This window comes from Thalassophryne amazonica, chromosome 4 (assembly GCF_902500255.1).
Source record: "Thalassophryne amazonica chromosome 4, fThaAma1.1, whole genome shotgun sequence".
NCBI lineage: Eukaryota > Metazoa > Chordata > Actinopteri > Batrachoidiformes > Batrachoididae > Thalassophryne > Thalassophryne amazonica.
Window position 1 is genome coordinate 128,419,847 of NC_047106.1, and position 807,500 is coordinate 129,227,346.

Genomic DNA, 807,500 nt, shown 5'->3' on the forward strand with positions numbered 1-807,500 from the left:
CTCTCTCTCTCTCTCTCTCTCTCTCTCTCTGTCTCCTGCTGTCTCTCTCTCTCTCTGTCTCCTGCTGTCTCTGTCTCTGTCTCTGTCTCTCTCTCTCTCTCTCTCTCTCTCTCTCTCTGTCTCCTGCTGTCTCTCTCTCTCTCTCTCTCTCTCTCTCTCTCTCTCTCTCTGTCTCCTGCTGTCTCTGTCTCTCTCTCTCTCTCTCTCTCTCTCTCTCTCTCTCTCTCTCTCTCTCTCTCTCTCTCTCTCTCTCTCTGTCTCCTGCTGTCTCTCTCTCTCTCTCTTGCTGTGTCTGTGCTAACAGCAAACATGGAACTTTTTGGAAACACAAAGTCTTTCAACTGTAAAATAAATTTCTAAATGTATCGTCAGTGAAGCTCATGCGAGGGACTGTGGATTAATACTGAAGGATTCCGATGGAGTTCTTTCACATTCAGCTTACAGGAACAAACTCTGCTCGGGAAGCGGCTAATTTTTTTCAGCACACATTTCTAGTAACTTTTTAGCCAGGAGCAGTTGAGAGGTTTCACAGGTGTGGTTTTCTCTCCGATACTTGAATTTCCTTGGTATCGGAACCCGATACCTATAATGATCGGATCGGCTGCATCCCTAATATATATATATATATATATATATATATATATATATATATATATATATATATATATATATATATATATATATATCATCACTTAAATATCGAGAAAGATGCCATGTTGCATATCTTAAACTTGAAGTTATCTTACTGTAAACAATATTTTGTGTAATTTATTGCATCGGTTCTGAATAATTGATATGGTAATCAAGAAAACTGTTGCTAAAATCATGCTGAAAAATAGGCTTATATAAAAAAGTTTTTCAAATGCTTGAAATTTATATTTTAAAAAAAGAACAACAGTTAGAATAGAATAGAATAGAATAGAATAGAATAGAATAGAATAGAATAGAGCTTTTATTGTCATATACATCCTAATTACAGTTAGACACAATCCAACCACTAGGAGCAGTGAGCAGCCTCAATCCGACACCCGGTGACCAGCTCCAGATGTAGAGATGCTGCCTTGGACCGGGGCAGAGAAAAGAGCAGACCCTAAATAAGCATCTTTTTGATTGTAGGAGGAAACCGGAGAGCCTGGAGGAAACCCATGCAGACACGGGGAGAACAGGTAAACGCCACACAGAAAGGGCGTGAAGTGATCTCACGACCTTCTTGCTGAGTCACCAGTGCTTACATATTCATTAAAATAATGCAAGCACACCATTGGACTCATGCTGTGGTTTTAGGCTATAACACTCAGACAGTTCTTGTACAGTCTTTTAAAAGTGCTAAATTACTGTGCAAAAATGGAAAAACTTGTGCTGTTTCCTAAGTGTTAAGATATTTATTGTACATTTTGATGATTTTACTTTTCAGTTGGCTTCATGTTCTTTGTTGTATTGACAGAATAATTAATGCCCCATTCCACACACTCCGATACAGTAGGTGGCAGTATGCATGTCTGAACCTGGTTTGCAGTCTCCCCATAAACACATAGAAGTATGTAAGTATACTAAGTATATATTCTAAGTATACGTCTAATAGTTTTAATTTGTATTATTTATGAACTGTGGATCTGTAAACAACTGCTTCTGCAGCGTGACTCCACTTTGAAGTGTGAACCATTGAAGCAGTGCTTCGATCCACTGGCTCGTTGGTTCTTTGATTTACTTCTCTTCAGAAGCAGCATGTCCTCTTCTTCAACTCCTCTCAAAGCCATTAAAATATGTCAATCGTGAGTCACTTTTGTGTGGATTAACGTCACTAAGTGGGACTCTTGTCTTGTTGCAGTCAAGAAACGAGAACCGCTGTCCATTCAGTTGGCACAGCTTCAAACGCTGCGCGACTCTCTGCCAACATAGAGTCTGGTCGGAATTAATAACTTCAAAAAGAATTGCTGCTTTAAATCAAATGACACCTCTTTTCAAACGCTGTAATACAGACAATAAACTACAGTTGACTAAAATGTTTTTTTCCCCAAAAATGAGATGTCCTGCATTCTTTATGAATTACATCCTGACGTGCAGCGCAGCCAGCTGCAAGAGCTCAGCTCAGATGTATGAAAAGACATTCATGCCAATAATGTCTAAAAGGAAATGCTTTTGACAAAAACTACAGATTTTGTTAATTTCTATTTATGTCCAGAGATCAAGGATCTACCATAGAATAGAATTTATTATGTCCAGAGTTTAAGGAGCCAGTGACCAATTTCATATTTAATTACTTTAAGACTCAATAAAAAGTTGTTGACATAGAAAACCTGTAAAGCCTACTTTTAGCACACAGAAAATTCACAAGAGGTATCGATAAGGGAATCGATAATGGTATTGATATCAATAAAATCTTATCAATAACCAATCCTAAACACAGATCCGTCAGTATGCTGAGAGTTAAGAGCTTGATGGGAATGTTCAAATTTTGATTTTGATGCATAGGAAAAATGAGCATCACCTGCTTTTTAATGTCAGGAGTAATTCATTTTCATAGCCTTGCTAATGTGTGAGCACTTTGTGTTTCCAGCATGAATCAGATTCAGTCAGCTTTTAATTTCATCCAACTATCTTGCAGTGCAGTGCACCCCACAGTCTGACAACCAGTGTGTGTTTGAGTCCATATTCTTACTAGTGGTGCAGAAATCAACATGCACTAGGAGATCCATTGTTTCTGTGGATGTCAGCGGTGACTGACAACCTCTCAGCTGTGCCGTGTTGAGCGTCGTGCTGCACTGGGACTCTCTGCTTTTCTCTTGCGTTCAGTATTCAATCAAGTTGGCACCATGTGTTGGGGTGGTCGAGGAAAATTGGGTTTCCCCTTTTGGTCATGCAGTTCTTTAGGAAATAGGAAAAGGGAAGGTTGGGAATTCTCAGGGTGAATCCTCTGTCTGTCTTTCTTCCACTGACTGTGTCCATGGAGTGCAGACTGGCTCATTTGGTGTCTCACAGATTAAGCAGAAGTCTTATGTACAGTAAATGAATTTTAATATGAGCCATTTCAGGTCTAAATGTTGCTAATAGGATCATTTCTGGATCCATCCTCACTGACAGATGGCCACTGTCATTGCTCATGGGCAAAATGCTAATTTTGGTTTATGAACTTTTAATTTATTATATTTAATTTAATTGCAAATTACTGTGGACTCATTCTCAATTATGTTTGTATTTCAGTAGTAGCATTCTGAGCACTTTTTTTGTTGTATGTTTCTATTTCTTTTTTTTTTTGTATTAGAATTTTTTTTTCTTTGTACATACAAAAAAAACAGTTGAATTAAGTATTTCTATCTTGTGTTAGATTATATTGTGCACCCACACTTGGTAGAAGGATTTTGAGTTGATTGCCTTCTTAGTCTTTTTTATGCTTTTGTGTTGTATTTTGACCCTAATTATATTCATCATCGTAGTTTCCTGTTCAAGTTTCGCAATGAGTCAGTGTGTGTGTGTGTGTGTGTGTGTGTGTGTGTGTGTGTGTGTGTGTGTGTGTGTGTGTGTGTGTGTGTGTGTGTGTGTGAAGATCCTGTAATGTAACAATTTCATTATGTCTTATGTAGTGTCATGAACAGGTCAGGGTCAGTAAGACGAAGGAGATGGTGATTGACTTCAGGAAGAAACCACCACCTTACCCACAGGTAAACATCCAGGGGGAGAACATAAAGACTGTGGACAGTTTCAAATACCTGGGTGTTCACCTCAACAGCAAACTGGACTGGACTCACAACACCGACCCCCTGTGCAAAAAAGGTCAGAGTTGCCTCCACCTCCTGAGGAGACTGAGATCCTTTGGAGTGAGCAGGCCTCTGCTTAAGACCTTCTACAACTCTGTTGTAGCGTCAGCTCTCCTCTATGCTGTTGTCTGTTGGGCCCCGGGCAGCACAGAGCAGGAGAGAAAGAGACTGAACAAGCTGGTCAGGAAGTCCAGCTCTGTCCTGGGCTGTCCTCTGGACTCTCTGGAGGAAGTGGCTGAGAGGAGGGTGTTAACCAAGTTCAAATCCATCATGAACAACTCCTCTCACCCTCTGCACCGGACTGTAGTGGAGCTGAACAGCTCGTTCAGTGACAGACTGAGGCACCCTCAGTGCAAGAAGGAACGATACCGCAGGTCGTTCCTCCCTGCTGCTGTCAGGCTGTACAATAACACTGAAATAACCACATGCAATAATATGTCCACAAATCATGTGAAATAACAACTCGTTTACAAATCCCTGCAGTAATGTCACCTTACCACACCTAAACTGTTGTGTGGGCCGCTGAAGAGGAGGTACTGCTGGTCCACCACCACCAGAGGGCGCCCTGCCTGGAGTGCGGGCTCCAGGCACCAGAGGGCGCTGCCGCCTTATGGGAGTAGCCTGGGTGACAGCTGTCACCCATCACCAGACACAGCTGTTCCACTCAGCACAGAGGTATATCTGGAGGACGGCGTCTCCACCACTCCATCGCCTAAGACTGAGGTAATATTCTCTGCATTTATATTCTGAACAACCAGCTAAACTTGTTAAACCTTTTCAGGACTGTTGACTACTGATAGCTTCATTGCTTGGATAAGTACTCACCTTCCTGCTGTACTTTGACAAGAGGTGGAGGCGGCTTCTCCCCTCTCCGTTACTGGGTGCGGTCGCATCCACACCTGTGTGTTGTTGCTCTCTCCCGCCAGCAGTACCGGATCCGACGAGCGGAGGCAGTGGCCACCTGGGAATTCGGGACTTGGCGGTTCCAGTATTTCCAGGGTTTGGTGGCAGAGGAGATCTGGGTGGTTCCGGTTCGACTGAGACGGACGTCTCCTACCTTCGAGCCTGCCCACACGACACCAGCGGATTCGACCCCAAATTGTGATTGTTGTATTTATTGTGCTCGTTTCACAATAGTAAACCTTGTTATTTACCTTCTCCATTGTCCGTTCATTGCGCCCCCTGTTGTGGGTCCGTGTTCCTACACTTTCACAACATAAACTCCATTTCACATATTGTAAAGAAGATGCTCCTATCTCCTTTTCAATCCCAATCATGTTTTCTATATATATATATACAAGGTCTGTCCATAAAGTATAGGTCCTTTTTATTTTTTTCAAAAACTATATGGATTTCATTCATATGTTTTTACGTCAGACATGCTTGAACCCTCGTGCGCATGCGTGAGTTTTTCCACGCCTGTCGGTGACGTCATTCGCCTGTGAGCACTCCTTGTGGGAGGAGTCGTCCAGCCCCTCGTCGGAATTCCTTTGTCTGAGAAGTTGCTGAGAGACTGGCGCTTTGTTTGATCAAAATTTTTTCTAAACCTGTGAGACACATCGAAGTGGACACGGTTCGAAAAATTAAGCTGGTTTTCAGTGAAAATTTTAACGGCTGATGAGAGATTTTGAGGTGATACTGTCGCTTTAAGGACTTTTCACGGTGCGAGACGTCGCGCAGCGCTCTCAGGCAGCGTCATCAGCCTGTTTCAAGCTGAAAACCTCCACATTTCAGGCTCTATTGATCCAGGACGTCGTGGGAGAACAGAGAAGTTTCAGAAGAAGTCGGTTTCAGCATTTTATCTGGATATTCCACTGTTAAAGGAGATTTTTTTAATGAAAGACATGCGGACGGGTCCGCGCGTCGGCTCGCAGCCGCCGCGACGCTCCGCCACAGGAAAAACACCTCTGTTGGAAGCCTTAAGGACAAGTTGGAACATGTCCAGCTGTTAAACAATTTCTCATATACTCACTCCACTGAAAGCCATCAAAAGCCGCCTGGATTTTACAAGTGGTTATCAACACGGAGGTGTTTTTCCTGTGCCGCCGCACCGCGCCGGCTGCGTCCCGACGCGCGGACCCGTCTGCACGTCTTTCATTAAAAAAATCTCCTTTAACAGAGGAATATCCGGATAAAATGCTGAAACCGACTTCTTCTGAAACTTCTCTGTTCTGTTAAAATTTTCACTGAAAACCAGCTTAATTTTTCGAACCATGTCCACTTCAATGTGTCTCACAGGTTTAGAAAAAAATTTGATCAAACAAAGCGCCAGTCTCTCAGCAACTTCTCAGACAAAGGAATTCCGACGAGGGGCTGGACGACTCCTCCCACAAGGAGTGCTCACAGGCGAATGACGTCACCGACAGGCATGGAAAAACTCACGCATGCGCACGAGGGTTCAAGCATGACTGACGTAAAAACATATGAATGAAATCCATATAGTTTTTGAAAAAAATAAAAAGGACCTATACTTTATGGACAGCCCTCGTATATATATATATATATATATATATATATACAGTGTATATATATATATATATATACAGTGTATATATATGTAAGTATATAAGTATATATAAGTATGTACGTGGGTGTGTTTGTGTATATGTGTGTATGTATATATATACATACATATTCTATTTCTACCTCATTTCTTATGTCTTGTACTGTTACAAGTATTATTATTATTGCTTATCCTCGCACACGCTGTTTGATGAACATTTTCCTCTACTTGCACCCACCTTGTGTGTTTTTAAGAGCTGATGTAACATGTGAATTTCTCCTCTGTGAGATCAGTAAAGTTTATCTTATCTTATAAGTGAATGTCTCCACACTATTTCCAAAGCCAATGGTCTAGACACAATGGAAATGAGCCAGAATAAAACACAAGCAACTTACCGCTTACAGATACACTTCTGATGGCCTTGTTTAGGAAGCCATTAATTGTCTGGATTATGGCGTTGAGGCTGTGACCAGGACCATCCCAAACCCAGATGGTCTGATTCCTCACTCAAGTTCTGGGTATCCATTGATTTCAGAACGATAACAGGATTATCCACAAAGTCAAGGTCAGTAAACCTTTGCTTGCCCCAAAAAAACACTGCTTTCCATAACCATATCCAATACCCAGTCTATGCAAGCATTGAACAGTGTAGGAGCCAGAACACATCCCTGAGGAACACAGCTATTCACACTGAGGTCATTTGGGTCGCCACTCCACACAGCACAAACAGTACCTGTGTGTAAGATGGCTATGATGTCCAGCAACGTGTTGTGGATTCCTCAAAGTCTCAGGATTTCCCAGAGAGTAGCATGGGCAACCAAATCAAATACTTAAAAAAAATTAACAGAAGCTACAAAGAAGCACTGTCAATATTCACCATATTCAGTGACTACTTTCACAGCCGGGATGCGGTTGATGGTTAACTTTATGGATGTATAACCAGACTGGTCCTATCCCAAGTGACAAGTACAGTAACTGGCAAGTACATGCACCTCTCCCGGAACTGATAGCATGGCAGTATCCCTGAACTGTAGTTGCTGCAATCCAGGCTTTCACCCTTTCCTTTCTACATGACAAGTCCTTTCTTACAGTCTGGTACTTTGTATTGGCTTATACTATTTCAGAACACATGCATTAATCAAAGGATCAAACCCTAGACTTTTAGCACTACTTATTGCCGATGCACGTATATACAGTTGTGCTCAAAGGTTTACATACCCTGGCAGAATTTTTGCTTTTTTGGCCATTTTTCAGAGAATATGACAACACAAAAACTTTCACTATTGGTTAGTGGTTGGGTGAAGCCATTTATTGTCAAACAACTGTGTTTCCTCTTTTTAAATCAAAATGACAAGAGAACTACCCAAATGAACCTGATCCAAAGTTTACATACCCTTGTTCTTAATACTGTGTGTTGCCATTTAGCATCAGTGACTACGTTTACATGCCGTTAATATTCTGGTTAAGGTCAATATTCCGGTTTCTGAATCATTAGGAATAACCTGTTTACATGGTTAAGCAGACAGAGTTACTCCTGTATACATGGTCATTGGTATCATTTGGAATATCCCCATCAAAACAGTGACCCACGCCTTCCACCGGTGCTTAATTTGGTCTGGCGTTCGTGCAAATCCTGCTTCGTGTAAAACCCCTCACTACACACTTTATACACTTTTCTCAAACAGGCATTAACATGTTCTCACTTTTCTCTCCTGTGTAAACACTCTCTTTTTTCTTCTGGGTGAGAAGATTATAAATAGAAACACGCAGAACACAATGCACGTGCTGTCCCTTCTCTCACTGCCTCCGGGGGTATGGATGCGGGACCCGCAAAGAATCCAAATCATGGCCACAGAGCTCTGCGGCTGCGGTATACCGAGACCCTGTGGCGCTGTGGATTTTTCCCGCAAGAAATCTATCCTTGCGGGCTGCCGCCGCATCAAAACAGCGAGCGTAGCCTCTGGACCTGTTTCCACAGTTGCCGCAGCTCTGCACAGCAGAGAGGGGGGTGGTGTGAGGGGAGCAATGTGAGGGGGGGTGGTGTGAGTGGCCCGCTGTGGCGTTTACCGAGCCCGCAGACTCAGTAAGCGCATCGGAGGCAGAGCAATCGCGGTAACCGGTGCCACGACCGGCCCACCTGATAAGGACGCAGAACACAATGCTCTGTTTATCTCTGCTTCTGTGGTGTCCGGTGGGCTGCGCTCGCTGCATACAAGTAGTTGCCGTACTCAAAAGACCAAGATTCCTTGCGGATAGGACATGTGCAGAACACAAAATAATGTTCCTTTCTATGGGGATATCCCAGTGCGCGTTTATATGACCTGATATTTGGGTTAGGAAAGGAGTAACCAAGGGGTCTTATTCGGGTTTTTAAAAAACGGAATATGAGCATATTCAGGTTTTTGCGGGTGTTTACATGGCCATGCACAACCGGGTTATTGCTAATATTCCAGTTATGAAAGGGTTATTGGCTGCATGTAAACGTAGTCACTGACACCTTGGAGTCTTTTGTGGTAGTTGTGGACAAGGCTCTCTGATGGTGAAGCTGCCACTGAATATATCTTGGACTTTATTTACATTAATTACAAAGAAATACAAACAGTATGGCAATTTATGGTAAATCTGCACAGAGTGGACAGAGTGACTGTGCAAGAAGGAGAAGAGTGAGGAAAGCACCAAGACACCCAGACAACCCAGAAGACGTTATAGGCTTACGTGGCTGTGATTGGAGAAATTATGCACAGTGCAAGCTTTGCATTTTGTATCACCAGTTATCCATCTTCATAATGAATTTTCATGATGAATGAGGATTTTCTTAAAAAGAAGAAGGAAAGGTAATACAGTGGTAAACATACCACTGTCCCAGCTTTCTCGAAATGTGTTGCAGGCATCAATTTCAAAATGAGCAAATATTTGCACAAAAACAATAAAGTTCATCAGTTTGAACATTAAATATCATCTTTGTGGTGTATTCGATTGAACATAGGTTGAAGAGGATTTGCATATCATTGTATTCTGTTTTTATTTACATTTCACACAATGTCCCAGCCTCAATGGAACTGGGGTTGTACAGGCATACTCTCAATTGGGATTTAGCCATCTCCATCTCATTCCTTTGGACTATTTTGTTTTCTGTATTCATGATGTTTGTGAGATTGATGCATTACAGACTCAATCAGATGACTATAACTGTGTTTTTGTGATTTTTTTTTTTTTTTTTTTTTTTGGTGTGTTTTACTAGTGTTTTCTACTTTAACCATTTGAAATAGCAGAAGTGGGACAAAGTCACCATCAAGTCACTCTCAAGTCATGAATCAGCAAGACCCAAGTCAAGTCTCAAGTCATAATGGCCACCAATTGTTTGCAAGCTGACTTGAGACTTGACTTGGGACTTGCTGATTCATGACTTGAGAGTGACTTGATGGTGACTGCATCCCACTTCAGTGAGATAATTACTTTTTGCAAGTGGGAAAGAATCACCATGACAAACACCGACTCCAGTGACTGCACAAAGACTAGGGGATGCCCTCTTAACAGGCAGCAGTGGCAGATCGATATTTACGTTTGGAAAATAGATATCGAGTGTACGTGATTTCCTGTTCTGACTCGGGTTGGTTCTGTTTGGTGGTGAATGCAACACTGTGTAGTACCAGTGCACGCTTTTTGACCTGCCCATCATGACCTCCAATTGGATATTTTCAAAAACCTGCCTTATGATGTCACACAGAGCTACATATAATGCTGACAATTAAATTTTGTCAGAGGTATGTGCTCTCAATCTGCCCTCTTCTTACTTCTTTTCAAAAGCCCAGAATAACTCCACATGGTCATGAGAGAAATGCTGACGTGGAACAGTTCTGCTGATTCATTTGAACAAACATCACACTTTAAAGTGGCCTGACTATGAAAAGTCTAAATGTGCAAGTGGAACAGCTGCTTTGTTGCTGAAGTTGTCCCATTCTGTCCTTTGATTTCATTATTTTTCACTAATTTAGTTTTCTCTGAATGTACCCTGTTGTTACTCCCAGCTAATGAACTAAGCCCCATGTGCTTTTTTGAAGGGGATGGGTGGGTGGGTTGGTTGGTTGGTTGGTTGGTTGGTGGGTGGGTGTGGTTTGTGTGACATTGCATACTTGTGTGTTGTCTTTGTCCCTCGGGTCACCTGTGTTGTTGCAGACTCATAATGAGAGGGCAGGGACTTGTTGCCAAATAAAAACAGGATATCACTCTGCCTCCACATATGTTTCTGATTTGTATCAAAAGCCACTCTATATTTGTTTGTGTGTGTGTGTTAATGTATCTTCTGTTTGTCTCTGTCTCAATACTATTTTCCATCTTTATTTGCTTTCTATTTGACTCTGTTATCACATACAGGACTTGCACTCAGCTGTCAAGCAGATCCCAGCTGTGCAAGGCAGCACTGTTTTCCCAGATATGAGGGCTGTCCATAAAGTATAGGTCCTTTTTATTTTTTTCAAAAACTATATGGATTTCATTCATATGTTTTTACGTCAGACATGCTTGAACCCTCGTGCGCATGCGTGAGTTTTTCCACGTCTGTCGGTGACGTCATTCGCCTGTGAGCACTCCTTGTGGGAGGAGTCGTCCAGCCCCTCGTCGGAATTCGTTTGTCTGAGAAGTTGCTGAGAGACTGGCGCTTTGTTTGATCAAAATTTTTTCTAAACCTGTGAGACACATCGAAGTGGACACGGTTCGAAAAATTAAGCTGGTTTTCGGTGAAAATTTTAACGGCTGATGAGAGATTTTGAGGTGATACTGTCGCTTTAAGGACTTCCCACGGAGCGAGACGTCGTGCAGCGCTCCCAGGCGCCGTCGTCAGCCTGTTTCAAGCTGAAAGCCTCCACATTTCAGGCTCTATTGATCCAGGACGTCGTGAGAGAACAGAGAAGTTTCAGAAGAAGTCGGTTTCAGCATTTTATCTGGATATTCCACTGTTGAAGGAGATTTTTTTAATGAAAGACGTGCGGCCGGATTGCAGTGTCGGCTCGCAGCCGCCGCGACGCTCCGCCACAGGAAAAACACCTCTGTTGGAAGCCTTAAGGACAAGTTGGAATGTGTCCAGCTGTTAAGCAATTTCTCATATACTCACTCCACTGAAAGCCATCAAAAGCCGCCTGGATTTTACAAATGGTTATCAACATGGAGGTGTTTTTCCTGTGCCGCCGCACCGCGCCGGCTGCGTCCCGACGGGTGGAAAAACTCACGCATGCGCACGAGGGTTCAAGCATGTCTGACGTAAAAACATATGTATGAAATCCATATAGTTTTTGAAAAAAATAAAAAGGACCTATACTTTATGGACAGCCCTCGTATATAATTAGATCCAGCCTTTATTGCTTTGTGTACTTTGTGAAGATTGTATCTGTAATTTTATATTGCATATGGTTATGACTTTGGCCACTCTGTGAGAGTCTATGCTTATGGAAACCAGGTGGAAAAATTTATCACTGGGTCTCAAAAAGCAGTTATTTGAATTGAATGAATCAGCAGCAGGAACTGGGAGACTAGTCATGTTTCTGATCTGGTTTCTTCTTAGCTTTAGTCAAGACTATACCCAGTTTGTCTGAGTCAAGAAGTAACCTTGCTTTCAATACCCTGAAGTGGGGCTACAATCTTAAGGCCCCTTCACACATAACACGAATGAGGCCGAATGACACATGAAGGAGGTTTCGATTGTCACTCATGAAAACTCCGATCCGTACTTAAACGCCTCATACAGTCGTCGGCACAATCATTGGGCCACAGCACATGCACTCCACAATCGTGTCGCGCTCAAGCTGGAAAGTCAATTGAACAGTGGTGGAGATAAGGTCATACTGTTATGTGACCATGGTTGCAGCATTCATATGGCATGTCGTACGCAGGTCAAACCATTCGGTCTGCGGTCAAGGGGCTACATGAAGTGATCTGCCATGTTGAACCCTGGCCGAACATCGTGAACGAGCTAGCCTTCACACCAGCGGCCGAATGAGGATGAATGGTGCCGGAATGGCCATTTGACCTATACTCGTCCAGACTTGAGGTGCCACCCACAAATTTCCAACAGCAGTCATGGGGCACTTATAAAATCTGGGCCCAGTCATGCGGCCAGCACGAGTGTAGTGTAGGACACTGTTGTACGGTTGAGGTGGCGAAAGCTCAAAGGGTGGTCAGTGTGTTGTGTCCATCCCCTGAGTAACACGAATAGCGTGCGAGTGTGTCATGCCCCCCCTGAGCAACACAAATGGCGTGTGAGTATGTCGTGTCCCCTCTGAGCAACACAAATGGCGTGCAAGTGTGTCGTGTCCCCCCTGAGCAACACAAATGGCGTGTGAGTATGTCGTGTCCCCTCTGAGCAACACAAATGGCGTGCAAGTGTGTCGTGTCCCCCCTGAGCAACACAAATGGTGTGCGAGTGAGTCGTGTCCCTGTCATCACAGCTGTAATACGAGATGTACAGGTGCAGGCAGCATTCTGCGTTTCCACGGCGCGCTTCCATCAAACACAACTGACCGGGATGTCATAGCTGTGGAACACCCATCATGACATATTCAGCATGTCCCTCTGGAGGTGGAATTACCGAGCAGCAGTGAGCCCATGCCACTGCAACAGATATAAAAATAAAAACTCAGCTTTGGACTGGCTCCAGCATGCATGTCACCAGCAATGTTCCACAACATCGCAACATCCACACGGTCCGTCTGTCATACGGTGCATTTACTGACAGCCACGGGGCACACACGTGTACCAGTGTGGTCAGCTCATGGGCCCCACATCCTGGAGAGGTGAAAGCTGTGAGCCCATTCATGTGAGCGCTCTGCTGCTGCGGACAGGGGTGTGTGTTGCTGACTGCGGACCCTCTGTGTGGCCGGCAACTTTCACCTCCATATGGCTGGCAGATGTGTTCATGATGCGAGCACATTGGACACTTGACATTCATGCGGATAAGAGCTGCTCCGTGCAGGTGGCCCTCAGCAGCCATGAACTTTGCTGGACTGAGCATCAGTCACTGCTTGCATGAAGGAGGGGGAGAGGGAGGGGGGGGGGATGTTTATATTTCATTTTATTTCATACATGTAGTTGTCCTTGCTTATGTTTATGGGCATGAACGAAAAGGAACAAACGGACGATACTTCCTGTATTCTCTGCTATTTTTGTATCAAGAATGAAATATTCCATGCTTCTCCGCATGCACATGACTGTGCACGAATGAATTCATTGACGTGGGATCCGTCCACATTCCCGGTAGTTGCACGGCATCCGTTCACACCTGTCCGACTGGGTGTTCCTCCCGACTGCGGCTGGAATTTTTCGTGTTTTGCCCATTTGGCCGGTTTCGGCCTGTTTCACCCACATTTGTGTTATACATGAAGGGGCCTTTATAGAGGATCAGGAGAGTATTTATGAAAGAATTTTACTTTTTCTCCCCAGTACATGAATCATATTCAAGAATATATTTTTGTTGTTAGAGTACATTCTGCTTTCTACTGTTTCTGGGGCCAAATGTAACAATATTGTAATATCTGAATCTCCTGTTTCAATTGACCTTCAACGCAACACAACCAAAGAAGATTATAACTGGGGTTCGACATTGCTCTTATGCAGGATTCAGTTTTTTGTGAATATGTACAACCCCTGGCAAAAATTATGGAATCACCGGCCTCGGAGGATGTTCATTCAGTTGTTTAATTTTGTAGAAAAAAAGCAGATCACAGACATGACACAAAACTAAAGTCATTTCAAATGGCAACTTTCTGGCTTTAAGAAACACTATAAGAAATCAAGAAAAAAGATTGTGGCAGTCAGTAATGGTTACTTTTTTAAACCAAGCAGAGGAAAAAAATATGGAATCACTCAATTCTGAGGAAAGAATTATGGAATCACCCTGTAAATTTTCATCCCCAAAACTAACACCTGCATCATATCAGATCTGCTCGTTAGTCTGCATCTAAAAAGGAGTGATCACACCTTGGAGAGCTGTTGTACCAAGTGGACTGACATGAATCATGGCTCCAACACGAGATGTCAATTGAAACAAAGGAGAGGATTATCAAACTCTTAAAAGAGGGTAAATCATCATACAGTGCTGCAAAAGATGTTGGTTGTTCACAGTCAGCTGTGTCTAAACTCTGGACCAAATACAAACAACATGAGAAGGTTGTTAAAGGCAAACATACTGGTAGACCAAGGAAGACATCAAAGCGTCAAGACAGAAAACTTAAAGCAATATGTCTCAAAAATCAAAAAATGCACAACAAAACAAATGAGGAATGAATGGGAGGAAACTGGAGTCAACGTCTGTGACCGAACTGTAAGAAACCGCCTAATGGAAATGGGATTTACATACAGAAAAGCTAAACGAAAGCCATCATTAACACCTAAACAGAAAAAAAAACAAGGTTACAATGGGCTAAGGAAAAGCAATCGTGGACTGTGGATGACTGGATGAAAGTCATATGCAGTGATGAATCTCGAATCTGCATTGGGCAAGGTGATGATGCTGGAACGTTTGTTTGGTGCCGTTCCAATGAGATTTATAAAGATGACTGCCTGAAGAGAACATGTAAATTTCCACAGTCATTGATGATATGGGGCTGCATGTCAGGTAAAGGCACTGGGGAGATGGCTGTCATTACATCATCAATAAATGCACAAGTTTACGTTGATATTTTGGACAATTGAAAGAATGTTTGGGGATGATGAAATCATTTTTCAAGATGATAATGCATCTTGCCATAGAGCAAAAACTGCAAAAACATTCCTTGCAAAAAGACACATAGGGTCAATGTCATGGCATAGGGTCAATGTCAACGAGCAGATCTGATTTGATGCAGGTGTTAGTTTTGAGGATGAAAATTTACAGGGTGATTACATAATTTTTTCCTCAGAATTGAGTGATTCCATATTTTTTCCTCTGCTTGGTCTAAAAAAGTAACTGTTACTGACTGCCACAATCTTTTTTTCTTGATTTCTTATAGTGTTTCTTAAAGCCAGAAAGTTGCCATTTGAAATGACTTTAGTTTTGTGTCATGGCTGTGATCTGCTTTTTTTTCTACAAAATTAAACAACTGAATGAACATCCTCTGAGGCTGGTGATTCCATAATTTTTGCCAGGGGTTGTAGGTGAAAAAATGTCATGGTTTATTGGTATCAATGATGGCGCAGTGTTCAAGACTCCACACTGTGGGAAGCCATGAAGGCAGTTAATAGATACATAGATAAATAGATAGATACAGTAGGTAAGTACATAGATAGATAGAAATTACGAGGCCACGTTGATTGAGAAGTCAGAAATAAGGTCTTTGCTGGCTTACACATTCATAAACTTAGTTGGATGGCTTTAATATTGACTTCTTTAAAAAAAATTCAGTGAGAAATTGTCACCTCTACTGTTACACATGTTTAATATTGCTTACCCTTATGCCATTACCCTTATTCAAAAGCCTGGCACGATCCGCTACTTGTATCATCCAATCGCCCTGTCTCATTGCCACCCAGTGAAACAAAAATAACAGAAAAGGTGCTGGCACTTAAGTTAAAGCAATACAGGTGTTATATTGTGCTCCCAGACCAGATTGGTTTTATTGACAGAATATTTTAATTTATGCCATCTCTTCAATATCCTGTACCATAAACACTCATCGGAGGCTGTCATTATCTGCCTTGATGCACATCATGCGGTGATCAGGTTGAGTGGTTTTACATGCAAGTAACGTTGGAACAATTGGGATTTGAGTCCTCATTTTCTTGAGATTAGGGGTCCAATTTTATTTATCCAGTGAATGCAATACACTTCCGTACATAACGAAAAATAGGAAATGATGTTTTGATACAGGGTTACATCTTCTTCAGAGTCCTTGGAAAGAATGGGTAGCAGAGCCCTTAATACAGATCAGAAACAGGTGTGATTGTGCGTAAAGGGGGTGTTGACTACATGTGACAAATTTGCGAAAATCTCAAAAACAATTTTTGCATTGTCATTATAGGGTATTGTGTGTAGAATTTTGAGGGGAAAATGGATTTTTTCCATTTTGGAATAAGCCTGTAACATAAAACAAAAATGAAGCGCTGTGAATACTTTACGGAAGTGCTGTATGAGAGAGAAATGGTGACTGTAGTACACCTAGAAAAGATAAGATGCCATAGTAAAGATTAGATGAAATGCTTCAATAAGATCTGGAACTTTCTACTAAAGTAAATACATTGGAAGGTCTGACCGAGTGCCTGTTGCTGTGGAATCTCACAAAGCCTTCAGTCATTTAAAGAAAAATTTGTATTTCCTGTTTAAAATTGCCATTTTTTTAATGGCCGGGATAATTGTTTGTTGTTATGTACTTTGTTCAGCTTATATTAAAAGTAAATTTTTGTTGAAAAAATGAGAGAGAGAGAGAGCGAGAGAGAGATGAGTCTAATCAGGTTCTCAGATCCCTTATTAGAGAATCTTTAGATTAGATAAGTGATCATTTGGCTGTTTTGGCACCTGATCTATTTGTGTGGTGATGTGTTACCATCATTCTGAGCAAAGCTGTGGAGTTTGTGATTTAAATCTTCTTGTGTTAATGTTAATGTCTCTCTGAAGGGATGATTTGTCTTGGCCCGGGTGTGTGAAAGTGTGTTGTGATCACAGAGTGATCTATGACATGAGCTGACGGTGAATGTTAATTGGTCATGATGTGACTGGAGCACCGACTTTTGTGTGTTTAGTTGGAAAGAGAACCTCCTCATTTTCTTTCACCATTAGGATTTCTTTTTTCATCCTTCCTTTCTTCCCTCTCACTTTCACAGTGTTCCCCCCCCCACACACACACACACGCACACAGACACACACACTTTCTCCTGCTGAAACAACCTAATAACGTGACAGAAGAGCAAGGATGGAAAAATACCTCTTTCTTTTCAGTCTCTCTTTCCTTCCAACTTTTCTTCTGAAAGTTGCTGATTTTTTTCAACAACTTAAAATCAGTTCTACCATTAAGACTTAAGCCTGTGTTGCACCATGACGGATCAAAGAAAGTTATGAGGAGTCGATACAAATTTTGGGTTTCCATTCGTGTTTGTTTTTTTTTTTCTTCAAAAGTCCTTTTCCCATTTGCAGAATGAGTTCCTTGTCAGCTGATGTCCACTGAGTCCATCAAAAAGTTTTGTGTGTCTGAGTACTCAAAATTTTGAGCAGGCTTTAGGCAAAGAGCTCTCCCGCTGCCTGCACATTTGTTTACTGTTTTGTCCTGTACTTGTTTTTTACATTTACGATACTCATGCGTTTAGTCTTACTGACATTCGGGGTTTTCTGTTGTAAATTTATTTTACTGTTGTTTTTCTTAACCCTCTGGGGCCGACAAGTTTTACTAAATTATAAAAATTTTAATGATATGAGATAGAAATTTACTTTTTTTGCCGAAAAGTTAACTCCGCAGACTTTCGGCCCGCCATCCACCATCTTTGTACTCCTAATAGAAGCTATGTGAGGATGTGCGCAATGTGAATGTCCAATCGGAATTGGTTCACCGTCACATGGTTTTCCAATATCCAATCATAGGGCAGAGCAGTCTCACATGGTAGGGCCAAAGATTGTTAGGAGCAGTGATCTGTTACTCTGTGAGTTCTTCTTTCTGTAAAAATAGAACAGCTGTCTGACACTATATTCACGGGAAATATATTGAGTTTGTACAAAATACCTGCAATGTACTTGTAAACATTGATTTTATTGAGAGCAAGCAATTTTACTGAGGAGCAAGAGGATTTAACTGTGGAGGACTTCCATCATAAAAGAGCCCATGGAGATCCCTGGTGTTAGTTATTAATATGTGGACAAAACCCCAGTTATGTGATACTGCTATGTGGTTGTTTGTGTTGATTTTATGAATTTTCTCACTTGGTTATACAAGTGGACCCTCAAAGGGGTTGACATGTATGCCTGCACCCTCTTTGCCCTTTGTGGAGTCAGGTTGACACCTATGAGAAAGAGAAGCAAAAAGTGAATCTGAATGAAAGCTTGAAAATTGAATCTTGCTGGTAGAACTTATGCAACACTACATGTCCAATTTTGTATCCACAGAAATAAAAAATCTATTGCCCAAAACTGTGACTGGGGGAAGACAGTTTATTGGGTTAAACAGCACCTAGTATAAATACTTGCTATTGTCCATTGACCAAATACTACTGTAGGTCTGCTGGTACTTCCTGGGCACAATTGTCAACATCAACAAGGCTCTTTTTTATCAATATTTTTTAACTTGGTTGGTCAGACTGTTCAGTGGGAAATCTTAAGAATGTGTGGGATCCCAATAAGATGATTTGCCTGTGCACAGGTGCTGAGTACTGTACAACCGGGAGGATCACTCTGTGAAATCTTCGTAACAAACTCTAGGTTTACCTCAGGAATGTGTTCCAGCCACTACTGGACATGCCCCAGTTTTCACCAAAACCCTAAATGCCCAAACCCACTCACACAGTGGTTCCCCCTATCCTGTAGGAATGTTCCGAATCTCAAACAGCTCCCACATAGATCCGCTCAGACACCCCATGTCTTAAGCCCAGGTTACACATAGACGGTTTTGTCAGCGGGCAGTACGTAGGCCGAAGTTCGCGGTAGTTCCAGCTGTTTTCGTGGTGGAAAGGGGCGGAGCATTTCGCCGGCGTTTTGAGCGCCACACTAGCCGCAAATGCGCGGATAAAACACCGCTAAATCCGCAGAATAAAGCGGCGTTTTGACGCCGTAGCATCCGGCACACGTCAGGCAACGGGGGTTAATACCCAGTTCTATCCTTTACAATCGCAGGTTAAGATGCGCGTGAGAACGGCGGTGTTCTGCTGCCGCTGATAATGCCCTGTGTAATGCTGGATTTATCCAGGCAAATCCTGCATTACTCCAGGAACTTTTGCATATAGGCACCGCCCCAGAGTATAATAGGCTGAAGCAGCTGTCACTTCAGGGGGAGGGAGCTCATCTCTCAGCCTTTTATTGTCCTTTCCTTTCCCCCTCCTCAACGTGTTGCTCGTCTCCACTACAGTGCTCTCCTCTGCTTCTGAACCAGACCTCTTGGTAAGTCCTTGCCGCTGCCAATTTTCTTTTAGGAGGCATACTGGAGCTTCTCTGCAAAAATATCTGGAGCTGGCAGTGAGTGAGAGGCCTGCATGCAGCGCGCTAGTGTTTTTATATTGACTGCCGCCTATTGGCCGTTTGGAACGCCGTTAACCGGGAGGTGGCGTTTAGAATGACGTACTGTCCGCTAGCGCCACCGTTTTGTCTGCCTCTGTCGCCGGTTAAAACGCCTTTGAGGACGCCGATGTGGGCTCTATCGCTGTTTTACATGCCGTTGGTTAGAGATATAACGCCGGCCGCCAATTACGGTGGTGTAAACTGCAGCACTACAGGAAGGAGCAGGATGACACGGCGATTAAAAAGTATCAAACGCCGTTGTTCGCGTTGTCTCCGCCGTCACGCGAATTCTCCAGGAGCGCTCCCGGAATTATTCGACATGTTGAATAATTTTTTCGATGATTCCCGGTAAAGCCAGAACTAAGCCACGCCCCCTAGTGCCGGGACGCTTCCGGGAGCTCTTACCGTCTATGTGTAAATGGGGCTTTAGATGTTCAAATGCATACAACCAGCTAGTCAGGCAAGACCTTCCACTCATGCTATCTCATTGCTGAGCCTGCAGCACTCTGTGCACCAGCACTGGGATGGACAAATATGAACAGGACCTAACCATAGATCACATGGAGGGTCGAGATCAAAGCACGTCTCACTTCAATATTTGTTGCACACAACCAAGCTGTGAAGGTGTGGACAAGATTTTCATGAACAAGTAAACCACCAACACCAGTTAGTCAGGGGAATTGAGTTTGTGCTGAAAATTTGTCAGGCAAACAGGCCTTATATGTGTAATAAAGATACACAATAATTAGAAGGATGACTGTATTTTTAATGACTAAAACATAGCCACCAGACTGTGATCCATGCTGTTCAGTCTGCACTTAAACAGTGCCTTTATTTGTAGGCTACAGTGCAAGAAAGTAGGAAATGCAACAATAAATACAATTAAAATGGGGGGAGACATACCCATTGTCTAAACTCAAGGAAAAAATCTGACTATACCATGAACTGGATCATTTTTCAGATCAGAAAAAAAAAAAGAAATGCTACTTTGTTTATTTTTAAAAATAACGGGTAATGAAATAAGGACATTTTGCCTCTGGTCTCAAGCCCAACACCTTAACCACTAGGCCATCACCTCATCCAGGGTGTATTCTGCCTCACACGCTATGGCTGCTGGAATAGGCTCCAGCCTGCATGACCCTTAAGTGGAGTAAGCTGGTATAGAAAATGGATGGATGGATAAATTACAATATGAACACTATCAGTAAATAAAAAATAGCCTTTGTCAAAATCATGAACCCCCCCCCCCCCCCCCCCCCCCCCAAAAAAAGAGATAAGGAGCAAAGTTTTATAACTTCAACTTCTTTTCTATAACTTCTTCTTCATTCTTTGTCTGACAAGAATGTCATAATAATTTTATTTATTATATGGCTGCAATGCTACACGCACTCTGATTGGCTGATTACAGGTTGAATATTTTTCCATATTGGACTGTTTACCATGACAATCGGTCAGTGGTGGGCACTGTTCAGTTAATCTGATAACCTATAAATATCAAAGCTAATGTTTTTGTTAGATAAGTTTTAAAACCATCATCGGGCCAGTTATCTTCCAATAAATTTAGTTCTGATAACTTTTAGACCGCTAACGATTTTCATTACATAGCTAGCAACGTCGGAAAAAGATTTATAATCCCTTTCATTCCTGTCTGCTATGTGTTTTGCAACAGTGAGGTAGCTAAAAGGAACTGGACTTAACTCTACCCCCAGCAAAAAGGGCCTGGCTTTCAGACTACCAAAAACAAAAAAAAAAAGAAGAAGTCATTGTTCCTTAACACCATGCAGTGGTCCAGCCATGAGGTAGAGGTCTTGAAATGGGAAGCAGATTTGACTTATGGTTTTCATTTATAAATCAGATTATTCCAGGTAGAATAAGTAATTAATGTAAATTCTTAAAATGTACAAAGTGGATATATAACACATATCTGTTAATTTTAAAATAATGCACTAATTCTGAAGATTTGAACATTAACACCCAGATGCCCACAGGGATTACAGGCAAATTTAGCCTCCTCATACTGGTTGGTTGACTAATTCATTCTATGTAAAAACCAACACAAGTGAATCATTGTAGTGTGTGTGTTGCTGGTTAGAAATAAAAGTGTTTTTGTAAATTTGTAATTTTTTCATTAGTAAAAAAAAGGCATTTGTAAAGCCGAAAAGTCTGTTAAATTGTAGTGGAGGATTTTTCAAGATCCCAGTGCCGACGCATGCGTGATGATGTCACAACTCTATCCGGTTAGGGAGACGTGGTTTCTTTTAATAACAAGAACTGTCAAAAAAAACTTTCTCGTGTGTGGTTGGTGTGGCGATATGAATAGCCTTTTGAATGCTTGAATAATGATGTCAGTCGCACAAAGAAATCAAATAATAGTGAAAGCATGTTCATTACGGCCAGGATGTTGGTATAGCGGAGCATGAGGCCAAAGACTGTGTGAGCGCCGCGACAGCAAGACCTCCACGAGGCTGCTGCTTTTTTAAATTCATTTATTCTTTAACAGGCTGTGTGAGCCCGGAGCAGCTGCATTTCTTCCACTCAGACTGTAATTTTACCATAACTACATGCGGGATTGTGGGGTGGGGGGTACAGATCACGGATCACTATTAACTAGGTTTCAGTCAATTTAGGCTTAAAAACAGCAACCCGGCTGTATGATACGCTGTTGATACACACCCAGTGGGGTATAAGCACACACAACAGATATAATGAACCAAAAACCTCACGCTTATGTGACATATCTAATCTGCACCCAGTGTGTTTGAGATCTTAAACGGATGACTTAGATTATTTGCTCCGGGTTCTTCGTGGATGGAGAATCCCTTGGTTCTCCTGGATGGACTTTTTATCCAATCAGTGGTGACATACGGAGACCGACATGAGATTTCCTTCTTGCCCTGTGAGGGTGTCTCAGCCGGGGCACTATATGCATGAGGCAGCTGTTATTGTGTGGTTGCTCTTGAATGCAGGTGCCTCATTATTAAGAACCCCAGATAAAGAGCTACAGCAGGTATGTACTGCAGGTGCGCCTTTGTGGCTGCCAGTTAGACCGCAGGGTCCCTGTGTAAGGTGGTGGATGTGGCAGCATGCCACATCTGCATATTGTTGTAGACCTCAGACCTACTGTAGTTATATTTTCCTCTGCACTGTTGGCACTTTTCGCCCTCTGTGCTATCCATCACCCCTTCTTTGAAGTGCTTCCCATTTGCTCTTATCTCTAGTTTTTCTTTCATTTTCTTTCTAAGCTCTCAAAGCTCAGTTCTTTGACTCTTCCATTTCCATTTAGTGTTTTGTCATTCTTGTTCGTTTTTCACTTGTCTTTTTTTATTTAGTTTTGCAGCCACCCTCTCACGTCTCACGTTTTTTAACATCCCACTAAGTAAGACAACATCAAAGTACTCGTGATTGTAAGTGTCTCTGCACACGTGCTAATAATTAGTGATCTCTGATGTATTTTATTCCTCTCACTCTGAGCGTTAATAGGTGCATTTCCAGGAAAACGTCTCACTCAGCAATTGTCTGCATTTTTCAGTGTGACGTCCTTATTAGCAAAACAGAAACATTCCAGTAACTGACAGACAGAGGGAAACGAGGCTGCTCCATCCAAAAACGAAGCTTCTGAGCTGCCATTTGAAAGTGATGGCTCGGATTTACAGAGGATTTACAGAGAGGAGACGACACACTTCACCCTGAAACTCTTAACTTTTTCAGAGTGTCAGATTTTGGAGCCTAAAGTGTGGTGATGCACTGTTTGTGTGGATGCTGGTTACTGAAGCTGATGTGGATGCGGACGTCAGGATGTCTGACACTGTTTTTAACAGACTGCCTAGACACAGAGGTGGATTTATTACATTGGAAAAAGTCAGAATACATTATTTCCAGGAGTTAATGGACGTTATTTTACATGTCACAATCAAGGCAAAGCTGCAGCCGTGGCTATCTTACACGCACGCAGGCCTTTGATTGGGTGGAGTTTACATTTGGAATTTAATGCATAACATGATGGTGAGTTTGGCATGTTCAGGATTTTGCCCCTTTTGTGTTTTGTGGTTAGATTTCTTTTTTTCTTTTTTACTTTGAGAGAGTGAATTTGGAGATGTGTGCTGCAAAGCTCCCTGTGCGTGCTGTGCAGCTGACAAGGAGCTCGTTTTTCCCCCGGCAGCAGATGTATTTTTTTTTTTAGATTTTATTGATAACAACACTCATAATTAATCGTGTACAAAACTGATCCTGCAGCAGAGATGGTTATTGACAGGCTGTGTTTATGACTCGTGGCTGTGCAGGTGCACATCAACCTTCTTGGAGCCGCAGCTTTTACCATGACTACATCAAAATTAACAGTTATCACTTAAAAACGAGTCATCATAACAAGACATCACACTTATGTCAACTTTGGAATTAATCTGTGCCTCCATTCTTAACGTTAGCAGCTACATTCCATTGAAGCGCACGGCGGGACGCTTCTAGTAGTGACATCACTTGTCAGAAATACCTGAGTACTTTGGTTTTGGACATCTCCGTAGCTGGTTGTTGCGAATGCTGTATACTTTGGAACCGGTCACGGAAGTGCACAAAGTAATCCCAGTGGACCATCGGATGGTCACTAATAGCCTGAATCTAAATTGTTATGATTTTGGTGCGACATGTCCTTTAATCCCTGCTGGGTGAAGGCTTAAAGGTAGATTATGTTGTGGCGATGTCCATTCCTCTGTCTGTCTGTCTGTCTGTCCCAAAAAGGGTATCAGCATTCTGAAATGTGAAATCAACCCTTCTCACACTTTTAGGAGGACTTTAGTGAAATTTGGTACAAGTAGTTGGCTGTTATGGCCCTTGATTAACAAATCTAGACTCCGTCAGTTTCATGAGTAGGTACCTGCATTCTGAAATCAACTCCTCTCACTTTGTTAGTATGATTTTTTGGGAAGTTGGTATAATTCCTTGTTATAGGTTGGTAATACACATATTGTAATATTTCACAAGATTGTCACACTTTAGCAGAGTTATAGGCCTTGATTAACAAACCTTGACACTGCCATTTTCATGAGTTGGTCTCTGCTTTCTGAAATCAACTATCACATACTTTGAAATTTTATCAGAATGCAGCAAGCACTTGTACCAAAGCAGCATTTGCCAGCAGGGAATATTGTGCTCTCAGAGCACTTTTGTTTCATTTAATTATTTCTCTTTACATCCTCCAGGCTGTTTCGGAGGATGAATAAGCTGATGCTTCACCCTACCCCTTTTCGGACATGTTGGGTACACAGTAGGAACTTTTTTGTTGTTGTCTGTACTGATCTATCTTGTAATTGTTGTTGTATCAAATGTTCGAAATAAACAGTTTTCATTTTCATTTTTCATTTTCATTTTTATTTTCATTTTCATGTCTCAGTATTATTACTTTCACAGCTTTTCCATTTTTATGCTCTGTCCAGATGATTCTCAACCCGGGGTCTGATCACTCCTCGGGGGGGTTGGGGGGTGCCGGGGTGCCAAGGATCACAGGGAGTGCCTGAGGTTTTATCTGTTTTTAATTTGACAAACTTTGAATTACCATTACTATTAGAATCACCAGTTATCATTTATATCTTCATGTTGGAGAGGAGTAGAGAAGGATTGTTAAATAGGAAAACATATCAACTCTAGGCCCAGGTTTCCCATGTGCCTACCGACAATCTGCAGCTGAAATTTGACATGTTCTTTTCAATAAAATCCTCCTCTATCTCTCTGTCATGATGCTGTATAACTGGTGATGCAACATGTAAAATTTGGATGATGCACAGTTTCCATAACCACAACCAAAGAAACCTGTAACCCTTTCACAGCTGTCACAATGTTTCGGTGCCTTCTCTCACTTCCCTTCCAGCATAGTAACTCAGTTTTTGAGTAATGCCTAGGTGACACAGATTTACCATACAGTTTGTATTTTTGTGACATTCTAACACTGATCTACGAGGTCTATCAGAAAAGTATCCTACCTTTTATTTTTTTTAAAAACTATATGGATTTGAATGACGTGCGATTACACCAATCATGCTTGAACCCTCGTGCGCATGCGTGAGTTTTTTCACGCGTGTCAGTGACGTCATTTCCCTGTGGGCAGGCCTTGAGTGAGATGTGGTCCCGCCCTCTCGGCTGAATTCCTTTGTTTCACACGCTGTTCGAGACGGCGCGCGTTGCTTTATCAAAATCTTTTCTGGACCTGTGAGGAATATCCGAGTGGACACTATTCGAGAAATTAAGCTGGTTTTCGGTGAAAAGTTTAACGGCTGATGAGAGATTATGGGGTGTTTCTGTCGGTGTAAGGACTTCCCACGGAGCGGGACGTCGCGCAGCGCTTCCAGGCGCTGTCGTCGGCCTGTTTTGAGCTGAAAACATCCTAATTTAAAGCTTAATTCATCCAGGATGTCGTGAGAGAACAGAGAAGATTCAGAAGAGGCCAGCATGAGGACTTTATGCGTACATTCCACTGTTTAAGGACATTTTGTAATGAAAGACGTGCGCGCAAATTCGCCGAGTCGTTTCTGTGACTGTGTGCGCCGCGACAGGAAAAACACCTCCGTGTTGAAAACCATTTGTAAAATTCAGGCGGCTTTTGATAGCTTTCAACAAGTGAGTAACTAAGAAATTGTTTAACAGCTTGGGCATGTTCCAACTTGCCCGTTAAGGTTTCCAACGGAGGTGTTTTTCCTGTCGCGACCACCCGCGGTCGGGTCCGGCCCGACATGCGACTCTGCCCGCACGTTCTTTCATTACAAAATGTCCGTTAACAATGGAATGTCCGAATAAACTCCTCATGCCGACTTCTTCTGAAAGTTCTCTGTTCTCTGACGACTTCCTGGGTCAACAGAGCCTGAAATGTGGAAGTTTTCAACTTGAAACGGCGAGACGCTGCCGCCTCGAAGCGCAGATCGCCATCAGGCACCGTGGGCCGTCCTTACGGCGACACTACCAGACCAAAATCTCTCATCAGCCGTTAAAATTTTTACCGAAAACCAGCTGAATTTATCGAATGATGTCCACTCAGTTGTGCCTTACAGTTTTGAAAAAAACTTGATCAAACAAAGCAGCAGTCTCTGAGCCATTCCTAAACAATGAAAAAATCGAGGAGAGGGTGGGCCACTCCTCACTCAAAGAATGCCCACAGGCGAATGACATAACCGACAGGCGTGAAAAAGTCTTGCATGCCCACGAGGGTTCAAGCATGTCTGATGTAATCACACGTGATTCAAATCCATATGGTTTTTGAAAAAATAATAACGTCGGATACTTTTCTAATAGACCTCGTATTCATAGAAATATGAAGACAAGGCAACCATCACCCCGTCATGTGGGCTATAATGCTGCGTTCACACCAGGTGCGACGCGAGCGACTGCAGCCACAGGTTGCCATGTAATCCCTATGTAAGGACGCGGTTTGGCGCCAAACCGTGCAGTGCGACGTGATGGACGTGAGTGAAGAGATGCGAGTGAAGTGATTTTGAGCGTTTTGCGCGTTTGTGGCGCAATATTGCGTCGCGTCATGTCGCGTTGCCCTCCTCCCCAAGTTCAAAAATCTGAACTTTTACGTCTCATCGCACCGCGATGACCAATCAGGGACTGAAGATGTAGTGATGTGGAGATGTCTGAAGTTTGACTGAAGATGTGAACATGTCCTGTATCTGGTAGCAGCCTGTGAGCAGGACTTATATGTCTCTTTTGTCTTTTATTTCACAATCATGACAGAGTTTTTGGAGCGAGCAGCAGCACCACGGCAGCGTGGAGCGGAGTTTTTTTTTTTATTTTTATTTTACATGTGCGCGCAAATCGCCCTGGAGATTATTTTACTTATTAACTACACAGCTGTATAATAAAACAAATGGTGACTGGCTTCTAAACACAATTATGACAGAGTTTTTTGGGGAAAGAGCGAGGAGCAGCCAGCAGCAAACAGCGGAGTTTCTTTTTTTTCCTTTTTTTTTCCGTGCGCGCAAGAGTGAATCGTCTGTAGAGAATATTTTATTAATTAACTACACAGATGCATAATAAAACAAATGGTGACTGGTTTCTAAACACAATAAGTTTTTTGGGGGAAGAGCGAGCAGCAGAGTTTTTTTTTTTTAATTGTTTACATGTGCGCGCGTGAACGGGACAGTTGATCCTCAAACTGGGTCCCGCAGAGTAGGAAGGACCAGTGAAAGTGGCCGTCACCCAGACACAGCTCTTGCAACAAATAATGATACTCTCTGTAATGGGAGCTTTCCACAGCAACTCGCTCCATGTGATCAAGGTCCGTCATGTTAGCTTGACTTACAGCTGGAGCCGGCGAGCGGAATGGAAGCTCCTCCTACTTGATGACGCACCGGGGCGAATTTTCGCAGCAAAAGTCCACCCAAGCAGAGCGACACACCGGGCGAAGGAGACGCGTCCGTCGCCTGGTGTAGCGTCTGATCGCGCCCGGTGTGAACGTGGCATCAGGGTTAATAACCACACTAACTCTATCACATTACACTACAGGGTGTAGTATAAGTTACTGAAACTATAGTGTATAATGGAAGTGATTTGAAAAGACCAAAAACACAAAAATGCCAAACTCATCCTGCTTCCTGCTGCGATCGGGCCAAAAGTGCTTCATCTATAGATGATGTTTTCTCTGTTGTTGGGGAATGTCTTTTTGTCTTGCATATCCACCCCTTAACTGTATCTCTGCAGGCCTCCTCCACTGCCTGCAGAAGAGACATCCATGTGGATGGTTGCCCGTAATAAATCTTCCGCCTCCAAGCTGACAAAAACACAGAGATATATGTAGATTCAGCTTTGTCTCTGGACAATGTTTTCCTCTGTATGTGGACAAACGACTGGCCCAAACCTGTGCCCTGCTGATAGCGCTCATGTCCTGATGTCTGCGAGCACAAATGAGCAGCGTTTCCCCACCAGCAGACTTTGTGTAAGCAGTAGGTGAATGAGTGTTGCATTTTGAATGGAAATATTTTTCTAACAACAGACAACAGATTTCATTTTTGAAAAGGGTGTGTAATAAAGAGAACTGTCTGTGCTTCTTTGCAGAATGTCTATTAAACAATTGCAAACTGAGCATAAAACAGAGATAGTTTGGCTAATTTGGTTAACATCATCGGTACACGTCATGAAACCAACTAATCTGTGGAATGTTCAGAACATCTTGAATGAAAACTGCTCTGGCGGTGCAGCAGTTATGAAAAATTTAAACAATGCTCAAAATTTCACTGTAGAGTCCGATTATAATAAATTGGGCTCCAAATGAACTCCATAAGATAAATTATTGTGGACCCCACAGTATGTAATCAAATATAATCAAAAGAAGTGAAATTAAAGACGCCTATGTAGGTGGTAATTACATAAAACGTTAGCTGTACAGTGGTCCCTCTTTTATCGCAGGAGTTATGTTCTAAAAATAGCCCGCAATAGCCGAAATCCGCGAAGTAGTCAGCGTTATTTTTTACAATTATTATAGACGTTTTAAGGCTGTAAAAACCCCTCACTACACACTTTATACACTTTTCTCAAACAGGCATGAACATTTTCTCACTTTTCTCTTGTGTGTAAACACTCTCAAAGTTCAAACCTTCGTAGAAAAATAAGACCAACCTGTTTTCAGGCCGAAACATTTGTTTTAGAAATAAAATAGAACGTTTTCCTATAAATAATTATGATGGCTTTTAGAACTAACAAATTTAATTTTAACGATCAACCTACGAGGTTGGACACATAAGAAATTATTAATAGTGACTGACCAGTATTTCACAGTTCTTCTGACCGCACCTCTGCGTCCTGGCGCTGCTCCGCTGTCACGTCTTTTTCCACTGAGTCACACCTCGGTGCAGGTGTCTTTTTCTGAGTGAAGAACACAGTTATGGGTAGTTGTTGGCGCTCTTTTTTCTTCTGGGCAAGAAGATTCTTATAAACAGACACGCAGAACACAATGCGCGTACTCTCCCTTCGCTGTGCCGCGACCGGCCTGCTTGATGAGGATGCAGAACACAATGCGCTGTAAAAAAAACAAAAAAAAAACATGTAAAGTTGAACTAAAAAAATCCGCAAAACTGCGAGGCCACGAAAGGTGAACCGCGTTATAGCGAGGGACCACTGTATATGTATAATGGTTCAGAAAATACAGCGAGTAAAAGAAGTATTGAACACAGCAACATTTTTCTCAGTCAATATATTTCTGAAGGTGCTATTGACATGAACTTTTCACCAAATGTCAGTAACAACCCAAATAATCCATACGTAATGAAACCAATACAAATAAGTACGGAAATTAAGTTGTGTAATAAAATGGAATGACACGCTTACTGAAATTTATTTAATACTTCATACAAAAGCCTTGGTTTGTAATGACAGCCTCAAGATGCCTCCTGTATGGAGAAACTAGTCACATGCTTTGCTCAGGTTTGATTTTGGCCCATTCTTCCACACAGACAGTCTTCTAATTTTGAAGGTTCGGTGGACCTCTTCTATGATCTCTAATCTTTAGGTCTTTCCATTGAAAGTCCGGTGATTGGCTGGACCATTCTGCAGCTTCATTTTCATTCTCTGAATGGTCTAGGACCTAGCTTAGACATGTATGCACATCATTTAGGAGAGGATAACTCAACTGGTCTAGAGTAATATGGCCCCAATGAACAACTTGGGATATGTCCTAGAATCTCTATCTGGGACAAACAGCCCGACAATGACCACTTCCTTTTTTTTTATCCCAAGTGTTATGTTATGGTTTAAACCACTGAAGAGACAACGACTGGACCCCAATGCAGTGCTTTATTTTCCAGTTGAAGAAAAATTGTCCGCTTGCATGGACAGATAATTTCACAAGCATGAAGTCAATTTCTCCTTAAATTCAGTCTTTAGTTGTATTTTAGCTAAGCTTTTTTGGCAGACGAGTGTCATAATCATGTGATCAGCGATAACTTGATGTTAAATGGTAAATGGACTGCATTTATATAGCGCTTTTCCATCTGCATCAGACGCTCAAAGCGCTTTACACACTAAAGTCCTGGTCCCACCAAATAATGAAGGATGAATAATGAGCCACGCAGCATGTTTTTTTTTGTTTTTTTTTTTTTTTTGCTATGAGAGGATTTATTCAACTATCGTGAGAGAATATTGGCTCTGAGTGGCTCTTAGAGGCATTGTCTTTGGTTAATGAGGCTCATCTCTGAGCGTGGTGCTAATTTCAAGATGTTCAAAATTTAGCAACAACAGCGTGGGGCAGTTTGTGTGCAAGATTTTAGAGGCATGTGCGTGGTGCTAAAAGCCCATTATCCATGCGCCTGGCAGCTACGCAGGACCTGAGAGGCTATTTTTGGATCAGTGGCCCTCTTGTGCACACAATTCCACCTGCTCTGTGCTCCGGATGCTGTATATAAAATCATTACTTTGTAGTGGATTCATTATTTTCTGCCAAACCTTGGATGCTGAAAACACCTCTAATCACTTCTGGAATCACAGAGGACTGTTTCATCTGGACGCTTTTTTTCCCCTCTCTTTCCTGCTCCATGAGGAATGTATTTTGGAACAGAATACATTATTTCCAGGAGTTAATGGACGTTATTTTACATGTCACAATCAAGGCAAAGCTGCAGCCGTGGCTATCTTACACGCACGCAGGCCTTTGATTGGGTGGAGTTTACATTTGGAATTTAATGCATAACATGATGGTGAGTTTGGCATGTTCAGGATTTTGCCCCTTTTGTGTTTTGTGGTTAGATTTCTTTTTTTCTTTTTTACTTTGAGAGAGTGAATTTGGAGATGTGTGCTGCAAAGCTCCCTGTGCGTGCTGTGCAGCTGACAAGGAGCTCGTTTTTCCCCCGGCAGCAGATGTATTTTTTTTTTTAGATTTTATTGATAACAACACTCATAATTAATCGTGTACAAAACTGATCCTGCAGCAGAGATGGTTATTGACAGGCTGTGTTATGACTCGTGGCTGTGCAGGTGCACATCAACCTTCTTGGAGCCGCAGCTTTTACCATGACTACATCAAAATTAACAGTTATCACTTAAAAACGAGTCATCATAACAAGACATCACACTTATGTCAACTTTGGAATTAATCTGTGCCTCCATTCTTAACGTTAGCAGCTACATTCCATTGAAGCGCACGGCGGGACGCTTCTAGTAGTGACATCACTTGTCAGAAATACCTGAGTACTTTGGTTTTGGACATCTCCGTAGCTGGTTGTTGCGAATGCTGTATACTTTGGAACCGGTCACGGAAGTGCACAAAGTAATCCCAGTGGACCATCGGATGGTCACTAATAGCCTGAATCTAAATTGTTATGATTTTGGTGCGACATGTCCTTTAATCCCTGCTGGGTGAAGGCTTAAAGGTAGATTATGTTGTGGCGATGTCCATTCCTCTGTCTGTCTGTCTGTCTGTCCCAAAAAGGGTATCAGCATTCTGAAATGTGAAATCAACCCTTCTCACACTTTTAGGAGGACTTTAGTGAAATTTGGTACAAGTAGTTGGCTGTTATGGCCCTTGATTAACAAATCTAGACTCCGTCAGTTTCATGAGTAGGTACCTGCATTCTGAAATCAACTCCTCTCACTTTGTTAGTATGATTTTTTGGGAAGTTGGTATAATTCCTTGTTATAGGTTGGTAATACACATATTGTAATATTTCACAAGATTGTCACACTTTAGCAGAGTTATAGGCCTTGATTAACAAACCTTGACACTGCCATTTTCATGAGTTGGTCTCTGCTTTCTGAAATCAACTATCACATACTTTGAAATTTTATCAGAATGCAGCAAGCACTTGTACCAAAGCAGCATTTGCCAGCAGGGAATATTGTGCTCTCAGAGCACTTTTGTTTCATTTAATTATTTCTCTTTACATCCTCCAGGCTGTTTCGGAGGATGAATAAGCTGATGCTTCACCCTACCCCTTTTCGGACATGTTGGGTACACAGTAGGAACTTTTTTGTTGTTGTCTGTACTGATCTATCTTGTAATTGTTGTTGTATCAAATGTTCGAAATAAACAGTTTTCATTTTCATTTTTCATTTTCATTTTTATTTTCATTTTCATGTCTCAGTATTATTACTTTCACAGCTTTTCCATTTTTATGCTCTGTCCAGATGATTCTCAACCCGGGGTCTGATCACTCCTCGGGGGGGTTGGGGGGTGCCGGGGTGCCAAGGATCACAGGGAGTGCCTGAGGTTTTATCTGTTTTTAATTTGACAAACTTTGAATTACCATTACTATTAGAATCACCAGTTATCATTTATATCTTCATGTTGGAGAGGAGTAGAGAAGGATTGTTAAATAGGAAAACATATCAACTCTAGGCCCAGGTTTCCCATGTGCCTACCGACAATCTGCAGCTGAAATTTGACATGTTCTTTTCAATAAAATCCTCCTCTATCTCTCTGTCATGATGCTGTATAACTGGTGATGCAACATGTAAAATTTGGATGATGCACAGTTTCCATAACCACAACCAAAGAAACCTGTAACCCTTTCACAGCTGTCACAATGTTTCGGTGCCTTCTCTCACTTCCCTTCCAGCATAGTAACTCAGTTTTTGAGTAATGCCTAGGTGACACAGATTTACCATACAGTTTGTATTTTTGTGACATTCTAACACTGATCTACGAGGTCTATCAGAAAAGTATCCTACCTTTTTATTTTTTTTAAAAACTATATGGATTTGAATGACGTGCGATTACACCAATCATGCTTGAACCCTCGTGCGCATGCGTGAGTTTTTTCACGCGTGTCAGTGACGTCATTTCCCTGTGGGCAGGCCTTGAGTGAGATGTGGTCCCGCCCTCTCGGCTGAATTCCTTTGTTTCACACGCTGTTCGAGACGGCGCGCGTTGCTTTATCAAAATCTTTTCTGGACCTGTGAGGAATATCCGAGTGGACACTATTCGAGAAATTAAGATGGTTTTCGGTGAAAAGTTTAACGGCTGATGAGAGATTATGGGGTGTTTCTGTCGGTGTAAGGACTTCCCACGGAGCGGGACGTCGCGCAGCGCTTCCAGGCGCTGTCGTCGGCCTGTTTTGAGCTGAAAACATCCTAATTTAAAGCTTAATTCATCCAGGATGTCGTGAGAGAACAGAGAAGATTCAGAAGAGGCCAGCATGAGGACTTTATGCGTACATTCCACTGTTTAAGGACATTTTGTAATGAAAGACGTGCGCGCAAATTCGCCGAGTCGTTTCTGTGACTGTGTGCGCCGCGACAGGAAAAACACCTCCGTGTTGAAAACCATTTGTAAAATTCAGGCGGCTTTTGATAGCTTTCAACAAGTGAGTAACTAAGAAATTGTTTAACAGCTTGGGCATGTTCCAACTTGCCCGTTAAGGTTTCCAACGGAGGTGTTTTTCCTGTCGCGACCACCCGCGGTCGGGTCCGGCCCGACATGCGACTCTGCCCGCACGTTCTTTCATTACAAAATGTCCGTTAACAATGGAATGTCCGAATAAACTCCTCATGCCGACTTCTTCTGAAAGTTCTCTGTTCTCTGACGACTTCCTGGGTCAACAGAGCCTGAAATGTGGAAGTTTTCAACTTGAAACGGCGAGACGCTGCCGCCTCGAAGCGCAGATCGCCATCAGGCACCGTGGGCCGTCCTTACGGCGACACTACCAGACCAAAATCTCTCATCAGCCGTTAAAATTTTTACCGAAAACCAGCTGAATTTATCGAATGATGTCCACTCAGTTGTGCCTTACAGTTTTGAAAAAAACTTGATCAAACAAAGCAGCAGTCTCTGAGCCATTCCTAAACAATGAAAAAATCGAGGAGAGGGTGGGCCACTCCTCACTCAAAGAATGCCCACAGGCGAATGACATAACCGACAGGCGTGAAAAAAGTCTTGCATGCCCACGAGGGTTCAAGCATGTCTGATGTAATCACACGTGATTCAAATCCATATGGTTTTTGAAAAAATAATAACGTCGGATACTTTTCTAATAGACCTCGTATTCATAGAAATATGAAGACAAGGCAACCATCACCCCGTCATGTGGGCTATAATGCTGCGTTCACACCAGGTGCGACGCGAGCGACTGCAGCCACAGGTTGCCATGTAATCCCTATGTAAGGACGCGGTTTGGCGCCAAACCGTGCAGTGCGACGTGATGGACGTGAGTGAAGAGATGCGAGTGAAGTGATTTTGAGCGTTTTGCGCGTTTGTGGCGCAATATTGCGTCGCGTCATGTCGCGTTGCCCTCCTCCCCAAGTTCAAAAATCTGAACTTTTACGTCTCATCGCACCGCGATGACCAATCAGGGACTGAAGATGTAGTGATGTGGAGATGTCTGAAGTTTGACTGAAGATGTGAACATGTCCTGTATCTGGTAGCAGCCTGTGAGCAGGACTTATATGTCTCTTTTGTCTTTTATTTCACAATCATGACAGAGTTTTTGGAGCGAGCAGCAGCACCACGGCAGCGTGGAGCGGAGTTTTTTTTTTATTTTTATTTTACATGTGCGCGCAAATCGCCCTGGAGATTATTTTACTTATTAACTACACAGCTGTATAATAAAACAAATGGTGACTGGCTTCTAAACACAATTATGACAGAGTTTTTTGGGGAAAGAGCGAGGAGCAGCCAGCAGCAAACAGCGGAGTTTCTTTTTTTCCTTTTTTTTCCGTGCGCGCAAGAGTGAATCGTCTGTAGAGAATATTTTATTAATTAACTACACAGATGCATAATAAAACAAATGGTGACTGGTTTCTAAACACAATAAGTTTTTTGGGGGAAGAGCGAGCAGCAGAGTTTTTTTTTTTTAATTGTTTACATGTGCGCGCGTGAACGGGACAGTTGATCCTCAAACTGGGTCCCGCAGAGTAGGAAGGACCAGTGAAAGTGGCCGTCACCCAGACACAGCTCTTGCAACAAATAATGATACTCTCTGTAATGGGAGCTTTCCACAGCAACTCGCTCCATGTGATCAAGGTCCGTCATGTTAGCTTGACTTACAGCTGGAGCCGGCGAGCGGAATGGAAGCTCCTCCTACTTGATGACGCACCGGGGCGAATTTTCGCAGCAAAAGTCCACCCAAGCAGAGCGACACACCGGGCGAAGGAGACGCGTCCGTCGCCTGGTGTAGCGTCTGATCGCGCCCGGTGTGAACGTGGCATCAGGGTTAATAACCACACTAACTCTATCACATTACACTACAGGGTGTAGTATAAGTTACTGAAACTATAGTGTATAATGGAAGTGATTTGAAAAGACCAAAAACACAAAAATGCCAAACTCATCCTGCTTCCTGCTGCGATCGGGCCAAAAGTGCTTCATCTATAGATGATGTTTTCTCTGTTGTTGGGGAATGTCTTTTTGTCTTGCATATCCACCCCTTAACTGTATCTCTGCAGGCCTCCTCCACTGCCTGCAGAAGAGACATCCATGTGGATGGTTGCCCGTAATAAATCTTCCGCCTCCAAGCTGACAAAAACACAGAGATATATGTAGATTCAGCTTTGTCTCTGGACAATGTTTTCCTCTGTATGTGGACAAATGACTGGCCCAAACCTGTGCCCTGCTGATAGCGCTCATGTCCTGATGTCTGCGAGCACAAATGAGCAGCGTTTCCCCACCAGCAGACTTTGTGTAAGCAGTAGGTGAATGAGTGTTGCATTTTGAATGGAAATATTTTTCTAACAACAGACAACAGATTTCATTTTTGAAAAGGGTGTGTAATAAAGAGAACTGTCTGTGCTTCTTTGCAGAATGTCTATTAAACAATTGCAAACTGAGCATAAAACAGAGATAGTTTGGCTAATTTGGTTAACATCATCGGTACACGTCATGAAACCAACTAATCTGTGGAATGTTCAGAACATCTTGAATGAAAACTGCTCTGGCGGTGCAGCAGTTATGAAAAATTTAAACAATGCTCAAAATTTCACTGTAGAGTCCGATTATAATAAATTGGGCTCCAAATGAACTCCATAAGATAAATTATTGTGGACCCCACAGTATGTAATCAAATATAATCAAAAGAAGTGAAATTAAAGACGCCTATGTAGGTGGTAATTACATAAAACGTTAGCTGTACAGTGGTCCCTCTTTTATCGCAGGAGTTATGTTCTAAAAATAGCCCGCAATAGCCGAAATCCGCGAAGTAGTCAGCGTTATTTTTTACAATTATTATAGACGTTTTAAGGCTGTAAAAACCCCTCACTACACACTTTATACACTTTTCTCAAACAGGCATGAACATTTTCTCACTTTTCTCTTGTGTGTAAACACTCTCAAAGTTCAAACCTTCGTAGAAAAATAAGACCAACCTGTTTTCAGGCCGAAACATTTGTTTTAGAAATAAAAATAGAACGTTTTCCTATAAATAATTATGATGGCTTTTAGAACTAACAAATTTAATTTTAACGATCAACCTACGAGGTTGGACACATAAGAAATTATTAATAGTGACTGACCAGTATTTCACAGTTCTTCTGACCGCACCTCTGCGTCCTGGCGCTGCTCCGCTGTCACGTCTTTTTCCACTGAGTCACACCTCGGTGCAGGTGTCTTTTTCTGAGTGAAGAACACAGTTATGGGTAGTTGTTGGCGCTCTTTTTTCTTCTGGGCAAGAAGATTCTTATAAACAGACACGCAGAACACAATGCGCGTACTCTCCCTTCGCTGTGCCGCGACCGGCCTGCTTGATGAGGATGCAGAACACAATGCGCTGTAAAAAAAACAAAAAAAAAACATGTAAAGTTGAACTAAAAAAATCCGCAAAACTGCGAGGCCACGAAAGGTGAACCGCGTTATAGCGAGGGACCACTGTATATGTATAATGGTTCAGAAAATACAGCGAGTAAAAGAAGTATTGAACACAGCAACATTTTTCTCAGTCAATATATTTCTGAAGGTGCTATTGACATGAACTTTTCACCAAATGTCAGTAACAACCCAAATAATCCATACGTAATGAAACCAATACAAATAAGTACGGAAATTAAGTTGTGTAATAAAATGGAATGACACGCTTACTGAAATTTATTTAATACTTCATACAAAAGCCTTGGTTTGTAATGACAGCCTCAAGATGCCTCCTGTATGGAGAAACTAGTCACATGCTTTGCTCAGGTTTGATTTTGGCCCATTCTTCCACACAGACAGTCTTCTAATTTTGAAGGTTCGGTGGACCTCTTCTATGATCTCTAATCTTTAGGTCTTTCCATTGAAAGTCCGGTGATTGGCTGGACCATTCTGCAGCTTCATTTTCATTCTCTGAATGGTCTAGGACCTAGCTTAGACATGTATGCACATCATTTAGGAGAGGATAACTCAACTGGTCTAGAGTAATATGGCCCCAATGAACAACTTGGGATATGTCCTAGAATCTCTATCTGGGACAAACAGCCCGACAATGACCACTTCCTTTTTTTTTATCCCAAGTGTTATGTTATGGTTTAAACCACTGAAGAGACAACGACTGGACCCCAATGCAGTGCTTTATTTTCCAGTTGAAGAAAAATTGTCCGCTTGCATGGACAGATAATTTCACAAGCATGAAGTCAATTTCTCCTTAAATTCAGTCTTTAGTTGTATTTTAGCTAAGCTTTTTTGGCAGACGAGTGTCATAATCATGTGATCAGCGATAACTTGATGTTAAATGGTAAATGGACTGCATTTATATAGCGCTTTTCCATCTGCATCAGACGCTCAAAGCGCTTTACACACTAAAGTCCTGGTCCCACCAAATAATGAAGGATGAATAATGAGCCACGCAGCATGTTTTTTTTTGTTTTTTTTTTTTTTTTGCTATGAGAGGATTTATTCAACTATCGTGAGAGAATATTGGCTCTGAGTGGCTCTTAGAGGCATTGTCTTTGGTTAATGAGGCTCATCTCTGAGCGTGGTGCTAATTTCAAGATGTTCAAAATTTAGCAACAACAGCGTGGGGCAGTTTGTGTGCAAGATTTTAGAGGCATGTGCGTGGTGCTAAAAGCCCATTATCCATGCGCCTGGCAGCTACGCAGGACCTGAGAGGCTATTTTTGGATCAGTGGCCCTCTTGTGCACACAATTCCACCTGCTCTGTGCTCCGGATGCTGTATATAAAATCATTACTTTGTAGTGGATTCATTATTTTCTGCCAAACCTTGGATGCTGAAAACACCTCTAATCACTTCTGGAATCACAGAGGACTGTTTCATCTGGACGCTTTTTTTCCCCTCTCTTTCCTGCTCCATGAGGAATGTATTTTGGAACAGCTTAAGGTAACTATTTTTAACTCACTCGATGCCATTGACTCTAAAAACTCGTCTTTTCCTATAGTAATGCCCCGCACCAAAGACGCGTCATCGAGCCAATTTCTTTTCTTCTCTTTTCTTTTCTTGTGGTATGTTTGTTGTTGACATGGACATAGAACTCAATTTTCTATGGGTCTTGAAAAAACACTCAAATGCTGAACAAAATCCTGGCACTGGGATGTTCTGAACTTTGAAAATGGCTGGCACTCAATGAGTTAATGTTTTATCAAGCTATAGCTTGATAAAACAGTTGTATGTTCATTCCTAGCTGTAAAAGTATGTCTATGGTTGATTTAATATCTTGTTAATGGATCACATGAGCTCCGCTGTGTGTGTGCACTGAGGCAGTGACTCATCACGTTCCAAATGAGCATTTAGGCAGAACGTCAGCTCACGAAAGAGTGATTTTTCAGTCAATAATGGACGAACATGAAGTTAAAATTTGGATGACTGTGTAAAAGTGGCTGTGTGTTTAAAGCCGCAGAAGAAATAACTCCAGTGGAGCTGCGAGAAGGAACGCAGAGCTGTCCAGCAACACAGAAACACATAAGTTAAAAGCTGTATCACAGCTACAGAAGAAATGAAGAAATATTTTTTTTTTAAAGTGATCCACAGGTGTATGTAATTAAAGCAGCCACCTCATTGTGTATGCAGAACAGCAGTATGCACGCAAAACAGCAATTTTTGTCCCACAAATTTTGTTCTATTGAATGCCTCCATTAGCTTTTTGTAAAAATGCTTCCATAATGTGAGGAAGCTAAATCTAATAGCCACTGTGTTTACCAGTACATCTGTAGTGGCCATAGAAGCACTTTCTTGCTGGATTAAGGAAAGCAGAGTTGCGCTGTGCCCCTCAGCAGCTCTGGCTTCGCTCAGCGGTGTGGCCTGTCTTATGGACAGAGTGACCTGCTGGCCTGGGAACAGAGCTTGTTCTACCCCCCGCTGTTGGTGTTCTGTTTCTACAAGAAACAACTTTCCGATTTTTATTGAAATTTCAAATGACAGAGATCTATTGAGGTGTCATATAAAACAAATAATGAATGTTTTACATATATGCAGCGGAAAGAGTATTTGTATTCATTGTAATAATGAATGTTTCTTTTAACTCGACTCCACCTCATTTCAAACTGTACAAATATTCTTACCTCTCATAAACATTTGTTATTTGTATAGTAGGCAACGACAGAACATGCAGATTGTTCACTCCTATAAAAAGTGTTAGTCTAGCACTTTATGCAGCCCTTTGCACATGCTCGTTGGTTTCGTTTACTCTTGCAGCTGGTCTTTATTTATACACACACACAGGTGCAGTTGGCTCCAAAGGGGCATCTTCATGTCTGAGCCTCCATATGTGATACTTTTGCACAGCACCTATCTCATGTGAAGCCTGTGCTACTATTACACAATGTTTAAAACAGCTGTCCACCAACCATAAGGATACAGATTAAGCCCTACTTACTTCTCTCCGTTTGTGAAAGCACTCTTAAGAAAAATCCAAAACCTCAAATTACTCCAACCTCAATGTGATGTTAAAATGTGTCTCTGTGTCCACAGCTTTAGACATCCCTTCATGGGTTTGTGGGAGCGGGATTAGCACTTCATTACTGACATTTATCCAGTGTAAATGCAGCAGAAAAGACATTTTCCAAAAGAAAACTACAACCCCAATTCCAATGAAGTTGGGATGTTGTGTAAAATGTAAATTAAAAACAGAATACAATGATTTGCAAATCCCTTCAACCTATATTCAATTGAATACACCACAAAGACAAGATATTTAATGTTCAAACTGATAAACTTTATTATTTTTGTGTAAATATTTGCTCATTTTGAAATGGATGCCTGCAACACGTTTCAAAAAAGCTGGGACAGTGGTATGTTTACCACTGTGTTACATCACCTTTCCTTCTAACAACACTCAATAAGCGTTTGTGAACTGAGGACACTAATTGTGAGTGTCATTATTGGGTATAAAAGGAGCAACCCCAAAAGGCTCAGCCATTCACAAGCAAAGATGGGGCGAGAATCACCACTTTGTGAACAACTGCATGAAAAAATAGTCCAACAGTTTAAGAACAATGTTTCTCAATGTTCAGTTGAAAGAAATTTAGGGATTCCATCATGTACAGTCTATAATATAATCAGAAGATTCAGAGAATCTGGAGAACTTTCAACACATAAGGCTAGGCTAGGCAAGACCGAAAACCAACACTGACTGCCCATGACCTTCAATCTCTCAGGTGGCACTGCATTAAAAACCGACATCATTGTGTAAAGGATCTTACCACGTGGGCTTATGAACACTTCAGAAAACCATTGTCAGTTAACACAGTTCGTCGCTACATCTACAAGTGCAAGTTAAAACTCTACCATGCAAAGCGAAAGCCATACATCAACAACATCCAGAAACGCCGTCGCCTTCTCTGGGCCCGAGCTCATTTGTAATGGACAGATGCAACGTGGAAAAGTCTGCTGTGGTCTGATGATTGCACATTTCAAATTGTTTTTGGAAATCATGGATGTCATGTCCTCCGAACAAAAGAGGAAAAAGACTATCCAGATTGTTACCAGCGCAAGGTCTTCAAAAGCCAGCATCTATGATGGTATGGGGGTGTGTTGGTGTCCATGACATGGGCAACTTACACATCTGTGATGGCACCATCAGTGCTGAAAGGTGCATCCAGGTTTTGGAGCAACACATGCTGCCATCCAAGCAACGTCTTTTTCAGGGACGTCCCTGCTTATTTCAGCAAGACAATGCCAAGCCACATTCTGCATGTGTTACAACAGCGTGGCTTCGTAGTAAAAGAGTGCAGGTACTAGACTGACCTGCCTGCAGTCCAGACCTGTCGTCCATTGAAAATGTGTGCCGCATTATGAAGTGCAAAATACGGCAATGGAGACCCCGGATTGTTGAACAACCGAAGTTGTACATCAAGCAAGAATGGGAAAAAATTCCACTTACAAAGAGCTTCAACAGTTAGTGTCCTCAGTTCCCAAACGCTTATTGAGTGTTGTTAGAAGGAAAGGTGATGTAACACAGTGGTAAACATACCACTGTCCCAGCTTTTTTGAAACGTGTTGCAGGCATCCATTTCAAAATGAGCAAATATTAGCACAAAAACAAAAACGTTTATCAGTTTCAACATTAAATATCTTGTCTTTGTGGTGTATTCAGTTGAATATAGGTTGAAGAGGATTTTCAAATCATTGTAATCTGTTTTCATTTATATTTTACACAACGTCCCAACTTCATTGGAATTGTGGTTGTAATGCACATCCACTGACTCCTCATCCTGACCCAAGACACGAGCATGATGTGTCCAACCAGCACATTCTGTGATTCTGCTGTTTATTTTACTTGATTCCTGTTTAGTACTGTTGAGCCAAGCCGAAAGCATGTTTTCATGTATTTTTTCCAATATCTGTGCGCTACAATCTAAACCTTTTTGTTGGCTTAAGGCTCTTTGCTTTAGAAAACAAAAACATAAAGGTGATAATGAACACATAAATGAATGAAGCGTTGGAAGTATGTGCTTCTTTTAAGATAGCAGTGACACCGTAAGTGTCACCAAGTGGCCTGATGCAGTGTGTGTGTGTGTTTGAGAAATGCACGTAAACAATAATGGGGACAGCTGTTAGGGCCCCTTCACACATAGTGCGAATACATACAACACTAGGGCTACTCACAGCGAAACAGCTCGTATGATGGAACCACAAAACATCGTTCCGATGGGCAGGCATGCACGCTGCCGGTGCGACAGTTCATGCACTGCCAGCAGCTGCATGATGTGTAACCCCATTGTGCAGCTGCTGTGAAGAAAAAAATAAATAAAAGATTAAACAATACATGCTGCGACAGTTTTGTGCATGCGGGAACACAGCAGCTTTTCACAGCAGCTGGGTGATGTGTATCCACATTGTGCAGCTGCTGAAAATAAAAACAATAAAAATTACATGCCAACCACGGGACTTGCCAAATGCTCTGATTGTCAGTCAGAAACTTTACCATTGAGCTATGATCGCAGTCCTGTGAATGCTGCAGGAATATGCCTGATAAGAGGAAGGAGATGGACGTATTTAAAATGAAATAAACCCACACACCATATAAAAACACTGCATTTATCAAGCGGGCAGTACAAATATGATCCCTCTGTTCCTCTGTAGATAACCCATGGTCACAGACTTACAGTCATGAAGGGGCCGTTAAATAACCCTGGTTAAATAACAAGAAAAATCACCATGGGATTCAAACCCACACGGTCTGATTACCAGACGGAAACTTTACCATTGCGCTACAATCACTGTCTTGTAACAGGAGCGTGAAATGGGTAAAATCAACAAGCAGATAAACATATTTTCTAAAAAAAAAAAAAAGCGCTGTGATAACTAACCAAACATTGTTTGGTACGGCATACTTCTGCTGATGCGTGACTGAAAGTGGTGTATTTGTTGCACTGTTGGCTTTCCTGGTTATGCGGCGTGCCGCTCACAGCCCTCACGGCCGGCATGCATGCTCTGTCAGACGTGGCATTCAGATTGCCTGCTGTGTGTCCGAATGGACTGACGGCCGTTTCTTCTCCCATCGCAAAAGCGATATACCGTATTTTCCGCACCATATGGCGCACCTAAAAGCCTTAAATTTTCACAAAAATTGGCCATGCGCCCTATAATCTAGTGCGCCTTGTGTGCGCACTGAATTCCAAAATCTGTTAAAACGACCAACGTTGTCTTTGACCGTCGGAATATCGGACCATTTCCCGCTGACACAGGGACGTAATACGTAAAGTACGTATGCTGGCAGCCTAGAGTACGTACCCTGGCAGCGATAAACCAATCAGAGAACATTACGTAATACGTAAAGTACGTACGCTGGTAGCGTAGAGTACGTATGCTGGTAGCGTAGAGTACGTATGCTGCCAGCGATAAACCAATCAGAGAAGAGTCCTGTGTCCGTGGTATGTACACTTACCTCCGCCACTCCTCCGGTAGTTACCGTATACTACAGGTATCCTGCAAAACAACATTTGTTTGTCTAAGGACCCCCGAAAATGGCGCCTGCGAAGAGACATGCTTACGAGGCACAATTCAAACAACACGGTTGTTCATGGGAATAGAGCAGCTGTGAGAGGAAACAAGAAAATGAACTGCGCCAAGTTAAAAAGACCAAACGGAGTTTCCGCGGAAACAAAGCGAGGTGGCCACAGCTAGAAGACCAACTCGAGCAATGGGTCATTGAACAAAGAACAGTCGGGAGAAGCGTCTCTACAGTCACCATTTGGCTGAAGGCAAAAACGATAGCGATGATGAGAGGGAAGATGAGCGGGAACCTGGCGTGTTTTATGGCGAAATTGCCCAGCTGTTCAATTCAGACACAGAAGATGAAGACTTCGATGGATTTGTGACAGAGCCATAATAAAAAATAATGTGAGTACCATATTGTTAAATACCGGTAGTTCAAAGTTGTTAAAAAGTTCAAATAAACTCACCGTTTTGCTTCCGTGACCTTTTTTTTTTTTTGTAGACTATATGTTTTAGCGTGTGCCTTTTGTAAGGGTAAAGTACCCGCTAATTGAGGCCACGCCTTATAATCCGGTGCGCCTTTTGTAAGGGTTTAGTACCCACTAATTGAGGGTGCGCCTTATAATCCGGTGCGCCTTGTGGTGCAGAAAATACGGTATGTTTTTATGTATTTCCGCAGAAGCACACACGCGCGCGTGTCCATCAAAACACAAGACGTGTTTTGCAACTGTGATGTCCAGAACCCCAGATGTCCCAACAGCTGTGGGCAGCCAGCCACACCCCCTGTCCTGTCAGCGCACAGACCAAGATGTCACTCTGTGATCAGATGAGAGATGCATCACTCGCTGGGGGGCTAGCCACCTGCACAAATGTGTTGTTGGAGGGAGCAGAGGGGAGCGCGTGAAACACATGCACACTTGTTGTGGGGGGAGCCGACACTCTGGCACGCCACATGTACACTCAGCAATTTCACAGTCGTGGCAACACAAATTTCACATCCACCTCAAGAGTGATTGTCTGCAGACTGTTTTCATGTTAAGAATGGCCACACATCTTCTAAGTGCCATGCGAGCGGTGTTAGATGTTTGTGCATGTCAGCTGGAATTTGGCCGACACCTGCTGCAAGAGGGTTCATTGGGCTCGCAGAGTGCACACACTGTCTTTCAGCCACTGGTGTGCACAAATACAGTAGTGTTCAGAATAATAGTAGTGCTGTGTGACTAGAAAGATTAATCTAGGTTTTGAGTATATTTCTTATTGTTACATCGGAAACAAGGTACCAGTAGATTCAGTAGATTCTCACAGATCCAACAAGACAAAGCATTCATGATATGCACACTCTTAAGGCTATGAAATTGGGCTATTAGTAAAAAAAAGTAGAAAAGGGGGTGTTCACAATAATAGTAGTGTGGCATTCAGTCACTGAGTTTGTCAGTTTTGTGGAACAAACAGGTGTGAATCAGGTGTCCTCTATTTAAGGATGAAGCCAGCACCTGTTGAACATGCTTTTCTCTTTGAAAGCCTGAGGAAAATGGGACGTTCAAGACATTGTTCAGAAGAACAGTGTAGTTTGGAGAGGGGAACACTTATACGCAGGTGCAAAAATTATAGGCCGTTCATCTACAATGATCTCCAATGCTTTAAAATGGATAAAAATAAAAAAATCAGAAACGTGTGGAAGAAAACAAAAAACAACCATCGAAATGGATAGAAGAATAACCAGAATGGCAAAGGCTCACCCATTGATCAGCTCCAGGATGATCAAAGACAGTCTGGAGTTACCTGTAAGTGCTGTGACAGTTACAAGACACCTGTGCGAAGCTAATTTATTTGCAAGAATCCCCTGCAAAGTCCCTCCCCTCTGTTAAATAAAAGACGTGCAGAAGAGGTTACAATTTGCCAAAGAATACATCAACTGGCCTAAAGAGAAATGGAGGAATATTTTGTGGACTGATGAGAGTAAAATTGTTGTTTTTGGGTCCAAGGGCCGCAGACAGTTTGTGAGACGACCCCCAAACTCTGAATTCAAGCCACAGTTCACAGTGAAGACAGTGAAGCATGATGGTGCAAGCATCATGATATGGGCATGTTTCTCCTACTATGGTGTTGGGCCTATATATCACATACCAGGTATCATGGATCAGTTTGGATGTGTCAAAATACTTGAAGAGGTCATGTTGCCTTATGCTAAAGAGGACATGCCCTTGAAATGGGTGTTTCAACAAGACAGTGACCCAAAGCACACCAGTAAACGAGCAAAATATTGGTTCCAAACCAACAAAATTAATGTTTTTGTTGTGTGGGCCGCTGAAGAGGAGGTACTGCTGGCCCACCACCACCAGATGGCGCCCTGCTTGAAGTGCGGGCTTCAAGCATGAGAGGGCGTCATAGCAACCGGGAGTGACAGCTGTCACTCGTTATCAGCACCAGCTGTCACTCATTCACATCACCACCATCATAAAGGCCGGCCTGCAACTCCACCTCCCCGCCGAGAAATCAGCTACCATTCAGGTAACTTCTCTGCTGACTTAAAACTGAATAATAGTCTGAACTCTTTTGCAGCTGTTTTCCTGTGGTGTTTGCCTTATCTGTGGGATTGGCGTTTGGTGTGATCAGCGACGGCTTCACTTCACACCCCAGCCAGATAAGTGGTTAGACAGGAGCTGCACGAGTGTGTGATTGGAGGTGGAGGTGCTCCCTCCTAACTAAACACAGACTGTGGGATTACTGAGTGTGCGAACTCGCACTCATCAATACTGTTTCTCTTCTCTGCCAGCAGTACCGGGTCTGACTGCTGAAGACAGTGGCCACCTGGGGCGCAGGGCTTGGTGGCTCCGGTGTTCTTCAGATCCGTTGGTGGTGGAAGCTGTGTGGGATCCGGCTCTTCTCTCGCCAGACGTCTTCTATCTTCGAGCCTGCCCACACGTCACCTTGTGTATAATTGACATTCCACCATATTGTTATTGTCTGTACTTCGTTGTGTGATTCACAACATTAAATTGTTACTTTTTGGCTTATTCATTGTCCGTTCATTACCGCCCCCTGTTGTGGGTCCGTGTCACGACACTTTCACAACAGTTTTGGAGTGGCCTGCCCAATCCCTGGACCTAAATCCAATTGAGAACTTGTGGGGTGACATCAAAAAAGCTGTTTCTGAAGCAAAACCAAGAAGTGTGAATGAACTGTGGAATGTTGTTAAAGAATCTTGGAGTGGAATAACAGCTGAAAGGTGCCACAAGTTGGTTGACTCCATGACTCACAGATGTGAAGAAATCATGAAAAACTGTGCTTATACAACTAAATACTAATTTAGTGATTCACAGGATTGCTAAAAAAGCAGTTTGAACATAACAGTTTTGAGTTTGTAGCGTCAACAGCACATGCTACTATTATTGTGAACACCCCCTTTTCTACTCTTTTTTTTTTTTTTTTTTTTTTTTTACTAATCGCCCAATTTCATAGCCTTAAGAGTGTGCATATCATGAATGCTTGGTCTTGGATTTGTGAGAATCTACTGAATCTACTGGTATCTTGTTTCGCATGTAACAATAAGAAATATACTCAAAACCTGGATTAATCTTTTTAGTCACATAGCACTACTACGTATTATTCTGAACACTACTGTAGTTACAGCAACAGGTGTTGCTTTCGAACAGGCAGGCAGCTACGAAATTACACATTTTACACACAATTCCTGCTTCATACGCACTTTCTGCGCAATTCGATCAAATTCGCACTGTGTGTGAAGGGGCCCTTAGCTGAAACAAAGGAAAACACATTGGATCCTAATTGACAACCACCCTGATGGACTGCAGATCTATACCCTCCTCCCAAAAGCAGCCATCTATCCTACCAAAGCCAAGTTATAAATTTGGTCCCCTTGGACTCGTCCAGTTGCTGATGTCCTCTGCGTTGACGTACTTGTGTGTATTCCCTGTGCTCACACATCATATAGCCAGAGTGCTGTTGCTGACAGTCCTTCACACTGACAGTAGTTTATCTAATTATCCACTCAGTTGACACAAAATCATTACATTGTGACCCAAAGATTCTCCAGACAGACCTATTATCCAAAGATGTATGGTTGTCATCTTAGATCTTAGGGAACGGCTTAGCATTCACGTCTCACAACTGTATGCATACTGTAAACTCAAATAATTTTTCATACATCGACTAAAAATAGGTAAATCACTTAAATTTTTGTAAATGAATGTACTCAAAAGTTATTAGAATATAAATATTTGAAATTAGTCTTATGTTTATCTTTTGATTTCAGCTAAATTAAAAATAATAATTACATGACCTAATGTCTTTTTTGCTTCAACATAAGGTGTTCAACCATTTTAATTTTAATTTCAATAAACACAATATTCAAACATAATTACAAACTGACCACCGACTACATGTACAGCACTTAATTGTAGGACCTCCATGCTGCAGACTTCACCGCTCGGGTATGTGCTACTCCTTCAGGGACCAGGTCAAGTATTGGCCATGCTGAAGAGGTTGTGTACTTGGCAGGCATGGCCGGAGGGGGTCTGTTGACTGCTAAAGGCAGACAAAGTTCCCCAGACTCTCCCCTGGCTCTGACACCTTTGGATTCATCACTCCCAGTGAACCATCTGCAATGTCTTGTATACTTAAATGACTACATGTGAGGTGATGGGGTTCCTAAGGAAGGTTAACTCCTTCAGCTATGTAGCAGTCAGGGTGAGAATTTAATCATGAGAATTTGAGAAAATGGCCTCCTGAAAAATATTGTAGATGCACTGTAAAACTCAATGAGTTAGTTGAACTCAAACCATTGAGGAAACCCATTGCCGTCTTAAACCATTTGAGTTTGCCAACTTACATAAAATAATTTTCAAAATTTTAATTGTTAAAAGTTTTAGTAACTTAACAATTTATAGTTAATTAAACTTATGTAAATCTAGTTTATGTTTTTCAATAAAAAAGTGACAGAAATGTCTGCCTAAAAAATTTGTAATACATTTTGGATTAGATTTTTTTAATGCATTCGTTGGTTTACTTGTTGACTCTGCATTATGTTGTGATGAATCTGCCCATTCGCTTCCCTCAGGATGCGAACTCATGATCTCTGGCATGGAAGTCTGACACTCTAACCAGAAGGCTCAAACCAAGGGCTGTTGCCTTGTGACCAGAGAACTAACTACATCTGGACAGTGACACCTGCTGGCCTCCGTTACATAAACTCAATTAAAATGAATAGAATAGAATGCACTGGAAATACATCACCAACACTTAAATGCCCCAAAACGTTAAATGCACTTAAAGGAACTGAGTTGTTATGACAACAATTCATTTTTGAGTTAGTTTAATTAATGAAAATTAGTGACTATAACTTTTTTCAAAGTTTGAGTTACATCAACTTAATTATTGTATTAAATGGACTGTTCAGTTTAACAGTGTGGCTGTAAATAATTGTGATTTAATATGTAATTTGTGAATTCTTCTTGTTGTTTTATAGTGGTGACAATGTGGATTTAGGTTTTATATGTATTAGAAACCACTTACCAAGCATTGTTTACATCTGAACTGCACACTTTTCCATATAATTGAATGGGAAAGTGTGTACAAACTTGTGACTGGTCTTATACGTGGGCTGTCAATAAAGTAACGGTCCTTTTTATTTTTTCAAGAACTATATGGATTTCATTCATATGTTTTTACGTCAGACATGCTTGAACCCTCGTGCGCATGCGTGAGTTTTTCCACGCCTGTCGGTGACGTCATTCGCCTGTGAGCACTCCTTGTGGGAGGAGTCGTCCAGCCCCTCGTCGGAATTCCTTTGTCTGAGAAGTTGCTGAGAGACTGGCGCTTTGTTTGATCAAAATTTTTTCTAAACCTGTGAGACACATCGAAGTGGACACGGTTCGAAAAATTAAGCTGGTTTTCAGTGAAAATTTTAACGGCTGATGAGAGATTTTGAGGTGATTCTGTCGCTTTAAGGACTTCCCACGGTGCGAGACGTCGCTCAGCGCTCTCAGCCGCCGTCGTCAGCCTGTTCAAGCTGAAAACCTCCACATTTCAGGTTCTATTGATCCAGGACGTCGTGAGAGAACAGAGAAGTTTCAGAAGAAGTCGGTTTCAGCATTTTATCCGGATATTCCACTGTTAAAGGAGATTTTTTTAATGAAAGACGTGCGGACGGGTCCGTGCGGACGGGTCCGTGCGGACGGGTCCGCGCGGACGGGTCCGCGCGTCGGGACGCAGCCGCCGCGACGCTCCGCCACAGGAAAAACACCTCTGTTGAAAGCCTTAAGGACAAGTTGGAACATGTCCTGCCTGTTAAACAATTTCTCATATACTCACTCCACTGAAAGCCATCAAAAGCCGCCTGGATTTTACAAACGGTTATCAACACGGAGGTGTTTTTCCTGTGCCGCCGCACCGCGTCGGCTGCGTCCCGACGCGCGGATCCGTCCGCACGTCTTTCATTAAAAAAATCTCCTTTAACAGTGGAATATCCGGATAAAATGCTGAAACCGACTTCTTCTGAAACTTCTCTGTTCTCTCACGACGTCCTGGATCAATAGAGCCTGAAATGTGGAGGTTTTCAGCTTGAACAGGCTGACAACGGCGGCTGAGAGCGCTGAGCGACGTCTCGCACCGTGGGAAGTCCTTAAAGCGACAGAATCACCTCAAAATCTCTCATCAGCCGTTAAAATTTTCACTGAAACCCAGCTTAATTTTTCGAACCGTGTCCACTTCGATGTGTCTCACAGGTTTAGAAAAAATTTTGATCAAACAAAGCGCCAGTCTCTCAGCAACTTCTCAGACAAAGGAATTCCGACGAGGGGCTGGACGACTCCTCCCACAAGGAGTGCTCACAGGCGAATGACGTCACCGACAGGCGTGGAAAAACTCACGCATGCGCACGAGGGTTCAAGCATGTCTGACGTAAAAACATATGAATGAAATCCATATAGTTTTTGAAAAAAATAAAAAGGACCGTTACTTTATTGACAGCCCTCGTATATAGATGTTGTCCACCGATACACTGACTGCTTCTGGTAAAATGATGAAGAAATTGTGTGATTGTGCATTTGCCTTAAAAGAAGCTAATTCTTTGATTAAATTATGCATGACAACAACCATTTTCATTCTCAAGGATTAGGTCTGGAAGATGTAGCACATTTGTCTGTGGTTATTTACTTTCTTGAGAAAAAATGCCCAACGTTATTGGAAAAATATTCCCCTGAAACTTGATTCAAAATGTGGCTTACTTTTGCAACAAAACAAACAGTCATATTTAATGTGGTTGCTGAGATAATAGCGCAGGACAATACAGAAAAAAAATCAATAAAAAAAGAAAAAAAACAAGAAATACAAGCTTAATCTGAGAGCAACCACAATATGATATTATTGCAGAAAGAGCTGAGGGTGGATAAAGCTACAGGGATCTGTGGTAACTAGATAGAACGGTTTCTCCTCAAACTAGCTCTCCTCTGTTTGCAGAGGATAGAACTGTACATCTACTACAAAACATTTAACAGGTAGGTACTCAAATCTTTGATATCAGACTTCATAAATGTTTATAACTGTTAAGATTTGTTCACCACGCCTGCAAAAATATGGTAGCGGTCTAAAAATTATCGGACCAAAATTTATTGGAAGATAATTAGTCCGTTGATGGTTTTCAGAATTATCTGAAAAGCTAATCCGATAACGAAAATATTTGCTTCGATAATTAGCGGATTAGCAGAACTGTGCCACCACCACTGGTCAATGTCCAATCTGTGCTAATTCCTTATTCTATTATTTCATGTTGGTTATCAGGTATTTCCTATGCTTAAATGCTTGTGTTTTTGGTGAGTTTTGGTCGTCTGCTTGAATATGTATGTCAACTGGTCTGAACTGGTTTTATTTGATTAGAAACAAAGGAATATTCGTTTCACCATGTATCAAATAACTTGGTTGAAAATAAGGGGTGGAGCTCCCCCTGTCTGTGAGAGTCAGTAACATTAGAATTGTGAGACTAAACCACGCCCACTGTAACACCCACATTGTATAAAGGTGTTGTGCAAGCTATGTTCAGGGACTTCCACAAGAGGGGGTCCGTCTGTGGAGTCCCAGGCCTGGTTTCAATGTGACTTTCCATAAATTCAAAATGAGGAATATAAAGTTTTGGTTCTAGGTAAGGGGCAGTATACTACATAAAGAACTGGGAGAAATTATATATATATATATATATATATATATATATATACGAGGTCTCTTAGAAAAGTATCTGACCTATTTATTTTTTACAAAAACCTGATGGATTTGAATCACGTGTGCTTGCATGAGCCAACCTTGAACCTTTGTGCGCATGCATGAATTTTTTCATGATTTCAGTTTCAATTTATTTCCTTTATATAGCGCCAAATCACAACAGAGTTGCCTCAAGGCGCTTCACACAGGTAAAGTCTAACCTTACCAACCCCCAGAGCAACAGTGGTAAGTAAAAACTCCCTCAGAGGAAGAAATCTCAAGCAGACCAGACTCAAAGGGGTGACCCTCTGCTTGGGCCATGCTACAGACATAAATTACAGAAATAATTCACAGAACAATTCACGGACGAACATACAAGAATTGCTGTTGGTGAACAGGACAGGAGGGTCGCCAACACAAACACAACTCCCATCTCTGGATGGAGCTGCACCTTAAACAGAGAAAAAACAGAATCAGGCATCAGAAAGACAAAAAATACTGTATAATTTGCCAGCATTAATCAACAAGAAGAACAGAAGAAATACTAAGGTGATCGCCAGCCGCTAGCCCTAAGCTTCACTAAAAGACCCAGAATTTAGGTGAAGTTGAGGCCGCGGCCCACTTCAATTACTAATAACATGAATTAAAAGAGTAAAAAGCATAAAACAAAACTGCACCAGTATGCTAGCCATATGAAAGGGAAAATAAGTGTGTCTTAAGTCTGCACTTGAAAGTCTCCACAGAATCTGATTGTTTTATTGACACTGTTGTGAAAGTGTAGGAACACGGACCCACAACAGGGGGCGCAAATGAACGGGCAATGGAGGAGTCAAATAACACTGTTTTTACTGTTGTGAAAACAGGCACAACAACACAGTCGATTACAATATTGAGACTGAGTCCAATAACAACGGTGTCGTGTGGGCAGGCTCGACGATAGGAGACGTCTGTCCAAGTCGAACCGGAACCAACCCGATTTCCTCTGCCACCGAACCCCGGGAATACTGGAGCCGCCAAGTCCCGAATTCCCAGGTGGCCACTGCCTCCGCTCGTCGGATCCGGTACTGCTGGCAAGGAACAAAAACAGGTGTGGATGCGGCTGCACCCAGCAACACGGAGGGTGGAGAGTCCACCTCCACCTCTCGTTAACAACAATACAGGAGTGTAGGAAGATGAGTACTTATCCAACTGTTGTCCAGTAGTCAGCTGTCCTACGAATACTCAACAAGAAATACAACAATGGTTATTTATATGTTTGGGCTGAGAGTGTTACCTCTTTGGTAAGGCGATATCTCGGCAAATGAGGTGGAGATGCCGTCCTGCTGATATACCTCCCGGTTGATTGGAATCAGCTGTCTCCAGTGATGGGTGACAGCTGTCATCCTGGCTGCTCCTGTAGGGCGGCAGCGCCCTCCGGTGCCTGGAGCCCGCACTCCAGGCAGGGCGCCCTCTAGTGGTGGTGGGCCAGCAGTACCTCCTCTTCAGCGGCCCACACAACAGACACAGGGAGATCATTCCACAGAACAGGGGCACGATAAGAGAAAGCTCTGTGACCCGCAGACGTCTTATTCACCCTAGGGACACAAAGTCGTCCTGCACCCTGAGAACGTAAAGCCCGGGCTGGTACGTAAGGTTTAATTAGGTCAGCTAGGTAGGGAGGTGCCAGTCCATGAATAATTTTATAGGTTAGTAGCAGAACCTTAAAATCCGATGTCACTGGGACAGGAAGCCAGTGAAGAGACGCCAAAATGGGTGTAATGTGGTCAAACTTTCTGCTTTGTGTCAAAAGTCTGGCTGCAGCATTCTGAACCAATTGGAGACCCTTAATGCTAGACTGCGGTAAACCAGAAAATAGAACATTGCAGTAGTCCAATCTAGAAGAGATGAACGCATGGATCAGGGTCTCAGCATCAGCCATAGACAGGATGGGACAAATCTTCGCTATATTTCGCAGGTGGAAGAAAGCAGTCCTAGTAATATTTCTAATATGGAGACCAAAGGACAACGAAAGATCAAAAATTACCCCAAGGTTCCTCACTTTGTCAGTGTGATGTATGACACACGAGCCTAGGCTGAGTGTTAACTGGTCAAATTGATGCTGATGTCTCACTGGACCAAGAACCATCATTTCAGTCTTTTCAGAGTTTAAAAGTAGGAAGTTTCTAGACATTCAACTTCTCACTGATGCAAGGCAATCTTCTAAGGATTTTTTGTGAACGAGATTACCAGCAGTTATCGGCATATATAACTGAGTATCATCTGCTTAGCAGTGAAAAGTAATCCCAAAACGCCGCAATATGTGCCCAAGGGGTGCTATATAAAGGGAGAAAATCAGGGGGCCTAAGACAGACCCCTGAGGAACCCCAACTTTCATGTCACTAAGGTTAGAGGTAGTGTTACTGTACAAAACACAGTGAGAACGACTGGTCAAGTATGACGTCAGCCATGCAAGGGCACTCCCATTAATCCCAAAATGATTTTCCAGCCTATCAAGTAGAATATGATGATCCACTATATCAAATGCAGCACTGAGATCTAACAGCAACACAACCGTAGAGTGGGCCATAGGTCCTTAAACAGTTTTGTTGGTACAGGATCAAATAAACAGGTTGTGCTTTTTGTTGATGTTACGAGTTTCATCAGCATGTCTAGACAGATACCATCAAATTCTGTAAATCTAGGTAATACCTCAGTAGTGGCGCCCACCTCAATAGCAGGGTGTAGTGGCTGGGTTAAGGCATGCTGGGATATGTTCAACCTAATGTCATCTATTTTCTTCTCAAAGTAATCCAGGAAATCTTGTGCTATAAAAGGAGAACGAACTACAGGTGGTTGTCCATGAATAAGTGTTGCCACCGTGTTGAACAAGAACTTTGAGTTATGCTTGTTTTTGTTGATCAAATCAGAGTAATAGGTCCGCTTTGTAGCCAATAATGCATGCTTATAGTCTAAGATAGCATCATGCCATGCAAGGTGGAATTCTTTTAATTTTGAATGACGCCATTTCCGTTCTAGACCTCTTGCTTTATGCTTGAGGTCACGCAGGTAATCATTGAACCAAGGTGACTGCAATTTGGGGGAGTGCGGTTTCAACACAGGTGGTGCAATCATGTCAAGTGTCGTTTTGAGCAATGAGTTTAAACTATCCACAAGTCTGTCTACTGACTGGGTATTTGTCAAAAGTGAGGCTAAGACATCAGGCAATCTAGCTTCTAGTTCAGTCTTAGTTGAGGAGTTGATGCATCGCCATAATGATAAATAAGGTTGTTGTTGTTGATGCAGTAGCGCTGCTCCAGTCATTCCGCCATTTTCCTTGCAATGAAAATCCATTGAGAGCACTACACACATCCTCACACAAAGGCTGCTTGCCAGCAACTGACACAATAGACAGGCGTGAAAAAATTCTAGCATGCGCACGAAGGTTCAAGGTTGGCTCATGCAAGCACATGTGATTCAAATCTATCAGGTTTTTGCAAAAAATAAAAAGGTCAGATACTTTCGCACTTGCACTTGTGTCCTCCTGGAAACGATGCCAGACTTTTGAAAAGAAGATGCCATCTTAGTAGTGGGCTCATAAAAAAAAATATTTCAGGAAGCCACGTTCTACCATCACTTTCTGTTTCCAGGTGACTGGTTTGTGGGTTTTTGTGTTTTTCCCTGTGATTAGCAGGGTAAGTACAGGCATAGCAGAATCACACAGTGAGTTAGAGAGTGATTGAGTGGCTGATTCCATAAATTTTTGCCAGGAACTCCATAAGCAGGGTTGCATAATCAGGATTCAAGTCATTTCTGATAGATACAAGTAAGGATCAATAAGACTCCTGTTTTTGGCCATGGTGGCATCTTTGACATAATTTGCAGTTATTTATACTTTAGTTTAATTAAGAATAATGGCACAGTGTGACATCAAGGTCAAGGTCAAAGTCGGCTTTATTGTCAATTCTTCACATGTACTAGACATACAAGGAATCGAAATTTTGTTTCTCACCTTCCCTCAGTGATGACAGGACAAGACATTTCGACAATAAGGACAGTAAAGTGCACAAGTATTGACAGTGTAGTGTCTGAGGTAGTAGTAAAAGTGGAACGTGCAGCAGTGCAAACCATTCAGTGTTGGTAGCAGCAGCAGATTTTGTTAAGACAGTGTGCAAGTGGTGTGGTAGTGATAAAGTGAAACAGTGCAGGACATTGGTCATGGGCAACAGATTTTATATATACATACACATATTTTTAGCTTCTTGAAAGCCTGGATGGAGCTGGGGGGGTGAGGGGGAGTTCAGTAATCTCACAGCCTGGTGGATGAAGCTCTTTGTAAGTCTGGTGGTGCAGGACCGGAGGCTCCTGTACCTCTTCCCGGAGGGCCGAGTGCTGAACAGGTTGTGTGCGGGGTGGCTTGCATCGCCCACAATTGTGGACGCTTTGCGGGTGAGGCGGGTGGTGTAAATGTCTTGCAGAGAGGGGAGTGGGGCATCAATGATCCTTCCAGCTGCATTCACTATGCTCTGCAGAGCTTTCCTGTTGTTGTCAGTGCAGCTTCTGCCTCACACAGTGATGCACCTGGAGAGGATGCTCTCAATGGTGCCACGGTAGAAAGTGCTCATGATGGCTGGTGGAGTACTTGCCCGCTTGAGTTTATGCAGGAAGTAGAGACGCCGCTGAGCCTTCTTTGCCAGTGATGCAGTGTTGGTGGTCCAGGACAGGTCCTCACTGATGTGCACCCCCAGGAATTTGGTGCTGCTCACTCTCTCCACAGCAGCACCCACGATGGTCAGTGGCGGGTGTTGGGTGTGATCTTTCCGGAAGTCAACAACAATCTGCTTGGTCTTGCTGACATTCAGAAGGAGGTTGTTGTTTCTGCACCACGTGGTCAGAAGGTTGACTTCTTCCCTGTAGTGAGTCTCATCACCCTTGGTCATGAGCCCCACCAGACTTGTGTCATCTGCAAACTTCACTATGTGGTTTGTGCTGTGGGTTGTTGAGCAGTCATGTGTCAGTAATGTGAAGAGCAGGGGACTGAGCACGCAGCCTTGGGGAGCCCCTGTGTTCAATATGATGCTGCTCGAGGTGTTGTTGCCAACATAGACTGCTTGTGGCCTCTGGGTGAGGAAGTCCAACAGCCAGTTGCAAAGGGAAGTGCTGAGCCCCAGTTTGTCCAGTTTGCAGATGAGCTGTTGGTGTTGAACGCTGAACTGAAGTCTGTGAACAGCATTCTCACATATGAGTCCTTCTTGTCCAGATGGGGGAGGGCTGGGTGTAGGGCTGAGCAGGTTGCATCCTCTGTAGATCGCTTGGCTCTGTATGCAAACTGGGAGGGGTCTAGGGTAGGGGGGAAGGATGGATTTGATGACTAGCCGTTCGAAGCACTTCATGATGATGGGTGTGAGTGCCACTGGACGGTAGTCATTGAAGCAGGATGGAGCTGTTTTTTTTTTTTGGCACAGGTATGATGGTAGCAGCTTTAAAGCATGATGGAACAATGGCTTGCTTCAGGGAAGTGTTAAAGGGGAGGGGGTGGGGTCTTCTGTGGCTTTGTGGTGTTCAGTGCTTCAAGGCGTGCAAAGAAGCGGTTCAGGTTGTTGAGCAGAGAGGTGTTGCTGTCACAGCTCTGTGGTGCTGGCTTGTAGTCAGTGACTGCCTCGCCATAGGCTCTGTGCGTCCTTGTTGTCTTTGAAATGGGATGTTATCTTTTGTGTGTAGTCCTTTTTTGCCTTTCTGATGTCACGGGACAGGTTGGCTCTCGCTGTTCTCAAGCCAGATTCATCCCCGGCTCTGAAGGCTTTGTCTCTGGCTCTCAGCATCTTGTGGACATCACCTGTCAGCCATGGTTTCCGGTTTGCCCGGGCCCGCCCCTGACATCACCATCACCACCCCACCTTGAACCTGCAGGACACCTCTGTGTGTAACCACGACTGTCCGTCAGCAGCGATCACTGCATGTCTGTTGTGTTCGTTCTCTGAGACATTCTGTACAGATGTGCCATTTTATTGTAATCTCAGTTGTTGCTACACCTGCTACTAAACAGCAACAGTTGGGCTATTAGCAAAATTATTCCATTATGCAGTTATATTCAATGTTATACAAACAAAGAAGCACATTAGTTTGAGCAGTCTTTATTAGTGTCTGGATAACACACATACAAATACACTAAACTAACTCTTTGTTCATTACAGTCACTTTCACAATCTCCGCATGTCTCCCTGAAGGTAATATTTGCATAAATAAGCAAACCTAATGTTCGTGTTTAGCACAATGGGAGATGTGATAGTTTACAAAACTGAGAGGGTGGATTTCAGGAAGTGCCTTTTTTTTTATTATTGTACATAAATTAATACATACAACAAAATCTGTCCTCTGTATTTAATTACAGTTAGACACATTAGAAGCTTTGTGACGTTTAGTCGAGGCAACTGGACTTCTTGTTTAGCCGGGAAACATTTTGCCAGTCAGTGCTTCCTTCAGGTGTTGTTTTCTTTTGCTTTGGCTTGTGCGCTGCTGGGAATGTGTTCTGCTCTGTGGTGTTGTGTCTTGATCACTCCACGTCTGGTACTGATCCGTGTGCGTGGGTTTCCTGGCGATCTCAATTTCAAGGTTTCCACTGTTCTTGAGATGTACTGCACAGTCCAGAAAGGCCAGCATGTTGTCCTTGGTATCCTCTTTGGTGAACTTGATGTTGTTGTCCACCTGTTGATATTAGATTAGATTAAACTTTATTGTCCACCTCAGTGGAAACTTGTCTTTGGTTCAGCACAAAAAAGTTTAGACAATCACAAAACATAATAGTTAATATACAATAGATAAAATTACAATAAATAATGGTTTCATAAAAATTCATCCAATTTCATGTGCTGCATAACTTCTGCATAACTTTACTAGCACCTGTTCAGTAGACTGACTGCATTAGGCACAAATGACCCCCTATACACCTTCTTTGTTGCAAAAGGCATTCTGTAACGGCGCCCCGAGGGCATCGGTTCAAACTCCTCAAACAAAGGATGGTCCTTGTGACTGATGATAGATTTCGTCATTCTTGTTATGTGCTGACGCGGGTCAGAGAACCGAACCAGCATCTGACAATGGCCCAGTGCTAAATAACCAGAAAGCGGTTCCAAGAAACAAATTTATTCCCCCTCATGTGCAGTAATCCGTGTACAACATAAATAGTCAGCTGTCTTGGCAAGGTGAAGGACGGCGCACTCTCCAGCGCCCAAGTGGATCAAAGCCCGGCACTTCTGGACTCAGATTCACCGCCGAACACCCCCCAGGTGAATACGACAAACTGATTCTGTGAAGGACGGAAAAGGTGAGGTAAGTCAACAGAGCTACAACAAATATCCTTCAGAGGCACACACTATCAGCAACACATTCAGGTCTGAATTTAAGCCTTATGTAAATGAGCAGCTTCTCACAACAGGTGGAGGATCATCAATCCGTACGCCACGGCAGTGAGAAGCAAACTGCACAATTCTCATCAATGTTCAAATATACTGCGTAACAAAACGCCAAATTACTATTAATGATTATTCAGACGATAATCACCTCTGATGTGTGCTGACAGCATGTGTCCCTCACCCGTCCTCCTTCACAGGCACGATGTGTCAAACCCTGGCACGGTCCTCAGCGTCTCACAACCGAACGTCACAAGGTCGAGTTCCCGGCAATTCTGCTCAAATCACTCATGGCTTAAATGCAGAACACCATCTCATTATCTGCTTCAGCTGAAAGTCTTTAAGTCTGCACGTGAGCATCATCCACAGGTGCTGCAAGTTGTTAGGCCTGCACGTGAACATCCTCCACAGGTGCAGCCAATAGTTCTGATGAGGGTGAAGGACTCTTCCGCCAGCACCTTCTCCACAGAAAAAAACAGTTTGCATACCACCTGGAGAGCAAAGAAAAGAAAACAGCACCCAAATGTCCAGCCAAACCCCCCAACACACAACAATTCTCTGCAAAGCTACCTGGTAAAGAACATCCAGTGACTTTTGCTCCTGACCAATCACCTTCGCTGTATTTTGAACAATTTTGTTCAGTTTCTTCTTGTTTACAACTGTGAGATACCCAAACCATACAGTTATATTGAACACAAGAACACTTTCAATGAGACTAACATAGACTTTCTGAAGAGTCTGTGAGCTCACACCAAAGCCCCTGAGTTTCCTAATCAGGAATAGTCTCTGGTTGGCTTTCTTATAAATCTTGTCCACATTTTGTGAAAAACTGAGCTTGTTATCTATGAGGGTACCTAAGTACTTAAAGCTGCTCACAACCTCAACTGGCTGGTCAGAGATAGACAAGGACTGAGTAGGACCAGAGTCACTCAGGATTAGCTCCTTAGTTTGCACCTCATGCATCTTTAGTTTCACCCGGGTGTCATCAACATAACGGAAATAATGGGCGGGTGTTGTTCCATTGGGTGAGAGTTGTTGGGTTGATTGTCACACAGTAATCCAGATATCACAAGAAGACCGTCCTGACACCATCTCTGACTATGTCCATGATTGGACAGCTGAACACTGGTTTGTTAAATGTAAACATTGTGGATATCTTCTACTTCCAAGCCTCCACACTTACAGTTTTCTCTGCCTCTCTCACTTGCATAAACACAATTCCTCGAACAACTTAACATTCTGTTATATCTTCAGGCACAATTTTTATCGAAGTTCTGGTCCCAAGTCCGACCTATTCCTCAGACAACACACAAGCCTTCAAAAGCACATGCAGCATCGCTGTTTGTTGGGCAGTAGAGGGATTTATTCAAAATGCTGCAACAGAAATGTTTAAAATAGGTTTTCATAGAAACAGCCTTGTAAACTCAACTGTGCTGATAACCCAGTCAGTAAGACCCCAGTGACAGAACTCAAATCAGCACTTTAATACCATAAATACCTCTTATGCTCGTGTATAAGGGCCGAATGTGCTGTCTTTGTTAAGGCTGGGTACCAAACTTTGTTTTTTTTGTGGCACCAACCGAAATACTTCAGTAGTAAGGGGTATCGAAACATGCCTCATCTTTTGGTGCCAAGCTTCGGTAACAGAGGTTAATCGCGTGCAAGAGATCGGGTTCAGTCCAAACCCATCCTCCTCTCAGCATTCAAGTCCGCCTGTGGCCATTACAGAGCACGAGCAGCCTGATTCAAAATCTTCACCACCAGATTCTGCTTCATCTGAGTACCAACGATGTGCAGCTTTTTGAAGCTTGATGCAATGAAGCACTGTTCCATCCCGCTGCTTCAGTTCTTTGCTTTACTTCTTTCAGAAGCGGCAAATCCGCTTCTTAACCCCTCTCAGAGCCATTAAAATATGTTAATCATGAGTCACTTTTGTGCGGATTCAAGTCACTAACTGGGAATCGTCCTCCGTTACATTGAAACAGCTGCAGAGTCAAGTTAGAAAGATAGAGTCCCAGTCGGAATTAATGACTTCAAAGCGAATCAGCGTTTAAATCAAATGACACCTCTTTACAAACAATAAACTGCAATCGATCAAAATGTTTTTTTTCCTCCCAAAATGAGACGTTCTGCACTGACTGTGCAGCAGCTGGCTGAGTTCAGCTCAGAGGTATGGAGAGACTTTCATGCCAAAATATCTGAAAGGGAATGCTTTTGCTCAAAAACTACAGTGTTTTCAAGTGTTCTTTTGCACTGGAAATTATTTGTTGTTTATTTTTCTGTAAGAAAATTACTTGGAGTGAAAAATTCCCAAAGCTGAAAAATAAAACTCAAGATTTGTACGATGTGTAATGTAATTTTCTTTTTGTTAGAACTGATCTTATAAAATTGGCCTCGAAAAAAGTATCGTTCAGGAACCATATCGAAGTGAAGGTATCGATATTGGTACCGGTATTAAAAATTTTCAATTGATACTTAGTCCTAGTCTTTGTCAAGACCTGATATTTGAAATGCCATACTGACACTACGTGTAAGGAAGAGAGCATGCATAATCAAATATTCAGTTTCCAAATTATTTATTTCCAGTTAAAGCAAATGTATAGTTTCCTCAGCATCATTATTCTCATCCTTTCCTCTCAGGTCTGTCTCAAGCAACAACATCTGATCAACATTATGTGTTCTCTTGCCTGGCAGTGTGGAAAAAATGCTAATTTGAGTCTTTTCCAACCCTGGATAGACCCCACAGATCCCTCACCAAGGCGCCGTCCATTGCCTTGAGGATGTTGTGTTGTGCATAGGAATTTTGGTAATTCAATTTCAATTTTCAATTTATTTTCATTTATATAGTGCCAAATCACAACAAAGTTGCTTCAAGGCACTTCACACAAGTAAGGTCTAACCTTATCAACCCCCAGAGCAAGCACACAGGTGAAAGTGGTAAGGAAAACTCCCTCTGAGGAAGAAACCTCAAGCAGACCAGACTCAAAGGGGTGACCCCCCTCCACAATCCACTCCACAATGCCATGCTGGAAAATAACACATGAATCAGATTAGGGTTGGGTATGGAGAACCTGTGATTTTCGGGTATCGTTAAGAAATGATTTGTTCCACCGATATCAATAGTCGTTTTGCTTAACGATTTCCTTATCGGTTCTTCAGAGCGGCCGTTGTTTTTGAGATGTCCTGCATTCTTTATGAATTAAAGAGCAGCAGTAGGACTGCTTTTTTCCTTTTGCGCAATATCTCTAAAGTTAGAAAGGTCTTGTCTCAGAGTGATGCTGAAAAGCTAATTCATACATTTATTTCTTCTAGGCTGGACTGTTGTAATTCATTACTATCAAGTTGTCCTAAACGTTCCCTGAAAAGCCTTCAGTTCATTCAAAATGCTGCAGCTAGAGTACTGACAGGGACGAGAAGGAGAGAGCATATTTCACCCATATTGGCTTCTCTTCATTGGCTCCCTGTTAATTCCAGAATAGAATTTAAAATTCTTCTTCTTACTTATAAGGTTTTGAATAATCAGGTCCCATCTTATCTTAGGGACCTCATAGTACCATATCACCCCAATAGAGCGCTTCGCTCTCAGACTGCAGGCTTACTTGTAGTTCCTAGGGTTTGTAAGAGTAGAATGGGAGGCAGAGCCTTCAGCTTTCAGGCTCCTCTCCTGTGGAACCAGCTCCCAATTCAGATTAGGGAGACAGACACCCTCTCTACTTTTAAGATTAGGCTTAAAACTTTCCTTTTTGAAAAAGCTTATAGTTAGGGTTGGATCAGGTGGCCCTGAACCATCCCTTAGTTATGCTGCTATAGACTTAGACTGCTGGGGGGTTTCCCATGATGCACCCAGTGTTTCTTTTTATTCACCTCTTTTTGCTCTGTATGCACCACTCTGCTTTTAATCATTGGTGATTGATCTCTGCTCTCTTCCACAGCATGTCTTTTTCCTGATTCTCTCCCCTCAGCCCCAACCAGTCCCAGCAGAAGACTGCCCCTCCCTGAGCCTGGTTCTGCTGGAGGTTTCTTCCTGTTAAAAGGGAGTTTTCCTTCCCACTGTCGCCAAGTGCTTGCTCATAGGGGGTTGTTTTGACCGTTGGGGTTTTTCTGTAATTATTGTATGGCTTTTGCCTTACAATATAAAGCGCTTTGGGGCGACTGTTTGTTGTGATTTGGCGCTATATAAATAAAATTGATTTGATTTGAATTACATCCTGTCATGCAGCACAGCCAGCTGCAAGAGCTCAGCTCAGATATGTGGAAAGACATTCATGCCGATCTTCTTCTTTGTCTTTTGGCTGTTCCCGTTAGGGGTCGCCACAGCAGATTAATCATTTCCATCTCACCCTGTCCTCTGTATCTTCCTCTGTCATACCAATCACCTGCATGTCTTCCCTCACTACATCCATAATCCTCCTCTTTGGCCTCCCTCTTCTCCTCCTGCCTGGTGGCACCATCCTCAGCATCCTTCTCCCTATATACCCTGGGTCCCTCCTCTGCACATGTCCAAACCATCTCAATCTCACATCTCTGACTTTGTCTCCAAACGGTCCCACCTGAGCTGTCCCTCTGATATGTTCATTCCTAATCTTGTCCATTGTTGTCACTCCCAAAGAGAATCTCAACATCTCCAGCTCTGCCTTCTGTCTTTTTGTTAGTGCCACCGTCTCTAAACCGTACAACATAGCTGGTCTCACTACTGTCTTGCAAACTTTCCCCTTCACTCTTTGCTGATATTCTTCGGTCACTCCTGCCACCTTTCTCCACCCACTCCACCCTGCCTGCACTCTCTTCACCTCTTTACCACACTCTGCATTACTTTGAACAGTTGACCCCAAATATTTAAACTCATCTACTTTCACCACTTCTACTCCTTGTAACTGCACTATTCCACTGGGCTCCCTCCCATTCACACACATGTACTCAGTCTTGCTTCTACTGACTTTCATTCCTCTTCTCTGCAAAGCATATCTCCACCTCTCCAGACTAGACTCAACTTGCTCTCTACTCTCACTACAGATCACAATGTCATCTGCAAACATCATAGTCCATGGGGACTCCTGTCTGATCTCATCCGTCAGCCTGTCCATCACCACTGCAAGCAAGAAAGGACTCAGAGCTGATCCTTGGTGTAATCCCACCTCCACCTTGTATGAGTCTGTCATTCCGACTGCGCATCTCACCGCTGTCACACTATTCTTGTACATGTCCTGCACTACCCTAACATACTTCTCTGCCACTCCAGACTTCCTCAATACCACAGCTCTTCTCTTGGCACCCTATCATAAGCTTTTTCTAAGTCCACAAACACACAATGTAACTCTTTCTGGCCTTCTCTGTACTTCTCCAACAGAATTCTCAGAGCAAACATTGCATCTGTAGTGCTCATTCTTGGCATAAAACCATATTGCTGCTCACAGATCTTCACCTGTTTTCTAAGCCTAGCTTCTACTACTCTTTCCCATAACTTCATGCTGTGGCTGAACAATTTTATGCCTCTGTAGTTACTGCAACTCTACACATCACCCTTGTTCTTGAAAATAGGAACCAGCACACTTCGTCTCCACTCCTCAGGCATCCTCTCACTTTCCAAGATTTTATTAAACAATCTGGTTAGAAACTCTACTGCCATCTCTCCTAGACATTTCCATGCCTCCACTGGAATGTCACCTGGCCCAACTGCCTTTCCACTCTTCATCCTCTTCACCCTCACTTCTTCCTTACTAATCTCTTGTACTCTCACCACATCATCCAGCCTTTTCTCTCGCTCATTTTCTTTATTCATCAGCTCTTTAAAATATTCCCTCCACCTTCTCAGCACACACTCCTCACTTGTCAGCACATTACCATGTGCATCTTTTACCACCCTAACCTGCTTCACATCCTTTCCAGCTCTGTCCCTTTGTCTGGCCAATCGGTACAAGTCCTTTTCTCCTTCCTTACTATTCAACTTCTTGTACAGCTTGCAATATGCCTTTTCCTTCGCTTTTGCCACTTCTGTTTTCGCCTTACGCCGCATCACCTTGTACTCCTGTCTGGTTTCTTCATCTCTCCGACTATCCCATAACTTTTTCGCTAACCTCTTTCTCCTTATGCTTTCCTGGACCTCTTCATTCCACCACTAAGTCACCTTGTCTTCCTTCCACTGTCCAGATGTCATACCCAGTACTGTCCTAGCTGTCTCCCTCACCACATCTGCAATACTTTTCCAGTTGTCCAAAATTGCCTCCAACCAGTGCTTCTCTTACCTGCTCGCTAAATTTCACACAAGTCTTCCTCCTTCAGCTTCCACCATCTGATCCTTTGTTGAGCTCTCACTCTCTTCTTCTTCTTACCTCTAAAGTCATCCTACAAACAACCATCCTATGCTGTCTAAGAACACTCTCTCCTGGCACCACCTTACAGTTTCTGATTTCTTTTAGCTTGCATCTCCTATAAAGAATGTAGTCCACCTGTGTGCACCTTCCTCCACTCTTATATGTTACCCTGTGCTCCTCCCTTTTCTTAAAGTAGGTATTCACCACAGCCATTTCCATCCTTTTTGCAAAATCAACTACCATCTGTCCTTCCCCATTCCTATCTTTGATACCATATCTACCCATTACTTCCTCATCACCTCTGTTCCCTTCACCAACATGCCCATTGAAGTCTGCTCCTATCACCACTCTTTCATGCTTGGGAACACTCTCCACCACCTCATCTAACACACTCCAGAAATCTTCTTTCTCCTTCATCTCACAACCTACCTGTGGGACCTATGCACTGATGATATTCATCATCACCCCTTCAATTTCCAACTTCCAACACACTTTTAACATACTCTTCCTTTAAAATGACCCCAACACCATTTCTTTTCCTGTCCTCACCATGGTACAACAACTTGTACCCACCGCCGATGCTCTTGCTCTTACTTCCCTTCCACTTGGTCTCTTGCACACACAATATGTCTACCTTTCTCCTCTCCATCATATCAGCCAGCTCTCTCCCTTTACCAGTCATACTACCAACATTCAAAGTCCCCACTCTCATTTCCACCCTTCTAGTTTTCTTCTTCTCCCGCTGTTTGTGGAAACATTCTCCTCCTCTTCTTCGTCGTCTTCGCCCAGCAGTAGCCCAATTTCCATCAGCACCCTGTTGGGCAACAGCACCGGTGGCGGACATTGTTAACCCGGGCTGCGACCAATTCAGTATGGAAATTCGATTCTTAGTCTGCATAGTTGGGTTGGCTTGTTTTACGCCGGATGCCCTTCCTGATGCAACCCTCCTCATTTATCTGGGCTTGGGACTGGCACTCAGAATGTACTGGCTGCACACCCCATGTGGCTGGGTTACATTCATGCCAATAATGTCTGAAAGGAAATGCTTTTGACAAAAACTACAGATTTTGTTTATTTGTATTTATGTCCAGAGATCAAGGATCCACCATGTAGAGTTTGTTATGTCCAGAGTTTAAGGATCCAGTGACCAATTTCATATTTATTTACTTTAAGTCTCAATAAAATGTTGTTGACATAGAAAACCTGTCAAGCCTACTTTTAGTACACAAATAGTGCTTCTTGTGTTTTGCCATCTTCTGTGCGTGCATTCGATGATCAGCATCAAGTTCCATTTGGCATTACATGGCTGCTCAAAATATCCCGCAACAGGGACTTGCTCCCACCTCCAAAAAAAAAAAAAAAAAAATCACTTTTCAGAGGCAGCCCCTGCAGTGGACGCACCTGTAAAGGTGTCAGACCCCCTAAAATGGCCCACAAGTCCCTGCGGCGGAAATGTGACTTTCCTCACTTTACACTTGCAACTTGCTGAGACTCATAAATATGCATTTTGATCGCTAATAATCTTTCAGACTTTAGCAATGCCCTATGTTTTTCCCCCTGGAGTGGAATTATAGTTTGTACAGTAAATCATAGTGTGTAATTACTGAGTGGAAGAGCGGCCTTTCTGTCTGGGGATTGCACATAAGGTTAATGGCTGGTTATGTGTCTTACCTCTCACACACTGTACACTTGGAACAGGCTCCAGCATCCCCCTGAAGTACATACTGCAGGTGAGAAGAAGGAGATGGATGGATATAGATGTCTCAGCAAGCTGGCACACTCTGTTTATTTAGGATATCTCATTTCCTTTCCATACAGATGATACTAAAGTACACTCCTGCAGTACATACCTCCATACTCTGTCTCTGTGCGTGCATCGGCCAGCCAGCAGCAGCGTCCCCAAAGCCCCCACCTCATGAGATCACCACTGTCTGCACACCCAGTCTATTAATCACACAGGGGATAAAAGCCTGCAAGGCCATACACCAGTGGTCATCCTTCATTACTTGGAGCCAGCAGAGGGGAGCGTTGTCTGAACAGAGGGGAAATGGACAGTAAGAGCCCAGCATCAACTGCTCATTATATCGTAAGAAGCTGTTTCTCCACAGTGTTCTTTTGTTCATGAGGAAAAAGCTTTTGTTCGATGTGAACCATACGGCGGCTCACACCATCTACTTCTAGGAACAACCCCAACACTTGCTGTCTAAAGCAACTGTCTGCAACAATAAGGATAGACCAGCAAGCTTAAATCCCTACAGCTGAGACCCTGCCCAGTGGACTTGTTCTGGAGCACCGTTATTGGCCAAATCATTCAACGGACTGGTCAGTTCTGTGAACCCTGGGATGAATCACCAGTAGCAATGAGTAACCTGTGGAAACAATCTCACATGTTTTATCGGTCGTCTTCCCTATCGGTGGGCACACCTGCTCCTGGCCCACGCGGTACCCCGGATGTGGTGTCTCCTGCCTGCACATGTGTTACGTGACTGTGCCGTTTGTCTGTGTGAAACCCCACCCTGCAGCCACCCTCTGCTACAGGTGGGGATCTCTGGACACCTCACGATTCCATGGCTATTCAGAGGGCTGTGATTTGATTATCAATGAATCTTGATGGATCTTCTCTCTCTCTCTCTCTCTCTCTCTCTCTCTCTCTCTCTCTCTCTCTCTCTCTCTCTCTCTCTCTACAGGATTTCTTTTTTCTCACTGTGTAGCTACTTGAGACTTTGCAATTTGTAATGATCCATAATGAATTTACTTTTAATAAATTCTTTAACAGCTCAGCCATATTTACACCCTAGTAGATCTCATCAAACCTATGTGACTCATGAGATGTTTGGATTGTCACCACTCCAACAAAGGTAAAACATTTATGTGCACCTCATCGTGACACATGGGCACGTGCACACTAGGTGTGCTGCACTCATGGACTTTGTTGTAGAGCAAGAATAATTAAAAACTGGAACGAGACTTGTGATTAGGGTTGGGTATCGAGAACCGGTTCTTTTCGAGAATCGTTAAGAAATGATTCGATCCACCGACACCAATAGCCTTTTTGCTTAACAATTCAAGCTGTCTGGTTTGCAATGAATGTAATTCATGTTTCAGACAGATTGTCATGGTAACCAGTCTGACATGGGAAAATATCAGGCTGGAAATCAGCCAATCAGAGCGTGCGTAGTGTCACAGCCATGTAATACAACTAAATATTAAATATGTTTAATGAATGATGAATGAATGAATGATCATAGTTGTCTGAAGAAGTCCTCAGGGTCGAAACGTTGCTTTGGTCAATTAAAGATTTTGGGAGCGTTACCTGTGTGCGGATTTTCTTTTCTTTTTTTTTTGTCTGCTGTTCTTGATTGTCCTGCACCCGGCCTAATTAGGGTTGGATGTGCGCACATCTACTATTTTTATTAATGAATGAAATGGACATTTAGAACAAATTATCAACAGAAAACATTGTACGCTAATCTGCTCTATTTTACTGTTGCTGTGCGACAATGTGAGACAAGGCACCAACCAAATTTAATACATTATTGTAGATATCATTACTATGTTTATATTGTAGAACAATCAAACACAATAGATATTATGCTCGTTCACATGTACATTCTTGCCTTTTTTATCTCAATGACAGGAAAATAATGTTTGTAGTTCCAGTTTAAAACTCTACTCTGCTACGTGTGTGTGTGTGTGTGTGTGTGTGTGTGTGTGTGTGTGTGTGTGTGTGTGTGTGTGTGTGTGTGTGTGTGTGTGTGTGTGTGTGTGTGTGTGTGTGTGTGTGTGTGTGTGTGTGTAAGTGAGCTTCCGCCCACCTCTGCCTCTGGTTGGCTTACCATGAAATTTTACTCTTTCATAGCCAATCACCATCACCTATGTGGTTGCCCCCCCGAAACAAAAGAATAAAAAACGTTCCAGCTCAGCTGTGGCTGAGAAATGAAAATGTCTTCAGTGAGCTTAATTAAAGTAATGCGGCACATTTTATTGTCAGTTACGATAACAGCATTGCAATGATGTAAACAGTAATTAGATTACCCGTTACTGAAAAAAGATATTGTGAGTAATGACATTTATTTTAACACTGTTATTTCCATCAGTGCAAATTAGCAACCAAACATGCAAATTCAACAAACTGGCAGTTGGTATCTGACTGAAGAGGTAAAAATGACACGTCACTGCATGTTGTCCTAATGTCAGCCGTGTTTCGCACAGACCCGCAGTGAAGATGTCCACATAACTTGTGAGTGCAGCATGAATGTTGTGTAGCATTCTCATAAATGTGGAGAGCAGCCTTCACAGATGCAGGAATCTGGTGAATTGCGTGCGAATGCCATGTGGAACTCTCATGGATGTCTAATGCCACTTGATGACATGTTTGCACACAAAGTTTTCAGATGGTATTATCCTGCTATTATGCGAATGTCAGGATTTGTGGCGGACACAAATGTAGACTCACAGGCTGAGGAATGGGAACAATCAGAAAAGGCTTTATCTTGAAAACATGAAGCAGTTCAGTACATGGTAAGACAGTCAGTGATAGAGAAGTGACAGGCAGGTGTAAAGCAGATGCTGAGACTAGGCTGAGACTAGAAGGGACAAACATGGAGAGGTACAAGAGCAGTGACAAAACAAGGTCTCGGAAATGGGCTGGAATGAGGGCATAAGGCGTAAAACACAACAAACTGGCAAAAACATTAGAACAGGTGATGATTGGGAAATGAGGCACAGGTGTGTGAGAACAATCAGGAAGGAGGCATGGCAAACAGAAGGGACCCAGACCAAACCCCAAACACCAGGCAAGAGCGTGCAGTAAGATAAGCATGAAACAGGCAGAACCTGAATTAAAGATAAACCCAAAACCAGCAGTGAACAAAATAAAATACCTAAAACAAGAATGAGCAAAACTTAAAAGCCTAATAAATAAAATAAAATATAGAAAACCAAACATAAAAGGAACAAAGAAGTAATCTAGTAAAACAAAGGTAAGAACTGAATAGATATCCTCAGGAAAAAACTAAGACAGAACGCAACTTGTGACTGAAGCATAACAAACAGATAATGAAAGGCCAGGGACAGATAGGAGAAGTGGACATAGACAGGGGACAAAACCATGACACAGGCCCAGACAGGGGCAGACCATGACAGTGAAAAGATACTGTGGAAATTCCCCTGACTGTACCTAGTAAGCTACAGCCCTTTAAATAATAATAATATAAAATAATTAATAACCATAAATAAATAATGAATAATAGTAAAGCCTACCATGGCTCCACTGAGGCGAAAAAAATACAACAGAAAGAAATCTGTGAACAGGACACTCACCCACTTGTAGAATGACTTCCCACTGACTGAAATATGTCATGTCCAGTGGGTCACGCCATCAAAGATGTCCTGGCTGCCACCATCATACATGGATCACATGCAATTGCCAGCTACAGGATAAAATATGTATTGTCCAGTAGTTCACACCATCGAAGAGGTCTTGGCTGGCACAGATACACACAGATTAGGGCCCCTTCACAATAACTACAAATCAGGGCGATTCACGGTGGAACAGTTCGTATGAGCGAACCACAAAAACATCAAGCCGATGGGGAGGCATGAACGATGCCGCAGTGTGAAAATAAAAAATAAAAAATGTATGCTGTGACTGTTTCGTGCATGCGGGAACACAGTGCGAGCAGCTGCGTGATGTGTAACCACATTGTACAGCTGTTATGAAAATAAAAAAAATAAAAAATACATGCCACCCATGGGATTTGAACCTGCAATTTCCCAAAGCTCTGATTGCCAGCCAGAAACTTTACGACTGAGCTACCATCGCTGTCCAGTAAAAGGTGCGGGAAAATGCCTGATATCAAGAAGAACAACCTACCATCCCTGGTTCTCAAGACCAGGCACCTAAGTGGCTCTACTTTACTCTTTTCTACTGTCCTATTGTACTCTTCCTTTTTAGATATTTTTGTATACTGGCATAGTTCCACCTTAGAATTGGAATATAATATATAAGATATACCTTACTGAATTTTCATGGATGTATTAAAAAAACTGCACACCATATAAAAACACTGCATTTTATTGAATCCCTCTTATCAAGTGGGCAGTACAAGTTTGATCCATCTGTTCCACTGTAGATGACCCATGGTCACAGATGTACAGTCATGAAATGACATGAATGATGAAGCAGGGCGCTCTTATCATGTCCACATCTGCTGCGGCGTGTCCAGCCAGCCCTGCGCGCATATCCTGCCCGACACACGTGTCTTCTGGATGACGCGCTGCAGGACAGACACTGCGTCATGTGGAGCTCAGCCGGATGACATGACATTCAGATCGCCCTCTGCGTGTTATGATCTGATGGTCCATTTCACCTGGGGTAGCCTGTCAATTTGTGTGCTCGCTCGCTGATGTGCACACGCACATCACAGTGGGCAGTTGTTTGTTCATGTCCATCCAAACAGGGTATGTGTTCTCCAGCTGGGATGTCCAGAACCAGAGATCTCCACAGCCACTCCTGTGGGCAGACACCCCCCCCCCCCCCCCCCCCGTCCGCCCAGCGCACACACCGACATGTTACTTTGTCTGTGTTATGAGAGACGCTGACAGCAGCTGACAGGCACCTCGCTGTGCTGTGTGCGCTCTGACCTACCTGTCCAGCCCCCATGTGATCATGTCTGTGCAGCATATATATCAGCATTTTATGCAAGTGTGTCCCCCACCCCAGCGCATCACATGTGTTGGGGGAGCAGGGGGGTGCAAACCACGCGTATGCCACATGTGTTTTGGGCGGGAGCGGGGGGCGGGGGAGTGCAGGGGGTAGCGCGACACACTCGCACACGTGCGATACACATGTAGACCACGTGTGTTGCTGTTTGCAAAGCCACACTCGTGGGGACACAAATTTCACATAACCCACCTGAAAATCATCTGAACTGGTTCAATCCTTGTGTGATGGAGAGCACTTTTTTCCAGAATAAAGGTGGGGCTCCGGCATAGTTAAAACACATATTATGGGGGGAAAGATCTACACCTAGCTGGCCCAGGAGGTCACTGGTCCAAGGCATGGCCAAAACAAGTTTCTTTATCTATTTAACTGGTTGTCAGTGAGGCGGGTTTTGCTTCATGTCCTTGGTTGCTTGTAAATGCACTGCAGTATGGACAGCATCATTTTTCTGAAAAGCTCAGAGATTTTCAGCTTAAGGGGTTCATGGTGGCTGCAAAAAAAGGCAGAGTGTGTTAAATGTGATTATTTTGCACAAAGCAGCCTCAAGACTCTGTGTTCTGATTTGGAGCAGTTGAAAAACCACACTACTGAATATGGACATGGGCTTTGATATACGTTAGACCTGCTGAATACTGCCACGTGCTTAGCATGCCTGGGCTCAGTGCACGGCATGCTCATAAATCTGTCAACTGCTGAACATGTCTGGGCTTTCTGTTGGGAATATTTCTCCATACATGAGGGAAATTAGGAGCAGGTGTCCTTAGAGTTACATGTAGCTTGACATGAGCTTCATTCTCATTAATTTCCAAAGCTTAGTTCTTTTGGCCACCAAAGCAATTGCTGCTTATCTCTTATGCTCAGGGGGCAGATATGGCATGTAATAGATAACCACAGTGGGTGCTGTCTCTGTGTGGTGACACAGAGACATCATATGTCTTCTCTCTGTGCTGTGGAGAGACAGATTGGACAAATGGTTGAAGGAGAATCGTGCTGTTTTAATACCTCAGAACCCCACTCATTTTTCTCAGAAAGAGCATCCACATATAGATGCTCTTTCTCATCATACAACTATTATCAGTAACTTATGCAAGGATAGTGATACGTTTTCTGACCATGCTGTGATAGAGGATTTAGTGGATTGGAATGATTCTAACCATCTGTTCTTGAATGTGCAAATAACTGAAGAAATGGTTGTGGCCCATAAAGCAGTGGTAACCACCACCCAGTGACAAGTAATATTCTGCTCCATGACTTGGAAATACTTGCTGAAAGCACTCACATCTGGCAAGTAATGTTGAAATATTAAGTTCTTGACTTCAACAAAGTTGGAGAAAATCTTAAGTCAGGCAGAAGCAAATGGCCATTTTGTATCTGGCAGTGTTAGAGAACTTGGTTACGTACTGTACAGAATAAAAGCGTGTTATGGCACCTTTCAGTTCAGCTTAAATACAAGCTGGCTAAAGTGGTAAATATCACCATGGAGGTTGTAAGAAGGATGGAACAGTTGCTCCTTCAGTGTATTTATCTGTGATCGGAGCTACGAGATGCCCATTAAGCATATTTTATTCAGATTACCAACTTCCTAGTAATTACTCTGTAAATGCGTAATACAAGTTGTGCCAAGGAAACAAAAGTTTCTTTGGGCTGCAGCAGATAGATGATTAGTTTCAAGAGGTGGGGGTTGACCGGTTGTCTTGCTGCATGGTTGTCATCTGGGAATTGAGACCGTTCCATGGTGTGGTGATTGCAGTGATGCATGACACTGACACATGGTCATAGACTTGACTTAACTTGGCAAACTGTATGGTTCTTCCTATATTTGCTTGGATACAAGCTTGATAGAATTGGTGCAATATCATGTTGGTCATTTGGTCATATGGTTGTCGCTGCAAAATTATTTATTGGTGGATCTTTAGCACCAAAAGATGGTTAGTGAAATTCTGTTTGATGGTAGTATTATAGTTCACTCAGACAATTTGTCTCCATAGTACACAAAGTAGGGAAATGTCAGTGCATAGTGAGGTGATAACAGAAATATCCTACCTTGTTGCAGTATGTTGTCATGGCCCAGGCAGTACCCCGGATGTGGCGTCTCCTCCCTGCACATGTCTGCACTTTGTGTTACCTGACTGCGCCATTTGTCTGCGGGAAAACCCCACACTGCAGAAACTACCCCACTGGGGAAAAAAAAAATTCCCAGAGCCAGATACATGGTTAAGTCTGCAACACAAGTGTACACCTCTTATTCATTCCTGAGGAAAACCCATTTTCAGGTATTAGCCACCCAGAATCTCAACTGATTAATTCGTTCTTTTAAGGAGAGACTCACCACAAGCTTTACTCCATGCTCTAATATTGAGAGACATCAGATTTGAATGGAGATCACAATGCAAGAACTTAACTTCCAACCATCATACTTCTACCAATTCCCAAGACAACCAGTCTCTTCTGTTTATGCCCCGGGTAGATGCAGTGCCATAATTTCTGCCCAGATAGTTGGATTTCTCTTTGGGTAGGTCTGATACCCTTGCCAGGGTTGGAGGTCTGCAAAAGAGAACATGGACAACAGTTAGGGTGGGTATGAGAATGAGGTGTGCAGGTGATGTGGACTGGCACTGCTCTTACCTTCTCAAGGATGAGGCACTGGGCAACTCCACAGACCTGGAGGAGGGCTTCCTCATTCTCAGGATGTGAGCTGCCACTGTGAGGTGATTATCTGCTTGGGAGACCACTTTGTCCATGCGCCATGGCCAGTGGTCCTACATCCATTTTGATGGTAGATAAAACCAGTAGGAAATGTTTAAGCACCATCTCAATAAGTTGTGTGTTATACCGACCAACCAACCACTCATGTCAGGAAAATAATTTACCCACAATGCACTGCGGCATGTGTGTCTAAATGCTAAAACCTTCAAAGTTGGTGTATTACTTTAAAAATAAAATATATAGCTGATATTTTGACTTTATAAAATGACAGACATGACATAAGTTTAAATAACTTGTCCAGAATTAGCTTGTTTAACATTTTAACCATAAGTCAAAACTATCTGCCTGTGCATGACTTGGGTGATATGCCAGTGAGTCTGTATGGTGTGAAGAGAAATTATCTTTTTTTCCCGCTTCCTTTCTCTCTGGTAGTCAGCTCTTCTCTGCCTGCAGATGACAGAGCTGTACCTCTCATAGCTGTCTGTCTGCTACAAAACATGTAACAGGCACGCACTAAAGTCTTTGATTTCAGACTTCACAAATGTTTTTAACCATTCAGTTTTATTCACTATGCCTGCAAAAATATGTTAGCGATCTAAAAATTATCCAACCTAAATTTATCGGAAGGTAATTGGTCTGCTGATGGCTTTCAAAGTTATCTGAAAAGCTAATCCGCTAATGAAAACATTAGCTTCGATAATTAGCGGTTGGCAGATTAGCGGAACTGTGCCCACCACTGCAAGCACTGAAGGGCTGTGATGATTAAACATTGTGTAGTCAGTGAACCAGGAAATTAACATGTTGGTGAAACCGGAAACCTGAGTGCACAGTAAGTCAGTGAGTTTAATAATAAGTAAAGTCAACAAAGTACACATCGTATAATCTATCAGTATAAAAGCACAAGAAGAATAATATCACTGAGAAAATATCAGTATGAGTTACAAGAAACAAGTAATACACACAGAAATAAGACACAAAGGACATAATGTTGGCAAAAATGGAAACACAGAGATCAGAAAAGTAACACCGGAATCATGAACAATGACATACGAGGTCTGTGAGAAAAGTATCTGACCTTTTTATTTTTTTCAAAAACCATATGGATTTGAATCACGTGTGATTGCATCAGACAAGCTTGAACCTTCGTGCGCATGCGTGAGTTTTTTCACGCCTGTCGGTTGCGTCATTTGCCTGTGAGCAGGCTTTGTGTGAGCAGTGGTCCACCCCTCTCATTGGATTTTTATTGCAAATAAATGTCTGAACGATTTGGAGCTTTGCTGCATCAATTTGTTTCCAGAAACTGTGAGAAACCTCCAGGTGGACACTGTTCGGAAAATTAATATGGCTTTCAGGGACAATTTTATGGGGATTATACAGATTAAGGAGTGTTACTGCCACTTTAAGGAGCGCTCCCAGCGCCGATTGACATGCTCAAACAACCAGATCATTTCCAACGTGAAGGCTTTGTTGATCCGGGACCTCGTCTGACCTCCGTGTTGGTCTCACAGGACGGCTTTCAGGTGGATTTCAGATGGATTCCGGTAGCTTTTCAGTCGTGTGACTATCCGATTGTGATTGTGCATGAGCTGGACATGCCCCAGCATGTCCTGGAAGGCTTCATCACGGCGTTGCTTTACACCATGCGGCTCCACCGCGACGCACGGAACTCCTCTGCACGTCTGTCTTAATGTACTGAAAAAGTGCTCATGTCCACGTCTTTTCACAATTCCTGTGCTAGTCAGACGACATACCGGATCAAGACAGCGTCCAGTTTAGAAATGAACGGCACATTCAAAAGGATTCAAAGGATTCTAAAGAATTTTATTGTCATATGCACAAAGGAACATGTTCCCTGCACAATGAAATGTGATTACTGCATTTAACCCATCCTAATTGCCAGTTAGGAGCAGAAGTCGCCTTTAGGCGCCCGGGGACCAGCTCCAGATGTATATCCCTGCCTTAGGTCAACAGCAGGGCTGAGCAAACCTTGACCGGCCTCATGACGACAGACAACACACACATAAGCCGGCCCGGTACATGAACACATATAAAAAGCACACACAAGGTAAAACTTGGGAAAGAAAAACCTTCATTGTTGCTGCATTGAATCACGCAGCAGCAAAGCAGGAAAAAAAAACCCATCAGCACAATGAACAATGATCACACACAACAACAGGACGAGAGACGACGACCGAGATTTGTAAGAATCCAGTTATCTGACAGAACACCCGGAGGCCGCCTTTAGGTGCCATCAACGGCCTTGTTCGACCAAACTGGAGGGAGGAGGGGCCCAGCCCTGAACAGTCCACTGTCCACAGTCTACGTCAGAGCTGGAGAAGCTGAGGGCGGGGGGAGACGAGGGGGGGTGAGGCATGAGAGTTGTTCTTCTCCAGGAGGTTTTTATCACAGCGGCCTTGAAGTGCAGCTGTGTTTTGGGAAGCCGAATGAAAATCCAGATTAGCAGATGCCTGAAAGATTCCACAGTCTGAGAGAGTGGCTTCCAATACATCTGAATTAAGAGAGGAGATGTGGTTATTACTGACGATCAATGTGGTGGAGCCGGTCCTCTTTCCATGACAAAATCTCCTGTAACAGTGGAATGTGCCATTCATTTCTAAACTGGACGCTGTCTTGATCCGGTATGTCATCTGACTAGCACAGGAATTGTGAAAAGACGTGGACATCAGCACTTTTTCAGCACATTAAGACAGACGTGCGGAGGAGTTCCGCGCGTCACGGTGGAGCCGCATGGCACAAAGCAACGCCGTGATGAAGCCTTCCAGGACATGTTGGGGCATGTCCAGCTCATGCACAATCACAATCGGATAATCACATGACTGAAAAGCAACCGGAATCCATCTGAAATCCACCTGAAAGCCGTCCTGTGAGACCAACACAGAGGTGGTTTTGTGCAGCGTAATGAACGGCTCTGTGGCGTGTCCGTCCATTTTTCTTTCCATGAAAAAAACTCCTGAATGTGCCGAGAAAGTGCTGATGTCCATGTCTTCTGCCTTTTTGTGAAAGTCAGATGAGGTCCCGGATCAACAAAGCCTTCATGTTGGAAATGATCTGGTTGTTTGAGCATGTCGATCGGCGCTGGGAGCGCGCCGCGCTCTCAGCAGTTGTGGGCCGTCCTTAAAGCGGCAGTAACACTCCATCTGTATAATCCCCATAAAATCGTCCCTGAAAGCCATATTAATTTTCCGAACGGTGTCCACCTGGAGGTCTCTTACAGTTTCTGGAAAAAAATTGATGCAGCAAAGCTCCAAATCGTTCAGACATTTATTCGCAATAAAAATCCGATGAGAGGGGTGGACCACTGCTCACACAAAGCCTGCGAATGACGCAACCGACAGGCATGAAAAAACTCCCGCATGTGCACGAAGGTTCAAGCTTGGCTGATGCAATCACACATGATTCAAATCCATATGGTTTTTGAAAAAATAAAAAGGTCCGATACTTTTCTCACAGACCTCGTATATATGATATATTGCAATAACGTATAAAAAACCTCTCAGGGAAAGTACTTTGTTTTTAAATAAAGAAATAGAGAACAGCAGAGTATGTCGCTATAACACCAACATCAAATCCATCATAGGAAAAAAATATTTTATCTTCCAAATGGATGTTTTAAACATATTTGTCAGAAATACTGTGCTTTGCTGCCAAACCCTGTCCTATCCACAAACACAAGCACTGCAGCATTTGCATCCTAGAAAACTGAGATCATCTCATTCTCCACAGATAGAACAACACTGGCTTTCTTTGTATGGGAGGACACTGTGTGTGTGCCTGTATTGCCTCTTTTTTCTGGGTTAAAGTAACAGACACATCACATATACTGTGATAGCAAATAATGAATGAATTACCATATTTGCCAGAGTATAAGTCAGATTTTAATTTTTTTGTTTGCTTGTTTGGCAGGATAACTTAATTATTAGGAATTATTAGAATATTTATATAGATCTTTCCCAGCAATCAAAGCAGTAAACAAAATAAACTCAATAATCAAAGAATAAATGCCAACAATAAAAATTACAAAAATGCAAAAATTCCAAGTTAAAGAACTGATAGTAAAGGTAAAATGTGCAATTTATCTCAGCACATCACCACCTTGGCAGCCGAAATGCGCAACTGCATCATCATGAACACAGTCACTGTCGTTGCATTTTCATGAACCGCTGAAACAGATGATGGATGCTGCTGCAGACTGCAGCTAAATAACTTTGTGTTGCATTTGTGACAGCTTATTGCTGGTTCATGTCCACTTTTATCCCCCATATTATTATTATTATTATTATTATTATTATTATTATTATTATTATTATTATTATTATCAATAATAACACTAAACGTATATGGGACATTCCAAAGGAATAAATGCATTAAACAAAGGAAACTCCAATAATAAAAGTAGACTACAACAATGCACAAAAATTCCAAATTAAAGAGCTGATTTAAAAAAAATCAAACAGACTTACATTTTAATTGTTGTGTGTCCAAGACTGTGGGTCAGTAATCCATGTCCATCCATTGTCTGTATGTTATCCATCACATATTTGTCTGTCTCATGTGTCACGGTTTGCGTTTTGCTAGGCGTTCTGTGTTATTTTGTTCTTTTGTGCTATTAGTTATTTTTGTGTTTCATTGGGTTTGGTTGGCTTCTTCTCTTGCTGGGTTTTCTTCTGCTTGGGTCTACCTGTCTTTGTTTCTCTTGTCTCTCTCCCTTTGATCTTGGTGATGGGTGTTTCTCTCTCTCTCTCTCTCTCTCTCTCTCTCTCTCTCTCTCTCTCTCTCTCTCTCTCTCTCTGGCCATGCCTTGTTCTGGAGTTTCTGTGTAGGCTCTCAGTTTCTTCTCAAACCATGGTTTGAGAAGAAATGGTTTGAGAGAGGGGTGAAAGAGGCATTGTATGTGAAACAGTTGAAACCCAGCCTTAACCGGGGAGGGGATCTGAGACACGCTTTGTCCCCTGTTTACAATGGGGTACTCAGATCAAAGTCCTTTGTTCATGGTAATGAGTCATTCACGCCATCAGGAGAGGCGTCAGTCCCATCGTTAGGAGGGACAGCTACCCTGTCATTAGGAGGTTGCTAACTAGAGCATAATAGGTGCTAATTAAAGCAATTGTTTAGTCACTAGCCAATAGCAGTCTGCCTCTCAGTAGGCGGCGTCTGGTTAGGTTTAAAACTCCAGCTTTTGTGGCTTCTGTTTGTTCTTCTCGACAAGGGTTAGACAGAAGTCACACTACCAGAGAAAGAATTTTAGCTGAGGAAGCTTCTGCGATTTGAAGCAATACGCCCTCGCATCAAGCAACCCAGTCCAGTCGAAGATTCAAGGTTCTCTACTTGTTCTGGTGCTTTCCATGCACACTTGTTCCTGATTTGCTGATTACCACCTGCGGTTATTTAAGCTCACTGGGTGTGTTTGTCTCTCGCCAGTTTGTCATGCCTTGTGCCCTCATTCCAGCTCTGTTCCTGCGTTCCATAGTTTTGCCTGCCTCATTGTGTGTACCTGACCTCCAGCCTGTTGCTTTGACCACACCTGATTGCCTGATGTTTTTTGTACTGCTGCTTTTCCAGGACTACCTACTCGTGTACCGACCTCAGCTATCTACTGCAGTAAAACCATCCAAAAACCAGAGCTGCTTGTTTGAGTCATGCATTTGTGTCCTGCAGTTCCACACCATCCAGCCTGATATCATGCTTATTTTTGGAATTCAGAAGTTAAGTAACAGCACATGCTGTGGTATGCACATGTGTGACTGAGTTCCTCTCTGTTGTTAAACTCACCAGCAGAGGAATGCTGTTTTACAAAGTGTGTTCCACATACAGAAAAAAAAAAAAACATGCAACATATATTCCGGTGTGAGTTATATATATTTTATTTTCTCTTCAAGAGCCATTTTTTGACGGGTAAGTCTCCAGTGTGACTTGCACTCTGGAACATACGGTACTCATGATTTAGGAAGATGCAGTGATGAAACTGCAAAAATGCACCAATACACGGTCAAGATGTGTCAAGACAGCACAGACAGTTCTGAAACATTTTTAAAAATGCTGTGGTATGGTAAGCAGGTACAGGAAATGAATGAATGAATGAATGTTGTGGTGTGTCAAATGTCTTGTGTTAAACATGGTGAAGGTGGATTTCCTCTTCACCTCATTCTAACTTCAGTTCTGCTGAAGCATTACGTCTGTTTCTACACCCCCTTTTCTTTGCATAATGTGACTGAATTTGGTCACCTTTTTCGAGAACAGTAGAGTATTTGCTTTGATGACACTGGTCATCTCTGCATTTTGTGCTTTTGAAGATGCACAAACGTTTTTGCAGCACCAGAGCTGAAATGCAGTCAGCTTTCACTTCAGTTTAAAGTGTTCGACTCTCCGCTCCATATAACACCGCCGGGAAGGCTCAGCTGCAGAACAAAAATCATTTTCATGACACTTCATTTTGCTTGACTGTAGTTAATGTGCTTGGCGCTATAGTTCATCTTTTTTCTCTCAATGCATAATGCAAAGCGCTACAGTAGATGTTAATGTGATTGTGATATTACCCATGAGCTGTTGTTGTTAAGAGCGCGTCTCTATGAGTTTGTTAGAATGCATTGCTGTGGTGTTGCAGTTCCAACAGCAGGTCGACCTGCGGCAGGATGCAGTCACCACTGACAGATGTGATGAGCGTGGAGGACGGTGCTCTATTTCCCTACTCAGCACTCCTCCAGAAAGCCTCTTCAGCCCACGCTACACACACACCACAGCAAAGAGCGCTGAAATGTCCTTAATGACAGTCAACCCGCTCAGTGCCTGGGACATGGAGAATGAACATGAAAAATAGTGTGCACTGTGTAACCTCTATGTGCAAGTGTTCATAGCTTGTCAGGGCTATTTTTCTTGATTTAAAGCAAACCCCTATGGGTGTGAGTGGTAATGTAAAATGCATCATGTGCAGTGCAGGGTGTTCCCAGAAGGAGCTCCCTGATGCTGTAAACTGTGTTTCTACACCAACATGCAGTCAGGGAAGTCGGTCTGGCATTGAATGCAACACTGTGGCAAAATAAAGAAAAATGAAGCTTTGTCCAGGAGGGTGTGTGTGTGTGTGTGGCTCGTGTGGATGTGGGAGCACTTGCTGCGTTTTGGCAGGCGGAAGCTGTGTGCTGTTTGTCACGCTGATGTGGTTTGAGTCCCGAGCAGGAGTGGGCGGCTTTTTGCACAGAATAGCTTCTTAGGTGTTGAGGAGCTGTTTGAATGTGAGACGATGGTGGAGCTCTGCTCAAAACAGCACATACGCTCATACATGCAAATGACTTTACAGTGTGCACATCGACATAGGTGCAAGGTGATTACTGTAGGGAATAGTGAGTGTAAATTATTCAGAAGGAGGATTTATATGTGTGAGGGAGATGGAATCGCCTGTTTCTGTTTCCTTCAGAGTGATGAGAAATATAAATCCAAGTGTGTGAGTCACATTACATGGGCGAGCAGTTACTCAGTTGCTTTTCTCTCTCCATTCATCCATTCATCAAGGCAGCCAGCCATGCATCATCTCAAATTTTTCATCCTTTCTCATGATTTCTTGTCTTTGTTATGATTTAAAAGCTTGAATGTCAAAAGTCTTTAAAAGCCCTCACACAGTTTTCAAAAAATATTTTTTATGTTACATTTTATGCTCATCCTTCCTCATATATACATATTAAAAGTGAAGTAGCTTCTGTGTATATGTATGCATGCGTTCATGTACCTTTGATCACAGAGAAACTGGGGAGAGCTGGCATATTTTCGGTCAAGGATGAATGGTGCGACAATGGAAAGTTGATAAAACAAATATTTTTGGAGAAATTAGGGATATTAGTTTAAAAAAAACTGTGAATAATGGATGTTGATATCAGCATTAATCAGTCCCTGGTAACGAGACAAGCTAACTAATTACAATCAACTAACTGTACCAAATAATAAGTATACAACCCCAATTCCAATGAAGTTGGGACGTTGTGTGAATTGTAAATAAAAACAGATTATAATGATTTGCAAATCCTCTTCAACCTATATTCAATAGACTACACCACAAAGACAAGATATTTAATGTTCAAACTGATAAACTTTATTGTTTTTGTGCAAATATTTGCTCATTTTGAAATGGATGCCTGCAACACATTTCAAAAAAGTTGGGACGGGGCAACAAAAGACTGGGAAAGTTGATGAATGCTCAAAGAACACCTGTTTGGAACATTCCACAGGTGAACAGGTTAACTGCAAACACGAGAGTGTCATGGTTGGGTATAAAAGGATGGGGCGAGGATCACCACTTTGTGAGCAAGTGCTTAAAAAATAGCCCAACAGTTTAAGAACATTTCTCAACGTTCAATTGCAAGGAATTTAGGGATTCCATCATCTACAATCCATAATATAATCAGAAGATTCAGAGAATCTGGAGAGTGACAAGGCTGAAAACCAACATTGAATGCCTGTGACCTTCTATCCCTCAGGTGTTACTGCATTAAAAACTGACATCATTGTGTAAAGAATCTTAGGTTGAAGAGGATTTGCAAATCATTGTATTCTGTTTTTATTTATTTTTTACACAACGTCCCAACTTCATTGGAATTGGGGTTGGGTCACAAAACTTTCTCATTTTAATTTCCTGCACTTTTAGTTAAATCATTGTAGAAACTTATGACCACCCTTGAAAAATGTCAGCTACCTATTTTATAAACACTGCCCAATCTTGAGCCTGTGGATCCCCACGGGCAACACACTAGTCTGTCTTAATGCCCCATTATGGTGTAGCTGTGTGATCTCTCTTTTTGTGAGATTCACATGGAGTCCGTGTTCTATCTTCCTCCTGGTACAAATCAGCGCACATCATAATGCAAGTGTCATTTGTACGTGTCACCAAAAGCAGTTCTGCTTTTCACACCCATTCTGCAGTTTTGGTAAATACCAAGGCAAAGTTTTCCATCCATGAGTTAGTCTTAAAATGAGGCGTGGTCGAGTGCAGTGCATTGGTATGTGGAATCAGAACACGTTTGCACCGTAAACCAGCGAAAACTTGCTCTAATGTCAAGCATGGTGTATTTGTGGTATGTAATGGACGTAAGATTGAGATGCACCTTTTATAAGCAGGTTGAAGTTACACATGCACACACACAACTAAACAGAAATGATACACTCTCGTGGAAAAATACAAAACTTTATAACTCTGGTTGTACCATATTTTATGCCACTTTTCTTCCTCCACATGGGGGATTCCACATACAGGGGGATTCAGTCTTCAGAAAAAAGATGGCTCACTCGATTGTTTGTGTCAGAAAGCTTAGCTAATGCACACAACTGTGTGCATGAATGAGGGCACCACAGCAACTTACCTTAGAAGGGCTGCAGGCAAGGGGACACAGTATTTCCATTCATTCAGGAATTTGCATGTCAGGTCTCTGAGCAGGGATGCAACTCCAACTTAATCCAACTTTTTTATCTCTTATCTTCCAGTATTGTGCGGCCAAGCTGCTCTGTGCACACCTGCTCTCATCAGATTTCAGAGGTTAAGCAGAGTAGGTCCTGATAAGTACTTGGCTGGAATAACAAACAGGAACACCAGAAACCACACACGTTTGTCCTTGTAGAACTGGACTCGGGTCAGGAAAGCATCTGGCACAAAGCGCATACCAAATCCAAGTGTCAAGAAACACGTTTAACTTGTGAAATGTAAATGATATTTTTCAGTTGATTATACATTTTTAAAACATTGTAATTATTTAATTTAACCTTTAATCCCATTGAGATCAAGCTCTCTTTTACAAGGGAGACCTAGACAATTATAAAGTTTCCAGTTCACCTAACCTGCATGTCTTTGGATGTGTGAGGAAACCAACACAAACACGGGGAGAACATGCAATCCACAGACAAAAGCCACAGGTGGGAATCGATCCCATGACCTTCTTGCTCTGATGCTACAGTGCTAACCACTAATCCACCATGCTGCCCAGTGTTAGCCTTACCTTAGCCGAGCAGTCCTTGTTGCAGTTCTGGTTGTCTCACAAAGTAAGCAAAGCAGTCAAGTGCTGAGTAGTATGAAGGTTATGCCTGATCCTTATTGAAGAGCATATGAAGGTTATTCCCTGTCAAGAGTGTGGCCTTTCAGTTTGAGAGCATGAATTATTAATTTCACTCATTCTGTATGATGCATTCAGATCTTTTCTTCTTGTTTTACAGTGGTTAGCATCCAGCTTGATGTCACATTACTGCCAGCTTCTGCTCCTGAGTGTGGTTCAGACACTAACTCATTCAGATCAGCATACAGGAACAGCTTGTCACACATGTAGTCTGTGCCTGTAGATGATACTGCAGTATGTAATGGCATACAGGTCACTTCAAAACATAGGTCACAAGACCAGACAAACAACTAAATAAGCATGACTTATAGTCTGACAAATGCAGTAATCAAGTAAATCCCTATTTGTATGGGACTAGTTTTTATATGGGGAGGTGGGGCAGTGTAATATTACGAGGGTTACTCAGTGATCTTTGATCAGTCCACATGTGCCATTTCAGTCCTTTGCATCTTCCAGTGTCAGTGAAGATTCCAGTGCCTTTTACCTTCTGTAAAGCAATTGATATGTCAGTAATATCGTGTGGAAAAGCAATTTTCTGAAAAACACCTGGCAACAGTAGAGATCTGACAGTTTCACCAGAGGTTGATTGCAAATAATTGATTTATCAATCTGTTCACACATTACACATCTGAAATGGTGTGATTATGTTCATGTCAGTGCGTCAACTCTTTGCATATCCTCACTGTATGTACATCTTTGTACCACCAGAGTGCACTGAGAACAGTGCACCTCAGCATGCCAATTAAGCAATAAAGCAAAACACATTTTTGTGCTTGAATGAGATTTGATCAGATCACCTGCTCTGCACTGACACACGGAGTGGGCACTGCTGCATGCAATACCCCATGCACAGCAAGAAAACAGCCCAAAAAAAGTGACATTGTCAGATAACTTAAAGGTAGACAGTGCAACGTGAATGTAGAAACTTGTCTATTCAGTCACAGGGCCAAAAACATGGAACTGCAATAAGAAAAAGGCACAGAAGCCTGGTAACATTTCTTTTTTGTGTGTGAGCGGTGACCGCTATGTATCAAAACTGTTGTTATGTGTCGGACGCAGCTCGGAGAACCGACCAGCGTTTGAAGGACCCAGTATGAAATAAGCAGAGCACGGTACAAAGGCTAACTGAATTTAATACATAACAGTGATAATACAAAAAGGTGCGGCCTGGCGTGGTGCGCTCCCAGCAGCGCTAACGGTCCGGAGCCAGAAGCTGTTTCGGACCCAAGGACCCCGCCGACACCCCCCAGGTGGCCGCAACAACCGAGTCTGTGAAAGAAGGAACCATTATGTGAGTCCACACTCTACACACAGAACACTTAAAGGTGTACAAACAGCAAACACTTCCTGGCTTGATTGCTGATCAGCTTCCAACCTGCAGGCATGGAACATCCAGTTCACAAAACTCCACCGCAGTGGAAGCTGATACATGACTAACAAACAGCTCAATACAATAAGGTGTGAGGGACACCACATTTACTGACTGTATAACTGTTAGTCACAAAATCTAACGTACCTCAGGAAGTGTGCTGACGAGCGTGAGACCTCACCCCCTCCTCTTTCACAGACCGTGCATCAAACCTGGACGTTTCTCAGCATCCGCTGCTGATGAGATGGCTCCCGAGACGACGATCTCACCCGTCTGGTCACAAGGTCGAGTCTCTGGCAAATACACACTGTGCACTCCAGTCTTAAATGCCAACATGCTCCAATCCATCCAGATGCACCTCAGCTGTGAGTCCTGACGAGTCGCAGGTGATCAGGGTGAGGTCCTGACAGCCTCAGCAACACAGCCACTCAGTCCCAAATGCACGCCACCTGGGAGGAAAACAAACAGACAAACAAACCGGCAGCCAGGCCCCCCCCAGCCATATAACAGTACCCCACCCTCACGGGAAGCCTCCCGGCGACCACACACACCTGGCCCAGGAGAAACACCCCCCTCCAGGGACCATGGCTGGAAACCGCGTCTGCGTTCGTCCTCCAACAGACTGGTTGAACTGGCTGCATCTTTGCCCTTGTTTGACAGTCTCAGCACAGGTGTGGCCAGGAGTTCCTACACCTGTGCGGTCAGCCTTTAACCAAACATGTGTGATTAGTCATAACACAAAACAACCAAAACACCCCCCCCCCCCCCCCCGCCCCAGGGGACCGTCCCATCAAACCCCAGGGAAGGGGAGAAAAGAAAAACAACCCACATGTAAACTCACAAACAAAAATGCCAAGATACCCCCCCTCCTCCCCCCCAAACGACACGCAGGGACCAACACCCCCCAGAGGGCCACCCGCCAGCTCCAGGAGTAATAACCACGGCCGAGGTCCCTCTGGGATCCACCGTCACCCACGGGGACTACCAGCGCCCCCCAGAGGACCACTCGTCAACCCCAGGAGACGCCTCCCCTCACGACCAATGGACCCAGCCCCGGCCGTCCACGGCTAGATGGACCCAACGCCTTCTCCCCCCCCAGAGGACACCACAGTCAAACCCTGAGGGCGGAAACTGGGGGAGGGAAAACAAAAAAAACCCCAACCCCCCCCCCCCCCCCCCCCCCCCCCTCCCGGGTGCAGAGGCCACCTGGGAAACGCCCAGCACAACCTAACTGCACCCCTCCAGCAATGCCGACACTACGGCACACCCGGCTGGAGTCAGAGGAGAAGAGAGGGCACAACAAAAAACAAAGAGAAAAAACAACCCAAATACCACCCCATCACCCCCCAGGGGACCGCTCCATCTAACCCTGGGGATGAGAAACAAAAAGAAACAAAAGAAAAAAAAAACAGACCAACACACAGTTGTTTGGGTCCCCGTTTGTCTTTTTTTTTTTTTGTTGTTGTTGTTCTTGGGTAGCAAAGGCTACAGGGTCACACCCCCAGACAAATAGTGGACAACAAAAAAGAAAAGCCCACACAAAAACCAACTCAAAAAACACCCACACAAAATGAACTAACACAAAACAAATCAGTGAGTTATACCGTCAAGCTCAACCAAATGGAACACACCTGTTCTTACTCCAGAGCTTGACGGTACCGTGATTCAGTCACCACAAGGGGGAACCAGAGTGCTAAAAATGAAAAAACCCCTTGGGCGACAGAAAAAAACAAACGAGCTGCTTTTGTGTGCGCAGCTGAGTGCAACACACAACCAAAATGTGCTCAACTAAATAACGCCGGAGCTGATACAACAGACGCAGTAGTTACCTTTATCCGGGGAAACGGGGCTATGACTGTAACACAGGAAGCCCAGCGACCCGTGCTAACAGAGCTCCGCCGTGCGCGTGAACCCATTACAAACGCACTCTTGCAGCTCCCGTTTACACCTCTTATCCGGTCGGAGTGTGACGCGAAGCCGTCGCCAGTCACACTCCACCACGATCCACGGATAAGGCACAAACACAGGAACACGGCTGCAAGAGAGCACAAATCAGTATCCAGTAATGGGTCTCAAACACGCACCTTCCGGGCGGAGAGCCCCGCAACTGATCCGGATAACCACTGAACGTCTGCTGCCGCCTTCCCGGCGCGTTACCGTCTCTGCTAACGCTGGGTCCGTGATGTTTGGCCAGAGACTACTGTTATGTGTCGGACGCAGCTCGGAGAACCGACCAGCGTTTGAAGGACCCAGTATGAAATAAGCAGAGCACGGTACAAAGGCTAACTGAATTTAATACATAACAGTGATAATACAAAAAGGTGCGGCCTGGCGTGGTGCGCTCCCAGCAGCGCTAACGGTCCGGAGCCAGAAGCTGTTTCGGACCCAAGGACCCCGCCGACACCCCCCAGGTGGCCGCAACAACCGAGTCTGTGAAAGAAGGAACCATTATGTGAGTCCACACTCTACACACAGAACACTTAAAGGTGTACAAACAGCAAACACTTCCTGGCTTGATTGCTGATCAGCTTCCAACCTGCAGGCATGGAACATCCAGTTCACAAAACTCCACCGCAGTGGAAGCTGATACATGACTAACAAACAGCTCAATACAATAAGGTGTGAGGGACACCACATTTACTGACTGTATAACTGTTAGTCACAAAATCTAACGTACCTCAGGAAGTGTGCTGACGAGCGTGAGACCTCACCCCCTCCTCTTTCACAGACCGTGCATCAAACCTGGACGTTTCTCAGCATCCGCTGCTGATGAGATGGCTCCCGAGACGACGATCTCACCCGTCTGGTCACAAGGTCGAGTCTCTGGCAAATACACACTGTGCACTCCAGTCTTAAATGCCAACATGCTCCAATCCATCCAGATGCACCTCAGCTGTGAGTCCTGACGAGTCGCAGGTGATCAGGGTGAGGTCCTGACAGCCTCAGCAACACAACCACTCAGTCCCAAATGCACGCCACCTGGGAGGAAAACAAACAGACAAACAAACCGGCAGCCAGGCCCCCCCCCAGCCATATAACAACTGTTTTGAGTAAGCACTCCCATCTCTGTCATTTCGAACAACCGTCCTTATCCCGCGAGAATTTGCCATTCCCCATATAAAACTAATCTAGACCAAGTGCGACTTTAATGTGTGTTTTCAGTCCTTTATCGAGTCTTCAAAACTGGCCACTTGGTTCTCTTTCCCGACAGCACACTCATTCACTGTGTCCTTGAATGAACAGAGACACAGGGTTTTAATAAACTGTCAACTTTAACATCTAACACATTTAATAAATATTGCAAGCTTTACTCCTGTTAATTTAGGGCATCAGAATGGCCACGCCCATGGCTTCCAAAAGGAAGACAATGGGGACAGAAGAGTACAGTAAAACTTGCCTAAACCGTCATCATATAAACCAGATACTCGCACTCACCGGACAAAAGCAAAAGTCCCAATGCTTTTGTATGGTTTTTCATGTAATAAACACTGTATATACCAGATTTTATATAATGGATTTTCGCTCACATCAGACAAATCGTCCCGCCCCATAGTAATGTATTCCATTAACAACCCCTCGCATGTACCGGACACAAGAGTCTGGACGTGCTCATAGGTACTGTGAGATAATATCTGTGCTTAGTCCTTATTTTATGTTAGTTAGCTATTTGCTTTTGCTATTTGATTGTAAGTCTGTGGGATCTGGTTTAACATTTAAATATAAGAGTTAAGTTTTACTTCCATCATTTATGTCTAAGTTTTAGATACAGGGAGGGCTCCCCCTATCTGTGAGAGCCAGTAACATTAGAAATGTGAGACTAAACTACACCCATTGGAAACACCCACATTGTATAAAAAGTGTTGTATGACCCATTTTCTGGGCCTTTCACAAGATGGACACTGTCTGTGAGGGTCCCGGTCCGGTTTTCATTGTGACCTTTAATAAATCCAAAATGAGGAAGACAATGGTTTGGTTCTTGGAAAGGGGCAGTAAATTACATAAAGAGCCTAGAGAAATTACAGTACGAAATGAAGTTCAGCACTGACACTCATGAATTTGAGAAGAGTGGGTACTGAATTTCCTTGATTAAAAGACCACCCATTTATTTTTTTTCAAACCATGCTCAAACACGGGATCTAAACAAGGCAGGGCGTAATTTAAGACCGGTCATTATTTACAAAATGCTGCTTGTTACCTGAACTGAACCCTCTACATGGCTCTCTGGAGCCTGACACGCACCTGCTGAATGACACAGACCATAAAAAACTTTGATTTGTCACTTTTACGTTTTCACTCCTTCCTCTCCTGTCATATTTTAATAGTTTTTGCAGTGTGCACACCAATTACATTTCGATCATGGACAAATACGTGTGGCAGAAAATTCCGCAAATATTATCATCTTTACATCATGTAAAGATGATCATATGATGCAAAGAGGCAAATGAGGAAATTGTACTATACTGTTGCTTTGGAGGTTGATGATTGCATAAAGATATGTAACTTGTTGACAGACAATTTAATGCAGAAAAAGCCACTGTTCCTGCTGTAAATTGCATAAAGACACAATGGAGAATTTTTAAAGGGTTGCACATGTCGATGACATTGCATGGCCATGGAGTTGCGGAGTTGCAGAATCATAAATCTGGCTTCAGTATTTTCAGGTACCACTGTACAGCTGACAGAAAAAAGATTGACTCAACCAAATGTAATCTTTTTAATGCACATAATGTCCGACACTTATTTAATGCAGGCGTTTATTTTTTCAGAGGAAGTTTTGACCCGGTTATTAAATGAGGCAGGTCCGATTCAAGATCAGGCTTTTAATCAAGGAAATACATAAGCCTAATTGGTGCTGGGGATTCCCCGTAAATCGTTCAGTGCCTCCTGGCTGTAACTAACCCATTGCATTCATATAACAGATTTTGTCTATTTTATACGTGTAACGGATTTTATACGTGTAACGGATTTTATCAGTTTTATACATATCACAGATTTTAATTATAACAGACAAAATTCGCTGGTGCACTTGAATCCATTATATGCAAATTTTACTGTAATTGCAGAGATCTGAAACGCAGAATTGTTACAGATTATGGCCTGATTTAACCAGATATACGAGTACAGTAATGACTGAGAGACTTTGCATTCCTTTCAACATGGTCCTGTCCTTATAGGAAATCACTGGGTAATTCTCCAGAACTAGATGGTCTACAAAAGTGCCCAGTTTGTAAATTCCAACCACAGACTTCTCGCAAGCTCAGCACCCAAGATTAAATCTGGCCATAATTCAAGATCAGACTGTTTCTCAGGAATTTGCATGCATGTGAACACAACTGGTGATTCATGTGGATTGTGCATATAATTGCATATAATTAGCAAATGTAGTGCACCGCACATTTATGTTTATGTACATTGCTTATTTATCTTTCATGTACATATTTTATCATGAGATTTATACTTAGATTTATTTTATTAATATTGCTTTTCTTTGTTTTTGGCATTCAGTGTAGGGTGGCAAAGTAAGAATTTCATTGTGCAGGGAAACGTGTTTCTCTAATATGCATATGACAATAAAGCTTGAGTTGATTTGAGTTGTGGGAGTTTTTTCACAGTCAGACCTTGAAGTTGCTGAAGATTATGTCAAAGTCACCAGTGTCAATACTGTAGTGTTGTTTCATATCTGAGGGAAGCATTCTACATTTCAGTCAGAGGAGTCATATTGATTAATGGAAATTCTAGGCTGTACAGGGAGTGAAGAAAGCACTGAGAATAGACAAGGATGCATTTGTTCAAGGAATCTGTGATCAAGTGACACCATCTGTGGTCTAGCGACCCTTGACCATCTTATAGAGGAATCGAAATTGTTTGTTCCTCCAAGTCTTAACCTCTTCTCACTGCATATATATATATATATATATATATATATATATATATATATATATATATATATATATATATATATATATATATAGTGCATCAAGAAAGTATTCACAGCACTTCACTTTTTCCACATTGTATGTTATAGCCTTATTCCAAAATTAAGTAAATTAATTTTTCCCCTCAATATTCTACTCACAATACCCCATAATGACAATATGAAAAAAGGTTTTTGTTTTGTTTTTTTTGCAAATTTATTAAAATAAAAAAACTAAGCAATTACACATATACGAGGTCTATTAGAAAAGTATCCGACCTTATTGTTTTTTTCAAAAACCATATGGATTTGAATCACGTGTGATTACATCAGACATGCTTGAACCCTCGTGGGCATGCAAGAGTTTTTTCACGCCTGTCGGTTACGTCATTCGCCTGTGGGCAGTCTTTGAGTGAGGAGTCGCCTACCCTCTCGTCGATTTTTTTCATTGTTTAGGAATGGCTCAGAGACTGCTGCTTTGTTTGATCAAAATTTTTTCAAAACTGTAAGGCACAACTGAGTGGACACCATTCGATAAATTCAGCTGGTTTTCAGTAAAAATTTTAACGGCTGATGAGAGATTTTGGTCTGGTAGTGTCGCCGTAAGGACGGCCCACGGTGCCTGATGGCGATCTGCACTCAGAGGCGGCAGTGTCTCGCCGTTTCAAGTTGAAAACTTCCACATTTCAGGCTCTGTTGACCCAGGAAGTCGTCAGAGAACAGAGAACTTTCAGAAGAAGTCGGCATGAGGAGTTTATTCGGACATTCCATTGTTAACGGACATTTTGTAATGAAAGAACGTGCGGGCAGAGTCGCATGTCGGGCCGGACCCGACCGCGGGGGTTCTCAACAGGAAAAACACCTCCGTTGGAAACCTTAACGGGCAAGTTGGAACATGCCCAAGCTGTTAAACAATTTCTCAGTTACTCACTTGTTGAAAGCCATCAAAAGCCGCCTGAATTTTACAAATGGTTTTCACGGAAACGACTTTGCACGCACGTCTTTCATTACAAAATGTCCTTAAACAGTGGAATGTCTGCATAAAGTCCTCATGCCGGCCTCTTCTGAATCTTCTCTGTTCTCTCACGACGTCCTGGGTGAATTAAGCCTTAAATTAGGATGTTTTCAGGTCGAAACAGGCCGACGACGGCGCCTGGAAACGCTGCGCGATGTCCCGCTCTGTGGGAAGTCCTTACAGCGACAGAAACACCCCATAATCTCTCATCAGCCGTTAAACTTTTCACCGAAAACCAGCTTAATTTCTCAAATAGTGTCCACTCGGATATTCCTCACAGGTCCAGAAAAAATTTTGATAAAGCAACGCGCGCCGTCTCGAGCAGCGTGTGAAACAAAGGAATTCAGCCGAGAGGGCGGGACCACATCTCACTCAAGGCCTGCCCACAGGGAAATAACGTCACCGACACGCGTGAAAAAACTCACGCATGCGCACGAGGGTTCAAGCATGATTGGTGTAATCGCACGTCATTCAATCCATATAGTTTTTTAAAAAAATAAAAAGGTAGGATACTTTTCTGATAGACCTCGTACACGTACTCACCCTTTGCTCAGTAGTTTGTTGATGCACCTTTGGCAGCAATTACAGCCTCAAGTCTTCTTGAATATAATGCCATAAGCTTGGCACATCTACCTTTGGGTGAGTTTGCCCATTCATATTTGCAGCACTTCTCAAACTCCATCATGTTGGATGGGGAGCGTTCTGCACGGCCATTTTCAGATCTCTCCAGAGATGTTCAATCAGATTCAGGTCTGGGCTCTGGCTAGGACACTCAAGGACATTCACAGAGTTGCCCTGAAGCCACTCCTTTGATATCTTGGCCGTGTGCTTAGGGCCATTGTCCTGCTGAAAGATGAACCTTTGCCCCAGTCTGAGGTCAATAGGGCTCTGGAGCAGGTTGCCAGGCAGCCGCCATCTTACTTAGCCTTATTACACATCATCAGGCATTAGGTTAAATAGAGATCAATGATTCGCTGACTTAAACTTGGGTTAAAGTGATCTGAAATTGCCATTTTGTGCAGCGTTTGAGCGTGACAACAAGCTAACAAAGGATTGTGGAGTGAGTATGTAATATTAATGATTTTGGTAAATGACTACAATTGCTGAAAAATCTAAATCTAAAAAATCTAAATCTGAAAAAATGTATATTCTGTAAAGTAGTGATTTCAATTTTACTGCCTGAATGCTTTGTTGTAAGAAATATCGCACCATTTATTTATTGATTCAATTAGAAGTCTCGCTGTCATAAGTCTCAATTTATCCTTTTAAAATTAGCGTCAGGTTTTTTCTTCACATCAGGTTTTCCATCCTGCGATTTTCTGTAAGCTCAAATTCATAGAATGGAAATGTTTTTTCTCTCAAGGTGGTGGGTAACATGACAGTCGCTAACCACCTTTGACATTGTATATTTTGTTACTAATATAAGAATATACACGAGTGAGATTAATTTCTCTATGATATACTCCAAAGAAGTTTGAAAATTATTTCCCATCTTTAACTTCATAATGAAATTAATTCAGGATCAGATTAGTATCTCGTTTTGTGGCAGCCGTAGTGTGTTTATATATGTTTCTGTTTGCCAACCTCACGGTATTATTTTCTTTTTTGAGAAAGATAATGAGTTCAGTGGTAGGGATAGTATAAACAAAATTCAGAACTCCAGGTGAACTCTTTACAACATCTGGACTGGGACAAACTAATTCATTCAAGTCCATTATATAAGAATAAGACAAAGAACTTTATTAATCCCAAAGGAAAATGTTTTTCCAGAGTGCTGAAACAGTAACAGTAAACATTGCTTTTTTTATTCTTTTTAATTTTTTTTTTACAGTGAGAACAATGAGTACACTATGGGTATGCAAAATGACGGAGACACTTGCACAAGATGTTGACAGTATTGCACATAGCTCTGAATAACTGAAAAACTCTCATTGTTATGTATTCATTCTGCAGAAAGAGAAGGAGTCATACAGTCTGACTGCCACAGGTAGGAAGGACCTCCTTCTGACTTTTCTTATACGCAGCATCTGTGTTTATAATCAGTTTGTTGTCTGTGTGGACACCCAGGTACTTATAGTAGTCCACAATGTCCACTTCTGTTCCATTAATGGTAACTGGGTTCAGACGGGTCTTTTGTCTTCTGAAGGCCACCACCAGCTCCTTCATCTTAGATACATTGAGCTGGTTGGTTGAGGTGGTTGAGTCCACACCACTCCACAAACCTGCATATATATATATATATATATATATATATATATATATATATATATATATATCCTTCTGGCGGAGCTCTGACAGAGTGACCAGTGGGTTCTTGGTCACCTCCCTAACTAAGGCTCTTCTCCCCTGATCGCTCAGTTTAGACAGGCAGCCAGCTCTAGGAACAGTCCTGGTGGATCTGAACTTCTTCCGTTTACGAATGATGGAGGCCACTGTGCTCATTGGGACCTTCAAAGCAGCAGAAATGCTTCTATAACCTTCCCCAGATTTGTTCCTTGAGACAATCCTGTCTCAGAGGGTTACAGACTATTCCTTTGACTTCATTTTTGGTTTGTGCTCTGACATTCACTGTCAACTGTGGGACCTCATATGTAGCGTGTGTCTTTCCAAATCATGTCCAATCAACTGAAGTTACTCCAGGTGGAATTCAGTTAAGCTGGAGAAACATCTCTTGGATGATCAGTGGAAACAGGATGCACCTGAGCTCAATTTTGGGCTTCATGGCAAAGTCTGTGGATACTTATGGACATGTTATTTATTAGGGGTTTTTTTTATTATTATTTTTAATAAATTTGCAAAAATCTAAAAAAAAAAACAACTTTTTTCACATTGTCATTATGGGGTATTGTGTGCAGATGTTTGAGGGAAAAAAATGTATTTTATCCATTTCGGAAGTCTGAAGATGTCTCAGTGTGTACAGATGCCTCTGCTGTACTGTCATGTTGGGCTGGTACTTTGAGCAGTTGTATAAGGCTGCTCCTCCTCCTGGGATGTTATGCATTTCTAGCACCAGGGTTCTTGTAGTTGATTTTCCAGTCAGCTGTGAACCATCAAGTGTTGGTGAGATTGCAGTGGCTGTGGAAGACCTGAGGGCATGGAACACTCCAGGGATATACAGCATCAGAACTGAGCTCCTCCAGGTGATTGGAGATGCTGTTTTCCTGGCAGTGCAAACAATCTTTATTTCAGTCTCTGTGTCAGGGATCATCCATCCAGACTGGAAGAAAGAACTTGTCTCAATCTGGAAAAGAAAAGGTGATCGCAAGGATTGCAACAACTATATGGATATCACACTGTTCTCTCTCCCCTTTTTTTCATTGTCATTGTATTTTGCAAATCTAGACTTGTCCAGGGCTGGTTCAGGAGCAGCCAGCTGCGAAAATGCCATATGGACTGTGGTTTAGTTTCACAGTCAAAGCAGGTATTCTCACTTGAAAAAAAAAAACATTTCCAATCATGTCTTTAGCCAGAAATCAGAGAGAATTCCTCACTCCCACAGAGTTCCATAATACCAGTGGGTAGAACGTTGTTTTAGCTTTTGTGCCATTGTCAGACTCTTTCATTCTTTCTATGAGAAAGGAGTTAGACCTCAGGGCAGTCTCCCATTGACGATATTTGGCCCCAGTTTCCCTGTTGATTTCAAAATTGTGGAATTTTGGCCCAATTTTTTTCAGTAGCAGGTGAAATTTGTACCTACTGTTTTATATCCTGTTACATAAGAGTGTGACCAATTATTGCTTAATATGCCCTTGTAATTATGAGGCCATTACACCATTGTTTTTGCACATGCATGAAAGACTACTTCTGCATTTTCTCACACTTTTTCAAAAAAGTAGAATGTCACAGTTAACGTCTCCAAACTGGCTTCTATTAAAGAGCACAATGTGTTTCATAGGTTTCGTGTTGCTATGGAAGATCAGAAGGAGGCTTCTGCTCAGAGAACAGTCGGTCCCAGTCACTGCCTACTGTACCCGACTGTCCATATTCACCTACTTTTACACGAGTACCCTCGAACTGCACCAATTAAATACAGTTATTCACATTTCAGGGAACTCGATTTGTCCCAATGTCAGAAATTTTTTTAAATGTGTAAAACTTTCCAGATTGGTCAGTGTGTTCTACAACACTACTTTTACCACCCATTACAGTCGATTTCAGACCACAATTGGGTGTCAGATTTTTTTTTTTCTTTTTGCCAAAACCAGACAATGGGGTATCAAAAATCGCAATGGGAGACCCTTTGGTTGGACAGAATGTATTTGACTCATGTACTTTCATACTAGCTGCACTGTACGGTATATCTAGCGAAACTACGGTCATGTTATGCAGATGATAACGTTGTCAGCCTGTGATGATGTGGATGATACTGACAGCGCAGCACACAGTGGCTTAGTGGTTAGCACTGTTGCTTCACATGAAGAGGCAAGAAGGTCGTGGGCTCACTTCTCACACTTAAAAAAAAATGAACTGATGTCTCAATATCAAACTGATGTAACAATTTACATAGATTTTCAAAGTTATTTCAACTTAGTTATTTCAAATTTCAACTGAGTTAATGCCACAAGACTTCTCTAGTTAAATTGAAATAACTTTAGTTAAGTTGAAATAACTTAAATATATGCAAGTTGTTACATCACTTTTTCTCATTGAGACAGCAGTTCATTTTTTTAGAGTGCACCTGTTCCTTTCTATGTCTGTGTTTTTGCATGTTCTCCCCGTATTTGCATGGGTTCCCTCCTGGTGCTCCGGCTTCCTCCCACTTCCAAGGACGTTCAGCTTAGGTGAACTGGAAACTTTAAGTTAACCAAAGGTGTGTGCTTGTCTGTCTGTGTGTGGCCCTGGGATAGACTAGTGTCTTGTCCAGGGTGCACCCTGCCTCTTCTTCTATGACTGCTGGGATAAGCTCCATAACCCTTAACTGGAGTAAGGGGGCATAGAAAATAAATGATTGAAAGCATACTGAAGTCCTTTAGACTGCAGTGTGTAACTCTACAGTACATGTTTGTTTAACACTGTGCTTTAGATAATTTTTTTTATATAGGTACTGCCATCTACTGGGCTCAGAAAAAAAGCCAAAAGCTTGATGAGGTGTCATTTGACCATCACTAGTTTCAGGATTTACCATCAGGGTTACCGCTTCATAGTGATGACATTACAGTCAGCATTTCCTGCACTTTAGTCGTGCTTTTGAAGGTGTTATCCTCAACCACTCGGTCAGGATGAGTTGGCAGACACCCGTCATATTGGTGTTGTATAGAGGTTTAAACGGAGTCCCAGGTCTTTCAGACTGGGCATCAACTTTCAGCTCGCCATCTCTGGCTTTCTCTTCTTTTTCTATCTGTCCATTCTTCACTCTTTTCTGTATCATTCTCTTTTTTGCTTCTTTCTTCTTGTGATATGATTTAATTTGTTTTCTCACTCCCTCTGGCAGAGAATGGGGATGCGAGATCTGCCAAACAGAGGAGGTCAGCTCGTAGTCAAGCACTTGGTTTTCTATCATGTCAGCTTCTTCTGGCAGCTCATTCTTCTTCTTTTTTCATACTCCTGTCTGCCTACTGCGTCTGGAACTCTGTTTAATGATTCTTTAATCCTGAAAATGGAGCAATACAGAAACATGCAGGTAACGAGACATGGATTCATCGACTGAATGCAGTGCCCGTAGGTCTTTTTTGGATAGCACAACCAGCGTATTGATGTTTGACATTAACTGACATAAAAAAAAAATGAAATGCTTTAATTAGGGCATATTTAATCAACTGTTGATCTACATGATGGAACAATTACAACTCTTTCTGAGATCACTGTTACAGGCATCAATGGTACAAACCAGCTTGACTAAAGCCAAGAAATGAAACAGGCACATAATAAATAGAAAAATTACATTTTGATGATTACAGTTGCACATTATGTTCCACATATTGGGCTGTTGATTCTTTTCTCCCTGTGGGGCAACCCCGTCTACCTCAAATCTGATGGCATCATTAAAACATAATGCTGCATGCGTCTATAGTGCATAGTCTGTAACACACCATGCTTTAGGCGCTTGTCAAAGTCCTTTCAATGTTTTAAGCAGCCTGAAATTTGAGTGCAGCCATGGAGCTCAGCACAAAGGGGCTGGATTAAGTCACCTAATTAGTCATGAGTGTGCTGTGGCCAAATATAAAACCAACCAATTAGATCGGTTCCTGTGGTGCACAAGTGCTTCTGGAATTGCTACTGAGAGGGCCCGCTCAGGAATGATAGGTGTTCTGGAAAGGAAATGGATCAGCATGCACAGGTTGTGCACGCACACAGAATCAGCAGGTGAAGCAAACATAACTCTGCAAGTATAGTGAATGCTATGACAGTTCCTGTTCCATCAGTGCTGTGCATAAACATTTATTAGTGCAGCAGATAACTGAAACAATCGTGCAAATGGTGATACAAGCACCAAAGTTTGCACAAATACTCCTTAGACATTACTCTTTTGAAAAAAACGACTGGCCACTTGAATTTTCAATAGGCGGCCAGGTAGGGGTCAATTGAAGAATTACACAGAGGTCAAAATTAAAAATGCTCAAATCATTTTGAAAACAACTCCGCATTATTTGTCTTGATCGTAAAGATTCCAAAAAGGTATAGTTTGGACTATCTAAGACTGAATGATCAGGAGTTAGGGGGTAAAAACAGTAAAAATGGTGACAAAGATCAGTTTCAGTTTGTACAGGGGTCAAAAGTTAAAGTTGCTCCAATTTTGGTAAAAAATGATGCACAGTCCGGCTCTGAGAGTCTCAGAGGCACACTCATCCATTACCCAGGCCGAAGTCACCGAGGTGGTTAGAAAGCTCCTCGGTGGCAAGGCTCCTGGGGTGGATGAAATCCATCCTGAGTACCTTAAGTCTCTGGATGTTGTGGGACTGTCTTGGCTGACATGCCTCTGCAACATCGCATGGCGATCGGGGACAGTGCCTCTGGATTGGCAGACCGGGGTGGTGGTCCCTCTGTTTAAGAAGGGGGACCGGAGGGTGTGTTCCAACTATAGGGGGATCACACTTTTCAGCCTCCCCGGTAAGGTCTGTTCCAGAGTGCTGGAGAGGAGAATTCGACTGATGGTTGAACCTCGGATTCAGGAGGAGCAGTGTGATTTCCGTCCTGGTTGCGGCACACTGGACCAGCTCTACACCCTCCATCGGGTGCTCGAAGGTTCATGGGAGTTCGCCCAACCAGTCCACATGTGTTTTGTGGATCTGGAGAAGGCGTTCAACCGTGTCCCTCGGGGCACCCTGTGAGGGGTGCTCTGGGAGTATGGGGTCCGGGGTCCTTTGCTAAAGGCTATCCGGTCCCTGTACGGCCGCAGCAGGAGCTTGGTTCGCATTGCCGGTAGTAAGTCAAACCTGTTTCCAGTGCACGTTGGCCTCCGCCAGGGCTGCCCTTTGTCACCGGTTCTGTTCATTATTTTTATGGACAGAATTTCTAGGTGCAGCCAGGGTGTAGAGGGGGTCTGGTTGGGGAACCATAGAATCTCATTTGTGGACGATGTGGTTCTGTTGGCTTCATCAAATCAGGACCTTCAGCGTGCACTGGGGCAGTTTGCAGCCGAGTGTGAAGCATCCGGGATGAAAATCAGCACCTCCAAATCCAAGGCCATGGTTCTCAACCGGAAAAAGGTGCTTTGCTCTCTTCAGGTCGATGGAGTGTCCTTGCCTCAAGTGGAGGAGTTTAAGTATCTCGGGGTCTTGTTCACGAGTGAGGGACGGATGGAGCGTGCAGCATCTGCAGTGATGCGGTCGCTGTATCGGACCGTCGTGGTGAAGAGAGACCTGAGTAGGGGAACAAAGCTCTTGATTTACCGATCGATCTAAGTTCCGATCCTCACTATGGTCATGAGATTTGGCTCATGACCGAAAGAACGAGATCGTGAGTACAAACGGCCGAGATGAGTTTCCTCCGCAGGGTGGCTGAGCGCTCCCTTAGAGATAGGGTGAGGAGCTCGGTCACTCGGGAGGAGCTCGGAGTCGAGCCGCTGCTCCTCCACATCGATAGGAGTCAGTTGAGGTGGCTCGGGCATCTTTTCTGGATGCCCCCTGGACTCCTCGCTGGAGAGGTGTTCCGGGCACGTCCCATTGGGAGGAGGCCCAGGACACGCTGGAGGGACTACATCTCTCGGCTGGCTTGGGAACGCCTTGGGGTTCCCCCGGTGGAGCTGGGGGAGGTGTGTGTGGATGGGGAGGTCTGGGTGGCTTTGCTTGAGCTGCTGCCCCCGCGACCCGACTCCGGATAAAGTGGAAGAAAATGGATGGATGGATAATGCACATTATTATTTGAGTTAACAGGGTTTTAAAAAGGAATAGTTTGGACCATGTTTCATGCTTAGTTATTCTATTTATTAATCCTATTAGCTCAACCAATAATTTGCATCACTTTTTACCAAAATTGAAGGAATTTTTGACCCCTGTACAAACTGAAACTGACCTTTGTCACCATTTTTGCTGTTTTTATCTGTTTTGACCCCTGTGTATTTCTTCAATTGACCCCTACCTGGCCGCCTATTGAAAATTCAAGTTGGCCAGTTGGTTTTTTCAAAAGAGTAATGTATAAGGAGTATGTGTGCCAACGTTGGTGCTTGTATCACCATTTGCACGATTTTGCTCTAAATATTCTCTTAGCTGCTGCACTGTATCACTGACTGAAATGGATGCACCACACAGACAAGGTGCAGCTGTCTCAGCCGACCGTGTTGGAATGCATTGGGAAAGCAGTCAGCGCCCTTTGTTGCACATGGAGGGAGTCATGCAGTGAGTTTTTCATTGTTTGGTGAGCCTCATTAGCTGGCAGTATTTATTGGTTCAGAGAAAACTAAAATGCAATTTGTTTTGAACTCTTTTTTTTTTTTAATCAACACTGCCTTCTAGTCAGCGCTTAAAAAACCCCAGTTGCTTCATCAGGCCTCACATGGCCATCACTAACCAAGACAGTGATAAATAATGACAAAAACAGTGTCTGTCATGATGAGAGCAGTAATCCCAGAAATATCCAGTCTTACATAATTTAAAGAGCATATTGAGTTAGTATGAATTACCTGGATATGTGTATGCACAAGGTTGGGTAGGATTACTTTGAAATATAATCCAAAAGTAATCAGATTACAACTAATCCAAATGTATGTACATACATACATGTAATCCACATGTATTCTTTCAAAGTAATCCTACCCAACCTTGTGTATGCGTACGTGTGCGGGTGAACTATAAATCTATGTAACATGAATGATTGTGATCAACCTAGCTCACTAACTGCAGGTGTAGTTAGACTGTTTCAATATTAAAACCACTCACACACTGAGTAAATATAAAGTCTAAGCGGTAAGAGATGGCTACAGGGATGACAGACCAGCCACCTCAGGAGAGAGTGCACCCAACCAGCCTGCAAGCAGGATAAGTTGCACAGCAAACATGATATAGGACACAGGCCCCCATTCCAAATGCCAGACAGGACTTGACACCCTACAGAGAGAGAGGGCCAATGGCCCCCACAGAGCTACACACCAGGGTGGAGGCTGGAGGCATGCCAGGCCACTGCCATTCCCCCAGTGGCAACACTGAGCAACCCCCTGCAGGTGCTGGCACCAGGCACTTTACTGACTCCTGCCACACAGGAAGGGACTCATATTGCCAGAGGTGGACTCTGATAACCCTGCAGCAGAGCATCAACAACACCACCACAATTAACAGTCCCCAACCCACTCCTCAGGAACTGAGCGTGGCTATTGGCACACCAAACAACACCTGTCACACAGCGTGAGCCACTACCCAGTGTGCCAGAAAGCAACAGAGGGGCATAAGGGGCATATGCCTTCAGCATAAGGCAACATGACCTCTTGAAGTATTTTGACATATCCAAACTGATCCATGATACCTGGTATGCGATATATAGGCCCAACACCATAGTAGGAGAAACATGCCCATATCATGATGCTTGCACCACCATACTTCACTGTCTTCACTGTGAACTGTGGCTTGAATTCAGAGTTTGGGGGTCGTCTCACAAACTGTCTGCAGCCCTTGGACCCAAAAAGAACAATTTTACTCTCATCAGTCCACAAACTATTCCTCCATTTCTCTTTAGGCCAGTTGATGTGTTCTTCGGCAAATTGTACCCTCTTCTGCACGTCTTTTATTTAACAAAGGGACTTTGCGGGGGATCCTTGCAAATAAATTAGCCTCACACAGGTGTCTTCTAACTGTCACAGCACTTACAGGTAACTCCAGACTGTCTTTGATCATCCTGGAGCTGATCAGTGGGTGAGCCTTTGCCATTCTGGTTATTCTTCTATCCATTTTGATGGTTGTTTTCCGTTTTCTTCTACGCGTCTCTGTTTTTTTTGTCCATTTTAAAGCATTGGAGATCATTGTAGATGAACTGCCTATAATTTTTTGCACCTGCGTATAAGTTTTCCCCTCTCCAATCAACTTTTTAATCAAGCTACGCTGTTCTTCTGAACAATGTCTTGAACGTCCCATTTTCCTCAGGCTTTCAAAGAGAAAAGCATGTTCAACAGGTGCTGGCTTCATCCTTAAATAGGGGACACCTGATTCACACTTGTTTGTTCCACAAAAATGACAAACTCACTGACTGAATGCGACACTACTATTATTGTGAACACCCCCTTTTCTACTTTTTTTTTTACTAACAGCCCAGTTTCATAGCCTTAAGAGTGTGCATATCATGAATGCTTGGTCTTGTTGGATTTGTGAGAATCTACTGAATCTACTGGTACCTTGTTTCCCATGTAACAATAAGAAATATACTCAAAACCTGGATTAATCTTTTTAGTCACATAGCACTACTATTATTCTGAACACTACTGTATATTGTGGTGTGTAGAGCAGACTCAGTATTCATCACCCCTCTGATGCGTTTTATTTGTAGTTGTCATTTGCTTAGTCTTTGAGTTGTTGTTGCTGTTGTTGTTGTGAACAAGACCCCAAGATTCTTGAACCAATTGGGGTATTAACTTTCTTCTGACCCAGAGGTTGCAAGAGGACCTTGGCCTCAGATATGGAGGTCCTGATCCTCATGCCTTATTTCCATGTAGTGTATGTAATGAGCCTGTAATATAAGCAATGTGCAATCTAGTGTTCAACGCAGACAAGCACATTTCATTACAGAGCATCACATCAGCCAGGGGCTTTCCATCCTCCAGTTGCACACTACAGAGACAAATGTGACAGAGAGAAAAACAAGAGGTGACAAATTAATCTCTTACAGATGAAAAAAATACTAATGTTCAAAATGTATTACATTCACAAAACTATTTTCTTTTTAGTTCTCCAACTACACTTTAATGTATGTAAATTAAGGAGCTGACTTGTTAGCTTTCCAAAGCTTTGCTAGCTTTCCAAAGCTAGCTTCCTGGCAGACAGTGTATATTGTCTCTCCAAAATCCATGACAAATGTTCAGTTGTTTGAACGCACATCTGGAAAGAGCCAGAAAGAGGAGCTTTGCACACAGACAAAATGGCGGCTTCTATAGAAATGAATGGGTAAGTCATTGTTATGGCTACATACACATATGGCACTAGTTTGCAAACAAGTGCACAGGTGGCACTAGTACGGGGTCACCACACTAAATCTGAAGTCGATCTGTATATTGATTTGGCACAAGTTTTACACCGGATGCCCTTTCTGACTGGACTCCACATTACATGGAGAAATGTGGCAGGGGTGGGGTTTGAACCGGGAACCTTCCGCACTACAACCAACTGCACTAACCACTTGTCCACCACGGCTACATACACATATGCTATGTAGAAATGAGACATTGTCCCAGTCGCTTCACACTCAGCTTCAGACCTGCCCACTGCACATCAGAGGTCACTGTCTGAAGCCAACAGAGCCACGTCATCAGCAAAAAGGTGCTCATCTTATTATTGTTGTTATTGGTTTTTTTTGTTTGTTTTGCTGTAAAGTCAGTGTCTGAGTAGCCACTTTCAGACAAACATGCATAATCGTATATCTTCGTTCAATATGTAAGTGAAAATTAATACCCCACGCCTGCCTGAACAAAGTATTTGTAGGCAAAATATTAACCTTTCTGTCAAAACATTTATCACTGTACCTTCAAAGGCCATACAGGCACAGCAGAATAACCAAATATTTCACATGGGCAGTCTCAGCGAAGAGAATGATCACCACAGCATGATGAAACTTGTCTGCATCTGCATGAAAATTTTCACAGGGCCTGTGAGAACAAAGATTGGTGATTTGTATGTCACTTGACATGGATTATTCGTCCCATTTGTGTTGTGTCACATTTAGTGTGCATATTGAGTCCATTTAACATGCAAATTTGGTTCCATACGTTTTGTACCATTGCACGCTGTGACCACGGGCGATTTGAAGGAACTAATTGACGGTGCTAATTCTTCTAACACACACAAAAAAAAACAAATCCACTACGCTGTCAGCCATTTGGAGGCATGAAGAGCTGTTAGGATAAAGAGCTTCACCTCATTGAATGGTATGTTCCATCTTTCACTCATGAAATATTCGTACCATTGAACTCATAAACATTTATTATTTGTATATTATATAACAGCTGAGTGGATCCTTGTCATTTGATTGGTGCTTTGTATGTCACGACATGGATTATTCGTCCAATTTGTGTTGCATTGCATTTAGAGTCCAATTTGGTTCCATTTAGAGTGCAAATTTGGTTCCATACATTTGGTACCATCGCACTCTGCACACACACACACAGACACACACACACACACACACACACAGACACACACACACACGCCTCCAGACAGCGCAGTGGATTTGTGTGTGTACGTTCCAGCTTTCACCTCATCAAATATTCGTACCATTGAACTCATAAACATTCATTGTTTGTATATTATATAAGCAGGGCAGGCACAATTTTGAAACAACATACTGCTGACTACATAGTACCTGCTAGGTACCACATGTCCTTCCTATTTTGACCATGAGGTCATCCAGTGTAGGATTTTTCCCCAGAAATGAGTGGGGGATTCGCCCGATCACGACTTCTTGTTAACTGTGTTGTTACTAATGAGGAGTGTTGAAGAGAACACAGCACTGCCGAGGGAAATGCTCTAATTTGGAGCAGGGAAGGGGAGGAGGGGCTGGTTACAGCAAGAAATATGAAAAGAGAAATTGCTCTCCAAAGCACTGGGCAGTCTTTTTGTAAATACAACTGTGCTTTCTCATATGTATAGACCTAAAACCTGTTTTAAAGACAAATATTGTTTGGCATTTGTGAGCCCACATCAGAAGTGTTTAAGGCACACACACATGGTCAGTGTTTAGCTTCTCCCAAGACTGTTGTGAAACGAAAAATGTTAAAGGGAACTTGTTAACAAAATCCCAATTATCTAACTTCATGTCCGCATTCATGTAGAATTTTGATTTCACTTTAGTCACTTCATTTTCATGACACAATACACTGACACTGTATGGGTCGCTACTGAACGTAGTCCAAGGTCGTCTATTCTTTTGAAATTTTCCCCTTCAGGGAACTTCTTTTTTCTCGACAATTCAAATTTTGATAATATTGGCAATGTCATATTATGAATCACCTATTTAAAGACTAATAAATAAAATTATAGTTGTGCCAAAGAAAATTCTTTTAATGACTTAAATCTTACAGTTTTTTTTAAATTGCTAAAACACAAAACCCAATTTTCTAAACCAAATGACCAGTTCTCTAAACACATTTAATAAAACTAGCCCCCATTTGAACACATTTCACATGAAGACACATTTCACAAACTGCAGTCCTCCTTTTCTCATAAATCTAAACACTTTTTGCCTTGCTAAACCACAAGTTGCATAAAACTCTGCTCATATTCTCAATTTAAAGCTCAAGTGATGCAAAATGCTTGCCATAGTCAGCAAAACCTGAACACAATGTACACACCTGGCTTCATTCATTAAACACAACAACCCAGAATTGTAGACACTTGCTGCAAATGATGTGACCACGCCTATAGAAGCCAGTTCAGAGTGCACAGTTTGCTGAAGGTTCCAAAAGTATGCAGTACCACAATGGACAGAGGCAGAATCAGAGGAAGAGGAGTTAGAGTCAGAGGAGGGAGAGGAGCAGGCCAAGGAGGGAGAGGAGCAGGCCAAGGAGGGAGAGCAAGGCAAAGTCAAACCATCATGCTTGCGATGTACATGAGGTCCTGTGGCCTGATCCAGCTCGACTATGTGATGCCGCAAAATGATGTGTGTGTGTGGTATAGTTCAATAAATGAAAAAAACCATCACACGCTGAACATTGTGTCTTCAATGAGTATTGTGTGTAATGGATCCTCTGTAGTGTTTGCATTGAGTTGTGATACAGTACAGTAGTTTACATACTGTATTCTCTGTAGATTTACATACTGTTCATATGAAACACACAAATCTATGAATGCTACGTACTCTACAGTAATATATTTTGAGAACAGATACTGTTCAGATACAGATACTGTGCTTTGGCAGTTGCGAACAAACTTAAAAAGGACATTCTCACACACTGAACATTGTGTTTTCAGTTGTTTTGTTGTAGAGTGTAATGATGCATATAGTGTTCACATTCTTGCAGGCTTTGAGCAGCTGTTTTGGTGTGACAGTTTGTGTTTTGAAAAGAGAAGGTGTGGTTTTGTGTATGTAGCTTTAGAAAAGTGTGTTGTGTTTAGCGTTTTGAGAAAATGGGGGAGAGTTTTGTGAAATGTGTTTTAGCAATTAAAAAAAAAACTGTAAATATTTGAATAGCTGTATACATTTAATTTTTGCACTCTGGGACTGCCACTCCTTCATCCTCTGAAGTCCAGGGATATGTTCTCCATACTTTCAGCAGCTCCCCTTTTAACATGCTTTTTTAGTCTGTTTTGGTACCAGTATTGGACTGCTTGTGTTTTTCCTTATGTGTGGAATTAAATAAAAATTAGTGTTTCCCAGCAGTTGAAAACGCTCTTCTTCCTATGTTTTTTGTTTGTTTGTGATTATAAGCATTTTTCCTGTGTTATTTCAGTAAATGAGCAACTTTCTGCAGCAGCATCTCACACACACTGAGCACTGTCAGCCTGCTGAAAGCAGAGGAGGAGGAGACAGACCCATGTGATATTCTCCAGCCTCTAGATTTGGCTGTGAGGCACATATCAATGAGTGGGAGGGTCCACCTTAAAGCTGACCATTTCTAGTTTCTGTAAGTGGTAAAATGATGTCTATGTGGCATTCCTTTGCTGATCTATCAATATAAACATGATATAAAATGAGTCGGATGTGCCAGCATGTCCATCAGCATGGAGGGTTATGTAAATAATCATCAGTGCTCAATTTAATCTACGGTGGCCTTGTCCCTGGTGGGGATTTTGTTTTCTTGTTTGTTTGAAATGGAGGTGGTGTGGAGGGATTGTCTTGGATGAGACGTCTCTTCAACATTGCGTTGAGGTCTGGGACAGTGCCTAAGTAGTGGCAAACTGAGGTGGTGGTTCCCATATTTAAAAAGGGGACCAGAGAATGTGTGTCAACTACAGGGGCATCACACTACTCAGCCTCCCTGGTAAAGTCTACTCCAGGGTGGTGGAAAGAAGGGTTCTGCCAATAGTCGAACCTGGGATTGAAAAGGAACAACGCAGGTTCCATCCTGGTCATGGGAAAACTGACCAGCTCTTCACTCTCACAAGGATCCTGAAGGGTGCCTGGGAGTATGCCCATCCAGTCTACATGTGTTTTGTGGACTTGGAAAAGGTGTATGATCTGGTTGCCCTGGAGATACTTTGGGAGGTGCTGTGGGAGTATGGAGTGAGGGGGTCCCTTCTCAGGGCCATCAAATCTCTGTACTCACAAAGCAAGAGCTGTGTTTGGGTGCTTGGCAGTAAGTCTGACTTGTTTCCGGTGGGAGTTGGCCTCCGCCAGGGCTGCGCTTTGTCACTCATCCTGTTTGTGATATTCATGGACAGGATATCGAGGCGTAGTGAGGGGAAGGAGGGTTTCCAGTTTGGGGCTCAGGGTCTTATTACTGCTTTTTTGCAGATGATGTGGTCCTGTTGGCTTCATCAGCCTGTGACCTCCATCACTCACTGGATTGGTTCACAGCCAAGTGTGAAGCGGCTGAAATGAGGATCAGCACCTCTAAATCTGAGGCCATGGTTCTCAGTAGGAAACCGATGAATTTCCTACTCCAGGTAGGGAATGAGGTCTTGCCCAAAGTGAAGGAGTTCAAGTATCTCGGGGTCTTGTTCACGAGTGAGGGGACAATGGCACGTGAGATTGGCCAGAGAATCGACGCAGCAGGGACGGTATTGCATTCACTCTACCATACTGTTGTGACGAAAAGGGAGCTGAGCCAAAAAGTGAAGCTCTCGATCTCTTGGTCAATCTTCAGTCCTCCTCTCACCTATGGTCATGAGGGTCAGGTCATGGGCTTCCTCAGGAGGGTGGCTGATGTCTCCCTTAGAGATAAGATGAGAAGCTTGGTCATCCATGAGGATACCACTGCTCCTTCACATTAAAAGGAGTCAGCTGAGGTGGTTCAGGCATCTGGTAAGGATGCCTCCTGGGCGCCTCCCTGCAGAGGTGCTCCAGGCACATCCATCTGCACTCTAAAAAATGAACTGCTGTCTCAATGAGAAAAAGTAATGTAACAATTTGCATAGATTTTTTCTAAGTTATTTCAACTTAACTAAAGTTATTTCAACTTAACTGGAGAAGTCTTGTGGCATTAACCCAGTTGAAAGTTGAAATAACAGAGTTGAAAAAAATCTCTGCAAATTGTTACCTCAATTTTTCTTGTTGAAACAGCAGTTCCTTTTTTAGAGTGCGGGAGGAGACTCTGGGGAAGACCCAAGACTAAGTGGAGAGATTATATATCTACACTGGCCTGGGGATGCCTCGGTATTCCCTCATCAGAGGTTGTTAATGTGGCTCAAGAAAGGGAGGTTTGCCCCCGTGCCCTGATCCCGGATAAGCGGTTGAAGATAAGTATGAGATGAAATGGAGGTGACATCATGTAATGCTCAGATTAGGTCTAAAATACATTGCAACCTCTGCTAAATGAAGCACTATTCTACACTACACTATTCCCACCTCATTTACACCAGCAGATGAATTTGAATTGCATTAATTTTGGACTTTGTCATTGTTGTCTGACACTCAGACAGACTTGTTTAAAGTAGCATATGTAAAAAGTGAGATTGCTGCAGAGTGTGGACATAGATCACAGTGAGGAGTGAAAATGAAACCTCTCTGTGCAGGAAAAAATATATTTCACAGTGAGAAAAGGTTTACTCATCTTGACAATGTAGATGATGTAGTGATTTTTGTGGAATCAGTGGAAACACTGATTTAATACTTAAGAAATTGAGGGAGGAGTCAGAGTGTTTGGGTTTTCAGTTGTCCCATGTCAGGACAAAGATTCGTGCATTCTTTTTTTAGCTAGACAGTTTGGTCCAGGTGAGCGTATGTCATGGGTCGTCTGTCGGCGTTGCCAGCGCACGTAGCATGTGTCAACATCTTCTTCTCCCAAACCGTTGAACCAGTGAAGCTGAAATTTTGTGTGCATCTTCCTACCCATGAGGACACCAAAGCTTGTTTGAGGTGTTCCAGTCCCATTTCAAGTATGGCCGCCATAGTGGCCATCTTGAAAATCTCATATATAGCCATTTATGCAGCGATTGAGCTGAAATTTAGGTTTACAATAGGTTTGATCTCAGGTTTTGGTCTGATTTCAAATATGGCTGACATAGCAGCCATAGTTGAAAATGCCACCTAGAGCCACTGGTCAGCAGTTTTTAAAGGCTGGACTATTGTAATTCATTATTATCAGGTTGTCCTAAAAGTTCCCTGAAAAGCCTTCAGTTAATTCAAAATGCTGCAGCTAGAGTACTGACAGGGACTAGAAGGAGAGAACATATCTCACCCATATTGGCCTCTCTTCATTGGCTTCCTGTTAATTCTAGAATAGAATTTAAAATTCTTCTTCTTACTTATAAGGTTTTGAATAATCAGGTCCCATCTTATCTTAGGGACCTCGTAGTACCATATCACCCCAATAGAGTGCTTCGCTCTCAGACTGCAGGCTTACTTGTAGTTCCTAGGGTTTGTAAGAGTAGAATGGGAGGCAGAGCCTTCAGCTTTCAGGCTCCTCTCCTGTGGAACCAGCTCCCAATTCAGATCAGGGAGACAGACACCCTCTCTACTTTTAAGATTAGGCTTAAAACTTTCCTTTTTGCTAAAGCTTATAGTTAGGGCTGGATCAGGTGACCCTGAACCATCCCTTAGTTATGCTGCTATAGACGTAGACTGCTGGGGGGTTCCCATGATGCACTGTTTCTTTCTCTTTTTGCTCTGTATGCACCACTCTGCATTTAATCATTAGTGATCGATCTCTGCTCCCCTCCACAGCATGTCTTTTTCCTGGTTCTCTCCCTCAGCCCCAACCAGTCCCAGCAGAAGACTGCCCCTCCCTGAGCCTGGTTCTGCTGGAGGTTTCTTCCTGTTAAAAGGGAGTTTTTCCTTCCCACTGTTGCCAAGTGCTTGCTCACAGGGGGTCGTTTTGACCGTTGGGGTTTTTCCATAATTATTGTATGGCCTTGCCTTACAATATAAAGCGCTTTGGGGCGACTGTTTGTTGTGATTTGGTGCTATATAAATAAAATTGATTTGATTTGATTTGATTATTAATTGCACCTGTTTGAACTCATTACCTGTATAAAAGACACCTGTTCACACACTCAATCAATCACACTCCAACCGATCAATCACAAAACCAAAGAGCTGACAAAGGACAACAGGGACAAAATTGTGGACCTGCACAAGGCAGGGATGGGCTACAGTACAATAGGCAAGCAGCTTGGTGAGAAGGCAACAACTGTTGGCGTAATTATTAGAAAATGGAAGAAACACAAGATGGCTCTCAATCTTCCCCGGTTTGGGGCTTCATGCAAGAGCAGGGATCTGGGGATCCCTGTTCATCAAATGCTAATGTTGTCTGACAAAAAACTGAACCCATGTATAGATATTTATATATTTACTCACACGGTACAACTCTGCACAGTATGATTAATGCACACATTTTTGTTTCCATAAGTCAGTGACATTTCAGCGAGCTAGTCCAAAGCTTGCTGAAATGTCACTGACTGTATCCATAGACTGTGCTGTCTGTGCATGAGTTGAACAGAGGAAACAGTGAAGCAGCCGGTTGACGCAAGCAACCGCATTATTCCAGCCAGAAACTTTGGAAGCACAAATGGAACTGGTTAATTCACCTTTTTCTTCCTAAATATGAACCTAAAAGTGGAAGCTGCCAATCTGCATTTGTATTGAATCACTGTCCTTGTATGAAACCATACCACATGCGAGTTTAGCCAGACAATACCACCAACTTGAGACAAAAGTTGATGTTTTATATGAATTAGTGTGAAATGATTTCAAATCTGTACAGACTGAGCTTCTAAGAGATGCCGGCATTTGCGCAAAAATCAAGCAAACTTAAAATGGACAAAATATTAAAGGTCTGGCTCGACACATCATGTGACATAAAAAAACAAAAACAGCGTGCTGCACAGTAAATTCATCCAGCGCAAATGACAATCCAATTCATAAACATTTAATAGAAAAAAGAGAGTTTATATTTGCACTGTCTCACAGTGCAAAAGTACAGATCACAGCTACTGTATGCAAGTTTTGAACATGGATGCAAACGCTATGTTCATCCAACATTAATTTGTTTTTAACCTTTTAAACATTATTTTTGAATATAATATTTATAATAATATAATAATATTTAATATTTATATATTTTTTTGAATATTGAATATTAATGAATTTTGCATGACAGCATTTGATTTATTGATATCATAAACTCATGATATTATAACATGTATGTGACTGTGCATACAGGAAGTTAGTGAGGAAAACCATCAAGACTCTCATGACAACAAAGGAGCATTTCCAAGCTGTGATTGGAGAAACTGTATTCAACAACCTTTCACCCATCACAGCTTTGCGTTGTAGCAGCACATAGTAATATATTGTTAAAGAGAAAACATGATGTTTTGGCTTCAGTTTTCCACATGATATCAGCTCTGACTTCTTTCAAGTCATTTGCATGTGCAGGTGATGGATGATTCTGTTCTCCAGAAAGGTATGACTTCTTACACAATCTGTTATTTTGAGTAAACCTTTCTATTTAATTTAGATAATGATTTTTCATTTTTGCTTGTTAAATTTTTATTTAATGTCAGATATCAGTAGCACTTAATTCCAATTTGTGAGCATTCAGACAGTTACTTGCAGCCTGTAGTGAATCCATATTACAGACCGATTCTCCTGTGCAGTATGTGCACGACAAAATAATGTATGTGCACGGTGTCCATGAGGCACCTAACAGATGAGCTGACCTTTCAGAACAATGCCTCTGTTCATCTATGCACCTTCTGTCTTGCCCAGCAGGAAAATAACTGTTGACAGAGTTAAGAAGAGACTCCATCAGTCTCTCAATAGAGGTCAAGACCTTGTGAAGATGGAGCAGTCACACCGTGGAGACATTTAAGTCTCCAGCTGGACAGCAGTTTAGGGCTCAGGTCTCTTGAAACTTGTCAGTGTATAGTGTTGGTATTTACACTTTCCAGATGCATGAGGCTAACTTCCTGCTGATAAACTCTGCATAATTTGAATTAACAAGTGATGAAGAACTGCACCAAAACACAGTGGATCCTGTCCTATGTATATCACAGCACAATGCCAGTCTCATTACTATTTTTCCAACCGATGCAGTTGTTATTTTCACACTGAGCACCCACGTTGTTTAAATGGCAAATATACTTGTGCTTGTGTGTGCATCCATACTTATTTAATGTTGCGGTAACACTTTATATTAACTGCAGGCAATAAAGCATTAGTAAAGCATTTACAAAGTGTAAGTAAATGCTTAAATAACTACTTGTAAAACATCTACAATGCATTCATTTTTATTAGCTACTCATTGGTAAGAACATAAATAGATGGCTTAATAATTATTAATAACAAAATATGTAATGTCTTTACAAAACATTTCTAAATGATTTTGTAATTCGCTATAAACCATTTAAGAATCCCACAATAACGACTGCTCTCTGCTCTTAAGGGCCCTGTCCCACTGGGGAGAGGATTAATTGCGCATGAATTGAGTATACAAATTGCGGCATTTGTTGTCATCCGCAACAAAAATGGCCAAAAATGACAAATGTCCCAGTATGAATTACGGATATACAGTGGTCCCTCGCTATATCGCGGTTCACCTTTCGCGGTCTCGCTGTTTCGCGGATTTTTTAAAGTACAATTTTGCATGCTGCTTCTTTTTTTTAACTGTCTGCTGTGCTTAGTTGCAGCCAAAATCTGGCATCAAGTCCAGAGACTACACTCGCTGTTTTGATGCAGAGCGCTCCAGCAGCGAAGAAAAAGCATGCGCATTGTGTTCTGCGTGTGTCTGTTTATAAGAATCTGATCGCTCAGAAGAAAAAAAGAGCGCCAACAACTACCCATATCACTCGGAAAAAGACACCTGCCCCGAGGTGGAAAAACACGCTGCGGCGCGGCGCCACGATGAAGGCGCAATCAGAGGAATACTGGTCAGTTACTATTAATAATTTCTTATGTGTCCAACCTTGTAGGTTGATCGTTAAAATTAAATTTGTTAGTTCTAAAAGCCATCATAATTATTTATAGGAAAACGTTCTATTTTTATTTCTCAAACAAATGTTTGGGCCTGAAAACAGGTTTTGATCTTTGGTTTTCATTCTATATAATACTGGACTTATTTTTCTACTAAGGTTTGAACTTTGAGAGTGTTTACACAGGAGAGAAAAGTGAGAAAATGTGTGTAGTGAGGGGTTTTACAGCCTTAAAACATCTATAATAATTGTAAAAAAATAACGCTGCTACTTCGCGGAATTCACCTATCGCGGGCTATTTTTAGAACGTAACTCCCACGATAAACAAGGGACCACTGTATTAATAATATATAGCGAATATATGATGAACAATCACGGTTATATAACGCATGTAGTGAGGAAACTGATCGGACACATTGAGATTATCACGGCAGTATTACGGGTGTATTATGAATGCATCGCGCACGTGTTGCGCGTGCACGGCATCTGTATTGCAGTCATAAAAGAAGCACTCTGGAGCATTTGCTGGACTTAGACAAGTTGATTACAGTGTTTGTTCATTTTGTCATGCGAGGGTTAACTGTTCATGAGTTTGGGGAGCGGGAGGGGGGAAGCCGCTCCTGGTGTGAGACTTTTTTTTTTGAGTGAGTTGTGGGTAAACAGCAACTCTTCCTTTTGTTGGTGTTAAATAAAAATGTTTATTTTCTTATCAATGAGTAGCTAATAAAAAAGAATGCTTTGTAAATGTTTTACAAGTAGTTATTTAAGCATTTACTCACACTTTATAAATGCTTTACTAATGCTTTATAGCGTGCAGTTAATATAAAGTGTTACCAATGTGGCTTTTAAAATGATGTTTGGTCATGCGCATTGTTGATGTAGGTGGGACGATTGAACCATTCTCAGTCACTGACTCGAGAGCACTAATGATTAATCGAGCAGGCACCATCCACAGGCACTGCAGACAGCACCGCTGATTATTTTCAAAAAGAAAACAATCTGCACTGTATTTTTATTTTATCTTAAACTTTAGCTGCATCAAAATATCTGAGCAACTGAAATACGAGGTCTATTAGAAAAGTATCCGACCCTGTTATTTTTTAAAAAAACCATATGGATTTGAATCACGTGTGATTGCGTCAGACAAGCTTGAACCCTCGTGCGCATGCGTGAGTTTTTTCATGCCTGTCGGTTGAGGTGTGGTCCACCCTCTCGGCAGATTTTTATTGCGAATAAATATCTGAACGATTTGGAGCTTTGCTGCATCAATTTTTTTCCAGAAACTGTGAGAGACCTCCAGGTGGACAACGTTCGAAAAATTAATATGGCTTTCAGGGACGATTTTATGGGGATTAAACAGATTGCGGAGTGTTACTGCCGCTTTAAGGACTGCCCACAACTCCTGAGAGCGCGGCACGCTCCCAGCCCCCATCGACAGGCTGACACCTGTCATGTATCATGTTAATGTTGGGGTTTTTGTTTGTTCCCTTTTGTGGCTGGGTGGTTTGTGTTTGGGTTTTTTGGCTCTGTATGTCTCTTGGCTGCCTTCACTGTGCTTGGTGGGGGCGGTGCTTGGTGAGTGGGTCACGCCCTGTTCTGGGCCTTTCTACACTTGTTCCGGGAGTATTTAGACGCCACTAGTTGCACCAGGTGTTGCCTGATCGTTGTGCCCTGTGCCAGTGCTTCAAGCTCAGTACTACGTTTTGTTAAGCTGTCTCTTGGTGTTTTGACTGCCTGCCTGTGTTTTTGTCTACGCCTCTGCCTGATGTTTCGGTTTTGGTTGCTCTTCTTGGACTGTCTGCTTGTGTACCGAACCTTGCTAAGCACCTCAGTAAAAGCCTCTCTGAACCAGAACTGTTCCAGTGAGTCCTGCATTTGTCTCCTGCCTTCCTCGTCTGACAATCGTGATAGAACGATCAGGCCAACAATGGAGACAGCGGACTCGGATCCATTCCAGCAGGCCGTTCGCTTCCATAGCTGCCAGCTGGCCCAACAAGAAGACCGCATCACTGCTTTAAGCACCAATATTGCTGACCTGGCCACAAGACAGGATGCCTTCATGTCCTCTGTCAGCTCTCAGATCAACCAGCTCGTAACCTCACTGACGCCACAGACACCGTCTGCCTCGGCAACCACCAACCAGCCACCGATGGGACCGAGTGCGGCCCCGCCGGTACCCACTGCTGCTCCTGATGTCTGCAATCAGCTATCTCGACCTGAACATTTCTCTGGTGATTCCGGAGACATCAAACCGTTCCTAACACAATGTGACCTGCACTTTGAGTTGATGTCAGCCATGTTTCCGTCCGACCGGGCGAAGATCGCCTTCATTATTACTCACCTCACCGGCCGGGCCGCGGCGTGGGCCTCGGCAGAGTGGAGCAGACAGTCCACGGCGTGTAGTACTCTCCAGGTGTTCCAGACCGCTCTCCGCCAAGTGTTCCAGCATACGTCACCGGGCCGTGAGGCAGCCCGTTCCCTGATGCGCCTCCGGCAGGGTAACAGAAGAGTTGCCGACTACGCCATTGACTTCCGCATCCTCGCGGCAAAGAGCGAATGGAACCCGGCCGCACTCCATGACGTGTTCTTTCAAGGCCTGTCTCCGCAGATCCAGGACCAGCTGATCGCCATTGACCTCCCGGAGCAACTCGACGAGCTAATCGCATTAGCCATCCGCACCGATCGCCGGCTGGCGGATCGGCCCCGGTGGGACGTGCAAGCCTCGTCCCAGCACGCTGAGTCCGCTCTCCACGTCGGGTCCTCGGCGTCCTCCTCCAGCTCGCTCCCGGCTGCCGCTGATGAACCGATGCAGCTGGGACGAACCCGATTGACCATCGAGGAGCGGCAGCGTCGGAAAGACCAGGGCCTGTGCTTCTATTGTGGTCAGGTGGGGCATGTGGTCACAGAGTGCCATGCCAGGGGTGCCCCCGTGCGGTCACAACGGGTACGCCGGGTGAGTCAACATTCCATTCTTTCCGTCTCTCCCCGAAACATGGTCACTGCCAAGTTAATATCCAAGCATACGTCATGTTCTGTTCCGATTTTTGTCGACTCTGGTTCAGTTGCTAATTTGATGCACTCCTCCCTCGCTAGGTCTTTGCACCTCAAACTTCACCGTCTTTCATGACCGTTGGGTATACATGCCGTGGACGGTCACGTACTGGGTCACATCACCCACCGCGCGGAGACCGTTCAATTAATCATAGCCGGTACTCATTCCGAAACAATCAGTTTTCATGTCTTCGATTAAATGACTCACTCCGCCATATTGGGGCATCCCTGGTTACGTAAACATTGTCCATACGTAAACTGGTCCGACGGGCAGATCACTTCCTGGGGTTCCGCTTGTACCGGGCGCTGTTTCGCTATGACCATCAGGGACGGCAAGGTCCCTAATCCTGAGTTGGCGGGTGTGCCCGCGGAGTACCACGATATTGCCGACGTATTCAGCAAGGTCAAGGCAGAGTCGCTGCCTCCGCATCGTGCATGCGACTGTGCCATCGAGTTATTGCCGGGCACGAGTCCCCCGCGGGGAAAACTGTTTTCTCTGACTGGTCCTGAACGTGTCGCTATGAACGACTACATCCGGGACTCTTTGGATGCCGGGTTGATCCGTCCATCGTCGTCTCCTGCGGGGGCGGGGTTCTTTTTCGTTGAAAAGAAGGATAAATCAGTCCGTCCCTGCATCGACTATCGCGGGCTTAATGACGTCACAGTAAAGAACCGTTATCCTCTGCCCCTAATTGCCTCCGCGTTCGACCTGCTAGAGGGCGCCAAACTCTTCACCAAACTCGATCTCCGTAATGCCTATAATTTAGTGCGAATCAGACAGGGTGATGAATGGAAGACCGCTTTTAACACCCCCACTGGCCATTATGAATATCTAGTCATGCCTTTTGGTTTAACCAATGCACCCGCAGTGTTTCAAAACCTGATTAATGATGTACTACAGGAATGTCTGGGAAAATTTGTGTTTGTGTACCTTGACGATATCCTGATCTTCTCCCCGGATGCGGAAACACATGCCCGTCATGTCCGTACAGTGCTTGAGACCCTATTATGCAATCAGTTGTACGTAAAGGCAGAAAAGTGTGAATTCCATAGGTCCTCAGTGACCTTTCTGGGATTCATCATATCGCCTGGGTCTATCCGGATGGACCCAGCCAAGATAGCCGCAGTGCGTGATTGGCCTGTACCTAAGAACCGCAAGGAAGTCCAGCGGTTTCTTGGTTTTGCCAACTTTTATCGGAAGTTCATCCGTAATTTCAGCTCGGTGGCCGCGCCTCTGCATAACAGCACGTCCGTACACCGGCCCTTTTCCTGGACGCTGGACTGCGAGGAAGCTTTTCGAAGCCTGAAAAGACGGTTTACCATGGCCCCAGTGTTGCTCCTCCCCAACCCCGCTTTACAGTTTGTAGTCGAAGTTGACGCCTCCGACGTAGGGATCGGGGCCGTCTTATCCCAGATCCAACCCTCAGACCAGAAATTACATCCCTGTGCGTTTTTGTCCTGAAAACTGACGCCGGCAGAGCGCAATTACCACATCGGAGACTGCGAACTGCTGGGGGTTAAGGTGGCCCTGGAAGAGTGGCAACACTGGTTGGAAGGGGCACAATTACCGTTTTTGGTATGGACCGACCATAAGAATCTAGAGTATCTCCGTTCTGCGAAACGACTCAATGCCAGACAGGCTAGATGGTCCATCTTTTTTAGCCGTTTCAACTTTGTGTTATCCTATCGACCGGGAACAAAGAACGGTAAACCCGACGCGCTCTCCCGTCGGGGCGAACCTGTGGCTGTGCCGGCGGACCCAGGTCCGGTCTTGCCCGCGTCCTGCTTCCTGTCAGTCCTCACCTGGGACATAGAAACCAAGGTCCGGTCCGCAACGCGCGGTGACCCTGTGCCGCGGGACTGCCCTCCGGGGAGACTGTACGTCCCAGAGGCTCTTAGGGGGGAGGTGATAAGGTGGGCTCATAACAGCCGTTTTTCGTGTCATCCCGGAATTGGGAAGACAGCCACGATCATCCAGGGAAGATTTTGGTGGCCTCGGTTACTTCCCGACGTCACAGCTTATGTGGGGGCGTGCATTGTCTGCGCTATGCACAAGTCAACCAACCGCTCACCGTCCGGCAAGCTCCACCCATTACCCGTCCCCACCCGACCATGGTCACATATCTCGGTGGATTTCGTTACCGGGTTGCCGCCATCCAAGGGGCATACTGTTATTCTGTCAGTGGTGGACCGTCTGTCTAAGATGGCCCATTTCATTCCGCTACCGAAACTCCCATCAGCCAAGGAAACCGCAGAGGCCCTGTTGCACCATGTGTTTAGATTACACGGTTTCCCGCAGGACATCGTGTCCGATCGTGGGCCACAGTTCGTTTCACACTTCTGGGGAGAGTTTTGTCGACTCCTGGGAGTCACCTCGAGTCTCACCTCCGGGTATCACCCTCAGGCGAATGGGCAGGCTGAGAGGGTCAATCAGGAATTGGAAAAGGGGTTACGTATCCTCGCCTCCCAGCACCCCGCTTCCTGGTCGTCACAATTAGTATGGGTAGAGCTCGCTCACAATAGTTTACCGTCTGCCTCCTCTGGTTACTCCCCAATGCACGTGTCACATGGGTATCAACCTTCTTTGTTCTCTCCTACAGTCTTAACCACCCGGGTGCCTTCGGCCCTTTCCTTAATCCGTCATTGTCGTCTAATCTGGGAGCGGGCCCGACGAACATTACTGCGCTCTTCAGCGATCTACAAGGCTGCTGCCGACAGGAAAAGGACCCTAGAACCACATTACTCCCCGGGACAGCGGGTTTGGCTCTCCACCCGACACCTTTCCCTCCGTGGTGTGCCACGGAAACTTGCTCCTCGGTTCGTGGGGCCGTTCCCCATCACGAGGGTGATCACTCCGGTCTCTGTACGCTTTCGTCTGCCCCGGACTATGAAGATACATCCCACCTTCCACGTCAGCCAGGTCAAGCCTGCTCGGTCCTGTGTCTTCTGCCCTCCGGCCGTTCCCCCGCCTCCCGCCCGGTTTGTGGCCGGGGGCCCGGTTTTTACTGTGCGCCGCCTTGTGGGGTCCCGGCGGCGTGGGCGGGGGGTGCAGTACTTGGTGGACTGGGAGGGTTACGGGCCTGAAGAACGCTCATGGATTCCTTCTCATTTCGTTTTGGATCCTGGACTGATTGCGGACTTCCATGCTCGGCATCCTGGGTTCCCCGGGCCGTCAGGTGCCGGCCGTTGAGCGGGGGGTCCTGTCATGTATCATGTTAATGTTGGGGTTTTTGTTTGTTCCCTTTTGTGGCTGGGTGGTTTGTGTTTGGGTTTTTTGGGTCTGTATGTCTCTTGGCTGCCTTCACTGTGCTTGGTGGGGGCGGTGCTCGGTGAGTGGGTCACGCCCTGTTCTGGGCCTTTCTACACTTGTTCCGGGAGTATTTAGACGCCACTAGTTGCACCAGGTGTTGCCTGATCGTTGTGCCCTGTGCCAGTGCTTCAAGCTCAGTACTACGTTTTGTTAAGCTGTCTCTTGGTGTTTTGACTGCCTGCCTGTGTTTTTGTCTACGCCTCTGCCTGATGTTTCGGTTTTGGTTGCTCTTCTTGGACTGTCTGCTTGTGTACCGAACCTTGCTAAGCACCTCAGTAAAAGCCTCTCTGAACCAGAACTGTTCCAGTGAGTCCTGCATTTGTCTCCTGCCTTCCTCGTCTGACAATCGTGATAACACCCCGCTGAAATGTAGGTGGGACGATTGAACCATTCTCAGTCAGTATAGTAAAAGTCACATGGCAACCCACCTGGACTTTGCCAAAAGCCACCTGAAGGACTCTCATACCATGAGAAACAAACTTTTCTGGTCTAATGAAAGAAAGATTGAATTCTTTGGCGTGAATGCCAGTCATCATGTTTGGAGGAAACCAGGCATCCCTGCAGTGTAGCATGGTCGTGTCAGCATCATGTTGTGGGGATGTTTTTCAGCGGCATGAACTGGGAGACTAGTCAGGATTGAGGTGAAGTGAATGCAGCAATGCTCAGAGTCATCCTGGATGAAAACCTGCTCCAGAGCGGTCTTGACCTCAGACTATGGTGACGGTTCATCTTTCAGCAGGACAATGACCCTAAGCACACAGCCAAGCTATCAAAGGAACAGCTTCAGGACAACTCTGTGAATGTCCTTGAGTGGCCCAGCCAGAGTCCAGACCTGGATCTGATTGAACATCTCTGTGGAAAACGTGGAAAAAGTGAAGTGAATACTTTCTGGATGCACTGCAAGCCCAGTGCAAGTTTCATTGCTAAGTGCAAGTTTCATTGCTAATATCAACACAGTTTGCACATCCAGCACGTGCATCCAATAAATAACAATACCACTTGCACTCCTGTGGGTGTGTTGGTCTGTAAGTGAGCTGTAGTCAGGCGCAGAACTGGCACATTCATACAAACCCAATTCCAGTGAAGTTGGGACATTGTGTAAAATGTAAATAAAACAGAATACAATGATTTGCTAATCCTCTTCAAACTATAGTCAATAGAATGCAGCACAAAAACAAGATATTTAGTGTTCAAACTGATGAACTTTCTTGTTTTTGTGCAAATATTTGCTCATTTTGAAATGGATGCCTGCAACACGTTTCAAAAAAGCTGGGACAGTGGTATGTTTACCACTATGTTACATCACCTTTCCTTCTAACACTACTCAATAAGCGTTTGGAAACTGAGGACACTAATTGTTGAAGATTTGTAGATTTGTATTTGTTCTTTCCCATTCTTGCTTGAGGTACGACTTCAGTTGTTCAACAGCCCCATTGTCGTATTTTGCTCTTCATAATGCGCCACACATTTTCAATGGGCGACAGGTCTGGATTTCAGGCAGGCCAGTCTAGTTCCCACCCTCTTTTACTACAAAGCCATGCTGTTGTAACACGTGCAGAATGTGGCTTGGCATTGTCTTGCTGAAATAAGCAGGGATGTCCCTGAAAAAGATGTTGCTTGGATGGCAGCATGTGTTGCTCCAAAACCTGGATGTACCTTTCTCAATTGATGGTGCCATCACAGATGTGTAAGTGACCATGTTTGGTAACAATCTGGATGATGTCTTTCCTTTTTTGTCCGGAGGACACGACGTCCATGATTTCCAAAAACAATTTGAAATGTGGACTCATCAGACCACAGCACACTTTTCCACTGCGCCTGTCCATTTCAAATGAGCTTGGGCCAAGAGAAAGTGGCGGCGTTTCTGGATGTTGTTGATGTATGGCTTTCACTTTGCATGATAGAGTTTGAACTTGCACTTACAGATGTAGTAACTGACAACGGTTTTCTGAAGTGTTCCTGAGCCCTTAATCCAATGAAAGGCTCATTAAAAGCCTGCTAACGAGTCTTTCATTGGATTCAGGTGTGTTGGACCAAGGAGACAACTAAGAGTGTCAGGAAGGTAGATCTCGAGGACTGAACTTGGGCACCCCTGCTTTACACAATGCTGTTGGTTTTTAATGCAGTGCTGCCTGAGGGATCGAAGGTCACGGGCATTCAATGTTGGTTTTTGGCCTTGTCGCTTACATGTAGAATGTTCTCCTGATTCTCTGAATTTGATTATATTATGGCCTGTAGATGATGGAATCCTTAAATTCCTTGCAATTGAATGTTGAGAAACATTGTTCTTAAACTGTTGGACTATTTTTTCATGCAGTTGTTCACAAAATCGTGATCCTCGCCCCATCTTTGCTTGTGAACGGCTGAGACTTTTGGGGATGCTCCTTTTATACACAATCATGAGTGTCGTTATTTCCTAAACACTTATTGAGTATTGTTAGAAGGAAAGGTGATGTAACACAGTGGGAAACATACCACTGTCCCAGCTTTTTTGAAACGTGTTGCAGGCATCCATTTAAAAAATGATCAAATATTTACACAAAAACAATAAAGTTTATCAGTTTGAACATTAAATATCTTGTCTTTGTGGTGTATTCAGTTGAATATAGGTTGAAGAGGATTTGCAAATCATTGTATTCTGTTTTTATTTACATTTTACACAATGTCCCAACTGCACTGGAATTGGGGTTGTACATATGTTCCATCACCAAAAACCATTCATGCTTTGACAAGCAAATACCAGATCTAAAGTCAAGTTGTGCTGTGCAAAGATTGCAACAGTCAGACATAGTACCTGATATCAGTGGTTTCACAACATGCGTACACTCAGCCTGCACATATACTGTATACATGACACAGGTAATCTTAATATATTAGTGTGTTATGGCTGAGCCAAACTGGGGGGAGGGAGAAAAAAATCATTAACAAGGTTCTGTCTATCTATGGACACTGTTCTTTTCTGGTATTAAATGTTAATTACAGAGTGATATTTACCAGGCTCAATGTTTGATGGACAATTTAAATAATTTTACTTGTATCAAACCAGTAAAATTATTTATTATTTATTATTATTTATTATTTATTATTTTCTCCCTCCATTTCTCCATGTAATGTGGAGTTGCGTCAGGAAGGGCATCCGGCATAAAACCTGTGCCAAATCAACATGCAGATCCACCTTGGATTTGCTGTGGCGACCCCGAGTGCAAACAAGGGAGCAGCCGAAGGGACTTACTTTACTTGTATCAAACCAGCCTCAGCAATGACTGACTGAAATGTTGATAAATTCTGTATAAAGTGACACTCATCTACTTTGCATGAGTTTAAATAAGGATTTGACTAATTACAACTTAGGCGCTATTTTTAGATGGTATGTTCACCATTTTATGTGGGCCAAAAATAATTTAATCAGTGCATTATTTATTTATAATGCAAACACTGTGCCAGCAGGCAGAAGCTAACTGACTAATTAATGTTATCATATGTTGCAAAAAGAAGTCAGAGTAAGTCTCACCACTAAACAGGTGAAAACGTAATTCAAAGTGCACGGTTCCGTGGACATGTTCAATATAGAGCTAAGTATGTACGCTTTTACATCACTAAATGTAAATATACATTTTAAAATGAGATGGGTCATGGCATATTTACACAGAAAAAAAAAAGATACTTTGGATCAACTTAAAAAAATTGATGTTATTTGTTACAGCTAATTTTTTTTTTTAGTTTTTCACAGTGTATATTTATGATTTGGTAATGTGATTCCAGCAGATTTAAACTGGAAACCACAATTTTCCATTAGACCAATGTAAATAAGTAAATAAATAATATATAATAATAATAATAAATAATAATACTTTGAATGAAGTGCACTGATGTTTCACTTTTTTCAGTGTACAAAAGCACAAGAAGATTGTAAATCCGACACTTTTGCACGCAGTGCCAGCTTTGTGTTGGTACTTCCTGCTGCTTAAGTAACAGAGTGTGCTGGGACACATCCCAAATGGACCAGCACCCTCTGTGCAAACCCATTTAGCCTCCACCATTACAAAAGGGGTTTTCATCCGCATTGTCTCAGTCCACCCAGCTGTAAATGGGTACCGGCCTTGGCAGGAACTGACCTCCCATGGACGGGAAGTTGTAGACTTTCATTTCTTTCATGTTCCACTGCCCGCGGATGCACACTGACCCAATGGGTCACTGGAGCCAGTGCCAAAATTAACACCAAGTTAAAAAAAAATACTCTGAATTCAAATCCCGATCCAGATGATCTCGGAGGGGCACAGATTTTGTTAATCTTATAGTGGTGGCCAAGTGGTTAATGCGCTTGGTTTCAGTTCAGAAGGTTCTGGGTTCAAATCCCACCCCTGCCACATTTCTCCATGTAATATGGAGTTGCGTCAGGAAGGGCATGCGGCGTAAAACTTGTGCCAATTCAACATGCAGATCCACCTTGGATTTGCTGTGGCGACCCCAAGTGCAAACAAGGGAACAGCCGAAGGGACTTACTATAGTGAGTCAGAGAAACAGGTGTCCAGATGTCAGTATTTTGAAATTTGTTTCAGACTGACTCCTCTTGTTTTTGACACATTTCCATTTTTGTGCTACTGTCAGGCAGGGAAATCCAGATCCAGAGGTTTGATTACCAGTTGAACTGTTCTTGACAGTTCTCTGAAAACACTGATTTTATTTTTAAGAAATGCTCACAGCGACTCAGCCTTCTTAGAAGATGAAGCTGTTTTGGTGTTAATCCGCAGATTTTAGAGCTTGTGTATTCTGCACATATTGAGAGTATCTTAACATTTCATCTTTGTGTTTGGTTTGGTCACTTGAGGTCCAAGTGTAAGGACAAATTAAATAGAATTGTAAAAATGGCACGGAAAATTGTGGGAAAACCCCAGAAGCCTCTGCTCCACATTTACACTGAGAGGACGAGGAGGAAAGCTCAGAGAGTCCTGGCAGACAGCTCTCATCCTCTGTCCTGTCAGTTCCTCTGTTTTCACAGAGGAACTTCTATCATCTTTCACAGTTGATGATTCTGATGACCAAACGTGATCATTAACACAAGGTCAACTTCAGCCCAGTGTACCTGCAAGCTGATCTGTTTTTATATCTTACGGTAATTCTCCCACTGCTCTGCTGCCATCTGCTAGTTTGTGGATCCCATTAGCCGTGAACGTTCTTTCCAGATGATTGCTCTCCTAATTAACAGGCACATACGCAAATGAGACTTGATTACTGAGTCGTGCTCCTGTTCTTCTTCTTCTTGCACTCTCTCTCAGTCTCTCTCACACACTTGCACAGTGTTAAAATCTTAAAATATCTCTATTTTCACAACTTCTTCCTTCCTGCCATCTGTCCGTCTTTTGCTAACAGAAGACGTGATTTGATTTTGGTTTTGGTTACGACCTGACCAATAAGGATTTTTGAGGAGGCCAATATAATCCAGATATTAGTGTGCAAAAGGTTTATGGGACTGATAGAGCTGGTAATATATACATATACATGGCAGTGTTTCTGCACATTTCATTGTCAAACCCTTATGACAAAGAAACATAATTGAGGGTTGAGGTTTTATAGATTAAACATGAACTTTATGAGAAATAATTATAATTCTAATCCAATTACATTTTTCCATGAATCTGATTGGTTAATCGTGTGACATAATCAGGCGTATAATATCTATGAAACGGAACAAAATATTAGACCGGTGGCCAAAGTTGTATTACTCCACGCCCTGACCGGTGTTCTGATGAGATGTGATTACTGTTACTGTCATCCGCACGCAACAGCGCATGCGCAGTATTGTCAGGGGGCAGAACTTTCGAGACACACAATTCGTCAGAACACCGCCCTGCGCGCTCTGCTAGCTGTTAGCTCAGAGTGAGAGAAAGTCGTGTGCCACCGCCGAAATGAGTAAATTTAAGCTACCATACGAGTATTGATGTGGATTCTGATACAGAATTACTGTTTCACATTTGATAGATTTGATGGATTTTCACATTTGATGGATTACTCCAAACCCTGACTGCTGTTGGAAAGACAACTCGCTGTATCAGTCAGCCTCGCCGACCGAATTACCTACAGAAAAATAAACCATGCAAACGATGGAATTGGATTATAATGGGAATAACCCCCTTGTTTCTGATGATGCGTCAGATGTTCACGCTGTTATATACGGTCAAAAATATCTGTTTAATCGGCGCAGCATTAGCTGCTTTTTACCGGCTCCGCTACGTGTCGCCGGTAAAGCCTATTTTCAACCGTACATCCAAGCATAAACTCCCGACACATCATCAGACACAACAGGGTTATTCCCTAAATGTACCCAACAACAAACCAATGTGCATCATGCTGCCTTCATACAGACTGGCAGTCACAGTGTCACGTTACTCAATATTTGCATAATTCCATCTGTAATGGTCCTGCTTGTCTGGTGTCATAGCAACCACTTGTCTGTTTTTGCTGTCAAACATCCAACCTGATTGATAATGAATGGCAGTTAGTCGCTTTCCCTCTGTGTCTTGTAGCTAATGTGACCAAGGGGTGATGGAGGTCCCAGTCATACCTGGCACGATTGTAATCAATGGGTCACCACCCTCTGCTGGAAAAACTACATAATTACATGTTTTCCAACACACAAACAATTTTTCTGCATTGTTTATGTGGTAAAATAATATCAGCAAAAATAAGGCTGATACTAGTATGTTTGTGGGCAGCTCATATTGGCTGATATTATTGGCTGATCTGTATATTGGTTGGGCTTTACATATGATCAGTCAACAATCAAGGTCACACATCACTGTAAAATTTCCTGCCCCGTGTCAGTGTATAGGAATATCGTTAAATTTCTGAAAATGAGTTCAGATATTTCATTGTTAGGTTACATGAATGTTTAAAACCGTATGTGATACTTTGTAATGTGGGTGTTGTTGCTGTGCTGTCTGAGCATTTCTGATCTAGTTTCTCACTGGGTGTCCCTGTTAGAGCCTGCTGAGATTTGAAGATGTTTTGAAGTTTGGTTGTCTTATGTGCAGTGTTGCCACAGTTACTTTGAAAAAGTAACTTAGTTACTTTACTGATTACTCAATTGTAAAAGTAACTTAGTTACTTTACTGATTACTCAATTGTAAAAGTAACTAAGTTAGATTACTAGTTACTTTTTTAGTTACTTTTCCCAGCTGCCGACAACAACCCTCTGCCACCTCAACATGACAATGATACCTGTTTTGCCAAAACTCACTTTATAGTCACCCTTTCTTGACTTCAATGAAAATAAATACTTGTTTTATAAAAAGTAAAATAAAGACGTCTTTCTTGACCTCATATTTAACTGTTGACAGCACTGTAACAGTAAAACTTGCAATTTCGAGCCTACATTGTTTATAAAGGTAACTATTAAATTCTAACATTTTTCTAACATTTAAATTCTCTCTAAACATTTTACTTGTCGAAATTATTATTATTTTAAGCAATATTAGTTGTAGTAAAAAACGGCTTCAAAATTGCACCTTTAATCTAGGGGTGTTGTGGGGGAGGGGGCACATCCTTGCCCCACGCCCCCATTCCATCTGGATTCGCCCCTGCTTTGGCGTTTGAGCACAAAGAATGGATAACATTTATTTATGCAGAAAACATGACCAGATTTACAGGTAAGAAAGTTTTATTGCGTTTTCACATCATGTGGTCCTCAGAAAGAGAGTTTAGGTGCATTTGAGTGGAAAATAGTGTTAGTTGTTGACGCGTCGCGGAGGATCAGCTGTTTTTAACGAGACGATACGGAGCGGCTCAGCTCAGAATTCTAAATAAAGGAGGATAAACAGTATAAAAATGTCTTTGTAAAGCTCAGTGCAGGTGTGCTGATCACCGCGCTTTAAGAGGTGAGGACGAGTCGAGCAGCTGCAAAAAACCGCGGATTAAAAGATCACAGCTCGCTTAAAGTGGGCAGTTCAGTCGAACCCCGACCTCCTGCCCACAGACCAAGTTTAATGCTGTTATCGACCCACAATGAAAAATAATAGTAACGCACAGTGACATGGAGAAGTAACTTTAATCTGATTACTGATTTGGAAAGATTAACGCGTTAGATTACTCGTTACTAAAAAAAGTGGTCAGATTAGCGGCATCACTGCTTATGTGTAAAATGTTAAAAACAGAATCAGGTTGAAAGCTTGTCATCGTTTTTCATCCTCTGCAGTCTCCCTGTGACTACAAACTCTATGTGGTTGAAGAGTTGAAGAAGGAACTTCTGAGACGAGTGGTGAGTCTGCTGTCTTTACCTCATTTTTGCTGGGTGAAACTGGTTTCTCTCTCTCACACACCCACACACGCCCACACACACACACACGCACACTCACACACTCAGACAACTGAATGTCTGAAAAGAGCAGGCTGCTAATTCAGACCCTCCCGTGGATGATGCCCTGGTGGTTTTCAGTTTGGGCCACAGAAGGTGGCAAGAAGAGCTGCGTCTGTGAGGTGTGGAGTCGTCACTATATACTACACTGTGTATTCGGAATATAAGTCTGGATGGGGCCAGAGTACAAGTTCAGTTCTTTATCAGTTAACATTTCCAACTGATGTTCATCCAGAAAGTATTCACAGAACCTTTTCCTACCATTTGTGTTACAGCCTTATTCCAAAATGGATGAAATTCATTTTTTTCCTCAAAATTCTACTCACAACACCCCTTAATGACAGTATGAAAAAGTTTGTTTAGAAATTTTTGCAAATTTCTAAAAAATTAAAAACTAAGACCTCATGTACATAAGAATTCATACCTGTTGCTCAGAACTTTGTTGATGCATCTTTGGCAGTAGTTGCAGTGCCAAGCCACAAGCATGGTGCACCTGTCTTTGAGCACTTTTGTCCATTCCTCTTTGCAGCACCTCTCAAGCTCCATCAGGTTGGATGGGAAGTGTCGGTGCACAGCCATTTTCAGATCTCTCCAGACATGTTCAATCAGATTCAGGTCTGGGCTCTGGCTGGGCCACTCGAGGACATTCACAGAGTTGCCCTGAAGCCACTCTTTTGATATCTTGGCTGTGTGCTTAGGGTCATTGTCCTGCTGAAAGATGAACTGTCGCCCCAGTCTGAGGTCAAGAGCGCTCTGGAGCAGGTTTTCATCCAGGATGTCTCTGTACATTGCTCCATTCATCTTTCCCTCAATCCTGACTAGGCTCTCAGTTCTTGCCACTGGAAAAACATCCCATGCTGCCACCACCATGCTTCACTGTAGGAATGGTATTGTCTCGGAGATGAGCGGAGTCTGACTTCCTTCAAACATGATGCCTGGCATGCACGCCAAAGAGTTCAATCTTTGTCTCATCAGACCAGAGAATTTTGTTTCTCATGATCTGAGAATCCTTCGGGTGTCTTAACAAACTCCAGGCGGGCTGCCATGTGCCTTTTACTGTGGTGTGGCGTCCGTCTGGCCACTCTACCATACAAGACTGATTGGTAGATTGCTGCAGAGATGGTTGTCCTTCTGTAAGTTTCTCCTCTCTTCACAGAGGAAAGTTGGAGTTATGACAGAGTGACCATTCGGTTCTTGGTCTCCTCCCTGACTAAGGCGCTTCTCCCCGATCACTCAGTTTAGATGGGCAGCCAGCTCTAGGACGAGTCCTGGTGTATCCGAACTTCTTCCATTTATGGATGATGGAGGCCACTGTGCTCATTGGGACCTTCAAAGCAGCAGAAATGTTTCTGCATCCTTCCCCATATTCATTCCTCGAGACAATCCTGTCTCGGAGGTCTACAGTCAATTCCTTTGACTTCATGCTTGGTTTGTGCTTTGACATTCACTGTCAAATGTGGGACCATATATGTAGACAGGCGTTTGCCTTTCCAAATCGTGTCTAGTCAACTGAATTTTCCCCAGGTGGACTCCAATTAAGCTGCAGAAACATCTCAAGGATGATCAGTGGAAACAGGATGCACCTGAGTTCAGTTTTGAGCTTTATACCAAAGGCTGTGAATACTTATGTACATGTGATTGCTTCGATTTTAGATTTTTAATAAATTTGCAAAAATCTCATAAAAAGCTGTTTCATGTTGTCATTGTGGGGTATTGTGTATAGAATTTTGAGGGGGAAATGAATTTAATCCATTTTGGAATAAGGCTGTAACATAAAAAAATATAGAGCAAGTGCAGTGCTGTGAGTACTTTCTGGATGCACTGTATATACTCTACGGAATTAAACAAGGCCATTTTAGGACCTAGGTGAAAGATCTTTGTAGGGAAAATTGCTTTTAATGCTGACACAATGAACATTTGTGCTGTTATTTTGTGATATTACAATACATTTTGCAATGACATGAATGCTGTTAGATGTTTAAAGCAGTAGCTGTGTTTTTCAGTGATGGCCAAACAAGGCTTCACTCACTGCCAGTCTATTGTGGGTCTGACATATGTAGACAGAGAAACACATTCACACGGTCTCTGTCACTGACAAATATAGTCATGGTAGAATCACCGCCTCACCTATCCTGAATGTCTTTGGAAGTGGAAGGAAGCCTGAGCACCCAGAATAAGTTAGCTCACTTTTTAAAAATTGATTTTATCCAACAAAAATGGCTGTCTGATCCACACGCACTACTGATGTAGCTGCAAGCTAGCTAGCAGGCCAAGAACTGTCAAAGAACACGTCCAACACATCAAGCTCAAAGTGTGATTGTTTAAAGAACAAGACAATGCACATCATCATCCCTCATTACACTTCTTCTGTTTGTTTGTTTGTTTGTTTGTTTGTTTTTTTACAAGCAGAGGGAATTACTTGAAATTCTGAAGGCCTCAGAGGAGATTTTTCACCCAGAAACAGTAGGGGGGAATCTGATTGGATAAAACAACATGCTCATCAATATGAGCTGTTCTGGAAGCAGCACAGCTCAGGGAGAGTTGAAATGATCCCAGTGCTGTGAATAAATATCAATAAACAATAAATAAATACATGACTGGAATAATTTTTGTAAAACATATGTAACATTAATAAAAATCAATTCTGAATATAAATATTTCCATTCTAACAATATCGAGGCCAACACTGAAGGCCTATCTGGCTGTGACGGCCCACCTCTGGTGTTTGTGTATTTGGATTTGTTTGTGTGTGTGTGTATACACATGCTGATGCATGCCAGCTGAGTGGTTCTCATCAGCTGGAAGTGACACTGATAGATTATTTTATGGATGCCATTAGGCAGAGCGTGGCACCACTGTACTCGCAGTGTGTGTGTGTGTGTGTGTTTTAAGGGGGGGGTCGTGATTGAAGGGCGTTAATGAGTCTCAGAGGCCTTTCCAGTAATAGAGAGCACATGAAAAGGACAAATTACCATATTTTATTTGGTGAAATACAGATGGAAAGCTTCTGAGCTTGAGGCTGCAGTCTCTGCTGAGATTCTTAAGGCTATTTAGTTGCAGTATTTGTTAGATACAGTCATAAAATTTTTAAGCTGTGGGTACTTCAGTATACACATTTGGCCCAAAAAGATTTGCAAAGGTTTCCATACACCAGCAATTCCATTATATTGATCGAAAATGGATGGATTCCAAAATGGATGAAGTTCATTTTATTCCTCAAAATTCTATACACAATACCCCATAATGACAATGTGAAAAGAGTTTGTTGTTGTTTTTTTTTTGGGGGGGGGGGGGATTTTGCAAATTTATTAAAAATAAAAAACTAAGCAGCCTTTGCCATGAAGCTCAGCATTGCCTCGAGGCACAAATCTAAAGAAGGGTACAGAAACATTTCTGCTGCTCTCCACAGACGAACGCTGGAGCTCTGACAGAGCCCTGGTCCACAGCAGTTCTAAGTCAGCTGCTAGGTGCCAGGCTTTGCTAGTCGCAAGCCCCTGCTAGGCTTTGCGACTCCATCAAACCACAGTGAGAACCACAAACGGAGAAAACAGAACAGTGGTAAACCTTCCCAAGAATGGCTGGACTACCAAATTTACTCCAAGAGCACATCGACAACACATCCAGGAGGTCACAAAAGAACCCAGAACAACATCTCACCAGCTTCATTTAATATCAGTATTCATAATTCAGCAATAAGAATGAGACTGGGCAAAAAAATGACATCCATGCGAGAGTTCAACGGCAAAAACCGCTGCTAACCAAAAAGACAAAAGGCCCCTCTCACATTTACCGAAAAACATCTTAATGATCCCCAACTTTTTTGAAGGTGTTCATCCCATTACAGCCGGTGTTAAATGAACACAGCATTTCAGAAAAAGAACATCATACCGACAGTCACACATGGTGGTGGTAGTGTGATGGTTTGGTGCTGTGCTGCTGCTTCAGGACCTGGACGACTTGATGTAATTGACGGAACAATGAATTCTGCACTCTCTGGTCATCAGTTCGTAACCTTAAACTCAAGTGAAATTGGGTTGTGCAGCAGGACAATGATCTAAAGCACACCAACAAATCCACCAATGAATGGCTCAAATAAAAAAAAAAGAAGGTTTTGGAATGGCCTAGTCAAAGTTTGTGCGTAAGTCCGATTGAGATGCTGTGATATGAGCTCACACAGGCTGTTAATGCTGGAAAACCTTCCAATGTGGCTGAAATAAAACAATTCTGCAAAGAAGACTGGGCCAAAATTCCTCCACAGCACTGTGAAGACTCATTGTCAGTTATCACAAATGCGTGATTGTAGTTTTTGCCACCAAGGGTGGCACAACCAGTTATTACGTTTAGGGGGAAATTACTTGTCCACATAGGGCCAGGATGTTTTGGATAGTTTTTCCCTTAATGAATGAAATCATCAATTAAAAACTACATTTTGTATTTACTCAGGTTATCTTTGATGATCTGAAACATGTAAAAGAAGCAAAAAAGCAAAATCAGAAGAAATCTGTAAGGGGCCACATACTTTTTCACAGCACTGTCGTTGCCCTGGAGTATAAGTACCACCCTTTTTTTTCTGTATTTTCAGCTCTTTAATTTGATATCTATCTGCTTTGTTGTAGTGCACTTATTATGAGTGTCATTTATTCTTTTATTGTTACAGTTTCTTTTGCTCAGAGATTTGATTCCTTGGAAAGTTCAACACAAATAACCATACTCACGGTTATTATTATTATTATTATTAGTAGTAGTAGTAGTAGTATTAGTATTAGTATTATTATTATTGATAACCAGTGATGCCAGTAATGCATTACTTAGTAACTTAGTAAAGCATGTCCCTTTCAGTGTATTTTGCACACTGGCCTGCTTTTTATTCTGTTCCTCAAAGGTTATAATTTAAGTAGGCACTTGTGATCCTAAAAAGTGTTAAGTGACAAGAAAGCAAATAGTGAAAAAAGATGTGAGTAGGGAGGAATGTGTGAAGCATGTGTGGGTGAGTGGATGAAAGGCAGCCAAGGCTGATTTATCACTGTTCAGTTTGTTTTGGCTTGTTTACTCACCATTTGAAATTGTATTTGAAATGTTGCTGACAGAAATGGGTCTCCGTTTAGCTATGCACAGTGTGTTTTTGACTGTCTTATGAGATTATTATGTGTCAGACTGTGAGCTGAAAGAAATATAATATCATGGGCCCCATTTTAAACCTGGCAGAAAGCAATGCGTAGGGCAGCGCAGGTGTCATTACTAGTTTCCACCTGACACAGTTGTGATTTTTATTCCCAGTGCCCGCATCCTCTAATATACAAATAATGAATGTTTAGGAGTTCAATGGTACGACTATTTCATGAAGTGAAAGCTGGAACATACTATTCATTATTTGTTTCATATAATGGCTAAAATAGATCCTTGTCATTTGACATTATACGAGGTCTGTGATAAAAGTAACGGACCTTATTATTTTTTTCAAAAACCATATGGATTTGAATCACGTGTGATTACATCAGACATGCTTGAACCCTCGTGGGCATGCGAGAGTTTTTTCACGCCTGTCGGTTACGTCATTCGCCTGTGGGCAGTCTTTGAGTGAGGAGTGGCCCACCCTCTCGTCAATTTTTTCATTGTTTAGGAATGGCTCAGAGACTGCTGCTTTGTTTGATCAAATTTTTTTCAAAACTGTAAGGCACAACTGAGTGGACACCATTCAATAAATTCAGCTGGTTTTCGGTAAAAATTTTAACGGCTGATGAGAGATTTTGGTCTGGTAGTGTCGCCGTAAGGACGGCCCACGGTGCCTGACGGTGATCTGCGCTTCCAGGCGGCAGTGTCTTGCCGTTTCAAGTTGAAAACCTCCACATTTCAGGCTCTGTTGACCCAGTAAGTCATCAGAGAACTTTCAGAAGAAGTCAGCATGAGGAGTTTATTCGGACATTCCATTGTTAACGGACATTTTGTAATGAAAGAACGTGCAGGCAGAGTCGAATGTCGGGCCGACACGCGTGAAAAAACTCACGCATGCGCACGAGGGTTCAAGCTTGTCTGACGTAAAAACATATGAATCAAATCCATTTAATTTTTGAAAAAAATAAAAAGGACCGCTTTTTTCATCACAGACCTCGTATTAATTTCTAAACAACAGAAAAGGGACTTACATTTTGGTGTTCAACTGCTGAAAAATCCAAATTGTGACATGTAGTCCGATGATGCTGTGCACTGACTTCGTACTTCCAATAAATAAATAAATAAATAAAAATACTTTGTGTAGTTCCTCAGTCCAGCGAAAAATCACGTCAGCTTTTCATCCTCACAACTCCTCATGGTGTAGTTCCTTAGTTCAGCAAAAAATCACGTCAGCTTTTCAACTTTTCATCCAAACAGCTCTTCATGCCTCCAGACAGCTTAGAAGTGTTCAGATGAAAAGTTGAAAAGCTGACGTGAGACTCCGCCCTGTTTGTTTTAAAGCTAAGCTCCGTCCCGCTAGTGAGAGCGTGCACGCTCTCACTGGTGGGACGATGCTGGTGGTGGTGGAAGTGTGCTCTTCTTTTCTTCTTTTTCTTTCGGGTGCTCCCGTTCGGGATTGCCACAGCAGAAGCATGCAATGGCACCAAACATATGGAACCAAATTGCACTCTAAATGGAACTAAATTGCACTCTAAATGCAACAATGGGAAGAATAATCCATATCACGTGACATACAAACTACCAATCAAACCAAGCATCCACTCAGCCGTTATACAAATATATATATATTGTACAAATAATGATTGTTTATGAGTTCAGTGGTACAAATATTTTATGAGGTGAAAGCTGGAAAGTACCATTCAACGAGGTGAAGCCGAGTTAAATGGTACGTTCCAGCTTTCACTGAATTAAATATTTGTTCCATTGAAAGAATGTAAAAACATTCATTATTTGTTTTATATAACAGCTAAAATAGAGCCTTGGCATTTGTGTACTTCCTCATTTCAGAAATTTTCCAGCTTTGGTGCATCACTGCTGGTCTGACATCAATCACTCCATAAATAATTCTGACGACATCGACCACAATGCCGTGCTCCAACTTCGTGTACTAAAAAAAAAAAAAATAATACTCTGTACTTCCTCAGTGCCCCAAAAAAAACAAAATCACATCAGAAATTAGTCCACCTTTTCATTCTAACTTCCTCCTAACAACTCTTCATGCCTACAGATGGCTTACATTGCAGTGCATTTGTTTTGTGTGTGTATGTGTGTGTGCATGCGGGTGGTGTGTGTGTAGCATGTCAATAAGCTCCTCCAAATCATCGGGCATCAGCAAAACAAACTCCGCATGTTTAGCTAAACCCTGCCTGCACTAGTGGGCGGGGTTGCAGCATGCAATGGTACCAACTGTATGGAACCAAATTTGCACACTAAATGGAACCAAACTGCACACTCTAAATGCAACGCAGCGCAAATCGGATGAATAATCCATGTCACGTGACATACAAAGCACCAATCAAATGACAAGGATCAAATCACCCATTATATAAAATACAAATAATGAATGTTTATTTGTGCAATGGTAAGAAATTTTTCACAAGCCGAAAGATGGAATCTTACATTTAACAAATTAAAACATTCTTTCCATTACACAAATGGAGAAGGTGAATGAATTAATGAAGTCTCTGTGCCCCAAAAACAGAAAATAGCCTGCATTATATTTTAATTTCAGCCTGTAATTTTGACTTGGCATCAAACTGACTGAACAGCCAAATCCACATTCAAGCAGAAATGGTTTATTTCAAGTTGCGCTGACAAAATAAAAATGAAAGCCACCTGTAAAATAAAACGAGCAGATGCATATCACCCCCCTCCCTGCACAAACTACAGTCTCATTACAGTATTCACTTTTGTGGATGATGATGTGTTTTGAACATTTTCAAAACCTTTATGATGTGATTCAACTGTCTATTGGGTACTTGTGTGTCAGATTATTTATTTATTTAGTTAGTTAGTTAATATAGAACCCAATGAGGCGCCAGATATCAGAAATGGGACATCTGTAAAAGACAAAAAAAAAAAAGTTCTTTATTTAAAAAAAAACACAGGGGGCATCCCTATGGAATCTTCAAGACTGACAGTAGCGCTTGGGCTGTCATTTAACTTTAGTCCTATTCGGACAGGATTAATTTTACAAGCAGACATGGAGTGTTGTAAATGTACCACCGGCTGGCTTTAGTATGTATCACTGATTCACATGGAATATGAAATCTCAGTATAAATGTATAAATGACAGAGATGGGAGTGGCCATTCAATTTCACCACTTTGACCTCTCAAAAAAAGTGTACAAAATGTTGCTTCCACCGCTCATTGCCATAAACCAGTGCCAACCAAAGGCAAGAAGACATGCAACTGGTTGAGTGCAGAAAAAAATTTAATTACAGTTTGCAGGAACATCATTTGGTATCAGAGCTTTGAAGTTTTTGCCCATGCTTGTATAATTTTCCCAGGAATCATGTGACTGATAGGCACGTCACACATCGATTCATGAGATGAGTGTTCTTACTGCCCATGAGGAAGTGAAGCCATACGATGCTTCATTACTCTACAGTTGTGTTCAGAGGTTTACATATAATCAGCATGGGCATGAATGTCATGGCAATTTTGAGGAGCTTTTGATGTCTTTGAAGAGTTCTTTTGCAAAGGTGGAATGATTGTACGGCATACATCATTAATGACTCTCAAAAAACAGGAATTGGATGCACAAGTTTGAATTTATTTTGGATGTTTTCTAATCCACACAAGGTCAAAATTATACATACAGGCTCAAATGGTACACCTCCACTAATTTTTTGGTAGTGTCCCTGAAACTTGACCAGACGTTCTTAGTAGCCATCAACAAGCATCTGAAATACAACAGGCTGGATATTTGACCACTCGCCTTGGCAGAATTGGTAGAATTCATTTAAATTGGTTAGGTTCCTGGCACGGACATGCCAGGAAAGTTTAGTTCACAACTTTTCAATAGGGTTGAGGTCTCGGCTTTGGGGAGGTCATTCCAGAAGTGTATTGTTAGTCTGCTTTATCCAACCCACAACCAGTTTTGTTGTGTCTTTAGGATTATTGTCCTATTGGAACACCAAATTATGGTCAAGCAGCCCACTCACATTTTTTTCCATGCCCCGTCACGAAAAGCGTCCCATTTTCATGGCATGGGGCATTTGGCTTGTCCATGTGGGCAGGTGCAAATTTCAGTCTAGCTTGAAGGTAGCAATTTCGAGTAGGGGCTTCTTTTTAGGTCAGCACTGTCTCAGTCCATGGTGATAGAAGCAGTTTCCAGTTCATGGCATGCCTGAGCTTTGGTGGTTCCTGGGTTGTTCCTGAGCATCTTAACCAGCTTCCTCTCATGTGAAGGTGTCAGTTTCAATCTTCTTTCAGACCTTGGCAAAGTGGTGACACATCTATGCATAATTGTTTGAACTAATGATTTTGGAAGTTGCAGTTGTTTAGAAATGGCTCCAAGAGACATTCCCAACATCTAAAGGTACAATTCACTGAGTTGCTTGGACTTTCCCATTGTGTATTGGTCAAAGACATCCTTTTTATGCTGCCAAAGATCCACCCAATTTCTGTACCCACTTACTCCAATTAAGGGTCACATGGTGGGGGTGGGGTGGTGGCTGGAGCACTTCCGAGCAGTCATAAGGCATGAGACAGGGTGTTTACAACCCCTGGCAAAAATTATGGAATCACCGGCCTCGGAGGATGTTCATTCAGTTGTTTAATTTTGTAGAAAAAAAGCAGATCACAGACATAACACAAAACTAAAGTCATTTCAAATGGCAACTTTCTGGCTTTAAGAAACACTATAAGAAATCAAGAAAAAAAGATTGTGGCAGTCAGTAACAGTTACTTTTTTAGACCAAGCAGAGGAAAAAAATATGGACTCACTCAATTCTGAGGAATAAATTATGGAATCACCCTGTAAATTTTCATCCCCAAAACTAACACCTGCATCAAATTACATCTGCTTGTTAGTCTGCATCTAAAAAGGAGTGATCACACCTTGGAGAGCTGTTGCACCAAGTGGACTGACATGAATCATGGCTCCAACACGAGAGATGTCAGTTGAAACAAAGGAGAGGATTATCAAACTCTTAAAAGAGGGTAAATCATCACGCAATGTTGCAAAAGATGTTGGTTGTTCACAGTCAGCTGTGTCTAAACTCTGGACCAAATACAAACAACATGGGAAGGTTGTTAAAGGTAAACATACTGGTAGACCAAGGAAGACATCAAAGCATCAAGACAGAAAACTTAAAGCAGTATGTCTCAAAAATGGAAAATGCACAACAAAACAAATGAGGAACGGATGGGAGGAAATTGGAGTCAACGTCTGTGACAGAACTGTAAGAAACCGCCTAAAGGAAATGGGATTTACATACAGAAAAGCTAAACGAAAGCCATCATTAACACCTAAACAGAAAAAAACAAGGTTACAATGGGCTAAAGAATAACAATCGTGGACTGTGGATGACTGGATGAAAGTCATATTCAGTGATGAATCTCGAATCTGCATTGGGCAAGGTGATGATGCTGGAACTTTTGTTTGGTGCCGTTCCAATGAGATGACTGCCTGAAGACAACATGTAAATTTCCACAGTCATTGATGATATGGGGCTGCATGTCATGTAAAGGCACTGGGGAGATGGCTGTCATTACATCATCAATAAATGCACAAGTTTACGTTGATATTTTGGACACTTTTCTGATGTTTAAAGATGATGAAATCATTTTTCAAGAAGATAATGCATCTTGCCATAGAGCAAAAACTGTGAAAACATTCCTTGCAAAAAGACACATAGGGTCAATTTCATGACATAGGGTTAATGTCAACGAGCAGATGTGATTTGATGCAGGTGTTAGTTTTGGGGATGGAAATTTACAGGGTGATTCCATAATTTATTCCTCAGAATTGAGTGAGTCCATATTTTTTTCCTCTGCTTGGTCTAAAAAAGTAACCGTTACTGACTGCCACAATCTTTTTTTCTTGATTTCTTATAGTGTTTCTTAAAGCCAGAAAGTTGCCATTTGAAATGACTTTAGTTTTGTGTCATGTCTGTGATCTGCTTTTTTTCTACAAAATTAAACAACAGAATGAACATCCTCCGAGGCCGATGATTCCATAATTTTTGCCAGGGGTTGTACGTCCTGGACAAGACACCAGTCTGTCACAGGGCCACGATATACAGACAAACACATTCATAACCACACGCACATCTACAGTCAATTTAAAGTTTCCAATTCCACTTCCAAGAATACTTCAAAGACATCATTAACAGCCCAAAATCACCACGACATTCATCCCCATGACACGTGTGTGTAAACGTCTGACCACAAATGTATTATAAAAACACAGAATTTAATCAACACTTCAAGTCCACACAGTTATAAATTTTGTGCCCATGAACTCCATCCAGGGCCGAATTAATACCTGCTATCATTTTTGTCAAGCACTAAATGTCACTGTTTTATGCTTTGACACACTGACGCTTCACTCTGTACATGGAGTGAAATGTCTCATATGCTTCACAGCTGCCCCTTAATAAAATGTGACGTTAAATTCTCTTCAGTCACTATTTCTGCTCATTTGAACATCTGACACTTTAACCACAGCATGACAGGACTGCAGAGACCTTTATGTTTCTGTGTGACTGCTGCACCGCCGGTCCCAGCGGCACAGAGAAAGATTTTTAGACAAGAAACAAGATCAAATCTTGAATCAAATCTCCGGTTTGTCTTCTGGCAGAGTGTGGCTGAAATTTCACCTCTTCCTTTTAACCAGACCAAAATTCTTTATCTAGGCTTCTCCGCCAAAAGGCTGTGCAGCTGGTGATGATACATACTGAAGTTGCAAAATGATGCAGAGTTTGTCCAGTCACAGCTACAGAAGCTTTTAACACCTGCAGAGATGTCATGGGTGTCTTGAGACCTCTCTCACAAGTCTCCTTCTTGTATGTTGCTCAATTTTTTCTCTACTTTTTCATTCTCTCGATTTACCATTCTCAGTATTTATCAGCATCTTTTTTGTTTTTTCGATGCTTTACATCCATCATATAAAAAAACATTTATCTGATCAGCATACAGGGTGGCAAAATATCTCTGTCAGATTTTGCTGCCAGCTGATGCAGGTAGTGGGAATTATTAACCATCTGGGGCCAACGCTGTCGTATACCACGGCTAAGACCAAATGGCAACTTTCTGGCAAGCACAGGTTGTCCTGAAAAAAGAGACATAAAACCTGATTGTGGGATGCAGGGAGAGCTGTTAACAGCAATAATAAAACATTTATGCCAGGCGAGTGAACTGTCCAAAAATGCCCGCGGACACCAGAGGATTAACACAGAAACACATTTGTCAGTTTTTCTCTGTCAAATGGTACATGTTCTTGTGTATCTCACAGAGCGTCACTGTCCCTCTATAAATAAATGAAAGCAGTGACTATAAAAAGGACACAGATTTTACATACCCCTAGTGTCCTCGGAGGTAGAATCTCTCACGACATACTGTATGTGAGGGTTATCAACAAACTCACTGCACATCTCCTGACATGAAGGTCCACTTTTAACTTCTTCAAACAATGTTTGAAGAGTGCATTTGGTGAATCCAGTGTTGTCATGAAACAGTGCGTCGTAAACCAGTGCTTCATATAACCTTGCCAGCACACATAAGGGAATGAAAGTAACATCTGGCTACAATACAGTGTTTTCATTGGTAATGTAAAAAATGAAAGTTGATCAAAGACAGAGTGGTGTTAGATTAAAGTGGATTTCTTTTAAATATCAAAGCAAAGTCATTCTGTGAACGTGCTGCAGTGCTCAGCTACAGGATGAACCCAAACATGCAAGTAGTAAACACACAGGATGTAAATGGAATGCAAGGTGTTACGATTCGAAGCCTGGAACAAAGTCAAATTAAACCCTAGAAGCAGGCACCCAGGACTCAGATGTATATGTAAAAAAGGCAAGGTGCTTTACAAATCCAAAGTGACACAAAATACAACATTACGGTAGGATGTGAACATACACTGAGGGAACCAGGAAAACAGACTAATAAAAATTAGGAACACCGCAGCACAAGAACACATCAAAAATACAACACTGAGTGCTAAGATGAGACGACAAACACTCTTAAGGGCCTCTTCACACATAATACAATTGAGGCCGACTGGTGCACGAAGGAGGAGTCAAATGCGACTCGTGAAAAATCAGAGCCGCATCAAATGCCTCGTACAGCTGTTGCCACACACCAGTGGCCGAAAGACACCGATTGCCCTGCGAATGCCCATTTGAACCCCCTCTGGTGTCGGCCAAATTCCAGGTGCCACACATGAACATCCCTTGCTGGGCACTTACAAAAGGCGGGGCTATTCACACTTCCGACACTTTCGAGCTGTCTGTTAAAATTGTGTAAGTGTAACACAAGTGTGCCTTACCAAGCAACACACATGGGTGTGACTGTTCCGAACTGTGCGGTCAATGTGACTCACTGATTTGAAAATGCAGCTCTTTCAACCAGACATGTGGTGCCGTGACATGTCAATCATCTGTGTCCAATCAGATTTCAGGGGAGTCCAGTGAAACCCTGGCCTCCGCTGTAGCTCCACCCATGCCAGGAAGTGTTCAACATTTGACGTTTCCTGTTTCACTGTGACAGAAAATTCAGCACTTCCTGTTTGAGTGTGAGCTTGCCACTGATTTCCCGCAAGATTCCATGGGATCTCGTCTGTCGATCCAGGAAGTGTTTGACATTTAAACATTTCCTGTTTTACTGTGGATTCAAAATTTGTCACTTCCTGATTAGGACTCCCTGTACCATGAGCGGGCTTCGTGACACTGCATGACGGTTCACTTGTATAATATAATGCATAATGCAAAATAAAATACCTAAACCAAAATTATGTCAGTCAAAATAGCTATAGAGACAGAATTTTCAACCTGGTCTCATGACAAGTCGTGATTCAGCAGCACGAAATATACATTAATCTACTGGTTCGTGATATTGTGACGAAAAGCACTTCGTTTTCGTCATGGCAGCAGGAATTCATTCTCATTCATGCCGTGATGGCTGCACGAAATTAGAAGTGAAGTGGGGGGGTCAGGGGTGGTTATGGTTAGGGTGGGGGGAAAGAGTAAGATTAGGTTAGCCTAATTTCATCACGGGAGCACGAAAAACAAAACAAAACAAACAAAAAACATGAGACTTGGCTGGAATAATAAAGCTGACACAAAGGGTAAGTAGCAAAATAATTAACAGTAACCAACCACAACTGCACACAAAGAAAAATACACACACGTAAATAAAAGACAACCTCGGAGGTGACTGAATACGAAAGCTAAGAATGAAAAATCAAAAATATCATACACACAAAGACAATTAAAAAAAACATGATCAAAATCAAAAATCAGAATACACCAAACCAAAAACAAGAAACTAAGAATAAACTGCTGTACACATGAAACAGGTGGACGACACCAGGGCACAGACCGGGGACAGACACATTCACAAACACAGATGATCAACACACTAGACATCTGACATACACAAGACACGAAATCAGAGAACACACCAACCACACAACACACACCGGAGGCAGAGAAAAGTGGAGCACATGACCGAACACACACGGATGACTCAAACATGAATCGGGGGCATACACACACACACACACAGGCACACATCTGACAAATGAGGGAGACGCACAGTTGTGCTCTAAAGTTTACATACCCTGGCAGAAGTTTTGGTTTTTTGGCCATTTTTTAGAGAATATGAATAACACAACTTTTTTTTCACTCATGGTTAGTGGTTTGGTGAAGCCATTTATTGTCAAACAACTGTGTTTCCTCTTTTTAAATCATAATGACAACAAAAACAACCCAAATGACCGTGATCCAAAGTTTACATACCCCTGTTCTTAGTACCGTGTGTTGCTCCCTTTAACATCACTGACAGCATGGAGTCTTTTGTGGTCGTTTGTGGACGAGGCTCTCTGATGGTGAAGCTGCCACTGAATATGTCTTGGACTTTATTTCCATCAGTTACGCTTGGCTTTGCATTTTGTATCCCCAGTTATACTGCTTCATGATGAAGTGGTACAGAGGAGGATTTTCTTAAATAGAAGACCTGAAAGTACAGAAGGTACATTTGAGATGTAAGTCTAAATTTGATCTGTTTTGATGAAAGAAAATCCTTCTCCGCTCTATTCCACTAGGAAGCTGAGAGTGCTTACTGTGCTTCGTTTCACTGTGGAAGGTTCCTGGTTCAGAGTGGGGTTTGAACCAGATGTAATGGGGTTTGAACCTGATGTAATGTGGAGTTATGTCAGGAACAGCATCTGCCATAAAAACTGTGCCAAATCAACATGCAGATTCACCCTGCTGTGGCAACCCCGAGTGCAAACAAGGGAGCAGACGAAGGGATTTACTATAATATTATGATTAAAAAGTAATTTCATTTGGCTCCTGCAGCAAGTAATATTCTATTCATTATTGAATATATCCATACATATGTACATGCAGTTGAATCACTCAAATCATTAATATCATTATAGGAATCATTTTTCAGCCATTTGCAATACACTACACACTACACATTCTGTGCAATAACACTACACATTCTGTACAATAACACTACACATTCTGTACAATAACACTACACATTCTGTACAATAACACTACACATTCTGTGCAATAACACTACACATTCTGTACAATAACACTACACATTCTGTACAATAATACTACACATTCTGTGCAATAACACTACACATTCTGTACAATAATACTACACATTCTGTACAATAACACTACACATTCTGTACAATAATACTACACATTCTGTGCAATAACACTACACATTCTGTGCAATAATACTACACATTCTGTGCAATAACACTACACATTCTGTACAATAACACTACACATTCTGTACAATAACACTACACATTCTGTACAATAACACTACACATTCTGTGCAATAACACTACACATTCTGTACAATAATACTACACATTCTGTGCAATAATACTTATAATACTTGCACACTCATGTACAACATTACTTGAACACTTGTGCAGTATTACAAATCAATCTTTCTGCTTGTATATAGTCTAATCTATTCTACTGTATATATTGTTATATACTTGACTTCTGTATTTTGGTAATTATTTTTATTTTACCTTGTTTTTGCATACTTGCACTGTTGTTCTGTGACTATCCCTGTGCTGCTGTAACATCATAAATTGTTGTGGGACTATTACAGTTTTTTTTCCAATTGCTGAAACACAATTTTACTAACTAGTGTGGTTTTATCAAAATATTTAACACGATTCACAAAACCACACACCCAAACTGAAAAATACCTCAGATAGCCTGCAAATTGAAGCACTGCAACCAAAACTGCATATAGCATTGTCAAAATCAAACTTTTGCACCAAGTGGCACACACATCATGCGTATTACCAGATTTTTGTCTAACCAACTACACACTTTTGGGCATAATGTAAAGCAGTCTCATCTTTAGTATGCTTGCCACAATACTAAAATAGTTCAACTTTTAGAAAATTCTTCAGATTGTTCACATGCACAGAAATATTTGTAGATACACATATGCTGTTGAAACATGTTATTTTTCCTCCACCAGCACTCTTCCTCCTTATTCTCACTGTCCGTCTTCCTCTTCCTGCAACATCTTCCATTGTTGTTGTAAAAGAAAGAGGTGCTCACCTGTGGTCTTTTTATAGTGCTTATTTCCTGACTAAAGTGTTAACAATTAAGCATTCAGGTGTTTGTCCAGGTGGAACATATATTGGCCAACTAGCTCGTGTCGTGTCATTTTGAATGGCAGTGTTTTGAAAGGCCAAACATGTGACTTTATGTCAGATTGTTGTTTCTTATGCAGAGACCTGTGTTCAGTTCATTTAAAAAGTGCCATTTTGAATTCCAAAATGTGTGTACAGCAGAAACTGTGTGTAGACTTTTGGAGACTTGAGAGGAGGTTTTGCACTCTGTGTGTCAGTTAAAATAATTGTGCTATGGATGTCATTTTAGTGTGTTAACAAATGGGAAAAAAAAACGGCAAACGATTTACTTGTCTTATCTTAAGTGGTTAATGCGCTTGGTTTCAGTTCAGAAGGTTCCGGGTTCAAATCCCACCCCTGCCACATTTCTCCATGTAATGTGGAGTTGCGTCAGGAAGGGCATCCGGCGTAAAACTTGTGCCAATTCAACATGCAGATCCACCTTGGATTTGCTGTGGTGACCCCAACTGCAAACAAGGGAGCAGCCGAAGGATATATATATATATATATATATATATATATATATATATATATATATATATATATATATATATATATATACGTAAGTAGGTATGATAGATAGATAGATAGATAGATAGATAGTTTCTCTATGGAACACATGAAATTTAGCACCTTAAATTTAGAAAGAAAATGCTTTTTGATCATTTCTTAATTATTTTCTTCTTCCTAATCTGCAAAATTAAGAATATAAATATATATGTGATGAATTGGCTTCCCTGTATTTTCGATTTAAGCAGTTGGTGTTTTGTTGAAGTTTTCCGTTGTATAGCAGCTCTGCGTTTGGGTAGTTAGTATTTCAGTCACATCCCTTCACACTGCCGGGTGTTTGGAAGTGGTTATCTTTGAGACAACAGAAAGATTTGCTGGTTGCAATTTTGCCCTGGATGTTTTGCTTATATATTGTTTGTTCCTGTGACATTGAGGTTTGACATTGAGGACATTGAGACATTTTTTTATTACTTTCATTTTTTTAAAGGACAGTCACCAGATCCTGAAGAGAACTGTGGTCCACAGGCCTCAGGAGAATGATTGTTGGGAGTCACTTTCTTTAAGGATTTGGCCTAATTTGAACCTAATTAGACCGAGCGTTTCAGTGTGTGTGTGTGTGTGTGTGTGTGTGTGTGTGTGTTTACGTGACGGAGAAAGAAATCCATGAACGTAATGTTTGTGCCTCATTATGTGAAGTTTTATGATTGCAGAGAAGCAGACAAAGAATCAGCTGTAATGAAGAGATGAAAATTATCTTCATCAATAACACGGAACACCCAGAATACTCCCTGTATTACACAGTTCCTACTAGGAATGAATCGTATAACGCTATTATACCATATTTGAATCAAAACGTGAATTTACTCGGCATCACTGTGACCGTCGCTCTTCGTGAAATCCGCTGTGCGCCCTGTTGGCAAATAAAAACTCTGTTCTAATCCGATAAGAATCAACCCAAGAAATTAAAATAATAATAAAATAATAAAAAAAAATCAGTTATTCACTTAAACATGATTCACTAAAACAGTGTATATGTATCACCTCCTCTCTAAATCTCACACGACAGTCTTCCTCCTTCGACTAACGCCGTCTGGTCTTTGGTTCAACTCTCACTGTCTTCTTCAACACCAAAGTCCTCCTCCTGCTGTATTTCACAATGCGTTCTCACTGAGTATTAATTAAGTCAAGTACTTCATAAGAGTCATGCTTACTGGACTGTTATGAACTCCTTCATCAGTACTCTGCTTCTTGATGCTAAATGATCATCATCATCATTTGTATAAAGTAATGTTCTTTTCATTTTCACTCAGAGCTGTGATCGCATGTCATCTGTGGAAAACAGAGCTGTCACCAATTAATGCACTGACACACTGTATGCAATCAAAGCTCCATTGAGAAGAATTTGACACTGGAAAGTGTTTCTAGGAAAGATGATGAGTAATTTCACTGGTGGTTATTATTTCTACACTCGTGGCTGTCACTGGGTGAAGAGACTGCATTAGGCTTGAACACATTAAGCTCACTTCATACTGATTCAAATTCCCTGATAATTAGTGTATCTGTGAGGTCCGTAAATACAGAGTGCGCCCACGGGCGGTGCCAGGAGGCGCCAGGGGGCACTGGAGCTCCCCCTGGATTTGTCATAGCACCCCCAAGAAAATAATTCCTCATTTATTATTTTAATTTAATTTCATCCCATGTTTTTAAGCCCTTGTTTACACTGAAACTGAACTTCTGCTATACAATCTTTTCTTTGTCATTCTCAAAAAGTGTTCCATTCAAGAAATATCTCTGTTCTCTCAGATCCAGCGATACTGCTCGAAAATGCTGTAGTACACATGCCAGCCATCTATGTAGCGCTGTAACGCTTCTACAAAAAATGGAGAAGAAGACATGGAGCTAATCAATTTAGCAATGAAAGCTAAAACTTTACAAGCCGGCTCACGGATTAAATAAAGTCTTTTAATCTGACCTGTTGCCTAGATTCATCATCACAGATGAAAAATGTTCCCCACATAACACCCTTATTTTGGAAGATGACGTCTGGAAATGCGTTAATTCGTTATGATGGAAGTTACTTGTTAAGGTGGGTGGGAGTGTTGTTGTTTTTAAAGAGTTTTAAAGAAGCCCCTCAGTGTCTTTCTGCTCTGGGTGAGTTTCTCAGACTGAGCTGGAGGACACCAGCACTTTGTTCCACCACCAACAAGAAGAAAAAAATAATAATATGCTAAATTACACTGTTAACAACATGTTACAGAGGAAGGGCAATGGCATCATCCTTTGAGTTTTTCACAGTGAGACGCTTCTGGTATTTTCAGATTTATGTGATTAGATAAATATTTCACTCATAAAAGAAAATAAACATTCATCAATAGAACTGATTGATTTCCACAAAATGAAAATCTTAAGCGCCTTGAGACAACTCTCTTGTGATTTGGCACTATATAAATGAAAATAAATTGAAATTGAAATGAAGATAAAACCAAAATAAAATAATAAAATAGAATAAAAAGACTAAGATGCAACAGATTCAAATTATTGAGGCCTGTCTAAACAGGTATGTCTCGAGGCTTTTTAAAAAGCTTCCACAGTTTGTGGAGCCCTCTGATGGTCAGGGAGGCAGTTCCAAATATGAGGGGCAGCTGAACAGAAGGCCCTGTCTCCCATGGTGTGAAGTTTGGTGTGAGGGAGATGGTGAAGATTAGTGTTGTATGAATGGAGGAAACAGGAGGGTGTGTGGGGAGTGAGGAGGTCTTTAAGGTATGTGGGGCATTGCCATGGATGCATTGGTGGGCGATGAGAGCAATCTTAAAATGGATTCTGTAGGTGATGGGGAGCCAGTGAAGGTTATGGAGTATAGGTGTAATGTGTTCCTGTTTATGAACTCTTACCAGACTTCTAGCTGCACTGTTTTGAATGTATTGGAGACTTTGAAGGGTTTTTTTCCAGAGATCCCAAAGAGCAGGGAGTTACAGTAGTCAAGCCTTGACGAGACAAAGGCATGGACGAGTGTTTCAGCATCAGTGATGATGTCGTACTCCAGTGAGTGTAGTTTCAACTTGCTGAAATGGTTCAGTTTTTGCTGCTCAAATATCCATGAGTGGAATTGGAAAGAAGTGAAGTCTGTGTCGCCTAAAGAACTACCTGAGGAACAGCAGAAGGCATGGCCAAACCAGTGACCTGGTGTCACTCCTGGTAATTACCCTTCAGAGAACACGGCCTCTGGACAGCAACCAAAATATTGATGCTTTTGCTCTTAATCACAACAACAGGTGCATTGTGCTGTTATGAAGACATCAATGGTAGGTGAAAGATTTTTTTCCTCTGCCTGCTGTTGGCATTTTTCTCCTAAGGCTATAGACTACATGTGTAGGAATCTGTACAACCCCTGGCAAAAATTATGGAATCACCGGCCTCGGATGATGTTCATTCAGTTGTTTAATTTTGTAGAAAAAAAAGCAGATCACAGACATGACACAAAACTAAAGTCATTTCAAATGGCAACTTTCTGGCTTTAAGAAACACTATAAGAAATCAAGAAAAAAAGATTGTGGCAGTCAGTAATGGTTACCTTTTTAGAACAAGCAGAGGAAAAAAAAATATGGAATCACTCAATTCTGAGGAATAAATTATGGAATCACCCTGTAAATTTTCATCCCCCAAACTAACACCTGCATCAAATCAGATCTGCTCATTGACACTGACCCTATGCCATGACATTGTCCCTATGTGTCTTTTTGCAAGGAATGTTTTCACAGTTTTTGCTCTATGGCAAGATGCATTATCATCTTGAAAAATGATTTAATCATCCCCAAACATCCTTTCAATTGTCCAAAATATCAATGTAAACTTGTGCATTTATTGATGATGTAATGACAGCCATCTCCCCAGTGCCTTTACCTGACATGCAGCCCCATATCATCAATGACTGTGGAAATTTACATGTTGTCTTCAGGCAGTCATCTTTATAAATCTCATTGGAACGGCACCAAACAAACGTTCCAGCATCATCACCTTGCCCAATGCAGATTCGAGATTCATCACTGAATATGACTTTCATCCAGTCATCCACAGTCCACGATTGCTTTTCCTTAGCCCATTGTAACATTGTTTTTTTCTGTTTAGGTGTTAATGATGGCTTTCGTTTAGCTTTTCTGTATGTAAATCCCTTTTCCTTTAGGCAGTTTCTTACAGTTCGGTCACAGACGTTGACTCCAGTTTCCTCCCATTCGTTCCTCATTTGTTTTATTGTGCATTTTTCGATTTTTGAGACATATTGCTTTAAGTTTTCTGTCTTGACACTTTGATGTCTTCCTTGGTTTACCAGTATGTTTGCCTTTAACAACCTTCCCATGTTCTTTGTATTTGGTCCAGAGTTTAGACACAGCTGACTGTGAACAACCAACATCTTTTGTAACATTGCGTGATGATTTACCCTCTTTTAAGAGTTTGATAATCCTCTCCTTTGTTTCAATTGACATCTCTCGTGTTGGAGCCATGATTCATGTCAGTCCACTTGGTGCAACAGCTCTCCAAGGTGTGATCACTCCTTTTTAGATGCAGACTAACGAGCAGATCTGATATGATGCAGGTGTTAGTTTTGGGGATGAAAATTTACAGGGTGATTCCATAATTTTTTCCTCAGAATTGAATGATTCCATATTTTTTTCCTCTGCTTGGTCTAAAAAAGTAACCGTTACTGACTGCCACAATCTTTTTTTCTTGATTTCTTATAGTGTTTCTTAAAGCCAGAAAGTTGACATTTGAAATGACTTTAGTTTTGTGTCATGTGTGTGATCTGCTTTTTTTCTACAAAATTAAACAACTGAATGAACATCCTCCGAGGCCGGTGATTCCATAATTTTTGCCAGGGGTTGTAATAGTGAAACTGTGACTAGAGTCTTCAGTTTATTTCAGTGATATTAGTTACTTTTACATCAGGCACACATTATTATGCCAGTTATCTAAACTCTACCATGATTTCTTAAAAAGTGATTGCCTGTGTCACGTTTTGACCCTGAGCGGGGCTTTGATTCTACTTTTCCATCACCATCTGCTCCTGGTTTGTTTTATTAGTTGGTTATTTTCATCATGTGTTTATTCTGTGTTCCATTTTTGCTTTGCCACTTTGTTTCTTTGTTTCTTTTACCATAAGTTCACTGCTATTCTAGTGTTCTTCAGTGGGTTTGTGTTTGCATTATTGATTGTTCCTTTATCACTTGTTTATTTTAATTTTCTCATTTGAATTATCAGTTATGCTGTTATGTCGGGTGTTGCTTTCTGTTAATTAATTAGTCTTTGCTCATTTTGTCATCTGGTTATCTTTTATTTTATACGTCAGTCATGAGTCAGTTCCTGTCTAGTTTTGTCGTTGTGTTTATTTTTCTTATTATTATTCTCTGATTTATTCTCATGTTTATACGCTGTCCTGATTCTCTTCATAATTATATCATATTCGGTCCTAGTTGTCTGTTTGATCTCGGTTCTCGTTTTTTCCTTTAGCCCATCTGATTATGTTCTCACTTCACATCACTGCACCTGCCTTGTGTCTTTGTCTCTCACACTTTGATTCTGTCTGCTTTGTATTTTCATTCACTCCCGCTTTTGCACCTGCTCACATATCTTTGTCTCTTTCATTACTCCACTCTGTGCTTTCCTTCCATCACTATGGCCCTGTCCCAATACCCACACTACACCCTACGCCCCTGTGTGAAGTGTACACTCAGAAGAATTGTGCATTAGGGTTAGAGTGTGCAGGTCACAAGTGTCCAAAAATTGCAGGATTGGGACAGCGTGGGTTACGTCATATACCTCATAGCCTTGAGTTGAAGCATTCCTGTCCCCAGTGAAAAGATGGTCATTTTCAGACCGGAATGTAATAAAATTATATGTCATTTCATCTGTCCCTGTGGAATAAAAAAAAAACAAGTTTAGGCAATGACATCTTGACACACGTCTTCAGAAATGTAAATTAGTGATTGGTCATTTATTTAAGGTAGTTGTTTAATTTTTTTAATTTAAAGGAGTGGGTAAATAACCGGTAAATGTTTTAAATAAATATTAATATTTTTATTTGGCTGTTAAATTGGTTGTTTTATGACATGACTACAAAAAGTAACGAAATTGTTCGCACGAATGTCCGTAAATACACACCAAAACGTCATGGCAGAGCAAACGTCCATTGTAATTACACATGTTAAGAATAAAATATTTACACGTGAAAAGACATTTTTTCGGCACGGGCACAGGAGCTCGATCGCCATCCATCTTTTTCCAAGATTTTTCCGCCGTTTTGCTCAAATACGTCACATGTAGCAATGAATTGTGGGTAATCGGCTTCGGAGAAGTTCGCATCGATGCGGGCTTGGCCGAAGTGCAGACCAAGTGCGGAAATGGGGCGGGGCGAACTCCTCCGGAGAATTGGGACACTTCAACCCCTCGGCGGGAACGCGCCTTTGAGGGGCACAAGGGTGGAAGTGTGGGTATTGGGACAGGGCCTGTCTTGCACTGTGCACAGTCTTTGTCTACATGGTCACGCCCCCTTCCAGAGACTTCCACACACCAGCTTCACATCACCCTGATTTGTTTGCTCCTTATTTAAACCCTCACAGTCTCACCGCTCACTGCCAGTTTGTTGTCGTCAGTACACATTCCAGCCTTTAGTTCACAGTCCTGTTTTTGCCTAGCCGTGTACCATTTATTGCTCTGTATTACTCAACCATGCCTCTAGCCTCATCCCAGATGTCTGTGTTTGCTTGTGCCTCTGACCCCTGCTCGTCCATGACTGCGTCTCTGCCTAATCCTAATTGTACTTCTGCTCTGCTGGTTGATTACATGTGTACCGAACCAGAGCATGGAATGAAGATGATGTCTTCTTTTACACCTAAACGTAGTCGGGGAGTCTGCATTGCAGATCCAGCCACCACAGGTGTCTGGCAGTTGCCCGGCCTAACAGCCTTTTTGGTGGGTAAATTTGTGTATAAAAGAAAAGTGTGCATTTTTCAACTTGTGTTATTAAATTATAAAAGGCAGGATCATATTTTGCATTTGAAAAAAAAAAACTTTGGCATCTTTCAGTACTATTTTGTCCATTTATTTAATGCTGGTGAATCACCACCAGATTGCCGCAAGGCACTAACTCTTATGGTTAGAGGTTCGGGTGGGAAAGAACTGTTGCAGGCAATGGACCCAAATGCAGGGAACTGGACACGGAGAAGAGTACAAAGGAAAATATATTTATTTATAATAAATAAAGTAAAGGTGCTGCACTGGGGTGCCTGCAGTATGGAGATATAGCCCGCCTCCTGGCGGTGAAATGAGGGAGCTGCAGGATCCTGAGCCAGTCTTGAAGGATAATATACTCAACAAAAATATAAACGCAACACTTTTGGTTTTGCTCCCATTTTGTATGAGATGAACTCAAAGATCTAAAACTTTTTCCACATACACAATATCACCATTTCCCTCAAATATTGTTCACAAACCAGTCTAAATCTGTGATAGTGAGCACTTCTCCTTTGCTGAGATAATCCATCCCACCTCACAGGTGTGCCATATCAAGATACTGATTAGACACCATGATTAGTGCACAGGTGTGCCTTAGACTGTCCACAATAAAAGGCCACTCTGAAAGGTGCAGTTTTATCACACAGCACAATGCCACAGATGTCGCAAGATTTGAGGGAGCGTACAGTCGGCATGCTGACAGCAGGAATGTCAACCAGAGCTGTTGCTCGTGTATTGAATGCTCATTTCTCTACCATAAGCCGTCTCCAAAGGCGTTTCAGAGAATTTGGCAGTACATCCAACCAGCCTCACAACCGCAGATCACGTGTAACCACAACAGCCCAGGACCTCCACATCCAGCATGTTCACCTCCAAGATCGTCTGAGACCAGCCACTCGGACAGCTGCTGAAACAATCGGTTTGCATAACCAAAGAATTTCTGCACAAACTGTCAGAAACCGTCTCAGGGAAGCTCATCTGCATGCTCGTCGTCCTCATTGGGGTCTCAACCTGACTCCAGTTCGTCGTCGTAACCGACTTGAGTGGGCAAATGCTCACATTCGCTGGCATTTGGCACGTTGGAGAGGTGTTCTCTTCACGGATGAATCCCGGTTCACACTGTCCAGGGTAGATGGCAGACAGCGTGTGTGGCGTCGTGTGGATGAGCGGATTTCTGATGTCAATGTTGTGGATCGAGTGGCCCATGGTGGCGGTGGGGTTATGGTATGGGCAGGCGTCTGTTATGGATGAAGAACACAGGTGCATTTTATTGATGGCATTTTGAATGCACAGAGATACCGTGACGAGATCCTGAGGCCCATTGTTGTGCCATACATCCAAGAACATCACCTCATGTTGCAGCAGGATAATGCACGGCCCCATGTTGCAAGGATCTGTACACAATTCTTGGAAGCTGAAAATGTCCCAGTTCTTGCATGGCCGGCATACTCTCCGGACATGTCACCCATTGAGCATGTTTGGGATGCTCTGGACCGGCGTATACGACAGCGTGTACCAGTTCCTGCCAATATCCAGCAACTTCGTACAGCCATTGAAGAGGAGTGGACCAACATTCCACAGGCCACAATTGACAACCTGATCAACTCTATGCGAAGGAGATGTGTTGCACTGCATGAGGCAAATGGTGGTCACACCAGATACTGACTGGTATCCCTCCTCAATAAAACAAATCTGCACCTTTCAGAGTGGCCTTTTATTGTGGACAGTCTAAGGCACACCTGTGCACTAATCATGGTGTCTAATCAGCATCTTGGTATGGCACACCTGTGAGGTGGGATGGATTATCTCAGCAAAGGAGAAGTGCTCACTATCACAGATTTAGACTGGTTTGTGAACAATATTTGAGGGAAATGGTGATATTGTGTATGTGGAAAAAGTTTTAGATCTTTGAGTTCATCTCATACAAAATGGGAGCAAAACCAAAAGTGTTGCGTTTATATTTTTGTTGAGTGTATTAGCTAAGGTTTCAGGGTTCAGGACCAGGTGGAACGCTTGCCTCAGAGACCAGGAACTATGAGAAATAAAGACACACAGGGTGAGTGAATGCACTCGTAACACTGGAGCCGCAAAACAGTCAAAGTTAATAAAAGGTTTAACACAGGTTGTTTCAGAGGTCAGGAAAGAAAGTTACTGTGTGTGAAGGGGCCCTCAAGAAGGCTGTCCTCTCTTCACAGAGGAATGCTGGAGTTCTGACAGAGTGACCATCGGGTTCTTGGTCACCTCCCTGACTAAGGCACTTCTCCCCCAATCACTCCTGGTGGATCTGAACTTCTTCCACTTACAGATGATGGAGGCCACTGTGCTCATTGGGACCTTCAAAGCAGCACAAATGTTTCTCTACCCTTTCCCAGAATGATGCCTCAAGGCAATCTTCGCAAAGCACCTTAGGCCTTAAGAGAGCTGCTAAGGAGCAAAACTGTTAAGAGGAGAGAGGAGGACTTTTAAGAAATCTAAGAATATCAAACAGACAAGATGGCAGAAAGACAGAGGAAGGAGAGATATTCTCCATATGTTGAATGGCAGTGATTCAGTAACGCACTACCAGCTTGAGAATGTTTGTGGTTGCTGCACGTACCAGCACTTCTCACACTCATTGCTTCTGCACAATTACCAGCACAGACTGAGACTAAACATAACAGTAAGCTAATCAATATCATAATCGGCATGTGAATGAGGTACGTTCAATGATTTTCAAGGTGTGTAACAATTCATTTAATTTTGTTGAGTTTTATCATCACACAATTAAATTATTTTCACAATGACACATTTCTAAATACAGTTCAGTTTATGTGATCGGTTCATTTCACTGTCCGTTCATACGTAGGACTGCAGAGCGCATTTGTTATTTTTCTCTTTCCCTTTTGTAACATTCAGTCACAGCTCTCAGAGGATGTGTCATACCTAGCAATGGTGTCAAACCCACCCCCTCACAAAGATAAAAGTTTCTGTCCACTCCTTGCTCAGAGTTGCTCTCAGACACTTCCTGGATCACTCTTAGGCTTAGATTCCATGCCAGGAATTTTTAGGCTAAGTTAGGAGCTCTCTGAGAGGACTCTGAGATGCTTCATGAATACAGGTCCTGGGTTCTAATCCAGCCTAATGTGGAGCTTGCATTTTCTTTCCATGTTTGCACAGGTTCCCACTGAGTACTCCGGCTTTTCCTTTTTTACAAAGACATGCAGACAAGGGTTTTCTTTCACCAAAACATCAAATTGAGGCTTGCACCTCAGATATACCATCTGGTAAATTGTAGCTGAACTTTCAGGTCTTCTTTTTAAGAAAATCCTCTTCTATACCACTTCATCTTGATGCTGTATCACTGTGGATACAAAATGCAAAACATGCACGGTATACAAATTCTCCAGTCACAGCCACAGAAGCCTATAACTTCTTCTGGGTTGTGTGGGTGTCTTGGTGTCTTTCCTCACTCTTCTCCTTTTTGCACAGTCACTCAGTTTTTGAGAACTGTCTACTCCACAGAGATTTACCATAGAGTGCCATACTGTTTGTATTTCTTCATAATTGATGTAAATAAAGTCCAAGACATATTTAGTGACTTGTAAATGTTCATGTATCCATCCCGACTTGTCTGAAGAAAACTGGCAATAAAACTGATTATTAACAGGTATGATACCAAAGCCTCCCAGTGTCATGATGGGCGGTGACCTGGCCCCAGGAGTGGAAGGACCCACAATCCAAACTCCCAGACTCGGCTTTGGTGTAAGAGAAAACATGGTCTTTAATTCAGGCTCAGGTATGGTACACATGCGGTCAGTCAGCGGAGCAATGGTACTTGCAGGGTTAGGCTGAGACACAGTCATGGATGAGCAAGGTTCAATGGCATGAGCAAACATAGACATCTGGGAAGAGGCAAGAGGCATGGTCGAGGCAACACAGAGCAGTAGTTTGATACATGGCTTGACAAAAACAGGACTGATAAACGGCGCTGGAAAGTGTACAGAGACAACAATCTGGCAGGGAAGTGAAGGACTGTGAGGCTTAAATATAGGTGGACTAATCACGATGTGAGACGAGGAACAGGTGGCATTAATGAGGTGCACGTGAGGAAAGATCTAGAAAGGGGCGTGGCTAGTGAACAAAGATTGTGTACTGTGCAAGATGGTGAGGGTGGACTGATGAAAGAGACAAAGAAGCGTGATCAGTTGCGAGAGCGTGAGAGAAAGAAAACAAAGCAGAAAGCATGACAGAAGGACATGATTGTAGGGGCAGTGGAGTGAGCACAAACACATGGGAATGAGGAGAAACTGAGAATGGAGCTAAGTACTAAACTAAACAGAAACTGACTAAGAAAACAAGGTGCTAAAACAAGCCATAAGAAAAGCAGTGACTAAAGGATAACTGAAAACAAAACCTGACATTAAAGCACAACAGATATTACAAATGAGAGGAACTAGATAAACAATTGATAAATTAATGAACAATAAATGAAAACACAACTGACTAAAGAAAACTAGAACAGAACTGAACGAAAGGCCACAGTAAAAAGTAACAAAGAAAACAAAGTGACAAAGCAAAATTGAACATAAAATAAACATCTAGTGTAAACAAGCAACTAATATAAATCAAAGTGGGAACAGAAGATGAGGCAAAGAAAAAGGGGCAAAATAGGGCTCAAAGCCTAAATCAGGGCCGGGCATGACACCCAGTACTTGTGCAAAGTATCATCATGGCTTCTATATTTTTAATTAATTTATATCAAGTTGTAAAGATTTGCGTTCAGTTTGAGTTTAAGGAAGATCATTTTAGAAATGTTTATTTTTTTGTATGTTTTGTATTTGAAATGGCATAAACAAATTGCAATTTATGAAATACCAAGTGTTCTAATACTTTTGGAGGTCACTATCTATCTCTAGCTATGTCTCCATTTTTGCAGATTTACAATGTTGAAGAGATCAGTGGCTGTTTAAGTAGCCACCAATAATGGCTATGGAATGTTTTAGCGCAGAGTAACTTTTACACACACACACACACACACACACACACACACACACACACACACACACACACACACACACACACACACACACACACACACACACACACACACTTATTTCTAGCAGATGTCAAAGCAAAGCACTTAAAAAGTAATTAACAAGGGCCCGACTTACCCACAGACAATATGAGAATGAACGACGAAGCTCTTTAATGCAATGCATTCAGCTTTATATGGCATTACTTTGTAATGTATTACACCCAACACTGGTGACTGCTGTCAGCCCCCATGCACAACTAATGTTTGTTTTTTTTTATGTTAGAGAAGATTATAGAGTGAAAATAAAGAAATACATACCACACAGCTTACAGGGAATGACTTAATCACATGTATTTTGCCTGCATTGATCATGGCTCAATTAGCACCAGCATTTGAAAGGTGGAAAATTACAGATGCAGTGTCAGCCCTGAAATTTCATTCAGCCTTGATAAATCTTGCTGTGTGTACAAGCATCACCTATTTGTCTGTTCACATCATCAATAATTTTATGCACTTTTAATGATGAAGCTAAACGTGTATTGGACATGCTGTTTTTCACATTTGAAAGACATAATCCTCAGAGTGCATCATTTGTAAATCAGCATTTTATTCTGAGCACTACGGTGTTGGTGCACATTTTTCCATATGCAAACCTTTACTAAATCAAGCTGAACATCTGCTCAGATTCCTGTATGCAAGTTTTTAGAGCATTGAACCCAACTGTAGAGAAGCTATGCAGAAGCTTAGCAGGTAATGATGATTGGATAACCATGGAGATAAAGGCAGTTCAGAGGGAATTTACAATGGATGGTGCAGATGATGGATAAAAAGAGACATGGGGCCCGGGCAGGCTGATGAATTGAAGCAGCCCACAGAGGTGAAGAAGGTAGCCAGATGAGGTCGGACAAACAGCGGTGGAATACTGAACAGCAGTGGTTACAGAGGGAACACCAGAAAAAAAAAACAGACTCTTAACAGCTGAACAGAGTGAGATGGAATTAATTAATAATGTGAACATGCACAGAACAGAACAAACACAACAAAATGAGAAAAGCCCTATTTAAATGGGATTGGTTTCACATTAGAGGGTTGGTAAAGTAATTATTACCAGAGTTTCTCTCAGATCCCAACTGAAGGCACCAATTCCCATATCAGTTGACCTTTTCTGTCTGTTATATTATCCATAAAAATGATCATAGGCTGTACTAATCCCGTGTGAATACACGTCCTTAAATATTAGGACTGGGATGATGCCCTTAACTCCCGATATGATAGATATCACAATACATGGGTGATGATACAATGCATATTGCAATACTTGAGAAATGGTGAAAAGGTAAAAATATACATTCAAAATATACACACTATAACACACAACATTCATTCATTCATTCATTCATCTTCTACCGCTTAGTCCAATTAAAGGTCGCAGGGAGCTGGAGCCTGTCCCAGCAGTCATAGGGTGTGAGGCAGGGTACACCCAGGACAGGACGCCAGTCTGTCGCAGGGCTAACACACAACAACATTACTGTATATAGTTGTTGGATGGAATGTTCCATGATACTTGTCCTCAGACCACTTAATGTTACAGACTGGATTTGACCTGACCTTTATAGTGTACAGCTCTGACACATGCCCACAAATGTCATCATTTGCATACAGTCTAAACTGATAAAACCAAGGACTTTGTATCTCTGTCTGGGACAGCACCATGAAATGTTCTGTTTTTTGCTTATCACGCTGACACAAACACATTCATCTTAAAGTTTTAATATAACACATACCACTCAAACAATGTGATCACGGTCACCTGCATACAGTGTCACACGCAACACTTTTTACCCATTCACATAGCTCCACTGATACACGTGGCAGGGCAAGGCTAGGTATCTTTTCAATACATCTGGTTTTTGAAGTCCATGTCCTGTCAGTGTCTGAGTCTTTGAGTTCCCTCATCACATGAAATTACTGGGAGGGGATCAACAGGTAGAAAATCCCCTACAAATATGGCATTGTGACCCGGATGTGGTTCTGAGTGAAATTCGTCAAAATCCACGGCATTTTTACCAAATCTGACGGTTGATTCTCTGACGCGGGACTCCATGGTCACAACCAAGGTAAGCAGAAAACCTTTTATTAAATTTCTGCTGGGCTTTGGCTCGTAAAACTGAAGTCCAGTATTAGATGAATGCACAGTTACGATTCTGTACTCACCCTATTGAGATAGCCCATAATCCCCTGCACGCCAGAGAGTCGCTGCATTCTAAAACAACATTGAGAGAACACATGGCAACAATTGTAAATGAACATTATACCATGCCTTTCATCACGTTAATAAGAGAATGCTGCATGAGACCCTCAAAACTTGCTAACCTGCTTACGACGAGTGTGATCAATGTGATAATGAGCTCACATGACTCCAGTTTTGGCCTCTCTTCAATGGCTGCCAGTCAATTTTAGAATTCATTTGAAATTTTTACTTTTAACTTTTAGGGCCCTCCATGGACAAACTCCCCAGTACATTACCGATCTGCTGAAAATGTATTCTTCTTCACAGCCCCTGAGGTCATCAGGTCAGTTGGTTGCTGATGGTCCCAAACGGTCATTTTAAAACTATAATACTCGTGGGGATCAACCATTTCAGGCAGTCACACCAAGAACAATACTCTTCCACTGTCTTTACGCTGCACAAAATTTATTGACACTTTTAAAAAGCAGCTGAAGGCACCTTTACACAGACAAGCGTTCAGCTAGACTTGGTGGGTTTTTTATGTTTTCTATTTTTTGTATCTTGTTTTATATAGTTTGATATGTTATGATTTTATTTTTACTGTTTCTTGTGAAACACTTTGTGATTTTTATTTGTGATAAGTGCTATATCAATAAATTGTGCTTTCTTACTTCATTGTATATACAGACACAGACACACACCCACATACGTATATAGTATCTGTTGTTTTTATGTTTATCTATTATCGCCTTTTTGAATTATTTGTATTCTGCTTGTTTACCTGATTTCTGTTTTTGCTCTGCTGCTGTAAGAAGTGTATTTTTTAAAGATGAGAGTTTATTGATCCCCAGCATGGGATCAATAAAATCTTATTTCAAATAATACACTTTCAAAGACTATATGTCATACCTCTATTTTTTTTCCTTAGATAGCCTTTTTGTTATCTGTCTGCATCTTTAACTGCAGAACTGGCTACATGAAAAGGAGCTAAAACCATTTTTTATTAGGGCTGAGAAATGTCCAGTGAATTGGTGTGCCATGAGGTGTGTCACATTGCGTTATGTTGGATGAATATTTCCCTGCTCAGAGTGGAAATCAGATGCCGTTTTGTGCCTCCGCACACCAGCTCACAAAGCCATGGCTTCTCCTTAACAACGCTGCTGATTACGAGGCCCAGAGACACGGCTTCACGGCTGATCTGACTCCTGGCCTCTGACCACCATGCATTCAGCTCACAAATGGTTCTCACAGCTCAGTCATTTTAGCACACAAGACAGTCCCATCCTTAATTTCCACACTCTCTAGGTGATACTTCTCTAAGTTGATCATTACCAGTGCTCAATTTAATGCCCAAAGAAATCTTACGCGATTTCAATTTCAATTTATTTTCATTTATATAGCGCCAAATCACAACAGAGCTGCCTCAAGGTGCTTCACACAAGTAAGGTCTAACCTTACTAACCCCCAGAGCAGCAGTGGTAAGGAAAAACTCCCTCTGAGGAAGAAACCTCAAGCAGACCAGACTCAAAGGGGTGACCCTATGCTTGGGCCATGCTACAGACATAAATTACAGAACAATTCACAAAACAAATATACAGGAAATGCTGTTGGTGCACAGGACAGGAGGGTCTCCAGCACAAATACCACACCCATCTCTGGATGCAGCTGCACCTTAAACAGAGAGAAAAACAGAATCAGGCATCAGAAAGACAAGAAATACAGTATAATTTGTCAGCATTAATCAACAAGAAAAATAGGAAATACTAAGGTGATCGCCGGCCACTAGCCTCAAGCTTCACTAAAAGACCCAGAATTTAGGTAAAGTTGAGGCTGCGGCACACTCCATTTCCTAATAAAATGAATTAAAAGAGTGAAAAGCGTATAGCTATACTATGCCAGTATGCTAGCCATATGAAAAGGAAAATAAGTGCCTCTTAAGTCTGGACTTGAAAGTCTCCACACAATCTGACTGTTTTTTTGACACAAGAAGATCATTCCACAGAGCAGGGGCATAATAAGAGAAAGCTCTGTGACCCACAGACTTCTTACTCACCCTAGGAACACAAAGTAGTCCTGCACCCTGAGAATGCAAAGCCCGGGCCGGTACGTAAGGTTTAATTAGGTCAGCTAGGTAGGGAGGTGCCAGTCCATGAACAACTTTATAAACTAGTAGCAGAACCTTAAAATCTGATCTCACTGGGACAGGAAGCCAGTGAAGAGATGCCAAAATGGGTGCATTGTGGTCAAACTTTCTGTTTTGTGTCAAAACTCTGGCTGCAGCATTTTGAACCAATTGGAGACCCCTAATGCTGGACTGCAGTAAACCAGAAAATAAAACATTGCAGTAGTCCAGTCTAGAAGAGATAAACACATGGATCAGGGTCTCACTATCAGCCATAGACTGGATGGGACGAATCTACTGTTAATGTTTCTTAAGTCTGTTTGAAATGGAGGTGACATCCAGTAACACTCAGATTGGGTCTACACTTTACAATACTGATGACCACATAAGGCTTCAATATGCTTTTGGTGTTTTTCTGAGCCCACTAGATGGCAGTATTGAGGAGAAAAAAGCCTCAAAGCACAATGCACTTCATGAGGCCTTGTTTGGCCATCACGACTTTACAATACGTTGCACCATCTGCTGGATAAAAGTGGTACTACATATCCACTTTGTTTCAAGCAGCATTTGATTTTATAAATTTTTGGACTGTTTAAATTGATTTCATATTGTAAAATTAAATATCATGATATGAATATTGACATGCCCCCCCCCCACCACCACCACCACCACCACACACACACACACATCTAGTAAGTGTCCAGGAGAAACAGAACGTTTTGCATGTTTTCTCAAGTATGGAAGCATCATCATCATCATCATCATCTATTTTATTTGAGCAGAGGATAAGAAATACAGAAAACAGAAAAAAAAAAAAACAGAAAACAATTTAATAACATAAAAAACAAAAAAACTGAATTTACTATTAACTCAGGACATTGAATCTGCTCAAAAAGGAGTGGGAGGAAGAAAACTTATTTAATCCTACCCCTTTATTCAAATTTAACATAAAGTGCATAGCTGCTTCCCGTCAATTAGATAGAAAATTAAGAAAATAATACATTTAAATGCTTGTAAATTCCCACAATAGATACCAACAGCAGCAAGAAAACAATACCAGTATAATAAACAAGCGACAAGCACATACCAACAACGGTAAGAAATCAACGATACCAGTTACGGCAAAGAAAACAAACATATGATGCTCATACCAACAATGGTAAGAAAACAACAATACCAATTACGGTAAGAAAGCAAACATATAAAAAACATACCAACAATGATAAGAGACAATACCAATTATGATGAAGAACCAAACATATGAAAGAAAGAAACATATAATGCACAAACCAACAATTGTGATACAGAGTCATGAGCCATGAATGTAAAATGGCTTTTATTGTTAAGTCTCAATCATTCTATACCGATCCCAGACCCTCTGTTTATAATGTGACTTGAATTCATGAATGCTTTGGCATTGCTTGAGTCTGACGTCCAAACCATTCCATAACTTTGCTCCACATACAGACACACAAAAAATTTTCCGAGTGGTTCTAACTTTTAATAATGTGAATTTGGCAAAACCTCTAAGATTATGAACACACTCTTTAACTGAGAAGAACTTTAGAATGTTACTTGGCAGTGATTTGTTAAATACCTTAAATAAAATCTGTAATGTAGAATATTTTACAAGATCATGAAATTTAAGCAATTTTGATTGCATAAAAAGATTATTGCTATGTTCTAAAAATCCAACTTTATGTATGATCCTTATTGCTCGTTTTTGTAGTATAAATAGTGGTTGTGTTGAACATTGATAGTTGTTACCCCACACTTCAACACAATATGTTAAGTATGGGAGAACTAAAGAACAGTATAATGTACGGAGTGCATTATGATCAAGAAATTGCTTTACCTTATTCATAATAGAGAGGCTTTTTGAATTTTCATTTTTATGTGTCTGATGTGGGCTTTCCATGTTAATTTACTGTCTATTATTACTCCTAAAAATTTGTTTTCAGCTGAGTTTTCAATTTGGACACTGTCTATACATATTTGTAATTTAGATTTAACCTTATAATTACCAAATATCATTGCTTTTGTTTTATTTAAATTTAATGATAATTTGTTACTGTCCATCCATTTTTTTTATTTTACTTAGTTCGTCATTTACAGTATTTATAAGTTCATTGTAATTATCACTACTGTAGAATATATTTGTATCATCAGCGAATAATATTAGTTTCAGTGATCTAGATGCATTAAAAATGTCATTAATATACATATTAAACAGTTTGGGACCCAACACTGCCCCCTGGGGGACACCACAAGCAATGCCAAGACATTCAGATTTGTAATTTCCCATTTCCACGTATTGGACCCTATCTGTAAGATAACTTTTTATCCAATTTCCTGCAACTCCTCTGATACCATAATTCTCTAATTTGTTGATTAAAATTGAATGGTTAATTGTATCAAATGCTTTTTTAAGATCAATGAATATTCCAACAGCATATCTTTTTCTGTCCAATGCATTAGTAATTTCTTCTATTGCCTCAATAACAGCCATTGAAGTGGTTCTTTTCTTTCTAAAGCCATATTGACCTATGAAGCATCTGAAGAGGTATCATCTGCTCTTGTGCTTTCCAGCTCCATCACATTTGTGTGAACTGCTTTGTGGTTTCCAACACAAAAAAATGCTCTGCAGTGTTGTCATGTGGTTTTTGAAGGTTCGTGAAGCATATGAAATATTCCCCTGTTTGTTTTGAGTAAAGTGACAATGTCTTAGAGCACAAAACTGTCACCTTGGGAGCATAATAAAAATTAAAGCTCCAGCATGGACAGAGTGCACAGGCATACAACATGCAATTGTATGGACAGTATGTGCTCATCAAATTATGTGTTATGATCAAGCAGAAAGCTCAGATGGTGTGAGATGAGGACCACTTAGAGGAAGGAAAATTTTACTGACTGGCCGCTTGAAGCAGGCTCCAAAAGCGAGCAGGTTCCCTTTCAAGTCCATGTTAAAATAGTCCATTTTAGAGCAGAAATAAACATTTACAGCCTGGTAAAAACAACCGGTTTTGGTCTGTGAATGTTTTTCTAACTTCTTAATTTAAGATGTTTTAAGTCATAAAGTTATGTATAATTAGGGGTGTGGTCAATTTGAGTGACAGATGCTGAGCCGAGCACCTCGGACTCTCATAGACTCCGACCTGATGCAGCCACTAGCTGTTGTGGAGGGCTGTGTTTGGCATTTAGTCAGCTTACCAAAACAATTTTGTGTTCCAGTAATTAGTGCTACATGTATTCAAATCAATAAAATGACAAGGGTGCCCAAATTCATGCACCTGCCTAATTTTGTTTAAATAATTATTGCACACTTTCTGTAAACACTAGAAACTTTATTTCACTTCTCAAATATCAGTGTGTTCATCTGCTATATGATATATTTAACTTAAATTTCTGATCCAGACAACCAATGATTTATAAAGGAAAATCATGAAAATTATCAGGGAAATTATCAAACTTTTACCTACAACTGTATTGCGACCAGTCGGTCCTGATGTAGTGTCTAACCAGTTGCAGGGAATCATCCTTTGCAGTTTCTGCTTTAATCCTTTGGAGTACTGTTTAATGCCACTCACTTGTTTAAGGGAGGTGATGACAGACACCCTCTGTGGACATGAAGCTATGCCATCCTTGTTGGCCCAGTTATTGGAGAGAGTTCTGCCTAAATTTGCATTTTTGCACGTTGAGCTTCTGGCTAGATTCCTTGGTCACCATTACCTTTTCCAGATGACAGTTATACTCTTCCTTCATACCTCCAAACACTAAGATATCATCCATGTAAACAACCATACCTTCGTGGTCCTGCAGCAGTTCCTGCTGTGGTCTCTCTCCAGTCTGTGTCTTACTTTATGTACTTATGTTAGTTGTTATTGTGGTCTGTCCCTTGTTTGTGTCTTATGTCATTGTGTTAGTTGTTGTTGTGGTCTGCCCCTGTCTCTGTCTTATGTCCTTATGTTAGTATGTTAGTTGTTGTTGTGGTCTGCCCCTGTCTGTGTTTTATATCCTTATGTTAGTTGTTGTTGTGGTCTGCCCCTGTCTGTGTCTTATGTCCTTATGTTAGTTGTTGGTGTGGTCTGCCTCTGTCTGTGTCTTATGTCCTTATGTTAGTTGTTGGTGTGGTCTGCCCCTGTACGTGTCTTATGTCCTTATATTAGTTGTTGGTGTGGTCTGTCCCTGTCTGTGTCTTATGTCCTTATGTTAGTTGTTGTTGTGGTCTGCCCCTGTCTGTGTCTTATGTCCTTATGTTAGTTGTTGGTGTGGTCTATCCCTGTCCGTGTCTTATGTCCTTATGTTAGTTGTTGTTGTGGTCTGCCCCTTGTCTGTGTCTTATGTCCTTATGTTAGTTGTTGTTGTGGTCTGCCCCTGTCTGTGTCTTATGTCCTTATGTTAGTTGTTATTGTGGTCTGCCCCTTTCTGTGTCTTATGTCTTTATGTTAGTTGTTATTGTGGTCTGTCCCCTGTCTCTGTCTTATGTCCTTATGTTAGTATGTTAGTTGTTGTGGTCTTTCCCTGTGTCTTATATGCTTATGTTAGTTGTTGTTGTGGTCTGCCCCTGTCTGTGTCTTATGTCCTTATGTTAGTTGTTGGTGTGGTCTTTCCCTGTCTGTGTCTTATGTCCGTATGTTAGTTGTTGGTGTGATCTGCCCCTGTCCGTGTCTTATGTCCTTATATTAGTTGTTGGTGTGGTCTGTCCCTGTCCGTGTCTTATGTCCTTATATTAGTTGTTGGTGTGGTCTGTCCCTGTCCATGTCTTATGTCCTTATGTTAGTTGTTATTGTGGTCTGCCCCTTTCTGTGTCTTATGTGTTTATGTTAGTTGTTATTGTGGTCTGTCCCCTGTCTCTGTCTTATGTCCTTATGTTAGTATGTTAGTTGTTGTGGTCTTTCCCTGTGTCTTATATGCTTATGTTAGTTGTTGTTGTGGTCTGCCCCTGTCTGTGTCTTATGTCCTTATGTTAGTTGTTGTTGTGGTCTGTCCCTGTCTTATGTCCTTATGTTAGTTGTTGTTGTGGTCTGCCCCTGTCTGTGTCTTATATCCTTATGTTAGTTGTTGTTGTGGTCTGCCCCTGTCTGTGTCTTATGTCCTTATGTTAGTTGTTGGTGTGGTCTGCCCCTGTCTGTGTCTTATGTCCTTATGTTAGTTGTTGGTGTGGTCTGCCCCTGTCCGTGTCTTATGTCCTTATATTAGTTGTTGGTGTGATCTGTCCCTGTCCATGTCTTATGTCCTTATGTTAGTTGTTGTTGTGGTCTGCCCCTGTCTGTGTCTTATGTCCTTATGTTAGTTGTTGTTGTGGTCTGCCCCTGTCTGTGTCTTATGTCCTTATGTTAGTTGTTATTGTGGTCTGCCCCTTGTCTGTGTCTTATGTCCTTATGTTAGTTGTTGTTGTGGTCTGCCCCTTGTCTGTGTCTTATGTCCTTATGTTAGTTGTTGTTGTGGTCTGCCCCTGTCTGTGTCTTATGTCCTTATGTTAGTTGTTATTGTGGTCTGCCCCTTTCTGTGTCTTATGTCTTTATGTTAGTTGTTATTGTGGTCTGTCCCCTGTCTCTGTCTTATGTCCTTATTTTAGTATGTTAGTTGTTGTGGTCTTTCCCTGTGTCTTATATGCTTATGTTAGTTGTTGTTGTGGTCTGCCCCTGTCTGTGTCTTATGTTAGTTGTTGGTGTGGTCTTTCCCTGTCTGTGTCTTATGTCCTTATGTTAGTTGTTGGTGTGGTCTGCCCCTGTCCGTGTCTTATGTCCTTATATTAGTTGTTGGTGTGGTCTGTCCCTGTCTTATGTCCTTATATTAGTTGTTGGTGTGGTCTGTCCCTGTCCATGTCTTATGTCCTTATATTAGTTGTTGGTGTGGTCTGTCCCTGTCCATGTCTTATGTCCTTATGTTAGTTGTTATTGTGGTCTGCCCCTTTCTGTGTCTTATGTCTTTATGTTAGTTGTTATTGTGGTCTGTCCCCTGTCTCTGTCTTATGTCCTTATGTTAGTATGTTAGTTGTTGTTGTGGTCTTTCCCTGTCTGTGTTTTATATCCTTATGTTAGTTGTTGTTGTGGTCTGCCCCTGTCTGTGTCTTATGTCCTTATGTTAGTTGTTGTTGTGGTCTGCCCGTGTCTGTGTCTTATGTCCTTATGTTAGTAGTCGTTATGGTCTGCCCACTGTCCATGTCTTTTCTATTAGTCATGTTGTTTTCCTGTTTTATACACTTTAGCCATTCTTGAGTTCCATTTTAGTTTTCTGCCTTTCTTTCTTGGTTTTGTACTTAGTTACTTTGTGATTCCCCTTTAGTTTGATGATTTTTTTTATGGTGCGTTTTAGATTCAACTCACCCCCAGTGCTCTTTGTGGTTTGTTTCAGTCGGTCTCTGTCAGATGCTGTGTGTGTTTGTAGGTGTGTCTCTGTCACCAGTTCATCCTCACAGCTGTTTCACATTCCCAGTCACACCACCTGTCGCTTGTCTACTCATCTTTGTCACAACCGTAGTGGGGCTGATCCAGAACGAGGACGACACGCACTACAGGGAAGAAATGAGGCTCCACTGATTGGTGTTTCAGGAGAAGATGCCCCCCAGGCAACCATTTACATCAAGGACTATGTTGTGGAGATTTTGCAGCAATCAGAATTCCTGGGGATACATGCCTCTGACACCTGACCTGAGCATGTAGTCACAAAGCATCTCAGAGTCCTCTCAGACAACTCCAAACTTAGCCTCAAGTTTCCTAACAAGGAATCTTAGCCTAAGAGTGATCCAGGATGTGTCAGAGCAACTCTGAGCATGGAGTGGACAGAAACTTTTATCTTTGTGAGGAGGCGGGGTTGACCCCATTGCTAGGTATGACTAATGGGCCTTTCACACTGAATCCGTCAGATGCGTCAAAAATCGGTCTAAAAAGCATTATTTTCAATGACACGCGTTGCGTTTTAGATGCGTCAGATGCGTCACGTCAAAAGCCGAGCTAAACTGACGCATCTAATGGGAGCGCGCATTGCTGCTTGTCAGCAGGCTGACGGAGTCAAAGTTCAAGCCAATCCAACTTCCGACCTGCTGAGCTGTGACGTACCTTTGCGTTGTCCAATAGGAACGACGCGTCGGGCAAAACACGGAAGAAGGGTGGCAGAAACCGCATTGGCCGCCATCTTGGAAGGGGCGTCCTACCTATGGCAGAAACCACTGATCTCTACAAAATGGATCGATGGAAACCACTGATCCGTGCAGAACAGAAACGTGTCACAGGACTGCTCATTTATGGAGCTGTTTTCTGAAGAAAAATCCTTCAAAATGTTTTTTGTTGTTACCTCATTATTTCTGATTACTGTTAAAAAACAGTTTAGAACACTTGTAATTAAAATAGCTAAATAAATCAATAAATGGTTCTTTAGAAACCTTTCGTCTGTAAATTAAAACCACCTTTTATTTCAGATTATTTCATTTCTTGTTTAACATAAGAAACCTCAGACATTTATTTTTAGACAAAATAACATGGAAATTTGTACTTTTTTTTTTTTTTAAATTCTGGTAGATTATTTATATCTCATTTTAAACAGAAAAACAGACACTGTAAATAAATACTAATGTTTAAATAAATACTAATGTTTATTATAAATGCAACAGGAAATAATATAACAATGACTGCAGTGTGATTGTAAAGTAGGATTTCTGTGACAAACCTCATGATGATTTTATATATATATATATATATATATATATATATATATATATATATATATATATATATATATTATATATATATATATATATATATATATATTAGTCATTTCAACTTGTAATTTCACCAAAATATGTAATTGCCTTTAATGTTGCTATCAGGACAGAGTCATTTCTAAAATATGAATTTGGGCACAATAAGTGGAGAGCTTCTACTTGTGCAAATGTCTTTTGACTTTGATTTTGTGGACATTTTTAATGATCCGTTCATTTATTGTTAAAATATAAAATGAAACAGCTTTTTAAAAATAATAAAATAGTTGCTGTTCAAAGAGCCTTTATTTAGAAGCAGGTGATGTTCTGCTGGATTCTCTGGACCAGATGAAGGTCTCTTCTGCAGGTTTGAACTCTGAAAACTTTGAAAAGCAGAGATGTTTTCTTTCGACTGGACTTTGTGGTGTTCAGCTCATCAATGGACGTTTGGTTGTCTGCACAGCAAATGTTCTTGATTGGGACAAATAAAAATATTTCTTTAAATATAAAGAAACACTAAATAGTTTATATATAAAAAAGGGGGAAAACGGGGAAAAAAAAAACGCCCAAAAAAATAAGTTATTTAAAGTTGAGCTTTTGTGGTGTCTGAAAAAAGCTGTAGCTTTATTTGGTAAAAATAAAAAGACTGAACCATTTACAAATTAAAGTGTTCACTCAGATCAACTGTGCTAAAAGGCTATGCTAACGTTAGCCGATCATTAAACCTTCAAAGCAGTTCAGTAAACGTCACGTTTTATTTTTACATTATTCTCACCTCGATAAAGCTGCAGAACTAAACTCCGTTGGGCAAACTGGGACTTCGCATATATCCAAAAAGTGGAAGATTTCGGACTGAGTGGGTTTGCTCCATCACCCCGGCTGCCTGCCTCGCTCTGCCCAGTGATGATGCCTGAAGGCCGGCTTCTCCGTGCGGTTTGGTCCGCTGTCGCGGTTCGATCGTCGGTCCTCCTCGTCCATCCTCCTCCTCGGTCGGCGTCACTCCGTGTAGTAGCTGGAAAAAAAGCTTCTCCCAGCAGGGTGATGGGAGAATCGTTCTACTGCTATTTTTTAAAGCTTTTTGTGGTTCAGGCGACCCAAATTCAAGATGGCGATCGCTGAACTTTTTCAGATTGTGGAAACAGCCAGAGTGTGACGTGGCAATCTCCGCCCCCCACTTTTTTTTTTTTTTTTTGCCGCTTCCAAAGCGACGCGTCTGACGTCATTCGACGGATCCCGATCCGTTGACGCATTGGCCTCACGGATTCAGTGTGAAAGGCCCTTTAGTCTTCTAAGAGCTGTGATTGGTTGTCATGGAAAGGGAAAGAGAAAAAAAAAAAAAAACGAATCCGCCAATCAACCAGTCATATAACCTGAACTGCATTTAGAAATGTGTAATCATGAAAATAATTTAATGACATTGAAGAAGACACTCAGCAAAATTAAATGAATTGTTCCACAGCTTGAAAATGCTTGAACGTACCTCATTCACATGTCGATTGTGCATAGAGCGAGCGTTTCAGTGTGTGTGTGTGTGTGTGTGTGTGTGTGTGTGTGTGTGATTTTCTTTAGAGCCCTGTCCAGAGGCGTCGCTAGGATGCCAAGCTTGAATGGACATTTGTCCTCTTTGGGGGAGCAAAAAAAGAACCTCTAAATTGCTGTAAAATACAACATGCCCAACATCTTGAAACGTTTTTTTTTTTCCCTCTAACTAAATGTAGAATGCAAGAAAGACTGCAGGTGATAGCTAACAAACTAAGGTAAACATCAATAACATATAGAACATATGATAACAATAGGAGATGTGCAGTCATTAGGGAAGAGACAGGATATTTAGCCCAGACACTTTTTACAGGGCTAGCCTTGGCAGTTTCTGACACAAATTGATTCATGTCAATATTTTTTGTTATGTCTTTTTCATGGGCCAAAATTACTAAAGCTCTCTTCTTTGAACGGAGCAATGATCTGTGGAAATTGCAATTGAAATTGACATAAAAAGACCACAGGCTACAATATAATGCTTATATAAAATATCCATGAATTGCTAATTCGAATAAACCTGCACTTACATACTTAATTTGTGTCATTAGACACTTTATTAATCTGTCTTTCAGGGAGGAACAACTTGCTCTTTTATTAAGGTACATATTTGTCTCAACATTTAGTTAAATATTTAGCTTGGCTGCAAGGAAAACCTGTACTGTCTCAGCTCTCATTGTTCACCCTTGTGCTAGAACTATTTGATGGAAAAGCACCTTTAAGATTCTTAAAAGTCCTCCTCTCTCCTCTTAACAGTTTGGCACCTTAGGAGCTCTCTGAAGGCCTAACATGCTTTGTGAATAACTTTTATCCTACCGGAAGAAAATTCTAAGAAATGTTTAAGAATTTGGGAAATTTAAGATTTTTCTTAGAATGACATCACTAAGAGCTACTTTTAGCCTTAGAATGCTTGGTGAATATGGGCCCTGAACTCTGTACATATCCTCTTTGGTTTAAAAAAACAGCCAGCATCTGCACTTTCTCCGCAGGTTAAAGAGTGTCTTTCTGAGCCAGGCTGTCCTGACCTCCTTCTATAGAGAAACAATACAGAGTATACTAACCAGTAGTATCTCTCTGTGGCATGGAAGTTGCAGCCTTGCAGACAGGAAGGCACCGAGTTGGATTGTGAGGGCAGCAGAGAAGATTGTTAGGGCCAGGCTGCCAACCATTGGTGAACTGGCAGAACTGCTTGTCCAGTGCAAAAAGAATAATCAGGGACACTTCACATCCCTTTATCAAACTGTTTTTCCTCCTGCTCTCAGGTAGACGGTACCGTAGCCTGAGCTGCAAATCATGTAGATTCAGGGACAGCTTTTACCCAAGCACCACAAGACAGTTAAATACAAATCAATAGAGAGAACTGTGCAATATAGAATGTAGAATATAGAATACACTGTAGCATCTCATAGCAACTTTATCCTTGCAGCATCTTTATATGTGCAGTATCCTGTGTCCTTTATTCATTTATTGCAGGGGTCACCAACCCTGTTCCTGGAGGGCACCTGCCCTCTGCATGTTTTCTAACTCTCCTTAATCCACTCCCAGGCAATTAACTCTATCAGGTGTGCTCAGCCACTCAAGAGCACACTTTTAAAAATCAGGTGTGACTTGAAAACATGCAGGGCAGGTGCCCTCCAGGAACAAGGTTGGTGACCCCTGATCTATTGTATGTTGTGTATATACAGAGACAGTTATCAAAGTTTTTTTTTAACCCTGTCTATCACCATCACACACCTTGGACTTTTATCCTGGGCTTTTATTCTGTGTTTTTATTTATTCCTGCAGTGCTTCAATATTTTATTGTGACAGATAAACTTTATTGTTTTGTGCAAATATTTGCTCATTTTGAAATGGATGCAACACGTTTCAAAAAAGCTGGGACAGTGGTATGTTTACCACTGTGTTACATGTGTTACTGTGTTTTTCCAGATTTAGTCACTTTTATTTGGCCTTTGTTGACCACGTTCCCTCCTGGGCTGTTGAGTTTGGTCAGTACTGGCCTGAGTTTTTAGTTTGGATGGAGGAGGTTGTAGCTTTATTTATTATTGTTATGTCTGCACCAGAATCGATCATGAATTGCGGTTTTGCGTATCACAAGTGTTGTGCACCATGCTGGCTCTGTACCAGTGACAACTTCATCCACTAACATCACATTCATTCTCTCTGCAGTTTTCTTTTACTGAACCAAGGAACAAATTGTTCACTTCATGTGTTATTTCATGAAATTGTCTAGTTTTACTCATTTTAGCAAAATGAGCAGTTTTGTGCCATTTATTGCACTCTTTATCCATTGCTGGACTTTCATCTTTCTTTTGTATTTGTCCACATCTGGCATTACCTTTGGACTCATCAGTATGTTTATCTTTAATTCCTATGATGAGACTATCACATGTCTCCTTTTGCAGAAAAGTCACAGTGGGCTGCTCGTTCATACAGCTGCTGTATGTACTGTTCCACTGACTCACCCGTTTCTTGTGTGGAAACAAGTCCTCTTGAAAATGATTTTGTGCTTAAACTCCACAGACTGAACATCGTAGAGACATGGAAATTCAGGCCACATTTCCACAAATTCCTCCTTCAGCTGCAGTTCTGTAACCATTTCATGTGCAACACCATGTTGAAACCACGTGTCTCGGGGAACTGCCACAATTGGTCAGCTAGAGGATCAGAGGATGCGCAACCCCACACAAACTGTTGCACTAATCTTGCATGGCAGAAAATATCAAACATGCTAGATCTCATCTGCGCACACTCAGTGCAATGATGTCACCCCCGCACACAGAGATGAACTGGCTGTGTCCTTACCCACACATGGCCGGGGATCAAAATCAAATCAAATCAATTTTATTTATATAGCGCCAAATCACAACAAACGGTCGCCCCAAGGCGCTTTATATTGTAAGGCAAAAGCCATACAATAATTACAGAAAAACCCCAACAGTCAAAACGACCCCCTATGAGCAAGTACTTGGCGACAGTGGGAAGGAAAACTCCCTTTTAACAGGAAGAAACCTCCAGCAGAACCAGGCTCAGGGAGGGGCAGTCTTCTGCTGGGACTGGTTGGGGCTGAGGGAAGAGAATCAGGAAAAAGACATGCTGTGGAAGAGAGCAGAGATCAATCACCAATGATTAAATGCAGAGTGGTGCATACAGAGCAAAAAAGAGGTGGCTACAACCCCTGGCAAAAATTATGGAATCACCGGCCTCGGAGGATGTTCATTCAGTTGTTTAATTTTGTAGAAAAAAAGCAGATCACAGACATGACACAAAATTAAAGTAATTTCAAATGGCAACTTTCTGGCTTTAAGAAACACTATAAGAAATCAAGAAAAAAAATTGTGGCAGTCAGTAATGGTTACTTTTTTAGACCAAGCAGAGGGAAAAAATATGGACTCACTCAATTCTGAGGAATAAATTATGGAATCACCCTGTAAATTTTCATCCCCAAAACTAACACCTGCATCAAATCAGATCTGCTCGTTAGTCTGCATCTAAAAAGGAGTGATCACACCTTGGAGAGCTGTTGCACCAAGTGGACTGACATGAATCATGGCTCTAACACGAGAGATTTCAATTGAAACAAAGGAGAGGATTATCAAACTCTTAAAAGAGGGTAAATCATCACACAATGTTGCAAAAGATGTTGGTTGTTCACAGTCAGCTGTGTCTAAACTTTGGAGCAAATACAAACAACATGAGAAGGTTGTTAAAGGCAAACATACTAGTAGACCAAGGAAGGCATCAAAGCGTCAAGACAGAAAACTTAAAGCAATATGTCTCAAAAATCGAAATTGCACAACAAAACAAATGAGGAACGAATGGGAGGAAACTGGAGTCAACGTCTGTGACCGAACTGTAAGAAACCGCCTAAAGGAAATGGGATTTACATACAGAAAAGCTAAACGAAAGCCATCATTAACACCTAAACAGAAAAAAACAAGGTTACAATGGGCTAAGGAAAAGCAATCGTGGACTGTGGATGACTGGATGAAAGTCATATTCAGTGATGAATCTCGAATCTGCATTGGGCAAGGTGATGATGCTGGAACTTTTGTTTGGTTCCGTTCCAATGAGATTTATAAAGATGACTGCCTGAAGAGAACATGTACATTTCCACAGTCATTGATGATATGGGGCTGCATGTCAGGTAAAGGCACTGGGGAGATGGCTGTCATTACATCATCAATAAATGCACAAGTTTACGTTGATATTTTGGACACTTTTCTTATCCCATCAATTGAAAGGATGTTTGGGGATGATGAAATCATTTTTCAAGATGATAATGCATCTTGCCATAGAGCAAAAACTGTGAAAACATTCCTTGCAAAAAGACACATAGGGTCAATGTCATGGCCTGCAAATAGTCCGGATCTTAATCCAGTTGAAAATCTTTGGTGGAAGTTGAAGAAAATGGTCCATGACAAGGCTCCAACCTGCAAAGCTGATCTGGCAACAGCAATCAGAGAAAGTTGGAGCCAGATTGATGAAGAGTACTGTTTGTCACTCATTAAGTCCATGCCTCAGAGACTATAAGCTGTTATAAAAGCCAGAGATGGTGCAACAAAATACTAGTGATGTGTTGGAGCGTTCTTTTGTTTTTCATGATTCCATAATTTTTTCCTCAGAATTGAGTGATTCCATATTTTTTCCCCTCTGCTTGGTCTAAAAAAGTAACCGTTACTGACTGCCACAATTGTTTTTCCTGATTTCTTATAGTGTTTCTTAAAGCCAGAAAGTTGCCATTTGAAATGACTTTAGTTTTGTGTCATGTCTGTGATCTGCTTTTTTTCTACAAAATTAAACAACTGAATGAACATCCTCCGAGGCCGGTGATTCCATAATTTTTGTCAGGGGTTGTAAAAAGAAACACTGGGTGCATCATGGGAAACCTTCCAGCAGTCTAAGTCTATAGCAGCATAACTAAGGGATGGTTCAGGGTCACCTGATCCAACCCTAACTATAAGCTTTTTCAAAAAGGAAAGTTTTAAGCTTAATCTTAAAAGTAGAGAGGGTGTCTGTCTCCCTGATCCAAATTGGGAGCTGGTTCCACAGGAAAGGAGCCTGGAAGCTGAAGGCTCTGCCTCCCATTCTACTCTTACAAACCCTAGGAACTACAAGTAAGCCTGCAGTCTGAGAGCGAAGCGCTCTATTTGGGTGATATGGTACTTTGAGGTCCCTAAGATAAGATGGGACCTGATTATTCAAAACCTTATAAGTAAGAAGAAGAATTTTAAATTCTATTCTATAATTAACAGGAAGCCAATGAAGAGAGGCCAATATGGGTGAAATATGCTCTCTTCTTCTAGTCCCCGTCAGTACTCTAGCTGCAGCATTTTGAATTAACTGAAGGCTTTTCAGGGAACTTTTAGGACAACCTGATAATAATGAATTACAGTAGACCAGCCTAGAAGAAATAAATGCATGAATTATCTTTTCAGCATCACTCTGAGACAAGACCTTTCTAATTTTAGAGATAATGCGCAAATGCAAAAAAACAGTCCTACATATTTGCTTAATATGTGCGTTGAAGGACATATCCTGATCAAAAATTACTCAAAGATTTCCCCCAATTAGTTAAACTGCAGGAATGTCTTTCAGATATAAAGACATGGATGACCTCTAATTTCCTGCTTTTAAATTCAGTTAAAACTGAAGTTATTGTACTTGGCCCCACAAATCTTAGAAACATGGTGTCTAACCAGATCCTTACTCTGGATGGCATTACCCTGACCTCCAGTAATACTGTGAGAAATCTTGAGTCATTTTTGATCAGGATATGTCCTTCAATGCGCATATTAAGCAAATATGTAGGACTGCTTTTTTGCATTTGCGCAATATCTCTAAAATTAGAAAGGTCTTGTCGCAGAGCTGGGGATGCAGCCAGTTCATCTCTGTACACAGCAGGCTTTATGCTACAGTCCAAACTACTGTTAGTCTATGCACAAACCATGTTGACACTATTTCCGACACCATGTAATGTGGAATTTTCATGTAAAAAGGGAGTTTGAAGACACATTCAGAAGACGATGTGTTAGCTGTAGATTTGCGTCTTTATTTACAGCTGCCATCACAACTTCTAGCCTGCTGTAATGTGCACTCACTGATCTAAAGACCAAAACAGCTGTCATCACAAATAACAATGGAAGCAATGCTTTAGGGCCCCTTACACACATCGTACGACTGTGGTCGAATTGCGTATGAATTGCGCATGAAGCAGGAATTGTATGCAACACATGTAAAGTTGGAGCTGCCTCCAACGCCTCGTACACCTGTTGCTACAACTATTTGCGCACACCAGCGGCTGAAAGACAGAGTGTACCCTGTGGGAGCCCATTCGATCCCTCTTGCGGCAGGTGTCAGCCAAATTCCAGGTCACACACATGAACATCTAATACCATTCACTTGGCAGTTACAAAATGTGTGGCCATTTGCACTATTAGCACAAAAACAGTCAGTAGATGATCACTTTCGAGCTGGATGTGAAATTTGTCTAAATCCTTGGTCTGGGCGCTGAACGGACGGGGGTGGGGGGGTGTTTCTGCTCACAGTGGATGCTGTTGTGATCTTTGCTCCTGGACGTCCCAGCTGGAGAACACGTACCATGTTTTGAAGGACATGAACTTACAACATTCCTCTGTGAGGCGTGTGTCTCTGCCTGCTGTTCTCATGTGGAAATACATAAAAACATAAATCGCTTTTGCAACGGGCTGGAGAGCACACACATTGACAGGCTGTCCCAGCTGGAATGGACCGTCAGTTCCTGTGGACACGCAGCAGGCGATCTGAATGTCTTGTCTGTCTGACAGGACATGCATGTCCTGCGAGCGGCGTGCCACAAGACTATATGACAAGCCAACTTTCAAATATGCAAATATGCAACTTTCAGTCATGTATCAGCAGAAATACACCGTAACAAATGCCGTTTGGTCAGTTATCACAGTGCTTTTTTCTCTTTAAAAAAAAAAAAAAAACATTTATCTGCTTGTTGATTTTAGCCATTTCATGCTTCTGTTATAAGACAGTGATTGTAGTGCAGTGGTAAAGTTTCCATCTGGTAATCAGAGCTTGCAGGTTTGAATCCCGTGAGTGGCATTCATTCTTTATTTAACCAGGGTTAACCGCGGGGTTCTGTGTTGCATCCCCTTTTATTTATTATTTATATCAACCCAGTGATACTCACTAATTATACAGCTGGTTTTTATTTTATTTTACCATCGCAGTGGGAATCGTGTATGCCTGCCTGTCGACTTGATATGTTCTTGTTTCGGTATATGAACTGTTCCGCCGTGATTTGCCCTGATTTGTACTTATTCGTACTATGTGTGAAGGGGCCCTTAGTATTGACGGAGGTAAATTCAATGACCGACTCCCATTCTCTGTCATTTATACCGAGTTTCTTATTCCATGCAAATCAGCCATAAATATTACTAACCTTCTGTGGTAAATTTACTCCACCCAATTTAAAACTAATGTCATCTGCATAAGGCTATAGACAAACAGAAAACAATGATAAACGTACATGTGCTGATGATGCATTGAAAACAAGATGAGGTGACAACAGAACGACAGCCCAGAAGAAAATTTGGCTTCTCAACTTTGCTTTTCAACAGCATGAGATACAAAAGTGAAATTCACACTTTGGCCTCATTTTAGTTTCTATTTTGTTCCTGAGAATTGCTGTCAACAAGACCATCCCCTCATAAGCCCAGTGCCTCATTTTATGCACTTACGCGGCACAATTATGCACGTCATAGTGTCACCAGAGAGATCCCCTAACCTTCGCTCGTGATACCCATGCCAACTGGGCAACTCAAGCCAGACTGGACAACTTATATAACTTACCTTCCATACTTGAATAAATAATGAATAAAGTTGAGTTGACTTATGTTTTTAAGGCAGCAGTTGAACTTAAGTTTTTAAGTTGAATCACCCTGAGAATTCTTACAGTGTTGTTTTATGAGAATTAAATGAAATGTTTCGTTGTTTTTTGTATTTAGATCAAATTTCTAATTTTCTTTTCCTTTGGGAGAGTACATGCCCTCAAACTCCCAGAGAAAAATCTGAAACAGCTGTGACAGAGGAAACAGCAGTGTGAATTTTGAGGAGAATTATAAATTTAATCTTAGTCACATCTTGAAAATTGTAGCATGTTTCAAGTCATATTTTAGTCCTTTTGCTTTAATCAAGATTTTGTCAGTGAAGCTTAATTTTAGTCAGTGTTTTTGTCATAAGTACCATGATGCTATATGGTACAGAATTTCTTGAAGGACATTCTAAGAGTAAAAACCTGTCTTACCAGTAAGCATACCTAAAACTATGTCTTACTGACTTCATGTCCTATATCCTAACTATGTCCTACTACTTCATTCATACAAATGAATGCCTGAAGTTTGGAAAAATTGCAGTACATCATATTTCCTTCACAGTTTGTATTTATTTTTCCTCTGCTATAAAAATGTTTAGTGGGCTACCATCATCAGCCACCGCAAACACTCTGACTTCTCACTCAGTTTCTCAAGTTTTGCAGTCAAGGAGTCCTAAAGTTTTGCAAAAATCACAGCATCATCCACAAAGTCAAGGTCAGTAAAACTTTCTTTGCTCTGTGTGTGTGTGTGTGTGTGTGTGTGTGTGTGTGTGTGTGTGTGTGTGCCCGCGCACGTGTGTAAGACAACTTAGTGTTGCCACGCAGCAGCTCCGTGCTGCCAGAGAGTTGTCTGTGTTGCACTCTTGGCAAATTCCCATGGGACTGAGAGAAAAGGGGAGACGATTAAAACGAAAACATAAAGGGAGTGAGGAAAATCTATGGCTCAAAAATGTGTGAAGTTGGCAAAGAGCAGACTTTAGGTGTCAAGGGAACACTAATTTTAAGCCAAATGCACAAAAATGGTTCTCAAATGCAACAGCACATCTGGCAAGATGAGAGCAATAAAAATGTGTAAGAACGGTGACTCACCCTTAGACAGTTTAGAATTACATAGAAATATCACAAACATTCAAGCTGAATCGTATCATCATGTCCATTTATATGAGCCTTTCTCTTCTCAAGACCAAGCACAACTAGTGATGGCAATTTCGAAGCCTCATGAAACAATGAACCACTGCAACACAACTGGCTGAAAATCGACACTGCTTCGACGTGTTTGATACAGTTTGAAGGGTGACATCTGCTGGATTGTTTTGAGAATTATCTTGAGTGAGTGCCCTGACAAATGTTGCATTAATTCGTGACTGATGTGGTTTTGTTCTTGTAAAATAATAATAATAAAAAGTCATATGTATTATTGTGTCTTTTTTAATGTAATAAATAGTCCCTACAGATGCACATATAATAGTTATGAAAGCCTTTATTGTAGACTATATGTAGATTTGTGTTAGCACATTAGTTTAGTGCTAAACTAATGCTTTCCTTGGCTCCGATTCACGTGGTAATTGGCAATAACAGTGTCGCTAGTAATCTCCTCCTCTCAAAAACCCACAGTTTGAGCTGTGATTCAGATCTCATTTAAATACTTGGCGGGTCGTATTGAAACGCCCAGATTATTAGAATTTTCCGGGAAGCTCGACACGTGGTGTGACGTAACGAGGCCTCGCTCACAGTGGTCACGTGATGGGGGCGTGCTCGAAACGCTGGTCACTGACACTTCTGGTTCAAAAAGCTCGATGCTGTGTCAAGCAGACTGACTCGAGCTTAACATCACTAAGCACAACCAGGGCTCGAGAGAATGCGGTTTTAAAGTGGTAGATAGTGTTTTGCTAAGAACACTGAGGAGAAATTAATTTCTATCAAAGCAAAATATTGTATTCCTTTGTGGTCATCAGCAACAAAAAGAGAAAAAAAATTGCCCGGTTTCATGCTTTCTGAATAGCAATGTGGATTTGGATGTGCCCCGAATACATTTGTGTTATAGACTTTAGAGCAGGTACCTCAGTGGGATAAAGAGTTGGGTTACAAACAGTGATGCCGGTAATGCGTTACTCTAATCTGACCACTTTTTTCAGTAACGAGTAATCAACGTGTTAATCTTTTCAAATCAGTAATCAGATTAAAGTTACTTCTCCAAGTCACTGTGCATTACTGTTATCTTGCATTGCGAGTTGATCGCCGCTCCATGTCTGCTTGCTAAAAACAGCTGATCCACCACGATTGTTGGGAAGGTGTCGTATCACGGACCCACAACAGGGGGCGCTAAAGAACGGACAATGAATAAGCCAAAAAGTAACAATTTAATGTTGTGACAATACACAACTAAACACACAAAATTTGTAAAGTCAATTAACACCAGGTGACGTGTGGGCAGGCTTGAAGATAGAAGACCCCCGAGGAGAGAGAAGCCGCGTCCCACACGGCTTCCACCACCAACGGTCTGAAGAACACCGGAGCCGCCAAGTCCCGCGTCCCCAGGTGGCCTCTGTCTTCGGCTGTCGACCCTGGTACTGCTGGCAGAAAGCAGAGACAAGATGAATGAGTGTGAGTCCGCACACTCAGTAGTCCACAGTCTGTACACAGTTAGGAGGGAGCACCTCCACCTCCAATCACACACTCGTGCAGCTCCTGGTTAACCACTTATCTGGGTTGGGGTGTGAGGCGAAGCCGTCCCTGTCACACCAAACGCCAATCCCACAGACAAGGCAACACTCCAGGAAAACGGCTGCAACAGAAGTTCAGATTATTACACAAAGTGTCAGTCAGCAGAGAAATTACCTCTTGGTAGTCGATTTCTCGGCGGGGAGGTGGAGTTGCAGTCCGGCTTATGTATTGGTGTAGATGAGTGACAGCTGGTGCGATGAGTGACAGCTGTCACTTCCTCTGCGTCTGGCGCCCTCTCGTGCTTGGAGCCCGCACTCCAAGCAGGGTGCCCTCTGGTGGTGGTGGGCCAGCAGTACCTCCTCTTCAGCGGCCCACATAACAACGATGCATCAACAACCAACACTTTTTTCCACTCAAATGCACCTAAACTCTTTCTGAGGACGACATGGCGTAAAAAAATTTCTTACCTGTCAATCTGGTCATGTTTTCTGCATAAATAAACATTATCCATTCTTTGTGCTCAAATGCCAAAGCAGGGGTGAATCCAGACGGAAAAGGGGGTGTGGGACGGGGCAGGGATGTGGCCCCCCCACAACACCCCTAGATTAAAGGTCCAGTTTTGAAGCCTTTTTTTTAACTACTACAACTAATACAACCCCTGGCAAAAATTATGGAATCACCGGCCTCGGAGGATGTTCATTCAGTTGTTTAATTTTGTAGAAAAAAAGCAGATCACAGACATGACACAAAACTAAAGTCATTTCAAATGGCAACTTTCTGGCTTTAAGAAACACTATAAGAAATCAAGAAAAAAAGATTGTGACAGTCAGTAACGGTTACTTTTTTAGACCAAGCAGAGGAAAAAAATATGGAATCATTCAATTCTGAGGAATAAATTATGGAATCACCCTGTAAATTTCCATCCCCCAAACTAAAACCTGCATCAAATCAGATCTGCTCGTTGACATTGACCCTATGCCATGACATTGATCCTATGTGTCTTTTTGCAAGGAACGTTTTCACAGTTTTTGCTCTATGGCAAGATGCATTATCATCTTGAAAAATGATTTCATCATCCCCAAACATCCTTTCAGTTGTCCAAAATATCAACATAAACTTGTGCATTTATTGATGATGTAATGACAGCCATCTCCCCAGTGCCTTTACCTGACATGCAGCTCCATATCATCAATGACTGTGGAAATTTAGATGTTCTCTTCAGGCAATCATCTTTATAAATCTCATTGGAACGGCACCAAACAAAAGTTCCAGCATCATCACCTTGCCCAATGCAGATTTCAGATTCATCACTGAATATCACTTTCATCCAGTCATCCACTGTCCACGACTGCTTTTCCTTAGCCCATTGTAACCTTGTTTATTCTGTTTAGGTGTTAATGATGGCTTTCGTTTAGCTTTTCTGTTTGTAAATCCCATTTCCTTTAGGCGGTTTCTTACAGTTCAGTCATAGATGTTGACGCCAGTTTCCTCCCATTCATTCCTCATTTGTTTTGTTGTGCATTTTTGGTTTTTTGAGACATATTGCTTTAAGTTTTCTGTCTTGACGCTTTGATGTCTTCCTTGGTCTACCAGTATGTTTGCCTTTAACAACCTTCCCATGTTTTTTGTATTTGGTCCTGAGTTTAGACACAGCTGACTGTGAACAACCAACATCTTTTGCAACATTGCATGATGATTTACTCTCTTTTAAGAGTTTGATAATCCTCTCCTTTGTTTCAACTGACATCTCTCGTGTTGGAGCCATGATTTATGTCAGTCCACTTGGTGCAACAGCTCTCCAAGGTGTGATCACTCCTTTTTAGATGCAGACTAATGAGCAGATCTGATATGATGCAGGTGTTAGTTTTGGGAATGAAAATTTACAGGGTGATTCCATAATTTTTTCCTCAGAATTGAGTGATTCCATATTTTTTTCCTCTGCTTGGTCTAAAAAAGTAACCGTTACTGACTGCCACAATCTTTTTTTCTTGATTTCTTATAGTGTTTCTTAAAGCCAGAAAGTTGCCATTTGAAATGACTTTAGTTTTGTGTCATGTGTGTGATCTGCTTTTTTTCTACAAAATTAAACAACTGAATGAACATCCTCCGAGGCCGGTGATTCCATACTTTTTGCCAGGGGTTGTTCTACTCATAACAATTTCAACAACTAAAATGTTTAGAGAGAATTTAAATGTTACAAAAATGTTAGAAAGAGTTTAATAGTTACATTTATAAACAATGTAGGCTAGAAATTGCAGGTTTTACAAATATGAGGTCAAGAAAGATGTCTTTATTTTACTTTTTATAAAACAAGTATTTATTTTCATTGAAGTCAAGAAAAGCTGACTATAAAGTGAGTATTGGCAAAACAGGTTATCATTTTGATGTTGAGGTGACAGGGTTGTTGTCGGCAGCTGGTAAAAGTGACTAGTAATCTAACTTCGTTACTTTTACAATTGAGTAATCAGTAAAGTAACTAAGTTACTTTTTCAAGGAGGAATCAGTAATTGGATTACTTTTTCAAAGTAACTGTGGCAACACTGGTTACAAATAAGTCAACCTGGATTTGATTCCTGGTTCTACTTTCTGTCTGTGTCCTTGGATAACAGAGAGCTATACCACAGAGTGCCGTTTCTTCCTGTTTAATCCCGAGTAGCAAATTGGGGCACATTTTGAACAGTAACTTCTTTATCCATCTTTGTTCATCTTGAACAAACTTGGCATCTGTAGTTGTTAGGACCATCATCAGTACCAGCATTGAAACCGGGATCCAATTTTTGAACTAGAGAAGTAATATGTGATGGACTGGTGTGCCATCCACAGATTCTCATCTGCTTCGCGCCACCGTGTCCAAGAATAAGCACCAGTACCAGCCTCAGGACCTGTATAAGACTTACTTATGGCCCAGTCATACGGCACATGACGATTCCTGAACGAAGGGAAAAAGTAAAAAAGTCACTATTCGTTGAGAAAAGTTGGACAAAAGAGCTTTATCACCGAACAGCCTGCAAAGCAAGAGCACAAAAGGGACAAAAGAGGAAATTAACAAAACCGAAGCTAACGATCTCGATGCTTTAAACGAAACGCACCTGGAGCCACAGCTGGAGCTGTGTGTGTCTGCATCTCTGCGTTCCAGGACTCGGCGCTGGAATGGCGCTCATAGCACATGAGTCTTGGAGAAATTGCAAACAGAAGCTGTGGAGATCTGAGTGCACATCTGTGGACCACCTGCTTTGTTTCCTCATCCAGAACAAAAGAGGGATCATCTCCATCATCATCAGAATCCTCACTGTCTGAGGACATGCCGCCTGCTCCGTCTGGCTCCAATTTAAAAAAAAAAATGGTGTGCTGTGGTTGCTGATCTATCACTGTATTATATTCTAAGCCATATATTTTGATTTATAACGGAAAACTGTCAAAACGGGGAATAAGTATAAGTGTAAAGATGACTGACTATATCAGAGCAGTAAATTGATCAGTCTGAGTGAACGCTGCGCATTGACTCCCCATGTGCGGTTATTTCTACCAGCTGCAGCTGATCCACAATGTGAATTCTGCCTTCCAGAACAGCTCTTTATACAACCCCTGGCAATAATTATGGAATCACTGACCTCGAATGATCTTCATTCGGTTGTTTAATTTTGTAGAAAAAAAGCAGATCACTAACATGACACAAAACTAAAGTCATTTCAAATGGCAACTTTCTGGCTTTAAGAAACACTATAAGAAATCAAGAAAAAAAATGTGTGGTAGTCAGTAATGGTTACTTTGTTAGACCAAGCAGAGGGAAAAAAAAATATGGACTCACTCAATTCTGAGGAAAAAATTATGGAATCACCCTGTAAATTTTCATCCCCAAAACTAACACCTGCATCAAATCAGATCTGCTCGTTAGTCTGCATCTAAAAAAGGAGTGATCACACCTGGGAGAGCTGTTGCATCAAGTGGACTGACATGAATCATGGCTCCAACATGAAAGATGTCAATTGAAACAAAGGAGAGGATTATCAAACTCTTAAAAGAGGGTAAATCATCACGCAATGTTGCAAAAGATGTTGGTTGTTCACAGTCAGCTGTGTCTAAACTCTGGACCAAATACAAACAACATGGGAAGGTTGTTAAAGGCAAACATACTGGTAGACCAAGGAAGACATCAAAGCGTCAAGACAGAAAACTTAGAGCAGTATGTCTCAAAAATGGAAAATGCACAACAAAACAAATGAGGAACGGATGGGAGGAAATTGGAGTCAACGTCTGTGACCGAACTGTAAGAAACCGCCTAAAGGAAATGGGATTTACATACAGAAAAGCTAAACGAAAGCCATCATTAACACCTAAACCGAAAAAACAAGTTTACAATGGGCTAAGGAAAAGCAATCGTGGACTGTGGATGACTGGATGAAAGTCATATTCAGTGATGAATCTCAAATCTGCATTGGGCAAGGTGATGATGCTGGAACTTTTGTTTGGTGCCGTTCCAATGAGATTTATAAAGATGACTGCCTGAAGAGAACATGTAAATTGCCACAGTCATTGATGATATGGGGCTGCATGTCAGGTAAAGGCACTGGGGAGATGGCTGTCATTACATCATCAATAAATGCACAAGTTCACGTTGATATTTTGGACACTTTTCTTATCCCATCAATTGAAAGGATGTTTGGGGATGATGAAATCATTTTTCAAGATGATAATGCATCTTGCCATAGAGCAAAAACTGTGAAAACATTCCTTGCAAAAAGACACATAGGGTCAATGTCATGGCCTGCAAATAGTCCGGATCTTAATCCAATTGAAAATCTTTGGTGGAAGTTGAAGAAAATGGTCCATGACAAGGCTCCAACCTGCAAAGCTGATCTGGCAGCAGCAATCAGAGAAAGATGGAGCCAGATTGATGAAGAGTACTGTTTGTCACTCATTAAGTCCATGCCTCAGAGACTGCAAGCTGTTATAAAAGCCAGAGGTGGTGCAACAAAATACTAGTGATGTGTTGGAGCGTTCTTTTGTTTTTCATGATTCCATAAGTTTTTCCTCAGAATTGAGTGATTCCATATTTTTTTTCCCTCTGCTTGGGTTGTATAATCTTTTAAATTATCTACCCGTTGCCACATGTACACAAGGGCTGGATTGTCATTCCTACACTCATATTGTTATATTTAATAAAAAATAATAAGCACCTGCTGCTAATGCTGCATTCAAGTACCGTCGGATATTACACAACTTTTTTTTTGTGTCAAATTCAGCAGTTGCTTGTGGCAAAATAATTAATTGTATCCACACAAAAGATTAATTCTTCCCTATATAACATGCCTGAGCGCATTGAACCTGACTCTCCACCCAGATAAAAAAAATCCAAGCAAAGAGGCTGAGTTTGCCCTGTAATTTCTGACAGTACATGAACGCAACAGCAGCCTCAGTGCTCACAAACCGGCTTCTGCACGGTGTGAAAACACTCAGCTCGAAAGAAGTCAAATTAAACAATAACATTACAAAAACTAAACAAACGATTAAAAAAAGTCATGAACGGCAGCAAAACGAAACATGGACGAAATGAGGTTTTCGTTGCCCTTCGTTCAAATTTTTCAACAGTTTTAAAATTCTGACGAAGCGCCAGCTGCAGAAACGAAGCTGCGTGAAGGTTAAACGATGCCAATGAAAGTCAACGAAAGTCCAGATTTCTTGTTTCGTCATGGCTTCGTTGCCCTTCGTTAAGTGCCGTGTGACTGGGCCATTACTTTATTTGGACTTATTTTTCCGAACATTCTTGCTAGAATTATGTAGTCTATTCATCACAAATACAGACCAGTGAAGTTGCAAACATTCACTGATAACACCGAGCAGCATACAGATGAACAGGGGATTGACAGTTTCATGAAAGAGCACGTAGACACAATGAGAGCAATCCTTGACAGAAGGTAGGAAAAATGTTGCAATGTTAACATTCCAGCTAATGTACGTGTATCAGTGTTTTCTGACAAAAATAACAGCTGCGTTTTTCATTCATTCTTAAACGTGCTTAAAAGTTACATGCTGTATAGCAGGTTGGGGGGGGTGGGGAGGTGATGGTCTAGTGGTTAAATCATTGGGTTTGAGACTCGAGTATCCTCGGTTCAAATCCCAGCCTGACCAGAAAATCAGTAAGGGCCTTTGGGCAAGAGACACACACACACACACACACACACACATCATTCAGGCTTTTGAGTCGGTCCTAGTGTCCAGTAGGATCCCAGAGTAAGAGCCTTTCCAAATCCCTTTGATGCTTTTCTTGTGTCAAGTCAACAGCAGATGGTGTTATTATCCCGCAACACACACACACACACACACACACACACACACACACACACACACACACACACACACACACACACACACAGGATTGTTGCCTTTTGATCCTTCCAACACAGAGTGAGTCATCCTTCTTCATCCCTGACAGCTGTTGATGTCCCCTTTAGAAACACTTTACAATCACACTGTCTGAAAAATTAGTATTATCAAAGTTTACAGCAGCAAAAGCTTTTCACTGACATGCAGGCTGGCGTCGGGTGATATTACACTGATGGAGGGCACTTACTCATTACATTTCTTTGGACTTATTAAATGCCATGAGTGATTGATGGCAAAGTGAAGATGTGGAGTCTGTGAAAGAAAAAAAACCTCATGCACCTCACTGAGGTCTATAATGACAGCCAGCGCGTAACGCATGGAGCAGGCGATGTGCCCAAGTGTCCTTCACTGTCTTCAGGGTGCATAAATGGAATGTAAAGATGGGTGCTGGACAAACCTTGTTGCCTTTACTGTCTTCATGAGCGAAGGGTGTGTTGTATGCGTAACATAATTTCAACCAGTCATTCTGGAGTCAACTGCAAATCACCAAATGTCAGTGTGACGGCAAAGGCCATTGAACAGCTGACTGCAGGAAAAGCTTCATGGGCCACTCGCACTGGAGCTGATCTCCTCCAGGGCCCGGTTTCGTAAAGCAGTCTAATCTTGTTTAGTCAAATAAACTCAGTTAGTTGACTCTTTTTTTTTGTTAGTCATTGCACAAAGCACTTATTTGGCTAAAGTTTCACGTTACCCGACTAAAGTTTTTAGCCTGGTACAATGGAGGCTAATGTTATTTTAGTTGACAAAACTTCAGTGTCTTACCTCCAAAAAAATGGCAGCTAACACTTGATGTAACACTCAAGAGCAGCCCTACATCACTTGGATTCCTTCAAAAGGAGACCTTCCTCCACTTTTGGCCATGGTTACAGCAGACGTCATGTTGTGTTTGTGACGGTTCTTACATTCACCACCGGGTGTCGCTGTTACGCCGAGCAGTGTTGTGTGCACAAAAAGGCTTGACGGAAGTGTAGAAGAAGAAACTGAAGAGTGAAACTGCTAGGCTGAGAGCTAAGCAGTTTGTATACGTCTGTAAATGTTAATAAATCCAGTTAATGAAACAAAGGCTAGATAGTTGATGCCAACAACCAACCTAGAAGTAAACAAAACTGTCGTGCATTGGAGCCATCTCTTGGCAACGGAAGGCGCGAGTGCATTATGCTCGTGAAAACCGTCAACTCAAGTAAAATGGCCAATCTACAAGTTTAGCCGTCGATGTGAAACGGTGATTTGCCCGAGGTATTTGGATAAGTACCGTATTTTCCGGACTATAAGTCGCACCGGAGTATAAGTCGCACCAGCCACTTTATCCATTATAAAGAAAAATAAACCATAAATAAGTCGCATTGGACTATAAGTCACATGGACATACAGGTATGTTAACTTAACATGAAAAGTTCAGATGATAATGTTGTTACGGCTACCGTTTTCGGATGCATATTTCACCAGTCGCAAATCTGCAGAGTATGATTTTCTTTTGGGTGGCATTTTTTTGGGCCTTCTCTGTTGTCTTGTTATCAGTAATGTTGAAATTTTAATTTTTCTATGGTAGTCAGAAATCGCAGGAACAGTCACACAAGCCTTGAGCGCCCTCTCGTGAGCTGCATTTTACCTACGGATATGTTTGTATTTTGCAGACCACATTGCGAGTTGATCCATAACCCGCACCATCGCTGAACGGTTCTTTTCTAACATATTACCCGCTGTTGACCATAGTACACACCAGGTGTCAGCTGCCGATGTTCGTGCAGCACCTACCTGCGCAGCTCATGACCTCCCCGTGGTGTCAACGCCAGCTCCTTCCAAGTGCAGACGCTAATCCTCCACCGTTGCTCACCCAGTGCTCCCACGCAGCTCTCAGCGTCAACTTAAACACTCTGCTCACACTGATATCCAAGGGTTGAAGCTGTTTTGTTAGCCCTCCCGGAATAACAGCAAGCACCGTGTTCGTCTGCTTCACACGCTGTTTCACAATCATTGTCTGGGTGAAGTGAGGAATATGCGTCCAATGTTCTGTTCTCTGATTGGGTTTCGCGACCAGCGTGACCTATAGGGCGGCCGCCATACTACAGTGCCCATGATGCATTGCATTTCCATTTCCGGTGGCTATTTTAAAACATAGAGTGATGCTGTCACGTAAAATTGTTTTATTACGGTAAATTAATTGAGAATCTACCGGTATATTTTTCATTTATAAGTCGCTCTGGAGTATAGGTCGCACCCCAGGCCAAAACATGTAAAAAAGTGCAACTTATAGTCCGAAAAATACAGTAAATCTCTACTCAAGCACAGTAAGATAGGAGGATGATATCATACTAAGACGTTAACTCGTGGGGAACCACAGATTCGAGATGTGGTACTATATACAGAGGATATATGACTTTTGGGGAAAATCTGTTTACAGTTATGCTTCATTTTTTAAGTATTGACATAGAAAATGTATTGGATTTTATGAAAGTCTTTATTGAAGGTTTAATCTGTTTTCAGATGGTTTCAATTTTCTAAAATAAATTTTTTTCATCAGATTTTCTGAAACTGCTTAATAAGAATAAGAAACGTATTAATCCCAAAGGAAATTGTTTTGCCAGAATGCTGAAACAGTAAACATTGCTTTTTTTCTTTCTTTTTTCTACAGTGAGAACAATGAGTACTGTTGAGACACATACACTCAACAAAAATATAAACGCAACACTTTTGGTTTTGCTCCCATTTTGTATGAGATGAACTCAAAGATCTAAAACTTTTTCCACATACACAATATCACCATTTCTCTCAAATATTGTTCACAAACCAGTCTAAATCTGTGATAGTGAGCACTTCTCCTTTGCTGAGATAATCCATCCCACCTCACAGGTGTGCCATATCAAGATGCTGATTAGACACCATGATTAGTGCACAGGTGTGCCTTAGACTGCCCACAATAAAAGGCCACTCTGAAAGGTGCAGTTTTATCACACAGCACAATGCCACAGATGTCGCAAGATTTGAGGGAGCGTGCAATTGGCGTGCTGACAGCAGGAATGTCAACCAGAGCTGTTACTCGTGTATTGAATGTTCATTTCTCTACCATAAGCCGTCTCCAAAGGCGTTTCAGAGAATTTGGCAGTACATCCAACCAGCCTCACAACCGCCGACCACGTGTAACCACACCAGCCCAGGACCTACACATCCAGCATGTTCACCTCCAAGATCGTCTGAGACCAGCCACTCGGACAGCTGCTGAAACAATCGGTTTGCATAACCAAAGAATTTCTGCACAAACTGTCAGAAACCGTCTCAGGGAAGCTCATCTGCATGCTCGTCGTCCTCATCCGGGTCTCGACCTGACTCCAGTTCGTCGTCGTAACCGACTTGAGTGGCCAAATGCTCACATTCACTGGCGTTTGGCACGTTGGAGAGGTGTTCTCTTCACGGATGATGCGAAGGAGATGTGTTGCACTGCATGAGGCAAATAGTGGTCACACCAGATACTGACTGGTATCCCCCCCAGTAAAACAAAACTGCACCTTTCAGAGTGGCCTTTTATTGTGGGCAGTCTAAGGCACACCTGTGCACTAATCATGGTGTCTAATCAGCATCTTGGTATGGCACACCTGTGAGGTGGGATGGATTATCTCAGCAAAGGAGAAGTGCTCACTATCACAGATTTCGACTGGTTTGTGAACAATATTTGAGGGAAATGGTGATATTGTGTATGTGGAAAAAGTTTTAGATCTTTGAGTTCATCTCATACAAAATGGGAGCAAAACCAAAAGTGTTGCATTTATATTTTTGTTGAGTATATTTATGCAAAATAACTGCATAAAATGTTGACAGTATTGCACATAGCTCTGAGAAGAAGAGGGAGGAGTTATACAGTCTGATTGCCACAGGTAGGAAGGACCTCCTGTAGTGTTCTGTGGTGCACCTCGGTGGCCTCAGTCTTTTGCTGAAGGACCTCTGACAGGACTTCAGTGTGGCATACAGGGGGCGTGAGGTGTTGTCACGGATGGTGAGCAGTTTTCTCAAAATTTTCCTCTATGACACCTCTATCACAGACTACTGTTCCACCCCAGTGGAACTGACATTTTATATTTGCACTGTAACAGTGTTCACATTAAATCAAATTTCTTTCTTTTTCGGAATAAGAATCAAAATTGAATTTATTGCCAAGTTCGCACATACAAGGAATTTGATCTGGTGTTATTGATGCATAAGCAATATGAAAAGAAAAGAAAAACACATCTGTCAAATAGGCCAAACTATATTCACTGTTAAATAAATATAACATAATGAAATGGGAGTGTACAAAACATGTGATTGAAGTACAGTACCTTTCACTGCAGGGATGAACAATCTGTACTTTATTGTAGTGGGGGTTTAGGCAGGGTAAATGGTTATGCAGATGGAAAGAAGCTGCTTTTGTATCTTGAGGTTTTGGTCGTGATGGACCTCGGCCTCCTGCCAGAGGGAAGGGTGACAAAAAGTTTGTGACCTGAGTGGGAGGGGTTGGTCACAATTTCTTCTTGCTTGCCTCAGGGCCCTGGAGGTGTAGAGGTCCTGTAGGGATGTCAGATTGCAGTCAATCACCTTCTCTTGCTTCTCTGCACGTCATCAAACACACTACATCTCACACTTATGGTACCCCGCATGACACAACCAAACTATTTGAATACATTTTGCATATTCAGATGGAGGCATGGCCAAGAAGGAGTTTTGTGCATGTGCACTCAATTCCACGTTCAGTGGGATGTACAAATGGAACATGCTTGGATCCATGCGTAAGCACACTTTGATACAGCTGAATTTTTTGGTGCTTATTCCAGTTTCTGGGTTTTAGCGTATGCCATGTTTCAGTAGGAAATCCACAAAAGTCTTTGTACATGAGGCCCCTGATGAGGAATTAACAATTGTATGGCAAACACAACAGACTGAGCACATCCTACAAAGGATTTTTAAAGAGTGTGGGGGGGGGGCAGGGGAGGTACAGGTTTGTTGGTGGGCCTTTTTTGGTGGGTCATTTTTGCTGTTGGATTATTCAGCTTTGTATCAACTGTGTCTAAAAATAGGAAACTTACTCATTATGCAAAGAAGTTATTGTTTTTGACCTATTTAATATAATAATATTGCAAAATTGGTCCACATAGTGCCTATTTATATTTTTATTGCTAAACGTGACTTGCAACTTGTCAGAATAGTCACATATTTATGTTTTGTTCATGTTTATGCAAATATATGCAATCAAATGTACAAATACAAGAATGTCTGTATCATCCTAATTAGGAGTTATTTTCCTTTTGACTTCACCAGTTTTAAATTATTTTTATTCAAAATCGCTGAATTTTCACATTTGCCGTTCAAACACTAAGCAGAGACGTGCGCTGAGGCAGCAGCTGCTGTGCCTCACCTTGGATTGCGCAATCACTGGGCTAACGGGTGTCATGCTGTGCAGTGACACTCTGTCTCACTGTCTCTCTGTATGTCGCCATTAAAATGGTCAAACACTTTGGTTATATGAACTTAAATTCCATAGTATAGCTGATGGACATAATGTGCTGTGTTTTTTGTCAACAGCTGTATGTGTGTGTAACGTGTTTCGTGTGCTGGGCGAAACACTGCAAAAAGGCACTCGGTGAGGCATGCAGTTCTCCTGCCTCATGGTAGGGGGCACTAGTGATCCCAGAGATTCTTGTTGCAGCAACTCCTCAGCTGCAGAATAAGTGACAGCAAGCTACAGGAGCTCATTTATTTTTTTCCCTCTCACCTGGACTTTACTTTCAGAATGGAGGATTACATATCCAAACTGAAACAATTTTCTAAACTGGACTTTCAATCGAAGCAGGAGGTAATAATTAAAGGATGACCAACGGCAGAGCTAAAAGGTTTGCCTCAGACAACAGAAGAGCTGCTCTTTTCAAACGAAGTGGGACACACGTAAAGTCTGGCTGTGTGGACGTCCAGCAAGAAACTGCCTTTTTCTGCCTCCTTTTCTCAACTTGTGACAGTGTCTGGACTCAGATGGGATATTGTGACCTGAAGAATTTACAAAGAAATCTCATCAAACACGAGTGCTCGACGACTCACATTCAAAGCCAGAAAAGGCTCCAAACATAGAGTCGGAACAGGACTGATGGACGACTTTCTTCCCTGGCAGTGATCTCCACTGAGACAGAGAGACTTTAAAACTGAAAATAAGGTAAATGTCCACAAGCAAGTCATCAATGCTTTCGTTCAGAAGGAGCGGCACATGGACTTCATTTATAAGTAAAGGTAAGACCATAATAATGGTTTTTTTTTAATTAAATGTGCTTTTTTTTGCTATAGTTTGTATGTGTAAAGAATGCTGATATCAGATTTTAAACATAACCCATTAACTGCTGCCAATCAAACGGCGAATAAGCTACTCTGTGGGGTTCATATGTTTGTAAATCTGATTGTGATGAAATCAGTGACTCACCAGCCATCAACCTCATCGTACGTCACTGCTAATTAGGCACCTGATGCTGTCTGTGTCACATAGCAGCATATATAGTCAATGAATATATTTGAACAGGAAGAACTAATTGCCTTATTTACATAAATCAAAAACTACATGCAAACCATTCAGAATATGGAAATTAATGTTTATATATTTAGACATGATAATGAAATGCACTGAGATCACAGGTGACTAGTTATTGACCAAAATAACACCATAATATGCACACTATGAGCTCCATATTTGATTTATCAACAAATACTGATTTAATGGCTTTATTGTGCTAATTACTTCATTAAAGATGCAGAATTCACCCCGAGCCTTATTTGACTCTGCAGTAAAAAATACATCACGATCCACCAAGAAACCTTTGATGCCCCCTTTTGATAAATTCTTTTTAGTATCTCCTCTGTCTGTGTCCTCCTTCACTCCATCTGTAATCCTCCTCTTTGGCCTCCTCCTTCTCCTCCTGTCTAGTGGTTCCATCCTCAACGTCCTTCTTCCAATATGGCCTTCAAACCTCTTCTGCATATGTCCAAACCAAGTCTATGCCTCCTGTCTTTTTGTTAGCACCACCACCTCTAAAGGCCTTCTGACACTTGCACGACTTTGATGCACGCACTGTGTCGTGCAGGAGATTAAACTTGTCGTTAACGGGTGTAGACAGGACGCAAGAGGGACGCCGGCGTGTGCAATTGCTCAAAGAGAATTTTGAAATGTTCAAAAAATCTTTCACACACAAATGTCGTACAACAAACGTGAAGTGGTAGTGAACGTTGCGCAATCTATCAGCCAACACTACGCCTAGATGCGTGATGGTGCGTGAAATGGCACGTGCAGCTCGTCAAGTCGCGCACTGATACGATGTGATTACGCGGTCTGATGACATGTTGTGAAACGTTCACGTGCAACTGGATGTTATGTAGTGTGGGGGAGGTGGAGTGGGACGAAGAGTTCCCGTCAAGTTTGCGGTCACCATGAATACTGGGCGCAGGTTACGGTCTGATCACACTTCTACATGTCTGGTTCATGTCTAGGTTTACGTGCCATGCAACATAGTTAGCTTCACTGGTGGTTTGTAAATTTGCATTTCACTCTTGATGATCCAATTCAATCACAAATCAGTCCTGCCACCTGTAATCAAAGCACAATCAGAGGCATCATAGTCCTTGTGTCATTTCCCCATCAGACAGTAAAGGTGCAGTTGGGTGCTTTGCATGGCATGTGAGTTCACAGGTGAATGGGAGAATGTGAGAAGTTCAAAGCACTTTGAGTGTCTACGACAGATTGCAAAGCACTATATAGAAATCTGATGATCTGCTATCTTGTCTGTCATGTCATCACCACCTCCCAGTTGAAAATGGTATGTATGAATATTGGGTATGTATGAATGTTGGTCAGAAATATCTACAAATATGTATTGATTTTTGTGTATTGCTCTTTCATACATTTCCCAACAGATTATTTTTTCATGAGAATGGGTTAGGATTCTACTCTGACCATGTGATTAATCAGAGGCATTTTTTTTCTCTTTTTTGCATCTAAATATGATTTTTGGATTCATTTTTGGGTTCGTTTCTGGAAAGTCATTGTACATCTTATAAACATCTGTAAGGGCACCTTCACACATTTGCAAATTTAGTCGATTTTGCGGGGAAAGTGTGCATGGTTTTGTGCATGCAGGAACACAGTTCAAGCGGCAGTGCGATGTGTAACCATCTAAAAAACACGTCACCCACGGGATTCGAACCCGCGCTTTCCAAAAGCCCTGATTGCCAGTCAAACACTTTACCCATGAACTACCATCGCTGGCCTGTGAAATGTGCAAGAAACTGCTTGATATCAGGAAGGACATGGACATATTTAAAAAGAATAAAATCACACACCATATAAAAACATCGCATTATATTGAATCCGTCTTATCAAGTGGGCAATACAAGAATGATCTGTCTGTTCCTCTGTAGATGACACATGGTCACAGACGTACAGTCATGAAATGACATGAATGAGAAGCAGTTCGCTCATCTCATCATGTCCACATCTGCTGGTGCGTGTCCTGCTTACGCGCTGCAGGACTGACACTGCATCATGTGGAACAGAGCTCACGTGGGTGACGTGACAGTCAGATCACCTACTGCGTGTTATGAAATGACGGTCCGTTTCAACCCGGAAGCAGCCTTTCAATGGGCTGCAGCTTGCGCACGCGTGATTGCGGCAGTCCATCACCACAGCAATATATGTTTTTATTTATGTCCATGTGATGACAGGAAGCAGACACATGTGCATCACAGTGGGCAGTTGTTAGTCCATGTCTGTCCAAACACAGTATTTTTTGTCCAGCTGGGATGTCCAGAATGACAGATCCATAGCCGTTTCTGTCAGCGGGCCACACCTCCTGTCAGTTCAGCACACAGACCAAAGCCACACTCTTGGGGCACTTGCACAAATTTCACTGCCAGCACGACAGTGATTGTCTGCTGAGTGTTGTCGTGTTAATAGTGCGAATGGCCACACTTTTCTAAGTGCCATGCCAGCGGTGTTAGATGTTCGTGCATGTCACCTGGAATTTGGCCACACCTGCCGCGAGAGGGTTCGATGACCTTGCACAGGGCACACTCTGCCTTTCAGCCGCTGGTGTGTGCACATAGTTGTAGCAACAGGTGTACGAGGCAGCTGTGAATTTTACACGTTTTGCACATGATTCTTGCTTAATTGGCCAAATTCGCACTGTGTGAAGGGGCCCTTTTCAATTTTATCTTTGGCTGAATTTCATTTTGTGTTTACAGTTATTAACACACACACATACACACACAAAATCCTCATTAACATATTGCTGTCTGCATCACGTTACCACCTGATATCAACTGTACAGTTGGTCTTCGTAACTCCGACCAGCTTTCACCAACCAAAGCACAAAACTTTGGAAAGCCCACGCAATTTAGAACTTGTTATATGGGATCTTAATAAATGAAGTTCTAAATCTTAACACACAGTAGAACATATTTGTTGACTTCTATGTTAATGTGTAAAATCTTAGTTAAAAAGTTGATGTTTCTGTAGTACATCGAAAAACTCGTAAGGAAAAATGAAAACGACAAAGTAGGAATATGTTTGCGAAGATGTGACAGATGGAAAGACCACCCGACTGGACACCCGGGTAAACAAAGCCTCATGTCACAATGAATGATGTTTGCTTTTGAAACAATCGGGGGGAAAAACCTTTTACTCTGCCTCAGAATGGCAGTGTCCTTGCATCACTGCTCTGTCAGCCTGTCAGCTGTCTCACAACTTCCAGCTTTTAACTCTGCAGAACTGCAGAGGTTCACATCTTTGACTGGGTTGTCAAGCGTTCTTGCAGTTGAACTTAAAAAGGGATCAGTGATGTTGTTGAACCTGTGGCATATTTTTAGATGTCTTTGGGTTAAGCTTGTTGTGGGACAAAAGTTATTTTAATTGGTCTGTAATGTAGACTGAACAGTGAAACTCCTTCGGGCTGAGCAAAGCATTTGTCCCCACAAAGTCCATATGAACCAAACGGCGATGAGTGGCTCATTGTTTACCAATGAAGTAGTGAAGTCTGTTTGCAAAGTGGTGGTCTGAATATTTAGTTTTAAAAGTACAGATGAGCCATCTGAATTTGATATTTGTTTGAACAGGATGAGAACATTGTTGTCTTCCCACAACAATGAGATTTCAGTCCATGACTACTGTAATTACAGGTGTACTCCAGAGCTCTTTGAAAAAATGTGTTGCACCTCCATTCATAGTAAATTTTCACCAGGTGGTGATATTGCTCCATTTCAGGAACACTGATTCCAGGCTGTCGTGGGGCACCGCCAACATCAAACAATCTGTTGCTTATATGAGCGAAGTGTCACGCAGCAGTGCAATGCTTGCTCATGGTACAGGGAGTCCCAGACAGGAAGTGCCAAATTTTGAGTCCACAGTGAAACAGGAAATGTCAGTTCCTGGATCGACACTTCCTGGATTGACAGACGAGATCTCATGGAACCTCGCGGGAATTCAGTGGTAAGTTCACACTGAAACAGGAAGTGCCAAATTTTGAGTCCACTCCACAGTGAAACAGGAAATGTCAAATGTTGAACACTTCCTGGCATGGGTGGAGCTAGAGCAAAGGCCAGGGTTGCACTGGACTCTCCTGAAATCTGACTGGACACAGATGATTGACATGGCAGGGCTCTGCAAGAGCTGCATTTTGAAATCAGCGAGTCACATTGACTGCTAGGTTCTTCCTGTCCAGTAGGTGGTGCTGTAGACCACAAAAAGTTCTAATCCACCTCAGTAGAAGAAGAAAAATGTTTGCCTCAACTGAACACATTGTTGGAACCATGGACTAATAATGACACCAAAGTTATATTGGTGAGTAAACAACCGTATTTTATGCCAGAAATCAGGTCCAGGTTGTTAAAAGCAGCATTTCTTCTTTAATTCGGATTGCCTTATATATGTGTTTGTCTCCAGTGATTTTTAAAAGAGCAGGCAGCTGTTGATTGAATAACCTCTTAATTTTTCTGTCCGAGTGACACACCAGTGACACAACTTTAGATAAATAAATCTAAAGTTATCTTCCTTAAACTCAAACTGAAAGCAAATTTCGACAACTTAATATAAATTAATTAAAAATATAAAATCCAGCTTCCTGATGAAGTGGTGTAGAGGAGGATTTTCTTAAAAAGAAGACCTGAAAGTTCAGCTACAATTTGCCACAAAGTACATTTCATATGAAAGCCTAGAGCTGATGTTTTGGTGAAAGAAACTTTTGTATTTCTTCATAATTGATGTAAATGAAGTCCAAGACATATTCAGTGACTTGGAAATGTTCATGTTTCCATCCCCTGACTTGTCTGAAGAAAATTGGCAATAAAACTGATTATTATTTACAGGTTTTATCACGTTTTAGAGATTTGTTTTCAGTTTGAGTTTGTGGAAGATAATTTTAAAAACTTTTATTCTTTATTTATTGTTTTTCTTGTATTAAAATGGCATAAACAAATTAAAATGTATGAAATTCCAAGTGTTCCAATACTTTTGGAGGGCACAGTGTCCTACCTTATGATGAGTGCAAAATGAGTGTGATATTATTACTGTTTTGTTTAAGAATGTTTCATTTTCACTGTTTCTGCACTTTGTGTCAAATCATAGTCATATTGTATATCATATTGATATGACAAATATTGAGATATGATAATTTGGCCATATTGTACAGCCCTACTGTCAACTAGCTGATAACTTTGAATATTAATTTACATCTAAATTAAAAAAAAAAAATGCTTAAAGTGACAGGGGGTTAAGAGGGCTGTAATTAGGGGGTCTGGGGGGGGGAGCTGAAAGGCAAAAAAAGAAAAATGCTTAAAAAGGTGAGGGTCTTGGGGGTGCGAAGCTGAAACGTTTTTTGCCATGCTAACACTCCCCTGAAGCATTTGCTCACAAAACAGTCTGAAAGACCTCAATGACATGGTGAGATGCTGAGGAGCTTCGTTCGTTCATGTCTGCGACATATACATATTAGATAATACGCAAATTTCCCATGTTATAAAACCTGAATTTTAAGGTGCACATTATGCATAAAGCCCCTTTCACATCGGGCCTGCTTCGAGTTGCGTCATCTGGCGTCATGACGACATCACGTTGATCCAACCTAGTGCTGAGATGATGCAGCTCAACGCCACAACACAGTGAGGGATGCAAATGGTGAAGCGAAATGGACGCCAAAAATTAAACGTTTAGTTTTTTCTGCATCGAGCACAGGACGCAGAAAGGAAGTAGTTTTCTCACAAGTTGAGGCACCTTAGCAGTACTCAACGTGACTGGATGCCACACCCACACAATATAACGTTACCCGATAGCAATTTATCATTCCTGCTATGCTTCATGCTTCATTGTTGCCAAGCTATAAATCATGCAGGATTGTTGACACAAACTTTTTATACCGTGTACACAATGGAGTAAAACTACACTGCTGAAAGAGCACATGTGAACACTCACTCACTCACTCACTCATCTTCAACCGCTTTTCTGGGTTTGGGTCACAGAGGCAACGTGAACAATGAGAAGAAAAAAAAAACTGCTCATTGCAGCCTGCTGCTGCAGCTCCTCGCTCTCACCTCCTGACGTTTTCTCACAATTGTGTTAAATAAAGTCCATAAGTTCTGCTCACAGACTGATTGCCAGAGACGGGACATGTCCACATCCAGTATAACTCCGGACATCTCCACGTCCACTCACGGACAGTTCGCACTCGTGCACCCGAACACCAGCTGCAGCTTGTGGCCACAGGAAGAAAGATAAACTATAAGAGAAATCAGAGCACAAACCTGCAGCACAGCACAAGAAGACATATAAACTAGAAGAGAAATCAGAGCACACAGTCTGGCTGCAGCTGAGTCTGTCTGCAGCACCTCCTCTGTGCTCTCGCCTCCTCTCTGCCCCCCCTGCTGTGCGCAACTGACGTAGGAATGATGCGACATGAAGCAACTCAAAGCAGGCCCGGTGTGAAAGGGGCTTAAAAACTAAGCACTACCTCAATATAAAGAAAAGAGGCTAGTGTAAACAAGACATATAGGATATTTTCCCATTATTTCATTGTGTACAATTAAGGTTTCACATTACATTACAGTGTTCTCACCAGCTTTTAAATGATGTAGGGTGGAAGCATGAATTGAGGGCGCTTCTGTATGTACAACCCCTGGCAATAATTATGGAATCACCAGCCTCGGAGGATGTTCATTCAGTTGTTTAATTTTGTAGAAAAAAGCAGATCACAGACATGACACAAAACTAAAGTCATTTCAAATGGCAACTTTCTGGCTTTAAGAAACACTATAAGAAATCAGGAAAAATAATTGTGGCAGTCAGTAATGGTTACTTTTTTAGACCAAGCAGAGGGAAAAAAATATGGACTCACTCAATTCTGAGGAATAAATTATGGAATCACCCTGTAAATTTTCATCCCCAAAACTAACACCTGCATCAAATCAGATCTGCTCGTTAGTCTGCATCTAAAAAGGAATGATCACACCTTGGAGAGCTGTTGTACCAAGTGGACTGACATGAATCATGGCTCCAACATGAAAGATGTCAATTGAAACAAAGTCAAATCAAACTCTTAAAAGAGGGTAAATCATCACGCAATGTTGCAAAAGATGTTGGTTGTTCACAGTCAGCTGTGTCTAAACTCTGGACCAAATACAAACAACATGGGAAGGTTGTTAAAGGCAAACATACTGGTAGACCAAGGAAGACATCAAAGCGTCAAGACAGAAAACTTAGAGCAATATGTCTCAAAAATCGAAAATGCACAACAAAACAAATGAGGAACGAATGGGAGGAAACTGGCGTCAACGTCTGTGACCGAACTGTAAGAAATCGCCTAACGGAAATGGGATTTACATACAGAAAAGCTAAACAAAAGCCATCATTAACACCTAAACAGAAAAAAACAAGGTTACAATGGGCTAAGGAAAAGCAATCATGGACTGTGGATGACTGGATAAAAGTCATATTCAGTGATGAATCTTGAATCTGCATTGGGCAAGGTGATGATGCTGAAACTTTTGTTTGGTGCCGTTCCAATGAGATTTATAAAGATGACTGCCTGAAGAGAACATGTAAATTGCCACAGTCATTGATGATATGGGGCTGCATGTCAGGTAAAGGCACTGGGGAGATGGCTGTCATTACATCATCAATAAATGCACAAGTTTACGTTGATATTTTGGACAGTTTTCTTATCCCATCAATTGAAAGGATGTTTGGGGATGATGAAATCATTTTTCAAGATGCTAATGCATCTTACCATAGAGCAAAAACTGTGAAAACATTCCTTGTAAAAAGACACACAGGGTCAATGTCATGGCCTGCAAATAGTCCGGATCTTAATCCAATTGAAAATCTTTGGTGGAAGTTGAAGAAAAGGCTCCAACCTGCAAAGCTGATCTGGCAACAGCAATCGGAGAAAGTTGGAGCCAGATTGATGAAGAGTACTGTTTGTCACTCATTAAGTCCATGCCTCAGAGACTGCAAGCTGTTATAAAAGCCAGAGGTGGTGCAACAAAATACTAGTGATGTGTTGCAGCATTCTTTTGTTTTTCATGATTCCATAATTTTTTCCTCAGAATTGAGTGATTCCATATTTTTTTTCCCTCTGCTTGGTCTAAAAAAGTAACCGTTACTGACTACCACAATTTTTTTTCCTGATTTCTTATAGTGTTTCTTAAAGCCAGAAAGTTGCCATTTAAAAAGACTTTAGTTTTGTGTCATGTCTGTGATCTGCTTTTTTTCTACAAAATTAAACAACTGAATGAACATCCTCCGAGGCCTTCTAACCTCCAAATCGTACCAAAATCAGTTTCATTACAGTATTTAAATGTGGGAGGAAATCGGAGCACCCGGAGGAAACCCACACAAACATGGGGAGAACATGCAAACTCCACACAGAAAGGCCACAGGTGGGAATTGAAGCAATGACCTTCTTGCTCTGAGGCAACGTGCGCTAAGCACAAAGCTACTGTGCTTATTAATCTATAAGATACAGACAGATATCAGGGGTGGTGGCCAAGTGTTTAGTGCACTTGGTTTCAGTAACAAAGGTTCCTGGTTCGAACCCCACCCCTGCCACATTTCACTGTGTAATGTGATGGTGCAGCAGGAAGGGCATCTGGTGTACAGCTTGTGCCAAATCAGTATGCAGATCCTCCTTGCATCTGCTGTGGTGACCCTGAGTGAAATCATGGGAGCAGCCAAAGGGACTTAATATATTTGTAAATTTTACAAAAAAAAAAAAAAAAGTTTAATATCAGCATGGCTGATATTAAACCTTTTTTTTTGCCAATTCAACATGAAAAAGACCATCAAAATTACAAATTAATATTTTTTAATTACAGGTTTAAACTGTAAAATTTACATAAATATGCATGTGTAAACAATTTACATATTTACTGTCATTTTGACAAAATTCCCCTGGAAACCACAGCTGCCAGAATTTTTCTGTAAAAACAACTGGAATTTTTTTTTTTTTTTGCTGCAGTGTAAAAGTTTCATTTTATTTCTTGTAAACCAAAACAACCCATCACCCACATCACATTTGTCTGTTTATCTTTTATTTAAAACAGAAAAAGTCACAGACAAGTACAAGCGTGTACGGGTTATAACTGTTCATATTTTAATCTTGAGTGAACGAACTGAACCGAAGAAAGAGTGAAAATCATTTGATTATCTTGACAGTGGTGCGATCATAAACGTCTTAAAGCGCGTTTTTTTTTATTTTTTATGTTGGACACCGTTCCGGTGTCTTTGCGTGTAATCGACGTGAAGACACGCATGCATTAAACATCGTCAAAAGATTATGAAAGTTATTTTTTTAATGTCATGTATTGAACAACCAACATGCTGTTATTTTTGTCTGGGAGCAGCTGCAGAACATCTGTAAGCGCTGCAGTGAGTGAGTGCGCGCTCCTGCACCAGGGGATACAGATTCTGGCGGGGATAATTACTTTGGCACAACACCGGCAGACCAGTCTAGAAGTTACGGTAATGCGCGAGACTCGGAAAACAAGCATCCGGTTTCACAGTCCTTTGTTTAGAACAATGTGTTTGTTCTTTTTGTGACGATCATTTGACTATGTTTAAGAAAAACAGTAAAACAAATTTATACAGAAAACCCTGAATATCTGTAAGACTTTATTTGTACGTCGGTATGACTCTGAAACTCTGAAAAATCCGTATCATTTACGGACAATCTGTATAGGTTGACATGTATGGTAATGAGTATTTGAACGTTTGGGTGCACAAACAGAACTGGAGAGAACAAATTTCACAATGCATACGCGTACTTTATTAAAGTCTGTATACCTTCATGACATTAGGACACAAAATCACATGTTCTTCTTCATTTTACTTTGCCCAACACCACCAACACCATTTGCTCTACAAATATGTGTGTGTTCTCCAGTTGTCATTAAAATATCCTGTTATTTGACGAGGTAATATTTGTGTTAGATGCACTTCATGTCACAATGCCTTTTATTCACAATTACCAGGTTCAAAACTAATGGACTCTGCCCAGCTGGCAGTGGTGAATGTCGAAATGCATCCTGTAACTAGGACAGACATGGGTCTGGTTTGAAGGTTGTAAGCGAGGGCTTTTCCATTGTGCAGCATTTCCATTTGAATGTCTCCGACATGTACAACTCCATTCAGTGCACACAAGTCAAGCCCACTTCTTCTTGAAGAAAGGGGGATTCAAGACTGGATGACTGGTGAAACATTGTATTGACATAAGTATTGACTTAAAAATGTCCACGGACTCCGTCTGCCTCACGGTCCCAGGAAGACCGGGTGGATGCACGATGAGAAAAAGCTCTTTGACCCACTGACTTCTTCACCCTGGGAACACAGAGAAGTCTCGCATCCTGCGACAGCAAAGCCCCGGCCGGCATGTAAGGTTCCACCAGATCAGCCTGATAAGATGGCGCCAGTCCATGAACAACTTTATAAGTCAATAACAAAACCTTAAAATCTGCTCTCACAGAGACAGGGAGCCAGTGTAAAGATGCGAAAATGGGAGTGATATGTTCAGACCTTCTGCTACATGTCAAAAGTCTGGCGGCGGAGTACTAATCTGCTCTCCTGCGCCGGAGTTTCACATTCCTGTATCACAAACATATTTTTGCACAATGAACTGTTCTCTTAGCATATCTACTTAGCAAGAGCATAGCAACCGCATGGCAACAGCAATAAAAGTCACATCAGGTCACAGCACTTAAACAATGGTTATATAGAAAATGAGAAAACATAACAAAACTAGTTCAAACAGCATATCATGAAAATAAACCACACGCCTTAGCACAAGCAAGTATGATCATAACCATAATATATCTTCAATTCATAAATAAATAATATGAATTATCATGGGTGAAATATTCATTGTTCATTTCTATACCTGCTTACTCCAATCAAGAGTTATGGAGGTGCTGGAGCCTTCTCCAGTAGTCATTGGGTGAGAGGCGGCGTACACCCTGGACAGGCCACCAGCCTATCGCAGGGTCACATATGGACAGACAAAACACACTCAATTTAGAGTCACCAATTCACCTCAGCCACCATGCTCCACAATATTATTGTTCTTATTATTTTTATATTACAATCACAAAACAACCGTTTTTTGTCTTTTGAGAAAAATCCATTTTTAGCATCTTCATATTCGACAGTGTGCTTTCATTTTTTGCTCCACCAATGCAGAGCTTTGAGAACCGTGAAAATCAAACTAGGAAAAGTAATTTAATAACCAGGACAGGTCATAGTGGTACACTGGTGTCAGTCGGCTTGAGATGGTGTAATGTGAACCTCCTGATGAGGTTACATTTATACCACTGCAGCAGTGGTTGGGATTTTTGTCACGTTTCATTGATCCATGAGCAGGTAATTGTTATTTGGTGTGTATGAGCTGTCCCAGGAAGATCCAAGGTCAGACACACAGCAGTCGTCCTGGCCTCATCTACTCTTCAATTACATCTTTCATTCAAGCCTCTCTTGTGCTTGTGAAACCTGAGTACTTCTTTAAATTTATGAATAGATACAAAAAGGTTTTCATTTAGGATTGGTGAATTACCTCTGCTTCACCGGGACAGCTCTTGAAAACCCACCACATGGTGATGCAGCCTAAATAAATCTCAGTAAATCTTCAGAGCATTTATTGACAGGCAAAGATACAGGCAGCCTGCAGCTTCTGCCACAGTTTACAGTAAGACGTCATGTCGCAACCACTCAGACTAACAGATTCAGTCACAAAAATCACCCTCACCACCATTCACCCGGTCACCATAGCGACACCTTGCACCCACAGTGACAGCTGTCAGTCCATGTTCAACATCACTTTTGCATTCTTCTTTTTCATTCCCAGTTCTTGCCCTCCTTTTCATTTTTTGTCATTCCTTAACACATGCACCACTCTTTATTTATCCTTTTTCCACCCCTCCATCACTCTCACAGTCTGTTTTGTTTTGTTTTTTTTGTTCTCTCTGGTGGTAAGGTGTTCTTTCCTTCTTGACTTTAATTTCTATTCTCTGCTCTCCTCCTGTCTGTTTTCACAGTGAACTGATAGTCTTAATTCCTAAAATCCTTCATTTTATCTGGTGATGCAAAATTGATCCCATCACAGTCGTAATCACATCAGCCTGAGATATAAAAAAAATCATCTTCAGTTAACTTCTGGTCTGTGTGCATTCCAATATGCTGCTGGCTTTATTCATCTTTAGTAAAGAATGATAAATGTCACATTATGGTGCAGTTTTTATCCCCCCCTTCTGCTGTACTGTGCACGTGCGTCCAACACCTGCCGATCGCGTTTTACATGGATGAACAACATCAACAAAGTCATTTTCAGGTGAAGACAAAAGTGTCAAGGAAATGTGGTTTAATGTGATTCTATTGTCTATTGGTTAAACCACAGAGCACAATGTTTGATAAACATGCAAAACTGTTTACAAAAAACTGTTTTAAAAATATATATGCCCTATTGACGCCTTTACAGTGTCAAATCTCATGTATAATCACGTTCTCGCTGGGGAGGCCAAGATTTCTTTGTCAGTGTAAATAAGCGTTTGCAGCAACTTGTATGCAACATTGCGTCGTTATGGAGGTGAGTTCAACCAAAACATGTATTTAGGTGTTTAACTAAGATAATCGTGTGTCTTTAATGTGAGTTTTATTTTTTAAAAACGCGTGTTGCTGTTAGGGTTGTGTGTAGGGAACTGGTTCTTTTTGGGTATCCTTAAGAAATTATTCGATCCATCGACATCAATAGCCTTTTTGCTTAACGATTCCCTTATCAGTCCTTCAGAGCAGCTGTTGTTTTGGGGGTGATTGTCAGGAAAATGATCATTTCTCTACATTGATTACACACCCTGCAGCAGGTCTGTATAATCATCCATTTCTGCAGCGCGGCTTTGCTTTGAACCTTGAACCAATGAAGCAGTGCTTCGATCTTCGATCGTCTGCTTCCTTAATTCTTTGTTTTATTTCGCTTTATCTTAATTTTTCCCCGCTAAAACCCAGAAGAACATATGTCTGTGAGTAATATTTACCTTTTTTATGTTAAACCGACCTGTTATGGTCTTCTGAAACAGTTGATAGATGTATTTTATAACTTAAAAATGGGACCGATGCTGACGCGTTAGCATGTCTATGGCATATTCAAAGGTAAATTTAGCATTAAGCTGAGCCATTATCAAGCCTCCCTCCCCAGCACGCAAAGGACTCTGGGATATTCTAAATCCGTGAATGGAGTTTCCATTCAGGCTAGAAATTTCCAGGAGCACATGTGACAATAAAACACATTTTATATTTTGTGAAATAGGCTTTATCTACTTTTTAGGGAATAACCCTGTTGTGTCTGATGATTTGCGGACATTAATGCTGGATTTTACAGTTGCAAATTGATTTTTACAGTAAAATGGATATTTGCTACCGTAAAATCCAGCATTAAAGTCCGCAAATCATCAGACACAAGGGGGTTATTCCCATTCTAATCCAATTCCATCATTTGCATGGTTTATTTTTCTGTAAGTAATTCGACCTGGATCCATGTTATCAGCGAAAGACCGCTTCACCATTGAAGGCTACATCTAAACCCACTTAATAATATAGTTCGATAAAACTGTTACGCAGACTATAGTTTTAAGGAAATGTTGCTAGATTCGTGGTCCCAAGTTGTCAAATAACACTATGTAACACAATTTTTGTTCCTGGCTTCTAAGTGTTATATTTCAACTGCTTATGTCTAAAGTCTATGGAAAATGACTGCATTCAGCACAAACTTTGATTTTATTTTATTTTTTTTCCGTTCTAGAAAGTTCTAAAAGTTTCTTGAAATTTCTAGATAATTCTGGAAACTTCTAGAAAATTCTGGACAGTTCTAGCAGTTAAAGAATATTCTAGAAGACTACTCAGTAGTAGTGAAGGCAAATCGAGAATATTCTTCAAAACAGACAAATTTCAAAATATCATTGTCCTGATCACAGAAGCAAAGTTTCTGTGGAATAACAGCTATTTTCTATTTATTTAAGGCATAACAGATTAGGAAAACACACTGTGTACCCAGGAACAAAACAAAAATAAAAATCTGTTACATAGTGTAATCACTGTTAGCGTTGTATTTATCGGTTGTCACAGCAGTAATTGCAATATTTACATTGATCGGCAAAGCTTACCGTAGAAACAGTGTCTTCATGCCAAACTTGAAATTCTGTGAGCAGACCCACAGATTTCTCCATCTGGTCAACTGCATTGAGTAATTCTGTATCAGAATCCACATCACTACTTTCATATGATAGATTAAATTCACCCGTTTCGGCATTGTCGTTGCTCCACCAGTTTCTTCCGCTCTCAGCTGACAGCGCCATTATTGACTTCTACCTAGCAATGTGGTCATGGCGTGGAGTAATACATCAAATGTGAAATGGTCAAATATTTTGCTACCATCAACGCAATATTTTATGATTGGAAATCTCACACGATTAACCAAACAGATTTGCAGAACAAATGTAATTGGATTAGAATTACATTTTAATGTGTTAAAAGTTTCATGTTACACATCTCCAAAGTCACTGTCAGGCCGGGCAGGTGCCCGGCACCCGGAGCGGCTGGACCCGCAATGCAGACTGCCGGACTTGGCTTTAGTGTAAGAGATAACATGGTCTTTATTTCAGGCACAGGTACAATACACATGTGGTCAGTCAGAGAAGCAGAGGTACAATCGGGATCAGGCAAAAACGCAGTCATTGACGAGCAGGGTTCAGTGGCACAAGCAAACACAGACATCAGGGATAAAGCAAAAGGTGCAGTCAAAAACACAGAGCAAAAAATAGGGTACACGGCTAGACGAAACAGGGCTGTGAACAAAGGCTGGAAAATGTACAAAAGACAACAATCTGGCAGTGAGCTGTGAGGGCTTAAGTAACAGGTGGTGTTAACGAGGTGCACATGCAGGCTGATTAGGTAACAAGGTGCACATGTGGAGGGAAGATTCTAGAAAGGGGGGCGTGGCTGCTGGACAAAGATGATACACTGTGCAAGATAGTGAGGAAGGACTATAAGGCAGAGTGATGTGAGATACAAAGATGTGTGAACAGGTGCCAAGAGTGTGAGTGAAAGAAAGCTCAAAGCAGACAGCATCAGAGTGTGAGTCCAAGATACGAGGCAGGTGCAGTGATGTGAAGTGAACCAAATGAGATGGGAGTGATGGAAACAGGGCACTATGAACTAGGGATGTCCCGATCCGATCACGTGATCGGAAATCGGGCCCGATCACGTGGTTTCAGACTTGATCGAAATCGGACGTTGCATCCCGATCAGGAATCCGATATAGATTTTATCCTCATTATTTTGATCAGCGCTATTTCAGGCTCATTATTGCAGATTAATGGGCCTTTCACGCGTTGGAAGCGTCAGAGGCGTGAGACGTGTTGCTTTTTAGAGGCGTCAGAAGCGTCGCTTTAGCTCGGCTTTTGACGGGACGCTTCTGACGGGAGCGCGCATTGCCGCTTGTCGGCAGGCTGACGCGGTCAAAGTTCAATGCAAAGTTTCTTTCGCAGAACTGCTGTTTGTGTGTTCACGCGCTCAGCCTGACGCCTCGATGGAATGACAAGAGGATGATGGACACTTTCCCACCGAAACTCTTGCTCAGACATACTTCCGTGCGCAGCAGGACCCGGTGCTGACCAAGTCCTCAGGACGATGTTCTGTCATCTGATTAACAAAAAGAAAAAAACAAATTGTCCTATGATCGCTTGTCTGCAAAACGGAGCGAGAGATGGTGTGTGCACGAGTGACGTGCGCACTCATCACATTTAGGAGCACGTCTTAAAGAGCTTCCATCTTCATTCACGTTCACTGCGCTGCTCTGAACTTGTTGAACACTGATAAAGCATCAGAGGGGTACACTGATGACTAGATATAAGATATCATGAGTACAAAGGAAGAAACTACATGAGAACTGATCAGGGAATAAATGGAAAATAAACACTAGGGCAAAACTAAAGTGGAACTGACTATGACTGAAGAATACAATAACAGATAACCAGATGACAGGACAAACCAAGACTAAATAATTAACAGAAAACAAAGCCTGATACAACTGCCTAACTGAGATCACAACTGAGAAGAACAAAATAAACACATGATAAGCTAATGCTCAACAATGAACACAAAAACTGACAGAACAAAACTAGAACAAAGAATAAGCACATAACAAAAATAAAACGACTAATAAATCATAGGTGGGGCAGAAAGAGAACAAAAGAAAGGGGGGGAAATGGGCTCAAAGCCCTGATCAGGCTCAAATCACGAGTCACAAAATTCAGTCACTGTGCTCACTGACATTCGCCTTTAATAAACATTTCACACTGACATAGCTCATCCGAGAGTTCTGTGACATATAAAACAGAAGTAATAAATAAATAAAATCATCCCTACTCAACAACCCAGGATTACCACTCTATTCCACAATACTGGAAAAACCTTAACCTGCTACATCATGCAGCAATGCCACCAATTTGTTTAATACCTTGAGTCACTAAAAATCCATGTTAAAATCCACTTTGAAGTACTTTTGCTCATTAAGCTTTGATAATTATGGAAATCCAATTAGGTCCATTAGTACTTGGACAGTGACACCATTTTTATAATTTTGTTATGTACACCATACATTTCATTCATTCTCTGTACGCACTGTAATTAATGGTCGGGAGGCTGGGGGGTGGGATCTGAAGCCTATTCCAGCAGTTGTAGTGCAAGAACTGTGGTACACCATGGAAAGGCCACCAGTCTATCACAGGGCCACAAACACTCATTCACACTTGCACCGACGATCAACTTCAATAGCGGGAGGAAGTCAGAGCACCCGGAGGGAACCCACACAAACACGGGGAGAACATGTAAAGTCCACACAGAAAGGAACAGGTGAGACGTGATCTCAGGAGGTAACAGTGCTGTTAACAGTGCTAACCACTAATCCACCATGCCACCCCACCATAATGGAATTAAAATGAAACTGTTGTTAAAAATATGCTTATGTTGGGGACGTTCAGCATTAATAAAGGTGTTTGGGTTTTTTTTTTTGCAAGACTCAAAGCTCTATTGCAGTTTCACCAATTACAGCCTCAGTAGCCTGTAAGTCCTTCTGGATGTCTTGGTGGCTTCCCTCGATTGTCTCCTTCTTGCACACACTCAGTTCTTACTGCCTCATTATAAGTGGTGCCACTCTGTTTAAGATTAGGGGTTCACCCTGTTGCCTCACAGTGAGAAGGTCCCAGGTTCCTGTCTGACCTCACCATGTTTGAATGGGTTCCTCCTGATGCTCTGACTTCCTCCCACTTTCTAAAGACATGCAGTTTAGGTGGGTTGGTGACTCTAAACTGCTTGTAGGTGTGAGTGACTGTGTTGGTGTATATGTGCCTGTCCAGCGTGTTCCCTGCTTCTCACTCAGGGAGGGCTGGGATAAGCTCCGGCCCCCACATGACTCTACACTGGAACAAGCAGATTTGGAAAACAGATGGACATCATTAATGTGATTTTTTTTTTTTTTTTTTTTAATCCTCTTCAATTAAAGCTGAAAGTCTACAGAACAAGCACATCTTGATTGTTTCATTTCAAATCCACTGAGGTGTTGGACAAAGCCAAAATAACAGAAATCTTGTCGCTCTACAACTGCTTATGGACCTGACTGTAACATAAGTACAAATCCATAAATTTTAAATATTGCAATTAGAATATTTCCTGTAGTTATAGCGAAGATCGTCCCATCCTGTCTATGGCTGATGCTGAGACTCTGATCCATGCGTTTATCTCTTCTAGACTGGACTACTGTAATGTTCTATTTTCTGGTTTACTCCAGTCCAGCATTAGGGGTCTCCAGTTGGTTCAAAAATGCCACAGCCAGACATTTGACACGAAGCAGAAAGTTTGACCACATTACACCAATTTTGGCATCCCTTCACTGGCTTCCTGTCCCAGTGAGATCAGATTTTAAGGTTCTGCTACTACTCTATAAAATTGTTCACGGACTGGCACCTCCCTACCTAGCTGACCTAATTAAACCTTACGTACCGGCCTGGGCCCGGGCTTTGTGTTCTCAGGGTGCAGGACTACTATGTGTCCCTAGAGTGTATAAAAAGTTTGCGGGTCATAGACCTTTCTCTTATCCTTCCCCTGTTTTGTGGAATGATCTCCCTGCATCAATAAAATAGTCAGATTCTGTGGAGACTTTCAAGTTCAGACTTAAGACACACTTATTTTCCTTTTCATATGGTATTTCATAGGTATTAAAGGCATTGCGCTGCGGTGGTTTGAATCATATTTGTCTAATAGATTACAGTTTGTTCATGTAAATGGGGAATCTTCTTCACAGACTAAAGTTAATTATGGAGTTCCACAAGGTTCTGTGCTAGGACCAATTTTATTCACTTTATACATGCTTCCCTTGGGCAGTATTATTAGACGGTATTGCTTAAATTTTCATTGTTACGCAGATGATACCCAGCTTTATCTATCCATGAAGCCAGAGGATACGCACCAATTAGCTAAACTGCAGGATTGTCTTACAGACATAAAGACATGGATGACCTCTAATTTCCTGCTTTTAAACTCAGATAAAACTGAAGTTATTGTACTTGGCCCCACAAATCTTAGAAGCATGGTGTCTAACCAGATCGTTACTCTGGATGGCATTTCCCTGATCTCTGGTAATACTGTGAGAAATCTTGGAGTTATTTTTGATCAGGATATGTCATTCAAAGCGCATATTAAACAAATATGTAGGACTGCCTTTTTGCATTTACGCAATATCTCTAAAATCAGAAAGGTCTTGTCTCAGAGTGATGCTGAAAAACTAATTCATGCATTTGTTTCCTCTAGGCTGGACTATTGTAATTCATTATTATCAGGTTGTCCTAAAAGTTCCCTAAAAAGCCTTCAGTTGGTTCAGAATGCTGCAGCTAGAGTACTGACGGGGACTAGCAGGAGAGAGCATATCTCACCCGTGTTGGCCTCCCTTCATTGGCTTCCTGTTAATGCTAGAATAGAATTTAAAATTCTTCTTCTTACTTATAAGGTTTTGAATAATCAGGTCCCATCTTATCTTAGGGACCTCATAGTACCATATTACCCCATTAGAGCGCTTCGCTCTCAGACTGCGGGCTTACTTGTAGTTCCTAGGGTTTGTAAGAGTAGAATGGGAGGCAGAGCCTTCAGCTTTCAGGCTCCTCTCCTGTGGAACCAGCTCCCAATTCAGATCAGGGAGACAGATACCCTCTCTACTTTTAAGATTAGGCTTAAAACTTTCCTTTTCGCTAAGGCTTATAGTTAGGGCTGGATCGGGTGACCCTGGACCATCCCTTGGTTATGTTGCTTTAGACGTAGACTGTGTTTCATGATTATTGTATGGCCTTGCCTTGCAATGTGGAGCGCCTTGGGGCAACTGTTTGTTGTGATTTGGCGCTATACAAGAAAAAAGTTGATTGATTGATTGATTGATATGGCTAGCATACTGGCATAATATAGTCCTACAGTTTTCACTCTTTTAATTCATTTTATTAGGAAACGGAGCGTGCCGCGGCCTCAACTTTACCTAAATTCTGGGTCTTTTAGTGAAGCTTAGGGCTAGTGGCCGGCGATCACCTTAGTATTTCTTCTGTTTTTCTTGTTGATTAATGCTGGCAAATTATACAGTATTTCTCATCTTTCTGATGCCTGATTATGTTTTTTTTTCTTTGTTTAAGGTGCAGCTCCATCCAGAGATGGGAGTTGTATTTGTGCTGGCGACCCTCCTGTCCTGTGCACCAACAGCATTTCCTGATTATTCATTTTGTGAATTGTTCTGTAATTTATGTCTGTAGCATGGTCCAAGCAGAGGGTCACCCCTTTGAGTCTGGTCTGCTTGAGGTTTCTTCCTCAGAGGGAGTTTTTTCTCACCACTGTTGCTCTGGGGGTTAGTAAGGTTAGACCTTACTTGTGTGAAGCGCCTTGTTGTGATTTGGCGCTATATAAATGAAAATAAATTGAAATTGAAATAGTTAGTCACAGTTTGACTTATTCATTCAATCTTGGAGCTCTGCTTTGAGCTTTAGTTTCTTTTTGCTCATGTCTGTCCTTCCAACTCTGTTTCTTCTCGTGAACATCCGTCCTTCCTTCCATTACTCCCTCTTCAGCATCAGTGTTGTCGTCTCAGCAGGGATAGTTTTCCATTGATGCCTGTTGCTTCTGTTAATTGATAACCTCTTGGAACATGTTTGGAGTAGAAACAACAAAGCTATTAAAGATATAAGACACAGTCAGGAGCTTAATCTCACGCCTTCAACAGCTACTGATTCCTAAATTAAATCCTTCATCACCTCCTTTTGATTATCCAAATCTCATTTGGTGCTTCTTTTCTTTTTCTTTTTTTTCTTGGCACACCTTAAAACGGTTGTGGTGTATTAACCACCTTATGCCTCTGCTGGAGCAGCTTTTGTATTCATCACCTCTTTCCAACTGTTTCAATCTGAGTAAGTATGTTAGCAGCCAAGGTGTGTTAATCAAATAAAAGTAAGGATAATCCAATTTACCTGGAGAACGTGCACATAACAGCGTATTTGTCGTCACTGTCGTTTCAGCTCATTCTCCATTTCAATTTGGAGCCTTACAGCTCAACCGAGTGCCTTTTTTTCAACCAAACGTGAGCAGAGACAGAATGTGAGGGAGGAAGAAAAACATGGAATGAATGTAGACTTCCGTGCAAAAAGCACACCCTGCCATCACTCTGCTATTGGTTCTCTGAACAGCAAAAGTCACTGTATTAAAATCTCAATTCTTATGTATATCATGTTTGTCGTTGGTTGAGAGAAAAACAGTCACTGGAGAGCAAATTAAAAGTGAAAAATATCCTCCCCAAGCTTTCAAAGCTCACACCTTTTAAAGAATGCCCCCACAGCATAATTATGTGTGTCAGAAAGCTGTAGTCTTTCTTACGGCACATGCAATTACCAGCTCCTGTAATGCAAAATAAATCTGAAACTTGGATTATAGCCAGTTATTATTCATGTGGAAGGTCATTTTCAATGTTAATGAAATCCAATTCAATGGAATCAGTTTTTTGAGTGAATCACACAAACAAATTACTCATTGGATGAACTCAATTCATTTATGAGCAAGCTTTCCATCTAATAAATATATGTAGTCCCAACTAAATTAAATTCAGTTATCTTGCATGGATGTGCTTTGTTTGAGTTGGTGCTAGATAAATTTATTAGATGGAAAGCCTATCATAACTGAATTGAGTTCATCCAGTGCATACGTTTTTTGAGTGTAGTGACAAATCTAGCTACTTTTCTTGGCATCATTGGAGACTTTTCTGTTGTTTGGAGACTCAAAAGTGAAAGTGCGTATTGAGATACAGTCTCTGTTCTGGCTGAGCATCAGCGGGTGCTGCCATGAGATCTGCACCGCCCCAAAGATGTCAAAAGCGGTCAGTACACAATGTTGCTCTGTGGCAGCTGGAAAGTACTGAGAGTAGAACGGACAGAGATCTACGCTCCTCTGCATTCAACGTGCAGATGAATCGCGCACGCGCGATGCTGCCACAGCTGATCCTGCCCTGTTTTAGAGCGATGTTGTTTTGGCTTACTCTTTTAAATAACTCATGAAGAACGACATACACGAGCATCCAGCTCTAACTTCTTTATCTAGCCGGCGGCAACAACAATACACGTACACCGACACACACTGGCGCACACACACCCGACTGGCCAGCAACTGCACGACGTCAGAACTAGACTGCGTAACATCTTCCTTTCCAAATTAAAACATATTTCCATATCTTAACAATAAACCAGGTCGAACTAAAGAAGTCAAAGTTGGCTTTATTGTCAGTTCTTCACATGTACCAGACATACAAGGAATCAAAATTGCGTTTCTCACCTTCCCTCAGTGATGACAGGACAAGACATTTCGACAATAAGAACAGTAAAGTGCACAATTATTTGCAGTGTAGTGTCTGAGGTAATAGTAAAGTGGGATAGTGCAGTAGTGCAAAGCATTCAGTATTTGTAGCAGCAGCAGATTTTTGTGAAGACTGTGCAAGTTGTGTGGTAGTGATAAAGTGAAACAGTGCAGGACATTGGTCATGGGCAACAGATTTATATATATGTGTGTGTGTGTTTATTTATTTATTTTTAGCCTCTTAAAAGCCTGGGTGGAGCTGGGGGGAGAGAGTTCAGTAATCTCACAGCCTGGTGGATGAAGCTCTTTGTGAGTCTGGTGGCACAGGACCGGAGGTTCCTGAACCTCTTCCCAAAGGTCCAAGTGCTGAGCAGGTTGTGTGTGGGGTGGCTTGCATCACCCACAATTGTGGTCACTTTGCAGGTGAGGCGGGTGGTGTAAATGTCTTGCGCATAGTGAATCCTTCCAGCTGTATTCACTATGCGCTGCAGGGCTTTCCTGTTGTAATCAGTGTAGCTTCTGCCCCACACAGTGATGCAGCTGGAAAGGATGCTCTCAATGGTGCCACGGTAGAAAGTGCTCATGGTGATTGATGGAGCACTTGCCCGCTTGAGTTTGCGCAGGAAGTAGAGACGCCGCTGAGCCTTCTTCTTCGCCAGTGATGCAGTGTTGGTGGTCCAGGACAGTAAGCATGGAGCTTTTCAGTCATGGTCCAAAGCACTATCTGCTCATTGTCGATCACTATTCTGATTTCTGGGAGACTGAGCTCCTTCCTGAACTTTCAGCTGAGACTGTAATCAGATGCTGTAAAGCACAGTGAAGAGAAGCACAGAAACTCTCCACTGTAGTGTAAGGTAATCTGCACGACAACATATGAAATAGGTAACAACAACCCTGAACTGCCAACCTGGACATGTATTTAAACCTTCCCTACTACCAGTCCAATCTCTTAGGTGGGTTTGACACTCGTCCCGCTCTGGTATGCATGACACCCCCTCAGTCCCCACAGGAGTAGAGGGGCCACCAGACACAAGGCTAACCGGGGAGGCCCCCGTTTCAGGTATAACTGGGCTCGGCCTGGTCCCTGTTGGAATAGTTACCCCCCTCCTCTCTCACAAATGTTAGTAGGCCCTGACTCAATGTCTCTACCACCATGAGTAGCACCTGGTTCAGCTACCCTCAGGTCAACTCTACTGCGTCGATAGATGGAGCCATCAATGTCCCCCATAAAGGATCTGGGTGCACCTTTGCCGAGACAGGTCCCAGCCCTCCAAAGGTGAGCCGAATCACCAGGCAATTGTTTCATCCTGACCATCACGCCCTCCTCCAGCTCTGGCAAGATCTGCATTGACCAGTCGTAGCCTTTTGTGCTGCAACTTCTCACTGACCCCTTTCACCACTGCTGGCTCGAGGAGTTTACTTGATACCGGACTAAAGGTTTTCAGCCGACGAGACATGAGGTGCTGAGCTGGAGTGCTATCCATGTTCTCTGTAGGAGTATTTCTCCAATGCAGAACCACCTTCCATGGGTCATTGTCCTCACGCGAGACTTTGCGCAGCAATGTTTTTGCAATCTTGATGGCTAACTCAGATTTGGCATTTGCTTTGGGATGTCTTGGTGAAGAGGTTACATGCTCGAACTCCCATTCTGAGGCAAAACGAGTGAATGCAAATGTAATTTGAGAGCCATTATCAGTGTTGACCTTGTTTGGCAGGCCATATCTTGTGAACTGTGCTTTACAGCGTCTGATTACAGGCTCAGTTGAAAGTTCAGGAAGGAGCTCAATTTTTTTTTTTTTTGTCATTTTTTGTTACAAGCAGGCATCTATGGTAGATCAAGTCCTTATATAGTAAGGTTTCACATCAGGGGCGATGCCAAAAATAAAAATCATTTTTTTTGGCCATTTTTGGGCCAAAATTCTAAATTGGTCCAATCCTTTTGATATGCATATCAGATTACTCATCTTGATGAGTAGAGTTCAAAAATATATAGTTTGACCTATTTTTGACCTTGCGTTACATCACAATGACCGAAAATGTGGAAAGGTCAGCGCACTTTTCGTGAAAGGTCAAATTCATAAAATCTGTTATGATGGTCCGATTTTGACAATTTTGGTGTCTAATTATATGTTTTCTTGCATGAGAAAACCAATAAGACAACTTTCATAGACCATTATGCCAGTCTTAGCTATGAAAATACAATCATGTCAGAAAATCCAAGTTCTGAAATGGGTATGTCCATAGACCCTAGAACTTTCTAGGGTCTGTGATCATACATATTAACTGGCCTATTTTACCTCGAGCACCTTTATTGTAGATCAAAAATACTTAATATTTATGTATATTTTGGTGAATATGAAGAAAACAAAATAAAGAAAATAAAGACATTTTAGAGTATATGACAATAGTCAATTTATCAGAATCATATTCGGGCTAGGTTGCCTTCGTAATGGCAACTAAAATTACAAAATTCACAGGTTATTTAACATTGATTTCAAATACGAGAGAAAAAGTGCATGAAAAAGCAATTTAAAATGTAAAACATGTTCCATGTGGCTTTCCATACAAGAAGCAGCATGATGCATCGGTGACAGGAGGGGTACAGGCTGGATGTAAACATTTGCATATGAAAAGAACTTTCTCCCATTGCTCAGAAGTTTGAGGAAACAAAAAGTCAACCTTTTGTAGCTGTTGTTAGGTAAGTTTCACATATTTTGCTAATTTCCATTAATATGTTATTGCATATAGAAAAGTAAAGTGGAACTCAATAGTAAAATGTAGGTTATGTGGTGTTTCAAGTCAAGGTTGCTCCAAGCACATGGTCATCTGGATAGCTTCAAGGTATATAATTGACAAGTATCACATTCCATAAGCTTACTGACTTACTTTTGTGCAGTCTATTTAATTTAACTACGGTAATAATTGCAAACATTATATACTACAGAAATCGTATTTTAATACTATATTACCTACATCAATCCACGACTAAAAATTAAAATGGGGTATGTTGAATGCAAGAAGGAAGCCTGTAAGTGCTTTAAGAGTGGTCAGCGTTGCATGGTTGCCTCTGGGTGCCGTGCAGAAGGCTGTTTAAACCCAGGTTGATTGCTTTAAGTAGCTAACACAACAAAACACTTAAAATGCAGTATTTTCAGTTTGGAATTTATATAGAGTGTCCTTTGAATGCGTTTATTTGTAATCTAATTTCCGAATTATGCAGTTTTGGATCTACATTTATTACAAGAGAAAAAACGTACCTCTTGGAACTTACACAATTTGGAACAACACAATTTATAGCTCATGGCTCTGATGCTTGAACTTGCAAATTATGATGTGTAAAGTTAACAATGAATCAGAAAATGTGATTCTAAAAAAAAAAAAGATTTTTTGCCCTAAGATGTCTTGTTTTGGTTGTTGTTTGTACCCTTTTTCCCTCTGTTTACACCCAGATGTACTTCAAATGATGTCAAATGTCAGTGGGTGTATTGAACGTATTTTGAATGGTTCTGATACTTGAGGTATCAAGTGTATGTTGTGTAATGGAAACAATGAATCATAAAAAATGATTTTAATAAATTAGCCATAGTGTACTCTAAAATGTCTCTGTCTTCTTTGCTTTTGTATTCTGATTTTCTTTATATTCACAAAAAACATACTTATGCACTTTTTAGATTTAATTAATGTGCTTGATGTAAAAGAGGCCAATTATGATCAATTTTGATGTCATAACCATTTTGAAGTTGGATAAAGTTAATCAATAGACCCATCTTATCTGACATAATTGTATTTTCATAGCTAAGACTGGCATAATGGTCTATGTAAGTTGTCTTAGGTCAAACTATATATTTTTGACCTCTACTCGTCAAGACAAGTAATTTAATATGCATATCAAAAGGATTGGACCATTTTTGAATTTTGACCCAAAAATGGCCAAAAAATGATTTTTATTTTTGGCATCGCCCCTGATGTGAAACCTTACTATATAAGGACTTGATCTAGCATAGATGCCTGCTTGTAACAAAAAATGCTGAAAAAAAATTTTTTGAAGCACTTTTCTGCCTTCTGCTGGATGTCTAAAAGGTTTAAATACATTTTTACCCATGTAAACGTTTTTAAGTATATTTTTTATATTTATGTCTTTAGCCAAGGTAACATCACGTATTTTAGCCAAGAGATTTCAAAACCATTCATTATTCGACTAAATTAATAAATCTATTATATTTGTTTTAGCCAAACAGCATATTTTTTTGCTTTGTTTTTAGCCAAGTAAATAGATTTATACTTTTAGTGAGAGATTTTAAACTGTACATTTTTAGCTAAATTAAAACTTGCTTGGTATACGTAAATAGTTTTACATTTCTACAAACTACATTTTATTGGACTTTTACCATTTTATTCTAATTTTAGGAAACCAAACTCTGTAGCTTTTATGTAATGTAGCTTTTAACCACGCCTTGTTTTAACTGTAGCTTTTTACTATGCCTTGTTTTAACCCCAACTTGCACAAAGCATAGCAAACCACATTAACAAACAATTCAGTCAAACCACAGTCTTTTAGAGTCTGTGTTTCCAGAACATCACTGAACGCACCACACTGCTCAGGTAAGTTTCACAGTCACAGGGTAATATGGTGCTTACTGGCTGTCTTTCAAACGTTTGTAGAAAGGAATCATCTCTGCACAGTCACGCTGGTTTTACAGATGAATTTTCTTGCGGTACGATCGCTTCAAGCGAGCCCCAATACCCAACAGGTCCGTCATTTTAAACGTACCGGGCACGCACAGATTGCTCAGCAGATTCGTTCCACCTGGCATCCCCGCGCTGATGGAAAGGGAGGAGCGACTATCAAGCAGTTCGCCAGCACAACCAGTATGTCATCAGCAATGGGTTTGATGCCTTTCAGACCAGCCAGGAGCTCATGCTGCTTTCTCTGATATACTTCAGATGCCACTGACACACCAAAGGTATCAGAATTGTCAGACAGAGAAGACTGGAGGCAAATGTGGGACTCGACACAGAAGCTCTGGTTCAATGAGGCATTTACTGAAAGGGTCAGTGAGGTCCCGTACACAGAGAGGCAGTCCAAGAGAAACAAAAAGATCAAAATCATCAGGCAAAGGCGTGGTTGGTACAAACAGGAAGGTGGTCAAAATACAACGTGGTAGCAGGACTTAGAGTACACAATGAACAGAGCTAGAAACGATGGCACAGGGCACAACGATCAGGCGAAAAACCAGTGCAGCCAGTAGTGTTCAAGTACACCCAGTGATGAGCTGCAGATTGAAAACACGTGTGGAAAGATCCAGAACAGGGCATGGCCCAAACAGAGTGTAACGCCCCCCCACCAAGCTCCAAGAAAGACAGACAAGAGAAACGGGGAGAAGGAAACCCAAGCAGGAAGCACCCAGCCAGAGAAATAACACAATCCAAAAACAAAACCCAAATGGCACAAAATCAGAACAATATGAAATGATGGACTAAACTAAACATGGCAAAATAATACGACAAAACACAATACATGACAAAAGGGTAGTTTAAGCCAGTGTTTTCTGCCCCATGGGGTCCAGAATGTGGTCATAAAACTGATCTCAATGTCAAGGTTATATTGTAGAAAGGCATCTCTCCACTAGTGTGTAGAGTCTTGCTTTTGGCAGCTTGTAAAGAACATCCTCCAGAGTTGGCATAATGTAGTTAGAGTGCTGCAGAGCTTTGATCAGGAACTTAGGATCAAGCATATTCTCAGTTTCTCTGGCCTGCTCACCATATTGCTGATCCAGTTGGTTGGTTCAGTAACAGGGGCAATGGGACCTTCAGCTTCATATATGTCTAGCTAGGCTTTAACGGCAGCTTTCATAGTGATCAGGACATTGTGGGGTGCACACTAAACCGGGGAACGTCTGGATCCAGATCAAAATGCACTTTACCTGGCACTGATTCTAAAGGAGCAATGAATACATCACTGTAATTGCTGATCACCTTTCCTTAGTTAAGGGCCCCGAGGGCTGCACCTGGTCAACTTTGAACTTATCATCCGGGAATGTAACGTGCATGAATCCGAGGCGTTCACTAGTGTCCCGTGACAAAAGAGGATACTGTCCTTTTTTTACAACTTGAACTTATTTATTTGGCACACAACTTGTCAATAACAAAAACTGATATACAAGACAATTCCACAGTGACATGTGTGACCAAAAAGGGGGTGAGCAGAAGCAAAGCTTGTAAACGCCCACCCCATATATACATACATACATATATACACACATACATATATACACATTACCAACCCCTAGAGCAAGCACACAGGCGACAGTGGTAAGGAAAAACTCCCTCTGATGTATTGAGGGAGAAACCTCAAGCAGACCAGACTCTAAGGGGTGACCCTCTGCTTGGGCCATGCTACAAACACATTTAACAACATAAACTCAAACCCCATTATCATAAACATATCAAGTGAACACCTTGTCTTCGTCTACATACATATTTACATACATATACAGTATACACACACCAACATACACCTACACATACATACATAATTACGCACACACACACACACACACACACCCATACATATTTACACATATATACACACATACATATATATATACATATACATAGATATACATTTAAATTTAAACATTTAAATTTATTTATTTTTTATTCAGCGACAGAAATAGCAGCAGCAGCAGCAGCATCAGCAGCAACTGCAGCAACTACAACAGCAACAGAGTCTGTAATTTATAAGACACATCAAAAAACACAAAAAATTTAAACATATAAAACAAACTCAAACAAATAACAAACAAATAACCCAACAATGCAACTGAAAGGGTGTGGGCAGAAGCAGAAGCTTATAAACGCCCACCCTGTACATCATACAATATTTAAATGCAAACACAATCACACACAATACAAATGTAGCACTATTAACAAACCAAAATACAAAGGCAAAAAAGAAACAAATATATTATTCACCATTATTATAACCAGAAATTATTAATTTTTTTTTATAACACTTCTTAAAACAGGCCAATGAACCACATAATTTAATTTCCACAGGACATTCATTCCAAATCTTCACCCCTCTAACTGAAGCACAAAACCCCTTAACATTAGTACGTACAGGAGGCTTCTTAAATACCATACAACCACGTATCTATATCCCAATTCCCTACTCTTAAACAAGTTCTGGACATAAAGGGCAAAGCCTGGTTATTAGCTTTGTACAAAGTTTGTATCAGAATATAATCCACTAAATCCTAATTTCAATAAATTTAAATTCCTAAACATGGAATGTGTTGACTCAAAATGATGTATATTACCATAATTCTGATGGCACATTTTGTAGAAGAAATACAGGATTAGTGTTAGATTTTATAGGTATTACCCCAAAGTTCAATACAATATATCATATATGGTACAATTAAAGCATGATATAATGTAAGTAACCCAACCTGGACAATATGTCCCGAACCCTATACATAATAGCAATAGATTTGGACATTTTTAACTTTATATAATTTATATGGGGTTTCCAACAAAGTCTATTATCAATTATAACACCTAAGAATTTATACTCAGATACTGTCTGTATTTCGATATATTGATAGTAACATTTTTACATTTGGACATAAATTTATTTCCAAAAATCATGCATTTAGTTTTTCCAAGATGAAGTGACAATTTATTAGCATTAACCCAAGCCATAAATTTCCCCAGTTCATCTTCCATAATGTCCAAAAGCTGTTCAAGATTATCCCCACTACAAAACACAGTCGTATCATCAGCAAAAAGAATGCACCTCAATACCCGTAAAACCAAACAAATATCATTTATATATAAATAAACAACAAAGGACCTAACACCAAACCTTGAGGCACCCCACACGTGATTTCCCTGAATTCAGAATCAATGCTATTATATTGAACTACTGATACCGACCATGTAATAACTATCAATCCAATCATATGCTAAACCTCTGATTCCATATTTCACCAATTTATTTTTCAGAATTTCATAATTAACAGTATCAAACGCTTTCTGCAAATAAAAAAAAACACCTACAGTATATTGCTTATTATCAACTGCAGTCGCAATATTTTCCACAAAATCCATCAGTGCATGTGAAGTAGTCCTAGATTTTCTAAACCCATATTGCTCTTCACCACATATCTCATACTTAAGTAATAATTATTAACCTTTAAAACAAAACTTTTCTCCAATATTTTGAAAATTGAGGTAAAAGTGAAATAGGTCTATAATTAGAAAAAATATGTTTGTCACCAGACTTAAATAAAGGATTACTTTGGCTATTGTCATTCGTGAAGGGAATTTACCTAAACCTAAGGATTTATTACAAATGTAAGTAAAAGGTTTTACAATACAATCAACAATTTTTTTCAAAAGAGCCATATCCAAATTATTAAAATCCGTAGATTTCTTACTTTTTGAGTTCTGCACCAAATCAAGATTTCTTTTCATTCGTTGCACCAACAAACATTGACACATTTTTATTAAATATTATCTTATTTGCAATTAATTTATCACTCATTGGATCATCTTAGTATCAATATTCTACCTACATTAACAAATATTCATTAAAATGATCAGCAATCATCACATTATCATCTATCACAGTATTATTAAAAAGAAAATAAGAAGGATAATCTCTACCTTTTTTATTCTTTTTAATTATATCATTTAATATATTCCATGTATTTTTTATATTATTCTTGCTTTTAAACAGTAACTCACCATAATATTCTTTCTTACTAGATCTCATAATATGAATTAATTTGTTCTTATACATTTTATATTTACTTTCAGCTTCATTTGTTCTCAATTTAATGAATTGCTTATACACAATCGATTCTTCTTTTTACATGCCCTCTGAAGACCCTTAGACATCCATGGTTATTACTAATCTATTATTATCTAACTTATTTACAAGAGGACAATGTTTATCATATAACTTAGAAATAATAGAAATAAACCCATCATAAGATTCATCAACATCCTCAACATAAACATTATTCAAATTCTGACATAATAAATCCTCCCTAAAATTATCAACAGTCCTTGGTGCTACATTCCTACTCCTTCTATTGCAATCCTTTTGAAGCACTCGATCTTGAGATGCAAGGACAGTAAATACAGGCAGATGATCACTAATATCATTTAACAATATTCCCGCATTAAGATTACAAGTTATAACATTAGTTAAAATATTATCAATAAGGGTTGCAGTATTCAAAGTTATTCTACTTGGATGAATGATGGTCAGAAATAATCCCATGCAATATAACGAATTAATAAATGAAATAGTTTGTGAATGATTATGAGGATTTAAAAAATCAATATTAAAGTCACCGCAGATAAATAAATGAGAATTCTTATTTATTTTATTATACATATTCATAATTACCTCTTCAAAATTATCAATATTTGCTCCAGGAGCTCTGTATATACAACTAACAATCCTATTATTTGAATTTATAGATGTGATCTTAACTGTAACACATTCCATGATATTATCAATTGTAAAATGACAGATTATAAACCAATTCACAGTCATAATCAGACCTAACATATAATGCCACAACCCACCGCCTCTTCTCTTCGATCGATTACAGAAACAATTGATAGCCATTCAACTGCACAAAATCATAATTATCCTTAGTTAACCAGGTTTCAGATATAGCGATCACTGAAAAACTTTTGCTAATTGTGTCTAAACAATCATTTATTCTTGAAAAATTCCGAGAAAGACTTCTACTATTAAAATGTATTATTGAAAAATCTCCATCATTAATTTTATAGTCCTTAAATTGTTCTTCTGTAAAATAATTACATTGTCGATCGATATTATCATTAAAGGAAAAATCTGGATCTGATTCAAATTCACAATGGCGAGAGGCAAAATGACTATGATCAAATGTTTCCAACAAAGCTCCTTTACAGAGTAACCTGATTATTAACCGTGATCATTAAATTATATTAAGATTATTTCGTCATCACAATCAACCAATACATATCATTATTAAGCATTTCATCACACTTACATCAATTAAACACATCAGATCATTCTCATCTTTAATCCACAAGATTTTAGCTTGTTCAGGAGTTCCATTTAATTTAATATAAACTTTACAATTAAGTGTCCATGTAGCCTGTAATCTTATTTTGTTTTCCTTAACAATCGTGCCTTTCTTGCTATGTCAGAATTTCTCTTGGTCAAATATTCATTATATATACAGTCGTTCCTTTTAAGTTCTTAGCTTGTTTAAGATTTCAATCTTCTGTTTCCTGTTTTTAGCCTCAATAGTGTAACTTTAGGTCGATTTTGACCTCTCCTCGGAAAAGGTAACTACTGTCAATATCATCAGAATTTATTACAATACCTTTGTCCTTCAAAAAAGAGATCACCTGTTCCTCTACAGATAGGTTGTCCATTTCAGAGGGCTCCTCTCCTGGAGCCACCGCTCTTGCATAACTTCGAGGCTTAATATCCAATCCTGTGATAAGAAGGTCATTTGACCTAGACTGCTGTTCTAGATCAGCAATTCGATTTTCCATAGATTTCAATACTCTATCCTTCTCCTCATTAGCCCGTTGTAATTCCACCACTTGTTTGGTTAATTCCAAAAATCTTCTGTTGTTGTTGCGAAATAATCTTTAATTGGTCAGTTACTTCTTTAATGGGCTTCATTTGCGCTGACATTTCATTAACATTTTCCTAATGTCCTCAAGCTCTTCTTCCAAGAACACAGTACCTTTTTTTGGAGCCATAGCTAATGATCCTGAAGATGACCTCCACACCGACAGCAAGAAATCAACAACCGCAATCGAGGATTTGGTAGGCCGCTAAACCCGCCTACACGATATGACACCACAGCAATGACCCTGCAAATCCTCCCGGCCAAAGCAACAGCGGGCCCCCTGGATCTGATGGCAGCTGATAAACGCCAACGATGGATATCCAGCGACAGCAAAAACGACGGATCCAACAGCTCCTGAGATGTTGAACGCTTGCTAACAGCATCATTGCTAGTAGCAGCGCCCAATCAAGCAACGACCGCAGTACACCAGCCACACTACAGCCGCAGATTTTAACAGCCACACAACAGCGACTGGACCTCGACAACAATGTTCCAATTAACATTTTAACCTGCCAGACTTGCTTCGGTCATTTCAATGACTTTCCGATGGTGGTCACAACAACCTTCCACAACAGTGCTAGCTAACACACAGAATGTGCCTCGTAATATATGTATATATATACTACACATATATACATATATGTGTATGTATATACATACACATATATACGAGGTCTGTTAGAAAAGTATCAGACCTTAATTATTTTTTTAAAAACCATATGGATTTGAATCACGTGTGATTGCTCAGACAAGCTTGAACCCTCGTGCGCATGCGTGAGTTTTTCATGCCTGTCGGTTGCGTCATTCGCCTGTGAGCAGCTTGAGTGAGGTGTGGTCCACCCCTCTCGTCTATTTTTTATTGCGAATAAATGTCTTGAATGATTTGGAGCTTTGCTGCATCAATTTTTTTCCAGAAACTGTGAGAGACCTCCAGGTGGACACTGTTCGAAAAATTAATATGGCTTTCAGGGCCGATTTTTATGGGAGTAAACAGATTACGGAGTGTTACTTGCCGCTGTTAAGGACGGCCCACAACTGCTGAGAGCGCGGCGCGCTCCCAGCCCCCATCGACAGGCTGACACCCCGCTGGAACAACCAGATCATTTCCAACGTGAAAGCTTTGTTGATCCGGGACCTCGTCTGACTTTCACAAAAAGGCAGAAGATGTGGAACATCAGCACTTTTTGGCACATCCCACCATTACAGGAGTTTTTTTCATGGAAAGAAAAGCGGAGGGACGCGCCACGGCTCTGTTCATTACGCGGGACAAAACCACCTCGGTGTTGGTCTCTCAGGACGGCTTTCAGGTGGATTTCAGACGGATTGCGGTTGCTTTCCAGTCGTGTGAATATCCGATTGTGATTGTGCATCTGGACATGCCAGAACATGTCCCGTGAGGCTTCATCACAGCGTTGCTTTGCGCCGAGTGGCTGCACCGCGACGCGCAGTGGAGCAGCTTCTCTTTCCATGACAAAAACTCCTGTAACAGTGAAATGTGCCGTTCATTTTTAAACTGGACGCTGTCTTGATCCGGTATGTCATCTGACTAGCACAGGAATTGTGAAAAGATGTGGACATCAGCACTTTTCCGGCACATTCCACCGTTACAGGAGTTTTTTTTCATGGAAACAAAAGCGGAGGGACGCGCCACGGAGCCGTTCATTACGCGGGACAAAACCACCTCGGTGTTGGTCTCACAGGACGGCTTTCAGGTGGATTTCAGACGGATTCCGGTTGCTTTCCAGTCGTGTGAATATCCGATTGTGATTGTGCATGAGCTGGACATGCCAGAACATGTCCCGTGAGGCTTCATCACGGCATTGCTTGCGCCGAGCGGCTGCACCGCGACGCGCGGAACTCCTATGCACGTCTGTCTTATGAATGTTACTGAACAAGTTCACAATTACAACTGACAACACAAATCTCGTTGTACTTCATTAGATACATATCTTGAAAAACATCATTTTTATATTGATTTTTAAACTGATTGATATTTGGACATCGTTTGAGTTCATCTATCAGGTTATTCCATAATCTAGGGCCACACATGGAGACACAGAAACCTTTCCTGGTTGTCCGAGCACCAGCAATTTCAAAATGATACAAGCCCTGTAAATTATATTTTCCTTCTCTCTCAGTAAATATTCTTGAATTCTAAATGGCACTTGTTTATTTTTACTTTGTGCATTAACTGAACAGTCTTGAATGAAATCATATCATTAAATTTTAATATTTGAATTTAATGAACAGTGGGTTGGTGTGGTCTCGATAACCTGCATTATGAATTGTCCTTAATGCTCTTTTTTGAAGAATGAATAATGGTTGCAATGTAGTTTTGTAATTGTTGCCCCAAACGTCAGCGCAATAAGTCAAGTAGGGTGCAACCAATGAACAATAAAGAGTATGTAGTGCTCTGCAATCAAGAACATGCTTTACTTTATTTAATGCTGCAATACTTTTTGATACCTTCATTTGAATATGCTGAAGATGAGCTTTCCAATTAATTTTTTCATCAATAATGACACCTAAAAACTTATTCTCTTTGACATGCTCTATGTTTACCCCATGTATATTTAACTGAATTTGTATGTCTTTTTTATAATTTCCAAATAACATCAATTTAGTTTTAGACAAATTTAATGATAATTTGTTAATATCAAACCATCTCTTTAACTTTATCATTTCTGTTCCTAAATCCGATAATTGTTGCAGATTTGCCCCTGAGCAAAACAGGTTTGTGTCATCTGCAAAGAGCACAGTTTTAACCATATCTGAGATTTTACATAACTCATTAATGTATAAAGTAATAATTTAGGCCCAACACAGCACCCTGTGGTAGCCCACAAATGATGTCCAGATATGAAGAACAGTATTCCCCGGGGTTTAACAAACTGCTTTCGGTTTTGTAAGTAGCTTTTAATCCAACTCAGAGCAACTCCTCTGATCCCATACAGTTCCAACTTTTGAAATAATATATTGTGATCAATTGTGTCAAAAGCCTTTCTTAAGTCAATAAATAGACCTGCAGCTATTACCCTTTGGTCCACATTTATTGATCTCTTCTATCTCTTCTTTTATGCCCCATCCATCAACTTCAAAGGAGAGCTTGTGTTTATAGCCTTTTATTGTACATTCCGTGTCAAATATGCCCAAAGATTTGATCATCTTTCCTGAGTACAACCTTAGGCTAGCATTGCTTGGATGGAGCTTTGCCTTGGGTGCAAGCTTTTCTTTGTCTTTGAGCGTCATTATGTCACAGGTGGCAACCTGAGTCCAGTTGACATTTCTGTGGTTTATTGTTGAATCGCAATGTCACAAACCCCTTTCCTTTTGTCTGTGCAGCTGCAACAGACAATACAGGTTTGCCTCATCCTCACTGCTCTGCCCCAAAATCTCCACCTCCTCATCCATGCAGTGCATTTTGCCTGTTGTACTTCCCTGTTTGCTTTTCAGACTTTTTACAAAGTGATCATTTGTTCCACATAATTTGCATTTTTTTTTTTCCGAAAGCTGGACAGTGCTCTCTCCCTTTGGAATGTGAGTTGCCACGGTATTTGCACACATAACCTGGATCGATCAGCTTGCTTGTAAAAGGCATTGCCAGCTGCTTGGCCACTTAGTGAACAGCTTCAGTATGTGGAGCGTGCGCTGTCTCCATTACTCGCATCCTAATGTCAGTCTGCTCTGCAGCGCGGCACATCACAATGGCCGTGACCAACGTGAGTTCTTTTTCTCTTAGCAGCCTGCATCTTGTACTCTCATTTGCATGCCCAGCACGATTTTGTCACAAATCATTTCATCCTTTAATTGTCTGTACTCACAGGCAGACCCGGCGGCCACGAGCGGCGTTGGGGGCGACGCCCCCTCACGTCATCAACCCCGCCACCTCGGATGTGAGAGTTATCAAAAAATAAAAAGAAAAAAGAAAGAAAAAAAATACTGGAAAATATAGCAAAATATTAGTTATTCAATAATATCACGATTTAACAAATAAACAAATTAATTAACTAAAGTAATTATTTTAAAACAAATGGATATGGCGTGTGTCTGTGTTCAAGCGATTTGATAGATTGAAGGAGGTTGCGCTTGTCAGTGCGGCAGAGGGCAAGGATCCTGAGTCCAGCGATTATGGCAAGGGTGGACGAACTAAAGCATGCTCGATTTATTCAAGCAGTGTCAGAGCTGGAGTTTCTGGGATTCTTCAAGTCCACCAAGCAAAAGGCAGATCATGCAGCATGACTCACTTGGGGAGGGTGTTAATGCTGCGTTTACACATAACGAATGACAAGTCACGAATGCCACGAAGTACACATTCTTGGCCGCTGATCACGAATGTGATGATTTGGGGCAGAGGCATCAGGTGTCCTCAGGAACTGCTGCAACCTGTTACCACACGTTACGATTAATGGCACGTGTTTGCTGGAGAATTATCAGGAACCATTACGCACAGTCAAGAATAGTGTTCCGTGTTGTTGCGCGCTATTGCGCGTAACAGCGCATCGTTAAAGTTCTGTCACGTTGTGACGAGGTGAATTGTCTCCACACACTCCCATATTCATCCACTGAATTCAGATCGCTCCAGTTTTTCAGAAGAACTTTGTGACTGCAAGCGTAGTTGGGCTCTGTGCCATGGAGTGGCGCACATGCCCAATTGCGCTGTGTTTGCGCTTGTGATGGAGGGCTGTATGTGGGGTTAATCTACTGTCTCGTGTCGTTTCTCAGATCAGTTGTTGGTTTGGTTTTGTGGTATGCAGGAGATCACTTGACTGAGGGTCTATACATTCAAATAATAATAATAATAAAAAAAATACTGTCATCACTCCTTTACTCTTACTCAGTCTCTTACAACAGTGTAGCCTAAATACATGAGCTTTCCAGGAGTGCACCCCATTCATTACGCACGCTCAGAGGCACGTCCTCTCCGGTGCGCACCTTTTTTTTGGGGGGGGGGGGGGGCGACCTCGCCCCCTGTGATAACTCATCGCCCCCTTAATATTTTTTTTCTGGTGCCGGGCTTGCTCACAGGTAGCTGCTTTCTCTCCCTCAGCCTGGTCACAAAAGCATCAATGAATTCGCTTTCCTCCTGTTACAGCATCCAAACAGGTACCTCTCATATATGGTTGTTTGTGGCTTGTTTGAAATACTTCTCAAATCGGGCATTATCACCGCAGGATCCTCCCGCTCGTCTGCTGGGAGTGTCAGGTTGTGACGATAAATGCGTCCTGCATTCACTCCCCATAATGCTCCACAGAGTGGCTGCTTGAATCTTGTTGTCTTTGGCAGCAATCCTAGTAACGAGAATGTAATCATCATACTCTGCCCAAAAAAAAACGTCCCAGTTTGAGCTCCAGTCACCTGCAAAGCTCATGGGCAAAGGCGGGGGAATGTAGCCGCCATGCTAACTTCGGCGCTAACTCTCGATGACTTGTGTCAAGAATGTCAGCAGCAAACTTTACCAAGCATCCACATGATCGACTACTACTATTGAACGCGAGTCACCACTTCTGACAGCATGTTTTGGCTTACTCTTTTAAATAACTCATGAAGAATGACATACATGAGCATCCAGCTCTAGCTTCTTTATCTAGCCCGTGGCATCAACAATACACCTACACCGACACACACTGGCACGCACACACCTCACCTGATTGCCCAGCAGCAGCACAATGTCAGATTAACTAGACTCCGTAACAGAAATCTAAAACAAAAAAAAATTCCTCACCTAAATCACTGTTGCTGCAGTGATCTGATCTTTGAATTGCAAATCTCACTCTGACTCAGTCAGCCCACTTACCTTGTTTGCTAAGTAGCCTGGACTTGAGAAGTTATTTTATTTTGAGAAGTGATGGCCAATTTTATTGACAAACTAAATAAACAAACCAAGAATCAAGTTTATTTGTAGTTCTAAATATTATGGTGTTTTTACTCACTTATTCTTTTTTCCTACAGCATCTGTTATATTATGCAAATAATATGCAAATTAGACAATGACATCATTTAGCAACTTCTGTGCATGCAACCCATGGTCCTTTGTTGTCCTTCCTTAGTGCCTTATGACCGGGCTTAAGAAGGTGGAGGGAATATTTTGAGGAGTTGATGAATGAAGAATATGGGGGGGGGGGGGGGGGGGGTGGTGGTGGTGGATGATGTGAAGAGAATAAATCAGAAATTGCAAAAGATTAGTAAAGATGAAGTGAGAGCATTTGTGAAGAGGAGGAAGCGTGGAAAGGCAGTTGGTCCAGATGACATTCCAGTGGAGGCAAGGAAATGTCTAGGAGAAATGGCAGTAGAGTTTCTAACCAGATTGTTTAATCAAATGTTGGAAGGTGAGAGGATGCCGAGGAGTGAAGACGAAATGTGCTGGTTCCTATTTTTAAGAACAAGGGTGATGTGCAGAGCTGCAGTAACTACAGAGGCATGACGTTAATCAGTCACAGCATGAAGTTATGGGAAAAAGTAGTATAAGATAGGCTTAGAAAACAAGTGAAAATCTGTGAGCAGCAATATGGTTTCATGCCGAGAAAAGAGCACTACAGATGCAGCGTTTGCTCTGAGAATAATGATAAAGTATATAGGTCAGAAGAAATTGCATTGTGTGTTTGTGGATTTGTGGAGAAATCTTATGACAGGGGTGCCAAAAGAAGAGTTGTGGTATTGTTTGAGGAAGTCTGGAGAGGCAGAGAAGTATGTGAGGGTAGTGCAGGACATGTACAAGGATCGCGTGACAGTGGTGAGAACCATAGCAGGAATGACAGACTCAAGGTGGAGGTGGGATTAAACCAAGGATCAGCTCTGAGTCCTTTCTTGTTCGCACTGGTGATGGACAGGTTGACAGATGAGATCAGACAGTAGTTTCCATGGACTATGATGTTTGAAGATGGCATTGTGATCTGTAGTGAGAGTGGAGAGCAGGTCGATTCTAGCTTGGGGGAGGGGGAGATATGCTCTGGAAAGAAGGGAAAGATAGTCAGTAGGAAGAAGACTGAGTACGTGTGTGAATGGGAGGGAGTCAAGTGGAATAGTGCAGTTACGAGGAGTAGAAGTGGTGAAAGTAGATGATGTAAATATTTGGGGTCAGCTGTTCAACAGTAATGGAGAGTGTGGTAGAGAGGTGAAGAAGAGAGTGCAGGCAGGGTGGAGTGGGTGGAGAAAGTTGTTAGGAGTCATTTGAGAATGTCAGCAAGAGTGAAGGGTAACATTTACAAGACAGTAGTGAGGTAGGGATGGGTATTGATAAGATTTTATCGATATCGATGCCATTATCGATTTTGCTTATCGATCCAATTCCTTATCGATTCCCTTATCAATACCTCTTGTGAATTTTTTTGTGTACTAAAAGTAGGCTTTACAAGTTTTCTATGTCAGCAACATTTTATTGAGTCTTAAGTAAATAAATATGAAATTGTCACTGGATCCTTCATCTCTGGACATAAATAAAAAGAAATAAAATCTGTAGTTTTTGTCAAAAGCTTTTCCTTTCAGACATTTTGGCATGAATGTCTCTCCATACTTCTGAGCTGAATTCAGCCGGCTGCTGCACGTCAGCGCAGGACGTCTCATTTTGGGAGGAAAAAAAAACGTTTTGATCGATTGCAGTTTGTTTGTATTACAACATTTGGAAGAGGTGTCATTTGATTTTAAACGACGTTTCACTTTGAATTTATTAATTCCGACTGGATTCTATCATTGTAACTTGACTTGGCAGAGAGCCGCGCAGCATTTGGAGGTGCGTGAACAGAACGGAGGACGATTCTCGTTTCTTTCTCGTAACAAGACAGGAGTCCCAATTAGTGACTTTATATGCGCACAAAAGTGACTCACGATTGACATATTCAGAGTGAAAAGTGGTGAAAAACAAAAAAAAGCTTAAACCCAGACTTACCCCCCAACACCACCTGCACGAAAATGTTTGAAATCTAGAAGCTCTGAAATGCAATCGGGGGCTATTCCAGACGATAAAGTGGAGGTGAGTGCAGCATCCATTTTGGTGAGAAAAAGACCAAACTGTCCTTATTCAGATTCATTCCAGTAGTACTCTGTTATTACTAGGAATGCAGCAGTTTTCTAGTTTGGCAGATAGTTCTGGAGGAAATCACTGAAGAAATTAACAAATTGAAAATATGGTTTGACCAAAACAACTGTCATTAAACTTAAATAAGACAGGGATGAAATTGAGGTGTAAGAGTCACTCGGTGTTCACAGGAAACGGTTATTTATTTCTATATGTATTTATTTATGTTCATTGTTAGTTGGTTTTATCTGTTCTATTGTATTTTTAAACAGATTATTTTTGGTCTCTTTTTCTAAAATTGTATTGTAGCATTATTACCTCCGGCAAGGAGGTTATGTTTAAGGTCGCTTCCGTTTGTTGTTGGTTGGTTGGTTTGTTAGCAGGATTACTCAAAAAATCCTCAACGAATTTCAATGAAATTTTTACCAGGGGTATATCTTGGCCTAACTTAGAAGTCATTACATTTGGTAATGATCCACAACACGATCTGGATCCAAAAACTTTTTAAGGATTCTTTATCATTGCAGGATAGGGCCAATTTCAACATTTTTGCATCTAACTTCATGAAGACGGGTCACAAAGGCTGAACAAAAATTAAGTACGACACAACAATAATTTAGTATTTGTTTCTCCTCATTGAATAAACTTCTAGAAAATTAAAAACTTGTGTATGTCATACAGTTCTCTTATAAATACATTTGCTGAAGATCTAAGGGTTTAACCCTCTGGGGCCGACGCCGTCGTATACAATGGCTGAGACCAAGCTTTACTAAATTATAAATAACTTTTTATGATATGAGATAGAAACTCTTTTTTTTTTGCTAAAAAGTTAACTCCGCGGACTTTGGAGCCACCGTCCACCATCTTTGCACTCCTCATAGAAGCTGTGTGATGATGTGAGCAATGTGAGTGTCCAATCTGGAATTGGTTCACCGTCACATGGTTTTCCAAAATCCATTGTAGGGGCAGATTCACCTCACGTGACACACCAAAGATTGTTTTTAGGAGTGATGTGTTACTAGTTTATTATAGTTTGCTGTGTGTTTTGAACAAATGTGTGTGGAAAAATATTTCCACTTTACTTTTTCCTTTCTTATTTCTGATTGTAAACCTGTATTACACTTATAAAACACAACTATAGCATATATATTTTGAAAGTACAGGTTGTCCTGAAAAAAAAGAGACATAAAACTTGATTGTGGAATGCAAGGAAAGCTCTTAACAGCAATAATAAAACATTTATGGCAGGCGAGTGAACTGTCCAAAAAATACCCTCGGACCCAAAGGGTTAACCACTGATCTGAAACGTGATGGTAGATGCGTGAAACGCCGTGGAATAAGTCTCTTTGCCAAAGGGTATTCCATGTGACGTCAATGAACCTATGGCCTTGGTGGAGGTTTGCGCTCTCCGAGTGCTTCTAGGTAGTTATTATTACTATTGTTGTTGTTGCTATTATTATTATTGTTATTATTATTATATAAACAAAATTAATGTAAAAAATATTAAAATTTGTAATATATTTGACTCTTTCACGACAACAATACTGAGCCATTAATTATTATACAGAAAACAAATGCACACAAACAGGCTGAAATGTGAACAGCTTAATGCGAACTTTAACATTGAAAATACCGTAGACATGCATGTTAGCATCAGTCCTGTTTTTAGTTATAAAATACATCTATCAACTGCTTTAGAAGACCATAACAGGTCGGTTTAACATAAAAAAGGTAATATTACTCACATGACATATGCTCTTTGGGGTTTAGCAGGGAAAATTAAGATAAAGTGAATAAAACAAAGAACCATGAAGCAGCTGGTCGGATCAATGCTTCATTGCTTCAAGCTTCAAAGAAGAGCTGCGCTGCACAAACGGTTATTTACAGACCCTGCAGGGGTTCTGTAATCAACATAGAGACATGACATTTTCTGGCCAACAACGGTCAAAAAGGCTATTGATGTTGGTGGAATCGAATCATTTCTTAATGATACCCAACCCTAGTAGTGATGATACCCAACCCTAGTAGTGAGACCAGCTTGTTGTATGGCTTAGAGAGGTGCATTAACAAAAAGGTGTAGCAGAGCTGAAGATGTTGCCATTCTCTTTGGGTGTGTACGAGAATGAACAGGATTAAGAATGAACATATCAGAGGGACAACACAGGTGGGACAGTTTGGAGACAAAGTCAGAGAGGTGAGACTCAGATGGTTTGGACATGTGCAGAGGAGGGACCCAGGTTAAATAGTGAGAAGGGATGCTGAGGATGGAGCCACCAGGCAGGAGGAGAAGAGTGAGGCCAAAGAGGAGGTTTATGGATGTGCCTGAGGGAGGACATGCAGGTGGTTGGCATGACAGAGGAAGATACAGAGGACAGGGTGAGATGGAAACGATTGATCTGCTGTGGTAACCCATAAGGGGAGCAGTCCAAAGTGGAAGAAGATGAAGAAGAAGAAGTGGAATGTAGAGCGATTGTTGGGAGAAGGTGTCGTAGCACGGACCCACAACAGGGGGCGCAAATGAACGGACAAGAGTAAGCCAAAAGGTAACAATTAATGTTGTGATATTACACAACGAACATGTCCTTAATTTCACAGTCAATAAACACCAGGTGAAGTGTGGGCAGGCTCGAAGATAGAAGACGCCCGACGAGAGAGAAGCCGCGTCCCACACGGCTTCCACACCAACGTCCTGAAGAACACCGGAGCCGCCAAGTCCCGAGTCCCCAGGTGGCCTCTGTCTTCGACTGTCGACCCTGGTACTGCTGGCAGAAAGCAGAAATATGATGTGTGAGTGTGAGTCCGCACACTCATAATCTATAGTCCAGATACCGTTAGGAGGGAGCACCTCCACCTCCAATCACACACACTCGTGCAGCTCCTGTTTGTCCCTCTTCTGGGTCTTCATCAGGAATGTGACTGCACACAGAATAAAGTTAGACAGCGTATTAGTCAGCAGAGAAATTACCTTGGTTCTGGTAGTTCGATTTCTCGGCGGGGAGGTGGAGTTGCAGTCCGGCTTTTATGGTAGTGATGATAACGAGTGACAGCTGGTGCAGAGGATGAGTGACAGCTGTCACTTCTTCTGGGTCTAGCGCCCTCTCGTGCTTGGAGCCCGCACTCCAAGCAGGGCGCCCTCTGGTGGTGGTGGGCCAGCAGTACCTCCTCTTCAGCGGCCCACACAACAGCGATAATGAAATAGGAGCTGGTGTGGTTGTTAGAGTAAATGACTGCTTTTGCAAAGAAAACGGTACTTAGTCAGATATACAAACTGTTACTTTCTGATTGTTTCATGGCAGTTATACTGTAAAACTCAGATAACTTGGTCATTCATCCACACAACCCAGCAGAAAAGAATTTGTATGAATTAAACCAATGTGGAGAAGATGGTTGAGTGAGGTGCACATATTGTCTGGGTCTGTGATAGAGCAAAATTTTTCCAGATCAGAAAAATCTGTCATTTTCCATTTGTTTAACAGAGGCTATGTTCTAAAACTCAAATAACAGCCATACTTGACCACAAGCAATGAAAACTGTAAAAGCCAAAGGATATATTATCACCAGTATACTTAAAAACAGATAGAAATCTTTCAAAATTAAAAAATGCTGTTGGTCTTGTTTTATGCTTGGTCAGATCATTCAGGAATCCATACTCAGGCTTGATGTGAATAGGCCATTTCAGACAGCCAACCCTCTGTGTGTTTTCAGCTGAACATATTAGCTGATAATTGGAGTTTGATATGAGATGGTCCAATAGGGCAGCAGGGGCCTGGAGCCATTGTTAAACTGAGAACCAACAACAACACATTTAACCCTTTCTGATTCTGATTTCATTGTGATGGCAGTTATTTGTAGAGTGAGGTTTTTTTTTTTTTTTTTTTTGCCACAGTAATTTTCCAAAAAGTAAAATTGGTGAGGAAAGATGTTCGTTGCATATTATCACAACTGAATCAGAGATCGGTAAGGGAGAAGAAGCCAATCAGACAAGCAGACATTTAAGTTTATAGTGGGACAACTGCCAAATATCATGGCAACAGTTTTTTACAAGACTAATTTTAACACAAAATGTTGCATTTGGTCTTCATTTACATATGATGTTTAATTACCGATGACTCAACTTTTGTTGAGTGCATTGGGGGAGGTGATGGTCTGGTGGTTAAAGCATTGGGCTTGAGACCAAGGATCCTCGGTTCAAATCCCAGCCTGACCGGAAAATCACTAAGGGCTCATGCGCAGGTCCTTAATCCCTTAGTTACTCCTGGTGTTGTAAGTGAGTACATTGTGTGGCAGCACCTTCACATCGGGGTGAATGTGAGGCATTATTGTAAAGCACTTTGAGCATCTGATGCAGATGGAAAAGCGCTATATAAATTAGCATTTATCATAAAATTTTTCTAGGTTTGCTGAAAATAACTCAATTATTACTGGTGTTATGGCAAAAATATAAGTACATTTTTTTGCTCAAATTGATTGCTATTTATAACAACATATAATTGATAATGCTGCTGTCACGGACCAGGCAAGCAGGACCCCACGCCATGAGCAGTCAGGTTCAGAATTCATTTGTTCAATAAGTTACTCAGATTACACAGTGTCTATTGTAAGAGCTGTCAGATGGTATTCAAAGCGATCCTCTTCTCAACCCAGTTGCAGGGTTCCACAGTGTTAGAGAAGGACAAAACAAAGGTTAGTAACAGGTAAGATTATCTCAAAGGCCTCTAATGATCATCTTAGTCTCAGTCTCAAAGGTCACTAAATCAGAATGCTGATGATGACACAAATATAAAACTTATACTGGTCTAAAAATGACCAGATAAGAATGTCAAACAAAGTGATCAGTTTAAAACTCATTCAGATGAAAACAGCATGAAGAGTCCCACAGAAACTGGTGAAGCTATAGGGAAAAGAAGCCATTCAGACTGTTACAGAATACTCATGAAACCCGTTCAAAATGAGGGATCACAGACGACATGCCAGCGATGAGTGAGGAGATACAGCATCCTTTCACAGCGCACATGTCAATCAATCTAGGAAAACCCAGAAGCAGAAAGTTGCTAGGCAACTTGACCAAAAACAACAACACGGAAAGCTAGAGCACTACCACGGACACTGTGCAAACGGTGCGAGAAACGTGCGCGGACGGGAAGACGAAGCTATGCTGGGAGTGCACAGTGACACCCATAACAGATGCCATACGAAGATGTGCCAGAGAATGAAGAAAAACTAAGGAAGACCACCTGCTGTTGCAGCACTGAATGGCAGGAGGTACGGTAGGCGTGCAGCAAGAGGAGCAGGGAACAAACAAAGTAGTTAACGTGAAAACTGACAGCGACTCACAGGTGGACAGCAAAGAGAGACCACTTGGCTGTCTGCACACCAGAAAAGGTGAGAACTTACTGCATTGATCAATCTGTAAACTGTGAGGATGAAGAGGCAGAGGAGAGACAAGGTGAAAACCAACTAAAAGGAACACCAGCGGGTTGCCCTGCGACAGATCAGGAGAAACTGTAGCACTGTGGTCAAAGAGCGCAAACCTCTGCCAACACTATTTTTTAATCCCCCAAATTTTACTTGGAAAAAAAATTTAAAGGAGAAAGTCCTGTTAGAAGTGGCTTTTTTCATAAGATAAAATATAATACAAAATCTAGATCTAAAGGCTTTTTAACATTAAAATCAAATATCCACTAAATCTGCATACAGAGCACATGTGGATCAAACTTAGTCTATTTATTGAGAGTGCCAGGTTGCACCTCAATGTCACAATGAGTGATTGAGGGCACTTTTGATTGAGATATCATGCAAAAATGTACAGCAAATGGGTTTTTCAATGTTAAATTTGAATGTCCACAAAATCCCCATTCTGGATCAGATCCAGATCAAACTTTGTCAGGTGATAGTGAGTGCCAGTCTGCGCCTCACTTTTAAATATGAGACTGATTGGGACATTGTTGTTTAAGATTATAATGTAAAATATACATTAAATGGTGTTTGTTACATTTAAATGGCCACAAAATCTGTAATCCAGATCAGATCCAGATCAACTTTGTCAGTCGATTAAGGATACTGTCCTACATAAGGTTCTCAGATTTGAAAGAAATTTGATCTTTTTGTGGCAGAGTTATGAATTTTAAATATTTGTTCACAGACAAGCAAACAGGTGAAACATTTATATTATATTTTATTTTATTTTCATTTATATAGCATCAAATCATCAACAAAGTTGCCTCAAGGTGCTTCACACAAGTAAGGTCTAACCTTACCAACCCCTAGAGCAAGCACACAGCGTGACCGTGGTACACAAAACCCTCTGATGATTTGAGGAAGAAAAACTCAAGCAGACCAGACTTCAAAGGGGTGACCCCTGCTTTGGCCATGCTAATGACACAAGTGACAATATAAATATACAGGATATTTTGGGAGTCTATGCTGTGCACAGGCGGTAGGCTGGTGAAGACGACACCACACCCATCTCTGAAGAGAGAGAGACAACAAATACCGTAATTTGTCAGCATTAAGCAACAAGAAAACTAGAAGAAATACTAAGGGTGATTGCCAGCCAACTACCCTAGCTTCACTAAAAGACCCAGAACTTTAGATAAATGTTGAAGCTGCGGCCCGCTCTGTTTACTACAACCCCTGGCAAAAATTATGGAATCACCGCCTCGGAGGATGTTCATTCAGTTGTTTAATTTTGTAGAAAAAAAAGCAGATCAGACATGACACAAAACTAAAGTCATTTCAAAATGGCAAATTTTCTGGTTTTAAGAAAGGATCCAACACATCACTAGTATTTTGTTGCACCACCTCTGGCTTTTATAACAGCTTGCAGTCTGAGGCATGGACTTCATGAGTGACAAACAGTACTCTTCAATCAATCTGGCTCTAACTTTCTCTGATTGCTGTTGCCAGGTCAGCTTGCAGGTTGGAGCCTTTCTTCAACTTCCACCAAAGATTTTCAATTGGATTAAGATCCGGACTATTTGCAGGCCATGACATTGACCCTGTGTGTCTTTTTTGCAAGGAATGTTTTCACAGTTTTTGCTCTATGGTAAGATGCATTATCATCTTGAAAAATGATTCTTCATCATCCCCAACATCCTTTCAATTGATTGGATAAGAAAAGTGTCCAAAATATCAACGTAAACTTGTGCATTTATTGATGATGTAATGACAGCCATCTCCCCAGTGCCTTTACCTGACATGCAGGCCCCATATCATCAATGACTGTGGAAATTTACATGTTCTCTTCAGGCAGTCTCTTTATAAATCTCATTGGAACGACACCAAACAAAAGTTCCAGCATCATCACCTTGCCCAATGCAGATTCAAGATTCATCACTGAATATGGACTTTCATCCAGTCATCCACAGTCCACGATTGCTTTTCCTTAGCCCATTGTAACCTTGATTTTTTTTTCTGTTTAGGTGTTAATGATGGCTTTCGTTTAGCTTTTCTGTATTGTAAATCCCATTTCCTTTAGGCGGTTTCTTACAGTTCGGTCACAGGACGTCGACTCCAGTTTCCTCCCATTCGTTCCTCATTTGTTTGTTGTGCATTTTTAATTTTTGAGACATATTGCTTTAAGTTTTCTGTCTTGAGCGCTTGATGTCTTCCTTGGTCTACCAGTATGTTTGCCTTTAACACCTTCCCATGTTGTTTGTATTGGTCCAGAGTTTAGACACAGCTGACTGTGAACAACCAACATCTTTTGGCAACATTGCGTGATGATTTACCCCTCTTTTAAGAGTTTGATAACCCTCTCCTTTGTTTCAATTGACATCATCTCGTGTTGGGAGCCATGATTCATGTCAGTCCAACTTGGTGCAACAGCTCTCCAAGGTGTGATCACTCCTTTCTGGATGCAGACTAACGAGCAGATCTGTTTGATGTAGGTGTTAGTTTTGGGGATGAAATTTACAGGGTGATTCCATAATTTTTTCCTCAGAATTGAGTGATTCCATATTTCTTCCCTCTCTTGGTCTAAAAAAGTAAACGTTACTGATGCCACAGTTTTTTTTCCTGATTTCTTATAGTGTTTCTTAAAGCCAGAAAGTTGCCATTTGAAATGACTTTAGTTTTGTGTCATGTCTGTGATCTGCTTTTTTTCTACAAAATTAAACAACTGAATATCCTCCGAGGCCGGTGAATTCCATAATTTTTTGCCAGGGGTTGTAATGAAAATGAATTAAAAGGGTAGAAAGCTAGGTAACACACTATGCCAGTATACTAGCCATACAAAAGGGAAAATAAGTGTGTCTTAAGTCTGGACTTGAAAGTCTCTACAGAATCTGGCTGTTTTATTGACACAGGGAAGATTATTCCACAAGTAGGTGCACAATAAGAAAGGTTCTGTGACTCGCAGACTTTTTATTCACCCTAGGGACACAAAGTAGGCCTGCACCCTGAGAACGCAGAGCCCGGCTGGTACCTAGGGTTTAAGTAGGTCAGCTAAGTAGGGAGGTGCTCATCCATGAATAATTTTATAGATTAGTAACAGAACCTTAAATCGATTTTACAGTTTACAGACACCAAAATGCGGTGTAATGTGGTCAACTTTGTGCTTCCTGTCAAAAGTCTGCCAGCAGCAATTTTGAATCAGCTGGAGTCCCCAGTGCTGGACTGCAGTAAATCAGAAAATAGAACACTGCAGTCACCCAATCTAGAAGAAAAAATGAGCATTGAATAGGGTCTCAGCATCAGCCATAGACAGGATGAGACGAATCCTTGCTATATTTCGCAGTGGAAGAAAGCAGTCCTCGTATATCGCTCATGTGGAGGTCAAAGAACAAACGTTAGGATCAAAAATTACCCCAAGGTTCCGTCACTTTGTCAGTGTGATGTATGACACACAAGCCTCGGCTAAATGTTAGCTGGTCAAATTGATGCTGATGTCTCACTGGACCAAGAACCATCATTTCAGTCTTGTCAGAGTTTAAAGTAGGACATTGCTGACATCCAGCTTTTCACTGATGTAGGCAATCTTCTAAGGATTTTATGTGGATGAGATTACCAGCAGTTATCATCAGCATAGCAATTGATAAGGTAATCCCAAAATGCCGCAGTATGTGGCCCAAGGGGTGCTATATAAAGGGAGAAAAGCAGGGTTCTAAGATGGATCCCTGTGGAACCCCGAACTTCATGTCACTAAGGTTAAAGATTATTGTACAAAACACAGTGAGAATGACTGGTCAGGTATGATGTCAACCATGCTAGGGCATTTCCAGTAATCCTAAAATGATTCTCCAGCCTATCGAGCAATATGATGATCCACGGTATCAAATGCAGCACTAAGATCTAACAGCACCAGAATCATAGTGGTGTCCGAATCCACTGCAAGCAGAAAATCATTCACCACTTTAATGAGAGCCGTTTCTGTGGTATGATATCTTCAAAAAGCAGACTGCAGTGGCTCAAAAAGACTATTCTCAATAAAGTGGTCCACGAGTGCTGTGAAACCACCTTGTCCAGAATTTTAGAGCAAAATATAGTTTTTCAATATACTAGGGTCAAAACATTACCTCTGCCCAACTTTGTTGGTGGAGGTAAAAATGTCCAGGACAGCCTGGGGTGATATAAAACTAAGGAGCACAGATGAGAATAACAAAGGGAAGGAAAACACGGGAGAACTAGAGCACTGCGCTTGTAGAGCGCAAACCTCCACCAACACTAGTTTCAAATTCCACAAATTTTTACCTTGGAAATAATTTTCAAGGTCAAAGTGCTGTTAGAAGTGGCTTTTCATAACCTAAATCAGATGTGATCAAATATCAGAAGTATGTATTTAGTTCATGCACTGGAATCAAGTTTTTTGTGGTGTTGTCAAGGTTTTTGTTTGTTTGTTTGTTTACTTTTTCAGTGTCTGAATTTTTCAGATAATTTTCACAGAACATTGGTTGTCTTTGCTATGCACAATTTGCCATTGCTTTTTCACACTTGGTTTACTACTGATAACTGGAAGATAGATAAACAGGCATAAAACTGGAACCTCCATCCAATTTTGGTGGCGTAGGTAAATCCATAACAGAAATATGAGAGTGATTGAGATACTTTTGATTGAGATATAATGCAAAATGTACATCAAATGGGCTTTTCAGTATTAAATTCAGATGTCCACAAACTCCACAATCCGGATCAGATCTGGATCAAACTCTGTCAAGCAGTCGTGTTAGTCTGCACATCAGTGTCAAACATGAGCGTGATTGGGGCACGTTTGATCAAGATATCATAAAAATACATTAAATGGGGTTTTTAATTTTAAATTTAAATGGCCATAAATCTGTAATCTGGATCAGATCTGGATCAAACTTTGTCAGTTGATAATGGATACCATCCCTGCATGATGTTCTCAAATGTGAAAGAAATTCAATCCTTTTTGACAGTTATGAATTTTTGAAAATTGGTTCAATGTTAAAGGATAGGGATTTTTCCACGATTTTTCCTGACTTGACCTTTGACCTTGAAAATTGAATCAGTTCTTGCCTATCAGGATATGAGTCCTCTGTAAACAAACAAACAAACAGGGACAAAACATTACCTCTGCCCAACTTTGTTGGCAGAGGTAATGTTTTCTAAGGTGGTGAGTGAAGGAATGAATGTGAGGAGAGAGGCTAATCATGATGACAATGTGAGGGGCAAGGCAGTGAGAGGCAGGAGAATGATAGAGAGAAAACCACCTAAAAAATGAGCTCAAAAACGCTGTGCCATACCAGCACACCCACAGCATCATGACAGATGCCAGTTTGATGACTGAAGCCTGACGAAACCACGTCAGAGTGAAATAATTTATGTTGCAGTAAATACACCCTCAAACCATTTTGTAATTTTAAAAGTTTATGTTACCGTGTCAAAGATGAAACTATGCTTTTGTCCCAAAACATCAGGAGTTACCCTGATGTTTACGTGACAGAGATAGATGTATATGCAGTACACTGAACAGCCCAGCACGTTCCCAAGTTGAAAAACAGTGCAGCTGAAACATACATAAAAATCCTACAGCAATAAAAATGCAGCAACTAATCACATCTACTGCTCACAGCTTAGCGACTACAAACCCCTCTGATGATGTCATTATGTACTGCTGGGTTTTGTTTCAAACTAGTGTTAAAATGTATTTTTTAAATCCAACCAAACAGATCCAAAACAAGCCCAAAACTATTTTTACCCACAAGATAAAACTTCAAAATACACTCGATCTGGCAACACTGTGTAAATAAAATTCAAAACTGCCCAGTCTGTGCACAGTACAGGTTTTGCATTTTGTATCCCCAGTTATACAGCTTCGTGATGAATTGGTTTAGAGAAGCGTTTTGTTAAAAGAAGGCCTGAAAGTTCAGCTGCAATTTGCCAGAACATGCAAGCCTAGATTTAATTTTGGTGAAAGTAAGCCCTCCTCTGTGCCACTTCATCATGAAGCTGTATAACTGGTGATACAAAATGCAAAACCTGTACTGTGCACAATTTCTCCAATCACATCCAGAGAAGCCCATAACTTCTTCTGGGTTGTCTGGGTGCCTTGGTGGCTTTCCTCACTCTTCTCCTTCTTGCACAGTCACTCAGTTTTTAAGAACTATCCACTCCGCACAGATTTACCACAGAATGACATACTGTTTGTATTTCTTCATAACTGATGTAAATAAAGTCCAAGACATTCAGTGACTTGGAAATGTTCATGTATCCACCCTCTGACTTGTCTAAAGAAAACTGGCAATTAAACTGATTATTTACAGGTATTACACTGGTCCCTCGCTATATCGCGGTTCACCTTTCGCTGTTTCGCGGATTTTTTTTAGTGCAATTTTGCATGCTTCTTCTTTTTTTTAACTGTCTGCTGTGCTTAGTTGCAGCCAAAATCTGGCAACAGGTCCAGAGACTACACTCGCTGTTTTGATGCAGAGCGCTCCAGCAGAGAAGAAAAAGCACGCGCATTGTGTTCTGCATGTCTGTTTATAAGAATCTTCTCGCTCAGAAGAAAAAAAGAGCGCCAACAACTACCGATATCACTCGGAAAAAGACACCTGCCCCGAGGTGGAAAAACACACTGCTGATCGGCGCCACAATGAAGGCGCGATCAGAGGAATACTGGTCAGTTACTATTAATAATTTCTTATGTGTCCAACCTCGTAGGTTGATCGTTAAAATTAAATTTGTTAGTTCTAAAAGCCATCATAATTATTTATAGGAAAACGTTCTATTTTTATTTCTCAAACAAATGTTTGGGCCTGAAAACAGGTTTTGATCTTTGGTTTCATTCTATATAATACTGGACTTATTTTTCTACTAAGGTTTGAACTTTGAGAGTGTTTACACAGGAGAGAAAAGTGATAAAATGTGTGTAGTGAGGGGTTTTACAGCCTTAAACATCTATAATAATTGTAAAAAAATAACGCTGCTACTTCGCGGAATTCACCTATCGCGGGCTATTTTTAGAACGTAACTCCCGCGATAAACGAGGACCACTGTATACCAAAGGGGCTGATTACTTATAACCATCATCTTGGCATTTAGATTTTTAATTAATTTAGATCAAGTTGTAGAGATTTACTTTCAGTTTGAGTCTAAGGAAGATGAGAAATGTTATATTGAGAAGCCTGATTTACTTTTTGTATTTGAAATGCCATAAACAAATTAAAATGCTTGAAATACCAAGAGGCTGAATGCATTTGCAAGCCACTGTAATAACTGTGCATCTTACATAGAGGAAACACTGGTGAGACAGCACCTGTGTCACATACACTCAACATAATATAAACGCAACACTTTTTGTTTTGCTCCCATTTTGTATGAGATGAACTCAAAGATCTAAAACTTTTTCCACATACACAATATCACAATTTCCCTCAAATATTGTTCACAAACCAGTCTAAATCTGTGATAGTGAGCACTTCTCCTTTGCAGAGATAATCCATCCCACCTCACAGGTGTGCCATATCAAGATGCTGATTAGACACCATGATTAGTGCACAGGTGTGCCTTAGACTGCCCACAATAAAAGGCCACTCTGAAAGGTGCAGTTTTATCACACAGCACAATACCACAGATGTCGCAAGATTTGAGGGAGCGTGCAATTGGCATGCTGACCAGCAGGAATGTCAACCAGAGCTGTTGCTCGTGTATTGAATGTTCATTTCTCTACCATAAGCCGTCTCCAAAGGCGTTTCAGAGAATTTGGCAGTACATCCAACCAGCCTCACAACCGCAGACCACGTGTAACCACACCAGACCAGGACCTCCACATCCAGCATGTTCACCTCCAAGATCATCTGAGACCAGCCACTCGGACAGCTGCTGAAACAATCGGTTTGCATAACCAAAGAATTTCTGCACAAACTGTCAAAACCGTCTCAGGGAACCTCATCTGCATGCTCGTCGTCCTCATCGGGGTCTCGACCTGACTCCAGTTCGTCGCCGTAACCGACTTGAGTGGGCAAATGCTCACATTCGCTGGCGTTTGGCACGTTGGAGAGGTGTTCTCTTCATGGATGAATCCCGGTTCACACTGTCCAGGGCAGATGGCAGACAGCGTGTGTGGCGTCGTGTGGGTGAGCGGTTTTCTGATGTCAATGTTGTGGATCGAGTGGCCCATGGTGGCGGTGGGGTTATGGTATGGGCAGGCGTCTGTTATGGACGAAGAACACAGGTGCATTTTATTGATGGCATTTTGAATGCACAGAGATACCGTGACGAGATCCTGAGGCCCATTGTTGTGCCATACATCCAAGAACATCACCTCATGTTGCAGCAGGATAATGCACGGCCCCATGTTGCAAGGATCTGTACACAATTCTTGGAAGCTGACAATGTCCCAGTTCTTGCATGGCCGGCATACTCACCGGACATGTTACCTATTGAGCATGTTTGGGATGCTCTGGACCGGCGTATACGACAGCGTGTACCAGTTCCTGCCAATATCCAGCAACTTCGCACAGCCATTGAAGAGGAGTGGACCAACATTCCACAGGCCACAATTGACAACCTGATCAACTCTATGCGAAGGAGATGTGTTGCACTGCATGAGGCAAATGGTGGTCACACCAGATACTGACTGGTATCCCCCCCAATAAAACAAAACTGCACCTTTCAGAGTGGCCTTTTATTGTGGGCAGTCTAAGGCACTAATCATGGTGTCTAATCAGCATCTTGGTATGGCACACCTGTGAGGTGGGATGGATTATCTCAGCAAAGGAGAAGTGCTCACTATCACAGATTTAGACTGGTTTGTGAACAATATTTGAGGGAAATGGTGATATTGTCTATGTGGAAAAAGTTTTAGATCTTTGAGTTCATCTCATACAAAATGGGACCAAAACCAAAAGTGTTGCGTTTATATTTTTGTTGAGTGTAAGATGTGAAACCGATAAGACATTTTTCAATTTAATGTGACATTGGAGCAAGTTGGAAGGACTTCAGATCCAGGCTGAGTGTGAAGTAATTTTAGCATGTCATTGGTACAGAAATTGTTGACTTATTGAATTGATATTTGTTTTGTCAAATTAGTCTGCTGTCTCTGCTACAGAGCCTTCAGCTGCTAAAGGAATGCTGAGCATCAGCATTTGAAAATGTTAAAGAGAATTAGGAATAGTGTCATCTGTTCAATGCAGCTGTTGTCTTTTAAAATCTTTTTTTCAATTTTTAATTTAAATTTATTTAATTTCATGTAGCACTAAATCACAACAAAGCTGCCTCAAGGCACTTCACATGAGTAAAGTCTAACCTTACCAACACCTAGAGCAAACACAGAAGTGACAGTGGTAAGGAAAAACTTCCTTTGATGATTTGAGGAAGAAACCTCGAGCAGACCAGACTCAGAGGGGTGACCCACTGCTTCGGCCATTCTAACAGTTACAAGGGTTTTACAAAGTTTTACAAAGCTGAGGAAACAGGAAATCAAAGCAAAAAAAAAAGGGCAATTGTTGAGATGACCACACAAGCATTTAAGCTGCAGGCAGGGGGGCATTGAGCACCCTGAGGTGCAGGGCTGGCATTCATCCATCATGCCATCAGTGGGCCTGTCACTGTGGCAGTTTATTCAAAATGCAGAGTGCCATGTGCTGTTTCAACCTCAGGCATGGCATCTCGTGGTCAGTCCATTGCCGTGTGGGTTGCAGCTGTCTGTCTTATGAGATGTCGATGATACCTCAGACAGAGAGAAAAGAATCAGTCGGCCGGAAAAACTGCACCTAAAGTATAGTTCACCAGGAGTAAATCGAAAGGAAAGCAGAGGGAATACTAAGTTGATTACCAGCTGCTTGCCCTAAGCTGCAACAGCAAACCCCGAATTTAGGACCCTGTCACACCATGATGATTTAGCCCACGTATGCCGATGAATGAAAAATACACCGAATACGTTGGATGCGTTATCTGTCACACCATGGCAATTTAGCCAGCATACGAGGTCTGTCAGAAAAGTATCGGACCTTTTTATTTTTTTCAAAAACCATATGGATTTGAATCATGTGTGATTGCATCAGCCAAGCTTGAACTTTCGTGCACATGCGTGAGTTTTTTCACGCCTGTCGGTTGTGTCATTCGCCTGTGAGCAGGCTTTGTGTGAGCAGTGGTCCACCCCTCTCGTCAGATTTTTATTGCGAATAAATGTCTGAATGATTTGGAGCTTTGCTGCATCAATTTTTTCCAGAAACTGAGAGATCTCCAGGTGGACACCATTCGGAAAATTCATATGGCTTCCAAGGACGATTTTATGGGGATTAAACAGATTAAGGAGTGATCCAGCCGGTTTACAGACCGCCCACAGCTGCTGAGAGCGCCGATCGACAGGCTCAAATCCCGCTGAAACAACCAGATCATTTCCAACGTGAAGGCTTTGTTGATCCGGGACGTCGTCTGACTTACACAAAAATGGCAGGATACGTGGACATCAGTACTTTTTCGGCACATTCCACTGTTACAGGAGTTTTTTTCATGGAAAGAAAAGCGGACGGATGCGCCACCGTGCCGTTCATGGCGCGACACAAAACCACCTCTGTGTTGGTCTCACTGGACAGCTTTGAGATGGCTTTCAGATGGCTGTCAGTGGGTTTTCAGTCGTGTGACTAACCGAGAAATTGTGGATGAGCTGGACATGCCAGAACATGTCCTGTGAGGCTTCATCATGGCGTTGCTTTACACCATGGGGCACTGCCGCGACGCGCGGAATTCCTCCGCACGTCTGTCTCAATGTGCTGATGTCCACGTCTTCCGCAATTCCTGTGCTAGTCAGAGGACGTCCCGGATAAAACACAGCGTCCAGTTTGGAAATGAATGGCACATTCCACTGTTACAGGAGTTTTTGTCATGGAAAGAGGAGCGGAGGAATTCTGCGCGTCGCGGCGGTGCCACATGGCGCAAAGCAACGCCGTGATGAAGCCTCACAGGACATGTTCTGGCATGTCCAGCTCATCCACAATTTCTCGGTTAGTCACACGACTGAAAACCCACCGACACCCGTCTGAAAGCCGTCCTGTGAGACCAACACGGAGGTTTTGATTGGCAGGTGGAACACATAAATATTGATGAGCACATCATCGAGCATGCGTATGCTGTCGCGCGGCCTCTCTTCTCCACATGGAGGCCCAACAGAGTAATTTAACATTTTTAAATTTTATTTTTGTCATGATTTACCTTGGATCTGGGCTCATGTCCTGTTTTTGTGAGACTTTTGTCCTTGCTTTTCTGTTTATCATGATTTCAGTCTCTGGTTTTAGGTATCTGGTCATTGCATTGTAGTCACTTGTTAAGTCTTGTTTTGTTCTGATTATCTCTTTTCTGTGCACATTACTTTTGTCATTGGTTTTATGCTCTCTTTATCATTTTCTGGTTGGTCATTAGTTGTATTTTTGTTATACTGTTGCCACTTGTTTAGTCCTGTTCTAGTTTGGTCTCTGCCTTTATTTTCTTGTTAATCACTGTCTTATGTTGGTAGTGTTTTCTTGTCTTCTCTGTGTTAGGCATTTCAATCAGGTCCCATCTTATCTTAGGGACCTCATAGTACCATATCACCCCAATAGAGCGCTTCGCTCTCAGACTGCAGGCTTACTTGTAGTTCCTAGGGTTTGTAAGAGTAGAATGGGAGGCAGAGCCTTCAGCTTTCAGGCTCCTCTCCTGTGGAACCAGCTCCCAGTTCGGATCAGGGAGACAGACACCCTCTCTACTTTTAAGATTAAGCTTAAAACTTTCCTTTTTGAAAAAGCTTATAGTTAGGGCTGGATCAGGTGACCCTGATCCATCCCTTAGTTATGCTGCTATAGACTTAGACTGTTGGGGGGTTTCCCATGATGCACCCAGTGTTTCTTTTTATTCACCTCTTTTTGCTCTGTATGCACCACTCTGCTTTTAATCATTGGTGATTGATCTCTGCTCCCCTCCACAGCATGTCTTTTTCCTGGTTCTCTCCCTCAGCCCCAACCAGTCCCAGCAGAAGACTGCCCCTCCCTGAGCCTGGTTCTGCTGGAGGTTTCTTCCTGTTAAAAGGGAGTTTTCCTTCCCACTGTCGCCAAGTGCTTGCTCATAGGGGGTCGTTTTGACCGTTGGGGTTTTTATGTAATTATTGTATGGCTTTTGCCTTACAATATAAAGCGCCTTGGGGCAACTGTTTGTTGTGATTTGGTGCTATATAAATAAAATTGATTTGATTTGATTTCAGTTTTTAATCACAGTTGGTTGGGGTTTGATTTTCAGTCACTCAGTCTGCTGTTAGTCACGCCCACCTGTCACTCTACTCCTGCCTCACCTCTGTCTTGTCTGACCACACCTCTTCCAGCACATTGCATGACACCTGTATCTTGTTTTCCTAATTACTGCATCTGTTATTTAAGCCCTTCACTTCTTCCACTCCCTGCCATTTCCTTGTGCTTTCTAGCTCATGTTCCAGACCTTTGTCTTGCTCTACTGTGTTTTGACCGTGTTCTGCCTTTAACCTTGCTCTCGCCTTAGCCCTTGACCATTGCTGCCTTGTGTGCCTTGTGCCCTGATGCCTGCCTGTATCGCCACCTCTCTGACTGTCTACTTGTGTACCGAATCCCTGCCTGCCTTTTTTAGATAAAGCCTTTTTTTACTCTCACGCCAGTCTCAGTGAGTTTTTGCATTTGCGTTTATCCACCTTCAGTGCCACGCCTACTCTGATCCTGACAATTTTATTTTATTTTTGTCATGGGATTTATTTTCATCATGTGCAGAATGCTGAAGAGTCGATTGACATCTCTGGTAAACACTGACATGAATGAATGAACCGCTGTGACTCAACTTTTAAAATAAGTTAATTTTCTTGTTGTGGCACAAAGTGCTGGTGTTCTCTAGTTCAGGCTGAGAGACAAAACACAGAGGAAGTTCTTTTAAAATGCTACGGTTCTTCAGCCATGACAAGGAACTAAATATTTTCAGACGTTTTTAAAATCAGGATGCTTTATGTGAATACATTTTTGTCAGGCTGTGATGATGAATCCAGCTGAAACAAACACATAAGATTAAGACTTTATATTTACTCAGTATGTGAATGGTTTTAATATTTGAAGCAGTCTAAACTACTCGCATGACTGCAGCTTTCAGCCAGTCAATGGACGGCATCGATGGATGTATTTCAACTTATGAGTAACTTATAAGAAACATGTGTCAATAAATGCAATACTTACCTACAACTTATGCTCCATGTATGTGGGACATATGAGACATACACTGACATGCGTATGTCAACGTACTTGCCATATTACGACGTATATCACCATAACGTATTAGACATATGCTAGCATATGCCAGCATTTTTAATACGCCCGGCATACACTGGCTAAACCATCAAGGTGTGACAGAGTTCCATTGCTTTTAAACCAAATTTAAAGGGATAAGAAGCATAGTACCATACTATGCCAGTATGCTAGCCATATGACAGGGAGAATAAATGTGTCTTAAGTCTGGAATTGAAAATCTTTACAGAATATGACCATTTTATCTCTAAGGGGAGATCATTCCACAAAACAAGGGCATGATAAGAGAAAGCTCTGTGACCCGCACACTTTTATTCACCCTGGGGACACAAAGTAGTCCTGCGGCCTGAGAATGTAGAGCTTGGGCTGGTACGTAGGATTGAATTAGGTCGGCTAAGTAGGGAGGTGCTAGTCCGTGAATAAAATTTCTAGGTTAATAACAGAACATTAAAATATGACCTCACAGTGACAGGAAGTCAGTGAAGAGACACCAAAATGGGTGTAATGTAGTCAAACTTTCTGCTTCCTGTCAAGAGTGGGCAGCAGCATTTTGAACCAGTCGGAGACCCTAACGCTGGGCTGCTGTGCACCACAGCCCTAGATTATAGGTCGCCTTTTGAAGACATTTTTTTACTTTTACTACTACTAATATTACTTATAATAATAATTTCAACAACTGAATTGTTTAGAATTTAAATGTTCTAACCCACACTTATAAAATGTAGGTTAGAAACTATACGTTTTACCATTATAGTGCTGTCAGCCGTTAAATATGAGGTCAAGAAAGATGTCTTTATTTTATTTTTTTAGAAAACAAGTATTTATGTTCATTGAAGTCAAGAAAGGGTGACTATAAAGTGAGTATTAAGTAAGTAAGTAAGTTACTTTTTCAAGGAGTAATCAGTAACTGGATTACTTTTTCAAAGTAACTGTGGTAACACTGTGTGTGTATATATATAAACAGCTGGGCCGTGATAAAAATTTTAATCGTGATTAATTGCATGTTCCATGATTAATTGCATTGTTATGCGCAAAATCCAAAAATTTATTCAAAAGTATTTTATTTTAAATGTTCTGCCATATGAATGAAAGTGCCGTAACATTAGTTCTGCAAACACTTAACAACAGCATTTTGTTTATGCAGTTGCAGTTAACAGGGTTCTCAGCAGCATTTTTTTTCTCAGCGTAATGGCATGGAAAAATCACCTTAAAAAGCTGAAGGTTCTGGGATGCTTAGATGTGTCCCCCCACCCCCGAAATTTGAAGTCCAGGTGGAAGAAGAGAACATCTCTGCATTTCAAAATGTGAGGAAAGTGTTTCCAAAAACCACCAATTTATGGTTGAAGCTGCAGAGGAGACCTTCATCTGGTTAAATGTGCTGAGAGTTCAGCTCACCTGTCATCTGTGCAAACTCACACCTGCTGCTACACTTGTAAATAAAACAAAGGCTCCTTAGACAGTAACTATTTTATTATTTTTAAAAAATAAATGTCCAAGGGTCATTATCATGTTAATCAAGAAAACATCTCACCTGAAACAACAACAACAGATGAGTTATGGTTTTTGTCATGATTTGTGATGGCTTGGCCCTGAAGGTTGTAGGAGGCATATGCAGACTCACAGACACAGGTGTAGGATTAAGAAAAAGGGCTTTATCTGGTAAAAGTCAACGTATTGGAGGTACAGGCATGTAGCAAGCTGAGGCAAAGTCCAGAAAACAAGCAAAGTTCAAAATACACGGCGTCAAGGAGTTCACATAGCTGAGGCAGAGGCAAAATCAAAAAATGAGCAGAGTTCAGGAATAAGACGAGGCGGCAATTGATAACACAAGCAAGGTCAGAAATACAACAAGACAAAACAGGACTATGGCGTGAGGCTGGAAAGTGCAAAAATACAACAATCTGGCGAGGGACTGTGAGACTGTGAGGGCTTAAATACCAGTTGAATAATCAGTGTGTGCAATGAAGAACAGATGTACAGAAGGTGCTGGAACGGGGCGTGACCAGGGAAGACAAGGTAAGTGCAAGAGAGTGCAGTAAGACAAAAGCAAAGTGAACTGGGGCAAGATAACTGACAGAAAAAGCAATGGTGCAAAATGTGACGTGCTTGACAAACCTTAACAAATGCAAACAAAACAAAACGCAGCAAAACTAAGAACTAACGTGGCAAGTCAGAGTGGAAAACCAGAAAACTAATGATTATAACTAAAACTAAAAAGGACTGATACATCTTTTTTTTCTTGGCACACCTTAAAACGGTTGTGGTGTATTAACCACCTTATGCCTCTGCTGGAGCAGCTTTTGTATTCATCACCTCTTTCCAACTGTTTCAATCTGAGTAAGTATGTTAGCAGCCAAGGTGTGTTAATCAAATAAAAGTAAGGATAATCCATTTACCTGGAGAACGTGCACATAACAGCGTATTGTCGTCACTGTCGTTTCAGCTCATTCTCCATTTCAATTTGGAGCCTTACAGCTCAACCGAGTGCCTTTTTTTCAACCAAACGTGAGCAGAGACAGAATGTGAGGGAGGAAGAAAACATGGAATGAATGTAGACTTCCGTGCAAAAAGCACACCCTGCCATCACTCTGCTATTGGTTCTCTGAACAGCAAAAGTCACTGTATTAAAATCTCAATTCTTATGTATATCATGTTTGTCGTTGGTTGAGAGAAAAACAGTCACTGGAGAGCAAATTAAAAGTGAAAAATATCCTCCCCAAGCTTTCAAAGCTCACACCTTTTAAAGAATGCCCCCACAGCATAATTATGTGTGTCAGAAAGCTGTAGTCTTTCTTACGGCACATGCAATTACCAGCTCCTGTAATGCAAAATAAATCTGAAACTTGGATTATAGCCAGTTATTATTCATGTGGAAGGTCATTTTCAATGTTAATGAAATCCAATTCAATGGAATCAGTTTTTTGAGTGAATCACACAAACAAATTACTCATTGGATGAACTCAATTCATTTATGAGCAAGCTTTCCATCTAATAAATATATGTAGTCCCAACTAAATTAAATTCAGTTATCTTGCATGGATGTGCTTTGTTGAGTTGGTGCTAGATAAATTTATTAGATGGAAAGCCTATCATAACTGAATTGAGTTCATCCAGTGCATACGTTTTTTGAGTGTAGTGACAAATCTAGCTATTTTCTTGGCATCATTGGAGACTTTTCTGTTGGGAGACTCAAAAGTGAAAGTGCGTATTGAGATACAGTCTCTGTTCTGGCTGAGCATCAGCGGGTGCTGCCATGAGATCTGCACCGCCCCAAAGATGTCAAAAGCGGTCAGTACACAATGTTGCTCTGTGGCAGCTGGAAAGTACTGAGAGTAGAACGGACAGAGATCTACGCTCCTCTGCATTCAACGTGCAGATGAATCGCGCACGCGCGATGCTGCCACAGCTGATCCTGCCCTGTTTTAGAGCGATGTTGTTTTGGCTTACTCTTTTAAATAACTCATGAAGAACGACATACACGAGCATCCAGCTCTAACTTCTTATCTAGCCGGCGGCAACAACAATACACGTACACCGACACACACTGGCGCACACACACCGACTGGCCAGCAACTGCACGACGTCAGAACTAGACTGCGTAACATCTTCCTTTCCAAATTAAAACAATTTCCATATCTTAACAATAAACCAGGTCGAACTAAAGAAGTCAAAGTTGGCTTTATTGTCAGTTCTTCACATGTACCAGACATACAAGGAATCAAAATTGCGTTTCTCACCTTCCCTCAGTGATGACAGGACAAGACATTTCGACAATAAGAACAGTAAAGTGCACAATTATTTGCAGTGTAGTGTCTGAGGTAATAGTAAAGTGGGATAGTGCAGTAGTGCAAAGCATTCAGTATTTGTAGCAGCAGCAGATTTTTGTGAAGACTGTGCAAGTTGTGTGGTAGTGATAAAGTGAAACAGTGCAGGACATTGGTCATGGGCAACAGATTATATATAGTGTGTGTGTGTGTGTGTGTGTGTTTATTTATTTTTTTAGCCTCTTAAAAGCCTGGGTGGAGCTGGGGGGAGAGAGTTCAGTAATCTCACAGCCTGGTGGATGAAGCTCTTTGTGAGTCTGGTGGCACAGGACCGGAGGTTCCTGAACCTCTTCCCAAAGGTCCAAGTGCTGAGCAGGTTGTGTGGGGTGGCTTGCATCACCCACAATTGTGGTCACTTTGCAGGTGAGGCGGGTGGTGTAAATGTCTTGCGCATAGTGAATCCTTCCAGCTGTATTCACTATGCGCTGCAGGGCTTTCCTGTTGTAATCAGTGTAGCTTCTCCCACACAGTGATGCAGCTGGAAAGGATGCTCTCAATGGTGCCACGGTAGAAAGTGCTCATGGTGATTGATGGAGCACTTGCCCGCTTGAGTTTGCGCAGGAAGTAGAGACGCCGCTGAGCCTTCTTCTTCGCCAGTGATGCAGTGTTGGTGGTCCAGGACAGTAAGCATGGAGCTTTTCAGTCATGGTCCAAAGCACTATCTGCTCATTGTCGATCACTATTCTGATTTCTGGGAGACTGAGCTCCTTCCTGAACTTTCAGCTGAGACTGTAATCAGATGCTGTAAAGCACAGTGAAGAGAAGCACAGAAACTCTCCACTGTAGTGTAAGGTAATCTGCACGAACATATGAAATAGGTAACAACAACCCTGAACTGCCAACCTGGACATGTATTTAAACCTTCCCTACTACCAGTCCAATCTCTTAGGTGGGTTTGACACTCGTCCCGCTCTGGTATGCATGACACCCCTCAGTCCCCACAGGAGTAGAGGGGCCACCAGACACAAGGCTAACGGGGAGGCCCCCGTTTCAGGTATAACTGGGCTCGGCCTGGTCCCTGTTGGATAGTTACCCCCCTCCTCTCTCACCAATGTTAGTAGGCCTTGACTCAATGTCTCTACCACCATGAGTAGCACCTGGTTCAGCTACCCTCAGGTCAACTCTACTGCGTCGATAGATGGAGCCATCAATGTCCCCACATAAAGGATCTGGGTGCACCTTTGCCGAGACAGGTCCCAGCCCTCCAAAGGTGAGCCGAATCACCAGGCAATTGTTTCATCCTGACCATCACGCCCTCCTCCAGCTCTGGCAAGATCTGCATTGACCAGTCGTAGCCTTTTGTGCTGCAACTTCTCACTGACCCCTTTCACCACTGCTGGCTCGAGGAGTTTACTTGATACCGGACTAAAGGTTTTCAGCCGCGAGACATGAGGTGCTGAGCTGGAGTGCTATCCATTTCTCTGTAGGAGTATTTCTCCAATGCAGAACCACCTTCCATGGGTCATTGTCCTCACGCGAGACTTTGCGCAGCAGTGTTTTTGCAATCTTGATGGCTAACTCAGATTGGCATTTGCTTTGGGATGTCTTGGTGAAGAGGTTACATGCTCGAACTCCCATTCTGAGGCAAAACGATGTGAATGCAAATGTAATTTGAGAGCCATTATCAGTGTGACCTTGTTTGGCAGGCCATATCTTGTGAACTGTGCTTTACAGCGTCTGATTACAGGCTCAGTTGAAAGTTCAGGAAGGAGCTCAATTTTTTTTTTTTTTTGTCATTTTTTGTTACAAGCAGGCATCTATGGTAGATCAAGTCCTTATATAGTAAGGTTCACATCAGGGGCGATGCCAAAAATAAAATCATTTTTTTTGGCCATTTTTGGGCCAAAATTCTAAATTGGTCCAATCCTTTGATATGCATATCAGATTACTCATCTTGATGAGTAGAGTTCAAAAAATATATAGTTTGACCTATTTTTGACCTTGCGTTACATCACAATGACCGAAAATGTGGAAAGGTCAGCGCACTTTTCGTGAAAGGTCAAATTCATAAAATCTGTTATGATGGTCCGATTTTGACAATTTTGGTGTCTAATTATATGTTTTCTTGCATGAGAAAACCATAAGACAACTTTCATAGACCATTATGCCAGTCTTAGCTATGAAAATACAATCATGTCAGAAAATCCAAGTTCTGAAATGGGTATGTCCATAGACCCTAGAACTTTCTAGGGTCTGTGATCATACATATTAACTGGCCTATTTTACCTCGAGCACCTTTATTGTAGATCAAAAATACTTAATATTTATGTATATTTTGGTGAATATGAAGAAAACAAAATAAAGAAAATAAAGACATTTTAGAGTATATGACAATAGTCAATTTATCAGAATCATATTCGGGCTAGGTTGCCTTCGTAATGGCAACTAAAATTACAAAATTCACAGGTTATTTAACATTGATTTCAAATACGAGAGAAAAAGTGCATGAAAAAGCAATTTAAAATGTAAAACATGTTCCATGTGGCTTTCCATACAAGAAGCAGCATGATGCATCGGTGACAGGAGGGGTACAGGCTGGATGTAAACATTTGCATATGAAAAGAACTTTCTCCCATTGCTCAGAAGTTTGAGGAAACAAAAAGTCAACCTTTTGTAGCTGTTGTTAGGTAAGTTTCACATATTTTGCTAATTTTCCATTAATATGTTATTGCATATAGAAAAGTAAAGTGGAACTCAATAGTAAAATGTAGGTTATGTGGTGTTTCAAGTCAAGGTTGCTCCAAGCACATGGTCATCTGGATAGCTTCAAGGTATATAATTGACAAGTATCACATTCCATAAGCTTACTGACTTACTTTTGTGCAGTCTATTTAATTTAACTACGGTAATAATTGCAAACATTATATACTACAGAAATCGTATTTTATACTATATTACCTACATCAATCCACGACTAAAAATTAAAATGGGGTATGTTGAATGCAAGAAGGAAGCCTGTAAGTGCTTTAAGAGTGGTCAGCGTTGCATGGTTGCCTCTGGGTGCCGTGCAGAAGGCTGTTTAAACCCAGGTTGATTGCTTTAAGTAGCTAACACAACAAAACACTAAAATGCAGTATTTTCAGTTTGGAATTATATAGAGTGTCCTTTGAATGCGTTTATTTGTAATCTAATTTCCGAATTATGCAGTTTTGGATCTACATTTATTACAAGAGAAAAAACGTACCTCTTGGAACTTACACAATTTGGAAACAACACAATTTATAGCTCATGGCTCTGATGCTTGAACTTGCAAATTATGATGTGTAAAGTTAACAATGAATCAGAAATGTGATTCTAAAAAAAAAGATTTTTTGCCCTAAGATGTCTTGTTTTGGTTGTTGTTTGTACCCTTTTTCCCTCTGTTTACACCCAGATGTACTTCAAATGATGTCAAATGTCAGTGGGTGTATTGAACGTATTTTGAATGGTTCTGATACTTGAGGTATCAAGTGTAGTGTTGTAATGGAAACAATGAATCATAAAAAATGATTTTAATAAATTAGCCATAGTGTACTCTAAATGTCTCTGTCTTCTTTGCTTTTGTATTCTGATTTTCTTTATATTCACAAAAAACATACTATGCACTTTTTAGATTTAATTAATGTGCTTGATGTAAAAGAGGCCAATTATGATCAATTTTGATGTCATAAACCATTTTGAAGTTGGATAAAGTTAATCAATAGACCCATCTTATCTGACATAATTGTATTTTCATAGCTAAGGACTGGCATAATGGTCTATGTAAGTTGTCTTAGGTCAAACTATATATTTTTGACCTCTACTCGTCAAGACAAGTAATTTAATATGCATATCAAAGGATTGGACCATTTTTGAATTTTGACCCAAAAATGGCCAAAAATGATTTTATTTTTGGCATCGCCCCTGATGTGAAACCTTACTATATAAGGACTTGATCTAGCATAGATGCCTGCTTGTAACAAAAAATGCTGAAAAAAAAATTTTTTGAAGCACTTTTCCTGCCTTCTGCTGGATGTCTAAAAGGTTTAAATACATTTTTACCCATGTAAACGTTTTTAAGTATATTTTTTATATTTATGTCTTTAGCCAAGGTAACATCACGTATTTTAGCCAAGAGAGTTCAAAACCATTCATTATTCGACTAAATTAATAAATCTATTATATTGTTTATGCCAAACAGCATATTTTTTGCTTTGTTTTTAGCCAAGTAAATAGATTTAACTTTTAGTGAGAGATTTAAACTGTACATTTTTAGCTAAATTAAAACTTGCTTGGTATACGTAAATAGTTTACATTTCTACAAACTACATTTTATTGGACTTTTACCATTTTATTCTAATTTTAGGAAACCAAACTCTGTAGCTTTTATGTAATGTAGCTTTTAACCACGCCTTGTTTTAACTGTAGCTTTTTACTATGCCTTGTTTTAACCCCAACTTGCACAAAGCATAGCAAACCACATTAACAAACAATTCAGTCAAACCACAGTCTTTTAGAGTCTGTGTTTCCAGAACATCACTGAACGCACCACACTGCTCAGGTAAGTTTCACAGTCACAGGGTAATATGGTGCTTACTGGCTGTCTTTCAAACGTTTGTAGAAAGGAATCATCTCTGCACAGTCACGCTGGTTTTACAGATGAATTTTCTTGCGGTACGATCGCTTCAAGCGGAGCCCCAATACCCAACAGGTCCGTCATTTTAAACGTACCGGGCACGCACAGATTGCTCAGCAGATTCGTTCCACCTGGCATCCCCGCGCTGATGGAAAGGGAGGAGCGACTATCAAGCAGTTCGCCAGCACAACCAGTATGTCATCAGCAATGGGTTTGATGCCTTTCAGACCAGCCAGGAGCTCATGCTGCTTTCTCTGATATACTTCAGATGCCACTGACACACCAAAGGTATCAGAAGTTGTCAGACAGAGAAGACTGAGGCAAATGTGGGACTCGACACAGAAGCTCTGGTTCAATGAGGCATTTACTGAAAGGGTCAGTGAGGTTCCCGTACCAGAGAGGCAGTCCAAGAGAAACAAAAAGATCAAATCATCAGGCAAAGGCGTGGTTGGTAACAAACAGGAAGGTGTCAAAAATACAACGTGGTAGCAGGACTTAGAGTACAACAATGAACAGAGCCTAGAAACGATGGCACAGGGCACAACGATTCAGGCGAAAAACCAGTGCAGCCAGTAGTGTTCAAGTATACACCCAGTGATGAGCTGCAGATTGAAACCACGTGTGGAAAATCCAGAACAGGGCATGGCCCAAACAGAGTGTAACGCCCCCCCACCAAGCTCCAAGAAGACACGACAGAGAACGGGGAGAAGGAACCCAAGCAGGAAGCACCCAGCCAGAGAAATAACACAATCCAAAAACAAAACCAAATGGCACAAAATCAGAACAATATGAAATGATGGACTAACTAAACATGGCAAAATAATACGACAAAACACAATACATGACAAAAGGTAGTTTAAGCCAGTGTTTTCTGCCCCATGGGGTCCAGAATGTGGTCATAAAACTGATCTCAATGTCAAGGTTATATTGTAGAAAGGCATCTCTCCACTAGTGTGTAGAGTCTTGCTTTTGGCAGCTTGTAAAGAACATCCTCCAGAGTTGGCATAATGTAGTTAGAGTGCTGCAGAGCTTTGATCAGGAACTTAGGATCAAGCAATTCTCAGTTTCTCTGGCCTGCTCACCATATGCTGATCCAGTTGGTTGGTTCAGTAACAGGGGCAATGGGACCTTCAGCTCATATAGTCTAGCTAGGCTTTAACGGCAGCTTTCATAGTGATCAGGACATTGTGGGGGTGCACACTAAACCGGGGAACGTCTGGATCCAGATCAAAATGCACTTTACCTGGCACTGATTCTAAAGGAGCAATGAATACATCACTGTAATTGCTGATCACCTTCCTTAGTTAAGGGCCCCGAGGGCTGCACCTGGTCAACTTTGAACTTATCATCCGGGAATGTAACGTGCAGGAATCCGAGGCGTTCACTAGTGTCCCCGTGACAAAAGAGGATACTGTCCTTTTTTACAACTTGAACTTATTATTTGGCACACAACTTGTCAATAACAAAAACTGATATACAAGACAATTCCACAGTGACATGTGTGACCAAAAAGGGGGTGAGCAGAAGCAAAGCTTGTAAACGCCCACCCCATATATACATACATACATATATACACACATACATATATACACATTACCAACCCCTAGAGCAAGCACACAGGCGACAGTGGTAAGGAAAAACTCCCTCTGAGTATTGAGGGAGAAACCTCAAGCAGACCAGACTCTAAGGGGTGACCCTCTGCTTGGGCCATGCTACAAACACATTTAACAACATAAACTCAACCCCATTATCATAAACATATCAAGTGAACACCTTGTCTTCGTCTACATACATATTTACATACATATACAGTATACACACACCAACATACACCTACACATACATACATAATTACGCACACACACACACACACACACACCCATACATATTTACACATATATACACACATACATATATATATACATATACATAGATATACATTTAAATTTAAACATTTAAATTTATTTATTTTTATTCAGCGACAGAAATAGCAGCAGCAGCAGCAGCATCAGCAGCAACGGCAGCAACTACAACAGCAACAGAGTCTGTAATTTATAAGACACATCAAAAAACACAAAAAATTTAAACATATAAAACAAACTCAAACAAATAACAAACAAATAACCCAACAATGCAACTGAAAGGGTGTGGGCAGAAGCAGAAGCTTATAAACGCCCACCCTGTACATCATACAATATTTAAATGCAAACACAATCACACACAATACAAATGTAGCACTATTAACAAACCAAAATACAAAGGCAAAAAAGAAACAAATATTATTCACCATATTATAACCAGAAATTATTAATTTTTTTTATTAACACTTCTTAAAACAGGCCAATGAACCACATAATTAATTTCCACAGGACATTCATTTCCAAATCTTCACCCCTCTAACTGAAGCACAAAACCCCTTAACATTAGTACGTACAGGAGGCTTCTTAAATACCATACAACCACGTATCTATATCCCAATTCCCTACTCTTAAACAGTTCTGGACATAAAAGGGCAAAGCCTCGGTTATTAGCTTTGTACAAAGTTGTATCCGAATATAATCCACTAAATCCCTAAATTTCAATAAATTTAAAATTCCTAAACATGGAATGTGTGTGACTCAAAATGATGTATATTACCAATAATTCTGATGGCACATTTTTGTAGAAGAAATACAGGATTAGTGTTAGATTTATAGGTATTACCCCAAAGTTCAATACAATATATCATATATGGTACAATTAAAGCATGATATAATGTAAGTAACCCAACCTGGGACAATATGTCCCGAACCCTATACATAATAGCAATAGATTTGGACATTTTTTAAACTTTATATAATTTATATGGGGTTCCAACAAAGTCTATACAATTATAACACCTAAGAATTTATACTCAGATACTGTCTGTATTCGATATTATTGATAGTAACATTTTTACATTTGGACATAAATTATTTCCAAAAATCAGCATTTAGTTTTTCCAAGATGAAGTGACAATTTATTAGCATTACCCAATCCATAAATTTTCCCCAGTTCATCTTCCATAATGTCCAAAAGCTGTTCAAGATTATCCCCACTACAAAACACAGTCGTATCATCAGCAAAAAGAATGCACCTCAATACCCGTAAAACCAAACAAATATCATTTATATATAAAATAAACAACAAAGGACCTAACACCAAACCTTGAGGCACCCCACACGTGATTTCCCTGAATTCAGAATCAATGCTATTATATTGAACATACTGATACCGACCATGTAAATAACTATCAATCCAATCATATGCTAAAACCTCTGATTCCATATTCACCAATTTATTTTTCAGAATTTCATAATTAACAGTATCAAACGCTTTCTGCAAATAAAAAAAAACACCTACAGTATATTGCTTATTATCAACTGCAGTCGCAATATTTTCCACAAAATCCATCAGTGCATGTGAAGTAGTCCTAGATTTTCTAAACCCATATTGCTCTTCACACAATATCTCATACTTAAGTAAATAATTATTTAACCTTTTAACAAAACTTTTCTCCAATATTTTTGAAAATTGAGGTAAAAGTGAAATAGGTCTATAATTAGAAAAAATATGTTTGTCACCAGACTTAAATAAAGGAATTACTTTGGCTATTTTCATTCGTGAAGGGAATTTACCTAAACCTAAGGATTTATTACAAATGTAAGTAAAAGGTTTTACAATACAATCAACAAGTTTTTTTCAAAAGAGCCATATCCAAATTATTAAATCCGTAGATTTCTTACTTTTGAGTTCTGCACCAAATCAATAATTTCTTTTTCATTCGTTGCACCAACAAACATTGACACATTTTTATTAAATATTATCTTATTTGCAATGAATTTATCACTCATTGGATCAATCTTAGTATCAAGATTTCTACCTACATTAACAAAATATTCATTAAAATGATCAGCAATCATCACATTATCATCTATCACAGTATTATTAAAAAGAAAATAAGAAGGATAATCTCTACCTTTTTTATTCTTTTTAATTATATCATTTAATATATTCCATGTATTTTTTATATTATTCTTGCTTTTAACAAGTAACTCACCATAATATTCTTTCTTACTAGATCTCATAATATGAATTAATTTGTTCTTATACATTTTATATTTACTTTCAGCTTCATTTGTTCTCAATTTAATGAATTGCTTATACAATCGATTCTTCTTTTTACATGCCCTCTGAAGACCCTTAGACATCCATGGGTTATTACTAAATCTATTATTATCTAACTTATTTACAAGAGGACAATGTTTATCATATAACTTAGAAATAATAGAAATAAACCCATCATAAGATTCATCAACATCCTCAACATAAACATTATTCAAATTCTGACATAATAAATCCTCCCTAAAATTATCAACAGTCCTTGGTGCTACATCCTACTCTTCTATTGCAATCCTTTTGAAGCACTCGATCTTGAGATGCAAGGACAGTAAATACAGGCAGATGATCACTAATATCATTTAACAATATTCCCGCATTAAGATTACAAGTTATAACATTAGTTAAAATATTATCAATAAGGGTTGCAGTATTCAAAAGTTATTCTACTTGGATGAATGATGGTCAGAAATAATCCCATGCAATATAACGAATTAATAAATGAAATAGTTTGTGAATGATTATGAGGATTTAAAAAATCAATATTAAAGTCACCGCAGATAAATAAATGAGAATTCTTATTTATTTTATTATACATATTCATAATTACCTCTTCAAAATTATCAATATTTGCTCCAGGAGCTCTGTATATACAACTAACAATCCTATTATTTGAATTTATAGATGTGATCTTAACTGTAACACATTCCATGATATTATCAATTGTAAATGACATATTATAAACCAATTCACAGTCATAATCAGACCTAACATATAATGCCACACCACCGCCTCTTCTCTTCGATCGATTTACAGAAAACAATTGATAGCCATTCAACTGCACAAAATCATAATTATCCTTAGTTAACCAGGTTTCAGATATAGCGATCACTGAAAAACTTTTGCTAATTGTGTCTAAACAATCATTTATTCTTGAAAAATTCCGAGAAAGACTTCTACTATTAAAATGTATTATTGAAAAATCTCCATCATTAATTTTATAGTCCTTAAATTGTTCTTCTGTAAAATAATTACATTGTCGATCGATATTATCATTAAAGGAAAAATCTGGATCTGATTCAAATTCACAATGGCGAGAGGCAAAATGACTATGATCAAATGTTTCCAAACAAAGCTCCTTTACAGAGGTAACCTGATTATTAACCGTGATCATTAAATTATATTAAGATTATTTCGTCATCACAATCAACCAATACATATCATTATTAAGCATTTCATCACACTTACATCAATTAAACACATCAAGATCATTCTCATCTTTAATCCACAAGATTTTAGCTTGTTCAGGAGTTCCATTTAATTTAATATAAACTTTACAATTAAGTGTCCATGTAGCCTGTATCTTATTTTGTTTTCTTAACAATCGTGCCTTTCTTGCTATGTCAGAATTTCTCTTGGTCAAATATTCATTTATATATACAGTCGTTCCTTTTAAGTTCTTAGCTTGTTTTAAGATTTCAATCTTCTGTTTCCTGTTTTTAAGCCTCAATAGTGTAACTTTAGGTCGATTTTGACCTCTCCTCGGGAAAAGGTAACTACTGTCAATATCATCAGAATTTATTACAATACCTTTGTCCTTCAAAAAAGAGATCACCTGTTCCTCTACAGATAGGTTGTCCATTTCAGAGGGCTCCTCTCCTGGAGCCACCGCTCTTGCATAACTTCGAGGCTTAATATCCAATCCTGTGATAAGAAGGTCATTTGACCTAGACTGCTGTTCTAGATCAGCAATTCGATTTTCCATAGATTTCAATACTCTATCCTTCTCCTCATTAGCCCTTTGTAATTCCACCACTTGTTTGGTTAATTCCAAAATCTTCTGTTGTTGTTGCGAAATAATCTTTAATTGGTCAGTTACTTCTTTAATGGGCTTCATTTGCGCTGACATTTCATTTAACATTTTCCTAATGTCCTCAAGCTCTTCTTCCAAGAACAAAGTACCTTTTTTTGGAGCCATAGCTGATGATCCTGAAGATGAACCTCCAACACCGACAGCAAGAAAATCAACAAGCCGCAATCGAGGATTTGGTAGGCCGCTAAACCCGGCCTACACGATATGAACACCAACAGCAAATGACCACTGCAAATCTCCCGGCCAAAGCAACAGCGGCCCCCTGGATCTGATGGCAGCTGATAAACGCCAACGATGATATCCAGCGACAGCAAAAACGACGGATCCAACAGCTCCTGAGATGTTTGACGCTTGCTAACAGCATCATTGCTAGTAGCAGCGCCCCAATCAAGCAACGACCGCAGTACACCAGCCACACTACAGCCGCAGATTTTAACAGCCACACAACAAGCGACTGGACCTCGACAACAATGTTCCAATTAACATTTTAACCGCCAGACTTGCTTCGGTCATTTCAATGACTTTCCGATGGTGGTCACAACAACCTTCCACAACAGTGCTAGCTAACACACAGAATGTGACCTCGTATATATATGTATATATATACATACACATATATACATATATGTGTATGTATATACATACACATATATACGAGGTCTGTTAGAAAAGTATCAGACCTTATTATTTTTTTAAAAAACCATATGGATTTGAATCACGTGTGATTGCGTCAGACAAGCTTGAACCCTCGTGCGCATGCGTGAGTTTTTTCATGCCTGTCGGTTGCGTCATTCGCCTGTGAGCAGGCTTTGAGTGAGGTGTGGTCCACCCCTCTCGTCTATTTTTTATTGCGAATAAATGTCTGAATGATTTGGAGCTTTGCTGCATCAATTTTTTTCCAGAAACTGTGAGAGACCTCCAGGTGGACACTGTTCGAAAAATTAATATGGCTTTCAGGGCCGATTTTATGGGGATTAAACAGATTACGGAGTGTTACTGCCGCTTTAAGGACGGCCCACAACTGCTGAGAGCGCGGCGCACTCCCAGCCCCCATCGACAGGCTGACACCCCGCTGGAACAACCAGATCATTTCCAACGTGAAAGCTTTGTTGATCCGGGACCTCGTCTGACTTTCACAAAAAGGCAGAAGATGTGGACATCAGCACTTTTTTGGCACATCCCACCATTACAGGAGTTTTTTCATGGAAAGAAAAGCGGAGGGACGCGCCACGGCTCTGTTCATTACGCGGGACAAAACCACCTCGGTGTTGGTCTCTCAGGACGGCTTTCAGGTGGATTTCAGACGGATTGCGGTTGCTTTCCAGTTGTGTGAATATCCGATTGTGATTGTGCATCTGGACATGCCAGAACATGTCCCGTGAGGCTTCATCACAGCGTTGCTTTGCGCCGAGTGGCTGCACCGCGACGCGCAGTGGAGCAGCTTCTCTTTCCATGACAAAAACTCCTGTAACAGTGAAATGTGCCGTTCATTTTTAAACTGGACGCTGTCTTGATCCGGTATGTCATCTGACTAGCACAGGAATTGTGAAAAGATGTGGACATCAGCACTTTTCCGGCACATTCCACCGTTACAGGAGTTTTTTTCATGGAAACAAAAGCGGAGGGACGCGCCACGGAGCCGTTCATTACGCGGGACAAAACCACCTCGGTGTTGGTCTCACAGGACGGCTTTCAGGTGGATTTCAGACGGATTCCGGTTGCTTTCCAGTCGTGTGAATATCCGATTGTGATTGTGCATGAGCTGGACATGCCAGAACATGTCCCGTGAGGCTTCATCACGGCATTGCTTTGCGCCGAGCGGCTGCACCGCGACGCGCGGAACTCCTATGCACGTCTGTCTTATGAATGTTACTGAACAAGTTCACAATTACAACTGACAACACAAATCTCGTTGTACTTCATTAGATACATATCTTGAAAACATCATTTTTATATTGATTTTTAAACTGATTGATATTTGGACATCGTTTGAGTTCATCTATCAGGTTATTCCATAATCTAGGGCCACACATGGAGACACAGAAACCTTTCCTGGTTGTCCGAGCACCAGCAATTTCAAAATGATACAAGCCCTGTAAATTATATTTTCCTTCTCTCTCAGTAAAATATTCTTGAATTCTAAATGGCACTTGTTTATTTTTTACTTTGTGCATTAACTGAACAGTCTTGAATGAAATCATATCATTAAATTTTAATATTTGAGATTTAATGAACAGTGGGTTGGTGTGGTCTCGATAACCTGCATTATGAATTGTCCTTAATGCTCTTTTTTGAAGAATGAATAATGGTTGCAATGTAGTTTTGTAATTGTTGCCCCAAACGTCAGCGCAATAAGTCAAGTAGGGTGCAACCAATGAACAATAAAGAGTATGTAGTGCTCTGCAATCAAGAACATGCTTTACTTTATTTAATGCTGCAATACTTTTTGATACCTTCATTTGAATATGCTGAAGATGAGCTTTCCAATTAATTTTTTCATCAATAATGACACCTAAAAACTTATTCTCTTTGACATGCTCTATGTTTACCCCATGTATATTTAACTGAATTTGTATGTCTTTTTTATAATTTCCAAATAACATCAATTTAGTTTTAGACAAATTTAATGATAATTTGTTAATATCAAACCATCTCTTTAACTTTATCATTTCTGTTCCTAAATCCGATAATTGTTGCAGATTTGCCCCTGAGCAAAACAGGTTTGTGTCATCTGCAAAGAGCACAGTTTTAACCATATCTGAGATTTTACATAACTCATTAATGTATAAAGTAAATAATTTTAGGCCCAACACAGCACCCTGTGGTAGCCCACAAATGATGTCCAGATATGAAGAACAGTATTCCCCGGGTTTAACAAACTGCTTTCGGTTTTGTAAGTAGCTTTTAATCCAACTCAGAGCAACTCCTCTGATCCCATACAGTTCCAACTTTTGAAATAATATATTGTGATCAATTGTGTCAAAAGCCTTTCTTAAGTCAATAAATAGACCTGCAGCTATTACCCTTTGGTCCACATTTATTGATCTCTTCTATCTCTTCTTTTATGCCCCATCCATCAACTTCAAAGGAGAGCTTGTGTTATAGCCTTTATTGTACATTCCGTGTCAAATATGCCCAAAGATTTGATCATCTTTCCTGAGTACAACCTTAGGCTAGCATTGCTTGGATGGAGCTTTGCCTTGGGTGCAAGCTTTTCTTTGTCTTTGAGCGTCATTATGTCACAGGTGGCACCTGAGTCCAGTTGACATTTCTGTGGTTTATTGTTGAATCGCAATGTCACAAACCACCTTTTCCTTTTTGTCTGTGCAGCTGCAACAGACAATACAGGTTTGCCTCATCCTCACTGCTCTGCCCCAAAATCTCCACCTCCTCATCCATGCAGTGCATTTTGCCTGTTGTACTTCCCTGTTTGCTTTTCAGACTTTTACAAAGTGATCATTTGTTCCACATAATTTGCATTTTTTTTTTCCGAAAGCTGGACAGTGCTCTCTCCCTTTGGAATGTGAGTTGCCACGGTATTTGCACACATAACCTGGATCGATCAGCTTGCTTGTAAAAGGCATTGCCAGCTGCTTGGCCACTTAGTGAACAGCTTCAGTATGTGGAGCGTGCGCTGTCTCCATTACTCGCATCCTAATGTCAGTCTGCTCTGCAGCGCGGCACATCACAATGGCCGTGACCAACGTGAGTTCTTTTTCTCTTAGCAGCCTGCATCTTGTACTCTCATTTGCAATGCCCAGCACGATTTTGTCACAAATCATTTCATCCTTTAATTGTCTGTACTCACAGGCAGACCCGGCGCCACGAGGCGGCGTTTGGGGGCGACGCCCCCTCACGTCATCAACCCCGCCACCTCGGATGTGAGAGTTATCAAAAAATAAAAAGAAAAAAGAAAGAAAAAAATACTGGAAAATATAGCAAAATATTAGTTATTCAATAATATCACGTATTTAACAAATAAACCAAATTAATTAACTAAAGTAATTAATTTTAAAACAAATGGATATGGCGTGTGTCTGTGTTCAAGCGATTTGATAGATTGAAGGTTGCGCTTGTCAGTGCGGCAGAGGGCAAGGATCCTGAGTCCAGCGATTATGGCAAGGTGGACGAACTAAAGCATGCTCGATTTATTCAAGCAGTGTCAGAGCTGGAGTTTCTGGGATTCTTCAAGTCCACCAAGCAAAAGGCAGATCATGCAGCATGACTCACTTGGGGAGGGTGTTAATGCTGCGTTTACACATAACGATGACAAGTCACGAATGCCACGAAGTACACATTCTTGGCCGCTGATCACGAATGTGATGATTTGGGGCAGAGGCATCAGGTGTCCTCAGGAACTGCTGCAACCTGTTACCACACGTTACGATTAATGGCACGTGTTGCTGGAGAATTATCAGGAACCATTACGCACAGTCAAGAATAGTGTTCCGTGTTGTTGCGCGCTATTGCGCGTAACAGCGCATCGTTAAGTTCTGTCACGTTGTGAACGAGGTGAATTGTCTCCACACACTCCCATATTCATCCAACTGAATTCAGATCGCTCCAGTTTTTCAGAAGAACTTTGTGACTGCAAGCGTAGTTGGGCTCTGTGCCATGGAGTGGCGCACATGCCCAATTGCGCTGTGTTTGCGCTTGTGATGGAGGGCTGTATGTGGGGTTAATCTACTGTCTCGTGTCGTTTCTCAGATCAGTTGTTGGTTTGGTTTTGTGGTATGCAGGAGATCACTTGACTGAGGGTCTATACATTCAAATAATAATAATAATAAAAAAAATACTGTCATCACTCTTTACTCTTACTCAGTCTCTTACAACAGTGTAGCCTAAATACATGAGCTTTCCAGGAGTGCACCCAATTCATTACGCACGCTCAGAGGCACGTCCTCTCCGGTGCGCACTTTTTTTTTGGGGGGGGGGGGGCGACCTCGCCCCCTGTGATAAACTCATCGCCCCCTTAATATTTTTTTTCTGGTGCCGGGCTTGCTCACAGGTAGCTGCTTTCTCCCTCAGCCTGGTCACAAAAGCATCAATGAATTCGCTTTCCTCCTGTTTACAGCATCCAAACAGGTACCTCTCATATATGGTGTTTTTGGCTTGTTTGAAATACTTCTCCAAATCGGGCATTATCACCGCAGGATCCTCCCGCTCGTCTGCTGTGAGTGTCAGGTTGTGACGATAAATGCGTCTGCATTCACTCCCCATAATGCTCCACAGAGTGGCTGCTTGAATCTTGTTGTCTTTGGCAGCAATCCTAGTAACGAGAATGTAATCATCATACTCTGCCCAAAAAAAACGTCCCAGTTTGAGCTCCAGTCACCTGCAAAGCTCATGGGCAAAGGCGGGGGAATGTTAGCCGCCATGCTAACTTCGGCGCTAACTCTCGATGACTTGTGTCAAGAATGTCAGCAGCAAACTTTACCAAGCATCCACATGATCGACTACTACTATTGAACGCGAGTCACCACTTCTGACAGCATGTTTTGGCTTACTCTTTTAAATAACTCATGAAGAATGACATACATGAGCATCCAGCTCTAGCTTCTTTATCTAGCCCGTGGCATCAACAATACACCTACACCGACACACACTGGCACGCACACACCTCACCTGATTGCCCAGCAGCAGCACAATGTCAGATTAACTAGACTCCGTAACAGAAATCTAAAACAAAAAAAAATTCCTCACCTAAATCACTGTTGCTGCAGTGATCTGATCTTTGAATTGCAAATCTCACTCTGACTCAGTCAGCCCACTTACCTTGTTTGCTAAGTAGCCTGGACTTGAGAAGTTATTTTATTTTGAGAAGTGATGGCCAATTTTATTGACAAACTAAATAAACAAACCAAGAATCAAGTTTATTTGTAGTTCTAAATATTATGGTGTTTTTACTCACTTATTCTTTTTTTCCTACAGCATCTGTTATATTATGCAAATAATATGCAAATTAGACAATGACATCATTTAGCAACTTCTGTGCATGCAACCCATGGTCCTTGTTGTCCTTCCTTAGTGCCTTATGACCGGGCTTAAGAAGGTGGAGGGAATATTTTGAGGAGTTGATGAATGAAGAATATGGGGGGGGGGGGGGGGTGGTGGTGGTGGATGATGTGAAGAGAATAAATCAGAAATTGCAAAAGATTAGTAAAGATGAAGTGAGAGCATTTGTGAAGAGGAGGAAGCGTGGAAAGGCAGTTGGTCCAGATGACATTCCAGTGGAGGCAAGGAAATGTCTAGGAGAAATGGCAGTAGAGTTTCTAACCAGATTGTTTAATCAAATGTTGGAAGGTGAGAGGATGCCGAGGAGTGAAGACGAAATGTGCTGGTTCCTATTTTTAAGAACAAGGGTGATGTGCAGAGCTGCAGTAACTACAGAGGCATGACGTTAATCAGTCACAGCATGAAGTTATGGGAAAAAGTAGTATAAGATAGGCTTAGAAAACAAGTGAAAATCTGTGAGCAGCAATATGGTTTCATGCCGAGAAAGAGCACTACAGATGCAGCGTTTGCTCTGAGAATAATGATAAAGTATATAGGTCAGAAGAAATTGCATTGTGTGTTTGTGGATTTGTGGAGAAATCTTATGACAGGGTGCCAAAAGAAGAGTTGTGGTATTGTTTGAGGAAGTCTGGAGAGGCAGAGAAGTATGTGAGGGTAGTGCAGGACATGTACAAGGATCGCGTGACAGTGGTGAGAACCATAGCAGGAATGACAGACTCAAGGTGGAGGTGGGATTAAACCAAGGATCAGCTCTGAGTCCTTTCTTGTTCGCACTGGTGATGGACAGGTTGACAGATGAGATCAGACAGTAGTTTCCATGGACTATGATGTTTGAAGATGGCATTGTGATCTGTAGTGAGAGTGGAGAGCAGGTCGATTCTAGCTTGGGGGAGGGGGAGATATGCTCTGGAAAGAAGGGGAAAGATAGTCAGTAGGAAGAAGACTGAGTACGTGTGTGAATGGGAGGGAGTCAAGTGGAATAGTGCAGTTACGAGGAGTAGAAGTGGTGAAAGTAGATGACTGTAAATATTTGGGGTCAGCTGTTCAAAGTAATGGAGAGTGTGGTAGAGAGGTGAAGAAGAGAGTGCAGGCAGGGTGGAGTGGGTGGAGAAAGTTGTTAGGAGTCATTTGAGAATGTCAGCAAGAGTGAAGGGTAACATTTACAAGACAGTAGTGAGTAGGGATGGGTATTGATAAGATTTTATCGATATCGATGCCATTATCGATTTTGCTTATCGATCCAATTCCTTATCGATTCCCTTATCAATACCTCTTGTGAATTTTTTTGTGTACTAAAAGTAGGCTTTACAAGTTTTCTATGTCAGCAACATTTTATTGAGTCTTTAAGTAAATAAATATGAAATTGGTCACTGGATCCTTCATCTCTGGACATAAATAAAAAGAAATAAAATCTGTAGTTTTTGTCAAAAGCTTTTCCTTTCAGACATTTTGGCATGAATGTCTCTCCATACTTCTGAGCTGAATTCAGCCGGCTGCTGCACGTCAGCGCAGGACGTCTCATTTTGGGAGGAAAAAAAAACGTTTTGATCGATTGCAGTTTGTTTGTATTACAACATTTGGAAAGAGGTGTCATTTGATTTTAAACGACGTTTCACTTTGAATTTATTAATTCCGACTGGATTCTATCATTGTAACTTGACTTGGCAGAGAGCCGCGCAGCATTTGGAGGTGCGTGAACAGAACGGAGGACGATTCTCGTTTCTTTCTCGTAACAAGACAGGAGTCCCAATTAGTGACTTTAATGCGCACAAAAGTGACTCACGATTGACATATTCAGAGATGAAAGTGGTGAAAAACAAAAAAAAGCTTAAACCCAGACTTACCCCCCAACACCACCTGCACGAAAATGTTTGAAATCTAGAAGCTCTGAAATGCAATCTGGGGCTATTCCAGACGATAAAGTGGAGTGAGTGCAGCATCCATTTTGGTGAGAAAAAGACCAACTGTCCTTATTCAGATTCATTCCAGTAGTACTCTGTTATTACTAGGATGCAGCAGTTTTCTAGTTTGGCAGATAGTTCTGGAGGAAATCACTGAAGAAATTAACAAATTGAAAATATGGTTTGACCAAAACAAACTGTCATTAAACTTAAATAAGACAGGGATGAAATTGAGGTGTAAGAGTCACTCGGTGTTCACAGGAAACGGTTATTTATTTCTATATGTATTTATTTATGTTCATTGTTAGTTGGTTTTATCTGTTCTATTGTATTTTTAAACAGATTATTTTTGTCTCTTTTTCTAAAATTGTATTGTAGCATTATTACCTCCGGCAAGGAGGTTATGTTTAAGGTCGCTTCCGTTTGTTTGTTGGTTGGTTGGTTTGTTAGCAGGATTACTCAAAAAATCCTCAACGAATTTCAATGAAATTTTTACCAGGGGTATATCTTGGCCTAACTTAGAAGTCATTACATTTTGGTAATGATCCACAACACGATCTGGATCCAAAAACTTTTTTAAGGATTCTTTATCATTGCAGGATAGGGCCAATTTCAACATTTTTGCATCTAACTTCATGAAGACGGGTCACAAAGGCTGAACAAAAATTAAGTTACGACACAACAATAATTTAGTATTTGTTTCTCCTCATTGAATAAACTTACTAGAAAATTAAAAAACTTGTGTAGTTCATACAGTTTCTCTTTATAAATACATTTGCTGAAGATCTAAGGGTTTAACCCTCTGGGGCCGACGCCGTCGTATACAATGGCTGAGACCAAGCTTTACTAAATTATAAATAACTTTTTAATGATATGAGATAGAAACTCTTTTTTTTTTGCTAAAAAGTTAACTCCGCGGACTTTGGAGCCACCGTCCACCATCTTTGCACTCCTCATAGAAGCTGTGTGATGATGTGAGCAATGTGAGTGTCCAATCGGAATTGGTTCACCGTCACATGGTTTTCCAAAATCCAATTGTAGGGCAGATTCACCTCACGTGACACACCAAAGATTGTTTTTAGGAGTGATGTGTTACTAGTTTATTATAGTTTGCTGTGTGTTTTGAACAAATGTGTGTGGAAAAATATTTCCACTTTACTTTTTCCTTTCTTATTTCTGATTGTAAACCTGTATTACACTTATAAAACACAACTATAGCATATATATTTTGAAAGTACAGGTTGTCCTGAAAAAAAAGAGACATAAAACTTGATTGTGGAATGCAAGGAAAGCTCTTAACAGCAATAATAAAACATTTATGGCAGGCGAGTGAACTGTCCAAAAAATACCCTCGGACCCCAAAGGGTTAACCACTGAATCTGAAACGTGATGGTAGATGCGTGAAACGCCGTGGAATAAGTCTCTTTGCCAAAGGGTATTCCATGTGACGTCAATGAACCTATGGCCTTGGTGGAGGTTTGCGCTCTCCGAGTGCTTCTAGTTAGTTATTATTACTATTGTTGTTGTTGCTATTATTATTATTGTTATTATTATTATATAAACAAAATTAATGTAAAAAATATTAAAATTTGTAATATATTTGACTCTTTCACGACAACAAATACTGAGCCATTAATTATTATACAGAAAACAAATGCACACAAACATGCTGAAATGTGAACAGCTTAATGCGAACTTTAACATTGAAAATACCGTAGACATGCATGTTAGCATCAGTCCTGTTTTTAAGTTATAAAATACATCTATCAACTGCTTTAGAAGACCATAACAGGTCGGTTTAACATAAAAAAGGTAAATATTACTCACAGACATATGCTCTTTGGGGTTTTAGCAGGGGAAAATTAAGATAAAGTGAAATAAAACAAAGAACCATGAAGCAGCTGGTCGGATCAATGCTTCATTGCTTCAAGCTTCAAAGAAGAGCTGCGCTGCACAAACGGTTATTTACAGACCCTGCAGGGGTTCTGTAATCAACATAGAGACATGATCATTTTCTGGCCAACAACGGTCAAAAAGGCTATTGATGTTGGTGGATCGAATCATTTCTTAATGATACCCAACCCTAGTAGTGATGATACCCAACCCTAGTAGTGAGACCAGCTTTGTTGTATGGCTTAGAGAGGTGGCATTAACAAAAAGGTGTAGCAGAGCTGAAGATGTTGCCATTCTCTTTGGGTGTGACGAGAATGAACAGGATTAAGAATGAACATATCAGAGGGACAACACAGGTGGGACAGTTTGGAGACAAAGTCAGAGAGGTGAGACTCAGATGGTTTGGACATGTGCAGAGGAGGGACCCAGGTTAAATAGTGAGAAGGATGCTGAGGATGGAGCCACCAGGCAGGAGGAGAAGAGTGAGGCCAAAGAGGAGGTTTATGGATGTGCTGAGGGAGGACATGCAGGTGGTTGGCATGACAGAGGAAGATACAGAGGACAGGGTGAGATGGAAACGATTGATCTGCTGTGGTAACCCATAAAGGGGAGCAGTCAAAAGTGGAAGAAGATGAAGAAGAAGAAGTGGAATGTAGAGCGATTGTTGGGAGAAGGTGTCGTAGCACGGACCCACAACAGGGGGCGCAAATGAACGGACAATGAGTAAGCCAAAAGGTAACAATTTAATGTTGTGATATTACACAACGAAACATGTCTTAATTTCACAGTCAATAAACACCAGGTGAAGTGTGGGCAGGCTCGAAGATAGAAGACGCCCGACGAGAGAGAAGCCGCGTCCCACACGGCTTCCACCACCAACGGCCTGAAGAACACCGGAGCCGCCAAGTCCCGAGTCCCCAGGTGGCCTCTGTCTTCGACTGTCGACCCTGGTACTGCTGGCAGAAAGCAGAAATATGATGTGTGAGTGTGAGTCCGCACACTCAGTAATCTATAGTCCAGATACCGTTAGGAGGGAGCACCTCCACCTCCAAATCACACACACTCGTGCAGCTCCTGTTTGTCCCTCTTCTGGGTCTTCACAGGAATGTGACTGCACACAGAATAAAGTTAGACAGCGTATTAGTCAGCAGAGAAATTACCTTGGTTCTGGTAGTCGATTTCTCGGCGGGGAGGTGGAGTTGCAGTCCGGCTTTTATGGTAGTGATGATAACGAGTGACAGCTGGTGCAGAGGATGAGTGACAGCTGTCACTTCTTCTGGGTCTAGCGCCCTCTCGTGCTTGGAGCCCGCACTCCAAGCAGGGCGCCCTCTGGTGGTGGTGGGCCAGCAGTACCTCCTCTTCAGCGGCCCACACAACAGCGATAATGAAATAGGAGCTGGTGTGGTTGTTAGAGTAAATGACTGCTTTTGCAAAGAAAACGGTACTTAGTCAGATATACAAACTGTTACTTTCTGATTGTTTCATGGCAGTTATACTGTAAAACTCAGATAACTTGGTCATTCATCCACACAACCCAGCAGAAAAGAATTTGTATGAAATTAAACCAAATGTGGAGAAGATGGTTGAGTGAGGTGCACATATTGTCTGGGGTCTGTGAGAGAGCAAAATTTTTCCAGATCAGAAAAATCTGTCATTTTCCATTTGTTTAACAGAGGCTATGTTCTAAAACTCAAATAACAGCCATACTTGACCACAAGCAATGAAAACATGTAAAAGCCCAAAGGATATATTATCACCAGTATACTTAAAAACAGATAGAAATCTTTCAAAATTAAAAAATGCTGTTGGTCTTGTTTTATGCTTGTCAGATCATTCAGGAATCCATAACTCAAGGCTTGATGTGAAATAGGCCATTTCAGACAGCAACCCTCTGTGTGTTTTCAGCTGAACATATTAGCTGATAATTGGAGTTTGATATGAGATGGTCCAATAGGGCAGCAGGGGCCTGGAGCCATTGTTAAACTGAGAACCAACAACAACACATTTAACCCTTTCTGATTCTGATTTCATTGTGATGGCAGTTATTTGTAGAGTGGGTTTTTTTTTTTTTTTTTTTTTTGCCACAGTAATTTTCCAAAAGTAAAATTGGTGAGGAAAGATGTTCGGTTGCATATTATCACAACTGAATCAGAGATCGGTAAGGGAGAAGAAGCCAATCAGACAAGCAGACATTTAATTTATAGTGGGACAACTGCCAAATATCATGGCAACAGTTTTTTTACAAGACTAATTTTAACACAAAATGTTGCATTTGGTCTTCATTTACATATTATGTTTAATTACCGATGACTCAACTTTTGTTGAGTGCATTGGGGGAGGTGATGGTCTGGTGGTTAAAGCATTGGGCTTGAGACCAAAGGATCCTCGGTTCAAATCCCAGCCTGACCGGAAAATCACTAAGGGCTCATGCGCAAGGTCCTTAATCCCTTAGTTACTCCTGGTGTGTAGTGAGTACATTGTGTGGCAGCACCTTCACATCGGGGTGAATGTGAGGCATTATTGTAAAGCACTTTGAGCATCTGATGCAGATGGAAAAGCGCTATATAAATTTAGCATTTATCATAAAATTTTTCTAGGTTTGCTGAAAATAACTCAATTATTACTGGTGTTATGGCAAAAATATAAGTACATTTTTTGCTCAAATTGATTGCTATTTATAACAACATATAATTTGATAATGCTGCTGTCACGGACCAGGCAAGCATGACCCCTACGCCATGAGCAGTCAGGTTCAGAATTCATTTGTTCAATAAGTTACTCAGATTACACAGTGTCTTATTGTAAGAGCTGTCAGATGGTATTCAAAGCGGATCCTCTTCTTCAACCCAGTTGCAGGGTTCCACAGTGTTAGAGAAGGACAAAACAAAAGGTTAGTAACAGGTAAGATTATCTCAAAGGCCTCTAATGATCATCTTAGTCTCAGTCTCAAAGGTCACTAAATCAGAATGCTGATGATGAACACAAATATAAACTTATACTGGGTCTAAAAATGACCAGATAAGAATGTCAAACAAAGTGATCAGTTTAAACTCATTCAGATGAAAACAGCATGAAGAGTCCCACAGAAACTGGTGAAGCTAATGAGGAAAAAGAAGCCATTCAGACTGTTACAGAATACTCATGAAACCCGTTCAAAATGAGGGATCACAGACGACATGCCAGCGATGAGTGAGGAGATACAGCATCCTTTCACAGCGCACATGTCAATCAATCTAGGAAACCCAGAAGCAGAAAGTTGCTAGGCAACTTGACCAAAAACAACAACACGGAAAGCTAGAGCACTACCACGGACACTGTGCAAACGGTGCGAGAAACGTGCGCGGACGGGAAGACGAAGCTATGCTGGGAGTGCACAGTGACACCCATAACAGATGCCAATACGAAGATGTGCCAGAGAAGAAAGAAAACAAGGAAGACCACCTGGCTGTTTGCAGCACTGAATGGCAGGAGGTACGGTGAGGCGTGCAGCAAGAGGAGCAGGGAACAAACAAAGTAGTTAACGTGAAAACTGACAGCGACTCACAGGTGACAGCAAAGAGAGACCACTTGGCTGTCTGCACACCAGAAAAGGTGAGAACTTACTGCATTGATCAATCTGTAAACTGTGAGGATGAAGAGGCAGAGGAGAGACAAGGTGAAAACCAACTAAAAGGAACACCAGCGGGTTGCCCTGCGCATATACAGGAGAAACTGTAGCACTGTGGTCAAAGAGCGCAAACCTCTGCCAACACTAGTTTTTAATCCCACAAATTTTTACCTTGGAAAAAAAATTTAAAGGAGAAAGTCCTGTTAGAAGTGGCTTTTTTTCATAAGATAAAATATAATACAAAATCTAGATCTAAAGGGCTTTTTAACATTAAAATCAAATATCCACTAAATCTGCAATACAGAGCACATGTGGATCAAACTTAGTCTATTTATTGAGAGTGCCAGGTTGCACCTCAATGTCACAAATGAGTGATTGAGGCACTTTTGATTGAGATATCATGCAAAAATGTACATCAAATGGGTTTTTCAATGTTAAATTTGAATGTCCACAAAATCCCCATTCTGGATCAGATCCAGATCAAACTTTGTCAGGTGATAGTGAGTGCCAGTCTGCGCCTCACTTTTAAATATGAGACTGATTGGGACATTGTTGGTTAAGATATAATGTAAAATATACATTAAATGGTGTTTGTTACATTTAAATGGCCACAAAATCTGTAATCCAGATCAGATCCAGATCAAACTTTGTCAGTCGATTAAGGATACTGTCCTACATAAGGTTCTCAGATTTGAAAGAAATTTGATCTTTTTTGGCAGAGTTATGAATTTTTAAATATTTGTTCACAGACAAGCAAACAGGTGAAAACATTTATATTTATATTTTATGTTTATTTTCATTTATATAGCATCAAATCACAACAAAGTTGCCTCAAGGTGCTTCACACAAGTAAGGTCTAACCTTACCAACCCCTAGAGCAAGCACACAGGTGACAGTGGTACACAAAACCCTCTGATGATTTGAGGAAGAAAACTCAAGCAGACCAGACTCAAAGGGGTGACCCTCTGCTTTGGCCATGCTAATGACACAAGTGACAATATAAATATACAGGATATTTTGGGAGTCTATGCTGGTGCACAGGACGGTAGGCCTGGTGAAGACGACACCACACCCATCTCTGAAAGAGAGAGAGACAACAAATACAGTATAATTTGTCAGCATTAAGCAACAAGAAAACTAGAAGAAATACTAAGGTGATTGCCAGCCACTAGCCCTAAGCTTCACTAAAAGACCCAGACTTTAGATAAAGTTGAAGCTGCGGCCCGCTCTGTTTACTACAACCCCTGGCAAAAATTATGGAATCACCGGCCTCGGAGGATGTTCATTCAGTTGTTTAATTTTGTAGAAAAAAAAAGCAGATCAGACATGACACAAAACTAAAGTCATTTCAAATGGCAACTTTCTGGTTTTAAGAAATGATCCAACACATCACTAGTATTTTGTTGCACCACCTCTGGCTTTTATAACAGCTTGCAGTCTGAGGCATGGACTTCATGAGTGACAAACAGTACTCTTCATCAATCTGGCTCTAACTTTCTCTGATTGCTGTTGCCAGGTCAGCTTTGCAGGTTGGAGCCTTTTCTTCAACTTCCACCAAAGATTTTCAATTGGATTAAGATCCGGACTATTTGCAGGCCATGACATTGACCCTGTGTGTCTTTTTGCAAGGAATGTTTTCACAGTTTTTGCTCTATGGTAAGATGCATTATCATCTTGAAAAATGATTTCATCATCCCCAAACATCCTTTCAATTGATGGGATAAGAAAAGTGTCCAAAATATCAACGTAAACTTGTGCATTTATTGATGATGTAATGACAGCCATCTCCCCAGTGCCTTTACCTGACATGCAGCCCCATATCATCAATGACTGTGGAAATTTACATGTTCTCTTCAGGCAGTCATCTTTATAAATCTCATTGGAACGACACCAAACAAAAGTTCCAGCATCATCACCTTGCCCAATGCAGATTCAAGATTCATCACTGAATATGACTTTCATCCAGTCATCCACAGTCCACGATTGCTTTTCCTTAGCCCATTGTAACCTTGTTTTTTTTTTCTGTTTAGGTGTTAATGATGGCTTTCGTTTAGCTTTTCTGTATGTAAATCCCATTTCCTTTAGGCGGTTTCTTACAGTTCGGTCACAGACGTCGACTCCAGTTTCCTCCCATTCGTTCCTCATTTGTTTTGTTGTGCATTTTTAATTTTTGAGACATATTGCTTTAAGTTTTCTGTCTTGACGCTTTGATGTCTTCCTTGGTCTACCAGTATGTTTGCCTTTAACAACCTTCCCATGTTGTTTGTATTTGGTCCAGAGTTTAGACACAGCTGACTGTGAACAACCAACATCTTTTGCAACATTGCGTGATGATTTACCCTCTTTTAAGAGTTTGATAACCCTCTCCTTTGTTTCAATTGACATCTCTCGTGTTGGAGCCATGATTCATGTCAGTCCACTTGGTGCAACAGCTCTCCAAGGTGTGATCACTCCTTTCTGGATGCAGACTAACGAGCAGATCTGATTTGATGTAGGTGTTAGTTTTGGGGATGAAAATTTACAGGGTGATTCCATAATTTTTTCCTCAGAATTGAGTGATTCCATATTTTCTTCCCTCTGCTTGGTCTAAAAAAGTAACCGTTACTGACTGCCACAGTTTTTTTTCCTGATTTCTTATAGTGTTTCTTAAAGCCAGAAAGTTGCCATTTGAAATGACTTTAGTTTTGTGTCATGTCTGTGATCTGCTTTTTTTCTACAAAATTAAACAACTGAATATCCTCCGAGGCCGGTGATTCCATAATTTTTGCCAGGGGTTGTAATAAAATGAATTTAAAAGGGTAGAAAGCATAGTAACACACTATGCCAGTATACTAGCCATACAAAAGGGAAAATAAGTGTGTCTTAAGTCTGGACTTGAAAGTCTCTACAGAATCTGGCTGTTTTATTGACACAGGGAGATTATTCCACAAAGTAGGTGCACAATAAGAAAAGGTTCTGTGACTCGCAGACTTTTTATTCACCCTAGGGACACAAAGTAGGCCTGCACCCTGAGAACGCAGAGCCCGGGCTGGTACCTAGGGTTTAAGTAGGTCAGCTAAGTAGGGAGGTGCTCATCCATGAATAATTTTATAGATTAGTAACAGAACCTTAAAATCTGATTTTACAGTTTACAGACACCAAAATCGGTGTAATGTGGTCAAACTTTGTGCTTCCTGTCAAAAGTCTGCCAGCAGCATTTTGAATCAGCTGGAGTCCCCAGTGCTGGACTGCAGTAAATCAGAAAATAGAACACTGCAGTCACCCAATCTAGAAGAAAAAATGCATGAATAGGGTCTCAGCATCAGCCATAGACAGGATGAGACGAATCCTTGCTATATTTCGCAGGTGGAAGAAAGCAGTCCTCGTAATATCGCTCATGTGGAGGTCAAAGAACAACGTAGGATCAAAAATTACCCCAAGGTTCCTCACTTTGTCAGTGTGATGTATGACACACAAGCCTCGGCTAAATGTTAGCTGGTCAAATTGATGCTGATGTCTCACTGGACCAAGAACCATCATTTCAGTCTTGTCAGAGTTTAAAGTAGGACATTGCTGGACATCCAGCTTTTCACTGATGTAAGGCAATCTTCTAAGGATTTTATGTGGATGAGATTACCAGCAGTTATCATCAGCATAGCAATGAAAGGTAATCCCAAAATGCCGCAGTATGTGCCCAAGGGGTGCTATATAAAGGGAGAAAAGCAGGGTTCCTAAGATGGATCCCTGTGGAACCCCGAACTTCATGTCACTAAGGTTAAAGATTATTGTACAAAACACAGTGAGAATGACTGGTCAGGTATGATGTCAACCATGCTAGGGCATTTCCAGTAATCCTAAAATGATTCTCCAGCCTATCGAGTACAATATGATGATCCACGGTATCAAATGCAGCACTAAGATCTAACAGCACCAGAATCATAGTGGTGTCCGAATCCACTGCAAGCAGAAAATCATTCACCACTTTAATGAGAGCCGTTTCTGTGGTATGATATCTTCAAAAAGCAGACTGCAGTGGCTCAAAAAGACTATTCTCAATAAAGTGGTCCACGAGTGCTGTGAAACCACCTTGTCCAGAATTTTAGAGCAAAATATAGTTTTTCAATATACTAGGGTCAAAACATTACCTCTGCCCAACTTTGTTGGTGGAGGTAAAAATGTCCAGGACAGCCTGGGGTGATATAAAACTAAGGAGCACAGATGAGAATAACAAAGGGAAGGAAAACACGGGAGAACTAGAGCACTGCGCTTGTAGAGCGCAAACCTCCACCAACACTAGTTTCAAATTCCACAAATTTTTACCTTGGAAATAATTTTCAAGGTCAAAGTGCTGTTAGAAGTGGCTTTTCATAACCTAAATCAGATGTGATCAAATATCAGAAGTATGTATTTAGTTCATGCACTGGAATCAAAGTTTTTTGTGGTGTTGTCAAGGTTTTTGTTTGTTTGTTTGTTTACTTTTTCAGTGTCTGAATTCTTTTTCAGATAATTTTCACAGAACATTGGTTGTCTTTGCTATGCACAATTTGCCATTGCTTTTTCACACTTGGTTTACTACTGATAACTGGAAGATAGATAAACAGGCATAAAACTGGAACCTCCATCCAATTTTGGTGGCGTAGGTAAATCCATAACAGAAATATGAGAGTGATTGAGATACTTTTGATTGAGATATAATGCAAAATGTACATCAAATGGGCTTTTCAGTATTAAATTCAGATGTCCACAAACTCCACAATCCGGATCAGATCTGGATCAAACTCTGTCAAGCAGTCGTGTTAGTCTGCACATCAGTGTCAAACATGAGCGTGATTGGGGCACGTTTGATCAAGATATCATGTAAAAATACATTAAATGGGGTTTTTAATTTTAAATTTAAATGGCCATAAATCTGTAATCTGGATCAGATCTGGATCAAACTTTGTCAGTTGATAATGGATACCATCCCTGCATGATGTTCTCAAATGTGAAAGAAATTCAATCCTTTTTGACAGTTATGAATTTTTGAAAATTGGTTCAATGTTAAAGGATAGGGATTTTTCCACGATTTTTCCTGACTTTGACCTTTGACCTTGAAAATTGAATCAGTTCTTGCCTATCAGGATATGAGTCCTCTGTAAACAAACAAACAAACAGGGACAAAACATTACCTCTGCCCAACTTTGTTGGCAGAGGTAATGTTTTCTAAGGTGGTGAGTGAAGGAATGAATGTGAGGAGAGAGGCTAATCATGATGACAATGTGAGGGGCAAGGCAGTGAGAGGCAGGAGAATGATAGAGAGAAAACCACCTAAAAAATGAGCTCAGAAAAACGCTGTGCCATACCAGCACACCCACAGCATCATGACAGATGCCAGTTTGATGACTGAAGCCTGACGAAACCACGTCAGAGTGAAATAATTTATGTTGCAGTAAATACACCCTCAAACCATTTTGTAATTTTAAAAAGTTTATGTTACCGTGTCAAAGATGAAACTATGCTTTTGTCCCAAAACATCAGGAGTTACCCTGATGTTTACGTGACAGAGATAGATGTATATGCAGTACACTGAACAGCCCAGCACGTTCCCAAGTTGAAAAACAGTGCAGCTGAAACATACATAAAAATCCTACAGCAATAAAAATGCAGCAACTAATCACATCTACTGCTCACAGCTTAGCGACTACAAACCCCTCTGATGATGTCATTATGTACTGCTGGGTTTTGTTTCAAACTAGTGTTAAAATGTATTTTTTAAATCCAACCAAACAGATCCAAAACAAGCCCAAAACTATTTTTACCCACAAGATAAAACTTCAAAATACACTCGATCTGGCAACACTGTGTAAATAAAATTCAAAACTGCCCAGTCTGTGCACAGTACAGGTTTTGCATTTTGTATCCCCAGTTATACAGCTTCGTGATGAATTGGTTTAGAGAAGCGTTTTGTTAAAAAGAAGGCCTGAAAGTTCAGCTGCAATTTGCCAGAACATGCAAGCCTAGATTTAATGTTTTGGTGAAAGTAAGCCCTCCTCTGTGCCACTTCATCATGAAGCTGTATAACTGGTGATACAAAATGCAAAACATGCACTATGCACAATTTCTCCAATCACATCCAGAGAAGCCCATAACTTCTTCTGGGTTGTCTGGGTGCCTTGGTGGCTTTCCTCACTCTTCTCCTTCTTGCACAGTCACTCAGTTTTTAAGAACTATCCACTCCGCACAGATTTACCACAGAATGACATACGGTTTGTATTTCTTCATAACTGATGTAAATAAAGTCCAAGACATATTCAGTGACTTGGAAATGTTCATGTATCCACCCTCTGACTTGTCTAAAGAAAACTGGCAATTAAACTGATTATTTACAGGTATTACACTGGTCCCTCGCTATATCGCGGTTCACCTTTCGCTGTTTCGCGGATTTTTTTTAGTGCAATTTTGCATGCTTCTTCTTTTTTTTAACTGTCTGCTGTGCTTAGTTGCAGCCAAAATCTGGCAACAGGTCCAGAGACTACACTCGCTGTTTTGATGCAGAGTGCTCCAGCAGAGAAGAAAAAGCACGCGCATTGTGTTCTGCATGTCTGTTTATAAGAATCTTCTCGCTCAGAAGAAAAAAAGAGCGCCAACAACTACCGATATCACTCGGAAAAAGACACCTGCCCCGAGGTGGAAAAACACACTGCTGATCGGCGCCACGATGAAGGCGCGATCAGAGGAATACTGGTCAGTTACTATTAGTAATTTCTTATGTGTCCAACCTCGTAGGTTGATCGTTAAAATTAAATTTGTTAGTTCTAAAAGCCATCATAATTATTTATAGGAAAACGTTCTATTTTTATTTCTCAAACAAATGTTTGGGCCTGAAAACAGGTTTTGATCTTTGGTTTCATTCTATATAATACTGGACTTATTTTTCTACTAAGGTTTGAACTTTGAGAGTGTTTACACAGGAGAGAAAAGTGATAAAATGTGTGTAGTGAGGGGTTTTACAGCCTTAAAACATCTATAATAATTGTAAAAAAATAACGCTGCTACTTCGCGGAATTCACCTATCGCGGGCTATTTTTAGAACGTAACTCCCGCGATAAACGAGGGACCACTGTATACCAAAGGGGCTGATTACTTATACAACCATCATCTTGGCATTTAGATTTTTAATTAATTTAGATCAAGTTGTAGAGATTTACTTTCAGTTTGAGTCTAAGGAAGATGATTTAGAAATGTTATATTGAGAAGCCTGATTTACTTTTTGTATTTGAAATGCCATAAACAAATTAAAATGCTTGAAATACCAAGAGGCTGAATGCATTTGCAAGCCACTGTAATAACTGTGCATCTTACATAGAGGAAACACTGGTGAGACAGCACCTGTGTCACATACACTCAACAAAAATATAAACGCAACACTTTTTGTTTTGCTCCCATTTTGTATGAGATGAACTCAAAGATCTAAAACTTTTTCCACATACACAATATCACAATTTCCCTCAAATATTGTTCACAAACCAGTCTAAATCTGTGATAGTGAGCACTTCTCCTTTGCAGAGATAATCCATCCCACCTCACAGGTGTGCCATATCAAGATGCTGATTAGACACCATGATTAGTGCACAGGTGTGCCTTAGACTGCCCACAATAAAAGGCCACTCTGAAAGGTGCAGTTTTATCACACAGCACAATACCACAGATGTCGCAAGATTTGAGGGAGCGTGCAATTGGCATGCTGACCAGCAGGAATGTCAACCAGAGCTGTTGCTCGTGTATTGAATGTTCATTTCTCTACCATAAGCCGTCTCCAAAGGCGTTTCAGAGAATTTGGCAGTACATCCAACCAGCCTCACAACCGCAGACCACGTGTAACCACACCAGACCAGGACCTCCACATCCAGCATGTTCACCTCCAAGATCATCTGAGACCAGCCACTCGGACAGCTGCTGAAACAATCGGTTTGCATAACCAAAGAATTTCTGCACAAACTGTCAGAAACCGTCTCAGGGAACCTCATCTGCATGCTCGTCGTCCTCATCGGGGTCTCGACCTGACTCCAGTTCGTCGCCGTAACCGACTTGAGTGGGCAAATGCTCACATTCGCTGGCGTTTGGCACGTTGGAGAGGTGTTCTCTTCATGGATGAATCCCGGTTCACACTGTCCAGGGCAGATGGCAGACAGCGTGTGTGGCGTCGTGTGGGTGAGCGGTTTTCTGATGTCAATGTTGTGGATCGAGTGGCCCATGGTGGCGGTGGGGTTATGGTATGGGCAGGCGTCTGTTATGGACGAAGAACACAGGTGCATTTTATTGATGGCATTTTGAATGCACAGAGATACCGTGACGAGATCCTGAGGCCCATTGTTGTGCCATACATCCAAGAACATCACCTCATGTTGCAGCAGGATAATGCACGGCCCCATGTTGCAAGGATCTGTACACAATTCTTGGAAGCTGACAATGTCCCAGTTCTTGCATGGCCGGCATACTCACCGGACATGTTACCTATTGAGCATGTTTGGGATGCTCTGGACCGGCGTATACGACAGCGTGTACCAGTTCCTGCCAATATCCAGCAACTTCGCACAGCCATTGAAGAGGAGTGGACCAACATTCCACAGGCCACAATTGTCAACCTGATCAACTCTATGCGAAGGAGATGTGTTGCACTGCATGAGGCAAATGGTGGTCACACCAGATACTGACTGGTATCCCCCCCCAATAAAACAAAACTGCACCTTTCAGAGTGGCCTTTTATTGTGGGCAGTCTAAGGCACTAATCATGGTGTCTAATCAGCATCTTGATATGGCACACCTGTGAGGTGGGATGGATTATCTCAGCAAAGGAGAAGTGCTCACTATCACAGATTTAGACTGGTTTGTGAACAATATTTGAGGGAAATGGTGATATTGTCTATGTGGAAAAAGTTTTAGATCTTTGAGTTCATCTCATACAAAATGGGACCAAAACCAAAAGTGTTGCGTTTATATTTTTGTTGAGTGTAAGATGTGAAACCGATAAGACATTTTTCAATTTAATGTGACATTGGAGCAAGTTGGAAGGACTTCAGATCCAGGCTGAGTGTGAAGTAATTTTAGCATGTCATTGGTACAGAAATTGTTGACTTATTGGAATTGATATTTGTTTTGTCAAATTAGTCTGCTGTCTCTGCTACAGAGCCTTCAGCTGCTAAAGGAATGCTGAGCATCAGCATTTGAAAATGTTAAAGAGAATTAGGAATAGTGTCATCTGTTCAATGCAGCTGTTGTCTTTTAAAATCTTTTTTTCAATTTTTAATTTAAATTTATTTAATTTCATGTAGCACTAAATCACAACAAAGCTGCCTCAAGGCACTTCACATGAGTAAAGTCTAACCTTACCAACACCTAGAGCAAACACAGAAGTGACAGTGGTAAGGAAAAACTTCCTTTGATGATTTGAGGAAGAAACCTCGAGCAGACCAGACTCAGAGGGGTGACCCACTGCTTCGGCCATTCTAACAGTTACAAGGGTTTTACAAAGTTTTACAAAGCTGAGGAAACAGGAAATCAAAGCAAAAAAAAAAGGGCAATTGTTGAGATGACCACACAAGCATTTAAGCTGCAGGCAGGGGGGCATTGAGCACCCTGAGGTGCAGGGCTGGCATTCATCCATCATGCCATCAGTGGGCCTGTCACTGTGGCAGTTTATTCAAAATGCAGAGTGCCATGTGCTGTTTCAACCTCAGGCATGGCATCTCGTGGTCAGTCCATTGCCGTGTGGGTTGCAGCTGTCTGTCTTATGAGATGTCGATGATACCTCAGACAGAGAGAAAAAGAATCAGTCGGCCGGAAAAACTGCACCTAAAGTATAGTTCACCAGGAGTAAATCGAAAGGAAAGCAGAGGGAATACTAAGTTGATTACCAGCTGCTTGCCCTAAGCTGCAACAGCAAACCCCGAATTTAGGACCCTGTCACACCATGATGATTTAGCCCACGTATGCCGATGAATGAAAAATACACCGAATACGTTGGATGCGTTATCTGTCACACCATGGCAATTTAGCCAGCATACGAGGTCTGTCAGAAAAGTATCGGACCTTTTTATTTTTTTCAAAAACCATATGGATTTGAATCATGTGTGATTGCATCAGCCAAGCTTGAACTTTCGTGCACATGCGTGAGTTTTTTCACGCCTGTCGGTTGTGTCATTCGCCTGTGAGCAGGCTTTGTGTGAGCAGTGGTCCACCCCTCTCGTCAGATTTTTATTGCGAATAAATGTCTGAATGATTTGGAGCTTTGCTGCATCAATTTTTTCCAGAAACTGAGAGATCTCCAGGTGGACACCATTCGGAAAATTCATATGGCTTCCAAGGACGATTTTATGGGGATTAAACAGATTAAGGAGTGATCCAGCCGGTTTACAGACCGCCCACAGCTGCTGAGAGCGCCGATCGACAGGCTCAAATCCCGCTGAAACAACCAGATCATTTCCAACGTGAAGGCTTTGTTGATCCGGGACGTCGTCTGACTTACACAAAAATGGCAGGATACGTGGACATCAGTACTTTTTCGGCACATTCCACTGTTACAGGAGTTTTTTTCATGGAAAGAAAAGCGGACGGATGCGCCACCGTGCCGTTCATGGCGCGACACAAAACCACCTCTGTGTTGGTCTCACTGGACAGCTTTGAGATGGCTTTCAGATGGCTGTCAGTGGGTTTTCAGTCGTGTGACTAACCGAGAAATTGTGGATGAGCTGGACATGCCAGAACATGTCCTGTGAGGCTTCATCATGGCGTTGCTTTACACCATGGGGCACTGCCGCGACGCGCGGAATTCCTCCGCACGTCTGTCTCAATGTGCTGATGTCCACGTCTTCCGCAATTCCTGTGCTAGTCAGAGGACGTCCCGGATAAAACACAGCGTCCAGTTTGGAAATGAATGGCACATTCCACTGTTACAGGAGTTTTTGTCATGGAAAGAGGAGCGGAGGAATTCTGCGCGTCGCGGCGGTGCCACATGGCGCAAAGCAACGCCGTGATGAAGCCTCACAGGACATGTTCTGGCATGTCCAGCTCATCCACAATTTCTCGGTTAGTCACACGACTGAAAACCCACCGACACCCGTCTGAAAGCCGTCCTGTGAGACCAACACGGAGGTTTTGATTGGCAGGTGGAACACATAAATATTGATGAGCACATCATCGAGCATGCGTATGCTGTCGCGCGGCCTCTCTTCTCCACATGGAGGCCCAACAGAGTAATTTAACATTTTTAAATTTTATTTTTGTCATGATTTACCTTGGATCTGGGCTCATGTCCTGTTTTTGTGAGACTTTTGTCCTTGCTTTTCTGTTTATCATGATTTCAGTCTCTGGTTTTAGGTATCTGGTCATTGCATTGTAGTCACTTGTTAAGTCTTGTTTTGTTCTGATTATCTCTTTTCTGTGCACATTACTTTTGTCATTGGTTTTATGCTCTCTTTATCATTTTCTGGTTGGTCATTAGTTGTATTTTTGTTATACTGTTGCCACTTGTTTAGTCCTGTTCTAGTTTGGTCTCTGCCTTTATTTTCTTGTTAATCACTGTCTTATGTTGGTAGTGTTTTCTTGTCTTCTCTGTGTTAGGCATTTCAATCAGGTCCCATCTTATCTTAGGGACCTCATAGTACCATATCACCCCAATAGAGCGCTTCGCTCTCAGACTGCAGGCTTACTTGTAGTTCCTAGGGTTTGTAAGAGTAGAATGGGAGGCAGAGCCTTCAGCTTTCAGGCTCCTCTCCTGTGGAACCAGCTCCCAGTTCGGATCAGGGAGACAGACACCCTCTCTACTTTTAAGATTAAGCTTAAAACTTTCCTTTTTGAAAAAGCTTATAGTTAGGGCTGGATCAGGTGACCCTGATCCATCCCTTAGTTATGCTGCTATAGACTTAGACTGTTGGGGGGTTTCCCATGATGCACCCAGTGTTTCTTTTTATTCACCTCTTTTTGCTCTGTATGCACCACTCTGCTTTTAATCATTGGTGATTGATCTCTGCTCCCCTCCACAGCATGTCTTTTTCCTGGTTCTCTCCCTCAGCCCCAACCAGTCCCAGCAGAAGACTGCCCCTCCCTGAGCCTGGTTCTGCTGGAGGTTTCTTCCTGTTAAAAGGGAGTTTTTCCTTCCCACTGTCGCCAAGTGCTTGCTCATAGGGGGTCGTTTTGACCGTTGGGGTTTTTATGTAATTATTGTATGGCTTTTGCCTTACAATATAAAGCGCCTTGGGGCAACTGTTTGTTGTGATTTGGTGCTATATAAATAAAATTGATTTGATTTGATTTCAGTTTTTAATCACAGTTGGTTGGGGTTTGATTTTCAGTCACTCAGTCTGCTGTTAGTCACGCCCACCTGTCACTCTACTCCTGCCTCACCTCTGTCTTGTCTGACCACACCTCTTCCAGCACATTGCATGACACCTGTATCTTGTTTTCCTAATTACTGCATCTGTTATTTAAGCCCTTCACTTCTTCCACTCCCTGCCATTTCCTTGTGCTTTCTAGCTCATGTTCCAGACCTTTGTCTTGCTCTACTGTGTTTTTGACCGTGTTCTGCCTTTAACCTTGCTCTCGCCTTAGCCCTTGACCATTGCTGCCTTGTGTGCCTTGTGCCCTGATGCCTGCCTGTATCGCCACCTCTCTGACTGTCTACTTGTGTACCGAATCCCTGCCTGCCTTTTTTAGATAAAGCCTTTTTTTACTCTCACGCCAGTCTCAGTGAGTTTTTGCATTTGCGTTTATCCACCTTCAGTGCCACGCCTACTCTGATCCTGACAATTTTATTTTATTTTTGTCATGGGATTTATTTTCATCATGTGCAGAATGCTGAAGAGTCGATTGACATCTCTGGTAAACACTGACATGAATGAATGAACCGCTGTGACTCAACTTTTAAAATAAGTTAATTTTCTTGTTGTGGCACAAAGTGCTGGTGTTCTCTAGTTCAGGCTGAGAGACAAAACACAGAGGAAGTTCTTTTAAAATGCTACGGTTCTTCAGCCATGACAAGGAACTAAAATATTTTCAGACGTTTTTAAAATCAGGATGCTTTATGTGAATACATTTTTGTCAGGCTGTGATGATGAATCCAGCTGAAACAAACACATAAGATTAAGACTTTATATTTACTCAGTATGTGAATGGTTTTAATATTTGAAGCAGTCTAAACTACTCGCATGACTGCAGCTTTCAGCCAGTCAATGGACGGCATCGATGGATGTATTTCAACTTATGAGTAACTTATAAGAAACATGTGTCAATAAATGCAATACTTACCTACAACTTATGCTCCATGTATGTGGGACATATGAGACATACACTGACATGCGTATGTCAACGTACTTGCCATATTACGACGTATATCACCATAACGTATTAGACATATGCTAGCATATGCCAGCATTTTTAATACGCCCGGCATACACTGGCTAAACCATCAAGGTGTGACAGAGTTCCATTGCTTTTAAACCAAATTTAAAGGGATAAGAAGCATAGTACCATACTATGCCAGTATGCTAGCCATATGACAGGGAGAATAAATGTGTCTTAAGTCTGGAATTGAAAATCTTTACAGAATATGACCATTTTATCTCTAAGGGGAGATCATTCCACAAAACAAGGGCATGATAAGAGAAAGCTCTGTGACCCGCACACTTTTTATTCACCCTGGGGACACAAAGTAGTCCTGCGGCCTGAGAATGTAGAGCTTGGGCTGGTACGTAGGATTGAATTAGGTCGGCTAAGTAGGGAGGTGCTAGTCCGTGAATAAAATTTCTAGGTTAATAACAGAACATTAAAATATGACCTCACAGTGACAGGAAGTCAGTGAAGAGACACCAAAATGGGTGTAATGTAGTCAAACTTTCTGCTTCCTGTCAAGAGTGTGGCAGCAGCATTTTGAACCAGTCGGAGACCCCTAACGCTGGGCTGCTGTGCACCACAGCCCTAGATTATAGGTCGCCTTTTGAAGACATTTTTTTCATACTTTTACTACTACTAATATTACTTATAATAATAATTTCAACAACTGAATTGTTTAGAATTTAAATGTTCTAACCCACACTTATAAAAATGTAGGTTAGAAACTATACGTTTTACCATTATAGTGCTGTCAGCCGTTAAATATGAGGTCAAGAAAGATGTCTTTATTTTATTTTTTTAGAAAACAAGTATTTATGTTCATTGAAGTCAAGAAAGGGTGACTATAAAGTGAGTATTAAGTAAGTAAGTAAGTTACTTTTTCAAGGAGTAATCAGTAACTGGATTACTTTTTCAAAGTAACTGTGGTAACACTGTGTGTGTATATATATAAACAGCTGGGCCGTGATAAAAATTTTAATCGTGATTAATTGCATGATTTCCATGATTAATTGCATTGTTATGCGCAAAATCCAAAAATTTATTCAAAAGTATTTTATTTTAAATGTTCTGCCATATGAATGAAAGTGCCGTAACATTAGTTCTGCAAACACTTAACAACAGCATTTTGTTTATGCAGTTGCAGTTAACAGGGTTCTCAGCAGCATTTTTTTTCTCAGCGTAATGGCATGGAAAAATCACCTTAAAAAGCTGAAGGTTCTGGGATGCTTAGATGTGTCCCCCCACCCCCGAAATTTGAAGTCCAGGTGGAAGAAGAGAACATCTCTGCATTTCAAAATGTGAGGAAAGTGTTTCCAAAAACCACCAATTTATGGTTGAAGCTGCAGAGGAGACCTTCATCTGGTTAAATGTGCTGAGAGTTCAGCTCACCTGTCATCTGTGCAAACTCACACCTGCTGCTACACTTGTAAATAAAACAAAGGCTCCTTAGACAGTAACTATTTTATTATTTTTAAAAAATAAATGTCCAAGGGTCATTATCATGTTAATCAAGAAAACATCTCACCTGAAACAACAACAACAGATGAGTTATGGTTTTTGTCATGATTTGTGATGGCTTGGCCCTGAAGGTTGTAGGAGGCATATGCAGACTCACAGACACAGGTGTAGGATTAAGAAAAAGGGCTTTATCTGGTAAAAGTCAACGTATTGGAGGTACAGGCATGTAGCAAGCTGAGGCAAAGTCCAGAAAACAAGCAAAGTTCAAAATACACGGCGTCAAGGAGTTCACATAGCTGAGGCAGAGGCAAAATCAAAAAATGAGCAGAGTTCAGGAATAAGACGAGGCGGCAATTGATAACACAAGCAAGGTCAGAAATACAACAAGACAAAACAGGACTATGGCGTGAGGCTGGAAAGTGCAAAAATACAACAATCTGGCGAGGGACTGTGAGACTGTGAGGGCTTAAATACCAGTTGAATAATCAGTGTGTGCAATGAAGAACAGATGTACAGAAGGTGCTGGAACGGGGCGTGACCAGGGAAGACAAAGGTAAGTGCAAGAGAGTGCAGTAAGACAAAAGCAAAGTGAACTGGGGCAAGATAACTGACAGAAAAAGCAATGGTGCAAAATGTGACGTGCTTGACAAACCTTAACAAATGCAAACAAAACAAAACGCAGCAAAACTAAGAACTAACGTGGCAAGTCAGAGTGGAAAACCAGAAAACTAATGATTATAACTAAAACTAGAAAGGACCTGATACAGGAATGTGAATACAATTAACATGGCAAAACAAAATATTGACTGAATAGAAAATAAATGATGAACAAAAAACAAAACCAGAGACTACAGAATACAGGTAATGCAGTGAATGACTAAACCACAAATAAATGATAAACGGAGAATTAAACCGGTAACAAAAGCATTACACAAAGAAAAGAAATGAACAGAACCAAACCAAGCAGTTCTGGTGTTCCTGACACACATCTACACTATTCTGTGTTTTGGCCTGATGCCTTGTTTCAGGGGTGGACAACTGGTTCCATAAAGGGCCAAGAGGGTGCAGGTTTTCTCTGCAGCCACTGACTCCACCAGGTCATTTCACTGATTAACTGATTCCATCTGCTCAAAGTGATATTAATCAGTGAAATCACCGGGTGGCATCTGTGGCTGCAAAGAAAACCTGCACCCTCTTGGCCCTTTCTGGAACAAGTTGCCCACCCCTGCCTTGTTTCTTTTGGCTTTAAAGTAAGGCTGTAACAAAGATTAATAAAAAAAAAAAAAAAACTATGGCTTTCTTTCACACAATTTGGTGCTCAAAATGCAGGCAATAGTGTTTCAGAGGGTTATAAATATAAAGCTGGCCCCGGTCTCCCAGTCCTCCAGCGCTCCATGCGATTTGCTGCAAGGAGAACTTTAGCGACTGTCTGAGAACTTTTCCTCTGGCTATCGGTGCAGGCCACACTTAGGAGAGCTTTAGCAGCTGTAGGAGAACTTTTCCCCCAGCGCTCGATGCATGGTTCGCTGCAAGGAGAACTTTAGCAGCTGTAGGAGAACTTTCCCCTGCGCTCGGTGCGGAGCACATGCAGGAGAACTTTAGTGGCTGTAGGAGAACTTTCCCCCGGCGCTTGATGCGCGGTTTGCTGCAAGGAGAACTTTAGCAGCTGTAGGAGAACTTTCCCCCCAGCGCTCGGTGCAGGCCACACTCAGGAGAACTTTAGCGGGTGTAGGAGAACTTTCCCCCCAGCGCTCAATGTGCTGTTTGCTGCAAAGGAGAACTTTAGCGGCTGTAGGAGAACTTTCCCCCAGCGCTCGGTGCAGGCCACACTCAGGAGAACTTTAGCGGCTGTAGGAGAACTTTCCCCCCAGTGCTCAATGTGCGGTTTGCTACAAAGGAGAACTTTAGCAGCTGTAGGAGAAATTTTCCCCCGGCACTCAGTGCGGGGCACACTCAGGGGAACTTTAGTGGCTATAGAAGAACTTTTCCCCCGGCACTCTGTGCAGGCCACACTCGAGAACTTTAGAGGCTGTAGGAGAACTTTCCCCCCAGTGCTTGATGCACGGTTTGTTGCAAGGAGAATTTTAGCGGCTGTCAGAGAACTTTTCCCCCGGCACTCGGTGCAGGCCACACTCAGGAGCGCTTTAGCGGCTGTAGGAGAACTTTTCCCCCGGCGCTTGGTGCGGGGCACACGCAGGAGAACTTTAGCGGCTGTAGGAGAACTTTCCCCCCAGTGCTCAATATGCGGTTTGCTACAAAGGAGAACTTTAGCAGCTGTAGGAGAAATTTTCCCCTGGCACTCAGTGCGGGGCACACTCAGGAGAACTTTAGCGGCTGTAGGAGAACTTTCCCCCAGCGCTCGGTGCAGGCCACACTCAGGAGAACTTTAGCGGCTGTAGGAGAACTTTCCCCCCAGTGCTCAATGTGCGGTTTGCTACAAAGGAGAACTTTAGCAGCTGTAGGAGAAATTTTCCCCCGGCACTCAGTGCGGGGCACACTCAGGGAAACTTTAGTGGCTATAGAAGAACTTTTCCCCCGGCGCTCTGTGCAGGCCACACTCAAGAGAACTTTAGAGGCTGTAGGAGAACTTTCCCCCCAGTGCTTGATGCACGGTTTGTTGCAAGGAGAATTTTAGCGGCTGTCAGAGAACTTTTCCCCCGGCGCTCGGTGCAGGCCACACTCAGGAGCGCTTTAGCGGCTGTAGGAGAACTTTTCCCCCGGCACTCGGTGCGGGGCACACGCAGGAGAACTTTAGTGGCTGTAGGAGAACTTTTCCCCCAGCACCCTGTGCAGGCCACACTCAGGAGAACATTAGTGGCTGTAGGAGAACTTTTATATATATATATATATATATATATATATATATGTATATATATATGTGTATGTGTGTGTGTATGTATGTATGTATGTATCTTTATTTACTTACCAAATCAGTAATGTTAGAACAAAAATATCACAGTGAGATTAATCTAGATTTTTAAAAATGAACATGATATATGTGCTGTCATTAATTCATCAAAATTAACATGTTATTTTGTCAGCTTGTGTGTGTGTGTGTGTGTGTGTGTGTGTGTGTGTGTGTGTGTGTGTGTGTGTGTGTGTGTGTGTGTGTGTGTGTGTGTGTGTGTGTGTGCGTGCGTGTGCACAAAAATACTGGTTATAATAAGTACAATTTCCTGGCCAGCTTTTTTTATTTCAGTACATTTGCCATAAGGCTTCTTTATGTGGTGTTCCCATGTCTGTTGCAGTAGCCTGCAGCTAACAACACAGTCAAAAATTTACTTATCGGGGTGAGGTGATGGTCTAGTGGTCTGTTGATCATTTTAATAAAAAATACAACAGTTTTAGTGTTTTCACAGATTTATTATTAAAACAGGACACTCTGGCTGTGATGGCAGCTTGAAAAATTGGCTTTTTGTGGGGTTGTAGATGAATTCCTCTCTGTAATCGCGATGAGGTGCACGTAAGGCCAAAAGAAGCTGCAGATGTGAATCAGACATTTTTTTCCTGGAGTGGAAAAATTAAATAAATGCATCAGTTTGAAGCCACACTGGTTGCCCAAAGATTTTAGAATTTGGAATCTGTGAATGAAAGCTACACATGTGCAAATATGGCTGAGTTGTTAATGAATGTATTGGAGAAAAAAATCATTATCGATCATTACAAATAGTTTGATTTGAAGAAGTCCATGAAGTTACAAAGTGAGAAGAAAAGAATTCCTGAATAAAAAAATATGCATCAAACTTCAGCGATAATTGTTTTATAATTGAATCACAGCCCTCTGAATCATAATCGAATCACTTCATGAGGTGCTTAAAAATTCCCATCCCAACCACATATACTTGTACTATATCATCACGATTTTAATGTTCAAGAAGATTTGAAGCTGTAAATGCTGCTAAAAGTACAGGTACATAACCAAAGTATTGAGCAAAGGTTGTGAATACATATGTACGCGTGATTTCTTACTTTTTATTTTTAATAAATTTGCAAAAAATGTTACAAAACATTGTTCAAGTTGTCATTATGGGGTGTTGTGAGTAGAATTTTGAGGGAAAAAAATGAATTTACTCCATTTTAGAATAAGGCTCTAATGTAACAAAATGTGGTAAAAGTGAAGCACTGTGAATACTTTCCAGATGCACCGTATCATCATCATCTTGGAGGTGCAGATGACAAACAGAATCAGACTTGTTTGGATTCTTCTTTTTTTAAGGTGAGGCACAAGTCAATGGCCACCACTTTCGGATGCCTAAAAGTACTGAGAATTACATTCACTTCTCCATAAAAAGCTAAATAATATATTTCCCACATGAATAAATAAAGGAGTTATCAGTCAGTCTTGCTGCACTCATGAGGTCTTCAAGGAGGCACCAGGAAATATTTTGCATATTTGCACAATGACTACGACTCACATTCATTAATAAGGTGAGACATCAGACCCATGTTTGAAGTTGCTGTATTAAAGAGTGTATTATCCATGTAGTATTAGTATTCATAAAGAGAAATAATAACATGATTGCTGTTTAGTGTTGCCTCAAAGTTGCCAATTTGTAACACTTTGTGTGACATAATGAAAATGGATGAACAATTTTTTTTTTTTTTCCAAAAAACAATCTTGACTAAGGTGTATCATATATTTAAACAGAAGGTGTTGGCAGGTGCTTTCCTCTTCACCAAAGGCCAGATGGAGTTCAGTGAAGCACAAAAGAAGTGTGTGCGTGTGTGTTTTGTGTATAAAGTGAGTGATGCACAGAGGAAAGAGAGCTCAGTCCATCTGTCCATGTCTTGGTGTCACACTGAGGTTTTAATCTCACCAGTTGGCAGAAGCATCCTTGCATATGAATATCACACACACACGCACAGCACCCTGTTCTGAGTGATCAGCACAGCCAGTGCTACAAGTTGGTATTTTTTGTGAAACTGAAATGAGCTTTGATCATGTTCGTATTTTGATATCACTCATTGGCACAAATACGTTATTTTGGTAGTTTGTTGTGAAGTGAGTCTGAGGCATTGCTCGGAAAACAACTCTCTGAGATCAGTTGTGCATTGCTGCAATCCCTACTGGGATGACAACTTAGCACCACAGCACTCTCTGCTGTTATGTGGTTTCAAACTGGGTAAATGTCTTTACAGTGCCTTGAGTGCCAGTCCTTCCACCAATCCCGCTGGGAAATTGAACCAAACGCACATATTTTGAAAGCAGACTGCCCAGAGGAAGCCCACACAGACACGGGGGGAACATACAGTACGTACATGACCCGCCACTTTATTATGTACCCCGAATCACTCACACGTTAAAACAAATATATAATCAATCGATCACGTGGCAGAAGGTCAATGCCTTTCTGAATGTAGACATAGTCAGCAGGTTCCACTGAAGTTCAAACCCGAGCATCAAAAACGTGACAAATGGTGATTGAAACGGCTTTAAAGTAGTATGGTTGTAGTGCCAGACAGTCCCAAACTTCTCCTCACATGGGATGGATCAGATGACAGCACATCTGCCCTCATGCACTTCGGGGAGGTGAGGGGTTGTTGGATCTCCCCTGGCCCAGCCGCACCTCCTTTCCACCCTCTTGTTGTGGCAGGGACTTTTAACCGAGGAGTGAGTTTTGTGATTCTTGCATTTCCCGTTTGTGGGACTAACACAGGGATATCATAATTTAATGGTATTTGGTGATGTGGATTATTTTCTAATTCTATAATCATGCTCCTGTTCTGCTACCCAGTCTGCCTCCTGAGATTCCATTGATTCATTAAAATCCAGATTAAAGACTCATCTGTTCTCTCTTTTGTATGACTTGTGTAGGTTTGTGGTGAATTATTGTTTCCCGTTCATCTTAAATTGATGTTGCTAATAGCGGAACTGGACTCACCATCTATAAATTCTGAGATTGTTTGTGAAATGTCGGGTTATGGATGTTGTACATTTATCTTGTATCTTTTCCTTAATTTGCTGTTTTGAAATATTGTTCCTGTGGGTTGTTCATTCCGGTTGCTTGGTTTCTGCTCTGTTTTCTTGTCTGAGGTACCAGGGAAGAAAAATTTGCAAAAGGGTTGTCACTGGCCCGTGAGACATATCATGGAAGAGGAGCAACACATGCTTTATGGTTCTTGGTTCAGGGAGATGGTTAAGTGTAGGGCTGCAACAAATTATTATTTGGATCATCGATGGGGTTTCGACACGATTAATTGATTAATCAGATTAGTGGGGAATTTTTTTTAAATGTGCCAGCGAAACAATTTTTCTCTCCTTCCATCACTTTATTTAACAACAGAACATTATTTGAAAACTTAAAATACTTGAAAATCAACAAATCGTCAAATGTCCCTTGGCTGTTGAAATATAAAATAATAAAGAATAAAAGTTTATAATAAAGAACAAAAATAATTATTTCAAATTACATTGTTTTATCAAAGTGCTGAGTTGCCATAAAACAACAATGAAACATATAAATGTTATAAAATATATGGTGAAAAAGAGGTATTTTTGTTGCTGCAAATGAGCAATTAGCATAACCAGTTAACCATAAAACCTAAATCAAAAACTGTAGCCTGACTCATTATATGTGCAACATTATCTGTATAACTTATAAACTATGTGGTCATTTCACAATGACACTCATGTCTCTTTCTGTAAAATTGTATTGTAGCATTATTAGTTATTATTACTACTATTATTATTGTTGATATTATTATTAATATATAAATAAAAATAAATTAAAAAATATTATAATTTCTAATACATTTGACTCTTTTACGACAACAAATGCTGAGTCATTAATTATTATACAGAAAACAAATGCACAAACATGCTGAAATGCCAGCAGCTTAATGCTAACTTTAACACTGAAAATGCCATAGACATGCTAACGCATTAGCATCGGCATTAGCATAAAATACATCTATCAACTGTTTCAGAAGACCATAACAGGTCAGTTTAACATAAAAAGGTAAATATTCCTCACAGACATATGCTCTTTAGGGTTTTAGTGGAGAAAAATTAAGATAAAGCGAAATAAAACAAATGAAACCAATGAAGCAGCAGCTCAAGCACTTCTTCATTGGTTCAAGATTCAAAGCAAAGCTCGGTTGATTATATGGAAGAAACAAAACATTTGCAGTAAAACAGTTATTTAGCAACTAATCGATGACTAAATTACAGTAGATGACAACTATTTTAATAATCAATTTTAATCGATTAACTCGATTAGTTGTTTCAGCTCTAGTTAAGTGCATGACCTGCTGAGCATTGATGTGAAGACTGGTGGATTGAGTTCACTGCTAGAGTTGCTGGGGTTTGGGTACGGGGGTTTGAACTGTTTGCTGACTATGATGACCACACTTCATGGGTCCGTGGTCTTTACCTGTTTGACCAGTGGTCATGTTACCACTGGTCTCGATAGTTACCTGGATGCCTTCCATCATATCTGTCTGTGCATGTTTCACAATTCTTCATTGTACTTTGTTTATTACTTTACCCCCCCGAAATGAAGTAATGAACAGTATAATATTTTTTGTGACTTTGTGTGTCTGTTTGTGTGTGTTTTTTTGTTTTTTGTTTTTTTCCGGATTTGGTAATAGATGCAATGAAGTCAACCGTCCAAGCAATGTCACTTGTCAACCGTAATACGGATGTGTATTACCGGACCGGTAGCTGAATCGGAAAATTGAAAAGTGACCCAAATGAATGAATACATTTTTTTTTGAGGGGGGGGTGGGGGTCCATGATATTAAGATACATTTGTAAATATATGCAGTAGAATATATCAAGTATGGTTTCCACATCTTGTTCAATCACTACATGAATCGTGGATTGGTTTCTTACAACATTATGCATATACGAGGTCTATTAGAAAAGTATCCGACCTTATTATTTTTTTCAAAAACCATATGGATTTGAATCACGTGTGATTGCGTCAGACAAGCTTGAACCCTCGTGCGCATGCGTGAGTTTTTCCACGCCTGTCGGTTGCATCATTCGCCTGCAATGAATGAATTTACATGGTGTAAAATGTAAATAAAAACAGTATACAATGATTTGCAAATCCTCTTCAACCTATATTCAATAGAATACACCACAAAGACAAGATATTTAATGTTCAAACTGATAGACGTTTTTGTTTTTGTGCAAATATTTGCTCATTTTGAAATGGATGCCTGCAACACGTTTCAAAAAAGCTGGGACAGTGGTATGTTTATCACTGTGTTACACATCACCTTTTCTTCTAACAACACTCAATAAGCTTTTTGGAACTGAGGACACTAATTGTTGAAGCTTTGTAGATGGAATTCTTTCCCATTCTTGCTTGATGTACGACTTCAGTTGTTCAACAGTCCGGGGTCTCCATTGTCCTATTTTGCGCTTCATAATGTGCCACACATTTTCAATGGGCGACAGGTCTGGACTGCAGGCAGGCCAGTCTAGTACCTGCACTTTTACTACGAAGCCACTCTGTTGTAACACGTGCAGAATGTGGCTTGGCATTGTCTTGCTGAAATAACAGGGACGTCCCTGAAAAAGACATTGCTTGGATGGCAGCATGTGTTGCTCCAATACCTGGATGTACCTTTCAGCATTGATGGTGCCATCACAGATGTGTAAGTTGTCCATGTCATGGGCACTAACACACCACCATACCATCACAGATGCTGGCTTTTGAACTTTGGGAACACTGGGAACAATCTGGATGGTCTTTTTCCTCTTTTGTCCAGAGGACACGACGACCATAATTTCCAAAAACAATTTGAAATGTGGACTCATCAGATCACAGCACACTTTTCCACTTTGTGTCTGTCCATTTCAAATGAGCTCAGGCCCAGAGAAGGTAGCGGCGTTTCTGAATGTTGTTGATGTATGGCTTTCGCTTTGCATGGTAGAGTTTTACTTGTACTGATGAACTCTGTTAACTGACAATGGTTTTCTGAAGTGTTCCTGAGTCCACGCAGTAAGATCCTTTATACAATGATGTCGGTTTTTAATGTAGTGCTGCCTGAGGGATCGAAGGTCACAGGCATTCAGTGTTTGTTTTCGGCCTTGTCACTTACGTGTAGACGTTTCTGCAGATTCTCTGAATCTTCTGATTATATTATGGACTGTAGATGATGGAATCCCTAAATTCCTTGCAATTGAACATTTTTTCATGCACTTGTTCACAAAGTGGTGATCCTCACCTCATCTTTACCTGTGAACGGCTGAGCCTTTTGGCGATGCTCCTTTTATACCCAATCATGACACTCACAATTAGTGTCCTCAGTTCCTAAATGCTTATTGAGTGGTGTTAGAAGGAAATGTGATGTAACACAGTGGTAAACATACTACTGTCCCAGCTTTTTTGAAATGTGTTAGTTATCCATTTCAAAATGAGCAAATATTTGCACAAAAACAATAAAGTTTATCATTTTGAACATTAAATATCTTGTCTTTGTGGTGTATTCACTTGAATATAGGTTGAAGAGGATTTGCAAATCATTGTATTCTGTTTTTATTTACATTTCACACAACATCCAAACTTCATTTGAATTGGGGTTGTAGTTGATTCATTATGAAAATTTCCTAACCGCTAATTTTTAGTACTGACTTGGTACACTATCAGCTACTGATAAGCCAGTTTTGTTTCAGGACCCCCAAGGCTTCTGAATAAAATCAAAAGTGATCACAACCCCAAAACAAAGAATGAGCAAGAGCTTCTGTCTTTATGCACACTGCCTACTGCCCACTGCTCCCCCCTTCAAAAAAAAAGTGTCATTTACTTTCCACATATAACAACACATACAAGAGGGCAGGAGACATAAAACGCAAACCACTTTTCACTCATGGTTTTACACTTATAAACAAGTAATTCAGGACAGTTTATCAACATTAACAGTAACGCTATCATTTTTACAAAGTGAAAATATTGCACATATCTTTTAAAGTAATGCGCTAATTCTGAAGTTTTGAGCTTCAACAGACACACATGCCAAAAGGCATGGGAAAAATTAGTCTCCTTCACTGGTTGGTTGGTTTATTTATTTGTAAAAACCAACACACAAGTTACTGTAATGTGTATTTGTAAATATGGCATTTTTTCATTTGTAAAAAAAAGGCATTTGCAAAACTGAAAATTCTGTTTGTGAAGTGTATTCACAAGTAGCGACCAGCGTTCACACTCCCATCCAGTATATATCAGTGTGTATTTTCACCGGGGGGGCGAATGAAAGAGACATTTGAATTTCCCATAATGGCTTTCAGCACGTGTGTTTGTTAAGGCTCAAACTTTAAGAATTACGTCATCACTTAAAAATGTGCTTTGTGTGTCATGTCTCCTGCCTACTGTCTGCCTTGCTGTATGAGGAAAGTAAATGACTTTTTTCTCTTTTTTTTGGCACCAACAGCCAGCCAGCTTCACTCTCTTCTGCTGGGGAAGAACTGAACTCATTTTGACCGTTAAGTTTATTCACTATGCCAGCAAAAAAATGTCAATGGTTTTCAGAATTAGCTGAAAAGCTACTCTGCTAACAAAAAAGTTAAATTTGCTAATTTGCAGATAGCGGCTTATCAGAACTGTTATGAACACATCTGTTAGTACAAGGGCTTGCATGAGGTCCACTGTGATAGTTGTGTGCTGACACCTAGGGTTGAGAATTCTGTTTAGTAACCGTAAGCACCTTCTTCTCATGGACTTAACACTGAAAACAGTTTTACGAGGCTCAGTTGGATATACGAGGTCTATTAAAAAAGTATCCGACCTTATTATTTTAAAACCATATGGATTTGAATCACGTGTGATTGCATCAGACAAGCTTGAACCCTCATGCGCATGCGTGAGTTTTTCCACGCCTGTCGGTTGTTTCATTCACCTGTGAGCAGGCTTTGAGTGAGGAGTGGTCCAGCCCCCTCGTCGTTGTTTCATTGCCAGGAAATGGCGGAATGATTTGGGGTTTTTTTCCATCAGAATTTTTTCAGAAACTGTTAGAGACTGGCAGCTGGAAACCATTAGAAAAATTTATCTGGCTTTTGGTGAAAATGTTACGGGCTTGGTAGAGAATAAGGAGTGTTACTGTCGCTTTAAGGACGGCCCCCAGCGGCTGATGGCGCGCCGTGCTCTGAAGCCGCCATCAACAGGCTGAACGACCATTTCATTTGTAAATGGATGGCTGTCTGGATCCGTGACCATCGTGTGCCATTTCTCTGGTTATCACAAGAGCTGGACATCAACCATTTTCCGGAAGATTTCACTTTTAACAAGAGATTTTGTCATGGAAAGCCGAGCGGAGGCTTTGCGCGTCACGATGGATTCGCTACTGGAGCGAGACAAAACCACCTCTGTTTTGGTCTCACAGGACGGCTTTGAGATGGCGTTCAGACAGCTGTCGGTGGTTTTTCCATCGAGTGATTATCCGAGAAATTGTGGATGTGCCTGGACATGCCAGAACATGTCCTGTGAGGCTTCATCACGGCGTTGTTGTGCGCCATGCGGCACCGCCGCGACGCGCGGAATTCCTCCGCACGTCTGTCTCAATGTGCCGAAAAAGTGCTGATGTCCACCTCTTTTCACAATTCCTGTGCTAGTCAGACGACGTCCCGGATAAAACACAGCGTCCAGTTTGGAAATGAACGGCACATTCCACTGTTACAGGAGTTTTTGTCATGGAAAGAGGAGCGGAGGCTTCACACGTCACGGCGGTGCCGCATGGCGCACAGCAACGCCGTGTTCTAACAGTTTCTGAAAAAATTCTGATGGAAAAAAAGCCCAAATCATTCCGCCATTTCCTGGCAATGAAACAGCGACGAGGGGGCTGGACCACTCCTCACTCAAAGCCTACTCACAGGCGAATGACGCAACCGACAGGCGTGGAAAAACTCAGGCATGCGCACGAGGGTTCAAGCTTGTCTGACGCAATCAAACGTGATTCAAATCCATATGGTTTTTGAAAAAAATAATATCGGATACTTTTCTAATAGACCTCGTATGTGTATGTTTCTTGTTGCATCTGAGTAGACATTTTTAGTTTTCAGTGTTCCGTACTCTTTTATTTTCCTTCATGGTGAGTGACAGTTTGGTCCTGACAGATGCTACTCTACTCTAGTGGTGTAACGGATCATGGAGTTGATCCGTGATCCATACGGGCTCACGGTTTACCACGCATGTGATTCACTGATTAATTGCAAAGTTACATAATAGTGTGCAGTCCAGATTAACGGTCATGATGAGTTGTTCTTAAAGTAGTAACTGTGTAAATCACAATGCAGATGTCAATGAAAACAGTGTGGAGAAAAAAGCTGCACATATATGAATGTGCAGCTTTGTGGAGAGTGATGAAAGCAGACAGTTCTGCTGCGTCGTGTCGCTCGTGTGCTTCGTTGGAGACAGCCTGTGAACCCAGATGCATGTCATGGTCAAGCACGGCAATAATTAGGAAGTATTCAGGAAGATTAGGGCAAAATGCACGCACTGCTCTCGCTAATACTGATCATTGAGTGTTTGCAGCGACATCCTCAGCTGAGGGCTGAAGAACCCAGTGAGCTCCGTTAGTGTACATGAAACACAGACATATGGATGTGAAATGTATGGATTGATTGATACTATTGTATTTTCATATATTTTGTCTTTTAGCGAAGACACTGTAGGTAGTTGAACCTCATTCCACTAATGTGAAAGTACCACTATATACCGGTGCCTTTTGCTTTTTTGGCCATTGGGGAAAAGTGAAAACAGTAATGCAACATCAAGATTTTTGAAACTGTTTTGAAGCCTCAATCTGATTAGATTTCTTTTTTGAGGTGAAGTAAAGGGTCCGTATGGCGGAATATTGTAGTAAGTATGAATTTGTTTAGTGATCTGCAGACAGTCCGGCAACAGCATGTGGATGTGCATGTGTTGGCATGTTGTTGCAAAATCGTTGAACTTTAAGAGTGGTGTCACTTGTAATGGCCACCATCTGTGCTGACTAAAGCTTACTTCTCACATTTGTATACAGACTTATTTCTGCAGTACGTCACTTCCATTTGGCATGCCTGGCAAATCGGGTTGCTTTTGTCAAGCTCATCTTTGTTATTGTCGCTTATGAATCTGAAATGGTGGTAGATAGTAGCTTTAAGCATGTTGGGCGTTTTCCTGGTAGTGTTGAAATAGAATTACTGTTGCATTATCATATCAGGTTTTGTTGTCCATTCAGTATGTGAGAGGGGAAGTAGATGCAGAGCGACAGAAGTCTTCTGGACTTAAAACTTAAGATTCAAGAGGCTAAATGAAAATTCGTAATGAACTTTGCCAATGTTCAAAAGTGCTTCTCTGCTATAGCTTACAGTCACGTAGCTGGCGGAAGAATCGGACAGAGAGGACAAGTATTCAGTATATTGTCATTGCCACCCTTGTTGGTGATTCCCAGACACCAGTTGATTATGGTGATCAAATCAAATCAAATCAATTTTATTTATATAGCACCAAATCACAACAAACAGTTGCCCCAAGGCGCTTTATATTGTAAGGCAAGGCCATACAATAATTACAGAAAAACCCCAACGGTCAAAACGACCCCCTATGAGCAAGCACTTGGCGACAGTGGGAAGGAAAAACTCCCTTTTAACAGGAAGAAACCTCCAGCAAAACCAGGCTCAGGGAGGGGCAGTCTTCTGCTGGGACTGGTTGGGGCTGAGGGGAGAGAATCAGGAAAAAGACATGCTGTGGAAGAGAGCAGAGATCAATCACTAATGATTAAATGCAGAGTGGTGCATACAGAGCAAAAAGAGAAAGAAACACTCAGTGCATCATGGGAACCCCCCAGCAGTCTAAGTCTATAGCAGCATAACTAAGGGATGGTTCAGGGTAACCTGATCCAGCCCTAACTATAAGCTTTTTCAAAAAGGAAAGTTTTAAGCCTAATCTTAAAAGTAGAGAGGGTGTCTGTCTCCCTGATCTGAATTGGGAGCTGGTTCCAGAGGAGAGGAGCCTGAAAGCTGAAGGCTCTGCCTCCCATTCTACTCTTACAAACCCTAGGAACTACAAGTAAGCCTGCAGTCTGAGAGCGAAGCGCTCTATTGGGGTGATATGGTACTATGAGGTCCCTAAGATAAGATGGGACCTGATTATTCAAAATCTTATAAGTAAGAAGAATAATTTTAAATTCTATTCTAGAATTAACAGGAAGCCAATGAAGAGAAGCCATTATGGGTGAAATATGCTCTCTCTTTCTAGTCCCTGTCAGTTTTGAATTAACTGAAGGCTTTTCAGGGAACTTTTAGGACAACCTGATAATAATGAATTACAATAGTCTTGGGTAATACTTGGGTGATTCCCAGACACCAGTTTATTATGGTGATCTTGTGATCAATTTCAAGGTCACACTGATATATTTAATATATTGTCATTGCCATCCTTGTTAGCACGGTAACTCAAGAACCAGTTGACCAATTTCTTTTATATTTAACATAAGCATGTACCTGAGTGATCCCCAACACTTTGAGTGACTAATTTTTTGGACATTCTTGTTTAGAATGTGTTGCAAGCCTGAAATGTTGGAATGGATCTATATTAACAGATGAAATTATGTTTAGCAGACAAAACATGATATATCTTGGATTCATACATTCTACAATTAAGTACTGTAAAAGTAATGTAAGAATCAGTGTTGTGTTTTGTGATTTATTTACATTTTCTGTACTGTCCCAACTTTTTCTCATGTGTGGGAGTGACACTGTGATGCTGATGGGGGACAGGCATCAAAATGAAGGCTGGCAGTAGATCAGGCAACTCATAAGTACCCTGGGCTCCAGTATGCCAGACAGGGACAAGAGTGGAGGCACAGCCAGACATGGCAGCCAGGAGACCAGCCAATAACACACTTTGCCACCCATCAACACAGAGCACCACCAGACATCCAGAGAAATGGCACAGATCCAACACTGACATCCAACAATGACATCCAGGGTTTGCTCCAACAGCCCCCGTACCAACACCGTACCCTGCAAGGGCCCTGCGGGCACAAAACATTAACCAGTCCTTGCCCCTAACTCAGGTTGTCCAGAGGGACAGCAGCATACAGTACCTCATCCAGTGCAGCCCAAACATTTTAGACCTCAAAAGCCTCTATATGTTTACATGTGTCAGCAACCAACATCCAAGGGTGGGATGAAGCAACCCACTTGGGTGCAGTTTATGCAATTTTCTTATTGTTGTGATAAATTCTTAATTCTGGTGTCTTATCTTAATCTGCTGATGAATTTAGTTAATGAGTGAACAGATGCATCAGGCCTACTGATGCCACTGGACACTTGGCCAGTCAATACATGAGACTGAATGTGTGACCTATCAAAGTGTCAGAAAGTTACCCATTTTTATTTTCATTGTTGGGACAAGCCTTTTGGACTCTTTGGATGAAGTATACTGTTGCCCACATTTTTGGTTAGTGAGATAATACATCTCTCTCTCTCTCTCTCTCTCTCTCTCTCTCTCTCTCTCTCTCTCTCTCTCTCTCTCTCTCTCTCTCTCTCTCTCTCTCTCTCTCTCTCTCTCCTGTAGGTGAGCTGCTCGCACCACCCTCAGCTTGACCCCCTCCCACCCGGCTCTTCCTCACCGCTGTCATCTTCTGCCTCACCATTTCCCTCCCTCACTGTTGTGAGAACCAATTAAATCATGTCTCTTTTCACCTCTTCCACTGCCTTGCTCTTGTCCCTGCTTCTGCTGCTCCTCCCACTGCCTCCCTGTCAGCCAGAGTCCCAGTGGAGTGAGCCCAGTCAAGACCCTGACCTAGAAAGGGTCTCACCTTCAGTCTTCCCCTCCTTATGGTCATCATTCGTGCCCTACAGTAATGTCACTGGGCCTGGCAACACAGACAAGTGTGATGAGGTGACAGTGTGCAAGCCTGGTATTCTACTGCCCGTCTGGAAGCCCAACCAGCCCGGGATTGGAGACCAAGTGGCCAGAGCTGTGGTCTACTTTGTATCACTCATGTACATGTTTCTGGGAGTGTCCATCATCGCTGACCGCTTCATGGCATCCATAGAAGTCATCACATCACAGGTGAGAACAGCTGAATGGATGGAACTGCATGGTATCATCTCTACTGTGTTTGACAGATCTTGAAAACTGTTAAGATGACACCTGAAAAGCTACATAATGCAATGCTTCATGTACAAGAACTCTTCAAGCCAAGCTGATTGCTATTTATGTTCGATTTCCCCTGTAAACTCTGTGTGGCAGAACTCAAGGACAAGAGAAAAGACATGATTGAACATATACAGTTGGCCAGGTAGTGAAAATTGTGTCAGTTTATGCCAAGCCCCCCAAAAAGTTTTGGGTTTCTAGAGCAAGCTTCCACATTCATGACAACTGTACGGGAAGTTTATATATATATAAAAAAACTACACAGTTTAAGATATTTTAGCCCATAATGTTGAGGGCACAGTTGCTTTGAGTGACAGCGGTATGCCAGAGTCGGCTCCGCAAGCAGAAGCTAATCACTGCTGTGGACCCAACATGGCTCAGTAAACTGTTTGTCCTTTCTGAGCATTTTATTACAAATACCTGAGATAATATGCCTTGCTGTACACTTTATTGTGCTATAGTATTTCTGCTGACTGACATTTTAATATTATTTAATTTATTTGTTGGCACAGATGATGCTACAGTTACCAAGGCAATATGCCAATCACTTATTTTAAAGTGTAGGTGACACCAAAAACATGTGCACAAATAATCACTCAAAATGATGAAATGTTGATATTTTAAAAAATCCTGAGCAAAAAAAGTCGATGATAAGTGCACGGGTGAAGGATAAACAACAGCTGTCTGAAGCCTGCGCTCTATTTCAGCCCTCAGCCACAGCCATATTGTTGCTACATCAAAACGAGAACAGGACCTGCTGATTCAAGCCCAAATCAATTGTAAACACAGCACAGGTCGAGCTGTTTTGGGACCTTTTTTTAAGTGCTGAGCTTTTTTTAAGTCCAGTCTGAAGGTGTTTCTGAAGAAGCTTTGGGGGATGCAGCCTTATGGTTTTGAGCCTTATTTAGATGACAATGACGGAGACTAAACCTTGGAGGAAGATCTTCAGTCTGACAACAGTGATGATATTGGCAGAGTTCAGAACACAGAATGGTGTTTGTAGAAACATAAATAAATAAATAATGCAGGTGATTTCAGCATGCAGGTGGAGATGATAAGTTGCTGGGGTTTTTTGCCAGCTCTTTGGTCGTAATCAACTGATTAAAAAAAAAGTTTGTTTACTATCTGTGACATCAGAAAAAAGTGATGAGGAAGTGTGGATTTTTTTAGTGATTTTTTTTTTCTTAGAAACAGGCAGTGGTGGGCACAGTTCTGATAATCCGATAACCGATAATTATCGAAGATAATGTTTCATTATCGGATTATCTTTTCAGACAACTTTGAAAACCATTATCGGACTAATTATCATCTGATAAATTTTTGTCAGATAATTTTTAGATCATTAATGTGGTAAACAAAGCTGAACAGCTACGAACTCTTATAAAATTTAAAATCAGTTGAGCACCTACCTGTTAAATGTTTTATAGCAGATGTGTAGTTCTGCCCTCTGCAAAAAGAGGAGAGCTGCTTCTAGAAGAAACTGCTCTATCCTCTGCAGGCAAAGGAAAACTGGTCACCAAACCACACGTCAGACTCGTGATTCCAGAAGCAAAACGTAAACAGAAGCTTTTTTTCAAACTTAATTTACAAAAACTCTCAATGGGAGACATCAAAGTTAAAAAAAAAAACTAAACAAAAAAATCATTACAAGACAGGTCTGCTGTGTTTGCACAGGCACAGTGTGAGAGGTGGTCATGAGATGTTAAACGCAGCTCGTTACTCATTACGATGCAGGACGCGCGATTAACCTGAAACTCGGTGCGATCCAAAAAATTCTCACACCAATGAAAAATCAACTGAAAAAGGGCCAGAACTCGCATTAGCACCAGTAGATCATGGCAGTGTTCTATTTATTTTGACACCAGTTATATCATATGGTTATCTAATTACAACTTGGCTTTTTTTAAATTTTGAAAATGCCTTTTTTTTTGGCATATTTTACAAAGCACATTTATCTGTAAACACCAACACACGATGCACCTCACATTAACGTGTTGGTTTACATAACCAATCAGTGTTAGCTGGAGGTCCTCCTCCAGCATCAGGGTAGTTCTTCTGAGCCTCCCAGATGACCCTCTCAATGTCCTAAAGAAAGAGCCCCAGTGACCATGAAGTATGGTATCCAGATCCGGTGTATGAGTCTGAGGAGAAAACTGATGTGAGAGAGGATGGGGTTTGGTGTTCTTAGACCTAGGTCTGTAGTTGATTAACAAATTGAACCATCCAAAAAAAACAGCGACCACCTAGCTTGTCTGGAATTGAGTCGTTTAGTGGATTGTATTCATGCTAGGTTGTTATGATCAGTACAAACAATAAAGGGAACAGACATACCTTCAAGCCAGTGTCTCCATTCCTCCAGCGCCTCCTTCACAGCTAGGAGTTCCTGGTTCCCCACATCATAATTCTGCTCAGCGGGAGTCAGATGTCAGGAGAACAAAAGCACAGGGGTGCAGATGTTGAACACCCTCAGCCCTCTGGGAAATGATGGCCCCGATCCCGATGTTAGAGGCATCAACCTCTACGATGAACTGATGATGCGGCTCAGGTGATGAGGATGGGTGCAGTGGTGAACCAGTGTTTAAGAAACTGAAAAGCCTGTTCGGCTGTGGAAGACCAGTAAAATGGTGTCTTGGAGGAGGTGAGTTTATGGAGTAGAGCTGCGACCTGACTGAAATTGTGACCTTGCTGAAACTGTGAATCTCCAATAACAATAGGCAAACCCTCAGAACTACTGGAGCTGTTTCAAGTTGGATGAAGTGGGCCAGTCAGATACTGCACTGATCTTGGAGGGATCTGGTCATATTTGGTTATGTTGGAAAACGTAACACAGAAACGAAATGGACTCTTGATGGAAGGCGCATTTTTCAGCATTCACAAAAAGATGATTCTCCATCGACTGATTTAAAAACAGATGGACATGTTGGATATGTTCTGGGAGATCTTGAAGAAAATCAAGATATCATCCAAATATAAAAAAACAAAGTAGTTAAGAAAATCCTGTAAAACATTAAGTGGAAGATGGCGGGAGCGTTAGTGGGACAGAAGGGCATCATGACCAGATATTCAAAGTGCCCTAAGGGTGTGTTAGATGCCATCTTCCACTCATCTCCCTCCTTGGCACGAACCAAATCATAAGCATTGCGCAGATTGAGTTTGGAAAATATGGACGCCCCATGTAACGAATTGAATGCAAAATCCAGGCGTGAGAGAGCATATTTATTGCGAACAGTAACGGCATTCAACCTGCGAAAGTCAGTACAGGGGCATATGGTCCCGTTCTTCTTCCCAACAAAAAGGAAGTCTGCCTCCAAGGGAGAGGATGAGGGATGGATGAGACCTGTGGTCAGGGAGTCTTGTATGTACTGCTCCATCGATTCCCTTTCCGGACATGGCAGATTGAAGAGATGGCTGGAGTGGAGGGATACGCCCTGAAGCAAATTGATGGAGCAGTCGTAGGGTTGGTGTGGCAGCAGAGAGAGCACCCAACTCTTACTAAACACTTCGCTGAGATTGTGATATTGTTCAGGAGTAGTGTAAAGATCGAGGGGGGTTGTGTTGGACTCCCTGACTCTCTGGGTACGCGACATGGAGGATCTAAGGCACCTAACGTGGCAGGTTACGCTCCAGTGGGAGATAGCCCCAGTCAGCCAATCCATAACCAGATTGTGAAGGGTTAACCTGGGGTGACCCAACACCAGTGACGGAGAGGAGGAGTAAACAAAAACTGAATGGCCTCATGGTGGTTGCTGGATACGACCAAGGTGACAGGGACAGTCTGGTGTGTAATAGTGGGAAGCTGTGTGTCACTGAATAGGTCCACCTGGAAACACAGAGAAGGGAGGGGGAGCAAAGCAGACAACAAGGCAGCACAACACATAGTTGACAAAGATGAAGGATGTGAATTGTAACATTGTAAGATGGGATCAAAAACACAATTCAGGTCCCCTCCTAAAATTCATAAATGGACTATTTAAATTGGGTATGTTTCTAAGCATTCTATTTGCAAATACAAGATCATCAAAATTTAGTGCATAAGCTTTTACTAACAGCACCTTGTTTTGCATCAAAGTGCCTGCAACCATAATGTATCTGCCATTCTTATTTGGTTAGGTCAGTGGTTATTAATCACATTTTTATTGTTTAAAATGGCAACAACTCTGGATTTGGACTTGAAATTAAAGTGGTACACCTCCTCAACACAAGAAGATTGGAGTCTGTGATGGTCTTTCAATCTAAGATGGATCACTTGAAAAAAAAGTGTTGAAGTTAAGTCATTTAAGGTGACTGAACACCCTTTTTTGGTGGGATTGCCTGTGCCTCTTGTGTTCTATGTGACAAAATGTGCCAAGACTGAGAGCAGCAGAACTCAGAGTAGAAGACGGCATTTATGCATCAGCAAAGAAAGAAAAATATAATGCAATGCTAAAATACCCTCAGCTGAATAGCATTAAAAATAGGAAACAGAATGTGATCTTTTGACCTTTTAAAATAGATCAAGGTTAGCCATTTTTGAACTTGTCCAAGGTCTATGTCCCAGGAATGTTCCCTGTGAATTTGAAGACCCTGGCAGTACTACGAATGCACTTATCCTGAGCACAGACAGACGGACGGACACAAAGTCTTTGCAATACCCAATGGCCATATTTTGGCCTCAGGTAATAAGTCAAAATAAAGCCAGGATAATCCCCCACCCACCCACAAAAACATGGCCAATGAAAACAAAAACGTGTAGTCTCCAAAAGGGAGACAGCATCGTAAAAATTGAAAAAAATTGCCATATAACAATGGTACCGACTCAGGGAATATTCTTGAGAGAAGAAAGAAAAAGAAACTGGTGAGACAAGAGTAATCCCACAGATTCAAAAATAGTACCATTCAGCATGGCAAACAGTCTAGTACCCCATGTTGACTGGAATATAGGTTTTATATTGAACTAAAAATATTTGTTAAACGAGGAGAAAATAATACAGATCATAACAATCTCTCCCATCGTCAACTGCTTATCTGGGATCAGGGCTGCGGGAGCAACAGCTCTAGCAGGGGACCCAAACTTCCCTTTTTAGGGCCACATTAAGGTGCACCTTTGACTGGGGGATCCTGAGGCGTTCCCAGGCCACTGTAGAGATATGATCTCTCCACCTAGTCGTGGGTCTTCCCCAACCGGACGTGCCTGAAATGCCTCCCTAGGGACGTGCCCAAATGCCCCAAACCACCTCAGCTGGATCCTTTCAATGTGAAGGAGTAGCGGTTCAACTCCGAGCTCCTCACGAATGACTGAGCTTCTCACCCTATCTCTAAGGGAGACACCAGCCACCCTCCTGAGGAAACCCATTTTAGCCGCTTGTACCCTCGATCTAGTTCTTTCGATCATGACTCAACCTTAATGGCCATAGGTGAGAGTAGGAACAAAGATTGACCAGTACATCGAGAGCTTCACCTTTTGGCTCAGCTCCCTTTTCGTCACAACAGTACAGTAGAGTGAATACAACACCATCCCTGCTGCACCGATTCTCTGGTCAATCTCATGCTCCATTGTCCCCTCACTCATGAACAAGACTTCACTTGGGGCAAGACCACATTCCCTACCCGGAGTAGGCAATCCTTTGGTTTCCTGCTGAGAACCATGGGCCCAGATTTAGAGGTGCTGATCCTCATCCCAGCCGCTTCACACTCATCTGTGAACCGACCCAGTGAGTGCTGGAGGTCAGTGAAGCCAACAGGACCACATCATCTGCAAAAAGCAGTGATGAGACCCTGAGCCCCAAACTGAAAACCCTCCTCCCTCTCTCGATGTCCTGTCTGTGAATATCACAAACAGGATTGGTGACAAAGCGCATTCCTGGCGGAGGCCAACCCCCACCGGAAGCAAGTCCGACTTACTGCCAAGAACCTGAACACAGCTCTCGCTTTGTGAGAACATACACTGGATAGCCCTGTGATTTTTAATAATAATAATAATAGCAAACCAAAAGGGTGCAGATCACAGGAAATATATAAATAGCACTTTGTAGGTTTGTACAAAACACAAATATGTGTGTAAATAATTATAAAAAAAAATACAAAATGTAACCTAGTTTCAGTAAACACTCAAACATGAATTAACTTTTCAACTTCAACAATGACGTACAGTAGTGTTCAGAATAATAGTAGTGCTATGTGAATAAAAAGATTAATCCAGGTTTTGAGTATATTTCTTATTGTTACATGGGAAACAAGGTACCAGTAGATTCAGTAGATTCTCACAAATCCAACAAGACCAAGCATTCATGATATGCACACTCTTAAGGCTATGAAATTGGGCTATTAGTAAAAAAAAGTAGAAAAGGGTGTGTTCACAATAATAGTAGTGTGGCATTCAGTCAGTGAGTTTGTCAGTTTTGTGGAACAAACAGGTGTGAATCAGGTGTCCCCTATTTAAGGATGAAGCCAGCACCTGTTGAACATGCTTTTCTCTTTGAAAGCCTGAGGAAAATGGGACGTTCAAGACATTGTTCAGAAGAACAGCGTAGTTTGATTAAAAAGTTGATTGGAGAGGGGAAAAATTATATGCAGGTGCAAAAAATTACAGGCTGTTTATCTACAATGATCTCCAGTGCTTTAAAATGGACAAAAAAAAACAGAGACACGTGGAAGAAAACGGAAAACAACCATCAAAATGGATAGAAGAATAACCAGAATGGCAAAGGCTCACCCATTGATCAGCTCCAGGATGATCAAAGACAGTCTGGAGTTACCTGTAAGTGCTGTGACAGTTAGAAGACCCCTGTGTGAAGCTAATTTATGTGCAAGAATCCCCCGCAAAGTCTCTCTGTTAAATAAAAGACATGTGCAGAAGAGGTTACAATTTGCCAAAGAACACATCAGCTGGCCTAAAGAGAAATGGAGGAATATTTTGTGGACTGATGAGAGTAAAATTGTTCTTTTTGTGTCCAAGGGCCGCAGACAGTTTGTGAGACAACCCCTTAAACTCTGAATTCAAGCCACAGTTCACAGTGAAGACAGTGAAGCATGGTGGTGCAAGCATCACGATATGGGCATGTTTCTGCTACTATGGTGTTGGGCCTATATATTGCATACCAGGTATCATGGATCAGTTTGGATATGTCACAATACTTGAAGAGGTCATGTTTCCTTATGCTGAAGAGGACATGCTGTTGAAATGGGTGTTTCAACGAGACAATGACCCCAAGCACACTAGTAACCAAGCAAAATCTTGGTTCCAAACCAACAAAATTAATGCCTCGCAGATCAATCAATCAATCAATCAATTTTTTTATATAGCGCCAAATCACAACAAACAGTTGCCCCAAGGCGCTTTATATTGTAAGGCAAGGCCATACAATAATTATGTAAAACCCCAACGGTCAAAACGACCCCCTGTGAGCAAGCACTTGGCTACAGTGGGAGGAAAAACTCCCTTTTAACAGGAAGAAACCTCCAGCAGAACCAGGCTCAGGGAGGGGCAGTCTTCTGCTGGGACTGGTTGGGGCTGAGGGAGAGAACCAGGAAAAAGACATGCTGTGGAGGGGAGCAGAGATCGATCACTAATGATTAAATGCAGAGTGGTGCATACAGAGCAAAAAGAGAAAGAAACAGTGCATCATGGGAACCCCCAGGCAGTCTACATCTATAGCAGCATAACGAAGGGATGGTTCAGGGTCACCTGATCCAGCCCTAACTATAAGCTTTAGCAAAAAGGAAAGTTTTAAGCCTAATCTTAAAAGTAGAGAGGGTGTCTGTCTCCCTGATCTGAATTGGGAGCTGGTTCCACAGGAGAGGAGCCTGAAAGCTGAAGGCTCTGCCTCCCATTCTACTCTTACAAACCCTAGGAACTACAAGTAAGCCTGCAGTCTGAGAGCGAAGCGCTCTATTGGGGTGATATGGTACTACGAGGTCCCTAAGATAAGATGGGACCTGATTATTCAAAATCTTATAAGTAAGAAGAAGAATTTTAAATTCTATTCTAGAATTAACATGAAGCCAATGAAGAGAGGCCAATATGGGTGAGATATGCTTTCTCCTTCTAGTCCCCGTCAGTACTCTAGCTGCAGCATTTTGAGTTAACTGAAGGCTTTTTAGGGAACTTTTAGGACAACCTGATAATAATGAATTACAATAGTCCAGCCTAGAGGAAATAAATGCATGAATTAGTTTTTCAGCATCACTCTGAGATAAGACCTTTCTGATTTTAGAGATATTGCGTAAATGCAAAAAAGCAGTCCTACATATTTGTTTAATATGCGCTTTGAATGACATATCCTGATCAAAAATGACTCCAAGATTTCTCACAGTATTACTAGAGGTCAGGGTAATGCCATCCAGAGTAAGGATCTGGTTAGACACCATGTTTCTAAGATTTGTGGGGCCAAGTACAATAACTTCAGTTTTATCTGAGTTTAAAAGCAGGAAATTAGAGGTCATCCATGTCTTTATGTCTGTAAGACAATCCTGCAGTTTAGCTAATTGGTGTGTGTCCTCTGGCTTCATGGATAGATAAAGCTGGGTATCATCTGCGTAACAATGAAAATTTAAGCAATACCATCTAATAATACTGCCTAAGGGAAGCATGTATAAAGTGAATAAAATTGGTCCTAGCACAGAACCTTGTGGAACTCCATAATTAACTTTAGTCTGTGAAGAAGATTCCCCATTTACATGAACAAATTGTAATCTATTAGACAAATATGAGTTAAACCACCGCAGCGCAGTGCCTTTAATACCTATGGCATGCTCTAATCTCTGTAATAAAATTTTATGGTCAACAGTATCAAAAGCAGCACTGAGGTCTAACAGAACAAGCACAAGATGAGTCCACTGTCCGAGGCCATAAGAAGATCATTTGTAACCTTCACTAATGCTGTTTCTGTACTATGATGAATTCTAAAACCTGACTGAAACTCTTCAAATAGACCATTCCTCTGCAGATGATCAGTTAGCTGTTTACAACTACCCTTTCAAGAATTTTTGAGAGAAAGGAAGGTTGGAGATTGGCCTATAATTAGCTAAGATAGCTGGGTCAAGTGATGGCTTTTTAAGTAATGGTTTAATTACTGCCACCTTAAAAGCCTGTGGTACATAGCCAACTAACAAAGATAGATTGATCATATTTAAGATTGAAGCATTAAATAATGGTAGGGCTTCCTTGAGCAGCCTGGTAGGAATGGGGTCTAATAAACATGTTGATGGTTTGGATGAAGTAACTAATGAAGATAACTCAGACAGAACAATCGGAGAGAAAGAGTCTAACCAAATACCGGCATCACTGAAAGCAGCCAAAGATAACGATACGTCTTTGGGATGGTTATGAGTAATTTTTTCTCTAATAGTTAAAATTTTGTTAGCAAAGAAAGTCATGAAGTCATTACTAGTTAAAGTTAATGGAATACTCAGCTCAATAGAGCTCTGACTCTTTGTCAGCCTGGCTACAGTGCTGAAAAGAAACCTGGGGTTGTTCTTATTTTCTTCACTTAGTGATGAGTAGAAAGATGTCCTAGCTTTACGGAGGGCTTTTTTATAGAGCAACAGACTCTTTTTCCAGGCTAAGTGAAGATCTTCTAAATTAGTGAGACGCCATTTCCTCTCCAACTTACGGGTTATCTGCTTTAAGCTACGAGTTTGTGAGTTATACCACGGAGTCAGGCACTTCTGATTTAAAGCTCTCTTTTTTAGAGGAGCTACAGCATCCAAAGTTGTCTTCAATGAGGATGTAAAACTATTGATGAGATACTCTATCTCACTTACAGAGTTTAGGTAGCTACTCTGCACTGTGTTGGTATATGGCATTAGAGAACATAAAGAAGGAATCATATCCTTAAACCTAGTTACAGCGCTTTCTGAAAGACTTCTAGTGTAATGAAACTTATTCCCCACTGCTGGGTAGTCCATCAGAGTAAATGTAAATGTTATTAAGAAATGATCAGACAGAAGGGAGTTTTCAGGGAATACTGTTAAGTCTTCTATTTCCATACCATAAGTCAGAACAGATCTAAGATATGATTAAAGTGGTGGGTGGACTCATTTACTTTTTGAGCAAAGCCAATAGAGTCTAATAATAGATTAAATGCAGTGTTGAGGCTGTCATTCTCAGCATCTGTGTTGATGTTAAAATCGCCCACTATAATTATCTTATCTGAGCTAAGCACCAAGTCAGACAAAAGGTCTGAAAATTCACAGAGAAACTCACAGTAACGACCAGGTGGACGATAGATAATAACAAATAAAACTGGTTTTTGGGACTTCCAATTTGGATGGACAAGACTAAGAGTCAAGCTTTCAAATGAATTAAAGCTCTGTCTGGGTTTTTGATTAATTAATAAGCTGGAATGGAAGATTGCTGCTAATCCTCCGCCTCGGCCCGTGCTACAAGCATTCTGACAGTTAGTGTGACTCGGGGGTGTTGACTCATTTAAACTAACATATTCATCCTGCTGTAACCAGGTTTCTGTAAGGCAGAATAAATCAATATGTTGATCAATTATTATATCATTTACCAACAGGGACTTAGAAGAGAGAGACCTAATGTTTAATAGACCACATTTAACTGTTTTAGTCTGTGGTGCAGTTGAAGGTGCTATATTATTTTTTCTTTTTGAATTTTATGCTTAAATAGATTTTTGCTGGTTATTGGTAGTCTGGGAGCAGGCACCGTCTCTATGGGGATGGGGGTAATGAGGGGATGGCAGGGGGAGAGAAGCTGCAGAGAGGTGTGTAAGACTACAACTCTGCTTCCTGGTCCCAACCCTGGATAGTCACGGTTTGGAGGATTAATAAATTGGCCAGATTTCTAGAAATGAGAGCTGCTCCATCCAAAGTGGGATGGATGCCGTCTCTCCTAACAAGACCAGGTTTTCCCCAGAAGCTTTGCCAATTATCTATGAAGCCCACCTCATTTTTTGGACACCACTCAGACAGCCAGCAATTCAAGGAGAACATGCGGCTAAACATGTCACTCCCGGTCTGATTGGGGAGGGGCCCAGAGAAAACTACAGAGTCCGACATTGTTTTTGCAAAGTTACACACCGATTTAATGTTAATTTTAGTGACCTCCGATTGGCGTAACCGGGTGTCATTACTGCCGACGTGAATTACAATCTTACCAAATTTACGCTTAGCCTTAGCCAGCAGTTTCAAATTTCCTTCAATGTCGCCTGCTCTGGCCCCCGGAAGACAATTGACTATGGTTGCTGGTGTCGCTAACTTCACATTTCTCAAAACAGAGTCGCCAATAACCAGAGTTTCATCCTCAGCGGGTGTGTCGTCGAGTGGGGAAAAACGGTTAGAGATGTGAACAGGTTGGCGGTGTACACGGGGCTTCTGTTTAGGGCTACGCTTCCTCCTCACAGTCACCCAGTCGGCCTGCTTTCCCGGCTGCTCGGGATCTGCCAGAGGGAAACTAACAGCGGCTAAGCTACCTTGGTCCGCACCGACTACAGGGGCCTGGCTAGCTGTAGAATTTTCCACGGTGCAGAGCCGAGTCTCCAATTCGCCCAGCCTGGCCTCCAAAGCTACGAATAAGCTACACTTATTACAAGTACCGGTACTGCTAAAGGAGGCCGAGGAATAACTAAACATTTCACACCCAGAGCAGAAAAGTGCGGGAGAGACAGGAGAAGCCTCCATGCTAAATCGGCTAAGAGCTAGTAGCTACGCTAAGCTAGCGGATTCCTAAAAACACGCAAAGTGAATAATGTGTAAATAATTTAGAGGTGATTCAGCAGAAGGAGTGCTTTAGTTAAGGCACGTAAAGATTATACTGGGAAACAAATCGTAATCTAGATAACTAGATCAATCTAACTGCGCAGATTAAACAGCTAACAGATACAGAAAAACACAGCTGTGCTCCGGAACAGGAAGTGATACAATACCGCAGTGAGAGCCAACCACCAGATGTGAAGAAATCATGAAAAACTGTGGTTATACAACTAAATACTAGTTTAGTGATTCACAGGATTGCTAAAAAAAGCAGTTTGAACATAATAGTTTTGAGTTTGTAGTGTCAACAGCAGATGCTACTATTATTGTGAACACCCCCTTTTCTACTTTTTTTTACTAATAGCCCAATTTCATAGCCTTAAGAGTGTGCATATCATGAATGCTTGGTCTTGTTGGATTTGTGAGAATCTACTGAATCTACTGGTACCTTGTTTCCCATGTAACAATAAGAAATATACTCAAAACCTGGATTAATCTTTATAGTCACATAGCACTACTATTATTCTGAACACTACTGTATAAGATCATTTTCATCACAAAATACTTTTGTGAAACATTTACCATGTGTTTACTGAGTGTTTATCCTTTTATCGTACACCATGGAATCCTCTGGTGAACTGAAGACTTTTTTCGCAACTTGGTGAGTGATCCTAAGCTGAACCAGATAGAGAAGACCATGAACCCCTTAAAGTGAAGTGGCCCGAGAGCAGGGCCACTTGAGCAACGTAATGTGCTAATCTGGTCACACTATGCTTTTAGGAAATTCCGTTTAACTTTAATATATTTGTCTGTAAACCTCATACTTCACCAAGAAATGTGTTCTTTAGAACACTGAAACAGCACACAGGGACACTGAAGCACACTTGTGCAGCCTGTCTCTCTGAACTTTGTGATCTGATTAAGAATGATACGAGACCTGATGACACAACAGTGTGTCCCACTGTACGTCTGGAAATCTGAGTGACATTAATGGTGTACATGTATCGAAGGAATCGGAGTAATTGTCATCATTCAACTGCTTCTCTGGAACTGGGTTGCGGGAGCAACAGCTCCAGTAGGGACCACAAACTTCCCTTATTTCTCCTGGGGAGAAATCCAGCTGTGTTAATCTGATTTCTTATAAACAGATAACAGTTGTTATCGGATAAAGAATATCGGATTTTTGCATAACCACTTAATAATCAGATAGCAACTGGGTTTTTATGTATGTGCATGTAAACGAGACAAATGGCACACTGTAAAACATCCACACAATTATGTTGGTAATGAAACCTGGCGATGATGGGTCGAGGACATTCACCTGTTCTTGGGATCAGCTGTGTAAGTAACGGTTCCTTTTCCAGTTTGACTGTATCTTTCAGCTCATTGGCAATGGTAGTATTGTTAACCACAGTATCTTCTGAAATTCCCACAATTTGGATATTGTTGTGGTGTGACCTGGATTCAAGATTCTCACATTTATTTTCCGGTGTAGCAAACTCAAAGCAAACAAAGCTGCGAAATGCTCAGATGTATTCTTCAGGTCGATAATGTCATCCTTGTAAGAAGACGACTCTTCTACCACCCCAACAGTACATTTAGCCACCTCTGCCTCGTAAACATCATCATTAGAAAGCTACTGTTGTGTGGCCGCCAGAAGAGGAGGTACTGCTGGCCCACCACCAGAGGGCGTCCTGCCTGAATGGCGGGCTTCAGGCACGAGAGGGCGCCACTGCCTCACGGGAGCAGCTGGAGATGACAGCTGTCCCTCATCACCATCTGACAGCTGTCCCTCATCATCATCACCATCACTATAAAAGCCGGGCAGCAACTCCACCTCGCTGTCGAGAAATCAGCCTACCTAGCAGGTAAACCTCTCAGCAGTTTTGGTGCCAATCGCACAGTGATCTTTGATTGTCTTGCAGGCGTTCCTGAACCTTTCCACAGCTGGAGGCTGGGATTGTACATCCAACAGGAGACAACGTATCTCTCTCCTCACGGATAAGTAGTGTCAGGACCTGCACGTAGTTGTTTGGAGGTGGAGGTGTTTGCCCTCCGGACGGAACTGTTTGCTGACTGTTTACTGGGTGTGTGCACACACACCTACCATTAACTGTTTCTGCTTCCTGCCAGCAGTACCAGATCTGACAGCTGGAGATGGTGGCCACCTGGGGACTCAGGACTTGGCGGCTCCGGTGTGTTCCAGATCCGTTGGCAGTGGAAATCGTGTGGGACCTGGCTCTTCTCTGGACAGACGTCTTCTGTCCTCGAGCCTGCCCACACGTCACCGTTGTACATTGTTTGACTCCAAAAACTGTAATTGTTTGTATCTTGTTGTGCACTTCACAACAGTAAATTGTTACTTTTGGCTTATCCATTGTCCATTCATTTACGCCCCCTGTTGTGGGTCCGTCTCACGACACTTTCCCAACAGGATTTCTCGGCCAGCGTCATGGATCCTGAGGGGCGTCAACCATCGGATGAACCACCAATGGGAAAGCAGGGTGCACAGGCGTCGGCAGGAGGCATGTTAGGTGAGCTACAGCGAATCTTAACCGCCTTCACTGCTCGGTTGGACTTGGTGACTGAGCAGAATGTGATTCTCAATCGGAGGATGGAGGCTCTCACCGCCCAGGTGGAAGCACGCCCGCAGGGTGCTGCTGCAGCTCCTCCTCCTGCTGACCGAGCACTGGATACAGACATTCCAGTGGTAGTTCAACGAACCCCCGTCCACAGAAGTATACATAAGCCCCCCGGAACTGTACGGAGGCTGTGTTGAGACGTGCGCGGACTTCTTAATGCAATGTTCGCTCGTCTTTGCACAGCGTCCCGTGATGTACGCGTCCGATGCTAGCCGGGTAGCTTATGTCATTAATCTGCTTCGTGCTGCTGTCAATGATTCAGGGGCGTCGGAGTGCAGCCGCTTATGCAGTCGACTTCCGCATCGCGGCTGCGAGGTCCGGCTGGATTAACGTTTCACTCCGCGCCACCATTGTAAACGGACTGTCTCCTGAAGGAGCACTTGGCTGGCTAAGGATGAGCCGCGGGATTTTGATGGGCTTGTCGTTCTGGTCATACGGTTAGACAGCCAGTTGGAAGAACATCGTCGGGAGCGAGGCGAAGGACATGGCCGGGCGCGAGCCATCCCTCTCCCTTCCGGGTCCGAAAGGGTGCCGCCGTCCCCACGCTCCACAGCCGGAGAGCTCCGTGTGGCAACAGCTCCCACTGCTGACGAAGCTATGGACACGAGCAGGGCCAAAGTTGAATCCAATGACAGACAACGGAGGCTGGCCCGCGGGGAATGTTTTTACTGTGGCTCATGTGAGCATATACAGAAAAACTGCCCCAAACGGTTAAACTACAACGCCCGCCCTTAGAGACTGGGCTAAGGGTGGGCCATAACATTCACGATGAAAAATACCGTAAATCTGCACGCATCCCAGTAACGATCCTGAGTGGGGATCTAACCCTTCACGCCCCAGCACTGGTGGACACGGGGTCGGAGGGGAATCTGCTGGATAGCAGATGGGCAAGGGAGGTTGGGCTCCCTCTAGTGGCTCTCCCTTTTCCATTGAAGGTAAGGGCACTAGATAGCACCCTTCTCCCATTAATCACACACCAGTCACAGCCCGTGACATTGGTTGTGTCTGGGAATCATAGGGAGGAGATCGTGTTTTTCGTAACACCTTCTACCTCCCGAGTGATTTCGGGGTTTCCATGGATGGTGAAGCACAATCCCCGGATAGATTGGCCATCTGGGGTTGTGATGCAGTGGAGCGAAACCTGCCAGCGGGAATGTTTAGGATCCTCGGTTCCACCTGGTGTGACAGCTAATGAGGAGGTCAGAGTTCCCCCCAATCTGATGTCGGTGCCTGAGGAGTACCACGATCTTGCTGACGTCTTCAGCAAAGATCTGGCACTCACTCTTCCCCCGCACCGGCCATACGATTGCGCCATTGATTTGATCCCGGGCGTTGAGTACCCATCCAGCAGGCTGTACAATCTCTCACGTCCTGAGCGTGAATTAATGGAGACCTGCATCCGGGACTCTTTAGCTGCCGGATTGATCCGGAACTCCACCTCCCCGATGGGTGCAGGTTTCTTTTTTGTGGGCAAGAAAGACGGCGGACTCCGTCCATGCATCGATTACAGAGGGCTGAACGAAATTACGGTTCGCAACCGATACCCGTTACCTCTGTTGGATTCAGTGTTCACGCCCCTGCATGGAGCCCAAATATTCACGAAACTAGATCTTAGGAACGCATACCACCTGGTTTGGATCCGGAAGGGAGACGAATGGAAGATGGCATTCAACACCCCGTTAGGTCATTTTGAGTACCTGGTCATGCCGTTTGGCCTCACCAATGAGCCCGCGACGTTCCAAGCATTGGTTAATGACGTGTTGCGGGACTTCCTGCACCGGTTCGTGTTTGTATACCTGGACGACATCCTCATCTTCTCCCCGAATCCTGAGACTTATGTGCAACATGTACGTCAGGTCCTACAGCGGTTGTTGGAGAACCAGCTGTTTGTGAAGTGCGAGAAGTGCGAGTTCCACCGCACTTCTTTGTCCTTCCTGGGGTTCATAATCTCCTCCAACTCCGTTGCCCCTGTTCCGGGCAAGGTTGTGGCGGTGAGAGATTGGCCCCAGCCAACAAGCCGTAGGAAACTACAACAGTTCCTTGGCTTCGCAAATTTCTACCGGAGGTTCATCAAGGGCTACAGTCAGGTAGTCAGCCCCCTGACGGCCCTTACCTCCAATAAAGTCCCCTTCACCTGGTCGGATCGGTGCAACGCCGCGTTTAGGGAGTTGAAACGCTGGTTCTCGACTGCACCAGTTCTGGTGCAGCCCGATCCAAATCGCCAGTTTCTCATTGAAGTGGATGCCTCTGACTTCAGGCCTGCACCACCTGCGCCAGGGGAAAAGCCGATCACCAACGGGCACAGGGACTCCTTCAACCGCTACCTGTGCCCCATCGCCCCTGGTCCCACATCGGCCTGGACTTCGTCATGGGCCTCCCGCCGTCCCAGGGCATGACCACCATCCTCACGATAGTGGACCGGTTCTCCAAGGCGGCCCACTTCGTGGCCCTCCCGAAGCTCCCGACGGCCCAGGAGACTGCAGACCTCCTGCTCCACCATGTCGTACGTCTGCATTGGATTCCATCTGACATCGTTTCCGACCGTGGTCCCCAGTTCTCCTCGCAAGTTTGGGGAAGTTTCGGTAGGGAACTTGGGGCCACCGTGAGCCTCTTGTCCGGGTACCATCCCCAGACGAACGAACAGGTAGAGCGGGCGAACCAGGACTTGGAGCAGGCCCTCCGCTGCGTGACCTCTGCTCACCCGACAGCCTGGAGTGACCATCTGGCCTCGATCGAGTACGCTCACAACAGCCAAATTTCATCTGCCACCGGCCTCTCCCCGTTTGAGGTGTGTTTGGGGTACCAGCCCCCATTGTTTCCAGTGGTGGAGGGAGAGGTCGTTGTGCCCTCGGTCCAGGCCAACCTAAGGAGGTGCCGTCGGGTGTGGCGCACTGCCCGCTCTGCCCTGCTTAAAGCGCGGATGAGGGCTAAGGCCCATGCAGACCGCCGGCGTTCCCCGGCCCCTGCATACCAGCCCAGGCAGGAGGTTTGGTTATCCACCAAGGACATTCCCCTGCAAGTGGAATCCAAAAAGTTAAAGGACAGATTCATCGGACCTTTCCCCATACTCAAAGTCCTCAGTCCGGCCGCAGTGAAGCTGGTAGCTTCAGCTTCACTGCGGATTCACCCCGTCTTCCATGTGTCCCGTATCAAGCCCTACCACTCCTCTCCACTCTGCACCCCCGGACCGGCGCTGCCTCCTGCCCGGATTATCGACGGGGAGCCTGCCTGGGCCGTGCGCAGGCTCCTGGACGTCCGTCGAAAGGGCCAGGGATTTCAGTATCTGGTGGACTGGGAGGGATATGGACCTGACCCTATCTTGTTGTGCACTTCACAACAGTCAATCAATTTATATAGCGCCAAATCACAACAAACAGTTGCCCCAAGGCGCTTTATATTGTAAGGCAAGGCCATTATGCACTGAGTGTCCCCCCCCCCCCGCTCTGCATGCACCACTCCGCACCCAATCACCAGCGATCGATCTCCGCTCCCCCCCAAAGCATGCTCCCCCCCCCAAGCCCCAACCAGCCACAGCAGAAGACCGCCCCTCCCCGAGTCCGGCCCCGCCGGAGGCCCCCCCCTGCCAAAAGGGAGTTCCTCCCTCCCACCACCGCCAAGTGCCTGCCCACAGGGGGCCGCCCGACCGCCGGGGCCCCTCCGCAACTACTGTATGGCTCTGCTTCACAACACAAAGCGCCCTGGGGCAACCGCCTGCCGCGATTTGGCGCTACACAAACAAAACCGATTGATTGATTGATTGACAGGGAGGGTAACATTAATTAATTTACAGGAGGCCACTGAGCAGGTGATTACAGACCCTGCAAGGCTTATGACAACTCAATCAATCAATTTTTATTTATATAGCGCCAAATCACAACAAACAGTTGCCCCAAGGCGCCCCACACTGCAAGGCAAGGCCACACAACAACCATGGAAAAACCCCAACGGTCAAAATGACCCCCGGTGAGCAAGCACCCGGCAACAGTGGGAAGGAAACCCCCCCCCCCCAACAGGAAGAAACCTCCAGCAGAACCAGGCCTAGGGAGGGGCAGCCCCCCGCCGGGACCGGCCGGGGCCGAGGGAGAGAACCAGTAAAAAGACACGCCGCGGAGGGGAGCAGAGACCAACCACCAACGACCAAATGCAGAGCGGTGCACACAGAGCAAAAAGAGAAAGAAACACCCAGCGCACCACGGGAACCCCCCAGAAGTCTAAGTCTATAGCAGCATAACTAAGGGATGGTTCAGGGTCACCTGATCCAGCCCTAACTATAAGCTTTAGCAAAAAGGAAAGCTTTAAGCCTAATCTTAAAAGTAGAGAGGGTGTCTGTCTCCCTGATCTGAATTGGGAGCTGGTTCCACAGGAGAGGAGCCTGAAAGCTGAAGGCTCTGCCTCCCATTCTACTCTTACAAACCCTAGGAACTACAAGTAAGCCTGCAGTCTGAGAGCGAAGCGCTCTATTGGGGTGATATGGTACTAACAGGTCCCTAAGATAAGATGGGACCTGATTATTCAAAACCTTATAAGTAAGAAGAAGAATTTTAAATTCTATTCTAGAATTAACAGGAAGCCAATGAAGAGAGGCCAATGTGGGTGAGATATGCTTTCTCCTTCTAGTCCCTGCCAGCACTCTAGCTGCAGCATTTTGAATTAACTGAAGGCTTTTCAGGGAACTTTTAGTACAACCTGATAATAATGAATTACAATAGTCCAGCCTAGAGGAAATAAATGCATGAATTAGTTTTTCAGCATCACTCTGAGGCAAGACCTTTCTAATTTTAGAGATATTGCGCAAATGCAAAAAAGCAGTCCTACATATTTGTTTAATATGCGCATTGAATGACATATCCTGATCAAAAATGACTCCAAGATTTCTCACAGTATTACTAGAGGTCAGGGTAATGCCATCCAGAGTAAGGATCTGGTTAGACACCATGTTTCTAAGATTTGTGGGGCCAAGTACAATAACTTCAGTTTTATCTGAGTTTAAAGCAGGAAATTAGAGGTCATCCATGTCTTTATGTCTGTAAGACAATCCTGCAGTTTAGCTAATTGGTGTGTGTCCTCTGTCTTCATGGATAGATAAAGCTGGGTATCATCTGCGTAACAATGAAAATTTAAGCAATGCCGTCTAATAATACTGCCTAAGGGAAACATGTATAAAGTGAATAAAATTGGTCCTAGCACAGAACCTTGTGGAACTCCATAATTAACCTTAGTCTGTGAAGAAGATTCCCCTTTTACATGAACAAATTGTAATCTATTAGATAAATATGATTCAAACCACCGCAGCGCAGTGCCTTTAATACCTATGGCATGCTCTAATCTCTGTAATAAAATTTTATGGTCAACAGTATCAAAAGCAGCACTGAGGTCTAACAGAACAAGCACAGAGATGAGTCCACTGTCTGAGGCCATAAGAAGATCATTTGTAACCTTCACTAATGCTGTTTCTGTACTATGATGAATTCTAAAACCTGACTGAAACTCTATAAATAGACCATTCCTCTGCAGATGATCAGTTAGCTGTTTTACAACTACCCTTTCAAGAATTTTTGAGAGAAAAGGAAGGTTGGAGATTGGCCTATAATTAGCTAAGATAGCTGGGTCAAGTGATGGCTTTTTAAGTAATGGTTTAATTACTGCCACCTTAAAAGCCTGTGGTACATAGCCAACTAATAAAGATAGGTTGATCATATTTAAGATCGAAGCATTAAATAATGGTAGGGCTTCCTTGAGCAGCCTGGTAGGAATGGGGTCTAATAGACATGTTGATGGTTTGGAGGAAGTAACTAATGAAAATAACTCAGACAGAACAATCGGAGAGAAAGAGTCTAACCAAATACCGGCATCACTGAAAGCAGCCAAAGATAACGATACGTCTTTGGGATGGTTATGAGTAATTTTTTCTCTAATAGTTAAAATTTTATTAGCCAAGAAAAGTTAAAGGAATACTCGGCTCAATAGAGCATCCAAAGTTTTCTTCAATGAGGATGTAAAACTATTGATGAGATACTCTATCTCACTTACAGAGTTTAGGTAGCTACTCTGCACTCTGTTGGTATATGGCATTAGAGAACATAAAGAAGGAATCATATCCTTAAACCTAGTTACAGCGCTTTCTGAAAGACTTCTAGTGTAATGAAACTTATTCCCCACTGCTGGGTAGTCCATCAGAGTAAATGTAAATGTTATTAAGAAATGATCAGACAGAAGGGAGTTTTCAGGGAATACTGTTAAGTCTTCAATTTCCATACCATAAGTCAGAACAAGATCTAAGATATGATTAAAGTGGTGGGTGGACTCATTTACATTTTGAGCAAAGCCAATTGAGTCTAATAATAGATTAAATGCAGTGTTGAGGCTGTCATTCTCAGCATCTGTGTGGATGTTAAAATCGCCCACTATAATTATCTGAGCTAAGCACTAAGTCAGACAAAAGGTCTGAAAATTCACAGAGAAACTCACAGTAACGACCAGGTGGACGATAGATAATAACAAATAAAACTGGTTTTTGGGACTTCCAATTTGGATGGACAAGACTAAGAGTCAAGCTTTCAAATGAATTAAAGCTCTGTCTGGGTTTTTGATTAATTAATAAGCTGGAATGGAAGATTGCTGCTAATCCTCCGCCTCGGCCCGTGCTACGAGCATTCTGGCAGTTAGTGTGACTCGGGGGTGTTGAATCATTTAAACTAACATATTCATCCTGCTGTAACCAGGTTTCTGTAAGGCAGAATAAATCAATATGTTGATCAATTATTATATCATTTACTAACAGGGACTTAGAAGAGAGAGACCTAATGTTTAATAGACCACATTTAACTGTTTTAGTCTGTGGTGCAGTTGAAGGTGCTATATTATTTTTTCTTTTTGAATTTTTATGCTTAAATAGATTTTTACTGGTTATTGGTGGTCTGGGAGCAGGCACCGTCTCTACGGGGATGGGGTAATGAGGGGATGGCAAGGGGAGAGAAGCTGCAGAGAGGTGTGTAAGACTACAACTCTGCTTCCTGGTCCCAACCCTGGATAGTCACGGTTTGGAGGATTTAATAAAATTGGCCAGATTTCTAGAAATGAGAGCTGCTCCATCCAAAGTGGGATGGATGCCGTCTCTCCTGACAAGACCAGGTTTTCCCCAGAAGCTTTGCCAAATATCTATGAAGCCCACCTCATTTTTTGGACACCACTCAGACAGCCAACAATTCAAGGAGAACATGCGGCTAAACATGTCACTCCCGGTCCGATTGGGGAGGGGCCCAGAGAAAACTACAGAGTCCGACATTGTTTTTGCAAAGTTACACACCGATTCAATGTTAATTTTAGTGACCTCCGATTGGCGTAACTGGGTGTCATTACTGCCGACGTGGATTACAATCTTACCAAATTTACGCTTAGTCTTAGCCAGCAGTTTCAAATTTCCTTCGATGTCGCCTGCTCTGGCCCCCAGAAGACAATTGACTATGGTTGCTGGTGTCGCTAACTTCACATTTCTCAAAACAGAGTCGCCAATAACCAGAGTTTGATCCTCGGCGGGTGTGTCGTCGAGTGGGGAAAAACGGTTAGAAATGTGAACGGGTTGGTGGTGTACACGGGGCTTCTGTTTAGAACTACGCTTCCTCCTCACAGTCACCCAGTCGGCCTGCTTTTCCGGCTGTTCGGGATCTGCCAGAGGGAAACTAACAGCGGCTAAGCTACCTTGGTCCGCACCGACTACAGGGGCCTGGCTAGCTGTAGAATTTTCCACGGTGCGGAGCCGTGTCTCCAATTCGCCCAGCCTGGCCTCCAAAGCTACGAATAAGTTACACTTATTACAAGTACCATTACTGCTAAAGGAGGCCGAGGAATAACTAAACATTTCACACCCAGAGCAGAAAAGTGCAGGAGAGACAGGAGAAGCCGCCATGCTAAACCGGCTAAGAGCTAGTAGCTGCGCTAAGCTAGCGGATTCCTAAAAGCACCAACAGTCTCCCATTCATTCTGTCATTAGGCGGGTATCCATTACCCTGGAAAACTGCACAATTTAACCTCTCAAATATTGCCAAATATTTTTACACTTGCATGCGATTGATTACTAGGTGATTCAAAGAACCATGTTTCCCAAACTGCAATGGAAACAAATATTCTGCAATGGGGGATTTTCAAGTTACACTGCCATCTGGAAACCGAGACTTCCGGTTAGTGACTCTCTCGCTGGCGCATTTGGTTTCATTAGAAACTACAGCTTGTTATGATGCCTCACAAAATGGCTAACCGATCGGATGTTATGATGCCTCACGGAGCGGTTAAGTGATCGATTGTTATGATGTCTCATGTAGCGACTAACCGATCAGTTGTTATGACACCTCAAGTAGCAGCTAACCAATTGGATGTCATGACACCTCTCTGAGCGGCTGACTGATCGGTCGTTATGACGCCTCATGGAGCGACTAACCGATCAGTTGTTATGACACCTCAAGGACCAGCTAACCGATTGGATGTCATGATGCCTCACAGAGCGACTAACCGATCGGATGTCATGACGCCTCACGGAGCCGCTAACCAATCAGTTGTCGTGATGCCTCATGGAGCGGCTAACCGATCGAATGTTTTGACACATCATGGAGCAACTAACTGATCGGATGTCATGACCCCTCACGGAGCGGCTAACCAATCGGTTGTCGTGATGCCTCATGGAGCGGCTAACCGATCGGATGTTTTGATGCATCATGGAGCAACTGACTGATCGGATGTCATGACGCCTCACAGAGCGGCTAACCGATCGGATGTTTTGACGCCTCACGGAACGGCTGACCGATCAAAGCTGGATGCTGGTTAAACAATGTCTCGAACGTCAACGTTAAGTCCAGATTTCTTGTTTCATTTTGGCTTCGGTGTCCTTCGTTAGTGCCGTGTGACTAGGGCTTTACATTCGTTGCTAGGAAAGTTCAACAACCAAAATACCAACATTCTGGGCGCAGTGAATATGTTTTCACTATTAATTTGATTTCTTTATGTGACTGACATCATTATTCAAGCATTCAAAAGGCTATTCCTACCTCCACACAACTCCAAACAGCAATGAGAAAGTTTCTTGACAGTTCTTGTTGTTGAACGAAACCACATCTCTCTAACCAGACAGAGTTGTGATGTCATCATGCATGCGCATAAGTGCTGCTCTATTAGTAAGTCCCTTCGGCTGCTCCCTTGTTTGCACTCAGGGTCGCCACAGCAAATCCAAGGTGGATCTGCATGTTGAATTGGCACAGGTTTTACGCCGGATGCCCTTCCTGACGCAACTCCACATTACATGGAGAAATGTGGCAGGGGTGGGATTTGAACCCGGAATCTTCTCCAACCGAAACCAAGCTCATTAACCACTTGGCCACCACCCCTGCTCTGTTGCAACTTGAAAATCATCCATTAGAGATTCTGTCATCGTGACAATCCATCGGTGGTGAGGAAGATTGTGTTTTGGTCGACATGGAGATGAGGTAGATCTAGAGATGCCGGGCGTGGGTTTGTTTAATGTGAGAATGTCCTTTCACGCTGACAGACACACGGCTCTTTACAGATCCCTAGCCTGGTCCGATGGCTGGAAAATCCCAGACGATCGGGGTATGAAGACCTGCTACAGCCTTCGTCCTCCTTCACAGCCATTGGGTGACAAGCTATCACCTCCTCTGCCTGCTCTGCTGTTGAGGACTTCTTCTTTCCAGAGCTTTGTTAGCTGTCTCGTGTTCAGGGTTCCTGTTGGGCCTTTATGGTTATCATAGCCACCACGGGGCTCACAAGGTCCCCACCATATTTCACCCCAACAAGCAATCCCCTATTTGAGCCGTTACCTAGGTGTCAGTCATGACACGGACCATGAGCTGGATTTTGTCACCCTGTAGATTATGTGACATGCAGAAAGCTTCACATGACATTTGAAAATACATGGACCAGTATGTGTGGATGGAATAAGAAATGTGGAGCTTGTTAAACCTTATAAGAGACGACATTATGCCAATACTGGATTTGTAAAAGCAACGAAATGCCAATATTTAGCGTGATTTACCAATCCGTTGCCATAGCTCCTGGAATTACAGTTCTCATGAGAGCCTAGTTGGAATGATAGTTACAGAGAGGGGACAAGACCCAACAGTCGCTTTCCGTCACTCAGTGGAAACGCTGTCATCTCGCAGTTGTGTGTTAGCCACATTCTGCAATTATTTTTTGCGTAAATCTGTTTTGGAATCCCAGTTACTTTCTCAGCACAGCTTAGCTTCCTCAGATAGTAGACAATGAGAGTTGAAATGTTATAGTCTTCATTTAATTTTTTGGAAGGTGGTAACACTATGTTAAAGTTCTACTACAACTGATATGTTTTGATGCAGTGTGCTCCACATACAAAGTAATGCCAGAGAGGAGTGCAAAGTGTACTTTACCGTGATACAAAGCTTAATGTGCCAGTGATCGGTGGTGGGCAGAGTGGTTTTATACAGTGTTCTTGATGTGATTCATGAATGCTATGATAGCCAATCATGAAAGATGCAGCTTGCACTAAAGGGAGAGAGAATGCAAGGCTGGAGTGACAAACAGAAACCTTTGTGCAGCAGACACTAAGAGAATGACTCAGAGCAGAGCAGACAGATGAATCTGTGACATCCCTGCTCTTAATGAAATAAGTATTGAATAATCATGGTCACAAATAAATGAATAGAAAGAAGCATCGGTGCTGGAACTCTATTGTAGTACATCTTAATACAGGATGCTAAGGGAAGAGCTGAGGTATTGAATGAGGAAGTCAGAAGTAGTAGAGAAGTTATGTGAGGGTGGTGGTGCAGGATATGTTTGAGGGCCGTGTGACAGCAGCGAGGTGGGCAGTAGGAATGATGGATGTTTTCATGGTGGAGATTAGATTACATGGAGGATAATTTCTCAGCCCTTTGTTGTCTGCAGTGGTGATAAACAGATGGATAATATCAAACAGGCATCTGCATGGACTATGATGTTTGCAGATGTAGTGATTTGAATAATTATTAATAATTATTCATCTTTAAGATTAAATGTGCCTCACATGGAAACACCAATAAAATATCTATAATTAGTATTATCAATAATATTATTAATTTTGGAAAGCACCTACATGCTCACAGTAAAATTTCATAATAAAATTTATGTAGTAAAATGTAAGTTAATATTTAATTAAATATGAAATGTAATTGGGTGATTCTTTAACTACGGGCACTATTGGCCTTGTAAATGTAATTTCCACCACACCATTGCCTTACAATATAAAGCGCCTTGGGGCAACTGTTTGTTGTGATTTGGCACTATATACATGTGCTCTGATGTCACTGTTATCTCCAAAGAAACTACCCAAACAATCTTTCATACAAACTGTTTAAAGGGACATTACAGTGTTGTGGTGGAAATTACGGCAATAGAGTGGGACAACTACATTTTGTTTAAAAAAATCACAACAGTTGTATGACACCGAATACCCCAATTATGTTTTGATTATTTTACTGATATTTTATTCAGAGATATTTTACAACATTAGAAAAAACGTTTCTTTACCATTCATTTTTATCATTGAAGATCAAAAGTCTGGGTGTGGGACAAGCACAAAACTGCAATATTTGCATATAATGATGCTGAAAAAAGGTGAAAAAGTCATCACAGACTACTAGAACAAATTTCTTAACACAGTTTCATTGTAAAGATAACTATAAAAGTGTGAAATTTCCCTTTTTTTCCGTTTTTCATACAGTATGATCAAAGGACATAATAAGTGCCCGTAGTCTAAGAATCACCCAATTAAACCTTGAAAAGGGCTACCACCTGTTTAGACGTAGAGGAATGTTAATTTAAAGATTAATCCATCTCTGATCTGGAAGGCATAAGTTCCCCATATGACTGATCGAACCTGTGTTTCAACTGAACACAATAAAACCACTGGCGTAATATTTACACATTTATTTACATATATACACAGGGATAAACAGGTAACTGACATTTTGAGAATATAAATCCTGATTCATGGTTTTATTATGGAAACAGTCTATTAATTATGAGACATTACAAGATAAAGCATTGAAAGAACAAAGTTTAAGAATTTAAAGAGAATAAATCTGATTGGAATCTAATGATGAATTTGGGTTCACCAATTATTATTATTAAGAAAAATTACCAAAAGAATATGTATATAGTCACTTTGCATCAGTTGACAACAAAGGCCTCAGGAACACCAGGTTGTTTCACTTAGCTGATCCATGGCTCGCATGGTTCTGACCCAGTTTCTTGATGGGCCTGTGTGGCTTTCACTGTCTGCATTGGGGTTGAGCCCAAGCGAGCCTTGCAGGTGACTACAGACTGCAGGTCTGGCTCGTTTGCCGGCACGGCCGAACGATGGTTCGGCAGTTCCGTTGAAGAGGGTGATCAACCCACGGATGAAGGTTTGAGGTGTTTGTTTTCAAAAGATACACCGGTGGCTTCCAAAAACTTGTACAAGACGGAATTAAAGTCTTTGCATAAATTTAGAGGAATTTAGGAAACCAGCAATTTAGGAATTTGGACACCTCACAAATTCACTCTTCATCAGAAAATCTCTACTTGAAGGTGTCTTTCAAAGGGAGAAAACTTGACTCAAGCCTTAAAAGTTATCAAGACTGGCGCATTACCATTGAAGCTGTGAAGCACTGAACAAAAGAACAAAGAAGCTACATGGTTGAATGGTCCGACAAAAGAGCATGCTGCACGAGGCCTACATAAAAAACATACAATTAAGATACAAAAAAGAACACGCAGAGAATGAAGAAGAGAGCAGAGCCAAAAATGGCAGAGAAGACCAAGAGAGGGAGTTCCTTTGTTTCTGGACTTTTTAAAATTAGTGACTACATCAATAAGATCTGCCCATTTGGAGCATTTAGTTTCTGATTACAGATAATGTCAGAAAAAACACATCAGATATAAGACATTGTGTTTTTTCCTAAAAGATGTATGATTATTAAGTTTCCTAAATACATTCTAAAACAAGAAATTGATTAAGGGAATAAAAACATTTCACCATGACAATCCATTAATGATTCAAGAAATAAAGTTTGACACATCAACAGTTATAAAAGCCTTCACCTGCAAGAAACATGTTAATAAATTAGAATGGATTCTAAAATTTGTCTTTTGATTTATTGTACGAACCAGAAAACATTATAACTTTTATACATGGCCTAAAAATGTTATATGTACACTGCAGTGTGTCTGTGTTCTTCCACCCTGGGCCTCCAGGGGGAGCGCTGGTTCTGCCCCTGTATTGATAACTTTTATGATAATTAAGCCATGGCACCTGAAGGAAGAGACTATTCTGGGTTTATTCACCTGTTATATTGGAGGGAGAGAGCTGGAACATCTCTGGCTTTGACAGGTTTATATGAACTGCACTCAAAAAACTGAGTCATTGGCTCAGATTCATTGGTGTGATTTTAAGCAGGCTGTCCATGTTTGGAAACAAACAAACCTGAGATGTTTTGTAAAGAAGAATGGCCCAAAATACCTTCAACCAGAATCCAGACTCTCATTGGAAGCTATGAGCAAATATTTGCACAAAACCAACAAAATGTATCAATTTGAACATTAAATATCTTCTCTTTGTGGTGTATTCAATTGAATATAGGTTGAAGAGGATTTGCAGATCATTGTATTCTGTTTTATTTACATTTTACACAACGTCCCAACTTAATTGGAATTGGGGTTGTATTTTTTCTGTTGGGGTGCCCAAATTTATACACCTGCCTAATTTTGTTTAAATAATTTTTGCACACTTTCTGTAAATCCTATAAACTTCATTTCATTTCTCAAATATCACTGTGTTTGTCTCCTGTATGATATATTAAACTGAAATTGCTCATCCAAACAACCAATGATTTATTAGATGGAATCCTCCACACAATTGAATTGAGTTCATCCAGAGTCATTTTTTTGAGTGTGTCCCATCATTCATTCTGAACTGAGCTTAAAGAGGAACAGAAACACCCACAGATTTTTTTTATAGCATGAATAAACACAAAAAAATGCATTCTTTTGATAGTTCAAGAAACACTAAAGACCATAAAACATCTACAGAAAACCTTGTTTTAGTCGTGGTCTGAGAGGCTTTGATATCGACCAGCTGCCGCCATTTATGCAGGTCAGGCAGGTGACATCACTGATTCTGAGATTCTTTGCCAGATGCACCAACAAAGACATTATATATGACTGCTTGAGTCCGCACTCCCAATGCTGCCCACTAAACGTGAACGTCCCTTCATGGAAAGCATCATGGTGCCCCCTAACTGGGCAAAATATTACGAAGTTCCTGGATGTTAATGTATTTTCAATGGGGATTCGCGACTGAACACACTCACAAAATACGTGTTAAAATGCTATTCTGACCCAGATATTGAGCCAGTAAAATGAATTAACATTAAATCATGTCAGGAAAGTATTAAACTTACTCTGATACCCATACAGTCTGAAATATTAGTGTTGAAAGTTACACGGATCTGCACTGTTAAGCTGCGCTGCTGCTGTTTTCAGCAGAGCGCGAGTCCTAAAACCATTACAAAACATTTATATATATTATATTTTTACACAATTATCCTTTATTGACTGAGTTTCATTCATGAAGTCAGTGGTGTGTGTGTGTGTGTGTGTGTGTGCACATCTGTGTGTGAGTCGTGTGTGTGCTGTGCTGTGTCGTCCGTGTCCTCGGATGACAGGCACGGGCAGGAAACATACACCTGTTTATCAACCAAATGTCATGGACAAAGTGACAAGAAGAACCCAAACCACTTACTTATGGAAGGAAATATTGTCTCCCTTGTTCCTCCGTTTGGAGCTTTGCCAACATGCGCAGCTTTCTGGCATATTCCACCTGTTTCTTGATGAGACTAATAGAACTTCAATGAGCGAGCTCAGTAAACTGCACTCCTCCCCAGAGGACGACCCCAACCAATGACATCAACCAAAAGTGCCCTCCACTGACTTCAGCCAACGGCCATTTACATGTCAATTTAGTGGCAAATTTGATTCAGATAATATCTACACTGCACTCAAACATTCTGCAAGAAACAAATTCTCAAAAAGCGTTTCTGTTCCCCTTTAAACCCCACAGCCTGGCAGTCTGGCTCCTTATGAAAGGAGAATGTTTCAAAGCCCCTCCAGACTCCAGACTCAGTTGATGTCGTACTCCCACAGCTGATCCTCCATCTTTCTTCTGTAATAAATCTCAGTCTTCCTGATCCTCCTCCTGAGCTCTTTTTGCACTGCCAGAACTATAGCAAATGCTGTTACCAACATGACTACTGTTGCATTCCATGTACAATGAATACAATGATGCAGCAACATATCGTACACACAGCTACACCTTACATATTCCCCAGGAAGAGGTAGAGAAGGTGCCTGAGGGTAGGGAAGTATGGGTTGAGCTGCTTAGTCTGCATTCAGTGTGATGCTGACTTGGATAAGTGGCAGAAAATGAATGAATGAAGGAAGGAATGAATGTATAAGTAATCTTTACAACATATACATTCTATTAAATGTTACACATTTTGAGTGTTGATGTAATTCCATCCATTCATCTTTTGATATAACACAATTAAATGATCACTTTTACAGCCAGTTACCTTTTTATAAACCAGACATGTCAGTGGGTATTGCCTGGAATTGGCTTAAATTAATTATTTAGAAGTGGAAGGAGTATGTCATGTTGTTTCTGTTAATAAGATGAAAGCAAACATTTAGGAAAAGAAATATGAAAATTCAGTAAGGTATATCTTATATATTATATTCCAGTTCTAAGGTGGAACTATGCTACTATACTAAGGTATATCTAAATATCTAAAAAGGACGAGTAAATAGAAGAGTAGAAAAGAGTAGAGTAGAGCCACTTAGGTGCCTGGTCTTGAGAACCAGGGATGGTAGGCTGAAAAGCTTTTTTATCCCATGGGAACTCTCCCGACCCACCCAAGCGGCTCAAGAAAAAAAAGGTATATTTACCTATTTGAGAGATACCTATTGGATACAACTACGTCTGGAGGAGCACAATGTACTGGAAGTCACCAAAGACATACGGTATAACCTTAAGAGTGTTGCCTGAGGCAGCCTGCAAGAGTAAACATAAAAACGTTGAGGTAATGCAGTTCTTAGCTTTATAGATAAACAGAAAGTGGCCCCTGGGAGGTTTGAGAGCAGCGCGGTGTTCTGAGGAGGGAATCTGGTGATGAGTACAGGGAGAGGAGATGAATGAGGTTTTCCTTGCATTAGTAAAAAATAATGCAAAGGAAATAATTCTAAAATACGCTCGGTCATATGAGCATTGTGTTCTTTGTAGTTTGCAGTTGTCTAATTGGTATCCCAGTGCAATATATATATTGCATGTTGCATATTATATAGCACGTTCAACAGGTGCTGGCTTCATCCTTAAATAGGGGACACCTGATTCACACCTGTTTGTTCCACAAAATTGACAAACTCACTGACTGAATGCCACACTACTATTATTGTGAACACCCCCTTTTCTACTTTTTTTTACTAATAGCCCAATTTCATAGCCTTAAGAGTGTGCATATCATGAATGCTTGGTCTTGTTGGATTTGTGAGAATCTACTGAATCTACTGGTACCTTGTTTCCCATGTAACAATAAGAAATATACTCAAAACTTGGATTAATCTTTTTAGTCACATAGCACTACTATTATTCTGAACACTACAGTATTGGTCAGAATAATAGTTATGTGACTATAAAGATTAATCCAGGTTTTGAGTATATTTCTTATTGTTACATGGGAAACAAGGTACCAGTAGATTCAGTAGATTCTCACAAATCCAACAAGACCAAGCATTCATGATATGCACACTCTTAAGGCGATGAAATTGAGCTATTAGTAAAAAAAAAAAAAGTAGAAAGGGGGGTGTTCACAATAATAGTAGCATCTGCTGTTGACATTACAAACTCAAAACTATTATGTTCAAACTGCTTTTTTAGCAATCCTGTGAATCACTAAACTAGTATTTAGTTGTATAACCACAGTTTTTCATGATTTCTTCACATCTGCGAGGCATTAATTTTGCTGGTTTACTAGTGTGCTTGGGGTCATTGTCTTGTTGAAACACCCATTTCAAGGGCATGTCCTCTTCAGCATAAGGCAACATGACCTCTTCAAGTATTTTTACATATCCAAACTGATCCATGATACCTGGTATGCGATATATAGGCCCAAAACCATAGTAGGAGAAACATGCCCATATCATGATGCTTGCACCACCATGCTTCACTGTCTTCACTGTGAACTGTGGCTACTACTACTATTATTCTGAACACTACTTTATATATATATATATATATATATATATATATATATATATATATACACTCAACAAAAATATAAACGCAACACTTTTGGTTTTGCTCCCATTTTGTATGAGATGAACTCAAAGATCTAAAACTTTTTCCACATACATAATATCACCATTTCCCTCAAATATTGTTCACAAACCAGTCTAAATCTGATAGTGAGCACTTCTGCTTTGCTGAGATAATCCATCCCACCTCACAGGTGTGCCATATCAAGATGCTGATTAGACACCATGATTAGTGCACAGGTGTGCCTTAGACTGCCCACAACAAAAGGCTACTCTGAAAGGTGCAGTTTTAACACACAGCACAATGCCACAGATGTCACAAGATTTGAGGGAGCGTACAATTGGCATGCTGACAGCAGGAATGTCAACCAGAGCTGTTGCTCGTGTATTGAATGTTCATTTCTCTACCATCAGCCGTCTCCAAAGGCGTTTCAGAGAATTTGGCAGTACATCCAACCAGCCTCACAACCGCAGACCACGTGTAACCACACCAGTCCAGGACCTCCACATCCAGCATGTTCACCTCCAAGATGATCTGAGACCAGCCACTTGGACAGCTGCTGAAACAATCGGTTTGCATAACCAAAGAATTTCTGCACAAACTGTCAGAAACCGTCTCAGGGAAGCTCATCTGCATGCTCGTCGTCCTCATTGGGGTCTCGACCTGACTCCAGTTCGTCGTCGTAACCGACTTGAGTGGGCAAATGCTCACATTCACTGGCGTTTGGCACGTTGGAGAGGTGTTCTCTTCACGGATGAATCCCGGTTCACACTGTTTAGGGCAGATGGCAGACAGCGTGTGTAGCGTCATGTGGGTGAGCGGTTTTCTGATGTCAATGTTGTGGATCGAGTGGCCCATGGTGGCGGTGGGGTTATGGTATGGGCAGGCATCTGTTATGGACGAAGAACACAGGCGCATTTTATTGATGGCATTTTGAATGCACAGAGATACCGTGACGAGATCCTGAGGCCCATTGTTGTGCCATACATCCAAGAACATCACCTCATGTTGCAGCAGGATAATGCACGGCCCCATGTTGCAAGGATCTGTACACAATTCTTGGAAGCTGAAAATGTCCCAGTTCTTGCATGGCCGGCATACTCACCGGACATGTCACCCATTGAGCATGTTTGGGATGCTCTGGACCGGCGTATATGACAGCGTGTACCAGTTCCTGCCAATATCCAGCAACTTCGCACAGCCATTGAAGAGGAGTGGACCAACATTCCACAGGCCACAATTGACAACCTGATCAACTCTATGCGAAGGAGATGTGTTGCACTGCATGAGGCAAATGGTGGTCACACCAGATACTGACTGGTATCCCCCCCCCCCCCAATAAAACAAAACTGCACCTTTCAGAGTGGCCTTTTATTGTGGACAGTCTAAGGCACACCTGTGCACTAATCATGGTGTCTAATCAGCATCTTGATATGGCACACCTGTGAGGTGGGATGGATTATCTCAGCAAAGGAGAAGTGCTCACTATAGCTACGCTGGTCTGCTCAAAAAGGACTTCACGCTCCTTACTGATGTCCACAGACATTTATTTCTTTATTCAGCTCGTGTAACAGCCATGGAACAACCGTGGGTAACACCCGTGGAACACCGTGAAAACTAAAAAAGACAAAATGCTACATTTAAACTCATATTCATAGACATTAACCCTAAATTACACATTTCGGCTGTAACAAGACAAAACAGCATTATAAAATAACTTTTACCGTGTGCGCCTGTTTGACCAGCAGTAGAATGACACCATAAGCAGATTCTGTGTCTTATCTGAGTTTTACATGCTGCTCTGACTTTCCTTGTCCTTTTTCTCTCCCGCTCTACACATATGCCCTTCCGGGTCGTGCAATTACGTGGCTTATTTCCTCTTCAGCACAGGTAATTTCAAAATAAAATAAACATCTTAAGCTGTAAAGCCGTGTTACACATAGCCTTAAATAATCGTGCAGTTATTTACCAAAATGAACAAAGGAAATTTTGTATCATATTCCTGTTGTCGTGGTAACCTATATACAATTCATTTTGGCGTCAGTTACACTCCCACCAAATTACCTTTGATACACAATGAAGATGCTGCACTTTACACTCTTCATTTAAATAAATCAATGGTAATTTCAAAGAAATCATCTACTTTCTACAAGAACGACAAGCTTTTGGATGGGTCTCTCTATAATGGATGGTTTGCGCAAGCGTTCACCCTTCTTCCCCAGTTGCTTGTCTCCAACGTGTAGTGACACCTTTCTAATCAGTCCATCATCACCCTCGTGTACATCTACCACTCTGCCAAGTGTCCATTCATTACGAGGGATGTTTTCATCCTTGACTATCACAATATCACCAACTCTCATGTTGCGCTTAGGGGCATGCCATCGCTGTCTCAGAGTGAGGTTAGCAAGGTATTCTTTCCTCCATCTGTTCCAAAACTGCTCTGTAGCATACTGGACTCTTCTCCAGCGTTTGGTGGCATACACGTCTTCTTGAACAAACTTGCCAGGTGGGGGCAGTGGTACAGCGCATTTCATGGTGATAAGATGATTTTCTTGTTAAGGGCTCCAAACAAGAAAATATACTGTGAGTGGGTGACTGTTTACAATGTACATGGCTTCATAAAGAAAGGTTCTTAAAGATGCGTCATCCAGCCTTCCAGCAGTTTGGGCAAGAACTTTACTCAGCACACTTTTTACAGTCCTGATTTGGCGCTCCCATGCGCCTCCAGCATGGCTTGAGCTTGGTGCATTCATGAGGAAGTCGCACTGCTTATTTGCCAAGTATGATGTCACTTTGTCTTTGTCGATTTCTCGTAGAGTTTTTGCCATTTCATTCTTTGCTCCCATGAAGTTAGATCCCTGATCCGATCTGATTTGTCTGATAGCTCCACGGATAGCTATAAAACAGCGTAAAGCATTGATGAATGTATCAGTTGTCATGTCTTCCAGCATCTCTAAATGAATTGCTCTCGAGCTGAGACATGTGAAGAGAAGAGCATAGCGTTTGTACACTTTGCGGCCTTGTTTGGTACTGAAGGGGCCAAAGCAATCCATACCTACATAGGTGAATGGTGGGGAAGGGTCAATGCGATCACTAGGCAGATCTGCCATTCTTTGTTCCTCTGGTGGTGCACGGGCTCTCTTACACCACACACATTGTCTGATATACTTAGCTACTGCTTTACCTCCTCCAACAATCCAAAACCCATTAGCTCTGATCTCATTTAAGGTTTGACCTTGACCTTGATGCTGTCTTCTCATGACAGTGTCCAATAATGAGCCTTGTAATAATGCTGTCTTTAGGGAGTATTGCAGGATGCTTCACCTCAAAATGTGTGGTTGCCTTCCTTAGCCTACCTCCAACTCTCATCACACAGTCCTTGAGGAATGGATCAAGCTGATAGAGTCTGTTATTACAGGGCAACTTTCCTGTTTTCTGTTCAAGGTTACTCAGCTCTTCCTGAAAAGCATTTTGTTGTGCAAGTTTAACAAGGGTCAATGTGGCTTGTCTCCTTTGTTCCACATCTGGTGGCTCCGATGTCTTTATTTTCTTTGCCATTCGTTGAATGCGTGCAACAACATTGACTGCAGTAGTCCATTTGGAGAGTCGTGACAAATGTTCTGCAATGCCCCATTGTTGTTCCAACTCAGTATCCAGCACTTGTATGGCCTTTACCTCTGGATCTCCCACCAACAGCTCCGGAATGTTTTGTTCTGTTACTATCTCTCTTTCCCATAAAAATCTGGGACCTGTGAACCAGTTTGAGTCAATAAGGTCAGTGACTTTTAGGCCACGTGAGGCGTGGTCAGCTGGATTTTCTGCAGTGGTTTGTAGTTTCGCGGATTCTCTGTACACGATTGGCTACAAAAACATGGAATCTTTTGGCCTCATTGTTGATATAGCCTAGAACTACCTGTGAGTCTGTCCAATAGTATTCCCTGTCAACTTTGAGCTCTAGTTCTCTTTTTAGCATAGAGCTCACAGCAGCAGAGGTTACGGCCGCTGTTAGTTCTAGTCTTGGGATAGTGACTATTCTGGTTGGCGCAACCCTTGCTTTGCCCATGACTAAAGTGCAGTGCACTTGTTGGTCACTCACCAACCTGAGGTAGGAGCACTGGCCATACCCTTGACTGCTTGCATCAGAGAAGTGATGAAGTTCAACTCTCAGGACTTCACCAAAGTTTATGGGTTTGAAGCATCTGGGGATCTGGATCATTTTGAGATTTTCTAAATCTTTCAGCCAACCCTCCCACCTTAGCTTCAGTTCAGTAGGTAGCGGATCGTCCCACCCAATGCCTTTCTGACACATTTCGTGCAACACTTTCTTTCCTTCTAAAATGAAAGGGGCCAGGAACCCTAAGGGATCATAAAGAGATGCCACAACAGAGAGAATACCACGGCGTGTCAGTGGTTTCTCATCGAATGTCACCTGGAAGAAAAAGTTGTCATTTTCTACATTCCATCTTATGCCTAATACTAGTTGCACTGGAAGGTCACTGTAGTTGAGGTCCACGTCCTTTATCTCAACTGCACGTTCCATTACATCGATTGTGTCTAGCACGTCTCTGCTGTTGGAAAGAAACTTGTGAAGGTGCAGCTTCCCTTTGGCACACAAAGCTTGGGCCTCCTTTAGAAGCTCAATTGCCTCTCCAACAGTTTCCACACTTATGAGGCCATCATCCACATAAAAATGCCTTTTAACAAAGTTGGGTGCTAGCGGGTACTCTCTCTCATTTTCATTGGCCAGATGTTTCATACCGTAATTAGCACAACCTGGGGATGAGGATGCTCCGAAGAGGTGGACTTTCATGCGGTATTCTGTGGGCTCCAAGTCTGTGTTCCCATTTTCCCACCAGAGAAACCTCAAATAGTCTCTATCCTCTGATCTGACGTGGAACCTGTGAAACATCTTTTCTATGTCACACATAAGTGCAATGGGGTGCTTACGGAAACGACATAGTACTCCTGTGAGGCCATTTGTGAGATCAGGCCCTGTCGTTAAGTGGTCATTTAAAGCTGTCCCTTCAAACTTTGCAGAGCAGTCAAATACCACCCTGATCTTGCCTGGTTTTCTCGGGTGATAAACACCTTGGTGTGGTATATACCAGACATTTCCTATCGTCGGCTTTGAGTCTGTCTTTTCAGCATCGCCATCTCTGAAAACTCCTTCCATGAACTTCACATAGTCATTTTTAAACTTAGGATCTCTGTCCAGTTTCCTTTTGAGGTGCTTCAAACGAACCAGAGCCAGACTTTTGTTGTTTGGGAGTTGGGGGCGTGCCTTAAATGGAAGGGGCATTTCAAGATGACCATGCTCATTTTGATGGATCCCTTCTTTTAGGATTTGGAGGAATTGGATATCTTTTTGCGATATATCACTCTCGTTTGGTTTGGTATCTGCAAAATCTGACTCGAGTACTTTAATAATGGCAGTTGGGGTCACTGGGGGTATCTCTTTCACAGCCACACGATGACATAGACCAGTTACATTGCTTGCATTTGCCAACTGTGGTGCCCCTCCTACAATGCTCCAGCCTAGGTCTGTTCTGACAGCATAAGGCTCGTTGTCATCTCCAGTGATGACCTCTCTGGGAGCTAGGGCTCTGGAACAGTCGTAGCCTATCAGCAATCCAACTGCACAGTCCATTAAAGGGGGAATCTCTTGAGCAATGTTTGCGAGATGTTTCCATTTGCTGGCTGTTTGACAAGTAGGAATGTGTGTGCGCTCAAGTGGAATGAAGTCTCTTGTGTAAGCTGGAGGTAGGTCGATGCACGTATTGGAGAAGAATCCTCTGACTTTAAGTCCTTGTGCTCTTTGACTCTTCACAATAGTGTCCCTTTTGACCATAGTTGCGAGCTTTAGTTTTACTGGCTCTAACACTGCCTGCAGCTTTCCACACACTTCCTGATCAACAAACGTGTGGGTGCTTTGCGTATCTAATAGCGCATACACCAAGGTTTCACTGCTAGGAGAATTAGTTGACGAAATCCACACTGGCACAATCATTGAGGTGCTTCCATTCTTACCTCCTTCCACTGAACAAGAGAGTGAGGCCATATTCTCATCTGCTGTAATTTGTACAGGTTTGTCTGCTGGAGAGTGATCTTCATGCAGAGGAGTTGGATGGCTTCTTTTGCATATGCTGCACGTGGCTCTGTTTTTACAGTCTTTAGAGATATGACCTGTCCTCAGGCATGCAAAGCACAGTTTGTTTTCATGAACATAGTTTTTCTTATCATCCACAGACATTTCTGTTAGCCTTGGACATTTATGTATGGTGTGATTTTCTCCACAGCAAATGCACTTGCTTGTGCTGGAGTTTTGTGGTGGTGTGTCTCTTTTCTTTTGCTTATCAGTGTCTCTTATCTTTATTTCCTCTATGTCAGACTTAGCTGTGAAGGTTGCAGTGTCTGAAGCCTTTACGCGGGTAACAAAGGCATTTGCTTTTGTGCGTTTTGTTTCTCTCGCTAGGATTTCTGCAGGTGGCTTTAAAGCGTGTAAGGACGACACTGGGTTACAGGCTATGTGTGCCTCCTTAGAGATAAAGGAGGCAAAGTCTTTAAAGCTTGGATAGTTCTCACTTTTATCCAGCTGTTCTGTTACATAGCGATTCCACCTGGACGTTATCCAATCTGGGAGTTTGACCAACAACTTCTGGTTCTCCTCACAATCATCTAGCACTTGTAGACCTTTTATGTGAGGCATGGCATTGCTACATGTTTGCAGGAAATCACTGAATTCTCTCAGTTTGACATACTCTTTTCCCCCGATTTTTGGCCATTTGTTGAGTTTCTCTCTGAAAGCACGTTGCACTACAAATGAATGTCCATATCTTGCATTGAGCCTGTCCCATGCTTCCTTATAGGCTTCCTCATCTTTACGGTAGAAACTACCTTCAAGAGTAGATTTAGCTTCTCCTGCTATGTATTTTTGCAGATAAAATAGCCTGTCTGCAGGATTTGAGCATCGTCTCTCTATTAGAGCCTTAAAACTTGTGCTCCACTCTATGAACTTTAAAGGTTCACCGTAAAACACAGCAGGCTCTGGGGCAGGTAACCGAGTGAGAGCTATTGACTCTTGAAGCGCCTGTACAATGGCTGACTCATTTTTTGTGACTGGCTGATCATCACGTTCAATGTAAGAGGTGGACAGCGTAGGGCTTACTTTGCCGTGTGCACATCTCTCACTTTTTTCTTTAATCTCCTCTTCTGTGTAGACTTTCAGCTTTGCCTGCATTACTTCAATGTCTCTTTGGTTTTCAAGTTTTTTCAATTGTTGACGATGAGCTTCAATAGCTTCTTCCAATTCCATTTCGGCTTTCTTTGCAGCTAGTTGTGCGGCCGTCTCCGCTCTCTTGTTTGAGATGCTAGGTGACTCAGAGAGAAGGTCATAATGAAGGCTGTGTGTAGTTACTCTGGATGCAGTAGATCCATATATTGATCTGGCATATTCGTTATCAAGGAGCATACGTAATCTTGCCTTTTCTGCTACAGCATCAAAGCCATTTTCTTCTTCTATTAGTCGTAGTCTCATTAACCGCACCAAGTCCAAAGTTACAGCAGAGCATGCATCAACTTTCCTCTGAATTTCTTGACTTGGGACTGCTTGCCTTCTAATGTTGTCATAGGTTTCTTTCAATTCGGAATCAAGCATTTCAACATCATCCATCATGTCACACAAGTCCTTTCCTGAGCATGCTTCCTTTAATCTTGTGCGAGTATCTCTTACTTTAGTTTTCCACTTGTCATAGAGTGATTGGAACTTCTTTTGCTTTTGGTCTAACTCCTCCTGTTCCTTGAGTTCTTGCCTTTTAGGTGTAAAATGTCTTTCACGGGAGGATTTTCTTATTTCTCTTCCAGACTGATCAGTTATAGCATACATTTCCTTTGGTCTTACAGCTGCCTCTGTATGTACTTCCCCTTGTTCTTGGGGCTCATGGTCGATTTGGTTATCATTTTGTAACAAGGAATTGTCATTGGAAGTCATTTTGTATTTTTCTTGCTTTATTTTCTGTCGTTTTGTTATTCATTTGACTCTTTATTTATCCATCAGTAGCTCTGGCCATTCATAACTACACAATTTGCCCTTAAGATGCGCATTTGCTCTTGGTCTTGCAGCTGCAGATGAAACTTTGAACTCTGAAGCCTTGGCTTGCTGCAGGATGCGAAGAACTCTGGCGCCCCCTTGTGGGTGTAGGACGAAACAGCCTCAGCACGATGGATCAGGTCACGTTTTCACTATAGCTACGCTGGTCTGCTCAAAAAGGACTTCACGCTCCTTACTGATGTCCACAGACATTTATTTCTTTATTCAGCTTGTGTAACAGCCATGGAACAACCGTGGGTAACACCCGTGGAACACCGTGAAAACTAAAAAAGACAAAATGCTACATTTAAACTCATATTCATAGACATTAACCCTAAATTACACATTTCGGCTGTAACAAGACAAAACAGCATTATAAAATAACTTTTACCGTGTGCGCCTGTTTGACCAGCAGTAGAATGACACCATAAGCAGATTCTGTGTCTTATCTGAGTTTTACGTGCTGCTCTGACTTTCCTTGTCCTTTTTCTCTCCCGCTCTACACATATATATGCCCTTCCGGGTCGTGCAATTACGTGGCTTATTTCCTCTTCAGCACAGGTAATTTCAAAATAAAATTAACATCTTAAGCTGTAAAGCCGTGTTACACATAGCCTTAAATAATCGTGCAGTTATTTACCAAAATGAACAAAGGAAATTTTGTATCATATTCCTGTTGTCGTGGTAACCTATATACAATTCATTTTGGCGTCAGTTACACTCACTATCACAGATTTAGACTGGTTTGTGAACAATATTTGAGGGAAATGGTGATATTGTGTATGTGGAAAAAGTTTTAGATCTTTGAGTTCATCTCATACAAAATGGGAGCAAAACCAAAAGTGTTGCGTTTATATTTTTGTTGAGTGTCTATAGTTGTTTACATTCATTATTAAGATCCTATTGTCTTATTTACGATTTTTACATGTTTAATCAAGCTATTTTGTCACATGATAATTTCACAAGGACCACGATGGAAATAAGCATTTACAGATTGTTACAGAATAAACTCAATCAATAAATCAAGTCAGTCATAATATTTTATTTATGTTTTAAGTGTGTCTGCAGGACGGCATGTGTGTGGCATTGTGTTTGCCAACTGGCCAAGGAATGTCATAAGCTACAGTAAGTGGTGGTTTTGAGTATATGCTGTAGATTTTGGTCATTTGTGAAAGTGGAAACTCCACTTAAGGGAGACATTGACCTGGATGAGTTTGCCGGCATTTGACATTGCATCACCACACTGATACTATGGTATCCTCAAGGAATGCACCATAAGTGTTTACTGCAGTGCGCAGCTCCTTTCTTTCATTTTCAGGTGGGTTACCAGGTCTTCACTTTATAAATCAGCCAGTTGCCAGGTCTGCACTTTATAAGCAAGCCTGTTAGGAAGCAAGTCGGATTACGCAGTTTCATCCTGTTTTTGCACTTTTTTGGATCATGGCGATCATAGTAGAATGACGCCTTATGGAAAAGCAACATTAGACTGGGAGCACCAGAATTCTAAAGACTTAGACTTTCATCCCCCTGCAAAGACATGATCATACACACACTTCATGATTCCTTAGGCACTTCTCAAATGGGTCTTGACTTTTTGGGTTGAACTCCCAGCACCTTAAATGTCACTAATAAAATTAAAAAACTGTCACCCTGAGGGTGACGGGTATCTTGCCTAAAGGTGAACAAGAGAGACTACCATGAGGAATGATCACCATGAAGAGGGACTGACAAGTTCTTTAGATGATCACACTGTGTGTCAAGAGAAGATATTCAGCAAGTGTCCACGAGTGCATTTCAAAGACAATACCATGAAAAGAACTGCCTGCACCACATCTTTTAATGTTGTAATTTGACCCAGTCTTTTCATCATAATGTCACTCAATTATGTCATGCCTGAGCAATCATGATATTGTTGGGAAGGTGTCGTAGCACGGACCCACAACAGGGGGCGCAAATGAACGGACAATGAATAAGCCAAAAAGGTAACAATTTAATGTTGCGATAATACACAACGAAACGTACTATAATCTGCACAGTCAATTTAACACCAGGTGACATGTGGGCAGGCTCGAAGATAGAAGACCCCCGACGAGAGAGAAGCTGCGTCCCACACGGCTTCCACCATCAACGGTCTGAAGAACACCGGAGCCGCCAAGTCCCGAGTCCCCAGGTGGCCTCTGTCTTCGGCTGTCGACCCTGGTACTGCTGGCAGAAAGCAGAAATATGATGAGTGAGTGTGAGTCCGCACACTCAGTAAATCCACAGTTAACGAGGGAGGAAGCGCCTCCACCTCCAAGCACACACTTGTGCAGCTCCTGTTTGAGCACTTATCTGGGTGGGAGGTGTTGCGAAGCCGTCGCTGAACACCTCAAATGCCACCTCCACAGACGAGTCTCACTGACAGGAAAACGGCTGCAAAGAAGAGTTTAGACAGATATACAGTCTTAAGTTCACAGAGAAATGACCTTGGTTCTGGTAGTCGATTTCTCGGCGGGGAGGTGGAGTTGCAGTCCGGCTTTTATGGTGGTGATGATGAACGAGTGACAGCTGGTGCAGAGGATGAGTGACAGCTGTCACTTCTTCTGGGTCTGGCGCCCTCTCGTGCTTGGAGCCCGCACTCCAAGCAGGGCGCCCTCTGGTGGTGGTGGGCCAGCAGTACCTCCTCTTCAGCGGCCCACACAACAGATATCTTTGGAAAGCGCTCACCAATACCTTTCATTTGATGTACCACACAACATATTTCACTAAGAAATGAAATTTGACCTACGTGTATGGATCCTCTGGTCTTAAGCCTAATGCTTAATCACTAGACCATCACCTCCCACGTTTGAAGCCACGACAAGCCCTGAAGGTCAAGGTTGTTTGCCTTTCTGAGTCAACAACACTTTTGCATGGCCAACCCCTATAATTCCCTGATATTTGGATGCAAAAATTTTAAGGAAATGCCTTCAGGAATGCTCATTTACTGAGCTTGGTCTTTGACCTTTCTTTGACCATATTGTGACCTTGATATTTGACCTTGACTTGATTTTTTGCATGCCAAGAGAAGTTTTCTTCAAGTTTCTACATGTCCATTTTGAAGACAAACCAAGATGATTTGCATGCTTTTTCACACCCTTAAATATCAAAATGTTTAACTTTTTTCTCATTATAATGTCACCAAATCATATCATAACACAAAACGTTCAAGCCCTATAATTTGCTGTATTACACAACACGTTTTACTCAAATCTGAAATTTGACGTACTTGTAGGTCATCTTTGACTTCCAGGTAAACCCTGAAGGTCAAGGTCAATCTCTTATCCCAGGTAATGGCTTATGTGCAAGACCATTCACCATATTCATGCAAAATGTGGAGGCAAAAGAGCACAAATTGCTTTCAGGAAAGGTTTTTTGGGGTAATTTTAGTGTTTGGCCTTCCTGTGACCTTGACCTTTCACCTTTCATTCTTCACACGCTAAAGGATGTCTTCCTCAAGTGTCTGCTTGTCCGCTTTGAAGACAATCCAAAATGATTTGCATGTTTTTTCACACCCTTAAAAATCAAAATGTTGCACCTTTTTTCAATCAATCAATCAATCAATCAATTTTTTATATAGCGCCAAATCACAACAAACAGTTGCCCCAAGGCGCTTTATATTGTAAGGCAAGGCCATACAATAATTATGTAAAACCCCAACGGTCAAAACGACCCCCTGTGAGCAAGCACTTGGCTACAGTGGGAAGGAAAAACTCCCTTTTAACAGGAAGAAACCTCCAGCAGAACCAGGCTCAGGGAGGGGCAGTCTTCTGCTAGGACTGGTTGGGGCTGAGGGAGAGAACCAGGAAAAAGACATGCTGTGGAAGGGAGCAGAGATCAATCACTAATGATTAAATGCAGAGTGGTGCATACAGAGCAAAAAGAGAAAGAAACAGTGCATCATGGGAACCCCCCAGCAGTCTACGTCTATAGCAGCATAACTAAGGGATGGTTCAGGGTCACCTGATCCAGCCCTAACTATAAGCTTTAGCAAAAAGGAAAGTTTTAAGCCTAATCTTAAAAGTAGAGAGGGTGTCTGTCTCCCTGATCTGAATTGGGAGCTGGTTCCACAGGAGAGGAGCCTGAAAGCTGAAGGCTCTGCCTCCCATTCTACTCTTACAAACCCTAGGAACTACAAGTAAGCCTGCAGTCTGAGAGCGAAGTGCTCTATTGGGGTGATATGGTACTACGAGGTCCCTAAGATAAGATGGGACCTGATTATTCAAAACCTTATAAGTAAGAAGAAGAATTTTAAATTCTATTCTAGAATTAACAGGAAGCCAATGAAGAGAGGCCAATATGGGTGAGATATGCTCTCTCCTTCTAGTCCCCGTTAGTACTCTAGCTGCAGCATTTTGAATTAATTGAAGGCTTTTTAGGGAACTTTTAGGACAACCTGATAATAATGAATTACAATAGTCCAGCCTAGAGGAAATAAATGCATGAATTAGATTTTCAGCATCACTCTGAGACAAGACCTTTCTGATTTTAGAGATATTGCGTAAATGCAAAAAAGCAGTCCTACATATTTGTTTAATACGCGCTTTGAATGACATATCCTGATCAAAAATGACTCCAAGATTTCTCACAGTATTACTAGAGGTCAGGGTAATGCCATCCAGAGTAAGGATCTGGTTAGACACCATGTTTCTAAGATTTGTGGGGCCAAGTACAATAACTTCAGTTTTATCTGAGTTTAAAAGCAGGAAATTAGAGGTCATCCATGTCTTTATGTCTGTAAGACAATCCTGCAGTTTAGCTAATTGGTGTGTGTCCTCTGGCTTCATGGATAGATAAAGCTGGGTATCATCTGCGTAACAATGAAAATTTAAGCAATACCGTCTAATAATACTGCCTAAGGGAAGCATGTATAAAGTGAATAAAATTGGTCCTAGCAATAACTTTAGTCTGTGAAGAAGATTCCCCATTTACATGAACAAATTGTAATCTGTTAGACAAATATGATTCAAACCACCACAGCGCAGTGCCTTTAATACCTATGGCATGCTCTAATCTCTGTAATAAAATTTTATGGTCAACAGTATCAAAAGCAGCACTGAGGTCTAACAGAACAAGCACAGAGATGAGTCCACTGTCCGAGGCCATAAGAAGATCATTTGTAACCTTCACTAATGCTGTTTCTGTACTATGATGAATTCTAAAACCTGACTGAAACTCTTCAAATAGACCATTCCTCTGCAAATGATCAGTTAGCTGTTTTACAACTACCCTTTCAAGAATTTTTGAGAGAAAAGGAAGGTTGGAGATTGGCCTATAATTAGCTAAGATAGCTGGGTCAAGTGATGGCTTTTTAAGTAATGGTTTAATTACTGCCACCTTAAAAGCCTGTGGTACATAGCCAACTAACAAAGGTAGATTGATCATATTTAAGATCGAAGCATTAAATAATGGTAGGGCTTCCTTGAGCAGCCTGGTAGGAATGGGGTCTAATAAACATGTTGATGGTTTGGATGAAGTAACTAATGAAAACAACTCAGACAGAACAATCGGAGAGAAAGAGTCCAACCAAACACCGGCATCACTGAAAGCAGCCAAAGACAACGATACGTCTTTGGGATGGTTATGAGTAATTTTTTCTCTAATAGTTAAAATTTTGTTAGCAAAGAAAGTCATGAAGTCATTACTAGTTAAAGTTAATGGAATACTCAGCTCAATAGAGCTCTGACTCTTTGTCAGCCTGGCTACAGTGCTGAAAAGAAACCTGGGGTTGTTCTTATTTTCTTCAATTAGTGATGAGTAGAAAGATGTCCTAGCTTTACGGAGGGCTTTTTTATAGAGCAACAGACTCTTTTTCCAGGCTAAGTGAAGATCTTCTAAATTAGTGAGACGCCATTTCCTCTCCAACGTACGGGTTATCTGCTTTAAGCTACGAGTTTGTGAGTTATACCACGGAGTCAGGCACTTCTGATTTAAAGCTCTCTTTTTCAGAGGAGCTACAGCATCCAAAGTTGTCTTCAATGAGGATGTAAAACTATTGACGAGATACTCTATCTCACTTACAGAGTTTAGGTAGCTACTCTGCACTGTGTTGGTATATGGCATTAGAGAACATAAAGAAGGAATCATATCCTTAAACCTAGTTACAGCGCTTTCTGAAAGACTTCTAGTGTAATGAAACTTATTCCCCACTGCTGGGTAGTCCATCAGAGTAAATGTAAATGTTATTAAGAAATGATCAGACAGAAGGGAGTTTTCAGGGAATACTGTTAAGTCTTCTATTTCCATACTATTTTTCTCACCTTAACGTCACTAAAGAACATTATAAAGCAAAACCGTTGATATATTCTGAACCCTCTTAGCAAGGCCTTTCATTGGGTGTATTACACGATATGTTTTACTCAAATATGAAATTTGACCTACTTGTAGGTCATTTTTTGACCTCAAGGCAAACCCCGACGGTCAAAGTCGAATGCTTATCCCAGGTAATATCTTATGCGCCAGACCACCTACTATCATCCTGTGAAGTTTGGAGGCAAAAGTTCAAAAATTGCCACCAGGAAAGTTTTCTGTTGTTATTTTAGTGGTTGACCATCCTGTGACCTTTGACCTTGACCCTTTTGTGTGCTGGAAAGTATCTTCATAGAACAGCTATATGTGAACCAGCAAGAGTCTGCTATCTAAACTGTGTGCTCCAGAGTGAGCTAAAGTTGAAAAATGTGATGATTTAAAAAAAAAAAGAAAAAGAAAGAAAAACTGTCACCTTGAGGGTGGATGGATATGTTTCCAAAAGGTGAACAAGAGAGACTACCACCACATCTAATGTCGTAATTTGACCCAGTCTTTCCATCATAACGTCACTCAATAACGTCATACCTGAGCAACCACACAACATATTTCACTCAGAAATGAAATTTGACATACATAAATTTGATCTACTTGTAGGTCGTCTTTGACCTCAAGGCAAACCCTTAAGGTCAGCTCAATCACTTATCTCAGGTAATGCTTATGGGCAAGGCCGATCAGTATACTCATGTCAACTTTGGAGACAAAATTTCTAAAGATGGACAAGGAAAGTTGTTTTGGTGATTTTAGTGTTTGGCCTTCCTGTGACCTTTAACCTTGACCTTGACTATTTTGTGTGGTGGAAGGTATTTCCATAGGACTGCTATATGTGAACATACAAGAGTTGGCAACGTAAGCTGTGCTTCAGAGTGAGCTAAAGGTAAAAAATGCAGTGTTTACAAACAAACAAACAAACAAACAAAAAACAAACATACTGACTAACATAATAAATAGCACAACTTTGATAGTTTCACAACATTTTGACACAGTGCTGATAGTTAGTCCAGGAAGGGATAGATATCCTGGATCTTAGGACAGTTACAAACACAGACACTCCAACTTCTCTCAGGACATCCTGTGATTCCACATAAGTCACATCATCATCTGCAAAGTTAAGGAAACTGGACAGTTGGAATATGTGCTGATTATTGTCATTTCAATCATGTCAAACCATTTCATTGTGACACTGTGCTGTTGGGTGTCTGAGGCTTATCTAAAAATCAGCCAAATATACCTGAAAGTAAATATCCACCATAGCAGTAACTGACACACTGCAGGCACCAGTGGTGGGCACAGCTAACCAAAAAGTTAGCTTCAATAACCATTAATCCAATAACTGAAAAGTTATCTTTTATGACGCTAAACCGATAAACTGCTAAAAAATTTATCTTTATTACAGATAACCGATAATCAATAACTTTAAGTATTGATTCGGACGCAGCCACATCAGATTACACTGTTGGCTTCTGATAAACCAGTTTCATTTTAAGTGCTGCAGGGGCTGCTGGGTAAATTCAAGGATCACAAACACAAAAAGAACGCATGAAAAATGAATGAATAACAAAAAAACCCCAACTCTGTCATCATCTTTCAAAAGCAGTAAAACAGTATTAGAAGTCACAGTTTATCTACAAACTAAAAACTGCTGATTTTTTCACACGCTTTGAACCCTGCGGCTTAAACAACTAAAATACGTCCATTAATGCATTGATTGGCAAAGTAAAAGAAAATTCTTACCTGTTAGTTTCAGTGGGATAAAGTGTTCTGATTATCCAAAACATTGTGTAAATGGTGAAGAAAAGTCCCTCACAGCTGAGACGTGAGAGCTCTTTCCTACCGAGTCTTGGCGATTAAATTATACCATCAGCCACAAAGAAATAAAATAAAATAATGTTAAAATTACTCTGTTTTTTTTGTGTTGAGTGGACGGTAACAGTGTAATGTCCAAAGTGAACCTAAACTACACTACCAACAATGCTCCCTGCGTGGACCAGCCAATCACGTCTTGCGCTTAATGATGACATCATCAGCATGCGACAACCAGTCTGCCATAAACCACTGATTTACACATGACAGGGATTAAAATGCTTGATTATAGGGTTTACAAACGTTTTTGACTGTTTAACTTTGCTCAGTTTACCAGAGAAAAAAAAATGTTATCGGACTGAAAGTTATAGGAACTAAATTTATCTGAAGGTAATTGGTCCGATGATGGTTTTAAAACTTATCTGAAAAGCTAATCTGCTAACAAAAACATTAGCTTCAATAATTAGCTGTTTTCAGATTAGCTGAACAGTGCCCACCACTGGCAGGCACATGAGAACAACTCAGTGCAGATCAGCTTGAACATGTTTGACTTTTGAAAAATGATTCAAGATCTATATAAAATGGTAAATGGACTGCATTTATATAGCACTTTTCCATCTGCATCAGACGCTCAAAGCACTTTACAGTGATGCCTCACATTTACCCCAATGTGAGGGTGCTGCCATACAAGGTACTCACTACACACCGGGAGCAACTAGGGGATTAAGGACCTTGCCCAGGGGCCCTTAGTGATGTCCCGGTGAGGCAGGGATTTAAACCAAGGATCCTCTTGTCTCAAGCCCAACATTTTAACCACTAGCCCATCACCTCCCCTATAAGCAGTGATCCAATCCAGTCACATAGAGCAAAAGTATGCTTCCTGTTTGTCCTACTTGAGAGGCAAAATTACTGCTGTGAAAAAATATGAAAAATAAATTATGAATTATTAGAAGCAACCTACAGTCAGGTCTAGGGGTGTAACAACACACCGTGAATCATACTGCAGAGCCTGGAATGAATCATTATTTTTTTAAGTGAGTATCATGATGCTATGACTGGTCAACTACTGAATGAAGAAATAACAACCTAAATCATAAATGATTTATAAAATATAAAAATATGAAATAGCTCATGTTGGGGATTTTCCCGCTGGCTGATCCCCTCCCGTTAGTTTAATGTGGGGAGCAAACTCAGAAGACTCAAAGGCTGACAGGAAACAGGCTTCAAATTCAGAGGTCGTATTAAAGATGATGCCTTCACTGAACAGAGAGTTGCTACAACAGCTTGCAAGCTGCCACAGCGCTCGACCTACATCTTCCCCCTGTTCTCGACCCCGCACCCAGATGGGCGTGTCGTTGCTCTGCGCCTGGATCAGTAGAACTATGTGATTGGTTGAAAAGTGTTGTATTTGACATTTATTTGCGGGTGACCAGCTCGCCTTGTTTATCTGAAATGGTATGTGTAAAAGCAAAACTGTGTTCTGTCTGTGTGGCGTGATAAGCCAAGAACAGTATGCATGGCGTCCGTCACCCCAGAGGAGATATGAAGTCATCAAATAGACCGAGGACAGGGTCATGAGACATACTGTCCAACAATAACATCATGAATTACAATTTATACTTCAGAATTGCTTGTTGCTTTTTAAGTTAAACATTCACCACAAATTATTTTTGATAGTTAGTGTGAACCCTGATTTAAATATGTGTTCTGATACGTATTGAATCATTATGGATGGATCTTGACATGTATCATATTGTGGAGCTGATGCATCATTACACCCTTAGTCAGGTCCAAAAGTATTTCTGTAGTAACAGAGTATTTGTGATTTTGCCTCTGTGTTTAAGAAAAATTTCATATTAACCATTTCAGAATTACTGCCAATTGTATGCATAGTACCTCCCTTATTTGAGGTCATAGGTCACTGGACAAACTAAACACAAAGAATATCTTTAACACAACTATCACTTTTCTAGCCAGTTTTCTTTAGACAAGTCAGAAGATGGGTGCATGAACATTTCAAAGTTAGTGAATATGTCTTGAATTTAAATTGCATCAGTCATTATAACAACTACAAAGAGTGTGGTGCTTTATGGTAAATCTGGACGAAACGCTTCTGAAAACCTGAGTGACTATGCAAAAAGGAGATGAGTGAGGAAACCACCAAGACACAATGCAAAAACATTTGAATCATCCCCAGTCGCACGTTCTACCAATCATTTAATTCCAGTTTGACTTTCTCATTTGATTGTATACTTTGTGCCATTTTTGGTCACATAGTGGGCAACATGTTTCTCTCTGTGGCTGCTAGATTTCGGTTTTAGCTCATATAGAGTTAAATGGCATTTCCAGCAGATGGCAGACAGTCATTCATTCTTTCATTCCTTTATTTTCTGTCAGTTATCTGGGTCTGGATCACGGTGACAGGAGACTAAGCAGCTCATCCTACATTTCCTTAACCTTAGCATTGCTGTCTGACACCAGCTTGGGGGTGTTTAGGCATTAACAAACCAGCTGAGACATATAATCCCTGCAGTGTGTCATGGGTCTTCCCCCAGGGTCTCCTTCCAGTTAGACATGCCTAGAAGACCTTCCTAGGGAGATGACCTACTCAAACTTGTCACCTCGTCCCTGAGTGCAAGCCCTGACATCCTACAAACATCATTTCTACAGCTTGTATCTCAAATCTGGTTCTTTTAGTCATGAAAGGAATGTGCACTGGTAAACTGAGAGCCTCACCTTATGACTCAGGTCTTTCTTCACCACGATGGTCTGGTACAGCTTCCGGAGGACCTCAGATGCAGCACTGATCCGTCTATTAATCTCACACACCATCTTAACCCACTCATGAACAAGATACTTGAATTCATCCACTTGTGGCAGTAACTCTCCCCTGATCCAGAGGGAACAATCCACTATGTTTGGATGAGGACCATGCTCTCTAATTTGGAGGTGTTGATCTTCATCTCAGTCACTTCACACTCTGCCTCAGTCCAACCCAGTGCACATCAGAGGTCTGAAGTGCACTGGGTGGTTGAGATTCTGCTTTTTTCTCTCTGTTATGCCGCGTTCACACCGGGTGCGATCAGACGCTACAAATTTGCGGGGGTCGCGTGGCGACGGACGCGCCACCATCGCCCAGTGTGTCGCTCTGCTTTTGCTGCAAAAATTTGCCCCGGTGCGTCATCAAATAGGAGGAGCTTCCATTCCGCTCGCCGGCTCCGTTTGTCAGTCAAATTAACATGACGGACCTTGATCACACGGAGCGAGTTGTTGTGGAAAGCTGACAAACGTCATGAGACATTCCCAATTCGGGGAGTTTCATTATTTGCTGCAGGAGCTGCATCTGGATGACGGTCGCTTTCAGCGGTCCTTCCTCCTCTGCAGGACCCAGTCTGAGGACCTCCTGTCCCATTCACGCGCGCACATGTAAACAATTTAAAAAAAAAAGAAACTCTGATGCCTGCTGTGGGGCTGCTGCTCGCTCTTCCCCCAAAAACTCTGTCATAATTGTGTTTAGAAACCAGTCACCACTTGCTTTATTATACATCTGTGTAGTTAATAAGTAAAATAATCTCCATGGACGATTCGCTCGTGCGCACACGTAAAATAAAAATAAAAAGAAACTCCGCTCCCGCTGCTGGGGCTGCTGCTCGCTCCAAAAACTCTGTCATAATTGTGAAATAAAGGACAAAAGAGACATAAGTCCTGCTCACAGGCTGCTACCAGATACAGGACATGTTCACATCTTCAATCAAACTCCAGACATCTCCACGTCACTACATATTCAGTCCCTGATTGGTCATCGCGGCACGACGAGACAAAAAAGTTCAGATTTTTCAACTTGGGGAGGAGGGCAACGCAACGTGATGCGACGCAATATCACGCCACAAACGCGCCAATTGCTCAAAATCGCTTCATTCGCGTCCATCGCGTCGCACTGCATGACTTGGTGCCAAAATGCAGTGTTCCATAGGGATTACATAGCAACCTGTCGCTGCTGTCTCTCATGTCACGCCCGGTGTGAACGCAACATTAGACATGCAGCTCTATCTAGAAATGGGTGTGCTGTCTCTTCCAGAAACCGTTCTGTGCACTGGCAACATTTCCTGTATGATCGTTTTGTGAATTGTTCTGTAATCTATGTCTGTAGCATGGCCCAAGCAGATGGTCACCCCTTTGAGTCTGGTCTGCTTGAGGTTTCTTCCTCAGAGGGAGTTTTTTCCTTACCACTGTTGCTCTGGGGGTTGTGATTTGGCGCCATATAAATAAATGAAAATGAAAAATGAAAAAAAAGAGGTCGCTGTCTAATGAAGCCAACAGAACCAAATCATCTGCAAAAAGCAGAGATGCAATTCTGAGGTCAACAAACTGTACACCCTCCTGACTGTCCCTTGAAATGACAATAATGACAAGGGGTCGCTCCGGTGGAGTCCGACACCCCGCGGAAACAGCCCCTGCTTTGGTTGCACAGAGACCAGAGTGGACCCAGTACTCCATACTTCCACAACACCTCTGCCAAGACACCTCGAGGTACCCAGCTGTAGGACTTTTCCACCCTCTCATCTCCATTTTTGCTGTATGATATGCACAGAGAATCATGAAAATGAGAAAGATGAAAAAAATCCTTTCTTAATCTTGAGTTGGACTTAAAAGCCTTATTTCAAGGTAGTTTTATATCATAATATCGCTCTATTTACTTTAGATTGGTGTAGCACTCTATACGATTGTTTCTGGTGCAAATAGCAGCAGGATCTAAGCCTGCAGGTGTTGGGTAGTAGTCTAGTTGACATTCCTGCACTCTAAATGCCGAATGCCCTCATATAAAGAGTGACACCACTGCGTGTGTGTGTGTGTTGTGCCAACAGGAGAAGGAGGTGACCATCACCATGCCCAACGGGGAAACATCCGTCGCAACAGTTCGAATTTGGAATGAAACAGTGTCGAATCTGACGCTCATGGCTCTGGGCTCCAGTGCACCTGAGATACTGCTGTCTGTCATAGAGGTATACACACACACACACACATACATCACTTTTTAACCACAGTGAGCCACTTGCATTCCTGACAAATATCTCATGCGTTTATTCAAACCTACATATCCAGATTACATTTCCGCAGACTATTTTTTTAATGAAGAGGTCAGTCACAGAGTGCACGCCTTCAACAAAGCCAAGCAATCCATTCATGAATGCATTATTTATTTTGTTTTATATTATACAGCAACTACATTAGAATCACCATTTGAATTTATGTTTCACTGCAGATAGGCAAAAAAGTTGCTGAAAGCTGATAGTTTTCATCAGCATACTCATTTTTGATCAAATTGAAAGTAGAGAAGCTTGAATCTTCGACTGGACTGGGTTGCTTGAAGTGAGGGCGTTTCGCTTCAAATCGCAGAAGCTTCTTCAGCTAAAATTCTTGCTCTGGTAGTCTGACTTCTGTCTGACCCTTGTCGAGAAGAACAAACAGAAGCCACAAAAGCTGGAGTTTTAAACCTAACCAGACGCCTCCTACTGAGAGGCAGACTACTATTGGCTTGTGACTAAACAATTGCTTTAATTAGCACCTGTTGTGCTCTAGTTAGCACCCTCCTAATGACAGGGTAGCTGTCCCTCCTAACCATGGGACTGATGCCTCTCCTGATGGCGTGAATGACTTATTACCATGAACAAAAGAGCAAAGCAGTTTCAGTCTTTTGTTCGTGCTGGATGACCTTTGGGCATTATACCTGCTGTCTTCTCTGCAATGGGGTCATCAGTATTAGCATATCAAGACTTGAACTGTTCACAGTGTGTTGTATAAAAACATTTCTCCAGAACAGTCTGCCTTAAAATATGAGGTTTTGTTTTGGTATCTCTGTTCTCACTTTACAAAAGCACCTCTTGGACAGAAAACTGTAAAGCTACAGAATTGCTTTCCACTGTTACGCTATTCACACTCAATCTTATATGACAATTTACATGACAAATCACTCTCAAATTGTGATTTTAGAGGATTGTCTGGCTTCATTGACAAAACTGGATGAACTTTAATTTCTTTCTTTAAAAATCAGAGAAGATTGAATGCTGATTGGTCCTGTGAGACATCAACACCAGTGTGATCAGGTCACATTGGCATTAGATGCCTGCGCCATCATAGCAATTACCCAAAACTGTTATGTGCAGACACAGGTTGAGGAGCGGACCAACGTCTGACCGAACCCAGCGCTAAATAACCAGAAAGCGGTTCCACAAACAAAACAATTTTATTTCCCCTCCAGTGCAGTAATTAGTGTACAACATAAATTTTTGGTTTGTCTGGCGGAGTGAAGGACGGCGCGCTCTCCAGCGCCCAAAAGGATCGAAGCCTCGGCGCTTCTGGACTCAGATTTACCGCCAAACACCCCCCAGGTGGTCACGACAAACTGACTCTGTGAAGGATGGAAAAGGTGAGGTAAATCAACAGAGCTACAGCAAATATCTTTCAGAGGCACACACTATCAGCAACACATTCAGGTCTGAATTAAGCTTTATGTAAATGAGCAGCTTCTCACAACAGGTGGAGGACCATCAGTCCGTACGCCACGGCAGTGAGAAGCAAACTGCACAATTCTCATCAATGTTCAAATATACTGCGTAACAAAATGCCAAATTACTATTAACGATCATTCAGACAATAATCACCTCTGATGTGTGCTGACAGCATGTGTCCCTCACCCGTCCTCCTTCACAGGCACGATGTGTCAAACCCTGGCGCGGTCCTCAGTGTCTCACAAATGAACGTCACAAGGTCGAGTTCCCGGCAATTCTGCTTGAACCACTCATGGCTTAAATGCAGAACGCCATCTCATTATCTGCTTCAGCTGAAAGTCTTTAAGTTTACACGTGAGCATCATCCACAGGTGCAGCTAATAATGCTGATGAGGGTGAAGGACTCTTCTGCCAGCACCGTCTCCACAGACAAAAACCAGTTTGCATACCACCTGGAGAGCAAAGAAAAGAAAACAACACAAAAACATCCAGCCAAACCCCCCCCAACACACAACACAAAACAATCCCAGGGTGATCTTTGATCTGACGCCGTACTTTGATTTACAAGTTGGAGAAATTACAAAGAATGGTTTTATCCATTTGCAGAATATAGTGAAGATGTGTCATGTTATTTCCATAGTGGATGCAGAGACATTGGTTCATGTGTTTGTTTCATCTAGAATTCATTGTTGTAGCGTCCTATTTTCTGGCTTGTCACATACTAATATTAGAAGTTTTTCTTGGCGCTGTCAAAAGTGTAATTGCTAAGAGGCTATACTTGGGGAATTGGGTTTGACACTTTGTAAAAAAGTTGAAGTGAACTGAATTGAGAGTAAAATCCAGTGTTAAATCCATGCTGGTTGTAGTTTTTCAAGGTTAACACAGACATCAAGTATTGAAAAATACTTGCATTTCTTCTTCACCGCACCAGCTGCAGATTAATACTGATAAAACCGTGGAGTTGTGGTGGACCCCAAGTCTGTTGGGGACCATAGTTTGGTAGCCATACATGGATGTAACATTAGTGCAGCAGATAACTGAAACAATCCTTCACTTGGTGATACAAGCGTCAGATTTGGCATGAATGTTCTTCATAAATCAGTGTTTGAGAAAAAAGTGCGGGCCACTTGGAAATCCAATATGGTGGCCAGGTAGGGGTCAATGAAGTATTACACAGGGATCAGATTTTTAAAATGCTCCAATCATATTGAAAGCTATACCACTGCATGTGTCTGATCACAAAGATTCCAAAAAGGTATAGTTTGGACTATCTGTGACTGAATGTTATGGAGTAAAACAGCAAGAATGGTGACAAAGATCAGTTTCAGTTTGTGCAGTAGTCAAAAGTTAAACTTGCTCCAATTTTGGTAAAAGGTGGTGCAAATTATTGGTTGAGCTAATAGGATTAATAAATGGAATAGTTTTGACTGTGTTGAATGCCTAGTTTGCAAAGTGCATGTCAAACAATGTCGACGTACATTGGATTCTATGGCATGTGACATATGTTACCCTGTAATGTGACAACTGAGCATGACACATGGTGCAAAATATTCCTTTTTAAAAACCCTATTAACTCAACCAATAATTTGCATCACATTTTTAAAAGATTGGAGCAACTTTAACTTTTGACCAATGTACAAACTGAAATTGACCTTTGTCACCATTCTTGCTGTTTTTACCCCATAACTCCAAAACAACTTTTTGATCAGACACATAATGTGGTATAGCTTTCAATATGATTGGAGCATTGTTAAATTTTGACCCCTGTGTAATTCTTCATTGACCACCTACCTGGCCACCACATTGGATTTTCAAGTGGCCAGCACTTTTTTCTCAAACACTGATTTATGAATAACATTCATGCCAAATCTGATGGTTGTATCACCAAGTGAACAATTCTGGCCAAAAATCAAACTTATCTGCTCCACTAATTGAGCAGGTGGATTCATATAAATATCTGGAGGTTTATATCGATAGCAACTTAAACAGGCACACGCAAGTGTCAAGTGTTTGTGCCTGAATCCACCAGCGCATGCACTTTCTCCGTCCGTGTTACGGTACGTATTACCAGCTGGTTTGGTAATTTAACGGTTAAATCAAAAACTCAAGTACTAAATCGGGCATAAATAGCTGGCAAAATCATTGGTATGGTGGAACCTGTAACTCCCCAAGAGTTGTTTGAACAAGAAATCCTCAGACTTGCAGACAACATTTTATCGGAGGCGTCGCATTTACTGCACTTTGAATATATTTTACTTAACTCAGGAAGGAGGTACAGAGTTCCTCTTTGTAAATATAACCGATATAAACGTGTTTATTCCATTGTCAGTGAAGCTCATAAATGAGTAGATAGCTCAGGGAAGATAGTATAAGGTCACGCGTTGTGGAATTTGCATGAAGGTGGTTTTTATTGATTATGTGTTTATATTTTAATTTTGATCTACTATGTGGTTGGTTTTGATGCATGGGTGGTATGTGTTGGATGTGTTGTTGTGTAGCAGACCCCTCTTTGTCTAAGGCAAATTTCTCCTTAGGGAAACATATAAAGACACTTTGACTTTGTCTTTTGACTGTTGTACTCCATATTTAAGGAAATTCCTGGATCTACTGTGGAGTGCCACACAGTATGTAGCAGCCTGCTAATACCATTAATGGTACTGGCACTGCCTGCTATTTTCTTGCTATGGACTTGAATCGCCTGAAGCTATATCCATGAAATTTAACAAAAAAAAAAAAAAAACACATCATTTCCAGAGAAAATGCATGAACTAGGTTTATTATGTACAGATGAGATTAAAAAAGTATTAACCCCCCTGAGAAATTTTACATTTTCTGTCTTCAAAATTTTCCCAAGTGAATTTTTTTTTTTGGACAGAAAAAAGGAATTTTCAACACAGCATTTCTAAATGTCCTAGTTTTATTTTGGATGCTTGCATTATTTTATTTTGAACACAGAAACAAAATGATTTCACAAAAACCAAAAACTACCAGTGCCAAAGTGGTTTGCCCCCTGATGTTAGCAGTCAACTGGGCATCATTTTTGCTGTAAAACAGCCTGCAGGTGTCCTGATTTGCCCCTGCTCTGTTCATGATTATGTTTTTCTGCCAGTCTGTCATTGATTTCTTTTTAATCTGCTTTTTTGATCATCTGTTTATTTTGCTTTGCCACAGCTGCTTGTTTTCTGTTCATCACACTTCAGCTGTTGGGAAAGTGTAGGAACACGGACCCACAACAGGGGGCGCAAATGAACGGACAATGGAGAAGGTCAAAATAACAACGCTTTACTGTTGTGAATGTGCACAACGAATACAACCAATCACAGCAATGGACAACAGTCAATTCACAAAAGTGTCGTGTGGGCAGGCTCGAAGATAGGAGACGCCTCTCCAGGGTAAGACCGGAACCACACGGCTTCCTCCGCCACAGGACCCCGGGAATACTGGAGCCGCCAAGTCCCGAACTCCCAGGTGGCCACTGCCTCCGCGTGTCGGACCTGGTACTGCTGGCGAGGAGCAAAGAACAGTTAGATGGGGGCGCGTAAGCACCCAGGACTCCGAACAGCAGGAAAGGTACCTCCACCTCTCGTTGGAACAGTAATCCAAAAAACTAGCTCAATCCAAAAGATGCACTCTATTTGCTTTGATACGTTACCTCTCTGGTAGAAACGATATCTCGGCAAATGAGGTGGAGATGCCGTCCTGCTGATATACCTCCGTAGTGATTGGGATCAGCTGTCTCCGGTGATGGGTGACAGCTGTCATCCTGGCTGCTCCTGTAAGGCGGCAGCGCCCTCCGGTGCCTGGAGCCCGCACTCCAGGCAGGGCGCCCTCTAGTGGTGGTGGGCCAGCAGTACCTCCTCTTCAGCGGCCTACACAACATCAGCCACATGTTGAGTTCCATTCCGGTTTAGTTTAGTCTTTGATCCACTGTCTTTGATTTTTGTTCATCATTGCTTTCGTCACAGCTTGTTGTTTTATGTGCATCACACTTCAGCCACATGTTGAGTTCCGTTCTTGTTTAGTTTACTTTTGATCCACTGTTTTTGATTGTTTCATGATTGCTTATGTCACTAGTTTGATTTCTCAGGTTTACCACATTAGTCTTCAGTTGTGTGCAAGGTTGGGTAGGATTACTTTGAAAGAATACATGTGGATTACATGTATGTATGTACATACATTTGGATTACTTGTAATCTGATTACTTTTGGATTACATTTCAAAGTAATCCTACCCAACCTTGGTTATTCATGTCAGTTCTGTTCAAGGTTCAGCTTTTGATTTTCTTGTTGCCCTTGCTGCAGTCTTTTCTATTTGTTGTCTAATTTGATTCTGCTCATGATTAGTTTCCATGCATCCTTTGGTTCGAGTTGTTTTTCTCTGTCTTGTTAGTTTAGTATTGTTAGATTATGGTTTCTGGTCTTGCCCATGCTGTCACTGCACTCCCTTGTCTGTCTCTTCTCATCTTGGTTCTCATGTGTTCACACCCAGTCTCATTTGTTTCACAGTCTTGCCCTTTGATCACTGCACTCTCTTGCCCTTCACCAGTAAATCCTCATCTCTGTTGGCCACACCCATTTTGTTTGTCATCTCCTCATCCATCTGTCACAGCACTCTCTTGTCTCACATAGTTGCCTCTCATCTTTGATAGTCAACGCCCTCCTCCTGCCTGCTCACATCTGCTTCAAATCACATCCTAATTAAACCACTGTGTATTTAAGCCCTGCTAGTTTTCTTTTCCACATGCCACATGTCTCGGACACTCCAGTGAAGAGAGGGGCAGAGCTGTCGACCGATCACCACCTGGTGGTGAGTTGGATCCGCTGGGAGGGGAGGAAGCCAGTCAGACCTGGCAGGCCCAAACATATCGTGAGGGTCTGCTGGGAATGACTGGCGGAACCCTCTGTCAGCGAGGTCTTCAACTCCCACCTCCGGGAGAGCTTCTCCCAGATCCCGGGGGAGGTTGGAGACATGGAGTCCGAGTGGACCATGTTCTCCACCTCCATTGTTGATGCGGCCGCTCGTAGCTGTGGGCACAAGGTCTCTGGTGCCTGTCGCGGCGGCAATTCCCAAACACGGTGGTGGACGGCGGAAGTAAGGGATGCCGTCAAGCTGAAGAAGGAGTCCTACTTATCTTTGTTGGTAGGTGGGACCCCGGAGGCAGCTGACAGGTACCGGCAGGCCAAACGTGCCGCAGCCCGTGCGGTCGTAGAGGCAAAAACTCGGGTCTGGGAGGAGTTCGGGGAGGCCATGGAGGAGGACTATCGGTCGGCCTCGAAGAGATTCTGGAAAACCGTCCGGCGCCTCAGGACGCAGAAGCAGCTCTCCACCAGCACTGTTTCTGGTGTGGGTGGGGAGCTGTTGACCCTGATTGGGGATGTTGTCGGGCGGTGGAAGGAATACTTCGAGGATCTCCTCAATCCCATCGTCATGTCTTCCTAAGAGGAAGCAGAGACTGGGGACTCAGAGGCGGACTCATCCATTACCCAGGCCAAAGTCACCGATGTGGTTAGAAAGCTCCTCGGTGGCAAGGCTCCTGGGGTGGATGAAATCCATCCTGAGTACCTTAAGTCTCTGGATGTTGTTGCACTGTCTTGGCTGACACGGCTCTGCAACATCGCATGGCGATCGGGGACAGTGCCTCTGGATTGGCAGACCGGGGTGGTGGTCCCTCTATTTAAGAAGGGGGACCGGAGGGTGTGTTCCAACTATAGAGGGATCACACTCCTCAGCCTGCCCGGTAAGGTCTATTCCAGAGTACTGGAGAGGAGAATTCGACCGATGGTCGAACCTCGGATTCAGGAGGAGCAGTGTGGTTTTCGTCCTGGTCGCGGCACACTGGACCAGCTCTACATGCTCCATCGGGTGCTCGAGGGTTCATGGGAGTTCGCCCAACCAGTCCACATGTGTTTTGTGGATCTGGAGAAGGCGTTCGACCGTGTCCCTCGGGGCACCCTGTGGGGGGTGCTCCGGGAGTACGGGGTCCGATCTCCTTTGCTAAAGGCTATCCGGTCCCTGTACGACCGCAGCAGGAGCTTGGTTCGCATTGCCGGTAGTAAGTCAAACCTGTTTCCAGTGCACGTTGGCCTCCGCCAGGGCTGCCCTTTGTCACCGGTTCTGTTCATTATTTTTATGGACAGAATTTCTAGGCGCAGCCAGGGTGTAGAGGGGGTCTGGTTTGGGAACCACAGAATCTCGTTTGTGGTGTTTGCGGACGATGTGGTTCTGTTGGCTTCGTCAAATCAGGACCTTCAGTGTGCACTGGGGCGGTTTGCAGCTGAGTGTGAAGCATCCGGGATGAAAATCAGCACCTCCAAATCTGAGGCCATGGTTCTCGACTGGAAAAAGGTGCTTTGCCCTCTTCAGGTCGGTGGAGTGTCCTTGCCTCAAGTGGAGGAGTTTAAGTATCTCGGGGTCTTGTTCACAAGTGAGGGACGGATGGAGCGTGAGATCGATAGATGGATCAGTGCAGCATCTGCAGTGATGCGGTCGCTGTATCTGACCGTCGTGGTGAAGAGAGAGCTGAGTAGGGGGGCAGAGCTCTCGATTTACCGATCGATCTTCATTCCGATCCTCACCTATGGTCATGAGATTTGGCTCATGACTGAAAGAACAAGATCGCGAGTACAAGCGGCCGAGATGAGTTTCCTCTGCAGGGTGGCTGGGCGTTTCCTTAGAGATAGGGTGAGGAGCTCGGTCACTCGGGAGGAGCTCGGAGTCGTGCCGCTGCTCCTCCACATCAAAAGGAGTCAGCTGAGGTGGCTCAGGCATCTTTTCCGAATGCCCCCTGGACGCCTCGCTGGAGAGATGTTCCGGGCACGTCCCATTGGGAGGAGGCCCCGGGGAAGACCCAGGACATGCTAGAGGGACTACATCTCTCGGCTGGCTTGGGAACACCTTGGGGTTCCCCCGGAGGAGCTGGGGGAGGTGTGTGTGGATCGGGAGGTCTGGGCGGCTTTGCTTTAGCTGCTGCCCCCGCGACCCGACTCCGGATAAAGCGGAAGAAAATGAATGGATGGATGGATGGATGGATGGATGGATAGTTTTCTTTTCACTTGCTTGATCATGATGTTACTATCTCCGTTCCAGCTCTCATATCTGTGTTCCAAGTTCCTAGCCATAGTTCCTTGTTGCCGACCGTGCCTGTTTTTCTTGACCTTGTCTTTTGTCTTAACCCTTGTAACTTTGATTGCCGTACTCTGACCTCAGCCTGTATTTTTGACGACGCCTTTGTATTACACCTGCCTGTACATTCGCTGACTGCCTTTTTGCGTACCAGAACCTCTGCCAGAATTTACGATAAGCCTTTTATATCCTACAACCTGCTTGAGAGTCTGCATTGTCCCTCCTGCCTCTTGCTGTGCCCAGCTCCCCTGAGAATCATGACAGCAGGTGTTTGTTTGTCGTTTGTCTCAGACATGTTTCCTGAGGAATCCCAGCACATTCTACTTTGGCGAATCTCTCAAACTCCTCCAGATTTGATGGTCTTCAGGCATGGATTGTGGTGTTCAGTTCACGCCACAGATTTCTTATGGGACTGAAGTCATGGCTTTGTGCAAGCCAATCAGGTCTTCTGGAGGTAGTTCTTCACCAGGAGCGACAAATGTTTTTGGTCTTTGTTGTCGCACCGGTATTGTGCACGACTGCCTGTTGGCATGATGTTTCATGGTGCGCTTATGTGAACTCTACCGCAGTGAGTCACCCTGAGTTGTACATATTCGCACTATGTGTGAAGGGGTCGAATTAAGGTGAAACAGTTCAAATTAGTGCACCACGAAACACGCTGATGGGCAGGCATGCACGATCCCCGTGCAAAGGTTCATGCACGCGACGGTATCTTTCAAGCAGGAACACAGTGCGAGCTACTGCAGCTGCTCGCACTGTGAAACTGACCAAACAGCCTTTGTTATGGCATATTTCTGCTGATACATGACTGAAAGTGGCGTATTTGTCGTCCTGTTGGCCTGTCATATCGTCCTGTGGCATGCCACTCACTGTCCTGTCAGACAGACATGACGTTCAGATCGCCTGCTGCATGTCCACATGAACTGACGGTCCGGTCCAGCTGGAACAGCCTGTCAATGTGTGTGCCCTCCTGCCCATCTTTGAAGCAATATATGTTTTTATGTATTTCAATGTGAGGACAGCAAGCATACACACGTGCGTGTCCGTCATAACATGGTGTGTGTTCTGCAGCTCTGACCAGGACCAGAGATGTCAACACCTGCCATGCCCCCTCTCCGTTCAGCGGACAGACCAAAGTGTCACTCTATGATCAGATGAGAGTCGCCTTGCCTACGGGGGGCGCTTGAACCACACGCATGCACATGTTGGGGGGGCGGAGGGGAGCGCGCAACACATGCACATGTGTTATGGGGGGAGCCAACACTCTGGCACGTCACGTGTACTCAGCAACTCCACAGTCGTGGGGCACAGACAAATTTCACATCCAGCTTGACAGTGATTGTCTGCTGACTGTTGTCGTGTTATTAGTGCGAATGGCCACACTTTTTCTAAGTGCCAAACGACCGGTGTTAGATGTTCGTGTGTGTCAGCTGGAATTTGGCCAACACCTGCCGCGAGTGTTCGATGTGCTCGCACAGCGCACACTCTGTCTCTGCTAGTGTGCGCAAATAATTGTAGCAACAGGTGTATGAGGTGTTCGAGGCAGCTACAAATTTACACGTTTTGCATACAGTTCCTGCTTTATGCGCACTTTGTGTGCACCTCGACCAAATTTGCACTGTGTGAAGGGGCCCTCAACAATGTCTCTATGGCCAAAGAGCTCTAGTTTTGTCTCATGTGACCAAAGGACACACTTTCAGTAAGCATAATCTTTCTCCAGCTTGTCCTCAGCATACTTCAATCTGGATTGAATGCATCTCTTCTCCAGAAGTGGACTTTTTCTTGGTCTGCAATCTCGCAGTCCAGTCCTGTCCAGGGTTCTAGTTATTGTATTCTTACATTTCTTAGCTTGGCTTAGTCATTCACTCGTGTCTTAGCAGTTCTTCTGGGCTCTGTAGACACGTTTCTCATGAGTTTTCTTTCGAGAGTCTTTGAAATCTTTCGTTTCCTACCTCTGCCAGGCTTGTTCTGGACTGTGCGGGCTCTCTTTGATTTTCTTGATGATACGTCTCACTCCAGTTCTTGATACTTGGAAACACTGTGATAACTTTGTATATTCTTCTCCTGCTCTGTGAGCATCAGCAATTATTATTCTGAAGTCTAAACTGATTTATTTTGATTCTTGAGTGACAGCTCAAACCCTTACTGAAGTTTTATACTGTGTGTACATTGGAAGATAACCTTCAGATTTAACTTCTTTAACAAACTTTGAGCATTACAAAATTAAATCACATCATTGCACAATAGTGGTTATGCTATGGTTCAACAAAAAGATCTGTTCTTAAGGGGGCAAATAATTTTGCTGTGTTGAAAATTCCTTGCTCTGTTACAGAAGCACTTGGGAAAATTTGGAAGGAAATGTAAAAATTTCATAGGGGGATAATAATTTTGTACTTTTATGTATTAAATAAATTGCACTTCTTTACGTGAACATTTTTTGGCCATGTGGTGTGTTTCTCTGTGCATGACCCAGCGTATAGGTACCTGATTGTTATGACTGGAGAAGACCAAAGGGGATACCCATACTCACCTGGCTGAGACACATATATGGTTATTTTAGGCAGGTGTGAACAGGTTGTTGTCTGCCTAGGTGTTTGCCATCCAAGACCCCAGGAGATTCCATAGTGTTGGTGATGCAGTAAAGTATACGGCACAGTGCATGCTCAAAGACTTGACTTTACTTATATACGGTTAAAAATGTAAAGTAACTCCATAAAAGACAACAAATTACATTAAAAAAGCATGGATAGGCTCCAAAAATCTGCTTTATAGTAAGTTCACTATGTATGTCATGTTCTTACATAGATCACTAGCCCATTTAGCATTTAGCCATAAATGTTATAATGTAATTTATCTAACATCAAACCAGTGCTGGTATACCAGTTATGCATTGGTATACTTCTGCCTGTATTTGTATTACCAGCATAGTCTCATGCTTTATTCGTGTACCCGTCACGAAAAGCACCCCATTTTCGTGACAGTTTATTTTTTCCTATTTATAATTCGACCCCCTTCTGCTAACTCAAACCATAACGTGTCTCCCCTCCCTAACCCTAACCATAACCTCCCAGACCACCCACTCACCCCACATTTCGTGCCCCCATCATGAAATGAATTTGTGCCCCTGTTCTGAAAGCACCCTATTTTCATGCCCCTGTCACAAACCCATAGATTAATTTACTTTTTGCAAAGCCATCACAAACTGCCGTGAGACTGGGTTGGTATTACAATATACCAATATGATATCAATACTGGAACAACTCAGACATGTTGACTGGGATGTAGATACTAATAATGGTTCATAATTTTGTAAATGTCAGCAGTTGGACATCCAGTGGATGAAGTGGAACATTCAGTTGTAGTTGTATTTGCACCTGATGCATGTAAGTCCAAAATTCTCGTACTCTTTACAGCTGGAGTGGTCTCCACCAGCCCCTCTTAAAAATATCTGTTGCATCACCTGCTAGATTTGTGAGACATGAGGGGCAAACAAAACTGCTTGCTCACACTTATTTCACTGTCTTCAGGGAAATTAAAAATATACACACATCTTCTGCTGGGCTTTTAGTGTCTGTCCGTGGATTGAAGTTTCATCTTAATGTCTCTGGTTCCACATGAGTCCTATTAGACCAAAGCACAAAAGCCTTTGCCAAGCTCCTGTTGTTACAATGCACAGACATGTTTGAAATGTGCAGCAGTTAAACACACCTGATGTGTGGATAGAGTGACTGGTGTATGTGTCCATCCTTAGTTCAACTCAAAGCAGTGAGACAGGTGTCTGTAAGGGCCCTTCACACATCGTGCAAATATGTACAACTCAGGGTGACTCACGATGAAACAGCTCGCATGAGCGAACCATGAAACATCGCGCCGACGGGCAGGCGTGCACGATCCCGGTCCGACAGTTTGTGCATGCGACGGTGTTTTTCAAGCAGGAACACAGGGCAACCAGCAGCTGCTTGCAATGTGTTCCATGGGACGAGGTGCACCACATCACGCTGCTGATGTGGAGGAAAATAAAATAAAAACTAGCTGTATAATTAGTTAATATGACTGGGTTGATATAAATAATACATAAAATGGGACGCAATACAGAACCCCATGGTTAAATAACCCTAACAAAAAAAATACCATGGGATTAGAACCTGCACACCCTGATTACCAGACAGGAAAAAAAAAGTGCTGTCATAACTGACCAAACCGCGTTTGGTACGGTGTATTTCTGCTGATACGTGGTTGAAAGTGACGTATTTCTCGCACTGTTGGCTTGTCCTGGTCCTGCTGCGCGCCGCTCACAGTGTCCTGTCAAACGTGACATTCAGATCGCCTGCTGCGTGTCCAAATGTACTAATGGTCCATTTCTCTAGCCCGTCGCAAAAACGATATATGCTTTTGTGTATTTCCACACAAGCACACACACACACACGCTTGTCCGTCAAAACACGGGACATGTTCTGCAGTTGTGATGTCCAGAACCGGAAATATCTCAACAACTGTGGGCAGCCAGCCACGCCCCCTGTCTGCTCAGCGCACAGACCAAGATATCATGCTGTGATCACATGAGAGATGCCTCGCCTGCCGGGGAGGCGCACTAATCACACGCACAGATGTGTTGGGGCAGACGGGGGGACGCGCGAAACACACACACGTGTTGTGGGGGGAGCCGACACTCTGGCACACCACGTGTGCACTCGGCAACTTTACAGTCGTGGGGCACTTAGACAAATTTCGCATCCAGCTCGATTCGATTGTCTGCTGACTGTTTTTGTGATGATAGTATGAATGTCCACACATTTTCTAAGTGCCATGTGAGCGGTGTTAGATGTTCGTGCGTGTCAGCTGGAATTAGGCCGACACCTGCTGCAAGAGGGTTCGATGGGCTCGCACAGTGCACACTCTTTCTTTCAACCGCTGATGTGCGCAAATAATTGTAGCAACAGGTGTACGAGGCGTTGGAGGCAGCTACGATTTTACATGTTTTGCATACGATTCCTGCTTCATGCGCACTTAATGTACAGTTCAGCCAACTTCCCACAATGTGTGAAGGGGCCTTAACAGAATTAATCACATCCATGTCCATGTGAAGTAAAACCCAACACTTTTGTAGGTCATATATAATCTTTTATATGTAGGTATTCCTGGGACTTCCTGTTCAACCACCATCAAAGTCATATCATTCTATCTATGTATGACTATGCTATTTTGGTTATACTCCTAGAGCCAAATCTTGGAAGTCAACATCAAGAACTCATCTCAGTGAGCAGGGCTCACTCTGGGATACAACCAGTGAGCTGCTCTCTGTTCCATGTGATGCCCAGACAGTCTGTGGAGATAGAAAGAAACCCCTTCAAGCTAAGGAAGAGAGAGCATGGCACAACTCCTTGCCATTTAAAGCAACTTGCAAAGAAACAAGGGCTGTAATGAATCATCAACATGAATAACACAATGGTTTCTCAAGATCGGTCTAAATGTACTATGAACCGGTTGATGGCCTCTTTATGAAGTTAGGAACTGATTACGTCAAGCTGTTATTTCTGCATCTTCAAGACTGGATACATCATCAAATCATTCATATGCTCCCATACTCCACTCAAGGGTTATGTGGCCTGGAACCTATCCCAGCATTCATAAGGCAAGAGACAGGAAGCACCCTGGACAGGACATCAATCTGTCACAGGAACACATATAGACAAACACACTCATTCACACACCTATGGACAATTCGAAGTTTCCAGTTCACCTAACCTCCATGTCTCTGGGAGTGGGAGGAAGCCAGAACACCGAGAAGGAACCCATGTGAACATGCAGACTCCACACAGAAAGGATCAGGCGGGAAGCGATCCCAGGACCTTGTTGCTGTGAGGAATATGTTTGGGATAGATTTTGATTTATTAATAAAGATAGACATTTGGATAAAAATCTGGACCTTTGTAATATATGTAGACTAGGGATTAAGTACAGTGGTAGCACAACAAATCACCTGGTGAGGTAGCTCAGTGAAAGCTGTGTAGGTGACGGAGTCTGTGGATGATAGTAAAGCTGGCTCTAGTGACGCAGTGACGTGCGATGAGGTTGATGGCTGGTGAGGCACTGATTTCATCACAATCAGATTTACTAACATATGAACCCCACAGAGTAGCTTATTCACCGTTTGATTGGCAGCAGTTAATGGGTTATGTTTAAAATCTCGTATCAGCATTCTTTACACATACAGTAGTGTTCAGAATAATAGTAGTGCTATGTGAATAAAAAGATTAATCCAGGTTTTGAGTATATTTCTTATTGTTACATGGGAAACAAGGTACCAGTAGATTCTCACAAATCCAACAAGACCAAGCAGTCATGAATTGGGCTATTAGTAAAAAAAAAGTAGAAGGGGGTGTTCACAATAATAGCCCAATTTGATTGCCTTAGGAGTGTGCATATCATGAATGCTTGGTCTTGTGAGAATCTACTGAATCTACTGGTTCCTTGTTTCCCATGTAACTATAAGAAATATACTGAAAACCTGGATTAATCTTTTTAGTCACATAGTACTACTATTATTCTGAACACTACAGTATTGGTCAGAATAATAGTTATGTGACTACAAAGATTAATCCAGGTTTTGAGCATATTTCTTATTGTTACATGGGAAACAAGGTACCAGTAGATTCAGTAGATTCTCATAAATCCAACAAGACCAAGCATTCATGATACACTCTTAAGGCTATGAAATTGAGCTATTAGTAAAAAAGGGGGTGTTCACAATAATAGTAGCATCTGCTGTTGACGCTACAAACTCAAAACTATTATGTTCAAACTGTTTTTTTAGCAATCCTGTGAATCACTAAACTAGTATTTAGTTGTATAACCACAGTTTTTCATGATTTCTTCACATCTGCGAGGCATTAATTTTGTTGGTTTGGAACCAAGATTTTGCCCATTTACTAGTGTGCTTGGGGTCATTGTCTTGTTGAAACACCCATTTCAAGGGCATGTCCTCTTCAGCATAAGGCAACATGACCTCTTCAAGTATTTTGACATATCCAAACTGATCCATGATACCTGGTATGCTATATATAGGCCCAACACCATAGTAGGAGAAACATGCCCATATCATGATGCTTGCACCACCATGCTTCACTGTGTTCACTGTGAACTGTGGCTTGAATTCAGAGTTTGGGGGTCGTCTCACAAACTGTCTGCAGCCCTTGGACCCAAAAAGAACAATTTTACTCTCATCAGTCCACAAAATATTCCTCCATTTCTCTTTAGGCCAGTTGATGTGTTCTTTGGCAAATTGTAACCTCTTCTGCACATGTCTTTTATTTAACAGAGAGACTTTGTGGGTGATTCTTGCAAATAAATTAGCTTCACACAGGCATCTTCTAACTGTCACAGCACTTACAGGTAACTCCAGACTGTCTTTGATCATCCTGGAGCTGATCAATGGGTGAGCCTTTGCCATTCTTGTTATTCTTCTATCCATTTTGATGGTTGTTTTCCGTTTTCTTCCACGTGTCTCTGTTTTTTTTTTTGTTTGTTTTGTTTTTTGTCCATCTTAAAGCATTGGAGATCATTGTAGATGAACAGCCTATAAATTTTTGCACCTGCGTGTAAGTTTTCCCCTCTCCAATGAACTTTTTAATCAAACTACGCTGTTCTTCTGAACAATGTCTTGAACGTCCCATTTTCCTCAGGCTTTCAAAGAGAAAAGCATGTTCAACAGGTGCTTGTTGGGCTGGTGAGGTAGGAGACAATTGCAGTACACACTTACACAGCTCTGTTTGGAAATACGCTTTAATGAGGACGGAAGCAATGGTCGGTGCACGGGAAGGCAGTCCAAAAAAATACAGCAGCAGTACCAAAAACATCAGGCAAAAATGAGGTCGGTATAAACAGGCAGGAGGTCGAGTCAACATAGAAGCAGGCTGATCTAGAGGATACAAGAACAAGAGCTGGTATGAAGGCACAGGGCGCAACAAACTGGCAAACAGCTGGTACAAGCTGTGAGCTACTAAAGCCCCAGGTGGTAATCAATGAATCACACACAGGTGTGCACAGCAAGAACCAGAAGAGGGGCGTGGCCCGAGAGAGAGAAAGAACCACAGACAGGCCCCAGCAACAAAACCTCACAAACCCAGAAAACACAGAAAAGAAATACAAAAGCAAGAAGAAAATAAAACAATCCAAAACCCCAGCAATGGAATACATAAACAGTCAGGACCTGACAGTCCTGGCTTCATCCTTAAATAGGGGACACCTGATTCACACCTGTTTGTTCCATAAAATTGACAAACTCACTGACTGAATGCCACACTACTATTATTGTGAACACCCCCTTTTTTACTTTTTTTTTACTAATAGCCCAATTTCATAGCCTTAAGAGTGTGCATATCATGAATGCTTGGTCTTGTTGGATTTGTGAGAATCTACTGAATCTACTGGTACGTTGTTTCCCATCTAACGATAAGAAATATACTCAAAACCTGGATTAATCTTTTTAGTCACATAGCACCACTATTATTCTGAACACTACTTTACAAACTGTAGCACACAAAAAAGCATATTTAATTAAAAAAAGGTGTTATGGTCTTACCTTTACTTATAAATTAAGTCCATGTGCCGCTCCTTCTGAACAAAAGCATCGATGACTTGCTTGTGGAAGTTTCAGTTTTAAAGTTTCTCTGTCTCAGTGGAGATACTGCCAAGGAAGAAAGTCGTCCTTCGTCAGTCCTGTACTGACTGTATGTTTTGAGCCTTTTTGTTGGGGAAGTGTCGTGACACGGACCCACAACAGGGGCCGTTAATGAAGGGACAATGGAATAGCCAAAAAGTAACAATTTAATGTTGTGAAGGTGCACAACGTAATACAGACAGATACAAATATGCGTTATACCAATCCGGCAAAAAAAAAGGTGACGTGTGGCAGGCTCGAAGATAGGAGGCGTCCGGCGAGAGAAAAGCCGGAACCCGCACAAGCCTCACCGCCAACGGACCTGAAGAACACCGGAGCCGCCAAGCCCTGCGCCCCAGGTGGCCACTGTCTTCAGCAGTCAGACCCAGTACTGCTGGCAGAAAACAGAAACAGTTCTGGATGAGTGTGAGTTCGCACACTCAGTAATCCCACAGTCAGTATGTAGTTAGGAGGGAGCACCTCCACCTCCAATCACACACTCGTACAGCTCCTGTTTCACCACTTATCTGGTTTGGGGTGTGAGGTGAAGCCATCGCAGATCACACCAAACGCCAATCCCACAGATAAGGACACACCAGGAAAACGGCTGCAAAGAAGTTCAGATTAATACTCAATGTGTTGAGTCAGCAGAGAAAATTACCTGTAAGGTAGACGATTTCTCGGCGAGGAGGTGGAGTTGCAGTCCAGTCTTTATAGTGGTGGTGATGGGTGACAGCTGGTGTTGATAGATGACAGCTGTCACCTCCAGCGGCTCCGACGCCCTCTCGTGCTTGGAGCCCGCACTCCAAGCAGGGCGCCATCTGGTGGTGGTGGGCCAGCAGTACCTCCTCTTCAGCGGCCCACACAACACTTTTCTGGCTTTGAATGTGAGTGGTCGAGCACTTGTGTTTGATGAGATTTCTTTGTAAATTCTTCAGGTCACAATAGCCCATTGTCACAAGATGAGAAAAGGAGGCAGAAAAAGGCAATTTCTTGCTCCATTTGAAAAGAGCAGGTCTTCTGTTGTCTGGAGCAAACCTTTTAGTTCCGGTGTTGGTCTCTTCCTTTAATTACTACCTCCCACTTTGATTGAAAGTCTAGCTTAGAAAATTGTTTCAGTTTGGATATGTAATCCTCCATTCTAATAATAAAGTCCAGGCGAGAGGAAAAAATAAATGAACAGCTGCTCTTGTAGCTTGCTGTCACTTATTCTGCAGATGAGAAGTTGCTGCAAGAAGAATCCCTGGGATCACTAGTGCCCCCTAACATGATGCAGGAGAACTACGTGCCTCGCTTGGTGCCTTTTTGCAGCCGATGATCGTTCAGCACACGAAACACGTTACGCACACATACAGCTGTTGACAAAAAAATACTGTACATTATGTACATCAGCTAAACTATGGAATTTGAGATATAACCAAAGTGTTTGACCATTTTAATCTTGACATACAGAGAGACACTGAGACAGAGTTTCACTGCACAGCATGACAGCAGTTAGCCCAGTGATTGCGCAATCCACGGTGAGGCACGACTGGCTGCTGCCTCGCTGCACGTCTCTGCTCGGTATTTGAATGGCAAATGTGAAAATTCTGTGATTTTGAATAAAAAAATAAAACTGGTGAAGTTTAAAGGAAAATAACTTTATAGTACAAATCATTGGATAATTATAACCATTTCATTTGTTTTTACATTTTTTCTCTCCATGATGACACAGCCTCACCTGCCTCCCCTGACCGCACGTGACTGTATATATGCAAGATGAAGACCTGAAGAGATCTAAGCTTATCACAGCACCTGTGGCACATTTTATATTACAGTCACGTAGTTATGATATAATGTAGGTAAGTCCCTTCGGCTGCTCCCTTCGCCACAGCAGATCCAATGTGGATTTGCATGTTGATATGGCACAAGTTTTACGCCGGATGCCCTTCCTGACACAACTCCACATTACATTGAGAAATGTGGCAGGGGTGGGATTTGAACCAGGAATCTTCCACACTGAAACCAAGTGTACTAACCACTTGGCCACCACCCCTGTATAGTTATGATATAATATATTTTGTAAAAAATGGAAGTCATAAAGTAACAGAAGTACTTGAGATTCCCTATTTTTTTTTTTATTTCCCCTGTCAAGGAGGAAATAAAAGACCAGAAATAGTGAAAAACAAAAAACAAACAAATAATCTGTATGTTTGTTTGCTTGACTGTTTGTAGGACAGCAGATAGAGAATCCTCCAGGGAAATGGGTGATTCAGTTTTGAAAGCAATCCAGAATATATTCTGGAACTGAGATCCAGAAGAATGCTTGGCACATAGCGACATTTAACTCAAAACATTGTGAAATGATGTTGATGAAATCTGGTAAGCAGATGAATGAAGTCCTAGAAAATTTGATCTGGAACATATTTTGGATCCAGAATCTAGAAGAAGTCTGAATCAGTTTGTGGCCTTGTCAGAGGTATACACTCTCTGTGTGCCTTCTATTGAAAAATATGTTTGGAGGTAAGCAATGCAACTCCTGGCTTACTCAAATTGATCATGGAAAATGAATAAATCAGTCAATTCAACAAAGATTTGTATCAGACTGCTAATTCATATTGTAACCTGTACCTATATCTAGACACATACCAGATGTTATTTTAAGGGAGAGAAGCATAACCGTAAAAGAAACATTGTTTCTCAGACATGTGGATGTAGGGTTTTTTAATGAAGCATATTTGAAAACATGTAAATATGTCCCTGAAAAAAGCACAGTGAAATAAAAATTCTGTTTTTCAGTTTGTAGCAACTTTCCCACTTACAGGGAAAGCTGCCCGCCAAAAAGCTTAGCTGCAATACAAGAAATAAAGGCAGAAATTGGCTGAACACTGCTAAATACTTCAAAGACAACAAACTGGACTGAGCTGTAAACACAGATGCTGTGTGTAAGAAAGGTCAGAGCCGACTGTACTTCCTCAGGAGGCTCAGATATTTCAATGTCTGCAGAAATATGTTGCAGATGTTTTATCACTCTGCGGTCTGTGCTGGGGCAGCAGGCATAAACAGACTCAACAAGCTCAACAGACTCAACACAGGAGAGCTGGTCAGGAGAGAGTCTATGGTGGAGGTGTCAGAGGAGGATGTTGAGGAAACTGCGCAGCATCCGGGACAGCACCTCCCACCCCCTGCATGCCGCACTGACGTCCTGTCAGAGCACCTTCAGCCAAAGACTTAGACCACCGAGGTGCACCACAGAACGCCACAGGAGGTCTTTCCTACCTGTGGCAATCAGACTGTATAGCTCCTCCCCCTCTGTAGGATGAATACATAATGAACAGTGTTATTCATTACTCAGAGTCATGTGTAATATTGTAAATAAATGGACTACATTTATATAGCACTTTTCCATCTGCATCAGACGCTCAAAGCACTTTACAAATAATGCCTCACATTCACCCCAATGTGACCGTGTTGCAATACAAGGTGCTCACTACACACCGGGAGCAACTAGGGTATTAACCCTCTGGGGCTGCCGCCGTCGTATATGATGGCTGGGACCAAGCTTTACTAAATTATAAATATATTTTTAATGATATATATTTAATGATTTAATGATATAATGAGATAGAAACATACTTTTTTTTTTTTTTTTGGCTGAAAAGTTAACTCCGCGGACTTTCGATCCACCGTCGGCCATCTTTGTGCTCCTCATAGAAGCTGTGTGATGACGTGTGGAATGTGAGTGTCCAATTGGAATTGGTTCACGTCACATGGTTTTTCCAAAATCCAGATCCAGATTTACCGCACGTGATAAACCAAAGATCGTTTTCAGGAGTGATATCTTACTAGTTGGCCCGTTTGAATATGCCCCTAACTCCTCCAATGCGCCCTGTGCCATTACACACAGCGAAAGTGAAAGCAGACGGAGAGCCTCACATGACAAGAGTGCGTAACTATCAGGATTGCTCCACTAGTTTGCATTTGAATATTACTGGATTACTCTGTGGCTCTCTCCCGCTGGTGTAAAGCACTGTTTACCATATCAATGGGGTGAGGGAGAGGGGCCGCTCCTCAGACTGTAGGAGCCAAAGTGTGAAATGAAAGCTGCTTGCAGAGTCAGACAGAACACTCCAAAACACAGTAGAAATAGAAATTTGTGATGTAACCTTTGTGTAATAGCAGAAAGGAATTGCTTTGAGATGAAGACAAACAAAAACGCATAGACCATTTTGTATATATTGTTCAAACTGTGCATTTGTGTTTATTTGAACTTTTTTGTTGTACAGTCTTTCACACAAGACCTCAAATTACCTTCATAAAGTGTCAAAACAGTTGTTTATTATCGTTTGCTGTGTGTTTTGAATAAATGTGTGTGGAAAATTATTTCCGCTTTACGTTTTCCTTTGTTATTTCTGATTGTAAACCTTTATTACACTTATAAAACACATCAAAAGCATATATATTATGAAAGAACAGGTTGTCCTGAAAAAAAGAGACATAAAACTTGATTGTGGGATGCAGGGAGAGCTGTTAACAGCAATAATAAAACATTTATGCCAGGCGAGTGAACTGTCCAAAAAATGCCCTCGGGCCCCAGAGGTTCCTTGCCCAAGAGCCCTTCATGATTTTCCAGTCAGGCTGGGATTTGAACCAAGGATCCTCTGGTCTCAAGCCCAGTTATTCTTATTCTTAATTTATCTGTCCATGCAGTAAGATCATTTTACTTGACAAGGAATCTTAAATAAGTTGGTTCCAGTCTACAAATAAATCAGCTCTGATAAATGATCAAGGTTTGTAATGAACAGAAAGTACTGTTTTGTTTTTTGTTGTTTTTTTAAAAGATCAATTTAGATCAGACTTGTTTCAGCAAAGTATGAGATTATGGTTCTTCAGATTTTAGTGCACTGACCAATGGAACAACACAAGTACTATACATTCTACTGCCATTTTTATACTGAAACCTTCCTAATAGCATGTGACTTGAAGACACACAATCCCAACTCCAGATGCCAATGTCTTATCAATTACACCACTACCGAAACAAGCACAGTGATAGGTTGATTCCATATGTAAGCATGTGTGCTTTAAACAAGCCAAATTTGCTGCCAGCGCAGGAAATGAATTTTACTTGATAAGGCAGCTTGAAATCAGCCAAGATATCCAACACAATATAGCAGATAAAATCCTGAAATAATATCCAAAACACTAGTGTCAAGCCATTTAGTTTTGATTACTTCTGTCACCTTTAGGTGGATGTTTTACAGTAATGTTCTTTGTAGCTAATAAAAAAAAGCCTCAAATGGAGACATAAATTTCTTATAAAAGCCTAGGCAAGTGACATTTACTGAAATGAAGTCAAATTATTTCCCTTAGAAACCACTGGGTAATCCATTTGTACCAAAAAGAACACTGACATTTTGAATCTAAATATAAAATGATTTTACTTGCTTGTGACCCGGTCACACAGCATACGATGAATCCTGAACGAAGGGAAAAAGTAAAAAAGTCATAAATCATCGAGAAAAGGTGGACGAATGAGCTTTTTACTTTTCCCATCACTGACTAGTCTGCGAATCAAGAGCATAAAAGGAACAAAACAGGAACAAAACGAAAAAAGCTAACACTGATCTCCACACTTTAAACGAAACACACCTGGACCTACTGCTGGAGCAATGTGTGTCTTTAGCGCCTGGGTCCTGGAGTAGCTGGAAGGAGAAACGCGTGATCTGACCCACTGTGAGATCTGTGTGCACGTTGGTGGATCCACCTGCTCTGGTTGCTCGTCCAGAACATCAGAGGGATCATCTCCTTCATCATCAGAATCCTCACTGCCTGGTTCAGACTGGTGATGCGCTGTGCACTCCGTCTTGCTCCAATAAAAAAAAAAACTGAAGCGCTTGCTCAACATTCATAAGATGCCTAATTTTTACAAAACAAAAACAAAAAAGGCTGCTGTATCACTGTATTACATTATTAAACCGTATATAGATTTATAACAGAAACTTATTAAAAGGGGCAATACAAGTAAATGTAAAGATGATTGAATATATCATCAGGGCAGTAAATTGATCAGTCCAGGTGAACGTGCATTGACTCCCTATGTGCGTTTTTTTCAACCAGCTGCAGCTGATCCACAATGTGAATTCTGTCTTCCAGAACAGCTCTTATATAATCATCTGAATCATCTACCTATTGCCATGTGTACATAAGGGCTGGATTGTCATTCCTACACTCATATTGTTATATTTAATAAAAAATAATAAATGCACGCAGGAGGCGATTGCTGCTGCTAACACTGTGTTCAAGTACTGTTGGAAATTAAAGGACTTTTTTGTTGTTTCAAATTCAGCAGTTGCTTGTGACAGGAGTGTGGTTTGACAGTTTAAAAAGTGCCAGCTGCAGGAACAAAGCTACGCAAACGTTGAACAATGCCAACGAAAGTCAATGAAAGTCCAGATTTCTTGTTTTGTTTGGGCTTCGTTGCCCTTCGTTAAGTGTCGTGTGACCGGGCCTTTAGATCTGCAGTTTTTGCAGTCTGTGTATCTTCTTACAATAGTTGGAAATGCAATTTGATGTTACCTATATAAAAACCAATTAACTAATTAGTTAACCAGTTAACTAATTAATTCATTCTTGACATGCTGTTGTGCATTGGTATCTTTAACAGCTTCAGTGGAAAGAAACTGGAGTACATCTATAGGGTTTGGCATTGTATCCTAGTATTTCCATCAACAGTCAAGTATACTGTGGTCAGCACTTTAAAATATTTTATTTTGAACAACTTTCCAACCTGTAAGGGAGAGGTTTGTACTGTATCAAAATATGGGAAATACTCAAGCTACTCTCTGTTCTTTCTGTCTCAGTTAAACATGGACCTTTCTCAGCTGCTGGCTGTATTGCTACAGTCTTCTGGGATGGAAAAAAGCAGATTTACTGGATTAAACATAATGCAATTAAAGCCTCCTGCTTTACTAATTAGTATCTTGGGCTCTTGACAATTCTGTGTAATCCTGACAGGATTGTCTTTGTTTGCCCAGTCACAGGAGGTGCAGATATGATTTGAAAATGTTGCTACTCTCTTTCCATTCTGTCTTTTAATTGTGCTTATTTGCCTCCTTTGCTGATGCACACAAACCATTCAGCTGGGCTGATCAGACCGCTCAGTGTGATATTCTGAACAATTTTGGGGATTCCAGTGACTTTCTGGAGATCATGCGTAGTCTGTATACTGGCACTGTGAGTGTTGTATGGAGTAAGTTTTTTCATTGAATCATGGTTTCCCTCTGAGATGTTTCTTTTTCCTATTGTCTTGGATGCTTATTGTTGTGCAAAGGCTTGCTGACTTTGACTTTGTACAGAGATGATGTGATCTTTGTGGAGCTAATGTCCTGCCCTGTTGCACCTCTTGCTGAAGTGAGAAAGGTGTGTCTAACTTTCAAGGGCGCAATTTAGAACTAGAAATTGGGGGGGACAAAGTACAAGGCCCGCAGGGCCGAAGCCCATAGGCTGGGGGTCTGGGGGCGCTTTAGGCCCCCAGAAGCCAGATAGATAAGATAGATAAGCTCAGATAAGATAGATAAGCTCAGATGCATTCTGAGCATCCAGAACAGTAAGTTTAATGTTTTGAGAATACCATAAAGTGGACACCATTTGACTTATACAATTTGAAGCTGTGGATATAAGTACTTTATTCTGAGAATAGCCAGCATTGATTTTATTAACATCCTGGTGTAAATAAGGTATCACCACATGTGTAGAACTCAAAAAGAATGATAGGTTGAGTTTTCATTAAAAAAAACAAAACAACTGCAGTGTGGTAAAATGTATTCATAAATATGAAAGAACAGGCTCTTAATAATTATTAACTATCGCATACTGTATTTTTTTTCTCAAGATTTGTTTTTGCATAAGTTTGAAAAAACAACAGATCATAAGTTTAGGATAAATTTTCGAAGTGGCACTAATGACAACACTCATACTGAACCTAATTTTGCTTACATAGACTGATTTTGGAGATCAAGCAATATGATGGGCTTTCTGAGGTCCCAGATAGCTTTTCTGATTTCCTTTTCTAACTCTCAGAATTTAGTAAATTAGCATATGGTCCATTGATACTTATGTGTAGACACTAGTCCCTAGAGGCAACTATTTTTGGTTTCAAATCTGGGCAAATGCAGTCCCAGAAAATTCTGAATGTGACAAACAAGAAACAGGTGTTGTAAACAAGTCAATGCTGCTAAAAATACAAACTTGCAGAAACTGTTGTGAAAGTGTAGTGACATGGACCCACAACAGGGGGCGCAAATGAACGGTCAATAGATGAGCCAAAAAGTAACAATTTAATGTTGTGACGGTGCACAACGAATATACAGACAATCTCAGAATCTGATAACAGTCAATCCACAAAGGTGACGTGTGGGCAGGCTCGAGGATAGAAGACGTCTGTCCTGAGAAGAGCCGGAACCACACGATTTCCGCCGCCACCGAACCCGGTGAATACTGGAGCCGCCAAGTCCCGAATTCCCAGGTGATCACCGTCTCCGACTGTCGGATCTGGTACTGCTGGCGAAGAGCAAAGACAGTCAAGTGTGGGTGTGTGTACACCCCGTAACAACAACGGTGGGAATGCCACCTCCACCTCTAACACACACTCGTGCAGCATCTGTGTAATCACTTATCTGAATCTGCAGGCTGAGAAGGTTACCTCCATAGAAGTACGATATCTCGGCGATGAGGTGGAGATGACGTCTGGGTTTTATGGAGTGAGATGATGAAGCAAGAATGAGTGACAGCTGTCAGGAAATAATGAGTGACAGCTGTCACTCCCGGCTGTGTCCGTGGCGGCAGCACCCTCTCGTGCCTGAAGCCCGCACTTCAGGCAGGGCGCCCTCTGGTGGTGGGCCAGCAGTACCTCCTCTTCTGGCGGCCCACACAACAGAAACAAAGATACTATTCTGACATGGTTTTGCACATAAGACTGACATGGTTTGCACATAAGACTGGATAGCATGTTTCAAGTACACACATATATGTCAGAAGGTGGGGGGGGGACATACCATATTCTGCCCCCCCCCCCCCCCCGGTTGAAAAGGTGGGGGGGGACATACCCCCCCATCCTCCACCAAATTGCGCCCATGCTAACCATGCGTCTACTCTGGACTAACATCCAGGGTCCTCATTTATCCTTTACTAAAAAAAAAATCTGTATTTATCAAACAGGCACATATCCCATTTCTAAACCATCACATCATTTGCATTCAGAAACGCCCTCAATTAACCATACAGTGCATCCAGAATGTATTCACAGGTGTGCATGGAAAGCACCAGAACAAGGGCGTGGCCAGAGAGAGGGAATACCCATCACCAAGAACCAAGAGACAGACGAGAAGTAGAGACAGACAAACCCAAGCAGAAAAATGCAGCAAGAGAATATCCATCCATTTTCTTCTGCTTTATCCGGAGTCGGGTTGCGGGGGCAGCAGCTCAAGCAAAGCCGCCCAGACCTCCTGATCCACACACACCTCCCCCTGCTCCTCCAGGGGAACCCCAAAGAGTTCCCAAGCCAGCTGAGAGACGTAGTCACTCCAGCATGTCCTGGGTCTTCCCTGGGACCTCACGTCCAGCAAGAGAATAAACAAACAAAAACAATGAACTAAGAAAAATAACAAACAGATCAGAGACAAGAAATAAAAACAGGTAACTAAACAAACTCAAACCTTGACACACATAACACCTCACTGCAGCAGATAAATTGTTACTTCAGATAGGCAAGTACATGGACTGTAGGTCTGCTTTGGCGGGTACCAGAGGGGGTTGGGGTCGATCTGTAAGATGATGGATGTTGCAACACAGCACCAACTAGTGGACCAAGTCCAACCTGATTTCATTCTTGTCCACATCCTTTTGAATCAAATCTAATTATTAGCTGTTTTATTTGACATTTTGTCACAGAAATACACATTGGTTATGTACATAATGCAAAAGACAGAAAAAAAATGCAGTGACCATATTTCATGAGTCAGATAATATACTGTTTGAAAAAGATGATGGGGGGATGGTTATTTTCATCATCTTTCAACATACTGTTGCTCAAAAGTCTGCTCAAGCACCTTGAAGAAATGAAAACACCTTAGATCAAAATACATGTTAGATCAAAGCCAGTGGTATTACTTTATTAATGGCACAAATGATGGTCCATAGCACAATAGAGACAGACAAATACAAGAGACAAAAATATAACAAAATATACTGAACAAAAATATAAACGCAACACTTTTGGTTTTGCTCCCATTTTGTATGAGATGAACTCAAAGATCTAAAACTTTTTCCACATATACAATATTACCATTTCTCTCAAATATTGTTCACAAACCAGTCTGAATCTGTGACAGTGAGCACTTCTCCTTTGTTGAGATAATCCATCCCACCTCACAGGTGTGCCATATCAAGATGCTGATTAGACACCATGATTAGTGCACAGGTGTGCCTTAGACTGCCCACAATAAAAGGCCACTCTGAAAGGTGCAGTTTTATCACACAGCACAATGCCACAGATGTCGCAAGATTTGAGGGAGCGTGCAGTTGGCATGCTGACAGCAGGAATGTCAACCAGAACTGTTGCTCGTGTATTGAATGTTCATTTCTCTACCATAAGCCGTCTCCAAAGGCGTTTCAGAGAATTTGGCAGTACATCCAACCAGCCTCACAACCGCAGACCACGTGTAACTACACCAGCCCAGGACCTCCACATGCAGCATGTTCACCTCCAAGATCATCTGAGACCATCCACTCGGACAGCTACTGGAACAATCGGTTTGCATAACCAAAGAATTTCTGCACAAACTGTCAGAAACTGTCTCAGGGAAGCTCATCTGCATGCTCGTCGTCCTCATCGGGGTCTCGACCTGACTCCAGTTCGTCGTTGTAACCGATTTGAGTGGGCAAATGCTCACATTTGCTGCCGTTTGGCACATTGGAGAGGTGTTCTCTTCATGGATGATGCGAAGGAGATGTGTTGCACTGCATGAGGCAGATGGTGGTCACACCAGATACTGACTGGTATCCCCCCCAATAAAACAAAACTGCACCTTTCAGAGTGGCCTTTTATTGTGGGCAGTCTAAGGCACACCTGTGCACTAATCATGGTGTCTAATCAGCATCTTGATATGGCACACCTGTGAGGTGGGATGGATTATCTCAGCAAAGGAGAAGTGCTCAATATCACAGATTTAGACTGGTTTGTGCACAGTATTTGAGGGAAATGGTGATATTGTGTATGTGGAAAAAGTTTTAGATCGTTGAGTTAATCTCATACAAAATGGGAGCAAAACCAAAAGTGTTGCGTTTATATTTTTGTTGAGTATAAATACAATAAAAACAGAAATACACAATAGCAGAATGTTCAAATATTTACATATACAATATAAAAATGATCAGGGTGTTCAACTTAAAAACATAAGTTATAAATTGGCAACTTACTGTACGTATATAAAATGTCCTGAGTTGAATACAAGCTTTTCTTTTTTTTGCATTCAAGTTTTTATTGAACTTTTCTTAGGCTTGGTACATGGCAAACTAGAAGGGCATTCGGTAGAGCGCATTCCTCCGCCACGCCACATATCAGTATCGAAGGATGTGGATTCACAAAAGGGCAAATACATTATGCTATATTCCAGAGTTTAATCCGGATCATCACCAAATTTTAATCAATTGATTCTGAACATATTTCCCATCATTCCACCAAATTTGGTTCAAATGCGTTCAAAACGTTTTGAGTTATCCTGTTAAGAGCCAAACAGACAGACAAATGCCGATGAAAACATAACCTCCTTGGCAGAGGTAATTAAACAAGTTTCTCCATACAGGAACAAGTATGCTTAAAAATTGACTCCAGTAACAGACTCGACACGTTTGTCCCAAAAATAGGCAATAAATACAAAACACAGTGAGTACATGACGATATCCACTCATACCTTCACATATGCATACCTGCACACACACCCCATACCTAAAATGCTTCTATATACATCATCTAGACATGTTACTGAAGTATACAGTATTACAGAATCCCACTTGGGGAAAACACAACAGAACCAAAATCCTAGTGGGGGTCATTATTTACCTTTATGTAATTCAAAAACCTGTCCCAAAGGGTCACCCCCTCCTCCCTGTCATCACTCAGTCTACTAAGCACACATTCATAGTATGCAGCTGCAATCATTGCACACATCCATTCTTTCACCTGTGGAATTTCTGATGCCTTCCAATGTCTTAAGATGACTTGACAAGCTGTTGTTGTATCCACCGAAATCACATAAAAGTTACCTTTGGTTATATTGGGTAACTGGGACCTATCCCCCAGCAAACAGAGCTCTGGACTTGAGGGAATCTCTACTCCAAGCCAGTCATTTAAAATATTTGGAATCTGAGTCCAGAAGGGTCTAATCAAGACACATTCCCACATACATTGGAGGAAGGTACCAGTTTCCTCCTTGCATTTCCAACACAAATCATCACCCAAGAGTTTCATCTTATACAGTCTGGATGGTGTATCTATGTAAAAATTATATTGTGCGAGTTTACCCCTCACCTCTTTCGTTTACCAAATGGAAGTTTCATATAATCAAAAGTCATGAAAGTTAAATCAACTCTAACTTACAAGCTTAAGTTCAAACAACTTAATTCATTCAGGTTTCTACAAATTGTAACACTTTTTTAAGTTGGTTCAAACATTCTCTTTTTTCAGTGTTCTCAAAACAAACATCCGGATTATTCCACAATGATGAATATTTTTGTAGAGTGTGTGTAGGTTTAAACATTTTATGTACCTTGGTCCAGACATACCTTGAATGTAGAAGTATTGGTTTTGTAATGTTAGACGATCTTTGTGATAATACTTCTATAGGTTGGAAAAGTGAACATATCTCTTTTTCTACCTTCATCCACACTGTTTCATCTTCTTATGAAACAGTGGCAAGCAAGACCCTCTCTTGCTTGCCTCTACTGGTGGTTGGCTCTCACTGCGGTATTGTATCACTTCCTGTTCCGGAGCACAGCGGTGTTTTGCTGTATCTGTTAGCTGTTTAATCTGTGCAGTTAGATTGATCTAGTTATCTAGATTACGATTTGTTTCCCAGTGTAATCTTTACGTGCCTTAACTAAAGCACTCCTTCTGCTGAATCACCTCTAAATTATTTACACATTATTCACTTTGCGTGTTTTTAGGAATCCGCTAGCTTAGCGTAGCTACTAGCTCTTAGCCGATTTAGCATGGCGGCTTCTCCTGTCTCTCCCGCACTTTTCTGCTCTGGGTGTGAAATGTTTAGTTATTCCTCGGCCTCCTTTAGCAGTAATGGTACTTGTAATAAGTGTAGCTTATTCGTAGCTTTGGAGGCCAGGCTGGGCGAATTGGAGACTCGGCTCCGCACCGTGGAAAATTCTACAGCTAGCCAGGCCCCTGTAGTCGGTGTGGACCAAGGTAGCTTAGCTGCCGTTAGTTTCCCTCTGGCAGATCCCGAGCAGCCGGGAAAGCAGGCCGACTGGGTGACTGTGAGGAGGAAGCGTAGCCCTAAACAGAAGCCCCGTGTACACCGCCAACCCGTTCACATCTCTAACCGTTTTTCCCCACTCGGCGACACACCCGCCGAGGATCAAACTCTGGTTATTGGCGACTCTGTTTTGAGAAATGTGAAGTTAGCGACACCAGCAACCATAGTCAATTGTCTTCCGGGGGCCAGAGCAGGCGACATTGAAGGAAATATGAAACTGCTGGCTAAGGCTAAGCGTAAATTTGGTAAGATTGTAATTCACGTCGGCAGTAATGACACCCGGTTACGCCAATCGGAGGTCACTAAAATTAACATTAAATCGGTGTGTAACTTTGCAAAAACAATGTCGGACTCTGTAGTTTTCTCTGGGCCCCTCCCCAATCAGACCGGGAGTGACATGTTTAGCCGCATGTTCTCCTTGAATTGCTGTCTGTCTGAGTGGTGTCCAAAAAATGAGGTGGGCTTCATAGATAATTGGCAAAGCTTCTGGGGAAAACCTGGTCTTGTTAGGAGAGACGGCATCCATCCCACTTTGGATGGAGCAGCTCTCATTTCTAGAAATTAAGAAATTAATCCAAAACCCAGACAGAGCTTTAATTCATTTGAAAGCTTGTCTCTTAGTCTTGTCCATCCAAATTGGAAGTCCCAAAAACCAGTTTTATTTGTTATTATCTATCGTCCACCTGGTCGTTACTGTGAGTTTCTCTGTGAATTTTCAGACCTTTTGTCTGACTTAGTGCTTAGCTCAGATAAGATAATTATAGTGGGCGATTTTAACATCCACACAGATGCTGAGAATGACAGCCTCAACACTGCATTTAATCTATTATTAGACTCTATTGGCTTTGCTCAAAAAGTAAATGAGTCCACCCACCACTTTAATCATATCTTAGATCTTGTTCTGACTTATGGTATGGAAATAGAAGACTTAACAGTATTCCCTGAAAACTCCCTTCTGTCTGATCATTTCTTAATAACATTTACATTTACTCTGATGGACTACCCAGCAGTGGGGAATAAGTTTCATTACACTAGAAGTCTTTCAGAAAGCGCTGTAACTAGGTTTAAGGATATGATTCCTTCTTTATGTTCTCTAATGCCATATACCAACACAGTGCAGAGTAGCTACCTAAACTCTGTAAGGGAGATAGAGTATCTCGTCAGTAGTTTTACATCCTCATTGAAGACAACTTTGGATGCTGTAGCTCCTCTGAAAAAGAGAGCTTTAAATCAGAAGTGTCTGACTCCGTGGTATAACTCACAAACTCGTAGCTTAAAGCAGATAACCCGTAAGTTGGAGAGGAAATGGCGTCTCACTAATTTAGAAGATCTTCACTTAGCCTGGAAAAAGAGTCTGTTGCTCTATAAAAAAAGCCCTCCGTAAAGCTAGGACATATTTCTACTCATCACTAATTGAAGAAAATAAGAACAACCCCAGGTTTCTTTTCAGCACTGTAGCCAGGCTGACAAAGAGTCAGAGCTCTATTGAGCTGAGTATTCCATTAACTTTAACTAGTAATGACTTCATGACTTTCTTTGCTAACAAAATTTTAACTATTAGAGAAAAAATTACTCATAACCATCCCAAAGACGTATCGTTATCTTTGGCTGCTTTCAGTGATGCCGGTATTTGGTTAGACTCTTTCTCTCCGATTGTTCTGTCTGAGTTATTTTCATTAGTTACTTCATCCAAACCATCAACATGTTTATTAGACCCCATTCCTACCAGGCTGCTCAAGGAAGCCTTACCATTATTTAATGCTTCGATCTTAAATATGATCAATCTATCTTTGTTAGTTGGCTATGTACCACAGGCTTTTAAGGTGGCAGTAATTAAACCATTACTTAAAAAGCCATCACTTGACCCAGCTATCTTAGCTAATTATAGGCCAATCTCCAACCTTCCTTTTCTCTCAAAAATTCTTGAAAGGGTAGTTGTAAAACAGCTAACTGATCATCTGCAGAGGAATGGTCTATTTGAAGAGTTTCAGTCAGGTTTTAGAATTCATCATAGTACAGAAACAGCATTAGTGAAGGTTGCAAATGATCTTCTTATGGCCTCGGACAGTGGACTCATCTCTGTGCTTGTTCTGTTAGACCTCAGTGCTGCTTTTGATACTGTTGACCATAAAATTTTATTACAGAGATTAGAGCATGCCATAGGTATTAAAGGCACTGCGCTGCGGTGGTTTGAATCATATTTGTCTAATAGATTACAATTTGTTCATGTAAATGGGGAATCTTCTTCACAGACTAAAGTTAATTATGGAGTTCCACAAGGTTCTGTGCTAGGACCAATTTTATTCACTTTATACATGCTTCCCTTAGGCAGTATTATTAGACGGTATTGCTTAAATTTTCATTGTTACGCAGATGATACCCAGCTTTATCTATCCATGAAGCCAGAGGACACACACCAATTAGCTAAACTGCAGGATTGTCTTACAGACATAAAGACATGGATGACCTCTAATTTCCTGCTTTTAAACTCAGATAAAACTGAAGTTATTGTACTTGGCCCCACAAATCTTAGAAACATGGTGTCTAACCAGATCCTTACTCTGGATGGCATTACCCTGACCTCTAGTAATACTGTGAGAAATCTTGGAGTCATTTTTGATCAGGATATGTCATTCAAAGCGCATATTAAACAAATATGTAGGACTGCTTTTTTGCATTTACGCAATATCTCTAAAATCAGAAAGGTCTTGTCTCAGAGTGATGCTGAAAAACTAATTCATGCATTTATTTCCTCTAGGCTGGACTATTGTAATTCATTATTATCAGGTTGTCCTAAAAGTTCCCTAAAAAGCCTTCAGTTAATTCAAAATGCTCCAGCTAGAGTACTGACGGGGACTAGAAGGAGAGAGCATATCTCACCCATATTGGCCTCTCTTCATTGGCTTCCTGTTAATTCTAGAATAGAATTTAAAATTCTTCTTCTTACTTATAAGGTTTTGAATAATCAGGTCCCATCTTATCTTAGGGACCTCGTAGTACCATATCACCCCAATAGAGCGCTTCGCTCTCAGACTGCAGGCTTACTTGTAGTTCCTAGGGTTTGTAAGAGTAGAATGGGAGGCAGAGCCTTCAGCTTTCAGGCTCCTCTCCTGTGGAACCAGCTCCCAATTCAGATCAGGGAGACAGACACCCTCTCTACTTTTAAGATTAGGCTTAAAACTTTCCTTTTTGCTAAAGCTTATAGTTAGGGCTGGATCAGGTGACCCTGAACCATCCCTTAGTTATGCTGCTATAGACGTAGACTGCTGGGGGGTTCCCATGATGCACTGTTTCTTTCTCTTTTTGCTCTGTATGCACCACTCTGCATTTAATCATTAGTGATCGATCTCTGCTCCCCTCCACAGCATGTCTTTTTCCTGGTTCTCTCCCTCAGCCCCAACCAGTCCCAGCAGAAGACTGCCCCTCCCTGAGCCTGGTTCTGCTGGAGGTTTCTTCCTGTTAAAAGGGAGTTTTTCCTTCCCACTGTAGCCAAGTGCTTGCTCACAGGGGGTCGTTTTGACCGTTGGGGTTTTACATAATTATTGTATGGCCTTGCCTTACAATATAAAGCGCCTTGGGGCAACTGTTTGTTGTGATTTGGCGCTATATAAAAAAATTGATTGATTGATTGATTGATTGATCTTCTGCAGTCTGCCAGTATCTTGCTATTTTAGCTATCTCAAAAGCAAAATAATACAATCTAAGATCTAAGATCTGGCAGGCCCAGCCCTCCCTTCTCTTTATGTGCACATAACTTTCTCAGTTTAATTTGTGGTCTTTTCCCAGCCCATAAGAAATGTTTTATTGCAATTAGTGCCACTATTTTGTCTGTATCCTCATAAAGTTTAATGAAAAGATACTTCATTCCCTGTCGCACCCACCTAAAATTAAACTTTTCCACCATAAATGAAATACATGATTTGGAGAGAGGCATTGTCTCAGATTTGCTCCAGTTAATGGAGTAGCCCGAAAATTTTGAAAAAAAAAAAATTGAATGGTGTCCATCAGGTGCGGTAGAGAAGTCAAAGGTTCAGGTACTACTGCTAAAATGTCATCAACGTATAGTAATAATTTATTTTCAGTGTCTCCTCCCCTTACAACGCTTATTCCAGGGTGTGCTCTAATAGACACTGCTAGAATCTCTAAAAAGTTGATGAACAATAATGGGCTCAGTGAGCATCCCTGTCTAGTTCCCCGAGTCAGATTAAAGAAGGGGGAAATTATTCCATTTGTCATTATTGCTGCCTTGGGTTCTTTATACAGCATTTTTACCCATTTAATGAAGTTGGAGTTGAAACCAAAATGAGATGAGAACACAAATTACCACTCCATCCCGTCAAAGACCTTCTCAGTAACTAAGGAGATAGCAGTTATAGGAGTATTTTGAGACTGACTCAACCACATTAAGTGTAACAGGAGTCCAACATTATCAGCTGAAGTTCTATTTTTCATGAAACCAACCTGACTGGTCAGCCCAGTCTCACTTTTTTTTCATGCTCCTGTTACGAAATGAGTCAAATTTTCGTGACGGTTTTTTTTAACTCACTGTTACTAACCCTACTCCTACCCCCAACCATAACCACCCCAATTCCCCCCGCGCGCTTTACTTTTAATTTCATGCAGCCATCACGGAATGAATTAGAATGAATTTGTGCTGCCGTGACAAAAATTAGGCGCTTTTGTCACAATATCACAAACCAATAGATTAATGTATACAACCCCAATTCCAGTGAAGTTGTGTAAAATGTAAATAAAAACAGAATACAATGATTTGCAAATCTTCTTCAACCTATAATCAATTGAATACACCAGAAAGACACGATATTTAATGTTCATACTGATAATTTTTTTGTTTTTGTGCAAATATTTGTTCATTTTGAAATGGATGCCTGCAACACGTTTCAAAAAAGCTGGGACAGTGGTATGTTTACCACTGTGTTACATCATCTTTCCTTCTAACAACACTCAATAAGCATTTGGGGACTGAGGACACTAATTGTTGAAGCTTTGTAAGTGGAATTCTTTCCCATTCTTGCTTGATGTACGACTTCAGTTATTCGTTGTCATATTTTGCGCTTCATAATGTGCCACATTTTCAATGGGTGACAGGTCTGGACTGCAGGCAGGCCAGTCTAGTACCCGCACTCTTTTAATACAAAGACACACTGTTGTAACACATGCAGAATGTGGCTTGGTATTGTCTTGCTGAAATAAGGGATGTCCCTGAAAAAGACGTTGCTTGGATGGCAGCATGTGTTGCTCCAAAACCTGGATGTACCAGGATGGTTAAAAACTCCACCCCCAAGAATTCTGGGTACTGTAGTTTTTCCCTGCGTTTCTTTGCCTAGTTTTATAATGAATCAGTGTCCACTTTCTTAAATTCCCGCTTAAAACCAAGCAAGTCCTGTATTGCAAAACTCTAATACACAGTTTCCTTAGAAATACCACACAACACAATTATATATGAAAAAGCACATTTGATAACTTTCTACAATCTATGATCCAAACAAAAGCACAGGACATATAAATTCCATGTGTGAGGTTTTCCTTCTTTTCCCTTTTTTTCTTGTTACAACAACAAAATACAACTTTTAAATGTGGTTATAACATTATAACACTGCACGAATTGGGCATATGTCCTTCTCCAATTCGCCCAACAGGGGTCACTCTTGCTCCACAAACTGGAAGAGGTTGGTTTTGGGATTTCATCATAAAATGTGAAATCTGTCAATCTAAGGTCGATTTTAACCAGAAAAACTTAATCGTGATCACCAAGTTGAGGGTAATCCTTCTGTTGTATGGTCTTATTGGAATTATGCTGTGAAGGCACAGTTTTTGGACTTTGGGGAAAAGAAAGAAAAATGAAAGTAGTAGATGAAAAACCATCTGGTTTTGGGATCTGATAAGGGTTTCACAGCTCCATGAGGAATGCACTTTAAAGAGTCTTAAATCCTGTTAGTGGTGGGGGTTGATGACAATTGGCTTTCCTGTGCTGGACATTTAGATATATCCCAGACCTTCAGCTGTGATGGGTTTTCTTTGAAGACAATTTTTATGGCCCCTGCTTTATGCAAACTTAGTAGGTTGAATGGTGAATGCAGGCTTCCCACTACAGCTGAGCCTTTTGGGGATGCTCCTTTTATACCCAATCATGATTTTCACCTGTTTCCAATTAACATGTTCACCTGTGGAATGTTCCAAACAGGTGTTCTTTGAGCATTCATCAACTTTCCCAGTCTTTTGTTGCCCCTGTCCCAGCTATTTTCAAATATGTTGCAGGCTTCCATTTTGAAATGAGAAAATATTTGCACAAAAACAAAAAAGTCTGTCTGTTTGAACATTAAATATCTTGTCTTTGTGGTGTATTCAGTTTAATATATACTCACCAAAAATATAAACGCAACACTTTTGGTTTTGCTCCCATTTTGTATGAGATGAACTCAAAGATCTAAAACTTTTTCCACATACACAATATCACCATTTCCCTCAAATATTGTTCACAAACCAGTCTAAATCTGTGATAGTGAGCACTTCTCCTTTGCTGAGATAATCTATCCCACCTCACAGGTGTGCCATATCTAGATGCTGATTAGACACCATGATTAGTGCACAGGTGTGCCTTAGACTGTCCACAATAAAAGGCCACTCTGAAAGGTGTAGTTTTGTTTTATTGGGGGGGACACCAGTCAGTATCTGGTGTGACCACCATTTGCCTCATGCAGTGCAACACATCTCCTTCGCATAGAGTTGATCAGGTTGTCAATTGTGGCCTGTGGAATGTTGGTCCACTCCTCTTCAATGGCTGTGCAAAGTTGCTGGATATTGGCAGGAACTGGTACACGCTGTCGTATACGCCGGTCCAGAGCATCCCAAACATGCTCAGTGGGTGACATGTCCGGTGAGTATGCCGGCCATGCAAGAACTGGGACATTTTCAGCTTCCAAGAATTGTGTACAGATCCTTGCAACATGGGGCCGTGCATTATCCTGCTGCAACATGAGGTGATGTTCTTGGATGTGTGGCACAACAATGGGCCTCAGGATCTCGTCACGGTATCTCTGTGCATTCAAACTGCCATCAATAAAATGCACCTGTGTTCTTCATCCATAACAGATGCCTGCCCATACCATAACCCCACCGCCACCATGGGCCACTCGATCCACAACATTGACATCAGAAAACCGCTCACCCACACGACGCCACACATGCTGTCTGCCATCTGCCCTGGACAGTGTGAACCGGGATTCATCCGTGAAGAGAACACCTCTCCAACGTGCCAAACGCCAACGAATGTGAGCATTTGCCCACTCAAGTCGGTTACGACGACGAACTGGAGTCAGGTCGAGACCCCGATGAGGACGACGAGCATGCAGATGAGCTTCCCTGAGATGGTTTCTGACAGTTTGTGCAGAAATTCTTTGGTTATGCAAACATTGTTTCAGCAGCTGTCCGAGTGGATGGTCTCAGACAATCTTGGAGGTGAACATGCTGCATGTGGAGGTCCTGGGCTGGTGTGGTTACACGTGGTCTGCGGTTGTGAGGCTGGTTGGATGTACTGCCAAATTCTCTGAAACGCCTTTGGAGATGGCTTATGGTAGAGAAATGAACATTCATACACGAGCAACAGCTCTGGTTGACATTCCTGCTGTCAGCATGCCAATTGCACGCTCCCTCAAATCTTGCGACATCTGTGGCATTGTGCTGTGTGATAAAACTGCACCTTTCAGAGTGGCCTTTTATTGTGGGCAGTCTAAGGCACACCTGTGCACTAATCATGGTGTCTAATCAGCATCTTGATATGGCACACCTGTGAGGTGGGATGGATTATCTCAGCAAAGGAGAAGTGCTCACTGTCACAGATTTAGACTGGTTTGTGAACAGTATTTGAGGTAAATGGTGATATTGTGTATGTGGAAAAAGTTTTAGATCTTTGAGTTCATCTCATACAAAATGGGAGCAAAACCAAAAGTGTTGCGTTTATATTTTTGTTGAGTTGAAGAGGATTTGCAAATTATTGTATTCTGTTTTTATTTGAATTTCACACAACGTCCCAACTACATTGGAATTGGGGTTGTAAATCAACACAACAGAACAAACAACAGTGCACAACGCACAATTTTTCACACTATAACAACTAATTATATTGTTTGATAAAGTCTTTTTAAGTCAACTAAGGTACCGAATAATTTACAGAAACACAATAACCTTTTACATTAGTTCGGGTCTTTAATTTATCAAATACTAAATGATAGCTGGACACCCTCATTTTCAACAGATCCTGGACATGTTGAATCAAAAGTTTATTTTTATGAGCGAAGTGTCGCACAGCGGCACAAAGCTCACTCATGGTACAGGGCATCCTAAACAAGAAGTGCCAATTTTCAAATCCACAGTAAAACAGGAAATGTTCAAATGTCAAACACTTCCTGGATTGACAGACAAGATCCCATGGAATCTCGCGGGAACTCAGTGGCAAGCTCACACTCAACGAGGAAGTACCGAATTCTCAGTCACAGTGAAACAGGAAATGTTCAAATGTCAAACACTTCCTGCCATGGGTGGAGCTAGAGCGGAGGCTGGGGTTTCACCTGACTCTCCTGAAATCTGGTTGGACACATATGATTGACATGTCACGGCACCACACGTCTGGTTGAAAGAGCTACAACCTTATGATGAGTGAAAAATGAGTGTGGTATTATTACTGTTTTGTTTAAGAATGTTTAATTTTCACTGTTGCTGCACTTTGTGTCAAATCATAGTCATATTATGTATCATAGTGATATGAAAATTCAGTAAGGTATATCTTCTATTATACATTCCAAATCTAAGGTGGAACTCTACTAGTGTTTACTGAGGTACACCGAAATATCTTAAAAAAAAAAAGAAAAAGAAAAAAGAGATTAGAGCCACTTAGGTGCCTGGTCTTGAGAACCAGGGATGGTAGGTTGAAAAGCTTTTTATCCCATGGGAACTCTCCCTACCCACCCAAGCGGCTCAAGAATATGGACAGCATGTATATAAGTGACATTTACATGACAATTTATATGACAATTCTGAGATATGAAAATTTGGCCATATTGTACAGCCCTACTGTCAACTAGCTGAAAACTTTGCATATTAATTTACATCTACATTAAAAAATGCTTAAAGTGGCAGGGGGTTAAGAGGGCTGTAATGAGGGAGGTCAGCTGAAAAGCAAAAAAAGAAAAAGGCTTAACAAGGTGGCGGTCTGGGGGGGGGAGCTCCCCCAGAAGCTGAAAGGTTTTTGCCATGCTAATGCTCCCCTGAAGCATTTACTCAAAATAACTTCTGAAGAACCTAAATGACATGGTGAGATGCTGACGAGCTTCGCTCGTTTATGTCCGTGACATATGCATATTTGTTATGTGCTGACGTGGGTCAGAGAACCGAACCAGCATCTGACAATGGCCCAGCGCTAAATAACCAGAAAGCGGTTCCAAGAAACAAATTTATTCCCCCTCATGTGCAATAATTCGTGTACAACATAAATAGTCAGCTGTCTTGGCAAGGTGAAGGACGGCGCGCTCTCCAGCGCCCAAATGGATCAAAGCCCGGCACTTCTGGACTCAGATTCACCGCCGAACACCCCCCAGGTGGATACGACAAACTGACTCTGTGAAGGACGGAAAAGGTGAGGTAAGTCAACAGAGCTACAACAAATATCCTTCAGAGGCACACACTATCAGCAACACATTCAGGTCTGAATTTAAGCCTTATGTAAATGAGCAGCTTCTCACAACAGGTGGAGGATCATCAATCCGTACGCCACGGCAGTGAGAAGCAAACTGCACAATTCTCATCAATGTTCAAATATACTGTGTAACAAAACGCCAAATTACTATTAACGATTATTCAGATGATAATCACCTCTGATGTGTGCTGACAGCATGTGTCCCTCACCCGTCCTCCTTCACAGGCACGATGTGTCAAACCCTGGCGCTGTCCTCAGCGTCTCACAACCGAACGTCACAAGGTTGAGTTCCCGGCAATTCTGCTCAAATCACTCATGGCTTAAATGCAGAACGCCATCTCATTATCTGCTTCAGCTGAAAGTCTTTAAGTCTGCACGTGAGCACCATCCACAGGTGCTGCAAGTTGTTAGGCCTGCACGTGAACATCCTCCACAGGTGCAGCCAATAGTTCTGATGAGGGTGAAGGACTCTTCCGCCAGCACCTTCTCCACAGAAAAAAACAGTTTGCATACCACCTGGAGAGCAAAGAAAAGAAAACAGCACCCAAATGTCCAGCCAAACCCCCCAACACACAACACATATTAACTTTGTACATGATTTGTATCATGATATAATCAACCAAGTCCCAGAATTTCAAAATGGGTAAACAGCCAAATAGGGGGTTTTGTTGGCTCACGAGCCCAGTGGAATAGTGCGGTTACAAGGAGGAAAGGTGGTGAAGGTAGAGGGTTTTAAATACTTGGGGTCAGCTGTCAGAAGTAATGGAGAGTGTGGTAGAGGCGTGATTAAGCCAGTGCAGGCAGGATAGAGTGGGTAGCGAAAGATGGCAGGAGTGATTTGTGACTGAAGAATATCTGCAAGGGGAAAGTCTACAAGACAGGAGGCAGAGCTGGAGGTGGTAGTGACGAGGATGGACATTTGCAGAGGAGAGACCCAGGGTATATAGGGAGAAGGATGCTGAGGATGGTACCAAAAGACAGAATAAGAAAAAGGTCAAACGAGGTATATGGATGTGCTGACGTAAGACATGCAGGCGTGTGGGGTGACAGAGGCAGATGCAGAGGGCAGGGTGAGATGGAAATGATTGATCTGCTGTGGCGACCCCTGTGGGGAGCAGATGAAAGAAGACAAATGGCGTTAGCATTTGTAGCATGATTACATTTGTTTAGTCTTTCCGCAGCCCCCATTTTTGTGGTTAGGGTCACCACAGCTGATCCATTACAGATTGGCATTGGGATTCAGTACAAGTTTTACACCGAATGAGCTTCCTGACGCAACTCCAGTTAACCTGGAGAAACACATACAGCTCCTGGTCTTCTGAAGAGGTCTCTCATACAAGTACTGACCAGGACCTCCTCTACTTAGCTACTGAGATTGTTGGGATCAGGCTTACACAGAACAGACTGGTTGCATTAGGTCGAGTTAATCTATGATTACTGAGGAAATAAATGTGTTGTCATTTTTAATGCTTGCACCAACACAAAATCTTTAGGTGAACTACCACCCAGCCCTCACAAAGAAATAGTTAAATAAACATCCAAACTGAGTTTAAACTAAGCTGAGCTCATCAGTAACTGTGAAGTTGGTGGTGTGTTCTGGCTGAATTTGTTCCGATCTCACTCACGCGCCACCTCTTTACCAATATATGGGTTGGACCTGCTGACACACTCACACGCAGCATGGAAGTGTTCTGACTTTGCTGACACTTTGCTGCTGATTTCTAACCTTTTCAGTGTTTTCTTCTGATGAGTGGAGCAACATGTTGTGAATATATGTCTCCTTGTCGCTCACTGATGCTGTGTCTCACCAGGTATGTGGTCATGGCTTCAAGGCTGGTGAGCTCGGTCCAGGAACCATCGTTGGCAGCGCCGCCTTCAACATGTTTGTAATCATTGGAATCTGTGTATGGACGATTCCCAAAGGTGAAACACGGAAGATCAAACATCTCAGAGTGTTCTTCATCACCGCCTTCTGGAGCATCTTTGCCTACATCTGGCTCTACCTCATCCTGTCCGTCATGTCTCCGGGTGTTGTGGAGGTGAGAAAGACTGCTTGGGTGTGAAGATGTGATGATTACACTGGTCAACAACAACAACAAAAAAAAAACATTCTTGCATGGACTTTGAGAACTGGTGTAGGATTATTTTGGGGTGCTGAATCCGATTCTGAGCTCAGATTTCCTCTATCACATCATGTTTTTTGCAATATGCATGTTCCATATTGATGGATTACACAAAAGTTGCTCATTCACTCACAGGTTTGACGCCACTAATCATGCACAAAAGCAGCTTCAAAAGCACAGTTTTAAACCAGGTTTGCAAAATTTCAACAAGAGCCGTAATATCGTTTATGGCGCTGAAGAGGTGTGCGAGACTGCAGCTTTTGCTTCAATGCTTGATACGAGAACTGTGATGTGACTGGCAAAAACTAACACCAGATTCGGATTCACACTCGCTTATCTTCAACTGCTTAATCCAATTAAGGGTCACGGGGGGCTGGAACCTATCCCAGCAGTCACAGGGTGTGAGGCGAGGTACACCCTGGACAGGACGCCAGTCTGTCACAGGGCCACATATACACAAACACATTCACACCCGCACACACACCAATGGACAATTTAAAGTTAGATTCGGATTCAGTGCCCCCAAATTACCCAAAATCCACTGAAAAACTCCATGCAAGAAAAATCGCATTGACCAGTGTAATTATTTATGATGTGCTTCTATCCAAGTGTTTCCAGTGTTTTCTGCGTAGGATTCTTGGGTCTCTTCAAAGTCATTTGCACCAAAATGCGCTGAAAAGATTCTAGAGTGAAATTTACTTGAAACTGTCAGTTGGCAGTGACAGTAATTTAGTCTCATGGATGTTGCCACCAATGTCATATTTTTGGCACTGCTGGAGTGGAAATCAAACAGGCCAGTATATTTTACAATAAATTCACAACTAGAATCCAGGGCCTTCATTTGTCAAATTGTGCATTAAAAAAGTATCAAAATGTTCTTAGGAAAAGTCTGAAATGCTGTGTTTTAGTATGTAAGTATGATAAAATCCATGTTTATCAAACAGGTGGACTTCATTCATATGTACATCAATAAGTATCAGCTGTTGATGAATCCCACGTTCTAAAGCACATCCTCAGGCACGGTCATAGTCATTTGTATTCAGAAACACCCTTACATATCCACATATAGTAACAAAACATTCATCTGTTGTTCTGTTGTGTTCCTCACTGGAATTATGCAATGAGAGATAGAAGAAAATCAACCTTTGTGAAACAGAGATGGAGATGCAGCGAGTGGCAACAACAACCAGTCCTCCAGTCATTTTGAACCCAAACAGTGGTAACAACCGCTCATGGTGTTAATTTAGGCATGACAATCACTTATGGACATAATTTTCACAAACTTTAGGAAGTTTAAACAAGCTCACCACAAAAAAACAAACAAAAAAAATCTTTCACATGAACAGAATAGCCAGACAATTATTTATTGCTGCAGTTGTCTCAGAATCCTTTGCGCTTCTGTAACGTCACTGTGCTGCCGTCTTTATTAAGATACGAGGTCTGTCCAAAAAGTAAGGGACCTTTTTATTTTTTTCAAAAACTATATGGATTTGAATATGGGGGGAGGGGGTGATTGAGGTTTGTTTTTTTTTTAGGAAGGAGCTGTAGGAAGCAGATTGACAGGTTTGGTCCAACACAGGTGAAATCTGCTGCTGCTGTTCTGTTCTATTCTGTTCTGTGGCACTAACTGCCACAAACCAAGCCAGAAATCTTGGTGTCATTATTGATTCTGACCTAACATTTGACAATCACTTAAAAGCTATCACTAAGTCTGCTTATTACCATCTAAAAATATAGCATGAATTAAACATCTACTGTCTCAACAAGATATCAGAAAACTTATTCATGCTTTCATTTTTAGCAGGCTTGATTATTGTAATGGTGTTTTCACAGGCCTTAGTAAAAAATCATTGGGACACCTTCAGCAAATTCAAAACGCTGCAGCAAGAGTTCAATCAAAATTCAATCACATTTCACCAGTCCTCAAAAATTTGCACTGGCTTCCTGTGAGTCATAGGAAAGATTTTAAAATATTATTGTTGGTATATAAAGTGTTAAATGGTCTTGCACCAAAGTATATACTAGATATGTTGATTCCTTGTGCGACGCCCAGAGTCCTTAGGTCATCTGGGACAGGTTTATTGTGTGTCCCTAGAATTCGAACTATATACAGTGAGGCAGCCTTTAGTTTTTATGGTCCTCATTTATGGAACAAACTACCTGAACATCTGAGGTCTGCCCAAACAGTTAGTCTATTTAAATCTGGGCTTAAGACATTGTTATTCAATGCTGCCTTTCTATAACTTATTAAATATTGTATTATTTTCTCTCTATATATACATTTCCATATGTATATATATATATACATACATATACATATATATACACACCTCTCTGCAGCTTCTCTCCCCCTGCCATCCCCTCATTACCCCATCCCCGTAGAGACGGTGCCTGCTCCCAGACTACCAATAACCAGCAAAAATCTATTTAAGCATAAAAATTCAAAAAGAAAAAATAATATAGCACCTTCAACTGCACCACAGACTAAAACAGTTAAATGTGGTCTATTAAACATTAGGTCTCTCTCTTCTAAGTCCCTGTTGGTAAATGATATAATAATTGATCAACATATTGATTTATTCTGCCTAACAGAAACCTGGTTACAGCAGGATGAATATGTTAGTTTAAATGAGTCAACACCCCCGAGTCACACTAACTGTCAGAATGCTCGTAGCACGGGCCGGGGTGGAGGATTAGCAGCAATCTTCCATTCCAGCTTATTAATTAATCCAAAACCCAGACAGAGCTTTAATTCATTTGAAAGCTTGTCTCTTAGTCTTGTCCATCCAAATTGGAAGTCCCAAAAACCAGTTTTATTTGTTATTATCTATCGTCCACCTGGTCGTTACTGTGAGTTTCTCTGTGAATTTTCAGACCTTTTGTCTGACTTAGTGCTTAGCTCAGATAAGATAATTATAGTGGGCGATTTTAACATCCACACAGATGCTGAGAATGACAGCCTCAACACTGCATTTAATCTATTATTAGACTCTATTGGCTTTGCTCAAAAAGTAAATGAGTCCACCCACCACTTTAATCATATCTTAGATCTTGTTCTGACTTATGGTATGGAAATAGAAGACTTAACAGTATTCCCTGATAACTCCCTTCTGTCTGATCATTTCTTAATAACATTTACATTTACTCTGATGGACTACCCAGCAGTGGGGAATAAGTTTCATTACACTAGAAGTCTTTCAGAAAGCGCTGTAACTAGGTTTAAGGATATGATTCCTTCTTTATGTTCTCTAATGCCATATACCAACACAGTGCAGAGTAGCTACCTAAACTCTGTAAGGGAGATAGAGTATCTCGTCAATAGTTTTACATCCTCATTGAAGACAACTTTGGATGCTGTAGCTCCTCTGAAAAAGAGAGCTTTAAATCAGAAGTGTCTGACTCCGTGGTATAACTCACAAACTCGTAGCTTAAAGCAGATAACCCGTAAGTTGGAGAGGAAATGGCGTCTCACTAATTTAGAAGATCTTCACTTAGCCTGGAAAAAGAGTCTGTTGCTCTATAAAAAAGCCCTTCGTAAAGCTAGGACATCTTTCTACTCATCACTAATTGAAGAAAATAAGAACAACCCCAGGTTTCTTTTCAGCACTGTAGCCAGGCTGACAAAGAGTCAGAGCTCTATTGAGCTGAGTATTCCATTAACTTTAACTAGTAATGACTTCATGACTTTCTTTGCTAACAAAATTTTAACTATTAGAGAAAAAATTACTCATAACCATCCCAAAGACGTATCGTTATCTTTGGCTGCTTTCAGTGATGCCGGTATTTGGTTAGACTCTTTCTCTCCGATTGTTCTGTCTGAGTTATTCTCATTAGTTACTTCATCCAAACCATCAACATGTTTATTAGACCCCATTCCTACCAGGCTGCTCAAGGAAGCCCTACCATTATTTAATGCTTCGATCTTAAATATGATCAATCTATCTTTGTTAGTTGGCTATGTACCACAGGCTTTTAAGGTGGCAGTAATTAAACCATTACTTAAAAAGCCATCACTTGACCCAGCTATCTTAGCTAATTATAGGCCAATCTCCAACCTTCCTTTTCTCTCAAAAATTCTTGAAAGGGTAGTTGTAAAACAGCTAACTGATCATCTGCAGAGGAATGGTCTATTTGAAGAGTTTCAGTCAGGTTTTAGAATTCATCATAGTACAGAAACAGCATTAGTGAAGGTTACAAATGATCTTCTTATGGCCTCGGACAGTGGACTCATCTCTGTGCTTGTTCTGTTAGATCTCAGTGCTGCTTTTGATACTGTTGACCATAAAATTTTATTACAGAGATTAGAGCATGCCATAGGTATTAAAGGCACTGCGCTGCGGTGGTTTGAATCATATTTGTCTAATAGATTACAATTTGTTCATGTAAATGGGGAATCTTCTTCACAGACTAAAGTTAATTATGGAGTTCCACAAGGTTCTGTGCTAGGACCAATTTTATTCACTTTATACATGCTTCCCTTAGGCAGTATTATTAGACGGTATTGCTTAAATTTTCATTGTTACGCAGATGATACCCAGCTTTATCTATCCATGAAGCCAGAGGACACACACCAATTAGCTAAACTGCAGGATTGTCTTACAGACATAAAGACATGGATGACCTCTAATTTCCTGCTTTTAAACTCAGATAAAACTGAAGTTATTGTACTTGGCCCCACAAATCTTAGAAACATGGTGTCTAACCAGATCCTTACTCTGGATGGCATTACCCTGACCTCTAGTAATACTGTGAGAAATCTTGGAGTCATTTTTGATCAGGATATGTCATTCAAAGTGCATATTAAACAAATATGTAGGACTGCTTTTTTGCATTTACGCAATATCTCTAAAATCAGAAAGGTCTTGTCTCAGAGTGATGCTGAAAAACTAATTCATGCATTTATTTCCTCTAGGCTGGACTATTGTAATTCATTATTATCAGGTTGTCCTAAAAGTTCCCTAAAAAGCCTTCAGTTAATTCAAAATGCTGCAGCTAGAGTACTGACGGGGACTAGAAGGAGAGAGCATATCTCACCCATATTGGCCTCTCTTCATTGGCTTCCTGTTAATTCTAGAATAGAATTTAAAATTCTTCTTCTTACTTATAAGGTTTTGAATAATCAGGTCCCATCTTATCTTAGGGACCTCGTAGTACCATATTACCCCAATAGAGCGCTTCGCTCTCAGACTGCAGGCTTACTTGTAGTTCCTAGGGTTTGTAAGAGTAGAATGGGAGGCAGAGCCTTCAGCTTTCAGGCTCCTCTCCTGTGGAACCAGCTCCCAATTCAGATCAGGGAGACAGACACCCTCTCTACTTTTAAGATTAGGCTTAAAACTTTCCTTTTTGCTAAAGCTTATAGTTAGGGCTGGATCAGGTGACCCTGAACCATCCCTTAGTTATGCTGCTATAGACGTAGACTGCTGGGGGGTTCCCATGATGCACTGTTTCTTTTTCTTTTTGCTCTGTATGCACCACTCTGCATTTAATCATTAGTGATCGATCTCTGCTCCCCTCCACAGCATGTCTTTTTCCTGGTTCTCTCCCTCAGCCCCAACCAGTCCCAGCAGAAGACTGCCCCTCCCTGAGCCTGGTTCTGCTGGAGGTTTCTTCCTGTTAAAAGGGAGTTTTTCCTTCCCACTGTAGCCAAGTGCTTGCTCACAGGGGGTCGTTTTGACCGTTGGGGTTTTACATAATTATTGTATGGCCTTGCCTTACAATATAAAGCGCCTTGGGGCAACTGTTTGTTGTGATTTGGCGCTATATAAAAAAAAATTGATTGATTGATTGATTTCCTTTTATTGTAATTAAAATGTCTTGTTTTTAATGTTCTTAATCCTGTAATGTTAAGGTGTTTTTGTTTTTAATCTTGTGAAGCACTTTGAGTTGCTTTGTGCATGAAAGGTGCTATATAAATAAATTTGCCTTGCCTTGCCTTGAATCACGTGTGATTGCATCAGCCAAGCTTGAACCTTCGTGCGCATGCGTGAGTTTTTTCACACCTGTTGGTTGCGTCATTCGCCTGTGGGCAGGCTTTGTGTGAGCACTGGTCCACCCCCCTCGTCGGATTTCTTTTGTCTGGGAAATGGCTGAGAGACTGCCGCTTTGCTCCATGACATTTTTTTCAGAAACTGTTAGAGACAGCCAATTTGAAACCATTCGAAAGATTCACATGGATTTCGATGAAGATTCTGTAGGTGTCACACGGATTAAGGAGTGTTAAAACCTTTTTAAAGACGGCCCACAGCGGCGGAGGATGCGCGGCGCACCGAGCGGCCATTGACAGGCTGGAACGACCAGATCATTTCTAAACTAAATGCTGTGTTGATCCGGGACATCGTATGACTACCACGGAAATGGCAAGAGAGCTGGACATAGCACTTTTGCGGCACATTCCACTGTTACAGGAGATGTTGTAATGAAAGACGTGCGGAGGATTTCGCGCGTCGGCACGGAACTGCTCATGGCGCGCAACAAAAAAAAACACCTCCGTGTTGGAAACCATTCAGAAGATTCAGACGGCTTTTGATGGCTTTCAGTCGAGTGAGTATCCGAGAAATTGTGTAACAGCTGGACATGCCACAACATGTCCTGTGAGACTTCCAACACGGAGGTGTTTTTTTGTTGCGCGCAATGAGTGGCTCCGTGCTGACGCGTGAAATCCTCTGCACGTCTTTCATTACAAAATCTCCTGTAAGAGTGGAATGTGCCGCAAAAGTGCTATGTCCAGCTCTCTTGCCATTTCTGTGGTAGTCACATGATGTCCCGGATCAACACAGCGTTCAGTTTAGAAATGATCTGGTCGATCCAGCCTGTCGATGGCCGCTCGGTGCGCCGTGCGCCCTCCGCCGTTGTGGGCCGCCTTTAAAAAGGTTTTAACACTCCTTAATCCGTGTGACGCCGACAGAATCTTCACCGATATCCATCTGAATCTTTCGAATGGTTTCCAACTGGCTGTCTCTAACAGTTTCTGAAAAAAAATTTCATGGAGCAAAGCGGCAGTCTCTCAGCCATTTCCCAGACAAAAGAAATCCGACGAGGGGGGTGGACCAGTGCTCACTCAAAGCCTGCCCACAGGCGAATGACGCAACCGACAGGCGTGAAAAAACTCACGCATGCGCACGAAGGTTCAAGCTTGGCTGATGCAATCACACATGATTCAAATCCATATAGTTTTTGAAAAAAATAAAAAGGTCCGTTACTTTTTGGACAGACCACGTACAATCTCCTAATGACATTTAATAGTAGGTGCAGATGGAGTGTCTTGTTGCTGAGGACAAAAGTTGCTGCTTAGGTCACTCAGGTTTCTTTTGTAAGTTTTGACACCAGTGAAGCTACACGTCTGCAACTCGATGTAATTACTGATTGTGTTCTTATTAATTTTGGAAAATAAAGTATGGGTGAGGTTGGATGCTGTCACAGCAACGATGGCTTCAAGTTTTGGTTTCCCTGTCATACCAGTAGATGTTCTGCGTATGCACGGTAAAAGAGGTGCGCATATTTACACACATTTTTAAGTATAAGACCAAGTTTGTAAATTTCACACTTTGCATAGAAATTTTCATATGCACGTTTTACACACATTTATCAACTGATGCACACACAAATTCGAGGGCCCTGGTGCCTTAGTGCTGAGGATCCCAGCAGCTGGAGAAGGCCAAGGGGATGCACAGGTTTCATCTGGCTGTGAGTGATAGATGGTTACTTTTCAGAGCTTGTCTACCTCACTGGTTGCAATTTAGGACCCAAAGCGGTTTTATGGGATGGTGTAGCACCAGTGTACTCTCCCAGACCTGATTTGAACGACATAGTAATTGTGTCTTCACTGATCTAAAAGTCAAAAGTATTCTTCTTCTTGTAGATGTTCCCATTATGGTTCCCCACAGCAGATCATTTGCTACCATCTCACCCTGTCCTCTGCATCTTCTTCTGTCACACCAACCGCCTGCATGTCCTCCCTCAGCACATTCAGAAACCTCCTCTTCTCTTCCTGCCTGGTGGCTCCATCCTCACCATTCTTCTCCCTATATCCCTGGGTGCTTCCTCTGCACATGTCCAACCATCTCAGTCTCATCTTTCTGAATTTGTCTCCAAAACGTCCAACCTGTGTTGTCCCTCTGATATGCTCATTCCTAATCCTGTCCATTCCCGTCACTCCCAAAGAGAATCACAACATCTTCAGCTCCGCCTCCTGACGTTTTGTTAGCAGCCCCGTCTCTAACCTGTACAACGTAGCTGGTCTCACTACTGTCTTGTTGACCCTTCACTCTTTCAGATATTCTTCTGTCACAAATCACTCCTGCCACCTTTCTCCACCCTCTCTACCCTGCCTGCACTCTTCTTCACCTCTGTACCACACTCTCCATTACTTTGGATAGTTAACCCAAAGTATTTAAACTGATCTACCTTCACCCACCTCCACTCCTTACAACTACAGTGTTCCACTGGGCTCCCCCTGCTTCAAACATATGTACTCAGTCTTGTTCCTACTGACTTTGATTCCCCTTCACTCCAGAGCATATCTCCACCTCTCCAGGCTAGACTCAACCTGCTCTCTACTCTCACTACAGATCACACTGTCTTCTGCAAACATCATAGTCCATGGAGACTCCTCTCTGATCTGGTCCATCAACCTGTCCATCACCATTACAAATAAGAAAGGACTCAGAGCCGATCCTTGATGTAATCACACCTCCACCTAGAATATATTTGTCATTACTAATGTGCATCTCACCACTGTTACACGGTCCTTGTACATGTCCTGTACCATTCTGACATACTTCTTTGCTACTCCAGAGTTTCTCATACAATACCACAGATCTTCTCTTGGCAACTTGTCAACCTTTCTCAAAAACTTGTGACTTCTTGATTATTCTTCTCTACAAGAGTCAAGACAGAAGTCAGACCACCAGAGCAAGAATTTTAGCTGAGGAAGCTTCTGCGATTTGAAGTGAAATGTCCTCGTGTCAAGCAACCCAGTCCAGTCGAAGATTCAAGCTTCTCTACTATGGAAACCACCTGGACAACTGAGAGCCTACACAGAAACTTTCTCAAAAACTACAAACATACAATGTAACTGCTTCTGGCCGTCTCTATACATTTCCATCAGCACTCTCAGAGCAAATATTGTGTCTGTAGTGCTCTTTCTAAGTATGAAACTATATTGCTGCTCACAAAAATTTAACCTGTTTTCTAAGCTTAGCTTCCACTGCTCTTTCGCATAACTTCATGCTGTGGCTGAACACCTTTATGCCTCTGTAGTTTCTACAGTTTTACACATAACCCCTGTCCTTAAAAATGGGAATTAATACACTTCTTCTCCACTCCTCAGGCATCCTCTAACTTTCCAAGAGTTTATTAAACAATCTGGTTAGAAACTCCACTGCCATCTCACTGAGACATTTCCATGCCTCCAGTCGAATGTCATCCAAACCAGCTGCCTTTCCACTCTACATCCTTTTCATAGCTGTCCTCACATCATCCTTACTAATCTGGTGCACTCCCTGGTTTACTCTGTCCACATCATCCAACCTTCTCTCTCTCTCTCTCTCTCTCTCTCTCTCTCTCTCTCTCTCTCTTGCATTTTCTTTATTCAACAATTGGTGTTCAAAGGGAGAAAGTTATTATTTTGATCCTAGTCTTGATTAAAATGCTTGACAGTATACATTGAAATAGCTGATCTGTCTCTATTTGTGTATATTCCAGCTGTGGGAGGCACTGGTGACTCTCCTGTTCTTCCCAGTATGTGTCATCCTGGCTTGGATCGCTGACCGCCGTCTGCTGTTCTACAAGTACATGGGGAAGCGTTACCGTGCCGATAAACGTCATGGTATTGTTGTGGAGACTGAGGGAGATTTGACACCCAACAAGGGTGGTATGGAGATGATGGTAGATGGCAAGTTCCCACCAAGAGTAGGTGCTGTTGTCCCTGCTGAGAATGGAGGAAACAGGACTCAGGATGGTGCAGCAGGTGCTCCAGCCAACATAGTCAATGCGAGAGAAGGGACCAATCCAACAGGAGCCAGGGGCAATCTGCCCAACTCCAACAGCACGACAGTCAACGTGGAAAACAGCAAGGAGCTGGATGAGAGCCGCAAGGAGGTGAGAGAGAATGATAAAAAGACACTAATAAACTACGAGAAATATTTGTGGAAAGACAAAATGCAGTGGGGTAAAAAAGTATTTAGTCAGTCCCTGATTGTGCAAGTTCTCCTACTTAGAAAAAAGAGAGAGGTCCATAATTTTCATCATAGGTACACTTCAACTGTGAGAGACAAAATGAGAAAAAACATTCCAGGAAATCACATTGTAGGATTTTTAAAGAATTTGTTTGTAAATTATGGTGGAAAATAAGTATTTGGTCAATAACAAAAGTTCAACTCAGTACTTTGTAACATAATCTTTGTTGGTAATGACAGAGGTCAAATGTTTCCTGTAAGTCTTCAGCAGGGTTGCACACACTGTAGCTGGTATTTTGGCCCAATCCTCCATGCAGATCTCCTCTAGAGCAGTGATGTTTTGGGGCTGTCACTGGGCAACATGGACTTTCAACTCCCTTAACAAATTTTCTATGGGGTTGAGGTCTGGAGACTGGTTAGGCCACTCCAGGACCTTGAAATGGTTTTTATGGAGCCACTCCTTCGTTGCCTGAGCGGTGTGTTTGGGATCATTGTCATGCTGGAAGACCCAGCCACGTTGCATCTTCAATGCTCTCACTGATGGAAGGAGGTTTTGGCTTAAAATCTCATGATTCATGGCTACGTTTATTCTTCCCTTAACACAGATCAGTTGACCTGTCCCCTTTGCAGAAAAACAGCCCCAAAGCATGATGTTTCCACCCCCATGCTTCACAGTAGATACGGTGTTCTTAGGATGCAACTCAGCATTCTTCTTCCTCCAAACATGACAAGTTGAGTTTTTAACCAAAGTGTTCTAGTTTTGGCTTCATCTGACCACATGATATTCTCCCAGTCCTCTTCTGGATCATCCATATGCTCTCTGGCAAATTTCAGACGGGCCTAGACACGTACTGGCTTAAGCAGGGGGACACGCCTGGCACAGGATTTGAGTCCCTCTCTGCGTAGTGTGTAGCCTTTGTTACTTTGGTCCCAGCTCTCTGCAGGTCATTCATCAGGTTCCTTTGTGTAGTTCATGACCATTTTGACCCCATGGGATGACATCTTGCGTGGAGCCCCAGATCGAGGGAGATTATCAATGGTCTTGTATGTCTTCCATTTTCTTACAATTGCTCCCAGAGTAGATTCACTCTTCCCAGCCTGGTGCACATCTACAATTTTCTTCCTGGTGTCCTTTGACAGCTCTTTGGTCTTGGCCATGGTTGAGTTTGGAGTCTGACTGTTTGAGGCTGTGGACAGGTGTCTTTTATACAGATAACAAGTTCCAACAGGTGCCATTAATACAGGTAACAGGTGGAGGACAGAAGAGCTTCTTAAAGAAGAAGTTACAGCTTTGTGAGAGCCAGAAATCTTGCTTGTTTGTGGGTGACCAAATACTTATTTTACACCACAATTTACAAATAAATTATTTAAAAATCCTACAATGTGATTTCCTGGATTATTTTTTTTCTCATTTTATCTCTCATAGTTGAAGTGTACCTATGATGAAAATTACAGACCTCTGTCATCTTTCTAAGTAGGAAAACGTGCACAATCAAGGACTGACTAAATACTTTTTTACTCTACTGTATATGACTGTAGTTGCAATATGCACATCGCATGTAAGAATAACTCATGATAGAATTCTTACTGCGTCATTGTCCTGCACTTTTTTATTTGAAAAGTTGCAACATCTTGAACACCCAGTGAGTCACACTGAAAAGCAGAGACTGTACTGCACAAAGCCTGCATGACATCACCCATAGGTTTTCTACACAAACCCAGAAGAGCCCATTTAAAGCCAAAATGTTGCTGCTGTGGGTGTTGCCATGTTAGCAAAGCTTACTCTGCCAACGTCACAGCCTGCTCTTAAACTGATAAGGAGGTGGAGTGTGGGCGAGACCCTGCGGGGAAACAAAGCTCAAACGCTTTCCCATCTTAGAGTTACTTACCAAACAATCTAAGATAACAGGATAACTTTGGTTTGAGTGTTTATTAAATCACTTCTGGGAGACTCTGGGTAGTAAGTTCATAATTTGTGGTTTTGGTGTGGGCATTAAAAATTATGACTGCCTTATTTCTTCAGTAATTGTGGATTAAGTGGACCTAATATCATCAAGCTTCTGATAACTGCTATAAAAGTGCTTTTGTCAATACAAAATTAAAATTTCCCTCAGTGGGAATACTAGAACACAGACATCTCAGATGATCTCTTCGGAAAATTAACCACAGAGCAATTCATGTTGCTAGATATTTGTAATAAAATGCTAAGAAAGCACAAGACATGGTCTTCCATAACAACTAGAAGCTTGGCGCATAGCAGCACACAGTGACCACAATTATGCATATTTTTATGGCATAAGTCTTAAACTAGTGAGTAATTTTGAAAAAATTCACACCCATACAGTTGTCTTTGGAGGAACAAACAAACAATATTTTTTTGTACCAAGTTGTAAACATGTTTATTTCTGCTCTCAAGTTGGATATTTGAATATGGGCTTGTGTGCAATGTGCTCCTTTCTGGAGCTAGCCTCAAGCAGCCAGTCAAGGAACTACAACCTTTTCTTTTTCCAGGTTTGCTTCATTTTGGATGGAAGGAACTTGCCGTTTAAAGAAAATATATGTAAAGCTGCTACTTTACATATATTTTCTGCAGTATAAAGTCAAACAGACTTATCTTCGGACCTGGTGCCTGTAAAAAGTACTCTTCGTTATAAGATTAGAAATTAAGGCTGTTTTATCGATACAACAGATATATCTATACAGTGGAGCTCAAAAGTTTACATACCCTGACAGTTGTTTTGTTTTTTGGGGGGGGGATTTGGCCATTTTTCAGAGAATATGAATGATAACATAAAAACTTTTTTCCACTCATGATTAGTGGTTGTATGAAGCCATTTATTGTCAAACAACTGTGTTTACTCTTTTTAAATCATAATGTCAACATAAACCAACCCAATGACCCTGATCAAAAGTTTACATACCCTGGTGATTTTGGCCTGATAATATTCACACAGACTGACACAAAGGGGTTTGAATGGCTACAAAAGGTAACATCTTCACCTGTGATCTGTTTTCTTGTAATCAGTGTGTGTGTGTGTGTGTGTGTGTGTGTAAAAGGTCAGTGAGTTTCTGTTTCTGACAGACCCTTGCATCTTTCATCCAGTGCTGCACTAATGTTTCTGGTTTCTGAGTCATAAAGAAAGCAAAAGACTTGTTAAAGAAAAGGTAACTGAACTGTATAAAACAGGAAAGGGATATAAAAAGATATCCAAGGGACTGAGAATGCCAGTCAGCAGTGTTCAAACTCTAATGAAGAAGTGGAAAATGAGGCATTCTGTCAGAGTCAAACCACAGTCAGCTAGTCCAACAAAAATTTCAGCAACAACTGCTAGGAAAATTATTCGGGATGCAAAGAAAAGCCCACTAATAACTTCAGCTGAAATACAGGACCCTCTGAAAAAAGTAGTGTGGCTGTTTCAAGATGCACAATAAGGAGGCACTTGAAGAAAAATGGGCTGCATGGTCGAGGCGCCAGAAGAACGCTATTACTATGCAAATGCCACAGAGTATCCTGCTTATAATACACCAAACAATACAGGGAACAAAGTCATTTGGAGTGATGAGACCAAAATGTAACTTTTTGGCTACAAACACAAGCATTACATTTGGAGAGGAGTCAACAAGACCTATGATGAAAGCTAATACCATTCCTACTATGAAGCACGGAGGAGGATCACTGATATTTTGGGTATGTGTGAGCTACAAAGGCACAGGAATCTTCCGCCAGAAATACTGGTGGAAAATTTGCACTGATCAACCGGGAAGCTGCTCATGCATCATACTTCATCATGTTGGACGGTCCAACATGACATGACAAAGATCCAAAACACAAGACCAAGTTGACCTGTCATTGGCTACAGCAGAATAAAGTGAAGGTTCTGGAGTGGCCATCTCAGTTTCCTGATGTCACTATCATTGAGCCACTCTGGAGATCTCAAATGTGGAGTTCATGCAAGACAGCCCAGGAATTTACAGGAACTGGAGGTTTTTTGCCAAGAAGAATGGGCAGCATAACATCAGAGAAAATAAAGAGGCTCATCCACAACTACCACAAAAGACTCCAAGCTGTCACTGATGTTAAAGGGGGCAACACACGGTATAACTTTTAATCAGGATCATTTGGGTAGTCCTGTTGTTATTATGACTTAAAAGGAGTAAACACAGTTGTTTGACAATAAATGGCATCACCCAACCATTAACTTTGAGTGAAAAAGTTTTTGTGTTATCATTCATATTCTCTGAACAATGGCCAAAAAAAAAAAAAAAAATCCACCAGGGTATGTAAACGTTTGAGCACAAATATATCTTCCTAAATCTGTTCAATAATAGAACCATTTTAAATGACAGCAATAACAGTAGGTTGCATGACAATTGCTATGTCTGAAGCCGAATATGTGTGTGACAAATACAATAGATTGAAGCAGACAATTAAAAGGAGGCATGAACAGCCGATACTTGACAGAACATTTTTATATTTTATGGAGAAATATCTTACTTTTAGACTTTAGTGAAGTTTCATGTAGATTGATAGTTTTGTGTGTGTATATAGTACTAAGTTGGGGTACTAATACAAGGTCTATTAGAAAAGTATCCGACCTTATTATTTTTTTCAAAAACCATATGGATTTGATTCATATGTTTTTACGTCAGCCAAGCTTGAACCTTCGTGCGCATGTGTGAGTTTTTCCACGCATGTCGGTTGCGTCAGTCGCCTGTGAGCATGCCTTGTGGGAGGAGTGGTCCACCCCTCTCGTCATTGTTTCATTGCGAGGAAATGGCGGAATGATTTGGGCTTTTTTTCCATCAGAATTTTTTCAGAAACTGTTTGAGACAGGCAGCTGGAAGCCATTCGAAAAATGTATCTGGCTTTCGGTGAAAATTTTATGGGCTTCACAGAGAATAAGGAGTGTTACTACAGCTTTAAGGATGGCCCACAATGGCGCACGGCGCGCCGCACTCCGAGCCGCCATCGAGAGGCAGAAAACACCACATCATTTCTAAAGGGATGGCTGTGTGGAGCCGGGACCATCGTGAGCAATTTCTCTGGTTATCACAAGAGCCGGCAGATTTCACTTTTAACAAGAGATTTTGTCATGGAAAGCCATGCGGAGGCTTTGCGCATCAGGACCGATTTGCTGATCGAGCGAGACAAAGGAACACCTCTGTTTTGGAGTGCCAGTGGACAAGTTGGGACATGCCTCGGCTTTCAATGCTTAGCAGCCCAGTGAGTATAAGAGAAATTGTGGAGAGCTGGGCATGTCCCAACTTGTCCTCTAACACTCCGAAACGGAGGTGTTCCTTTGTCTCGCTTGATCAGCGAATCGGTCCTGACGCGCGTAGCCTCGGTGCGGCTTTCCATGACAAAATCTCTTGTTAAAAGTGAAATCTGCCGGAAAATGGCTGATGTCCAGCTCTTGTGATAACCAGAGAAATTGCTCACGACGGTCCCGGCTCCACACAGCCATCCGTGTAGAATTGATGACGTGTTTTCTGCCTCTCGATGCTCCATTGTGGGGCGTCCTTAAAGCTATAGTAACAGTCCTTTGTCTCTGTGAAGCCCATAAAATTTTTCACCGAAAGCCAGATAAATTTTTCGAGTGGTTTCCAGCTGCTTGTCTCTAACAGTTTCTGAAAAAATTCTGATGGGAAAAAAGCCCAAATCAATCAGCCATTTCCTGACAATGAAAATCCGACGAGGGGGCTGGACCACTCCTCCCACAAGGCGTGCTCACAGGCGAATGACGCAACCGACAAGCGTGGAAAAACTCACACATGCGCACGAAGGTTCAAGCTTGGCTGACGTAAAAACATATGAATTAAATCCATATGGTTTATTAAAAAAATAATAAGGTTGGATACTTTTCTAATAGACCTCGTATATAGTCTTGGGTTTGATTCCTTGTAAAGCTTACCTGTCTGTGTTCTTGGACAAGAAACTACATTGTCATCTGCATTGTCCCAGTCCACCCAGCTGTAAATGTGCACTAGTCTTTGGGGGACATAATCTACAGTGGACTGTTGTACCATCCAGGGCGAGTTGTAGACGCTCATTCACTTCACAGAATCTGGATATAACAACTGGAACCCGTGGGCCTCAGGTCCTATATAGGAGTTAGTTCTTCAACTGATTCAAAATGGGATACACAGTTATTTGTATAAAGTGAATATGGCAGCAATGAAAGACACAGCCCTGAGAGAACACGAAAATGTAAAATTTAATTACATTGTGTCTAATTAATGCACCATGATGGCATTAAATGCTGAACTAAAATCAATAAACAAACCCTCGTCTGTCACATGGGCCTGTGGGTGCTGCAAGATGATGCATCATCCTCTGTAGTGAACACAGGAAGTGAAATGTGGCCATGTCAGCACTACAGATTGGTCACTTCAAAGCCTTCACAACAACAGAGGTCAAAACAACAGGCCAATAATCTGACAGCACAGTACATGGTACAGAGATAACAGTACATTTAAAACACTCAGGCACTTTATAGAAGAGATTAATTCATAACATATATGACAACAGAGACCAGGGTGGCACGGTGGCTTAGTGGTTAGCACTGTTGCCTCACAACAAGACTTTGTCCCTTTTGTGTGGAGTTTTTGTGTTCTCCCCGTGTTTGTATGAGTTCCTTTCAGGTGCCTCCACCTATTTCCAAAGACATCCAGGTTAGTAGTTGGTTGGTGACTCTAAATGGACCATGGGTGTGTGTGAGAGTGTGAATGAGTCTGTCTATATGTGACCCTGCAACAGACTGCCGTCTTATCCAGGGTGTACCCTTACTCTCGCCTAATGATCCCTGAAATAGGCTCCACCTTCCCCATGATCCTTAATTGGAATAGCCAGGTATAGAAAATGAATTAAGGGGGAGGTGATGGTCTAGTGGTTAAGCGTCGGGGCTTCAGACCAGAGGATCCTCACTTCAAAACCCAGCAGACCGGAAAATCACTAAGTGCCCTCGGGCAAGGTCCCCTAGTTGCTCTCGCTTTGTAGTGAGCGCCTTGCATGGCAGCACCCTGACATTGGTGTGTGAGTGTGTCTGTGTGAATGGGTGAATGTGAGACATAATTGTAAAGAGCTTTGAGCGTCTGATGCAAATGGAAAAGCACTATATAAATGCAGTCCATTTAATTAATGAACAATACTGAGCCTAACTCATCCACATGGGATCCAAGTCATTGCATTCTGAGTGCTGGTCCCAAACCTGCGTGGAGCCGGTTGATTAGTGCAGTGCCTTAAAATGAATGTGGACACTTGATCTGGCCCTGCTGCCTTCCTGTAGTTATGGTGTATATCAGTGGCAGTTGGTGATATTTTTTTAAAAGGGTGCCCCTTCACCTCTAGGTTACCCTACTCGATGACAGTGTCTCTTCATTTTATTTTTAAATCCTTTTATATAACTTTTTCAATACACAAATAAACATATACTGCTTACTTCAAAATACAGAAACCCTCCTACAATAATAATGAAATAAGCATATTCTGGGGTTCGGGGACAGAAGTTCACAGAATCCAAACATAATGCTTAATGTTTGGATTAGAATATTTTCCTTAAAGTAAGAGAAGAAACATGACAGTGTCTTTTTTTAAACATAAAATAAAATTTGAATTCCTTTGTCAGCTTTATCACACTGTTCAGGCTGTCCCTATCAGGAAATGGGAATAACTGAAGATTGTAAAAATATGACACTGCAGTCTAACATGGACAGTGATTAACAAGTCTACAACATTTCTCTTCTGCAGCAATCCTTTCACGGTCTGCTGGACTGAAAGCGGTGGTTTTTCCATCTCATACCACCAAATTTATCCATAATATTTCAGTGCCAGGACTTTGAAATAACTCCGCTCTGCTGGGGAAGACACTTCGTAATAACTGTAAATTGTTCCCTGATCCTTGTCTTGCAGCTGAATAGATGATTCTGGACAGTCTGGTCCAAGGTTTTTCATCTGCTGACCACCTCATAAATGGATGTTGTTATAAAGACATGAGTCACTGATGCAGCAGCAGGTGTTCACCATTGTCACAAAGCCTGGTTTTTGTTAGTGCAAGTGATTCGAGTGATTTGTCCATTGGCCAATCAAATTAGATCAAAACACTTGAAAAACTGTCATTTGCTCGAGGTACACAGAGGAGTGTCCCCGCGGGAAACTTTAATCTTCCTGACACTTCCTGATTTATTCTCTCTCCACCATTCAGTCTTGTTTCTCACTTATTTCCTTCATTCATCACCTTCACAAAAGTACTCTGTTGTACTGCTCACCACATGCTCCTCAGTGGTCAACACATTCCCATCTGCATTCTTTAGCACTCTAACCTGCTACGCATCCTTTCCAGCTTCATCCCTTTGTCTGGCCAGTTGGAACAATTCCTTTTCTCCTTCATTTAGTGGCTCACTATATCCTTTCTCCTTAGCCACTTCTCTTTTCATCTTACACTGCATCGTCTTGTACTCCTGTCTACTTTCATCAACTCTCTGATTATCCCAATTCTTTCCTCCAACCCTTTCCTTCTGTTATTTTTATGTGCTTCCTCATTCCACTGCCAAGTCTCCTCATCTTTAGACCTGCCATGATAACAATGATATATTGCCTCAGCGAAAATGATGATATTACAATATTATTGTCAACATCATTTTGATATAATGATAATTGTCACGGAGGGAGACAGGTTGAAGAGATAAGACAGATTGGCTTCAGTAACAGGCATTATTGCTCGAACCAGGATCGTTGCAGAGGTCGGTACACACCATGAGAGGATAGGCCAGCAGAAGGTCCAAAAAACAGAGCTAGAGGCCAATAACACAGTGAGCAATTAACGAGCAAAGTGTCCAATAAATGGCAGGCAGTCCTTCAAAATACACTAAGGAGTCAATCACGAGGAAATACTACAAACCTGTGGGCAGGAAAAGGGCAAAAAGCACAACATTTAGGCAATGCCTGAGAGGAACACAGGGGTTTAAATACACTAGGAGGGTATCACACAAGCTGGAGACAGATGAGGGTAATCACAGATAGGAAACAGCTGAGGAATAACACACGAAGGCGACTTACAAAACACACAAGGAAACTGTGACCACAAAAATAAAGCTGGAAGTGCATAAGAAAGACAGAACAGTGACCACACAGAGAACCAAACCCAGGACTGGTCACAAGAGAGAGACAGAGGACAAGCACAGACACAGAGAGGAATCATAACAATAATGTAGCATAAAATGTACAGTGGGGTAAAAAAAAAGTATTTAGTCAGTCCCTGATTGTGTAAGTTCTCCTACTTAGAAAGATGAGAGAGTCTGTAATTTTCATCATAGGTACACTTCAACTGTGAGAGACAAAATGAGGAAAAAAAAAAATCCAGATAGTCACATTGTAGGATTTTTTTAAGAATTTATTTGTAAATCTTGTTGGAAAATAAGTATTTGGTCACCCAAAAACAAGCAGGATTTCTGGCTCTTACAGACCTGTAACTTCTTCTTTAAGAAGCTCTTCTGTCCTCCACCTGTTACCTGTATTAATGGCATCTGTTGTAACTTGTTATCTGTATAAAAGGCACCTACCCACAGCCTCAAACAGTCAGACTCCAAACTCAACCATGGCCAAGACCAAAGAGCTGTCAAAGGACAACAGGAAGAAAACTGTAGATGTGCACCAGGCTGGGAAGAGTGAATCTACAATACTCAAGCAGGTTTGTGTGAATAAATCGACTGTGGGAGCAATTGTAAGAAAATGGAAGACATACAAGACCATTGATAATCTCCCTCGATTTGGGGCTCCACACAAGATCTCATCCCGTACGCAGAGAGGGACTCAAATCCTGCAGTGCCAGGCGTGTTCCCCTGTCATGCCCCACCCAGTTCCAGGCTTCAGTCCTTATTTTCCCTCTTTATTTGGTTCTGCTCCTTTTGCCCCAGCCTTGTTTTATTAATTGCCTTTTTCATCATGTGTTTATTCTATGTTCTATTTTTGCTTTGTCACTTTCTTTCTTTGTTACTTTTATACTTCTGCCATGTTCCAGTTCCGTTCTAGTTTTGTTCTAGTTCATCATTTAGTTATTGTTTGCCTATTGTTTTTGCTGTTCTCATTTCTGTTGTGTAGTACTGATATGCCAGGTTTTGTTTTTCTTATAGTTTTGTCTGTCTGTTCCACTTGGTTTTGTCACAGTGTGTTATTTCCCATGATTCTGTTTATCACGTTCTGGTTTGCTTTTCAGCCCTGTTCAAGTTTAGATTCCTGTTCATGTTTTTCTTTGTATGATCTTTAGTTGTCATGTCTGTAATCTCTTCACCGCTCACTTGCACCTGCCTGTCATTCTCTTTGTCTGCACTTCTCTCAGGTCTCTAAGTTGTCATGTCCAGTTTCATTGTTATCACAGTCTCTTTCTGATCACTGCACTCTCATGTCCCGCACCTGCACTTTGTCATCACTGTTGGCCACGCCCCATTCATCTGTCATTTACTTGCGCCTTTCTGCATCTCTTTTGCCTCTTAGTTGTCACCTGACCACGCCCCCTTCCAGGCCCTTCCTCCTCCACGTGCACCTCATTATCTTATTAACACCTGTTCTTATTTAAACTGTTTCAGTTCACTTCCTCCCTGCTCGTTTGTTGATTCATTCACTCACCAGCACTTTGTTTCAGTCCTGTTTTGCCAAGCCGTGTTTTTTGACTCAGCTCAGTGTACCGGATCCTGCTTTTTGCCTCAGCCCTGACAACTCTGTTCGCTTGTGTACTGACCCTGCTTGTTTTTGACCACGTCCTCTGTCTTGTCCCCTGCTGGTACTTTTGCTCCGCGGACTGCCTTCCTGTTACTGAACCCAGGCCTGAATAAAACCATCTTTTACGCATACGTCCTGTTGTGAGCCTGCATTTGTGTCCAGCCTGTTATGTGTCGGATGCAGGACGGAGAACCGACCAGCGTTTGAAGGACCCAGTATAAAATAAGCAGAGCACGGTACAAAGGATAACAAAATTTAATGACATAACAGTGATGTGAAAAAAAGACAACAAATGAGTGCGCGGTCTGGCGTGGTGGATTTACGGTGCGCTCCCAGCTGCACAAACGGTCCGGAGCGAGAAACAGTTCGGACCCAAGGACCCCGCCGACACCCCCCAGGTGTACATAAACAGCAAACACTTCCTGGCTTAATCACTAATCAGCTTCCCTCTCTGCAGGCATGGAACACCCAGTTCACATTACTCAACTGCAGTGGAAGCTGATTAAACGACTAACATAACAGCTCAATATAATAAGCTGTGAGGGACACCACATTTACTGACTGTACTTATGTTAGTCACAAAACCTAACGTACCTCAGGAAGTGTGCTGACGAGCGTGAGACCTCACCCCCTCCTCTTTCACAGACCATGCATCAAACCTGGACGTTCTCTGCATCCGTGATGATGAGATGGCTCTCAAGACGACAGTCTCACCCGTCTGGTCACAAGGTCGAGTCTCTGGCAAATACACACTGTGTACTCCAGACTTAAATGCCACCATGCTCCAATCCGTGTAGATGCACCACAGCTGTGAGTCCTGACGAGCTGCACATGATCAGCCTCAGGTAATCAGGGTGAGGTCCTGATAATTCAGCCACTCAGTCCTAAACGCGCACCACCTGGAAGGAAAAACAAAAGACAGAAACAAAAGACAGCCAGGCACCCCCAGCCTCACAACAGCACCCCACCCTCACGGGAAGCCTCCCGGCGACCACACAAACCTGGCCCAGGAGAAACACCCCCCTCCAGGGACCATGGCTGGAAACCGTATCTGCATTCATCTTCCAACAGAATCTTCTCCTAACAGAACGGTTGACGTCTTCTCCTCTGACTGCATCTTTGCCCTTGTTTCTGTCAGTCAATTTGCACAGGTGTGGCCAGGAGTTCTTGAACCTGTGCGGTCAGCCTTTGTCCAACCATGTTTACAGTCTGATTAGTCATAAAACAAAAAAGAACAAACACAAACAACCAAACCACCCCCCCCCCCTCCCCAGAGGACCGTTCCATCAAACCCCGGGAAGAGGAGAAAAGAAAAACAACCCAAACTTAAGCTTGCAAATAAAAACACTAACACCCCCCCCTCCCCAGAGGACCTTCCCATCAAACCCCGGGAAGAGGAGAAAAGAAAAACAACCCAAACTTAAGATTGCAAATAAAAACGCCAACACACCCCTCCCCCCCGGACGACATGTAGGGACCAACACCCCCCAGAGGGCATCCCGCCAGCTCCAGGAGTAATAACCACAACCGAGGTCCCTCTGGGATCCAAAGTCACCCACGGGGACTCCCAGCGCCTCCCAGAGGACCGTTCCATCAACCCCAGGAGACGCCCCCCCTCATGACCAATGGACCCAGCCCCGGCCGTCTATGGCTAGATGGACCCACAGCCCTTTCCCCCCCAGAGGACACCACAGTCACACCCTGAGGGCAGAAACGGGGGAAAAACAAAAGGAGAAAAAAAACCAAACAAACAAAACAACCCCAGCCCCACCCCCTCGGCGCAGTGGAAACTGGAAGCACGTCCAGCGTCACCAACCATGACTATACCCCAGAAGTCAACCGGGAGGAGTGGAACAGCGGTTATGGCAGACGGCACAAAACGGCGCCACCCCTCCGACTTCCAAACCAGCCACCAGCTGCGGGTATATTCCACTGCCCCAAACCTCAGCCACGCCGATGGCAGACGGCTCAAAGGCGCGCTGAAGCCGGAGGTGGAACAGGGAATCAACAAAAAAAAAAAAACACGACAACACAACAACACATATAATAAGGTGTGAGGGACACCACATTTACTGACTGTACTTATGTTAGTCACAAAACCTAACGTACCTCAGGAAGTGTGCTGACGTGCGTGAGACCTCACCCCCTCCTCTTTCACAGACCATGCATCAAACCTGGATGTTCTCTGCATCCGTGATGATGAGATGGCTCTCAAGACGACGATCTCACCCGTCTGGTCACAAGGTCGAGTCTCTGGCAAATACACACTGTGTACTCCAGACTTAAATGTCAGCATGCTCCAATCCGTGTAGATGCACCACAGCTGTGAGTCCTGACGAGCTGCACATGATCAGCCTCAGGTAATCAGGGTGAGGTCCTGATAATTCAGCCACACAGCCACTCAGTCCTAAACGCGCACCACCTGGAAGGAAAAACAAAAGACAGAAACAAAAGACAGCCAGGCACCCCCAGCCTCACAACACAGCCTCTGTCTGTGCCTCGCCTCCGCTCAGTCCTGTCACCCCCTTGCTTAAGCCCGTACATTTCCAGGCCCATTGGATGTTTGCCAGAGAGCATACGAGGTCTGTCAATAAAGTAACGGTCCTTTTTATTTTTTCAAAAACTATATGGATTTCATTCATATGTTTTTATGTCAGACATGCTTGAACCCTCGTGTGCATGCGTGAGTTTTTCCACGCCTGTCGGTGACGTCATTCGCCTGTGAGCACGCCTTGGGAAGGAGTGGTCCCACCCCCTCGTCAGATTTTCATTGTCTGGAAATGGCGGAATGAAAAGGACTTTTTTTCCATCAGAATTTTTTCAGAAGCTGTTAGAGACTAGCACCTGGAAACCATTCGAAAAATTTATCTGGCTTTCGGTGAAAATTTTACGGGCTTCACAGAGAATAAGGTCTGTTAGTACAGCTTTAAGGACCCCTTTAAGGACGCTCGGCATGCCAGGCTCGGCGCGCCACGCTCCGTGCTGGAAAGCCGCGCGGAGGCTTCGCGCGTCACGACCGATTCGCTTTGGAAGCGAGACAAAGGAACACCTCCATTTCGGCGTGTTAGAGGACAAGTTTGGACATGTCCAGCTCTCCACAATTTCACTGATACTTACTGGACTGGTAAGCATTGAAACCCGAGATAGACATGTCCAAACTTGTCCTCTGACACGCCGAAATGGAGGTGTTCCTTTGTCTCTCTTCCAAAGCGAATCGGTCTTTATGCGCGAAGCCTCCGCGCGGCTTTCCATGACAAAATCTCTTCTTAAAAGTGAAATCTGCTGGAAAATGGCTGATGTCCAGCTCTTGTGATAACCAGAGAAAGAGCACACGATGGTCTCGTATCCACAGAGCCATCCGTTTAGAAATGATCCAGTGGTTTGTGCCGCGTCATCGCAGCTCGGAGCGCGGCGCACCGACCGTCCTTAAAGGGGTCCTTAAAGCTGTACTAACAGACCTTATTCTCTGTGAAGCCCGTAAAATTTCACCGAAAGCCAGATAAATTTTTCGAATGGTTTCCAGGTGCCAGTCTCTAACAGCTTCTGAAAAAAATTCTGATGGAAAAAAAGTCCTTTTCATTCCGCCATTTCCAGACAATTAAAATCCGACGAGGGGGCGGGACCACTCCTTCCCAAGGCGTGCTCACAGGCGAATGACGTCACCAACAGGCGTGGAAAAACTCACGCATGCGCACGAGGGTTCAAGCATGTCTGATGTAAAAACATATGAATGAAATCCATATAGTTTTTGAAAAAATAAAAAGGACCGTTACTTTATTGACAGACCTCGTATGGATGATCCAGAAGAGGATTGGGAGAATATCATGTGGTCAGATGAAACCAAAATAGAACTTTTTGGTAAAAACTCAACTTGTTGTGTTTGGAGGAAGAAGAATGCTGAGTTGCATTCCAAGAACACCATACCTACTGTGAAGCATGGGGGTGGAAACATCATGTTTTGGGGCCATTTTTCTGCAAAGTGGACAGGACGACTGATCCGTGTTAAGGGAAGAATGAACGGGGCCTTGTATCGTGAGATTTTAAGCCAAAACCTCCTTCCTTCAGTGAGAGCATTGAAGATGCAACGTGGCTGGGTCTTCCAGCATGACAATGATCCCAAACACACCGTTCAGGCAACGAAGGAGTGGCTCCATAATAAGCATTTCAAGGTCCTGGAGGTGCCGAGCCAGTCTTCAGACCTCAACCCCATAGAAAATTTGTTGAGGGAGTTGAAAGTCCATGTTGCCCAGCAACAGCCCCAAAACATCACTGCTCTAGAGGAGATCTGCATGGAGGAATGGGCCAAAATACCAGCTACAGTGTGTGCAACCCTGGTGAAGACTTACAGGAAACGTTTGACCTCTGTCATTGCCAACAAAGATTATGTTACAAAGTATTGAGTTGAACTTTTGTTATTGACCAAATACTTATTTTCCACCATAATTTACAAATAAATTCTTTAAAAAATCCTACAATGTGATTTCCTGGATTTTTTTTTTTTTTTTCGCATTTTGTCTCTCACAGTTGAAGTGTACCTGTGATGAAAATTACAGACCTCTGTCATCTTTCTAAGTAGGAGAACTTGCACAATCAGGGACTGACTAAATACTTTTTTAACCCAATGTAAATGCATCCTTTCAAAGAGCTGTGAAATTTTAATACTCAAGAATATTCAACACTGGAATTGAAAAAAAAAGTATAATGAAATATTCTAAATCAGTGATACATAGGGTGGATATGGACTAATTGGCCCCCTAACCCTACCCTTTCTCCATATGATGTGCCCTTCTCAGACATCAATGGGCCTATGTAAAGTCGAATAAAATAAAATAAATAATTCAGGATGTGTCATGATTTTTTAATCTATTGTAAGAGCCAAAATTCGAGCAAATATAAATTGAAGTTAAATATGATGCAGATTTTAAATTTCATGATTTTAAATTACATTTCATGTCATTTGATGTTAGGTATAGGTAATGAATAATGTTTAATAGGTTGAAAACACATTATTTTGAATGGACATTTGCACCAAATGGACATTTGCACCAAATTTGCAGTAACTTTAATGTAGTGAGGCACAGAGCAGGCAGCAAGCTGCAACTTCAAGCAAGAGCTTTTTGTCTCTACCGTGTAACAGAGTGTAAATGAATACTTTCTTTTTTCAGGAAATGTGTTTGACTTGGATGGCATCTCTTCATTCACGTTAGATAAATTTACTGTGCAGCACTTTAAAATACTTTTTTTTTTATGAGAGTGTTGTGTTGAGCCAGACAGCCTTCAATATTATAAGTAATAGCTTTGAGCTTGTTTAATTTTTGCATAAATGATTGCATTTCATAAAACGTCACTCTGTACAGATTAAAAATCACCTTAAGCAGTGTCACTATTCTGTGACCATCCCATCCATGAAATCTTAGAGACTGATATAAAACATCAAGTTTTGTAATTACTTTGTAAACTCACCTGCAGTGGTCTGATCTCATACAGAGACAAGGATTCAGTACAAACAGAAATGAAAACGTTTTCATGTAAATTGATATTTCAGAAGAAAAAGTTAAGATAATTAATTCTATTTATTCTTCGAAACTTTCTGGATGGAATAACGCAGTCTCGTCACTTCAACTGGCTGTTTTTTTTCTACATTGTCTAATTTCTCTGTTTAAAAAAAAAAAGTGTTTATCTCCTTGTTGATTTTAGGCATTTTACACTCCTGTTATAGGACAGCGGTGGTAGTGCAGTGGTAAAGTTTCCGTCTGTTAATCAGAGCTTTTGTAAATTGCAGGTTTGAATCACACTGGTGGCATGTATTTTTTATTTTTTGTTTCTCCACAGCAGCGCAATGTGGTTCCACACGCTCCAGCTGCTCGCACTGTGTTCGTGCACGTGCACGAGTGTGCACAAAACTGTCACCGGTGTGTCGTGCATGGCTGTGCGACCATGCATCCTTCACAACAGCAGGTGGAATGTTTCGTGGTTCCTCATTTCATGTTTGGTTCGCGGATTTTCTTTTGGTTTCTGTGTCTTTCGTGTTATGTGTGAAGGGGCCCTTAAGAAAGTCTTTACAAATTTTTTTTAACCTCAAGATTAATTTTTGATTACTGCACATTTTGAAGTAAAAAAAAACATTTCTTACATTTGAAAACTTGTAATTAAAATAGATTGTAAAATAAAATATATTAAAAAGTAAAAAATAATAATTTCTTTAGAAATCTTTGATGTTCATCTGTAAATTAAAACTATAACTTCAGATGAGATGATTTCTTGATTAACATGATAATGAACCTTGGACATTTATTTTTAGATAAAATAGCATGAAAAGTAATGTGTACATTTTTTAATCTGGTAGATTCATTCAATCATTCATATCTACATTTCAACCAAAAAAAGGCACGTAAATAAATATGCACGTGTGCATGCATATGTGTGTGCGTGTGTGCATGTAACTTGTGTATAGCATGTAAACTATGGAGAGGTGACATTTTCCATTTGGTATGCTTATGTATTTTGAGTCAAGGATGAAAGCTGGCAAAATGGAATGTTAATTGGACAAATATTTCAAACAGTCACTGAAAAAAGCTCCTCCCAGCAGGGTGATGTCTGTCACTCATTCTTCTGCGTTCTGCTCCTAACCTTATGGTTATGACTTGCAGACTGAGTGCTTTGCTTTTTCCTGTCGTGTATCCATGATGGTGATTGTGTTGTTCACCAGATGCTCAAAAAGCCAGACAGTGACGGAGAAATCTCTGCCCCCGCTGCACATCCAGACACATTATTACCATGTCCACGATTGCAAAAAATATGAGTGGAGGAAACAAAATGACCATGCTGCACGCTTGGTGTGAATGACCTTTCATGTAAAAAAAAAAAAAACACATATGTAAATAGTGATCTATCAAGTTCAGAAAAATGATAGCCTTCATCTTTATATATCAAACAATATGTCAGTATAGTAATTATCGTGACAGCCCTAATTGTCTTCTGTCCTATGTACAGATGTCATGTCCAGTATCTTCTGGCCATCCTTCAACACTTTCCTGCAGTTGTTCAGTCATTCAGCATCAGTTCACCTCCAACCAGTGCCTGTCTCACCTTCCTGAATCTCCCATGACAGTCTGTCCCTCCTTCAGCTTCCACCACCTAAACCTTGGTTCATCTTTCACTCTCTTCTTCTTCTTCATCTCTATAAACCACCATCCCATGCTTTCAAGCTATGCTGTTCCATGTTATCCCCATGCAGTCTCAAATTTCTTTCAGGGTGCATATCCTGCATTGGACATAGTCCAGTTGTGGGAATCTTCCTCCACTGTTGTACATCAACATGTGCGCTGCATTCTTCTTAAAATAGCCAGAGACATTTGCATCCTATGTCCAAAATCCACCACCATCTTCCCTTCCATATTCCTCTGCTTGGTACCATGCCTGTTGATGTTTCATCTCATCACCACTCTTTCTGCCTTGGTTATTTATACTCTATACCACCTCATCTATCTCACTCCAGGAACCTGCTTTCTCCTTCATTTCACAACCCAATTGCTGGTCATATGCACTGATGACATTCATCATCACCCCTTCAGTTTCTGTCTTTACACGAATATTGGCAGTGCTCATTTGCAGCATCTGTTGATTATCAAAAATCATTTGATTTGGGTAACCCAGCTACTGTCTGGGACATGCTTAGAATTCCTGGGATCCTTAATAATCTACTACACATCATAACCAGCATATACACAGGTTGTGTGAGTTCTGTGTAAAGCAGGGGCACAACCTCTGAATTTTTCACAGTGAAAACTGATGTTCATCAGGAATGAGTTGTGGCTCACACACTGTTCAGTGCTTGTGTGGTCTATGGGCTGGGCATCATGGTCTGAAAACTGACATGACCCAACGTAGAGCACAGATGGGGGAAGAGTACAAAGACCTCAGTCAGTCCAAAGTACATCATAGGAGATCTGAAATGGAAGAGCCGGGGTGTCAGGATATATGAGGACATAGGCCAGAGATCAGACTTCATTATAAGAATCACTTGCAAACAGTATTCGAATTGGCAGGCTTGAAGGGGAATACAAGTTTTGAGATCAAGAGACTGGGAACAGGTTGTGGCGTTATGATGTCACTGAGCAGATGTGCTTGGGTGTTTAGCAAGGATGATATTAGGTTAGAATGGAGGTTCAAGTCTTTCGGGTTATAGTGGTTACTCTTATCTATTGTTGTGAGACTTGGGCACTAGCCAGTGAGCTGAAGTGGTGACTAGATGTCTTCAGAAGATCCTTAGGTACAGTGGAAATGCCTTTGTGTCAGTCAGTCATTTACTTCGGGAGATTCTTAGGAGGAGTATGTCTTGAATTGTGAGGGAACATCAGCTCCAACTCTTTGGCCATGGTGTTGAGAATTACACTGAGTGGAGAAAACCAAATGAATGCCCATATTTCACCTGTCTGTAGACAGATTGGGGCGGTGTCTAAAATTTTTTTGACATTGTACCGGACCATCATGGTAAAGAAGGAGCTGAGCCAGAAGGTGAGGCTCTCAGTTTACCAGTCAATTTACATTCCTAACCTCACCTATGGTCATGAGGTTTGGGTAATGACTGAAAGAATAGATCATGGATACTAGCAGCAGAAATGAGATTCCTCCCTCTGGTACCTGGGCTTACACACCTGGACAGGGTAAGAAGCTGGATTATCTGGGAGGGACTCGTAGCACAGTCACTACTTCTTCACATCAAAAGGAGGCAGTTGAGGTGGTTCAGGCATCTGGTGAGGATGCTCTCTGGTTGTCTCTTTAAGGAGGTCTTTCAGGGACGTTCAACCGGGAGGAGGCCCCAGGGAAGGACACAGGACACACTGGAAAGGTTATATTTACCAGTTGGCTTGTGAACGCCTTGGGATCCCCTGGGAAGAGTTACAGGACTTGGCCAAGGATAGGGAAGTGTGGGATGAGCTGTTGGCTGTGCTGTCACCGTGATGCAGACCCCCATAAGCAGCAGAAAATGAATGAATGAATGAATATGACAAATTATTGTATTACTTTGGTCTGTTTAGTTCAGGGGTATTCAGCTCCAGTCCTTCAGGGTCGGTGTCCTGCACCTTTTAGACGTGTCCCTGGTCCAACACACTTGAATCAAATGGCTGGATTACTTCCTCAGTGTACAGTCAAGTTCTCCAGAGTGTCGCTAATGACCTCATTAATTGACTCAGGTGTGTTGAAGCAGAGACACATCTAAATGTTGCAGGAAACTGGCCTTCGAGGACTGGAGTTGAAGACCCCTGGTTTAAGTTAAAAATGAAATGTAACTTCCAAACCTATTCATAAAAAAACAACATATATTTCTGAATCTATTAAGCTGGTATTCTAAATCGAAGCCTGTCACAGCTGGAATAACGCCACTCGACATTTTCTCAGCAGGTTTTGGTGCCTCCTCCAGGGAGTTCATTCGTCAGTGTCTGCTCCAATCACAACACAATCACAACAGTCACAGCTGGTTACTCTGTGTCCATTACACCGACAGAGCAGAGTATCCAGTCCTAATGGTGTCTTTAAGTGTATTTACAATATTCAGATTATGTGTTAAACTTCTTTCTTTTATTTTGTCACCTGCAGTACTGATCATTTTCACCTTTTTCAATAAAGATAAGATCTCACATTCAGCAGCATGCTGTTGGCAGTTACATTTTCCTGAAGCAGGCAACAAACAGGGTGACCCTTCGTATTTACTTATTCAGAGCTGTGTTGAGGATCTGTGACCTGTAGTCTAAAGCGTATAGCACAAGTATAGTTGGGGTTCAAGTACATTTCTAGCTGTACTTATTTTGTGTTATTTACACAGCACATGAGCTCAGCACAGAGGAAGGCACAGTGCACAAACGGGGTTGATTCGTGATCCAAATGTTGTGGGCTGGGGTGTTTGGCTGGCTTGGGTTTTGTTTTCTGTTTCTCCCACCAGGTGGTATGCATTCAGGACTGAGTGGCTGAGCATTAGGACCTCACCCTGAACACCTGAGGCTTGTTTTCACATGCAGGTCATGAGGACTCACAGCTGTGGTGTATTTTGTCTTAATCAGAGATTGTTGCATTTAAACCTTGAATGCACAGTGTGTGATTGCCAGAGACTCGACCTTGTGAGCAGACGTGTGAGATCGACGTCAGGAGAACAATCTCACCATCACGGACGCAGAGACCGCTCCAGGTTTGACGCCACAGTCTGTGAAGGAGGATTGGGTGAGGTCTCACGCTCTTCAGCACACTTCCTGAGGTAATTTGGTTTTGGTGACTTTTATGAAGTAATGACAGTGGATTTGGTGTCCCTCACACCTTGTGTTGGTGAGCTGTCACGTTATGCTAATTGTCTAATCAGCTTCTGCTGCAGTGGAGATTTGAACTGAGTTGTTCCGTGCCTGCAGGGTGAGAAGCTGATGTATAGCTTTAAGCCAGGAAGTGTTTGCTGACTGCGTGCACCTTTGAGTTGTGTCTCTCTGTGTGGAGTTGGACTCACCTCCATGTTTTCTTTCTTCACAGACTTGGTTTGTCGCGGCCACCTGGGGGGTGTCGGCGGGGTCCCTGGGTCCGAACTGCTGTGGCTCCGGACCGTTTGCGCTGTTGAGAGCGCGCCGTGTTTCCACCTCACCAGACCGCGGACTTTTTAGTTGTTTAGCACTTCACCCACTGTTATGTTTATTAAATTCTGTTACCTTTTGAACCATGCTCTGCTTATTTTATGCTGGGTCCTTTCAAACGCTGGGTCGGTGCTCCGACCGCATCCGAAACATAACACCAAATGGGCTGCCTCCCACAGTTCAAAATGCTTGTGAGTCATGGATTAATTGCAAAGTTTACATATCTGTGATTTTGTGTCATGGTGACTTATTTTTAAAATAACTGTTAATTTCAATGGACTGTAAATAAAGGGTTTGCTGCTGCTGTGTGCATGTCAGTCAGTTGCAACTGCAGTCTGCTATAAACAGATATGGCTAGGTGCATGCTCATTAGTGTCTGTCGCCTGCAGTAACGGTGAAAAGTCTGAGTGTATTCAAACGGTCTCATAGGGAGTTCCAACTGCATGTTCATGCAGCCAGTTAAAACTGTGTTAAAACTGCATATGTCTGAAGCCAAAATCTGACAGAGTTGAGGGTGAAATGTCTGTTGTCTCTTCTCTGGACAGTGTGGTGCTCACTGAATCAGTCGCCATACTTGATGCACGCACTGCTGAGCTGGTAGAAATTCCATAGCTTTGGAAAATAAGTTTCTAGGCATCTGCTTGACAGGTCCACTGATCTGAATCATTGCTGTGGTGGTAGGACAAATGTATTTATCCTGAAAGGGTTATTATTGTTCCTCATCAGCATCTTTTTGAAAATGAATGTGAAGTTTTAGATCAGCTTTGCTACATTTCTTCTTCTTACTGTGGCTTTTGTGATCCATGACACCCCTACTCTTCAGTGTATCTCTGAGCTGTAGGAAATTAGTGAAATATCTACATTTATGCTTCCAAACTGATAAATTGTCACAGTGACATTTGTCAAACTGACTTGTTTGAACGGCTAGTAGTGGATAAGAACGTAGAGCACAGTTTATATAGGCAATAGAATGATACAGAAAAAAGAAGAGAACACCCACACCTTAGGGCCCCTTCACACATAACACAAAAGACGTAGACAGGCGTGCACAATACCGCAGTGATGGTTTCATGCACGCTCATGTTTGCGCGCACGAATACAGTGCGAGTACATGGAATGTCGCGCACACAGCAGTGGAGGAAAAAATTTTTCAAAAACACCGCAACTCATTAAACTTAGTTCCTGATATAAAGAGCGGATTTAGCCTCTGCCTAGACGTACACCAGGAAGTAATGAAATGAGTGGATCACGGGTCTCCCTTTTATGTTTTACATGAATTACCTGATACGCTCATCTCATGAAGAGCCAGCTGGCTCCCCTGTCACAAAGAGCCGGGCTCATACATCGTGAACACATCAGCTGGCATGACATGTCAAGTGCGCAGTGATCTGCTGCAAATGTGATATGTGTTTTAATTATTACAACGAGGGGAAATCCCACAGTGACATGCGCCTCGTGGGGACGTCCTGTGGGGTGATTTTCTGCATGGCACGATATTTGTTGTGTGTTGGGGGGGTGTGGCTGGACATTTTGGTGTTCTTTTCTTTTCTTTGCTCTCCAGGTGGTATGAAAACTGATTTGTCTGTGGAGAAGGTGCTGGCAGAAGAGTCCTTCACCCTCATCAACAGTATGTGCAGCACCTGTGGATGGTGCTCACGTGCAGCCTTAAAGACTTTCAGCTGAAGCAGATAATGAGATGGCGTTCTGCATTTAAGCCATGTGTGATTCAAGCAGAATTGCCGGGAACTCGACCTTGTGATGTTCGTTTGTGAGACGCTGAGGACCGCGCCTGGGTTTGACACATCGTGCCTCTGAAGGAAGAAGGGTGAGGGACACATGCTGTCAGCACACATCAGAGGTGATTAATTGTTTGACTAATTGTTGATAGTAACTTGGTATTTTGTTACGCAGTATATTTGAATTGTGATGAGAGTTGTGCAGCTCGCTTCTCACTGCCGTGGCGTGCGGACCGGTGATCCTCCACCTGTTGTGAGAAGCTGCTCATTTGCATAAAGTTTAAAATACAGACCTGAATGTGTTGCTGATGGTGTGTGTCTTTTGAAGGATATTGGTTGTAACTGCTGACTTACCTCACCTCTTCTATCCTTCGCAGAGAGTCGGTTTGTCGTGTCCACCTGGGGGGTGTTTGGCGGTAACAGTGAGTCCAGAAGCGCCGGGCTTCGATCCTTTTGGGCGCTGGTGCCAGCCTTCACTCCACCAGAATGACGCTGTTTTAGTTTTTACACTTTGTTATCTACTAGAGGGTGAAAAAAAAAAATTGTTTTTGTTATTGGAACCGCTTTCTGGCTATTTTAGCGCTGGGTTCCGTCAGACGCAGGTCCGCTCCTCAACCCGCGTCGACACATAACAATATTGGCTGGAACAACCGTGTCAGCGCACACATCGGCAGGCTGTGCCAGGTGAAAAGGACCATCTGATCATGTGTACACTCAGCTGGTGATCTGAATGTCACGTCACTCATGTGAGCTATGGTCCACATGGCACGGTGTCTGTCCTTCGGTGCGCCACTCACTGGACACACCGGACCAGCTAGCCATTTCATGGCTTGACGTCTGTGACCATGGGTCATATACAGAGGAACAGAAGATTCGTACTTGTATTGTCCGCTCGATAAGAGGGATTAAATATTAGAAAGTGCAGTGTTTTTTTATGGCGTGTGGTTTTTATTTTTTCTCCCCACAGCAGCGGCATGATGTGGTTCCACATGTTCCAGCTGCTCGCACTGTGTTCATACACACACACGAGCATGCACAAAACCATTGCCACTGTATCGTGCACACCTGTCCGACTGTGTGTTCCTCCCGACAGCAGGTGGAATGTTGCGCCGTTCCCCATTTCGTTTTTGTTTGCGGATTTTCTTCCGGCTTCTGCTTCTTTCGCCCATCGTCGTGTTATGTGTGAACAGACCATAACAGGTGGACCATAGTTCGACACTTTTCTGCTCTGATCACAAAGTACATTTCAGTGCTACTCCTGATAATTACTGCCATTGATGTACTTTCAAGTTACAGGTTACAATAAATTTCAGGTTACAATAAATTTCATGAAAATTGGTATAAAAATGTGTTTCTCCGATATGAGCTGTGTTTGTTTTGTGATGCACTGAACTAAAAGAAACCCGCACTCCAACTCCAAATAATACATTTTTTACTCACCTCATGACCCGCATTGTGTGTAGTACAAACACACACAGAAACACACGTGCACATCTGTGTGATGAGCCCATGTGGGCCGATCATAGCTGATGTGAAGCAGGATGGCCACAGAGAACAGGTCTGTGTTTATCTACATCATGTTCCCACCTGTTGTCATTTATGCAGCTGTTCTCTGTAAATCACCTGCAAAATGTTCTCCAACCCAGTGCACTAAAGTTTATAAAAGCCCACACAATTTAGCAGTCATTATGTGGCGTCTTAGTGAATCAGACCCTAAAGGTCTACATCACACATATGGCTCTGCTGATAGGACAGCAGTGAGTTCAGGTCACACATTTGGTCAGACCGTGGTGCGCACACATTTCATTCAGCAGCACATCTCCTGTTGCCTGCAGGTGATTCGTATCCTGAAGGAGCTGAAGCAGAAATATCCTGACAAAGAGCTGGACCAGCTGGTGGAGCTTGCCAACTACTACGCACTGCTGCACCAGCAGAAGAGCAGAGCCTTCTACCGCATACAGGTGACACACTCATCATCAGACCATGTGTGGGCGACGGAATCCAGATTTGTTCCCCAGATAAACTGAATCATTTTTGAGAGCAAAAGGAGCAGATTATCTTACTGCTGAACTCAGTTTAGCTCTTGTAACATACAGTGCCTTGAAAAAGTATTCACTCCTTTGGGCTTTTACACATTTTAATATGTTTATGCCATTTCAAACACAAAACGTAATTCAGGGTTGTTTATCTTAAAATTTCTGAAGTTATCTTCCTTAAACTCAAACTCAAAGCAAATCTCTAAATCTCTACAACTTGATATAAATGAAATCAAAACATCAAAGCTAAGATGATGAGTTGCATCAGTAATGGAACCCTGTAGCAGAGGTGGGATGAAGTCACTGTCAAGTCATGAATCAGCAAGTCCAAAGTCAAGTCTCAAGTCAGCTTGTAAACAATTGGTGGCCATTATGACTTGAGACTTGACTTGGGACTTGCTGATTCATGACTTGAAAGTGACTTGATGGTGACTTCGTCTCACCTCTGCCCTTTAGTACAAAGGCACATAAATCATCATGACAGTGACATCCTGGACTTGGCCATCAGAATTGTATGTGGCAAAAATGTTGAACTTGTAGAGTTTCATTTATCTCTGCAGTGATTCGTGTCTCTGGGTCCTTGGCCTTGCAGGTCAAGAGATGCCTGGTTACAGCTTACAGAGTCATGAGGTGGTTTGCGATGCTGATAACTTTCTCCTGTCTTATTGTTTGGATGCGAGACTTTCATGCTAAGCAGTGACTTTGATGCTAAGCAGGTACCAGTGAGCTGAGCTGGAGATGATTATCCACACCTTTGTTTCCTTGCACCTGGACTATTGCAGCTCCCTTTTCTTTATCCTCAGCAAGTCCTCTGTGGGCCGCTTGTCAGCATGCAGGTGCAAGGCTTCTTTCTACATCTTCCAAGAGGTCCCGTGTAACACAGATTCTGTCCTCCCTGCATTGGCCCCCCATTCAATTTAGGCTGAAATTTAAATTATTGATGATAACTTTCAGAGCTCTGCGCGATCAGATGCCACCCGACATCAGTGAACTCTTAAACCCTTATGCTCCAAGCAGGTCTCTGAGGTCTGCAGACCAGAACTTGTTGGTTGTGCCGATGTTAAGGTTGAGAACCAGTGCATTCGGGGTGGTAGCTCCCAAGCTGTGGAATGCACTGTCATTGTATCTGCACTCCGTGGACTCTGTTGGAGCTTTTAAGGAGAAGCTAAAGAGTCATTTGTACAGGATCACATTCAGTTAGTGTTGTGTTGTTGCTGTTTTCAATCTTTGTATTTCTTTTTTTTTTTTTTTTTTTTTTGGATTATTTTACTGTGAAGCACTTTGTGATTGTATCTTGAAAGGTACTAAGTAAATAAATTTTGCTTACTTACATTTTCCCAGAACTGAATGGATGTGACCTTTCCTCACCTGACTTTCTTTTCCTTGAAGTGTCACAGCAGTTGTACTGGTCCTGCTATGGTTCAGCCTCCACAGAGGACAGAAACAGATAATATACAAATAATACAAATAATGAATGTTTATGAGTTCAATGGTATGAATATTTCATGAACATTTCACCAAATCAAATATTTGTTCCATTAAAAGAATGTAAAAGCATTAATTATTTGTTTTATATAACGGCTAAAATAGATCCTTGTCATTTGATATTTTATTAATTTATAAACAACAGAAAAGGGACTTACAATTTGGTGTTCCACTGCTGCTAAAGTCCAAATTGTGACGTGTAGTTCAGTGATGCTTTGCACTGACTTCGGACTTCCATAAAAAAAGACTGTGTAGTTCCTCAGTCCAGCCAAAAGTCACATCAGCTTTTCATTTTTTCATGCATCCAGACGGTTTACAGCGGAGTGGATTGTGTGTGTGTGTGTGTGTGTGTGTGTGTGTTACAAGAACTAGCAGCATCATTTAGCTCAATTAAATCGTCCTGCTTCTGTTGTTGACAAAAGGGACACGCTTGTGTACGCGTGTACTACCAAAAAAAAGTGCAGCAAAAAAAAAAACTGAGAAATTAGTCCAGCTTTTCATTCTAAATTCCTGCTAACAGCCTCCAGATGGCTTGCAGTGCAGTGGATTTGTGTGCGCGAACGCATGCATGTGTATGTGTGTGTGCGTGTTTGTGTGCGTGCATGTGTGTGTGTGCAGAGTGCAATGGATGTATGGAACCAAATTTGCACTCTAAATGGAACCAGATCGCGCTCTAAATGCAGTGCAACACAAATGGGATGAATAGTCCATGTCATGTGACATACAAAGCAACAATCAAATGACAAGGATCTACTCAGCCATTATATCATGAGACATGATTGGAGCAGGGTTCCATAACCAATGTGCTGTTCATTTTGTTGCTTCAATGGTCTTAAAATCTGTTCATTCATTGTGAAGGAAATGACCAGATGATTTCTGATGCCTGCCTTTTCTCATTTAAGGCAACACGTATGATGATTGGAGCAGGTAACATCCTGAAGAAGCACGCCGCTGACCACGCTCGCCGCACAGCCATAGCTGATGAGGAATTACCAGAAGATGATGATCTGCCAATATGCAGCCACATCTCCTTCGAAAGTGCTCACAGTCAGTGTATGGAGAACTGTGGCGTTCTGACACTGACTGTCATCTGCCAAGGTACTGAAATAAATAAGCTACAAGATACAGCTCAAGTAAATATGTCATACAAAGGCACCAAAGTACAGAATGATGTTGATGTTTATTGCACCTACTGCACAACCTTAAAATATGCAAATCAAAGTAACAGGTGTGTTAAAAGAACAAATGTATCAGAAGAACATCACCCTCTTCTGACAAATTACATTTCTAACAAATTAAGGGAAGCTCTCTTTCATAGTCTTATAACAGTGGTCATTTACAATGCAGTGATGAAAATGCAATATGTTGGAGAGCAGAATGGTTGATGATAATTGACCTTCAGGGTCTGATCTTTACAATCAGCAGCACATGGCCTGTCCTGTTCATTCTACCTGTCTGTGTCCTGGGACATGACACTGATTCTGCATTGCCTCAGTCCACCCAGCTAATAAATGGGTACCGGTCTGGGCTGGAGAAGAAACCTTTGTCAGACAGGCATTCAAACGAGAGGAAGTAAAAAAAATCTCATCTACGTTACACTACAGACTCTAAAGAAAAGGGCCAGTGGTGGCTCCTGACAAGTTTTTTTAGGTTTTTGCAAATTTATTTAAAAAAAATACTAGGAAATCACATACATAAATATTCACAGCCTTTGCCTTAAAGCTCATGCTGTTTTCACTGATTATCCGTAAGAAGCTTCTGCAGCTCAATTGGAGTCCACCTGGGGTAAATTCAGTTGATTGGACATGATCTGGAAAGAAACACACCTGTCTATATATAAGGTCCTGAAGTTGACAGAGCATGTCAGAGCACAAACCAAGCATGAAGTCAAAGGAATTGTCTGTAGACCTCTGAGACAAAATTGCCTTGATGGACAAATCTGGGGAAGGGTAAAGACACATTTCTGCTGCTTTGAAGGTCCCAATGAGCACAGTGGCCTCCATCATCTGTAAATGGAAGATGTTCAGATCCACCAGGACTCTTCCTAGAGCTGGCCACCCGTCTAAACTGAGTGATCGGGATGAGAATGGCCTTAGTCATGGAGGTGACCAAGAACCCAAGGGTCACTCTGTCAGAACTCCCGCATTCCTCTGTGGAGAGACGAGAACATTCCAGAAGGACAACCACGTCTGCAGCAGTCCATCAATCAGGCCTGTATGGTAGAGTGGCCAGATGGAAGCCATTCCTTAGTAAAAGGCACATGGCAGCCCGCCTGGAGTTTGCCAAAAGGCACCTGAAGGACTCTCAGACCATGAGAAACAAAATTCTCTCGTCTGATGAGACAAAGATTGAAACGTTTGGCGTGAATCCCAGGCATCATGTTTGGAGGAAACCAGGCACCATCACCATAGTGAAATATGGTGGTGGCAGCATCATGCTGTAGGGATGTTTTTCAGCAGCAGGAACTGGGAGACTAGTCAGGATTGAGGGAAAGATGAATGGAGCAATGTACAGAGACATCCTGGATGATAACCTGCTCCAGAGCGCTCTTGACCTCAGACTGAGGCGACGTTTCATCTTTCAGCAGGACAATGACCCTAAGCACAGAGCCAAGATATCAAAGGAGTGGCTTCAGGACAACTCTATGAATGTCCTTGAGTGGCCCAGCCAGAGCTCAGACCTGAATCTGATTGAACATCTCTGGAGAGATCTGAAAATGGCTGTGCACCGACGCTCCCCATCCAAACTGATGGAGCTTGAGAGGTGCTGCAAAGAGGAATGGACAAAAGATAGGTGCACCAAGCTTGTGGCATCATATTCAAGAAGACTTGAGGTTACTGTATATTTCCTTATTCAATTTGCAAAAAACTTTTATCATGTAATTATGGGGTGTTGTGAGTCGAATTTTGAGAGGGAAAAATTATTGTTCATTTTGGAATAGGTCTGTAACACAAAATGTGGAAAAGTGAAGCGCTGTGAATACTTTCTGGACGTACTGTAGTAAATTGTGGTGGTTTTCGTTTTTGTTTTTTTAAACAAAACTGGAATACATTTTGAATCAGATGATTTTAAATCACCTGAACATTGTTAACTGAGGGGTATGGCACAAAATCAAGATAAGGGTTTAAGCCAGAATTTTCAAGTTATCTTGGTTGAATTTAGCCTTGATTTGGTTGTAAAAAAATAAGTGAAATGAATCCCAGTCGAGTTGTCATGTAAATTAATTCTGTGTGGGTAAACCCTGATTTCTCTGTTATCCTGGCTGAATTTAGCCCTGACTCAGTTGCATGAAAGCAAGTTAAACTAAACCAAACTGAGTCACTATGGAGATTTAAGGCCTCATTTGCTAATCTTCTGGGTAACAAGTGCTAAGTTGCGTGGGCAACCCAAATGTTTGAGTGTTAGAGATGAGACAGTATTGCCTGTGATTAAAGGCTGACAGTGAGGGCCTGATTTATGAAAAGTTTTTATGTGTAAAAACTTGCACAAACACCATTTATAGAAGATTTTTCAAGGTCAAAATGAAAATCTGTCTGTGCTGATACCATGTGTATTTTTCAAATTTGAAACCTTTGAGCTAACGTTTGTGCATTTGGCACATTTAACTTTTTCTTTAAGAACTAGAAGCACTCGGATAGCGCAAACCTCCACCAAGGCCATAGGGTTAATGACGCCAAAGCGATCCCCCCATTGGCAAAGTGACCTATCTGATGTCATTAACTAAATATCATAAAATAATGCACATTTTTATATTCAATTAATGTAATAAATAAACATAAATGATGGAAGACAAAATTTCAGTTTATTCCTGTATATTTACCAGAGAGCATAACAGGTACAATAATCAGTGAATTGAATAATACAGGTTTATACGAAATACAACCAGACATATTCTGTGTCCATACACACATTAAGTGTTATGACAAATGCTGAGTACAGTAAATACATAAAATACATGAAAAATAAAAAAAATCTTCGATCCACGTTCTCTTCCGGATCATCACCAAAATTTAATCACCTCTAAGTTAGACCAAAATACACCTCTGGTAAAAATTTCATTGAAATCCATTGAGAACATTTTGAGTAATCCTGCTAACAAACCAACCAACCAACCAACAGACAAATGGACATGACCGAAAACATAGCCTCCTTGGCGGAGGTAATAAGAAAGGAAAAAGTAAAGCGGAAATAATTTTCCACACACATTTATTCAAAACACACAGCAAACTATAATAACCTAGTAACACATCATTCCTACAAACAATCTTTGATGTGTCACGTGAGGTGAGTCTGCCCTACAATTGGATTTTCGAAAACCATGTGATGGTGAACCAAGTCCGATTGGACACTCACATTGTTCACATCATCACACAGCTTCTATGAGGAGTACAAAGATGGTGGAAGGTGGCTCGAAAGTCCGCGGAGTTAACTTTTCAGCAAAAAAGAAAAAAGAGTAAGTTTCTATCTCATATCATTAAAAAGTTATTTATAATTTACTAAAGCTTGGTCTCAGCCATCATATATATATGACAGCATCGGACCCAGAGGGTTAAACCTTTAGATCTTCAGCAAATGTATTTATAAAGAGAAATTGCATGAACTACACAAGGTTTTTTTTTTTCTAATAAGTTTATTCAGTGAGGAGAAACAAATGTTAAATTATTGCTGTGTCATAATTTTTGTTCAGCCTTTGTGACCCGTCTTCATGAAGTTAGATGCAAAAATGTTGAAATTGGCCCTCTCCTGCAATGATAAAGAATCTTTAAAAAAAATTACTGGATCCGGATCATGTTCCGGATCATTACCAAAATTTAATGACTTCTAAGTTAGGTCAAGATACACCCCTGGTAAAAATTTCATTGAAATCTGTTGAGGATTTTTTTTTTTTTTCTTTTTTTTGAGTAATCCTTCTAACAAACCAACCAACCAACAAACAAATGGACGTGACCGAAAACATAACCTCCTTGGTGGAGGTAATAAATGTAATAAAGGGAACCTACGCGAACACAGGGCGAAAGTAAACTCCACACAGAAAGGACCAGGCCGGAAGCAATCCCACAGGAAGCAATCCCACAGGAAGCAATCCCACAGGAAGTGATCCCACAGGAAGCGATCCCACAGGAAGCAATCCCACAGGAAGTGATCCCACAGGAAGCAATCCCACAGGAAGTGATCCCACGGGAAGTGATGGTATGGTATGGTATGATTTTATTTCTCAGGGACAGTGCACAATAATACATTGACCTAAAAAACAGGAAAGATGCATTGTGCCAGGTTATAGCAAAAATACTAATTTCCACCTGTAGTCCCTGGACAGGTTGATGTCTAACTGCGAGTGACAGAGTTTGTAAGTGAAAAGAAAATCCATTTAGCAAAAGACTATTCATACTGTAAACATATCATACCTTGCCCCTCAAATATACCATTCATAAAAACTTTCAACATTTTATCAATTCACATATACAAAAGATACCACATTGTTCACATATATATATATATATATAGTCACACTTTTCAAACATCTTTACGCTATACTCTCACACATAGGCACATACATACATCATATATACAAATCATACTTTTCAGACACCTGCTCTCTGTGCTCTCACATGCACACACTCTCATACACATACATTCATCAGTGGTGGGTGCAAACTTGCTTTGATAAAAGCCATTTCTTTGTCAGCTGTGCAAACGTTGGAAAAGTTGTACATTTCATTATGTCGTTTGGTAAGATATTCCACTGACTAGAGGCAACAACAGAAAAGGCAGATTTGGCAAAAGAGGTCCTACATTTAGCGATGCTGCACGCTCCTCTAGAGGTCGCCCTTGTAGCTCGAGTTGTTCTTTCTGAGCACAATGTGACAAACCTTCTTAAGGGAGGAGCAGCCATATCATAGATGATTTTAAAGAGTAGACAGATATTTGCATATATTATTAGATTGTCAAAATGTAGAATCATACTTAGAAAGAATAAGACGATGATATTGTCTGGATTTCCTATCGTGAATTTTTATTGCCTTTTTGAACATTGATTCAAGTGGCTTTAGGACTGATTTACTGGTCTGCGACCAACTAGTCATGCAATACAGAAGGCGTGAGAGAATCATAGAATTTAAATACATATGAGATGCCTCAATAGTAAGAGATCCTCGAATGTACCTAAAATTTGCCAGATTAAATTTTAAAGAATTACACAATTTCTTGACATGATTTTTAAAAGTCAAGGTTGGGTCAAGGGTAACGCCCAAGTAGGTGAAGTTGTTTACATTTTTTATTTTTTTCCCCATTTATATGGATGCCTGGTTGATTTAAAGGTTTTTGTCTGTTTGTAAAGTACATTGCAACCGTTTTGTCAACATTCAGTGTGAGACAGCAATTTTGTAGCCAGGCAGGAACCTTTTTCAATTCTCCTGTTAATTTTGTGGCCAATTGTTAAATACTCCATTCATGGTTTTTTATTGAAATGTAATTTTTTTTAAATTTCCTTGATTTTAAAGTCAAGATTTGATTTTACATCAAAGATTTAATTAACAATTTAAACAGTTTTGAACAAAACCCTGCATACTTTTATTTCATCCTGTGGTTCACTTTGAAACTTTTTACATATTTATAGTAAGTTATAACAACTGATTAAATAACAGTTAACCAACAGTAAATTACATTAGAGCAAATATTCAATTGTCAAAAAGTAAAAACTGATTGATAAACATTAAAAGCCATTCAGTGTACTGCAAGGTACACGTGCATGTATGTGCTATAATAGCACAGATATAACTTATCCTTCATTTAATCATCCACAGTTAAATCTTTCTGTGTATCAGTAACAAAGTTGCACCTTTCCAGTTGGCCCTGAAGCCGTCAGTAGTACGTGGGTGAATGTCTCTGACTGACATGAACATTCTGCACGTTGAGATGTGTGACCTGGGTCACATCAATTTAAATGCTGTTCTTCACCTCAACAAGTCCAAATGTGGGTGACTCTGAAGGATCATTCATCCTACCATCTGGACTGGAACCAAAATATGGTGCATCAGGGTAAATAATGAATCTGATAGCAACATGTGTCAGTTTGGCATAGCTTGCCAGGACTTCAGACTCTACGAGCAGACCAGGCTTCATGTCAGCTGTTTGCTTTATGGAGCCTTTGATCATCTGAGCAGCTCGGCCTTTGCTGCAGACTCGTGGTGTGCTCTTCCCTCCCTACAACAGCATGCATCTGAAAACTAACTGGCAGGCAGCCTTGGTTGGCATAACCGTGCACCTGCAAGACATTTGGACTGCTGCCTTGATCCCGTCTGACTTTATTTCATTTATTTTTGCGCCAACTCACAACAACGCTGCCTCAAGGAGCTTCACACAAGGAAGGTCTAACCTTACCAACCCCTAAAGCAACCACACAGGTGACAGTGATAAGGGCCCCTTCACACATCATACGAATGTGGTTGAATTGTGCATTAATTGCGCATGAAGCCTCCAATGCCTTGTACACCTGTTGCTACAACTATTTGTGCACACCAGCAGCTGAAAGACAGAGTGTGCGCCATGAGAGCCCATTCGATCCCTCTCGCGGCAGGTGTCAGCCAAATTCCAGGTCACACACCCGAACATCGAACACCGCTCACAGAGCACTAAGAAACTGTGTGGCCATTCGCAATATTTGCACGAAAACAGTCAGCAGATGATCACTTTCAAGCTGGATGTGAAATTTGGCAGACATACGCCGTAAGAAACGCCATTTCGTCAGTTATCACAGCGCTTTTTTCTCTTTTTAAAAAAAATACATTTATCTGCTTGTTGATTTCAGTGCCACCACAAGTGTGGCATTGCAAAAAGCAACACACATGTGGTACATGTGTCTCACAAGGGTGCGTGTGTGTCCACCAAATGTGGTGTGCTTGGGGGGCAAGCACACTTGCATGAAATGCGTATATGTATGTACAGATGTGAGGGCACACAGTATGGAGAGAGGCCTGTCAGCTGATCGCAGCACTCTGACAGCTGGATATCAGCTCAATGCACACATTACAAACACAAAACCCCTGTCAGGACAGGTATACAAATAATTACGACAATACCTACATACGCAGTTACATAACAAATAATGAAAATGAATGACCATGTGCCGACTGGCACTCACTACCGCCTGACAAAGTCTGATTACTGAATTACTGAATTGAATTACTGTCATTTGTGACAATGAGGTACAAACTGACACTCTCAATGAATAGACTGTTTGATCCACATCTGATCTGTATTGTGGATTTAGCGGATATTTGAAAAGCCCCTTTGATCTATATTTTTAATTATATTTTAGCTTATGAAAAGTAACTTCTAACAGGACTTTGGCCATTCATTTTTTTTTTCATGGTAAAAATTTTGTGGAATTGAAAACTAGTGATGGTGGAGGGTTGTGCTCTGTGGGCGTGTTTAGTGTAGCAGATAAGAGAATATTTAGAAGGGAATCCTGTGAATGGTAATAAAAGCATCAAATTCGGCAGAAATACTCCTCAGACAATCCTCTTTTGAGAAAACAGATTGGCCACTTGAATTTTCAATCGGTGGTCAGGTAAGGGTCAATTGAAGATTTACACAGAGGTCAAAATTAAAAGATGCTCCAATCATATTGAAAAATATTCCACATTATTTGCCTGATCATAAAGATTCCAAAAAGGTATAGTTTGGATTATCTGTGACTAAATTCTATGGAGTTACGGGATAAAAACAGAAAGAATGGTGACAAAGGTCAGTGTCATTTTGTACAGGGGTCAAAAGTTAAAGTTGCTCCAATTTTGGTAAAAAGTTATGCAAATTACTAGTTGAGTTAACACGGTTTTTAAAAGGAATAGTTTGGACCATGTATCATCGTTACTTATCACGTTACAGGGTAACATATGTTACATGTCATAGAATCCAATGGATGTAGACCTTGTTTGACCTTTACTTTGGAGACCAAGCATTCAACACTGTCAAAACTATTGTCTAAGGAGTATTTCTGCAGAATTTGATGCTTTTATCACCATTTGCATGATTGTTGTTATATGGCTGGGGGGGCCTGGCTGCCTTTTTGTTTCTGTCCTTTGTTTCTCCTTCCAGGTGGCTTGCATTTGGGACTGAGTGGCTGTGTTGCTGAGGTTATCAGGACCTCACCCTGATCACCTGCGGCTCATCAGGACTCACAGCTGAGGTGCATCTATATGGATTGGAACATGTTGGCATTTAAGACTGGAGTATACAGTGTGTATTTGCCAGAGACTCGACCTTGTGACCAGACGGGTGAGATCGTCGTCTCGGGAGCCATCTCATCATCAGTGGATGCAGAGAACGTCCAGGGTTTGATGCACGGTCTGTGAAAGAGGAGGGGGTGAGGTCTCACGCTCGTCAGCACACTTCCTGAGGTACGTTAGATTTTGTGACTAACATTTATACAGTCAGTAAATGTGGTGTCCCTCACACCTTTTTATATTGAGCTGTATGTTAGTCATGTATCGGCTTCCACTGCAGTGGAGTTTTGTGAACTGGATGTTCCATGCCTGCAGGTTGGGAAGCTGATTAGTAATCAAGCCAGGAAGTGTTTGCTGTTTGTGTACACCTTTAAGTGTTCTCTCTGTGTGTAGAGTGTGGACTCACATAATGGTTCCTTCTTTCACAGACTCGGTTTGTTGCGGCCACCTGGGGGGTGTCGGCGGGGTCCTTGGGTCCGAACAGCTTCTGGCTCCGGACCGTTAGCGCTGCTGGGAGCGCACCACGCCAGACCGCACCTTCTGTTATTTTTGTATCACTGTTATGTATTAAATTCAGTTAGCCTTTGTACCGTGCTCTGCTTATTTCATACTGGGTCCTTCAAACGCTGGTCGGTTCTCCGAGCTGCGTCCGACACATAACAATTGTTTCACTTATCTGCTGCACTAGTTGCTCTAATTCCATATAAAGCACCAGAGGTCCCAGCTTGATGGTGTCAGAATTGCATGTTTTAGAGATATTTTGTAGCCTGGGGTGACATAAGAAGGAGGCAACTGTTTTTAGCTTTGAAAGAGAGGGTGCATCCATGTTAACACTCTGTGACTGGTTTGTAAACCTTTTTAACAGGATGTAACTCAAAAACTAAAAAGGTCAACTTGATTTCTTCAGAATGTTTATTGTGTCTTGAGCTGACAGGACAGGATACAGTTTTTGGACATTGTTTTACTCAAAGCACTCATAAGGAACAGAAAGCAGACTCATGCCATCACTCAATTTTCTGAAATATTAACCCATTCCTACTTTGTTTTCTGAGTGTGGGCCTTTGAGCAATAATGATAATAATGCATTTTATTTGTAGGTGCCTTTCTAAGGACTCGAGCACACCGCACAATGAATAAAGACAAATAAAGCAAAATTAAAAACAGTTACAAAAATACATGAGAAGTAAAAACAGGTTAAAATTTGGCAGTGCAATTTTTGACCGTATGGGTAGCATTTGATTTGCAGAAGGTTAATATCGTATGAAAAGTCATTATATGTTTTTCAAGATAAACCAAGACCAAAATCAGAGCCCTTTTCAGCAGAAAATCTCAGTTCTCACAGATATTCTCAGTGTACAACATTATATGCTTAAATGTACAGAATATATATTCAGACACGATACCTTAATAAACCATATCTAAGGGCCCCTTCACATATAGTACGAATGTGGTCAAATTGCACAAGAAATGCGCATGAAGCAGGAATCGTATATGCAATACGTGTAAAATCATAGCTGCTTCCAACATGTCGTACACCTGTTGCTACAACTATTTGCACACACCAGCGGCTGAAAGACAGAGTGTGCGCTGTGAGAGCTCATCAAATCCTCTCGCAGCAGGTGTTGGACAAATTCCAGGTGACACACATGAACATCTAACACTGCTCGCTTAACACTTACAAAATGTGTGGCCATTCGTGCTGTCAGCACAACCACAGTCAGTAAATGATCACTTTCGAGCTGGTGGTGAAATAACTGTGGAGTGCCAGAGTGTCGGTTCCCCCCACAACACGTGTGTGTTTCACACGCTCCCTGCTCCCTCTCCCAACACGTGCATGCCTGTGCCCGCCTCGCCCCCCCACAGGCAAGGCACCTCTCATCTGATCACAGAGTGACACCTTGGACTGTGCACTGACCAGACAGGGGGCGTGGCTGGCTATCTCTGGTCTTGGACGTCAAAGCTGCAAAACACGTACCGTGTTTTGACGGACACGCGCATGTGTGCTTGGTGTCCTCACGTGGAAATACATAAAAACTTATATTGCTTTTGCTACGGGCTGGAGAGTGCGCACATTGACAGGCTGCCCCAGCTGACATGGGCCGTAAATTCATGTGGACACACAGTAGGCGATCTGAATGTCACGTCTGTTTGACATCCAGATTGCGTGTCCTGTGAGCAGTGCACCCCAGGACTATATGACAAGCCAACAGTGCAACAAATACACCATTTTCAGTCAGGTATCAGCACACTCTCATAAGTGCCACTAGCTTAGCTTATGGCAAGCTAAAAGTGGATGCTCTCATTTTGGGCGAACTTCTAGCCAGTTTCTGGGTATTCTGTGTTGATACGCACCTGCGGCCAACGTGCTTAATAAATTCCTGCGCAGAAAGTAGTTCCCAGTTAATTGTGATATTTGGCACAGGAACCTGTGCATCTTGTGTGTTTTTACACCTAAATGGTCATAAGTCAATACTCACACTCATCCAGCAGCATCTTCTCATGTCGGCAAATTCAGCATCATTTTGCAAACAACCGGAGACTGGGTTAGACGAAAGTAGTCTGGCGAACTCAATCTGTGGGCCAGCTATCTCACAATGCCAAAATAGCAGAGATGACTCTCCAACGAGAGCGGCCCGCTGAACAGGGTGACATATCAGCAGAAATACGCCGTAATAAATGCCGTTTGGTCAGTTATCCCTGCACTTTTTTCTCTTTTTTCTAAAAATACATTTATGTCCTTGTTGATTTCAGGTATTTTTTTGCACCTTTTACAGGACAGCGATGGTAGCGCAGTGGTACAGTTTCTGACTGGCAGTCAGATCTTTTGTAAATTGTAGGTTCGAATCCCGTGGGTGGCATGTATTTTTTTTTTCACAGCAGCTGTGCGATGTGGTTACACATACTCCAGCTGCTCAATTTCAATTTCAATTTATTTTCATTTATATAGCATCAAATCACAGCAAAGTTGCCTCAAGGCGCTTCACACAAGTAAGGTCTAACCTTACCAACCCCTCACACTGTGTTCCTGCTGCGACGGTTTCATGCATGCTCGTGCACGACATTGTTGCGTGCATGAATCCGTCACAGCGGGTTCGTTCACGCCTGCCCGTTGGCTCGATGTTTTTGTGGTTCACTCATACGAGCTGTTCCGCCGTGATTTGCCCTGATTTGTATTTATTCGTACTATGTGTGAAGGGGCCCTAAATGTTGTCCCTTATTCTTTCTTGGATGCAGTCAGTCTATATTTCATGGCTTGAATATTGTCTCTTAAATGAATCATTTGACGATTGTTACACAAAATGATTAACACTTTATAAACCACTGGCTCGCTGCCTAAAAAAAAAATCTTTGTTTTTCAAATTTAGAAACAGGCTCTGTGAAAGTTTTGAACTTTCTGTAATTCTTTTTTTTTTTTGAACTCTTTATTTAACCATTTAAAACATTAAACATAACATTTCCTGACACAACATTTCCCACAAAGTAAGAAGGTACACTACATACACATATAATGATTTAGGGGTATAGTAGATAATATCTATAAATGGTGACTAAGGTAAATTTTCCAAAGAGTAATAGAGGGACAGTATTTTATCATAATTCTCGTCAAACATCCACGTATCTCGAAATACATGCCCATTTTTGCTCAAAAATGTCCATGGATAGCTGGAGATTTGCAATCAGTCGCTCCATTATATAAACATTTTTCAGTCTCTGTACCCATCGATCTATAGTTGGCGGTTTTACATCTTTCCAATTCACCGTAATCATTTTCTTTGCTATCAGCAAAAGGATCCTCAGTATATATCGCTGATCAGCATTATGTAGGGCTCTAGGAATGGCTCCCAACAGGAACAACATAGGTTCTGGGACCACATTTATTCCTAAAATAGTGTCTATCTCTTTTTTAATGTTGTCCCAATATTCCTTTATTACCGGACACTCCCAAAAAAATGTGTGTGGTGTCTCCAATATTTCCACAGTTCCGCCAACATAATGCTGTAGTAGGATTCTTTGCAAATGAAGAGATGGTAAGAGGAGTATAAAAGTATCTGGTTTTCATATATGACATATGTCATTCCATGTAGAGTCTTCAATTATTATATTCATTTCCAACTCCCATTTTTCCTTGATATAATTTGTGTTTTGCACAGTGTCAGTTATCAACCTTTTGTATATACGTATTAGATATGTGTCTTTTTGTTGGGAAGTGTTTCTCTGTAATACTGATAAAATACTCCTCCATCTCATTTGGGGCTTTACTAATCATTTCCTTTTCTTTATGGCTTGTGATATAGTGGCTGATCTGGAGATATCTATAGAAATCATGCGAAGGGAGATCAAATTGTTCTTGAAGTTGGGAGAAGGATTTGAATTCTGTTTCTATAAAGCGTTGATTAATTGTCTGGAGGCCTTTTTCTGCCCATCTTGTAAACCCACTATCCCACAACGAAGGGAGAAATTCTATATTTCCTACTATAGGCATAGCCCTTGAGATTGACTACGGCCCCCCAAGCACTTTTTTAACTGTTGTCCAAATTTTTAAAGTGTGTTTTATCCATTCATTCTTTAATTTAATCTTTTTAATTGACTTTATGTTGTGTGTGGGCCGCTGAAGAGGAGGTACTGCTGGCCCATCACCACCAGAGGGCGCCCTGCCTGGAGTGCGGGCTCCAGGCACCAGAGGGCGCCGCCGCCTGATGAGAGCAGCCAGGATGACAGCTGTCACCCATTACTGGACACAGCTGACTTCACTCAGTACGGAGGTATATCAGCAGGACAGCGTCTCCACCTCAGTGCCGAGATATCACCTTGAGTTTAAGGTAATCACCTCTGCAACAGATACTGTATCTTTGTGACGATACCTTATAAACTTTTCAGGACAGCGGAAGGCCAAGTGTTCGGATAAGTACTCACCTTTCCTGCTTCAGTGTGACAAGAGGTGGAGGCGGCTTTGCCCCTCTCATCTACTGGGTGCGGTCGCATCCCAACCTGTGTGTTTGTGTTCTTTCCCGCCAGCAGTACCGGATCCGACGAGCGGAGGCAGTGGCCACCTGGGAATTCGGGACTTGGCGGTTCCAGTACTTCTGGGTTTCGGTGGCAGAGGAGATCTGGGTGGTTCCGGTTCAACTAGGACGGACGTCTCCTACCTTTGGGCCTGCCCACAAGACACCAGCAGATTTCGGCTTACAAATTGCTAATTGTTGTATCAGTTGTGCTATTTTCACAACAGTAAAACTTGTTCTTACTTTTCTCCATTGTCCGTTCATTGCGCCCCCTGTTGTGGGTCCGTGTACCTACACTTTCACAACAGGATATCTCGGCCAGCGTCATGGATCCCGAGGGGCGTCAACCGGCTGTTGAACGGCCACTGGAAGACCAAGACGTGGCGGAGGCTTCGGGAGGGGTAATCGGTGAGTTGCAGCGGATCCTCACCGCTTTCACCTCTCGGATCGATTTAATGACCGAGCAACACGTTCTCCTAAACCGCAGGGTGGAGGCTCTCGCCGCACAAGTGGAGGCACGCCCTTCGGGCGCCGCTGCGGCTCTCCCTCCCGAGGACCCTGCGCGCGAAAGTAACGTTCCACTGGTCGTTCAACGGTCCCTCCCTCCGTCCCCTGAAGCATACATAAGCCCTCCAGAACCGTACGGAGGCTGTGTGGAGACGTGCGCGGACTTTCTTATGCAGTGTTCGCTCGTCTTCGCTCAGCGTCCCGTGATGTACGCGACTGATGCTAGCAAAGTAGCTTATGTGATAAACCTGCTTCGCGGGGAGGCACGCGCTTGGGCTACAGCGCTCTGGGAGCAGAACTCTCGGCTCCTTCATACATACGATGGGTTTGTACGGGAGCTCAGAACGGTGTTCGATCATCCCAACAGAGGAGAGTCCGCTTCAACCGCACTACTGTCCATGCGACAGGGACGTCGGAGCGCAGCTGCCTATGCAGTCGCCTTCCGCATCGCGGCGGCGAGATCCGGCTGGAATAGCACTGCCCTCCGCGCTGCCTTTGTAAACGGACTGTCTCTGGTCCTAAAAGAGCACCTGGTGGCTAAGGACGAACCGCGAGATTTAGATGGGCTCATTGATCTAGTCATACGACTCGACAACCGGTTAGAAGAACGCCGTCGGGAACGAGGCGAAGGGCGTGGCCAGGCACGCGTCGTCCCTCTCCCTTCCGGGTCCGATCGAGCTCCGCCCTCCCCACGCTCCTCTGTTCCTGCGCTCCGTGCGCTTACGGCTCCCCCTGCTGACGAAGCTATGGACACGAGCAGGGCAACATTTAGGGCACCTGGAGCACAAAGGAGGCGGGCCCACGGAGCTTGTTATGTTTGTGGCTCGAGTGAGCATATGGCAAACGACTGCCCCGAGCGGTTAAACTCCAACGCCCGCCCTTAGAGACTGGGCCAGGGGTGGGCCAAAACATTCACGTGGGACACACCCACATTGCTACACGACTCCCAGTCACAATCCTGTATGAGGATTCGACCCTGAAGGCCCCAGCACTGGTGGACACGGGCTCTGAGGGGAATCTGCTTGACAGCCAGGGAGATAGGGCTCCCTCTGGTGGCTCTTACCTCGCCTGTGCAGGTTCGAGCACTAGATGGCTCCCTACTCCCACCAATCACGCATAAGACACCTCCAGTAACTCTGGTGGTGTCAGGTAACCACCGGGAGGTGATCGAGTTCTTCGTGACTCAGGCCACCTCCCATGTGGTTTTAGGGTTTCCATGGATGCTTAAGCACAATCCCCGGATTGATTGGCCGTCCGGGGTAGTGGTGCAGTGGAGCGAAACCTGCCATCGGGAGTGCCTCGGTTCCTCGGTTCCTCCCGGCTCCCAAGCTAAGGAGGAGGTCCGAGTCCCGCCCAATCTGAAGGCGGTGCCAGCGGAGTACCATGACCTCGCTGACGTGTTCAGCAAGGATCTGGCTCTCACGCTTCCTCCCCACCGCCCGTACGATTGTGCCATTGATTTGGTTCCAGGCAGTGAGTTCCCGTCCAGTAGGCTGTACAACCTCTCACGGCCGGAACGCGAATCAATGGAGACCTACATCCGGGACTCATTAGCCGCCGGGTTGATCCGGAATTCCACCTCACCGATGGGCGCAGGTTTCTTTTTTGTGGGTAAAAAAGATGGCGGACTTCGTCCATGCATTGATTACAGGGGGTTGAACGAGATCACGGTCCGCAACCGATACCCGTTGCCCTTGTTGGATTCAGTGTTCACCCCCTTGCATGGAGCCAAGATTTTCACCAAGCTGGATCTTAGGAATGCGTATCATTTGGTTCGGATTCGGAAGGGAGACGAATGGAAGACGGCATTTAACACTCCCTTAGGTCATTTTGAGTACCTGGTCATGCCGTTCGGTCTCACTAATGCTCCCGCAACCTTCCAAGCGTTGGTAAACGATGTCTTGCGGGACTTCCTGCACCGGTTCGTCTTCGTATATCTAGACGATATACTCATCTTTTCCCCGGATCCTGAGACTCATGTCCGGCATGTCCGTCAGGTCCTGCAGCGGTTGTTGGAGAACCGTCTGTTTGTGAAGGGCGAGAAGTGTGAGTTCCACCGCACTTCTTTGTCCTTCCTGGGGTTTATCATCTCCTCTAACTCCGTCGCCCCGGATCCGGCCAAGGTTGCGGCGGTGAGAGATTGGCCCCAACCCACAAGCCGTAGGAAGCTGCAACAGTTCCTCGGCTTTGCTAATTTCTATAGGAGGTTCATTAAGGGCTACAGTCAGGTAGTTAGCCCCTGACAGCCCTGACCTCTCCAAAAGTTCCCTTCACCTGGTCGGACCGGTGCGAGGCCGCGTTCAAGGAGTTGAAACGGCGCTTCTCGTCTGCACCAGTTCTGGTGCAGGCCGATCCTAGCCGCCAGTTAGTGGTTGAAGTGGATGCCTCGGACTCAGGGATAGGAGCGGTGCTCTCCCAGAGCGGGAAGACCGATAAGGTCCTTCACCCGTGTGCCTATTTCTCTCGCAGGTTGACCCCCGCTGAACGGAATTATGACGTCGGCAATCGGGAACTCCTTGCTGTGAAAGAGGCCCTCGAAGAGTGGAGACATCTGTTGGAGGGAACAGCCGTGCCATTCACGGTTTTCACTGACCATCGGAACCTGGAGTACATCAGGACCGCTAAGCGTCTGAACCCCAGGCAAGCCCGCTGGTCACTGTTCTTTGGCCGTTTTGACTTCCGGATTACCTACCGCCCCGGGACCAAGAATCAAAGATCGGACGCATTGTCCCGGGTGCACGAGGATGAAGTCAAAACGGAACCGTCGGATCCCCCGGATCCCATCATCCCGGAGTCCGCTATCGTGGCCGCCCTCACCTGGGACGTGGAGAAGACCGTCCGGGAGGCCCTGACCCGTGTCCCGGACCCCGGAAACGGACCAAAGGACAAACTATACATCCCACCAGAGGCTAGGGCTGCAGTCCTGGACTTCTGTCACGGTTCTAAGCTCTCCTGTCACCCAGGGGTGCGAAGGACCGTGACAGTCGTCCGGCAACGCTTCTGGTGGGCATCCCTGGAGGCCGACGTCCGGGACTACATCCAGGCCTGTACCACCTGCGCCAGGGGCAAGGCTGACCACAAGAAGACCTCAGGGCAGCTACAGCCACTGCCCGTGCCTCATCGCCCCTGGTCCCATATCGGCCTGGACTTCGTCACGGGTCTCCCGCCGTCCCAGGGAAACACCGTCGTCTTCACAATAGTGGACCGTTTCTCCAAGGCGGCCCACTTCGTGGCCCTCCCGAAGCTTCCAACGGCCCAGGAGACAGCGGACCTCCTGGTCCACCACGTCGTCCGTCTGCATGGCATCCCATCAGACATCGTCTCCGATCGCGGTCCCCAGTTCACCTCACACGTCTGGAGGAGTTTTTGCCGGGAACTGGGGGCCACGGTCAGCCTCTCGTCTGGGTATCACCCCCAGACCAACGGGCAAGCAGAGCGGGCGAATCAGGAATTGGAGCAGACACTACGCTGTGTGACAGCCGCGCACCCGACGGCCTGGAGTACCCACCTGGCCTGGATCGAGTACGCTCACAACAGCCAAGTGTCATCTGCCACCGGCCTCTCCCCGTTTGAGGTGTGCTTGGGGTATCAGCCCCCCTTGTTTCCGGTGGTCGAGGGAGAGGTCGGTGTGCCCTCGGTCCAGGCCCACCTACGGAGGTGCCGTCGGGTGTGGCATGCCGCCCGCTCTGCCTTGTTGAAGGCCCGGACGAGGGCGAAGACACATGCAGACCGGCGGCGGGCCCCGGCTCCCACGTATCGTCCTGGGCAGGCAGTGTGGTTGTCCACCAAGGACATTCCCCTTCAAGTGGACTCCCCCAAGCTCCAAGAACGATACATCGGTCCCTTCAAAGTCCTCAAAGTCATCAATCCCGCCGCAGTGAGGCTTCAGCTTCCGGCCTCACTGCGGATTCACCCAGTGTTTCACGTCTCCCGGATAAAACCCCATCACACCTCACCCCTCTGCACCCCGGGTCCGGCACCACCTCCTGCCCGGATCATCGACGGGGAACCGGCTTGGACCGTGCGTCGGCTCCTCGATGTCCGTCGAATGGGCCGGGGTCTTCAGTACCTGGTGGACTGGGAGGGGTACGGCCCCGAAGAACGCTCCTGGGTGAAGAGGAGCTTCATCCTGGACCCGGCCCTCCTGGCCGACTTTTACCGTCGCCATCCGGAGAAGCCCGGTCGTGCGCCAGGAGGCGCCCGTTGAGGGGGGGGTCCTGTTGTGTGTGGGCCGCTGAAGAGGAGGTACTGCTGGCCCATCACCACCAGAGGGCGCCCTGCCTGGAGTGCGGGCTCCAGGCACCAGAGGGCGCCGCCGCCTGATGAGAGCAGCCAGGATGACAGCTGTCACCCATTACTGGACACAGCTGACTTCACTCAGTACGGAGGTATATCAGCAGGACAGCGTCTCCACCTCAGTGCCGAGATATCACCTTGAGTTTAAGGTAATCACCTCTGCAACAGATACTGTATCTTTGTGACGATACCTTATAAACTTTTCAGGACAGTGGAAGGCCAAGTGTTCGGATAAGTACTCACCTTTCCTGCTTCAGTGTGACAAGAGGTGGAGGCGGCTTTGCCCCTCTCATCTACTGGGTGCGGTCGCATCCCAACCTGTGTGTTTGTGTTCTTTCCCGCCAGCAGTACCGGATCCGACGAGCGGAGGCAGTGGCCACCTGGGAATTCGGGACTTGGCGGTTCCAGTACTTCTGGGTTTCGGTGGCAGAGGAGATCTGGGTGGTTCCGGTTCAACTAGGACGGACGTCTCCTACCTTCGGGCCTGCCCACAAGACACCAGCAGATTTCGGCTTACAAATTGCTAATTGTTGTATCAGTTGTGCTATTTTCACAACAGTAAAACTTGTTCTTACTTTTCTCCATTGTCCGTTCATTGCGCCCCCTGTTGTGGGTCCGTGTACCTACACTTTCACAACACTTTATGTCAATAAAGGGCAATATTGATAGAGGGACACCCTTAATTGAATTCTGCTCTATCCGAGTCCATATTGTTTCCTGATCATTTCTAAGCCATGCCACGATTGCGTTTATTTGTGCAGCCCAATAGTAATTTTTAAAGTTTGGTAAACTCAGTCCTCCCCTGTCCTTAGGCAGATGGAGGCATTTCAGTTTTATCCTCGGCCTCTTCCTTTGCCAAATAAATGCTGATATTAGTTTATCTAACATTTTTAGAGTGGGAACAGGTACTCTTACTGGGAGGGACTGAAACAAAAAAAGAAGTCTGGGCAATAGGTTCATTTTTACTGTCTCTACCAAATAAAGATAGGGGAAGCACCTCCCAACGTGTCACATCCCTCTTTATTTGTCTAATTAATTTGCTATAATTGGCCTCAAATATCTGAGTGGGGTTAGGTGTGATAATGACTCCTAGATACCTGAATCCCTGTTTAGACCAGTGAAAGGAGATGCTGTTATTCAGTTGTGTAGGCCAGGTACCCGAGATCATCATGGCTTCTGACTTAGTCTCATTAATTTTGTATCCCGATACTGACCCGTATTTATGTAGACATTTTATAAGCGTGGGAATGGAAAGGAATGGATTTTTTATAAAGAGCAAAATGTCATCCGCGAACAGAGCTATTTTATGGATTGCCCCTCCTTCATCTGCTAGCCCTTGAATCTGCGTTTTGGTGTATTGCCTCTGCCAGAGGTTATTGTAATGTTATTTGTTCCTTGACGTCCTGGTATGAACCCCGTTTGTTCTGGGTGTATTAATTTCTTAATATTTTTTTGAATTCTGGTAGCCAATATAGAAGTCAAGATTTTATAATCCACACATAATAGACTTATTGGACGGTAACTAGTACACTGAAGGGGGTCCTTTCCCTCCTTATGTATGACCGTTATTATGGCTTCTGACCACGAATTTGGGGGATTTCCTGATTTCAGTGCATAATTGTATAATTTACATAGTATGGGAGTGAGTTCATTCACAAATATTTTGTAGTATTCTCCAGAGAAACCGTCTGTTCCTGGTGATTTATTATTTTTCAGTTTGATGATAGTTTCTTTAATTTCACTTTCTGTGATGGGCTTTATTAATAGTTCTGCTTCCTCACTTGCTAGTTTATTCAATTTAAGGGGCCCTAAGAACTCTGCACTCTACTTTCTCCTGAATTCTGATTCATCAGTCCTGTATAGTTGTTTGTAGTATGTTGCAAAGGAATCTGATATTTTGGTTGGATCGGTTTCTATCTGATTGGTTTCTGGGTTCCTTATCTTGGGGACTGCACGGCTAGATTGGGTTTTTCTGAGTTGAAAGGCCAATAGCCTACTGGCTTTATTACCCATTTCATAATATTCTCTGTTAGTGTATCTGAGAGCTCCCTCTGCCTTATGTGTCAAAAGTTCATCCAGTTGTTGTCTAACTTTCTTTATTTTATTTAAAATGCCTTTATTTCTGTATTGTTTGTGTTCCCATGTTAATTTTTTTTATTTCTGCTTCCAATCCTTGTTGTTTTGCAAGCCTTTGTTTCTTTATTCTAGATCCAATAGAAATAATCTTCCCTCTTATTGTGGCCTTACTGGCATCCCATACAACTGAGGGGGAGATACTACCATCATCGTTGATAGCAAAGTATTCAGTCAGAGCCCTTTGTATTTCTTGTCTGATGTTTGTATCCATTAATAATGAGACATTAATCCTCCAGTGTTTAAAATAGTTATCTGCTCCCAAGCTAACTTTCATAGTCACAGGGCCATGGTCCGAAATAGTTATTGGTTCAATTGTACACTCTTTTACCCTGTGTAATTCAGTTTTTGATAAGCAGAAAAAATCTATCCTCGAATAACTTCCGTGTACTTGGGACATAAATGTGAAGTCTCATTAGGGTGAAGTTGCCGCCAAATATCTACGAGGCCCAATTCCTTCATCATATCTGACAGCCCCTTAGACATTTTAGATTGAGATATTCTTATTGTAGGTAACCTGTCCAGCTTTGAGTTCAAGGTGCAATTAAAGTCACCCCCTACCAGTATAATCCCCTCACTTTTGTCTGCTAGTAAAGCTGCTACCTTTTTAATAAAGTGTGGACAGTCTTCATTTGGGGCATACACATTAAGTATAGTTACTTTCGTTCCTGCAATCGTGCCTATCACCATAACATACCTGCCTTCATCATCCTGGAAGAATTTCTCATTATTGTAATACACAGATTTATTAAACAATATGGCAACCCCTCTCTTCTTTGCTCTCTCACATGATGAGCTATAAACCTGATCGACCCACTCTCTCTTCAGTTTTAGATGCTCCACCTCTGACAGGTGTGTTTCCTGTATCAGAGCAACAGAACAGTGTAGTTTCTTTAATTGTCCCAGAATTTTCTTCCTCTTGATCGTATTATTGATTCCTCTTATATTATAACTTGTGAAATTCAACTCAGTCATAATCCCTATAGGATTTCACAGTATAACTCTCTACCTGTTCACCCTTAGACATCAGAGTGTATCTAACTCCTAACAAAGTGATATCAGTTATATATGTCAGGAAAAACAAAACACAAAGAACATAGAATTGAACTTCCACTACATCAATCTGACACAGTAGCTGAACTATGACCATGTCAGATCCCCGTTGGTACTGGGGCAGAAAGGTGTGACCTACCCTCTCTGTGGAAAAAAGTACACACAGTGTAAGTGTGACCAATATTACACTAAACTGTAAAAGAGGTCCAGGTGAGTGTGTTCCACTCATAAAGTCAGCATAACCGCCTTGGACTATCTAACATATAACCTTATTTTGTGACAACAAAATATATTTGAATAATAAAACTTAGTGACGCTTATTATGCTCCTTTGAGTCCGTTAGTTATAGCTACCGTGAATCCACTAACCTTATCATTAGGTTAGTTAAAACAGGCTTATTATCCACCTTAATGGTAGAGTCCCTTTAGTCCTCCCCTTGCAGAAAAGTCTTGAGATCAGCTGATGACAAAGGCACTCCCCTCCTTCTCCTCTCTTGGCTCCTCCATCCATCCTTCAGTTCCTCCTCAATGCGCTCCCTGTCCTCGTATCGCACCTCGACCCCCAGCTCTTTCAGCAGCGTTGCGGCGCTCGTTAGCGATCCAAACGTCTTCTCTCCGGTGCTCAGCTTAAATTTCAGTTGCGCCGGGTACACACACTTTGCCTGGATGCCCTTCTTTTTAAGTTGTTTAATAACTTTGTGGACCCTCATTCTTTTCTGTTGCAGATCAGGAGAATAATCCTGATCGAAATAGATCCGTTTGCCTTGATAGACAACCTTCCCCTGGCTCCATGCCTGCCTTATGATTATGTCCTTTACCGCTGTGTCCAGAAATCTCACTATTATCGACCTCGGAGGGACTTTGGATCCTTAGGTTTAGCCGCCAGGGAGCGGTGTGCCCTTTCAATCTTAATGTCCAAGCCTGGTGGTAATTTAAGCTCTTTCAGGAGCAGGTCCTTAACAAAACCAGCTGCATCCCCTCCCTCACTATCTTCTGGGATTTGAAAGATCCTGATATTGTTTCTTCTCAGCCTGTTTTTGAGGTCATCGCACTTTGCTGTAAGCTCAATATCACGGTGCAGCAGATACCTCAGTGCTCTGTGGTGGCGCGTCTCCGTGTCTTCCGCCGTGCTGATTCTCTCCTCCACCCTTTCCATTCGTTGTTCGTGTTCAGCCAGTTGGTTTTTTATGTCGGAAATAGATTGTTCCACACGGTTAAGGGACAGTTTAGTTTGACTGTGTCCGTCTTGATTTTCTTTTCGGAGTTTTCTCAGTTCTTCCAGTACCGTTGTATCTGGTTGACTTGTGCTGCTACTAGCCAAGTTCTTGCTAGTTGGGCTCGGCGGATTCGGCTTGTTATCATCTTTCCTCGTGAGGGGTCAAGTTTCTCCTCTCTTCTTTGTCCCGCGGAGGAGCTCATGTTTTAGTAATCTGTTTTTAACGTTCCGGCGTCGAATTATTATAGTTGTCACCCTTATTTTCTTTTATGTCCAGCAGAGCTCAGTTACTTTGCTGCCTCTACATCCATGATGTCACCGGAAGTCCCTGTAATTCTTGACTACATTGTAGATGGCAACACTGACCAAGTCAAAGTAGGTGGTTTTTCTAGTTAATTTAGCAAAAACTCTGTTACATGCAATATAAACTGCATACAAGAAATATTGTAAATTTAGGATATGGTTTATGATTTCCTTCTTCTGAGTATATCTCCCAGACATTTATTTTAGGATTTTCTGTGTAGGGGTGATTCATGTTAGCTGTGGATTTATATTGCAGATCATAACAAATCAACTTTGTGCAAATCAAAAGATACCGACGGGGTCAAAAACTGGTTTTGAAAAGACCACACCCAGAAAATAAAGCAGTAAATGGTTAATACTGCACAACATTGGGTGATGGTATGAGTCTGCTTGATCATTATCCAGTATTTATCTCACAAAGCAACATCCAAACAGTCAACAAATTCCTCACCTGTATAAGCCTTGTAGAATGTGGACCTCAGACCGCTCTTGATCACCGTTGTAGGCTTGTGCGCCACAAGCTCACTGACAGATTTGGGATGGATTCCCTTAAAAATGTAAAAACAAAATGTAAAAACAAACAAAAAAAAAGATTCTGTAATCACCACCGGAGGAGTTAGCATTAGTATTAGTATAGTAGTATAGTGTGGTAGTTATAGTTTTTCTTAAACATGCGGCTGATAATTTGTAACTAGCACTGTTAGAATTGAAAGGTGATATGTGTTTTATTCCAACCCCACTTGTGTTCTTGGTCTGTGCTTTCTTTGTGAGCTGCTTGTACAGGCCAGAGCTGGTGGAACAGCTGGCATACGGAGCTCTGAATATTTGTACAGGAGTGCAATGATGTGGTTGCACAACCATTTCCCAGCCACACCGCTACCTGAAAAAGCTGTCAAGTTGGCACTTTCTGCTTCCACTGATATCTACACACACAGTAAAAAAAATGCAATAGGTTACATTTAAGTCATATTTATGCTGTTACATTAGTATTCAGCAGTGATGAGTCAGTGAAGAAAGTGCCGGCTGTCATGTCCATGATGGAACAGGTGACAGCTGTGGAACACCCATCATGACATATCCAGCATGTCCCGCTGGAGGTGGAATCACCGGCCAGCAGCGTGCCCACACAGCCACAACAGAGATAAAAATAAAACCCTGCTGCGTGTCACAGCCATGGGCGGCACAGACACCTACTACACAGCAGCCTGTGCTGTAAATCCCACTGACAGCTCTCACCATCAGCTCACAAAATATCATCCCATATGAATCCCATATAGGTCTCATATAAACCCCATATGAAGTGGTGCCCCACGGCCAGCGTGCCTTCCCGCGGCCACCACGCCTTCCAACTGGGCAGCCACATCACATGACAAGCAATCGCTGATGATCACAGCCCGGGCGCGCCCACTGAGGCAATTTTGATGCCAGTGCATGCAGGAGCACTGAAGCCGTCAGATCACGGCCCAGGCACACCAACAAGGCAGTCAGATGTTGCCAGCTCACACGGGTGCACCAAGCCATCAGATCACAGCCCAGCCGCACATAAGGCAGTCAGATGATGCCAGTGCATGGGGGTGCACTGAAGCCATCAGATGATAACATGCGTATTCACCAAGGCAGTCATCATGTTGCACCTGACTGCTGTGTCATTGCAAGATCTTGGGGAGGGGAAAGCCGTGAGCCCATTTATGTGAATACTTTGCTACTCTGGACAGGGGTCGTGTTGCCTGTGAGGCAATCATCATGTCGCTCCTGATGGGTGTGTCATCGCAGCTCACAGCTGGAAAACACATATCGTCCCATGTAGAACATACAGCTCTCTACAAACCACCATGATGCACAGCTGTCGGCAGGCTCTCATGACATGGAGACAAATAAGAATGCCTATCACCTTTGGAATGGGTTCAGCTGCACCTCAGTGTGTACTGCAAACACCATCAGCCAGGCTGCCCCATGTGAAATATCTGTCTGATCATGTGAATGACCAGCTGGCGAGACAGTTGTCATGTGTACCACGTGAGTAATAGTCCACATCACGTGGTGTCCTTCGGCATGCCACACGCCAATTTGCCAGAGAACAGCTGGATGCATGGACCCTCCATGTGGCTGGCTGATGTGTTCATGATGTGAGTGCATCATTTCATTCATGTCAGTTCAATAAGTCCTTGTTTACTTCCACGCCCATGGTCATGAACAAAAAGGAACAGAAGGACAATAATTCTTGTATTCTGTGCTTTTTATAACAGGAATTAAATATTTTAACAGACAAAACTAAATCCATTTGTTTCCTCAATTCCAACACAGACCGTCAAGTTGTCAAGCATCAGTTAAACATCATTATCAGTAACATGATTGTCTTACATTTAAACAGTACATTCATTGTTCTTATAATGTTCTGTGCTCTCTCATTATTTGGTCCTTACACATTTTCTTTTGTTTATGAACATTTGTACAACATTTAATTGCTTCTGCTGCTGTGTGAGTGTGATGTGGTATCACACCTCATACTTGGTTGCACCGTGTTTGTGTGCGTGCACGAAACCATCGCCATTGGAATCGTACAGCATCCGTACACAGCTGTCCGACCGTCTGTCCCTCCCAACTGCGGCTCTAATTTTTCGGGCCTCACCCATTCAGCCTGTTTCGTCCTGATTCATCCAACTTTGTGTTATGTTTGAAGGGGCCCTTAGTGTTGTAGATTATTTAAAGTAATTTTTCTAATTCATTCAATAATTTTTGGAATATCACCCAGATATGTCTTTGGATGTGCAGTACATACTATGGATGGTTGTAATTCCTTTGTATTACTTCACAACCAGTGGTATAAAACACGGTACAAATATAAATTACATGTTACCGAGCTTACACAAATGCGTCACATTATTTTTCAGCCAATTCTGGATTTTACAAATATGGACATAGAGTCTAATATTTGTCTCTTCAGACCTGTGAGCTGTTGGGACAAATAATAAAATTAACAAAGCTGAGAGACAAGGTGATTGTAAGTGAGAGGTGTGCTACAGCACTGAAGCAGTGGTGCATAAACCATTAAATTAAATCAGCAGGAATTAGCTGTGCACCCATGATGGAGCTGTTCTGTCTGACATAGGACTTTTCTTGAGTTTTATTAATTGCGTCACCTCCTCTGCAGACATTTCACCTGCATATCCAGAGTATTTTCCCCCAGTATGAGACCATTTAGATGTTTTAAAAAACAAACCATTAATAAACCAGAGTAAGTCAAAGTTTATATTAGTGTGGCAGAGAAAATGTTTCCTTTAATTTTAAAGAAATTAATGTAAATTTAAATGATGTGATAATACAGAGTAGACTAGTGTATAATAAGAATATTTGTCTTCCTATTAAGGTGGTCTGGGAGAGAATACGTTCTATGTGGACTACAGGACAGAGGACGGGTCAGCCAATGCTGGCTCAGACTACGAGTACAGTGAAGGGACACTGGTCTTCAAACCTGGAGACACTCAGAAAGAGATTAAGGTAAGTGAGGCGGAGATAAAAGACAGAGAGGGACACTGGTTACAACATGCATTTCAACTCAACAACCTTTAACCCACCAAAAACACAACCCATCCAGACCAACTCATGCAGCTTTCGAATAAATGTGTTCTGCTGATATGAACATCAGAATAATGTTGGCAACATGAATGTGTGGAAACAGTCTTCAGGGTTCTGCCCATGGTGGGTGGCACTTGACCAGTGTACCCAGTAAGACTGCCCTGTCTGTTGCAGGACTCCCAACTGCAAGTTAAAATTTCACCTGGTTGCATTTGTATGAATGCATGATCAACATTTACTTGAATGTTGTTCATTGCAAATGTCAGACTACTTTTATTTGGTCATGACAGTAATATTCAAGCAGTTGTGAGTGTTGAAAAGTTTCTACTCCAAACAAAGCAACCTGGGATCAAGTACAAGAAATAATTGCTCTGAAATATCAGGAGTGGAGAACGGAATGTGTGCAGGTTTATTTTACATTCACTGAAAGTGGAATGTAAAAAAGTTTAAGTTGATCTTCCTACAGCACCTCCATAGAAATGCTCCTAAAGAGGAAAATGTGCATACGAATGATTTTAGACCAAAATGCAGCTTTAAAATGATGTAATTTCTATATCAATGATAATAAAATATCCAGAACCAATAATTCATGAATATCCACAGTCATGCTTATCAGATTTCACTCAGTCAATACTGAGGAAATAAAGTGTTATGAGTTATCAGATTTATTTGTGGGGGGGTTTCTTCTCTCTGGATTAAAGTCAATGACTCCCCTGTTTAAGTGCAGGTCATCACTAGAAGGTAGAAAAAGTATGCAAAAGCATGTCAAAAGTAAAATACCAAAAAATTACAGCCCTAGTCTCTTAATAATAACAACAACAATAATAATAATAATAATAATGCAGTATTGCTGAAATTCATAAGTGAAGTACAACCCCAATTCCAATGAAGTTGGGATATTGTGAAATGTAAATAAAAACAGAATACAATGATTTGCAAATCCTCTTCAACCTATATTCAATTGAATACACCACAAAGACAAAATATTTAATGTTCAAACTGATAAACTTTATTGTTTTTGTGCAAATATTTGCTCATTTTGAAATGGATGGCTGCAACACCTTTCAGAAAAGCTGGGACAGTGGTATGTTTACCACCAGTGATGCCGGTAACGCGTTGTAATTTAACCACTTTTTTTAGTAACGAGTAATCTAACGCGTTAATCTTTCCAAATCAGTATTCAAATTAAAATTACTTTTCCAAGTCACTGTGCATTACTATTATTTTTGCATTGTGGGTCAATAGCAGCATTAATCTTGGTCCGTGGGCAGGGGGTCGGGGTTCAACTGAACTGCACACTTTCAGCGAGCTGTGAGCTTTTCATCCACGGTTTTTGCGGCAGCTACGACTCGTCCTCACCTTTTAAAGCGCGGTGACAACAGCACACCTGCACTGAGCTTTACAAAGACATTTTTATGCTTTTTTTTTCTCCTTTATTTAGAATTCTGAACTGAGCCGCTCTGTATCTGCTCGTTAAAATCAGCTGATCCTCCGCGACATGTCAACAACTAACACTATTTTCCACTCAAATGCACCTATACTCTCTTTCTGGGGACCACATGATGTGAAAACGCAATAAAACTTTCTTATCTGTAAATCTGTTCATGTTTTCTGCATAAATAAATTTTATCCATTCTTTGTGCTCAAACACCAAAGCAGGGGTGAATCCAGATGGAATGGGGGTGTGGGGCACGGATGTGCCCCCCCACAACACCCTAGATTAAAGGTCCAGTTTTGAAGCCTTTTTTTACTACCCTTATAATAATAATAATTTCGACAAGTAAAATGTTTAGAGAGAATTTAAATGTTAGAAAAATGTTAGAAAGAATTTAATAGTTACATTTATAAACAATGTAGGTTAGAAATTGCAAGTTTTACTGTTACAGTGTCAACAGTTAAATATGAGGTCAAGAAAGAGGTCTTTAGTTTAATTTTTATAAAACAAGTATTTATTTTCATTGAAGTCAAGAAAGGGTGACTATAAAATGAGTTTTGGCAAAACAAGTATCATTGTCATGTTGAGGTAGCAGAGTGTTGTTGTCGGCAGCTGGGGAAAGTAATTAAAAAAGAAACTAGTAATCTAACTTAGTTACTTTTACAAATGAGTAATCAGTAATGTAACTAAGTTACTTTTTCAAGGAGTAATCAGTAATCAGTAATTGGATTACTTTTTCAAAGTAACTGTGGCCATACTGTTTACCACTGTGTTACATCACCTTTCCTTCTAACAACACTCAATAAGAGTTTAGGAACTGAGGACACTACTGCTCATACAATAGGCTGCTCACAATACACATGGCTGTGACGTTTCACTGGTGAAGTTTCACCCACGGTGAAGTTTCACCAGTGGGGCCAGTCTCCATTAGCTGCCAACGTCCGCCCGACTGGTCATGTCCCGATTGCCCCCTCTACTACTGTCCGAGTACAGGAATGGAGTTCATTGTACCACTTCTCTTGGTCAGTGTTGAGGTTCGTTCTGCAGCCCTAATATCACCAGTAAAACACAAAACAAAACAAGAGCAATCGGAGATTGCTGACGTCCACCAATCCAGATCTGGATCCCCTCCAAAAATTCAGTGGAGTCTTCCATGCCCTAATATCTATCTGTGGTGCAAAAGTAGTTTTGATGTAATCCTTCAAAGACTATATAAAGTGAAATCCTGAGCCAGAATCTGAATCATCGCGGGATGCCAGCCATGAGCTGCATATTTCCACAGTCATTTCACTTATGATACATCTGGATGTTTTTGTGTGTATGTAAGCTTTGTACGAGAGAGTTCTGTGCGATGAAATTTGTGAACAATGGACAATTTCTGCAGCTTATCAGTAAGAGGAGTTTAACCTCTGCGTTGTGTTCCCCACTTATGTTGCGAGAGCATCTTTTGATGTTGTGGAGTGACATTTACTGACTTCAACAGCACAGTCACTCCTCCTGGTCCATCACACTTGATCTGAGTTGATAGATGGGAAAGAGAATGTGGTGCATTTTTATCTTCACATGTGCAGAGAAAACAATGAGTTCAATAGCGTAAGTCTACTTTAACTGGCATTACCCAGCAGCTTTATTACTTTTATAAGCAAATCTGGTGCAGCCAGAGGAGGTCTACTTTATTTTTTGGAGCACACATTTGCTGAGAGCTTCAGAAAAACCTGCAGTTTGCTGTAAAATCTGGGAAGCTGTAAGGATGTAATGAATAAATAATAAGTCCCAGCAGCGCGGGCAAAGAGATTCTGATGACGGACAGATGCACGGGTTCAAACAGTGCAGAAAATACGACATACTGAATTTGTACTGCTGCTGCCATCAGTCTTCTCCTATGAATCTTGAAATATGTCAAACAGGAAGGGGCTGCCATTCATCTGGCGTGAGTGTCATGTGCGCCGGCTGATGTGTCCACGTTATGAGTGTGCGGCTTCATTCCTGTCACTCCATCTGCCTGTTTACGTGCATGACTATGGGTCATGTGGAACAGGAGGATGACCTGTTTTGCCCGCTCTTCATAACAGGAATTAATTATTAGAGACTGTTTGTTTTTTTGTTTTTTTTTTGTTTTTTATGGAGTGACAACAGATTCATGAGCAATAATGTGACTGTGTTACATTTAAACAGTACATTCACTGTTCCTCTAATGTTCTCGTACTATTATGGGCTTCCATATATTTGTTGATTTAAGTCCAGCATATGTCCAGTATCTAATTATCTAAATAAACTGCAATCTATGAACTTTGCAAAAATGGGGCCTCATGAGCATAATGAGCATGATTTATTGAGGCACTACATAATGTATTTTGAAAAAATGTTACCACTTAATTAAGGTGATGGTGTGTGTGATTTTCATTTTGCATATCAGGGCTTTTTGTGTGTGTGTGTGTGTGTGTGTGTGTGTGTGTGTGTGTGTGTGTGTGTGTGTGTGTGTGTGTGTGTGTGTGTGTGTGTGTGTGTGTGTGTGTGTGTGTGTGTGTGTGTGTGTGTGTGTGATTTTGGAAAACAGCTGTAATCCTAGAATATAGAGAAAGTGTGTGTGTGGTGAAGGGGAGGAGCATTTAACCCCTTAACGCCTGAATTTATATAGCTGTATATAAAAAAATGTTTTGTGTGTGTTTTTGCCTTTAAGTAGATGGTAAATAATGTTGAGATTATTAATTTCACTTTTGCACAAAAAATAAATAGTAATTTTGGTATTTTGGTAATGACTTTATGTTATAATGTTATAATAATAATGGTATGTTGCAAATTTGCTACAACAGGCATACTGGTCAATTTGGTATGTTGCATATTTGAGTCAAATATTGTAGCATATATGCGACAATAGGCGTTAAGGGGTTAATAACCTGAGATAAAATTAGAGGATGTGAGGGGTGGGGTTTTTTCTGTTATATATGTCACAGAGGTGTTAAACAAATGGGTCACACATAAAATCTGCTTAAATCAGGAGAATATCTGTCAAATCACCCATAGAATTGTGGGACGATGGACATGTTGAACATTAAATATCAAACCCACGAAAAATGTGTACGACCCCTTTAATCTGCCCATTAAACATTCAAATCTGGATGCAAACCACACAAATCTGGATGAACCCTCACATTTTGAGAAAACATCTACAGTCTGCACTGTTCATTGCATTTATTTTATAAAGGTGAATGCAATGAATAGTGCAGACTTCTATTTATATACACCTACTGGCTCCTTTGTAAATGCATGTACGTATATATTCTTATTTGTCTTTTTATATTTTTTTTTTTTTACGCCCTTGCACTACAGGAGTTCTCTTTTAATTTCATTGTACCTCGTGTATAATGACAATAAAAGCATTCTATTCTATTCTACAATCAACAGTTATTAAAGCAGGTTACTTTGATATAAAAAATATTTAACAGATGTTTCACCTGGTTGTGTCACTGAGCAGCTTTCAATCCTCAAGTTTGAGGACAACAAAGTTAATCCGTCCTCTGTGCTGATGGCATTATTTTTCCTTGATGTTAAAAAAAAAGTCTCGTCTGATACGTTGTTTAAACTGTGCAAAAAATAAATAAATAGTGTCCAAAGGCACAGATATCCAAACCAGTTATTGCTCTTAAAAACACGTTTTATTTATGGCCCCGTCACACGAGAGCAAAAATGCTGTACAAATCACACAAATTGGAAAAACAAACAGAATTCGAGCTGCATTCATACGGGACAGACATTTGTACAGCTGTGTTCCAATACCCAGAATGTGGGACGGAGCCAGCACAAATGATTCACACAATTAGGAGGGCAACAGCACCCGAATCCAGGTGGACTACCCAGAGTGCAACTCGAATGCGGACATAAACCAAGGTCTGGGTGGAAAGCAAGCGGGGGGACGTGGTAGGCCGAGCGCTGTGAATAGACAGTTCCTTGGTTGGATCCCTCCCCCACTTGCACGCACGCCCTCCTCAACTTACACATCTGTGATGGCACCATAAATACTGAAAGGTACATCCAGGTTTTGGAGCAACACATGCTGCCATCCAAGCAACGTCTTTTTCAGGGACGTCCCTGCTTATTTCAGATTTACCTCACGTGAAAAGCCAAAGATCGTTTCAGGAGTGATATGTTACTAGTTGGCCCATTTGAATAGCCCCCTGGTTGCTCCAATGAGTACATACTATTGGGCACCCTGCGCCATTACGCACAGTGATCAGTGAAAGCAGACAGAGCAGACGGAGAGCCTCCGATTACAATCTCACGTGCTCAAACAAAGAGTGTGTAACTATCAGGATTGCTCCACTAGTTTGCATGTGAATGTTACTGGATAACTCTGTTGCTTTCTCTGCGTAAAGCACTGTTTACCATATCAATGGAGCAAGGGGAGGGCCACTCCTCAGACTGTAAGGAGCCAAAGTGGGCCAAAGTGTGAATGAAAGCTGCTTTAGGAGCAGCACAGAACACTCCAAAACACAGTAGAAGCAGAAGTTTGTGATGTGACCTTTGTGTAATAGCAGACAGAAATTGCTTTGAGATGAAGACAAAAAACACATAGACCATTTTGTATATATTCAAAATGTGCATTTGTGTTTATTGTTTGAAGCTTTTTGTTGCACAGTCTTTCACACAAGACCTCAAATTACCTTTATAAAGTGTCAAAACTAGGGATGTCCCAATCAGGTTTTTTTTGGCCCCAATCCGATTCTGAGTCATCTGATTTTGAGTATCTGCCAATACCAAGTCCCGATCCGATACTTTAAAAAACTGAATGAACAATGAACAAATGCTAAATATATAATATTTTCATTTTAATCACCTTATTTTATTATTTATCACTTAAACAGTACACTTCTCCTTGAGGTAGCTTGAACAATCAAGTAATAATCTACTAGACTTAAAAAATGTACAAATTTCCATGTTATTTTATTTGTCTAAAAATAAATGTCCAAGGTTCCTTATGTTAAACAAGAAATTATCTAATCTGAAATAACAGGTGGTTTTAATTTACAGATGAGCAGTCCTGTGACACGTTTCTGTTTTTTTACAGATCAGTGGTTTCTGCACCAATCCGTTTTGTACAGATCAGTGGTTTCTGCCACTAGTCGTCCGTGTTTTGGCCCAACGCATCGTTCCTATTGGACAGTGCAAAGCTACGTCACAACTCAGAGCGTCGAAAGTTGGATTGGGTTGAACTTATGTTTTTTCTTTTGTTCAATAAAAAAAGCAACGAGTCTCATTGAAAATAATGGTGTTAAAGTGGGCCGCTGAAGAGGAGGTACTGCTGGCCCACCACCACCAGAGGGCGTCCTGCTTGGAGTGCGGGCTCCAAGCACGAGAGGGCGCCAGACCCAGAGGAAGTGACAGCTGTCACTCATCGCACCAGCTGTCACTCATCTACACCAGTACATAAGCCGGACGGCAACTCCACCTCCCCGCCGAGAAATCGACTACCATTGGAAAGGTAATTTCTCTGCTGACTAACACTTTGTGTGTGATAACCTGAACTTCTATTGCAGCCGTTTTCCTGGAGTGTTGCCTTATCTGGAGGATTGGCGTTTGGTGTGACAGCGACGGCTTCGCCTCACATCCCAACCCAGATAAGTGGTTGACCAGGAGCTGCACGAGTGTGTGTGATTGGAGGTGGAGGTGCTCCCTCCTAACTGTGTTTGGACTGTGGATTACTGAGTGTGCGGACTCACACTCATACATCTTATCTCTGCTTTCTGCCAGCAGTACCAGGGTCGACAGCCGAAGACAGAGGCCACCTGGGGACTCGGGACTTGGCGGCTCCGGTGTTCTTCAGACCGTTGGTGGTGGAAGCCGTGTGGGACGCGGCTTCTCTCTCGTCGGGGGTCTTCTATCTTCGAGCCTGCCCACACATCACCTGGTGTTAATTGACTGTGCAAATTCTGTGAATTTAGTTGTGTATTATCACAACATTAAATTGTTACTTTTTGGCTTACTCATTGTCTGTTCTTTAGCGCCCCCTGTTGTGGGTCTGTGCTACGACACCTTCACAACAAATGCTTTTTAGACCGATGCTTGACGCCTCTGACGCTTCTGACGCGTGAAAGGCCCATTAATCTGCAATAATGAGCTTGAAATAGCGCTGATCAAAATAATGAAGATAAAATCTATATCAGATTCCTGATCGGGATGCAACATCCAATTTTGTCTGAAACTACGTGATCGGGCCCGATTTCTGATCACGTGATCGGATCGGGACATCCCTAGTCAAAAAACAGTTGTTTATTATAGTTTGCTATGTGTTTTGAATAAATGTGTGTAGAAAATTATTGTCCGCTTTACTTTTTCCTTTCTTATTTCTGATTGTAAACCTGTATTACACTTATAAAACACAACAAAAGCATATATATTATGAAAGCACAAGCTGACCTGAAAAAAAGAGACATAAAACTTGATTGTAGGATGCAGGGAGAGCTGTTAACAGCAATAATAAAACATTTATGCCAGACGAGTGAACTGTCCAAAAAATGCCCTCGGACCCCAGAGGATTAACTGAGAACCCATTTTAACCCTTTAACTAAATGTGGACATCATTAACTACTGTATCAATGAAATAAAGATACAACAGGGACAAGCCACCACTTTCTGACCAAGGACCATGGTCTCAGATTTGCAGGTGCTGTCTGAAAAACACCTTTTTAAAATATATCTCCTCTGCGAAGGAGCCTTGACAGATGAGCTGAAGGATATGTTGCTCAACAAAATATTTATGATTGATTAGTATGAATGGCTCCAGCTAACTTTTTGTTTGCTAAAAATGACCTCCAACTTTGCACGTGCACCTTTGATCATAGAAACTAAAACAATATTAGAATGGACATCAAGCTCCTTTCAAAATATTTTCGTCTGCCATCTTGGGAGAAAGATTGATATGATTTTGTGACCCACCGCTGTATTGACAACAACACCAAGATCCACAACGCAAGCCAATGCCCATCTTATAAATTTAGTGTATAAAACCCATGATCTACTGGCTGTAGCATTTTGGAATGTTACTCAATCTCTGACCCAGGATATCGGCCCACATTATTCATTCCTGACTACTTTAGTGTATGACGATGTCGGCTGTAGTATATATTCATCTGTATGTCTTTGATTCAGATGTGATGACACCAGTCAAATGTTTTTATTGTATAGTCTACTTCAAGTTTTAATAAATTAAATCAGTGAAGCATATGTAAATATGCGTCACATAATGCTTCCAAAACACTTGTGATGCAGAAGGCGCTCGAACCTGAAAATAGTGCCCCTTTTCTTTATATCAAACCAAGACATAATTTTGAATGTAGAATCAATATGAATTAAACTGAAAGTATATATATTTCAAAAGATTATCCACCCACACACTTAGCAGCTTTCAGTGGATACTAGGGTTATGACTACAAAACGTTTTTTCAAAACTTTCATTTTCCTGATGTTGCATTTGATGAACCTTTACCCATAGATCACATTTTTGAAGTTTATTTCATTGGATCTTGAAAAAACCTCCCATACCTAGCACCACATCACTTTTAAAAATACATGAGTTTACACAATACTATTTAAAAATAACGTAACAAGAAAAGAATTAGCAAGTATGAGGAAATAACAAGAAAATATATACAAATGAATATTGCTAAAATATATTAATTAAACAATAATTAAAAGAAATAAAAAATAAAGGTAAAATAGATAAAATTGAACACGACACTCAACAAAGTCTATCTCGGCTTTCAGTGCTTACCAGTCGAGCGAGTATAAAAGAACTTGTGGAGAGCTGGACATGTCCCAACTTGTCCTCTAACACTCCGAAACGGAGGTGTTCCTTTGTCTCGCTTCATCAGCAAATCGGTCGTGACGTGCGAAGCCTCCGCGCGGCTTTCCATGACAAAATCTCTTGTTAAAAGTGAAATCTGCCGGAAAATGGCTGATGTCCAGGTCTTGTGATAACCAGAGAAAGAGCACACGACGGTCTCGTATCCACAGAGCCATCAGCTTAGAAATGATCCAGTGGTTTGTGCCGCATCGTCGCAGCGCGGCGCATCGACCGTCCTTAAAGGGGTCCTTAAACCTGTAGTTAAAGTCCTTATTCTCTGTGAAGCCCGTAAAATTTTCACTGAAAGCCAGATAAATTTTTTGAATGGTTTCTAGGTGCCAGTCTCTAACAGCTTCTGAAACAATTCTGATGGAAAAAAAGTCCTTTTCATTCCGCCATTTCCAGGCAATGAAAATCCGACGAGGGGGCGGGACCACTCCTTCCACAAGGCGTGCTCACAGGCGAATGACGTCACCGACAGGCGTGGAAAAACTCACACATGCGCACGAGGGTTCAAGCATGTCTGACGTAAAAACATATGAATGAAATCCATATAGTTTTTGAAAAAAATAAAAAGGTACGATACTTTATGGACAGACCTCGTATGGAACAGTATTCAGATGATCATCTCTGACACAACAGCAGTCAATAGTGTTCGCAAAAATGGTGTTGTAGCCAGGCTTCAGAAAACATTTCAAAACAAGGGATTCAATGAACCTCAATACATCGGCTGCCAACACCACATTCTTGATCTTGTTCTGCGACATGTGTTGAACTTCTTTTTTCCTATACGGTCAGAGTCAACTAACATTAACTACGAGTTTATTGATGAGATTTTTGGAACAGTATGATGATTTGCAAAATGCATACATGGGCACAGAAGTGATACCAGAGTATGAGAACCTTGGCTGGAGACATGATTTTAAATTCCTTTTTGAGCTTTGTGAAGCATACAAGTTTTACAAAACAGAGGAAAAACAGCCTCACATCAAATGGCACAAGCTCCCATCACTTCACAGTGTCAGGTGGAACTCACAAGGAATTTTTTTACACTTATTGCATTATTCCTTCTTCCAAATTGGCGAGAACAGTTGAGGGTAATTTGCGATTTCATTGCAACTACATGGTCGCGGGCCTGGTTTTCTAACCAACACTATTCAGAGACAGATTATGAAGACCTGCTGTCAGCAATATCCAAACCTAAGTGTCCCAAAGCTGTGAAATGCTTCTCTACTCACTAGAAAAATTAACCATCAGTGCTTGATGTGCCTCGCTCCAGCATAGTAGCTGAGGGAGCTGTAAAGTTGATGGAGGAGGTTTGTTCTACTTGCAGAACAGACAAATATCTTAACAGCAAATTTATTAACACTAATACACAAATCTGAAATACTATTAAAAACACGACAAATGCTATATGTACTCATTTTCATGTATTCCTCATGTGTATTGTATGTAAAACTGACATGTTATAATAAAAAGTGTTTGAGCCGCGAGGTGTTTTAATGTGAACTATGAAACTGTCTTAGGTGCGGGAGGTTTTTTCAAGGTCGGGCAAAACCAAAGTCATTTTTGTGAGTTTCAGGTAAAAGTTCATCATTTATAACCCCAGGCTAATAAATTTGAGATTTGTCATAACCTTAGTGGACACTGCTGCAGTTGGGAATCAGATTTAGACTCTCCATGGAAGTACTTTAAGGAATGTGGATTAAATCATATTTATGGCTGTGGAAGGACCTACAGCATTTATTAATGTGTTATGACATGTATGTGATAGAAAGTTTAAAAAAGCAACAGCAGCTGGATCTATAGTAATCAATCACATGGCTTATAAGCAGGTGTCCTCAAGCTCCAGGCTGTGAATCGGTACCGGGTCACTGGCTGGGTCAAAACCCATAAGAAGCAAAGTTAATGATACCCATGTTGTACTGCTTTATGTTTTGGTATTTATTATGCTGCATTGTGCTTTGCAATTTGGGGAGGTGATAGTCAGGTTGATAAAGCAGTGAGCTTGTGAATAGAGGATCATTGGTTTAAATCCCTATCAGACAAGAAAATCACTGAGGGCCCTTGGGCAAGCTCCCTAATCCAGGTATGCAATAAAGCGCCTAGTATGGCAGTATGCTGATATCTGTATGTGTGTGTGTGCGTGCATGGGGGGGAGGCATCACAGTAAAGTGTTTTGAGCATGAAAGCACTGTATAAACGCAGTCCATTCATCACTTCCCGGAAATATCAAACCACACAAAATATCAACATCAACATTTTTCAACATTTATTTATAAAGCGCTTTACAGCACCGACTGGTGTCCAAAGTGCTTAACATTAAAAACACAAATTTACAAAATAAAACACATATAAAATAAAATTTTAAAACAACACATAAAAAAACATAAAAATAACAGAACATGTCACCTCCCCACTAAGTGTTAAAAGCCAGTTTAAATAAATAAGTCTTTAACTTAGATTTAAAAAGTGCTAGGTCAGGAATAGTACGTAACTCAAGAGGTAGCTCATTCCACAGTCTGGGGCCAGCTACCGCGAAAGCATGATCACCCCAGCGTTTATATCTTGACCTTGGAACATCTAAGTAAAGCTGGCCAGACGCCCTTAACGTCCTACTGTAGGTGCGCAAAGTTAAAATTCAGACAAGTAGGGAGGTGCAAGGCCATAAATAGCTTTAAAAACAAACATTAAAATTTTAAAATCAATTCTAAAACGAACTGGAAGCCAGTGGAGTGAGTATAGGATGGGCGCAATATGCTCACGTCTAGAAGTGTTTGTCAAAAGATGAGCAGCAGCATTCTGCACCAACTGGAGACGCGCAAGAGACGACTGATTAATGCCCGCATAAAGTGCATTACAATAATCAAGTCTGGAGCTGATGAAAGCATGAATGGCCGTCTCAAGATCACGTCTACTGAGAAAGTGCTTTATTTTAGCCAAGAGGCGAAGTTGGAAAAAACTAGCTTTGACAACAGAATTTATCTGTTGATCGAACCTCAAACAGCTGTCAAATATCACTCCCAAATTCTTGACAGCTGGTTTTACATAGTTAGCCAAAGCACCAAAATTTGGTGTTACCACATTTGGTATGCCAGTGCGCTCAAACACCATGATCTCAGTTTTACCATCATTCAGGTAAAGGAAGTTTCGGGACAGCCACTGCTTTACATCACGAATACAATTAAATAATGATGACAAAGCATCACTCCCATTAGTCCTCACAGGCAGATAGATTTGCAGATCATCTGCATAACAATGAAAGGACAAATTGTGCTGGGTTATAATTGACCCCAATGGCAGAATGTACAAAGAAAATAGAATCGGCCCAAGGACAGATCCCTGCGGCACTCCACAGCACAGAGGAGCAGTTAATGAGGAAAGGTGCCCAATCATGACAGAAAAGCTCCTTTCAGCCAAATATGATCTAAGGATACGAGGGTAGGCTGAAAAGTTCTAAGGCTGACTATGATGCAGTTGTCAAATTGAACAAATTCAGGTTTATTTTTCTACATAGTCTCCCTGTAACTCCACACACTTCTTCCAGCGGTGCTTGAGTGCTTCGATTCCCTTGGCATAGAAGCTTTCATCTTGAGAGTCAAAATAGTGACCATGGCCACTGTTGACTTGTGAGCTGGGGCATTGTCTTGTTGGAACAGCACCCCTTTCGTCAGCTTTCCTGTTCGCTTCTTTTTGATAGCCTTGTGTAACTGTCTCAGTAGGTTAGAATAGTACTGTCCATTTATGGTTTGTCCCTTTTCAAGATAGTCCATGAACACAATGCCCTTGGCATCCCAGAAAACTGAAACCATGACCTTCCCCGCAGACAAAACGACCTTGGCCTTCTTTGTTGGTGGTGACTTTGGGTGTTTCCACTGCATTGTGCATTGATTGTTTTTTTTTTTTTGTCTCTGGTTCAAAGTGGTGAACCCAACACTCATCCTGGGTAAGAAAACGTTCCATGTAATTGGCTGGATCCTCTTCAAATTGCACCAGGTTTGCCTTTGACATGACTAGCCTGGTGCGTTTCTGATCAGGCATCAGAAGACGTGGCACCCACCGAGCTGACACCTTTGACATTCCAAGTTCTTCGTGCAGAATTTGTTCAGTTCTCTCACAGGATATTCCTACAGCATCTGCTAGCTGATTAATCGTCGATCGCCTGTCGTCCATCACCATTTCATGAACAAGGTCAATGTTTTTCTGGGTTGTGCCTGTTGCAGGCCGCCCAGACCTTGGGTCATCTTCAAGGCTCTCTCTGCCTCTCTTAAATTCAGCTGCCCACTTCTGCACTGTAGCTATGGAGGGAGCTTCATCCCCTAATGTAGCAACCATATCCGCATGAATGTCCTTGGGCTTTAACCCCTTCTTATGCAGGTACTTAATCACACCGCGATGCCAGATTTTGTCCATTTTTGCCGTTTCCCTCTACCACAAACTTTAAAACTTGGCTATGAACCACAAACTACCTCACAACCTGGAAGAAAATAACACAGTTAGTCATCAGAAGAGTTGAACTTAATGCATGCCAAGTTTTATTGAAATGGCATATTGGCATTTCTCCTTCTTGGTGAGCCTTAGAACCTTTCAGCCTACTCTTGTATTTATATTCATTCAGAAGTAAAATGTTTATTTGGCTTGGCTTCACAACAGTGTATCAACTCACACAGCGACAACAGAGAAACATGAGACAGTGAGTGAACTGCATAAATCACACTATATTTCCACTCGCTGTCATTTCTTTTATTGAAACCTGTGAATTCACAGCATTACATCAGCTGACCCTTGTCAATAGTACTGTTCAAGGACGGGATGTCAAAACACAGTTAGGGACTGGAGGGCGTCCAGTTTGGTGACCGCAGAGTTGCATCTCTGCTTTTTACTGATGATGTGGTTCTGTTGGCTTCATCAGACGCTGACCTCCAATATGCACTGAGCAAGTTTGAGGCCGAGGGTGAAGCAACTGTATTGAGAATCAGTACCTCCAAATCTGATACCATGGTACTCTGTTGGAAAAAGGGTGGTTGCGTCATTCACCTGTGAGCACACTTTGTGTGAGCAGTGGTCCACCCCCCTTTTCTGATTTTTATTGCAAGTAAAATGTCTGGACGATTTGGAGCTTTGCTGCATCAAATTTTTCCAGAAACTCTGAGAGACCTCCAGGTGGACACCATTCGGAAAATTCAGATGGCTTTCAGGGACGATTTTATGGGGCTTACACAGATTAAGGAGTGTTACAGCCGGTTTAAAGACCGCCCACAACTGCTGAGAGTGCTCCGAGCGGCGATCGACAGGCTGAAACGACCAGATCATTTCCAAAGTGAAGGCTGTGTTGATCCAGGACGTCGTCTGACTACCACAGAAATGGCAGAAGACGTGGACATCAGCACTTTTTTGGCACATTCCACTGTTACAGGAGTTTTTGTCATGGAAAGAGGAGCAGAGGAATGCGCCACAGAGCCGTGAATGGCGCGGGACAAAGCACCTCTGTGTTGGTCTCACAGGACGGCTTTCAGATGGCTTTCAGACGGCTTTCAGTGGCTTTTCAGTCGTGTGACTATCTGAGAAATTGTGGATGAGCTGGACATGCCAGAACATGTCCTGTGAGGCTTCATCATGGCGTTGCTTTGCGCCATGCGGCTCTGTCCCGACGCGCGAATTCCTTCGCACGTCTGTCTCAATGTGCCGAAAAAGTGCTGATGTCCACGTCTTCTGCAATTTCTCTGGTAGTCAGATGACGTCCCGGATCAACGTTCGGCATTCAGTTTGGAAATGAATGGCACATTCCACTGTTACAGGAGTTTTTGTCATGGAAAGAGGAGCGGAGGAATTCGCGCGTTGGGACGGAGCCGCATGGCACAAATAAACGCTGTGATGAAGCCTCACAGGACATGTTCTGGCATGTCTAGCTCATCCACAATTTCTCGGATAGTCACACGACTGAAAAGCCACCGAAAGCCTTCTGAAAGCCATCTGAAAGCCGTCCTGTGAGACCAACACGGAGGTGCTTTTGTCCCGCGCCATTCACAGCTCTGTGGCGCATTCCTCCGCTGCTCTTTCCATGAGAAAAACTCTTGTAACAGTGGAATGTGCCGAAAAAGTGCTGATGTCCACGTCTTCTGCCATTTCTCTGAAAGTCAGACGATGTCCCGGATCAACAAAGCCTTCACTTTGGAAATGATCTGGTCGTTTCAGCCTGTTGATCACCGCTCGGAGCGCGGTGCGCTCTCAGCTGCTGTGAGCAGTCTTTAAACTGGCTGTAACACTCCTTAATCTGTGTGATCCCCATAAAATCGTCCCTGAAAGCCATCTGAATTTTCCAAATGGTGTCCACCTGGCTGTCTCTCACAGTTTCTGGAAAAATTTGATGCAGCAAAGCTCCAAATCGTTCAGACATTTTACTCGCAATAAAAATCCGACAAGGGGGGTGGACCACTGCTCACTCAAAGCCTGCTCACAGGCAAATGACGCAACCGACAGGCGTGAAAAAACTCACGCATGCGCACGAAGGTTCAAGCTTGGCTGATGCAATCACGCGTGATTCACATCCATATGGTTTTTGCAAAAAATAAAAAGGTCGGCTAGCTTTCTAACAGACCTCGTATTTGCTCATTTTGAAATGGATGCCTGCAACACATTTCAAAAAAGCTGGGACAGTGGTATGTTTACCACTGTGTTACATCACCTTTCCTTCTAACAACACTCAGTAAGTGTTTGGGAACTGAGGACACTAATTGTTGAAGCTTTGTAGGTGGAATTCTTTCCCATTCTTGCTTGATGTACGACTTTAGTTGTTCAACATTCCGGGGTCTCCGTTGTCGTATTTTGTGCTTCATAATGCGCCAACCATTTTCAATGGGCAACCAAAGAATGTTGTTCAGGCGCCAAGTTTCTGTCTCAACATCTTTGCCATCCCAGACCATCCATGTCGTCCATGCTCCTGGCTGGAATAGATTCTGGATCTACCGGAGGAGACACGTTTATAGCGGCTGCAGTTTATAGCGGCTCCCCACTTTCTTCGATCTGCTTACTCCTGTTTGTGGCGGCTGACGCGGCACCCGCTTCCCCGCTGCCTTCTGCCTGGTTATTTCTCCTCTTCTTCTTTGGTGCAGATGCGGAAACTGCAGGCTGTTGCCGACGGTGTGTAATGCGTGAAAACGATGGACTCATACAACAGTGACAAGTTCCCCTTGACTCTTAATATGTTTCCTCCACAGCTTTCAAAGGTAAAATCTAATAGTACATTTTGTGTGAATCCCATGAAGGCAGTGAGAAATGAGGAGTAATCTCACTTACCTCATCCTCTCCTTTGCTGAGATCTCAGCATGATGTCAAACAGGGTTTGAAATGTAGAAATTAAAATGACCACAATGCTCACATCGGTGATTTAATATCGACTCAGCCGAGGGGGAAACCTCAGACTGTCTTCTGTAAATCATACTTCTGACTTTTTCTCCTCAGCAGGATCAATATTAAAGCGCTCGTGGAAGACACACTGTGGTCACTTTAATTTCTACAGTTCCACAACGCCAGTTTTTCCTCTGATGTGAGACGTATCAAATGTCTCTCCCACGTTCCCACAAGTATTTGTGTGTGTATGTGTGTGCGTGCAAACACATTTTTATGTATTTTTTTTATTTGTTTTTTATATTTCTTTGTCTGGCAAACATCACAAATATTTGAAGACCTAGATAAATGGGAAGTGGGGACTGGGAGGGGGGGAGGTTTGAGAGTTTCATATTATGTTTTCTTCCTTTATTATCTTCATGGGAGCTTTCTTCAGCGGTAGCTTTCATAATTGCTCGTGTGCCTGGTAGTATGTGTGAGGGTATTGTTCTCTGTGTTGTGTGCCCATCTGAGTTTGACGACAACAATTCAAAGTGTTTCTGAATGTAATCTTTGTGAGAGGTGGGAGCTGCTTGTGATTGTATTTTATTATTTTATGTTATATTGTATGTTATTTATGTTCATGTTGTTGTATGAGTTCTCCAAAGCATTTTGGTGGACATTACTGTGGGTGATTTTGGGCCTCTGGTCTTCAGCCTGTGCAAACCTGTGCTTTAATCCACCTTTGGTTTTGGTTATGGGGTCGACTCCCACCTGTGGCCTTTCTGTATGGACTTTGCATGTTCTCCCAGTGTTTGCGTGAGTTCTCTCTGGGTGCTCTGGTTTCCTCCCACTTCCAAAGACACACGAGTTAGGTGGATTGGAAACTTTAAATTGTCTGTAGGTGTGCGTGTGGGTGTGAGTGTGTTTGTTTGTCTGTATGTGGCCCTGCGACAGACTGGCGTCATGTCCTGGGTGTACCCCACCTCGCGCTCTATGACTGCTGGGATAGGCTCCAGCCCCCCACAACCCTTGATTGGACTAAGCAGTTGAAGATGAGTGATGAGTGAGTGGTTTTGGTTACTGAGTGAATCAAATCATTTCGACACACTTACACTAGCGGGTCCAGAATTTTTTTTTCTGCAGGTGCTGTGGGGGGGTGCTTAGCATTTTTATGAGGGTGCTGTTAAATAAGGGCTTGTGTGTCACGACGGCACTCTGTTACACCTCCGCCATGTTCACGGCGTGCGCACACATGGCCACGTTCTCATCTGCAGCAGTCACTGATGACATACAGAATGACCAAAATCACACACAAACCTAGACTACTGTTCAGTACAAATACCCACAGACCTACACATGCAGCCGACAGCTTCAGTGAAAAAAATGCCAACAGCAGGCAGAGAGAAAATCTTTCACCTACCATCTATGTCTTCATAACAGCACAATGCACCTGTTGTTGTGGTCAAGAGCAAAGTCATCAATGATGTGGTTCCTGTCCAGGTCCCGTGTTCTCTGAGGGGTAATTGCCAGGAGTGATACCGGGTCACTGGTTTGGCCGTGCTTTCTGCTGTTCCTCAGGTAGTTCTTTAGGCGACTCAGACTTCACTTTTTTCCACTTCCACTCGGGAACATTTGCGCAGCAAAAACCAAACCATTTCACCAACTTCAAACCAACGACACTCACTACAGAACAACAACGCCATCATGACATCGCCAAACATGATGTCACTGAACATCACGTTCACACGTGTAAAAAATTAGGTCAACATATCAAATGTGATATTAAACAACATATCAAATGTGAATTATGAATGTTTATTTTCTTTTATGAGTGAAATATTTATCCAGTCACATAAATCTGAAAACACCAGATTTGCATCCTACTGTGGAAAAGTATTCTAAAAGGATGATGTCATCGCTCCGCCTCTGTTCCGTCATAATGAAGGACATCATGTTGTTGGTATTGCTACCAGTCCAATTTAACATAAGTTGTTTTGTCATCTTGCTGGTGGTGGGACAAAGAGCCAGGGTGAGAAATGCACCCGGAGCAGACAAACACCGAGGGACTTATTTAAAAACCCATAATTTAATTACTTTGTAAAGTTCTAGCTTCTGTTGCTACATTGATTAGCGCCACGTCTTCTTTTGCATTTTTTGTGGAAGCATTACAGTGCCACATACAGGCCTGGCATATATATCAATGAACAGAACTGATCTAAGACCAGAGTTTCAAAGTGTGGAGGGCAATAAATATATTGTGACCCAGGTTTTTGGTTTTAATGAAAGACCTGGATAAAAGTGCTGCTTTAGCCTGAGGAAAAGCCCGGTGAGGTGAATAGATTTCTAAAAATTGATGCTATAAATTGGACTGTCTGCAGTGAGTGAGTGGAGAGGTGCTGAGGGAGTACATTACAAAGGTCATAGTCATCTGTTTCAGCAGCATAACGGTGCGTTTCATCAATCACTGTGCCAGAACTGAAAAGAAGGAAACAAATAAAACCTCAACATGTCATTTGTCTGCCAGAATTCCATTTTCAACATCTTTTTGGATGTGTAGCCATTGTTACAGCTGCCATACATGCTATTCATTACTTTTAAAAAGAAATATTGCCTCATTGTGAGCTGCCTTTGTTGCATAGAAAAGTCATCATTTCTGTGTCTAAAATGGAATCAGTAATTTGTATTTCATAAAGAATGTAATTTTGGTACATTTGAGTGATGACAAAGTATTGTGAGTGTAATAATAGAGGCAGTGTACTGTTTTTTATATGTTATGGACTGCATTTAAACTTATTAAGGGTCTCATATTTGCCAAACCCAATTATGCTAGAGTGCCTGAACCAGCTGTCATTTCATATTGTTGAAAAAGTTTAATTTTGGTACCATATTGAAGCTTTAGGGTTTCAGTAACAGCCAGAGTCCTGGATAGAAACCATCCAGGCAGACACCCTGTCGATCCCCACCTCTCAAAAGTAACCATCTATCTGTTACAGCCAGGTGAAACGTGGGTCCATCTTTGCCTTTTCTATTTGCTGGACTCCTCAACATTGAGGCACCTAAGTGCTGGATCATGCACAGAGAAACACACCACATGACCAAGATTTCATTGACAATCCCTCACAATGCTCATGGTACACCTCATGTGAATCTGCCTAAGTAACTGTTCACAAAGTCATACCTATGGATCAGAGAAGACACTTAGTACCTAAGACATCCAGTCATCACCTTTGGTTACTGGTCAGCGTCTATTTATTTATTTATTTATTTATTTATTTTTTCATTTGTTCTCCTGCAAAGTTATCAGTGTTATCAAACACCTCTATCCAGGGACATGAATGTCACTGTCAAGATAAGTGACTCTCTCTACAAGTTCAACACTTAAACCAAAACTTTGTGTTAATAGAAAAATACAGGATGAAAATACAAAATATGACAATCATAACAACATAAACACAACCCAAAAGTATACACTTCATAAAGACTAAAAACATAATAAAATAAAATTAATCTAGATATGCTAGCTAGATCAGTGATGTTCAAAGTATTCCAGAAAGAGCCAAGAGGGTGCAGCTTTCCTTTGCAGCTACTGATTCCAGCAGATGATTTCACTGATTAACATCACTTTGAGCAGATGGGACGAGTTCATCAGTGAAATCATGTACTGGAGTCAGAGGCTGCAAAGAAATCCTGCACCCTCTTGGCCCTTTCTGGAATACTTTGGAAACAATTGATCTAGATGATTTCTAACATCATCAGGCGGATGGTTCACCAAGGTAGGAGACAAAGCAAAGCACAGTGTCTATTGCCTGCTGACTTCTTTTTAACCTTAAGAATACAAAGTTAGCTGGTATGCTGAGTTTGCTAAACACAGGGTGGACATAAGTCTTGATAGGTTCACTGGTTCTGACATTCACAGGAAACAATTGAATGGAGGCCAACAGAGCCATATTCTGAATCATCCAAAGACATTCCTCACTGTAGTGCTTGACCAATGTTTCCCAAAGTAATCCCTTGCCCATATGGTTATATCAGCTATTGATGAATGACAGTTTTTGATGCAGTACTGCCTGTTCGGAGATCACGGGCTTAGGGTGTCAGGCTATCAGAGCAGCTGAGCACAGCAGATGATAGGAGGCACAATGCAGACTCTCAAACAGGTAGTAGGATATCAAGGACTTTATGGTAAATGCAGGCAGTGATCTGGTACTCAAAGAAGCAGTCAGCGAGGTGAAGGTACAGGCAGACGAAAAGGCAATGGCATTGTGAAAAATTAACAGGCTAAGGTCGAGAGCACGGCAAACAGTAGTAAGTGGGTAGAGACAAAAATGAGGTCCAGGAAACAAGCACGGTCAGGCACAGTGAGGCAATAAAGTACAAAACAAGGAACACAGATCTAGAGCTGGCACGAAGACATGAGAATCAATGAACTAGCAACTTCAAACAGAACTCCCAGGGCTTAAATGCATGGTGAACAATTAGGCAATGATGGAAAACAGGTGTGGAGAGCTGGCAGGAAGTGGGCATGGACAAACAAAGATAAGAGACAAGGCAAGAGAGTAAAGTGACAAATGGGAAAGCAGAAGACAAACAAATGGGGCGTGGCCAACAGGAATAAGGAGGTGCTGGTGAAGGGCAAGAGAGTATAGTGATCTGAGGGTGTGACAGTAGTACAGATGAAACTGGGTGTGAAGGATGAGGAACAAAGATGAGGCAGAACTGACAGGGGAGTGCAATGACATAACCAGAATCCATAAACTAACAATACTAAAACATCCAGACCGAAACAAACAAGAAACTCTAGACAGAATGGAATCTTAACATGAACACAATAACAGGTGGAATCTTAACATGAACAGAATGACAGGTGACAAATGGCTAAAACTGAAAAGAAGGTAACAGGTAATTCAAAAACTAAAACTATGACAGAGCTGATGAGTGGAAAAAGTACAAAACACAATTAAACCAACACTTCACTGGTAAATGTAAACAGATAAGATAATTATAGTGGGCAATTTTAACATCCACACAGATGCTGAGAATGACAGCCTCAACACTGCATTTAATCTATTATTAGACTCAACTGGCTTTGCTCAAAATGTAAATGAGTCCACCCACCACTTTAATCATATCTTAGATCTTGTTCTGACTTATGGTATGGAAATTGAAGACTTAACAGTATTCCCTGAAAACTCCCTTCTGTCTGATCATTTCTTAATAACATTTACATTTACTCTGATGGACTACCCAGCAGTGGGGAATAAATTTCATTACACTAGAAGTCTTTCAGAAAGCGCTGTAACTAGGTTTAAGGATATGATTCTTTCTTTATGTTCTCTAATGCCATATACCAACACAGTGCAGAGTAGCTACCTAAACTCTGTAAGTGAGATAGAGTATCTCGTCAATAGTTCTACATCCTCATTGAAGACAACTTTGGATGCTGTAGTTCCTCTGAAAAAGAGAGCCTTAAATCAGAAGTGCCTGACTCCGTGGTATAACTCACAAACTCGCAGCTTAAAGCAGATAACCCGTAAGTTGGAGAGGAAATGGTGTCTCACTAATTTAGAAGATCTTCACTTAGCCTGGAAAAAGAGTCTGTTGCTCTATAAAAAAGCCCTCCGTAAAGCTAGGACATCTTACTACTCATCACTAATTGAAGAAAATAAGAACAACCCCAGGTGTCTTTTCAGCACTGTAGCCAGGCTGACAAAGAGTCAGAGCTCTATTGAGCCGAGTATTCCTTTAACTTTAACTAGTAATGACTTCATGACTTTCTTTGCTAATAAAATTTTAACTATTAGAGAAAAAATTACTCATAACCATCCCAAAGACGTATCATTATCTTTGGCTACTTTCAGTGATGCCGGTATTTGGTTAGACTCTTTCTCTCTGATTGTTCTGTCTGAGTTATTTTCATTAGTTACTTCCTCCAAACCATCAACATGTCTATTAGACCCCATTCCTATCAGGCTGCTCAAGGGAGCCCTACCATTAATTAATGCTTCGATCTTAAATATGATCAATCTATCTTTATTAGTTGGCTATGTACCACAGGCTTTTAAGGTGGCAGTAATTAAACCATTACTTAAAAAGCCATCACTTGACCCAGCTATCTTAGCTAATTATAGGCCAATCTCCAACCTTCCTTTTCTCTCAAAAATTCTTGAAAGGGTAGTTGTAAAACAGCTAACTGATCATCTGCAGAGGAATGGTCTATTTGAAGAGTTTCAGTCAGGTTTTAGAATTCATCATAGTACAGAAACAGCATTAGTGAAGGTTACAAATGATCTTCTTATGGCCTCAGACAGTGGACTTATCTCTGTGCTTGTTCTGTTAGACCTCAGTGCTGCTTTTGATACTGTTGACCATAAAATTTTATTACAGAGATTAGAGCATGCCATAGGTATTAAAGGCACTGCGCTGCGGTGGTTTGAATCATATTTATCTAATAGATTACAATTTGTTCATGTAAATGGGGAATCTTCTTCACAGACTAAGGTTAATTATGGAGTTCCACAAGGTTCTGTGCTAGGACCAATTTTATTCACTTTATACATGTTTCCCTTAGGCAGTATTATTAGACGGCATTGCTTAAATTTTCATTGTTACGCAGATGATACCCAGCTTTATCTATCCATGAAGCCAGAGGACACACACCAATTAGTTAAACTGCAGGATTGTCTTACAGACATAAAGACATGGATGACCTCTAATTTCCTGCTTTTAAACTCAGATAAAACTAAAGTTATTGTACTTGGCCCCACAAATCTTAGAAACATGGTGTCTAACCAGATCCTTACTCTGGATGGCATTACCCTGATCTCTAGTAATACTGTGAGAAATCTTGGCGTCATTTTTGATCAGGATATGCCATTCAATGCGCATATTAAACAAATATGTAGCACTGCTTTTTTGCATTTGCGCAATATCTCTAAAATTAGAAAGGTCTTGTCTCAGAGTGATGCTGAAAAACTAATTCATGCATTTATTTCCTCTAGGCTGGACTATTGTAATTCATTATTATCAGGTTGTCCTAAAAGTTCCCTGAAAAGCCTTCAGTTAATTCAAAATGCTGCAGCTAGAGTACTAACGGGGATTAGAAGGAGAGAGCATATTTCACCCATATTGGCCTCTCTTCATTCGCTTCCTGTTAATTCTAGAATAGAATTTAAAATTATTCTTCTTACTTATAAGGTTTTGAATAATCAGGTCCCATCTTATCTTAGGGACCTCATAGTACCATATCACCCCAATAGAGCGCTTCGCTCTCAGACTGCAGGCTTACTTGTAGTTCCTAGGGTTTGTAAGAGTAGAATGGGAGGCAGAGCCTTCAGCTTTCAGGCTCCTCTCCTGTGGAACCAGCTCCCAATTCAGATCAGGGAGACAGACACCCTCTCTACTTTTAAGATTAGGCTTAAAACTTTCCTTTTTGCTAAAGCTTATAGTTAGGGCTGGATCAGGTGACCCTGAACCATCCCTTAGTTATGCTGCTATAGACTTAGACTGCTGGGGGTTCCCATGATGCACTGAGTGTTTCTTTCTCTTTTTGCTCTGTATGCACCACTCTGCATTTAATCATTAGTGATTGATCTCTGCTCCCCTCCACAGCATGTCTTTTTCTTGGTTCTCTCCCTCAGCCCCAACCAGTCCCAGCAGAGGACTGCCCCTCCCTGAGCCTGGTTCTGCTGGAGGTTTCTTCCTGTTAAAAGGGAGTTTTTCCTTCCCACTGTTGCCAAGTGCTTGCTCACAGGGGGTCGTTTTGACCGTTGGAGTTTTTCCGTAATTATTGTATGGCCTTGCCTTACAATATAAAGTGCCTTGGGGCAACTGTTTGTTGTGATTTGGCGCTATATAAATAACATTTATTTGATTTGATTTGATTTGATTTGAAATGTGCCAAATAAAAACTGTGACCAAAGCAATCATGAACAAAATCAAAAACAGTAGATTAAAGACAAACAAAACTAGAATGACACTAAATGTGTGGCTGATGTGTGAAGAACAGAAACAAGCTATGAAAAAAGCAAAATAAACAGATGATCAAAAACCAAGTAAATATATAGAAAGGCTGATGGAAAATAAAAGGCACGAGCAAATCCTGACATAGGATATTCAGCTTAGGCTCATGCTCTTGCTCTTTACGCACTGAAGTTCCTCCAGATTCCTTGAATTCTTTGATATTAGATACTGTATAGGGAGAAATATGCAAATGTTTTCCAGTCTTTCTTGAAGGAATATTCACTCATTCATTTTCTATACCCACTTGTTCCAGTTAAGGGTCACAAGTGGGCTGGAGTCTATCTCAGTGGTCATTCAGTGAGTGCCAAGGTACACACTGGATAGACTGCCAGTCTATCACAGGGCTGACACAAATAGAGAAATACTACAGTACATCAGAAAGTATTCACAGCACTTCACGTTTTCCATATTTTGTTATTTTACAGCCTTATTCCAAAATGGATGAAATTCTTTTTTTTTTTTCCTCATATTTCTGCACACAATACCCTATAATAACAATGTGAAAAAAGTTTTTTTTAGATTTTTGCAAATTTATTTAAAAAACTAAGCAATCACATGCACCTATGTACGTATTCACATCCTTTGCCATGAAGCTCAAAACTGAGCTCAAGTGCATCCTGTTTCAGCTGATCATCCTTGAGATGTTTCTACAGCTTAACTGGAGTCCATCTGGGGTACATTCAGTTGATAGGACCTAATTTGGAAAGGCACACACCTGTCTGTCTATAAGGTCCCATAGTTGACAGTGTATGTCAGAGCACAAACCAAGCATGAAGTCAAAGGAATTGTCTGTAGACATCCGAGACAGGATTGTCTTGAGGCACAAGTCTGGGGAAAGGTACAGAAACATATCTGTTGCTTTGATAGTCCCATTGAGCATAGTGGACTTCATCGTCCATAAATGGAAAATGTTTCAATCCACCAGGACTCTTCTTAGAGCTGGCCAACAATCTAAAGTGAGTCCTCTTGACATCAAACTACGGCAACAGTTCATTTTTCAGCAGGACAATGACCCTAAGCACAAAACCAAGATATCAAAGGAGTGTCTTCAGGACAACTCTGTGAATGTCCTTGAGTGGTCCAGCCAGAGCCCAGACCTGAATACGATGCTCCCCATCCAACCTGATGGAGCTTGAGTGGTTCTACAAAGAGGAATGGGCAAAACTGCCAAAAGATAGGTGCTCCAAGTTTGTGGCATCATATTCAAGAAGACTTGAGGCTGAAATTGCTGCCAAAGGTGCATCAACAAAATATTGAGCAAAGGGTGTGAACATTTATGTACATTAGGGTGGTCCTTATTTTGCAAAGTTTTGAAATTGAATAAGCTCACCCCCTGAATAGGTTTCAATTGATGAGAAAACATGCTGTGTAAAATTTTGTTTGTATTAATTTTGAGAGATAGCTCTAAAGCATTGAAATTTTGCTTTTTTTTTGTGCTATATAACACGATATGAACTAAAGTTTGAAAATCCCCTGTGGAGGTCATCTTGAATTTCTAAGTGATTGCCAGGAGTCAGGACTTTTGATATGTTGTTTAGGAAGAGTTGGGGCACCATTAAGATTTTAGTTTGTACAGCGTTAGATAGCAGATAACAGCAAAATTTCAAGGTGATATGCCCGGGCCCGGCAGCACGGTGGTTTACTGGTTAGCAAAGTTGCCTCACAGCGAGAAGACCCTTAATTGGACTAAGCCGTAGAGGATGAATGAATGAATGAATGCCCGGGCCCATATTCTGAATTCTTAGATGAATTTGGTGAGTTTATCTCTAATTTGGCAACCTGTGCAGATAACATTCTGATTGTTGGTGACTTCAACATTCATATAAATAAGCCTTCTGACCCCCTCTGCAAATCATTTATGGACATTACGGATGTATTAGGATTCCAGCAATGCATTCAGGGTTCGACTCACATTACTGGAAATACCCTGGATTTAGAACCGCGTTTGCTGTATCACTGTCACAAATATTGACATGCCTCTTGCATCAGTGGTATCAGATAACTCACTTATTAACTTTACACGGGAGGTGATGGTCTAGTGGTTAAGGTGTTGGGCTTGAGTCCAGAAGATCATGGGTTCAAATCCCCACCTGACTGGAAAATCACTAAGGGCTCTTGTGCAAGGCCTTTAATCCCCTATTGCTCCCTGTGTGTAGTGAGCACCTTGTATGGCAGCACCCTGACATCGGGGTGAATGTGAGGCATAATTGTAAAGTGCTTTGAGCATCTGATGCAGATGGAAAAGCGCTATATAAATACAGTCCATTTATTTGCCATGTTTACTGGAACAAGAACCTTATTTATCATTGTGGCTACAATTGAACTTGGAGCCAGACATGTTTCAGAAGTAAGTAAGTAAGTAAGTAAACTTTATTTATATAGCACTTTTCACAGACCAGAGTCACAAAGTGCTTCACATGATAAAATCAATAAATACAAAATAACACATACAAACATTTAAAAGAAAATCAAGCTAAAATGCAATTTGAAAAAGGTGAGTCTTAAGTTGCTTTTTAAAAACATTGACAGAGTCTATCGAGCGAAGGGAGCAGGGAAGCTCATTCCAAAGGCGCGGCGCCACGGCTTTAAAAGAACTGTCCCCTCGAGTTTTAAAACAGGTACGGGGAACCATCAGCAGGTTCAGGTTGGAGGACCTCAGGCCCCTGGTGGACACATACGGTTGGATCAGTTCCTTGATGTATTCCGGAGCCTGCCCATGCAGAGCTCTAAATGTAAGCACCAGGATTTTATAATTTGTCCTAAACGAGACAGGGAGCCAATGCAGGGACTTGAGTATTGTAATATGGGCTCTCCTGTGGGTGCAGGTCAGAAGCCATGCAGCGGAGTTTTGCACAACCTGCAAACGAGCCAGTTCTTTCTTATTAAGACACGTGAACAGGCTGTTACAGTAATCCAGTCACGAAGATATAAAATCATGTACAATCATCTCTAACTCTTCAAAAGACACCATTCTTCGAAGTTTAGAGATATTCCGGATCTGGAAAAAACAATTCCTAACTAACTGTTTCGTATGATGTTCCAGAGACATCCCTTTATCCAAGATAATGCCAAGATTGCGCAGGCTGCCCTTAACTGAACTATTCAGTTCACCAAGGTGCAGCCTAATAGCAGGCACGGAACTCTCCGGAGCAACAATCAATGTTTCAGTCTTATCAGAGTTCAGCTGTAAGCTGTTTTCACTGAGCCATTCCTTAACTTTGGTGAGACAATTGGTTAAAGAATTGAGTTTCTGGGTCTCAGTTGTTTTAAAGGAGCAGTACAGCTGCAGGTCATCAGCATAGACATGATAGGATACGTCACAAAACTGCTGGATCAACTTGCCGAGAGGGATGATATACAAAAGAAATAAAATAGGTCCCAGAACCGAGCCCTGCGGCACACCCCACAAAAGGTCAGCAGACTCAGACATCACATTATCAACAGACACACTAAAAGTTCTACCAACCAGGTAGAAGTGATCAGTTCACACTCAAACATGATTCCATCCAGTGGGCAGATTTTTTTGTGCCATTTCCGGGTTGTGGCTTCATCTACCATTGAGCGAGCTCGCGAGATTTTTTTGTGCCATTTCCGGTTTGTGGCTTCGTCTATCATTGAGTGAGCTTGCGAGATTTTTTGTGCCATTCCCGGTTTGTGGCTTTGTCTACCATGGGCAGATTTTTTTGTGCCATTTCTGGTTTGTGGCTCCGTCTACCACTGAGTGAGCACGTGATGACGGCACAGCATTACTGGCTACAAAGCGGACCTATTACTCTGATTTGACCAACAAAAACAAGCATAATTCAAAGTTCCTGTTTGACACGTTGGCAACACTTATTCATGGAAAACCACCTGTAAGTCGCTCTCCTTTTACAACCCAAGATTTTTTAGATTGCTTTAGGTTAAATATATCCCAGCATGCCTTAACCCCACTACACCCCGTTATCAAGGTGGGTGCCATCACTGAGAAATTACCTAGATTTACAGAATTTGAGAGTATCTCTCTAGGCATGCTGACGAAACTTGTAATGTCTACTAAAAGCACAACCTGCTTATTTGATCCTACACCAACAAAACTGTTTAAGGACCTATGGCCCACTCTTGGGCCGACTGTGCTGGAAATTATTAATCTCTCATTAACTTCTGGATCTGTTCCTAAATCTTTCATATCTGCAGTGATTAAACCATTACTTAAGAAATCTAATCTTGACCCTAGTATATCGAAAAACTTTAGGCTGATTTTAAATCTATCATTTTGTTCTAAAATTCTGGAAAAAGTGGTTTCACAGAAAGCCCATGGACTACCTTACTAAGAATATTCTCTTGGAGCCACTGCAGTCTGCATTTAGAACACATCATTCCACAGAGACGGCTCTCACTAAAATAGTTAATGATCTTCTGCTTGCACTGAATTCACACACCACTACGGCTCTGGTACTGTTAGATCTTAGTGCTGCATTTGATACAGTCGATCATCATATTCTATTTGATAGGCTGGAGAATCATTTTGGGATGACTGGGAATGTTCTTGCATGATTGTCATCAATAACACTACCTCCAACCTTAGACATGATATATGGGGTTCCACAGGAGTCTGTCTTAGGCCCCCTGCTTTTGTCCCTTTATATAGCACCTCTTAGGCACATATTGCAGTGTTTTTGGATTGCCTATCATTGCTATGCTGATGACACTCAGTTGTGCCGAAACCTGATGGTAATCTCATGTACATAAAATCCTTAGAGGATTGCCTTGTGTCAGTGAAAAGCTGGATGTCCAGCAATTTCTTACATTTAAACTCGGACAAGACTGAAATGATGGTTCTTGGTCCAGCAAGACATCGGCATCAGTTTGTCCAGCTAACACTTAACCTGGGCTCATGTGCCATGCATTACACAGACAAAGTGAGGAAGCTAGGGGTGATTTTTGATCCTATGTTGTCCTTTGACCTACACATTACAGATATTATGAGGACTGACTGCTTTCTTCTACCTGCAGGGGTGGTGGCCAAATGGTTAATGTGCTTGGTTTCAGTTCAGAAGGCTCCGGGTTCAAATCCCACCCCTGCCACATTTCTCCATGTAACGTGGAGTTGCATCAGGAAGGGCCTCCAGCGTAAAACCTGTGCCAATTCAACATGCAGATCCACCTTGGATTTGCTGTGGCGACCCCAAGTGCAAACAAGGGAGCAGGCGAAGGGACTTTTACTGCTTTCTTCTACCTGCGTAGCATAACAAAGATTTGGCCCATCCAGGGTTCTAGCTGCAGTGGGCAGCGCTGGCCGGCACCACCCAGTAATACAAATTACTGCCCGGCTCTCGGGTTCAAATTGGCTGTCCCGGCCACCACAGATTTTCCAAAAAATTAACTGAAATGTTGCTGAAAATGTACCAATTTGATCGTATTTTGAGCTTATAGAGTCATACTTTTTGTTTTATTTTGCAATTTCAACCAAATAACTAAAGAAATAAGAAATGTATTTCTCATTTTCTTTGTATCTCAGCCGCAAAACGCAGCGATCAGCAATCAGCTGCTTTGAGCGTTCTGTGAAGCCACTGCACTGAATAAAGGCAGCTCAGAAGGGAGACACTGTGCGTTTCTCTCCGCTCTGACTTAAAGGAAAAAACTCCAGAGTTCCTTCGTTGTGTGTAGAAGCTGATACACTCAGAAATTTACCGTTTATTTTACAATTTAAAGGCTCCCTGTTTCCAAAAAGCTCAGAGGAAAACCACATTGACGGTGAGAGCTAGGGGGAGGAGGGAGGGAGAGCGAGGGTGGGGGGGGGAGCGTCAGACAAACAGGACAGTGAAAAAATTACAATCAAATCAGTCCAAGTATAACTCTTATTCAAATAAGACAATTGGAGGTGGTGTTTTAAAAAGAAGTAATGCAATCTCACTCAGAAATGTTGAACACAAAACTGGCATGGCAGAAAAACTGCTTCACTGGATTAAAAGTAAATGATATATGCCTATCAATTATGATGGGTATAGCATTTGTTATTTATTTATTTTATTAATTTAGACTTTGACAGGAACATTTAAAATTAACTTTGGTATTACAAGTATTACAACATAAATGTCTTTTTTGTCTATTATTCTTGCTTTCAGTGCATCTAAAACCACGCAAAATTAGTTAAAATGTGGCTTGCCAATAATGTTTTAGAGGTATAAAATCATATAGCTTCAGGGGGTGTTCCCCCTTGACCCCTGCCGGCACCCCCAGACCCCCGCCCATGAGCTGCGATCACATAATTTCCCCGGGACTAAAATGGTTCTAGCTAGAACCCTGGTCCCATCCTTTCTATGGCTGCTGCAGAGACCTTGATCCATACATTTGTTTCTGCTAGACTGGACTACTGCAATGTTCTACTTTCTGGTTTACCAAAGCCCAGCATTAGGGGTCTACAATTGATTCAAAATGCTGCTGCTAGACTCTTGACAGGAAGCAGAAAGTTTGACCACATTACACCCATTTTGGGATCTCTTCACTGGTTTTCTGTCTCTGTGAGGTCAGATTTTAAGGTTCTGTTACTAACTTATGACATTATTCATGTATTAGCACCTCCCTATTTAGCTGACTAAATTAAACCCTACGTATCGGCCCGGGCTCTGCGTTCTCAGGGTGCAGGACTACTTTGTGTCCCTAGGGTGAATAAAAGGTCTGCAGGCCATAGAGCCTTCTCTTATTCTCTTATTTTGTGGAATCATCTCTCTATAGAGATAAAACAATCAGATTCTGTGGAGACATTCAAGTCCAGACTTAAGACACATTTATTCTCAATTTTTTATGGCTAACATACTGGCATAGTGTGGTACTATGCTTCCTATCCTTTTAAATTCATTTTATTAGTAACAGAACAGGTCTCAGCCACAACTGTATCTAAATTCTTGGTCTGTTAGTGAAGCTTAGGGCTAGTGGTTGGCAATCACCATAGTATTCTCTCTGCTTCCCTGTAGATTTTTAGGTGTGGTTTTTCTGGACGACTGATTCTGCTCTTTTTCTCTCTGCCTGAGGTGCGGAGGGTGTGGCACGGGATTGGTGGCTGTGGATCACGGGATGGTGGACTGACCGCGAGATGCCATGCCTGAAGCTGATGCAGCAGATGTCTTGTTTTCATTTTTTCTGTTTCTTCAGCTTTGTGAAACTTTGTAAAAACCTTTGTTAGAATGGCCTAAGCAGTGGGTTACGCCTCTGAGTCTGGTCTGCTTTAGGTTTCTTCCACAATATCATTTGAGGGAGTTTTTCCTTACCACTGTCACCTGTGTGCTTGCTCTCAGGGTTGGTAAGGTTAGACCTTACTTGTGTGAAGCACCTTGAGGCAACTTTGTTATGATTTGGTGCTATAAAAATATCTGTGTTTTGTGGATGGGGTAGCATTTTTCACACTTTCCCAACTTTGCCTGATTTTGAAGCTGTAAATATGTCTGTGAGTAGCAGAACTAATAACAATCTCAGTCTTCTCTAAATTCCCCCCAAAAAATTGGTGTCTTTGAATCAAAATTCAAAGACACCCAATTTTTCACCACAACTCAACAAGCCTAAATTCTGACAGTGTGACAGACATTACCTATTTAAACATGCACGTAATTCTGTAGGTAATCAACATAACATTGAAATAATCTGTCTGATCTAAAGGAGTTATATAAAGAAAGAATAGCAGTTGACCTCAAACAGAATCTTAAGGTATCCTGTACTTTACTGTGGAAATTGCCAGTTTTGTGTTATTATAAGAAATACATCATGATTGTCCTGGCAAGTAAGATTTCAAACATGAATGAAATACCAGAAAATGAAATCAATGAAATACCAGAAATTTCAAAATTGCTCTTCTCTCCAACAAATTGTTTGGATGAACAGTGTCTCCATTGTGGTTGTTGAGATGCCTGATCATATTACAAGCAAAACAATTTTGGGATGGCTGGTAGAGTACGGGTATTAGATTACAATATCAATGTAATCTGATTTGAGAGAGCCACCTGTCACTCGGTGCATGGTTACGTGAATGATAATTATCTCAGGGAGACATTCATTGTAACTGGAGCCTCTCTGTATGTCTGTGCTGAGGGAGCTGACTGACTGTCTGTTCTTAATATTCAGCTCTGCAGCATTTACAAGCCTCCACACCAGGGTGGGTGTCATTTCAATTCAGAATGTAAAGTGAAACTGCAGCATGTAAAATAAATTACCTCTTTTTGTCGTCTTAAGAAAAAGGGGGTTCTGGCAAAACATTTACTCCTGAATTTGTTTTATCAACTGGATGGATTAGTCATCATAAAGAATGTGAGACTGTACATCTTGTGCACCGAGATAAAGACTACAGAATCCCAGAGTGGATATAGAGAGAAAAAATAAATTAAAGCCATGTTTTTACAACATCATGTACACAATTTTTGCGCATGGTTTGAGGAATTCATTCTCACATTTTAATGCACTCGTGTGAGATACAATTTGTGTGCAGATTTTGATTAATTTAGTCCCATGTTTGAATTAACACATGAGCATGAAAATCCATTTGTGCACACACCTTGATTAATTTGTTACAATATACAATTCATTCTGATTAATTGGTTTGTATGTTTCAAATCATTGTTTCCCACTTTTTGATTCATTCATAGGCAAGAAATAAATGATTAAGTAATTTTGGTTCTGCATCCAGCCAAGTCATTCCTGCATCCAGCCATCTGTACATGCCAGCTGCCACCTGCTTAAAGTACAAGTGCTTAGTAAAAGTTTACACTTAACACATACTTTAAGTTTTACTTCACCTTGAAGCAGGAGCACAAAACGTCAGGTTTTGGAGAAAAAAGTCTTGTGCTGCAGTCAGTTGTGCTGTCAGTGGCAAAGTCTCCATGGCTATTTTAATTTACTTGCACATCTCCTCGTGCACTTAAGCTAATATCTCACCGGCTGTGACAGCTTGCGAACAGCATTCATGAGGGATTTCATGAAATTTCACGTGACTTTCGCGGGGGTTTGCATTCTCCTTGTGTGAGTTGCAGGGTGTCGCTCTCATATTGGCTGAATTTTGAAGAAACCAAAAATTTCACAGCAACAAATCTCTCTAAATAAACACAGTCCTCATGGGCATCTCAAACCCTTCTTGATGTAGTTTCCCTGAGTCAGAAAGTGTGAAACATGTGAGACAACTTATTAGGGGTTGACAACACACTTTTCCTTTTATATGATCGGAAAGGAACTGTTACGGTCAAGCCGACTGAACCAAAATAGGACCCAAAAAGCTGGGAGTTGTGGTGATAAGCAAAGAGACAGTTTATTGAATGACAACAACAAGTGAATTTGGAATATTGGTAGAGACACCAGAGCTTGGAGACACAGATTAGATAGAACTTTATTGATCCCTTGCGAAGACTCCCTCAGGGAAATTGAGGAGTTAAAAATATCCATGGGACAAGTATATAACACACAGTGTCTTTGTGAGAAGCGCAGGAGGGTAAAAAAGGAAAGGAAAGGGGAGCTAAAAAGAGGTAAAACTGAAGAGCTACTGGAGAGACAGCCATCTCCATCAGCACCTAAGCAAAAAACAAAATCAGCGGTAAACAGCTCTGTGACGCAGCGCCTGTAGAAAACAGAGAAGGAGGGGAGCAGAGCAGAGTAAACACCAAGGCAGCACAACACACAGCAGTACCTCCCCTTCAATGGGAACCCCAGGCGACCCATCTGGCCTGCCCAGATGGACACAATAGTAGTCACGCCGAAGGGAGGTGTCCAAGATGAGGCCCCGTGACACCCTGAAGCGCTCCTCAGGTCCATAACCCCACCCAGTCCACCGAATACTGAAATCCCTGCCCCGACGACGCACATCCAAAATCTGCCGCACAGTCCAACCAGGATGACCATCCACGTGCCGGGCAGGAGGAGGGGGATCGCCCAGAGGACACAAACGACTTGTGTGCACAGGTTTAATCTGAGAGACATGGAAAGCTGGATGAATCCACAGGGATCGAGGCAGATGGAGCTGGACCACAGCAGGCTTGAATACAGCAGGTCTACCACAAATGGACCGAGAAAACGGGTTGCCACTTTTGATGCCTTGAGTTCAGTGTGTTTGGCTGACAACAATTGACCAGGGGAGGTGATGGTCTAGTGGTTAATGTGTTGGGCTTGCGATCCTTGATTCAAATTCCAGCCTGACCGGAAAATCACTAAGGGCACTTGGGCAAGGTCCTTAATCCCCTAACTGCTCCCGGTGTGTAGTGAGTACCTTGTATGGCAGCACTCTCACATAGGGGTGAATGTGAGACATTAGTGTGTAAAGTGCTTTGAGCGTCTGATGCAGATATAAAAGCGCTATATAAATGCAGTCCATTTACCATTTACCATTATATACATGCAATGGTGTGTTATGGGTGAATTTGATGGGATGCTATGAGTCATTCGGAGCCTTGACTGAGACACATGAATGAAGCTGTGGCTTCAGAGCTCTGGCTGAACTCAAAGAGCCAGTGAACAACTCTATTCCTGCATTTGAAAACCATTGAAGAGAACAACAACAAGGGGGAGGTGATGGTCTAGTGGTTAATGTGTTGGGCTTGCGATCCTCGATTCAAATTCCAGCCTGACTGGAAAATCACTAAGGACCCTTGGGCAAGGCTTAGTCCCCTAGTTGCTCCCGGTGTGTAGTGACTACCTTGTATGGCAGCACCCTCACATCGGGGAGAATGTGAGGCATTATTTGTAAAGTGCTTTGAGCATCTGATGCAGATGGAAAAGTGCTATATAAATGCAGTCCATTTACCATTTAACCACACCTCCTGGCCTGGTCGATACTGGGGGGCTGGGGTGCGATGACAATCTACTTGATGCTTGGTCTTGTCCCTCGTCTGGAGCAGAGCGGAACGGGCCATCTTCCACAGCCGCCTACAGCATTGCAGGTGGGTACGCACAGATGATACTATCAGTTCCTCTTCCTGAGCTGGGAACAAGGGAGGCTGGTATCCCAGGGAGCACTCAAAGGGGGAGAGTCCGGTGGCTGAGCTCACTTGTGTGTTGTGGGTGTACTCCACCCTTGGCAGCTGAGCACAAAATGTGCTGCCTTGGAGAAGCGGTCCATGATAGTTAAGATGGTGATGTGACTGTTGGATGGAAGAAGTCTGGTGAGGTCAGACAGATGTGAGACCAGGGGCGGCTAAGAGTGGGCAGCGGCCAAAGGAGGCCGGCCGGAGGCTGGTGCAGATGGTGCAGGTGGCTTGCCCCTGGTGCAGATGATGCAGGCTTGAATAAAGTCCCTCACATCTGTCTGGACAGTGGGCCACCAGAAGTGGCGAGTGACAATGTCCAAAGTCCAATGGATTCCAGGATGACATGAGAGATTGTAGCCGTGACAGAATTGTAGTATTTCGGAACAGACTGATGGTGGAACAAAGAGCCGCCCAGGAGGTCCTCCTCCGGAATCTGGGTGCTGGCATTGTGCCTTCTGGACAATGCTCTCAGTGTTCCAATGTCAGGACTCCAACTACTATATTAGTTTGCAGGATCTGGTCTGGTGGAGATGGTTTATTCAGAGGGCTGAATTGTCTGGAGAGAGCATCTGGTTTGACATTTTTGATGCTGCACAAATATACAAATTCAGTTTCACTATAACTAGTGAAATTGAATCTTCCAAAGAATAGTGACCACCTGGCTTATCTGCAGTTGTCTCTTAGCAGACTAGATGTATGCCAGGTTCTTATGATCATTCCATACAATGAATGGAACAGCAGTACCTTCCAGCCAGTGTCTCCATTCCTCCAGTGCCTCTTTGACCGCCAGGAGTTCCCAGTTACACGCGTCATAGTTCTGCTCAGTGGAAGACAGACACCGGGAGAAGAAGGCACACTAATGGAGGTGGTTGTCGCCCTCAGCTTGCTAGGACAATCCTGATGTCAGAGGCCGACGGGTCCGGCTGGATTAATATGGAAGTAGAGGAGAAAGAGTGTTCAAGGGTGTTGAAAGCGTGTTCTGCTTCAGTGGACCAGTGGGTGTTTTGGGTGCGGTGAGTCTTGTGAGAGGGCTTGTGACCTGACTGAAATTGTGTATGAATCAGCAGTCGAAATTAGCAAAACCAAGAAACTGTGTGAGTTGTTTAACTGTAGTGGGTGTCGACCATTGGGTGACTACACTGACTTTAGCTGGATCAGCTTTGATCTGGGTTTTGGAAAATACAAAGCAGAGGAAGGAGATGGTATCCCTTTGAAAATCGCACTTCTCAGCTTTGACATACAAGCAATTCTTCAGCAACCGCTGGAGAACCAAATGGACATGATTGATGTGTTCAGTGGGAGTGTTAGAAAAGAATGTCGTCCAAATATACAAATACAAACCGGTTGATGAAGCTGCAGAGCATGTCATTAACTAGGGCTTGGAATGTGGCAGGAGCATTGGTGACCCCCAAGGGCATGACTAAGTATTCGAAATGACCTTGCAGAGTGTTAAACATGGTCTTCCACTCATCACACTCCTTGACTCGGACCAGATGGTTGGCATTACGTAGGTCCAATTTAGTGAAAATAGCTGCTAAGTGCAGGGAGTTGAATGCTGAATCAATGAGAGGGAGCGGGTACCGATGGCGGATCGTGATGGCATTCAACCCCTGAAAATCGATGCACGGGTGCAGGGTCCTGTCCATCTTGCCTACAAAGAAAAAGCCTGCCCCCAGGGGTGATGACTAGAGACAAATGAGACTCACAGCCAGAGAGTGGTTGATGTGCTGCTCCATCGATTCGCTTTCCAGACGCAATAAATTATATAACCGTCTGGAGGGAAGGGATGCACCCGGAAGTAAATCAATGGAGCAATCATACGGTCTGAGTGGTGGAAGTGATAGTGCTCGAGCTTTACTAAATACTTCTCCTAAATTGTGATAATAATCAGGGATGGTGGTGAGATCAGGTGGTGAAATCACAGACTCTCTGGCACCTTGACTGGGTGGTATGGAGGACTGTAAATACCTGCGGTGGCAGGCTTTGCTCCACTTGGTGATTGTACCAGATGGCCAGTCAGTATCTGGATTGTGGAGGGTGAGCCAGGAGTGTCCCAAAACGACATGAGGAGGGATAAACAAAACACTGAATGGTCTCCTATTGATTACCTGACACCACTAACATGACCGGTTCAGTTTGGTGCATTATTACCAGGAGTCTAGTGCCATCGAGAGCATGAACTGGATGGGAGTGCCTGGCTCCACCACTGAGATGTGAGCTTCCGTGACCACCCTGGTGTTCAGAAAATTACCCTCTGCTCACCAAATTCTCACCCGTAACTTTGATTTGGTTCACCCGGACTGATGGATGAGCGTTGGCTTTTGGCTGAACTGAACAGTCACGTAGAATGTGGTCCCAGGTACTACAATATATGCACTCCCCGGCAGTGATACTACGCTGTCTCTTCTCGGGGGTTAATTTAGTCTTGCCGAGCTGTATGAATTCATTGGCAGGTGGTGTGGTTGTCCCGGGGAGTGCACTACCAGTGGTGCTCGAGGCAGAAAGAGCAGGACTGAGTCGCAGAGGGATATGAGGGAAAGATGTTCTTTTGGCCTTCCGGCCTTTCTCCTGCTGTCTCTCCCTCAATGGTAGTCTATTTTTATGGCGAGGGAAATCAACTAATCTAAAGATTCTGGTTCACCCCAGACAGTCAGCTCATCTTTAAATTGTTCGGCATGCACATTCACAAAACACTCTGCAGTGCTGCGGGATTCCAATCGGCCTCCACCGCTAGAACCCAGCACTTGATGGAATAGTGACACTGCCATTCTCCTGATGGAGAGACAACAGCCATTTGGAGGTTGTCTGCCCGTGCATCTGATGCTCGAAGACCATCCAAAACTGTTAGATGAAGGTGGAATATGTGTTCAAAATAGGTGAGTCTTGGCCCCAGAGAACTATTACCCAAGCTAATACATTCCCCCCAGAGCAAGCTGATAGGTGATTTTACTCTGATCGGTGCTGTAAACTGATGGGTGTTGTGAAAACACGAAGGAGCATTGTAGCAAAAAGGAAGCACAGGTGTCGTCTGTACTGGAAAATGATTCTGGATGACAAATGGTGGATTCATGTGTTGTGGTGGCTTGTGACTGAGCTGGTGGTGTGTGTGTGTGTGTGTGTGTAGGCAGTGAAGGCACAGAGACAGAGGTGATGTGGGATAACTGATTGGTGAGTGTGGAGAGCTGAGAGCACAATTGCGGTACCTGCATGGATAATGACTCTTGTTGATCAGTGAGGGCTTGGATCTGTTGTTGCTGATGGCGGAGGAGAGTCCCTTGTGAGCTGATGGCTTTGTGCAGCTGGTCTGCTCCCACTAGGTCCATGACATGGCCAGAAATTCCTGTTACAATCAACCCGACTGAACTAAAATAGGACCCAGAATGCTGGGAGTTTGTGGTGAAAAGCAAGGTGACAGTTTATTGAATGACAGCAACAAATGAATTTGGAATGTTGGTTGAGACACCGGAGCTTGGAGACAATTTTGAATTTTGAAGAAACCAAAAATTTCACAGCAACAAATCTCTCTAAATAGACACAGAGCCCTCATGGGCATCTCAAACCCTTCTTGATGTAGTTTCCCTAAGTCAAAAAGTATACAACATGTGAGACAACTTATTAGGGGTTGACAACACACTTTTCCTTTTATATGATTGGAAAGGAACTGTTACGGTCGAGTCGACTGAACCAAAATAGGACCCAAAATGCTGGGAGTTGTGGTGAAAAGCAAGGACACAGTTTATTGAATGACAACAAGTGAATTTGAAATATTGGTAGAGACACCAGAGCTTGGAAACACAGACTGGACCAGAATGGGTGGAGTGGTAGGGATCCAGAGCCAGGTGGTAGCACAAATAGCCCACAGAAGCCTGGAATGCTGGGAACAAAGGAACCAAAGGTGGGTCATAAAATGAATAATACTGAGGCAAGAGCAACATGAAAACACTATCACTGTGGATAGAGAGACCAGGTTACAATGGAGCGAAAACTGAGTTTCTGGCAAAGATGGAGTGAATGAACCACGGCTTTTATGCCGGTGAGTTGATTGCTGACAGGTGCGATAATCATTTCTGTGATGCAGTGCCTGGGGAAAACAGAGAGGGAGGGAGAGCAGAGCAAACACCAAGGCAGCACAACAGGAACTGCGCTTGTAGAAGTGGTCGGGCCGAGCAAGTGCGGCGGCCAGTCAGCAGGCTGGACGGGTCCTATCCAGATGTTTTTTTGGCAAGCCAGTCAGCACCAAGTGGTCAGACACAAATGCAGGATTCAGGTCTCCGTTTAACAGAGTTTAATGTCAGGGCTTGTGTGAGTCAGTACACAAAAAGGCAGTCCAAAAGTAGCAACAGTAACCGAAGCTTTAGACACAGACAGGATCCAAAAACAGGCAGACAGGTCGATACATGGTGAAGCAAAACTGGACTGTGAAAACTCTGAAGACAAACACTCAAAAGAGGCACAAGGGACAACAATCGTGCAAGTGAGAGAGGGGGAAGGCGTGACTAATAAAGAGGACATCATGAGGGAAAATGCACTGCAGGTGTATGAGGAAAGATCTGGGAGGAAGACAGGAGGGAAACGCCAAACACCAAACCCCAGTGCAAAAACTAACAGTATACACAAAAATGAGTAAGACAAGACAACAAACAATAAACCCCACAGACCGAATCATGATGTCTTTGTGTTTTTCTTCTTCTTTTTTTTCCACTTTTTTCTATTTTTGTTTATTTATTTATTGGAGGACCACAGTGGAAATACGTTTATTGCTGCTGGGCCACCCCGAGGTCTGGACTTTTCTTCCTTGTTTTTTTTTTTTTTTTTTGGATTTTATTATTATTATTATTATTATTATTATTGTTGTTGTTGTTGTTGTTGTTGTTTACAGGGCTGTGCCTTGTGGCTGCAGTCTAGAGTATTTCCACAGTCTCTTTTCACAAAATAACAGCGTAATACCAGTCCACAGCCACCCTGAGCATTTTGTTCACAAACATATCTTTTCAGCTGCACGAGCGGCGCTCGACATCCGTGAGAGCGCCACACAGCATCCTCACGCCAATCCTTGTGCCTGCAAAAGCCGCACCAGTGGCACCTAACATTCGCGGGAGTGCCGCACAGCTTTAAAGCGCCACTCGCACACTATGTAATTGGACTGCTTGTGATTTTTGGCCCTATTTTTGCCACCAATCCATGCAACATTCGGCCACATTAGGGCGACATACTCTGATGTGTCAAGTACCATTCAGTGAGATTCTAACTGAAAAACTTTCGCTAATTCATGTGTTTTGTCAGGATTTTTGTGTCTCCAACTGCTCCCCAACAGTCACAGCCCTGTCAGATACTGGCCGGGTTTTGATGCTAGAAGCGACCAAGGTGGAATTGTACAGTCTCTGAATGAATACTTTATTTACCTCATAAAATGCTATGATTTTATACATCAAAATGAAAAACTAATTCTAATGGTTCCTTGATGAGAATATAACTATGATTAAAGTGTTTCTTCTGTTGGCGTCCTTCAAACAGGGACTTTCTTGCCGTCAGTGGCTCACTTGACTGCAGTGTTCTCTGGATTATCTTGTGGGAATGATTTACTCAAAGCGTGGAAATGAATTCATCAAAATGTGGCAATAAAAAGTATCTCATGCACATCAGTAAATTAAAACATGACAAGTTAATTAAAATGTGGAAGTGAATTGATCAAAATGTTTCACATCATCATGTGTGTGAGGTACAATTTGTGCAGACAGTGCACCTAACAGGAGATGCATCAGGAATTGTGATAATCATATTGTGAAGCCTGTATCAAATCATATATATTTTTTAAATGAATAGTCATACCATGAAAAGTGAAGTACTGCACAGAAGAAATGACAATATTCTTCTTGCAGAAGAATCATAAAGGATTTATAAAATATATGAATAGGAAGCAGATAACATAAAGATTTACAAGTTATACTTCAGAATAATTAGTTTCTTTGTAGTAAAAACATTCACCAAAGACAACTTGCAACATAATTCGTTGGAACAGTGATTTAATTATGTACCGTGATATGCATCGTATCGCGGAGGTAGTGTATCGAGGAAAAACTTTGATTTATACATTTTGTTTCTCCATCAAATCCATCTTTAATCCAGTAACATCTCTCCCTCATTGTTTACATATTTAAAGATGTTTTGCTTCTTTTACACTCTGATGAAAGTCATCAATCAGAAAGTCATTTTCTTCAACCTCTCTTTGATCAGTGTGTATAAAGAGAATTCCAGTGATACATCCCACATTCTTTGTTCTCAGTGTGGGCTCTTACCACCAGGCAGAGAACACAGAGCTCAGCACTAAGAGATGATTTGGTTTATGAACTCCTTTGTGCCTGCATCAGTTGGACAGTAACCTAAAATTAGCAGAGCTCATAGAGCCTGTACTGTAATACAGAACCATAGACATTAATGCCTCAGGCCAGGTATTGTTGTACTTGTATTTCTGTATGATTTGCATTGTATTCATGTAATTTTGTGGATACAATAATTTTCTTATTTTTCTAATTGAGAAACATAAGTAAATGATGTTATTTGAACACATTCTGATCACGTTCAGCTAATGTACATATTTAAGTCCTGTAAATCCAGTAGGTTTTTTCTTCAGTGTGATCATCACATAGGCAGCAGACGTAACTATGAAGCCTTGGGCCATTGTCAAAGTGGTACCAAAATAACGACACAAAAGATTTAATTACAGTAGGATTACTGCATATGTAGAACCAAAAATCCCTGATGGGTATCCTGCAGACCTGATATTCACAGTTTTTTAAAGTATCCCAGAATCCTTTGTGCACTGGGGAGGGAGGCTTGATAATGGCTCAGCTTAATGCTAACTTTAACATTGAAAATGCCATAGACATGCTAACATGTTAGCACCAGTCTCATTTTTAAGTTATAAAATACATCTATCAACTGTTTCAGAAGACCATAACAGGTCGGTTTAACATAAAAACAGTAAATATTACTCACAGGCATATGCTCTTTAGGGTTTTAGCGGGGAAAAATTAAGATAAAGCAAAATAAAAGAAAGAACTAACAAAGCAGCAGATCGAAGATTGAAGCACTGCTTCATTGGTTCAAGGTTCAAAGCAAAGCTGCGCTGCAGAAACGGTTGATTATACAGACCCACTGCAGGGTGTGTAATCATTGTAGAGAAATGATTATTTTCCTGACAAACACCGATAAAGAAATCTTTAAGCAAAAAGGCTATTGATGTCGAGGGATCGAATCATTTCTTAAGGATTCCCGAAAAGAACCGGTTCCCTAACAGCAACATGCTTTTTTTTTTTTTATAAAACTCACATTAAAGGCTCACGATTATCTTAGTTAAACACTTAAATACATATTTTGGTTGAACTCACCTCCATAACGACGCAATGTTGCAAACAAGTTGCCGCAAATGCTTGTTTACACTGACAACAAAATCTCAGCCTCCCGAGCAACAAAGTGATTACGTGCAAGATTTAACACCGTAAAGGCGTCTATAACTCTTAAAGCCGTTTATTACTTCTGATGCAGAAGCAGTTGTTATGTGGGCCGCTGAAGAGGAGGTACTGCTGGCCCACCACCACCAGAGGGCGCCCTGCTTGGAGTGCGGGCTCCAAGCACGAGAGGGCGCCAGACCCAGAATAAGTGACAGCTGTCATTCATCCTCAGCACCAGCTGTCACTCGTTCATCATCATCATCATCATCACCATAAAGGCCGGACTGCAACTCCACCTCCTCGCCGAGAAATCGACTACCGAAGAGGTAACTTCTCTGATGACTCATATCGTTGAGTGATAATCTGAACTTATTTTGCAGCCGTTATCCTGTGGTGTTCATCCTTATCTGTGGGATTGGCGTTTGGTGTGACAGCGACGGCTTCGCCTCACACCCCAAACCAGATAAGTGGATTAAACAGGAGCTGCACGAGTGTGTGATTGGAGGTGGAGGTGCTCCCTCCTAACTGTGTGCAGACTGTGGATTACTGAGTGTGCGGACTCACACTCATTCATCTTGTCTTTGCTTTCTGCCAGCAGTACCAGGGTCGACAGCCGAAGACAGAGGCCACCTGGGGATTCGGGACTTGGCGGCTCCGGTGTTCTTCAGACCGTTGGTGGTGGAAGCCGTGTGGGACGCGGCTTCTCTCTCGTCAGGGGTCTTCTATCTTCGAGCCTGCCCACACGTCACCTGGTGTTAATTGACTTTACAAATTTTGTGTATTTAGTTGTGTGTTGTCACAACATTAAATTGTTACTTTTTGGCTTATTCATTGTCCGTTCATTTGCGCCCCCTGTTGTGGGTCCGTGCTATGACACCTTCCCAACAGGATTTCTCGGCCATTCGTCATGGATTCCGAGGGGCGTCAACCCGAGCTTGAATGGCCAATGGAAGAGCCAGGAGTGCAGGCGTCAGCGGGAGGCGTGTTGAGTGAGCTGCAGCAGATCTTAACCGCCTTCACGGCTCGGCTAGATTTAGGGACCGAGCAGAATGTTCTCCTTAACCGGAGGGTGGAGGCTCTCACCGCCAGGGTGGAAGCGCGCGATCAGGGCGCTGCTGCAGCCACTCCTCTTGCTGGTCCTGGGCCCGTAACAGACGTTCCACTGCTCGTTCAACGACCCCCCCCCACCGTCCCCTGAAGCATACATAAGCCCTCCGGAACCGTACGGGGGCTGTGTTGAGACGTGCGCAGACTTCCTCATGCAGTGTTCGCTCGTCTTTTCACCGCGTCCTGTCATGTACGAGTCAGACGCCAGCCGGGTGGCTTATGTTATTAATCTGCTTCGAGGAGAGGCACGCGCCTGGTCTACGGTGCTTTGGGAGCAGAATTCACGGCTCCTAACGTCTTATGCTGGGTTTGTACGAGAGTTCAAACAAGTGTTTGACCATCCCAACAGAGGCGAGACCGCTTCGAGCGTGCTGCTGTCAATGAGACAGGGGCGCCGCAGCGCAGCCGAGTATGCAGTCGACTTCCGCATCGCGGCAGCGAGGTCCGGCTGGAATAACGTTGCGCTCCGCGCCGCCTTCGTAAATGGACTGTCTCCGGTCCTGAAGGAGCACCTGCTGGCTAAGGAGGAACCGCGGGATTTTGACGGGCTTGTCGATTTGGTTATACGCTTAGACAACCGTTTAAATGAGCATTGTCGGGAGCAGGCCGGGGGGCGTGACCGGGCACGAGCCGTCCCTCCCCCTTCCGGTTCCGAAAAGGTGACGTCGTCCCCACGCTTCACTGCCAGAGAGCTCCGTGTGGCTACAGCTCCCCCTGCTGAGGAGGCTATGGACATGAGCAGGGCCAAAGTTAAGACAAACATCAGACAAAGGAGGCTGGCCCACGGGGAGTGTTTTGTCTGCGGCTCTTGTGAGCACCTGCAGAAGGACTGCCCCAAACGGTCAAACTACAACACACGTCCTTAGAAACTGGGCTAAGGGTGGGCCATAACACGCACGCGGGGAAACCCCGCAAATCTGCACGAATCCCAGTAACGATCGTTTGTGGGGATTTAACCCTTCATGCCCCAGCACTGGTAGACACGGGGTCGGAAGGGAATCTGCTGGATAGCAGATGGGCAAAGGAAGTAGGGCTCCCCCTGGTGGCTCTGCCGGCACCATTGCAGGTGCGAACACTAGATGGCACCCTGCTTGAATTAATCACACATCAGACACAGCCTGTGACCTTGGTTGTGTCTGGAAATCACAGGGAGGAGATCGTGTTCCATGTAACACCTTCTACCTCCTGAGTGATTTTGGGATTTCCATGGATGGTGAAGCACAATCCCCGGATAGATTGGCCGTCCGGGGTTGTGACGCAGTGGAGCGAAACCTGCCACCGGGAGTGTTTAGGATCCTCGGTTCCTCCCGGCACGACGGCTAATGAGGAGGTTAAAGTCCCCCCCAATCTATCGGCGGTGCCAAAGGAGTACCACGATCTTGCTGACGTTTTCAGCAAAGATCTGGCGCTCACTCTTCCCCTGCACTGACCGTACGATTGTGCCATCGATTTGGTCCCGGACGCTAAGTACCCGTCCAGTAGGTTGTACAACCTCTCACGTCCGGAACGCGAATCAATGGAGACCTACATCCGGGACTCTTTAGCTGCCGGGCTGATCCGGAACTCCACCTCCCCGATGGGTGCTGGTTTCTTTTTTGTGGGCAAAAAGGACAGCGGACTCCGTCCATGCATTGATTACAGAGGGCTGAACGAGATCACGGTTCGCAACCGACACCCGTTACCTCTGTTGGATTCAGTGTTCACGCCCCTGCATGGAGCCCAAATTTTCACAAAATTGGATCTTAGAAACGCGTACCACCTGGTTCGGATCCGGAAGGGAGACGAATGGAAGACGGCATTTAACACCCCGTTAGGTCACTTTGAGTACCTGGTCATGCCGTTCGGCCTCACTAACGCCCCCGCGATGTTCCAAGCTTTGGTAAATGACGTCTTGCGGGACTTCCTGCATCGGTTCGTCTTCGTATATCTGGACGATATACTCATCTTTTCCCCGGACCCTGAGACCCATGTCCAGCATGTACGTCAGGTTCTACAGCGGTTGTTGGAGAACCGGCTGTTTGTGAAGGGCGAGAAGTGTGAGTTCCACCGCACTTCTTTGTCCTTCTTGGGGTTCATCATCTCCTCCAACTCCGTCGCCCCTGATCCGGCCAAGGTTGCGGTGGTGAGAGATTGGCCCCAACCAACAAGCCGCAGGAAATTGCAGCAGTTCCTCGGCTTTGCAAATTTCTACAGGAGGTTCATTAAAGGCTACAGTCAGGTAGTTATCCCCCTGACTGCTCTGACCTCCAGCAAGGTCCCCTTCACCTGGTCGGATCGGTGCGAAGCCGCGTTCCAGGAGTTGAAATGCCGGTTCTCGACTGCACCAGTTCTGGTGCAGCCTGATCCTGATCGCCAGTACATAGTGGAAGTGGATGCCTCTGACTCAGGGATAGGAGCCGTGCTGTCCCAGAGCGTGGAGGCTGATAAGGTTCTCCATCCTTGTGCCTATTTTTCCCGCAGGTTGACCCCAGCTGAACGGAACTATGACATCGGCAATCGGGAGCTCCTCGCGGTGAAGGAGGCTCTTGAAGAGTGGAGACACCTGCTGGAGGGGGCGTTGTTGCCTTTCACGGTTTTCACGGACCATCGGAACCTGGAGTACATCCGGACCGCCAAGCGGCTGAACCCCAGGCAAGCCCGCTGGTCTCTGTTCTTCGGGCGCTTTGACTTCCGGATCACGTACCGCCCCGGGACCAAAAACCAAAAATCGGATGCATTGTCCATGGGTGCACGAAGAAGAAGCCAAGGCGGGGCTGTCGAACCCCACCGAGACCATCATCCCCGAGTCCACTGTCATGGCCTCCCTCACCTGGGACATGGAGAAGACCGTCTGGGAGGCCCTGGCAAGGAGCCCGGACCCGGGGACCGGCCCTAAGAACAGAATGTACGTCCCACCAGAGGCAAGAGCTGCCGTATTGGACTTCTGTCACGGGTCCAAGCTTTCCTGTCATCCCGGAGTGCGTAGGACCGTGGCAGTGGTCCAGCAGTGCTTCTGGTGGGCGTCCCTGGAAACCGACGTTCGGGACTACGTCCAGGCCTGTACCATCTGCGCCAGGGGCAAGGCAGACCATCGGAGAACTTCAGGACTCCTCCAACCCCTGCCGGTGCCTCACCGCCCCTGGTCTCACATCGGCCTGGACTTCATCACGGGCCTCCCGCCGTCCCAGGGCAACACCATTATTCTCACGATAGTGGACCGGTTCTCCAAGGCGGCCCACTTCGTGGCCCTCCCGAAGCTCCCGACGGCCCAAGAGACGGCAGACCTCCTGGTCCACCACGTCATGCGGCTGCATGGGATACCATCGGACATTGTATCAGATCGTGGTCCCAGTTCTCTTCGCAGGTTTGGAAGAGTTTCTGTAAGGAGCTGGGGGCCACCGTGAGTCTTTCGTCCGGGTACCACCCCCAGACAAACGGCCAGGCAGAGCGGGCTAACCAGGAGTTGGAACAGGCCCTTCGCTGCGTCACCTCCGCGCACCCGGCGGCCTGGAGTCACCATCTGGCCTGGATCGAGTATGCCCATAACAGCCAAGTCTCGTCTGCTACCGGCCTCTCCCCTTTTGAGGCATGTTTGGGGTACCAGCCCCCATTGTTCCCGCTGGTGGAGGGAGAGGTTGGTGTGCCCTCGGTCCAGGCCCACCTCAGGAGGTGCCGCCGGGTGTGGCGGACCGCCCGCTCTGCCCTGTTAAAGACCCGGACGAGGGCCAAGACCCATGCGGACCGCCGGCGTTCCCCGGCCCCCACATACCAGCCCGGGCAGGTGGTGTGGCTCTCGACTAAGGACATCCCTCTCCGTGTGGACTCCCCAAAACTGAAGGACAGATTCATTGGACCCTTTCGAATCCTCAATATCATCAACCCAGCCGCAGTGAAGCTCCAACTCCCAGCTTCACTGCGGATTCACCCTGTGTTTCATGTGTCCCGTCTCAAACCTCACCACACCTCGCCCCTCTGTGCTCCGGGACCTACGCCGCCTCCTGCCCGGCTCATTGACAGGGAGCCTGCTTGGACAGTCCGCAGGCTCCTTGACGTCCGTCGTAAGGGCCGGGGGTTCCAATATCTGGTGGACTGGGAGGGGTATGGACCTGAAGAACGCTCCTGGGTGAAGAGGAGCTTCATCCTGGACCCGGCCCTCCTGGCCGATTTTTACAAGAGACATCCGGAAAAGCCTGGTCGGACGCCAGGAGGCGCCCGTTGGGGGGGGGGTCCTGTTATGTGGGCCGCTGAAGAGGAGGTACTGCTGGCCCACCACCACCAGAGGGCGCCCTGCTTGGAGTGCGGGCTCCAAGCACGAGAGGGCGCCAGACCCAGAAGAAGTGACAGCTGTCATTCATCCTCAGCACCAGCTGTCACTCGTTCATCATCATCATCACCATAAAGGCCGGACTGCAACTCCACCTCCTCGCCGAGAAATCGACTACCAAAGAGGTAACTTCTCTGCTGACTCGTATCGTTGAGTGATAATCTGAACTTATTTTGCAGCCGTTATCCTGTGGTGTTCGTCCTTATCTGTGGGATTGGCGTTTGGTGTGACAGCGACGGCTTCGCCTCACACCCCAAACCAGATAAGTGGATTAAACAGGAGCTGCACGAGTGTGTGATTGGAGGTGGAGGTGCTCCCTCCTAACTGTGTGCAGACTGGATTACTGAGTGTGCGGACTCACACTCATTCATCTTGTCTTTGCTTTCTGCCAGCAGTACCAGGGTCGACAGCCGAAGGCAGAGGCCACCTGGGGACTCGGGACTTGGAGGCTCCGGTGTTCTTCAGACCGTTGGTGGTGGAAGCCGTGTGGGACGCGGCTTCTCTCTCGTCGGGGGTCTTCTATCTTCGAGCCTGCCCACACGTCACCTGGTGTTAATTGACTTTACAAATTTTGTGTATTTATACTCAACAAAAATATAAACGCAACACTTTTGGTTTTGCTCTCATTTTGTATGAGATGAACTCAAAGATCTAAAACTTTTTCCACATACACAATATCACCATTTCCCTCAAATATTGTTCACAAACCAGTCTAAATCTGTGATAGTGAGCACTTCTCCTTTGCTGAGATAATCCATCCCACCTCACAGGTGTGCCATATCAAGATGCTGATTAGACACCATGATTAGTGCACAGGTGTGCCTTAGACTGCCCACAATAAAAGGCCACTCTGAAAGGTGCAGTTTTGTTTTATTGGGGGGGATACCAGTCAGTATCTGGTGTGACCACCATTTGCCTCATGCAGTGCAACACATCTCCTTCGCATCATCCGTGAAGAGAACACCTCTCCAACATGCCAAACGCCAGCGAATATGAGCATTTGCCCACTCAAGTCGGTTACGAGGACGAACAGGAGTCAGGTCGAGACCCCAATGAGGACGACGAGCATGCAGATGAGCTTCCCTGAGACGGTTTCTGACAGTTTGTGCAGAAATTCTTTGGTTATGCAAACCGATTGTTTCAGCAGCTGTCCGAGTGGCTGGTCTCAGACGATCTTGGAGGTGAACATGCTGGATGTGGAGGTCCTGGGCTGGTGTGGTTACATGTGGTCTGCGGTTGTGAAGCTGGTTGGATGTACTGCCAAATTCTCTGAAACGCCTTTGGAGACGGCTTATGGTAGAGAAATGAACATTCAATACACGAGCAACAGCTCTGGTTGACATTCCTGCTGTCAGCATGCCAATTGCACGCTCCCTCAAATCTTGCGACATCTGTGGCATTGTGCTGTGTGATAAAACTGCACCTTTCAGAGTGGCCTTTTATTGTGGACAGTCTAAGGCACACCTGTGCACTAATCATGGTGTCTAATCAGCATCTTGATATGGCACACCTGTGAGGTGAGATGGATTATCTCAGCAAAGGAGAAGTGCTCACTATCACAGATTTAGACTGGTTTGTGAACAATATTTGAGGGAAATGGTGATATTGTGTATGTGGAAAAAGTTTTAGATCTTTGAGTTCATCTCATACAAAATGGGAGCAAAACCAAAAGTGTTGCGTTTATATTTTTGTTGAGTGTAGTTGTGTGTTGTCACAACATTAAATTGTTACTTTTTGGCTTATTCATTGTCCATTCATTTGCGCCCCCTGTTGTGGGTCCGTGCTACGACACCTTCCCAACAGCAGTAAAGCAGTGACTGCACGGAAACCTGTGTTAATTCATGAGGACACCTCTGGAAATGTAAGAGACATCAACCAACGTCTTCAGCTGTTGTTGCAGTAGCACTATACAAATAAGAATAGAAAATGCATTCAAATGCTGTAACACCTTGACATGTTTGGTGTGGCAAACTCTGTCCAATCTGTCTGTCTGTTCATCCCAAAAAGGGTATAACCGTTCTCAAATCACACTTTTAGGAGTAATTTCATGAAACTTGGTACAAGTCCTTGTTATAGGTTGGAAATACGCATATTATCATATTATTCAAGTTGGGCTCATTTTTTTCCAGAGTTATGGCCCTTGATTAACAAATCTAGACTCCATCAGTTTCATGAGTGGGTGCCTGAATTCTGAAAACTACTCCTCACATATTTAGGATGAATTCTGTCCATCCAGAGAGCGCACAAACAGGCTGACAGCTGTCAGTGATCACCTGCTGTTGTACAGAAAAATCCCTTTAGGTGTTTGATCAGTATATACTTGGATTGCTAGATTTTATTTGTCCGGCTGGACTCCTAACTGCTGTTGAACTGTGCTGGCAGTGCATCAACTTCCCACATATGTGCAACTTTCAGATGCAGCCAGTGGACTTTCTCTTTTCTCTTTTTTAAACTTTTTTTGTTGTCATTTTACTTGATATGCATCTTAACACAACTGTAGTTGGATTATCACTGTGGGACGGCACTTCACATGGGATTTATTTATACCAGAGATGGATTATGCATTTGTAAGCTGATCGACGTTGCCAGCGCACAGCGTAGCTGGGTGAACGGGACTTGACCTGCTGTCTGCGCTGCACTGTGGAATGCGAGGTACCGGAGGTGATTTACATGTTTATTTATGTCATCAAGTGCTGGGCAAACATTTCCACATCATACCTGCTACAGACTTTAGGAGGTGAATGTGTAATAACACATGCGTTACAGCGGTGAAATCCCGTTCAGCTGTGTTGCCGCGCTGCACCGAGCCCCTGACGCTTGTACAGTGCCACATACGTTATTACATAACAACACTTCCTACACATGGACTGCTGTCAGATAGGTGTCCCATCTCAACATCGCCCGGAGGGTTTTGAACATGTGCATCACATTTGGGGCCGCTGGCCGATTTTGATCAACTGTGTCAACTTCTGCAGTTGGCTGTCAGAACGTTTTGGAACTGAAATCCGACACTTTTCTGATGTGCCCCGATTCATACTTCTGATGCCATTCTGCGTGATTCTGGCTATGTGTGACGGGGGTATTACTCAGATATACCTATCAAACAGAACACTTACTTTTGATTTCCAAGAGAAGAAAGAAAGACATAAACAGAGGGTTGTGGGTTCACCTCTATTTAAGCAAGGAATTTATAGATGCAGTTCAGAGAGTGTTTCAGCTTAACCTTTACAGAGTTTGGTAAATGGACTGCATTTATATAGCACTTTTCAATTTCAGAAGTTCAAATTGATTTACAATGATGACTTGCATGTAACCATTCACAGATGGATTTCAGGGTGCTGCTATGCAAAGCACTCAACTGCACTCCACCAGCAACTGGCAAATTAAGGGCCATTAGTGATTTTTGCGGTCTGGTGGGAGTTTGAACTTAAGATGCTCTGATCTCAACCACTAGGCCATCACCTCCCAGTTTGACCTCCAGTTGAACCTGTATCACCAAGGATCTGTCATATTGTGTTGTTTTCAGCAAGAATCAACTGTCTTGTCATGTATCATATACAACCCCAATTCCCATGAAGTTGGGACATTGTGTGAAATGTAAATAAAAACAGAATACAATGATTTGCAAATCCTCTTCAACCTATATTCAATTGAATACACCACAAAGACAAGATATTTAATGTTCAAATTGATAAACTTTATTGTTTTGTGCAAATATATGCTCATTTTTTAAATGGATGCCTGCAACACATTTCAAAAAAGCTGGGATGGGGCAACAAAAGCCTGGGGAAGTTGATGAATGCTCAAAGAACACCTGTTTGGAAACAGGTGAGTGTTATGATTGGGTATAAAAGGAGCATCCCCAAAAGGCTCAGCCATTCACAAGCAAAGATGGGGCAAGGATCACCACTTGGTGAACAACTGCGTGAAAAAATAGTCCAACAGTTTAAGAACAGTGTTTCTCAGCGTTCAGTTGCAAGGAATTTAGAGATTCCATCATCTACAGTCCATAATATAATCAGAAGATTCAGAGAATCTGGAGAACTTTCTACACGTAAGCAGCAAAGCCGAAAACCAAAATTGAATGCCTGTGACCTTCATTCCCTCAGGCGGCACTGCATTAAAAACCGAAATTGTGTAAAGGATCTTACCACGTGGGCTCAGGAACACTTCAGAAAACCTTTGTCAGTTAACACAGTTCGTTGCTACATCTACAAGTGCAAGTTAAAACTCTACCATGCAAAGCGAAAGCCATGCATCAACAATATCCAGAAACGGCGCTACCTTCTCTGTGCCCGAGCTCATTTGAAATGGACAGACGCAAAGTGGAAAAGTGTACTGTGGTCTAATGAGTCCACATTTCAAATTGTTTTTGGAAATCATGGACGTTGTGTCCTCTGGACAAAAAAGGAAAAAGTCCATCCAGATTGTTACCAGCGCAAAGTTCAAAAGACAGCATCTGTGATAGTATGGGGGGGTGTTAGTGTCCATGACATGGGCAACTTACACATCTGTGATGCCACCATCGATGCTGAAAGGTACATCCAGGTTTTGGAGTAACACATGCTGCCATCCAAGCAACATCTTTTTCAGGGACCTTCCTGCTTATTTCAGCAAGACAATACCAAGCCACATTCTGCACGTGTTACAACAGCGTGACTTCGTAGTAAAAGAGTGCGGGTACTAGACTGGCCTGCCTGCAGTCCAAACCTGTCACCCATTGAAAATGTGTGGCACATTATGAAGCACAAAATACGACAACAGAGACCCCGGACTGTTGAACAACTGAAGTTGTACATCAAGCAAGAATGGGAAAGAATTCCACCTACAAAGCTTCAACAATTAGTGTCCTCAGTTCCTAAACGCTTATTGAGTGTTGTTAGAAGGAAAGGTGATGTAACACAGTGGTAAATATACCACTGTCCCAGCTTTTTTGAAACGTGTTACAGGCATCCATTTCAAAATGAGCAAATATTTGCACAAAAACAAAAAAGTCTATCAGTTTGAATATTAAATATCTTGTCTTTGTGGTGTATTCTATTGAATATAGGTTGAAGAGGATTTGCAAATCATTGTATTCTGTTTTTATTTACATTTTACACAATGTCCCAACTTCATTGGAATTGAGGTTGTATTGTTATACCCAATCTAGGCTTTTAAGTACCACCGTTTTCATACCACTATTATTTTTGTTTGTACTATGATTGTTAATGTACAGTACTTACTAAATATCACTGTAAATATATGTTTACTGTGCTCACATTCCCACGGTGTCACATTTTTCAGCTGTTTCTGACACTGCCGATGGCTCTCCTGTTCTTTCCATGCTTCATTAGGTGGGTATAATTGATGATGACATATTCGAAGAAGATGAGCACTTCTTTGTCCGCCTGTTGAACCTACGTGTTGGCGACGCAGAGGGAATGTTTGAGAGTGATGAGGTTGGCGCAACCCCCAAAGGCCGCTTGGTTGAACCCCTGGTTGCCACGGTGACTATCCTGGATGATGACCATGCTGGAATATTCACATTCGGTGACCGGATGGTGCGTGTAAGCGAGAGTGTGGGCACCATGGAGGTGACTGTGGTGCGCAATTCAGGGGCCCGCGGCACTGTCATCCTACCATATCACACAGAGTCCGGCACTGCAAAGGCAGGAGAGGACTACGAGGATGCCCAGGGTGAGCTGGAATTCACCAACGACCAAACCACGTGAGTCAAACAGAACATTCTGTTTACATGTTCTTCATCCAAAGAAAGAAGTCAGAACCATATTTTATTCCATCTTACAAAATTCCCAAATCCTTCATGTTTCATATAATCTCAATACATTAATCATTCTGTGCCTTTGTGATATCTACAGTATATTAATAATGCCTTCACCTTTCAAAGTCAAGTTACAAAAAAATCCATCTCCATCATCATAAACGTGCTTCTCCTAGCTGTAAATGAAGTCTTATGCAGGTCCTGAGACCTGAAAGTGCCATTGATTATTGTTATGGTTAGAGGTTCAGATGGAACCAAACTGTTGCAGGCAATGGACCCAAATGCTGGGAGCTGAACACGGAGAAGAGTACAAAGGAAAATATATTTATTTATAATAAATAAAGGTGCTGCGCTGGGATGCCTGCAGTGTGGAGAGATGGCTCGCCTCCTGGCAGTCTTGAAGGATAATATCAACTAAGGTTTCAGGGTTGAGGACCAAGTGGAACGCTTGCCTCTGACACCAGGAACTATGGGGAATAAAGACACACAAGGATGAGTGAATGCGCACTCGTAACGCTGGAGCCTCAAAACAGTCAAAATTCATAAAAGTTTAACACAGGTTGTTTCAAAGATCAGGAAAGAAAGTTATCTTCTTAAGAAATAAAGTTCACTGTTCAGGAATTGTTCATAATTCAGCAGTTGTATCCAGAGGTCAGAGGTCTAGTGCTGCGTGTTGTAACGCAGTTCGAAATAAGCACGACTTGATACAGCTGGGTTCTCAACTGTTTGATATCAGAATTCATGTGGTTCTTAGGAAGAGTTTTTGGAACAGTTCTTTATCATAGCCCAGTCACAAACAGGAATTAGTGAGAATGGGGTCTCACTGAGACGAGGAGGAACTTAACTGGCGTGTACTCGAGATGCGCTCTGCGCCAAGAGCCAAGGAGTTCCAGAGTGACGTTGCTGTTCAGGTTGTCACAGCCAGGGTCCAGGTCCCCTTGGGAGCCGTACCAAAATCGTCTGGAACCTCAGGAAAAGACAGTTCGCTCTAATACGGGAATTAGAGGGGAGGCCAGGTTACCTGAGCTTTTGCTGCGGGACGCTTTGGCGTCTTAAGCGCACAGCTGGAAGTCACAGTCAAGGTCACAGGGCAGCATTCAGGTTTGATCCTCTTGGAGACTGCCTGGATCACTGAAGGTGGCTCTGGAAGCTGGCGAGGCAACATGAGGCAAGCAAGGCAACATACAATCACGGCACACATGTGCCTGGCAAAACATTAACAGAAAGTCAGAATTTAAATAGTCCATCAATAATCAGTCACTCATCTGATCAAGGTGTGAAACAAAACTGAGGGCGCTATCTGTTGCAGAAACTAACACACAACACTGGTAAAAACAGAGTTTATCCCATGCTTTGAGGGAAATCCTGACAGATTATCCTCTCATTGAAATTCATGTCGTTGTTGTTGTTCTCTTCAACGGTTTTCAAATGCAGGAATAGAGTTGTTCACTGGCTCTTTGAGTTCAGCCAGAGCTCTGAAGCCACAGCTTCATTCATGTGTCTCAGTCAAGGCTCCACATGACTCATAGCATCCCATCAAATTCACCCATAACACACCATTGCATGTATATAATGGGAAATGGTAAATGGACTGCATTTATATAGCGCTTTTACATCTGTATCAGACGCTCAAAGCACTTTACACACTAATGTCTCACATTTATCCCAATGTGAGGGTGCTGCCATACAAGGTACTCACTACACACTGGGAGCAATTAGGGGATTAAGGACCTTGCCCAATTGCCCTTAGTGATTTTCCAGTCAGGCTGGGATTTGAACCAAGGATCCTCTGGTCTCAAGCCCAATGCTTTAACTACTAGACCATCACCTCTCCTTGTAAAAACCACATAAGGTTAAAAGTAACTGACCAGAGTGGTGAATGCCTCCACCTCCGGCTGGTGGTTCGCTTTAGTTTCAGGTCTTCATACACGCAAACATTCTTTCTCGCTGTCAGTCGAACAGCAAACAAGTGCACGTTTCATAACATGTAATATCACAGCACTGCCTGTGATTGATGATGATTCAGCAAGCAGAGCGCATGTGTTGTGAAGCAGGTTAGGGAAGGTGTGTCTGACTGTTGAACTCCTTTAAGATGAGCTGTACATCAGGTTTTTGGCGGTCTGCTGCATGTTTTGCAGCAGTCACGCAGATGTGAGGAACTGATTTCAAACCTACCCCAGCGGAAGAAAAAAAAGGCTGCTACAAAAAAAGTCATTTACATTCAACATACAGTGTTTCAGATGTGTGGCGGAAGTAATGAAAAGCAACGCAAGTTTGACTTATGGATTTGATTTATAAACCGAATTAATCCAGATAGTTTATCTACACTCAACAAAAATATAAACGCAACACTTTTGGTTTTGCTCCCATTTTGTATGAGATGAACTCAAAGATCTAAAACTTTTTCCACATACACAATATCACCATTTCCCTCAAATATTGTTCACAAACCAGTCTAAATCTGTGATAGTGAGCACTTCTCCTTTGCTGAGATAATCCATCCCACCTCACAGGTGTGCCATATCAAGATGCTGATTAGACACCATGATTAGTGCACAGGTGTGCCTTAGACTGCCCACAATAAAAGGCTACTCTGAAAGGTGCAGTTTTATCACACAGCACAATGCCACAGATGTCGCAAGATTTGAGGGAGCGTACAGTCGGCATGCTGACAGCAGGAATGTCAACCAGAGCTGTTGCTCGTGTATTGAATGTTCATTTCTCTACCATAAGCTGTCTCCAAAGGCGTTTCAGAGAATTTGTCAGTACATCCAACCAGCCTCACAACCGCAGACCACGTGTAACCACACCAGCCCAGGACCTCCACATCCAGCATGTTCACCTCCAAGATCGTCTGAGACCAGCCACTCGGACAGCTGCTGAAACAATCGGTTTGCATAATCAAAGAATTTCTGCACAAACTGTCAGAAACCGTCTCAGGGAAGCTCATCTGCATGCTCGTCGTCCTCATTGGGGTCTCGACCTGACTCCAGTTCGTCGTCGTAACCGACTTGAGTGGGCAAATGCTGACATTCGCTGGAGTTTGGCACGTTGGAGAGGTGTTCTCTTCACGGATGAATCCCGGTTCACACTGTCCAGGGCAGATGGCAGAAAGTGTGTGTGGCATCGTGTGGGTGAGCGGTTTTCTGATGTCAGTGTTGTGGATCGAGTGGCCCATGGTGGCGGTGGGGTTATGGTATGGGCAGGCGTCTGTTATGGATGAAGAACACAGGTGCATTTTATTGATGGCATTTTGAATGCACAGAGATACCGTGACGAGATCCTGAGGCCCATTATTGTGCCATACATCCAAGAACATCACCTCATGTTGCAGCAGGATAATGCACGGCCCCATGTTGCAAGGATCTGTACACAATTCTTGGAAGCTGAAAATGTCCCAGTTCTTGCATGGCTGGCATACTCACCGGACATGTCACCCATTGAGCATGTTTGGGATGCTCTGGACCGGCGTATACGACAGCGTGTACCAGTTCCTGCCAATATCCAGCAACTTCGCACAGCCATTGAAGAGGAGTGGACCAACATTCCACAGGTGTTGTGTGGGCCGCCAGAAGAGGAGGTACTGCTGGCCCACCACCAGAGGGCGCCCTGTCTGGAGTGCGGGCTCCAGGCACCAGAGGGCGCAGCCGCCTCACAGGAGCAGCCAGGGTGACAGCTGTCACGCATCACCTGCAACAGCTGTTACCAATCATCTGATCGGCAGGAGTATATCAGCAGGACGACGTCTCCACCTCTTTGCCGAGATATCGTTTCTACCGAGAAGGTAACGTACTCAGCTAACTGTTTGACAGTGATCTTTGTGACTTTGTGCATTACTCTGAGAGAACTTTCCAACGAGAGGTGGAGGTAGCTTACCTGCCGTTCGGATTCCTGGGTGCGAACGCGCCCTCCTTTAATTGTTCTTTATTCCTCGCCAGCAGTACCAGGTCCGACACGCGGAGGCAGTGGCCACCTGGGAATTCGGGACTTGGCGGCTCCAGTATTCCCGGGGTCTGGTGGCGGAGGAAACCGTGTGGTTCCGGTTCTACTTTGGAGAGGCGTCTCCTATCTTCGAGCCTGCCCACACGACACCTGTGTGAATTTGACTTTGTCCATTATTGTAATCTGTTGTACTTGTTGTGCATATTCACAACAGTAAAGTGTGTTATTTGACCTATTCCATTGTCCGTTCATTTGCGCCCCCTGTTGTGGGTCCGTGTACTTACACTTTCCCAACAACAGGCCACAATTGACAACCTGATCAACTCTATGCGAAGGAGATGTGTTGCACTGCATGAGGCAAATGGTGGTCACACCAGATACTGACTGGTATCCCCCCCAATAAAACAAAACTGCACCTTTCAGAGTGGCCTTTTATTGTGGACCAAAATTTGCAAGGTTTGATGTGCATTCACTGTGTACTTTGGCTCACCTGGGTGCCAGTCTCCGGCCAGTTTGACCTGTTTCCAGTCTCTGCTCCCATCTGTCTGCTCGAAGACACCAGACACAGCCTGAAAACATGTTAATTTTCCTGCTTTCTGCTCGGTTGAGATTGGCTGCACAGGACCTTGGTCTCGTGTACTGCTGGCCACTAAATCCAGCGTAAGCCAGGTGCATCCACCATGTCATGATGCCACACAGGTTCCCCATCCTCTGCCTCAGTTGCATTCCCGGACTCATTCATTTTAAGTTTCATCAACCTTTCATTTAAACCTATTTCCATTTTCTCTGTTGGAGTCCTAAATTGTGAACTAGAAGGCACTCAGAGAGCGTATACCTCTGCCAAGGCCACATGTTCCTGAATGCTTAAACCTGCTTGTGGATCTTGGATCAACATATGTTCCACACTAAATTCAAAGTAAAATCCCCCATTTTCAACATCCTCTCACAAATTTTTGAATTAATTGTTGCTATGTGAAACATGAGTGAAGCGACACTAAACAGGAAACTCATGAGGCCAAGAGAATTCATGTTTGCCAACAAAGGATGAAACTTTGAGGAACTGAGGGTGGAATAAAGTAAGGACTTTGTCTTCCTTCTTCCTTCTCTGCACTCTTCTTTATTCCTTCACATACCTCTCTTCCACTCACCCTGCTGCTTTTTCATTATTTCCTCTCCTCAACTCTTCTTCTGTTCACCTCTTTTATCTCTCTGCCATCCTAACTTGCTTCATCGACCTGCTTTTCTCTCTCAGTCGCTTCCTTCTCATTCATGCCTTCCAGACAAAATCCTATTCATTATTCATCAAAGCTGATCAGAGGCGGAGGAGCCCTATGTTTTTAAGCATTAACAAAATGACGGGTGTAAAGCGATAGGACTAGGATACTGTGTGGGCATTTCCTCTCATATCCTTTATTTTGTTTGATATACTGTTAGTGCAGCTAGACTATTTTAACATCGGTTTTTCTATTTGTCTTTTTTGTGGTGCTGTACTCTTTAAAACGCACATATTGTTCCTCAGGAAAGAGGATGATTGTCTTTCACCATCAGCGAATATCCTGGTTTGTTGGGATATGTTTAGGGGAGGTGATGGTCTAGTGGTTAAAGCTCTGGGCTTGAGACCAGAGGATCCTCGATTCAAATCTCAGCCTCACCCGAAAATCACTAAGTGCAAGGTCCTTAATCCCCTAGTTATTCCCGGTGTGTAGTGAGTACCTTGCATGGCAGCAGCCTGACGTCGGGTGAATGTGAGGCATTATTTGTAAAGCGCTTTGAGCATCTGATGCAAATGGAAAAGCGCTATATAGATGCAATCCATTTACCATTTTACCATATAGCTGATGAGTGTTGGCAGCCACTCTCGAGAACTGTGTCCTGCCGGTAACGCCGGTAACACATCATTTAGTAATGCATCATTTAGTAATGCGTTACTTAGCAATCGCACCGCTTTTTTCAGTAATCACACACATTAGTCTTTCCAAATCAGTAATGAGATTAAAGTTACTTCTCCAAGTCACTGTGCATTACTATTATTTTTGCAGCATTAAACTTGGCCCGTGAGCAGGGGGTCAGGGTTTGACTGAACTGTCTCCTTTCAGTGAGCTGCGAGCTTCCCCCCATCTGCATTTATAGTAATGGTAAATGCCACATTGGCAGAGCCATTTATGTACATTAATACACATATATGCAATTTACCTTTGTAAGACAGAAGGTATGTATTGCATGAGTGAATGTGGAGTGTGTGTGACCCCCATCCGCCCTTCCCAATCAGCCTACAACATCCTACTCAAAGCCAACCGACAACTTCTATCAGGAAGGGCTGACCACCAAAACAACACGAAGACAGACAAGAACAACAGACAAGTAGTGAAGGCAATAACTGTGAAGTGATGAGTAGTGACACACTGAAGAAACAGGGCCCCAAACATACAACTTATCAGGACAAACAACCGCACATGAACAAGCAGTGGTAGCAACAGTCTGTTGTCTAATTGGTGACCATCCATACCCTAATCTAGAACACCAGAGTCTTGATCCCCTTGAGAGCACCCAAAACTGAATTGTGGTGACGGCCACAAACACACAACCATCCACACACAGAGACCCAGATCACAGCTAAATATCTGATCACTACTGTGGCTGGTGTGTTGGGCCAAGACAGAAGTACCGAACCTTACCATATGACATGGACCACTCTGGCACGTCAGAACCATACAGCCGACTGCATGCAACAGACGGAAATTGGTCCAGGACGTAGGGCCCCGGAAGAAACCGGGAGAAAAAGAGCAGCAGAAGGGCACAGGGGCCAGGAAGGGCTGCCACCAGAGCCACTGGGACACCACGGCGAACCACCAGGGGAGCGGCCGGGCGGTGCCGGAACCTAAACTCTCTTTCTGAAGACGACATGGCAAAACCTTCTTACCTGTCAATCTGGTCGTGTTTTCTGCATAAATAAACACTATCCATTCTTTGTGCTCAAACACCAAAGCAGGGGCAAATCCAGCCAGAAAGGGGGTGAGGGGCAGGGCAGGAACATGGCTCCCCACAACACCCCTAGATTAAAGGTCCACTTTTGAAGCCTTTTTTACTACTACTACTACTACTAATAATAATAATAATAATAATAACAATAATAATAATAATTTCAATAACTAAAATGTTTAGAGAGAATTTAAATGTTACAAAAATGGCATGTTTTACTGTTCCAGTTCTGTCAACAGTTAAAGGACATGTCTCACATTTTTTAACACCCCAGTTAGTAAAACAACATAAAAGTGCTCATAATTGTACGACTCAAATTCCAATAAAGTTGGGACGTTGTGTAAAATGTAAATAAAACAGAATACAATGATTTGCAAATCCTCTTCAACCTATATTCAATTGACTACACCACAAAGACAAGACATTTAATGTTCAAACTGATAAACTTTATTGTTTTTGTGCAAATATTTGCTCATTTTGAAATGGATGCCTGCAACATGTTTCAAAAAAAGCTGGGACAACACTCAATAAGCATTTGGGAACTGAGGACACTAATTGTTGAAGCTTTGTAGGTGGAATTCTTTTGAACTTAGCGCTGGTAACAATCTGGATGGTCTTTTTCCGCTTTTGTCTGGAAGACACAACATCCATGATTTTCAAAAACAATTTGAAATATGGACTCATCAGACCACAGCACACTTTTCCACTTTGCGTCTGTCCATTTCAAATGAGCTTGGGCCCAGAGAAGGCAGCAGAGTTTCTGGATGTTGTTGATGTATGGCTTTCGCTTTGCATGGTAGAGTTTTAACTTAAACTTGTGCACTGCAAAAAGTTTTAATCAGACTTTAAATGACAGGAGAGGAAGAGGTGAAACTGGAAAGTGACCAGTCAGAGCCATTGGAGTCTCTGTCATTTGGACGTGTAGTTTCAATTTTTGGAGGTGCACAACAGGCTACGGAGAGGGACTCGGAGAGGGTACGCAGCGACGCAGAGGGCTCTGCATCACTACGGAGCTGCGGAGATGGAGAAGAATAAATCAGGCACAACTTGATAAAAGGTGGGGCCTTTTTGGTGAAGAATCTTGCTTTTGCTCTAGTTGATGGAGAGCCTCATTTTGTTGTATGCAAAGTAAAATGCTTGGAGCATAGCCTGAAGGGAGTTTTTTTGTACATTTTTATTTCTTTTATTGTTTTTGTTGTTGCCGAGGGACATAATCCTGTTAACATTAGTATACTCAAGGTTGATAACAGATGGGAGCAATGTTTGATGATTGGCCTTAATCTCCAAAGACCAGAGCTTTCAAATGAGCAAATATTTGCACAAAAACAATCAAGTTGATCAGTTTGAACATTGAATATCTTGTCTTTGTGGTGTATTCAATTGAATATAGGTTGAAGACGATTTGCACATCATTGTATTCTGTTTTTATTTACATTTTACACAACGTCCCAACTTCACTGGAATTGGGGTTGTACAACGAAAGGTAAGGTGCAAACTTTTCGGTGCATATATTAACCTGAGTAAACCACGCGCAGACTTGAAAGAAAAGAAAAATAAACAAAATTTAATCGAATGAAAGAGGTATGTCCAGAGTGCTCATTTAAAAAAGAAAAAAAAAATTAAGAACATCGTAACAAAAAAAGAGATTGCATATAAAAAAGAGAAAAGTATGTACAAAACTGTGGATATTTCAGTGGCAGTGGATATTGCACAAAAACAAATATTGCACTCAAGTGTGGCATGTGACATGGCTGTTTTATTTTCAGTGGCATTCAAAGCTCTAACAGCAGTTGGGTAGAAACTCTTTTTCAATCTATTGCTTTTACAATCTGCTGTACTTATTTTTCCTGAGGATTTTCAGAAAGTGGAGTTTTTGTTGTGCCTACTTAACCAAGTGTGCAGTGTTTTTCTTATTTTGATTGACCGTTGGGGTTTTTCTGTAATTATTGTATGGCTTTTTCCTTGCAATATAAAGCGCCTTGGGGCAACTGTTGTTGTGATTTGGCGCTATATAAATAAAATTGATTTGATTTGATTTGATTTATTGCCATGTCTCTAACCCAGACAACATTGCTGGTTTCATGACCATCTTGTAAATTTGTCTTCACACATATACTCATCTTGGTCCTACTAAGAATCATTTTTGATAACACTGTTGTGTTTCAGAGGCCCATTCCTGTTTGCCACATACAATATGTTACAAACCAGAACATTCTGGCAGGCTCAGAGACTGATAGATGTAATTAATTTAGAAGGGGTTGTTTGGGGTGGATCTCAGGATGTGTGTGGATGTGAGAGAGGTGATGGAGATCTTTTAAAACACCAATATTTTTCACTGTTTCTGCACCAGAGAATCTCACTGTCAGTACAGCTTTTAAAAGCAAGTTTTACTTGTGTCACAATTGATAAACCAATAAAGCCAGATTGGAGGAACATTTAGGCAGTTCTGTCCCACATCTTTCCTGGTAGCCTCTCTGCACTGACACCCAAATGTCCCAAGTGACATTTCACCGCCGGCTTTCTCACTGAGACTGTCCTCAACAGAAACATTACACCTTATTCTCACAGCGGACCAGGTAGCTCTGTGTTACAGGAGTTGGACTGCCAGCCTGTAGAATGGAGTTTGATTCCAGTTGGGTGCTTCAGGCTACCTGACTGTGTCCTGGGAACAGACACATCATCTTTATGTTTCCAGGAGACCCAGCAGAAAATGGGGTTTTTCATCGTCTCAACAAAGCATCCCATCAATCCGCTTCATGCTGTTGTCTCCAGGGCTAAACACTGGCCCAGTGCTGGAGGTTAAAGTTCTCCATCACTACTTTGGATATCTATCAGTTGGACTCTATAAAGTCACATATGAGATTCTGGATGTCACGAGAACCAATACTTTAGTACCAAACCAAAATTCTGAGAATGTGAGTAGTTTTTCTGCTATCAGTAGTATTGTAGATCATGAGAGCAGTTTTTTTTCATACCTTTCATTGCATTCCCAGCATGAAAAAATAACTTCTGCTTCAGCAGCAATAGCTGCGCTTCAACTCATTAAGATTTTGTTTGAAGTGGACGAACAAGATGTAATAGATTTGCAAAATCCATTTGCAAATGTGCCATCGTACCTTTCACACCGACGGAAACCTCAAATTTACTGAAGCACCAAAACGATGGATCCACATCTGTCTGAAGATGAGTGAGTTTCAGTTCATGATGATGTGTTGTTCCTTACTTTAGCCATGTAATGTAACCATAGTTTGCCGTTTCAAATGTACATGTGATAGTAAATATAAACAAAACATATTCCTGAGATTTTATTTGTAATAACTAAATATTTACAAAACAACCACGGAAAATTGATATTACTATTTGATAATTTAGTATGTAAAGTGTTGTATCAAATAGTCTTTTCAAATATGCAAAATACTGTTTTTTAGGACATTGTTTATAGCTGTAAATTGTGGCCAATACCGCAGAGGAAATCCAAGCGATTGCTTTCTTGGTAGTCCGTCACAGTGGTTTGAATTCTGCGAGCGGTGTCCCGGTACACTTGGCGTTGTGGTGGGGTAGGCTCGCCGGTGTCGCCAACCAAACAGCCCCCCCTAAAAATCGGTCCGCCCTGTCTTCACTGTGTATGAATCATTTTGGATGCATACAGCAGCATCATTTCTAAGCATCAGCTGCGATCCACTGATTATCACCTCATTTCTGCTTCAAACTGCACTCCGGTTATCATCTATCTCAGCAACAGATATCTGAAGCTTTTGTACAACAATCATTTCCACATAAATTCAGCATTATTTCATCATAAAAGACAGGGAAATGATCAGAGCGCAGCAGGGCAGACCGATTTTTAGGGGGGACTGGTCGGTCTGTGTCACCAACTCCCAATTGCTGGACAGCGACTCTGTTCATTGCTTGTTCCTTCTTTAGTATATCCAAGAACACCCAGATGTTGGAGTGGTGACAGCCGACTCTAGCAGCCATGCGGAGGTGCCAGCCTTCTACACTGTTGTTTGTGCGTGGCAGTCCTTGCTGTATTCCGGCTGACACGTTCCAGATAACGAGATTGAAAACTGGACCTCTGTGGTTTCTCCTACCTGGGCGACCGATGGAGGTGTCTTCAAAGTAGTCAACCACAGGCTGGAGCTTCTCAGGCAGTTCCTCCTGAAATAGCTCAAACGAAGCGACCACATCTTCTGGTGGCACACAGGCCAGAGCAGGCAATGTCCTGGTTGGAAGGGAGTGCTCGGTGTGAGCAGCATGTCTCTCCTGGAGCTCTTCCACCTCCCCCCAGCGGTACACACACTGGGCCACGTGGTAAAGGCACCCTCGCAGCTCTGCTTCGCCGGGGAGAAATGTCCAGGGGGTGACCCGGGGAGAAATGTCCAGGGGAGAAAATGACTGGGGGGAATGCCCTGATACCACTTTAAATAAATATATTCGGTCTGCAGTTGTACAGGCAGCACGGTGAAAATAAATCAAACACCGCTATGAATTGTGCACAATGATCCGCCTCATATACCACCAACATTCAAACAAAATTGGTCAATGCAAAAACGTCTCATGAATATTCAAACATACACATGACACCCAAAACAGGAACTCAAGGCAACCAAGAGGAAGAGCAGAAAAAAAAAAACATTTCTGAAATGTAAATTGAGGTGCTTCTATGTGATTGCTGCAGTGGAATGATTAAAAAACTATGAATAAAGCAACACTGTTGGAGAAAATGCTGACAATTATTTTTGAACCCCATTCTTAACCATAAGAGCCCTCAGGGCATTTTCCAGATTTCCCCATACCTGAAAAGACATGCAGATTTGTTAACGCCAACAGTTATAGATGAACTTGGGCTGTTAGTGGCTTCTTTTGCAAGAGAATTAGTTTTGTGTTCAGTTTAAGGTACTTTGGTACAATGGTATTTTTGTATACGAGGTCTGTCAATAAAGTAACGGTCCTTTTTATTTTTTTCAAAAACTATATGGATTTCATTCATATGTTTTTACGTCAGACATGCTTGAACCCTCGTGCGCATGCGTGAGTTTTTCCGCGCCTGTCGGTGACGTCATTCATCTGTGAGCACTCCTTGTGGGAGGTGTGGTCCCGCCCCCTCGTTGGAATTCCTTTGTCTGAGAAGTTGCTGAGAGACTGGCGCTTTGTTTGATCAAAATTTTTTCAAAACCTGTGAGACACATCGAAGTGGACACGGTTTGAAAAATTCAGCTGGTTTTCTCTGAAAATTTTAACGGCTGATGAGAGATTTTGAGGTGATACTGTTGCTTTAAGGACTTCCCACGGAGCGGGACGTAGCGCAGCGCTCCCAGGCACGGTCGTCAGCCTGTTTCAAGCTGAAAACCTCCACATTTCAGGCTCTATTGATCCAGGACGTCGTGAGAAAACAGATAAGTTTCAGAAGAAGTCGGTTTCAGCATTTTATCCGGATATTCCACTGTTAACGGAGATTTTGTAATGAAAGAACGTGCGGGCAGAGTCGCATGTCGGGCCGGACCCGACCGCGGGGGGGGGGGGGGGGGGGGCGCGACAGGAAAAACACCTCCGTTGGAAACCTTAACGGGCAAGTTGGAACATGCCCAAGCTGTTAAACAATTTCTCAGATACTCACTTGTTGAAAGCCATCAAAAGTCGCCTGAATTTTACAAATGGTTTTCAACACGGAGGTGTTTTTCCTGTCGTGGCGCACACTGATTTGCGGAGTCGTCGCGGAAACGACTCGGCGAATTTGCGCGCACGTTGTTTGATTACAAAATGTCCTTAAACAGTGGAATGTCCGCATAAACTCCTCATGCCGGCCTTTTCTGAATCTTCTCTGTTCTCTCACGACGTCCTGGGTGAATTAAGCCTTAAATTAGGATGTTTTCAGCTCGAAATAGGCCGACAACGCCACCTGGAAGCGCTGCGCGACGTCCCGCTCTGTGGGAAGTCCTTAAAGTGACAGAAACACCCCATAATCTCTCATCAGCTGTTAAACTTTTCACTGAAAACCAGCTGAATTTCTCGAATAGTGTCCACTCGGATATTCCTCACAGGCCCTGAAAAAATGTTGATAAAGCAACACGCGGCCCCTCCAGCAGCGTTTCTAACAAAGGAATTCACCCGAGAGGGCTGGACCACTCCTCACTCAAAGCCTACCCACAGGGAAATGACGTCACCGACACGCGTGAAAAAACTCACGCATGCGCACAAGGGTTCAAGCATGACTGGTGTAATCGCACGTCATTCAAAGCCATATAGTTTTTGAAAAAAATAAAAAGGGCCGCTACTTTATTGACAGACCTCGTAATACCATTGTGTTGCTTATCAAAATGACCAGAACAACCTCAGCTTTCTGGATGTGAGACACCTTTTTGTCTAGAACACTGTGTAAAGATATGTCATTAATAGATATATGATGAAAAGTCGACAAGAATGCAGAAGATCATCATTAGGGTTTCAAGGGTTAGTGACCATTCACTTATGGTGATAATGTTTCTCAATTGTTTCTCAAATGTTTCACAATTTCTCGGATAGTCACACGACTGAAAAGTCACTGAAAGCCGTCTGAATCTTCCGAATGGTGGAAGAGGTGGGCATGTCACAGCATGTCCTGTGAGACTTCAACACAGAGGTGCTTTTGCTCCATCAGCAGCTTTGTGCCGAAGCCATCGGCATGAATTTCGCTGCAACTCTTTTCATGGCCAAATCTTCTTTCACAGTGGAATGTGCCGAAAAAGTGCTGATGTCCACCTCTTCCGCAATTTCTCGGATAGTCACACGACGGTCCCACATCACCACAGCGTTCACTTTGGAAATGATCTGGTTGTACCGCTCCTTAATCTGTGTGATGCCCATAGGATCGTCACCGAAAGCTGTCTGAATAATCCGAATGGTTTCCACCTGGCTCTCGCCCAGTTTCTGCCAAAAGTTGATGCAGTTGCGCTGCTCCAGTCGTTCCGCCATTTTCCTTGCAAAGAAAATCCGACGAGAGACTCCAGCCATCCTCACACAAAGGCTGCTTACCAGCAAATGACACAATCGACAAGCATGAAAAAAATTCATGCATGCGCACGAAGGTTCAAGGTTGGCTCATGCAAGCACATGTGATTCAAATCCATCAGGTTTTTGCAAAAAATAAAAAGGTCGGATACTTTTCTAACAAACCTCGTAGATGTAAAATAATATTCAAAGTTTTCAGCTAGTTGACAGTAGGGCTGTACAGTATGGCCAAATTATCATATCTCAATATTGTCATATAAATTGTCATGTAAATGTCACTTATATACATGTTGTCCATATTCTTGAGCTGCTTAGGTGGGTAGGGAGAGTTCCCATGGGGTAAAAAAGCTTTTCAACCAACCATCCCTGGTTCTCAAGACCAGGCACCTCAGTGGCTCTACTCTTTTTTTTTTTTTTTTTAAGATATTTAGGTGTACCTTAGTAAACCCTAGTAGAGTTCCACCTCAGACTTGGAATGTATGTTATGTGTCGGACGCAGCTCGGAGAACCGACCAGCGTTTGAAAGACCCAGTATGAAATAAGCAGAGCACGGTACAAAGGCTAACTGAATTTAATACATAACAGTGATACATAAAAAACAAAGTGCGGTCTGGCGTGGTGCGCTCCCAGCAGCGCTAACGGTCCGGAGCCAGAAGCTGTTCGGACTCAAGGACCCCGCCGACACCCCCCAGGTGGCCGCAACAAACCGAGTCTGTGAAAGAAGTAACCATTATGTGAGTCCACACTCTACACACAGAGAGAACACTTAAAGGTGTACAAACAGCAAACACTTCCTGGCTTGATTACTAATCAACTTCCCAACCTGCAGGCATGGAACATCCAGTTCCCAAAACTCCACTGCAGTGGAAGTCGATACATGACTAACATACAGCTCAATATAATAAAGGTGTGAGGGACACCACATTTACTGACTGTATAAATGTTAGTCACAAAATCTAACGTACCTCAGGAAGTGTGCTGACGAGCGTGAGACCTCACCCCCTCCTCTTTCACAGACCGTGCATCAAACCTGGACGTTCTCTGCATCCATTGATGATGAGATGGCTCCCGAGACGACGATCTCACCCGTCTGGTCACAAGGTCGAGTCTCTGGCAAATACACACTGTGCACTCCAGTCTTAAATGCCACCATGTTCCAATCCATGCAGATGCACCACAGCTGTGAGTCCTGATGAGCTGCAGGTGATCAGCCTCAGGTGATCAGGGTGAGGTCCTGATAAACTCAGCAACACAGCCACTCAGTTCCAAATGCAAACCACCTGGAAGGAGAAGCAAAGGACAGAAACAAAAAGGCAGCCAGGCCCCCCCAGCCATATAACAGTACCCCACCCTCACGGGAAGCCTCCCGGCGACCACACAAACCTGGCCCAGGAGAAACACCCCCCTCCAGGGACCATGGCTGGAGACCGCATCTGCATTCGTCGACCAACAGAATGATGGATGTCCTCTCCTCTGGCTGCATCTTTGCCTTTGTTTCCGTCAGTCACTTAGCACAGGTGTGGCCAGGAGTTGTTAAACCTGTGCGGTCAGTCTTTGTCCAACTGTGTTCACAGTCTGGTTAGTCATAAAACCAAAAAGACAAACACAAACAACCAAAACACCCCCCCCCCTCCCCAGAGGCCCATTCCATCAAACCCCGGGAAGGGGAGAAAAGAAAAACAACCCAAACTTAAACTAACAAATAAAAATGCTAACACCCCCCCCCCTCCCCAGAGGCCCATTCCATCAAACCCCAGGAAGGGGAGAAAAGAAAAACAACCCAAACTTAAACTAACAAATAAAAATGCTAACACACCCCCCCCCTCCCCAGAGGACGTTCCATCAAACCCCGGGAAGGGGAAAAAAGAAAAACCCAAACTGAAGCTTGCAAATAAAAATGCTAACACCCCCAAACGACATGTAGGGACCAACACCCCCCAGAGGACTTCCCGCCAGCTCCAGGGGTAATAACCACAGCCGAGGTCCCTCTGGGATCCACGTCACCCACGGGGACTCCCAGCGCCTCCCAGAGGACCACTCGTCAACCCAGGAGACGCCTCCCCTCAGGACCAACGGACCCAGCCCCGGCCGTCTATGGCTAGATGGACCCACAGCCCTTTCCCCCCCAGAGGACACCACAGTCAAACCCTGAGGGCGGAAACTGGGGGGAAAAAACAAAAGGAGAAACCCCCCCCCCCCCCCCAGGTGCAGAGGTTACCTGGGAAACGCCCAGCATAACCAAACTGCACCACTCCAGCAACGCCGACACTACGGCTCACACGGCTGGAGTCAGAGGAGAAGAGAGGGCACAACAAAAAACAAAACAAAAAAAAACAACCCAATTACCCCCCCATGACCCCCCAGGGGACCGTCCCATCAAACCCTGGGAGGCGAAACTGAAAGAAATAAAAAGAAAGACTACCAGACTAACATACAGTTGCTTGGGTCCCCGTTCTGTTTTTTTTTTTTCGTTATCTTTGAACAGAACTGCAGGGTCACAACCCCAGACACCAATAGTGTAAAAAAAAAAATCCCACACAAAAACCAACTCAAAAAACACCCACACAAAATGAACTAACACAAAACAAGTAAGTGTTTTATACCGTCAAGCTCAAACAAATGGAACACACCTGTTCCAACTTAAGAGCTTGATGGTAATGTGACTCAGTCACCACAAGAGGGAGCCAGAGTGCTAAAAATAAAAACCCTCTTTGGTGACAGAGAAAACAAACGAGCCGCTCACTTGTGCGCAGCTGTGAGCAACACACAACCAAAAATGTGATTCAACTAAATAACACCGGAGCTGACAACAGACGCAGTAGTTATCTTCATCCGGGGAAACGGGGCTACAACTGTCACACGGGAAGCACCGCGACCCGTGTGATAGAGCTCCGCCGCGCGCGTTCACCCATTACAGACACACTCTTGCAGCTCCCGTCTAAACCTCTTATCCGGTCGAAGTGCGACGCGAAGCCGTCGCCAGTCACACTCCACCACGACCCACGGATAAGGCACAACACAGGAACACGGCTGCAAGAGAGCACAAATCAGTATTCAGTAATGGGACTCAAACACGCACCATCCGGGCGGAGAGCACCCGCAACTGATCCGGATAACTACTGAACGTCTGCTGCCGCCTTCCCGGCGCATTACCGTCTCTGCTACCGCTGGGTCCGTGATGTTTGGCCAGAGACTACTGTTATGCGTTGGACGCAGCTCGGAGAACCGACCAGCGTTTGAAAGACCCAGTATGAAATAAGCAGAGCACGGTACAAAGGCTAACTGAATTTAATACATAACAGTGATACATAAAAAACAAAGTGCGGTCTGGCGTGGTGCGCTCCCAGCAGCGCTAACGGTCCGGAGCCAGAAGCTGTTCGGACTCAAGGACCCCGCCGACACCCCCCAGGTGGCCGCAACAAACCGAGTCTGTGAAAGAAGGAACCATTATGTGAGTCCACACTCTACACACAGAGAGAACACTTAAAGGTGTACAAACAGCAAACACTTCCTGCTTGATTACTAATCAACTTCCCAACCTGCAGGCATGGAACATCCAGTTCACAAACTCCACTGCAGTGGAAGTCGATACATGACTAACATACAGCTCAATATAATAAAGGTGTGAGGGACACCACATTTACTGACTGTATAAATGTTAGTCACAAAATCTAACGTACCTCAGGAAGTGTGCTGACGAGCGTGAGACCTCACCCCCTCCTCTTTCACAGACCGTGCATCAAACCTGGACGTTCTCTGCATCCATTGATGATGAGATGGCTCCCGAGACGACGATCTCACCCGTCTGGTCACAAGGTCGAGTCTCTGGCAAATACACACTGTGCACTCCAGTCTTAAATGCCACCATGTTCCAATCCATGCAGATGCACCACAGCTGTGAGTCCTGATGAGCCGCAGGTGATCAGCCTCAGGTGATCAGGGTGAGGTCCTGATAAACTCAGCAACACAGCCACTCAGTCCCAAATGCAAACCACCTGGAAGGAGAAGCAAAGGACAGAAACAAAAAGGCAGCCAGGCCCCCCCAGCCATATAACAATGTATAATAGAAGATATACCTTACTGAATTTTTATATCAGTATGATAAACGATATGACTATGATTTGACACAAAATGCAGCAACAGTGAAAATTAAACATTCTTAAACAAAACAGTAATAATACCACAGTTATTTTGAGCTCATCATAAAATAGTATTAGAACACTTGGAATTTCACACATTTTAATTTGTGTGTCATTTTAAATACAACAAATACAAAAAAATAAAGAATTACAATTTCTAAAATTATCTTCCTCAAACTCAAACTGAAAGCAAATCTCTAAAACTTGATAAAACCTGCAAATAATAGCTTTATTGCCATTTTTTCTTTAGAGAAGTCAGGGGATGGAAACATGAACATTTCCAAGTCACTGAATATGTCTTGGACTTTATTTACATCAATTATGAAGAAATACAAAAGTTTCTTTCACCAAAACATCAAATCTAGGCTTTCATCTCAAATGTACTTTCTGTCAAATTGTAGCTGAACTTTCAGGTCTTCTTTTTAAGAAAATCCTCTCTACACCACTTCATCAGGAAGCTGGATTTTAGATTTTTAATTAATTTATATCAAGTTGGAGAGATGTGCTTTCAGTTTGAGTTAAGGAAGATGATTTTAGAAAAAAAAATGTATTTGAAATGGAATAAACAAATTAAAATGTGTGAAATACCAAGTGTTCCAATATTTTTGAGGACAATTGAGAAACAGTGAGGAGCAGCATCTTACATCTCATACAGTGGGGCAAAAAAGTCTTTCGTCAGTCCCTGATTGTTCAAGTTCTCCTATTTAGAAAGATGAGAGAGGTCTGTAATTTTCATTATAGGTACACTTCAACTATGAGAGACAAAATGAGAAAAAAAAATCCAGGAAATCACATTGTAGGATTTTTAAAGAATTTATTTGTAAATTATGGTGGAAAATAAGTATTTGGTCACCCACAAACAAGCAACATTTCTGGCTCTCACAGACTTGTAACTTCTTCTTTAAAGAGCTCTTCTGTCCTCCACCTGTTACCTCTATTAATGACATCTGTTGGAACTTGTTATCTGTATAAAAGACATCTGTCCACAGCCTCAAACAGTCAGACTCCAATCTCAACCATGGCCAAGACCAAAGAGCTGTCGAAGGACACCAGTAAGAAAATTGTAGATGTGCACCAGGCTGGGAAGAGTGAATCTACAATAGTCAAGCAGGTTGGTGTGAATAAATCAACAGTGGGAGCAATTGTAAGAAAATGGAAGACATACAAGACCATTGATAATCTCCCTCAATCTGGGGCTCCACGCAAGATGTCATCCCGTGGGGTCAAAATGATCATGAAAAAGGTGAACCGAAATCCCAGAACTACACGGAGGGACCTGATGAATGACCTGCAGAGAGCTGGGACCAAAGTAACAAAGGCTACACACTACGCAGAGAGGGACTCAAATCCTGCAGTGCCAGGCGTGTCCCCCTGCCTAAGCCAGCATGTGTACAGACCCGTCTGAAGTTTGCCAGAGAGCATATGGATGATCCAGAAGAGGACTGGGAGAATATCATGTAGTCAGATGAAACCAAAATAGAACATTTTGGTTAAAAACTCAACTCGTCGCGTTTGGAGGAAGACGAACGCCGAGTTGCATTCCAAAAACACCATATCTACTGTGAAGCATGGGGGTGGAAACATCATGCTTTGGGGCTGTTTTTCTGCAAAGGGGACAGGTCGACTGATCCGTGTTAAGGTAAGAATGAACGTAGCCATGTATCGTGAGATTTTAAGCCAAAACCTCCTTCCATCAGTGAGAGCATTGAAGATGCAATGTGGCTGGGTCTTCCAGCATGACAATGATCCCAAACACACCACTCGGGCAATGAAGGAGTGGCTCCGTAAAAACCATTTCAAGGTCCTGGAGTGGCCAAGCCAGTCTCCAGACCTCAACCCCATAGAAAATTTGTTGAGGGAGTTGAAAGTCCATGTTGCCCAGCGACAGCCCCAAAACATCACTGCTCTAGAGGAGATCTGCATGGAGGAATGGGCCAAAATACCAGCTACAGTGTGTGCAAACCTGCTGAAGACTTACAGGAAACATTTGACCTCTGTCATTGCCAACAAAGATTATGTTACAGAGCATTGAGTTGAACTTTTGTCATTGACCAAATACTTATTTTCCACCATAATTTACAAATAAATTCTTTAAAAATCCTACAATGTGATTTCCTGGATTTTTTTTTTTTCTCATTTTGTCTCTCATAGTTGAAGTGTACCTATGTTGAAAATTACAGACCTCTCTCATCTTTCTAAGTAGGAGAACTTGCACAATCAGAGACTGACTAAATACTTTTTTACCCCACTGTATACCTTTTTTAGAATTTTTAGAGTGGAATCATGCAAATGTTGATACAACCATCAAATTTGACACAAATAATCCATTGATAATGCCAATGGATTATTACGGTTTAAAAAAACTGATTGGCCACTTGAATTTTCAATAGGCAGCCAGGTAGGGGTCAGTTGAAGAATTAACAGGGGTCTAAATCAGGGGTGGGCAACTTGTTGCAGAAAGGGCCAAAAGGGTGCAGTTTTTCTTTGCAGCCACTGACTCCACCAGATGATTTTACTGATTAATATCACTTTGTGCAGATGGAATCAGTTAATCAGTGTGTGCAAACCTTTCACTGTGACTGAGAATTCGGCAGTCCTGTTTGAGTGTGAGCTTGCCACTAAGTTCCCGCGAGATTCTATGGGATCTCATTTGTCAGTCCAGGAAGTGTTTGACATTTGAACATTTCCTGTTTTACTGTGGATTTAAAAATTGGCGCTTCCTGTTTAGGACGCCCTGTACCACGAGTGAGTTTTGCGCCGCTGTGCGATTCTTTGCTCAGATTATTTTTGTTGTTGTTGTTATGCTACCGCATATGTATGTGTCACGTGTTGTTAAGTGGAATTACATGTATGAGTTACTGTATAACTCACACGACATCATTATATGTGCAATGCTGCCACTTACATTTGATCATTCTTCAAGTCTTCATATGCAGGGGTCACAGATGTGAACATTTTTGTTTGTTTTTATAAATTACAATGTATGCAGTAATGTTGTTATGTGCACATTTAGTTCCCGTTTTGTGCACGCACAATGGTCATAAATGAGGCCGCCCAGAGCAAGGAACGAAACATTCTGAGTTAAAAGTCAAAGAATAAAAGTGACTTTTTAAATGGGGCACTGAAAGCAGACAGTGAAAGTGGTTTGACCCGCAAGTAAATGTGGGAAAAACAAAAGTATCTTATTTTATTGTTGTTTTCTGCTGAGTAAAGCAAACAACACCAGTAAAAACATATCCTCCTTAACCAAATCAATTCACAAATGTCCTTCCATGTCCTGATATCGACAGTGCAACACGTATTTGATCCACTGATGATTTTGCAAGTTTTCCCACCTACAAAGAATGGAGAGGTCTGTAATTTTTATCGTAGGTACACTTCAACTGTGAGAGACAGAATCACTTGTTGCTACAACTATTTGCACACACCAACAGCTGAAAGTCAGAGTGTGCACTGCGCACCCTCTCACGGCAGGTGTTAGCCAGATCATAACACCTCTCGTTTTGCACTTAGAAAATGTGTGGCCAGTCACACTCTTGGCACAACAACAGTCTGCAGACAACCACTGTCGTGCTGGCAGTGAAATTTGTCTCAGTTCCACATGACTGTGGAGTTGCCAAGATGTGACGTGCCGTCAGCTCCCTCCATAGCACATGTGTGCATGTGTCACACAATCCCCCTCGCTCTCCCCCCAACACGTGCATGGGTGTGGTTCACCCCCCCCCCCCCCCCACACACACACACACACACACACAAGCACACAGGTGAGGCGCCTCTCATCTGATCACAAAGTGACACCTTGATCTGTGCACTGAACAGACGGGGGGAGTGGCAGCTGTTGACATCACTGGTCCTGAACATCAGAGCTGCAGAACACGCACCGTGTTTTGATGGACATGCACGCGTGTGCGCTTGCAGTCCTCACATCAAAAAACATAAATAAATATATTGCTTCTGTGACAGCCTGGAGAGCGCGCACATTGACAGGCTGTTCCAGATGGACTGCACTGTCAGTTCATGTGGACACGCAGCAGGCGATCTGATCATCACATCTGTCTGACAGGACAGTGAGCGGCGTGCCACAGGACCATATGACAGGCCAACAGTACGTCAAATATGCCACTTTTAGTCACATATCAGCAGAAATACACTGTACCAGACACCGTTTGGTCAGTTATCACAGTGTTTTTCATTCATTTTGTTAGAAAATACGTTTGTCTGCTTGTTGATTTTAGCCATTTCACACTTCTGTTACAAGACAGTGATTGTGGCGCAGTGGTAAAGTTTCCGTCTGGTAATCAGAGCGTTTGGGTTTAAATCCTGTGAGTGGTGTTTTTTGTTTTTTTTTTAACCAGGGTTTTTTAAACCGCGGGGTTCTGTATTGTGTCCCCCTTTATGTATTATGTATATCAACCCAGTGATATTCGCTAATTATACAGCTGGTTTTCATTTTATTTTCCTCCACATCAGCGTCATGATGTGGTGCAGCTTGTCCCATGGAACACAGCTGCAGCTGCAGCAGCTCACACTGCTGGAAAGACACCATCGCGTGCACGAACCATCACGCCAGAATCGTGCACGCCTGCCCATCAGCATGATATTTCATGGTGCGCTCATACGCGCCCTACCACTGTGAGTCGCGCTGGAGTTGTACGCAAATTGACCAAATTTGTTGGGAAGGTGTCGTAGCACGGACCCACAACAGGGGGCGCTAAAGAACGGACAATGAATAAGCCAAAAAGTAACAATTTAATGTTGTGACAACACACAACTAAATACACAAAATTTGTAAAGTCAATTAACACCAGGTGACGTGTGGGCAGGCTCGAAGATAGAAGACCCCTGACAAGAGAGAAGCCGCGTCCCACACGGCTTCCACCACCAACGGTCTGAAGAACACCGGAGCCGCCAAGTCCCGAGTCCCCAGGTGGCCTCTGTCTTCGGCTGTCGACCCTGGTACTGCTGGCAGAAAGCAAAGACAAGATAAATGAGTGTGAGTCCGCACACTCAGTAATCCACAGCCTGCACACAGTTAGGAGGGAGCACCTCCACCTCCAATCACACACTCGTGCAGCTCCTGTTTAATCCACTTATCTGGTTTGGGGTGTGAGGCGAAGCCGTCGCTGTCACACCAAATGCCAATCCCACAGATAAGGAAAGCACCAGGAAAAACGGCTGCAACAGAAGTTCAGATTATTACACAACGTATGAGTCAGCAGAGAAGTTACCTCTTCGGTAGTCGATTTCTCGGCGAGGAGGTGGAGTTGCAGTCCGGCCTTTATGGTGATGATGATGATGAACGAGTGACAGCTGGTGCAGAGGATGAATGACAGCTGTCACTTCTTCTGGGTCTGGCGCCCTCTCGTGCTTGGAGCCCGCACTCCAAGCAGGGTGCCCTCTTGGTAGTGGTGGGCCAGTACGTACTCCTCTTCAGCGGCCCACATAACAAAATTTGCACTAATCTCTGTAATAAAGTTTATGGTCAACAGTATCAAAAGCAGCACTGAGGTCTAACAGAACAAGCACAGAGATGAGTCCACTGTCTGAGGCCATAAGAAGATCATTTGTAACCTTCACTAATGCTGTTTCTGTACTATGATGAATTCTAAAACCTGACTGAAACTCTTCAAATAGACCATCCTCTGCAGATGATCAGGTTAGCTGTTTTACAACTACCCTTTCAAGAATTTTGAGGAGAAAAGGAAGGTTGGAGATTGGCCTATAATTAGCTAAGATAGCTGGGTCAGTGATGGCTTTTTAAGTAATGGTTTAATTACTGCCACCTGAAAAGCCTGTGTTACATAGCCAACTAACAAAGATAGATTGATCATATTTAAGATCGAAGCATTAATAATGGTAGGGCTTCCTTGAGCAGCCTGGTAGGAATGGGGTCTAACAGACATGTTGATGGTTTGGATGAAGTAACTAATGAAAATAACTCAGACAGAACAATCTGAGAGAAAGAGTCTAACCAAATACCGGCATCACTGAAAGCAGCCAAAGATAACGATACGTCTTTGGGATGGTTATGAATAATTTTTTCTCTAATAGTTAAAATTTTGTTAGCAAAGAAAGTCATGAAGTCATTACTAGTTAAAGTTAAAGGAATACTTGGCTCAATAGAGCTCTGACTCTTTGTCAGCCTGGCTACAGTGCTGAAAAGAAACCTGGGGTTGTTCTTATTTTCTTCAATTAGTGATGAGTAATAAGATGTCCTAGCTTTACAGAGGGCTTTTTTATAGAGCAACAGACTCTTTTTCCAGGCTAAGTGAAGATCTTCTAAATTAGTGAGACGCCATTTCCTCTCCAACTTACGGGTTATCTGCTTTAAGCTGCGAGTTTGTGAGTTATACCACGGAGTCAGGCACTTCTGATTTAAAGCTCTCTTTTTCAGAGGAGCTACAGCATCTAAAGTTGTCTTCAATGAGGATGTAAAACTATTGACGAGATACTCTATCTCACTTACAGAGTTTAGGTAGCTACTCTGCACTGTGTTGCTATATGGCATTAGAGAACATAAAGAAGGAATCATATCCTTAAACCTAGTTACAGCGCTTTCTGAAAGACTTCTAGTGTAATGAAACTTATTCCCACTGCTGGGTAGTCCATCAGAGTAAATGTAAATGTTATTAAGAAATGATCAGACAGAGGGAGTTTTCAGGGAATACTGTTAAGTCTTCAATTTCCATACCATAAGTCAGAACAAGATCTAAGATATGATTAAAGTGGTGGGGGGACTCATTTACATTTGAGCAAAGGCCAATTGAGTCTAATAATAGATTTAAATGCAGTGTTGAGGCTTGTCATTCTCAGCATCTGTGTGGATGTTTAAAATCGCCCACTATAATTATCTATCTGAGCTAACGCCACTAAGTCAGACAAAAGGTCTGAAAATTCACAGAGAAACTCCAGTAACGACCAGGAGGACGATAGATAACAACAAATAAAACTGGTTTTGGGACTTCCAATTTGGATGGACAAGACTAAGAGTCAAGCTTTCAAATGAATTAAAGCTCTGTCTGGGTTTTTGATTAATTAATAAGCTGGAATGGAAGATTGCTGCTAATCCTCCGCCTCGGCCCGTGCTACGAGCGTTCTGGGTGTTGACTCATTTAAACTAACATATTCATCTGCTGTAACCAGGTTTCTGTAAGGCAGAATAAATCAATATGTTGATCAATTATTATATAATTTACTAACAGGGACTTAGAAGAGAGAGACCTAATGTTTAATAGACCACATTTAACTGTTTTAGTCTGTGGTGCAATTGAAGGTGCTATATTATTTTTTCTTTTTGAATTTTTATGCTTAAATAGAATTTTGCTGGTTATTGGTGGTCTGGGAGCAGGCACCGTCTCTACGGGGATGGGGTAATGAGGGGATGGCAGGGGGAGAGAAGCTGCAGAGAGGTGTGTAAGACTACAAATCTGCTTCCTGGTCCCAACCCTGGATAGTCACGGTTTGGAGGATTTAAGAAAATTGGCCAGATTTCTAGAAATGAGAGCTGCTCCATCCAAAGTGGGATGGATTGCCGTCTCTCCTAACAAGACCATGGTTTTCCCAGAAGCTCTGCCAATTATCTATGAAGCCCACTCATTTTTTGGACACCACTCAGACAGCCAGCAATTCAAGGAGAACATGCGGCTAAACATGTCACTCCCGGTCCGATTGGGGAGGGGCCCAGAGAAAACTACAGAGTCCGACATTGTTTTTGCAAAGTTACACACCGATTCAATGTTAATTTTAGTGACCTCCGATTGGCGTAACCGGGTGTCATTACTGCCGACGTGAATTAAAATCTTACCAAATTTACGCTTAGCCTTAGCCAGCAGTTTCAAATTTCCTTCAATGTCGCCTGCTCTGGCCCCCGGAAGATAATTGACTATGGTTGCTGGTATCGCTAACTTCACATTTCTCCAAACAGAGCTTCTGTTTAGGGCTACGCTTCCTCCTCACAGTCAACCAGTCGGCCTGCTTTCCCGGCTGCTCGGGATCTGCCAGAGGGAAACTAACGGCGGCTAAGCTACCTTGGTCCGCACCGACTACAGGGGCCTGGCTAGCTGTAGAATTTTCCACGGTGCGGAGCCAAGTCTCCAATTCGCCCAGCCTGGCCTCCAAAGCTACGAATAAGCTACACTTATTACAAGTACCATTACTGGTAAAGGAGGCCGAGGAATAACTAAACATTTCACACCCAGAGCAGAAAAGTGTGGGAGAGACAGGAGAAGCCACCATGCTAAACCGGCTAAGAGCTAGTAGCTGCGCTAAGCTAGCGGATTCCTAAAAACACACAAAGTGAATAATGTGTAAATAATTTAGAGGTGATTCAGCAGAGGGAGTGCTTTAGTTAATGCACGTGAAGATTACACTGTGAAACAAATCGTTATCTAGGTAACTAGATCAATCTAACTGTGCAGATTAAACAGCTAACATATACAGCAAAACACTGCTGTGCTCCGGAACAGGAAGTGATACAATACCGCAGTGAGAGCCAACCACCACCGTGCATATGAGTCAATAGTACGACTATTCATGAGGTGAAAGATGGAATGTTCCATTCCAGGTAAAGAGTGCAGAATAGGAGGGCTTCTTAAAGAAAAATGAACAGGTCTGTGAAAGCCAGAATTCTTGCTAGTTGGTAGGTGATCAAGGACTTATTTCATGCAGTAAAATGCAAATTAATTATTTAAAGTCATACAATGTGATTTTATGATTTTTTTTTAGATTCGTCTCTCACGTTGAAGGTACCTATAAAAATTACGACCTCTCATTCTTGGTAGGTGGGAAAACTTGCAAAATCAACAGTGGATCAAATACTATTTGCCTCATTATATTTATTTATTTTGTTCTTGTCCTACATTTTCTGAGTTATTTATTATTGATTCTGTATCCTGTCTGAGTCCTACCTCAGTCTGATTTGATTTCCACAGCTGGTCCTGATCAACCAACAAGAAAAGAAGACAACACTGTGTGCGTGTGTGCGTGCGCGCGTATTGATGTTCATTAACCCAGTTAACATGGTAGAACCCTTTGAGCGCTGCATAACTTGTTTGATAGAGGCTTTCTTTGCTTTGTGTGCAGGTTGTGTATTTCTTCATGTATCTGTTATCTCTCTCTCTCTCTCTCTCTCTCTCTCTCTGTACAGTCAGACTATCCAGGTGAGGATAATTGATGATGAAGAATATGAAAAACATGAAAACTTCTTCATTGTGCTGGAGGAACCGCGCTGGCTGAAGAGAGGAATCTCAGGTCTGTATGCACAGAATAAATCTGATATGTGTGTATAATGTCAACATTCTGAACCAGATTTACAAAGGTGAAAAGGTAAAAACACGGGCAAATGCCATTGCACCATATACCTGCATGCCGAGTTACTAACCATGTGCAGTGAGGATTGCATCTGTCAAATATGCATTTATTATTGTCAATTTAGTGCATTTGTCTCTACGAATAAGTGATTTAGGGTTTGTTCACCTGACACAAAATTGTAGGAGGGAACATGTAAGTAGCTGAGGTTTGTACAAACAACACGATTTATCAACGTCAAAAGGAAAATTAGCAGATGGTGATACCGTGTGTATTTTGCGAGTTTGAAAACTTGGCATTAAAGGAGATATGTAGTCCTTCTTCTTTCTTCTTTGTCTTTTGGCTGTTCCCGTACAGCAGATCAATCGTTTCCATCTCACCCTGTCCTCTGTATCTTCCTCTGTCACACCAACCACCTGCATGTCCTCCCTCAGCACATCCATAAACCTCCTCTTTGGTCTCCCTCTTCTCCTCCTGCCTGGTGGCTCCATCCTCAGCATCCTTCTCCCTTTATACCCGGGGTCCCTCCTCTGCACATATCCAAACCATCTCAATCTCGCCTCTCTGACTTTGTCTCCAGACCGTCCCACCTGAGCTGTCCCTCTGATATGTTCATTCCTAATCTTGTCCATTCTTGTCACTCCCAAAGAGAATCTCAACATCTTCAGCTCTGCCACCTCCAGCTCTGCCTCCTGTCTTTTTGTTAGTGCCACCGTCTCTAAGCCGTACAACATAGCTGGTCTCACTACTGTCTTGTAAACTTTCCCCTTCACTCTTGCTGATATTCTTCGGTCACAAATCACTCCTGCCACCTTTCTCCACCCACTCCACCCTGCCTGCACTCTCTTCTTCACCTCTTTACCACACTCTCCATTACTTTGAACAGTTGACCCCAAATATTTAAACTCATCTACTTTCACTTTCACTACTTGCACTATTCCACTGGGCTCCCTCCCATTCACACACATGTACTCAGTCTTGCTTCTACTGACTTTCATTCCCCTTCTCTCCAAAGCATATCTCCACCTCTCCAGACGAGACTCTTGCTCTCTACTCCCACTACAGATCACAATGTCATCTGCAAACATCATAGTCCATGGGGACTCCTGTCTGATCTCATCCGTCAACCTGTCCATCACCACTGCAAACAATAAAGGACTCAGAGCTGATCCTTGGTGTAATCCCACCTCCACCTTGAATGAGTCTGTCATTCCGACTGCGCATCTCACCGCTGTCACACTATTCTTGTACATGTCCTGCACTACCCTAACATACTTTTCTGCCACTCCAGACTTCCTCATACAATAGCACAGCTCTTCTCTTGGCACCCTATCATAAGCTTTTTCTAAGTCCACAAACACACAATGTAACTCTTTCTGGCCTTCTCTGTACTTCTCCAACAGTATTCTGAGAGCAAACATTGCATCTGTAGTGCTCTTTCTCAGCATGAAACCATATTGCTGCTCCCAGATCTTCACCTGTTTTCTAAGCCTAGCTTCTATTACTCTTTCCCATAGCTTCATGCTGTGGCTGATCACCTTTATGCCTCTGTAGTTACTGCAGCTCTGCACATCATCCTTGTTCTTGAAAATAGGAACCAGCACACTTCGTCTCCACTCCTCAGGCATCCTCTCACTGTCCAAGATTTTATTAAACAATCTGGTTAGAAACTCTACTGCCATTTCTCCACTGGCAGTTGGTCCAGATGACATTCCATGCCTCCACTGGAATGTCATCTGGACCAACTGCCTTTCCACTCTTCATCCTCTTCATAGCAGCCCTCACTTCTTCCTTACTAATCTCTTGTACTTCCTGATTTACTTTGACTACATCATCCAGCCTTTTCTCTCGCTCATTTTCTTTATTCATCAGCTCTTCAAAATATTCCCTCCACCTTCTCAGCACACACTCACTTGTCAGCACATTACTATGTGCATCTTTTACCACCCTAACATGCTGCACATCCTTTCCACCTCTGTCCCTTTGTCTAGCCATTCGGTGCAAGTGCTTTTCTCCTTCCTTACTATTCAACTTCTTGTACAGCTCACATTATGCCTTTTCCTTCGCTTTTGCCACTTCTCTTTTTGGCTTACGCAGCATCTCCTTGTACTCCTGTCTACTTTCTTCATCTCTCCGACTATCCCAAAAGTTTTTCGCTAGCCTCTTTCTCCTTATGCTTTCCTGGACCTCTTCATTCCACCACCAAGTCTCCTTGTCTTCCTTCCACTGTCCAGATGTCATACCCAGTACTGTCCTAGCTGTCTCCCTCACCACATCTGCAGTACTTTTCCAGTTGTCCAAAATTGCTTCCCCTCCAACCAGTGCTTCTCTCACCTGCTCGCGAAATTTCACACAACAGTCTTCCTCCTTCAGCTTCCACTGTCTGATCCTTTGTTGAGCTCTCACTGAACTCACAAACAACCATCCTATGCTGTCTAACGACACTCTCTCCTGGCACCACCTTACAGTCTCTGATTTCTTTTAGCTTGCATCTCCTATAAAGAATGTAGTCCACCTGTGTGCACCTTCCTCCACTCTTATATGTTACCCTGTGCTCCTCCCTTTTCTTAAAGTAGGTATTCACCACAGCCATTTCCATCCTTTTTGCAAAATCAACTACCATCTGTCCTTCCCCATTCCTATCCTTGATACCATATCTACCCATTACTTCCTCATCACCTCTGTTCCCTTCACCAACATGCCCATTGAAGTCCGCTCCTATCACCACTCTTTCATACTTGGGCACACTCTCCACCACCTCATCTAACACACTCCAGAAATCGTCTTTCTCCTTCATCTCACAACCTACCTGTGGGGCATATGCAGTGATGATATTCATCATCACCCCTTCAATATCCAACTTCACATTCATCACCCTGTCAGACACTTGCTTAACCTCCCACACACTTTTAAGATACTCTTCCTTTAAAATGACCCCAACACCATTTCTCTTCCTGTCCTCACCATGGTACAACAACGTACCCACCGCCAATGCTTCTGCTCTTACTTCCCTTCCACTTGGACTTTTGCACACACAATATGTCTACCTTTCTCCTCTCCATCATATCAGCCAGCTCTCTCCCTTTACCAGTCATACTACCAACATTCAAAGTCCCCACTCTCATTTCCACCCTTCTGGTTTTCTTCTTCTCCCGCTGTTTGTGGAAACATTCTCCTCCTCTTCTTCGTTGTCTTCGCCCAGCAGTAGCCCAATTTCCACCGGCACCCTGTTGGGCAACAGCACCGGTGGTGGACGTTGTTAACCCGGGCCACGACTGATCCGGTATGGAAATTCGATTCTTAGTCTGCATAGCTGGGTTGGCTTGTTTTACCCCGGATGCCCTTCCTGATGCAACCCTCCTCATTTATCCAGGCTTGGGACCGGCACTCAGAATGTACTGGCTGCACACCCCATGTTGCTGAGTTAAAGGGGATATCTAGTCCAATCAACATTATTAAAAAAAAACTCTATACCAGATTATAAAGCTTTTCTTTCAACCCTATGCTGTGATTTGGATCCCCTATGCTGTGATTTTTAGCAGCATAGCTTTTCTGTTATTTTTTTTTTCTTTCTTTTTTTAAAGGACATGTCGCACCATATTCAACATCCCAGTTAGCAACACCTCAAAATGCAGGAAATAGTGTTTCAAAGGGTTATAAATGTCAAAATTTTCTTGAGGGGATGCTGCCGGACCCTCCTACAATAAGTGCACCCCGCTAAGTTCCCCACAATGCTGTGAAAAAATCCTGGTGAGAGCCCTGCAACTCTTTAACTTGTGTGCGCCCAGACATAGCTGATAAAAATAAAATAAGCCAGACTGTGTCTGGAAAATACAAGACAGATTCATACCCATTTTGAGCAACATTCGGGAGGTCGCGTCAGGATCCGACTTTGACACTGACACATGTCTAAATGTCAAACCAGGCTAAACATTTCAACCAAAAAGATTTCTTGTCTGTGTATGAAAGAGTACAACTGAAGATTATAAGTGTTGATAATTAATGATGGGGTGCTATAACATTGCTAACCGTAATGCCTCTAACAAAATTAAAAGACTGAATTCACCTCTGTGACTGCATTTCTTCAGCAGAAAATTTCAGTCTTTTTCTTGCTGTTACGTAATCCTTTACATGCCCAATGCCTTTGGCAGATATTCGTTTGATGCCTTTATGTCCACTCACTTAATTGAGAGAGTGGAGACATGATGAGTCAAAAAAAAACGGTCACATGACTTATGTTGCCATCTTGGTTCCAAAATATCTTTCGCTGTTAATGTGTCTGCATGTAAATCCAGCTATTTTATTTATTTATTCGCTGAAAATGCTGGGTTGTTGTGCATTTGGAGGCACAAATAGACACAGCAAGGGCTTCAAGATGTACAGATTCCCTTCAGATCCGAACAGAAGAAAAATTTGAGAAAATAAAGTCAGCCGTGTGGGATGGAAGCGACTTCATCGTCAAAGTTTTGAGAGGTAAATTTATTGTTCAGTCTCATATAGGGATGGGTATCGAGAACCGGTTCCTTTCGGGTATTGTTAAGAAATGGTTCGATCCACTGACATCAATAACCTTTTTATTTAACAATTCCCTTATCGGTCCTTCAGAATGGCCGTTGTTTTTGGGGGTGTTTGTCAGGAAAATTATAATTTCTCTACATTGATTACAGGCCCTGGAGTCTGTAATCAACTTTTCTGCAGCGTGCCTTTGCTTTGAACCTTGAACCAATTGAAGCAGTGATTCGCAGATCGAAGCAGTGCTTCGATCATTGAATCGTTTATTAATTTTTTTTTTCCGCTTTCCCCCGCTAAAACCCTAAAGAGCTTATGGCTGTGAGTATTATTTACCTTTTTTATGTTAAACCGACCTGTTATGGTCTTCTGAAACAGTTGATAGATGTATTTTATAACTTAAAAACGTGACCGATGCTAACATGTTAGCATGTCTATGGCATTTTCAATGTTAAGTTAGCATTAACTGTTAGGTTGTGCTAGGACCAATTTTATTCACTTTATACATGCTTCCCTTAGGCAGTATTATTAGACGGTATTGCTTAAATTTTCATTGTTACGCAGATGATACCCAGCTTTATCTATCCATGAAGCCAGAGGATACACACCAATTAGCTAAACTGCAGGATTGTCTTACAGACATAAAGACATGGATGACCTCTAATTACCTGCTTTTAAACTCAGATAAAACTGAAGTTATTGTACTTGGCCCCACAAATCTTAGAAGCATGGTGTCTAACCAGATCGTTACTGTGGATGGCATTTCCCTGATCTCTAGTAATACTGTGAGAAATCTTGGAGTCATTTTTGATCAGGATATGTCATTCAAAGCGCATATTAAACAAATATGTAGGACTGCCTTTTGCATTTACGCAATATCTCTAAAATCAGAAAGGTCTTGTCTCAGAGTGATGCTGAAAAACTAATTCATGCATTTATTTCCTCTAGGCTGGACTATTGTAATTCATTATTATCAGGTTGTCCTAAAAGTTCCCTAAAAAGCCTTCAGTTGGTTCAGAATGCTGCAGCTAGAGTACTGACGGGGACTAGCAGGAGAGAGCATATCTCACCCGTGTTGGCCTCTCTTCATTGGCTTCCTGTTAATTCTAGAATAGAATTTAAAATTCTTCTTCTTACTTATAAGGTTTTGAATAATCAGGTCCCATCTTATCTTAGGGACCTCGTAGTACCATATTACCCCATTAGAGCGCTTTGCTCTCAGACTGCGGGCTTACTTGTAGTTCCTAGGGTTTGTAAGAGTAGAATGGGAGGCAGAGCCTTCAGCTTTCAGGCTCCTCTCCTGTGGAACCAGCTCCCAATTCAGATCAGGGAGACAGATACCCTCTCTACTTTTAAGATTAGGCTTAAAAACTTTCCTTTTCGCTAAGGCTTATAGTTAGGGCTGGATCGGGTGACCCTGGACCATCCCTTGGTTATGTTGCTTTAGACGTAGACTGTGGGGGGGTTCCCATGATGCACTGTTTCTTTCTCTTTTTGCTCCGTATGCATCACTCTGCATTTAATCATTAGTGATCGATCTCTGCCCCCCTTCTCGGCATGTCTTTTTCCTGGTTCTTTCCCTCAGCCCCAACCAGTCTCAGCAGAAGACTGCCCCTCCCTGAGCCTGGTTCTGCTGGAGGTTTCTTCCTGTTAAAAGGGAGTTTTTCCTTCCCACTGTGGCCAAGTGCTTGCTCATAGGGGGTCGTTTTGACCGTTGGGGTTTTTCATAATTATTGTATGGCCTTGCCTTACAATATGGAGCGCCTTGGGGCAACTGTTTGTTGTGATTTGGCGCTATATAAGAAAAAAGTTGATTGATTGATTAAGCAGTTGCAGCTGTCAAGCGTTTGTTGTTGTAAAAGAGTCAAATATATTACAAATTGTAATATTTTTTAATTTATTTTTGTTTAGATATTAATAATAGCAAGCACAACAATAATAGTAATAATAACTAATCTAATGATTATATACAATTTTAGAGAAAGAGACAAAAACAACCTGAATAAAAACACAACAGAAAATATAAAACCAACTAACAATGAACATACATAAATAAATAAATACATACATACAGAAATAAGTAAGTGTTTCCTGTGAACACCTAGTGACTCTTACACCTCCATTTCATCCCTGTCTTATTTAAGTTTAATGACAGTTTGTTTCGGTCAAACCATATTTTCAATGAGTTAATTTCTTCAGTGATTTCCTATTCCTAACTATCTGCCAGCTAGAAGAATTTGAAGGAAAGTTCTTTTTTTTTTATCACCTAAATGGATGTTGCACTCAGTCCAGTTTATCGTCTGGAATAGTCCCATATTGCATTTCAGAGCTTCTAGAATTCAAACATTTTCGTGCAGGTGGTGTTGGGGGGTAATTTTGGATTTCAGCTTTTTTTTGTTTCTCGCCACTTTCATCCCTGAATATGTGAAATCGTGAGTCACTTTTGTGCGGATTAAAGTCACTAACTGGGACTCCTGTCTTGTTGCGAGAAAGAAACGAGAATCGTCCTCCGTTCTGTTCACACAGCTCCAAACGCTGCGCGGCTGTCTGCCGAGTCAAGTTAGAACGAGAGTCCAGTCGGAATTAATAACTTCGAAGCGAAACACCATTTTGTTTATTTTTATTTATGTCTAGAGATCAAGGATACAGTGACTAATATTTATTTACTTTAAGACTCAATGAAATACATAGAAAACCTGTAAAGCCTAATTTTAGTACAAAATTCACAAGAGGTATCGATAAGGAATCGGATCGATAAGCAGAATCGATAATGGCATCGATATCGATAAAATCTTATCAATACCCATCCCTAGTCCCATGTACAGTAAAACTCACCTAAACCATCACCGTATAAACCAGATATTCGCACTCACCGGACAAAAAAGTCACAAAGTTTTTGTATTGTTTTCCATGTAATAAACACCATATATAACAACGGATTTTGTACAACGGACAATGTATTTCCATTAAAAACCCAAAGCAGTCTGGACGTACACAGTGACAGAGGTACAAATTAAAGTTCAGCATTCTGACACTTGCCGATTTGAGAAAAGTAGGACCTGAGTCATTTCTGTGATTAAAAGTCCGACCGTTTATTTTTTTCACACCGTGCTCAGAATCAGACCTGAAGCCTGATGTGCATCTGTTAAATCAGACACAACAGGCTGTGATTTTACACTTTTTTGCTTTTACTCCTTCATCTGCTATCATATTATAATAGTATTTGCAGTGTGCACGCTGATTACAAATGGATCAGAAAAGTCTGCACATTTACAGCACGAAGTCGGTAAGGAGGAAATTGTACATCTTACCTTTGAATTTGCAGGTGATGACTGTAGAAAGAAAGGTTGGTGGGTCAAATTAGTCCAGCATAAAGCATAATCCAGAACACAGAACTTTAAAACTGTCACGCACGTCATTAGCATGACACGGAGTTACAAAGCCGCAGAAGCATGAATCAGGCTTTAAATTAAGTTAAATAAATCATCATAAATTGTAAATTTATGTAAATTTGATAGCTTAACTATTTTTAGATTTCTTTGATAGCACCTGTACCTAGAGGTGTTGCTATACGTGGTGAAATGATTTTTAAAATGTTGAAAACATTAAAGGTTTATCAATGTTGAGCGCAGTTGGAACCAAAATGGCGCCATGTTCTGAGTTGACGCCACTCTCTCTAGTCAAGGCACTCTAGCTGTAACCAGTGGACTTTTCAGGCTCAGTGCCTGTCCCTCACAGATTGTCCCCTCCACACTTAGAAATGGCACAATCCTGCATAACAACATTTTCAACACCGTAAATCACACACTGTGAAACAAGCTCTTTGCTCTTTTCCAAGCGGGCAAGGAGCTAAACAGGCTAATTCTGCTAGCTGCTCTGTGCTGGCTGTAAACAGTGGATTTTTCAGGCTCAGAGTCCGTCCCTATTAGTGTGAATCACAGAATGCACAACACACCACAACACAACACACATCTTCACACCTGAAACTACACAAAAACACCTAATTCCAAATATAAACAATTTCTTTCTTTCCATGCACTTCAAAACACAAGCTAATGTGGCTCTGAATGGAGGAAGCCTATGTGACAACAGAGAAATCAATATTCAAATTCTGAGCTATGAAATCAGGCTAAATTCCCCATGTTTATGGTTGAATATCTCAGACCATATGGCACCAAAAATAAAACACAAAACACCAATATTTTCAGTATTCTTTATTTATTTTGAATAGTAATAGGACACACAGCGCTTGCACACATGCATATTACAACAAATATACAAACATATAACATTATATATTATATATTTCAGCCATTTTTTTTTGCATCTATGATATTTTAGAAAACTGGTGAAGAATTATGGTGCATGTTGCCAGTGGAAGGCACAGAGAATTGTTTTCACAGTTGTCTGTGATGCTGTACTACAACTGTTGTTGTGTGTTGGGGGGGTGTGGCTGGACATTTTGGTGTTCTTTTCTTTTCTTTGCTCTCCAGGTGGTATGAAAACTGATTTGTCTGTGGAGAAGGTGCTGGCTGAAGAGTCCTTCACCCTCATCAACGTTATGTGCAGCACCTGTGGATGGTGCTCACATGCAACCTTAAAGACTTTCAGCTGAAGCAGATAATGAGATGGCGTTCTGCATTTAAGCCATGTGTGATTCAAGCAGAATTGCCGGGAACTCGACCTTGTGATGTTCGTTTGTGAGACACTGAGGACCGCGCCTGGGTTTGACACATCGTGCCTGTGAAGGAAGAAGGGTGAGGGACACATGCTGTCAGCACACATCCGAGGTGATTAATTGTTTGACTAATTGTTGATAGTAACTTGGTATTTTGTTACGCAGTAGATTTGAATTGTGATGAGAATTGTGCAGCTCGCTTCTCAATGCCGTGGCGTGCGGAGTGGTAATCCTCCACCTGTTGTGAGAAGCTGCTCATTTACATAAAGCTTAAATACAGACCTGAATGTGTTGCTGATAGTGTGTGTCTTTTGAAGGATATTGGTTGTAGCTGCTGACTTACCTCACCTTTTCTATCCTTCGCAGAGAGTCGGTTTGTCATGTCCACCTGGGGGGTGTTTGGCGGTAAAGTGAGTCCAGAAGCGCCGGGCTTCGATCCTTTTAGGCGCTGGAGAGCGTGCCAGCCTTCACTCCACCAGACTGACGCATCTTTTGTTCATACACTTTGTTATACACCAGAGGGTATAAATATAAAAAAATAAATTGTTTTGTTATTGGAACCGCTTTCTGGTTATTTTAGCACTGGGTTCCGTCAGACGCAGGTCCGCTCCTCAACCCGCGTCGACACATAACAGTAGTTCCCGGCCATTCCATAATGGACCCAGGGGCAGAGGCGGTTCCTTTCGCCGAAAGAGTTCAAGAACACTTGGAGAAAATATGGGAGCAATTACAGCATCTCGCAAACCAAATTAAACAAACAGACGCCCGTGTTATGGAGCTTGCAGCGCAAGCCGTTCTGCTTCCTGCTGCTCCAGCTGCAGCACCATCGATACCGGTGCAGATAACTCCGTCACCCAGAGATTCGGCGTCCGAACCGATTATTTGTCATCCGGAGCCTTATGCGGGAGACGTTGAAGCTTGTGCAATGTTCTCTGGTTTTTGCTCAGCGACCGGCTTCCTTCTCTTCTGATGGGAGCCGTGTTTCATATGTGACAAATTTGCTCCGAGGTGATGCCTTAGCTTGGGTCACAGCGCTGTGGAGTAACAACTCGCCATTGTTAGGATCCTTTAAGGATTTCTCCCGGGAGTTCCGACTGGTTTTTGACCATCCGGTGAAAACGAATACCGTTGCCCAACGGTTGCTGAATCTCAGGCAGGGGAGGCGGAGTGCGGTGGAGTATTCCGTGGACGTCCGGATTTTTTCTGCTCAGTCAGGTTGGAACGCCGCAGCTTTACGAGGAGTGTTTGTAGATGGGTTAAATGAGTCATTAAAAGACGAGCTGGCAGTCCGTGACGAGCCAAACGATTTAGATGAGCTAATATCGTTGGTGATTCGTCTAGATGATCGGATGAAGGAGCGTGGACGTGAAAGAGGGCGGCCATCAGAACGGGTTTTTTTGTCTCGGGGCTTTCCCCGACACAGATCTGGGCCGCCTCTTCTTCGCCCCACTGAGGCTCCTCCAACGGGACCTCTGGCTCCTCTTGCAGACGAGCCCATGCAGCTCGGACGAGCTGAGACCGCTGTATTGCCCCGACATATAAGCGTCAAGAAAAATAATGGTGACGTATCTCCAGGTGTTCTGGGACAGGCGAAATAATACACACAAAAAAAAAAAAAAAAAAAAAACTTGTATGGGCTAATGTTTTGTTTCTTTGAATAGGGGTTATAATTTGTTTGGATATGTCGTCAGAGGCGTGTCTGGTGGAGTGAACGATAGGCGGTTAGGCAGTAGGCGGACTCACTTGATCGTTGTTTTTTTATGTGTATTTAGGTATTTTCTGTTTGGGTCTGGGGTCGTTTTGTTTTGTTGTTTTTTATTTCCCTACTTCCCTAACCCCAACCTCACTTGCCCCAAGACCGTTCGTCTTGTGGGTTGTGGGGTGGTGCAGGTTGGTCACGCTGAGCGTTCTCAGAAGACCTCTGCACCTAGGGGGGGGGTTGTTAGGGGCGTTTTTCTTGGTTTGGTTAGGGCCCGGTTCCACTCCAGCCTCGGTGGGCCTTTGTACCGTTCGTCATTGGTGCTGCCGGGGTGTGGTGCAGTGGGAACATACCTCAGTCGGAGGGGTGGGCCGATCTGTTGCCGTTCGCCATTTCGGTAGTTCCACCCCTCCCGAGAGGCTGGGGTATGGTCGAGTTGGGGCACCGGACGTATTTCCGATTTTCCGCTGCGCCTAGGGGTTGGGGCTGGGTTAGTTTTTCCTGTTCCCTTCCCCGGCTTGATGTTTTGTGCCGTTCGCCAAAATTGAGCCGCCGAGGGGCTCTGGGAGGGACCTGGGGTCTTTCGGGGTGCCGGGGAAGGTAACAGGGTTTAACGGTTGTTTTATTTGCCCCCGGGGTTGTTTAGGGTAGTCCTCCGGGGGTTGGACTTTGATTTTGTTTGTTTCCTTCCGGGTTCCACCTCCAGGGTTGATGGGACGGTCCTCTGGGGGGAATTGGTTTGTGGGGCCGACTAGCCAAGTGTGGCCGGGTCTGGGGTTCCGGGGTTGTGGGGAGGGTGCCTCCTGGGGTTTGATGGTACGGTCCTCTGGGGGGCGCCGTTTGCTCCATGTGTACCTGGGGACCTTTTTGGGATTCCGGTTCTGGCTATTCCTCCTGGAACCGGCGGTAAAGGCCTTCTGGGGGGGTGTTGGGCTCTGAAAGTCGTTCTGGGGGGGTTGTTTGTTATTTTTCTTTTATGCATTTATGTTTCTTTGTGTTTGTGGGGCTGTGTTGGGTTTTTGCATTTGGGAGTTTTTCTTTTCTTCCCGGGGTTGGATGGGACGGTCCCCTGGGGAGGTTTTGGGTGGGTTTTATGTTTTTCCTTGTATGTTGGATTGTACTGGGACTGTTTTGGGGTTTTTGTTGATGCCAGCCGGCCTTCCAGCTGTGGTGCCCTGTCCTGCTGTCTGTGGTGGACCTTGGGAGCGTTATGCTGTCTGCTTCCTGACGAGGACCCCGGAGGGAGGTGCTGTTCTCGGACCTGGTCTGTTCGGTCGCCGGGAGGCTTCCTGTTAAAGGGGGGGTACTGTTGTGTGTTGGGGGGGTGTGGCTGGACATTTTGGTGTTCTTTTCTTTTCTTTGCTCTCCAGGTGGTATGAAAACTGATTTGTCTGTGGAGAAGGTGCTGGCAGAAGAGTCCTTCACCCTCATCAACGTTATGTGCAGCACCTGTGGATGGTGCTCACATGCAACCTTAAAGACTTTCAGCTGAAGCAGATAATGAGATGGCGTTCTGCATTTAAGCCATGTGTGATTCAAGCAGAATTGCCGGGAACCCGACCTTGTGATGTTCGTTTGTGAGACGCTGAGGACCACGCCTGGGTTTGACACATCGTGCCTGTGAAGGAAGAAGGGTGAGGGACACATGCTGTCAGCACACATCCGAGGTGATTAATTGTTTGACTAATTGTTGATAGTAACTTGGTATTTTGTTACGCAGTAGATTTGAATTGTGATGATTTGTCTAATAGATTACAATTTGTTCATGTAAATGGGGAATCTTCTTCACAGACTAAAGTTAATTATGGAGTTCCACAAGGTTCTGTGCTAGGACCAATTTTATTCACTTTATACATGCTTCCCTTAGGCAGTATTATTAGACGCTATTGCTTAAACTTTCATTGTTACGCAGATGATACCCAGCTTTATCTATCCATGAAGCCAGAGGACACACACCAATTAGCTAAACTGCAGGATTGTCTTACAGACATAAAGACATGGATGACCTCTAATTTCCTGCTTTTAAACTCAGATAAAACTGATGTTATTGTACTTGGCCCCACAAATCTTTGAAACATGGTGTCTAACCAGATCCTTACTCTGGATGGCATTACCCTGACCTCTAGTAATACTGTGAGAAATCTTGGAGTCATTTTTGATCAGGATATGTCATTCAAAGCGCATATTAAACAAATATGTAGGACTGCTTTTTTGCATTTACGCAATATCTCTAAAATCAGAAAGGTCTTGTCTCAGAGTGATGCTGAAAAACTAATTCATGCATTTATTTCCTCTAGGCTGGACTATTGTAATTCATTATTATCAGGTTGTCCTAAAAGTTCCCTAAAAAGCCTTCAGGTAATTCAAATGCTGCAGCTAGAGTACTAACGGGGACTAGAAGGAGAGAGCATATCTCACCCATATTGGCCTCTCTTCATTGGCTTCCTGTTAATTCTAGAATAGAATTTAAAATTCTTCTTCTTACTTATAAGGTTTTGAATAATCAGGTCCCATCTTATCTTAGGGACCTCGTGAGTACCATATCACCCCAATAGAGCGCTCGCTCTCAGACTGCAGGCTTACTTGTAGTCTAGGGTTTGTAGAGTAGAATGGGAGGCATGAGCCTTCGCTTCAGGCTCCTCTCTGTGGAACAGCTCCCAATTCAGATCAGGGAGACAGACACCCTCTCTACTCTTAAGATTAGGCTTAAACTTTCCTTTTTGCTAAAGCTTTAGTTTAGGGCTGGATCAGGTGACCCTGAACCATACCTTAGTTATGCTGCTATAGACGTAGACTCTGGGGGGTTCCCATGATGCACTGTTCTTTCTCTTTTTGCTCTGTATGCACCACTCTGCATTTAATCATTAGTGATCGATCTCTGCTCCCCTCCACAGCATGTCTTTTTCCTGGTTCTCTCCCTCAGCCCCAACCAGTCCCAGCAGAAGACTGCCCCTCCCTGAGCCTGGTTCTGCTGGAGGTTTCTTCCTGTTAAAAGGGAGTTTTTCCTTCCCACTGTAGCCAAGTGCTTGCTCACAGGGGGTCGTTTTGACCGTTGGGGTTTTACATAATTATTGTATGGCCTTGCCTTACAATATAAAGCGCCTTGGGGCAACTGTTTGTTGTGATTTGGCGCTATATAAAAAATTGATTGATTGATTGATGAGAATTGTGCAGCTCGCTTCTCACTGCCGTGGCGTGCGGAGTGGTAATCCTCCACCTGTTGTGAGAAGCTGCTCATTTACATAAAGCTTAAATACAGACCTGAATGTGTTGCTGATAGTGTGTGCCTTTTGAAGGATATTGGTTGTAGCTGCTGACTTACCTCACCTTTTCTATCCTTCGCAGAGTGTCGGTTTGTCGTGTCCACCTGGGGGGTGTTTGGCGGTAAAGTGAGTCCAGAAGCGCCGGGCTTCGATCCTTTTAGGCTCTGGAGAGCGTGCCAGCCTTCACTCCACCAGACTGACGCATCTTTTGTTCATACACTTTGTTATACACCAGAGGGTGGAAAAATAAATTGTTTTGTTATTGGAACCGCTTTCTGGTTATTTTAGCGCTGGGTTCCGTCAGACGCAGGTCCGCTCCTCAACCCGCGTCGACACATAACAACTGTCCTGAACAGCATCCGTAAAACATCAGATGCAGCCCCAATCCACCGATCGATCTCCCACTCCACTTACTCCCACTTGTGAACAAGACCCCAAGATACTTGAACTTCTCCAACTGAGGCAAAATGTTTCACCTAACCCACAGGTGACAATCTACCCATTTCCTACAGAGGACCATGGTCTCAAATTTGGAGATGCTGATCCTCATCCCAGTCGCTTCAGACTCGGCCTCAAACCTGCCCAGTGCACATCACAGGTTACTGTCTGATGAAGCCAGCAGAGCTACATCATCGACATAAAGCAGAGATGAAATTCTGAGGTCACCAAACTGGACACCTTCCAATCTCTGACTGCACCTTGAAATCGTGTCCATGAACTTCACAAACAGGACTGGTGTCAAAGGGCATATACTACGTAGTGATTTTTAAATCCATTTCAACAGTGTGTCATAGTTTGAAAGCTGCCCTCTCATATATTATGTAATTAATATTCGATAAATCCACTAGTCCAGCCTGCATTTGATACCTGTCAGTTTTCGACTTCATGGTTTATTTGTTTATTCGCCTCAGAAATCAATTCTTTCACTTTATCTTGGATCCCCAGAGATGCACATTGCAGACTGAGAGACTGCTTGTTATCTGCCTTAAAAAAATACACATGCACTGAGGTGGACCATCATCTGTTTGAAATAGAAACCAAGAAGGAGAGAAAAGTAGGGCCCTTTTAATGTTTTCCTTCACATTTCAGAATATGTTCTGAGACATCAGGCGGTCCGATAGGCAGGCTGATGCCGGCTGTCGGTGCTCTGCACACTGGTGGTTTACGGCCCAGCATGCACCTGCAGGCTTTGACTGTCACTCCCCAAAGATCCCTGTGTGCAAATGGAAGTGTGTGGTGTCGGGGATGATGAGGTCAGAGCTTTGACTTCAAACCCTGTCTGCCACTCTTTTATAAATAAAATATATCCCACATGACTTGGCAGAAGGGATGATGATGGGAATGTTGAGGTGGGTAACGACTTATCAAATCCCTTGTAATCCATTGTCATAATCCTTTTGAGACACACAGAAATTAAATATTGATCAACAAGTGCTGGACCAAATGTGCCCTGAGTTGAGAGGGGCAGATTATGAAGTGAATGGGTTATCGAACAATGTTAAGCCTGAAGCCACAGTTTTCAGATACATTTAAGTGCCAGTCCTTTAATCTGATGACATCACTGTGGTATCTTAAGCTCTGGTCACACGGCACTAACGAAGGACACCAAAACGAAACAAGAAATCTGGACTTACGTATGGTGATTTTCAGAGACATCATTTACCATTGTCCAGCTTCATTCGTGTAGCTGGCGCTTTGTCAGAATTTTCAAACTGTTGAAAAATGTGAATGAAACCTGATGACAACTTAAATTCATCCGTATTCCGTTTTGCTTTCTGTCTTGATGGTTCCTCATTGTTTGTCATGATGTAGCTCAGGTGTTTATGCAGGCAGAACTTAACATCAACTGTAGCCAGTGGTTTAAAATGCATAAATCTGTATTCTATTCTAGATTGAATTCTTGCTAATAAAATGACTTTGGCCTGAATTAACATAAGCTTCTATGGCTAACACAGTACCCCGTACCCCGTGGCCACCAATTTGTGCTTAATACTGCTGATATAAATTTTACACAAATCCATATATGAAATGTAGTGGGTGGTGTTGGTGTGTAATGCCTCAGTCACAGCAGATTAACCCAAATTTGCTATCATGTTGCACCCATGAATCCCTGAAATGAACAAGCTGATCTCACGCCAGTTCATGATGACATCACTAAGAGTGATTTAATCTATTAGTTTGTGATGCCATCACAAAATGTGTCACATTTCCATGACAGCATCACAAAATAAATTCATGATGGCATCGTGAAATTTGGGGTGACAAGGCGGGGAGGGGGGGCGTTATGGGGGTTAAGGGTAGAGTTATGGTTGAGGTTAGGGTTAGGGGAAGGGGTAGGCTTAGAAACTGTGAAATTAACTTGACTGCATCACGAAAATGTGGCTCATTTCGTGACGGTATCACTAAAAAATAGTGTGAGACTGGGCTGGAAATGGGTGTGTCAAAGATGTTAACTACTCTACGAGCATCCACAGTCAGCTGCACAGTCAGATGGCATTAAAACAACCATAAGACAGATTCTGATGATGAGTCACTGGCTATGGGTGTATGAGTGAGTGGGGCCAAGTTGGTAATTAAATGCCATCTGTGTGCAGCAATACAGAATGACTTTGACAAATAAGGGAACAGCACAATACTATTGCAAATCTGTTGCCATCTACACAGAACCATTATTCCCACTGATTCTGTATGCAAGTGAAGCCGGGCGCACTCTTGGAAGCAAAGCTCGATTGAGGAGGTGGAGGGAGAAATAATTCCTTGTTTCAGCACTATGGACAGCAACTGTCAAATTTCATTTGTGGACAGCAGTCCACAGAGACGTGCACCAGCAGGCTTCTTGTCAGCGCTGAATTGGCTTGATTTAATTTGGCAATAAAAGTAAACATGTACCCGAAACAACAATTGCTGAGGATAACACAAGAAGGCATAAAATATAATTACTGCTGGAATCCTGAGAGAAAAAATAAACAAATAACAAGCAAAAAGAGCATAAGGTAGCATTAGCTATAAATGAGGGTGACAAGCAGTTGGTGTTTTTCTCTCGATGGACATTACTGGGGCGTGGCCAGGTTGTGGTTACTTGGTGTTACTGTGCATAATGTTTTATGATAGATTATAAAGGACGGTATGAGTTTTTCCTTCAAGCTTGACCGCTTAACTGAACCAAAGTTCCCTTGATTTTTTTTTTCTGTCTGACATCTTTCACAGTAACATGCCTGTATCACCAGTTAGCATCCTACTATGTACATAAGATGTTTTGGTATTATCTGGTTACAAAAAAAAAGTTTTTAGATGTAGAAGTGTTTATTTCTCACTAACTTATACAAAATATATGAGAAAAAAATGCCAAACAGATTTATACAGAAATACAGCTGTTTTGGGGGCAGCACGGTGGCTTAGTGGTTAGCACTGTTGCCTTCGCAGCGAGAAGAGGTCATGGGTTTGATTCCACCTGTGGCCTTTCTGTGTGGAGTTGCGTGTTCTCCCCGTGTTTGCGTGGGTTCTCTCTGGGTGCGCCGGCTTCCTCCCACATCCAAAAACACACAGGTTAGGTGGATTGGAAACTTTAAATTGTCTGTAGGTGTGCGTGCGGGTGTGAATGTGTTTGTTTATCTGTATGTTGGCCCTGCGACAGATTGGCGTCCTGCCAGGGGTACCATGCCTCGCGCTCTCTTGACTGCTGGGATAGGCTCCAGCCCCCTGCAACCCTTAATTGGACTAAGCGGTTGAAGAAAAGTGTGAGTGTGTACAGCTGTTTCGGACCATTTTCCCCCAACTTGGATTGTTTTGTTTATGCTAGCAGCCAGCTGACATGTTGTCTTTTCACTTGGGTTGGCAGTCGTCATGTTGTTGCTCAGCGTTTGCATAAAATAAACTTCTTGTCAGGTTTCGGTCCTGTTTGTGTTCCAGATTTCATTTGTCCCCTTTTTTTTCCCCTCTGTCTGCCCAGTCTTAATTTATGTAGTTTTATTTTGCCACTGTGAATCCCGTTCTTGTTTTATCTTAGCGTTATTGTTCCCTTTTCAGTTTTTATAGTTGTTTCTTTGTACAATTCTTTTAATGTTGGTATTTAGTCCATCTTTGGTTTTTGATTTATCTTTGGTTGTTACATCATGTCACTATCTTGCACCTGCTCTGGCATCTTTGTATCTCTTCACTTGACTCTGGTTCTGTCTGCTTTGTGTTTTCCAACCCTCACACTCTTGCACCTGCTCTGTTCTCATCCTTATCTTTCTGCCACACCCCCTTTCCAGATCCTTCTCTCACACATGCGTCTCATTATCCAATCACCACCTTCCTTTTTTAAGCTGCTTCTGTTCAGTCCTTCGTTGCTTGTTTGTTGAACTCGTTCACTCACCAGCTCTCTGTCTCACTCCTGTTTTTGCCCAGCCGTGTTTTGACCCTGCTCTGCTTTCCAAATCTTGCCTTTTGCCTCAGACCTGATATCCCTGTTTGCTTGTATTCTGAACCCTGCTTGTATTTAACCACGTCTTTTGTCTTGCCCCGCCTGTTACCTTTGCTCCATGGACGGCTTACCTGATTCCCGAACCCTTACCTGCATTAAAGATCCAACCTTTTTTTTTAACTCATACGCCTCGCCTGAGCATCTGGATTTTGTGTGTCTGTGCCTCGCTTCCAGTCAGCATGTCACTTCCTGTCTATTTTGGCCCTGCCTAGCTGTTTGTGATGGCAGGTTGCCTCCACTGCTTGTAGCAAATGTTATTGTTATTGTGGGGTTAATTTAAAAAACCCTGGCTGTAGCTTTGTCACTGTCCACTGTCTTCTATAAACGCCCACTGAGAATTAGAATAATTGCACTGATGATTGTGTGGGTGGCAGAGAGATGATTTATTTATCGTAGGAGGTTCAAATGACATTAAAGCTGATCCGCACATCATTCATGCATGTGCGGTTTATGTCAGGTCAAAGGCTGATGAACCTCAGACAGACCTACTTATACCCTAGCTTAGATACAAAAAAGAAAACAAGAAATTTAGCTTCACATTCTGTTTTCATTGTACTGAAAAGGTAAATAAAATTATTTTTTTAATATGGCTCATCGATTACATTTAGTGTTTAATTGTTGTACAACTAGCACAGAGTAATATTTGTTAAACTTTTTTTGTTAAAATTATTATTTATTATCATCATCATTAGAAAAAAGCAGCCATGCCGCTTTGTGTACACCTGATCCCGTCAGCTCTCAGAAGTGAAGCAGAGTGTAGGTCCTGATTAGTACTTTACTGGGAGACTCCTTGGGAAGATCAGGAGCTGTGTGTGTTTTTCCATGTACACTTTGAAGGATATCCTTGCAAAACTTGTGTGATATTCCATTGCACATCTGTAGTGTATCTACTGTGGCGACCCAGAGAAACTGGGAGCAGCCAAAAAACAAACAACATTATCTGCTAAAAAAAAAGTCTAAAATGTCTTGAAAAGTGGGCCTTTACTCAAAGGCGCATGGGGGTGTGGTTCGCTCCCCTCACCCCACTGGCTATACCCCTGCACAGTCTGTGTGAGCAGGAAGAAAACCTGCAGAGAAGGAAAACATATATATGTTCTGCATATATTTATGCAGAAAGTGCTACCTGATAAACAGTTAAGACTGCTTTACCACATGCCCTATCTTCAGAAACAGACTTTGTGCATACAGCATCTGAAAGAAAACAAACATTAAATATCGTTGTTCTATTCACTGCAGGTGTGCTGCTGTGTCAGCGCTATGAAACACAGTGAGACAATGCATACTGTTTTTTCAAATTAAAGCACTTGTTGCTCCCACACAAAACAGTGAACTAACTAATCACCACATCCAGCGTTGATATATCAAAAACATTGGGATGGCAACACCAGTATGCATACCAGACGGCTTATAGTGGAGTTTTGATTATACCGCAAATTGGTATAAACCCTGGAAAATAATGTGTCCCTGTCAAACATAAAGGCCCCTTTACACATAGTGCAAAGTTTGGATGAATACAGTGAAACAGCGCAAGACAGTTTGAATTAGCGCACCACAAAACGTAGCACAGACGGTGTCTTTCAAACAGGAACACCGTGTGAGGTGCACCACATTGCACCGCTGATGTGGAATAAATAAAAAAATAAAAACCAGCTGGTACCTGTGGAACTGCATTGCACCACTTATGTGGAATAAATTAAAAAAAAACATACCACCCACGGAATTGGTACCTGCACTTTACTGTTTGCCAGCCCGAAACTTTACCACTGAGCTGCCGTCACTGGTCTGTAAACGCTGCAAGGAAAATGCCTGAAATCAACAAAGAGATGGATGTATTTTTAAAAAAATAAGACCATACACCATAAAAAAACACAGCATTTTATACTGAATCCCTCTTATACAAATCCGGTTGTTAAGTGTGATGTAACACATCATGTGATTTTCAACTTCCGGGTCCAAACAAAAAAAGGCATGCTGTCATTAACATAGAGAACTGCACTGAGACGCTCTGATCAGGCTGCATTTAAACCGTTGCACACAGACAACAGCATTAACATCGCAACATAAAACTCTTTGTATATTGTGCCTAAAACTCTCCTGGATATATAAGATGTTGTTACTGCATTTGTTTTATGTAAAAATGCCAGAAACTCAGGTTGTTTCTCCGTTATTTTCAATGGCAGTTGCTGTAAGCTGCGATCGCTTCCTGTTCATATCGTTTGGGGAAAAGTGAAGTTTGCACTTTAACATCCTGTTTATCATAATAAATAATTTTTTTATTAACAAACAGACATGTATATTTTACCTGTGCATAATAAAATATATAAAGTAAAAGAAAAAAGTTTTATTAAGTGTATCTTACCTTAGAAAACAGACCAGTGTGGTTAACGGAGGCGGAGGCGGAAAAGGGGGTTTGCGTACACTGTAAACACAAACTAAACTTAAACTGTAGATCCTTAAAAGGATCATACAGATGTAACTTTAAATGTAAACTTCCAGGTCATTGGACCCGGAAACAGATTTATCATGTGATGCATTACGTCAGAGCTTAACAACTGGATATGAGCCGTCTGTTCTTCTGTAGATGACCCATGCTCACAGACGTACATACAGTCATGAAATGACATATAAATGAGAAGCAGTTCGCTCTTCTCATCTCCACATCTGCTGCCGTGTGTCCAGCTAGAACTGACACTGCGTCATATGGAACAGAGCTAACGTGGGTGATGTGAAAGTCATATTGCCCGCTGCGTGTTCTGATCTGACGGTCTGTTTCAACCTGGGGGCAGCCTGTCAATGGGCTGCAGCAAGGGAGCGTGCGCACGCTGCAGCCCACAGCATATATCGCCACAGCGATATATGCGTGCACGATACCGCTGTGACAAGCCTACCTCTGTCAGCGAACCTCGGCAGCTCACTCTCTTGACCTTCAGTCTGTGATTTTTATTTTATGTATGTATTATTATGTGTTATGTCTGCATCTCTCTGATATCTGTTTGCAATGTAACAACGCCGCGTGCACTGAGCCATCATTTTCAGCTGTCAGTGAGTTGCTGGCCGGCGATCAACTGAGAGGTACTTTGCTGTGCTGTGTGCGCTCAGACGTGGCTGGCCGGTCTCCATGTGATCGTGTCTGTACATACATATCAGCATTTCATGCAAGTGTGCCCCCCCGGCATGCCTCATGCCACATGTGCTGGTGGGGGGTGCAAAACACACACAGCCACATGTGTTGCGGGGGGTGCATAGCAGACACGCACATCACATGTGGTGCGGGGAGGGAGCGGGTGCATGACAAATGCACACATGTGCAACACACATGCAGGCCACATGTGTTGAGGGGAGAACTGACACTCTGGCATGCCACGTGTGTTGCTCGGCTACGCCACAATCGTGGGGCACTTTGACACTTTCCACAGAGAGCTCAAATGTGGTCAACTGCTGTCTACTCTCTACCAGGAGTGCGCAATAGCCCCTATCTTTTCTAAGTGTCCAGCAAGCAGCCTTAGATGTTCGTGTGTGACACCTGGAATTTGGTCAACACCTGCCGAGAGAGGGATCGAATGGGCACTCACGTCTTTGCGGGTCCGGCCGATGTGTGTGAATGGTTGTGGCAACAGGTGTGTGAGGCGTTGAGGCAGCTCCGATGTTTCAGGAATGCCATGCAATTACTCCTTTGTGCGCTAGTCAGCTTCAATGGTGGCATGTGTGAAGGGGCCCTAAGGCTTTACTTTTGCATATATCATTCAGGCAGAAATGACTCAAAAGCTCCTAAAGTTCATCAAGGGTTTATGCAGGTTGATGGCCTGTTTAAGGCTGTAATTTTACTTTAACATGTTTGTGTTTTCAGTATGAAATTGGACATGTGATGTCACTAACTGTTCTTGCTTTTCTCTCCACTTTACAGCTTGCTGCTCAACCAGGTAAGACTTTTTATTCTTTCTCAGATGTACTGGACATCCCAGACTGAATGGAATTGTTTGATTCAGTCTGATTAGAGAAAAACTGTTGACAGTTTTTCATACAACAGTAAATTTCCACTGGGATTAATTAGATCATTTTTTGCAGCTATATAGCTCCTTCTATCTACATTTATTTCTGTGCTCATTCTTTAGTTGGCTGTTAGACAGGGAGCTGATGCCATCATTTAACACACATCCATCCATATTCAGCATGACTGAGGCATTTTGTCTGTTTGCTGCCTACCTGTCATAAAGTGTAACAACAAACTTTACCATGTACTACATTGCCAAATATACTTATACAGCCTCAGAAAATGCACAGCATTTTGTTGAAGTGTGCACAATTTATTGCTGGTACAGCATTATCGGCTTGACGTCCTGTGACATTGTTTTGTGGGCTGTAGCTGGCTGCATGGTAGATGTTGATTCATAGGTTTACAGAAATAGCTGAACATCGTTCACCCAGTATAGTTTGGAAGTAAAGTGATTCTCTCTTGCTCTCTTTGTTGAATGTACAGTAGTGTTCAGAATAATAGTAGTGCTAATGTGATAAAAAGATTAATCCAGGTTTTGAGTATATTCTTATTGATTACCTGGGAAACAAGGTACCAGTAGATTCAGAGATATCTCACAAATCCAACAAGACCAAGCAATTCATATATGCACACTCTTAAGGCTATGAATTGGGCTATTAGTTAAAAAAAAAGTAGAAAAGGGGGTGTTCACAATAATAGTAGTGTGGCATTCAGTCAGTGAGTTTGTCAATTTTGTGGAACAAACAGGTGTGGAATCAGGTGTCCCCTATTTAGGATTGAAGCCAGCACCTGTTGACATAGCTTTTCTCTTTGAAAGCCTGAGGAAAATGGGGACGTTCAAGACATTGTTCAGAAGAACAGCATTAGTTTGATTAAAAAGTTGACTGGAGAGGGGAAACTTATACGCAGGTGCAAAAAATTATAGGCTGTTCATCTACATTGATCTCCAATGCTTTAAAATGGACAAAAAAACAGAGACGTGTGGAAGAAAACGGAAAACAACCATCAAAATGGATAGAAGAATAACCAGAATGGCAAAGGCTCACCCATTGATCAGCTCCAGGATGATCTTAGACAGTCTGGAGTTACCTGTAAGTGCTGTGACAGTTAGGAGACGCCTGTGCGAAGCTAATTTATTTGCAAGAATCCCCCGCAAAGTCCCTCTGTTAAATAAAAGACGTGCAGAAGAGGTTACAATTTGCCAAAGAAACACATCAAACTGGCCTAAAGAGAAATGGAGGAATATTTGTGGACTGATGAGAGTAAAATTATTCTTTTTGTGTCCAAGGGCCGCAGACAGTTTGTGAGACGACCCCTAAACTCTGAATTCAAGCCACAGTTCACAGTGAAGACAGTGAAGCATGGCGGTGCAAGCATCATGATATGGGCATGTTTCTCCTACTATGGTGTTGGGCCTATATATCACATACCAGGTATCATGGATCAGTTTGGATATGTCAAAATACTGAAGAGGTCATGTTGCCTTATGCTGAAGAGTGAAATGCCATTGAAATGGGTGTTTCAACAAGACAATGACCCCAAGCACACTAGTAAACAAGCAAAATCTTGGTTCCAAACCAACAAAATTAATGCCTCGCAGATGTGAAGAAATCATAAAAAAACTGTGGTTATACAAATAAATACTAGTTTAGTGATTCACAGGATTGCTAAAAAAGCAGTTTGAACATAAGTTTGAGTTTGGAGTTGTAGCATCAACAGCAGATGCTACTCTTATTGTGAACACCCCGTTTCTACTTTTTTTTTTTACTAAATAGCCCAATTTCATATGCCTTAGAGTGTGCATATCATGAATGCTTGGTCTTGTTGGATTTGTGAGAATCTACTGAATCTACTGTTACCTTGTTTCCCATGTAACAATAATATACTCAAAACCTGGATTAATCTTTTTAGTCACATAGCACGACTATTATTCTGAACACTACTGTATAGGAGGTGCATCCAAAAAGTATCTGAAGTCATTTTATCCCATGCACACAAATGCAGCATGCAAGGTGTCATTTGGTGGAAAGGTGAAGGGAAATGTCTTGCACATGCGTCAATATTTTCTAGTCCACAGCACCTGCCAGTCATGAGCACCAAGCCAAAGTGTGAAAGACATGTACTGCACCTCCACTGGATTTTCATGACCGAATAACTTGAGGCCATCCACAAACCAAAATGACCAAGTGATTAACAAAATATGGACTTTGGTTATGGATGACCATTGGGTCATCATAAAGGAACTTACGAAGGAAATGAGGATTAGCACAGGTTCCATTTTGACGGAGGCTTTTGGCATGCAGAGAGTATCAGAGAAATTCTGGCCAAAGCGGCTGAGGGTGGAGGAGAAGCAACTGTGTCTGGAAGTCCCACAGCCGTTCATTTCGCTCAGTTGATTCAGGCTTTCCTGATCAAACACAACACACTTTTATTGTTGAACAGCCAAAAATCAGAGAAAGCCATATCAGTAGAGCAGGAAGTCTGAACAAATTATGAGAGTGATGTGTTTGACCAGAAGAGTCTGAATGACATCTCTGCATGCCCAAATCCTCCATCAAAAGTCCTTGCCTGAAGTCATTCTATCATGTTGAATTTGAAGAGAACAAGCAACAGCAACATTAATGCCTATGGGTCTTCATCCTTTGCAATCAAGAGACAGTTAGGAAAAGTCCTGACCTCACTGGACAGAGGTGTTTGGTGATGCTATTACATTTGCAGAACGACAGTCCAAGTCTATAAGGTCCTGGTGCTTCTTGTCTCACTGTACAGTATGTTATGAGCCTTGGACACTAACCACTGACCTAAGGTGATGACTAGGTATTCTTGGTAATAGGTCTCCGTGGATGGATGCTTGGGTACTGTTGGTACGACTTTGTCTGAAATGAGGGGCTACTTAGGGCCACTGCAATGAGCAGTATCACTTGCATGGTCCATGCGGCATGTTTCTCCTTGCATGACCCGGCATGCAGGTACCTCAGTGTTGAGGACCCCAGTGGCTGGAGAAGGCCAAGGGGATTCCCACCTTCCACCTGGCTTCAGCAGATAGATGACTACTTTTTAGAGGTGTGGATAGACTGATTGTCTGCTTGGGTGATTTCCATCAAAGCAGTTCAGTCGTTTGGTGGGTGCAGCAAAGCAATTCACCAGCACATGGCCCCCAAGGCCAACCTGACCTGTTCATAAGTTAACAATGTCATAGGTTAACAACCTTTAGTGGCCTTGGTGGCCACACAAGCTCATATCAAGCTACATTTGTCTTCAGAACCATGCATATGTTGAGACAAGGTGCCAAAAACCTATGAAAGAGCATGAAGTAATCTGGATGAAGGGTCACGGGCCAACAGTAAATCTTGTGTGAATTACATACATACAATCGAGTACAGTGCTAATGGTGTCTTGCGAGAGGCACTTCCAATGATGACATTGACAGTCTGGGTTCTGATGGACTGTTTCACACCAGATGCATTGCCAGCACTGTTGTGGAGCTGCCTCATCCGGTTCTACATCATTTATTTTTGATAATGGTTTTCCCTACTCTGTCTATCTTCTGATGAAGCTGATCAGCTTGTTGGTTTTTTACCGGCACATGCAGCTACGCTTACTGGTCATCAGCTGACAGCCCTCCCATGAAAGTATGCGTTGAATTGAGTATTTTGAAATATGTACAGTTTAAACATAAAGTGTATAAATACTTGATACATGTAAACCTGTCTTTGATCATGTTATGGAATTTCATTTTGTTCTCCCCATCATTGTTTCTGGCATTATTTTCTGTGCATTTTTACTCATGTTATGACAGGGGTGGCAGACAAGCAATTAAGTGTGCTTGTTTTGAGTGTGGAAGGTTTCAAAGCCACACCTGCCAATTCTCTGTGAAATATGAATTTGTATCAGGGAAGGGCATCTGGCATAAAACTTGTGCCAAATAAGCGCCTGTGTTTATTTCCTCTGAATTTGACCATGATATCTCTATCGCTTAGTTAAACTCAAACCATTTTGGTACCATAGATTATTTTGCACAAATTTCACTCAAGTTTTTTACAGACTGGATGTACATGAAGGTGAATGGTGAGGAAAGCTACCAAAACACTCAGGCAACTCTGAAGGAACTTCAGTGGCTGACTGGAGAAACCATGCATAATGCTTTAAATACCTGTAGTTCCTAAATGCTTAATGTGATATATTTATGACACTGGTCAAAAAAAAAAAAAAAAATTTTTCTTGGATGGACTTTGAGAACCAATTTAGGGTAATTTAGGGGTGCTGAATCCCAGGGGTGGGCACAGTTCTGCTAATCCACTAATTATCAAAGCTGATGTTTTCGCTAGCAGATTATCTTTCCAATTAGCTTCCGATAAACTTAGTTCCAATAACTTTTAGACCGCTAACATATTTTTGCACGTATAGTGAATAAAGCTTAATAGTTAAAACATTTGTGAAGTCTGAAATCAGAGATTTTAGTGCTTATCTGTTATATGGTTTGTAGCAGACAGACAGCCATGAATGGTAACCCTATCCTCTGCAGGCAGAGGAGAGCTGACTACCAGAAAGTAAAAGGGAAAGGGGGGAGATCATCTCTCTTCACAACATACAAGCCTGCCAGTCATTTCACTGGAGTCTTGCATAGGCAGACAGTTTTGACTTATGGTTATAACTTTAAACAAACTAATTCTAGACACATTATTGAAATTAACATCATGTCTGTCATTTTACAAAGTGAAAATATCAGCTTTATGTTTTAGTTTTAAAGTAATGCACTAATTTTTAAGATTTTAGTGTTTAGACACACATGCCGCATTGCATTATGGGTACATTAGTTTCCTGATGTCAGTAACTGTATAACACACAGTTACTGAAACGTGTGGTGGGTTTTACAAATAAATCTGTATTTGTAAATATGTCATTTTTTATTTGTAAAAAAAAAGCCAATTTGAAAACTGAAAATTCTGTTTAAGTCCTTCGTCACTTTTAGTGAATGTGTGGCGAATGCTCTTCACACTGACATGAACATTGCCATCTACTGGCAGTAGATGGAATTGTTAAAATTATAGAGAGAAACCGAATGATCCACACAATCACAGTGCTCAGATACAAAAATTTTTATTTAACAAAGGATAAATGTAACATTTTGGGCAACAGCCCTTTGTCAGCCCTTTTTGGTCCTGCACGCCTTTTTATGTGGTTTGGATGTGCGTGTCTTTATTGCATTACAAGTGTTAAAATTATGACCATAAGTAAAAACTGCCTGTGCAAGACTCCAGTGAAATGACCGGCAGCATTATCTTACCCCCCCCCCCCCGCCTTCTTTCTGACCACCAGGTCTCTTTTGCTGAGAGAAGGTTGATCTGAGACAGAGGCGCTGACTTGTTGTTGTGTCAGTAGCTGCCGTGTACTGAACTCAATACTGAAAGTTATCGGTTTAGCTTTTATCTGTAACTTCCGCTAGATTTTAGGGATTTGTTGGTTTAGCTTTATAAAACGTAACTTTTCAGTTAGCGGATCAACGGTTATTGAAGCTAACTTTTTGGTTAGCTGTGCCCACCACTGCTGAATCCAAGTCTGTGCTCAGATTTCCTCTATCACCTCTGATTTTTTTGTAATCTGCATGTTCCATATTGATGGATTATGCAAAACGTGCTCACCCACTCACAGATATGATGCCACTAATCATGCACAAAAGCAGCTTCAAAAGCATAGTTTTAAACCAGGTTCGCGAAATGTGAACAAGAGCCGTAATATCGTTTATGGTGCCGAAGAGGTGTGTGAGACTGCAGCTTTTGCTTCAGTGCTTGACACAAGAAATATGTTTTCATATCTCAAAAATGTAGTGAGAATGGCAAAAACTAACACCAGATCGGATTCAGCATGGAGTGTTGAACAACTTCATGCAAGAAAAATTGTGTTGACCAAATCACTACACACAAAAGCAGATTTTGATTGGTTAATTTCAGCTCAATTTCAATTTAAACAACTTATAAAGTGCCAAATCACAACAAAAGCCATCCCAAGGCGCTTCACACAGAACAGTTCAACATAAAAATGTAAAAAAAAAAGAATTCAAATACATAATTAAAAACAGGGGTAAAATAATAAAACAGATAAAAAATAATAATAAACTATTCATAAGAAATAGAACAAAAATAGGTTTTAAGTCTTGACTTAAAAATGTCCACGGACTCCGACTGCTTCATGGTCACAGGAAGACGGTTCCACAGAGTGGGTGCACGATAAGAGAAAGCTCTTTGACCCGCTGACTTCTTCTTCACCCTGGGAACACAGAGAAGTCCTGCATCCTGTGACCGCAAAGCCCGGGCCGACACATAGGGTTCCACCAGATCGGCCAGATAAGATGGCGCCAGTCCATGAACAACTTTATAAGTCAATAAGAAAACCATCAAATCTGCTCTCAGAGAGACAGGGAGCCAGTGTAAAGATGCCCAAATGGGTGTGATATTTTCAAACCTTCTGCTTCGTGTCAAAAGTCTAGCAGCAGCATTCTGAACCAGCTGAAGACCCCTAATGCTGGACTGTGGTAACCCTGAAAATAGAACATTACAATAATCTAGTCTAGAAGAAACAAAAGCATGAATCAGGGTCTCAGCATCAGCCATAGACAGGATGGGTGGATCCTCACTATATTTCACAGATGGAAAAAAGCAGTAACATCCCTGATGTGGAGGTCAAAGGACAACGTGGGATCAAAAATGACCCCAAGGTTCCTCACTTTGTCCGTATGATGTATGACACATGAACCCAGGAACCCATATGCCAGCCGATGCCGATGTCTTGCTGGACCAAGAACCATCATTTCAGTCTTATCAGAGTTTAAAAGTGGGAAGTTGCTAGATATCCAGCTTCTCACTGATAGAAGACAGTCCTCATGGGATTTTATGGGAATGAGAATTCCTGCAGTTATTGGCATGTACAACTGATTATCATCAGCATAACAATGAAAGGCAATCCCAAAACTCTGCAGTGTACAACCAAGGGGTGCTACATACAGGTAAACCACGTCCACACAACGTGAATACTGATGGACTTAAAGCTGCCATTCTCTGATAAACAACACAATAATCACATCAAGAAACTCAACATTTTGTACTTTTTCTTTTAAATTACACTTAGAGCACAGATGTCTGGTGTGAGGAGGATTTATTGGGAACTTTTAACCATAGACTGTATTATAAATTGTGTAAACAGGGTTTTAACCAAACCAAGACATTGTGTGAACAAAGAGTATTTAATGAACAAACTTATGCAGAGCAAAAATATATTTGGAGGCGTTATAAAGCTGTGGCTGTTGTTGTGGTCGGCAGCAGGGGTTTGAGTGACTGCAGAGAGAAACGGCAACAAACACTTCTCTTTGCATCAAAAAACACTTGCTGCAGCCAAACACACACAAGAATTAAGACTCAAATCACTGACTAGCAATGTACACACCCGCATTAAAATGAAGGCAAAACTGGTCAACCAGTGGGAGGTCACATCAAGTGCTGTAGAATCACACAGCTGGGTGTCGTTAATTGTGCAGCCCAAATACATTCACAGCTTTACTTCTGGCTGTGGAAAACATGATCCTGCTGTGTGATTTGGGATGGTAGGGAGAAACAGGCAGGATGGACCGAATTTGGGCACGGCGTGAGCATGTGAGGGCAGGACACAGATGCAGGAGGGCAGGTCCCAGGAGGAGGAGGTTACAGCACATACACTGCAAAAACAGGCTAGCTGGAACACAGTATTACAGATATTTGCAATATAAAATTCGCAGAAAGAACAGTCACTGTGTGGACCAACAGTGAGTATTGGTTTGAATCTGTGTGCACTGTGCCGCTCACTTGGCTCAGGGTTCTACTGTCACTCAAGGTGTCCATGATGCTACCTGATCTTAAATGTATTCAATGTATTTTTAATCTTATAATTTGTATCTGCTAAATTTGTTTGAATATTTAAATTATTTATGAATTCATGCTTAATATATTTTATGTAATTTAATATAATGAAGCTTGAAAACTTTGAGGGGGTACAAAAACTGATTTGGACAGGCATTTCCTCCCATGGTGCCAGCACCAACCTGACTTCTGCCCGTTTGTGACCAAGCCTGTTGCCAGCTACTAGAACTCTGTGTTATATCTGTGTAGACATAAAGTCTGTTTTTACGGTCCTTCTGTTGTGGTTCTCTGCAACCTCTTCAACCTATATTCAATTGAATACACCACAAAGACAAGATATTTAATGTTCAAACTGATGAACTTTATTGTTTTTGTGCAAATATTTGCTCATTTTGAAATGGATGTCTGCAACATTTTTCAAAAAACCTGGGACAGTGGTATGTTTACCACTGTGTTACATCACTTTTCCTTCTAACAACACTCAATAAGCGTTTGGGAACTGAGGACACTAATTGTTGAAGCTTTGTAGGTGGAATTCTTTCTTTTGCTTGTTTACTTGATCTCCGCCATGCCGTGAACCTGACCCCTGCTTGTGTACTGAAATACGAATCTGCCTCTCGCTTGTCTGTACTGCCGCCCTGCTGACTGCCTTTTGTATACCCGACCATTGCCCCGGGCTCCGACAAGCTCGGTGCCCCAAGAATTTGTAGCTCCAATGTTGGCTGACCCCTTGATGGTGGAAAAGTTTTTATAATCCTCTGCGCCGCTCCCGGCACCATCATCGACCGTCAAGTTATCAGGAAGTTCCATGTCGCTGCGGCAGTATGCAGCACACAAGCTCAATGAATCAACCTCGGCAGCCACTGCGACAGCAGATACGCTCACGCCGCTCATTCAAACCTCATCGTCCTCCTCAGCTCCTCCTGCCAAGGCTTCAGTGGGTACCATGACAACGACCGTGCCCGCTGAGTCAGCCATGGTGCGCACGTCGGCAGAGGCGCCGCGTTCTCCAACCACACTGATGTCATCAGAACAGTTTGCTCAGCCCTTCATGACATAATTCCCAGCCACACCCACAGCGCCTGCTTTGCCTACAATGAAGCTCGAGTCATCTGGATTTCCTGCCCCTCCTACGGTTACGTTGGTGCTGACATCACTGGGATTCCCTGCCACACCCACGTCTTCAGAGTCATCTTCACCCGCACAACCATCAGTAACGTCTTTGAAGATGACCTCAGGAAATGCAATCTACAGAACAGTTAGTCTTCCTTTGTTTTTGTTTTTTTCACACTTATGCTTCTCTCCTTTTTTCACCTAAAAAATCCATTAAGTCATCAGTTTTTTGCCACATTTCCTGGTCTGGTAAAGTTTCCACATACTTTGTGTACTCAGTCCTTGACAATTGTCTCCAGTATTTTGTGTCTAAAGTTTATGTGTTTTTTCTCTACACCCCTTAACTTGTGTGTATGTGCGAAACAGGTCGATTGCCAACAATATGGTTTAGCGGATGGCTCTCCAGGGTTATGTTTTATGTTGCCTGGGTGGAAGAGGCTTCTGTGTTTGCTTGGTTGGGCCCACAGTTCCTTGAGCTCCTATATCCAGCGGTGTTTTCCTTCTCCCCATAGCATTTTTTCTGGTTTATTTGGTCTCTGGATGTCGTTTCGACGTTTTTGCTATTTTTTATGGTTTCCTATCAAAAGGATTCTTGTCTCAGATCAGAATACTGTTTGTCCTTCATACGGTTCTGTTTTTGATTCATTCGTTTCTGGTCTTCCCCCAAGTCGGCCCCGCTGGTTTTCCCACCTCTTGTGTTTGTCCCGAGAATGGTTATGGGCCACATGCAAGGTTCTTGCCTGTTTAATTGATTCTGTTTACCCACACACCGTTACGGTTCCTTGGTTTTTACATTTTTTTTACATTTTTTGTGTTCTTTTGGTAAACACTTCTTTGCCTTAGGTGGCTCTTTTTGGGTTCCATATATTAGTGCATTCCCAGGTGCTGGGAAGAAAGCCGCCCACTTTGTTTGTGGGCGGGTTTCTGTGGGCCTTCGGTGTCGGCCCGTGGGGGGGGAGTGATGTCAGGATTTGGCCCATTCAGGGCCCTGGTCAGGGTTTCATCATTTTGCCTCACTTCTGATTTTGATTCTGTTGCCGAATGCCTTCTCTCAATGGATGAGCACAGCTGCAACAAATCCATCAACGCAATCAATCCAGCTTTCACGAATGATCCAGCATGTTCCAAACACTTCTATGGAATGTTACAAAAGCAAAGGAAAGTTGCTTTTTCACTTCATCTGGTGCATCAAAGTCCATCTGATGTGAAGGTGGATGTCCTGATTACATTTCCTTATAACTTAGTGAGTTACAAGATAATAGCATCTATTGTTTTTGTGGACTCATTCATTCATCTGTTCACTAAACAGTATTCTAGGGGTTACTTGTCTTTTTCAAATTCAATGAATTCTCTCTGTTGCATATAGGTGCTTAGGTACCGCCACAGGGGGAACTCTAAATGTTTTTGCCTGAATTTTCCAAGGTTCCCTGACCAGTATTTCAGATTCCTGTCCCTTTATAACCCATGAAAATTCAGTAAGGTATGCCTTCTATAATACATACCAATTCTAAGGTAGAACTCTACTACTGTATACTAAGGTATATCGAAATATCTAAAAAAAAAAAAAAAAAAAAAGAGGAAGAGTAGAATAGAGCAGAGTAGAGCCACTTAGGTGCCTGATCTTGAGAACCAGGGATGGTAGGCTGAAAAGCTTTTTTATCCCATGGGAACTCTCCCTCCCCACCCAAGTGGCTCAAAAAATTGGACATCATGTATGTAAGTAATAGTTACACAATAAGGGTAATAAACAACATATACAAGAAATATACTTACTACATAATATTATAGGTGTTAGCTTCTAAAGCCTAAATATTCATACAGGAGAAGATTGTATTATACGTATGCCTAGTCTGTAGACTAAAGATAAAGGTAAACTTTATTGATCTCACAGAGGAGAAATTCACATTATGTTAGCTCTTAAAAAACACACAACATGGGTGCAAGTAGAGGAAAATGTTCATCAAACAGCGTGTGCAAGGATAAGCAATAATAATAATACTTGTAACAGTACGAGACATAAGAAATGAGGTAGGATATATATATATATATATATATATATAAACATGATTGGGATTGAAAAGGAGATAGGAGCATCTTCTTTACAATATGTGAAATGGAGTTTAGGTGTGGTAAGGTGACATTAGTGCAGGGATTTGTAAACGAGTTGTTACTGCACATGATTTGTGGACATATTATTGCATGTGGTTATTTTACAGTGTTATTGTACAGCCTGACAGCAGCAGGGACTAGCAGTAAAATTAAATTATAGCTAATAGTCTAAGCTATAAATATGGTTATTTTATTATAGAAACAGAAGCTATGATGTAATATGTTTTCGGTATCTATCTAAAGTTCAACCTTATTGTGTGTGTGTGTGTGTGTGTACATATATATATACATATATATACACACACACACATATATATATATATATATATATATATATATATATATATATATATATATATACGAGGGTAGGCTGAAAAGTTCTAAGGCTCACCAAGAAGGAGAAATGCCATTTCAATAAAACTTGGCATGCATTAAGTTCAACTCTTCTGATGACTAGCTGTGTTATTTTCTTCCAGGTTGTGAGGTAGTTTGTGGTTCATAGCCAAGTTTGAAAGTTCGTGGTACAGGGAAACGGCAAAAATGGACAAAATCTGGCATCGCAGTGTGATTAAGTACCTGCATAAGAAGGGGTTAAAGCCCAAGGAAATTCATGCGGATATGGTTGCTACATTAGGGGATGAAGCTCCCTCCATATCTACAGTGCAGAAGTGGGCAGCTGAATTTAAGAGAGGCAGAGAGATCCTTGAAGACAACCCAAGGTCTGGGCGGCCTGCAACAGCCACAACCCAGAAAAACATTTACCTTGTTCATGAAATGGTGATGGACGACAGACGATTGACGATTAATCAGCTAGCAGATGCTGTGGGAATATCCCGTGAGAGAATTGAACACATTCTGCATGAAGAACTTGGAATGTCAAAGGTGTCAGCTCGGTGGGTGCCACGTCTTCTGACACCTGACAGAAACGAACCAGGCTAGTCATGTCTAGGGATGGGTATTGATAAGATTTTATCGATATCGATGCCATTATCGATTCTTCTTATCCATCCGATTCCTTATCGATTCCCTTATCGATACCTCGTAAATTTTGTACTAAAAGTAGGCTTTACAGGTTTTCTGTGTATTTCCTTGAGTCTTAAAGTAAATAAATATGAAATTAGTCACTGTATCCTTGATCTCTGGACATAAATAAAAATAAACAAAACCGTGTTTCGTTTTGAAGTTATTAATTCAGACTGGATTCTATCGTTCTATCTTGACTTGTCAGAGAGCCATGCAACGTTTGGAGCTGTGTGAATAGAACGGAGGATGATTCTTGTTTCTTTCTCGCAACGAGACAGGAGTCCCAGTTAGTAACTTTAATCCGCACAAAAGTGAATCACAACTCATATTCAGGAATGAAAGTGGTGAAAAACAAAAAAAGCTGAAACCCAAAATTATCCCCCAACACCACCTGCACGAAAATGTTTAAATTCTACATAGAAGCTCTGAAATGCAATCTGGGACTATTCCAGACGATAAACTGCAGTGAGTGCAGCATCCATTTAGGTGAGAAAAAAAAATACAACTTTCCTTATTCAGATTCATTCCAGTAGTATTCTGTTCTTACGATTGAAGCAGCAGGACCTTCGTGGCCGGGACGACTCGCACAAAAGACCGTTCCTCTACCAGGTCAGCCAAAGGGGAACTCCCCATTAGCCAAGCTAGCGGGAACGTCTTTTCAATTGGGACCCGGGACTTTCATCCTGTTTGTATTTCTTCATAACTGATGTAAATAAAGTCCAAAACATATTCAGTGACTTGGAAATGTTCATGTATCCATCTCCTGACTGACTGAAACCGCAATTAAACTGGTTATTTACAGGTATTATATCAAAGGGGTTGATTACTTATGCAACCCATCATCTTGGCTTTTATATTTTTAATTAATTTATATCAAGTTGTAGAGATTTGTTTTCAGTTTGAGTCGAAGGAAGATAATTTTAGAATTTTTTATATTGAGAAGCCTGATTCAGTTTTTGTATTTGAAACACCATAAACAAATTAAAATGTGTGAAATACCAAGGGGCTGAATACTTTTTCAAGCCACTGTATCAGCACAAAGCCTGTCCACAAAAATGTTGGCTTTTCTGTCATCACATGACCGTTTTTTGTTTGGTTGAACATGATATCAACCAATCAGAGAGGCACCTGTTCTTCCCTTCCATCTGAACTGCAGCAAGCACAGAGCACTATCTTACTGTGGTACTGAGAAGCAGAGGCGAGTGAAAGGATTTCTGGTACAATAATGCACTAGTGCCACCTTGTCAGCGCACAGGGACCAGCAGCCACCAAAGCTTGCTGAGTTGTAGCTGTGCAGCAACAAGGTGCAGTGTTCTATTTCAACGTCAGTGTTTACTGTTACTTCATTACTCTTACTTCATAACAGTTCACTTTCAGTGAGTATTGTATGCATATAAGAGAGAGAGAAGGAGGAAGGGACAGCATTTTTCCTTCCTACTCCTTTTTTGTTCAGATGCTCCTATGTAAGACACATCTGAGTGTAGCACTCTTGAACAGTGCTAGACAGATTCAGACTTTAGCCTTTGGTGGTCAATGGTGCAAATGCTGTCTGGTGACAGATGGTATTAACACACCAGTAGGAATGGATATTGATTAGATTTTATCTATCAATGCCATTATCGATTCCGCTTATTGATCTAATTCCTTATTGAGTCCCTTATCAATACCTTGTGAATTTTCTGTGTACAAAAAGTAGGCTTTACAGGTTTTCTATGTCAACAACATTTGAAATTGGTCACTGGATCCTTGATCTCTGGACATAAATAAAAACAAATAAAATGTGTACATGGTGGATCCTTCATCTCTGGACATAAAGCTGTGCAGTTAAGCCACTTTCACACCGGGCCAACGTAGAGTTGTATAATGCTGCGTACCAACTACGCGGAGCTTATGCAGCCATATGCTGAGTTTATGCAGCCCTATGTGGCAATATGATGAGGCACGCAAAGGGACACCAAGGGGAGAACTGACATGAAATGGACGCAAAAAATTAAACGTTTAATTTTTTCGCAAACTGCCAGCATAGAGCAGGGACACAGTGCTCTACAGAAGTCTACAGTACACTACACTCCGCTACTGTATGTAAATCTACGCAGCACTAAACTACTGCATACCAAGCCTACACAATTGTACACAACCCTATGCCAGGGTCAAAAACTCTTTTTGGTTTTTTATCAGTACACCTGCATTGCTAGATTTTATTCATCCCACTGGACTTTGCTGGCAGTTAAGCTTCAAAACCACGGAAGAGACGGGTCGGCCAAGCTTCCACATCTACTAACTCCTCATGGACAGATCTCCAGCAAGAGGACATGTCCACCATCCATTCCTCACAGATGGATCACGCGCGGGACAGCTCTGCTCTGCTTTCACCTCCTCAAGTTCTCTCACGATTGTGGCACGTTAAATAAAGTCCATTAACTTCTCAAAATAATGAATTCTTATTTTTTCCAATGTATCAAATCCATCTGCGTGTCCAGGCAGTCTGTAAACAGCGTCATGGAGCCAAGCTTCTCCCCACTGCGTGCCATGTTTTTTTTTTGTTTTTCCTCTCCCTGTGCGCAACTTACACAGCCATTCCTGCATACTAGATATGCAGCACAATGCAACTCCACACAAGCCCAGTGTGAAAGGGGCATTAGTACCACAAAATAGAAATGGAACAGAGGACGAGTTTCTTGCCCGCAACAAAACAAGAATCCCATTCCCAGGTTAATCACCACAAAGGTGACTCACAATTAGGGGTGTGTATCAAAAACTGGTTCCTATTAAGAATCGTTAAAAAAATTATTCCATCCACCGACATCAATAGCCTTTTTGCTTAACGATTCCCTTATCGGTTCTTCAGTTCCCATTACGCTGGAGTGGACATTGTTTTTGAGGGTGTTTATTGGGAAAATGATCATTTCTCTACATTGATTGCAGACCCACTGCTTCTGCAGCTTCTTCTGCTGCTTCTGGGTCTGCTTAACACACTGAAGTTACGAAGCAACGCTGCGACCCGCTGCTTCACTGGTTCTCTGCTTCGCTGCTTTTCAGAAGAGGAAGATCCGCAATTTCTTCATTAGCCCCACTCAAAGCCATTTAAATATGTTAATCGTGAGTCACCTTTGTGCTGATGAAAGTCACTAACTGGAACTCTTGTCTTGTTGCAGGCAAGAAATGAGAATCGTCCTCCGTTCCATTCCTGTTTTGTGGAACTAACTGTACAGCTCCAAACACTGTGCGGCTCTCTGCTGGGTAAAACTGGAAAGACAGATTCTGGTCGGAATGAATAACTTCAAAGCTAATCACCATTTTAAATCAAATGACACCTCTTTCCAAATGTTCTACAGACAACAAACTACAACAGACCAAAACCATTTTTTTCCCTCCCAAAATGAGACACCCTCTGTTCTTTACACAAATGCCACTTATAATTTTTCATTGACCTTGTCCAGAAGCAGCCTCAACTTCTCTCGGCTCGGAGGCATCTGAGTGGCACCATCACACAGTGAAACCAAGTATGGTGGACTAACAAATCAGTATTCCAGATTATTTTTAGAAGAAATGTAGAAAAATATCCTGAGAATTAGGAACAACACAAGATGCTTTCAAAATGACATCTTTTCCTGGGATGTCCATGCGTTTTTCAGCAAGACAATGAAAAATCACATTCTGCGCATATTCAAAGGAATGGCTGTGGAAGAAGAGGGGACCACAACTGGACTGGCCTGCCTGTGCTCACGGTCTGTCCCCAATAGAGAATGTTTGGAGAAGTTTAAAATGAAAAATGGAACAACAACACCATATTGTTGCACACCTTAAGACATGTTTGCATGAAGAATGGTATTCTCAATGCCTTTTACATGTTGTGAGAAGGAATGGCAACATTACAAAGTATGAAATGTTTTCGTGTCCCAACATTTTTTGATGTGTATTGCAGCCTTTGAAAGCAAGAATGGATGTATATCGCTTTAATGGTCAGCTCAACCGTTTGGTAGAACATGATGTCTACATTCTACTGAAAAATGTGAGGATATGAAAGGGATATTAACAAACAAAATGGACTTCCAGTTTGATGAGAATGGAGTAGACGCATTATTTCCTGGCTCCCTGTAAAATCTTTCACTTTACACTTCAAACCCTGTTTTTCTCTTCACAACCTTCACTATCTGAGTTTTTATCAACAACTGAACCAGTGGTACTCTAGAAAGCATGTCCAAACTGTGAAAACATCCCAGCTAACACATAACGTTTTGGTAACATTATAGATTGGTTATATTTAGGATGTGATTATCAGAAACATTTCTAGAACATTTTCTTAATATTAATATGCCTATGTTGCCACCATGAATGAGCAAAGCTCTTCATCATCTCCCCATGTCATTTAGGTCCTTCAGACTTTTTTCAGTAAATGGTTCTGGGGAGCATTAGCATGGCGAAAACCCTTCAGCTTCTGCGGGCCTTCTCTCCCTACACCCCCTGACCATGGACCTCTTGACCACCCACCATTTTAAGTATTTTTCTTTATGTGTCTCTCACATGCCTTGAAGTTCTTCACCATCTCAGCATGTCATTTCAGTCCTTCAGACTTTTTTTCTGTTAAATGGTTCTGGGGAGCATTACCATGGCTAAAACCCTTCAGCTTACTTATTTTCAAAGATCCAAATAGTTTTACATGTAAAACATGTAAAAAAAAAAAAAAATTACACACTAAATAGTCACTGATTGACTTCATGAGCTGTCAACGTGTGCGCCGCCTCTCACTTTACCATTCCCGGTTTCAGTGTCAATTCAACATTTAGCGTTTTCCTGTTTCATTGTCGACTGTCCACTGAATTTGCGCGAAATCTCCTCTATTGTCTTATTTTTTTTTTTTTTTTTTATTGAGACAAACAAAAACTTACACAAAAACCTTACAGAGGATAAACATACCACAGCAAAAACAACATGCTTAAGAGCAAGTTAATCTCCTCTAATGTCGTTCCAGGAAGTGAACGGCAGATCTGGGATGTCCTTGAGGGCTGTGACTGTGACAATGTTCTGGGTTGTGTACAGCTCGAGATAGTACTTCTCGTCTTCTTTTCTCTTGGCAGCTTTGAGGGCTTCTAATGTTTTGCTACTGGGTGCTGCCTTGTAGGCCAGGAGGGTTCTCCTCTTCACCTCAGTCACAGGCTCCATTTCCTCCCAGTGGACCTCATACCTGTCTGCATTTTTGCTCTCCTTTTACCCATAGGCGTTGATGGGCGAGTTGTACACAACACCTCAGAGGTGGGACCACTTGCCATCAATGACACCCTCTTCGCCTTCTAGTGTATCTCCAGTGAGGACTTCTTGCAACTGACTGATGAACTGCTGTGTTTTCTCTAAGAATCCAGGTGTTGATGCGTAGGAAACCCTTCTTCTTGAAGTGGTGCAGCTTCCTTGCTTCACCTTGCTGGCCACAAGGGAGTGATCTGCATCGTAGTCTGCTCTGTGATAGCTGCAGGTGAGGAGAACACTGGAAAGGTCTGCACGCCTGGTGATGACTAGATTAGGGATGGGACTGATCTGATCCCAGATCGGTATCAGGTTCCGAGGAGAACAGTACTGACAGCGGCATCAAAATGATGAAATGCTCCTCCAAGCTGTCACCAGGTGGTTTGGTAGCATCGAAAGTGAACCCCTCTACGCTGTCGCCACTTTAGTGGACGCTCGATACAAGGACAGGTATTTTTATTAATGCCCTATTTATTTATGTTAGCTAACTTTTAAACTGAAGATTAAATCTTGCTAAATCAAAACTTCATATTGATTGATTTCTAGCTTTAAAGTGGATATTTGTTAATGTAGCTTACAATGAATTGGATAAAGGGGAGGTGTGTGTGTGTGTGTGTGTGTGTGTGTGTGTGTGTGTGTGTGTGTGTGTGTGTGTGTGTGTGTGTGTGTGTGTGTGTGTGTGTGTGTGTGTGTGTGTGTGTGTGTGTGTGTGTGTGTGTGTGTGTTCTGTCTTGCAGCAGCAACAAATAAGTTGTAGTCAACCTGTTTCATTTTTGTGTCAGATTGTGGGAGGCTCAGTGTAGAGTCGCTGCTCCTTCACGTTGAAAGGAGCCAGCTGAGGTGGTTCAGGCATCTGGTTAAGGATGCCTCCTGGGCGCCTCCCAAGGGAGGTGTTTCAGGCACATCCATCTGGGAGGAGACCCTGGGGAAGACCCAGGACAAGGTGGAGAAATGATATCTCCACACTGGCCTGGGAATGCCTCGGGATCCCCCAGTCAGAGGTGGTCAATGTGGCACGGGAAAGGGAAGTCTGGGGTCCCCTGCTGGGGCTGTTGACCCCCGCGACCCGAACCCGGAAAAGAAGTTGAAGATGAGATGAGTCTGATTCTTTACAAATGCAGAAACTGCCAGGAGAGTGAAGGTTCTCCTGGCAGAAGAGCTTGAGAAGATCGAGCCAGCGTTGTTCAGGGCATCAGCTGATGAAGCAGGGGCAACAGAGGCAGAGCCAGCACAAAAGGTCACTAGCATGGAAGCTGGTCTGAGCAGTGGTTGTCCTCCAAACACAAGGAAGAGCAGCTTCAGCAGTCTGTACAACAGAATTCTGAAGGAGCATGATGAACCTGCGGGAGGTGCCCAGGCAGTGGTTATCCAAATGCAAAAGTACGAGGTGCCTTCAATATGTTTTGAGACTTTTTTCATAGGGACACTTTTTTCCTCATACAAGAACTAAACTCTAGTCCCCTTCAAAGTACTCCCCTCCAGAGGCAATGCACTTCTTGTATTGTTCCAACAACTTCTGGAAGGCCCCCTGGAAGTCCTCTGGTGTGAATGTGTCCACGACCCTTGTCACAGCCTCTTTCATCTCCTCAATGGTTTCAAAATGACTGCCTCTAAGGTTTTCCTTGAGCTTGGGGAACAGCCAAAAGTCACAGGGAGCAAGGTCTGGACTGTAGGGAGGGTGAGGAACTGTCTTGATGCCCATCTCAGTCAAATAATTGGAAACACGGATGGAGTTGTGGACTGGTGCATTGTCCTGAACTTTGCACAAATCTTCCGCATGTTCAGTTCATCATGAATAATCGTGTGCACAGTTCCCACACTGACTTCAAACTCTACACTTATTGTCTCTATCGACACTCGACACTCCTCATACATAAAAGTACGAATTTTCCCCACCAGCTCGTGTTCTGACTTCCTCCCCCTCCCACACCTCTCATCATCTCTCACAGACTCTCTGCCACCCTTAAACTTTTTGTGCCAATGAAACACCGATGCTCTGCCCATGCACTTTGAATGAATGAATGAATGAAAACTGTTTATTTCGAACATTTGATACAACAAATACAAGATAGATCAGTGAAGACAACAACAAAAAAAGTTCCTACTGTGTACCCAACATGTCCGAAAAGGGGTAGGGTGAAGCATCAGCTTATTTATCCCTACCACTTCTTCCCCACAACCAGTAATACCCTTTGCCACATATACACATAGATTCCTACACACCTAAACCCATATCTATATATATATATATATATATATATATATATATATATATATATATATATATATATATATACACAAACATAAATATATACACAAACATACCTACTTACATACAAAATACTATATATTTACAAGCCGAAGCAAAAAACAAAACACCCTAACCCTCATTACCCTTCCTCCTCCCTATACCTAGAAAAAAACATATTTTTGTACCGCTGTTTGAACTGGTTCATGCTTGGACATTGCTTGAGCCCCACTCACAATCTGTTCCACATCCTCACCCCGCAGACAGAAATACAGAAACCTTTTAATGTTGTTCGTGCCCACTGATGCTTTAAATAAAATTTCCCCCTCAGATTGCAATCCCCTGATCTGTTAAAAAACATATTTGTAATATTTGCTGGAAGTAAATTGTTTATTGCTTTATACACGATTTGTACTGTTTGAAAATGAACCAAGTCTGTGAATTTTAAGATTTTGGATTGTAAAAATAGTGGATTTGTATGATCTCTATAGCCAGTATTATGAATAATTGTTATAGCTCTTTTCTGCATTACTGATAGTGATTGTGTTGTACCTTTATAAGTATTACCCCATACCTCTGCACAGTACTGTAAATATGGTAAAACCAGTGAGCAGTAAAGAATGCGGAGTGAGTTGTGGTCCAGAATGTTTCGCTTTGTTTAGAACTGAAATGCTTCTTGACAGTTTACTTTGTATATGTTTTATATGAGTCTTCCAGTTTATCTTATCATCTGTTATCACCCCCAGAAACTTATTTTCATGTACCCTTTCAATATCTACCCCCTCGACTTGTAACTGAACCTGTATGTCTGTATTACAATAGCCAAATAACATGTATTTTATTTTACTTAAGTTTAATGATAATTTGTTTCTGTCAAACCATATTTTCAATTTTCCCATTTCTATACTGATCCTCCTCAGTAACTCCTGCAAATCCCCCCCTGAACAAAAAATGCTTGTGTCATCTGCAAATAATACTAATTTTAATATTTTGGAAACATTAAAAGCATGATGGTGTATATTCCCCCAACTTCACAAACTGTTTTCTGTTACTTAAGTAGCTTCTCACCCAGTGCAACACCACCCCCCTAATCCCATACTGTTCAAGTTTATTGATTAATATGTCATGATTGATTGTATCAAAAGCCTTTTTAAGGTCTATAAATATTCCAACTGAACGTAATTTGTGGTCTATGGCGTTTGTAATCTCCTCAACTGATTCTATTAATGCAAGTGATGTTGAACTATGTGCTCTGAATCCATATTGACTATCAGTAAGTAATTTATGTTTATTTATGAATTTGTCTAATCTATTATTGAATAACTTTTCTAATAATTTGGAAAATTGTGGAAGCAAAGAAACAGGTCTATAATTTGTGAAGTGGTGTCTATCCCCAGTCTTATACAGCGGCACAACCTTAGCTATTTTCATTTGATTGGGAAATTTACCGGTTTGAAATGATAAGTTACAGATGTATGTTAATGGTTCTACAATCCATTCAATGACCTGTTTTACCACCACCATATCAATTTCATTTAAATCGGTAGATGTTTTATATTTACAATTATTCACAATGTCTATCATTTCTTTTCCATCCACTGCTGTGAGGAACATTGAACAGGGATTTCTTTCTATGAGATTATTATCCCAATCCTCAGGTTGGGAATCGGGAATTTTTTCTGCCAAGCTTGGTCCAATATTTACAAAATAAATTATTAAAACCGTTGACTACCTCATCCTTATTTTCCTTCTTAACATTATTATCAATGAAATACTGAGGGTAACTCTGTTTTTATTACCATTTTTGATAATGCTATTTAATATATCCCATAATCCTTTAATATTGTTTTTGTTATTATATAATATGTTACTATAATATTCCTTCCTACATACCCGTATAATATTAGTTAATCTATTTTTGTATTTCTTATATCTATTTTCTGCCTCTTTAGTCTTTAGTTTTATGAATTCTCTATACAGTGTATTTTTCTTATTACATGCATTTTGTAACCCTTTCGTCATCCATGGTTAATCTTGGATTTTTTGTTTTCTGTAGTCTTGTTTAATTGGACAATTTTTATCATATAATGATGTAAATATTTGTAAAAAGTTTCATATGCACTATCAATATCAACATCACTTTCACTGTATACCTTTTCCCAGTTTTGCTCCTTCTTTAGTGTGTTCTTTAGCATGTTTTCCTCTGTCCGCACTCGCCTGTATTTTATTTTCTCCTCTGGCTGATTCCACCGATGGTTTCTATTATAAACGATGAAAACTGGTAGATGATCACTAATGTCATTGATTAATAATCCACTCACAGTATTATTCTCAATATCATTGCTGAATATATTATCAATTAAGGTGGCACTATGGGATGTAATTCTGCTTGGCCTGGTGATTTTTGGATATAAACTCATACTGTACATTATATTGATAAATTCATCTGTTATTTTATGCTTATTTGGATTGAGCAGATCAATATTTAAGTCACCACAAATGAACACAGATTTTTTATTAGTTTTTGAGAACGTTTTTTCCATAGTCAGTAAATGTTTCAATACTAGATCCTGGTGCTCTATATATACAACTGACTAATACATTTTTGCTTTTTTTTCACATATTTCAATAGTTATACATTCTAATAAGTTATCAATCACAGTTGTCATATTGTCTACTATTTTATAATCCATGTTCTTATCCACATACACAGCCACTCCTCCTCCACTCTTATTCTTTCTGTTTACACAGTTAAATTCATATCCATCCAGTTCAAAATCCATTCCTTTATCTTCATTGATCCATGTTTCTGATATAGCAATTATGTTAAATATTTTTTTAAATTGACTTAAATATTCTTTAAGGTTGTTAAAGTTTGCATATAGAGTTCTGCTGTTGAAATGGATTATTGATAATTTGTTATCCGTTTTAATGATCCGATTAAACTGTTCATCTGTATAATAGCAACAACTGTCATTGATATTTGAGAAGAAATTATTGTCCGGGTCTATATCGTGCTCCAAGTCCAGTACATTGTGGTCTGTGTATTTAATGTTCTCAGTTCTACTTTTCCATGATCAGCAATCCTTTGAGTTATATCCTTCTTGTCTCCAGATGTAGATGATGTAGTAGGTGAATAGGTTCCTCTGGTCTGTGTCATGGTGTTGTGATGTGTTTGTGTCCTCATACCTTATTGGTCGTATTTGTCCAGTTCCTCGATGTTCCTGATTACCATAACCTTCGCTTGTTCTGGTGTTCCATTCAATTTGATAAATGTTTTGCAGTTGGATGTCCATGTCTGTTGAATTTTTCCCTGCTTTTTTAAGAAACGAGCTTTCCTGGCGATGTCTGCGTTTCTTTTGGTCAGATGTTCATTGATGAATACGTTTGTTCCTTTGAGTTTCCGTCCCTGTTTTAACAATGCCATTTTATGTTTTCTGTTGACAAACCTCATTATAACTGCTCGCTTGTCTCCATCCTCTCTCCTGGGCAGGGGGTGGCATGCTTCAATGTTTCAACTTTAATCCATATGCAGTCTGAAGCAGTTCATAAGTCTGTGTAGCGTTCTTTCTGAGCTTAACACAAAATTTTATAGCCTCTCTCTCTTCCAAAGTGTCCTCCCGTCCCGACTGCATTTTGCAAAAAAGTCAGCTGTGACGAGTGTGATTTAGTAGGGTCCGCTTAACGTCCACATACAGCCGTCTCTTTCAACCTGGAATAACAAAAATTGGTTGATTATCTCCTTAGACATATGGTAATGACATATCAAAATTACAAGAACGTGGGATGATTATAACTGCCCCTACGAAAAAAGTCTCAAAACATATTGAAGGCACCTCGTATTTGAAAGAACCAAAGATAGGTGAGAAAGACAGCCCTTTCTAGTACTGGACAAACAACCGTGTTCGCTTTCCTCTCGTTGCTGCTGTTGGAAATTTAAAGATTGTTTGGCACAGCATCCAATATCGTGGATGAAAAGAGAAATCGTCTGAGAGCAGAAAGCAGAAATGTTCTTAACTCTCAAAAAGAATTTGCCAATGTTTAAGTGAGGTTTGCTGAACATTAGATCACTCCGTCAGTGTTAACTTTTTAAGAAGTCATTTATTTTTTGTTTTCTTTTAAAGAATAGTTGCACAGAAACTGGCGTAAAGCCAGCGGTGGGCACAGCTAGCCAAAAAGTTAGCTTCTATAACCATTCATTTTACAACTGAAAAGTTATCTTTTATGATGCTAAACTGATAAACTGTTAAAAAAAAAAAATCTTATTACAGATAACCGATAACTGATAACTTTTAGTATTGATTCGGACGCGGCCACATCAGATTACACTGCCGGCATCTAATAAACCAGTTTCACTTTCACTTTTCGCTGCTGGTTAAATTCAAGGATCACAAACACATAAGAATGCACAAAAAATGAATGAAGAAAAAATAAAACCCCAAACACTGTCATCATCTTTAAAAGCAGTAAAACACAGTATTAGAAGTCACAGTTTATCTCGGTATTATTACACCGTCATTTAGGAAACTAAAAAGCTGCTGCTTTTTTCACGCTTTGACCACTGCAGTTTAAACAACCGAAATACGTCCATTAATGCATTGACTGGCAGAGTAAAATACAGGTTGTAAATATAAATTCTTACCTGTTAGTTTCAGTGGGATTCATCTGAATAAATAATCCACATAAAGCGTCCTTTTTTTAATCCAAAACAGTGTCTAAACGGTGATGAAAAGTCCCTCCCTCTGTACACAGCTGCACTGTGAGAGCTCCTCTCCCCCACCGAGTCTTGGTGATTAACTTATCCCATCAGCCACAAAGAAATAAAATAAAATAATGTTAAAATTAGTCTGTTTTGTTTTTCTGTCAAGCGGACGACTCACTGTAACATCCAAAGTGCTTCAGCTTGCGACTCCGACGAGGGCGGTCGCATCTCCTCCACTCTCTCTTATCTCTGTTCTCCGCCTTTACCCTACTTCACCAGACTGTGAATTACATTGGATTCTGGATCTATTGGACTACTATTGCAGGGGTGGCCAAGTTCGGTCCTCGAGAGCCACCTTCCTGACACTCTTAGTTGTCTCCCTGCTCCAACACACCTGAATCCAATGAAAGGCTTGTTAAAAGTCTGCTAACGAGTCTTTCAATGGATTCAGGTGTGTTGGAGCAGGGAGACAACTAAGAGTGTCAGGAAGGTGGCTCTCGAGGACCGAACTTGGCCACCCCTGTACTATTGGATTAACCATGGAACTGATCAGCTGGTCTTTGAACGCTATTGACACCATTTTTTTTTACAAGAAGGTCAGGACTGGGGGATCCTACCTGCCCAGATGGAATGTATCCTGCGGGCTATGTCCTCAACTCCTGGAGTTCCTGGCGTGTGGCATGCTTGGCGCCTTTCTCCGTTGAGGACGTCGAGGATTTATTCATTTTTGGTCTCATGGTAGCAGGGCTGGTACTTTTTGGCTTATGTGCTGCCCTGATCTACCAGAAAATTGGCAAGACGGCGGCATCAAGAGCCATGGCACCTCGCTTGTCCGTCATGATTAACGAGGTTGGCAAGGCAGTGCATTCTCAGAGTGCGTTGACTCTTGAACTCAGACACAAATTGGATGACATCTTGGAGCTGATGCGTGCCTTGCAGTTGCAGCTGAAGGTTTCAGAGGCCGGTGAATATTCTTAATTCATAATTGGGAATATTCTTAATTCATAATTGGGATTTGGTTGTTCAAGTGGAACTGTTAAAAGTGTTTTTCACTGCTCAACCACAACACTCCAGGCTTATCTAGCCTCAAGGACAAATTGCCCAATGTTTTCCTCCAGAGGAATGTCTTCAGGCTCTGGTGAGATTATTCGGCTCCTTCTTATCTCAACCCCCAAAGACAATAAACTGACAGACTTACACATGGACAAGACTGAAGCATGCTCCATTTTTTCCCTTTACCTCCCTTCCTGCTCCCCTATCACTTACCCCATCCCGGCCACCGCTCACGCCACCCCTTCCCCCTCCGGGGGCTGCGCGGTTTTAAGCTGCAGCAGGTCCCCATTCCCCCCAAGCTAGCGGCAGCGTGACTCCAGTTGCAGTGGCCTTCACCCACTTTACCTCAATTCGGATGACGGACTGCTTCAAGTTTAGTACACATAAACAATGTCAAATGTATATGTGTTGTCTTTAATTTTGATGTGTGCCATTATTACAGTAAATAAGTAATAATTGTGGATTAATTGCTGTATCTTGTCTGAGGTAATTGGAGTGTAAACGTAATTGCCCTTTTTTGGGATAAATGAAGTTGTCTGAAGTCTGAAGTCTGAAAGTGAACCTGAACTACACTACCCACAATGTTCCCTGCGTCGACCGGCCAGTCATGTTTTGTGCTTAATGATGGCGTCATCAGCAAGTGACAGACAGCCAATCTGCTACAAACACACAACAGATGGACTAAAATGTTTGATTTTAGGGTTTACAAAAGTTTTTGACCATTAAACTCTGCTCACTTTAGCAGCAAAAAAAAAGTTATCGGACTGAAAGTTATAGGAACTAAATTTATCGGAAGATAATTGGACCGATCTTGAAAAGCTAATCCGCTAGCAAAAACATTAGCGTTGATAATTATGTTATTGGATTATCTGAACTGTGCCCACCACTGCGTAAAGCTTAATCCAGGTCTCCTTCAGTGCCAAAGGTCACATTGTTATTGATTTGTGCTGTTCAGATGCACAGTGTTTTATTGATTGTATGTGTAAGATATTCACACAAGTTATTGCACTTTTATTTCCACTATTTTATATTTTTTTGAAAACCTTGATTTGTTGCTGCTACAAGAGCCAGTATGATGTTGAGATGAAGGAGCCCTTTGTATTTTATTTAGTGTTAGAGGGCTAAAGTTACAGTGTTACATGATCTGTTTTGCATTTAAGAAATATTGACAATTTGAAACCCTTACAGTTGCATATTTGTTTTTAGAATGGGATTTCTCTTGTTAACAGGATTTCCTGTTTTTATGACTTTTCTGACCTTATACTTACCTCAAGTTGCCTTTTGGGACATACTGGCATAGATTCGTATATATCATACTTGCCTGTAGACTAGAGGGGAGTTTATTACAGCCTCATAAAGTCAACAATAATGATAATAACATTAAAGCAAAAAGAGCACTGGTATCAGAATAGTATCGTATTGGCAGATATCCAAATTCAGGTATCGGGATCAGATCGGAAGTGAAAAAATGTGGATTGTGCATCCTTAGACTACATCCAACAAGCGTCAATGGCGGGACAGCAGGTGTCTAAGCTTCATGTACCTAGTGGAGCAAACACCTTACTGGCTGGGGGCTGCCCAGCTTGAGGCGGGCGGTAGCTGTCTAATGAGATGCGATGATCCCTCCTACCATCAGAAGTGACCCCTGGTGTTTGTTTTCTTCATCAAATGGATGAGCTTATAACCGGTAAACTACCACTTTTTGTGGTGCCAGCATCTTGTGGTGATGCTGGAATGCCCTCTTCAGTGGAGCTACAAAGCCTGGGCAGGTGAATATGGAAGATCTGCTGTTGCAGCAGGTCCCCCCTCAAAGATCTTGAATTCCCACAAGATCTCCTCTGTTGTCCATCCAGGAAGTGTTACTCCAGGAAGTGTTCAACATTTGACATTTCCAGTTTCAGTGTTGACTTTCCACTGAATTCCTGTGAAATCTTCTCTATTGTCCATCCAGGAAGTGTCACTCCAAGAAGTGTTCAACATTTGACATTTCCTGTTGCACCGTGGACTCAAAATCTGGTAATTCTGGTTTCAGTGTCGACTTTCCACTGAATTCCTATGAGATCTCCTCTATTGTCCATCCAGGAAGTGTTCAACATTTGACATTTCCTGTTTCACTGTGGACTCAAAATTTGGCATTTCAGGTTTGGGCCTCCCTGTATCATGAGCAAGTCATGTTTATAGTTCAGGGAATTTTGAAAATATCTTAATTCTAGTCTCACCGTCTTTCTTACTCCAAATTTCTTTCAATGACAAGATTGTGGCTTTAGGTAACATTACCAGAATGTTGTGGAAACGTTTGGATGAAACATATCTTTGGGTGTCTTTATGTAACGTTACCAAAATGGTCTGGAAACCAAAAAAAAAAACTTCCCTCTGAAACATTTCTAGAACTTACAGCAAAATTACAAATGGACTGCATTTATATAGCGCTTTTCCATCTGCATCAGACGCTCAAAGCACTTTACAATTATGCCTCACATTCACCCCGATGTCAGGGTGCTGCCATACAAGGCGCACACTACACACCGGGAGCAATAGGGGATTAAAGGCCTTGCCGAAGGGCCCTTAGTGATCTTCCAGTCAGGTGGGGATTTGAACCCATGATCTTTTGGACTCAAGCCCAACACCTTAACCACTAGACCATCACCTCCCCTACAATTACAACAATTGACAAACATTCTTATGATGTTTTGGGAACATTATTTTGTTAGCTGAGATACCACAAAGGATGACAGCCCCACAGCTAGCACAATCATTAATGCTTAGATGATATATTTATCATCTTAGTATTAGGGCTTGCAATGATTAAAATTTTTAATCGCGATTAATCGCATTGTTATACGTAACATCCAATAATAAATTAAAAAGTAGTGTATAGTACAATTGTATTTTAAATGTTCTGCCTTATGAATGAACGTGCCATAGCGTTTGTTCTGCAAACACTTAATATCAGCATTTTGTTTATGCAGATGCAGTTAAATAAAATTTTTAGTGTAAATCTCAACTTAAACAATTTAGCTTCAGCTGTAGTTTGCATGACAGTGTTGGTGTTTGTGGTGAGGACATCCCTCAGTGGCTGTTTGTTTCTGCAGATGCTTTTTTATCATGTCCAGAGTTGAATTCCATCTTGTTGGAACGTCTTGCATCAGCGACTCCTTCTTCTGTCCATGTTGAATTTGTTGTTGTTCTAACTCTGCAGCACTTGCTGCACTGTGTTTAAAGTGCCCCACAGCTTTCTTGCACTTCGCCAGGACATTGTCAAGCACACTGTTATGCAGAGATACTGTGACACAACACTGGAGACTGTGTGCAAAGCAGGGAATATGATCAAAAGGCAGATGTCTCGCAGCATTTGTCATATTTCGTGCACTATCTGTGCTAAATGTGGTGACTTTTATTGACACATTCCACAGGGTGCAACTTCAATAAGTGTCCGGCGCATGTTTCAGCACTATGGGCCTCATGTTGAATGTTGAATGTTTACACACGAGAGAAAAGTGAGAAAATGTTCATGCCTGATTGAGTGAAGTGTATAAAGTGGTTTTACAGGGGTTTTACAGCTTTAAAACGTCTATAATAATTGTAAAAAATTACGCTGACTACTTCGCGGACTTCGGGCTATTTTTAGAATGTAACTCTCGCGATAAACGAGGGACCACTGTAACACTTTTTTGATTATACTACAAAACAATTAATACGACGGCCGCTTTTGATGCTCTATTGGCACGCGTCGTGATTGGTGGAGTTCTTTTTCTTTGCCGTCTTCCTGGCTTACATGTCGTAAAATGAGGGTGTGTCTGAAACGGAGTCTGCATTTTTATGGGTGTGTTTATTATAATTACGATTGTTTTCACCCGCCGCATTTATCAAGGTCACGTCAGGCGTACGCCGGAAATGGGCAGGTGCGCACTGCTTGATACATGTCACGGCAACTTTGGTGTACTTCAAATTTACACCGTAAATTTACGCCATAAGTGCGCAACGTTGGTACATGAGGCCCAATGTCTCTCTTCTGTCAACATTACTGTCAGAGCATGTGAATGCAGCGCCCGCTGTTCATCAATATAATGCACTATCACTCCAAGGTAATTATGGTTACCCAGTGATTTCCAGTAGTCCCCAGTGAGAGCAACAGCAGGTGCACGTTGCAAAGTCCTTTCCTTTTCATACAATCCATGTATTCTTCTTGTGATGGTGCGTTGTGAGGGAATCTCATATGTGCCGTCATTTGTTGCGATTCTCAGAATGTCTCTCAGATCGATATCCTCCACAACACTAATCGGCCTACTGTCTGTAGCAATCCATTTCGCTGTAGCATTTGTGAGCTTCTCTTGCCTTTGTTATGTCTGACCTCCATGACAGGAAAAAACGAGGGTGGTGCGTGACATTCGTGGAAGATTTTTTTGACAGCCAAAAACATGCTCCACGAAAATCACGAATATCACGCACCAACACACATTATTAAGAAACCTATTCAGATGCGTTAAGTCATGTTTAGAATGTCAGGAATGTGCCAAGAATGACACACATGTGACATTTGTAACGCATCTTGCCTACGTGTAAATGCACCATAAAAGACCCAGACTTTAGATAAAGTTGAAGCTGCAGCCCACTCTGTTTAGTAATAAATGAATTTAAAACGGTAAAAAGCATAGTAACATACTATGCCAGTATGCTAGATATATGAAAGGGAAAAGAATAAGTCTGGACTTGAAATTCTCTACAGAATCTGACTGTTTTATTGATGCAGGGATTCATGCAACAAATGCATGAATCAAGATCTCAGCATCAGCCATAGACAAGATGGGATGAATCTTCATTATATTTCACAAGTAGAAGAAAGCAGTCCTCGTAATATCACTAATGTGGAGGTCAAAGAACAACATAGGATCAGAAATTACCCCAAGGTTCCTCACTTTGTCAGTGTGATGTACAGTAGTGTTCAGAATAATAGTAGTGCTATGTGACTAAAAAGACTAATCCAGGTTTTGAGTATACTTCTTATCGTTACATGGGAAACAAGGTACCAGTAGATTCAGTAGATTCTCACAAATCCAACAAGACCAAGCATTCATGATATGCACACTCTTAAGGTTATGAAATTGTGCTATTAGTAAAAAAAAAAAAAAAAAGTAGAAAAGGGGGAGTTCACAATAATAGTGGCATCTGCTGTTGACGCTACAAACTCAAAACTATTATGTTCAAACTGGGTTTTTTTTTTTTTAGCAATCCTGTGAATCACTAAACTAGTATTTAGTTGTATAACCACAGTTTTTCATGATTTCTTCACATCTGCGAGGCATTAATTTTGTTGGTTTGGAACCAATATTTGCTCATTTACTAGTGTGCTTGGGGTCATTGTCTTGTTGAAAGACCCATTTCAAGGGCATGTCCTCTTCAGCATAAGGCAACATGACCTCTTCCAGTATTTTGACATATCCAAACTGATCCATGATACCTGGTATGCGATACATAGGCCCAACACCATAGTAGGAGAAACATGCCCATATCATGGTGCTTGCACCACCATGCTTCACTGTCTTCACTGTGAACTGTGGCTTGAATCAGAGTTTGGGGGTCGTCTCACAAACTGTCTGTGGTCCTTGGACCCAAAAAGAACAATTTAACTCTCATCAGTCCCCAAAATATTCCTCCATTTCTCTTTAGGCCAGTTGATGTGTTCTTTGGCAAATTGTAACCTCTTCTGCACATGTCTTTTATTTAACAGAGGGACTTTGCGGAGGATTCTTGCAAATAAATTAGCTTTACACAGGCGTCTTCTAACTGTCACAGCACTTACAGGTAACTCCAGACTGTCTTTGATCATCCTGGAGCTGATCAATGGGTGAGCCGTTGCCATTCTGGTTAGTCTTCTATCCATTTTGATGGTTGTTTTCTGTTTTCTTCCACGCGTCTCTGTTTTTTTTTTTTGTCCATTTTAAAGCATTAGAGATCATTGTAGATGAACAGCCTATAATTTTTTGCACCTCTGCAATCAACTTTTTAATCAAACTACACTGTTCTTCTGAACATTGTCTTGAACGTCCCATTTTCCTCAGACTTTCAAAGAGAAAAGCATGTTCAACAGGTGCTGGCTTCATCCTTAATAGGGGACCTGATTCACACCTGTTTGTTCCACAAAACTGACGAACTCACTGACTGAATACCACACTACTATTATTGTGAACACCCCCTTTTCTACTTTTTTTTTTTACTAATAGCCCAATTTCATAGCCTTAAGAGTGTGCATATCATGAATGCTTGGTCTTGTTGGATTTATGAGAATCTACTGAATCTACTGGTACCTTATTTCCCATGTAACAATAAGAAATATACTCAAAACCTGGATTAATCTTTCTAGTCACATAGCACTACTATTATTCTAAACACTACTGTAATACACACGAGCCTAGGCGAAGCATTAGCTGGTCAAATTGATGCTAATGTCTCACTGGACCAGAACCATAATTTCAGTCTTATCAGAGTTTAAAAGTAGGAATTGCTAGACATCCATCTTTTCGCCGATGCAAGGCAATATTCTAAGGATTTAATGTGGATGAGATTACCAGCAGTTATCAGCATGTATAACTGAGTATCATCAGCATAGCAATGAAAGGTAATACCAAAACGCCACAAAAAAGAGTTAGCTGCTGTCTCTTCCTGAAGCGACCTCCTTCAACCAAAAATTAGAGGAAAGTTCATCTTCTGCATCTGTCATGAGGCCTTATTCGGCCATCACAGTAGTGCTTCCTAATGAAACCTGATTTGGCACAAGTGAACCCTGACCTGTCTCCAAACATGAAGAATCAGTTAGTTGGAAACCATTTTCAAAACAAGATAATAATGACATATCCTTGGTGAGGACGTTGTAAACCTTATAAGCAGCAGGCATCCAGGCACTGCTGGCAGACTTTTGCACCGACACAGTTCAACCAGTTGTATGCAAAGGTTTGGGCACCCCTGATCACTTTCATGATTTTCCTTTATAAATCATTGGTTGTCTGGATCAGAAATTTCAGTTAAATATATCATATAGCAGATGAACACACTGATATTTGAGAAGTGAAATGAAGTTTCTAGTATTTACCGAAAGTGTGGAATAATTATTTAAACAAAATTGGGCAGATGCATAAATGTAGGCACCCTTGTCATTTTATTGATTTGAATACATTTAACACTAATTATTGGAACACAAAATTGGTTTGTAAGTTCATTGACCCTCGACCTCCTTACACAGGTGAATCCATTCATGAGAAAGGGTATTTAAGGTGGCCATTTTCAAATGTATCCCCTCATTGCATCTCTTCTAATGAGTGGCAACATGGGAGACTCTAAACAACTCTCAGATTACCTGAAAACAAAGATTGTGTTTAGGGGAAGGATACAAAAAGCTATTTCAGAGATTTTAGCTTTCAGTTTCCACTGTGAGAAACATAGTGAGGAAATCAAAGACCACAGGCACAGTACTAGCTAAGGCCCGAAGTGGCAGGCCAAGAAAAAATCTCAGATAAGCTGAAGCGAAGGATGGCAGTAACAGTCATAGTCAACCCACAGACCTGCTCCAAAGACCTACAACATGATCTTGCTGCAGATAGTGTCTCTGTGCATTGTTCAACTATACAGCACACTTTGCACAAAGAGATGCTGTATGATGCTGTAATGCAGAGGAAGCCTTTTCTGCGTACATGTCACAAACAGAGTCGCTTGAGGTATGCTAAAGCACATTTGGACAAGCCAGCTTCATTTTGGAATAAGGTGCTGTGGACTGATGAAACCAAAATTGAGTTATGTGGACATAACAAGGGATGGTATGCATGGCTGAAACAGAACACAGCATTCCAAGAAAAACACTTGCTACCTACAGTAAAATTTGGAGGTGGTTCCATCATGCTGTAGGGCTGTGTGGCCAGTGCAGGTACTGGGAATCTTGTTAAAGTTCAGGGTCACATAGATTCCAGTCAATATCAGCAGATTCTTCAGAACGATGTTCATGAATCAGTGACAAAGTTGAAGTTGCACCGGGGCTGGATCTTTTAACAAGACAACGACACTAAACACTGCTCAAAATCTACTAAGGCATTCATGCAGAGGAACAGGTACAATGTTCTGGAATGGCCATCTCAGTCCCCAGACCTGAATATTATTGAAAATCTGTGGTGTGATTTTAAGTGGGCTGTCCATGCTCGGAAACCAAAAAACCTGAGATGTTTTGTTAAGAAGAATGGCCCAAAATACCTTCAACCAGAATCCAGACTCTCATTGGAAGCTATAGGAAGCATTTGGAGGCTGTTATTTCTGCAAAAGGAGGAGCTACTAAATATTGATGTATTTTTTTCTGTTGGGGTGCCCAAATTTATGCAGCTGCCTAATTTTGTTTAAAGAATTATTGAACATTTTCTGTAAATCCTATAAACTTCATTTCACTTCTCAAATATCACTGTGTTCATCTGCTGTATGATATATTTAACTGAAATTGCCGATCCAAACAAACAACGATTTATAAAGGAAAATCATGAAAATCATCAGGGGTGCCCAAACTTTTGCATACAACTTGAACTAGCGCAGACAAACATTTGAGAAGGAGGAATCATAAAAACACTCAAATGTTTTCATATAACCCTTGTCAAACAGAATGCACGAAAAGTTGACCTTTTACAGTTGTGGCCCTTGCTGTATTTCACATGTTGGCATAATCTTCACCCCAAAACTCAGTTTTCCACATTTACACTAAAATGTGAAGCCAGCACTTTTAGATTTCTGTACTTTCTGACATTTTTCAACCTTATTGTGGACACGCTGTGAATACAGTGAAGATAATTGCTCATCCACTTCTTCCATTCTCAGCTTGAGAGACGTGCGCTGTAGTCTGGGTTCCCGGATTGATGCCTGATGGTTACTGGCCCTTCTTTGAGGGGAAAAGCCTGACTCTGGTCCTCATCTTCAGGTGACAGGACATCCTTTCTGCCGTTAACAAGGTCTTTCTCCCCTGGGCAACATGGAGCTCGTCTTCGAGCCTGCTAACTTGTTTTCACACATTTATGGTGTATCTAATCTTCGTGATATGTTTCTCTACAAGTGCAGCACTGCAGGTTTGTCTGTGCTGACTTAGTCGAGCTCTGAGATATATGTGCACAGTGTGTGTGTATGTGTGTGTTGTTACACCTTGTAATGTCCATGTTACTTTTCACTTAATCTTTTCATAATTTTCTCCTTTGAACATAACTAATGTAGTAATCACACAGTATGACCAGACAGAATTAGTGATGAAAATAATATTTTAATGAGATGCAGGAGCTGATGTGAGGCCTCATATTGTATCGTCAAACTTATCCAGTAGTGTTATGATTATATCAGACTTGTAGTACTGCTGTCAGAAAGCAGTCCTGATTTTCAGAACTTGTGACTTGACTTGGACTTGAGCACTGATGACAAGGACATAGACTTGAACTCAAGTTCTAATTGCATCTGGATTTTGAAGTTGGAGATGAGGGCTATAAAATATCATTCTCACTAAGAAGAGGCGAGTGGTGAGTTTGCAGCTCAGACTCCATTTCTGCCTAAAAAAATCTCCCTCCCTTAACATGATTCAGATTAAAATGTAAAATGAAAAATGACTCAATATGCAGTTGATTTTACCAGGTGGACCACACTACTGCACGTTATTGTGTGCGTGATGCTCAAAGCAAATTCATTTTGTATGAGTAAAGCCGCTGCTGATCAGGTCAGATACGTCGGCTCGTATACAACCAATTTTACATGAAGGCAAACGTGTTGTGTTTTTGGCTGCAAACTTCAAGATCCGGTGTCGCAGACCCAGTGGTGGGCACAGCTAACCAAAAAGTTAGCTTTGATAATAGTTAATCTGCTAACTGAAAAGTTAACTTTTATAAAGCTAAACCGATAAACCCCTAAAAAATTTAGCGGAAGTTACAGATAACTTTCTGATAACCGATAACTTTCTGTATTGACTTCAGTACACTAGCAGCTACTAACAACAAAGTGCCAGCACCTCTCTGTCAGATTGTCATGACAGGCGGCTGCCCGACACCAGGAGCGGGTGGACCCATGGTACAAACTCCCAAATCAGGCTTTGAGGTATCAGAAGTCGTCATGTTTATTGCAGGCAGAGGTTCGGTACACAGGTGGTCATATCGCGGAGCAGAGGTACAAGCAGGACCAGGTAAAAACGCAGTCATAGACGAGCAGGGTCCAGTGGCACAGGCAAACTCAGACATCAGAGATAAAGCAAAGATGCAGTCAAAAAATCAGGGCAAAAATGCGGTACACGGCTGGACAAAAACAAGGCTGTGAACAAAGGCTGGAGAGTGTACTAAGACAACAATCTGGCGGTGAGCTGTAAGACTGTGAGGGCTTAAATAACAGGTGCTGTGAACAATGTGCATGTGCAGACTGATGAGGTAATAAGGTGCAGGTGTGCAGTGAAGATTCCAGAAAGGGGGCGTGGCTAGTAGACAAAGATAAAACACTGTGCAAGAGAGTGATGTAAGGAGCAAACATACTTGGGCTGGTGTAGGGAGTGTGAGTGAGATGAACAACACACACAGAAACAAGGTGAGAGACATGGGCCAGGTGCAAAAAGCGTGAGTGAAAGGAAACAAAGCAGACAGAACCAAAGAGAAAGACAGACATGAGGCAGTTGCAGAGAAGTGAACATGATTAACAGGAAGTGAGGAATAGCAGGGAATGATGAACAGGCTAGACATGAGACAGAATAGAATATAACAGAACTGAGCAAGAACAGGAACAAATACTAAAGCAGAGCAACAAGGAAAACAGAGACTACATGATACAGATACAAAACCCAATGTAACTGACAACACAAATGAAAAAATACACAGATGATGAACTAATGATCAGTAATGCAAACATAATCTGACAGAACAAATCTAGAACGGAACTGGATGATGGCAACAGAATAACAAGAAACAAAGTAACAAGAAAAACATAACCGAATAAATCCCAAAGAAAACAAATATTAATAAATCAAAGCCGAAGCAAACCAGAAGCAACAGAAAGGAGGAAAACAAGGGCTCAGCGCCCTGACCCTGCCAAATTCCTGACAAGATCAGCCTTCTCTCAGCAAAAGAGACCTGGTGATCAGAAAGAAAGGAAAAAGATTGAGCAAAAGGAAGAGGGAGGGGGAAAATAAAAACAATTTCTCTTCACATCATACAGACTCGCCGGGATATCACCCGAGTCTTTCACAGGCATATAGTTTTGACTTATGGTTAAACTTTTAAACAAACTAATTCTTGAGAAAGTTATTGAAATTAACCTCATGTCTATCATTTAATAAAGTTAAAATATCAGCTATATGTTTTAGTTTTAAAGTAATGCACTTATTTTAAGTGCTAGCTTAGATGCTATTAACCATGGGGACCAAGCAGCGTGTGAGGCAGAAACGTCTCTGATAGACAAAATGAGAAAACTCCACGACTAAAATACTCAGAGTCATAAACAAACAGCACAGACCCTTGAGCGTTTGGAAAACGTGGTGTCTGATATTAAAGGGCAGCTGGGTGGCCATCAGCAAAGGATTTGTGAGCTGGAGGGGAGAGTGAACGAGGTGGAGGAGGGGGAGGGAAGGCAGCGTCGCGTGCTACGCTACTTGCTACAATGTGAAAAACAACTCACAGCTGTTTGTGACGATCTACAAAACAGGCTGAGATGAAACAACCTTCGAATATTCCAAATACCAGAGGGGAGTCAACAGGGAGATGCGGTTGCTTTTGTGAAAGACTTGCTTCCCAAAGTGCTGAAGCTGCCTCCTAACCTGGATATTAAAGTTGAAAGCGCACCACTCACTCCACTCCAGACCGACAAACCCAGCTGCTCCCCCCAGATCAATCATTGTCAGATTCCTCGACGCAGCAGTAAGAGATACTGTTTTACAGCGAGCATGGAGCCAAGGAAAGGTGATGTTTCAAGACAAGAGGATATTTTTCGATGAAGATTATTCCCCTGAGCTACAGAAGAACAGGGCTAAGGTCCATGGAGTCGTCAAACAGCTTAAGCAAAAGGGCCTACAGGCAAAGTGCCTTTATCCAGCACAACTGAAGCTCAAGATGGGTTCTTGAAGAAAAACCTTTTTCCACACTGATGAACACTGCTGACACTTTGAGGGAGCTGGGTGTCCAGGTAGAGTGTGGAGAGAAGGAGCGTATGGAGGAGAGACTGACTGAAGGATGGAACATCAACGCAAAGAGGAAGATAAACAACTTGCTGGCGACATCTGATCTGAAGGCCATGATCGAGGAAGAAGAGGAGAACGAGTGGCCTGAGACATAAGGGGATATTAAACTACCTCAGTGTGACTCTAGACTAGGACTATTAAAGTCACACATATTGTTGAGTAAGTATGGACAATGAATAAAGTGAAGGCAATTACAGCTTGAAAAAAAAAAAAACTTAAAGTTGTCACAAATGGTAAACAAACAAAACAAAAAATAATACATGCCGATGGGGGACTCTTTATGTTTGCATGAGTAATTCACACTCACTAAGACCTTTTTAACAGGTTTGTATAATACTGGTCATTATTGCGCATTGTGTGCTATTTACCACAGAGGGATTAGGTCAACACTCGCTGTCCCAGTATCACCGGGGGTCAGACATGGTTACAGTTAATTTTCTGTGTCTGGCGGGAAATTTGGAAGTTCTGTTCTATGTTCATATGTTCTTGTTTTGTTCTACCTGAGATGAGTAATTAGTTTGTGTCAGGTTTTGGATTTTTCATGTCTTGTATGTATTATGTGTCCCATTTGGTTATGCTAGTTGTTAGTTTTTCTAGGTTATTTGTTATCTTGCTGGTCTTTTTCTGCTTGGGTTTTTCTGTCCCTTTTTCTCTTGTCTTTTCCTTGGTGCTTGGTGGTGGGCATTTCACTCTGTCTGGCCACACCCCTGTTCTGGTGCTTTCCACGCACAATTTGTAGTTCATCACCTGGGTGTATTTAAGGTTCACTGGTCTCACTTGTAACTTGCCAGATCGATGCACCTTGTGCCTTCTTTCCAGCTCTTCTTCGTTTGTATTCCTAGTCCTGTTTTGCCTCATCATTTTTTGACTGCCTGCCTGTGTACACGACTCCACCTCTGTGATGTTCCTTGCTGATTTTGGACTGCCTTTATGTGTACCGACCTCTGCCTGAATCTAAACTATAAACCTTTTTTAACCACAGAGCTGTGAGTCTGAGTTTTGTATTTGTGTCCAGATGTCTTTTGCCACCAAGCCTGATAGTTTCATTTTGTTTCGGTTTATACATCTGGAGTTAAATTGTTTTTATTTATTTATTTAATTTTTTTACAGTTACTAAGGAGTGGACAGGACTATGTTACATGAAACAATATAAATACAATAATGGCATGACTTAACTTAATTACCTATCATTTAAAAGGAATAAATAACCCAATTTAAAAAAAAAAAAGATATTGGGACAGTTGAAGAAAATGTTGTGCTCCATAGCTTTACTTCAAGAAATGCACCTTACAGAAATAGAACATCAGAAATTAAAGAGAATAGGTGGATCAGGTTTGTAGTAGCTCATACGGGAAATGCAAAAAGAGAGGAGTAGCTATACTTTTTAGTAGATCTGTATATTTTCATTGTGAAAAGATTTACCAGGATGCAGAGAGTCGGTATATTATGGTCATAGGTATGATTGCTGGACTCAAAATAATTATTCGGAATGCTGTCTTATGCTCCGAATGAAGACTTTTTTATGGGTGGGGACTTGAATTGTGTACTGAACAGTAGATTAGATCAATTACCAATGTCCTCTAAACCCCAAACCAGAATGTCCAAGAGTCTGTTGAATATGATGGAGGAGTTAGGACTGACAGATTCATGGTGCCATCTTCATCCAAACGAGAGAGATTTCACCTTTATGTCACAAGTGCACGGGAGGTACTCACAGTGGATCACTTTTTCGTTTCAAAAAAAGATGTATACCGGGTTAAAAAATGTGTGATTGAACCAATGAACATCTTACAATGGTACTTGACTTGGGATTGGGGCCGTGTATGAAGTATTGGAGAATTAATGTCTCATTATTGGCAGATGTTGGTATAAGAGGAGAAATAAGGTCAGGGGGGACCGTTTGTCGGCGGCACCGAGAATGTTTCAAAGACATGTGACAATATTGATTAAGAGACGTATGATATGACTACTTTAACAGGATGAGCAGTGGATGAATGGATGGATGGATGGTCTGGTGTACACCAGTGATATAGGCACGATGACATAAAATAGAGGGATTGATTGTGGTATCTCTGTTTCTCTGTCATTTCCATTGTGACCCCTCCCATGCTGTCATGTTCTCTTCCTCCCCTCCCACAGATGGTGCAGAGGGTCAAATGAGTGCAGAGGAGGAGGAGGCCCGGAGAATAGCTGAGATGGGGAAGCCCATCCTGGGAGAGCACAGCCGCCTGGAAGTGGTCATCGAAGAGTCCTACGAGTTTAAGGTTCCTCAGTTTACTATTTGTTTCAGTTTGTCTTCTACGTCGTATTCACATGTCATGCCACATATACATAGCTGTGTCACGATGTGGCTGTTTTTATTTTGTCATGAAAACATTAAGATGGAAAGAAAATGAATTTATTTCAGATCAAAAGAAGTTGTCATCAAATACTACATACAGTTGTGGACTGAGGTTTACATGCACTCATCATGGGCATGAAGGTCATGGTAATTTTGGGCTTTTAATGATGTCTTTGAACTATTCTTTTGTCAGGGTTGAATGAAAACAAGAATCAGGTGCATATGTTTGAATTTATTTTTCATCTTCTCTTATCCACACAGGGTCAAAATTATATATACAGGCTCAAATAATATTTGATTAAATGTCCTTTAGGAAGCTGTGCCTCGACTGCATGCTTTTAGGAGCCATCATCACGCTTCTGGCATAATTCTGGCTGGATATTTCACCACTCTTCTTGGCAAAATTGGTAGGGTTCATTTAAATGGGTTGGTTTCCTGGCACAGACCCAGCTTTTAAGCATAGGCCACAAATTTTCAATAGTGGAAAGACCATTCCAGAAGCCATTTCAGTACTGGGTAACGTTCATATATCGACTGACGGACTTTAAAAAGGAGCCTGACTGGCTGGCTTCTTTGATCTGCTCTTGTGACTGCCTGCCACATGCACATCAACATCTGCTGCTGGCCTGGTATGAAGACAAGAAGATGCATTACATGTACAGCCAACAGGCCTGTATGTTGCTTGTTCCACTACTGTCTACTTTGAGTTCATGTAAATCTATTTCACTTAAAAGCCCAGTCACACTATAACGGACAGAGCAAAAGGATTAGTTACGTATTTAAATGTTTTGTCCATTAGCAAATACGTCAGTCTCCTGTGGCATTGGGGCGCTAATGGACAGGTGACGCCGCATTTCTGCACTGAGCAGAAATATTTTCCTGGTTTACAGACAAATATGCAGCATTTGAGCAGAGTTGCTCTCTGATGAAGTCATGTTTCCTCACTCAAACAACTGCATCTCCTCTCTAAAAGAGAGAGAGAGAGAGAGAGACAGAAAAAGAGAGTGTGCTGTCTATTTCTTCCAGAATGGAGCTGTACTTACTGTGTCAGTCCTTTCTTCGCTTGCTGGACTTCTAACCAATCAGAACACCAGAATGAACAATCGGACAACAGCAGAGAAAATAAGTGACATGCAGAGGACAAAAAGGCAGAAAATGTGCAAGTAGCAGCAAAGTCCTCCGCCTGATATCAGCTCAAAGTTTTGAACACGCCAAAACTTTCAGACAGACTTGGTGGACATCAGCTGACAAGGTGCACATTTTGGGGATGGGAAAATTACTTTTGTCTGACAAAAACGCACACGAACGTATAGAATCAGCAACTCATATGTTTCCTTAGTGTGACTGGGTCTTACGATAAATCCATTTTACCATTATGTGTCACTTTTATGCCATTTTGCAAACAAAGGGAATTTGAAAAGTGGTGATATTCAACCTATATGATTTTCCCAACACGTCATCTCACACCAACTTTGTGATGGCATCATGAAAAGTGATTTAATCTATTAGTTTGTAAGACCGTCACGAAAAGCGTTACATTTTCATGACGGTTTTCACAAAATAATTCTGTGATAGTATCACAAAATTTGGGGTGATGCGGTTAGGGTTAAAAATAATGACCTAAACTTGACTGCGTCACAAAAATGTTCTGTGCAGAGCTGCCACAGCAGAAGTGTAAAAATAATCGCCTTCAAAATGACGGCACTGCCTGAGTTGACTGTCTGGTTGATGACTTGTCTGGTAGCAAAATACTTTCTTCTGTTAATATTTATGTATTCATTTGCATATTTGTCTACACATGTACAAATCTCAATATATTTGCAAAGCTCATCACTTTTTTCAACAAGTTTGAAAACAACCACACAGACTGAGATAGAGTTACATAACTTTCCACATTTGTAAATAATTTTGCCACACTAACGACAAAGTTGTAATGATTCCAGTACAGGCAGCAATGGAGAAAACTCTGTAGTTTTGCCCTCAGAGCACCAGGTTTAAGCTGCTTTTGCAACCATGTCTACTTGAAAGAATTGAAACTAAAAATACAGAAAGGAACACACGTTCAAACTTGTGAGCCTGCTGTGCAGGCAGAGTTTGGGATACTGCACAAGGTTGTGCTTTGTTGTTCCTGGTTATCAACATCCTCACACTTTCTGTGAGCAAGTGTGATATGTGCATGAATAATTGAACATTTCTGAAGTATTCTGAATGCATTAAGCATTCAGTCCTCGTACGTTAAGGTCCGGCTTACAGCAGGGCTGACGTGGACGTTTTTAGGCTTCACCTGTGTTCCCCTGTGCATGAACAGCACAACTCTATGAAAAATACTGCCAGCAATGCAACTATTAGAAATCTATTTTTGAATCATTCAGGTGTGTTTTCAGCAAATAAAACTGTGACCAAACGCCACTGCAAGATTTACGATTAAATTACAGGCACAACAACAACAGTTAATTCACAAAAGGTCCACTGTGCAGAAACATGTTACATTACGCATCCGTCTCTTCTGTAAGCCCCTGAGAAAAATTCAAGAATGGATCCTTTGCTATGATTTACTGTGCATGTTTCCTCATCTCACCATTGGCTGACTATAATTCACTATTATGATTCAAATGACAGGGGTTAATTTATGTGTGTGTTTTATAGGATGTGCCCTTTGGAGAATAATAATTCACACACAAATATCTCCCATGGTTTTACCACTTTAACATAATATGTATGAGAACGGATTTCACATGCAGAGAACGCGAGAGGAATGAGGATTAAACAAACATCAAAGAGATTATAACCTCCAACCAACCAGTCAGCTCTCCAGCCGCAGTCCTCTAAACTCAATCCCCTCACCATCCAGTTTATTACAAATGGAAGTGCCTGGTTGCAGAAATATAATTTGCCTTGTCTTTCAGTATTTGTGGATAATTTGAGTGAGTTTAGTCACTAACACAATTTGAATTGACTGACACATAGGGCTCAATGATCTACAGCCAGGTCCATAAATAACTGGACACTTACACGTGAAGGAGTTACCCAGAGTGTAACCCAGACATTGAGCTGGTGGCAGTGAATATTTGTCCTTATCTCACACCATTGTCCTCATTGTTTACATCCCACCAGCGCAGTGGTGAACACAGCTAACCAAAAAGTTAGCTTCGATAACTGGTAATCAGCTAACTGAAAAGTTATCTTTTTTAACGCTAAACCTATATACTGTCTAAAAACTTATCGGAAGCTACAGATAACCAATAACTTTCAATTGTGCCTCCCAACGCTCTCAGCTACTAAGAAGCTGATTTTGAGTTTAAACACCACCAAAGCTTGTAATAGAACCATCGGCGATCACAAACCCAAACAGCCAATGAGCCAGCTCTTCTGTCTTTGTGCGCTCTGCCCCCTGCTGTAGGAAAGCGTCATTTACCCTGACAGGATACAGTGGTCCCGCGATGAGGCAGAGGTCTTGAAATGGAAAGCAGATTTGAATTATGGTTTTGCTTTATAAATAAAATCATTCCGGATAGAATAACTCTTAACTTAACTCTTAACTCTTAAAATGATATATAACACATATCTGTTAATTTTAAAATAATGCACTAATTCTGAAGATTTGAACATTACCACACCAAAGGAATTATAGGTAAACTAAGCCTCCGCTCATACTGATTGGTTGATTCATTCATTCTATGTAAAAACCAACACAAGTGAATCAGTGTAACGTTTTGGTGTTTACAAATAAATATGCTTTTGTAAAATATGTCATGTTTCTCATTTGTATAAAAAAAGAAAGAAATTTTCAAGATCCCGCTAGACAGCGCCTAAGCGCACGCATGATGACATCACAACTCTATCCGGTTAGGGAGACAAGGTTTCTTTCAATAACAAGAACTGTCAAAAAACTTTCTTGTGTGTGGTTACTGGAGTTGGGTGGAATAGGAATCACCTTTTGAATGCTTGAATAACAATGTCAGTCACACAAAGAAATCAAATAATAGTGAAAACATGTTTGGTACGGTGTCATAACGCATCAGTCAGTCGCTCCGTGAGGCATCATAACATTCGATCAGTTAGTGGCTCGTTGCGGTGTTATAACAGAGCAATCAGTTCGGTGAGCCATCATAACATCAAGCCTGGCTCACATGGCAAGATAATTAGGCTGATATCGGACCTGAGCTTCTCCTTCCGACAATCTTAACGACGCCCCGACAATCGTGATGACGCTAAATATAATCTTATCAGATATTTCTGTCGTGTGTGGTTTGTAAGAGCGCTCTGATCTGCTCAGAAGGAGGTGAGGAACTAAATGTGACATGCAGTCAATCAGAAAGTGAGGTGTTTGACCTGGGAATGTTCATGTGTGAAATCTGTTTGTGTGTGTTGTTTTTACTGTGTGGCTGACACCACATACTGTACAACTAAACCTGTCAGATCTAGAATTTTATTTTGTTATTTTCACGTGTGTGGTCTCTCAGGTTTCGGAAACCTACAGATAATTTTAAAATCCTGCGGTTGACAACACTGTGATACAACTGGTCGCCTGTAGATGGCAGTGTTCTATGCATTTTGACGAAGGTTATATCACACGGCCTAAATCACTACAGACTTTTCAGCTTTGAGAAGCAACCTGGGCTTCTTCTGACATTTTTACATAAAACAAACACAATAACAATGTCTATAAACCCAAAGAATATATTCACAAGAGTTTTAGGCACAATATACAAAGAGTTTAATGCTGTTGTCCCTGTGGAACCTGATCAGAGCGTCTAAAATTGCATTTCTTCTGTCGTGAATACCCGTAATGCACCTGGACACAGCATGTCCACACTAAAACCTTGAAAATTAGTGCATTACTTTAAAACCAAAACATATATCTGATATTTTCACTTTATAAAACTTCAGACATGATGTTAATTTAAATAACTTGTCCGAAATTCATTTGGTTAAAAGTTTTTTTTTCTATGACCAGTTGTCCTTTGCCTGCAGAGGATAGAACGGTTTCTTTTAGAACCAGCTCTTCTCTGTTTGTAGAGGATAGAACTGCCCATCTACTACAAAAAGGTACGTCTGCAAAAATGTTAGCTGTCTAAAAATTATCGGACCAAAACTTATCGGAAGCTAATTGGTCCGATGATGGTTTTCAAACTTATCTGAAAAGCTAATCCGATAATGAAAACATTATCTTTGATAATTAGCGGTTAGCAGATTAGCGGAACTGTGCCCACCACTGCACCAGCGGCAGACACATCGAGAGTCAGCGACGTCATCACCTCCGCGGCAGTGAGGCTGCAGACCCTACACCCCAGTGCTTTCATGGCCATCTTAGGGGATTTTAACCATGTTACACTTTCAACAGTTTATGGACTGTAAAACAAGAGACATTAAGACTATAGACCTGCTCTGTGTGCTAATGTTAAGGAAGCATACAGTGCCACAGCCCTCCCTCTGCTCAGCAAAGTGGATCATAACCTGGTCTATTTAGAGCAACTTTACATCCCTGCAGTTTGGCAGCACCCTGTGATCACCAGAGTGGTCCGGAGGTGGTCACGGGAGGCTGAAGGCAGTCTTTGTAGATGTTTTGAAGTTACTGACTGGGGTGTGCTTCTGTACAGACAATATCATCCCAATTAAGATTGGTAAGAAGGTAGACCAGATGATGGAAGGAGACCTACATGACGCCGATGAGCTAAACCTGTTCTTCAACAGGTTTGACTTCATGGACTCTTCCCACCCTTCCCCCAGCTCCTCTCATTGCTCCCCCTCCCCTATGCACTCACCTCACACTCCAATTATTACCACCCCCACCAACCTGCCCCCATCTTCTCCCTTCCCTACACCCTCAATCTCTTCAACGCCTCTACTTGCTCCTGCCTTGACACTTCATCTCTCCTGCCCCTCATCTCAACTGGGGCTCTTTCCATCCTCTCCCATCACCATCACTGCTGAGGCTGTGAGAAGGAAATTTAGTTACCTGTGTCCAGGAAAGGCTGTGGGTCCTGACACCCTCAGCCCCAGAGTGCTGAAGGCACTCTGTACTATCCAGCTGTGTGGGATTTTCCAGCACATCTTCGACTTGAGCCTGAGCCAGATGGTTGTTCCTAAGTAGTGGAAAACCTTATGTCTGGTTCCTGTGCCCAAGAAGAAGATCCCAAACACACACCTGCCACTGGACAGCTTTGCTGAAAGTTTGCTGGCAGTGGGCCAAACAGTCTATGCATCAGACGCAGCCTTTCCAGCAAACTTTAATTTCTTTTTTCTTTTTTTGCTCACTTCAGGAGCACAACATAACTCTATTCACTGCAATGGTTGGATTATCACATGGGATTTATTTTTGCGTGGTTGATTCCAGCACACAGCAGCCGGGTGAGAAGATTTTAACCACAGGCTGCGGTCTCTGCACCACGTCTACGTCTGTGCTGTGAAAACACTCCTGGACCGCTGTCGGAGGTGAGATTCATGTTTATTAATGCTGTCATGGCCTGGCACAACAGTTCCATGTCATATTTCCTACAGAATTAGAAGGTGATCATATACAGCGGTGAGATCCATTCAGGTCCGAGCCTGACAGGTGCAATGACGTGTTACTGCGCACCACAGAGAGGCGCAGCTGCCCATGTTATATACAGATATGATGGAGACAATAGTTCACATTATTTACGTTGCCCATGGGAATGAATGGACAAATATCTGTAGTGTAAGGTCTATTGTGGATATAACAGCCTGTTCAGATTTGTGGTGGCATGCGCACAGTAGCGCTCAGAGCTTTTGGTTTGATTGCAGCTGTTCACATTCACTGTACATGCTAATAATTTATAATTATTATTGTGATGAAGCATGCCACATACATATAAACAGTTCCTTTGCACTCTATGGGGGTAGACATTATTATATGTGGTGTGTGCAGGACATACCGGGAGGCTTTGCTGTGCCAGAACCATATTGAAGTTCCTTCATATACACTCAAATTGTTTCGGATCCTGTTTTTTCACCATCAGAATATGTAAATTGTGGTCAGATGGTCCTCAGTTTGCACATGGACCGCCGTCGGATAGGTGTCCCATCTGAAACCCGACACTTTTCATATTGCGCCAATTTGTCATTCTGACACCATTCTGTGTGATTCTGGCTGTGTGAGACAAGGGTACTAAATAAAACTATTTTTTACAGTTATTTAAAAAAAAAATCACATTTTGTAGTAATAATTATCACTAAACAAATTCGCTAAAAATAAATCACTGCTAGAGGCACTACATTCAAAGTGGAAGTGTGACGTGACTGTATGGGGTAATGTCTTTACAATATAGCAGGAAGCCATAAGCTCTGCACCTCTTTCACTTCTTACACGGATGCCAAACAGAGTAATTTAACATTTTCTAAACTTAATTTTATTTTATTTTTGTCTTGATGGATCATGGGATTTATTTTCAATGCGAGAAAAGTCGTCTGATGACTGTGATACACACTGTCGTGACATGAATGAATGACGCACTGTGAGTCTCAACTTTTACAATAACTTAATTTTCTTGTTGTGGAACAAAGCTGCCCATGTTCTCTGGTTCAGGCTGAAAACACAGAGGGATTTATTTTAAAATGCTACATTTCTTCAGTCAACAAGGAACTATTTTCAGATGACATTGTCCAAAATCAGGACTCTTTATGTGGGTACGTTTTTGTCAGGCTCTGATGATGAAACTGACTGAAACAGGTAAGATTAAGACTTTATGTTTGAATTTATATCATTTCCTCAGCTAGACTGATAAATAAATAGTTTACTGTTGAAACTCACCTCCTATAACGATTTTCCTTGGCTCTTGACCAGGATCCTGTTTCCGGTGCTCACGTTGGGTGTGGCTCATCCCACGTTTACACACTTACTGAAGTCAACGTTTGGACTGTGGTGTCTTTCAACAAGTTTTTTGGTTTCGAACCCACTTTCAGTGGGACAAGTGAGGAATTGTGGGTCGGCGTCACATTAGTGGCTGCGTCTAGAAGGGAGTGAGTCAGACTCTATTTTTAGACAAGCATATAAACAGCCAGCTAAGTCACAGACACAGAGGCTGTGACAGTCATGCTGATCGCGCCTGAACTTGGTGAAACTTTTGTCAGTCCGTCTTATCGACTTTCTTGCACATCGACTGGTAAATCCAGAGTCTCGCCTTCTGGATTTTGAATGCAGGTTTTAACATGCATATGATTAATTAACAGTTGAAATTAAAAAAAAAAAAAACACAAAATCATTTTGTGGTCATGAAAATGTATTTAGTTTTATCATACTGATGATGTATCCACTTCCTGAATCATGAGACACCACTTTTCCTTATAGATAGATAGATACTTTATTACAGACTCAAGGTCCAGATAAAAGAAACAAAACACCATACATACAACAACAACAACGAAAAATATAAAAATAAATAAATAAATAAAATAGGGACATTAAACACCCTTGAATAAAAGACACTTATACCAGTGTTTCCAAATCTGTGACGTATACTGTGTGGCACTGTAAGAAATGTTAATCAGTTTAAGAACAATCTTATTATCAGAATTATTTAAACGAAAGATGAACCTAAACATCATCGTTCTTAAGATGGCTTGAAGAGTGTTCACACGTGCCGTCACAAACATTTCCGTGGCACTGGCCCATCGAGGCCTTTTTAGTAAAATTCGCAAAGAGTCATTATAAGCCACTTGTAGTCTCCGAAGGCTCGCTTTCTTATAGTTTATCCACAAATGTGCAGTATACAAAGGTGTACAAAATGCTTTAAACAAAGCCAGCTTCACTTCATTGGAGCAGTAGCCAAATTTTCGAACTAATGTGTTTGCTCTGACATACAGCGTACGACACTGACGAAAAATATCCTCATCATCACTCAGCGTATCAGTGATCACATGACCAAGATATCTCACCTGATTACATACATTCAGTACATGACCTGCCAGAGTAAAATCAGGAAACACCAAATGCTTGTCATCATTTGTTCTATAGTAGAGAAGCTTGAATCTTCGACTGGACTGGGTTGCTTGACGCGAGGACGTTTCGCTTCAAATTGCAGAAGCTTCCTCAGCTAAAATTCTTGCTCTGGTGGTCTGACTTCTGTCTTGACTCTTGTAGAGAAGAATAATCAAGAAGTCACAAAAGCTGGAGTTTTAGCAGTCTGCCTCTCGGTAGGAGGGGTCTGGTTAGGTTTAAAACTCCAGCTTTTGTCACTTCTTGATTATTCTTCTCTACAAGAGTCAAGACAGAAGTCAGACCACCAGAGCAAGAATTTTAGCTGAGGAAGCTTCTGCGATTTGAAGCGAAACGTCCTCGCGTCAAGCAACCCAGTCCAGTCGAAGATTCAAGCTTCTCTATTATGGAAACCACCTGGACAACTGAGAGCCTACACAGAAACATCATTTGTTCTAGAAATCATGATCATACTTTTCATATCATTATATTTTACGTCATGTTTTTCTCCATACATGGCACACACATTCAACAATTGCTGTAGCCCAGCAGAACTGGGACTAAACAAAACACAGTCATCAGCATACATCAAATGGTTCACCACTGTATCCCCAACCATACAACCAGTTCTACACCCATTCAGCTGTTCAGACAAACCATTCATATAAAAATTAAATAAAATTGGAGACAAAATGCTCCCTTGTCTGACTCCATTGCTGACCTGAAAAGGGGAGGATATACAATTACCCCATTTCACCTGCATTTTTTGATGTGCATACCAATACATTAGTAGCCTCACTATGGATTTGGGAACACCAGCATCACTCAATTTTCTAAACAGTTTTCCATGGTTCACACGATCAAATGCCTTAGAAGCATCCATGAAGCACAAGAATATTGATGAGTTTTTCCCTTTATAATCACTCAATAATTCTTTTAAAACATATATACACAAATCAGTACTATGCATGGCTTTAAATCCAAATTGATATTCTGAGGAGATAATCAGAGTATTAACTCTCTCCAGAAGAATTTGCTCAAGTACTTTAGACAGTACATTAGCAAGAGCAATAGGTCTGTAATTGTCAGAGCTGCATAATTTCCCTGCTTTATCCTTGATAACAGGAACCAGCAACACTGTCATCATGAAGATAGCCATGGACCATGAAGGCAGTGAAGCATAGGGCAAGAAGAGGAGCCAACCTTAAACTAGCAAATTTAAGATGCTCAGCAGAGATGGAATCCAAGCTGGAAGACTTATTAACATATAAATTTCTAATAGCTTGAACCACCTCATGTGTCTTTATTATATTCACACCTTCAACAGAGTTTACTTGGTAAGACTCAGACGGGACACAATTAAATAATCTTTCATAGTGTCGTTGCCAAAGTGTAGTAATTTCATTTACACCAGAGACGCCATCTACTGTACATGGCAAAGATGGTTTGCAGTTATTAATAACGTGTACCTCTTTCCAAAAGGTTTTGTTGTTTTTACCTAAAAAATTATTGTCCATGGCATCAGCCCTCAGACATTGTTCATTTTTACTAATGTACCGTATAGCGTATTTATATTTTGTATTTGTAAGCTTCTTGTGTTCAAAAATAGGTCCATGTCTGGTTTTACCAGACACTGCCCATAATGTAGCAGCTGTACATGCTTCTGCATGGAGTTCAGCCACATGTGTGTTCCAGCCAGGTCTACGTCTCCTCTTAATTTTAAGCTTCAGAAGAGGCTCACCAGCATTAAGTAAAGCTATAACAATATCATTATACATTGCAGAGATATCAGCTTTATGATCTGTGTTAGAACAGCTACTGTTTGTGCAGAGTATTGCTTCTCTGGGCAGTTGTATATTACTCAGCAGTAGATCACTAGAATTAAAATAGGTGTCAATATCCTCCTCCACTATAAAGGACCAGTCCACTCGATCTGGGTTAGATTTGTTTTTGTTTACACATTCAAAGGTGTCAGGTATTTTATCAAATCTAATAACCATTTTAATAGGAATATGGTCTGAATTTGATATGTTATATAAAATTTCCATATGCACTAAAGATTATGAAAGTACACAAGCTCTTTTTATAAGTTAAAAAGTATCATACTGGTATCGATGATACTGGCCCTGTATTTACTTGGTATCGGGTGGATACCAAATTTTGCAATATCACACACCAGTAATGTGGAAACGACCACAGTGACATAAAATTAAACATTCAAGATGTGTTTATAGCTTTAATTCAAGGTGTTTAACAAAACCATCAGTTTAACATTAAGGAGTTACATCCATTTTTATACACAGTTCCTCCATTTTCAGAGGCCATAAGTAAAAGTACAAACTAAAATTAAGGGTTATTGTTATCATCACTTTTACACCTAATTGTCTTTAAGCCCCGGTCACACGGCACTAACGAAGGACACCGAAGCCAAAATGAAACAAGAAATCTGGACTTACGTTGACTTTCGGAGACATCGTTTAACCGTCGTTCAGCTTCATTCCTGCAGCTGGCACTTCTTCAGAATTTTCAAACTGTTCAAACCATCTCCCTCTGTCCTGTGCGCACTGGTCATGAAAAGTCCTGGCACTGTCGAGAAGGCTTGCAATAAAATAAATGTGACACTTTTCATGCACTCACAGCAGTAAAACGCCAGGACCTAACCCGGTGTGCATCGATGGGAAGCCTACTTTTTAGACCTCTGTACGCTGGCTGCTCATGTCGGGGGTTAGCGGTCGACCCGCGATGGTCTCCGGTGATGGGGTTATCTGTACCCTTCCGTGGGCTTCCCCCGCCCTGACCTCCTGATTTTATTATATTATTGGCAGACGTAATGAGAGCGCGCGCGTGTGTGTGTGTGTGTGAGCAAGACAGAGAAAAAAACAATTCATAGTGAAACATCACAACAAATCAGGTCCATTATTTGTTGTGGGGAATACAGATAAATAAATAAATGCTAATGATTTTATTACGTCCTTGGTGGACGTAATGAGTGTGTGTGTGTGTGTGTGTGTGTGTGTGTGTGTGTGTGTGTGTGTGTGTGTGTGTGTGTGTGTGTGTGTGTGTGTGTGTGTGTGTGTGTGTGTGTGTGTGTGAGAGAGAGACAGAGAAAAAAATTTCATAGTTAAACATCACGTTTTACTTCTTGCTCTGACGACCAGCAACAATATTGTCGCATGGGACAATGTGTGCCGGCGACATCATGCAGTGGTGCCTTTGAACGTTGGCATATATAGTTGTGGCGGCAATATATGCTCTGCGACAGTATGTGCCGTAACACACCTTACGTTAATGAGACCCAAATTAAGGACCTCACTGGAGTTGACATTTGGACTATTGGGATTTTGGGTTGGTTCCAGACTAATATATATAAGAGATCTAAAATCAGGTTTGGGTTTATGAAGTTCGACGTGGGTTGAAGGTAGCAGACATGGAATATTTGACATTGCAGAAACAGCAAGTGGGGCATCCTCAATTTTATTGTTTTCCAATGTAGTAATGGGAACTAAGTTTGTAAAACATGTCCCTCTACGCTCTTCATGATACGTCTGTGGAAACAGGTCATAGTTTCAGCTTGAAAACTTTCCCTCCTGGCACCATAAAACTACACTGTCACCACAGTGAATTTTCTGCGTTAATTTCCCTGCTAGGCTAATGGAATGCACCACATTAATTATAAGCCCTACAGGTTCTCTAATCACCTTCTACGTGACCTGCTGTGGATTACTAATGTTACCCTCCCTGTATATCTCCATCAGTGTTCGCAGATAAGATGGCAGCACCTTCCCCACTAGGGTGAAGGCCATCTGGCATCAGAAAGCCACGGCGACCCCAGAAAAAGGGCCAGTTATCAATATAACTAAACCCTTGCTGTCTACAAAAAATGCCAGCCACCTATTCAATGATGTCAGCCTGCTAAATGACTCATCATTACCCTGAGAGGAGAGGGGACCAGAGACCATTAATTGATGCCAACACATCTTTCCAGTGATGTCACAAGTCCTCTCTATGTCCATGTTTATGACCTCCAATTGTGTCATCCTAATATCATTGGCACCGGCATGAATACCTATGTGGCTATATCTAGTGTTGTGGTCCCTTAGGTGACTATTCTTGTGCAACATCTTACATAGTCCAAATCTTTTTTGGAATCGTTATGATCAGACAAAAAATATGATATACGAGGTCTGTCCAAAACGTATCGTACCTTTTTATTTTTTTCAAAAACTATATGGATTTGAATCACGTGTGATTACATCAGCCAAGCTTGAACCTTCGTGCGCATGCGTGAGTTTTGCCACGCCTGTCGGTTGCGTCATTCGCCTTTGGGCAGGCTTTGAGTGAGCACTGGTCCACCCCTCCTGTCGGATTTCTTTTGTCTGAGAACTTGCTGAGAGACTGCTGCTTTGCTCCATGAAATTTTTTTCAGAAACTGTTAGAGACAGGCAGTTGGAAACCATTCGATAGATTCAGTTGGATATTGGTGAAGATTCTGTCGGCGTCACACGGATTAAGGAGTGTTAAAACCTTTTTAAAGACGGTGCACAGTGGCGGAGGGCACGCGGCACGCCGAACGGCCATTCGACAGGCTGGATCGACCAGATCATTTCTAAACTGAATGCTGTGTTGAGCCGGGACATCATGTGACTACCACAGAAATGGCAACAGAGTAATGAAAGACGTGCGGAGGATTTCGCGCGTCGGCACGAAGCAGCTCAGGATGTGCAGCAAAAAAACACCTCCGTCTTGGAAGTCTCACAGGACATGTTGGGGCATGTCTAGCTGTTACACAATTTCTCGGATACTCACTCGACTGAAAGCCATCGAAAGCCATCTGAATCTTCTGAATGGTTTCCAACACGGAGGTGTTTTTTTTTGTGGAAAAACTCACGCATGCGCACAAAGGATGAAGCTTGGCTGATGCAATCACACGTGATTCAAATCCATATAGTTTTTGAAAAAAATAAAAAGGAACGATACTTTTTGGACAGACCTCGTACTTTTCAATATGATTGGAACATCTTTAAATTTTGACCCCTGTGTAATTCTTCAATGACCCCTGTAGGTCATTACGGGTGTGCTCGAGGATGCCTCCACATCTGAAAATAAGCATTAGTTAATTTCAAATATGTGTGGAAAATTTCATGCTTTAGTCACAAAATGAACAATTGTTATGGACATTTTAGCTAAACTGCACCACTAGGAGAACAGGTTTCTTGTCATGTTCTCTGATTATACTGTCCTCTCATCTTTACTTCACTTTTCAGTCTGCTCATGGTACTGCAGTATATGAGTTTGTGAAACGGTGTTAGGATAATTATCTTGATCTGAATGTATCAAAAGCAAAGGAAATGATTCTTGATTTCAGACGTAATACTGAACATAGATGTTATGTTTTACACTTGGAAGATGTCCAGATTGTGGAGTCTTGTAAATATCTAGGGACAGTGTCTGACAATCAACTGAAGTTCACATTAAATGTCAGATTTAACAAAACCTGCATTTTCTGGCCTCTTCTTATTTCTTGTCTTCACATGGTCATTCTAAGATTATTAAAATCTCATCTAGTGTTTCAGATCCAGGTCCTGCCCTGTGTGTTGACCCCACCCTGCACACCCACAGGACCTGTGTCTCCCACCAATGATGCCGCCTGTCACCTGTCTGCAAATGTTAATAGAATAGAATGAATAGAATAGAATGTTAATAGAAGGTTAATAGAATGTTGTACTTCTGATTGTCAGAGCACCGTGGACAAGCTCATTAAAAAGACCAACCTGGCGCTGGTTATCGCACTCACTCCTGGAGGGAACAGTTTGTGGAAGCCGTGACTGTCAGCGCAGGTGAGCGCTGCATGTGTGTGTGATTTATATCACTGAAGTGAAGAGTCATCAGATATCATGACTGGAGGAGGTTTCCCTCAACACCCCGGCCTGATACACGCATCTTGTTTCATTTCAGCTACACTGTGGTGGTGTGCTGAGGCAAAATTACAAAACCTGTTTTTTAATTAAAATATTAAATTGAGTTTTCTAGAATTGAAATGTCATTCATTTTGCCCCATCATCATCATCAAAGGTGTGTCTCGTTCATATCACATTTGTTAGGCAAGAACTCCATCTAGAGGAGACAATGTTTACTACAGACAAAAGAATGATTTCAACTTGGTGTCTAATGTTTGTTGATAGTGTTCCTTAACTATTCAGTAAGTCTTTAGTTAACGTTTCTTTGATTTTCAAGCCTCTCCAAAATGTCACCAAATGTCCTGTTTCTGGACTTCCAGGTGATGGCGATGATGAAGAAGAGGGGCGTGATGAGCACCTCCCATCTTGTTATGATTATGTCATGCACTTTCTGACGGTGTTCTGGAAGGTTCTGTTTGCTTGCGTCCCGCCCACTGAGTACTGGAACGGCTGGGCGTGCTTCTTTGTCTCCATCAGTGTCATCGGCTTCCTCACTGCCATCATAGGCGACCTGGCGTCACACTTTGGCTGCACTGTGGGACTCCGGGACACTGTGACTGCTGTGGTATTTGTGGCACTGGGAACGTCTATTCCAGGTGAGTGAAAAACTGCATGTGAGTGGGAATGTATATGAAGAAATGTGTGATATGTAGCTTCAATAACTTTTAATTTAAAAAAATTGTCACAAGATACTCCTGTTAATTTGTGGTTATAGTTTCAAATATTGTACATATATAGTATATAAGTGAAAATTTTCACTTTGAAGTTTTTTTCTTGTGATGCACAATATGGCAAATACAACACAGCTATGCTACACATGACAAACCATGTGCCAAAACTTTGTTCCGTAAATGTGCACAGTTTCACAGAGGGTGCGTTTGTGGTGTTTAGAGACGCATGTAGCCAGTGGTGGGCACAGCTAACCAAAAAATTAGCTTCGATAACCATTAATCCCATAACTGAGAAGTTATCTTTTATGGCGCTAAACCGATAAACTGCTAAAAAATGTATCTTTATTACAGATAACTGATAACTTTTAGTATTGATCCGACCACGAATAATAATCCACATAAAGCATCCTTTTTTTAAATCCAAAACAGTGTCTAAACGTGAAGAAAAATCCCTCCCTCTGTACACACAGCTGTGCCATGAGAGCTCCTTGGCATCCTTGGCAATTAAATTGCCACAAAGAAATAAAATAAAATAATGTTAAAATTACTCTGTTTGTTTTCATGTTGAGCATGTAACGTCTAACTGTAATGTCCAAAGTAAACCTGAACTACACTACCCACAATGCTTCCTGCGTCGACTGGCCAATCACTTTTGTGCTTAATGATGATGTCATCAGCATGCGACAGGCAGCCAGTCTGCTACAAACACAGACGGACTAAAAGTTTGATTTTAGGGTTTACAAACATTTTTGACTGTTAAACATTGCTCACTTTACAGCTAAAAAAAATTGTTATCGGACTGAAAGTTATTAGAACTAAATTTATTGGAAGATAATTGGTCCGATGATGGTTTTAAAACTCATCTGAAAAGCTAATCCAATAACAAAAACATTAGCTTCGATAATTATTGTAGCTGAACTGTACCCACCACTGCATGTAGCACTCCCCACTATCTGCCATAAACATGCCACACAGTGCCACATGGTTGCTGGCATTCACCAGTGTGTGGCAAGTATTTTGGTCATGTCCAAAACACTCGCTACTCAACTTTACTCATCGTGCAGTCGCCCCTTACATGCCAAAACACTGGCTGGGAGTGTTTTGGCATGCACTACATTAAATGATACTGAATTCCACACACACTTAGTGGTTACACAAAGCACACAACCTAGAAGTCACCAGCCAATATTGGCAGCAAGTGCTGAGGCATATACCACCCCGGTGGTTGCCACTAACCCCTTACGCCTTCTCTGTGAGAGGGGCTTAAGTCCTATGTAGACCCTGAGGGCCATTGGTGTTGGTGCTTACCATCAGATTCCATAGCATGAAGCGAATAGGACTCCAGTCCAGTGCAGATTACATGCCCAGTCGAAGCCAGTACCCATTTCCAGCTGAACAGAGATGAAGCAGATGAAGTGTCTTGTCCAAGGACACGACAGATAGCGTTACAGGGAATCGACCCCACTCATTGGTAGCCCAGCTCCTTATCTCACTGAGCTACCTGCTCTTCTTGCGCAATATGTGCCAAAAACTTTGTTCCATAAGCACGTACGGTTAGAAGACGTATAGCTGCTCTCACGCAGAGGGTGCATTTGCAGTGTTTAGAGACACATGTAGCACTCGCCATCTGTCATAAACATGCCACACAGTTGCTTGCACTCGCCAGTGTGTGGCAAGTGTTTTAGTCATGTCCAAAACACTCACTGCTCAACTTTACTCATCGGCCCTACACAGTCACCCAAAACATTCATGGTAACCCTGCTCTTTATCCCACTGAGCTACCTGCTGTTCTTGCTGAACATGTGCCAAACCTTTGTTCAGCAAACATGAACAGTTAGATCCACTAATATTTAGACAGTGGCAACATTTTTAATGTATATTCAGTGTTTCGCAGTTGTGAATCTCACGCCGTCTCTCGGCCCGTGACTCACGCGAGAGGTCAGTTTCAGCAGAGTTCCAGTGTCAGGAACTCAGCACTCACAGTGTAAACACATCTTGTGAAGTCTGGACAATAAGACAACATCGAGGCACAGCAGAAGTCCATCACAGGTGCTGCCCCTCCTCTAGATAACCATCTCAACTTGGGAGAGCTTATAATTATCATAATTGCCCGTGAACTCGCTAAATTAACGCCATCCCACATCCTCGCTTTGCCATTGTTTACATGCGCTGTAAGACAGCGGATCTGCGCAGTTGGCCGCCAGGGACATTATGGGAAATGCTAAAACACCGACTATCAGATTTGACGGCAAAAAATTTACTATGGACACTATCTAAAGAGAGCACAGTGTAAGTATCACTACTAGTACACAACTGACACAGTTATCATTTCATGCGCAGTTGACACAAAGTATAATTGCTCTCATCTGTCCACCCATAAATGTGTTGGTCTAAAAATGAAGTGTGTCAATATGTGATGCTTTAATTTCACATTAAAGTCCAGCTACCTGCTCTTTAGAATATTGGATCTGAAGTATTTTCCATCATGCACATTTTCACATGGTGTGCTCCTATTGTTTAAAGTTTCAGTGAAATCCACCAAACAATTTGGGAAGACTTGCGATTACAAGGTCTGTATGTTACCCTTGAAAATGTTGGAGCAGAATTATTTTTGTCATGCACATCTTCATTTCACGTGCTACAACTTTGTGAGTTTAAGAGAAATTTTGTTATGTTTCGGACGCGGGCGGAGAACCGACCCAGCGTTTGAAAGGAGCCAGCATAAAATAAGCAGAGCACGGTTCAAAGGATAACAGAATTTAATAAACATAACAGTGAGTGATGCTAAACAACTAAACAGTCCGCGGTCTGGTGAGGTGAAAACACGGCGCGCTCTCAGCAGCGCAAACGGTCCGGAGCCACAGCAGTTCGGACCCAGGGACCCCGCCGACACCCCCCAGGTGGCCGCGACAAACCGAGTCTGTGAAGAAAGAAAACATGAGGTGAGTCCAACTCCACACAGAGACACAACTCAAAGGTGCACGCAATCACCAAACACTTCCTGGCTTAAAGCTATACATCAGCTTCTCACCCTGCAGGCACGGAACAACTCAGTTCAAATCTCCACTGCAGCAGAAGCTGATTAGACAATTAGCATAACGTGACAGCTCACCAACACAAGGTGTGAGGGACACCAATCCACTGTCATTACTTCATAAAAGTCACCAAACCAAATTACCTCAGGAAGTGTGCTGAAAAGCGTGAGACCTCACCCAATCCTCCTTCACATACTGTGGCGTCAAACCTGGAGCAGTCTCTGCGTCCGTGATGGTGAGATTGTTCTCCTCACGTCGATCTCACACGTCTGCTCACAAGGTCGAGTCTCTGGCAATCACACACTGTGCATTCAAGGTTTAAATGCAGCAATCTCTGATTATGACAAAAATACACCACAGCTGTGAGTCCTGATGACCTGCACGTGATAACAAGCTTCAGGTGTTCAGGGTGAGGTCCTGATGCTCAGCCACTCAGTCCTGAATGCATACCACCTGGTGGGAGAAACAGAAAACAAAAACCAAACCAGCCAAACTGTTGTGTGGGCCGCCAGAAGATGAGGTACTGCTGGCCCACCACCAGAGGGGCCCTGCCTGAAGTGCGGGCTTCAGGCACGAGAGGGCGCTGCCGCCTCAGGAACAAGCCGTGATGACAGCTGTCACCCATCATCCGTGACAGCTGTCACTAATCAACCAACCCACATCTGGAATAAAAGCAGGAAGACACCTCCACCACACTGCCGAGATATCATCTTCATCTAGAGGTAATATCCTCAGCCTTTGTGGTAATACTGAAAACTTGTTTATTGTGAGTGTTTGCAGGAGTACCGGTCCTTTTGTGGAGGCTGTGCAATACTGCACTCTTTTTCCTCTGAGGACGCGATGCAAGTATTGAGTGAGAGGTGGAGGTGGAATTCCACCCAGGATTGTTGCTGGGTGTTCACACACCCACACTTGACTGTCTTTGCTTTCTGCCAGCAGTACCAGATCCGGACACGCTGAGACGGTGGCCACCTGGGACTTCGGGATCCTTGGCGGCTCCAGTATTCCTCGGGTTCGGTGGTAGTGGAAATCGTTGTGGTTCGGTTCGTTTCCAGACGGGCGTCTCTTATTGTCGAGCCTGCCCACATGACACCTTTATTGATTGACTTTTGCACATTCTGAAATCTGCTGTGTTTGGTTGTGTCATTCACAACAGTAAAGTGTTATAATTTGACTCCTTCCATTGTCCGTTCATTTACGCCCCCTGTTGTGGGTCCGTGGTCACTACACTTTCCCAACAGGATATCTCGGCCAGCGTCATGGGACTCCGAGGGGCGTCACCAGCCTGTTGAACAGCCAATGGAGAGAGCAGGGAGCGCAGGCATCTGCAGGAGGCGTGATTGGTGAGCTACAGCATATTCTCACGCCTTACGGCTCGGATGGATCAAATAGCCGAGCAAACATCCTCCTGAACTGCAGGGTGGAGGCTCTCTCCGCGCAAGTGGCGGCGATGCGCTCAGGGCGCTGCTGCAGCTCCTCCTCCTGCCGATCCTGTGCTAGATATAAATGTTCCAGTGGTGGTTCAACAACCCCTCCCACCATACCCTGAAGCATACATAAGCCCTCCTGAGCCGTACGGAGGTTGTGTGGAGACTGTGCGCGGACTTTCTTATGCAGTGTTCGCTCGTCTTCGCACAACGTCCCGTCATGTACGCGTCCAGACGCAAGCAAAATAGCTTATGTGATCACTCTGCTTCGGGGAGGGGCACGCGCTTGGGCTACAGCGCTTTGGAGCAAAATTCACGGCTCCTTCACACGTACACTGGGTTTGTGAGGAGTTCAGAACAGTGTTTGATCACCCTAACAGGGAGAGAGACTGCTTCAACTGTGCTGCTGTCGATGAGACAGGGACGCCGGAGCGCCGCCGCTTTATGCAGTCGACTTCCGCAATCGCGGCTGCGAGGTCCGGCTGGAATAACGCTGCGCTCCGCGCCGCCTTTGTAAACAGACTGTCGTCAGTCCTAAAGGAGCACCTAGTGGCCAAGGATGAACCGCGGGAATTAGATGGGCTTATGATCTCGTTATACGGTTAGACAATCAGTTGGAGGAACGCCGTCGGGAACGAGACGAAGGACGTGGCCGGGCGCGCGCGCCGTCCCTCTTCCTTCCGGGTCCGAGAAAGGTCCGCCCTTCCCACGCGCCCTGGCCTCTACGTCCCGTGGGGCGACAGCTCCCGCTGCTGACGAAGCTATGGACACGAGCAGGGCCACATTTAGACCACCTAATAGACAGAGGACGTTTCCACACGGGGCGTGTTTTGTTTGTGGCTCAATGGAACATCAATTGAGCAATTGCCCCGACGGTTAAACACCAACGCCCGCCCCTAGAAACTGGGCTTAGGGTGGGCCAAGAAATTCACGTGGGACACACACATATTGCCACACGGCTCCCAGTTACAATCCTTAGCGGGGATTTAAACCCTTCAGGCCTCAGCACTGGTAGACACAGGGTCAGAAGGGAATCTGCTAGACAGCAGATGGGCCAGGGAGGTAGGGCTCCCTCTGGTGGTGCTACCTACACCATTGCAGGTGCGAGCACTAGATGGCACCCTACTCCCTTTACTCACACACAAGACACTACCAGTAACTCTGGTACTGTCAGGGAATCATAGGGAGGAGATTGAGTTTTTTGTGACTCCTTCCTACCTCCCGTGTGATTCTGGGGTTCCCCTGGATGTTGAAACACAATCCCCGGATTGATTGGCCGTCCGGGTGGTGGTACAGTGGAGCGAGACCTGCCATCGGATGTGTTTGGGATCCTCGGTTCCTCCTGGTTCCCATGCTAAGGAGCAGGTCAAAGTTTCCCCCAATCTGTCGGCGGTGCCAGTTGAGTACCATGATCTTGCTGACGTTTTTAGCAAGGATCGGGCACTCACTCTTCCCCCGCATCGTCCGTACGATTGTGCCATCGATTTGTTGCCAGGTGTGGAGTTCCCGTCCAGCAGGCTGTACAACCTCTCCCGACCTGAGCGCGAATCAATGGAGACCTACATCCGGGACTCCGGGTTGATCCGTAACTCACACCTCTCCGATGGGAGCAGGTTTCTTTTTGTGGGCAAAAAAGATGGCGGTCTTTGTCCATGCATTGATTAACCAGGGCTGAACGAGATCACGGTTCGCAACCGATACCCGTTGCCTTTATTAGATTCAGTGTTCACCCCCTGCAGGAGCCAAAATCTTCACAAAGTTGGATCTTAGGAACGCATACCACCTAGTTCGGATCCGGAAGGGAGACGAATGGAAGACGGACATTTAACACCCCCGTTAGGTCATTCTGAGTACCTGGTCATGCCGTTCGGCCTCACTAACGCCCCCAGCGACATTCCAAGCTTTGCTTAATGACGTCTTGCTGGGACTTCCTGCACCGATCGTCTTCGTATACCTGGATGATATACTCATCTTTTCTCCGGACCCTGAGACCCATGTACGGCATGTACGTCAGGTCCTGCAGCGGTTGTTGGAGAACCGGCTGTTTGTGAAGGGCGAGAAGTGTGAGTTCCACCGCACTTCTTTGTCCTTCCTGGTGTTTGTCATCTCCTCCAACTCCGTCGCCCCGGATCCGGCCAAGGTCGCAGTGGTGAGAGACTGGCCCCAACCTACGAGCCGTAGGAAGCTGCAACAGTTCCTCGGCTTCGCAAATTTCTACAGGAGGTTCATTAAGGGGTATAGTCAGGTAGTTAGCCCCCTGACGGCCCTGACCTCACCAAAAGTTCCCTTCACTTGGTCGGATCGGTGCGAAGCCGCGTTTTAGGGAGTTGAAACGCCGGTTCTCGACTGCACCGGTCTTGGTGCAGCCCGATCCTAGTCGCCAGTTTGTGGTTTGAAGTGGACGCCTCTGACTCAGGGATAGGAGCCGTGCTATCCCAGAGCGGAGTAACAATGAAACCGATAAGGTTCTCACCCGTGTGCCTATTTTTCCCGCAGGTTTTGACCCCAGCAGAGCGGAACTATGACGTGGGCAATCGAGAGCTCCTTGCCGGTTGAAAGAGGCTCTTGAGGAGTGGAGACACCTGCTGGAGGGAGCATCAGTTGCCTTTCACGGTTTTCACGGACCACCGGAACCTGGAGTATATCAGGACCGCCAAGCGACTGAACCCCAGGCAAGCCGCTGGTCACTGTTTTTCGGCCGTTTTGACTCCGGATCACCTACCGCCCCGGACCAAGAACCAAAGATCGGATGCCCTGTCCCGTGTGCATGAACGGGAAGTCAAGACCGAGGCTGTCGGATCCACCGGAACCCATTCTACCGGAGTCCACTATCGTGGCCTACCCTGACCTGGGAGTGGAGAAGGACCGTCCGGGAGGCCCTGGCACGGAGCCCGGATCCGGAACAGGACGAAAGACAGGTTGTACGTCCCACCAGAGGCCAGAGCTGCTGTTCTGGACTTCTGTCACGGGTCCAAGCTCTCCTGCCACCCAGGGGTGCGTAGGACCGTGGCAGTGGTCCGGCAGCGCTTCTGGTGGGCGTCCCTGGAGACTGATGTCCGGGCTTACATCCAGGCCTGCACCCCCTGCGCCAGGGGCAAGGCGGACCACCAGAAGGCACAGGGACTCCTACAGCCACTTCCTGTGCCTCACCGCCCCTGGTCCCACATCGGTCTGGATTTTGTCACGGGCCTCCCGCTGTCCCGGGGACACACCACCATCCTCACGATAGTGGACCGATTCTCCAAGGCGGCCCACTTCGTGGGCCCTCCCGAAGCTCCCGTCGGCCCAGGAGACGGCGGATCTCCTGGTCCACCATGTCGTCCGGCTGCATGGGATACCAACAGACATCGTTTCGGATCGCAGTCCCCAGTTCTCCTCGCAGGTGTGGAGAAGTTTCTGCCGGGAACTGGGGGCCACCGTAAGCCTCTCGTCTGGGTATCACCCACAGACTAACGGACAGGTCGAACGGGCCAACCAGGAGTTGGAGCAAGCCCTTAGGTGCACGACCTCCGCACACCCGACGGCTTGGAGGAACATCTGGCCTGGATCGAGTACGCTCATAACAGCCAAGTGTCCTCTGCCACCGGCCTCTCCCCATTCGAGGTGTGGTCTGGGGTACCAACCCCCTTTGTTTCCCTTGGGGAGGGAGAGGTCGGTGTGCCCTCGGTCCAGGCCCACCCGTCGGAGATGCCGTCGGGTGTGGCGCACCGCCCGTTCGGCCTTGTTGAGGGCCCGGATGAGGGCTAAAGCCCATGCAGACCGTCACGTCCCGGCCCCCGCATGCCAGCCCGGGCAGGAGGTATGGCTTTCCACTAAGGACATTCCACTCCAGGTCGGGTCCCCCAAGCTAAAAGACCGCTCATTGGACCCTTCCCCATCCTGAAGGTCCTCAGTCCTACCGCAGTGAGGCTCCAACTCCCGCCTCACTGCGGATCCATCCGGTTTTCCATGTCTCCCGAATCAGCCAATCACACCTCACCCCTCTGTGCACCCGGTCCGGCGCCGCCTCTGCCCGTATATCGACGGGGAGCTGGCTTGGACAGTTCGCCGGCTCTTGGACGTCCGTCGAATGGGCCGGGGCTTTCAGTATTTGGTGGACTGGAGGGGTATGGACCCGAAGAATGCTCCTGGGTGAAGAGGAGCTTCATCCTGGACGCGGCCCTCCTGGCCGATTTCTATCGTCGCCACCCGAACAAGCTGGTCGGGTGCCAGGGGCCCGTTGAGGGGGGGTCCTGTTGTGTGGGCCGCCAGAAGAGGAGGTACTGCTGGCCCACCACCAGAGGGCGCCCTGCCTGAAGTGCAGGCTTCAGGCACGAGAGGGCGCTGCCGCCTCAGGAACAAGCCGTGATGACAGCTGTCACCCATCATCCGTGACAGCTGTCACTAATCAACCAACCCACATCTGGAATAAAAGCAGGAAGACACCTCCACCACACTGCCGAGATATCATCTTCATCTAGAGGTAATATCCTCAGCCTTTGTGGTAATACTGAAAATCTGTTTATTGTGAGTGTTTGCAGGAGTACCGGTCCTTTGTGGAGGCTGTGCAATACTGCACTTTTTCCTCTGAGGACGCGCTGCAAGTATTGAGTGAGAGGTGGAGGTGGAATTCCACCAGGATTGTTGCTGGGTGTTCACACACCACACTTGACTGTCTTTGCTTTCTGCCAGCAGTACCAGATCCGACACGCTGAGACGGTGGCCACCTGGGGACTTCGGGAGTTGGCGGCTCCAGTATTCCGCGGGTTCGGTGGTAGTGGAAATCGTGTGGTTCTGGTTCGTTTCCAGACGGGCGTCTCTTATCGTCGAGCCTGCCCACATGACACCTTTATTGATTGACTTTTGCACATTCTGAAATCTGCTGTGTTTGGTTGTGTCATTCACAACAGTAAAGTGTTATAATTTGACTCCTTCCATTGTCCGTTCATTTACGCCCCCTCTTGTGGGTCCGTGTCACTACACTTTCCCAACAAAACACCCCAGCCCAAACAAAATTGATCCAAGGTTTTACGAGGAGAGTTGCACAAATCTCAAACTACTGCGCTGTAGTTTGAGTTTTGTGGTGACGGTGTAGCGGGGGCACTGTTTAAATATTTCATTCAGTGCTGAGGAAGCAAGTGTCTGTTTGATTGCCCTGTGTCTTTTTCTGATGGGAGCGTTGCCAAAAGGGGATTGGCAGGATGTGACTTGTCTGAAGTATATTTTGGCCTCTGCGTTTTAAAATGGGATGTGGAGAATTTGTGGCTCATAATTTTTTAAGATGAGCAAACAATACTGTCAAGCCCTGCTCACCTATGGAATTACTGATCCACCATGTTATAGAAAAGGAGACAGCACTTTGTATCACAACTCTATAAAACTGAAGCATCCCTGACCAGTAATGATGGCCATGTGAGGCCTCATTACGAATTTGGTGTTTGCTTTGCTTTGTTTTGTTTAAATGAGCTCACAAGATGGCAGTGTCTATTCAAAAAAAGAGCTCAAAGCACAATGCACTTTAGTTTCCTTGAAACCCTTTTTTGAATAGACACTGCCATCTAGTGTTCTCAGGAAAAATGTCAAATGCTTCATGACTCCTCATTTGGCCATCACAAGTTACTGAGCACCTTAAAGTTTTAGACAGAAAAAAGTGTAGCGTGCTTTTCTGATGATCCAGCTTGCATCGCCATCCCACTTCAAACAGGAGGAACTGAGGAGATTGTGGTACTGAGAAACTTAGAGCAGCTCACGCTTTCCGCTTCTAGATAATTGATGGTCAGGAACTGGAGAGCCTTCTGTAGGAAGATTCACTGTCCCAGCATTGTGTCTGGAAATTTAAACATCTTTAAATTTCAGTGTTAGTGCAGAGGAACCCAGCATCCTTCACAGACCTCTTTTCATGTAAACACAAACTGGTGTGGGTCTGAACTGGTCGGATTAGTGTGTTTACATATTCTCTACTGAAAGATTCAGTACTTTTAGCACACCTGTTAGGCACATTAGGCCACTATTTAAACCTTGGCAGTGACTCCTTCAAGTTAATGTGGATAAATCCCCAAGTAGTAACATCATGGGGTCAGGATAAGTGCTTTCAGTTTCTAATATGGGCTAAAAGCTACAGAGAGACACACAGGTGAGTGGATCCATTTTTAATTTTAATGTTTAATTGAGGTCAACAACCAGGCATAGGACAGGGTACACAAGAGAGAAGCAACCAAATCCGTGAGGGGTCAGACACGTGTGAGAGGCTAAAACAAACAGGGCAGTGACACCAAATACCAGAGTCTGAGGGAGCAGGTTAGACGGCAGAGTCGGGGTCAGGCAGCAAAGTAATTGCTTGAGTTTTGTCCTTTTGTATTTGTCTTAGGATGTATATATTTTCTGTTATCAGTTGTTTGTCTTGGTCTCCAGGCCCCATATGCACAAAGCATCTCAAAGTCCTCTTAAAGAACTCCTAACTCAGCCCAAAACTTGACCCCATTGCTAGGTTTGACGTGATCCTGTAAGAGCTGTGATTGGTTGTCACGGAAAAGGAGGGGAAATTAAAAAAAAAATGCACTCTGTGCTCCTACATATATGAACAGTAAAATCAACCGATCATATAACTGCATTAAGAAATGTGTAATCATGAAAATAATTTAATGTCATGATGATGATACTCAGCAAAATTAAATTGGAGCGATTGCCGGGCCGGTTGCTAAACTGGAAATTCTTGTGCTGCAGTGCATTATGGGTGTTCTGGGTTTGGGGGGTTTTAGATATTGCTTTTGTGGTTCATGTTAGTTAACAGTGTTTAGTGTTATTGATTTATTGTGTTTTTGTAGTTCAGTTGGTTTAGTGAGTTCTGGGTTTGGGGGTTTTAGATATTGCTTTGTGGTTCATGTTAGTTGAACACTGTTGTTAGTGTTATTGATTTATGTGTTTTTGTAGTTCAGTTGTTTTAGTGAGTTCTGGGTTTGGGGTTTTAGATATTGCTTTTGTGGTTCATGTTAGTTGAACACTGTTGTTAGTGTTATTGATTTATTGTTTTGTAGTCAGTTGGTTTAGTAAGTTAAGTGTCACCATTTTGTCACCATAAGTCAAAAGTGTATCATGTTTGATGCCGCTGTGTGTTTTGTCTGAATAATAAGAGCGCCTCTGAGTGGCAGAGTGCCAAAAAGACAAAAGCTCTCACTTGTCTTTCATTATTTCATCAGCTCACCACAAAATGAATTGTTACACAGCTTGAAGATGTTTGAACTATTCTCATTCACATGCCGATTATCTACATATTAAAGGTTTGCGTGAGTTTATTAATAAGTTCAATGCAAGTACATAATATAATTGTAAATACATTAAAATTGCATGCATGACACAAGAAAGTGAAAAGACTTACTTCCATTGTTGTACATTTAAAAATCGAATGACAAAATACAACCCCTGGCAATAATATGGAATCACCGGCTCGGAGGATGTTCATTCAGTTGTTTAATTTTGTAGAAAAAAAGCAGATCACAGACATGACACAAACTAAAGTCATTTCAAATGGCAACTTTCTGGCTTTAAGAAACACTATAAGAAATCAGGAAAAAAAAAATTGTGGCAGTCAGTAACGATTACTTTTTTAGACCAAGCAGAGGTAAAAAATATGGACTCACTCAATTCTGAGGAATAAATATGGAATCACCCTGTAAATTTCATCCCCAAAACTAACACCTGCATCAAATCAGATCTGCTCGTTAGTCTGCATCTAAAAAGGAATGATCACACCTTGGAGAGCTGTTGCACCAAGTGGATGACATGAATCATGGCTCCAACATGAGAGATGTCAATTGAAACAAAGGAGAGGATTATCAAACTCTTAAAAGAGGGTAAATCATCACGCAATGTTGCAAAAGATGTTGGTTGTTCACAGTCAGCTGTGTCTAAACTCTGGACCAAATACAAACAACATGGGAAGGTTGTTAAAGGCAAGGAAAGGCAGGAACGAATGGGAGGAAACTGGAGTCAACGTCTGTGACCGAACTGTAAGAAACCGCCTAAAGGAAATGGGATTTACATACAGAAAAGCTAAATGAAAGCCATAATTAACACCTAAACAGAAAAAAACAAGGTTACAATGGGCTAAGGAAAAGCAATCGTGGACTGTGGATGACTGGATGAAAGTCATATTCAGTGATGAATCTCGAATCTGCATTGGGCAAGGTGATGATGCTGGAACTTTTGTTTGGTGCCGTTCCAATGAGATTTATAAAGATGACTGCCTGAAGAGAACATGTAAATTGCCACAGTCATTGATGATATGGGGCTGCATGTCAGGTAAAGGCACTGGGGAGATGGCTGTCATTATATCATCAATAAATGCAGAAGTTCATGCTGATATTTTGGACACTTTTCTTATCCCATCAATTGAAAGGACGTTTGGGGATGATGAAATCATTTTTCAAGATGATAATGCATCTTGCCATAGAGCAAAAACTGTGAAAACATTCCTTGCAAAACGACACATAGGGTCAATGTCATGGCCTGCAAATAGTCCGGATCTTAATCCAATTGAAAATCTTTGGTGGAAGTTGAAAGAAAGAGAAAGTTGGAGCCAGATTGATGAAGAGTACTGTTTGTCACTCATTAAGTCCATGCCTCAGAGACTACAAGCTGTTATAAAAGCCAGAGGTGGTGCAACAAAATACTAGTGATGTGTTGGAGCGTTCTTTTGTTTTCCCTGATTCCATAATTTTTTCCTCAGAATTGAGTGATTCCATATTTTTTTCCCTCTGCTTGGTCTAAAAAAGTAACTGTTACTGACTGCCACAATCTTTTTTTCTTGATTTCTTATAGTGTTTCTTAAAGCCAGAAAGTTGCCATTTGAAATGACTTTAGTTTTGTGTCATGTCTGATCTGCTTTTTTTCTACAAAATTAAACAACTGAATGAACATCCTCCGAGGCCGGTGATTCCATAATTTTTGCCAGGGGTTGTAGAAGTAATAATAAAGTAAAATATCAATAATACTGATAATAATAAAAATAATGATATTAATGTGTGTGTATGTTAACAACCTAAACAATTTAAAATCCATTAGGAGAGTAAATGAACATAAAATAATTACATCGATCAAGCAGGTAGTCTGTTACTCTCTCAGTTTGGCACCTTAGGAGCTCTCTTAAGGTCTATGGTGCTTTGTGGACAACTTTCATCTTACCAAGGAGAAATTCTAAGAAATGTCTAAGAATTCAAGAAATTCTAAGATTTTTTTTTTTCTTATAATGTCACTAGGAGCTATTTTTAGCCTTAGGCTGCTTTGTGGATATGAGCCCATTATATTCATTTTGGGTTCTTAATTTTGTATATACAGTACTACATTCTTTCTGATGCTTACATAGTTTGTATGCCAGGTATTTTGATGATTTTCCTCCTATCTCATAATATTTTTGCCTCAGAAAAAGTTCTATATATATATATTCGTTAATTTCTCTCTGTAATTTTTTAATTTCCTGCTTTACAATGAGGTTGTGTGTTTATATCTTCCTGCTGTTTCAGCTTTAAGCTCATCTGTAGATCCACTAGTTTTTGCTCTTTGATTCTCTTTAGATGGGAGGTAATGGAGATTATTTTATATCGCATTACAGCTTTAAGTGTATCCCATAAAATGATTGATGAAACCTCGTCTGTTTCATTGGTCTCTAGAAATTCTTTAATATCTTCCTTTATCTTGGATACTATGGTATGATCATTAATATATTTGAATTTAATTCCCATAAGCTATTTCATTTTTCTTAGCCTCAGCAGAGACAAGGAGATAGGATTATGATCAGATAAATCCTTTGTTAGTGTGTCACAGTCTCTAATCCTAAATCTGTTTTAAACATAAAAAAATAATCTACTCTAGCATAAACTTTAAATGAACCAGAATAGTGTGTGTAATCTCTATCAACAGGTATGTATACTGCCAAATAATAACTAACTTTCTTATGAGTGAAGTATCTGATTAGTCGGGTTGGGGGAGTCTAGTTTGTGGTCAAGCATAAAATTATTGGGCGTTTTTGACTACTTTTGGTTTTACCTTCATAATTTACCTTAAAAAACTGTTTACCTGGCCTTGTTTGGTATCATTTTCGTCAGCACAACCTCACCTATGTGACTTTATAGTTTTTCTTTCATTCTCACATACTGCATTAACACACTAACCCTAAATTCACCCCAAAACCTAAAATGCGAATCAGAAGAAAGTTAGTTTTTTACTGTGAAAGCCAGAAATATGTTTAACGAACCAGTTTTAATATTTACATGCAATAAGATGCCACACAAATTATTTTAGACAGTCAGAAAAACAATTCTTGTCCAGTGCACATCAGAAGCCAGAAAAAATGTAGATATTCGCCCTCAATATCCATGTGTATTTTTCCCCTAATTCCTTGTTTTTGTCAGACTTTTGACAGACTGTCCAGACTGTGTTAGTGGCCAAAAAAAAACAATAAAAAAAAGTGTTTTGGACTTTGGGGGGGGGGGGGTCCTCGACCTGAACTCCTGTGTTCTTCGCACCTGGAGCCTGCTCTGTGTTCCAGGAGTCAGTGCTGCAGCAGAGTTCTGCAGTGCCAACTCCTGGAGAAGCGAAGAGGAGCACGTGGTCCGAGCTACTGGGCTAATCTGTGCACAGTTTGGTGAATCCACCTGCTCTCGTTTGTCCAGACCAGAACAATAAATTCCACTTCATCATCAGATTGATCACACTCTGGTTCAGACTCTGATGATGTGCACTGCGCTTCAATCATCTTCATGCAGTTAAAAAAAACAACAAGACTTGACGCGCTGTTCCAGATGCCTGATTATTTGACACACTAAATAACTACACCACACAGTAACCACGCATGCTAAAACACTCCACCACACACACTAAAACAACTCCAAGCATGGCAAATATCACGCAACTTTCAAAACTGATTGCTGTCTGCTTTTCGCTCCACACGAAACCACACTTTTCTTCTCATAGCAAGCAAATTACATGGATTGGGGATCATTGTTTATTGACAATATATTTTACACCAGTGATCAAGAAAAATTCACCAATACATGAAAGAAAAATCCCGTTCGCAAAAACACACGCGCGCGTGCGTGGGGTCTGTGGGTTGTCATCAAACCCATGTAGAGTTGATGATGTTGAATGGTTAGCTCCAGAGTTTTCCACAAATGATAACACCCCTTTCTTACTACAGTTGAGGGAGTCGTATTTCATTCCAACCCTCTCGCTCCTCCAGCTGAATCAGGAAATGAGTCGTTTTTGCTGCAGGTGTCTGCAAAACACGCAGCGAATATGAGAATATTATCTCCCAAAAACTTGCGTAAATTATTAATCATAATTCAAGTTATACTTGGCCTGTTAACAAAATTTAAAAAGTGGTGTGGAGGTTGAATTTCACACATTCAGCATGCATTCAAACAGACACTCAGAGTGGAGCAGATTGTGTGCTACATCCGCTTAATTAAGTCATGTGACTTTTTACGCGGTGGCGCATCAATCGACTCCAGGGCGTTAAAGGAACTTATGACGTCACATGAAAGAAACATGTAACATATTACACTGGAATATAAATATTGTCTTTGGTTAACTATAAGAACAGAAAAAGAAATTATAGTTTCTTTGGTATATTTACGTATTGAAGGGTCCGTGTCCTTTCTCAAGGTGGCATTGTCGTTCCATCCCAATGTTGGCCATTTTTATGACCTTTGATCTTTTGTCATATGGCTGGTTGGGATTCTAGGTTTATTGAATTGTTCTGTAGGATGTTCTGTTGGTGTCTGGATGTTCTCTGATTTGGACACGTTTCATTAAACTGTCTAATAAATTCAGGTTGAACTGGGGTTGCCTGGAACCATTTCAACAAGTGGCTTTGATCCATAGGAAAAATTAGTTGAATTCAGCCAGGAAATGTTTAGAAGACAAATCACTTTGCGAGAAAGGAGGATTTTAGTGCAGGGTGATAACATTGAGTCAGTCCAGTGTCACACATACAACCTTAATATTGTCTGGAGAGTCAGTTCTTTGTTAAAAGTGGAAAGTTAAGGCAACTTTTGATTACGTAAAGATATGTCCGTGGCCATATTGGCTACAACAGTTATAGGGTAAAACAGCACGAATGGTGACAAAGGTCAATTTCAGTTTGTAGAGGGATCAAAATTTTAAGTTGCTCCAATTTTGTTAAAAAGTGAACTAAATTAAGATAAGATAAGATAAGCCTTTATTCATCCCTCAATGGGGAAATTTCAGTATTACAACAAATTATTGGTTGAACTAAGAAGCTTCTAAAAAAGGAATAGACTGCACCATCTGTCATGATTACTTATCAAATTGTGTGGTAACTTGTGTCATAAAATCCATTGGATGTTGACTGTTTGACCATTACTTTGGAGATGAAGCATTCAACACAGTCAGTACAATTCTATTTATTAATCATATTAGCTACCATCCTGGGATGGCTATCATATTGTTTTTCAAGTTTGTATAGATAGGGTCCTATAGATAGGTGAACAAAATGCTATATCAAAGGTATTGCCATCCTGGGTGGTTGTGCACAACCACGCTGATGCACAAACAACCTGCAAAGTTTCATCCTGAGGATATTTGCAACTTTTTAAATGCAGCCATTTGTTTGCATGCTTGCAACTGAATTTCTTTCTCTGTCTCTTTCCAAATCTCAGATACATTGCAAGCAAAGTTGCTGCCATGCAAGATCAGCATGCTGATGCATCTGTGGGAAACGTCACCGGAAGCAACGCTGTCAACGTGTTTTTGGGCATCGGCGTGGCCTGGTCAGTGGCCGCCATCTACTGGAAAATCAAAGGGAAGGCATTCACAGTGGATCCAGGTTCTCTGGCCTTCTCCGTTACACTCTTCACCATCTTCGCTTTCTTCTGTATGGCTGTGCTCCTCTTCCGACGCCGACCCTCCATTGGCGGAGAGCTTGGTGGACCCAGAGTGTCCCGCCTGTTGACCACCCTGCTGTTCCTGGGCCTGTGGTTCCTCTACATCCTCTTCTCCAGCCTGGAGGCCTACTGCCACATCAACGGCTTTTAAAAAAGGGGGATGGAGAAATTTCAAGGAACACTGCACAGCAACATGCACATATACTTTGACACTCAGTCCACCTGTATCCAGACATTACAAGAATAATATCCGTCTGTTTAATAAGGCTAACTTGGCAGCCTGGGTGTGTCCTGGTCTTCAGTGCAGGGATGAAAAATACTAACATTCTTTCAATACGCATGTGTAAAGTAATCACAGAAAAACATGCACAGTTACAGGCACAAAGAGACAGAGGGGATGGAGAGAAAGATGTTGATATGTCAGAGAAAGTGGATGTTGTAGAGGAAACAAGCTGTGTTTGACTCTGGGTCAGCCTCTTGAGTGTGGTTTCATTCAGTTTGTCCTTGAGTTTTGGGAGGTTTTAGAGGTTTTACGACAGGGTTATCAGTAATTGAAGAAGTTAGCCTGTAATGTATCGGAGGGATTCCACTACTGATACTGTTAATATAAAGACATAATAAAACCCTTTTTGTTTTAGCTGGATATCAGTCAAAACAACACTTTGGTTTCTTCCAAGAAAGCCATCTTCACTTATCCTCTTTACCCACCAACACACCAGCTGGTTCTTCACATTTGTGTACCAAAGTGATAGAATTGTGGGGTGAAAAAATGGAATGTTTCCAAGAAGAAGTGGGAATTTATGTGTTACTTACAAACAGATGAAGCTTATATCACGGTATAAATGGAAGCAATTTCCCAACGCGGACTGTAAATAGTAAATACCACTGTACATAAGGAGTGCAGTGGTTTCACAAGGCAAGTAGTGATGTCTACAAAACGGATCTACTTGAAGGCAACTCGGTTAATGTAGAAACTTAAGAGTAAAGCCAAAATGAAACACGACGCTTGTGTAAATAATGGAAGACTGCAAATCAGCGCACGCAGAAATCAAGATAAAGTTTTAAGGTGGTATACGATTGAGTAACGCCAGACAAACAAGACAGCTTCATGTTTCTCCATTCATGTCATGTTAAATATGTTTTATTTTCATTGACTAAATTAGCAGCAATCTGGCTGAATGAAGGTTTTAAGTCCATGTCTTCACTTGATTCAATCATGTTGCTTTTTTTGAGTCGGTTCCTAGTTTATTATCAGCCTCTCTGCAGGATTGTATTCCTTTTTCAACTGTTATTTCTACATGACGTTTTACTAATTTGCCTGATACATGGTGTGTTCACATTATGAGTACTGTCATACATCAGGCGCACCAGCGTCAACATTGTTAAATAATAACCATACTTATGAACATCTATGCGCCCATAGGTCTTAAAATGAGGTGTGGTCAAGCACAGTGTTGGTGTGTTGCTATTGCAAGACAGGAGAAGGTGATTCTGTTTGAAATCGAGGGCAGAGACTGTCTGCTGTATGTTTAGATATGTTTTACATAGGCGTGTTATACACTGTGCTACAAACAGCATTGAAATGACAATTAAATGGAATTAAAGTAAATAGAAAAATCAAAAGCTTCACCTCAAGGAGCTTTGGTGGCTACTCTCGCTCACACACTTTATGCGCACATAAGTTAACGCACCAGAAACCCTCTCACTTGTCTCCACTGCACCAGGTTTCAGGACACCCCTGGCTTTTTAAGTGCATGATAAATGACAGCCTGATTGGTTTATTTCATATTACACCCAAAACACCCATGATGAATTGACTGACTAAATACAACCCATTGCATCAATAGCCAAAATGGACTTGAGCTATGTACTTTAGACCATTCACCGTCAGTCATCATGATAGCGAGCTGTCAGTTGCTCCTTAGTGCTTCATCTTACTATTCGAGCATGTGTACAGACAGAGGAGGAGGAGGAAGATTTGGTGTAATGGATGGACTGAGAGAATGAGATACAGAAAGGACATATGTTCGTGATTATGAGGTAAAACTATGGTTTGTTTTAACGTGAGTGAGGAATCTCTGATAAAGGTTCCATGAGGGTGATGTGGCGTCTGAAATGCAGCTTCCAATAATCATTCATTAGTGTGTCTTTGTGGGTCCTGGCAGACGAATCCGTTATTGTAGCATGCATCCTAACAGACTAATCCTTTGTCTCTAGTGACAACAGCATGGTGAACAAAACATGCATGGCTGGTCAAACAACTCTTAACAGTATTAGTTTACTTTCATGAATTAAACCTCTAAATCATCATCACTGATGGTATGTTGTTTAATATCTGACAACAACAATTCCTATCATCAACACTCAGTTTTGATTGGGATCCAAGTCTACACATCATTGTTGGAACTGGATCCTCTTTGATGCTACATTGTCATCTTAAATTAGTCCATGTGCAATACCTTAAACTCTAGTATTCAAGTTTTCAATCCCAAAAAATCTGTCCCAGCTGCAGTTTCTTTGATACGATAAATCTATGAAATATAGGTTGAGTTTGCAGTGGTACAGCTGGATCCAAGAGAAACCACACATCAATATCTGAGTTACATCCTGCTCTGGTAGAAGTAGAGATGTAACAATTAACCAGTATGAATTAAAAAAAAAAAATCAATTTTAGAGTAATAGATACAACTACAGTGATACACAGACCCCTGAATTGATCTAAATGTAAAATGAACCGGTCAATGGCTTGGCTTTAATGTTATGAATCGGTTAAGTTAATCTTGTTTCACTGCTACATCTGCACCTTCAAATTCTCAAATATTCAACGGTTTGCATGAGGCTCTTGTGAGACAAAAAACAAAATAAAAACAAAATCAACATTTCCAATTCGCCCTATTGAGATATCCCATAATCCCTTGCGCGTCAGAGAGTTGCTGCGGTCTAAACAACATAGAGAATCCACATGACAACAACTGCGAATGAACATTATACGACCAAAATATACATTTTTATGCTTTTCATCACGTTAATAAGAGGTCGCATGCATGAGACCCTGAAAACTTGCTAAAACAAATATTCCAAATAACCCGTGTCTGCTACACTTAATCAGCGTGGAATTTAATAAATGCAAACTGAATTTCAGACATATATTACTCTGGAACAAAGAGGACAGTGTTGTAAAGGACAATAAGCAGGAAGTCAAAGAGCAAACTTCACTTTCCCCCAGAATGACATGAACAGGAAGCGATCACAGCTCACAGCAAATCCCATTGAAATAATGGAGAAACAACCTGAGCTTCTGGCATGTTTACATAAAAAAAAAAAACACAATAACAACATCTATAAACCCAGATAATATATGACGAGAGTTTTACGCACAATATAAAAATAGTTTTATGTTGCGATGTTAATGCTGTTGTCCGTGTGCAGCAGTTAAAGTGCAGCCTGATCAGAGCGTCTCAATGTTACTGACATCTCACAGCGTAGCGACCTCTCTGAAGTTTTGTGAGATTTTGCTGGATTTGAAACCTCAATAGGACGAATTGTGGTACATGGTGTAACAGATAACTGTACCCATTTAAACTTTATGCCATACCAGTTCAGAACCTTAAAGATATGCTATGCTATTTATGCTATGCTAATAACATCTTCTATGCTGTGCGTTGTGCTAGCGTCGAGGTAGCAGAAATGTGCTACACAGTCGTTACAATCCTGAAGAAGGTTCCTGCTTTTTCATGAAATATGTTTGAAAGTAAGTAAAGCCGCTTTTGACTTATTCTAATTAATCATAGAAAACAAATGTCTATATTTAACTAATAATTATATCTGATTGCATTGTCTCACCTACAAATCACACTTAATCATTCCACAATAAAAAGAAAGTGAGTGTTTGACCTGGGAATGTTCATGTGTGAAATCTGTTTGTGTGTGTTGTTTTTACTGTGTGGCTGACACCACATACTGTACAACTAAACCTGTCAGATCTAGAATTTTATTTTGTTATTTTCACGTGTGTGGTCTCTCAGGTTTCGGAAACCTACAGATAATTTTAAAATCCTGCGGTTGACAACACTGTGATACAACTGGTCGCCTGTAGATGGCAGTGTTCTATGCATTTTGACGAAGGTTATATCACACGGCCTAAATCACTACAGACTTTTCAGCTTTGAGAAGCAACCTGGGCTTCTTCTGACATTTTTACATAAAACAAACACAATAACAATGTCTATAAACCCAAAGAATATATTCACAAGAGTTTTAGGCACAATATACAAAGAGTTTAATGCTGTTGTCCCTGTGGAACCTGATCAGAGCGTCTAAAATTGCATTTCTTCTGTCGTGAATACCCGTAATGCACCTGGACACAGCATGTCCACACTAAAACCTTGAAAATTAGTGCATTACTTTAAAACCAAAACATATATCTGATATTTTCACTTTATAAAACTTCAGACATGATGTTAATTTAAATAACTTGTCCGAAATTCATTTGGTTAAAAGTTTTTTTTTCTATGACCAGTTGTCCTTTGCCTGCAGAGGATAGAACGGTTTCTTTTAGAACCAGCTCTTCTCTGTTTGTAGAGGATAGAACTGCCCATCTACTACAAAAAGGTACGTCTGCAAAAATGTTAGCTGTCTAAAAATTATCGGACCAAAACTTATCGGAAGCTAATTGGTCCGATGATGGTTTTCAAACTTATCTGAAAAGCTAATCCGATAATGAAAACATTATCTTTGATAATTAGCGGTTAGCAGATTAGCGGAACTGTGCCCACCACTGCACCAGCGGCAGACACATCGAGAGTCAGCGACGTCATCACCTCCGCGGCAGTGAGGCTGCAGACCCTACACCCCAGTGCTTTCATGGCCATCTTAGGGGATTTTAACCATGTTACACTTTCAACAGTTTATGGACTGTAAAACAAGAGACATTAAGACTATAGACCTGCTCTGTGTGCTAATGTTAAGGAAGCATACAGTGCCACAGCCCTCCCTCTGCTCAGCAAAGTGGATCATAACCTGGTCTATTTAGAGCAACTTTACATCCCTGCAGTTTGGCAGCACCCTGTGATCACCAGAGTGGTCCGGAGGTGGTCACGGGAGGCTGAAGGCAGTCTTTGTAGATGTTTTGAAGTTACTGACTGGGGTGTGCTTCTGTACAGACAATATCATCCCAATTAAGATTGGTAAGAAGGTAGACCAGATGATGGAAGGAGACCTACATGACGCCGATGAGCTAAACCTGTTCTTCAACAGGTTTGACTTCATGGACTCTTCCCACCCTTCCCCCAGCTCCTCTCATTGCTCCCCCTCCCCTATGCACTCACCTCACACTCCAATTATTACCACCCCCACCAACCTGCCCCCATCTTCTCCCTTCCCTACACCCTCAATCTCTTCAACGCCTCTACTTGCTCCTGCCTTGACACTTCATCTCTCCTGCCCCTCATCTCAACTGGGGCTCTTTCCATCCTCTCCCATCACCATCACTGCTGAGGCTGTGAGAAGGAAATTTAGTTACCTGTGTCCAGGAAAGGCTGTGGGTCCTGACACCCTCAGCCCCAGAGTGCTGAAGGCACTCTGTACTATCCAGCTGTGTGGGATTTTCCAGCACATCTTCGACTTGAGCCTGAGCCAGATGGTTGTTCCTAAGTAGTGGAAAACCTTATGTCTGGTTCCTGTGCCCAAGAAGAAGATCCCAAACACACACCTGCCACTGGACAGCTTTGCTGAAAGTTTGCTGGCAGTGGGCCAAACAGTCTATGCATCAGACGCAGCCTTTCCAGCAAACTTTAATTTCTTTTTTCTTTTTTTGCTCACTTCAGGAGCACAACATAACTCTATTCACTGCAATGGTTGGATTATCACATGGGATTTATTTTTGCGTGGTTGATTCCAGCACACAGCAGCCGGGTGAGAAGATTTTAACCACAGGCTGCGGTCTCTGCACCACGTCTACGTCTGTGCTGTGAAACACTCCTGGACCGCTGTCGGAGGTGAGATTCATGTTTATTAATGCTGTCATGGCCTGGCACAACAGTTCCATGTCATATTTCCTACAGAATTAGAAGGTGATCATATACAGCGGTGAGATCCATTCAGGTCCGAGCCTGACAGGTGCAATGACGTGTTACTGCGCACCACAGAGAGGCGCAGCTGCCCATGTTATATACAGATATGATGGAGACAATAGTTCACATTATTTACGTTGCCCATGGGAATGAATGGACAAATATCTGTAGTGTAAGGTCTATTGTGGATATAACAGCCTGTTCAGATTTGTGGTGGCATGCGCACAGTAGCGCTCAGAGCTTTTGGTTTGATTGCAGCTGTTCACATTCACTGTACATGCTAATAATTTATAATTATTATTGTGATGAAGCATGCCACATACATATAAACAGTTCCTTTGCACTCTATGGGGGTAGACATTATTATATGTGGTGTGTGCAGGACATACCGGGAGGCTTTGCTGTGCCAGAACCATATTGAAGTTCCTTCATATACACTCAAATTGTTTCGGATCCTGTTTTTTCACCATCAGAATATGTAAATTGTGGTCAGATGGTCCTCAGTTTGCACATGGACCGCCGTCGGATAGGTGTCCCATCTGAAACCCGACACTTTTCATATTGCGCCAATTTGTCATTCTGACACCATTCTGTGTGATTCTGGCTGTGTGAGACAAGGGTACTAAATAAAACTATTTTTTACAGTTATTTAAAAAAAAAATCACATTTTGTAGTAATAATTATCACTAAACAAATTCGCTAAAAATAAATCACTGCTAGAGGCACTACATTCAAAGTGGAAGTGTGACGTGACTGTATGGGGTAATGTCTTTACAATATAGCAGGAAGCCATAAGCTCTGCACCTCTTTCACTTCTTACACGGATGCCAAACAGAGTAATTTAACATTTTCTAAACTTAATTTTATTTTATTTTTGTCTTGATGGATCATGGGATTTATTTTCAATGCGAGAAAAGTCGTCTGATGACTGTGATACACACTGTCGTGACATGAATGAATGACGCACTGTGAGTCTCAACTTTTACAATAACTTAATTTTCTTGTTGTGGAACAAAGCTGCCCATGTTCTCTGGTTCAGGCTGAAAACACAGAGGGATTTTTTTAAAATGCTACATTTCTTCAGTCAACAAGGAACTATTTTCAGATGACATTGTCCAAAATCAGGACTCTTTATGTGGGTACGTTTTTGTCAGGCTCTGATGATGAAACTGACTGAAACAGGTAAGATTAAGACTTTATGTTTGAATTTATATCATTTCCTCAGCTAGACTGATAAATAAATAGTTTACTGTTGAAACTCACCTCCTATAACGATTTTCCTTGGCTCTTGACCAGGATCCTGTTTCCGGTGCTCACGTTGGGTGTGGCTCATCCCACGTTTACACACTTACTGAAGTCAACGTTTGGACTGTGGTGTCTTTCAACAAGTTTTTTGGTTTCGAACCCACTTTCAGTGGGACAAGTGAGGAATTGTGGGTCGGCGTCACATTAGTGGCTGCGTCTAGAAGGGAGTGAGTCAGACTCTATTTTAGACAAGCATATAAACAGCCAGCTAAGTCACAGACACAGAGGCTGTGACAGTCATGCTGATCGCGCCTGAACTTGGTGAAACTTTTGTCAGTCCGTCTTATCGACTTTCTTGCACATCGACTGGTAAATCCAGAGTCTCGCCTTCTGGATTTTGAATGCAGGTTTTAACATGCATATGATTAATTAACAGTTGAAATTAAAAAAAAAAAAAACACAAAATCATTTTGTGGTCATGAAAATGTATTTAGTTTTATCATACTGATGATGTATCCACTTCCTGAATCATGAGACACCACTTTTCCTTATAGATAGATAGATACTTTATTACAGACTCAAGGTCCAGATAAAAGAAACAAAACACCATACATACAACAACAACAACGAAAAATATAAAAATAAATAAATAAATAAAATAGGGACATTAAACACCCTTGAATAAAAGACACTTATACCAGTGTTTCCAAATCTGTGAAGTATACTGTGTGGCACTGTAAGAAATGTTAATCAGTTTAAGAACAATCTTATTATCAGAATTATTTAAACGAAAGATGAACCTAAACCATCATCGTTCTTAAGATGGCTTGAAGAGTGTTCACACGTGCCGTCACAAACATTTCCGTGGCACTGGCCCATCGAGGCCTTTTTAGTAAAATTCGCAAAGAGTCATTATAAGCCACTTGTAGTCTCCGAAGGCTCGCTTTCTATATAGTTTATCCACAAATGTGCAGTATACAAAGGTGTACAAAAATGCTTTAAACAAAGCCAGCTTCACTCATTGGAGCAGTAGCCAAATTTTCGACTAATGTGTTTGTCTGACATACAGCGTACGACACTGACGAAAATACTCCTCATCACTCCACTCAGCGTATCAGTGATCACATGACCAAGATATCTCACCTGATTACTACATTCAGTACTGACCTGCCAGAGTAAAATCGGAAACACCAAATGCTTGTCATCATTTGTTCTATAGTAGAGAAGCTGAATCTTCGACTGGACTGGGTTGCTTGACGCCCGAGGACGTTTCGCTTCAAATTGCAGAAGCTTCCTCAGCTAAAATTCTTGCTCTGGTTGGTCTGACTTCTGTCTTGACTCTTGTAGAGAAGAATAATCAAGAAGTCACAAAAGCTGGAGTTTTAGCAGTCTGCCTCTCGGTAGGTAGGGGTCTGGTTAGGTTTAAAACTCCAGCTTTTGTCACTTCTTGATTATTCTTCTCTACAAGAGTCAAGACAGAAGTCAGACCACCAGAGCAAGAATTTTAGCTGAGGAAGCTTCTGCGATTTGAAGCGAAACGTCCTCGCGTCAAGCAACCCAGTCCAGTCGAAGATTCAAGCTTCTCTATTATGGAAACCACCTGGACAACTGAGAGCCTACACAGAAACATCATTTGTTCTAGAAATCATGATCATACTTTTCATATCATTATATTTTACGTCATGTTTTTTCCATACATGGCACACACATTCAACAATTGCTGTAGCCCAGCAGAACTGGGACTAAACAAAACACAGTCATCAGCATACATCAAATGGTTCACCACTGTATCCCCAACCATACAACCAGTTCTACACCCATTCAGCTGTTCAGACAAACCATTCATATAAAATTAAATAAAATTGGAGACAAAATGCTCCCTTGTCTGACTCCATTGCTGACCTGAAAAGGGAGGATATACAATTACCCCATTTCACCTGCATTTTTGATGTGCATACAATACATTAGTAGCCTCACTATGGATTTGGGAAACACCAGCATCACTCAATTTTCTAAACAGTTTTCCATGGTTCACACGATCAAATGCCTTAGAAGCATCCATGAAGCACAAGAATATTGATGAGTTTTTCCCTTTATAATCACTCAATAATTCTTTTAAAACATATATACACAAATCAGTACTATGCATGGCTTTAAATCCAAATTGATATTCTGAGGAGATAATCAGAGTATTAACTCTCTCCAGAAGAATTTGCTCAAGTACTTTAGACAGTACATTAGCAAGAGCAATAGGTCTGTAATTGTCAGAGCTGCATAATTTCCCTGCTTTATCCTTGATAACAGGAACCAGCAACACTGTCATCATGAAGATAGCCATGGACCATGAAGGCAGTGAAGCATAGGGCAAGAAGAGGAGCCAACCTTAAACTAGCAAATTTAAGATGCTCAGCAGAGATGGAATCCAAGCTGGAAGACTTATTAACATATAAATTTCTAATAGCTTGAACCACCTCATGTGTCTTTATTATATTCACACCTTCAACAGAGTTTACTTGGTAAGACTCAGACGGGACACAATTAAATAATCTTTCATAGTGTCGTTGCCAAAGTGTAGTAATTTCATTTACACCAGAGACGCCATCTACTGTACATGGCAAAGATGGTTTGCAGTTATTAATAACGTGTACCTCTTTCCAAAAGGTTTGTTGTTTTTACCTAAAAAATTATTGGCCATGGCATCAGCCCTCAGACATTGTTCATTTTTATAATGTACCGTATAGCGTATTTTATTTTGTATTTGTAAGCTTCTTGTGTTCAAAAATAGGTCCATGTCTGGTTTACCAGACATGCCCATAGCAGCTGTACATGCTTCTGCATGGAGTTCAGCCACATGTGTGTTCCAGCCAGGTCTACGTCTCCTCTTATTTTAAGCTTCAGAAGAGGCTCACCAGCATTAAGTAAAGCTATAACAATATCATTATACATTGCAGAGATATCAGCTTTATGATCTGTGTTAGAACAGCTACTGTTTGTGCAGAGTATTGCTTCTCTGGGCAGTTGTATATTACTCAGCAGTAGATCACTAGAATTAAAATAGGTGTCAATATCCTCCTCCACTATAAAGGACCAGTCCACTCGATCTGGGTTAGATTTGTTTTTGTTTACACATTCAAAGGTGTCAGGTATTTTATCAAATCTAATAACCATTTTAATAGGAATATGGTCTGAATTTGATATGTTATATAAAATTTGCCATATGCACTAAGATTATGAAAGTACACACAGCTCTTTTATAAGTTAAAAAGTATCATACTAGGTATCGATGATACTGGCCCTGTATTTACTTGGTACGGGTGATACCAAATTTTGCAATAGCACACACCAGTAATGTGGAAACGACCACAGTGACATAAAATTAAACATTCAAGATGTGTTTATAGCTTTATTCAAGGTGTTTAACAAAACCATCAGTTTAACATTAAGGATTACATCCATTTTTATACACAGTTCCTCCATTTTCAGAGGCCATAAGTAAAAAGTACAAAACTAAAATTAAGGGGTTATTGTTATCATCACTTTTACACCTAATTGTCTTTAAGCCCCGGTCACACTGCACTAACGAAGGACACCGAAGCCAAAATGAAAACAAATAAAATCTTGGACTTACGTTGACTTCGAGACATCGTTTAAAAACCGTCGTTCAGCTTCATTCCTGCAGCTGGCACTTCTTCAGAATTTTCAAACTGTGCAAACCATCATCCCTCTGTCCTGTGCGCACTGGGCATGAAAAGTCCTGCACTGTCGAGAAGCTTGCAATAAAATAATGTGAACTTTTCATGCACTCACAGCAGTAAACGCCGGATCTACCCGGTGTGCATCGATGGGAAGCTACTTTTTAGACCTCTGTACGCTGGCTGCTCATGTCGTGGGTTAGCGGGTCGAACCGCGATGGTCTCCGGTGATGGGGTTATCTGTACCCTTCCGTGGGCTTCCCCCCGCCCTGACCTCCTGATTTATTATATTATTGGCAGACGTAATGAGAGCGCGCGCGTGTGTGTGTGTGTGTGAGCAAGAAAGAGAAAAAAACAATTCATAGTGAAACATCACAACAAATCAGTCCATTATTTGTTGTGGGGAATACAGATAAATAAATAAATGCTAATGATTTTATTACGTCCTTGGTGGACGTAATGAGTGTGTGTGGTGTGTGTGTGTGTGTGGGTGTGTGTGTGTGGTGTGTGTGTGTGTGTGGTGTGTGTGTGTGTGTGTGTGGTGTGTGTGTGTGTGTGTGTGTGTGTGTGTGGTGTGAGAGAGAGACAGAGAAAAAAATTTCATAGTTAAACATCACGTTTTACTTCTTGCTCTGACGACCAGCAACAATATTGTCGCATGGGACAATGTGTGCCGGCGACATCATGCAGTGGTGCCTTTGAACGTTGGCATATATAGTTGTGGCGGCAATATATGCTCTGCGACAGTATGTGCCGTAACACACCTTACGTTAATGAGACCCAAATTAAGGACCTCACTGGAGTTGACATTTGGACTATTGGGATTTGGGTTGGTTCCAGACTAATATATATAAGAGATCTAAAATCAGGTTTGGGTTTATGAAGTTCGACGTGGGTTGAAGGTAGCAGACATGGAATATTTGACATTGCAGAAACAGCAAGTGGGGCATCCTCAATTTTATTGTTTTCCAATGTAGTAATGGGAACTAAGTTTGTAAAACATGTCCCTCTACGCTCTTCATGATACGTCTGTGGAAACAGGTCATAGTTTCAGCTTGAAAACTTTCCCTTCCTGGCACATAAAACTACACTGTCACCACAGTGAATTTTCTGCGTTAATTTCCCTGCTAGGCTAATGGAATGCACCACATTAATTATAAGCCCTACAGGTTCTCTAATCACCTTCTACGTGACCTGCTGTGGATTACTAATGTTACCCTCCCTGTATATCTCCATCAGTGTTCGCAGATAAGATGGCAGCACCTTCCCCACTAGGGTGAAGGCCATCTGGCATCAGAAAGCCACGGCGACCCCAGAAAAAGGGCCAGTTATCAATATAACTAAACCCTTGCTGTCTACAAAAAATGCCAGCCACCTATTCAATGATGTCAGCCTGCTAAATGACTCATCATTACCCTGAGAGGAGAGGGGACCAGAGACCATTAATTGATGCCAACACATCTTTCCAGTGATGTCACAAGTCCTCTCTATGTCCATGTTTATGACCTCCAATTGTGTCATCCTAATATCATTGGCACCGGCATGAATACCTATGTGGCTATATCTAGTGTTGTGGTCCCTTAGGTGACTATTCTTGTGCAACATCTTACATAGTCCAAATCTTTTTGGAATCGTTATGATCAGACAAAAATATGATATACGAGGTCTGTCCAAACGTATCGTACCTTTTTATTTTTTTCAAAAACTATATGGATTTGAATCACGTGTGATTACATCAGCCAAGCTTGAACCTTCGTGCGCATGCGTGAGTTTTGCCACGCCTGTCGGTTGCGTCATTCGCCTTTGGGCAGGCTTTGAGTGAGCACTGGTCCACCCTCCTGTCGGTTCTTTTGTCTGAGAACTTGCTGAGAGACTGCTGCTTTGCTCCATGAAATTTTTTTCAGAAACTGTTAGAGACAGGCAGTTGGAAACCATTCGATAGATTCAGTTGGATATTGGTGAAGATTCTGTCGGCGTCACACGGATTAAGGAGTGTTAAAACCTTTTAAAGACGGTGCACAGTGGCGGAGGGGCACGCGGCACGCCGAACGGCCATTCGACAGGCTGGATCGACCAGATCATTTCTAAACTGAATGCTGTGTTGAGCAGGGACATCATGTGACTACCACAGAAATGGCAACAGAAGTAATGAAAGACGTGCGGAGGATTTCGCGCGTCGGCACGAAGCAGCTCAGGATGTGCAGCAAAAAAACACCTCCGTCTTGGAAGTCTCACAGGACATGTTGGGGCATGTCTAGCTGTTACACAATTTCTCGGATACCTCACTCGACTGAAAGCCATCGAAAGCCATCTGAATCTTCTGAATGGTTTCCAACACGGAGGTGTTTTTTTTTTGTGGAAAAACTCACGCATGCGCACAAAGGATGAAGCTTGGCTGATGCAATCACACGTGATTCAAATCCATATAGTTTTTGAAAAAAATAAAAAGGAACGATACTTTTTGGACAGACCTCGTACTTTTCAATATGATTGGAACATCTTTAAATTTTGACCCCTGTGTAATTCTTCAATGACCCCTGTAGGTCATTACGGGTGTGCTCGAGGATGCCTCCACATCTGAAAATAAGCATTAGTTAATTTCAAATATGTGTGGAAAATTTCATGCTTTAGTCACAAAATGAACAATTGTTATGGACATTTTAGCTAAACTGCACCACTAGGAGAACAGGTTTCTTGTCATGTTCTCTGATTATACTGTCCTCTCATCTTTACTTCACTTTTCAGTCTGCTCATGGTACTGCAGTATATGAGTTTGTGAAACGGTGTTAGGATAATTATCTTGATCTGAATGTATCAAAAGCAAAGGAAATGATTCTTGATTTCAGACGTAATACTGAACATAGATGTTATGTTTTACACTTGGAAGATGTCCAGATTGTGGAGTCTTGTAAATATCTAGGGACAGTGTCTGACAATCAACTGAAGTTCACATTAAATGTCAGATTTAACAAAACCTGCATTTTCTGGCCTCTTCTTATTTCTTGTCTTCACATGGTCATTCTAAGATTATTAAAATCTCATCTAGTGTTTCAGATCCAGGTCCTGCCCTGTGTGTTGACCCCACCCTGCACACCCACAGGACCTGTGTCTCCCACCAATGATGCCGCCTGTCACCTGTCTGCAAATGTTAATAGAATAGAATGAATAGAATAGAATGTTAATAGAAGGTTAATAGAATGTTGTACTTCTGATTGTCAGAGCACCGTGGACAAGCTCATTAAAAAGACCAACCTGGCGCTGGTTATCGGCACTCACTCCTGGAGGGAACAGTTTGTGGAAGCCGTGACTGTCAGCGCAGGTGAGCGCTGCATGTGTGTGTGATTTATATCACTGAAGTGAAGAGTCATCAGATATCATGACTGGAGGAGGTTTCCCTCAACACCCCGGCCTGATACACGCATCTTGTTTCATTTCAGCTACACTGTGGTGGTGTGCTGAGGCAAAATTACAAAACCTGTTTTTTAATTAAAATATTAAATTGAGTTTTCTAGAATTGAAATGTCATTCATTTTGCCCCATCATCATCATCAAAGGTGTGTCTCGTTCATATCACATTTGTTAGGCAAGAACTCCATCTAGAGGAGACAATGTTTACTACAGACAAAGAATGATTTCAACTTGGTGTCTAATGTTTGTTGATAGTGTTCCTTAACTATTCAGTAAGTCTTTAGTTAACGTTTCTTTGATTTTCAAGCCTCTCCAAAATGTCACCAAATGTCCTGTTTCTGGACTTCCAGGTGATGGCGATGATGAAGAAGAGGGGCGTGATGAGCACCTCCCATCTTGTTATGATTATGTCATGCACTTTCTGACGGTGTTTCTGGAAGGTTCTGTTTGCTTGCGTCCCGCCCACTGAGTACTGGAACGGCTGGGCGTGCTTCTTTGTCTCCATCAGTGTCATCGGCTTCCTCACTGCCATCATAGGCGACCTGGCGTCACACTTTGGCTGCACTGTGGGACTCCGGGACACTGTGACTGCTGTGGTATTTGTGGCACTGGGAACGTCTATTCCAGGTGAGTGAAAAACTGCATGTGAGTGGGAATGTATATGAAGAAATGTGTGATATGTAGCTTCAATAACTTTTAATTTAAAAAAATTGTCACAAGATACTCCTGTTAATTTGTTGGTTATAGTTTCAAATATTGTACATATATAGTATATAAGTGAAAATTTTCACTTTGAAGTTTTTTTCTTGTGATGCACAATATGGCAAATACAACACAGCTATGCTACACATGACAAACCATGTGCCAAAACTTTGTTCCGTAAATGTGCACAGTTTCACAGAGGGTGCGTTTGTGGTGTTTAGAGACGCATGTAGCCAGTGGTGGGCACAGCTAACCAAAAAATTAGCTTCGATAACCATTAATCCCATAACTGAGAAGTTATCTTTTATGGCGCTAAACCGATAAACTGCTAAAAAATGTATCTTTATTACAGATAACTGATAACTTTTAGTATTGATCCGACCACGAATAAATAATCCACATAAAGCATCCTTTTTTTTAAATCCAAAACAGTGTCTAAACGTGAAGAAAAATCCCTCCCTCTGTACACACAGCTGTGCCATGAGAGCTCCTTGGCATCCTTGGCAATTAAATTGCCACAAAGAAATAAAATAAAATAATGTTAAAATTACTCTGTTTTGTTTTCATGTTGAGCATGTAACGTCTAACTGTAATGTCCAAAGTAAACCTGAACTACACTACCCACAATGCTTCCTGCGTCGACTGGCCAATCACTTTTTGTGCTTAATGATGATGTCATCAGCATGCGACAGGCAGCCAGTCTGCTACAAACACAGACGGACTAAAATGTTTGATTTTAGGGTTTACAAACATTTTTGACTGTTAAACATTGCTCACTTTACAGCTAAAAAAAATTGTTATCGGACTGAAAGTTATTAGAACTAAATTTATTGGAAGATAATTGGTCCGATGATGGTTTTAAAACTCATCTGAAAAGCTAATCCAATAACAAAAACATTAGCTTCGATAATTATTGTAGCTGAACTGTACCCACCACTGCATGTAGCACTCCCCACTATCTGCCATAAACATGCCACACAGTGCCACATGGTTGCTGGCATTCACCAGTGTGTGGCAAGTATTTTGGTCATGTCCAAAACACTCGCTACTCAACTTTACTCATCGTGCAGTCGCCCCTTACATGCCAAAACACTGGCTGGGAGTGTTTTGGCATGCACTACATTAAATGATACTGAATTCCACACACACTTAGTGGTTACACAAAGCACACAACCTAGAAGTCACCAGCCAATATTGGCAGCAAGTGCTGAGGCATATACCACCCCGGTGGTTGCCACTAACCCCTTACGCCTTCTCTGTGAGAGGGGCTTAAGTCCTATGTAGACCCTGAGGGCCATTGGTGTTGGTGCTTACCATCAGATTCCATAGCATGAAGCGAATAGGACTCCAGTCCAGTGCAGATTACATGCCCAGTCGAAGCCAGTACCCATTTCCAGCTGAACAGAGATGAAGCAGATGAAGTGTCTTGTCCAAGGACACGACAGATAGCGTTACAGGGAATCGAACCCCACTCATTGGTAGCCCAGCTCCTTATCTCACTGAGCTACCTGCTCTTCTTGCGCAATATGTGCCAAAAACTTTGTTCCATAAGCACGTACGGTTAGAAGACGTATAGCTGCTCTCACGCAGAGGGTGCATTTGCAGTGTTTAGAGACACATGTAGCACTCGCCATCTGTCATAAACATGCCACACAGTTGCTTGCACTCGCCAGTGTGTGGCAAGTGTTTTAGTCATGTCCAAAACACTCACTGCTCAACTTTACTCATCGGCCCTTACACAGTCACCCAAAACATTCAATGGTAACCCTGCTCTTTATCCCACTGAGCTACCTGCTGTTCTTGCTGAACATGTGCCAAACCTTTGTTCAGCAAACATGAACAGTTAGATCCACTAATATTTAGACAGTGGCAACATTTTTAATGTATATTCAGTGTTTCGCAGTTGTGAATCTCACGCCGTCTCTCGGCCCGTGACTCACGCGAGAGGTCAGTTTCAGCAGAGTTCCAGTGTCAGGAACTCAGCACTCACAGTGTAAACACATCTTGTGAAGTCTGGACAATAAGACAACATCGAGGCACAGCAGAAGTCCATCACAGGTGCTGCCCCTCCTCTAGATAACCATCTCAACTTGGGAGAGCTTATAATTATCATAATTGCCCGTGAACTCGCTAAATTAACGCCATCCACATCCTCGCTTTGCCATTGTTTACATGCGCTGTAAGACAGCGGATCTGCGCAGTTGGCCGCCAGGGACATTATGGGAAATGCTAAAACACCGACTATCAGATTTGACGGCAAAAAATTTACTATGGACACTATCTAAAGAGAGCACAGTGTAAGTATCACTACTAGTACACAACTGACACAGTTATCATTTTCATGCGCAGTTGACACAAAGTATAATTGCTCTCATCTGTCCACCCATAAATGTGTTGGTCTAAAAATGAAGTGTGTCAATATGTGATGCTTTAATTTCACATTAAAGTCCAGCTACCTGCTCTTTAGAATATTGGATCTGAAGTATTTTCCATCATGCACATTTTCACATGGTGTGCTCCTATTGTTTAAAGTTTCAGTGAAATCCACCAAACAATTTGGGAAGACTTGCGATTACAAGGTCTGTATGTTACCCTTGAAAATGTTGGAGCAGAATTATTTTTGTTCATGCACATCTTCATTTCACGTGCTACAACTTTGTGAAGTTTAAGAGAAATTTGTTATGTTTCGGACGCGGGCGGAGAACCGACCCAGCGTTTGAAAGGAGCCAGCATAAAATAAGCAGAGCACGGTTCAAAGGATAACAGAATTTAATAAACATAACAGTGAGTGATGCTAAACAACTAAACAGTCCGCGGTCTGGTGAGGTGAAAACACGGCGCGCTCTCAGCAGCGCAAACGGTCCGGAGCCACAGCAGTTCGGACCCAGGGACCCCGCCGACACCCCCCAGGTGGCCGCGACAAACCGAGTCTGTGAAGAAAGAAAACATGAGGTGAGTCCAACTCCACACAGAGACACAACTCAAAGGTGCACGCAATCACCAAACACTTCCTGGCTTAAAGCTATACATCAGCTTCTCACCCTGCAGGCACGGAACAACTCAGTTCAAATCTCCACTGCAGCAGAAGCTGATTAGACAATTAGCATAACGTGACAGCTCACCAACACAAGGTGTGAGGGACACCAAATCCACTGTCATTACTTCATAAAAGTCACCAAAACCAAATTACCTCAGGAAGTGTGCTGAAAAGCGTGAGACCTCACCCAATCCTCCTTCACATACTGTGGCGTCAAACCTGGAGCAGTCTCTGCGTCCGTGATGGTGAGATTGTTCTCCTCACGTCGATCTCACACGTCTGCTCACAAGGTCGAGTCTCTGGCAATCACACACTGTGCATTCAAGGTTTAAATGCAGCAATCTCTGATTATGACAAAATACACCACAGCTGTGAGTCCTGATGACCTGCACGTGATAACAAGCTTCAGGTGTTCAGGGTGAGGTCCTGATGCTCAGCCACTCAGTCCTGAATGCATACCACCTGGTGGGAGAAACAGAAAACAAAAACCAAACCAGCCAAACTGTTGTGTGGGCCGCCAGAAGAGGAGGTACTGCTGGCCCACCACCAGAGGGCGCCCTGCCTGAAGTGCGGGCTTCAGGCACGAGAGGGCGCTGCCGCCTCAGGAACAAGCCGTGATGACAGCTGTCACCCATCATCCGTGACAGCTGTCACTAATCAACCAACCCACATCTGGAATAAAAGCAGGAAGACACCTCCACCACACTGCCGAGATATCATCTTCATCTAGAGGTAATATCCTCAGCCTTTGTGGTAATACTGAAAATCTGTTTATTGTGAGTGTTTGCAGGAGTACCGGTCCTTTTGTGGAGGCTGTGCAATACTGCACTCTTTTTCCTCTGAGGACGCGATGCAAGTATTGAGTGAGAGGTGGAGGTGGAATTCCCACCAGGATTGTTGCTGGGTGTTCACACACCCACACTTGACTGTCTTTGCTTTCTGCCAGCAGTACCAGATCCGACACGCTGAGACGGTGGCCACCTGGGGACTTCGGGACTTGGCGGCTCCAGTATTCCTCGGGTTCGGTGGTAGTGGAAATCGTGTGGTTCCGGTTCGTTTCCAGACGGGCGTCTCTTATTGTCGAGCCTGCCCACATGACACCTTTATTGATTGACTTTTGCACATTCTGAAATCTGCTGTGTTTGGTTGTGTCATTCACAACAGTAAAGTGTTATAATTTGACTCCTTCCATTGTCCGTTCATTTACGCCCCCTGTTGTGGGTCCGTGTCACTACACTTTCCCAACAGGATATCTCGGCCAGCGTCATGGACTCCGAGGGGCGTCACCAGCCTGTTGAACAGCCAATGGGAGAGCAGGGAGCGCAGGCATCTGCAGGAGGCGTGATTGGTGAGCTACAGCATATTCTCACCGCCTTTACGGCTCGGATGGATCAAATAGCCGAGCAAAACATCCTCCTGAACTGCAGGGTGGAGGCTCTCTCCGCGCAAGTGGCGGCGAGCGCTCAGGGCGCTGCTGCAGCTCCTCCTCCTGCCGATCCTGTGCTAGATATAAATGTTCCAGTGGTGGTTCAACAACCCCTCCCACCATCCCCTGAAGCATACATAAGCCCTCCTGAGCCGTACGGAGGTTGTGTGGAGACGTGCGCGGACTTTCTTATGCAGTGTTCGCTCGTCTTCGCACAACGTCCCGTCATGTACGCGTCAGACGCAAGCAAAATAGCTTATGTGATCACTCTGCTTCGGGGAGGGGCACGCGCTTGGGCTACAGCGCTTTGGGAGCAAAATTCACGGCTCCTTCACACGTACACTGGGTTTGTGAGGGAGTTCAGAACAGTGTTTGATCACCCTAACAGGGGAGAGACTGCTTCAACTGTGCTGCTGTCGATGAGACAGGGACGCCGGAGCGCCGCCGCTTATGCAGTCGACTTCCGCATCGCGGCTGCGAGGTCCGGCTGGAATAACGCTGCGCTCCGCGCCGCCTTTGTAAACAGACTGTCGTCAGTCCTAAAGGAGCACCTAGTGGCCAAGGATGAACCGCGGGAATTAGATGGGCTTATTGATCTCGTTATACGGTTAGACAATCAGTTGGAGGAACGCCGTCGGGAACGAGACGAAGGACGTGGCCGGGCGCGCGCCGCCCTCTTCCTTCCGGGTCCGAGAAAGGTCCGCCCTTCCCACGCTCCCTGGCCTCTACGTCCCGTGGGGCGACAGCTCCCCCTGCTGACGAAGCTATGGACACGAGCAGGGCCACATTTAGACCACCTAATAGACAGAGGACGTTTCCACACGGGGCGTGTTTTGTTTGTGGCTCAATGGAACATCAATTGAGCAATTGCCCCGAACGGTTAAACACCAACGCCCGCCCCTAGAAACTGGGCTTAGGGTGGGCCAAGAAATTCACGTGGGACACACACATATTGCCACACGGCTCCCAGTTACAATCCTTAGCGGGGATTTAACCCTTCAGGCCTCAGCACTGGTAGACACAGGGTCAGAAGGGAATCTGCTAGACAGCAGATGGGCCAGGGAGGTAGGGCTCCCTCTGGTGGTGCTACCTACACCATTGCAGGTGCGAGCACTAGATGGCACCCTACTCCCTTTACTCACACACAAGACACTACCAGTAACTCTGGTACTGTCAGGGAATCATAGGGAGGAGATTGAGTTTTTTGTGACTCCTTCTACCTCCCGTGTGATTCTGGGGTTCCCCTGGATGTTGAAACACAATCCCCGGATTGATTGGCCGTCCGGGGTGGTGGTACAGTGGAGCGAGACCTGCCATCGGATGTGTTTGGGATCCTCGGTTCCTCCTGGTTCCCATGCTAAGGAGCAGGTCAAAGTTTCCCCCAATCTGTCGGCGGTGCCAGTTGAGTACCATGATCTTGCTGACGTTTTTAGCAAGGATCGGGCACTCACTCTTCCCCCGCATCGTCCGTACGATTGTGCCATCGATTTGTTGCCAGGTGTGGAGTTCCCGTCCAGCAGGCTGTACAACCTCTCCCGACCTGAGCGCGAATCAATGGAGACCTACATCCGGGACTCCGGGTTGATCCGTAACTCCACCTCTCCGATGGGAGCAGGTTTCTTTTTTGTGGGCAAAAAAGATGGCGGTCTTTGTCCATGCATTGATTACCAGGGGCTGAACGAGATCACGGTTCGCAACCGATACCCGTTGCCTTTATTAGATTCAGTGTTCACCCCCTGCATGGAGCCAAAATCTTCACAAAGTTGGATCTTAGGAACGCATACCACCTAGTTCGGATCCGGAAGGGAGACGAATGGAAGACGGCATTTAACACCCCGTTAGGTCATTCTGAGTACCTGGTCATGCCGTTCGGCCTCACTAACGCCCCCGCGACATTCCAAGCTTTGCTTAATGACGTCTTGCGGGACTTCCTGCACCGATTCGTCTTCGTATACCTGGATGATATACTCATCTTTTCTCCGGACCCTGAGACCCATGTACGGCATGTACGTCAGGTCCTGCAGCGGTTGTTGGAGAACCGGCTGTTTGTGCAAGGGCGAGAAGTGTGAGTTCCCACCGCACTTCTTGTCCTTCCTGTGTTTGTCATCTCCTCCAACTCCGTCGCCCCGGATCCGGCCAAGTCGCAGTGGTGAGAGACTGGCCCCAACCTACGAGCCGTAGGAAGCTGCAACAGTTCCTCGGCTTCGCAAATTTCTACAGGAGGTTCATTAAGGGGTATAGTCAGGTAGTTAGCCCCCTGACGGCCCTGACCTCACCAAAAGTTCCCTTCACTTGGTCGGATCGGTGCGAAGCCGCGTTTAGGGAGTTGAAACGCCGGTTCTCGACTGCACCGGTCTTGGTGCAGCCCGATCCTAGTCGCCAGTTTGTGGTTGAAGTGGACGCCTCTGACTCAGGGATAGGAGCCGTGCTATCCCAGAGCGGAGAAACCGATAAGGTTCTTCACCCGTGTGCCTATTTTTCCCGCAGGTTGACCCCAGCAGAGCGGAACTATGACGTGGGCAATCGAGAGCTCCTTGCGGTGAAAGAGGCTCTTGAGGAGTGGAGACACCTGCTGGAGGGAGCATCAGTGCCTTTCACGGTTTTCACGGACCACCGGAACCTGGAGTATATCAGGACCGCCAAGCGACTGAACCCCAGGCAAGCCCGCTGGTCACTGTTTTTCGGCCGTTTTGACTTCCGGATCACCTACCGCCCCGGGACCAAGAACCAAAGATCGGATGCCCTGTCCCGGGTGCATGAACGGGAAGTCAAGACCGAGCTGTCGGATCCACCGGAACCCATTCTACCGGAGTCCACTATCGTGGCTACCCTGACCTGGGACGTGGAGAAGACCGTCCGGGAGGCCCTGGCACGGAGCCCGGATCCGGAACAGGACCGAAAGACAGGTTGTACGTCCCACCAGAGGCCAGAGCTGCTGTTCTGGACTTCTGTCACGGGTCCAAGCTCTCCTGCCACCCAGGGGTGCGTAGGACCGTGGCAGTGGTCCGGCAGCGCTTCTGGTGGGCGTCCCTGGAGACTGATGTCCGGCTTACATCCAGGCCTGCACCACTGCGCCAGGGGCAAGGCGGACCACCAGAAGGCACAGGGACTCCTACAGCCACTTCCTGTGCCTCACCGCCCCTGGTCCCACATCGGTCTGGATTTTGTCACGGGCCTCCCGCTGTCCCGGGGACACACCACCATCCTCACGATAGTGGACCGATTCTCCAAGGCGGCCCACTTCGTGGCCCTCCCGAAGCTCCCGTCGGCCCAGGAGACGGCGGATCTCCTGGTCCACCATGTCGTCCGGCTGCATGGGATACCAACAGACATCGTTTCGGATCGCAGTCCCCAGTTCTCCTCGCAGGTGTGGAGAAGTTTCTGCCGGGAACTGGGGGCCACCGTAAGCCTCTCGTCTGGGTATCACCCACAGACTAACGGACAGGTCGAACGGGCCAACCAGGAGTTGGAGCAAGCCCTTAGGTGCACGACCTCCGCACACCCGACGGCTTGGAGTGAACATCTGGCCTGGATCGAGTACGCTCATAACAGCCAAGTGTCCTCTGCCACCGGCCTCTCCCCATTCGAGGTGTGTCTGGGGTACCAACCCCCTTTGTTTCCTTTGGTGGAGGGAGAGGTCGGTGTGCCCTCGGTCCAGGCCCACCTGCGGAGATGCCGTCGGGTGTGGCGCACCGCCCGTTCGGCCTTGTTGAGGGCCCGGATGAGGGCTAAAGCCCATGCAGACCGTCGACGGTCCCCGGCCCCCGCATGCCAGCCCGGGCAGGAGGTATGGCTTTCCACTAAGGACATTCCACTCCAGGTCGGGTCCCCCAAGCTAAAAGACCGCTTCATTGGACCCTTCCCCATCCTGAAGGTCCTCAGTCCTACCGCAGTGAGGCTCCAACTCCCCGCCTCACTGCGGATCCATCCGGTTTTCCATGTCTCCCGAATCAAGCCACATCACACCTCACCCCTCTGTGCACCCGGTCCGGCGCCGCCTCCTGCCCGTATTATCGACGGGGAGCTGGCTTGGACAGTTCGCCGGCTCTTGGACGTCCGTCGAATGGGCCGGGGCTTTCAGTATTTGGTGGACTGGGAGGGGTATGGACCCGAAGAATGCTCCTGGGTGAAGAGGAGCTTCATCCTGGACGCGGCCCTCCTGGCCGATTTCTATCGTCGCCACCCGAACAAGCCTGGTCGGGTGCCAGGAGGCGCCCGTTGAGGGGGGGGTCCTGTTGTGTGGGCCGCCAGAAGAGGAGGTACTGCTGGCCCACCACCAGAGGGCGCCCTGCCTGAAGTGCAGGCTTCAGGCACGAGAGGGCGCTGCCGCCTCAGGAACAAGCCGTGATGACAGCTGTCACCCATCATCCGTGACAGCTGTCACTAATCAACCAACCCACATCTGGAATAAAAGCAGGAAGACACCTCCACCACACTGCCGAGATATCATCTTCATCTAGAGGTAATATCCTCAGCCTTTGTGGTAATACTGAAAATCTGTTTATTGTGAGTGTTTGCAGGAGTACCGGTCCTTTTGTGGAGGCTGTGCAATACTGCACTCTTTTTCCTCTGAGGACGCGCTGCAAGTATTGAGTGAGAGGTGGAGGTGGAATTCCCACCAGGATTGTTGCTGGGTGTTCACACACCCACACTTGACTGTCTTTGCTTTCTGCCAGCAGTACCAGATCCGACACGCTGAGACGGTGGCCACCTGGGGACTTCGGGAGTTGGCGGCTCCAGTATTCCTCGGGTTCGGTGGTAGTGGAAATCGTGTGGTTCTGGTTCGTTTCCAGACGGGCGTCTCTTATCGTCGAGCCTGCCCACATGACACCTTTATTGATTGACTTTTGCACATTCTGAAATCTGCTGTGTTTGGTTGTGTCATTCACAACAGTAAAGTGTTATAATTTGACTCCTTCCATTGTCCGTTCATTTACGCCCCCTCTTGTGGGTCCGTGTCACTACACTTTCCCAACACAAACACCCCAGCCCACAACAAAATTGATCCAAAGGTTTTACGAGGAGTTGCACAAATCTCAAACTACTGCGCTGTAGTTTGAGTTTTGTGGTGACGGTGTAGGCGTGGGGCACTGTTTAAATATTTCATTCAGTGCTGAGGAAGCAACGTGTCTGTTTTGATTGCCCTGTGTCTTTTTTCTGATGGGAGCGTTGCCAAAAGGGGATTGGCAGGATGTGACTTGTCCTGAAGTATATTTTGGCCTCTGCGTTTTAAAATGGGATGTGGAGAATTTGTGGCTCATAATTTTTTAAGATGAGCAAACAATACTGTCAAGCCCTGCTCACCTATGGAATTACTGATCCACCATGTTATAGAAAAGGAGACAGCACTTTGTATCACAACTCTATAAAACTGAAGCATCCCTGACCAGTAATGATGGCCATGTGAGGCCTCATTACGAATTTGGTGTTTGCTTTGCTTTGTTTTGTTTAAATGAGCTCACAAGATGGCAGTGTCTATTCAAAAAAAGAGCTCAAAGCACAATGCACTTTAGTTTCCTTGAAACCCTTTTTTGAATAGACACTGCCATCTAGTGTTCTCAGGAAAAAATGTCAAATGCTTCATGACTCCTCATTTGGCCATCACAAGTTACTGAGCACCTTAAAGTTTTAGACAGAAAAAAGTGTAGCGTGCTTTTCTGATGATCCAGCTTGCATCGCCATCCCACTTCAAACAGGAGGAACTGAGGAGATTGTGGTACTGAGAAACTTAGAGCAGCTCACGCTTTCCGCTTCTAGATAATTGATGGTCAGGAACTGGAGAGCCTTCTGTAGGAAGATTCACTGTCACCAGCATTGTGTCTGGAAATTTAAACATCTTTAAATTTCAGTGTTATGTGCAGAGGAACCCAGCATCCTTCACAGACCTCTTTTCATGTACACAAACTGGTGTGGGTCTGAACTGGTCGGATTAGATCTGTGTTTACATATTCTCTACTGAAAGATTCAGTACTTTTAGCACACCTGTTAGGCACATTAGGCCACTATTTAAACCTTGGCAGTGACTCCTTCAAGTTAATGTGGATAAAATCCCCAAGTAGTAACATCATGGGGTCAGGATAAGTGCTTTCAGTTTCTATAATATGGGCTAAAAGCTACAGAGAGACACACAGGTGAGTGGATCCATTTTTAATTTTTAATGTTTAATTGAGGTCAACAACCAGGCATAGGACAGGGTACACAAAGAGAGAAGCAACCAAATCCGTGAGGGGTCAGACACGTGTGAGAGGCTAAAACAAACAGGGCAGTGACACCAAATACCAGAGTCTGAGGGAGCAGGTTAGACGGCAGAGTCGGGGTCAGGCAGCAAAGTAATTGCTTGAGTTTTGTCCTTTTGTATTTGTCTTAGGATGTATAATATTCTTCTGTTATCAGTTGTTTGTCTTGGTCTCCAGGCCCCATATGCACAAAGCATCTCAAAGTCCTCTTAAAGAACTCCTAACTCAGCCCAAAACTTGACCCCATTGCTAGGTTTGACGTGATCCTGTAAGAGCTGTGATTGGTTGTCACGGAAAAGGAAGGGGAAATTAAAAAAAAAATGCACTCTGTGCTCCTACATATGAATGAACAGTAAAATCAACCGATCATATAACTGCATTAAGAAATGTGTAATCATGAAAATAATTTAATGTCATGATGATGATACTCAGCAAAATTAAATTGGAGCGATTGCCGGGCCGGTTGCTAAACCTGGAAATTCTTGTGCTGCAGTGCATTATGGGTGTTCTGGGTTTGGGGGGTTTTAGATATTGCTTTTGTGGTTCATGTTAGTTTAACAGTGTTGTTAGTGTTATTGATTTATTGTGTTTTTGTAGTTCAGTTGGTTTAGTGAGTTCTGGGTTTGGGGGTTTTAGATATTGCTTTTGTGGTTCATGTTAGTTGAACACTGTTGTTAGTGTTATTGATTTATTGTGTTTTTGTAGTTCAGTTGTTTTAGTGAGTTCTGGGTTTGGGGGTTTTAGATATTGCTTTTGTGGTTCATGTTAGTTGAACACTGTTGTTAGTGTTATTGATTTATTGTTTTTGTAGTTCAGTTGGTTTAGTAAGTTAAGTGTCACCATTTTGTCACCATAAGTCAAAAGTGTATCATGTTTGATGCCGTCCCTGTGTTGTTTTGTCTGAATAATAAGAGCGCCTCTGAGTGGCAGAGTGCCAAAAAGACAAAAGCTCTCACTTGTCTTTCATTATTTCATGCAGCTCACCACAAAATGAATTGTTACACAGCTTGAAGATGTTTGAACATATCTCATTCACATGCCGATTATCTACATATTAAAGGTTTGCGTGAGTTTATTAATAAGTTCAATGCAAGTACATAATATAATTGTAAATACATTAAAATTGCATGCATGACACAAGAAAGTGAAAAGACTTACTTCCATTGTTGTACATTTAAAAATCGAATGACAAAATACAACCCCTGGCAATAATTATGGAATCACCGGCCTCGGAGGATGTTCATTCAGTTGTTTAATTTTGTAGAAAAAAAGCAGATCACAGACATGACACAAAACTAAAGTCATTTCAAATGGCAACTTTCTGGCTTTAAGAAACACTATAAGAAATCAGGAAAAAAAAATTGTGGCAGTCAGTAACGATTACTTTTTTAGACCAAGCAGAGGTAAAAAAATATGGACTCACTCAATTCTGAGGAATAAATTATGGAATCACCCTGTAAATTTTCATCCCCAAAACTAACACCTGCATCAAATCAGATCTGCTCGTTAGTCTGCATCTAAAAAGGAATGATCACACCTTGGAGAGCTGTTGCACCAAGTGGACTGACATGAATCATGGCTCCAACATGAGAGATGTCAATTGAAACAAAGGAGAGGATTATCAAACTCTAAAAGAGGGTAAATCATCACGCAATGTTGCAAAAGATGTTGGTTGTTCACAGTCAGCTGTGTCTAAACTCTGGACCAAATACAAACAACATGGGAAGGTTGTTAAAGGCAAGGAAAGGCAGGAACGAATGGGAGGAAACTGGAGTCAACGTCTGTGACCGAACTGTAAGAAACCGCCTAAAGGAAATGGGATTTACATACAGAAAAGCTAAATGAAAGCCATAATTAACACCTAAACAGAAAAAAACAAGGTTACAATGGGCTAAGGAAAAGCAATCGTGGACTGTGGATGACTGGATGAAAGTCATATTCAGTGATGAATCTCGAATCTGCATTGGGCAAGGTGATGATGCTGGAACTTTTGTTTGGTGCCGTTCCAATGAGATTTATAAAGATGACTGCCTGAAGAGAACATGTAAATTGCCACAGTCATTGATGATATGGGGCTGCATGTCAGGTAAAGGCACTGGGGAGATGGCTGTCATTATATCATCAATAAATGCAGAAGTTCATGCTGATATTTTGGACACTTTTCTTATCCCATCAATTGAAAGGACGTTTGGGGATGATGAAATCATTTTTCAAGATGATAATGCATCTTGCCATAGAGCAAAAACTGTGAAAACATTCCTTGCAAAACGACACATAGGGTCAATGTCATGGCCTGCAAATAGTCCGGATCTTAATCCAATTGAAAATCTTTGGTGGAAGTTGAAAGAAAGAGAAAGTTGGAGCCAGATTGATGAAGAGTACTGTTTGTCACTCATTAAGTCCATGCCTCAGAGACTACAAGCTGTTATAAAAGCCAGAGGTGGTGCAACAAAATACTAGTGATGTGTTGGAGCGTTCTTTTGTTTTCCCTGATTCCATAATTTTTTCCTCAGAATTGAGTGATTCCATATTTTTTCCCTCTGCTTGGTCTAAAAAAGTAACTGTTACTGACTGCCACAATCTTTTTTTCTTGATTTCTTATAGTGTTTCTTAAAGCCAGAAAGTTGCCATTTGAAATGACTTTAGTTTTGTGTCATGTCTGATCTGCTTTTTTTCTACAAAATTAAACAACTGAATGAACATCCTCCGAGGCCGGTGATTCCATAATTTTTGCCAGGGGTTGTAGAAGTAATAATAAAGTAAAATATCAATAATACTGATAATAATAAAAATAATGATAATATTAATGTGTGTGTATGTTAACAACCTAAACAATTTATAAATCCATTAGGAGAGTAAATGAACATAAAATAATTACATCGATCAAGCAGGTAGTCTGTTACTCTCTCAGTTTGGCACCTTAGGAGCTCTCTTAAGGTCTATGGTGCTTTGTGGACAACTTTCATCTTACCAAGGAGAAATTCTAAGAAATGTCTAAGAATTCAAGAAATTCTAAGATTTTTTTTTTTCTTATAATGTCACTAGGAGCTATTTTTAGCCTTAGGCTGCTTTGTGGATATGAGCCCATTATATTCATTTTTGGGTTCTTAATTTTGTATATACAGTACTACATTCTTTCTGATGCTTACATAGTTTGTATGCCAGGTATTTTGATGATTTTCCTCCTATCTCATAATATTTTTGCCTCAGAAAAAGTTCTATATATATATATATTATATCGTTAATTTCTCTCTGTAATTTTTTTAATTTCCTGCTTTACAATGAGGTTTGTGTTGTTTATATCTTCCTGCTGTTTCAGCTTTAAGCTCATCTGTAGATCCACTAGTTTTTGCTCTTTGATTCTCTTTAGATGGGAGGTAATGGAGATTATTTTATATCGCATTACAGCTTTAAGTGTATCCCATAAAATGATTGATGAAACCTCGTCTGTTTCATTGGTCTCTAGAAATTCTTTAATATCTTCCTTTATCTTGGATACTATGGTATGATCATTAAATATATTTGAATTTAATTCCCATAAGCTATTTCATTTTTTCTTAGCCATCAGCAGAGACAAGGAGATAGGATTATGATCAGATAAATCCTTTGTTAGTGTGTCACAGTCTCTAATCCTAAATCTGTTTTAAACATAAAAAAATAATCTACTCTAGCATAAACTTTAAATGAACCAGAATAGTGTGTGTAATCTCTATCAGACAGGTATGTATCTGCCAAATAATAACTAACTTTTCTTATGAGTGAAGTATTCTGATTAGTCGGGTTGGGGGAGTCTAGTTTGTGGTCAAGCATAAAATTATTGGGCGTTTTTGACTACTTTTGGTTTTACCTTCATAATTTACCTTAAAAAACTGTTTACCTGGCCTTGTTTGGTATCATTTTCGTCAGCACAACCTCACCTATGTGACTTTATAGTTTTTCTTTCATTCTCACATACTGCATTAACACACTAACCCTAAATTCACCCCAAAACCTAAAATGCGAATCAGAAGAAAAGTTAGTTTTTTTACTGTGAAAGCCAGAAATATGTTTAACGAACCAGTTTTAATATTTACATGCAATAAGATGCCACACAAATTATATTTGAGACAGTCAGAAAAACAATTCTTGTCCAGTGCACATCAGAAGCCAGAAAAAATTGTAGATATTCGACCTCAATATCCATGTGTATTTTTCCCCTAATTCCTTGTTTTTGTCAGACTTTTGACAGACTGTCCAGACTGTGTTAGTGGCCAAAAAAAAAACAATAAAAAAAAGTGTTTTGGACTTTGGGGGGGGGGGGGGTCCTCGACCTGAACTCCTGTGTTCTTCGCACCTGGAGCCTGCTCTGTGTTCCAGGAGTCAGTGCTGCAGCAGAGTTCTGCAGTGCCAACTCCTGGAGAAGCTGGAAAGAGGAGCACGTGGTCCGAGCTACTGGGCTAATCTGTGCACAGTTTGGTGAATCCACCTGCTCTCGTTTGTCCAGACCAGAACAATAAATTCCACTTCATCATCAGATTGATCACACTCTGGTTCAGACTCTGATGATGTGCACTGCGCTTCAATCATCTTCATGCAGTTAAAAAAAAACAACAACAGAGACTTGACGCGCTGTTCCAGATGCCTGATTATTTTGACACACTAAATAACTACACCACACAGTAACCACGCATGCTAAAACACTCCACCACACACACTAAAACACACTCCAAGCATGGCAAATATCACGCAACTTTCAAAACTGATTGCTGTCTGCTTTTCGCTCCACACGAAACCACACTTTTCTTCTCATAGCAAGCAAATTACATGGATTGGGGATCATTGTTTATTTGACAATATATTTTACACCAGTGATCAAGAAAAATTCACCAATACATGAAAGAAAAATCCCGTTCGCAAAAACACACGCGCGCGTGCGTGGGGTCTGTGGGTTGTCATCAAACCCATGTAGAGTTGATGATGTTGAATGGTTAGCTCCAGAGTTTTCCACAAATGATAACACCCCTTTCTTCTACTACAGTTGAGGGAGTCGTATTTCATTCCAACCCTCTCGCTCCTCCAGCTGAATCAGGAAATGAGTCGTTTTTGCTGCAGGTGTCTGCAAAACACGCAGCGAATATGAGAATATTATCTCCCAAAAACTTGCGTAAATTATTAATCATAATTCAAGTTATACTTGGCCTGTTAACAAAATTTAAAAAGTGGTGTGGAGGTTGAATTTCACACATTCAGCATGCATTCAAACAGACACTCAGAGTGGAGCAGATTGTGTGCTACATCCGCTTAATTAAGTCATGTGACTTTTTACGCGGTGGCGCATCAATCGACTCCAGGGCGTTAAAGGAATACTTATGACGTCACATGAAAGAAACATGTAACATATTACACTGGAATATAAATATTGTCTTTGGTTAACTATAAGAACAGAAAAAGAAATTATAGTTTCTTTGGTATATTTACGTATTGAAGGGTCCGTGTCCTTTCTCAAGGTGGCATTGTCGTTCCATCCCAATGTTGGCCATTTTTATGACCTTTGATCTTTTGTCATATGGCTGGTTGGGATTCTAGGTTTATTGAATTGTTATCTGTAGGAGTGTTCTGTTGGTGTCTGGATGTTCTCTGATTTGGACACGTTTCATTAAACTGTCTAATAAATTCAGGTTGAACTGGGGTTGCCTGGAACCATTTCAACAAGTGGCTTTGATCCATAGGAAAAATTAGTTGAATTCAGCCAGGAAATGTTTAGAAGACAAATCACTTTGCGAGAAAGGAGGATTTTAGTGCAGGGTGATAACATTGAGTCAGTCCAGTGTCACACATACAACCTTAATATTGTCTGGAGAGTCAGTTCTTTGTTAAAAGTGGAAAGTTAAGGCAACTTTTGATTACGTAAAGATATGTCCGTGGCCATATTGGCTACAACAGTTATAGGGTAAAACAGCACGAATGGTGACAAAGGTCAATTTCAGTTTGTAGAGGGATCAAAATTTAAGTTGCTCCAATTTTGTTAAAAAGTGAACTAAATTAAGATAAGATAAGATAAGCCTTTATTCATCCCTCAATGGGGAAATTTCAGTATTACAACAAATTATTGGTTGAACTAAGAAGCTTCTAAAAAAGGAATAGACTGCACCATCTGTCATGATTACTTATCAAATTGTGTGGTAACTTGTGTCATAAAATCCATTGGATGTTGACTGTTTGACCATTACTTTGGAGATGAAGCATTCAACACAGTCAGTACAATTCTATTTATTAATCATATTAGCTACCATCCTGGGATGGCTATCATATTGTTTTCAAGTTTGTATAGATAGGGTCCTATAGATAGGTGAACAAAATGCTATATCAAAGGTATTGCCATCCTGGGTGGTTGTGCACAACCACGCTGATGCACAAACAACCTGCAAAGTTTCATCCTGAGGATATTTGCAACTTTTTAAATGCAGCCATTTGTTTGCATGCTTGCAACTGAATTTCTTTCTCTGTCTCTTTCTCAAATCTCAGATACATTTGCAAGCAAAGTTGCTGCCATGCAAGATCAGCATGCTGATGCATCTGTGGGAAACGTCACCGGAAGCAACGCTGTCAACGTGTTTTTGGGCATCGGCGTGGCCTGGTCAGTGGCCGCCATCTACTGGAAAATCAAAGGGAAGGCATTCACAGTGGATCCAGGTTCTCTGGCCTTCTCCGTTACACTCTTCACCATCTTCGCTTTCTTCTGTATGGCTGTGCTCCTCTTCCGACGCCGACCCTCCATTGGCGGAGAGCTTGGTGGACCCAGAGTGTCCCGCCTGTTGACCACCCTGCTGTTCCTGGGCCTGTGGTTCCTCTACATCCTCTTCTCCAGCCTGGAGGCCTACTGCCACATCAACGGCTTTTAAAAAAGGGGGATGGAGAAATTTCAAGGAACACTGCACAGCAACATGCACATATACTTTGACACTCAGTCCACCTGTATCCAGACATTACAAGAATAATATCCGTCTGTTTAATAAGGCTAACTTGGCAGCCTGGGTGTGTCCTGGTCTTCAGTGCAGGGATGAAAAATACTAACATTCTTTCAATACGCATGTGTAAAGTAATCACAGAAAAACATGCACAGTTACAGGCACAAAGAGACAGAGGGGATGGAGAGAAAGATGTTGATATGTCAGAGAAAGTGGATGTTGTAGAGGAAACAAGCTGTGTTTGACTCTGGGTCAGCCTCTTGAGTGTGGTTTCATTCAGTTTGTCCTTGAGTTTTGGGAGGTTTTAGAGGTTTTACGACAGGGTTATCAGTAATTGAAGAAGTTAGCCTGTAATGTATCGGAGGGATTCCACTACTGATACTGTTAATATAAAGACATAATAAAACCCTTTTTGTTTTAGCTGGATATCAGTCAAAACAACACTTTGGTTTCTTCCAAGAAAGCCATCTTCACTTATCCTCTTTACCCACCAACACACCAGCTGGTTCTTCACATTTGTGTACCAAAGTGATAGAATTGTGGGGTGAAAAAATGGAATGTTTCCAAGAAGAAGTGGGAATTTATGTGTTACTTACAAACAGATGAAGCTTATATCACGGTATAAATGGAAGCAATTTCCCAACGCGGACTGTAAATAGTAAATACCACTGTACATAAGGAGTGCAGTGGTTTCACAAGGCAAGTAGTGATGTCTACAAAACGGATCTACTTGAAGGCAACTCGGTTAATGTAGAAACTTAAGAGTAAAGCCAAAATGAAAACACGACGCTTGTGTAAATAATGGAAGACTGCAAATCAGCGCACGCAGAAATCAAGATAAAGTTTTAAGGTGGTATACGATTGAGTAACGCCAGACAAACAAGACAGCTTCATGTTTCTCCATTCATGTCATGTTAAATATGTTTTATTTTCATTGACTAAATTAGCAGCAATCTGGCTGAATGAAGGTTTTAAGTCCATGTCTTCACTTGATTCAATCATGTTGCTTTTTTTGAGTCGGTTCCTAGTTTATTATCAGCCTCTCTGCAGGATTGTATTCCTTTTTCAACTGTTATTTCTACATGACGTTTTACTAATTTGCCTGATACATGGTGTGTTCACATTATGAGTACTGTCATACATCAGGCGCACCAGCGTCAACATTGTTTAAATAATAACCATACTTATGAACATCTATGCGCCCATAGGTCTTAAAATGAGGTGTGGTCAAGCACAGTGTTGGTGTGTTGCTATTGCAAGACAGGAGAAGGTGATTCTGTTTGAAATCGAGGGCAGAGACTGTCTGCTGTATGTTTAGATATGTGTTACATAGGCGTGTTTATACACTGTGCTACAAAACAGCATTGAAAATGACAATTAAATGGAATTAAAGTAAATAGAAAAATCAAAAGCTTCACCTCAAGGAGCTTTGGTGGCTACTCTCTGCTCACACACTTTATGCGCACATAAGTTAACGCACCAGAAACCCTCTCACTTGTCTCCACTGCACCAGGTTTCAGGACACCCCTGGCTTTTTAAGGTGCATGATAAATGACAGCCTGATTGGTTTATTTCATATTACACCCAAAACACACCCATGATGAATTGACTGACTAAATACAACCCATTGCATCAATAGCCAAAATGGACTTGAGCTATGTACTTTAGACCATTCACCGTCAGTCATCATGATAGCGAGCTGTCAGTTGCTCCTTAGTGCTTCATCTTACTATTCGAGCATGTGTACAGACAGACAGGAGAGGAGGAAGATTTGGTGTAATGGATGGACTGAGAGAATGAGATACAGAAAGGACATATGTTCGTGATTATGAGGTAAAACTATGGTTTGTTTTAACGTGAGTGAGGAATCTCTGATAAAGGTTCCATGAGGGTGATGTGGCGTCTGAAATGCAGCTTCCAATAATCATTCATTAGTGTGTCTTTGTGGGTCCTGGCAGACGAATCCGTTATTGTAGCATGCATCCTAACAGACTAATCCTTTGTCTCTAGTGACAACAGCATGGTGAACAAAACATGCATGGCTGGTCAAACAACTCTTAACAGTATTAGTTTACTTTCATGAATTAAACCTCTAAATCATCATCACTGATGGTATGTTGTTTAATATCTGACAACAACAATTCCTATCATCAACACTCAGTTTTTGATTGGGATCCAAGTCTACACATCATTGTTGGAACTGGATCCTCTTTGATGCTACATTGTCATCTTAAATTAGTCCATGTGCAATACCTTAAACTCTAGTATTCAAGTTTTCAATCCCAAAAAATCTGTCCCAGCTGCAGTTTCTTTGATACGATAAATCTATGAAATATAGGTTGAGTTTGCAGTGGTACAGCTGGATCCAAGAGAAACCACACATCAATATCTGAGTTACATCCTGCTCTGGTAGAAGTAGAGATGTAACAATTAACCAGTATGAATTAAAAAAAAAAAATCAATTTTAGAGTAATAGATACAACTACAGTGATACACAGACCCCTGAATTGATCTAAATGTAAAATGAACCGGTCAATGGCTTGGCTTTAATGTTATGAATCGGTTAAGTTAATCTTGTTTCACTGCTACATCTGCACCTTCAAATTCTCAAATATTCAACGGTTTGCATGAGGCTCTTGTGAGACAAAAAACAAAATAAAAACAAAATCAACATTTCCAATTCGCCCTATTGAGATATCCCATAATCCCTTGCGCGTCAGAGAGTTGCTGCGGTCTAAACAACATAGAGAATCCACATGACAACAACTGCGAATGAACATTATACGACCAAAATATACATTTTTATGCTTTTCATCACGTTAATAAGAGGTCGCATGCATGAGACCCTGAAAACTTGCTAAAACAAATATTCCAAATAACCCGTGTCTGCTACACTTAATCAGCGTGGAATTTAATAAATGCAAACTGAATTTCAGACATATATATTACTCTGGAACAAAGAGGACAGTGTTGTAAAGGACAATAAGCAGGAAGTCAAAGAGCAAACTTCACTTTCCCCCAGAATGACATGAACAGGAAGCGATCACAGCTCACAGCAAATCCCATTGAAAATAATGGAGAAACAACCTGAGCTTCTGGCATGTTTACATAAAAAAAAAAAAACACAATAACAACATCTATAAACCCAGATAATATATTGACGAGAGTTTTACGCACAATATAAAAATAGTTTTATGTTGCGATGTTAATGCTGTTGTCCGTGTGCAGCAGTTAAAGTGCAGCCTGATCAGAGCGTCTCAATGTTACTGACATCTCACAGCGTAGCGACCTCTCTGAAGTTTTGTGAGATTTTGCTGGATTTGAAACCTCAATAGGACGAATTGTGGTACATGGTGTAACAGATAACTGTACCCATTTAAACTTTATGCCATACCAGTTCAGAACCTTAAAGATATGCTATGCTATTTATGCTATGCTAATAACATCTTCTATGCTGTGCGTTGTGCTAGCGTCGAGGTAGCAGAAATGTGCTACACAGTCGTTACAATCCTGAAGAAGGTTCCTGCTTTTTCATGAAATATGTTTGAAAGTAAGTAAAGCCGCTTTTGACTTATTCTAATTAATCATAGAAAACAAATGTCTATATTTAACTAATAATTATATCTGATTGCATTGTCTCACCTACAAATCACACTTAATCATTCCACAATAAAAAGTACTGTTCGTGGATCAGATCATAGCTCATATACACACACACACACACACACATATATATATATTATAGATGAATACCCCCGAAAGCTGCAGGCAGTGAAAAGGGTTAACTAGTTGTGTTGATAGTTACTGAGATGGGAACATTTATAAATTGAACTTTCTGCAGAAACACATCTTTGCAGCAGCATTCTTGGTATGTACATGTTGCTCAGTATTTATAGACTGGAGGAGTAGCAGCAGGATGAACACTGGAAAAAAGTTTGGAGGCTACTGAAATACCCAAGGAGCACATGGCTGTGCAAACTAGAGGTTTTTGTTTGTTTGTTTTCTTGTTTGTAGCAATGCTGCCACCAGAGGTGTATACACTTGATCATCTTTGTCATCAAGATCTCTTTGTTACTATTGTGTTTGTATGTACATGTAACCTGGTCGTTACTGTGAGTTTCTCTGTGAATTTTCAGACCTTTTGTCTGACTTAGTGCTTAGCTCAGATAAGATAATTATAGTGGGCGATTTTAACATCCACACAGATGCTGAGAATGACAGCCTCAACACTGCATTTAATCTATTATTAGACTCTATTGGCTTTGCTCAAAAAGTAAATGAGTCCACCCACCACTTTAATCATATCTTAGATCTTGTTCTGACTTATGGTATGGAAATAGAAGACTTAACAGTATTCCCTGATAACTCCCTTCTGTCTGATCATTTCTTAATAACATTTACATTTACTCTGATGGACTACCCAGCAGTGGGGAATAAGTTTCATTACACTAGAAGTCTTTCAGAAAGCGCTGTAACTAGGTTTAAGGATATGATTCCTTCTTTATGTTCTCTAATGCCATATACCAACACAGTGCAGAGTAGCTACCTAAACTCTGTAAGGGAGATAGAGTATCTCGTCAATAGTTTTACATCCTCATTGAAGACAACTTTGGATGCTGTAGCTCCTCTGAAAAAGAGAGCTTTAAATCAGAAGTGTCTGACTCCGTGGTATAACTCACAAACTCGTAGCTTAAAGCAGATAACCCGTAAGTTGGAGAGGAAATGGCGTCTCACTAATTTAGAAGATCTTCACTTAGCCTGGAAAAAGAGTCTGTTGCTCTATAAAAAAGCCCTTCGTAAAGCTAGGACATCTTTCTACTCATCACTAATTGAAGAAAATAAGAACAACCCCAGGTTTCTTTTCAGCACTGTAGCCAGGCTGACAAAGAGTCAGAGCTCTATTGAGCTGAGTATTCCATTAACTTTAACTAGTAATGACTTCATGACTTTCTTTGCTAACAAAATTTTAACTATTAGAGAAAAAATTACTCATAACCATCCCAAAGACGTATCGTTATCTTTGGCTGCTTTCAGTGATGCCGGTATTTGGTTAGACTCTTTCTCTCCGATTGTTCTGTCTGAGTTATTCTCATTAGTTACTTCATCCAAACCATCAACATGTTTATTAGACCCCATTCCTACCAGGCTGCTCAAGGAAGCCCTACCATTATTTAATGCTTCGATCTTAAATATGATCAATCTATCTTTGTTAGTTGGCTATGTACCACAGGCTTTTAAGGTGGCAGTAATTAAACCATTACTTAAAAAGCCATCACTTGACCCAGCTATCTTAGCTAATTATAGGCCAATCTCCAACCTTCCTTTTCTCTCAAAAATTCTTGAAAGGGTAGTTGTAAAACAGCTAACTGATCATCTGCAGAGGAATGGTCTATTTGAAGAGTTTCAGTCAGGTTTTAGAATTCATCATAGTACAGAAACAGCATTAGTGAAGGTTACAAATGATCTTCTTATGGCCTCGGACAGTGGACTCATCTCTGTGCTTGTTCTGTTAGATCTCAGTGCTGCTTTTGATACTGTTGACCATAAAATTTTATTACAGAGATTAGAGCATGCCATAGGTATTAAAGGCACTGCGCTGCGGTGGTTTGAATCATATTTGTCTAATAGATTACAATTTGTTCATGTAAATGGGGAATCTTCTTCACAGACTAAAGTTAATTATGGAGTTCCACAAGGTTCTGTGCTAGGACCAATTTTATTCACTTTATACATGCTTCCCTTAGGCAGTATTATTAGACGGTATTGCTTAAATTTTCATTGTTACGCAGATGATACCCAGCTTTATCTATCCATGAAGCCAGAGGACACACACCAATTAGCTAAACTGCAGGATTGTCTTACAGACATAAAGACATGGATGACCTCTAATTTCCTGCTTTTAAACTCAGATAAAACTGAAGTTATTGTACTTGGCCCCACAAATCTTAGAAACATGGTGTCTAACCAGATCCTTACTCTGGATGGCATTACCCTGACCTCTAGTAATACTGTGAGAAATCTTGGAGTCATTTTTGATCAGGATATGTCATTCAAAGTGCATATTAAACAAATATGTAGGACTGCTTTTTTGCATTTACGCAATATCTCTAAAATCAGAAAGGTCTTGTCTCAGAGTGATGCTGAAAAACTAATTCATGCATTTATTTCCTCTAGGCTGGACTATTGTAATTCATTATTATCAGGTTGTCCTAAAAGTTCCCTAAAAAGCCTTCAGTTAATTCAAAATGCTGCAGCTAGAGTACTGACGGGGACTAGAAGGAGAGAGCATATCTCACCCATATTGGCCTCTCTTCATTGGCTTCCTGTTAATTCTAGAATAGAATTTAAAATTCTTCTTCTTACTTATAAGGTTTTGAATAATCAGGTCCCATCTTATCTTAGGGACCTCGTAGTACCATATTACCCCAATAGAGCGCTTCGCTCTCAGACTGCAGGCTTACTTGTAGTTCCTAGGGTTTGTAAGAGTAGAATGGGAGGCAGAGCCTTCAGCTTTCAGGCTCCTCTCCTGTGGAACCAGCTCCCAATTCAGATCAGGGAGACAGACACCCTCTCTACTTTTAAGATTAGGCTTAAAACTTTCCTTTTTGCTAAAGCTTATAGTTAGGGCTGGATCAGGTGACCCTGAACCATCCCTTAGTTATGCTGCTATAGACGTAGACTGCTGGGGGGTTCCCATGATGCACTGTTTCTTTTTCTTTTTGCTCTGTATGCACCACTCTGCATTTAATCATTAGTGATCGATCTCTGCTCCCCTCCACAGCATGTCTTTTTCCTGGTTCTCTCCCTCAGCCCCAACCAGTCCCAGCAGAAGACTGCCCCTCCCTGAGCCTGGTTCTGCTGGAGGTTTCTTCCTGTTAAAAGGGAGTTTTTCCTTCCCACTGTAGCCAAGTGCTTGCTCACAGGGGGTCGTTTTGACCGTTGGGGTTTTACATAATTATTGTATGGCCTTGCCTTACAATATAAAGCGCCTTGGGGCAACTGTTTGTTGTGATTTGGCGCTATATAAAAAAAAATTGATTGATTGATTGATTGATGTACATATTTGAGAAAGATATGTTAAGAGCAGCATGTAATTTTGATAAAACATTCAACGATTAGTTGATTTTGGTTTTAGAAGTCAGAGTTCAAGGTCAAATCTCTGACCCTATGCTAATAATATATAAGGTATTTTTAGCGATGCCATCAGACATGCTCACTGTTGTATCAGATTTGACAGGGTTGATGGATCTGAAGTAGTGATTTTATTTTGGTTGGGATCCATCAATAGTCAAGGTAAAATATTTCAGAATATATAGGAAAATAGCTAATTTTGTGGAAATGAGTTCAGGTATTTTGTTGTTAGTGAAACGGGCTGTGTAAAAACCCGTGATGCCTGATCATTTGGCATGTGGACATGGTGTTACTGTGCTGACTGAGCACTGTGATCTAGGGCTGCTTTTGTTGGTTTGTTGTTTGAGAGGCCCATATCTCACATTGGTCTCCTGCTCCAAGGCCTATGATCCAGGCTGGACCCATATTCTGAGCAGTGATTCCACACTTCATTTTTAATGCATAATTTTACATGTCCAGACAGCCAATCACAGAATACAGAATGTGTTGTAAGAATCTGTATTTATATTGATTTCATCAGATACCGTGGCAACTATAAAACTTTTCATTTTAGTGCATTGCACTCTAATGGTTTGAGGATTTTTTTTTGGGGGGGGGGGGGGTGAGGAGAAGTCACTGGCTCTCATCACACCATACAACCGCCGCTGTGTAATTTACATAGTTACAAGTTTATTACTTTCAGCAGTGAGATTGTGGGTTGATAAGCTCATAGTGGATGAATGTCCCAGTAAATGGTGCAAGTAACAATCAATTTCTTTGTGTGATATTAAAACACAACTAGTTCATTTTACTGCGTTTTTACATCAGGGTCCTTTTGTACATATTTACCTTGTCAACACATCATCAGCTATCATTAGTACTGTAATAATGTCTTTCATAATGCTGTAAGGACACTTCTCCTCACTGCAGGGCATTACACACTTTGGACACCTATAAATCTTTACAATTATATGTGATAAATGGATAAGCACTACACAAGTGGAATTTATTCTTGGAATTTGTTTACCACATTTTACTAACCAGACAACAACAGACTCTGAGCCAGCTCTACCTTCAGACAGGCAGATCCGTGTTCTGGTCATTTTACTGCTCTGTTCCGTATGCTCGAGAGTAAGTGGCATCACTGTCACTCAGCATCATTGATCTAGGTACAGGCCACATTTGAGCTGCCAAAAGACACCCGTCCAGGTTGGGTTACACATATCTGGGTCAGAATTTACAAACATTAAGGGGCAAGTCTAAGCCAGATGATTTTTACCTTCTGGCTAGTCTTTGTAATCTTTCTAAACCCATTGTTTTGTATCTCTTCCTTGCCGAAACATCATTTTTTGTATTTCGAGTCAGTGATTAGAATAGTACCAGTAGAGTTTAGTGTAGATTGCAACCTTAATGCTAATAGATTTTGATATATTTTCCACAGTGAGGATGCTCCCCACTGAAATGCTAATATGTAATCTGTAATAACACTACATACATACCGTAGTGGTTCGAATATAAGACAGTGCCAATTAAAAGACTATCCTCCTTTTTCAAGACATATTTTTTGAAAAATTCTTTCGGAGTACCATTTTTTTTTTTAATCACAAAAATGCTTCTGTTTGAAAATATTCCTGATAAAAGTACAATGGCCCATTTCTACCGCAGGAACTCAACTGACTCCCCAGATTTCACCAGTGTTTAAAGGAGTGGCCCAGTAGTTGGCATTCTCAAGCGTTCTGTCTCAACAGTGTTGAAGAAGTACTGGGCTCACAGTGACTGCAAGCATCTAATGCTCGCGATAACTAGCAAGCAAACGTTAACCTGCACATTAGATGCAACACAGCATTAAAAAGGTTTGCTTGCTAGCTATTGCTAATGTCCAACATTAGCAAGCTAGTCAAAAGGCAAAAGCAGGAAAGGGCAAGTCATAAGTCCATACCCTGCAGCATGGACTTTCCTCACCTTGATGAGGTCCTGAAAAATCACTTTTCGGGGGCAGCACCTGCAGCGTAGACACTCGCAAAAGTGTTGGACCCCCTAAAATGGTTTGCAGGTTCCTGCGATCGAAACAAGGCCTACTGAGAAAGACAAAAACCCAACTACATTGTATAGAGCTGTTGTGCAATAAACAGTGCAAACAGACCTACCATGCCAAGCCATGTAGTCATGTCAATCAGTCTTTCTCCACAGGTGGAACTTCCTGTGCATGCGCACCACTTAATGTAATGATATGAGATCAGCTTTACAGACGGGTAAACACCTGAAAGATCCTTGGAGATTGTCCCATAAAGGGACAAGTAAGACAACTACAAATATTTTTTTTTAAAGTTAACTTTGTCAATGACCACAAACAGGAATTCTTCTGTTTGTCAAAAACTGCAAAATGATGCTCTCCTGATGCAGTTTGAGCAGCAAAAATAGAAAATAAAATAATGTGGACCCATTGTTGAAATAAAATTGAACCCGTTTTGTGCACATTTTAAAATAGCCATATTTAGTGCCACCAACTGCTGCGGATGGCTATGATATGCAAAAGTCTCCATCCTGAGCATAACATGACCCCTTTTTCTCCCAGATGTTTTTCCAGGTGAATACACAACACTGTATATTCGGACCAATATGGTAGTTAACCTGCTGATCTATTGGTGTCTTATGTATATGTTTTCCCCACAAAATACTTTATTTAGAGATTTATTTATTTATTTATTTACAAAAAAGATGACCTATTTATAAACTGTAACCACATCTTGTTGAGGTGAACAGTGTGGAATCTCGATCAAGCAGTGTGGTTTTAATGTGCAATACAGGACAGAATAGATGTTATTTCATTAGATGAGAGGTCACTTGATATCTGCTTCAGTGTTTGTTGTGAGCCTCTGCCAATGTACATTTCGTTGCCGCATTTGGTTGGAGGAGATAAGGAATGTAACCAGCATGTTTACATAAAGGCAGTGTGGAACGTTGCCAGTATAACTATCAGTCTTTAGTTGTCAGAAGTGAAAGAGGAGAATTTAATGGATGTAGGTCAGCGGATGGAGCACATGGGTGCATTTTGCTCAACAACCACCAGGTGGGACCACATGGCACACACAGTCACACACGCTGTACAAGTCTGCTGAACTAATCTTCAGTTAGAAATGTATCATAGAAGGTACAAAACTGTGGCAACACCTGTGTTTATATACTGAGATTTGTCCCAGCAAATGTGACCCAGGTCTGGCTTCGCAACCCAAACAAAAACTGTCTAATGTCTGCACAATGTTCCATGTTTAGATAAAGTTTATACTAACTGTCTGACTTCAGTCTTTGCTGTTGTGTAACCAGATTTGATGACCCCCATTTAGCCTCCCCTCCTTAATCCCAGCGTGTCTGTCTGTTTTCTTCATATTGCTCTGCAGATGCATGACGAATCCTTCTGTATGTGTTAGCAGCATGGTCTACTGTGATGGACACCTGTAGGAACTTTTGTATCCACTTCATTCCCACAGGTTAATTCCCCAACATCAGAGGTGTTGTCAAAAATAAAATGGAGGACACATGTGCAGTGTACAACCACATGCATAAATACACAACAGCAGTGTGCATCCAGTGTTGACTGCTTATTACAGCTGCAAAGGTGGTTCCATGATGCCTGGTGTTTAGCAGCAGGACAGTGCAAAAAAACTCAGGGTGGGCCTTAGCTCAAAGGAGATTTGATTAATCATTTGAGATTTGATTGATCATGAGACACTTTTCCACTGTAGGGATTATATCCTGAATACCTTTCAACCTGGCTTCCAAGGAGTAGTCCCATCTCTTGGCTTAGATCCTACTTTGTTTCCACCAGGTTGGATAGATCACTGATGTTGACACCAATCAGCCATAACACAGTGACCACCTGCCTAAGGGCCCATTCACACTATGATGTGACGTGACTGATGCCTTCCGATGTAGCAGATTCACAAAAAGTAAAATGCTGGCAAAGGTGCACCCCAGGGGTCCACATTTCTTCTCTCCAGTGCAGGTCAACATGGCCCAGCAGAGAGCACCATTGTACTGGTGGAGCTCAACGTTTGCGGATGGTCCACTGACTCACGCAGGATGTAGTTTAACTGCCATTGTTGGAGGGTGGGTGCATTTGCAGCACACTCCTGAGAGCAGCAACATAGTTTGGCGGAGCTGATTGTTGACTCAACATTCATGAGGGCAGGTAACGTTGCCTATATAAACTCAAGGTAAAACTGCGATTGTGATATTTCTTCATGCCTAAAGGATCCAGCAGAGGTGGTGGATCAGTCAAGCCTCCGAGTTTAGCCAGTGGAGGTCCATAGAAGAAGGCACAGGGGAACAGAGCGGTAACAGCGTATTAGCAGAGGTGACGCAGCGGTAGCAGAGCTCAACTCTTGCCAATGTTTTAGCATGAACATTAAAGATTTCATTCATTCAAAAGATTTTAAGCATGCTGAAAAGTTTTTCTGGGGCCACGTTGAACATCAGTTTTGCCTGACTGACCAACTTAGCTCCTGCACAGTCTAACAAGCCTCGGTACTGGTCATCTGGAAACAACTTTAAACATTCTATCAGCGAACACCGAGCTAATCGTCAGTGTGTGAATGGGCCATAATATTGAGTAGGTCATTAGTGATCGATCTCTGCTCCCCTCCACAGCATGTCTTTTTCCTGGTTCTCTCCCTCAGCCCCAACCAGTCCCAGCAGAAGACTGCCCCTCCCTGAGCCTGGTTCTGCTGGAGGTTTCTTCCTGTTAAAAGGGAGTTTTTCCTTCCCACTGTAGCCAAGTGCTTGCTCACAGGGGGTCGTTTTGACCGTTGGGGTTTTACATCATTATTGTATGGCCTTGCCTTATAATATAAAGCGCCTTGGGGCAACTGTTTGTTGTGATTTGGCGCTATATAAAAAAAATTGATTGATTGATTGATTGATTGATAGGTCCCCCTTTTGCCACCAAAACAGCCCTGACCCTTCAAGTCATGGACTCTACTACACCTCTGTAGGTCTGCTGTGGCATCTGGCACCAAGACTTTGCAGCAGATATTATAATTCCTGTAAAGGCCATCTCCTATTACCCATTTATAACCTCATTTTCATGCAGATTTCAAAATTGAGGAAATAGTACCCATTTAAAAAAAAAAATTGTAGCTAAGATTTGTAAGTAATCACAGTTCTTACTGTTATACATTATTTTTATCCAATTGCATATGATTGTAACTGATTATTTCTAGTTACAGCCGTAGGTACCATTCACACTATACAATTTTTGTTGTTGTTTTTTTGTTTGTTTGGGGCGTTTTTTGGTGGGGGGTGGGGGCTTGCCCAAACACAAGAACATTACTTCCTCTTCCTGCATTTTTCCACATTTCCAAAAAGCGCTATATATATATATATAGTTTTCATGTTGCACAGGGGGATCAAAAAGAGGTTCATCTCAGAGAACGATTACTGCATATTATACCTGATTGTCCACTTTCACCTACTTTTACACAGGTTTAACCACAATATGCACCACTTAAATCGGATTATTCATTTTTTAAGTTTATTTTTTGGATGTTTAAATCTTTTATCATTGCTCAAAATGTTTACCACTGATTGCACCACATTTCAGGCCCTGACTGGGTATCTGATACCCCCTAAATCATAGACAGTTGGGTGTGTTGCATGATGGTGCCCTCATGGATCAGGCTTGTTTATCCAGCACATCTCACGTGACCGTGTCACCAGTTGACCACTTTTCCTTCCTTGGGCCCATTGGTAGGTACTCACCCACTACAGACCGAGAACATCCCACAAGAGCTGCAGTTTTGAAGATGCTTTGGCCAAGTCATTTAGCCATCACGATTTGGTTCTTGTCAAAGTCACTCATATCTTTATGCATCCCCATTTTTGTTGCTTTCAGGACGTTAACATCAAAGAAAAAAAATCATGAACTTCCTACAAAATATATCCCACCCCTTGACAGGTGTCACTGTAACAAGGTTTACCTGTTCACTTTACCTGTCAGTGATGTTATGGCTGATTGTTTGTGCTGATGTGAAGCAGTGTGCCTCATAATGTGTGTCAGTGCAACTAAGGGATCGGCTGTGTAACTTTCAATGTACAGTGATGACCTTGGTGGCCACCAGACCTAGGCTTTGGAAATGAAAGGAAACATCCTCATTGCAAGCTGTCTGTAATTTCAAAACCACACATATTTTGAGAGAGAGACAGAGACAGAAGGAAGAAGTGTCTGCTTCAACAACATTCACAGAAAATCCTTTCTGGAGGGTTATGTGGAGGTATGACTGTGTAATTTGAAGGTTCAAACATAATGGCTTTGAAATAATCAGAAAATAATGGTTTTCTGATTTAGTACATTTCTGAGGAGAAACTGAGAATGGCAAGTCAGTGACAACCATCCCTGCTCCTAATCTCCTCCCATTGACATTACAATGCTGGTTGTAATTTAACCAGTAAATTGGTCTGAAATTGGTTGCATTTTCAGGTACTAATCCCTGTGGTGGAAAAAGTCATCTATTTATGGCCCAGTCCTCCACCAAATTTCACTAATATCAATCACAACTTTGAGGTATCCTGCTAGCAAGCAGAGGAGTGTTTGGCTCGGGTGACACTTGCATAAATTTGATCCCCGCGCTGCCGCATAATTCATCTTGCCAATGCGTCCTGCTTTGTCCTGCACACAATGACACGCAGTGTTTTCAAATAGGTTGCACAATGTTCACGACTAGTTCACGCAAGTGGCATGAAATTTATGCGTGCCAGAAATTTTGAACATTTCAAAATTTTCTTTGCGCACTGGCAAGCAGCCTTGCACAGTTCACGTACAGTTTACAAAGAGTTTAGTCATTGGCATGCAAGATTGCATGCTAGTGCGGGGATCGAATTTACTCAAGTGTCAAGGTGCCTTTACGTTCAGGAGCTGTGATAAGCGAGCCTCCTCGGGTGTGTCCAGCTTAAATCTGAAATGTGAAACATTCCAGGTCATATTCTTGTTTGTTGGTGTATATTTCTGTGTCTGTGTTGGTGTGTCCCCTCTTCCCTTTCACTCCCAGGTCTTGCTCTTCAGTGTGTGTCTTTGTGAAAACCTGTGATAATAAAATTTTCTCTCTCTGCCTGAATCTTTTTAAGGAAATAATGACTATGTTAATACAATATAATGGCATAGACATGTATTAATACAATATGAAATAATGGTTCCATTTTTTTAAATAAATGAGAAGAAAAATTCTTATAAAACACAGCACCTGTTTTTCAGAACATTGCATGAGGTGTAACATGTTAACATGTCTAAGAGCAAACGAAGGTCTGTAAGCAAAGTTGACTTTATTTGAATTTAATTTATTTTCAAAGTGCAATGTGTCTGAGTCATTATTTAAGCACCCCAAGACAAACACACCACAATAAGACCTGTTCAGAGCTTTGAGTTGAACGCAGCATTTTTCTTTCCCCACAAGAACAGGTCGGGGAAAGATATGAAATAACACATATATATAATACAGCCAAAACTGAGTTCATTTAAATTGACATGAAGTAACAAGTTGCAGAAAATATATTCAAATTATAAATGCAACAGCACTGAATCTTCAACCAGCCTCACTAGGAGTGACCATCGAGATGCCACACTCGGTGGGTAGATTAGATTATCTTGGGAAAGGTGAAGTGCTCATGGATGTGGATTAAAAAAAAAATTAATTGTGAACAAAATTTAAGGAAAATAAACCTTTTCTGTGCACAGAACAAACCTGAGATGTTTTGTAAAGAATGGTCCAAAATACTTTCAACCAGAATCCAGACTCTCATTGGAAGCTATAGGAAGCGAGGCTGTTAATTATGCAAAAGGAGGATCTACTAAATTTTTTTTTTTTTACTTTATTTTTCAAAGTTTTATCAAATGTACAGATGAAGGCAAAAAAGAAATAGGAAATAAATTAAAAAGGAACAAGTCAAACGGGGGGTTTACAGGAGGTGTCAAGAAGTACACATTCCAAAGCAGATTAGTAATGAGTACAAGTTCAAATGGCATTATTTGCAAGATATGTATCCCATTATTCCCAAAAAGCATCACCCTTTTCTTTTTGGAGTCGTACGTTAAAAGTCAAGTGTTCCATGCAATGAATATTATTTACTATAGCTACTCATTGATTTATTGGGGGGGGGGGGGGGGTTCTTGTTTAACCAGTGCTTAGTTATTGCCTTTTTGCTTGCTGTCATAAAAATTTTTTAAAAAGTATTTATCAACTCTGGACAGCTTCTGATCTATGTTACCTAAATAAAAAGACACACACATAAATGCAATATCAAAGTCAAGAACATCTTTAACTATTTGATGGACACCTTCCCAAAAGGGTTCGAGAATGGAGCATCCCCAAAAAATGTGTTGTTTGCTGGACAATGGCCACAATTTCACCAACATTCAGGTGGTTGACCTGTCTGCTTACATTTCATTTTGGGAATTGTAAAATATCTAACCATATTCTTCCAGGAGAAGTCCCTCCACATTTGTGAATAAGTAGATGTAATCTGAGAACCAATAATGATATCCCATTCATCAGAAGCAATTTCAACACCCAGTTCCATTTCCCATTTATCCTTTATATAAGAAGTGACCTCTTAATTTTATATGTTCCAATATAACTCACCAATTATTTTCTTAATCAATTTTGATTTACAGACTTTTATAAACATTTTTGTGATATTCAATTGAAGACTTTTAATATTTTTGTCAAAGTAGTACCGAAGCTGAAGGTATTTATAGAAATCACGTTTGTCAAGACCATATTTTTCAGACATAGTTTGAAAATCCATGAGGTTCAGATTATCCATGGAAAATTTGATCCAGTGGTTCTGAATATCATATTGTTTAGCCTGCAATGGATTGCCGAGCAAACTTTGTCATGGTTTATTTAACAAGGACAGTTCTATGGCCTTCCATTTTGCTATATAATCAGTGTTACATCAGAGCATTAGAGGTTTTATCTGTGCTGCTACAACCCCCAATTCCAATGAAGTTGGGACGTTGTGTAAAATGTAAATTAAAAACAGAATACGATTTGCAAATCCTCTTCAACCTATATTCAATTGAATACACCAGAAAGACATGATATTTAATGTTCAAACTGATCAACTTTATTGTTTTTGTGCAAATATTTGCTCATTTTGAAATGGATGCCTGTAACACATTTCAAAAAAGTTGGGACGGGGCAACAAAAGACTGGGAAAGTTGATGAATGCTCAAAGAACACCTAATTGGAAACAGGTGAGTGCCATGATTGGGTATAAAAGGAGCATCCCCAAAAGGCTCAGCTGTTCACAAGCAAAGATGGGGCGAGGATGACCACTTTGTGATCAACTGCATGAAAAAAAAATAGTCCAACAGTTTAAGAACAATATTTCTCAACGTTCAACTGCAAATAATTTAGGGATTCCTACATCTACAGTCCATAATCAGAAGATTCAGAGAATCTGGAGAACTTTCTACACGTAAGCGGCAAGGCTGAAAACCGACTTCGAATGTCCGTGACCTTCGATCCCTCAGGTGGCACTGCATTAAAAACCGACATCATTGTGTAAAGGATCTTACCGCGTGGGCTCAGGAACACTTCAGAAAACTTGTCAGTTAACACAGTTCATCGCTACATCTAGAAGTGCAAGTTCAAACTCTACCATGCAAAGCAAAAGCTATACGAGGGCTGTCCATAAAGTATAGGTCCTTTTTATTTTTTTCAAAAACTATATTGATTTCATTCATATGTTTTTACGTCAGACATGCTTGAACCCTCGTGTGCCTGCATGAGTTTTTCCACGCCTGTCGGTGACGTCATTCGCCTGTGAGCACTCCTTGTGGGAGGAGTTGTCCAGCCCCTTGTCGGAATTCCTTTGTCTGAGAAGTTGCTGAGAGACTGGCGCTTTGTTTGATCAAAATTTTTTCTAAACCTGTGAGACACATCGAAGTGGACATGGTTCGAAAAATTAAGCTGGTTTTCGGTGAAAATTTTAACGGCTGATGAGAGATTTTGAGGTGATACTGTCGCTTTAAGGACTTCCCACGGATCTAGACGTCGTGCAGCACTCCCAGGCGCCGTCGTCAGCCTGTTTCAAGCTGAAAACCTCCACATTTCAGGCTCTATTGATCCAGGACGTCGTGAGAGAACAGAGAAGTTTCAGAAGAAGTCCATTTCAGCATTTTATCCGGATATTCCACTGTTAAAGGAGATTTTTTTAATCAAAGACGTGCGGGCGGATTGCAGCGTCGGCTCGCAGCCGCCGCGACGCTCCGCCACAGGAAAAACACCTCTGTTGGAAGCCTTAAGGACAAGTTGGAACATGTCCAGCTATTAAATTAAAACAATTTCTCATATACTCACTCCACTGAAAGCCATCAAAAGCCGCCTGGATTTTACAAATGGTTATCAACACGGAGGTGTTTTTCCTGTGCTGCCGCACCGTGCCGGCTGCGTCCCGACGCGTGGACCCGTCCGCACGTCTTTCATTAAAAAAAATCTCCTTTAACAGTGGAATATCCGGATAAAATGCTGAAACCGACTTCTTCTGAAACTTCTCTGTTCTCTCACGACGTCCTGGATCAATAGAGCCTGAAATGTGGAGGTTTTCAGCTTGAAACAGGCTGACGACGGCGCCTGAGAGCGCTGCACGACGTCTCGCTCCGTGGGAAGTCCTTAAAGCGACAGTATCACCTCAAAATCTCTCATCAGCCGTTAAAATTTTCACTGAAAACAGCTTAATTTTTCGAACTGTGTCCACTTCGATGTGTCTCACAGGTTTAGAAAAAATTTTGATCAAACAAAGCGCCAGTCTCTCAGCAACTTCTCAGACAAAGGAATTCCGACGAGGGGCTGGATGACTCCTCCCACAAGGAGTGCTCACAGGCGAATGACGTCACCGACAGGCGTGGAAAAACTCACGCATGCGCACGAGGGTTCAAGCATGTCTGACGTAAACATATGAATGAAATCCATATAGTTTTTGAAAAAAATAAAAATGACCTATACTTTATGGACAGCCCTCGTACATCAACAACATCCAGAAATGCCGCCGCCTTCCCTGGGCCCGAGCTCATTTGACATGGACAGACGCAAAGTGGAAAAGTGTGCTGTGGTCTGATGAGTCCACATTTCAAATTGTTTTTGGAAATCATGGAGGTCGTGTCCTCTGGCCAAAAGGGGAAAAAGACCATCCAGATTGTTACCAGCGCAAAGTTAAAAAAAAATGGTTGGGGGGTGTGTTAGTGCCCATGGCATGGGCAACTTACATATCTGTGATGGCACCATCAATGCAGGAAGGTACATCCAGGTTTTGGAGCAACACAACCTGCCATCCAAGCACCATCTTTTTCAGGGACGTCCCTGCTTATTTCAGCAACACAATGCCAAGCCACATTCTGCACGTGTTACAACAGTGTGGCTTCATAGTAAAAGAGTGTGGGTACTAGACTGGCCTGCCTGCAGTCCAGACCTGTCACACATTTTCAATGGGTGACAGGTCTGGCCTGCCTGCAGTCCAGACCTGTCACCCATTGAAAATGTGTGGCGCATTATGAAGCCCAAAATACGACAACGGAGACCCTGGACTGTTGAACAACTAAAGTCATACATCAATCAAGAATGGGAAAGAATTCCACCTACAAAGCTTCAATAATTAGTGTCCTCAGTTCCCAAACACTTATTAAGTGTTGTTAGAAGGAAAGGTGATGTAACACAGTGGTAAACATACCACTGTCCCAGCTTTTTTGAAAAGTGTTGCAGGCATCTATTTCAAAATGAGCAAATATTTGCACAAAAACAATAAAGTTTATCAGTTTGAACATTAAATATCTTGTCTTTGTGGTGTATTCAATTGAATATAGGTTGAAAAGGATTTGCAAATCATTGTATTCTGTTTTTATTTACATTTTTCACAACCTCCCAACTTCATTGGGATTGGGGTTGTATAAAATAATCTAAGACACGGTAAACCCATTCCCCTTTTGGTTTTGGTAATTACAATGTTTTGAATCTTATTCTTGGGGCTTTACCATTCCAAATAAAGTGGGATATGGCTTGGTCCCATTCTCTAAATTGAGAATCAGAGATTTAGATAAGCAAAGATTGGAATAAATAGAGTAGTCTGGGCAAGTTGTTAGTTTTTATTACCATTATTCTATTACTTAGATCTAAGGTCATAGGTGACCACCTGTCCAAATCATCTGTAATATGTGCATTAATTGGTTGATAATTTTCTATATAAAGCTCAGATCATTCTTTTGTTAGCCTTATCCCCACGTATTTCATAGAATCTGAGTTCCTATTGAATTTGTATTTCGTTTTTAGGGCAGGTGCTGGTTCAAAATTAAACACCAGGGCTTGAGTTTTTTCAATATTTAGAGTGTAGCCCAAAAGATATCCATATTGCAGCAACAGATCCAGCAATCTTGGGATCCCAGTATCTGGGCTTTGAAGACTAATTAAAACATCATCAGCATGGAGGCGGATGTTGTACTCAGAGCCTCTTATTGTAATATCTTGCAAACCAGTATCCTGCCTTATAGCTTGGGCAAGAGGCTCAATAAACAAATTGAACAGACGTGGACTTAAGGGGCAGCCCACACTCACGAGCGCCACTAGCTTAGCTTATGACAAGCTAAACGTGGATGTTCTCGTTATGGCCGAACAACTTTCCACAGTTTCTGGGTATCCTGTGTTAGTACGCGTCCACGGCCATTCACCTTGATGAATTCCTGCGCAAAAAGTAGTTCCCAGATAGTTGTGATATATTCCTGTGAGATAATGAGTATATCTCATCTAAATCAATTCTAAAGTTTACCAGTAATAACATTATAAAGAGAACTGGAGTTTTAAGAGTAGCCATAATAAATATTTAAGAAACTTAAAAGTTTATTAGCATTGTAAACATTGACACAATGGAGTTTGATGCAGAAGAGTTCAGAAAGATACGATTGGAATGTTTTGATTACCATTTACAGTTGGCGATGAAAGACTTGGGTGTTAAGTTTGTGTTAAAGTCAGAACAAGAAGCTGCACTGAAAGAGATGTACCTGGGAAGAGACACATTCTGTATGTTGTCGCTCCAATGAGAGCGGCATGCTGAGCAGAGTGGAGAAAGTAGTCCGGCGAGCTCAATCTGTGGGTGTGAGCTATCCCACAATTCCATAATAGCAGAGATGTTGGTCCAATGAGAGCGACACTCTGAGCGGGGTGGGGCAGCCCTGGCGGCAACCGTGTCACAGGTCTATGGGGTTTGATAGACTCCCATTCACTTTTATTTTGGCTTTAGGTCCTGTATATGTTTTGATGGTCTGGATAAAATTCGGGTGAAAAGCAAACTTTTCCATAACCTTGTAAAGGAACTCCCATCCCACAGAGTCAAATGCTTTCTCTGCATCCATACTCAGAAGAACAGCCTCCAAATTATGCTTTTTTTATGTTTTCTATTGTATGAAGGGACCTTCTTATGTTATTCTGGGCCTGCCTTCCCTGGACAAACCCTGTCTGATCCTCATCAATTAAAAATGTCATAGTCTCCTCCATCCGTTTGGCAATAATAGTTGTAAAAATATTGTAGTATTGATTTTAAGACACTAATAGGCCTGTAAGACCCACACTCTGTCAGATCCTTTCCCTCTTTAGGATTCACTGAGATAGATACTTCTTTCCAGGAAGGGGGAAGAAAACCCTCCCTGAAAGTATAATTAAAACTCTTTAACAGCATTGGGAGAAATATCTTTCTCTGTGATTTATACCATTTGGCTGGGAAACCATCCAGGCCTGGGGATTTGTTATGTTTTAAGGAGGAGATAACGTTATCACCTTCCTCAATCGTTATTGGTTTGATTAACTTATCATCAGTGTTGCCACAGTTACTTTGAGAAAGTAATCCAATTACTGATTACTGATTACTCCTTGAAAAAGTAACTTAGTTACTTTACTGATTACTCAATTGTAAAAGTAACTAAGTTAGATTACTAGTTACTTTTTTAGTTACTTTTCCCAGCTGCCGAAAACAACCCTCTGCCACCTCAACATGACAATGATACCTGTTTTGCCAAAACTCACTTTATAGTCACCCTTTCTTGACTTCAATGAAAATAAATACTTGTTTTATAAAAAGTAAAATAAAGACCTCTTTCTTGACCTCATATTTAACTGTTGACAGCACTGTAACAGTAAAACTTGCAATTTCGAACCTACATTGTTTATAAATGTAACTATTAAATTCTAACATTTAAATTCTCTATAAACATTTTTCTTGTCGAAATTATTATTATTTTAAGCAATATTAGTAGTTGTAGTAAAAAACGGCTTCAAAACTGGACCTTTAATCTAGGGGTGTTGTGGGGGGCACATCCTTGCCCCACGCCCCCATTCCATCTGGATTCGCCCCTGCTTTGGTGTTTGAGCACAAAGAATGGATAACATTTATTTATGCAGAAAACATGACCAGGTTTACAGGTAAGAAAGTTTTATTGCGTTTTCACATCATGTGGTCCTCAGAAAGAGAGTTTAGGTGCATTTGAGTGGAAAATAGTGTCAGTTGCTGACGTGTCGCGGAGGATCAGCTGTTTTAACGACCAGATACAGAGCGGCTCAGCTCAGAATTCTAAATAAAGGAGGATAAACAGTATAAAAATGTCTTTGTAAAGCTCAGTGCAGGTGTGCTGATCACCGTGCTTTAAGAGGTGAGGACGAGTCGAGCAGCTGCAAAAAAAAACGCGGATGAAAAGCTCACAGCTCGCTTAAAGTGGGCAGTTCAGTCGAACCCCGACCTCCTGCCCACAGACCAAGTTTAATGCTGCTATCGACCCACAATGAAAAATAATAGTAACGCACAGTGACATGGAGAAGTAACTTTAATCTGATTACTGATTTGGAAAGATTAACGCGTTAGATTACTCGTTACTAAAAAAAGTGGTCAGATTAGAGTAACGCGTTACCGGCATCACTGCTTATCATTATGCAGTCTACCCAGAGAAGGCAGATGCAGCTGGGTCAAAAAACAGTCTGTCGTACCAGGGTTAAATATTTTGGGTTGGTCATATAAATTCTGGTAATAAATTACAATGGCCTTTTGCATGTTTACCAAGTCAAAATCTAGTTTCTTTGACAGAGGATTTTTTATTTTATAGATGGTGGACTCAGATTGCTGTTTATGTAGCCTCCGTGCCAAAATTTTGGAGGCCTTAGAACCTGCCTCATAATATTTCTGTTTTGCAAATCTACGTTTTTTTCTCTACTTCCTCACTATAAAAATTTCTCAATTTCTTGTTTTATTGATCTCGTTTGGAGTAATAAGTGTGGGTCATTTGTTTTACTGTGTTGTTTTTCAAGTTCCAAAAGCTGTCTTTGAACATCGGTCAATTTCTCCAATTTTGCTCTTTTAGTGGAGGCCGTTTCAGATATTATAAAACCTTGTAAAAACAGCCATAGCTGCATCCCACAGTACTACAGGATTCACAGTACCATCATTATGTTCAAGATATGCTTGCAAGTGTTCCTTTACTCTTTGTTTAAAGGCAGGGTTGTTTAACAACTGACATTGAGCCGCCAAAAGCTGTTTTATAGCCGTGTTCCAAATTCATTTTTAAAAGTACAGTCGAATGATCTGAAAGGTCTCTCTGACTTATTTCACATTCCTCTATTCTATGTCTGTCTGAGTTATACATGAAGAGATAGTCTATTCGAGAATGGACATTATGTCCATATGAGTAAAATGTGTATTGTTTATCCTGCTTCTGTAGGTCCCTCCAAACATCGAGTATGCCCAAGTCTTTAATTATCCTTTTAATCCATTTCTCAATGTTTGTAAGATTTCTTTATTTGTAGTGTCTAGTTTGGGATCGAAGATCACGTTGAGGTCACCTGCACAAATCATAATTCCAACAGACTGAGACACAATAAGTTCAAATATATTCTTTAAAAAAAAGCCTTTTCACTACCTGGTGGCGCATAAACATTGAGCAAGGTTATATCTTTTCCATCAGTCCTTCCTCTGAGCATTATATATCTGCCCTCTCGGCCCTTAATTGCTGTCTGAAGCTCAAAAAGCACAGAATTTGGTATCATGATGGTCACACTCCTTTTGCAACCTGAATTAATTGATTAGTAAAATGTGTTTCTGAAACCTTTTTTCATGCTCTTGACTATTGAGGTGGGTTTCTTGCCAAAATATAATTTGGGCCTTTTTCTTTTTTGCCTGTTGTGACCGGAGGACCTTTGTGGTCGGGACGGTGGCGGGATTGAACTGACTGCTTGAACTAAAGACCAGAACTCTACCAGGTCAGCCAAAGGGGAATTCTCCATTAGCCAAGCTATCGGGAAAATCTTTTCAATCCGGACTTCACCTTCCTACATTTCTCCCAACCATTTTTGACTTTGTCCCGAAGTTACAAGTGCATTTAAGCATGTTCTGTGACTACCCACATCCTGCCGACAACGCCAATTGTGACCAGAGGACCTTTGTGGCCGGGACAGCGGTGAAATCGAACCCCAGACTGCTCGAACTAAAGACCAGAACTCTACCAGGTCAGCCAAAGGGGAATTCCCCATTAGCCAAGCTATCGGGAAAATCTTTTCAATCCGGACTTCACCTTCCTACATTTCTCCCAACCATTTTTGACTTTGTCCCGAAGTTACAAGTGCATTTAAGCATGTTCTGTGACTACCCACATCCTGCCGACAACGCCAATTGTGACCAGAGGACCTTTGTGGCCGGGACAGCGGTGAAATCGAACCCCAGACTGCTCAAACTAAAGACCAGAACTCTACCAGGTCAGCCAAAGGGGAATTCCCAGTTAGCCAAGCTAGCGGAAACATCTTTTCGATCAGGATTTCACCTTGCTACACTTTGATAGCAGCTTGCTTCTCTTAATTGGACTAGTTATACCGTTAACAATAAGTGTAATAACTTTGTACTGTTTGTATTGCATTAAAGAGAAATATCATATACACACTCTTTGAACCCCAGAACAATGAAACATAACTGTAGAACAGAAAACAAACACAGAACTAGAGAACAAAAAAGGCTTCCATCATAGAGGTCAATCCCTGACCTCTAGAGTAGGGAGAAATATCGGCAGCAAGGTGGCAGGGCTCCCTCACGTTGGTGGTGTTGGTGTCCATACAAAATAGACTGACAACATAATTTTCATCACAATAATGCAAAAATAGGTCCAGTTCGCTCAGTTATTCTCTCAAAAGAGCCTCCCCCCTGTTGGGAAAGTGTAGGAACACGGACCCACAACAGGGGGCGCAAATGAACGGACAATGGAGTAAGTCAAAATAACAACGCTTTACTGTTGTGAATGTGCACAACGAATACAACCAATCACAGAAATGGACAACAGTCAATTCACAAAAGTGTCGTGTGGGCAGGCTCGAAGATAGGAGACGCCTCTCCAAGGTAAGACCGGAACCACACGGCTTCCTCCGCCACAGGACCCCGGGAATACTGGAGCCGCCAAGTCCCGAACTCCCAGGTGGCCACTGCCTCCGCGTGTCGGACCTGGTACTGCTGGCGAGGAACAAAGAACAGTTAGATGGGGGCGCGTTTGCACCCAGGACTCCGAACAGCAGGAAAGTTACCTCCACCTCTCGTCGAAAAAAGAAACAGAATATCTGCTGTCCAACACACACAAGCAACAGATATTCACAGTCAGCTGAGAACGTTACCTCTCCGGTAGAAATGATATCTCGGCAATGAGGTGGAGATGCCATCCTGCTGATATACCCCACTGATTGTCGTCAGCTGTCTCAGGTGATGGGTGACAGCTGTCACCGAGGCTGCTCCCGTGAGGCGACGGGGGCCTCTGGTGCCTGGAGCCCGCACTCCAGGCAGGGCGCCCTCTGGTGGTGGTGGGCCAGCAGTACCTCCTCTTCAGCGGCCCACACAACACCCCCCACAAAAAAGAAAAAAAAACCCTAAGAAGAGGCACAGTCTTAAGGGCATGTTCAGAAATTAAGCCTACCTTAATGAGTAAGTAAGCTGAGTGTCAGAAAAGAAAATGTTTATTACTGTTATCCAGTGGGGTAGATCAGTTCAAAATAAGGCTGTTTAGATTGGGGTGGAAACAGCCATCTCCTCATCATCATCAGCTGCTCTGTGTTGAAACTGTGAAAGGTTCTCTTTGGCTCTCTGATGAAAGCAGACCCTCCTGGTCTCTCTCCTCTTCTCACTCCCTCACTCCCAGGGAAAGGTGGGATGCGTTGCCTCTCTCCGCTTTGGTATTGGGGGAACTGAAAAGCCCTTTGCCTGTAAATGTTCAGCGGCTTGATCAGCGCTCTCGTAGGTCACGGTTCCCGAGTCCAAAAACAACGCACATCTTTGTCATGGGTGTGTGGAGCCATATTCCTCATTCTTTCATCAGCTTTTTGATGGGATTGTTGTGTGGGCCGCCAGAAGAGGAGGTACTGCTGGCCCACCACCAGAGGGCGCCCTGCCTGAAGTGCGGGCTTCAGGCACGAGAGGGCGCTGCCGCCTCACAGGAACAGCCGAGGTGACAGCTGTCACTCATCAACTATGACAGCTGTCACCGATCATCTGCACTTCACCCCGAGGCGAAGGACGTGGCCGGGCACGCGCCGTCCCTCTCCCTTCCGGGTTCAAAAAGGTTCCGCCCTCCCCACGCTCCACAGCCGCAGCGCTCCGCAGCTCCCCCTGCTGACGTTGCTAGGGAAATGCACAGGGCCAAAATGAGAACAGCTGACAGAATGAGGAGGCTGGTCCGCGGGGGGTGTTTTCTCTGCAGCTCAAAAGAGCACATACAGAAAAACTGCCCCAAACGGCCAAAACGACTACACCCGCCCTTAGAGACTGGGCTAAGGGGGGGTCATAACATTCACGTGGGACACACACATATTGCCACACGACTCCCAGTTACAATCCTGAGTGGGGATTTAACCCTTCAAGCCCCAGCACTGGTGGAGACGGGGTCCAAAGGGAATCTGCTAGACAGCAGATGAGCAAGGGAGGTAGGGCTCCCTCTGGTGGCGCTTCCTTCGCCATTGCAGGTGCGGGCACTAGATGGCACCCTTCTCCCTTTAATCATGCACAAGACACAACCTGTAACTCTGGTGGTGTCTGGGAATCATCGGGAGGAGATCGAGTTTTTTGTGACTCCTACCTCCCGCGTGATTTTGGGCTTCCCGTGGATGTTGAAACACAATCCCCGGATTGATTGGCCGTCTGGGGTGGTGGTTCAGTGGAGCGAAACCTGCCATTGGGCGTGTTTAGGATCCTCGGTTCCTCCCGGTTTACATGCTAAGGAGGAGGTCAAAGTCCCTCCCAATCTGACGGCGGTGCCGGTTGAGTACCATGATCTTGCTGATGTCTTCAGCAAGGATCTGGCACTCGTCCTTCCCCCGCACCGTCCGTACGATTGTGCCATTGATCTGAATCCAGGCGTTGAGTTCCCGTCCAGCAGGCTGTACAACCTCTCACGACCTGAGCGCGAATCAATGGAGACCTACATCCGGGACTCATTAGCTGCTGGGCTGATCCGGAATTCCACCTCCCCGATGGGTGCAGGTTTCTTTTTTGTGGGCAAGAAAGATGGCGGACTCCGTCCATGCATTGATTACAGGGGGCTGAATGAAATCACGGTTCGCAACCTATACCCGTTGCTGTTGTTAGATTCCGTGTTCACCCCCCTGCATGGAGCCAAAATCTTTACTAAGCTGGATCTTAGGAATGCGTATCACCTGGTTCGGATCCGGAAGGGAGACGAATGGAAGACGGCATTTAACACCCCGTTAGGTCACTTTGAGTACCTGGTCATGCCGTTTGGCCTCACCAACGCCCCCGCGACGTTCCAAGCCTTGGTTAACGACGTCTTGTGGGACTTCCTGCACCGATTCGTCTTCGTATATCTGGACGATATACTCATCTTTTCTCCGGATCCTGAGACCCATGTCCGGCATGTACGTCAGGTCCTGCAGCGGTTGTTGGAGAACCGGCTGTTTGTGAAGGGCGAGAAGTGTGAGTTTCATCGCACCTCTTTGTCCTTCCTGGGGTTTATCATATCCTCCAACTCCGTCGCCCCGGATCCGGCCAAGGTCGCGGCGGTGAGAGACTGGCCCCAACCTACGAGCCGTAGGAAGCTGCAACAGTTCCTCGGCTTCACCAATTTTTACAGGAGGTTCATTAAGGGGTATAGTCAGGTAGTTAGCCCAGACCTCTCCAAAAGTCCCCTTCACCTGGTCGGATCGGTGTGAAGCCGCGTTCAGGGAGTTGAAACAGCGCTTCTCGACTGCACCCGTCTTGGTGCAGCCCGATCCCAGTCACCAGTTTGTGGTTGAAGTGGACGCCTCTGACTCAGGGATAGGAGCCGTGCTATCCCAGAGCGGAGAGACCGATAAGGTTCTTCACCCGTGTGCCTATTTCTCCCGCAGGTTGACCCCAGCAGAACGGAACTATGACGTGGGCAATCGAGAACTAGCGGTGAAAGAGGCTCTTGAGGAGTGGAGACACCTGTTGGAGGGAGCGTCCGTGCCATTCATGGTTTTCACTGACCACCGGAACCTGGAGTTTATCAGGACCGCCAGGCGGCTGAACCCCAGGCAAGCCCGCTGGTCACTGTTCTTCGGCCGTTTTGACTTCCGAATCAGCTACCGCCCCGGGACCAAGAACCAGAGGTTGGATGCCTTGTCCCGGGTGCATGAACATGAAGTCAAAACCGAGCTGTCGGATCCACCAGAACCCATCGTACCGGAGTCCACTATCGTGGCCACCCTTACCTGGGACGTGGAGAAGACCATCCGGGAGGCCCTGGCACGGAGCCCGGATCAGGGCCAAAGAACAGACTATATGTCCCACCAGAAGCCAGGGCTGCCGTCCTGGACTTCTGTCACGGGTCCAAGCTCTCCTGCCACCCAGGGGTGCGTAGGACCATGGCAGTGGTCTGGCAGCGCTACTGCTGGGCGTCCCTGGAGGCTGACGTCCGGGCTTACATCCAGGCCTGCACCACCTGCGCCAGGGGCAAGGCGGACCACCAAAAGGCACAGGGACTCCTTCAGCCGCTTCCTGTGCCTCATCACCCCTGGTCCCACATTGGTCTGGATTTTGTCACGGGCCTCCCGCCGTCCCGGGGGCACACCACCATCCTGACGATAGTGGACCGGTTCTCCAAGCGGCCCACTTCGTGGCCCTCCCGAAGCTCCCGTCGGCCCAGGAGACAGCGGATCTCCTGGTCCACCATGACATACGTCCGCATTGGATACCAACAGACATCGTCTCAGATCGTGGGTCCCCAGTTTTCCTCGCAGGTTTGGAGAAGTTTCTGCCGGGAGCTGGGGGCCACCGTGAGCCTCTCGTCTGGGTATCACCCTCAGACCAATGGACAGGCTGAATGGGCTAACCAAGAGCTGGAGCAGGCCCTGCGATGTACCACATCCGCACACCCGACGGCTTGGAGTGAACACCTGGCCTGGATCGAGTATGCGCATAACAGCCAAGTGTCCTCTGCCACCGACCTCTCCCCGTTCGAGGTTGTGTCTGGGGTACCAGCCCCCTTTGTTTCCTGTGGTGGAGGGAGAGGTCGGTGTACCCTCGGTCCAGGCTCACCTGCGGAGATGCCGTCGGGTGTGGTGCACCGCCCGTTCGGCCTTGTTGAGGGCCCGGACGAGGGCAAAGACCCATGCAGACCGTCGACGGTCCCCGGCCCTCGCATATCGGCCCGGGCAGGAGGTGTGGCTATCCACAAGGGACATTCCCCTCCAGGTGGATTCCCCCAAACTGAAGGACCGGTACATCGGGCCCTTCAAGATCCTCAAGGTCCTCAGTCCCGCTGCAGTGAGGCTCCAACTCCCGGCCTCACTGTGGATTCATCCAGTATTCCACGTTTCAAGGTTGAAACCACGTCAATGTTCATGAATTAGTGACAAAGTTGAGGTTGCGCCGGGGCTGGATCTTTCAACAAGACACTGCTCAAAATCTACTAAGGCATTCATGCAGAGGAACAAGTACAATGTTCTGGAATGGCCATCTCAGTCCCCAGACCTGAATATTATTGAATATCTGTGGTGTGAATTTAAGGAAACCAACAAACCTGAGATGTTTGTAAAGAAGATTGGGTCCAAAATACCTTCAACCAGAATCAAGACTCTCATTGGAAGCTATAGGAAGTGTTTAGAGGCTGTTATTTCTGCAAAAGGAGGATCTACTAAATATTGATTTTTTTTTTTTTTTTCCTGTTGGGGTGCCCAAATTTATGTACCTGCCTTATTTTGTGTAACGAATTATTGCACACTTTCTGTAAATCCTATAAATTTCATTTCACCTCTCAAATATCACTGTTTTCTGCTATATGATATATTTAACTGAAATTGCTGATCCAAACAACCAATGATTTATAAAGGAAAATCATGGAAATCATCACGGATGCCCAAACTTTTACATACAACTGTACATTAACAGTAAATGAATAAAGGACAAGGCCAAATAAATAAGTAAATAAGTGTTATCATTATAAGTAGAAAATGACAGAAAAAGATCAAACAAATTGTACAATTAACAAATTATATATATATATATATATATACATATATATATATATAGTACAAAAACAAAAGGGATTCTTTAACAATAATTCTCTTTTTTTTTTTTTTTTAAATCCTTACAGTGCATGACAGTTTTATGACATCTGGGAGAATCTAGAGTCTATAAGCTTAATACTGCTTATATATTGTTCATATTCAGCCAGAAGTCTGTATCCCCAGTTATACAGCTTCATGATGAAGTGGTACAGATGAGGGTTTTCTTTCACCAAAACATTAAATCTAGGCTTGCATCTCAGATGTACCTTCTGGCAAACTGTAGCTGAACTTTCAGGTCTTTCTAATAAAACCCTCCTATAACCACTTCATCATGAAGCTGTATAACTGGGGATGCAAAACACAAAGCATGCACTATGCACAATTTCTCCAATCACAGCCACAGAAGCCTGTAACTTCTTCTGGGTGTCTTTCCTCACTCTTCTTGCACAGTCGCTCAGTTTTTGAGAACTGTCTGCTCCATACAGATTTACAACAGAGTGCCATACTGTTTGTATAATGACTGAGTGGATCCTTGTCATTTGATTGGTGCTTTGTATGTCACATGACATGGATTAATTCATCCATTTGTGTTACACTGCATTTAGAATGCAGTTTGGTTCCATTTTAGAGTGCTAATGGTTCCATACGTTTGGTACCATTGCGATCTGCACACGTGTACATGCACACATGCACGTGTGCATACCTGCTCACTTGTGCACATGCACACAAAACAAATCCACTGTGCTGTGTGGAGGCTGTTAGCAGGAAGAAAGAATGAAAAGCTAGACTAATTTCTGAAGTGATTTTTTTTTTCTCGCTGCACTGAGGATGTACAGGTTTTTTTTGGTAGTACATGCACGCACAAGCGCCGACCAGGTTGCATGTGTGCGCGCACAGGGAACAATGAGCTAACTGAAGTTGCTCATTCTTGTAACACACAAAATCGACTCTGCCGTAAGCCATCTGGATGCATGAAGAGCTGCTCAGATGAAAAGCTGACATGATTTTTGGCTGGACTGTGGAATGACACAAAGTTTTTTCTTCTTCTTTTTTTTAATGGAAGTCTGAAGTCAGTGCACAGCATCACTGGACTATACGTCACAATTTGGACTTGAGCAGCAGTGGAACACCAAACTAAGTCCCTTTTCTGTTGTTTCAAAATTAATAAAATATCAAATAAGGATCTATTTTAGCCATATATAAAACAAATAATGACGGTTTTACATTTTTTCAATGGAACAAATACTTCACATACCATATTTAACATTGCCTCCTTGAATGGTATGTTCCAGCTTTCACCTCATGAAATATTCGTACCATTGAACTCATAAACATTCATTATTTGTATAATAACTGATGTAAATAAAGTTCAAGACATATTCAGTGACTTGGAAATGTTCATGTATCCATCCCCTGACTTGTCTGAAGAAAACTGGCAATTCAGCTGATTATTTACAGGTATTATACCAAAGGGACTGATTACTTATGCAACCCATCATCTTGGCTTTTATATTTGTAATTCATTTATATCAAGTTGTAGAGATTTACTTTCAGTTTGAGTCTAAGTAAGAAAATTTTACAAATTTTTATATTGAGAAGCCTAAATTACTTTCTGTATTTGAAATGCCATAAACTAATTAAAATGCGTGAAATACCAAGACTCTGAATGTCAGGGCCAGTGGCTGCCTGACAACCGTAGCGGCTTGACCTGCAATGCAGACTCCCAAACAAGGCTTTGATGTATAAGAAATCATCGTCTTTATTCCAGGCTTAGGTTCTGTGCACAAGCAATCAAGCAGCGGAGCGACGGTACAAACTGGATCAGGCAAAAATGCAGTCATAGTTCAGCAGGGGTCAGAGGCACAAGCAAACACAGTAGTCAGGGATGAGGCACAAAGCGTGGTCGAGGAATACAGAGCAGAAGACAGTACGTGACTAAAGAAAACAGGACTGTGATCAAAAGGCTGGAATGTGTGCTAAGAGCAACAACAAACTGGCAGTGAGCTGTGAGACGAGCAAACAAATCAGGGTGATGTGAAGCAGGTGTTAATTTGGTGCATGTGAGGAAGAAATTAGAAAGGGGTGTGACTAGTGGACAAAGAGTATACATAGGCAAAATAGTGGGGAAGGGAGTACACAAAGTGGAGTGATGTCAGATACAAAGATGTGTGAACAGGTACAAGAGTGAGAGTGAATGAAAATACAAAGCAGCCAGAATCAAAGCGTGAGAGACAAAGACACGAGGCACGTGCGGGAAGTGGCGTGAACACAACCAAATGAGGACAAAGTGAGAACAGAGCAAAAACAGAATCTAAGGACAGAATATAATACTAGAGGATCAGGACAAAGCATGAATCATGGGAACTAAAAGTGAACCAAGATATAATAAGTACAAAAGAAAAACTACATGAGAACTGATCAGAAAACAGAAACTCAATACTGAAGCAAACAGGAACTGACTAATTAACAGAAAGCAAAACCAGATATAAAAGTACAACAGAAATGAGAACAGCAAAAATAAACAGATGACAGCTAATGATAAACAATGAAAACACAAACCAGCTGAACTAAACTAGAGCAGAACTGGACAATGGCTAAAGAATGAAAAGTAACAAAGAAACAAAGTGACAAGGCAAAATAGAACAGAGAATAAACACATGATCTAAACAAGCAACTAATACATCAAAGCTAGGGCAGGAGGTGAGCCAAGGGAAGAGGCAAAATAAGGATTACAGCCTAGGACCAGAGCTAGGCATGACACTGAATACTTTTTGCAAGCCACTGTATTCCTCTGTGTGATCTTCCTGCTATAACTCACATTACATGGACAATGGGCACAGGTGGCGTTGAACCAGAACCTTCTACTCTGGAAATAAATGCACAAACCACTTGGCCATCAAGCTGTTGTTTCTTAAATTCAATGTTTTTGAAAAATTAAATGTACTTTCCCAAAACTCAATGTTTCTTGTGTCTTATGATGTTCAGTTGATGTGATTTCTCAATCATGCAACAATTTGCTCTTTACTGGCTATAAAAATATAAAACACATGCTTAATATTCAGTGAATCAATTTTATTTTAATCCATACATGTAGGGGGATGAAAGGAGGTTTATAAATTCTCCAGATCCATAACATTTCCCAGAAAATCTGTGAAACTATCGGTGTGTATTTGACGCCCACTGTGTAGGGTTTAGATCACCAATAGAGGACTGCAATCCGGGTCCAGATGATGTTTTGTTGGACTCAAACTTATCACTAGATTTTGAAGGACTACTTCTATTTTCAGATTGTCTTATTTTAATTGTGCAGCTCTTCTCTTTGTCTTTATGGTCATCAGTGTACATACACAGGAATCACACACACCAATAGACCTTTCACCCAACTTCTGTATATTTGACCAGAAATACGCAATCATTGTGGAAAACCTTTTTCCGGCATTAAATAAACAAATAGTTCCATAGACATTCACTTGGACAACTATAGACAGACCAAATTGACATCATAATGCTACATAAAAGTAGACAATGATAATTTACAAAGGTAATCAGTATCCCCGATGTCTATGTTATACATACATTATGTCTAAGTGAATGATTAGTTAACAGGTCAGTAACAGTGAGCCGGAGCTCGCTCTTTACTAACCTTGATACCTATGGACGAATCCCTTGTGAAAAGTTGTAACCTCTGTTCATTTTTTCTTTTTGCTGATGGAGTTTTCCTCCACCAATCATGCAACATCGGTGAAAAAAAAGTTTGGTAAATCCATCAACAAAGTTGTGTACTCTCTGCATTTTATAACACCGGGTAAGTTTTTCTGTTGACACGATTACGTAATTCCAGTTATTGAGAGAAAGAACTATGGCAGGTATTGTAACTCATCCCATGTGATGCTCCTCTATGGGGCCATTATTGTAGCAAAAGTATTTGCAAATGTGCATTTTGATCTCTTCAAGGGACCAGCCAGGCTTAAAATGACAGCGATGAGCGATGTCATTGGTATTTGCGCCCTCTGGTGGAGGCACACAGACAAGCCTCCACTCACGCACACAAATCGCTGCACGCATTTACAGATTGAACGCGGCACAACTGTAGCAAAAGCAGTGTTGTGGAAAGTAACTTTGACAAGTTACTTTTTTAGTTGCTTTATACAGGTGCTTTATGCAGTTACTTCATTAGCAGCTTTATGCAATTACTTTATTAGAATCTGCAGAAAACTTGCAACTAATAAGTAATGTAACTAATAAGGTAACGAGTAATCTAACTTGGTTACTCGTAAGATTGAGCAATCAGAAAAGTAACTAATCAGCAAAGTAACTAATAGTTACTTTTCTGAGTACTAAATCTTAAAAATAACCAAATTAGATTATGAGTAACTTTATTAATTACATTTAGCAGCTGCCGACAAGGTGTCCGCAGCTGCTAATGAAGTAAATGTAAGAAGTAACTGTAAAATATAACTGTATAGATTAACTAACGAAGTAACTTTCCAAAGTTACTTTCCCCAACACTGAGCAAAAGTCACGTGTAAGAAGACATGCAATCGAGTGGCCCTATTTCACAGACACACCGATACACATGCACAGATTTTTTTTACGCATTTGTAGATGTGTTTACACACCAGACGTGGGTGATACTGGGAATTTTGGCATTGATCCGATACCAAGTAAATACAGGCCCAGTATCGCCGACATCGATACCAATACTTTTTCATATTTAAGCTTCATAGATCCAAAGGATCCAAAAGACCGAGGACAGAATTTCACCAAACATTGTACGTGACAACAAAATACTTTATTATCACAATCAACTTTTTTTTTTTAAATATCACTCAACACAACTTAAAACAAAATCTCCTGAGGTAGAGGGCTGACAAACCACAATACAAGGGTGCGCTGCTCCGTGTTGTGTGACACAGTGCAGCGCTTCTCTTACAGACAGAGAGTAGACTTTGATGAATCTGCGTGAGCAGCAGTCAGTGCGTGAGGGAGAGAAAAAAAAAGCTTGAGTATCGATCTTTTTACACGAGGATTGTTCAATATCAATACCAGCGTTGGTATCGATATTATCGATATTAGGATCGATCCGATCACCTCTAACACACACACACACAGATCAAAATGTGCACTCACAGATTGCTATACGCATTTGAGGATCTGTTTACACACACACACACACACAGATCAAATGTGCACTCACAGATTGCTATACGCATTTGTGGATCTGTTTACACACACACAAACACACACACACACACATCAAAATACGCATTTGCAAATGTTACCACAGGATGGACCAGATGGACATAGAATGGACCAGAAACGGAAAATAAACAACATCTTCACATAGACAGAAAAGTCTACAGTAAGTTACACTTCATCTTGATCTGACAATCCGAAACCATGCATTTAAAATGTGGATTCACAGCAAGACATGCAAGAGCTGGTAAAACCCATAGTAACATGCATTAAGATTCACTTTAACCCAAAAACACTGCAGGCAAATAAGATAAAAAATGGTCCGAATCTGAATAGTGTAGCAGACGAATGGGGAAGTGACAAAACAACTACAAAAAATAAAATTAAAATTAAAAACTGAGTTAGTCCATCCATACAAACGCTACGTCATGACAAAACAGATATTCCTACCCTGAACGGACTAACTCGAACCAAAACACCGAACTTAAAGAACACAGAAAGACAGCAGGCAGCGGTACAAATTAAAACTAAATAACAAAAGCAAAAAAGACAACATTACAATCAGTAAAACTACAACTTTAATTACACATTAAAATATTAGAACACCGATACCTGAGTCGTGTTCTCCCGCGGCCCAGTCATACTACACACCATCCCTCCAGTCTTCCTCAACAGTAAAAGACCCTCTCACACAAATGTATTAAAACCCGGATCACACCGTAAAAGCACACAAGTTAAAATCAGATTACCGAATTGTCCAAGCAAACTTTCCCCACATGTGGGCCGGGCCCAGCAACCACTCTGGCCACCCCACAGAAACTGGCATCTCTGTGGCACATCTGTTACTTCCTTTTTTATAGGAAAATACTCAGTGGGAGGGCGACACCTAGTGGTGCCCTACGTTACACAAATACTTTTATTTGCAAATACTTTTACTACAATAATGGCCACACACTCCTCAATCAAATCATTTCATTCAGATCATGGTGGGAGTGGAGTGCAGCAAGTAGCGCACACAGAAAGCCGCTATTAGGCCATGCACACACCGAGCACATACACATGCATTTATTCTACAGGTCAGTTAACGATACAATTTGATTATACAATGATGAAGATGAGACTGTCCTATAATTATTTATAGTTCATGGATCAAAACATGCTTTTAGTGACTCAGGGAACAAAAACTTGATGCAAAATGTCATCAGTGCACTTTTGCCAGCATATTACCTAAAAGTAAATGAGAATTAGGTATTACTTAGCTTAGAAAACAGAAGAATTAGAGGAGATCTACTAAAAATGTATAAAATTATACATGGTGTTGAATCATTAGACTTTTTCATGAGAATTTTCTTTACTTTAAAACATTTTGCAGGTAAACAGAACTAGACTTAATACTGTATTAGGAAGTTCTTTTTTAGTAACACAACAGTTTGGTTTATGGAACAGTCTTCCAGACATGTAGTACAGTCTCCATCTGTTAACATATTCAAAAAACTTATGATGAATATTATAATGTCGTCTAGTTAATGTGTAAGAATTAGTATTATTTTTATGAGTTTCTTTGTAGCATTATATCAAAATGTACGATATGTGGTTTATATATACTTTCTGTATACTTTTACACAATAAAATTAATTATGAATTATCGTCGTCTTTACAGAAGAACAGTACAAAAAAAATCCTAATACTGTTCCAATAACATTATCCCTTATCACAAATGTCCTCATTATGTGAATTGAAATTCCTAAAGAATTTTTTTTTTTTTTTATCCGTGCCTCAATTCACAGTTAAAGAGAACAATTAAATGTATTAAAATGTTTTTAATAATTTAAGCTTAAACTTAATTTATTTTTTATTTTGAAAAGCGGGCGGAAAACAACTTCCGGTCACGTTTGTTGTTTTTTTTTGGCGACGTTTCTATTAAGTGTCGAAAGTGCTGAGGGAGGGGGTTTAATACGGGATTACTACACAGGTATGAGTCGACGGCTGTTTTTTTGGGGGGGGGGGGGGTTAGACTCCTGACCAACACTCCAGTCCAGTTGGTGGCGGCTAATGCTCCATAGAACCTGGTTGCCAACCGCGATTAAAACACGAAGAAGAAAGGCGGGGCCTTTGTTTGTTTGCGTCATGATGACGTATGATCTGCTTTATGTTCACATGCTGTTTAACGCCACCAAGGAAGAAAAAACAACAAGAGCAAGAATAACTACACTGAAGCAGGGAAGCTGTGAGCTGACAAACTTCAGACTTTCGGACGCATCGCTGTGGCAGTCGTTGAACAGTGTTTCATTCGTCTGAATTCAGTCTTCGAGCAGCAGCAGCAGAAGCTTCGTTCGTCATGAGGTCCGTCCGTTGTGAAGCAACAAGCGTTCTGGGCAGCCAGGCAGCCAGCGGTTCAGGCGCTGCGAGTCTGGGTGGAAAGAGGACCGGACCTGCAGGAGGACCCGTTTGTAAGTCTCCCATGTTTCCGTCCAGAACCAGCTTTAGGGTTCGTCCTCTTGTGTTAACTGTTCAGAGCTGCTGCTTCATTCGACTTCAGGGTTTTAGTGCTTCAGTTCACACTGTATGATATTTGAAATTATTATCACTTTACCGTGGCGTTGCTGGGCCGGTATCATAGATTTACGTCGACGTGACGTCATCGGAAAGTCGTCTATACCCGCCCGCTGTGCGTAAACAAATGACGTCATAGCGTGCGCGCAGCCCAAGAACTGTACGCAGAGGGGAAAAAAAAACTCCACAGAGAAAAAGATGAAAAGGCGAGAAGTGTGTTTTGGTCCCAATATGGATATTCCGGATGATTTTCTCATGGATAGTACGAGCAGCTAAAGCAGCCAGCTTGATGAGGACGCACTGCTGAATTTGAACAGCGCGCGCCAGGCGACAAGGCAGAAGTTAAGTGAGCCAACTTTTTATGTGCGCGTTACGTGTTGTGTATCTCAGTAAAAAGTGATAATAATGCAAATAACATGCTGTTGTCGTGCGGTATGCATTTTTCTGAGTCCCTCCGTCTATCCCGTCGCCCGCAATGACAGCTATTCGCCCTCGTTGCTGTCATTGTGGGCGACTGGGCGTGAACGTCGGGCCTCTGAAAATGCATACCGCCCTCCAAAAGCATGTTATTGTATTATTATTATGCCCAGTTGAAATATTTTTTTTAATTCTCAGTAATTGCAGAATGTTATCTTTTACAACAAACTCCCAAAATAATGTTTGAACAATGAACTGCGGGGACGTAATTTTACATATTTTGAGTTCATGCTGTCTGCAATGAAACAGAAGTCAGATGTTAAAAATCACTGCATTATTTATTTATTTATTCCTTAATTTGCATTTTCTATATCCCAACTTTTTCTGATTTGGGGTTTGGACACAAACAAAATGTGACATTTGCTTCGACCCCAGACGTATCATTTCAAAATTAAACATTTGTGATTACATGATTAGTTTACAGATTTCACTCATGAAAAACAAGTAAATATATGTAGTTGTTGCTGTAAATTAGATGGTGGTGCCACATTTCAGTTTTGGTGAAATGGTAACAGAAAAATATCATTTTCTGTGAGCCACAAACATCACTGTAACAACCCAATGACAGACAGTCAGCTCTCTGCTGCACAAAATAAAAGATACTTTTTTAAATCACCTCATCAGATAAAACTGAAAAACGTCAGGTCCTTTAAGAGATTTGCACAATGCATCCCTGAGATCATCCTGACAAAACAGTTACTGGAGACAAAACCTCATTGGTCAGTTCAGATTTTGGTGCTGCACGTTGCTGCATCCGCCACACTACAGAACTGCTTTGGGTTGGGATGGCAACCAGGCAGAAAGCCAGTCTGTCCCCACCTCCTGAAAGTAACTGTCCATGCCAGCGGTGTCCAAAGTATTCCAGAAAGGGCCGAGAGGCTGCAGGTTTTCTTTGTATCCACTGACTCCAGCAGGTGATCTCACTGATTATCATATACCTATAAATGATACACCAATATGATTGGATAAAACGCTAAAGAATAAATAGCAATACACCCTTGTGATATTTTTCGCGGACCAGTAATATTTTTCATACCACCTGAGTAAAACCCACAAAATGAATGTCGCCTTGGTAATCAGCCAATCCATACATAGTTGTGACGTCACAGCACGTGCGATCGTAGATATTGTCAATGCGTAATTTAATACACTTGTTTCTGTCTATTCAATGACATTATCAATTGAATGTGTTTCTCATAGATATTTTCAATGTCTTATTACAACTGTTTAGAAATGTTCTATTTAATAAAATTCTGATTATAATTGACACAATATTTATTACTATTGCCTTCGGCCTCGGGTGTATGGTTTTCTTCAGGGCGTATAAAGCCATATTCATTGGTGAACAACTTGATAACTGACATTAACATCACTTTGAGCAGATGTGATGAGTTTTTCAGTAAAATCACCTGCTGGAGTCGGTGGATACAAAGAAAACCTGCAGCCTGTTGACCCTTTCTGAAACACTTTGGACACCAATGTCTCTGACAGTGTGATGCTCCTCCTCATTGTTCACAAAAAAAATGACAAAATAGCTACAAATGATTTCTTTATAACCCACAAGGCTGGAAAAAAAAACTTGAGATTCATATTGTTATACTTAAAACTGTATAAACTTAAAAATCCAGCTTTATGTGGCATTTTCTGTGATGCACAAAAGGTGGTGTGGCAGTCAGCTCTCCACTGGACAAAATATTAGATTTAGTCCTCGACATGAACTTCAGCCGTCATCTGTTCTCATCACTGTGTTTGGATTGAGATCAGTTTCATATGGAGAGGTGATGAAATGTAATTTTGTTGTTACTGAATAGCACAGGATAAGAAATCTCAACATTAGATGGGCGTGGCTCCTCAGTAAACAGACCAGACACACAGCTGTCAGGTCTGGAAAACAAAAAGAACAACTAGAGCACCGCACTTGTAGAGTGCAAATTCGGGTGAAAAGCAAACTTTTCCATAACCTTGTAAAGGAACTCCCATCCCACAGAGTCAAATGCTTTCTCTGCATCCATACTCAGAAGAACAGCCTCCAAATTATGCTTTTTTTATGTTTTCTATTGTATGAAGGGACCTTCTTATGTTATTCTGGGCCTGCCTTCCCTGGACAAACCCTGTCTGATCCTCATCAATTAAAAATGTCATAGTCTCCTCCATCCGTTTGGCAATAATAGTTGTAAAAATATTGTAGTATTGATTTTAAGACACTAATAGGCCTGTAAGACCCACACTCTGTCAGATCCTTTCCCTCTTTAGGATTCACTGAGATAGATACTTCTTTCCAGGAAGGGGGAAGAAAACCCTCCCTGAAAGTATAATTAAAACTCTTTAACAGCATTGGGAGAAATATCTTTCTCTGTGATTTATACCATTTGGCTGGGAAACCATCCAGGCCTGGGGATTTGTTATGTTTTAAGGAGGAGATAACGTTATCACCTTCCTCAATCGTTATTGGTTTGATTAACTTATCATCAGTGTTGCCACAGTTACTTTGAGAAAGTAATCCAATTACTGATTACTGATTACTCCTTGAAAAAGTAACTTAGTTACTTTACTGATTACTCAATTGTAAAAGTAACTAAGTTAGATTACTAGTTACTTTTTAGTTACTTTCCCAGCTGCCGAAAACAACCCTCTGCCACCTCAACATGACAATGATACCTGTTTTGCCAAAATCACTTTATAGTCACCCTTTCTTGACTTCAATGAAAATAAATACTTGTTTTATAAAAAGTAAAATAAAGACCTCTTTCTTGACCTCATATTTAACTGTTGACAGCACTGTAACAGTAAAACTTGCAATTTCGAACCTACATTGTTTATAAATGTAACTATTAAATTCTAACATTTAAATTCTCTATAAACATTTTTCTTGTCGAAATTATTATTTTAAGCAATATTAGTAGTTGTAGTAAAAAACGGCTTCAAAACTGGACCTTTAATCTAGGGGTGTTGTGGGGGGCACATCCTTGCCCCACGCCCCATTCCATCTGGATTCGCCCCTGCTTTGGTGTTTGAGCACAAAGAATGGATAACATTTATTTATGCAGAAAACATGACCAGGTTTACAGGTAAGAAAGTTTTATTGCGTTTTCACATCATGTGGTCCTCAGAAAGAGAGTTTAGGTGCATTTGAGTGGAAAATAGTGTCAGTTGCTGACGTGTCGCGGAGGATCAGCTGTTTTAACGACCAGATACAGAGCGGCTCAGCTCAGAATTCTAAATAAAGGAGGATAAACAGTATAAAAATGTCTTTGTAAAGCTCAGTGCAGGTGTGCTGATCACCGTGCTTTAAGAGGTGAGGACGAGTCGAGCAGCTGCAAAAAAACGCGGATGAAAAGCTCACAGCTCGCTTAAAGTGGGCAGTTCAGTCGAACCCCGACCTCCTGCCACAGACCAAGTTTAATGCTGCTATCGACCCACAATGAAAAATAATAGTAACGCACAGTGACATGGAGAAGTAACTTTAATCTGATTACTGATTTGGAAAGATTAACGCGTTAGATTACTCGTTACTAAAAAAAGTGGTCAGATTAGAGTAACGCGTTACCGGCATCGCTGCTTATCATTATGCAGTCTACCCAGAGAAGGCAGATGCAGCTGGGTCAAAAAACAGTCTGTCGTACCAGGGTTAAATATTTTGGGTTGGTCATATAAATTCTGGTAATAAATTACAATGGCCTTTTGCATGTTTACCAAGTCAAAATCTAGTTTCTTTGACAGAGGATTTTTTATTTTATAGATGGTGGACTCAGATTGCTGTTTATGTAGCCTCCGTGCCAAAATTTTGGAGGCCTTAGAACCTGCCTCATAATATTTCTGTTTTGCAAATCTACGTTTTTTTCTCTACTTCCTCACTATAAAAATTTCTCAATTTCTTGTTTTATTGATCTCGTTTGGAGTAATAAGTGTGGGTCATTTGTTTTACTGTGTTGTTTTTCAAGTTCCAAAAGCTGTCTTTGAACATCGGTCAATTTCTCCAATTTTGCTCTTTTAGTGGAGGCCGTTTCAGATATTATAAAACCTTGTAAAAACAGCCATAGCTGCATCCCACAGTACTACAGGATTCACAGTACCATCATTATGTTCAAGATATGCTTGCAAGTGTTCCTTTACTCTTTGTTTAAAGGCAGGGTTGTTTAACAAACTGACATTGAGCCGCCAAAAGCTGTTTTATAGCCGTGTTCCAAATTCATTTTTAAAAGTACAGTCGAATGATCTGAAAGGTCTCTCTGACTTATTTCACATTCCTCTATTCTATGTCTGTCTGAGTTATACATGAAGAGATAGTCTATTCGAGAATGGACATTATGTCCATATGAGTAAAATGTGTATTGTTATCCTGCTTCTGTAGGTCCCTCCAAACATCGAGTATGCCCAAGTCTTTAATTATCCTTTTAATCCATTTCTCAATGTTTGTAAGATTTCTTTATTTGTAGTGTCTAGTTTGGGATCGAAGATCACGTTGAGGTCACCTGCACAAATCATAATTCCAACAGACTGAGACACAATAAGTTCAAATATTCTTTAAAAAAAGCCTTTTCACTACCTGGTGGCGCATAAACATTGAGCAAGGTTATATCTTTTCCATCAGTCCTTCCTCTGAGCATTATATATCTGCCCTCTCGGCCCTTAATTGCTGTCTGAAGCTCAAAAAGCACAGAATTTGGTATCATGATGGTCACACTCCTTTTGCAACCTGAATTAATTGATTAGTAAAATGTGTTTCTGAAACCTTTTTTCATGCTCTTGACTATTGAGGTGGGTTTCTTGCCAAAATATAATTTGGGCCTTTTTCTTTTTTGCCTGTTGTGACCGGAGGACCTTTGTGGTCGGGACGGTGGCGGGATTGAACTGACTGCTTGAACTAAAGACCAGAACTCTACCAGGTCAGCCAAAGGGGAATTCCCCATTAGCCAAGCTATCGGGAAAATCTTTTCAATCCGGACTTCACCTTCCTACATTTCTCCCAACCATTTTTGACTTTGTCCCGAAGTTACAAGTGCATTTAAGCATGTTCTGTGACTACCCACATCCTGCCGACAACGCCAATTGTGACCAGAGGACCTTTGTGGGGGACAGCGGTGAAATCGAACCCCAGACTGCTCGAACTAAAGACCAGAACTCTACCAGGTCAGCCAAAGGGGAATTCCCCATTAGCCAAGCTATCGGGAAAATCTTTTCAATCCGGACTTCATTCCTACATTTCTCCCAACCATTTTTGACTTTGTCCCGAAGTTACAAGTGCATTTAAGCATGTTCTGTGACTACCCACATCCTGCCGACAACGCCAATTGTGACCAGAGGACCTTTGTGGCCGGGACAGCGGTGAAATCGAACCCCAGACTGCTCAAACTAAAGACCAGAACTCTACCAGGTCAGCCAAAGGGGAATTCCCAGTTAGCCAAGCTAGCGGAAACATTTTCGATCAGGATTTCACCTTGCTACACTTTGATAGCAGCTTGCTTCTCTTAATTGGACTAGTTATACCGTTAACAATAAGTGAATAACTTTGTACTGTTTGTATTGCATTAAAGAGAAATATCATATACACACTCTTTGAACCCCAGAACAATGAAACATAACTGTAGAACAGAAAACAAACACAGAAAGAGAACAAAAAAGGCTTCCATCATAGAGGTCAATCCCTGACCTCTAGAGTAGGGAGAAATATCGGCAGCAAGGTGGCAGGGCTCCCTCACGTTGGTGGTGTTGGTGTCCATACAAAATAGACTGACAACATAATTTCATCACAATAATGCAAAAATAGGTCCAGTTCGCTCAGTTATTCTCTCAAAAGAGCCTCCCCCTGTTGGGAAAGTGTAGGAACACGGACCCACAACAGGGGGCGCAAATGAACGGACAATGGAGTAAGTCAAAATAACAACGCTTTACTGTTGTGAATGTGCACAACGAATACAACCAATCACAGAAATGGACAACAGTCAATTCACAAAAGTGTCGTGTGGGCAGGCTCGAAGATAGGAGACGCCTCTCCAAGGTAAGACCGGAACCACACGGCTTCCTCCGCCACAGGACCCCGGGAATACTGGAGCCGCCAAGTCCCGAACTCCCAGGTGGCCACTGCCTCCGCGTGTCGGACCTGGTACTGCTGGCGAGGAACAAAGAACAGTTAGATGGGGGCGCGTTTGCACCCAGGACTCCGAACAGCAGGAAAGTTACCTCCACCTCTCGTCGAAAAAAGAAACAGAATATCTGCTGTCCAACACACACAAGCAACAGATATTCACAGTCAGCTGAGAACGTTACCTCTCCGGTAGAAATGATATCTCGGCAATGATGGAGATGCCATCCTGCTGATATACCCCACTGATTGTCGTCAGCTGTCTCAGGTGATGGGTGACAGCTGTCACCGAGGCTGCTCCCGTGAGGCGACGGGGGCCTCTGGTGCCTGGAGCCCGCACTCCAGGCAGGGCGCCCTCTGGTGGTGGTGGGCCAGCAGTACCTCTTCAGCGGCCCACACAACACCCCCCACAAAAAAAAAAAAAAACCTAAGAAGAGGCACAGTCTTAAGGGCATGTTCAGAAATTAGGCCTACCTTAATGAGTAAGTAAGCTGAGTGTCAGAAAAGAAAATGTTTATTACTGTTATCCAGTGGGGTAGATCAGTTCAAAATAAGGCTGTTTAGATTGGGGTGGAAACAGCCATCTCCTCATCATCATCAGCTGCTCTGTGTTGAAACTGTGAAAGGTTCTCTTTGGCTCTCTGATGAAAGCAGACCCTCCTGGTCTCTCTCCTCTTCTCACTCCCTCACTCCCAGGGAAAGGTGGGATGCGTTGCCTCTCTCCGCTTTGGTATTGGGGGAACTGAAAAGCCCTTTGCCTGTAAATGTTCAGCGGCTTGATCAGCGCTCTCGTAGGTCACGGTTCCCGAGTCCAAAAACAACGCACATCTTTGTCATGGGTGTGTGGAGCCATATTCCTCATTCTTCATCAGCTTTTTGATGGGATTGTTGTGTGGGCCGCCAGAAGAGGAGGTACTGCTGGCCCACCACCAGAGGGCGCCCTGCCTGAAGTGCGGGCTTCAGGCACGAGAGGGCGCTGCCGCCTCACAGGAACAGCCGAGGTGACAGCTGTCACTCATCAACTATGACAGCTGTCACCGATCATCTGCACTTCACCCCGAGGCGAAGGACGTGGCCGGGCACGCGCCGTCCCTCTCCCTTCCGGGTTCAAAAGGTTCCGCCCTCCCCACGCTCCACAGCCGCAGCGCTCCGCAGCTCCCCCTGCTGACGTTGCTAGGGAAATGCACAGGGCCAAAATGAGAACAGCTGACAGAATGAGGAGGCTGGTCCGGGGGGTGTTTTCTCTGCAGCTCAAAAGAGCACATACAGAAAAACTGCCCCAAACGGCCAAAACGACTACACCCGCCCTTAGAGACTGGGCTAAGGGGGGGTCATAACATTCACGTGGGACACACACATATTGCCACACGACTCCCAGTTACAATCCTGAGTGGGGATTTAACCCTTCAAGCCCCAGCACTGGTGGAGACGGGGTCCAAAGGGAATCTGCTAGACAGCAGATGAGCAAGGGAGGTAGGGCTCCCTCTGGTGGCGCTTCCTTCGCCATTGCAGGTGCGGGCACTAGATGGCACCCTTCTCCCTTTAATCATGCACAAGACACAACCTGTAACTCTGGTGGTGTCTGGGAATCATCGGGAGGAGATCGAGTTTTTTGTGACTCCTACCTCCCGCGTGATTTTGGGCTTCCCGTGGATGTTGAAACACAATCCCCGGATTGATTGGCCGTCTGGGGTGGTGGTTCAGTGGAGCGAAACCTGCCATTGGGCGTGTTTAGGATCCTCGGTTCCTCCCGGTTTACATGCTAAGGAGGAGGTCAAAGTCCCTCCCAATCTGACGGCGGTGCCGGTTGAGTACCATGATCTTGCTGATGTCTTCAGCAAGGATCTGGCACTCGTCCTTCCCCCGCACCGTCCGTACGATTGTGCCATTGATCTGAATCCAGGCGTTGAGTTCCCGTCCAGCAGGCTGTACAACCTCTCACGACCTGAGCGCGAATCAATGGAGACCTACATCCGGGACTCATTAGCTGCTGGGCTGATCCGGAATTCCACCTCCCCGATGGGTGCAGGTTTCTTTTTTGTGGGCAAGAAAGATGGCGGACTCCGTCCATGCTGATTACAGGGGCTGAATGAAATCACGGTTCGCAACCTATACCCGTTGCTGTGTTAGATTCCGTGTTCACCCCCTGCATGGAGCCAAAATCTTACTAAGCTGGATCTTAGGAATGCGTATCACCTGGTTCGGATCCGGAAGGGAGACGAATGGAAGACGGCATTTAACACCCCGTTAGGTCACTTTGAGTACCTGGTCATGCCGTTTGGCCTCACCAACGCCCCCGCGACGTTCCAAGCCTTGGTTAACGACGTCTTGTGGGACTTCCTGCACCGATTCGTCTTCGTATATCTGGACGATATACTCATCTTTTCTCCGGATCCTGAGACCCATGTCCGGCATGTACGTCAGGTCCTTGCAGCGGTTGTTGGAGAACCGGCTGTTTGTGAAGGGCGAGAAGTGTGAGTTTCATCGCACCTCTTTGTCCTTCCTGGGGTTTATCATATCCTCCAACTCCGTCGCCCCGGATCCGTGCCAAGGTCGCGGCGGTGAGAGACTGGCCCCAACCTACGAGCCGTAGGAAGCTGCAACAGTTCCTCGGCTTCACCAATTTTTACAGGAGTTCATTAAGGGGTATAGTCAGGTAGTTAGCCCAGACCTCTCCAAAAGTCCCCTTCACCTGGTCGGATCGGTGTGAAGCGCGTTCAGGGAGTTGAAACAGCGCTTCTCGACTGCACCCGTCTTGGTGCAGCCCGATCCCAGTCACCAGTTTGTGGTTGAAGTGGACGCCTCTGACTCAGGGATAGGAGCCGTGCTATCCCAGAGCGGAGAGACCGATAAGGTTCTTCACCCGTGTGCCTATTCTCCCGCAGGTTGACCCCAGCAGAACGGAACTATGACGTGGGCAATCGAGAACTAGCGGTGAAAGAGGCTCTTGAGGAGTGGAGACACCTGTTGGAGGGAGCGTTCCCGTGCCATTCATGGTTTTCACTGACCACCGGAACCTGGAGTTATCAGGACCGCCAGGCGGCTGAACCCCAGGCAAGCCCGCTGGTCACTGTTCTTCGGCCGTTTTGACTCCGAATCAGCTACCGCCCCGGGACCAAGAAACCAGAGGTTGGATGCCTTGTCCGGGTGCATGAACATGAAGTCAAAACCGAGCTGTCGGATCCACCAGAACCCATCGTACCGGAGTCCACTATCGTGGCCACCCTTACCTGGGACGTGGAGAAGACCATCCGGGAGGCCCTGGCACGGAGCCCGGATCAGGGCCAAAGAACAGACTATATGTCCCACCAGAAGCCAGGGCTGCCGTCCTGGACTTCTGTCACGGGTCCAAGCTCTCCTGCCACCCAGGGGTGCGTAGGACCATGGCAGTGGTCTGGCAGCGCTACTGCTGGGCGTCCCTGGAGGCTGACGTCCGGGCTTACATCCAGGCCTGCACCACCTGCGCCAGGGGCAAGGCGGACCACCAAAAGGCACAGGGACTCCTTCAGCCGCTTCCTGTGCCTCATCACCCCTGGTCCCACATTGGTCTGGATTTTGTCACGGGCCTCCCGCCGTCCCGGGGGCACACCACCATCCTGACGATAGTGGACCGGTTCTCCAAGCGGCCCACTTCGTGGCCCTCCCGAAGCTCCCGTCGGCCCAGGAGACAGCGGATCTCCTGGTCCACCATGACATACGTCCGCATTGGATACCAACAGACATCGTCTCAGATCGTGGTCCCCAGTTTTCCTCGCAGGTTTGGAGAAGTTTCTGCCGGGAGCTGGGGGCCACCGTGAGCCTCTCGTCTGGGTATCACCCTCAGACCAATGGACAGGCTGAATGGGCTAACCAAGAGCTGGAGCAGGCCCTGCGATGTACCACATCCGCACACCCGACGGCTTGGAGTGAACACCTGGCCTGGATCGAGTATGCGCATAACAGCCAAGTGTCCTCTGCCACCGACCTCTCCCCGTTCGAGGTGTGTCTGGGGTACCAGCCCCCTTTGTTTCCTGTGGTGGAGGGAGAGGTCGGTGTACCCTCGGTCCAGGCTCACCTGCGGAGATGCCGTCGGGTGTGGTGCACCGCCCGTTCGGCCTTGTTGAGGGCCCGGACGAGGGCAAAGACCCATGCAGACCGTCGACGGTCCCCGGCCCTCGCATATCGGCCCGGGCAGGAGGTGTGGCTATCCACAAGGGACATTCCCCTCCAGGTGGATTCCCCCAAACTGAAGGACCGGTACATCGGGCCCTTCAAGATCCTCAAGGTCCTCAGTCCCGCTGCAGTGAGGCTCCAACTCCCGGCCTCACTGTGGATTCATCCAGTATTCCACGTTTCAAGGTTGAAACCACGTCAATGTTCATGAATTAGTGACAAAGTTGAGGTTGCGCCGGGGCTGGATCTTTCAACAAGACACTGCTCAAAATCTACTAAGGCATTCATGCAGAGGAACAAGTACAATGTTCTGGAATGGCCATCTCAGTCCCCAGACCTGAATATTATTGAAAATCTGTGGTGTGAATTTAAGGAAACCAACAAACCTGAGATGTTTTGTAAAGAAGATTGGTCCAAAATACCTTCAACCAGAATCAAGACTCTCATTGGAAGCTATAGGAAGTGTTTAGAGGCTGTTATTTCTGCAAAAGGAGGATCTACTAAATATTGATTTTTTTTTTTTTTCCTGTTGGGGTGCCCAAATTTATGTACCTGCCTTATTTTGTGTAACGAATTATTGCACACTTTCTGTAAATCCTATAAATTTCATTTCACCTCTCAAATATCACTGTTTTCTGCTATATGATATATTTAACTGAAATTGCTGATCCAAACAACCAATGATTTATAAAGGAAAATCATGGAAATCATCACGGATGCCCAAACTTTTACATACAACTGTACATTAACAGTAAATGAATAAAGGACAAGGCCAAATAAATAAGTAAATAAGTGTTATCATTATAAGTAGAAAATGACAGAAAAAGATCAAACAAATTGTACAATTAACAAATTATATATATATATATATATATATACATATATATATATATAGTACAAAACAAAAGGGATTCTTTAACAATAATTCTCTTTTTTTTTTTTTTTTTAAATCCTTACAGTGCATGACAGTTTTATGACATCTGGGAGAATCTAGAGTCTATAAGCTTAATACTGCTTATATATTGTTCATATTCAGCCAGAAGTCTGTATCCCCAGTTATACAGCTTCATGATGAAGTGGTACAGATGAGGGTTTTCTTTCACCAAAACATTAAATCTAGGCTTGCATCTCAGATGTACCTTCTGGCAAACTGTAGCTGAACTTTCAGGTCTTTCTAATAAAACCCTCCTATAAACCACTTCATCATGAAGCTGTATAACTGGGGATGCAAAACACAAAGCATGCACTATGCACAATTTCTCCAATCACAGCCACAGAAGCCTGTAACTTCTTCTGGGTGTCTTTCCTCACTCTTCTTGCACAGTCGCTCAGTTTTTGAGAACTGTCTGCTCCATACAGATTTACAACAGAGTGCCATACTGTTTGTATAATGACTGAGTGGATCCTTGTCATTTGATTGGTGCTTTGTATGTCACATGACATGGATTAATTCATCCCATTTGTGTTACACTGCATTTAGAATGCAGTTTGGTTCCATTTAGAGTGCTAATGGTTCCATACGTTTGGTACCATTGCGATCTGCACACGTGTACATGCACACATGCACGTGTGCATACCTGCTCACTTGTGCACATGCACACAAAACAAATCCACTGTGCTGTGTGGAGGCTGTTAGCAGGAAGAAAGAATGAAAAGCTAGACTAATTTCTGAAGTGATTTTTTTTTCTCGCTGCACTGAGGATGTACAGGTTTTTTTTGGTAGTACATGCACGCACAAGCGCCGACCAGGTTGCATGTGTGCGCGCACAGGGAACAATGAGCTAACTGAAGTTGCTCATTCTTGTAACACACAAAATCGACTCTGCCGTAAGCCATCTGGATGCATGAAGAGCTGCTCAGATGAAAAGCTGACATGATTTTTGGCTGGACTGTGGAATGACACAAAGTTTTTTCTTCTTCTTTTTTTTAATGGAAGTCTGAAGTCAGTGCACAGCATCACTGGACTATACGTCACAATTTGGACTTGAGCAGCAGTGGAACACCAAACTAAGTCCCTTTTCTGTTGTTTCAAAATTAATAAAATATCAAATAAGGATCTATTTTAGCCATTATATAAAACAAATAATGACGGTTTTTACATTTTTTCAATGGAACAAATACTTCACATACCATATTTAACATTGCCTCCTTGAATGGTATGTTCCAGCTTTCACCTCATGAAATATTCGTACCATTGAACTCATAAACATTCATTATTTGTATAATAACTGATGTAAATAAAGTTCAAGACATATTCAGTGACTTGGAAATGTTCATGTATCCATCCCCTGACTTGTCTGAAGAAAACTGGCAATTCAGCTGATTATTTACAGGTATTATACCAAAGGGACTGATTACTTATGCAACCCATCATCTTGGCTTTTATATTTGTAATTCATTTATATCAAGTTGTAGAGATTTACTTTCAGTTTGAGTCTAAGTAAGAAAATTTTACAAATTTTTATATTGAGAAGCCTAAATTACTTTCTGTATTTGAAATGCCATAAACTAATTAAAATGCGTGAAATACCAAGACTCTGAATGTCAGGGCCAGTGGCTGCCTGACAACCGTAGCGGCTTGACCTGCAATGCAGACTCCCAAACAAGGCTTTGATGTATAAGAAATCATCGTCTTTATTCCAGGCTTAGGTTCTGTGCACAAGCAATCAAGCAGCGGAGCGACGGTACAAACTGGATCAGGCAAAAATGCAGTCATAGTTCAGCAGGGGTCAGAGGCACAAGCAAACACAGTAGTCAGGGATGAGGCACAAAGCGTGGTCGAGGAATACAGAGCAGAAGACAGTACGTGACTAAAGAAAACAGGACTGTGATCAAAAGGCTGGAATGTGTGCTAAGAGCAACAACAAACTGGCAGTGAGCTGTGAGACGAGCAAACAAATCAGGGTGATGTGAAGCAGGTGTTAATTTGGTGCATGTGAGGAAGAAATTAGAAAGGGGTGTGACTAGTGGACAAAGAGTATACATAGGCAAAATAGTGGGGAAGGGAGTACACAAAGTGGAGTGATGTCAGATACAAAGATGTGTGAACAGGTACAAGAGTGAGAGTGAATGAAAATACAAAGCAGCCAGAATCAAAGCGTGAGAGACAAAGACACGAGGCACGTGCGGGAAGTGGCGTGAACACAACCAAATGAGGACAAAGTGAGAACAGAGCAAAAACAGAATCTAAGGACAGAATATAATACTAGAGGATCAGGACAAAGCATGAATCATGGGAACTAAAAGTGAACCAAGATATAATAAGTACAAAAGAAAAACTACATGAGAACTGATCAGAAAACAGAAACTCAATACTGAAGCAAACAGGAACTGACTAATTAACAGAAAGCAAAACCAGATATAAAAGTACAACAGAAATGAGAACAGCAAAAATAAACAGATGACAGCTAAATGATAAACAATGAAAACACAAACCAGCTGAACTAAACTAGAGCAGAACTGGACAATGGCTAAAGAATGAAAAGTAACAAAGAAACAAAGTGACAAGGCAAAATAGAACAGAGAATAAACACATGATCTAAACAAGCAACTAATACATCAAAGCTAGGGCAGGAGGTGAGCCAAGGGAAGAGGCAAAATAAGGATTACAGCCTAGACCAGAGCTAGGCATGACACTGAATACTTTTGCAAGCCACTGTATTCCTCTGTGTGATCTTCCTGCTATAACTCACATTACATGGACAATGGGCACAGGTGGCGTTGAACCAGAACCTTCTACTCTGGAAATAAATGCACAAACCACTTGGCCATCAAGCTGTTGTTTCTTAAATTCAATGTTTTTGAAAAATTAAATGTACTTTCCCAAAACTCAATGTTTCTTGTGTCTTATGATGTTCAGTTGATGTGATTTCTCAATCATGCAACAATTTGCTCTTTACTGGCTATAAAAATATAAAACACATGCTTAATATTCAGTGAATCAATTTTATTTTAATCCATACATGTAGGGGGATGAAAGGAGGTTTATAAATTCTCCAGATCCATAACATTTCCCAGAAAATCTGTGAAACTATCGGTGTGTATTTGACGCCCACTGTGTAGGGTTTAGATCACCAATAGAGGACTGCAATCCGGGTCCAGATGATGTTTTGTTGGACTCAAACTTATCACTAGATTTTGAAGGACTACTTCTATTTTCAGATTGTCTTATTTTAATTGTGCAGCTCTTCTCTTTGTCTTTATGGTCATCAGTGTACATACACAGGAATCACACACACCAATAGACCTTTCACCCAACTTCTGTATATTTGACCAGAAATACGCAATCATTGTGGAAAACCTTTTTCCGGCATTAAATAAACAAATAGTTCCATAGACATTCACTTGGACAACTATAGACAGACCAAATTGACATCATAATGCTACATAAAAAGTAGACAATGATAATTTACAAAGGTAATCAGTATCCCCGATGTCTATGTTATACATACATTATGTCTAAGTGAATGATTAGTTAACAGGTCAGTAACAGTGAGCCGGAGCTCGCTCTTTACTAACCTTGATACCTATGGACGAATCCCTTGTGGAAAAGTTGTAACCTCTGTTCATTTTTTCTTTTTGCTGATGGAGTTTTCCTCCACCAATCATGCAACATCGGTGAAAAAAAAGTTTGGTAAATCCATCAACAAAGTTGTGTACTCTCTGCATTTTATAACACCGGGTAAGTTTTTCTGTTGACACGATTACGTAATTCCAGTTATTGAGAGAAAGAACTATGGCAGGTATTGTAACTCATCCCATGTGATGCTCCTCTATGGGGCCATTATTGTAGCAAAAGTATTTGCAAATGTGCATTTTGATCTCTTCAAGGGACCAGCCAGGCTTAAAATGACAGCGATGAGCGATGTCATTGGTATTTGCGCCCTCTGGTGGAGGCACACAGACAAGCCTCCACTCACGCACACAAATCGCTGCACGCATTTACAGATTGAACGCGGCACAACTGTAGCAAAAACAGTGTTGTGGAAAGTAACTTTGACAAGTTACTTTTTTAGTTGCTTTATACAGGTGCTTTATGCAGTTACTTCATTAGCAGCTTTATGCAATTACTTTATTAGAATCTGCAGAAAACTTGCAACTAATAAGTAATGTAACTAATAAGGTAACGAGTAATCTAACTTGGTTACTCGTAAGATTGAGCAATCAGAAAAGTAACTAATCAGCAAAGTAACTAATAGTTACTTTTCTGAGTACTAAATCTTAAAAATAACCAAATTAGATTATGAGTAACTTTATTAATTACATTTAGCAGCTGCCGACAAGGTGTCCGCAGCTGCTAATGAAGTAAATGTAAGAAGTAACTGTAAAATATAACTGTATAGATTAACTAACGAAGTAACTTTCCAAAGTTACTTTCCCCAACACTGAGCAAAAGTCACGTGTAAGAAGACATGCAATCGAGTGGCCCTATTTTCACAGACACACCGATACACATGCACAGATTTTTTTACGCATTTGTAGATGTGTTTACACACCAGACGTGGGTGATACTGGGAATTTTGGCATTGATCCGATACCAAGTAAATACAGGCCCAGTATCGCCGACATCGATACCAATACTTTTTCATATTTAAGCTTCATAGATCCAAAGGATCCAAAAGACCGAGGACAGAATTTCACCAAACATTGTACGTGACAACAAAATACTTTATTATCACAATCAACTTTTTTTTTTTTAAATATCACTCAACACAACTTAAAACAAAATCTCCTGAGGTAGAGGGCTGACAAACCACAATACAAGGGTGCGCTGCTCCGTGTTGTGTGACACAGTGCAGCGCTTCTCTTACAGACAGAGAGTAGACTTTGATGAATCTGCGTGAGCAGCAGTCAGTGCGTGAGGGAGAGAAAAAAAAAGCTTGAGTATCGATCTTTTTACACGAGGATTGTTCAATATCAATACCAGCGTTGGTATCGATATTATCGATATTAGGATCGATCCGATCACCTCTAACACACACACACACAGATCAAAATGTGCACTCACAGATTGCTATACGCATTTGAGGATCTGTTTACACACACACACACACACAGATCAAAATGTGCACTCACAGATTGCTATACGCATTTGTGGATCTGTTTACACACACACAAACACACACACACACAGATCAAAATACGCATTTGCAAATGTTACCACAGGATGGACCAGATGGACATAGAATGGACCAGAAACGGAATAAACAACATTCTTCACATAGACAGAAAAGTCTACAGTAAGTTACACTTCATCTTGATCTGACAATCCGAAACCATGCATTTAAAATGTGGATTCACAGCAAGACACTGCAAGAGCTGGTAAACCCATAGTAACATGCATTAAGATTCACTTTAACCCAAAAACACTGCAGGCAAATAAGATAAAAAATGGTCCGAATCTGAATAGTGTAGCAGACGAATGGGGAAGTGACAAAACAACTACAAAAAAAATAAAATTAAAATTAAAAAACTGAGTTAGTCCATCCATACAAACGCTACGTCATGACAAAACAGATATCCTACCCTGAACGGACTAACTCGAACCAAAACACCGAACTTAAAGAACACAGAAAGACAGCAGGCAGCGGTACAAATTAAAACTAAAATAACAAAAGCAAAAAAGACAACATTACAATCAGTAAAACTACAACTTTAATTACACATTAAAATATTAGAACACCGCATACCTGAGTCGTTGTTCTCCCGCGCCCAGTCATACATACACACCATCCCTCCAGTCTTCCTCAACAGTAAAAGACCCTCTCACACAAAATGTATTTAAAACCCGGATCACACCGTAAAAGCACACAAGTTAAAATCAGATTTACCGAATTGTCCAAGCAAACTTTCCCACATGTGGGCCGGGCCCAGCAAACACTCTGGCCACCCCACAGGAAACTGGCATCTCTGTGGCAAATCTGTTACTTCCTTTTTTATAGGAAAATACTCAGTGGGAGGGCGACACCTAGTGGTGCCCTACGTTACACAAATACTTTTATTTGCAAATACTTTTACTACAATAATGGCCACACACTCCTCAATCAAATCATTTCATTCAGATCAATGGTGGGAGTGGAGTGCAGCAAGTAGCGCACACAGAAAGCCGCTATTAGGCCATGCACACACCGAGCACATACACATGCATTTATTTCTACAGGTCAGTTAACGATACAATTTTGATTATACAATGATGAAGATGAGACTGTCCTATAATTATTTATAGTTCATGGATCAAACACTGCTTTTAGTGACTCAGGGAACAAAAACTTGATGCAAAATGTCATCAGTGCACTTTTGCCAGCATATTACCTAAAAGTAAATGAGAATTAGGTATTACTTAGCTTAGAAAACAGAAGAATTAGAGGAGATCTACTAAAAATGTATAAAATTATACATGGTGTTGAATCATTAGACTTTTTCATGAGAATTTTCTTTACTTTAAAACATTTTGCAGGTAAACAGAACTAGACTTAATACTGTATTAGGAAGTTCTTTTTTAGTAACACAACAGTTTGTTTATGGAACAGTCTTCCAGAACATGTAGTACAGTCTCCATCTGTTAACATATTCAAAAAACTTTATGATGAATATTATAATGTCGTCTAGTTAAATTGGTAAGATATTAGTATTATTTTTTATGAGTTTCTTTGTAGCATTATATCAAAATGTACGATATGTGTTTATATATACTTTCTGTATACTTTTTACACAATAAAATTAATTATGAATTATAGTCGTCTTTACAGAATGAACAGTACAAAAAAAAATCCTAATACTGTTCAATAACATTATCCCTTATCACAAATGTCCTCATTATGTGAATTGAAATTCCTAAAGAATTTTTTTTTTTTTTTATCCGTGCCTAATTCACAGTTAAAGAGAACAATTAAATGTATTAAAATGTTTTTAATAATTTAAAGCTTAACTTAATTTATTTTTTATTTTGAAAAAGCGGGGAAAACAACTTCCGGTCACGTTTGTTGTTTTTTTTGGCGACGTTCTATTAAGTGTCGAAAGTGCTGAGGGAGGGGGTTTAATACGGGATTACTACACAGGTATGAGTCGACGGCTGTTTTTTTGGGGGGGGGGGTTAGACTCCTGACCAACACTCCAGTCCAGTTGGTGGCGCTAATGCTCCATAGAACCTGGTTGCCAACCGCGATTAAACACGAAGAAGAAAGGCGGGGCTTTGTTTGTTTGCGTCATGATGACGTATGATCTGCTTTACGTTCACATGCTGTTTAACGCCACAAAGGAAGAAAAAACAACAAGAGCAAGAATAACTACACTGAAGCAGGGAAGCTGTGAGCTGACAAACCTTCAGACTTTCGGACGCATCGCTGTGGCAGTCGTTGAACAGTGTTTCATTCGTCTGAATCAGTCTTCGAGCAGCAGCAGAAAGCTTCGTTCGTCATGAGGTCCGTCCGTGTGAAGCAACAAGTCGTTCTGGGCAGCAGGAGCCAGCCGGTTCAGGCGCTGCGAGTCTGGGTGGAAAGAGGACCGGACCTGCAGGAGGACCCGTTTGTAAGTCTCCCATGTTTCCGTCCAGAACCAGCTTTAGGGTTCGTCCTCTTGTGTTAACTGTTCAGAGCTGCTGCTTCATTCGACTTCAGGGTTTTAGTGCTTCAGTTCACACTGTATGATATTTGAAATTATTATCACTTTACCGTGGCGTTGCTGGGCCGGTATCATAGATTTACGTCGACATGACGTCATCGGAAAGTCGTCTATACCCGCCCGCTGTGCGTAAACAAATGACGTCATAGCGTGCGCGCAGCCCAAGAACTGTACACAGAGGGGGAAAAAAAACTCCGCAGAGAAAAAGATGAAAAGGCGAGAAGTGTGTTTTGGTCCCAATATGGATATTCCGGATGATTTTCTCATGGATAGTACGAGCAGCTAAAGCAGCCAGCTTGATGAGGACGCACTGCTGAATTTGAACAGCGCGCGCCAGGCGACAAGGCAGAAGTTAAGTGAGCCAACTTTTTATGTGCGCGTTACGTGTTGTGTATCTCAGTAAAAAGTGATAATAATGCAAATAACATGCTGTTGTCGTGCGGTATGCATTTTTCTGAGTCCCTCCGTCTATCCCGTCGCCCGCAATGACAGCTATTCGCCCTCGTTGCTGTCATTGTGGGCGACTGGGCGTGAACGTCGGGCCTCTGAAAATGCATACCGCCCTCCAAAAGCATGTTATTGTATTATTATTATGCCCAGTTGAAATATTTTTTTTAATTCTCAGTAATTGCAGAATGTTATCTTTTACAACAAACTCCCAAAATAATGTTTGAACAATGAACTGCGGGGACGTAATTTTACATATTTTGAGTTCATGCTGTCTGCAATGAAACAGAAGTCAGATGTTAAAAATCACTGCATTATTTATTTATTTATTCCTTAATTTGCATTTTCTATATCATCCCAACTTTTTCTGATTTGGGGTTTGGACACAAACAAAATGTGACATTTGCTTCGACCCCAGACGTATCATTTCAAAATTAAACATTTGTGATTACATGATTAGTTTACAGATTTCACTCATGAAAAACAAGTAAATTATATGTAGTTGTTGCTGTAAATTAGATGGTGGTGCCACATTTCAGTTTTGGTGAAATGGTAACAGAAAAATATCATTTTCTGTGAGCCACAAACATCACTGTAACAACCCAATGACAGACAGTCAGCTCTCTGCTGCACAAAATAAAATATACTTTTTTAAATCACCTCATCAGATAAAACTGAAAAACGTCAGGTCCTTTAAGAGATTTGCACAATGCATCCCTGAGATCATCCTGACAAAACAGTTACTGGAGACAAAACCTCATTGGTCAGTTCAGATTTTGGTGCTGCACGTTGCTGCATCCGCCACACTACAGAACTGCTTTGGGTTGGGATGGCAACCAGGCAGAAAGCCAGTCTGTCCCCACCTCCTGAAAGTAACTGTCCATGCCAGCACTGTCCAAAGTATTCCAGAAAGGGCCGAGAGGCTGCAGGTTTTCTTTGTATCCACTGACTCCAGCAGGTGATCTCACTGATTATCATATACCTATAAATGATACACCAATATGATTGGATAAAACGCTAAAGAATAAATAGCAATACACCCTTGTGATATTTTTCGCGGACCAGTAATATTTTTCATACCACCTGAGTAAAACCCACAAAATGAATGTCGCCTTGGTAATCAGCCAATCCATACATATGTTGTGACGTCACAGCACGTGCGATCGTAGATATTGTCAATGCGTAATTTAATACACTTGTTTCTGTTCTATTCAATGACATTATCAATTGAATGTGTTTCTCATAGATATTTTCAATGTCTTATTACAACTGTTTAGAAATGTTCTATTTAATAAAATTCTGATTATAATTGACACAATATTTATTACTATTGCCTTCGGCCTCAGGGTGTATGGTTTTCTTCAGGGCGTATAAAGCCATATTCATTGGTGAACAACTTGATAACTGACATTAACATCACTTTGAGCAGATGTGATGAGTTTTTCAGTAAAATCACCTGCTGGAGTCGGTGGATACAAAGAAAACCTGCAGCCTGTTGACCCTTTCTGAAACACTTTGGACACCAATGTCTCTGACAGTGTGATGCTCCTCCTCATTGTTCACACAAAATAAAATGACAAAATAGCTACAAATGATTTCTTTATAACCCACAAGGCTGGAAAAAAAAACTTGAGATTCATATTGTTATACTTAAAACTGTATAAACTTAAAAATCCAGCTTTATGTGGCATTTTCTGTGATGCACAAAAGGTGGTGTGGCAGTCAGCTCTCCACTGGACAAAATATTAGATTTAGTCCTCGACATGAACTTCAGCCGTCATCTGTTCTCATCACTGTGTTTGGATTGAGATCAGTTTCATATGGAGAGGTGATGAAATGTAATATTTGTTGTTACTGAATAGCACAGGATAAGAAATCTCAACATTAGATGGGCGTGGCTCCTCAGTAAACAGACCAGACACACAGCTGTCAGGTCTGGAAAACAAAAAGAACAACTAGAGCACCGCACTTGTAGAGTGCAAACCTCTGCCAACAGTAGTTTCTAATTCCACAAATTTGTACCCTGGAAAAAGTTTTCAAGGTCAAAGTCCTGTTCGAAGTGGCTTTTCATAAGATAAACGATCAAATGTGAAGAGCTCGTGCTGAAACAAAGGAACCTTTTTGCAGTAAAATGAGCGCTGACTGTGATGAAGCTGACAGTAAATGTGTTTTTATTTCAACACTCATTGATGCACTTTGACACTCCTGCTGTGACCTGAATGTGAGCGGCTTTGCTAATCATAACACCGCTTTCCTTTCAGACAGGCGGAAGTGCTGCACACACACGATTTGACAGTCCTGATTTTCCAGAAGTAATCCAGACTTTCCCTGTGTTGGTTCAGGTTCTGGCTCAGCAGAGTGAACAGCTGCTGGAAATAGAGACAAGGACAAAAGAAGAGAAACTTCACCGCTTTCAGATGGAAGTGCGCCACCGTGTGGCACAGCACACGCAAAACAGCAATAACAGGCGGCAGCTTCAAACGGAACAGCAAAAGGTAAGTACTGTACTGATGAAAGTACAGGGGTGCAGGAGCACCACCTGCAGACTGATTTCCATCAAGTCAATTATTTGTTCTGTCACATTGTTTATTGTAACTGCAAATGCAAAATAAGATTTTCTGTGTATTGTTTGCTTCAAATTGTGTGAAGAATGAAAGAATTCCAGCCTTATGGAGGCCACCATGTGTGTGTTGTTGCTTCTCTTCTGGTTGGTCAGTTTCAGTTCTTTTTCTTCTCTGAAGTTTCTGGAGTTTATTGGTGTTTGTGGTTTCAAAAGGGAAAATGATTTGCTGTATTAACGCCTGCTGCAGCTTCTCGTGGTTGTTGGTATCAGTTTGTCTGCTTTGTACAGAGAAATCTAAATGATGGCAAGTTTATTTAATGTGCACTTATTTTGATCAAAAAACAATTTTAATTTTCAAATCTGCTCCTTTTTTCTGCTGAAATCTGGATGAAAAACTTAACTGTGTTTTAATTAATTTTGTGAAGCAAGCAGACACACAGAAACAAAGGTCTGCTGCTCCCACAGCACAAAAACATTTTAACCATATTTCATGTGAAAATCAGTTTGAATCCAGATTAAACTCCTTCTCGTGCATGGGTTTGGGCTGTTTATGATGTCATGGCTGTTGGAGAAGGTCCCATGACTAGAACTGCATTAATTGATGACTAAATTAATTGCCAGCTATTTTGAAAAGTGCCAGCTGTGTCATGTGACTTTTTGTTTCAGACGCGACTGCGAGATCTGGACCAGTCACCATGTGGCTCCAGCCTCCGTGACTCACCGCTGGTCTGGTCTGTGGCCGACCAGAAGGAAGAGAAACGGCAGGTATCCATCAGTCATCTTTTCTTATGGTGCAGTCGATAACTAAGAAATGTTCAAATGGTGATGCAAGAATAACATTTGGTACAAATCCTCTCTAAGGGCCGCTCTTTTGGAAAAAGTTGTTGGCCACTCAAAACTTTGTTGGTGACCAGTTGGAACAATTCTTATGAAACATACAATTATCTGCTGTACTATTAGCAGCAGCACACTGAGTGCATGTGTGTGAATGAGAGGGAGCCCAGTGGAATAGTGCAGTTAAAAGGAGTCGAAGTTGTGGTTATTTTTATAATGAATTCATTTTTAATAATATAATCCATATTCTATGAGTCTTAGAGGTCTGTCAATGGCAACCAATATGGAAAAGGCAGCTGATGAGGACTGCAACACAGACACACAGATTGGATCTGATCAATTCCTGTACTGTACAGTATATCATGTGGAGAGTCAATTAGTGAGATTAGATTAGAATCAGATATTTTACTAAATCTAATTTAAACTGGCCATCAGAACAAAGCCTGAAATTCATGTTGGAGCTTCATGCATTTTTCAGCATTCTGTCAGTATTGACATAACTGTCTGCTGAGACATGGAGAGTATTTTATTAGAAGGTGATAACTGAAGGTGGGCCTGTGTTCTGTCAGGCTGCTGTTATCTGAGCCGCTGTAGCTACCAGCAGGTTCTCATCAGCTTCTAGTGACACTGACTTAAATGTTGTGTGATCAGTGTTGGTGGATCAGGGAGGAGCAGCTGGTGGTATTTTTCACCTTTTTTTTTTTTTTTTTACATTTTATGGACCAAACACCTAATTGGTTAATCAGAAGATTATTTTCTGGCTGAATTTGTGATGAAAATAATGGTTTGTTTGTGGCCCTCGTCCACGCTCCCTCAGTTTTTGAGGACAGTCTGCTGCTGTTCCATGTTTCTTTACAGTCCTGACTGCTTTGACCAAATCAGAAGAGATGTGGAAACAGCTCTCATATCTGCTCACTAGTTGATTAAACAACGACAGAACAACACTCAGCTGAGCAGACAGCTGTCCTCTTACTTTTGCTCCCACTCCCACAGTGCTGTAATGACGTGCTGGTATCTGTGTGTGATTTTGTGTGCAGCGGCAGTGTCACTTTGTGACACAGCGTCGGCTCTTTATGGACGCCGAGCGGGAAAAGGTGAAGGATGACCAGCGCTACAGGAAACACATGAAGAGCCCTGGCTACAGGTAACGTTCTGTCACCTCCTCCTCCTCCTCACCCACACACAGATGTTGGTCAGATCAGGATCAGGTGATTTCATTCATGCACTTTATGACATCACATGTCTCAGGTGGTCCCTGATTGGCTGTAGAAGTCCTTGGCTTAGTTCCAGTGGAGCTTTGACCTGTGCGCTCAGATGTTAACCGCCTCCTGCCGTTAACGGACACTCCAGGGCTCCGCTTTAATTTCAAGGAGAATTTAACTCCTCCACAAAACATTTGTGTGTGTGACTTTGTGCACTTTGGAAAATCAGTCAAATTTACATATTTCATGACGGCCTTTGGTCAAGAAAATCAAAGTTTTAAATTTCAAGTGTCATGCTCATGTCTTGTTATAGAGCGTCATTTGGACATGTGGAATCTGTTTTGACAGCCGTATGCTCCACACCCTGAATAGTTGGTGGCGGTAATGCTCAAATAATAAGTTGGCGCATCATCGTATGGTGATTCGTGGCCAATTGAATGAATGTAATTGACTTTGGAATGTTCTGATGTTAAATTGCACAAAAACAATCCAGCAGCTGATTAATAATCAGTTTGAAAACTCTGTTTTCAAACATGTCATTGTGCATTTCAAACTGAAGGAAACCGCAAATTTAGCGTTGTGATCCAGATCTGTTTGGAGAGTGAGTTTCAGTTCCAGTTGGGTACCACAGTCTCGTTTGGGGGCGGGCGCTAAAGGGGTAAAATATAATGCATATTACATATTTTCTCAACTTTCGCAGGAAAAACCACCACATTTTCTATGGGTTTTTGGGCAAATTACATGCAAACGAAGCGAAAATGCAAAGAAAAAGTGACGATACGGTGGAAAAGTGGACATGTGTTGCAGTTTGTTTATGACCTGGAGCTCAAACATGTCGAGGCGGTTTTGCAGGCGAGAGACCAGAGCTACTCTGGTTAGCTGTGTAGGCTAACACTTACCGACACGACGGATCGCATCTGCCTCGTCTTTTCTTCTCCACTGGGAACCGGAAAAAAAAAGCTTTTTGCGACTCTTCGATGATTGCAGCCAAAAGATGTCAATGTCAGCTTTGTTTATATCACACATTTACACATCCAGTGGCCTCCCAAAGTGTTTTATAGTAAAATAGGCACAACAATAAAAAATAATACAAAGCAATAAAAGCCACAACAGTAATACAGTGGAATAAAACAGATAACATACCCAATAAAAGTGGTTTTACTCAGCTGGAGGCCAAAGTGAACAAATGAGACTTGACATGTTTTAAGACTGGAAAGAATATTCACAGTTGACTGCAGAGGAGCCATCAAAAACCCTCCAGAGTGCATCCAGGGACACCAAAAACCCAAAAAACCCCTGCCGACAAAGGTTCACTTTCACACTTTCAGATCCCGGCTACAGGCCTGAGATTTTAATTGGTATTGAATAAAGTAAAAGCTCTACAAAAGCTGTATACGTCCCCTTAAGATCTATTTATCCTGAAGTATTTAAATAATGTGTAGGTTAAAACATTTTCTATAATATGATGCTTCATTAGAAAAGAGCAGCAGTGGTTAGTCAGTGAAATATAATCGTTTTCAGCAGGAGAACAATTTGCTGTTTTCTTAACTGTCTCCACCTGCCTCCACGTGATCACAAAAGTGTTTCTATAAAAAGGTGGATGGTTTTGGAAACACAGATAATTTTAAAATCTTGCCGTGTGAAACAGGCTGAATGTGCTGCTCAAACATTTGTGACACGGTGTGTGTGTGTGTGTTTGCTGCAGGTTGAAAGCAGAAAGAGAACAGAGGAGGCTGCAGGAAGAAAGGAAGCTGCAGCCGCTTCCACCTCCAGATGACAGAGAGCTTCTAATTTTAGAGAGAATTAAACGAGAGGAAAAGGAACGAGCTGCACAGCTGGAGAGGAAGAAAAGAGAGGACAGAAAGAGGGCAGTAAAAAGGTAAAAAATACCTCAGAGTTTTCAAACACACAAATAGGAAGAATCAACTTTTAAGATTAAAAAACAAAAACAACAAAAAAGCTGTGTGACTTGGAACCACAGACATTTAACAGCAGAACAGCTTGATGAATCCAGATGATCCCTGGAACAGGAAGTGAGCTGTTATTCGGTTGTTAAGTGTGACATAACACATCACGTGATTTTCAACTTCTGGATCCAAACAAAAAAAGTGCGCTCTTTGTCAGCTGTTTGTGGTCGTCGGTCGTCTGCATCCGCTGAGCTTCTTTTGAAGCTCAGACCTCACAGGCAGAGTTCCTGGATGTGCGACCGAGTCAGTAGGTCGGAAACATCACCGGAGCTGTTGTTTTATAGATTCCCGGCCGATGACAAACACAAACAGAAGTGGCTACAACTGATCGGGTAGCCCCCTACCCTGGCCTTTCTCTTTTGATTGCTGACGCTGTAGCGGCTCTACCGACCATTTATGAAATGAATCTCATCAATTTACGTAACCATAAGTGTTTTGTTTGGACCCGGAAACAGATTTATCACGTGATGCGTTACATCAGAGCTTAACAGTCCCATTGTGGCAGATATTCTTTAGGGCGAGACTCCGTAACACAGCCGGCAATCAGTTCACCCTGTCGATGTTTCAAATCCCACAAGATCTCAGATGGTGACTTTCACTGTGAGATGTATATTATGATACACAGAATCAGTTCCTGTTCTTTATTTGCAGTTGGAACAAACTATCTCCAGACACTTTCACACCTGATAAAAGTCTGCAGCTGTTTGTGGGTTTAGTCAAGCTGTCTGTTGCTCTAATGAAGCTGTCTGTGGCTTTCTGCAGGTTTAATGAAGCTTTGAGGACTGACATTCTGGAGCGTCTGTCTCGGGAGAAGGTGGACCTGCCTCCTCTGTGTTTGTGCACCTCCTCCTTGTGGGAGTCCCATCCTGATAAATGTGCAAATAACTGCATGTTCTACCACAATCCACAAGGTAGGAATGAAGGTCCACTTTTACTGTTTAAGTGCAGCATGAAAATGTTGGGACACCGACACATAACTCACATGTTAGATCTTTGAACTAAACAAACTCCTGCAGCAAACGCACATCAAATATTTCAGACTTTTTGATTTTCCTTAAAATCTGAAACAAGCACCTCAGTTTAGCTCTTCACACACCGACTGCTTTTCTTCTTGTAGAAGGCAGTGAAATAGTCTGTTAGAACTTCAGGGACCTCCCTCTGCCTCGCTGTGTTACATCTAGTGAATGAACACATGATGTGCTGAGTTGAGTTTCCCTGTGAATCACCAACTATGTGGTTCAAACAAAATCTGACAGTGCTGTTGGCAAAAATTAAGACTATTTATCTGCATTCTGTTGCTATAATGGGGTTTTAGGGGCCCACTTTAATCTGCACCGAGCAAAACACAACATGAACCCAAATGCAGTAAATGTGCAGCGAGCACACAGAATGTATGACAGAGCCACAGAGATCAGTGTGAGTGAGGCTCAGAGGAGCCCACAGACTCCAGAGCAGAACACAGTCAACTCACAGCACAACAGACGTGTCTGAGCTGTTGAGCTTTTTCATTTTTAATCAGTTTATATTAAAGTTTATCACCTATCTTGACTGTTCCTTGACGATATGTGGCTAATCAACTTCCCATTTGGCTAAGTGAAATCACCACCTGGTTCGAGTGTGTAACAGTGTTTGAACACCAGACAGACGCTGAAGTTGTTTGTCATCGTGTGAACAGCAGGAAGCTAACAGGATGTTTTTCTTTCCTGCAGAGTATCTGCGGCTGCTGCACTCGCTGATGGTCAACTTGGAAGAGAGCAGGCGAAAGTGTCGATGACCAGCAGAGGACAGCTGATTTGTTTATTAATAAAGTATTGTTCCCACAGAACTTTGTGTTTTTCCTTTTGAATGTACCACAGAAAATATTCAGCAAAACTCAAGAGTGACAAACCAAATTCACCCCCAACTTATAAAAGTAGGCATGTCTGTGTATATCTTCTTTTTTTTTTTCTTCTTCAAATTTTTTGTTTATTTGGAGAAGCAAATGTTAAAATATATCCTTTTCGGGTACAATAGAATGACTAGCCCTCGATTAGGGTTGAAACAAAAACAAAAAAAAACCCTATTGCTAATCCAGGTTTTTCTATGATGGAAAACAATAATTTAAAAAAAACAATAGAACAGCTTAGCGGGAGGAGGAAGCTTACCACAGTCATCCCTGTATCAGGAAAAGGACACTTAAGAGTGTGTATGTTCACAACTGAGCCAGAATGTTTACATAATGCACACAATCTCACTAAACAGCTGCCTTCATTTGACAGAAGAACTTTTACATATTTTGTCCATTTTGATGAAATCCTGGAAAAAAGATTCCCTTTGCCCCTTGATTGAAAATGTCAACCTCTCCAGAATGTAAATGCTCTGTACAATTTCAATCCGTTTAATTGAGGGATCTTCTGGTTTTAACCACTTCCTAGTGATAGTCTTTGCTTTCTGTCAAAAGAATTGCCAACAGATTCCTGTCTTTCAGAGTCCATTTGTCAAATGTTATGTCTCCAAAGTACAGGGCTTCACAGCTGCAAGGAATGTCTGTGGTAAAGATGTTCTTTAGGTGCTCACCAAGCTGCACCCAGAAGGGTCTGTTCACTCCACAACTCCAAAAATTACGAAAATTATTTACATTATTTGTTCCACAGAGTTGGTGTCTCTTTTATCCTGATATTTTTTTGTGGGCAAGAGTTACAAAAAAATGCACATTTTTCTTCAGATCATCATCCATTGCAATCTGTATCTTTTCCCAACTTTCAATTGAAATAGAGAGATTTCCTTCTTTTTCCTACTTAAGCCTTATGTATCTGTGTCACCCCGTTTAGACAGTTGAATATCATTATGTAGCCAAAAATAAACTTTATTGAATGAACCTGATTTCAACAAAGACAGAAAGACACTGAAAAATCCTGACAACTGTTTCCTGGGTTTCTCATAGACTTCTTCTGGGACTGTGGCCTGCCCGAGTCCCACATGTCCCCACAGAAGCGCCGTAGCACCATCTAATGAGCAGGAGGAGGAATGACTCCGATTATAAGGGACATGGGGGGGGGGGGGGGGTGTCTGTTTCATAATAGAACTACTGATGCACAGTTTTCAACTTATTACAATCTCCCCTGCTTCAAGAGATGACTCCAGCATCTGTAACATTTCACTGTTACAGGAGTTTTTGTCATGGAAAGAGAAGCGGCTCCACCACGCGTCGCGGTGCAGCCGCTCGGCGCAAAGCAACGCCGTGATGAAACCTTCCAGGACATGTTGGGGCAGGTCCAGCTCATGCACAATCACAATCGGATAATCACACGACTGAAAAGCAACTGACAGCCGTCTGAAATCCACCTTTAAGCCGTCCTGTGAGACCAACACCGAGGTGGTTTTGTGCCACGCCATGAGCGGCATGGTGGCGCGTCCCTCCGCTTCTTTTTCCATGAAAAAAACTCCTGTAACGGTGGAATGTACCGAAAAAGTGCTGATGTCCACATCTTCTGCCTTTTTGTGAAAGTCAGACGAGGTCCCGGATCAACAAAGCTTTCACGTTGGAAATGATCTGGTTGTTCCAGCGGGGTGTCAGCCTGTCGATGGGGGCTGGGAGCGCGCCGCGCTCTCAGCCGTTGTGGGCAGTCCTTAAAGGGGCAGTAACACCCCGTAATCTGTTTAATCCCCATAAAATCGTCCCTGAAAACCATATTAATTTTTAGAACGGTGTCCACCTGGAGGTCTCTCACAGTTTCTGGAAAAAAAATTGATGCAGCAAAGTTCCAAATCGTTCAGACATTTATTCGCAATAAAAAATAGACGAGAGGGGTGGACCACAACTCACTCCAAGCCTGCTCACAGGCGAATGACGCAACCGACAGGCATGAAAAAACTCACGCATGCACACGAGGGTTCAAGCTTGTCTGACGCAATCACATGTGATTCAAATCCATATGGTTTTTGAAAAAAATAAGGTCGGATACTTTTCTAACAGACCTCTTATTTGCTCCGGGCTTCCACTGTTGGTAAGATGGCTGACCAAACTGGTTGTAAGTGAACAGTTCCTTTGGTCTTACTGTTCTGGTTGATCTCCTGGCTGAGGTGATATTGTCTTACGCGTCAGAAGCTAACGCATTATCACACTGTTCATCCTGAGTGTCGGTTTCCAAACGATCATTTTCAACAGGTACAGATTCACTGACATTGTCCATTACATTTGTCTCATTTGGTAAGCTATCAGCTGGGACTGTAATGACGGGCACTGGCGTTGGGGCTGAATGAGGTTCGCCAGCTGGTACTGACACATTTGGGTTTTGTACAACAACTTTTGGTGGTGCACTTTGCTTTTGCACTGGCACTGGTTGAGTAGGTCTTACAACTCTGTGAATAGATTTATCCCAATAAGCCTTTAGTTTCCCAGGCCCTCCACATTCTGAAAAATTCCTAACCAGTATTCAATCTCCAGGTTGTAAAGGGATACCTTTTGCTTGTTTGTCATAGTACTTCTTCCCTTTTACTGAGCTTTTCTGGCTATTTTCTGAAGCTATTTTGTACACTTCCTGCATTCAAGTTGCCCATTTCTCAGCATACTCTTGTTTTGTTTTACAGACATTTTCAGGTTTTATGTCAAAAAGCAGGTCAACTGGTAACCTAGGCATTCTACCGTACAGGAGAAAGAATGGCAAGTACCCAGTTGATTCATGTCGGGTACAATTGTACGCATGTAGGATGTGTGGTAGATGTTCTGTCCACTGCGTTTTCTTTTCTTCCTGCAGGATGCGCAACATTTGTAGGAGAGTTCTAGTCAGTCTTTCGATAGGGTTGCCCTGCAGGTGATAGGGGGTTGTTCGAGAGTGAGCGATCCCTGAGAGCTCCTGGAGTCTTTGGAATAAGTTGTTATCAAACTCCCAGCCTTGATCATGATGGAGCTTTTCAGGATATCCAAACCTCGGAATAAAATCGTAAAAGATTTTCTCAGCTGCGGTTCTGCCAGATTTTTGTTGCATAAGCTTGCGCAAAACACGGGAAATGATCTACCAGGACTAATATGTATTCATAACCGCCCTGACTCGATTCGAGATGATGGTAGTCAACTGGTACAAGCTCAAATGGACCACTAGTGACTGAACCCATTGGTGCTTTTTCTGGAACACAGGGGTGTTTTTGCTTTAGACAAGTACATTGGAGTATGACATAATAAAGGTAATCCCTGAATTTGTCACAGACCCACCCACTTGAGGGCGAGAAACTCAAGCTTGCCAGAATGAAGGTGATAGTTTTTTTCAGCAGGCGAGAGTGTCCTGGAACCAAATGCGATGACACATAGCTTGTTCCCCTGGTGCTGATAAAGTACGGCCCCCAACCCTTTGTTTGAAGCATCCGTATGGAGGACAAAAGGTAAGTCAAAGTCTGGGTATGCTAAAATAGGTGGGCTAGTTAGCAAATCAACAAAGTGTGACACAACTGCACTGTGTTCCTGCGTCCAGTTAACAGGTGTTTTGCAAGGAAGCTGACCACTATTACTTTTCTGCGACTTGTTTGGTTGGCTTTTAGTGGGTCTGCTTAACTCACTGGGACTCTCAACAAGTTTAAAAAGTGGTCTCGCTAGCCTTGAAAAGTCCTGGGTCATTCCATGTCAATTCTACAAGGGCCTCACGCACTTTGTCTCAGATTTTCTTCAAATTTTAATCAAACATTCCCAGACTATTCAGAACAACAAATCTGAGGTTTGAGGCCTGTAGGCCAAGTAGTTTCTGAGATATGGGAATTTAGTGTGCATGGGGTCGTTTTTTAGGCAAAAATTATGGCCGTCATTTCTGGAGCCATGTTCAAGGTGGAATATCTCAGCAAATAATGGACTTAGAGGCCTGAAATTTTCTGTGCCAGTTGTAATGGACACCCAGACTTGGACTATAGTCAAACAACAGACATTGACAGTAAACTGTGAAGTTTATGCTCAAACTATGGAAGATATTACAATGATTATTGCGAGCATCTGTGTTTGAGACACTGAAGCATACCATTACACTTGCATTGTTGTGGACTCTCTGTCAGACTGTTTGGCTGTACTGTCTTTTTGTCACGAATATGAGCGTAGAAACCTCTTAAGTTCATCCACATTTGAAATCACCCTTGTTAGTTAACATTTCTCTGAAATTACCAGGTTCTGTAATTTCAAGTACACCTCTGATAACTTCTGACTCAGCGAAACCTTCCTGTAAACCATCATCAATTTGTTTACACACACTACCAAAAGAAACCTCAGAACCGGTATCAGAAACCTGTCCACCATACAGCTTAATTTCCCTGCGTGGAAGCAGACTAGCAACTTCACTGAGACTTAATACCTGATTTCTCATACTGGACGAAGGACTAGTCCCACTCAGTATCAAGTATCAAGTAGACTTTATTAGCCCCCCAGGGGCAATTCGTTGTGCAGCCAGCAGTAGAACACATTCGGACATATATAGACATAACATGATCTAAAATATAGCATGAAAACTCACCACACAGTAAACATAATAACTCAATAATAAGAAAACCTAGTTAAAAACCACTCATGTGATAGTGTTTAAAAATCTAATAATAGGAATAAAGGAGTTCTTATACCTATTGGTCTTACATTTCTTAGACATAAATCTATGACCAGATGGAAGCATTGCGAACTCAGGGTACAGGGGGTGACTGGAATCGTCCATGATCAACCTCGCCTTCTTAATTGATCTGTTTTTATATATAGATAGCAGGTCGTTTAAGGAAACGCCAGCAAGCTTGTTGCACTCATTTACAATACGATCCAGACGGTTTTTCTTTTTCAAATTTAAAAACCCATACCAACAGATAAAAGAAAAGGTAAGAACAGATTCAATAAAACAGGAATAAAACATCTTCATAAAAGTACTGTCCACATTAAAATGCTTGAGTTTACGGTAAAAATGCATGCGCTGGTGAGCTTTCTTACATACCTGGTCAATCTGGTGCTCAAAGGTTAATCCACTGTCAATAAAGGTTCCAAGGTACTTATAGTTCTGTACAACTTCCACAGCCAGTCCATTAATAACTACAGGAGAAATGTGGACCGTCCACTCAGTGGACGGTCAAAGAATCTTGGGGTTGCAGTCCATTTAGGCTATCGACGGACAAGCCCCGATTGTTACCAGCGCCAGCCCTAGACGAAGCTGGGCTGTAGCAAATGTCAAGGGCACAATTTAGAACTAGAAATTGGGGGGGACAAAGTGTGAGGGCCGCAGGGCCAAAGCCCATAGGCTGGGCTGGGGGTCTGGGGGCCACTTTAGGCCCCCAGAAGCCAACAGTTTCTAGATAAGCTCAGATGCATTCTGAGCATCCAGAACAGTAATTTTAATGTTTTGAGAAGACCATAAAGTGGACACCATTTTACCTATGCAATTTGAAACTGTGGATATAAGTACTTTATTCTGAGAATAGCCAGCATTGATTTTATTAACATCCTGGTGTAAATAAGGTATCACCACATGTGTAGAACTCAAAAAGAATGATAGGTTGAGTTTTCATTAAAAAAACAACTGCAATGTGGTAAAATGTATTCATAAATATGAAAGAACAGGCTCTTAATAATTAACTATCCCATACTGTATTTTTTTTTCTCAAGATTTTTTGCATAAGTTTGAAAAAACAGCAGATCATAAGTTTAGGATAAATTACTTATCATGAATTTAATTTTCGAAGTGGCACTAATGACAACACTCATACTGAACATAATTTTGCTTGCATAGGCTGATTTTGGAGATCAAGCAATAATTGCAGATGGGCTTTCTGAGGTCCCAGATAGCTTTTCTGATTTCCTTTTCTAACTTTCAGAATTTAGTAAATTAGCATATGGTCCATTGATACTTATGTGTAGACACTAGTCCCTAGAGAAACAAAGATATTATTCTGACATGGTTTTGCACATAAGACTGGCATAGATGTTTCAAGTACACACATATATGTCAGAAGGTGGGGGGGACATACCATATTCTGTCCCCCCTGGTTGAAAAGGTGGGGGGGACATGTCCCCCCTATCCCCCACCAAATTGCGCCCATGGCAAGTGTAGCTGTGGAGAGACGAGAGGAGACACTGCTACTCAGGCCACAGCAGTTTTACTTCTGGGACTGTGCCTGCCCATCCCACATGAAGCGCAGTAGCACCATCTATTGGTCAGGAGGAGGAATGACTCTGACTGATTATAATGGACATTTGGACAAAAATAAAAAATAGAGGGGGGGGGGGTCTGTTTCATAATAGAACTATTGATGCACAGTTTTCAACCCATTACACATGCAGGGCCAAATCAAGGCCAAAACTGAAGAGCAGTACTTCCCCAAAAGCAGGCGAATCTGGAAGCTTCAAGCACAAAAAAAAAAAAAACACAATTTATTTACTGAGAGGCTGAATATCTCTGGCAGTTCATTTAAATCAATTAGTAATGAATAGAAAAATCTTACTCAAAAACAATGACAGTAAACAATGCAGGCGAGTGAGGGAAGCTTCCAAGAGCTCAGTAACAGCTGTGAAGGATCATCTGTGGATGTGATTGGAGAAACTGGGCATTTGGACGGTGTCTGTTAATTCACCAATTTACAACTTCATGGTAAAGCACAAAGAATTTTGCTGGAAGAATGTTTGAAATTTCAGCTGTTTGCCAGAAGAATCAGGGAAGACTTGAGCATTTTATTTAAGAAACAAACAAACAAAAACATGTCTACGATGATTTTGTTTTTGATGGAGCAACAGATTGAAGTTATGCTTTACTTCTCCAGTTATTGTATTTCACCAATCACATCCACCGTTCTTGACGGTGGTCATGAAGCTCTTGGAAGCCTCCCTCACTAGGCTGTGTTTATTATTACTCTGTTTTTGCAGAGAACCTGCTCTAAGCAAAACGACTACACACTGCCACACTGTTGTTACTGATTAGGCAACTCCAAGCAACTTGGAAATGTTCTTGTATCATCCCGGTTTCTCTTTAAAAGGAAAAACTGGCTTTAAAGGTGATCATTTAGATGTCAAAGGGTTTGATTATTTGGTTTTTTGTTTTGTTTCTCCCCATTCAGTGGTTGAGGTGAAGTTGTGCACACCTGAGCAGAGAAAGCAGGATGTTTCTGAGATGCACCAGAGAACTAGGAGGTAGTGTAAAAAGTGCACGTCGTGCAACCCAGCAACATCGTGTTGGGTTCCCATCATGCTTCTACCACTTCAGATTTTCCCAGACGTGCCACAGTGGAAACTACTACACAAAATGTAGATGAAACTTGCTGGGTTCCTTCACTTATTTCAGACTAATGTAACTGTTATTTGGTTTTGTTTAGCTAAAGTCTCGCATAATTTGTAGTGTTGGACCTAAAGGAAATGTTGCATGTTTTTTAACGTCCCAGTTAGTAAGACAACATAAAAGTACTCATGATTGTGTCTCTGCACACATGTTCTAATAGTGAGTGATCCGTGATGTATTTTATTCCTCTCATTCTGAGAGCTACCAGGTGCATTTGCAGAAATCGTCTCACTCTGCAATTCTCTGCATTTTTCGTCGTGTGACACACATTTTAGAATGAGCAGAAACATCCCAATGTCTGACAGACAGAGGGAAACAAACCTGCTCCATCCGAAACCGAAGCTTCTGAGCTTTCATTCAAAAGTGACGGCTCGGATTTACAGACAAGACGACACTTCACCCCAAAACTTTAAACTTTTTCAGAGTGTCAGAATTTGGAACCTAAAGTGTGGTGAGGTGCTGTTTAGCACACGCTGGTACTCTTCTAGTACTATGTCACCTGTCAGAAACTCATGAGTACTTTGTTTTTGGACGTCTCCGTAGCTGTTTGTTGCAAATGCTGTATACTTTCAAACCGGTCACAGAAGCGCACAATGTAAGGGATTACTAACAGCTAACTAACAGCCTAAATCTTAATTGTTATGATTTTGGTTCAACAAGTCCTTCAATCTTGTATCTGATGAGATGTAAGTAATTGAGCCTTTCCAGTCTAATGATGTGATTCACTGTGACGGGTGAATATTATTATTGTTTTACAGACTATGAGCAGCTGGAGGAGGTGAAGCATGAAGAAGGAGCTGAGGAGCAGATGTGAAGTTTCAGCCAAAAACAGACTGAAAGCAAAAGAATTCCACAATGTAAAAATGATGGGAAAAAATGTTTGGATTTTACATTTTGGAGGATATACTCATCACAGAGCTTTAGATGCCAAATTGCACTTTTCAGTACCTGTAGGTTTTTGTGACAAAAAGCTTTTGTATGTGTGTGTGTGTTTTTCTTTAACAGAAAACCTTACAGAAGCTTCGTGCCAAGCAGCCTCGCCAGTGATCAACACACCACCTTTACTCACCGCACAGTCTGACCTTAAATCCGTCATGATCTTTGTAATAAAGTGTATTTATTTTTTTATTACTTGTCTTATTTACTCAGTTAACCTGATGAGCAACAAACACAATCATTTGAAATAATTTATTAGATAAACATTTGAGTTTTTATTTAATTACATGAACAAAACTGTTTAAAGTTGAAAGCCAGCAAACATCTGGCTTTAACAAAACAGCTGTATACAAAATGCTGAGTGAAATATTACCTAGTTAGTCACCTGTGGCACCTTTTCACAAACAGTTACACATTTTCAACATCCAGTCATGGACTGACATAATTAGAATACAAGCTGTCAAATAACTTTAGATGTGATTCCAATCTGATAAAATATCAGCAGGTTTTGGTAAATCATAATTCCATCTCAGATATGTACTGACACCATCTTATATTGTAATGTGACTTGACACGTGTGCTGAATGATCACTGCAGATGTCAGTCACTGCATTTTGTCACATTGACCACTTCACATACCTGAATTCAGCTCACAATGCATTCTGGTCGATTTGCTTTAACGGTGGCACTAAGCGTTACCAAAACATTCACCAGAGTGTTCTTGATCAATCAATCACAGTTGAGCGTGACTCGCGTGACTCTCGTAACATGCTCATGGTGATGGACAACAAGTTCTCAAGTAAATGTTTGTGTTCTTATTGTGCTGTTACTTAAAATGATTGTGGGCTTAAATGTACAGCACAGAGAAGCACGATTATAAAACCTTGACTCCATTACGATTCTCAAACGTCACATTATGTCATCTGAAGTCAAAGTATTTGCTTAATTTAAGACTATTGCTTAATTTAAGATGTCAAAAAGGTATAATTTAGACTATCTGACTAGATGTTATGGGGTAAAATTTCAATCAGTATCTCTGAAAACAACTGACAGGGGTGGTGGAAAAGTGGTTCACTGAGCTTGATTCCAGTGTAGAAGGTTCCTGGTTCAAAACCCTGCCCCTGCCCATTCTGCATATAATATGGAGTTGTGTCAGGAAGGGCATCCAGCATAAAAGTTATGCCAAATAAACACAAGTCTTCCTCGGATCTGCTGTGGTGACCCTAAAACAAGGGAGTAGCCAAAGGGACTTTTTAACTCCAAAAAGTACTGTATATGCTGCTCTGAAATTTTGGATTCAGGTACATACAGGTAACGATCAGTGAACCTCATATTGTAGGCTATGTTGGTGTTTTTATACTAGAATATAAGAACACTGACAGTGGGACAGGATCCAGCAAGCACATGTAAATGGACTGCATTTATATAGTACCTTTCCATCTATATCAGAAGCTCAAAGCGCTTTACAGTAATGTCTCGCATTCACTCAAACACATTCACTCACCGACGTCAGGGTGCTGCTATGCAAGGCGATCATTACACACTGGGAGCAACATGGGGATCACAAAGGGCCCTTGGTGATTTTTCCAGCCAGACAGGGGTTTGAACCGAGGATCCACTGGTCTCAAGCCCAACGCTTTTAACCACGAGACCATCACCTCCCCTCTTAGGGCCCTGTCCCACTGGCGTTTAGAAGGATTTGCGTATGGATTGCGCACAAAATTGGCCCATATTCACCAAACATCCGCAATATCCATGTAACATGCCTGTATGAGTCGGCCGTCATCCGAACACGCGCGTGATCATCCGCAGAGGCACGCATGTCTGCATCCAGATTTTTGAGCTGTTCAAAAATCTGGATGCGGATGGCATCTGCCTTACATACTCCATACATACTCAATTCATACACAATACATACTCACTCTATGCGCTGTATATCTGCCGTTAACCGCTGATATCCGCAACTGACGGAGATTTGCGGCTTGGCAGGGGACTGGGACAGTCTGCAAAATCAATCAATTCAATCAATTTTATTTATATAGCGCCAAATCACAACAAACAGTTGCCCCAAGGCGCTTTATATTGTAAGGCAAGGCCATACAATAATTACGGAAAAACCCCAACGGTCAAAACGACCCCCTGTGAGCAAGCACTTGGCGACAGTGGAAAGGAAAAACTCCCTTTTAACAGGAAGAAACCTCCAGCAGAACCAGGCCCAGGGAGGGGCAGTCCTCTGCTGGGACTGGTTGGGGCTGAGGGAGAGAACCAGGAAAAAGACATGCTGTGGAGGGGAGCAGAGATCAATCACTAATGATTAAATGCAGAGTGGTGCATACAGAGCAAAAGGAGAAAGAAACACTCAGTGCATCATGGGAACCCCCCAGCAGTCTAAGTCTATAGCAGCATAACTAAGGGATGGTTCAGGGTCACCTGATCCAGCCCTAACTATAAGCTTTAGCAAAAAGGAAAGTTTTAAGCCTAATCTTAAAATTAGAGAGGGTGTCTGTCTCCCTGATCTGAATTGGGAGCTGGTTCCACAGGAGAGGAGCCTGAAAGCTGAAGGCTCTGCCTCCCATTCTACTCTTACAAACCCTAGGAACTACAAGTAAGCCTGCAGTCTGAGAGCGAAGCGCTCTATTGGGATGATATGGTACTATGAGGTCCCTAAGATAAGATGGGACCTGATTATTCAAAACCTTATAAGTAAGAAGAAGAATTTTAAATTATATTCTAGAATTAACAGGAAGCCAATGAAGAGAGGCCAATATGGGAGAGATATGCTCTCTCCTTCTAGTCCCCGTTAGTACTCTAGCTGCAGCATTTTGAATTAACTGAAGGCTTTTCAGGGAACTTTTAGGACAACCTGATAATAATGAATTACAATAGTCCAGCCTAGAGGAAATAAATGCATGAATTAGTTTTTCAGCATCACTCTGAGACAAGACCTTTCTAATTTTAGAGATATTGCATAAATGCAAAAAAGCAGTCCTACATATTTGTTTAATATGCGCTTTGAATGACATATCCTGATCAAAAATGACTCCAAGATTTCTCACAGTATTACTAGAGGTCAGGGTAATGCCATCCAGAGTAAGGATCTGGTTAGACACCATGTTTCTAAGATTTGTGGGGCCAAGTACAATAACTTCAGTTTTATCTGAGTTTAAAAGCAGGAAATTAGAGGTCATCCATGTCTTTATGTCTGCAAGACAGTTTAGCAGCTGATTTGTGGACAATCTGTGAATGCATAACAAAGTATTATATGTGGCAGAAAGCGACATACCTGCCAGTCAGTGCCGGTCCGGCTGTGTAGATCCACAAAGACGTAATAGCTGCTGCAATCCAGGACTTTTATTTAACACCAACAAAAGAAAGAGTTGCTGCCACAACTCACGCTGAAGCCTGTTTTCTATGACACACTTAAAACAAAAAAAAAAAAACACTGTCTCACACCCTGAGCAGCTTCCCCCCTCCCGCTCCAACTCATGAACAGTTAACCCTCGCATGACAACACTCTGTGATCAATTTGTCCAAGTCCAGCAAATGCTCCAGAGGCTGTATTGTTGGTGTGAATAGTGATGCCGAAAGGCGCAAGTGCGCTTCTTTTATGACCGCAATGTAGATGCTGTGCACGCGCTATGCATTCATAATAATAATTCAATTTCAATTCAATTTGTTTTTTATATAGCGCCAAATCACAACAAACAGTTGCCCCAAGGCGCTTTATATTGTAAGGCAAGGCCATACAATAATTATGTAAAACCCCAACGGTCAAAACGACCCCCTGTGAGCAAGCACTTGGCTACAGTGGGAAGGAAAAACTCCCTTTTAACAGGAAGAAACCTCCAGCAGAACCAGGCTCAGGGAGGGGCAGTCTTCTGCTGGGACTGGTTGGGGCTGAGGGAGAGAACCAGGAAAAAGACATGCTGTGGAGGGGAGCAGAGATCGATCACTAATGATTAAATGCAGAGTGGTGCATACAGAGCAAAAAGAGAAAGAAACAGTGCATCATGGGAACCCCCCAGCAGTCTACGTCTATAGCAGCATAACTAAGGGATGGTTCAGGGTCACCCGATCCAGCCCTAACTATAAGCTTTAGCAAAAAGGAAAGTTTTAAGCCTAATCTTAAAAGTAGAGAGGGTGTCTGTCTCCCTGATCTGAATTGGGAGCTGGTTCCACAGGAGAGGAGCCTGAAAGCTGAAGGCTCTGCCTCCCATTCTACTCTTACAAACCCTAGGAACTACAAGTAAGCCTGCAGTCTGAGAGCGAAGCGCTCTATTGGGGTGATATGGTACTACGAGGTCCCTAAGATAAGATGGGACCTGATTATTCAAAACCTTATAAGTAAGAAGAATAATTTTAAATTCTATTCTAGAATTAACAGGAAGCCAATGAAGAGAGGCCAATATGGGTGAGATATGCTCTCTCCTTCTAGTCCCCGTTAGTACTCTAGCTGCAGCATTTTGAATTAACTGAAGGCTTTTTAGGGAACTTTTAGGACAACCTGATAATAATGAATTACAATAGTCCAGCCTAGAGGAAATAAATGCATGAATTAGTTTTTCAGCATCACTCTGAGACAAGACCTTTCTGATTTTAGAGATATTGCGTAAATGCAAAAAAGCAGTCCTACATATTTGTTTAATATGCGCTTTGAATGACATATCCTGATCAAAAATGACTCCAAGATTTCTCACAGTATTACTAGAGGCCAGGGCAATGCCATCCAGAGTAAGGATCTGGTTAGACACCATGTTTCTAAGATTTGTGGGGCCAAGTACAATAACTTCAGTTTTATCTGAGTTTAAAAGCAGGAAATTAGAGGTCATCCATGTCTTTATGTCTGTAAGACAATCCTGCAGTTTAGCTAATTGGTGTGTGTCCTCTGGCTTCATGGATAGATAAAGCTGGGTATCATCTGCGTAACAATGAAAATTTAAGCAATACCGTCTAATAATACTACCTAAGGGAAGCATGTATAAAGTGAATAAAATTGGTCCTAGCACAGAACCTTGTGGAACTCCATAATTAACCCTAGTCTGTGAAGAAGATTCCCCATGTACATGAACAAATTGTAATCTATTAGACAAATATGATTCAAACCACCGCAGCTGTTAAGGATTTTATATATATATATATATGTTATCGCTGTTAAACATTTGTACCTTCGTCTTCTTTCTTATGAAAACGGTGTTGTGCTGTTTGCACTTCACCCTGAGAATGTATGTGTTATTCAACCTTGTTTTAGCTTTGTCTTCTTTCTCATGAGAACGGTGTTGTGCTGTTTTGCACCTGTCTTAACCAAGCCTGAGAATTCAATTTTGTTTTAGCACTCTGGGGTCAATCTGAGCTGGGAATGAAGGGCTGGATGTACTTATTATTATAATATAACTTTGTTTTCGCAGCCTCTTAACGACTGGGAGTAAGAGAACGTTTTGACTGTTGTGATGTGGTGCTTAGTGTGAAGGAGTGTGAAGGACAGGACACTTCAGGCAGATGCAGAACAGCTGATAACTGCAACAGACGAACGAGATGTGCTGACCTGTGTAAAAGAAAGTGTCCTTCCTTACAGCTGCACTTATTGACGTATGCGTTTATGTTACGGGAAGAAACTTGTCTTGCGTCATCACCCCCACCCTTAGGACAAGTTTTTTGTTATGTGATGAGGGCGTCTCTTAATAAAAGAGCGGAAAAGCAGGCCAGACTTTAGTGTAGCCTTGGTGTACAGCCTGGCCGCACTCCGCGCGTAAAATTTGACTTTCTGTCTCACTGGTGTTTCTTGACTCTGTTTGTCTTGTTAAAGGTTTTAAAAATGTTTGGAGGAGAAATACCCAACATTGACTGGGGGCTCGTCCGGGATCTCAACAACACCGGAGGTGTCCAGCGGAGGTCGTCAAGTCCAGACGTAAATCCTTGGCCAAGGTCCGATCGATTGATCGTGTCTGCCATTGTCGGCCACCGTTGGCATCGTCTGGTTGACGAGATTTTCCCGAAGAAGACAGACAGGAAGTCGAGTCAGTGAGTAGAATTTCTTTGTAAACAGTACTGAGTGAGTGGTGATCAGATCACATAAACAGTTAAATTCCGCAAGCGATGATACAGAATCGTCTGTTAATGCAAAGCAGTTAAACTCTGTAAGGAGGGTGCGGACTCCTCTGTTTATATACGCGTACCGGTAGGGGATAAAAGTGATCACATAAAACAGTTAAACTCCGTAAGCGATGATACAGAATCGTCTGTTAATGAAACACAGTTAAACTCTGTAAGGAGGGCGGACTCCTCTACGGTTGCGAGGGACGCAAGTAGTTAAATTCCGGAAGGAGGATACGGACTCCTCTGTTTTAATACGTAAAGGAAATCCCGGGTAGAAATACGTGCACTGTAAAAAAGCAGTTAAATTTGGCAGGGACGGCGGAGTCCCCTAATGCAGGACATTAGTTAAATTTCACGGGAGGGCGAGCTCCCCTGGCATAAGAATACGCGTACGATTATTAAAAGTGTTTCTATGTGTAAATAGTGTTTTGTGTAAGTGTAAATAACTGTGTGAAAGTGTAATACTTTGGACAACGTTAGTGACAACCGTGCGTGTGGAAGCAGAGGCAAGTGATTCCGCTTCCTACGGGGAGGTGAAAGGAATCAACCACACGACGGCAAATTAATTGTCACGTCCAAAGAAAGTGTGAAAACTTCAGATTTAGAACACCCTAGGTGTGCCCCCGTCTGAAGTCCAAATTATAACAAGGGATAATAAAAATGGGGGGTAAGACGTCTATAAATAAGGAAAATTTATCAACTGACGACTGGAAATTTATGGAAGCAAAAAAAAATCCAAAAACAACAAAAAATTGGAGACCTGGATTAATAAACATGACTTTGACGGACGACTGAACCTGATCAGCATACAGAAGCTAAAGAAGGAGTTAGAACAGCAACATAAAGGTGATGAGAAAAAGATGCAGAAAGTAGGGGCAGATTTAGTGGCATTTTGGGAGGAGGAAGCAGAGAACAGACAGAAGGGAGCAGAGAAGCGACGATTAGAGAAAGCAAGGAAAAAGAAAGCTGTAGGTAAGGCAGAAGAAGATGTGATAATTCAGCACAGAGAACCAGAACAGCCTCAACAATCACCGCTGGCTGGATCGTCGGTGACAACAACACCTTTATCTCCTCTACCAGAGGATGACGATGTACCGCCACCACAGTATGATTTAGCAGTAAAACCTAAGGTAAAAAGTGAAAAACCAGAAAAACCACAAACACGCAGTCAAGCGAAAGTGCCCACGGCCCCTCCCATGGTGGAACACAGTGACCAGGGAGGTGCCTATCCTATGATAGAAGTACCAAATCCTCGTGCAGGAACAGCAGGACAGCGATCAACCATGCTCGTATATCGAACATGGAATGCTGATAATATCAAAGCAGCAGTCGACATGATACCATCGCCACATGTCGACATTGAGGGATTTATGCAGGATATAGAAAACATTAGAAGTTCTTACCACCTTAGTGGACCTGAAGTCCAACAGGTGTGGATGAAAGCATGTGGCCCTAAAATGGAGTCAGATACGCGGAGACTGGAATCCTGCAGACCAGGATGGCGTACCATTGCCACATGATGATCCAGTCTTGAAAACAAGAGTGGAAGCTATGATTACACGTGCAAAAGGTGTGTTAGGACCAAAGATAAATTATACTGAAATTACCAGGACAACTCAGAAAGAAGGAGAGCCATGGATAGAGTTTAGATGCAGATTTGAGAGTGTATTTAGAGTCCATAGTGGCATATTGCCAGGAACACCAGTGTATGAAAACAAATTGAAAAATGTTTCACCTGTGAAGCTGACAATGACCGATTTGATTCATGATGGCAACTCAACAGCTGTCATAACAGTAACAGGTGCCACTGAAGATGTTTTAAAATTGAGATTCACAGGTATGCCATTACATGTGTCACTTTGTAAACCATATTTGACAGAATGGCAAGAATTGGGACTGACAGTCATAACAGCTTTGTCAGCCACTGATTGGAGCAGAGTTGGACCACGAACGGAGTTCAGTCCATCAACTAAATTGTATAAAGTGCCAGTTAATGTCTCATTGGTGCTGACAGCTGGAACACACATTAATGTGTCCACTTCACAATCCTGAGTGTTTTCAGTTGAGTCCTGAAGAGGATGATCTTCTCTCTTCGGTACCATCAGGATTGTGGACAACAGGTCCTTCAGACGTAGGACTGATAAAAATGCACAACCTGTAGTTATAAGACCAAAAACAGAATACAGACCATGTGTAAGACAGTATCCATTGAAACCTGATGCAATTGAAGGAATCAGGCCAGTAATAGAGAATTTATTAACAGCAGGAGTAATAGTGCCATGTCCAGATTCACCATGTAACACACCCATATTTCCTGTAAAAAAAGGCTCCGCCCTCAGTGGGATGGAGAATGATTCAAGATCTGCAGGCAGTAAATGCTGCTGTGATTAAAAGAGCACCATGTGTACCAGATCCGCACACACTGTTAAGCTCATTGAGATTAAATTCTAGTTGTTTTTCTGTAATAGATATCAGTAATGCATTTTTTTTTTTTTTTTTCTGTACCAGTACACCCAGATAGTCAATTCTGGTTTGCTTTTACCTTTAAAGGACAACGATATACATTTACCAGATTACCGCAGGGTTACGCAGAGAGTCCAACTATTTATTCTCAAGTAATGTCAGCATGTTTAGCTAATTTCGTTCCACCGGCAGATAGCCAACTATTAGTGTATGTTGATGACATTCTGATTGCCTCTGACACACGAGAAAACTGCATAACTGACACAGTAGCATTATTATGTTTCTTATTTGATAATGGCCACAAAGTGAGTAAAAACAAAGTTCAGTTGTGTAGGGATAAAGTAAAATATTTAGGACATGAATTATCAGCCACAGGGCGCACAATCCTGTCTGACAGGAAGGAAGCAATTTTGCACGCTCCAAAACCACAGACCAAAAAGCAGATGATGTCATTTCTTGGACTGACTAATTACTGCAGGGCATGGATTCCCTGCTATGCAGAATTGACTAGTCCACTTTCTGATTTGATGTACAAGGATGATATTTCAATGTCAACCGTGTTGGAATGGAACAAAGAAGCTGAGGAAGCTTTTGTAAAAGTAAAACAAACATTAGTGTCATCCACAGTTTTGGCACTACCAGATTATAGTAAACCATTCATTCAAACAGCTGATTGTAAGAATGAGTCCATGATTAGTGTTTTGGTTCAAGTGTATGGCTCAAAATTAAGGCCAGTTGCCTACTACTCATCTAAATTGGATGCAGTGGCAAGTGCTCTACCACCATGCGTACAGGCTGTTGTTGCAGCCTTTATGGCTGTTCAAAGTAGCAGTAATGTTGTTCTATTCCATCAGTTGACACTGGAAGTTCCACATGCAGTTTCTGCACTTCTGTTGCAGACAAAAATGAGCCTTTTGTCCCCAGCAAGACATCTTTCGTGCATGTCCTTGCTATTATCACAACCACACCTTACGGTAGAGCGCTGTACGACATTGAATCCATCCACATTGATACCCTTACCTGAGGATGGTGAGCCGCACAATTGTCTTGATGTAGCTACGGTCTGTACGAAAGCACGCCCAGACCTCCAGGACACACCCATCCCAAACAGTACAATTGTGTATGTGGATGGTTCTTCCACTGACAAAGCTTATGGACAAACACAATCTGGATATGCTGTTGTCACAAATTCAGAAGTATTGGATTCTGCTTCATTGCCATCGTCATTTTCAGCACAAGCAGCTGAATTAGTTGCTTTAACTGCAGCTTGCTATCTGTTTAAAGGTACGGCTGTATCAATTTATACAGACAGCCAGTACGCTTTCAGCACAGTGCATGTGTTTGCAAAACTGTGGGAGGAGCGTGGAATGGTGACATCATCTGGAAGCCAGTGACTCATGCCACTCTCCTAACTGCCCTACTGCAAGCTGTGAAGTTGCCTCAACAAATTGCTATATGCAAATGTGCGGCTCACACCAAAGGCTCTGACAGTGTTTCAAAAGGAAATGACGTTGCTGACAAAACCGCAAAGGCGGCAACAGCTCTTTCTATTTTTCTCCTATATGACACCCCTCCGGATATGACCACAAAAGAAACCCATATCGCCAAAAAATATGTTTAAATGGGCAGCTATTATGAGCCATGGCGTGACGCATGTCTCATCAGGGGGTATGATATCGCAATTGCAATCTATTTTTTGTCTTTATGGGTTCGATGCATATGCAAAACAGCATTGTAGAGCATGCATGACATGTGCAAAACACAACTCACAAGGCAATTTGAGACCCCAAAGAGGCAAATTTCCAACACCACAATATCCCTTTCAAGTGATTCATATGGATTATATACAGCTGAGTAAACATGAAGGGAAGGAATTTTGTTTAGTCATAATTGATGCCTTCTCAAAATGGGTAGAATTGTTCCCTACAAAACATGCAGGTGCACTTACAGTGGCTAAGGCATTGTGCAAAGACATCATTCCATGATTTGGAATACCAGAAACAGTCTATTCAGATAATGGAGCGCATTTTGTTAATACAATAGTGCAATACGTAGGAGAAGCGCTACAGGTCAATCTCAAAAATCATTGTGCTTATCAACCACACAGTGCCGGATTAGTGGAAAGGACAAAGGGCACATAAAAGGGCGCAATAAAAATAAGATTAAGGAAATGTATAGAAGAGACAAAACAAACCTGGATTGAATGTTGGACCTAGTAAAATTGTATATGAGAATAACACCAACACCATCAGGGTTAACACCATTTGAGATACTTTATGGACGACCATATCGTCTACCAATTTTGACATGGATACTAAAACAGCAGATGAGGAACAAACATTAGCAAATTTTATGAAAAAGACATTAACACAGAAAGAGATAACTTAAACACATTTACTGCCGAATAATTTTGATCTTCCACAGGACGGCCTTCCAGTAGTCTAGCCAGGAGACTGGGTGTTCATCAGAGTCCAGTCCTCGTTGGGAAGGTCTATACCAAGTGCTGTTAACAACACCAACTGCAGTAAAGATAGCGGAGAGATCAACGTGGATACATCACTGTAAGATACAGCGTGTGTTGGCGGCCTCCACAGTGGAAGGGGAAGTCTGGCTACAAAGGGAGTCTATTTAATTAGCAATAGATTGTCTCAATGCCAGTGAAGCAGGGAGATCCTTGCACTATTAGGTGAGGTGGTTAACAACACTGTATCCTAGCAATCATGACTGAACTACAGCAGACCCCGGAGCGGCGTGCTCAGCGCCGCCGCTGCCGGACTGTTGGTAGGGCAGCCGGTTGCGTTGTGATCTTAGTGTGTTTCGTGCTCCTCGGATTCCTGGCCTGGTGGAATGGAATTACGTTACTAATTGTTATGTTTGTTCACAGATACCTATATCCTCAACACACCCAGCTCTGACGGCTAAACCGTACCCTGCTAGGGTGACAGAATGTCTTATCATACGGATGCATAATCAAACTGTATTTCGGGGGCAGCAGTTCTCAGCAAATCTGATAAGATGTAACACCACTTGCCTCAGTGCAACCACTTATATGATAGGGATTTCAACAGAGGACGTACAAGCGTGCCCAAGTGCTGCTCCATTGACTAGACTGAACGGAAATGCAAAAATATCATCACGTTAAATTGTCATCACAACGGCCATTCCCAATTTGCTTTTACGGGACAGGGAATAAAAATGTAGGTAAAATTAAGAAACGTCTGTGTACCCAAACGTATGTTTTATCAAATAATTTAAGCCTAACCAAAACATAATATGTGGATGGTACTTATCTTCATCACATTGGACGGGGATGTAATTATACAGGCTCCTGTCCATGGGGAACGGATGAATCATGTGCTTATGTTAGTAAGTTTTTGCTACCACCTATAATGGTACTCCGGTGTATGATGACATCTATTGGCTTTATGGTTCCAGACTGTACATGAGTCTCCCACCAAATTGGGGTGGTGTGTGTGCACCTACCCAGGTGACTGACCATACATATGTGGTAGGACCTCCACAGAGAAGAATGGCAGCACCAGACGGAGGAGATTGATATACCCAGATGTGTTACCACATGATCACATGTGGGGCTCGGATGTACTAAAGGACCAAAAAATTGTGGTCTGTAGGAGATAAAATAGCACATTCATTGTTCCCCTGGATAGGAGTGGGAAAAAATTCATTAATGATTGAAACTCTGAATTATCGATTGGGTCTGTTCATGAATGTAACTAAAAAAATAGTAGCAGCTCAAAACACTGAAATAGATGCTTTACGTACCATGGTGATGCAAAATCGCATGGTTTTAGACTTGCTTACTGGTTCACAGGGAGGAGTTTGTGTTCTGCTGAACACAACATGCTGTACTTTCATCCCAGACTCCATTCATTCAGTGGATATGCAGGACGCACTGGAAGAGCTGAATAAACTTCGTGATGCAATGCATAAAGACACCCTAGCCGTGAACCGGTGGAATCCCTGGTCCTGGTTGACTTCAGGACCATGTTGGCAGTTACTATTGAAAATGGTGACACCAGTTATTATAGTCCTAATTCTGATTGGACTTTGCATGTGCTGTGTGATCCCTTATATCAAAACAATGGTTGGCAAAATGGTGTCAAATACATTTGTACAGTGTAATCTGGCCTTCCAACAAACTATGCCAAAATATCAAGCATTGAAACAGTCAGACCTTAGTGGAGAAAACTGTAATGACTGTACTGAGAATTATGATGATATTGAAAAGCTCACAACTCCAGTTCAAGCTTGAACTGTTGACGTGATGAGTTAACACACTCTTAGCCTATGAAGCTTTAGCTGAAAAAGTAATAAGACAAGTGGTGTAGTCGAATAATACAGAAAAAACAGTTCATTTATACCAGTCGGTAGGAGTGATGTATGGTGGTGGTGTGGTGATAACAGAATCTTTGACAGACTGCCACGAAATGTGTCAGGTTATTGTGCATTAATATCATTATTGTTACCCATGACCCCTGAAGACGTTACGACATATGCAGCCTCTCTTATTCCTGAGGACTGGCAGAAAGGCATAGCCAGACATAGAGTAAAAAGAGATTGGAAAGGAGTAGGAAATCCAACATATATTGACGCAATAGGAGTCCCCAGAGGAGTGCTGACGAGTATAAACTGGTTGATCAAATAGCAGCTGGATTCGAATCTTCCATCTGTTGGTGGTGTTTCAATTAATAAAAACGTGGACAGAATAGATTAAGTTAATAAACTAACTAACTAAGCTGGGTGATGCCTACTGTATGTTTAACAGGTGATAAACAGGTGGGAAATGTTAAGGATTTTATATATATATATATATGTTATCGCTGTTAAACATTTGTACCTTCGTCTTCTTTCTTATGAAAACGGTGTTGTGCTGTTTGCACTTCACCCTGAGAATGTATGTGTTATTCAACCTTGTTTTAGCTTTGTCTTCTTTCTCATGAGAACGGTGTTGTGCTGTTTTGCACCTGTCTTAACCAAGCCTGAGAATTCAATTTTGTTTTAGCACTCTGGGGTCAATCTGAGCTGGGAATGAAGGGCTGGATGTACTTATTATTATAATATAACTTTGTTTTCGCAGCCTCTAACGACATGGGAGTAAGAGAACGTTTTGACTGTTGTGATGTGGTGCTTAGTGTGAAGGAGTGTGAAGGACAGGACACTTCAGGCAGATGCAGAACAGCTGATAACTGCAACAGACAAACGAGATGTGCTGACCTGTGTAAAAGAAAGTGTCCTTCCTTACAGCTGCACTTATTGACGTATGCGTTTATGTTACGGGAAGAAACTTGTCTTGCGTCATCACCCCCACCCTTAGGACAAGTTTTTTGTTTATGTGATGAGGGCGTCTCTTAATAAAAAGAGCGGAAAAGCAGGCCAGACTTTAGTGTAGCCTTGGTGTACAGCCTGGCCGCACTCCGCGCGTAAAATTTGACTTTCTGTCTCACTGGTGTTTCTTGACTCTGTTTGTCTTGTTAAAGGTTTTAAAAATGTTTGGAGGAGAAAATACCCAACAGCAGCGCAGTGCCTTTAATACCTATGGCATGCTCTAATCTCTGTAATAAAATTTTATGGTCAACAGTATCAAAAGCAGCACTGAGGTCTAACAGAACAAGCACAGAGATGAGTCCACTGTCCGAGGCCATAAGAAGATCATTTGTAACCTTCACTAATGCTGTTTCTGTACTATGATGAATTCTAAAACCTGACTGAAACTCTTCAAATAGACCATTCCTCTGCAGATGATCAGTTAGCTGTTTTACAACTACCCTTTCAAGAATTTTTGAGAGAAAAGGAAGGTTGGAGATTGGCCTATAATTAGCTAAGATAGCTGGGTCAAGTGATGGCTTTTTAAGTAATGGTTTAATTACTGCCACCTTAAAAGCCTGTGGTACATAGCCAACTAACAAAGATAGATTGATCATATTTAAGATCGAAGCATTAAAATAATGGTAGGGCTTCCTGAGCAGCCTGGTAGGAATGGGGTCTAATAAACATGTTGATGGTTTGGATGAAGTAACTAATGAAAATAACTCAGACAGAACAATCGGAGAGAATGAGTCTAACCAAATACCGGCATCACTGAAAGCAGCCAAAGATAACGATACGTCTTTGGGATGGTATGAGTAATTTTTTCTCTAATAGTTAAAATTTTGTTAGCAAGAAAGTCCATGAAGTCATTACTAGTTAAAGTTAATGGAATACTCAGCTCAATAGAGCTCTGACTCTTTGTCAGCCTGGCTACAGTGCTGAAAAGAACCTGGGGTTGTTCTTATTTTCTTCAATTAGTGATGAGTAGAAAGATGTCCTAGCTTTACAGAGGGCTTTTTTATAGAGCAACAGACTCTTTTTCCAGGCTAAGTGAAGATCTTCTAAATTAGTGAGACGCCATTTCCTCTCCAACTTACGGGTTATCTGCTTTAAGCTACGAGTTTCTGAGTTTATACCACGGAGTCAGGCACTTCTGATTTAAAGCTCTCTTTTTCAGAGGAGCTACAGCATCCAAAGTTGTCTTCAATGACGATGTAAAACTATTGACGAGATACTCTATCTCACTTACAGAGTTTAGGTAGCTACTCTGCACTGTGTTGGTATATGGCATTAGAGAACATAAAGAAGGACATCATATCCTTAAACCTAGTTACAGCGCTTTCTGAAAGACTTCTAGTGTAATGAAACTTATTCCCCACTGCTGGGTAGTTCCATCAGAGTAAATGTAAATGTTATTAAGAAATGATCAGACAGCAGGGAGTTTTCAGGGAATACTGTTAAGTCTTCTATTTCCATACCATAAGTCAGAACAAGATCTAAGATATGATTAAAGTGGTGGGTGGACCAAGCCAATAGAGTCTAATAATAGATTAAATGCAGTGTTGAGGCTGTCATTCTCAGCATCTGTGTGGATGTTAAAATCGCCCACTATAATTATCTTATCTGAGCTAAGCACTAGTCAGACAAAAGGTCTGAAAATCACAGAGAAACTCCAGTAACGACCCAGGTGGACGATAGATAATAACAAATAAAACTGGTTTTTTGGGACTTCCAATTTGGATGGACAAGACTAATAGTCAAGCTTTCAAATGAATTAAAGCTCTGTCTGGGTTTTTGATAATTAATAAGCTGGAATGGAAGATTGCTGCTAATCCTCCGCCCCGGCCCGTGCTACGAGCGTTCTGACAGTTAGTGTGACTCGGGGGTGTTGACTCATTTAAACTAACATATTCATCCTGCTGTAACCAGGTTTCTGTAAGGCAGAATAATCAATATGTTGATCAATTATTATATTATTTACCAACAGGGACTTAGAAGAGAGAGACCTAATGTTTAATAGACCACATTTAACTGTTTAGTCTGTGGTGCAGTTGAAGGTGCTATATTATTTTTTCTTTTTGAATTTTTATGCTTAAATAGATTTTTTGCTGGTTATTGGTAGTCTGGGAGCAGGCACCGTCTCTACGGGGATGGGGTAGTGAGGGGATGGCAGGGGGAGAGAAGCTGCAGAGAGGAGTGTAAGACTACACTCTGCTTCCTGGTCCCAACCCTGGATAGTCACAGTTTGGAGGATTTAAGAAAATTGGCAGATTTCTAGAAATGAGAGCTGCTCCATCCAAAGTGGGATGGGTGCCATCTCTCCTAACAAGACCAGGTTTTCCCCAGAAGCTTTGCCAATTATCTATGAAGCCCACCTCATTTTTACACCCCTAATAATGCCGTGATAATCTCAATGTGTCGGATCAGTTTCCTCACTACATGCGTTATATAACCATGGTTGTTCATCATATATTCGCTATATATTATTAATATATCCGTAATTCATACTGGGACATTTGTCATTTTTGGCCATTTTTGTTGCGGACAACGGACGCCCGCAATTTGTATACTCAATTCATGCGCAATTAATCCTCTCCCCAGTGGGAGAGGGCCCTTACATGTAAAACAGACCTTCATAGGTGATGGGCCAGACCCCTGCAAAGTGGTCATGTCATTACCACCTAGGGTGGCAGGACCTACCACCCATAATTTACTAGGGATATTTCTAATTAGCTAGTGATACATACGATATCCCAAGCTAATATTTACAGTAAACATTTAGAAATGCACCAGTCATATTGGAAAGTATATCATCTTACTTGTCTGCTTATAAAAATGCCAAAAATGTATAATTTAGATGATCTGACTAGATGTTATGGGGTAAAAATAGCAAAACTGGTCACACAGGTCCACTTTTGACAACTGTACAAGCTGAAATTGATCATTTTTACCCCATAACTCCAAAACATTCAGTCATAGGTAGTCCAAACTATACCCCTTTGAAATCTCTGTGATTACACAAATAATACTTCTCAATATAATTGGAGCATTTATAAATTTTGAACCTTGTGCAGTCCGTTACTGACCCGAACCTGGCTTCCGCTACCACCCTGGGATTAATATCTAAACAAATAAGTGACAGAAATGCCATACAGTATCAAACGTTTTGCCACCCTGGGTGGTAGTGATCAACCTGTTTGGCCCATAGCCTATTAGTTTGCAATTTATGAATTCTTGTTGCTAATCTCAAGGTCCTGATTGGTGAAGCCACTCTTGGTTGTTTATATTTAGCACTGTGACCATATTAAGACCTCACATGTTATGGCATGCCCAAGTTGCATGCCACACAGTGGATTAGTGGTTAGCACTGTTGCCTCACAGCATGAGGTCATGGGATCGATTCCTACCTGTGGCCATTCTGTGTGATGTTTGCATGTTCTCCCCGTGTTTGCGTGGGTTCCCTCCTGGTTCTCTGGCTCCCTCACAGAAACTAAGACATGCAGGTTAGGGGGATTGGAAACTTTAAAAAGAAAAGGTCCAGGTCTCCCTTTTAAAAGAGATCTTGATCTCAATAGGAGTAACCTGATTTAAGCAAAGGTTAAATGAAAACAAAAAATTAGTTAAGGTGATGAAGAAATCAGTGTCACCCAGACTCTACTGAGTGATATAGGGACAACCCAATTAAAATGCCCAAACGGGGAATGACTGAAGCTTGCGTCGAAGCAGACCTCTTGTGACTGCACTGTGCCTCGGGGTAAAATCTGTGCCATCCTCTGAACATCAATACTACACAGCAGATCATCTGAATCTTCCGGAAGGATCAGGTCCAAGTGTCACTGTGACACCTTCAACCTCTTCATGGTGCTGTAGTCCAAAAACCTTTGGTGTCCAAACATATATGGACAAGTCAAAATTACATTCTTTGAGTCAGACATAATTAGTCAAACTGTAATAATTAGTCACACTGGAATTCTACAAGGAGATAAATGACTTTTAGACATTAATCATGAAATGAAAAATGTTTGCAACAGTTTTGCCCACTTCTATTGTCAGGTTCTGAACTAACCAGTCCACGTTTTTATGGGATTAAAACATTTCTAATGATTTTCACGCGGAATTGGAAGAGATTGTTGAAAATAAACAACTTGGTTTGATGTAGAGACTGATCTCTGCATCAAACCTGCATGTGATGACGTTCAGTGTTTCGCTGTCCGCAGTGAAAGATAAGAGTTTGGATGAGTTTTCAATAAGTACCTTTAATAGCAGGACTTGATTGGATGCATTAAAAACAGAAAACGGAATTTTGAAGTTCTTTGGTGCAGGGAGCTCAGAGTCAAGCTTTGAGAAAACAATGGTCTTGGGACTTTTCTTCTCCATGGCAGCTTGAGCGGACTTCATCACGTCGTGTGTCTGCAGCATGCTCATGTTCCACGTGGCCTACAGAAACAGGAGTGGAGGTCAGTGTCTGAACTGTACCCATTTGAAAAGATCATGGTGTGATGTGACAGAAGGTGAAGCTGGTGTTTGATTTTCTCACCATGTAGTTTAAGCCTTCCTCCACACTGTGGTCTCTGGAGTAAAGGAGGTTGATTTTGGTGCCCTGTACAGCTACAGGGCTGCGACTGGCGATCTCTGCAGCCATGCTCCAGCACTCCACCCATCATGGCTTCTTATTGGAAACACTCGGCTGGACAGGAAGGAAACTCCAAAGTATAACATCATTCAAAGTCAGACAAAAACCGAATGAACCAAAACTGGACATGGATGTTAGCATCAGATCGGCCATGTTTACCTGACCAATCCACTGCTCTTAGCTTCATCTGCGTACATCTTCCTGGCGGTCAGAGCGAGCTCGTTCACGAGGCTGCGGGCAGCAAAACACTGAACATCATCGTATGCAGGTTTGACTTTTTAACAGAAAATAGAGTGGGGGATAAACCTCCATGATCACAAACCGTTCTGTGTACCTGCGGCTGCCAATGACCTTAGGAAGCCTCTGCAGAGTTCCAACATCTGCTGCAATTCCAATGTCTACTTCCTGTAAAACAAAAAGTCCATGACATGACAGTCGTCTTACAGTATTGGGACAACAAAGCCATTTTATTTGTTTGTGCTATGAAGTGAAGGCTTGAGTTTTAGGAAAGATAAGAGTTTAGGATGCACCGGCAATGCAGCAGAGTACTGTAATTGCTTACAGCCGTGTTCATAATTTACATACCCTGGCAGAATTTTTGATTTTTTAGCCATTTCTCAGAGAATATAAATAACAGTTTTCAACACTGATGGTTAGTGGTTGTGTGAAGCCATTTATTAGCCATTTACAACTGTTTACTCTTTTTAAATCATGACAACAAAAACTACCCAAATGACTGTGATCAAAGTTTCCATACACAGTAAATTTTTCTGAGTAAAATATACTCTTCCGTGGTAACATTTAATCCCAGTCTAAATAGAGTAAAATACAATCTATTATAGAGTGAAATCAGCTCTACCATCTTGTCAAATCAAGTGCTTCTACTCCAATAAAAGTTGATTCTACACTGTGATATAGTTGATTTAGCACTGTGATAGAGTAAATTTAACTCAATTTGGACTGGTACCAAACGTTATCCCAGCAGAGTAAATTTTACTCTGCAAATTTACTATGTGCCCTGGTGATTTTGGCCGGATAACATGCACACAAGTTGACACAAATGGGTTTGAAAGGCTACTAAAAGTAACCATCCTCACCTGTGATCTGTTTGCTTGTAATCAGTGCATGTGTATAAAAGGTCAGTGAGTTTCTGGGCTCCTGACAGACCCTTGCATCTTTCATCCAGTGCTGCACTGACGTTTCTGGTGTCTGAGTCATGGGGAAAGCAAACAAATTGTCAAAGGATCTTGGGCAAAAGGTAACTGAACTGTATAAAACAGGAAAGGGATATAGAAAGATATCCAAGAGACTGAAAATACCAATCAGCAGGGTTCAAACTCTAAGCAAGCAGTGGAAAATGAGGGAAACCAAACCACGGTCAGGTGGACCAACAAAAATTTCAGCAACAACTGCCAGGAAAATTGTCAGGGATGCAAAGAAAAACCCACAAATAACTTTAGCTGAAATACAGGACTCTCTGATGCACAATAAAGAGAAGAAAAAATGGGCTGTATGAAGAAAGCCCATTACTATGCAAATGCCACAAAGTATCCCTCTTACAATATGCCAAACAGCACAGAGACAAGCCTCAGAATTTCTGGAACAAAGTCATCTGGAGTGATGAAACCAAAACTGAACTTTTTAGCCACAACCATAAATGTTACATTTGGAGAGGCGTCAACAAAGCCTATGATGGCAAGTACACCTTTCCTACTGTGAAGCATGGAGGTGGCTTGTTGATGTTTTGGGGATGTGTGAGGTGTAAAGGAAATTTGGTCAAAATTGATGGCAGGATGAATGCAGCATGTTATCAGAAAATACTGGAGAAAAATTTGCACTCATCAGCCCAGAAGCTGCACATGGGTTGTACTTGGACATTCCAACATGACAACGATCCAAAACAAGGCCAGTTCGACCTGTCATTGGCTATAGCAGAATAAAGTGTAGGTTCTGGAGTGGCCATCTCAGTCTCTTCACCTCAATATCATTGAGCTCTGAAATGTGCAGTTCATGTAAGACAGCCCAGGAATTTACAGGAACTGCAGGCTTTTTGCTGAGAAGAATGGGCAGCTTTACTATGAGAGAAAATAAAGAGCCTCATCCACAACTACTGCAAAAGACTCCAAGCTATCATTGATGTTAAAGGTGCCAACACACGGTATTAAGAACTGGGGTATATAAACTTTTGATCAGGGCCATCTGGGTAGTTTCTGTTGTCATTATGATTTAAAAAGGGTAAACACAGTTGTCTGACAATAAATGGCTTCACCCAACCAATAACTATGAGTGAAAAAAAAGGTTTTTGTGTTATCATTCATGTTCTCTGAAAAATAGCAAAAAAAAAAAAAAAAAATCAAAAATTCCATGCCAGGGTACGTAAACATATGAGCACAACTGTATGTGCATATGGACAGAATAACTTAAAGGTATGAGACAAACATGGTACAAATATTCATTGGGTGAGTATTTTGAGATTAATCATTGGACCACATTGGCCAAAACCTTCAAAAATAGAGTCAAGAAAACATTTTTCAAGCTGTCTCCACAACCAATAGGACTAGAAGTGGTCCAAATATTAGATCGATCAGCTAATCAGTTGTCATAATGTGATATACGGCACATTATGTATGGTCGTGACACACTGACCAGTCATCTAAGGTGACGACGGAATATCTTTGGTACTAGGTCTCTTCAGAGCATCCTTGGGTACCACTGCATTGCTTAGGAACTGCTTAGGAAGCATTGCTTCCAGAAACTGTCCTGTGCACCAGCAACATTTCCTTTATGTTCGTTTTGTGAATTGTTCTGTAATTTGTATCTGTAGCATGGCCCAAGCAGAGGGTCACCCCCTTTGAGGCTGGTCTGCTTGAGGTTTCTTCCTCAGAGGGAGTTTTCCTTACCACTGTTGCCCTGGGGGTAGGTAAGGTTAGACCTTACTTGTGTGAAGCGCCTTGAGGCAACATTGTTGTGATTTGGCACTATATAAATGAAAATAAATTGAAATTGAAATTAGGAAGGAGTATCACTATCAATGTAAGGGAACAACAGCTACTGTACAATATTTTGGCCATGTGGTGCAGGACCCCGGCAGCTGGAGAAGGCCAAAGAACATGGGGCCACCCATGTTCCACTTGGCTGTGGCAAAGGGGGTTTTGAATAAATGGTTAACATCCAGAACTTGGGGGCAATTCTGTGGTGGTGGATGTGTTGATTATCACTAGATGGCAGTGTGTATTCAAAAAAGGGTTCCAAGGAAGTGGATTGTGCTTTAAGAGCTTCTTTGAATAGACTGCCATCTAGTGGGTAAAACAAAAATGCCAAATACTTCATGAAGCCTCACATGGTTATCACTACCAAAAACTGGGTTGTGTACCATGAAATAACTGACATTTGCAACACTAGCTATTGATGATATTATGTTCAGATATTTGTGTTTTGCATAATCACATAAAAAAACATTAAAACATCAGGGAGAATGTTCAGGATATGAAAACTAGATCCTCAAACTGATAAACATTTCAAGTGATAGTATTGGGTCTTTTTAGTTGTGTGTTTTGTTCTATTCGTGTATCAGGAAACCTGACAGGAATGTACCATGATATGAAAGGTACAGTGATCTTGAAACGATGTGTTCTGGTGTACTGTTACACTGCTAATTTCTACCAAGTTTATTCAAGAACCTTTGCATTTCTGGTATTATTTTCTACTCTAATAATCCTAATGCTGCTGGATCAATAAGGTTTATCTTGTACATACCTTAACCTGGAACCAGGCATCCTGGGTACACAGGCGAATATCACAGGCAGTGATCAGGTCGACACCTGCCAGAGTTCATATTAACCACAGTAAACAAAGTGTCTCTCTTTTCTCAATCAGAGGACATAACGTCCATGATTTCCAAAAACAATTTGAAATGTGGACTCATCAGACCACAGCACACTTTTCCACTTTGCGTCTGTCCATTTCAAATGAGCTCGGGCCCAGAGAAGGCGGTGGTGTTTCTGGATGTTGTTGATGTATGGCTTTCACTTTGCATGATAGAGTTTTAACTTGCACTTGTAGAGGTAGCGACGAACTGTGTTAACTGACAATGGTTTTCTGAAGTGTCCCTGTGTTCCTAAGATCTTTTACACAATGATGTCGGTTTTTAATGCAATGCAGTCTGAGGGATCGAAGGTCACGGGCATTCAATGTTGGTTTTCGGCCTTGCCGCTGACGTGTAGAAAGTTCTCCAGATTCTCTGAATCTTATGATTATATTATGGACTGTTGATGATGGAATCCCTAAATTCCTTGCAACTGAATGTTGAGAAACATTGTTCTTAAACTGTTGGCCTATTTTTTGACGCAGTTGTTCACAAAGTGGTGATCCTCGCCTCATCTTTGCTTTGTGAAAGGCTGAGACATTTGGGGATGCTCCTTTTATACCCCAATTATGACATTTACCTGTTTCCAATTAGGTGTTCTTTGAGCATTCATCAACTTTCCCAGTCTTTTGTTGCCTCATCCCAACTTTTCATTTCAAAATGAGCAAATATTTGCACAAAAACAATAACGTTTATCAGTCTGAACATTAAATATCTTGTCTCTGTGGTGGATTTAATTGAATATAGGTTGAATAGGATTTGCAGATCATTGTATTCTGTTTGTTTTTATTTACATTTCACACAATGTCCCAACTTCATTGGAATTGGGGTTGTACCAATGAGACCATTCCAAACTTGACATGCCGCCATACAATAACATTTTTCTGTCAAACTTTTTTTTTTTTTTTTTTTTTTTGCGTAGACCACAATTTTGATAACTTTTTATTTATTTTCACTACTGGTTTAAAAAGACAAATTACAAAACCGCAGTACAAGTCTAACAAAATTGGGTCAAAGAATAGGGGCGCCCCCTAATGGGCATCATGCCTGCAAAAGTGTTTACAAATAATAACTATGCGAATTGCCCATGGGGACCTAAAGGCTCTCAATTTGGTAGTGTTTATAAAATATGTAGCTGACATTTTTCAAGGATGGTAATAAATTGTGCAGTTTCTACAATGAGTTGGAATGGCGTGTCAGTCCAGAATGTTTTTAGAACCTTAGACCTCAACAGTTTTTTTGAAGAAGAATTCAACCCTTTAATTTCCTTTAAATTACTTTATTTTTTAATGTTACTTTACTGTCTTAAGGTATTGTTATATACACACTATTATTATTATTATTATTACTATCAGCATTATTATTATTACCATTTTATTTTTACTTCTATTTTGTCATTTGATTAAGTGGAACACAATGGAAATACGTGTTTTTACTTTCTTGTGTCATTCATGCATTTCAATTCTAACGCATTACAATTATATTATGTACTTACATTGAACTTACGAAATAAATTACACACTCACACTTTTAATATATAGGTGATTTACTACCCCCCTGCTAGATTGGCGTGCGAGTCCAGGATGTAAATATCAATGTCCATTGCTTATTGTTGTAAGCTAATATATGTCGCGTCTCTAAAATTACTCCTATCAAAGTTCGGTTTCGCGCCGATCATCCTTGACACAAATACATAAGCATACCAAACAGCAAATGTCAGCTCTTGCATGTTTGTTGCGTGATCAAACATTGCGTGCACGCACAGCACACACATAGCTGTTTCCCTTGTCTGTATTCTGCTATATGTAGCAGAATATGTTAGCTCTCCCAGCATGTGCATGATTAAAGTTGCACACACCACAGCTGTTTGTGTTTTCTGCGTTCTGCCAGTATGCAGGTGCTTTTAATTTGACAAGCAAATGGTGGCAGAAGCCATTAAAAGCACTACATATTTCACTCATGGTGTCAACATGACACTTAACTCACTCATGGTAGCAAAAACGTAACACTTAACTGACTAAACCAAGTGAACTACAAAACACAATAAATCAATAATACTAGGAACATGGTAAACATTAAGCACAATAACAACATTTAAAACCCCAAAACCTCAACTGCCATGGTGCATTGTAGCACAACGCCCATTGTTTATTGGTGAGCTATTATCACTAAGTTCTCAAAAATATTTGTCCTATCCAACTTTCCGTTTTCGCAGCGTTCATCCTTGACCCAAAATACATAAGCATACCAAATGGCAAATATCAGCTCTCCCCAGTTTTTTGCGTGATCAAGCCACATGCACACACGCATGCACGCACGCACACACACACACACACACACACACACACACAACTTGACATAAATAATAATATTCATAAAAATGTAATGTTGGCAGGTCTTGAACAAAGAATTACTTTAAGAATCTACCATTCTTCAGTAGTACAGATATGCATCAAACCAACTTAAAACAACATAATAAAAGTCCTACCCCCTCCAACACAGGCTCCGGGACGGCAACCAGCAAAGGTTTCGGGCACTAGAGGTAATACAAAGTTACCTATAATGAAACCCATCACGACCAAGAGATTATAGGTCTGCACAAACTCTCTAAATCATGTTTGACTGGTCTTAGAAGAAGAGATTCCCCGTGTAATAAACAGTCATGCTCTTCATGCTAACCTTTTCTATAACGGAGAATGTTTCTTGGAATTTTGCAACAGTTTTTTCTGATGTTCCAGGAATCTCTGGCAGTGTCGTTGCCTTCTGGTTGGAGAATACTGGCCATATCCATTAAGTCAATACCTGGACAGTCACAGAGCACAAAATAATAAAATATACATCAACCACAAAATATTTAAAAGGCACATATAAACTGCTTCATGAATGTTTAATACAAACACATACACAAAACTTTATTTCATGAAGCATTCTTGAATTATTAATTATCATATCTGTATGCTGTCCTGTTTGTGTAACCACAAGGCATACACATTCTGTATGACTGTTGGAAAAAAATTGTTTTATTCTAACGAATATATGATTTTTTTTTATTATTCTTCCCTATGGTGAATTCTGGGAGGGGCCGTGTAGCGCACACATGCATGTTTCACACGCCATGGTGTTGTGGGACATAATTCCCATGTCAGTGTCCCACTCTAGGTTAAACCTTTTCGCACATAAATGTCAGCCACTTAAAATTACATTGTGTTTCCTGCCTTATGCATGTTGATGAACCAAACCTGCATATGTTAAACCTGTTCACATGTAAATGTCTGCCACTCAAGGTTCCACTGTGCTCCTCGCCTGGCATGTTCATGAGCCAAGGCGCACACCTGTTTTCCCAGCCGGTCCCCTGCCGGGCGGTGTTCTGTTACTTGTTTCCAAAAATGTCTCGATAATGTGTATGCAAACTTTAATCACTCACTATATTGTACTAAGCACAAACAACCATCTGCACCTGCTGTTTACGTCATCAGCCGGCCCGCCCTTTGTGTTTCACTGCCAAGCCCCTGCAGACTATGAAGCTGAGCCGAACCTTACGGCTCAGTCACACAGCATATGACAATTGCTGAATAAAGGAATATAAGTAAAAAAGTCACAAATCATTGAGAAAAGGTGGACGAAGGAGCTTTATCACTGAATAGCCTGTGAATCAACAGCACAAAAGGGACGAAAGAGGAACAAAATGAAAACGAAGCTAACGTTGATCTCCATGCATTAAACAAATGCGCCTGGAGCCACTGCTGGAGCAGTGTGTGTCTACATCGCTGCGTCCCAGGACTCGGTGCAGAGACGGAGCCCAGCTGCAAACAGAAGTGCGTGATCTGTCCTGCTGTGGAGATCTGTGTGCATGTCAGAGGATCCACCTGCTCTGGTTCCTCGTACAGAACAAAAGACAGATCATTTCCTTCATCATCAGAATCCTCACTGTCTAGTTCAGACTCTGGCGACATGCTGTGCACTCCATCTTGCTCCAATTAAAAAAAAAAAAACTGAAGCACTTGCTCAATATTCACAAGATGCTTCATTTTTTACAAAACAAACAAACAAAAACACCACCACACTAACCCACACACACCCAAATATACACACTGCAAAACACACCAAATATTTCTCAAATGGATTTCTCAAATGGATGAACTTGAACAATATACTAGAAAAGGATGATGTTATAATAACTGGTTTGGAAACAAAACATCGGTCGTACGCAAGGGTGGTGGATTCTGGTGGAGCCAGTGGGGAGGATGCACCACCTGAAGAATACAAACACTAGAACAGCAAGTTACAAATTTTTTTAAATCAAAAAGGTGTTGTCATACATCAAGACACTATTTCAGACTGTCACACAATTCCATCCAAAGACAGTAAAAATAAACTACCAAATATAATAATACGATTTATAAGCAGAAAATACAAAATTAATTATTAAAACAGGCAAAGAATCTGAAAGGAACAAATGTATATATAACTGAGCATCTAAGGAAAAAAATGCAGATACTGCCCGGGAAGCAAGACTATTAAAAAAACAGAAACATATTGTTGCTACATAGGTCTGGAACTGTAGGGTTTGGATTAGAGTGAAAGAAGGAACAAGGGTATACAAATCGAGACATGGAGGACCTTACAAAGTACAGACCTGAGTAGACAAATGAATATGACGTCAGTTGGTAGTATGACCAACAAAAAATCGATATCAAATATGGAAACAGATGATAAAATATATGACATAGACACCCAATATTGATTGAAAGTATATTTGACTCGACTACAATTGGTTGTATTATACAGAAAAACAGTTAAATAGTGAAAAAATTACTGAAGATACCCTGTCACTCTACATTAACATTCGAAGGTTGTACTATAAAATGTCAAAAATAAAAAGATTATTTAAACCAGTTAAAAATAGATTCAGCATTGGTGCAATCACCAGAATCTTGGGCTTAAAAATGACCTCATGGCTGATGTTCAAATGGAGGGGATATGCGTTATATTTTGTAAATAGAAGAGAAAAAAAGGTGGAGGTATTGCTTTGTACATAAAAACAGATCTGACATGTAAAATTGTAGAAGAAATGACAGTTATAGATGATGTCATAGAAATTGTGACAGTGGAAATTGTACATGAAACATCTAAAATATTCTAATCAGTTGTGTATACAGAGCACCAGACTCTTGTGTTGTGAAATTTACAGATAAAATAATAGAATTATTCCATCAAATCAAAAACAAAACGCTCTTTATGTGTGGAGACTTTAATGTTAATGTGGAAAGCTCCAGTTACCAAAGAGTAAGTGATTTTGTGAATTCTGTTGTGAAAGTGTAGGACACGGACCCCAACAGGGGGTGTTAATGAACGGACAATGGATAAGCCAAAAAGTAACAATTTAATGTTGTGAATCGCACAACGAAATACAGACAATAACAGAGGATGAGGATGGTCAATCATACACAAAGTGATGTGTGGGCAGGCTCGAAGATAGAAGACGTCTGGCCAGAGAAGAGCCGGATCCCACACAGTTTCCACCGCCAACGGATCTGAAGAACACCGGAGCCGCCAAGTCCTGCGCCCCAGGTGGCTACTGTCTTCCGCAGTCAGACCCGGTACTGCTGGCAGAAACAGAAACAGTTAATGGTGGGTGTGTGAATACACACCCAGCAATCTTTCAGTGCTTGATTCCTCCAGGAGGGAAAACCTCCACCTCCAGTAACACACTCGTACAGCTCCTGGAAAACCACTTATCTGGTTGGGGTGTGAGGCGAAGCCGTCGCAGTCCACACCAAACGCCAATGCAGCAGATAAGGACACGTCGCAGGAAAACGGCTGTAAATGAGATCAGACTTTTGTTTGTTAACGATGCAGCAGAGAAGTTACCTGAGTGGTAGCTGATTTCTCGGCGGGGAGGTGGAGTTGCAGTCTGGCTTTTATGGAGGATGTGGTTGATGAGTGACAGCTGGTGTTGATGATGTGTGACAGCTGTCACTCCCAGTAGTTCCGACGCCCTCTCGTGCTTGAAGCCCACACTCCAAGCAGGGCGCCATTTGGTGGTGGTGGGCCAGCAGTACCTCCTCTTCAGCGGCCCACACAACAAATTCAATGAATAGCTTGGGTTTATTCCCCTTGATAACAAAACCAACCAGAATTACATCGCAAAGTGCAACTGTAATTGACAATATATTCACAAATAGAACAGATGAAATTATTAAGAATGGGATAATGATGACAGATCTCAGTGATCATTTACCAGTTTTTTCAATATTTAAATATAAAAATAGGTACAAAAAAAACTGTTATAAACTATAAAAAGAGATAAGTCATTAAAAGCCTTAGAGGCATTAAATTATGATCTTAAAATCAAAATTGGGAAGAGGTTTATGTCGGTGATGTTAATGTAGCATATAGTTCATTCATGAAAATACTGATGAAATCATATAATAAAAATTGTAAATTAATAAAAACTAGTAAGAAAAGAGTAAATAAACCATGGCTGACCAAGGGAATAAAAACGCTTGTGTAAAGAAAAACTATTTATAAGTGCTTTTTAAAATGCAAACAAAGGAAACAGAACACAGATACAAAAAATATAAAAATAAACTACCGACAATAATTAGGAAACAAAAAAAAGATTATTATAGTGAACAATTGAATAAGAGTAAAGATAATATGAGGGCAACATGGGGAATTATAAAAAGTGTGATGGAAAGTGACGGAATGAAAATGAGTTTAATGATTATTTCTCAAAGGTGGGATCAAATCTGGTGGGAAATAAACCAATAGTAGAAGATAAATTAAATACAATTGTAATACGGTCAATAGTATTTTCCTTGACAATGCGGAAAAAAGATGAAATAAGGAATATTGTAAAAAACTGTTGTAAGCAAAAGATCAACTGACTATGAAGATTAGACATGATGACTGTAAAAAGTATAATAGAAACTGTTATTGAACCATTCACTTACATTTGTAATCTGTCTGTCAACAGGAATTTTCCCAGATGAAATGAAAATTGCCAAGGTAGTCCCATTATATAAAAATGGAGACAAACATAATGTTTCAAATTACAGGCCAGTGTCATTGCTTCCACAGTTTTCTAAAATTATGGAAAAGGTTTTTGTGACAAGGTTGGATAAATTCATTGAGAAACATCATATTTTAAATAATGCTCAGTATGGATTCAGAACAAAACATTCGACAGCTATGGCAATTATGGAATTAACAGAGAAAATATCAACAGCAATAGATAATAAGGATTATATGGTAAGTGTTTTTATTGACTTGAAAAACGCTTTTGATGTTATCAATCATTCAAGATTGCTTCACAAGTTACAACAATATTTAATAAGAGGGATTGCACATCAGTGGGTAAAAAGCTACTTAGAAAATAGAAAACAGTTTGTTCAGATAAATAATACTAAATCAGAATTGTGTAATATTATGTGTGGAGTACCACAAGGGTCGGTACTTGGACCCAAACTGTTTATTTTGTATATCAATGATTTTGTGAATATATCTAATGTACTTGGTAGCATTTTATTTGCTGATGATACAACATTATTTTATTCTGGATCAGATATACAGGAAGTAGCACAAGTGATAAATACAGAGTTGGAAAAAGTGAAATATTGGTTTGATATAAACAGATTGTCACTTAATCTTAATAAAACAAATTTCATATTGTTTAATGACAGAGTTAAAAAAATGATGTCATTAAAAATAGATGGAATGGACATTCAAAGGGTAAAGAAATGAAATTTTTAGGAGTTATGATTGATGAAGATTTTACATGGAAGTCACACATAAATTACTTAAAAGGAAAGATAGCGAAAGCCATTGCTGTTTTGCATAAAGTTAAATATTCATTAAATAGTTATGGATTATTAACATTGTACAATTCATTGATTGTTCCATATTTGACTTATTGTGTAGAAATCTGGGGATCAACATGTACAACTTATACACAACCTTTATTTATTTTGCAGAAAAGAGCTTTAAAAGTGATTGGCAACAGTCGATTTAGAGATCCATCTAATCCATTGTTCATTAAGTATAGGGTACTTAAATTTCATGATTTAGTTGATTTGAAATTACTACAAATAATGTACCAAGCGAAATAAAAATATGTTTGAAAAAGAGTAAGTAGTTATAATTTGAAGGGCATAGAAGTCTTTAAAAAAACAAGATTCAGAACCAAGATAAAGGAACGGAGTATTGCAGTGAATGGTGTAAAATTATGGAACAACCTCAGCAAAGAAATCAAAGAATCAAGGTCACTTAAATTATTTAAAAAATGTATTAAACTTGATGTATTTCGTAAGTACGAGGTATGAAACTATGAAATAAGTCAGTGGGCTGTGACCAGTGGTGGGCACAGATAACCAAAAAATTAACTTCGATAACAGATAATAAGATAACTGAAAAGTTATCTTTGATAAAGATAAACCGATAAACCACCCACAAATGTATCGGAAGTTACAGATAATCGATAACCGATAAAGTCCGGTGTTGTCTATGGGACATCTGCAGTTACTAAAGAGCTGAAATTGATTTTTAACACGTTCACTTTTGAAAGCATCAAAGCAATAAAGACTTAAAGAATAAGGAATAATGTTTGACCATGTTGCCCCCTGCAGGAAGCAGCACAGACAATCCTGAGAGCAATCACAAAATCAACTCTTTACTAATCATAATCATTTTTCTTTCAACATTCTGCCCCTGCTGGAAGCTCTTGTTTACAACAGCGCTCCCACCACAAAGACAAACCAAGCGCAGCCATAAAGCCAGCTCCTTATCAATTTCAACACTCCGGTCAGGCGGAGGTCTTGAAAAATAAAGTCATACTAACTTATGGTTTTTTGAAAATACTGATAGAATAACTCCATTAATGTAAATTCTGTCATTTGTACAAAGTTAAAATATAACATATATCGTTTAATGATGAATAAGGCACTAATTCTGAAGTTTTGTAACAAACAGACTGCAAAGCATTCTGGGTAAAAGTGCTAAACAGTGATTGGTTCAGTAATCCATTATGTAAACCAACACGTTAATGTGACGTGTGTCATGTGTTGGTTTAAAGATAAATGTGCTTTTGTAAAATATTCCATTTTTATTTGTAAAAACAGGCATTTTACGGAGCCCTGGAAGTGTCATCGCAATTGCATGTTTTAAAAACTTTTATGATGTTGTAAAACGTGCACTCAATATTAGTAAGTAAGTAAGTAAATTTATTTATATAGTGCCTTTCACAGACATAAGGCCATGTACACACGTTGTCGGGTATTTGTAAAACCGAATATCTTACCCTTTCAGTTTGGGGAAAAAACTTCATCCACACTACGTCGTTTAAAAAAAAAATCCATCCACATCGAACCGTATAAATCACTAGTTCTTCTTTGCTTACAGACGATAGAACAACATGCTTATTAGGAAACTTTTAACAGGTAGGTCTCAACAGCTTTAACAGTTTTAAAAATGTTTTTCACTGTTCATCTTAGTTTAGTACGTTATCGGTCTAAAAGTTATCGGACAGTAATTCATCGGAAGATAATTAGTCCGATGATGGTTTTTAAATTTATCTAAAAAGATAATCTGATAATGAAAACATTATCTTCGATAATTATCTGTTATCAGATTATCGGAAGTGTGCCCACCACTGGCTGTGACAAACCCAAAAATGTAATCTGTTAATAATGTTTAGAATGTTTGAAGTTTAAAATGTAATCTATTAGGGATGTAGTCTTTTAAATAATGGTTAAAATTAGGAAAGAAGTTGGTGGCATGTGACAAAGTCACAGAAATGCAATGATGTTGATTGATGATGCTTTGCAAGATTGTATTGTAAAAAGGGGCAGAATATATAAGACTTGTTCTTCCAAACTGCTCCTTTTCGTTCAGTGGTTTGTAATGTTTGTTAATTTTGCTTTTCTGTTTTTCTTTTAAATGAATGAAATAAATCCTCAATAAAAAAAAAAAACAAAAAAAAACAAAACTCTAATCGTTGTCTGTACACTGGAAATGCGCGCGTACGAGACAGAGGGAGGGGTAGAGAGAGAGATAGCGCTGTCTCTCTCTCTTTGCCTTTTATTTTCAAAACCCTGCTGTTTTTGATCACCTCACGCAAAGGCGCTCTGTATGTAGATCACACACACACACACACACACATGCATGCATGCGTTTCACCTTCTCTCCAGCTGATCACACTGGGTTTTCTGTTTTCATATGTCAAAACTCATATGTCACAAAGCTGTTCACACACAAATATCCACTGCTGCTGGACGTTTTTGCACACCTGATGCTCAAAGTCTCGCTTCTGTAAACTGCCACCTGGTTTCCACAAACGGAGGTGCAGTTCGCTCTGAGAGATCACCCTAGACAACAGGAAATATTATTACATTGTGTCGGCTCTCAGCACCACAGAAACAAACTAGCCTGATCGCACTCCTGCAAAACCTCCTGCTGTGAACAAATACACAGCCATCAACGAACGTGTCGGCTGTCAGCTCCACGGAAACAAACGAGGCTGATCGTGCTTCTGCAAAGCCCCCCTGCTGTGAACAAATACGCAATGATCAAGGATCAAAACTTCTGAACTGTCAGATGCTGAAAGCGCCAGCAGCCTTTTCTCTCTGCACAGGCTGGAGGACAGCAAGCACTCAGAGTTCATGGACAGAATGCTGCAGCTCCGGACGGACTTTTTGTGCTGCAACTCTCTCCTCTGGTGCGTACGATCATGGAATGCCGTGCGCTGAGCGATGAGGCCAACAAATTCTTCCTGGCCGGCCAGCACCATGGCATGACCATGGCAGTACTCACCACATCACACGCAGCGGCAGAAGCCCCACACCGCACACACCAGCACTGCTGTGGAGGAGCTGCAGCTGCATCTCTCCTCCACAAAAGCATTCACAAACTGGCTTCTGTACTGAAAACATTCAGCTGGTTGAACGCTACCGTTACAAAAACTAAGCAAACGATTAAAAAACTGTCAAGAATGACAGCAAAACGATATATGGACGAATTGAGGTTTTCTGCGGCTGTTGTGGCTGGCGTGCCTGGCTGGCTTTTGTTTGTCTTCTGTTTCTGTCTTTTGGTTTTCCTTCCAGGTGGTGCGCATTTGGGACTGAGTGGCTGTGTGGCTGAGTTACCAGGACCTCACCCTGATCACCTGAGGCTGATCAGGTGCGGCTCGTCAGGACTCACAGCTGTGGTGCATCTACACGGATTGGAACATGGTGGCATTTAAGTCTGGTGTACACAGTGTGTATTGGCCAGAGACTCGACCTTGTGACCAGATGGGTGAGATCGTCGTCTCGAGAGCCATCTCATCATCAGTGGATGCAGAGAACGTCCAGGTTTGATGCATGGTCTGTGAAAGAGGAGGGGGTGAGGTCTCACGCTCGTCAGCACACTTCCTGAGGTACATTAGGTTTTGTGACTAACATTTATACAGTCAGTAAATGTGGTGTCCCTCACACCTTATTATATTGAGCTGTTATGTTAGTCGTTTAATCAGCTTCCACTGCAGTTGGAGTTTGTGAACAGGGTGTTCCATGCCTGCAGGGTGGGAAGCTGATTAGCAATTAAGCCAGGAAGTGTTTGCTGTTTATGTACACCTTTGAGCGGTCTCTCTGTGTGTGGAGTGTGGACTCACATGATGATTTCTTCTTTCACAGACTCGGTTTGTCGCGGCCACCTGGGGGGTGTCGGCGGGGTCCTTGGGTCCGAACAGTTTCTGGCTCCGGACCATTTGTGCTGCTAGGAGCGCACCGTAATCCACCACGCCAGACCGCGCACTCATTTGTTGTATTTTCCACTTCACTGTTATGTCATTAAATTTAGTTATCCTTTGTACCGTGCTCTGCTTATTTCATACTGGGTCCTTCAAACGCTGGTCGGTTCTCCGGGCTGCGTCCGACACATAACAGCGGCATTCATTCAAATTTTTCAACAGTTTAAAAATCCTGACGAAGTGCCAGCTGCAGGAACGAAGTTGCGCGAAAGTTAAACGATGCCAGATTTCTTGTGTATCGTATGTTGTCATGAATATTGACATCATGCCTCTGACATCAGTGGTCTCTGATCACTCACTTATTAAGTTTACAGTTTTGCTGTCATGTTTAGTGGAACAACAACCTTATATATCACTGCGGCGATGCATAAACTCCTCAACTAAGACTGAACTCGAAGCTAGACTGCCTGATGTCTTAGCTTCACATTTGGCAAATACCCAATCAATTGACAGACTTGTGGATAGTTTAAACTCAGTGCTCAAAACTACACTCGACATGACTGCGCCACCTGTGTTAAAACCGCGCTCCCCCAAATCACAGCCACCTTAGTTCAGTGATTACCTGTGTGACCTCAAGGATAAGGCAAGAGGTCTGGAACGGAAATGGCGTCATTCAAAATTAGAAGTATTCCACCTTGCGTGGCATGATGCTATCTTAGACTAGAAGCATGCATTATTGGAGACAAAGCGGACCAATTACTTTGATTTGATCAACAAAAACAAGCATAACTCAAAGTTCTTGTTCGACACGGTGGCAACACTTATTCATGGACAACCACCTGTAGTTCGCTCTCCTTTTACAGCACAAGATTTCCTGGATTACTTTGAGAAGAAAATAGAAGACATTAGGTTAAACATATCCCAGCATGCCTTAACCCAGCCACTACACCCTGCTATTGAAGTGGGCGCCATTACTGAGGCATTACCTAGATTTACAGAATTTGATAGTATCTCACTAAGCATGCCGACAAAACTCGTAATGTCAACAAAAAGCACAACCTGTTTATTTGATCCTATACCACCAAAACTGTTTAAGGACCTGTGGCCCACTCTTGAGCCAACTGTGCTGGAAATTAATCTTTCTTTAAGTTCTGGATCTGTTCCAAAATGTTTCAAATCTGCAGTGATTAAACTATCGGCCAATATCAACTCTATCATTTTGCTCTAAAATTCTGGATAAAGTGGTGTCACGGCAGCTCGTGGACTATCTTACTGAGAATAATCTCTCTGAGCCACTGCAGTCTGCTTTTAGAAAATATCATTCCACAGAGACGGCGCTCACTAAAGTGGTGAATGGTATTCTGCTTAAAATGGATTCGGACACCACTACAGTTCTGGTGCTGTTAGATCTCAGTGCTGCATTTGATACCATGGATCATCATATTCTACTTGACAGGCTGGAAAATCATTTTGGGACTACTGGGGGTGCCCTTGCATGGCTGACGTCATACTTGACCAGTCATTCTCACTGTGTTTTGTACAGTAACACTACCTCTAACCTTAGTGACATGAAATTTGGGGTTCCACAGGGGTCCATCTTAGGCCCCCTGCTTTTCTCCCTTTATATAGCACCCCTTGGACACATATTGCGGCATTTTGGGATTACCTTTCACTGCTATGCAATCCTTAGAAGATTGCCTTGCATCTGTGAGAAGTTGGATGTCTAGAAACTTCCTACTTTTAAACTCTGATAAGACTGAAATGCTGGTTCTTGGTCCAGTGACACATCGGCATCAATTTGTCCAGTTAACACTTATCCTAGGTTTGTGTGTCATACATCACGCTGACAAAGTGAGGAACCTTGGGGTGATTTTTGATCCAACGTTGTCCTTTGACCTCCACATTAGAGATATTACAACCCAAAATTATGGAATCACCGGCCTCGGAGGATGTTCATTCAGTTGTTTAATTTTGTAGAAAAAAATCAGATCACAGACATGACACAAAACTAAAGTCATTTCAAATGGCAACTTTCTGGCTTTAAGAAACTATAAGAAATCAGGAAAAAAAATTGTGGCAGTCAGTAACGGTTACTTGTTTAGACCAAGCAGAGGGAAAAAAATATGGACTCACTCAATTCTGAGGAAAAAATTATGGAATCATGAAAAACAAAAGAATGCTCCAACACATCACTAGTATTTTGTTGCACCATCTCTGGCTTTTATAACAGCTTGCAGTCTCTGAGGCATGGACTTAATGAGTGGCAAACAGTACTCTTCATCAATCTGGCTCCAACTTTCTCTGATTGCTGTTGCCAGATCAGCTTTGCAGGTTAGAGCCTTGTCATGGACCATTTTCTTCAACTTCCACCAAAGATTTTCAATTGGATTAAGATCCGAACTATTTGCAGGCCATGACATTGACCCTATGTGTCTTTTTGCAAGGAATGTTTTCACAGTTTTTGCTCTATGGCAAGATGCATTATCATCTTGAAAAATGATTTCATCATCCCCAAACATCCTTTCAATTGATGGGATAAGAAAAGTGTCCAAAATATCAACGGAAACTTGTGCATTTATTGATGATGTAATGACAGCCATCTCCCCAGTGCCTTTACCTGACATGCAGCCCCATATCATCAATGACTGTGGAAATTTACATGTTCTCTTCAGGCAGTCATCTTTATAAATCTCATTGGAACGGCACCAAACAAAAGTTCCAGCATCATCACCTTGCCCAATGCAGATTCGAGATTCATCACTGAATATGACTTTCATCCAGTCATCCACAGTCCACGATTGCTTTTCCTTAGCCCATTGTAACCTTGTTTTTTTTCTGTTTAGGTGTTAATGATGGCTTTCGTTTAGCTTTTCTGTATGTAAATCCCATTTCCTTTAGGCGGTTTCTTACAGTTCGGTCACAGACGTTGACTCCAGTTTCCTCCCATTCGTTCCTCATTTGTTTGTTGTGCATTTTCGATTTTTGAGACATATTGCTTTACGTTTTCTGTCTTGACGCTTTGATGTCTTCTTTGGTCTACCAGTATGTTTGCCTTTAACAACCTTCCCATGTTGTTTGTATTTGGTCCAGAGTTTAGACACAGCTGACTGTGAACAACCAACATCTTTTGCAACATTGCGTGATGATTTACCCTCTTTTAAGAGTTTGATAATCCTCTCCTTTATTTCAATTGACATCTCTCGTGTTGGAGCCATGATTCATGTCAGTCCACTTGGTGCAACAGCTCTCCAAGGTGTGATCATTCCTTTTTAGATGCAGACTAACGAGCAGATCTGATTTGATGCAGGTGTTAGTTTTGGGGATGAAAATTTACAGGGTGATTCCATAATTTCTTCTTCTTCTTTTCCTAAGCCTGTATTCCCGCTTTTGCAGGGTCGGCTGCCTTGGTCTTTGTCCTCCAGGTTTTCCTGTCCTGGGCCTCCTCTGGTCTCACTCCGAAGTGGGTCATATCTTCCTTGATGCAATCCATCCATCTCTTACGAGGTCGTCCTCGGGTCTCCTTCCCGGTATGCTTGCTTCCCATACCTTCTTAACTGGGTTCTCCTCTTCCATCTTGGCTACATGGCCATACCACCTTAACCGTATCTCTCTAACTTTCTCATTTATGGTGTTTATTTGTAGCTCTCTTCTGATGTCTTCACTCCTCTCTCGATCTCTCAGTGTCACTCCCTTGATTCTCCTAAGCATTCTCATCTCAGTTGACTCTAGGATTCTCTCTGTCTTTTTTCCCATGGTCCATACCTCCGCTCCATACAGTAGTACTGGTCTTATGATGGTGTTGTACAGTTTGACCTTCAGGCTTCTTGGCATCCTTTTGTCGTTGATGACTCCGGACAACTCTCTCCACTTGGCCCAGGCTGCTGACACTCTTGCTCTGATTGTACATTCAGTTCCTCCATTCTCTGGTATTGTTACTCCCAGGTACTTAAACTCCCTGACCTGCTTCAGGGTTGTGTTGTTTCTGTCTCTGATGTTCACCTTCACATCTCCTGCTGCTTACCATGACCTCTGTCTTTCCGGTGTTCACCTTCAGGCCCATCCTTTCCATACCGATCTGCCACTTCAACCACCTCCTCTGGAGCTCTACCTCATTTTCGGCAATTACGGCCAGATCGTCAGCGAACAGCAGCTCCCAGGGCAAGCCAGTTTTAAATTCTTCACTTATCACATCCAGTATGATAATAAACAGAAATGGGCTTAGTCCCGATCCTTGATGGAGACCCACTCCCATGTTGAACTCCTCAGTCCTTCCATATTTGGTCCTAACTACTGTTCTTGCCCCACGGTAGGTTGTCATCACCATTTGTACCAGTTTCTCTGGGACCTGTCGTTTTCTGAGGCACCAATATACCAGCTCCCTCGGTACCCGGTCATAAGCTTTATCCAGGTCCACAAAGGTATAGAAGAGCTCTTTGTTCGCTTCTAGATGTTTTTCCTGCAGCTGCTTGATGATAAAAACTGCAGTTTGTGGTCCCTTTTCCTAGGCTAAAGCCAAGTGATTCCATAATTTATTCCTCAGAATTGAGTGAGTCCATATTTTTTTCCCTCTGCTTGGTCTAAAAAAATAACCGTTACTGACTGTCACAATTTTTTTTCTTGATTTCTTATAGTGTTTCTTAAAGCCAGAAAGTTACCATTTGAAATGACTTTAGTTTTGTGTCATGTCTGTGATCTGCTTGTTTTCTACAAAATCAAACAACTGAATGAACATCCTCCAAGGCCGGTGATTCCATAATTATTGCCAGGGGTTGTATATGTATGTATATATACACACATACATACATATATATATATATATATATATATATATATATATATATATATATATATAATATATATATATATATATATATGTGTGTGTGTGTGTGTGTGTGTGTGTGTGTGTGTATGTGTGTGGTGTGTGTGGGTGTGCGTGGAGGCTGTATGGGTGGGGGTGCGATGTATTGTTCTTTTATGGATGAGTGGATGTGTCTGCCTGCTGTTTTAATGTCTTTGCTGGCTGTTCCTCCTTGTGCACCACATGTTTTGGAATGGCAATTAAAATCCTTGAATTATTAAGATTGCTGGACAGCCGAGACATCAATGAAGCAACTTTCTAGGAACTGCAGTCAGTTTCAGAAACAGAAAATGAGTCTTTTGAGTGTGTTCACCTTCACATAGTGCGTGGAACAGATGTTACATCCTCTTACAGCAGATGCCAAAATGCGTTCCTTGGACCCCCCTCCACAACTCTTCAAAATCAGTTTTTTTTTTCACCAAGCCTCTGGATCTAATAAACATGAATTTGAATGTTAGCATTGAAAATTTTGGGATGCAGTCCCTGCTTATTTATTTATTATTTTCTCATTATCAAAGACAATTACGAGGTCTGTCCATAAAGTATAGGTCCTTTTTATTTTTTTCAAAAACTATATGGATTTTATTCATATGTTTTTACGTCAGACATGCTTGAACCCTCGTGCGCATGCGTGAGTTTTTCCACGCCTGTCGGTGACGTCATTCACCTGTGAGCACTCCTTGTGGGAGGAGTCGTCCAGCCCCTCGTCGGAATTCCTTTGTCTGAGAAGTTGCTGAGAGACTGGCGCTTTGTTTGATCAAAATTTTTTCTAAACCTGTGAGACACATCGAAGTGGACACAGTTCGAAAAATTAAGCTGGTTTTCGGTAAAAATTTTAACAGCTGATGAGAGATTTTGAGGTGATACTGTCGCTTTAAGGACTTCCCACGGTGCGAGACATCGCACAGCGCTCTCAGGTGCCGTCGTCAGCCTGTTTCAAGCTGAAAACCTCCACATTTCAGGTTCTATTGATCCAGGACGTCGTGAGAGAACAGAGAAGTTTCAGAAGAAGTCGGTTTCAGCATTTTATCCGGATATTCCACTGTTAAAGGAGATTTTTTTAATGAAAGACCATGAAACATATCGAGGCACAGTTTGGTTAAGTCGACCCTGGGGCTTATTTAAGTGAAATGGACATCGCACGAGACATGTGCTTGACACATCAAACCGGTCATGAAACAAATCTAAACCGGTGAAACATCCAGGAGCTTCGCCTCCAAAGAATGAAAGATGTTTGCTGCCAAGATGATGATGTATTTCTCTGAAGCAGGTGCAGTGCTGCACCTGCAGTGTTTTGGGATCACCTTTCATTGCTATGCTGATGATGATGAACTTTCCTTTTTGCTAAAGCTTATAGTTAGGGCTGGATCAGGTGACCCTGAACCATCCCTTAGTTATGCTGCTATAGATGTAGACTGCTGGGGGGTTCCCATGATGCACTGTTTCTTTCTCTTTTTGCTCTGTATGCACCACTCTGCATTTAATCATTAGTGATCGATCTCTGCTCCCCTCCACAGCATGTCTTTTTCCTGGTTCTCTCCCTCAGCCCCAACCAGTCCCAGCAGAAGACTGCCCCTCCCTGAGCCTGGTTCTGCTGGAGGTTTCTTCCTGTTAAAAGGGAGTTTTTCCTTCCCACTGTAGCCAAGTGCTTGCTCACTGGGGGTCGTTTTGACCGTTGGGGTTTTACATCATTATTGTATGGCCTTGCCTTACAATATAAAGCGCCTTGGGGCAACTGTTTGTTGTGATTTGGCGCTATATAAAAAAAATTGATTGATTGATTGATTGATGATACTCACTTATACATGCCGATAACTCCTGGTAATCTCATCCACATAAAATCCTTAGAAGATTGCCTTGCATCAGTGAGAAGCTGGATATCTAGAAACTTCCTACTTTCAAACTCTGATAAGACTGAAATGCTGGTTCTTGGTCCAGTGAGACATCGGCATCAATTTGACCAGTTAACGCTCAGCCTAGGCTTGTGTGTCATACATCACACTGACAATGTGAGGAACCTTGGGGTAATTTTTGATTCTACACTGTCCTTTGACCTCCACATTAGAAATATTACAAGGACTGCTTTCTTCTACCTGCGAAATATAGCGAAGATTTGTCCCATCCTGTCTATGGCTGATGCTGAGACCCTGATCCATGCGTTTATCTCTTCTAGATTGGACTACTGCAAAGTTTTATTTTCTGATTTACCGCAGCATAGCATTAGGGCTCTCCAATTGGTTCAAAATGCTGCAGCCAGAGTTGTGACACGAAGCAGAAAGTTTGACCACATTACACCCATTTTGGCATCCCTTCACTGGCTTCCTGTCCCAGTGAGATCAGATTTTAAGGTTCTGCTACTGGCACTTCCCTACCTAGCTAACCTAATTAAACCTTACATACCGGCCCAGGCTTTGCGTTCTCAGGGTGCAGAACTACTTTGTGTCCCTAGGGTGAATAAGAAGTCTGTAGGTCATATAGCTTTCTCTTATTGTGCCCCTGTTCTATGGAATGACCTGCATCAATAAAACAGTCAGATTCTGTGGAGACTTTTAAGTCCAGACTTAAGACTCGCTTATTTTTCCTTTTGTATGGCTAGCATACTGGTATAGTTTTGTTTTACGCTTTTTACTCTTATAATTCATTTTATTAGGAAACGGAGCGTGCTGCAGCCTAAACTTTACCTAAATTCTGGGTCTTTTAGTGAAGCTTAGGGCTAGTGGCTGGTGATCACCTTAGTATTGCTTCTGTTTTTCTTGTTTAATGCTGACAAATTATACAGTATTTCTTGTCTTTCTGATGCCTGGTTCTGTTTTTTTTTTTTTTCTCCGTTTAAGGTGCAGCTCCATCCAAAGATGGGAGATGTATTTGTGCTGCCAACCCTCCTGTCCTGTGCACCAACAGCATTTCCTGTATATTCGTTTTGTGACTTGTTTTACATAATTATTGTATGGCATTGCCTTACAATATAAAGCGCCTTGGGGCAACTGTTTGTTGTGATTTGGCGCTATATAAAAAAATTGATTGATTGATTGACTTGTTCTGTAATTTATGTTTGTAGCATGGCCCAAGCAGAGGGTCACCCCTTTGAGTCTGGTCTGCTTGAGGTTTCTTTCTCAGAGGGAGTTTTTCCTTACCACTATTGCTCTGGGGGTTAGTAAGGTTAGACCTTACTTGTGTGAAGCGCCTTGAGCCAACTCTTTTGTGATTTGGCGCTATACAAATGAAAATAAATTGACATTTAAATTATGCCTGGGCCTTTATATAACATTGTGTGCCTTTGAGTTTTTACTTTTGTGTGAATAAAGGACACGTCATGCGTGTTAAACTGTCTCTTCATTTCCGACTCAATTTCTACAATATATGTGTGTATATCTCATGAGCCATAATTATACCAGAGTCTGTTAAATACAGTGCATGTGGAAAGTATTCACATCGCTTCACTTATTCCACATTTTGTTATGTTACAGCCTAATTCCAAAATGGAGTAAATTAATTTTTCCCCTCAAAATTTTACTCACAACACCTCATGACGACAATATTAAAAATATTGAAAAACTAAGAAATCACATGTACATAAATATTCAAACCCTTTGCTCAATACTTTGTTGATGCACCTTTGGCAGCAATTACAGCCTCACGTCTTCTTGAATATGATGCCACAAGCTTGGCACATCTATCTTTGGGCAGTTTTGACCATTACTCTTTGCAGCACCTCTCAAGCTCCATCAGGTTGGATGAGGAGTGTCGGTGCACAGCCATTTTCAGATCTCTCCAGAGATGTTCAATCAGATTCAGGTCTGGGCTCTTGTTGGGCCACTCAAGGACGTTCACAGAGTTGTCCTGAAGCTGCTGCTTTAATATCCTGGCTGTGTGTTTAGGGTCATTTTCCTGCTGAAAGATGAACCGTCCCCCCAGCCTGAGGCCAAGAGCGCTCTGGAGCAGGTTTTCATCCAGGATGTCTCTGTACATTGCTGCATTCATCTTTCCCTCAATCCTGATTAGTCTCCCAGTTCCTGTCGCTGAAAAACATCCTCACAGCATGATGCTGCCACCACCATGCTTCTCTGTAGGGTTGGTGCCTGGTTTCCTCTAAACATGATGCCTGGCATTCACACCAAAGAGTTTAATCTTTGTCTCATCAGATCAGAAAAATTTGTTTCTTATCCAGTGTATAACAATGTGCAGTGAGAGACCTTCAGGTGCCATATGGCAAACTCCAGGTGGGCTGCCATGTGCCTTTTACTAAGGAGTGGCTTCCGTCTGGCCACTTGACAATACAGGCCTGATTGATGGACGCACCAATACCATTTTTGTCCAGACAAGGCTGTTTTAAGCAGAAACAAGGCGCTATTCTGTGATGCTTTGAAATGACGGACGCGCAGTGAACACAACAGCTAGCAGCCCATGTAGCTGCGGTGCTGTGAATGTTTCCTCAGACCAGTGGTGGGCACAGATAACCAAAAAATTAACTTCGATAACAGATAATAAGATAACTGAAAAGTTATCTTTGATAAAGATAAACCGATAAACCACGCAAAAATGTATCGGAAGTTACAGATAACCGATAACCGATAAATTCCGGTGTTGTCTATGGGACATTTGCAGTTACTAAAGAGCTGAAATTGATTTTTAACACGACTGCTTTTGAAAGCATCAAAAGCGGTAAAAGACCTAAAGAATAACCAAGAATGATTGACCATGCTGCCCCCTGCAGGAAACAGCACAGTCATAGGCCTGCTCCCTATCAATTTCAACACTCCGGTCAGGCGGAGGTCTTGAAAAATAAAGTCATACTAACTTATGGTTTTTTGAAAATACTGATAGAATAACTCCATTAATGTCAATTCTGTCATTTGTACAAAGTTAAAATATAACATATATCTTTTAATTTCTGTGTAGGCTCTCAGTTGTCCAGGTGGTTTCCATAGTAGAGAAGCTTGAATCTTCGACTGGACTGGGTTGCTTGACGTGAGGATGTTTCGCTTCAAATCACCGAAGCTTCCTCAGCTAAAATTCCTTGCTCTGGTAGTCTGACTTCTGTCTTGACTCTTGTAGAGAAGAATAAACCAGAAGCCAACAAAAGCTGGAGTTTTTTAACCTAACCAGACCCCACCTACCGAGAGGCTGACTGCTATAGGCTAGTGACTAAGCAATAGCTCTAATTAGCACATATTGTGCTCTAGTTAGCACTCTCCTAATGACAGGACGGAAGCCTCCCCTGATGGCTCCCTTGACGACTCTCTCCTGATGACGTGAATGACTCATTACCATGAACAAAAGACTGAAACTGCTTTGACCTGAGTACCACATTGTAAACTACAGAGGATCTTCAGACAGCACAAAATCCCAGTTTACTTTAAACCAGTCAACACCTTGAGACAGAAATTAGTTCACCCTAAGGACAGGATCCCTAGTTACAAACAGAGCAATGTAGTGTATCATATCAGATGTCAGGAAAACTGTAATGAACACTACATAGGTGAGACGAAGCAACTTTTACACAAGAGGCTATACCAGCACCGCAGAGAGGTCACCAGTGGACCTCAGTCTGCAGTTCATCTCCACCTGAAAGACACTAACCACACATTTGAGGACAAGGAAGTTAAAATCTTAGCCAGAGAGAAGAAATGGTTTGAGAGAGGTGTCAAGGAAGCATTCTTTGTAAAACAGTTGAAACCCAGCCTTAACAGCGGAGCGGGTCTCAGACACGCTTTGTCCCCTGTTTACAATGTAGTACTCAGGTCAAAGCAGTTTCAGTCTTTTGTTCATGGTAATGAGTCATTCACATCATCAGGAGAGAGTCGTCAAGGGAGGCTTCCATCCTGTCATTAGGAGAGTGCTAACTAGAGCACAATAGGTGCTACTTAGAGCTATTGTTTAGTCACTAGCCTATAGCAGTCAGCCTCTCGGTAGGTGGGGTCTGGTTAGGTTAAAAAACTCCAGCTTTTGTTGGCTTCTGGTTTATTCTTCTCTACAAGAGTCAAGACAGAAGTCAGACTACCAGAGCAAGGAATTTTAGCTGAGGAAGCTTCTGTGATTTGAAGCGAAACATCCTCACGTCAAGCAACCCAGTCCAGTCGAAGATTCAAGCTTCTCTACTATATCTTTTAATGTTGAATAAGGCACTAATTCTGAGGTTTTGTAACAAACACAGACCGCAAAGCATTCTGGGTAAAAGTGCTAAACAGTGATTGGTTCAGTAATCCATTATGTAAACCAACACGTTAATGTGACGTGTTTCGTGTGTTGGTTTAAAGATAAATGTGCTTTTGTAAAATATTCCATTTTTATTTGTAAAAACAGGCATTTTTAATGGAGCCCTGGAAGTGTCATCGTAATTGCATGTTTTAAAACTTTTATGATGTTGTAAAACGTGCACTCAATATTAGTAAGTAAGTAAGTAAATGTATTTATATAGTGCCTTTCACAGACATAAGGCCATGTACACACGTTGTCGGGTATTTGTAAAACTGAATATCTTACCCTTTCAGTTTGGGGAAAAAACTTCATCCACACTACGTCGTTTAAAGAAAAATCCATCCACATCGAACCGTATAAATGTGTTGTAATTAGTCTGCCAAACCTTTGGGTGGCGGTACTGATTAAAATTCTATCCAATCAGGAGCCTTATTCTCTTGTCGTCACTTCCACAAAAACTAAAAACATGGCGCCAACCTCGTTCGTGTGGACCGATAAGGAGTCGGAATTACTTCTAACCGTAGTTTTAGAATACAAAGTTAACAAATATATGCACACAAAAAGCACCTGGACAATGGACAATACCAACACTTTGAGAGCAGCCAGGTACCCAGATGTTTAATACTGCCATGAACACTCCTGGCCAGTAGATGGTAGTAGCGGCCTTGAAAAAATGTCAAACAAAATTCCAGATAATCCGTGTCTGCTACATTTAAGATGCGTGGAATTTAACAAACGCAAATACACTAACATCTATAAAACCAGAGAATATATTCACAAGAGCTTTAGGCACTAGAGTTTAATGCTGTTATCTGTGGACCCTGAACAGAGTGTCTGAAATGCATTTGTCCTGTCGTGAACGTCTGAGATTACCTTATGCTACCCATAATGCATTGCTGCCTGGCACAGCATGTGCTCACAAAACCTTAAAAATTAGCACATTACTTTAAAATGAAAACATATATCTGATATTTTCACTTTATAAACTTCAGACATGACAATAATTTTAAATAACTTGTCTAAAATGAGTGGTTAAAATTTGAACCATAAGTTAAACATGTATGCCTCTGGATGACTTGGTGACATTGCGATTATATTAGTATGGTGTTAAAGGAAATGACTTTTTTTTTTGGTCACCAGTTTTCCTTTGCTTACAGATAGAGTGGTTTCTGTTTGCAGAGAGTAGTAGAGAAGCTTGAATCTTCGACTGGACTGGGTTGCTTGACGCGAGGACGTTTCACTTCAAATCGCAGAAGCTTCCTCAGCTAAAATTCTTGCTCTGGTGGTCTGACTTCTGTCTTGACTCTTGTAGAGAAGAATAATCAAGAAGTGACAAAAGCTGGAGTTTTAAACCTAACCAGACCCCTCCTACTGAGAGGCAGACTGCTATAGGCTGGTGACTAAACAATAGCTCTAATTGGCACCTATTGTGCTCTAGTTAACACCCTCCTAATGACAGGGCAGCTGTCCCTCTCCTGATGGCTCCCTTGACGACTCTGCTGATGACGTGAATGACTCATTAACATGAACAAAAGACTGAAATTGCTTTGAACTGAGTACCCCATTGTAAACAGGGGATAAAGCGTGTCTCAGACCCCCTCCCCGGTTAAGGCTAGGTTTCAAACGTTTCACAAAGAATGCCTCCTTGACCCCTCTCTCAAACCATTTCTTCTCTCTGGCTAATATTTTAACTTCCTTGTCCTTAAACGTGTGGTTAGTGTCTTTAAGGTGGAGATGAACTGCAGACTGAGGTCCACTGGCGCCCTCTCTGCAGTGCTGGTATAGCCTTTTGTGTAAAGGTTGCTTAGTCTCACCTATGTAGTATTCGTTACAGTTTTCATGACATCTGATAGAATACACTACATTGCTCTGTTTGTAACTAGGGATCCTGTCCTTAGGGTGAACTAATTTCTGTCTCAAGGTGTTAACCAGTTTAAAGTAAACTGGGATTTTGTGCTGTCTGAAGATCCTCTGTAGTTTTTCCCCTACTCCTGCTAAATAAGGGAGAGACACTCCTCTTCTTCTTGTCTCCGTCCCCTGTCTATCTGGTCTCTTTGTTCTCTTTGTCAGCACTGCAAAAGGACCAAAGCATCCTTATCCTGCCAGCGGATAAAGGCAGATGCACGGTGGTCCTGAACACATCTGACTACAAGGCCAAGATCAACAACTTGCTCAGTGACTCCAATACATACGAACGTCTGAAGAGAGACCCCACGAGCGGCTATAAGAAGAAAATCATTAGCTACCTCCAAAACCTGGAGAAAGAGGGACTCATCGACAGGCAGACATACTACAGACTGTACCCTGAGGACGCCACTCCGTGCATCTATGGACTGCCCAAAATCCACAAACAGGACGTGCCACTCAGGCCTATTGTATGTAGCACAGATTCCATCACGTACAATGTGGCCAAGCACCTCAAGTGGATTTTGGCTCCTCTAGTGGGTAACTCAGAACACCATGTGGAGAACACACAAGATTTTGTGAACAAGATCAAGGACCTGCAGCTGGAGGCAGATGAAACAATTGTGTCTTTTGATCTGACTTCGTTGTTCACCTGCATCCCCACCGCTGAGGCTGTCTCAGCTGTGAGGCAGAGACTGCTGGAAGATGTGTCTCTACTTGAAAGGACCAAACTCACACCAGACCACATCTGCCAGCTCTTGGAGATCTGTCTTAACACCACGTATTTCCTGTTTAGGGGGAATTACTACAGGCAGATTCATGGCTGTGCAATGGGGTCTCTGGTATCCCCCATTGTGGCCAATCTGTACATGGAGCGAGTGGAGAAGACAGCCTTGACGTCTTTCACGGGCATCTTTCCCAGTCACTGCTTCAGATATGTTGATGACACATGGGTTAAAATCAAGCAACAGGAAGTTGAGGACTTTACAGAACACATCAACTCGGTGGACGCCAATATCAAGTTCACACGTGAGGATGCCAGAAACAACCATTTAGCCTTCTTGGACTGTGATGTTATGATTGGTGAGAACAGGCAGCTCCAGACAGGGGTTTACAGAAAACCAACTCACACTGACCATATCTGCTCTTTGGCTCAAATCACCCCCTTGAACACAAGCTCGGGGTGATCAGGACGCTTCAACACAGAGCCCTACAGGTGCCCACAACTGCAGAGGAAAGGGCTAAAGAACAACAACTTGTCCGGAAAGCCCTCACAGACAAGAAGAGGAGTGTCTCTCCCTTATTTAGCAGGAGTAGGGGAAAAACTACAGAGGATCTTCAGACAGCACAAAATCCCAGTTTACTTTAAACCGGTTAACACCTTGAGACAGAAATTAGTTCACCCTAAGGACAGGATCCCTAGTTACAAACAGAGCAATGTAGTGTATTCTATCAGATGTCATGAAAACTGTAACGAACACTACATAGGTGAGACTAAGCAACCTTTACACAAAAGGCTATACCAGCACCGCAGAGAGGGCGCCAGTGGACCTCAGTCTGCAGTTCATCTCCACCTTAAAGACACTAACCACACGTTTAAGGACAAGGAAGTTAAAATATTAGCCAGAGAGAAGAAATGGTTTGAGAGAGGGGTCAAGGAGGCATTCTTTGTGAAATGTTTGAAACCTAGCCTTAACCGGGGAGGGGGTCTGAGACACGCTTTATCCCCTGTTTACAATGGGGTACTCAGGTCAAAGCAGTTTCAGTCTTTTGTTCATGGTAATGAGTCATTCACGTCATCAGCAGAGTCGTCAAGGGAGCCATCAGGAGAGGGACAGCTGCCCTGTCATTAGGAGGGTGTTAACTAGAGCACAATAGGTGCTAATTAGAGCTATTGTTTAGTCACCAGCCTATAGCAGTCTGCCTCTCGGTAGGAGGGGTCTGGTTAGGTTTAAAACTCCAGCTTTTGTCACTTCTTGATTATTCTTCTCTACAAGAGTCAAGACAGAAGTCAGACCACCAGAGCAAGAATTTTAGCTGAGGAAGCTTCTGTGATTTGAAGTGAAACGTCCTCGCGTCAAGCAACCCAGTCCAGTCGAAGATTCAAGCTTCTCTACTATGGAAACCACCTTGACAACTGAGAGCCTACACAGAAACTTTGCAGAGAGTAGAACAACATGCCTATTAGGAAACTTTTAACAGGTAGGTCTCAACAGCTTTAACAGTTTTGAAAATGTTTTTCACTGTTCAGCTTAATTTAGTACGTTATCGGTCTAAAAATTATCGGAAGATAATTAGTCCAATGATGGTTTTTAAATTTATCTAAAAAGATAATCCGATAATGAAAACATTATCTTCGATAATTATCTGTTATCGGATTATCGGAAGTGTGCCCACCACTGCCTCAGACTAATTCCGGACAAGTTATCAAAATTAATGTTGGGTCAGATCAATTTTTGCAGCCCAGACAAGAGTCTTTTCACACAACTTGTATCGTCCTGATATAAATCATGACTGCATGTCCACGGATAAACTCACAATCACAAGTTAAAAAATATGCAACGTCCTTTAACCCTCAAGCGACCCTCAGCTATTTTATTGACTAATATGACCGAGTGGGGTTATTTATGATCCCACTGACTTTATATTGGAATACTATAAATGATTATTTTAGGGTTCTTCATATTTATTTCACTCTCTAATATTTTTGTACATCATCCTTTTCATCCTCACTCTGGGCATCAAGAATCAGTCTCAATGCTTGTGCAGCTGTAAATCTTGTTATTCTCAGTCTGTTGACCATGCTTCCTTGCAAAACGGTAAAATATAAAGATTAGAGTTGGCAAGTTACAATACCATCTGAAGCTATAATGTCGAAAATCTCCTAGATCTTTCCGGGGTTATAAGTGGCCCAGTACAAGTTTGGATT

The 807,500-nt window shown here is 42.1% G+C and overlaps 3 protein-coding genes, 4 long non-coding RNA genes and 1 pseudogene across 7 annotated transcripts in view; 6 read left to right on the forward strand and 2 right to left on the reverse strand.

Moving 5' to 3' along the window:
- The first annotated feature begins 129,605 nt into the window (after window positions 1-129,605).
- Window positions 129,606-684,174, forward strand: LOC117508719 (sodium/calcium exchanger 2-like). The gene is given in 15 exon segments (XM_034168535.1): window positions 129,606-129,680; window positions 313,573-314,073; window positions 366,934-367,071; window positions 409,408-409,635; window positions 419,422-419,817; window positions 444,793-444,918; window positions 447,381-447,576; window positions 473,580-473,710; window positions 527,588-527,961; window positions 555,208-555,311; window positions 617,708-617,832; window positions 665,043-665,142; window positions 665,582-665,661; window positions 665,663-665,858; window positions 683,137-684,174. Coding segments are annotated over 14 exon segments (2,958 nt in total). The 5' UTR covers window positions 129,606-129,680; window positions 313,573-313,686; the 3' UTR covers window positions 683,514-684,174.
- LOC117509672 lies at window positions 574,677-574,797 on the forward strand (annotated as a pseudogene).
- LOC117508720 lies at window positions 654,398-663,541 on the reverse strand. Its single transcript, XR_004560176.1, has 3 exons — window positions 663,530-663,541; window positions 654,770-654,775; window positions 654,398-654,640 (listed from the first exon to the last, which is right to left on the reverse strand). It is a non-coding gene; the product is annotated as an uncharacterized LOC117508720 (long non-coding RNA).
- Window positions 684,175-692,908: 8,734 nt separating the features above from the next.
- LOC117508722 lies at window positions 692,909-698,968 on the forward strand. Its single transcript, XR_004560177.1, has 3 exons — window positions 692,909-694,228; window positions 694,948-694,952; window positions 698,958-698,968. It is a non-coding gene; the product is annotated as an uncharacterized LOC117508722 (long non-coding RNA).
- Window positions 698,969-739,779: 40,811 nt separating this feature from the next.
- Window positions 739,780-749,138, forward strand: LOC117509294 (coiled-coil domain-containing protein 15-like). Its single transcript, XM_034168965.1, has 7 exons — window positions 739,780-740,207; window positions 743,090-743,242; window positions 743,977-744,075; window positions 745,182-745,288; window positions 747,052-747,225; window positions 748,076-748,224; window positions 749,023-749,138. The coding sequence occupies exons 1-7, from the start codon at window positions 740,097-740,099 to the stop codon at window positions 749,085-749,087; spliced, it is 858 nt and encodes a 285-aa protein (XP_034024856.1). The 5' UTR covers window positions 739,780-740,096; the 3' UTR covers window positions 749,088-749,138.
- A 7,079-nt stretch (window positions 749,139-756,217) lies between these two features.
- LOC117509295 lies at window positions 756,218-757,693 on the forward strand. Its single transcript, XR_004560369.1, has 3 exons — window positions 756,218-756,422; window positions 757,326-757,424; window positions 757,573-757,693. It is a non-coding gene; the product is annotated as an uncharacterized LOC117509295 (long non-coding RNA).
- Window positions 757,694-775,434: 17,741 nt separating this feature from the next.
- Window positions 775,435-807,500, reverse strand: part of ech1 (enoyl CoA hydratase 1, peroxisomal) — a 55,911-nt gene continuing 23,845 nt past the window's right edge. The window contains 11 exon segments of the mRNA XM_034168538.1: window positions 775,435-775,824; window positions 775,925-776,029; window positions 776,031-776,058; window positions 776,060-776,074; window positions 776,180-776,251; window positions 776,355-776,425; window positions 779,777-779,841; window positions 782,374-782,394; window positions 782,397-782,421; window positions 782,565-782,609; window positions 782,611-782,687. Of these exon segments, the coding sequence (XP_034024429.1) occupies window positions 775,495-775,824; window positions 775,925-776,029; window positions 776,031-776,058; window positions 776,060-776,074; window positions 776,180-776,251; window positions 776,355-776,425; window positions 779,777-779,841; window positions 782,374-782,394; window positions 782,397-782,421; window positions 782,565-782,609; window positions 782,611-782,687 (854 nt within the window). The 3' untranslated portion in view covers window positions 775,435-775,494.
- Window positions 785,680-807,500, forward strand: part of LOC117508725 — a 22,175-nt gene continuing 354 nt past the window's right edge. Inside the window, exons 1-2 of the long non-coding RNA XR_004560179.1 lie at window positions 785,680-785,690; window positions 791,897-791,905. This is a non-coding gene — a long non-coding RNA (uncharacterized LOC117508725). The remainder of the gene's footprint in view (window positions 785,691-791,896; window positions 791,906-807,500) is intronic.

Coding starts and splice junctions, on each gene's coding strand:
- LOC117509294 (XM_034168965.1), top strand. CDS start 740,097: ATGAGGTCCGTCCGTGTGAAGCAACAAGTCGTTCTGGGCAGCAGGAGC. Junction 740,208..743,089: donor ACCTGCAGGAGGACCCGTTT/GTAAGTCTCCCA, acceptor GTGTTGGTTCAG/GTTCTGGCTCAGCAGAGTGA. Junction 748,225..749,022: donor GTTCTACCACAATCCACAAG/GTAGGAATGAAG, acceptor TCTTTCCTGCAG/AGTATCTGCGGCTGCTGCAC.